The sequence below is a fragment of the Schistocerca nitens genome, chromosome 3, assembly GCF_023898315.1.
Source record: "Schistocerca nitens isolate TAMUIC-IGC-003100 chromosome 3, iqSchNite1.1, whole genome shotgun sequence".
Lineage (NCBI taxonomy): Eukaryota > Metazoa > Arthropoda > Insecta > Orthoptera > Acrididae > Schistocerca > Schistocerca nitens.
The window spans coordinates 806,055,893-807,209,325 of NC_064616.1; the positions used below are offsets into that span (position 1 = coordinate 806,055,893).

The following is a 1,153,433-nucleotide window of genomic DNA, read 5'->3' on the forward strand; positions in this document are numbered from 1 at the left end:
TATCATGCCAACATCAGTGCACAGCATGCTTTTAGATGCACTTGATAGTTGGACTACAGGCATCTCAATTGGTGGTAGAACTATTAACCTCGAATTTACTGATGACACCATGTTTTTAGCAATCAGCAAAGATGAACATGCTGAGCTACTAACAAAAGTAAAGGACATTAGAGTATCATGTGAATTAGACATTAATGTCAGCAAGTCCAAACTCATAACTGATCGAGGGGCGCAGGTTCAACCCACAAGTCAATTGAAGGAACTGGAAGTTATGAATTCTTTCATCAATCTTGAGTCAACCATAGGTGACAGGGGGAAGCTGTGAAAAGAAGATGGATCACACTACGGTGAATGGCTATGAAGTAGCTCGCCAAAATCTGACAGAACAAAGTGATAATGAACAGCACAAATGTCTGGGCTGTTGACATGCTCATGTTTTCCGTCTTATGTGTATGGTTATGAAATACGAACCTTAAGGCCAGAGACAAGCAGTGTATCAATGCACTTGAGCTTTGGTATGAATGGAAATACCGTGTGGCTAGGGTCTCTCCTGTCAGGTAGACCATTCGCCTGGTGCAAGTCTTTCGAGTTGACACCACTTTGGCGACTTGTGTGTCGATGGGGATGAAATGATGATGACAAGGACAGCACAACAACCAGTCCCTGAGCGGAGAAAATCTCTGACCCAGCCAGGAATCGAACTCAGGCTGTTAGGCATGAAATTTCGTCGCACTGACCACTCATCTACCAGGGGTGGACAGCTTTGGTGTTAGCAGAGGATGCTGCATGTAAAATGAAAAAGGGAAGTAGGAGTAATCCACTGAATTACACACCCATATCACTAACTAAAAAATGGCTCTGAGCACTATGGGGCTTAACAGCGGAGGTCATCAGTCCCCTAGAACTTAGAACTACTTAAACCTAACCAACCTAAGGACATCACACACATCCATGTCCGAGGCAGGATTCGAACCTGTGACCGTAACAGGCGCGCGGTTCCAGACTGAAGCGCCTGGAACCGCTCAGCCACTCCGGCCGGCTATCACTAACATCTATTTGCAGATGGGTTTTAGAACATATACTGTATTTGAACATTATGAAATCTTTAAAGAAGCAATTTATGACACATAGTCAATATGGATTCAGAAAATATCATTCATGTGAAACACAACTATCTCTTTACACTCATGAAGTAATGAGTGTGGGTGTGGGTGTGGGATCCGCATTAGGTGGGACTGACAGATGACACCAAAAAGTACAAAGAAGGGCAGCTCATTTTGTATTATTGTTAAATAGGGGAGAGAGTGCCACAGACATGATATGTGAACTGGGGTGGCAATCATTACAACAAAGGCGTTTTTCATTGTGACGGGATCTTGTCATTAAATTTCAATCACCAGTTTTCTCCTCCGATGGCGAAAACATTCTGTTGGCACCCACCTACGTAGGGAGAAATGATCATCACAATAAAATCAGAGAAATCAGGGCTTGCACAGAAAAATTTAAGTGCATGTTTTTCCTGCGCGCAATTCGAGACTGGAACAGTAGAGAGACGGCTTTAAGGTGGTTCATTGAACCCTCTGCCAGGCACTTTATTGTGAATAGCAGAGTAATCACATAGATGTATATGTGACGTAGATGAAGTGAAAGAACAACAAATGTGCAGTTCTTCAGTCATATTGTGAGAAGAGATAGAGAAAATCTAGACAAAATAATTGAGGAAGGGAAGACTGAGGACAAGAGACTGAGGGAAAGAGCAGTGAGCTGGGGGTGATCAAATGAAGATCATCTCCAGTGTACCTCTTCAAGAGGCTCTAAGAGAAGATGTTAACCATTCAGGATGGACACAGTTGGTTCATGGGGTCACGATGTTCAGCAATGAGCACAGTGACTTGTGGTGGTGACTTGCATGAATGAATGACCTGCAGTAGGTAAGTCAGAACTTACCAACACTGAAAATTTAAATGTTGGCAAGAAAAAGACTTGATCTCTTTCTGTTACTACAGATAGACAGCAGTCACATACAAAATTGTAGGAACAGTATTTACCAAAACACAAAGAGACACAAAAATAATCAGAAATGTGTACACTTCCAGTAAACGTGATGAGCATGTGAAGGTCTTGAGTTAAAAACAGGAGCTACCTACATTTAATTCCATCAATTCACAGGTAAAGCAGCTGTGATTTATGTTGAGATGAAAAAGATTTCAGAAATATTTGCATAGTATAATTATTGAAGATTGCAGACCCCTATACATTATACAAGTATTAGTGGGAAGCTTCTTTTAATTTATCCTATGAGCAGCACTATTTTATGTAGAAGATACGAAGTGAAGAAGAGATTACAGATAAGCAGATGTTAATGGAAAAATGGGTAATTGCTCGAAGAGAGGTCGAAAAAGTACTTCTTGTACTGAAATTAGTAGAGTGCTATCACATGATATTCCCCAGAAATCTCCCCTCCCCTCCCCCAACACACACACCAAGTGTGTGTTAAAGCTGATAGTGGCACAAAAGTAATGTCCAGACACTAGTTGACAATATGAGGGGATGAATATAGAGTATCAAAATAAAAGCTAAACAATCTATTTAATTTTTTTTTCAGAAGGGAAACCGTCAGTACTGTCCCCATTCAGTTGCTATACCACTGCAAAGATATGTGCCATAGGTGTTGGTACCAGTGTTGTTGAAAGCCAGCTGAAATCACTAAAATGGAACAAAGCTCCAGGACCTGTCAGAATCCCTGTATGGCCTTTTCCAGAAATAGCGGATGAAACAGTACTAGTATTAACCACAAATTAATACAGATTCCTTGACCAGTTCACAGGTCAGACTCATCTATAAGAATGATTGCAGAACTGACCTGAAAGACTACAGTAGTCTATATCACTGACTTCTTTACTCAAACAGGAATCTGTAACATGAATTCCAATGTAATGATCTACCTGCAACAGAACTACTGTCTCCATAACGACTGACACAGGTTCCAGATACTTACATCACCCCAAACCCAAAATCTTGCTTTTAACAAGGGATAGATATGACCAGGTTGGTTAGGTTTTTCCTGAACTTGAAAGGTTTTTTTGGTAAGTACCTTATCAATGGTTGCTAAACAATACATTCAGACTGCATGTTTAAGTAGGTTGAACTAGTCCTGCTTGTTGTACTGGATGGAGGGTAATCAATATAGACAGAAGTAACTTTTGATGTGTCTGGTTTTGCCAGAACATGGTTAAATTTTAATGGTTTGGAAGATGATAATTAGTAGTATTAATCTTAGCATCCACAAAATGTCCATACATAAAGAAGTGTCAAAAAAAACCAATCAAGATTTCAACCTGACACAAACATTGACAAGTAGAAGAAAGAAGAGTAGTTCCACATCATGTTAAAGATGAGGCTATTAAGAGAAAAGCTCAGGCTTAAAATTGACAAGGAAAGGGCAGAAAATCAGTTATGTCTGCTGTTAAGGAACCATCTCATTATTTGTCTGGAGAGGTTTAAGGGAATGATGGCAAACCTAAATTTGGATGGTTGGATGAAAGTTTGAGCATTGCTATATTAGTGTGAGAGTTTATTGTTTTTAGCACTGTGCCACTTAGCTTGGTGATTGGCAACTGATTATAAATATAGAGAAATATAAAGCCTATAAAAGAAATACTGTACAAAGAGGCCTCAGAAGGCCCAGTGGTACCAACTGACTGCCATGTCATCCTAAGCCAATGCACTTCACTGGGTGCGAGTATCGAGACATGTGGTCAGCACACTGCTCATTGTCAGATTTCATGATGGAACCTCTACTTCTCAGTCAAGTAGCTCCTCAATTGGCCTCAGAAAGGCTGAGTGCACCTTGTTTGCTAACACTGCTGGGCAGACTCGAACAGTCAATCATCCAAGTGCTAGCCAAGCCCGACAGTGTTTAACTTCAGTGATCTGATGGAAACTGGTGTTACCACTGTGGCAAGGACATTGGGAAAATAAAGCCTATACACATGACAAAATGGAGATGAGTATCAGACAGTGTCCGCAAGAATGGTGATATGTGATTGGCATTATGTTGTTTGAACATGTAGGAGTAACAATGATTGGGGGTATGAAATGGTACAATCACTCTGATTCATTTATGGGTAAAGTAGGGGGGGGGGGGGGGGGAGCAATCTTCATGTCAGTGAATAGCATTATCGAAAACTATAGTTCATAGAAGGAATTGTCACACCTGATATGGGGCTATATTCTTTTGTGGCATTGTCCTAAACCATTTGAGTGATTTTCAAGCAAACAGTAGACATGAAGCAAATGGAATGAAAAGGGGTGTAGATTATCACAGATTTGACTGACTTGGAGAGAGTCCTTACACGCTTTGATTTTTTTTTTTTTCTTTCAAACCAATCTTAGATTGCAAAAACCGATCTCTATGGAGGACTCCGACAATATTTTCCAGGTCCTGTGCATCAATGCTGAAGTTAGTGCTATATATTGCAGGGACACACAAACAGTGATTCTTCTTGTACTCCATTCATGAGCTGAACAAGAAGTAACCTAAAAATATGAATCATTAACAAGTCCCTTCTTCTACTTACCTTACAAGGATTTATTGAGTATAAAAACAGACTGGCATCCAGCTGGTACTGTAGCGTCTGAGTCAGTGCAGCTGACTGCCACGCAGAGGATGTGGGTTCAATTCCTGGAACTGCCAAAGATTTTTCCTTGGAGGGCAGACGGGAACAGAATGGATTCAGCTGCATGATGCCAGCTAAGGATCTACATAATTCAGAAGTAGCAGCTCCAGGTTATGACCGATAATGGCTAGGAGAGAGGTGTGCTGATCCTCTGCTGCTCCATAGTGCATCCAATGATGCCATTAGCAGAGTATGACATGGTGGTAAGTTACTAATAACAAGTGTGTCAAAATGTATTTGTAGTATATGTGGGATTTATCAGTTTGATTAAAGTGACCTCTGTACCAGTCCCTTTGGCATTCATGGCTGAAAGGAACCGCGCAAATAGTTATTTACTGCAGAAGTACAGAAATCAGTGGACTTGGCTACTGAACAGTCTAGGAACAGGCCTATAAACAAGACTAACCATAAACAGCAAAAGACTATATCCATGAACTTGCACTTACAAACCTGTTTGGGCTGCTTGTCAGAGTTAATAAGCAACCCATTGAAACTAACACAGAATTCAAATTCCTGGGTGTATAGCTACATAGTATCTGAAATGGGATAAATACAATGATTAGGTAAATGCTAAAATAGGTACTTAATGCTATGGCTTGAGTGTGCTGCAAGTGTGCATGAGTTATAAAACAGTCAAAAGTCCATACAACGCACATATACAGGCTCATAAAGATATGCTGTGATATGCTGGGATAGTTTTCCAGCTGCCTTAGCACTTTCAGAATCCAGAGGAGAGCCATAAATATCAGTAATGGAAGTGAAATTAGTTCTTGCACATCCATTTTGAGAAGGCAGAAGATCCTAATACTGCCATGCCTGTGTGTTCTTGAGACTGTAATATTCTTAAAAAAGCACAGTGTCAACCAAATTTAGACTAATGAAAAATAGTGAAATTCAGGAACAATGCACTCATAAACTCAAATCAGCATAGGTGTTAAATGCTAATACACAACTTTGTGAAAAAGGAGATTCCACGTGGGCCTTCAGCTGTCCAGTAAGCTCCCAAAAAGTATAAAGTCTAGTGAAGACAATACACAGTTTTGGAAAACCATGAAGTCTTATTTGCTGTGTAATTGTTTTTATCCTCTGAAAGAATACATAGAACAGTAAATATGCCATAGCACATGATTTAATCAGTGGAGCAAATCTTGTAAAAACCTGTTTAAGAGTGTTGTAATCTACTCAATGTAAATACTAATATATTTTGTTAGACACTGTAGCAGACATGTGCAACAAAAGATGTGAACCAAATAAATAAATAAAAAGTAAATAAATGTCCTTGCCAAGAGTCATGCTCTAAAATAAATGAGATTAAGTTGGATCCCAGCAAGTGAGTTGTAACACTTTATTGATAATATGTATTTCACGTATTTGATAAGCAGCAGTTGCTTATTTTTACCATGGATATTTGCATGAACAACATTCTGATGTCATCTTATATGAATTTATCACCTCCCCCCTCCACCCTCCCCCCTCCCTCCTCCCACCCCCAATTACAAGTGCCAAATTGGATCAGGAAAGAAGCTGTTGCTCACAGTGTAGTTTATATTGAATTCATGATAAGAATTCCTCACATCTTTACATCTAAACTTGATTTAATTTATTTTGTAATTACTTTTCATTCTCTTTTCATTCTACTGGAGTCCTACAGGTGCTTTGTTGTTCTCACTGGGAAATTTTGTAAGTAATGTGTGTTACGATCAATCGTGCCATTAGAGGATTTTTCACTGTGGAAAATGAACTTGGAAAGATCAGATTCATAAATAAAGTAGTGAATAAGATTGTTGAATTTTATTTCAATGCACTTATTTAATACAATATATTTTACACACAAGTACAGTAACAAATATTTGGTATGACTTGGTAAACATTAATGCTAATTATCAAAGAAAGAAAAATTAAATGATTATCACAGTAACTGACTTAAGTTAAATATGTTCATAAGAACTTAAATATTACTAAAAATACAGTTCATCAGTTGCATGTAAGATACACAATATTTAAATATGACATGCATATTTTTGAGATCAGTCAGCATGAACAAAGGCCAGAAGTTTGTTCTAACAAATGGTAAAATCTAAATGAATAATTTCTATAAAATTTGCTTTTGGAACTAATTTCATAACTTTCTTGTGTTGTGTGAGATGCATTATAAGTAATGGGAGCTGTTACGCTTTACCGTGATATATATGCACACAGAGTTAGTGCAACAGCATTAAGTATCTCCATTTTCCTATTACTCTAATCATACTCTGCGCCAATTGTAATACTCATCTCATTTGAAACAATCAGTGTCTTGTGGTACCATCGATTGGTGTCGAGGATAACTGAAACAGAGGAAAAAAGTAGAATTATGGATACTGACAGTACTTTCATATAGAAAAGTATGGATATGCTTCTGTCCGTTATATGAAGAGTAATGTTTCTGAATTTTTTCATGTGAAAACTCTTAAAGCTTTTTAAATAAAATAAACATTATTCACATTCTGCATGTTTATACTTAATGTCTGTACATTTTCAGCCCTCTGCTGCTAGAGAGCTCCACACTGTAGTGTATAACATGGCGGTGTGTAACTTAATGTGTGCGTGAGAAACAGCGTGCTGTAATCAAGTTTTGAATTTGAAGAAATTGTCCACACATGGAGCACACACTCCTTCAGCATGTTACTCGCAGACCTCATACGAGTGCTGTGACATGTGCAACAATCTGACCTTGGTCCCATCCAATTTGTGTCTGTTCCCAAAATTTAAACACCATCTTCAAGGATTTCACTTTGACTCGAATGACCTCAATGTTTATGGGATGTTGAACTGTAGTCTTCCTTTTTGCTTCACTCTGAAAGTGATGAAGCAGTGCAAGCAGAGGCAAGACTGAGGCTCCATCAACAAACTCAAAAGTTTTACAGAGTTGTTGGGACAAATGTGTTTGTCGTCAGGGTGACTATACTGAGAAATAAACATGTAGACATGCAGAATAGAGATATAGAATGTTAATAATGTTCGTTTTATTTAAAGAGCTATTAAGACTTTTCACACAAGAAATTCAGAGGCATTACTTTTCAGCATCCCTTCATACATCACTTCGGTTCATTTTCCTGTGATTAAAGGTTGCCTGTAGCAATATGCGTCAGTATGCCATTGTGTTGTGTCCTAACTTAAGGGAAAGTGAAAATGTGAAGAGCATTGTCACACAATATGAATTCAACTGGGGGAGGGGGGGGGGGGAGGGAGGGGAACAAAGTGTTAGTAATATCTGCATACGTATGCATAAAGAACCATTACATACCAACAATGATGAGACTGGAAAAAGAGAGAAAAAGAGGTTAGGAAGACTACAGAAAGAGGTTAGGAAGTGACTGACACTGCTATATTTAAAGAGTATTTCCTTCATTATTTCTGATATACTGGCACTGTTCATAATCAAAATAACTCTGAAAGAAATGGAAAAATCCCACATTTTAGTTTTGTGAACTTTATGTTCATAGAGAACATTGGTTAAAAGCTGATTATTAGTGTGTTGATGATGTACCCTAATGATCCTCGAGTAATTTATTACTGCAGAAAAAAACCTTAGAAGACTCTTCAGCTGAAATACCATAGTTATTAAGGGGTTTTCCAGGAAGTTGTCATAGATGCTGTTGTAAATAGATGTTTACAGTGACTATTTATGATTAAGAAACAAACATAATTTTGAAATAACACAGCACTAAATACAAAAACTGCAAAAGTAATAAAAGTTCACACGCTGATAATGACAGTCACTTATGATGTTAAACACTAGAAAAATAATTAAAACAACCACCATCCAATGATGTCAGTAGGCATCACACTAAGAAACACACATGAAACCTTTTTTGAGGAAGGAAATGTGTGTGTGTGTGTGTGTGTGTGTGTGTGTGTGTGTGTGTGTGTGTGTTTGACAAGTCCATATGCCTACACTAAAATTACTCGTACTTATATAAATTTTGTATAATTCCTGAATTAGTTATATGAATTAATGAGTTAACACAAAACACATCTTGCAACCTGTAATACATCACATACATTTTTAATTAACTGATTGTGGGCAACCCAATTACAGCACTGACGTGCTTTGCTGTGGTCAGCAAAATAACTTTTATTTGCATCCATATTTACATTCACGTTCGTAATATGCTGTATGAGAGAAAGCGAAGGCACACCTATTATTTAGATTAGTGGTGCAACTCACTTTATGGTATTTCAGTATTTGGCTTTTGGATGTGACCAATGTAAGTCAATGATACTAATTGTTCATGACTAATGGAATGAATTGATTCATTTCTTAGAGTGCTGCCATGTATGTAGTTGGGCAATGTACATAAAATTTAACATAATGTTGAAACATTCATATACTACTGTGATTTTGCCCTTCTAGGCTAACACTGTGATGCAAATAACATTTCGTATTTACCTAGAAATTTTACTGTTATTTATGTACACTTTTCTCTAAAACTTCAGATATATTACAGGAAATAGTCATCAGCATATAGTTATCAGCCATGTGGTCTTTCTCGCCCTTTTCCAACACAGGAAAGACTTTATATGAATTCAGTAACTGGGTACAGGTGCTTGTTTATAAGGATGAGTTGTGTAAATGCGTTATTGGTGGTGTTACATTTGGCGCACACTATTTCGAAATTATAAGTTAACGAGATGGTGCAGTGGTCAATACAATGGACTTGCATGTACAAGAATTGGGATTCAGATCCCTCTCAGACATCCTAAACGGATTTTCCTGTGGTTTCCTTACATCACTTGCAATCAATAACAGGATAATTTCTTTTAAAAGGCCACAGCTGATTTCTTCTCTGATCTGTATCCAATTTGAAACTGCAACTTATCTCTAATGTTTTTATAGTGTACAAGACATTAACCCATGCTCTTACTTTAATAGAACAAGCACAGGAGTGCTATGCATCCTTGCCGAGTACTATTATTTCAGTTCTCTTAATACTTTTTCAACCTCTTATCTGGCGATAGATTTCGAAATTATAAGTTAGCATAAGTTCTGTAATGCCAGTAAATAAATTATTTACTAGGTTTGGCAGCATCATAGAAGTATTTACACTACTGGCCATTAAAATTGCTACACCACAAAGATGACGTTCTACAGACACGAAATTTAACCGACAGGGCGAAGATGCTATGATATGCAAATGATTAGCTTTTCAGAGCATTCACACAAGGCTGGCGCTGGTGGCGATACCTACAATGTGCTGACATGAGGAAAGTTTCCAACCGATATCTCATACACAAACAGCAGTTGACCAGCGTTGCCTGATGAAATGTTGTTGTGATGCCTTGTGTAAGGAGGAGAATTGCCTACCATCACATTTCTGACTTTGATAAAGGTTGAATTGTAGCCTATCGCAATTGCGGTTTATCATATCACAACATTGCTGCTTGCGTTGGGTGAGATCCAATGACTGTTAGCAGAATATGGAATCAGTGAGTTCAGGAGTGTAATACGGAATGCCATGCTGGATCCCAACGGCCTCATATCACTAGCAGTCGAGATGACAGGCATCTTATCCACGTGCAGCCACGTCTCGATCCCTGAGTCAACAGATGGGGACATTTGCAAGACAACAACCATCTGCACGAACAGTTCGATCATGTTTGCAGCAGCATGGACTATCAGCTCAGAGGCCATGGCTGTGGTTAGCCTTAATGCTGCATCACAGACAGGAGCACCTACGATGGTGTACTCATCGACAAACCTGGGTGCACAAATGGCAAAACGTCAGTTTTTCAGATGAATCCAGGTTCTGTTTACAGCATCATGATGGTCGCATCCGTGTTTGGCGACATCGTGGTGAACGCACATTGGAAGCGTGTATTCGTCATCACCATACTGGCGTATCACCCGGCATGATGGTATGGGGTGCCATTGGTTACACGTCTCAGTCACCTCTTGTTCACATTGACAGCACTTTGTACAGTGGACATTACATTTCAGATGTGTTACGACCTGTGGCTCTACCCTTCATTTGATCCCTGCGAAACCCTACATTTGAGCAGGATAATGCACGACCGCATCTTGCATGTCCTGTACGGGTATTTCTGGGTACAGAAAATGTTCGACTGCTGCCCTGGCCAGCACATTGTCCAGATCTCTCACCAACTGAAAACGTTTGGTCAATGGTGGCCGATTAACTCGCTCTTCACAATATGCCAGTCACTACTCCTGATGAACTGTGGTATCGTGTTGAAGCTGCATGGGCAGGTGTACCTGTTCACACCATCCTAGCTCTGTTTGACTCAATGCCCAGGCGTATCAAGGCCGTTATTACGGCCAGAGGTGGTTGTTCTGGGTACTGATTTCTCAGGATCTATGCACCCAAATTGCGTGAAAATGTAAATACATGTCAGTTCTAGTATAATACATTTGTCCAATTAATAACTGTTTATCATCTTCATTTCTTCTTGATGTAGCAATTTTAATGGCCAGTAGTGTACCTTGGGTTGATGTAACAGTAGTATATATCTTATTACTACTATAAATTCGTATTCTTTTCTGCATCCACAAGACTTTGTTTGCTGTCATGTAAACATTGTTAGGCATTCTTTTATTCAGAACATGAGATGAGGAGATAATAAGAAAGACAATAGTGTACATCTGATGTAAGAAAAAATGAAATAACACTTATGTTAGGTAGATATTGCATCCTATTGGTCAAAGTGCCAGGTTGTACCATTGCAAAGAAGAGAGAAATCACACAAGATCTCTTTATTCTGTCTGTGTTTGTATGTACTCCGTTGTTGTCATTTGCTAATAGGACTCTCATTGCTTCCTATTATGCAGGTAAGAGTCCTTCAATGTAAAGGGTGTACCACTTATGGCAAAATAAGGTTATGATCAGGAAATGAACAGAGATGGAACTGCTCCCATAGTGTAAGAAGTATTGTTATAAGCTGAGAAGAATCATTAAGACTTAAAACAGCTAACTTTTATTTCTAAAATTAAATAGTATATTATGAATCAGTATCTATCAAGTAAAGTATTCTCTGCGCTAGCCATGTAGAGAGAACTGGAATTGCCTATGCAATCTCATCTGTTAGTTACGTGCCCCTCCTCCCCCTTCTCCAACTCCCCCCCCCCCTCCCCACACACACACACTCTTATGTAGTCAAATAAGAGTTGAATAGATAATACTATATAATGTTCAGTGGTGGTAAAATCTTTGTCGTGGGGAAATTGTAGAGGGAAGTGACACAGACACTGAAAAGCAGAACAATGGTAAACACACAGGACCTAATAGCTGGTTAAGAAACTGGTTAGTGAAGTAGGTTTATGACTCTGGTTCAAAAGGGTGTGGGTAGCTCAAATGACTCACAATCGGGAGGATGACATTTCAAACTCTCATCTGGCCATCCAGATTTAGTTTTTCCGTGATTTCCCTAAGTTGCTCCATCCAAATGCCAGGATGCTTCCTTTCAAAGAGCATGGCCGATTTCCTTTCCCATCACTGACACAATCCAAGCTTGTGCTCCATATCTAATGACCTCGATGTCAATGTGGGACGTTAAACCCAATATTCCATCCTTCCTTCCAAAAGAGTGGAGATTGCTTCATTTGAGGCATTGAAACCAGCATCATTGAAGCTCAACCAACCTCTATATCCTCCATCTTCCATTTATACTCCCAGATGTTTTTCTCCCAACACTCCTCCTAGTGGTTCACACACCTGCTCCTGCATTCATATAAATGTTCCACACACTAAAAATCTCCCACTTAATCAATTCCTGTCACATTTCCCTTACACTCCTTGCTTATCCCCAACCTCCCCATTACCCCATGCTTCTCTCTCTCTCTCTCCCCCTCCCCCTCCTCCCTCCTCCATCTCCCTCTCCCTCTCCCTCTCCCCATCCCCCTCCCCCCTCTCTCCCCCTCCCCCCCTCTCCGGCTCCACCTCCCTCCCTCACCATCCACACTCACAGTAGAACATGAATGTCTTAGTAGGAAGAACATGGAATGTTAATATACATGGAGATTCATTAACAGACATTGAAATTTCAGGTGTTCATAGTGAAACACAATGAGCCCACTATTCACATGATGTCAGATACCTTGTAAATAGTGTGACTGACAAAGCTTGTTCAACAGGGAACTGTGTAGATGTCTAGTTTTATGACATGATTTCAGTCTGCTGACAAGTTTTGAAACCAGTGACAAATTTCGTCAAATGGACAATTCTACATTTTTTTTCTAACTTTAATATGTTTTTGCTGTAGGATTAATGAACCACAATTTATCATTTATTTCATACAAATATCTGAGAGTAAAAGTGGGTGAGGACTTGTAATCGAATGATCACAGTAGAAGTTTAACAGAGAGAAAAGAAAATGCAAAGAATTTATGCACTGCTATTTAGAAATGGCAACCCATCTATAAAATATCTTTCTAGAATATGTGCATGATCTGTATTAGAATATTTCTTCTACACCATATGTGGAATGCATACAAGGTTGTAGTATCAGCATTTGACATATGCAGATAATGACACTGTGGCTCCTCACTGATTGAAAAGTCTGAACTGCCAGATTGTAACAACAACAACGTTGCCCTATTGTACATATAATAATTTTTTCTTCTGATTTTCGATAAATTAGTGTAATCGATGTTCTGATTTCATTTCTATTTTTTTTTTTATTTTTATTTTTTTTTCATGTCATTGTGTTAAGAAAACTGTAAACAAATTTCAATGTGAATATTAATGTTTATGTCAAATTTCAAACAATATTGTAATAGAATTGAAGTGTAACAAATGTTGAATCTATTGTAACATGTTTAAAATTGTAATTGTGCGTCTGGTCCATACGTAGGCAATGTGTTAGGATATGTAGAACGCAAAACCTCTGGTGAATACCCTGTCTGCAGGGGAGCGATAAAAGGTGGATGGCAGGTGAGCGCGGGAAAATGCACACGGGCGCTGCACGGCATAACGGGCTCAGCAGTAGTAGTCGGAGTTGGGCATTGGTCTGAGCCACACGTTCTGGATCAAGGAGGCTCTCCTGGAAGATGTAGTTTCATTGAGCCTCGGATGTGCTGTCCCGACGCCTATACAGCATGGCAAAATTCCTTAGGCACTAAATGGAAAAGAATTGCGACGCTAAGAAGCAAAGTGCCGATACATCAAGAGCCAATGCTGTGATTGTATGTGTGCCCTGTGCCTCGCCATCTCGCCGCCCGTCAACCGCCGCATCGATACGAACAGGTTGAAACTTTTAGTACTGTATTCGTGTGGACCAGTGTTACTTTGTTCCATACTGTTCAATAACAACTTAAATTTTACCAGAACTGTCCTATCATTTAATTATCCTCACTACTAACCTAGACAGGGTCCTTTCCACATGTTGTGCAATCCGAGTGTCCCGAGATGAAGATTCAAAGTTTATATTAATAATAATTACCTGCAGACCTAGCTATGTTAGAATGATGTTTAAGGAACTTTGTTGTTAATGAAATAATAGACGAATAACATAGGTCTGACAAAGTTGGAAGATAATTTTGAAATTGAATTAGTAATGAAGTTTAATTATTTTGAGGCAGATATAATGGTATTTTAAATGAGCAGGAAATAAGATAAAAAGAGTAGTTATTCATATATTGGAAATCTTGAGTGCTTAATGCTTTCAATAGTTAATAGTTTCAATACAGTGATCATAACAGTTTCAGCCCCCCCCCCCCCTTTTTTTATTCATTTGAGTTCTGAAGTGTTCTAAACTGATTAGACCAGTAAAGTTAAAGCCAATATAAAACCCAAAATTTATCGGTGTTTTACATTTATCAAAATTGACATTGTGTGTGTGTTTCGAAAGTGCTATTTCTAGGGTAACCTATGCCCGATTTTAATCAGTTCAATAGACAGTATGAAGTTTGGTAGTAAACATTATAGTGTAATGTTGTGTATTTATGGTTTATCCATTTGGTACAGAAAGTGAAATTATCAGTTCAGTAGATTTTCTGGTTCGAAAATTTACCATATTAAGCAGTGTTACTACGTGTTGTTATGCTCGAACGTACATCAACTTGTACAGGGAAGAAACTCAGTTAATGCCTAATTAGGCTGGCGACCGTATTATTAACAAATTGGTAACATCTTCTGTGTTGTTTCTTGTCTGTCCTGACGTGTAGTTGCATTTCGGACTTGCTTGACGTATCATTGTTATTACTGAGTGGGTGTAAGTCTGATTTGCCTCCATTCATGTACACGCGGTCAATGTCTATACAAAAAATCCTTTCTCTTAAGGTGAAGCCCGTAAACTTACTATAGTACAGGCTTTAAGGAGTAGCGTGCGCCCGAGCGTCGTGTTACAAGATGACTGAATATTATGTCGGGAAAGCTCTTCACACTAGTTTGAAGATTGTCTTACTATCAGAGCAGTTGCAAAAAATGTTCAGATGTGTGTGAATGTAAGGGATGAAACTGCTGAGGTCATTGGTCCACAGACTTACACACTACTTAAACTTACTTATGGTAAGAACAATACACACACCCATGCATGAGGGAGGACTGGCACCTCCGACGGGAGGGGCTGTACAATCCGTGACACGGCGCCTCTAACTGCGCGGCCACTGCATGTGGCGAGTGAGAGTCTAGTAACAGGGTTAGTTGCCAGAAGCATCCAGTTCAACTAAAACTTGAGACGCAAGTTGCCGAAGTGGCGTCAACTCAAAAGACTCACACCAGGCGAATGGTCTACCCGATGGGAGGCCCTAGCCATATGACATATCTATCGACTAAAACAGCATCAGTCCTATACTAGTGATTTCCAGTGTTTACACTAGGCCTTTATGAATGAGGGCAAGAAATGAGATTTATTGAAAAGGAAGGCAATGCATAGTAAGTCTAGTTGCAGTCGAAACAGCTACTTGCGAGGAATGATATTACACCTTTCATAAAACAATTTCTCTGGAAGAGCACTCATTAGAATCTTCAACGAAACCTAAGGAGCCACATAAACAAAAAGATACACTTCTAATATCACTACTAGGAATGGGAAAGGGGAAGTGGTTGCATATAAAGAACACAGAGTTAAGGTTAGGTTCTGCCAGAAACATCTTAAGTTTCATCAAGCAATTCAAGAGATGATTAATAAAACTATGTTGCATTAAGTGTAGATTCATTGTTTGTGGAGGCTTTAATGATTATTTTCTGTGAGACACCACCGAACAAGGGTTAAAATACAACAGCCACTGGAAAAACTAAATAAGGTTCTATATTTGTGAAACTACTAGCAATTATTTGACTTTGATGGTTGGAGTTAACAATAAAACATTATAACTACATTTTAAGTGAAAAGTTCGTTTGTACAGTATCATAACCAGAGACATTGCCCTGATGTATAAGAAGGGTAAAAGAACAGACTTTCAAAATTACAGACGAATATCCCTGCTTCTGTTTACTGCAGAATCCTTGATCATATTCTCAGTTTGAATATAATAAATTTTCTTGAGACTGAGAAGCTTATGTCCACGAATCAACATGGTTTTAGAAAGCATTGCCAGTGAAAAACTGAGCTTGCCTTTTTCTCACATGATATACTAGGAACTATGGATGAAGGGCAACAGGCAGATTCCATATTTCTAGATTTCTGGAAAGCATTTGACACAATGTCCCATTGCAGGGTGTTAACGAAGGTATAAGCACATGGAATAAATACACAGATATGTGAGTGCCTCGAATACTTCTTTAAAAATGGAACCCACCATGTTGTTCTCGATGACAAGTGTTCATCAGAGACAAGGATTATGTCAGGAGTGCCCCAAGGGAGGTGTGATGGAACTGCTATTGTTCTCTATATACATAAATGATTTGGCAGACAGGGAGGGCAGCAGTTTGCAGTTGTTTGCTGATGATGCAGTAGTGTACAGTAAGATGCCAAAGTTGAGTGACTGTAGGAAGATACAAGACAACTTGGACAAAATTCCAAGTTGGTGTGATGAATGGCAGCTAGCCATAAATGTGGGAAAACGTAACTTAATGTGGATGAGTAGGAAGATCAAACCTGTAATGTCTGGATAAAGTATTACCAGTGTTCTGATTCACACAGTCAAGTCATTTAAATATCTGGGTGTAATGTTGCAAAGAGATGTGAGGTGGTACGAGGATCTGAGAACTATTGTAGGGAAGGCGAATGGTCAACTTCAGTTTATTGGGATACTTTTAGGAAAGAGTAGTCACCTGTGAAGGAGACTGCATATATGACTCTGGTGCGACCTATTCTTGAGTACTGCTCGAGTGTTTGGGATCCGTACCAGATCAGATTGATGGAAGACATCGAACATTCAGAGGCGGGCTGCTAGATTTGTTACCAATAGGTTCAAACAACACATAAGTGTTACAGAGATGCTTCAGGAACTCAAATGGGAATCTCTGGCAGGAAGTTGATGTCCTTTTCGAAAAACACTATCGAAAAAATTTGGAGAACTGGCATTTGAAGCTGACTGCTGAACGATTTTACTGCAGCCAACATATATCATGCAATAGGACCATGAAGATAAGATACAAGAAATTAGGGCTCATGTGGAGGCATATAGACAGTCATTTTTCCCTTGCTCGATTTGCGAGTAGAACAGGAAAGGAAATGACAAGTAGTGGTACAGGGTACCCTCGGCCACACACTTACGGTGGCTTGTGGAGTATCTATGTGGATATAGATATATGTGGTTCAGACCGGTGTTCTGTTTCCTCATGTAAAGGTCTCTAAAAGTTGTCATCAGTCATAAAGCTAGAAATCAGGAGTCCCTACAAGTTCGAAAGAAAATGAAATTCATGTATCGGTATATGATGATTAATCTTCTTACAACCTATCTGAGCATATTTTTTACTTTTAATGTGTTATCGAATGAAATATAAACTTCATGTCATCTGACCAAACTGGGTGAGTTTCATTTGATAAGGGCACCACGGTTCCTCACAAGTTTGACAGTCTCATAATGACGTAGAACCTAGAAATCAGTTATGCATTACATCTACATGATTACTCTCCAGTTCACAATTAAGTGCCTTGCAGAGTGTTCATTCAACCACTTTCAAGCTATTTTTCTACAGTTCCACTCTTGAACAGCGTTCGGAAGAAACAAACACTTAAATCTTCCCATGCAAGCTCTGATTTCTATTATTTTATTATTATGATCATTTTGCTCTATGCAGATGGAGGACAACAACATATTTTCGCATCTGGAGAAGAGAGTTGGTGACTGAAATTTCATAACAAAATCCTATTGCAACAAAAAACGCCTTTGTTTTAACGATTTCCTCCCCAGTTCGTGTGTCATATCGATGGCACTCGCCCCCTGTTTCGCGATAATACAAAATGAGCTGCCCTTCTTTGAAATTTTTCAGTGTCCTCTGTCCATACTATCTGATGCAGATCCCCCACCGTGCAGCAGTACTCTAGGAAAGGACAGCCAAGTGTAGTGTAGGCAGTATCTTTAGCAGATCTGTTGCATTTTCTATGTGTCTAGCAGTGAATTACAGTCTTTGGTTCGCTTTTCCCGCAATATATCTAGCTAGTGACGGCTTGTCGGCGTTAGTCTTGGCTAGCCATTCAGCAGCAGCCGGCCAAGACACTAGCAGCCATAAGGAAGTAACTGATGTGACATTTTACGATTTCCTAACAAGGAGCGAATTGTATAGTTTCATCTGTGCTTTGGTAGTTTAGTTTCTTGAGTTTCTGCGTGTCACTTTAATATTTAATAGACACAGTTCTCGCTTTTTCGTTTGCGTCGGAAAGTAAACCGATTTTGTGATATACAACTTCCTAGTCAGGAGCGAATTATTTAGTCTCATCTGTGGGCTTTGAAAGTTAAGTTTTTGAATCTATGCGTGTTAATCTGAATTACTGGACACAGTTCTTGCGTTTTCCTCTGTGTCCATAGTAGAGCTCGATAGTGCGTGTCGATTGTCCTTATTTGTCTGTGTAGTGTAGTTTTCCGCGGTCTTTAACACGGATAGGCACTGTGATGGCTGTGTGTGGATGCGAGCAGAGTTGGTGACACTTCACCCTTAGCTCCAAGCTGTGATGGATTCGATTACACAGCTTGAAGCTGCAGTGGACTGACATCACTGTTGTGGGCCGGCAGTGCGGATCCAACGGACGTTCAACACATCTGAGTCCGCCGATCGGCCCACACCGGTGACCGGACCAGTTACTCCTCGCACTAAGGTTGACCACTCACCCGTGGTTGAGCGGGAGGTCGTCTCAGGGTGTAGCAGACGGCGAAAGACTTCCCAGGGCATTCGGGAGGACGACGGTTTAATCCCGCCTCCGGTCATCCTGATTTAGGTTTTCCGTGATTTCCCTAAATCGCTCCAGGCAAATGCCGGGATGGTTCCTTTGAAAGGGCACGGCCGACTTCCTTTCCCATCCTTCCCTAATCCGATGAGACCGATGACCTCGCTGTTTGGTCTCTTCCCCCCAAACAACCAAACCAACTTCCCAGAGGGCCGCACGTAAGTCCTCTCTGGTTAGTCTGACAAACAGGTTCTAGTTGCTGTGTGTGGCCGACACTGTCCCTCACCCAAATGCAGTCGCTTGTCCAGTTTCAGAGGGAACCTCTCAACCTTCAAGATCCAGGCAACTACAGAGGATGGGATTATTGATAGTTGGGAGCACCAATGCTAGGCGCGTTTTGGGGCCCCTTAGGAACATGGCTGCCAAGGAGGGGAAGAAAGCCAATGTGTACTCCGTCTGCATACCAGATGGAGTCATTCCAGACTGTGGAAAGAGACCTTCCAGACGCCATGAAGATCACAGGATGCAGCCAATTGCAGGTTGTGGCTCACGTTGGTAGCAATGATGTGCGTCACTTTGGATCAGAAGAGATTCTCTCTGGTTTCAAGTGGCTAACAGAAGTGCTAAAGGCTGCCAATCTTGCTTTCGAGACGAAAGCAAAGTTCACCATTTGCAGCATAGTCGACAGGACTGATTGCTGACCTTCGGTACAGAGCCGAGTGGAGGGTCTGAATCAGAGGCTCATACGGTTCTGCGACTGTGTAGGCTGCAGATTCCTCGACTTAGGCCATAGGGTGGTTGGGTTTCGAATTCCGCTGAATAGGTCAGGAGTCCACTACATGCAGGAGGCGGCTACTTGGGCACCAGGGCCTGTGTGGCGTGGACTGGGCGGTTTTTAAGGTTAGAGGGTTTCAGGGAAATACAAGAAAGGATTCAGTCTCAAAGGGCGCAGGTCGAACACAGGGAGAACGTAGATACAGGAACCATCGGTATAATAGTTGTAAATTGTCGTAGCTGTGTTGGGAACGTACCAGAACTCCAAGTGCTAATAGAAAGCACTGATGCTCCAATCGTTATAGGCACTGAAAGTAGGCTAAAGCCGCAGGTAAGTTCAACCGAAATTTTTGTGAAGAACCTAAAGGTGTTCCGAAAGGATACGCTAAACACAGTTGGCGGTGGCCTGTTTGTTGCTTTTAGAAAATTGCTGAAAAACTGAAGCAGATAGTTCGTGTAAGTTAGTATGGGCAGATGTCATTCTTGGCAACTGGAATTTAATAATAACTGGATCCTTTTACCGACATCCCAACTCAGATGATACTGTTGCTGAAGGTTCAAAGAAAACTTGAGTCATATTTCAAACACGTGCTCATATAATTATAGCTGGTGGTGACTTTAATTTACCCTCGACATGTTGGTGAAAATAAAGGTTTAAACCCGGAGATAGGCATAAACATCATCCGAAATTTTGCTTAACGCATTCTCTGAAACTCATTTCGAGCAGTTAGTTCATGAGCCCACGCGACTGGTAAATGGTTGTCAGAACATACTTGACCTCTTAGCAACAACTAATCCTGAGCTAATAACGAGCATCAAAACGGATGCAAGTATTAGTGATCACAGAGTTGTAGAGAGATTGAATATTGGGCTAATGCCCAAATCCTCCAAAAATAAACGAAAAATATACCTATTGAAAAAAGCAGATGAAAAATTCACTTGACACCTTCCTGAGAGACAATCTCCACTCCTTTCGAATTATCAATATAAGTGTAGACCAGTGTGTCAGAACACTGTTGCAGAAGCAACGAAGAAAAAACATGCCAAATTCATACGAACGCAAAATCTCCAAGATTGGTGACCTTTTACAGAATTACAGAAGCTCGCAATTTAGCGCGGACATCAATGCGAAATGCTAATAACAGTTTCCACAACGAAATTTTATCTCGAAACCTGGCAGAAAATCCAAAGAGATTCAGATCATATGTAAAGTATGCTAGCGGCAAGACACTGTCATTGTCTTCTCCGCGCGATGGCAATGGAAATACTATCGTCGACAGTTCTGCGAAAGCAAATTTACAGAACACATCCTTTCGAAATTCTTCTGCCAAAGGAGACGAAGTAAATATTTCAGAATTCGAACCAAGAACAGCTGCCAGCATGAGTAACTTAGAAATAAATACCCTCGGAGTAGCGAAGCAACTTAAATCATTTATCACAAGCAAGTCTTCTCGTCCACACTGTATACTAATTAGGTTCCTTTCAGAGAATGCTAATGCAAAAGCTCCACACTTAACAGTTATATACAACCGCCCACGAAAGGTCCGTACCCAGAGATTGGAAGGTTGCAAAGGTCACATCAATATTCAAAAAAAGGTAGTAGGCCCGTACCACTAACGTCGATATGCAGCATGATTTTGGAACATATATTGTGTTCGAACATTATGTATTGCCTCGAAAAGAACGGTCTATTGCCACACAGTCAACACGGATTTAGAAAGCATCGTACTCGTGAAACACAATTAGCTCTTTACACAAACGAAGTGTTGAGTGTTATTGACAAGAGATTTCAAACTGATTCCGTATTTCTAGATTTCCAAAAGGCGTTTTACACTGTACCACATAAGCCGCTTGTAGTGAAATCGTGTGCGTGTGGAATATCGTCTCAGTTATGTAACTGGATTTGTGGTTTCCCGTCAGAGAGGTCACAGTTTGTAGTAATTGACGGAAAGTCATCGAGTAAAACAGAAGTGATTTCTGGCGTCTCCAAGGTAGTGTTATAGGCCCTCTGCTGTTCCTTATCTATATACGCGACCTAGGAGACAATCTGAGCAGCCGTCTTAGGTTGCTTGCAGAGGATGCTGTAGTTTATCGTGTAGTAAACTCATCAAAAGTTCAAAACAAATTGCAAAACGATTTAGAAAAGGTACGGTATCCGAATGGTGATTCGGTGCGAAAATTGGCAATTAACCCTAAATAATGAAAAGTGTGACGTCATCCACATGAGTGCTAAAAGGAATCCGTTAAACTTCGGTTACACAATAAATCAGTCTAATATAAAGGCCGTAAATTCAACTAAATACCTAGGAATTACAATTACGAACAATTTAAATTGAAAGAACACACAGAAAATGTTGGGGGGAAGGCAAACCAAGGACTGCGTTTTATTGATAAGACACTTAGAAAATGTAACACATCTGCTAAAGAGACTGCCTACACTACTCTTGCCCATCCTCTTTTGGAGTACGGGTTAACGGAATACACCTTGAAAGTTCAAAGAAGAGCAGCACGTCTTCCATTATCGCGAATCAGGGAGAATGTGTCATTTACATGATACAGGATTTGTGATGGACACCATTAAAACAAAGGCTTTTTCGTTGCGGCGGAATCTTCTCACAAACTTTCGATCACCAACTTTCTTCTCCGAATGCGAAAATATTTCGTTGATGTCGACCTACATAGAGAGAAACGATCATCAAAATAAAATAAGGTAAATCAGAGCTCATACTGAAAGATATAAGTGGTTTTTTTTTTTCGCGCACTGTTAGAGAGGGGAATAATAGGGAATATTATGAAAGTGGTTCGGTGAACCTCCTGACAGGCACTTAAGTGCGATTTGCAAAGTATCCATGTAGATGTGGATGTAGGTGTAGGTGATTGTTCCAGTTTACGTTATTTGTAATTGTAATTCAAAAGTATTTAGTTGAATTCACAGCCTTCACATTTGTGTGATTTATTGTGTAACCGAAATTCGCCGCGCGGTATTAGCCGAGCTGTCTAGGGCGCTCCGCAGTCATGGACTGTGCGGCTGGTCCCGGCGGAGGTTCGAGACCTCCCTCGGCATGGGTGTGTGTGTTTGTCCTTAGGATAATTTAGGTTAAGCAGTGTGTAAGCTTAGGGACTGATGACCTTAGCAGTTAAGTCCCATAATATTTCACACACATTTGAACATTTTAACCGAAATTCAGTCGGTTCATTTTAGAACTCATGTGGATGGCTTCACACTTACCATTATTTACAGTAAATTGTAACTTTTTGCACCACGCAGATATCTTGTCTAAATCATTTTGCAATTGGTTTTGATCTTCTGTTAACTTTACAAGACGGTAAATGGCAGAATCGTCTGCAAACAGTCTAAGAGGGCTACTCGAATTCTCTCTTAAACCATTTATATAGATAACGGCAGAATGCCTGTAACACTTCCTTGGAGAACGCCAGATATCACTTTTGTTTTAGTTGATGACCGTCCATCAGTTACTGCAAACTGTGATCTTTATGACAGGAAATCATGAATCTATTCTCACAACTGAGGTGCATACAATCTGATTAGAAGTCGCTTGTGAGAAATGGTGTAAAAAGCCTTCTGGTGATCAAAAAGTTATGGAATCAAACTTTGTGAGAATAAAGATCTAGTTGTGTTCCATAAGAACGATATTTTCTGAATCCATTGTTGTTATTGGTCAATACATTTTGTTTTCTTCAATATAATTCATAATGTTTGAACATACAATATTTTCCAAAATCCTACAACAAATAAACATTAGTGATAAGGGTCTGTAATTCAGCAAATTACTCTTATTTCCTTTCTTAAGTATTTGTGTGACCCGTGCTACTATCCAGTCTTTAGGTACGGATCTTTTGATGAGGGAGTGGCGGTACATGACTGCTGAGTATGGGAGCTATTCTATCAGCATACTCTGAGAGAACCCTAATTGATATACATTCTGGACCAGAGGCCTTGCCTTTATTAAATGATTTAAGCTGCTTTGCTGTACCGAGGATATCTACATCCAAGTTACTCATGTTGGCAGTTGGTCTTTATTTGAGTTTCTGAATATTTACTTTCTTTTTTGGTGAATGAATATCAGAAAACTGTGTTTAGTGACTCCGCTTTAGTGGCACTGACATCAGTAACATTAACATTTCTATGATGCAGTGTATCAATTTGCGTCTTGCCACTGGTGTACTTTTCATGTTACCACAATCTCTTTGGGTTTTGTGCCAGATATTGAGAGGGAGTTTCGCTGTGGAAACTGTTAAAAGAATCTCGCATGGAATTTCGAGCTTCTGTAAAACTTCACCAATCTTGGGGATATTGCAGTCTTTTAAATTTGCATACTTTATTTGTCGCTTCTGCAACTGTATTCTGACCTGTTTTGTGTACCATGGAGATTCAGTACAATTTCTCATTAATTTATTCGTAAATATTGCCCAAATGCAGTCAGTACTATTTCTTTGAATTTAAACGTACCTGCTCTATAGTTAGTCAGATTGGAAAGAGTGGAGACTGTCTCTTACGAAGTTGTCAAGTGAACATTTATATGCTTTTTTAAGTAGATATATTTTGCATTAATGTTTGGCGGATTTGGATGTTACGGTATTCAATCTTGCTACGACGACCTAGTTGTCCCTATTCTGTGTGTCCATCATAATGTTCGGGTTGGTAAGGATTAGTTGTTGCTGAGAGGTCAAATATGTTTTTGCAAGCATTTGCACTTCAAGTAGCCTCCTGAACTATTTTCTCAAAATAATTTCCTGGGAAAGCATTCAGTAAATGAAAGTAAGGAATAAAAATATGTACTTAAGGTTGCTACAAGTTCTCATATTATTTATATTCAAGTATTCAAGACATCTGTTAGATGCCTGAAAAGTACCAGCATCCATTGTAAACAGTCATCTATTGTTATGAATTTAGGTTATTTTTTTTGTTTGATAAGAATAAAAGAAGTCATGTATAAATTAAGCTATCAGTATGAGATGAGTAACATATTTAAAAAAAAAGGGGGGGTGGGATGACTGTCCTGACATATTAGTGATGTTAAATTTGGCCTGTGTACAAGTTGTATACAATATATTGACAATGAAGTAACACCTGTATCTTTTGTTAATGTGTACTTCAACCCATGCCATTTCCCTTCCTGTCTCAATTGTGATGAGATCTAAAGATCAAGGATGGATGAATTAGAGGTGGGCTGCTAGATCAACTGGACCAAATGAGGAAAGGATCTATTTAAGAAAACAGTATTCGTGGCAAGTGTTTTAGGAAACCGACAGTGAACCTAAATCAGGCTGAGTGGGCAGGGATTTGAATCTTGTTTCTTACAATATGAGCTCACAGTGTTAACTACTGAATCACCTTTCGACTTTCAGTTGTAATTATTGTGGCTGTCTGCATATTTGTCTTGCGTAAGACAAAACTTATCATGGCAGCAGAGTAGAATTGGCACACGTGCAGCCTCAGGCAATAAACTGAACTGATTAAGCAACAAATACTAAGAATAATACACAGTAAGAATCATGTCACGAATATTTTGTGGAATAGATATGTCAAATTCTTTTTCCCAGTCTGATTGTCAAGTTGCTGAACTTCTTACTCTTTTTTTCCTGTCTACCTCTATGTGCATACAAAGAAAGGATATTATTATGAACTGAAGCTGTCTTCAGTTTATTCAGGATGTTGTTTGTGCCTTTTCTAAAAGAAGGTAGTGACAGAAAAGAATGAATATCAGTTTACATGCATGCATCTTCAAGATATGAGGGCATCTTCAGGATATGCTTGAAAGCATCACAGCAGTGACTTGCATGAGCTATCAGTGAAGTCCTTTGACATTAACTTCAATAACATATAAATTCGTAATTGAATGGTGCTGAGTTTTTCTTAAACTAAACCTCACTCTATCCACATGGCGAAACTGAAGCAGATTTATTAATATTACTGTTCTCCTTTTTTCTAAAAATGATAAAAAGTGTGCTGTAAAAGATATAATCCAAACAAAAAAATTACTTTTCAGTCATGGTAGCCAGATGACATAAAATCAAAATCGCCAACACACCAATTCTTGCATTCTCAGCTGCAACATTAAGTGAAATATACAGGAAACAACATTTTTGATGATACTTGTAGCCATTCTGAACGCATTTGACAATACCTGACACAAACTGTTGTTTAGAAGGAATGTGTAGATATTATGGGTTAAAAACATGAGTTGATACCTATTTTGTAGATATGATATGAACCAAATAGCTGAGCTCACATCTGAAAAAAGGAACGACAAAATCCCACTGCTTGAAAAAGCAGAGTATTACGTGCAGGGTTCGTTTCATCTCCTGCTACTGAAGAGACGGGAGGGACAGCACCTGGAAGAATCTACGACTCAATGGCTGTAGGAAGATAGAAATAAAGTTTGGCTGGTCTAGCCATTTCTGAAAATAGTCTTCGAAGTATTTATTGACTTCCTATGAGTTGCTGGTTTGGCAGATCCGTGAAAAAGTGCCAGAGTTCTCAGGTTTGATCCCCTGTTAGGTATAGTTTTTTTACCTGTCACGTATATCTTTGTTAATATGAAAAATGCCACGTTGCACGGAGTTTCAAACTCAATGTTAAACTGTAGATACCCCAATAACTGGACGAGTCAGTCATTTCGAAGGTCAGAATAAGGCAATGGCACATTGGTACCACTTCAGTCAGGACATGCCTAGTGGAACACTGTGGTGCTCAATCCAACCATCGGACCGATGTCAGCTTTACCTTTTTATGGGCTTGCACATCAGGGAATTTAAAAAACTACACCTGGTATCCATAGTTTTTGACTATCTTTTCTGCGGGAGGAGACGAAATGTGAGCCAAAAATTCCGTCGACCATGAAGTCCGACGTTATGTTATTGGGTGGTACTACAATAAATATTTGTATATGTTTCGGTAGTGTCTGTTGCGTGTCTAGCGTTTCTGTAAGGGCGGCACTGCTCCTTGACGTTTGTACCAGTGCGGATGCACTAATATCGTCCGAACTCCTCTGGGAATCAATAATTTTCGAGTAGGGGGTTAATGCACGAGGGACACTGCATTGTAGCGTGCAATAAATTGGAAGTTTGAGTCGGTCAGCGACTGTTTTCGGATGGCCGAAGCAGTTAAGGCAACTGCCCATGAGAAGCAGTAAATCCGGTTCGAGTCCCGGTGCTGCACAAATTTTCTTTCGCATTGCATTACCACAGTGTCCTGCGGGGTCTGAAGTCAAGAATTCGTACCCATCGCTTCCCTTCTTTCCCTATTCGCTATTTCAAACAATTAATATTACAGAACGAGAAACTATAACCCGAGGAGAAAAGGAGCAGCTATTTTGCTGTGCGCTGTTTCCACTACAATTCAATTAATGAAAATGGTGCTCCTCGATCTAGCCTGACGTTTTGTATCTACTTCAAAAGTCCTGTTTTAGCGAAAATGTTTACACTGTTGTACTCCGATACATGTACGTACCTTTGTTTGCTATTTGTATCAGACTTGCAGAAAAAAGCACTAAGTGTCAAGAGTTTGTAAAGGTTACGCCTAGAATCTGATGTTAAACATTGAAATCATTCTGGATGTAGTTCTGCTTTCTGAGTAGTCTCTCGCTTAGTCTGGTAGAATTCAACTTTTTGCTGGACTGTATCGACCTTTACACAATACAGATTTGCTACATCACGTTTTTAAGTTTATTAGATCTCTATTTAACCTAGGATTTCAAGTTTTAGTTCAGATTAAATTAACATAATTTGTTTTCAACTAAACAAGATAAAAGAGAGAAACTGAGACTAAAGAAGCTAGTATGTCTCCTTGGTCACGCTCGAACTGTTGATCCTTCTATGTCCGTCTAGATATGCGTAGTTGCAATAATTCTGGTCACAAACCGTTTTACTCGCAGAGAAATGCATGCGTATAGAACATTTTGTAACAAGTAGCAAACAAACAAACAAAAGGAAATAACCAAACTTAAAAAAAAAAATGCGATGTTATTAGCTGACAGTTGTGTCGCTAATACAACAGAGAATGATTAGTACTAGTTTCCATTTTGTTAGTGGGTTATTCCAGTATCTTGTGCGTGCTCTTGTAAAGGCTAATGTTGCCAATTAATAGCAAACTGCAAAACTTACTGACGAGTGCAGCTTGTAGGGAACGTCGCTAATGGAAGTTGCTCGTGTTTGGGGGAATGTGACTGGAAGTGTGGGCGGATAAGGAGAAGAAAGTGCAGTCCCTATTTTTCTCGTAGCTTGCCACAGAGTACCGTTATGTTCGAATATGAGCCCTAAGTGCAATTGCTCTTGCCGTCTGTTTACACAGCCATACAGACCATGCAAGCAGAGCTCCAGAAATACTAACTACCAAAATTATTAAGCCCATGTATTACTTTTATCAGTCACCGACAATTGCGAGTTTTTTCCTCTTGGGCACTGATCAATGGCCACAAAATGCAATATTTTCACAGATCAGCACCGTAATATCGAACAACAGGCCAGGAAACTATTCCAAAAAATAATTTGTGTCATTAAAGGTGTTAAGTAAGATGACGACTTTTACTCACTCTTTTGCTCAGAGAGCCTTATCTGGTCCGAGTCTCAAAATATTCCCCATCTTTGCCAGGAAAACGAGAGAAAATTTCACGAGAAAATGATTTAAACCATTATGTAGCGCTTAGTTCTGGGGTCATAGTTTTCACAATAGTGTGGAGAGGGCACATTATATGTCTTTCTACATGAAAACGAATGCCGTCGCAGCTGCTAAATGGATACAGCCGGGATATAGTATCTTAAGGAATAAAGGATCTGACTCCAAGTTCTACCGCATTGTTGGAGCTCATCATTCAAGTTTGGAAGTAGTTTTTTCGGTACGTAACTATGTGTTTCTGTACAGAGCTAATTTTGTGGTCGACCTCTTTGACGAAACATTCCGATTGGCGTTAGTTAATCGCTTCAGTTTCTGCGGAACAGAAATAAGACGAACTCAAGAAATACTCGCCACTGTATAAAAATGTCAGTTTTAATTAATTAACTCGGCGGCGCATGTCACGCGTGATAAAAGGTGCGGGTATGCAAATATTATTAAAATTTTAAGTAAAGCAACCGCAAAAATGTAGTGCGTGGAAGGCTGCAGTTATTAGACTGAACTTAGTCAGGCAGTGAGCAACGAAGGAAAACAGGCAGGTGCTGTGCGTTAGGATTGTCGGAATGCGAGAGTCCGTCGGATGATGCAGGCCGCGGCGCTGAGTCCCCACTGCTCGTCAGTAGCTGGACCGCAAGCCGGGCCTCCCACTGGCGCGCAGCTAATCTTAGCCGCTACTTCGGCGCATGCGCCTCGCGTGCCAATAATACAGTAAGCACACAGTCCTAGCAGCACACGCAAGTTTTCTCGCCAGCTATACCGACCCACAAATGCTCGCTGATTCATCCGTGCGTCATTTGAGTGTCTCCTTAGCTCCTTGCCTGAGTAGAGATGCAACGGTTACCTTTTGAAGTCTTTGCCACAATTTGCGAATATTCTTGAACACGACACGTATAAAGTGTCTTACGAGTTGATGATTTTATCTTAATTGGTGGCCGCATCACCTCAAAGTTTCCAAATCACAACATTTTCTCCATTTGTCATTAATTAACCGGCCGTTGTGACCGAGCGGTTCTAGGCGCTTCAGTCTGGAACCGCGCGACTGCTACGGTCGCAGGTTCGAATCCTGCCTCGGGCATGGATGTGTGTGATGTCCTTAGGTTAGTTAGGTTTACGTAGTTCTAAGTTCTAGGGGACTGATCACCTCAGATGTTAAGTCCCATAGTGCTCAGAGCCATTTGAACCATTTTTGTCATTAATTATATTTATGATGTCCATTATTGTAATGTCGGCTTTGGAGCCATTTTCAAGTGCACCACATCATCCCGGAACACATGTCAAACGTGCCATACCGAAATCTGCATATACACGTACGTTTGACATGTGCACGTGGATGGTGTATTGTACTTGAAAGTGGCTCCAAAGCCGAAATTGCTATAGTGGACATAATAAACATAGTTACAGTCAAATGGCGAATATGTTATCATTTAGATTTCTCTTACCAGTGTCAAGACACCACGAAAATCAAGAGATGGACTTCCCACCCCCCTTAGAGTAGAAAATACTCTAAAGAACTTAAGGATGAGAAGAGCTATCCAGATTTAGGTTTCTGTGTTTTCCCTAAATTGCTTACTCTGAAAATGACACGGCTGATTTCATTACCTATCCTAGACACATGCTAAAAAAAAGGAAAGATTAGATTTGACCAAGAAGTCATTAGAGATGGAGTAGAGCACATGCTCGGATTGTAAAAGCTTTGGGAAGGAAATCGACCGTGCCATCCCGGCATTTACCTTAACAGATTTAGGGAAACCACAGAAGGGTTAAATGTGGATAGCTGACGGGGATTTGAACCGTCACTTTCTCCACTCCAACATCTCCCTCGGTCAGAGCAATCCCAGCTTGAACACCGTGAAGGACCTCGTCAACGGCGGAACTTTGAATCCTTATCTTCACACGTTCATTTGAAACAAGGAAGGGAAGTGTAACAGAAGTAAATACTGCGGCAATGAAGACTCCTGGTGTTCAGAGACTGTAAAAGCGTTCTAGAGTCTGATCGACGGTTTGGAAAGAAAATAAGTTCTTAAAAACTCTACCATTTCATTCAGTGCAACATCGTAGAACGATTATGAATAGATGCAGTGCAAGCTCTTTCGTTGAACTGGCTGGACGGAGCAGAATACAGCATGATTCCGCGTCGACGTTACAGACCTTCAAGGAAGATGTAGAAGGGTAAATGTACGAATTTCGGGTAAGGAAACCTGGCCCACCAACGACCGAGTCGAAAGGTATAAGCGAAAAGCGTTCTGGTGGCTCTAACAGAGCGTTACATGTACCGGTACCGCTGTTGCTAAGATTGTTGAATAAACAACTTCCAGAGATTGGTTGGTTGATTGGTTGATTTTGGGGAGGGGACCAAACAACGCGGTCATCGGTCCTATCCGATTAGGGAAAGATGGGGAAGGAAATGGACCCCGCCCTTTCAAAGGAACCGTCTCGGCATTTGCCTGAAGCGATTTAGGGAAATCACGGAAAACCTAAATCAGGATGGTCGGACACGGGTTTGAACGTCGTTCTCCCGAATGCGAATCCAGTGTGCTAACCAGTGCGCCACCTCGCTCGGTCCAGAGGCTGTGGTGTGGACCAAGACAAGAAAAAAAGTATAGTCAACATGGCCTCTGAAATGCATATATTAAAACCAACGTGCACTTTTTTGTTTTCGCTATTGTGAAACAAATGGCATTTACTGAAAATCTCCTCTACTGTGAAACAAACGGCATCTACTGAAGAAGTGTCCATAGCTCTAATGTGTGCATTTTTGCTAGACATGTTTACTTGAAATTCAAATGGCTCTGAGCACTATGGGACTTAACATCTGAGGTCATCAGTCCCCTAGAACTTAGAACTACTTAAATCTAACTAACCTAAGGACATCACACACATCCATGCCCGAGGCAGGATTCGAACCTGCGACCGTAGCGGTCGTGCCGTTCCAGACTGAAGAGCCTTGAACCGTTCGGCCACTCCGGCCGGCTGTTACTAGACATTTTGGTCCATACTATTATTACTTCTGAAAGTGTCTTACCCTACAATCGTAGCAAGTGTCGGTACACACACTACTGGCCATTAAAATTGGTACACCACGAAGATGACGTGCTACAGACGCGAAATTTAACCGACAGGAAGAAGATGCTGTTATATGCAAATGATTAGCTTTTCAGAGCATTCACACAAGGTTGACACCGGTGGTGACACCTACAACGGGCTGACATGAGGAAAGTTTCCAACCGATTTCTCATACACAAACAGCAGTTTACCGGCGTTGTCTCGTGAAACGTTATTGTGATGCCTCGTGTAAGGAGGAGAAATGCGTACCATCACGTTTCCGACTTTGATAAAGGTCGGATTGTAGCCTATCGCGATTGCTGTTTATCGTATCGCGACATTGCTGCTCGCGTTGGTCGAGATCCAATGACTGTTAGCAGAATATGGAATCGGTGGGTTCAGGAGGGTGATACGGAACGCCGTGCTGGATCCCAACGGCCTCGTATCACTAGCAGTCGAGATGACATACATCTTATTCGCATGGCTGTAACGAATCGTGCAGCCACGTCTCGATCCCTGAGTCGACAGATGGGGACGTTTGCAAGACAACTACCATCTACACGAACAGTTCGAGGACGTTTGCAGCAGCCGGCCGCGGTGGTCTCGCGGTTCTAGGCGCGCAGTCCGGAGCCGTGCGACTGCTACGGTCGCAGGTTCGAATCCTGCCTCGGGCATGGCTGTGTGTGATGTCCTTAGGTTAGTTAGGTTTAAGTAGTTCTAAGTTCTAGGGGACTGATGACCACAGCAGTTGAGTCCCATAGTGCTCAGAGCCATTTGACGTTTGCAGCAGCATGGACTATCAGCTCGGAGACCGTGGCTACGGTTACCCTTGACGCTGCATCACATTCTGATGATGACTAGTAAATTAAGTCATCAGTCATCATCAGAATGGGAAGAAATTACTTGTGGTGTCCCACAAGGATCCATCTTAGGGCCATTGCTTTTTCTTGTGGACATTAATGATCTCTCATCAGTTACACTGCCAGAAGCAGAGTTCGTTTTGTTTGCAGATGACACAAGTATTGCAATAAATAGTATGTCAAGTGTCGTTCTTGAAAGATCTGCTAATGACATTTTCATGGATATTAATAAATGGTTTAAAGCCAACTTACTGACATTAAACTTCGATAAGACTCGCTATATGCAATTCAGAACCTGTAAGAGGTTTCCACCCAGCATATGCATAAAATACGAAGAAGAGCAGATAGAAGAGGTTGACAGTCTTAAATCCCTGGGATTACAACTTGATAATAAATTCAGTTGGGAAGAGCACACCACAGAACTGCAGAAATGCCTTAACATATCTGTATTTGCAATTCGAGTGTTAGCAGACATAGGCGACAAAAAAATGAAAAAGCTTGCATACTTTGCCTACTTCCAGTCCATAATGTCATATGGTATAATATTTTGGGGTAACTCTTCAAGTCAAACAAAAGTTTTCAGAGTCCAAAAGCGTGTAATACGTATTATTTGTGGAGTAAATTCACGGACGTCCTGTAGAAACCTCTTCAAAAAACTGGGTATACTAACTACTGCCTCTCAGTATATTTACACATTAATGAAATTTGTCCTAAATAATATATCTCTTTTTCCAACAAACAGCTCAGTTCATACATACAATACCAGGAACAAAAATGATCTGCACAAGGACTTAAAAGCACTTACTTTAGTTCAAAAAGGGGTCCACTACTCAGGAACACTCATCTTCAATAATTTGCCAGTAAACATGAAAAATTTAGTTACAAATAAAGATCAGTTTAAAAGGAGCCTGAAAGACTTACTAGTGGCCAACTCCTTCTACTGCATTGACGAATTTTTTAATAGAGACAAATGATGTATTGTATATATTCATACTATTAGTATTGTTATTTCATTTAAAAAAATGACATGTTCCACATCCACGAGGATCTCCACAGCACGGATCTATGGAACGAAAAACTAATCTAATCTAATCTGTCTAATCAAACAGAGAGGAGTGCCTGCGATGGTGTACTCAACGACGAACCTGGGTGCACGAATGACAAAACGTCATTTTTTCGGATGAATCCAGGTTCTGTTTACAGCATCATGATGGTCGCATCCGTGTTTGGCGACATCGCGGTGAACGCACGTTGGAAGCGTGTATTAATCATCGCCATACTGGCGTATCACCCGGTGTGATGGTATGGGGTGCCATTGGTTACACGTCTCGGTCACCTCTTGTTCGCATTGACGGCACTTTGAACAGTGGACGTTATATTTCAGATGTGTTACGACCCGTGGCTCTACCCTTCATTCGATCCCTGCGAAACCCTACATTTCAGCAGGATAATGCACGACTGCATGTTGCAGGTCCCGTACGAGCCTTTCTGGATACAGAAAATGTTCGACTGTTGCCCTGGCCAGCACATTCTCCAGATATCTCACCAATTGAAAACGTCTGGTCAATGGTGGCCCAGCAACTGGCTCGTCACAATACCCCAGTCACTACTTTTGATGAACTGTGGTATCGTGTTGAAGCTGAGCTGCTTGGGCAGCTGTACCTGTACACGCCATGCAAGCTCTGTGTGGCTCAATACCCAGGCGTATCAAGGCCGTTATTACGGCCAGAGGTGGTTGTTGTGGGTACTGATTTCTCAGGATCCATGCACCCGAATTGCGTGAAAATGTAATCACGTCAGTTCTAGTATAATATATTTGTCCAATGAATGCCCGTTTATCATCTGCATTTCTTCTTGGTGTAGCAATTTTAATGGCCAGTAGTGTAGTATTATGTTATGGGGGACATTCACCTGGACTTCCATGGGACCTGCGGTAGTAATTGAAGGCACCATGACAGGTGTGCACTACGTGAACGACCTGTAGCCCTTATGCTTGATGACTTCCTTAACAGCAATGGCATCCTCCAGCAGGATAACTGTCGGTGCCAAAAGGCCAGAATCGTGCTGCAATGGTTTGCAGAGTACGATAGTGAACTCACGCGAATGTCTTGGCCACCCCATTCGGCTTATCTGAATTTGCTGGGACGCTATCGGGCGCCAGCTCCACACAGACAAACCAGTTGCCCGCAAATTATGGGAATTTTGTGACCTCTGCGTAGGCATCTGGCGCCACAAACGTCTGGAAACCTATCAAGTACTTGTCGAATCCATGGCAAGAAGAATCACTGCTGAATGCGTTCCAGAAGTGGACCAACCCGCTTTTAAGTAGCTTGTCATAATCATCAGTGTATCAGCACCGACACATCGACAAGAGATTAGTGTGGCATTCGTGTCTTTCCGTCATGCGTGCGATCAATGCGGTCGAAAACCACCCTCGTGTATTGGTGCGCCAAGTTCCGTGTTGCTGCTTCAGTGTAACGCACGTCCCCATGTCGCAAATGTAACGTAGAAGTTACGCCAACTCAAGTTGTAACACTGGAGCACCCGCTATAGAGTCCTGATCTCTCCCCACGAGTCTTGGTTGGTGAAATAAATGCGTGAATAAATAAATAAATATTGTTCCCTCGAAGTATACAAGTGCGCCCCGATAGCTGAGTGGTCAGCGCGGCGGTCTGTGACGCCAAGGGGACCGGGTTCGATTCCCGGCTGGGTCGGAGATTTTCTCCGCTCAGGGATTGGGTGTTGTGTTGTCCTCATTATCATTTCATCATCATCAGTGGAAGGCAACGGGAAACCACCAATGGAATCACTTCCCTAGATGCTCAAGCAGTGGACCTCTCTAACGAGGCTTAGCCATGACAAGACCTGCCGTAAGGCAGAACCCAAAGTATATATGAAATATACAAACAATACCATGAATATGGCATAATGTAGGCTTTCGTGACTGGTACTTCCTTCCATGATGACGTAGGATAGTAGGGCGTGATCTTAGCAATTATACTCCTTCTGGCGTTTCGTATCCTGCTGCGAGATAGCGCGAGAAGCTGCGATATACCTGTAAAAATTCACCAACGTTTACTGCTCTGACCATATATTTCGCAGTAGGAGATGAAATGTTCAGTTCAAAATTATGTCTAAGACCATGGCCTAAATCTCAAAACCCATTGTATCTTCAAATAAATATCATAGAGCGTCTTAAGAAATAGTGTCTGTTGCACTAAAGAATCGAGCGAAGCGTGGAACTATAGATATGCAGCTGTTAAGCAAATCAAGCTTGGTTATGCGAAGACCAATGCGCGAAACCATCGATAACTATTGTGGCACAATCAACTGGCAGAACGTCTCCCAAATTCCTGAGAAGTATCTGTAGTTCGTGAAGACTAGAAGACCAGAATTAGTGTCCGGACACTTGCTCATGATACAGCCCGAAGCAAAACGGAAGCCAATCTGTTGCAGTCCGTCTTCCGCAACTCGCCTGCAGAAGGGTTTCTTGCATCTTGTAGCAAGCAGTTGCCGAAATTGTCAGTTGCTGGAAGTTTTTCTCACACTAGCAGAGATTTTGTATATTCAGCACCGGTACGAAACGTCAATGTCGAAAAAGAGAACGGCGCAGAGACAGATGGGCCGAAGTGAATGTACCATTGGTACCCCTAAACATATACACTATAAGACAAAAACAAGGCGCACACGAAGGAATTATCCGAAAGATACGGGAATCAGTAGACGTGATATACACTCATGCTCATAAATTAAGGATAACTGCAGAATGTGGTCCCACACAATGTGGCACTACACAAAACTGTCGCTAATAGCATAGGCTCATAGGGAACACACACGACACAGATCTGTAAGTCCACGGTATTGGTGATAAGTTGAGAAAACCATCCCGTGCTACAAAACGTCACTGTTTCTTGTGCCTGTACCCCGACATTAGTGTGGGATATGATCACCATGCACACGTACACAGGCCGCACAACGGGTTCGCATACTCTGGATCAGGTGGTCGAGCAGCCTCCCATTCTTGCACCAGTGCCTGTCGGAGGTCCTGAAGTGTCGTAGGGGTTTGAAGACGTGCAGCGATACGTCGACTGAGAGCATCCCAGACGTGCTCGATGAGGTTTAGGTCTGGAGAACAGGCATGCCACTTCATTCGCCTGATATCTTCTGTTTCATGGTACTCCTCCACGATGGTAGCTCGGTGGGGTCGCGTTATCATCCATCAGGAGGAAGGTGGGACCCACAGCACCCCTGAAAAGGCGGACATACTGGTGCAAAATGACGTCCCGATACACCTGAATTGTTACAGTTCCACTGTCAAAGACATGCAAGGGCGTACGTGAACCAATCATAATCCCAACCCACACCATCAAACCACGACCTCCATACAGGTCCCTTTCAAGGCCATTAAGGGGTTGGTATCTGGTTCCTGGTTCATGCCAGATGAAAACCCAGGAGAATCACTGTTCAGATTATACCTGGACTCGTCCGTGAACATAACGTGGGACCACTGCTCCAGTGACCATGTACTGTGTTCTTGACACCAGGCTTTACGGACTCTCCTGTGACCAGGGGTCAGTGGAATGCATCTTGCAGATCTCCAGGCGAATAAATCGTGTCTGTTCAGTCGTCTGTAGACTGTGTGTCTGGAGACAACTGTTCCAGTGGCTGCGGTAAGGTCCTGAGCAAGGCTACCTGCAGTACTGGAATCGTTGCCATAATCTTGAGATCACACTTTGTGGCACAAGGAGGGCCCATGCTGCGACATGCTGTGTTTGACCAGCCTCCAGTCGCCCTAGTATTCCACCCCTCATAACGTCATCAATATGTGTTCTTTGAGCCATTTACAACACACAGTCACCATTAGCACGTCTGAAAACGTCTGCACACTTACTCGCTGCACCGTACTCTGACATGCACCAACACACCTCTGCGTATGTCGACTGCTGCCAGCGCCACCGTGCGACGACCGGAGGTCAAATGCACCACATGGTCATAAATGGTTCAAATGGCTCTGAGCACTATGGGACTCAACATCTGAGGTCGTCAGTCACCTAGAACTTAGAACTACTTAAACCTAACTAACCTAAGGACATCACACACATCCATGCCCGAGGCAGGATTCGAACCTGCGACCGTAGCGGTCGCGCGGTTCCAAACTGAAGCGCCTAGAACCGCTCGACCACAGCGGCCGGCGTATGGGTATACCCGGAGGTGATTTAAACCCACAAACCGCCCACCAGAGCGTTGTTTCACCATGTGTCAGCATTATCCTTGATTTTGAGCCTGAGCGTACATGTTCAGACAAACAAATTGTTAGTATTTCAGAAAAAATGGATGATTTAGTCACGAGAAAGATCTTCACAAATTGAGCATGTCAATTACAGGCTGTTCCACCTCTGGCCCTTGTGCAGGCACTGATTGGCAGTGTTTCTGGATGCCCTCCTGAATGATATAGTGGCAAATTCTGTACAACTGGCGCGTTAAATCACCAGGATCCCGAGCTGGTCGGAGGGCCCTACCTATAATGCTCCAAACTTTCTCAACTGAGGAGAGATCCGATGACCATGCTGGCCAAGGTAGGGTTTGGCAAGCACTAAGATAAGCAGTAGAAATTGTCGCCGTGTGCGGGCGGGCATTATCTTGCTGAAATCTAGGATGGTTTGCCACGAAGGGCAACAAATCGAGGCGTGCAATATCAACGACGTACCGCTGTGCTGTAAGAGAGCCGCAGATGACAACCAAAGGAGTTCTGCTACCAAATGAAATGGCACCACAGACTATCACTCCTGGTTGTCGGGCCGTATGGCGGACGACAGTTATGTTGGTATCACACGGAAAACCTAAATCAGGATGGCCGGACGCGAGTTTGAACCATCGTCCTCCCGAATGCGAGTCCAGTGTGCTAACCACTGCGCCACCTCGCACGGTTTGTTGGAACTCTATGACGAAGAATGCAATCCGGCAACGTTCCTTCTCCTCGGAACCTCCACACAAGGGTACGTCCACCGTGTTGCTGTACACATAACTAAAATGGTGGTCTTCTGGTTTATTTAAGATATAATACAAGCAATTGTAGCTTTCAATTAATCCTGTTAAGTGAAACTTTCAACTTTCTACAGTATATTTATGGACATCTTTTGAGCTTTAATATACGTATTTCTAAACATTAAAACAAGTTGTCAGTATTTGGACCACGCTGAAGTGCTATCGAGATCTGATTGGATATTTGTGAAGCTTTTTTTTCGGGTCGTACTTCATTGTAGGTAACTGCACCATCTGCAGAAATCTGACGTTGGCATTCTCTGTCAGGCCATTAGTATGATAAAATTATTAAATATGATCAGTAAGGGTCTCAATACATTTCGTAATGTTACTTCCACATCTGACGATTATTTGCACACTGTCCGTGTTTATACAGTAACTGTATACTACATTACAACGTCCTTCAGACATGCATACATATCTGGAGGAACAGACATTGTTTTGACGAACCACAGTAGTTGTAAATATTACGAAATGTGTTCGCAAATTGCGAATACGTTTTGACGTCAGCTGTACATTTAATTAGTGACGCACGAAAATCTGCACCGGACCGGGACTCGAACTCGGATCGCCCGCTTATCGCGAGCGCTCGCCTTAATCACTTCGGCTATCCGTTCACGCCTTCTGTACCGACCCACACTTCCATATGTTGTGTAATGTCCGTGTTCCCTTTGCTCGAACTTTTTTGATTTCCGCACAGGAAGAGACAAAATAATTATTATTGTCGTTTTAGCCCGTCAAGCCACATAGCTAATAATTTGCGTCAAGCCACATAAGCTAATGATTTTTACATGGCCACTGTTAGACATATGGAAGTTTGGGTCAGTTTGGGAGAGGTGCATGAATAGCCGAAGTGAAATCTGGGTTCGAGTCTCGACCCAGCACAGATTTTCATGTGCCATTAATAAAATGCACAGCTGACTTCAAAACGTATTCGCAATTTGCGAATCTATTTCGGAATATCCAAGGTAGCACGCTACATTGGCCCCACCAAGAAATCCTGAATACAGTCACAAATTCCGTTTGATATCTCAAATGAGTGTATTATTGTTAATAAAAATTGGTGCGTTACCGCGTCAAATTCTGTTTGGAAGTCAAGAACTATTGCATACATCTGATTGCCTTGGCCCATGGCTTTCAGTATGTCATGTGAGAAAGGCGCAAGTTGGCTTTCGCATGGTCGATATTTTTGAAATTCATTCTGGTTGACATGAAGTAAGTCATTCTGTTCGAGATAATTAATTATATTCAGCTCCGAATACGTTCTACATGAGGTAGACGTCAGTGAGATTGAACGGTAGTTTTGTGGATCACTTCTGCTGTCCAAGAAATACGATAAAACCGAAGCAGTAAAACTGTAATGCATGGACAAAGCTGGAGACGACCTCTATACAACAGTGGAAGGAAGGGGGGAGGACTCCGGTTAAAGGTCCCGTCGACAACGAGTTGATTAGAGACGCAGCACGAGCTCTCATTGGCTAGGGATGGGCAGAGGAGTGAAATCAGACGTGCTACCTTCTAAGGAACCACCCACGGAAAACCTAAACCTGGTTAGTCGGACGGGGATTTGAACCGCCATCATCCCGAATACGAGTCCAGTGACTTACCACCTCGCTCGGTACCAGCCTTATGACCATGCGTTATACACTAGTGAGCAGCTTTTAGGAAGCTACTACTACCATCCACAAAAGTAATTTACAGTCAAACAGCTGCTCTTATAATTATCAACATAATAGCCACTATCGAGATCATGGCTATTGCAGAATGATATAGAACTGTTGTGTCTGGCATAACAAATAATTTATTGGTTGTTTCTAGCAGAGAAGTTGTCAATTCAAATTCGAATTTGTCCGTAGAAACTGAAATGAAATACGCGACACTGTACAGGTTCTTTACGAAAGATAACTACAAATGTTTTTCCACTTGTCTCAGTAGCACGGAGACCTTTCGTAGCACCAGGCGGCTTGGATGCAGAGGCATCTGCGACCAAATACGCCGAACGCTAGAGAGCAAAACACTCTCGTCAGCTGTTATTCACGTTCTCAAAATACACCGGCCAGAGGCAGCCGGAGCGACCGTGCAGCTCTCCGCCAGCGCGTCTTTAAGTAGCTAAATGTTGGGGACTTCGCTGGCTTTCTGTAGCTACGTCTATACTCGGCGGTGTGTGGCGGAGGGTACAGTCTTCTCTTCTTACTCCATTCGCGGATGGTAATAGGGAAGAATGCCTGTAGCTCTTCTCTGTTCGAGCGTGAATTTCTGTAATCTGTTGTGGTCTTTACTTGAGATATATGTCAAAGGAAATACTTAATTTCTTGATTGAACAGTCGACGAGCGTACTCTCAGTTCACAGTTTCCAATGGGCACAATGTTTCGTCGATCAGACAAGTTGCCACCGTCAGATGCGCTGTCCGATCAACAACTGCGCCCGGAGAAACTGAAGAATCACAGTTGACTTCTTAACTATTTTAGAGCACGTGCTCTCGGAATTTTGTAGATTAGGCCCACTTGTGACATCTCCCATTGCTCTACGAATCTATTCGCTCTATTCTTTTAAATTCGGCATTTAGAGAAACCTTTACAAAGTTGATTGCAGTACCCTCTCTGACAGTCTAAAGGTAGCAGGGATAAAATACAGGGAGTGAAAGGTTGTCCACAACTTGTAGCAATCAGACTGCAGTTGTAAGAGACAAAGAATATGAAAGAGAGACAGTAGTTGGGAAGAAGGTGAGACAATGTAGTAGCCTATCCCCTACGTTATTCGATTTGTATGTTGAGAAAGCTGTGAAGGAAATCTAGTAGAACTATGGACAGGAATTAAGATTCAGGGAGAATAATTTAAAACTTGGAGGTTTGACGATGACGTACTAATTCTGTCAGAGAAACCAACGGTCATAGAAGATCAGTCGAACAGAATGGATAGTGTCTTGAAAAGACGTTGTAAGTTGAATATCAACAAAAGTAAAGCAGGGGTAATGGAATGTAGTTGAATTAAACCAGGCGCCTCAACGAATAAAATTAGAAAATGAGACACTTAAAATAGTGCATCAGTTTTGCTATTTGGGAGCAAAATAAGTATCGACGGCCGAATAAGAGAGGATTCAGATGCAGACTGGCAATAGCAAGAATATATCTGTTAACGTTAGGAAATCTTTTCTGAAGGTGTTTGTCTGGAGAGTGCAGGCGTGGCATGTGAACGGTAAACAGTTTAGATATGAAGACAGTACAGTTTTTGAAATGGGTTCTACAGGACAATGCTTAAGATTAAATAGGTGGAGTGGATAACTAGTGAGAAGGTACTGAACAAAACTGGGGAAAAAGGCAATTTATGGCGCAACTTGATTAAAAGAAGGAATCGGTTGATAGGACATATTATGAGGCATCAAGGAACTATCAATTTGGTAATGGAGGAAAGTGAGAGGGATAAAAATTTTAGACGGAAAGACAAAGACTTGAGTACAGAAAACAGGTTCAAAAGCATGTAGGCTACAGCAGCCGTGTAGAGATGAAGCTTACACAGCACACACTAGTGCAGAAAGCTGCGTCATACCAATTTTCTGACTGAAGATCACAGCTACAAAATCCACTAATCCAACTTAGTAAAGGTCTCAGACCGACGAAAAGTACTCGAGGATTGGCCGAAGGTGTATTATGCAACATACAGTCTATGAAATCGAACAACAATTACGTCTCGAAAAATTATGAAAAGATAATAACGCATTGGCTGTAAGCCCTTTACTTATAGGTACGAGCAGTTTCTCAGCATCTTAGCTACATCATAAGGCGCAATAAAATCAAGCCATGTTCCCATCAAGAAAAGAGAATAGAATGACTCAGCGTTCATTGTCAGCAATTTTTCGTTAAGTATCAGACGTCAAACATAAAGTAACATAGAACGTTCCCGTGATGCTATGAGTAACAATATCTGGTGACGTAACGGGGTCCCCATACACCGAATAGTGAACTAAGCATTGTGTCCTGTTACTGTAAAAATAACAGAGAGAGTTTTGACACGATTTGGTGATTAATAACGTGCATCAAACGCACAGCTATCAGAAGGGCGAGAAAGGCATAATTCGATTCGAATCTGTCTGGGTGAATGCGGATTCCGAACGTTTGTCTTAATACTTCATGCATAGTCTGGAATTCACTTGTACTGCACTTTTTATTCAATAAAATTCTTAACGACATTTGTATTCAGTAGTGCTTAAAAGTTCCACAGAAGTATTTTGTCCCGTGTAACTTAAACAAAAATGTCTCTGAGCACTATGGGACTTAACTTCTGAGGTCATCAGTCCGCTAGAACGTAGAACTACTTAAACCTAACTAACCTAAGTACATCACAAACATCCATGCTCAAGGCAGGATTCGAACCTGCGACCGTAGCAGTCGCGCGGTTCCAGACTATGGTGCCTAGAGCCGCTCGGCAACCCCGACCGGCTAACTTAAACAGAACGAATTTAACTGAAGTTGATTCAGACGATCTACAATGACGTAGCTGTCAACGGTACAAGGTGGAAATTCGAGTCGTGTTGTTACGCCAGATTGTACGAGACAGTGTAATTATTGATAGGGTTTGAGGAAAGCCTGTGCATCAACGGTTGTAAGTTTCTACGTTTATTCCATCGAAAAAGAAATAATATCGACCAAGAATACAGAATCGAAGAGTTACTTGTTTCCACGCTGTTCAATGTGTGAGAGAGAACTGTCTGTTTGCCCGTTATCGTTACTAGAGGGACACTTAGACACTTAAGTAGGGGCATTACGACATTACCGATAAGAGGAATATCGATCCTCTAGTTTCAGTACGAGTAGTACCGGTACTTAATAGCCGATAATTTCATAGCATCGAAAGAAGTATCAGAGTATTAGTACTGGAAGTGTCGAATAACGTGGGGGAATGTAATAACCTGTAACTACCATTTTAATTGGAATTAATGTGTATGCAGTGTATATTTATGTGTATGCAGGGTCTATGTATCATAGACGAAACAGAAACGCAGAAGTAAAATTTATAAGTCCTCTTCAGTCTGTAATGAACTTATTTCATCATCAGATACCAGTAATATTAAGGATTTTTCCACTAACTTGGAAAAGTGATTCGAGTATGCAGGTACATTAGAACCTCATATGGGCAAAATAAAACGTTAATAACTTAACTGAAATGTATTTTTGAAGAACTTTTTTCCAATTCTGTGTTACCAAAAAGCTACAAATCTTTGAATCCTTTTCTATGTGCAGCAACTAAGAAAATCCTTCTTCGCAGAGAGGCAGTCGACAGCTGATGCCGATGGGAGCCCACAGCATTTCCGATTTCTAGGAATCTAGGAACACAGACTGGACTGTCCACAACTGAATTAATTTTTGTTCAGTGAAATTGATGAATGAGTGCCACAAGCTACTGTTTACTTCTCAAGCACTAAATGATTTATAAGCTTCAGTGTTAGCCCACGTGTTAATTTGTCTCAGCACGTAGCATGGCAGTATCTTTACTCGTACATAATACACATGAATCTTAATGCTATTCCAAATTATGCATTAAATTGCAGAGAAACTTCGAAATTGAAATATCAGTTTCCTTTATTACTTGATGACTAGTTTCGAGCCAAAGTTCATTATCAAATTATCCAATAAGCTATGCTATAACGTACATTACGACAGCCCTATGACTGCTTGTTCTAGTTAAACACATCTTGTAAAGTAATGCGGGACTGAACTTCATTCATCTGAATGAATGAATGAAGTTCATATGCGTGTAACTAGTATGAGCAGTCATGGCGCTGTCGTGATGTGTGTTATTGCACAGCTTATTGGATGATTTGGTAATGAGCTTAGGCTCGAAACTAGACATGGAGTAATAAAGAAAATTAATATTGCAGCCTCGACCGTTTTCTCCAGTGTATTGCATAATTTGGTAAATCACACAGTTGCTGACGTCATTCCTTCCAGAATGCTGGAAATTACTGAATTAATACCATTCATTCAGACGTAGCATAATTTTCTTATTTAGCCTTGTATTATAAACAATTTATTTTAAGTCAACGAGGAACAAATATACGTTTAAAATTCCTCGCAACACTATCGGTACCGATACTTTTCCGAGCGACCGCTACGGTCGCAGGTTCGAATCCTGCCTCGGGCATGGATGTGTGTGATGTCCTTAGGTTAGTTAGGTTTAATTAGTTCTGAGTTCTAGGCGACTGATTACCTGAGAAGTTAAGTCGCATGGTACTCGGAGCCATTTGAACTGTTTTGAAGCGATACTTTTATTATGATATTATCGAGGTATCGATAAAATTATGCATATTGGTATCGACACCAAATATCCCATCAAACCTTGAATTTTAACGTCTCATTCTTAAGAAACACCGAAAAAATCCTAGTAGTGGTGTAATTTATCTTTTAACAACAGTTCGAAATTATTTTGAGTAAATTGACCATGAAAATATGCATTAGGTACTGCAACACACACTATACTCTCACCGCCACTTAAAACCAGATTTAATCTGTTATAACTGGAAGGGTTTCAGTCTGCAGGAGGCCTTCTCAATATAGCATCCCATAGTTTTTACAACACTCCACTCGTATGCTCCTTAAACAGGGCCATGGCCGATTTCTTTTAGCGCAGGCAGATCTATGAGGCTGACCTAGTTACCTCATACTTCTCTTCTGCACCAGCTGCTCGAATCATCGAAATAGCCTCGACAGAATGATATAATAACAGATAAGGAGGTTGACAGAGGGGTCAAGAACAGTCATAATCCGTATTCAGAAGGAGCCAGATTCGAAGATTAGTGGCTGCAAATACACACATCCGTAGCCGTGGTCGCTAACGCACGCCTGTGCGATTCGGAGGTTGCGAGGTCGAATCTTAATGGTGGAAGAATTTTTCACCACCAGGATTTCGTCAGCAAGGGGTTTGAGAGTTGGTACTGGGAAATTACTGATCACCAGACACTGCGCCAAAAAAAGCACTCCGTCTTCAGGCCACAAGTTCCCCATCGGGACCATCCGACCGCCGTGTCATCCTCAGTTGAGGACGCGAAGAGGAGGGGCGTGTGGTCAGCACACCGCTCTCCCGGTCGTTATGATGGTTTTATTTGACCGGGGCCGCTACTATTCGGTAGAGTAGCTCCTCAGTTTGAATCACGGGGCTGAGTGCACCCCGAAAAATGGCAACAGCACATGGTGTCCCGTATGGTCACTCATCCAAGTGCCGGCACGCCCGACAGCGCTTAACTTCGGTGATCCGACGGGAACAGGTGTATCCACTGCGACAAGGCCGTTGCCTAGACACTGCGCCAATGCCCTGGATTAAATCCCAAACCTCTTCGAAACGTGTGGGACACGTTGTTGATCATGGGGACGTTATGCTTGCCGGTCCCCTTCATGCTATTTGAGAGGAGTAGACTATGTGCCGGCACAGGGTTACACTCTCTATCTTCTCTCATCATCGCAAAACACCAAACATGACACTGCACTGCACACGCGGATATAACAGCCACCTACATTGAACAGACAACACGACACCACACCTGGTAAGGAGGTGAAACCCATTTTCGATTGCCCCTTGATGGTCTTCCAGAAAAAAGTGCCACAAAACTTTTTCTTTCTCTCTACCGAATGCCGTGATGTTTCCTTTCACCAGGCTAGTGTCGAATCTCACAAAAAAAAAAGTTGTTCAAATGGCTCTGAACACTATGGGACTGAGGTCATCAGTCCCCTAGACTTAGAACTACTTAAACCTAAATAACCTAAGGACAGCACACACATCCATGACCGAGGCAGGGTTCGAACCTGCGACCGTAGCAGCAGCGCGGTTTCGGACTAAAGCACCTAGAATCGATCGGCCACAACGGCCGGCGAGTCACACACAACTCTCCCCTTTCACTAACGATTTCTAGAGACTAGTAACATTAATGCGCATTTTTGCTACCACTAAAAATCCAAACAAAGGTATATTTGGTTCCCACCCCACTGTACGTAATCAGCGGAACGTACACCGATGAGCCAAACCATTATGACCACCTGCTTAATAGCTTGTTTGTCCGTCTTTGGACTGAAATACATCACAGATTCTTTGTATCAGGGATCCGACAGTTTGTTGGTAGGTTTGTGGCATCAGATGTCTACGTACAGGTCACGTAGTTCTCGTAAATAACGAGCCGCTGATTTGTGTTCTCGGTGATGACGCCCGATAACGACCCAGATGGATTCCACAAGGTTTACAGCAGGTGAATTTGGTCGCTGAGACTCAACTTGAGTTCACTATAATGCTCTTCGTACCAAGACACAGACCATTATACTGCTGAAAGATATCGCCGTTGGGAAAGACATCAAGCATGAAGGGATGCAGGCGGTTCGCAGGTGTCAGCGTGTCTTCGATTACTACCACAGGTCCCATGCAAGCGCAAGAGAATGCCTCCCACAGCATAATACTACTCCCACCAGCCTGCATCCGTGGCGCGCTGCACGTTTCTATCAGCCGTTCACCTCGATGACGGCTTTTGCCGAGATGACCATCGAACTAGCGTAACAAAAACGTGATTCCCCCGTGGAGCCGACATGTTTCCATTGATCGACGGTCGAATCCGAAACACTTGTGGGTGCACCAGCATTGTGCTCCTTTGGGAGAGATGCCACCGATCACCATCTATCCTACAATACAGAGCAGTCTGCGAACCCCACCTTCTGTGAAGAGTCGTGGACGTTCAACCATTTAGCGCCTAATGGTAGTTTCACTGTCCGTCTATCTCTTTCCGCAGACGCTTACGACTGTAGCACGTGAACATTCGACCAGCTTTGCTGTTTTCGAGGTACTCGTTCACTGGCTCTGCTTAATAATAACCTGCCCTTTGTCAAAGTCGCTTGTGTCAATGGATTTCCCCATTTGCAGCCCATGTCTTCGCTAGGGCGGTCCCACGTCCGTATCTGCACCTCTTACATACTTTTGTTACCACGCCACGTGCCCACGTGGCCACCAGGCGACATCCAAATTTGTCGTGGACAGTGGTCATAATGTTTTGGCTTACCAGTATATTTTCGCACCAGCATGGAGTACGAGGGACTTCAAAAAGTAAGTTACACCTGTCGTCCCTCGCCAACTCGATTGTACTACAAGAGTGACGCACTGTCAGAGATGAACGCATTATCTGAGTTCCCTGCAGACGCAGATCCACTGCGATACAGATAACAGGCCTCTCCGGTGTGGGAGAGAAACGGCACGGAAAATGGTAATGCATTCCAAAGCTAAAGTACGCGAGAGGGTACGATTCTTGTGGCGAAAACGTCTAAACTGCACACACATTCACTCTGGCATTCTGGCAGTACGCGGACCAAGCGTAATGTCGCCAGTCGTAGAGAAATAGTGCCAAAAGCTTGACGAAGGCCGAACAAACGTGGTTGACGCTGACTGGGAAAGAAGGCTATCGACATCGACCACATATGGCAATGTGCACGCAATCGAGGAACCGATCCGCAGTAATCGCAGATTTTCCGTCGATGAAAACGTTCACCAGCGGTTCTCGGAATGGCTCTGTGCCAAGGAGCGGGTTTCTGCCATTTTAATGCGCAGCTTATTTTATGAAGCCCCCTCGTATTTCTGAGGGTCGGTGACTAAATAGGAATGAGGTTACAAATCAAAAGATCTGGGGTTAGATCCTCAGTTGGTCCAATAAATTTTTCTGTCACTTGTCCCTTCTAGCATTCGTTTGCTTAAGTGAAAAATGACAAGCTGAGCCGTCTTCGGGGTCCACTTTGAACTGTAGCTTCTCCTCTAAGTGGCTGGGTAAGTCGGCTCAAAAATTGGGAGAATGCAATGGCATACCGCCTCCAACAGGGCCGTAATTAGTAAAGCACTGTTTTTTTCAAAGCAATTTTCAGTTTGAGGATAGCTTAATCTCACGTAAAATCCCAGACCTGTGAGTTGTTTCGTGATATCTTGCAATACAATGACAAGTTGCTGCGTCGTCTTATTTCTTCTTGTGTACGCTTGCTTTGGAAATTAATTCGATATTAGTCCATAGAGATATGCAACATTAACGCAGCACCAGTCTGAAAATACATTCTAAAACATAAGAAAGGAAAAGAAAGAAATACAAGACGCACCACGAAGAAATTATCCAATTGGGATGGAAATCGGTAGAGGTGACGATCATGTGTGGATAAACAAATAATTACAGTTTCAGAAAAATTGGATGATTTATTTAAGTGAAAGAGCTTCACAAATTGAGCAAGTCAGTAACGCATTGGTCCACCTCTGGCCATTATGCAAGCTTTTATTCGGCTTGGTATAGATTGATAGAGTCTCTGGATGTCCTCCTGAGGGTTACCGTACCAAATTCTGTTCAACTGGCGGGTTAGATCGTCAAAATCCCGAGATGGTTGGAGGACCCTGCCTATAATGCGCCATACATTATCAACTGGGGAGAGATCCGGGGCCTTTCTGGCCAAAGTAGGGTTTGGCAAGCACGAAACCAAGCAGTAGAAACTGCAGACGAAAGAAATGGTACCCCAGGCCACCAATCGTGGTTGTCTGGTAGCGTGGCTGGCGACTGTCAGGTTAGCATCCCACCACTGCCCGCGGAGGGAATCATCACTGATGACAATTCTACTCCAGTCAATGAGATTCCAGACCGAAGACGTGTCTGGAGACGCCCAGGACAGCGGAGGGATACCAACCTGTCTGTCGCCCGCCATAGGGCCCACCAACCAGGAGTTGTGGTCTGAGATGCCTTTTCTTTTCATAGCAGGACCCCTCTGGTTGTCATCCGCTGAAGCCTCATAGCACAGCAGTACGTCGAAGATATTCTACGCCCCGTTTTGTTGCCCTTCATGGCAAGTATCCTGGGCTTATATTTCAGCAAGGTAATACCCGCCCGCAACGGCAAGAGTTTCTACTGCCTCTCTTCATGCTTGCTAAACCCTACTTTGGTCAGCAAGACCGCCGGATCTTTACCCAACTGAGAAAGTTTGGAGCGTTATGGGCAGGACCCTCCAAGCATCTCGGGATTTTGACTATCTAACGTGCCAGTTGGACAGAATTTGGCAAGATATCCCCCAGGTGGGTATCCAGCAACTCCGTTTGAACTTGTGGAAAAGGCAAACAGCAGATTCCCTGGCTTTTCCGTGACAGCATTATACGAGGGCAGTTCAATAAGTAATGCAACACATTTTTTTTCTGAAACAGGGGTTGTTTTATTCAGCATTGAAATACACCAGGTTATTCCCCAATCTTTTAGCTACACAACACCATTTTTCAACGTAATCTCCATTCAATGCTACGGCCTTACGCCACCTTGAAATGAGGGCCTGTATGCCTGCACGGTACCATTCCACTGGTCGATGTCGGAGCCAACGTCGTACTGCATCAATAACTTCTTCATCATCCGCGTAGTGCCTCCCACGGATTGCGTCCTTCATTGGGCCAAACATATGGAAATCCGACGGTGCGAGATCGGGGCTGTAGGGTGCATGAGGAAGAACAGTCCACTGAAGTTTTGTGAGCTCCTCTCGGGTGCGAAGACTTGTGTGAGGTCTTGCGTTGTCATGAAGAAGGAGAAGTTCGTTCAGATTTTTGTGCCTACGAACACGCTGAAGTCGTTTCTTCAATTTCTGAAGATTAGCACAATACACTTCAGAGTTGATCGTTTGACCATGGGGAAGGACATCGAACAGAATAACCCCTTCAGCGTCCCAGAAGACTGTAACCATGACTTTACCGGCTGAGGGTATGGCTTTAAACTTTTTCTTGGTAGGGGAGTGGGTGTGGCGCCACTCCATTGATTGCCGTTTTGTTTCAGGTTCGAAGTGATGAACCCATGTTTCATCGCCTGTAACAATCTTTGACAAGAAATTGTCACCCTCAGCCACATGACGAGCAAGCAATTCCGCACAGATGGTTCTCCTTTGCTCTTTATGGTGTTCGGTTAGACAACGAGAGACCCAGCGGGAACAAACCTTTGAATATCCCAACTGGTGAACAATTGTGACAGCACTACCAACAGAGATGTCAAGTTGAGCACTGAGTTGTTTGATGGTGATCCGTCGATCATCTCGAACGAGTGTGTTCGCACGCTCCGCCATTGCAGGAGTCACAGCTGTGCACGGCCGGCCCGCACGCGGGAGATCAGACAGTCTTGCTTGACCTTGCGGCGATGATGACACACGCTTTGCCCAACGACTCACCGTGCTTTTGTCCACTGCCAGATCACCGTAGACATTCTGCAAGCGCCTATGAATATCTGAGATGCCCTGGTTTTCCGCCAAAAGAAACTCGATCACTGCCCGTTGTTTGCAACGCACATCCGTTACAGACGCCATTTTAACAGCTCCGTACAGCGCTACCACCTGTCGGAAGTCAATGAAACTATACGAGACGAAGCGGGAATGTTTGAAAATATTCCACAAGAAATTTCCGGTTTTTTCAACCAAAATTGGCCGAGAAAAAAAATGTGTTGCATTACTTATTGAACTGCCCTCGTAGCTTATACAGAGTTCTTCTACTTGCCGTGATCATATATATCTTTTCATAGCACAGATGTTTACGTCCGATAAAATCTAAGAACGAATATCAGCTTTAGTGATAGGGACGGCTGGCACACAAATAACTCCTACCGGTTTTTCTGCAGCTGCAGTAGGTGCTCTGTAGAGCTTTGTGTTAAGATGCGAAAGCGCCACTTTAACTTTTTCTGTTGCCATATAACCATGAATTTTATAAAAAATTACTGGTTGTAATAATCGGGGAACACTTAGTCTTTGCATAAGACGTTGTGACACTGTAAAATTTATGGGCACTCTTCGGCACTATGAACTGCATTAAAAAAACATACGCGCAGCCGAATTAGAAATACCTACCCAAAAATGTGTCGTACCGTGGCATGGACTCCATGAAATAAAGAACACTGGAGAACCATCCTAATCCATAGCTGTTCAGTATCCGTCCCAGCTACATGGAGACTAGACGGAACTGAGATCAAGGTGCGCAAACATTTCTGGATAGCATCCCAGGTGTGCTTAATTTGCAGATGACTAGGTAGATTCCGATTTAGTAGACGCCGAAAGACGCTGACTGATAACCGAGAGTGGCACAGTGAATAGCTGATAATAGAACCCAAAACATTATATTGTACACCGAAAGTTCTACAGAATTTAAAGTATAGTGGCTTGCGGGGGCAGGGTATCTGGCAAGTCACGCCATCATATTCATGTCAGTGGAGTGTTCCCTAAACTATTCTGACACAATTAGGAAGCTATGCGATGGTAAATTGTCGTGTTGAAGATACAGGTCGCTTGTCGGTGCTGTAGTAAGAAGCGGATGCTCACGATCGGGCACAGATTCCTAACCTTTCGCCGATCTGAGGCGATGATTGACATATCTGGAGGTGCAATTCGACCTAGTAAAAATCCCCCACACGAAATCAACAATATTTAGACTTAAAATTTAAAATAGAAATAAATAAACGGGAGAAACCACTCTGGTTCCTTTGCTTTTTTACTCTGTAAGGGCAGAAAAACACATAGATTTCACATGGAAACCCGTATTTTTGTTGAATTTTATGGTTGTGTGTGGAGTAAATTTAGCACGAAACTTTTCTCTCCATAATTGTTAGATCAAGTGAGGTAGTGTAGTAGTGAACTCTCAACCCAGGACCGTGGTGAAAACACCTATTCTGTCACCCACATTCAGGTCCTCTTGGTTTCAATAAACAGCTTCAGGCAACTGCTGGGAGAGTTGAAAAGTTCACAGTCAATTTCCTCCCCAAACTCTGTGTTTATTTCGCCAGTAATGAAATCCTGGAGGATAGGACGTTAACCTCTTATCTTCCTTACTTTCTGTTTCTCCATATTAGTATCTCCAGTCGATAAACATTGGCCTACTTTTATTTTGTTTATTGCATTTACATATAATTAAATGAATATTTTAGTCACTAACAAAAGTATATCAGAAATTATAAAGCTAATAAACATACGATGTTTCGTTTATGTATCTTATGTATCAGTGAAACATATTCAGCTGCTGAAAAGGGACTTTTAATGCATATATTGATCTGACATTGTGACTCTGTGTATCGGATTGTACACTCTAATGAGGCTTCGTGTTTGGGATACGGCTGATTCCACATGAAATTTAAGTTTAATTAGGTCTGAAGTTTCACTGAGTAAAACGACGTATAACGATAAGTCGAGAAAGTGTTACGACCAACGACGTTTAGACAGTACGAAACATTCCATATAAATTGAGAGAGGGTAATCCACAGTTATATTTTACAAATGAGGCTCAGTGAAACTGATTTTTAAAGATGCCGCGATAAATAAAAGTTTGCTCCAGACCTGGATTCGCACCGTGATCTCCTGCTTATAATCTTATCTTATTAGGAAATTCGAGCAAGCCAATGAAATTCTCTCCTACTTTTCCGAGAAAACAACGAGAGTTTCTCCTTTGGGGAATATACCACTATAGGAACGGGTATGATTGATGACCAGACGATCTAGCTCAATAGGCATCTGTTCGCGACAGGCAGTAAATGCTGGTTCTAATGTAAATTTTCATTTCTCCATACTACACATCACATTGCAGGTTTAGCATTTCACAGCAGATTTTAGTTGTTTCAGTTACATAATTTTATACCATTGCATTTCACTAATTTCATATGTCCATGATTGCATTTCATTGAATTTAACACACTGATTACGGCCAACACAGAGGCTTCAGTTGGCGCATGGGACCCGGGCGGCTTCAGCGCCAAGTGATTTCTGCCTCAGATGGAGAATTACAACGCATCTCCACCCTTTTAAATAGAACAGATCAACACTAGCGTTTTATTCAAGTGACGGAAACTGATTAAGTTTCACTGACATCATAAACATTTCTCTCCACATAAAATGTCCGATACGCACTGGAAACCTTCTCAAGCAGAGCCAGTTGTACGAGTAATGCGGCGTATCGCCTTGGGACGAAAGCCATTTGGCTCGAATGTTGCTCCAAAATACGCTCACAAAGAAAAACAAGCAAAAAAATTGTAGGATTAAGAATGAGCAACTCTGGAAACTACAGTAACGTGATTCTCGCAAATGAAGACTCAAGCGTGGGCACGGCTTTGAAAACGACGTCTTTCTTTGAATTTGACATCATTATTTCCTCTAAAGCGTCTGATATTTTCTAACAACTGTGGTGAGATGATATACACATTAGCGTAATGAGACTTTTAAACTGTGTTTTGCAGCATTAACACATGTTTACAGTCACCTAGGATATCCGTATGAAGGAAATCAAAACATCACAGCACTGAAAATAAGTCACGAAGAATCATTTGGAGAGAATTAAATTTGTGTGGCAAAATAATAATATATCCCACTAAAGACTACTGTCAAAATAAGCTATTTAATGTCAAAGGACACTTTCTTGGGATATCATGAACTTTAATGACAGAAATGACATCAAATCAGATGCGTGTTTGATAAGTTCCTGTATTTTGCTGCTAGTGTTCTACGATACGCGGTTACAGATGACTGCTACGTATTGTGAGGAAGGATAAGCTATGTCCTCCGGTTCGGGTACCTTATGAATTACTTTCTGTCCCGGGGATCATCGATTTTGGTGCAGCATTTGCTTCAGTTTTAACAATGTCTGTAGTAACGTTTCTGATCGCACTTCACTGGCATCAGGTTTATTCAGTTCATACTCATCGATTTCCCATTTCATGCCAGTGAATTCATTTCAGTTGGTGTATACTCCTTGTGGCAGGTTAAGCCGCTATCCTTCATCGTATCAATTTTTTCAGTGGTCCTATTCCGGTTTGAGGAACCACATATGTTTATTTAAAACTAATAGGTCTCATATTTTGGGGGAATTGTGAAGTCACGAAGAATAAGGGAACCATCAGTGAGAATGAAAGTTTGTGTCAGGTCTGGCGGTATGTTCAGATAGCCCGATGGTTAAGAGGACTGCTTGCGATAAGCAGGAAAACTGGATTCCGGTCCCAGAGTGGCAGAAATATTCATCCTAGTGAGTCCAATAGAGTGTGTGGGCTGACACCTCAAACGACTGCTCAGCGTACATCCCAGGGATTCGAGAGGATGTTACAAGTATGTCCAGTTCCACACTAGCCCTCTTTGCGCGTGCTCTGGTATAAACACACGGGAACGTAAGACCGTAAGTTGCCTAACACACTCAGTAACTGCGTGCGTACCATACGGTCCATATGTTGGTTCAGTGTTCTCGCAATCCACATTAAATGTCGCTGAAAGATTTTGGTATCCCACTTGGTTGGAAACTAGTTGCATTCAATTACATTTCTCGTGTAACGAAATTGTTTCAGTACAATATTTTAAGGTGTACAAAAATAATATAATAACATCACTTATTAGCTTGTTTATTGTTGGAAATTGGCAGAATTTGTACAATTTTAGAACATTTAGTAGCCGGCCGCGGTGGCCGAGCGGTTCTAGGCGCTTCAGTCCGGAACCACGCGACTGCTACGGTCGCAGGTTCGAATCCTGCCTCGGGTATGGATATGTGTGATGTCCTTAGGTTAGTTAGGTTTAAGTAGTTCTAAGTTCTATGGGACTGTTGACCTTAGATGTTAAGTCCCATAGTGCTCAGAGCCATCTGAACCACTTTTTGAGAACATTTATTATACAGCTGGTTTCACAGTAATGAAAAATGAAATTCACGTCAAAGATTTTATGTATAAATTCAATTTACGCAACCTTTTTAAGTTTATTATCTTTCGTATTTATTAGATTGAGACTTTTTCAATCGTCTGTGTTCATATTTTTGTTCAGATAATCTTCTGAATTACACTATGTGTGTGTGCACTGTGAAAGCCGGCGTACATTTTCGTACCGTCGATAGACGTCGTTGTCAAAACACTCCACAAAACAAACAACACTACTAAATACACGTATATTTCCAGAGAACGGGTTTGTTTGCGTGGCCATCCTCCACAGCAAGTACAGAAATATTTGTTTTGTAAATAAAAGCCGCCTGTTCTTGCTGCACTGTATTTTATTTCTCCCAGACGCGTTTCGCCTTTTTCGCTATAAGCCATCATCAGTGGGACAGTTCTTCGCCTTTTTGGTAAACAACCCAATCGCCGGCCGAAGTGACCGTGCGGTTAAAGGCGCTGCAGTCTGGAACCGCAAGACCGCTACGGTCGCAGGTTCGAATCCTGCCTCGGGCATGGATGTTTGTGATGTCCTTAGGTTAGTTAGGTTTAACTAGTTCTAAGTTCTAGGGGACTAATGACCTCAGCAGTTGAGTCCCATAGTGCTCAGAGCCATTTGAACCATTTTGAAACAACCCAATCAAGTTGAGACACACAGTGAACTCACAAAGTTACGTCTTGAAATCACGGTTTTCGATCAAATATCTATAATTAGCGACTGAAGACTGATAGTGTGTCACAACAATGAGGGCAAACAAGATAAAAAGTGCGAATAAAAAAGTTCGAAACATTAAAACCTATTTATGTTTCCTAAATAGAGTTGTAGTGCCACCTCCAGCGTGGGAACAGATGTGAAGAAACGCAGATGCCAACCAGAAACGCCAAATATCCCACTGATGATGCCTTAAAGTGTAAGAGGTTAAACGCGACTGGGAGAAATAAAATACAGCGCAGCAACAAAGGTGGTTTTTATTAACAAAACAAATATTTCGTAGGGAGACTGATCACGCTTGGCGGTTGTCAAATAGCGCACAAGATTTTCCCCAAGGGCGGAAAGCTATATGCGTGTTACATTTTTTCGATACTACACGCATGCGCAAAAGGCATGCCTCCGATGCGCTGCTGAAAGCGACAAGCGCTTGCTCTAGGATTGCATTGTGAGGACGCAGAAGCATCGTGACTGTGTTGCGCCTGGATTGCCGCAGCCCGCAGCCCGCAGACCGCGGCTCTAGCAGCCACATGCGCCAGGCGTGCGAGCAGAATCTCTCCTCCCTGCAGACCGCCACTCTCCCCTTCGACGTGCCTCTATATTTAGTGTCCCACGTCACTGCTTACCCTAAAAGTCGCGCCACGAAGTGCTCGGCCTGACCATTCGGCCTCCACTGCATCAGCGAGAATTTCTAACAATCAATGTGGCAATACCGTCACTCGGATGGTAAACATTCTGAGAGCGTTTTGATCCTCCATTAAATGAATTTTTATACCTGAAACGGTAGAAAGAGTGGCCAACAGATAAGTTCACAGACAGTGTTAGTATTATGTGCCACATTGTAAACTAATACTGAGAAGCTCACAAAGAGAAAACTAAGATAGGTCTTCACTATTATATTTACATATTTCGGAAACAAATTCTAAATTTTTACCTAGATGCACATATCGCAGACGTAGTTATTATAAGCGATTTCGGATTTTGGTACATTCGTTAAATGTATTTTCTTAGCTTTCGGTAACATTAATATTTTGGACTTCTAGTCATCGTTCTGTGGCCTGATATATGAGACGTCATTAACTGCTACGTTCTATAACATAACATTTATGCTAAATAACTTTCAAGTCCGTCACAATAACGCAATGTACTTGCAGAAAAATCTATCAGCCGTTGAAATTTTAATATTGTAACAAGTTTCATGAAAGGATGAAGGTACTGTTCGATTTAGTATATGGAACACGTTCAGCCGCACACTCTTTCTTACTAATTTTTGTTCATTCTTCGTAATTATCCACGAAATATTTGATAACGGGATTAATAGCACGAAATTGTTCGTGTGAATAAACAAAGGTATCTGTGGAAGGACGAGTCACTGTTTTTTTTTATATTACTAACTTGCTTTGATGTGTTGTTTCCCAAAGATGTTGGTCGTAGATACTATATGCAACGACCTCTTAATTTCGAAATTACATTTTTATCATTAAACAGGTAGCGAGCTATCATCAGGCCGGTGCCGAGGTGAACCTGCGCTCTTGACAGAACAGCCTAGAAAAACTTCCTTTCTGAAATTGTTTCTTCTTGTATTTACGAGATTTCGTTAACCATTTCAGCTGTATCGATATTTCTACTATATTTCGCAACACCATTTGCTGTATGTTTTTCAAAATAAGATACAGAGCTGCCGGCCGCTGTGGCCGAGCGGTTCTAGGCGCTACAGTCTGGAACCGAGCGACCGCTACGGTCGCAGGTTCGAATGCTGCCTCGGGCATGGATGTGTGTGATGTCCTTAGGTTAGTTAGGTTTAAGTAGTTCTAAGTCCTAGGGGACTTATGACCTCAGATGTTAAGTCCCATAGTGCTCAGAGCCAGATACAGAGCTGTAATTTGTGGAATACTTTAAATGTATACGCAGTTGTGTGTACGAACAATCATCAGCTGTATAAGGGAACGACGACAATGGAAATTTCTGGTGGACTGGGACTTGAACTCGGATTTCCAGTTTTACGTGAGCAGTCGCCTTAACCACTTTGGCTAACTGTGCACGACTCACAGCCAAACCCAAACTTCCATATGTTGTCGTTCCTACGTCACAGCCTGTACCCGTACACACATAATCTAATTTCCCTATTGGAGAGGTCAGTTTAATTGAAAGTCGCTGCTTGGTACCGGTGGATAAGTAAGACATTGCAGTGCATGTGTTGTTGAAAAGAACGATGCAATGTTAGTTCGGACATGCATGCATGTCCGAAGGAACAAGCTCTGAGGCGACTATAGCCGTTATGAAATTCATGAAATGTAAGCGCAATTGCGAATACGAACATACACCAGCTGTATAAGGGAACGACGACAATGAAATTTGTGCCTAATACAGGTGTAAGTGAAATATTGTAACTGTTTATAGTGTGACATTACGTGTGAGTATGATAGAGATGTAGAGAGGAAGCTAGCAAAACTCTTAAATATATGTGGAACATCAAATAAAATCACTATGTTCAGGCCACAAGTGGCCCATCGGGATCATCCGACCGCCGTGTCATCCTCAGATGAGGATGCGGATAGGAGGGGCGTGGGGTCAGCACACCCCTCTCCCGGTCGTTATGATGGTTTCCTTTGACCGGAGCCGCTACTATTCGGTCGAGTAGCTCCTCAGCTGGCATCACGAGGCTGAGTGCACCGCGAAAAAATGGCAACAGCTCATGGCGGCCCGGATGGTCACCCATCCAAGTGCCGGCCACGCCCGACAACGCTTAACTTCAGTGATCTGACGGAAACTGGTGGATCCACTGCGGCAAGGCCGCTGCCTCGAACATCAAATAGATGCCTAAAAATATAAAAATAAAACACGGAAGTAGACACGATTGAAATTTTATAAGATCATGGCTGTTACTACTTGGAAATGAGTCATGGGTCACATAAGCCGCTGCGCGGGATTAGCCGAGCGGTCTAGGGCGCTGCAGTCATGGACTGTGCGGCTGGTCCCGGCGGAGGTTCGAATCCTCCCTAGGGTATAGGTGTGTGTGTTTGTCCTTAGGGTAATTTAGGTTAAGTAGTGTGTAAGCTTAGGGACTGATGACCATAGCAGTTCATAAGATTTCACACACATTTGAACATTCTTTCACATAAACCGACCAGATAGGATACTAGTCAGCGTATTAAAAGAGCACACAGGGACGGTGTCTATACTGTGGAACTGCTGCCAGGTGAACCTGTCTCCCTCCATTGCTGACGTAACTCGTAGTAGTGAAGTGGTATGTACACTGATCAGCCAGAACATTATGGCCACCTAACTATTAGCCGGCAATTTGCACTCTCCACTGTGTTACTCGAACCACTCCATCACACTCCTGGCCTTATGACAAAGCGCATTATCTTATTGAAAAATGTCACTGCCGTAGGCAAACATGATCGTCATGAAGGGGTGGGATGTACGTGGTGTGCAACCAGTGTACGATACTCCTTGGCCGTCATGGTGCCTTGCACGAGCTACACTGGACCCGTGGATGCCCACCTGAATGTTCCCCAGAGCAAATGGAGCCGCTGCCCGTAGTACAGGTGTCAAGGAGCTATTCCCCTGGAAGACGACGGATTCGCGCCCTCTCATTCGCATGATAAAGAAGGTATCGGGATTCATCAGATCACGCAACGCACTGCCACTGCCCCAACGTCCAGTGCCGGCAGTCACGTGCCCATTTCAGTCGTAGTTGCCGATGTCGTGGTGTTAACATTGACACCTGCATAGGTCGTCGAATGTGGAGGTCCATTGTTAAGAGTGTTCGGTGCACTCTGTGTTCAGACACACGTACTCTGCCCAGCACTAAAGTTTGATGTTAGTTGCGCCACAGTTCGCTGCCTGTCCTGTTTTACCAGTCTGTCCAGCGTACGACGTCCGACATCTGTAATGAGGGATGGCCGCCCAACCCGAAGACGTCTGTACGTGGTTTCATCTCGGTTTCATCGCGTGTTGAAGACACTCATCGCAGTACTACTCGAACACCCGACAAGTCGTGCTGTTTCCGAAATCACAAACTGCCCCTGGTCAAACTAACAAGGGGAGGCCGCCAATTGTGAAATTCAGATTCGATTCATACAGCGCATAATAAAAGCTCATGGCCAGAGGTGTAATGTGGCAAAGCACCAACATGCACTTCTCAGCCGTTGTCGAGAAAATCGACAGTTAAAAGAAACCGTTGCCGTGAAATACTCTCTACGATTATCAATTTTCTACAGCGTCGTGGTGTAGCGGTAAACGCTCGGGTTCGTAATCCGAAGGTCGCCGGATCGAATCTCGGGCCATGTAACTTTTTTTTTAGTATTTTTTGTAATATATATATAATTCCCGGCAATCAGTTGCAACAATTATGCATATAATAAGTTGTTGAAAGTCGTTTGTCGTGGAAAAACTGGCGACTTCGAACATCATTATGTTTTCCGCGAACAAAGTTGTATTTCACAAATGTTATTAATTGTCTTCATAATGTTAACCACGTATAGCTAACGGAAGACGTAGAAACGATATTCCGAAACGAATAAGTATAGCGTAAGTCAAACGTTCGAATTAGAATAGAAACCCCACGAACACAAATTTGCTGTGGCAGGTATGAAATATAAACTCCGTGACTCGCTCGTTACACTTGAAGGACAGATGTTGAATGGGCCGAAACGAGCCGCCGCATAACAGCGTAGTTGCCTGTTAACTTCGAAAGAAGGTAGATGCGGTCCCTAGCGCAACTTATAACATCGTCGAAAATCAGTGCGGACGTGAGAGCTTTGGTACACCCTGTTAAACAAGCGGGTATATATATATATATATATATATATATATATATATATATATATATATATATATATATATATATATATATGAATTTCAAAAAGCTAATAATAAAAAAGTTACATGGCGCGGGATTCGATCCGGCGACCTTCGGATTACGAACCCGAGCGCTTACCGCTGCGCCACGACGCTGTAGAAAATTACCAATCGTAGGGAGTATTTTCTCGACAACGGCTGAGAAGTGTGTCTTGGTGCTTTGCCACAATACACCTCTGGCCGTGAGCTTTTATTATGCGCAGTATGAATCGAATCTGAATTTCACAATTGGCGGCCTCCCCTTGTAAGATAGACCGCGCGTCTTCCCCATTCTACACACAGATACTGCATGCACCGTGCGTGTGTCTCACTAGCAGTCATTCCTTGCTAGGCGACCCTGCTATCGCCTCGAAGGGTTTATATCGGTAGTAGGGCGGTGGCCATAATGCTCTGGTTGATCAGTGTATGTGCGAGTCGGATGTATGGAATCAGTCCAGTAAGATGGGTCGACGTGAGAGAATATGAAGTTGTAACTATCAAGTTTCGGCGTGCCCAAGACCACGCCGTTAATGAAGTTGCCCTATTAGTCGGTGTATCAACGCTGTCTGTCCAATGTATCTACAAGGAATGGTATGTAGCTAGCAGCTGTGGAACACGGTATAAGAACAGTGGCCGTAAAAAGATACTAACAGACAGGGACTGAAGACGAGTGTCACTCGTCGTCAATGACTATCGGTTTCAAACCTGACAATAATTGCTGCTTTCATTATTGCAAGACCATTTCAACCTGTTTGCGAACGAGAGTTGCGAGGGGAACTGGATGCATTAAATCTTTGGAGTCGGGTACCCCACAAAAGGCCATTACGCGCAGCGGCACGTGAAGCTGTGTTTCTCAGTAGTCCTCACAGCAACAGAGCTGGCCAGTGGTGACAAGAGGCGTGTAGTGTTGTCCGACGAGTCTTTCCTGTTGCAAATGATGCGAGGCCTCCAGTGCACCGACGGCAGCGTGTGGAGGGTGTGGTTAAGGCCGGATGTGGTTGTTTGATGTTTTGTGGGTGTTACCGGTACCATGACTTTAACCCACTCCTTTAGATTACCGTGAAAATGAACGACGATGATTATTTCAACATTTTCAGTGAACATGTGTTGCTCTTTCTTCTGCGTTTTATTATGAATATTCTGTGGGTACCCTGGCTTCCAAAGGTGGCGGTTATGTCCACATAGCTACAAGCATGCGTTTCTACGCTGAAGAGCAAAATAAACTATCTTGCATGGAGAGTCGTCGACAGATGTAGAAGTAACTTCACCTGTACCGCAGGGACGTTGTGTTGAGTCCCTTGTCTTCACATTGCATATTAATCACCTTGCGGACAATATGAATAGTAACCTCAGTCTTTCCGCAGATTATGTTATCTACAATGAAGTACAACTGAGGCTGATTCTTCAAAATATTTGTCTATCATAGTTGCTGACGGGGCTGCAATATGCTAAAAATTCTAAGTACAGTTTGAAAGAAGTCAAATCTTCATAAGATTGTAACACTTAGTAGGGACATCAAATGGAACGATTGCATAGGTTCAGTCTTGGGTAAAGTAGATAGAAAACTTCGGTTCATTGGTAGAATACTAGGGAAATGCAATCAGTCCACAAATGAGATTGCTTGCAAAACATTCGTGGAACCCATACTAGAAAATTTCTCAAGTATGTGGACCGCTACCATATAGGACTAACAGGAGATATTGAACGTGTACAGAGCAGGGCAGCGCGAATGGTCACAGGTTTGTTTAACCCGTGGGAGACTATTACAGAGATGATGTAAGAAATAACCTGGTAGTCTCCTGAAGATACACGGAAACTATCCCGACAAAGCCTAGTAACAAACTTTCAAGAACCGGCTTTAAATGATCAAGCTAGGCATATAATACAACTCACTACATATTGCTCCCATAGGGATCGTGGGGATAAGATTAGACTAATTACAACACGCACAGACGATTTTAAACAATCATTTTCCCGCGTTCTATACGTGAATGCAACGAGAAAAAGCTCTAATAACTGGTGCAGTGGGACGTACCCTCTGCCATGCACTTACACAGTGATTTGAAGAGCCGGCTGCTGTGGCAGAGCGGTTCTAGGCGCTTCAGTCTGGAACCGCGCGACCGCTACGGTCGCAGGTTCGAATCCTGCCTCGGGTATGGATGTGAATGGCTCTGAGCACTATGGGACTTAACATCTGAGGTCATCAGTCCCCTAGAACTTAGAACTACTTAAACCTAACTAACCTAAGGACATCACACACATCCATGCCCGAGACAGGATTCGAACGTGCGACCGTAGCGGTCGCCCGGTTCCAGACTGAAATGCCTAGAACCGCTCGGTCACAACGGCTGGCTGGCATAGATGTGTGTGATGTCCTTAAGTTAGTTAGGTGTAAGTAGTTCTAAGTTCTAGGGGACTGATGACCTCACATGTTAAGTCCCATACTGCTCAGAGCCATTTGAACCATTTGATTTGAAGAGTATAGATGTAATTCACATTTAAGTTGCTCGAGGGTCTCTGTTACACATTTGCATGGGCTATACCGATCTGCTACCATCACAGCAACGCGTCTCTCTGCCGTCATGACGGCTTCATAAGGACTCCTAACACTGGAGAAATACCCCAGAAAAGGTAGGACTAGTGTCTTGTATGTGATTTACTTTACAGATGCACTTCATTTTTCCAAAACTTTTCCCACAAATCTAGGTTTTCCTATCCACATTACTTGTTGCAGACGTCAGGTATTCGTCCTAATTCATATAGCCTCTGACCAGTAACTGTAAATATTTAAACGAGTTGACGTAGGTAACCTTATACAGGAGTTCATGAGGAAGGCATAGGTCCTTTCTGCCACGCATCCACAAAAAAACTGCATTATACACATAACTAAAACAGATTTCGGCCTTGTAGTGGCAGTTGTCAGTGTCTGTTCAATTTTTCCACGAAGAAGGACGTGATTATTACAAAGGGAAAAGTGGAAAAACGAATACAAGATCACAAAGGCGATACAGACTTCGTAGCCAAGAAACACAGGATTCATTTTGATAAGAACCGGCCTGTGCCATTCTCGAGCGGGTACTGTTGTCAATGGTTCAAATGGCTCTGAGCACTATGGGACTTAACATCTGAAGTCATCAGTCCCCTAGAACTTAGAACTACTTAAACCTAACTAACCTAAGGACATCACACACATCCATGCCCGAGGCAGGATTCGAACCTGCGACCGTAGCGGTCGCGCGGTTCCAGACTGAAGTGCCTAGAGCCGCTCGGCCACATCGGCCGGCTACTGTTGTAAGCTGTAGCGGTGGAGGCAGTACAGATTGTCACGTGCTTTCAGTAAAGAGGAGGGCGTTGAGTTCAGCGACGTCTGGCTTTTATTATTCGTGCTAAATCGTATTTCCTGCTTATCGTGACCAATAAAAATTCATAGACGGAAACATCCGTGGCAATGGGAGTTTGAGTCAGGCCAGGCGGAGAGTTCAGCGAACCTAATGGTTAAGGCGACTGCTCGTGATAATAACGAAATCCTGTACGGGCATGAAAACGTCGTTCTTCACTACATAATCATAACGCCACAGGTTCAGTGTATCTGAACGATGTGCACTTATATTATTCATGTAGTTGCAGCTTCATCGATCTCATCCCCATAGATCCATTCACTAAACTTCCCCGCAATTATTAATATCATAGATAGTTGCTGTTGTGATGGAAATAGTGATGCCATTAGTGGAAGCGATGGTATAGCACTTGTTGTACATTAAAAATGAAACACCATGTAGGCGGCATTTAACAGATGTCAAAATGTCGTCAAATGCGCTAAATGCTTGGATATGCAAATAATTATCATTTCAGAGCAGTTGCACAAGGTAAGTAGGTTGAAACGCAATCTACATTCAGTACACAGGGGAAGATTATAAGGTGGGTTTTTCACACACAAAAAGCGTTTTAACCGAGCGACCGCTACGGTCGCAGGTTCGAATCCTGCCTCGGGCATGGATGTGTGTGATGTCCTTAGGTTTAAGTAGTTCTAAGTTCTAGGCGACTGATGACCTCAGAAGTTGGGTCGCATAGTGCTCAGAGCCAAGCCAACGCGTTTTAACCTCTGCATTTTGTGAGAATATCGCATTATGCCCCGTGTAAGGAGAAACTAGTACGCGTCGAAATTCGACAGCGGAAGGATCCTAGGGTATCGAGACTGTGGTTTATTGTTCCGCGATTTTACTGCTCGCGTTGATCAGAGTCCTACGACCGTCGCGAGCATATGGAATCGATGGGTGCATGAGGGTCATACTTTACGTCATGCACGAGCTCAACACCCCACAGGACTAGCTGTCGCCCGCACATACGTATTGAGGGGAGGCCGGTTGCTGTGGCGTATCTTCGAGGTCTCCGTGACCTTGTCTTTCAACAAGATAACGCAGGATCACAAATTGTCGATGCTATCCTGGCCTACCTCGATAGAGAGGAGGTTCGACTGTTGCCGTGACCACCATGTTCTCCAGATCTCTCACGCATTCATCTCTTCGTGCGTTACCGGGAACCTGGCATCCACCACTGCAAATCACTACGATTGATGAACTCTGTAAGAGAGATGAGGTAGCATGGAATGACGTATCCGTATCTCTCCTCCAAGCTCAGTTTAAGTCGATGCCTTACCTGGTTAGAGCCGTTGTATCTGCGAGAAATAACAGTGCTGTGTTCTAAATTTCGCACCCTGTACACCGCACAGATCACCTAAAGATTTAATTATGTATTCTTCCTGCTGTACTGTATAGGCACAATAAGCAAAATTTAGTTATTTGCTATCCTTCCCTGTGTTTCCATTTTAATAACCGACAGCGTATTACAAAAATATAACCAAAATACAGAGCAGTAAAATTTAGCTTTATACGAACTAACAAACATTAACATTGTTACATCAAATCAAGATGAAAGTAAAAACAGAAAATTTAAGAAAAATAACCACGTGTACTTAATCAAACTGCACGGAAATTATCTGGAGAAATGCCCTAATTTCTGAATTTCAAAAGCTATGCACTATCTCGGAAGGAACTAACGAACTGACCGAATGCCAGTGGAACTATTGCGGTATTCAGGCTAAAGAATAGAGCATCTATAAAGCTGGTGGATAACATTTATGAAGGCGGGGAAGTTCCGCCAGATTTAAAAAAGAATGTAATTATTACCCTTCTGAATAAAGCGAGAGATTTTAGAAGCGTCAGGAGCACCTGAGAAACAATTTTGACATTTTGGTTGAAAATAAAGCGCAAATTTAAGAAAAAGAAGGAAACATACATCTGAATTTATGGATATGGTATGAAATAAAATGCTCTCCAGTGTTAAGAAGTGTGGTAACAACTACAGGACTAGAAAGGAAATTCATTCTCTTTATTCGAAGTGGACAGGAGTAGTCGGTACTGCAGAAAGAGTACAAGACGCCAAAATCAGTAGAGGTACAATGAAAGGTTGGTCTTTGTCACCACTATTATTTATTTCATATACTAAACAAAGAATGAACGGATTAAAGCACTGTGTCGAAATGGGGATGGTCTATCACGGACAGAAAGTCAGTGTGACCCCGTTCGTTAACTATTCGCTGATGACGTAGCAGTGACGCCGTAAGTGAAGAGGAAATGAATCGAGTCCTCCATACAATGGAATAAGTGCTAATTGTCCGCCCCAGTAGCTGAGTGGTCAGGGCGACAGAATGTTAATTCTAAGGGCCCGCGATCGATTCCCGACTGTGTCGGAGATTTTTCTCCGCTCAGGGACTGGGTGTTGTGTTGTCCTAATCATCATCATTTCATCCCCATCGGCGCGCAAGTAGCCAAAAGTGGCGTCAAATCGAAAGATTTGTACCCGGCGAACGGTCTACCCGACGGGAGGCCCTAGTCACACGACACTTACATTTTAGTGCTATTTGATGGCTACGATATGCGTATAAAGAAATTAAAAACTAGGGTCACGGTGTGAGCAGCAGGTGAGTAGGCTGAATGGCCAAATGTTAAAAGTGAATAAGAAACTTTTGAAGATGTAGGTGAATTTTGCTGTCTCACAAGTAGAACACACAAAGAACGAAGTTGCGTGAAGGACATATCGGGGACTACACATGGGAAAAAGGGTTTCTTTAGAAAGATTCAGCTGCTAACATAAATAAACCTTCAGACCAGAAAAAGATTTAGTGAAAAAGCTATGTTTGGAGAACAAGTTTTGAGAAACATGGACAGCGAGAGAAAAAAAAAAAAAAAAAAAAAAAAACTGAAGCTATTATAAGACTTTGAAATGTTATGTTACGGGAGACTGTTAGTCAGATAGATTGCAAGAATAAGGAAGGAATTCTGCAACGAATCAATGAGAAAAAAAATGCGTAAGCAACAACTCATTAACCCGACGAGATATAATAAAATATTACGACAGGAGTCGTTGCTGAAAACTGTAATCGAAGGAAAGGAATTGTAGGGGCAGGCCTAGATATGAACATACAAGGCAGATGGTTGACAGCGTGGGCTCATCAATTGTATTGAAATCTAGAGGAGAAAGCCGGCCGCAGTGGCCGAGCGGTTCTAGGCGCTTCAGTCTGGAACCGCGCGACCGCTACGGTCGCAGGTTCGATTCCTGCCTCGGGCATGGATGTGTGTGATGTCCTTAGGTTAGTTAGGTTTAAGTAGATTTAAGTTCTAGCGGACTGATGACCTCAGACGTTAAGTCCCATAGTGCTCAGAGCCATTTGAGCCAAGAGGAGAAATTTTGGAAATTCGTGGTAAGTTCCTATGGGACAAAACTGCTGAGGTCATCGGTCCCTAGGCTTACACACTACTTAATCTAATTTAAACTAACTTACGATAAGGACAACATACCCATGCCCGAGGGAGGACTCGAACTTCCGACGGGGGAAGACGCGCGAACCGTGACAAGGCGCCCAAGACCGCGCGGCTACACACGCACGGCTGAAGAGCAGAACTGGCAAGCGACACAAATGGTGATGTGCGTCAAACCAACTTTAGGGTTGATGACAAAGAATGACAATGTTAAGGCGACGGATGATTCTTCATAGAGGCATTATCGAAGTGGGTGAGTGTGGATTAAGGAGATTGATAGTGCAGTATCTCTGGAAAGAAAAGATCGGCAAATCAGAAGAAGATCTGGCGAAACAATGTTCAAGAATCAGAAATTACGATAGATATCTGATGAATGATGATGTCAATTTAGATATCTACGGGAAGAAATGAAAACTAGAGCAGCATGAAAAAATAAAAAGAAAGATAAATTTGGGAGTAGATGAAACAATATTGCAAATGAGGCAAGAATAAGTAAAGAACAGGTTCAAAAATGGCTCTGAGCACTGTGGGACTTAACTTCTGAGGTCATCAGTCCCCTAGAACTTAGAAATATGTTGTATCTAGACCATACAGCCTAGACACAATGCTGTAGCCGATAGGGCACGCAATGCTAACGCAGACGGGCGTGAAGTCTGGAACATGAGACTTATAAATGAATAAGAAGAAAAGTACGTAGATGCTTGTTACTTAACTTTTAATTAGTCCTTGGAATACATCTCTCTTGAATATTAGTAAGCTATAGGCACTGATACAAATGGCGCCTTGCTAGGTGGTCGCCATTTAACTTAGCAGAGGGCTATTCTACTGTCTATCTCTCGGCAAATGAGAGCAAGGCTTAGCACGTCAAATCGCTAGCTATGTTGTCCGTACAACTGGGGCTGAGTTCTCCTCAGTCTCTCGAGACCTGCCTTGTGGTGGCGCTAGGTTTGCGATCCCACGTTGGCGACACGCGGGTCCGACATGTACTACAGGACCGCGGCGGATTTAAGTTACCACCTAGCAAGTGTGGTGTCTAGCGGTGACACCACAAAATACTTAAACCTAACTAACCTAAGGACATCACAGACATCCATGCCCGAGGCAGGATTCGAACCTGCGACCGTAGCGGTCCCACGGTTCCAGACTGTAGCGCCTAGAACCGCTCGGCTACTCCGGCTGGCTAAAGAACAGGGATTTAAATTGTAGCACAGTCCTTGTTGATCAACATAAACTAAAAAAAAATCTTAAACTGAAAGAAGATGTGGTGTCTCATATCTCTGCAAAAGAAACCTTAGCTAAGGAAAATATTTTGAAAACAGCGATGACACTTTCATTGAGCAATTCTTTCCAAGAACAGCTTTAGGCAAGTTTTCGGCGAGCTGGATTTATTGATTTTCAATAACGTGAGAGTCTCATATCGTTACCTGTGGAAGAAAGAAACGGAAGTCATTAGAGTGGAACATAACGATTTCCCGGCCAATAGAAAACTGAGATGGTAGCCTGCACAACAAAGGAGGCTTGGCTTCACTTGTTCCATATTTTAAATGAAATATATTGAATTACTGCTTGCAGAACAACTAATCGCAATGCAAACTGCTCGAGCAGGAATTGACTCTCTCAAAGCGAGTTTGCCTTACGTTAATAAGCGATTACACACACACACACACACACACACACACACACACACACACACACACTTTCAAAAGTACGATGGCACTGTAAAATCAAAGATAAAGAACTAAGTTCTCTATGTAAGTCATGGAGACTGTGTTACAAGTAGGTGCCACGTTGCGGAATAATATTGTAATTATGATTTATTCGGTGTGTTACCCTAATTACCTTTATTTCTTCGCCTATACTACCACAATAGTGAAAAGCCTGTAATGTACAAACACCATAACACGCAAGATCCGGTTTCTATTAGGCGCCTGCGTACAGACGCGGAAGTATGTACTATGATGTAGTTAACGCCGCTGCGGGAACAGCTCGGCTGAGCTCCGTTATGCCATTCTTGCACTGAATGCAGTGACCCCACACACGAGGTGCATATTAGGCAGCTCACCAGTAAATTTATCTATACTGCTGTACATCGCTGTTAACGCATAAATAGCCGGCCGGGGTGGCCGAGCGGTTCTAGGCGCTACAGTCTGAAACCATGCGACCGCTACGGTTGCAGGTTCGAATCCTGCCTCGGGCTTGGATGTGTGTGATGTCCTTAGGTTAGTTAGGTTTAAGTAGTTCTAAGTTCTGGGGGACTGACAACCTCAGAAGTTAAGTCCCATAGTGCTCAGAGCCATTTGAACCATTTAACGCATAAATAACAGCGGCAGAAAAACAAACCCAGTAGTACTGAATACAAGCTTCAGGGTGAAGGGTAAAGTGGGCTTTACTGTTGTTCAAATGGCTCTGAGCACTATGGGACTTAACTTCTGAGGTCATCAGTCCCCTAGAACTTAGAAATACTTAAACCTAACTAACCTAAGGACATCACACACACCCATGCCCGAGGCAGGATTCGAACCTGCGACCGTAGCGGTCGCTCGGCTCCAGACTGTAGCGCCTAGAACCGCACGGCCACTCCGGCCGGCTTTACTGTTGTCAACGCCAGGTGCCATGAGTAAATGGAACAAGTTTGTTTCCTAACAGGACACACAGCGCATACATGCGACATTTTATTGTTACGTAGATTTTTTCAGTGGAACCTATATGCCATTCTTACGTCCCTCAGTTCCCGAACTAGCTATTTAGATACAGGTTTGGGTTCTTTGTGGAACAGTAACCGTTAAGTTATCGCAACATTTACATTATAGCCTATAAATATATTTCCTTCAAACACTGCTGCTTGAGACTAATTTTGCTTAGCATATGTCTCTTTGAAGCCTTCGTAGCAAACGCAGATGACATTTGTCTAAGAGGCAGCTAGATCAGATAGTGCACGTTTATCTTGCTCTTACTACTTCAGACCGTGTACATTTTGACGTCACAAATTACGAAGAGTACGTAGAACTTTCAGTATCTGCCTCGAATTATAGGAGAGGAGCATTGAAAATATTGGATTCAAAAGAACGTTCAGGTTAGTCAGTAGCCGCCTACAGTTATGTATTTTCAGATAGAAAAAAAATCCTCAATGGAAAAGTAATCGATTAGAAACAAGATTTCCACATTAAAACTCGCAACGGAGGCTCTTTTCCGAATACATATATTTTTTTGCACACTTTTTTTGCTTAACTCTTTTCATTAAACCAATTTAATGCTCCTAAAGCGTCATTAATGTTAACCACAATGGCCTACCTTTCAGTTATAGGTGACCTACGCAGCATGCAATTTCGTAATGTTCGTGGAGAACAGTTGAAGATGGTATTTAGAAGTAAAAATTATTAAAAATTTTGACTCGTATTCTTTTATATAATTTACGAAGGAACGTCGTCGCAGATGAGTAGCGAAACAGATCTCTGGATGTACGAAATTTTCAAACGAAGTATTTCTCCTCCGAGAAAACTGTGTTATATCACACAGGAAGAACGCACAAACTCAAATATTTATTGGAAATAAAACGGATTAAATATTACTATTCAAATATTGGGTTATGCGAGTTAACGACTTAGGAAGACACAATTATTAGATAATATACATGTTGTACATCCACTAAACGTGCGAATCACTTCACTGGGCAATCGGAATGATATACTCCAGCCGATTTCGTCAATCCGTTTATTGCATATTTCGAATTTTGTGCCGTATTTAGATTTATACGCTAACTCTGCGAAAATAGATGCCAGTCGGATTAGAATAGAAGCGACCGCCGCTGCTCTTCGGAACTGCGGGGTATCTTCGGATAGCGCGCGAGAAAAAAGTAAAGAGGGTGCAGACTCCGGTATTTCCGAAGGAGGTGCGAATGTATGTAGGTTATTTGAACGTGGGCGATATTAGTGCGTCACGTGACGTTGTGCGGCGCGTGGCGTCCGGCGGCTGCAGCGGCCGTAGATGGCAGGCGGCCGTGGGAGGCGCGTGGGCGGCGCCGCGCCCTTGTAAGGCGCGAGTTATTCCCGGAGTCCGGCGAGGGTATAAGTAGCGGCCGCCGGCACTGGCCGCTCAGTCGCTGCAGGACCCGACACCTACACCGCAATCATGTGCGACGACGACGTTGCTGCTCTGGTCGTGGACAATGGCTCCGGAATGTGCAAGGCGGGCTTCGCGGGCGACGACGCGCCGCGAGCCGTCTTCCCGTCCATCGTGGGCAGGCCCCGCCACCAGGGAGTCATGGTGGGCATGGGGCAGAAGGACAGCTACGTAGGAGACGAGGCCCAGTCCAAGAGAGGTATCCTCACCCTCAAGTACCCCATCGAGCACGGCATCATCACCAACTGGGACGACATGGAGAAGATCTGGCACCACACCTTCTACAACGAGCTGCGAGTCGCCCCGGAGGAACACCCCATCCTGCTCACCGAGGCCCCCCTCAACCCCAAGGCTAACCGCGAGAAGATGACGCAGATCATGTTCGAGACCTTCAACGCGCCCGCCATGTACGTCGCCATCCAGGCCGTGCTGTCCCTGTACGCCTCCGGTCGTACCACCGGTATTGTGCTCGACTCCGGAGACGGCGTTTCCCACACCGTCCCCATCTATGAAGGTTACGCTCTTCCCCACGCCATCCTGCGTCTGGACTTGGCCGGTCGCGACCTTACCGACTACCTGATGAAGATCCTGACGGAGCGCGGTTACAGCTTCACGACCACCGCCGAGCGGGAAATCGTCCGTGACATCAAGGAGAAGCTGTGCTACGTCGCGCTGGACTTCGAGCAGGAAATGGCGACCGCGGCCGCCTCCACGTCCCTGGAGAAGTCGTACGAGCTGCCTGACGGCCAGGTCATCACCATCGGCAACGAGCGCTTCCGCTGCCCCGAGGCCCTCTTCCAGCCTTCCTTCCTGGGTATGGAATCGTGCGGTATCCACGAGACCGTGTACAACTCCATCATGAAGTGCGACGTCGACATCCGTAAGGACCTGTACGCCAACAACGTACTGTCCGGCGGTACCACCATGTACCCCGGTATCGCTGACAGGATGCAGAAGGAGATCACCGCCCTGGCTCCGTCGACCATCAAGATCAAGATCATTGCTCCCCCTGAGAGGAAGTACTCCGTCTGGATCGGTGGCTCCATCCTCGCCTCGCTGTCCACCTTCCAGCAGATGTGGATCTCGAAACAGGAATACGACGAATCCGGCCCCGGCATCGTCCACCGCAAGTGCTTCTAAATTGTGACTCAGAGCAGCCAATTCGCCGCGGTTGTCCAGCAAACGGCTCCATCATCTCCCATCTACACATCATCATTTTTCTGTTTTGCGTTCTCATGTAAAGAAATCCGACTCAGTGGCCTTTGTTATGCACGCGTTCAATTACTGCAAAACGAACGATATAGTTACTACTGACATTATTTTCATTCTACGAACACCTGTCGTTATTGTCGGTCACATAATGTGTTAACATCTTATTTTAGAAATATACAAAGAGAATTGCTTTTTTTACGAGAGTTATTCGTTATTACTTTATTTATGTATGTGAGAGAAGAACTATTATTTCCAAAGTGCTCACATTGAGAACTTTATAATGTACATATCGATACATCATTGCACAAAAATATATTAAAGAAACTATCGATGACTGTTTGTTTTATTTGTGCCTTATATTCCCTTACATATCCTATATGACCTACATGGCAATTTATTGAAAACTGTGAGGCAAATTCCGAAATCAATCAATTTCTTTTATAAACCCCCGATTCATTGTGTTTCAACTTATTTTACTTTGGACTATCGAATCGTCAATGGAGATAATATGAAAGAAGATAAGAAATTGTGCAATTTTTTATCGCTCTCCCCTGTAATTCCAAAGAAACAAACCTCACAACTTATCCTTTCTCTAAAAGAATCTGGGTATCCTGTAATTTCTTGATCACATTGTGTTATTGCAAATCATGTTCCAAACTAAAGAGAATTAAGCAAAAAACAAAATCAAGTAAGTAGAGCAAGAGTATGCACGTAAACATGAACAAAATGATGTCGGGGAAATGTACCTGTGAGAGTATGAAGCGTATTAGCGATTTCACGATAAAATTAAAACATCCCATCCTCCCCAACTCTTACCTTTCCACCTACACCATCCATAGGGCTAATTAATTGGTCTTAAGAATTACTTTAATATAATTAAAGTTTAGCTTTCGTTTTTTAATATATTGGTTATTGGAAATGATAAAACCAAAATCCATTTAAATCACTACCCTATCGCTTTCGCTGTAACGGCAGAGAAGAACGCATAATTCTCTTTGGTGTCGAATAATCAGTATCCTTTCTCATGCCCTGAGCCCACTGGCGACATACCAACCTATTTATGTGATTCTGAAATGTCCATCGTCTGTGATTTGATTACATACGAAGAATCCAATGAACATAGAGAACGGGACGTATAAATCACTACCCACTAGGTAGAATCTCATTTTTACAGGTAGGAAAATTGTTCTCGTTCTGTTCATTACGATGTGTACAGTTAAGAGAGACGTCATATAAATTAAGTGTAATTTGTTTAGTTATTTTGTGCTTTATACTTCTTATGAGACAAAATTGACATAAAAAATTCCGTGATGTATAATAGGTCGCGACTCCTTGACACGGTAAAAGTGAAAAATATTGGCGATACGAGAATAGAACTGAAAGCAGAGCTTTCCCTAGCCACACGTGTATTCTGGTACGAAGCTGTTGGCAGCGACTCAGCAGGCAAGACTGTGCCAACAGCCTCGCAGGTCTTATTAACTCTCAGCCTCCCGCCGACGGATTTGTTCTTAAAGAGCAATTTTGCGTTCGTTTTATGAGGGTGGGAAGTAAATTTTATGACGTGAGACGCACACCTTGGAATTAATTAAAGTGGATTATTGTGTCCTCTTGTCAGGGGAATTCTCGAGTGATGTACCAAAAGTTACATTCAGACAAAACACTAAATGTGTTGCATACAGTTTTTTATATTATGTATTGGTTTGACGAGACGTTTAAAGATTTTTATTTCATCATATTTATGGGGACAGTCATCAGGGAGATGTAGGACTGTAGGTGAACGCGTCGAGCATCGAACAAATACAGTTGCTGACTGCACTCTGTGTATTGCATTTGTCTTTTAATTTGAACTTGTCACAGGTTTGACATAAAATTCAATTTGGATGTTGCTAAATTACATTAAGAGAATCGTCACTATTGATACCATCTTCATACCTATAGTACTATGAAAAGACAATGTATAGTTTAATGTCGTTACTGAAAATCCGGCAAAGTTTTTGACCGATTTACTTCACAATTTTACTCGATACTCTAATGAACGTTCGGACAGACATGGGCTATAAATATTTTTAAAAACATGTGGTATATAAATATACATGCGCTATCTAACAGGGAAAGTTTTTTTAGAGAAATCTCTGAAAGTTCTTTACCGATTTACTGCAAATTTATAGACGATAATCCAATAAACGTTCGGACCGACATATATACATATTTTAAATATACACGGTATATTAATATATATCTGGAATCTGTACATCGAAACCAACACAAGTCGTAATTTAACTTTGTTATCAAAAACCTCTAAAAGTTCTTGAGCTATTTACTTCAAATTTTTAAACTATACTCCAATAAACGTTCAGACGGACATATGCTACATGTTTTTTAATACATATGGTATGTAAATGAACAGAAGAGAAACGTTGTTGGCAGAAGTCTGCAAAAACTCTTGACCGATTTTCTTCAAATTTTTACATTATATACTAATAAACATTCAGACGGACATCAGCTATATACATATTTTAAAGACGAACAGGTGTTCTGTTAAGACTGACTGAGAGAAATAAAATAGTGTGCTGTTGTCTCCTGTGCTGTGAAAATGTATACAATGTGCCGTTTAGTTTTCTTCCTTGCCGTCGGTTTTGCAGAAAACAGAAAGGTTTATTTACGGCTTATCCTATTGTAATTAGAGTACTACCACAGAATCTAAATCGTCCGAAACTATGTAATCCTCTCCGTTTGCAGATTAAAACTATTAGAGACACTGTCGTTGAAGCTACTGTACTCAGAGAATCATCAGGTGGAGAGGTTGCTCTCATACTCCGTACATCAGTGATTCCAGCCGATTTGTCCATTCAGTTTCAGCGACTTCAATTCAGAATGGAGGTTTCGTTTGCAGTAACAATAAATGAGGCTCGACGTCAGATAGAGCGGTAAGTGGCCGGGGTGTGGGGGGGGGGGGGGGGGGGGGGTGGCGGGGTAAATGGACATAAAAGCTTTGCACACTTTACCCTACACGTGAAAATGTAGCTTGTTGTCCGTAAATATTCAGAAAGATTCATTACTGTTTGATGTTCAAATATTTGAAACATTAACAACCGTTAAATATCCAGCAATATGTGCTCAGATCTATTTAAAGTAGAAAGAATACATAAAATCAGTTTAGGGAAAATATATGACAGATTCATTACTGATCACTTGATGCCTCAGAATGTATGCTACAAACCGATCGCTTTTTTTAACCCACCAACCGATCCCTTCTTCTAGTCAGGTTGCCTCACAAATTTCTTTTCTCCACAATTATATTCAGTACCTCTTCATTAGTTACGTGATCTGTCTATCTAATCCTCAGCAATATTCTGTAGCACCGCATTTCAAAATCTTCTATTCTCTTCTTGTCTATACTGTTTCTCGTCCATATTTCACTTCCATACATGGCTACACTCCGTAAAAATGCTTTTTGAAAATACTACCTAAAACTTTAATCTATATTCGATTCTCTTCTTCAGAAACAATTTTATTGCCATTGGCAGTCAACACTTTACATACTCTCTACTTCGGCCATCATCCGTTGTATTGTTGCCCAAATAACAAAACTCATCAGCTACTTTAAGTGTCTCATTTCCTATTGTAATTCCCTCAGCGTAACGTGGTTTAATTCGACTATATTCCATTACCCTTGCCTTGCTTTTGTTGAAGTCATCTTATATCCTCGTTTAAAGGGACTGTCTATTTCGATCAACTGCTCTTCCAAGTCCTGTCCTGTCTCTGACTGAATTACAATGTCACCGCCAAACCTTGTTTTTATTTCTTCTCCCTGAATTTTTAATTCCTACTACGGAAGTTTCTTTGGTTTCCTTTACTGCTTGCTCAATGTACAGACTGATAAACGTCGGGGATACGCTACAACTCATACTCCCTTCTGAACAACTGCTTCCCTTTCGTGCCCCTCCACTCTTATAACCGCCGTCTCGTTTTCGTACAAGTTGTAAATAGCCTTACCCCCATACTTTCAGAATTTCGAAGAGAGTACTCCAGTCAACATTGTCAAAAGCATTTATCAAGTCTACAGATGCTATAAACGTAGATTATGTTCTAAATTTAGACGTAGGGTCAGTACTGCCTCGTGTGTTCCTACATTTCTCTGGAATCCAATCTGATCTCTCCCGAGATCAGATTCCATTACTCTGTAAGGAATTCGTGTTAGTATTTTTCATACATGACTTATTAAACTGATAGTTTGGTGATACTGACACCTGTCAGCGCCCGCTTTCTTTGGAATTGGAATTACACTCCTGGAAATGGAAAAAAGAACACATTGACACCGGTGTGTCAGACCCACCATACTTGCTCCGGACACTGCGAGAGGGCTGTACAAGCAATGATCACACGCACGGCACAGCGGACACACCAGGAACCGCGGTGTTGGCCGTCGAATGGCGCTAGCTGCGCAGCATTTGTGCACCGCCGCCGTCAGTGTCAGCCAGTTTGCCGTGGCATACGGAGCTCCATCGCAGTCTTTAACACTGGTAGCATGCCGCGACAGCGTGGACGTGAACCGTATGTGCAGTTGACGGACTTTGAGCGAGGGCGTATAGTGGGCATGCGGGAGGCCGGGTGGACGTACCGCCGAATTGCTCAACACGTGGGGCGTGAGGTCTCCACAGTACATCGATGTTGTCGCCAGTGGTCGGCGGAAGGTGCACGTGCCCGTCGACCTGGGACCGGACTGCAGCGACGCACGGATGCACGCCAAGACCGTAGGTTCCTACGCAGTGCCGTAGGGGACCGCACCGCCACTTCCCAGCAAATTAGGGACACTGTTGCTCCTGGGGTATCGGCGAGGACCATTCGCAACCGTCTCCATGAAGCTGGGCTACGGTCCCGCACACCGTTAGGCCGTCTTCCGCTCACGCCCCAACATCGTGCAGCCCGCCTCCAGTGGTGTCGCGACAGGCGTGAATGGAGGGACGAATGGAGACGTGTCGTCTTCAGCGATGAGAGTCGCTTCTGCCTTGGTGCCAATGATGGTCGTATGCGTGTTTGGCGCCGTGCAGGTGAGCGCCACAATCAGGACTGCATACGACCGAGGCACACAGGGCCAACACCCGGCATCATGGTGTGGGGAGCGATCTCCTACACTGGCCGTACACCACTGGTGATCGTCGAGGGGACACTGAATAGTGCACGGTACATCCAAACCGTCATCGAACCCATCGTTCTACCATTCCTAGACCGGCAAGGGAACTTGCTGTTCCAACAGGACAATGCACGTCCGCATGTATCCCGTGCCACCCAACGTGCTCTAGAAGGTGTAAGTCAACTACCCTGGCCAGCAAGATCTCCGGATCTGTCCCCCATTGAGCATGTTTGGGACTGGATGAAGCGTCGTCTCACGCGGTCTGCACGTCCAGCACGAACGCTGGTCCAACTGAGGCGCCAGGTGGAAATGGCATGGCAAGCCGTTCCACAGGACAACATCCAGCATCTCTACGATCGTCTCCATGGGAGAATAGCAGCCTGCATTGCTGCGAAAGGTGGATATACACTGTACTAGTGCCGACATTGTGCATGCTCTGTTGCCTGTGTCTATGTGCCTGTGGTTCTGTCAGTGTGATCATGTGATGTATCTGACCCCAGGAATGTGTCAATAAAGTTTCCCCTTCCTGGGACAATGAATTCACGGTGTTCTTATTTCAATTTCCAGGAGTGTATTATATTCTTCTTGAAGTCTGAGAGTGTTTCACCTGTCCCATACATCTTGCACACCAGATGGAAGAATTTTGTCGTAGCTGTCTTTCCCAAGGCTATCAGTAGTTCTGACGGAATGTCGTCTACTTCTGGGGTATTGTTTCGACTTAGGTCTTTCACTTATCTATCAAATTCTTCTCGCAGTATCATGTCTCTCATATCACCTTCATCTACGTCCTCTTCCAATTCTATACTATAACAACCATTCGCTCGACGTAAGATCCGTACCCAAAGTCTGGAAAGTTGCACAGGTCACACAAATATTCTAGAAAGGTAGTAAAAATAATCCACTTAATTACAGGCCCATATCGTTAACGTCGATATCCTGCAGGATTTTGGACCATATATTGTGTTCGAACATTATGAATCATCTCGAAGAAAACGGTCTATTGACACACAGTCAACACGGATTTAGAAAACATCGTTCTTGTGAAACACAACTAGCTCTTTACTCGCATGAAGTGTTGAATGCTATTGACAAGGGATTTCAAATTGATTCTATATTTCTGGATTTCCAGATGGCTTTTGACAGTGTACCACAAAAGCGGCTTGTAGTGAAGTTACGTGCTCACGGAATATCGTATCAGTTATGTGACTGGAGTCGTGATTTCCTGTCAGAGAGAGTTCATAGTAATCGACGGAAAGTCATCAAGTAAAACAGACGTGACTTCTGGGGTTCTCTTTGCTGTTCCTTATCTACAGGGTGGAGAAAAATTGTGTCACGAAATTTTAACCCTGGATAGCTGATGCCAGTAGGAACCAAAATTACTAGTGTTGTGTAGGTCGATAACGCACCATTTTCTAATTACGGAAAGTTGGCGCCACGCGCTCCGATTGGCCGCGGGATTGCCCTGTTGCCGGATGCTCTGGACAACGCATAACCAAGAATACTTTGCCTGCCGGAGATTGCGATGTATCCAAGGCGCTCGGTGGTAGCGCGCCGACCTTCCACTCTGGGAGCCTGGGGGCGAATCCGCAGAGGTCCCGACACTTCTATTGTAGTTTTATGATAAGACGTACCGAGAATAAACCCGTCAGTAGCCGTTAGTTCGCGTACAGAAAGTCGTTTACAAATTGTGTCGGCCCTGAAAAGGGCCTTTTTTGTAGCTAGGACACTGTTTACTTAAAGCAGGTGCTCGACCTGGCGACCCTGTGACGCGACACAAGCTTGGTAACGTCGAACGGTGTTTCGCCGAAGTCTTTCAAAGATTCCTGGCATTGCCCTGATGTGATTGGCGGCATGTTGAATGCGATCCATTGATCCCTCTCCGTTTCTCGGTGGTTCGCGTCCGGGTGGGTGAATTAGAACCTTGAAGAATCCCCACAGGAAAAAGTCCGGTGGCGTGAGGTCTTTCGATCGCTGGGGCCATGTCCTACGAGCACCTCTGCCAGTTACCCGGCTGACGAAGAGTTCATTTAAATATCCGCGCACAGCACGACTGTTATGTGCGGGCGCCTCATCATGCTGCAACCACATGCGTAGCCATATGTCCAGGGCAACATCTTCCAGCAGGCCGGGTAGAGTTTCTTGCAAAAAGTGAAGGTAATTTGCCCCAGTAAGTCGAGGGGGTAGACAGACTGGCCCCGTCAGATGGTCATGCACAATGCCTGCCCAAATGTTGAGCGAAAATCGTTCCTGGTGTCCGTGGACGTACGTGGCGTGAGGATTTCCTCTTGCCCAGTAATGAACGTTTCGAGCGTTGTAAAGGTCATCCGGATGGAACGTGCACTCGTCGGTAAACGATGCAATGGCAGGGAAGACGGGATCTCGTTCAACTTGTCGCAGAAACCACCGGCAAACCCTAGTCTGTGTTCATAGTCCGCCACAGGGCTTAGGCCTTGGACAGGGTGAAAACTAAATGGATGCTGGCCGTCATCTCTCAAAACCTCCCAGACTAACCGATGAGTGACCCCATGTCGTGTCCAACGGCTCGAGTACTTGTCGCACGTGCTTCCTCGAAGCGCTCGAGAACAGTCTCTTCAAATGCAGCATCCCGTCCTGTTCGAGGTCTTCCAGCATCACTATGATATCCCACTAACGAGCCTGTTTCGCCAAGTCGCCGGTAAATTGCTGTAAACGTTTGCGGGTGTGAGTGCCGTCTTGCTGGGTACCGTTCCTCATACAACCGTCGAGCTTCATGCGCACTTCGTCGGCTAGTCCATAAACAAAAAACATATCTCGTTGTTCTTCAAACGAATACTGTGACGCCATGCTTATTGTATGAATAAATCGCAGGCGATGTGTGTGTGCCCCGAAGCGAAGTTTCGAGGGACGTTGAACCGACAACCACAGCGATGCCCGTCAACTCGACGAACGGCAACAGGACAATCCCACAGTCAATCGGAGCACGTGGCGCCAAGTTTCCGTAGTTTAAAAATGGTGCAGTGTCGACCTAAACAACATTAGTAATTTTTGTTCCTACCGGCATCAGCTGTCCAGAGTTAAAATTACGTGACACAATTTTTCTCCACCCTGTATATAAACGATTTGGGAGACAATCTGAGCAGCCGTCTTAGGTTGTTTGCAGATGACGCTGTCATTTATGGACTAGTAAAGTCAAGAGAAGATAAAAGAAAATTGCAAAACTATTTAGAAAAGATATATGTATGGTGCGAAAATTGACATTTGACCCTAAATAACGAAACGTGTGAGATCATCCACATGAGTTCTAAAAGGAATCCGTTAAACTTCGGTTACACGATAAATCAGTATAATCTAAAGGCCATAAGTTTAACTAAATACCTAGGAATTACGGTTACGAACAGCTTAAATTAAAAAGAAAACATAGAAAATGTTGTGAGGAAGGCTAACCAAAGACTGCGTTTTATTGGTAGGGCAATTAGAAAATGTAGCAGATCTACTAATGAGACTGCCTACACTACACTTGTTCGCAGAATACTGCTGCGCGGTTTGGGATTCTTACCAGCTAGGATTGGCGGAGTGCATCGAAAGAGTTCAAAGAGGGACAGTACGTTTTGTATTATCACGAAATAGGGGAGAGAGTGTAACTGAAATGATGCAGGACTTGGGGTGGACATCATTACAACAAAGGCGTTTTTCGTTGCGGCGGAATCTTCTCACGCAATTTCAGTCACCAACTTTCTCTTCCGAATGCGAAAATATTTTGCTGGCGCCGACCTACATAGGGAGAAACGATCACCATAAGAAAATAAGGGAAATCAGAGCTCGCACGGAAAGGTACAGGTGTTCGTTCTTTCCGCGCGCCCTACGAGATTGGAATATTAGAGAATTGTGAAGGTGGAGCGATGACCCTCTGCCAGGAACTTAAACGTGATTTGCAGAGTATCCATGCAGATTTTGATGTATATAGATGTATAATATTGCCTTCTAGTTCATCTCCTTTGTAAAGACCCTCTGTAACCTCCTTCCACCTTACAGCTTTCCCTTTTTTGCTCAGGACTGGTTTTCCATCTGAGCTTTTGATATTTATACGGCTGGTTCTCTTTTCTCCAAAGACCTCTTTAATTTCCCTGTAGGTGGTATCTACCTTTTCCCTAATGATAAACGTTTCTTAATCCTCACATTTGTCCTTTAGCCATTCCTGCTTAGCCATTTTGTACTTCGTATAAAAAAAAAAATGGCTCTGAGCACTATGGGACTCAACTGCTGAGGTCATTAGTCCCCTAGAACTTAGAACTAGTTAAACCTAACTAACCTAAGGACAGCACAAACATCCATGCCCTAGGCAGGATTCGAACCTGCGACCGTAGCGGTCTTGCGGTTCCAGACTGCAGCGCCTTTAACCGCACGGCCACTTCGGCCGGCTACTTCGTATCAATCTCATTTTTTACACATTTGTATTCCACTGCGGGCTTTCAAAACAGAAAATGTGAGATGATGAAGTGGCCCTGAACTACGTACCCTCCGACTCAGAGTTGAAATATTAAAAGATTTGGCTGGTTTCGTTGTCTAGGGGCTGGGACACGTAGTTGCCGCATTACAGACCAAATACTGCTGAGTCTACAGTATACGTTAAGAATACACACATGAATCGAATGGTCGAAGGTTTCTATCACTCGGCAATTGCGAATTATGAATGTCACATATAAATTTATAAATGAAAGATTGTAATTAAGTAAAATCTGCAGGTGCTATCTTACGGACTTTAAATGATGAGTACGATAGCAGAAGTACTTTGGAGAATGCGGTATATTTCTGCAAAACACTTATTGGTGTCGATGGTCCAGCAATTAAATAAAATATAAGTTGAATAACAGGGAAACAATAGATTCCTACAGCACATAATTACACTCCTGGAAATTGAAATAAGAACACCGTGAATCCATTGTCCCAGGAAGGGGAAACTTTATTGACACATTCCTGGGGTCAGATACATCACATGATCACACTGACAGAACCACAGCCACATAGACACAGGCAACAGAGCACGCACAATGTCGGCACTAGTACAGTGTATATCCACCTTTCGCAGCAATGCAGGCTGCTATTCTCCCATGGAGACGATCGTAGAGATGCTGTATGTAGTACTGTGGAACGGCTTGCCATGCCATTTCCACCTGGCGCCTCAGTTGGACCAGCGTTCGTGCTGGACGTGCAGACCGCGTGAGACGACGCTTCATCCAGTCCCAAACATGCTCAATGGGGGACAGATCCGGAGATCTTGCTGGCCAGGGTAGTTGACTTACACCTTCTAGAGCACGTTGGGTGGCACGGGATACATGCGGACGTGCATTGTCCTGTTGGAACAGCAAGTTCCCTTGCCGGTCTAGGAATGGTAGAACGATGGGTTCGATGACGGTTTGGATGTACCGTGCACTATTCAGTGTCCCCTCGACGATCACCAGTGGTGTACGGCCAGTGTAGGAGATCGCTCCCCACACCATGATGCCGGGTGTTGGCCCTGTGTGCCTCGGTCGTATGCAGTCCTGATTGTGGCGCTCACCTGCACGGCGCCAAACACGCATACGACCATCATTGGCACCAAGGCAGAAGCGACTCTCATCGCTGAAGACGACACGTCTCCATTCGTCCCTCCATTCACGCCTGTCGCGCCACCACTGGAGGCGGGCTGCACGATGTTGGGGCGTGAGCGGAAGACGCCCTAACGGTGTGCGGGACCGTAGCCCAGCTTCATGGAGACGGTTGCGAATGGTCCTCGCCGATACCCCAGGAGCAACAGTGTCCCTAATTTGCTGGGAAGTGGCGGTGCGGTCCCCTACGGCACTGCGTAGGATCCTACGGTCTTGGCGTGCATCCGTGCGTCGCTGCGGTCCGGTCCCAGGTCGACGGGCACGTGCACCTTCCGCCGACCACTGGCGACAACATCGATGTACTGTGGAGACCTCACGCCCCACGTGTTGAGCAATTCGGCGGTACGTCCACCCGGCCTCCCGCATGCCCACTATACGCCCTCGCTCAAAGTCCGTCAACTGCACATACGGTTCACGTCCACGCTGTCGCGGCATGCTACCAGTGTTAAAGACTGCGATGGAGCTCCGTATGCCACGGCAAACTGGCTGACACTGACGGCGGCGGTGCACAAATGCTGCGCAGCTAGCGCCATTCGACGGCCAACACCGCGGTTCCTGGTGTGTCCGCTGTGCCGTGCGTGTGATCATTGCTTGTACAGCCCTCTCGCAGTGTCCGGAGCAAGTATGGTGGGTCTGACACACCGGTGTCAATGTGTTCTTTTTTCCATTTCCAGGAGTGTAGTTGCCAGACTCGCGTGAGAAAGACAGCGAAACAACATATATATTTATAACCCGTCGCTTCACGCGTGCATGAAGCTTTCAATGACTACCTTAAGAGAATATTGTTAAATCCTCTTTCACAGATCTGAAAGAAATTCTGGTCATATGTGAAGACCGTTAGTGGCACACCTGTCACTGATGAACGAGACAGGAACTGACATTTAGAGTAGCAAAACAAAAGTAGAAATGCTTAATTTTGTTTTCAAAAGTTCCTTTACAAAAGAAAATCCAGGATTACTGCCCCAGGTTAATACTCGTGCCACTAAAAAGATGAGTGAAATAGATATTAGTGTCAGTGGCGCTGAGAAACAGGTGAAATGTTTAAAAATGAACAATGCTCCAGGTTCTGACGGAATCCCTGTTAAATTCTACACCCTGTTTTCAAGAAAGCACAGGCCAACCTGTCTACAAGAAAGGTAGCTGAAGCCGGCCGTTGTGGCCAAGCGGTTCTAGGCGCTTCAGTCTGGAACCACACGACCGCTACGGTCGCAGGTTCGAATCCTGCCTCGGGCATGGATGTGTGTGATGTCCTTAGGTTAGTTAGGTTTAAGTAGTTCTGAGTCTAGGGGACTGATGACCTCAGACGTTAAGTCCTATAGTGCTCAGAGCCATTTGAACTACACTCCTGGAAATGGAAAAAAGAACACATTGACACCGGTGTGTCAGACCCACCATACTTGCTCCGGACACTGCGAGAGGGCTGTACAAGCAATGATCACACGCACGGCACAGCGGACACACCAGGAACCGCGGTGTTGGCCGTCGAATGGCGCTAGCTGCGCAGCATTTGTGCACCGCCGCCGTCAGTGTCAGCCAGTTTGCCGTGGCATACGGAGCTCCATCGCAGTCTTTAACACTGGTAGCATGCCGCGACAGCGTGGACGTGAACCGTATGTGCAGTTGACGGACTTTGAGCGAGGGCGTATAGTGGGCATGCGGGAGGCCGGGTGGACGTACCGCCGAATTGCTCAACACGTGGGGCGTGAGGTCTCCACAGTACATCGATGTTGTCGCCAGTGGTCGGCGGAAGGTGCACGTGCCCGTCGACCTGGGACCGGACCGCAGCGACGCACGGATGCACGCCAAGACCGTAGGATCCTACGCAGTGCCGTAGGGGACCGCACCGCCACTTCCCAGCAAATTAGGGACACTGTTGCTCCTGGGGTATCGGCGAGGACCATTCGCAACCGTCTCCATGAAGCTGGGCTACGGTCCCGCACACCGTTAGGCCGTCTTCCGCTCACGCCCCAACATCGTGCAGCCCGCCTCCAGTGGTGGCGCGACAGGCGTGAATGGAGGGACGAATGGAGACGTGTCGTCTTCAGCGATGAGAGTCGCTTCTGCCTTGGTGCCAATGATGGTCGTATGCGTGTTTGGCGCCGTGCAGGTGAGCGCCACAATCAGGACTGCATACGACCGAGGCACACAGGGCCAACACCCGGCATCATGGTGTGGGGAGCGATCTCCTACACTGGCCGTACACCACTGGTGATCGTCGAGGGGACACTGAATAGTGCACGGTACATCCAAACCGTCATCGAACCCATCGTTCTACCATTCCTAGACCGGCAAGGGAACTTGCTGTTCCAACAGGACAATGCACGTCCGCATGTATCCCGTGCCACCCAACGTGCTCTAGAAGGTGTAAGTCAACTACCCTGGCCAGCAAGATCTCCGGATCTGTCCCCCATTGAGCATGTTTGGGACTGGATGAAGCGTCGTCTCACGCGGTCTGCACGTCCAGCACGAACGCTGGTCCAACTGAGGCGCCAGGTGGAAATGGCATGGCAAGCCGTTCCACAGGACTACATCCAGCATCTGTACGATCGTCTCCATGGGAGAATAGCAGCCTGCATTGCTGCGAAAGGTGGATATACACTGTACTAGTGCCGACATTGTGCATGCTCTGTTGCCTGTGTCTATGTGCCTGTGGTTCTGTCAGTGTGATCATGTGATGTATCTGACCCCAGGAATGTGTCAATAAAGTTTCCCCTTCCTGGGACAATGAATTCACGGTGTTCTTATTTCAATTTCCAGGAGTGTATTTTGAAAGGTAGCAGAAGTGATCCACAAAAGTACGGCCCTTTATTCTTGATCTATTTCTTGTAGAGTGTTAGAACTTATTCTAAGCTCAAACATGAGGTATGTCGAACAGAATAACGTCCTATATGCCAAACCGCATCGATTTCAAAAACATAGATCATGCGAAACCCAACTCATATTTTTCTCACATGACATTCTGAATGCCATGGGTCAAGGCAACCAGGTAGATACAGTATTTCTCAATTCTCCGTAGAGCATTTGACTCAGTATCATATCTACGCTTGTTATCAAATGTACGGTCACATGGAGTATCAGACGATATATGTACTGGATTGAGGATTTCTCATTAGGGACGACACAGTATGTTATCTCGGATGGAGAGTCATCGACAGGTGTAGAAGTAGGTTTGGGTGTAACCCAGACAAATGTGTTGGGTGTTAAAGTTTTACATTAATGATCTTGCGGACAATACTAATAGTAACTTCAAATTTTTTACAGATGATGCAGCTATGTACAACTAAGTACAGTCTGAACGAAGCTGTACAGATATTCAGTCAGACCTTGATAAGATTTCAAAGTGGTGGAAGGGGTGGCAACTTGCTTTAAACGTTCGAAAATGTAAAATTGTGCACTTCACTAAACGAAACAACATAATAACCTACGAATATAATAGTGAGTCACAGTCGAAATCTGTAAACTCGAAAAAAATACTTGGGTGTAACACAGGGGATATTGAATTATAAAGTGAAGGGCAGCAAGAATGGCCACAACTTTGTTAGACACACGGGAGAGTGTCACTGGATGTTGAAAGAACTGAACTGGCAGACTCTTGAAAATAGACGGAAACTATCCAGAGAAATTCTACTGACAAAGTTTCAAATCCAGTTTTAAATGACGAATCTTGGAATATACACAACTGGCCATTAAAATTGCTACACCACGAAGATGACGTGCTACAGACGTGAAATTTAACCGAAAGGAAGAAGATGCTGTGATATGCAAAAGATTAGTTTTCCAGAGCATTCACATAAGGTTGGCGACAGTGGCGACACATACAATGTGCTGACATGAGGAAAGTTTCCAACCGATTTCTCATACACAAACAGCAATTTACCAGCGTTGCCTGGTGAAACGTTGTTGTGATGCCTCATGTAAGGAGGAGAAATGCGTACCATCACATTTCAGACTTTGATAAAGGTCAGATTTTAGCCTATCGCGATTGCGGTTTATCGTATCGCAACATTGCAGCTCGCGTTGGTCAAGATCCAATGACTGTTAGCACAATATGGAATCTATGGGTTCAGGAGGGTAATACGGAAAGCCGTGTTGGATCCCAACGGCCTCGTATCACTAGAAATCGATATGACAGGCATCTTATCCGCATGGCTGTAACGGATCGTGCAGCCACGTCTCGATCCCTGAGTCAACATATGAGGACGTTTGCAGGACTACAATCATCTGCACGCACAGTTCGACGACGTTTGCAGCAGCATGGACTATCAGCTCGGAGACCATGGCTGCGGTTACCCTTGACGCTGCATCACAGACAGGAGCGCCTGCGATGGTGTACTCAACGACGAACCTGGGTGCACGAATGGCAAAACGTCATTTTTTCGGATGAATCCAGGTTCTGGTTCAGCATCATGATGGTCGCATCCGTGTTTGGCGACATCGCGGTGAACGCACAGTGGAAGCGTGTATTCGTCATCGCCATACTGGCATATCACCCTGCGTGAAGGGATGGGGTGCCATTGGTTACACGTCTCGGTCACTTCTTGTTCGCATTAACGGCACTTTGAACAGTGGACGTTACATTTCAGGTGTGTTACGACCCGTGGCTGTACCCTTCATTCGATCCCTGCGAAACCCTTCATTTCAGTAGGATAATGCACGAGCGCATGTTGTAGGTCCTGTATGGGCCTTTCTGGATACAGAAAATGTTCGACTGCTGCCCTGGCCAGCACATTCTCCAGATCTCTCACCAACTGAAAACATCTGATCAATGGTGGCCGAGCAACTGGCTCCTCACAATACACCAGTCGCTACTCTTGATGAACTGTGGTATCGTGTTGAAGCTGCATGGGCAGCTGTACCTGTACACGCCATCCAAGCTCTGTTTGACTCAATGCCCAGGCGTATCAAGGCCGTTATTACGGTCAGAGGTGGTTGTTGTGGGTACTGATTTCTCAGAATCTATGCAGCCAAATTGGGTGAAAATGTAATCACAAGTCAGTTCTAGTATAATATATTTGTCCAATGAATACCCGTTTATCATCTGCATTTCTTCTTGGTGTGGCAATGTTAATGACCAGTAGTGTACTAGAGCCCCCCCACATATCGCTCCCATAGGGATCATGAGGTAAGATTAGATTAATTTCAGCACGCACAGAGGCAATTAAACAATCGTTTTTCCTGCGCTTCATACGTGAATGCAGCGAGTAAGGGCCCTAATAACTGGTACAGTGGAACGTACCCCTACCACGCACTTCACAGTGGTTCGCATAATATGGACATAGAACATGGTAGAACCGCAACAGGCAGATTGCATATTTCTAGAATTCCTGAAAGTATTTCACACGGCGCCCCACTGCAGACCGTTAAGAAAGATACAAACATAAGGAATTGGTTCCCAGATCTGTGAGCGACTCGAATACTTCTTAAGTGGCCGTCCGCAGCTCGTGGTCGTGCGGTAGCGTTCTCGCTTCCCACGCCCGGGTTCTCGGGTTCGATTCCCGGCGGGGTCCGGGATTTTCTCTGCCTCGTGATGACTGGGTGTTGTGTGATGTCCTTAGGTTAGTTAGGTTTAAGTAGTTCTAAGTTCTAGGAGACTGATGACCATAGATGTTAAGTCCCTTAGTGCTCAGACCCATTTGAGCCACTTCTTAAGTAATAGAACCCAGCATGTTATCCTCGACGGCGAGTTCTCATCAGAGACAAGTGTATCGTTAGCGGGGCCCCTGGGAAGTGTGATAAGTCCGTTGTTGTTTCCTATATATATAAATGATTTAGCTAACAGGGTGAACAGCAATCTGCAACTGTTTGCTGACGATGCTATGGTGCCGGCCGAAGTGGCCGTGCGGTTAAAGGCGCTGCAGTCTGGAACCGCAAGACCGCTACGGTCGCAGGTTCGAATCCTGCCTCGGGCATGGATGTTTGTGATGTCCTTAGGTTAGTTAGGTTTAACTAGTTCTAAGTTCTAGGGGACTAATGACCTCAGCAGTTGAGTCCCATAGTGCTCAGAGCCATTTGAACCATTTGATGCTATGGTGTACAGAACGGTGTCATCGTTGAGTGACTGTAGGAGGATACAAGACGACTTGGACGTAATTCCTAGCTGGTGTGGTGAATGGCAGATAGCTCTATATGTAGAAAAATGTAAATTAATGAAGATTAGTAGGTAAAACAAAACCCGTAACGTTCGGAAACAGCATTAGTAGTGTACTGCTCGACGCAGTCGAGCCGTTTAAATATTTGGGCGCATCGTTGCAAAGCGATATGAAATGGAATGAGGATGTGAGGGCTGTGGTAGGGAAGGCGAATGGTCGACTGCGGTTTATTGGGAGAATTTTAGGAAAGTGTGGTTCATCTGCAAAGGAGACCGCATACAGGACGCTGGTGAGAACTGTTCTTGAGTACTGCTCGAGTTTTTGGGATCCATACCAGATTGGATTAAAGGAGGACATCGAAGCAATTCAGAGGTAGGCTGCTAGATTTGTTACCGGTAGGTTCGAACAACACGAAAGTGTTACAGACATAATTCGAAAAGTCAAATGGGAATCCTTGGAGGGAAGGCGACGTTCTTTTCGAGAAGCATTATTGAGAAAATTTAGAGAAGCTAATTGCCGAACGATTCTCTGCCGCCAATATACATTTCGCGTAAGGACCACGAACATAAGATACGAGAAATTAGGGATCATGCGGAGGCGTATAGAAAGTTGTTTTTCCCTCGCTCTATTTGCTAGTGAAACAGGAAGGAAGATGCAGAATGGTATTTTCACTCTGCAGCGGAGTGTGCGCTGATATGAGGTCCCGAGTTCGAGTCTGGCACACAGTTTTAACCTGTCAGGAAGGAAAATGACTAGTAGTGGGTGCAGGGTACCCTCCGCCACGCGCCGTTCGGTGGCTTTCGGAGTGTCTAACTAGATGCAGACAGTATCAGTTCTCGAGATCACTACGCAGTTAGTCCAGTTTCGATCACTTCACAGACAACAGCAATGCCAAGATTTGTAAGCACTATTTCAATGACGATGGTAAAGACTGAAGTATAAGCCTACTGTAATTACTTTCAGACAGTGTCGTACTTTCAGTTCATGTGTTTATGCTCTCGTACTAGACAAGGCTTTCCCTTGGAAAGCTTCTGATAATAACGCAGTACCGTTTTAAAGCAATTTTGGAATAACATTTTCTAGGCAAGCTACATTGCCTGACAAGAAAATAAAGCATGCAAAAGATATAGCGTCGTACAAGTACTCACTATCGGCGGTTATATAAGTGAATAGAACTCAATTCCCTCTGACAGGTAGGACGGACACAAGACTGCATTGGTGTTGTTCGTGTGTAGTGGTGTTACCAGGCGCGGTTGGGTACATAATAGATGCGAACAGCATCATCAGCACCTGACGGAGTTTTAATTGGACTCCACTGTGGATCTCCATTTGGCCAGATGATCTAATCGTGCAATACCCACATTTATGGCGCATTGTGATGTGACAATAGCCCTATTTTGGACTGCATGGTAACATGAGGGCAGGCGTACATGTCATCAAGGCTCTGGTCGCTCATATCTGTCCACCACAACGGAGTTGCACCGTACTGTGCATCAAGTATATCGGAACCCTTACAGCTGCACCTGCCACCCGATAACAAGTAATGGAATCCAGGAAACACTTTGTGTCAAGACGCGCCATTGACCAGAGACTATTAGCAACTGGACTTGGGAATTACTGTACCATAGTGCGACTAAAGATTCGGAACATATCACATCCGAAAGTGTAAGCGTAACTGAATTTTTCCACTGTACCACGTGTGCACACGAATCTCCCTCCGCCATGTGACAACATTCACCGCACCCAGCAACTGACCGGATCAACTCTCCTCCTACAGAGAAACGGCTGGATCTGACCCCATCCTCCCACTGGATACTTTTCTACCTGTCGGCGGAGCTCGACCGGGCGAGCCATGCCAGAACATTTCTGGCCGATCCACCACACAGCAGACAATTAGTGGGGTTCTGCATGTTGATACACCTAGATCTAATCAACAGACACCTTCCCTACAATACTTTGATGGTGCCATGTACACCTCCAAATCTGCTTCCATTCTTAGTAGATCAACCCCAAATATGGTTCACTATTGCCGAATTGGTATTCACTACCCACAACACGTTTGATGATGCATCGAAGCACAAGTATTCAGATTTATTTTGTCATTTACGCAAATATAATACCACAATCGCACTCCCCCCTGCCAGTGAGTCGTGGACTGTGCTGTTGGTAAGGTGGCTTGCCTGCCTCAGTGATACAGAATAGCTGTACTGTAGGTGAAACCACAATGGAGGGGTATCTATCGAGAAGCCAGACAAACGTGTGACGGGCAGCAGCCTTTTCAGTAGTTGCAGGGGCACCAATCTGGACGATTGACTGATCTGGTATTGTAACATCAACCAAAACGGCCTTGCTGTGCTGATACTGCGAACAGCTGAAAGCAAGGGGAAACTGCAGCTGTAATTTTCCCTGAAGGTGTGAAGCTATGCTGTATGGGTACATGATGATGGAATCCTCTTGGGTAAAATATTCCAGAGGTAAAATAGTCCTCCATTCAGATCTCTGGGGGGGGGGGGGGGGGGACTACTTAGGAGGATGTCGTCCTCAGGAGAAAGAAAACTGGTGTTCTACAGATTGGAGCTTGGAATGTTAGATCCCTTAACTGGGTACGTAGGTTAGAAAATTTAAAAAAGGAAATGGGTAGGTTGAAGCTTGACGTAGTGGAAATCAGTGAAGTTCAGTGACAGGAGGAGCAGGCCTTCTGGTTAGGTGAATATAAGGCTATAAATAAAAAATCAAATAAGGGTAATGCACCATTAGATTTAATAATGAATAAAAAATAGAAATGCGGGTAAGCTACTATGAACAGCATAGTGAACGCATTATTGTAGCCAAGAGAGATACAAAGCAGACAACCACCACAGTAGTAGAAGTTGTAGCCAAGAGAGATACAAAGCAGACAACCACCACAGTAGTAGAAGTTGATATGCCAACTAACTCTGCAGATGATGAAGAGATTGAAGACATTTATGGTGAGATAAAGGAAATTATTCAGATAGTGAAGAAAGATGAAAATGTAATTGTGAAGAGGGACTGGAATTCGACTGTAGGGAAAGGTGAGATAAAGGAAATTATTCAGATAGTTAAGGGAGATGAAAATTTTGAGATAAAGGAAATTATTCAGACAGTAAAGGGAGGTGAAAATTTAATTGTTAAGAGGGACTGGAATTTGACTGTACGGAAAGGAAAAGAAGGCAAAATAATAGGTGAATACGGACTAGGGGAAAGGAATGAAAGAGGAAACCACGTGGTAAAATTTTGCACAGAGCATAATTGAATCATCGCAAGCACTTGATTTAAGAGTCATGAAAGAAGGCTGTATACATGGAAGAGACCTGGAGAAACCGGAAGGTTTCAGTTTGAATATATAATCGTAAGACAGAGATGTCAGAACCACATATTAAATTGTAAGACATTTTGAGGGACAGATGTGGACACCGACTACAATTTATTGGTTATGAACTTTAGATTAAAACTGAAGAACTTGCAAAACGGTAAGGAGACGGAGCCTGGATAAGTCGAGAGAACGAGAGGTTGTTGAGAGTTTCAGTGGGAGCAATGGGCAATTATTGACTAGAAAAGGGGAAAATAGTATGGCAGGAGATCAATGGGTAGCTTTGAGAGATGAATTAGTGAAGGGAGCAGAGGATCAAATAGGTAATAACACATAGACTAGCAGAATTGCTTTGATGAGAGTCCATTTGAAGAGGACCACTTAATAATTTTCTGAAAGACATTGTTTACAATTTCCTCAACTGATTCTTGTTTGTTGGGTGTGATTGCTATACTTGTATCATCAGCAAAAAGAACTAGCTTTGCATCATCATGAATGTAGAGTGGCAAGTTGTTAATACACTCCTGGAAATGGAAAAAAGAACACATTGACACCGGTGTGTCAGACCCACCATACTTGCTCCGGACACTGCGAGAGGGCTGTACAAGAAATGATCACACGCACGGCACAGCGGACACACCAGGAACCGCGGTGTTGGCCGTCGAATGGCGCTAGCTGCGCAGCATTTGTGCACCGCCGCCGTCAGTGTCAGCCAGTTTGCCGTGGCATACGGACGGATGCACGCCAAGACCGTAGGATCCTACGCAGTGCCGTAGGGGATCGCACCGCCACTTCCCAGCAAATTAGGGACACTGTTGCTCCTGGGGTATCGGTGAGGACCATTCGCAACCGTCTCCATGAAGCTGGGCTACGGTCCCGCACACCGTTAGGCCGTCTTCCGCTCACGCCCCAACATCGTGCAGCCCGCCTCCAGTGGTGTCGCGACAGGCGTGAATGGAGGGACGAATGGAGACGTGTCGTCTTCAGCGATGAGAGTCGCTTCTGCCTTGGTGCCAAAGATGGTCGTATGCGTGTTTGGCGCCGTGCAGGTGAGCGCCACAATCAGGACTGCATACGACCGAGGCACACAGGGACAATACCCGGCATCATGGTGTGGGGAGCGATCTCCTACACTGGCCGTACACCACTGGTGATCGTCGAGGGGACACTGAATAGTGCACGGTACATCCAAACCGTCATCGAACCCATCGTTCTACCATTCCTAGACCGGCAAGGGAACTTGCTGTTCCAACAGGACAATGCACGTCCGCATGTATCCCGTGCCACCCAACGTGCTCTAGAAGGTGTAAGTCAACTACCCTGGCCAGCAAGATCTCCGGATCTGTCCCCCATTGAGCATGTTTGGGACTGGATGAAGCGTCGTCTCACGCGGTCTGCACGTCCAGCACGAACGCTGGTCCAACTGAGGCGCCAGGTGGAAATGGCATGGCAAGCCGTTCCACAGGACTACATCCAGCATCTGTACGATCGTCTCCATGGGAGAATAGCAGCCTGCATTGCTGCGAAAGGTGGATATACACTGTACTAGTGCCGACATTGTGCATGCTCTGTTGCCTGTGTCTATGTGCCTGTGGTTCTGTCAGTGTGATCATGTGATGTATCTGACCCCAGGAATGTGTCAATAAAGTTTCCCCTTCCTGGGACAATGAATTCACGGTGTTCTTATTTCAATTTCCGGGAGTGTATATATACCAAGAACAATAGCGGACCCAAGACTGAAAACTGTGGGGCATTATTCTTGATACCTCCACAGTTTGATGACTCTGCTGATTTTTGCAGGTTGTCTGTACTATTAATTTCAACCTTCTGCATTCTTATAGTTAAATATGAATTAAGCCATTTGTGCACTGTCCCACTCATACCACAATACTTAAGAATATCTATGAGTAGAAGAATTTCGTGATTCACACAGTCAAATATATTTGAAAGATAACAAAATATCCCAGTGGGTGATGTTCAGTTATTCACAGCATTTAATATTTGATTAGTGAAAACATATATGGCATTTTCTGTTGAAAAGCCTCTCTGAAAACCAAACTGTCATTTTGTTAGTACTTCATTTTTACAAATATATGATGGCACTCTTGAATACATTACTTTTCCAAGAATTTTAGATAAATCTGTCAGAAGTGAGATTGGGTTGTAGTTTTTAGCACCAGACCTATCCCCTTTTTTATGCCATGGTTTAACAATAGCGTATTTCAGTCTATGTGGAAAAATGCCCTGTTTCAGTGAGCTACTATACATGTGGCTAAGAATCCTACTTATCTGTTGGGAACAAGCTTTTAGTACTGTGTTGGAAATGCCATCAATTCCCCGTGAGGTTTTACTTTTGAGTGAATTTATAGTTTTCCTAATTTCAATAGGACAGGTAGACTGAATGTAGAGATACCTCAAAATAAGATGGCAGCTGATCAGGTAGGCAATCACTAATAAGCTATTAAAAAATCTGAGGAAACCGAGCATTTTAATTTGCCCCAGAATACAGCTCACAACATGTAAACCAACAAAAGAAAAATTACATAAAAGTACTTCATCAAAATATTCAATACTTTGGTAACAAAAAATTAGAAGCAGAAGTACTCCTGAGTGAAGTAAGACCAGACATATTATGCATAAGTGAACATGGACTAACTGAAAGTAAAATACATAATGTGGCAATAAAGGACTACAAACTAACTAGTTACTTCTGCAGATCTAAATATAAGGGTGGTGGCGTTTGTATATATATTAAAACAGGTACTCTATCAAAGAATGTAAACAGTGAAGCTGCTACATTTCCCATAGCTAGAGAAAAAGACTTTGAAGTTACTGGTATAGTGGCAGAGGATTTTAGAGTGTTTTGTGTGTACAGGTCACCATGTGGCAATATTAGCATCTTTCTAAAAAAAGTTGCTAGCTTATTGAGAATGAATATGAAGAGAAATCTTATTATATGTGGAGACTTCAACATTGACATGGGAAAAGACACAAAAATAAGACAGGATTTTGAAGAATTGTTAATACAGCATAACATGAAAGTGACAATAACTGCACCAACAAGAGTGACTTCACAAAGTGAGACAATTATTGACAACATAATTACTAATATGTGTAACTATGAGTCACATGTAGTTCAGACAGAAATATCTGATCATCATGGACAACTAATCAGCTTTTGCAGGAGTAATGACACAGTATCAGAACCAAAACAAACAACCAAAGAAATTAGGATCATCAGTGAACAAAATATCAACATCTTTAGAACAATGTTAAGTAAGGAAACCTGGAATGAAATCCTACAGGCCCAGAGTGTAAATGAAAAATATGATGCATTTATTTCAACAATTAAGTACCATTTTAATGTAGCATTTCCCAAAGTAAAGAGACAAGAAAGGCATAAAGATCAAACACAGTGAATTACAAGTGAAATACTAGAACAGCGAAGGAAGCTTCAGGACGTGAGACGGATGGGCGAAGCTGAAAACTATAAAATGTTAAAAAAGAAGTATAGAAAAACAATAAGAGAAGCGAAAGCAAGAGCAATTGACACCACTATAGCGAACTCAAAAAACAAGGCAAAGGCAGCTTGGAATGCAATCAATGCTGAAAGAAAGGAAAAAGATGGGTCAAACAAAGAAGAAGGTATTAGGTCAATTAAAGTAGACAACACAGTGGTCACAGATGGTATGGAAATAGCAAACATACTGAATAATAACTATATCAGTGTAGTAGAAAACCTAAAATTGGAAAGAAATAGTCAAAAACAGAAGAGTATTAAGGTACCAAAAAGATCATGCCGTACTATGTTCCTAAGACCAGTCACGGAAGATGAATTGCGGAAAACTATACAGAAACTGAAGTCCAAGAAATCAGCTGGTGATGATGAAATATCAAATCATGTAATAAAGCTGGTTTGTGAGGAGATAATAACACAACTGCTGAACATAGCAAACTGTTCTTTCAGAGATGCAATTTTTCCAGGAAAACTAAAGATAACGAAGGTAGTGCCAGTGTACAAGAAAGGGTGTAAGGATGATCCCAACAACTACAGACCAGTTTCACTGATATCAGGCTTCTCAAAAATCCTAGAAATGCTTATGTATACCAGATTAGTTAACTATTTGGACAAACATAACATTCTCATGACCTCACAACATGGTTTCAGAAAGGGTAAATCTACAGAATCAGCAATTGTCAGTCTAACAAAATACATTTTACAGTCCTTAGATGAGAAAAAGGTTGTCTCTGCAATGTTTCTGGATCTTTCAAAGGCATTTGACACCATTGACCATGAAATGCTGATACAAAAATTAAGCAACTATGGCATTCGGGGGCAACCAGGTGAATGGATAAAATCATACTTGTGCAACCGCAAGCAGTATGTATCATTAGGAAACTCGTACCAATCAGAAACCAAATCCATCAAATATGGAGTGCCGCAGGGTTCGGTAATGGGGCCATTGTTATTTAATGTATTTGTTAATGATATAGGTGTTGAGGAGGAAGAAAAGAAAATATTGTATGCTGATGACATGACAATACTAAATAGTGACCAATGTATGGAACAGCTTGAGAGAAGAGCCTACATATCTGCAAATGTCACAGTTCAATGGCTGTTGGAAAATGAACTGGTTATAAATCTAAAAAAGACTATGTATGCAGTGTTTAAAAACAAGGAAAAGGCTGTAGACATGGATTTAGAGGTTGATGGAACAAGGCTGGAAGAAGTAGAATCTGCTAGATTCTTAGGTATTCTTGTGGTTAATGAACTGAAATGGAAAAAACATATTAACAATGTCTGTAAGAAACTGAGCTCTGTCATATTCTTAATGATGCAGCTATCACAGTATTCAGACAAGAACCTTCTGTGTACAGTGTATCATGGACTTTTCGAACCATACTTACAGTATGGAGTGACGGTGTGGGGAAACTCAAACAAACAAGAGACAAAACGAGTGTTCACATTACAAAAAAAAAGCAATTAGGACCATTTTAAGAAGAAAGACCTCTGAAACATGCAGAAACTGTTTCAAGAATTTAGGTATCTTAACTTTTTCATCGTTGTATATATACAAAACAATAGTGTACATCACAAAAGGTAGTGAGGACTGGATTACAAATGCTAGTGTACACACCCACAATACAAGAAAGAAGAATGAAGTACGGAGCATACCCCACCGACTGGCAATACTAGAAAAAGGACCCCAGTACTCTGGTATCAGACTACTAAGAAGTCTGCCCAAAACCCTGCAAGATAGTGTACTTCACAATGACTTTACAAAGAAACTTAAAGAGTATCTCATTGAAAAAGAGTTTTACAGTGTTGCAGAATACTTATGCCATTAAATTTGTATATATTGTTACTCGTTTTCGGTGATGTAAAAATGTAAGCTAAAGGTGTAGAAAAATAAGTGATAAAGAATTTTAATACTTTGACATGTCCTATATTACACGTACATTTACTGTACACAATGTAATCTTACAGGATCAAATAAAATTCAATTCAATTCAAATTCAGTATTGTCCAGTCTTCCTGCTGACAAGTCTATAAAAAATTGAAAATATATTCATGTTAACAAAGACTGTTGAACTCCTCAGTAAACGTAATGTCCTCAAAAACTTATAATGGAATACTCTTTAGTTTATTGTCCGCCCCAATAGCTGAGTGGTCAGTGTGGTGGTCTGTCATGCCAAGGGGCCTGGGTTCGATTCCTGGCTGGATCAGAGATTATATCCGCTCAGGGACTGAGTGTTATGTTGTCCTCATTATCATTTCATTATCACCAGTGGAAGGCAACACGAAACCACCACTGTAATCACATCCCTAGACACTCATGCAGTGGACCTCTATGATGAGGCTTCCCCCATGACAAGACCTGCTGTAAGGCAGAACACAAAGTTTTTCTTTTGTTTATGATACTCTAAAATCCCCAGAAAAATGGAATTTTTCCAGTTGGAATATTTTGTAACTATTCCAAAGCCTTTTATTGTGTCAGTCATCATATTTTACTTAGGAAGGTGCAACTTAATGGTTTACTTGGAAAAGATAGGGTGTGTCTTGAATTTCATCTGAATGATAAAAAGCAAATACCAGTTCCCAGTCATTCACTGAGGAAAACAGTTTCACTTGACTGAGACACTGTGGTCTGTGGAGTTCCACACAGCTTCCTGCTGGGCCCTCATTATATTTATAAATGACCTTCCAGTGTGTATGGAAGCCTAAAGACAGACTTCCCTGTGAGAGGATCTCTGTTATAATAAGACCACTCAGCAGTATTAGAGATTTATTTTGAACATCACATCCATTCTTTGGCTCTCATCCCATTAACAACGGACCTCCATAAGCTAAAAGAGTAACTCAGAAACAATTTAAACATAAGAGTAAGAAAACAGATTAAAAATTGTGTCACTATTGCACATGGCATTTGATCAAAATAACGTAAACACAACCTAAATATGAAGGGCTTATTTCAATAGTGGTACAAGTCCATTTTTGTTTCCGTTTTGTATATATACTTCAATATTTTTGGTATCTCAACTGCAGATTTTGCAGCACTCATTTAACTTTAGGACTCTGTATCTCAGAATGAACAAAATGTTCAAGTATATATATAGTGCAGTTGAGATACCAGAGATATTCAAGTATATATACTTGAATATTTCTGGCATCTGAACCGCAGATTTTTCAGCACTCATTTAACTTTAGGACTCTGTATCCCAGAATGAACAAAAATGGACTTGTACCACTATTGAAATAAGCCCTTCATATAGTGTCAGTTAAACAACTCAAAATCATAATAGGTATTAGACAACTACTTCTATGGTAATATTCTTTACAACTTCTGCAGCATAGAACTTGCTTCTGAAAACTGAGGAGGGACTGTTTATGGGGAATTAGACTTTAGCTCAAATGAGAGACAATGATATTTGAGAAGAAATTAATAGATAAAATCAAAGCCTTTTGGGCAACGGGATATACTGAAACTGTTTGTTTAGTGTACATGAAAAGTAAGCTGACTGATTGATGGTTGACAATTATTGCCAGTTACATCCCAAATTAACATTGTCATTCAAAATAAACAGCCACATCACATAGTCATGAGTTCTATTGATTGCAAGGTTTTAATACTCTTAGGGATGGAGAAGAGTCCATTAACATTACCTATGTGCTTCTTGGCATGTGTTGTATTTTATCATTCTTTGAAGGTAGTGTATCATGCAAAATCTGAGCCTTGTGAAATTTATTAGTGGTTCCTTATGTTAAAAGCTTTTTTTCAGAGAAAAAAGACTGCTATACAAATGTGTTATGTGAGCTTTGGTGAAAAGGCCTTCTCCTAATGTAGAAAACACACACGCATCCATACAGCAAAACTCATACATACGTGACCAGTGGCTTTATCCACTGAAGCTGGCCACTTGGTCATGTGTGTGTGAGTTGCACTTGTGTGAATGTGTGTGTATTCTATGTTAGAAGAAGCCTTTTGGCCAAAAGCTCACATGTATAGCAGTCTTTTTGTCATGCCTATTGGTGACTCAGCATCTCCTCCATATGGTGAGTAGCAATCTGCCCTTTTCATAATAGTGTCATTATCCCATTCTGGATTTTCCATTGTTTGATATTAAATAATCAGGCAGAAAAAGGAGAGAAGGACTGATTTTCCATATCAATGACATTCGTCTCTGTGAAATCCTAGAAGATAAATTCGACTACAATACATTAGAGTGTCTTGAGGTAAACAGTCTTCTTCATGATAATCAGATTGGATTCTGAAAAAAATTACATCACAATACTGAAACTATGCTCTTTCACATAAGATATATGACATGTCATGGCCAAATATAAGCTGATGGCTGGTTCCATAGTTTTTTAAAGGTACTGTGGCTACGGCAGCAAATTAATGCTATCACAATATTACCCAGTCTATGAATCCCGTGGATGAAAAGTTTCTTAGTTATAGTATTTTCTATGTAAAACATGAAACTATGAACAATCTTCACAGACAGAACTTAAATGTTGGACAAGATAAAGATATTGAAATGTCATACTGCCAATAACCTTGGTTCATGTCAGATAACTTAAGTGCTGTTGGACTTTGCTATCACTTGGATGGATGGCCCTCCAGGTCTGCTGAGCACTGTTGGCAAGTGGGGCACACTCAGCTATTTTGAGACCTGTTGAGGAGCTACTTGATTGAGAAATGGCAACTCTGGACACAAAAATTGACAACAACCAGGAGAGTGGTGTGCTGGCCACATACCCCTCCATATCTGCATCCAGTGATGCCCATTGGCTGAGGATGACATGGCAGTCATTCAGTACTGTTGGGCCTCCCAAGGCCTGTTCTGTTTCAGAATTTCATATTAATAAGCATGAGCCAGCTACAATGAAAATCAAAATCTGAACAATGGACTATGGTGAAATCAGTCTGAGCGACAAATGAATATATTATCAAAATTATTAATAAATATAAAGTATCAACTGAAAAAAGTGAAAATGCATTGGAAAGGACATGCACACCACACTGAGACCTTTCCTTCTGGTTGAAAGCACCATACAGTTAGGTGCAGCTTTAAAACAAGTCATAAAACACATCTAAATTATGACTAAATACTAAAAATATTCCGAAACTGCTGAGTTCATAGCAGGCATATACAGAACTGAAAGACCCATGAAATTGGTAAAAAATGTAAGAAATAGAAATCAAAATTGTAGTAAATCTTTCTCATAAAATGGCAATAAAACATGCTATCCACAGCAGATTTGATACGGAGCATAGGACTGAAATAATCAATACTAATGTTAACAAGGCAATAAGGCACCTGGTATACAAATAATATATTTGTCTACAGCATGACTAATATTAGTGCGCATAGTTTCGACAAGGAATTTAAGACTACCGCCATGAAAGTCTCAAAAATGAAAATAATAATTGCTGTTGTATAGTGTTCTCTATTAAGAAACTTTGGGAAGTTCTTGGAAAATGAAAGGAAGTGTTCTTAGAAAAAGTGAGTGCAGAGAGATATGAGACAGGAGTTTCCATGTGTAAAATCATACAACTTCCTCAGTGAAAGTATTTATGAGTGCAGAGTGTTAGGTCAGATAAAAGCACATAGGGTGTTCAGAAAAAGTGTCCAATACTTTGCGATGTGATAGCAGTCATTGAAACAAGAAAAATAAGTCAAATAAACATGGGTCCAGAAATGAATACTTTCCAAGATAAACATGTGTTTATAGGAAGGGCTGCACAATGCTTGGTTGTGGACATTAGCTCAGTCATTGCACTGATGCTCTGTCAAATGTGTCAGCAGGGTTTTATGATGTCTTACTCACAGTGCACTACTTACCATTAGATGGTCTGCAGTCAGTTGTGTGGTTTGAGTCATGTTGTAAGCTACATTAATTTTTGTCATGTTTGTGTGCCTTATTGTACAGTACTGTCAACTTTGAGTGTGCATCATGGTGTTTCACCTTCTTCCAAGTGCAGATTCACTTATGCCTTTACTGTTATTGCACTGTTTGTATGTACAAATGGTGTAGTACATTTTCATTTTCTCTTTTCCACCAGTTGTTAGTAATGGAAGCCTACTACTTGACAAGTGAAATTGGAGATATGATATTCCACTATGGTTTAGTGAATGGACATAGTCTGCAAGCCCATGGCCTTTACACTGAAAAATGTCCACAGCACAGAGTGCCCTATGATAAGCTGTTCAGCAGACTTTCCTTGCATCTGAGGGACACAGGTACCGTTGCACCTCAGAAGACTGACAGTGGTTTAGCGAATGGACATAGTCTGCAAGCCCATGGCCTTTACACTGAAAAATGTCCACAGCACAGAGTGCCCTACGATAAGCTGTTCAGCAGACTTTCCTTGCATCTGAGGAACACAGGTACCGTTGCACCTCAGAAGACTGACCCTGCATAGTCTGCATCCCTGACATGAAAGAGCATGTGCTATGTTTGGTAGAAGACACTCCAGGGACCAGTGTGCAATAATTGGCAGCAGTAGAGGGCATGTCTCATTCTCTTATATTCATGAACAATTTCTGGACCCATATCATCTACAGTGCATTCAGACCCTAAGGCCACAGGATCATCATGGCAGATGGCAGTTCTGTCACTGGCTGTTGCACACTTGTGCACGTTCAAGATTTTATTTACCAATAGGCAGTGCTCACAAGAGATGGTGTTGTGAATTTCCATAACCAGCATGTATGAGCAGATGTAAATGCCCAAGCAATTCAGAACAGAGGGCATCAACACTGATTCTCAATCAATTTATGGTCAATCATACTTGGTGATAGATTAATAGGGCCATAAGTGCTACCACAAAGATTAACTGGGGTGCATTGTCCAGACTTTCTCATTACCTTGCTGGAGGCTGTGCCATTGCAACAACAAATACAAATGTGGTTCATCCATGATGGCGCACCAGCACACTTTCATCACAATGTGCATGAACATCAGCCACAGACATTTCACGACCATTGGATTGATCATGGGGGCCCCACACCTTTGACTGTTTGTTCCCCAGACCCAGACTTCAAGACTGTTTGTTATGGGGACACTTGAAGGAATTGGCCTGTGCCACACCAATCAATGATGTGTGGACACTAGAGGGTCATGTCTTCATTGTGTGCCAGTAGCTACAACAACAACCACGTATACTTCAATGTGTGCGTCATTCCTTATGCTGGAGGGTAGAGGAGTGCATTGTCATGAATGGATGCCACGTTGAGCACCTCCTGTTAACACATGTTTATTGCAGAAAGTATGCATTTCTGGACCCATGTTTTCTGGGCTTGTCTCAGAATGCATGTAATTCCAGAACCATGTTTATTGGACTTATTTTTCTTGGTTCAATGAGTACCACCATCTATCAAAGTATTTGACATTTTTTTTGCCCATCCTATATAATCTCAAAATGACAGTAATATCCCAGCTAGAATCACACTGACCATACAGATTGCCATTGGTCATATACAGATGTACAAAGATAAATATGGTGCGTTAGCAAGAGTACCAAATCCCCAATCATCAGAACAAATGTCAGAGAAAAAGTCTATGAAAACATGATTGCTAAAAGTTAAATGAAGAACCTTCAATAAAAAATAAAATTATTTAATGAGTTAGTAAATAATGAAAACTGGTCTGGTGTCTACAACACTGTAATTGTAATTGATAACTTTACATTATTTTTAGATTCTCTATTAACAGTACTGCATTTCAAAACATCGTCAGCTGTACATACAGCAAATGTTAGTGGAAGGCTTGCATATTGTGGGATCACTAAAGGGATTAGTGTTCCGTGCCAGAAAAAAATATACCACATGAACTGGTTACAAATATAAACTCTATGGATTAACACAAATACTACAAAAAGTATTCAAATTTATTATAAAGCAGCAAGTCAGCTGAAAGGAAATGTGGAATCATACATTCAGATTGTTATAACACTGTGCTGACTCAACAGTGAGAAGATCCATAGTCCAATAGAAACAAGAAACGTCTTTAATAGTCACTTTACTAGAACAGCTAAAAATCTGAAATAAAAATAAACTGAACTTGCAACTATCCAGAAAAGTTCACTGTTTGGCAATGATGGTATGCCTAGTGTAATGACAAATGAAAGTTTCTAGCATATAATTGAACCTGCATTTAACTGTACCTCTAACACATCAGTCAAACGGATTACATAAGCTAAAGATGTTTCCAGAGGTGTAGTCTGCTGAGTGGAAAAGTGAAAGCACACACTTACTGCTCAGTTACTTTCACCTCACATTTTCCAAGAAAATAGTGTATGTTGTGTGCAACAATTAGACAACTCACTTGCATGATGGGTTCAGAAGCAAGTAATTTGAGGAGACTGTTATTATTATTCCATTAGTTCACCTTGTTTGTACCCCAAACCTATAACTCTTACTGTGTGCTTTTCTACCACAAAAATATTGTACTTTAACCCTCGAGCGGGTGCACTGTTTTTCATAACATTAGTGAGCGCGCAGTGCACTTTGTGCACATGTATAGAATAGCTCCATTTATGTTGCCAAGGTGAGTCATGTATGATCAAAATCACAGTTTAATCTTAGTTTATTTAAACAACAAGAAAATAAACTTACATAATATGAGCTACACCACTGTTTTATTAAACAATAATGAAATAAAGTTTCAGTACAACACCCTGTTGCCAAGACAGGTGTTACAGAGGCAGTAATGACCCACTCGAAGCATTAAGCAGTGCAGTGGCATCAGATCCCATCCAACTGCTTATTCAATCACTAATTATCTCGTAGACAACTGCCTCAATGTGGCATTAGGCTGCTAGCTCACAATCAGGGTCATTTTTTTTTGCACGCATTGTAAATTTTTTCTTCCTAGCTCGCTTTGTATTTTATATTACTGCTGCTCACTTGTACATATGACAACAAAAATTATCATTCTGTTACCTGAAGCAATAGGTATGGCTCTGTAGCTGTGAAACAAAAATGGAACCATGCAAAATCATTTTATAAAGCTGATACCTTAATCTCCATGATTAATACAGTTATGAAAACACCCTGGTCTTTGCCCCATGGGACTTTGTTCACTGTTTATCTAAAGGGAGAACATGGAGACATTTATGTATGGGGTCTTTGAGTCCATAGTGTGTGCAGTAGTGCAGTGCAACACTATGTTTTTACTGTAAGATATTTGGTGCAAATTGTGTATAATCAAAAGAACACTGAACAAGAGGGACCAACCAAATGAGACAGTGCAGATGTTAAGGCACTGACTTCGTATTTGACAGGATGGAGTTTGCCTTGCACAGCTATCCTGATCAGTGGCTTCTGTGGTTTTCCAAAAACATTTCAGGAAAATACGAGGATGATCCCTTCAGCAAGGCCATGGCTGACCACCTACACTATCCTCATAAATATACTTGTATGTTCTGCATGTATGCATATTGGAGCTATTTGTTTTCATTGTATTATTATTATTATTATTATTATTATTTTGTGTTTTCTTCTGGAAACCATTGACTTTTGTACCTTTTCCCTGAATTCACATCTATTTTCTGTCTTTGTCTGTTATTCTCAACTCCTGTAGATCTTTCTTAAGTTCTATAAGCCATGAAATTGGGCCTTTTTAATTTTTGTCAAAGGAGTTAAATATTTTTTAAGACTCTTATTGTCCATTCATTTTGAGCGGCCATAAAATATGACCCTTCACTTTCTCTTTGTGTCTATCATGTCCTCAGTTTTTGTCATGCACCTGCTTGTTGCTTTTCAATTCACATATCATGTTTTAATACTTTGAACCCAAATTTTTTTGGATTATTCTTCTTTCTTCTCCAAATTACTTAACTGCTTTATGGCAAGACATTCTGAAGCATAAAGACGCACTGTTTTAATCACCACATTGTAAGGTCTCAGTTTTGTATTAACTGATAAGGATTTTTATTGCTCATGTTCTGAGTTAAATGGCATGCCATTTCCATTTTTCTGTCCCTATTTACATTTTATTATCAGCCCCAGATTCTTGTAGGACACAGAACAGTGTGTGTCTATTGTTGGAATTGCAGGCATCTGCAAAATCAAAAAGGGATGCATAAAGATTTTGGGATTTAAATTTCTTATTTGTCCAGAGTATTTTGCTGGATTATGTCTCCCAACTATAGAAACTCTGAAACATACTTTATTTTTCTAGATTTTGATTCCACAATTTTGATGCACCTTTAATGTTGATCACATATATAGTTTTTTCAAATGAAATTTGTAGTACAGATTTTTCTGCTACCTCTTGTAGAATGTTTATCTGTTTCATTGCATCTTGTAAGGCTGTTAAGCTATCAGCAAAATCTAAGCAGTTAGTTTCAAGATTCTCTGTTTTTTTGTGTAATTTTATTTATTTGCTCTTCCTGTGTACCTTTTTTCCATTCTTGTAATACTTTCTTCAAAACACAACTGAATAATAATTTAAAGAGTACAACCTCCTGCATCATACCTGTTTAATTCTGAAATGTGTTGATATTTCACCTAAAATGCTAACTTTGGAAACTGTATTAGTGAACGTTTCCTTAATGATTGCCATAATTTTATTATCAGCCCCAGATTTTTGTAGGACACAGAACAGTGTATGTCTATTTTTGGAATGTAAGCTTATATAAAATCAAAAAGGGACGCATAAAGATTTTGGGCGTTAAGTTTCTGGGCTTTAATACCTGTTTGACATTTGCTCTTCCTTTTTGAAACCCCCTTTGGTATTCTAATTGTTCCTCCATTTGATTTTATAATCTATTTTGCAAAGCTTTTGACAGGTTTTTATACATCAATGGGAGGAGAGATATCCCTCACTGATTGTTTACATATGTTTGTCCCCCCTTTTGTGTAATAGATGAATAAAAGCTGTTTTCCTCTGTTCTGGTAATTTTTCAGTCTCCAAGATGTTTTTGATTCCTTCTTGTAGTTGTTTGATGGTTCCATCATCCGTATTTTTCCACATTTCTGCAACAACATTGTCTTCCTCTGGAGCTTTGCTTTTTTTTTAGTTTTTTTAATAATTTGTGTGGTGGAATTCGACTTTAGGAATTTCTCTATCAGTAATTCACAATTTAAAAGTTTCTCAAAGTATCTTACCAGTAATTTATTCTTTTCCTGATTATTTAGTGTCAGATTTCTATTTTCATCTTTGAAAGACAGATTTGATGATTGGTATTTTTCTGAATTTGATCTAAAAATTTTGTAGAAGGATCTCATGTTGTTTTTCTAGAAGTGCACATTAAGTTGCAAAAGTTGGTCCTTATCATGGTTTCATTTAACTAATCTTATAGTTAGATCTGCCAGTGATCTTTGTCTTTTAAATTCAACATAATCTTCAGGTTTTCTGGAAGACTACAATTTCATCCATATTCCTTTTCTTAGTTCTGGTGATTTCTAACACTGTGAATTCAACTATCTGTCTTTCATTGTTCTCTCTACTGTGGCAACTCCATAAGCTGATATGACCAATTTATACTGGATTTAAATCAAATCTTCGAAATGTATCTGAAATCATTTTCCTTGGTATTCAGGATTTCTGTATCTATCCTTAAAATGCTATGTTTTGGTAATTTTTTCATTTTTATGGGATATAATCCATTTTTATAGCAGTAAAATGATGACCTGTTTCTACATTTCCACTTTTTTTTACCTTTACATTTATCATTTCCTTCTTATATTGAAATGAAATGGTCACATGGTCAATCTGAAATTCACTGAAACATGGATTTGATGATTTCCATGTTTTCTGTTTCTTTGTGAGTTTTTAAAAAAGTTGTTGACATTAACTTGAAGTTAAATATTTTGTAGAGTTCTCTGAATCCTTCTCCATTCTTATTCATTATTTTGAGAGCTGGATATTCTACAACAGATTTACTGTATTTTTTTCTATCTCCTATTTCTCACTGAAGTCACCAAACAGAATTTCAACATTGTTTCATGTAATTTTAGATATTTTATGCTTTGGAGTTTCACCCGTCTCATCTATCTGTCATGGCTGCTCTTCCATGGACATCAATAATTTTGAGGGAATGTAATATACTTCAGAGGCCTTGTTTCTACTTAGGTCTTTCAGTGCTCTGTCAAATTCTTTTCACAGTACCCCATTTCCCACCTCATCTTCCATTTCTGTAACACCGCCTTCAAGTTAATTTCTCTTGTATAACCCTTCTACACTACTGGCCAATAAAATTGCTACACCAAGAAGAAATGCAGATGATAAACAGGTATTCATTGGACAAATATATTATACTAGAACTGACATGTGATTACATTTTCACACAATTTGGGTGCATAGATCCTGAGAAATCAGTACCTATAACAACCACCTCTGGCCATAATAACAGCCTTGATACGCCTGGGCATTGAGTCAAACAGAGCTTGGATGGCGTGTACAGGTACAGCTGCCCATCCAGCTTCAACACAATACCACAGTTCATCAAGAGTAGTGACTGGCATATTGTGACAAGCCAGTTGCTCAGCCACCATTGACCAGACGTTTTCAATTGGTTAGAGATCTGGAGAATATGCTGGTCAGGGCAGCAGTCGAACATTTTCTGTAAACAGAAAGGCCCGTACAGGACCTGCAACATACAGTTGTGCATTATTCTGCTGAAATGTAGGGTTTCGCAGGGATTGAATGAAGGGTAGTGACACAGGTCTTAACACACCTGAAATGTAATGCCCACTGTTCAAAGTGCCGCCAATGCGAACAAGAGGTAAGCGAGACGTGTAAACAATGGCACCCCATACCATCACGCCGGGTGATACGCCAGTATGGTGATGACGAATACACGCTTCCAATGTGCATTCACCGCGATGTCGCCAAACACGGATGCGACCATCATGATGCTGTAAACAGAACCTGGATTCATCCGAAAAAATGACGTTTTGCCATTCATACACCCAGGTTCATCGTTGAGTACACCATCACAGGCGCTTCTGTCTGTGATGCAGCGTCAAGGGTAAATGCAGCCATGGTCTCCGAGCTGATAGTCCATGCTGCTGCAAACGTCATCGAACTGTTCGTGCAGATGGTTGTTGTCTTGCAAACATCCACATCTGTTGACTCAGCGATCAAGACACAGCTGCACAATCCTTTACAGCCATGCGGATAAGGTGCCTTTCATCTCGACTGCTAGTGATACGAGGCCATAGGGATCCAGCACAGCATTCTGTATTATGCTCCTGAACCCACCTATTCCATATTCTGCTAACAGTCATTGGATCTTGACCAACGCGAGCTGCAATGTTGCGATACGATAAACCGCAATTGCGATAGGCTAAAATCTGACCTTTATCAAAGTCTGAAATGTGACGGTATGCATTTCTCCTCTTTACATGAGGCATCACAACAACGTTTCACCAGGCAACGCTGGTAAATTGCTTTTTGTGTATGAGAAATTGGTTGGAAACTTTCCTCATGTCAGCACATTGTATGTGTCGCCACTGTCGCCAGCCTTATGTGAATGCTCTGGAAAACTAATCTTTTGCATATCACAGCATCTTCTTCCTGTCGGTTAAATTTTGCATCTGTAGCATGTCATTTTCATGGTGTAGCAAATTTTAATGGCCAGTAGTGTATATATTCCTTCCACCTTTCACCTTTCCCTTCATTGCTTAGTACTGGATTGTCATCTGAGCCCTTGATATTCACGTGGTTGCTTCTCTTTTCTCCAGTGGTCTCTTTAATTTCTCCTACAGGCAGCATCTATCTTTCTCCTAATTATACATGTTTCTACAGCCTTTTGTTTGGCCTCTAGTCATTCCTGCTTAACCATTTTGCACTTTCTGCCAGTCTCATTTTTTTACTTTTACCTACTTCATTAGCTGCATTTTTATATTTCCCCTTTTTTTCAATTAAATTCAGCATCTCCTTTATTAACCAGAGGTTTCTACTGTGCTTAAACTCTCAAAAGCTTCTGGTTCCATCTATTAGTCTACACCATCTCCATAATTGCTTTCCTTTTTCCAATTTCTTCGGGTTTGTTTTGTAGTATGTATCAAATCAACTGTCATCAGAATCAACAGTTGTTCCTGAAAATGTCTAACAGCTTTAAGCCTGGTTTCCAAATCTGTGTATTACCACTATACGATTAATCTGAAATGCTCCAGCAGCTCCAGATATTTTCCACATAGGAAACCTTCTTTCATGATCTGCTAGTGATGATTAAATTATGCTCTGCATAAAATTCTAGATTCTGTGATGGTTGTTGGCTTCATGTCTACCTTGGCTATGATAGTATGTTCACTATGCTGTTCATAGTAGCTAACCCACATTCATATTTTGTTTTCATTATTAGGTCTACTACTTCATTACTTCTATTTGATTTTGTGTTGATAATCATGTTCTGATCTGGCCAGAAGTTCTGTTCTTCCTGCCACCAAACTTCTCTAACCTATATACCTGACTGAGGCATCTAACACCCACATACAGGCTTGTAGACTGCCGGGTTTTCATTTCCTGATGGTAGCATCCTCCTGAGTAGTCCCTGACTTAAGATCTACATGAGTGACTATTCTACATCCAGAATATTTAACCTAATAGAATGCCATCATCAGTAAACTATAGTCAAGCTCATACCCTTGGGAAACTTGAGAATAATGACAAGAAAGGATTATGAAATGAAAGGATAAAGCCATTCTTAAGTAATCATAGAGAAAGAGTTAGAATAAAGTTTACAGGTGGCAAAGTAAAATTAATCTGACTACTTAACAAAAGAGACTCCAGTTATATGTAGTGTTCCATGAGGGTCTCTGTTGGGAACACTTCTTTTTCTTATTTTTGACATGGTCTTCACTGTTGGAAGTACACAAACTGGTACTATTTGTTGATGACATGGCAGTTGTAATTAAAGATAAAAATACGAGAATCTTCAAGAAATAATAAATCAACTCAAAGACTAGTACCACTTAAATCAGGTAATTAAAAATAACATTAGAACAAATTCAATAAATTTTCAGAGTGCACAAAATATAAATTCCCAACACCCAAGTGTCATAATATATAAACAACTCAAAGTTTAGTATAGTTTGCTTTGCCCTATGGATTTTCAAAAGCTGCACAAGTAAGTAGGCAATATTATGTGTTTATTATGCCTATTTTCATTTAAACTAAAATTTGGAATCATATAGTAGAACACCTCTCCAGTAGCCCAGTGTATTTTGAGAATTAAGAAAAAGTTGGTAAAATTATTGCTTGGAAGAGCAATAGAGATTCACTCATACACTTTTTTAAAAGTTTAAAGTTTCAGCAATGCCCTGCATATACATACTGATGGGGGAAAAAAATCACAACACCAAGAAGGAGTTGCACGGCAACATAAATGAGAGTTGGTAGCTGTATTTCTACACCTGACAGATGTCTATTTAAATTTCGTGCAAGTTGCAGAAGAGTGATGCTATAGTGCCCCTACAAATATGCAAATCTGGTTTGCTTTAAATACATGCTCTAACAGTGGTGATTGTTAGTTACCTTTGAGACTGATGTTAGTCAAGAATGCTTTAAGGTAACAATGGAACCATTATCAACACCTCACTGAGCTTGAATGAGGTAATGTAATAGGGTTACAAGAAGCTGGATGTCTCTTCTGTGATAATGCAGAAAGACTTGGCAGGAATGTAGCCACTATACGTGATTGCTAGCAGCAATGGTCATTAGGCTGTATAGTAGCAAGGGGACTGGGCTCCGGATGGCAACATGGCACTCCCAAGAGGGAAGACCATCCTATTCAATGTATGGCCCTGGTGGGTCATACTATATCTGCAAGTGAATGTCTATCTGGTGTTTCAACCTGTTGTGCTGCCATTCGTGAACAGCATTCCAGGGGATGTTTTCTTACAGGATAACACTTGCCCACATACCTCTGTTGTAATCAGACAGGTGCTATGGAGTGTTGATATGTTGCCTTGGCCCACTTGATCATCAAATCTGTCTCCAGTCGAGCACATTTGGGACATCACTGGACAACAGTTCCACCAACATCCACAAACAGCTTTAAATGCCCCTGTATTGACCAATCAAATGCAACAGGCATGGAACTCCATCCCACAAACTGACATCTGACATCTGTACAATATAATGCATGTATATTTGCATGTTTACATTCAAAATTCTGGCAGTTACATTGGTTATTCATGTACCAGAATTTCAGATTTGCAATGGCTTATCTTGCACTTACATTAACCTGTGATCTTGCAATGTTAATCAATTAAATATGTTACTAGACAAATGTATTCCCAAAATTTCAGTAATCTACATTAATTATCTTTTGGTGCTGTGATTTTTTGCCATCAACATCATTGTTCACTAAGGTTCTTGTAACTAGTAATGACAACATGTATATACACTCCTGGAAATGGAAAAAAGAACACATTGACACCGGTGTGTCAGACCCACCATACTTGCTCCGGACACTGCGAGAGGGCTGTACAAGCAATGATCACATGCACGGCCCAGCGGACACACCAGGAACCGCGGTGTTGGCCGTCGAATGGCGCTAGCTGCGCAGCATTTGTGCACCGCCGCCGTCAGTGTCAGCCAGTTTGCCGTGGCATACGGAGCTCCATCGCAGTCTTTAACACTGGTAGCATGCCGTGACAGCGTGGACGTGAACCGTATGCGCAGTTGACGGACTCTGAGCGAGGGCGTATAGTGGGCATGCGGGAGTCCGGGTGGACGTACCGCCGAATTGCTCAACACGTGGGGCGTGAGGTCTCCACAGTACATCGATGTTGTCGCCAGTGGTCGGCGGAAGGTGCACGTGCCCGTTGACCTGGGACTGGACCGCAGCGACGCACGGATGCACGCCAAGACCGTAGGATCCTACACAGTGCCGTAGGGGACCGCACCGCCACTTCCCAGCAAATTAGGGACACTGTTGCTCCTGGGGTATCGGCGAGGACCATTCGCAACCGTCTCCATGAAGCTGGGCTACGGTCCCGCACACCGTTAGGCCGTCTTCCGCTCACGCCCCAACATCGTGCAGCCCGCCTCCAGTGGTGTCGCGACAGGCGTGAATGGAGGGACAAATGGAGACGTGTCGTCTTCAGCGATGAGAGTCGCTTCTGCCTTGGTGGCAATGATGGTCGTATGCGTGTTTGGCGCCGTGCAGGTGAGCGCCACAATCAGGACTGCATACGACCGAGGCACACAGGGCCAACACCCGGCATCATGGTGTGGGGAGCGATCTCCTACACTGGCCGTACACCACTGGTGATCGTCGAGGGGACACTGAATAGTGCACGGTACATCCAAACCGTCATCGAACCCATCGTTCTACCATTCCTAGACCGGCAAGGGAACTTGCTGTTCCAACAGGACAATGCACGTCCGCATGTATCCCGTGCCACCCAACGTGCTCTAGAAGGTGTAAGTCAACTACCCTGGCCAGCAAGATCTCCGGATCTGTCCCCCATTGAGCATGTTTGGGTCTGGATGAAGCGTTGTCTCACGCGGTCTGCACGTCCAGCACGAACGCTGGTCCAACTGAGGTGCCAGGTGGAAATGGCATGGCAAGCCGTTCCACAGGACTACATCCAGCATCTCTACGATCGTCTCCATGGGAGAATAGCAGCCTGCATTGCTGCGAAAGGTGGATATACACTGTACTAGTGCCGACATTGTGCATGCTCTGTTGCCTGTGTCTATGTGCCTGTGGTTCTGTCAGTGTGATCATGTGATGTATCTGACCCCAGGAATGTGTCAATAAAGTTTCCCCTTCCTGGGACAATGAATTCACGGTGTTCTTATTTCAATTTCCAGGAGTGTAGTTTCAAGATAACTTGCATGTTATTCCTACGAACAGTAATAGATACTGTAAATAAATCTTTCATGTAGAGATAAAACAACACAAGCAATGATCAAGTAATGCAAAATTTATCACAAATACAAAAACATTTGAGGGACAAGTAAGATCGCACTTAACTGTGTCACCTTTTTATTCACTAAGTGAGTTTTGGATGATAAGTAATAGCAGATGTAAGTAGAATGGATTTTCACTCTGCAGTGGAGTGTGTGTTAATATGAAACTTGCTGGGAGATTAAAAGTATGTGTCAGACTGAGACTCCAACTCGGTACATTTGCCTTCCATGGGCAAGTCCTCTACTGACTGATGTACCCAAGCATGACACATGTCCCATCCTCACAGCTTTACTTATGCCAGTTTGCCATCAAAAACCGTCCAGACTTCACAGAAGTTCCCAGAAGAAGGGATGTTGTGGAGGCATGGCTTAGCCACAGCCTGGGTGAGAGCACCTGCCTGCGAAAGGCAGAGGTCCCCAGTTTGAGTCTCAGTCTGACACACAGTTTTAATCTGCCAGGAAGTTTCAGATGTAAGTACTTTAATTCATAATTTACAAAAAATAAGGAGAATCTCATGGATGATATATATTAGCAAACATAAATATCTTAACTCAGTCTGTAAATTAGAATGTGCAATTGTAAATAAATATATTGTAATCCTGTATTCAACATGCTCAATTTCCAACTATCCTGTATAGTATATGAGGTGGTGGGCAGATACATAAATCATTTAAAAAGCATTACCTTTCTTGCATCTACCTCAAAAAGAACGATAATCCCACAAGTACTAAAGTGGTGTCAAAAAATGTCCATAATGTTAAATAGCTCATGCTCCTTAAATGCGTGATGGAGTTTACAACCTCATTTTTAAGAAAAGGCATTGTGACAATAAGTGATATGTGGCAGGGTGTTTAAACTGCACAGCACACATGATATTTTAAAGTATGCACTATCACTTATCATTTCTTTCATGTCTAACAATGTTTATTAAAGTTAAAAACTCCAAGCTGGGCCATGGTTCAGAGTCCACGTCTAGATGTAGGCAATTCTATAACTAGATGGGTATGTAGCTCATAGATCAGCGGAAGGCAGTGGCACACCAAATGCCATAGGACTATCCTTAGTAAAGCACTATGGTGTTAAAAGTTATATTAAAGCTGATGACAGCTTTCCTTACAGTACAAAAGGATCTTCAATGAGTCATTTTCCCAAGGTTACATTACTGAATACAGCAGGAACAACACTTCTTAAATGCACATTTACAACCACTTAAAAGTATGTCTTGGTTAGTTAGTTAATTAGTTGGTTGCGTGTTCCATTGATCAATCACATGACATGGTAGCCGTTATGACATGGAACGTGCCAAGTGCACAAGAAATGCATGTATTAAACAAGATTTTTTATTACAGTATAGTGTTAAAGATTAATATTTCTATTATGTACCACATTCCCTTAAATGGCACAACATGCATAAAGTATATTTATAGATTTATTTATTCCTATTCAAGAATTCGTTTATGCTATAGAAGGAGTTGTCCAGGAGATATGATTTTGATTTATTTTTGAAGCTATTACTGTTGTCTGTCAGACATTTTATTTCATGTGGTAATCTGTCAAAAAAAATTTTTGCGCCATATTTTACCCCTTTCTGTGCCAAAGATAGGTTGAGTAAAGGCTAGTGTAGGTCTTTATTTTTTCTGGTATTATAATCATGAATGTCACTTTTGTTTTTAAATTGGTCCATGTTATTGAGCACAAATTTCATTAGTGAGTAAATGTAATGTAAGGCTGTTGTAAGAATTCCCAATCTCTTAAAAATATGCCTACAAGATGTGTGACTATGAACCCCACACATTATTCTAACCACTTTCTTTGGAGCAGCGAATACTTTTTGTCTAAATGTTGAGTTACACCAAAATATTATTCCATATGACATCAGAGAATGAAAGTATGAAAAGTAATTTAGCTTACTAATTTTCATATCCTTAAAATTGTGAATTATTTTGACTGCAAAAGTTTCTGAACCTAGTCACTTTAGATGATCCAGAATATGAATTTTCCAATTAAGATTCTCATCTATATGTATACCCAAAAACTTAGCATGCTCTACCCTGTATCCTGACTTCTGTTGATGTGGTATATTTATTGAAGGAACTGTACGTTTGTCAGCATAAAATTGGATGTACTGTGTTTTTTCAAAGTTTAAAGCAAGCTCATTTGCAGAAAATCAATTAATGACTTTTCCAAAGTCCTTATTTGTATCATTTTCAATTGGAGTTTCTTTTACTGGATTAATAATGATGCTTGTATCATCAGCAATCAGTGTCAGTTCATCTTCTTGTTTCAGATAAGAAAGGAGGTTGTTCACAGATATCAAGAACAGAAGGGGACCCAAGGGGACCCATGATTGAACCCTGTGGGACACATAATGTAATTTCACCCCAGTTAGATAAAGTGGCAAACTTATTTAAATCACTTGACCCATATAAAGAAACTTGTTGTTTCCTGTTCTGTAGGTACGACTTAAACAACTCATATGTTACATACATACATACATTATTCAATTTATACCATATAATTGTAATTTCTGTAACATAATGTCATGGTTCACACAATCAAATACTTTGGACAAGTCACAGAAAATTCCTATTGGTTACATTTTACTATTTAAAGACTCTATTATGTGGACAGTGAAATTGTATATTGTTGTCTCAGTGGAACAGCATTTTTGAAGTCCAAACTGTAATTCACTAAGTATCCCATTACTGTTGAGATGGCTAATGACTCTTGAGTACATTACTTTCTTGAAGATTTTTGAAAATGTTGTAAGCAAGGATACCGGCCAGTAATTATTGACATCTGTGGTGTCCACCTTTTTGTAGAGAGGCTTGACAATGGCATATTTTAACCTGTCCTACTTCTACTTCTACATCTACATCTATATTTCAGGAGCCACTTTACTATATGTGGTGGAGATAACACTGGTTTTTGCTGTCATTTCCCCCTGAAATCCAATTTGTGAATGGCTTGCAGGAAAAATGATTACTTAGAAGCCTTCTAATAAACTCGATTTCTCTTATTTTTCCCAAAATAGTAATGAAGCAAGATTCTTGTGGGAGGAATTGGTATGTTGCTTGACTCTTCTTGGAATATGTGCTCATGTATGTTTTGCAGTAAACCACCTGTAAAGCACCAGGGAATAGGCTAAATATACAATATGAAAAGACCAGTACCAAAATCAAATTGTACCATATCATACAGTTTTGGATCTGTAGTTCATAATACATATTTACAGCTGAATTATGTGATACACCTGGACTAATGTAGAAACACTGTACCTATTCTTGATATCAATTAATGTGGGCAGTCATTTCATTTGTGAGTTTGTACAATGCATAAACATAGTGTTTCTCAAGTAAAGTTCATAATCCTGTTATTTTAGTTGGAATGGAGCACTATAGAAGAGAAGATAATAAATGTTACTGCAAATAACATATGAATTTAACCTGCCTGGATAGCTATGCATATTAAGGCACTGCTCCTGGATAGGGAGGTCCGCAGGACCTGGGTCAAATCCAGCTGCTGGATTAGTGAAGAGGGTGGGTGTGCTAGCCAGCCAGGACGTGGTTTTTAGGTTGTTTCCCACATCCGACTAGGTGATTATTGAGTTTGGACCTAAGTCCTGCCTCTGTTACTCAATTTGCAAACATTTAGAAACCTCTCACTCACTTTCACATGAATAAGAATTCACACACACATAATCCTCACTAGGGGTTAACAGGATGCTGACAGGAAGGGCATCCAGCCATGCCTTAAATTAACCATGTCAAATCTATAAATAACCATGGTGACCCTGTGCTGATGTGGGAAAAGGGTAAAAGAAAAAAAAAGAATACATAGTTTTGCCTTTATACATTCTGATAAGCACACAGTCAGTAGCATGTTGACTATTGGTATAAAACAGAGGATGATGGAACCTTTTTCCCAACTAGTGGAAACATGCGATATCACCTAAATTCTTATCAGATTTGGCCTTTTTTTCTTTATAGAGTACTAAATCCATCACTGTGGATGTTAACAAAAAATTTTAACTCTTAAATGTAAATTATGCCATAAATATATTTTTTGTTTATTCATTGATGTGTTCACTATGTGCAAACATGAACTTTGAAACTTAGTTCACAAAAGTTCAACAGTAAATCCTGTTTAAACAAAACCACATTATTTATCAACAATTTTAACAGAGTATTTCAACTGCACATAAAACTTACATCACCATTTGTATTCTTATATATCTTATACTGACATGTAATCAATACTGTAACATAACAGGAAGTTTCAACTTCTAATATTTGTAAATGCTTGTTATCAGCTGTTATTACAAAAAATCTTTACATAAATACATGTCCTCAAAAAATACTTAATAAAATTAATTTAATGAATAATGTAAAAACAGAAATCATACTAACATAGTGTTGACTCATTGACAGTTCTAGAAGCTTCAACAGAAACCAGCTTATGAGGGTAGTCTGAAAAGTTCTCCAAATCACCATGAGAGGTCAGTGCTAGTGCAACAAGTCATTCACGTGATATTCATTGGACTATTGCCTGTAAATATGTGCCACGTCAGTGCTCTTGGAAGAGAGATATGGTGGTGACATGGCTCTGTTGTTGTTCCCACATAGTGATTTGCAAAGATGGAAAAAATTGAGATTCAAGCAGTGATAAAGAAAGATAAGAAAGCAAAGGACATTCATGCCAATTTCCAGAATACACTAGGGGACTCTGTTCCTTCATATTCAACTGTTGCCAAGTGGACAAATGAATTTAAATTTGGTTGGGAGAGCTTAGATAATGATCAGCATAGTGATCAGCCAAGCTGTGGCACTACTTCAGAAATCATTGCAAAAGTGCACAAAATGGTCATGGATGATTGGCGATTGAAAGAGTGTGAAATTGCTCATGCTTGCCAAATGTCATTTGAAAGGGAATATCACATTTTAAATGAAGAATCAGAAATGAAAATATTATCTGAAAGATGGGTGCCACGACTCTTGATGCTGGATCAAAAACGCATGAGAATGGACATATCGGAACAATGTTTTGCCCATTTTAGGAGAAATGAACAAGATTTTTTGCACTGGTTTTTGACCACATATGAAACTTGGGTGCGCTACTACACCCCAGAGACAAAACAGCAGTCAAAGCTGTGGGGACATGCTGATTCTCTGCCACCAAAGAAAGCAAAGACAATTCCTTCGGTGGGAAAGGTCATGGCATCAGTGTTCTGGGATGTGAACGGGATTCTGTTTGTAGATTATCTCTCCAATGGGCAAACGATTGCTGCAGAATACTATGGTAACCTCCTGGACAAACTGAAACAAAAGATATGAAAAAAAAGGCCAGGTTTAGCAAGGATGAAAGTCATCTTCCATCAAGACAATGCATGCCCACACACATGAGCCATCGCCATGGTAAAATTACGTGAACTAAGGTATGAATTGTTGCCCCACCCACCTTATTCACCTGATATGGCTCTGTCAGACTCTCATCTCTTCCCAAAACTAAAATTTTTCTTGATGGACAAATATTCACTTCAAACAAAGAATTGATAGCCAGAGTTAACAACTATTTTGCAGGCCTGGAGGATATTCATTTTCAAGATGGGATCAAGGCACTGGAACATCGCTGGACCAAGTGCATTGATCTACAAGGAGACTACATTGAAAAATGAAAAAAAGTTTCAGTGATGTAAGTACTTTTTTCTGTTCCGTTCTGAGAACTTTTCAAACAACCCTCATATTATTGTTCGCATATGCTAACTGCATAAGATTGTTTTTGATGTGGATAAAGTTAACACCTGTAAAGCTCTTTGAAATGTTTGTGGCAGATAGACAATGCAAATAGTTCTATGTTTTGTGTGTTGAGATTTCATGTGGAATTTTGAAACCACCTGTGAACTTTTATATGGAGTGATATATAAACCACATTTTCTGACAGAGTGACTATTAATTCCATGCTGTGTCATTTAACAACCTGAACTTTGCCTCTGGACACAGACAACATATTAAAAAAACTAAGAGAACTTTTTACAACTGTTTGATGTCATCTTTCTTGCACTTGAATATACATTGCTTGCTATACAGTAAAAGTTTTTACGCAGTGTTAACATTAACTATAATAAAAATTTCTTATTACCGAAGCTAGAGAGGGCATCATACTATGTAACTGGAGAAACTTTATCAATAAAGTTCTAAAGTAAATGAAGACCACAGGGGAAGAGAGGATTAAGTCCATTTGATAGATTTTTCAGAAGAGCAATTTTAAAAGTTTGAAATATTACAGTTTCTGTATTTACCAAAATATATTTTTGTAATTTATACAGTGCATTGAGTGACCTTTCTTTAGCAGTCCTTAAAAGTATCAAAAAGTTTTTAAAAACTGGATTATATGTGTCTATTTGTATTGATGACTATCTTCCAGTTTCTTAGTATAACTTTAAATCAGATAGTGAAACTCTGAATCTAATGTGACATTGAGGTCATATTTCACTATATTACCTCCATACAACTGCCACGGCAAAATTCAGTTCATTTGTGAGTCTATACATCTGTCATACAGTGTGTTTATGACTAATTGGGCTTCTGGGATAATATTGTTTATCAATTTTCTGTTTTTATATTGAATGAACTTAAGAAAATTATAATTATTAATATGTAAATGTGATACTTTAGTGTCTCAACTGCATGCAGACAGTTGGGATACACTCACTCCGTCCCAGGGGGTAACGGGGTGGCAATAGAAAGGGCATGTGGCCATCCCTTATGTTAACCATACCAAATCTGTAAATAATCATGCCAACCACACACTGATGCAGGACAAATGCACAAGAAAAAGGACAATACATGGGTTTACATTTACGCATTCTGATAAACACCCAGTCAGATGACTACGTAATTGTAAAAACTTTATTTAGAAAGTTCCAAATTAAATTGTTTAGTATTTAATTATATATTTTCTGTATCCAATCATGAAATTAGTTTTGTTAATTCCACATAATGAAAGAAAAAATAAATAAAAGTTGTTATGTAAACACAATGAATATTTCCAAAACTTTTGATTTCAAACAAATATTCAAATCGAAAAACAGAAGTTATACTTTTGTTATATTTAAACTGTAGATTGAAAGATACCTATGTGCTCTATAATTCGATTTTATTTTGCAATTTGTTAAAAATCTGAGAAGTTATTTTTGAAAGTTCACATGCCAGAAAAGAGTTTACATAAGGCTGAGTGAAACTATGGCAATAGAGCGCCTTTTGTTACATACCATCCAAACATTTAAAAAAGAAGGTCATTTGTTTCAGGTCTTTTGCTACATAGTTTCATGACACAAAAAAGGGCATCTCATTTGTTTCATTAAGAATTCTGTCTTGTGTTGGTTCATGAAAATGAATTTTCAGTGAAGTGAGTTGCTTTTTTTAAATGTACCAAATGAAAAATAAAAAAGTGGATTTATTGGCAATTAGCGCATTAAACATTTAACAACTTGGGAATTCCTGGACGTCATGAGGAGAACCTAGACCAGGCACACCACTAGCTGCAACTCAACCCTGCTGACAAAAGGCCAGTGCCTACCATACTGAGAACAATCCCAGGAAGCATGGACACAGGCCAACCCCAGTACTGATAGCAATTAAAAACGACTACAAAGTCCTGTCCTCCAGTTAAGACCTGCAGGTGTGGGGCTGTCATGCAGCATGTGCCACCACCACTTCACCCCAACCCGGCCCTCTATTCTGTAATGACATCAGCAACAGCCTCGAATGCGCAGCCAGTAGATTCCTTTGTTAACAGTGCAGTTTAATATTGAACACTTTATGCTGTTGTGTACATGTATCTATTCTTGTAGAGAAGAAACATGCAATGCAGATGTAACTGCACATTATGATTAATAATAAGCTGCCTCTTGCAACTTTATTTCAAATTAATTCATCATTTGTAGGGACTAGGTTTGTTTCTAAATAATAACAGTGATATAATAAAAAATAATGAATGGTTTTAATTAGCAATATTTTTTAAATCACTATTGTGCTCTTTAAATATGTATACATAAATGTATTTCACAAAACAAATAAAAATATGTTTTATATACAGCAGTGAAAATAATTTTCAGATTTTTTTTGTGCTTTTAAAAAAGGTTATACATGCACATCCTTCATGAAATATTTTTACATTTTTTTAAAACTAGTATACAATATTTATACTTAAAAAAAGATTACAGAGATATGTGTTTTTGCACACTACTACTACTACTGCTACTACTACCACTATGGATTTTTTCTTTATCTACATTTTTCTCCTACTATGTGGGAGGTGGGAGACTAGCAGAACACAGCCAGAAAGAAAACCACACACACACTCACACTCACATGTATATATACATGCACATATAGTGTGTGAAAAATGGGTTGATAGTACAACAGACATTCTGTATACAAGCACTCATAGTGTGCAATCTCAGTCACTCTTGAGCCAGTAGTGTCAGAATGAGATGGTCCTGATTCCATCTGCACAGATGAAGTATTTGTTGTCACGGCCTGACATGTCGGGTTCTTTCAGCTGCAGTGCACTATGTACCTCATGTCCCCGTGACCGAAAGACTACTTGGCATACCATATGTGGTGAATCATCTGCACCACCCCCCAGGCACTCCTAGTAGTCCTCAATCACGAGAGTCTTTGAGGTCGCATGATGCATACTCTCAGTCCACCTTCGAGTGGCACGTGCATCTATATGATATGAATGTAGTTTGAATCTGAGCCCCAAAACTTCCAAAATCTGCGAGCCATTCACCTTGTCTTTCACCAGACTGATAACCTTGTTCTGAGGTGTTATTCTTTAAGGATTAACAACCACATATTAAGACATGTTGATTTCCTCAAGATGGTGCCTAATTATTTCCCACAGATTGCAGCATTTTACCCAGTAGATGAGACTCTCCATAGCCATATAAAGTAACTTAGGATCAGGGAAGTTTCATTTTACAAACTCACAGTGGAATTGTTAAAGATGGTGTTTGGAGAGGTCCAGAAATCACATATAGATAGACAGGATTCACAAACTCCACTGAAACCTCAGCCATCTCCACACTGACTAGCCCTTCATTGAAGGTTGTGACCTTAAAATTTGGCCTGGTGACGTAATCTCTTACACCATAATGCCCATCCAACCAGTAAGCTGAATGAATTTCATGGTGGTTTCTAACATTTTCCATGGTTTTCTCGAAAACTGAGTTATTCATTAATATATAAGTATCCTTTTCAAAATCACACATTATGAGGGTCCTCATTCCAGCACTATCATCAATTTACTCCCTCAGCCAGGGGCACTTCTTGAAGTAGGTGCCATGGGTCAGTGTAATAAGTCTCATCCCCAACCTTGTACATTGATGGAAGTTTCTGTGATGTAGGATGTATCTCTGCTTATTCCTCATCATTGTCATCAGCTTGGGGGTGGAACCATTCTGCAGGACTAGGCACTCTGGACCCAGTAACAAGTTGCTAATGACCTCATGCAAATTGGTGGGATATTCCAGATCTGCCTCCAGGACATATTCCACATCAGCATCCACAGCCAGATTTTGTATTTATTCTTTCAGTCAGACAATGTGATCTTCAGATGGTCATCAGAACCCTCCACATTGCAGAGATTTTGTATGGTATGCCCAGAGAGTGTCTGTATCCAAGTAAAGGATGTAACTCAAATCAAAAGATGGTCTGTACACGTCACTCATTCAGGGGTTATTTGCCTTGACACACCTGAGCATGCACTGGCAAAATCCCCCATGAATCCTGCATTTGAGAAAGAGCAACATTTCAACATCAACCAATAGTTCAATATCAAAATGTGTCTTTTTTTAACACTGTGTGCAACGAAAGCACTGGCACAGTGTAACAGAAGGCAGGATACAGTGCATGTGCCCAGGCATAAACTCCAAAATTTGCCACAAAACTCTGTGTGCAAATATACATCTGTCTTCATATAAAATTTAGCATATCTTTCAAAATTAGAGATACTGAACTCCTGTCAAATATTCACCATGTGCCTATACCCCACATCCACTATGCCAGTGCCTGTGAATTTAGTGTTGAGTGTGGTTTAATCGAGCAATGTGGTTTCACAGAGTCACTCCACTGAATCCAGGTACTCATAAGAAAACAACCTTTCTTTGTCTCAAGCTAAAACTTTGCTTCACTGGGATATGTAGCTTTGGTGATATGCTAGTCTTTCCGGCACATTCTCTCAACATGTTTCTGAAGAGACACATACAAGAACCATAATGAAACCAGGAAGCAGTGTAATCCTTGATGTGATTCGTTTAGAGAATAAATTCTATTTTTATGGATTGTCAGGTATGACACTAACCTTATTATTCTTCAACCCAAAATAACCAATGTGCTCAACAAGAAAGTGAGCAACAGACCCACTCAAATAATGGTAGAAGACAGGTATGTGTTGTGGCCATTTGTGTTTGAAGTTGCATCCTTTGTGAGCAGCACCATGGAACTTCCCCATTAGATGACAGTGATCTCTATGTTGAGTTCCCACATCTCTATCCAATGGTAGCCCTCAAATAAGATAGTCAACTGCCTGCTCATTTAGGGCATCATTCTCCTGCAATTTGGTCATAGGAATGTTGTTGTAATAAATCTCATCAACACTCGGTGCAAGTTTTTTGAGTTTAGAGAGTAACTATCTTGCAGGATGTATAATTTTAATTTGCTGAGACTAGAGTCATATGAGCATGTAACTTGATACACCACCGCGTACAGTACGTGTTGTTCTATGAAAGTGGTGTAAGAGGCTGTGGGATCATCTTCACAATGCGCCACAGGAACTAGCGAGCAATCAAAGTCAGCGTATACAACAAAGGGACAGCATTCCTGGTGGTGGTCATTCTTAAACTTTAAGAACTTTTTATCTTCAGTTTGCATTACCATGCAAACCAGTTCCTGGGCCCAACAGTTAGTCAGGTGTGTTTCCATATACTCATGCTTAGTGAAAGAGTTCAGGCAACTGTGGCAAAAATGGCGTTTATGCTTAATTTCACTTCGTTGGGCAGAAAGTAGGCAGGACATGTTTTTGATCCAGATGTAGTGATGTTTCTCACCATTGTGTTTGGGATGCTGGTTAGCGACTGCGTAAAAGTAGAGGGGTCTGACAACTTTATGTTTTACTTCTTTCTGCACAGTGTAGTCACTGTCATCATCTCCTGGCTTCCATTTTTATCTTCCTACAGGACATAAATGTTGAATAATTAGGGTCCTGCCTCTTGAATTTTGGTAACTCCTGGATTTTGATGAGGAATGAGATACCTTCAAAGTTATTATGCCTGTAGCCATTAGTTGTTTTGCATGTATCCATAAGATGTGTGTGATTTGGTTAATTTCTATCGCATGCCAGACCTTTTCATTATTCTGGACAATAATATATGCCTGTTTAGCAACAATATCTTGTGGCAAAGGGATGTAACTGGATCCCCCATTAAGCAGATGAAAGACATGTGAATACACATCAACATGGAGTACACAGCTGACTCTCCTTCCTCCATACTGGAAGAATGGCTCAGTATGATGCACTCAGAAACAATTCTATAGCACTCTGCAATTGGCTCACCCTGTGATATCAAGCTATTATCCCACCCAATTTTCACAATGTTTTTCTATGCAGCATATTGATTTTTTTCAGGGGGTGCGTCAGTTCACAGCGCAGAACTGCCTCACACCTAATGACAGGATGCCACAGGTCATTGACAATTTCAAAGATATCTCCTTCCCACACTGTTCAACAACCACGAAGGGAGGTAGGAGGATCTTGAGAATTCGAAGTAGTAATAGCAACGCTGGCTCGTAAGCTCCTGTCCTTGAAAGTGCCAACAACTACAGAGTAGTTCAGTGTGGCTGTCTGATTTACCCGGTGTTCATTAACAAAGACAGTCTGTAGCACTACTACTTCTGTTAGATGTAGGACATTGGCATGATGAGTGACTGCAATGTGACACTTCAGATGGGGGTGACCGTCGTGTTTGGGGCTGCCAGTTTGATGGCCTGGGCTGGGACGATGGGGTCACACTCAATATTTGTGGGTGCCAGTTTGATGGTCCGAACTGTGGTGGTGGTGGTGATGATGATGATGATGATGATGATGATGATGATGATGGCAATACATGATTATGGTGAGCACATCATACTAGGGTCTGGCCACAGTGTTGGACATACCGCTCGGTGCAAAATCCCAGGAACTTTGGGTTGAGAATTGCAATTCCCAATCACATATTATAGTATCTAGCCAACAACCACCTTTCCGTGAATTGGCTATGAGTGAAGCCATAGCCTTATCACTGAAGAATGGTTATAATATGCTAGGAATCAAATTATCAACACCCAATAAATGAGTGCCCTTACCAGCACCATCGCCGCTACCACAGTCAAACAGACGCTTCATACTAATACAGCAGTCAATGCTTGGACTGAAATGATGCAGGAGCTGATCAATGTGTTTTATTTAAGGATGACACCAGAATGCATCCACATCAACATCTACTTATGTACTACGCAAACCACCATATGGTGTGTGGTGGAGGGTACCCTGTACTACTACTGGTCATTTCTCTTCCTGTTCCACTCACAAATAGAGCGAGGGCAAAATAACTATCTATATGCCTCCATACAAACCCCAATCTCTCTAATCTTATCTTCATGATCCTTATGCAAAATGTAAGTTGATGACAGTAGAATCATTATGCAGTCTGCTTCAAATGCTGGTTCTCTAAATTTTCTCAATAGTGCCTCTTGCAAAGAATGTCACCTTCCCTCCAGTGATTTCCATTTGAATTCCCAAAGCATCTGCGTCATACTTTCATGTTGTTTGAACCTACTGGTAACAAATCTAGCAGCCCACCTCCAAATTTCTTCAGTGTATTCATTTTATCTGACCTGGTGCAGATCCCAAATACTAGAACAGTACTTAACAGTGGGTTGCACTCGTGTCCCATATGCAGTTTCCTTTACAAATGAACCACATTTTCCTAAAATTCTCCCAGTAAACTGAAGTTGACCATTCGCCTTCCATACTATAGTTCTTTCATGCTCATTCCATTTCATATTGCTTTGCAACGTTATGCTCAGATTTTTAATCAATGTGACTGTGTCAAGCTGTACTGTACACTGCTAATGCTGTACTCGAATGTTATGGTTTCTTTCTCTACTCATCTACAGTAACTTAAATTTTTCTACATTTGTAGGTAGCTACCATTCATCACACCAGCTATAAACACTGACTGCTGACACCTTCCCACATACCACAGCATTATCAGCAAACAGCTACAGACTGCTGCTCACCCTGTTGACCGTATCATTTATGTATGTAGAAAACAACAGCGGTCCTGTCACACTTCCCTGATGAACACCCAGCATCAAGGACAACTTACTGGGTTCTATTACTTAAGAAGTCTTCAAGCCACTCTCATAAGTGGGAACCTATTCCTTATGCTAATACCTTCGTTAACAGTCTGCAATACGGCACTGTGTCAAATGCTTTACAGAAATCTACAAATATGGAATCCAGCCTTCAGCCATGGTTCGCTGGATTTCAGGGAGAAAAGGGCAATCTGATTTTCACACAAGCAATGGTTTCTAAAACTGCGCTGATTTCTGGACAGAAGCTTCTCATTCTCAAGGAATTTCATTATATTTGAACTGAGAATATGTTCAAGGTTTCTACCACAAACCAGTCTTATGGATATTGGTCTGTAATTGTGGGAGTCCATTCTTTTACCCTCCATATGTATAGGAGCCACCCCCCCCCCCTCCCCCTGAACCATGGACCTTGCCGTTGATGGGGAGGCTTGCATCCCTCAGTGATACAGATAGCCATACTGCAGGTGCAACCACAACAGAGGGGTATCTGTTGAGAGGCCAGACAAACGTGTGGTTACTGAAGAGGGACAGCAGCCTTTTCAGTAGTTGCAGGGGCAACAGTCTGGATGATTGACTGATCTGGCCCTGTAACGCTAACCAAAACGGCCTTGCTGTGCTGGTACTGCAAACGGCTGAAAGCAAGGGGAAACTAAAGCCGTAATTTTTCCTGAGGGCATGCAGCTTTACTGCATGGCTAAATGATGATGGCGTCCTCTTGGGTAAAATATTCTGGAGGTAAAATAGTTCCCCCATTCGGATCTCCGGGTGGGCACTACTCAGGAGGACGCTGTTATCAGGAGAAAGAAAACTGGCATTCTACGGATCGGATCGTGGAATGTCACATCCCTTAATCGGGCAGGTAGGTTAGAAAATTTAAAAAGGGAAGTGGATAGGTTAAAGTTAGGTATAGTGGGAATTAGTGAAGTGAAGTGGCAGGAGGAACAAGACTTCCGGTCAGGTGAATACAGGGCTATAAACACAAAATCAAATAGGGGTACTGCAGGAGTAGGTTTAATAATGAATAGGAAAATAGGAATGTGGGTAAGCTACTACAAACAACATAGTCAACACATTATTGTGGCCAAGATCGATACGAAGCCCATGCCTACCACAGTAGTACAAGTTTATATACCAACTAGCTCTGCAGATGACTAAGAGATTGATGAAATGTTTGGTGAGATAAAAGAAATTATTCAGATAGTGAAGGGAGACGAAAATATAATAATCATGGGTGACTGGAACTTGATAGTAGGAAAAGGAAGAGAAGGAAATCTATTAGGTGAATATGGAATGGGAGTAAGGAATGATAGAGGAAGCTGCCTGGTAGAATTTTGCACAGAGCATAACTTAATCATAGCTAAAACTTGGTTCAAGAATCATAAAAGAAGGTTGTATACATAGAAGAAGCCTGGAGATACTGGAAAGTCTCATATAGATTATATAATGGTAAGACAGAGATTCAGGAACCAGGATTTAAATTGTATTACATTTCCAGGGTCAGATGTGGACCCTGACCACAATCTATTTGTTATGAACTGTAGATTGAAACTGAAGGAACTGCAAAAAGGTGGGAATTTGAGGAGATGGGACCTGGATAAACTGAAAGAACCAGATGTTGGAGAGAGCTTCAGGGAGAGCATTAATGAATGATTGACAAGAATGGGGGAAAGAAATACAGTAGAAGAAGAACTGGTAGCTTTGAGAGATGAAATAGTGAAGGTAGCAGAGGATCAAGTAGGTAAAAAGACGAGGGCTAATAGAAATCCTTGGGTAACAGAGGAGATATTGAATTTAATTGATGAAAGGAGAAAATATAAAAATGCAGTAAATGAAGCAGGCAAAAAGGTATACAAACGTATCAAAAATGAGATCGACAGAAAGTGCAAAATGGCTAAGCAGGGATGGCTAGAGGACAATTGTAAGGATGTATAGGTGCATATCACTAGGGGTAAGATAGATACTGCCTACAGGAAAATTATGAGACCTTTGGAGAAAAGAGAACCACTTGCATGAATATCAAGAGCTCAGATGGAAACCCAGTTCTAAGCAAAGAGGGGAAAGCAGAAAGGTGGAAGGAGTATATAGAGGGTCTATACAAGGGTGATGTTATGATGTTCTTGAGAACAATATTATAGAAATGGAAGAGAATGTAGATGACAATGTAATAGGAGATATGATACTGCGTGAAGAGCTTGACAGAGCACTGAAAGACCTAAGTCGAAACAAGGCCCCGGGAGTAGACAACATTCCATTAGAACTACTGACAGCCATGGGAGAGCCAGGCCTAACAAAACTCTACCATCTAGTGAGCAATATGTATGAGACAGTATGACACAGGCAGAATACCCTCAGACTTCAAGAAGAATATAATAATTCCAATCCCAAAGAAAGCATGTGTTGACAGATGTGAAAATTACCGAACTATCAGTTTAATAAGCCACAGTTGCAAAATACTAACACGAATTCTTTACAGACGAATGGTAAAACTGGTAGAAGCTGACCTCGGGGAAGATCAGTTTGGATTCCGTAGAAATGTTGGAAAACGTGAGGAAATACTGACCCTATGACTTATCTTAGAAAACAGACTAACAAACGGCAAACCTACGTTTCTAGCATTTATAGACTTAGAGAATGCTTTTGACAATGTTGACTGGAATACTCTGTTTCAAATTCTTAAGCTGGCAGGGGTAAAATACAGGGAGCGAAAGGCTGTTTACAATTTGTACACGAACCAGATGGCAGTTATGAGAGTAAAGGGACACAAAAGGGAAGCAGTGGTTGGGAAGGGAGTGAGACAGGGTTGTAGCCTATCCCCGATTTCATTCAATCTGTATATTGAGGAAGCAGTAAAGGAAACAAAAGAAAAATTTGGAGTAGGAATTAAAATCCATGGAGAAGAAATAAAAACTTTTGAGGTTCGCCGATGACGTTGTAATTCTGTCAGAGACAGCAATGGACCTGGAAGAGCAGCTGAACGGAGTGGACAGTGCCTTGAAAGGAGGATATAAGATGAACATCAACAAAAGCAAAACGAGGATAATGGAATGTAGTCGAATTAAATTGGGTGATGTTGCGGGAATTAGATTAGGAAATGAGACGCTTAAAGTAGTAAATGAGTTTTGCTATTTGGGAAGCAAAATAACTGATAATGGCCGAAGTAGAGAGGACATAAAATGTAGACTGGCAATGGCAAGGAAAGCGTTTCTGAAGAAGAGAAATTTGTTTACATCAAGTATAGATTTAAGTGTCAGGAAGTCGTTTCTGAAAGTATTTGTATGGAGTGTAGCCATGTATGGAAGTGAAACGTGGACAATAAATAGTTTAGACAAGAAGAGAATAGAAGCTTTTGAAATGTGGTGCTACAGAAGAATGCTGAAGATTAGATGGGTAGATCACATAACTAATGAGGATGTATTGAATAGAATTGGAGAGAAGAGAAATTTGTGGCACAACTTGACTAGAAGAAGGGAGCGGTTGGCAGGGAATATTTTGAGGCCTCAAGAGATCACCAGTTTAGTATTGGAGGGCAGCGTGGAGGGTAAAAATCGTAGAGCGAGACCAAGAGATGAATACACTAAACAGATTCAGAAGGATGTAGGTTGCAGTAGGTACTGGGAGGTGAAGAAGCTTGCACAGGATAGAGTAGCATTGAGAGCTGCATCAACCCAGTGTCTGGACTAGAGACCACAACAACAACATGTATAGGAGAAACACGCCCCAATTTTTTTTTATTTTATTTTTTTTCCAGTTGCTTGATAGTTTGCGTTTGGGAAGAAATTTGCAATAAATGTAAGTAAGGGGCCAATGATGCTGAGTACTCTTTATAAAACCGAATTAGCATTCCATCAGGACCTGGCGAAAAATTTGTTTTCGACTGTTCCAGTTGTTTTTCTACACCAGTGAAGTTTATTACTACACTCCTGGAAATGGAAAAACGAACACATTGACACCGGTGTGTCAGACCCACCATACTTGCTCCGGACACTGCGAGAGGGCTGTACAAGCAATGATCACACGCACGGCACAGCGGACACACCAGGAACCGCGGTGTTGGCCGTCGAATGGCGCTAGCTGCGCAGCATTTGTGCACCGCCGCCGTCAGTGTCAGCCAGTTTGCCGTGGCATACGGAGCTCCATCGCAGTCTTTAACACTGGTAGCATGCCGCGACAGCGTGGACGTGAACCGTGTGTGCAGTTGACGGACTTTGAGCGAGGGCGTATAGTGGGCATGCGGGAGGCCGGGTGGACGTACCGCCGAATTGCTCAACACGTGGGGCGTGAGGTCTCCACAGTACATCGATGTTGTCGCCAGTGGTCGGCGGAAGGTGCACGTGCCCGTCGACCTGGGACCGGACCGCAGCGACGCACGGATGCACGCCAAGACCGTAGGATCCTACGCAGTGCCATAGGGGACCGCACCGCCACTTCCCAGCAAATTAGGGACACTGTTGCTCCTGGGGTATCGGCGAGGACCATTCGCAACCGTCTCCATGAAGCTGGGCTACGGTCCCGCACACCGTTAGGCCGTCTTCCGCTCACGCCCCAACATCGTGCAGCCCGCCTCCAGTGGTGTCGCGACAGGCGTGAATTGAGGGACGAATGGAGACGTGTCGTCTTCAGCGATGAGAGTCGCTTCTGCCTTGGTGCCAATGATGGTCGTATGCGTGTTTGGCGCCGTGCAGGTGAGCGCCACAATCAGGACTGCATACGACCGAGGCACACAGGGCCAACACCCGGCATCATGGTGTGGGGAGCGATCTCCTACACTGGCCATACACCACTGGTGATCGTCGAGGGGACACTGAATAGTGCACGGTACATCCAAACCGTCATCGAACCCATCGTTCTACCATTCCTAGACCGGCAAGGGAACTTGCTGTTCCAACAGGACAATGCACGTCCGCATGTATCCCGTGCCACCCAACGTGCTCTAGAAGGTGTAAGTCAACTACCCTGGCCAGCAAGATCTCCGGATCTGTCCCCCATTGAGCATGTTTGGGACTGGATGAAGCGTCGTCTCACGCGGTCTGCACGTCCAGCACGAACGCTGGTCCAACTGAGGCGCCAGGTGGAAATGGCATGGCAAGCCGTTCCACAGGACTACATCCAGCATCTCTACGATCGTCTCCATGGGAGAATAGCGGCCTGCATTGCTGCGAAAGGTGGTTATACACTGTACTAGTGCCGACATTGTGCATGCTCTGTTGCCTGTGTCTATGTGCCTGTGGTTCTGTCAGTGTAATCTTGTGATGTATCTGACCCCAGGAATGTGTCAATAAAGTTTCCCCTTCCTGGGACAATGAATTCACGGTGTTCTTATTTCAATTTCCAGGAGTGTATATCCTCCATGGGAGTCTGTGCGGTAGTCAACATTAGGCGCGTTATGGAACCCTTTAAGGAGATAGCATGTCCTGACTTAATTTACAGCACCTGCCGTGCGTACGATTGCATCACTTTTTTTTTGGCATAGATCTCAGCACCGGGAACTCGGCGGGACACTACACTGGCCTTGATTCGCGCGGTTTTCCAAAGGTTGCGTTTCTACACGCACTGCACAACGAGTCGTTGAACTTTGAGATGTGCCGGAATGCTAATTTGAGCGAGCCAGCCTCGTGGCACGCCATATTGAGTGCTCGCTGGAGCTGTGGACACCTGCCACTGTGCAGTCAGGCCCTAAGCTGACGCCTGATACACATCACCAGAGCAGTAAGTTACGTATTTAGCTTTTCCTGTGTTTTCCTTGTAGTATATTTCTTAAATTTCGTGCGTGTTTTTCTATTCAAAAGGTTTACTTTCGCGTTTTTTGCTGTAAGTGTAAATTTGGTAGTCTGTAGCGCAGTTACCATTTCTTCTGAATAGCGAGCTACACAGCTTATTAAGGCATCAGCATCCATTGGTTATACGTCAGGATGGTAGTAAGTTGCATGTCTAGGTTTCTGTCTGGTTTTATAATTTACTTCTTCAGTTACTCTTGCTAGGATGGATAAGATGCGTGCATACCGTGTGCAGACATGGGAGGAACTGCCCACAGTTTGAGAACAATGACCTTTTGGCTACAATCAACTGCCTTCTGGCTGCTGCCTCAAGGTGTAACAGTGTCGGAGAATTTGGCACATTGCTTGGTACACATCAGGTGTCGCTTGTTTTGCCCACGGGCTCTGCTACTGGGATACCTCCTGCTGTACCTGACGCAGTGCATCTGCCCTTACAGCAGAGTGTCTGGCCGGTGGTAACGCATTTGCATCATTCAAGGCGTAGAGCCAATGTGGCTATCTGGCCTCGCATGTTTGCCCTGTGAATGAACAGGTGACTGTTCCTTCAGCAGGGCCCAAGCAGGCACACGTGGATAGTGTTTTGCTGGTTACAAGAAGTTCCAATGTCAGTCACGTTATGGAAACCCTTAGCAAGTAGCATTCAGGGCCGGAAAAAAAGCCAATGTGCAGTCAGTATGTCTGTTGAGGGGCCTCACCTGAGATGTGTATCTACCATGTATGGACTGAGATGTCAATGGATTCATTGTAGGGGGTGCAGACAAACAGTCTTGCTAAATACTGTTGAACGTGTTTTCCAAAAACTGTCTTGGGCAGCTAGTTAAACGACCTACACGAAATGGAACTATATTAGACCTTGCAGCTACAAACAGGCCAGACCTTATCGATATTGTCAGTGTAGAGACGCGAATTAGTGATCATGGTCTCATCAAAGCTACTTTGGTTACAAAAGTTAATTAATCAGTCAAGGAGGCTAGCAGAGTGCTACTGCTAGAAAGAGCAGATAAGCAGTTGTTAGCATCTCACTTAGACAATGAACTGATATCACTTATTTCCAGTTTGATGGAAATAGAGGTTTTATGGACGTAGTTTAAGGGGAGTTAGAACAGAATTTTTTTTTCACATTTTCGGATTTTTATCTCATTATAAAATTTGCAATTTTCAGAACAAAATATAAACTCACATGGAGAGTATTTTATTTTATGTTTTTAAAATATAATCAACACCGGTTGAAAATGTTAAAATTTTTATGTGCATTATTTCAAGATCTAATAAAATCGGTAATTTTTTTATATAGAAGGCTGTGGATTGCTGTGTTATAAAGGTTAAATTACGTGTTTGTATTGGTAGCACTGTCAAAAACAGTATCGTATCGTTACAACCCGCGTTGTATGTGGAAGTGCTACCGTATTTCCGAGTAAAAGTGACGAATAGATTGGTAAATCTCTCAAACAGTAAAGTATGACGCCAAAACGAAGTTTATTTTTTTTTAAAGAAATGTGGGTTTCAAGGTAATACATTTTCGAATAAAAGGAAACATAGTGTTCAACATGTGGTGTGTGAAGTTACAGACAATGAAATACAGGCAGACTCGTCAGTATCTAGAGAAACACCCATTAGTGCTTCGAAGATTAAAATAAAACGTTGTGATACACAGTTTTCTCAAAACGAAAGTGATTTAAATGGTAGGTTAGGTTATAGTCTGATAGATTTACACAACCTAACAAGGGTGTTAGGTGAATGTGTGTGTTGTTAAATATGTGGAGGGCTAGTTAGTTTACATGAAGACAGTGAGGTATCAAATGGACTAGCCAGGGAACTTATCATTAATTGTGCCAGTTGTAAATACATTTTGGAATTCTGATAAGTGTAAAGATAATTATTTTGAAGTAAATGTTAGGTGGTTTTATGGATTGAGAGCTATTGGAAAAGGCCACACTGTAGCAGAAACAATGTGTGCCATGACGAATATGCTATGCCCACCTTGTAAAATCAACAAATATGCAGGATTTATTGAAGCTGCTGTGGAATCTGTGCTGCAAACGAAGCTGTTGAAATAAAGGATGGCATGACTGACATACCAGTAGCTTTTGATGGCACTTGGCAGAAGTGCAGCTACAGTTCTTAGAATTCTGTTGCTACAGTGACCAGTGTGGATACTGCAAAGGTATTAGGATTTCCAGATTTTAACCAAATATTGTTATAAGTGGAAATCAGGGAATGAAGAAGGGCATATCTGTGACAGAAATTATGAAGGAACAAGTGGTGGTATGGAGGCCTCTGCAGCTATTGGAATCTTTAGTCGATCTGTGAACAAAAGGCAAGTGTGTTACACTAAGTTCTTAGGTGGTTGAGACTCAAAAGCATATAACATTGTAGTAGCCACTCAGCCTTATGGTGAGAAAATTATCACAAAACTGGAATGTGGTGGTCATGTCCAGAAGAGGATGAACACCAGGTTGAGGAAGTTGAAACAAAGTTTGAGAGACAAGAAACTTTCTGATGGTAAAACCATAAGAGGCAAGCTGATAGACAAATGGATTGATGAACTACAGCAGTATTATGGGATGAACATTAGAAATAATACTGCGGATTTGTTGAAAATGAAGCACGCAGTATTGTCTTCCTTCTTCCACAGACTGTCAACTGATGAAAAACCAGTACACCACCTTTGCCCTCCTGGACCTGATTCATGGTGCAATTACTGCAATGCCCAATACTCAAACAGTTCATACAGCCATAAACATTCCATCCCAGCAGCAGTCATGGATATAATAAAACCTATTTACAGAGACCTGGCAAATCCTGAATTACTGAAGAAGAGTCTGCATGGTCAGACTCAAAATCCAAATGAGTCATTCAGTAATCTTATATGGACTCGCTTACCAAAAAAATGTTTTTGTTGGAATGAAGACACTAAAGTGGGGGGTCTGGGATGCTGCTATTGCTTTTAATGATGGCAACATCAGTAGGGTGTAAGTGTTACAGCGTATGGGATTAATGCTGGAGCAAACTACATCAGAGGACTTGAACGGATGGACAAGGTTCGTATTGATAAAGCAGAGTAGGCAGCACAGCTGGCCACTAAGGAGGCCAGAAAGAAGAAAAGACTTGGAAAAAGATCAAGAGTGTGATATAAAGTATGGTGCAGGTTGCTTCTGAGTGACTAAAAATAAAAAATTAAGCATATATGTGAGCTACAGTCTTTTGAAACTTTAGAAGCCACTCCTAAAAATTTACATTTTCTGTTGCATTTTTCCCTAAATCTTAGAAACCACTTCGAACAGAGTATTCAAATTTTGAGGGAGTTATAATATACATATCCTGAGTCTACTGAACTAAAAGAAGATCAAAATGTTATCTATAATTAAAATTATTTAATATAACGTACAAAAAATACAAAAAATTTTAAATTCTATTTCTGAAAGCATTGTCTGAAATGCAATTATTGTAGTTCAGTAGACTCAGAACATACAGTTTAATGTCCTGTAAAGGTTTCATGTCAATGGCGACAGTGGTTCCTGAAATACAGGGAACCCAAGTCACTAAATTTAATGTTGTTGGGATAGAGCGTTCCAACTTCCCTTAAGCAGATTCTACATTGTGGCTTGGAGAACTGTGTCCCTAGGAAGTGGATTAAGGACAGGAAAGACCCACAATGGCTTAACAACGAAATTCGGAAAATGCTGAGAAGCAAAGGCTGTTGCATTCTCAGTTCAAAAAAGAATGCGCAAATGACGACAGGCAAAGGTTAGTTGAGATTCGTGTATTTGTGGTAAGGTCTATGTGCGAAGTGTATAACAACTACCCTTGTCATGCCTTAGTAACAGATCTCCGTGAGAAACAGAAAATTCTGGTCCTATGTAAAATTTCTAAGTTGGTCTAAGGCTTCCATGCAGTCACTCGTGTAATGTGGCACTTGAAGACAGCAAAACAAAAGCTGAAGTTTTAAATTTTGCATCTAAGAAAAGTTTCGCATAAGACAATCATACAAACATTCCTGTTTGACCATCGAAAGACTCCCATGTGGACAACATATTAATGAGCATTCCTGCCGTGGAAAACAACTGAAAGAGTTGAAAACAAATAAATTGCCAGGTCAGGATGTAATCCCAGTTCGGTTTTCTAGAGAGCACAATATCTTACTTAGCTTGCATTTATCGCGAATCTCTCACTCAGTACGAAGTCCCAAGCAACTGGAAAAAAAGGGGGCATGGCAGTCTCCTGTATATAAAAAGGGTAAAAGAATGGACTTGCAAAATTGCAGACCAATATCTCTAACATTGGATTGCTACATAAACCTTGAATATATTCTCAGTTCGATTATAATAAATTTCCTTGAGAGCGAAAAGCTTCTGTCCTCAAATCAGCACGATTTTAGAAAGCGTTGCTTAAGTGTAACTCAGATTGCACTTTTCTCACTGAAATCCTGCAAACCATGGCTGAAGGCTGGATTCTGTGTTCCTAGATTTCCGTAAAACATTTGACACAATGCCACACTGCACACTGTTAACGAAGTACAAGCATTTGAAATAGGTTTCCACATATGTGAGTGGCCCAACTTCTTAAGTAACAGAACCCTGTATGTTCTCCTCGATGCTGAGTGTTCATCAGAGACAATGGGATCGTCAGGAGTACCCCAAGGGAAGTGTGATACGACTGCAGTTATTTTCTATATAAATAAATTATCTGGCTAACAGGGCAAGCAGCAGTCTGCAGGTGTTTGCTGATGATACTGTGCTGTATGGTAAGGAGTCAGTGTTCAGTGACTGTAGGAAGATACAAGATGACTTAAACAAAACTTCTGGCTGGTGTGATGAATGGCAGCTAGCACTAAATGTAGAAAAATTTAAGTTAATGCAGGTGAGTAGAAAAAAAAAACATAATTTTCGAGTATAGCATTAATATTGTACTGCTTGACAGAGTCACATCGATTAAATATCCAAGCATAACATTGCAAAGCAATATGAAATGCAATGAGCGTGTAAAGACTGTAGCAGGGAAGGCAATTGGCCGACTTTGGTTTACTGGGAGAATTTTAGGAAAGTGTGGTTCATCTGTAAAGGAGACTGCATGAAGGACACCTGTGCAACCCACTATTGAGAGTAATGGGGCAACCTTCGTACTACCCCATGTTGCATTGTTTCCAAATTTATTCAGTGCACAGACCAGTGTAAAGTTTCACCGCCTGTACTGTAGCAGGATGACCGTATCCCACAGACTACACTATCAGTCACAAGAAAGGCTCCCTGTGACACTGTGTCGTCGTTTTTTTCTGCTGTAACACGCTTTGTACACTGCCATACATTTTGTTTTTTCCACCATGACTTTGAATTCTGTGTCAGGTTCTAACCTGACATTAACACATACTGATCCATTTCTTCTCACAGAAAGCTAGACAATAGACGGTGTAAATCATGTTGTTGCTGCAGCTACCATAACATGCACACACACACACACACACACACACACACACACACACACTGGATGATTTTAAATAAAAGACAGTCACAACATAAGGAAACTGGAAGAGTTTTGCGGTGTTGTGGAGTATTTCCAAACTGCTGTCCAAAAGTGACTGATGGTTTGTACACTTAAACTCATCTGTCATAGTGATAGAATAGCTGATGTCTCAATGTTCCATTTCAGCTGATTTCTCATATTGCAGTCATGCACACAAGCACGGTTTCGGCGCTAGCCATCCCCAGAAGGTGCTACCCCTCCCCACCAAGTCTCTTTCTCCATGTCAAACAAGTGATGTCAGTCATTCGTTATGTAGTAATCAACAGCGTACCAGTGAATGGATGGTATGGAAAATACAATGTCGATGTACTGTAATAATAAGCATTACAGTTGATAGTGCGAACAATTTTAGGAATTTTACAATAATTTCAACTCCAACCAATGACGCGACAGCATCCCTCCCAATTTCAATATCATCGCTAAACCGCTACTCCTCTACTTTGTGAGTACCATTGCGAATGTAGATAGATGACTGTGCAGTATGCCCATTCATTGTTAATTCTCGAACATATACATCAAAGTATAGCAGACAGCGACCTACATATTTTTAGCACCTCAAGCATAGTGCGTAATTTACAATTTTTCACCATGCGCATGGGAGTCACACCACATACTCGCACTCTTAGGATAAAGTTAGAGATTGAAAGATGCCCTCGCACTATCTTTAATCAACCCGCCCTGCAGCGCCATTACCGGTTTAATCTGCAGATGAACGGAAGCAGACCGCTACATTCTGCATCTCGTGAATGAATGGAGCTTGCCGCAGCCATCCAAGTGCATAGATTTCTCCACATGCGCGCATGTCGAGGAGGTTAGCACCTGTTATCAGTGTATAGTAATAGATTTGAAAGTGTTGTGATGTAATAGCAGACGGTTAAGAAGAACAAGAAGCGGGTGGTTTTTATGCATGATGGAGCTTCAGACGGATGGATTTCCAAGCATTTTACGTAAATCAACTACACTATCAATTCTAAAGTATTGTTCTACTGTCTGGGATCAGTACCAGGAAGGTATTTGTAAGAGGGAGCATGAACACACACAAACCTAAGGCTACATGGTTCTTCTCTTAAAACGGGTTTGTGTTATTCTGGGAAGCATTGCAACGGATTTGTATAGCGTGTTCAGAGAGAGGCTTGGCTCTTATTTACATAGACATGTGACATCAGTATACCACTTACAACTTTTTATCTGCACTTTCGATGGTGGGGCGCTAGCTAGGCAAACATCTCTCACTTGGCAAGTAGGCCTGCACAAGTACAAAAGCTACGCATCAGCAAAGGTGGTTACATGAGTGCCCAGATGCATCTCCTTGGGGGATCTGTAGGGGATAGTTCGCTGATACGTCGCAGTCGAGTTTCTTACGATGGTCTATATGCTGTGCAATGCATTATTATGGCAGTTTACAATTAGCAAACGTGTTTTTAGAGCATTATACATCCATTATTTTGACAATTTATGAGTTGTTTGCGTATCTGTACATCAGTGTACTGCATTATTTCGATAATTTACCAGAAGTCTGCAGGTCTGTAGGCTATTTATTGTGATCCCAAGCACGCCAGGAAGAGTGTTGTGTATCAGCATAATAAACTACATGAAATGATTCCCTAAATAAAATGTTCCAATTTGCCACTGAAAATAAATAAATTACACTCTTTCCTCTCTCCAGCAGCTGGACACAGACTGAGTCTTTTCCCGCAATTTTTCCCCAGATCACCATGGGGTGACAGTACCCAGTGGATCTAATCCAGTTGACCTATTTTCCCGCCAAAATTTGAAGTTCCCACCAGGTCGTCATTGCGACCTTGTCACTTCTATCGCCGCCATCTTGGATCCGCCATCTTGAATAAATTTGGAAACAATGCAACATGGGGTGGTAGGGAGGTTGCCCTAGTTGTATTGAGTACTGTTCAGGTGTTTGGGATCTGCACCAGGCCAGATCAAATGAATACACTGTAGAAATTCAGAGGCAGGCTGGTAGATGAATAGGTTGAAGAAATTCGGTGGCAGACTGGTAGATCAGTTATCAGTAGATTCAAACAAAACACAGACATTGCAGAGATGCTTTTGGAACTCCAGTGGGAACCCCTTGAGGAAAGGCGACGTTCTTTTGAGGGAGCTCCAATGAGAAAATGTAGAGAATCAGCATTTGAAGCTGACTGCAGAACGATTTTACTGCTGCCAACATGCATTTCGCGTAAGTACTATGAAGATAAGATATATTAGGGCTCATATGGAGGCATATAGATAGTCGTTTTTCCCTCGCTCTGTTTGTAAGTGGAACAGGAAAGTAAATGACTAGAGTGGCCGGCATAAAAATAGAGTCCTCGAGGTCATGGCCGCTGCCTGCCGCCAGCAGGGTCTGCGGGCTGTGATTCGCCTGCCTCTCGGATTTGTTGCCATGTAGATACCATTAGCGGTGCGGTAGGTCAGAGCAGCTGAAAGCTCAGTGTTACCGTGCTATATCGAGTGTTCACGTCTGATCTCAGTGTTCAAAATGTTCAAATGTGTGTGAAATCTTATGGGACTTAACTGCTAAGATCATCAGTCCCTAAGTTTACACACTACTTAACCTAAATTATCCTAAGGACCAACACACACACCCATGCCCGAGGGAGGACTCGAACCTCCGCAGGGATGATCTCAGTGTTTTACTGTCTTTACAAAGGTGCTTTGACGTGTGTTCAGTGATGAACAACAATGCAGGAGCAATGCCTACTGGTAGTACCCCTCCGGTCGGTGTGCGTAAAGACATTCGTAAACATTCGAAAATTATCATATCGAATGTGCTCAAGTTTTTTAATGATCTAGCCAACAATGAAGAAGCGAGGAATAACTTATATTTTGTGCAAATTCATAAACTTACTGCTAAAGCGTGTGGTGTCTCCAAGTCAACTGTAGGCCGTATTGGCAAATCTGTGTCACTGGCAGAATCTTCAGACATGAATGAGTGTTGCGATTCTCCAAGAAAGGGATACGAACGTAAACGGAAATCAACCGATTTTGAGCTCGTGCGTAGTACTGAACTTGGATATTACGACAGAGGAAAGTATCCAACGGCTAAAAACATACAGGCTGACCTCCGTGAAAAAATTAATTACTCGGGCTCAGAGGCCTCCGTTCTTCGTCTTTTCCGCTCCCTTGGTTTCCGATTCAAGACGTGTAATGACGGACGGAAGTTCTTAATGGAAAGCAGACACATTGCAGCAGCAAGAGCGAAGTTTTTGCGTACAATGCACTTCTTGCGTGCTGAAAAAATGGTTCAAATGGCTCTGAGCACTGTGGGACTTAACATCTGAGGTCATCTGTCCCCTAGATCTTAGAACTACTTAAACCTAACTAACCTAGTGACATCACACACATCCATGCCCGAGGCAGGATTCGAACCTGCGACCGTAGCGGTCGCGCGGTTCCAGACTGTAGCGCCTAGAACCTTGCGTGCTGGAGACACCAGGACTCTACTTGAACGAAACTTGGGTTTGACAGACCACACCAACAAGTATATATGGGACGAATTCAAAGGAAACGGCGGTTTGAAAGTGCCTACTGGTAGAGGCGGCCGATTAATCATCGCCCACGCTGGTTCATTAACCACAGGCTTCATACCAGAGGCCAGACTTGTTTTTCGTGGTGGAAAAAGTTCTTGCCAATCCGATAACCATTCAGAATTGAATGGAGAAGTTTTGAAGAATTGGTTTATTCGACTGTTGTCTGCGCTGGAAGAAGGGTCAATTATCGTGATGGATAACGCCAGCTACCACTCCATTCAGATAGAAAAGCTGCCACGTTCGAATTAACGCAAGGCAGATTTTATGGAGTGGTTGAAGAGAAAGAATGTTTCATTTTCAGTCAATGAAACGAACGGTGAACTCCTGTCTGAGGAAGAAATCGTAGGTGCCAAAAAGACTTACGAATTAGATCAACTGGCAAACGAAATGGGACACCAAGTGATACGTCTACCACCGTATAACTGCCAGTATAATCCCACTGAATTGATATGGGCCCAAGTAAAGCGAGAAGTAGCGAAAAGAAATACTACTTTCAAGCTTGCTGATGTCGAGAAGCTAATAACACGAAGCTCTTGACAGTGTTATTCAGCAGGACTGGGAGAGGTGCGTAAAACAAGCAGAAGCATTGCAAGAAACTGATTTCTTGAGCCAGGGTTTAAGAGACACTATAGTGAAATCTGTGATGATACGCCTGGCTGAAACAAGCGACAGTGAATCTGAAGACACGGAGCCAGAAGATCCTTCAGTTTAGGTAAGTGCCGTCTGCTAAAAAAGCTGACTTGATTTAAATGTTTGTCTATTCATTTCAGTTATAGACGACATTCTGCGAATGTTTTTCCCTTACAGTAGACATCTGATAAATTTATCACAAGTGGTAGCGATTAGTTTACTCGAAATTAGCTGTCAATTAAAATAAGATTGTCAGGTCTACTTTAATTAACAACAGTTTTTCCTAAAAACCTGTATCGAATGTCTTTACATTCGCATTCGGTTTACTTGTACATTCGAAATTTAACTCCTTTTTTTCATAGAAGGATTTACTGGCTGTTTCGTAGTAAGAGTAATACAGTTCATAAAATGACAAAGCGTTGTGGATCTTCTGTATCGACTGTATATATAAACAGTGCAGTAACATCAGAACAGTCCCAGAACCTATTCTGATTCTCCAAGAAGAGCATAGAAATCTGTGGTATTTGACGACTTTTACAAAAAACTAGAACGTGGAATTGTATTACTTTAGTATGACAGATGGCTAGAGAAATACAGGGTAATGTCAGTGATAAGATTGATTATTCTGCCCAGTCACTTCAATGCATTGTCTTCTCTGCCCACTTGGTTTTTAATTCAGAAACTGTAATGATGGACGAAATTTGTAACACAGTACCAAGCACGTATTGTGTGCTGAGAATAATAGGCATACAGCAAATTTAGATAAAACTTGGGTTTCACAAAACCTTTCGAACAAATATTTTGCTCGACTTCAGTGAAAATATTGGCTTCAAAATAACTACAATTACTTTTGCGTAGCGTATATTGGCGTTTTTAGTGATGGATGCAATGACGAAGGATATGTATTAACAGCTAGTAAAATATTTTCGGGAGGTAGGGAATATTCTCGGTCATATTAAAGCGAGCCGTCCGAGCAAAATTCTTGGCGATGGCCTGCAACGACTCGCGCGCTGCTGCGCACGGAATATAGCGGATGTAATTTGCCTCTGTACGTGATACGGTACAATAATGATGTCTGAAATTTTACCAAAAATAGTTTTGTAGTTTTCTTAACAACTTTCTCGCGGGAAGTTTCTTCGCAGTCCTACAGAACGAAAGATCATCAGTGACTACATTTTTCGCTACGCACACCTCTTATAATATTTTATTTTTTTATTTCAGAATACTTTTATGTTTCCGAAATAAAAGACGCAGCATATGCATCTGTAAACTTTGAGGATATTCATATATTTTTTTCAGTCCAATTACATTAGTAATTCTGTTACTACCACAGATTGAAGTAAAAAATTATTTTCCTCCAAAATTTCTTGTAACGTTAGTTTTCATTTTTTTTCCTAGCAGCTAGTGAGAATTTTCTTTTGGAAAGTACTCCATCATATTCTAGACTAAAAATAGAGTTGCCCAATATTTTTTTAAATTTTTTACGAACATTTGAAATTATCGCTATAAAAAAAACTGGCAGTGCTGTAAGACGACGAGGTGACCTTGAAGCCCTATTTTCGTGCCGGCCACTATAGTAGTGGTACAGGGTACCATCCGCTAACTACCATTCGGTTGCTTCTGAAGTATGTATGTAGATGCAAATGTGGATGTAGATGTAGAATGAATGGGTAAATGAATAAATACAAGCACATTTTGAAAGACTATATCTTTATTGATAACCCAGGGCAATCGTAGATTGATGAGACGGAGTAGGAAATTTATGCCCCGAATAAGGAGTGTACATCAATTCACGTATTAAATGAACGGGGTTTCTCAGTATACAGAGAAGCTCTTATGGGTCCCTGGCTGCAAGCAGGCATCGACCATTGCCGCTTACGGCGTCACGTGGACGAGATGTCTAAAATTGTAGTCCCATTGTAACGCTATCACAGCGGACTGGGATATAAATGTTCGAACTACCATCTGCCACAATATGTACACCGAGACGGACAGTAATGCTACATGTGATTTATACATGAAAATGTAGTGTGTCCGCCCCTATTTCTCGTAACTGAATTATAGCCAACTTGCTTACCTCGCATCTCGTAGACGTTGCCCCAATTGGTTTCTTCTTCTTTGGTCACGAGCTCTAACGCTTGTGCATTAAATAGGGGTTGGTTTAAATGCTAAGCATAATAAGAATCGTAAAATCTTAAGATTGCCGAGTAATTTTTTTTTATTTCACTAATCGCAAAATTAGTAAATTGATTTCTAGAGCCAGTCTGTCGTTAATATTCATAACAAGATTCCCGGTTATTAATCTTTAGGTCCTGAGCACCACGGAAGTCACAACAATACTTCACACGATCTTAGAATCCTCATTATATTGCACAAATATGTTTTCCCAGCAAATTTAACAATTAATTCCGTCTTTACGCGAAGTTGCACTTCACACATTAGGGCGTGTGTTGCCACCTCGAAAACCGATGGCAGACTGCCTTGAATTAACACAACATCGCTCAAATACGTCATCCGAGGCAATTTTCCAACAAATTATTTCGTCGTTACATGATATCAGATTTTACATTCATGTATTACCTCATCGGAAACCGATCGTAGGCTACTAGTGAGCTATCTTAGCAGTTTGGCGCCTGCTCTCTCAGGGCGCACTTTTGATGGGTCCATAGTTTCCATCAATAAGCACTGACAGTAACTTAAATTTGTAGTTATCATTTCCTGATGAATGGAGTGATATTGAAATTATTGTTAACAAGTTCTCAGTGCAAGTAACGTCTCAGCAGTTGGAGCTATATGTTAATATTTAAACAATAACTATAAATAACAAAAGAATCACTTCTTGGAGCCGAGAGTGGTAGGTGAATCCTCACTGTCTCTCTCTCTCTCTCTCTCTCTATCTCTCTGTACCAGTAACATACGATTCTTGCTTGCCAGGCCGTTCTCACGCTATGTAACCATATGGCGAGTCGTCCGATGAGTATGTCTTTTGATCCTACGTACTCGATAGCCTCCTATAACAAAATCTTCCTATATCGTGCATTAAAACAGAGCAACAAAATGTAATAAGCATGGGCGGTGGTGTGGCATAAACGCCACATATCCCCCAACACGAACGTTTTTCAAGGTTATGTGGTCTTGAAAAAAATAAAATTTAAAAAATAAGAAGGAGCTCTAATCCTGCTGCGACCTTAACTGCGCTGCTCCAGCCGACTTTTCTATTATTTTGTCTCTTTAGTATTTCAGAGTTCCTTTAATTCCTGATGTGTTCGTTCCTACTGTTAGAATACAATAATGTCTGTATAGTTCTTCACATGGGCGTACCCAGCGAGGGGCAGGGAGGGGGGGGGGGTGCAGCTGCCCCCCCCCCCCCAGAAGATATTCGAACTCGTTCGCGCACATCCGGGAGTAATTTTTTCGTCTTCGGCACATTACTGTCGGCAAATCCTAGAAGATTATTACTGAATTAAAAAGTTGTATTCTTAAACAAGTGCATTCCTATATTTAAAATGTTTGTTGAAAGCAGTTTTTCACTAGTTTACTGTTTTATTTAATAAGAAGTGCTGTATGTTGTCTCGAGTCCTTGTTTCCTAAGACTAGTATGACCTGCCCCCTCCCCCCCCCCCTCCCCCCAGTTCAGATCCTGGGTACGCCCTTGGTCCTTCATATAAAAATCTGTCTCCACCAAGTTTCTAATGTTTACAAAATTGTTTCAGTATGTACAAAGTTGTTTCAGTATATAATTCTTTTAATAAAACATTTCACTGCCGGCCGCGGTGGTCTCGTGGTTCTAGGCGCGCAGTCCGGAACCGTGCGACTGCTACGGTCGCAGGTTCGAATCCTGCCTCGGGCATGGGTGTGTGTGATGTCCTTAGGTTAGTTAGGTTTAAGTAGTTCTAAGTTCTAGGGGACTGATGATCACAGCAGTTGAGTCCCATAGTGCTCAGAGCCATTTGAACCATTTTTTGAAAACATTTCACTAATAAATGTATTGAGCTTGTTAACACTTACAACACCATTCTTCCCATTTACTTATTTTCGGTGGCTAATTGCAGAATTACATGCTGATCTGCCGGTTGCTGGTGTCGTCCAGGTGTTGTTGGTACCCTTTCTCTCTTCCCCTCGTACATTTTGATACATGCAACATACATTAAATAATACAAACACTGCCGGCCGAAGTGGCCGTGCGGTTAAAGGCGCTGCAGTCTGGAACCGCAAGACCGCTACGGTCGCAGGTTCGAATCCTGCCTCGGGCATGGATGTTTGTGATGTCCTTAGGTTAGTTAGGTTTAACTAGTTCTAAGTTCTAGGGGACTAACGACCTCAGCAGTTGAGTCCCATAGTGCTCAGAGCCATTTGAATACAAACACTAGACACACACACACACTATACCTCAATCTTCCTGCAAAAACATAAATTACAAAATTATGAATTACATGAATGGATAATAAACAAAATAACTTACGTATTTTTTATAAAATATTCGCCTTCATCTCATAAGCAACTGGGTCCCAATTTTTTTAAACATTAAGTGACCTCTTACGATCCGCTGCACACCCGACAGCGACACGTCATTCGCCTATTGCTCTGTCAAACTCTGCGTCAACGACGTTGCTGCTTCAGCTGCTGGTGGTTAATTCTTCGCCTTGGACACATCAGCCACGTGTCCTGCACCGCTATTACGTGCTTAGCTGGTTTATCAATCCATACGCTGTGCACTCAAATTACGAAAATCTCTCTTATTTTAAACGTGCAATTCATTCACAATCCGTGGTCAGTGCCACACGGTGTTAGTAAAACATTAAAATGACCTCACATAAACACAAAATTAATAACTATGCTTCTAACAAATTAAACAACTACATATTGTTATCATCTACAGCTTCTCATACTACTATGACATGACAAGAGGACGTCGTTCGAAAGGGCTATGCTCTTGAACATCAGACCACTAAGCACAGTCCTCCAAATAGCACAAATTTCATAAAATATTTTCTGATGCTTTCGCAATAATTTTAGCAAACAACTCTGTCCGCATATTTTCATTTACGACACCTATCCTCTCTCTTTCGCATTTTATCGTCGTATTCCTGTTCTTTAGTTTCATCATAAATATCCTTTCCTAAAGTTTCCTGCTCAGTATTTAATTCACCATTTTCAGTATCCAAGTTACTACACATTAAAGTATTTTTTTCAGTTAATCAGTTCAGAGTTCATTTGGGCCATTTCAGTTTTAATTCCCTTTCTTAGTTCATCGCAAAATTTAGGCAGCTTATCAATTCGCTCATTAATTTTATTTGATAGATCTAGTTTGCTTTCACTCATTATGAGTTTGCTTAATGGTTAGTTTCAGATTTTTATGAAATTGTTTTGATACATTTTTTATCTTATGAAAATTCTTTGACATCTGTCGCTTTTCACATAACATTAATCTGTATACATCTTGAGTTAATCCACAGTTATTTTTATTGCGTACTGCCACTATTTTACTGAAGCCATTATTTACATTCTGTTTGCCACTGACCTTAACTTCAACATCATACGTCACTTTCTGAGATTTACTAACTTCAGCCATTGCATCACATTTATTATTAACCAATTTATTAACGTTACTAACCACATTAATTTCGCTTCATGGGCGTTTCATTAGCCATGCTCACACTAACATTAATCATTTTGCCTGAGTTACTCTTTAGCAATAGTCTAGAAACCTTATCTTACATCAAATGCCACTAATTTGCCAACATGTTGTCGTCATACTCTACATTCTTATATTAGCTCAATGAAACAACTTATCATTTCCACTGATAATTAACTGATTAATATAATTTTCATATTTAGCACCAGTCCACTTATAGATAATCTCCTCGCCCATACTTTCACCAACAAAGCTCATCTTGTCTAATTAAAAATAGAAACTACTTAATTAACTGATTAATATTGTCCTCACTGTGAGCTATATCTTCTCGAGAGATGAGCTCATCACACATTTTATCATTAATAGAATTCATCTTGCCTTTTCCTATTGTAGTAATTCAACAAGCACAAAATTATAAGTCCTAAAACGGGAAGATCACTCTTTCTACAATGCGAAAAAAGTTCCTTTCTTTGACAATTATGTAAGCATAAATAACATTAACTGAAGCGAAGTCAGGCGCCGCCTCCACGCTGTCGCGAAAGAGTCGCGCGCGTCGGACTGCCAACCCGTCCAGACTCCTGTCAGTTGCTGGTAATGCGCTGACCTCCGCACGTGAACCACCGCTCGTCGCCTGCCACGGTCGCTGAAGGCGCTCCCGACGTTCAGATGTTGCCGGTCGCACCACTTCCGATCGCCGGTACAGTGTCTCTGCTGCCGCCGCACCCGTAGTCCCGCTCGGCGTCTGATGAAGTTGCCTTCACTTGCCCAGCTCCACTTGCAGTATACACGCCACCATCAGTGTAAGGTCATGGTAATAACCATCATTCGCAGTTCATAAAATCCGTTTTACACCCACAGCTCGAAACTGATATTCTCCCCTAACATCCGCCGTCCGTGGCAAATAATATCACGCCTTTTCAATAGCCATACAAGAATCTTTACATTCACTATCCACAAGGTTATAATCCGTAACAACATTCAAATTCACAGTACTCTTCAAATATGGACTGTTTAAAATTTCTTCCCCTCCGGTTAATCATTGTCTTTAGAAGTTCACGCGCGGTTTCCGCTCCGCAAGTTTATTGTTCCAGGACAGTTCCCACCACATCGATTATACGCCGATTTTCGCAGTTACGGATGCCGAGTGCGACACTATAATGAGGGCTACGAAAGTACTTGTTCAAAATATACACTCCTGGAAACGGAAAAAAGAACACATTGACACCGGTGTGTCAGACCCACCATACTTGCTCCGGGCACTGCGAGAGGGCTGTACAAGCAATGATCACACGCACGGCACAGCGGACACACCAGGAACCGCGGTGTTGGCCGTCGAATGGCGCTAGCTGCGCAGCATTTGTGCACCGCCGCCGTCAGTGTCAGCCAGTTTGCCGTGGCATACGGAGCTCCATCGCAGTCTTTAACACTGGTAGCATGCCGCGACAGCGTGGACGTGAACCGTATGTGCAGTTGACGGACTTTGAGCGAGGGCGTATAGTGGGCATGCGGGAGGCCCGGTGGACGTACCGCCGAATTGCTCAACACGTGGGGCGTGAGGTCTCCACAGTACATCGATGTTGTCGCCAGTGGTCGGCGGAAGGTGCACGTGCCCGTCGACCTGGGACCGGACCGCAGCGACGCACAGATGCACGCCAAGACCGTAGGATCCTACGCAGTGCCGTAGGGGACCGCACCGCCACTTCCCAGCAAATTAGGGACACTGTTGCTCCTGGGGTATCGGCGAGGACCATTCGCAACCGTCTCCATGAAGCTGGGCTACGGTCCCGCACACCGTTAGGCCGTCTTCCGCTCACGCCCCAACATCGTGCAGCCCGCCTCCAGTGGTGTCGCGACAGGCGTGAATGGAGGGACGAATGGAGACGTGTCGTCTTCAGCGATGAGAGTCGCTTCTGCCTTGGTGCCAATGATGGTCGTATGCGTGTTTGGCGCCGTGCAGGTGAGCGCCACAATCAGGACTGCATACGACCGAGGCACACAGGGCCAACACCCGGCATCATGGTGTGGGGAGCGATCTCCTACACTGGCCGTATACCACTGGTGATCGTCGAGGGGACACTGAATAGTGCACGGTACATCCAAACCGTCATCGAACCCATCGTTCTACCATTCCTAGACCGGCAAGGGAACTTGCTGTTCCAACAGGACAATGCACGTCCGCATGTATCCCGTGCCACCCAACGTGCTCTAGAAGGTGTAAGTCAACTACCCTGGCCAGCAAGATCTCCAGATCTGTCCCCCATTGAGCATGTTTGGGACTGGATGAAGCGTCGTCTCACGCGGTCTGCACGTCCAGCACGAACGCTGGTCCAACTGAGGCGCCAGGTGGAAATGGCATGGCAAGCCGTTCCACAGGACTACATCCAGCATCTCTACGATCGTCTCCATGGGAGAATAGCAGCCTGCATTGCTGCGAAAGGTGGATATACACTGTACTAGTGCCGACATTGTGCATGCTCTGTTGCCTGTGTCTATGTGCCTGTGGTTCTGTCAGTGTGATCATGTGATGGATCTGACCCCAGGAATGTGTCAATAAAGTTTCCCCTTCCTGGGACAATGAATTCACGGTGTTCTTATTTCAATTTCCAGGAGTGTAGTCTGCTACATTAATCACATGTCCACGCACAGGGGTGCCAAGTGTAACACTAAACTGATGGTTTAATGCATCCTATTGAAATTAACCGCTGTCTAAATGTATTTTTCACCACACAACGGATGTCATAGCAGACAGGGGAATGAATGTTGGAACTGTCTTCTCCCACAATATGTACATGGGTAGGCATAGTGATGCTATGCGTGATTTACAGATGAAAGTCCACCTTCTACCTCACGTAACTGACTTGTAGCCCACTTGCTTACCTCGCATCTCATAGACATTGGCTCAGTTAGTTTCTTCTCCTTTGGTCACGAACTCTAACGTTTATGCAGTAAGCAGGATAATAATGTGACAAGTGGGTAGGTTTAAATGCTAAGCTTAATAAGAATTTTAAAATGCTAGGATCTCAACTAATTTTGTTTCATTTCACTAATCGGAAAATTAGTAAATCGATTTCTAGGGCCATTCTACCGTTAATATTCATAACAAGATTCTCGGGCATTAATCATTAGTTCCCAAGCACCGCAAAAATCACAATACTTCAAATGATCTTAGGATAAACATGAGATCGCACAAATATGTTTTCCGAGGCAAATTTAACAATTTTTTCCGTCTTTACACGGAGTTGCACTTGACGCACTAGCGTGCGTGGTGCCACCTCGGAAACCGATCGTGGACTGCCTTGGATTAACACACAGCGATCGTGTGAGACCCAACTCGCTTTATTTGTTCATGAGACCCAGAAAATGTTAGATACAGGCTCCCAGGTAGATGCTATTTTCCTTGACTTCCGGAAGGCGTTCGATACAGTTCCGCACTGTCACCTGGTAAACAAAGTAAGAGCCTGCGGAATATCGGACCAGCTGTGTGGCTGGATTGAAGAGTTTTTAGCAAACAGAACACGGCATGTTGTTATCAATGGAGAGATGTCTACAGACGTTAAAGTAACCTCTGGCGTGCCACAGGGGAGTGTTATGGGACCATTGCTTTTTACAATATATATAAATGACCTAGTAGATAGTGTCGGAAGTTCCATGCTGTAGTGTACAGAGATGTTGCAGCATTAGAAAATTGTAGCGAAATGCAGGGAGATCTGCAGCGGATAGGCACTTGGTGCAGGGAGTGGCAACTGACCCTTAACATAGACAAATGTAATGTATTGCGAATACATAGAAAGAAGGATCCTTTATTGTATGATTATATGATAGCGGAACAAACACTGGTAGCAGTTACTTCTGTAAAATATCTGGGGGTATGCGTGCGGAACGATTTGAAGTGGAATGATCATATAAAATTAATTGTTGGTAAGGCGGGTACCAGGTTGAGATTCATTGGGAGAGTCCTTAGAAAATGTAGTCCATCAACAAAGGAGGTGGCTTACAAAACACTCGTTCGACCTATACTTGAGTATTGCTCAACAGTGTGGGATCTGTACCAGATCGGGTTGACGGAGGAGATAGAGAAGATGCAAAGAAGAGAGGCGCGTATCGTCACAGGGTTATTTGGTAAGCGTGATAGCGTTACGGAGATGTTTAGCAAACTCAAGTGGCAGACTCTGCCAGAGAGGCGCTCTGCATCGCGGTGTAGCTTGCTGTCCAGGTTTCGAGAGGGTGCGTTTCTGGATGAGGTATCGAATATATTGCTTCCCCCTACTTATACCTCCAGAGGAGATCACGAATGTAAAATTAGAGAGATTCGAGCGCGCACGGAGGCTTTCAGACAGTCATTCTTCCCGCGAACTATACGCGACTGGAACAGAAAAGGGAGGTAATGACAGTGGCACGTAAAGTGCCCTCCGCCACACACCGTTGGGTGGCTTGCGGAGTATAAACGCAGATGTAGAACACCGCTCAAATAAGTCATCCGAGACAATTTTTCAACAAACTATTCTGTCAGATTTTATACATGGATTCGTGTACTACCATACCTCCTCAGAAACCGATCGTAGACTAATAGTGAGTCATCTTAGCAGTTTGGCGCCTGCCCTCTCAGAGTGTACTAACGATTGGTTCATCCTTTCCATGAATAAGCGCTGAAAGTCACTAAATTTTTTTATTCTCATTCGCTGATGAATTGAGTGATATTGAACTTATTATTAACAAGTTCTCAGTGCAAGTAATGTCATTAGCATGTTGGAGCTGTAAACATCAAATATAAATAACAAAAAATTCTGTTCTTGGCGCTCAGCGTGGTAGGTGGATCCCCACTGTATCTCTCAGCTCAAGTACGATAGGGTTCTTGCTTGCCTGGCTGTTCTCACGCCATGTGACCATCTGGCACGTCTTTCGACTAGTCTGTCGTTTGATCCTACCTACGCGATAGCCTCCCACAGCAAAACCTTCCTATATCGTGCATTAAAAATAGCAACAAAATTTAACATACGTGGGCAATAATGTAGCATAAACGCCACATCATTCTTTATAAGCAGCAGAGACAACGTATGTTAGATACTTATCTGAAGCCTGTAAGTGCCGTAGTTGAGAACATGAAGTGTAATTAAATCCAAAGATCTAAAAAAATACGATTTGTTTATTGATATTCCAACTTAAAAACATTTGTACGTTTTCTGAAGCACACATACAGTATAACTGCTGCTGTTGTCACCACACATTTGCTTGAGTCTGCAAACTGAAGAGCAGTTGTATTACTTAAGATTCCTTATTGATAAACTCTTGAAGATGTCACACAGCCACAAATCTTTTTATGGCCTTTGGTGTAAACTATGCTGTCTTTATGATCATAGGTTTGGAGCGATGTTATCATATTTTCAACGATGCTCCCTCATAATTCCACCACTTTGTGTGATTATAGCGAGTAAGCGATGCAATGGTTTGACGAGTCTTAGCGTGTACTAAACGGTTTGCGCGAAGCAACGATTGTGGAACACTTTGTTAATTCTGTAACGCTATTATCGATATGACTTACAGTTGTCTTATTTAACTTCTTTATCAGTTTTTACTTAATGTGACTTCTGCATAACAGTGCTCATTGATGTAACATCCACGTAAATGTTTTATTCATTATTTATTATAATTTATGTAATTGTAATTAATCTATGGATGTAATTTCAGAAGCAATATACTGCAAAAGAACGAAAATATTAAAAATTTACTTGTGATACTGGTTCACGCATAGGGAAAGTAGGTTTATAATCATGTAAAACTTGGAGGAAAGTCCCTCCACAAACGAACTGGCTAAGTGGGAATAGAAAAGGTGGATCTGGCGGTCGAACTGCAAGGCTCCTGTGAGGCATGAGACAATCGGCGGCTAGCAGGCGAAGTGTGCGTGTCTTGTGAACCGAACGAGGCGAAAAGAACTGTAAGATTATACAATATAGCCTCGGATTTGGACGTAATTTCATGGTATACCTCGGCTGGCTGTGTGCTTCGAAAATTCGACGCTAAGAAGACAATTTTCAGAGCTAGTTACACAGCAAGATATTTTTGCTGCCTTTTTTGAATAGCGCATCATATGAAAGATAACGGTCAAACTAAAATCCTTTCACAGGAGTTCTGTTATTGGTGTGTTGCTAATTTAGTAGTAGCTGGCAGTGTTATAAATTGTTCAGCTTTGGAGAATGCGGCAAATACAAAGTCCTTAAACACAGATTGTCCACACTCATCATAAAACCCCTGTATATCTCCACAACAATATTTGCACTTGGAGATGTCATTGTGAGCTACTGTGCATTTGGTGACATATCTCAACAATTTTACTATGTGTTGTACGACTCCTGTGGGAGGTGAGCAATTTAAAATACGGTGATGGAGCAATAACGTATCTGCTGCGATGCCTGTAAGAAAGTTTAGTGATGATTCATCTTCAGTATGCAAATCTACAGTTACAGATTTCACTACATCATATTTCTTGTAGCAATCAGTCCCCCCTGTAAGCGTTAATTCCTTAAACTCCTTAAGAATGATCATTCATCTAAATTCATCACCCTCATAGTAAGAAGAGTGAAACCTTGCATACATATCATTCAGGAGATTGACACTATTATTGTTCCAGTCTAGCTGTAAGGTATCACACAGAAAATAGCAGATTTAGGAACGCTTTAGCACTGATTAGTTTACGGTCACCAAATACTATTGAATCAGTTTTTCGATTCCTCTAGAATTTTAAATCGAGGCGTTTCAAGTTGAACAGATGTCTTAATCATCCATTATTGTTTGGATGTCTCTGGAAGGGTTGAATATTCATAGAGTTCCCATGAATGGAGAGTAATTGGTAGCTGGGTACTTGCATTCAACGCATGTAGAATTTTCATGCTCTCTGCATCTGGTATTGGTAAATGGGGTACATTCCACACCAGTTTATAGAGCACGATTTTATTATCTTCTTCTGGCGCTCCCTGAATGTATGAGTTACTATCTGTAGCACATCGAAATAGAATTAGCTCCTGTTTTCCGTCCATAATGATGTGTTTATTATCCTCAAATACACATTTTGAGCAGGATGCAGGTGGTAACATCTTGCATTTTCTAATTCATTTGGGTCCAAAGTTCATGCAGAGATGTCTGTTTTGAGAGCTGATATGATTCCAACATTTCTTGTGCGGTCAAGCTCGATGTCGTTAAGGTTGTATCTTGAAACAGAAAAGTGACTGCGTTACGTGCAAGCAATGATGTTGTTGTTTGTAGAGCGGTTCGATCCTTCTTCATGGCCATAAATCTTCCTTCCAAATAGAGGAAACTGGTGCCTGGTAGTGTTAACTCAAGCTAATGTTGAATAAGAATTCTTATCTCATCGATATTGTTAAAAGTTGTTGAAGTAAAATGTTTGTGTGAGAAATATTGATGATGAATGATCTGATCATCATATTGAACTGGTGTTGTTATACGGTGTGATGCCATTGTGAGGTTTCAGTCCTATGACTTTAAGAAACTCGTGAATCACACGCGTTATCGTGTTCAGCTTCCACTGCAAAGTGATCTTCTGATTGCTGTGTGCATTGTGTTTATATTTTACTAACGGCCCGTCCTGGCTTCGCACGGGTAACATCAGGTAGATGGCTGGATGACTTGACTGGTGTACCGCATTTTATTTGGGGGCTATGAATAAAATTCAGAAAAAATGTTAAGTGAATATCATGACTTTCTCATAGTTTACACAGTGGAAGCAGCGCGCACCAGGAAAGTTGTCTGGAGGCATGAACGCTATGTGTTCCACGTTGACCTGGCACTTGGAGTGATATCTCATGACAATGATTCAGTATGTATCAAAGGCTGCCTGACTTGGCACTCCTCTTATGAATCTTAGTACGCACAGTGATGTATTGCTATGAATCATTACCGAATTCTTTTTCGTGGACTCTTATGGCTGCCTTCTTCGCCGTACTCTGCAAGAAATCGAGTCCACATGTAGGTTTGGTTCAAGGATAGCAGACAGGTAAAAGTTGAGTCATCCGCTGTGCTCCTGAAAGAATGTACTGCGTGTAAGCGAACCAAAGATGCTGAAGAACTTTTCCGGAAAACGTTTTATTTGAAGCATCAAAAATAAAACACTGCACATTTTGGATTCGCATGGTTTTTTTTTTACTGGGTAATTGTTTTTAGGTGATTGTAGGGAACTATTGATTAAAGAATTTGATTATTTCAAATTGTAAGTCTCACTCCACAGCCTGATGATGAAGCGGTTATCTTTTCGTTATCGGTCATATTTATTGCGATACTTCAAAGCTGAGTAGCTCACTGCCCGTTGTTCGAAGAATTTGCAGAGAATTAAGAGTGTGAATTACGACTGGTAATCTGAGGGAAGCAGAAATCGACAGTGTGAAACTTTCGTCATACACTCCTGGAAATTGAAATAAGAACACCGTGAATTCATTGTCCCAGGAAGGGGAAACTTTATTGACACATTCCTGGGGTCAGATACATCACATGATCACACTGACAGAACCACAGGCACATAGACACAGGCAACAGACCATGCACAATGTCGGCACTAGTACAGTGTATATCCACCTTTCGCAGCAATGCAGGCTGCTATTCTCCCATGCAGACGATCGTAGAGATGCTGGATGTAGTCCTGTGGAACGGCTTGCCATGCCATTTCCACCTGGCGCCTCAGTTGGACCAGCGTTCGTGCTGGACGTGCAGACCGCGTGAGACGACGCTTCATCCAGTCCCAAACATGCTCAATGGGGGACAGATCCGGAGATCTTGCTGGCCAGGGTAGTTGACTTACACCTTCTAGAGCACGTTGGGTGGCACGGGATACATGCGGACGTGCATTGTCCTGTTGGAACAGCAAGTTCCCTTGCCGGTCTAGGAATGGTAGAACGATGGGTTCGATGACGGTTTGGATGTACCGTGCACTATTCAGTGTCCCCTCGACGATCACCAGTGGTGTACGGCCAGTGTAGGAGATCGCTCCCCACACCATGATGCCGGGTGTTGGCCCTGTGTGCCTCGGTCGTATGCAGTCCTGATTGTGGCGCTCACCTGCACGGCGCCAAACACGCATACGACCATCATTGGCACCAAGGCAGAAGCGACTCTCATCGCTGAAGACGACACGTATCCATTCGCCCCTCCATTCACGCCTGTCGCGACACCACTGGAGGCGGGCTGCACGATGTTGGGGCGTGAGCGGAAGACGGCCTAACGGTGTGCGGGACCGTAGCCCAGCTTCATGGAGACGGTTGCGAATGGTCCTCGCCGATACCCCAGGAGCAACAGTGTCCCTAATTTGCTGGGAAGTGGCGGTGCGGTCCCCTACGGCACTGCGTAGGATCCTACGGTCTTGGCGTGCATCTGTGCGTCGCTGCGGTCCGGTCCCAGGTCGACGGGCACGTGCACCTTCCGCCGACCACTGGCGACAACATCGATGTACTGTGGAGACCTCACGCCCCACGTGTTGAGCAATTCGGCGGTACGTCCACCCGGCCTCCCGCATGCCCACTATACGCCCTCGCTCAAAGTCCGTCAACTGCACATACGGTTCACGTCCACGCTGTCGCGGCATGCTACCAGTGTTAAAGATTGCGATGGAGCTCCGTATGCCACGGCAAACTGGCTGACACTGACGGCGGCGGTGCACAAATGCTGCGCAGCTAGCGCCATTCGACGGCCAACACTGCGGTTCCTGGTGTGTCCGCTGTGCCGTGCGTGTGATCATTGCTTGTACAGCCCTCTCGCAGTGTCCGGAGCAAGTATGGTGGGTCTGACACACCGGTGTCAATGTGTTCTTTTTTCCATTTCCAGGAGTGTATTTCGAAATGCTTCTGTCAGCCATCTGTAGAAGTATTTTGAAATCTTGTGCCATCTGTAGGAAATTTCTGAATTCCATTCAAGAAGATTGTGCCCATGTCTTTATGATATTTAAAAGGCATAAATATCTTTCTCGCAGCCGAGATTCGTTTCGTCAGTCTTCTGTATAATTTGAAAGTGTCGCCCCACCACACAGAGATTCGTGTTAACCTCTGTGTGTGACTCGAGGAAAGAAGGAAGCTTGAATTTGAGTCATTTGCTGCACTGCTGCAAAACCTCCTTTATATAAGCAAAGTAAAACTGCATCCTTTGCTGTGTTTTACTCTGTGCGTAAGTAATAGAAAACCACAGGTTTTGGACTCACATATTTTTTCGCTTTGTAGTTGGTTTGAAACGATTGTGATCCATTGGATGTCACTTAGGCGACTTGCATGTCGCTAACCCGTTATCAAAGCGTAAAGTGTAATCTGGGCCACGTTTCGTTTCTGGCGAATTTCCACATCACTGCGAGATGAATGTTCGGTTAAAAAGCAGAGTGAAAAAAAATTGAGCCCACCAAGATTCGACCCTGTTACCTTTTGATTTAAAGCCAAATGCTCTACTTCTTTTTTCCTATCATCGTTCTCATCAGTTGGTCTGGGCGGATGTCACATGATACCCCTTCAAGTTCGTCGTTGAATACTTCGCTCAGTTTTTTATTACAGAGGGCAGCCAGCCGACGAATCACGGTGAGCTATCATACCGGCTACCACTAGACCATGACAGCAATTTCTTTTTTCACTACTCTCTCCGCTAACTAAGGCACTGCTGCCCTCTTGAGTTATGGCGGCTGTTCGGTAGGTGGCAGTGGCAGCGTTTCTACATCTTAACTGTAATCCATCGTAATTCAGACAATATGTGTGCAATGTTAATAAATGATATATAAAAATCTTCCTCATGGATGAATGTATTTATTGGGCAAAACCACATCAAATTCCTATTGCTGTCCTCGAGATTAGTCGCCACTTATAGATGGGCGCTAGGAGACGACTTCCATTTACGAGGGCTATTCCGAAAGTAAGGTCCGATCGGTCACGAAATGGAAACGACTATGAAAATCCGATAAAGCTTTGCACAGATGTGTTGGGTAGTGTCTCTAGTATAACCCCAGTTAGCATCACGTCGCTCTTCTCATTTCTGAGCTCGCAGTGAGTGCGTAAAGATGTCTAGAAAATAGTGTCTGCCGCCAAGTACGGGGGCCTGGTGAGAAATTTCCCCTGAAGCTATGCAGCTAACATTACATAACTGTCGTGCTGTTTCGTCTTCAAGACAATTCTCAGCCGCATTCTGCAGGGGCAATGAAGATGCTCCTGCATCGTTTTCAAATGGAAATGTGAGATTACCCACAATACAGCCCGTAATTGTCTCCCTCTGAGTTTCAGCTCAGGTCACATGAACCGCTGGTTATGAAGACAACATTTCGGCACAAGACAACGAGCCGTAGGCCAGCGTAGAGAATTGGCGGAGAGCACTGGCGGCTGCCTTCTATAGCGAGGGTATGGGAAAGTTGGTACAACGCTACGATACACGACTAAGTCGGGTCGGCGACTATGGAGATAAGTAGCTGCAAGGTGTATCTAACTGTTGCAAATAAAACATTTTTGATATTTACCGTGGTTTCCATTTCGCGACCTATCGGACCTTACTTTCGGAATAGCCCTCGTACATAAAGTGATACCCACGCTGCTGCTTCAGATGAAGTCGTACTGTAATTTCTTCACTGCAAACATCCCGTTCTGATCTATGAAATTCAACTCGGCATGGTCTAATGTCGGAACATTCACTGGGAGGTATGCTGGATTGCTAGGCTACTCCCCAATTTTGTAACCTTGACCCACTGTAGGAAAAACTCCATAGATAGTGCGAATTAATCTATCATTAAGCTATGAATTCATTGATATATTATACTCAACACGAATGCTGCTTGTAGGTAGAATATCCACCTGTTAATACGACTTGTAAATGTTATCAATATTATCCTTCAATACTTGGTTCACTGAGAGACTTAGCAGCAATCCTACTGAACCTTCATGCCTAAAGTCTACTGTCTGTTTTGTTGTTTTTATCTCTGTTTTAAGTGCATTAACATTTACACATAACTCAATGCCTTGTACAAATCGCTCTCTATATGCATTCAAATCATTAATATCATATGAGCCAGGAGGTATTACCAAAACTTCACCACTTCCTAGACGTAGTTTATTGTTCACTTCGGTGATGTTACACATGCTGTTACGTCTTTTCAGAACGATCAATGCAATACTGCACTCCCCTTTGCTTAGTTATTTTGGGGGAAAATAGTTTCCTGTTAATATAAGTGAGCACTCTTTGAAGTAAGAGTGTACAACACTAAATGTAAATCTCAACCGATATACTAATGTGCATATTCCTTGTTTTTATGCATTCGTCGGGAGAAACATTAGACAGAAGTGGCCACAGAGAGATGAACTGAAGTCTTCGCAGCGTCAAAAATTGTAGAACACCTGGTTCTTGTCATTAAAGCATTGGCACAATTCTTCAGTTGATCTCAAATCACCGTACAACTCAAAGTAGTAGATTGTATTGTTTTTAAACATAGGCAACCAATTTAGTTTCATATCCTCCTGCAACGTCTAAATTGAGAATCCTACATTCCTTGCATTTCCACATCGTCTTTGGCAACGTATTCCGCATAAACACTCCACGAAACCTTGGGAGTTTGAGTTTCTTGAATAATTTAAGAAGATATATATTGGTAAGTGGTCAGTTCAGTAGTATAATTAGGAGGCTTTTCTGCAAACAGTCCAAGTCCTTTCTCGTATTGTTTTAAATATAGTCCTTTACCAACAGCCATGGCCTCCACCATCATAATATGTCTTTTGGTTTCTGTAGTTGCTCCTCTGTGTCCTGTGCATTCTTCACTGTTCGTTTATGGCAGCAGCTCCTGTAGCCGAAGAAGCGACTCCTGATAGCTCTGCAAGCGCTGGAATGTTTGTTTTCTTCTTCCTTTCTGCTTCAAGGCAGTTTTAGCTGCTGCCACCGCTGATTGGACGCAACTTTTTTAAACACCCTACAGGATTTTTCTTTGGTGTATAGCAAGCTGCATTCATAATTTGCTTGAAATTTATTCCAGCACACAGTTTAAGTTTGCAGGCGTTGATTTATCAACTATGAGTGCTGCAACATCTCCATCAGTTTTCTGCACATTCTCTTGTAGAACTGATAGACATATGGTTGACAACTTTCATAATGGTCCAGCGCATGTTGAACTTCATGACTGGAATACATTAAATTTTTAATAGTGTGCTCCTGTAGTTGAGTGCAGTCCCTCTCGTTAAACAGTTTACCTGTTCTTGGGAAGTCTCCTACTGTGATAGTGTGATTACCTAGTGTCACTGAGGGGGAGAGAGTGTTTCAATGCAATAAAGCAGAAATCTCCATTGTGACACTACATAGGCGATTCCACACATCTAGGGATAATATTACTTCGACATCACTACGTTGCAGATCTTCGAATACCACCACTGGATAAAAATCACGATCGGACATCACAGCCATGCTGACGCGTTTGCAGGTGACCTTGTTAAACCTCGACATGGTCAGCCTTTGAAATTTCACACATGACTTGGTGAATGAATTATCCATAGCTGATAACATATATTTAAAAACATGAGAATGACATTATGAATTCGATCGCCTTTTTATTATTGATGTGGAACTATAGAATAATGTCTTTTTCACACCGAAGCTGGCGGAAGACAGTTGCTGACACACTCATCGGATATATCAAAGGCGCCGCGACAAACGTTTATGTTACCCTGCCGAGGACACCGCCAGGAGATGAACAGTGCATCCGTCTTATCTCCTGACCAGGCTTCCTCGCGCCGCGTTCTGGATTACAGATATGCGAGTAATACGGGTAGTGACGGTGAACTAGTTGCTATACTGTATATAGGGCGTTTGGAACTTTCCGTCACAAACTTCTAGGACTTGTAAAGGGGAGTGAGTACATAATATACTGAGTAGGAACCAATGTCCAGAAATGTACTGTTTCCGCGCGACAGCCGTTTGAAAAAAAAGTTTGCCAAGTAAATATGCAACAGGGTAGTCATGTTGGGGGGGGGGGGGTAGTTATGTCGGATTGGCTAATGTCATTTTAGGTCTGTCCTACCTCTTTGGCCTGGTTCGAGCCTCATTCACATGTCTGAGTGTTAGAGCAACATGGTTGAGTACACGTTTGTAGAATACATCGACATGATCCTTGGGAATGGCGAAGCTCACAGTAATGGAAGAGCTACACATTGCCTTTATCAAGATCATTCTTTACAACGTCTGACTCCATCGCATATCCTGTTCTCCGCAATTACGCAATGGCTACAGTGACTGTGATTCTCCAGTGAGACGCCGCACACCCGAACTGGAAGAGGGCGTACTGCATCACATTGAAGAGAACCCGTCAACGGGTGCACCATCAATTTCTTTGGCTATTAATGAGTAGAATTATAAAACAACTGATGTACTGGGTCACACCTAATCAATTACTTGTAAAAGTGGTCGCGTACCGTCATGTTTTCAAAAGGTTGCAGCACGGAAAGTGTAGGCTTCCGGACGTGGGTTACAACTCAGACTCCCCTTTGCAAAAAATGATTCAAATGGCTCTGAGCACTATGGGACTTAACTTCTGAGGTCATCAGTCCCCTAAAAGTTAGAACTACTTAAACCTAACTAACCTAAGGACATCACACACATCCATGCCCGATGCAGGATTCGAACCTGCGACCGTAGCGGACGCGCGGTTCCAGACTGTAGCGACTAGAACCGCTCGGCCACTATGCCGGCTCCCGTTGCAAGTAAAAGAAGTTTGTAACGGGAATTTCCGAGTACCCTGTTTATCTGCGGAGGTGTTTGAATATACGCCGTTCATTACATTTTTACACATTTTAAGTGGAGTATCTACATACAGCATTCGTTATGTTTTTACGCATTTTAGGTGGCGTATTTAGACATCGTCTTGGCATGATGTCACGCACTACAGCATCGCAAAGTAATACACTGCTCAGCTGGCATTATAAGGTATACATATATATTACCTGTGTCAGGTAGTGAGGTGTTCATCATCTTAATAATATAATATGAACGTAATTTTTTATAAAGAATTCAGAGCAAATTGCCAATTTGGAGGGTGTGGTCTTCTCACTACAGAGCACAGACCTCGAATGATCCCTACTGGAAGAGAGCAAACCAGGAGGTTGGGGCAGCTCGTTTCCGTTTGGTCGACTTTCCCCTCCCCTATCACTCCCTTCACTGGGGTAGGGGCGAGGGGGGATCTCAACACGTACGCCAGCAACCTTCAATATGACATTCACAATTCCATCAGCTGTAATATGATACCAAAGGTCAGTTGAAGATTGGCCGGCCTGAGTGGCCCAGCAGTTCTAGGCGCTACAGTCTGGAATCGCGCGACCTCTACGGTCGCAGGTTCGAATCCTGCCTCGGGCATGGATGTGTGTGATGTCCATAGGTTAGTTAGGTTTAAGTAGTCCTAAGTTCTAGGGGACTGATGACCTCAGAAGTTAAGTCCCATAGTGCTCAGAACCATTTTTTCCGGTTGAAGGTTGTCCGGTACAGATAGTGATACCCCACTGGCGTGTGCACGTTGTTGAGGACGAACGCGTCATAGGAGCAGCAAGAGGACCATACCAGGAGAAAAATCCGCCGCCCAGCAGATGAGGACATCACTGCGGAAGGTGGCGGTAGCGGAAATGCTGCAACCATCATCCACAGCACCCCACGCTGCATCAGCCGCTGCCACCAGCGGCGACTTGGCGTAGTTGTTCATTTTGCTAGCACCCTAAATACGCTTCCCAAGTGTTCCACTCCCGGAACAGCGAAGATCGCCCATACCTCAACCCTACAAGTGCCGTCAGCTCTGCTGCCAGTAACAAGAAGACCGACCAACCGAGAAGGGAACAAGAGAAGGCAACAAAAACAGAGAAACTGAAGAAGTTACCATCTGCGTCTGTGAGCAACAAACACCGAAGAATATCTTTATAACTTTCCACTAATCCTTATCAGTGTTTAAATAGCTATAATAAATACTGAAATAGCACAAGCGATGATCCCAAGACGTTGGTACTGAAGCATTATAAGAATTATTATGCAAAATGAAATCATTTAGAAATTATAAAAAGGTAAATATCACGATAAATGTTGCTTGTTTCTTAAGTAAGATATACTCTCACTGATGTACAAGACTCCTCTTTTACTGTATGATACATGAGTTGGATGAACATACGCGCGACACTCTCATGCCACTTACAAAACACACTTGGGATGACACTAGCTGGTCTTCGTAAAAACTTTTCTATGTTCTTCGTTAGTCTGCCTGTTATCTCTAGGTGTCCCTGCCCCTCAGGATTGTATCTCACCTTTACACACAGGCGTTATTAAACTTCTGACTGTCCACAATATAATCTGAACACTCCGAGGCCGTACGTCAGAAAGTATTTTGACGTCGAAGACTTTGTGGCGTTAGCTGGTAATAGATTTGGTAAGATTCTGCATATGGGCCTGCTGTAGGCCGTTAAATCTGTAGCACCATGTAGGCAGTGGAAGAAAATTAATGTTGGCGCGAAGCGTACGACATGATCTCTCAGGTTTTCTCATTGTGATTGATTAATGGTGTGCTTCCAGGTGTTCATCCGAGTTGTTGTTTCCACAGTATTTCGACGAAGGACCCAACTGTCTTCTTGAGGTACAGTACTGCGAGTTGTGATGCACCATGAGTTCACTGCCAGGAGTCCACCCGAAGAAGACGACTGAACCGCTCATCGAAATACTGAGAATAGAACTGCAACACAATAGCTCGGCTGAACACCCAGAACCAGCACGACCCTGACCAATCGAGGCGCGCGGTTTATCATTCCGTGATATCCCTCCTCACGCTGCTCTGGAGTACACGATTGTCACGTGAAAGACAATTGGTGAGTTCAGGAGAGACGTACTTAGTGTTACGGAGGATGTTAATGGTCCCACGCAACTAGCGCTCGAGAGGACAGACATACTGTTCGTCTGACTATGATAGATTGCACGGCATCACATACAATATCTTATCAAATGTATGCAGGCACCTATTAATCGCCACTAATATGGGATGTGCGCGTCCTTTGCCTTTATGACAGCTTGAACACTACTGGGAAGGGAGGGGGTTGGGGAGGAGATCTTCAATGACGTCTGAATGTGTGTGGAGGAATTTTTCCTCAAGAGCCGAAACCAGAGAAGGTTATGATGGTGGACGCTGGTCACGCTAGTACATTATCCACAAACCATTGCCTCGCAGATGCTGTCTGACATCAGGGTGCACGGCCATGCTGAGACAATGAATCATGGTCTCTGTACTGTTCCTCTACTGTATGCACCACATAACACTGTCAAATACGTTCATTTCCTTCTCCATTTACCGTTTTCTTAAGCGCAATAAGGGAATGAAACCCTAACCACGAAAACCACATCCATACCACAACACCACGTGAACTGTACGTCACTGCTGGCTCTTTACGCCACGGGAGGTAACATTCTGCAGGCCTCTGCCAAACCTAAACCCTTCCATCGAAGTGCCACAGGATATAGAGTGATTCATCACCCAAAATCACTCATTTTCAGTCATTCACTGTCCATTGTCATTGTTCTTTACACCACGTCGAGCGTCAATTAGCACTGACTGCAGAAATGTGTAGTTTATGAGGACCCGCTCTACCATCGTACCCCATTCTTTTTAACGTTCTACGCACAGTGACTGCTCTAGACGGACTGCTAGTAGCACTGTGGAACGCACGAGTGAATCGTTTTGCTGATTTCATGCGATTTTTTACAATCTCCCTCTATAATGCTCGACTATCTCTGTCCGTCACTACATGAGGTCTGGCTGGTCTTCGTTTTGCTGCGGAGGTTCCTTCGCATTTTCACGTCACATTAACATGACTAACAGTCGACTTGGACAGCTTGAGAAGAATCGAAATGTCCCTGATGGATCTGCTATTCAGGTGCCATCCAATGACTAGTCTACGTTCGTAGTCACTGGCCTGCCTTGACAGACTTATTCTGCTCCTACATTGACAACACTACATTCCCCACAGCCATCGATTCTGACGGGTCAGTCTCTCGTGACTTCTAATGGTTGGTTACGCGTTAAATAGGGGTGTCCGGATACTTTTGATCAGATGGTGTACCTTAGATTTCTTTTCAGCTAGACAAGTATTGACATCGATAGTGTGGCGATGTCTGGAGAGCCACGAACTGCAAGCACTGCGGATATTGCCGCGGCTTCCTGCGCTGCAGAGTGAAAATTTGTTCTGGAAACAATCCCCCAGGCCGTGGCTAAGTCATGTCTCCGCTTTATTCTTTCTGCCGGGAGTGCTAGTCCAGCGGTTACGCAGGAGAACTTCTGTGACGCTAAGGGATGAGGTGCGCCAGGAAATTTCAGGCAAGGCAGTGTTTACAAAAGGTGGTATGTTCGACAGTCAGAATATTCGTCTCGAAGAGGCGTAAATTAAAACAGAATCTGCAAGTTTAGGTTAAAGGTATCTGTTTACTGTTCCGAAAATTATTGCACCAACCACAATGCAGAACCCCCTTGTATGCTGTTATCGGGCGTAGGATTCGTTAGTTACCGTTTGTAAGCAGCTGGAAATCACACTGACTACTGTCAAGCGATTGAAAACTGCTGCGAAAGTGTGAGTTAGGAGGCCTACCGAAAGACATATACCTGAGGGACCAAAGGTACCTGAAGTACTATCACCTCGTACGGATGCCGTCTTCTTTGCAGGAAGTACAGGATCTGTCGCCCCTCATCCACTTGACGGTGTGTGGCAGGTCAATGGTAGGTCTAAGCGTCCTGTTGGTTCAAATGGCTCTGAGCACTATGGGACTTAACATCTAAGGTCATCGCCCGCATCTCGTGGTCGTGCGGTAGCGTTCTCGCTTCCCACGCCCGGGTTCCCGGGTTCGATTCCCGGCGGGGTCAGGGATTTTCTCTGCCTTGGCTTGGTGTTGTGTGATGTCCTTAGGTTAGTTAGGTTTAAGTAGTTCTAAGTTCTAGGGGACTGATGACCATAGCTGTTAAGTCACATAGTGCTCGGAGCCATTTGAACCATCTGAGGTCATCAGTCCCCTAGAACTTAAACCTAACTAACCTAAGGACATCACACACATCCATGCCCGAGGCAGGATTCGAACCTGCGACCGTATCGGTCGCGCGGTTCCAGACTGAAGCGCCTAGAACCGCTCGGCCACAGTGGCCGGCTAAGTGTCCTGTACAGGGAGTCAGGGATCATGGAGAACTCAGGATGTCACACTCATTCCCCTAACCAGCATGTTCGAGGTGCTGTCTTTCACTCAAACAGAAACTGAGTCAGTGAGACTGAGTTTACACGTTGAGAAAACTACTGTGTCCTGTAACAAGAGGGGGAAACACAAAAGGGAAGGGGTCTATTCAACGTCAGCAGTTCAAACGTACAGTGAATAATGGTACCCGTTAGGGAAAGGAACACCATGTGCAAACAGCGTGTATGCCTTGAGGGCTCATTTAGCGTGGTGAAGAGGCTGTTCCGGCAGCCATTGAGAGAAAAGGGTGCAATCAGCTGCAGATTGTGGCACACATTGGAACTTACGATATCTGTCGTCTGGACTCCGAGATCATGCGAGGATCATTCCAGCGACTAGCAGAGAAGGCTAAGAATACCAACCTACTCTGAGATAAGAATTTACACGGATTGTTGTGTCGTGCCTATCAAGAGACATTAAATATGATAACCCAGTGTTGTAACGAGAGTAGATGGCTATGTCTATGAAAGGCTCCTAGAAAACATGTTCTCTCACACTGAGATCGATAACGTGTACGCTTATATAGTTTCAAATTAAAGGGGAACACGACTACGCTTGCATACAATATTAAGAAATAACTTGCTGCGTATTTTGGACACAGATTGCTTGTGGTGGTCCTATTCTACAGTCACAACTGCGACATATATTAAGGGAAAACAGAGTTTCCGTGTGTGTTGGAAACTTACACATATACATTGGTGTCCAAAATTAAAGCAACATACCGTTATTTTACCGCCCTGTGTCTAACTCACAATATAATCATACGAAGTGTCAACCAGACGTCTTATGATCTTTTTCTGCACGGAAGATGACAGTTAACGGACAACCATGCCAACGATGAGGTCAAGGCTCCTATGAAAGGAGGTAGTATTTGCTGGGTAGTCTCACGTCCACAATCGTTGCGTACTCAGTCACAGACGGTGCAATACGGCACCAAACTCTCAGCGGAGGAGGACCATAGAAAGAACGGAAGCAGGACATTCGCAAACTGATGTGGCCCGATGGCTTAGTGTGAATCGTTCTGTTGTTTCTCGGATGTGGCGACAGTTTACAGAGACTGAAACTGTACCCCGAATACCAGGGCAGGGCCGACCACGTGTGACTTCAGAAGAGAAGACCATCATTTGGCTGTAATGGCACGACAGTACCGCCTTAGCACTGCACGGTAACTGGCACCACGTGAGCTCTTAGAATCCACTGGACGTGTTGTATCGAGGTAAACAGTGTGCAGAAGACTTCGGCAGAGTGGCCTTTACTGTCTGTATTGTCTGTATGTTTACCTCTGACTCGTCTTCACAGAAGGGAACGTCTAGAGTGGACTCATCAACATGCCACCTGGGCGGTCGAACAGTGGGCCAATGTTGTTTTCACAGATGAGTCCAGATTTAGTGTGGATAGTGATTTTCGATCGATTTGCGTCTGGAGGGAACGTAGAACACGATTTCGAGACACAAACATTGTGGACAGAGACTGATATCAAGGAGGATCTCTAATGGTATGGGCAGGGTTTATGTTTACTACTCGAAACCCTGTTCATTAAATTGTACTGGTGAAGCGGCCAGGTTTAACTGCTACCAGGTATCGTGGCGAGATCATGGGACTTCATCTGCTGTTGTTCTGAGGTGCTGTTGGCCCAGACTTCGTATTGATGGACGATAATTGTCGACCTTATAGAGAACAGGTGGTTGATGTTTTCTTGGAAACGGAAGATAATGGCGTGGCCTGCTTGTTCTCCCGACAGGAATCCCATAAAAGCGTGTCTTGAATGCACTAGGGAGATGCCTTGCACCACGTCAGCATCGATTAACCTCTCTCAAGACAGCGAGCTCGTCTGCAGGGAGAATGGGCGTTATTGCCTCAACATGAGACTGATGACATCATTTACAGCATGCTCTATCGTTGTCAGGCCTCTATTGTTGCCAGAGGGAGTCACACCTCATACTGAGCGCATTAACCAGTTGTCGGAAGGTGTGTGTAAATCCGTTAAGTTGGAAAAAACCAAGAACATTTTTGTTTACCATTATGCATGTTGCAGTTGTTTACGTTCTGAATTTTTTGAATTGTTTCTACTTTACTATCGCCTGTTTATACTGTTTTGTGGCAAAATAAGACTAACCTTGCAAAATTTTCTTAGGTTGCTTTAATTTTGGACACCAGTGTATACACTATGTGATCAAAAGTATCCGGACATCCACCAAAACATACGTTTTTCATATTAGGTACATTGTGCTGCTACCTACTACCAGGTACTCCATATCAGCGACCTCAGTAGTCATTAGACATCGTGAAGGAGCAGAATGGGGCGCTCCGCGGAACTCACGGACTTCGAACGTGGTCGGATGACTGGGTGTCACTTGTGTCATACGACTGTACGCGAGATTTCCACACTCCCAAACATCCCTAGGTCTATTGTTTCCGATGTGATAGTGAAGTGGAAACGCGAAGGGAGACGTACAGCACAAAAGCGTACAGGCCGACCTCGTCTGTCCGCAGCTCGTGGTCGTGCGGTAGCGTTCTCGCTTCCCGCGCCCGGGTTCGATTCCCGGCGGGGTCAGGGATTTTCTCTGCCTCGTGATAACTGGGTGTTGTGTGATGTCCTTAGCTTAGTTAGGTTTAAGTAGTTCTAAGTTCTAGGGGACTGATGACCATAGATGTTAAGTCCCATAGTGTTCAGAGCCGTTTGAACCGTTTGAGCCGACCTCGTCTGTTGACTGACAGAGACCGCCGGCAGTTGAAGAGGGTCGTAATGTGTAACAGGCAGACATCTATCCAAACTATCAGAAATTCCAAACTGCCTCAGGATTCACTGCAAGTAATACGACAGTTAGACGAGAGATGAGAAAACTTGGATTTCATGGTCGAGCGGCTGCTCGTAAGCAACACAACACGCCGGTAAATGCCAAACGACGCCTCGCTTGGCGTAAAGAGCGTAAACATTGGCCGATTGAACAGAGGAAAAACGTTGTGTAGAGTGACGAACCACGGTACACGATGTGGCGATCCGATGGCAGGGTGTGGGTATGGAAAATGCCCGGTGAACGTCATCTGCCAGCGTGTGCAGTGCCAACAGTAAAATTCGGAGGCGGTGGTGTTATGGTGTGGTCGTGTTTTTCATGGAGGGGGCTTGCACCCATGTTGCTTTGTGTGGCGCTATCACAGCACAGGCCTACACTGAGTTTTAAGCACCTTCTTGCTTCCCACTGTTGAAGAGCAATTCGGGGATGGCGATTGCATTTTTCAACACGATCGAGCGCCTGTTCATAATGCCCGGCCTGTGGCGAAGCGGTTACACGACAATAACATCCCTGTAATGGACTGGCCTGCACAGAGCCCTGACCTGGCTCCTATAAAACGCCTTTCGGATGTTTTGGAACGCCGACTTCGTGCCAGGCCTCACCAACCGACATCGATACCTCTCCCCAGAGCAGCACTCCGTGAAGAATGCGCTGCCATTCCCCAAAAAACCTTCCAGCACCGGATTGAACGTATGCTCGCGAGAGTGGAAGCTGTCATCAAGGCTAAGGGTGGCCAGCACCATGTTCAATTCCATCATTACCCATGGAGGGCGCCACGAACTTGTAAGTCATTTTCAGTCAGGTGTCCGGATACTTTTAATAACATAGTGTATCTCTCCCCTGGCAGCACTACCAATCCCATTTCTTTATAAAGAGGAAGGTAAAAATCCGCTTGATGCCTTTCAGAGGAATGGTATCCACTCCATACAAACTATGAAAGCTCAGGCCAGATATGGCTTAAATTCAAAGAAATAGTATTGATAACAAATAAAGGAATAGGAGACGCAACTGATCCTCCATGTTACACAAAACAGGTCAGAACACTGCATAAACAACGAAAAAAAGCATGTCAAATTTAAAAATCTCCCATGTTGGCAACGTCTTACTGAAGCACGAAATTTAGGCCGGACTTCATTGCGAGATTCCTTTAGCAGATTCCACAATGAAACTCTGGCTTGAAATCTGACACAAAATCGAAAGAGTAAAGTATACAATGACAAGACACAATCACTACCTTCGCTGCGCAGTAACAATGGTAATGTTATCGATGACAGTGCCATTAAAGCGGATTTACTAAACACGGTTTTCCGAAAATTCCTTTACCAAGGAAGATGAAGAAAATATTCCAGGATTAGAATGAATAACAGCTGTAAACACGAGAAAGTCGACATTCTCGGTGTAGGAAAGCAACTTAAAACACTTAATAGAGGCAAGTCTTTCGATCGAGAATTATACCAATTAGGTTCCTTTCATAGTAACTGACGAAAATAAACGATTTAGGAGACAATATGAGCAGCCCTCTTAGATTGTTTGCAGATGGTGCTATCATTTACCGTCTAGTAAAGTCATCATAAGATCAAAAACAATTGCAAAATGATTTACACAAGGTATCTGTAGGATGTGAAAAGTGGCAATTTTAATAATGACAATTGACTCTAAATAACGAACAGTATGCGGTCATTCACATGATTACTAAGGAAATCCTTTAAATTTTGGTTACACGATAAATCACACAAATCTGAAGGCTGACAATAAAACTGAATAGCTACGGATAACAATTGCGAACAACTTGAAATGGAAAGAGCACATAGATAATATTGTGAGGAAAGCGGACCAAAGACTGCCTTTTATTGCTGAACACTTAGAAGGCGCAACGGTTCTACTGAAGGCACTGCCTACTCTGCGCTTGTCCGTCTTTTTTTGGAATACTGCTGCACGGTATGGGATCCTAATCAGATAGGATTGACGGAGGACATCGAAAAAGTTCAAAGAAGGGCAGCTCGTTTTGTACTATCGCAAAATAGGGGAGAGAGAGTGTCACGGATATGATACGTGAGATGGGGTGGCAATCATTAAAAGGAAGGTGTTTTCGTTGCCGCGAGATATTTTTACGAAATTTCAGTCACAAATTTCTCCTCGGAATGCGTAAATGTTTTCTTGACGTCCACCCTTATAGGGAGAATTGTTCATCATGATAAAGTAAGATAAATTAGAGATCACACGGCAGGATTTTAGTGTTCCTTTTTTTGCGTGCTTTTCGGGAGTGGAACGACAGAGAAATAGTCTGAAGGTGATTCGACGAACCCTTTGCGAGGTGCTTAAGTGTGAATTGCAGAGTAGTCGTGTTGATGTAAATGTAGATGTAGATGCAATATGCCAAATATCGAATTTCTACTGGCACTGTTTCCAGAACGGCGACATTTTAAGTGTTTCGTGAAGGATTGGATGTGGTAATGCTAATTTTAGCTTAAGAGCTTAGAGCAGCAGAGGATGAGCAGACGGAAATAGAAATGTCGGTTATGACGGTGGAATTGTCTTAGAAATAGCTAACAGGCATCGTATACTGTAAGAAAAGAATCGTTCGCCGATGTACGGTCAACTGTTCCTCACCCTCTAATTAAAAAGAAAGTAGAGAATTCGATTCGTTGTGTAGACATGAATGTGTACATTTAGGTTAAGAATAACTTAAAATATTTGAGTGTAAGTACACTTATTACACACAAAAATTTCTGTTTCAGTTTCATTACAGGATTTAGGTACAATAACCAGAACAGTAGTTTATATTCATTGTTTTGGGATCACAGCACTTCCAAAATATCGACAGTTTTGCAATAACGTTATTTCCAGCAGTCTTGTAAACAGAACTAAATTCGCATCATGTGACTGCTCTTGGCAGACGCCCAAAGCGTTTGTACATAGCTCACTTTAAACCATCAAGAATCTTCTCTCGCCTTCTAGTCTATAGTACTCTCCAGTAATGTATATTGCTATCTTTCGTAGGTGCAAACCTCACAGCTTCGTGGGGGAGTCTCTACAGAGTTTAGAAGGGCAGGGGAGCACACTGGAACCGTGAGTAGCCTCATGAGGTGAGCTCAGATGGCGTTATTGGAAGGCAGGAATTTGGGTTCCAATCACAGTTCGGCACAGCGTTTAAAATTAGCACATTTAGTCATCACACCAAAGACTCTGCAATGGATAAATGGATTCTCGTCTCTGAAAGTGTTCCAGTAGAATTCGTATCAATCCTGTATACAGTTCATTCAATGGTAGCCTCTTCCCAGCACCTTGAAGTGATTCGTAGGGTAATGATGTAGGTGCAGACGATAAGCAAAATGAACTACTGTATACATCGCATCAGGGTGCGGAATATAGGTTATATCCATTATCTGCAAACCACTGTGAAGTAAAAGGAAGAGGGTATTTACCGTTATAACACATATTAGGGATTCTGTTCGTGTGTGGAGCGTGCGAAGTATGACTGCTTAAATGTCTCTGTGCACACTGTAATTAGCCTAATACGGTGTTCCCTGTCCCTACGGGAGCGATACACAGAGGGCTGCAGTAGACTAACTTAATAGTGGTACCTGAAATTTTGGAAGAAGCCAATCGCGGGATAATTGACGTCATCTTGAAGCGTCTGCCAGTGCAGCCTTTTTAACATTTTCATCACGCTATTCGCTCTTCTTTGAGTCAAACAAACCTGTGGCCATCTTTGCTGCCCTTCTTTGTGTACGTTCAGTATCCTCTATTAAATCTGTGTGATGCAGATCAAACAGACGTGAGCAATATTAACTTATTCTTTGAAAGGGATGCAGCGAGCCCAGTCCCTACATTGCAGATGACACCTCACAACACAGGATCTCCGCGGCCAGACCAGCAGAGAGCGTCAACAGCACTCCGGCTAGGCCACCATGCGGCGTACACGGCGACGGTAGAAATTGTGGGCAAACCGCACCTCTTCATGAAACCACCAGCCACGTGCCAAATATAAGTCAACTCGTATACGTCCCCGAGGCGTCTATTTAGGCTAGCGTACGAGCTCTGAACGGCAGTTTCGTCGCAGCCAGCAACCGGAAGACCACTACGCTGCGCCAAGGACTGGGCCATCGGCTTCTGGACAGCGTGCCGCCTCCTCAGCTGGGATTCTAAATGATCAGCGACGTACTCCTTGAGACTCCATTAAATTGTACTGTTCGGCGAGATAGTGTCAGACTGGAAGTTTCCATCCTTGTCGGACTTAGATATTTCATTACTGTTCTCTTTCAATATTTCAGCGAAGTGCGCCGCAAGATTTGTGAAGTGTTTATTCTTCTTGAATAAAGCTTGGATTTGAATTTCGGTTTTAAACCTGAAATGAGAAACTCATTTTTCTGTTTTAACCAAAATTATTAGGACTTCAAGACTCTGCTCATTAAAGAGCGTATAACTACAGAAACTTGATTCACTGTTTTGGACGCAAAGCTCTTAAGACTTTAACATTGTGTTCAATGAAGCGTGTGTAACTCTTTCAAGTATCACGGAACTTACTCTGGTCGTCTAAGTGGCTCCGTTATTTATGAGCCGTTATTTGTTTTGTTTCACTTACTGGAGGACTAGCATACATTTTGTTTCACGTACTGCTGAATCATCCTTTCTTTGTTTCATTCTGGATAATATTTTTGTGGAAATTGTGTTAAATAAACTTATTTGTTCCCAATACCTGGGCTGTTTAAGTGTGCGCGCCAGCGGCGAACACATCTGTTGGCACGAGTGCTTTTTAATCTCTCTCCATTGTAGACTGATTGCATTTTCTCAGTGTCATATCGGTAGACCGAAATATGGTACCTGCTTTGCGTGCGACTGAGTCCATATGATAATTCCATTTCGTATCGCCACAAATTGTTGCTCCGAGTTATTTATATGAGTTGACTGTTTCAGTTGTGACTCACTGATATTGAAGTCATAGCATAGCCAGACGCTTTTTGCCACGATTAATTCATTTTCTCTTAATCGTCCTTGTTGGGGTTCAGCTGAGCACCTAATGAAGCTCACGTCGTTGGATCATCGAACGATACCTATCTTCAGTATAGAGAGTGAATGGGACGGAAAGAACAGTCGGCGTGGCGGGAAGCATCTTCTGCTGTATTCTTTACAGCAATTTGCGGCGCGTTGCTGTAGCTGCGGATATGCACAATTAAGACACTATATAATATTACCCGGGATTGAATAGTGGACTGAAAATTTAATTGAGTTAGTGAAGCGTAAAAGAATGTTCTTACTTATCTCTCCGGGTTCGACAACAACATGCAGCGGGTCGCAGCAGTAGAAACACTCGGGAGGCGGCTGCAGCGTCCACTTCTTGCTGCCCCTCAGCTGCGCCTGCCATGACGGATGTCCCACGTTGTCCACCTGCAAACGACCACACATTCATCTGTGAGAATCCGTTCAGTAACAACACCACAATTCAACCGTGGAAAGTAACGCTGATATAACTGAAATGCATACGAAGACATACTATTCAATCAAGCAGGCCAGCTGGAAGTTAGCGTATGTTGTCTTTCCCTTTGCTCCAAATCTTGTATTTATGATTATAAATACTTAAGCTGTATTAAGACCAATATCGGGTTTCGTACAGTTCCTACACGCTCAATTTCGTGTGAGTTAGCAATGAGAATCGATATTGGGCTATGTACGGCTCTAATCGAAAATGTAGCCCACGGATGTCGCAGGGTCGAGTCGCATACGTCTGCTTTAGCTTTACTCCCAATAGCTAAGATAGCCAAATATTCTGTTGTGAATTAGTCGCAGGTAAGTTAAGCGAATTAATTAATAACAATAAATTGCTGTGAAGAGTAATGACCAGAAATGATAAAATTGGGAACTATTTGCAAATTAATGCAGGTGGTACCACGAATTTATAGTTTCAAAAGTCTGATAATTTATTCACAAATGAATCAATGTTATTCAGCAATGGTGTTCTAAAAAACATACTTGAAATAGAATTATAAACATTGAACAGCAGTTGATATTGTGTAAAACGTAGCATGAATGGTAGAACAGTTCCCAACAATTTAACAGTTCATTGCTAGTTCGAAAGGTATAAGTCCTGTTTGTAGCTGAAATGTACTGAGTATAAGACTGCATCTCCGATGCCGTAGAGCCGAAGTCTTACAAAACTTTCCTATCACATGAATAAATTACCAAGTCGTACTCCCTCCCACAGCACGACATCAAAGTCAAACTTTGTTACCGTCTCCTCCGATAGACCATATCGAAGTGTCCTCACTTCACCCATGTGTCCTAGACGCCTTCGATTTTTCAGCACTGTTCAGCGACCTACCTCTACCGCCAATGAAGACTTCGGGTATCCCCACCAAAAGCATGACTTTCTTTCAAAGACATAAAAGCACAAAATGTACCATCATTTGAATACTAAAAAACCTACAAGCTAGAAATATAGTTTAAATAAAAGCTTACTTGCTAACGTTTCCAACAATACTAAACGTAATATTCTTCAAATCAACGTTTCGACTTAAATAGATACATTTGAGCCCAGCGCACAAGCGCTTATAGTAAAACAACAACAATTAATCAGAATAAATGAAATGAGCAACACAAAAAAGCCATACTGCTTCATTTTCTTGTGTGAATGTGGAGGACTCTTCTCGTTCGGCACATGTACATAATAAAATACTTAAAAGTAGTCAACATGCAGGAACTGAAGTATGTATTGCAATTTTGCTTATTGCGATAATAGCCATGGAGCTATGCCATTATCCAGTATATATAATGCCATCAGCAAGAGTGGTAACTTAGACTTCTGCATCAACAGTCAACGACACTAAACCTTATCCTTTGGAAGAACTCGAATGACGAGGCTAAAGTGGTAATATCAAACATAGAGACCTTTCAGCTGTTCGTACCCCATTCACTGCGAATAGAAGGTAATATCTCAGTCTTTGCTTCAGCCTCTGGTCCACTGGGCAAAAACCGTAACTATGACGTAAGAATCATTCGTACCGTCTCGACGGTCTGGTGAGGCAGGCGTGGCGAGAAAAGTATCGAGAAGTTCTTTAACTTCCCCAAACATGAACTTTCATTGTCCACCCTTTGTTGATCTTCAGGCGTACTTTGATTCGACAAAGGAATCGAACACCACATGATTGTGTGTTGGGTTATCAAAGCCACACATGACAACTGAGAGACTCTGCATCAACGACGAAATTGGGGAACTTTGGAGGGTCATGTATTTGGTGAGCGATGTTACAGAAGCGTGTGATACACCACCTCGAACAGCATAGACGTGGATTAAATTGTTACGGAAAAAGGAATAACTGAGGATGAAGATAGGCAGCAGTTTTGGTGTGTTTCATTCCTTCGGTAGTTGAAACCTCCCGAGAGTACCTGTGCTTAACTTCTGTGCTACTCAGAGATTACAGACTAGTAACATAAATTAAGAAGATGTGCAGCACTAAAATCGTTTATAACATCAATATTATGAAATGAGCTAAGCCCATCATTGACGTATCTGTGTAACAAACTGTAACTGAGGCCCTCTTGACAGCCAAATCCGTTTCATTCGACATCTGTCTGTAGCCCCATGCTTTGTTTTACACCTATTACGCTTCTCTGTTCCTTCACAAGTTTCTATACAGTAACGTTTTACATGGAGAGTCCCTCCCACCATGAACTCTTCTATTGGGCACATATCTCTCCAGTGCATGGCCAACAGTTCTTTCAAACCTGAGCCATAGTTCCTCTGCAAGCCCTTGTCCAGAGCTGAAAGTTTCACGTTCCTCATTCAGATATGAAATTACTGCACATTTATCTAGTTTACTAAACATGTGATTTTTTCTACTTTTTTTGTTTGCTCTTTGTACTTTGGTAATCATAGTTACTGCAGCTGTCGCATGGTCACTGATATCACTTTTAATGTGGACACCCTCAAACAGGTCATGCCTATTTATTGCCATTAGATACAAATCATTTTCGTCATGGGTGAGGTCCCAAAATATGTGTTCCTGGTTGTTTTCAGAGAAGGCATTTAGAAACGTTTCGCAAGGTCTCTTGTAGCTACCACAACTAACAAAAATGTACGCTCATGTTCAGAAAAAACAGAACACCTTGAACGACAAGGGATAGGACGTTCATATTTACAGGACATGTACATTAGTATGTTCTGCAGAAATGATTAACATTTCAGTCTCCTCCGTTCGTCCTGTTGCCCAGTAGGCACAAGGTCCGCCATGGGTCCTGATAACTTGTTCCATGCGTGATGGCATCGACGCGTATAAGGCGCGAATGGTATAGCCACTAGTGGTGGCTGGAATTGGGTCACAGCACTGCACCCGTCGTTTGACCATATCCCACATATTCGACTGGCAACAAGTCTGGTGATCTAGTGGGCCAGGGCAAAAGGCTGACATCCTGTGACACCAAGAAGGCACGTGTTCGTGCAACAACATGTGGTCGTGCATTGTCTTGCTGAAAAATGACGTCCGAGGTATTGTGCAGAAACGGCCCTGAACACAGACCGGCTGTGATTTGTGGTTTTACCCAATAGCACCCCACACCACAAGATCTTGAGCTGGCACTGTATGTCTTGGGCGAATGCAGTCACTGCGATACCGCTCCCTCTGTCTGTGGCGAACCAAACGCGACCGTCGTTTTCAAACAAAGAGAACCCGCATTTGTCCGAAAAAACTATCTGATGCCATTCCTGTCACCAGTGACGTCGTTCCATACAGCATTACCACCTAGCATGTTTCGGCCCATTCGTCAAAGGTAGGCGGAAAAGTGGATGACGCGTAGTAACTCATGCCATAATAAACGGCAACGGTCTGCCAACCCTGATAGCGTACGATGTGTTACACTGTTCCACTGTTGTGCCAGAGCTGAGGACGCAGATCTGTCCTGCAATGCCATTCGGATGAGGTGTCGATCTTCTCTGTGGGTGGGCCGGGTGGTGCAACCTGACCCATTTCATAGTGTTCTACGGCCTTCCGTGAACCATTCTGCACACACGCGTTGCACTGCCGAAACACTTCGTCCCACACGAGCAGCAGTTTCCCGGATGGATGTATCACATTCTCTCATGCCAATAATACGCCCTCTTTCAAACTCACTGATTTGGCGATACGGCTGGTGCATACGTCTGCGAGGCATCCTGCACGTCTGCTCAACTCACACTGATCCATTACCTTCGGTTTATAGCGACAACGAGAACCGCAGGCACATTTTACAATAGGTAGTATTGTGCCACGATATCGATGTTCACCTTGAACCCGCGCGCCGCGTGGTTCAAGTGCTAATCATTTCTACAGAAAATACTAATGTGCATGTCCTGTGAATATGATTGTCCTGTCTCTAGCCGTTCAAGATGTTCTGTTTTTTTCTGAACACGAGTGTAACCATCCCCATTGATTTTTTGGGTGATCAAAGTCTCCTCCGAAGATTACAGTATGATTGGGGAACTTATGTACCAGCGAACTGAGGGTTTCTCTGAAGGTACATCAGGGAGAAAATCTGGTGATCGATAAAAGGATACAATTACAAGATTATGCCCACTCCTGATACTGAGCCTTGCACAAACGGTTCCACCCGCAGTTTTAATTTCTGTCTCGGTGAATGTGGGTTACTTGTCTACTGAGACAAAAACACCACCTCCATTTCATGCCAACCGGTCCCTCCGATACACCCTTAAATTTCCTCCAAAAACCTTATTGCTGTCAATTTAGGGTTTTAACCAGCTTTCTGTACCTGGTATTATGAGAGCTTCACTCATTTTTAGAAGCGCTTCAAACTTTGTTGCGAATGGCCACTTGGACGCTTGTTCTATATAAAAAAAGGAATGTGTGCATCTCATATATAGCTAGCTATCTGGATTGCGGCCTCTGATGCGTAGTACACACCTGACCCATTTAGGATGACGCCTCAATTATTAACCCATGGCGCAAGTCCAAGAAGTCGCAGTCTAGTTTGTCACATAACCTTCGCAACCTCTGGTTCAAGCCTTCCACCCGACTCAGAACCAGGGGACTACTATCAGTCCTGGCGACGATGCTGCAGATGGTGAACATCGTTGAAGGTCCGTGACCAAGGCTGGTATTCTGTCTTCTCTGCCAGTCGCTGGTACGATCCAAGTATAGTCTAGGAGCCCAGATGACAGACATCGTTCGTACCAGTGTGTGTCACAATCTTCAGTTGATTACACCCTTTTCCTCGATGGCTGCTGGAATAGTTCTTCAACATGGTGAATGAGGCCCCCAGGTATACATGCTGTTTGCACACGGCCTTCCTTCCCATCACCTGCCGCCATTTCCCTGACGGGCACCATAATTCACCGCTAGTTTGAATGCCGACGATTAATAGACCTCTATCCTGCTTTTGCCTCCTTTTTATACAGGACGCAGCAGGTTTCTCAACGTGTGAAGTGAGTCTCACTGGCCCAGTTCCAGTTTCTGTGGAAGATAGCACCTCGAACTTGGTGGTTAGAAGGATGGGTGTGACATCGTGAGTTCTGCCTTGTACCTGTACAGGACACCTAGATCTTCCATTGACACGGCAATCATAGTCAGGATCCTGGACGTCTTGACAAGGGCACAATACATGAGGTATCTTTGGTCTCTCCGGCTCACACCTTTCGTTGCCCTCCTAACACACACATTCGCAGCAGCTTCCAGTCGGCTGACAGCAGTAAGGGCGATTTCCAGCTGCTTACGAACAGCAGCTAACGAATCCTGTGCCCGAGAACAGCATATACAATGGCTCTCCATTGTGGCTAGTGCAATATTTTACAGAACAGTAGACAAATAGCGTTAAACTAAGCTTTCTGATTCCCTATTAACTTATGGGTCTGATATGCTGCAACTATTACCAGTTGGCTTTAAGAACTGAAGCCATCAACAGCCGAAATGAGATATCTATTACGACAATAGAAAAACTTGGTACACAATTTAATGTAATTATCGAGGTTACAGTCAGTAATAAACAGCACTAATTGACGCTAAATGCAGACAATATACACTCCCACCAAGCAACAACGGACCCAGCTCAAAGTAGAGATGCGGTCAGTTTCCAAAGAACGTTACCGGAAGGAAGCATCAAAAGAACTAGGACCTGGGAATCTCGAAACCTGGGAAGTCTTGAAATCCTTAACAGACTGCGGATGGCAACAACAAGATTCAAAGTAAATCTTCCAAAATGACGATATTCATTAGTGTCTAAGAACATCTACATCCACGCGATTACTCTGCTATTCACAATAAATTGCCTGGCAGAGGATTCAATTAACCACCTTCAAGCTGTCTCTCTACCGTTCCACTATAGAAAAGCGAGCGGTAAAAACTAGCACTTAAATTTTTCTGTGCGAGCCCTGATTTCTCTTATTTTATCGTGATGATCATTTCTCCCTATGTAGGTGGCTGCCATTAGAATGTTTTCGCAATCGGAGGAGAAAACTGGTGATTGGAATTTCATGAAAAGATCCCGTCGCAACGAGAAACGCCTTTGTTTTAATGATTGCCACTCCAATTCACGTATCATCTCTGTGGCACTATCTCCCCTACTTCGCGATAATACAAAACGAGCTGCCCTTCTTTGTACTTTTTCGATATCATCCGTCACTCCCATCTGATGCGGATCCCACACCGCACAGCAATACTCCAGAATAGGGCGGACAAGCGTGGTGTAAGCAGTCTCTTTAGTAGACTTGTTGCACCTTCTAAGTGTTCTGCCAATGAATCGCAATCTTTGGTTGACTCCAGCCACAACATTATCTATGTAATCGTTCCAATTTAGGGTATTTGTAATTGTGATCCCTAAGTATTTAGTTGAATTTACAGCCTTCAGATTTGTGTGACTTATCGCGTAATAGAAATTTAGCGGATTTCTTTTAGTACTCATGCGAATAACTTCACACTTTTCTTTATTCGGGGTCAATTGCCAGTTTTCGCACCATACAGATATCTTATCCAAATCATTTTGCAATTCGTTTCGGTCATCTGATGACTTTACAAGACGGTGAATGACAGCATCATCTGCAAGCAATCTAAGACGGCTACTGAGATTGTCTCCTATGTCGTAATATAGATCAGGAACAATAGAGGGCCTATAACACTTCCTTGGGGAACGCCGGATATTATTTCTGTTATACTCGATGACTTTCCGTCTATTACTACGAACTGTGACCTTTCTGACAGGAAATGATGAATCCAGTTACACAACTGAGGCGATATTCCATAGGCACGCAGTTTGGTTAGAAGACACTTGTGAGGAACGGTGTCGAAAGCCTTCTGGAAATCTAAAAACATGGAATCAATTTGACATCCCCTGTCGATAACACTCATTACTTCATGAGTATAAAGAGCTAGTTGTGTTTCACAAGAACGATGTTTTCTGGATCCGTGCTTACTACGTGTCAATAAATCGTTTTCTTCGAGGAAATTGGAATCTGTGATAAGTTCTTTGGGACCAATCTGCTGAGGTCATCGGTCCCTAGGCTTACACACGGCTTAATCTAACTTAAACTCACTTACGCTAAGGACAACACACACGCCCATGCCCATGGGAGGACTCGAACCTCCGACGGGGGGAGGCGCGCGAACCGTGGCAAGGCCCCCATACGCCGCACGGCTACCCCACGCGGCGTTTTCTTCGAGGTACTTCATAATGTTCGAATACAGTATATGTTTCAAAACCCTATTGCAAATCGACGTTAGTGATAAGGGCCTGTAATTCAGCGGATTACTCTTACTTCCCTTGAGCAATTTTATAGTCTTTAGGTACGGATCTTTCTGTGAGCGAGCGGTTGTATATAATTGCTAAGTATGGAGCTATTGTATCAGCATACTCTGAGAGAAACCTGACTGGTATACAATCTGGACCAGAAGCCTTGCTTTTATTAAGTGATTTAAGCTGCTTTGCGACACCGAGGAGATCTATTTCTATGTTTCTCATCTTGGCAGTTGTTTTTGATTGGAATTCAGGAATATTTACTTCGTCTTCTTTGGTGAAGGAGTTTCGGAAAATCGTGTTTAATAACTCTGCTTTAGTGGCACTGTCATCAGTGACTTCACCTTTGTTATCGCGCAGTGAAGGAATTGATTGCGTATTGGCACTGGAGTGCTTTATTTATGACCAGGATCTGTTTGGGTTTTCCGCCAGATTTTGAGACAGAGTTTCGTTGTGGAAATTACTGAAAGCATCTCGCATTGAAGTATGAGCTATATTTCGAACTTCTGCAAAACTTTGCCAGTCTTGGGGATTTTGCATTCTTTTAAATTTGGCATGCTTTTTTCGCTGCTTCTGCAACAGCGACCTGACCCGTTTTTTGCAATTATGGTACAGTTCACACAGTCCAACATATGTATTGCGCCTCGAGGACCTCGTATTAGCAGATCATACAGGAGCCATGCCTGCTTCTGGGCTTAACTAGTCTGGATAATCTGTTAGATTTTATACTTACTACTTGTCTTTTTCTATTGCTTGTTACAAGTGCTCTTGTCTGCTCTTGTTCCATAACTTTTTCTCATTTTCCTTTTAATTCGTAATCCCCTGCTTCTGACACAAATTAAGAATGATGCGGAACAGTGTAAGGACCTATACGAGACACTGTGCCCGCTTATTATAATGTAATGAACTGAATTTCGACCTGCCTTCGGATGTGTGAGTAACAGTCAGGCAAAATGGCCAAAAATGTTTCCCATAACACTCGCAGAGCTTAGTCAGTGACTGCTGTGACGCCCTTCCTCGTTGCCTGCGCCACAATTCACTTGTTGCGGAACGTGCCGTGTTTCGTGTCAAGGGGGAGGCAAATGCAAAAGGGTAGCGGTCTACTAACCGTTGGTCTTTCAAATGTGCAGCGAATAATGGTTCCCTTGAAGAGAAATGGTAGGAACACATGGGAATGAATATCATGTGTACCATGTCAGTTGGTTGGCTTGAACATCAACTTTTCCCAAACGAAAGTAATGTCCAGCAAATGGGTCCCAGCTGGAAATGTGAAAGTCAAGGACAGTCGATTAGAAGAGGTCATTGTATACCTGGAGGCCTCATTCAACACGTTGAAAAGTATATTCCGGCAGCCATTGAGGAAATAAGATGCAATGACCTGGATATTATGGGACACGTTGAAACGAATGATATCTGTCGTTTGCCCTCCGAGGTCAAATTTAGATCGTTCCGACGATATGCAAAGAAGGTTGAGAAGACAAGCTTTGATTACGGAGTTTCAACGAAGCAAACAGTCTGCGGCATTATCCCCAGAACTGATTATGGTCTCCTGGTTCTGAGTCGAGTGGAAGGCTTGAACCAAAGATTGTGAAGCTTCTGTGACAGGCTAGGCTGTGACTTCCTAGACTTACGTCATAGGACTGAGAACTGCAGGGCACCCAAAGTGGGTCTGGTGAGCGCTACACGCCACGAGGTAGCTGACTGTGTGTGGGATGCGCACGATTTATTTCTTAAAAATAGGCGACTCTGCCTTCGGTCCAGATAACGATAGCTGTAACAGACCCAGAAGTATCAGTGTAAGATCCAAAGAAATGCTATTCACGGGCGAGTATACGAGGTGTGGCTAGAAAAAAACCGGACTAGTACTGGTGAAACAATAAAACGAATGCAATAAGGCTGAAAGTCGCGTGGCCTGTCACGTGACTCTCGCTCCGCCTACTGCTCGAGTTTCATCTGCCTCCTGCACTCAGTCTGCCCGTGGCGTCTGTTTTAAGTAGTTGACGTTTTGTCTGTGCGTCGGAAAATGTTGAGTGTACAGAAAGAACAGCGTGTTAACATCAAATTTTGTTTCAAACTAGGAAAATCTGCAAGTGAAACGTTTGTAATGTTACAACAAGTGTACGGCGATGATTGTTTATCGCGAACACAAGTGTTTGAGTGGTTTAAACGATTTAAAGATGGCCGCGAAGACACCAGTGATGACACTCGCACTGGCAGACTATTGTCAGCAAAAACTGATGCAAACATTGAAAAAATCGGTAAACTTGTTCGACACTTTCCTTGACAACTCCTGTTAACTCAGACACTGCTCTGATTGTTAAACGGCGATCTTGTCGAACAAGTTTACCGATTTTTTCAATGTTTGCATCAGTTTTTGCTGACAATGGTCTGTCAGTGCGAGTGTCATCACTGGTGTCTTCGCGGCCATCTTTAAATCGTTTAAACCACTCAAACACTTGTGTTCGCGATAAACAATCATCGCCGTACACTGGTTGTAACATTACAAACGTTTCACTTGCAGATTTTCCTAGTTTGAAACAATATTTGATGTTAACACGCTGTTCTTTCTGTACACTCAACATTTTCCGACGCACAGACAAAACGTCAACTACTTAAAACAGACGCCACGGGCAGACTGAGTGCAGGAGGCAGATGAAACTCGAGCAGTAGGCGGAGCGAGAGTCACGTGACAGGCCACGCGACTTTCAGCCTTATTGCATTCGTTTTATTGTTTCACCAGTACTAGTCCGGTTTTTTTCTAGCCACACCTCCTATTGAAATTCTAGCGATTAACTGTCAAAGAATTCGCAACCAAGTGTCAGAATTCGAAGCGCTTCTATAAATGAGTGAAGCTCACATAATACTAGGTATATAAAACTGGTTAAAACCCAAAATTATCAGCAGTGAGATTTCTGGGTTAAATTTAAGGGTGCATCGAAGGGATAGGCTAAGGCGAGATGGAAGTGGTGTATTTGTCATAGTAGACAAGAAACGCAGATCCACCAAGACATAAACTGAAATTGCATGTGGAATTGTCTGGGCAAGACTCAGTATCAGGTGCGGGCATCAACTTACAATTGAATCCTATTGAGCACCCGACTAGCCTGCAGATGTAACTGTAAAATTTAGAGTCAACTTCATTTCTCTGGTACGTAAATCTCCCAGTCATACTGTAACCTTTGGATGAGACTTTAATGATCCAACAATCAATTGAGATAATTACAGTTTTGTTTGTAATGGCCATGGTAAGATAGCCTGTGAACTTAGAGGAAAGTAAAAAAATTTAGGAAGAAAGAGATACGAGGAGCCCACGTTCAAAAATGGATCAAAAGGAAGATTTCCATTCCTGGACGCCATGGTCAAAAGAAGAGCAGATGGCACCCTGGGCCGCGGGGTATACAGGAAGAAAACGCACACCGACCTGTATTTGGATGCGGATAGCTACCACCACCTTGCGCAGAGGAATGGGGTGCTAAAAACACTGGTTACACAGGGCGCGCAACATCTCTGACCCAGAGAGTCTGTCCCAAGAGCTGGAACCGCTCAAAACTGTATTCCGGAAAAACGGGTACTCGGAATGGCAGACCAGACGCGCTCTCTGCCCCACCTCTACAGTACAGCGTGTGGAGAGGGAAGAAGTCACGGAGAAAGAGATAGCCACTGCCTATATACCATATACTGGCGCACTATCGGGTTCAAAATGGTTCAAATGGCTCTGAGCACTATGGGACTCAACTTCTGAGGTCATTAGTCCCCTAGAACTTAGAACTAGTTAAACCTAACTAACCTAAGGACATCACAAACATCCATGCCCGAGGCAGGATTCGAACCTGCGACCGTAGCGGTCTTGCGGTTCCAGACTGCAGCGCCTTTAACCGCACCGCCACTTCGGCCGGCGCGCACTATCGGGGAAAATAGGACGAATACTGAAGAAACACCGAGTAGGAACTGTCTTTTGCCCACCAAATAAAACACGAGCATTATTGGGAAGTGTCAAAGACGATCTCGGTTTGCGGAAGTCCGGCATATACCAGATTCCGTGTCAATGTGGGAAGACTTATATTGAACAGACAGTGCACACCATCGAAGATGGTTGCCGAGAACATCAGAAGCACACTCGACTTGGGTACCCCAACAAGTCGGCGGTCGAAGAGCACTGTTTCTCCGAAAATCAGGAAATGGACTACCAACATACCAGGGTCTTGGCACAGACATCTAAATACTGGGACAGCGTCGTTAGAGAGGCAATCGAAATTCGTACCAGGGACGGACTCATCAACCGAGATTGCGGCTACAACCTCAGCAGGGCATGGGAACCAGCACTGAGTCTATTTAAAAAGACGCACAGCAAAGGAAATGAAGGGGCGACTAGGGCGGACGAGGCAATTACATCGACGCCACCACAGACGCCGACGCCAGCTTCTCAGCGACCCCTGACGCGCGGAGAGAACGCCTCGCGAGGGGAGGGGATTTGAGACGGCCGCCCGCCCCCAGGAGCTCAGTTCGTCAGCGCACCTGACGATGGCGACATGTTCGATCGCCGAAATATTGTGCCCGTTGGACACTATGGACCGGCAGTACATCCGTGGACTGTTCGAGAAAGAAATCACAAGAAACAAACTACTTCCCGTGAGATGGATCTCGGGTGACCACGACGCTGTAGTGAGGAGTCATGTAGAATAGTAACAACAATGTTTCTTCCTGAGTGCCACCCACAAAATGGCACAGGAAAAGGTGTAGATGGGAGAGGGTGGTTGATTTGGCACAATATGTACGCTTCGCCACACACCGTACGGTAGCTTGTGGAGTTAAGAAGTACAGCCGAAACATTGTCACAACCTGCTGAATACGATGGCATGGCATGGATTCGGCAAGTCCTTAGCAGCTTTCGGAGGTATGTAGCACAAGACGTCTACACACAGCTCACGTGATTTGAAAATTAGGGATTAAAAATTACAAGGCGCGGACCTGGCGCCCAGTAGCGTCCCAGACATTTTCCATCGGGTTCAGACCAGGAGAATTTGGTGGCCAAGATATCATCGTGAGTTTACTACCGTGCTCCTCAAACAACTGCAGCGCATCTCTGGCCTTGTGAAGCGGACAGTTATCCAGCTGGAAAATCCAACTGGGGAAGATTTCAGGCATGGAGGAATGCAACTGGCCGTGTCGTCAGTATTGTTCACGTAGTCCACAGCTGTCACGGTGCCTTCGATTACTTTCTAAAGTCCCGCGGAAGCACAGATGAATGTCTCCCATTGCTGAATATTTCCCTCATCGGCTTGTGTGCGTGGCGCGGTGCATATTTCGAAAAGAGGTGCCTCTGGATGACAGGATGTCTGGACATGATCGCCGACCAGGTATAGCAAGAAAAACGGTTCAAAATACCTGGCGACACATTGTATTGATCCACAGTCCAATCTCGATGATCCCGTGCCTACTGCAATCGTAATTGACGATGTTGTGTCAATATGGGAACACCTAAGGGTTGTCTGCTGCGAAGTACCATGCTCAACATTCTGCGCTGAAAAGTGCGCTCCGAACACTTGTGCCTCCACCGACATTGTACTCTGTAATGAAATCTGTCTCAGTTCGCCGCCTCTCCTGCTCTACTAAATGGGCGAGCCTCGTGGCTCCACGTTCTGTGATGATGCGTGGACTTCGAATGCTTTATCGCCTACTCGTGGTGTAATCGTCCTTCAGTCACGACAGTGGCACGTGGATAGCCGACCAGCTGCGCCGTTCTCGAGACGCTCGTTCCCAAGCGCCCTTTGTCTACGTCGCATGCGTCATTGGGTTTCCCTATTCGCGGCCCGCATATCGCTGTAATGATTCCACATTCATCTCTGATTTGCTAGTATCTTTCCTCATCGTGTAACGTGCCCGCAACGCCAGTCTCCCAGTGGGTAGTGGCCATAGTGTTTTGGCTCATCGGTGTATAATTCAACGTCGTCATACTTGAGTTTTGAAACTTCCTGGCAGATGAAAACTGTGTGCCGGACCGAGACTCGAGCTCGGGACCTTTGCCTTTCGCGGGTAAGTGCTCTACCAACTGAGCTACCCAAGCACGATTCACTCCCCGTCCTCACAGCTTTACTTCTGCCGGTATCTCGTCTCCTACCTTCCAAACTTTACAGAAGCTCTCCAGCGAACCCTGCAGAACTAGCACTCCTGGAAGAAAGGATATTGCGGAGACATAGCTTAGCCACAGCCTGGGGATGTTCCCAGAATGATATTTTCACTCTGCAATATCCTTTCTTTCAGTAGTGCTAGTTCTGCAGGGTTCGCTGGAGAGCTTCTGTAAAGTTTGGAAGGTAGAAGACGAGATACTGGCAGAAGTAAAGCTGTGAGGATGGGGCGTGAGTCGTGGTTGGGTAGCCCAGTTGGTAGAGCACTTGCCCGCGAAAGGCAAAGGTCCCGAGTTCGAGTCTCGGTCCGGCACACAGTTTTAATCTGCCAGGAAGTTTCATTTCAGCGCACACTCCGCTGCAGAGTGAAAATCTTATTCTGGAAGCATCCCCCAGGCTGTGGCTAAGCCATGTCTCTGCAATATCCTTTGTTTCAGAAGTGCTAGTTCTGCAGGGTTCGCAGGAGAGCTTCTGTAAAGTTTGGAAGGTAGGAGGCGAGGTACTGGCAGGAGTAAAGCTGTGAGGACTGAGCGAGAGTCGTGCTTGGGTAGCTCAGTTGGTAGAGCACTTGCCCGCGAAAGGCAAAGGTCCCGAGTTCGAGTCTCGGTCCGGCACACAGTTTTAATCTGCCAGGAAGTTTCATATCAGCGCACACTCCACTGCAGAGTGAAAATCTCATTCTGGATACTTGAGTTTTCTTTAAAAAGTATGTCCTTATGATGATGGGTTCTGTGATCGAGGAGTGAAAATTAATATTTAACGTTCCTTTGTGGATGGTGTCGTTACAGGTGGAACACAAGCTCGGACTGGGGGAGAATGGAGTAGGAAATCGGCCGCGGCCTTTTCTTGCAACCATCCCGGCATTTAGGGAAACCATGGAAAATTTAACTCTAGATAGCAGGACAGGTATTTGAACTGTCGACTGCGAGTCCTATTCTACCACTGCGCCACCTCGCTCGGTGTTCTCTCATCAAAAGTTTCATGGAACGAATAAATAAATAAATAACGATAAAATGTGAAACATCGACTACTTCCTCAGTAGAAACGCCCACACAGTTTTGTTGCCCGACGACCACGTAACCTGAAGATACAATCTGGATGACCACTGTTGAATTTCTAATACAAAATAAAACCTGCTGGGCGCTGCTAGAACTGTCCCTGACTGTCACCATAAACGCAGACGTGTTCTCTATCGGGTGTGATGTAAATAAGAACCAGCGCCCCACTGGCAGACAAATGTCACGACCGGTTCTTTCCGTCTCACACCCGCTGGAGGCCGTTTGCCGGAGATACTTATTTTCCTAAGAACGTCCATTACGACAGCGTAATTGCTAGCCCTAGCGCGATCTAGATAGACTCGTAGATTGGTAGCTGACTTTGCATTTGGAATTAGGCCAATGCGAGCAGGAAACTTCATACACGTATGTAAATACCTGCCAAGGCAAGGTGCCGCTGCATGTCTTCGTATTTGACATTGAGCCAGTGGAGCTTTTTGTGGCAATATTTGCAGCTTGGCTTGCGCTTTACAATAGGAACTTCTTTTTCCTCTCGTGTAGGTCTTCAGTGGACCACGTGTTAATTTCAGTTCTTCGTATTCTGTTGTTTTCTCTTTCTTTACCTGCTGTGATCCTTAATCTTTTCGCTGTGCTGCAGTTTCCTCATTTCAGTATGAATCTGTCTTCTTTTTCTTCCCACCTCGGAATCCTTGCATCTGCAACAATTTTATTGTAAAAGTGTGTCTATCTGTTGTTTCTTCTTCTCCTACGCTGTTTCGTTTTAAATCTTGCTTGAACTATTGAATCGAGCTTGAAGTTGCCTTGTTTTGCCAACAGGGTTTTAAAATCTGTTGTCATCCATTATGTGTAAATGATAAAAGAAGTGTCTCCTTTTTCTTAGTTATTTATTAATTTTGCTTCTCACTGAAGCGCTTCGAAATTTATTCCTATTATTGTTATTTCCTATAGAATTTTCGTTATCTTCACAGAAGCTCAGGGTAGATTTGTTATTCTAACACGGCCGACAACTTTTCCCTCATTACACTATCAAAAAATTTTTCGAAGTCAATGGGACTAGAAGTTGTGCTCTCAGCGTTTCTTTAGAATTTGTACTACAAGGCAGTTCAATAATAATAACGATTACAAATGACTATAACTATTTAAGGCACAGCGATACATCGAAAAGAGTTACAGACAATATAAAGGAAGTTGCAATATTTTGATTGGGTTAAGGAAGTTGGCACATTTTGAAATCAAAATCTTTCAAACCGTTGAGTCGTTCGCGCTGGAATGACGCTGTGTTCTGCTCTTGCTCGCCGAGAGCTGCGGACTTAAGACTCATGAATTTCTTCTTAGAAGGTTAGATGGAATACTCGAGCGTATTCAGAATTTTATGTCGGTGAGGGGATGGTATAACTGTCTCCATTTGGTATTTTATAAGAACAGAATTTTCACTATTTTATTTCAGCCCAATTATTTATCGACATTTTGAAAACGGGCAAACGAAGAATAGCTGCCAGCACCTACCTTTAGCAAGAATTTATCCGAAGTGGCAGTTTGGATAAATATTTCACTATTTCTTCAAGATTAACTGGTACGCTACGATGCACAGAGAGGTGAGAAAGACCACTCAAGCTGTACTGCTCATTAGGTACATTTGTAAAAGTTTTATAATTCTCATAGCAGCAGCAGCTCATCAGAGTACTGTGAGTTGACATGGTTTCTCATAAAAAAGCAACTTATTTTAAATTTCATCAGTGTTCTTTAGCTTCAACTCCTATATTTCGTGCGTGTTTGTGTATTTATCAGGCACAGTTCCACGCTTTATTAACCGCTGTTTGCATCGCACCAGGCACTTGGTTTGTGTTCCAAGAGCCACTTATACGAGGGCAGTTCAATAAGTAATGCAACACATTTTTTTTCTCGGCCAATTTTGGTTGAAAAAACCGGAAAACCGGAATATTTTCAAACATTCCCGCTTCGTCTCGTATAGTTTCATTGACTTCCGACAGGTGGCAGCACTCTACGGAGCTGTTAAAATGGCGTCTGTAACGGATGTGCGTTGCAAACAACAGGCAGTGATCGGGTTTCTTTTGGCGGAAAACCAGGGCATCTCAGAATATTCATAGGCGCTTGCAGAATGTCTACGGTGATCTGGCAGTGGACAAAAGCACGGTGAGTCGTTGGGCAAAGCGTGTGTCATCATCGCCGCAAGGTCAAGCAAGACTGTCTGATCTCCCGCGTGCGGGCCGGCCGTGCACAGCTGTGACTCCTGCAATGGCGGAGCGTGCGAACACACTCGTTCGAGATGATCGACGGATCACCATCAAACAACTCAGTGCTCAACTTGACATCTCTGTTGGTAGTGCTGTCACAATTGTTCACCAGTTGGGATATTCAAAGGTTTGTTCCCGCTGGGTCCCTCGTTGTCTAACCGAACACCATAAAGAGCAAAGGAGAACCATCTGTGCGGATTTTCTTGCTCGTCATGTGGCTGAGGGTGACAATTTCTTGTGAAAGATTGTTACAGGCGATGAAACATGGGTTCATCACTTCGAACCTGAAACAGAACGGCAATCAATGGAGTGGCGCCACACCCACTCCCCTACCAAGAAAAAGTTTAAAGCCATACCCTCAGCCGGTAAAGTCACGGTTACAGTCTTCTGGGACGCTGAAGGGGTTATTCTGTTCGATGTCCTTCCCCATGGTCAAACGATCAACTCTGAAGTGTATTGTGCTACTCTTCAGAAATTGAAGAAACGACTTCAGCGTGTTCATAGGCACAAAAATCAGAACGAACTTCTCCTTCTTCATGACAACGCAAGACCTCACACAAGTCTTCGCACCCGAGAGGAGCTCACAAAACTTCAGTGGACTGTTCTTCCTCATGCACCCTACAGCCCCGATCTCGCACCGTCGGATTTCCATATGTTTGGCCCAATGAAGGACGCAATCCGTGGGACGCACTACGCGGATGATGAAGAAGTTATTAATGCAGTACGACGTTGGCTCCGACATCGACCAGTGGAATGGTACCGTGCAGGCATACAGGCCCTCATTTCAAGGTGGCGTAAGGCCGTAGCATTGAATGGAGATTACGTTGAAAAATAGTGTTGTGTAGCTAAAAGATTGGGGAATAACCTGGTGTATTTCAATGCTGAATAAAACAACCCCTGTTTCAGAAAAAAAATGTGTTGCATTACTTATTGAACTGCCCTCGTAGTAGTTAGATCCCTAGTCAAGTGACAGCTCTCATAGCAGCAATAGCAGTTCATTTGAGTACTCTGAGCTGACACAGCTTCTCATAAAAAGGAACTTACAAAACATTTTGTCAGTGCTCTTTAGTTTCACTTCCTACATTTCGTGTGTGTCTGTGTATTTATCAGGCCATCTTTAGTATACATAGAAATTGTGATTACGCTGTTCAGATGCGGGCTGAATTGGTGACCCTTCACTCACAGTTCCAGGTGGTGTTGGCTTCGGTCACACAGCTTGAGACTGTTGCCAATGGGAATCACTGTGGGCCTTAGACTGGGTGACCTGATGGACGTCCAGCACGACTCATATGTCCCCCGATCATTCCACTAATGTTGCCCTCCCAGCTACTGCCCTCACTGACGTTGATCCCTCACATGCGGTCGTTCCAAGGTGTGGCCAGCAGCGAAAGACTTTCCGAGTGGCCGATCGCAGGGCCTCCCCAGTTCGTCTGACGAACAGGTTTCGGGCGCTATCTATGACTGACGAGGTCCCTGAGCTAGATAAAGTCTCTCGCCCTATTCCAGAGAAATCCTCTCGGCCTGCAAAGTCTGGGCATTCACAGAAAGCGAGATTGCTGATAGCTGGGAGCTACAACGTTAGGCGCGTAGTGGGGCCACTTAGGGATACGGCTGCGAAGGAGGGGAAGGAATCCAGTGCGCACATTGTGGGTACACCGGGAGGTGTCATTCCTGATGTGGAACAGGTGCTTCCGGACGCCATAAAGAGCACAGAGACGGCTAACTGCAGGTGGTGGTTCATTTTGGTACTAACGATGTGTGTCATTGTGTCACTTTGGATCGGAAGAGATTCGCTCTGTGTTTGAGTGGTTTGCTGAAGTAGTAAAGACTGCTAGTGTTACTTACGAGATGAAGGTGGAGCTCACCATCTGTGGCAACGTCGACAGGACCGACTGTGGTCCTTCGGTACAGAGCCGAGTGGAGGGTCTGAATCAGAGGCTCAGACGATTCTGCGACCGTGCAGATTGCAGATTCCTCGACTTGCGCCATAGGATGGTGGTTTTTTGGTTTCGCTAAATAGGTTGGGAGTCTAATACACGCAGGAAGTGGCTACACGGATAAAGGCAGCTGTGTGAAGGGAACTTTTTTTTTTTTTTTTTTTTTTTTTAGAGAGTCTCGGCAAAGCGTAGAAAGGGCTTCAGTTTCAAAGGGTGCAGGACGAACACAGGAAAAAGGTAAACACAGGAACAATTAATATTGTAGTTGTAAACTTTCGTACTGTGTTGGAAAAGAACCAGAGATCCAAGTGCTAATAGAAAGCTCTGAATCTCAAACCGTTATACATGTACGTACGGAAAGCTAGCTATAGCCGGAAATAAGTTTAGCCGAAATTTTTACAAAGGACAGTGGCGAAACAAGCGCTGTATTATTTGAGAGATAGAGAGGGGAGCGAGTGTGCCGGGACTTATCCCAGTTCACTGCTACTAGCGCCACGTCGTGCATGACATATACAGGGTGTTTCAAAAATGACCGGTATATTTGAAACGGCAATAAAAACTAAACGAGCAGCGATAGAAATACACCGTTTGTTGCAATATGCTTGGGACAACAGTACATTTTCAGGCGGACAAACTTTCGAAATTACAGTAGTTACAATTTTCAACAACAGATGGCGCTGCAAGTGATGTGAAAGATATAGAAGACAACGCAGTCTGTGGGTGCGCCATTCTGTACGTCGTCTTTCTGCTGTAAGCGTGTGCTGTTCACAACGTGCAAGTGTGCTGTAGACAACATGGTTTATTCCTTAGAACAGAGGATTTTTCTGGTGTTGGAATTCCACCGCCTAGAACACAGTGTTGTTGCAACAAGACGAAGTTTTCAACGGAGGTTTAATGTAACCAAAGGACCGAAAAGCGATACAATAAAGGATCTGTTTGAAAAATTTCAACGGACTGGGAACGTGACGGATGAACGTGCTGGAAAGGTAGGGCGACCGCGTACGGCAACCACAGAGGGCAACGCGCAGCTATTGCAGCAGGTGATCCAACAGCGGCCTCGGGTTTCCGTTCGCCGTGTTGCAGCTGCGGTCCAAATGACGCCAACGTCCACGTATCGTCTCATGCGCCAGAGTTTACACCTCTATCCATACAAAATTCAAACGCGGCAACCCCTCAGCGCCGCTACCATTGCTGCACGAGAGACATTCGCTAACGATATAGTGCACAGGATTTATGACGGCGATATGCATGTGGGCAGCATTTGGTTTACTGACGAAGCGTATTTTTACCTGGACGGCTTCGTCAATAAACAGAAGTGGCGCATATGGGGAACCGAAAAGCCCCATGTTGCAGTCCCATCGTCCCTGCATCCTCAAAAAGTACTGGTCTGGGCCGCCATTTCTTCCAAAGGAATCATTGGCCCATTTTTCAGATCCGAAACGATTACTGCATCACGCTATCTGGACATTCTTCGTGAATTTGTGGCGGTACAAACTGCCTTAGACGACACTGCGAACACCGCGTGGTTTATGCAAGATGGTGCCCGGCCACATCGCACGGCCGACGTCTTTAATTTCCTGAATGAATATTTCGATGATCGTGTGATTGCTTTGGGCTATCCTAAACATACAGGAGGCGGCGTGGATTGGCCTCCCTATTCGCCAGACATGAACCCCTGTGACTTCTTTCTGTGGGGACACTTGAAAGACCAGGTGTACCGCCAGAATCCAGAAACAATTGAACAGCTGAAGCAGTACATCTCATCTGCATGTGAAGCCATTCCGCCAGACACGTTGTCAAAGGTTTCGGGTAATTTCATTCAGAGACTACGCCATATTATTGCTACGCATGGTGGATATGTGGAAAATATCGTACTATAGAGTTTCCCAGACCGCAGCGCCATCTGTTGTTGAAAATCGTAACTACTGTAATTTCGAAAGTTTGTCTGCCTGAAAATGTACTGTTGTCCCAAGCATATTGCAACAAACGGTGTATTTCTATCGCTGCTCGTTTAGTTTTTATTGCCGTTTCAAATATACCGGTCATTTTTGAAACACCCTGTATATTATTTCACCATAATCTAAGAATGAAATTAAAAATTAAAGTAGCTTTTCCAGACTTTGTCAACATATCCTTCAGCATATTAATGTTCAAATTGTTAAAGCCCAGAATAATCAAATGAATATGTTTCACAAAATACTTGTTTTAAGTAAAAAGCAAGTGGCGCTAAGTAATAAAACTAGAAAGCCCAAAATTGTTCAGAATGTGAATATGTATTTCGCAATCAACTGTTACAAGTCTCAACTTGTTCGGAGCAATATTTTGGTCAAAATCGTATGAAACGTCACTTTAATATAAAAATGTTAACTATGTGGCCTCATTAAGCACTTCTAATAGCTTTCAAGTAATTTACTAAAAAATTAAATTTAGAACAAAATCGTCCTTATTTGTAATATATTAAGTATAATTTATATTAATGATAGAACGTTATGATTACAGCACTTGATTACACCGATTACGCCGCGCGGGATTAGCTAAGCGGTTTGCCGGCACGGTAGCTCAGCGTGTTCGGTCGGAGGGTTAGCTGCCCTCTGTAATAAAAAAACTGAGTTAATCGATCAACAACGAACTTAAACGGATGTCTTACGACATCCGCCCCGAGCAGATGCAACGAACGAAAACGAACAAAATGAGATAAAAAAAAGCGCTTTAAGGTGCAGCAGTCATGGACTGTGCGGCTGGTCCCGGCGGAGGTTCGAGTCCTCCCACGGGCATGGTTGTCTGTGTTTGTCCTTAGGGTAATTTAGGTTAAGTAGTGTGTAAGCTTAGGGACTGATGACCTTAGCAGTTAAGTCCCATAAGATTTCACACACATTTTTTGAACACCGATTAAATAATAATGCTATAACAGATTTCAAAACTCTGATGTAAATAACAATCAATACAAGGACTCTTAAAGAAGTAGTTCAGAGGTCATGTTCTACTGTCGATTCCATTCTAAAAATTCTAGACGGAAAAGTTTAAATGCAGTCGGGTTGAAACTTTTTCTGTAATTAAAGCCAACTTAACTCGGTTCATATAAAAATTACGAAGATTGCAAATTGATTCACAACAATGTTATAAAATAATATGTATTCCCGAAACGGGCCATTTAGATGCTGCTACCTGGGCATAGAGCGGATGATAGCAGATGTTCCGTTCGGCCGTCCGCTGCGCCCATATACAGGGTGTTACAAAAAGGTACGGCCAAACTTTCAGGAAACATTCCTCACACACAAATAAAGAAAAAATGTTATGTGGACATGTGTCCGGAAACGCTTAATTTCCATGTTAGAGCTCATTTTAGTTTCGTCAGTATGTACTGTACTTCCTCGATTCACCGCCAGTTGGTCCAATTGAAGGAAGGTAATGTTGACTTCGGTGCTTGTGTTGACATGCGACTCATTGCTCTACAGTACAAGCATCAAGCACATAAGTACATAGCATCAACAGGTTAGTGTTCATCACGAACGTGGTTTTGCAGTCAGTGCAGTGTTTACAAATGCGGAGTTGGCAGATGCCCATTTGATGTATGGATTAGCACGGGGCAGTAGCCGTGGCGCGGGACGTTTGTGTCGAGACAAATTTCCAGAACGAAGGTGTCCCGACAGGAAGACGATCGAAGCAATTGATCGGCGTCTTAGGGAGCACGGAACATTCCAGCCTATGACTCGTGACTGGAGAAGACCTAGAACGACGAGGACACCTGCAATGGACGAGGCAATTCTTCGTGCAGTTGACGATAACCCTAATGTCAGCGTCAGAGAAGTTGCTGCTGTGCAAGGTAACGTTGACCACGTCGCTGTATGGAGAGTGCTACGGGAGAACCAGTTGTTTCCGTACCATGTACTGCGTGTGCAGGCACTATCAGCAGCTGATTGGCCTCCACGGGTACACTTCTGCGAATGGTTCATCCAACAATGTGTCAATCCTCATTTCAGTGCAAATGTTCTCGTTACGAATGAGGCTTCATTCCAACGTGATCAAATTGTGAATTTTCACAATCAACATGTGTGGGCTGACGAGAATCCGCACACAATTGTGCAATCACGTCATCAACACAGATTTTCTGTAAACATTTGTGCAGGCATTGTTGGTGATGTCTTGATTGGGCCCCATGTTCTTCCACCGACGCTCAATGGAGCACGTTATCATGATTTCATACGGGATACTCTACCTGTGCTGCTAGAACATGTGCCTTTACAAGTATGATGGAGCTCCTGCACATTTCAGTCGAAGTGTTCGTACGCTTATCAACAATAGATTCGGTGACCGATGGATTGGTAGAGGTGGACCAATTCCATGACCTCCACGCTCTCCTGACCTCAGCCCTCTTGACTTTCATTTATGGGGGCATTTGAAAGCTCTTGTCTACGCAACCCCGGTACCAAATGTAGAGACTCTTCGTGCTCGTATTGTGGACTGCTGTGATACAATATGCGATTCTCCAGGGCTGCATCAGCGCATCAGGGATTCCATGCGACGGAGGGTGGATGCATGTATCCTCGCTAACGGAGGACATTTTGAACATTTCCTGTAACAAAGTGTTTGAAGTCACGCTGGTACGTTCTGTTGCTGTGTGTTTCCATTCCATGATTAATGTGATTTGAAGAGAAGTAATAAAATGAGCTCTAACATGGCAAGTAAGCGTTTCCGGACACATGTCCACATAACATATTTTATTTCTTTGTGTGTGAGGAATGTTTCCTGAACATTTGGCCTTACCTTTTTGTAACACTCTGTATAAATACGGCCTGAGAGGCTGTGGGACACACTTCCCACCAAGCTAGCTCGCTGTCCCTGTCAGACAAACGCCGGCTTTCGCGCTGCCTCGCATGACGTCACAGCCAGGCTGTTACTAAACGCATGCTTTCGATAAAAGTAGGAAGTCAACTCGCGAGGACTGTACACCGTCCTGGAGCGTTCAGATTTCACTGTAGTAACTGTTTGTGTGCCGCCCGTAGTGTTAACGAAACTGCGTGGCAGGTGACGAAATTATTTCCATTTTTTTGGCGAGCAATTAACTTTGATGATTAGAAGTCGGGGCGAACGACAATTTAATTGGAATTTACCGCAGAGGTCACCTCGGATCACATAGAATGCAAAACTTTTATTTATAATCGTAGTTCCTGATCCCGCTGAGTAAACAGAGGGGAGGAACATTTCTTTACGTGAGCGCAAGAATAATGTGGTCTTGCTGACTGGAAACTAAGGTCAGTATGTTCTCCATCGCTTTCTGGCTGACCGCAAAAACAATTTTCAGCCTCTTGTAAAAAGACGGCGAAGTTTTTTTCCGTACGATTTACCCATCGCTCCACAGGCCCTAACCGTGTTCAGAAAGGAAAATTGCAGTTGGTGGTGGAGTGTTTATTGCTGTCAGAATTAGTTTACCTTGTAGTGAAATTAAGGTGGATAATTCCTCTGAGTTAGTGAAGGTAGAAGTTATACTTGAAAACCTGAATAAATTAATAATTTATTTCTTTTACCGACCAGCCGACTCAAATCATACAGTTGCTGAACTGTTCAAAAATGGTTCAAATGGCTCTGAGCACTATGCGACTTAACTTCTGAGGTCATCAGTCGCCTAGAACTTAGAACTAATTAAACCTAACTAACCTAAGGACATCACACACATCCATGCCCGAGGCAGGATTCGAACCTGCGACCGTAGCGGGCACGCGGTTCCAGACTGAAGCGCCTTTAACCGCACGGCCACACCGGCCGGCTCCTGAACTGTTCAAAGAAACCCTGAGCGTCATTTAACATAGGAATCCCACTCATACAATTTTAGTTGGTGGTGACTGCAATCTGCCCTCGATATGTAGGCGAAAATACATGTCTAAAGTCGGTGGTAGGCATAAAACATCGTCCGAAATCGTACTGAATGGCTTCTCAGAAAATTATTTTGAACAGCTAGTTCGAGAGCCCACTCGAAGTGTAAATGGTTGCGAAAACATACTTGACCTCTTAGCAACAATAATCCTGACCAAATACGGAGCAGCATGGCAAACACAGAGATTAATGGTTCAAATGGCTCTGAGCACTATGGGACTTAACTGCTGAGGTCATCAGTCCCCTAGAACTTAGAACTACTTAAACTTATCTAACCTAAGGACATCACACACATCCATGCCCTAGGCAGGATTCGAACCTGCGGCCGTAGCTGTCGCGCGGTTCCTGACTGTAGCGCCTAGAACAGTTCGGCCACTCCGGCCGGCAGGGATTAATGACCATAAGGTCGTTGAAGCTAGACTAAATACCGTAACATCTAAACCCACCAAAAATAAACGGAAAATACATCTACTTAAGGGGCTCCGGAAAGGCTCAAAATCATGAAAAGTTCAATTTTTACTTTTTTGCGTTTTCTGAATCTGCAGACTATTACCTTTTAATAGATATATAATTTATTCAATTCCGAAGACTACAACTATTTTTAAATTGTGTTCTACATGGGCGTGACCCACTGTGGCGCTGTTAAACTGCTGTCAAACGGTGTTATTATTTACGTCCGTGTTCATCAGGTACATTTTAGTGATGTGAGATAAAGTATGTGTTGTGGCTAACCTGTGATGGTTCAATATATATCGCTGGTGTGATTGTCGATTGTTTCATGTTTATTTACTCTGTCGTTATCTCGAAAATATTCGTAATTAATTCCGTTTCTTGAGTCTCTGTTTTGTTGAAGTATAATAATGAGTAAAAGTAAAGTTATTAGAAATCCTCTGAAGGCTTTTAAGAAAAGGAGAAATGTTGGAAAGCCAAAGGTATGTGTTATTACTGTAAACAATAAAGACGATGAAAATCCCCAACATAGCTTGTGTCCCAAAGAAGAAGACAGTTGGTGTAAATATAACAAAGGATTGCTAACTGGTGAAGTGTACACTCATTAGCATAGTCTGCCTCATGCAATAATGGAGGTGATAAAACCTATTTTCAGAGACTTAGCAGCACCTGAACTGTTGAAAAAGTGTATTCACGGAAAAACTCAAAACCCCAATGAAAGTGTAAATAGTGTTATATGGTCGAGAATCCCCAAGACTGTATTTGTTGGAATAGAAACACTTCACTTTGGTGTGTATGATGCTGTTGCGACTTTCAATGATGGCAACATTGTAAGGTGCAAGGTATTTAGAAATATGGGAATGAAGATAGGTTCTAACATGGTACGAGCGATGCTTGCTTTAGACAAGGAACGCCTTCGGGCTGCAGACAGGGCTGTAAAGAGTCTAGAAATACAAGCAAGAGTAAACAGGAGGAGGAACAAGAGGAAGCTGGAGGAGGAGTTTGCAGAGGATGAAGATAAACCATCCTATGGACCTGGAATGCACTAAAAAGTTAATCCAATCTTTGTCGCTCGATTCCCAAAACTTTTATTTTCTCATACTAATTACATGTTTTCTAAGGAGCTTCTAAACATATTTGTTTCAAACTTTCAGTAAATGTTACACAGTACCTTCTGCATAATTTAACACAGCCTTTTTCCAAAAAACTGTATATTTTTGAATATATAAATAAAAAATTGCAAAAAAATGTTGTGAATTTTCATTACAATTGAAAAAAAATCATCTTTAATAACTGAACTAAAATTTTGTAAAATCCCTATGTTAAGTTGTAGCCCATATTCCAATAAATAATCTGTAAAAAGTTCAACTTCCTACCTCAAATACTTTGTGAGGAAAGATGTAATTTATAAGCGTTATTTTAACATTGCAAGTATAGGGCGTTCCGGAGCCCCTTAAAAAAGCAGATAAAAATTCACTTGACACATTCCTAGACACAGTCACGATTTCTTCCAACCTGACTATGTAAGCGTAAACCAGAAGTGGCTTCAATGCAAGGAAATGGTATCGACGAAAATTGAGAGATGTATACCAAATAAATTGATAACAGATCACACTGATCCTCCATGGTACACAAAGCGGGTGAGCACACTGTTGCAGAAGGAAAGAAGAAAGCATTCCAAATTTAAAAGAACGCAAAATCATCAAGAATGGCGAAGGTTTACAGAAGCTCGAAATTTAACGTGAACTTCAGTGCGAGATGCATTTAAAAGTTTCCACAACGAAACTCTGTCTCCAAAACCGGCAGATAACCAAAAGAGATTCTGGTCGTGTGTAAAGTACACCAGTGACTCGACGAAATCAATATCTTGACTGCGCGATAACAATGGTGAAGTTATTGATGACGACTGTGCCATTACAACCGAGTTACTTAATACGTTTTTCTGAAATTCCTTCACAAAAGAAGACGACGTAAACATTATAGAATTCGAATCAAGAACTACTGCCAACATGAGTAATTTAGAAGCAGATATCCTCGACGTAACGAAGTAGCTTAAAACACTTAAGAAACGAAAGGCCTCCGGTCCAGATTGTATACCAGTCAGGTTCCTTTCAGAGTATGCTGACACAATAGCTCCATTCTTAGCAGTCGTATACAACCGCTCGCTCATACAAAGACCCGTATCCAAAGACTGTAAAGCTGCACAGGACACACCAGTACCCAAGAAAGAAAATAGGAGAAATCTGCTGAATTACTGACCCACATCACTAACGTCAATTTCCAGTCGGATTTTGGAATATATACTGCGCTCGAACATCTTTAAACACCTCTAAGGAAACGATTTATTGGCAAATAGCCAACACGGATTCAGAAAATATCGTTCTTGTGAAGTAATGACTGCAATCGACAGGGGACGTCAAATTGATTCTATATTTTTAGATATCCAGAGGGCTTTTGACACCGTTCCTCACAAGTGACTTCCGTTTAAATTGCGTGCCTGTGGAGTTTCGTCTCAGTTGTGTGACTAGATTCTTGATTTCCTGTCAGAAAGGCCAAGGTTCGTAATAACTGACTGGAAGCCATGAAGTAAAACAGAAGTAATATCCGACGTTCCCCAACGGAGTGTTACAGGTCCTCTGTAGCTCTTGATCTACATAAACGATAAAGCCTCTTGTTTGTTTGCAGATGATGCTTTCGTTTACCGTCATGTAAAGTAATCAGATGTTCAAAAAGAATTGCAAAATGATTTAGACAAGATATATGTATGGTGTAAAAAGTGGCGATTGACGCTAATTCATGAAAAGTGTGAAGCCATCCTCATGAGCACTGAAAAGTGTCCGCTAAATTTCAGTTAGACGATGACTCACACATACTTAGGGACTACAGTTACGAATAACATAAATTGAAGCAATCACATAGATAATGTCGTGGGAAAACAAACCAAAGACATCGATTTATTGGCAGAACACTTGGAAAATGTAATAGGTCTACTACAGAGACTGCTTACACTACGCTCGTCCAGCTTCTTCTGGAGTATTGCTGTGTGGTGTTGTATCCGCAACCGATAGGATTCACGGAGGACATCGAAAAAGTTCAAAGAAGGGCAGCTCGTTTCGTATTACCGCGAAATGAGGGACAGAGTGCCACGGATATGATACTCGAATTCGAGTGCCAGTCGTTAAAAGACGTTTTTCGCTGAGGCAGGACATTCTCATAGGCCGGCCGCTGTGGACGAGTGGTTCTAGGCGCTTCAGTCCGGAACCGCGCTGCTGCTACGGTCGCAGGTTCGAATCCTGCCTCGGGCGTGGATGTGTGTGATGTCCTTAGGTTAGTTAGGTTTAAGTAGTTCTAAGTTCTAGGGGACTGATGACCTCAGACGTTACGTCCCATAGTGCTTAGAGCCATTTGAACTATTTTTGACATTCTCATGTAATTTCCATCACCAACTTTATCCTCGAAGTTTGAAAACACTTTTTTGGTATCCACCTACACAGGGAGAAATGATCATCACAATAAAATAAATAATAATCACAGCTCCCACGGAAAGATTATGTGCTCGTTTTTCCTGCGAGCTGTTTGAGAGTGGGACAGTAGAGAAGTAGCTTAAAGGTGGTCCCATGATCCCTCTGCCAGACACTTAATTGTGAATTACAAAGTAATCACGTAGATGTAAAGTCGAAAATGTCCTTTCTGGTGGTGCTTTTGAAACTGAGCGGGTGAATAGAATTTGGAGCCGAGTTACCGAGCGAGGTGGCCCAGTGATTAGCATAATAGTCTTGCATTCGGGAGGAAGACGGTTCAAACCCGCGTCCTCCCATCCTGATTCAGGTTTTCCGTGATTTCCCTAAATCGCTTCAGGAAAATACTGGGATGGTTCCCTTGAAAGGGCACGGCCGGTTTCTTTACCCGTCCTTCCCTAATCTGAGCTTGTACTCCGTCTCTCCGTAGGAGTGAGACAGGGTTGTAGCCTCTCCCCGATGCTATTCAATCTGTATATTGAGCAAGCAGTAAAGGAAACAAAAGAAAAATTCGGAGTATGTATTAAAATTCATGGAGAAGAAGTAAAAACTTTGAGGTTCGCCGATGACATTGTAATTCTGTCAGAGACAGCAAAGGACTTGGAAGAGCAGTTGAACGGAATGGACAGTGTCTTGAAAGGAGGATATAAGATGAACATCAACAAAAGCAAAACAAGGATAATGGAATGTGGTCGAATTAAGTCGGGTGATGCTGAGGGAATTAGATTAGGAAATGAGACACTTAAAGTAGTAAAGGAGTTTTGCTATTTAGGGAGTAAAATAACCGATGATGGTCGAAGTAGAGAGGATATAAAATGTAGACTGGCAATGGCAAGGAAAGCGTTTCTCAAGAAGAGAAATTTGTTAACATCGAGTATAGATTTAGGTGTCAGGAAGTCGTTTCTGAAAGTATTTGTATGGAGTGTAGCCATGTATGGAAGTGAGACATGGACGATAACTAGTTTGGACAAGAAGAGAATAGAAGCTTTCGAAATGTGGTGCTACAGAAGAATGCTGAAGATAAGGTGGGTAGATCACGTAACTAATGAGGAGGTATTGAATAGGATTGGGGAGAAGAGAAGTTTGTGGCACAACTTGACGAGAAGAAGGGATCGGTTGGTAGGACATGTTTTGAGGCATCAAGGGATCACAAATTTAGCATTGGAGGGCAGCGTGGAGGGTAAAAATCGTAGAGGGAGACCAAGAGATGAATACACTAAGCAGATTCAGAAGGATGTAGGTTGCAGTAGGTACTGGGAGATGAAGAAGCTTGCACAGGATAGAGTAGCATGGAGAGCTGCATCAAACCAGTCTCAGGACTGAAGACCACAACAACAACAACTCCGTCTCTAATGACCTCGTCGTCGACGGGGCGTTAAACACTAATCTCCTCTTCTTCTCGAGTTGAGTTCTAATATTGCGAAAAAAATTTTGAACTGCGTGTCCCTAATGCCGCCAAAGCGTTCTCTGGTCTTGAATTTGATTCTGCTTTAAGGCACTTTTGTTTCCAAGCGGAAAATTCTCCAGATGCAGGCGAAGGTTCTGGCAACATTGATTGATAAAATTTGATGTGCCCTAGTATATCTACTCTATTGCAATATACGCATTCCTCGGAATTATGAAAGGATTTAATCAAAAATTTGGTGGCTCTGAAACCTGTCGTGGATCTGGTTTCTTACGTGATGCCATAAAGGCGCTCAGGTTGATGCCGTGTTCCTTGATTTCAGTAACGCATTTGACACCGTCCCAAATTGTCATTTAATGAAAAGAAATACGAGCTTCCGGAGTACTGGAGCAGACCTACGATTGGATCCAAGATTTTCTTGCACACAGAACTCAACACGTCGCTCTTAACGGAACTAAATCGACAGATGTAAAGATAATATCCGGAATACCACAGGGAAATGTGATAGAAGAAATCGTCGGATGCTCTTTAAGGCTATTCGCAGATGATGCAGTTGTTTATACCAAAGTAGCAACGCTAGAAGATAGTACGAACTACCAGGACGATCTGCAGAGAATTGATGAATGGTGCACACTCTGGCAGCTGACCCTGAACGTAAATAAATTAACATATTGCGCATACATAAGAAAAGAAATCCACTACTGTACAGCTACACTATTGATGAAAAACAGCTGGAGACACCGTCTGCCGTAAAATATCTATGCGTAACTATCCAGAGCGACCTTAATTGGAATGACCATATAAAACAGATAGTGGGAAAAGCAGACACAAGACTCAGATTCATCGGAAGAATCTTAAGGAAATGTAAGGCATTTGTTCGACAGATTCTTGATAATTGTTCATGTATCTGGGATCCCTATCAGGTAGGACTGATAGAGGAGATAGGGAAGACCCAACGAAGAGCAGTGCGTTTCCTCACGGGATCGCTTAGCTGGCTAGAGAGCGTTGTGGAGATACTAAACAAACTCCACTGGCAGACGTTACAAGAAAGGCGTCGTGCATCACGAAGAGATTTACTACTGAAATTTCGGGTCAGCACTTTTCAGGAAGAGTCGGGTAACATATTACTTCCCCCACATAAATCTCGCGTATTGACCACGAGGAGAAAATTCGAGAGATTAGAGCCAATACAGAGGCTTATCGACAATCATTCTTCCCACGCACTATTCGCGAGTGGAACAGGGTTGGAGGGATCAGATAGTGGTACCGAAAGTGCCTTCCACCACACACCATTAGGTGGCTTGCAGAGTATGATGTAGATGTAGATGAAAGGTACGGGTATGCTTCTTCTGTAACATTCCCCTGGGCTGCCAGCAAGACTGTTTTCTCGATTTTTTATTGCGGACACGGACCTCGGTACTGTCACTCTTATTTCTACTTATTCTGCGAGATCAGAGGCTAAACTAAACAAAATTTTAAAGCCTTTACCACTATCTTCTAAGATCTTGGACTAACTGATAACGTGTTGTAATACTACAACAATATCACAGTTAACACTTTGATGCGTGCTGCATAGAGAATCGATTACCAATAGCATTCTTTCCAGTAGTACAAGAGAAACAAGGAATCGGCCATGAGTGAGTTCGCATAGAAACTGGTGTGCTTTTAGAGCAGTTTCCTTGTTAGCTTACGATTCTGAGTGTTGCAGAGAAAGTACTACGAATAGAAAAAATTATTTAAAGCGCGGACTTGCGTCATGTCTGTAAACCCACCGAGTTTCGCTCGTTGCCAAAAGTGTTGAGTGTATGGTCACCGCCGGACGGAGTGGCCGAGCGGTTCTAGGCGCTACAGTCTGGAACCGCGAGACCGCTACGGTCACAGGTTCGAATCCTGCCTCGGGCATGGATGTGTGTGATGTCCTTAGGTTAGTTAGGTTTAAGTAGTTCTAAGTTCTAGTGGACTGATGACCTCAGAAGTTAAGTCCCATAGTGCCCAGAGCCATTTGAACAATTTTCTTGTTTGGTCACCGGTAATATATGTTTGACAGATTGTTTCAGTCCTACATTATGTTTAGCAGAACTCCTAAAGAAGTTTCGGATGGATTGTACTGTCTCTGCGCTATACCAGATAGTCAGCAGAGAACACGAATCATCTAAGGCTAGTTTTAACCCTTAACGTCCCAGGTGCGTTATCACAGACCGCTAGCGATTATTGTTACTCTGTTGCTAATGCGTAGAGGTTGGGTAGGTGATTACAGCGTTGTCTACTTGTTGCTTCCCAAAGCTACCGTTATTTTCCTTGTCAAGAGCCACTTGAATGTGACGTGAATCCATACTATTACTTCTAGGGTTCTCTGAGACCGCCCCTGGGTCTTCGTCTGCTGTTCATGTTACGGACCCAGACTTTGAGGATACTGTTTTAAAATGCTTTGAGGACAGTGTAGGAAGTGATGTTGTATTAGATAGTGACAACGAAATTGAAAGTGGACATAATTCAGAATAGGGTCAGCGCGAAAGTGAAGAATTTGTTTTGCCACATTTGAATTACTTGAATAAAACAAGTGATCAAATAAATGAAGACAGAAGTGTAGAAACTGAATCTTTAGCTAAAGATTCTGCTGGATATACATTTATTCGAAGCTTCTTCCACCAATAGCCAATGGAATTGTTTTTTCACATGTTGGATAGAAGTGGGGTGGATGCGTTTGTCTTCAACAGTTCCTACAAAGACGATACTCAGGAGAGATGCTTTAACTTTCTGAAGAAGCTTGAATCTCGTTGGTGACACCATAGACAAAACGCGAGTCAGCAATTATCACACAGCCCATGAACTTTGTGCACCCTTTCATCGTGTTTTGAGTGTAGCAGAACCAAGACTAGAAGTCGATGTAAAACGATTGGAAAAACGCTAAACATCCTCCACCAGTGACCCAAAAAAGAAGAGAAAGACGCCTTATATATGTCATTGTTGCAAGAAAATCTAAGTTGATTTCTCTACAAAAATTTCCTTTCTGAGAAGAAAACTAAAAAACTGAAAAGTCCTACTTTAGTTTCGATATTTTTGAATGTTTTATCGAAGTATTTTATGTTTTTATTGTTACTTGTGTAATAAACAATAAAAATAAAGCAGAAAGTAAAATTTAGAGTGCAGCGTATTTCAGTTTTCATAGCATTAACATTATCATGTAATATTACGTTCATTCTGTTCAATTATTGTATAAATGTGTGGTTTCGTGAAAATAAACTGTAATATTTAAATGAATATATTTTAATTGAATACATTTTACATTAAAAACTGAAGTATTTCACTGAAATTGCTGAATGCAATTTTCATGGCTATTTAAATGTAGCGGTCTGTCAGACCGCACCTGGGACAGAGTGTGACAAAAAAATGACCTGGGAAGCCGAGGGTTAAAGAGAGGGCACCGCAGTGTGAATAAACAACCATTGAGTGTTCTTTTCTGCACAAAGACTGTGCACCTCGTAAATGACCGCTCATAGTCGCTGCTTAGTCGAATCCCTGACCAACCAAAACTTCAGACTTAACATATGATAATTTTGCTGCGAGCTGTGCCGCATACATTGTGGAGAAGACGATAGCATCTCGGCTGGTGTGCTGCGGGTCACCAATTAAAATACGAGCACCAACAAACATTTGTTATTTAGTATTCATCATTTATACACTGAAGAGCCAACGAAACTGGTACACTTGCCTAATATCGTGTAGGACCCACGCGAGCACGCAGAAGAGCAGCAACACGACGTGGTATGGACTTGATTAATGTCTGAAGTAGTGCTCGAGGGAACTGACACCATGCATTCTGCAGGGCTGTCCACAAATCCGTAAGAGTACGAGAGGGTGATGATCTCTTCTGAACAGTGCGTAGCAAGGCATCCCAGATATGTCGAAAAATGTTCAGGTCTGGGTCGTTTGATGGCCAACGGAAGTGTTTAAACTCAGAAGAGTGTTCCCGGGGCCACTCTGCAGCAGTTTTGGACGTATGGGGTGTCACATTGTCCTGCTGGAACTGCCCAAGTCCGTCGAAATGCACAATGTACACGAATGGATGCAGGCGATCAGACAGGGTGCTTGCGTAGTGTCACCTGTCAGAGTCGTATCTAGTCGTATCAGGGGTCCCTTATCACTACAATTGCATATGCCCCACACCATTACAGAGTCTCCACCAGCTTGAACAGTCACCTGCTGACATGCAGTGTCCGTGGATTCATGAGGTTGTCTGTCCGCAGCTCGTGGTCGTGCGGTAGCGTTCTCGCTTCCCACGCCCGGGTTCCCGGGTTCGATTCCCGGCGGGGCAGAGATTTTCTCTGCCTCGTGATGACTGGGTGTTGTGTGCTGTCCTTAGGTTAGTTCGGTTTAAGTAGTTGTAAGTTCTAGGGGACTGATGACCATAGATATTAAGTCCCATAGTGCTGAGAGCCATTTGAACCATTTGAATCATGAGGTTGTCTCCATACCCGTACACGTCCGTCCGCTCGATACAATTCGTAACGAGACTCGTCCGACCATGTTTCCAGTCATCAACAGTCCAATCTCGGTATTGACGGGCCCAGGCGAGGCGTAAAGCTTTGTGTAATGCAGTCATCAAGGGTACACGAGTGGGTCTTTGGCTCCGGAAGCCCATATCGATTACGTTTCGTTGAATAGTTCGTACGCTGACACCTGTTGATGACCCAGCATTGAAATCTGCAGCAATTAGCGGAAGGGCTGCACTTCTATCGCGTTGAAAGATTCTCCTGAGTCGTCATTGGTCCGTTCTTGCAGGATCTTTCTCCAGCCGCAGCGATGTCGGAGATTTGATGTTTTACCGGATTCCTGATCTTCACAGTACACTCGTGAAATGGTCGTACGGAAAAATCCCCACTTCATCGCTACCTCGGAGATGCTGTGTCCCATTGCTGGTGCACTGACCGTAACATCACGTTCAGACTCACTTAAATCTTGATAATCTGCCATTGTAGCAGTAGTAACCGATCAAACAACTGCGTCAAACACTTGTGTTATATAGGCGTTGCCGAGCGCAGAGCCGTATTCTGCCTGTTTTCATATCTCTGTATTTGAATACGCATGCCTTTTGCCAATTTCTTTGGGGCTTCATTGTAGAAGGTTCTCGAAATGTCTTATGACTCTCTGTTCAGGAGGAAGTTCTGTTCTGTCTGTAGGGTCGTGTTTGTAATAAATGAGCTTTCAGTGGTAAGCGTTGTACTTGACTGATGACTCTGCTTTCGGATTTGGTCTCGAATGTGATTACGACTTGTCGTTGTTTGGTGGAGACGTCTCTAACTTGACAGTATCCGACAAATTTCCACATTTGATGAAAGGAGTAGCAGAAGACATGTACTAGCAACTAGCGCCTTCTCTTAAAGGATGTGATAACGACAGAGGAATTTATGGCGTGGTGCCAACACATCGAGGTGGTGCAACAAAAGAGTCGTACGAACGAGGTATGACCGACTCCCGAATGTGGTCCCTATGGCAGTTGTGGAAGACAGCCACGACCTCGCCTCTCTCATACGCCAGGTAGTAAGGAAGGGATACAGCAGTTTATGACAGCCGGTAATGTTGAATCGCGTCCGTAAGACACATCAGCAATGAACGTCGACCCTGTAAGGAGATAATAGTGAATGCTAAAGCAGAAGTGTATCGATGTTTAGCACCAATCTCCGCCACCAATCGAACACACCATGAAGAATGGATTCCTCCATCTCAGGCTTATTCCGCAGCTGTCTGCAAAATAGATATACCTGTGATCGTGCAATCTAATTATCTAAGCATGCCATACAATGCAAATTATTAAGTCAAACAATCTGCAACAAAATTGTATAATAATAAATGATATAGCCCGCATCTCGTGGTCGTGCGGTAGCGTTCTCGCTTCCCACGCCCGGATTCCCGGGTTCGATTCCCGGCGGGGTCAGGGATTTTCTCTGCCTTGTGATGGCTGGGTGTTGTGTGCTGTCCTTAGGTTCGTTAGGTTTAAGTAGTTCTAAGTTCTAGGGGACTTATGACCACAGCAGTTGAGTCCCATAGTGCTCAGAGCCATTTGAACCATTTGAATAAATGATAAAAAGGGATTTATTCTAATGAATAATTGATGTAAATGATACCAAAAGGTTTAATTAAATGAACTGATTCATTCAGCCAGTCAGAACATAGTAGTAACTAGAAATGGTGGTCCTACACTAAATCATTAAAACATGAAATAAAATAATAATAATTGCCAAATACAGTTAAGTTTGCAAATGTGCGTAATTAGAATGGTAGCAAAATACCCTAATGCTACCTAAACATCACTGGTATGCGAAAAACAGACTTCCTATCCATTAACTAAATACAACTTGTTCACAAACTCATAAACTCACTTGTGGCAATCAACACACGTGAATTCACGAGCAGATTCTCGTACTCTATCCAGTATGAATTCGAAAAGTGCGACCAAAATAAGTTACAGTTAGATCTTACGCATGATCTAATGCTCACAAAAATGGTTCTAAGCACTATGGGACTTAACATCTGAGGTCATCAGTCCCATAGACTTAGAACTACTTAATCCTAACTAACCTAAGGACATTACACACATCCATGCCCAAGGCAGGATTCGAACCTGCAACCGTAGCAGCAGCGCGGTTCCAGACTGAAGCGCCTACGACCGCTCGGCCATTTAATGCTCACGAAAGCTCAAGTTCCAATTAACCCCCAGAGCATAAGCCCCACTTGACTCGCAAATTTTTTAAGGTGGAACGAATGTTAAAGTATCCGTGAGGCCACTTTCCGTCCGGAAACCAACACTTTCCCGCACTACCAGGCCGCACGCCTGATTTGCCTATACTCCGATGCAAACTGTCGGCGTACGGGCAGATAGAGACCGTTTCACAATTTTTTGCGCTCAGGTTGCCACATAATCGGGAATTATTTAGTTACATAATCGAAAAAAGCTTTTCACACACATGTTATATCGATCTAAATATTTTATCACGTTTGCGACCTCTTTATGGAGAAGTAGGAACTCTTCTCTGGGAAAACAAAGAAGAATTCCTGGACGGTTTTAATGTAAAAGAATTTAAATTTAAACGGGAATTATACTGCAGATCAATCAGTTCCATCTGCACATGCAGAGCACAGGGGTGCTTTCAACTGAAACAACAAACGGTCTCGAAAAGAGATGTAGGATTGGCAGTGTCGTCAAAACGTTTAGAAAGCAATCCTTGATTTCTTCAAGACTCGCGTTTTCCTTAACGCCAGTGAGCTTAGAGAAATGGAGGGTGCTTTTTATCAGAATCTGTCACTTCCGCAATGCTATTTTCTTTTTAAATTCGTCTGTATCATATCAGAAATATCTTATTTCTCACCTCTTAATGTCTTACAGTGGGCGGCAGTAGCAGTCACGTTCGCTTAAAATGCGAGTTCTGCAATTAGTTTCACATGTTCTAATTTTTGTTCCTACTTTCCTTTTTTCCTTCATAAATTCAACAATGGCGATTTTTAAAGAAAAAAATCGTTCCGGAAAGGCCCTTTCCTTAACCAACGTAATTGGCAGTAATATAGAAAGTCTCTCTGCTCTTCATTCAGTCACATCGAAAACTGTTACAACTGACAGCGTAATAACGCGTGCGATTCAGAAAATTTACTATTTGTACCACCAGTTTCATCACATGCTCCATGACCGCAAACATTTGCACAAAGTGCCTCTTGGTGTACAGAACAATTAATTCCGTCTGTCGAACGTTGTAAGTTTTTGCTCTTTCATCGTCAACTAAATCTCTGAATTCTTTCTATTTGGCGTTGTAACGTCGTTCCATAGCAAATTTGCTGTATCCGACTGCATAATGTATATTGAGAATTCTCAACCATCTCGTCTGTCATTCTGTCTCATTTTTAAAGCCTTGTGATGATGGATCACTAGACTGTCTCTTTTCGTGCAAACAGCGACTGGACCTACCAGCTTGCTTTACAACAAAAACGAATAGCGAAGGTAAACAGCGCTGATACCATGATTCTGGGCAACTGAAGAATGTCTAACCGACTGATAAATACTGCACCTCAGTTTTTAAAGAAAGTGTCGCGCTGTACCGAGTACTTCCGAGCAAAGAAGAGATAGGCCGTGCCTTGGCCCGCATGCGTGCAGCACGAGCTAGTTTGCAGTTTGACACGCCGAGATCGACCCTTCTCTAGACTGAATCAAATGCAGGTATCACTGATTAGGTCTCTACTGATTCGTCAGACACTATGTGAGCCATTGAGCCATTGTAACGAATGCCAGTGGTGGAAGCAAGCACCTGTCGCAGTTACCTCTGGTGCATCTGATACGAATTCCACCTGCAGCAGCATCATTCCACCAGATTGGAATAGAGATATTGGGAAGGTTTCCGACGTAGACAAACGGGAACTGATGGATAATAGTCTGCACTGACTACCTTACCCACTACTCTGTCACCAAAGCTGTGCCGACTGCTGAAGCTCCGGAAATTGCATAGTTTCTTGTAGGAGATATCATTTGGAAGCACGGAGCAGCCTGTGTGAGATCTCTGATGGTGGAAAAGTTTTTCATTCGAGACAAGTATCAGAGGTAATCTCACATTGCGAGCCACCCGCAAGATAACCACTCGCCGGTCGGGGTGGCCGAGCGGTTCTAGGCGCTACAGTCTGGAACCGCGCGACCGCTACGGTCGCAGGTTTGAATCATGCCTCGGGCATGGATGTGTGTGATGTCCTTAGGTTGGTTAGGTTTAAGTAGTTCTAAGTTCTAGGGGACTGATGACCTCAGAAGTTAAGTCCCATAGTGCTCAGAGCGATTTGAACCATTTGATAACCACTGCTTACCACAGACATTGGCAAATATGCTCCCGATGTGCGATGTGCGTTGATATCGAACGGAGAGATCGGTATACAATGCTGCCCATCATGACATTCGTATACACAGAGAGAAGCAAAACATGCAGGTTTCGCACTGTTCTTTCTACTCCACGGTCGCGAGGTCGAAGCGATAATGGACACACGTTACCGTTTCAACTGGACGATACTATGGACAAGTACGTGAAACAGCTCGAGCAAGACAGCTGGCTCGCATTCAGTCCCTCGACGTCGAGGAGACGGACCGAGAAAGCTATAAGGCCAAGTACCGGCGACACAGGATGGGAACCTTCGTGTAGATATTTACGCTTGTACGGAAAATGGGACTATCGGAAAAGTTACTAAAGCGCTATTTTGGGTCGTATCATATCCCTCATCGCTTGTTGGACTTCACGTAAGAAGTCGAGGTTCAAATGGCTCTGAGCACTATGCGACTTAACGTCTCAGGTCATCAGTCGCCTAGAACTTAGAACTAATTAAACCTAACTAACCTAAGGACATCACACACATCCATGCCCGAGGCAGGATTCGAACCTGCGACCGTAGCAGTCGCGCGGTTCCGGACTGCGCGCGTAGAACCGCTAGACCACCGCGGCCGGCAAGAAGTCGAGGATTAATGCCCTTCATCAATAAGACAAAAGCACAGGGACATCGTCCATGTCCTCTGCATGAAACCCTATTAGTCCTGACGAACCGTCGACAATGGCGGCTTCTCTTTCAAGGAAACTAAAGACCCACTCGATGATCACGAAGCTTCGACGGAAAGGCCTGCCTTCGATGCTCATCTTAGTGAAGGGTATGTGGCAACACGACCCCGAACATGAGGATCCTCCAGCCCTGTCGTACGGAGGCCACTAACGAGATGTAGCCCTAGGATGCGGTAGTCGGCTGCAGTGATAACTTCTAAAACAGCGGGTCACTGTTTGTCCAAGATAGAGAGCACAGGTTGTGCTACCTGCATTGTGGAGTAGAAATTAGCTTCACTGGCTGGCGTAGAGCGTGTCTAAAGTTCAAATCAGATAACCAGCAAGTGCTTGTTATTTAGTATACAAGTTGAAAATTATTTAAATCGACAAACTCTGGGAGGTTGCACGGGACAATTTTCTTTAATCTCATAATGTCCTGCGAGTATTATTTAATCCAATACGGGGTGTATTAACTCTTCAGTTTTAATGACTGATTTGTTGTAACTGTTGCTGTTGTACAGGTAGAGGGCATACATCGCCCTTCAGTAAGTTATAGCTCTTCAATATTCACATTCAGTTGTACGTCTTGACCCATCATAGTACTTTTTTACTAATGGAGCTAACACCAGTGAATGAGGACGCTTATATGGTTGGCGCTTACAACATAGCGAGTACAATGGACGAACAGCACAGCTGATTTATCAATAAAAATACCCCAAACACCATACACTGCATCATTCGACGGTTGCTGCTGCGTATCAACTTCTACGTGAGACTGGATCATTTAGCAGATTACCTGGATATGCACGAAGTCGCACAGTACGAGCTCTGAAATTTAAGGAATCTGTTCTGAAGCATGTGGAGCAATATCCTTCCATCAGCACTCGTGCAATTGTGCGTAACATTGGAACGAATCATCAGCAATTGTTACATCCTCTTCACTTACAGTTTGTGCACAACCTGGAACCAGATAATTATCCACTCAGAGCACAATTTTTCGCAGTGGTACCTGAAACAGTGTCAAATGCATCCTACGTTTCCGTCCTCTATGCTGCTTGCACGTCAAGCAGCGTTCAGGCGTGACAGGATGTTCAACATCCATAATTTGCATGTTTGGAGTAAGTACACTCCTGGAAATTGAAATAAGAACACCGTGAATTCATTGTCCCAGGAAGGGGAAACTTTATTGACACATTCCTGGGGTCAGATACATCACATGATCACACTGACAGAACCACAGGCACATAGACACAGGCAACAGAGCATGCACAATGTCGGCACTAGTACAGTGTATATCCACCTTTCGCAGCAATGCAGGCTGCTATTCTCCCATGGAGACGATCGTAGAGATGCTGGATGTAGTCCTGTGGAACGGCTTGCCATGCCATTTCCACCTGGCGCCTCAGTTGGACCAGCGTTCGTGCTGGACGTGCAGACCGCGTGAGACGACGCTTCATCCAGTCCCAAACATGCTCAATGGGGGACAGATCCGGAGATCTTGCTGGCCGGGGTAGTTGACTTACACCTTCTAGAGCACGTTGGGTGGCACGGGATACATGCGGACGTGCATTGTCCTGTTGGAACAGCAAGTTCCCTTGCCGGTCTAGGAATGGTAGAACGATAGGTTCGATGACGGTTTGGATGTACCGTGCACTATTCAGTGTCCCCTCGACGATCACCAGTGGTGTACGGCCAGTGTAGGAGATCGCACCCCACACCATGATGCCGGGTGTTGGCCCTGTGTGCCTCGGTCGTATGCAGTCCTGATTGTGGCGCTCACCTGCACGGCGCCAAACACGCATACGACCATCATTGGCACCAAGGCAGAAACGACTCTCATCGCTGAAGACGACACGTCTCCATTCGTCCCTCCATTCACGCCTGTCGCGACACCACTGGAGGCGGGCTGCACGATGTTGGGGCGTGAGCGGAAGACGGCCTAACGGTGTGCGGGACCGTAGCCCAGCTTCATGGAGACGGTTGCGAATGGTCCTCGCCGATACCTCAGGAGCAACAGTGTCCCTAATTTGCTGGGAAGTGGCGGTGCGGTCCCCTACGGCACTGCGTAGGATCCTACGGTCTTGGCGTGCATCCGTGCGTCGCTGCGGTCAGGTCCCAGGTCGACGGGCACGTGCACCTTCCGCCGACCACTGGCGACAACATCGATGTACTGTGGAGACCTCACGCCCCACGTGTTGAGCAATTCGGCGGTACGTCCACCCGGCCTCCCGCATGCCCACTATACGCCCTCGCTCAAAGTCCATCAACTGCACATACGGTTCACGTCCACGCTGTCGCGGCATGCTACCAGTGTTAAAGACTGCGATGGAGCTCCGTATGCCACGGCAAACTGGCTGACACTGACGGCGGCGGTGCACAAATGCTGCGCAGCTAGCGCCATTCGACGGCCAACACCGCGGTTCCTGGTGTGTCCGCTGTGCCGTGCGTGTGATCATTGCTTGTACAGCCCTCTCGCAGTGTCCGGAGCAAGTATGGTGGGTCTGACACACCGGTGTCAATGTGTTCTTTTTTCCATTTCCAGGAGTGTATAATCCACTATGCCACATTTTCTTGCGCTCATCGAGTACAGTTCTACGTGAATGTGGGGCAAGGTGTTTCTGGTGGCTGTTTAATTGCGCCATATCTCCTACCGGGGCCATTAATTGGCAGGCATTATTATAATTTCCTCGCCAGAGCATTGCTACAATTTCTAGATGATGTGCCACTTGCTACAAGACAGCGCACGTGGCTCCAGCACGACGGCTTGCCGGCACGTTTCAGTCGCCCTGTGCGTCGATTACTGAATCAACAGTTACCAGAGAAGTGGACTGGTAGAGGTGATCCTGTATCATGGTCTACTCGATCACCTGATTTGACCTCTATCGACTTTTTTGTGCATGGAGAGATGCACAACCTTGTTTACCAAACACCTGTTGAATCAGAAGAGTTTTCCGATTCTCCGGATAATAGCAGCAGCAGGAGAAATTAAGAACACTCCTGCAGTCTTTGACCGCTTTGGACAGATCTTTGGCAGTTTTAGACAGACAGATCTTTGGCAGTTTTAGACAGAGCATGACCAACTGGTGTAACCTTCGTTTACAAGTCAATGGAGGCATTTTTGAACCTATACTGCAACGGAAGTACTTGTATTGTGTTAATATTCTTGTCTCTTGGTAATAAAGAATTAAATTTTTTTTGTTACTTTTTCTGTACTGTAAGTAAGATTTGATGTCATCGAAAATGGCGCCTCACAGCATCTCCCAGAGTTTGTCGGTGCAAATAATTTTCACCCTGTATATCATTTTTAGAAGGTTCTCGAAACTTCTATTTTTAATGTTTGCTTATTCTGGAATTCGATGTTTGTATAAACAGCTCCACTCTCCGTCAAGGAGTCAGTTCTGTTCTGTCTGTAAGTGGGTCCACACGAGAAACATGTTCGCAGTGCTCATTGTTGTACTACATTGACAAACTCTCTTTTTATTGCAATGTCTGTCATTTCCTCAGTAAGAAAGACGGATCACCTGTTCTCTCCGTCGACAATCTTGCCTCTTATAACATCACCACTGTGACATTCAATTTCCAGAGTCATGTTTGCCACGAAGAGCGCTTTCCTACGGACACACAGGATGACAGTCTCCACAACTGTCAGAGACACTTCCTACTGTTAGCGTCTTGATGTGCCTTTTCAATGTTCAACTGATGTACAATAGAATTTTCCTTTTCTTCAGCTATTTTCAAAAACTATCAGTGAATTCAGTGCATTTCAAACGACACATTGTTTATGGATGTTCAGGAGACTCATCTAGATCTTATTTCCAGTTAGCGTATGCCCGTGTTACTAAAAGACCCAAGTGTTGATGTCCGCCTATCCCGACGGTTGCGACGGTCCGCTTACTTTAGTCGTCTTAAATTACGAGGGTTGGAACTTTAATAGTGGCAACTATTTATTTACAGCTTGTACAAAGTAGATACGTGTTTCAAAGTTTTACTGACCTTCAAAGTAGTCACCAGTCTATTGCCCGGTGAATTTGTAGCACTTCTGAAGCGAATGCCCTGAAGGGTTTCCTTCAGTTTAGAAATCGAGTTGAACTCACGAGGGCTTACGCCAGGGGAGTGCAGTAGGTGATACAGCACTTAGCAGCCCCATCAGTCAAGCAAATCAGTAACAGTCTGCACTGTACGTGCTTGAGCATTGTCTTGAAAAATAATGGTCAGGTCCTGCAGCAAGTGTCATCACTTCTGTCTCTATGCAGTTCATTTTTGGAACACAACCTACGACCAGGTTAGAGACAGAAGTGATGACACTTTCTGCAGGACCTGACCACCATTTCGCAGGACAATGCTCAAGCACGTACAGTGCAAGCTGTTACTGATTTGTTTGACTGACGGGACTGCTAAGTGCTATACCGCCTACTGCACTTCCCTGGCTTCAACTCGATTTCTAAACTGAAGGAAACACTTCACGGCACTCGCTTCAGAACTTCTACAAATTCGTCGGGCAATAGAACCCGGCACTCGAAATGTCAACACAACTGGCGGTGCTAAGAGTATCCTACGACTTCCACATCGCTGGCAACGGGTTATACACAATGCTGGTGACTACTTTGAAGGTCAGTAAAACTTTAAAAAAAATGGCTCTGAGCACTATGGGACTTAACATCTGTGGTCATCAGTCCCCTAGGACTTAGAACTACTTAAACCTAACTAACCTAAGGACATCACACACATCCATGCCCGAGGCAGGATTCGAACCTGCGACCGTAACAGTCGCGCGGTTCCGGACTGAGCGCCTAGAACCGCTAGACCACCGCGGCCGGCCAGTAAAACTTTAAAACACGTATCTATTTTGTACGAGCTGTAAATAAGTAGTTGCCACTATTAAAGTTCCAACTCTCGTATTAAACCAGAGAACGAACGGGTAAGCATGTCAGCACGGGAAATCACATAGATAGCTGAGAGGTGCAATCAGTATCCGGACAAGGAGAATTTTCATGTTATTAATATGAATAGAAAATTGTTGCAGAAAACCTATAGCAAGTTGTGAGGCGCCGCTGCTGGCGAAGGGTATGGAAGCCGAATAGCTGGTCAACAACAGCGGACAGCCGGTAACCGTGCCTGAATAAGACTGCCGGCGAAGAATCTGCGCCGGCCGCGGTGGTCTAGCGGTTCTAGGCGCTCAGTCCGGAACCGCGCGACTGCTACGGTCGCAGGTTCGAATCCTGCCTCGGGCATGGATGTGTGTGATGTCCTTAGGTTAGGTAGGTTTAAATAGTCCTAAATTCTAGGGGACTGATGACCACAGATGTTAAGTCCCATAGTGCTCAGAGCCATTTTTGAAGAATCTGCCGGCGCAGAAAGATATCAACAATTTTAAAAAGTTCTTTTTCGTTCGTATCTTTATGTGCATTGGTAATGATTTGTACCGCATCAAGCATGACAGATTGTGTGCTTTAAATGTGATGATCGATTGTGACGGATAGATAATGATTTTGAGTGGTGCCTAAGTACGTATCATGGAAAAATACAGTGGCGTGAAATTTAATATCTGTTGAAAGTGATTGCTCTGGGAGGTTTACTCTGCTGAACGATAGTGTAACTGTACGACTGATTTGGACGGTTTGATGGACTGGGGTTGGTTTTCAATACAGGATTGACGGTATATTTTTGCAAATGACAATTTATTTATGCTGTGTGAGTTGTTTTTTGTGATTTTACTCGAGATTCGTAACATTCAAGTTCGCCCACGTCAATTTCTGAGTAGTCAGACAAGTAATTAATTCAGGGCTGGATTATTATCGTGAGATAGTTGAAGATACGGGGATAATTATACAGGCCCCATATTCGTGTGGTGTCTCCCTAGGCCGGTAACTCGTACTCGGTACGCCTAGGTTCCTACTGGCCAACTGTTTGACAAAAGCAGATTACTCCGAGCACAGTAAGCGCCAGAAGAACATAGGAAAAGCACCATATTGGTGACCCTCTCGCCATAGACGACAGATAGAGCGACTGTCGAGAAGAAGACATATGGTACACTGGTCGGGGTAGCAGGCGGAGGTATCGACGGCTGGTGCAGCCTAAGAGCCTACTGACAGCTGCCGGCCGTGAGGGAGGACGTGGACCACAACAGCAGCCAGAGTTACTAATCACAGCCTTCCGAAATTCCTTCACCAAAGAAGACGAAGTAAATATCCAGAATTCGAATCAAGAACAGCTGCCAACATGAGTAACGTAGAAGTAGATATCCTCAGAGTAGTGAAGCAACTTAAATCGCTTAACAAAAGCAAGTCTTCCGGTCCAGACTGTATACCAGCTAGGTTCCTTTCAGAGTATACTGATACAGTAGCTCCATTTTTAACTATCAAATACAGCCGTTCGCTCGACGAGAGATCCGTACCCAAAGACTAGAAAGTTGCACAGGTCACACTAATATTCAAGAAAGGTAGTAGCAGTATTTCACTAAATTACAGGCCCATATAATTAAGGTCGATATACAGCAGGATCTTGGAACATATATTCTATTAGAACATCATGAATAACCTCGAAGGAAACAGTCTATTGACACACAGTCAACACGGATTTAGAAAGAATCGTTCTTGTGAAACACAACTACCTTTTTACTCGTACAAGCGAATTCAAATTGATTCCGTATTTCTCGATTTTGAATCTGTACCACATAAGCGGCTTGTAGTGAAATTGTGTGCTTATGGAATATTGTCTCAGTTATGTGACTGGATTCATGATTTCCTGTCAGAGAGATCACAGTTCGTAGTAATTGACGGAAAGTCATCGAGTGAAACAGAAGTGATTTCTGGCGTTCCACAAGGTCGTGTTATAGGCCCCTTGCTGTTCCTTATCTATGTAAGCGATTTAGAAGACAATCTGAGCAGCCGTCTTAGGTTGTTTGCAGATGACGCTGTCGTTTATCGACTAGTAAAGTATTCAGAAGCAGAAAACAAATTGCAAAACAATTTAGAAAAGATAACTGTATGGTGAGAAGATTGCCAAATGATCCAAAATAACCAAAAGTGTGACGTCATTCACATGACTGCTAAAAGGAATTTGTTGAACTTCGGTTAACGATAAATCAGTCAGATCTAAGGGCCTGAAATTCTTCATTTTTGTAGCCATAGTGTCCGTAGTTGCTTTATAATTCTTGAGGGCATTTTTGTTGTGTCGTTGCTACTACAAAAATTCGTGATTTTTTTCACCAGACGCGTTTCGCTTTATTGAGGTAAGGCATCATCAGTGGCCTGTAATTAAGTTATTTACATTTTTATTTACTTTTAGATCCAAAAACAGTTCGTTAAGAATAAATTGATTTGTATTTACGGTGATTTTCGGTTGATTTCTCGCTTACATTGGGAAATGCCGTCTGCTAGGACATCGTTGTTTTTCTGCGTTAGACACTGATAATTTTGGTCTAATTTTTAGATGTTCTGCAGCTATATGCATTTCTTATATTTTTCAGAACACACTTTTATACACGCCATTGTATTCTGTTTGTTTTTGTACTTCGAGTATGTGTTGTGGTTTGTGTTTGTAATGTTGCCAACATAACCTTTCCATTACTTTGTCATTGACCTACAAAATTTTCCTTAATAATTAAATTATTGTGTGTGTAATTCTATTTAATTATGTTTCTGTGTATTTATGTACTGTGTAAGAGTAGAGAAGGGATAGCGATGGAGGGACTTTTTTTTTTTTTGTAACGGAAGGGGACCCATGATGAGTGGACGTAAGTATATAGCTGTGTGATGGAGTATGAGTTAGAGGAGAAGGTGAGGAGTGAGAAGTGAAATGAAACTGTGAGCGGGGGGGGGGGGGGGGGCGTTGTTGGAGGTGGTAAAGGATGGAAAAGGCTCTTTTCTTTCTCATGTAATTTCATCAATTATTCTATATAGAGTCTAGTTTCCAATATTTATTTGGTCATGGAGCAACTGTTTATTTTGTGTTAATGCTTTTTGTATATGGAAAGTTTTTTGGAAAGGGAGGAGGAGTCTGTCTTTACTGATTTTTATGATATTCATATCGTTTTCAATATTGCTTGGTCTATGGTGTTCTTGTTTTAGATGATCCGCAAATGTTGAATGATTTGTACCATATTTAAATGATCTGATGTTTTTTTATATCTTGTGCCGAATGTCCTGCCAGTCATTCCAAAGTATATCTTCTCACAAGCTCTGCAACTCAGCTGATAGATACCACATTGTTGATGTCTGTCTGGTTTATATCTCAAAAATGTTGTGACTGTACGAACCTGTTTGTAAACATTTTTTATAAAGACAAATTTAATTATTACTTCTGCGTTCATACATTAAAAAGCTGTTCCTTTTTTTTAATAGAGAAGAAATATTGTTTTTTATTTTGCAAGTAATTTGTCATTTACATGAAGAATGGAAATTTCAAACGTTCTATGTGCCATTATTTCACGAAACACGTTACTAGTGCTGTTGTGTTCTTGGGACTCTGCTGTATGTCCCTAGACTTGTTCCAGGTGCCAAATCACAGAGAAAATGTTTCATGCTATTTTGTCGAAAATCGACATGTTGGGACCGTAGGTGTAATAATATAACGTTTATAACTGAAATAGCAACCAGCCACAAATAGGGTTTAACAAAGTTTATTTGTACTTTCTGCTATCCTAGTGCAGCAAAACCAATAACGGTTACAAAACTAGGTATCAGCAAGAAAACAAAAGGAAACGTGTAACAATCAGCTGAAGATGTATTTGTAAGAAAATCCGAAATCGGTCATAGTTTCATACAAATAAACCTTGTTAAACCATACTTGGGGCTGGTTGCTGTTTCAGTTATAAACGTTACAGAAAATGTTTCAAATATGTATTACTAGATGATACATAGTCTTTCTGCCAAGCAGTTCTTCCCTTCGAAGTTTCAAGTGCCATGCGTTAAGGTCTCCTTCATTTAGTGGATGCTCAGTTCGAGTGGTAAGCAGAGTGCGTGTAAGATTTTCTCTGTATCGATAAAAGATCATTGTAATGGAAGGAGATAATTCGAGTTTAAAAAATGGGAAAAAGCAGTATGATCAAAATGTCTCAAACACATGCATCTCAAGTAGTTATTAAAAATTCTTACTCTGAAACAGAAGAATGGAAAAATGTCAAAGTATTCAAAAGAAGAAACGTAATGGCGGATGTACGGCATGCCGTACTTAATCTGAAAATCAGCAACTTTTATCAGTTGTAGAACAGAAAGACCTGTCATTTCTTCCTCAACAGCACAGGGAGATCTGTAATAAACTTTGCAACATCTGATCCCAACAATGGAGTTGTGTAAGAAAGAGATGACAATACTGAAATATTTTTCACGAATTTAATTTTGTTAAACTCTTGTAAAAAGATAAGAGATATGAGAAATGGTTTTTGGTGATTAAAACATTACTGCAATATCTCTGCATTCGTTTTATCAAAAAATAACACATAGTGGTTTGGTATTAATAGCACTCGAAAGAAAAACTTCCTTACTGACACTTAGAACCAGTCCGTTCCCTGGTATGACACCTAGAACGTTCTTAATAAATTAAATATTTTCTAATTTGTCTCATTGTTTTTTGCAGTGATGAGGTGAGCAGTATAAGTTCGTGGTATCAGAATACATTCTCAATTTTTTGGATACAAATAGGTTACGTACAAAACGAGATACAGTATTTTTTTATTCTCCCGTCGAATTTGATATTTGCCGCTTAGAACGTCTGAGATTTCCACTCTTCTTATGATTTCAACAAAAATCGGTTTTTGTGGTCGTTGTTGTGTAAATATACTATCCACGTTGAAGGAGAAATAAAAAATAGAAACTTTATATCTGAAGTTAATTGTGAAACAGATACCCAACTTCTATATATTAAAAAGAAAAAAAATAGGGAAAGTCATTGCTACAAGCAGCTAACCAAGACTATCGTCTGAACTTGAACCCGCAAGACCGCTACGGTCGCAGGTTCGAATCCTGCCTCGGGCGTGGATGTTTGTGATGTCCTTAGGTTAGTTAGGTTTAACTAGTTCTAAGTTCTAGGGGACTACTAACCTCAGCAGTTGAGTCCCATAGTGCTCAGAGCCATTTGAACCATTTTTGAACTTGAACCCAAATTGGAAAGACTGGAATTCGTCTATAGACGCGGATTTCTAGCTATCAGAAAAGTGTTACGGACTGAGAAACCAGGACGAACGCTTCGCACTAGAGGAAAAATTCATATCTACAGTATGGAGGACAATGGCATCAACAGGGCAGAAGTAACCACAGGACAAAGAGTGTGTCCTTCATTCCTACAGTCTGTCCGCCCTTTTGTATCCTATTATACGACAGAAAAGCCTCATTCATAGCGCTGGTCTAAGTCGTTGGACGGTATGCAGGTAACTTGAACCTTCTGTGTGCGCACCCTCAGTTCGTCAGCTACCTGTGGTTACTGCTGCTGCACATCCGATGGTTGCTAGTCCAACCGGCCTTCATATACCTGCGCTAAACGGGGGTTTCTGCTCTTACTTGGAATATTATAGGGGATTGAGGGGACGGGAACGCCGGCTCCCTCACCACTCTTGTACTCCTATGATGAAAGCCTTGTGCATGTGCTTTCTTTACCAAAACCAACACCAGAACCCAAAATCCGCATTTCTAACGCGCTCGCTTCGGCGACTCCAGATAAGCTGCAGAACGTATGACGTCTAATGGATTATCGCTTAGGTGTTGACCTCGTGACCAAGGGGAGTCAGGTGGAGGAGCTCGACCAAAATATGGAAACAGCGCGAGAAACGCATACTTGAAGATAAATGCAGATGCTGGCCAAGCGTGTTGTATTCGACCAGGAACGGCACCTGCGCAATGTCCTCAATACATTGAAGGTGTCAGTCGTGGTCAGGACAGTGTTGTGAGCGCATTAAGTCGGGACTAAGTGAATTCGAACGTGGGCACATTGTTGGCGCTCATATGGTGGACCCTTATGTAATCAAAGTAGCCGAAGCGATTGGTCGTTTCAAGAGGCACCGTATCAAATATTCATATCGCATACAGGGAAAGCGGAAAGGTATCATCCGCTAAGTTATAATATAGACGAAAGTGTGTGTTGACTGATCGCTAAGGACGGCCCCTGAAGAGTTTTGTGAAGAAAGAAAGAGAACGACAAATGCAAAAGTCACTGCAGAACTGAATGTCGCACTCGTGAACCACGTCAGCGACAAAACAGCACGAAAGGATATCCATCAACATGGAGTTCCAGGGAGAGCTGGAATTCCAAAACCACTCATCATTGATGCAAATACCCACAACAGCAAAACGTGCCGCAGAAGCCATAAAACCTGGACTACGGAGCAATGGAAGAATGTCCTTTGGTCGGATGAGTCTTGTTTCACACCGTTCCCAACTTCGGACAGAGTTAATGGCCCAAAAGTGAAACATGGCGGGGGTTCGGAGATGATTTGGGCAGCCGTACTGTGGTGCTCCATAGACTACATTGTTATTCTCAAGGGTCCATTACTGCCAATGGTTACCTGACCATTGCCGCTGATCAGGTCCATCCCCTTTAGAATTTTGGTACCCCAACGGTGATACTGTGTTGTAACCCGAAAAGGCCCCATTCCCTTAGTTCGCATCGTCCAGGACTGGCTTTGTGAACACGAGGCTGAACTGTCGTATCTCTCCTAGCCACGACAATCACCATGTCTCAATATTATTGAGCCTTTGTTGTCTACTTTAGATCGCGATCGCGATCCAGCTCCACTGCAATCGAATCCTCCTCTGTCACCGTTACCTAAAGTTGCCACTATGTTGCAGGAAAAATGGTATAAGATTACTTTTAAAACCATACAGGACCTTTATTTATCTATTCAGAGACAACTGGAAGCTGTTTAGAATGTCAGCGGTTTTTATACACCGTATTAGACATGGTAATGTGTGGTGTTTTTGGTGTTTCCGTATTTTTCCCACCCTCAGTAGGACACATATCAAGTATGTAAGAAAATATTGAAGTTTCTTTTACATTCTCTGTATTTATTGTTGATCCAAGGCCATCTGTTACATCGCTTTCATCGTGTTTAATCGCTATGTTAATTTTAAACCATATAATAGATATAAAAAAGTCTAAAGGGAATCTACCTTTTCTGAGTCCACTCTGTTCCTCTCATAAGACACTTCCGCCTTGTATTTATTATGCTGGTCTATACGAGTTTATACATTGCACTGAGAAAACACTTCCGTCTAAGTTTTAAACTCTCTTCGATTACCCAACTTTAAACAGCGATATTACTTTGCAGTTGCAGAGTGTTGTATCTCCGTCATTAGATGCATTTATTTTAAAGTGGCTGAACCTATATTGTAGGTATTACGAAGTAACTTATTGCACAGTTCTTTAGTGGTAACAGGTCGCTTTTACATTAAACATTTCGTCCACAAAAATTCCATCGTTGTTCGGAAGTATGAAGTCCGTGAATAGCTGTAGATAACCATTTCCAGTCAATGATTGGTACAGTTCGACCAGAGGACCCAGTCCATTCCATGTAAACACAGCCCCCACCATTATGGAGCCACCACCTGCTTGGACAGTGCTTTGTTGACAACTTGGGTGCATGGCTTCATGGGGTCTGCACCACACTCGAACACTACCATCGGCTCTTACCAACTGAAATCGGGACTCATCTGGCCAGGCAACGGTTTTCCGGTTGTCTAGGGTCCAACTGATATGGTCACGAGTCCTGGAGAGGCGCTGCAGGCGATGTCGTGCTATTATCAAGGGCACTCGAGTCGGTCGTCTGCTGCCGTGGCCCATTAACGCCAAATTTCGCCACACTGTCCTAAAGGATACGATCGTCGTACGTCCCACATCGACTTCTGCGGTTATTTCACGCAGTGTTGCTTGTCTGTTAGCACTGACAACTCTATGCAGGCGCCGCTGATCTCGGTCGTTAAGTGAAGGCCTTCAGCCACATCGTTGTCTGTGGTGAGAGATAATGCTTTAAATTTGGTATTCTCGGCACTCTCTCGACACTGTGGGTCTCGGGTTATTGAATTCCCTAACGATTTCCGAAATGGAATGTCCCATGCGTCTACCTCCAACTGCCGTTCCGCGTTCAAAATCTGTTAATTCCAATTGTGTGGCCATAACACGTCGGAAACCTTTTCTCAAGAGTCACCTGAATACAAATTGCAGCTCCGACAATGCACTGTCCTTTTTTACCTTGTGTACGCCGTAGTACCGCCATCCGTATAAGTGCGTATCACATCACTACTGTCATCCCAGTGAAATGACCTCATTAAGGAAGTGGCATAGCTATCGTTTTTACTCAACGATTTTTTAAATATTTTGTCATTGCCCTCCTAAATATCTCTGGACGATATTAGAGAAACGACGTTACTGCCAGAGAATATGACAGGGATTGGTGCTGGACTATGATGTCGTTTACATTTTGCAGCAGTTACTACTACACTGAAAACAATAATTTCTGCAGGATGAATCATCGTGGATCTATAACTTTTTCTGTGCCCGGCTGTCCATCCTCATGCCAATATGTTACCTTAATGGAAATGAATGACATTATTTAAGTCGTCTGTAATTTAACTGTGAGCGTGTTCTGTGGAGATGGGAAACCAACTCGGCCTTTGCCTAATGGATTTGCAAAACCACTCAAAACATCCATATTGTACAGTTTTTCGGACCAGCAGCGGTTAATTCGTCATTCTTCTTCATCAGAGAATGAATTACCTTGATACACGATTTCACAAATTAGAAATTACCTGTTTACAAGTTACTGAAAAGTAAGTATGACTGTCAGATTGTCGGATCTAAAAAAAGTTACGTGTAGTCGTGAAACTGTCTGGAGTCACAGTGTTAACTACACATGTAATAGATTGTTAGAAAATAATTCAGAGCAGTCATTTCTTAGATAATTTTCGTGGACCTGCATGTTAGAATATGTTCCATGTGCAGAAATACATTTATGTGTGAATCAACTTACGTGCATGTGGGCCCCGTAGCCGGGGCTCCCGATAAATATCCAGTCAGTGTTCTTGTTCTCCGCAGTTGGGGGCAGGAAGTAGGGGCGTGTGTAGTGCTCCCTCAGGATACGAGCGATACGATCATCGCAATTACTCCTGAAATACAGTAACCAGCCATTACAATTCTTACAATTAATCTGATTTTGTAGGAATTGGTTAACTTTAAACCTTTTATTGCTATGGAAAAATGATCTCTCCTCCCAACGTGTTACAGTTAAAACAGACAAATCCACACTTTTGATAAAGTACGTTTTTCATTACGCTGTGCTTCTCAGACCTTAATTGCAGTACAGCCTAAGTCTTGAAATATAGGTTTGTTTTCGAGTATCTTAAAACCAATATACAGACCGAAATTTGAGTGTTTGGGAAACAAAGTTTATAGCCGTATCCTACGCGAAAATATGTTTCAATCTAATTACACAATTTTTAGCAATATGCAAACGGTAAGGGAAGTGCCAATTTGTCAAGAAAATACCTACATATAAGTCAACAGAAACGAAATAAATGCGTAGACTATGTGAAGATCACGGCGTCCAAGTTTTAGTCACATGAGACTGCATTTACCTGCTCAAGTTGACAAACCAGAATAACTCGAAAAATGAGCTTCACACGAAAAAATTTATAGAATCGAAAGTTGATTATTTTCGAGGGGGACATCTGCTGGTACCTAAAATTAGCCCCCCCCCCCCTGGGGATGGGGCGGCAGGCAACTTTAAAATTCCAAATGGGAACCCCCATTTTTATTGCAGAATCAGATTCTACATAAAAAACTACGTACATTTTGTCTTAAGCATTTGTTTTGATTCTTGGTAGTGGGCGCTGTAATTAAAGAAAATCCATGTTCTCATATTTGCGTGGAAAATGGTTACGGATAGATAAAAAATACTTATTTACATCGTAAATTTTTATTCACTAAAACTAAAACTCTCCCTCTCTCCCAATAGGGTGGGGTTTGACAGAGAGGAATTAGAGTTTTACAAATATTGACCCAAATATTTGGGTCAATATTTGAAAAACTTTAATTCCTCTCTCTCAAACTTGGGTCAACATTTGTAAAACTCTAATTCTTCTCTCTCAAACCCCTCCCTATAGGGAGAGAGGGAGAGTTTTAGTTTTAGCGAATCAAAATTTACGAAGTAAATAAGTATTTTTTTATTTATCCGTAACCATTTTCCACGCAAAAATGAGAACATGGATTTTCTTGAATTACAGCGCCTACTACCAAGAATCAAAACAAATGCTTAAGACAAAATGTACGTAGTTTCTTATGTAGAATCTGATTCTGCAATAAAAAATGGGGGCTGGGGCGGCGGGCTAATTTTAGTACCAGCAGATGTTCCCCTCGAAAATAATCAACTTTGGATTCTACGAATTTTTTCGTGTGAAGCTTATTTTTAGAGTTATTCTGGTTTGTCAACTTAAAATTTACACCGTGTATACCGTAGACTTTAACAATTAACAAAGCAGCTACACTGCTGAAATTTCAGATAGTTTGCTGATGATGCCGTGGTGTAAGGTACGGTGTCGAAGCTGAGCGACTGTAAGAACATACCAGATGACTTGACAATATTTCCAGTTGGTGTGATGAATAGGCAGTTAGCCCTAAATGTGGAAAAATGCAAGTTAATCCTGATGAGTAGGAAAAACAAATCTGTAGAGTTTGGATGCAGTATTATTTGTGTCCAGCTTGACACAGTCAAGTTGTTTAAATATCTGGGTGTAGCCTTGCAAAGCGATATGTGGTGGAACGAGCATGTGAAAACTGTGGTAGAGAAGGCAAATCGTCGACTTCGGGACTTCGGTTTATTGGGAGAATTTTAGGAAATAGTGATTCGTCTGCGAAGGAGACCGCATACAGGACGCTGGTGCGACCTATTCTTGAGTACTGTTTGAGTGTTTGGGATCCGTACCAGGTAGAATTGTAGGAAGACATCGAAGAAATTTAGAGGAGGGCTGCTAGATTTGTTAGCGGTAGATTCGAGCGAAACGTGTTACGGAGATGCTTCGGGGACTCAAATGGGAATCCTGGATGAAAGGCGGCATTCCTTTCGGAAAACACTTTTGATAAAATTTTGAGAGCCGGAATTTGAAGCTGACTGCCGAACGATTCTGCTGCCGCCATCATACTTCGCGCGTGAGGACTTCGAAGATAAGATACGAGAAAATATGGCTCATTAGGAGGCGTACAGACAATGCAAGTGGAACAGGAAGGGAAATGACAAGTAGTGGTACAGGGTATCCTTCGCAACGCACCTTACGGTGGCTTGCGGAATATTTACACTCCTGGAAATGGAAAAAAGAACACATTGACACCGGTGTGTCAGACCCACCATACTTGCTCCGGACATTGCGAGAGGGCTGTACAAGCAATGATCACACGCACGGCACAGCGGACACACCAGGAACCGCGGTGTTGGCCGTCGAATGGCGCTAGCTTCGCAGCATTTGTGCACCGCTGCCGTCAGTGTCAGCCAGTTTGCCGTGGCATACGGAGCTCCATTGCAGTCTTTAACACTGGTAGCATGCCGCGACAGCGTGGACGTGAACCGTATGTGCAGTTGACGGACTTTGAGCGAGGGCGTATAGTGGGCATGCGGGAGGCCGGGTGGACGTACCGCCGAATTGCTCAACACGTGGGGCGTGAGGTCTCCACAGTACATCGATGTTGTCGCCAGTGGTCGGCGGAAGGTGCACGTGCCCGTCGACCTGGGACCGGACCGCAGCGACGCACGGATGCACGCCAAGACCGTAGGATCCTACGCAGTGCCGTAGGGGACCGCACCGCCACTTCCCAGCAAATTAGGGACACTGTTGCTCCTGGGGTATCGGCGAGGACCATTCGCAACCGTCTCCATGAAGCTGGGCTACGGTCCCGCACACCGTTAGGCCGTCTTCCGCTCACGCCCCAACATCGTGCAGCCCGCCTCCAGTGGTGTCGCGACAGGCGTGAATGGAGGGACGAATGGAGACGTGTCGTCTTCAGCGATGAGAGTCGCTTCTGCCTTGGTGCCAATGATGGTCGTATGCGTGTTTGGCGCCGTGCAGGTGAGCGCCACAATCAGGACTGCATACGACCGAGGCACACAGGGCCAACACCCGGCATCATGGTGTGGGGAGCGATCTCCTACACTGGCCGTACACCACTGGTGATCGTCGAGGGGACACTGAATAGTGCACGGTACATCCAAACCGCCATCGAACCCATCGTTCTACCATTCCTAGACCGGCAAGGGAACCTGCTGTTCCAACAGGACAATGCACGTCCGCATGTATCCCGTGCCACCCAACGTGCTCTAGAAGGTGTAAGTCAACTACCCTGGCCAGCAAGATCTCCAGATCTGTCCCCCATTGAGCATGTTTGGGACTGGATGAAGCGTCGTCTCACGCGGTCTGCACGTCCAGCACGAACGCTGGTCCAACTGAGGCGCCAGGTGGAAATGGCATGGCAAGCCGTTCCACAGGACTACATCCAGCATCTCTACGATCGTCTCCATGGGAGAATAGCAGCCTGCATTGCTGCGAAAGGTGGATATACACTGTACTAGTGCCGACATTGTGCATGCTCTGTTGCCTGTGTCTATGTGCCTGTGGTTCTGTCAGTGTGATCATGTGATGTATCTGACACCAGGAATGTGTCAATAAAGTTTCCCCTTCCTGGGACAATGAATTCACGGTGTTCTTATTTCAATTTCCAGGAGTGTATGTAGATGTAGATGTATGAATATAACGAGGATCATTCACTTTTTCCTTTTTCTTTCGCATATGTGCAGAATCTGTGTGCAGCCCTCATTTAGTCTACACTATGCATCTTAGGTTTTAAATTTCGCATTCGCTGCTATGAAGATTTTGAAGGAAAATCACTATTCATTTTACCATTTGGATTGAATGTAATTACCGAATGTCACCACAGAAGAAAAGAAGGCGTATGGGAATCTCCTTTGTATGGGTCGCAGCTGATGTAGGTCTTGTTTACAAACTGGACCAGTTGGCGAAGAACGTCAGTATCTCTGATTCAGTAACAAATACAACTCTCACCGAACGGTTTCAAGATATGGTTACAGATATTAGACAGTGAGGAACGGGAAGTGGACTTGGGCCTCTCAGTCTCCAAAAAGAACAAAATGACGCTTAGGCTCAACCCGTAACTGGGAACTCTCTCTGATTTCGAAGAATGCATGCGAGCGGTAAGTATGCATACCAGCCATGGTTCAACTCCTTTCTATTCACAGAGAATGGGTATCAAGGATTATAATATCTGTGAATGACAGAAGAAAGAAAAGGGAGATGTAAGGTACTTGTTTTACTGCGATTTTTTTGAAGCACAGCAATAAAACTTACTCTTAAACCTTGTGAAAATTATGGTGCCCCTCCTAACAAGTGCGCCGGCCTTAATGTTTCATAAAGCACTATTTTATTTTATACGGACAGTACCGGGTATTTACAAGTATTGTATTCGCGGTGGTTGTATAATCATCATATGTTCGCAAAATTCTGTTGAGTTCTCTTTGTCGTATACTCCGCAGGGCGATAATTCGTGTCATGCCAACGTTCTGTAACTGCAGTTATGCCTCTATTTGGCTACTGTCACATAATCTTAAATTTTTGTGGAGATTATCTTTATTTTGGTATTTATATATAGACGCTTTATATTTGTATCTTGACAAAAAAACACCTTTAAAATCCATTATGAAGTCCAGTTCTCACACATTACGCCAAGTATGTGAAGAACAATGACAAACTAGTTGATAAATAGCTGCTTTGTAATTACTTTTCTGTCCATACGAAATATAATGTGAAGAAACTTAATGTATCATACAGTGTAAATTACTCAACCTATCGCTTAATAAGAGGGGTGGAACTTTAATAGTGACAACTATTTATTTACAGCTCGTGGAAAATACAGTAGATACGTGTTTCAAAGTTTTACTGCCCTTGAAAGTAGTCACCAGCATTGTGTATAACCCGTTGTCAGCGATGTGGAAGTCGTACGATACTCTTAGCAGTGCCAGTTCTGTTGACAGTTCGAGCGGCGCGGTCTATTGCCCGACGAATTTGTAGCAGTTCTGAAGCGAATGCCGTGAAGTATTTTCTTCAGTTTGGAAATCGAGTGAACTTACGAGGGCTTAAGTCAGGGGAGTGCAGTAGGTGGTATAGCACTTAGCAGCCCCATCAGTCAAACAAATCAGTAACAGCTTGCACTGTACGTGCTTGAGCATTGTCCTGCAAAATGATGGTCAGGTCATGCAAAAAGTGTCATCACTTCTGTCTCTATGCTGTTCATTTTTGGAACACAACCTACGACCAGCTTAGAGACAGATGTGATGACACTTTCTGCAGGACCTGACCATCATTTTGTAGGACAATACTCAAGCACGTATACTACCAGCTGTTACTGATTTGTTCACTGACGGCTGCTAAGTGCTATACCACCCTACTGCACTCCCCTGACTTAAGATCTCGAGAGTTCAACTCGATTTCTAAACTGAGGGAAACACTTCACGGCATTCGCTTCAGAACTGCTACAAATTCGTCGAGTAATAGACCGCGCCGATCGAACTATCAACACAACTGGCACTGCTAAGAGTATCCTACAACTTCCACATCGCTGGCAACGGGTTATACACAATGCTGGTGACTACTCTGAAGGTCAGTAAAACTTTGAAACACGTATCTATTTTGTAGGAGCTGTAAATAAATGGTGATTTGATCCATTATAAATGGTTTTTGAAAGCCTGCGACTGTAGATACAATAGGTTTGTTTATAAATAAATAAATCTTCTGCTACCAGTCACGATTTTTCTTTATTTTACTATTCGCACGACGCGTTTCGAGAAATAATTCCCATTTTCAAGTGCGTTTTTTTGATGTGTGTTAAGCCATTTCTTTTGATGTTGTCAGTGTGTGTGAGTCTGCTTCATTTTGTTGACTTTTACTGTAATACATAAGAAACGCGATTTTTAGTTGGGTATCAATTCTTTCTGTGAGGTTAGTGGCTAAAGTTTGAGAACAATTTGTACTTACAGTTTTCTAATGGTCCATTTGTGTAGAGTCTCACACACACTTAACATCACACACAACTTGTACACTTTACACATCGACAATATCTTATATAAACAAAACAGTTACAAAGATCTTCTTACAGGTAGTTCACAGAGATAACATTATAGGTCTTCCACAGATTATGATATGCTTTTGTACAGAGGTTATTTATCTTAACAATTTGGCTCATGAATTACTTATATTGATTTTACAATTGTGCTTATTTATTTATTTATAAACAAACCTATTGTAAATAAATTTTCAGTTCAATTGGGGCGGAGCACTATGGGACTTAACATCTGAGGTCATCAGTCCCCTAGAACTTAGAACTACTTAAACCTAAGGACATCACACTCATCCATGACCGAGGCAGGATTCGAACCTGCGACTGTAGGGTTCGCGCGGTTCCAGACTGATGCGCCTAGAACCGCTCGGCTACATCGGCCGGCTGTAAATAAATAGTTGCAACTATTAAAGTTCGAACCCTCGTATTAAGGTAAACTGCTCCTTAGTTCGCATCAGCGATAGGAAGTTGATAAAAATATTTGTTATTACAGTGCTTCTGCTGACATTGACGGATGGCCACTTTCTTCATAGTTAAATAGATTGCCCGGGTGAGTATGAGAATCTATGTGGGTAAGATAGTGGCGATGTGATCAGTCACAACCAAGCTGACAAGGGACACGTTTTTGAACTCGAACTCTTGGAACCGCGTGAAACCTTGCTTGGAGTGACACTCAGTGATGAAAACAACAGTTGTCAGTGTCATTTCCATGTACAACTCTGCATTTCTCTGCGCTATCGGACGGACCATGTGATTTGTGATTGCACTGCTGTGCGAATGTGTCTTCTGGAATGTTCGCATGCCGGTTACTGTGTAAACTGTGGACAGCGATACTACGAAGAGAATTAATCCTACGAATGTGGTCCAAATACTAGGGACAAAGTTGCGTGCTGACTGTGGAAATGAAATCGGGGTCGAGGATAGAGAGTTCGCGGATATATGGAGGTTGGAATTTGAATAGTGGCAACACTGCTGTGGAAACTCTATGCAATGGAATCTACTATTGTCGCTGATAGCATACGTTGTTGACATACCTACCTTACCTCCGAGCAAAGGGACTCGCCCGTCCCACGTCACCAGCGTGCGCACAATCGCGCTTGTGAGCGAGCGGTGTAACGTAATGGTGTCATTATGTTTTCGAAACAGGACAAACGGAGTTGGACCAAGATTGAATGTGACAGAGGTCGTACACCATGACAGTGTCATCAAGGTCTTCAAGAGGCGTGCAGGGAATCGGCATTGCCGTACAGAACAGTGGCACGTTGGGTAAATGCCTTCAACGAAGGTCGGAAAACTGTGGCAGACATGCATTGGGCATGTCGTCCTAGCGTCTCTGAACAAGAAGTGCATTCTGTTGCCGCGTTAGCCGGCCCCGGTGGCCGAGCGGTTCTAGGCGCTTCAGTCAGGAACCACGTGACTGCTATGGTCGCAGGTTCGAATCCTGCCTCGGGCATGGATGTGTGTGATGTCCATAGGTTAGTTAGGTTTAAGTAGTTCTAAGTTCTAGGGGACTGATGACCTCCGATGTTAAGTCCCATAGTGCTCAGAGCCATTTGAACCATTTTGTTGCCGCGTTAGTGGACAGTGATCCACGCTATACGATTCGTGAGCTCGCCCACGAAACCGGATTAGCGCATATGACTGTGCATCGCATCCTGAAGGAACGCCTGAGCATGCGAAAAACTGCATCACGATGGGTTCCGCTTGACTTGACGGAAATGCAGAAATGGATTCGTTACGACGCTGCCCAGACGCACTTGGAGCGCTATGAGCGCGAAGGAGGGGCTTTCTTACGCCGTATCGTAACACTGGATGAGACATGGGCCACATCGTACGAGCCAAAACTGAAACGCCAATCCAACGAATAGCACCATTATGGGTCGCCGCGAAGTCGAAAGTGCGTCAGAGCCCCAGTATGGTGAAAGTTATGGTGATTCTCGTGTGCGACTGTCATGGTGTTATCCTAACGCATTACGTTCCTCCACGGCAGACCGTCAATGCACAGTATTACTGTTCGTTTTTGGAGCATCACCTGCGACCAGCTTTGCGAAAGAAGCGGCGAGACTTTCTGCGCAACCCACCCATCATTTTGCACGACAATGCGCGGGCGCATACAGCGCAAGCTGTGGCTGCTCTGTTCTGTCGATGGAACTGGAAAGTACTGTACCATCCACCATACTGCCCGGACTTAAGATGAGGGAAGCATTTCGTGGCATTCGATTGAGAACTGTTCCAGAGATTCGGCAGGCAGTAGTCCGCTCCATTCGCACCATCAACAGAACAGGCTCTGCTAACGGTGTACTACGCCTTCCACATCGCTGGCAACGGGTTCTACACAACGCTGGTGACTACTTTGAAGGACAGTAACAGGTGCAAACATGTAACTCTTTTGTATCGGTTGTGAATAGATATTTGCCACTATTTTAGTTCCAACCTTCGTATAATATACATAATTCAAAAATATAATGTGGATGACAGAGAAATAAATGATGTTATGCTGGACAGATATACTGATTTTGAAGGACAGAAAGAACTTGAACCTGAAGGTGGCTATTGAAGCGGTACACGACGTTTATTTCCAGAGCAACAATAACAGTTAAGTCAGCGTGAGTACGAACTATCTCCATCCAGGCCCAGTGTATTAGAACTTAAAAGATATTGATGACAGCGCACTAGAGAACATTTATGAATACTATTACAATCGTGGCTTCAATTCCTATAGCAAGCTAATGAGGTACTATATGTGCATTAGATTTGAATAACACTGCTGATTAATTCTAAATTGTGTGTCTAGCAAAAGACGAACAGGAACTCGCTTCAAAGGAAATAGACTATCGCAAATGCAAACTGTAAAAGAGAATGTAATATCACGAATTGATAGAGTAAGATCGTATGCTCCACTTCACTATTGGTATCTGCAAATGTGGGCACTAGAAGCGTCAAAATATTTGGCTTGGACAATTTCAAACCGTCGATTTCTTTTCTCGACAATCTTAAGGCTGAATAAGGCATTTCATCCAGGCATATTACACTCCTGGAAATGGAAAAAAGAACACATTGACACCGGTGTGTCAGACCCACCATACTTGCTCCGGACACTGCGAGAGGGCTGTACAAGCAATGATCACACGCACGGCACAGCGGACACACCAGGAACCGCGGTGTTGGCCGTCGAATGGCGCTAGCTGCGCAGCATTTGTGCACCGCCGCCGTCAGTGTCAGCCAGTTTGCCGTGGCATACGGAGCTCCATCGCAGTCTTTAACACTGGTAGCATGCCGCGACAGCGTGGACGTGAACCGTGTGTGCAGTTGACGGACTTTGAGCGAGGGCGTATAGTGGGCATGCGGGAGGCCGGGTGGACGTACCGCCGAATTGCTCAACACGTGGGGCGTGAGGTCTCCACAGTACATCGATGTTGTCGCCAGTGGTCGGCGGAAGGTGCACGTGCCCGTCGACCTGGGACCGGACCGCAGCGACGCACGGATGCACGCCAAGACCGTAGGATCCTACGCAGTGCCGTAGGGGACCGCACCGCCACTTCCCAGCAAATTAGGGACACTGTTGCTCCTGGGGTATCGGCGAGGACCATTCGCAACCGTCTCCATGAAGCTGGGCTACGGTCCCGCACACCGTTAGGCCGTCTTCCGCTCACGCCCCAACATCGTGCAGCCCGCCTCCAGTCGTGTCGCGACAGGCGTGAATGGAGGGACGAATGGAGACGTGTCGTCTTCAGCGATGAGAGTCGCTTCTGCCTTGGTGCCAATGATGGTCGTATGCGTGTTTGGCGCCGTGCAGATGAGCGCCACAATCAGGACTGCATACGACCGAGGCACACAGGGCCAACACCCGGCATCATGGTGTGGGGAGCGATCTCCTACACTGGCCGTACACCACTGGTGATCGTCGAGGGGACACTGAATAGTGCACGGTACATCCAAACCGTCATCGAACCCATCGTTCTACCATTCCTAGACCGGCAAGGGAACTTGCTGTTCCAACAGGACAATGCACGTCCGCATGTATCCCGTGCCACCCAACGTGCTCTAGAAGGTGTAAGTCAACTACCCTGGCCAGCAAGATCTCCGGATCTGTCCCCCATTGAGCATGTTTGGGACTGGATGAAGCGTCGTCTCACGCGGTCTGCACGTCCAGCACGAACGCTGGTCCAACTGAGGCGCCAGGTGGAAATGGCATGGCAAGCCGTTCCACAGGACTACATCCAGCATCTCTACGATCGTCTCCATGGGAGAATAGCAGCCTGCATTGCTGCGAAAGGTGGATATACACTGTACTAGTGCCGACATTGTGCATGCTCTGTTGCCTGTGTCTATGTGCCTGTGGTTCTGTCAGTGTGATCATGTGATGTATCTGACACCCTTCCTGGGACAATGAATTCACGGTGTTCTTATTTCAATTTCCAGGAGTGTACATTTGTCATACGTAAGGATATAGAAGACGACAATAATATACGTCAGAAAGCCCAGCAGGTTTTAGAGGAAGTGAACATATTTATGGCAGATATGGTTATAGAGAAAGGAAATGTTTGGAACAGTGACCAGAGTAGATTCTAGTATGAAATGTCTTCATTATCAACACTGCCTCGCATAGGAGAGAAAACTACAGCTAGTGTGTTGCAGTCTGTACATAGCTCACCCACAGGTGCACAACTGACGTGGCTTTTTAAAGATAGCCAGATTAGCCAACAAGTTCTATATCTGTTTCGAAGAGGCACAAGGCACTTTCGGCCCAAATATTGCGAAGAAACTTGAAAGAACCAGCCTACAATACATTCATGTGAAGTGAAGCTAAAGTGCAAAAATGACTAAAGAACACATGAAAAGTTTTCCGACTTCTGTGGCGAACATGTAACAAGTGGAAAGAGCCTTTTGCTGCATGATTCCCGGATAGGTAATACACGTCTTACCCTTCTAGATGCAAGTTTTCCAAAGAAATATATTGCCACCGAAAACCATCAAATATTGCCAGTCCCTTGATGGTTACTTCTTTCGTCAGTATAAGCTCTATTTAGAAGAAATGCTGATTTTGTAAGACTACAATGTGCCAAACCACAAGTGAAGATACATGACCGTTATTTCATCATCAAACTTCACTCAGTGATTTACGATCAATTTTCTGCATCAAAGTAGCGCCTATGTTGCAGTATGCTTGGCGAAAGGCAGTTTTGACACTGACATCCCATATCATCATTTGAAAATATAATTAGTGTGGCTTTTGATACTGGACTGACAGAATGCGAAAGTGATTTCGAATGAAAAACGTGACTTTAGTGAGGAGCGCACATTATTCTCTTCCACTTTGTTTTAACCACTTCATCGAAATTCCGCATCTGCACTATGAGGACTAATATAAGCACTATTAGGTGTGTAGGATATGTTTGTTTTGCGCTATTATAATTACTTTAAGCAGATGGGTTTGAAAGTGTTGATTGAAAATGTAATGATACACTAATGTCATCGAATTCTGTATAATTTCCTTGTTGATATCTTGTTACTTTGTTTCTCTCTATTAAAATTTCGCTTGTTCTGGAATGCAACGTTTTGCGTGGAAATGACACAGTCCACTGTTTTTGTTTATGATCGAGTGTTATTCGAAGCATGTTTTCGTGCGGTTCCGAGTCTTCAAGGTCAAATGTGTCCCGTGTGAACCTCAAATAAGTTTTGGTTTTCCTACAGTTCATGTGGTCCAACAGAGTTCAGAACAACTGCTCATTTTCCTTTCTCACGCTGTCTTGTAGCACACAAACGTAATATTAGAGGTCCGTTGGTGCTCGAGGCTTTAGTGGCCGACAATTATGAAACAATCATTGCTTCCAAAGAATAATTCAGTTAAACATTAGCATCATTTAATGTTTCTTTTCAAGCCTATATGATAACGAGGTTTTCATGTCACTTATCTGTCATTCTCTGTTAGATTTCACGCTTTTCGTTTGTGGGTGTCTCCACCAAACCTAAGCTAGAAGTAACACAACTTCCTTCTGTTTAACTGTTGAGACTGACAGGTGAATGAGGGCGGGTGAAATGAAAATAGCAAATACTTTTTACATACAATTTATTGTGTGCACCCCATGCCCACCTTCCCCCTCCCCCCCCCCCCCCCCCCCCCCCATGACATCAGTCGCATCTTTAAGAACATGCTCCCTAAGAAATTAGTTTGTAGAAGGGAACGACAAGAAACGGTATAAATTTAACACATAACCGAATACCAGGGCACTACAGTTATGCACTATTTAGATAGTCGTGTAATCTTGGTAAGAGGTGGAGAGTACTTACCAGCCAACATACCAAGGTTTGGTGCCGTCCCTCATCTTTGCTCTGTCTTCGCTCATATCGAACACTTCCTCCAAGCGCTTGAATTCCGTTTCGTACGGAAAGAACTGGCAGCCTCGTACGTTTCTCTCGTCATAAATACTCTTGAAGAAGTCGAAGTCGAACACCTCTGGAGCAGTCCAGTTCTCCATCGCATCAGTCACAACTACCGGTTTTCCAGTGTACGCGTATCTGTGGGAAAGAAGAATAGATAATGACGAAGGCAGACGGGCAAGTACTCTTTCAAATGTAGTTTTTTAGGCCATCTGGAAAGTGAGATCATTTGATGAATCCTGCTATTACCTGAAGGTAGCTTCTTCAACTAGAAAAATATTTTGATTTAGTTTGCTTTGTGTACAAGTGGTTTTTATTTATCGTGTCAGAAGCAAACTAAAAAAAAACAATATTAGATACATTACTACATACATACATACATTATGGTTTATAAATTAAACTAGTCAAGAATGAAATAAATGATTAGACACAGATTGTGTTGTCAAACATAAGGTAATTTTAATCTATACAGTGGAATCCCCAAAAATTTGCAACGTCCAGTGCACTTTGTGTAGCGTTTACGAGGTCCTCCATGGTGCACACAGTTGGAGGTAATGTGCATTGTAGTAGATGTGTTGATGTCTGCACGGCAGCTCCGCAGTCACGCTGGAGAGAGTCCACCTGGAAGCCCCACCTCTCCAGATTACTCTTGGATCCTGTGACAGAAGAATGCAGGCGGTTGAGTGATTTCCAAGTGGACCATTTCTCTGTGTGGCCTGGGGGAACTACTTCTTGCGGGATCAGCCACTTCTCCAGATGCTGGCATCTGACCTGCCATCTCTTCTCCCGGTGTTGATGTGGAGTGTCAGCGAGTGGTTCTGTACTGTGAAGGAAGCTCTTTCTAGACACAAGTCTTTGCTGTGCCGGTTGGTGGCCATGTAGTGGGTGGGCTTCGGATGTTAATGCCTTCTTCATTTCACTCCGTGCTGCTGTATCTCTTCGGATGTCCGGGGGGGCTATGCCGGATAAGCAGTACAGTTTTTCCACAGGTGTGGCTCTTAGACAACCCGTAGTGATACGACATGTCTCATTCAGAGCAACATCAACTTTCTTTGTATGTGTAGATCTGCACCATACTGGGCAAGCGTACTCAGCTGCAGAGTAGCAGAGGGCTAATGCGGATGTGCGCACTGTGTCCGGCTGTGCTCCCCATGTTGTTCCAGTCAGCTTCCTAACCGCATTGTTCCTGGCAGCCACTTTTTGCTTTGTTTTTAAGCAGTGTTCCTTATTTGTAAGAGCACGGTCCAGAGTGACTCCGAGGTATTTTGGAGTCTTGCAGTGTTCTAAAGAGGTTCCTTCCCAATCTATCTGCAAGCTTCTACTAGCCTGTCTGTTTCGGAGGTGGAAAGCACAGGTCTGGGTCTTAGAAGGATTTGGTTTCAATTGATTGTCCCTGTAATAGGCAGTTAATTCTTTCAGAGCATCAGTTAGCTTCCGCTCCACCCTCTCAAAGCTGTGATCTTGTGCTGTGATTGCTCGGTCATCTGCATATATGAAGCTTTGTGTTCCTTCTGGTAACGGTTGGTCGTTAGTGTATATATTGAAGAGAGTGGGCGCCAGTACACTGCCCTGTGGCAACCCATTTGTCTGCTGCCTCCATCTGCTTCTTTGTCCTTGATATTCCACAAAATATCTTCGGTTCTGCAGAAGATTTCTAATTAGACATGTTAGTTTGTAGTCCTTGGTGAGGTTGTATAGCTTCAGCAACAAGAGTCTGTGGTTGACAGTGTCGTAGGCGGCTGAAAGATCTATAAACACCGCTCCTGTTATCTGCCGCCTTTGGAACCCGTCCTCTATATGCTGTGTCAAATTCAACACCAGTGCTGTGCAGCTCTTCCCTTGTCTGAATCCTGCCTGTTGAGGGATCAGTAATGGTTCTATCATATCTGTAATTCTTTGGAGGATCAACCTTTCCAATACCTCATACAGGTGGCATAGGAGGGAGATTGGCCTATAGCTTTTGGGGTCATCCCGGTCTTTCCCTGGTTTATGTATAGCTATAATTTTTGCTTTCCGCCAAGATTTTGGTATCTTGCCGCTCTTGACACAATTATTCATTAGCTCGAGTAGCCAGCACTTTGCGCCTGGACCAAAGTTCTTGATCTGTTCACTTCTTATGTCATCTACCCCTGCTGCTTTTCCGACTTTGCACTTATTTAGAGCTGAGTCGAGCTCATTCAAACTGAATGGTCGAGACAGAGTGTTTCCCTCTTGTTCGGGCTCCCTTTCCAGGGTTCGTCTCCCGATTTTACTGGTATGGTCAGGTTTACCATTTTTCAAAAGCTGGTGTGCGATCTGGTCTGCCTTCACATTTATATGCGTATTGGGTTGGGAGGGATCGTTGTTAAGGTGTCGTAACAATCTCCAGGCCTTTTGACTACTTCTACTCATATCACATTCTGTCATCAGTTTAATTCACTGTTCTCTCTTCGCCTCAGAGATTGAGGAGAGAGTATTTTGCGCAGCCAGATAAGTCTCCTCGCTATAAGGGTTTTCTTCATATAGTCGATAGTATCCGTGCAGCAGAGCAGCTGTTTCAGGTGTCACACCCTGCAGATACATTGTCCTACACCCTCTTGGAATTGATGCCCGGGAGCAATGTTTGACAGTTTGAACAAAGCTGTCATACTCTTCAGGAATAGGTCGCACAGACTTAATCTCCTTGTCCAGCATCTTAGCAAATTTTTTCCAATCAGCTTTCTTGAAATTGTATCTCCGTTTGAAATTCACCTCCTCTGGCGTTATTGCTGGAAGAACTTGACACAGTAGTGGCCTGTGTTGCGTCTTTGGTATGGGCGAGCACACTGATTTGCGGCAAAGCTGTGTGATGTCTTCACTCACAAAGAGGAGGTCAGGGTTAAATCCACGTTGCCACCTGCCACTGTTGAAGGAAGGGGGTAGCTTGCTGTCATGTATAAGAGACAACTGGCAGGATTCAGCCCAGGAGAGGACTGCCTCCCCATTTTCGTCATCTTCAGAGTATCCCCACAAATGACTATGGCTGTTAAAGTCACCGATTACTACAGACGTCCTGCTGTTATGGAAGTTCCTGGGTGGTGTGAAGGAAAATGCAGCCGAAGGGGGCTTATACGCAGAGGTAACCACGCAGTTACTCAGCTCCACTGAGATGACTTCGATGTTATTTTCTACGGTGCAGTGAGCACTGATTATCTGAAGCCATGGTCTTACAAATATAGCACTTCCATACTGAGAGTGCGGTGTTTCTGCAGCTAGTTTCATGCCCGGTATTTTTGGTCGTCTCTGTCGCTCATCTCTATGAGTCTCTCGTATACACAGGATGTCGCATTTTTTGTCACGGCATAGGTTGGACAACAGGTGTTCTTTGGCTGATGATATGCCTTCAATATTTATAGATATGATAGTTAAAGTTGGCTCTGATAAGGACCGTTTATTTACTCGTATGTTTGTTTGCTTCTGGTGTGAGAGAATCAGCCGTCTAGGTATACCTAGACGCCCAGGATGTGTAAGGCTTAGTTGTCAGGACACACCCTTCGTGGAGGCTTCTCTCATGTCCCCCTGTACAAGTGGTAATATTCATTTATAAATATGCACGTATTCGATAATCTGGTCATCGCACGTGGGATGTGGGGGTGGGCGTAGGAGGGTGGAGGATTAGGAAGAACGGTGGTGAAGAAAGGAAGGAGGCAACGTCTGGGTGGCAGGGGGAGGGAGGGTAAGTGGGAGGAGACAGCGCACGAATCTATATCTACATCTACATTTATACTCCGCAAGCCACGCAACGGTATGTGGCGGAGGGCACTTTACGTGCCACTGTCATTACCTCCCTTTCCTGTTCGCGGGAAAAACGACTGCCGGAAAGCCTCCATGCGCGCTCGAATGTCTCTAATTTTACATTCGTAATCTCCTCGGGAGGTATAAGTAGGGGGAAACAATATATTCGATACCTCATCCAGAAACGCACCCTTTCGAAACCTGGACAGCAAGCTACACCGCGATGCAGAGCGCCTCTCTTACAGAGTCTGCCACTTGAGTTTGCTAAACATCTCCGTAACGCTATCACGCTTACCAAATAACCCTGTGAAGAAACGCGCCGCTCTTCTTTGGATCTTCTCTATCTCCTCTGTCAACCCGACCTGGTACGGATCGCACATTGATGAGCAATACTCAAGTATAGGTCGAACGAGTGTTTTGTAAGCCACCTCCTTTGTTGATGGACTACATTTTCTAAGGACTCTCCCAATGAATCTCAACCTGACACACACCTTACCAACAATTAGTTTTATATGATCATTCCACTTCAAATCGTTCCGTACGCATACTCCCAGATATTTTACAGAAGTAACTGTTACCAGTGTTTGTTCCGCTATCATATAATCATACAATAAAGGATCCTTCTTTCTATGTATTCGCAATACATTACATTTGTCTATGTTAAGGGTCTGTTGCCACTCCCTGCACCAAGTGCCTATCCGCTGCAGATCTCCCCGCATTTCGCTGCAATTTTCTAATGCTGCAACTTCTCTGTATACTACAGCATCATCCGCGAAAAGCCGCATGGAACTTCCGACACTATCTACTAGGTTATTTATATATAGTGTGAAAAGAAATGGTCCCATATCACTCCCCTGTGGCACGCCAGAGGTTACTTTAACGTCTGTAGACGTCTCTCCATTGAGAACAACATGCTGTGTTCTGTTTGCTAAAAACTCTTCAATCCAGCCACACAGCTGACCTGATATTCCGTAGGCTCTTACTTTGTTTATCAGGCGACAGTGCGGAACTGTATCGAACGCCTTCCGGAAGTCAAGGAAAATGGCATCTACCTGGGAGCCTGTATCTAATATTTTCTGGGTCTCATGAACAAATAAAGCGAGTTAGGTCTCACACGATCGCTGTTTCCGGAATCCATGTTGAGTCCTACAGAGTAGATTCTGGGTTTCCAGAAATGACATAATACGCGAGCAAAAAACATGTTCTAAAATTCTACAACAGATCGATGTCAGAGACATAGGCCCATAGTTTTGCGGATCTGCTCGACGACCCTTCTTGGACACTGGGACTGCGTGTGCTCTTTTCCAATCATTTGGAACCTTCCGTTCTTCTAGATACTTGCGGTACATGGCTGTTGGAAGGGGGGCAAGTTCTGTCGCGTACTCTGTGTAGAATCGAATTGGTATCCCGTCAGGTCCAGTGGGCTTTCCTCTGTTGAGTGATTTGAGTTGCTTTTCTATTCCTTGGACACTTATTTCGATGTCAGCCACTTTTTCGTTTGTGCGAGGGTTTAGAGAAGGAACTGCAGTGCAGTCTTCCTCTGTGAAACAGCTTTGGAAAAAGGTATTTAGTAATCAGCATTACGCGTGTCATCCTCTGTTTCAATGCCATCATCATCCCAGAGTGTCTGGATATGCTGTTTCGATCCACTTACTGATTTAACGTAACACCAGAACTTCCTAGGATTTTCTGTCAAGTCGGTACATAGAATTTTACTTTCGAATCCACTGAACGCTTCACGCATAGCCCTACTTACGCTAACTTCTGTTTGTCTGAGAGGTTTTGGCTGCGTTTAAACTTGCAGTAAAGCTCTCTTTGCTTTCGCAGTAATTTCCTAACTTTGTTGTTGAACCTCGGTGGGTTTTTCCCGTCCCTCACAGTTTTACTTGGCACGTACCTGTCTAAAACGCATTTTACGATTGCCTTGAACTTGTTCCATAAACACTCAACATTGTCAGTGTCGGAACAGAAATTTTCGTTTTGATCTGTGAGGTAGTCTGAAATCTGCCTCCTATGACTCTTGCTAGACAGAGAAAGACGTGCAAAAGCATTTAACACCGAAGCGGGAGGTAATGAATATGGCTGAAAATTAGTAAAGTACAGTCGTATAGGGGAATGGGCTGGAAGGCACAGAGGATCCAGTCAGCAGCCTGATTGGAAACTTTTCCTCCACTAAAATGTGCAGGGGTTGGGCAAAAAAATAAAAACACCGCAAGAAATGCACGCTTGGACATAAATGCAGATGTTAGCCAAGCCTACAGTTGGCGCTGTTGTAACTGACGACGAACTACACCTGTGCAACGTCCTCAATACATAGTGTCAGTGGCGGTCACAATAGTGTTCTTTACAGATGTGAGTGCATTGTGTCGGAGCTAACTGAATTCGAACGTGAGCAGATTTTTAGTGCTCGAATGATGGATGCTTACGTAACCAAGGTAGCCGAAGTGTCTGGTGTATCAGGAGGTACCATATCGAAGATATGTAATATATACAGGGGAAGCGGGGAAACATCATCCGCTAAGTCAGAACGCGGACGAAAGTGTGTGTTGCGTGATCAGGACAGACATTCAGTGAAGAGGATTGTGACGAAAAATAAGAGGACGACAGCTGCATAAGTCACAGCAGAACTGAATATCGCACTCACTAAAGCTGTCAGCACCAAAACAATGCCAACGAAGTTTCATAAGATTCGAATTGCAGGGCGAGCTCGATTTCCAAGACCACTTATCAGTGATGCAAATGCCCACAGTAGGAAAAGGTGGTGTCGAAACCATAAGACGAGGACTACGTAGCAATGGGAGGAAGTCCTTTGTTCGGACGAGTCTTGTTTCACGCCGTTTCCAACTTGTGACGAAGTTTACGTCCCAAGAGTGAAACATGGCGTGGGTTCGTTGAAGAATTGGACAGACAAATTGTGGTATTCCATGGGCCCAACGATTACTCTGCAAGGTCGCATTACTGTCAAGGATGATGTGACAACTTTGGCCGATAAGGTCCATCCACTGCTACAATGTTTGTTCCCCAACGGCAATGCTATGTTCGAAGATGACAGCACCCCAGTTCACACAGCTCGCATCGTCCGGGCCCGGTTTTGTGAGCACGAGGATGAATTTTCACATCTCCCCTGGTCACTGGTTCAAATGGTTCAAATGGCTCTGAGCACTATGGGACTTAACATCCGTGGTCATTAGTCCCCTAGAACTTAGAACTAGTTAAACCTAACTAACCTAAGGACATCACCCACATCCATGCCCGAGGCAGGATTCGAACCTGCGACCGTAGCGGTCTCGCGGTTCCAGACTGCAGCGCCAGAACCGCGCGGCCACTTCGGCCGGCTCAAATGGTTCAAATGGCTCTGAGCACTATGGGACTTAACATCCGTGGTCATCAGTCCCCTAGAACTTAGAACTACTTAAACCAAACTAACCTAAGGACATCACACGCATCCATGCCCGAGGCAGGATTCGAACCTGCGACCGTAGCAGTCGCGCGGTTCAGGACTGAGCGCCAAGAACCGCTAGACTACCGCGGTCGGCCCTGGTCACTGCAGTAAGCAGATCTCAATATTGTTGAGCCATTGTGGTTTACTTTGGAGAGAAGGGTGCGTGGTCGCTATCCACCTCCACCATCACCGAGTGATTCGGGAGGACGACGGTTCAAATCTGCGTCCGGCCATCCTGATTTAGGTTTTCATGATTTCCCTAAATCGCTTCAGGCAAATTCCGGGATGGTTACAGGGAGAGGCCGACTTCCTTCCCCATCCTTCCCTAATGCAATGTTCAGATGTTCAAATGTGTGTGAAATCTTATGGGACTTAACTGCTAAGGTCATGAGTCCCTACGCTTACACACTACTTAACCTAAATCATCCTAAGGACAAACACACATACCCATGCCCGAGGAAGGACTCGAACCTCCGCCGGGACCAGCCGCACAGTCCATGACTGCAGCGCCCTAGACAGCTCGGCTAATCCCGCGCGGCTAATGCAATGGGACCGATGACCTCGCTGTTTGGTCCCCTCAGCCAAACCAACCAACCAATCAACCAACCAACCTCTACCATCGTTACCTAAAGGTACATCTATTTTGCAGGGAGAATGGTAATATTCCCATGAAAACCATACGGGACATGTATTTATCCATTCCGAGACGACTGGAAGTTGATTTGAATGTCAGCAGGTTTCCTCACCGTATTAGGCACGGTAACGTGTTGTGTTTGTGGTGTTTCCATATTTTTGTGGGCGCAGCCCCGAATCCTCCCGAAATCAGGTAGGTAAGCAGGTAACAGGACCGAATTCTCCCAAACTGACACAATGCGACAGAGCATTGTCTGCGCTAATGACCACAGCTGCCTGCGGCCTCTTCGCAGTTCGCGGCAGATCGTTGTAGAGTGAACATGACCTCAGACGAGCTTACAGTTTCAGTGGGGGACACTGCAGGAGCCTCCACGAAGATTGCGTTCACCACTCGAACAACAAGCAATCGGGCGTCCCCTAGAAACGACCTAGTCGGCCAATCCTGCAAACACCGGAGCACCAAAACCAAAGATGACAAAACAACTCTCCGAAGAGACTCAAAAAAGGCCTTTATCAAGACCATCACTAGTGACAACTTCCTGCAATATTGAAGGCTTACCTGTAAATAGAGAAATTTTATTATCTGACTTGTGCAAACGAAACAACTGTGATGTTTTAGTGTTACAAGAAACACACAGAGCACCAACTAGCCATAGACCAAAAATACAGGGCATGAAATTAGTTCTTGAGAGACCACACGAAAGGTACGGAAGTGCTATATTTGTGAAACCGAACTTAGACGTATGCTCCTGTGCTCTGACCTGCGAAGAAAATATAGAAATTTTAACTATTGAGCTACATTCATGTACTGTAACATCCGTGTACAAACCACCCAGTGCGAGGTTCAAATTTACGGAGCCTGGAAATTTCCATTCAAAAAACATTAAAGTTGAACTAGGAGATTTTAACTGTCACTGTCTCGCATGGGGTTATAAAGAGACAAATGACGATGACGAAATGCTGGAGATCTGGGCAGACCAGGCTAAACTGAAATTGATACATGACCCAAAGTTGCCTGCATCATTTAACAGCGGAAGATGGAAACGAGGACATAATCCAGATAACATCTTTGTCTCCGAAAAGGTATCCCTGCAAACTGTAAAGCAAATAGAGGACCCAATTCCAAGATCGCAACACAGAGCAATAACTTGCTGCATTACTACAGTAATCAAATCAGATGTAATGCCCTTCAAGAGACGCTTCAATTTCAAAAAAGCTCATTGGGAACTTTTCACAGAGGACCTTGATAAGGAGATCTTGGAAATTAAACCAGAAATACAATCATATGAAACTTTTATAGACCTTGTCAAGAAAATCTCTCGACGGCGCATACCTAGAGGGTGCCGCACCCAGTATATCGCTGGACTCAATGGTAGCAGCAAGGAAGCTCTGAAAAAGTATGAAGAACTGTACAATAAGGACCCCCTCTCTAGAGGAAACGATCCAGGCAGGTGAGGTACTGATGTCTGGTATCTCCGAAGCGAGAAAGGAAAAGTGGTGTAACCTCCTACAAGAGACGGACATGAAGCACAGCAGTAGGAAGGCATGGAAACTGGTCAAAAGTCTCAACAACGACCCAACAGACCACAACCAAATTACAGTGAAGTTACACCTGATCAGATAGCTTTCCAACTACTCATGAACGGGAAAACTAAAAGGAAGATCAGGAATGGCAAAATTAAAAGAAAACTGAACGAGGTGATTAGCTTCCTAGCTCGCCCGTTCTTCATTCAGGAGCTACAAGATGCCATCAACGATTTGAAAAACAATAAGGCCGCTGGCCTCGACGATCTGAGATCTGAGCAAATTAAACATTTTGGACCGGGAGTACAAGCATGGATCCTAGAGCTAATGAATAACTGTATCACAACAATGCAAATTCCTAAACTGTGGAGGAAAGCTCGGGTTATTGCGTTATTAAAACCAGGGAAAGACCCAGCTGAAGCTAAAAATTTCCGGCCTGTCTCACTGCTATGTCATTTATTTAAAGTGCTGGAGCGAATGATCCTCAAACGCATAGCTGATTATGTGGACAAAGCACAAGCTGGATTTCGACCAGGAAAATCATGCTGTGGGCAAATCCTTAATCTCACACAGTACATCGAAGACGGCTATCAGTGAGGAGAAGTAACTGGGGTCGCATTCCTGGATCTCAGTGCTGCATATGACACAGTTAACCATAAGTTGCTTACCCAGAAAGTGTATAATGTCACTAAGGACTACACCCTTTCTATGTTCGTGCAATGCATGCTACAGAACAGACGCTACTATGTAACTTTACAATCTAAAAACAGCCGATGGAGGACACAGAAAAATGGACTTACACAGGGTAGTGTCTTGGCTCTAATATTATTTAACATCTATACCAATGATCTCCCCATCAGCCACCAGACACGAATGTTCATATATGCTGATGATGCAGCAGTGGCCACTCAGGATAAAACCTTTGAACAAGTGGAGGAGAATCTCACAGGAGCCTTAACAGAACTTTCTACCTATTACGACGGCAATAATCTCAAACCAAACCCTAGTAAATCTCAAGTATCCGCCTTCCATCTTAGGAACAAACAAGCCAAACGGAAACTCCGAGTCATGTGGCAAGGGGAAGAGCTGAAACATACAAACAGCCCAAAATACCTGGGAGTAACACTGGACAGAGCACTTACTTTTAAGCAGCACTGTCACAACACTAAAAAAAAAGGTCTGTGCCAGGAACAACATACTGCGGAAGCTAACAGGTTCATCGTGGGGAGCTCAACCACATGTTTTGCGCACCACGGGTCTGGTGCTGAGTATCTCAGCAGCGGAATATGCGGCGCCAGTTTGGAGGAACTCTGCTCACACTAAGCAAGTTGACGTCGCCGTAAACGAAACTGTACGTATTGCCACAGGATGCCTCAAACCAACTCCCACAGACATCATTTATCCCATCATAGGCATAGCACCACCCACTATCCGCAGCCGCCGAGATCGAAAGATCAAAACAAAAGAATGATCCTCGACACCCAATGCATATGCACCGAAAACAACGTGTCCGGCTGAAATCCCGCAGGAGTTTCATTGAAACTACTGAAGAGCTCGCCACCAAGCCCGTCGCAAGGCGGCTATCTCTTTGGGAAGAAATGGTGCCACACTCCACAATGGAACTACTTGAGGAGGGATCTGCAGGATTTCAACTACCTTTTACAACTTGGAGGTCATTAAACCGGCTGCGAGTGATAGCGATAGGTGTGAATGCGGAGCAATACAGGACTTGGACCACCTACTGATTTGCCCAGATATGTCTATAACATGCACTAAAGATGATATTTTGCAAGTCAATGACAAAGCAAACTACGTTACTAAGTACTGGGAAGGGAAGATATAATTTGTGCATCCGGATACGGAAGAAGAAGAAGAAGAACAGTTTCAGTAGGTAGGAGGGGAACGAAAATGTTGATTTTGAAAGGTAACACCTTCGGTTTTCAAAAACTGTTGAAAGGTGGTGCAGCGCGATGGACGTGCAACATTAATGGCTGCAGAAGTTTTGTTAAAACTGTTTCTGTTGAGGAGCTGGATGTCGTGGAGTGTCAGGAAGAGCACAATCATGAAGAAATGCGTCATAACAAAATTCACAGGGAAGAAATCATTTGTGACCTAAAGAGAAAAGCCATAGAAGATATTTGTGAGAGACCGTCAAAAATAATTTACCAGAAGTTAAAAGGAGAAGATACGCTACATATAACTACGAAAGATGTCAACAATGTAGGCGCAAAACTGTCCACGAATGTGGCAGATGTTCATGATGTTATCAACACGCTGAATGTGGAAACCACAGACGGGACAAAGTGTATATTAGAAAATAACATCAAAAAAAGTGATCATATTTTGTGACTCTGCAAGCCTTAAAACATTAACGCAGTGTGAATCTATATATGTTGATGGTACGTTCAAGTGCTGTCCAAAGTTTTTTTGTCAGCTGTTTACAATACTTGGGTTAGTTAATGGCCATTAAATTCCATTGGTCTCTTTATTAAACGACAAGAAAACTTCGTCGTATTAGTATGTATTTCAGAGCGTTGTTGATAAATGTAGTGATATAGGTTCGAACTTTTCGCCATCAACAGTGTTTTCTGACTTTGAAGAGGGCATAATGAAAGGTGGAAGTGAGGTCTGGCCTGATATTCGCAATATCGTTTTCAGTCCACAATAATTTTGTGCCTGTGTCCCAGAGGTGTGCTGGCTGCGGGTGCCAAGTGCCGACCCCTAGCTACGTACTGGCATCCGCGCATCGTGTTATGGTACAGGGTGGCCCAAAAAGGATGGTCACATTTTAAATAACTATAACTCCATCAGTTTTACAAATTAATTTTATTCAATTACGTAACTAAATGCTCCCAGGCACCCAATTACAAGAACTAACCACAAAAAATCATGTACGGAAAATGACTTCCGGAAGATGGTGTCCTTCCTCAGTGATGCATTCCACAAGTCTTTCCTCGAAATTTTCCATCACTTTCACTACTGTTTCTTCTTGAATTGCCATAATTTCCGCACTGATTGCCTCCTTCAGATCAATTAAGTGTTGGGGCTTCTGTACGTAGACTTTTGACTTTAGGTATCCCCAAAGAAAAAAATCACAGGCTGAGAGGTCAGGTGATCTCGCGGGCCAGTGGACATCTCCAAAACGCGAGATGATGTGGTGGGGGAACATCCGCCTTAAAACACACATGGAGTCATTGGCTGTGTGGGCCGTGGCCCCGTCCTGTTGAAACCAAATTCGATCTCGATTTACATGTAACTCTCGCAGTTTCGGCACCAAAAAGCTACGTAGCATGTTAACGTAACGTTTCGAGTTCACTGTGACTGTAGCGTTGTTCTCCTCAAAAAAATAAGGACCAACAATCCCCAATCTTGAAATTCCACACCAGACTGTTACCTTAGCACTATGAAGAGGCTTTTGGTGCAATTCTCTGGGATTATCTGCTGCCCAATACCTGCAGTTTTGTTTATTGACATAGCCGTCTAAATGGAAATGGGCTTCATCTGACATAAGAAGCACAACATCATTATTAGAGTACAAAATGTCAAGCATTGATTCACAAAATCGTCTTCGCTGCTCAAAATCACAATCATACAGCTTTTGCGTGATCATAATTTTGTATGGGTGAAACTGTAACTCACGGCTTAAAATACGCTGCAACGAACTACGGCTGAGGCCTAAAGTTTGAGCACGACGCCTAGTGGAACGACGCGGGCTTTGCAGCACTGACGCTCTAACATCATCAATGTTCTGTGGAGTAACTGCCGTATGTGTACGCCCTGTAGATTTACCACTTTTGACAGACCCTGTTGTCCGGAATGCAGTCACCCAACGTGATATGGATCTGCGATCTGGAATGGGTCCATCACGCGCTACACCAAAACGTTGTCGAAACAATCGTTGCACAGTAATAAACGATTCATCATTTCTGAAAAACTGTTCCACAGCAAAAACACGATGCTCGACCGTCCACTGCGCCATCTCGTGGCAAACTGGGTGTAATGGCCGACGTGCAGACGGCCGGCAGTGGTCCCCCCTCCTCACCTTTCAATGGTACTACGCAGTTCAAATCCGACCATCCTTTTTGGGCCACCCAGTACAACTCTTATAACTCTGCTTCGTGCATTACTTTTTGCATAATGCGAGTACGAACAGGCGCGCAGAAGAAATTATAAAAATATTTTTGCCGTCTATTGAGCTTCTATAGACGATTCAAATTAAGTTTTCTTAACCATCTCTTATATTCAGACATCGGACACTTATCAATTTGTTATATGTATAGATTTACTGGAAACGTAACCATAATTCATAAAATGAACACTGAGATAGAATATGTGTTGCGAAAGCATGATTTGCTATTTTAATAAATTAATTGTGAAGAAATCAAGACTATAAATGATTCCAGTTTCTACAAATAAATATCTAAATAAGATAAAATATACAACTTTTAAACATACAACACACGCGAAAAATGTTTACATCTCCTAGTGTAACTTCATATGCTTTACTTTGCCTGCTTGGAGTATTCATAACGTTTAGAACTGCTACCTGCTTCAAACGGGAGGATTCGGTCCCATCATTTTTCAGACCCTTGCGAGGTTGGGAGGATTCGGTACCATTTTTCTGACCGCGGGAGGATTTGGGGCTGCGCCAATTATTGTCACCCCTGTGAGTGTTACAAGTGCACATAATGAATGTCGCTAACTCTGATGTGTGCGCCTTGTGGTTAGGTGTATTATTTGCGTTGTTGAAGACGACGATAGAGAAGGGTGAGAGTGAAACCAGGTCCCAGCTAATAGACTATCCACTCGAACAGCACTAAGGTGGTCGCAGCGTCCAACGTCCCTTCCAACAGCAACAGACGAATGAAAGAAGGAAGATTACAGTTTAACGATTCGTCGGCGACAATGTCATTAGAGGATGAGCACAGTATTACGTTACGGGAAGGAAATTGGCCGTTCCCTTTCCAAAGGAACCATTACGTAATTAGCCTTACGTGGTTTAGGGATACTGCAGAAAACGTAATCTGAATGACCTGACGAAAGTCTGAGCCGCCGACATAGTGCATGCGAGTCCAATGTACAAACCACTGTGACAGCGCTGGATCGCTATTCACGGCGCCACATGTCCTCATCCAGTAAGACACTTCCGAGGGGAACTGAATTTGAGACAGAACATTAAAGCAAAGTCTGGTGACGGAGCAGTTGTACGCTATAAGGTAAATTGCTTCCACGAGCGGAATTTGAACCGGTTACCTCAGAGTCGAGCATCACTGCACAAGCGCGGTTTCGGTTAATTAGTGGAAAGGTTAAAGACGATCATTAGAAGAATGAAACGATTCCATTGTCAGAACTTTCGTCTCTATGACGTTGATAAAGTATACGAAACTATCACCAGTCGTTATTATCTTAGGCGGCAAATTCTTACGATGAAAATGTACAGATGTTAGTCGCAAGCCGTGATATGTCATCAGTGAATGCAATTACGTCAAATCTAATGAAACGTGTTTTCAAATGAACAGTAAACACGAGTAATGTTGCTCTTTGTGCGCATTTTTTCGTTGAGTCCTTTTGGACCACGTTCACTTCTGTTTCAAAGTGATTTTGCGTATTCTTGGCCAGACGACTTTTATTGTCTCGGTGTTGGCATTTCTTCTTTCCTCTGCTCATGGTTGTTGTTTTTTTTTTCATTACATCGCCGTTCTTCATCTTAAATTTAAAGATACTCCTATCCAGCGCTATCTGTGCTACACTTCCACCGTGTATCAGAACAGTATTTGTCAGTTTGTTGTCGTTTATACAGAGTACGTGGCTGAAGGCACGTTCCTGATGGTGCTAGTTATTTCCGTCACCTTGCTATGCACTTCGTTAATCTTATTCTGCAAATACAACGGGTCCTCAGAGATGTTTCACAATCCTCCGATTCCGACTCAATTTACCGAGCGAGGTGGTGCAGTGATCAGACACTGAACTCCTATTCGGGAGGTCAGAGGTTCAAATCCCACTCCATCCAGTGAGTTTTAGGTTTTACTTGGTTCCGCTAAGTAGCTTGTGGCAATTACGGGAATGGTACCTCTTATAACGACATAACCGATTTCCCTTTCCCCACATGAACTGCAGCTCCGTCTCTAATGACGTCCTCATCGATGGGACGTCAAACCCTAATCTCATTTTCTTCTGTCGCGTCATTTTCTCTTTGAAGTCCTGCAACTCAAGTTTAGTCTTTGTATGCACACAAAACATCTCTCCGAAAAAGTTCTGTTGAGACTCCCTCGTAGTGTTTTATTATTATACACGGTGCTTCACTACGTCAGCCACAAATTTTGACGGATGATAAGTCATGTACAGTTAATTTTTGCCCTGTGTCCTTTTCAATCGGTAATTTAGGAGTTAGGCATATACACCGCTGGCCATTAAGCTGCAGCGCCAGGAAATACATTAAATTAAGAAATTTTACTTATTCTGAGTATTCGGTAGAGTAGAAAGATTAAACGAGTAAATCTGTGTGTGTTCTGGGGTATACAGGGTACGAAATTCAGTGCTCAGAGCTGCCAACAGCCATCTCTGGTTCAAATGGCTCTAAGTACTATGGGACTTAACGTCTGAGGTCATCAGTCCCCTAGACTTAGCACTACTGAAACCTAACTAACCTAAGGACATCACACACATCCATGGCCGAGGCAGGATTCGAACCTGCGACAGCAGCAGCCGCGTGGTTCCGGACTAAAGCACCTAGAACCGCTCGGCCACAGCGGCCGGCGCCACCTCTGGCAGCAATGACTTTAACTCGGCTGGGCATCGAGTCCATGATAGCTTGGATGAGTGATACAGTACATCACATCACGGTGCTTCAACACCGTGACAGAGTTTTTCGTTCACACCGGCTGGCGAGTGGTTGTATGCCAGTCTCTCTGTGTCCCACGAGAACATGTGTTCAGTGGGAGAGACATCTGGAGAGCATGACGGCCACGCCAACAGTAGATCATGCTCTGCATCAAGGTAACAAGGACAACTTGGGTCTTGCATTATCCTGCTGAAACGTGATGTCACAGTGGCCTGTAACGTAGGACACAGCAACTGCCCTTTAGACTTGAGAAAGTAACAGCTGCTGTCCAAATTACAGGCTACGCGAGCCAGAAGCGACCTTATAGTGTACTTATTGGCAAGACGTACCATCAAGCCAGATGAAGGGCCCATTTGATGGTGACAAACGCAGTCTGGTAACGTTCATTCTCCTCGGAACCTCCACACGCGAATAAATTCTTCGTAATGCTGTACCCAGGACTGTAGTTCGTCCGAAAACACGACGTGGTGTCATTCCTGTTTCCGCTGTCATCGTAGGACTCACCACTTTCGGCCTGCCTCTGTCTGCTGCCGCGTTAAGGGAAGATGCAACAATTGTCACCGTCCTGACGTTCTATTAAGCTCCAGAAGCCATCGCTCTGTCCGTGTCAATACTTGTATTGCTGTACACAGACACATTTCCTGACTCAAGATTCATCACAGTGATGTACAATCACGCACGAAAACAATACGTCTGTCCTCTTGGGTGCTAGTCTTGTGGATCCAATGAGATCTCGGATGGCGTTTGAGTAAGATCTTGCTCAACCCATCGATTGCATATCTGTATAACCGTCGTCGGAATCCGACCAACTGTAGCAGTAATATCGCGGAACGATAGAAGCGGTCTCGGTAGGCCTCGATGTAGCCGCTGTCGGATTGGCAGACGTGCTGGTAGATTTTCTCCTTCTTACACGAGGCGTAACACCATTTTCTCACGAACAGCTATCATTCAGATCTTTCCTTATACAGGATGGTCACAAACAGTATGAAAAACTTGTAAGTGTATTGAAGGGTAGGTTGTGCTGAGAAACAACTGTTAAGAAAAAAAAATCGATACTCCGCGCCGTTTCCGACTTAATTAGCATTGAAGTTGCCAATCAGACCGCTGCTCTACCGTCGAAGGGAGCGATAAAGAAATTGGAAATGACACGGTAGTAAGTATGGAAACCGAGCCAAAGACTGAGTAGACTTGTGTGCTATCATTTACGCTATGAGGACAACTGACATTAAGTTATCCGGAAGGCTGCTTGAATTTGCTCTCGCAACGACCTTATTGGATAACTTCAATGCTAATTAAATCGAAAACGGCGCAGCATACCGAATTTATTTTTACAATTGTTTACCACCACAACATATCCTGGACACCCTTGCAAGCTTTTTAGACAGCTTCTGACCACTCTGTATACACAATGTATAGCCTACCTTGTGCTGTTGCGCTGAGATGCTTATCATTTGAATATGCAAGCATGTAGGAGACATCATAACAATCTGACGTTTATTGTACGCTGCCTTCATGATGTTGTAATTACGCTGAAGATCCAAAGAAACTGGTACGCCTGCCCAATATCGTGTAGGGCCCCTGCAAAACCGCCGAAGTGCCGCAAAACGACGTGGCATGGACTCGACTACTGTCTGGAGTGGTGCTGGAGTGAACTAACACCATGAAACCTGCAGGGCTGTCCACAAAACCGTAAGAGTACGAGGTGATGGAGATCTTTTCTGAACAGCACGTTGTAAGACATCCCAATTTTGCTCAATAGTGTTCATGTCTGGGGAGTTTGGTGGCCGTCGGAAGTGTTTAAACTCAGAAGAGTGTTCCTGGAGCCACTCTGTAGCAATTCTGCACGTGTGGTGTGTCGCATTGTCCTGGTGGAATTGTCCATGTCCGTCGGAATGCACAATGGACATGAATGGATGCAAGTGGGCAGACAGGATGCTTACGTACGTGTCACCTGTCAGAGTCGTATCTAGACGTATCAGGGGTCCCATATCACTCCAACTGCACACGTCCCACACCTTTACAGAGCTCCACCAGCATGGTTCAAATGGTTCTGAGCACTATGGGACTTAACATCTGAGGTCATCAGTCCCCTAGAACTTAGAACTACTTAAACCTAACTAACCTAAGGACATCACACACATCCATGCCCGAGGCAGGATTCGAACTTGCGACCGTAGCGATCGCGCGGTTCCAGACTGAAGCGCCTAGAGCCGCTCGGCCACACCGGCCGGCCCACCAGCATGAACAGTCCCCTGCAGACATGCAGGGTCCATGGATTCATGAGGTTGTCTCCGTACCCGTATACGTCTATCCGATCGATACAATTTGAAAAGAGACTCGTCAGACCAGGCAACATGTTTCCAGTCATCAACAGTCCAATGTCGGTGTTGACGGGCTTTGTTTCGTGCAGTGATCAAGGGTACACAATTGGGCCTTCTGCTCCGAAAGCCCATATCTATGATTTTTTGTTGAATTGTTCGCACGATGACACTTGTTGATGGCTCTGCATTGAAGTCACGTTGGGCGATTTCCTTTTGTCGTCGTTGAACCCGTTTTTGCAGGATCTTTTCCCGGCCGCGGCGATGTCGGAGATTTGATGCTTTGCCGGATTCCTGATATTCACGGTATACTCATGAATGATCGTACGGAAAAATCGTCACTTCATCGCTACCTCTCGTGCGCCGACTATAATACCACGTTCAAACTCACTTAAATCTTGATAACCTGCCTTTTTAGCAGCAGTAACCGATGTAACAACTGCGCCAAACACTTGTCGTTTTATACAGTCGTTGCCCACCGCAGTGCAGTATTCTGCCTGTTTGCATTTGTCTGTATTTTAATACGCATACCTTTACCAGTTTCGTTGGCGCTTCTGTGTATAAGAACCAGCAGTTTACGGGAGACGCACTACTTATACTATACAGTATACTATACGAAACTCGCAGTTCGCTGCTTGCTTCTAAGTCTTCAGTGTGCAAACCAATCGATATTTAAGGTCTTCTATCCAGCATGGAATAGCCGCACGAATAAAAATTAAAAGTACAACTCAGTAATTATGTGCTCCAGTGCTGAGCCTCGCCCCCATGTTCCCGAAGGTCTCGCTCGGTGTATACCGTATTTCAGCTATCCGTTGAAGTAAAACTTATTCCCTGCCTAAGTAAATAAAAAACTTGCTAAATAAGCACCCAGCAAACCTACATATCGTAAGATTACTGATAACAGTTCTAGGCGATACATGCGAGCTAAATATAAATACAGGGTGAGTCACCTAACATTACCGCTGGATATATTTCGTAAACCACATCAAATACTGACGAATCGATTCCACAGACCGAACGTGAGGAGAGGGGCTAGTGTAATTGGTTAATATAAACCATAAAAAAATGCACGGAAGTATGTTTTTTAACACAAACCTACGTTTTTTTAAATGGAACCCCGTTAGTTTTGTTAGCACATCTGAACATATAAACAAATACGTAATCAGTGCCGTTTGTTGCATTGTAAAATGTGAATTACATCCGGAGATATTGTAACCTAAATTTGACGCTTGAGTACCACTCCTCCGCTGTTCGATCGTGTGTATCGGAGAGCACCGAATTACGTAGGGATCCAAAGGGAACGGTGATGGACCTTAGGTACAGAAGAGACTGGAACAGCACATTACGTCCACATGCTAACACCTTTCTATTGGTCTTTTTCACTGACGCACATGTACATTACCATGAGGGGTGAGGTACACGTACACACGTGGTTTCCGTTTTCAATTACGGAGTGGAATAGAGTGTGTCCCGACATGTCAGGCCAATAGATGTTCAATGTGGTGGCCATCATTTGCTGCACACAAGTGCAATCTCTGGCGTAATGAATGTCGTACACGCCGCAGTACATCTGGTGTAATGTCGCCGCAGGCTGCCACAATACGTTGTTTCATATCCTCTGGGGTTGTAGGCACATCACGGTACACATCTCCTTTAACGTACCCCACAGAAAGAAGTCCAGAGGTGTAAGATCCGGAGAACGGGCTGGCCAATTTATGCGTCCTCCACGTCCTATGAAACGCCCGTCGAACATCCTGTCAAGGGTCACCCTAGTGTTAATTGCGGAATGTGCAGGTGCACCATCATGCTGATACCACAGACGTCGACGCGTTTCCAGTGGGGCATTTTCGAGCAACGTTGGCAGATCATTCTGTAGAAACGCGATGTATGTTGCAGCTGTTTGAACCCCTGCAATGAAGTGAGGACCAATGAGGTGGTCGCCAATGATTCCGCACCATACATTTACAGTCCACGGTCGCTGTCGCTCTACCTGTCTAAGCCAGCGAGGATTGTCCACGGACCAATAATGCATGTTCCGTAGATTCACTGCCCCGTGGTTTGTGAAACTCGCTTCATCGGTAAACAGGTAGAACTGCAACGCATTCTCTGTTGATGCCCATTGACAGAATTGCACTCGATGATTAAAGTCATCACCATGTAATTGCTGATGTAGCGACACATGAAATGGGTGAAAGCGGTGACGATGCAGTATGCGCATGACACTACTTTGACTCAGTCCACCGGCTCTCGCAATGTCCCGTGTACTCATGTGTGGGTTCATGGCAACAGCAGCTAACACACCAACTGCACCCGCTTCTCCTGTGACGGGCCTGTTACGGACCCGTTTGCGTGCTACGACCATACCTGTTGCATACAGTTGGCGGTAGATGTTTTGCAATGTGCGGCACGTTGGATGCTCTCTGTCCGGGTACCGTTCTGCATACACCCTGCAGGCTTCAGCTGCATTTCGTCGACACTCGCCATAGATGAGTATCATCTCCGCATTTTCAGAGTTCGAATACACCATGGTCACAGTTCCTACAATACTACACTATCACAGACGTCTGGTAACACGGTGTACTACAGTTGGTCTGCGTGCGGAGACGAATGCAGAATAACAATAGCAGCAAGCGCTACATGCGGACACTGCGACAGCTAGACCAAACCACAACAGTGCACTACAGCCACACTCGTAAGCACGGTCGTCATCGTAAACATGTCCCTGCAGATGCTGCTCGCCGACCGTGGCCCGTGTTTGTTACAACACGCAACTGAACGTCGGAGGTTTCAAGCGTCAACTTTAGGTTACAATATCTCCGGATGTAATTCACATTTTACAATGCAACAAACGGCATTGATTACGTATTTGTTTATATGTTCAGATGTGCTAACAAAACTAACGTGGTTCCATTTAAAAAAACGTAGGTTTGTGTTAAAAAACGTACTTCCGTGCATTTTTGTATGGTTTGTATTAAACAATTACACTAGCCCCTCTCCTCACGTTCGATCTGTGGAATCGGTTCGTCAGTATTTGATGTGGTTTACGAAATATATCCAGCGGTAACGTTAGGTGACTCACCCTGTATAATACTTTTGGTTTGCTGAAACAACGCTGCCAATTAAACAGGGAGATGCATCCTTCCAATTGCTTCCCTTTCTGTCATTGGCCTAGAAATGAACCTCAGTCCCTCATTTTTCACTATTGTGCCATTTGACCTCAAATGTTCAAATGTGTGTGAATTCCTAAGGGACCAAACTGCTGAGGTCAACGGTCCCCAGACTTACACACTACTTAAACTAACTGATACTAACTTATGCTAAGAACAACACACACACCTATGCCCGAGGGAGGACTCGAACCTCCGGCGGGAGGAGCCGCGCAATCAGTGACATGGCGCATTTGACCTCAGTCTCCGGTCTCAAGGTCGCACTCAGTGACGGCATACGAAACAAGTCTTTCCGGATCATATTCCCACATAAACTTGAAAACATCTTCAATATCTAGGATACATATTACAGAAATAGTTGTCATATTGCCAGTTTCAATGCGCAACTTCATATGTGTATTGACGTTGCTGTCTCCACGCTTTCCTTAATAGGTAAGTAAAACATGTATATTTTTCGAAATATCGGTAATCACGATTAATGTGGCTTATCATGTTTTCAATACCTTGGAACACGTTTATTCTTTGGAAAGTACACCGCGTTTTGTAGTGAGCAGTGAGTTAAGATATTGTATTATACGGATCTACTCTGAAACTCTGTTAATGGAATGGGTACGAGTGAAACATTAACGAAATTAAAATTTGTGACTCGTATTCTGGCAGCAGACCTACGCAATTAAATTAAATCATTGAAATGTAGTCCTTATAAGAAACTTGATTTAACCCGTTAATTAAGTAGTTAAGATTTCATAGTAAGAGGAATTGGTAAATTCATCGATATATCCACTTTTTTCATTGAAATTTGATTGTGCCATAGGTGCATGTCGTTTGTTGTATTTTTAGTTTCTGTATTACTTTTATTCCAAGTTAAATGAGTTTATAGGAAACACAAAGGTTTCAGAGTCCTTATAATTTTCTCAGAACTGTTACTAAGTTACACATGGCTAGAAGAGTTTAGGGATACATACACAAGGTGTATTACTTTCAGTTATATTAGCTTATTAATGTATTAGTTACCAAATACTGTTAGTGTGTAAAGTCGCCAAGTAGTTTTAGTAATGAATGTAATTGTACTTTTTAAGGTGAAGTAATGTATTGGTAGTAATGAGAGCAGACCTTCATGCTTAACAATTGACCCGAACTGTGAATGGCACTTCTCAAATCACCGGATGTGCATTTGCACACGAGTATTGTTAGACTTATCTTTATCTCGCCCTATTTGTCCAAGAAATTCACAGTGCCGTAGACACTGGCGAGCAGATTGATGCCGTATTCCTGGACTTCAGGAAGGCATTTGATACGGTTCCGCACTTACGTTTAGTGAAAAAAAATACGAGCTTACGGAATATCGGACCAGGTTTGTGATTGGATTCAGAATTTCCTAGAAGAAAGAACACAACATGTCATTCTTAACGGTTCAAAATCTGCAGATGTAGAGGTAATTTCGGGAGTACCGCAAGGAAGCGTGATAGGACCTTTATTGTTTACAATATACATAAATGACTTAGTTGACAACATCGGTAGCTCCGTGAGGCTATTTGCAGTTGACACGGTTGTCTACAAGAAAGTAGCAACATCAGAAGACTCGTACGTACTCCAGGAAGACCTGCAGAGGATTAATGAATGGTGCGACAGCTGGCAGCTTTCCCTAAACGTAGATAAATGTAACATAATGCGCATACATAGGGGCAGAAATCCATTCCAGTACGATTATGCCATAGGTGGTAAATCATTGGAAGCGGTAACGACCGTAAAATACTTAGGAGTTACTATCCGGAGCGATCTGAAGTGGAATGATCACATAAAACAAATAGTGGGAAAAGCAGGCGCCAGGTTGAGATTCATAGGAAGAATTCTAAGAAAATGTGACTCATCGACGAAAGAAGTAGCTTACAAAACGCTTGTTCGTCCGATTCTTGAGTATTGCTCATCAGTATGGGACCCTTACCAGGTTGGATTAACAGAAGAGATAGACATGATCCAGCGAAAAGCAGCGCGATTCGTCATGGGGACATTTAGTCAGCGCGAGAGCGTTACGGAGATGCTGAACAAGCTCCAGTGGCGGACACTTCAAGAAAGGCGTTACGCAATACGGAGAGGTTTATTATCGAAATTACGAGAGAGCACATTCCGGGAAGAGATGGGCAACATATTACTACCGCCCACATATATCTCGCGTAATGATCACAACGAAAAGATCCGAGAAATTAGAGCAAATACGGAGACTTACAAGCAGTCGTTCTTCCCACGCACAATTCGTGAATGGAACAGGGAAGGGGGGATCAGATAGTGGTACAATAAGTACCCTCCGCCACACACCGTAAGGTGGCTCGCGGAGTATAGATGTAGATGTAGATCATATTTTGTAGAGTAGGTTATTAACTCTTGACAAGTTTTGTTTTAATGATTGCTCTATTGCATTCGTATTAACGTCTTCCACGGAAGGGGGAAGAACTGTGGAAGCCGCTCAGTATAAGGAGTACCAAGATGATTATTTTATTATTAACTCATTTTTTTACATTTAAATTCCCAGTACCAGTACTTCTGTGCTAACTTTCGTAACGTACGTGCCGGCTTGAACCATAAGCACAGAAAAAGGGCAATTTGTTCTGGAAAAGTATGCTGAGAAAGTCTCCCCGCGCAACGTCCAAGGGAGCGTGGGAGGGAATCAAGTGGTTGCCTCAGGGACGTGCCTAGAGCGTTGCCCGAGAGACGTGTTCTTTCTCTGGTCGCAGCTCTCGTCAAAGCGTGACGTGCTCCTTTCCCTCTCTCTCCTACTGATTTCCGGACTCTTATCCGTATCGAATCGCCTACCACGAACATACTGATTGGCTGGCGGTTTGCTCATCAACTGCAGGGCGCGGCCTACTCTATTCCGAACTGAAGGAGACAGATTACATTTTACTCCCCAAACCTCCTGTTATTTTTCTAGCCATCCCGACGCCCGCAACTAGGCTGCCATCTGCACAGAATTTTCTATCGTTGGTGACGTGGTTGCGTGCTACTGTGAGACAAGAGGTAATGGAATAGACACTTCGAGTTGATGATCGAGGGTGTGATGGGAGAACACCGGTTCTTGAGAATGTTTCAATAGAGGTGTTCAGTAATATACATTCAACCGGTGCGTTCCTGGGTGCATTACGTGTTTCGATCTCTCACCGTACGAGGATATATCCAGCACTGTCGCACGTGGTTGTTTTGGTGGTCCATGAGTTATGATGTGCGAGGGTTAATGTTTCATGAGCATACTGACCTCCAAGTCTTTGAACACAGCACACTTTTCGCTCAACATCATTGTGGCATTGCAATCCTTCCTCATTTACGTCTTTTCAAGGGTGAAATCGGCTCTGACGTTATTTTTGTACACTGAAGAGCCAAAGAAACTGATACGCCTGCCTAATATCGTGTAGAGCCACCGCGAGCACGCAGAAGTGCCGGAACACGACGTGACATAGATTCGACTAATGTCTGCAGTAGTGCTGGAGGGAACTGACACCTTGAATCCTGCAGGGTTGTCCATAAATGCGTAAGAGTACCAAGGGGTGGAGATGTCTTCTGAACAGGATGTTGTAAGGCATCCCGGATATGCTCAATAATTTTCATGTCTGGGAAATATGCTGGCCAGCGAAAGTATTTAAGGTCAGCAAAGTGTTGCTGGAGCCACTCAGTCGCAATTCTGGACGTGTGGGTGTCGAATTGTCCTGCTGGAACTTCCCAATTCCGTGGGAATGCACAATGGACATGGATGGATGTAGGTGATCAGACAGGATGCTGACCCACGTGCTACCTGTCGTATCTAGACGTATCAGTGGACCCATTTCACTACAACTGCACACGCCCCATACCTTTACAGAGCCTCCACCAGCTTGAACAGTCCGCTACTGACATGCAGGGTTCATGGATTGATGAGGTCGTCTCCATACCCGTACATATCCAGCCACTCGATACAATACGTATCAGTGGACCCATTTCACTACAACTGCACACGCCCCATACCATTACAGAGCCTCCACCAGCTTGAACAGTCCGCTACTGACATGCAGGGTTCATGGATTGATGAGGTCGTCTCCATACCCGTACATATCCAGCCACTCGATACAATACGTATCAGTGGACCCATTTCACTACAACTGCACACGCCCCATACCATTACAGAGCCTCCACCAGCTTGAACAGTCCGCTACTGACATGCAGGGTTCATGGGTTGATGAGGTCGTCTCCATACCCGTACATATCCAGCCACTCGATACAATACGTATCAGTGGACCCATTTCACTACAACTGCACACGCCCCATACCATTACAGAGCCTCCACCAGCTTGAACAGTCCGCTACTGACATGCAGGGTTCATGGATTGATGAGGTCGTCTCCATACCCGTACATATCCAGCCACTCGATACAATACGTATCAGTGGACCCATTTCACTACAACTGCACACGCCCCATACCATTACAGAGCCTCCACCAGCTTGAACAGTCCGCTACTGACATGCAGGGTTCATGGATTGATGAGGTCGTCTCCATACCCGTACATATCCAGCCACTCGATACAATACGTATCAGTGGACCCATTTCACTACAACTGCACACGCCCCATACCATTACAGAGCCTCCACCAGCTTGAACAGTCCGCTACTGACATGCAGGGTTCATGGATTGATGAGGTCGTCTCCATACCCGTACATATCCAGCCACTCGATACAATACGTATCAGTGGACCCATTTCACTACAACTGCACACGCCCCATACCATTACAGAGCCTCCACCAGCTTGAACAGTCCGCTACTGACATGCAGGGTTCATGGATTGATGAGGTCGTCTCCATACCCGTACATATCCAGCCACTCGATACAATACGTATCAGTGGACCCATTTCACTACAACTGCACACGCCCCATACCATTACAGAGCCTCCACCAGCTTGAACAGTCCGCTACTGACATGCAGGGTTCATGGATTGATGAGATCGTCTCCATACCCGTACATATCCAGCCACTCGATACAATACGTATCAGTGGACCCATTTCACTACAACTGCACACGCCCCATACCATTACAGAGCCTCCACCAGCTTGAACAGTCCGCTACTGACATGCAGGGTCCATGGATTGATGAGGTCGTCTCCATACGCGTACATATCCAGCCACTCGATACAATACGTATCAGTGGACCCATTTCACTACAACTGCACACGCCCCATACCATTACAGAGCCTCCACCAGCTTGAACAGTCCGCTACTGACATGCAGGGTTCATGGATTGATGAGGTCGTCTCCATACCCGTACATATCCAGCCACTCGATACAATACGTATCAGTGGACCCATTTCACTACAACTGCACACGCCCCATACCATTACAGAGCCTCCACCAGCTTGAACAGTCCGCTACTGACATGCAGGGTCCATGGATTGATGAGGTCGTCTCCATACCCGTACATATCCAGCCACTCGATACAATATGTATCAGGGGTCCCATATCACTACAATTGCACACGTCACATACCATTACAGAGCCTCCACCAGCTTGAACAGTCCGCTGCTGACATGTAGGGTTCATGGATTGATGAGGTCGTCTCCATACCCGTACATATCCAGCCACTCGATACAATACGTATCAGGGGTCCCATATCACTACAACTGCACATGCCCCATACCATTACAGAGCCTCCACCAGCTTGAACAGTCCGCTGCTGACATGCAGGGTTCATGGATTGATGAGGTCGTCTCCATACCCGTACATATCCAGCCACTCGATACAATACGTATCAGGGGTCCCATATCACTACAACTGCACACGCCCCATACCATTACAGAGCCTCCACCAGCTTGAACAGTCCGCTGCTGACATGCAGGGTTCATGAATTGATGAGGTCGTCTCCATACCCGTACATATCCAGCCACTCGATACAATACGTATCAGTGGACCCATTTCACTACAACTGTACACGCCCCATGCCATTACAGAGCCTCCACCAGCTTGAACAGTCCGCTGCAGACATTCAGGGTTCATGGACTGATGAGGTCGTCTCCATACCCGTACATATCCAGCCACTCGATACAATACGTATCAGGGGTCCCATACCACTACAACTGCACACGCCCCATATCATTACAGAGCCTCCACCTGCTTGAACAGTACGCTGCTGACATGCAGGGTTCATGGATTGATGAGGTCGTCTCCATACCCGTACATATCCAGCCACTCGATACAATACGTATCAGGGGTCCCATATCACTACAACTACACATGCCCCATACCATTACAGAGCCTCCACCAGATTGAACAGTCCGCTGCTGACATGCAGGGTTCATGGATTGATGAGGTCGTCTCCATACCCGTACATATCCAGCCACTTGATACAATACGTATCAGGGGTCCCATATCACTACAACTGCACATGCCCCATACCATTACAGAGCCTCCACCAGCTTGAACAGTCCGCTGCTGACATGCAGGGTTCATGGATTGATGAGGTCGCATCCATAACCATACATATCCAGCCAGTCGATACAATACATATCAGGGGTCCCATATCACTACAACTGCACACGCCCCATACCATTACAGAGCCTCCACCAGCTTGAACAGTCCGCTGCTGACATGCAGGGTTCATGGATTGATGAGGTCGTCTCCATACCCGTACATATCCAGCCACTCGATACAATACGTATCAGTGGAACCATTTCACTACAACTGCACACGCCCCATACCATTACAGAGCCTCCACCAGCTTGAACAGTCCGCTACTGACATGCAGGGTCATGGATTGATGAGGTCGTCTCCATACCCGTACATATCCAGCCACTCGCTACAATACATATCAGTGGACCCATTTCACTACAACTGCACACGCCCCATACCATTACAGAGCCTCCACCAGCTTGATCAGTCCGCTACTGACATGCAGTGTTCATTGCTTGATGAGGTCGTCTCCATACCTGTACATATCCAGCCACTCGATACAATACGTATCAGGGGTCCCATATCATTACAACTGCACACGCCCCATACCATTACATAGCCTCCACCAGCTTGAATAGTTTGCTGCTGACATGCAGGGTTCATGGATTGATGAGGTCGTCTCCATAACCGTTCATATCCAGCCACTAGATACAATACGTATCAGGGGTCCCATATCACTACAACTGCACATGCCCCATACCGTTACAGAGCCTCCACCAGCTTGAACAGTCCGCTACTGACATGCAGGGTTCATGGATTGATGAGGTCATCTCCATACTTGAACATATCCAGCCACTCGATACAATACGTATCAGGGGTCCCATTTCACTACAACTGCACACGCACCATACCATTACAGAGCCTCCACCAGCTTGAACAGTCCGCTGCTGACATGCAGGGTTCATGGCTTGATGAGGTCGTCTCCATACCCGTACATATCCAGCCACTCGATACAATACGTATCAGGAGTCCCATATCACTACAACTGCACATGCCCCATACCATTACAGAGCCTACACCAGCTTGAACAGTCCGCTGCTGATATGCAGGGTTCATGGATTGATGAGGTCGTCTCCATACCCATACATATCCAGCCACTCGATACAATACGTATCAGGGGTCCAATATCACTACAACTGCACACGCCCCATACCATTACAGAGCCTCCACCAGCTTGAACAGTCCGATGCTGACATGCAGGGTTCATGGATTGATGAGGTCGTCTCCATACCCATACATATCCAGCCACTCGATACAATACGTATCAGGAGTCCCATATCACTACAACTGCACATGCCCCATACCATTACAGAGCCTCCACCAGATGGAACAGTCCGCTACTGACATGCAGGGTTCATGGCTTGATGAGGTCGTCTCCATACCCGTACATATCCAGCCACTCGATACAATACGTATCAGGGGTCCCATATCATTACAACTGCACACACCCCATACCATTACATAGCCGCCACCAGCTTGAACAGTTTGCTGCTGACATGCAGGTTTCATGGGTTGATGAGGTCGTCTCCATACCCGTACATATCCAGCCACTCGATACAATACGTATCAGGGGTCCCATATCACTACAACTGCACATGCCCCATACCATTACAGAGCTTCCACCAGCTTGAACAGTCCCTTGCTGACATGCAGGTTTCATGGGTTGATGAGGTCGTCTCCATACCCGTACATATCCAGCCACTCGATACAATACGTATCAGGGGTCCCATATCACTACAACTGCACACGCCCCATACCATTACAGAGCCTCCACCAGCTTGAACAGTCCGCTGCTGACATGCAGGGTTCATGGATTGATGAGGTCGCCTCCATAACCATACATGTCCAGCCAGCCGATACAATACATATCAGGGGTCCCATATCACTACAACTGCACACGCCCCATACCATTACAGAGCCTCCACCAGCTTGAACAGTCCGCTGCTGACATGCAGGGTTCATGGATTGATGAGGTCGTCTCCATACCCGTACATATCCAGCCACTCGATACAATACGTATCAGTGGACCCATTTCACTACAACTGCACACGCCCCATACCATTACAGAGCCTCCTCCAGCTTGAACAGTCCGCTACTGACATGCAGGGTTCATTGCTTGATGAGGTAGTCTCCATACCCGTACATATCCAGCCACTCGATACAATACGTATCAGGGGTCCCATATCATTACAACTGCACACGCCCCATACCATTACAGAGCCTTCACCAGCTTGAACAGTCCGCTACTGACATGCAGGGTTCATGGATTTATGAGGTCGTCTCCATACCCGTACAAATCCAGCCACTCGATACAATACGTATCAGGGGTCCCATATCATTACAACTGCACACACCCCATACCATTACATAGCCTCCACCAGCTTGAACAGTCCGCTGCTGACATTCAGGGTTCATGGATTGATGAGGTCGCCTCCATAACCATACAGGTCCAGCCAGTCGATACAATACATATCAGGGGTCCCATATCACTACAACTGCACACGCCCCATACCATTACAGAGCCTCCACCAGCTTGAACAGTCCGCTGCTGACATGCAGGGTTCATGGATTGATGAGGTCGTCTCCATACCCGTACATATCCAGCCACTCGATACAATATGTATCAGTGGTCCCATTTCACTACAACTGCACACGCCCCATACCATTACAGAGCCTCCACCAGCTTGAACAGTCCGCTACTGACATGCAGGGTTCATGGATTGATGAGGTCGTCTCCATACCCGTACATATCCAGCCACTCGATACAATACATATCAGGGGTCCCATATCATTACAACTGCACACGCCCCATACCATTACATAGCCTCCACCAGCTTGAACAGTTTGCTGCTGACATGCAGGGTTCATGGATTGATGAGGTCGTCTCCATACCCGTACATATCCAGCCACTAGATACAATACGTATCAGGGGTCCCATATCACTACAACTGCACATGCCCCATACCATTACAGAGCCTCCACCAGCTTGAACAGTCCGCTGCTGACATGCAGTGTTCATGGATTGATGAGGTCATCTCCATACCCGTACATATCCAGCCACTCGATACAATACGTATCAGGGGTCCCATATCACTACAACTGCCCATGCCCCACACCATTACATAGCCTCCACAAGCTTGAACAGTCCGCTGCTGACATGCCGTGTTCATGGATTGATGAGGTCGTCTCCATACCCATACATATCCAGTCACTCGATACAATACGTATCCGGGGTCCTATGTCACTACAACTGCACACGCTACATACCATTACAGAGCTTCAACCAGCCACTCGATACAATACGTATCAGGGGTCCCATATCACTACAACTGCACATGCCCCATACCATTACAGAGCCTCCACCAGCTTGAACAGTCCGCTGCTGGCATGCAGGTTTCATGGATTGATGAGGTCGTCTCCATACCCATACATATCCAGCCACTCGATGGAAGACGTATCAGGGGTCCCATATCACTACAACTGCACACGCCCCACACCATTACAGAGCCTCCACCAGCTTGACCAGTCCCCAGCTGACATGCAGGGTCCATGGATTCATGAGGTTGTCTCCATACCCGTACACATCCAGCCGCTCGATACAATTTCAAACGAGACTCGGCCGATCAGTCAACAGGCAACACGTTTCCAGTCATCAAAAGTCCAACGTTGGTGTTGACAGGCCCAGGTGAAGCGTAAAGCTTTGCGTGGTGCAGTCGTCAAGGATACACAAGTGTGCCTTCGGCTCCGAAATCCCATATCGATAATTTTTCGTTGAATGGTTCGCACACTGACACTTGTTGATGGCCCAGCACTGAAATCTGCAGCAGTTTGCGGAAGCATTACACTTCTGTCACGTTGAACGATTGTCTTCTGTCGTGGTCGGAGTCGGAGATTTGATGTTTTACCATATTGCTGATATTCACGGTACATACCATTACAGAGCTTCCACCAGCTTGAACAGTCCCTTGCTGACATGCAGGTTTCATGGGTTGATGAGGTCGTCTCCATACCCGTACATATCCAGCCACTCGATACAATACGTATCAGGGGTCCCATATCACTACAACTGCACATGCCCCATACCATTACAGAGCTTCCACCAGCTTGAACAGTCCCTTGCTGACATGCAGGTTTCATGGCTTGATGAGGTCGTCTCCATACCCGTACATATCCAGCCACTCGATACAATACGTATCAGGGGTCCCATATCATTACAACTGCACACGCCCCATACCATTACATAGCCTCCACCAGCTTGAACAGTTTGCTGCTGACATGCAGGGTTCATGGATTGATGAGGTTGTCTCCATAACCGTACATATCCAGCCACTAGATACAATACGTATCAGGGGTCCCATATCACTACAACTGCACATGCCCCATACCATTACAGAGCCTCCACCAGCTTGAACAGTCTGCTGCTGACATGCAGGGTTCATGGATTGATGAGGTCGTCTCCATACCCGTACATATCCAGCCACTCGATACAATACGTATGAGGGGTCCCATATCACTACAACTGCGCATGCCCCATACCATTACATAGCCTCCACCAGCTTGAACAGTTCGCTGCTGACATGCAGGGTTCATGGATTGATGAGGTCGTCTCCATACCCGTACATATCCAGCCACTAGATACAATACGTATCAGGGGTCCCATATCACTACAACTGCACATGCCCCATACCATTACAGAGCCTCCACCAGCTTGAACAGTTTGCTGCTGACATGCAGTGTTCATGGATTGATGAGGTCATCTCCATACCCGTACATATCCAGCCACTCGATACAATACGTATCAGGGGTCCCATATCACTACAACTGCCCATGCCCCACACCATTACAGAGCCTCCACAAGCTTGAACAGTCCGCTGCTGACATGCCGGGTTCATGGATTGATGAGGTCATCTCCATACCCATACATATCCAGTCACTCGATACAATACGTATCCGGAGTCCTATGTCACTACAACTGCACACGCTACATACCATTACAGAGCTTCCACCAGCTTGAACAGTCCCTTGCTGACATGCAGGTTTCATGGGTTGATGAGGTCCGCTACTGACATGCAGGGTCATGGATTGATGAGGTCGTCTCCATACCCGTACATATCCAGCCACTAGATACAATACATATCAGGGGTCCCATATAACTACAACTGCACACGCCCCATACCATTACAGAGCCTCCACCAGCTTGAACAGTCCGCTGCTGACATGCAGGGTTCATGGATTGATGAGGTCGCCTCCATAACCATACATGTCCAGCCAGTCGATACAGTACATATCAGGGGTCCCATATCACTACAACTGCACACGCCCCATACCATTACAGAGCCTCCACCAGCTTGAACAGCCCGCTACTGACATGCAGGGTTCATGGATTGATGAGGTCGTCTCCATACCCGTACATATCCAGCCACTCGATACAATATGAATCAGTGGACCCATTTCACTACAACTGCACACGCCCCATACCATTACAGAGCCTCCTCCAGCTTGAACAGTCCGCTACTGACATGCAGGGTTCATTGCTTGATGAGGTAGTCTCCATACCCGTACATATCCAGCCACTCGATACAATACGTATCAGGGGTCCCATATCATTACAACTGCACACGCCCCATACCATTACAGAGCCTCCACCAGCTTGAACAGTCCGCTACTGACATGCAGGGTTCATGGATTTATGAGGTCGTCTCCATACCCGTACAAATCCAGCCACTCGATACAATACGTATCAGGGGTCCCATATCATTACAACTGCACACACCCCATACCATTACATAGTCTCCACCAGCTTGAACAGTCCGCTGCTGACATTCAGGGTTCATTGATTGATGAGGTCGCCTCCATAACCATACAGGTCCAGCCAGTCGATACAATACATATCAGGGGTCCCATATCACTACAACTGCACACGCCCCATACCATTACAGAGCCTCCACCAGCTTGAACAGTCCGCTGCTGACATGCAGGGTTCATGGATTGATGAGGTCGTCTCCATACCCGTACATATCCAGCCACTAGATACAATACGTATCAGGGGTCCCATATCACTACAACTGCACATGCCCCATACCATTACAGAGCCTCCACCAGCTTGAACAGTCCGCTGCTGACATGCAGTGTTCATGGATTGATGAGGTCATCTCCATACCCGTACATATCCAGCCACTCGATACAATACCTATCAGGGGTCCCATATCACTACAACTGCCCATGCCCCACACCATTACAGAGCCTCCACAAGCTTGAACAGTCCGCTGCTGACATGCCGGGTTCATGGATTGATGAGGTCATCTCCATACCCATACATATCCAGTCACTCGATACAATACGTATCCGGAGTCCTATGTCACTACAACTGCACACGCTACATACCATTACAGCGCTTCCACCAGCTTGAACAGTCCCTTGCTGACATGCAGGTTTCATGGGTTGATGAGGTCGTCTCCATACCCGTACATATCCAGCCACTCGATACAATACGTATCAGGGGTCCCATATCACTACAACTGCACATGCCCCATACCATTACAGAGCCTCCACCAGCTTGAACAGTCCGCTGCTGACATGCAGTGTTCATGGATTGATGAGGTCATCTCCATACCCGTACATATCCAGCCACTCGATACAATACGTATCAGGGGTCCCATATCACTACAACTGCCCATGCCCCACACCATTACATAGCCTCCACAAGCTTGAACAGTCCGCTGCTGACATGCCGGGTTCATGGATTGATGAGGTCGTCTCCATACCCATACATATCCAGTCACTCGATACAATACGTATCCGGGGTCCTATGTCACTACAACTGCACACGCTACATACCATTACAGAGCTTCAACCAGCCACTCGATACAATACGTATCAGGGGTCCCATATCACTACAACTGCACATGCCCCATACCATTACAGAGCCTCCACCAGCTTGAACAGTCCGCTGCTGGCATGCAGGTTTCATGGATTGATTAGGTCGTCTCCATACCCATACATATCCAGCCACTCGATGGAAGACGTATCAGGGGTCCCATATCACTACAACTGCACACGCCCCACACCATTACAGAGCCTCCACCAGCTTGACCAGTCCCCAGCTGACATGCAGGGTCCATGGATTCATGAGGTTGTCTCCATACCCGTACACATCCAGCCGCTCGATACAATTTCAAACGAGACTCGGCCGATCAGTCAACAGGCAACACGTTTCCAGTCATCAAAAGTCCAACGTTGGTGTTGACAGGCCCAGGTGAAGCGTAAAGCTTTGCGTGGTGCAGTCGTCAAGGATACACAAGTGTGCCTTCGGCTCCGAAATCCCATATCGATAATTTTTCGTTGAATGGTTCGCACACTGACACTTGTTGATGGCCCAGCACTGAAATCTGCAGCAGTTTGCGGAAGCATTACACTTCTGTCACGTTGAACGATTGTCTTCTGTCGTGGTCGGAGTCGGAGATTTGATGTTTTACCATATTGCTGATATTCACGGTACATACCATTACAGAGCTTCCACCAGCTTGAACAGTCCCTTGCTGACATGCAGGTTTCATGGGTTGATGAGGTCGTCTCCATACCCGTACATATCCAGCCACTCGATACAATACGTATCAGGGGTCCCATATCACTACAACTGCACATGCCCCATACCATTACAGAGCTTCCACCAGCTTGAACAGTCCCTTGCTGACATGCAGGTTTCATGGGTTGATGAGGTCGTCTCCATACCCGTACATATCCAGCCACTCGATACAATACGTATCAGGGGTCCCATATCACTACAACTGCACACGCCGCATACCATTACAGAGCCTCCACCAGCTTGAACAGTCCGCTGCTGACATGCAGTGTTCATGGATTGATGAGGTCATCTCCATACCCGTACATATCCAGCCACTCGATACAATATGTATCAGTGGACCCATTTCACTACAACTGCACACGCCCCATACCATTACAGAGCCTCCACCAGCTTGAACAGTCCGCTACTGACATGCAGGGTCATGGATTGATGAGGTCGTCTCCATACCCGTACATATCCAGCCACTAGATACAATACGTATCAGGGGTCCCATATCACTACAACTGCACACGCCCCATACCATTACAGAGCCTCCACCAGCTTGAACAGCCCGCTACTGACATGCAGGGTTCATGGATTGATGAGGTCGTCTCCATACCCGTACATATCCAGCCACTCGATACAATACGAATCAGTGGACCCATTTCACTACAACTGCACACGTCCCATACCATTACAGAGCCTCCACCAGCTTGAACAGTCCGCTACTGACATGCAGGTTTCATGGCTTGATGAGGTCGTCTCCATACCCGTACATATCCAGCCACTCGATACAATACGTATCAGGGGTCCCATATCATTACAACTGCACACGCCCCATACCATTACATAGCCTCCACCAGCTTGAACAGTTTGCTGCTGACATGCAGGGTTCATGGATTGATGAGGTTGTCTCCATACCCGTACATATCCAGCCACTAGATACAATACGTATCAGGGGTCCCATATCACTACAACTGCACATGCCCCATACCATTACAGAGCCTCCACCAGCTTGAACAGTCTGCTGCTGACATGCAGGGTTCATGGATTGATGAGGTCGTCTCCATACCCGTACATATCCAGCCACTCGATACAATACGTATGAGGGGTCCCATATCACTACAACTGCGCATGCCCCATACCATTACATAGCCTCCACCAGCTTGAACAGTTCGCTGCTGACATGCAGGGTTCATGGATTGATGAGGTCGTCTCCATACCCGTACATATCCAGCCACTAGATACAATACGTATCAGGGGTCCCATATCACTACAACTGCACATGCCCCATACCATTACAGAGCCTCCACCAGCTTGAACAGTTTGCTGCTGACATGCAGTGTTCATGGATTGATGAGGTCATCTCCATACCCGTACATATCCAGCCACTCGATACAATACGTATCAGGGGTCCCATATCACTACAACTGCCCATGCCCCACACCATTACAGAGCCTCCACAAGCTTGAACAGTCCGCTGCTGACATGCCGGGTTCATGGATTGATGAGGTCATCTCCATACCCATACATATCCAGTCACTCGATACAATACGTATCCGGAGTCCTATGTCACTACAACTGCACACGCTACATACCATTACAGAGCTTCCACCAGCTTGAACAGTCCCTTGCTGACATGCAGGTTTCATGGGTTGATGAGGTCCGCTACTGACATGCAGGGTCATGGATTGATGAGGTCGTCTCCATACCCGTACATATCCAGCCACTAGATACAATACATATCAGGGGTCCCATATAACTACAACTGCACACGCCCCATACCATTACAGAGCCTCCACCAGCTTGAACAGTCCGCTGCTGACATGCAGGGTTCATGGATTGATGAGGTCGCCTCCATAACCATACATGTCCAGCCAGTCGATACAGTACATATCAGGGGTCCCATATCACTACAACTGCACACGCCCCATACCATTACAGAGCCTCCACCAGCTTGAACAGCCCGCTACTGACATGCAGGGTTCATGGATTGATGAGGTCGTCTCCATACCCGTACATATCCAGCCACTTGATACAATATGTATCAGTGGACCCATTTCACTACAACTGCACACGCCCCATACCATTACAGAGCCTCCACCAGCTTGAACAGTCCGCTACTGACATGCAGGGTTCATGGATTGATGAGGTCGTCTCCATACCCGTACATATCCAGCCACTCGATACAATACATATCAGGGGTCCCATATCATTACAACTGCACACGCCCCATACCATTACATAGCCTCCACCAGCTTGAACAGTTTGCTGCTGACATGCAGGGTTCATGGATTGATGAGGTCGTCTCCATACCCGTACATATCCAGCCACTAGATACAATACGTATCAGGGGTCCCATATCACTACAACTGCACATGCCCCATACCATTACAGAGCCTCCACCAGCTTGAACAGTCCGCTGCTGACATGCAGTGTTCATGGATTGATGAGGTCATCTCCATACCCGTACATATCCAGCCACTCGATACAATACGTATCAGGGGTCCCATATCACTACAACTGCCCATGCCCCACACCATTACATAGCCTCCACAAGCTTGAACAGTCCGCTGCTGACATGCCGGGTTCATGGATTGATGAGGTCGTCTCCATACCCATACATATCCAGTCACTCGATACAATACGTATCCGGGGTCCTATGTCACTACAACTGCACACGCTACATACCATTACAGAGCTTCAACCAGCCACTCGATACAATACGTATCAGGGGTCCCATATCACTACAACTGCACATGCCCCATACCATTACAGAGCCTCCACCAGCTTGAACAGTCCGCTGCTGGCATGCAGGTTTCATGGATTGATTAGGTCGTCTCCATACCCATACATATCCAGCCACTCGATGGAAGACGTATCAGGGGTCCCATATCACTACAACTGCACACGCCCCACACCATTACAGAGCCTCCACCAGCTTGACCAGTCCCCAGCTGACATGCAGGGTCCATGGATTCATGAGGTTGTCTCCAAACCCGTACACATCCAGCCGCTCGATACAATTTCAAACGAGACTCGGCCGATCAGTCAACAGGCAACACGTTTCCAGTCATCAAACGTCCAACGTTGGTGTTGACAGGCCCAGGTGAAGCGTAAAGCTTTGCGTGGTGCAGTCGTCAAGGATACACAAGTGTGCCTTCGGCTCCGAAATCCCATATCGATAATTTTTCGTTGAATGGTTCGCACACTGACACTTGTTGATGGCCCAGCACTGAAATCTGCAGCAGTTTGCGGAAGCATTACACTTCTGTCACGTTGAACGATTGTCTTCTGTCGTGGTCGGAGTCGGAGATTTGATGTTTTACCATATTGCTGATATTCACGGTACATACCATTACAGAGCTTCCACCAGCTTGAACAGTCCCTTGCTGACATGCAGGTTTCATGGGTTGATGAGGTCGTCTCCATACCCGTACATATCCAGCCACTCGATACAATACGTATCAGGGGTCCCATATCACTACAACTGCACATGCCCCATACCATTACAGAGCTTCCACCAGCTTGAACAGTCCCTTGCTGACATGCAGGTTTCATGGCTTGATGAGGTCGTCTCCATACCCGTACATATCCAGCCACTCGATACAATACGTATCAGGGGTCCCATATCATTACAACTGCACACGCCCCATACCATTACATAGCCTCCACCAGCTTGAACAGTTTGCTGCTGACATGCAGGGTTCATGGATTGATGAGGTTGTCTCCATAACCGTACATATCCAGCCACTAGATACAATACGTATCAGGGGTCCCATATCACTACAACTGCACATGCCCCATACCATTACAGAGCCTCCACCAGCTTGAACAGTCTGCTGCTGACATGCAGGGTTCATGGATTGATGAGGTCGTCTCCATACCCGTACATATCCAGCCACTCGATACAATACGTATGAGGGGTCCCATATCACTACAACTGCGCATGCCCCATACCATTACATAGCCTCCACCAGCTTGAACAGTTCGCTGCTGACATGCAGGGTTCATGGATTGATGAGGTCGTCTCCATACCCGTACATATCCAGCCACTAGATACAATACGTATCAGGGGTCCCATATCACTACAACTGCACATGCCCCATACCATTACAGAGCCTCCACCAGCTTGAACAGTTTGCTGCTGACATGCAGTGTTCATGGATTGATGAGGTCATCTCCATACCCGTACATATCCAGCCACTCGATACAATACGTATCAGGGGTCCCATATCACTACAACTGCCCATGCCCCACACCATTACAGAGCCTCCACAAGCTTGAACAGTCCGCTGCTGACATGCCGGGTTCATGGATTGATGAGGTCATCTCCATACCCATACATATCCAGTCACTCGATACAATACGTATCCGGAGTCCTATGTCACTACAACTGCACACGCTACATACCATTACAGAGCTTCCACCAGCTTGAACAGTCCCTTGCTGACATGCAGGTTTCATGGGTTGATGAGGTCCGCTACTGACATGCAGGGTCATGGATTGATGAGGTCGTCTCCATACCCGTACATATCCAGCCACTAGATACAATACATATCAGGGGTCCCATATAACTACAACTGCACACGCCCCATACCATTACAGAGCCTCCACCAGCTTGAACAGTCCGCTGCTGACATGCAGGGTTCATGGATTGATGAGGTCGCCTCCATAACCATACATGTCCAGCCAGTCGATACAGTACATATCAGGGGTCCCATATCACTACAACTGCACACGCCCCATACCATTACAGAGCCTCCACCAGCTTGAACAGCCCGCTACTGACATGCAGGGTTCATGGATTGATGAGGTCGTCTCCATACCCGTACATATCCAGCCACTCGATACAATATGAATCAGTGGACCCATTTCACTACAACTGCACACGCCCCATACCATTACAGAGCCTCCTCCAGCTTGAACAGTCCGCTACTGACATGCAGGGTTCATTGCTTGATGAGGTAGTCTCCATACCCGTACATATCCAGCCACTCGATACAATACGTATCAGGGGTCCCATATCATTACAACTGCACACGCCCCATACCATTACAGAGCCTCCACCAGCTTGAACAGTCCGCTACTGACATGCAGGGTTCATGGATTTATGAGGTCGTCTCCATACCCGTACAAATCCAGCCACTCGATACAATACGTATCAGGGGTCCCATATCATTACAACTGCACACACCCCATACCATTACATAGTCTCCACCAGCTTGAACAGTCCGCTGCTGACATTCAGGGTTCATTGATTGATGAGGTCGCCTCCATAACCATACAGGTCCAGCCAGTCGATACAATACATATCAGGGGTCCCATATCACTACAACTGCACACGCCCCATACCATTACAGAGCCTCCACCAGCTTGAACAGTCCGCTGCTGACATGCAGGGTTCATGGATTGATGAGGTCGTCTCCATACCCGTACATATCCAGCCACTAGATACAATACGTATCAGGGGTCCCATATCACTACAACTGCACATGCCCCATACCATTACAGAGCCTCCACCAGCTTGAACAGTCCGCTGCTGACATGCAGTGTTCATGGATTGATGAGGTCATCTCCATACCCGTACATATCCAGCCACTCGATACAATACCTATCAGGGGTCCCATATCACTACAACTGCCCATGCCCCACACCATTACAGAGCCTCCACAAGCTTGAACAGTCCGCTGCTGACATGCCGGGTTCATGGATTGATGAGGTCATCTCCATACCCATACATATCCAGTCACTCGATACAATACGTATCCGGAGTCCTATGTCACTACAACTGCACACGCTACATACCATTACAGCGCTTCCACCAGCTTGAACAGTCCCTTGCTGACATGCAGGTTTCATGGGTTGATGAGGTCGTCTCCATACCCGTACATATCCAGCCACTCGATACAATACGTATCAGGGGTCCCATATCACTACAACTGCACATGCCCCATACCATTACAGAGCCTCCACCAGCTTGAACAGTCCGCTGCTGACATGCAGTGTTCATGGATTGATGAGGTCATCTCCATACCCGTACATATCCAGCCACTCGATACAATACGTATCAGGGGTCCCATATCACTACAACTGCCCATGCCCCACACCATTACATAGCCTCCACAAGCTTGAACAGTCCGCTGCTGACATGCCGGGTTCATGGATTGATGAGGTCGTCTCCATACCCATACATATCCAGTCACTCGATACAATACGTATCCGGGGTCCTATGTCACTACAACTGCACACGCTACATACCATTACAGAGCTTCAACCAGCCACTCGATACAATACGTATCAGGGGTCCCATATCACTACAACTGCACATGCCCCATACCATTACAGAGCCTCCACCAGCTTGAACAGTCCGCTGCTGGCATGCAGGTTTCATGGATTGATTAGGTCGTCTCCATACCCATACATATCCAGCCACTCGATGGAAGACGTATCAGGGGTCCCATATCACTACAACTGCACACGCCCCACACCATTACAGAGCCTCCACCAGCTTGACCAGTCCCCAGCTGACATGCAGGGTCCATGGATTCATGAGGTTGTCTCCATACCCGTACACATCCAGCCGCTCGATACAATTTCAAACGAGACTCGGCCGATCAGTCAACAGGCAACACGTTTCCAGTCATCAAAAGTCCAACGTTGGTGTTGACAGGCCCAGGTGAAGCGTAAAGCTTTGCGTGGTGCAGTCGTCAAGGATACACAAGTGTGCCTTCGGCTCCGAAATCCCATATCGATAATTTTTCGTTGAATGGTTCGCACACTGACACTTGTTGATGGCCCAGCACTGAAATCTGCAGCAGTTTGCGGAAGCATTACACTTCTGTCACGTTGAACGATTGTCTTCTGTCGTGGTCGGAGTCGGAGATTTGATGTTTTACCATATTGCTGATATTCACGGTACATACCATTACAGAGCTTCCACCAGCTTGAACAGTCCCTTGCTGACATGCAGGTTTCATGGGTTGATGAGGTCGTCTCCATACCCGTACATATCCAGCCACTCGATACAATACGTATCAGGGGTCCCATATCACTACAACTGCACATGCCCCATACCATTACAGAGCTTCCACCAGCTTGAACAGTCCCTTGCTGACATGCAGGTTTCATGGGTTGATGAGGTCGTCTCCATACCCGTACATATCCAGCCACTCGATACAATACGTATCAGGGGTCCCATATCACTACAACTGCACACGCCGCATACCATTACAGAGCCTCCACCAGCTTGAACAGTCCGCTGCTGACATGCAGTGTTCATGGATTGATGAGGTCATCTCCATACCCGTACATATCCAGCCACTCGATACAATATGTATCAGTGGACCCATTTCACTACAACTGCACACGCCCCATACCATTACAGAGCCTCCACCAGCTTGAACAGTCCGCTACTGACATGCAGGGTCATGGATTGATGAGGTCGTCTCCATACCCGTACATATCCAGCCACTAGATACAATACGTATCAGGGGTCCCATATCACTACAACTGCACACGCCCCATACCATTACAGAGCCTCCACCAGCTTGAACAGCCCGCTACTGACATGCAGGGTTCATGGATTGATGAGGTCGTCTCCATACCCGTACATATCCAGCCACTCGATACAATACGAATCAGTGGACCCATTTCACTACAACTGCACACGTCCCATACCATTACAGAGCCTCCACCAGCTTGAACAGTCCGCTACTGACATGCAGGTTTCATGGCTTGATGAGGTCGTCTCCATACCCGTACATATCCAGCCACTCGATACAATACGTATCAGGGGTCCCATATCATTACAACTGCACACGCCCCATACCATTACATAGCCTCCACCAGCTTGAACAGTTTGCTGCTGACATGCAGGGTTCATGGATTGATGAGGTTGTCTCCATACCCGTACATATCCAGCCACTAGATACAATACGTATCAGGGGTCCCATATCACTACAACTGCACATGCCCCATACCATTACAGAGCCTCCACCAGCTTGAACAGTCTGCTGCTGACATGCAGGGTTCATGGATTGATGAGGTCGTCTCCATACCCGTACATATCCAGCCACTCGATACAATACGTATGAGGGGTCCCATATCACTACAACTGCGCATGCCCCATACCATTACATAGCCTCCACCAGCTTGAACAGTTCGCTGCTGACATGCAGGGTTCATGGATTGATGAGGTCGTCTCCATACCCGTACATATCCAGCCACTAGATACAATACGTATCAGGGGTCCCATATCACTACAACTGCACATGCCCCATACCATTACAGAGCCTCCACCAGCTTGAACAGTTTGCTGCTGACATGCAGTGTTCATGGATTGATGAGGTCATCTCCATACCCGTACATATCCAGCCACTCGATACAATACGTATCAGGGGTCCCATATCACTACAACTGCCCATGCCCCACACCATTACAGAGCCTCCACAAGCTTGAACAGTCCGCTGCTGACATGCCGGGTTCATGGATTGATGAGGTCATCTCCATACCCATACATATCCAGTCACTCGATACAATACGTATCCGGAGTCCTATGTCACTACAACTGCACACGCTACATACCATTACAGAGCTTCCACCAGCTTGAACAGTCCCTTGCTGACATGCAGGTTTCATGGGTTGATGAGGTCCGCTACTGACATGCAGGGTCATGGATTGATGAGGTCGTCTCCATACCCGTACATATCCAGCCACTAGATACAATACATATCAGGGGTCCCATATAACTACAACTGCACACGCCCCATACCATTACAGAGCCTCCACCAGCTTGAACAGTCCGCTGCTGACATGCAGGGTTCATGGATTGATGAGGTCGCCTCCATAACCATACATGTCCAGCCAGTCGATACAGTACATATCAGGGGTCCCATATCACTACAACTGCACACGCCCCATACCATTACAGAGCCTCCACCAGCTTGAACAGCCCGCTACTGACATGCAGGGTTCATGGATTGATGAGGTCGTCTCCATACCCGTACATATCCAGCCACTTGATACAATATGTATCAGTGGACCCATTTCACTACAACTGCACACGCCCCATACCATTACAGAGCCTCCACCAGCTTGAACAGTCCGCTACTGACATGCAGGGTTCATGGATTGATGAGGTCGTCTCCATACCCGTACATATCCAGCCACTCGATACAATACATATCAGGGGTCCCATATCATTACAACTGCACACGCCCCATACCATTACATAGCCTCCACCAGCTTGAACAGTTTGCTGCTGACATGCAGGGTTCATGGATTGATGAGGTCGTCTCCATACCCGTACATATCCAGCCACTAGATACAATACGTATCAGGGGTCCCATATCACTACAACTGCACATGCCCCATACCATTACAGAGCCTCCACCAGCTTGAACAGTCCGCTGCTGACATGCAGTGTTCATGGATTGATGAGGTCATCTCCATACCCGTACATATCCAGCCACTCGATACAATACGTATCAGGGGTCCCATATCACTACAACTGCCCATGCCCCACACCATTACATAGCCTCCACAAGCTTGAACAGTCCGCTGCTGACATGCCGGGTTCATGGATTGATGAGGTCGTCTCCATACCCATACATATCCAGTCACTCGATACAATACGTATCCGGGGTCCTATGTCACTACAACTGCACACGCTACATACCATTACAGAGCTTCAACCAGCCACTCGATACAATACGTATCAGGGGTCCCATATCACTACAACTGCACATGCCCCATACCATTACAGAGCCTCCACCAGCTTGAACAGTCCGCTGCTGGCATGCAGGTTTCATGGATTGATTAGGTCGTCTCCATACCCATACATATCCAGCCACTCGATGGAAGACGTATCAGGGGTCCCATATCACTACAACTGCACACGCCCCACACCATTACAGAGCCTCCACCAGCTTGACCAGTCCCCAGCTGACATGCAGGGTCCATGGATTCATGAGGTTGTCTCCAAACCCGTACACATCCAGCCGCTCGATACAATTTCAAACGAGACTCGGCCGATCAGTCAACAGGCAACACGTTTCCAGTCATCAAACGTCCAACGTTGGTGTTGACAGGCCCAGGTGAAGCGTAAAGCTTTGCGTGGTGCAGTCGTCAAGGATACACAAGTGTGCCTTCGGCTCCGAAATCCCATATCGATAATTTTTCGTTGAATGGTTCGCACACTGACACTTGTTGATGGCCCAGCACTGAAATCTGCAGCAGTTTGCGGAAGCATTACACTTCTGTCACGTTGAACGATTGTCTTCTGTCGTGGTCGGAGTCGGAGATTTGATGTTTTACCATATTGCTGATATTCACGGTACATACCATTACAGAGCTTCCACCAGCTTGAACAGTCCCTTGCTGACATGCAGGTTTCATGGGTTGATGAGGTCGTCTCCATACCCGTACATATCCAGCCACTCGATACAATACGTATCAGGGGTCCCATATCACTACAACTGCACATGCCCCATACCATTACAGAGCTTCCACCAGCTTGAACAGTCCCTTGCTGACATGCAGGTTTCATGGCTTGATGAGGTCGTCTCCATACCCGTACATATCCAGCCACTCGATACAATACGTATCAGGGGTCCCATATCACTACAACTGCACACGCCCCATACCATTACAGAGCCTCCACCAGCTTGAACAGTCCGCTGCTGACATGCAGTGTTCATGGATTGATGAGGTCATCTCCATACCCGTACATATCCAGCCACTCGATACAATACATATCAGGGGTCCCATATCACTACAACTGCACACGCCCCATACCATTACAGAGCCTCCACCAGCTTGAACAGTCCGCTGCTGACATGCAGGGTTCATGGATTGATGAGGTCGCCTCCATAACCATACATGTCCAGCCAGTCGATACAGTACATATCAGGGATCCCATATCACTACAACTGCACACGCCCCATACCATTACAGAGCCTCCACCAGCTTGAACAGTCCGCTACTGACATGCAGGGTCATGGATTGATGAGGTCGTCTCCATACCCGTACATATCCAGCCACTCGATACAATACGTATCAGTTGACCCATTTCACTACAACTGCACACGCCCCATACCCTTACAGAGCCTCCACCAGCTTGAACAGTCCACTACTGACATGCAGTGTTCATGGATTGATCAGGTCGTCTCCATACCAGTACATATCCAGCCACTAGATACAATACGTATCAGTGGACCCATTTCACTACAACTGCACACGCCCCATACCATTACAGAGCCTCCTCCAGCTTGAACAGTCCGCTACTGACATGCAGGGTTCATTGCTTGATGAGGTAGTCTCCATACCCGTACATATCCAGCCACTCGATACAATACGTATCAGGGGTCCCATATCATTACAACTGCACACGCCCCATACCATTACAGAGCCTCCACCAGCTTGAACAGTCCGCTACTGACATGCAGGGTTCATGGATTGATGAGGTCGTCTCCATACCCGTACATATCCAGCCACTCGATACAATACGTATCAGGGGTCCCATATCATTACAACTGCACACACCCCATACCATTACATAGCCTCCACCAGCTTGAACAGTCCGCTGCTGACATGCAGGATTCATGGATTGATGAGGTCGCCTCCATAACCATACAGGTCCAGCCAGTCGATACAATACATATCAGGGGTCCCATATCACTACAACTGCACACGCCCCATACCATTACAGAGCCTCCACCAGCTTGAACAGTCCGCTACTGACATGCAGGGTTCATGGATTGATGAGGTCGTCTCCATACCCGTACATATCCAGCCACTCGATACAATACGTATCAGTGGACCCATTTCACTACCACTGCACACGTCCCATACCATTACATAGCCTCCACCAGCTTGAACAGTTTGCTGCTGACATGCAGGGTTCATGGATTGATGAGGTCGTCTCCATACCCGTACATATCCAGCCACTAGATACAATACGTATCAGGGGTCCCATATCACTACAACTGCACATGCCCCATACCATTACAGAGACTCCACCAGCTTGAACAGTCCGCTGCTGACATGCAGGGTTCATGGATTGATGAGGTCGTCTCCATACCCGTACATATCCAGCCACTCGATACAATACGTATCAGGGGTCCCATATCACTACAACTGCACACGCCCCATACCATTACAGAGCCTCCACCAGCTTGAACAGTCCGCTGCTGACATGCAGAGTTCATGGATTGATGAGGTCGTCTCCATACCCATACATATCCAGCCACTCGATACAATACGTATCAGTGGACCCATTTCACTACAACTGCACACGCCCCATACCATTACAGAGCCTCCACCAGCTTGAACAGTCCGCTACTGACATGCAGGGTCATGGATTGATGAGGTCGTCTCCATACCCGTACATATCCAGCCACTCGATACAATATGTATCAGTGGACCCATTTCACTACAACTGCACACGCCCCATACCATTACAGAGCCTCCACCAGCTTGAACAGTCCGCTACTGACATGCAGGGTCATGGATTGATGAGGTCGTCTCCATACCCGTACATATCCAGCCACTAGATACAATACGTATCAGGGGTCCCATATCACTACAACTGCACACGCCCCATACCATTACAGAGCCTCCACCAGCTTGAACAGTCCGCTGCTGACATGCAGGGTTCATGGATTTATGAGGTCGCCTCCATAACAATACATGTCCAGCCAGTCGATACAGTACATATCAGGGGTCCCATATCACTACAACTGCACACGCCCCATACCATTACAGAGCCTCCACCAGCTTGAACAGCCCGCTACTGACATGCAGGGTTCATGGATTGATGAGGTCGTCTCCATACCCGTACATATCAAGCCACTCGATACAATACGTATCAGTGGACCCATTTCAGTACAACTGCACACGTCCCATACCATTACAGAGCCTCCACCAGCTTGAACAGTCCGCTACTGACATGCAGGTTTCATGGCTTGATGAGGTCGTCTCCATACCCGTACATGTCCAGCCACTCGATACAATACGTATGAGGGGTCCCATATCACTACAACTGCGCATGCCCCATACCATTACAGAGCCTCCACCAGCTTGAACAGTCCGCTGCTGATATGCAGGGTTCATGGATTGATGAGGTCGTCTCCATACCCGTACATATCCAGCCACTCGATACAATACGTATCAGGGGTCCCATATCATTACAACTGCACACGCCCCACACCATTACATAGCCTCCACCAGCTTGAACAGTTTGCTGCTGACATGCAGGGTTCATGGATTGATGAGGTCGTCTCCATACCCGTACATATCCAGCCACTAGATACAATACGTATCAGGGGTCCCATATCACTACAACTGCACATGCCCCACACCATTACAGAGCCCCCACAAGCTTGAACAGTCCGCTGCTGACATGCCGGGTTCATGGATTGATGAGGTCGTCTCCATACCCATACATATCCAGTCACTCGATACAATACGTATCCGGGGTCCTATGTCACTACAACTGCACACCCTACATACCATTACAGAGCTCCCACCAGCTTGAACAGTCCCTTGCTGACATGCAGGTTTCATGGGTTGATGAGGTCGTCTCCATACCCGTACATATCCAGCCACTCGATACAATACGTATCAGGGGTCCCATATCACTACAACTGCACACGCCCCATACCATTACAGAGCCTCCACCAGCTTGAACAGTCCGCTGCTGACATGCAGGGTTCATGGATTGATGAGGTCGCCTCCATAACCATACATGTCCAGCCAGTCGATACAGTACATATCAGGGGTCCCATATCACTACAACTGCACATGCCCCATACTATTACAGAGCCTCCACCAGCTTGAACAGTCCTCTACTGACATGCAGGGTCATGGATTGATGAGGTCGTCTCCATACCCGTACATATCCAGCCACTCGATACAATACGTATCAGTGGACCCATTTCACTACAACTGCACACGCCCCATACCATTACAGAGCCTCCACCAGCTTGAACAGTCCGCTACTGACATGCAGGGTCATGGATTGATGAGGTCGTCTCCATACCCGTACATATCCAGCCACTAGATACAATACGTATCAGGGGTCCCATATCACTACAACTGCACACGCCCCATACCATTACAGAGCCTCCACCAGCTTGAACAGTCCGCTGCTGACATGCAGGGTTCATGGATTGATGAGGTCGCCTCCATAACCATACATGTCCAGCCAGTCGATACAGTACATATCAGGGGTCCCATATCACTACAACTGCACACGCCCCATACCATTACAGAGCCTCCACCAGCTTGAACAGCCCGCTACTGACATGCAGGGTTCATGGATTGATGAGGTCGTCTCCATACCCGTACATATCCAGCCACTCGATACAATATGTATCAGTGGACCCATTTCACTACAACTGCACACGCCCCATACCATTACAGAGCCTCCACCAGCTTGAACAGTCCGCTACTGACATGCAGGGTTCATGGATTGATGAGGTCGTCTCCATACCCGTACATATCCAGCCACTCGATACAATACGTATCAGGGGTCCCATATCATTACAACTGCACACGCCCCATACCATTACATAGCCTCCACCAGCTTGAACAGTTTGCTGCTGACATGCAGGGTTCATGGATTGATGAGGTCGTCTCCATACCCGTACATATCCAGCCACTAGATACAATACGTATCAGGGGTCCCATATCACTACAACTGCACATGCCCCATACCATTACAGAGCCTCCACCAGCTTGAACAGTCCGCTGCTGACATGCAGTGTTCATGGATTGATGAGGTCATCTCCATACCCGCACATATCCAGCCACTCGATACAATACGTATCAGGGGTCCCATATCACTACAACTGCCCATGCCCCACACCATTACAGAGCCTCCACAAGCTTGAACAGTCCGCTGCTGACATGCCGGGTTCATGGATTGATGAGGTCGTCTCCATACCCATACATATCCAGTCACTCGATACAATACGTATCCGGGGTCCTATGTCACTACAACTGCACACGCTACATACCATTACAGAGCTTCCACCAGCTTGAACAGTCCCTTGCTGACATGCAGGTTTTATGGGTTGATGAGGTCGTCTCCATACCCGTACATATCCAGCCACTCGATACAATACGTATCAGGGGTCCCATATCACTACAACTGCACATGCCCCATACCATTACAGAGCCTCCACCAGCTTGAACAGTCCGCTGCTGGCATGCAGGTTTCATGGATTGATTAGGTCGTCTCCATACCCATACATATCCAGCCACTCGATAGAATACGTATCAGGGGTCCCATATCACTACAACTGCACACGCCCCACACCATTACAGAGCCTCCACCAGCTTGACCAGTCCCCAGCTGACATGCAGGGTCCATGGATTCATGAGGTTGTCTCCATACCCGTACACATCCAGCCGCTCGATACAATTTCAAACGAGACTCGGCCGATCAGTCAACAGGCAACACGTTTCCAGTCATCAAAAGTCCAACGTTGGTGTTGACGGGCCCAGGTGAAGCGTAAAGCTTTGCGTGGTGCAGTCGTCAAGGATACACAAGTGTGCCTTCGGCTCCGAAACCCCATATCGATAATTTTTCGTTGAATGGTTCGCACACTGACACTTGTTGATGGCCCAGCACTGAAATCTGCAGCAGTTTGCGGAAGCATTACACTTCTGTCACGTTGAACGATTGTCTTCTGTCGTGGTCGGAGTCGGAGATTTGATGTTTTACCATATTGCTGATATTCACGGTACATTCGTGAAAGGGTCGTAAGGGAAAATCCCCACTTCATCGCTACCTTGGAGATGCAGTGTCCCATCGCTCGTGCGTTGTTTACAACACCACGTTGAAATTGACTTAAATCTTGATAACCTGCCATCGTAGCAGCAGTAACCGATCTAACAACTGCGCCAGGCACTTGTTGTCTTATGTAGGCATTGCCGAGCGCAGGGCCGTATTCTGTCTGTTAACATATCTCTTTATTTGAATACGCATGCCTATACCAGTTTCGTTGCTGCTTCAGTGTAGATGACAATGCGCGACCGCATAGCAGATGTGGAGGAGCTCGTGGAACGTGGGGATATTGGGCGAATGGATTGAGCTGCCCGTCCCCCCCCCCTCCCCACTTAATTCCCATCGATTACATGCGAAATGCGTTGGGGACATGTAGTGCAGCACGTTCACATGTACAAACGACATCGCGGCAGTTATCAACAGCGCTGGTGGACGAATGGAATGCCCTCCCATAAGAACTCCTTACCAACTCTGCTGCCACCATTGGAGTTCATTGCGTAGCGTGCATTACCGTCCGTGATTATCACACACTCTGTTAAGAGCCGTGTACCGCCTTTTGTATGTCCAGGGTATCATTATGAATCAAGGTGATTTCAGTAGTCTCCTTGAGTATTTCTTTCGGTTACCTTCTATACAGTGCTATACAATCTATACTATACTATACTGTAATATACTGTAGGAGTTCTCCTATGTATGGTCCAAGTTTCGTGGAGCTATGTACTTGGCAGTGACGCATCATGCGAAGGTTACATTTCTCCTTACGTGCTGCACACGAGTGTACATGCGTACGGCTTTCAGAAGATGCATATTCCAGGGCCATCTGAGTTCTCACTTCGTATAGACTTTCGTGGGGCTGTTTCTCCATAAAAGCTCCTGTGAATTATACACACACAGATTTTCGCAGATGAGTCTTGCATTACGAGTGCCGGTCATTTTAACTGTCGGAATAGTGCCATCAGTGTCTACAAGAACTCACTTGAGACAGCTGTAAGATCTGGCCAAACAATATTTTCTGTGAGCAGCACGCTTAACCCTATACTGAGTAAGGGATGTGATGGCTGTAACACTGGACAGAGTCTCATTTGACTTGATCACGGTTCAAATCCCTTTCAGCCATCCTGAGTAGGATTTTCTCTGGTTTGAGCAAAGTCACTACTTATGGATGTCAGGAATGCCCCTACACCAAGCCAATTGTGGAGTCCTCCTCTCTGTTCTTCGATTGACCTTGTGAGTTGCATATACGACGGGCAACAAAATGCAAACGAGACTGTTGGAAAAAGTAAGTACACAGTTTATTATTTCGAAAGTAATCTTCAAAACTCTTACAGTGAAGCGCCAAAGAAATTGGTATAGGCATGCGTATTCAAATAGAAAGATATGTAAACAGGCAGAATACGGCGCTGCGGTCGCCAATGCCTATATCAAACAACACGAGTCTGATGCAGTTGTTAGATGGGTTACTGCTGCTACAATGGCATGTTATCAAGATTTAAGTGAGTTTCAACGTGGTGTTACTGTCGGCGTACGAGCGATCGGACACAGCGTCTCCGAGGTAGCGATAAAGTAGAGATTTTCCCGTAGGACCATTTCGTAAGTGAACCGTGAATATCAGGAATCCGGTAAAACATCAAATCTTCGATATCGCTGCGGCCAGAAAAAGATCCTGCAAGAATGGGGACTGAAGAGACTCGTTCAACGTGACAGGAGTCCAAACCTTCCACAAACCTGGGCCATTAACAAGTCTCAGCGTGCGAACCATTCAACGAAATATCATAGATATGGGCTTTCAGAAACGAAGGCCCACTCATGTACCCCTGATGACTACACGACACAAACCTTTACGCTTCACTTCGGCCCGCCGACACCGACATTGGACTGTTGATGACTGGAAACATGTTGCCTGGTCGGACGAGTCTCGTTTCAAGTTTTATCGCGCGGATGGACGTGTAGGGGTATGGAGACAACCTCATGAATGCATGGACCCCGGATGTCAGCAGGAGACTGTCGAGGCAACTGGAGGCTCTGTAAGGGCGTGGGGCGTGTGCAGTTGGAGTGACATGCGATCCCTGATACGTCTAGATACGACTTTGACAGGTGACACGTACGTAAGCGTCCTGTCTGTTCACCTGCATCCATTCATGACCATTGTGCATTACGATGGACTTGGGCAATTCCAGCAGGACAATGCGACACCCACACGTCCAGAATTGCTACAGAGTGTCTCCAGGAACACTCTTTTGAGTTGAAACACTTCCACTGGTCACCAAACTCCCCAAATATGAACATTATTGAGCAGATCTCGGATGCTTTGCAACGTGCTGTTCAGAAGAGATCTCCACCCCCTCGTACTCTTACGGATTTATGGACAGCCCTGTAGGATTCATCGTGTCAATTCTCTCCAGCACTTCAGACAGTAGTCGAGTCGATGCCACGTCGTGTTTTGGCACTTCTGCTTGCTCACGGCGCCCGTACACGATATTAGGCATGGTACCAGTTTCTTTGGCTCTTCTGTGTAATACATTTATCACACTATAAGACAAGACGTTTAATACCTTCATGGAAAAACGTTGCGGTTGCCTACGGAACCGTGATTGTACCCAGTCAGGCGTGCATCTCTTGGTCCGAAGCAAATCAACGGCCACGACTGTCTTACTTCACAGTTCCAAAATATGGGAATCGCATGAGGAGAAATTGGGGCTGTTTGGAGGATTTGTAAGTGCTCCCCAACGAAAATTCTGCAGCGTAGTCGAAACAAGAGGCCAGCCAGCTCCGGGAAAGTCATGAATACTTTTTTTTTACTGTAAGGGACCGCTGCTCATTGACTTTCTGGAACACGGCGGCACAATTAATAAGCAACGTTACGTAGACACCTTGCAAAAAATGAAGCAAACCGTGAAGTCCAAACGCACAGGAATGTTGGCAGACGGCAAAATTCTGTTGCAGGATAATGCCCACCTACATGTTGCCAAGATTCTTTCGACTACGCTGCAGAAGGTACGCTGAGAAATCCTTACACATCCTTCGTACAGTTCCGACCTATCCTCATGCAATTCCCATATTTCTCTTAGAAACAATCATGGCCGTCGAGCTGCTTCGGACGTAAGGGTGCACGCTGACTGGTTAGAATCACAGTTCCGTAGCCAAACGCAAACATTGCTCCATGAAGGTATTGACCGTCTCGTTTCACGGTGGGATAAATGTATTAACAATTATGGCGATTACTTTTGAAATAAAAAAACAGTTAATTTATTTTTTCCGTGTTTCTCGTGTTTACTTGACTTCCCCATGTAATATCTTCTCTTTTCATACCAAAGAAAATTCAGCAGTAAACCACAGTTGTTATAATATTCTCGTTTCTTTATACATTCACAGGAACATGCCTGATTCAACAGGAAACTATCCATGACCATTGCATTATGCTCATCTTCTTAACAGAAAATTCTAAACAGCGAACAGTGTAAAAAAAAAGAAAAGAAAGAAAGAAAGAAAGAAAGTCGTATTCTGACTCCTCCGCAGTGACGCCATGTTGCACAACATGTAATGTCGTGTTTTCCATATGATGGTGTGGAAATCTTATTTTGTTTAGAATTTTTTCTTCTTGTGGACATTAGAATTTGTCTGTAATAGTCCTTCATAAAAAACGCCATACAACATGCAACTATTATGAAAGTGACAGAGATTTATCTAACACTTTTCTTATTCCTCAGATAACTGTCAACAGACTTTAAAAACTCCAAACTGAAACAGCCATCGCATAAATACATAACTTCAAAATTTATTATTTTATGTGAAAAAAATTAAAATATTATAAGATCAAAATTTTCACTAAGTGTAGAATTTGTGTTGAATCACGTGTTCGGTTTTTGTTATGATAAATTATAGAATGGATATACCACGGAAAATATGCAATACACTGGAATTCGAAGAAGGAACTCCTGCTTATCTGTAGTCGCTTCACACACTTAGGACTTAGAGCATGGCATCATATCCATTTTAATGGAGGTGCTATTCCGACATACCCATCGCGAGAATCTCTCATCGCAGTGTTCGAAAGAGTGTAACTGAATGTTTGTTCGGTCCTGAAAGCGTGCTGTACTCACCGAAATGTGAAAGCCACTGTTCACAGTAAGCAGGAGATCCGAGATTGAACTGCTGTCACACAAAGTTCCATTTGTCTTGAGTCTTGCAGGCTCAGAATTTCTAAACGGTCGGTAGTACGTTTCTTGGAGGTAGCCGATTCAAATCCCGGTTGTGAAATAAATTACCACCATCGGCATTTGGTGGACAATGGGAGAAGAGGTGATGACGTAAAAGTTCCTGATCATCACTGCTAACGATTATGCTTCACTCAGTGAAAAATAAAGTTCGGATTTAATTTTGATAGCAAAGTGTAGCGCAGTGTTGTAACGCATAAGCCAAAGCTAATCTGTGTCATCTGTAGGATGACCAAATAAGGAAATTTTTCTGGGAGTGCGCTGACAGGTGGAGAGAGACAAGATGACGGTTTCAAGGTTTAAAGTAAAAGTGTCTCAGATATTAAGATGGAATGAAATTAAATAACCTAAGAATTAAATTAGAAAGAGATAGTGCCGATATGTAAATCATATATGTTTCCAGAAATTACTGCAACCAGTCGCCTGCATAATGGATAAAAGTTGTAAATTATATGTATGTAAGAAAGGATACAAGATTCAAGAATAAATCCGATTGAAAAAAGATGTGTGGGCGCCAGGCGATGAATATTAATGGAACGGACAAGAGCTGTCTTTGTAGTAGTGAGGCAGGCAAAGCGACGGACTGTGGGACGGCAGAGGTGTGGTAGCTGCGGGGGAGTCCGGACGTGTTTTAGCGGGAGTCCGCGTCGTATTCAACTTTTTCCTTTTTGCAGTTAAAAACGGGCTACAATTCTTGATTTGAGCATGAATGCGCACTTTCAAAATCACATTCCGTGTTCATACATACTATGGAACATTCGCAGAAAGACTAATGTTTACGAGTTTGCTACGTAAATCTGTGAACTAACTCGTGGCTGTAGCACGAAGCCTGTAATAAGCATTAGAAGTCGGTGAAAATCGCCCACACTTCGCTTCGACACCTATCCAATATATATTGTTTTCGGTACCCACAGTGGTCGTTACAAATGGGGTAATACTTCCGTTGATTGGACACAGACCGCAGTTTTGAATGATTAAACAGCACTCCTGGTCCACCCTCATCTATTCCACTTGGTTATCTGCCTCCAGAATCAATTTTGAAGCACCTTCCCGGCGTATAGATTACACAGACGCCGAAAGCTAAGGGATTCGTGGGGATGCAGAATGAAGTAGTCACTGCCAGTGAGCGTAATGTGGCGTCAAGATCCCCAGCCACTGAGTAATCTCCATCAGAATGGAAGAAAAATATTAGTACCCACTGAGTCAACGTTTAACGCGTAGCCTATTCAGTTAATACTTCGGAGTTGACTTTAAATCTGACGAATTCCGGTTTCTATAAACCAGTTCAAGCTAAATAAAACTCTGTTGGTACCTAAAAGCATTACTCGTACTTTAATTGCTACTACTTCAAATAATCTGACTACTGGGGTACCTTCTCCTTTTCTTTAGCTTAGTACTTAGGTTTTTCTCTTTATGTACGCGTGTATGTGGTTCCAGACTTTCTTGAGTCTGGACATTGCCTGTCGGCATTGAAACTCTCGGCATTGTATACTTTCATTTGAAATTGAGCAGTTCAGTGCATATGGTGACATCACTGTTCCAAAAATTAGAATTATTAACTTTTGGCAACTAAACAATTACTTGGAAATCAATTGTCTCTGACTGTGTGAAAGTTTGAGTTACACGCAAATACGTCGTGGATGACAGGCTGTCGCCCCTCTATAGAAAGCGAACTCCATCTAGGGTGTGGTGTTGGAGGCCGGGCCACGCTACTCTGTCCTGACAGGCCGAGATGCAGGGAACCTCGGGCAAGCGTTCGCGAGAAATTTGCTCGGATCTTGAAAGTTTGTAGGGGTGATAAAACTGAGGTACTGAAAGCAATGATGATGCCAAATTTGAGAAATAAAGTAAGGAGAAGTAAAAGCATATGGCGAAGCCGGTACATACGTCTCAGCAGATCCTCCCTGTGGCGAGAAAATCCACAGTAATAAAGTGAGGTTAGAGTGATAATCAGGTCAGCAGGTGGATCAGGTGAGTTGATCGTCCCCCAGGGCTCTGCATGCTGCAGGGCCGTTCCTCCCACAGTCGTCCCCCCACCAACCCGTTATAGTCAAAGCAGTAAAGAAAGGAATATCACCCCATTAGAGCAGAGGCCACCTGCCACGAAGATCAGTGCTCCAAGTCCCAGTTACCCCGGACAGACAAGCACCTACTCCTCGGCAAGCGCGACGATATAACAGCTGAGGCATCAACAGTGTGATCCCTGCCTGGTCAGGGGGCTACCACCGTATCGACACGTGACGACTCGCAATACGACTGGCTACCAAGTTTGGTAGTGGGCGACCTTACGCACACAGCCGGCACAATCTGTAAAATCTTTGAAAAGAGTAGATGTGAAACTCAGATGTGAGGACCGCACATAAATTAACTAAAGCATATTGTGTAAAACAAGGGAACGAAGTGGGTAAAGCCAGAATCGACGTTCTACGAGCGAGCTAGGTCTTCAGTAGACAATGTGTCCTTGAGAATAAGTCTGAGAAAAGATAAAGCTCGGCAGTAAAATTGTAGCACAAGAAAGTAGAAGTTTAAAGATTAAAAATTTTCAAAAATTTTAAAGGTAGAAGTGAAACGTCCCCTTTCAAACAAGTTTACATGACTGTGCTTAAACTGACACACAATATTTTTAGCGCAACGCAATCTGACTTTCAATAATCTCTACAAGAGAATGGCCCTGACTAACACTAACCTGTACTTTTCACAAATCACTTACCTCACAAAAATCTTGGTCACTCCCACTACTGCAATACAGCGAGCCACTACTGCCAGCTAAATAAAAGATTCAAACTATGGAAGGCACTAACTACTGATAGGGATAGTTAGCAAATGAAAGATATTAATAGAGAACAAACAATGTATTTACCTTGATATATATATATATATATATATATATATATATATATATATATATATATATAGAGCAGTTCATGACAAATTTCAAAACTCCGCCATCTCTCTCCCCCACATCCACCACTGCTGGCGGCTCACCTCCAACTGCCCAACGCTACGCGCTGTTCACAGCCAGCTGCCTAACACTACAATGGCGAGTATTACAACAATGAAAAGCAGCCACAGACTGCACACAGCACAGCCAGTGATTTTCATACAGAGGTGGCGTTACCAATAAAAAAACCTAAACAGCCTACTTACAGAAGTACTGCAATGGCTTGGAGCCTCATACTCGCCACGTACGTACTCACAAACGAGTTGTGATCCTCTTCGCTGGAAGGGGGGGGGGGGGGGAGGGAGCGTCTAAGTGGAAAGAGCAACGGAATATTGGCTGAATGGGCGTAAAGTTAATTTTAGTAAATTTAATTGTGTTTGAAGTTCGGTTAGCCGTCATAGAGCAGCAGGGACTGACTGGCACACACTCTTTTTCGCGAATGTTTTGGATTAATTCTGAGCCTCTTCGGAGTGTCTCAAGACGTGAGGGCCCCTAACACTGTTTCTGATGATCCGTCCTTATTCTTGTACGAGATTAGTAGGCTATGTGCCGCCACTGCGTTTCACCCTCATACTTTACTCGTCACCACACAACACAAACACGACGCCACACTCCCGCTACAATCACCTACACTTAACAGATACAGATAAGTAATGTGCATCTCAGGATGTGGCTGAGGTGGAAGTGGGGTCTAAAAAAGGACAAGTGTTAATTTTTCAACTCCGGTCGGCAAACTGCCTCCCGTTTATTGAGAAAACATTTACTGATTGACCTAGTCGGGGTACATTATGTGAGTTCAGCGGCCCTAAGGCTCAAACAGCTTGAGCCGGGGCTCGAAAAGTGCACGGAGGCAACCGGCCAATGCGTCTGATCTAGTCGGGGGCCTGTCAGTAAAAGAGGGCGATCCACACGCCTCGTCCTCGCAGCTCGGCGCGGTGGGCGCTCACACGTGATCTCCTGGACCTTTCTGATTGGCTGCTGTAGGGGCTCTGCCTAGGCAAGCGACGCTTCCCTAAGAGTCACCCCGTCAGCAGAAAGGTTGTTTGTTCGTCGAGCACGTGAACAAGCTGTGGGATAGCGGCACATACTGGAAAAATCTGATGTGTCGCCAACCCAGGGACCGTGCACGGCTTTGTGAAGATCCATTACCATCCATAGCTCACACATTTAAAAAAAAATTCCCTTTTCTTTTATTGAAAATAAAGGACTCCCGTACTAAATCTGTCAGCACCTGTACAGTAACAAGAATTATCACGAACATCTACGAACAGACACGAAGCAGTACATTGTTTGAAATTGCTGCATATTAGTAACGTCGGTAGGAAAGCTTTTCAAGATGATCCCTCAGATTCTTTATAGGTGTTTTGTATGAAGTAAGACTTTCGTAGTCTTATGGTTGATAATTTTGATACTGCCTTCGGTGCAATTAATTCACATTATAAATATGTGGAGAATAACTTTTATGGATTTTTTAGTAAAAGCTCATGATATTTCAAAGTATTGAATCATTTTTACACTAACACTGAACCTCTGCCACATCCTGTACTTATTTCATACAGCTATATAAGAGTCAGCGTCTTCCGGTTTTTCTGTACAATAGAACTAGGTAACACCGACAGAAGACACGAAGTTACTGGTCACCCTCCAACACCTGTTGAGTGTCGTTATCGTGGCTACCCGTATAGTAGTTATGTAGTTACAAATGACGTCCACTACAGGCTACATCGTAATTATAACATATGAGGACTACTGTAGTTGCCTGCTATACAGTGAATGGTCAAGAATGTCACACTTTTGAAGCCCTGAAGGTCACACTCTTTAATACATGCTGTATGGAGCAGTGATACATCTGTTCGTTTTCCGGCACGACATTCGGACAGAATAGTCCATCATAGCTACTCGCTAAAGAGATGGGCGATGAAGAATGGGGACTTCACGTGGCCAGTGCCGTGCTTCGTGCCTGAGACACGGATGGAGAACTCACATCACTCTTCCCCACAGTGTTCTCTCGGTACGCCCCATAGCGAAATGGATGTGTCGTACACCAGACACAGGAAATTGCAAAAAATGGAAAAACTACGACTTTAATATGTCGTAACAAATTAACAACTGCGCTACAGGGGGAATCGAACCATGCCCCCATTTATCGCGAGCAGTCTCCAATTGGAACAAAGGAGTAGACTTCCAGAACCGATAAAAAATTTCATTTTGTCTCATTATCACTTACAGTTTTTCCTATTTTCCATATAACCAACCACTCGTTCTCCTATAGGGGTCGCAGCCACAGAGAGATGAATTTGAAGGGGGACAGGATTGCCTGTTCTGACTGATAGCGATAAACACGAGATCCGGTCTCGCGCAGATGTCTGTTTATTAATTCGTGTCAAGTAAATATTGCTAGCTTTAAACAGAAATTCTTCAGCCTCGGCGTAGTGATTCAGCATCTCTATGAGTTCATAAGTGGATATATAATTGTGGAGAGCAGAAAATTCCTTTCCGTATTTGATTACTACTAGCACGTGCCCTCTCCCGCGTATTCCTTTGAGTGAACAAAACGCGATATTACAATCCATATTTACATCATATACGTTATTGCAACTGCCGAAGCATACATTAAGAGTCGATGTAGTTATGCTTCTTTGATGAAGCGTAAAATTGTACTATGGTTACGGCTGACACAGTGTTCGAGTTGTGTTATGATGTTAGTTAAATCTGAATTAAAGAACATCCTACTCGTCAACGCCTTCTACTCCAGTTAAAAGTATCCGAAGAGACCCCTCTCCGTGGGATTCTTGGAAACCGAGTAATGTAATGTAATTTCAAACTTTAAAAATGAATCTATAAAATTCATCTCTGCATGTATGTTAATGTCACTCTCGTACACTTGACAAATACGAATCAAAGTTTACATAAGTAATTACATTACCAACATAAGCAAGATATGTTGCTTAAATTTACACGTTACACACTAATCAGTTGGATGAATTAGGTTCACATATTTGAAACATAAACTTGCGAGAGTTCATTCAATAACAACTAGAAGAATTCTTTTATTATTTACTCACTTTTCTTCGAAGACGGCTGGTGAAATGTTAGCCACTTTTTCTACATGGTGCACACCAACACACATGGAACAATTCTCTGGTGGCCGGAATACTTTGGTCATGAGGTCCGGTGCTTGGATGGTACACTGCAACAATAGGAATTCACCCCCTTTGTGAATCTGTGAATTACTGGAAATGTCAAAACAAGTAATTGCAAATGAGCAAATTTATTTCATTGTTTAGTTACTCCTTATGTCTAATGTTTGTGTCATTCGGTTTTTGGTCATGTCGGGTTTCTCTATGCTCAATTTAAGTTGATGCGATCAGAGAGACGAAGTGAGTTTTATACACTGTTTTCTTCATAGGTTTCTTTGTCACAACAATCCTCAATGTCTCTCCTCCCATACCACATACCTATCATCGTAATATAACTGCGATGTTTTTATTGTGTTCTTCAGTTCGAAGAATGGTTTGATGCAGGTTTCCACGATACTCTATCCTGACAAGCTTCTTCATCTCGGAATAACTACGGCCATCTACATCCATCTCATCCTGCTTACTGTATTCAGCTCCTGGTCTCTCTCTACAATTTTAATCCCCCCTCACCCCCCACACTTGCCTCCAATTGTAAATTAGTGATCCCTTGATGTCTCAGAATGTGTCCCATCAAATCGTTCCCTTCGTTTAGTCAGGTTCTGCCAAAAATTTCTTTTCTTTTCATCTCGTGGTCGTGCGGTAGCGTTCTCGCTTCCCACGCCCGGGTTCCCGGGTTCGATTCCCGGCGGGGTCAGGGATTTTCTCTGCCTCGTGATGGCTGGGTGTTGTGTGCTGTCCTTAGGTTAGTTAGGTTTAAGTAGTTCTAAGTTCTAGGGGACTGATAACCGTAGATGTTAAGTCCCATAGTGCTCAGAGCCATTTGAACCATTTTTCTTTTCAATTATATTCAGTATCTACCCAATCATCAAAATCTCAAAAGTTTCTGTCTCTTCTTGTCTGAACTACTTACCGTCCACGTTTCACTTCCATAAAAGGCTACACTCTATACAAATACGTTCAGAAAAGACTTTCTAACAATTAAGTTATATTCGAAGTTAACAAAATTCTCTTCTTCAGAAACGCTTTTCTTGCCACTGCCAGGCTACATTTTATATGTGATGTGCTTCGGCCGGCCAACGGCCTTGCCGCAGTGGTAACACCGGTTTCCGTCAGATCACCGAAGTTAAGCGCTTGGATGGGTGACCATCCGGTCTGCCGAGAGCTGTTGGCAAGCGGGGTGCTCTCAGCCCTATGAGGCAAACTGAGGAGCTACTTGATTGAGAAGTAGCGGCTCCAGTCTCGTAAACTGACGGCCGGAAGAGCGGTGTGCTGACCACCTGCCCCTCCATACCCGCATCCAGTGACGCCTGTGGGCTGAGGATGACACGGCGGCCGGTTGGTACCTTTGGGCCTTCCAAGGCCTGATAGGACGGAGTATAGTTAGTATGTGCTTCGGCCATCATTAGAAATTTTACTGCCCGACTATTACTTTTAGTTTCTCGTTTCCTAATATAAATCCCTCAGCATTTCCTGATCGAATTTGATTACGTTTCTTTACCCTTGTTTTGCTTTTGTTGGTGTTCATCTTACATCCTCCTTTCAGGACGCTATCAATTTCGTTCAACTGCTCTTTCAAGTCCTTCGCCATCTCCCACAGAATTAAATTGTCATCGGCAAACGTCAAAGTTTTTCTTTCATCTCCCTAAAGTTTAATTCCCGCTCCAGATTTTTCTTTTTTTTTCTTTAGTGCTTGCTCAACGTACAGATTGAATGGCATCGGGATACGCTACAACTCTCTCTCACTCCCTTCTCAACCACTGCTTCCTTTTCGTGACCCTTGACTCTTACAACTGCCGTCTGGCTTCTGTAAAAGTTGTAAATAGTCTTTCTGTCCCTATATTTTACCCCTGCTACCTTCAGAATTTCGAAGAGTGTATTCCAGTCGACATTTTCAAAAGCTTTCTCAAAATCTACAAAAGTTATAAATGTAGATTTGCCTTTCCTTAACCTATCTTCTAAGATAAGTCGTAGGATCAGTATCGCTTCGCGTGTTCCTATATTTCTCCGTAATTCAAACCGATCTTCCCTGCGGTTGGCATCTACCGGATTTTCCATTATTCTGCATACCAGATCGAATAGTTTTGTTGTAGCTGGCTTCCCCTAGGACATTAGTAGTTCTCAGGGAATTTTGTCTACTCCGAGGGCCTTGTTTCGTCTCACGTCTTTCAGTGCTCTGTCGAATTCTTCTCGCAATATCCTATCTCCATCTACGTTCTCTTCTCTTTCAATAATATTACCTTCAAGTACATTTCGCTTGCATAGCCCTTCTATATTCTCCTTACACCTTTCAGCTTCTCCTTTTTGCTTAGTACTAGTTTTCCATCTTTGATTTTGAAATTCACACAGTTGGTTTCCTTTCCTTCAAACGCCTTTAATTTTTCTGTACGGGGTACCCATCTTTCCACTAGTTACGAGGGTTGGAACTTTAATGGTGACAACTATTTATTTACAGCTCGTACAAAACAGATACGTGTTTCAAAGTTTTATTGACCTTCAAAGTAGTCACCAGCATTGTGTATAACCCGTTGCCAGCGATGTGGAAGTCGTATGATACTCTCAGCAGTGCCACTTGTGTTGACAGTTCGAGCTGCGCGATCTATTGCCCGACGAATTTGTAGCAGTTCTGAAGCGAATGCCGTGAAGTGTTTCCTTCAGTTTAGAAATCGAGGGCTTACGTCAGGGGAGTGCAGTAGGTGGTGTAGCACTTAACAGCCCCATCAGTCAAACAAATCAGTAACAGCTTGCACTGTACGTGCTTGAGCATTGCCCTGCAAAATGATGGTCAGGTCCTGCAGAAAGTGTCATCACTTCTGTCTCTAAGCTGGTCGTAGCTTGTGTTGCAAAAATGAACAGCATAGAGACAGAAGTGATGACACTTTCTGCAGGACCTGACCATCATTTTGCAGGACAATGCTCAAGCACGTACAGTGCAAGCTGTTACTGATTTGTTTGACTGATGGAGCTGCTAAGTGCTATACCACCTACTGCACTCCCCTAACATAAGCCCTCGTAAGTTCAACTCGATTTCTAAACTGAAGGAAACACTTCACGGCATGCGCTTCAGAACTGCTACAAATTCGTCGGCCAACACAACTGGCACTGCTAAGAGTATCCTACGACTTCCACATCGCTGGTAACGGGTTATACACAATGCTGGTGACTACTTTGAAGGTCAGTAAAACTTTGAAACAGGTGTCTATTTTGTACGATCTGTAAATAAATAGTTGCCACTATTGAAGTTCCAACCTTCGTGTAAGCTGTGTGTACTGCAGGGCTCTGCAAGACAAAAGAAAATTAATACTTACTACCGATAATTATACAACAACCTTTTTCTTTTGCTTGGGTTTCACAGTTTTTTATTTCACCCGATCTAGGTTTCGGGTTCCACTTGCATTTTCTACAGTTATTGTTGCAAAGATCTTATTCATGTCTCTTAGAGTACCACAAACGAAAGAATCCAAACTATCAAAGAAATTGCCTGATATGAGACGTTGATAGGACAGTATATAAATTAGCTTATAAATAAGTACGGAAGATTATGATCTAACGTATTGTTGACGACGAGATCACTAAAGAGAAGGCCCTTTCCATCCCAACATTTGCCATCAACAATTAAGGGAGACCACAGAAAGCCTAAATCTGGATAGCAGGACGGGAATTTCTATACGCGACGTCCTTTATAGGTGAGTTACACTTTCCTACAAATGCTAAGTAGGTGAATATAAACTGTGTCGCAGGAGGAATGGTCAATATTCATGGGTATGGCAGGCACGATCATTTGAAGCATACAATTTCATATCGTTTTATGTCCTATTGCGAATGGTTTCCGAGATAGAACACATTTAATGTACATTATTATTCATTTTCTCTGTTATTCAGTACATTGGCATTGTTTGCAATGTACCACATTAGTGTAGAGAAAGTCCACACTAAGAATTTGATATAGAACACTTGCGGTCTATCAAGTTAGGAAACTACCTGAAACTGGCCTGCCGAAGCTACAGAGCATGTTTTCAGTATTCTCTCGCTCTCCTCGCGAAAACTATTATTCCTAGAGAAAATAGGAATAGGATATTTTTTGTAGGTAATTTAATGTTTCGCAGTACAAAATTAAAATACTTTTTCGTTAGAGGCCGCGGTTTTCTGGTTGTTCAAGAAAAACGTACAAAAATCACATTGAATGTGTGTTACGTATTTCTGAAATCATTTGCAGTGAGGCGTATGTCCATATGACGTATTTTGCTTCAAATGAGCGTTCCTTTAATGTCCCTGAATACTGAACATTCCTCCTCGAGCACCCCGTATATATGTAATGCAATTCTTGTAAGTAATCGAAAGAGCTGATGGCGTTTTACCACGCGATTAGTCACTGGGATTAGTCACAATCTTCAGGTACGCTCACCGGACGAAATGTTCGTGGCCCCCTTGTAAGAGCAGACCGGTCGCTCTGGAGATGTGTAGATGTTGTAGAACTACACCATGCCGTCGTATGGCCCTCTACTCCCAACGTAGATCGCAACACTAAAGTGGTGTATATATGTCGGTCAGCTGCATGGAATCAGCGCAGTAAGATGGAACGACTTACAGAAAGGAGTTACCGTGTCGGATGAGCTGATGACCACGTCGTGAATGAAATTGCCGTATCTGTTGGTGTATCAACGCAGACTGTCCTATGTCTACCAATGGCAGGCGCGTAACATGGGATGAGAACATTCGTCGTGAAAAGATCTGCATCTACACGTGCATATTCCGCAAGCCACTATACGGTGCATGGCGGAGGGCATCTTGTGCAACTACTAGTCATCCTCTTCCATATTCCATTCGCATATATGTGCCTCTGTTGGAGTTAGTGGTAGCATAATTCTGCAGCCAGCTGCTAATGCTGCTTTAAATTTTGCCACTAGTGTTTCGCGAAAAGACCGTCGTCTTACCTCCCGAAATTCCCATTTGAGTTCACAAAGCATCTCCGTAACAGTCGCGTGTCAGTCAAACCTAGCAGTAACAAATCTAGCAGCACGCCTCTGAATTTCTCGGATTTCTTCCTTCATCTGACCTGGTGAGGATCCCAACCACTCGAGCAGTACTCAAGAATGGGTCGAACTAGTCTTCTATACGCGACGTCCTTTATAGGTGAGTTACACTTTCCTACAATTCTCCCAATAAACCGAAGTTAACCATTCGCCTTCCTTACTGCAGAACTCACGGGCTAGTTCCATTTCATATCGCTTTCCAACTTAACGCCTCAATATTTAATCGACGTGGCTGTGTCAAGCAGTACATCACTTTCAATAACGTAATTTTTCTACATTTCGGGCTAGCGCCCGTTCAACACACTAAGTCCTAGGGGACAGAGACGGGAGACGATTGAGACGCCTTGTCAGCGACGATCGGTTTCATATAGACCAGTAACTGATTCTGTCAGTGAATACCCAGCCAGCTAACGACCGAACATTGCGAAGGAAACAGCATGTAGTGGACATCTGGAGCCAGTTACCTCGTAAATGGCCATTGCTCACAGCAGCATATAAAGCTGCACGTCTTCAGTGGGTCAAACTACACAGAGACTGGACATTAGCTGACTGTAGCCTGTAGTGTGGTGCGATGGATCACGATTTTGCCTCTTTTCAAATGATAGAAGGTGTAGAGTTTAACGAGTGCCCAATGGGTTGTTTAACTCGCAGTGTGTGGAAGGTGTGGTTCAGGCCGCAGACTCTTCTGTGGTGTCTTATGAATGAGGTTATCGCCAATACGAAGCATAATATTTATTTCAACATTCTCGGTGACCACATATTGCACTTTGCTCTACATCTTAATGATGAGGATGGTGTGGACACTCCTGTCTTCGAAGATGAGTAGAGTCATGTACACAGGGCCGCTCGCATACGTTCGTGGATTGACGATACTCTCTTGCACCCTATAGTGCCTCCACTGGTCCGCTAAATCAGCCATCTTAGTGCCACAGAAAATGTCTGGGACTACTTGGTACAACGGCTGAAACATAGCAACCAATATCTCTCCCTCCGGAATCTAACCATCAATGATCTCAAGAAACTCATCGACTCTCTTTCCCGCCAGACGAAAGCCATTATCAAAGCTAGAGGGATTAGCGTTATGCCTACTTATATTTATGTCAGGTGCCTTTATCTAGATGTTTCTGTCTAGAACGATTTAAGGTGGAACGTCCAGAAATGCAGCCGTGTAAAAGCTTATGCCAGGTACAGGTGTATTGGAACCAGTCGTTCGACCAATTCTCGAATATTATTTTTCAGTCTGGCTCCTTTACCAAAACGGATGGAGAGAATAGTGATGATGATGAAGTCCCATACTCCTTGACAGAGCGGAGGGGAACGCTCGGGAGACACGCACCGCCTACAAGACAAGGTCCTAGTGGAGGTGATTTCCCATTGCCTTCCTCCGACCGTTATGTGGATGAGTGATGATGATGAAGACAACAACACTCAGTCATCTCGAGGCACGTAAAAAATCCCTAACCCCACCAGGAATCGAACTCGGGACCCCGTGCTCGGGAAGCGAGAACGCAACTTTTTCTTTTTTTTTTGGTCTTTGTGTTCGGTCGTTGGGGACGTCGTAGGATATCCTGTTCAAGTTCGGTGGTTGAATCTTCCACTCAGTTTTTTATTACAGCGGCAAGCCGGCTCTCTGACCGAACACGCTGAGCTACCGTGACGGCTCGCTAGACCAAGAGCTGCGGACGGAGAGAATAGTACAGATGCACTAATCGTCACGGGCTTGTGTACTCGGTATGCTAATATTACGGGTTATCTAGTGAGCATGAGTATGTCACGGAAATGAACGGATTAGGAGACAGGAAAGGGGAGCATTCGTATATCATGTTACATCCGTCGCACACTGCACGGTCACTTGTGAAGTAGCGATGTGAAACAGTATTCACTGAGCCAGTATGAATCTGACGTATCTCGAAGATTAGATAATTTTGAAAGTAATTGGAAAACAAAACGATAAACTAATTTTTAGTTTCAACGGACTAACAAGGTTAGTGAAATCCTTACCAAAAGATTAATGAGCATTCAGGATTTACAGACTTGCTAACAGCAGAAGTTGTAGCCGAAAAGGGAATCGAGGATTTCAAAGTGGCGGTCAGATTATTTCACTTATGAGAAGATAATACACAGGAGTCAAGTGAACAGGCGAGGATGGGAATAAGTTCAGGACTAAACAAAATAATAATTGATTATTAAATTGCAAATAAAGTTTTTTTTTTTTTTTTTCAAAAGTGTGCTTTGTTGTCATGAGCTCTTCGTTTTACTTCTAAAAGCAGTCACTTTTGCTGCAGTCATTGTCCCTTAGAGTCAAAGCTGTAGTGGTTGATTTATTCGGACGGTCAATCTCGATGTTGCGGAGCCTGTTACGTATGTAGTGGTCACGTTCAATGAATTTTTAGGTAACCACACAATGTAAAATTTAAATGTAGTTAACACCTATTGAAAAAAACACTCTTGCGTGTAGAAGCTGGAAACAGAGAAATAAAAAGGCTGAAGCGTGCAAGCTGCAGGAATGAGATGTAGATGCATTACAAAAATTTTTACCCCATTAAATTTAGGCCACAGGAAACTCTGTTATGGTTACCCATTTCAGAGTAGCAAAATTCCATAATGGCTAGTTTTACACTATTCAGGAACTTAAAATTCTCGTGATTCAAGGGCACAATGAATACCCCAGTGATGACAGGGATAAATGTTCTGTTAGGGAGCAATTTCTGTGACATTAAGAACAATACGAAGAAATATCGATCTTGCGAAACTTCACAGATTTTGTTGCACCTAACTGGACTTCAAAACAGCAAGGGAACTTTGAGATACATTATTCTGTCTGTGAGATTTGGTTTTTAAAGGTGCCACAATAAACGAGTCGTCACGTGTACAAACGAGACAACATAATATAAAAGAAAGACACACTGAATTAAATATTTGCAAGAAATCAATTAAAACTGCCAGTGGGTTATGAAGACGAAACGTAGATTCACACGCATTATACTGCGGATAAATGTGCGATTAGCGTGCAAGGAGAATAGTCAAACAAAAGTGCCGATCAGTGTTTAATTTGTTTGATATGCAGGCACTGGCATGTGGACATGTAGCGTACTGGAATGCTCCATCACTGGAATGTGCGCTATTACTACCCACCCTCACAGGTGTAAACACGATCTTACTGCCAGGCTACAAATTCGGTTCACTTTGCCGCGTAATGCATACTTACGCTATCAATATTATTCTATATGTAAACAAATTCCTGCCGATCGTGATTTTACCTAATTTGGGAAGTCATTCGAGAAAGTTCTCTGTAATTGTGACCACAGCTGCCGATTCTTTCGGTGGTTTTACAGCCACAGCCCTGAATCACGGAAGATGATTCGAACGAGAGAGGAAATGAGGAGTCCTGATGGAGAGCGTGAGTGGGCAGAAAATGATAATTAGTCGGTTAGGTGGCAGCTGCGGGGTGCGGGACAAAGGACCGCGCCTGTCCGCGGCGCGGAATTGCGTGAAATTGGATGCGCTCTCCCCCAGATGCGTCTCGCCGCAACCGCGCCTGTCTCAGCCTCCTATTGAATCCAGCCGGCCGCGAGTAACATCGACAGCTGTTTCTGATTACCCCTGCACCGGCTCTTTCCCGTATGCAGCTGTGCTAACCTCAACTACCTATATCACGTCGTCTCGGAAGGAAAACTATATTTGTCGGGCCTTTCATGTTACTTACATTTATGATCTTAAAGCATATTCTTTCGCTGAAATACAGGTAAAACTCCACAGAGTATATCAGAAGTAATTTCAGAAACTTTCACGATAATAAATTAAAAATCTGTATACACTATCTGATCAGAAGTATTCAGAATCCCGTATGTAATGTGGAACTGAACAATGGGTCTCACGAGAGGCACCCCGCCAACGAGACGGGGAGTATGGTGTTGTCGGTAGAGTAGTAGCAACAGCAGAACGGTTCAATCAGGAGATATAGTGACTTAGAACGTGTACTAGTCGTTGGATGTCATCTGAGTTACAAATCCATCAATAACATTTCAACTCTTCTAAAGTTGCCGAAGTCTACACTTGATTGTGTGACTTTCAACTGGAAAGCGAAAGAATAACCATAGCTAAATTGTGACCAGACAGATCTCATGTACTGATGGACAAGAATCGTCGAGCATTGTGTAGGATGTCTGTAAAAAATAAATCACACGAAATAAGCGTAAGAAAACACTCGTGAATCCCAAAGTGTTACGAGTAGTCCAGTTAGCACAACGGCTGTGCGACGCGCGTTGAAAAAAATAGGTATAATGGTTGTGCAGCTCCTCGTAACCCACACGTTCCTGTGGCCAGTGCTAAGTGACGCTCGAAATGGGGCAAAGAGCGACGCCACTGGGATTACTCGCGATGACTAATTTGGAGGGGTAAATTATGCTATACCCTGGGGCAATCCGATGGGAGGGTTTGGTTTGGGCAAATACGTGAAGAAAATTACCTACTATCATGTGTAGTGCCAACAGTGAAGTACGGTGGAGGTGGTGTTACGGTATGAGTGTGGTTTTGGGAGTTGGGGTGAGATCCTCACACTGCGCCTAAGGAAACGGTAAATGCGGAAGGATACGAATTAATTTTACAGTATTGCGCACCGCCTACAGTAGAGGAAGATTTCGGGGACGTGGATTGTATTAGAATGACAATGCACCGTATCATAAAGCTCCGTCTATTAAGCATTGGGAACAATCGTGGCAACATGTGGGCGGGCATGGTGGATAAATGTACAGTATTAACTGTTACAGCGATTAATTTTGAAATATTAAACAGTGTGCTTACTTTTTCCTACACTCATGCTCATAAACTAAAGATAATGCTGATACCTGGTGAAACAACGCTCTGGTGGGCGGTTTGGCGGTTTAAATCACCTCGGGGTATGACCATGCGGTGCATTTGACCTGCGGTCATCGCACGGTGGTGCTAGCAGCGGTCCACATACGCAGAGATGTGTGAATATCAAATGGTTCAAATGGCTCTGAGCACTATGGGACTCAACTGCTGAGGTCATTAGTCCCCTAGAACTTAGAACTAGTTAAACCTAACTAACCTAAGGACATCACAAACATCCATGCCCTAGGCAGGATTCGAACCTGCGACCGTAGCGGTCTTGCGGTTCCAGACTGCAGCGCCTTTAACCGCACGGCCACTTCGGCCGGCCTGTGTGAATATCAGAGTACGGTGCAGCGAGTAAGTGTGCAGACGTTTTGAGACGTGCTAATGGTGACTGTGTGTTGAAAATTGCTCAAAGAACACATATTGATGACGTTATGAGGGGTAGAATACTAGGGCTACTGGAGGCTGGTCAAACATGGCTGGTCGTAGCACGAGCTCCCGTGTGCCACAAAGTGTGATCTCAAGATTATGGCAACGATTCCAGCAGACAGAAAACGTGTCCAGGCGCTAAAGAACGGGACGTCCACAGTGTGCAACACCGCAAGAAGACCGATATCTCACCATTAGTGCCCGCAGACGGCCACGGAGTACTGCAGGTAGCCTTGCTCTGGACCTTACCGCAACCACTGCAACAGGTGTCTCCAGACACACAGGCTACAGACGACTGAACAGACATGGTTTACTCGCCCGGAAACCTGCAAGGTGCATTCCAATGACCCCTGGCCACAGGAGAGCCCATAAAGCCTGGTGCCAAGAACACAGTACATGGTCATTGGAACAGTGGTCCCAGGTTATGTTCATGGACGAGTCCAGGTATAGTCTGAACAGTGATTCTCGCCGGGTTTTCATCTGGCGTGAACGACGAACCAGAGACAAACCCATTAATGTCCTTAAAAGGGACCTGTATTCAGGTCATGTTTTGATGGTGTGGGGTGGGATTATGAATGGTGCACGTACACCCCTGCATGTCGTGGACAGAGGAACTGTAACAGGTCAGGTGTATCGGGACGTCTTTTACACCCGTATGTCCGCCTTCTCAGGGGTGCTGTGGGTCCCACCTTCCTCGTGATGGATGATAACGCATGGCCCCACCGAGCTGCCATCGCGGAGGAGTACTTTGAAACAGAAGATATCAGCCGAATAGAGTGACCTGCCTGTACTCCAGACCTAAACCTCATCGCGCACGTCTGGGATGCTCTCAGTCGACGTATCGCTGCAAGTCTTCATACCCCTAGAACACTTCAGGAGCTGCGACAGGCACTGGTGCGAGAATGGGAGGCTATGACCCGGCAGATGCTCCACCACCTGATCCAGAGTATGCCAAACCGTTGTGCGGCCTGTGTACGTGTGCATGGTGATCATATCCCATATTGATGTCTGGGTACATGCGCAGGAAACAGTGGCGTTTTGTAGCACATGTGTTTCGGGACTGTTTTCTCAACTGATAACCAGTACTGTGGACTTACAGATCTGTGTCGTGTGTGTTCCCTATGTGCCTATGCTATTAGCGCCAGTTTTGTGTAGTGCCACGTTATGTGGCAGCACGTTTTGCAGTTATCCTTAATTTATGAGCATGAGTGTACATCTGTCTCGATTTCATTTGATGGCCCCTTATATTAATACACTGAGGTGAGAAAAGTCATTGTATAGCGATATGCACATATACAGATTGCGTTACTATGGCTTACACAAGGTATAAAAGAACAGCTCATCGTCGGATCTGTCATTTGCACTCAGGTGATTCATGTAAAAAGGTTTCCGACGTGTTATGGCCGCACGATTGGAATTAGCAATTTCTGAACGCGGAAAGGTAGTTGGGAATAGACGCATGGGACATTCCATTTCCGAAATCGTTAGGAAATTCAGCATTCGGAGATCCACAGTGTCGAGAGTGTGACGAGGATATCAAATTTGAGGCACTAGCTCTCACCACCGTACGTACGATAAACGTATCCGTTAGGACAGTACGGCGAAATGTGGCGTTAAAGGGCTATGGCAGCAGACAACCGACGCAAGTGCCTTTGCTAACAGCACGACATCACCTGCAGCGCCTGCACTGGGCTCCTGACCAGTTTGTTGGACCCTAGACGACTGGAAAGCCGTGGCTTGACGAGATGAGTCCCCATTTCAGTTGATAAGAGCTGATGGCAGGGTCCTAATGTGGCGCAGATCACACGTAGGCATGGACTCAAGTTGTCAACAAGGCACTGTGCAAGCTGGTGGTAGCTCCATCATGGTGGGGTTGTGTTTACATGGAATAGATTGCAGTTAAGTCCCATAAGATTTCACACACATTTGAACAGCCGGCCGGGGTGGTCGAGCGGTTCTAGGCGCTTCAGTCTGGAACCGCGCGACCGCTACGGTCGCAGTTTCGAATCCTGCCTCGGGCATGGATGTGTGTGATGTCCTTAGGTTAGTTAGGTTTAAGGAGTTCTAAGTTCTAGGGGACTGATGACCTCAGATGTTAAGTCCCATAGTGCTCAGAGCCATTTTTTGTTGGCAGGGTCCTGATGTGGCGCAGACCACATGTAGGCAAAAACTGGTTCAAACGGCTCTGAGCACTATGGGACTTAACTGCTGAGGTCATCAGTGCCCTAGAACTTAGAACTATTTAAATCTAACTAACCTAAGGACATCACACACAACCATGCCCGAGGCAGGATTCGAACCTGCGACTGTAGCGGTCGCGCGGTTCCAGACTGTAGCGCCTAGAACCGCTCGGCCATTCGGCCGGCCACATGTAGGCATGGACTCAAATTGTCAACAAGGCACTGTGCAAGATGGTGGTGGCTCCATAATGGTGGGGCTGTGTTTATACAGAATGGATTGGGGTCCTCTGGTCAAACAGAAGCGATCATTGACCACTGGGGCCAACTGCCTTCACGTAACGATCGAGAGCAGCGGCCTTTGGGAGAGTTGCCAGTGATAACAAAGAAGCAACGCTGCGTGCAATAACAGCAGAAACCAATGTGCTACGTACGACAAACGCATCCGTTAGGACAGTGCGGTGAAATGTGGCGTTAATGGGCTATGGCAGCAGACAACCGACGCAAGTGCCTTTGCTAACAGCACGACATAACCTGCAGCACCTGCTTTGGGCTCCTGACCAGTTTGTTGGACCCTAGACGACTGGAAAGCCGTGGCTTGACGAGATGAGTCCCGATTTCAGTTGATAAGAGATGATGGCAGGGTCCTAATGTGGCGCAGATCACACGTAGGCATGGACTCAAGTTGTCAACAAGGCACTGTGCAAGCTGGTGGTAGCTCCATCATGGTGGGGCAGTGTTTACATGGAATAGACTGGGGTCCTGTGGTCAAACTGAAACAATCACTGACTCGAAATGTTTATGTTCGGCCACTTGAAGGCCATCTGCAGCCATTAATGGACTTCATGTTTCTAAAAAATGATGCGCCTTGTAACCGGGTCACAACTGTTCACGACTGCTTTGAAGAACAGTCTGGACAATTCGAGCGAAAGATTTGGTCACCCAGATCGGCCGACATCGAACATTTATGTGATATAATCGAGAGGTCAATTCGTGCTCAAAATCCTACACCGGCAACTCTTTCGCAGTTATGGACGGCTGTAGAGGCAGCTTGGCTAAAGATTTCTGTGTGGGACATCCAACGATTTCTTGAATCCATGCCACGTCGAGTTACTGCACTACACTGGCAAATGAGGACTGACACGCTGTTAGGAGGTATCCCATGACTTTCGTCACCTCAGTGTATTTGGTACACAAGTCCATATTCCTTCCACTACTTGCATGACACAGGAACAATATCACAGTAGATACAGTTTGCGTGTAAAGGAAAAATATTGCCACGAGGTGTGGTTCTTGCAGTGTGGCGTAGTGGCTGGCGGCTCCATCTGGCGTGCTGCGGCTCCCCAGTTACAAACCTACCATGATATATAAGATATTTACCATTTGCGGACATTTCTTGAAAAATCTTATGGCCGTAGTCTTTGTCTATTCTGGAATATTTATTGTTTGTATAAACAGCTGCACTCTCCGTCCAGGAGTTCAGATCTGTTCTGGCTGTAAGATAGTGCCAGTTATAAACGTGTTTTCAGTGCAACGTGTTGAACATCATAGACGCCCCTGCCGTCAGATTTCGAAATGATTGTGGTATACAAGACAGAGTACAAAGAGGAGAGAATGAATGTAGCACAGCAGACACTATGATCGTTTTCAAATGTTAATTCCGTGTGGCTAGGGCCTCCCGTCGGGTAGACCGTTCGCCTGGTGCAAGTCTTTCGAGTTGACGCCACTTCGGCGAGTTGCGTGTCGATGGATATGAAATGAAATGATGACGATATGGACAACACATCACCCATTCTCTGAGTGGAGAAAATCTCCAACCCAGCCGGGAATCGAACCCGGGCCGTTAGGCATGACATTCCGTCGCGCTGACCACTCAGCTACCAGGGGCAGCCACTTGGAGGCCATCTGCAGCCATTAATGGACTTCATGTTTCTAAACAATGATGCGCCTTGCAACCGGGTCACAGCTGTTCACGATTATTTTGAACATTCTGGACAGGAAGGAAAAGACGTATTTATGTTTACCACATGCCATAGAGTTGGGGAAAATGGTTCAAATGGCTCTGAGCACTATGGGACTTAACTACTGAGGTCATCAGTCCCCTAGAACTTAGAACCACTTAAACCTAACTAACCTAAGGACATCACACACATCCATGCCCGAGGCAGGATTCGAACCTGCGACCGTAGCGGTCACGCGGTTCCAAATTGACGCGCTTAGAACCGCACGGCCACACCGGCCGGCTAGAGTTGGGGAAAATTAACCACTAAATTAAATGGGCATGAAGGAAAAGACGTATTTATGTTGACCACATGCCATAGAGTCGGGGAAACTTAAACACTAAATTATTTCGGAAAAATAGAAGTCAAAATCTGTGCTGGATTGCGAGTGTATGGGCGCAGTGGTCAAAATGGACGTGGTACATAGCTTAAGGAAACGTTTGCAAAACAATTAAATAGCACAAAAAGTACCATTTTTCCACACCTTAGCTATGTGCATACTAATTTCCCATGTTATTTGCTAGCTTAATGATGTAAAAAAAATATTACTGTCAACGAATTTCACATCAGTCTCATTTGGGAGATTTTCGGGAAATAATCTCAGTGAAGGAAATCATGAGGAGCTCATCAATCAAATGAGGAAAATCCATTGAGGCTTCGAGAGAGGCGGTTTGCAAGCGCGTTCAGTCTTCAAGAAACAAAACCCACCTGTAAGATGAAGTACCGTATACATCAAGAATTGAGAAAAAAAAAAAAAAAAAAAGGAATCGCGTTACTGCTGTAGACAATGTGATGATCGACTGCATCTCGAACTTGTTTCTGAAATTATTATACGGTGCAGAAAGACTTTCTAAAATGTGCTTCTTTATACAGTGATCTGCTTTGAGAAATGTCAACAATAACGAATGTCTGACTTGTATTTCATTTTAAGAACTTATTGATAATAATAAATACATATATATTATAAAAATGGATATAAGTATATATATGTGTGTGTATGTTCCGCATCTCCTCCTAAACAACTGGACCGATTTCAAACAAACTTAGTAAAGGTATCACTTACTGTCTGGAATGAATCGCTGTGTGGATAAGAACCATCTACCCATCAAAGAGGTGGGGGTGAAAAAGCGGTGTAGCTCACGACTTGCGAATATCCGTACTTTAGTCATCCAGTATTTGACAATAATAGCACTTAGTGACTTGCAACAAACTTTAAACTTAATTTCAAAAATTTACGAACTTTTTCTCGCTGACAACCCCCACAAAATGTTGAAAGGAGAGACGTTTATCGCTTACTTTTTCTTCTCTTTTTATACAGTAAACCCGCTGTATGAAGCATGACGTTTTATTACTTCTTTACTACTAACTGGATTCGCAACACGTTTTATAGACGTTGTTCACATAGCACGTGTTCGGGAATTCACTTAACAAACTTCTAGGACTTGCACAGGGGAAAGAGTACACAATATTTTGAACAGGAACCCATGTCAGGAAAAGTACCCTTTCTGTTCTACGACGGTTTCTGTTAAGATGTGTAACACGTCCATATCTTCTTCCACTCGAGCTAACTGGTCTTGTATACTTGATATTCCTACAAAACGTATCGGACCCGTCCTTGGAAGAAGCTGTGCCATTGAATGTGCGTCAGGAAATGTGGTTTCAGCATGATGGTGCACCAGCTCACTTCTCAAGTACGGTTTGCAGACATCTCAACGGGCGATATGGTGAAAGATGGATAAGCCGAGGTGGTCCAACCGTGTGGCCGACGCGATCGCCGAATTTAACTCCTATGGACTACTTCTTGTAAGATCGAATGCAAAGTTTAATTTACGAGACTCCTGCAGAGACAGAGGAAGATCTGATGGCACGAGTTCTCCCAGCTACACTAGAAATTAGACACCAGCTGAGATAGAGGGTGCGTACCAGAAGATGCTTTGTAGGTACGATGACTGTAACAGCATTGATGGTCGTCACATCGAGCCGCTGTTGTAATACGTCGGTGCTGTACAGTATCATTTTCGTTGTGGTATAATGTAAACGCGTAAAGTTTAAGTCTTAATATAAAAAAAATATGCTTAAGTGATAAATGGACATTTCATTATATTTCCTTTCGAATTTTTACTTAATAATTTACTACATCACGACTGATACAATTCCTCAAGCAGAAGCGGACGTGTCACACATCTGAAATGAGACCGGCATAGAACGGTTCCTACTCAAAATATTAAATACTAACTATCCTCTACAAGGCGTAGAAGTTTTTAGAGGGAATTTTCGAACACCCTGTAAACCACAGAATGTACCAGTAAAATTGTATCACTGTGCGACTCATAGTTGACGTCAGAAACACTGAGATGCGTGTTCAGAAAACATTTAGCAAACAGTAGTCACATATACCACTAAGTGTACCTATAAAACTATCTCATCGTACAGCACATAGTTCAGTAAACATGACGTCATAAACATTCAGCTGCTTAAAAATGACATTGCAGGGCGAAGTTCGCTAGAGATACAGGTGAAATATATTAAAGCGCTAAAGAAACTGGTATAGGCATGCGTATTAAAATACAGAGATATGTAAACAGGCGGAATACGGAGCTGCGGTTGGCAACGCCTATATAACACAAGTGTCTGACGTACTTGTTAGATCGGTTATTGCTGCTACAATGGCAGGATTTCAAGATTTAAGTGAGTTTGAACGTAGTGTTACAGTCGGTGCACGAGCGATGGAACGCAGCATCTCCGAGGTTAGCGATGAAAAGGGGATTTTCCCGTATGATCATTTCACGAGTGTACCGTGAATATCAGGAATCCGGTAAAACATCAGATCTCCTACACCGCTGCGGCCAGAAAAAGATCCTGCAAGAACGGGACCAACGACGACTGAAAAGAACGTGACAGAAGTGCAACCCTTCCGCTGATTGCTGCAGATTTCAGTGCTGGGCCATCAACAAGTGCCAGCGTACGAACCATTCAACGAAACATCATCGATATGGGCTTTTGGATCCGAAGGCTCAGTCGTGTACCCTTGATGACTGACCGCCCTGTTAGCCGTGCGGTCTAACGCACTGCTTTCCGGTCCCCGGCACTACTCCGCCCGTCGGATTAGTGTCAAGGTCCGGTGTGCCGGCCAGTCTGTGGATGGTTTATAAGGCGGTTTCCCATCTGCCTCGGCGAATGCGGGCTGGTTCTCCTTATTCCGCCTCAGCTATACTATGTCGGTGATTGCTGCGCAAACACTTTCTCCACGTACGCGTACATAACCATTACTCTACCACGCAAACATTGGGGCTACACTCGTCTAGTGTGAGAAGTTCCCGGGGGGAACTTACAAATGATGGGCAAAGCCAAAAATGAGTGTAAGGAGAAAAATGAGAGAAGCACCCAATGAAAAGAAAAATCTGTCTACAGATCGCTGAAAATCGCGAGGAGTTTTGATAATACGTAATAACAGTAAACCAATAAGTCCTTTATCCAGTATCTCAGTGATGATATTGGCACCGAAATGGAAGATGAAAAAGAGGAAGCCCAAATAATTAATTCGGTCTCAGAAATAGTTTCACTGTGACACATTGTAACAGGCGAATTGGTGGCAGTAGAATCGTTCCGCAATCAGCCGAAAATGCTAGTTTAAATTTTTCAACAGTGTTTCCCGAAAAGAACGTCGTCTTCCATCCAACGATTCTTGTTTGAGTTCATGATGTGTTGATCGAATTTACCGCTAATAGCATACTTCTGAATTCTATCGATATCTTCCTTTACTCTGACTTGGTGGGGATCACAATAAATCGAGCAGTACCTCAGAATGAGTTGCACTAGTGCTCTACACGCGGTCACGTTTATATATGAGTTATATATATATGAGGTATATAAGAATTCTCCCAATAAACCGAAATGTACCATTCGCCTTCCCTACTACAGATCTCACGTGCAACGTTACGCTGAAGTATTTGATAGTCTTTACTGCGTCAGCAGTACACCAGTAATAAAGTATCTGAACGATTACAGGCGTTTATGTATGTAGAGAACAAGATCGGTCCTATCACACTTGCCTGGCGAATTCTTGTGATAGTCTTGTCTCTGATGAACACTCGCCATCGTGGACAACGTACTAGCTCCTCATATTTAAAAAGCCTTCGTGTCACTTAATATCTGGGAACCTATTCCGCGTGCTCTGACCTTCGTTAACAGTCTGCAGTGGAGTATTGCGCCAAACGCTTTCCCGGCATCTAAGAATATGGAATCGGCCTGTTGCCTTCCTTCCATGGTTCACAAGATATCGTGTGAGAATAGGGTAAATTGAGTTTCGCACGGGCGTTCTAAATCCGTGTTGATTTGTGGGCAGAAGCTTGTCTCTCTGAAGGAAATTTATTGCATTCGAATTTAGAATATTCTAAAATTCTGCAGCAAACCCATGCTAAGGATATTGGTACGTAATTGTGCGGATCCTTCTTATATACAAGAGCACCTGCGCTTTTTTCCAGCTGCTCCGTAATCTGAGCTGAGCGAGATATTCGCGATAAATGTAAGCAAAGGAGGCACTGCCGAAGATTACTCTTTGCAGAACCGGACCTGGCGACTTACTTGTTTCCAACTCTTTCTGTTGATTCTCAGTGCCAGGGAAGCCCATTTATGTATGTCCTTCATACGGGAGTCTGCGCGACGGTCAAACTATGGTATGTCTGTACGATCCCCTTTCCGTACTAATGGCTGTGAAAAATTTACGAGCTCGTGTAACTGTATTGAGGAGTCCTTGCAACAGAACTTAGCACGATTTGAGGGGAAGAAATTGACAAATTTTATGTACAGATGTTCGACATACAACACAAGTGCCGTGTGGCGTTGCGCTTGAAACAGTACAAGTAAATTGAAGGTGGAGGAGGAGAAAGGAAAGGGAAATGTTTACTGATGTCAGCTGCATTGGGACATCAGCGGTCATAAGTGACAATGCGTGCCGGACCCTGATTAGAACGCAGGATCTTCTACTTACTAGGTAGGTGGGTTTACCAGTGCGCCACTCGGGACATAATGTTCATCTCAGCTACGCTATGTCGGTACGCCTCACGGACGACCCAAATTCCCACCGAGCACCACCTATCCGCAGTCCGTGTCCTACATCCGAAACAACGGGCACAACGCATTCATATCATTCGTATCACATATGCTTGAAACAGTATCGGGAATTCGGCTGCTATCGGCGGCCCGTGCCTCGCACTCTGGCAAGTGGCGGATCGCTTGGTGCCGCACTGGACAAGTTACGAGCGGCCACAGTAACAAGTCCGGCAAACTGGTTGCGCCATTTCAACACTTCGGGCTGGATTGTGAGTACCATCTGCTCACGAAGCTGTGCACAAAACTCGGAGTGAAACTCTTACAAGGCCACGGAAGTGCATCGACTTAACTGTCGTATCGATAGCTACGATACCACAACGTAGGTGCGCTCTGCTAGGTTGGCACTACGACACCGACTAGAGTGGCTGAGATACTAGTTACAGCGCTCCTAGCGGCAACCAACGCTAACTCGGCCGCCATGTTCTCCTTAGTCAAAACATTAGGAAAGCGTTACTGTTGTTTGTGTTGGAAGTGTGTCAGCTGTTGTGATATTACTGCAATATTTAACTTTTCTAGTTGACTTTTTTGTTACAAAATATAAAGTCAACATGCCTGCAGTGTGTTCAGCGTTCAACTGCACAAATCGCAGCGATAAAACAACAAATATTTCATATAATAAGTAAGTATATTAGTACCGAAATACGACACACGTTTTTAATGTTTATTAAAGAGTCATTTGCATTGGAACTGTAATTATGCTTAAGACAAATGCAGGAAAGTAATATATTTATCGTTGATTACAGATTTCCTTTAAAAGATAAGGAAATTACAAAAAGATGGGTTATAAATATGAAGCGAGAAAACTGGTTTCCTACTACAGCCAGTTACCTCTGTTCAGCTAATTTTGAAGAGAAATATATGTACCACACAAATGTCCAGAGGCGCGTTTTGTCAAAAGCAGTACCTACTATCTTTAACTTTCCACCACATTTACAAAAGCAAGATAAAGTATTACGACCACAACCCAGAAAGCGATCTTTCGACAATTTGCAAGATAGTGCTGTTACAGTGACATCATTAGCACAAAGTAAGTCAATAATGTAATTTTACTCCGTGTTCTTATTACTTTGAATTACATACTTTCTATTATAATCTTATGGTGTAACTCTGTTATAAACTTATGATGTAACTGCATTCTTTCAGTGCCTGTCGGACCCATATCTGTTTCTGCTGACCACAATTACTGTCTCCCAAGCCCTAAGAAGTTGAAAACACAATATAACAGAGTACAAGCAGAGAATGTGCGACTAAAGAAGCAAATGAAGCAACTTGTGTACGACACAAAAGAAGAATAGTGCAGTTACAGACTTTAGTTGCTGGTTTGAGAAGAAGGCTATGTAGTTCAGTTTCTTATATGTTAAACAGTGAACATGTAGTTGGTTTGTTGAAGGAGCTATTGGAACTTCAGTGCAGTGCTAAAGTATGCCATTATTCTCAGCAAATAAGGAAATTTGCCCTGACCCTACACTTTTATTCTGCCAAGGCATACAGCTACTTACGAAAATTTGTGAAATTACCCCACCCAAGAACGCTTCGCCGTTGGGCAATGTAACACATATTTCAAATAAATTCTCGTTCACAGTGTACTGGTTTTTGAGGCTTTGACTGTTTACTTTGAAATAGCGACAAAAATATCGCATTTCTGCGCCAGTTACTGTTTCTAATAGTTAACCACAGCATGTTTAGAAGTTTCACCGTAATATTCTGGTGGTACCTGCTCTAATTGCATTAATTTATGGGCAACAAGTAGCGTTATAGTGGATGGACAGACTTATTTGAGTTGTCTTGTAGTGTTATCTACATCGAAAAGTTTAGCCATATTTCGACAAAAACATCCCTTTTTGCTGTCAGTGTACACTGAAATCACTGCTGTCTATTGCTTGTTTTAGAAAAAATAAAGCTAGTATGGGCTATTTCAAGTAAGTCAAACGCATTTACAAGGGGGCGGGACACAGCAGACGAATGACTTGACTAAAGAAAACATGGCGGACAGAACTTCAATTTGCTTCAAACATGGCGGACCTATAGCCACTCTATGAAATTTTAACTCGTTGACCGACACCGACGACAGCGGCCTCTAGCCGGCGCTGTGCAGCTCTACGAGCGCCGCTCCGGATTCAGCCCATCTGATTCCGAGTAGACGACCAAGCAACATTGTTTCTATTTCATAGTGGGCGAGCGTTTGTAGCTTGATGTACGGCTTCGCACGCACCTACGTGCTCATCTCAGCCAAAGTTAAGTACATAGTAAAACCATTTTTATTTGCAGTACCAAGTGTTCGACCTCACCTGTTCCTCCTGGCTTCCTACATTCGGCCTACCCTCAGTTTTCAGGAGCAGACCCACGCACCCCCTTCCAGGTGGGATACAACATTAACAATGCGGATACAATTGGTGTCTACGCGTGATTCATCAACATCTACGTGATTACTCTGCTATTCACAATAAAGTGCCTGGCAGAGGGTTCAATGAACCACCTACAAGCTGTCTCTCTACCGTTCCACTCTCGAACGGAGCTCGGGAAAAACAAGCGCTTAAATTTTTCTGTGCGAGTCCTGATTTCTCTTATTTTGTCGTGATGATCATTTCTACCTACGTAGGTTTTCGCAATCGGAAGAGAAAACTGGTGACTGAAATTTCATGAGAAGATCCCGCCGCAACGAAAAAAGGCTTTGTTTTAATGATTGCCACTTCAATTCACGTATCATGTCTGTGGCAGTATCTCCACTGTTTAGCGACAGTACAAAACGAGCTGCCCTTCTTTGAACATTTTCGATGTCATCCGTCTGTCCCACCTGATGCGGATTCCACACCGTACAGCAATACTCCAGAATTGGGCGAGCAAGCGTGTTGTAAGCAGTCTCTTTAGTAGACCTGTTGCACCTTCTAAGTGTTCTGACAATGAATCGCAGTCTTTGGTTTGCTCTGCCCACAACATTATCTGTGTGATCGTTCCAATTTAGGTTATTTGTAATTGTAACCCCTAAGTATTTAGCTGAATTTACAGCCTTTAGATTTGTGTGACTTCTCGCGTAATTGAAATTTTGCAGGTTTCTTTTAGTACTCATGTGAATAACTTCACACTTTTCTTTATTCAGGGTCATTTGCCACTTTTCGCACCATACAGATATCTTATTTAAATCATTTTGCAATTCTTTTTGGTCATCTCATGACTTTACAAGACAGTAAAGGACAGCATCATCTGCAAACAATCTGATAGGGCTACTCAGATTGTCTCCTATGTCGTTAATATAGAGCAGGAACAAGAGAGGGCCTATAACACTACCTTGGGGAACGCCGGATATTAGTTCTGTTTTACTCGATGACTTTCCGTCTATTACTACGAACTGTGACCTTTCTGGAAGGAAATCACGAATCCAGTCGCACAACTGAGGTGATATTCCATAGACACGCAGTTTCGTTAGAAGACGCTTGTGAGGAACGGTGTCGAAAGCCTTCTGGAAATCTAAAAATATGGAGTCAATTTGACATCCCTTGTCAACAGCACTTATTACTTCATGAATATAAAGAGTTACTTGTGTTGATCAAGAACGATATTTTCTGAATCAGTGCTGACTATGTGTCAACAAATCGTTTTCTTGGAGGTAATTCAAATGTTCAAAATGTGTGTGAAATCTTTTGGGACTTAACTGCTTAGGTCATCAGTCCCTAAGCTTACATACTACTTAACCTAAATTATCCTAAGGACAAACACACACACCCATGCCCGAGGGAGGACTCGAACCTCCGCCGGGACCAGCCGCACAGCCCATAACTGCAGCGCTTTAGACCACTTGGCTAATCCCGCGCGGCTTGGAGGTAATTCATAATGTTCGAACAAAGTATGTTCTAAAAGCCTCCTGCCAATCGACGTTAGTGATATGGGCCTGTAATTCGGCGGATTACTCCTATTTCCCTTTTTGGGTATTAGTGTGACTTCAGGAATTTTCCAGTCTTTATGTACGGATATTTCTGTGAGCGAGCGGTTGTATATAATTGCTAAATATGGAGCTATTGTATCAGCATACTCTGGAAGGAACGTGACTGGCATACAATCTGGACCGGAGACCTTGCCTTTACTAAGTGATTTAAGCTGCTTTGCTACACTGAGGATATCTACTTCTATGTTTCTCATCTTGGCAGTAGTTGTTGATTGGAATTCAGGAATATTTACGTCGTCCTCTTTGGTGAAGGAGTTTCGGAAAACCGTGTTTAATAACTCTGCTTTAGTGGCACTGTCATCAGTGACTTCACCGTTGTTGTCGCGCAGTGAAGGTATTGACTGCGTATTGCTACTGGTGTGCTTTATGTACGACCAGAATCTCTTTGGGCTTTCCGCTAGATTTCGAGGCAGAATTTCGTTGTGGAAATTATTAAAAGCGTCTCGCATTGAAGTACGCGATATCTTTCGAACTTCTGCAAAACTTTGCCAATCTTGGGGATTTTGGCTTCTTTTAAATTTGGCATGCGTTTTTCGTTGCTTCTGCAACAGCGATGTAACCCGTTTTGTGTACCATGGGGGATCAGTACCATCACTTATTAACTTATGTGGTATCTGTCTCTCAATTGCCGTCGATGCTATTTCTTTGAAATCATTCCACATCTTTTCTACGCTTATATGATCAGATCGGAAGGAGTGGAGACTCTCTTAAAAAGGCGTTAAGAGCATTTTTATCAGCTATTTTTAAATAGATGTATATTTCGTTTCTTTTTTATGGTTGTAGGTGTTAGGGTATTCAGCATAGCAGCAACTGCCTTGTGGTCGATAATCCCTGTATTCGTCATGATACTCCCTATTTGTCCAGGATTATTTGTTGCTAAGAGGTCAAGTACGCTTTCGCAACCATTTATGCTTCGGTGGGATCCTGTACTAATTGTTCAAAATAATTTTCTAAGAAGGCATTCAGTACAATTTCGGATGAGGTTTTATGCCTGCCGCTGGCTTTAAACGTAAAATTTTTCCTTCATATCGAGGGTAGATTGAAGTCACCACCGACTATAGTTGTATGAGTGGGAAACGTATTTGAAATCAGACTCAAGTTTTCTATGAACTATTCAGCAACTATATCTCCTGAGTCGGGGGGAGGGGGGGGGCGGTAAAACAAATGTGTGTGAATTCCTAAGGCACCAAACTGCTAAGGTCATCGGTCGCTAGACTTACACACTTCTTAAACTACCTTAAACTAACAACAACACACACACCAATGCCTGAGGGAGGACTCGAACCTCCGGCGGGAGGGGCCGCGCAATCCGTGACATAGCGCCCTAAACCGCGCGGCCACTCCGCACGGCGATCGGTAAAGCGATCCGCTTAATAGTTTAGTCCGATTGTGAAGTATAATCTCTACCCATACTATTATGCAGGAACTATCTTCTTCAATTTCACTGCAAGGTAAACTACTTCTGACAGCAAAAAATACTCTACCACCAACTGTATTTAATCTATACTTTCTGAACACTGTTAGGTCGTTTGAAAAAATTTCGGCTCAAGTTGATCATCAAATGCTCGACTTTTGCCAATGAAGCATCGCTTCATTTATCAATATAGGAGAACCCACAGGAGAATTTACATTGGAATTTCAAAAATGCTCGTCAGTGTCATCAAGAGTCTCTGCATTATTTGGAAACAAGAATGTTGTAGGTAATTAATGCAACAAGATTTATTGGACTGATTTTTTTCCACGAAATTGTAACTTCTGATACATCCGTGGACAAAATACTGTAATGTGAGCATAATTTTTTTACTGTTATCTTCCTTATTCCAAAACAACCGAAATGGCATCGGTCATCTTTGCTCTTATAGAATTGTATTTAAATTCGCAAATACTAACAGCACCCGCTAGAACGCTTATTTTCGTGTGCGTCGCAGTAAAATGCTTTATCAGCCATAGCCTCCTTTGTGGCTAAATAACTTAACAGAGATACGAGTATGTCTTATATGCTCTGGTAAAACAATATATGACTGCTATATTACTAAAAGCGCGGAATATATTCCGCGCTATATAGTGTAAAACGTAGCAGGAGTCTTTTAACGCTATTTCCCATACACACGCAATCCAACAGGGTCTTTATGATGCTTAATGTGCTGAAACTGCATTTGAAATCATAAAGCTGACAGGGCGTAATACTGTATAGCGAATATAGTAAGGACTGAAAAATGTTACAGCTGGACAACTAAATGAAATTTTCTAAATTTGTACCTTGGAGATTATTTATACGCGTATGACTGATAATAAGCAAAAATATAGCGAAATTGATTGTACACTGCCATGGAAAGACTGGGACTCCGGTGTCGATTCGACGTTAGGCACGTAATTTTAACATTTCAAAAAAAACGTTAATCGCAACTTTCACTCCACATGGAGAAATATGTGTATTATCCGCCACGTCAAGAGCGTCTTGCGTTTGCAAAGTGCTGAAACTTAAATGTTCTGTGTCAGTTGTTTTCATACAACAGACTTGTAGACTGTTATCATCCTGACGGTAGGTGTGTCGAGCAGCCGACCCGACCGGAACGCTGCTCTCTGCACCTGGCGTAGCTGCCCGCTTGACAGCTCCTCAGAGTGGTCTCAAATAAGCTGCAACTGGCTTAGCTGCCGGTGACGCTCTTCTGAGCGCCACGAACCAGCGAAAGCCCCTTAACGCTTCTGGGCGCTAAGCGGCAAGAGCTTCGGCTCAACTTACCGCAATCCCGGTTGCAAACCCTCCAGCGGGACTCTCCCGTTCTTTGATAGGGTTACCTCAGGTGTCAGGGGCCAGTTCACGTCGGATAACCCCGCGCACTGTAGGCCGCTCCCTTCCAGCCGCGCTCTCTTGGGCCGCGCATTGCACATCGCGCAGATAGGTCGTGGGGATTCCCCTCTTCAGTAGGGACACAATACACTGCACTCTCGCCGAAAACAGCAATAATTGTCGTTTCGAAAAAAGAGCAAAATTGTCGCACACCCCTCCCTATCAGAATAAAATTCCTCTAAGCAGCAAAGATGTCCGATCTTTCCTGCGCTTCCCAGCCGGCCTGGGTGGCCGAGCGGTTCTAGGCGCTACAGTCTGGAACCGCGCGACCGCTACGGTCGCAGGTTCGAATCCTGCCTCGGGCATGGATGTGTGTGATGTCCTTAGGTTAGTTAGGTTTAAGTAGTTCTAAGTTCTAGGGGTCTGATGACCTCAGATGTTAAATCCCATAGTGCTCAGAGCCATTTGACCCATTTTTCCTGCGCTTCCCCACCATTAACCCGCAGCAAAGCTGCAGCACAAGAGGCGGGAATGCTGGCTACTCCCGCCAGCATTTCCGACCCACTGTCTATCTTCCAAGAGGCAGTCGCCTCGAAGGACAAGCAGATTGCAGATCAGCAACAGCTGATCGCACTGCCGATGGACAGTGAACACTCACACCACACACACGAGCCCCTGCTGAAAACTCGAAAGATATGCCCTCTCTTTCACCTCTGGCGGCCCGGGTACCGACGGAATCGGAGCCAAAGCCGACGGAGAACATAACCAACACAGAAGACGAACAGTGGCAACAGGTCGGTCCGCGACGCAAACAGCCGCCAAACACACAAACAAGTGAGCCCACAAACTCACGAGGCAACCGCCGAGTGCTGTTGCCAACTCCAACAACACCGCAAATTAACAACAACGTCAACACAGGGACCAGCACGAACAACCCTGCGACTGCAGCACTCACAAACTCACAAGCAGCTACGCAGAACCCAAACAAATCCGCGACTGGCTTCCCACCAGTCATTATACACAACTATGGAGGCCTTAGTCTCCTAAACAAAGAATTTAGTAAAAATACAACCCCACAATGTACTACTCAAACCTCACCGGGGACCACGCCGCACTGTACGTGGCGAACAAAACAGACTACTCGAATCTGCTCGAATTTCTTAAAGAAAGGAAGGTAGAGCATTTCACGTACAGAACACTTCTTGAAAAGACACAGCAGTACGCCATCAAGGGGATAGATTCACGAACGACAATCGAGACAGTACACGAAGAACTCGCCGCTCTCGGATGGGAGTGCATTCCGGTAAACCGAATGACAGAGTTCGGCACAGCGTGACCATCGCAAAAGTACGTGGCAGAATTGGCCGACACGGCCAAGTCCCGCGACCTGTTCAAGTTCTACATTTATACTCCGCAAGCCACCCAACGGTGTGTGGCGGAGGGAACTTTACGTGCCACCGTCATTACCTCCCTTTCCTGTTCCAGTCGCGTATGGTTCGCGGGAAGAACGACTGCCGGAAAGCCTCCGTGCGCGCTCGAATCTCTCTAATTTTACATTCGTGATCTCCTCGGGAGGTATAAGTAGGGGCAAGCAATATATTCGATACCTCATCAAGAAACGCACCCTCTCGAAACCTGGACATCAAGCTACACCGCGATGCAGAGCGCCTCTCTTGAAGAGTCTGCCACTTGAGTTTGCTAAACATCTCCGTAACGCTATGACGCTTACCAAATAACCCTGTGACGAAACGCGCCGCTCTTCTTTGGATCTTCTCTATCTCCTCCGTCAACCCGATCTGGTACGGATCCCACACTGATGAGCAATACTCAAGTATAGGTCGAACGAGTGTTTTGTAAGCCACCTCCTTTGTTGATGGACTACATTTTCTAAGGATGAATCTCAACCTGGCACACGCCTTACCAACAATTAATTTTATATGATCATTCCACTTCAAATCGTTCCGCACGCATACTCTCAGATATTTTACATAAGTAACTGCTATCAGTGTTTGTTCCGCTATCATATAATCATACAATAAAGGATCCTTCTTTCTATGTATTCGCAATACATTACATTTGTCTATGTTAAGGGTCAGTTGCCACTCACTGCACCAAGTGCCTATCCGCTGCAGATATTCCTGCATTTCACTGCAATATTCTGATGCTGCAACTTCTCTGTATACTACAGCATCATCCGCGAAAAGCCGCATGGAACTTCCGACACGATCTACTAGGTCATTTATATATATTGTGAAAAGCAATGGTCCCATAACACTCCCCTGTGGCACGCCAGAGGTTACTTTAACGTCTGTAGACGTCTCTCCATTGAGAACAACATGCTGTGTTCTGTTTGCTAAAACCTCTTCAATCCAGCCACACAGCTGGTCTGATATTCCGTAGGCTCTAACTTTGTTTATCAGGCGACAGTGCGGAACTGTATTGAACTCCTTCCGGAAGTCAATGAAAATCGCATCTACTTGGGACCCTGTATCTAATACACTCCTGGAAATTGAAATAAGAACACCGTGAATTCATTGTCCCAGGAAGGGGAAACTTTATTGACACATTCCTGGGGTCAGATACATCACATGATCACACTGACAGAACCACAGGCACATTGACACAGGCAACAGAGCATGCACAATGTCGGCACTAGTACAGTGTATATCCACCTTTCGCAGCAATGCAGGCTGCTATTCTCCCATGGAGACGATCGTAGAGATGCTGGATGTAGTCCTGTGGAACGGCTTGCCATGCCATTTCCACCTGGCGCCTCAGTTGGACCAGCGTTCGTGCTGGACGTGCAGACCGCGTGAGACGACGCTTCATCCAGTCCCAAACATGCTCAATGGGGGACAGATCCGGAGATCTTGCTGGCCAGGGTAGTTGACTTACACCTTCTAGAGCACGTTGGGTGGCACGGGATACATGCGGACGTGCATTGTCCTGTTGGAACAGCAAGTTCCCTTGCCAGTCTAGGAATGGTAGAACGATGGGTTCGATGACGGTTTGGATGTACCGTGCACTATTCAGTGTCCCCTCGACGATCACCAGTGGTGTACGGCCAGTGTAGGAGATCGCTCCCCACACCATGATGCCGGGTGTTGGCCCTGTGTGCCTCGGTCGTATGCAGTCCTGATTGTGGCGCTCACCTGCACGGCGCCAAACACGCATACGACCATCATTGGCACCAAGGCAGAAGCGACTCTCATCGCTGAAGACGACACGCCTCCATTCGTCCCTCCATTCACGCCTGTCGCGACACCACTGGAGGCGGGCTGCACGATGTTGGGGCGTGAGCGGAAGACGGCCTAACGGTGTGCGGGACCGTAGCCCAGCTTCATGGAGACGGTTGCGAATGGTCCTCGCCGATACCCCAGGAGCAACAGTGTCCCTAATTTGCTGGGAAGTGGCGGTGCGGTCCCCTACGGCACTGCGTAGGATCCTACGGTCTTGGCGTGCATCCGTGCGTCGCTGCGGTCCGGTCCCAGGTCGACGGGCACGTGCACCTTCCGCCGACCACTGGCGACAACATCGATGTACTGTGGAGACCTCACGCCCCACGTGTTGAGCAATTCGGCGGTACGTCCACCCGGCCTCCCGCATGCCCACTACACGCCCTCGCTCAATGTCCGTCAACTGCACATACGGTTCACGTCCACGCTGTCGCGGCATGCTACCAGAGTTAAAGACTGCGATGGAGCTCCGTATGCCACGGCAAACTGGCTGACACTGACGGCGGCGGTGCACAAATGCTGCGCAGCTAGCGCCATTCGACGGCCAACACCGCGGTTCCTGGTGTGTCCGCTGTGCCGTGCGTGTGATTATTGCTTGTACAGCCCTCTCGCAGTGTCCGGAGCAAGTATGGTGGGTCTGACACACCGGTGTCAATGTGTTCTTTTTTCCATTTCCAGGAGTGTATTTTATGGGCCTCATGAACAAATAAAGCGAGTTGGGTCTCACATGATCGCTGTTTCCGGAATCCATGTTGATTCCTACAGAGTAGATTCTGGGTTTCCAGAAATGACATGATACGCGAGCAAACAAACATGTTCTAAAATTCTACAACAGATTGATGCCAGAGATATAGGCCCAACACAGCACCTCGCAAGTGCCCCAGCTCTGGTGCTGTCCATCCGGCAAACTACAGGGGGTGCATTGCATACAAAGAAGCTCTCAGGCGCAAAATAGCTAAACATGACAAACCTACCGTTATCACAGTTCCGAAACCGCCCCCGCGCCCAGTAAGAAGTGGAATATCCTTCGCTGGAATGGTCGCTGGCAGCCCCAGCAGCATGGGACAGTCAGAGGAGCCTCAGAGCTCAGGACACGCACAACAAACACCCCCAGCAACAGACACGCAACAGACAAACACAACACCTAACACCACACCCTCATCGGGTACACCACACGACACCAGTAACAACACCACCCTACCCCCTAAGATCGCGGACTGCAGCCCACCACAGGCTACAGAAGACGCACCAATACAGGGACGACCACAGCGTCAGAGGAGGAGAAGGAGAAACAACCGAAACAGAAGGAACACGACCACACCACAACAAGTACACAGGCAACAGGGCACCAATCCTCACGAACACAATCCGGGCACCAATTCGAAAACTCACACAACACACCCACTCACCACAGTGAATACACAGGCGCCCACAACCGTCACACGAACAGCTGACACACAAGCCAGCCCTCACCAGACGCCAACACAGGAACAAGCGGCCGCTAACACGACCAACAACACACAGGCCGACACGCCTAACACTACGTCAACATTCCGGAGAATAATGGAGACATTATTCCCCGGACTCACGACCACCGAAGTAGTCGCGAAGATTATGGGGTGTGTCACACAACTCTTCACGCAGTTCATGTCGAACACGCTCAACTGGACTAGCTTCCAAGCCACTGTCACGCCACTTTTTACACTACTACATGGATAATACACCACACCAGCCCCGAAACGCAGACGCTAACACAAACTCACAGATCCTGTTTTGGAATGCCAACGGGATCGCAAACAAAAAAGCCGGAATGGCCGCGTTCATGGAGCTAAAGGGTATCCGAATCGCTCTTGTGAACGAAACACAACTTACGCCTCGCAAATGGCTTAACATCCCAGGGTATTGCGTTTATCGTACCGACCGAGCGGATGGCAGGAGGGGAGGCGGCACAGCAATCATCATACACAGAGACATAGAACACACGAACATCGAGCTCCCTGCGCTTGAAAGACTAGAGGCCACGGCCGTCAGGATCACGTTCAATGGAGCCAAAATCGCACTGGCATCGATGTACAATCCTCCTAAAAACATAGTAACACCCGATATCAGCACAGTTCTCAACATAGCACCACAGGTAACGGCCGCTGGAGACCTAAACGCAAAACACCCCGATTGGAACTCACGAATACGAGCCTCCAACGGCAAGAAACTATACGAACACACACTAGGCCGAAACTACGTTATACTTTGGCCGGACGTTCCCACGTTCGTGCCTACACAGCCCCGACACAGGCCAGACGTGTTAGACATAGCCCTCATAAAGGGCATCACATGCACACTCAACCTTACGGATTTTCACCTGCCTCGAGATGACTGGGTGTTTGTGTTGTCCTCATAATTTGCTCATCACTCATGGAAGTGGCGAGATTGGGCTAAGGCAAGATTGGGAATTTCTATGGACGCTGATAACTGCGCAGTTGAGCGCCCCACAAAACCAAACGTCATCATCATCAACCTTACGTTTGAAAACGATCTGGACTCAGACCACATGCCTGTAATACTGCACACGGAAGAAACACTGCAGGACATTGAACCATGCAGGATACTGAACTACAATCGCGCGAATTGGACACTGTTCAAGGAAACGCTTGATAGTCGTATTCCTGACACCCACGAAATTAACAACACGCAGCAAACCGATGAAGCTGTGGAGGCTCTCACAACAGTCGTCCAAGACGCAATGACTGACGCCATTCCATATACAACACCAAAACAACACTCGACGGCCCTGCCCCAGGAGATCCTGGGCCTTATCTCAATGAGGCACCGCCTCAGGAGATACTGGCAGCGTACCAGGCGCCCGTTCTATAAACTGCACGTCAACAGACTCCAGGGCATAATACGGGATAAAGTACGAACATTCAAAAACGAACAATGGGGACAGAAATTCGCTGGGCTAGATACCACACGTCCTGGCGTGTGGAAGCTAGCCAGACACTTCACCAGGGAGAAACATTACATTCCCACGCTACAAGGAAGAGACGGCACAGCTTATTCCGCGATGGAGAAGGCAGAGCTTATGGCCACAACACTTGCAGCGTCTTTCATGTCGAAAATGGCTCCCTCAGATCCAGTATTCACACTTGAAACGGACCAGGAGGTTACACGACTTGTAGCCCAGCCCTCGGGCAACGAAATTAGACGCACTAGCACAAATGAAATCACATGGACTATCAAGCACACCAACGCTAGGAAAGACCCTGGGCCTGATGGCATTCAAAACCGTGTCCTCCAGGAGTTCACGGATAAAGCCGTAGAATACCTTACATAACGAATGCCATCCTAAAACACTAACACTTCCCTGACTTTTGCCGGCCAAGGTGGCCGAGCGGTTCTAGGCGCTTCAGTCCGGCACAGCGCGACTGCTACGGTCGCAGGTTCGAATCCTGCCTCGGGCATGGATGTGTGTGATGTCCTTTGGTTAGTTAGGTTTCAGTAGTTCTAAGTTCTAGGGGACTGATGACCTCCGATGTTAAGTACTATAGTGCTCAGAGCCATTTGAACCCTGACTTTTGGAAGGCGGCCAAGGTCCTTATGTTCAGGAAGCCAGGGAAAGACTACTACCTCCCACAAAATTACCGACCCATCAGTCTGCTGTGTTCGCTCAGCAAGATTGTTGAGAAGGTAATATTAAAACGTATCACTAGGCACTGCATCGCCAATGACACCCTAAGACCGGAGCAATTCGGCTTTAGGAATCACCACTCGACAACACAACAACTCCTCCTCGTAGTCGAACATATAACACACGGCTACAACATGAACAAAGCCACAGGGGCAGTGTTCCTGGACATCGAAAAAGCTTTCGACCGTCTCTAGCACAACGGCCTCATACACAAACCAAGCGAAGCTGTTTTCCCGGACGGACTCGTACGTCTCATACACTCATATCTCACGAACAGGTGTTTCAGCACAAACGAGCAGGATAAACAATCAACACAACATGGTATCCAAGCTGGAGTACCCCAAGGAAGCATCCTAGGGCCCATCTTGTTCAACCTGTACATTAACGACTTCCCAGCAACACAAAACACGACGTTAGCCATCTACGCGGATGACACCGCCATCCTTGCGCAAGACTGGAAACCGTCGAACATTAATTCACGAATACAGACAGCACTCAGAACAGCTGAGCCTTGGTTGGAGTGATGGCTTATTAAAGTAAACGTCGACAAGTGTGAAACAGTTCTGTTTACACGCAGACCGAAACTACTACGCAAACATCAACACAGCAGACCGATAACACTACATACACCTCCGATACGTTTCCGAGAGAAATCCAGATACCTAGGTGTCTGGCTGGACCGGAAACTTATATGGGGGGACCACGTCGAGTACGTTGCCAACAGAGCGCACGCGAGGCTCAAACAGCTCTACCCAATTCTCAACAGGGAAAGCACACTGAATAGGAGGGTGTCGAGGTCCATATACATGACACTGATTAGACCTATGATGACGTACGCAGCTCCCGTCTGGGGATATGCAGCTCCTACACGACTGCGCCGCCTGCAGATCATACAGAACAAAGTGCTACGAATCAGAAGCAACGCTCCACGCTACACACGCACCGTGGATCTTCACCAAGAATACCGCCTTGAAACCCTCAAGGAAGTATTTAAAAAACACGCCACACGACTATACAGGAACTCGAGACACTCGAACAATACGTTCATCTCTCTGGGAAACTACGATCACAACCATAGGTGGTAGCACAAGCGGCCAAAGACACTACTAGCTAGGGCATAGCCACCTATGGTAAACTAACATACACTAACAAGCGACAAACGTTGGCAAGCCCCTGCATATCAGCAACACTGACTGGTAATTACCAGCTGCTATTAGAGCCGACCAACAGGCTACAGCAGGGACACCGACGAGCTCGCCCACTGACGCACAAACAATTCGCCAACATCACCCTACACTGTGCATCCGATATATTACCTATCGGACACAAAAACGATAATAATCCTAACTGTTGCAGGTTGCGGACGCTGAACGATAGCTCTACACCGGCACCCAGCGGCAGCCTCCGAGCAACACCACCGCACAACGTCAAAGGTATCGACATGCATGATACCCACTACTAACAAAGCCTACCCTTGCACGACCTATCGCAGGCAGCAAGACATCAGCTACTGCTCTTACCACCCGACCTAACTATCGCAAAGGTTGTTTACCCCTGGCTCTTGCCATGGCACTTTTTTTTTCCTCTGCCCTTCAAACCGCTACCCTTCGTTCGACTTCGACCCGATCTATCTCTAGATGAGCGCGTATTAATGGTTAACCTTAACCAGACGTACGTAAACATCGCAGTACCCACATCCTGCGACACCTCACTTTAGTGAAAACTAACCCTTATGCACAGATGGCAGTAGACCTTTTGAGTTGGCCATCTTGCCGGTGTGGGCGTGGAGGGGCTCCACCTCCTTTTTTTAAAAAAAAATCAATTTACCAGCAGATCTGACATCAGTATAGATTGGATGGAAGTAAGATACGGTGTGTGTGTGAATTCCTAAGGGACAAAACTGCTGTGGTCATCGGTCCCTAGACTTACACATTACTACTTATGTTAAGAACAACACACACACACACCAATGCCCGAAGGAGGACTCGAACCCCCAGCGTGAGGGGCCGCGCAATCAGTGACATGGCGCTTGAAACCGCACGGCCACTCCGTGCGGCGAAAATGAAGCGGAGGTGGGCGGGATATGTAGATGGGTGGGAGTTTTTTGCTGGTTGCTAGGTTCCAAGAAATAGGATTCAGCCCAGTGGGAAGTACCTAAATGGCAACATAAACATGCAAGAGCAGACTGGACACATATCATCGAAGATCATAATACACTCCTGGAAATGGAAAAAAGAACACATTGACACCGGTGTGTCAGACCCACCATACTTGCTCCGGACACTGCGAGAGGGCTGTACAAGGAATGATCACACGCACGGCACAGCGGACACACCAGGAACCGCGGTGTTGGCCGTCGAATGGCGCTAGCTGCGCAGCATTTGTGCACCGCCGCCGTCAGTGTCAGCCAGTTTGCCGTGGCATACGGAGCTCCATCGCAGTCTTTAACACTGGTAGCATGCCGCGACAGCGTGGACGTGAACCGTATGTGCAGTTGACGGACTTTGAGCGAGGGCGTATAGTGGGCATGCGGGAGGCCGGGTGGACGTACCGCCGAATTGCTCAACACGTGGGGCGTGAGGTCTCCACAGTACATCGATGTTGTCGCCAGTGGTCGGCGGAAGGTGCACGTGCCCGTCGACCTGGGACCGGACCGCAGCGACGCACGGATGCACGCCAAGACCGTAGGATCCTACGCAGTGCCGTAGGGGACCGCACCGCCACTTCCCAGCAAATTAGGGACACTGTTGCTCCTGGGGTATCGGCGAGGACCATTCGCAACCGTCTCCATGAAGCTGGGCTACGGTCCCGCACACCGTTAGGCCGTCTTCCGCTCACGCCCCAACATCGTGCAGCCCGCCTCCAGTGGTGTCGCGACAGGCGTGAATGGAGGGACGAATGGAGACGTGTCGTCTTCAGCGATGAGAGTCGCTTCTGCCTTGGTGCCAATGATGGTCGTATGCGTGTTTGGCGCCGTGCAGGTGAGCGCCACAATCAGGACTGCATACGACCGAGGCACACAGGGCCAACACCCGGCATCATGGTGTGGGGAGCGATCTCCTACACTGGCCGTACACCACTGGTGATCGTCGAGGGGACACTGAATAGTGCACGGTACATCCAAACCGTCATCGAACCCATCGTTCTACCATTCCTAGACCGGCAAGGGAACTTGCTGTTCCAACAGGACAATGCACGTCCGCATGTATCCCGTGCCACCCAACGTGCTCTAGAAGGTGTAAGTCAACTACCCTGGCCAGCAAGATCTCCGGATCTGTCCCCCAATGAGCATGTTTGGGACTGGATGAAGCGTCGTCTCACGCGGTCTGCACGTCCAGCACGAACGCTGGTCCAACTGAGACGCCAGGTGGAAATGGCATGGCAAGCCGTTCCACAGGACTACATCCAGCATCTCTACGATCGTCTCCATGGGAGAATAGCAGCCTGCATTGCTGCGAAAGGTGGATATACACTGTACTAGTGCCGACATTGTGCATGCTCTGTTGCCTGTGTCTATGTGCCTGTGGTTCTGTCAGTGTGATCATGTGATGTATCTGACCCCAGGAATGTGTCAATAAAGTTTCCCCTTCCTGGGACAATGAATTCACGGTGTTCTTATTTCAATTTCCAGGAGTGTACATGGGATGCTGTAGATATCAAATGTCTGAAAGTGAATAAACGAAGCGGTGAAAATTAATGCCTCCGAAATTTTTTACGTGAAAACTCTTACACCTTTTTAAATAAAACAAATTTTATTAACATTATACGTCTTTATTTTTCATGTCTACATATCGGCAGCCCTCTGCACTAGAGGGCTCCGAATTGTAGCGTGTAACATTGTGGTGTGTAACATAATTATGTCTCTGCGTGAGAAACGGCGTCCTGTAATCAAGTTTCGAATCTGAAGAGTTCGTCCAACATGGAGGACCTGGTCCTTCAGAGTGAAGACGCCAGACCACACACTATGGCGGCGATATTTGTTGGAGTCCGACGCCTTGGGTTCACTGTCACTGATCATCCCCCATACAGTCCCGAAGTGGCCCCGCCCGAGTTTCATCTGTTTCCGAAGCTTAAAGAACACCTTCGAGGACTTCACTTCGATAGTGATGAAGCGGTGCGAGCAGAGGCGAGGTTGTGGCTCCGTCAAAAAAGTTAAATTTTCTGCCGTGATGGTATCTACAAAATGGGCTCTCGTTGGGAGAAATGTGTTCGTTGTCGGGGTGAGTACGTTGAGAAACAGATATGTAGACATGAAAAATAATGATGTAGAATGTTAATAGCGTTTGTTTTATTTAAAAAGCTATAAGAGGTATCACATAAAAAATTTGGAGGCATTACTTTTCAGCACGCCCTCGTGTAAATATATGTCGTACCCATTTTCCACTATTCTGTTAATTCTCGAAGTTTTTTCGGTAAGGACTCATCATTTCAATCATTATTTCTACTTCAGATGGGAAACTCATAAGTTTACAAATTTAAATTTTATTAACTCAGTAATAATTGATCACGACACTTATAACATCCATGCACAACAATCATAACGTTTATCTTTTTTTTCCTCGAGTTGCTAACTTTCCTTACAAAGCCCTAACTATTTTTAGCTGAGAAGCTTTTAAATAATTTCCAACATTTTTCCGAGAAGTGTCCTCATTCATCGGTGTTTCTCACTGTGTGTTACGACTTTCATATTTAGTTGTTACGTGCAAAACTCTATTGACCGACTTCAATGAACGCTGCAGACGTGCTATGTTTTGATATTGGAAATGTTTTTTGCGTGATTTTCTCACTTCCTATACGTGCCATTCACGTAAGTAATGATTTAATAGATTGAACGGACGCACCTGTATCCCCATTTACGTGTGGAAACGTCTGCCTGCTTCCGCAAGGACTGTTGTGTTTATTTGTGCCACTGTTTTCTCGGAGTGAATCCTACTTACGAATATGTCTGTTATTTTCGGCTTTTACTCAATGTGTGGCCGTAATTTTGTTGACAACTTCAGGAATGTTGCCAGTAAACGTCAAATGCAAGTCCACCAGTTCCGTCGCATTTCTGTGTTGCACGGTTGTCAGCCAATACCTAGGCCGTCTCAGCTTTCTCCCGTGTCGCATATTTTACTGTTCGCATTACGCAACACATCTTTCGCTGCGCTGCCCAAGGCCTGCATAAATTGACCCTGCAGCGTACGAACCGGGCAGCGGTGTGCCTCGTTTTATTGGAAACCCACTTTCGTCTGCTTGAAATCAGGTGGCATTTAGAGCAGTCACGTAACGGCAGCTACTACTTTCCACAAACTGTTCCGGAGTTCAATGTCATTCGTGTGCACGCTTCGGAGTCAATAGCAGTGAGCTCTCCCAGCTCTTGTCTTTGAGAAACGCGCTTCACTTCTCGTCGTGATGCGAGTGATGCATCGGCCTGGCTGTCCTTCTCTCGGATGGTCTTCTACCCCTGAACGCGCGAAGTTCGTAGTCGGCTCCCGCTACCCTACTCCTGCAGCCGTTTCAGTCTCTAGCATAAAGTCATTTTCAGTGGATGACGTTGCATTTTTTGTTGAAAAAATCACTTTATATCCTTCGTAATTAGCTAATTTCTCTCCATCAGTCATTACGAAGCAACAAAACACCAAAATGTGCAATAAGCGTCCATTTGCGTGAGATATGTCTTCATTCATACTGCAGTCTGAAATACACTCCTGGAAATTGAAATAAGAACACCGTGAATTCATTGTCCCAGGAAGGGGAAACTTTATTGACACATTCCTGGGGTCAGATACATCACATGATCACACTGACAGAACCACAGGCACATAGACACAGGCAACAGAGCATGCACAATGTCGGCACTAGTACAGTGTATATCCACCTTTCGCAGCAATGCAGGCTGCTATTCTCCCATGGAGACGATCGTAGAGATGCTGGATGTAGTCCTGTGGAACGGCTTGCCATGCCATTTCCACCTGGCGCCTCAGTTGGACCAGCGTTCGTGCTGGACGTGCAGACCGCGTGAGACGACGCTTCATCCAGTCCCAAACATGCTCAATGGGGGACAGATCCGGGGATGTTGCTGGCCAGGGTAGTTGACTTACACCTTCTAGAGCACGTTGGGTGGCACGGGATACATGCGGACGTGCATTGTCGTGTTGGAACAGCAAGTTCCCTTGCCGGTCTAGGAATGGTAGAACGATGGGTTCGATGACGGTTTGGATGTACCGTGCACTATTCAGTGTCCCCTCGACGATCACCAGTGGTGTACGGCCAGTGTAGGAGATCGCTCCCCACACCATGATGCCGGGTGTTGGCCCTGTGTGCCTCGGTCGTATGCAGTCCTGATTGTGGCGCTCACCTGCACGGCGCCAAACACGCATACGACCATCATTGGCACCAAGGCAGAAGCGACTCTCATCGCTGAAGACGACACGTCTCCATTCGTCCCTCCATTCACGCCTGTCGCGACACCACTGGAGGCGGGCTGCACGATGTTGGGGCGTGAGCGGAAAACGGCCTAACGGTGTGCGGGACCGTAGCCCAGCTTCATGGAGACGGTTGCGAATGGTCCTCGCCGATACCCCAGGAGCAACAACGTCCCTAATTTGCTGGGAAGTGGCGGTGCGGTCCCCTACGGCACTGCGTAGGATCCTACGGTCTTGGCGTGCATCCGTGCGTCGCTGCGGTCCGGTCCCAGTTCGACGGGCACGTGCACCTTCCGCCGACCACTGGCGACAACATCGATGTACTGTGGAGACCTCACGCCCCACGTGTTGAGCAATTCGGCGGTACGTCCACCCCGCCTCCCGCATGCCCACTATACGCCCTCGCTCAAAGTCCGTCAACTGCACATACGGTTCACGTCCACGCTGTCGCGGCATGCTACCAGTGTTAAAGACTGCGATGGAGCTCTGTATGCCACGGCAAACTGGCTGACACTGACGGCGGCGGTGCACAAATGCTGCGCAGCTAGCGCCATTCGACGGCCAACACCGCGGTTCCTGGTGTGTCCGCTGTGCCGTGCGTGTGATCATTGCTTGTACAGCCCTCTCGCAGTGTCCGGAGCAAGTATGGTGGGTCTGACACACCGGTGTCAATGTGTTCTTTTTTCCATTTCCAGGAGTGTATATCAGAACATATCAGCGTCCCATATCAGCGCCAAATGGCTTAATATGGTGCGTTCGCAGATACTTGGTTGTACAGTCATGCTCAAAAGTAGCCGAACGACCTGAATTGCATTTCGCCTGATTCGCATGCAACTCACATAACGCAGCTGTCTAGCAGGTCCTCTAATCGCTCCTCGGTACAGTCGTTTGACTATTGCAAATCGTTCCAACAAGTCACCACTAGAAAACACTGCTCTGTATCGCAATACCTCAAGATGTAAAGTAATACTACGATACTACAAATATCAGGGAACACCTTATCACAGGTAAGACTGTCCTTAAGGCTAGTAAGCTCACATTTATTACAATAAATGACATACCTGAAATGTTACCACTCTCATTATTACGTCAGATAGGTAATGCACGTAGTAAGTTTGTCGTATTCATGATTTCCTCTTCAAAGTAACATACCGTACTTATTATTTAACGCAAAATGACATTAAAAATTTAAGTTATTCACGAGCATCTAGTTGAGGATATCTATGAACTTCAAATGACACGACGAACCGTCTCGTTCTTCATATGGATTCAAACCCAGGTCATGCAGACTAAGCAAAGGTTTCGTGACTGACGGAAACTAATAGTGATTACTGATTAGACATACAGGGAGTGATATACCTCGATTTTAGACAGTATCAATTAGCACATACCAACTTTAAATTACATAACGCAAACATTTTTAACGGACGCGAATTCCTATCCAGCACCTGTTGTCCCTGTTAACGAACTACGAGAGATGTTAAATATTGCTTCTTGACAAGTAACGTATTTGAAATGCCGTGAGGTAGAACTTTGTGTTGGACAGGGATTCGAATCCAGAACCTAATAAGATCGATATCGAAGCACAATCAACAGTGACATATCGGATTTTCTCGGCAGTAGCTAGATGTTTTAACTAAAATGACGAGACGAAACATTAATTTTTTCCTTCCCAGGACTCCAACCCGGCACCTATCGCTGTTATATTCTAGAGAAAACGAACGTTAAATATGGGTTTGTTGCACCAGCAGCGACATGTGCGCGTGTTTGAACTAGAAATAATATGACGAAGAGTTCAGCGCTGACTGGGAATAGAGCTCCACATATATCGTTGTTGACTACACACAAAGAGACGTCAGCTACCGAATTTTTCTCCACCAGCAGCTCTGAATAACTTCTTGAGCTTACAGTGATCTCGCAAATAGTTCTGTGTCTCACTGGGAGTCAAGAACGTCAAATATCGTTAGTGTTGACAACGAATGAAAATACATTAAAAATGGAAATTATTATCCACCAGCAGATAGGTGTTCTCATGCTAGAGCTTGATAATACATAATGAAATCATTAGTGCGGGGCCAAGATTCGAACCCATTCACGCGCAATATGTGGAGATGTTGAGGAATCTGCAGTTTTGAACAAACAACAAATTGTAGCCGAGCTATATTGTCACGAAGGGATCAAATTCCGCGTTAAGGGCGGTCTGAGTTGCATTCCCAGTTCAGAACCAATTTGATCGACATACAGAAGCTCAGAAGAGTTTCCACATGTCGCCACTCCAGACTTTATTGTGGCTCAACCTAACGTCTACTTGGTAGAGGAGGAATATCATTTTTAATGTGAATTTCAGACCACAATGCCATTATATCTTCTTCACTTGGTGTAGCCAGAAGAGAATGGAATCTTCCTCTCCCTATCTAAAATCATTGACCAAAGTTGGAATCGAACCCAGACCATAGATATATGAACCTATCATCAGCACGACAGACCACCAAATGCTCTTCTCAGTGGTTCATTTTTCTATCATAATGCCGTTGTACCACACTTGGCAATTCCAGCAGGACAATGAGACACCCCACACGTGCAGAATTGCTACAGAGTGGCTCCAGTATCACTCTTCTGCGTTTAAACACTTCCGCTGGCCACCAAACTATCCAGACAAGAACATTATTGAGCATACCTGGGATGACTTGCAACCTGCTGTTCTGAGGACATCTCCACCCCCTCGTACTCTTACGCATTTATGGACAGCCCTGCACGATTCATCGTGTCATTTCCCTCCAGCACTACTTCAGGCATTAGTCGAGTGCTTGCCACTTCGTGTTGCGGCATTTCTGCGTACTCGCGTGGGCCCTACAGAATATTAGGCATGTGTACCAGTTTCTGTCGCTCTTAGGTATTTATTATTGGTGTTAGGAAGTAAACTGTTAAACATCATTGATGGTTACAACGTATATGTTTTTATAGTGTCTGTTTCTTCACAATACAGTATTCTTCACATATACACACATGCTTGAAGGAAATTGTATTGTGAAGACGCAGACACTGTATAAATAGAGAGGATATAGCCATCAATGATGATGTAGCCATGCCTCCATGGGCTAAAATAACTGTATAATATTTGTCTTGGTATTGGGGAATCACGAATTGTGCGAGCATAAGGGTTGCGACAACGTGACATGTGAAAGTTTGGATCGGTCCTGGAGGCATGCTCGGATAACGAAGCCGCGATGCTCTCCTTCGCTAACTGGTGTTCTCGATGGAGAGGCTGCGACGATCCTAACAGACCCGATCACGACGGATGACATAGATGACGCTCTACTCAAAGAGCCTGCCAACAAATCACCACTTCTGCTACAGCCCTACCGCGCATTCGAAGATCGTATGGCTCCTCGCTGGATAACGATGTATCAAGAACTGATGACCCCCGGCGCTGCCCCACCACCTGAATTCGTCGAAGACCTTCTTCTCCCCGCCCCCAAGCCGTCATGTGGTAGGTAGTCGGCCGGAGTGGCCGTGCGGTTCTGGGCGCTACAGTCTGGAGCCGAGCGACCGCTACGGTCGCAGGTTCGAATCCTGCCTCGGGCATGGATGTGTGTGATGTCCTTAGGTTAGTTAGGTTTAATTAGTTCTAAGTTCTCGGCGACTGATGACCTCAGAAGTTAAGTCGCATAGTGCTCAGAGCCATTTGAACCAAGTCGTCATGTGGTAGGGGCTTTGAACATTATAGGACTCTCACTATGCCTACGAGTGACTTCAAATTTTTTAACCGGTTCTAGCCGCTGGCATTCGTTGTGTCCTGCCCCAAATTGTCTCCCTGGACCAAGCGTGCCTGTGTGGTGATAGCAATATATAGACGGCACTCGGAGTTTATAGGGATGTCATCGCTCTGGAAGAGGCTTGTAGCTTGAGCGGAGCCATGGTATCGGTGGATCAAATGGTTCAAATGGCACTAAGCACTATGGGACTTAACATTTGAGGTCACCAGTCCCCTAGACTTAGAACTGCTTAAACCTAACTAACTTAAGGGCATCACACACATCCATGCCCGAGGCACGATTCGAACCTGCGACCGTAGCAGCAGCGCAGTTCCGGACTGAAGGTGTCGGTGGAGTTCGACCACGCCTCTATAGGGTGAATCACGACTACATGGAGGCGGTGTTTCGTTGTTCGGCCCTCCCCCTCGGCCTTTATTTAAATCGTCATACGTCTACTCCGAGGTGCTACGTCGTGAGTGACGATCAATGGGCGCGCGTCAGGCCCGATTACCCTCTCGGTTCGGTACAGCAGGGCTCCGCGTTACCGGTGATTCTGTACGCCATACCCCTCGAGCCACTGTTACGTGGGCTGCGGTGCCGGCTGACGGGAATTACGTTGAGAGGCAACACCTTCATTTGCCGCTCGTATGCGGACGACCTGGTGGTTTTTTCGCGATCGGGAGACGAAGTGTAAGGTACGCTGGAATGGACTGCCAAATATGGAACTGCAGCGGGCAGGCGTATGAATTTAACAGAGTCCAGAGCAATGGTAATAGGCAGTGATCTCCCGGAAGGGAGCGTGACCCCGTTCCGATTACAAGAAACGCTTAAGGGGAGGTTTACTATATTTTGGTTCAAAAAATGGATTATTTTTAATTGCACTTTTGGATCGATATAAGTGTTTAGAATCCACCCCTGAAACGGTTTTTTCGAATACAGAACGGAAATGTTTGTTATTCGTGGTTGAACAAAAAAATGCACCTGCCTGAAATCGGCCTTTTCACGCACCAGTTTTTTTTCTTTCGCAGGACGAGTTATTGAACCGGTGCTTGGGAGGAAACACACAAAATTCAAATGAAAGTTTGAACGTGTGTGTTTGGAAGTTAGCCCCCAAGCATTTGCATTCTGGAGCGAAGACTGTGGAGATTGTGACTTTCCTGGCAGTGAGCAACTTCAACGAAGGATATTCAGCAATTCTGAAGACCATGACAACGATGGGCGTCACCCTGGGACTCTATTCGACGCAGTTCGCCAAGCATTCGGACGACCACCTGATTCAAGGGGCCGAAAACCGCTTGTCACCGGCCGTACGAGCGGCTCTGGAGCAGTGCAGGATGGCCCAGATCGAGCAGAACGCCTTCTGTGAGGAAGAAGAAGGACTAGTTTATGGACCTGCAATAGCAGATTGAACGTAAGTTGCATAATATAGCGTTTATATGTAGTCAAAACTTCAAACGCGTTTTCCTCGAAATGATGTTTTTTTTTATCGCGCGGTATGGTAACTTCAAATCTATTGAACCGATTGGCATGATTCTTTGTTTCCGACGAAGTTAACTACATTGTCTAGGAGTTGTACCACTTTTATTCCGATCCATCAACTATAACTATTTTTACTTGGCCAACGAAGTCGAAAAATCGATGAAAAACCCTATTTTTTTCAAATGGCCGCCATTCTGTTTCCAATGGTCCAAATAACTTAAGCGAGGTACAACTCCTAAAGAATCTTATATACTTCGCTAACGTCAACTCAATTTTGATTTCAAACGAGCCAGCTGACCTGCGACATACCGCGCGTGGAGGTCTACATCTAAATTTTGTTTCGTTCCGACGGCACTTCAGCCTTCGCTCTTCGACATTTCCGGTCGAAAAAATTCCAGTTTATAGAGAAAATATCAATAAACATTTTGACTAAATATGACATTGATACCTATAACACACCAGAGAAAAAAATTCTCAAAGAACATGCTTTTTTCGGGCCAAAGATATTAAACTTCACCTTAAATGCTTGAGAGTTGTCTTCACACACAATGTCAGGCAGACGGAGGAGATAAATTACACCCGCCCTCTTCATGTGATACACACGAGCGTCCGAAGGAACCGGCTCCGGACATTAAACATAATCGAAGTGTTGCCTACGTCAAGGTTCACATGGCGTCCAGATACCCCATTTGCCATCATTTTACCAATGCCGAAGACGATGGCTCACAGGTTGATTGATGGTGGTCTTTGGCTATTTCACTAGCGCGGGTCTGATCCTAGAAGTACGATACAATACACTAACCCTACCCACTAGCCAAGGTCTCATTAACGTCCAAGTCAAAGCAGCGGCCCTATGTATCAATACCATGACAAAGTTGTGGACCCAGTGTTGCCAAAGTTTAATGGGCACCCTGATAGAAGAGACGGTTTCCTCCTCCCGACTACAGCCCATTGCAGTGGCGCATGTTTCCTCATCGCTTTCCCACGTCAAGACTTTTTTCGTTGATTACAGTTACATCCACGCCGATCTCCCAAGCACCAGCGCTCCTACTACCTGATGATGAGAGAACATAACCGCAATATGATGGAACGATATCAAGTTACGATAGTTTTACCCGTCGTCTCGTATTCAGTACACCAGGCCCTCCTCGACGCAGACGCCCCGGCGATCTGGTGTCTGGCGGTTGACCAAAACATATGACGCGGCAACGGCTCTGTGCCATTAATATGGGCGACTCTCCGCTCTCCCGACAGTGTCGTGTGCCTGACACGGATGTACATCGCCTGAGGTGCGTATCTTGTGCGAAGGTGTGGCTGTTAATAAGAAAAATGCTTGCCCTTCATTTCGCACAGCCCCACATGCTGTGTTCACATAGCCGCTTTTGTTCCCGGATGAGACTTTTTCCCTAGAACTAAGACTAATGCCGTGACAAGAATCAAAGGAATGTCTATATCGTGTATGTTCCATGACGGTGACAAGAGCGTTCTAGATCGCTGGCCTCTTATACAGGAGCGTTTTACTTGTCTTCAGCACCACTCGCGCCATCGACAATACTATGCCAATTTTCCTTTGTTGCTGTAAGATTCTACAAATAACATTAGAAGCGAATAAACTGTATTTTATGGAATTTATTCCGTCGTATTGAGTCCGCTGTTCTAATGATTTGGCAATTTTTTTTTCTTGACTTTGCGGCCAGATGTCCCGTCTGTTACCACAGCAGGACCTAATGGAGGAAAGTCGTATGCGCCATCTGTCGATGAATCGTGTGAACATTTTTCACATTTTGCATTTTTGTGTATTGTATCTTCTGAGGCAGAGGTTGGGGACCAGCCCAGAATTGTGTTACACGAACGTGGATAATCACCAGAAAACCACACTCAGGTCGGCCGGCGGACCAGGCCAATGGTCGTTAATCGACCTGGGCCTGCCTCGCCTTCTTCTCTCGCTAACCAGTGCACTGTGCGTTAAACAAAATGGGCAAGTCTTTGGAAGTTAACCTACAAATGTTTATCATTACAGTATAAACTGAATGTTACACACTGTAAGTAAATAATACATAAAGGGCCCCCTCCACTCGCCCCCCCCCCTCCCTACCCGAGCACGCAGAAGTGACGCAACACGACTTGGCATGGACTCCACTAATGTGTGAAGTAGTGCTGGAGCGAATTGACACTGTCAGTCCTGCAGGGCTGTCCATAAATCCTTAAAAGTACGAGGGGGTGGAGATCTCTTCAGAACAGCACGTTGCAAGGCAAAACTGATATGCTCAGTAATGTTCCAGTCAGGATAGTTTGGTGGCCAGGGGAAGTCTTGAGCCTCAGAAGAGTGTTCCTGGAGCCACTCTGTAGCAATTCTGGACGTGTGGGGTGTCGCATTGTCCTGCTGGAACTGCTCAAGTCTGTCGAATCGCACAATGGACATGAATGGATGCAGGTGATCAAACAGTATGCTTACGTACGTGTCAACTTACAGAGTTGTATCTAGACGTGTTAGGGGTCCCTTATCACTCCAACTGTACACGCCCCACACCACAACTGAGTCTCCACCAACTTGAACAGTCTCCTGCTGACATGCAGGGTCCATGGCTTCATGAGGTTATCTCCATACCCGTACACATCCATCCACTCTATACAATTTGAATCGAGACTCGTCCGATTAGGGAACATGTTTCAAGTCATCGACAGTCCAATGTCGGTGCTGATGGGCCCAAAAATGGCTCTGAGCACTATGGGACTCAACTGCTGAGGTCATTAGTCCCCTAGAACTTAGAACTAGTTAAACCTAACTAACCTAAGGACATCACAAACATCCATGCCCGAGGCAGGATTCGAACCTGCGACCGTAGCGGTCTCGCGGTTCCAGACTGCAGCGCCTTTAACCGCACGGCCACTTCGGCCGGTGCTGATGGGCCCAACGAGGCGTAAAGCTTTGTGTCGTGCAGCCAGCAAGGGTACGCGAGTGCGCCCATATCGATAATGTTTCGTTGAATGGCTCGCACGGTGACACTTGTTGATGGCCCAGGATTGAAATTTGTAGCAATGTGCGGAAAGGTTGCACTTCTGTCACTCTGAACGACTCTCTTCAGTCGTCGTTGGTCTCGTTGTTGCAGGATCTTTTTCCGACCGCAGCGATGTCGGAGATTTGATGTTTTAATGGATTGCTGATATTCACGGTACAGTCATGAAATAGTCGTACGGGAAAATCCTCACGCCATCGCTACCTCAGAGATGCTGTGTCCGATCGCTCGTGCGTCGACTATAACATCACGTTCAAACTCACGTAAATCTTGATAACCTGCCATTGCAGCAGCAGTAACCGATCTAACAACTGCGCCACACGCTTGTTGTGTTATATAGGCGTTGCCGACCGTAACGCCTTATTCTTCCTGTTTACATATCTCTGTATTTGAATACGTATGCCTATATCAGTTTCTCTGGCGCTTCAGTGTGATAACAGCAATGATAATAATAATAATAATAATAATAATAATAATAATAAAAATAATAATAATAAAAATATAATAATATATCTCGTGGAGGCCCGGGAAAAGAATAGGCCTCCGGTATGTTCTGCCAGTCGTAAAAGGCGACGAAAAGAACAAACCACTAATAGGGCTAACCCCCCTTTTAGTGTGATTAGTTGGTTCAGGACAGAACTAAAGAAGCCTCGGACAAGCGCCGTCATGGTCGGGGACGACGCTTGAACCCTATGCCCGCCCACAATGGTAACGACACTGCTAGCCAACTGGAAAATGATTTAAATCCAAATAGAGGTGTTTTGCAGGATATGCTTCCTGCAACCACCCTAGAAGGAAAACAAAGACAGAGGATGAGATGGTCAGATGAAGTTAATCGACACCTCATGTTCTGTTATTACCAAGCAACAAACCTAGGAACCAACACAACTGGATACAGATCATAAGTATACACAACATTTATTACCAGATACCCAGAATTAAAATTTTTAACAGAACAACGACTAGCTGATCAGATCCGTGTAATAATCAAAAATAACAGGATACCCCAGTCAGAATTAGAAAATATCAAACAACAAGTACAACAAATACTGGAACAAAATAATGTGCAATCAGAAGAAGAAGAAAATACAGTAATGGACTCAAACATCCCAGAGCAAACAAACAAAGAACAACACGCACCAATTAAACAATCAGAGGAAAAGGAAATCTTAAGACAGCCACCAGAACAAGCACAAATAGAACACGAAGTGACACACATGTTAGATATAGAAGAAAAATTTCAGCTGACATATATAGAATACAAAGACACAAATACAGACATAAGACCATTCTTGCATAGACCACCAAATAACCCACACGTCGAAACAACAATAAAAACTATCAACACAATCATACACAACAAAATAAATGAAAACACAACTATGGAAGAGTTACAACTACTGGTTTATATAGGAGCACTCACTACACTAAATATACACACTAGACAGAGATCAGAACCAACCAACACACAGAAGAAACCCACAAAACCAGCATGGCAACACAGGCTACAGATCAGAATAGAAAAACTGAGAAAAGACATCGGACAGCTAACACAATTTATAAGAAATGAAATCTCGGAAAAAAACGAAAAAGGTTAGGTAAAATCTCACAACAAGAAGCGACAGAGCAATTAGACGAAAAGAAGCAGAAATTACAAGCATTGGCCAAACGACTCAGAAGATACAAAAAAAGTGAAAATAGAAGGAAACAAAACCAAACATTCAACACAAACCAAAAGAAATTTTACCAGACAATAGATAACACACACATTAAAATAAACAATCCACCAAACATAACAGACATGGAACACTTCTGGAGCGGCATATGGTCTAACCCGGTACAACATAACAGGCATGCACGGTGGATACAAGCAGAAACAGACACATACAAGATGATACCACAAATGCCTGAAGTGATAATTTTGCAACATGAAGTCACCCAAGCAATTAATTCTACTCACAATTGGAAAGCCGCTGGAAATGATAAAATAGCAAATTTCTGGTTAAAGAAGTTCACCTCAACACATTCACATCTAACTAAATTATTTAACAGTTACATTGCAGACCCATACACATTCCCTGATACACTTACACATGGAATAACTTATCTGAAACTTAAAGATCAAGCAGACACAGCGAACCCAGCTAAATATCGCCCCATAACATGCCTACCAACAATATACAAAATATTAACTTCAGTCATCAAACAGAAATTAATGACACATACAACACAGAACAAAATTATAAATGAAGAACAAAAAGGCTGTTGCAAAGGAGCACGAGGATGTAAAGAGCAACTGATAATAGATGCAGAGGTGACATATCAAGCTAAAACTAAACAAAGGTCGCTACACTACGCATACATTGATTACCAAAAAGCTTTTGATAGTGTACCCCACTCATGGTTACTACAAATATTGGAAATATACAAAGTAGATCCTAAATTGATACAGTTCCTAAACATAGTAATGAGAAATTGGAAAACCACACTTAATATCCAAACAAATTCAAATAATATCACATCACAGCCAATACAGATTAAGCGTGGAATATACCAAGGAGACTCATTAAGTCCTTTCTGGTTCTGCCTTGCTCTGAACCCACTATCCAACATGCTAAATAATACAAATTATGGATACAATATTACTGGAACATACCCACACAAAATCACACATTTGCTATACATGGATGATCTAAAACTACTGGCAGCAACAAATCAACAACTCAACCAATTACTAAAGATAACAGAAGTATTCAGCAATGATATAAATATGGCTTTTGGAACAGACAAATGTAAGAAAAATAGCATAGTCAAGGGCAAACACACTAAACAAGAAGATTACTTATTGGATAACCACAGCGACTGCATAGAAGCGATGGAAAAAACGGATGCCTATAAATATCTAGGATACAGACAAAAAATAGGAATAGATAATACAAATATTAAAGAAGAACTAAAAGAAAAATATAGACAAAGACTAACAAAAATACTGAAAACAGAATTGACAGCAAGAAACAAGACCAAAGCTATAAATACTTATGCCATACCAATATTGACCTACTCATTTGGAGTAGTGAAATGGAGTAACACAGACCTAGAAGCACTCAATACACTTACACGATCACAATGCCACAAATATAGAATACATCACATACATTCAGCAACAGAAAGATTCACATTAAGCAGAAAGGAAGGAGGAAGGGGATTTATCGATATAAAAACCCTACATTATGGACAGGTAGACAATTTAAGAAAATTCTTTATAGAACGAGCAGAAACTAGCAAAATACACAAAGCAATCACTCATATAAATACATCGGCTACACCACTACAATTTCATAACCACCTCTACAACCCTTTAGACCACATAACATCAACAGATACGAAGAAAGTAAATTGGAAAAAGAAAACACTTCATGGCAAGCACCCGTATCATCTAACACAGCCACACATCGATCAAGACGCATCCAACACATGGCTAAGAAAAGGCAATATATACAGTGAGACAGAAGGATTCATGATTGCAATACAGGATCAAACAATAAACACCAGGTATTACAGCAAGCATATTATTAAAGATCCCAATACCACAACAGATAAATGCAGACTTTGTAAACAACAAATAGAAACAGTAGATCACATCACAAGCGGATGTACAATACTAGCAAATACAGAATACCCCAGAAGACATGACAATGTCGCAAAAATAATACATAAACAGCTTGCATTACAACATAAACTTTTAAAACAACAAGTTCCTACATACAAGTATGCACCACAAAATGTACTGGAGAATGATGAATACAAATTATACTGGAACAGAACCATTATAACAGATAAAACAACGCCACATAACAAACCTGACATCATACTCACCAATAAAAAGAAGAAATTAACACAACTAATCGAAATATCCATACCCAATACAACAAATATACAAAAGAAAACAGGAGAAAAAATTGAAAAATACATCCAACTGGCTGAGGAAGTCAAAGACATGTGGCATCAGGATAAAGTTGACATCATACCAATTATAGTATCAACTACAGGAGTCGTACCACACAATATCCACCAGTACATCAATGCAATACAGCTACATCCAAACACATATATACAACTACAGAAATCCGTAATTATTGATACATGTTCAATTACCCGAAAGTTCCTAAACGCAATGTAACATATACCGTACAGTTAAAAGGAAGTCATGCTTGATCAAGGTCCGCGTCACTTTCATTTCGAACCAGACCTAAGGTCTGAGAAAGGAAAGAAATAATAATATTAATAATGAACCCCGTGGAGGCCCGGGAAAAGAATAGGCCTCCGGTATGTTCTGCCAGTCGTAAAAGGCGACGAAAAGAACAAACCGCTAATAGGGCTAACCTCCCTTCTAGTGTGATTAGTTGGTTCAGGACTGAACTAAAGGAGCCTCGGACAAGCGCCGTCATGGTCGGGGACGACGTTTGAACCCTATGCCCGCCCACAATGGTAACGACACTGCTAGCCAACTGGAAAATGATATAAATCCAAATACAGGTGTTTTGCAGGATATGCTTCCTGCAACCACCCTAGAAGGAAAACAAAGACAGAGGATGAGATGGTCAGATGAAGTTAATCAACACCTCATGTTCTGTTATTACCAAGCAACAAACCTAGGAACCAACACAACTGGATACAGATCACAAGTATACACAACATTTATTATCAGATACCCAGAATTAAAATTTTTAACAGAACAACGACTAGCTGATCAGATCCGTGTAATAATAAAAAATAACAGGATACCCCAGTCAGAATTAGAAAACATCAAACAACAAGTACAACAAATACTGGAACAAAATAATGTACAGTCAGAAGAAGAAGAAAATACAGTAATGGACTCAAACATCCCAGAGCAAACAAACAAAGAACAACACGCATCAATTAAACAATCAGAGGAAAACGAAATCTTAAGACAGCCACCAGAACAAGCACAAATAGAACACGAAGTGACACACATGTTAGACATAGAAGAAAAATTTCAGCTGACATATATAGAATACAAAGACAGAAATACAGACATTAGAACATTCTTGCATAGACCGCCAAATAACCCACACGTCGAAACAACAATAAAAACTATCAACACAATCATACACAACAAAATAAATGAAAACACAACTATGGAAGAGTTACAACTACTGGTTTATATAGGAGCACTCACTACACTAAATATACACACTAGGCAGAGATCAGAACCAACCAACACACAGGAGAAACCCACAAAACCAGCATGGCAACACAGGCTACAGATCAGAATAGAAAAACTGAGAAAAGGCATCGGACAGCTAACACAATTCATAAGAAATGAAATGTCAGAAAAAAAACGAAAAAGGTTAGGTAAAATCTCACAACAAGAAGCGATAGAGCAATTAGATGAAAAGAAGCAGAAATTACAAGCATTGGCCAAACGACTTAGAAGACACAAAAAAAGTGAAAATAGAAGGAAACAAAACCAAACATTCAACACAAACCAAAAGAAATGTTACCAAACAATAGATAACACACACATTGAAATAGACAATCCACCAAACATAACAGACATGGAACACTTCTGGAGCAACATATGGTCAAACCCGGTACAACATAACAGGCATGCACGGTGGATACAAGCAGAAACAGACACATACAAGATGATACCACAAATGCCTGAAGTGATAATTTTGCAACATGAAGTCACGCAAGCAATTAATTCTACTCACAATTGGAAAGCCCCTGGAAAAGATAAAATAGCAAATTTCTGGCTAAAGAAGTTCACCTTAACACATTCACATCTAACTAAATTATTTAACAGTTACATTGCAGACCCATACACATTCCCTGATACACTTACACATGGAATAACTTATCTGAAACCTAAAGATCAAGCAGACACAGCAAACCCAGCTAAATATCGCCCCATAACATGCCTACCAACAATATACAAAATATTAACTTCAGTCATTACACAGAAATTAATGACACATACAACACAGAACAAAATTATAAATGAAGAACAAAAAGGCTGTTGCAAAGGAGCACGAGGATGTAAAGAGCAACTGATAATAGATGCAGAGGTGACATATCAAGCTAAAACTAAACAAAGGTCTCTACACTACGCATACATTGATTACCAAAAAGCTTTTGATAGTGTACCCCACTCATGGTTACTACAAATATTGGAAATATACAAAGTAGATCCTAAATTGATACAGTTCCTAAACATAGTAATGAACAATTGGAAAACCACACTTAATATCCAAACAAATTCAAATAATATCACATCACAGCCAATACAGATAAAGCGTGGAATATACCAAGGAGACTCATTAAGTCCTTTCTGGTTCTGCCTTGCTCTGAACCCACTATCCAACATGCTAAATAATACAAATTATGGATACAATACTACTGGAACATACCAACACAAAATCACACATTCAACTCAACCAATTACTAAAGATAACAGAAATATTCAGCAGTGATATAAATATGGCTTTTGGGACAGACAAATGTAAGAAAAATAGCATAGTCAAGGGAAAACACACTAAACAAGAAGATTACATATTGGATAACCACAGCGACCGCATAGAAGCAATGGAAAAAACAGTTGCCTATAAATATCTAGGATACAGACAAAAAATAGGAATAGATAATACAAATATTAAAGAAGAACTAAAAGAAAAATATAGACAAAGACTAACAAAAATACTGAAAACAGAATTGACAGCAAGAAACAAGACAAAAGCTATAAATACCTATGCTATACCAATATTGACCTACTCATTTGGAGTAGTGAAATGGAGTAACACAGACCTAGAAGCACTCAATACACTTACACGATCACAATGCCACAAATATAGAATACATCACATACATTCAGCAACAGAAAGATTCACATTAAGCAGAAAGGAAGGAGGAAGAGAATTTATCGACATAAAAAACCTACATTATGAACAGGTAGACAATTGAAGAAAATTCTTTATAGAACGAGCAGAAACTAGCAAAATACACAAGGCAATCACTCATATAAATACATCGGCTACACCATTGCAATTTCATAACCACTCTTACAACCCTTTAGATCACATAACATCAACAGATACAAAGAAAGTAAATTGGAAAAAGAAAACACTACGTGGCAAGCACCCGTATCATCTAACACAGCCACACATCGATCAAGACGCATCCAACACATGGCTAAGAAAAGGCAATATATACAGTGAGACGGAAGGATTCATGATTGCAATACAGGATCAAACAATAAACACCAGATATTACAGCAAGCATATTATTAAAGATCCCAATACCACAACAGATAAATGCAGACTTTGCAAACAACAAATAGAAAAAGTAGATCACATCACAAGCGGATGTACAATACTACCAAATTCAGAATACCCCAGAAGACATGACAATGTAGCAAAAATAATACATCAACAACTTGCCATACAACATAAACTAATAAAGCAACACGTTCCCACATACAAGTATGCACCACAAAATGTACTGGAGAATGATGAATACAAATTATACTGGAACAGAACCATTATAACAGATAAAACAACACCACATATCAAACCTGACATCATACTCACCAGTAAAAAGAAGAAATTAACACAACTAATTGAAATATCCATACCCAATACAACAAATATAGAGAAGAAAACAGGAGAAAAAATTGAAAAATACATCCAACTGGGTGAGGAAGTCAAGGACATGCGGCATCAGGATAAAGTTGACATCATACCAATTATACTATCAACTACAGGAGTCATACCACACAATATCCACCAGTACATCAATGCAATACAGCTACATCCAAACGTATATATACACTACTGGAAATGGAAAAAAGAACACATTGACACCGGTGTGTCAGACCCACCATACTTGCTCCGGACACTGCGAGAGGGCTGTACAAGCAATGATCACACGCACGGCACAGCGGACACACCAGGAACCGCGGTGTTGGCCGTCGAATGGCGCTAGCTGCGCAGCATTTGTGCACCGCCGCCGTCAGTGTCAGCCAGTTTGCCGTGGCATACGGAGCTCCATCGCAGTCTTTAACACTGGTAGCATGCCGCGACAGCGTGGACGTGAACCGTATGTGCAGTTGACGGACTTTGAGCGAGGGCGTATAGTGGGCATGCGGGAGGCCGGGTGGACGTACCGCCGAATTGCTCAACACGTGGGGCGTGAGGTCTCCACAGTACATCGATGTTGTCGCCAGTGGTCGGCGGAAGGTGCACGTGCCCGTCGACCTGGGACCGGACCGCAGCGACGCACGGATGCACGCCAAGACCGTAGGATCCTACGCAGTGCCGTAGGGGACCGCACCGCCACTTCCCAGCAAATTAGGGACACTGTTGCTCCTGGGGTATCGGCGAGGACCATTCGCAACCGTCTCCATGAAGCTGGGCTACGGTCCCGCACACCGTTAGGCCGTCTTCCGCTCACGCCCCAACATCGTGCAGCCCGCCTCCAGTGGTGTCGCGACAGGCGTGAATGGAGGGACGAATGGAGACGTGTCGTCTTCAGCGATGAGAGTCGCTTCTGCCTTGGTGCCAATGATGGTCGTATGCGTGTTTGGCGCCGTGCAGGTGAGCGCCACAATCAGGACTGCATACGACCGAGGCACACAGGGCCAACACCCGGCATCATGGTGTGGGGAGCGATCTCCTACACTGGCCGTACACCACTGGTGATCGTCGAGGGGACACTGAATAGTGCACGGTACATCCAAACCGTCATCGAACCCATCGTTCTACCATTCCTAGACCGGCAAGGGAACTTGCTGTTCCAACACGACAATGCACGTCCGCATGTATCCCGTGCCACCCAACGTGCTCTAGAAGGTGTAAGTCAACTACCCTGGCCAGCAAGATGTCCGGATCTGTCCCCCATTGAGCATGTTTGGGACTGGATGAAGCGTCGTCTCACGCGGTCTGCACGTCCAGCACGAACGCTGGTCCAACTGAGGCGCCAGGTGGAAATGGCATGGCAAGCCGTTCCACAGGACTACATCCAGCATCTCTACGATCGTCTCCATGGGAGAATAGCAGCCTGCATTGCTGCGAAAGGTGGATATACACTGTACTACTGCCGACATTGTGCATGCTCTGTTGCCTGTGTCTATGTGCCTGTGGTTCTGTCAGTGTGATCATGTGATGTATGTGACCCCAGGAATGTGTCAATAAAGTTTCCCCTTCCTGGGACAATGAATTCACGGTGTTCTTATTTCAATTTCCAGGAGTGTAGAACTACAGACATCTGTAATTATTGATACATGTTCAATTACCCGAAAGTTCCTAAATGCAATGTAACATATACTGTACAGTTAAAAGGAAGTCACGCGTGATCAAGGTCCGCGTCACTTTCCATTTTTGACCAGACATAACGCCTGAGAAAAGAAAGAATAATAATGATAATGATAATAATACACAATAAACGTAAGCAACGTCATGATGGTCTTATGGTTCAATCATTGCCTGATGAAGAATTTAATCCATAATCTACTATAAATATGTACTATATGTACCACATGGAATTCAAATGAAATTAAGGAAATTGTGAGAAGTAAATAGTGTACGAAGAGTTTATCTAAAGATGACAGATTTTTGACACTGGATGGTCGAGTAGGCGAAAGAAGTGTGGCCTAGTAGACTATACCCCCAGCGAAGCACACTTTTCTAATGTCAGTCGGCCGCCAGTCACGACTGAAATGCTCCCGCAAATTTGGACCAATCTGAAACCTGTCCAACAACTCTCGCGCTCGCGCTCATTATAAAAACGCTTTCATCCGTGGGTGTGGTGTAAAGGCTGCTACGTGGTTTGTCTAAGCGCGTAAAGTATGTTATTTAGCGCAGTAACGCCACGAAAATTATTTTTAATAACCGGAGTGAAAGTTATTTCCTCGAGACCTGCCTTCTGGGGACATTTAATAGCATGATACTGGATATACACTTTGCTGTATTATTTCGCAATGTGTATTAGCCCAACAAACTTCTCCGAATGAGTTATTCTGCAAAGTACGGCGATGTTTTGATTGCATCACTCTAGCGGGCTGGTCGAGGGATCTTTTATGCATGAAGCGCGTCTTGTGAAATGGTAATATTGAGGCAGTTCAAAAGGAACTGGTTGTGTTTGTTATTTTACTTTTTTTTTACGTTAGCGTTCATCTCCTTCCCGAGATGTGAATGGTGGCAGCTGCTTACCAGCTTAGCATCATTTAACATATGACTGTTTTTAATAAATAGAAGAAGATGAGTTGAAAATACTGTGCAATTGATTATGACGATTGATTTTCCATATGTTTGTGTTATGTAATATATATACATAATTCCATATGAATCCCAGAGTTGGGAGTCGAAACCAAAACGCAGACACGCTGTCTCGAAAACATCGAGGCTTGCATCTGTTGAAGTGTCTCTTGGACTAGGATATTAGAGTATGCTTGAGGGCAAGAGGGGATATGACTCTAGGCAAGTTACAAAGCGATTCTCATCTATTATCGTCTAAAGTTATGTTTCGTTACCCTTCACAGTGATTTCGTGATTATATAACTATCACAAATTCTTATCATACCGTAAGGTGGGATAATATCGGACGGAATTTTCATTCTTTAAGCTAACTGCGTAAAGAACATTAAATTCACGCGACAAAAAGTGCGAGATATTTTGGATGGCATTGGAGAATAATATCATCAAAGAACTTTAGTAAAAAATATTTTTTAATTACTCAGAATCTAACAAAACTGTCCGATGTTACCGCTTTGATGGGGTAGTTTCGGACATTCATTGCATTTTCACGAAAAGTCCATATTACCCTCTAATGGGGTAATTTCGGATAGTGACTGTCTTTTTTAAAAAATAAACATACTTAGAAACATGTTTTACATGTTTAGAGAACATTTTTTGCAGATGGTTACAAAATATTCTACACATTTTCAGTAAACATTTGGCACATATTTAGAAAACTTTCACAGACATATTTACAAAATATTTTATTAATAAACACAATCTATCCATACAACAAATCAATAAAAATCTACAATATTTTCTCAGTGAAAGAAAACTTCCCCTTTTCTTCTCTTGAAGTCGGCAACACTCTTACAATTTGGCCTTTGTTTACGGTATCATCGTCTGGAATGGTAGGAAAAATAAACACAGATTTGCTGCCTTGGTATCGACGCAGGAATCTGATTTCCACTTCTTTTGCGCCCACTTCTGTTGCGATTCCGACAAACTGCCTATTTCGCTGTTTCCCCCCAATCATATGTTGGTAATCCACAAGAACAAAAGCCCCCACTTCCAGAACTGCTTCTTCTGTTTTGCTGCTTTCGGCAACAGTGGGTATTGCATCATTATTCACAAACAATTCAGACACTGAGTCAGCATTGTCTCTTTTTCTCATATCGATGCCTAAAATGGATGTTCCTGGGGAAACATCTAATTTTAGCTTCCGTTGGACACTTGTGTTATTTTTTATTCCATAGTGAACATTCTGAAGCATATCTTCAAAGCTCGAAGACCACTCCTCTAAGGAATAGTTTTGAGAATTATCTCCATCAGGCAATTTTTTGAGGACTCTTTCAGGGTCAAATGGAATTATTCTCACTGCACGAAATGCAGTCACTTTTTAAGCGTTTCCTTCAAAAGTGCGGGGAAAGCATTTTTCGATATTGGCCCAAGGGAGCTTGTCTTCCATTGCGTAAGCACTGTCCGCCAAGCAGCTTTTAAAGGGCAGGATAAACCTACGTCTAATGGCTATAAAATGTGAGTACTGTTTGGTGGCAACAAAATAAAAGGGATGCTATTCTTCTCACGTTCATCAACTACTGGCAGCGAAATGTGACTTGAAAGGTTGTTTCCTATCATAACTTTCTCCCCCTCCTTTGACTTCAGGTAAGGCAGCGCAATAGTAACACACCAGTCTTCAAATGTAGACAGATCAGACCATCCACTTGTATTGCGGTTATAGCGGGTTCCTTGGACCCTCCTTTTTGCCAAGAGTCTCATAAATGCTACGATTTATAGACCACGAAGGGAGCTAATAGTTTTCCGTCCCCAGTGGCAGTCATCATTACTGGAATACTGCTCTTAGAAGATTCTAAGATACTTTCAGGATATTTTGTTCCCCTTCTAACTATCACATGCTTCCTCACAGGGTTGTGACACACATTTGTCTCGTCATAACTGATTACATTTCTGGGATCGATATTTTCCATTTTTTCACCAATATTCTGGAAATATGATTTCACTGTCTCATAACGCACTTCAGCACGTTGTCTTTTAATGTTCTCAGATAGCCGGACGCTTAATACGGCAGAGTGACGCTGTAACAATGAACGCGACCACTCAATCCCTGAAATGTTACAAGGAAATCCTTTTTCCCTTCGTCTACATTTATCAAGACATCCTTTCACTGTGTACCTAACATCATCAGAGGTAAAAGGAAAACCCCAGTTTGGAGCCCTTAAAATACCACGAACAAGTGTGTTATCTTCAGTGGTACTTAAGACAGAAGGCCTTCCAGTCACTAGAGGGTTTGTATTATTAACTTTATTCTGTAACGCTGAACGTGGTACATTAAATTTGCTTGAAGCCTTTCTGTACGATAGTTTTCCTGACCTTACAGCAGCAACCGCCTTTTCAAGATTTTCAGGATCGTAATTGCGCCTCGGAAGAGCACGAAGCCTCCTGTTGTAAATATTCGGCGTTGTCCGCAACTATCCCAACATGTGTAGTTATCTGTAAGTAGTTCACTAGACATCAGCGAAAGTGATATGTGAAGACACACTGTATTGTCATTTCCTTCTTAACATTTAAGTAAGTAAATTACAAGCAAATTAAGCTTACCAATTTTTTCTCTTCTTGTACAATGACGAAAGTATTTGCATAAAGATGACTAGCAACAATGGTACACTGCACTGTAATCTGCTACACACCACTGTTTCAACTTCCAACTGCAGCAATGTGTGTTCGTATATGCTTGACAATACGTAAGGTGTAAACAGCAAAACGCGCGAAATAAAAGCTTGCATTCAGTGATACCAACGTAAGAACAGAAACACACTGTTCCCGTCCGTTATTACACCTGTGTCCGATATTTCCTCATCTTACGGTAGCAAAATTCCTTTTTTATTGGTCCTACTGTGTCAAGTCTATGACTGAAACATCGCTACAACTATTGCTCAACGTTTTCCAATTTATTACACTTTCTGTAAGTCGCAATCGCATCTACTCCTAACCCAGTCCCAGGGAATTTTTGCGTCATTTAGCTATATAACAAACAAGGTGTACTCCGTTCGTTTTCGTTTCAAATCTTTTATGTTGTTGATGTGGTCTTCAGTCCGAAGATGGGTTTTCATTCATGTATGTACGCCAGTCCATTGTGTGCAGGGTTCTTCATCTTTGCGTGGCTACTGCAGCATACATCCACTTGAAGCCTTGGTTTTCCTCCAGAATATGAAGCTCCTCACACTTTCCTTCACTGCCAAATCAAATATTCTTTGATATATAAGGATGTGTCGTATCACTCTTTCGGTCAAATTGTGACGTAAATTTATTCCCCCCCCCCGATTCGATTGAGTGCCTCTTCGGTAGTTCCCGAACTCCTCATTTACTCTTCACCATTCTTCTGTAGCACCACATTTCAGAAACTTCTATTTTATTCTTGCATGTAATTTTTCAAGTCCGCGTTTCACTTCCAGATAACTCACCATTCCAAAAAAATAGTTTTAATAAATATTTCTTAACTACTACAACATGTTAACAAATTTCTCTTTCTCCTTTCTGCTGCCAGTGTGGATTTTACATCCTCTTTGCTTCTGCAGTCATGAATTATGTTACTGCTCAAATATCAAAAGAACGTCAACTGCATTTGGTATCTCATTTACTAATAGAATTAGTGAGCATAACCCTATTCAATTTGATTAGATTCCATTACCCGTGTTTTAGTTCTGTTGTTCATATTATAACCTCTTTCCAACACACTGTACATTAGTTTCAACTACATAATCTTAATTTGGTTTCAACCAGACGTGTTTCAATTGTTCATATTAGACATGATTGGCAGTCTATAAAATACAAGATGTTTAACTATACGTATTTTCTCAGGAGAAATGTAATATTTGCTGTCAGGAAATTCTGGTTATCTTATTACCCACAATTCCAGGATTGTGATTTATCGCGTACTTTTATGTTTCCTATTTGTTTTGTATACTAATTGGCTCTCGAGTAGGCACTAAATGAACACAATGTAAGTTTCATACTGAATAATGTAGGCTGGGATAGAATTCGAACTACCAGGTGATCAAAAAGTCAGTATAAATTTGAAAACTGAATAAATCACGGAATAATGTAGATAGAGAGGTACAAATTGACACACATGCTTCGAATGACATGGGGTTTTATTAAAACCAAAAAATTACAAAAGTTCAAAAAATGTCCGACAGATGGCGCTTCATCTGATTAGAATAGCAATAATTAGCATAACAAAGTAAGACAAAGGAAAGATAATGTTCTTTACGGGAAACGCTCAATATGTCCACCATCATTCCTCAACAATAGCTGCAGTCGAAGAATAATGTTGTGAACAGCACTGTAAAGCATGTCCGGATTTATGGTGAGGCATTGGCGTCGGATGTTGTCTTTCAGCATCCCTAGAGATGTCGGTCGATCACGATATTCTTGCGACTTCAGGTAACCCCAAAGCCAATAATCGCACGGACTGAGGTCTGGGGACCTGCGGGGCCAAGCATGACGAAAGTGGCGGCTGAGCACACGATCATCACCAAACGACGCGCACAAGAGCTCTTCCACGCGTCTAGCAATATGGGGTGGAGCGCCATCCTGCATAAACATCGTACGTTCCAGCAGGTGTTTATCAGCCAGGCTGGGAATGATGCGATTCTGTAACATATCGGCGTACCTCTCACTCATCGCGGTAGCAATTACAAAACCAGAATCACGCATTTCCTCGAAGAAAAAAGGCCCGATAACGGTAGATGTGGTAAATCCATCCCATACCGTGACTTTCTCGTCGCGCAATGGAGTTTCCATGACAGTTCTAGGATTTTCCGTAGCCCAAATTCTGCAGTTGTGGGCGTTGACAGTCCCTCGGAGCGTGAAATGAGCTTCGTCGGTCCACAACACGTTACTCAGCCACTCGTCATCTTCCGCCATCTTTTGAAACGCCCACACCGCAAATGCCCTCCGCTTCACTAAATCGCCAGGTAACAGTTCATGATGCCGATGGACTTTGTACAGATAGCATCGGAGGGTACGCCTCAGTGGCAACCAAACAGTAGTTATGGAATGCCGCTGCGACGTGCGACTGCACGAGCGCTGACTTCCCCGTGCATAGACGAACCCGCTACAGTCTCCATTTCTTCCTGAACTGTCTCAGAAGCATTACGCCTTGTGCTAGATCGGCCACTACGAGGTCTATCGTCTAAACAACCCGTGGCTTCGAACTTCGAAATCATTCTCGCCACAGTTGCATTTGTCAACGGACCTTTTTACCCGTTCGAATCCCCTTCCTATGGCGATAGGATCGTAACGCTGAACTAGCACATTCCCCATTCTGATAATACAGCTTCACTAAAAGCGCCTTTTCAGGTTACGTCAATATGCTGCGACTGCTGGCGCATCTGATTCTCTCTCTCATTACAGCTCCTTTTATACACGATTGACATGCGCAGTCACTGACGTTTTGCTGTCCAGCGTCATCTTTCGGACATTTTGTTGAAAGGTCTCTGTTGGATTCCTTTCATGTTTAATTTCTCAAATTTGTTGTCTTTTATGGAATAAATTCCTCTTCCAAAATTACTGTGGCGTTTCTGACTATCTGGGAGGAGACTGAGTAGTGGAACGTGTTACTTTTACACGTAAACAAGAACGATCTGTCACACTACTACACTTGAAAACACAGTTAATATGTAATTCATGTCACACAGTCTCATACGGAACCTACATCCGCTTTCTGTGATATACAGTATATGATAAGATACTGTCATCCCCCTTCCCTTCTGTGTGAGAGGATGAATGATCAAATGTGTTTGTAGTTGCATGCTTGAGGGTAGCAGACAAGGCTGTCTGCTAGAGAACAGTGGGACCAACGTCGGAACAGGTAGCTGCGGTTCCTAAAAGCAAAGAGGTTTCTATTCTTAGTATGGTCCGGTCCGTCCCTTGTCATGTTGGTATAGGAAGCTGCCCCTCTGGGCCCTTCCGTTTGTCTTTGTGAGCGACCCTCAGGAAGCACGCTGGGCGGTAGGCAGTGGCAGTCTGGTAGTAGCAGGGTTGCAGTCTGGCAGTAGGCAGTTGCAGTCTGGCGGTGGAGAGCGTCTGAAATGGTAAGGTCTCCGGCTAAGCGCGTGTCTGCTAAGTCCGTAGGACAATGGATTTGTTAAGTTCAGCCTAACTGAAAGTTTAATCACCGTGATTTCAGGTTTAGCTCTAAAATATCTAATGCTATCTTAAATTGCAGCGGAGTGTAATTCTCGTGTCAAGTTCAGATTATTTTGCGGTAGTTGCTTTGTCATTACTTTGTGAGACCAGTACCACGTGCTTATATAACTGTTTGACCCGTCAGGTTAACAGTAAGACGTTAGTAACCAGTTCAAGGTTTTTCTTTTGTCAATTGCTTTTCGATCTAATTTATTTTTATTATCTAAATTATTGTGGAGTTATACGCTTTCTGTAAACCAAGTTGACCACGTGAAGCATGTGGTGTAATCATCAAAGTAGCCCTCAGCTATTCTTCTTGGGAAGATTTCACAAAGAGTTAATATGAATTTAGTATACCAGTGTGTGGTAATTACATGACGGACAGGATTGTGCTACGAACGTAATTTCTTTGACTGAAAATTTGAATCTGTTGGTTGTGGTTAACTTTCTCTTGCATGTGTTTCAATGTTCTTTGTGTGTTGTTTTATGAATGCAGTGTTGTATCCAGTCTCCCAATCTTGGCTCCATATTTTATGTGTTCCGTAAGATTCCAATCTCACATTTTCAAAATCGTAAATAAGGCACCAGCTCAGTTATAACTCACGTATAATATGCTGAAATTTCGATGATCAATCTTAAAAATAAATTTCCAAATATAAACTGATTTCTTTCGTTTTATTTAAATTCTCCTTTTATATATATATATATATTACCGGTTGTTGTATGACTGTAAAAGATTATAATCAATGTTAGTCTGATTGGTAATGTGGTAAACCTAGACTAATTACCTGCTGAAACAGTTGCCCAGTAAACGCACGGTTAACCTCCCCAGACAGCTCACGGCTTTCAACCCGCTTTCATTGGCTATTAGCACCGATTTCATACCCAAATTCCAGTAGCAACATTACATTGTGACTTTTTTTTTCTAATAAAACCCCATGTCATTCCAAGCATGTGTGTCAATTTTTACCTCTCTATCTACATTATTCCGTGGCTTATTAAGTTTTCAAATTTATACTGACTTTTTGATCACTCGGTACTTTACGTCACGGAGTATTCTGTAAGGTTGGTAGCTGCCACCAGCAGTCGACGTCTCAGATATTTTTAAATGACAATCTTCAGCCTACATGATTTTATGAGTATATTTCCTCGAGGATTTTGTTGCCTTTTAAGAAGTCATATACAGTAATGCACACGCAACGTAACGCTGGTGCTCTCTGTTTTCTGACTTACACGTGTGAGATTTTTAATTCTTTTCAGCGGAGCAATTTCCCCAGGAATAACACGTAATAGGCATAACGTGATTCAAATAACGATATTACTCTTACAATTAATAATCATCGTTCCAGTAATGAGTCAGGAAAGCGCAAATTGACGGTGCCAGGTTCTTAACTGACTATTTTAAATATTTAAACGAGTGCTCAGTTCCCTTGACTTAGCTAAGAAAGAGAGGGTCGGGATAGAAACGTGCTGAAATATTACAATAATTTCATTGGCACACAGTTTTCTGTAATCACTGAAATTTTTGTTCATATTGTACACGCTTCAGTAACATTACAGCTAGATACTGCAGCGCTCTTAGAAGGAAACATCCGAGATAAAACCTACGGTCTATATTACAGGTGATATTGCATGAACCACAAATGACAAATGTAATGGAGAAGGCAACCTGGAAATTAAAAAATATCAATGTACTTCCATGCACTGGTGCACTGACTCAAAATGACCAAACAATGTTGGTTGCTCAATTCATGTAAGTAGTGCGATATAAAACTTAATTTTCCACACTGCCGGCCGCTGCGGCCGAGCGTATCTAGGTGCTTCAGTCGAGAACCACGCGGCTGCTACGGTCGCAGGTTCGAATCCTGCTTCGGGCGTGGATATGTGTGATGTCCTTAGGTTAGATACGTTTACGTAGTTCTAAGTCTAAGGGTCTGATGACTTCCAATAGTGCTTAGAGCCATTTGAACCAATTTTGTTCCACACTAGAACTGATGTTAGCTTTGTTGCTGTGTTCACAATCATTCTAATGCTACAACGGAATCATCATGTGCCATGTAGATATCAGGCTTAATGGCGTGTATAGCTGATGATTCTGTTACTCTAGAGGTACATGTATACTTGGCACCCACAAGCGACATGACATCGCAATTTCACCTCCCGTAAAAATACTTCTTCTGTGGGCATTGTCTTATACAAAATCGATATGGCCGGCCGTTGTAGCCGAGCGGTTCTAGGCGCTTGAGTCCAGAACCGCGCTGCTGCTACGGTCGCAGGTTCGAATCCTGCCTCGGGCATGGATCTGTGTGATGTCCTTAGTTCTAAGTCTAGGGGACTGATGACCTCAGATGTTAAGTCCCATAGTGCTCAGAGCCACAATCGATATACACTGATTAGCCAGAATCTTACGACCATCGACATACTATCGTTATAAACACGTCTAGGCAATAGCAGTGTCACCTGGCGAGGAATGAGTCCTAGCCAAACACACGCACGGTACATGTAGTATGAGTGAGCGTGCTGACCGTGCGTAAAATGGGGAAGGCGCGCAATCTGTCTGACCGAGGGCAGATTGTGATGACCTAGAGCCTCGGCAAGAGCATTTCAGAAACTGCATGACTTGCTAGGTGTTCGAGGAGTACTGTGTTGTCTTCAACAAGTGGCGAAACCAAAATGAAACAACGTCCGGACATCATAGAGTTGTGCTGTCAGCCGTCATTACAGATGACGGATGTCGTTGGCAGACTAGAAGTGCGTCTGAACACACAGTGCACCGAACACTGCTACCGATGGGCCTCCGCAGCCGACGGCCCATCCGTGTGCCAACATTAATAACACGTCATCGGCGACTACGACTGAAATGGGCACGTGACCATCGGCACTGGACGCTGGCGAAGTGGCCGAGCATTGCATGCATTCCTATACCTCCTTCATATTGCCTATGGAAGGGCACGAATCCATTGTCTTCCAGCGGAACAGCTCCTTGAATCTGTGCTGCGGGACGGAGACAAGCTGGCGGCGGCTCCGTAGTTCTGTGGGGAATATTCAAGTGGGCATTCATAGGTCCAGTGGAACTTTCTCAAGGCACCAAGGGGTATCTGGGTTGTGACTGAATGGGGCGTCAGAGATCATCGTCCCCTTCCCCGGAATTTACGGGAATTGGGTTACTTATGTGCGCAGATGTGGTGCCAAGTCCCTCCAGCTACCTACCAAACCTCATTGCTTCCATGCCACGACGCGTCGCCGGTGTTATCCGTGCCGAAGATGGACATACCGGCTATTAGGTAGGTGGTCATAATGTTCTGGCTGTTCAGTGTATCCCGTACATACTCTTAGCTCCTTCGCGAATGGTGTGCAAAATGAATTACTCCAGCATGATTCCGAAATTATCTGATTTTAGCGTCATGGTCATGCCAAGTACGTCCGCAGCTCGTAGTCAAGCGTCGCTGCCGTTAGATCGCGAGGTCCCGTGTTCGATTCTAGACTGTGGCTGAGAGTTTCTTTGATCGGGGACTGGATATTCGTTATGTCTTAATCATTTCATCTCATCCTCATCGACGTGCAAGTTGCCGAAGTGTTAAATACCCTCTACGACAGAAAAAAAAGAAACGGTGCCCCATGAATGAATTATCAAAATGGGACGGAAATCGGTAGATGTGATGCACAATTGCAGTTTTAGAAAAATTGGATGATCTATGCAAGAGAAAGAGCTTCACAGGTTGAGCTCTTGGTCCTTATGCAAGTAGTTGTTCGACTTGGCATGCATTGATTGTTGGATGTCCTCCTGATGGATGTAGTACCAAATTCTGTCCAGCTAGTGCGTGGACGTCAAAATCGCGAGATGTCTGGAGGGCCCTGCCCATAATCCTCCAAACGTTGCATTGGGGAGACATCCGGAGAGCATGCTGACGAAGATAGGATTTGGCAAGCTTGAAGACAAGCAATAGAAACTCTCGTCGTGTGCGGGCGGTTGTTATCTTGCTGAAATGTAATCCCAGGATGGCTTGCCATGAAGGGCAACAAAACGGGGCATAGAATATCGTCGACGTACCGCTGTGCTGTAAATGTACCGCGGATGACAACCAAAGGGATCCTGCTACGAAATGAAATGGCACCCAAGACCACTACTCCTGTTTGTCGGGCCGTATGGCGGGCGACCGTCAGATTGGTATCCGACCACTGTTCTGGGCGCCCCAGACACGTCTTCGCAGGTCACCGGGGCTTAGTTCGAAGCGGGACTCATCACTGAAGAAAATTTCTCACCAGTCAATGAGATTCCAGGCCGAATGTGCAAGACACCACTGCAAACGGGCTTGTCGGTGTACAGAACTCAACGGTAGAGGGTGCAAAGAGCGCCTTGAGATCAGCCACATTTCTGTGAGCCGCCTATTAATGGTCCTTCTGGCCACTGAAGCACCACTTGCACGTCGGATCGATGATAATGATGAACTCAGGTCTCTGAGTAGCTCTCTGACAACTGATCGGGCCTGACATTCTGTCGTCTTCTAGGTCGACCGCTTCTTTCTTGTCGCTGTTCAAAAATGGCTCTGAGCACTATGGGACTTAACATCTGAGGTCATCAGTCCCTTAGAACTTAGAACTATTTAAACCTAACTGACGTAAGGACATCACACACATCCATACCCGAGGCAGGATTCGAACCTGCGACCGTAGCGGTCGCGCGGTTCCAGACTAAAGCGCGTAGAACCGCTCGGTCACACCGGCCGGCTCTTGTCGCTGTGTTCGGACACGGTTCACTCATTCTTGCCAACATAGTCGAATAGTGGCATGGCTCGTATTCAGATGTCGAGCGATTCATCGATTACTCTAACCAGCTTCTTTGAGCCAAACTACAAGTCTTCTAAATGCTGACAGCTGCGTAAGCTATATCGTCCACGCGCCTATCTGTGAGGCACAGTTGCTGTCAACTGACTACACGAAATGAAATTAGCCCTGATATCAGTATGTTTCCCGTTTACAATATTGCTTTTTTCGTCGATAACTGTACGAATATCAGTTTGTGGCCAATTTCGATAACTCCTTCGTGGCGCGTCTTTTTTTTTTTTTTTTGTCTTAGAATGCACTTCTTCTGCAGACATTGTCTTATACACAGTCTATTTAACCTGTACATATTCTTAGTCCCCTCGCGAATGGCGTGCGAGATGAATGACTGTTGGTTAAACTCCCCTATGATTTCGATATAATGTGGTTTTAGTATCATGGTGATGTGGCAGAGTGATGAGTGCCGCTGTCATAAATCGTCAGGTCCTGTGTTGACTTCCAGCAGGGTCGAAGATTTTCTTCGCTGGGTGACCGGGTGCTTGTTATGTCCTACTCATTTCATTTTATTTTATCTTCACCGACGCGCAAGTCTCCTAAGCGGCGTTAAACATAAAGTAATCATCTTGAGGTTGAAGCTCTTCTGTCAGTGTTTGCTTACGAAAAGATTTGATTTTGGAGAGGGTCCGCCTTGAGCAAAACAGTTTTTTATTTTTATTTTTATTCACCAGAAATGTTGCACTGAAATTTCAGCACCACCAGTGGTTATTTTTAACTATCTTTCCATAAAACAGGAAAAAATACTCTTTACTACCTGTACACATATAAATTTGAGTTTTTAAGAGAGTAATAACATATTTGAAAAACACGAAGTTTTGTATAGTAAACCTTGTTACCATATGCTGTGGTTTTCCTGGATTGTAATATTTTTTATTGCAGTTGTTTTGTTTCACAGTTTGTCGTCTGCAACCATATAAAACTTAATGCAGAACAGTTATTTACTTCGAAATTGTACGACTGGGAGTGTTATGGTAATGCCTGTCATTAACTAATCCTATGTGGAAGTGTGTGTGAGTGTGTGTGAGTGTGTGGCTCTGTGTGTGTGTGTGTGTGTGTGTGTGTGTGTGTGTGTGTGTGCATGCAATATGTTCCAATTACTTTCTCTGATTTCCGCATTATCTTGACTGTGAAGACTTGCGCTAAATAGAAAGACTTACTTCAGGCGACCGGACAACCCCGGCCAATAATGCCATAACATCATTTCATTGCGACAACTAAATATGGAAGGAAGAATGTTGCCTGAATCTTACTGGAACGTCATTCCTCGTAAATTTTACAGAAAAATTCACGGTGACATACAGTGCATCTCCTGCAGCGCCTGCCACTGAACTTGGATGAGCATCTGCGCAGTGAAACACGCTGATTTTCTTTGAATGATACAGGCAAAGATCCCAGATTGACAAGCAATACTCAAATATTAGTAGAGCGTGTGTTTAGGCCACTCCTTTCTGGACGAATTAAACTCAGTTGAGATTCTTCCTACGGAAAATAGTTTTGTGTGGTCGTTGCACTTTGAATCGCTCCTACGCATTCTCCTACATGCTGTGCCGTTATGTCTGTTTGCAATAACAGACAATTTATACGCAGTACGTTTCATTTGATGACATAGATTCAATACGATCACCTACAGTTCGTTACGATAAACCTTGCTCATGTAGATTTTGCGAAAATAAAAGTTTTATTAAACATAGTCAATAAAAAATGGTGTTGTGTGTGTGTGTGTGTGTGTGTGTGTGTGTGTGAATTCAGGATTATGTGTATAATTTCTGATCTGTGCTGCGGGAAGATAAAGGCCTCCGTCACGTGATTCGCTTGTTGCAGGGAGATTACGATGTTTATGGAAACCATTGAAGCAATGGTTTAGGCAATGCGGCGCCTGCACGACTCGCGTGACCTTCCATACTGCCGGGGAAAAACATGTCTGCTGGCAGCTGGTTAACTGTTCCTCCAGCTCTTGTTGCTGCAGTCTTCAGCCGAAGACCGGGTTGACGCAGCTCCCACTCTACTCCATCCTGTGCAATCTCTTCCTCTCTGTATGACAACTGCAAACTGTTTACTTACCTCCATTTCGTATTGATTACTTCTTTACACTGAGGGACAAAAGTCACGGGATACCTTCTAATATCGTGTCGGACATTCTTTTACCCGGCGTAGTGCAGCAACTCCACGTGGGATGGACTCAACAAGCCGTTGGACGTCTCCTGCAGAAATATTGAGCCAAGCTGCTTCTATAGCCACCCATAATTGCGAAAGGGTTGCCGGTGCTGGATTTTGCGCACGAACTGACTTCTCGATTATGTTCCATAAATGTTCGACGGGATTAATGTCAAGCGATCTGTGTGGTCACATCACTCGTTCGAATTGTCCAGAATGTCCTTCAGACCAATCCCGAACAACTGTTGCTCAGTGACGTGGCGCATTGTCATCCATAAAAATTCCGTCGTTGTTTAGAAGCATGAAGTCTACAAATGGCGGCAAATGGTCTCTAGGTAACCGAATATGACCATTTCTAGTCAATGATAGGTTCAGTTGTACCAGAGGACCCAGTCCATTCAGCCTACACCGTTATAGACCCACCATCAGCTTGCACAGTACCTTGTTGAAAACTTAGGTCTACATCTACATCTACATCCATACTCCGCAAGCCACCTGACGGTGTGTGGCGGAGGGTACCTTGAGTACCTCTATCGGTTCTCCCTTCTATTCCAGTCTCGTATTGTTCGTAGAAAGAAGGATTGTCGGTATGCCTCTTGTGTGGGCTCTAATCTCTCTGATTTTATCCTCATAGTCTCTTCGCGAGATGTACGTAGGAGGGAGCAATATACTGCTTGACTCCTAGGTGTAGGTATGTTCTCGAAACTTCAACAAAAGCCCGTACCGAGCTACTGAGCGTCTCTCCTGCAGAGTCTTCCACTGGAGTTTATCTATCATCTCCGTAACGCTTTCGCGATTAATAAATGATCCTGTAACGAAGCGCGCTGCTCTCCGTTGGTTCTTCTCTATCTCTTCTATCAACCCTATCTGGTACGGATCCCACACTGCTGAGCAGTATTCAAGCAGTGGGCGAACAAGCGTACTGTAACCTACTTCCTCTGTTTTTGGATTGCATTTCCTTAGGATTCTTCCAATGAATCTCAGTCTGGCATCTGCTTTACCGACAATCAACTTTATATGATCATTGCTTCGATGGATTTGCGCCACACTCGAACACTACCATCAGCTCTTACCAACAAAAATCGGGACTCATCTGAGGAGGCCACGGTTTTTCATTCGTATAGGTCCAACAGATATGGTCACGAGCCCAGGAGAGACGGTGCATGTGATGTGTTGTTAGCAAAGGCAGTTGCGTCGGTCGCCGGCTGGCACAGCCCGTTAACGCGAAATTTCGCTGCACTTTCCTAACGCGTGCGTTCGTCGTACGTTCTACATGGATTTCTGCGGTCATTTAACGCAGTGTTACTTGGTGTATTGAATTCCTTAACGATTTCCGAAATGGAATGTCCCATGCGTCTACCTCCAACTACCATTCCGCGTTCAAAGTCTGTTAATTCCCTTCGTGCGGCCACAATCACGTAGGCAACCTTTTCACATGTAACACTTGAGCACAAATGACAACTCCACGAATTTCCATCCCTTTTATACCTTGTGTACGCAATTTTACCGCCATCTGTATATATGCATATCGGCATTTCATGACTTCTGTTACCTCAGCGTATGTCTCAGGATGTGTCCCATCAGCCCCCCCCCCCCCCCCTTCGCTTACTCCAGTTTCTGTTCTCTTCTTGTCTCTATGTTTATCGACAACGTTGTTCTTCCATATTAATACAGTCCAGCTAAATATTTTCGAGAAAAAGCCATCCTAATAGCTTTATTCTCGAAGTTACATACTTCTCTAATTCATAGATTTCTTTGCTATTGGCTCTGTGCATTTTATATCGTCTGTACATTTATCATCTTCAATTGTTTTACTACATCAATAGAAAAACTAATTTCACGAAATTTTATTGGCTCAAATGGCTCTGAGCACTATGGGACTCAACTGCTGAGGTCATTAGTCCCCTAGAACTTAGAACTAGTTAAACCTACCTAACCTAAGGACATCACAAACATCCATGCCCGAGGCAGGATTCGAACCTGCGACCGTAGTGGAAATTTTATTACCCTTGGTTTTGTTTTATTAATGTTGATCTTATAACCTATTTTCAGGACCGTATCCATTTCTTGTGTGAGGACTGTCGATGATATTTTTATTTATTTTTCTTGAACTTTTTGTTTCAAATTTCTTCTTAGTTCGCTTTACTGCTTGCTCCATTTACAGACTGAATTACAAGGAGGATAAGCTCCAACCCTGCCTCATTCCTTTATCGACGCCTTAGGTAACAAACGAACGTAGGAGCAATGGAGGCACCCATCCATGCTGTTCAGACAAGGCGTCAGTGGCACTGGCTTCAGGAAAATATTCCCACACAGAGTGGGCACGCTATGTTCCAGTCGGCGACAGCAAAACGTCAGGTAGGGTTGCTCAATGAAACGAGGAATCGGGATAGGTCACTCCTCAATTTATCGTTGCGGGTTACCAGTATTGAAACTGTTGACAAAATTTTATTCCAAAATTCTAAGTCAGTGCCCTCTGAATGACGGCTTGTCATCTCCAGACAACAAACGCAAATCAAACGTTACCTGGCGTATATATTGAATTTCGCTTGAGGGCTAAGCTCACCATTATAGCCGTAAAATAGCGTGCAGTCGGTGCACTTTAGGGATTTGCTTGATTTACGAATTCACCAATATTGCAACTGGTCAGGGAGCAACGATTGTCTCCTAGACAGGCTTAATACATTGAACGATACGTGACAATTACGGAAAATCATAACGGCCAAACCAATATCTAACTTCTCCTGCTTCCGAGTTCATCGTTATTCCAGTGCCCAAATACGCTCCATGATTATAACCCGTCGAAACTTTCTCATACGCTTCGTTTTTTAGGTCTTGCATTTGTATCCTCCCAAACATAATTACTCAGTCGGCATGGATTAGTATTCGTCGCTCGTATCTCAATTTTCACCTCGCCAGGATGGCTCAGACTCAGCTAACGGCAACTGAAGCATTTGGTTACCAGCTACGCACATTCCCTTGTGGGTCATCTGACTTTCACATCTTTAAGTAAATGCTCAGTCCGAACCATCAACTTTTTGAATATCGCCACTACACTTGAGAAGCGCAATAGTATCCGCTTATACGATTAGTCGTAAAAGTCTAGAGGCCATCAAACGTTAAAAAATTAGAGTAATTCTGCGAAACAGAATTATATGGGCCGAACGTGTAAAATCAAAAGTATGGAAGGCGAATAGAATTCTTAAATTTGTTGTTGGATTTCTACGAATGTGTTTTGTGTATTTAAAGGAAATTAAATTCAAGACGCAAGTGATACCACATTGACTAAACAAACACTTTTTTTGGATTGTTTCAGAAATTTTATTACTGTTACTTCACAACCTAAATTTCGGGTTATAAGCCCATTTTCAAGTACATTACTGATTCCGTAAGATGATAATGCACAGTTAAACATGATGATAAGGCGAAGATAGTCGTCCCAACTTCTTAATCTATCGTTGCGTGGGTTAATGTAAAATTACTTCAATGACCAATTTGTAACAAATTACATATATAATTAATTATACACAATTCATCAATTAAACTAACATGACGGGACTAAAGTTATGCATCAACCAAGAACTTTTATCTACTGATGGACTGAGGCCCAAAGTTTTACTTCAATCCTGGAGTTGTGATATCATCAAGGAGATGCATAATTAAATTGGATTTGTTTGTTTAATGACACTGTGCAACAATGAAAATGTAAATCGAATGAAAATAGCCAATTCCTATCAATTATAATGTGCTGATCGCGAATATCACAAAGACAATTCAAAATTAGCTCTAGTTTTCATTTTACACTGTTTTATTACGGTGAGATAATTATATACAGATTTTTATGTTAAGTTTAAAGTCAAATATTATAATGGTTTGTCAAAGTCACAACAACTAGTAACAATGCATTCGATTACTGTGCGGTCTTACTTGTTTGCAATATTTTGGATATAAACATTTTGATGTCAATTTTAGTGACCTTTTTCTCTCCCTCCTCTGCAACTTCAATGACTTTGTTAATGAATGTAATAATTCTTCCACATTTGTTTGCAGATTAACTACCAGTTGTTCAAGTTAACTGCCATTGAGTGGGAGACTGATTTCCTTAAGAGGCAACCACTGGCAAAACATGTTGTGTATAGGTACAGATATTTAGGTGATATTCTTTGCATGTGAAAAAGTTCCAATAGACAACTCCACAAATTTGTGGAAAATATAAACCAGTGGTGCACTAACATAAAGGTCAGCATGGAGTTGATGGGGCCCAGCAGAAATTTCGTGGAGGTTAGCTTAAAGATAGAAGACAGCAACCATAAACATGAAACTTATCGAAAACACTCCTTCACTGACACAGTCATCCCGGCTTCCTCTCAACATCCTACAGCCTATAAACATGCAGCGTTCCACCACAGGATCTACCATCTCCTTTCTATCTCTATGTCCTAAGAAGATTTTGACCATGAACTTAATACAGTAAAAACAATACCGACACGTAATGAATTTAGCCCCAACCTCATTGATAAAATACTAGGTAAAAAGAAAAAGAAGCAAGCCAGATCCCTACCGTCCGCAATGATAAACACAGACAAACTGGAAAAGAAATGGTGCAGTTTATGTTTTATAGGGAAAACATCAAATGCGATAAGTAACATTTTGAAGACAAAGAGTTTCTCTGTGTTTTTCTATGTCCCTCAGTCAACAGGTAGCTGCTTGTACAATGCAAAAGACGATCAGCCAGCCATCACAAAAAGTGGAGTTTATAAAATCACATGCCGCGAGTGTCAGTCTCGCTACATTGGACAGACGGGGAGGTCTGTCTGCACCAGGCTTAAAGAACATCATAGAAGCTGGAGATTGAAGAAGCCTGATTCAGCCGTTGCGGAACATTGCCTAAACAATAACTACAAATACGAGGGTGAGTCAAATGAAAACCTTAAATATTTTTTTTTAAATATTATTTATTGTGCAGAAGTGGTACAAAGCTGTATCACTTTTCAGCATAATCTCCCCCATGCTCAATGCAAGTGCTCCAGCGCTTACAAAGCGCATAAATTCCTTTAGAAAAAAAATTCTTTTGGTAGTCCGCGCAACCACTCATGCACCGCTTGGCGTACCTCTACATCAGAACGGAACTTCTTTCCTCCTATTGCGTCTTTGAGTGGTCCAAACATATGGAAATCACTTGGGGGCAAGGTCTGGTGAGTATGATGGATGAGGAAGACGCTCAAAATGCAGGTCTGTGATTGTTGCAACTGTTGTACGGGCAGCGTGGGGCCTTGCATCGTCATGTTGCAAAGGACACCTGCTGACAGCCGGCCGAAGTGGCCGTGCGGTTAAAGGCGCTGCAGTCTGGAACCGCAAGACCGCTACGGTCGCAGGTTCGAATCCTGCCTCGGGCATGGATGTTTGTGATGTCCTTAGGTTAGTTAGGTTTAACTAGTTCTAAGTTCTAGGGGACTAATGACCTCAGCAGTTGAGTCCCATAGTGCTCAGAGCTATTTGCACCATTTTTTTGAACACCTGCTGACAGCAATCCACGTCGCTTTGATTTGATTGCAGGTCGCAGATGATTTTTTAGGAGATCTGTGTATAATGTACTGGTGACAGTGGTCCCTCTTGGCATTTAATGCTCCAAAATGACGCCTTTTTCGTCCCAAAAGAGAGTCAGCATAATCTTCCCTGCTGATGGTTCTGTTCGAAACTTCCTTGGTTTTGGTGATGAGGAATGGCGCCATTCCTTGCTCACTCTCATCGTTTCCGGTTGGTGGAAGTGAAGCGAGGGTTCGTCCCCAGTAACGATTTTTCCAAGGAAGCCATCACCTTCTCGTTCAAAGCGCCGAAGAAGTTCTTCACAAGCATCAACACGTCGTTCTCTCATTTCAGGAGTCAGCTGCCGTGGCACCGATCTTGCAGACACTTTGTAAAACTGGAGCACATCATGGACAATGTGGTGTGCTGACCCATGACTAATCTGTAAACATGCTGCAATGTCATTCAGTGTCACTCGGCGGTTTTCCTTCACTATGGCTTCAACCGCTGCAATGTTCTGTGGAGTCACAACTCATTGTGCCTGACCTGGACGAGGAGCATCTTCCACTGAAGTCACACCATTTGCGAACTTCCTATTCCATTTGTAGACTTGCTGCTGTGACAAACATGCATCACCGTACTGAACCTTCGTTCGTCGATGAATTTCAATAGGTTTCACACCTTCAAGACGCAAAAACCGAATAAAAGAACGCTGTTCTTTCCTGGTGCAAGTAGCAAGTGGGACGGCCATCTTTATACTGATACTGCGACGGTATATGTGCATCTGCACTATGGTACCACCTACAGGCCATTCTGCACTCTGTAGCACGCTTACCAACTATCATGATAATGGCGCGAAATTTCGATTTGTTATTACAAATTTAAGGTCTTCATTTGACTCACCCTCATACGTAATAGATGTACAACTCTTACACACATAGGAAAAGGGGGCTAAACTCAACTAGTTAGAAATTTTAGAAATTATAAAACAGATGTGTACATCTCCACACCTATTATTAAATGAGCAAATCCAATTCAATTATGGTGAATAATTTTAGAAGATATCATAACTCCAGGACAGAAGTAAAACTTTGGGCCTCAGTCTATCAGTAGATAAAAATTTCTTGGGTGATGCATAACTTAAGTCCCGCCATGTTAGTGTAATTGCTGAATTGCATAATTCTATATGTAATTTGTTACAAATTGGTCATAGAAGTAATTTTATATAAACCTACGGATCGATACATTAAGAAGTTGAAACGACTATCTTCGCCTTATCATCGTGTTTTTCTGTGCATTATCATCTTTCGAACGAAGATGAGCTATCTCGGAATAATGGAAATTAATAAACATGTCCATCACCACAAACTTAGTACTGAATGACTGGACACAGTTCCCTTACTTGTCACTTCTAACTGCAGATACGAGGGTGAGTCAAATGAAAACCTTAAATTTGTAATAACAATTTCGCGCCGTTATCCTGTAAGTTGGTAAGTGTGCTACAAACAGCGTGCAGATTGGCCTGTAGGTTGCAGCATAGTGCAGAGCACACATACCGTCGCAGTATCAGTATAAAGATGGCCGCCCCACTTGCGACTTGCACCAGGGAAGAACAGCGTTCTGTTATTCGGTTTTTGCGTAGTGAAGGTGTGAAACCTATTGAAATTCATCGACGAATGAAGGTTCAGTACGGTGATGTATATTTGTCACAGCAGTAAGTCGACGAATGGAGTAGGAAGTTCGCAAATGGTGTGACTTCAAGTGGAAGACGCTCCTCGTCCAGGTCAGGCACGACGAGTTTTGACTCCACAGAACATTGCAGCAGTTGAAGCCATAGTGAAGGAAATCCGCCGAGTGACACTGAATGACGCAATGGGAGGAAAGAAGTTCCTTTCTGATGAAGAGGTACGCCACGCGGTGCATGAGTGGTTGTACGGACTACCAAAAGAATTTTTTTCTAAAGGAATTTATGCACTTTGTAAGCGCTGGACGACTTGCATTGAGCGTGGGGGAGATTTTGTTGAAAAGTGATACAGCTTTGTACCACTTGTGCACAATAAATAATATTTAAAAAATATTTAAGGTTTTCATTTGACTCACCATTGTACTACTCATAATCCTGTCCAGACCATGTTGTGAGTTACTCCCATGCCCCATGTATTTCAGTTACTATAACTTCTCTCATTGTCTTAAAAAATTTCACTTTGTATAGTCACAGTTGCTTCATCCACCTGCTTAATATGACTATTATACCTTATGTGTCTGTAATTTACGACCTATGAAAGACAAGATTATTTTGTTCAGCCACATCTTTGCAATATGTTGCCAAAGTTTATTGCTCAATTATCTTCTGTGTACAGCTGTTATAATTATTCTATAGTTGTCCGCCACCGTAGCTGAGTGGTCAGCACGCGCCGGCTTTTCATGTCTGGGGGCCCGGGTTCGCTTCTCAGCTGTGTCGGAAATTTTCTCCGCTCAGTTACAGAGTTTTTGTGTCTTCATCATCATCATTTCATCCTCATCGACGCGCAAGACGCCGAAATGGCGTCACTTCAAAATACTTGCACGAGGCGATCAGGTCTACCCACTGGGAGGCCCTCGCCACACATCATTTCATTTCATTATTCAATAGTTTATTAGTTAATGTGCAATATATTTTATCTTAGTTAAGCAGTCGTGAATCACATTTACTTTAAAATATTTCCTTTTATTTTATTCCTAATTCTAACATGAACATTTCTCATCTCTGGAAATGGAGATACTCTGTAGATATACTCGTTTAAAATCTTTGTTCCAACAAAATATCATTGCACCACATACTTTGTACCTAACGATGGCGTAACAGCCGAAAACCGGTTCGTGTAACGAATAATAAATACTGTAGAATATTACGCCAGTGTTTTGTGTGTTTCATTCATAACGTATAGAATATTCTACCAAGAACAGTCAATTAATGCAGTGTAACGGAGATGCTCATGGAACTTAGACGGAGAAGTCGCGAAACCCAGTTAGGCAAATTTAGAGAACGTTTATCGAATGTGACTGTGCGATAATTTCGTTCGTTCATCAAATGTCGGGGCGTACAGACTATGAGAATAACATAAGAGAGGAAATAACTCTTCCATAGTTACACTTTACTTCTTTAGTAACAAACAGTTTATAGCCCGAACCCTCACTATCAGCTCGTCATGCCCATTGAAGCCATATAAGGTCAGTAGCCACATAATCATGTGCTCATGCTCGGTGAAGTCATGCAGGTCTGGCTTCATGCTCGTTAAAGTCACGAGCACTTGGTTATGAGGCTTCCGCCATGAAACTAGTTCCGCTCCAGGCAAATGCCGAGATGGTTCCTCTGAAAGGGCACGGCCGACTTCCTTCCCCGTCCTTCCCTAATCCGATGAGACCGATGACCTCGATGTTTGGTCTCTTCCTCCAACCAACCCAAACCCCAATGAAACTACTTCGACTAATAAATAAAGAAATAAAGTATAGCTTTGTGTTATTAGCTACGGATCTGCATCAAAATGTTCTCCAGAAATATGGAGATTATGAAAGTTAAATGAGAGATGAGGGTAGATATAGAAGGAAGGATGACTGCATTTTAACGTCCCGTCAACGTCGAGGTTATTAGTGACGGGAACCAACTCGCCAATCACCTTAACCAAAATAGATAGACCACTTAATAGCTAAAAGTGATTTACCAGGCGGGGAATTTAAGCGGAATTCGAGTCCAGTGCGTTAACCAATACACTACACCGCTGGGTAGGGCGCATATCGAGGAATATGTGGTCATTTCTCTATACACGAAAGGAGTGGGGCAGAAAGTCGCCAATATTGCTGTGTAAGACCCTCAACGACGTTCTACGCTGTGAACTTCGGAGAGGTGGACAGTAAATATATGTTTCGATACGAACTTCTTTAAGAAAGAATAGGGAGTCTCGGTGGTAAAATAGTTTTTTATTTATTTAATTTCTGAAGCATTTCACTCTCACGGGAGCATCATCAGACATCAGGTAAAAACACTCGAGGTCCACTGGCAAGTGTACATAAAGCCCCGCAGTCACCAAAAATAGCACGTCATTCAATAAAATATACAGGACACACCCACCTGTGTTCACGCGCACTCGCTCGTAACACAACGCAGGGCATGTTGACAACATACGCCAGGTGTATGAAGCGTCCTTATGGCACACGTTTATCTTGTGCCATAAGGACGCTTTATACACCTGGCCTATGTTGTCAACATGCCTGCGCTGTGTTATGAACGAGTACGCGCGAACACAGGTGGATGAGTCCTGTATATTCTGTTGCATGATGTGCCATTTTTGGTGACTGTGGGACGTTCCGTACTCTTGCCAGTGGTCCTCGAGTGTTTTTACCCGCTGAATGTGTCCTGTAAGTTTCACTGGATGACGTACCATTTTTGGTGATTGCGAGAATTTCTGTACACTTTCCAGTGGCCCTCCAATGTTTTTACCCGATGTCTGATGATGCTCGTGTGAGAGTGAGTCGCGTCTCAAGTTAAATACACTACTGGCCATTAAAATTGCTACACCAAGAAGAAATGTAGATGATAAACAGTTATTCATTGGACAAATATATTATACTGGAACTGAGAAGTGATTACATTTTCACGCAATTGGGGTGCATAGATCCTGAGAAATCAGTACCCACAACAACCACCTCTGGCCGTAATAACGACCTTGATACGCCTGGGCATTGAGTCAAACAGAGCTTGGATGGCGTGTACAGGTACAGCTGCCCATGCAGCTTCAACACGATACCACAGTTCATCAAGAGTAGTGACTGGCGTATTGTGACGAGCCAGTTGCTCGGCCACCATTGACCACACGTTTTCAAACGGTGAGAGATCTGGAGAATGTTCTGGGCCGGGCAGCAGTCGAACATTTTCTGTATCTAGAAAGGCCCGTACAGGACCTGCAACATGCGTTCGTGCATTATCCAGTTAAAATGTAAGGTTTCGAAGGGATCGAATGAAGGGTAGAGCCACGGGTCGTAACACATCTGATATGTAACGTCCACTGTTCAAACTGCCGTCAATGCGAACAAAAGGTGACCAAGACGTGTAGCCAATGGCACCCCATACCACACCAGGTGATACGCCAGTATGGCCATGACGAATACACGCTTCCAATGTGCGTTCACCGCGAGGTCGCCAAACACGGATGCTACCGTCATGATGCTGTAAACAGAATCTGGATTCATCCGAAAAAATGACATTTTGCCATTCGTGCACCCAGGTTCGTCGTTGAGTACACCATCCCAGGCGCTCCTTCCTGTGATACAGCGTCAAGGGTAACCGCAGCCATGGTCTCCGAGCTGATAGTCCATGCTGCTGCATACGTCGTCGAACTGTTCGTGCAGATGGTTGTTGTCTTGCAAACGTCCCCATCTATTGACTCAGGGATCGAGACGTGGCAGCACGATCCGTTACAGCCATGCGGATGAGATGCCTGTCATCTCGACTGCTAGCGATACGAGGCTGTTGGGATCCAGCACGGCGTTCCTTATTACCCTCCTGAACCCACCGATTCCATATTCTGCTAACAGTCATTGGATCTCGACCAAAGCGAGCAGCAATGTCGCGATACGATAAACTGCAATCGCTATAGGCTACAATCCGACCTTTATCAAAGTCGGAAACGTGATGGTACGCATTTATCCTGCTTACACGAGGCATCACAACAACGTTTCACCAGGCAACGCCGGTCAACTGCTGTTTGTGTGTGAGAAATCGGTTGGAAAATTTCCTCATGTCAGCACGTTGTAGGTGTCTCCACCGTCGCCAGCCTTGTGTGAATGCTCTGAAAAGCTAATCATTTCCGTATCACAGCATCTTCTTCCTGTCGGTTAAATTTCGCGTCTATAGCGCGTCATCTTCGTGGTGTAGCAATTTTAATGGCCAGTAGTGTAAATAAAAAACCATTTTGAAACCGAGACTGCCTATTCTTCCTTGAACATTTCAGACGTTGCTGTACCATTAACCGAAAGACGACGTGGTGCTATTTTCATAAACTTGTTCCGTGGATTATCAGTTGAAAAATGGTTCAAATGGCTCTAAGGACTATGGGACTTAACATCTGAGGTCATTAGTCCCCTAGGCTTAGAACTACGTAAACCTAACTAACCTAAGGACATCACACACATCCATGCCCGAGTCAGGATTCGAACCTGCGACCGTAGCAGCCGCGTGGTTCCGGACTGAAGAGCCAAGAACCGCTCGGACACCGCGGTCGGTGGTTATCAGTCTTCATACTGATTTCTGCCACTTGTCACGATTTCCTCTCCGGTACCAACCTCTGAGCCTCAGAGGTTCACTCACTCCCAATGTCCTCAATCATTTGACGGATATATTCCAATCCCTTTCTTTCAGACCCGATAAGTCTTGCACTGGCCAGGTCCTCTGCCTAACACAATACATAGAGGACGGTTTTGAGGAGGGAGAATAAACTGGTGTGGTGTTTGTCGACTTATCAGCAGCATACGACACAATAAACCACAAAATCCTCCTGGGAAAAATTTTCAAAATGACGGGAAACTACAATCTTAATGAAGTTTTGAGATCACTGATCTCCAACAGAACATACTATGTTGAATTTCAAGAGCAAAGAAGATGCCAGAGGAAAAAGAAGAGCCGGCCGAAGTGGCCGTGCGGTTAAAGGCGCTGCAGTCTGGAACCGCAAGACCGCTACGGTCGCAGGTTCGAATCCTGCCTCGGGCATGGCTGTTTGTGATGTCCTTAGGTTAGTTAGGTTTAACTAGTTCTAAGTTCTAGGGGACTAATAACCTCAGCAGTTGAGTCCCATAGTGCTCAGAGCCATTTTTGAAAAAGAAGAATGGGATTCCACAAGGTAGTGTTTTGTCCCCTCTAATTTTCAATTTGTATACAAATGACCAACCTGTTGGACCAACGACAAGACGTTTTATCTATGCTGATGATGTAGCCATTGCCTGCCAATCCAGATCAATCAAACAGATTGAGAGAAACCTAACAGATGTCTTAGAAGTACTAACTTAATATTACAAGAGGACCATTTTCGACCGAATCCAGCAAAAACGCAGAGTTGTTTATTTCATCTGAACAATAAGGAAGCAAACAGGGAATTACAATTGGAATGGAACTCAGTTAAACACTGCCAAAACCAGTCTATCTTGGAGTCAACGTAAATTGGAAGGAACACATAGTAAATATTGTGGGGAAGGCTAACCAAAGACTGCGTTTTATTGTCAGGACACTTAGAAAATGTAACAGATCTTCTAAGGAGACTGCCTACACTACGCTTGTCCGTTCTCTTTTAGTATACTGCTGCGTAGTGTGGGATCCTTACCAGATAGGACTGACGGAGTACATCGAAAAAGTTTAAAGAAGGGCAGCACGTTTTGTATTATCGCTAAATGTGTGCGAGAGTGTCACAGAAATGATACAGGATTCGGGCTGGACATCATTAAAAGAAAGGCGTTTTTCGTTGCGACGGAATCTCGCGACATTCCAATCACCAACTTTCTCCTCAGAAAGCGAAAATACTTTGTTGACAGCGATCTACATAGGGAGAAACGATCACCACGATAAAATAAGGGAAATCAGAGCTCGCACGGAAAGATATAGGTGTTCGTTCTTTCCGCGCGCTATACGAGTTTGGAGTAATAGAGAATTGTGAAGGTGGTTCGATGAACCCTCTGCCAGGCACGTAAATGTGATTTGGAGAGTATCCATGTAGATGTAGATGTAGATGGAACATTGTCTTACAAAAAAACATGTAGAAAAAACCAGAGCTAAAGTCTACACACGGTTCGGTATAATTCGCAAACTTACCAACTCACACTGGGGAACAAATCTTGAAATTCTACGTGCTTCATCCCTGGCATTGTGCTTTGCTCCAGCTGAATATGCATGCTCCGGATGGAGAATATCGACACAAGCCCAGAAGCTAGATGCAGCACTGAATGACTCAGGTCGATTAAGTATGGGATGCCTGAAGCCTACAAACGGTGATCTCCTTTATATGTGTTCTGAAGTAGCCCACCCACAGATCAGACGGCAAACGTTGGCGATGGCCGAACGAAGCAGGCAGTGCGAAGATAGGAGATATCCCATGTACGCACACCAGCCAGCGGTGGCAAGAATTAAATCTAGGAAAGATTTTATAAAAGTTGAATGTCCACTAAACGAAAGTCAATCTACAACCAGAGAATCAATGTGGGAACAGAAATTGGATAAAAGCAGTCTGAAAAGTTGGAACATTAAAGAAAGACTTCCTGCTGGATCACAATTGGAATGGAGAGTCTGGAAGAACCTAAATAGACTTAAGTGTCAAATGGGAAGCTCAAAGGGTAACCTGTTCAAGTGGGCATACGCCAAAGAAGAGCCCTGCCAATGTGGAGGAAAACAAACGAAGACACACCTATTGATTTGTACATTCTTGCTGGCCCCATGCACTTTCCAAGACTTGTGGTTGGCCAACGACGCTGCAGTGAAGTGTACCGAACACTGGAGAGAGATATGAGCCTTGCTATAGACAATAATGACGTCTTACGACATATGAAGATCATGAATGGATATAAGAATGTGTACCTATTATTTATTTGTATTTGTAACCTAGTATATATAGCCTATTAATTAATTACAGATGTGGCTCAGAAACGATTAAATAAAAACGAAATACATAAAAGATAACTAAATTACGCAGATGTTATAAGTAGTTTCAGTAGTACGAAATGCAGGCCCAACCCAATTAACAAATAAGATTATTTAAAATTTAATTGTAAGACTGATTATTTTGAATTTGAATAAATACAGATTAAAAAACACTCTGATTCATTCCTGTTGTTATCTTACATTTGCCTAATAAACAAGTTTGCTCACAGTTATTTTTAAAATTGAAATGGTAATTTTTGCGTGGAAATGGATACTAACTTTTTTCTTTCTTTAAAAAATTAGTTGTTCATAGCGATGCGAATAAATAATGTTGAATATCTTAATGATTTCAGTTTTTTCATTGTTTCAACTTCATCAATTCGAGAAATCACATAGGCGCGCAGTCGGGAACCGCGCGACTGCTGCGGCCGCAGGTTCGAATCCTGCCTCGGGCATGGATGTGTGTGATGTCCTTAGGTTAGTTAGGTTTAAGTAGTTCTAAGTTCTAGGGGACTGATGATCACAGATGTAAAGTCCCATAGTGCTCAGAGCCATTTGAACCATTTTTGAGAAATCACAAACTGTATACCAAAATTTTAGAAAATAAAATTATAAACCCTAAGCATTGCTTTATAAGCTTTTAATGCGAAAACTGGTCTATAATGGCAGTTTCGCAAGTGAGTTATCACGCAATGTCCCGCACCAGCCGGCCGCTGTGGCCGAGCGGATCTAGGCGCTTCAGTCCGGAACCGCGCTGCTGCTACGGTCGCAAGTTCGAATCCCGCCTCGGGCATGGATGTGTGTGATGTCCTTAGGTTAGTAAGTTTTAAGTAGTTTTAAGTCTAGGGATCTGATGACATCAGATGTTAAGTCCATAGTGCTTAGAGCTATTTGAACCATTTTTGTCCCGCTCAGCCTAAATACTGCGCCGATCTCACTCCGCAATTTTTGCCTTCCACGGCTCCCTCTAGATTTGCGTGATGAGGTACCACGTACTTTATTACTCTGTCGCTTCCTTTAGTTAAGTCTTCTTCTTCTTCTTCTACTTCATTTTGCCTTTTACCGTTTCTCTGCGGGCTCGGCACATTATCCACCTTTTGCCTGGTATCTGGTGGCCGCGTGCTCTTCCTGACGTCACAACTCCCCCAAGGACGGAATTCGTTTACATCTACATCTACACGACTACTCTACAATTCACACTGAAGTGGCTAGCAGAGGGTTCATCGAACCACCGTCAGACTATTTCTCCCCCGTTCCAAAAAAGAGAACACTTAAAAAATGAACACTTGAATCTGTACGTACGAGCTCTGACTTCCCTTATTATATTACGACGATCACTTCTACCTATGTAGATGGGCGTCAACGTAACATTTTCGCCTTCATTGGAGATTGTTGGTGATTGAAATCTCGTGAAAAGTATTCGCTTTTGTTTTAACGAATGCCACCCGTACCCGCGTATCATGCCTGTGACTCACAGTCCATTATTTCACGATAATACAAAACGGGAAGCCCTTCTTTGAACTTTTTCGATGTCCTCCGTCAGTCCTATCTGGTAAGGATCCCATACCGTAGAGGATAGAAAAGCGTAATGTAGACAGACTGATTAGATGACCTGTTGCATTTTCTACGAGTTCTGCCAATAAGACGCAGTCTTTGGTTCGCCTCCCCACAAAATTAGCTGTGTGATCGTTACAATGTAAGTTTTTCATAATTGTAATTGTTAGGTATTTAGTTGAAATGACAGCCTTTAGATTTTTGTGAGTCATCGTGTAACCGAAATTTAGCGGTTCTCTTGTGGAACACATCACATTTTTCTTTATTTAGAGGCAATTGCCACTTTACGCGACATACAGATATCAGTAAGTTATTTTGCAGTTGGTTTTGATCTTCTGACGACTTTACTTGACTTTAGATGAAGGTATCCTCTGAATACAATATAAGAGGGCTGCTCAGATTGTCTCGTAAATCGTTTATGTGTACTAGGAACATCAGAAGGTCTACAACACTCCCGGGGGAACGCCAGATATGACTTCTGGTTTGCCGGCCGACGTGGCCGAGCGGTTCTAGGTGCTGCAGTTTGGAACCGCGAGACCGCTACGGTCGCAGGTTCGAATCCTGCCTTGGGCATGGATGTGTGTGATGTCCTTAGGTTAGTTAGGTTTAACTAGTTCTAAGTTCTAGGGGACTAATGACCTCAGAAGTTGAGTCCTTTAGTGCTCAGAGCCATTTGAACCATTTTTTTTTTTTTTACTTCTGGTTTACTCGATACCTTTCCGTCGATTACTGCGTACTGTGACCTTTCTGATTGGAAATCACAAAACCAGTCGCACAACTGAGGCGATACTCCATAGGCACGCAATCTGATTAGAAGTCTCTAGTGAGGAATGGTGTCCAAAGCCTTCTGTAAATCTAGAAATATGGAATGTTCTCTATTGTCCGTGTTTGCAGGGTGAACCAGAAGTCCACCGACAAACTTTCAGAGGTTGTTCAGGGATACCTGAGCATTTTGGTAACAAGGACCCATAATCCCCGGCGGCTCGTTACAGAGTTACTTCACTTCATTTGGTTTTCCTCCTCTAATCAGCTTTGTATCTGGACTACTTACATCGTTGCCCTCAAGCTTGCATTTAGTACTGCTCCGTTTTGTCTAGGGTTTTGTTTTCTGGTAGATTTCGTTGTACGTTAACAGTGATAGACAGCAGTGCTATGGATAGGTTTACTGATGAAAAGTTGGCCGGTATGGGTTCACTGAATGCAATGAAAGAGCGACATAGGGCACGTTTGCCTCTTCGTATCTCGGAAGCGGAGCGTTGACGCCTTCATCTATGCAGGCCAGTGCACCAATTCTGCTGGGCGCCTCCTTATTTCTTACCTTATCAGAGCACTTAACTGTCAGCATCGCCCTATAGCACCACTGCTCAGACGCATCCAATCTTCTCTACGTACATTCTCATTACTATCTTCTTTAGGAGAGGAACGATCTTATTGTTGTTCTATACTGCATTTCATACCCCAACCTACGCTCTGGACTCAGTAGACTGTTCATACCATTCAGAAGGTTCCGAATTCTATCTAATTTTTCACACAGGATAGCAATATCGTCTGCTAATCTTCCTGAATTACAACCCTGCCTCTGAAACTTCATTTCATTTCCTTAATTTCTTCGCTGATACGGATTTTGAACAGTAGAGGAGACGACTACGTCCGAGTGTTACACCCTATTTAATAAGAGCATATGTCTTTTGGCCTTCAATTCGTATAGTTGTGTATATTTTGTGTTATACGTCTTTCCCTACAGCGTATACCAGTTTTTGTTAGGATTTAAAACAGCTTGCACCACCTTAGAGAGACGAACGTTTTATTTGGTTCGAAAGAACCCTACGAAAGTGTACTGATTGTTCTTATTCTTGCTTCCATTATCAAGCGCAACGTCAGAACTGCCTTACTGGTGCCTATAATTTTCCTAAAGTCCACCTCACCATCATGTAACATAGCCCAAGTTTCCTTTTCAATTCTTCTTTATATTATTCTGGTCAGAAAGGGTGAAATGTGTTACCCCAGTTATTCTTCTTTCACCATTTCGGTGAAGTATGTCTATAGATGACTGACATTTTTGCATTTCTTCACGTTTTTCTCAATGACTATCACCATTTAGATGAAATATGTCTATAGATGACTGATATTCGAGCATATCCTTAAGTTTTACTCAATGAATATCAGTAAAAAACTGGGTAACTAATTTTTCGGACAGTTACTGCAACATTTATTTTATTTAATTATTTATCTAGTTCCTTGGAACCACGTGAGCCCAAATTAGGTGGTCACGGAATACGTATGTATATAGTTTATAGGGCGCTGATTAGAAAACATGTAGAAAAAGGAACATAAGAATTAATAAAATATGAAAAAATTTTCCCTCAGACTTCAGAAGAATATAATAATTCCAATCACAAAGACAGCAGGTGTTGACAGATTTGAAAATTACCGAACTATCAGTTTAATAAGTCACAGCTGCAAAATACTAACGCGAATTCGTTACAGACGAATGGAAAAACTGGTAGAAGCCGACCTCGGGGAAGTTCAGTTTGGATTCCATAGAAATGTTGGAACGCGTGAGGCAATACTGACCCTACGACTTATCTTAGAAGAAAAATTAAGGAAAGGCAAACCTATGTTTCTAGCATTTGTAGACTTGGAGAAAGCTTTTGACAATGTTGACTGGAATACTCTCTTTCAAATTCTGAAAGTGGCAGGGGTAAAATACAGGGAGCGAAAGGCTATTTACAATTTGTACAGAAATCAGATGGCAGTTATAAGAGTAGAGGGACATGAAAGGGAAGCAGTGGTTGGGAAGGGAGTGAGACACGGTTGTAGCCTCTCCCCGATGCTATTCAATCCGTATATTGAGCAAGCAGTAAAGGAAACAAAAGAAAAGTTCTGAGTAGGTATTAAAATCCATGGAGAAGAAATAAAAAGTTTGAGGTTCGCCAGTGATATCGTAATTCTGTCAGAGACAGCAAAGGACTTGGAAGAGCAGTTGAACGGAATGGACAGTGTCTTGAAAGGAGGGTATAAGATGAACATCAACAAAAGCAAAACGAGGACAATGGAATGTAGTCGAATTAAGTCGGGTGATGCCGAGGGAATTAGATTAGGAAATGAGACACTTAAGGTAGTAAAGGAGTTTTGCTATTTGGGGAGAAAAATAACTGATGATGGTCGAAGTATAGAGGATATAAAATGTAGACTGGCAATGGCAAGAAAAGCGTTTCTGAGGAAGAGAAATTTGTTAACATCGAGTATTGATTTAAGTGTCAGGAAGTCGTTTCTCAAAGTATTTGTATGGAGTGTAGCCATGTATGGAAATTAAACATGGACGATAAATAGTTTAGACAAGGAGAGAATAGAAGTTTTCGAAATGTGGTGCTACAGAAGAATGCTGAAGATTAGATGGGTACATCACATAACAAATGAGGAGGTATTGAATAGAATTCGGGAGAAGAGGAGTTTGTGGCACAACTTGACTAGAAGAAGGGATCGGGTGGTAGGACATGTTCTGAGGCAACAAGGGATCACCAATTTAGTACTGGAGGGCAGCATGGAGGGTAAAAATCGTAGAGGGAGACCAAGAGATGAATACACTAAGCAGATTCAGAAGGATGTAGGCTGCAGTAGGTACTGGGAGATGAAGAAGCTTGCACAGGATAGAGTAGCATGGAGAGCTGCATCAAACCAGTCTCAGGACTGAAGACCACAACAACAACAATACAAATACATAAAACATTTTAGAAAGGAAAGTTCTTGATCACTACGAGTAATTTCTGTAAAGAATCCGAGTGTGGCATAAGGAAAACCGTCAAGGTACATTTGAAGACTTGGGGTTTATAAATCAATTGGGTTTTGCTTAAGAGTGCACACCTTTCTCCAGACTGCTTAAGGGGCTCCGGAAAGGCTCAAAATCATGAAAAGTTCAATTTTTACTTTTTTGCGTTTTCTGAATCTGCAGACTATTACCTTTTAATAGATATATAATTTATTCAATTCCGAAGACTACAACTATTTTTAAATTTTTTTTGAAATGTGTTCTACATGGGCGTGACCCACTGTGGCGCTGTTAAACTGCTGTCAAATGGTGTTATTATTAACGTCCGTGTTCATCAGGTACATTTTAGTGATGTGAGATAAAGTATAAAACCTATTTTCAGAAACTTAGCAGCACCTGAACTGTTGAAAAAGTGTATTCACGGAAAAACTCAAAACCCCAATGAAAGTGTAAATAGTGTTATATGGTCGAGAATCCCCAAGACTGTATTTGTTGGAATAGAAATACTTCACTTTGGTGTGTATGATGCTGTTGCGACTTTCAATGATGGCAACATTGTAAGGTGCAAGGTATTTAGAAATATGGGAATGAAGATAGGTTCTAACATGGTACGAGCGATGCTTGCTTTAGACAAGGAACGCCTTCGGGCTGCAGACAGGGCTGTAAAGAGTCTAGAAATACAAGCAAGAGTAAACAGGAGGAGGAACAAGAGGAAACTGGAGGAGGAGTTTGCAGAGGATGAAGATAATCCATCCTATGGACCTGGAATGCACTAAAAAGTTAATCCAATCTTTGTCGCTCGATTCCCTAAACTTTTATTTACTCATACTAATTACATGTTTTCTAAGGATCTTCCAAACATATTTGTTTCAAACTTTCAGTAAATGTTACACAGTACCTTCTGCATAATTTAACACAGCCTTTTTCCAAAAAACTGTATATTTTTGAATATATAAATAAAAAATTGCAAAAAAATGTTGTGAATTTTCATTACAATTGAAAAAAAAATCATCTTTAATAACTGAACTAAAATTTTGTAAAATCCCTGTGTTAAGTTGTAGCCCATATTCCAATAAATAATCTGTAAAAAGTTCAACTTCCTACCTCAAATACTTTGTGAGGAAAGATGTAATTTATAAGCGTTATTTTAACATTGCAAGTATAGGGCGTTCCGGATCCCCTTAAGCAAGCGAGATCCAAGTGCAAATCATTTTTTCGCCTAGTGTTCGCTGAACGAATGTCGCAGCTTCCTCTGAATGAGTCTACGTTGTCAACAAAAATTCCCTCGAGGCAAGATATTATAGGGGTGGCACAGTAGTGTTTATGACGTTTCGAGGCCCTATGGTGACCTACTCGTCGAAAGAAAGTGGGGAGGGCTGACAAGACAGAATGATGGCAACGAAGCAGGCCAGACTATTCGGGCGCACGTGTAGCGACGGAGAACCCTAAGAAATAAATGTCGGGGCAAGGAAGCTGCCTAGTTGCGGGGCGGGGGTTCAATTTTCCGCAGGCGCAGCGCGCCGGCTTATCGGCGGCACGCAGGTCCAGCCAACTTCACAGCCCGCTGGCTCGCCCATACTCTCCCACGGCGGATATTTATCCTCTCCTAACAGCACCTTCCGCGAGACACTGCTCGCTCAAGTGACACCCACGCGAGAAAGCACCTCCCGGCGCTCGATACAGATAATTTCTGTTCCGCTGGAATGTAACCACGGCGCTTTTCTTCTAGACGCTATGATATAACTGTCAAGCGTAATGTCCTGTATTAACATATCAGTCTTCAGTCGAATGGGAACTAATTACACATAACGTTCCATCTCAGAACCCTTACTTTTATTGTGTTAACGAATTTCAACACTAACATTACTGGATGCTACAGTTTGTTTTATATAAACATTGAGATAAATAGCAAATCAGATATAGCTTTGGACAGAGCTGTTGATGAAATTTTCACGGTCCTTACTAAATGATTTCTAGCGAAATATCGATCTTTCAGATTCATCAGTCTGCCTTGTTCCATGACATGGTCAAAATGATGGACATAAATCACCCATCAAAAACCGATGCAGGTAAAATACGCCTCGTAAAAATTTGTTTACATATTTTTATGACATCACTTTCGTAGGCTTCGCCAATTCAAACCCAGATTGGTGTATTTGAACCTAACGTAGGGGACGGGCAACGCTACTGGTCGACATATCACAAAAAAAGGCAAAAACATATTGTCAGTGTTCCGTTCTGTCTGGCTTTGGACACGTATGACGTTACGCACCTCATCACTCTTATGTTACGGTTCACAGTCGACGTGTGGGATCAGTTGGCTTAACCCAGCCATTCTAACCAATTCTCTGTCATTAAATTTAAGGAAAACTCGCTATATGCAGTTCAGAACCAGCAAGAGATTACCATTCCAGCATATTCATTCCATTTGAGGTCATGCACACAAAAGATACAGACAGAGCTAATTATTGGGTATGAATTTCGATAGTAAAATCAATTGAGGAGGAGAATAGGACAGAACTTATGAAGTGTCTAAACAAATCTTTGTTGCCAATTCAATAGTTCCCAGACGTAGGTGATGTAAAAATAAAAAAAATCTCCAATACATCTTTACTTTCATTCCATATTATCATACTATATCACACTTTAGGGTAAATTGTCCAACTAGTCTAAAGTTTTTCTGGTCCGCAAGCATCTGCTTCTGACTCGCATTATATCTGGTGTAAATTCAAGAAGATTTGCAGAAGCCTGGTCGAAGAACTGTGGGTACTACTATTACTTCTCAGTATATCAGTTCATATCTATTTCTCAATGAAAGTTATCAAAAATGATATATATCTCTTTGAAACAACCAGCTCAGTTCACTAATCTGTACAAAAAATAAGGCCAAGCAGCATAAAGACCAAGTCGCACTCTTTGATACAGAAATGTGTTCACTGTTCCATTATTCAGGAATTCTCATATTTAATAGGTTACCAGCAAATATAACAAGTTTCGCTACCAATGAAGTATAGTTTAAGAGAAACGTAAAGAATTTTTTGTGGTCAACACCTACTCCATTGATGAATTTCTTTGCAGAAACAAATGATGTATGTATTATTAAATGTAACACGTATCATGAATGGTATGTTAAAAATCTTGTTTGTATTAACGAAGGTCAGCTAGGATAGCCCAGGAATCATCGTTTCACCTTTAGTATGTACAAATTTAAACGTTTGTGGTGAGCTCTTAAAAGTAATGTCTGACCGAAAAAAATATGTAAAATTTTTTACTCCTCTCGTATCTTTGAGGACCACTTCACTTAGGACCAGCGAACGTAACATTGACATATTATTTATTTCGTAAATACTTGTTATGTGTTTGTTTTTCTGACATATTCCACATCCTTGAGGATCTCCACACTTTGCCTCTCTAACACTGATTCAGTGGACACTATACGAAAAAACAATTTTCACTTGGCTAATACTTCCTCATAGGCTTCCATCAGAATCTAAAAACTGAATGATAACCTTCAAGTCTTAATCTAAGTTGGAAAGTTACCTTGTAAAGCACTTCTTCTATTCTGTACAGGAGGTTCTCCCATTAATTGATAATGTGTGTTTGTATTGTATTATCTGTTCGCTCATTCTAAATTTTTTCGTGTTTTATTGATTATGTAGTTCCTTTTGTTCATGAATTTTCTGAACAGTCATCTGTAATGCATGTATCGACGCATGCCATGATCGAGCAGTGTTGGCTCGCATGGTCCTAAGGAGCCCGATAAATAAATAAATACATCAATAAAAGAGAACGAACAGTGTATCGAATCCAATCTACTTTAACCGAACGAAAATCTGATTATGAACCTCTTATTTGTTTTTTTCCCAAATCTTCGTCGTTTACCTTAACACATTGATCGTCAAACTGCGGTCCCATGAGCCACGGGGTTCCGTGTTAATTTTGTAAAGATTCCGCATCAGCATTTACAAATAATACATCGCTCTTAAATTGGCTTGTACTGACTTAGTCCTGAACAAATGAATTGTAACCTTTGATTTCCTCCCAAACTAGCTACCTAACAGTGTCATTACTCGTACTTGATGGACGAAGCTCTGCGAGCAGAACTCGACGAAAGAAAGGGCAGGAGGTGAAATGAAAGTGACGCTGGATTTGCGGAGGACGACACACAGCAGTTACTTTTACGATCTGTGAGTGACTGGATTTCGGTGCAGTAACTTCGAAGTGGAAATCCAAATTGAAGCTGTTTTCAAAAAATCGGAACTGTGAAGGAAAATTTCTCAAGCAGCTATTATGATTCAGTTTCCATTCCTCAAAACTGACCTTAAATTACGAAAAACAGTCAATGTTAACTCATGTTATTAAATTTCTTGCACAGTGTGTTCGCAATTTACAACAAAGTTGTCTCGATATACTTTCCAGAATGTGACTCATATGAATGTTGCGTTAGAGATTTGTTTCATGGTCACACTTGTGTTGACTGCAGGAACAAGAGATTTGGATAGACGTGTCTACAGATGGAGCTTTGAATGATCAAGGAGCAATAACTGCGAGCATTTGGACACCTTTACTTTATAATTATCCTCTTCTAGAAAAGAAATTCTTGAAATGTGATTGCATTACTTATCGCTGGTTATGTGTGTGAAAGGATTTTCTGAGCTCGTTAACACAAGGAATAGATACAGGAACAGATATAGGAGAAAAATGGCTAGCCTGACCTGAGGGTACAGCCGACAACAATTCAGCGTGGTATTAATAAGCTTGTTATTGAGGTGCAGCAATGAGGTTTCCCTGCTTCCTTAAAAGTTTATTTTTCTATGATATGTTTTTCTGCTGTAATTGTTCTTCGTTCGTTAATACGTTATTTGTAAGATAATGAAATGACGTTTATTGAGAACTTAATTTCATAAATTGTCAAAAAATTTTACATTCTCTTAGCAGAACGTGAAGCACGCAGAAGATATGGCCAAATGTCAATATAACCTCGTACACGCACACACCATCGGCGTGTGTGTAAAAGATTAAAGGTGCAATTTTCTGTGGCATGTAGAATGACTACTAGAATGCATTAGTGTTGTTCGTTTTTAGTGTCGTTACCAGACTTGGTAGGGCATGTAAGGGGGAGGGGGGGGGGGGGAGGGGTGAACAGCGTCAGTTGTTGAGTGATCAACTAAAGGACACGAAGAAGCCACGTACTTGTGTGAAACAACTTTATCAACACCTGACAGAGTTTGAAATGGTCCAGAACGTGGATCTCCATTAGGCCAATTGGTGGAATTGTACAACATTCAGATTTTTAGGGCATTCACGTGAGACAGTTGCTCACTATTGGGCAGCATGGGAATGTGAGGACGGCCTTACTCGTCGTTAAGATACTGGTCGGCCTCATCTCACCTCAACAAGGAAGGATCGCGGTATCGTGCACAAACACATCGTAACCCCTTCCGTCTGCGTCTGCCGTTTGAGGACAACATTAGTCGGAGACTAGCAGCAACTAGGCTTGCGAGGTGCCGGGGCTAGCAGTGTATTTAACACTAAATTCTTCTAGAATCTTCATATGGAAATGATGCTCTAAGCCCCCCCTTTTCTAACTCCGACTTTTGCTGTTGCACATGGATTAAGAAGAAACGCGAACTGACTGTAATCGACCCTACAAGTGGAGTAGAAAAGAGTTTGGCACCTGCAATAATTTAATTTGATAGAAATTAATTTGATAAAGGAAAGTTTCATCAACGTAGTGAGAAATGAAAGGGTTGCTTTACCGATCCACAGAATGAAAGTTCTGTCCAAAGTCACAGTTTGATTTATTATGACTAAACTCAAAATAATAAACAAAACACATGAAACATTTACAATACGTCAAATTGGATACTCAAATAAATGCTGTGAAGGTGAAGTTGTCCATAAAATAGATTGTGACATTTATGAGCAAGTGGTATGTGGAGCTAATTCCTTGCAACTCAAATCTTAAGAGAAACACCCAGCCAACCGAACATTAATGGCTGCTACAGTAGTGAGAACTCAGACAATGAACACCCAAGACAGGTTCAAATGGCTCTGAGCACTATGGGATTTAACTTCTGAGGTCATCAGTCTCCTAGAACTTAGAACTACTTAAACCTAACTAACCTAAGGACATCACACACATCCATGCCCGAGGCAGGATTCGAACCTGCGACCGTAGCAGCAGCGCGGTTCCGGACTGTAGCGCCTAGAACCGCTAGGCCACTCTGGCCGGCACACCCAAGACAGAACCACGTTAGAAAAGACGCGAACAGGCGCGCTCTGCTGAGTTCTGATTGTCACATTGCAAAATTCCCTTATTTGCCGGTGCTGCGGATATACATTACCAAGCTGTCTTCTTAACTGCAAGGACAAGATCTGGCATACCGGAGGCGATGGCTGGTTGCTTCGATGTCCCGTCGTGGTGATGATAATGTCGCGAGTATAGCCCAATACAAATTACCTTGTTCTGGTTGTTCCAGACTAAAAACTTCCTAGCAACACAAATGCGCCTCTGAGGGAGACGAAGAAGGCTAGCTACACAATCACTGTCGGTACAGTGATTGATTTTAACAAGCGAAGTCACACAGTAACTCCGATACAGTCAACATTAGCCGAAACTGCTCAAGACAGACAACATAGGCTGCTTGTACGCACAACGCTCAACTGCCAACTGTGCTCGGAAAGTTACGTTGAAGTCGAAACTTCAGCAACTTTGTCAAACAGTTACAATTAAATGAAAGTATATTAGACAGCCAACGGAAGGCAGGCTGTCCAGAGCAGCGAGAGCTCAGTCTTGTAACCTACTCCGACCGAAAGGCGAGAGCCGACTCTACACAAGAGCACCCGTGAAAGCCGAACACAGAATATTCCCGCCCCCACGACAGTCGGCGTGGTTAAAACGTGCCAATCAGCAAATCGAAAACCGGCGGAAAATTCGACTCTATTGCCGAAGCACTACTATTCCATTAATGGAGATACTTGGCGCCAATTTCTGCGCCGATTTTGCTACGTCACAGAGCTATCCCCTAAGCAAGCCAATCACAGTTACGATTTTGCAGAAAACGCGGGAATTTGCCCGCCAAGACTGCCTGGGAACACAAGTCATTCCCACGCCTCGCTGGTAGCCCGTCAGAAAGTGTTTTCACTAAGTTTCAGCAAAGTAACGGAATCTCTAGCCCCAGCCCCTCCCTCAGGCCCCCGTGGGCGTGTCGCCCCCCTCTTATGACAATGTCGGCATCTGGACAGCATCCACTCGACTCCCTCACACCCGTTGGCATAATCCTTTCAAGATCAGCAGAAGCCGCCTGTCACCGGACCACCCGGGTGACGAGAGACGCTGCGTAGGAAGTCCGCGTGTGAAGGAATAGCAGCTTTTCACCGTATGCAACTAGAGAGGAAAATATTCATATCTTCTGAGTTCTCAATACTAACCTTGTAATGACCATACTCGGCTATACTCCCCCAAATCGAATTACTCAGAGTAAGATAGAAATATGAGAGGGGGCTCATGCCACCTCTCAGGCTAAGTAATTACAATCCGATGCCTAGGCCGACATTAACACTAAACAAAAACGGCTGCGTCTGGAGTGATACCGTGACTGGGAATCATGGACTTCTGATGAAAGGCATCGCAGTGTGTTCAGCGAAGAATCAGTTATGCACTACCACAGGTGCCGATCGTCAACGAATATGACGATGATCTGAGAAGATGCCACACTCTTCCCGTGTTCTGGAGAGGCATAGAGGTGCTAGTCCTGGCGTCATGATGTGGAGAACAATCAGGTATGACTTCAGATGCCGGCTGGTAGCGATCGACGCAACACTGATGGGACATCAAGTATATCCTGTGGACTCATGTGTTACCACTCATGTGATGCAGCTCGTGGTCTTGCGGTAGCGTTCTCGCTTCCTGCACACGGGGTCCCGGGTTCGATTCCCGGCGGGGTCGGGGATTTTCTCTACCTCGTGATGACTGGGTGTTGTGTGTTCATTATCATTGACGTGCAAGTCGCCGGAGTGGCGTCAACTAAAAAGGACTTGCAATACGGCGGCCGAACTTCCCCGCAAGGGGCCTCCCGGCCAACAGTGCCATACGATCATTTCATTTTTCAGTATTGTGGTGCCATTCCCCAACAGGACAATGCTAGTCCACACATTGTGCGTGTTCCTATGAACTGTATGCGCTATGTTTTTGTACTCCAATAGCCCGCAAGGTCTCCAGATCTGTCCCCGATACAACATGTGTGGGAGCAGCTCTGACAGCAGCTCTGTCTCAGTGCCATTAGAACCGAATCAGTGCTTGCATCTAGGACAGAGGCAGTGAAACGTCACTAGTGGACTCAAACTGCCGCGTTATTTGTAAATTTGACTCAATTTCTCAATCACTGAAATAACAACCCGTGAAGCTTCATTTCTTTTCCTTCCCCCAATCCCCTTTTGGGGGCTTTACTTTTTTTTCAGTTGCTGCATAGCCAGAAATCTGATCCTAGTGTCAAATCTCACCCACACATACACTTGCTTATCTGTAATTGATAAGCTATGACCATGGACAGCTGCAACATCCCACAATGTGTGAGACAGTGAAACTTATCACAGTAATGGACCTACCTAGACTCCGGTACACTCCCTTTAACCGTAAATTACGCAACGGAATCGCTATCTTGAAATGCCCTAACACAGAATCACAAGGTGGGAAATTGCAGTAATCCTACTATATAATTAACCATTCGATCAATAGAATAAATCATTGAATTGAGGGGAACTATGTGCTCCTTCAAATAAAAATGTAAATTAAATATAAACCGATTATTTATTATACTAACCAATTACAAAGTATCAACATTTTCTGAAAAAAAAATTAACTGCTGATCTACAACTACATCGATACTCTGCAATTCAGATTTAAGTGCCTCGCAGAGGGTTCATCGAACCACCTTCACAATTCTCTATTATTCCAATCTCGTATAGCGCGCGAGAAGAACGAACACCTATATCTTTCCGTAAGAGCTCTGATTTTCCTTATTTTATTTTGATGATCGTTCCTCTCTACGTAGGTCGGTATCAAAAAAATGTTTTCGCATTCGAAGGAGAAAGTTGGTGATTGGAATTTCGTGAAAAGATTCCGTCGCAACGAAAAACGCCTTTCTTTTAATGATGTCCAGCCCAAATCCTGTATCATTTCTGTGACACTCTCTCCCATATTTCGCGATAATACAAAACGTGCTGCCCTTCTTCGAACTTTTTCGATGTACTCCGTCAGTCTTATCTGGTAAGGATCCCACACCGCGCAGCTGTATTCTAAAAGACGACGGACAAGCGTAGTGTAGGCAGTCTCCTTAGTAGATCTGTTTCATTTTCTAAGTGTCCTGCCAATAAAACGCAGTCTTTGGTTACCTTCCCCACAACGTTTTCTACGTGTTTCTTCCAATTTAAGTTGTTCGTAATTGTAATACCTAGGTATTTAGTTGAATTTACGGATTTTAGATTAGACTGATTTATCGTGTAACCGAAGTTTAACGAATTACTTTTAGCACTCATGTGGATGACCTCAAATTTTTCGTTTTTTAGGGCCAACGGCCAACTGCCAACTTTCGCACCATTCAGATATCTTTTCTAAATCGTTTTGCTATTTGTTTTGATCTTCTGATGAGTTAATTAATCGATAAACGAGAGCGTCATCTGCAAACAACCTAAGACGGCTGCTCAGATTGTCTCCTAGATCGTTTATATAGATAAGGAACAGCAAAGGACCTATAACACTACCTTGTGGAACGCCAGAAATCACTTCTGTTTTACTCGATGGCTTTCCGTCAGTTACTACGAACTGCGACCTCTCTGACGGGAAATCACGAATCCAGTCACATAACTGACACGATACTCCATAAGCACCCAATTTCACGACAAGCCGCTTGTGTGGTACAGTGTCAAAAGCCTTTCGGAATTCCAGAAATACGGAATCGATCTGAACTCCCTTGTGAATAGCACTCAACACTTCATGTGAACAAAGAGCTAGTTGTGTTTCACAGGAACGAAGTTTTTTAAACTCATGTTGACTGTATGTCAATAGACAACAAACAAGATGGGCAATCGGAGGAATGGCTACCGTATCCTAGCTGCACATAAAATCTTTAATCCAATACAATCCAACGATTAATTTAGAAAACCCCGTGGTCGACTGAATGCCACATCAAACGATACTAAAGCATGAATCGGATTTAGCGAAGCCGTGGCAACAGTACACTTCATATATAAATATTAATCCCCATCTAGTGTGATGTGCTGCTGTATAGTGTCACCAATCTGCTGTGGCGTTAAGTCGGAAGACAGTGATAATGGTGGAGAATTAGAGTCTCGCTTCTCAGGAGTCTGACACCGCCAAGCGCCACGACGTCCCAAACCAGCCATCCGCCATCAAACCAAGAGTGTCACTTTTTCTTCTACCAGCTCGAACTTGGTATTTTGCGCCAATCTGGCCGTATACATCAGTCAGGAAAAATGTTACTCTTTTCTGCCAATAGCATGTCAATGACACATTTAACATATCCCCAGCACAGAATATCGTCAGCCACGGGCCAATCAGAGCACATCTTCCTCGCTAGTTCGTCCTAGAAAACATCTGGCGATGGGCGAATCAGAGCGTAGTTTAAAACTACTGTATCTCCTGAGGCCAAACCACATTCCAAGACTTGTACCCTTCCGTCATAAATTTTGGTGTCCCAGCAAGCACTTGAAACTGTTGCCCTCGGCCATCTCAAGAGGCGAGTTGTGCCACAGGCCGCTAACCCCGACTTAGTGGCAAGGACCGGTAGGTTCCGTGAGCTTTCGTCGGTGGGCACTTGACACGCGCAAGCCATCGCAATGCTTTGTGTGTCCGCGACACACCTGTCGCAATCAGAGCAGTGTGATGACTGTTTCTCACGTATTCACAGAGTGATGTATTAGCCCTTTTACCGACGACCACGGAAATTTTATAAAATACAGGGTGATTCAAAAAGAATACCACAACTTTAAAAATGTGTATTTAATGAAAGAAACATAATATAACCTTCTGTTATACATCATTACAAAGAGTATTTAAAAAGGTTTTTTTTCACTCAAAAACAAGTTCAGAGATGTTCAATATGGCCCCCTCCAGACACTCTAGCAATATCAACCCGATACTCCAACTCGTTCCACACTCTCTGTAGCATATCAGGCGTAACAGTTTGGATAGCTGCTGTTATTTCTCGTTTCAAATCATCAATGGTGGCTGGGAGATGTGGCCGAAACACCATATCCTTAACATACCCCCATAAGAAAAAATCGCAGGGGGTAAGATCAGGGCTTCTTGGAGGCCAGTGATGAAGTGCTCTGTCACGGGCTGCCTGGCGGCCGATCCATTGCCTCGGGTAGTTGACGTTCAGGTAGTTACGGACAGATAAGTGCCAATGTGGTGGCGCTCCATCCTGCTGAAATATGAATTGTTGTGCTTCTTGTTCGAGCTGAGGGAACAGCCAATTCTCTAACATCTCCAGATACTGTAGTCCAGTTACGGTAGCACCTTCGAAGAAAAAGGGACCAAAAACTTTATTGGCTGAAATGGCACAGAAAACGTTCACTTTAGGCGAGTCACGTTCATACTGAGTTGTTTCCCGCGGATTCTCAGTGCCCCATATACAGACATTGTGACGGTTGACTTTCCCGTTAGTGTGGAAAGTTGCTTCATCACTAAACACAATCTTTGAAACGAAAGATTCATCTGTTTCCATTTGAGCAAGGATAAAATCACAGAAATCGATTCTTTTAATCTTATCAGCTGCAGACAGTGCTTGAACCAATTTCAGACGAGAAGGTTTCATAACTAACCTTTTTCGTAGGACTCTCCATACAGTTGATTGTGGAATTTGCAGCTCTCTGCTAGCTCTGCGAGTCGATTTTCCTGGGCTGCGAACAAATGCTTGCTGGATGCGTGCTATATTTTCATCACTCGTTCTCGGCTGTCCAGAACTTTTCCCTTTGCACAAACACCCATTCTCTGTAAACTGTTTATACCAACGTTTAATACACCACCTATCAGAAGGTTTAACACCATACTTCGTTCGAAATGCACGCTGAACAACTGTCGTCGATTCACTTCTGCCGTACTCAATATCACAAAAAGCTTTCTGTTGAGCGGTCGCCATCTTAGCATCAACTGACGCTGACGCCTAGTCAACAGCGCCTCAAGCGAACAAATGTACAACTAAATGAAACTTTATAGCTCCCTTAAATCGCCGACAGATAGTGCTTAGCTCTGCCTTTTGTCGTTGCAGAGTTTTAAATTCCTAAAGTTGTGGTATTCTTTTTGAATCACCCTGTACATTTCCCAGCAATAAATCAATGTAATGAGACTTTAAGTAGGTGCAACTAAAGTGTCCTGCATATTGCCAGTCGTCACAAGGGGCAAATAAATTTAGTATAAACGGAAGGAGGCAAGTCAGATGGCGTGTAACATTCCACAGCTTAACAATTTTCATTAGTTTTTCTTCACATTTTATGATACTCGCATTAAAAGTTTTATTTCCAAAGAGATCCGTCATTTCAGAGGTCAATAAAAATAGGATTCGCTATTAAAAAAGGTTAAGAGACGGTGATCTAACATACGTTAGATGTTACTAACTGCAAAATGATGTAGACAAAATATCCGTATGGTGCGAAAAGTGACAACTGATTCTAAATAAGGAAAAGTGTGGGGTCATCCACATGAGTACGAAAAGGAATTCGCTAAATTTTGGTTACACGATAAATCACACAAATTCGACTAAATACTTAGGGATTACAATAACGAATAACTTAAATTGGAACGGTCACATAGGGAAAGTAAAAAAAAAATATGTTTATTGGCAGAACAATTAGAAAATGCAATTGGTCTACTAAAGAGACTGCTGACACTACGATCGTCCGCTCTCTTCTGGAGCACTGCTTTGCAGTGTGAGATCCAAATCAGACAAGACTGACGGAGGACATCGAAAAAGCTAAAAGAAGGGCAGTTCGTTTTGTATTATTGCGAAGTAGGGGAGAGTACCACGGATATGACATGTGAATTGGGGCGCCAATCATTAAGACAAAGTCGTTTCTCGTTACGGCAGGATCTTCTCACGAAATTTCAATCAGCAAATTTCTCCTCAGAGTGTAAAAATATTTTGTAAAGAAATTATCATCATAATAAAATAAGAGAAATCAGAGCTTGCACGGAATGATTTACGTGTTCGTTTTCCCCGCACGCTCTTCGAATGGTTCAAATGGCTCTGAGCACTATGGGACTTGACATCTATGGTCATCAGTCCCCTAGAACTTAGAACTACTTAAACCTAACTAACCTAAGGACATCACACAACACCCAGTCATCACGAGGCAGAGGAAATCCCTGACCCCGCCGGGAATCGAACCCGGGAACCCGGGCGTGGGAAGCGAGAACGCTGCCGCACGACCACGAGCTGCGGACACGCTGTTCGGGAATGGATCGGTAGAGAAACAGATTGAAGGTGGTTCTACGAACCCTCTGCAATGTAATTAATTCAGAATTGCAAAGTAATCATGTAGATGTAGAAGTGTAGCTGTATTACCTAGTAGGTCATCCTCTAGAATACTCGTGCTGTTAAAGTATAAACTACACTCCTGGAAATGGAAAAAAGAACACATTGACACCGGTGTGTCAGACCCACCATACTTGCTCCGGACACTGCGAGAGGGCTGTACAAGCAATGATCACACGCACGGCACAGCGGACACACCAGGAACCGCGGTGTTGGCCGTCGAATGGCGCTAGCTGCGCAGCATTTGTGCACCGCCGCCGTCAGTGTGAGCCAGTTTGCCGTAGCATACGGAGCTCCATCGCAGTCTTTAACACTGGTAGCATGCCGCGACAGCGTGGACGTGAACCGTATGTGCAGTTGACGGACTTTGAGCGAGGGCGTATAGTGGGCATGCGGGAGGCCGGGTGGACGTACCGCCGAATTGCTCAACACGTGGGGCGTGAGGTCTCCACAGTACATCGATGTTGTCGCCAGTGGTCGGCGGAAGGTGCACGTTCCCGTCGACCTGGGACCGGACGGCAGCGACGCACGGATGCACGCCAAGAACGTAGGATCCTACGCAGTGCCGTAGGGGACCGCACCGCCACTTCCCAGCAAATTAGGGACACTGTTGCTCCTGGGGTATCGGCGAGGACCATTCGCAACCGTCTCCATGAAGCTGGGCTACGGTCCCGCACACCGTTAGGCCGTCTTCCGCTCACGCCCCAACATCGTGCAGCCCGCCTCCAGTGGTGTCGCGACAGGCGTGAATTGAGGGACGAATGGAGACGTGTCGTCTTCAGCGATGAGAGTCGCTTCCGCCTTGGTGCCAATGATGGTCGTATGCGTGTTTGGCGCCGTGCAGGTGAGCGCCACAATCAGGCCTGCATACGACCGAGGCACACAGGGCCAACACCCGGCATCATGGTGTGGGGAGCGATCTCCTACACTGGCCGTACACCACTGGTGATCGTCGAGGGGACACTGAATAGTGCACGGTACATCCAAACCGTCATCGAACCCATCGTTCTACCATTCCTAGACCGGCAAGGGAACTTGCTGTTCCAACAGGACAATGCACGTCCGCATGTATCCCGTGTCACCCAACGTGCTCTAGAAGGTGTAAGTCAACTACCCTGGCCAGCAAGATCTCCGGATCTGTCCCCCATTGAGCATGTTTGGGACTGGATGAAGCGTCGTCTCACGCGGTCTGCACGTCCAGCACGAACGCTGGTCCAACTGAGGCGCCAGGTGGAAATGGCATGGCAAGCCGTTCCACAGGACTACATCCAGCATCTCTACGATCGTCTCCATGGGAGAATAGCAGCCTGCATTGCTGCGAAAGGTGGATATACACTGTACTAGTGCCGACATTGTGCATGCTCTGTTGCCTGTGTCTATGTGCCTGTGGTTCTGTCAGTGTGATCATGTGATGTATCTGACCCCAGGAATGTGTCAATAAAGTTTCCCCTTCCTGGGACAATGAATTCACGGTGTTCTTATTTCAATTTCCAGGAGTGTAGTTATTCTTTTATAACACATTGCCTTGTGCGCAGAGTGACAGAATAAGAATGTCAAAAAGTTGGAAGTGTCTGCGTCACCAAGGACAGTAGGACAAAAGTTTATTTAACGACTTGCACGTGATGCAGCTGTGCTAAAACTTTGTTACGACTGGTTCGGTGGCGGAGAACTACGGAAAACTTGCGGGATGACTCGGAACAGGAGGAAGTGACGTTCGTGTTGTCACGCGGCATACTCTGTTTCAAACTCTGTTTATGTTCAGCAGACAGTACAAATTGGAAAAAAAAACCTCTCTCTCTCGGAACAATGTCGCAAATTTAGGACAGGACCTGTGATTTCACCCACACTAGGCGTTCATGGGACGATGTCACTTGTTACCATCAGTATGTAAATCTGATAGCTTTTAGCGATGACGCGACATTTCGCACAAGTGGATATGCCAACGGACGAAATGTCATCATCGGAGATGCAGAAAATCTACACGTGATACGGTAACACGAACATGACTAGCCAAAGATGAATGTGTGGATCCGTGAGACTACTATCGGTGAAACTGACCTGTAGTTCGGCGATGCTCTCGCCGTGCATTCTGTAATATACCGAATGCCGTTTCAGCACTATTATATCGATGATTCTCTACTCCAGTCCAGATTCGTGACGTAGTACTAAAAGGCGTTAAATCACCACATTCCATGACTAAGCAGATCACACACTCATTTCATAGCCTTCTCGGAGATTTTTGCAGCGTCGATTTTTGGTAAAACCTCAAGATTTCGACGATTACCTCCAATGTCTTCGTTAGGAACAACAGCCTGCTACTGACCATGCCGATTGTGGTAATCGTAGCAAGCTTGAGGTTTTACCCAAAATCGACACGGCAAGAAATCCGAGAATGTTTTATTCAAGAATGTCGTTACGAGACACATCGTACTCACTTTACATCTCATACTGACATCTGACTCATAGTCTCACGAGCAACTGAATTTTGCTTCGATGAACAATAATTGTGACTGACGATTCTGCTAGTTGAGTGGTAGAAGTCAGTCACCACCCAGGCGTAGTTTTTTCTCTAGCCCAATCTGTTTCGGACCGAAAGAACAGATAGCATCTTCATATAGTTAAGGCTAACCGGCGATTGACCTTCTTCTTCTGTGCTGGATGCACACACATTGCCCGAACTCTTGCGGGACTCGGTAAGATTGTCTGCCGCGAGTAATGAGTGTAATGGGCAGGGGCACTACGAATGCAGTGTGTGGACATTAAGCTGGGAATGTGGGTCTCACGGGGAGCGTGCAAGGGATAAATCCCTGCAGTCGCACTATCCTCTGTGTCCTCGGTGGCTCGGATCGATAGAACGTCTGTCATGTAAGCAGGAGATCCCGGGTTCGAGTCCCGCTCGGGGCACACATTTTCAACTGTCCTCGTTGATGTATATCAACGTCTGACGACAGCTTAGGGTCCTGATTTAATTATAATTTCATTCTAAGAGAGGTGCATGGTCACAAATGGTATCTGTTCTTTCGGCCATGAGCGAAAGAACAGATACCATCCTCAAAATAAGAGAAGGCCGAAATACTGAATTCGGTCTTCCGAAGTTGTTTCACTGCGGAAGATCGCAAACTGTCCCTCTGTTCAATCGTTGTGCGAACATCGAACTGTCAGATATTGAGATAACCGATCTCGGAACTGAAAAAGTAGCTACAATCGCTTACTAGTGAAAAGCCTTCGGGATCAGATGAGATACCTATAAGATTCTATAAAGACTATGCGAAAGATCTTGCCCCCCTTATAGCAGTAATTTATTGTAGATCGCTTGAGCAACGAAACGTGCAGGTCATTCCCGTTTTTAGGAAAGGCCGTAACACAGATCACACGATTATAGACCTATATGGTTGACGGCAATCTGTTGTAGAATTGTGGAACATTTTTTATGCTCAAGAATTATGACGTTCTTGGAAAATGAGCATCTTCTCTATAAGAATCGACATGGTTTCATGGATTCCGCACACAGAGATCCTGCGAAACTGTGCTCGCTCTGTTCCTCCATGAGATCCACAGCGCAATGGACAACGGCTCTAAGGCTGATGTCGTGTTCCTTGATTTCAGTAAGACATTTGACACCGTCCCGCACTGCGTTTTAATTAAATAAATATGGGCTTACGGAGTATCGGAGCAGACCTGCGATTGGATTCAAGACTTTCTTGCAAATAGAATTCAACACGTCGCTCTTAACGGAACTAAATCGACAGATGTAATGGTAATATCTGGAGTACCACAGGGAAGTGTGATAGGACCGTTGTTGTTTACAATATATATAAATAATGTAGTAGAAAGCGTTGGATGCTGTTTAAGGATATTCGAAGATGACGCAGTTGTTTATACCAAGATGGCAACGCCAGAAGATAGTAAGAATTAACAGAATGACCTGCAGAGAATTGATGAATGGTGCACACTCTGGCAGTTGACCCTGAACGTAAATAAATGTAACATGTTGCGCATACATAGGAAAAGAAATCCACTACTTTACAGCTACACTATTGATGACAAACGGCTAGAGACAGAGTCTGCCGTAAAAATCTAGGCGTAGCTATCCAGAGCGACCTTAAGTGGAATGACCATATAAAACAGATCGTGGGAAAAGCAGACACCAAACTTAGATTCATCGGAAGAATCTTAAGGAAATTTAACTCATCCACGAAAGAAGTGGCTTATAAGGCACGTGTTCGCCCGATTCCTGAGTATTGTTCATCTGTCTGGGATCCCTATCAGGTAGGACTGAGAGAGAAGATAGAGAAGATCCAACGAAGAGCGGCCCGCTTCGTCACGGGATCGTTTAGCTGGTGAGAGAGCGTTACGGAGATGCTAAACAAACACCACGTTACAAGAGAGGCGTTGTGCATCACGGAGAGATTTACTATTGAAATTTCTGGACAGCACTTTTCAGGAGTCGGACAACATATCACTTCCACCCACATACACCTCGCGTATTGACCACCAGGAGAAAATTCGAGAAATTAGAACCAGTACAGAGACTTACCGACAATCATTCTTCCCACGCACTATTCGCGAGTGGAATAGGGTTTGAGGGATCAGATAGTGGTACCAAAAGTACCCTCCGCCGCACACCATTAGGTGGCTTGCGGAGTATGATGGGGATGTGCTCGAGTTGATTCACCCCAGTTACCGTCAGGTAGGTAGGGAGATATTAATTATGGGGTCCTAGATACGTCTGTCATCGTTTCTCACGGGCGAACATTTTTCGACCTACTGTCCGATCACGTGGGTCCTTTTGTCCGCCAACAGAACCTCACAAGTCATCTGTACTTCCAGCTAGACAATAGATCATGGTATCGCTTCGAGTGATTTGAAGACTACACCACGGACATTAGGGTACTAGTGTGGTAGCAAAAATGGTTCAAATGGCTCTGAGCACTATGGGACTCAACTGCTGTGGTCATAAGTCCCCTAGAACGTAGAACTACTTAAACCTAATTAACCTAAGGACATCACACACATCCATGCCCGAGGCAGGATTCGAACCTGCGACCGCAGCAGTCGCACGCTTCCGGACTGCGCGCCTAGTACCGCGAGAAGTGTGGTAGCCCCAGCTGATCTATAAACAGCCCTATTGAGCAAGCCGTGGAGTGGTATTTGCACGGATTGAGGTTATCTCCAGCCAGTCTCCGTGAACTGGTGGTGGAAGGTCAGCACTCGTACCGGGATGGCTTTCTTACGTTGTAGGTGTGTCGTGAAGTCGATATCGCGATACGAGATCACAGCGAAAGGGCAGCCTACAAGCGCTGCTCACGCAGAATATCCAGAGACGAAGCGCCGTTCCACTCAGAGACTCCGACTTGGCTATCGTTAGTCAGGAAGCGTCGAAAGTTCGAATAGGTGGATTTAGCTGGCCGTCTTCTGTTTTAATTTGAAAATTTTTATATATTCGCTTGCAAATGTCTCCAGAAATTATCTTTTTTTTATGAGTTTCTGAGCGATTAGAAGTGCAAAGGAGAAGAAATGGTCTAAAATGTAATACTATATTCCGAATGCGTGGTAATAAAACGTCCAAATTCGTTGTAGTGAGTAGCGTATGAAACTGTCTCTATGATTAGTAGAATGGAAGTAGGTTTTGTTTTCCAACAGGATGGAACTGTCGGAAGTGCAGTGATAGGTTTGAAAACCGCGGTGGAATTAAGAGAAACAGGTATATTATTATTTTTAACTTGCAGTGGCTAATAAAGTGCTGTCATTTCCACAAAGACAAATATTAACCGTTTAAAGTCATCTCGAGAATTGTCAACTCGACTGTTTTCCACAAGTATCCGTTTTATTATAGCTTGCACGATTGGCCAATTTTGGCCTTACCGGCCATTTTCAAGGGTAGTAGGTGTCACTGGGTTGTACAATTATCCTGTTATTAAACGGCGGATGTAACAGGATAATGGAATGGAAATGCTGTGTGGCTAGGGCCTCCCGTCGGGTAGACCGTTCGCCTGGTGCAAGTCTTTCGAGTTGACGCCACTTCGGTGACTTGCGTGTCGATGGGGATGAAATGATGATGATAAGGACAACACAACACCCAGTCCCTGAGCAGAGAAAATCTCCGACCCAGCCGGGAATGGAAGCCGGGCCGTTAGGCATAACATTCCGTCGCGCTGACCTCCCAGCTAACGGGGGCGGACAACAGGATAATTATAACTGGCCAATCGTGCCAGGTATAATAAATCAAATACTTGTGAAAAAACCACCTAGGTGAAAAATTTCAAAATGTCCTTTAAGGAATATACAGCTGTGGTACAGGTGGTCTCGCGGTTCTAGGCGCGCAGTCCAGAACCGTGCGACTGCTACGGTCGCAGGTTCGAATCCTGCCTCGGGCATGGATGTGTGTGATGTCCTTAGGTTAGTTAGGTTTAAGTAGTTCTAAGTTCTAGGTGACTGATAACCACAGCAGTTGAGTCCCATAGTGCTCAGAGCCATTTTTTTGTGGTACAGGACAAGATGAAAATATTAACTGTTTGTTTCTCCGCTTTACAAAGGAAGAAAAACAAACGGTTACACATACGGCCATCGTTTCGACATAAAAAATGAAAGCTCTCCTAATGGTGAAGGTTATTTTGAACACTGCAGTGCCTTACTTGCCTCTAACGTAACCTCGCCTACTTCCGACCACAGAACTGATGCAGCCAGTTCAGCGTGGGCACTGTGCCAACGTGAAACCTGGCGTTTTAGACATTATCAATTCATTGCCAGAGGATATAGAAGTGTTTAGTGACAGGAAAGAATCCCGGGATCGAGCCAGAGACCTTTGGATTTGAAACTAGGCGCCTAACCACTGAGCCACTGGGCGACATCAATTATCTGTGTGTAAACATATTTCGTACTTACAAAAGAAATAGTTTGCTTTCTACCTGGCGCGTAAGGTGTTCCACAACACACTGTGAAAGTTAATCTCTTTTATCCGGTAATGAGAGTGACCGTTGCACTTTTATTTATTGATACCCGTTCGGAGCACTAACACCGCTTCTGCTGGCTTTGGTCAAATGAATGCCCCCACAGCCTACTCTTTACTGCTCGTCGGCTCCTTCGGTAGTACCGGAAATAACCGGAGCCGGCCAGCCAGAACCGCTGGCCACTTCCGGCTGCTACACACTACTAGGTACGTGTGGAGTTCAGTTACTCAAGAATGTCCCTATAGGTACACTGCAGGTCTGCAGACTTTCGGAGTACGCTAAGATCTACATCAATCACTCTGGACTACTCGATTATGCCCAGATGGCCGGGGGATCCGACCGACCACCGTGTCATCATGTGCCGCGGCCCACGAGAAGTACGGGGCCTGTAACGAATTTCTAACGTGACGCTAGTCGGCTTGCCCGCCACCCTTCGCATACGCTAGGCTCCGTGCAGGGCCCACGGGAAATCTAAGTGTACACTACTGGCCATTAAAATTGCTACACCACGAAGATGACGTGCTACAAACGCGAAATTTAACCTACAGGAAGAAGATGCTGTGATATGCAAATGATTACCCTTTCAGAGCATTCACACAAGGTTGGCGCCGGTGGCGACACCTACAACGTGCTGAAATGAGGGAAGTTTCCAACCGATTTCCCATACAAAAAATCGTTGACCGGCGTTGCCTGATGAAACGTTGTTGTGATGCCTCATGTAAGGAGGAGAAATACGTACCATCACATTTCCGACTTTGATTAAGGTCGGATTGTAGCCTATTGCGATTGCGGTTTATCGTATCGCGACATTGCTGCTCGCGTTGGTCGAGATCTAATGACTGTTAGCAGAATATGGAATCGGTGGGTTCAGGAGGGTAATAAGGAACGCCGTGCTGGATCCCACCGCCTCGTATCACTAACAGTCGAGATGACAGGCATCTTATCCGATAGCTGTAACGGATCGTGCAGCCACGTCTCGATCCCTGACTCAACAGATGGGGACGTTTGCAAGACAACAACCATCTGCACGAACAGTTCTATGACGTTTGCACCAGCATGGACTATCAGCTCGGAGACCATGGCTGCGGTTACTCTTCACGTTGCATCACAGACAGGAGCGCCTGCGATGGGTACTCAACGACGAACCTGGGTGCACGAATGGCAAAACGTTATTTTTTCGGATGAATCCAGGTTCTGTTTACAGCATGATGGTCGCATCCGTGTTTGGCGACATCGCCGTGAACGCACATTGGAAGCGTGTATTCGTCATCGCCATACTGGCGTATCACCCGGCGTGATGGTATGGGGTGCCATTGGTTACACGTCTCGGTCACCTCTTGTTCGCATTGACGGCACTTTGAACAGTGGACGTTACATTTCAGATGTGTTACGACCCGTGGATCTACCCTTCATTCGATCCCTGCGAAATCCTACATTTCAGCAGAATACTGCACGACAGCATGTTGCAGGTCCTGTACGGGCCTTTCTGAATACAGAAAATGTTCGACTGCTGCCCTGGCCAGCACATTCTCCAGATCTCTCACCAATTGAAAACGTCTGGTCAATGGTGGCCGAGCAACTGTCTCGTCACAATACGCCAGTCACTACTCTTGATGAACTGTGGTATCGTGTTGAAGCTGCATGGGCAGCTGTACCTGTGCACGCCATCCAAGCTCTGTTTGACTCAATGCCCAGGCGTATCAAGGCCGTTATTACGGCCAGTGGTGGTTGTTCTGGGTACTGATTTCTCAGGATCTATGCACCCAAATTGTGTGAAAATGTAATCACATGTCAGTTCTAGTATAATATATTTGTCCAATGAATACCCGTTTATCATCTGCATTTCTTCTTGGTGTAGCAATTTTAATGGCCAGTAGTGTAATTGAAAAGGTACCCACTAAAGGTCTTAAATTTGTCGTGTGCTATCGAAAGCTTGCATGCATTTAAACGCGCAGTCAAAAATTTATAAACTCGTCTGGCTGCTGACACTCGTAAGACCTGCAGGGCCATGCACTGTGACGCAAACTCCACGGTCTGTCTTTGTCGTATGCCTCGTCCGACACACCTCTGTTCCGGCCCTTGTCGGCTACCCAGACGATGGAACCGCTACTTCTCATTTAAATAGCTCCTCAGCTGACATCACGTGACTGAGTGGAGCCTGTTCCAGTCCTCACACAAGGAAAAGGTCCCTGACAGTACCGGGAACCGAACCAAGGTCCTCCACATCACAGTCAGATGCACTGGTTATTCAGCTACGGAGGCAGGCATAAGGCCTAAACAAGCTGCCCATAAGCTTCTGACCGTGTGATTATGATGGTATATTTAGAGTGATTTTTGTAAATGGCGACAAACTGTAGGTAACTATCCCTGAGGGAATAAGGGGCAAAAAGTGTCGTATGGACGTATGGCCCGAAATGCATTCCAAGGGAGGTACGCCCATTTGAAAGAGGAGATAAAAGACTTTCGGCAGTGAGCCTGGTATCAGCACCAGGCACGTGGCCCCGCCAGTATGGGGTACGCCAGAGGAGCGTCTGGAACATTTTACACAGATGCCACTATCTGTATCACTTCAAAGCGTACAAGCCTTATTACCTACGGACTTGTCGCCAAGGCGAAGATTTTGTCGTTGGACCATCGCATAGGCCACCTTGGTGCTGGAATTTCTGTTATTCCTCCTATTCACACATAAAGTTACCTTTATGAAGATGAGTACCGTCGTGGGTATACGATAAATCGCACAACTCTAAGGGCTGTCAATTCGACTAAATACCTAGGAATTACAATTATGAACAACTTAAATTGGAAAGACCAAATAGATAATATTGTGGGGAAGGCGAAACAAAGACTGCGTTTTGTTTACAGAACACTTAGAAGATGCGGCAAACCCACTAAAGAGAGAGCCTACATTACACTTGTTCGTCCTCTGCTGGAATATTGCTGCGCGGTGTGGGATCCTTACCAGGTAGGACTGACGGAGGGCATCGAAAAAGTGCAAAGAAGGGCAGCTCGTTTCGTGTTATCGCGCAATAGTTGTGAGAGTGTCACTTATATGATACGCGATTTGGGGTGGCAGTCACTGAAACAAAGGCGGTCTTCTTTGCGGCGAGATCTATTTACGAAATTTCAACCACCAACTTTCTCTTCCGAATGCGTAAATATTTTGTTGACACCCACCTACGTAGGGAGAAATGATCATCATAATAAAATAAGAGAAATCAGAGCTCGAACTGGAAGATTTAGGTGTTCCTTTTTCCCACGCGCCATTCGAGAGTGGAATGGTAGAGAAGTAGTATGAAAATGTTTCGATGAACCCCCTGCCAGGCACTTAAGTGTGAATTGCACAGTAACCACGTAGATGTAGATGTAGAATCTGCGAAACGCCCACCTGTGGGCTGCGGAGAATCCCCACGGTATGGTGACGAACCATCAGCACCGGTTGAGCCTCGAACAATGGGAAGGAATTATTGGAAACTGCCTAATGAACCAGTGGTCTTTCTACGACGCCTCACAGACGAGGCAAATCTGTGCTTGCTGCAGGTGACCTTACCACCCTTGGTGGATGACGCGCCTTTGGCGGTACGAAGGGTAATTTGGCTATTACATGATGGTGCTCCAGCTGCCTTCTTGAGTGCGGAACTGAAACTGTACAGTCGAGACGGCGTAAGAAGATTCCTGACAGCTAGGAATGTTGTTGCCAGCATTCAACTGCGAAGCGCGTACGATTGCAGGCGAAAACAATAGCCGTCTACAGAACTGCGACAACACTGACAACAGGAGGCCACGACGTTTGGAACGCGGATTTATTGCAAACTTCGTACACTTGTAGTACTCCATGAGGACAACAAAATGTGTGAACAGTAGGGCGTACTTCTCAAGCGTTATTGAGAAAATCGCAAGATAATTTCGGTCGTCAGATATATACCTGTGCGTGGCCATTTTTACCATGAAGCGCTGGCAGCCGAGAGATTAGAGTTGAAGTCCCATAAGCGGTCGCTCGCTGGATCTAGTCCCGTTCGTCAGGTGTTTTTATTTTCAACACAGTCATTTTCTTTACTATTTATAATACAATTTATACAATGGGAAAAATACGTGTAATCGGATGAACTTTTATTAAATTTACAATGTTATTTGGCAGTCTATAAATTTTTACTATGGCAAATAACATAATATTCATAACTATCGACTAGTAAACGACCAAACGCGTAAAGTGATACTGAAAATATATGCTTGTCCGTGATTTGAGAAATCCCTTACACCTGGAAGGAGCCCAAAACTACTTGTTACTTGCAAGTTTTGACCGCCACAGACGGCTTTCGAAAGATGTACAATTAATCGTCGGTTTCGACATTACGAGTACAAGTTGCAGGATGGTATTTTTCGTAAAATCATGGAAAACATAAAGTTAAACGGCACCAGCTGCATTGAATAAATGCTATGCTTCCGCATAAGCAAGGTCTTTTGAGGATTTACGTGGAAAAACAAACTTAGTTAACATTTTCAAAAACCTCTCTTTCAGCCGATAATTTGGAAGCAAACCATGCATAACGCAGTATTTCCTTAAATATCGGCGCTGATGATTCGTCATGCAGTATCGAGTGTATTTTAATAGCGTCCTCACGAGAAGCAATTTCTCGTTCTCTTTCGATTAAATACGAACAATTTTGAAGACACGACAAGCATACATTTTCAGTATCACTTTATGCGTTTGGTCGTTTACTAGTCGATAGTTATGAATATTATATTATTTGCGATAGTAAAAATTGGTAGACTTCCAAATAACATTGTAAATTTAATAAAAGTTCATCCAATTGCACGTATTTTTCCCATTATATCAATTGTAATATAAATAGTAAAGAAAATGACTGTGTTGAAAATAAAAAAACTGACGAACGGGACTAGATCCAGCGATCCACAGCTTATGGGACTTCAACGCTACCCACTCGGTTGCCGGCGCTTCATTATAAAAATGGCCACGCACAGGTATATATTTGACGACCGAAATTATCTTGCGATTTTCTCAATAACGTTTGAGAAGTACGCGCTACCGCTCACACATTTTGTTGTCCTCATGGAGTTCTAGGAGTGTACGAAGTCTGCAGTAAATCCGCGTTCCAAAAGTCGTGGCCTTCCCTTGTGAGGCATTGCCATAGAGACGTTTACAAAATAGCGTCACGTGACTGGGCGCGCCAAGCTGCCGCGCCCACCGCAATACAGAACATCCCCATTTCACTGCTGCGTTCTCATCTGTGCGTTCAGTCATGGAAATCTGCCCTGTCAAAGATCTTTTATCTTCACCTTTAAATAGGAACGCATTTCGGCCACATGTCCAAATGACCTGTGTTACTCCTTATCCTCTGTAGTTTCTCCCCATTTTGCAAAATCTCCCTGTAGAGTGCCATTGCGTATAATGTGTTGATAAAGCTTCATTCGTGTGTAGCTAAAACTTTATGGACTTATTTTTCCATTTTTGAGTAATATTACAGCATCACAAAGTACTTTCATTCTACTGAAGTGTCTTTTATTGTGTTCAAACCGTCACAGCACGTTGCAATAAGCTCGCGTGCAAAATAAACAGCAATTCGATCAATCGGTTGCATTAGAAATGGTTTGCATCGCAGGAATACGGTAGGTTAAATGGTTATCACACTGCACTGCGCGCTGTAAGGACGTTCCGAACATTCCGTATAACAGATAACTGCTTGAGGGAGACAACTGCAAACAGCGAAACACTAGGGACGTGGACTGTGGAGCGAGTGCTAAAAGCTCCATCACGACTGCTGCCGTTCAGTGAGTAGTCCTCTCCTCTACAGAAATAAACACACGCCTAATGTTCGAACACTGGCCCTCCCCCCTCCTTCCCCCCCCCTCCTCCCACCACCGCCTGAACGTCGGTGTTGGCACTGATTGCAATTATGTCGTGAATGGACAGAATCAACTAGGGGGTGCGGGAGGGGGCGAAATGATGAAATCACTTAAATGTAACGGCATAAAATGATATGAGCTAACCTACAGCATAATGAACATGCCGTAACAAATGAAAATTAGAACCAGACAGGTTTTGAAATGTAGATCTTACGCTTATCGCGAGCATTTGTGTCGGTCATGTGAAACCTTCCCATCTCCTCTATATCTCTTTTGTTAATGATAACCTTCCCTTCTATAATAAGCTATGAAACCTTTCCTTACGATTTCTATCTCTTGCTTAATAATAACAAATGAAATCTTCCATTTGAAATTAATTCTCTTTCTCAATCTTAGCATACAAATTTAAATGCTGCTTATTAAAAGTGATTTGCTGATTATTTCGACGAAACATAGAATGTGTCGTCGTCGTGGCCCTCAGTCGTTACCTGCAATAACCCAAAACTGTTCCTTACCTTTTTTTTTACTGTTACTGGATCGCTATCTGACTGCTACATCGAACTGCGACACGAATATACTTACTCTGTTTTACTATACTCTATTAGCTGCTGGTGGGCTTCCATAATAAGTGGCTGTATTTATTACCAAAGCTGACGTTATTCTTTAATAGCAAAGCTGACGTTATTCTTTAATTAATTTGACTGAAGTTTCGTAATTCATAGTTAAACTTTTTCTTGGCAACAATAAAATTTTGCAAAGTTTTACGTTGATGGTTTTTGGGATGGATTATAATCAGTAATGCAATTATGCTGGCAAAAATTAATTATATTCTGAATGAAATGATTTTACAAACGTTCAAATGGGACTTACTTTTTACAATAATCTTACAACTAGCATTGCGCAAACGTACCTTCAGTAGTCTTGAGTTTCTCAAAAAATATAATTCAATAATATTAGTTCCTCTTATGATAATAGTTAGCTGATGTCTCTGTACATCCGTTTATAATCTCTTACAAATCATAGCTAGTGGCTGACAGGCACACCGCTCCTCTCAACCTCTCTCTTCGGACCTGCTACCGACTCGCTTCACATCTCGCTTATTACTGACTTCCTACGAACGCTAAAGTGCGGTCTCTCCTGCCAACAATGCTTTCTGGTGCAAACAATCCCTGCTACCATTACAAAATGTATCAATGCTCGGTCTTTCCCGCTCTTTTCTTAAAATGTATCCATACGCGGTCTCTCCCGCGCTTTTTAAAATTATATCAATTTGCGGGGTCTCTTGCCAACAATACTTTGGTGCAGACATTCCCTGCTGCCACAATTATTTCGAACATGACAAATATTAATTATTCCTACTTAATCCTATTAATAAAATATAAACATCTTTCATAAATTGTGGTTTGACAATAGACAATAGAAATATACACGTCTTACACATGTAGGTTCTTTAAGCATATCGCATTCGGGAGGACGACGGTTCAAATGGTTCCAATGGCTCTGAGCACTATGGGACTTAACATCTATGGTCATCAGTCCCCTAGAACTTAGAACTACTTAAACCTAACTAACCTAAGGACAGCACACAACACCCAGCCATCGCGAGGCAGAGAAAATCCCTGACCCCGCCGGGAATCGAACCCGGGAACCCGGGTGTGGGAAGCGAGAACGCTACCGCACGACCACGAGATGCGGGCACGATGGTTCAATCCCGCGTCCGGCCATCCTGATTTAGGTTTTCCGTGATTTCCCTAAATCGCTCCAGGCAAATGCCGGGATGGTTCCTTTGAAAGGGCACGGCCGACTTCCTTCCCCATCCTTCCATAATCCGATGAGACCGATGACCTCGATGTTTGGTCTCTTCCCCCAAACAACCCAACCCACTCTTTAAGCATGCTTTCAGGCTGACTCAACTATTTAATGCCATTATTGCTTCTCTCGTATTACGAGGCATATTCGGAAAGTAAGGTCCGATTAGGTGCGAAACGGCAACCACTGTGAAAATTCGCTTGAACTTTGCACAGATGTGTCGGGCAGTGTCTTTAGTGTTCCTGTCGATTGCTTCACGTCGCTCTTTTCAGTTCAGAGCGCAAAACGATCACCTAGAAATGTCTAAAACAACAGTGAGTCCCGCTAAGTGCGTGGATCTGGTGAGAGATTTCTCCTGAAGGTATGCAGCCCACATAACATAAATGTCATGCGTTTCTTTTTCAAGACAATTTTCAGCCGCATTCTGCGGGACAATGAAGACGCTCCTGCAGCGTTTTGGATGGGAAGTGTTTGACCACCCACAATACAGCCCTTAATGAGCTCCCTCCGTTGTTCATCTCTGCTCACATGAACCACTGGCTACGGACATTTTGGCATAATAACGAAAGGCAGACCAGCGTAGAGAATTGGTGGAAAGCACAGGCGGCTGATTTATATGACGAGGGTAATTGAAAGTTTGTACAACACCGCAACAAATGTCTAAGTCGGAGCGGCGACTACTTAGAGTGGTAGCTAGCAGGTGTGGATAACTGTTGCGAACAAAAAATTTTTGATTTTCACTGTGGTTTTCATTTCGCGACAGATTGGATCTTACTTTCTGAACAGCCCTCGTACTTTAGAACATTACAATCAGACGTTCTTCCACGGACTATGCGTGAATAACATCACCAGAAGAATATACATGATGGCCGGCTGGAGGCCTAACTGCGTAAAGCAAGGCAAGCGATAACCTAGGGGTCTGGGTTCGAATACTAATGTTGCACCAATTCCATTGGTCATGGTGTATTTATTACACTGCCAGTCCAACATCTCTGAACGGATTTCACTGATGCCTACATCTCTACATCTATCTACATCCATACTCCGCAAGCCACCTGACGGTGTGTGGCGGAGGGTACCTTGAGTACCGTTATGGGTTATCCCATCTATTCCAGGATCGTATTGTTCGTGGAAAGAAAGATTGTCGGTATGCCTCTGTGTGGGCTCTAATCTCTCTGATTTCATCCTCATGGTCTCTTCGCGAGATATACGTAGGAGGGGGCAATACACTGCTTGACTCCTCGGTGAGCAACTTCAACTTCAACAAAAGCCCGTACCGAGCTACTGAGCGTCTCTCCAGCAGAGTCTTCCACTGGAGTTTATCATCTCCGTAACACTTTCGCGATTACTAAATGATCCTGTAACGAAGCGCGCTGTTCTCCGTTGGATCTTCTCTATCTCTTCTATCAACCCTATTTGATACGGATTCCTCACTGGTGGCTATATTCAAGCAGTGGGCGAACAAGTGTACTGTAACCTAATTCCTTTGTTTTCGGATTGCATTTCCTTAGGATTCTTCCAAGGAATCTCAGTCTGGCATCTGCTTTACCGACGATCAACTTTATATGATCATTCCATTTTAAATCACTCCTAATGCCTACTCCCAGATAATTTATGGAATTAACTGCTTACAGTTGCTGACCTGCTATATTGTAGCTAAATGATAAAGGATCTTTCTTTCTATGTATTCGCAGCACATTACACTTTTCTACATTGAGATTCAATTGCCATTCCCTGCACCATGCGTCAATTAGTTCCAGATCCTCCTGCATTTCAGTACAATTTTCCATTGTTACAACCTCCTTACATTGTTATCCGCAAAATGCCTCAGTGAACTTCCGATGTTATCCACAAGGTCATTTACCGAGCGAGGTGGCGCAGTGGTTAGCACACTGGACTCGCATTCGGGAGGACGACGGTTCAACCCCGTCTCCAGCCATCCTGATTTAGGTTTTCCGTGATTTCCCTAAATCGTTTCAGGCAAATGCCGGGATGGTTCCTTTGAAAGGGCACGGCCGATTTCCTTCCCCATCCTTCCCTAACCCGAGCTTGCGCTCCGTCTCTAATGACCTCGTTGTCGACGGGACGTTAAACAACACTAACCTAACCTAACACAAGGTCATTGATCTATATCGTGAATAGCAACGGTCCTACGACACTCCCCTGCGGCACACCTGAAATCACTCTTACTTCGAAAGACTTCTCTCCATTGAGAATGACATGCTGCGTTCTGTTATATGTCCTTTTATATTTTGCATTTCGCTCATTTCACCGAATTTATTTCAACTGATGTCTACTGCTATGGCAGCATAAGATGTGTAATTCTAAAATGTCGTACCGTTCGCTCCCTCCACTAAGACATGTTATTCTCACATGCCCCGTAGGAAAATTTCTAATTCAGACGTTGAGGAGCAATAAGAGCGAAACATCAGTGATACTGAATATTTGAGTCAGTCCTAGAGGCTTGTTAGATTAGCTAAATAGCAGTCAATTTAAATTCACAGCAAGAGTACTTATGTCGATATCGCGTGGAATAAAGCTACCCGTAGGAAGGTTCACTACATTTAAATTATAAACGCTTGTGTAAAGAACTGACAAAGTTCTGCACGTAAAATCAGAGAGAGATTAAGTGCAAGAGCACGTAGTGTAAACGCGTCTATGCCTGGATCACGAGGTGTTCTTTATGATACAGTAGTACGTATCATTTCTTGTCATGTCCTGCACGAAAGCCGGCCGAAGTGGCCGTGCGGTTAAAGGCGCTGCAGTCTGGAACCGCAAGACCGCTACGGTCGCAGGTTCGAATCCTGCCTCGGGCATGGATGTTTGTGATGTCCTTAGGTTAGTTAGGTTTAACTAGTTCTAAGTTCTAGGGGACTAATGACCTCAGCAGTTGAGTCCCATAGTGCTCAGAGCCATTTGAACCTGCACGAAATGACCTTAGGTCTTATCGTTAGTCGTTAGTTATTTGAAAGAAGGTACCGATATGTTATTCACAACCTTATCGGAAGTAGTGGTTGGTGGAAAAGATAGGTTCAATAATTCGTGTTCCACTACTTGCGTCCCACACACTTGTTTACACAATTCAGAAAATGGTTCAAATGGCTCTGAGCACTATGGGACTTAACTGCTGAGGTCATCAGTCCCCTAGAACTTAGAACTACTTAAACCTAACTAACCTAAGGACATCACACACATCCATGCCCGAGGCAGGATTCGAACCTGCGACCGTAGCGGTCGCGTGGTTCCAGACTGTAGCGCCTAGAACCGCTCGGCCACTCCGGCACAATTCAGAAAAAAAGAGCGCCCCAGGATCAACGTCTCCACCGCGCACAGACTGCAGTAGCTGACTGCAAAACTGACGCCGAGAACAGTATTTCAGCTCGTCTATCGTAACTTCGTAACGTTTCAGTTCCAATTTGTGCAAAGGCTGTCAGCAGGTACTGCTCCTACACCAGTCTGAAAAGCTACACAGCGCAGCGATTTTCTGGGACTTGTTTCCAAAGTCATTTCTAACTCGTCTAGTTTATTCTCGGTCAATACCGATACTGCACCTGCCTAGCTACGTGCGCGTGCGTCAGGAGGTGATGTCAGTCCGCGCTTGCGTCGTACGTGCCACACCCTGTATTTCGGCATTAAGCTGAATTACCGACAAGGCTCATTAATATTTTCTGTAATTTCAAGTTTAATAAAAATTTCAAAATCTGTTTACGATAAGAGGAAATTTAATAGCTAGGGCTGGTTGTTACTTGACAATTCAAATATTCAGTTTTTCTCTTCTGTGCTTAAAAAGAGAGATCTTTCGGTTTTTTTCGTCCGTCTATGTGTTCGAATGAACGAGAAAGGGGAAGGTCTTGTAAGTACAGAGGCCAGCAGGGCGTGCGAGGCGATTAGCGCACGCCCGCCAGCTCGGCCGCAACACTTTCACTGAGCCTCTTCCTGGCTGCCGACCTTGCTCCCCTGCGAGCCCGGTTTCTCCGCCTCCTAGCGGTCCCACATTTCATACGCCCGCAACAAACTGCTGGCCTATTTATAGCTCTGCCACCTAGGAACGACTCGATTACCCTCGCACTCGGCGTCATACGTGTCAGGTTGCCTAGCCTGCGATCGCCAGCGACGTAAGTGCGTTGCATATGTCGTGCAAGTCATCCACTGTACTCTGTACACACAGACAGTCAGCCCCTGATCTACGGTATTTTCCAACCGGAGCAAAAGTTTGATAGCGCCGCCCGCCTTCCTCTCGAGCGTTTGAGACAGGAAGTCAAAATTTAAAAAAATCGATTTTACAAAAATATGTTCATTTTGTAGTGCACATCTTTCTGAAGAGTTTCATATATAGAACATATACGTTTGAGGAAATTTAAGACTTGTTATTCGGTCTTAAGTGTGCCAAAGTGCAGTGCCACGCCTCTTCACACAGTATTCTTCTATCGCACGTCACTGTAGTTCGCTCTGTGAAATTCAAACGTGTATATATTGTAATGGAAGCCATCAAACCTATATTCAGGACAGTGGAAAATAAAATGTCCTCTAGTGCCTCTCTTGTTCCAGTCGGACGGTTTCACTCCTACCCGCCTTTTTTTAAAAATAAAATAAAAGAATAAAAACTCGCAGTTAATACTGGGTGGGATTACTTGTGACCAATATCAAATGCCTATTGTACCTACTACAAGCAAAAAGTTTTATATTGGGAAATAGTTTCACATTTCATTCCTACGCCCCAGTTTCTCAAGCATGAGATCGAAAATTTTTGTATAAATTTGGAATCGCCGTATTCTTCCATATAATTTTTATGATATCCCCGCTTCTTCTCCTTCCTCGTTCTAACAAACAGTCCTATCATCGCTAATTCTGAACTATTCCTGCTATTGTCAAAATTTATTCTCCTAACCTGCTAGAATCACAGGTTCAATCATCCCGCGTTTATTCTCCGGTTAGGCGTTATTGCCTGCTCGTACAATGCGTTTTCCGCGATATTCCGAGAACAGAACCTAAAGCGGCTGGTAACCGAGGAATGTACAACTGGTAATGCAGGGTTCTGGCAAAAATTTTCTGGCAAAATTTCATTTTCAGCCCCGGGAAAGTGTTTTTATTTCTAGATGCGACCGGGATCCTCCTGGCAGAGACATCGCGTACACTATGCACGCATTCCAAAATTAACTTACGATTTGTTCAGAACCCAACTTAGAATGTGTTGAAAAATGTTGAAAACCAACTGGGATGCGTTTCAAAATAATATCAATAATCGCTAGACCAACGTGCGCTGGATGCCAAGGCGTTTTGTGAAACAAGGCTTTCTTTTTTCATGAATATGAATTTGGCGCCCCCGGAAACTGCCGCCCAGGGCAGATAGCCTGATACTCACAAGCAGAAAAGAATTTGGAGAGAATAGATGAGTTCTATAGAGTTGAAAGGTGTGCGAAGAAAAATTACGGCTGCATTAGGTAGGAAGCTATGGAGACGAAGATAGGTGTTGGGGTGGATAGTGGGAAGAAGTGGGAAGGTATTTGGTGTGTGGGTAGTACAGTGATATCACGAGGAAAGGGATGGAGACAGATGTAAAGGTACAGGGAGGGCAGAGCCGTGACTGTACCAGGATAGTTGGGAAAGTGTTACAGTTGGTAGGACGGATAAATATCGAAGTGGATCTCAATGTCTGGGAGAGGCAGTCGGCTTAAGTTGCGTTGAGATAGGGTATGGAAAGCGTGTGGGTGTAGGGATTGGGGGATGTGTTTGCAAAGACGCAACAGGACACCGGGATTGGTAATCACCAGTGTGGTTTGTCGTACATCTGACGTACTTTACGTGACGCTCACGAACGGTGCCCAGAACATCGACGCTATACCCGCCTGCTCCAGCCTGTTAAATCTACCGTGTTGGAGCACTGTATACATGCAAGACAAACTGTGAAGTACATGAATCTCCCGATTTTAATTTCTGTTTCTTCATTGTGGGATTCTATTTTCAGGAAAGAAAAAAAAAAAAAAGATACGTTTGACGAACGATTTAATGGCTTTAATATAGACAAAATGTGGAGTCTGGCATTGGCAATAATTAACTTTCACAAGCGACGGTACTTCTGGAATTTGTGGAACAATAACTTTCAAGAAAAGGGGTCACCGAAGCATATATTATACACTGAAGAGCCAAAGAAACAGGTACACCCACCTAATATAGCGTAGGGCCCCCGCGAGCACGCAGAAGTGTCGCAACACGAGGTGGCATGGACTCGACTAATGTCTGAAGTAGTGCTGGAGGTAACTGACAACATGAATCCTGCAGGGCTGTCCATAAATCCGTAACAGTACGGGGGTGTGGAGATCTTTTCTGAACAGCACTTTGCAAGGCATCCCAGATATGCTCAGTAATGCTCACGTCTGGGGAGTTTGCTGGCCAGCGGAAGTGTGTAAATTCAAAAGAGTGTTCCTGGAGCCACTCTGTAACAATTCTGGACGTGTGAGATGTCACATTGTCCTGCTGGAATTGCCTAAGTCCGTCGGAATGCACAATGGATATGAATGGATGCAGATGATGATACGGGATGCTTACGTAAGTTTCACCTGTCAGAGTCGTATCTAGACGTATCAGTGGTCGTATATTACTCAATCTGCGCACGCCCCACACCATTACAGAGCCTCCACCAGGTTGAACAGTCCCCTGCTGACTTGCATGCTCCATGGATTCATGAGATTGTCTCCATACCCCTACACGTCCATCCGCTCGATACAATTTGAAACGAGACACGTCCGACCAGGTAACATGTTTCCAGTCATCAACAATTCAATGTCGCTGTTGACGAGCCCAGGCGAGGCGTAAATCTTTGTGTTGTGTAGTTATCAAGGGTACACGAGTGGGCCTTCGGCTCCGAAAGCCCATATCGATGATGTTTCGTTGAATAGTTCACACGCTGACATTTGTTGATGGCCAGCACTCAAATCTGCAGCAATTTACGGAAGGGTTGCATTTCTGTCACGCTGAACGATTCTCTTCAGTCGTCGTTGGTCCCGTGCTTGCAGGATCTCTTTCCGGCCGCAGCGATGTAGGAGAATTGATTTTTTACCCGCTTCCTGATATTCACAGTACAATCGTGAAATGGTAGTACGGGAAAATCCCCACTTCATCGCTACCTCGGAGATGCTGTGTCCCATCGCTCGTGCGCCGACTGTAACACCATGTTCAAACTTTTTGTCTAACTTTATGGCTCAGCTAAGAGCTTTTCTAAAATAAGTCCAATAATAATAGTCCCGAGTGGCTTGTCATCTTGGAGCAAGGCTTTCAATTGGACGCTACTTCGGTGACGAACCGAATCCAGTAATCCGACCGGGTGAAATGGGACATACAGTTACCGCGCAATCAAAACCACATGTCAAACCTGCCGAGTCTTCTCGTCATTGAGGGCTGAAGGCTAGGTTAATAGCAATCTAAAATATTCCGGGATATGATCCCCGACATTTCGGATTCGTGCTTTGCCGCTAGACCACAAGACCCGACAGTGTAATCAGTCACTTCTAGAGGATTATAAGGAGTAACTGATCATGAATGACTGTCGATATTTTAATAGAATGTAACGAATACTGGGTGTTGCTCGTGTAACACATGTGCTGTCTTTGTCGGTACCCATGTAGCAGGCTGCGCTAGCCGCATCACATCCCAGTCCATTGCCCAGACACTAGACCGGATGGAACATCGATTTTAATCGAGAATAAACTAAACCGGTTGGCAGCGACCGTACTATCCGTTGAATAGGAAAGAGCTCGGTAATCGCTTTTCTAACCACAAGTGAGTTGTGCGCCTCGTAACTCATCGTGTTGCTACTAGGACTGTTGATACTTTAAAAATATTGGGAATCAAATATGTCAAAAAAATGGTTCAAATGGCTCTGAGCACTATGGGACTTAACATCTGAGGTCATCAGTCCCCTATAACTTAGAACTACTTAAACCTAACTAACCTAAGGACATCACACACATCCATGCCGAGGCAGGATTCGAACCTGCGTCCGTAGCGGTCGCGCGGTTCCAGACTGAAGCGCCTAGAACCGCTCAACCACACCGGCCGGCCATATATGTTGTTATTAAGAAAATGTCGTTATAGTCTGTCGATATATCAAGAAGAGTAGCAAAATATCGATGTATCGACAGAATAGTATCGAGGTATCGTCCCACACAAATACCCGCTCCACGTTGTAAATATACTGCCGAATTTAAAGCTGTATAATTAATTTATAATTAGATTTTATATGCATCAACAAGCTAGCAGGCTGCCCATCCCCTTTAGAGCAAGACTTGAAAGGAAAACGATGCACGTTCACTCTTGGCGATAACCACTTTGCCAACAATGGTTACTGCATGTAAGTGGCACAATAAAGGGTGTCCCACGGGACCGTCTATCGGTTTCGTCACATATCGGATTTGTCCGGCACACTTCATGTCGACTTCCCTGCTTTTTCATCTCTGCGGACGCCAGCGACCCAGCAGCTGTAGTGTCAAAATTGCGTGGTGAAGCTAAACGTTGCAGTTTATGTTGGTAGCGCCAAGCGCCGATTATTCAGCATTTCCCTTCACACGTCTCCACCCACCACAAAGACCAATCTTGTCATTTAGATTTTTTGTTCATAATTTTCAGCAGCTGCTTTTGAAGAATGCTGATGTGACGAAATAAAGCACTAGCTGTGTTAAAAATCGGTTTCTAACACAACTGGTGTGCTATTTCTTCACATCGGTAATCTTGTTATTCCATTCACAACGTCACCCCCAAGTGCAATACGACTTCCTCTCTAGTGCCACATATACTTGCTTCACACAGTCAAAAAGAAAGATTGGACGTGTTGAAAGCTCAAAAAGTAGTAAGACTCCTTCACATAGTGAAAGTAAAGTTATGTTCTACTACAATTACAGAAGAACAACTTCAAATATACAGAGTGGTCCATTGATAGTGACCGGGCCAAATATCTCACGAAATAAGCGTCAAATGAAAAAACTACAAAGAACGAAACTTGTCTAGCTTGAAGGGGGAAACGAGATGGCGTTGTGGTTGTCCAGCTAGATGGCGCTGCCATAGGTCAAACGGATATCAACTGCGTTTTTTTAAATAGGAACTCCCATTTTTATTACATATTCGTGTAGTACGTAAAGAAATATGAATGTTTTAGTTGGACCACTTTTTTCGCTTTGTGACAGATGGCGCTGTAATAGTCACAAACATATAAGTACGTGGTATCACGTAACATTCCACCAGTGTGGACGGTATTTGCTTCGTGATACATTGCCCGTGTTAAAATGGACCGTTTACTAATTGCGGAAAAGGTCAATATCATGTTGATGTATGGCTATTGTGATCAAAATGCCCGACGGGCGTGTGCTATGTGAGCTGCTCGGTTTCCTGTACGACATCATCCAAGTGTCCGGACCGTTCGCCGGATAGTTACGTTATTTAAGAAGACAGGGAGTGTTCAGCCACATGTGAAACGTCACCCACGACCTGCTAACCCGCACATCAGTAGCAGACAAGTTGCTCGAGATTCGGGAATCTCAAAAACGTCGGTGTTGAGAATGCTACATCAACATCGATTGCACCCGTACTATATTTCTATGCACCAGGAATTGCATGGCGACGACTTTGAACGTCGTGTACAGTTCTGCCACTGGCCACAAGAGAAATTACGGGACGATGACAGATTTTTTGCACGCGTTCTATTTTGCGACGAAGCGTCATTCACCAACAGCGGTAACGTAAACCGGCATAATATGCGCTATTGGGCAACGGAAAATCCACGATGGCTGCGACAAGTGGAACATCAGCGACCTTGGCGGGTTAATGTATGGTGCGGCATTATGGGAGGAAGGATAATTGGCCCCCATTTTATCGATGGCAATCTAAATGGTGCAATGTATGCTGATTTCCTACGTAATGTTCTACCGATGTTACTACAAGATGTTTCACTGCATGACAGAATGGCGATGTACTTCCGACATGATGGATGTCCGGCACATAGCTCGCGTGCGGTTGAAGCGGTACTGAATAGCATATTTCATGACAGGTGGACTGGTCGTCGAAGCACCATACCATGACCCGCACGTTCACCGGATCTGACGTCCCCGGATTTCTTTCTGTGGGGAAAGTTGAAGGATACTTGCTATCGTGATCCACCGACAACGCCTGACAACATGCGTCTGCGCATTGTCAATGCATGTGCGAACATTACGGAAGGCGAACTACTCGCTGTTGAGAGGAATGCCGTTACACGTATTGCCAAATGCATTGAGGTTGACGGACATTATTTTGAGCATTTATTGCATTAATGTGGTATTTACAGGTAATCACGCTGTAACAGCATGCGTTCTCAGAAATGATATGTTCACAAAGGCACATGTATCACATTGGAACAACCGAAATAAAATGTTCAAACGTACCTACGTTCTGTATTTTAATTTAAAAAACCTACGTGCTCCAACTGTTCGTCTAAAATTGTTAGCCATATGTTTGTGACTATTACAGTGCCATCTATCACAATGCGAAAAAAGTGGTCCAACTAAAACATTCATATTTCTTTACGTACTACACGAATATGTGATAGAAAATGGGGGTTCCTATTTTAAAAAACGTAGTTGATATCCGTTTGACCTATGGCAGCGCCATCTTGCGGGCCAACCATAGCGCCATCTGGTTTCCCCTTTCAAGCTAGACAAGTTTCGTTTTTTGTAGTTTTTTCGTTTGACGCTTATTTCGTGAGATATTTGGCCCGGTCATGATCAATGGACCATCCTGTATACTTGCTTCACACAGTCAAAGAGAAAGACTGGACGTGTTGAAAGCTCAAAAAGTAGTAAGACTCCTTCACATAGTGAAAGTAAAGTTATGTTCTACTACAATTTCAAAAGAACAACTTCAAATATATACCGAAAATTGTGAAAAAAATAATATAAAAAAATATCGACACTCGATATAGCCATCTTGATGTCGATATATCTACACTCCTGGAAATTGAAATAAGAACACCGTGAATTCATTGTCCCAGGAAGGGGAAACTTTATTGACACATTCCTGGGGTCAGATACATCACATGATCACACTGACAGAACCACAGGCACATAGACACAGGCAACAGAGCATGCACAATGTCGGCACTAGTACAGTGTATATCCACCTTTCGCAGCAATGCAGGCTGCTATTCTCCCATGGAGACGATCGTAGAGATGCTGGATGTAGTCCTGTGGAACGGCTTGCCATGCCATTTCCACCTGGCGCCTCAGTTGGACCAGCGTTCGTGCTGGACGTGCAGACCGCGTGAGACGACGCTTCATCCAATCCCAAACATGCTCAATGGGGGACAGATCCGGAGATCTTGCTGGCCGGGGTAGTTGACTTACACCTCCTAGAGCACGTTGGGTGGCACGGGATACATGCGGACGTGCATTGTCCTGTTGGAACAGCAAGTTCCCTTGCCGGTCTAGGAATGGTAGAACGATGGGTTCGATGACGGTTTGGATGTACCGTGCACTATTCAGTGTCCCCTCGACGATCACCAGTGGTGTACGGCCAGTGTAGGAGATCGCTCCCCACACCATGATGCCGGGTGTTGGCCCTGTGTGCCTCGGTCGTATGCAGTCCTGATTGTGGCGCTCACCTGCACGGCGCCAAACACGCATACGACCATCATTGGCACCAAGGCAGAAGCGACTCTCATCGCTGAAGACGACACGTCTCCATTCGTCCCTCCATTCACACCTGTCGCGACACCACTGGAGGCGGGCTGCACGATGTTGGGGCGTGAGCGGAAGACGGCCTAACGGTGTGCGGGACCGTAGCCCAGCTTCATGGAGACGGTTGCGAATGGTCCTCACCGATACCCCAGGAGCAACAGTGTCCCTAATTTGCTGGGAAGTGGCGGTGCGGTTCCCTACGGCACTGCGTAGGATCCTACGGTCTTGGCGTGCATCCGTGCGTCGCTGCGGTCCGGTCCCAGGTCGACGGGCACGTGCACCTTCCGCCGACCACTGGCGACAACATCGATGTACTGTGGAGACCTCACGCCCCACGTGTTGAGCAATTCGGCGGTACGTCCACCCGGCCTCCCGCATGCCCACTATACGCCCTCGCTCAAAGTCCGTCAACTGCACATACGGTTCACGTCCACGCTGTCGCGGCATGCTACCAGTGTTAAAGACTGCGATGGAGCTCCGTATGCCACGGCAAACTGGCTGACACTGACGGCGGCGGTGCACAAATGCTGCGCAGCTAGCGCCATTCGACGGCGAACACCGCGGTTCCTGGTGTGTCCGCTGTGCCGTGCGTGTGATCATTGCTTGTACAGCCCTGTCGCAGTGTCCGGAGCAAGTATGGTGGGTCTGACACACCGGTGTCAATGTGTTCTTTTTTCCATTTCCAGGAATGTATATATCGTGGGTGAAACTTTCGCCGCTGTATATCGATACCTCATGGGAAATATATCGATACTTTATCAGTAGCTGTAATTACTACCACATACAACGGGTACACATAAATGCGGAAACAGCAAAAACACAACACATTACCATGTTTAATACGGTGTAGGAAACCTGTTGGTCTTCAAAACAATTTACAGTTGTGTAGGAATGGATAAATACCCGTCCTATACGGTTTTCATGGAAACCTTATGCCGTTAATCCTACAAAATATTGCGAATACAAATAACAATGATGGAGTTGTATAGCGATCACGCACCCTTTTCTCCAAAGTATACCACAAACGTTCTGCAATACTAAGATCTGGTGACTGTGGTGGCAAGGGAAGATACAACAATTTATCCTCGTGTTCACAAAACCAGTCGTGGACGATACGAGGTGTGTGAACAGGGGCCCTGTCGCCTTGGAGCACAGCATCACAATTGTGCAACAAGCGTTGTACCATGAGATTGACCTGAACTGTCAAAATGGACGCATAATCCTTGGCAGTAATGTGACCTTGCAGACTAACCGTGGGGCCCATGGGATATCACGATATGGTTGCCCAAACCGTCACTCGTGGAACGTAAATTTTGCCAGAAGTTGGAAACAGTGTGTAACAAGACTCATGCGACCAAATGACTTTCTTCCATTGCTGCATAGTTCAGGTTTTACGGTTTCAGCGCTACGTTTTTCTGTTTTTCATTTGTCTCACTGGTAAGTGGTTTTGGAGTTCCAGCTCTCTGTTCCTGTGGAACTCCTATAGTGTTGTTTTGGTGCTGACATGGTTTTCGTGTGCGATATTCAGTTCTGCAGTGACTTTTGTAGCTGTCGTCTTATTTTTCGTCACAGTTCACTTCAATGGCCGCCTGTCACCATCATTCAACAGTCACTTTCGTCCGCGTTGTGACTTAGCGGATGATGTTTTCCCACTTTCCCTGTATCCAGTATAAATTCTTGATACGGTGCATTTTGAAAGACCGAACACTTCGGTTATCTTGGTTACGGAGGCACCAAACATACGAGAACGAACAATTTGCGCATGTTCGAATTCAGTTAGCTCTGCCCTAATGCACTCAAAACTATAAAGAACGTTGTTCCGACGACGACTGAAGTAGTAGGGAGTTGGCGGTTATAGCACACTTTTGATATCAAATTGATATGCAAATTAATTAAATTGATCAATTAATCACCGCCTCCCACCCCCATCGACACCCACTCCCGACCACGCCCACCCCACCTCCAGATGACGTCACGTGTTTTCTCAGCTGCACGTATACCCCAGCCAATCCTTCACCCTCCCCCACCCCTCCTCCTCCCCCAAAATACCCTATTGGCGGGTATTTCAAATTTGGCGGGAATTTCTAATTTTGGTGGGAATTTCGAATTTTGGTGGGAATTCCGAATTTTGGCAGGAATTTCGAATTTTCGTGGGAATTTCTTTGTCCGAGGGCTGTGCTGACATCCCATCCCACCACAATCCCGGGTATTGGTGGGAAATTAAGACTGGCGGTTCCCTTATCGGGAACTCGAACCCCGGTCCTGCTGGGCAGAACGCCCAAGTGTACCCCCCACACCTGATTTTCAATTACGCTTCTGAGCGGACCAGTAATGCATATTTATTACATTCAGTTGTCGATGATTTGTAAATGTAGCTTCAGTAATAAAGATAACATTATTTGAAGAGCTAATCTGTTCTATTGATGTCGCCTCAGAAGCGGCCGACTGGATTCCATGCGTCTTCTGCAGTACCGATGCGAAGTCTGCAGGCAAAATGAGCATGGTACGGATGGAAGCTGTTTGCGTGCAAAATGCGAACGACGCTGGATTGGCGTACACTAGAGGTACTCGCAGTTTCTCCCAGACCAACATGCAGATCATGAACACCAACTGCCAGAACTTCTATTTCTTTCGCTCCATTCGTTGTAGGTTTCCTCCCCACCATTTGCGAAGCATTCCAGGGCCCTTCCAGTAGCAATTTTTTACACATAATCACAGTTTCTAGCTGAAACGGGTGAGCTTGTGTGGTATATGTAAATAAAAGCTACCAAGAAGTAACATCGTATTAACTTCAGCTGTTGTGATCGCCGATTCGTATTCCGATTTCATATCCTTCATCGACAAAAAAATTTTAAAGCCATGCGGCGTCGTACAATTGCAACGTTGATTGCCTTAAATTTGAAGCAACCGATAGAAACGCCTGTAATAATATAGTATTGTATAGTAGTAGGTATAGTATAGTAGTAGGTCCAGAAATGAACAGTTCCTTCGATGTAAACTGTGCTGTCACTTCGCATAGCGGGGTCACGTGCGTCACAAACGCCTGGAGCGCTTGGCCGTGACACAGATGGGCTTTAGTGACGTCGTGCAGCTAAGAAGAGGCGAAGGGGATTGTTTCACAAAAGAAAGAGAGAGGCTCTGCCTATAGATGGTTGACGCAGTACAGTGGAATTTGAATTTCTCCAGGACTCACGTGGAGAAACCGAAGTTGCTAACACTAGACACACCTGTACAAGGGTCACAAAGCGTTACAGACACAATTATGCAGATAGTAACCGATCCTAAACGGAGTAATTTGATTACAAATTGTTGAGGGACATCTCATACGTTTAAAAATTTCGTACTTCATCCCAAAATTCATAAGGACGAAAGAGAAAGTAAACATCGTTCACTATAACAAATGTAACTGTACATAATGCCTTCAATTTATATGAATAACTCATATACATAACACAAAGTGACCCTAACTGAATAAATAATCTCATGCAGTGCAGTAGAATACAACATGCTGCTTACGATCATTTCAGTGTAAGAACAGAAACGTAGTCATCTCATGATGGACCAAATGGTTCGAAACTAGTCCTGACATAGAAATAAAGCTTTTTAAAAATGTGTTTGTGATTAATTGCTGTCTTCAAAGCAATCTCTAATTGAGTGGCAGCCACAGAGTTCAAAGAGATCCAACATAGTCGGAATGGGCATTACGTGCGAGCCACGTGCTTGTGAACTGCTTATGTTCTGCGTGGAAGTTGGTGGCGCCACCTTGAATAAAAATACATATTCGTCGGTAATATGGCCATGGTCGATTTTTTATTTGGGTTTACATGAAGTTGTTGGTGAATGAAAACTCAGTGGAAGCTGGAGAGGAACTGAGTGGTGCCGTCCTAGCTTCCTGTCCGTACCACGGACGCCAGGGATATTTGGGAGAACGTGGGAAAATGTCAAGTGCCGTTGTAATTCCTGCACTGAGACTAACGGTCGTCATTTTGGACAATTGCTTATGTTGTGGATGTAAGTGTTTGTCAGCAACAAACTAGATATTCGTTTCCGACCATTGGTCCTTGTTTCAAAGTGCTCAGTTTAGTATTCCATACCATGTTCATATCTTTGACCCGGAAGGATTGGGACATCTACATTTAAATTTACAGTATTTGATTAAAAGTACCTGGACACCCCTATGTAATGCGGAATTAATCATTAGATATCACAAGAAGCGGACTCGACGTTATAAAAGCAGGCGGGGATTACCGCGTTGTCAGCAAAGAAACAGTAACAGCAGGATCGGTCGGTAAGGAGAATTTGGTGACTTCGAACGTGGACTAGTCACCGGATGTCACCTGAGTAACAAACCCACCTGTGAGGCAATGGTTTGTGGATGACGATGATGATGATGATTGACTCGTGGGCTGCTCAACTGCGCGGTTATCAGCGCCTGTACAAATTCCCAACCTTTGCTCAGTCCAATCTCGGCACTTTCATGAATGATGATGAAATGATGAGGACAACACAAACACCCAGTTATCTCGAGGCAGGTGAAAATCCCTGACCCCGCCAGGAATCGAACTCGGAACCCCGTGCTCGGGAAGCGAGAACGCGACCGCGAGACCACGAGCTGCGGACGTGGTTCGTGGACAGTAACATTCCTGAAATGGACTGTCCTGCCCAGATCCCGACCAGAACCTGGAACAGGTTTGCGATGAGTTAGAATGTCTACTTCACTCCAGATTCCAGAGTCAAACATCACTACCGTCTCTGGGTTTGGTTCTTGAGGAAGAATGGACTGCCATTTCTCCACAGACATTCAGACATATAACTGAAAGTGTCCTCAGCAGAGTTCAAGCCGTCATGAAGGCGAGCGGTGGACGCACCCCATATTAATATCCCCTAATAGGTGTCCGGGCACTTTCATCAGATAATATATACTCTGCAAACGGAGGGTGCTTCTGGTAGCATTTTCCTCTGTCTCCTTCCCCGCTCCGGTTTTATTTAGCGCTTACGAACATCGACTGCCGGTGAGACTCCATATGTGCACCAACTTCTGTCAGTTTCTCATTGCGGTCATTTCATGATGCATACGTGACGGAAAGTAAAATGTAGCTCGACTCTTCTTGGAGTCTTTGCTGAAAACCGATACATAGAAAAACAGCCTGAAGACTATCTACTGAAAGATGGGTGTTGTTGTTGTGGTCTTCAGTCCAAAGACTGGTCTAATGCAGCTCTCTATGCTACTCTTTCCTGTGCAAGCCTCTTCATCTCGGAGTAACTACTGCAACCTACATCCTTCTGAATCTGGTTACTGTATTCATCTCTTGGTCTCCCTCTACGAGTTTTACCATCCACGCTTCCCTCCAATACTACATTCGTGATCCCTTATGCCTCAGAACGTGTCCTACCAACCGATCCCTTCTTCTAGCCAAGTTGTGCGACAAATTCCTCTTCTTCCCAATTCTGTTCAGTACCTTCTCATTAGTTATGTGATCTACCCATCTAATTTTCAGCATTGTCCCCCCCTCTAGCTGAGTGATAGCCGGCACAGTAGCTCAGCGTGTTAGGTCAGAGAGCTGGTTGGCCTCTGTAATAAAAAACTGAGTGAAAGGATCAGCAAACGAACTTGACCGGATGTCATGTAACGTCCGCAACGACCAAACACAACGATCAACAACGAACAAAAATTTAAAAAAAATAAACAAAAATTTAAAAAAAAGAAACAAAAACAAAAAAAAGTGGTCAGCGCGACAGAGTGTCAATTCCAAGGGCCCGGGTTCGATTCCCGGCTAGGTCGGAGATTTTTTTCCGTTCAGGGAGTTGGTGTTGTGTTGTCCTAATCATCATCATTTCATCCCCATCGATGCGCAAATCGCCGAAGTGGCGTCAAATCGAAAGCCTTGCACCCGGCGAACGGTCTACCCGACGGGAGGCCCTAGCCAAACGACATTTACATTTATTTATCTTCGGCATTCTTCTGTAGTACTACATTTCAAAAGCTTCTATGCTCTTTTTGTCTAAACTGTTTATCGTCCATGTTTCACTTCCACACACGCCTACACTCCATACAAATACTTTCAGAAAGGAATTCCTGACAAATCTATACTCGATGTAACAAATTTCTCTTCTTGAGAACGCATGTTGAAAGATGGACAGATGACAGAAAATATACAGGAGCACCATGACTGCGCACAGCTATAGGCCATAATGCATGGTCAAATCTGGAGGAGGCTTTTATCCGCCAATGGATAATGACAACTATGATGACGACGGTCGAGTACGATTTAAATAACTAAAACACATTCGGCTTAAAGCGTGTGTAATGTGCAAATTAGCTTGCAGTAAAGTGCCACGAACAAAGAAACAGTTCAACCAGGTACTCTGTATTTGACGACACACAGAATTTTATTGTGTCGCGGAATACAAAAAGAAATTACAATCAGATCAGTGTTGCATTGGCGCACTAGATCCCTATAGAATTAAGGGAAGTGACGGCAGCAGCATCGGAAATTGAAAAGTTCTGAATCGTTTTCTTGAAAAAAAAAAAAAAAACTCGGATGACACTCTTTTCCTTGCTATACTGTGTCAACTTAAGAGTCATCCAGCAGAAGCAACGTCTCCTACTTGCTGCTCTGTCCAAAAGCAGCTAACGTTTTAGTACTCAGCCGCCACTATGTTTCTTTTGTTTATGAATGGAGCAGTGTGAGGCTCCTGGTTAGAGCTCTTCATCCACGTATAAGCGTGAATTGCTTTGTTGCCTATCAGTGTCATGTCGTCACGCTAGTCTTTATTCTAGAATGCTGGGCAGGATCTCTTAAATACTAACTGCTAACATAGCCAATGTACGTTAGGAGTCTTATATGCACTGTTCGATGCTTGCATAGGAAGAAAAGTGATACGGACGTTTTCATGTATTTCCTATGCAGTTAGCTGGATATGTGTCTTCATGTAGGTTCCTTGACTTAATTAAAAATTACTGTAGAACACGTTAGATGGCGCGGCTCTATATTTATGAAAACCAATGGTGAACAACCGACGACAATACACAGTAACTAACCTAGAATGCAGCTGTGAAAATTACCGAACCATCAGTTTAATAAGTCACGGTTGCAAAATACTAACACGAATTCCTTAAAGACGAATGGAAAAACTAGTATAAGCAGACCTCGTAGAAGATCAGTTTGAATTCCGTAGAAATTTGGAACACGCGAGGCATACTGACCCTACGACTTATCTTAGAAACTAGGTTAAGGAAAGGTAAACCTACGTTTATAGCATTTGTAGACTTAGAGAAAACTTTTGACATTCTGACTGGAATATTCTCTTTCAAATTCTGAAGGTTGCAGGGGTCAAATATTGGGAACGAAAGGCTATTTATAATTTGTACAGAAACCAGAAGGCAGTTATAAGAGTCGAGGGGTACGAAAGGGAAGCAATGGTTGAGAAGGGAGTGAGACAAAGTTGTAGCTTATCCTCGGTGTTATTCAATCTGTACGTCGAACAAGCAGTAAAGGGAACCAAAGAAAAATTTGGAGTAGAAATTAAAATCCAGGGCGAAGATATAAAAACCTTGAGGTTTGCCGATGACATTGTAATTCTGTCAGAGACACCAAAGGACTTGGAAGAACAGTGTCTCGAAAGGAGGATCTAAGACGAACATCAACAAAAGCAAAACGAGGGTAATGGAATGTAGTCAAATTAAATCAGGCGATGCTGAGGAAATTAGATTAGGAAATGACACACTTAAAATAGTAAATGAGTTTTGCTATTTCGGCAACAAAATAACTAAGGATTGTCGAAGTAGAGAGAGTATAAAATGCAGACTGGCGATGGCAAGGAAAGCATTTCTGAAGAAGTGAAATTTGTTAACATCAAGTATAGATTTAAGTGTCAGGAAGTCTTTTCTGAAAGTATTTGCATGGAGTATAGCCATGTATGGATGTGAAACATGGACGATAAACAGTTTCGACGAGAAGAGAAGAGAAGCTTTTGAAATGTGATGCTACAGAAGAATGCTGAAGATTAGATAGTTAGATCACGTAACTAATGAGAAAGTACTGACCAGAAATGGGGAGAAGAGAAATGTGTGGTACAACCTGACTAGAGGAAGGGGCCCATTTATAGGATCCAGTCTGAGGCATCAAGGAATCACCAAGTGAGTACCGGAGGGTAAAAATCGTAGAGGGAGACCAAGAGATGAGTACACTAAGCAGATCCAGAACGATATAAGTTGCAGTAGTTACTCAGAGATGAAGAGGGTTGCTCAGGATAGAGTAGCATGGAGAGCTGCATCAAACCAGTCTTTGGACTAAAGACCACAACGGCAACAGCAACCTAGAATGATGGTAGTATATCGATATCCAGCCTTCTTCCAAAATACGCCCTGTAGTTTCGGAGGTAATGTTTAGACAGCACATTACCATGGTTTCGACGTATGAGATATGCCACTTAAAGACTATTCCAACTTTAAACCACACTTGTAATTATCTACTGGTAGTTCGTAGTTTTCGTGCTTTATTAAGAGGGTGTCTGATCCAAAATATTTATAAGAAAACGCTTGCCAACAGCACACGGCGGACCCGGACGTTCACCCATCCAAGCGCTAGCCAAGCCCCAAAGCGCTTCTCTTCGTGAATTTACAAGAACCGGTGTTAGCACTGCGGCAAGGCCGTTGGCGGACAACATAAAATACAGAGCAATAAGTACATGTTTGAGTACATTGTCGATATTACCGGCTAATGCGGTCATTAAACGTAGTAGGAAACACAGTACTGTGCCGTAATCTGCACACCAAATTGCCATCATATAACTACGCAACGGCTATTCATTTAACTGGTAAGCATCTACTGATGTATTATGGCACGTGTCCAGAACCAGATTTCATCTGAACAGATGAAAAACTGTGGCTGCAAATGTTCCGAAACACCTCATGCAGTAACCACTGGCAGAACTCCACACACGCATGTTTGGGTGGAGGCTTTATCTCATGCACAACAGGAAATGTATGAGGATAAAGAAGCTTTCCCTTTAGCAGACCTTTTTGGTGCCCTAAATCATTTTAAACTTTCTGGACGATGACTCTCAATAGCCGTCAAGAAATGTTTAAAATGCATGTTTGACCATCAGCTGTTTTTATTTTAAACCCAAATATCAACCGGTTTGAGTCATGGACCGTCTTCACGGATAAGGGTTAAAATGGTTTAAGCCACCACGTTACATTTGTCATTACGTAAATAATGTGGAGAGCATTAGATGAATGTCAGTATACGACACAGGACTTTTGGAAGCAAACACACTAACCTTTATGTTTGCTTCTAAAAGTCGTGTGTCATTTATTGATGATATTCATGACATGCTCTGCACATTATTTAAGTAATGACAAATGTAATGTGGTGGCTTTAACCATTTTAATCCTTATCTGTGAAGATGGTCCATGACTGAAACGGTTGATGTTTGGGTTTCAATAAAAACAGCTGATGGTCAGACATGCATCTTATAAATCATTTTTGATGGTTCTCTAATGATCTTTCTGCTGTCTGGATTACTTTGTCACGAAATGCCGAGAACACTTGCCGGGGCATTTAATTTTGGCGACTTTGTAGATGGATAAGAAATTCCTATCAACATTCGGTGACAGCCATTGGAAAGAAATTCTTAATTCATAGGAACTCTGTCTCCAATAATCTGACGACAAGAATATCCAGTATTTGTATAAGATATATCACCACGAAAACTCTAAACTGGAATTATACTCCTGCTGGTTCCCTCTTCTGATAATGAGCTACTGTCACTGAAACCGTATTATAAGAATTTAATGACCATTATGGAAAACTGTTGGCCAAATTACTTCCACATACACGAATGGGTTCAAGACCCTTTACGAGCGGGATATGCTGATTACTGCCCACTACAACATAAAACCACGTAAAGTAACGTCTTACGTTGCAGCTGAAACACCAGTAATTTCAAAAGCTGTAACCTTTTCCATAATTAACAGATACTAAACGGTACCGATGTTTCAAAAGTGCTTTATAATGGATAGAAATGTCACACCGGTAGCAGCTAATCCTGATTATGCAGATGATACAATCCCAGGAAATGACAGAACTAATATGTTGTAATAGGTGTTGGCACCCACCTACACAGAGAGAAATGATCATCACGATAAAATAAGAGAAATCAGGGCTCGCACAGAAAAATTTAAGTGCTCGTTTTTCCCGCGCGCCGTTCGAGAGTGGAACGGTAGAGAGACAGCCTGAAGGTGGTTCATTGAACCCTCTGCCAGGCACTTAACTGTGAATAGTAGACTAATCACGTAGATGTAGATGTAGATGAACATAAATTTTATATAGGCCAAAGGACATTCGGGTGTCATAGGAAACGAAATAGCTAACAGAAATGATAAATTATTACACAAGGTAAATTCCAAGAAATCTGACCACCATATACTGATTTTATTCCGTTAATACATCAACAACCACAGGGAGATTGTTGCAGGAAATGTATCATATTATAAAAAAAGGAAAGAGAGATTTTATGCCCGTATTTTACGGTGCCTGCAAAGGAAACAGTGGTGTAATGGAGTTAAAACGAGTAAACGCCACCATGACTACATAATACGAATGTGGTTAGGACATGAATGTTATCCAACCCATCTAAACAAAATTAAAGTTTTCAATCTTACGCCGGCCGGGGTGGCCGAGCGGTTCTAGGCGCTACAGTCTGGAACCGCGCGACCGCTACGGTCGCAGGTTCGAATCCTGCCTCGGGCATGGATGTGTGTGATGTCCTTACGTTAGTTAGGTTTAGGTAGTTCTAAGTTCTAGGGGACTGATGACCTCAGAAGTTAAGTCCCATAGCGCTCAGAGCCATTTGAACCATTTTCAATCTTACAGCGAAACGATGTTGCAACGACTGACAAATTCACATACCATTGCAATCTATGCACGATGGACAGTTGATGCCGAAATGCTCTTTTTTCTGATTAATCGGGCTACGAGAATTCGCAGAACAACCGACGGTGGAGTCTTGAAAATCCTCATCAGCTACACCAAGGGACTCTGCATGAGACAGGAGCGTGGTGAGGAGTTAGCGTAACACCAATTACTGGAACGAACTTTTCGAAGAAGATCATAATTTCTGATAGCTATGCGAAGAATTAACAGCAGCCTTTTTAGGGCAAAGGTAGTTAACATAAAGACAACCGACTGACAGAAAAAAAGAGCAGTCCAAGGTCAACCTCTCGAGTATGCACAGAATTTAATAGCCAAGTTACGCAATTTATCTGCTGCGACGTCACGTTTTGTTTTACTACCACATTGTATTCTATGCTTTATCTCATTGAATCTCATTTTATTCTGTATCCTTAATTGATGTATACCCTAGTGAATTTTCTCACTGATCATACACTAAAGCGGCAAGGAAACTGGTATATGCATGTGTATTCAAATACAGAGATATGTAAACAGGCAGAATACGGCGTTGCGGTCGGCAATGCCTATATAAGACAACAAATGTCTGGGGCAGTCGTTAGATCGGTTACTGCTGCTACAATGGCAGGTTATCAAAATTTAAGCCAGTTTGAACATGGTGTTACAGTCGGGGCACGAGCGATGGGACACTGCATCTCCGAGCTAGCAATGAAGTGGCTATTTTCCCGTACGACCATTTCACGACTGTACGGTGAATATTAGGAATCCGGTAAAACATCAAATCTTAGACATCGCTGTGGCTGGATAAAGATCTTGCAAGAACGGGATCAACGACGACTGAAGAGAATGGTTCAACGCGACAGAAGGGAAACCCTTCCCCAAATTGCTGCAAATTTCAATGCTGACCGCTACGGTCGCAGGTTCGAATCCTGCCTCGGGCATGGACGTGTGTGATGTCCTTAGGTTAGTTAGGTTTAAGTAGTTCTAAGTTCTAGGGGGCTGATGACCTCAGAAGTTAAGTCCCATGGTGCTGAAAGCCATTTGAACCATCAAGAAGTGTTAGTGTGCGCCGGCTGGAGTGGCCGAGCGGCTCTAGGCGCTACAGTCTGGAACCGCGCGACTGCTACGGTCACAGGTTCGAATCCTGCCTCGGACATGGATGTGTGCGATGTCCTTAGGTTAGTTAGGTTTAAGTAGTTCTAAGTTCTAGGGGACTGATGACCTCAGAAGTCCCATACTGCTCAGAGCCATTTTTTTGTTAGTGTGCTAATCATTCAACGAAACATCGTTGATAAGAGCTTTCAGAGCCGAAGGCCCACTCGTGTACCCTTGATGACTGCATGACACAAAGCTTTACGCCTCGCCTGGGCCCGTCAACACCGACATTGGACTGTTGATAACTGGAAACATATTGGCTGGCCGGACGAGTTTCGTTTCAAATTGTATCGAGCGGATGAATTTGTGCGGGTATGGAGACAACCTCATGAATCCATTGACCCTGCATGTGAGCAGGGTACTGTTCAAGCTGGTGGAGGCTCTGTAATGGTGCGGGGCGTGTGCAGTTAGAGAGTGATATGGGACCCCTGATACGTCTAGATACGAGTCTGACAGGTGACACGTTCGTAAGCATCCTATCTGATCACCTGCATCTATTCACGTGCATTGTGCATTCCGACGGACCTGGACAATACCAGCAGGACAATGCGACACTCCCACACGTCCAGAATTGCTACAGAGTGGTTCCAGGAACACTCTTCTGATTTTAAACACTTCCGCTGGCCACCAAACTCCCCTTGCAACGTGCTGTTCACAAGAGATCTTCACCCTCTCGTACTGTTACTGATTCGTGGACAGCCCTGCAAGATTAATGTTGTCAGTTCCCTCCAGCACTACTTCAGACATTAGTCGAGTCCATGACGCGTCGTGCTCGCGGGGCCCTACACCATATTAGGCATGTGTACCATTCTCTTTGGCACTTCATTGTATATCCAGTGTAAACCATCTGTATAGCGCCATAGGCTAAATAAATCAAGACATGGCCAGTTGCAGACTTAACGTGGAGCAATTGTACGTGAACTGGTCAGTCGATGCGCCTCCATTACTCTGTAAGATATCAGTGAGCTTCGATACAGCTCTCTGAGCAGATGCTACACACACGCTAATCCAAGGTCGGCCAAGATTTCGGTTTGCGAGCCGCGCCGTGGCACGAGTGCCATATTGCCCAGTTTTGCTGCCACATTCCCGCCACCACCACGCCACGCTGTCTGGCCGGCCGAAGTGGCCGTGCGGTTAAATGCGCTGCAGTCTGGAACCGCAGGACCGCTACGGTCGCAGGTTCGAATCCTGCCTCGGGCATGGATGTTTGTGATGTCCTTAGGTTAGTTAGGTTTAACTAGTTCTAAGTTCTAGGGGACTAATGACCTCAGCAGTTGAGTCCCATAGTGCTCAGAGCCACGCTGTCTGAGAATGACGAGGGGAAGATGGGAAAACTGCGAACGCGCCGCATTTAGAAGGTAATGCAGGCGCACTGTATACGACTCGGCTTTACATTTCACATTTCTCAACAGCACAGATAAAAAGCAAAACAAATTTTCAGGATTGTTTCATTATTTTTTACGCGCTGAACACGTAATATAGTTTTTATCTGGTACAAACTGTCGGTAAGCGGACTGACACAGACAGTTTCACAGATTTTCGTACTCAGGTTGCCATGTAATCGTGACTTATTCAGCTTCATAATATATAAAACGTCCTTCACATGCGTGTGTTGATCGAAATATTGTAGCTCTTTCGTAACCTTGTTATGGAGATGTAGAAACGCTACCCGAAGAAAGAATTACAGACGTCCTAGACAGTTTTAACGTAACAGGGATTTGTTCAAAATGGTTCAAATGGCTCTGAGCACTATGGGAATTAACATCTGAGGTCATCAGTCCCCTAGAACTTAGAACTACTTAAAGCTAACTAACCTAAGGACATCACACACACCCATGCCCGAGGCAGGATTCGAACCTGCGACCTAGCGGTCGCGCGGTTCCAGACTGTAGCGCCTAGAACCGCTCGGCCACCCCGGCCGGCCAGGGATTTGTCTTTAAAAAGGGAATTACATTGCAGATCAATTATTTCCACCTGCACAGGCACAGGGGCGCCTCCAGCTCATATGGTAAACGGTTTCGAAAACAGCTCGAAAAGAGATATAAGATTGTGGTGTCCTCAATATGTTTAGAAAACTGTCCCTGTAATTCTTTCAAGACCACAATGAATTCTTCAAAACCTTGTGTTTTTTAACACCACAGAACTTACGGAACTGGACTGTGTTTGTCAGAATGTGTCGCTTCTACAACGCATTTTCTTTTTAAATTCAGTCCCATCAGATCAGAAACAAGTTGTTTCTCATCTTGCAGTGTCTTACTGTGGGCAGTGTGCAGTCAAGTCCACTTGAAATGCGAGGTCTGCATTCCATTCTGGATGTTCTAATTTTCGTCCCTGCACTTTTTTTTTCTTTCATAAATTTGACAATATCGAGTTTTAAGTTGAAAAATCGTTCCAGGCATGCTGTTTGACTTAATCAACGTACTTTGCAGTAAAATATTAAGTCTCCATGTTCTTTTTTCAGTTTCATCGAAAACTGTTGCAACTGACAGTGGAATAATGGGTGTTACTTCAGAAATTTTAATATTCGTACCACCAATTTCCTTACGTGCTCCACACCTGCAAATTTAGCACAAAGTGCTTCATGATGTCCGTCTATCGATCGCATTTCACCGTCAACTACCGGTTATAATAAAATTTCCCTATTCAACACGCTATAACAAATAAACTAATTACCGCACGAGTACCAAACTTGGTAACATTAATGTCAAGGACATGGGGAAGAGAAATAATGCAGAACCAGTTCAATTAAACACTTGTAATGTGCTGCTACGTTACATCAGACCATTAGTGAGGGTTGGAACGTGTATCGGAAAGACAAGATTAGACACCGTAGGAGGTGGTGTCTTCATTGCAGTTGACAAAAATATTGTGTCTACTGAGGTCGAAGTAGAGCGTGATTGTGAATTTGTCTGGACACGTTTAACAGGGCTAGGCGAAATAAAGTTAATTATGGGATGTTATTACCGGCCACCAGGTTCCACCGTGACAGTTCTAGAATCATTCAAAGGGAGTCTACATTCTGTATCGCACAAGTACCCGGATCATGCTATATTAGTCGGAGGCGACTTCAACCTACCTAGTATAGACTTGGATGTCTATGGATTCATTACAGGTGGTAGAGACAAGCCATCGTGTGAATTACTTTTGAACACATTATCCGAAAACTGTCTTGAGCAGCTAAATCGGCAGCCAACGCGTAATGGAAATATTTTAGATCTGGTAGCCACGAACAGACCAGACCTCATCGACGGTGTCAGTGTTGAGACAGGAATTAGTGATCATGATGTTGTCATTACGACTATAGTGACAAAAGTTAAAAAGTTGGTCAAGAAGGCTAGGAGAGTATTCTTACTAGAAAGAGCAGTTAAGCAGTTGTAGCATCCCACTTAGTAAATGAATCGACTTCATTTACTTCCGGTACGATGGACGTGGAAGAATTATAGGCAAATTTTAAACACATTGTAAATCACGCATTGGACAAGTATGTGCCGAAAAAGTGAGTTACGAACGGAAAAGACCCACCGTGGTTTAACTGCGTAATTCGGAGAATGCTCAGGAAGCAAAGGCAGTGTAGCGGTACAAGAAAGATCGGGAGAATGAGGACAGGCAAAAGTTAGTAGAGATTCGTACTGCTGTAAAAAGATCGATGCGCGAAGCATTCAACCACTATTACCGTCATACCTTAGCGAAAGATCTTGCTGAAAACCCAAGGAAATTCTGGTCTTACGTAAAATCGGTAAGCGGGTCGAAGGCTTCCATCCAGTCACTCACTGATCAGTCTGGCCTGGCAAAGGAAGACAGCAAAACGAAAGCTGAAATTTTAAATTTAGCATTTGAGAAATCTTTTACGCAGGAGGATCGTACAAACATACCGCCGTTTGAGTCTCGTACAGATTCCTGTATGGAGGACATAGTGATAGACATCCCTGGGGTTGTGAAGCAGCTGAATGGGTTGAAAATAAATAAATCGCCAGGTCCTGATGGGATTCCAATTCGGTTTTACAGAGAGTACTCTACTGCATAGGCTCCTTACTTAGCTTGCATTTATCGCGAATCTCTTGCCCAACGTAAAGTCCCGAGCGACTGCAAAAAAAGCGCAGGTGACGCCTGTATATAAGAAGGGTAGAAGGACGGATCCTCGAAATTACAGACCAATATCCTTAACATCGGTTTGTTGCAGGATTCTCGAAAATATTCTCAGTTCGAATATAATGAATTTCCTTGAGACAGAGAAGTTGCTGTCCATGCATCAGCACGGCTTTAGAAAGCATCGCTCCTGCGAAACGCAACTCGCCCTTTCTTCACATGATATCTTGCGAACCATGGATGAAGGGTATAAGACGGATGCCATATTCCTTGACTACCGGAAAGCGTTTGACTCGGTGCCCCACTGCAGACTCCTAACTAAGGTACGAGCATATGGGATTGGTTCCCAAGTATGTGAGTGGTTCGAAGACTTTTTAAGTAATAGAACCCAGTACGTTGTTCTCGATGGTGAGTGTTCATCGGAGGTGAGGGTATCATCTGGAGTGCCCCAGGGAAGTGTGGTAGGTCCGCTGTTGTTTTCTATCTACATAAATGATATTTTGGATAGGGTGGATAGCAATGTGCGGCTGTTTGCTGATGATGCTGTGGTGTACGGGAAGGTGTCGTCGTTGAGTGACTGTAGGAGGATACAAGATTACTTGGACAGGATTTGTGATTGGTGTAAAGAATGGCAGCTAACTCTAAATATAGATAAATGTAAATTAATGCAGATGAATAGGAAAAAGAATCCCGTAATGTTTGAATACTGCATTACTAGTGTAGCGCTTGACACAGTCACGTCGATTAAATATTTGGGCGTAACATTGCAGAGCAATATGAAGTGGGACAAGCATGTAATGGCAGTTGTGGGGAAGGCGGATTGTCGTCTTCGGTTCATTGGTAGAATTTTGGGAAGATGTGGTTCATCTGAAAGCACCAGTACGACCTATTCTTGAGTACTGCTCGAGCGTTTGGGATCTCTATCAGGTCGGATTGACGGAGGACATAGAAGCAATTCAGAGGCGGGCTGCTAGATTTGTTACTGGTAGGTTTGACCATCACGCGAGTGTTACGGAAATGCTTCAGGAACTCGGGTGGGGGCCTCTAGAGGAAAGGAGGCGTTCTTTTCGTGAATCGCTACTGAGGAAATTTAGAGAACCAGCATTTGAGGCTGACTGCAGTACAATTTTACTGCCACCGACTTAATTTCGCGGAAAGACCACAAAGATAAGATAAGAGAGCTTAGGGCTCGTACAGAGGCATATAGGCAGTCATTTTTCCCTCGTTCTGTTTGGGAGTGGAACAGGGAGAGAAGATGCTAGTTGTGGTACGAGGTACCCTCCGCCACGCACCGTATGGTGGATTGCGGAGTATGTATGTAGATGTAGATACATACCGGTACCATTACTGCTACAAAACGGGCTAAATATGGCGCCCATCAGTGTCCAGAAGAATCTGAAAGCGCAGGATTGCATTCTGCACAGCAGAACGAAGCGTGTCCGTAGGTATGCTGGCTACCTCTCTTGATATGCTGCGCTTCAGATCAGCACACGTGTGAAATGTTCTGGTAAATCCTGTCTTTCAGGTATCCCAAAAACCAGATATCACAGGGAGTTAGATCAGGTGATCAGAGCGAGAGCACCAGCAGCAGCGAGTACTGTTTGTATAAAGCGTTTATTTTGCATTTTGTTTACGACCTTCCACTAAGGAAGGGATTCTATTTGTGTTTATCTGCTCTGCATAGTAACTAACAGTTCTTGATAAAACTTTACGTAGTTTTCGTGTTAGATTTCTTAGTGTTTTCTTGATCGTTTAGAACAGAAAGCGCCCTAAAACCGTCTTTTGTTTGTTTCGCGGCCGTTAGCCACTAGTCACTTGAATCAGCAGTTGTCTTGTGACAGCCAGAGCGAGAGCACCAGCAGCAGCGAGTACTGTTTGTATAAAGCGTTTTTGTACTTATTTGCTGCGCTTAGCCTTTAAATAGTTTTTCTGGGAAAACCTAGCGTAGTTTTCGCGTCTCGTATTTCAGTGAGTGTTTCTTGATTATCAGAGTAGCTCATCAGAAGATTATCTTGGGAATTTGTCACCGTATAGAGTAGGGTAAACATAGTCATGTGTAGGGACTGTGGTTGTTGTGAGCGGACGCAAGGAGAATTGGCCACTCTTCGGGGGCAGGTGGAGGCTTTGTCTGTTAGGCTCATCGAGCTCGAGGCGCAGGCGTCGGCTCGTAGTGGCGTTGGGGCAACTGTGGTGAGACCTATGCCTACTTCGGTGGCCTTGGAATCACATGGAACCCCTGATGTCGCTGCGTCTTCCGGCAGTGAGCATCTTACCGGTCAGCCATCACTCCAGGGTGAATGGCGGACAGTGGTGGGCTCGCGCGTGCCTGGCCGAAAGGCGAAGGTGGGATCTGGCCGCGTGGCAGCTGCCTTACCCCTTTCCAACAGGTACGGGGTGCTTCCTAGTGGTGATGACATCGTTTCCGAGCCACCACAGGATGCCTCGCCTGTTGGGCCAGTGGCCGATTCTCCGGCAAGGTCCCGACAGTCACAGAGGGCGGGCCTATTAGTTATAGGGAGCTCCAACGTTAGGCGGGTTATGGAGCCCCTCAGGAAAATAGCGGGTAGGTCGGGGAAGAATGCCAGTGTGCACTCCGTGTGCTTGCCGGGGGGTCTCGTCCGTAATGTGGAGGAGGCCCTTCCGGCAGCTATTGAACGCACTGGGTGTGACCGGCTGCAGATAGTAGCACATGTCGGAACGAATGACGCCTGCCGCTTGGGTTCTGAGGCCATCCTTGGTTCCTTCCGGCGGCTGGCTGATTTGGTGAAGACAACCAGCATCGCACGCGGAGTGCAAGCTGAGCTTAATATCTGCAGCATAGTGCCCAGAGTCGATCGCGGTCCTCTGGTTTGGAGCCGTGTGGAGGGTCTAAACCAGAGGCTCAGACGACTCTGCGACTATAATGGTTGCAAATTCATCGACCTCCGTTATTGGGTGGAGAACTGTAGGGCCCCCCTAGACAGGTCAGGCGTGCACTACACACCGGAAGCAGCTACTAGGGTAGCAGAGTACGTGTGGCGTGCACACGGGGGTTTTTTAGGTTAGAGGGACCCCCCCTTGGGCGAAACGATAAAATACCTGACGGCTTACCAGAGAGAACATTATCATCGTTGATAAAGAACGTCCGTCCTCAGAGACCAAAAACAGGAAAAGTTAACGTAATATTGGTAAACTGCAGGAGTATCCAGGGCAAGGTTCCTGAATTAGTATCTCTTATTGAAGGAAATAGTGCGCATATAGTATTAGGAACGGAAAGTTGGTTAAAACCGGAAGTGAACAGTAACGAAATCCTAGACACAGAATGGAATATATACCGCAAGGATAGGATAAACGCCAATGGTGGAGGAGTATTTATAGCAGTAAAGAATTCAATAATATCCAGTGAAGTTATTAGCGAATGCGAATGTGAAATAATCTGGGTTAAGTTAAGTATCAAAGGTGGGTCAGATATGATAGTCGGATGCTTCTATAGACCACCTGCATCAGCAACCGTAGTAGTTGAGCGCCTCAGAGAGAACCTGCAGAACGTCGTGAAGAAGTTTCGTGATCATACTATTGTAATAGGGGGAGACTTCAATCTACCAGGTATAGAATGGGATAGTCACACAATCAGAACTGGAGCCAGGGACAGAGACTCTTGTGACATTATCCTGACTGCCTTGTCCGAGAATTACTTCGAGCAGATAGTTAGAGAACCAACTCGTGAAGCTAACGTTTTAGACCTCATAGCAACAAATAGACCGGAACTTTTCGACTCCGTGAATGTAGAAGAGGGTATCAGTGATCATAAGTCAGTGGTTGCATCAATGACTACAAGTGTAATAAGAAATGCCAAGAAAGGAAGGAAAATATATTTGCTTAACAAGAGTGATAGGGCACAAATCGCAGAATATCTGAGTGACCACCATCAAACGTTCATTTCTGAGGAAGAGGATGTGGAACAAAAATGGAAAAAATTCAGAAACATCGTCCAGTACGCCTTAGATAAGTTCGTACCGACTAAGGTCCAAAGCGAGGGGAAAGATCCACCGTGGTATAACAATCATGTACGAAAGGTACTACGGAAACAAAGAAAGCTTCATCATAGGTTTAAGAGTAGTCGAATCATAGCTGATAAGGAAAAGCTGAACGAAGCGAAAAAGAGCGTAAAGAGAGCAATGAGAGAAGCATTCAACGAATTCGAACATAAAACATTGGCAAACAATCTAAACAAGAACCCTAAAAAGTTTTGGTCATATGTAAAATCGGTAAGCGGATCTAAATCCCCTATTCAGTCACTCGTTGACCACGATGGCACCGAAACAGAGGACGACCGAAGAAAGGCAGAAATACTGAATTCAGTGTTCCGAAACTGTTTCACTGCGGAAAATCGTAACACGGTCCCTGACTTCAGCCGTCGCACGGACGCCAAAATGGAAAATATTGAAATAAACGATATCGGAATTGAAAAACAACTGCTATCACTTAGTAGCGGAAAAGCATCCGGACCAGACGAGATACCCTTAAGATTCTACAGTGATTATGCTAAAGAACTTGCCCCCTTTCTATCAGCAATTTATCGTAGATCTCTGGAAGAACGTAAAGTACCTAGCGACTGGAAGAAAGCGCAGGTCGTTCCCATTTTCAAGAAGGGTCATAAATCAGATGCGAATAATTATAGGCCTATTTCGCTTACGTCATTCTGTTGTAGAATAATGGAACATGTTTTGTGTTCTCGTATTATGACGTTCTTAGATAATACAAATCTCCTTCATCATAACCAACATGGATTCTGCAAACAGAGATCATGTGAAACTCAGCTCGCCCTGTTTGCCCAAGAAATTCACAGTGCCGTAGACACTGGCGAGCAGATTGATGCCGTATTCCTGGACTTCAGGAAGGCATTTGATACGGTTCCGCACTTACGTTTAGTGAAAAAAATACGAGCTTACGGAATATCGGACCAGGTTTGTGACTGGATTCAGGATTTCCTAGAAGAAAGAACACAACATGTCATTCTTAACGGTTCAAAATCTGCAGATGTAGAGGTAATTTCGGGAGTACCGCAAGGAAGCGTGATAGGACCTTTATTGTTTACAATATACATAAATGACTTAGTTGACAACATCGGTAGCTCCGTGAGGCTATTTGCAGATGACGCGGTTGTCTACAAGAAAGTAGCAACATCAGAAGACTCGTACGTACTCCAGGAAGACCTGCAGAGGATTAATGAATGGTGCGACAGCTGGCAGCTTTCCCTAAACGTAGATAAATGTAATATAATGCGCATACATAGGGGCAGAAATCCATTCCAGTACGATTATGGCATAGGTGGTAAATCATTGGAAGCGGTAACGACCGTAAAATATTTAGGAGTTACTATCCGGAGCGATCTGAAGTGGAATGATCACATAAAACAAATAGTGGGAAAAGCAGGCGCCAGGTTGAGATTCATAGGAAGAATTCTAAGAAAATGTGACTCATCGACGAAAGAAGTAGCTTACAAAACGCTTGTTCGTCCGATTCTTGAGTATTGCTCACCAGTATGGGACCCTTACCAGGTTGGATTAATAGAAGAGATAGACATGATCCAGCGAAAAGCAGCGCGATTCGTCATGGGGACATTTAGTCAGCGCGAGAGCGTTACGGAGATGCTGAACAAGCTCCAGTGGCGGACACTTCAAGAAAGGCGTTACGCAATACGGAGAGGTTTATTATCGAAATTACGAGAGAGCACATTCCGGGAAGAGATGGGCAACATATTACTACCGCCCACATATATCTCGCGTAATGATCACAACGAAAAGATCCGAGAAATTAGAGCAAATACGGAGACTTACAAGCAGTCGTTCTTCCCACGCACAATTCGTGAATGGAACAGGGAAGGGGGGATCAGATAGTGGTACAATAAGTACCCTCCGCCACACACCGTAAGGTGGCTCGCGGAGTATAGATGTAGATGTAGATGTAGATCGTGCCGGCGAAGCACTTGCAAACAATCGGCTGATGATTCGATCGTTTCCATATGTGTTTCGGAGAATCAGATGAACTTCTCTAGCGATGTGCGGTGGGGCCCAATCTTGCATGAAAACTGTGGAGTTCAATGCGTCTCTGTCCCATAGGGTGGGTATGAGGGTATGACATACTGGAGAAGCATATCGCTGTAACGCTGGCCAGTCACACTGCACGTCTTTGGTCCTTGAGCGCCAACCTGTTCTAAAAAGAATGAGCTAATGACGAACGTAGCCACAAAACCACACCATACACGTTCACCATACAGGGGAACTCCATGGACAGTGACTAATGAGCTGCGTCTGTCCACAGGATGGTACAGGGTGCCCTCATCAACTTCTATCCTTGTGACAAAGTGGCGAACGAAGTCAACACATCGTTGTGCGTCCTGTGATGCAAGCTGCTGTACGATATGTATCTGGTACAGATACATTTGAGAATGGTTTGAAGCACCTGCCGTACAGTGGACCACGGAATGTTCAGCTGTCGTGACACAGCATGCGCACTGCCTGACGATCGGGAATTGTGCGCCACGTTGTCTGCCATAGCAATGGCGATTTCATCAACCACATGTGGTCAAACCGGTCGTCGGCCTCTTCCCGAAGCGATGCCCATTTCTCCAGCTGATTCGAACTTCTTCATCATGCTCCGCAAAGCAGGTGGAGAAGATGACCCATTCGTAATCCTTTCAGCAAGAGATATTCGTGAAGCGCAGGTGCAACATTGCTGTTGTTTTCATAACAGAGCTTCACCAATAATCCCTGCTCTTTTTGTTCAAGATCATGTTGACACGTCAACATGTGCTCTGTGACTGGTCAGGTGTGTGAGACTATGAATCACGATGACTAATCAGGGCACCTGATGACCATAGTTGGAAGTGGACGGTGGCGCTATGACGCATGAAAATCATGCACCCCATACTCTGGAGATTAATGCTACCACGTCTGGTACTCGTACAGTAATTAGTTTCCGTGTTATAACGTGTTAAATAGGGAAAGTTTAATTATAACCACCTGTTAAATCTTTAAATTCTTTCTGCATGTATTATAATGTCGTTTTTAATATATACTGATAATTATCATTCCTCTCTTCTGTCGTTCCCAGTCATTCTTAATGGGTTGTGACGACAGATCGCAAACAGCCACTGGAGCTGTGAACGTCCTTCATACATTGCACAAATAGCGAAGGGTAAACAGCGCTGACATCACGATTCTGTCGAACTGAAGAGAGTTATGCCACCGCGCAACACTCAACGAAATGCCGCGTTGTTTGGGGGACTTCCGAGAAGGAGCGATCAAAGCCGAGACAGATCGGGGCCTTGGCTCGCGCGCGGACAGCACATACTGCAGGCGAGAAGTCTGGCACGCCTTGGCGGCCCTGCGCTAAATGGTGCAACGACTTTCTCGGACTAACCGATGCACCACCTGTCAGATTATCTAAGCAACGATGATCCGGATCTGCTTACATGGGTATCGGTTCCCGCTCTCAACGGAGTTAGGAACAATTCCTTGTCGCATAAACGTCAAACTTTTTACTTCCTTTCCTTCTTATTCTGAAACAGTTGTTGTCACAGAGAACGGATTACTAGATTCTGCTTGCGTACTGGTGCAAATTTCAATGTTTCCTATCGCGAAGAATTTCTCAGGATCAGAAAACTTTCTGTATACGAAGTCAAATAAGCGAATATCTCTGGCGACCTCGCCCCAGATGATGTGCTTCGCCCGATATTTATCCTTCCTTCCAACTCTGACCCTCCTTTTCCCCTCCCCTCCTCCCTTAGGCTCCCTCTCCTTCCCCCTCCCCCCTCTGCTGTTCCCTCCCTCCTCTCCCCTGTCCTTCTCACTTCTCTTTTCCCATTCCCTGTGCTCCCACCCCATTTCCTGCCCCTTGGTATGCTACCGACTCTATCTCCCCCCCCCCTCCCACTTCTTGTCCCCCTCCTCCGTCAACTCCCCATGAATGTGCAATTGAAATGAGTGTGAATAACGTAGAAGACATTATTAGTTGGTAGCATCCAGTCCTTGAATAAACACGTGTATTCAAGCCGACCGCTGGGGTCGAGCGGTTATAGGTGCTTCAGTCCGGAACCGCGTTGCTGCTACGGTCGCAGTTTCGAATCCTGTCTCGGGCATGGCAGTGTGTGATGTCCTTAGGTTAGGTAGGTTTAAGTAGTTCTAAGTCTAGGGGACTGTTTACCTCAGATAAGTCCCATAGTGCTTAGAGCCATTTGAACGAGTATTCACGTATAAGAATATGGCGGACACCAATAACACTGCTCTCAAGAAACAAGGTTGGTTGGTTTATTTAAGGAAGGAGACCAGACAGCGATGTCATCGGTCTCATCGGATTAGGGAAGGACGGGGAAGGAAGTCGGCCGTGCCCTTTGAAAGGAACCATCCCGGCATTTGCCTGGAGCGATTTAGGGAAATCACGGAAAACCTAAATCGGGATGGCCGGACGCGGGATTGAACCGTCGTCCTCCCGAATGCGAGTCCAGTGTCTAACCACTGCGCCACCTCGCTCGGTCAAGAAACAAGGCCAATGTCACCTCACGAGAGCTACATGTGGTAACATCAAGAGAATTCGGAAGTGCATTGAAGTCGGAGGTGGAATTTATAAAAACCAACTTTTAACTTAATTCGTTTGCCTTTGTTAACGCCTTCTGAGGGTATTTGTTTTGGTTATGTTCTAACAGCTGTATCAAAAATAGGACATTTTTATACGAAATGTTTTATTGGAACTGTTCTATATTACCACCTCTTCAAATACTTACTGTTTCTCCTAAAACACACTGTATGTACGTAAGCGTAACACTTTTGAATATAATTTTCCTACGCTCATTCCAACTTGGTCAGCGCACACGAAGTGCACGAATTCCCGTAAAATGTAATTTCTTTAGGAGTCTGTGCAAACACTTGTGCACCAGACGACAAATCAGACCAACATACGACCGCTACGGTCACAGGTTCGAATCCTGCCTCGGGCACGGATGTGTGTGATGTCCTTATGTTAGTTAGCTTTAAGTAGTCCTAAGTTCTAGGGGACTGATGACCTTGGAAGTTTAGTCCCATAGTGAAAAAAAAAAGACCAACATAGTGGAACTTTTTGTCGCCCTTTGCTTCTCTGCGCAGTCTGAACATCTACACGTGGGTCAGAAAGCATGCAGACTTCTAGTCGGAAATTGTCGTAACTGTTTTATACAGGTCGTATGGCATTGTCATGTTGCAAGAAAACAACTGCAAACAGCAATCAACGTCGTCTGGATTTGACTGGACATCAATCTCTATTTTTAGGGAGTGTGAGTGTGGTGCTGTAGTGGTAACGGCCTCTCGCCACGTGTAGTGCTAGAGATGCTCGGCGTCTCCTGTTAACCGGCCAGAACTCTTATGTTTCCAAGTAGTCAGCTACCGTACGGGCGACAAACAGTCGGGGTCCGGCCCGAGAAAACGGAGCCGGCGGTCATTTGAGCAGAGCAGGGCCATCCAGGAATATCAACAGATCAGAGTACAGAAACGTGGCGCTCGTTTCGCGAAAAATACTGTACGTTGTTGAAAATTTTACGTGGCACAGTATACAGTATATTCTCTGACCTCTGCTCTGGTAATCATGAAATACACTGCCTGACAAAAACTGTGATCCACCCAAAAGGGGAGGAGGAATCGAAACAAAATTTCACGGGTTGACAGGGAATGTGACGTTCTTTCTGTGATTACAAAAGCGAGAGAAATTTGCAAAGAACTTGGCAGCCGAGTTATCAGTACGATATTGCACCCGTCTGATGTTAAGTGCATGAACGGATTCTGTTAGGAATGGTGTCAATAAGCCGTTGTACTCTCTCCTGAGGCAAGCTCGCTCACAACTGTTGTACCTGTTCCATCATATCCAGGATATTGACACTGGGACAGAGCGGATGTTCGAGCTGACCCCACATGTGGCCTACCAGGGACAGATCTGGGAATCTTCCTGGGAAGGAGAGTACCTCAACATCACACACACACACACTTCGTGGGACACGTGCCACGTGTCGGCGAGCATTGTCCTGTTGGAAAATGGCACATTCATACTTATCAACATTCCTAGTACTTTACATTAACTCGCAATTTTCAAATATCTCCATGCCGTTCCAAAAGTGTTATCTCCTTAGGAAACAAAATCTACATATATCTTACTGAATGAAGTCTATTTTATAGATAATTCACTATTACGAAGTTGATCGGTTTATTTACATGCATTCAGAATATAACAGTAGTTTCTAAATGATATTCTTCTCCTTTGAATTTCTAATACCTCAGATAGCCCTACAAATACGATAGTTTCTGAACACGTTTATATCAAAGAATTCTGATTAAAGGAGAAGTCAGTCAGCTCGATTGAAACTGCACGCGCTTCCTGCCCAACAAAAGCAAGTGGAGTGAAATGGACCGAAACCTCCGGTTCCGCATGATCCGCTACTATCGGCCCAACATGACATCTTTATCACACCAAATACGAAACATGTGTGTGGCTAGGGCCTCACTTCGGCTATGGTCGCTTGGTGCAAGTCTTTTTAGGTGACATCACTTGGGCGACGAGGGTGTCGACGAAGATGAAACAATGAGGGCAATACAACATCCAGTCCCTCAGCGGAGAAAGTCTCCGACCCGGAAGGCAATCGAACTCTGATCCGTCGCATGGGATTCTGACGCGCTGACCGCTCAGCTCAGGCGGACTCTCACCCGAAAATTAGGATTAGCATTAACGACTCTGCTTATGGCTTTGTTCGGAAATCATTTGGTTTGGGCGGCGAGGAATGGAGTCATTTCCTAATCGTTCTCTTTGTTCCTGGCTGGTGTTAGTGAACCCAGGCATCGTCCCCGATGACAATTCCTGCAAGAAAGTCACGGTCATCTTCTTGAACGCGCTGCAGAAGTTATCACAAGCTTCAACGCGTCGCTTCTTCGATACAGCTGCAGGTGTGATCAACTTTCAGTCACTCCGTGAAACTGGATCACATCACTCACCATGTAGTGTGCCGATGCACGAATAATTTTTATAATTGCTCTAATACCATCCACTGTCACTCGGCGGTTTTCTGTCACTGTGAATTCAAAGACGGCAGGGTCTTCCGTCACCGCGATATGGGTGACATGGAGAAGGGTCATCGACCCCGGGCGTCCCAGTATGTGCGAACTTCCGACTGAATTTGTAGAATTGCTGTTGTAACACACACACACACACACACACACACACACACACACACACAAACACACACACACACACACACACACACACACACACACACAGACAGCCACGCACGCACACACGCACGCACACACCCATACAAATACATAAACACGCTTACCACCAACCAGCACTTCCATTACGGGATGAAATTAAATAGGTTTCACACCTGCACTGCGCAGAAAATAACAACAGATCGCAGTTCGAGCCTGGTGCAAGGTGGCAATAGAGCGAGCATCTTTACAGAGGGCATTTCCCGTACGACGCAAACACTGAATGTGACTTTGATCAGTAACCGACAGCTCGCCGCCAGGCATCAGTCACCTCATAAAGCTCCGGAGTGACACAGGTGGCTTATCGATTTAGACGAGTAGGAAGCCATCTTTAATGCGTGATATACAGGGTGTCCCATTTAGCTTGACCAACCCAAATAACTGTTTGTCCAGATGCAAATTACAGCCGGCCGCGGTGGTCTAGCGGTTCTAGGCGCTCAGTCAGGAACCGCGCGACTGCTACGGTCGCAGGTTCGAATCCTGCCTCGGGTATGGATGTGTGTGATGTCCTTAGGTTAGTTAGGTTTAAGTAGTTCTAAGTTCTAGGGGACTTATGACCACAGATGTTGAGTCCCATAGTGCTCAGAGCCATTTGAACCATTTTTTGCAAATTACAAAATGTTTCACGCAAATGTTCTTTAGCTGTCAGAGGGACATCAATCAGCATGACTGCCTTCGTTGTAGCTTCGTTTTTTACAAAGATATGAACAGCGGTATGACTTTTTTAAATGGCACCCTGTATTTTGTATTCGGTAACTCATTTCCTCTCCTAAAGCCCTATTCAAAAATGTATCGCAGTGTACCATTCACTGAAACACAACGTTATTAATTACACAACACAAGATTGACTTTGAGCCCGGAGTCGCAAACTCGTCCACTTGCTGGAGTTGTCAGAAAACAAATGAACCAAGTAAAAACATAACACAAAATTGACTTTGACTCTCCTGTATCATTGCTTAGGAGTAGAACATTCAAAGGTCCTCAAAGTGGTGACCATGGACACCGATACACTGGTGCACTCGTTGAATGAAAGAATTATTTTATTTACTGCTTCCAGTGTTGCCTGCTGAAGAGAATTACAAGCAAGCACGATACGTTGCTGCATGTTCTCTGGAGTTGTTGGAATATCACAATAGACAACGTCTTTAATGCATCCCCAGAGAAAAAAGTCCAGAGGATTTAAATCAGGAGACCTAGCAGGCCAAGTAAGTGTTCCTCCTCGACCAATCCATCTGGCAGAATACCTTTGGTTCAGATCACGACGTGCACGCAAGGTATTATGTGCTGGATATCTATCGAGTTGACACCACATAAGCATTCTGGTTCTTAGCGGCATTTCACCCAAAAGAGGAGGAAGAATTCGTCTGAGGAAATTGGCATACGCTGTGCCGTTTAGACTACCATTGATGAAATAAGGGCCGATAATTGTAGTACCAAGCATCCCACACCAGACGTTAACTGTCCATTGACGCTGATGTTCTATCTGCCTAAACCATCGTGGGTTGTCGCTGGACCAATAATGCATGTTGCTTGTATTTACCTGTCCTTTGTTTGAGAAGGAACATTCATCGGTAAATAGAACACTGAGAAGAAGTTCGGGTTGGCGAGGATTTGCTGCTGTACCCACTGACAGAACTGTACACGATTCTGGAAATCATTCCCATGCAATTCTTTATGTAGGTGTACATGGTAAGGATGGAACCGTTGACGTGTAAGAATACGATGTACACTGGTTTTAGGAATGCCAGTCTCGTGTTCAAGCTTTCGTGTGCTCACATGTGGATTCATAAAAACGGAAGCGAGAACAGTAACTTCGGCAGCTTCGTCTGTGCGAGTGCTACGACGATTGCGTTGTCGTGAGTTGAAACTTCCCGTTTCCTGAAACGTCGCAACAAGACAAGAAAACATCAGTCGGGAAGGTGGGCTCTTGTCAGGATATCGCTCTCTATACAGTGCCGCTGCCTGCGTGGCATTTCGCCTACCTTCAACAACAACAATAAGAGAAACGTTATGTCGAAGCAGTTTGTTGGAAGGACAACCTTTACTGTATGCCTACTCCACACAACAGTATTTAAAAGGACTAAACTACTGTACTAAATGTACCCGTACATAAGAAAACAGTATTGCAATTACTGCTCTGCTAACTTACATTCCCCATAGATGAGTAGCATTTCTACCTTCTAAAATGGTTCAAATGGCTCTGTGCACTATGGGACGTAACATCTGAGGTCATCGGTCCCCTTGAACTTACAACTACTTAAACCTAACTAACGTAAGGATATCACACAGATCCATGCCCGAGGCAGGGTTCAAATCTGCGACCGTAGCGGTCGCGCGGTTCCAAACTGAAGCGCCTAGAACCGCTCGGCCACACCGGCCGGCTTTCTACCTTCTCTTTGCCGGCCGCGGTGGCCATGCGGTTCTAGGCGCTGTAGTTCAGAACCGCGCGACTGCTACGGTCGCAGGTTCGAATCCTGCCTTGGGCATGGATGTGTGTGATGTCCTTAGGTTAGTTAGGTTTAAGTATTTTTAAGTTCTAGGGGACTGATGACCTCAGATGTTAATTCCCATAGTGCTCAGAGACATTTGAACCATTTGGTTCAAATGGTTCAAATGGCTCTGAGCACTATGGGACTCAACTGCTGAGGTCATTAGTCCCCGAGAACTTAGAACTAGTTAAACCTAACTAACCTAAGGACATCACAAACATCCATGCCCGAGGCAGGATTCGAACCTGCGACCGTAGCGGTCTTGCGGTTCCAGACTGCAGCGCCTTTAACCGCACGGCCACTTCGGCCGGCTTGAACCATTTGAATCTACCTTCTCTTCGTTGGTGTACATTCTACTCACACAACTCTTCAACTGACGATGGTTGACGGAATGACGGGTGTGCGTTCTGCTTATATATATTTGTCCCCTGTCAACGTCAGCACGTGGATGTGTTCCATTACACCGAGTACCTGCAATAAGCGCTGGGAGCGTCAACGTCAATTTCGTGTTATGTAATTAATAACGTTGTGTTTCAGTGAATGGTTCACAATGATACATTTTTGAATAGGTCTTTAGGAGACGAAATGAATTACCTAATAAAAAATTCATGGTGCTATTTAAAAAAGCCATAACGCTGTTCATATATTTGTTAAAAACAAAGCTATAACGAAGGCAATATGCTGATTGATGTCCCTCTGGCGGCTAAAGAAAATTTGCTTGAAACATTTTGTAATTTTCATCTGGACAAACAGTTATTTATGTTGGTCAAGATAAATTGGAAACCCTGTATAGTTTCTGTCTTAACAATTTCGTTAAACTCTCTTAGACGAATTGGAAGTGTGTGGTTCAAATGGCTCTGAGCACTATGGGACTTAAGGGCTGTGGTCATCAGTCCCCCAGAACTTAGAATTACTTAAACCTAACTAACCTAAGGACATCACACACATGCATGCCCGAGGCAGGATTCGAACGTGAGACCGTAGCGGTCACGCGGTTCCAGACTTAAGCGTCTAGAACCGCACGGCCACCCCGGCCGGCTGGAAATGTGTGGTCTTGCATGTTTCTGCACTATAAACCGCAGGTTTTTTCATTAATGAGTAGTTTGCAGTAAATTGTTCAACTACGTATCAGTAGTTATGGTGTGGTTGAAAACACTGTCCGATAATTGGTGTTCCATTAATCACGCACCACAGTTCTGTTTCCACTTCAGGCAGACGCTTTTCCTGTAAATGAGGAGGCTTTCCAGAAGTCCCACGTCGAGTGCTGTGCGAGTTCACGTACCGCAATAAATGCAGCCAGGTTTCATTAGAAAACAGGAGCATTTCAGGATCGACCTCTTCATCGTGCATATGCAGCAATACCAGTTGCAATATTGACGTCGACTACACTCTACACTATCCGAATAAAAGTGTCTGGACACCTCTATATCAGGCGGAATTGACCACTAGATGTCACGAGAGGCGGGCCTGTCAGTATAAAACGAGGCGCAGAGTGTTGTGTTGCCAGTAGAGAAACAGTAACAACATTACTGGTCGGACAGGAGAGCACAGTGGCTTCGAACGGGGAAGAGTCATCGGATGCCACCTGAGCAACAGATCCATCGGGGACACTTCAGTCTTCCTAAAGCTGACCAATTCTATATCTACATCTACATGGATACTCTGCAAATCACATTTAAGTGCCTGGCAGAGTGTTCATCGAACCACCTTCACAATTTTCTATTATTCCAATCTCGTATAGCTCGTGGAAAGAATGAACACCTATATCTTTCCGTACGAGCTCTGATTTCCCTTATTTTATCGTGGTGATCGTTCTTCCGTATGTAAGTCAGCGTCAACAAAGTATTTTCGCATTCGGAGGAGAATGTTGATGATTGGAATTTCGTGAGAAGATACCGTCGCAACGAAAAACGCCTTTTAATGATTTCCAGCCCAAATCCTGTATCATTTCTGTGACACACTCTCACATATTTCGCGATAATACAAAACGTGCTGCCCTTCGTTTAACTTTTTCGATGTATTCCGTCAGTCCTATCTGGTAAGGATCCCATACCGCGCAGCAGTATTCTAAAAGAGGACGGACAAGCGTAGTGTAGGCAGTCTCCTTAGTAGATCTGTTATTTTCTAAGTGTCCTGCCAATAAAACGCAGTCTTTGGTTAGCCTTCCCCACAACATTTTCTATGTGTTCCTTCCAATTTAAGTTGTTCGCTATTGTAATACCTAGGTATTTCGTCGAATTTACGGCCTTTAGATTAGACTGATTTATCGTGTAACCGAAGTTTAACGAGTTCCTTTTAGCACTCATGTGGATGACCTCGCACTTTTCGTTATGTAGGGTCAACTCCCACTTTTCATACCATTCAGATATCTTTTCTAAGTCGTTTTGCAGTTTGTTTTGATCTTCTGATGACTTTATTAGTCGATAAACGCCAGCGTCATCTCCAAACAACCTAAGACGGCTGCTCAGATTGTCTCCCAAATCGTTTATATAGATAAGGAACAGCAAAGGGCGTATAACACTACCTTGGGAACGCCAGAAATCACTTCTGTTTTACTCGATGACTGCGAACTGTGACCTGTCTGATAGGTAATCACAGATCCAGTCACATAACTGAGACGATATTCCATAAGCCCTCAATTTCACTACGAGCCGCTTGTGTGGTAGTGTCAAAAGCCTTCCGGAAATCCAGAAATACGGAATCGATCTGAAATCCCTTGTCAATAGCACTCAACACTTGATGTGAATAAAGAGCTAATTGTGTTTCACATGGACGATGTTTTCTGAACCCACGTTCAGCGTGTGTAAAAAAAAAAAATGGTTCAAATGGCTCTGAGCACTATGGGACTTAACATCTGAGGTCATCAGTCCCCTAGAACTTAGAACTACTTAAACCTAACTAACCTAAGGACATCACACACATCCATGCCCGAGGCAGGATTCGAATCTGCGACCGTAGTGGTCGCGCGGTTCCTGCTGAAGCGCCTAGAGCCGCTCGGCTACATCGGCCGGCCCGACTGTGTGTCAATAGAGCGTTTTCTTCGAGGTAATTCATAATGTTCGAACACAATGTATGTTCCAAAATCCTGCTGCATATCGAAGTTAACGATATGGGCCTGTAATTTAGTGGATTAATCCTACTACCTTTCTTGAATATTGGTAATTCGTAATGTTCGAACACAATATATGTCCCAAAATCCTGCTGCATATCGAAGTTAACGATGTGGGCCTGTAATTTAGTGGATTAATCCTACTACCCTTGTTGAATATTGGTGTGACCTGTGCAACTTTCCAGTCTTTGGGTACGGATCTTTCGTCGAGCGAACGGTTGTATATGATTGTCAAGTATGGAGCTAATGCATCAGCAAACTCCGAAAGTAATTTAACTGGTATACAGTCTGGACCAGAAGACTTGCTTTTATTAAGTGATTTGAGTTGCTTCACTACTCCGAGGATACTTATTTCTACGTTACTCGTGTTGGCAGATGCTCTCGATTCCAACTGTGGGATATTTACTTCGTCTTCTTTTGTGAAGTCGACTGTTTTTGACGAGAAACCAGCTAAACCAAGACCAGGAAGGCCTTATCTTCATCATCCAGCTTTGTTGCAAAAAATCGGATGAAATCGGAGGAAGGAAGCACTCGTGAGTCCCTAACTGCCACCAGCAGCACAACTAGCACAGTGAATGTGAGATCCGATCGTCGAGCAGCTCCTCATAACCCAGTCAGTGCTAAGCGACGCTTCAGCTGGTATAAGGAGCTGGATTTGGTCTAATGAATCACGCCATACCCCGTGGCAATCCTATGGAAGGGTTTGCGTTTGGCGAATCCCTGGAGCCAACGCTGAAGCCCAGAGGAGGTGGTGTTACGGTTTGGGGATGTTTTACATGGTGGGGTGTGGCCCCCTCGTTGCCTTCGAGAAAACGATAAATGCGGAAGGATTTGAACACATTTTGCAGCATTGTGTACTGCGCATAATAAAGGAAAACTTCGGAGGCCATGCTTGGTTTATCTGCATGGTAATGAACTTTGTCATAAAGCAGCATCTGTAAGGCAATGGCATGTGGACAACAACATTCAAGCCGGCCGCGGTGGCCGTGCGGTTCTTGGCGCTCCAGTCCGGAGCCGCGCTGCTGCTACGGTCACAGGTTCAAATCCTGCCTCAGGCATGGGTGTGTGTGATGTCCTTAGGTTAGTTAGGTTTAAGTAGTTCTAAGTTCTAAGGGACTAATGACCACAGCAGTTGAGTCCCATAGTGCTCAGAACCATTTGAACCATTTGAACAACATTCATGAAATGGACTGACTTGCCCAGCGCCCCGCCCTGAACCAAATGGAACATCTTTCAAGCAGTTAGAACGTCGATGTCACTCCAGACCTAGCGTCCAACATCACTACCTTCTCTTGTTTCGGCTCTTGAGGAAGAGTGCCCTGCCATTCCTCCACAGACATTCAGGCGCCGCATTGAAAGTGTTTCCACCAAAGTTCATGTCGTTATAATGGCGATGGGTGGACACCGGCCACATTAATCTTCACTAATACACTACTGGCCATTAAAATTGCTACACCAAGAAGAAATGCAGATGATAAACGGGTATTCATTGGACAAATATATTATACTAGAACTGACATGTGATTACATTTTCACGCAATTTGGGTGCATAGATCCTGAGAAATCAGTACCCAGAAAAACCACCTCTGGCCATAATAACGGCCTTGATACGCCTGGGCATTGAGTCAAACAGAGTTTCGATGGCGTGTACAGGTACAGCTACCCATGCAGCTTCAACACGATACCACAGTTCATCAAGAGTAGGAACTGGCGTATTGTGACGAGCCAGTTGCTCGGCCACCATTACGTTTTTAGTTGGCGAGAGATCTGGAGAATGTGCTGGCCGGGGCAGCAGTGGAACATTTTCTGTATCCAGAAAGGCCCGTACAGGACCTGCAACATGCTTTCGTGCATTATCCTGCTGAAATGTAGGGTTTTGCAGGGATCGAATGAAGGGTAGAGGCCGAGCGATTCTAGACGCTTCAGTCAGGAACCGCGAGACTGCTACGGTCGCAGGTTCGAATCCTGCCTCGGGAATGGATGTGTGTGATGTCCTTAGGTTAGTTAGGTTGAAGTAGTTCTAAGTTCTAGGGGACTGATGACCTCAGCTGTTTAGTCCGATAGTGCTCAGAGCCATTTTTGAAGGGTAGAGCCACGGGTCGTAACACATCTGAAATGCAACGTCCAAAGTTCAGAGTGCCGTCAACGTGAACAAGAGGTGACCGAGACGTGTAACCAATGGCACCCCATACCATCACGCCGAGTGATACATCAGTATGGCGATGATGAATACACGCTTCCAATGTGCGTTCACCGCGATGTCGCCAAACACGGATGCGACCATCATGATGCTGTAAACAGAACATGGATTCATCCGAAAAAATTACGTTTTGCCATTCGTGCACCCACGTTCGTCGTTGAGTACACCTTCGCAGGTGCTCCTGTCTGTGATGCAGCGTCAAGGGTAACCGCAACCATGGTCTCCGAGCTGATTGACCACGCTGCTGCAAACGTCGTCGAACTGTTCGTGCAGATGGTTGTTGTCTTGCAACTGTACCCATCTGTTGACTCAGGGATCGAGACGCGGCTGCACGATCCGTTACAGCTAGCGGATAAGATGCCTGTCATCTCGACTGCTAGTTATACGAGGCCGTTGGGATCCAGCACGGCGTTCCGTATTACCCTCCTGAACCCATCGATTCCATATTTTGCTAACAGTCATTGGATCTCGACCCACGCGAGCAGCAATGTCACGATACGATAAACCGCAATCGCGATAGGCCACAATCCGACCATTATCAAAGTCGGAAACGTGATGGTACGCATTTATCCTCCTTACACGAGGCATCACAACAACGTTTCACCAGGCAACGCCGCTCAACTGCTGTTTGTGTATGAAAAATCGGTTGGAAACTTTCCTCATGTCAGGTGTCGCCACCGGCGCCAAGCTTGTGTGAATGCTCAGAAACGCTAATCATTTGCATATCACAGCATCTTCTTCCTGGCCGTTAAATTTCGCGTCTGCAGCACGTGATCTTCGTGGTGTAGCAATTTTAATGGCCAGTAGTGTAGCTGCTGAGATCATTGATTTGATCAACTGAAGGACTACCGTTAATTCAAATGGTTCAAATGGCTCTGAGCACTATGGGACTCAACTGCTGTGGTCATCAGTCCCCTAGAACTTAGAACTACTTAAACCTAACTACAGCACACAACACCCAGCCATCACGAGTCAGAGAAAATCCCTGACCCCGCCGGGAATCGAACCCGGGAACCCGGGCGTGGGAAGCGAGAACGCTACCGCACGACCACGAGATGCGGGCTACCGTTAATTCCTAAGATTTCAGTAAGTTTGTGCACACTTATGAGAATAGATACTGATATACCTGCCTGAAATGTTAAATGGTGCAACAATTTTCTCGGTCTATTTTCCAACTCCGCTCCAAACACATCTAACTCGTTCCCGGTTAAAAACCGATAACAGAACTGCAACGGGGTGGTGCGTCCTGGGGTGACGGCAGCCAGCGTACGGGGTATCGTTTCCTGTGCATGACGTTGACAGCTCTTGAGTCGTACGTAGAACACACTAAACTGTCCCCGTTCTGGTGTTCGTGCAATTGCAAGATGCTTAGTGGGCAACGAGCAGCCTGTTCGGAAAATACTTATCAAATTAATGTTACTAGAGATTTAAGATTTTCTTCTGGCTTGTCTCTAGTTGATCATTGTCGTGGAGTGTAGCCTAAAAGGTATATATATAGTATATTTAATCGGGGAGGGGAGGGGGGTCATCAGTCCTCTGTTCTACTTTCAATGTCCTCAATTATCTGTTGGATGTATGACTAACTCTATCTACCCCTACAGTTATTACCCTCCACAGCTTCCCCTTATCCCATGGAAGTTATTTCCTGATGATTGAACGCAGCAAGTCCCAGCCTACTGTCCCTCCTTATGTCAATGTTTTTAGACATACACTGAAGAGCCAAAGAAACTGGTACACCTGCCTAATATCGTGTAGGGCCCCCGCGAGCACACAGAAGTGCCGCAACACGACGTGGCATGGACTCGACTAATGTCTGAAGTAGTGCTGGAGGGAATTGACACCATCAATCCTGCACGGCTGTCCATAAATCCGAATGAGTACGAAGGGGTGCAGATTTCTTCTGAACAGCACTTTGTTAGGCATCTCAGATATGCTCAATAAGGTAAGTTCCGGGAAATTTGGTGGTCAGCGGAAGTGTTTAAACTCAGAACAGCGTTCCTGGAGTCACTCTGTAGCAATTTTGGACGTATGGGGTGTCACATAGTCCTGCTGGAATTGCCCAAGTCCGTCGGAATGCGCAATGGACATGATTAGATGCAGGTATCAGACAGGATACTTACGTACGTGTCACCTGTCAGAGTCGTATTTAGACTTATCAGGGGTCCCATATCATTCCAGCTGTACATGGCCCCCACCATTACCGAGCCTCCACCAGCTTGAACAGTCACCTGCTGACATGCAGGCTTCGTGGATTCATGAATGTGTCTCCATACCCGTAGACGTCCAACCGCTCGATACAATTTGAAACGAGACTCGTCCGACCAGGCAACATTTTTCCAATCATCAACAAACAATCGAATGTCGGTGTTGACGGACCCAGCCGAGGCACAAAGCTTTGTGTCGTGCAGTCATCAAGGAAACATGAGTGGGCCTTCGGCTCCGAAAGCCCATATCGCTCGCTGACACTTGTTGATGGCGCAACATTGAAACCAGCAGCAGTTTGCGAAAGGGTTGCACTTCTGTCACGTTGAACGATTCTCTTAGTCGTCGTTGGACCCGTTCTTGCAGGATCTTTTTCCGGCCGCAGCGATCTCGGTGATTTGGTGTTTTACCAGATTCCTGATATTCGCGGTACACTTGTGAACTGGTCTTACTGGAAAATGCCCACTTATTCGCTACCTCAGAGTTGCTGTGCCCCATCGCTCGTGCGCCGAGTGTAACACCAAGTTCAAGCTGATTTAAATCTTCCCAGAATGAGATTTTCACTCTGCAGCGGAGTGTGGGCTGATATGAAACTTCGTGGCAGATTAAAACTGTGTGCCGGACCGAGACTAGAGCTCGGGACCTTTGCCTTTCACGGCAAGTGCTCTACCATCTGAGCTATCCAAGCACGTCTCACGATCCGTCCTCACAGCTACAATTCTGCCAGTTAAATCTTGATAACCTGTCTATGTAGCAGCAGTAACCGACCTAACAACTACGCCAGACACTTGTTGTCTTACATAGGCGTTGCCGACTGCAGCGCCGTATTCTGCCTGTTTACAGATCTCTGTATTTGAAAATGGTTCAAATGGCTCTGAGCACTATGGGACTTAACAGCTGTGGTCATCAGTCCCCTAGAACTTAGAACTACTTAAACCTAACTAACCTAAGGACATCACACACATCCATGCCCGAGGCAGGATTCGAACCTGCGACCGTAGCAGTCGCGCGGTTCCGGACTGCGCGCCTAGAACCGCGAGACCACCGCGGCCGGCTCTCTGTATTTGAATACGCATTCCTATACCAGTTTCTTGGCACTTCAGTGTACTTCTCTCTTACCCGATTCTGGGGAAAACCTCATTTCTTACATTACAAGGGGGCCGTGCGAACGTCGTCTCACCGATTTGATTCATACTGTCAGGACGTGTAGGAAATTACTAGGAATTCAACACATACAGGGTGTTACAAAAAGGTACGGCCAAACTGTCAGGAAACATCCCTCACACACAAAGAAAGAAAATATGTTATGTGGTCATGTATCCGGAAACGCTTACTTTCCATGTTAGAGCTCATTTTATTACTTCTCTTTCAATCACATTAATCATGGAATGGAAACACACAGCAACAGAACGTACCAGCGTGACTTCAAACATTTTGTTACAGGAAATGTTCAAAATGTCCTCCGTTAGCGAGGATACATGCATCCACCCTCCGTCGCATGGAATCCCTGATGCACTGATGCAGCCCTGGAGAATGGCGTATTGTATCACAGCCGTCCACAATACGAGCACGAAGAGTCTCTACATTTGGTACCGGGGTTGCGTAGACAAGAGCTTTCATATGCCCCCCATAAATGAAAGTTAAGAGGGTTGAGGTCAGGAGAGCGTGGAGGCCATGGAATATGTCCGCCACTATCAATCCATCGGTAACCGAATCTGTTGTTGAGAAGCTTACGAACACTTTGACTGAAATGTGCAGGAGCTCCATCGTGCGTGAACCACATGTTGTGTCGTACTTGTAAAGGCACATGTTCTAGCAGCACAGGTAGAGTATCCCTTATGAAATGATGATAACGTGCTCCATTGAGCGTAGGTGGAAGAACATGGGGCCCAATCAAAACATCACCAACAATGCCTGCCCAAACGTTCACAGAAAATCTGTGTTGATGACGTGATTGCACAATTGCCTGCGGATTCTCGTCAGCCCACACATGTTGATTGTGAAAATTTACTATTTGATCACGTTGGAATGAAGCCTCATCCGTAAAGAGAACATTTGCACTGAAATGAGGATTGACACATTGTTGGGTGAACCATTCGCAGAAATGTACCCGTGGAGGCCAATCAGCTGCTGATAGTGCCTGCACACCCTGTACATGGGACAGAAACAACTGGTTCTCCCGTAGCACTCTCCATACAGTGACGTGGTCAACGTTACCTTGTACAGCAGCAACTTCTCTGACGCTGACATTAGGGTTATCGTCAACTGCACGAAGAATTGCCTCGTCCATTGCAGGTGTCCTCGTCGTTCTAGGTCTTCCCCAGTCGCGAGTCATAGACTGGAATGTTCCGTGCTCCCTAAGACGCCGATCAATTGCTTCGTACGTCTTCCTGTCGGGACACCTTCGTTCTGGAAATTTGTCTCGATACAAACGTACCGCGCCACGGCTATTGCCCCGTGCTAATCCATACATCAAATGGGCATCTGCCAACTCCGCATTTGTAAACATTGCACTGACTGCAAAACCACGTTCGTGATGAACACTAACCTGTTGATGCTACGTACTGATGTGCTTGATGCTAGTACTGTAGAGCAATGAGTCGCATGTCAACACAAGCACCGAAGTCAACATTACCTTCCTTCAATTGGGCCAACTGGCGGTGAATCGAGGAAGTACAGTACATACTGACGAAACTAAAATGAGCTCTAACATGGAAATTAAGCGTTTCCGGACACATGTCCACATAACATCTTTTCTTTATTTTTGTGTGAGGAATGTTTCCTGAAAGTTTGGCCGTACCTTTTTGTAACACCCTGTATACATAGGAAGGCGTAACTCTCAACCGTTTTGGAGAAAATCGAGTTTGAAAATTATAGGCGTACTTATATAATTCGTATGGTCGCTAAGGGTCTTAGTTTCATATGGGCAAGGTCTGTGGGTCGAATCTCGGTGCTGCTACTTTTTGCAATGTACGTCTAACAACAGATGTGTATGGTACGCTGTCAAATTAGGTGGTGACCGGGAAACTTTTACGAATGTAAACCACGTTTGCTTTGCATTAGACATATTGAGAAAGCAACGTTTCGATGATCGATATCATCCGAATTCATACAGTGCTCCATAGGTTAAAAAATGGTTGAAATGGCTCTGAGCCATTAACTTCTGAGGTTATCAGCCGCCTAGAACTTAGAAGTAATTAAACCTAACTAACCTAAGGACACAACACACATCCATGCCCTTGGCAGGATTCGAACCTGCGACCGTAGCGGTCGCTCGGTTCCAGACTGTAGCGCCCAGAACCACACGGCCACTCCAGCCGGCGCTCCATAGGTTACACATTACACTTGTCACAAAAGTAGATAGAACTATATAAATAAAATGACATGAAAATTCTTGTGTATCTTTCTTCTAATTACAATCTTCTTGCGAATTTTTTTCTCCTTTTTCAGGGTAAAGATTATGAAAATAATAAATTAATCATTCAATACTGATAATTTGCACAGTGATACTAAATATTTTGTTAGAATTACTTGGTGACGAGGAAAAAGAAGTGCCATCAGGGAGATCCGATCCATCGACCTCACGCTGCTGAAACTGAACGCTTACGCGCTCGGCTGCGGACTTCTCGAGAATTCGCCACCATAAAAGTTTCAAACTCGATTTTATCGAAAGCAGTTGAGAGCTGCGTGTTCCTATTTACATGTGTTGAAACCCTAGTCGTACCCTACACATCCTGTCAATAGGAATTAAATCAGAGAGTGGAAGTTCGTACTGTCCCCATGTTAGCAGTCCATCGTTCTGTAGCACCAATTTTAAACGCTTCGAGTCTCTTTTGCTCCGTTTCCCTCACAGTACACGATTCCCTTCCATGGGATACTGTGCCAATTGAGGCCTCTGTTTGAAACTAGTAGAATTATTTTAGTGAGCAATACCCTATTTTCCTGTGTTACTCTGCTTTTATGTCCTCCTTTGCTTCGCAAGTCATGTGTTATTTGCTTCCAAGCAGCAAAAAAGGAAAGAAGACTAGGGTTTGACGTCTCTTCGACATCGAGGTCATTAGAGACGGCACACATGCTCCGTTTGGTTTAAGAATGGCGAAGGAAATTGGCCGCGTCCTTTCAAAGGAACTAACCCGGCTTTAGCCTGGAGCGATTTAGGGAAATCACTGAAAACCTAAATCTCCCTAATGCTAGTCCAGTGTGCTAACATCTGTGCCAACTCGCTCGGTTCCAGGTAGCAAGATTTCTTCATTTTGTTTGCTTCGTGGTCCGAAATTTTCGATGTGAACTTTATCGGCAATAGCATTTCTCTTACTCCGCGTTACTTTCGTCTTTCTTCCGTTGCTCTCAATCTATATTTTATGCTCAGTAGAATGTTTTTTTTCCTTTCAGTATATCCTGTATTTATTCCTCGCATTCACTCGCGATAACAAGGTCATCAGTAAGTGTTATTGACTTTCTTTCACCCTGAACTTTAACCCAACTACTTCTGAAGCTAGCTACTATTTCCCAGATAGCTTTTTGGATTTACAGATTGAAAAGTAGGGGACAAAAACTGCATTATACCCTTTAATCTGAGCACTTCGTTCTTGGTGTATCATTCTTATTGTCCCCTCTTCGTTATTATGCATATTGTATATCACCCATCTTTTCTGCAGTTTACACCTATTTTCTGAGAACTCAAGACGTCTTGCGTTATTTTTGACTGCCGAACGCTTTTTCCAGGTCAAAATGGAAATGCCGTGTGGCTAGGGCCTCCCGTCGTGTAGACCGTTCGCCTGCTGCAAGTCTTTCGAGTTGATGCCACTTCGGTGACTTGCGTGTCGATGGGGATGAAATGATGATGATAAGGACAACACAACACCCAGTGCCTGAGCGAGAAAATCTCCGAGCCAGCCGGGAATCGAACCCGGGCCGTTAGGTATAACAATCCGTCGCGCTGACCACTCAGCTACCAGGGGCGGACTTTCCAGGCCAAGAAATCCTATGAGTGTATCTTGTACTTTCTTACGTCTTGCTTCGATTATCACGCACAACGTTAGAGCTGCCTCTCTGGCGCCTTTACCTTCCCTAAAGCCAAACTGATTGTCACTGAAGAGACTTTTTTTTTCTTTGCGATGGAAAGCAGAAAGATAATGTAGAGTAGTTGATACGACTCATTACTCGACAGTTATTGGCTGCTTCCAAAACTGGACGCTACTAAAAATGAACTAATTCGGAGCCAATGCTGCTAACGGCCTGTACAAAAAGTCGTCGAGTCAACTTCTAAACCTGCTCCCATTGCGAACTTGCGCTGGCTGAGCGTGTTCCACAAATCACGCACCTATACGTGGACTGTGGCCGTAAACTTGCCAGGTAGAAGCCTCATAGTCTTTCCATGGCCAGCTGGTCAGCTCAGACCTCAGGCCAGACTGAGTAACGGGATTTCCATAACACTCGGAAAGCTGCTGGGAGCCAAGGAGTATTGGAGTGCGAAGGACGACCTCTTGCAGAAGTAAGGTTTCGTGGAGACAAAGCGCAAACTTAGTTTTATCTGTAATGCATAGCAAAACCTTGCTGGCAATTGAAAGCGGAACAAATGTAAAACAAGCTTAAGGACAGCTATACGAGAAATGCTCAGCGAATTCAAAAGCAAGATATTAGCTGTTCATCTGTCAAATGGGAGTGAGATGTGAGCTGCATGTTAAAAAGACTCTTAATATGTTCGCATGCCAAAATTTTTGGGAACATTTTTAAAGATGGTAAGGAAAGTAGATGAGAAACCTGATACACCACTTTTCAGACAGAGTATTTAAAAATGGAGTATATTAGTCTTTTTTGTGCTCCGACAGGAGCGTTGTCCGCTTGTTCAGATATGAACCAATAACATCCTCACACACAACAATAATCGCGTAACCTATCCGAGACAGATTAATTAAGCAGAGTGATAAAGATGGCGTAAAAGACTGATAAACAACGAAATAATACCTATGCTGCTAACAGAGTCTTCATCACACTATCAATACTTAAACTCAAATATCCGTATCCACCACACATCGTCTCAACAAAAGTTAATAACAACGGACTTCTACATAATGAAGAAATCACGCAGTAGCCAACATCACAGACTCACGAGCACATCTGCAACAGAAATAAGCTGTATAAGAAGAACAAAGAGCAAAATACAAAAGGAAAAAAATGTCTAATTAATACACGTAAGTCCAGCTGAGGTTATGGAGAGATTTCCCTCAACTGTAACCCACCTCCTTCACTCTGTTAAATTTCGGTTACACGATAAACCGTACAGATTTAAGGGCTGTGAATTCAACTAAATACCTACGAATAGCAATTACGAAAAGCTTAAATTGGAGGTCACACAGATAATGTTGTAGGGGAGGCGAACCAAAGACTGGGTTTTATTAGCAGAACACTTATGAAACATATCTACTAAAGAGACTGCCTACACTACTCGTGTCATTCCGCTTCTGGAGTACAGAGGCGTGTATGGGATCTTTAACAGATGGGATGGACGGAGGATATCGAAAAAGTTCACAGAAGGGCGGCTCATTTTGTGCGATCACGAAATAGGGGACAAAGTGTCGCGGATACGGTACGTGAGTCGGGGTGGAAATCGTTAAAATGTTGTCTTCCACAAAGGTTTTGGCGAATTTTGACCTAAAAACGAATAAAATTGAAAAAAAGGCGGTTTTCGTTGTAGTGAGATCTTTTAACGAAATTTCAATCATGAACGTTTTCCTCCAAATCCAAAAATATTTTATTGACGCCTACCTACATAAAGGAGAAATGATCATTGTGATAATATACACTCCTGGAAATTGAAATAAGAACACCGTGAATTCATTGTCCCAGGAAGGGGAAACTTTATTGACACATTCCTGGGGTCAGATACATCACATGATCACACTGACAGAACCACAGGCACATAGACACAGGCAACAGAGCATGCACAATGTCGGCACTAGTACTGTGTATATCCACCTTTCGCAGCAATGCAGGCTGCCATTCTCCCATGGAGACGATCGTAGAGATGCTGGATGTAGTCCTGTGGAACGGCTTGCCATGCCATTTCCACCTGGCGCCTCAGTTGGACCAGCGTTCGTGCTGGACGTGCAGACCGCGTGAGACGACGCTTCATCCAGTCCCAAACATGCTCAATGGAGGACAGATCCGGAGATCTTGCTGGCCAGGGTAGTTGACTTACACCTTCTAGAGCACGTTGGGTGGCACGGGATACATGCGGACGTGCATTGTCCTGTTGGAACAGCAAGTTCCCTTGCCGGTCTAGGAATGGTAGAACGATGGGTTCGATGACGGTTTGGATGTACCGTGCACTATTCAGTGTCCCCTCGACGATCACCAGTGGTGTACGGCCAGTGTAGGAGATCGCTCCCCACACCATGATGCCGGGCGTTGGCCCTGTGTGCCTCGGTCGTATGCAGTCCTGATTGTGGCGCTCACCTGCACGGCGCCAAACACGCATACGACCATCATTGGCACCAAGGCAGAAGCGACTCTCATCGCTGAAGACGACACGTCTCCATTCGTCCCTCCATTCACGCCTGTCGCGACACCACTGGAGGCGGGCTGCACGATGTTGGGGCGTGAGCGGAAGACGGCCTAACGGTGTGCGGGACCGTAGCCCAGCTTCATGGAGACGGTTGCGAATGGTCCTCGCCGATACCCCAGGAGCAACAGTGTCCCTAATTTGCTGGGAAGTGGCGGTGCGGTCCCCTACGGCACTGCGTAGGATCCTACGGTCTTGGCGTGCATCCGTGCGTCGCTGCGGTCCGGTCCCAGGTCGACGGGCACGTGCACCTTCCGCCGACCACTGGCGACAACATCGATGTACTGTGGAGACCTCACGCCCCACGTGTTGAGCAATTCGGCGGTACGTCCACCCGGCCTCCCGCATGCCCACTATACGCCCTCGCTCAAAGTCCGTCAACTGCACATACGGTTCACGTCCACGCTGTCGCGGCATGCTACCAGTGTTAAAGACTGCGATGGAGCTCCGTATGCCACGGCAAACTGGCTGACACTGATGGCGGCGGTGCACAAATGCTGCGCAGCTAGCGCCATTCGACGGCCAACACCGCGGTTCCTGGTGTGTCCGCTGTGCCGTGCGTGTGATCATTGCTTGTACAGCCCTCTCGCAGTGTCCGGAGCAAGTATGGTGGGTCTGACACACCGGTGTCAATGTGTTCTTTTTTCCATTTCCAGGAGTGTAAAAAGCACGGAAAGCTTTAAATGTTGGTTTTGCCCAAATTCTATATGAGAGTGGACGGGATGAGAAATAGTCTGGAGTTGGCTCGATGAGCCCTCTGAGACCACTTAAGTACGAATTGCACGTAAATCATGTAGATGTACTGTAGATTGCGCTAGGATGTGCAGAGAGGCCACAGAAATTCAGAAGTACAAAAGCAACGTTAACAGTGCAGAAGAACGTTTCAAATTAGACAGGTTGTGGGCCTTAGTGCCACATAGAACAGATGGCGGTAACTCTTCCCCCCCTACAAGCTCCGGAACGAATGTCGGCATGACTCCGCGACCTTAGGCAGCGGTCTGGTGACGTCACGGCCCAACGCTTGGATCCGTATAAAAGGTTCGGCTTGCTGAGTTTGTTTAAGTTTGAAGCTGCTATTTAAGTCTTTATAGCCTCTGATGATATCATTAGGAGACAAAAAAATAGGTACAAAATAACGTCTTGGACATCAGCCCAATTCTCACAAAACAAAATTCAATGAGTCCAACCAAGTTAGATTCTACTTTAAAAGCCGGCCGGAGTGGCCAAGCGGTTCTAGGCGCCACAGTCTGGAACCGCGCGACCGCTACGGTTGCAGGTTCGAATCCTGCCTCGGGCATGGATGTGTGTGATGTCCTTAGGTTTAAGTAGTTCTAAGTTCTATTGGACTCATGACCTCAGAAGTTAAGTCCCATAGTGCTCAGAGCCATTTGAACCATTTCTATTTTAAATCAGTTAATGCGACAAAGTTGTCTGTGCAAATGCTCGTCGACAATGACAGCACAGAAACGGAATGTGACGAACTGAATGGCAAAATACTTAACTCTGCCTTTAGAAACTGCTTCATAGTAGAACACAACACAGCTCCTACGTTTGACTGCCGCATATAGGTGAAAATTTGAGATATAGGAATAAATGAAAGTAGAATTGGGAAACAGCTCAAATCTCTCGACAGAGGAAGAGCCACATTAAATGGGTGGAAGAGCTAGCCCATTTCTAGCATCAGTGTACCGTATGTCACTGAACAACGATGTGTGCTCCTTCAGTGGGATAAGACGCACGTCGTGGCACAACAACGCACAGAGTTCCAGTTGAAGTCCAGGTCTATGAAAGCGAGGTAACAGTTGTGTTCGAGAACCTGCGTAACGAACGCATCAATGACGAGATTTGTACTGCCGGTCTGGGTTTTTATTTGTTGCACAGGGCTAACGGGCACCTCCACCTGACTTGGACGGAACAACTAATGATATCTCCGATTCTGTTTCCATATCGCTGGAGTAATGTAATATTAGGAAAGCCACGATTGGAATGAAGATTTCTGTCAGCAGAAATCGGTATTTTATAAGGTTTTAATTTAAACAACTACCAGTTACAAGTGTATATTTGTGGCTGGTTCTGTTTTAATTATAACGTTGTAATTATACTACAGACACAGTTCTCAATATGTCAACTTCTGAGAAGATAGTGAGGAATCAATATGTCGTTCATAATGGGAAAGTATCATGAGAAGCGAAGCTAGTGTTCGAGACGTGGGAGACGTTACAAGAAATATGGCTGAGAGGCTCAAATCATCCCTGAAGCCCACATTCCAACATGAGTCACGAAATACATTACTCCCTCCAACTTATTAAAAGCAGTCTACCTGCTGGCCCAATGGTGCACTGCGTTCTTTGATGTGAGAGTCGTTCGCGGTTGTGAAGTAATCTTTGCAATTTATGGATGTCCATCTTATTGCATGGACGATGGACTTCAGCTGATGATATATATGAGAACAAGTACCACCACAGCTGTATCTTGTGAATGTCTTTATTCTATCACACGACTAGTTTCGGCGGCACATTACCCCCATCCTCAAGCCCCACCACTGACAAAAGAGTATTTGATTTCCTTGGCGCATTTATTGTGGGATCCTTGTTACTAGCACACGTGAGCTAGCTTTCGTCAGGAGTCTATACTCAACACCGCGTTGTCCCCAATGCACACGCTGTGGAGTATAGACTCCTGATGAAAGTTTACCCACGTGTGCTAGTGACAAGAATCACAGTAAATGCGCCAACGAAATCAAATACTCCTTTGTCAGCGGTAGGGCCTGAGGATGGTGGCAGTGTGCCGCTGAAACTAGTCGTGTGATAGAATAAAGATATCCTCAAGATACAGATGTGGCGGCACTTGTTCTCATGTAATCTTTGGCAGTTGCGCCTCTGGCCGTCAGCGATTTAGGAATATGGCGAGTTTTCTTTTGGCATTTGGTGGGGTGGCCACAAGCCAGCAGGCAGGGTTGCAAAGCGGTATCGACTGCCAAATACCGCCTAGAAAGTTGATTCATTTGTGCATTTTTTTGGTCTTCAATCCATTATATTACAAAATAAATTTTGAGCTATGGGATGTTCTAAAATTTGTTACATCGAACACCCAGACATATGTATGCTGATTGGGGATGATCAGTGCCACATAATCTAAGAGAGGGTTCAAAATGGTTCAAGTGGTTCTGAGCACTATGGGACTTAACATATGTGGTCATAAGTCCCCTAGAACTTAGAACTACTTAAACCAAACTAACCTAAGGACATCACACACATCCATGCCCGAGGCAGGATTCGAACCTGCGACCGTAGCAGTCGCGCGGTTCCGGACTGCGCGCCTAGAAACGCTAGACCACCGCGGCCGGCTCTAAGAGAGGGAAAATTCCTTGTGTGTGGAGGTGTTTTGGCTTTGAGGATTAATCTTTCTATGTCTTCACACAGCTTTGGGAGCGATTATATCTTTTTTGAGGGTGCTTAATTCTTCAGTCCGATGGAACACGTGGCCTGAACTACAGGTTTTTGTGCTGACTTTAGGTAGCTACTGTTATCTAAGATATATGATTTGTACTGGTGCATTTCCAATAATCCAATGTTGATCTGTGTGACAAGCAGTTTTCCTTGACTTCGTGCGATTCTTATAGTAATAATGTGGGTCTCATGTTTAGCTGGGAGATAATATAATACGAGGGGCGTTCAGAAAGTAAGCTCCGATCGGTCGCGAAATGGAAACGACTATGAAAATCCGATAAAGCTTTGTTGGGCAGTGTCTCTAGTATAACCCCAGTTAGCATCACGTCGCTCTTCTCATTTTTGAGCTCGCAGTGAGTGCGTAAAGATGTCTAGAAAATAGTGTCTGCCGCCAAGTACGAGGGCCTGGTGAGAAATTTCGCCTGAAGCTATGCAGCTAACATTACATAACTGTCGTGCTGTTTCGTCTTCAAGACAATTCTCAGCCGCATTCTGCAGGGGCAATGAAGATGCTCCTGCATCGTTTGCAAATGGAAATGTTAGATTACCCACAATACAGTCCGCAATTGTCTCCCCCTGAGTTTCATCTCTGGTCACATGAACCGCTGTCTTTGACGACAACATTTTGAGACAGACAACGAGGTGTAGGCCAGCGTGGAGAATTGGCGGAAAGCACTGGCGGCTGCCTTCTATGATGAGGCTATTGAAAAGTTGGTACAACGCTATGACAAAAGTCTAAGTCAGAACGGCGACTACGTAGAGAAGTAGCTGAAAGGTGTAGCTAATTGTTACAAGTAAAACATTTCTGATGTTCACTGTGGTTTCAATTTGGCAATCAATCGGAGCTTACTTTCTGAACAGGCCTCGTAATTATACGTCTAGATTATTTGGTAGTCTTATTTGTAACTACTTATTACTTGTTTATTGCATCCTTCAACTATCCACAACGTTGATGGTGTTAGGACAGCAACCAGCCACAAATTTACTTTCAGTTCCTTTATTCAAAGGAAACCGTTACCGGTTTCGAATCGTTGTGATTCATCCTCAGACGGTTTACACGCTTTCTTTATGACATGTGGTGTGTTTTTACAGATTAATTGTCCTAAAATATAAATGAAACATAATTATAAACACATCACACACAGATGGTTGCGTTAGAGATTTTCGTTGCATGTGACCTACGTGAAACGTCGGTTTCGAGTGTTTGTTTTCATAACATTCGTCCAACAGATGTAAATGCATTCCCACTGCATCCTCGTTGTTGCACACGTAAATAGTTCTCACTGTACACTTTAGATTTGTCGCTGAGATCATTTCAACCACGCACCACCTGTTTTGATACATACAAAGAGCTTACAAACATATGAGTATCACAGATGCTATGGTATATCGTAACATTTGACGATGATGTCCTATGTTTGGAAAGGATCATATATTCATTTACACAACTGTAATGCCTTTTACATTAGTACAGAGACATTAAATTTTTGAGTTGAAATTGCTAAATTAATTATAAAGTTTTTTATATATATTTAGAACTGTATAGGTAAAATAGTATATTATTTAATTGCATTTGGCATCATGAGAATTATAGTAACATATAAATTTGCTACTTGATCTGCAGATAGGTGTACTAATATTATTTGCTTTGGAGGCTGGAAAGTAATTTTTGGAAATTTTTCAGGGAAGGGGTGTCAGCTAGCTCTGTTTGTTCGTTAAGGATACAGTCTGGGGTGCTGTTTTTGTGTGTGTGTATTTCTATATCGTTAACGAACAAACACCCCTTACACGAGGCATCACAACAACGTTTCACCAGGCAACGTCGGTCAACTGCTGTCTGTGTGTGATCAGTTGGAAACTTTCCTCATGTCAAGTGTCGTCACCGGCGCCAACCTTGTGTGAATGCTCCGAAAAGTAATCATTTGCATATTACAGCATCTTCTTCCTGTCGGTTAAATTTCGCGTCTGTAGCACGCCATCTTCGTGGTGTAGCAATTTTAATGGCCAGCAGTGTATAACGGGTGTTCGGATTCTTTTGATCAGATTGTGTACATACTCACCCAACCTTACGTAATTGTTCTTGATTGGAATTCACAGTCTCGTTGAATATTTTGAACGACAAAGTTTTCACTAGTGACTGCCTATACTTACATTTAGTGTAAATTCCTCAAACGCAATTTCGTCTGTAAGCCACGCTCGAGTGCTTTTGATGCTGAATGATACTGGGTAATAGCGAAAAAATGGATGTCACCTTGTACAACTGTTGTTAGTGTTCGCTACATGCACCACCAGGGAACAGCAGTTGCACATTATATAGTTTCTTTTTATTTATATTTCTTTATTTGTTCCTAGTTTCGGCGTAGCAACTCAATTCTCAAGGATACATTCTCAGCCAGTCGAGATGCGGTCTGCCAAGTACACGGCTCGGGGCAGTAAAGCCAAAAGGAGGATAGCTTGAACGTTGATCTGTGTGCAGTAGGGGAAGGGGCAGGCGGAGTGCGCGGCCACGCCCGTGCCGGCCTTCACCCACTGCAGACCAGCCGGCATCAGCTCCCAGCTGCACGGTTCAGGGCCGACCGCGCACGTCGTCCTCACACTCCACTCGCACCTCTCTCGCTGCCCTCTCTTAATCATCTCAAAGCTGACAGTGTGAGTCATTCGTGCGCAGTGACCTTACTAATGAGGTCTTTAATTGCGTTTCTTCAATTTCAACAATTTTGGCGACCGAGTTCTCTATTTGGGGGAATTTATGAGCAGAGGTTTCTCTTTGATGTTTCGTCATCACGGAAGTAAAAGTCCGCCCCCGGTAGCTGAGTGGTCAGCGCGACAGAATGTCAATCCTAAGCGCCCGGGTACGATTCCAGACTGGGTCGGAGATTTTCTCCGCTCAGGGACTGGCTGTTGTGTTGTTCTAATCGCCGAAGTAGCGTCAAATCGAAAGACTTGCACCCGGCGAACGGTCTACCCGACGGGAGACCCTAGTCACACGACACTATTATATACGGAAGTAAAAGGGGGGGGGGGGAGAGGAAGCGAGAGCTCTGGGTACCGCGCGATAAGCCACTAGCAAGTTTGTTACGTGAGTGATCGCTTCGAGCAGTTTCACTGCGGTCATTCATACAGTGAAGAGCCTAAGAAACTGATACACTTGCCTAATATCGTGTAGAGACCCCGCGTGCACGCAGAAGTGCCGCAGCACGACGTGGCATGGACTCGACAAATGTCTGTTCCCGGAGGGAACTGACACCATGAGTCCTGCAGGGATGTCCATAAATCCTTAACAGTACGAGGGGGTCGGGGTCTTTTCTGAACAGCACGTTGCAAGGCATTCCAAAAATGCTCAATAATGTTCATGTCTGGGTAGTTTGGTGACCACCAGAAGTGTTTAAACTCAGAAGAGTGTTCCTGGAGCCACTCTGGACGTGTGGGTGTCGCATTGTCCTGTTGGAATTGCCCAAGTCCATCGGAATGCACAATGGTCACGAATGGATGCAGGTGATCAGACAGGAAGCTTACGTACATGTGACCTGTCAGAGTCGTATCTAGACATGTCAGGGGTCCCATATCACTCCAACTGCACACGCCCCATACCGTTACAGACCCTCCAGCTGCCTCAACAGTCCCCTGCTGTCATGCACGGTCCATGGATTCACGAGGTTGTCTCCATATCCGTACACGCTCATCCTATCGATACAATTTGAAACAAGACTCGTCCGACGAGGCAATATGTTTCCAGTCATCAACAGTCCAATGTCGGTGTTGACGGTCCCAGGCGAGGCGTAAAGCTGTGTGTCGTGCAGTCATCAAGGGTACACGAGTGGATCTTCGGCTGCGAAAGCGCATATGGATGATGTTTCTTTGAATGGTTCGCACGATGAACTTGTTGATGGCCTAGAATTGAAATCTGCAGCAATATGCGGAAGGGTTTTACTTCTGTCACGTTGAAACGATTCTCTTCAGTCGTCTTTGGTCCCGTTCTTGCAGGATCTTTTTCCGGCCGGAGCGATGTCGGAGATTTGATGTTTTACCGTACACCTGATATTCACGATACAGTCGTGAAATGGTCGTACAAGAAAACCCCCAATTCATCGCTACCTCGGAGATGCTGTGTCCCATCGCTCGTGCGCCGACAATAACACCACGTACAAACTCACTTAAATCTTGATAACCTGGCATTGTAGCAGCAGTAAACGATCTAACAACTGCGCCAGACACTTGTCTTACACAGGGTGAAAAGTATTTAAACCGACAAACTCTGGGAGGTTATATGGGACATCAAAACAAATAGTTTTCCCTAGTGTCATTTTTTCCTATGAGGAGTATTTAAACCGGTAGAGGAAGATTTCTCTGGCGGCAAATTAATTAAACCAACAAACACTTTTCCATTTTTTGTGACCAAGAGACAACACATTAACACAACCTAATTTCAATTACAGTCGATTTTCAAAAATGCCTCCATTGACAATAAACACCGTCGGATCATGTTCTAGCACGGGCAAAAACCCCAGGAGTATTCTGAATTGTTCCTGCTGCTGCTACTATCCGGAAACCAGATCCTCTTTTGATGCAACAGGAGTTGAGTAAACAAGGTTGCGCGTCTCTCCCCACACAAAATAGTCCAGAGGGGACATATCTGGGGATCGAGTAGGCCATGGTACAGGACCAACTCTGCCAATCCACGTTTCTGGGAACCGTCGGTCCAGGAATCGACGCATACGACGACTGAAATGTGCCGGCGCCCCGTCATGTTGGAACCACATGCGTTGTCTTGTGGGGATACGAGAAAATTGTGATAGTGCCTACCATTTAATGGCCTAGGTAGCAGATACGGCCCAATTAAACAGTCCCCAACAACACCGACCCACACATTAACGAAGAACCGCACTTGATGAGCTCTAGTAACTGTGGCGTGAGGGTTATCCTCACTCCAAACATGCGAATTGTGCATGTTGAAGACTCCATAATGCCCGAACGTTGCTTCATCGGTGAAAAACACAGAGGAAGGAAATGTTGGATGCATTTTACACTGTTCCGGTCACCACTGCGAAAACTGTGCTCTGGTTGGATAATCAGCTGGTTCCAGGTTGTGGATACGCTGTAAGTGAAATTGACGTAACAACTGCTCTCGAAGGACTGTTCTTACATTCGTCTGATTCGTCCCCTTGTTACGTGCAATTGCACGAGTGCTGATTGAAGGATCCTGCTCCACGTGCTGCAAGACAGCTTCCTCAAATTGCAGCGTTCTTACCGTGCGACGGCGTCCCTGTCAAGGTAATCTGCTAAATGACCCGGTCTCACGCAGACGTTGGTACACAGCAGCAAAGTTCGTATTATGCGGGATACGGTGATTAGGATATTGTTTTTGATAAAGCCGCTGTGCAGCTCGTCCGTTGTGGTGCGCTACGTAGTACGCACCAACCATATCAGTGTCGTCACTCCAGGTGCATCGCTCCATTAGTAAACAGAGACAATTCACTAATACACTGATGGACAGCAGTTGCCTACAAGTGAAGAGCGTAATGCGCCCTCTAACAACTGAAGAGCGTAATTCCGGCCTCTAACAACAGAAGAGCGTAATACGGCCTCCACGGGTTTAAATAATCCTCATAGGAAAAAATGGCATTAGGGAAAAATATTTGTTTTGGTGTCCCCTACAATCTCCCAGAGTTTGTCGGTTTAAATACTTTTCACCCTGCATAGGCGTTGCCGACCGCAGCGCCGTATTCTGCCTGTTTACATATCTAGCGCCGTATTCTGCCTGTTTACATATCTGTGTATTTGATTACGAATACCTATACCAGTTCCTTTGGCGCTTCAGTGTAATTGCAGCCCGTGCACTGTTCCCCAGGGAGAGCAAAAGCGCTACACTATTTGCGAGCCAACGCACAACAGGGAACTAAAACCGGAGTCGTCATAGGCCAATGTAAAGAGTCCAGTCAGTATCCGAGCGAAATTCCAAATCCAAAGCGGGCTCATTGTCGGCAAACTACTTCTGGTGCGTAACGGATAGTTGGTTGGTTGGTTGTTTGGGGGAAGAGACCAAACAGCGAGGTTATCGGTCTCATAGGGTTAGGGAAGGATGGGGAAGGAAGTCGGCCGTGCCCTTTCAAAGGAACCATCCCGGCATTTGCCTGGAGCGATTTAGGGAAATCACGGAAAACCTAAATCAGGATGGCCGGACGCGGGATTGAACCGTCGTCCTTCCGAATGCGAGTCCAGTGTGCTAACCACTGCGCCACCTCGCTCGGTGTAACGGATAGTTTCACGGAGCAAAGTGAAATGGTGTCGTGTGTGTGTTTTTTTTAATACTTTTAACTCTCTTCCTCTAAATGCAGAGCGAGCTGTTGGAGTTCTGAGGCAGTGTAGCGCAAGGACTTTTCAGCCAGATGAGCTTGGTTCAAATGGCTCTGAGCACTATGGGACTTAACATCTATGGTCATCAGTCCCCTAGAACTTAGAACTACTTAAACCTAACTAACCTAAGGACATCACACAACACCCAGTCATCACGAGGCAGAGAAAATCCCTGACCCCGCCGGGAATCGAACCCGGGAACCCGGGCGTGGGAAGCGAGAGCGCTACCGCACTACCACGAGCTGCGGACAGACGAGCTTGCAGAGGGAGTCCCAGTAGGGAAGGTTTTTGGAGGGGATTCCCAGGGGAACCACCTCGAAATATTGGTGACAACTGGAGGATTGGGACCCTATTTTTAAATTAATTCCGGGGCTATCCTCCCCCGCAGAAACATATGAAACCCTATTGTATGTGTCAATGTATTTGTTTATGGGTACGCAGAGGACAGTAGATAACTTGTTCGGCACGTCCAGTGTATCGACGTTGATACTGATCTCATTACTTACGGATTTACTTATTTTCATTTTATATTCTGTACTTGTGTAGGATGCTCACAATAACGGCACATTTGAAACCCACACTCACGCAGAAGGCGGAATCGAATCAGCAACCCGTACTTTACTAGCAGACAGGCGGAAACCTATCACAGAAGCAAACCTGTTCTGGTGTTCTCGACAGGTGAGAAGTGTTTTGCTCAGGTGGGACGCTTTATGATTTGTCTCTGCTGCTGTGACGCGCAGAAAGCCATTTCCCTGTTTTCTCAGGCGTGCGTGCGTTGCTGTCAAGCGAAAGAAGCACGGCGCGCTCATTACCGTCTCCACTTCTGCGTAGGAAGTCACGATTACTTTCGCGCTCTAATGGAGCGGATTTCAAATCTCCGTTCCGTCTGTGACCTGTAGCAGCCCTGTGCGTCCGTAATGAAGTACCTACATACATATGTCAGGATATAGTACCTCGGCGCAAAACCAAGAAGCCTGGTCGCGTTAGTCAGGCACTGTTAACCGTGGCGTGTTAGTGCGCGATTTAACTGTCTCCCTCGGCTGTGTCACCACCTCAGTGACAGTAGACAAGCAGCTTGCTACCGACGCGGAAATTATGTACGAGGTGTGAAACACTGATTCTGCACTCAGGTGAAGTTAACGTAAGTGGCGGGCACCTTTAATTAGCTCCCGTGTTGTCCGCATATGTCTGCATTAGTTCACTCCACAGCTCAAGACACCTGTGCGTGTGGTTGTCCGTGAAGTTAAGCCTTTAGGCGGAGCGTAAGAACCTGTATATAATAATCTGTTTATTCTCTACCACAGAGATAAAATATCTTTATGAAGCTAGTTACATCATAAGCGCACAGGTAAATGTCTTCCCTACCTACACAGGGTCTGCACGTTTATTATCGGAGTCGACATTGTTAGTGTTAGAGAGCGACTGGATACACTTCCTGTCGTCAATCCATTACCCTGCCGGGACGGAATTTGTGAAACCGAACTGTATACTGTGTGAAAGACCGCGAACGTTTTCAAAATGTTTGCGAATCGTGTAACAGAAGCAGTATGTGGGTAGCAGAGCGGCATTCGCATTGTCGTATGTGGGAAACCGCCTGCTAACAACACCCAGATTACCCGACACCCGGGCTCTCGTTGTTAATCCGCCGCACAGGGCCAACTCGCTTCAAAACTTGGACAGAATATGAAAAAAAAGAAGGTGCGCGTTCCGACTGTAGTCTCTTGAAATCTTGTGTAGATTACACTAGTGAATACTTGCCCGATGCTGCGATGTCATTCTAGTTTCAAGTCGAGATGATAGGTCTACGTGCCATGACAGTTGACCGTAAACAATTAATCGGACAACGATACATTTTTCAGATACTGTTTGTGAGGCCTGTTTAATAAGTTTTACGACAGCGATCCCGTCTAGTTGTCAGGATAAAATGAGTACCACTCAAGAAGGTATGTTTATACTTTTTAACCGGCGTAATGACGTGCACAGACTGAAAAGTAAACTACTACCGATATTATAAGAAATCGTTATCTACAAAACTTTCTCAGCGTGGCTCCACTTTTCTAAATGTTTCTCGCACTACCTTAATAGTATAGTTAACGAGTTCAAATGTATTTACTTGCACATATTCGTACGTTTTTAGTGGACTTTAATTTTCTACCGTGCGGCAGTGCTACACAGTATATATGGGTCCATCAGTATTGCAGTTATCCCATAAACTATTATTGCACAAAAAATATCATTAGGGTTTTCTGTAGAGTTCGTGAGGAGCTATTCGGCTATCCGGGATTGTGATCCTATTTTTTTCGAAAATTCTCAGATAACTTTTTTACCAGATTACAATTTCCCCAAGTAACATTTATTTGCGAAATTCTGCAGAAATATTCAAATTTTGTACAGAGAACTCGAGAAATAAAACACGTATATCAAGAAACCTGAAAAAATGTATATTTTTGTGACGTCAGGTGCCATCTTCGCCGGATTCATAATATTCTGCAATAATACCCGATGCCGACACAGTCCATATAGCTTTGTTGTGCGGAGATACCATAAGCGATCTGCTCCGTTGTCGATAGGTCGGCTACCGGGAGATGCGTTGGATGCTCGGAATAACGATACCCTGTCTTACCGAGAAGAGTTTGCATGCTGACAATTGTCGCCGTACACATATTCCGTGGTGCTCCGCTCGTCGATGTACTGTCCTTGAGGATACTCGTCTTGCGGCAAACAAGCCAGTTTCCTCACTCAAGGTACTATCATACTCAAAAGAATCCGGAAGACCTGAACTGCGTTCCGCCTGATTTGCATGCAGCCTGCATAACGTAACTGTCTTGCGGGTCCTCCAATCTATTTTTCGGTACAGTCTTTTCGCTGTGCAAAATTGTTACCACGATTCACCACTAAAGGACACTGCTCTATATGGCAATAATTGCTGCTGTAAATAAATGCCACGATACTAAAAATATCATGAAACACCTTATTACAGATGAGACAGTCCTTAACGCTAGTAAATTCAAATTTATTACAATAAGTGACATTTTTAAAATATTACTACTTCCTTTAGTATCAGAGACAAGTAATGCCCACAACTCAACCACATAAATCATTCTGAAATCCTATCCCAGAGTTAAATTTTTTTGCGAATAAAAGATTTTTCAAGACTATCTGGACTCCCAAAATTCTATGACATTTCGAAGTATTCTTGCTCTCCAAAAGGTTTTCCAGTCGCGTATCAAGCGTTCTTTGCATAAATTAGTTAATGAACTAACTAGATAGAAAACCGCAATTAACAGCGCGTCTAGCGTTATATGGAAACTTCACCATCAACAACGTATCACTAGTAAGAACACAGTATTCATGACGGCTCGTGCACTGCAGTGCACTTCGAAAGTCTCCATCGCCGTTGTTATCTAACACAAAGTGACGTTAAAAATCATGTGCATCTAGTTGTGCATACGTGAGAACTTTAAAAGACATGACCAACTGCTTTGTTCTGTATATGGATTCAAACCCAGTATCTACAGGCATTGCAATCTAAGGAAATCTTTCGTGCCTGAACAAGGTTGCTGACTAGGCACGAAGAGACGTAATATTCCTCATTTTGACTAATGTCAGTCAGTAAATCTGAACTTGAAATTACATGACGAAAATCTTTGTACTGGATAGGGACTTTTATCCAGCAACTATCGTCCTTATAAACTAACAGCGAAGGATATTAAATATTGTTTCATTCAGTAGTAAACTTGGAATGACGTGACATAAACTTTTGAGTTGGATGGGGATTTGAACCCACCACCTAATCGGATTGTTAACTAAGTACAATAAAATGTTAGTTATCGAACTTTTTCAGCAGTGGCGATATGTTTGACCCTGACATAACAATATGAATGAATGATTTTTGCTTTCCCGGAATTCGAAACCGGTAGCTATCTCCGTAGTTTTCTAACGAAAATGGAAGCTGAATATGGGATCTTTCACCAGTAGCGATATGTGCATCTGTTTCAACAACAAATAACGTGACTAAAAGTTCAATGCTGACTGGGAATCGAGCCCCAAACATAGCGTCATTGACTACACACGAAGAGATGTTAACTATCGAAGCTGGGAGCGGCATTTATCAACCTGAAATGATTTGACGAAAAGTTCTTGTCTTACTAGGCATCGAAATACTCCCATATCGTTACTGTTGACACTGAATGTAGGGATGCTAAAAATTAAAATTATCTTCCATCAAAAGTTGGTGGTCATGGTGGGGCTACAAACGACATTTGTGCTGGACCGTGATTGGAACCCAGGCACGCGCCTTATATGGAGATACTGAAGATAAAAAATTGATGGACCTATATAATGATGAAGGGAATCCCAGTCCAGAACAATATACTAAGCATCTCAAGCTCAAATAAAATATGGAATATGTGTCTTCTTACATTGCATTGCGTTTGGGTAATTAACTAAACGTATACTTAGCGTTAGCAGAGACGAAGAGGATCTGTTTGTGCCTATTATAAACCATTGCCAGAGATGGGAACTGAACCCACACCCTAGGTATACAACACTACCACCAATCCACCAGACCACTAAACACCACATATGTCTTTGTTGTGATTTTGTGCAACGCAGGTGCGCCCACCGGATGAGAAGACTCTCTGGACTGAATTAAAGCCTCTGCATTTAATAAATCCCCTTGTTTGAATGAATCACTATTAAAAGCTGTCCCGGTTCCTAATGCGTACATTCCACATTTTGTATTCACTAAAACAAAGTCACATAATCACCATCTGCGCCAACTGCCAATGATGTAAGATGAGGAAGTTTCCACAGATAGTGTTACGTTCCCCTTGAGCAATTCGGCTGCACTATCTGTTCCTGGTTAGCGTCGCTCAGAGCAAAAGAAACGATGAGTTATTGAACCCGATTGTTCCATAATTTAGTACATCACACCTTATAGTCTGCTAATAGTTTCAGTCTGTTGGAAACTGAGAGATAATTTACTCCCTTTCCTAAGCGAACAGCAATGGCAAAACCTTGGGAAAAAGTTTCCGAGAAAGAGCTCTTAGCTCCCTGTCCTGATCAGAACAATTTCTGCTCAACCAGTCCACGGCCGAATGACCGTAGGCGGCTTCAGCTCACGTGATCGCGATGCATCACGGCTGAAGCTAAAGATCAATAGGGGACGTTTCTGCGCTCACTTTGGCAAACATTAGATTATTTAATATTTCAGTTCGGTTTTCAGCCTGAAATAATTTCTTTAAAAAGAGTGTAAATCATGGAGTAACAAAAACGTTGTAGCCACAGCTCACGAAGCATACCACGTGGGGAATGGTAAGTATGTAATCTACCATTGTGGGCAAGTATAATTGTCAATCGTAATTTTTTTTTTGTAGTTCTATTATTGTTCTTGCGTTGACATATTGAACGTTTTGTATTTGACGATTATGAGTAGCGCTGTTTATCGGTTAGAAAACTGAGCGTTAAACGGAAGAAAGTTTAACAGTCGTTAAATTTTGTTCTCTTTGTATTTAACAGAGATGTGAAAGCAGTGGAGGAAGCTCGAACATTTACGGCTTTTATGGTAAAGTTACCAAAAAAATTATGTAAGAAAATAGTTTTCTCGCTTCAGGTATGGTCGTTTGACATGAATTATTCGCCACATTCAGGCATCCCAACGGCTGTAGCTCTGTCCCTTAGAGATGAAACGCTGTTCTTTCGTGAGACAGCAACCTGGGAGGAACGCAACCTTTTTCTTTACAGCATGACGACGTTTCCACGGACATAGCGACCAGCTACGGCATGCAGTGCAACCTCATTGTCATAGTGACGGCTAAGACAAATAATTCGCAATAAAAAAGACTAAATTAGTTGCAGTTTTTGAGCGCAATGACCTTTCTGGACAAAAAATAAGAAACTGATAGTGAGATGACATACCATGAATGAAATTTGTTCAGAGTATTTAGTTGAAACGCCAAGAAAACTTCTAATGAATTTAGGTGTATAATTCTGTTCACTCTAGGAAGTAACTCGATTATTAAAAGGCTGCCAGACGTATTCTACAATGTTTCCAAGTCTCAAAACGTCCTCGCAGCAGGAAGAAATACATTTCGACGATCGATGTGAATGTTGTGAGGGTTATAAAACCAAGAGTAAAGGTTGCGGTCCGACCGCTGTGGCCGAGCGGTTCTAGGCGCTTCAGTCCGGAACCGCGCTGCTCCTACGGTCGCAGGTTCGAACCCTGCCTCTGGCATGGATGTGTGTGACGTCCTTAGGTTAGTTAGGTCTAAGTAGTTCTAAGTCCAGGGGACTGATGACTCAGATGTTAGGTCCCATAGTGCCGTCAAGATAGTTCTTGAACACATTCACTTGCCTCTAGATATTATTGATCAGCTCTTTTTTAACTGAGGTAAATGAGCCTCCGCAAAAAGAGCAAACAGACAAACCAACTAATGTCCTGACAGATACTTAGCCTCTCTTGGAAGCTCCAGGTCGCGGTCGCATGCTTCGACGATGTCCTGGTGTGTACGTCGTCCCACCGCTGCAAACTACCCAAGCGCTGCCCATTATTGTTGCCAAACTTCCACATTTTTTTAACACTGGCAAATACTGGTAGATCTTAGCTGCTGTTCACTTTGAAATAAGTAATTACTGTAAATTATACTACTCGACATAGCCTGCCTAGTGACAACATTTACCTGACAAGTATGGTTTTTAATAAAATAATGATTTATCTACCTATTTTAAGCCATAAAAATAATTTTGTTTAATGAATGGCACAGTTAAATATTTCTCACACTGGAGTTAAGTCCTTTACCGCTCTTTTACAAAATTCTGAGGACATCTCTTGAAGTTAGAATCAGATTGAATGATCTGACATATTGAATGTAAATCTCAATTGTTGTGCTGTAATTGCGTATAAAATGACAACAGAACTCACTGTTGTGATACACACGTTAAACCTGTTGATACGTATTAAACTAATCGTATCTGCTGATATCAATTGAAATACGAGTCACTATTCAGTTTCTATGTGTTACGATTAGTTTAATTATCAGTTCACTGAAATATATCTCTCACTATTCCGCATTTTACTGACCAGTAGTTATTTAAATGAACAGATATTGCACTTTGATTCATTTTAATTTTTACATGGGTTAGCGTCGTCATAAAACTTAAGGTGCTATTACACAGATGTCGAAAAAAGCGTTTTTAAATCACTTCTATCGTTACAAAAATGGTTCAAATGGCTTTGAGCACTATGCGACTTAACTTCTGAGGTCATCAGTCCCCTAGAACTTAGAACTAATTAAACCTAACTAACCTAAGGACATCACACACATCCATGCCCGAGGCAGGATTCGAACCTGCGACCGTAGCGGTCGTTCGGCTCCAGACTGTAGCGCCTAGAACCGCACGGCCACTCCGGCCGGCTCTATCGTTACAAAGGACAAATAAATTGAACCATTTGGAGAATTACAGTTTCATCTACCGTTTTTAAAATGAGACAACTCTGTTGACTGTACAGTCTCAAAAAAAAGAAAGAAAAAATCAGTGCCATTTGGCGGGTTACAACTATGCCCACTTCTGTTAAAATGAGGAACTTTTACCTGCTGTAGTAAGAGGGCTGCGGACAGTTCTTGAGTCTGCAATAACCGACACACTGAGTGTTTAGTTTTACTGCTAGCTGATATTTTACAAAATTTTCCATTGGCATACTGCATTTTTCAGATTCCTTTCTGTCTGCTGCATACTTGCGATGCACTGACTCTTACGTCACACGATGCGTGTCTTAGCAAAAAGCTGCCGAAAGCTGAGACGCTAACTACCGTCGATGTTCTACAATTCTAGAAATATGGCTATAATATCTTTGCCACAGTAATGGCTCATTTAAAAAAAATTATATAGGAGCTTTAATATTTGACATTTATCATGGCGCAATTAATCTTCGTTACACATGTAATAATGCTATTATATAAATCGCAGGTTATTTTACTTAGATTTACAATGTTTCTGTGGTACTATAAATATTCAGGTAATTATAATTATCAGGTAGAATCGATGGAAAACTCAGTGATGTATTTTGTAGATGTGTTGAATGAAGTCTGCTTTCAAGGTTGCGTGCGGTAGCCCAGAAATCCATCATGGGTAGGGTAGCAGCACTAGAGTGAGATTTTAAAAGCCATACGCGACTATGTTCTCGCCGCTGGACTTGGAAGAATTACGAAGTTGTTTGGCAAGTTCTTCATCGTCAGCTTACTTTCGGAACTGGAGATGAATTATACTTCCAAATTCATTGGATATTTTTGGTAATTTTTATTTAATATTCTGAACAGTTCTTACGTATAATAAGTGACAATGAGAAAATGTAATGTTTCGACTGCTAGAAGGTCATTTGTAGATTAAAATAATTTCTTTCACCTTTCACTTTGTGAGCAATCTGCGATTCTTTCTGACTTAGTTGCTATTACAGCAGTGAGAGAATGTTCCAAGCATCGGCAACTCACTAACTTTGTGATGCTGGTGCGAATTTATCGCTGGAAAAGTGGTATACGTAAAGTCACTATTTTTTACCCGTGTTTAAGGCAACTGAAAAGGACCAGAATGAAATTTAGTACCGCAATCTTAAGAAAATTTCTGAGTTCGTACAGTAGATTTTGTAGAGGCTGGTCAGCCAACTTTAGAAAATGATCAGCTGAGTGATGGAGTGCGGCAACTTTCTTTGATTATTACTGTGATATTATTGTAATTTTTATTTATTCTTTCTTAGAAACTTTTATGTTGCTTATTTTCACTATTTTTTGAATGGTAATTTGGAAAGATGAGAGCCCTTGATGTTCGCCACACGCAGTATTCTCCTTTACTTTTGCTTTTCACTTAACTTTCGTAGAAAAGGGAGAATACCCAGTCAGGGAAGCTGATACAGGGAGGAAATACTGTAGGTGTACGTTTACAACCATTTCAGGTAATTTACCACTGTGATGATAAAGCAATTCACGTCGGACCACGTTACACAACTATAGAATGAGTAAATACGCTACAACTACCACAAAGCCATGAATGTGGGCTTTTGATTAGCCTAGCATGATTTTCTATTGTTTCATTTTGGGTTCCATTGGTTTCACTGAAAATGTTACATGACGCTCGGATTCTGATGCATTTGTAACGAAGTATGAAAAGATTTAAACACCGAGTAATTATTGCTTTTCGGTGAAAATCCCGGTGTTACCAGCTAATACTCACTTGTGTGACGTATGGTACTGAAAACAGTTGATAAGTTCCCGGGCATTATGATTCAGATGATTGTGTGAGTAGCCATAGATGATTGCTTTGGAAATACCGAGTTATTTTGTGAAATTTCGTCTACAAACCTATAGGAATTAGGTTGGGAAAGAAGAATTCTTTGCGATCAATTTACTCGTATTATTCGTAGTTGCAAAGTGATTTCTGTTAACAACGGTAGGAGATGTAAGCTTCAGAGAATTAAACGAGCCAGGAGCTGAAGTTACACAAGCTGGCTGCATTTAATTCGATACAGTCATTAATGATGCTACTTTTGTAGCCTGTCCTCTAGTTTGGGTGAGTGTTTACTATGATGCCAAGTGAACTATTCTAATTGTTTCCCGTGAATTATTCTAATATTCCAAGTGAGGGAGTTGCTTGAGCTTTGTAGAGTAGTGATTTTGGAGGCAAAGGCCCATCCGTGATACAATATGCCAATAAAACTCTGCCTACTGCGCTAATTGTCAAAAATTCATAGATCGTAAACAAATTCAGGTGCCATTTTGGAATCGCAGAATCTAGAAGTCGGCGGTTACACCATATGGATGATAGAGTAGAGGTCCTAGCGCCCAGAGGGATGCACAATACATTCATTAATTTCGGTAGTATACTAGTTTCATGTCTTAATCTGTCTTGTAAGATAAGTCGTAGGGTCAGTATTGCCTCACGTGTTCCAACATTTCTACGGAATCCAAACTGATCTTCCCCGAGATCGGCTTCTACCAGTTTTTCCATTCGTCTGTAAAGAATTCGTGTTAGTATTTTTCAGCAGTGACTTATTAAACTGATAGTTCGATAATTTTCACATCTGTCAACACCTGCTTTCTTTGGGATTGGAATTACTATATTCTTCTTGAAGTCTGAGGGTATTTCACTTGTCTCATACATCTTGGTCACCAGATAGTAGAGTTTTGTCAGGGCTGGTTCTCCCAAGGCTATCAGTAGTTCTAATGGAATGTTGTCTACTCCCGGGGCCTTGTTTCGACTTAGGGCTTTCAGTGCTCTGTCAAACTCTTCACGCAGTGTGCTGAGGGAATTAGATTAGGAAATGAGACACTTAAAGTAGTAAATGAGTTTTGATATTTAGGGAGCAGAGGATATAAAATGTAGACTGGCAATGGCAAGGAAAGCGTTTCTGAAGAAGAGAAATTTGTTAACATCGAGTATAGATTTAAGTGTCAGGAAGTCGTTTCTGAAAGTATTTGTATGAAGTGTAGCCATGTATGGAAGTGAAACGTGGACGATAAATAGTTTAGGTAAGAAGAGAGTAGAAGCTTCCGAAATGTAGTGCTACAGAAGAATGCTGAAGATTAGATGGGTATATCACATAACTAATGAGGAGGTATTGAATAGAATTGGGGAGAAGATAAATTTGTGGCACAAATTGACTAGAAGAAGGGATTTGTTGGTAGGACATGTTCTGAGGCATCAAGGGATCACCAATTTAGTATTGGAGGGCAGCGTGGAGGATAAAATCATAGAGGGAGACCAATAGATGAATACACTAAGCAGATTCAAAAGGATGTAGGTTGCAGTAGGTGCTGGGAGATGAAGAAGTTTGCACAGGATAGAGTAGCATGGAGAGCTCCATCAAACCAGTCTCTGGACTGAAGACCACCACAACAACAACAACATCTAGTTTCATAAGACAGACGAATGAGGTCGATACGGAATTGCCAAGTTTATTGCGAGTGCGGAAAGACAACCAGACAAGTTATGTTACTGTTTGGCATCATAATTTATGAGGAATCCACTAGTGATGTTGGGGATGCGCGGAGTAGTGAGTGTGTATAAAGTGTGTGATGGTTTGATAGTCTGTTACTCTTGTTTATCGCTACAGGAAAATGCAAGCAAGGAGCGTATTGATGTGATTAACCATAATGTGATGGAGTAGTGTTATGTGTGGGATACAGAGGTGCTGACGCTGTTCACACACTGTTCAGCAATACTTTCAAAGATCGAAATTAGGTGTGAGTTAGAAACTGGTACCTCGATATCTTCCACACATTCCAACACCGTCTGCCCATCTATACCGTCGCATCCGTATCCCCACTTGATATTGTGGGTCGTTGTGTGCAAACGCCACTTCGGGCTAGTTTTTAAATGTCTTTTTATTTAAGGATTTCTGTCACTGAGCCCTTCATTAGAGTGTCTAGTTATTATCTTGTTTACACTTAACGTAGCAGTCTACTCTAACAACTGCTCCTCGATAATTCCCGTATAGATACTCTGATCACCTAGAGACCAAAACAGAAATAAAATAATGACAGCTGTGCCGAGGATGGCACCCATTTAATTTTTCTCTGCTCTTAATTGATGGTGTTTCGGTTGGCTTACATACATTTGGTTATAGGAGTCCTATTTCAGGTATCTGCCAATTTGGCGGCTGTTCCTGCAGCGTCTTTGAAGACCAACCTTCACTCCTCGATTTCTAGCCCGCGCATGTTTCGCATCAGTCGTGGAAATGTATTCCTTCCTGCTGCGAGAATGATTGGGACTTACACACATTGCAGAACATGTCTAGCAACTCTGTGACAATCGTGTTACTTCCTAGAGTGACACAGCATTATCCTGCCAAATTCATTTGATGTTTTCTCGGCATTTCAATTAAATATTCTGAACGAATTTCACGTATGGTGTGTCATCTAACTATCAAATTCATATTTTTAGTCCACGAAGATCATTCTTCGCAGAAATTACAACTAATTTCGTCTTTTTCATTGCGAATTATTATCTTAGCCATCACTAGGACAATGAGGGAGTACGAAATGCCACACTTGGTCCCCAGCTCTGTGGAAACGCCGTCGTGCTGTAAAAGCCATACTACAGTATTTCCAAGTTGAAGTCTCACGGGAGAACTGCATTCTATCTCTCAAGTGACAGAGCTACACTCGTTGGGATTGTTGAACGTGGCGAATAATTTATGTTAAAACGATCCTGCATAAAGCTATAAACTATTTTCTCACGAGATTACTTCGACATCACTTACCCCATACAAACCGCACATGTTTGAGCTCCTTCCACTGCTTTCACAAATATATTAAATTCAAAGGGAACCAAATTTCATAAACTTACTTCTTTTTAAAGTTCCGTTTCCCAACCGATAAACAACGCTACACCTAACCATGAAATATGCAACCTTCAGTATGTCAAAGCAAGAACTGTACTACGAGGGTTGCCCACAAATTAATGCACCGCATTTTTTTCTCAGCCGAAAACAATGTTACGTATGTATTATTTGAATTCTCCTGAGTGAGCACGCCAAGTTTCTTCACTTCCGACAGATAGCGTACCTGCACAACACTTTCTAATTAGCGTCTGTAGGTGATGTACGTTACAAGTAACGTGCCGTCATTGAATTTCTCACTGCAGAGAACGAAACTGGGGGAAAAAAAGCTCGTACAAAGTCTGCGAGAAAAAAGGCTCGTACAAAATCTATTGAGTATCTGCTCTCGAGAGAAGTACAGTTCGTCGCTGGGCACGGAGGGTAAGGTCATCAGAATGTGGTTCGGCGGAGCTCAACGATAGTCAGCGGTCGGGAAGACCATCCGCGGCTGTCAAACCTGACACGCTGCAGCGAGCTGATGTTGTCATTCGCGAGGACAGACGCATTACGACTCAGAAGTTGGCGCTGCATCTGTCAATCAGCAAACAAAGTGTGGATACAATTATCCACACTCTTGGATAATCAAAAGTGTGTGCAAGATGGGTCTCACAGTGTCTAACAGTGGATCACAAATCGCACAGAAAAAACATTTGTTTTGATTTGTTACAACGTTTGGAAGCTGATGGGGAGGCCTTTTTGTCCCGGATTGTGACAGGTAATGAAACCTGGGTTCACCATTTTGAGCCCGAGACAAAACGACAGTCGATGGAATGGTACCATTTCCACTCCCTAGAGAAGAAAAAATTAAAAGCAACTGCTTCCGCCAGTAAGGACATGATCACAGTGTTATAGGACAGTGAAGGTGTGATTGTCATTGATGTGATGGCAAGAGGCGGTACCATTAATTCAGAAGTATATGTTAACACATTAACAAAACTCAAGACGCGCTTCCGGCGACTTCGGTGCATCGGCATCCCAGGAGATGTTTTGGTACAACACGATAACTTTCGGCCCCATGCAAGTCTGAGGACTGCTGAATACATTGCAAAGCGGGGTTGGACAGTGTTACCCCAACCACCCTACAGCTCTGCCCCTGCCCCCTCGGACACCCAATTGTTTGGGCCTTTAAAGCATGCCATTCGTGGAAGATATTTTGAGGACGATGAGGAGGTGATTCACACAGTGAAGTATTGGCCCCAATCACAAGGACAAGGATTGGTACCGACAAGGCATACAGGCCCTCGTTTCACGCTGGAGGAACGCCATAGAACGGGATGGGGATAACGTGGAAAAATAGGGTGTGTAGATAAAACACCATTCTTTCGTGTGTGTAATTCTCATTATATTCAATAAAGAATTGTTGAAGAAAAATGCGGTGCGTTACTTTCTGGGCAACTCTCGTAGAATCTCCAATAAAAAAATGACTACTGACAACTACACTTATAGCAAGCTGCATACCAATACGCCAGGCAGAGTCCCAACGAATTCATACACCAACCTGCTTTATCAATAGTACCTTACATACTTAGTATTTCTCACGTCATATGTTGTGTCACCAGTGGTTAAAACTTGTTACTGCGTGATGTACACTCATTTTATAGAAAATGTTTCAGGCTGAAAACCAAACTAGAATATTAAATAATCTTATGCTTGCCAATGTGAGTGCAGAAACATCCTCTGTTAATTGTTAGCTCAAGCTGCGAAGTATTGCGATCACATGGGCTGATGCCAGCTAGCACCGGGCCACCGTGTGCTGGTTGAGCAGAAAATGTTCTGATCAGGACAGGGAGCTAGATGCTCTTTCTCGGAAACGTTTTCCCTAGGTTTGCGCCTAAGAAACTGGCATAGGCATGCGTTTTCAAATACAGAGATATGCAAACAGGCAATGGCTATATAAGAGAACAAGTGTCTCACGCAGTTGTTAGAACGGTTACTGCTGCTACAATGACTGGTTATCAAGATTTAAGTCAGTTTGAACGTGCTGTTATCGTCGGCGCACGAGCGATGGGACTCAGCATCTCCGAGGTAGCGATGAAGTGGGGATTTTCCCGTACGACCATTCCACGAGTGTAACGTGAATATCAGGAATCCGGAGAAACATCAAATCTCCGACATCGCTGCGGCCGGAAAAAGATCCTGCAAGAACAGGAACAACGACGACTGAAGAAAATCCTTCAACGTGACAGAAGTGCAGCCCTTTCTCAAATTGCTGCAGATTTCAGTGGTGGGCCATCAACAAGTGTCAGCGTGCGAACCATTCAACGAAACATCATCGATATGGGCTTTCGGAGCCGAAGGCCCAATAGTGTACCCTTGATGACTGCACCACAGAAAGCTTTACGCCTCGCTTGGGCCCGTCAACACCGACAATGGATTGATGCTGACTGGAAACATGTTGCCTGGTGGGACGAGTCTCGTTTCAAATTGTATCGAGCAGGTGGAATAGCACGAGTATGGACACAACCTCATGAATCCATGGATCCTGTATGCCAGCAGGGGACTGTTAAAGCTGTTGGGGGCTCTGTAATGGCGTGCGGCGCGTGCAGTTGGAGTCATATGGGACCCCCGATACGTCTAGATAAGACTGACAGGTGACACGTCCGTAAGCATTCTGTCTGATCACCTGCATCCATTCACGTCCGTTGTGCATTCCGACGGACTTGGACAATTCAAGCAGGACAATGCGGCACTCCACACGCCCAGAATTGCTACATAGTGGCTCCAGGAACACTCTTCTGAGTTTAAACACTTCCGCTGGCCACCAAAGTCCGCAGACATGAACATTATTGAGTATATCTGGGATGTCTTGCAAGGTGTTGTTCAGAAGTGGTCTGCACCCCCTAGTACTCTTACGGTTTTATGGACAGCCCTGCAGAATTCGTGGTGCCATTTCCCTCCAGTATTACTTCAGACAATAGTCGAGTCCATGCCACGTAGTGTTGCGGCACTTCTGCATGCTCGCGGGAGTCCTACACGATATTAGGCAGTTTTACCAGTTTCTTTGGCTCTTCAGTGCATAAGCGTTATAAATTTTAATGTGGGTGAACCTTGTTTGGTGACAGAATGAACAAATATATGCCATTGTTCGTTGTATATTCCGACAGCTCAGTGGAATAAACAAACTGCCAAAGTTATCTGCTATAAAATGTGAAGCTGCTAAGTAAATGGTTCAAATGGCTCTAAACACTATGGGACTTAACATCTGAGGTCATCAGTCCGCTAGAACTTAGAACTACTTAAACCTAACTAACCTAAGGACATACACACATCCATGCCCAAGGCAGGAACCTTCGACCATAGCAGCAGTGCGGTTTCGGACTGAACCGCTCGGACACACCGGCCGGCGGTACGTAAATGATTAAGCAAACAAATAGTACACTTTGGGGTTTCAAAATACCAGAAATGTATTTCGCATCCAAGCGCCTTCACGCTCAAAACAACAGGTAGAAGCGAGTATACCTTACTGCCAAGCTATTATGATTACTAGCATCTTTTTGTAAGTAAGATGCAACTGAACGAAGACTTGGGAACAATGCCAAATATCAGGCCTGCTGCTTTGATGGCAAAGTTCTTGTTGCAGGGCTCTAGGGCTGGATTACGAAACGACGGCGTGTGCGGGGAAGATAAATTTATTTTGGTGGAATGCCCTTTAAAAATGAGGTAGTCAATTTTAATAAGGTCCAAAGTACGTAATCTTTTTGTCTGTGATACAAAAGTTAGCTCTTTCGTATTAGGAGTGAATGGAAATAGCTATTTCTAGTATGTGCATACTCTTAGTAACTTCACTTATATTTTACTAGCTACCCGCTCTGGCTTCGCGCGGCCGGAAGACTTGTGTGGCAGACTGGTAATGAATTTTATACACAAACGCTCCTCGTGAATCAGTCCATTAGTAACAACCTAACAGTAGTTACTGAGATTGGCCTTCACATATAAACAGAACAACTCAATTTACTGATTTACTGAATTTCCCAACAGATACCGCTGTATGTAGCTGACTTGCTTGTAGTTCCTATCCTTACCACGACATGACATTGCAACCGGAAATTAAATATGGAAGACGTAATTATGATACACACTTATAAACTCCTCATTTCTATGAATATAAATTATGTACACAAACCTTCCTTGTGAACCAATCTATCTATTAGTGGAAGTCGCATCACAATCCTTTCAGCAGTTCCTGAGATTAGTCTTCACATATAGACAGAAAAATGCGGCGGAGGACTTTAATTTTTTACGTATAGATGATTACACGCATCAGCGAGTCAGAGTGGCGAGAAGCGTGGTAAGGACACTTGTGCTACTTTTACTTTTCTATTTAAGTCGCCTATGATAATTCCACGTCGAAGGCCACGCCCTGTTTCATCCGCAGACACGCCTAAGGTTGACGATAAGCGTTCCCTTTCTAACGACCTTGATATCACGCCACTACTTTACTTTTGTGATCATGCAAATGCGTGAAAAGCACCGTCCCAGGTTACGTTCATTTACAGAATCTTTATAACATCTGCCACAGCCGCTGTCGCTGGCAAAGAGAAATGCAAGATTCGCAACGTTCAGATGGCAGCGCTCGGTGGGTCACTTCTTGTAGGAACCGAATAAGAACTTCGCCTTTCACGTTTAACAGAGTACAATACTTTCTGTACAATAGACTAGAACAGTTTTCACACCTGAGCACAAGAAGGCGAAACTATAGCCGTGAAAGTTGCTTCTATCAACCTTTCATTTCGTTGTTCGAGTATTACCATCTTTCGAGGCCGGATTACTGACGATAGTTCACATTGTGAGTTCTGCACAAGAAATGGAAGGTGCCTTTCATACAAATAATATGTTTTGATGTTTTAACTCACTACACCGTTTTACAGTAGTACGTTGTGTGCGTTTCTTGGGTAGTCTTAATAGAGAATGGCGTCTCATGCTAATCGTAGATCCTCCTCAGAATTTTGAACGACCCTCAATACCAAGATCTACATCTACAAAGACGTGCTGAAAAGTAATGCTTCCGAATTTTTTATGTGAAAAGTCTTAAAGCGTTTTAAACAAAACAAACGTTTTTAACATTCTACATCTTTATGTCTACGGGGGGAGTGGGAGGGATCGAAAAGTTTCTAGCCTAACAAATAAAGAATTACAGAAATATCATAATACCAATTTATTTTTCAATATAATACCCGTGTAGACTAATACAGTTGCGGGCACGCTCAGGTAACCAAGCGTTCACTGTATCATCATTGTGAAATCGTCGTCCTTTGAGGTCTTTGTTTAGGTTTGGGAAAAGGAAAAAGTCTGATGGAGCCAAATCTGGAGAATATTGCGGATGACGTAACAATACGAACCCGCAGTCACGCAGAGTTTCCAATGTTGCGAGGGCTTTGTGCGCAGGTGCGTTGTCCTGATGCAAAAGAACTCCGCGCGCCAGTTTTCCGCGCCTTTTTTTCTCTCTTTTCTCAAACGGCGCACAAGGGTGTAATAATATGATGCATTGATAGTTACGTTCTTTTGAAAATAATCCACCGTAATTGCCCTTCTGCATCCCAGGAGATCGATGCCATCACCTTACCGGCTGATTTTTGGTTCAAATGGTTCAAATGGCTCTGAGCACTATGGGACTTAACATCTATGGTCATCAGTCCCCTAGAACTACTTAAACCTAACTAACCTAAGGACATCACACAACACCCAGCCATCACGAGGCAGAGGAAATCCCTGACCCCGCCGGGAATCGAACCCGGGAACCCGGGCGTGGGAAGCGAGAGCGCTACCACACGACCACGAGATGCGGGCGCTGATTTTTGCACCCGGAATTTTTTCGGGAGGGGAATGAAGAATGTTTCCATTGTTGGGACTGTCGTTTTGTCTCAGGATCGAAGTGATGAGCCAACGTTTCGTCCATTGTCATATACCTAGCAAGAAAGCCGTCTTCATGCGCTTAAGATTGGCGGACGATTTCTTCATAACACTGCGCACACTCCCATCCCTGACCTCCATTCAAGTCTTTCAGGACCCACCGAGATGAAACTCTCCGCATTCCCAAAATACCCACATCAATGTCATGAGCACGCCCATGGGAGAGTCCAGATGTGGTTTCAATGTGCTGCAACGTTGTTCGACGATCCTGCAAAATCATATCGTGAATTGCTGTCACTGTTTCATCAGAGGCAACGGTGACAGGCCTTCCACTCCTTTACGCATCTTCCACACTCGTTCCTCCACGTTTGAAGTCGGTCACCCAGTTTTTCACTGTTGCATAAGACGGAGCACTGTCCTTAAGTGTATTCAGCATGTCTTCCGCAATTTCCTTCTGCGTCATTCCCTTCAAATGAAGATATTCAATCACAGCACGGTTCTTGATTCTCTCGATGTTCGCCATTTTGCATACACGGCGGTATACAACGCATCCTGGCGGTAAAACTAACGAAGCTGGAGCCGCGAAATTTGACTTGCACATCCACAAAGGGTCGCCATAGAAGTAGATGGTGTTTGTCCGAGACATTACGGTAACCATCTCAGGCTAGAAACTTTTCGGCCGCCCCTCGTACATATTTACAGCCCTTTGCTGAAAAAAATGGTTCAAATGGTTCTGGGCACTATGGGACTTAACTTCTGAGGACATCAGTCCCCTGGAACCGTAGCGGTCGCGCGGTTCCGGACTGTAGCGCCTAGAACCGCTCGGTCACTCCGGCCGGCCCCTTTGCTGATAAAGGGCTCCAAATTATAGAGTGTAACATGGCGCTGTGTAACGTAATTACGTCGGTGGGTGAGAAACAGCATGCTGTAATCGAGTTTCGAATTCGACGAGTTAGACCACTCATGAAGCACCCTCTCCTTCAACATGACTATACCAGAGGACACACGAACGCTGCCACATCTGCAGCAACCCGACGCCTGCGTTCACTTTCATCGATCATCCTCAACGCAGTCCCGACTTGGTCCCATTCGGTTTTCATCTGCTTCCAAAACTGAAAGAACTCCTTTGAGGACTTCACGGCCGGCCGTTGTTGCCGAGCGGTTCTAGGCGCTTCAGTCTGGAACCGCGCTGCTGCTACGGTCGCAGGTTCGAATCCTGCCTCGGGCATGGGTGTGCGTGATGTCCTTAGGTTAGTTAGGTTTAAGTAGTTCTAAGTCTAGGGGACTGATGACCTCAGATGTTAAGTCCATAGTGCTTAGAGCCATTTGAACCATTTCAGGACTTCACTTTGAAAGTGATGATGCCCTGCAAGCAGAGGTGAGGTTGTGGCTTCAACAAAGTCAAACTTCCTACTATGACGGTATCAACAAACTAGTCTCTCGTTTGGAGAAATGTGTTCGTCGCCAGGGTGTCTACACTGTGAAATAAATGTGTATGCATGGAGGATAACGGTGTAGAATGTTAATAAAGTTTGTTTTATTTATAAAGCTTTAAGAGTTTTCACCTAAAAAATTAGCATAAAAAATTCAGTAAGCACGCCCTTGTTCATCTATCATCCGCAAGCCACCTTAGAGTGTGTGGCGAAGAGTACTTCTTTTCCCCCTTCCCTGTTCCATTCGCGACTGCTGCGTGGAAAGGCTGATTGTCAGTAAAACGTATGAGCTCTGGATACTGCGATTTTCTCGTCATGCTCATTTCGAGAGGCGTCTGCCAGAGGAAGTAATATGTTGCTCAATTCGTCTTGGAACGGACGCTCTCGAAACTTCAACAGCAAACGCCTCTGTGATGCATACTGCCTGTCTTGTAGCGTCTGACAGTGAGGTTTATTAAGCATCTCAGTAAAGGCCTCACGCCTACTAAACTATCCCATGACGAAACGCGCCGCTCTTCGGTGGCTTTACTTTAACTCGTCTATTAATTCAAATTGGGATGGGTCCCAGAGGCATGAATTACATTTCGTTAAGATACTCGCGATGAATCTGAGCCTGGCATGTGCTTTTCCTGCGGTTTCTGCTCTATGGTTATTCCACTTTGGTTACTCCTAGGTATTTTACGGCTGTTACTGTTCCCACTGTTTTATCGAAAGTAGTATAATCGAAGATTAGTGGAAGTTTTCACCTAACCATGCGTAATACGTTACATTTATTTACGTTTTGCGTCAGCTGACATTCCCCTGCATCAATCGTCGATCTTCTGTAGGTCTTCTGCTGCTGAAACCTTACTATACAACACAACATCGTCCACTAAGAGGCTCACAGGCCATTGTACGTTATCGTTAGATCATTTATCTACACTGTAAACAGTAACGCCCCTTCGGGGCATTTCCGAAATTAGCTTTACATATGTGGATTTTGTTGCATTAAGAACGACGTGTTGAGTTCTATCTGCAAGGAAGCTCTGAATCGAACTACAAATCCGGCCTGATACTTGGTAAGCTTCTCTTTCTTTCCACTAAACGACAGAGTGAAATTGTACCGACTGCCTCCCGGAAGTCAAGGAAAGCGGCGTCAACGTGAACGTCGGTATCTAAGCTTTCTTTATCTCATGGGCGGATAGAGAGAGATGAGCTTTTCAAGCTCTCTGTTTGCGGAATACTGAACACTAAAAAAAGAAAAGTACGCAGGAAGTGATGTTAGGCCAACTTGTGAACGGCTTTAGGTGATTCTTCACATCCACATAAGCAATTCACAAACCATTGTTCAGTGAATGACACCGCGTACTTTGTACAAAATTAGCCAGTCTTATTATTCCTCTTGTGTGCGGAGCGATAGAATTCTCTCATGTGGTTGTCTTAAATGATGTACTTCTATAAAAATGTCGTGTGACTACGGCCTCCCGTCGGGTAGACCGTACGTCTGGTGCAAATCTTTCGATTTGACGCCACTTCGGCGACTTGCGCGTCGATTGGGATGAAATGATGCTGATTAGGACAACACAACCCCCAGTCCCTGAACGGAGAAAATCTCCGACCCAGCCGGAAATCGAACCCGGGCCCTTAGGATTGACAGTCTGTCGCGCTGACCACACAGCTACCGGGGGCGGACATGTACTTCTATAAATGTGTTGTGAAAAACTGAAATTGTGCTAAACCGAGTTTCGGAACTGGCTCTCGAAAATTGTCATGAGCAGTCACCTTCACAAAAGTTAGGGTCACACAACCAAATCTCCACTACCGGTTCAAACTTTCAATGTAACTGATGTTTCCCTCATGTTACTTTCATCCCCAATGATTCCATTCACTGTATGTCAGAGAATTTAATTCAGATGTTACTATTTTCCTTCGAACATATCTAAGTCCAGGTTGTCTTTAATACTTTGTGCAGCTATCTCTAGATATTCAAACGATATGACAGGCTCCATTATTTTACCATTAATACAATAATTTAAACACATCAGATCTTATGTTTACATATATTGAGGTGACAAAAGTCATAGGATACCGCCTAATATCGTGTATGAAATGATAATTAAATCAATGCCCTAAGTTGCCGACAGGCGTTCATATATATCAACGGGGAGAGTTGAAAATGTGTACCCCGACCGCGACTCAAAGCCGGGATCTTCTGCTTACATGGCAGACGCTCTATCCGTCTGAGCCACCGAGGGCACAGAGGATAGTGCGACTGCAGGGGTTTATCCCTTGCGCACTCCCCGTGAGACCCACATTCCCAACTTAATGTCTATACACTACACTCGTAGTGCCCCTGCCCAATACATTCGCTACTCGCGACAGGCAATCTTAGCGAGTCCCGTAAGAGTTCGGGCAATGCGTGTGCATCCGCACAGAGGAAGGTCAATGGCCGGTTAGCCTTAACTATACGAAGATTGTATCTGTTCTTCCGGGCACGATGGTAATCTTCATATAATATCGTGCAGGACCTCCTTTGTCCCGGCGTCGTGCAGAAACTCGACGTGACATGCGCTCAACAAGTCGTTGGATGCCGGCCGCGGTGGTCTCGCGGTTCTAGGCGCTCACAAGGGGAGGCCGCCAATTGTGAAATTCAGATTCGATTCATACTGCGCATAATAAAAGCTCATGGCCAGAGGTGTAATGTTGCAAAGCACCAAGATGCACTTCACAGCCGTTGTCGAGAAAATCGGCAGTTAAAAGAAACCGTTGTGGTGAAATACTCTCTACGATCAGTATTTTTCTACAGCGTCGTGGCGCAGCGGTAAGCGCTCGGGTTCCTAATGTGAAGGTCGCCGGATCGAATCTCGCGCCATGCAACATTTTTTTATTATTAGTTTTTTATATATACTATTAATGAATTGCTTATGCATGTTGGTGAAGGCGGATAGCTCTCCAATTGTACCGCCTCCATTTTTCCGTTTGTTTAACAGCTCTGACGCCCGCACTGATTTTCGACGATGTTATAAGTTGCGCTAGGGACCGCATCTACCTTCTTTAGAAGTTAGCAGGCAATTACGCTGTTATGCGGCGGCTCGTTTCGGCCCATTCAACATCTGTCCTTCAAGTTTAACGAGCGAGTAACGGAGTTTATATTTCATACCTGCCACAGCAAATTTGTGTTCGTGGGGTTTCTATTCTAATTCGAACGTTTGACTTGCGCTATACGTATTCGTTTCGGAATATCGTTTCTACGTCTTCCGTTAACTATACGTGGTTAACACTATGAAGACAATTAATAACATTTGTGAAATACAACTTTGTTGGCGGAAAACTTAATGATGTTCGAAGTCGCCAGTTTTTCCACGACAAACGACTTTCAACAACTTATTATATGCATAATTGTTGCAACTGATTGCCGGGAATTATATATATATATATATATATATATATATATATATATATATATATATATATATATATATATTACAAAAAAAATACTAAAAAAAGTTACATGGCCCGAGATTCGATCCGGCGACCTTCGGATTACGAACCCGAGCGCTCAGCGCTGCGCCACGACGCTGTAGAAAATTACTGATCGTAGAGAGTATTTCACCGCAACGGTTTCTTTTAACTGTCGATTTTCTCGACAACGGCTGAGAAGTGCATCTTGGTGCTTTGCAACATTACACCTCTGGCCATGAGCTTTTATTATGCGCAGTATGAATCGAATCTGAATTTCACAATTGGCGGCCTCCCCTTGTCAGTCCGGAACCGCGCGACTGCTACGGTCGCAGGTTCGAATCCTGCCTCGGGCATGGATGTGTGTGATGTCCTTAGGTTAGTTGGGTTTAAGTAGTTCTAAGTTCTAGTGGACTGATGACCTAAGATGTTAAGTCCCATAGTGCTCAGAGCCATTTGAACCATTTTTTGAAGTCGTTGGATGATCCTGCGGATATATTGAGCCACGCCGCCTCTATACCTGTCCATAACTGCGAAAGTGTTGCCAGTGCAGGATGTTTGACCTCTCGATTATGTTCCATAAATGTTCGATGGGATTCACGTCGGACGATCTGGACGGCCAAATCATTCGGCCGAATTGTCCAGAATGTTCTTCAAGACAACCACGAAATTGACGAAATTGTGGCGATATGACGCATTGTCATCCATGAAAATTCCATCGTTGTATGGGAACATGAAGTTCAAATGTTCAAGTGTGTGTGAATTCCTAAGAGACCAGACTGCTGAGGTTATCGGTCCCTAGACTTACACACTACTTAAACTAACTTATGCTCAGAACAACACACACACCCATGCCCGAGGGAGGACTCGAACCTCCGGCGGGAGGGGCAGCGCAATCCGTTCTCCGCCCGGGGACTGGATGTTTGTGTTGTCATCATTTTCATCATCATTCATGAAAGTGGCGAGATTTGACTGAGTAAAGATAGGGAATTTTTTACGGGCTCTGATAACCGCGCAGTTGAGCGGCCCACAAACCAAACATCATCGTCATCATCATCATCATCTAACAGGGCAGCCACTCCGCGCGGCAACATGAAGTCCATGAATGGCTTCAAATAGCCTCCAAGTAGCCGAACACAACAAAGCACCCAGTCTATTCCACGTAAACACAGCCCACACCATTATGGAGCCACCACCAGTTTGCACGCTTCCTTGTTGACAACCTGGGTTCATGGCTTCTTAGGGTCTGCGCCACACTCTAACACTAACATCAGGTCTTACTAACAAGGGAACCTCCCCATCGCAACCCCCTCAGATTTAGTTATAAGTTGGCACAATGGATAGGCCTTGAAAAACTGAACACAGATCAATCGAGAAAACAGGAAGAAGTTGTGTGGAACTATGAAAAAAATAAGCAAAATATACAAACTGAGTAGTCCATGTGCAACATAAGCAACAACAAGGCTAACGTGGAGGAGGAGGAGGAGATTAGTGTTTAACGTCCCGTCGACAACGAGGTCATTAGAGACGGAGCGCAAGCTCGGGTGAGGGAAGGATGGGGAAGGAAATCGGCCGTGCCCTTTCAAAGGAACCATCCCGGCATTTGCCTGAAGCGATTTAGGGAAATCACGGAAAACCTAAATCAGGATGGCCGGAGACAGGATTGAACCGTCGTCCTCCCGAATGCGAGTCCAGTGTGCTAACACAAGGCTAACGTGAGCTCAGGAGCGGCGTGGTCCTGTGGTTAGCGTGAGCAGGTGCGGAGCGAGAGGTCCTTGGTTCAAATCTTCCCTCGAGTGGAAAGTTTAATTTTTTATTTTCAGTTTATCTGACAAACTCTTATGTTTTCATCACTTTTTTGGGAGTGATTATCACATCCACAAGAAAACCTAAACGGGCAAGGTAGAAGAATCGTTTTACCCATTCGCCAAGTGTACAAGTTAGGTGGGTCGACAACATATTCCTGTCATGTGACGCACATGCCGTCACCAGTGTCGTATAGAATACATCAGACGTGTTTTCCTGTGAAAGAATCGGTTGACCTATGACCTTGCGATCAAATGTTTTCGGTTCCCATTGGAGAGGCATGTCCTTTCGTCTACTAATCGCACGGTTTTGTGGTGCGGTCGCAAAACACAGACACTAAACTTACTGCAGTGAACAGAGACGTCAATGAACGAACGGACAGATCATAACTTTGCGAAAATAAAGAAAGTAAACTTTTCACTTGAGGCAAGACTTGAACCAAGGACCTCTCATTCCGCAGCTGCTCACGCTAACCACGGGACCGCGGTGCTGCTGAGCTCACATTATCCTTGATGTTGCCTATCTTGCGCATGGACTACTCAGTTTGTATATTTTGTTTGTTGTTACATAGTTCCACACAACTTCTTCCTGTTTTCTCGATTGATCTGTTTTCAGTTTTTCAAGGTCTATCCACTGTGCCAACTTATAACTAAATCTGAGGGGGGTGCGATGGGGAGGTTCCCTCGTAAGTGTAATCGGGACTCATCTGACCAGGCTACGGTTTTCCAGTCGTCTAGGGTCCAACCTAGATGGTCACGAGCTCAGGAGAGGCGCTGCAGTCGATGTGCTGCTAGCAAAGGCACTCGCTTCGGTCGTCTGCTGCCATAGCCCATTAACGCCAAATTTAGCCGCACTGTCCTAACGGATACGTTCGTCGTACGTCCCACATTGATTTCTGGGGGTATTTCACGCAGTGTTGCTTGTATGTTAGCACTGACACAAACGCTGCTGCTCTCGGTCGTTAAGTGATGCCGTCGACCGCTACGTTGTGCGTGGTGAGAGGTAATGCCCGAATATTGGTATTCTCTGCACACTCTTGACACCGTGGATCTCTGAATATTGAATTCCCTTACCATTCCCGAAACTGAGTGTCCCATACGTCTAGCTCCGACAACCATTCCGCGTTCAAAGTCTGTTAATGCCCGTCTTGCGGCCATAATCACGTCGGAAACCTTCTGACATGAATTACCTGACTGCAAGTGACAGCTCCGCCAATGCAATGCCCTTTCATACGTTGTGTGAATGACAGTGTCGCCATCTGTATATGTGCATACCTCTATCCCATGTCTTTTGTTACCTCAGTGTAAAATCTGCTCCGGAATCCTGCAACACTTTTACCTCGGTCTGATTATTACGCATCAAAGACGTATTTGAACAAAACAGTAACTGCAGTAGTTGGAAGTACGAGCCTCCATCGCTAACGAAATGAATGTACATCTTGTTTGCGAGGCGTCACGTTTTACACACACACACACACACACACACACACACACACACATACTCAGAGCAGGCGAACATGTACATAAGCTGCAAATTAAATTCTTAAATTAAAAACTGTTGTGATACCACAGTCCGGGAAAATTTTTATGTGCAGCTCTGACATTTGTCGCAATGTGATCTTTCTTTTCTTTTTGTTCAATTAAAAATTTAAATTCTCTTGTTTTATCACGAGTGGGGAAAGAGTAAAAGGTATTTCTGAAGTATGAGTGGGAGAAAGTCACGGCGCTGTGGTCCTTAGTGGATAGTGAGAAGTAAGAAATTACCATAATTTTTCACGAACAGGTTCCGGCAATCATATGCAGATTATAATTTTAATGTTTCGTTCCCTGCTGGCAGAGGTCTATAAATTTCATGGAGACAAACATAATTTCTCAAGCTGTATCGGTGGAGAAACTTAAATGTCGTCGGTAGCAACGTTCTCTGTTCGTATGCAGCTGCTGATAAATTCACGTGTTATAAGGAAAGAAAAGAAGTCAGCAAAATTCACCTGTATTTTTCTGTGTTCTCTAGATTATGTCTCGTTAGACGCATGCTACGTGAGCTGCCAACGTTTGTGGATGTTTCTCCTAGACCTATAAGTCGACTATCGACCGTATACCTGGATGACATCATTGGAAAAATTTACTATTAACCAATGCATAATGGAGATACTATTATTACAGAGTTTCATTTTAGGATAAACTCAGGTATCTGATGTGTGCTAGTCAGCAGATAGCTTTACGCGCAATGTGGCTTCATTGGATTTCCGTTTACTTCTTCTACAGAAACAATTACTAAACTTTTCAGTGTGCGACTGTTGAGCAATTTAGTATACATGCAGCAAGTACGACATAGCTTGATGTCTCTCTCCGGTTGATTCGTGAATCAAACGACATAAGCATTTGACACAGTATCATTCAAATGCTTATTAAGGAAAATACGGTCACATATCTATCGAAAGAAATCTGTGAGTGGATTCCGAATTCTAAATCTACATCTACATTTACATTTATACTCCGCAAGCCACCCAACGGTGTGTGGCGGAGGGCACTTTACGTGCCACTGTCATTATCTCCCTTTTCTGTTCCAGTAGCGTATGGTTCGCGGGAAGAACGACTGTCTGAAAGCCTCCGTGCGCGCTCGAATCTCTCTAATTTTACATTCGTGATCTACTCGGGAGGTATAAGTAGGGGGAAGCAATATATTCGATACCTCATCCAGAAACGCACCCTCTTGAAACCTGGCGACCAATCTACACCGCGATGCAGAGCGCCTCTCTTGCAGAGTCTGCCACTTGAGTTTGCTAAACATCTCCGTAACGCTATCACGGTTACTAAATAACCCTGTGACGAAACGCACCGCTCTTCTTTGGATCTTCTCTATCTCCTCCGTCAAACCGATCTGGTACGGATCCCACACTGATGAGCAATACTCAAGTATAGGTCGAACGAGTGTTTTGTAAGTCACCTCCTTTGTTGATGGACTACATTTTCTAGGGACTCTTCCAATGAATCTCAACCTGGTACCCGCCTTACCAACAATTAATTTTATATGATCATTCCACTTCAAATCGTTTCGTACGCATATTCCCAGATATTTTACAAAAGTAACTGTTACCAGTGTTTGTTCCGCTATCATATAATCATACAATAAAGGATCCTTCTTTCTATGTCTTCGCAATACATTACATTTGTCTATGTTAAGGGTCAGTTGCCACTCCCTGCACCAGGTGCCTATCCGCTGCAGATCTTCCTGCATTTCGCAAAAATTTTCTAATGATACAACTTCTCTGTATACTACAGCATCATCCGCGAAAAGCCGCATGGAACTTCCGACACTGTCTACTAGGTCATTTATATATATTGTGAAAAGCAATGGTCCCATAACAATCCCCTGTGGCACGCCAGAGGTTACTTTAACGTCTGTAGACGTCTCTCCATTGAGAACAACATGCTGTGTTCTGTTTGCTAAAAACTCTTCAATCCAGCCACACAGCTGGTCTTATATTCCGTAGGCTCTTACTTTGTTTATCAGGCGACAGTGCGGAACTGTATCGAACGCCTTCCGGAAGTCAAGGAAAATAACATGTACCTGGGAGCCTGTATCTAATATTTTCTGGGCCTCATGAACAAATAAAGCGAGTTGGGTCTCACATGATCGCTGTTTCCGGAATCCATGTTGATTCCTACAGAGTAGATTCTGGGTTTCTAGAAATGGCATGATACTCGAGCAAAAAAAAAAAAAAAAAAAAAAAAAAAAAAATGTTCTAAAATTCTACAACAGATCGACGTCAGAGATATAGGTCTATATGGCTCTGAGCACTATGGGACTCAACTTCTGAGGTCATTAGTCCCCTAGAACGTAGGACTAGTGAAACCTAACTAACCTAAGGACATCACACACATCCATGCCCGAGGCAGGATTCGAACCTGCGACCGTAGTGGTCTCGCGGTTCCAGACTGCAGCGCCTAGAACCGCACGGCCACTTCGGCCGGCTATATAGGTCTATAGTTTTGCGCATCTGCTCGACGACCCTTCTTGAAGACTGGGACTACCTGTGCTCTTTTCCAACCATTTGGAACCTTCCGTTCCTCTAGAGACTTGCGGTACACGGCTGTTAGAAGGGGGGCAAGTTCTTTCGCGTACTCTGTGTGTTCCTTGGTAGAGAGCGCGCAGCATGTTATCTTGGATAAAGACCCATTGACACATGTAGAATTAACATCAGGTGTGCCCCAGAGAAGTGTATTGCGACCTCGCTGTTGATGTTGTACACAGGATGTCCCACTTATCTTGTCACACCAAATAACTTTTGTCCAGAAGCAAAATAAAAATGTATCTAACAAATGTTGTTTAGTTACCGGGGAACATTAACCACCATGACTAACAGTCATAACTTTTTTTGTTGCGAAGATATGAACAGCAGTTAGCCTTTCTTTAAAAATTGTACCCTGTATTATTTTATTTAATAATTCACTACCTCTTCTCAAGACCTGTTCAAAAATGCATCTCAGTGTACCATTCAGGAAATCACGACGTCATTAAAAACGTAGAACAAAACTGACTTTGATTCTCTTTTACTGGAACACAAAGCAGATATCAGGGGTAACATAACTCGTCCAGTTGCTGGAATTGACGGTAAACAGAAACACAAGGAAAATGTACTCTGATCATTTAATAAACAATCCTCAGTTGAAGGCTTGCGTGAGTGCCACGTATACCAACGGAAAAGATTACTCATGTATGTAGACAGTAAGTTAGTGGAATAGTAACTGAAATAATGTTTTCTAATTTGCGATGTGAGTGCGTGTAGTACAGTACTGTAGTACTTTTATATGACACGTTCTGTACGGAAAAGGCAGTCTTATTAAAAACTGCATCGCTATTACGGGTCTGTTATTGTGGTTAGCGCTATCCTGATAAGAACCCACCTCCCCGACGGATGTTCTCTCGTCTTTTTGTTACTTTTCAGGAAACCAGAAGTTTTAACCTAAGACTACGGAATTATCGTAGAACTCGTACAGACGAAGACAACGAAATTACTGTTCTCGCATCTGTTCCAGCAAAGCCAGATGTGACCACAAGGCAGCTTGAACGGGATATTGTAATTTCTGAAACTAGTGTACATCGCATTCTAATGCGTCACCATTTCCATCCTTACCATGTACATTCGACACACAAAAACTGGCCAGCGGAAATCGCAACGATAATCCGGTACAGCACTGACTTGAATGGAATACAAAATGCCGTGTTATTCTATTTGCTTTGGAAACATCCAGACGAAGAAACATCACTTCAAAAATTACATTGGTCTTGCCAATATGTTCCAAGAAGGCAGAAAATATTTTCTGCAAATATAGCTCGTATAACCTGTAGATATAGTGCATGTTGACTGAATCGACATAGGTTCGTAAACGGTCAGTGCAGTTGAACAAACAACGTGCACGTTTTATATGTAAATTGTCTCATGTTCGAATCCATGTGTTTTTTTTTCGTTATACGAGAAATATTCTCCTGGGTCAACAATTTTTTGTCTATGAAACCTTCCATTATGGCATATGAGATACATTACGATGATGTGCAGCTAATTTTCCACAGAAAATGCGGCGCAATCTTGGCTGTAAATCAGTGAGAGTCGCTTCTGGTGGAGATTGACATCCCTGGAGTAAAAAAATTAAATTAAATACCTCATTTGAAAACATACATCAGAATTATTCGTACAGTTTCACTGATAATACAAAGGAATAGACCGAAAGCCTGTTGCGGTGAGTTAGGTGTCTGCAAGCGCACGATTATGAAGTGCCGAAGAAACTGGTACACCTGCCTAATACCGTGTAGGACCCCGCGAGCACACAGAATACCGCAACTCGACGTGGCATGGACTCGACAAATGTCTGAAGTAGTCCTGGAGAGAACTGACACCGTGAATGTGAAGGGCTGTCCATAAATTTGTAAGAGTAAGACGGTGTGGACGTCTATTCTGAACAGCACGTTGCAAGGCATCCCAGATATGCTCAATATTGTTCATGTCTCGGGAGTTTGATTGCCAACGGAAGTGTTTAAACTGAGAAGAGTGTTCCTGGAGCCACCCTGTAGAAATTCTGGACGTGTGGGGTGTCGCATTATCTTGCTGGAATTGCCCAAGTCCGTCGGAATGCACAATGGACATGAATGGATGCAGGTGATCTGACAGGATGCTTATGTACGTGTCACCTGTCAGAATAATATCTAGACGTATCAGAGGTTCCATATCACTCCAACTGCACACGCCCCACACCATTACAGAGCCTCCACCAGACTGAACAGTCCTCTGCTGACTTGCTGGGTCCATTGATTCATGAGGTTGTCTCCATACCCGTACACTTCCATCCGCTCGATACAATTTGAAACGAGACTCGTCCGACCAGGCAATATGTTTCCAGTCATCAACAAGCCAATGTCGGTGTTGACGGCCCCAAGCGAGGCGTAAAGCTTTGTGTAGTGGAGTCATCGAGGGTACACGATTTGGCCCTCGGCTCCAAAAGCCCATATCGATAATGTTTCGTTGAATGGTTCGCACGCTGAACCAGCTGACGGCCCAACATTGAAATCTGCAGCAATTTGCGGAAGGGTTGCACTTCTCTCACGTTGACCGATTTTCTTCAGTCGTCGCTGATCCCGTTCTTACAGCATCTTTTTCGGGCGCAGCGATGTCGGAGATTTAATTTTTTACCGGATTCCTGATATTCACAGTACACTCGTGAAATGGCCGTACGGGAAAATCGAGACTTCATTGATACCTCGGAGATGCTGTGTCCCATCGCTCGTGCACCGACTATAACACGAGGTTCAAACTCACTTAAATCTTGATAACCTTCCATTGCAGCAGCAGTAACCGATCTCACAACTGTGCTAGACACTCGTCGTCTTATAGGCGTTGCAGACCTGAGCGCCGTAATCTGCCTGTTTACATATCTCTGTATTTGAATACGCATGCTACAGTGTATAATAACCAATGACAGTGCATGAGGACGGTCTAATGCCTAGACCACATAGCTTTCAGTCGAGTAACATTATTCACGCGCCATGTCTCATAGTCAACACGCTTTTCGTTACCGCCTCATCGCTCTTGCGGACGAAGGAAATTCAACAGCACAGGGTGACTTTTCCGAGCGCACTGTGCGATGATGTTTAAAACGCCATTGAAATACTGGAGAATTATATCGGCATGTGGGAACTAGAATTTGTGTAACAACATCAGCCCAGGTTAATGAGTTTATCAACATGTCACAGCAAAATCCTTGCCAGCCGCTGTGGCCGAGCGGTTCTAGGCGCTTCTGTCCGGAATCGCCCTGCTGCTACGGTCGCAGGTTCGAATCCTGCCTCGGGCATGGACGTGTGTGATATCCTTAGGTTAGTTAGGTTTAAGTAGTTCTAGCTCTAGGGGACTGATGACCTCAGATGTTAAGTCCCATAGTGCTTAGAGCAATTTTGAACCAAAATCCATTTTTCCAATGCGGTGCAGGTGAAACATGCTACTCCGTTTCCCCGCTCGGTGGGTGCTATTCGGCGCCGGCTTCGGGAGGCCGGCCTGCTAAGCAAACGTGTGACCACCAAGGAGAGGCTCCGTGATGATTATCGACTGTACCGACCAGCGCTTTCTAGGACAGTGTCAACCGTGACTGGCGAAACGGATGTTTTCCGACGAATCGGCATTATCCTTAGCGAAAACGATCCAGTACGAGTTAACAGGCCGCAAGATGCTCGTTTCGACCTCAAATGCATATTCGAATCATCTCGCAGTGGCCAAGTGTCTGCAGTCCAAGAATGTATATGTTCCCGTGGACTTGAAATGCCTCACAGGATATATTTTCGACTTGATGCTGCCCAGTATAGCCATATTAAGAGTAATATTATGGACCCATCAGTACGACAACTGTTTCCAAAAGGACCAGTCTCTTATAAACATGTCACCGCCGGTGCAGGAGTGCTTGGTAGAAAAGAATGAGATCTATCTTCTTGGTTGGTGTCCTTGTGCATCAGACCTAGACCCTACTGAAAACGTTTGGATGGAGACGAAACGGACCATGTGAGGAAACTCTCCTGACCCCGCACCAAGAATCCGTGATGACCTCTGGAACGCCATCCTAGCCACCTGTGGAGAGGTGCCAGAAAATGATTTATTACTCATTTTATAGACCCTCTTCCTCGTAGATTACAGTTACTGAAATTGCATGTCTTTGGACGGGATATTAAGTGGTAAACAAGCCAAATACTGTGCCCTTTTGCGGGCTGAAAGTGTCTTAATAAGAACCGTGAACTGTTCTACATCTACATCTACACACATACTCCGCACGCCACCGTACGGTGCGTGGCGGAGGGTAGCCTATGCCACTACTAGTCATTGCCTTTCCTGTTCCAGTCGCAAACAGAGCGAGCGTAAAACGACAATCTATATGGCTCTGTATGAGCCCTAGTTTATCGACTCTTATGTTCGTGGTTCTTACGTGCAATATACACTCCTGGAAATGGAAAAAAGAACACATTGACACCGGTGTGTCAGACCCACCATACTTGCTCCGGACACTGCGAGAGGGCTGTACAAGCAATGATCACACGCACGGCACAGCGGACACACCAGGAACCGCGGTGTTGGCCGTCGAATGGCGCTAGCTGCGCAGCATTTGTGCACCGCCGCCGTCAGTGTCAGCCAGTTTGCTGTGGCATACGGAGCTCCATCGCAGTCTTTAACACTGGTAGCATGCCGCGACAGCGTGGACGTGAACCGTATGTGCAGTTGACGGACTTTGAGCGAGGGCATATAGTGGGCATGCGGGAGGCCGGGTGGACGTACCGCCGAATTGCTCAACACGTGGGGCGTGAGGTCTCCACAGTACATCGATGTTGTCGCCAGTGGTCGGCGGGAGGTGCACGTGCCCGTCGACGCACGGATGCACGCCAAGACCGTAGGATCCTACGCAGTGCCGTAGGGGACCGCACCGCCACTTCCCAGCAAATTAGGGACACTGTTGCTCCTGAGGTATCGGCGAGGACCATTCGCAACCGTCTCCATGAAGCTGGGCTACGGTCCCGCACACCGTTAGGCCGTCTTCCGCTCACGCCCCAACATCGTGCAGCCCGCCTCCAGTGGTGTCGCGACAGGCGTGAATGGAGGGACGAATGGAGACGTGTCGTCTTCAGCGATGAGAGTCGCTTCTGCCTTGGTGCCAATGATGGTCGTATGCGTGTTTGGCGCCGTGCAGGTGAGCGCCACAATCAGGACTGCATATGACCGAGGCACACAGGGCCAACACCCGGCATCATGGTGTGGGGAGTGATCTCCTACACTGGCCGTACACCACTGGTGATCGTCGAGGGGACACTGAATAGTGCACGGTACATCCAAACCGTCATCGAACCCATCGTTCTACCATTCCTAGACCGGCAAGGGAACTTGCTGTTCCAACAGGACAATGCACGTCCGCATGTATCCCGTGCCACCCAACGTGCTCTAGAAGGTGTAAGTCAACTACCCTGGCCAGCAAGATCTCCGGATCTGTCCCCCATTGAGCATGTTTGGGACTGGATGAAGCGTCGTCTCACGCGGTCTGCACGTCCAGCACGAACGCTGGTCCAGCTGAGGCGCCAGGTGGAAATGGCATGGCAAGCCGTTCCACAGGACTACATCCAGCATCTCTACGATCGTCTCCATGGGAGAATAGCAGCCTGCATTGCTGCGAAAGGTGGATATACACTGTACTAGTGCCGACATTGTGCATGCTCTGTTGCCTGTGTCTATGTGCCTGTGGTTCTGTCAGTGTGATCATGTGATGTATCTGACCCCAGGAATGTGTCAATAAAGTTTCCCCTTCCTGGGACAATGAATTCACGGTGTTCTTATTTCAATTTCCAGGAGTGTATGTTGGCGGCAGTAGATTCATTCTGCAGTCAGCTTCAAATGCCGGTTCAAATGGTTCAAATGGCTCCGAGCACTATGGGACTTAACATCTGAGGTCATCAGTCCCCTAGAACTCAGAACTACTTAAACCAAACTAACCTCAGGACATCACACACATCCATGCCCGAGGCAGGATTCGAACCGGCGACCGTAGCAGTCGCGCGGTTCCGGACTGAAGCGCCTAGAGCCGCTAGGTCACCGCGGCCGGCCAAAATGCCGGTTCTCTAAATTTTCTCAGTAGTGCTTCTCGAAAAGAACGCCGCCTCCCCTCCACGGATTCCCATCTGAGTTCCAAAGCATCTCCGTAACACTTACGTGTTGTTCTAACCTACCGGTAACAGAACTAGCAGCCCGCCTCTGAATTGCTTCGATGTTTTCCTTCAGTCCGACCTGATACGGATCCCAAACACTTGACAGTGATCAAGAATAGGTCGAACCAGCGTCCTATATGCGGACTCCTTTACAGGTGAGCCACTCTTTCCTAAAATCCTCCCAAGAAACCGAAATCGACTACTTGCCTTCAAAAATGGTTCAAATGGCTCTGAGCACTATGGGACTCAACTGCTGTGGTCATAAGTCCCCTAGAACTTAGAACTAATTAAACCTAACTAACCTAAGGACATCACACACATCCATGCCCGAGGCAGGATTCGAACCTGCGACCGTAGCAGTCGCACGGTTCCGGACTGCGCGCCTAGAACCGCGAGACCACCGCGGCCGGCTACTTGCCTTCCTTACCACAGTTCTCACAGGCTCATTCCATTTCATATCATTTTACAACGTTATGCCCAGATATTTAAATGATTTGACTGTGTCAAGCAGAACAATAATAATACTGTAACCGAACATTACAGGTTTATTCTTCCTACTCATCCACGTTAACTTACATTTTTCCACATTTAGAGCTAGCTGCCATCACACCAGCTAGAAACTTTGTCTAAGTCGTCTTGTGTCTTCCAACAGTCACTCAGCGTCGATACCTTGCCGCACACGACAGCGTCATCAGCAAACAATCTTAGTTTGCTGCGCACCCAGTCCGTCGAATCATTTATATATAGAGAGAACAACAGTGGTCCTATAGCACTTCCCTGGGACACTCCGGGCGATACATTTGCCGCCGAGGCCAACATAACGTTCTATCAAATCCGTGATTTCTACTGATTAAGGAAATTAACGGAGTTACTAAAAAATACACTGAGCCAGATATGAACTAAATAGATAATGCAAATGTGTAATGTCTCACAACGACTCTGCCTGTGTACCAACGATGCAAGCGAGGTTTTGGGACGCCAAAACCGCTGTGGCGTCAATCACAATAAAGACGATACACACTTCCACACCAGCAGAAGGCACTGGACAGTAATTTATGGCCAACCACTGCCCCTCCACGCCTCCAAATACCCCAACAGACCCTGCCGCAGCGAACAGTATCAAAAGTTCTATGTGAATCTAGTTTAAGATGATTTTAAGTAACAATTGTCTGTATGCATAAACGCCAGAAGATCGTTAGAAAATGCTCGAAACGCGTTGCGTTGTGTTAAACTAAACACAAACAAATAAAGCGACGGGTAGCACAAAATACAAATAACAATTAACATCTTTGTGTTGTAAGACCTGGAAAACACTGCATTTTCAAACGAGGGATGCCAAGCACGTCTGAAGCACCATGGCAGCGTGCAACATGTGTATTCGTTCGCAAGTAGAGCTGCTACAGACGTGTAGAAACGGTTAAACACGTTTTAATGCCGTAATTGACGCTAACGTTTCTTCACCAGTGCTAGACGAAACAGAACCTTCAGACACATCACTATCTGCCAAACACGCGATGGATGTGCTTGCCGCAGCTACAAACCACCTCGTAAAACGAACGTAACAAACTTGATGGTGATGGCAGGACCATCAAAAAGCGTACTGGACCTCTAGCAGCAGTTTATTGCAGCTCATTGGAACAACGTAGGGTACCTAGCGAGCTGACCCCCACCTATGAAGAAATATGGAACTTTTTTATATGCTTATGTATTACGGCATTTTAGGAAAACGAAAATCTCCTCTATAACAATCAATACGGATTCCGTAACCGGAAAACTTGCGACACTCGACTCGGTGTGTTCGTCCATGAGACCCAGAATGCTGTAGAGAACGGAGTCCCTTGACATGAAGAAGGCCATTTCGTACAGTTTTGCACTGCGTTTATTGGGCAAAATACGGGCTTACCGAATGTCGGGCCAGATTTATGATTGGATTCAGGCCTTCTCTGCAGAGAGAACTCAACACGTCGTTCTTAATAGAACAAAACTAGGAGTGCCCCAGGGAAGTGTAGTAGGGCGGTTACAATTTACAGTACGTATGTTAGTAATCTAGAGGAGTACGTCGGAAGGTCCTTAAGACTGTTGTGTATGGGAGGGCTGCAACGCCAGAAGACTAGTGCAATGTAAGAAGACCTGCACAGGACAGACAACTGGAGTAGAGGCTGTCAGTTGAGCCTCAACGCACTGCGCATAAATAGACGAAGACACCACTGTTGATCGATTACATTATTGGCAATAAATCAGTGGAAACAGTAACAACTGTAAAATATCTGGGAGTAACTGTCCGCAGCGAACTAAAGTAGAATGACGAAATAAAACGATTGTTCGAAAACCAGATACCAATCATATATTAATAATAAACGTATATCATCCTCAGAAGAAATGACTTACAAAACATTTTCGAGAAATTCTTTAGTGTTGTTTCTCAGTCTGGGGTACTTATAAGGTTATAGCCAAGAGACGCGTTTCGCCGCTGAATCGTTTAGTGAGAGCAAAACCGTTACGGAAATGTTCCAACAAAATCCAGTGAGATGTGCCACAAGCGAGGCTGTGTGCATCCCAGGGAGGCTTACTCGAGAGTGTGTGTTCCAGGTAGAGTCTAGCAACGGATTACTTCCTAATGCATACGTCCCGTGAAAGGATCACGGCTAGAAAAGGCAGAGGAGTTAGAGCTCATATTTCTGATTAGCGGCAGTTATTCTTCCCACTCGCCATCAGCGAATGTAACAGGGAGAAAGGAAAAGGTTGTGGGTACACAGGCGCCGACTCCATGGGCCCTGAGGGGGCCTGAGCTCCCTCAAAAATTTAAGAAAATTATTAGTTATATTATACTTCGTAAAATCACAAAATTACGTTGGAATGTTTTATTTTCCCTGTTTGACGATAGTTACCTTTTAAAATACATTCAGTAATGAGTTAAAAAAATAATTATTACGGTAGTAAGCAGGTTAACTGAAAACGAGTGGTGTGAATCATGATAGTGTTACGGTGCTGCGGGCACACTTAGAATTTATCTCGGTGCGCGAACCTTCGGGTAAAGTTTGCCGCCGGCGGGCTAGCGCTGCGGCCGCGGCCGCGGCGACATCAAAAGGACTGGAGCAGAAGCGCCTGGAACCCTCCGCCTCGTGTCGCCTTGACGCTTCCAGACAATACGGCGCCGCGGCTATATAAAGCCCACCCTGCTGTCGTAGTCATTGAGCGTGGATAGTTTCGTTCAGTACATGTCGCAGATGTGTTTAGTGTTCCGACTTTAGTGACTAGTGGACTATTTTATATAACTATATTTTATTCGCTTACTTTAGTCTCTTAGTGTATTGTGAATTAAGTTTGCAATTGATAAATTTGTTACCAAAAAGGCACGCTTGGGAGTTGACGATACTGCAAGTCAACCTCCAACAATTATTGTGTCGTCAATTGCTTCGTCGTCTTCAGGCGAGAACGGTTCACAGCCGAAACCTGGACAATCCGGTAAGGGAAGATCATTTCAGAAGTCTTGGTTGATCAAATATACATGGCTAGGATATGAAGCATCTACCGAAAATTTGTTTTGCAAAACCTGCAAAGAGGCAGATGCTAAAAATCTATTACAATTTTCTTGAAAAAAAGAAGATGCATTTACTTCTGCAGGGTTTTCTAACTGGAAAAAGGCTTTGGAAAAATTCAGTCTTCATGAAAATACGTTTACGCATAAAGAAGGTGTTCTGAAACTAAATTCTATCTTTAACCGAAGTGTGGCCTCCCAATTGAATGAACAGTTAGATAGTGATATGAAGAAAAGCAGTTTAGCTCTTGAGACAATTTTACTACTGTTCAATTTCTGTGCCGACAAGGACTAGCAATTAGAGGGCACAAAGATGTAAACTCATTTTTTTTTATTGTTGGAACTCCGAAAGAATGACATACCTGAGTTTAAAGATTGGTTAGGGCGTTCGGGGTATAAGTGGACGTCCCACGATATTCAAAACGAGATCATTGATCTACTGGTAAAATCTGTGTTGAGAAAGGTCTTGACTTCAGTCAAGAAGACTGAACATTTTTCTATTATGGTTGACGAAACAAGTGATTCTTCGATTCACGAACAAGTGTCATTTTGTATCCCTATTGTCGATGATTCTTTAGTCATCAACAAAGACTTTATTGGCTTATACGAGAACCCCAACACCGAATCACAAACTCTCTTTAGTATTTTAAAAGACGTTTTTGCTCGTCTTCATTTGTCAGTGGATAACTTAAGAGGACAGTCCCTCGAATATGAGAGGTAAGTTCAAAGGAGTAAAAAAGTTACTTTTTGATATACAACCAAAAGCACGTTATGTGCACTGCACTGCTAACAGTTTAAACTTGGCAGTTATAGAGTCTCCGCCATCTTACGTCTTTGAGGGATATTATGGCGTTAGTCAAGAACTTAACAAACACCGTAAGGGAATCCAACAAAAGGATGGGACATTTCAGAAGCATACACTGTGAGAGCGCCAACGAACAAGCTGGTCTACGACCCCTTTGCCCGATTCTATGGACTAAGCGAGCTTCTAATATCTTGAAAATATTGAAAAACTTTGAAGAACTTCTACAAAAAAAATGGCTCTGAGCACTATGGTACTTAACATCTGAGGTTATCAGTCCCCTAGAACTTAGAACTACTTAAATCTAACTAACCTAAGGACATTACACACATCCATGCCCGAGGCAGGATTCGAACCTGCGACCTTAGCAGTCGCGCGGTTCCGGACTGAAGCGCCTAGAACCGCTCGGCCACGACGGGCGGCGAACTTCTACATTTTTTTGAACATTTTCTGCGGGAGACGAAACAGAGGCAGGTTACAATTGTGCAGGCTACCATGAGTCAATGTTACAATTCAAGACTTATTTCTTTTTACGTCTTTATTGCCGTACAATGAATCCAGTAGAGGATGTCAATGAAAAAATTCGATGCACTCATCTAAGTGTTGCTGATATGGAAAAAAATTATGAGCACTTGATTTGTATATTGAATGGAAGGTGTGATAGTTTTGAACACTTTTGGCAATTGTGTTTAAAAGAAAAACCTTCACAAGTTGATGATCCTTCTCTTTCTCGGATTCGAAGTATACCAAAGAAGTATGAAAACAACGAAGCCACCTCACCGCACACTTTCAAAACCCCAAAGGAATACTACAAAGGTATTTACATTGAAGTTTGTGAAACGGTGCAATCTTGCGTTACTGCGCGGTTTGCTTCAAGTGAACTCACAGACGTCATTGCAGTTGAACAAGAGTGCCTGCTTTTAGTAAACAGAGGTTAAACAGATTTGGAAAAATCAACCGAGTTTTTAAAAAATGACCTAGACATTGAGAGACTGTGCTTACACTTGAATACGTTAGCCGATACCGCTAATAAAAAACAACTGGTCTTAAAAAACATGCGTGATGTAAGAAAGTACATTACATAAGAGCCTGCAGTTGGAGAAATGTTATGGGGCTTAGTGAAGTGCATTAAGCTTCTTCAAGTAGTTCCAATCACGACAGCAATAGCAGAACGGTAATTTAGCGCCCTTAGATGTCTGATGTCATATCTCTGATCAACAATGGGACAGAAGCGATTGAACAACTTGGCTGTTCTTCATACCCACCGAGATGTTTTGGGTGAATTGGATATCCGACCAGTCATAAGTTCATATTCCGTAACCCAGTCAGACAGTCGACATTTGCACCTTTCTAAAGACAGTCTATCCCTAATAATGGCATTTACAGAAATATTAAAAATCTTTATAAAATGGAGAATTAAATACGTACATAATGTTAAATTTTCATTTTCGAAATATTAGTACTAGTTTAGTACTGTATTACTGTATTACTACAGTTCTGTATTAGTTATTTTCAAATACTTAAATATTTATGGGGTGTAAGATCCAATTAAAACCCGCTATTTACATACTTTTTGACTGAAAGTATTAGGAATACTATATTAACTTTATTAACTGAATTAAATATGAACTTTGAGATATTGTTTTATTTAATGAACCCTGAGACTTATTCAAAGTAAGCTTAAATTAGCTATTTCACATATTAATCAAAGTGCTATTACTGTGCGATAGCAATATTTTATGTTTTATTCTTTTAATGATAGTTTGGGATTTATTTAAATATAATTTCAGTCTTTTCAGAACTATATATTCACCGCTCTGTAATAGTCTATAAGCATGATTATTACTGTAAATTAAATTAGCTTTTTACGAAAATTCCGTGCGTGTTTAAGTTTTGTTTCTTTTTTCAAAGCCAAAAAATGTGTCAGGCTTGTCGAGTTTCCCGGAGTGTCGAGTTATCGAGAGTCCAGTTTTCAGGGTTCTAATGTTGATCATGTGATTCTAAAATGCTTAAAAAACTTTAAAACTCACTATTTTTCGTCTAAAATTTAGAAAATTTCCCCCAGTATGCCCCCCCCCCCCCCCCTAATATTTTTTTATAAGTCGGCGCCCCTGTGTGGGTAGCAGAAGTACCCTCCACCACACATCGCAAGGTGGCTTGCGGACTATAGACGTAGATAAGTTAAGGTGTAATAGAATATGTGTGATTTAGGAAATCGATTATTTTTGTTTGTAATGATTTTAAAGTATATTAGGCAACAAAGAATGGATTGTTAGAACCTAATATTCCGTCAAACATTGACGTTGTTTGCGACAGGGCTCTCCTCTAAGCCGACGGCAGTGGGGATTGTTGACGGAACCATCCTAGCACTCGCATTAAGTAAAGCCACGGAAACACATGTTAAGTTATTCTTAGGGTGCTGGGAAGCCACTCGGTTGAAATACGAGTACAATGACATAACCACTATCCAACTCGTTTCTTTTATCTCCATAAATCTAAGTCTATTCTTTTCGTCCTGGAAAATAGTACTGGCTAGCCATTGCACCTATGGGCGAGGCTACAATTAGTCCTCAGAAAGTAAGGCCAGGTCTTCTACCATTCGCTCCATAAGCAAGCTTGGAGTCAGTAAACGTACGCAGTACTGCGGGGTTTAATCTCCGCTTCATCCTACAATTTTGTCTTTCAGTTAATGTAACTTTGCCCACCATAAGTGAATTGCCTGTATTAAATTATAAAACTGTAAAAGTTGGTCCATGATTCGATTTCCAGTAGTTCTAGAAGTACGAGTAGTAATAATATTGATAGTAGTAGTAGTAGAAGGGCGCTCTGGAAAGCAGTGACTCCGATTTTTTTTTGTGAAAACTCAAAGCTTTTTAAATAAATCAAATGTTATTAACATTCTGCATCTTTATTTTCATGTCTACAAGCTTATTTCGAAACATAGTCGTCCTGCCGAAGGACTCGATCTCCCAACGAGAGACCACTGCAAGAAGTTTGAATTTGTTGACGGAGCCATAGTCTCTGCTCGCACCACTTCATCTATCAAAGTGAAGTCCTTCAAGGTGGGCCAAGTAGGGACCGTATAGAGGATGATCGATGGCAGCGAACCCGAGGCGTCGGATTATTCCAGACGTCGCAAGGCTCGTGTGTGGTGCGGCATTGTCATGCTGAGGGAGAGTATGCGCCATGTGTGGACGAACTCTTTGAATTCGAAACTCGATTGCAGCACGCTGTTTCTCATGCACCGACGTAGCTACGTTACACACCACCATGTTATACCCTATAATTCCGAGCCCTCTAGCATCGCCCGCATCTCGTGGTCGTGCGGTAGCGTTCTCGCTTCCCACGCCCGGGTTCCCGGGTTCGATTCCCGGCGGGGTCAGGGATTTTCTCTGCCTCGTGCTGGCTGGGTGTTGTGTGCTGTCCTTAGGTTAGTTAGGTTTAAGTAGTTCTAAGTTCTAGGGACTTATGACCACAGCAGTTGAGTCCCATAGTGCTCAGAGCCATTTGAACCATTTGAACCCTCTAGCATCAAAGGGCTGCTAATATGTTGTTGTTGTTGTTGTGGTATTCAGTCCTGAGACTGGTTTGATGCAGCTCTCCATGCTACTCTATCCTGTGCAAGCTTCTTCATCTCGCAGTACTTACTGCAACCTACATCCTTCTGAATCTGCTTAGTGTATTCATCTCTTGGTCTCCCTCTACGATTTTTACCCTCCACGCTGCCCTCCAATCCTAAATTTGTGATCCCTTGATGCCTCAGAACATGTAGACTAATATGTAGACATGAAGAATAAAAATGTCAAATGTTAATAAAGCTTGTTTTATTTAAAAAGCTTTGAGTTTACACATAAAAAAATTCGGAAGCATTACTTTTGTGCTCGCCCTCGTTGTTTTATTTATGTGTTGGTCATCTCTTTTGTGAGGAAACTGCACACCTCACGATACTGCAGTTTAACAATAAAAACATAGCTCACGTATACAGGCATTTACATACTAACAGGTTTATCTTGAGATGAGTGGTTATAGTTGGAACCATCCCGGGGTTTACCTGAAGTAATTTACGGTAACCATGAAAATCCTAAATTAGGAGAGTCGTATGTTGCCATCCTCCCAGATACAATGCCAGTGTGTTAAAAATAGTCAACCTTCTTCAGTCTAACCCAACTGTACAATAAACTTTTGGTTACAAGTTCTGCAAAGAAAATATTTCATTATGTCAAAAGCTAGCGCTTAACTGTTGATTCATTTCCCAACAACAATCACTGCAAACACTATCAACTGACACCATGAGCAATCTCTTATGTTTGATTTCCATTTTGTGTTCCGTAACTTCCCGTGTTGGGATGGTATCTTCTCATTTAGGAAAGCAAGAGCAAACGTTTCCGGTAAGTCCACGTCATGTAAAGCGCTGAAGTGTTCAGGCCAACCTTCCGAATGCTGACAGCTCTGATTTTAGGTAAGCAAAGGACAGTTTGTAATTTACTTATTCCTTTTGACTAATGGATGGATTTGTTGCTACACTATTGAATGTTATTAATGTTCTAAAATGGGGCTTTGCTAATGCTATATAGTGCTGCTAATTGTAGTAAAAAGTTCGTTTCATAATTTTAATTAATCAATTTAAATACTTCTATCTATTAATACGGCCACTTTACCGAGTCACACTTCCTGTCATTCCACAAAGAGATGGAGTCGTGTCTTAAATTACCACGTCTATATTCATTTAAATTTACTTAGAATACGTATCTTAACTGAAGACCTCGGCTGTAAACAATGGTAAGGAGCAAGTTGGTTGTTTCGAGAAATTGCGCCATAAAATTTTAACCATATCTCATAAATACACTACTGGCCATTAAAATTGCTACACCAAGTAGAAATGCAGATGATAAACGGGTATTCATTGGACAAATACTAGAACTGGCATGTGATTACATTTTCACGCAATTTGGGTGCATAGATCCTGAGAAATCAGTACCCAGAACAACCACCTCTGGCTATAACGGCCTTGATACGCCTGGGCATTGAGTCAGACAGAGCTTGGATGGCGTGTACAGGTACAGCTGCCCATGCAACTTCAACACAATACCACAGTTCATCAAAAGTAGCGACTGGCGTATTGTGACGAGCCAGTTCCTCGGCCACCATTGACCAGACGTTTTCAGTTGGTGAGAGATCTGGAGAATGTGCTGGCCGGGGCAGCAGTCGAACATTTTCTGTATCCAGAAACGACCTGCAACATGCGGTCGTGCTTTATCCTGCTGAAATGTAGGGTTTCGCAGTGATCGAATGAAGGATAGAGCCACGGGTCGTAACACATCTGAAATGTAACGTCCACTGTACAAAGTGCCGTCAATGCGAACAAGAGGTGACCGAGACGTGTAACCAATGGCACACCATACCATCACGCCGGGTGATACGCCAGTATGGCGATGACGAATACACGCTTCCAATGTGCCATCACCGCGATTAGTTCATTGTGTCAAAAGCTAGTGCTACACTGTCCATTCATTTCCCAACAACAATCACTGTGCCGGCCTGTGTGGCCGAGCGGTTCTAAGCGCTACAGTCTGGAACCGCGCGACCGCTACGGTCGCAAGTTTGAATCCTGCCTCGAGCATGGATGTGTGTGATGTCCTTAGGTTAGTTAGCAAGTGCTAGGGGACTGATGACCTCAGAAATTAAGTCTCATAGTGCTCAGAACCATTTGAACGAATGCAGAGACATCTATGAGTCGCTGAAACTCATAGTACAATCCGTCACAGTAAGTTCCGTTTGTTAAAAATGTCCATGTGAATTTTAATCGTTCCTGACGTTTCTCTATTTGGAAAAAAATGGGAAGCCATTGCCACATGTCCACCTCTCCAACTAGCGAAATAAGTGACATAAATGGCCGTATCTTTTGGGTGAATTGATTTAGAAGCTTAACATTTCCACACCGCCAGGGGACCATAGATCTCAGTAAGTGATATAAATTTGCACTTGATATGCCAAACTGTTCAAGAGGAAAAAGATCTTAGCAGACGGACAGACAAACAGACAGAAGGATATAAAAATGACAAAAAATATTCTTTCGTGTTATATAATTACAGACAAACAATTTTCGTGATTCTTCCCTTTTCTTTTACTGCAAAACCTTGTTTCTTGGCAAATTATATGATTCTAGGCCAAAGGGAAGTACTCTCTAGATTTTGATGATTGAGTTTTTGCATATCAAATTCAAATGGCTCCGAGCACTATGCGACTTAACTTCTGAGGTTATCAGTCGCCTAGAACTCAGAACTAATTAAACATAACTAACCTAAGGACATCACACACATCCATGCCCGAGGCAGGATTCGAACCTGCGACCGTAGCGGTCGCTCGGCTCCAGACTGTAGCACCTAGAGCTTACAATTTCTACACTGCCAAGGAACCATAGACCTTAAAATGTGACGTAAATTTGAACTCGATAAGCTATTAGTTTCTGAGAAAAATGGTTTCTAATTGTCGTAGAGACAGGCGAACATACAAGCCAACAACAAAGCGAACCTGTAAGGTTTCCGTTTTTGCAGAATGAGGCACAGAACCCTAAAAATGAAAAATTTTGAGTCCTGAAGCACAGCCTCCCTTCAATCTTAATCCTTTAGATTCGCCCAAGTCGGTTCCCACGTCACCTCTCTCCTAAACATACCCATTTACGTTGTGTGAGCATCTCTGTTAGATTTTTGTCTGGGGCAGGTGCTAAGAGCGTTTCTGAATTCGTTTAATTCACTTGTCAAGCCTACTTGATAAGACCTCCGAAAGGTGGACTGGTTTCATAGATGGTCGTGTTAGTGTCTTGTAAACAGTTTTGTTTATAGATTCACTGCACTTTCCCAGATACCTTCCAACAAATCTTAGTCTTTCATTTTCCTTCCCTGGCACCGATTACACGTGTTCATTGCATTTCATTACGCTTCACTGTACAACTCCTAAATATTGTGACAGGCTCCTGATAGTTCCCCGTAATCTTATAATGGTATACAACACAAAAAGACAGTTACTGAGTTTACGGTACGACAATGAATATTTATTTTAACATGTGAAATGCTCTCCATGGGCCAACAACGATCAACTGTGCATAGTTGATTCATATGAGATGTTTCATTTGCTGCTGTCTGCGTCCGAGCCAGCTATGAACCTTATTACATTATTCAGTGGGCTGTAAATTAAGATACGAGACAGGAGATGGAAGCCGCGTCGATTGAGTAATTACAGTTGGAAATACACAAACGAGGAGCCAGAAGAAAAATTTAAAGTCGTACGAGAAAGCTCCGGCGATATACAGAGATGAAGTGTGTTTGTTGGTGCGACGGTAAAACGAAGCACTTACAAGTAGAAAAAGACAAAGTCAGAGTCCTTTTTGGCAACTGCGATTTTCCGTAGATTCCACTTACCATTCTAGACATTAATCCTGTGTAGAGGACACCACCTCTACGTAGCGTGCATGTGCAAGGCGAAAAGCTTTCAGTTCTAAGAGCTTTCCGCTCTGTAACGAATCGACTTCCACAGACCTCAACAGATGAACCGCATGAATACGTCTCACAACACGGCATTACGCGCATGTTCTGTCCTTTACTCTTACCGATTACAATATAATAAACAGAGCAAATATAAACTATGGCCACAACCTTCAGATTGGAGCCCCAGTCTAGAAAAACACCAAACAATTCATATAAGTTTAGCTAGATGACAGTATTATTCATAAACTGACACTGACGGTTTACGCTCTTTTCACAACTCGGATCGTGGTTTCCCAGATGCTTTATTTAACTGACAGTGTAGCTTTATAGCTGATTCCTGACTCATAAATTTGTACTGAGGAAACTTGTTTTTCCCCCAGATGTCTGATGATGCTCCTGTGAGAATGAAACGTGTCACAAATTAAATAAATAAAAAACTATTTTGCAAGCGAGATTGCCTATTCTTTCTTGGACATTGATTTTTGTTGTAAGAAGTCTTTGGTGAGAACGAAGTAAACTGTAGTTACTTGACAGTCCGATACTACACTAAATCTCTCCGCGATTCACAATTCCTCTCTTGTAGAGTTTGCCAGAATTATATTGAGCATCTCCGTAACGCTCTCGCGCTTACTAAACGATCGTGCCACACCTCTCTCTCTCTCTTCCATTACATTATCTGGCGAGGGTGCCACACTGACGAATAACGAGTGTTCTGAAAGCCACTTCTGTCGTGAATGAATTACACTTCCTTAACATTACTCATAGGAAGCTCGTATGTGGTTTTCCGGCAACAAGTTTTAAATGGAGCTCCCACTTCATGTCGCTCCTGATCCTCACCTCCCCCTCCTTTTCTCTATCCTTTTCCCGGGCCTCCCTCTCCCCCCCCTTCCATCCTGTTTTTCCCCGCCTACCCTCTCTCTGCCTCCCTTCTCTCCACCGAGTCCTGTTGCATTCCCCTCCTCTGCCTTTCCCCACTCCCTCTCGCGCCTGCCCTGCCCGCCCCCCTCCCTTATGAGTCCTCTCCCTCTGTCGGTCCCCCCCCCCACTTCGTTTTTCCTCTCCTCCCCCCTTTTTTCACCGTCATCTGTCCAGCCCCCCCCCCCTCTGCCCTTGGCTGTCGTGTGTCATCTTCGTGCCAACTTTTTAATCATACTGTCGCTGGGTGTGATTTTTACATCTCTTGCGAACAGAAACCAGAGTGTCGTCGTGTTTTTTTTAATTGTGTGTCTACTGTTTTACCTATCTGCTTCCTGTGTATTTTATTAGCATCGCCAAGCCTTCATTTAATGTTTTAACTTTCACAATTTTCCACCATTTTACAATTTAAGTCACCGTTTTCATCTCCTACTTTGATTGTTTATTGTCTTCTTCTTATGTTTCCAAAATTCTGTAGGCTGAAGAGCGGCGTACTAAGCTGAGCGGCTGCCAGCCCGACCCTTGGGGGGGGGGGGGGGGGGCGGGGAAACGAACTTCAATAAAGGAAAAAAAAATTATGTCGCTCCGGACGGTTAATCCAAAATCTCAGTGATTTATTCAATAGTGTAATGAAACATCGGTGAGTCTGTTTTCCTGTTTATGGGAAACATGTCTGTCATTACAGCGGCTGTATGTCTTACTGCATATTGGCGTTTCAACTTTCCTCCAGGGATTCCCAAACTTCTCTTCTGACGGAACATTTCGACAGTACTGGCTTAATAGAACATCTTGTTTATTTTGAAGGTTATAAAATTTTAAAAAATGAGAAAAATATATTTTACTTGGTAGTGCACAGTAGCAATATATACCAAAATGTCGCACGCGAAAATGCGATTTTTCAGGGCATCATATCTTCGGTTCTATTGATCGCAGAGATAAACGGTCAAGTGTTTTGGATAGCCCTTGGCCTAGTGACCATTTGTGTACCGATCGGAAGGACGGGCATGCTGTAGCTCTCCTGCACTACAGGGTTAAAGTTTAAACATTACATACTTCCTCCAGCCCATGCGAAGTGAGTAACTCGGGTTGTTCTTTCTTTGCATTAGCTGTTTGGCTGTGCTCTAGGGTGGATCCTACGCAGCTTATAAAAGCACCAATTTTTCATGTGCGGTTAATGAGAAAACTCCAAAGAACCATTATTTTTTGCTACCAAAAGTACCAATTATGACGGGGGCCACTTCTATAATTTCTGCTCATGCCAAATCGTTGAAATTTCTATCCTATGTTTTTAAGCTGGTGTTCTTGAGGAACCTTGAAACTTTTTTCGATGTCATTAATCTGCTACCGAGATCCAGAGGTTCAAAATTATCGTATTTATGCTCGTAAAATATGCAGGTAATATCCGGTCTGAGGCAGTTTTAACTCATGTAGTGAACACATGGCAAGGATTCAAGGATCGATGAAATGTTCTGAGATAATCAAACTATGTTTTTAGTCAGCATTTTATGACGCGCCGTCTCTGTATAACAAACACTTCACGCTTACACAAATATGCCCAAAGTGGCACAACAATGAGAAAAAAGAGGGCTAAAAACAATCTTAACGTGCCTGAAAATAACGGAAAATTTCTGCCAGAAATTACGTCAAACTGAGAAGACTGCAAATTCAGTAAATTATTTCTAATAACATTTTTACTCTTTTAAGATTCAACTCATAAGCCGGGCGTTTTCGATATATTGCGAATAATGGACAAAGGAAGTATCCAGAAAAAAACGCAAGGCAAACGATTTTGTGTTAATACACTCCTGGAGATTGAAATAAGAACACCGTGAATTCATTGTCCCAGGAAGGGGAAACTTTATTGACACATTCCTGGGGTCAGATACATCACATGATCACACTGACAGAACCACAGGCACATAGACACAGGCAACAGAGCATGCACAATGTCGGCACTAGTACAGTGTATATCCACCTTTCGCAGCAATGCAGGCTGCTATTCTCCCATGGAGACGATCGTAGAGATGCTGGATGTAGTCCTGTGGAACGGCTTGCCATGCCATTTCCACCTGGCGCCTCAGTTGGACCAGCGTTCGTGCTGGACGTGCAGACCGCGTCAGACGACGCTTCATCCAGTCCCAAACATGCTCAATGGGGGACAGATCCGGAGATCTTGCTGGCCAGTGTAGTTGACTTACACCTTCTAGAGCACGTTGGGTGGCACGGGATACATGCGGACGTGCATTGTCCTGTTGGAACAGCAAGTTCCCTTGCCGGTCTAGGAATGGTAGAACGATGGGTTCGATGACGGTTTGGATGTACCGTGCACTATTCAGTGTCCCCTCGACGATCACCAGTGGTGTACGGCCAGTGTAGGAGATCGCTCCCCACACCATGATGCCGGGTGTTGGCCCTGTGTGCCTCGGTCGTATGCAGTCCTGATTGTGGCGCTCACCTGCACGGCGCCAAACACGCATACGACCATCATTGGCACCAAGGCAGAAGCGACTCTCATCGCTGAAGACGACACGTCTCCATTCGTCCCTCCATTCACGCCTGTCGCGACACCACTGGAGGCGGGCTGCACGATGTTGGGGTGTGAGCGGAAGACGGCCTAACGGTGTGCGGGACCGTAGCCCAGCTTCATGGAGACGGTTGCGAATGGTCGTCGCCGATACCCCAGGAGCAACAGTGTCCCTAATTTAATGGGAAGTGGCGGTGCGGTCCCCTACGGCACTGCGTAGGATCCTACGGTCTTGGCGTGCATCCGTGCGTCGCTGCGGTCCGGTCCCAGGTCGACGGGCACGTGCACCTTCCGCCGACCACTGGCGACAACATCGATGTACTGTGGAGACCTCACGCCCCACGTGTTGAGCAATTCGGCGGTACGTCCACCCGGCCTCCCGCATGCCCACTATACGCCCTCGCTCAAAGTCCGTCAACTGCACATACGGTTCACGTCCACGCTGTCGCGGCATGCTACCAGTGTTAAAGACTGCGATGGAGCTCCGTATGCCACGGCAAACTGGCTGACACTGACGGCGGCGGTGCACAAATGCTGCGCAGCTAGCGCCATTCGACGGCCAATACCGCGGTTCCTGGTGTGTCCGCCGTTGCCGTGCGTGTGATCATTGCTTGTACAGCCCTCTCGCAGTGTCCGGAGCAAGTATGGTGGGTCTGACACACCGGTGTCAATGTGTTCTTTTTTCCATTTCCAGGAGTGTTTTATATTATGCGTATTTATTCGTTGTTTAAATGTGTCAAAGTATATAACTGTGTCGAAGTATATCAATAAACTGTCAAAATTTTACTTACCTTTAGAATTCGTTTTATACAGGGGGAGGGGAATGAAAGTGACCCGGAGAACAAAGTTCCAGAGTGCAAAGGAATACGGCAGAGGAAAAGAAATACGGTACTAACCTGACTATAACAGATGTTGAAAGTGACCACCATTCATCTCTTGGCACTTTTGGGCCCTGGTCAGTAAATTATGAAGGCGGATCGAAGCAGGACTGCTGGAGTTGCTGCATTCTCATCCGAAATGTTCTGCTGCACTCATTGAACACTATGACGGTTGTTGCGATACACCTTAGACACTGAGGGCTCCCCACACAAGGCAATCGCACACTGACAGGTGAGGTGGCCTGGGTGGCTATCTAGCGCCGCGACCAGACTGACCTGTGCTAACAACTCTCTCAGGAGTAAATGTGCTCCAGATTCGGTGCCGGCTGTATGGGCAGTTGCTCCATCCTGTTGAAAGTAACTGTAAGTCTTTCATTCCTCCGTCAGTGTTGCCACAAATGGTTTCAAAATGTTAGCAATGTAACGCGCCGAAGTCAGCGTCTGACGAAAGAAGATGGGATCAATAATGCGGCGTGCAAAAACTGCACACCAACCTTAACTTTACGATCATGCAATGGTGTTTCGTGGAAGTTATACGAAACCTCCGCCGCTCAGAACGTGAGAGTCTGTGAGTTGACATAAGCACTCAGGTGAAACCAGGCTTCATCAGACATAAAGAACAGTTCCATGCGCAAGTCATTTTCATTGTTATCCCAATAAACAGCCACTCACAAAACTGGAGGTGCTGAGGAGCACCTGCTGGTTTTATTGCACGAACGCTCTGTAGGGATGCATGTGCAGGTCCACATGGAGTATTCGCCGGCATGATTGACGTGATATGCCGGTCTCTTGTGAGAGGCGTCGGGTTGATTTGATAGAACTCTTGAACATTTTCTGGTGAACTGCAGCCACATTTTCTGGTGTGCGGGAACGTTTTGGAATGTTTTTTCACTTGTTTAAAACAGAGCCTGTCTGACACCATTTTCAGACTAAGCGTTGTATGGCACTCTTTGCTGACACTTTGACACAAGTAAACTTTCCAGCAAATAACTGACCACTTTGTTTCCACGATTTAGTTGTCACGTAACTTTCCACAACGAACACTCGCTGTTCCACTGTGAGTGCCATCGTTTCCTTTGCACTGCCCCACTCACTCACACTGACGCAGCCCGCACTACGTTCTGAAATTGACTGGATCAAGTGGTGGGCGTACATGTGATGTGCACGTCACAGGGTGTGGTTATTGTAGTGTCGGCAGACTTGCCAACACTACGCACACTAATTGAAAGAGGCGGCCAAGATGCACGCGCTAACTCACGAAGGATGGAGTGAGGTCTGAAACAGGATACGTAATGAATGCTATAAAGAAAAGTACGTAGCTTCTTGAATACTTAACTTTTAATCCATCCTTTGTATACATCGTTCTTGATGAGACATCTGGAGATTGTGGCGATACATGTGAGACTCTTTAGATACAAGCTATCTAAGGCTAATGGCGCCTTGCTAGGTCGTAGACATGGACTTAGCTGAAGGCTATTCTAACTGTCTCTCGGCAAATGAGAGAAAGGCTTCGTTAGTGTAGTGCTAGCAAAGTCGTCGTACAACTGGGGCGAGTGCTAGTCAGTCTCTCGAGACCTGCCGTGTGGTGGCGCTCGATCTGCGATACTGACAGTGGCGACACGCGGGTCCGACATGTACTAATGGACCGCGGCCGATTTAAGCTACCACCTAGCAAGTGTGGTGTCTGGCGGTGACACCACAGTTATATGCATACATTCACGTCCAATCGTATCCACTCGTCCGGGCCACTTTTTATCAGCTGAAAAATGCGCCTATCGGAACACAGAAAAGGCAAATATGCTCCTCCCTGAAAGACTCTGACAAAAAGTGGAGAACCAGCTCCCTCAATCCCCACTGCACCTTCCTCAACAAAAGTTTTCGCATGCAAACGTATAGAGAAGCAGAGAGACCGTGATGTGGAAGAGAGAGGAGACAGTGCCAGTGGAACTGAAAGAGGAGATAGTGATTGTGGGAGAGAAAAAGACGCAGTGAAAGAGAAAGAGAGGTAGATGAAGATCATAGCAGTGAGAACAAAAAAAGATAGGGCCCATAGAGAGACAGTGGCAGTAAAACACAAAGAGGTATGGATGGAGCTAAAAGAAGTGGATGGAAAAGAGAGAGGAGACAGTGGAAATGGAAAAGACAGATGACTAGAGACCATACATGAGCTTGGGGGAGGGGATGGGGCCTTCCCAGACCGGCGAACCTGAACACATAGGAACAGGGGACGGCTCATAATTGATGATCCTTCATCATTTGCATTGAGCTGCTCATCCTGGACTGATTCGGCTATTCCTACGCACGTACCTTTGAGGATGAGTTGTGGCTCCTCCTGGCAATTAATGACCCAAATTTCTCCTTGACCTCCTGCATTGTTTATGATAGTCGCTGGTATGTAGATTTGTTCTGTAAGCCTGAGTAGCATTTTTCGATCAACAAAAGCTGGACAGCATCTATACCAGGGCTTCACAACATACGTGCTCGCGGAGCAAGCTGTGAGCAGCAAGGGGCGAGCACAGAGCAGAGCGGAGAGTGGGGAGAGTCACGTGGGGCACACAACAGCTGCCGCCAGTCAATGTAAATCCGCGGCCACCTGCAGGGATATCACTCACGAATTATTACTGCGACAGATGAAACAAATAAAGGAGAATGTACACATGCCACATAATTTTATTAGCTTAGTGTATGCCTCTACATTCGCATTAATGTGTGAACTGTTACACAATAAAAGGTGTCACTGAAGTGTGGGATTTCGGTTATCTTGTACTTTTTGCCCTTTACAATTGCGTTTATGTTCGGAGTAATTGTTCTTGTGCATTTTAGGCGCAGCGTGCAGTTTAAATTTCGATCAGACAATGTGTTTCTCAGGCGCGTCTTGTTACATTTCATTGCAGAGAACAGTTGATCACAAACATACGTGTAACCAAACATTGATATTATTGTAGCCGCCAGTTTGTGCATACGAGGAAATCTATCCTGAGGGAAGTGTCTGTAGAATTCCAAAATGATTTTCTTGTTCTGAAATTTGTCTCTGTATTATCTGTCACACTGCAGGTCAATAATTTCTTGCTGTAGCTCAGGACGAATCTCTTAAATATTCGCAGAATATGGAGAGAACAGATCAAAATCACTGTTTAGTGCTGTCAGATCTTGAAAGCGCTGATCAACTAAACTATGTGAATAACGTTCACAGTCTTTGTGAACATCTTGCATGGATGATAATTTAGGAAAATGAGCTAGGTTTGCTATTTCCAGCTGACTCACCCAAAGTGTCAATTTAATTTTAAAAGCTCGTATTCGATCTATGAAATGAGTAATTAGCAGATCTTTACCTTTTAGTAAAATGTTCAAAGCATTCAGATGGCTAGTTAAATCTGATAAGAACGCGAGATCACATTCAAACGTGCGCGCGCATTTCCCTTCCCTCCCCTCCCTCCCTACTCCTTGACCTTGCACCTGCTCGCGAGCACGTGCCTGAGCAGACCCCAGTACTCGCGCTCAAAACCGGCCAGTTGTTAAGCCCTGATCTAGACTGACGATTAGAAATCGTCTCGTTGATGACGGTGGGGTAATGAAGTCTTGGGCAGTAAACAACCATCCAGAAGAATCTTTGCTATGCATGCCTGTTGATATGGTTTCGTCAGGCTGGAGCTCTGATCTTCAACAGTCTGTAACTGACTGCGATGCCTGCAGGGAGTAACGTCACGACTACATTCTGTTAAAACGACCAGTTCAAAGAGCTGTGTTCCGTCACTTATAATTATTATTGGAATACAGGTTCCTTTCAGATGGGCATATTTCCCAATTGTGATTTTCAGCACATTCTCTTCTTTAGCAAGCGACGGTAACCATTCGACATTATAGAAAAAGATGTTGCTGAATCTAACAACGCCTAACAAGGATGGCCGTCAGTGATGACATCAATGAGATTTCCTCACATTTCATCAACAGTCGCCCAGGGGGGATGTTCTTCTGTGGCGGCCTCACCTCAATAGAGGTCGCCTCACTGAGATTTCTCGAATTTGGCGGCTAAGCCGTTGGCTTTTACCGTTGTGCGACGGTAGGGAACGGCTATGGCGTGGTGTGGAGCGACCTCGTCCTGCGTGTAGTGATGGGCAGTTAACTAGCGCGAATAGAACTGTTGTGGTGGTTGACGTACTGCGGCGTAATTGTCCCCGAACTCTCATCTTCTTTCTCTGCAGTAGCGAACAACGTGTCCAGCGCATGACTTCTGTTCTCTAAATGACGGTTTTGCTGCAGGGCTTTATACTTGGCAAAGGAGCTGGTTGAACCTGCTTTGGTCGCATGATGGGTTTTCATTTGACGTCTGCGAAATTATGCCGAGTTGGCCGAGTTCATTCCTTATGGCGCTTTCGACTGATGGTCGATATTGATGCTAAAGATCGGTACACCACTTTTTCAACATTCTCCGTTACCTCCTAACGTACGGGGTCGATATTTATGACCGCTATGTCTTATGTAATCGGTCCGACATTTCTGGTTGCCATACACTGCTGTATATTTTCTCTTACAACCTCGCGTGCGACAGAGGCGAGATCGTGGAGGTCTTCCAAAACTGCCATAGACACCACATTCGAGAGTCGATCATAACATCTCTTTCGTTGGATTGTTTTATCTTGCATTTCCTCGATGAATTCCCCTGTCGTTGTGACATTCTTTACCTGAAGAGCTTGGTACAGTCGTTGACAGAATTCGAGGGACCCCACGCCTGTTTGTTATGCTGTACAACAAAGCTTTGCTGTCTAGTACACAGGATAATGGGCTAGGAGACACAATGTTACCAAACTGGCTCTCAGCCGTGTGGTCAGAGCGTCTGCCTACTACGTAGCGGGCACAAGTTCGATTCCTGGCCGTGTCGGAGATTTTGTGCGATCGAGGAGTGGATGTTGAGTTGTCCTCATCTTCATACCATCATCATCGACACGCAAGTCACCTAGTGTGGCATCAACTGAAACGACTTGCAACTCGGGAGCCGAACTTTCCCAGTTGGGGACTCATAGCCATCAATGCCATACGATCATTTCATTTCACTGTCAATATTTACACAGTGTATTGACGGAATTGCAAACTTCTTTGCTATTTGTTTTTCCCACAGTGTTTTAAGTCATTCACGACTGACACATTCTTTTCTTCGTGCCTTTTATCATAGTTTCAGTGAGCACAAACAGCAATAAGAATTGAGATGCTGCTGTTTGGTCAGATTATTCAGACACATATGACCCATAAGAATGGAAAGGTCTTAAATCACATGCAGTTTCATGAATTAGCTAACAGTAGCTAGTACTTTAACCTTGAAGAAGCCAGATCGAGTCGAAAGATTTTTAGTGATTGCTACACCGGTACACTTGTTGAACCCATGCTAACGGCACTTACGGATTGACGAGACAGACAAAAGCGATACTGTTTTACACCATTTCACTAGGGGTAAGATTGCATCACGATGTACAGACTGGTCGTATGACGCTCTCCGCCCGCCGGCTCTGTCAAACGCTAGAATTGGGACAACTGTTTGGCGCGTCGACTCGCTGGTGTTTTTGTCTATATTGAAGATTTCATTCTAACTTCCGTCTTTATTGACATTTTAGGTTCACGTTGCAAATACGATATTAATTTAAATTTAATAAATGAAGACCCCACGGGAAAAAGGTCGTAAGTCCGTTTAAGTAGAAAATGAGTTTGTGGCACATGCTGATGGCCAGGACAGTTAAAATGACTTTTAAATAACATGGAAAGGCACGAAGATACGAAGGTTTTTACTTTTAGAGGTAACGGAAAGAACGTTCTAAGTCGGTCTTCTCACGGAAAAAAGGGCAAGTCAAGGTTTGCCTCAACTGCTTGCAGTACACCTGTTAGGTCAATTGGGTTGCGGCTGCAAACATGATCGGTTGCGTTTTGTACTCTGTGTTGTTTCTTTATAGTAGTAGTGATTAGTTTGAAGCGTGTTAGTAATGTGGTCCTCTTACGATCTTTAAACGGTGTGGATTATCACAAGATGAAGGTGACAAGCCGTCTGATACTCAATCAGCTAAAAAGAAAAAAAAAGTGATGACAGAATGTGTAACGTTTCTAGCGACCATAGAGCAATGTCTCACGAGTTAGACATTGTTTGAGTGTTTCAAACTAATCAAACCCCACGAAAGAGAACAATTTATCAAGAACTTTAATTTGTTAGGTGACTGAAATGACAAATATTCTCACCGAGCGAGGTGGCGCAGTGGTTAGATACTGGACTCGCATTCGGGAGGACGACGGTTCAATCCCGCGTCCGGCCATCCTGATTTAGGTTTTCCGTGATTTCCCTAAATCGCTCCAGGCAAATGCCGGGATGGTTCCTTTCAAAGGGCACGGCAGACTTCCTTCCCCATCCTTTCCTAATCCCATGAGACCGATGACCTCGCTGTCTGGTCTCCTTCCCCAAACAAACCAACCAACCAACCAACAAATATTCATATTTAACCAACTTAATTTCTGTGACATTAATTGCTCGTAGAAGGTCTACACATGACGATTCCAGTGCCACAGACTGCTCTTTATGGCACATTGTAAAAATCAAACTAAATGATACCATAACTGAAATTCCTGTTCGCCAAAAGGTCGTCACTGTCATGCAAAAATTTACGCTTATACTGAAGATTTTGGAAATAAAGGAGCGAATTAAGTTATAAGTTTTTCGCTCAATTATGTCAGTGAAATCCGCGATCCAAAAGTAAGGGTTCTCGTAATATTATGTGATTCGTGCTCAGGAAAGAATAAGAACTATGCAGTTTTCATATACCGTCACTATTTCGTCCATACCATTAAGAGATTAGATAGTGTCAAAATAGTTTTAGTTACCAAAAAACCGAAATTAATGCTTTTGAAACAGCAACAGTGATTCCAAGGTCCTACAAAGTTACTGTTCAGTAAGAGAGTATAGGAGGTTGAACGACCTTTTTAAAAGGATGTTACAAACCGAAGTGTTCTTTCAAGATACGCCTGCTCAAAGAAGTTCTGGTTGCGAAGGAAGATAAGCTTTTCAGATACAGCATTACTTACAATGGAGGTTGAACACCGGTAAGTTTGGAACATTCTGTTGGTCTACAAGTAGACGTCGAGTGAGTATCAACTGTCGGGACCTGTCAAATTCTCACGGCCTCAACGAGCATATGATGGTAAGTGTTTTGTAATATGAAACTTTTTGAAATTGAAAGGTAAATCACGATTGCTTTGTAAATAACTAATTCTGTGGGTATATGTCCAGAGCTCCTGCCAATACCTCATGAAACATACGCATACTTTTAAGGTCTTAAACAGTTTTTGGGAAGGCGCAAGATATATCTATTCCAGGCTACCACATGACGAACCAAAATCCAAGATTAACATAAAGTAACTTCTAGTGCTGAACAACACAATGAAGCGACGAAAGCATACCAAAAAGTGATGGACATACCACGTTCTTTTTGTGGTAAAGATGTACTTCCTTTGTATTTACAGTCTTTTTTATAATATAATTTCTGTTATCATTTTTTTGTAATGTACATCCTCTACAATCACTAAATTTGGCATAATAATTATATTACTTACACTCGATTGAAGTGTTTTATGTATTTTTCGTATCTTGAAAGTTTAAATCTCCTCTCTTGAGAAATGTGTAAAATGTGACTTACCTCGTTTTTTCCGTAGGCTCTTCTAATATAAACTAGCTGTGTTACCACCGATCAGTATGATAAGCTACAGGGCGTTATGGGTCGATCTCGAAACAGTAGTTCTAACGGTCCATGAAGAAACATAAGCCACAGAGTTGCAGGGTACATGTAGTTAATTAGTTTCATTAATAGCACGTCTGAGGTGAACAGGTAATAGAGAAGCGAAATTTGTAGTTTCTGGAATAATAGTGTCAAACTAAAGCCCATTTGTTGCTATAATTACTTTACAAAAATGGTTCAAATGGCTCTGAGCACTATGGGACTTAACATCTTAGGTCATTAGTCCCCTAGAACTTAGAACTACTTAAACCTAACTAACCTAAGGACATCACACGCATCCATGCCCGAGGCAGGATTCGAACCTGCGACCGGAGCGGTCGCGCGGTTCCAGACTGAAGCGCCTAGAACCGCTCGGCCACAATTACTTTACATTTGCAGCCAAAACTATCAATACTGATAATCAATTGTGGACCGCCACAGCTGCAGCTAATTTATCCACTGACGATACATTATTAAAATAATTAATGATAAGCATAAGAGAGCGTGTTAGGGCTTAAGAGTAATACATCTTATATGAAACGAAAACTCATAGCACCGAGTTTTGCTAAAACATATGCTTATAAGCTTATTTATTAAGTCTGACCTGTTGACACACCACTGGTCAATAAACGATGTCTCGAATACTGCCTTTTTCACATTTTTCTACCATTTCTACATACTTCCCATTACTATTTTCTCGTCAGAAAAACGAATGCGTATAAAATTTTAATAATGATGAGGATAGCAAACACTATCATGAAGTTATTTTTGTCATTCACAATCTTGTTCCATACAGCTGACGAAACTAGATGGTAAGAAAAGAAACAAGTACAGCAAAAAACTATGTTACACGAAACGTATTCCTCGAAAGCCATAGTGTCCAAACACATAATAATGTTCTTATTTCTTATCTTTCAATAATGACACAAGAACTACATTTGGTGTGTAAGCATCATTAATAATATTAATTGGCAGCCACATCCGCCTCTGCCATGATCCGATCGTATCCGATTTCACTCTAGTCGGTAGTGGGGGGATATCATGTTTCATAAGAATTCTGGATAACAACGGAGCCCAATGTTCTTCACTTGACATTGCCAGAGGTGAAGGATGTGTTTTATTGTCAGTAAAAGTTTTTAACGCTGGTGAGTATCGAAAATTTTGCATACTAAGCAACGACGAACACGCCCGTCCGCACCCACAAACACAATATGGAGAGAACACATTTCGCGACGTTATATTGGGAGCAGAGAAACAAAAGACGATATGTTACTTGTAGGAAGTAAAATTTCGAGCCTAAGATTCGAAGTTTCGGCTTTCTTCTTCATAGATGAAGTCGCACTGTAAGAAAGTAAGGAGAAAACTATTGCACAAGAGAGAGTAGGAATTGAGCTCTCAGGGTTCCGCTCAAACTTAATTATGCATGTTCCCCAAGATAGTGTTATAGGCCGTTTGCTGCTCCATATCTATAGAACGGATTTAGGAGACAATCTGAGCAGCAGTCTCACGATGTTTGCAGATGACGCTGTCGTTTATCGACCAGTAACGTCATCAGATGATCAAAGCAAATTGCAAAACGATTTAGAGAAGCTATCTGTATCTTAGATATACTAAAAGACTGCCTGCATTACGCTTGTATGTCCTCTTTTAGAATCCTGCTGCGCGGTGTTGGTTCCTTACCAGATAGTATTGACACAATATATCGAACAGTTCAAAGAAGGACAGTACGTTTTCTATTATCGCGAAATAGGGGAGAAAGTATCGCTGAAATGATACAGGATCTGGGGTGGACATCGTTAAAATAAAGGCGTTTTTCGTTGCGGCGAAATCTTCTCACGGAATGTCGATCACCAACTTTCTGCTCCGAATGCGAAAATATTTTGTTGACACCGACCTGCATGGGAGAAACGATCACCATAATAAAATAAGGGAAATCAGAGCTCGAATTGAACGATATAGGTGTTCGTTTTTTCCGCACGCTGTAAGAGCTTCGAATAATAAAGAATTATTGTGAAGATGGTTCGATGAACCCTCTGCCAGGCACTTAAATGTGATTTACAGAGTATCCACGTAGATATAGATATATAGATAGTTCATGATAGTTTATGAGTGAGTTTCCGAGTCTCGAAATACGTGACATTAATGAACTTGTCACTTGATTGCCTTGACTTGGAAACTTAAACTTTTTTACACCGCCTTTGTATTTGACGGAAATTTCAACTTTCAAAGTTTGTTGTTTTCGTGTAGATCACCTCGTTAATTACCACGTTTTCTGATAATGCTTGCTTTTGTTACCAAACGAAAAGTTTGGAATCACCTCAACAACTTGGTGACATCAATAACAGCCGGCCGCGGTGGTCTCGCGGTTCTAGGCGCGCAGTCCGGAACCGTGCGACTGCTACAGTCGCAGGTTCGAATCCTGCCTCGGGCATGGATGTGTTTGATGTCCTTAGGTTGGTTAGGTTTAAGTAGTTCTAAGTTCTAGGGGACTGATGACCACAGCAGTTGAGTCCCATAGTGCTCAGAGCCATTTTGAACATCAATAACAATTTGTGACGCTTAAAAATGATGTGCACTAAATTTGTATTGTGTTGAATGCGTAACGCAATAAACTCGAAAGTTGCGTCGAGTCAAAAGTTTTAAACACGAAATGATATCTTCATGATGACACTTTGGTTACATATTCATTTGAACATCAATGTTTTTATTGTTTAAGCCAAGAACCTAAGTGAGTGGAAGTTGATACCGAAACAAAGTGTGATGTTGTTTGGGATTTTGCGTCGCTTTGTAAACTACCTGTTTATTCAGAATACCGTCGTATCCAAATAATACAAATGGATATTTTCATGAAAGTAACTAACAAACATGCAGTTAGCTGTTTTATACCTTCTGCCAAAAATCGGGCTTTTCCTAGGATCTTATTAATACTCGTACAATTACTCATCCTATTGGTATTCCAAGAAATCATCACTGCCACGGAGGAAACTAAACACAACTTTCATGAGTCGTAGTTGAACATGTTTTACGGATAGTTCATGGTACTACGTAATAGATTTCAATCTTCAGTCTTAAAACTGCTTTTACGCTAGTATAACCTATGGTAGTCTCTCCATCTCTGCATATCTGCTGCAACCTGCACTCTTTGAATTTGCTTCCTCTCTTACAGCCTTGGTCTCTCTCTACAATTTTTACCTCCTACATGCCTCCTCATTAGCAACAAACAATTTCTCGAGTCCTCTTGTACTCAGTCCTTCTTGTACTCAGGTTGTACCACAGTTTATTTTTCTCAATCCACTTCATTACTCCCTCATTAGTCATTTTACATCTTCTTTACGATCCTAATAACAAAATTCAACGATTAGTGCCCCATCACGTAAGTATTTATAAATAATAAAACAACAGTACACCCATTTATCAAGTTCAAAGGCGTTCATACCGAAAAAATGGCCTATAAATAGACGCAAATGTACAACCTCGGATGCACGAATCAGATCGCTTACCGCTTGGTCACCACGGCTCGAGAGCAAGAAGCATATGCCAGGTGTATAAGAATAACACATATTTGGTATGTAATTTTCTCGTCGCTCGCTGGAAACTGTGTCTTACGATTTTGCTTGTTGGAAGTCTACTTTATGAACTTTACGTATAGTGCAAGTCGTTCGAACCACTGGATAACGTTCACACCTTCTCCTTGCTGAATAGCTAAAAAAATTCAGTCTCTGACTATCCAGAATCAGTTTTTAATACGACCATAAGAATCAGTTCGCCTTAAGTATTTCCTAACGTTCTACATTTCTCCTCTTATTGCCGGCCGGAGTGGGCTAGCGGTTCTAGGCGCTACAGTCTGGAACCGCGCGACCGCTACGGTCGCAGGTTCGAATTCTGCCTCGGGCATGGATGTGTGTGATGTCCTTAGGTTAGTTAGGTTTAAGTAGTTCTACGCTCTAGGGGACTGATGACCTCAGATGTTAAGTCCCATAGTGCTCAGAGCCATTTGAACCATTTGTCCTCTTATTACTATGCCCACGCATGCATGAAAGATCAGTCGATATTTTTAAATTTCACTTTTATCGACGTTTTGAACCTTTTTAAGCAAATTAAAGCGATTTGTTTACTTATTCAGCACCTCGATTCCCATATGGAGGTCGGCCGGTGTGGCCGTGCGGTTAAAGGCGCTTCAGTCTGGAACCGCGTGACCGCTACGGTCGCAGGTTCGAATCCTGCCTCGGGCATGGATGTGTGTGATGTCCTTAGGTTAGTTAGGTTTAATTAGTTCTAAGTTCTAGGCGACTGATGACCTCAGAAGTTAAGTCGCATAGTGCTCAGAGCCATTTTGAACCCATATGGAGAGCCCAAATAAAAATTCCCGAGTACCATAATGAGAATTCGATATTATTTCTGGGTACTATGAGAGCACAACATTTCATTCATACGATACTGCGGTGTCTGTGTTATGCCGAATTACGATCCAATGTTCCTTCGGAAATGCATGTATGTCCGAAGGGACAGGCACTGTAGGGACTACAGCCGTTCTCGCATACAAGAAACGTATTGACAGTTGCGAATATGGACAACCATCAGCTGTATAATGGAATGACGACAGTAGAAATTTGTACCGGACTGGGACTCGAACCCGGATTTTCCCCTTATCGTGACCGCTCGCCTTACCATTTGGCCATCCGAGCCATGCATGTGCTACGGAACATTGCTTCGTAATTCGGAATAACACAGACACTGCAGTATCGTATTTATCCGCCAACACAGGGCAAGCGACTTTCCAGTAAAATGTCTCCCTCGTATAGGAATATACATTATGGATGTACAGGTACAGGTAGACAGATGGTTGACGACATATGGAAGTTGGGTCTGGCCGTGAGTCGTGCTCGGATAGCCAACTGGTAAGAAACCGCTACGATAAGCTGGACATTCGGGTTCGAGTCCCGGTCCGCCACAAATTTTCATGAATGTAACTCCATCTTCTGGTGGAGTATGGGACTACGTCTGTTCAATGTTCAATAAAAACAATACCAATCGCCGTTATGTAGGTTTATTTCTAGGTAACCAGTTTCGACGTTTCACTACGTCATTAGCTATTACGAGACCAGTTAAAGGCACTGCTATATTTGCAACACGAAGGTTACTGGATTTGAGCAGTTTTGGCCTGAAGATCACGTAGTGTAACGTCGAAACTGGTTGCCTAGAAATAAACCTACATAACGGCGATTGGTATTGTAATAGCTATTACGAGACCAGTTAAAGGCACTGCCATATTTGCAACACGAAGGTTACTGGATTGGAGCTGTTTTGGCCTGAAGATGACGTAACGTCGAAACTGGTTGCCTAGAAATAAACCTACATAACGGAGATTGGTATTGTTTTTATTGAATATTGCACAAATTTTCATTGTTGTCATTCCATGATACAGCTGATAGTTGTCCATATTCGCAACTGTGAATACATTTCTGGTGCATTTCATTCAGCTATATGTTACTCAAGCTACGAAAAAATTAAATTATTCAAAAATTAACACTCCAAATGGCTCTGAGCACTATGGGACTCAACTGCTGAGGTCATTAGTCCCCTAGAACTTAGAACTAGTTAAACCTAACTAACCTAAGGACATCACAAACAACCATGCCCGAGGCAGGATTCGAACCTGCGACCGTAGCGGTCTTGCGGTTCCAGACTGCAGCGCCTTTAACCGCACGGCCACTTCGGCCGGCATTAACACTCCACAACTGTAGTATATAGTTCTATTTCGAGGTATTTCTGGTATAAAAAATTTCATTAAGTTCAACTGAGTTTGGCCAAACGAAAAAAATGCTTCAAATGGCTCTCAGCACTATGGGACTTAACGTCTGAGGTCATCAGTCCCTTAGAACTTAGAACTACTTAAACCTAACTAATCTAAGCACATCACACACATCCATGCCCGAGGCAGGATTTGAACCTGCGACCGTAGAGGTCGCGCGGTTCCAGACTGTAGCGCCTAGAACCACTCGGCCACGACGGCCGGCGCCAAACGAAGAAAGTCATAAATAACCTATAGTAGACGTTTTGACAGTCAAAAGTCAAAATGATAGATATTTATATTTTTTCTGGATAATAATAGACCATACTAGTATGGCATAATTGTCTGGGAGGAATGTTCGGCCGGCCGCTGTGACTGAGCGGTTTTAGGCGCTTCAGTCTGGAACCGCGTGACTGCTACGGTCGCAGGTTCGAATCCTGCCTCGGGCGTGGATGTGTGTAATGTCCTTAGGTTAGTTAGGTTCAAGTAGTTCTATGTTCTAGGGGACTGATGACCACAGATGTGAAGTCCCATAGTGCTCAGAGCGATTTTGGGGGGCAGGGTACAGGCGGGCTAAAAGTATCAAGATCCGAGCAGGATTCACGCCCATGATCTTCCGATTGCCACGTATGTCTTTTACCAGTAAAATTTATACAGTTCTCTCTGATGCAAATTTGAAAATTAAGAGACCAAGAATCAAATCCTCGAGTTTTAGTTTCGCGATACTACCAGTACACAAAATTTCAGTAACATGTGTCAGGAATTTAGTAGTTTCGGATACCACTGTTATTTAAATTACTGAAAAGTAGAAATAAAAGAACAGTTCCTGCGTGCAGTTTTGAAAATTACTGAGCTGAAATTAGAGTCTTCTCATGTCTTCGATGTGTACTATCAGAATTCAAAATTTAATTCAAGATCAGAACGGAATTTTAGAAGTAGTTTGAGAGTGGAGAGGGAGGAACTAACAACAGTGCAACATTAAAACAATTTTTTCGTCTGGATATTCCATAACAGAACTTACCATTTTTTCGAAAGTATCTAAACTACAATGTGAATAAGCTTTGTATTGGCGACAAATAAGTGAATGTTTTGTGATGAACAACTTTTAAAATGTCGAGAACTGTTCATGTTGGGAAGTGAGACACAATAAAGGCATATTGTGCATGTTACACAGGAAACTAAAGAAATAACAGACGAACCAATTTCTAGTCGACATCCCAAGTTTTCATATTGTGCCCATAAACACACAATAAAAGTTATGAATTCCTATAGCGATCAGTCAACTGAAATAGCTTAGCTCGCACGGCTGTTCAGAGTCGTATCTAGACGTATCAGGGGATCCATATCACCCCAACTGCACACGACCCACAACACTACAGAGTCACCACCAGCTTGAACATTCCCCTGCTGACATGGTGGGTCCATGGATTCATGAGGTTGCGTACGCATCCATCCGATCGATACAATTTGAAACGAGACTCATCCGACCAGGCAAAATGTTTCCACTCATCAACAGTCCATTGTCGGTGTTGACAGGCCCAGGCGAGGCGTAAAAGCTTTGAGTCGTGCAGTCATCAAGGGTACATGAGTGGACCTTCGGCTCTGAAAGCCCATGTCGATGATATTTCGTTGGATGGTTCGCACGCTGACAGTTGGTGATGGCCCAGCAAAGAAGTCTGCAGCAATTTGCAGAAGGGTTGCACTTCTGTCACGCTGAACGATTCTCTTCAGTTGTCGTTGGTCCCATTCTTGCAGGATCTTCTTCCGGCCGCAGCGATGTTCAAATGTGTGTGAATTCCTAAGGGACCAAACTGCTTAGGTCATCGGTCCCTAGACTTACAAACTACTTAAACTTAACTTATGCTAAGAACAACACACACACCCATGCCCGAGGGAGGAGTCGGACCTCCGGCGGGAGGGGCCGCACAGTCCTTGACATGACTACTCAAACCGCAGCGATGTCGGAGATTTGATGTTTTACCAGATTCCTGATATTCACGGTACAGTCGTGAAATGGTCGTACGGGAAAATCCCCACTTCATCGTTGCTTCGGAGATGCACTGTCCCGTCGCTCTTGCGCCGACTATAGCACCACGTTGAAACTCAGTTAAATCTTGACAACATGCCATTGTAGCAACAGTAACAGATCTAACAACTGCGACAGACACTTGTCTTAACTGGGCGTTGCCGACCACAGCGCCGTACTTTGCGTGTTTACATATCTCTGTCTTTGAATACGTATGCCTAACCAGTTTCTTTGGAACTTTAGTGAATAATGATAGATGAAGAAGAGGATTATTTGCTCCAGACTCACGCGAAGTGCAGAGAATCCGTCAGCAATACGCTTCTGAGACAGCCTCAAATAAGAGTTCGTCTTCTTCGTCACTGAAATGCACTTGTAGCTTTTTGGCGCACATTGTAGCCATTTTGCTCATGAACATAAACTATACTACTGGCCATTAAAATTGCTATACCAAGAAGATGACGTGCTACAGACGCGAAATTTAACCGTCAGAAAGAAGATGCTATGATACGCAAATGATTAGCTTTTCAGAGCATTCACGCAAGGTTGGCGCCGGTGGCGACACCTACAACGTGCTGACATGAGGAAAGTTTCAACCGATTTCTCATACACAAACAGCAGTTGACCGGCGTTGCCTGGTCAAACGTTGTTGTGATGCCTCGTTTAAGGAGGAGAAATGCGTACCATCACGTTTCCGACTTTGATAAAGGTCGGATTGTAGCCCATCGCGATTGCGGTTTATCGTATCACGACATTGCTGCTAGCGTTGGTCGAGATCCAATGACTGTTAGCAGAATATGGAATCGGTGGGTTCATGAGTGTAATACGGAACGCCGTGCAGGATCTCAACGGCCTCGTATCACTAGCAGCCGAGATGACAGGCATCTTATCCGCATGGCTGTAACGGATCGTGCAGCCACGTCTCGATCCCTGAGTCAACAGATGGGGACGTTTGCAAGACAACAACCATCTGCAAGAACAGTTCGACGACGTTTGCAGCAGCATGGACTATCAGCTTGGAGACCGTGGCTGCGATATCCACAGTAAATACATTCTGCAAATGTTATTAGTGTCATACACACTCTTATACTCAAAAAATGTGTGGAGACTGTGTCACGACGTAACTAAATAAAATCTGGCATTACAGGGATAAATGCCTCGATAGTTAAGTGGTCAGCGCGGTAGAATGCCATGGAACGGGCCCCAGTTGGGTCGGAGATTTTCTCCGCTCAAGGACTGGGTGTTGCATTGTCATCATCATCTCACCCCATCGACACGCAAGTCGCCGAAGTGGCGTCATCAACTAAAAAGACTTGCAGCTTGCGACTGGTCTACCCGATATTTCACAGGGAAAAAGTTTGCTTTGTTGCCCTGACTTTTTTATTATACAGACTTATAGGTAAAGCTGTTTTTTTCCATAGCTGTCGCATATAAAATGAAAATATAAAATGCTGTAATCTAAAACGTTAGCCAATTAAAAGGATTGCCAGTGAAAATAAAATACTGGTATTCTGTAATGTAACAAGAATGAGAACTTAAAACTTAATTTTGACGTTCAGGTGGTCGGATGCTTTCATCTGTAGTAAGAGTATGATTTACATCCAGATATGTATACAAAATATGTAATCAGTACATTATGAATTGCAGATGCATGGAAATTGAATTGTTGAATGTAATGTGCTGACAAGCCACTTTGTCAACAGTAGTTTGCTGCACTATAAAATAAATATCAGTTTTCACTGAGTGAAACCACCTGACTGTCAGAATCACTATTTTGTCCCTGGAGATAAAGGGAAAGTGTAAAGTATTACACACGACAAATTTTTGTGTGGATGCTAGAATAAAGCATTCCTCAAAATTACACAGTTTTTGCAGGATAAACCTTACCGGACACAAGTTATATAGACGCAGCTGATTATTAACGTTTTGTGGAGTGATTAGCGATCTTTCTTCATTGATATTCAGCCCTGCTCGATTAAAAAAATTTTCTGCAGACGTACTTGTTACAGGACAAAGACAAATAATTACAAAAATCTATCCACTGTAAATACATTCTGGAACTGTTATTAGTGTCATACACACTCTTATACTCATAAAATAGGGGATACTGTGACAGAACGTAACTAAATAAAAGTTGGCATTACAGGGCTAATTTGAAACTTTTGTTAACGTATTCTCCAGCATGTCAGCAACAGCACTGGCTCTTCATTTTCAGAGGAACTCTTTTGCTAAGTAATGTGAAATTTAATATTCTGTAGTGTTGTTCCTCTTGCAAGGGTCATGTAAGTTACCTACCCATGTGCCAAATCGGCTTTACTTGGTTCCGTGAAGGACAAACCACTTTCTTTCACTGAAACTGAGAAAGTGTATAACGTGCAAAAGTCACCCTTTTTGTTTTGTTGTTCTTTGCGGCAACCAGTGTATAAAAATGTTCAAATGTGTGTGAAATCTTATGGGACTTAACTGCCAAGGTCGTCAGCCCCTAAGCGTACACACTAATTAACCTAAATTATCCTAAGGACAAACACACACACCCATGCCCGACGGAGGACTCGAACCTCCGCCGGGATCACGAGTGTATAAAACAAACAATGAGGGAAAGAGTTAATGAGAATGTAGAGACCCGGGCGGGGGGGGGGGTTGGGGGGAAGGGGGGGAGATGGGGTAGGGTGGTGGTAGTTTTATGGAGAAGAATAATGACGATGAAAAAGAGTTTTCAATAGAAATATGTAAAAACGTAAGAACAGAGGACACAGAGACGCACATACGGGGTGGTTATAATTAAACTGAGGGTGTTACGAATGCTGCAGTACAGGCTGTATAAATTGCAGGAGACTGAAATGTCGTGGTATGTTCATTGACTGCGGAGTATATTCGGAAAAAAACGGTTTCACTTTCTTCCAGGTGAAAATATGGTTCTATAAGCAGTCAGAACGTGAAATATTCCTGTTATGACGTCAGTATGCTGCTTGTTGCTTGGCGACGCGTGTCGATATCTTTTGTGACGTGATTTGGTGAGGAAGGTTGAAGTTTTCCATACGAAACGATGGATATTGAGAAGAAAGACGTGCATTGCTGATAAATTTGTTCTATCAAAACGGCAACAACAGTAGCGCTGCATTGTGGGGATTTCACCGACAGACACAACTAATAGCTGTGAAGAGGTCCCATGTCAATAAACGGGCTAAATGATATAACCAAGAAATTTGAAGAAACAGGTGAATTAGGTGGTGCAGCAGGGAGAAGGAGGCGCCCCATTCCCATGGCACTTTGCCAGTTGTTGATGAAGTTGCTGAAGCTATAGCCGACCGTGCAGCAAAGGCCTCAAATTTGGTAGCCAGTGCTCGAGCTGTGTCTCAGGAATGTCTCTCCCTGGTCAACAGTTCAAAAGATTTTACGCTGGTTTCCCTAAAAGATTCAGAAAGTGCACCAAATGATGCCCCAAGATAGGCTGCAACGCTGTGACTTTGCCCTTCGTATTTCGGGACGCATATAAATTGATGACACGTGGCCAGGGAATATTCTTTTGGCAGACGAGGCACATTTTACTTTGCAAGATTCCATGAATGGACAGAACTGTCGCACATGGGGCTCTGCTGCACCACACGTTGCGCAGGAACATCCACTGCACTCGGAGTTTTTGACTGTGTGCTGTGGTTTCACGAGCTCCTTCATTCTCGGCCCGTTTTTCTTCGAGGAGATGACACCTTGAGGACCTGTTAGGCGTACAGTGACATCTGCATGTTATAAGGACCTCCTTGTGAAACACGTTATTCTAGCTTTGCAAGAACGCAGCTGTGTCCACGCCACTATTTTCTTGCAGTATGAGACGAAACCACATGTCGCTTCCCAGGTGAAAGATTTGTTTCGAGAACCTGTAAGTAACTACAGCATCATCTCTAGGAAATTTCAAAATGTGAAGCCGTCCAAATCCCTCAACGTAAATCCATGTGCCTTCTGGTTGTGGGGATATCTGAAAGACTGTGTCTATCAGGAATGTATCTGGACTCTTCCTGATCTGAAGGACAGCATACGACAACATATACGAGATCTGATTACACCGGATTTGCTGCCACCAACTGTGACTACGGATGCAGCATGTTGCTGAGTTGGGAGACCATACTGATTACGTGTTGTAACTTGTTACCATACCCTAATAAACGTACCATAACCACCATTATCGTGTGATTGGTCGTTCCTCCCATTTTCTGCACACTCACTGCACAACTGAGATTTTCCATACTTTAATGCACCAGACAATCTGCGCACAGTTTAGTGCACCTCCTGTCTATCTTCCTGGCTTCAGATTCTTTAGATTTCGAATGCTGGGCCACAAAAATGCTGCAGCAATATGTACGTCACGAATCTGTATCTTCTCTTCCAGGAAACAAATTGGAACGATCACACAGATAATGTTGTGGGTAAAGCGAACCAAGGATTGTGTTTTATTTGTAGAACACTTATAAGATGCAAAAAATCCACTGCAGAGACTACCTACACTACGCTAGTCCGTCATCCGCTAGACTGTGTTATGGGATTTTTCCAGATAGGATTGACAGAGGAAACTGAAAAAGTCCACAGAAGTGCAGCTCGATTTGTATTATCGTGAAATAACGAAGAGAATGTCATGAATATGATACGCGAGTTGGGTTACACGCGTCATAAAACAAAACCGTTATTCGTTGCTGCTAGATCTTTCCGCGAAAAAGTCAACAAAAAACTTTCCCCTACAAATTCTAATAAATTTTGTTGATTCTCACCTACACAGGGAGAAATGATCATTGTAATAAAATAAGAGAAACCAGAGTTCTCTCGGAAAGATATGGAATGTGTGTGAAATCTTATGGACTTAACTGCTAAGGTTATCAGTCCCTAATCTTACACACTACTTAACCTAAATTATCCTAAGGACAAACACACACACCCATGCCCGAGGGAGGACTCGAACCTCCGCCGGGACCAGCCGCACAGTCCATGACTTCAGCGCCCTAGACCGCTCAGCTAATCCCGCGCGGCGCGGAAAGATACAAGAGTTCGTTTTCCCTAGACCCTGTTCGAAAGTGGAATGGTACATAAATACTGTGAAAATGTGTTCCATTTTGTTTACAGAACATCCGCAAACTGAGCCGCATTATGAGCCTGGAAATATCCGCTCCAACTGTGGCTTTGTTTTATGATAAACAGAGCCGGTTTCGGGAAAATTATATTCCCATCTTCAGGTGTACAAATTTATTAAAACATGGGATGAAATAAAATGTAAGTCCGTGTAAGATATATGAACTTCTAAAAAAAGTAACTACCGATGGCAATTCACTTACTGTGAAAGTGATTTCATTTAATCCTCCTACAAGCACTTAAGTGTGAATAGTCATATAGAAAAAAATGTAGATGGATAGGTAATTCTAAGCTTGTCGTTTAGCAACGAAGGACAGCATTATCGCGAAACATGGTAACTAACGAGTAGACTATATGGAAACAACAAAATATGCATGTGTGGTTTGATTCGTTGCTGAAGGTTCAATGCACAATAATATAAACAAGGAGCAGAGTCCATTAGAAGACCGTCACCAAGAAAACGTGCCCTCATAAAGCAAAGTGTCGTTATAAGAAACCAACTTTGCAAACACATTAGTGAGCAATCGAGGAAAGACGGTTCATTCCTCTCTACTCAGTCGCAGTCGGGACCCACGAGAAATACGACGCTGCCCCTCCACCCACGCAACGAACTTGTGACGTCAAAGTAGTTACCTTGCCCGACATACATCGCGAACGCTCGGCTCCGTCCGGAGCCCACGGGAAATCAATATGTCAATGAAAACGTACGCACTAAAGGTCTTAGCACTGTCATGTGTTATCGAGAGCTTGTTTGTATTTGAGCGCGCAGTTACGAATTACCTGTATTAAACTCGTCTGAAACAGTAAATTACTCCCCCGGCGAGACGGTCGCTGGAGCTCGTAAGACCGGTAGCGTGGTGCGCTGCGATACACGCTTCTGGGACCGTGTATCGCAATGACCCCGCCCTCAACCCATGTCGCGTAGCCAAGTTGGCTTCAGAGGCCGGCGAGGGCTCTGCTTCAGACCAAATGTGGCACCTGACAACACGACGAGCGTGGATAAACAAGAGTTTCTTCTCATACGGCCGTCTACTGCAGCTGAAATTCACGAACAATTTTTCAGTGTGCCCCAGACATCTTGGAAATGATTTTGTGTTGGGTCTACCGCCGTTATGGAACTGTTAAATGATAACTCAAAGTGTCATAATACGAGGTGCGGCTAGAAAAAAACCGGACTGATGCTGGAAAAAACATTTATTTACAATTATTTACAATTTCATGTTATCTCCTTCAATGTACTCTCCTCCTCGGTCTCTACACCGCTCCATACGAATTTTCCACTGTTCATAGCAATGCTGCAGATCATTTTCGGTAAGTCCATACATTACTTCCGTCGCTTTTTCTTTTACTGCTTCAACAGTCTCAAATCTAGTTCCTTTCAAAGCTGACTTGACTTTAGGGAAAAGAAAAAAGTCACAGGGGGCCAAATCAGGTGAGTAGGGTGGATGATCTAAGATGGGAATGTTGTGTTTTGCCAAAAACGTCTTCACTGACAACGCACTGTGAGCTGGGGCATTGTCTTGGTGAAGGATCCATGACTTTTTTCTCCACAAATCGTTCCGTTTTCTCCGTACTCGCTCACGTAGGGTAGCCAGGACGCTAATGTAGTAATGCTGATTCACTGTTTGTCCCTCTGGTACCCAATCAATGTGCACAATCCCTTTGATGTCAAAAAAAAACAATCATCATTGCCTTGAATTTCGATTTTGACATTCGTGCTTTTTTTTGTCGTGGAGAACCAGGAGTTTTCCAATGCATCGATTGGCGTTTAGTTTCGGGATCGTAAGTAAAAAACCACGATTCATCGCAAGTAATAACATTTTGTAAGAAGGTGCGATCACTTTCAATGTTTTCCAGGATGTCAGAACAAATCATTCTTCGGCGTTCCTTCTGTTCAATTGTGAGACACTTTGGAACCATTTTTGAACACACTTTGTTCATGTTGAAACTTTCATGAAGAATCTGCCTAACACTTTCCTTGTCAACTCCTGTTAAATCAGACACTGCTCTGATTGTTAAACGGCGATCTTGTCGAACAAGTTTACCGATTTTTTCAATGTTTGCATCAGCTTTTGCTGACAATGGTCTGCCAGTGCGAGTGTCATCACTGGTGTCTTCGCGGCCATCTTTAAATCGTTTAAACCACTCAAACACTTGTGTTCGCGATATAAACAATCATCGCCGTACACTTGTTGTAACATTACAAACGTTTCACTTGCAGATTTTCCTAGTTTGAAACAAAATTTGATGTTAACACGCTGTTCTTTCTGTACACTCAACATTTTCCGACGCACAGACAAAACGTCAACTACTTAAAACAGACGCCACGGGCAGACTGAGTGCAGGAGGCAGATGAAACTCGAGCAGTAGGCGGAGCGAGAGTCACGTGACAGGCCACGCGACTTTCAGCCTTATTGCATTCGTTTTATTGTTTCACCAGTACTAGTCCGGTTTTTTTTCTAGCCACACCTCGTACACTGACGTGCCAAATAACTGGTATTGGCATGCGCATTCAAATACAGAGGTATGTAAACACGCAGAATACGGCGCTGCTGTCGGCACTATATAAGACAACAAGTGTCTGGCGAGATTGTTAGATCGTTTACTGCTCCTACAATGGCAGGTTATCAAGATTTAAGGCAGTTTGAACGTGCTGTTATAGTCGGCGCACGAGCGATGGGACACAGCATCTCCGAGGTAGAGATGAAGTGGGGATTTTCCCGTACGACCATTTCACGAGTGTACCGTGGATATCAGGAATCCGGTAAAACATCAAGTCTCCGACATAGCTGCGGCCGGAAAAAGATCCTGCAAGAACGGAGCCGGCCAGTGTGGCCGAGCGGTTCTAGGCGCTTCAGTCTGGAACCGCGCGACCGCTACGGTTGCAGGTTCGAATCCTGCCTCGGGCATGGATGTGTGTGATGTCCTTAGGTTAGTTAGGTTTAAGTAGTTCTAAGTTCTAGGGGACTGATGACCTCAGATGTTAAGTCCCATAGTGCTCAGAGCCATTTGAACCATTTTTTGCAAGAACGGAACCAACGACGGCTGAAAAGAATCGTTCAACGTGACAGAAGTGCAGTCCTTCTGCAAACTGCCGCAGATTTCAATCCTGGGTTATCAACAACATTCAGCGTGCGAACCATTCAACGAAAAATCATCAATGTACACTTTCGGAGCCGAAGGTCCATTCGTGTACCCTTGATGACTGCACGACACAATGCTTTACGCTTCGCCTGGGCCTGTCAACACCGACCTTGGACTGTTGAAGACTGGAAACATGTTTCCTGGTCGGACTAGTCTCGTTTCAAATTGTATCGAGCGGATGGACGTGTACGGGTATGGAGACAATCATATGAATGCGTGGACACTGCATGCCAGTAGGGGAAGTTCAAGCTGGTGGTGGTTCTGTAACGGTGTGGAGCGTGTGCATTTGAAGTGATATGGGTCCCCTGATACGTCTATATGCGCCTCTGACAGGTGACACGTACGTAAGCACCCTGTCTGATCACCTGCATCCATTCATGACCATTGTGCATTCCGACGGACTTGGGCAATTTCAGCAGGACAATGCGACACCCCACACGTCCAGAATTGCTACAGAGTGGCTCCAGCAAGACTCTTCTGAGTTTAAACACTTTCGCTAGCCACCAAACTCCCCAGACATGAACATCATTGAGCATGTATGGGATGCCTTGCAACGTGCTGTTCAGGAGAGATCTCCATCCCCTCGTACTCTTGCGAATTTATCGACAGCTCTGGAAGATTAGTGGTGTCAGTTCCCTGTAGCACTACTTCAGACATTAGTCGAGTCCATGCCACGTCGTGTTGCGGCACTTCTGCATGCTCGTGGGAGCCCTACACGATATTAGGAAGGTGTACCAGTTTCTTTGGTTCTTCCGTGTATCTCAATACGTTACTGTGATAATTTTACACATTTCATTTATAAATAAATAGTTCTCTTGTTATCATTGCAGTTTGGCGAAATCCACCACTGAGAGACAGTAGAATGTGCATCTCTACATACCATGACGTAGCTTGTGGTTGTTTCGAAACGCGACTGGTCTATATACGTATACTGACCTATTTTCGTATACATCTTCCCGTAAAAATACTCTTCCGTTAACGCAACCTCCTTTCAGCTATAAATAATTTTTCAGTCATAGGATATAGGACCATGCGAAACATCGCCACGTTAAAAATTTAGAATCGTAACTGTTCCTTAGCTTCGGTGTTGGTAGATACTGCTGGATGTTTTCGTCATTATGAATTTAATGATACAGATGTCTCCATTCATTGTAATCCCACAATTACTTGGTTAATTCTGTGAATATAACAGGCCCCGGATTACGCATTTCCAACACGTCTTGGTCAGTGGTATCTGCAGGAGGAGCTTCTCACTAATTGAACTTTCACTAAATTTAATTTTCAGAATTCGATCCTCATTCAGCATATGTTGTGTTCGTGACTGAGACTTCCAATAGGCTAAAGCACAAGGCGCAATTCTCAGCGACTGTCGAGAAAGTTCCATTACAAGGTTGACGGCGTAGTACTTACTCAAATAGTACGTGTTTGCCACTTTGGAACAGTGAAGAATCAGCGGTAAGTGCTCAGCCAGGTTTTTTTGAGTATGCACTAATTTGAGCTAGTAAATTTACTTTATATTTACAAATGCGTCTGGTATGCGTCCTAAAGTCTGTTGAAGAAAATCATTAATGTAGAAATATAGTGTGTCCGTGGAAAATATCCGTACTATGACACAGCGCCGCGCGGGGGATAAACGCGTGGTGTGGGGCACCTTGCCACGGTTCGCGCATTTCCCCCCGTCGGAGGTTCGAGTCCTCCCTCGGATATGGGTGTGTGTGTTGTCCTTAGCGTAAGTTAGTTTAAGTTAGATTAAGTAGTTTTTAAGCCCAGGGGCCGATGACAACACATTGATCCCATAGGAACTTACCACAAATTTCCAAAAAATTTCTATGATACAGCAGAATACGTGTCGCTTTTTAAATCCTAGAGATCCTAGAGATCTTAACCCTTTAATTTTTTTATTTTTCTCCTTATTTCCATATAGTACAACTTCAGCTACAAAGATTAATGTCGAAAATTCGAATCTTAGGCTCGAAATTTTACTTCTTACAAGTTACTCAGGATCTTTAGTACCGACGCTCACAGTGCCAAAATAATACCCGCTTCTTGAAAAAAGATGTCTGATTTCAATATAAGACGACCGTCGAAAAGTTCTCTTTCTCCGCGTTATATTTGTGGGTAGGAGTTTTCTGGTACGTTGATTGTTGCTTGGTATACAGAGGTCCCGTGTTCGATACTCACCAGAGGTAAAAATTTTAAACCACATCAAAACACCTCCTTCAGCTCTGGTAATGTCAAGTGAAGAACGCTGGCCTCCGCCGTTATTCAGGAGTCTCGTCAGACATGATATCTTCCCACTTTTGACTGGAGCGAAAGCGAATAAGATTAGGTCATGGCATAGCGGATATCACTGCCAGTTGAAATTATTTATGTTGGTTACACACAAATCCTAGTGTAATAGTTCTTGCGTCATTAATGAAAATAAAAACTGAAAAAATTATTATGTGTTTGAATACGATGGCTTCGAGGAATTCGTTTGGTGCAACACAGTTCTCTACTACACTTGTTTCTTTTTTTTTACCATCTAGATTTTTTCAGCGGTATGGAAAAAGACTGTGAATGCAAACAATAATTTCATGGTAGTGTTTGCTATCCTCATCATTATTAAAATTTTATATCTGTTCGTTTCTCTGACGAGAAAATCGTAACAGGACGTATGTGTAAATGCTAGAAAAATGTGAAAAAGGCAGTATTTGAGCCGTCGTTTATTGACCAGTGGTGTGTCACCAAGTCAGACTTAATAAATAAGCTTATGGTTTAGCAAAATTCGGTGCAATCAGTTTTCGTTTCAAATAAGATGTATTAGCATTAAGCCCCAACACGCTCTCTTATGCTTATCATTAACCATTTTAATAAGATACCGACTTTGGATCAATTAGCTGCAGCTGTGACGGTTACAGCACAGGATGAGTGAGCTGGGGAGCCGTCTTGCTAGAACCGTATACACTGTCGCTTAGCCAGTAGTATCACCTCTTCTGGAAAAACATGTAGAATATAAAATTTTTGAAAACATTATCAGCGTTCTTTTAAAATTAATATTTAAAGAATAAAAACTGTCTTGATCGCAACTTTTTATTTTTATTGGAGTGACCGGTTTCGATTCTATTTAAGAATCATCTTCAGACTCCAGAACGGTGGGTGGACTCTGTAGAGCAAGTTGCGCCGACCCTTGACGCTGGAATAACTGCTGGAGTAACGTGAGCAGTTATTCCGGCGTCGAGGATTGGCGCAACTTGCTCTACGGAGTCCACCCACCGTTCTGGAGTCTGAAGATGGTTCTTAAATAGAATCGAAACCGGTCACTCAAATAAAAATAAAAAGTTGCGATCAAGACTGTTGTTATTCTTTAAACATGTAGAATGTTCGGAAGAAATTGTGCACAAATATTTCCATTTAACATCAATGGGAAGAATCCCCTATGATGCTGCACCATAGTTTCATGCTTCACGGTCGTTGTTGTACCTGACGATGCGAGCGTGGATTTTGAGCTCCCCAGTAATGCATGTTACGGAAAGTAACATTATCGTGATTTTAAATATTGCTTCGTCGGTAAAGAGCGTACGTTAAAAATGGAGAGCCGTCTCCCAAGCGATGCAGAGCAAACCAATGACTTTCGAAATCACGTTCTCCTAGTGTCTAAGATAATCAAGGATTATAAGGATGGAATTTATGTCGATGTAAGATGTGAATGACACTCCTCTGGCTGATCCCACATTCCTTGGGAATGTGTGTCGCGCCTCCATTCGCCGTATGAAAGCAGCATGTCCAACTTCACCTCATTAGTGTATATTTCTGCACGCAAGGAATCTTCAAGCAGAAATGGCCTGCCGATACACGACACACTGCTACTTCTGCAGTGCAGACAAGTAAACGACGTAGCGTAGCATGAGTGTTAACGACACAATAGCGAGCTCCCGCAGACTTGCCTTATAATTTTAGAATATTTCTCGGATTCTTTTGAGAAGACTGTCAGCCTCAACATTAACAAGCATTATAGCACTGTAATAATCTTTTCAAGCACTTTCAAACGGTGTTAAAAAGGTGTATCACTCTGTTTGAAGAAATCGTACTTGCTTATACATCTCGATCGATACAAAAGCTAGACTCTTTATCACATACCAAAGTACATGCCTCATAGCGTACTACCATTTGCCGAAAACGCCGATTCGATACCTGAAACCGATCACGAAATAAAAGTGGTATTACGTCTTACATGACTCGCCCTGTATTTTCTGCTTTTGCAGTTCACAGTACTCCAGTCGGTAATGGCCACACGGTCGAAATTCCAGTAATGGGTTTTAGAAATAAATAATTTTACGCGACCATGATGTATTTTGAAATATAAATGTGTAATACTGGAACATGGTATGCAAGCAACAAAGAGTGAATAAACTTTCAAAATATTCATAAATTTGTGTGTAACTCACGAGTCCATTTCAGAACTGCTTGTCTAGCTTCTAAAAAGTGATTCCAGGCCCACTGACATGCTCAAAATGCACATCCAATCACAATAATATTGAGAATACATTAGGGCGCCGCCCAGATACATGAAGATTTCTCATCTAACAAGACAGCCACATTTAAGCAGAGAGTCCGCACATCTTCTACGACAAGTTCGGGTTCTATTCAGTATAACCCATTCCTTGCGCAGCAGTTTGACACTGACGGGAGAGATCCCCCGTGAACTCACCTTGTAGTTCCGCAAACATGTTGCGCCATAGTTGACCTAGCTGAGCGTGTCTGCTCTCCTGTGGCGTATTGATGTACGACTAAGCTTCTACGCTGTAGCGAGTTTCATCAAGATGGATAAATTCAGTGGCAGTGGAAAAACAGCTTGCTACAGATGGTCTCTTGTGCCGCACCGGAAAAGCCGTTTACGAAGTCTGAAGATATGAACTGGACCGATAAACCGATAATACACATTTACGTATACATGTACCCAGTTAGGTAGTGGTCACCTTAAGACCTAATTGATTTCGTACGTGTCTGCACTCTCTCTTTTCACTTTAAAATAAGTTCTACATGTCACCACGAAGTCTTGTAATGCGTGTGGCTCAATGGCTAGATCGAAGTCTTTCAATTGGACTCCACTTCGGCGACTATTCCTGTATTAAACATCCTCCATACCCTTGTGATGTTAATTCTCTATTTAAAAATCTAGCTTTCAACAATATTCATCACTGTCTTCGTCAGGAACACAACAGGCTGACGAAGAAGTAACCGACGTAGTTGTGCCCCCTGCAACCAGAGATCACTCTGGCGCCAGCGATGAAACTTTTTATTCGATGCGTCTTTGTTTCCGTCCCGAAGTATATATTTGTTGCGTCTTTGTTTCCGTCACGGAGTATGATACCGGAACAGATTAACATGCAGTCTCCTGCTATCAACTACCTGTTTTCACACATTGCTCAGTGTGAACCCGTGTTTTTGTTAAATGAATTAGGATGTCTCTAGACAACATTAATAGCGATTCAGGCTACGGACTCAGCGATGCATGGAACTGGGCATCTGATACTGAGAGACTCCGTAAGACTATGTCGTGTATTATACACAGTAATCGAAACAAAGACGCTGTGGCTTAATTTTCGTCGTTGACGCCAAAGTAATGTCTGGTCGTCGTGGACACTATTTCAACATTTACACCTGCGTGATTCCGTTACTACTTCGACAGTCCGCATTCGGGAGGACAACGGTTCAATCCCGCGTCCGGCCATCCTGATTTAGGCTTTCCGTGATTTCCCTAAATCGCTCCAGGCAAATGCCGGGATGGTTCCTTTGAAAGGGAAAGGCCGACTTCCTTCCCCGTCCTTCCCTAATCCGATGAGACCGATGACCTCGCTGTCTCGTCTCCTCCCCCAAACAACCCAACCCCCTTTGACAGTCAGTGAGTGGCCTTCCTGACAAATGCAGTGTTGGACTTTATCAAAGTCTTGAATTTTTGCAGAGAATTAACAGGGTAAGTGCACTGAAAACATTTAATACAACATTCTTCATGCGTTTCCCACGAGACTGACCACCATCTCGGCTACTTTAGCCTTCCGGAAGGACGCAAGAACGCATCTACTGTAAAGTGTTAATGCATAACAGGAACAAGTTTAGAATCTGTGTTGGAATTACCTTCCCTGTTACTATGATTCAAGTTTCCTATGATTTTCCTAAACCCTTCGGTAGAATTACGGGACTGTCATATAAACACGGCCACAAACCGTTTCTTCTCCTACCCGATTCCAATCCGGAATTCTGCTCCAAGTCGACTCACTGAACAACCGGGGCAAAAATTTAAGTAAGGTGATGGCATCTGAAGATTTTGACGATGATGTTGGCTGTGTTAATATTTGTAAAGGAAAGCGACTATTTGAAGAACTGTGCTTAGAGAAACAGTTGTTACGCAACAGTATCTGTGTCTGTGATGGCAGCACTATGGAGTAGTTTTTTATTTGACAGTAGTGGAAAGCTGCAGTATTCAGTGTAATACATGGACGCACTTTTGGAACTACATGAGTTGCAGCTTTATTACACGCAGGAATGATGACTCAGAACAATGGTTGGATAGCATAAGGACATAAAAAGGTATTGAAATTAGGAACAAGGTATTATTTGAGGAGGTAAAAAAGTTTATTTTCATTTTTGTAGACTTGTATTTTTGGTCCATTTCACTCTCGTCACAGTCGAGTTTTTGATATTTATTCTGTTGATTGATCTTCTGAGTTAATTTACTGTACCATGAAAGTGATTAGATGAAATGAATTTTCATGTTACAGTCTATAATTGATTTTTACTTTTTTCCGTATGTTCCTTCCTAACTGAAATTTCAGAACTTAAAAGGATAAGTCATATGTTTCATTGGCATTCTGTGTCAAGATTATGAACACAATTTCCCTGTACCAACTGTACTCAGCTTTCAGCAGTATTTTCTTTTTAGTCGTTGTGGAGTCTTGTTGTGTTGCTGTTTCTGCCAGTACTTCATTTTGCAGCTGAGATGTAAGATACGTCATTGTCTTGTTTCCTTTACACAATGTAGGTTCTGTCAGTTCATTTTACCAGGGCTATATGAATGGGTGAAAACCGTAACGGTATAAGTGACATTTTTTGCATCACTTGGTTAAGTGCACTTTAGACCACGAAACAAGGGATACTTATCAGTTGCATAAAGATCCAAGTGCCTGCCATCTATCGGCATGTGGTATAACTACATTTATCGAATCACGATCGATAGGCAGTGTCAGGACGGAACAAGCAATAACATGACGGACGCTCCAAAGAATCGCCTCAGTTACTGACGAAACTTCGATCAGGAAAGAGTAGTTCTACCTTTCAAGGAATTCAGTGTCGTTCAGGAACGACTGATGAAGATTTATCAGATGATGAATCAGTCGCAGATGAAGACTGTGTTCATGTTCAAGGTAACTAAAGTTCAAGCATTTTGTGTAACATTTTAATGACTACGTAAGGTTTTGATCTGAAATTTTCAATGACTTTTTTGGCCATTAGAAATGTCTTAAGCTATTTTTAGTATATGAGCACAACAACGTCTCCTTACTGACAATAAAAATTATGTTCCACGTGAAAAATACTGTCACGAAAGTATTGTCACTTGTACCGGTATGTCACTGAAATGCTTAACAACTTTGAGATACGTCAGCATTCCTTTTACACAATTACATTCACCAAAACGACGACATTATTTTGGGAATTTTATGTATCAAACTGTTTTTATATAAACATTTGCTTTATATTGATGCTTCAATGGTATTTCCTTTTCTGTCTAGATGCATCTTCTTCCGATGAAAACGAAGATCATAGCAAGCCAGAAAAAAACCGTTACAATAAAAAAAAATCCATAACACAGTTGAAAAGTCGTGCGCAGAAGCCCCTCATGAAGAAACTCAAGAAAACACTGTTTCAAAAAAGAGAAAAAGGAACGTGGAGTCATTCAAAGTGAACAAAAGAAAACGCCTAAGAAACCTGAGACAAGAATATACATTTACAACAGGAAAAATTATGCATGCAAGAGTCATCCAGCCATTTCAACTTACATGCCGATATAAATGCAAGACTTTCACAGAAGAAAGGGGAAGAACTGTCAATGAAGAGTTTTGGAAAACTGGTTCTTGGCAGCAACAAACGCCCTTCGTAGTAAATTGTGTTCAACTGCCAAACCAAGGCATCCAAAACAAAACTGGAAGAAGTGGAATCACAAAGTACTGTCATTAACCTGGATGGTAGTCGAGTGTGTAAGGAGTTCTTCCTGAAGACATTAACTATAAGCAATCGCCGGTATACCACAGCTGCATTATACAAACCAAGATTGGAAGGCCTATGTCCGGTTGATCAACGTGGTAAACATGCTCCTTTAAATAAAGTACCAGAAGATCGCCTCACTACCATATGGAACCACATAAAAAGCTTTCCTCATTACGCAAGTCACTTTTCTCGTAAACATAATCCTCACAGGAAATACCTGTCGCCAGAGTAATCTGTCTCAAAAACCTATATGCTTTATACTAAAAAGTGTGAGGAAGAAAACATTTTGCCAGTGAAGGCCTGCATTTACCGTAAAGTGTTCAATTCAGAATTTAATCTATCATTTTATAAGCGAAGGAGTGACACCTGCAATTCTTGTGACCGATTAGAAAATTTTAGCAAAGCAGAGGTAGGTACCAATAAAATTAACAATCTAAAGCTGGAGAAAGAGCTTCACCCAAGGAAAGTTGAGCAAGCAAGAGCTGCTAAGAAAGGAGATATACAGAAGTCAAAAGAAGGCTCAGCACATGTGTAAGTAGGCTGTTTAGGTTTTTTATATCGGTAACGCCACGTAGCGCTCTGTATGAAAATTACTGGCTGTGCTGTGTGCAGTCAGTGGCTGGTTGGCATTGTTGTAATACTCGCCATTGTAGTGTTGGGCAGCTGGATGTTAACAGCGCTTAGCGTTGCGCAGTTGGAGGTGAGCCGCCAGCAGTGGTGGATGTGGGGAAGTGAGATGGAGGATTTTTGAGAGCAGATGATCTGGACGTGTGTCCATCAGAAACAGTACATTTGTAAGAATGGCTGTCATGAACTGCTATATATACTATGACTTTTGAACACTTTTAAGGTAAATACATTGTTTGTTCTCTATCAAAATCTTTCTTTTCCTAACTGTGCCTATCAGTAGTTAGTGCCTTCAGTAGTTTGAATCTTTTATTTAGCTGGCAGTAGTGGCGCTCGCTGTATTGCATGAGTTCGAGTAACGAAGATTTTTGTGAGGTAAGTGATTTGTGAAAGGTATAGGTTATTGTTACTCAGAGCCATTCTTTTGTAGGGATTATTAAAAGTCAGATTGCGTTGCGCTAAAAATATTGTGTGTTAGTTTAAGCACAGTCATGTATAATTTTTCTAAGGTGACGTTTCACATGTACTCACTTTCAATCTTGAAAAAAACATTGCAAACTCCAATGCTAACAACCAATGTTATTTACTACAAGAGACAGCTTTGGACATTTAATCTTGGAACACATGACTGTAAAACAGCTCATGCTTTCATGTACTTGTGGTCTGAAAATACTGCCTCACGTGGACCTTCAGAAATTGGTTCTTGCTTACTGAAGTATTAAAATCATTGGCATTTGATATTAAACATGTTATTGCCTACAGTGGTAGTTGCGATGGGCAAAATAGAAATCAAATAATCGCCCGATTTTGGCTCTATATTGTTGCTCATAGTTCTATTGAAATTGTTGATTATAAGTTCATCGTGCCTGGACATAGTTACCTTGAAAATGATGCTGATTTTTCTCACATAGAGAGGAACAAAAAGCAAACCCAGTTATATTTGTGCCATAGGATTGGATGAAGCTTGTAGAAAATGCCAGGGTGACATTTTATTTGAAAGAAATGAGCCCGCATCTCGTGGTCGTGCGGTAGCGTTCTCGCTTCCTACGCCCGGGTTCCCGGGTTCGATTCCCGGCGGGGTCAGGGATTTTCTCTGCCTCGTGATGGCTGGGTGTTGTGTGCTGTCCTTAGGTTAGTTAGGTTTAAGTAGTTCTAAGTTCTAGGGGACTGATGACCATAGATGTTAAGTCCCATAGTGCTCAGAGCCATTTGAACCATTTGAAAGAAATGAAGCAAGGTGATTTCATATCTACAGAGTCAATTGCAAAACTTCTCATCAACAGAAAAATAGACACTGAGAAGCAAAAGGTTAACTGGTTGACACTGAGATGGATGCAATACAGAAAAGCTGAACCAAAAGCTTTCTTCATCAAGGAGACATTGAATGAAGACGTACAAATTCGAAAAGTAAATCTTGCATGTCCATGTAGGTCTGGAACAATACCTGAATAACTTCCACTACTTCTAAATGGACCAGTATGTTTAAAGCAAGCAAAAATTGATGACTTGACGTCATTGTTACAGTTTATTCCTCTAGTGTACCAGAACTTCTATAAGAGTCTAACAACGATTCACCAGAAAACCAACCAGGACATCATGGTCGCCCTTGTGGGCGTCCTCGTAGTCGTGGCAGAGGCCAGCATCATCTTTCAAACTTTAAACAATACACTGCACAGCCAGGTGATTAAGAATGTTACCCTGACAACTGTGATAGTGATGAAGTGAATGAAAGCGAGTAAGAGGAAAGAGTTTATTCTTTAAAGGCGTAGTGATACTAGTGACATTTTATGAAGACATTTTGAAACCATAATGGTACAAGTGAATTTTATGGATATTTTAAACTATGACGGCTTACACTGAGGACCTTCAGATACTTATCATATGTATGTCCCACAAGTGTAAAACTTTGTATAAATCTTTTGTTTCATTTTGTATAACCTGTGACTTTATATAAACACTAAAATGTTTAAGGTTGTTTTTCTCACAATAAACTCTATGCTACTAATACCATTATGATTTTCATCCATTCATTTGACAGTGCAGAAATGTTCGTGTGTTTCAGGTTACATTCTTATACAGGACGACATTACAGTTTGGTTTATTTTTTATGCAGTTACTTTTTTTTAAAACAGTACTCACTGACCAAGTCTACTGAGCGCGAAATTGTTGTTTTGCTTACTTATTTGCTTATGAATGAGATCGGTTTTCACACACACATGATTCTTTTCAATTTCATGTAAGTGATGTGGCTTTGAGCTCAGTAGCACAATTAGGGTGTCAGTTCACATTCCCAGGTTTATATTTACTGTAACACATACACAAGTAAAGGCTACTCACACTATTTTAATAGTATCCGTTACGACGTTAACCCTATCAAAGGGGTAAGATTGTCGACATATTACTATTTTAGGTGACTTTAACAGTAGCCGGTATTGTTATACATCGTACCCCACACAAGAATTTTGTTAGTTTCTTATCCAGGTTAATACAGACCACAGCATATGTACTAAGCGCAAAGAAGGCGTATTACGAGCACAGAATGTCCAGCGGCACTAACTTTCAGTAAGGAAAATAAAACAAATAATAGCAAATATTACTGGAATTTGGAAAGTTAACTTTAATTCTTATTCAGTTTTAAATGGATACAAAAATTGTATTAGATCAAAGTGAACAGAACGAGACAGTAGAGGGCGTACAGCGAAACATCATGGAGCCCAATAACAGTACCAAAATGTGTACAGCGGTAGCGCCACAGAACGGCAACTGGCATACGTAGCATACCATGCGTACGTAAATGATCAGATTCAGATGACGAGCCTGTGACAAAGAAAACAGGGACAAAAGGACGGAGCAAATGAGAAAGAGTGTGTGGAAGATAGTGGTTATGCGAATGAATTGATTGATATGTTCATTTCTCCACGAATAGAGAAAGAACCGATCGAGAAACATGGGCTAGAATCAGAACATGAAGATACGATAGAGCAACTCAGTGAGAAAGCTTCGAGCATGAATGATTTATTAAAAATTTTATCTACGCAAACTGAAGCACAACGTAGCAGCATTAATAGTCAAATTAGTGATCTTGACAAACAATTCAAAACACAAGTTTGTAGCCTGAACAGTCAAATGAAAACAGTGTAAGGATCAATAAACAGATCGAAAAGGTAGTCGAGAAAGTAGGTGTTTTGAATACTGCAATCAAATACATGAAACTTGAAATACATACCATAAATACCAATGTGGTCACTATGCAGGGGCAGGTCAATGATACCAACTAAAGATTCGATTTAAGAATCATAAAGCTCCGACAAACGGTAGAACCTTTAGTAGTAACGAAAGTGGACGAAAAAGTTTTCGATCTGAAAACGGCAATTGTTAACAAATGTAGAAATGAAATCCCACTTTTGAGAGAGACAGTGGTTGATTCTGAGAAAGAAATAAGCAAACAAGTAAATATTTACGAACAGGTGTGTATCGAAAACACTTCACAAATTCAAGGCAAGATCTGCGACCTTGAAAAGAAAATAAAGAGACAAGTCCAGTTGTGTCAATGATGAGATACCTCATAACAAACTACTAGAGGGTTAAGAACGCTTTGATCCTGCCAAAACACATACTGGCTGGCACTCATTTGATTTTCTGAAAAATTACGAAAGGATTTTTCCTGAGTATTTGACAGGTCAGGAAAAGATTAACGTAGTTACCAGTGCATTAGCAGGTGATGCTAAACGATGGGAACTAAATTTGAACGTTGATCAGATGACGTTTAACGAATTCAAACAAATGTTTATCGAGGAATACTGGGCAGAATAAAAACAAGGTTGTTTATGGCGACAATTCATAATGGCTAGATCATATCACAATAGGGGCAGAAACTCTATGAAAGATTTCTGCGAATCCTGGTACCGAAAACAGACGCACTTAAGAAACAGTCATCCGAATCCGTGATTATATGGGAGCTGTGGAGAGAGCTGGCAGAGGATCGGAAGTGATACGTAGGAAGCAGTCGTATAAGCTTTTCTGCGTTTTTAGGAAGAGTAGAGGATGAAGATCATTGGCGAAGTAATCGTGACTATTGCCATAATAACAGCACTAGGATGAACAAAATGACGGTGATAGGTATCGTATTAGTATTGTTCAGCGAGGTATGGGCAGAGGTCGAGGTACTTCAGCCGTTCGCGGAAGGGGATTTGCACAGCGACATTACCACAGAAACGACGCGGAAAACTGAAGACCGAGTATGTTGCGGACCAAACTAATGCGGGCAGATTTTCACCGCCCAAACGTAAGCAACAATAAAGGAGTGGACGTAATGAATACTCGAGAGAGCGACTGCGAAGCACCGCTGCTCGCTGCAAGCAAAGCGACAGACGTGCTCAGGAATGAGTCACGGCAGGCAGGCGATAAAACGTATACTAGCGTGGGGACACAGCGCCCGCCGGCGATGAATACATCAGACCGATCAGCTGTTCTGGGAGTTGTAGGGACGGCAATATAACACAGTGACGGCATCACAGTAGAATGCAATAAACCTGCTTCGGCAGATAACGACACCGGGGCAAGAGAAAACGTGAACGTGTTCGTAGGCGAGGAAGAAGGCATCGAAGACAGTTTGAATAACAATAAAATATGCGGAAATGAGTTGTCAGGGATTAGTGGTTGGTGCTAACAGATCGATGATCTGTACAAAGGTCTAAAGCATTGCGAGTGGGAAGATCTCAAAAGAAATTATATGATCAAAAGGTTAACCAGCAGTGAAAGGAGAAAAAGGGACGTTGAGAATTGGACGTGGCCTGATAACACGGAGAAAATGAAAGTATTTAGCGCCGCGCAAAGTTCGCAAATAATAATTAGTAAAGGGGTGGGAAATAGGTAAAATGACATACTGGAAAGCTACACTGCATAATGAACTGTAGTTTAATAAAATGGACTGCCAATGTGTGAAATGGGTAGCATAACTTCTTGCAAAGTGAACAGAGCAGAAAACTGTGTTTCAAAAGGAGTGCCAAAAATCTTAGTGGCAGCCAAGTGGTAAACAAGGTTGATAAATAAGTGGGTTGGAGTGTACTGCCTGAAGTTATGAAGGGGCAGTGAGGGAGTTTATGCTTATTGTAAATAGTGTTGTATTATTTTGCTGAACTGCATGAAAATTAATACAGCCAAAAACACTTATCTGGTTCAAAATGGTTCAAATGGCTCTGAGCACTATGTGACTTAACTTCTAGGGTCATCAGTCCCCTAGAACTTAGAACTACGTAAACCTAACTAACCTAAGGACATCACACACATCCATGCCCGAGGCAGGTTTCGAACCTGCGACCTAGCGGTCGCGCGGTTCCAGACTGTAGCGCCTAGAACCGCTCGGCCACCCCGGCCGGCACTTATCTGGCGAAAGTACTAATTATTCCTAAATGTTTTCCATGCTCGCAGACGGAAAATAAAGTTTTCAGTAGTATTTCCGAAAATGATAAAAATTTGAAAATTAGCTAACCATATTGCCTTTAGAGCAAAATAAACGGACTGCTTAAAGTTTCTAGAAAACAACTGTCAGTACTGAACAAACTTTAAATAACGTTTATGTAGAACCTTGTATCATAATTTTCCACTGTATTTATGGATTATGTGTTCTCGTATACATGTGTCATTACCATTGTTATCCAATGCTTTATGTAACACAGAATTTATTCCCCACGGTGAAATGTTATATAAAATGTAACTAACGTTCTTTTTATGTGAATGAGGTGAAATGTGTTCTTTGCTTTAGTATTGCTTTTTATGTGAAGTGAATGCTGTTGTGATGTGTTTGAAATTTTTCTTCAATGCTGTCTGAGGTGTTATGGATGCTTCACTGATGTATCCCTAACAGGAAACAACACTGAAACATAGGGTATGTGTAACACAATTATCGACATTACCTATAATGATCTTATCTAACTTCTTTGTCTGTTTTTACTTAATGTGACTTCTGTATAAATATGCTCTTTGATGTAACATCCATGTAAATATTTTATTCATTATTTATTATAATTTATGTAACTGTAATTAATGTGTAGATGCAATATCAAAAGTAATGTGCTGTAACTCGATGTAAAAATCAAAACTTTAATTGTAATACCGGTTCATGCATTGGGCAAGTAGGTTTGTAATCAAGTAAAACTTAGAGGGAAGTCCCTCCGCAATGGAGCTGGTTAGGAGACAATAGGGTGGTGGATCTAGCGGTCGAACTGCAAGGCACCTGTGTGGCATGAGTCAGTCAGTTGCTAGCAGACAAAGAGTACGCATCTTATGAACTGGATGAGAAGAGGAGAACTGCAAGATTATATAATATAGACTTGGACGTGGAAGTAACATGGCATACTTTGGTTACCTCTGTACTATAAAAATCCGACGCTAAGAAGAGAAATTTCAGAGCTTGTTACACGGGAAGGGCCATGGAGACTTTTATCACCTTTTTTTGGATAGCCCAGGAGATCAGTTGAGTATTGTATAACTGCATGGACCAGTTGCGTGGTTTCGTTTTCAATAATAATTTGTGTTCTGTAAACTTAATGTGGAGTCATCGTGTTTTATCCTCAGTCATTTACCTAGACAGAGTCCTATCCAAACCGCTACTATAAATCCGAGTAACTTTTTTGAATGAACTGAAAAGCAATTTTCTTCTATAACGAAAGTTAACAAACTTTGTGAAGTTGTAAAGTACATAATCATTTAGTGATCACAGAGTTTGCATTAAGGAACAGTTAAAGTTTCATCGAAGTACAATTACTAAGCGAAGGTTTAAAGTATTTAGATCAAAGATTTTTGTATTGAAATAATAGTGTCTACAATTTCATGTGTCAAGTAGTTAGCAGTGTTTTCCATTTAGTGTTGCGACTAAAGTGTTCAACCTCGGCCGCGTGGGATTAGGCGAGCAGTCTTAGGCGCTGCAGTCATGGACTGTGCGACTGGTCCCGCGGAGGTTCGAGTCCTCCCTCGAGCATGGGTGTGTGTGTTTGTCCTTAGGATAATTTAGGTTAAGTAGTGTGTAAGCTTAGGGACTGATGACCTTAGCAGTTAAGTCCCATACGAATTCACACACATTTGAACATTTTGTTCAACCTCGATCTGAGTCTACCGATAGATTAGTTTCTGGATCCCATGTTAATGGTTGAGCCAGATTTAAATGTCACCTTACAATAACAACACTCAAGAATAAGCAACTGGCTACAAATATTCAAACTATACTAGATCCAGGTGTCACATGTGAATTAGAGCTAACTAATGTGAATGTTCCTTGATAATGCAGAAATGCTCAGTACAAAATATACAATTATTTCATAACTATTTCAATAGTAGTAATTTCCTATAATTAAACTTACAAAATAACCTCTTGCACATTTCAGTTATGCTCAACCATTAGTAAGCATTTGACCCATAATTATCAGTATCTTCCTACTGTATTGTACAGATAGTAAGTGTAGTAAATGTTATTGAGAGTCAGTTATTGCCTCGTATTAATACTCCCCCGGTGCAGTTGATGTCAATTCACTGGTATATTACTTGCTAAATCGTGCTACTGTCTTGCACCTTACCAGGAAAACAGGAGTTCAGTATCAAGTAAAGTCAACCTCAATATTTTACTTCCTTTATGAGTTGGATATAACTTTGCCTAACTCGGCTGTCAACCGTTTCTTTTTACGTAATTACAGTTTGCTAGATTACTAAAAGAACCTTGGTTCGATTCCCATTCACCTTACTACTGCTTTCTTTCAATAGAAACCTTTAGGGGAACAGAAATAGTCCGATACCTTTTCACTACACGTCGTCACGGTCACAAAATAAAAATCCTTTCACAGAGGTAACATTATGGGCATATTACTATTATAATAGTAGCCGGTATTGTTATAAACTCCTTCATAGTGTTGCGTTTTTCTACCGTCTGTTCATCAAGGTCGAAACTGGTAGTGGAACCAACAAAGTTCTTAACAGCAAGTGGAGCAGTTCTTCATTAATTAAACGAACAGTTGCAGAATCATTACATGGAGGAACTAATATTTATGACGTATGATCAAATCGGAATTCTGTAAGTTTCTTATATGTGTACTATTTGTCACCCGAGGCATTTGATTTCTCCTTATTAGATATCATGCACCGTTATATTTTCCAAGCAATATCACTGCTATAAAAACTTATACTGCCGGGATTTTCGTTTCTAAATGACCTGTTTTCCAGAAAACAAAGAGCTCGAGGAAGCAGAGCAGACGTAATCTGGAGATTACTCAAAATATGAACGATACTGTACTGTTTTTCACAGACCATATACTCTTACACAACCAGAAATATCCATTGTTAATGGCTTCCTCCTGTTCATTCCACAGTCGGCCTTAAAGTTTTTAAGTCATTTACTACTCCTTTTACAGGATGTCAATTATTGAAATACATGAAATAAAATCGTCATAACCTGTGAATTATTCGCGTTAGGACGTTCAAACTGCACGGTTGGCCGCGGGGCACGATGGGAATTTGTATGGTTTGGAATGGCGACGAAGTCCACTTTCATTTGGATGGGTTCGGCAATAAGCAAAACTGGCGCATTTGGGGACTGACAATCCGCACTTCGCGATCGTGAAGTCTCTTCACTCTCAACGAGTGACTGTGTTGTGTGCAATGTCCATTCACGGAATAATCGGTGTCATATTCCTTGATGACACTGTGACTACCGAATGGTACGTGGATGTTTTGGAAGATGATTTCATCCCCATTATCCAAAGTGACCTTTATTTCGACAAGATGTGGTTCACGCAAGACGGAGCTAGCCCCCATCCAAGCAGGAGAGTGATGTCCTGGAGGAGCACTTTGGGAACTGCATTCTGGCTCTAGGGTACCCAGAGGCCACTGGCATTGGCGTCGATTGACAGCCAAATCCTCCGGATCCGAACACATGAGACTCCTTTTTGTGGGGCTATGTTAAAGTCAAGGTATAAAGCAATAACCTCAAAACCATTTCTGAGCTGAGAACAGCCATTCAGGAGATCCTCGACAGGATCGATGTTCCGACACTTCAGTGGGACATGCAGAATTTCGCTATTCGCCTGCGCCACATCATCGCCAATGATGGAAGGCAAATCGAACATGTCATAACCTAAATCCGTGACGTTTACATGTTAAATAAAGTGTGTGCACGCCGTAGTTTGTAAATAATTTACGTCTTTTTCATATATTTAAATAATTGTCACCCTGTACCTTTCAACCACGATGTATTTTTCAAGGGAATAAATAATTTCCGGAGTGCACGCCTGGGCATATCAGTTCAGAGTTCGGAACAGGGCAAGGGCATACCGCCAACAGTAGGACCACCACAGTAAAGCTCTACTGTGTTCAAACCAACATTCTGGTTGAGGGCAGCTTTGCTTTATATATATATATATATTCACATGCGTGTGAAATGACAAAAACAAGCAGTCGGTTTCAGAAACTCCCTAAAAAAGAGAAACAGTCACTGGGCTACAGTTTCAAATTTTTTAATGCAACCATTCACTCAGTGACAACTGCGGACAATGTGTTTTCTTAAAATTAGTGCGGTCACTAATGTTTTTTGGAAGCAATTTCTGTCATATGCATTTGGCATCTGAATCTAGTGCATTGTTCTTTGTCAGTATCCGTCATCACGAATGCCTAACTACCACCTATTGTCTTCTAGGCCAAACCAGTGCTATAGGGCTTCGGTAAAGAGTAACAGATTTCTTAAAAATTTCGTTAGTTAATGTGGTAGTAATAGGGAAATTTTAACTGAAATAAATAGAGTAACTACTTGATGTTAGTCAGTCTTTATACACTAGGTTTCACATCTGCTAAGTTAAATGCATCTTGATTCCGTAGGACCGTCAGCTTTTTGCCAAAAATCATAATTTATTGTAACATCACGACTGGCGTTTTCGTCTTCACTGTCTGTTTTCAAATAATACTAACGGCATTCCGAATAAATTCGCTGTTATAATGTAGCAAAACATCGTGTGTGTCCGACATGTATTCGTGCCGAATTAGTCGTGATTTACCAATAAATGTTCATCTTTGACATAAAACTAAAAAGCCTCGGCGAAGCAACTGTTCCAAACTTTAACGACTTAATGTTAACATCTGACTTTTTTCCCGTGCCACAAGACAAGACATTTTAGCCATTTCAGATTTAACACCTATAAATTTAAGAGAACGGCATAACAGCACAGACCATTATCGATTTCTGCGAGATACTCTCTGCGTCCTAGTAGGTCATCCGGCTGTCATTCGCGAGAGATAATATCAGAGAATCATAATAAACTGGAAAAGTGGTTTCGATTTTACATTTTCCTGAACGACTCTCGCGACAGGACACAAAACATCGATTTCCCGTGCACAGCCTAAGAGTCACGGAGGGCCGCTGGCCAACATCCGGAAGTTAGAAAGCATCAGCAAGTATTAAAGGGCATCCAGCTTGGAACGATTGTCGGGAAAAAGAGTCAAAAGTTTAGAAATTGTTCTGCAAACGCCCGATGTCTGAATGAAGTAACTGGAAACCAACTCCACATAGTATAAATTCATTCATGAAACAAGTTTCGAAAAGAAGGAAGCAAAGTTACGTTTCAATATTTCGTCGTCACAGAGGTCATAAGAAGCTTGCTCAGTTGCATAAGGACGGTGAGACCATTCTCCTCATGTGATTTAAGGAAATCAAAGAGAACTTGAATCTGTATAGCCTGAAAAAGATTTGCATAATTCGGGGTGTTTAAAGCAAGATTTATCTATTTTCACAACATTGTATCTTTTACATGAAAGAAGGTAGGAAGTTGAGATGTATTTTAACTTCTGCAATGACAACTAAAAGCTTAGGTTATCGGTGGGGTCTGCCTGGCGGTCGCTCGCCGTTTGTTCGTTCACTTCCCGTCGGGTGGCGAATTGAGACGACGATTCAACAGCTGCAATTCAATTAGTATTGTGATGCGTGAGTTTAGTCGAGGGCAGGGCACTTCACCTCCTCACTCCTTAACTGATGATCGCCGATAAGTTCTTCCGATGTCGCATTGCGCCACTGGCATCCAAGGTCACCTGAGTGCACAGTATGTTATTTTTCGTAGGGAGCCGGCCGGAGTGGCCGCGCGGTTCTAGGTGCTGCAGTTTGGAACCGAGCGACCGCTCCGGTCGCAAGTTCGAATCCTGCCTCGGGCATGGATGTGTGTGATGTCCTTAGGTTAGTTAGGTTAAATTAATTCTAAGTTCCAGGGGACTGATGACCTCAGAAGTTAAGTCGCATAGTGCTCAGAGCCATTTGAACCATTTTCTTAGGGGTTTGTGAAATGCTCCGTCTGTGCGCCTCCTCTTCCAACACCTTTGGGTGGAGGAGATATAGTTTTGTGAAACGCTATTAGTCTTCTCGAAATACCCTGTATTACTTCCGAATACAAGTTCTGTGTTTTAAAATGAAAGAACCCGGTAGCATTCCATTACAATATTAGTGGAGAACGTCTGGAACATGCAACATCGTTGAAATATTTGTGGATAACACTGCGACCTGATACGAAATGGTTCGAACAGCTAATCCTGTGGTATGGAAAGGGAAAAAATATTGATTATTTGGAAGGGTTAGGCGATCGAGCGATACATATGTAAAGGAGTCAGCGTATAAAACGCTATTGTGACCAATTCTGTGGCAGCGTTTCAGCTTTTGGAGCCCTTGTGACGGCATATATCAAACAAATGGAGAGGCGCGCTGGTAGGATGGTAACAATTAACTTTGCCCATACAAAAATGGAATATGAATACACGGAGAACTTAAATAGATATCTGTGAAGAAAATGTTGTTCTGACGAAATCATACAGGGTAAATTTAGAGAATCTGTATTCGTGAAACACGGCGACAACGCCTTTGCTACCGCTATCCCGTCATTTAGAAATGTTTCGAGACTGGATTGATGAAGCCGGCCGCTGTGGCCGAGCGGTTCTAGGCGCTTCACTCTGGACCCGCGCGACCGTTACGATCGCAGGTTAGAATCCTGCCTCGGGCCTGGATGTGTGTGATGTCTTTAGGTTAGTTAGGTTTAAGTAGTTCTAAGTTCTAGGGGACTGATGACCTCAGCTGTTAAGTTCCATAGTGCTCAGAGCCATTTGAACGATTTGGATTGATGAAAAACAGAGAAATGTTAAGATGGTGGTCTTAATGCTTCAGGTTTTCTACATAGTCTCCCCCCGCTTGAGCGAATATACATAGCGTTTGTACAACAGTGTGAAACTGTAACAAAATTCCTTTCTTTTGGACGTTTTTCAACTCGCGCACCACACTGGCTTCAATGTCGGTTATATCGTCAAAGCCTTGAGCCTTCATGTGATTTTCTGTACTTTGCCGTTTGTGGTACGGTCGTATTGATAACACCAAATTTCGTCACCCGTGGTAATTTCCCAGAAAAAAATTGTTCGCGTTTTGCATTTCAATATAGTCGCGGCAGGCGTCCACGAGCCCTTGTTTTGTTTCGGGAGTCAAGGTGTGCGGTCCAAACTTCGCGAACACTGTTATCTTCTTCAAAAATTCTGGAGAATATCTTGAACATTCGATTTACTTCATGATGATGATAATGATATTGGATGTGGGGCGCATTGTCATCACTGCCCTTACAAGGTGTCAGCATGCCGGGGGACGGGGAGGGAGGGGGGGAGGGGAGGAGACAATGGCTATATGGCTGTCCCCACTGGCGGAGATGCTTCTGATGAACTGTCATCTATAAAAACTGCCGTCATGATACTCTGAACTATGACATTTAAAATTCTATTATAAAATGCTAAACTGCCTGGGCTAGCTATCCATTCATAGCATGTAGACCTTGCCTTCCCAACACTTTAGGGATGAGGCACGACATTTCATAGAATTTCAAAACACATGTTACACTGATGTCAGGGTCGGCGAGAATGGTGGGCGGATCTCCAGCCAATCTCTGGGTTGCCCTTATGTCAGTGTATGAAACACACGTAGCCAAACCGGGCTGCTCCGAAAGCCGTCCACTACAAAATTCAGATAGTGTTGGATCTTCTCGCTGTAACAGAAAACCGTTCGTTAATGGGCAGTGTTCTGTTCGCAGTATGATGAGAAGCACATCCTCCGGTCAGTGTGGCTGCCATGAATACCGCCATGCCTGCGTGGTAGATCTGATTGACCACAGTTTTTCCTTTGGCTCTTCCAATAATTCAGTTGCCCTTCACGCATGATTCTTCTGTCGGACAACCAGATAATTGTGTACGAGAGGACGGCACATCAAAATGCAACACCATCCCTACATGCTTCTTTGGCTGCTTTGCCGGCTGCGTCGTCTCCCTGTATCCTGACGTGTCCTGCACCCATCAAAAGACCACCTCCTTGCCTCGGTGTTGGATCCGATGTAAGTTTCGTGGATGATCTGGATCGTCTAGTCTACTGGAAACATTTGATGTACCGCTTGTAGCCTACTGAGCGAATCAGAACAAACGAGCAACTGCTATCCCTTTGTATCTGCACGAGTGCCTTCTGGGCGCCAGACAACTCCGCATCATAATTTGTAAATAGTTCCGGAAGGAGTATTCGGAAAATCCTGTCAGCAAAAACAGAAGACCAGCCGAGTGCTCTCCCTTACTGGGTTCCATCCGTATACACGAGAGACATTCATTAATTAAAGAGATAAATTGATGTAGCAAAAAATCTGTACTTTTATAAAATAACAGTTTTACTACTTCCTAACATAATTCCCATCAACATTAATACACTTGTCCCAACGAGGAACTAGTTTTCTTTTAAAACGGATGCAAACAACTTTCCCAAAAATCATTTGCCCTCCTCGTTGTTGTGGAACTTTTTTCCAAGTAATTCCTCCTTGAGAGGACCAAACAAACGAAATTCTTATTTATAAAAGGGTCACCTTCCCTTTCATAGCGTTATTCCATGTCTATATACAATAGCAGTCCTGCTTCCTAGTGCTGTTGCGTTAAGTCGTTCAGGACCCGCCTTGTAATTTTTTGTTGTTGTATGTGAGCTTTTTACAGATAACGTTATGAACTGTGCCAGCACTTACTGCAACTTATTTTACAACTGTAATACTTCGTTATTCACAAATAATGTCACAAGTGCGGGTTTTAAGCGAAGTAGTTGACACTTTAACTGACCAGACAAGACGTTGCTCGTCATGTCACACTGGTTCGACGGTTTTTCAACTGATCTACCATCGTACAAAAATTTCTGTGGTTCATTCGACTTTCACCATACTGTAAAATCACTCTAGAAATGATTTTATGCGGTTTTTCACCTTCAGAAAGCAATAAAACCGTTCACTGAACATATTGTTCAGCCAATGCGGAAACTTCAAGCGGGTAGGCCATCGATAGATGCAATATTGAGATTATAAACAAAACAATTTTTATCCGTTAAATGTTCTCAGCTCATCTCGGTGATGTCAACCTAAAGTCATGGAAGTAAAAAACTCCACCTACAAACTGTTTCATTTCCACATGATTTTTTTTCTCTTTAGTTACTGAATGTCCCTCGCATAATCATAAAACCTTGGTACACACTTAAAATTGAAGAAAACAGATTTGTAAAGATGTAATCTCCAGTACAATTTTTGTTGTACTGTGTCAATCTTAAAATCACTTTGGGCTTCTGAAGACGCCGAGGCGGCAGTGTGTTCCATCCCTGGCTTCGTATTCTGAGGTCTTACACACTGAAGGGCCAAAGAAACTGGTACAGGAAATGCGTATTCAAATACAGAGATAGGTAAACAGGCAGAATACGGCGCTGCAGTCGGTAACGCCTGTATAAGACAACAATTTCACGAGTGAATTGTGAATATCAGAAATCCGGTAAAACATCAAACCACCGACATCACTGCGGCCAGAAAAAGACCCTGCATGAACGGCACGAAAGACGACTGAAGAGAACTGTTCAACGTGACAGAAGTGCAAGCCTTTCGCAAATTGCTGCAGATTTCAGTGCTGGGCCATCAACAAGTGTTAGCATGAGAACCATTCAACGAAATATCATCGATATGGACTTTCGGAGCCGAACGCTCACTCGTGTGCCTTAGATGACTGCACGACACAAAGCTTTACGCTTCGCCTGGAACCGTCAACATCGACGTTGGACTGTTAATAATTGGAAACATGTTGCCTGGTCGGGCGAGTCTGATTCAAATTGTATCGAGCGGATGGACGTGTGAGTGTATGGAGACAGCCTCACGAATCCATGGACCCTGTATATCAGCTCGAACTGTTCAAGCAGGTGGAGGCTCTGTAATGGTGTGAGGCGTGCGCAGTTGGAGTGATATGGCGCCCCTAATATATCTAGATACGACCCTGACAGGTGACACATAAGTATCCCGTCTGATAACCTGCATCTATTCATGTCCGCCGGCCGCTGGTGGCCGAGCGGTTCTGGCGCTACAGTCTGGAACCGCGCGACCGCTACGGTCGCAGGTTCGAATCCTGCCTCGGGCATGGATGTGTGTGTTGTCCTTAGGTTAGTTAGGTTTAAGTAGTTCTAAGTTCTAGGGGACTTATGACCTCAGCAGTTGAGTCCCATAGTGCTCAGAGCCATTTGAACCATTTATTCATGTCCATTGTGCATTCCGACAGACTTGGGCAATTCCAGCAGGACAATGCCACACCTCACGCGTCCAGAAATGGTACAGAGTGGCTCCAGGAACACTCTTCTGAGCTTAAACACTTCCGCTGGACACCAGACTCCCCAGACATGAAGCATTGAGCATATCTGGGATACCTTGCAACGTGCTATTCAGAAGAGATGTCGACACCCTTGCACTCTTATGGATTTATGGACAGCCCTGCAGGATTCATGGTGTCGATCCCCTCCAGCACTACTTCAGACATTAGTCGAGTCCATGCCACGTCGGGTTCGGCACTTCTGCGTGCTTGAGGAGGCCCTACATGATATTAGCCAGGTGTACCAGTTTCTTTGGCTCTAAGTCTCCATTAAGGGTAGTGAAATGAAAAAGAGAGACATGGAAAAAAGTATGATAATTGTTTATTATTTCAAAAGTAATCGTCATAACTGTGAATACATTTATCCCAATGTGAAACTACACTCCTGGAAATTGAAATAAGAACACCGTGAATTCATTGTCCCAGGAAGGGGAAACTTTATTGACACATTCCTGGGGTCAGATACATCACATGATCACACTGACATAACCACAGGCACATAGACACAGGCAACAGAGCATGCACAACGTCGGCACTAGTACAGTGTATATCCACCTTTCGCAGCAATGCAGGCTGCTATTCTCCCATGGAGACGATCGTAGAGATGCTGGATGTAGTCCTGTGGAACGGCTTGCCATGCCATTTCCACCTGGCGCCTCAGTTGGACCAGCGTTCGTGCTGGACGTGCAGACCGCGTGAGACGACGCTTCATCCAGTCCCAAACATGCTCAATGGGGGACAGATCCGGAGATCTTGCTGGCCAGGGTAGTTGACTTACACCTTCTAGAGCACGTTGGGTGGCACGGGATACATGCGGACGTGCATTGTCCTGTTGGAACAGCAAGTTCCCTTGCCGGTCTAGCAATGGTAGAACGATGGGTTCGATGACGGTTTGGATGTACCGTGCACTATTCAGTGTCCCCTCGACGATCACCAGTGATGTACGGCCAGTGTAGGAGATCGCTCCCCACACCATGATGCCGGGTGTTGGCCCTGTGTGCCTCGGTCGTATGCAGTCCTGATTGTGGCGCTCACCTGCACGGCGCCAAACACGCATACGACCATCATTGGCACCAAGGCAGAAGCGACTCTCATCGCTGAAGACGACACGTCTCCATTCGTCCCTCCATTCACGCCTGTCGCGACACCACTGGAGGCGGGCTGCACGATGTTGGGGCGTGAGCGGAAGACGGCCTAACGGTGTGTGGGACCGTAGCCCAGCTTCATGGAGACGGTTGCGAATGGTCCTCGCCGATACCCCAGGAGCAACAGTGTCCCTAATTTGCTGGAAAGTGGCGGTGCGGTCCCCTACGGCACTGCGTAGGATCCTACGGTCTTGGCGTGCATCCGTGCGTCGCTGCAGTCCGGTCCCAGGTCGACGGGCACGTGCACCTTCCGCCGACCACTGGCGACAACATCGATGTACTGTGGAGACCTCACGCCCCACGTGTTGAGCAATTCGGCGGTACGTCCACCCGGCCTCCCGCATGCCCACTATACGCCCTCGCTCAAAGTCCGTCAACTGCACATACGGTTCACGTCCACGCTGTCGCGGCATGCTACCAGTGTTAAAGTCTGCGATGGAGCTCCGTATGCCACGGCAAACTGGCTGACACTGACGGCGGCGCTGCACAAATGCTGCGCAGCTAGCGCCATTCGACGGCCAACACCGCGGTTCCTGGTGTGTCCGCTGTGCCGTGCGTGTGATCATTGCTTGTACAGCCCTCTCGCAGTGTCCGGAGCAAGTATGGTGGGTCTGACACACCGGTGTCAATGTGTTCTTTTTTCCATTTCCAGGAGTGTAGATGATCGATACCTTCATCGAAAAATGTTTGCGCTTGCCTATGGAACCATGACTGTAACCAGGCGTGCTTCTCTTCATCTTAAGCAGGGCTCCAAAAATATGGAAATCACATTGGTAGAGGTCGGTAGTGTACGAAGGACTTGTAAGGGCTTCCCAGCGAAATTTCTGAAAAGTAGTCGAAACAGCCTTGGCAATGTGTGGGCTGGAAAGCCCCTAACACCCTCCATAGAATCACAACACAATATTTTGCCTCAGAAGCCCAGCAGTCGCCCACCTTTAAGGTCTTAAAAAACTGTTCACAATTTACATTTTTTGAAAACGTAACTTATTAAATATCGGTGATATGATTCCTTGGAAAATTGTTCATACTCCAGATGATTTAGGGCGATTACTATTTGCGAAAATAACTCCAAAGACATGCACGCTACTGAAAACACCACCATTTCAGCCCAAAATCTTATCCTTTTTTCCGAATATGTAACAGAAGTACAAACCAGTTCCGTATTCAGATTAGAGATTCCACACACAGTAGCGTTATATGGAAGTTACCAAATCACAAACTGCTGTTCCTCCTTAAAAGGAGATGCGTAGTAGAATTTTTATTTTCCTTTTGTCTCAGCACTCAGGTCAAAATGATCACAGCTGAAACTTCCGTAGTTTCTGCTTGCACACCCAGACGATTTACCCTCTGAGAACTTTTTTATCACTGTCTTCACCACCCAGAATTAACACGGCTGCAGAGACGTGCAATCTGTGTCGTTGATCCAGAAGTCCACACGATCGTCCCTTCATTGCTGTATGAGGAATAGGAAACGAAAACCTGTGGTGTTTGTGCCACGCGCTGCTGTCGTCTCCGGGAGAACTTGCGGATGGTAACGTAAACTACACTCCTGGAAATGGAAAAAAGAACACATTGACACCGGTGTGTCAGACCCACCATACTTGCTCCGGACACTGCGAGGGGGCTGTACAAGCAATGATCACACGCACAGCACAGCGGAAACACCAGGAACCGCGGTGTTGGCCGTCGAATGGCGCTAGCTGCGCAGCATTTGTGCACCGCCGCCGTCAGTGTCAGCCAGTTTGCCGTGGCATACGGAGCTCCATCGCAGTCTTTAACACTGGTAGCATGCCGCGACAGCGTGGACGTGAACCGTATGTGCAGTTGACGGACTTTGAGCGAGGGCGTATAGTGGGCATGCGGGAGGCCGGGTGGACGTACCGCCGAATTGCTCAACACGTGGGGCGTGAGGTCTCCACAGTACATCGATGTTGTCGCCAGTGGTCGGTGGAAGGTGCACGTGCCCGTCGACCTGGGACCGGACCGCAGCGACGCACGGATGCACGCCAAGACCGTAGGATCCTACGCAGTGCCGTAGGGGACCGCACCGCCACTTCCCAGCAAATTAGGGACACTGTTGCTCCTGGGGTATCGGCGAGGACCATTCGCAACCGTCTCCATGAAGCTGGGCTACGGTCCCACACACCGTTAGGCCGTCTTCCGCTCACGCCCCAACATCGTGCAGCCCGCCTCCAGTGGTGTCGCGACAGGCGTGAATGGAGGGACGAATGGAGACGTGTCGTCTTCAGCGATGAGAGTCGCTTCTGCCTTGGTGCCAATGATGGTCGTATGCGTGTTTGGCGCCGTGCAGGTGAGCGCCACAATCAGGACTGCATACGACAGAGGCACACAGGGCCAACACCCGACATCATGGTGTGGGGAGCGATCTCCTACACTGGCCGTACACCACTGGTGATCGTCGAGGGGACACTGAATAGTGCACGGTACATCCAAACCGTCATCGAACCCATCGTTCTACCATTCCTAGACCGGCAATGGAACTTGCTGTTCCAACAGGACAATGCACGTCCGCATGTATCCCGTGCCACCCAACGTGCTCTAGAAGGTGTAAGTCAACTACCCTGGCCAGCAAGATCTCCGGATTTGTCCCCCATTGAGCATGTTTGGGACTGTATGAAGCGTCGTCTCACGCGGTCTGCACGTCCAGCACGAACGCTGGTCCAACTGAGGCGCCAGGTGGAAATGGCATGGCAAGCCGTTCCACAGGACTACATCCAGCATCTCTACGATCGTCTCCATGGGAGAATAGCAGCCTGCATTGCTGCGAAAGGTGGATATACACTGTACTAGTGCCGACGTTGTGCATGCTCTGTTGCCTGTGTCTATGTGCCTGTGGTTATGTCAGTGTGATCATGTGATGTATCTGACCCCAGGAATGTGTCAATAAAGTTTCCCCTTCCTGGGACAATGAATTCACGGTGTTCTTATTTCAATTTCCAGGAGTGTATTATACCTCTGGACGTCATCACAGGTATTATTCACTCTTCCATTGCGCGATTCTTTCACCGACCCGTAGAATTCATGCCACAGTTTGAGACATACATGCTGCCCGAAATTTACCTGTGCACAATAGTGGTTGAATGTTCGAATGACGTCGATGTGGAATCTTACCATACTGACAACCCATCTCGCCGTAACGTGTCATTGCAGGATACTCACAGGCGGAACAGTGTACAGAAACCGAAGTGTCCAGTTACAGGGCTTTCTACTGATCTGAATTCGAAGTGAAGATTTACTTTTCTTTGCGCTGTAAAAGGTGGTTCTACATAGGGATACCATATCAGCAAAAGACAAATAAATTAAAACTATACAAGTCACGAGGGTGCTGTATAGCATTTTTGACATATCCACTAAATTTCGGGCGTGCAAAATTATAGACCTTAATTCCTCGCCTAATATTTCGACCGCATACCTTTCGGCCGTCTTCACAGCGAGCCGATAGAATTAAGCTACAGCACTCGCACAATCCTTATAACCGGGACCTTGCCGCAGCGTATGTGGCCATACACCGGTGCCAGAGAAGCTGATCAACGGCGAAGAACGACGCATAAATTGAACCTGTGGCTATGCAGTCGATCCGTGCTGCGATATCGATGTATCATTATGAGTTGATTTGTAGCGACGTCTTTGCGAGTTTATTAGAAAAGTGCCGGATCCCATGATCTGTCCAAGCTGAAACCGCTGTGTCCGTTAATTGAATTGGACAAATCATAGGACCCAATGCTTCCTTCAATAAACTTGCAAAGACGTAACTGCAATGCAGCTCATAATGACACGCTACTGTCCATTAAAGTTGCTACACCAGGAAGATGACGGGCTACAGACGCGAAATTTAACCGACAGGGAGAAGACGCTGTGATATGCAAATTATTAGCTTTTCAGAGCATTCACACAAGGTTGGCGCCGGTGGTGACACATACAACGTGCTGACATGATGAAAGTTTCCAACAGATTTCTCATACACGAACAGCAGTTGACCGGCGTTGCCTGGTCTGATGCCTCGTGTAAGGAGGACAAATGCATACCATCACGTTTCCGACTTCGATAAAGGTCGAATTGTAACCTATCGCGATTGCGGTTTATCGTATCGTGATATTGCTACTCGCGTTGGTCGAGATCCAATGACTGTTAGCAGAATATGGAATCGGTTGGTTAAGGAGGGTAATACGGAACGCCGTGCTTGATCCCAACGGCCTCATATCACTAGCAGTCGAGATGACAGGCATCTTATCCGCATGGCTGTAACGGGTCGTGCGGTCACCCTTGACGCTGCATCACAGACAGGAGCGCCTGCGATGGTGTGCTCAACGACGAACCTGGGTGCACGAATGGCAAAACGTCATTTTTTCGGATGAATCCAGGTTCTGTTTACAGCATCGTGATGGTCACATCCGTGTTTGGCGACATCGCGGTGAACGCACATTGGAAGCGTGTATTCGTCATCCACATACTGACGTATCACCCGGCGTGATGGTATGGGGTGCCATTGGTTACACGTCTCGGTCAGCTCTTGTTCGTATGACGTCACTTTGAACAGTCGACGTTACATTTCAGATGTGTTACGACCCGTGGCTCTTCCCTTCATTCGATCACTGCGAAACCCTACATTTCAGCAGGATAAAGCACGACCGCATGTTGCAGGTCGTTTCTGGATACAAAAAATGTTCGACTGCTGCCCCGGCCAGCACATTCTCCAGATCTCTCACCAACTGAAAACGTCTGGTCAATGGTGGCCGAGCAACTGGCTCGTAACAATACGCCAGTCACTACCCTTGATGAACTGTGGTATCGTGTTGAACTGAATGGGCAGCTGTACCTGTACACGCCATTCAAGCTCTGTTTGACTCAATGCCCAGGCGTATCAAGGCCGTTATTATGGCCAGAGATGGGTGTTCTGGATCCTGATTTCTCAGGATCTATGCACCCAAATTGCATGAAAATGTAATCACATGTCAGTTCTAGTATAATATATTTGTCCAATGAATACCTGTTTATCATCTGCATTTCTTCTTGGTGTAGCAATTTTAATGGCCAGTAGTGTAAATAGATAACGCAGCATGGATCTACTGTGTAGCCACAGATTCAATTTATGCATACCTCTTTACCGTCGATCAACGTCTCCGACACGGTCAACGGGTTTAAAGGACGGTTTTTTTTTAAAGTATGGAGCCCCTCCACGTCCACACCGATGTCGTGCCCATCACAATAGATCTGCTGTTATCTGCGTAATGTTTAGATGTAAATCGAGGAGTTAACGGGATGTGGGGCAGTGATGTTATCCGTGAATGAAAAGCCAATGAACGGTGGCGGTTTTTAAGAGCAGAGGAGAAAAAGTGCCAAGGGAAAAAATACCTCCGCGATAGTCAGGGTATTAAGAGCAGTAGCGGAGTTTTTGCTGTCTGCGACAGATCGTGCAAGGGTAGGTTATGTTAGTGTTGGGTATCGTGCATCTCGATACCGTATCAGACCAAGTGTTCGTCATAGTACAATTGATCCAGTGCGGCAGCGCAATTCGGTGCTGTGTCTTTCTGCTGCACTGTCAGCGCAGAATCGGCTGACGTTACCCGGCGACAGGTCGCTGGTGCTCGGCCTCTTGTGTTAGTGCATGGCGCAGTTTTTCTGAACCTAGTCTTCTAGCAGGGCTGACTGCTCAGAAAGCTGCGCTGCGGTCTCTTCGGTGAGCTGCACGCCTCTTCCTCGCGCTTTCGCCACGAGTCTGCATTCTCGTCTTCTTCGGCGCAAGTTACCCCTGTCGCTGCCGTTGGCGATGGGGCGACGGGTGTCTTGATGGCGCTGCTGGAGCGGTTCTACATCTACTTCGATACTCTGCAAATCACATTTAAGTGCCTGGCAGAGGATTAATCGAACCACCTTCACTATTCTCTATTATTCCAATCTCGTATCGCAGCGCGGAAAGAATGAACAGCTACATCTTTCCGTACGAGCTCCGATTTCCCTTATTTTATCGTGGTGATCGTTCCTCCCTATGTAGGTCCGTGTCAACAAAATATTTTCGTATTCAGAGGAGAAAGTTGGTGATTGGAATTTCGTGAGAAGATCCCGTCGCATCGAAAAACGCCTTTTTAATGATTTCCAGCCCAAATCCTGTATCATTTCTGTGACACTCTCTCCCATATTTCGCGATAATACAAAACGTGCTGCCTTTCTTTGAACTTTTTCGATGTACTCCGTCAGTCCTATCTGGTAAGGATACCACACTGCGCAGCAGTATTCTAGAAGAGGGCGGACAGGCGTAGTGTAGGCAGTCTCCTTAATTACATTTTCTAAGTGTCCTGACAATAAAACGCAGACTCTGGTTAGCCTTCCCCACAACATTTTCTATGTGTTCCAATTTAAGTTGTTCGCAATAGTAATACCTCGGTATTTAGCGTGATAGGACCTTTATTGTTTACAATATACATAAATGACTTAGTTGACAACATCGGTAGCTCCGTGAGGCTATTTGCAGATGACACGGTTGTCTACAAGAAAGTAGCAACATCAGAAGACTCGTACGTACTCCAGGAAGACCTGCAGAGGATTAATGAATGGTGCGACAGCTGGCAGCTTTCCCTAAACGTAGATAAATGTAATATAATGCGCATACATAGGGGCAGAAATCCATTCCAGTACGATTATGCCATAGGTGGTAAATCATTGGAAGCGGTAACGACCGTAAAATACTTAGGAGTTACTATCCGGAGCGATCTGAAGTGGAATGATCACATAAAACAAATAGTGGGAAAAGCAGGCGCCAGGTTGAGATTCATAGGAAGAATTCTAAGAAAATGTGACTCATCGACGAAAGAAGTAGCTTACAAAACGCTTGTTCGTCCGATTCTTGAGTATTGCTCATCAGTATGGGACCCTTACCAGGTTGGATTAATAGAAGAGATAGACATGATCCAGCGAAAAGCAGCGCGATTCGTCATGGGGACATTTAGTCAGCGCGAGAGCGTTACGGAGATGCTGAACAAGCTCCAGTGGCGGACACTTCAAGAAAGGCGTTACACAATACGGAGAGGTTTATTATCGAAATTACGAGAGAGCACATTCCGGGAAGAGATGGGCAACATATTACTACCGCCCACATATATCTCGCGTAATGATCACAACGAAAAGATCCGAGAAATTAGAGCAAATACGGAGACTTACAAGCAGTCGTTCTTCCCACGCACAATTCGTGAATGGAACAGGGAAGGGGGGATCAGATAGTGGTACAATAAGTACCCTCCGCCACACACCGTAAGGTGGCTCGCGGAGTATAGATGTAGTAGATGTAGATTTACGGCTTTTAGATTAGACTGATTTATCGTGTAACCCAAGTTTAACGAGTTCCTTTTAGCACTCATGTGGATGACATTTCCGTTATTTACGGTCAAAAATGGCTCTAAGTATTATGGGAATTCACATCTGAGGTCATCAGCTCCCTAGACTGAGAACTACTTAAACCTAAGGACATCACACACATTCATGCCCGAGGCAGGATTCGAACCTGCGACCGTAGCAGCAGCGCGGTTCCGGACTGAAGTGCCTAGAACCGCTCGGCCATGGGGCCGGTTATTTAGGGTCAAATGACACTTTTCGCACCAATCAGATATCTTTTCTAAATCGTTTTGCAGTTTGTTCTGCTCTTCTGATGACTTTATTAGTCGATAAACGACAGCGTCATCTGCAAACAACCGAAGACGGCTGCTCAGATTGTCTCCCAAATCGTTTATATAGATAAGGAACAGCAAAGGGCCTATAAAACTACCTTGGGGAACGCCAGAAATCACTTCTGTTTTACTCGATGACTTTCAGTCAATTACTACGGACTGTGACCTGTATATGCAACAAGTTAGGAATTCCTTCAGGTACCCCCGCATCATCTCGTAAATCTTGACAAGACGGTACAGTTCGTGCTACAGTTCTTCAACCATAGCAGTGGGAGTGCTGCAAGTTTCATTTCTGAGATGATCGCCGACAGAAAAATCCAGACGATTGATGTCACGTAATCTTGGAGACCAAGTTAACAGGTACTGCTCTACCTCTTCAGTTTGGACCTCAACGGTGCATTATACGCCATTTTAACTCACAGTAAAATGTGCTAGGCGCCACCGCGCATGGACCACTTCCTCCAATGATGGGCCACGGGCTAAATTTAAGCCCAATTAGAAGGGAACTTCATCGAGAAGTAAAAGTACATTTATAATAATTAGAAACATATTTCATACGAGGGTTGGATCTTTAATAGTGGCATCTATTTATTTACAGCTCGCACAAAATAGATACGTGTTTCAAAGTTTTACCGACCTTCAAAGTAGTCACCAGCATTGTGTATAACCCGTTGCTAGCGACGTGGAAGTCGTAGGATACTCTTAGCAGCGCCAGTTGTGTTGACAGTTCGAGCGGCGCGGTCTATTGCCGGACGAATTTGTAGCAGTTCTAAAACGGATGCCGTCAAGTGTATTCTTCAGTTTACAAATCGAGTTGAACTTACGATGGCTTAAATCAGGGGAGTGCAGTAGGTGATATAGCACTTAGCAGCCCCATCAGTCAAACAAATCAGTAACAGCTTGCACTGGACGTGCTTGAGCATTATCCTGCAAAATGATGGTCAGGTCCTGCAGAAAGTGTCATCACTTCTGTCTCTAAACTGGTCGTAGGTTGTGTTCCAAAACTGAGCAGCATAGAGACAGAAGTGATGACACTTTCTGCAGGACCTGACCATCATTTTGCAGGACAATGCTCAAGCACGTACAGTGCAAGCTGTTACTGATTTGTTTGACTGATGGAGCTGCTAAGTGCTATACCACCTACTGCACTCCCTGACTTAAGCCCTCGTAAGTTCAACTCTATTTCTAAACTGAAGGAAACACTTCAAGGCATTCGCTTCATAGCTGCTACAATTTCGTCGGGTAATAGACCGTGCCGATCGAACTGTCAACACAACTGGCACTGCTAAGAGTATCCTACAACTTCCACATCGCTGGCAACGGGTTATGCACAATGCTGGTGACTACTCTGAAGGTCAGTAAAACTTTGAAACACGTATGTTTTGTACGAGCTGTAAATAAAAAGTTGCCACTATTAAGTTCCAACTCTCGTATTTAAGCCAGTGGCGGCTCTTAACCACTCATTTGCAGATACCTCCCCAAGCTGTTCTTTGGTGGCTCAGTGTTTATTGGAATGTTTTTACAAATGAAGTGACACAGTTTTAGAGACTTTACAGGCCTCTTACAGATATGATTTTATGTATATAGACTGAAGCGGCAAGTGAAAATTTGTACCAAGCTCGGGAATCGAACTCGGGTCTCCTGCGGGGTACTAGGCAGGTCTGTTATCCACTAAGCCACCTTCGCTCAGCGTTTCACGCACCTACATGGATTACCCTGCGACGCTTCCCTCCTCACTGGGACGGCAGAGAGAGTTTGGAGGGAGGCGCGCCGCGTTAATCCGTGCAGTTGTGTCAACTGTTGTGCCGAGCTGACTTAGTGGCTAACGCACATGCCTAATAAGCAGGAGAAGCGGGTTTGATACCCGGTCTTGGTACAAATTTTCACTCGCCGCTTCAGTCAATATAAATGGAATGTTTTTGCTTCTACTGTCACATACTTCTAAATGTGCCAATTTTTGCTACTGTAAATGTCGTGTGACTAGTGTCTCCCGTCGGGTAGACCGTTCGCCGGGTGCAAGTCTTTCGATCTGACGACACTTCGGCGACTTGCGCGTCGATGGGGATGAAATGATGATGATTAAGAGAACACAACACCCAGTCCCTGAGCGGAGAAAATCTACGACCCAGCCGGGAATCGAACCCGGGCCCTTAGGATTGACATTCTGTCACGCTGACCACTTTTTTTAAATAAAAAAAATCTCATTTTGTTCGTTTTCGTTCGTTGTATCTGCTCGGGGCGGACGTCGCAAGACACCCGCTTCAGTTCGTCTTTGACCCATTAACTCAGTTTTTTTTATTACAGAGGGCAGCTAACCCTCTGACCGAACACGGTTTTTGTGTGTTTTTTATTTTTACTTTATTTTCTTTTCACTCTCACAATCCATTTTTAAATTTATGTGTACGGTGCATAGCAACTTTTATTTCCCAAAATTTTAAGTAAATTTGGCAGCAATGCACTTTGAAATATTTTGTACCACAGACAGTTGTGTTACAGTATTTTCAAAGTGTGTAATAGATTTCACCTTTTTATCTGCAATGGCTCAGCAGAAAGTATTTTTATGCACTGAAAAATATAAGTTGTGGGAAATGCAAAAAGAGGGTTTTATTAGAATTTAAGCCATAAACAAATATCTCATTTTGGTTATAACCATACATTTGGTCATCTTGGTTCTCACTACCTCATTTCTTCTAGTCTGATTATTGTTTGTGCACGTTTTGGCAACATCTTTAACTGGCATTTCAGAAGCAGCAATATGGATATTATCAGTCTTCTTCAGGCCGGCCGCGGTGGTCTCGCGGTTCTAGGCGCGCAGTCCGGAACCGTGCGACTGCTACGGTCGCAGGTTCGAATCCTGCCTCGGGCATGGCTGTGTGTGATGTCCTTAGGTTAGTTAGGTTTAAGTAGTTCTAAGTTCTAGGGGACTGATGACCACAGCAGTTGAGTCCCATAGTGCTCAGAGCCATTTGAACCATTTTTTTGAGTCTTCTTCAATATCTCTCTGAAACTTTTTATTTAATGTCAATGACGACTTTTAGTCAGTTCCTTAAAGACTTCGGTGCTATATCTTGGCACTTTAAAGAGTAATTCAGTTGAAACGTTTGCAGAAACTCATACTTCTTGCAGCAACACCAGAAAAATAAATGTTTATGTTTGTACACGTCAAAAAATAACAGCAGGCAAAGACAACTAGTGGCAGGTAAAGATAACGCATCCTAAACTGGCTCACTGCCTTATACGTATACTCTTGAGATGCTTCTCCGACCACAGGAAATAATAAAACATCGCAAACAAGGACAGTGTCTCGAAGAAAAGGGGGTGTGGCATTACTCATTGGTTGAAACAAAGCTGAGCTACCGTGCCGGTTTCCACTCAGCTACCGCGGGCGGACATTTTTGCTATTAATTGCGATACACATGATATGCCGCGGACAGTAACGATCTTAAAACGCTTCTTTGGGATACCTGAAGTTACTTTTAATACTAGATCAAGTCACAGAAGTAACATATGTAACAACTGGTTCAGTACCACCATGTAAATATGTTGTTAAAATGAAAATCGTAGAGCAGCCACAAATCGCATGTAACTTTATTTCGAGAGGTTTCACTCGACCAACGCGTGCAAAATGGTTCAAATGGCTCTGAGCACTATGCGACTTAACTCCTGAGGTCATCGGTAGCCTAGAACTAATTAAACCTAACTAACCTAAGGACATCACACACATCCATGCCCGAGGCAGGATTCGAACCTGCGACCGTTGCGGTCGCTCAGTTCCAGACTGTAGCGCCTAGAACCGCACAGCCACTCTTTTTTTTTTTTTTTTTTCGTTGTTGATCGTTGTGTTTGTTCTTTGCGGACGTCACATGACATCCGGTTAAGTTCGTTTGTTGATCGTTTCACTCAGTTTTTTTTTATTACAGAGGCAAACCAGCTCTCTGAGCTACCGTGCCGGCTGTACTCCGGCCGGCCCAACGCGTGCATCTCCAGAACTGTTGACATGCAACGTGTGACACCATCATACAATGAGAAAAATTCACAGATTCAACTTACAACATGGTAACTTACATTGCGTAGCCGACGGTCACACGTTACAAACATCGCGCTGGGTATAGCGCCGCCGTCATACCGGGTGATCAAAAAGTCAGTATGAATTTTAAAACTGAATAAATCACGGAATAATGTAGATAGAGAGGTACAAATTGACACACACGCTTGGAATGACATGGGGTTTTATTAGAACCACAAAAATACAAAAGTTCAAAAAATGTCCGACAGATGGCGCTTCATCTGATCAGAATAGCAATAATTAGCATGACAAAGTAAGACAAAGCAAAGATGATTTTCTCTAGAGGAAATGCTCAATATATTATCCACCATCATTCCTCAACAATAGCTGTAGTCGAGGAATAATGTTGTGAACAGCACTGTAAAGCATGTCCGGAGTTATGGTGAGGCATTGGCGTCGGATGTTGTCTTTCAACATCCCTAGATATGTCGGTCGAACACGATACACTTGCGACTTCAGGTAACCCCAAAGCCAATAATCGCGCGGACTGGGGTTTGGGGACCTGGGAGGCCAAGCATGACGAAAGTGGAGGCTGAGCGCACGATCATCACCAAACGACGCGCGCAAGAGATCTTTCACGCGTCTAGTAATATGGGGTGGAGCGCCATCCTGCATAAACATCGTACGTTCCAGCAGGTGTTTATCAGCCAGGCTGGGGATGATGCGATTCTGTAACATATCGGCGTACCTCTCACTCGTCACGGTAGCAGTTACAAAACCAGAATCACGCATTCCCTCGAAGAAAAAAGGCCCGATAACGGTAGATGTGGTAAATCCAACCGATACCGTGACTTTCTCGTCGTGCAATGGAGTTTCCACGACAGTTCTAGGATTTTCGGTATCCCAAGTTCTGCAGTAGTGGGCGTTGACAGACCCTCGGAGCGTGAAATGAGCTTCGTCGGTCCACAACACGTTACTCAACCACTCGTCATCTTCCGCCATCTTTTGAAACGCCCACACCGCAAATGCCCTCCGCTTCACTAAATCGCCAGGTAACAGTTCATGATGCCGATGGATTTTGTACGGATAGCATCGGAGGGTACGCCTCAGTGCCAGCCAAACAGTAGTTTATGGAATGCCGGTGCGACGTGCGACTGCACGAGCGCTGACTTCCCCGTGCATAGACGAACCCGCTACAGTCTCCATTTCTTCCTGAACTGTCTCAGCAGCATTACGCCTTGTGCTCGGTCGGCCACTACGGGGTCTATCGTCTAAACAACCCGTGGCTTCGAACTTCGAAATCATTCTCGCCACAGCTGCATTTGTCAACGGACCTTTACTCGTTCGAATCCCCTTCCTATAGCGATAGGATCGTAACGCTTAGCACATTCCCCATTCTGATAATACAGCTTCACTAAGAGCGCCTTTTCAGGTAACGTCAACATGCTGCGACTGCTGGCGCATCTGATTCTCTCTCTCATTACAACTGCTTTTATACACGATTGTCATGCGCAGTCACTGACGTTTTGCTGTCCAGCGCCATCTGTCGGACATTTTGTGAACTTTTTTTGGTTCTAATAAAACCCCATGTCATTCGAAGCATGTGTGTCAATTTTTACCTCTCTATCTACATTATTCCGTGGTTTATTGAGTTTTCAAATTTATACTGACTGTTTGATCACCCGGTGTATAAAATGGAGTAAGTTGGTTGTGCATCATTAACGTAAACTCTTTGGTCATGTACATTCTGGGATTAAACAGTGAGACATATCTTTTCTTGTTGAGCGAGTCAAACTACCTCGTGAAGCATAATGTAATACAAAACAACACTAATATCACCAAACGATGGCAAATAACCGCCGCTCTTTCGGGCGACCACACAAAAAGTCTAAAAAAACATACCTGCGCTCGCTGAATATGTTGTCTTACTGTACAAGGCCTGGAAGCTGTCATCAGTGGTGATTACTCGGTGGTTAGCGGTCCGCGGGGACTGACCTTCCTTCAGTGCTGGAGTGCTGGCAGTTACAGTGATTGGGAGTCGTACGTCTGATGCAGCTGGTGGTGTCTGCTAAGGCGGACAGCAGGTGGCGCGTTGCACACAGATAAGCCGCGCTGGCTGTGAGCACATCGGGCCGCTAAATGTCAGCACGCCGAGCCGGTCGCTGGCATTCCGGCCGATGCCTCAACACCCGATACCTCGCTGCTCACTTCCTACACCGCCCCCAAGTTAGAGAGCTCCGTTGCATTCGCCGAGATAGGATGGACTTTAGGAAGTCACAGTTTTAACGTGGGATCCAAATACTATCAGTCGAAAAAAGGACGGACGGAAGATCAGGTTTACCGTCCCATCGACGTCGGTCATTACAAACGGAGTACAAGTTCTGACTGGCGAAAGAAATCGGTCGAGTACTTTCAAGGGAAACACTAGCGATTTATGGAAACCAAGGGAAACCTAATCCAGAGGGCCAGACGGGGATTTGAATCCAAATACCACCCTTGTTTATGCGAGTCTAATGTTTTGCTCGTTCTCCACTTAGCTCGATCGCTATCTGTCGAAATCTTCTCGGTGGAGAAATATTTAACATGTAGAGACCCGAAATCAAATTTTTAACTGTGGACTGATGCAAACTACCTTTAATGTTGTGGTTGTCTCCCTAATAATATGTATACGAATATTTAATGGTGATCGATAAGTAACGTTCACACCAAGGACACCAGAGATATCACATCGCGTCATAAATAATGTATTTTCCCGATGCTTAGACGTTGTTGCAGGCAGTGTATCGCATGTGATACATCTGGTTGTTAATGAGAAAAAATAACATTTTTCCGATGTTTACACGTTGTCGCAGGTTAAGTATTATGTGATATATCTGGCTGCGAACAACTCAAAAATAATTGTTATTTAATTACAAACGTAGCACAAATTCCTTTTTACCTCGTGAAGCACACAAAACTGTTGAATGTTGTCTCAATACTGGTATTTACTGTGATAAAAATGCTAATAAATATTGTAAAATTACAAAATAGTAATATTTTATGAAGTGTGAATCATCTTGAAACAATTTCTCTCGGGAGTAATACAACTCAATGTTTTACATTCAAAACATCTCACATTTGTCAGGCTGGAACAAGTCAGCCCCCTGAATCTTGATTTGCTGTTTTCCCCATAACGACTTCTGATATATGCCAAGTCAGCTTATATCTGTGGGCGATCAGTGATATTGCTTGAATTTATACCCTCTTTTTAGTGTTGCATACCTCAATCGGCAAAAACGGAACCGTTACAGATGCACTTTGTTGACCGTCTGTCAGCCTGTCCTTCTGTTAGGACCCCTTTTTCTCACGAACGAGTAGAGACGTCAAGTTGAAACTTATTTCAAATAGAAAGGTCTACAGTCGCTTCGCACTGTAAAAAATTTAAGTTTCTAAATCAATGCAGCGTAAAGATACGGTAATTTGTGTCACATATTGTGATACTCGTGAATTCATTCATCAAAACTTATAGATGAACTATCTACATTGAAGCGCCAAAGAAAGTGGTATTGGCATGCGTATTCAAATACAGACATATGTAAAAAGGCAGAATACGGCGGTGCGGTCGGCAACGCCTATATAAGACAACTAGCGTCTGGCGCAGTTGTTAGATCGGTTACTGCTGCTACAATGACACGTTATCAAGATTTAATTGAGTTTGAACGTGATGTTAAAGTCGGCACCCGAGCGATTGGACACAACATCTCCGAGGTAGCGATGAAGTGGGTATTTTCCCGTATGACCATTTCACGAGTGTACCGTGAATATCAGCAATCCGGTGAAACATCAAACCTCCGACATCGCTGTGGCCGGAAAAAGATATTGTAAGAACGGAACCAACGACGACTGCAAATTTCAATGCTGGGTCATCAACAACTGTCAGCGTGTGAATCATTCAACGAAAAATCATCAATGTGGGCTTTCGGAGCCGAAGGCCCACTCGTGTACCCTTGATGACTGCACGACACTAAGCTTTACGACTCGCCTGAGCCCGTTAACGCCGATATTGGACTGTTGATGACTGGAAACATGTTGCCTGATCAGACGAGTCTCGTTTCAAATTGTATCGAGCGGATGGACGTTTACGGGTATGGAGACAACTTCATGAATCCATGGGCCCTGTATGTCAGCAGGGGACTGTTGAAGCTGGTGGAGGCTCTGTAATGGTGTGGGGCGTGTGCAGTTGGAGTGATATGGGACCCCTGCCACGTCTAGATACGACTCGGACAGGTGACACGTATGTAAGCACCCTGTCTGGTCACCTGCATCCATTCATGTCCACTGTGCATTTCGACGGACTTGGGCAATTCCAGCAGGACAATGCGACACTCCACACCTCCAGAATTCCTACAGTGAGATTCCAGGAACGCTATTCTGATTTTAAACACTTCCGCTGGCCACCAAACTACCCAGACATGAACTTTATTGAGCATATCTGGAATGCCTTGCAACGTGCTGTTCAGAAGAGATCTCCACCCCCTTCTACTCTTACGGATTTATGGACAGCTCTGCAGGGTACATGGTGTCATTTCCCTCCGTCACTACTTCGGACATTAGTCTAGTCCCTGCCACCTCGTGCTGCGACATTTCTGCGTGCTCGCGCGGGCCCTACACGATATTAGGCAGGTATACCAGTTTCTTTAGGTCTTCAGCGTATGTACGTTATTACGTTGGTACGGAACGTTCAGAGCACGAATCCTACTGGCACTTTTCGGTTTGTCTTATTCCCTCCTTCGTTATATTTTCTGTATTTCCCATGGTGATAATGATGTTTTTGTCTTTCAGAGGAAAATTATTTTTAGAAAATTATAGCTATAGCCAATTGCTCATAGGAGTATAAAATGTAGTTGGGGAGACCCAGTGTATCAAATATTATACATCTAACAAAACATAGTTCTGAGCAACTGAAATCAACTTCCACTTCATTCTCTATTGTAGAATTTGAGTAACAGAAGTGTTTAACACCGTTTGAAGTGAAGAAGAAGGAGAAGAGGAAGAAGTAGAAGAAGAAGAAACCAGAGCTACAGCACTAACCTTCCCTTGTGAATCCATACTCGACTGCTCTGAAACCGATTGTATCTGGTTGCTGTCCGCAGCTCGTGGTCTCGCGGTAGCGTTCTCGCTTCCCGAGCACGGGGTCCCGGGTTCGATTCCCGGCGGGGTTAGAGATTTTCTCTGCCTCGTGATGACTGGGTGTTGTGTGTTGTCCTTAGGTTAGTTAGGTTTAAGTAGTTCTAAGTTCTAGGGGACTGATGACCATAGCTGTTAAGTCCCATAGTGCTCAGAGCCATTTGAACCATTTTATCTGGTTGCTGAAGACAGCTATAGTTCGATCTGAGAGTGAAAAATAGCTGACGAAGTTGTCTCCAGATTGTATCGACATTCATACGAAATGCAGGGCACTTTGCAAATGAACGTATTATGAACGGCCGTGTCATATACTATACAAGTGATAGCTAGAGTTATGTGGAGGAAAAACAAACTACTAATTCTTGAGAAAAAGGAATATTAGGGTTTAATGTCCCGACGACGAAGAGGTCATTAGAGACGGAGGGCAAGATCGAATTGGGGTAGGATGAGGGACGGGATAAACTGTGTCTTTCCAAAGGAACTACTCCGGTAAATTGCTTAATAGATTTAGAAAAGCTATGAGAAGATTTAAATCTGGATGGGGGTTGAACGTTTTCAATTGGTGAGAGATCTGGAGAATGTGCTCGCCAGGGCAGCAGTAGAACATTTCCTGTATCCAGAAAGGCCCGTACAAAACCTGCAACATGCGGTCGTGCATTGTCCTGCTGAAATGTAGGGTTTCGCAGGGATCGAATGAAGGGTAGAGCCACGGGTCATAACACATCTGAAATGTAACGTCATCAGAAAAAGGAATATTAGGGTTTAATGTCCCGACGACGAAGAGGTCATTAGAGACGGAGCGCAAGATCGAATTGGGGTAGGATGAGGAACGGGATGAACTGTGTCTTTCCAAAGGAACTACTCCGGTAAATTGCTTAATAGATTTAGAAAAGCTATGAGAAGATTTAACCACCGTCCTCCACATCGCCTCATAACCGCACCACCTCACTAGCTATGCTAACTGAGTCTACCTCTTAACACAAATTATCTTAGCACTAATGATATCCGATGTACCTGCTGAAACGTACCGTCAAATTTCGAAAATATGCCTCTGAAGGAACTTCCAATGGTACTGAGATGTGCGTATCATGAATTAGGCACGAAAATGCTCGTTAGCGAAACAGAAAACCGAAATATTGAAGTAAGCCTTTCGAAATGAGAGATCCCGGAAAAAAATGTTAAAATTGCTCAGTAAGGGAAGACGCCTGGAGATAATGAGATACCGGCACGATTCTATACAGATGATGCGATGGAACTTGCTCCTCTTCTAGCAGCAGTTTATCATAGGTCGTTGGGGCAACGAAGGATCCAAGGTATTGGAAAAAGATGCAGTTGATTCCCGTTTTCAAGAAATGTCGTCGAACAGACGTACCTGATTAAAAGTCTATGTCACTGGCGTCATTCTGTTGTACAATTATGGAACGCGTTTTATACTCGCGTATTGTCTACTTTATTTTATAACATGTGCCTTCAAACGTTTTTCAAGAATTCTGGACGAGGGAGTGTATGCAGCGTTTTGTAGCCCTTAAATCAAATTACCTTTACCGTAAGCTATGCGATGATGTGTTCGCTCTTTCCTGCTTCGTAATCAACTCGTTATAGTCCACATCTTTCTCAATGACACGTGTCGTATCTACGAATAGAAAAGGCGAGGTACAAAAGGCCACGTATGAAACTAGAACGAAGTGCAGCTGTGTGTCATTTATTCATAGAGAGAAAGGGGAGGGAGTGTTACCCGGAACAAGAAATTGGCTAAGCAACCGCAGAATGGATATCCTGTCTATGCTGACGTCAGCATCTGTCCCACAATAGACCAGCGCCGCCACCTAAGACATTATTCAGCAGCTCATGCTAGACGCTTTGACCTTACTCTGTCCCTTCTGTCTCAGCTTGTCACATCGTGGACCGAAATTAGAAACTTTCATCTGTAATTTATCGTATTTAACTGGAAACATTGTCTTGACTTCGCGGGATCCCAGCAAGCGAGGTAACACAGTTGTTGAGACACCGCTAGAGTATTTAAAAGAAGCGGAATCCAAACCTCGTCGAGACATTTACACATCCCCTGGTTTCCTCAATCATTTTAGGTAGCTGCCGAAATCGCTTTCTATGATCTCCCCGTCAATCCGTGTCCGAATAATAAGCACTTCGTATGTTATCTAAACACGTCTGGCTTTGCCTGGCTTTTTTCTTATTGCGGAATTCGTAACGTTCATCGCAACTGTTCGACAAAGCTGAGTTGTTTCCAGAACACTGACAGAACTGGTGAGCTAGGTTTTAAATTCCTGCGTAATAGATTTGGCGCATGTTTTACTGAAACTTGGTGAAAGTTTAAAACCTGGTGCCGAACAAAACCTAAATTTCAAAGCTCCCGTCACTCGTTTTGATATCTTAATGTTCCTTAGGTTAAACGTTGCCAGATTTGACACTTCCTGGCAGATTAAAACTGTGTGCCGGACCGAGACTCGAACTAGGGAACCTTTGCCTTTCGCGGGCAAGTGCTCTACCATCTGAGCTACCGAAGCACGACTCACGCCCGGTCCTCACAGCTTTACTTCTGCCAGTATCTCGTCTCCTACCTTCCAAACTTCACAGAAGCTCTACTGCGAACCTTGCAGAGCTAGCACTCCTGAAAGAAAGGATACTGCGGAGACATGGCTTAGCCACAGCCTGGGGGAAGTTTCCAGAATGAGATTTTCACTCTGCAGCGGAGTGTGCTCTGATATGAAACTTCCTGCCAGATTAAAACTGTGTGCCCGACCGAGACTCGAACTCGGGACCTTTGCCTTTCGCGGGCAAGTGCTCTACCAACTGAACTATCCAAGCACGACTCAAGCCCCGTCCACACAGCTTTACTTCTGCCGGTACCTCGTCTCCTACCTTCCAAACTCGGGAGCAGGAGAGCTTCTGTAAAGTTTGGAAGGTAGGAGACGAGATACTGGCAGAAGTAAAGCTGTGAGGACCGGGCGTGAGTCGTGCTTCGGTAGCTCAGATGGTAGAGCACTTGCCCGCGAAAGGCAAAGCGACTTTCAGAGTATTTCTCGACAACTTTCGAACAGCACGTGGCATATACGAACACGTAAATCTTTCCGCGCGAGCTCTGATTTCTCATATTGTATAAGCATGGTCATTTCTCCCTGTGCATAAGGGAGTCAACAAAATATTTTCCCATTCGGAGGAGAAAAAAAAAATCTCACTATGGGACCCAACTTCTGAGGTCATCAGTCCCCTAGAACTTAGAACTACTTAAACCTAACTAACCTAAGGACATCACACACATCCATGCCCGAGGCAGGATTCGAACCTGCGACCGTAGCGGTCGCGCGGTTCCAGACTGTAGCGCCTAGAACCGCTAGGCCATCTCGGCCGGCTCGGAGGAGAAAGTTGGTGATTAAAATATCATATTAACATCTCCGCGTGACGAAATACGCCTTTGTTTTAATTACCACAACATCAACTCGCGTATCATGTCTGTGACACATTCTCCCCTACTTCACAGTGGTACAAAATGAGCTCCCCTTCTTTAAACTTTTTCGATGTCCTGCGTCAGTCGTATCAGACAAGGATCCCTTACCGCACAGCAATACACCAAAAGCCGGCCAGGGTGGCCGAGCGGTTCTAGGCGCTACAGTCTGGAACCGCGCGACCGCTACGGTCGCAGGTTCGAATCCTGCCTCGGGCATGGATGTGTGTGATGTCCTTAGGTTAGTTAGGTTTAAGTAGTTCTAAGTTCTAGGGGACTGATGACCTCAGAAGTTAAGTCCCATAGTGCTCAGAGCCATTTGAATACACCAAAACAAGACGAAAAAGTGTAGTGTAGGGCATTCTCTTTAATAGATTTGTTCTGCCAATAAAACACAATCTTTGGTTCGCCAATTTAAGTTATTCGCAGTTGTAATCCTTAGGTTTTTAGTTGAATCTACAACCTTTAAATTTGTGTGATTACGGTGTAACCGAAATCTAACAACTTTTTTCAGTACTCATATGGATTACTCACATTTTTTGTTTAGAATCCATTACCACTACTTGCACCATATAGATACCTTGTCTAAATCATTTTGCAATTCGTTTTGATATTCTGATGACTTTACTAAGTAAACAACAGCGCCATCTGCAAAAAATGCAAGAGGGCTGCTCAGATTGTCGTTTATATTGATTAGGAACAGCAGAGGGTCTTAACACTTCCTTGGCGAAGGCCAGAAATGACTTCTACTGCACTCGATGACTTCCCGTCGCTTACTACGAACTGTTACCTTTCTGATAGGAAATCAGGAATCCAATCGCACAACTTCGACGATGCTCTATAGGCACGCATTTGTTCGAACATAGCATATGTTCCAAAGTCCTAATGAAAATTCATGCCAGTGATAAGTGGCTATAATTCAGTGGATTAATTCTATTACTATTCTCGCGTATTGGTGATAGCTGTCCAACTTCTCTTTCTTTATGTACAGATCTTTCGTCAACGGTTGAATATGATTGCTAAAAATGGGACTATTACATCAATATACTCTGAAATGAAAGTACTCGCCACACAATCTGGACCGGACGACTTACCTTTATTAAATGACTTCAGTTGCCTTGCTGCGCCGATTAGGCCTAAGCAGCGATTAAGGCATTGAAGAAGCCGCGAACTGCAAGGCGCTTCCCACAGTACGTTCGCAGATCCTATCCAGCCAACTAATTAGGATTAGGAAGGTAAGATGCGCTGAAGTCAACATCCTCTTCAGACACGTTTGGTCGTCCCGCGCTTTTCCATTTGCACACGCATCGGGGAATGTTTTTGCTGCATGGGAGACCATAATGAAAACTTTAACGAAATACACGTTGAACTCAAATTCCAGACTGACTCTTATCAAACTGCAGAACACTAAACGCTTTACACTCAGGAGTCGCCATTTTACATAAGTGGGGTATGTGGCGCTGCAAGCGTGAAAGCAATATAACATCAGTCGCCTATGCGCTAATCTAAAACTATTTGAGCTATTCTTTAATTTTGACCTTGAACCAACACTGTACAATGCTTGCAGTTGATTCTATTAAAATTTATAACTGGGACATTCTTTTACGGCACCCTGTATGTTCATTGCTTTATATACGACAAAAACAAAGGTTGTCTGCAAAGCCATGAAATGAAAAGTGATGTTCACGGCCTAGAAACGAATATCGTCACCTACTGCCATCCCCTACAACCACATTTACACTTACAGCACGTTGACCTCACCCTACATTACTTTGTGAAATACCTAACTGACCGCCTCTATATGGCCATGATACCCCTTCCTCACCACGTGCAATACCTTTGCTCCATCGCCTTCTCAGTATTCATAGTCTCACATATTTGGCTAAAAATGTAGAATTTCCACATTAGTAATACCCACAAGATCCCCATTCTTTACGTTATAATTTATTTTCTGTAACCTTCACCCCATAAGTGTGTGCACCACGTCCTGTGCTGCAGATGCCGAGTATGGAGTAATCTGAGTCGAAACATTGGAGAAAGAAATACCTGCAATAGCCGGCCGGTGTGGCCGAGCCGTTATAGGCGCTTCAGTCTGGAACCGCGAGACCGCTACGGTCGCAGGTTTGAATACTACCTCGGGCATGGATGTGTGTGATGTCCTTAGGTTAGTTAGGTTTAAGTAGTTCTAAGTTCTAGGGGACTGATGACCTCAGATGTTAAGTCCCATAGTGCTCAGAGCCATTTGAACCAATACCTGCAATAATTGCGTAAAGCTTTTCGGTGCTTCATCATTGTCGCTGTCCCCAAAAAGGAAGATTGTATTTTGTGAGGAAAAATTGGACAGAATGGATTAGGACAAACAACTTATAATACTGATAGGCTGCACCCTTCGTCATAAACTGCACACCTCATTGCTTAGTATATACGAGTATGTAACTGTGGATGTTGAAAGAAAGCAGATGCCTTTTACACTCCTAAACAGGTGCTGCCAACAGTGAATGTGAACAGAAATTAGAATTTACTAACATGAAGAATGTGATAAATCGCTTCAGAAAGCGCGTGATATAATGCGAAACTGAATAACAAGCAACTTTGCTTACAGAGATTGTCAATTCCGAAAGCGTTAACCTCAAACAATAGTTTGCCGTGCAGGTCATTCACGACACACTTGTAATCTATACAGAGTATATCTGGCAGATTAGGTTGAAATAACATGTGCCTTGGTAGCTCCGATAACATCTAAGAGCTTTTTCGTAGGTTTAGCCTTGTCATAGAAAGCCCTTATACGTTTGCAGTAATATGAGACGAGGTATTTTTGAACAAAGGCTCCGCTCGGCTTGGGAAAAATATTTTGTAGCCACCAGGAAAGCTTTCTCGTAAAAGTGTTGTTAACGGGAAAGGGAACATGATATTAGGTACACGATCGTAGAGGACATGCTTTATATCCGCGCCACAACTAGGAATCGATATGACAGCAAGTCTTTTATATCGAGGCTCGCTCCAGAAAGCAGGGCGCCGATACCTTAACAGAATGAGACGGGAAACTTCCAAAGAAAAGGAGTACTCTCCTACATACGAAGCTTCTGAAGAAGATAGAAAGACTTTTTTCAAAATCTACGTGCCTCACTGTAAGAATTTTGTGGAAGGGAAGTTTATTTTACGGGAAGTAAAGAATTAAAAATGGTGTCAGCTATTTAATAGTAACATGCCACGGCGGAAAACAAAACAAAATACTTCATTGCGCAGTTTATAAGGACCACAGGACCACAGGCATACTCCACGAGCGTAACCACATGAGTATTTCTGGACTGAATTAACACTGGATTAAAAGCAGACGCTACGGCGATCAAAAGGCAGGAGGTTGAAAAGTGTTTACCATCCCGTCGATGTCGAGGGCTTTAACGACAGATTAAAATTCGAACTGCAGAAGGAATTCGGACGCGCCCTCTGAAAGAAAACATCCCAGTATTTGCCTTATGGGATTCAGGAAAATTACGGAGAGCCTAAATGTGGTTGGCTGCCAAATACGACTCCAGTTTATTTTGCTATCCCTGCGCCACCTCGCGTGGCTGTTTAGGACTCAACTGTCACGGACAATGTTGTGCTTCATTTGCTTTTCTGTTTCCCAACACAGCAGCGCGAAGGTAACACTCCACCTAACAAGCAATCTTCAATGTCATCTGCGCCGCAGAATAACACACGAGAAACAACAAACTACGAATGAAGCTGATGCAAACAACTCCAGATAGAAACTTGCCGAGACATCCGTAAGGAGCTCAAAAGCGAGTAACAAAATGGTTCAAATGGCTCTGAGGAGGAGAAGGAGGAGAGTGTTTAACGTCTCGTCGACAACGAGGTCATTAGAGACGGAGCCCAAGCTCGGGGGAGGGAAGGATGGGGAAGGAAATCGGCCGTGCCCTTTCAAAGGAACCGTCCCGGCATTTGCCTGAAGCGATTTAGGGAAATCACGGAAAACCTAAATCAGGATGGCCGGAGACGGGATTGAACCGTCGTCCTCCCGAATGCGAGTCCAGTGTGCTAACCACTGCGCCACCTCGCTCGGTGGCTCTGAGCACTATGGGACTTAACATCTATGGTCATCAGTCTCCTAGAACTTAGAACTACTTAAACCTAACTAACCTAAGGACAGCACACAACACCCAGTCATCACGAGGTAGAGAAAATCCCTAACCCCGCCGGGAATCGAACCCGGGAACCCGGGCGTGGGAAGCGAGAACTCTATCGCACGAAAAAGCGAGTAACGGAACAGGGGCTATCTTTTAACCAAAGGATCGTAAATTTGATCATTTATAAAGTAGGAGAGAAGAGAGGCAGTCATCCAGGTACGTCTGAATACTTCCCTAAGAACTACAAACTCTGTAACTTTCTGTAGGTCGTGATTCTTTTCCTGGCATGGAAATAATTGGAGAGCAACAAATCCTACTTATCGCGAGTGGTCTCTCTAACCATTTAGTGACTAAATTTTAGTCCGTCTGAGGATACCTTCACATTCGACTCAAATTTCTTATGTCACTGACGTTTGCTCCTCTTTGTTTCCAGCTCTACATCCAGAGGTTTTTTCCATAGCGTGTGTGGGAATAGTAACTCTAGAGAAACGGATTCGGTGCAGGATCATTAGTTACCTTGCAACAGTGATGTACATCATACGAACAAAATTAATTGAAATTCAATGGAGTGCATTAATGTCAAGTAAATCGATGAAATGTAGCGACTTGAAACAATATCGCTGAAATCCGTTCCGAAATGTTAAAGAAGTAATGTAGTGAATATGTCTTGACAGTGAAAATTTGTGCCATTCCATGACACGAGGGTGGAACTCGTTTTAATCGCGAAAACTGTAATCAATTAGACACGCCGTAGTTTAATTCCACTGCTCGTGATAAGCGAGAGATCTCAGTTAATATCCCGCTGTGGAAGAAATTTCCAATTGTCTTCATCTGCATCTACATAAAAACTTTGCAAACCACTTCGAAGTGCATGGCAGAGCGTACTTAGCGTGATACCACATATTAGGAGTTCGTCTCTTTCTAACCGCGTATTGAAGACTGGAGAGATGACTGCTTAAATGCCTCTGTGAAATCTGTAATCAGTGTAATCTTGTGTCGATCATCCCTAAGCGAGCGATACGTAGGCTGCTGAAGAATATCTTTACTTAACATTGGTTCTTCAAACTTTGTAAGTAGTCTTTCACGGGATGATTAGCGTCTATTTTGAAGAGCCTGCTATTCGGGTTTCTCAAAATTTCGGTGCCGCTCTCCCGTGAGTCAAACGAACTCGTCGCCATTCTTTTGATACCTATTAGTCCTATTTGGCGTGGATCCCTCACAGCTGAACTGTATTCTAAGACAGGACCCACAAGTGCGTATAAGTAGCCTCCTTTGCAGAGTGACTGCATTTTGCAAGTATTCTGCCAATGAAACCAAGTCTGCTGCCTGCCTTACCTACCTCTGGGCCTGTTTCATCATTCTGTTTCGTATCACTACAAATTGTTACATCCAGGTGCGATATATTCACCACTGTTTAGGTTCAGCATTTCTGAACGGATTTCATTGACATTTCATCCTTTTCTGCTTACTTGCGTCAATAGTCCTGCTGTTTTTCGGTAGGGACAACATATTCCATCTTTATGTTGGTAAGATTATTTATTTACTTGCTGACGTCATTTCGACTATTGTGCCACAGTCAAAAAACAACTCACTACGAAGTGCGTCAATACAAATTCATTCCAATTCAGACATCGTCCTCGTGCCAATCATATTTGGACAGATAACGAGGACTCATCTTTCCTTATACATATTCTCTGAATATGTGAATACGACTGACACAAGGGCAACGTAAATCTCAAATAAATGGTCTTGTTGATGTTCTAGGTGCAACATCCTGTCATGTTTAAAATAATGACATTTCATGTCACTGCAGTTTCATTGATTTTTCTCTCCATTGATTCCATTTATTTCATTCAGTGAATGGAACTGATATAGTGCGCTGGTGCCATCTAGTGTCTCGCACGTGCAGTTTCAGGCTTCAAACGAGCAGGTAAGATATTACCTTTGCCCTCTCTAAATGACCGAAGTCAAGTTATCTATCAGGTGTTTATATTGCTGGTTGGTTCAAATGGCTCTGAGCACTATGGGACTTAACTTCTTTGGTCATCAGTCCCCTAACTAACCTAAGGACATCACACACATCCATGCCCGAGGCAGGATTCGAATCTGCGACCGTAGCGGTCGCGCGGTTCCAGATTGTAGCGCCTAGAACCGCTCGGCCACGCCGGCCGGCGTATATTGCTGGTCTTCGTATTCTGTTAATTAGTCAACTTTGCGCAAAGAGTAGACATGCAAAATGCAGGAATAAAAAAAGACGTGATATTAAGTTGGTGTGTGCGTCTTATTTCCAATGCATATCCTAAGCACGTGACGTAAGAAAGAGTGAAAGTAAGCGGACAAGACTTTGTCATACTTATGTACGCAAATGACATTACCATCGTCCCTGGGAATACGTGAGACCTTGGAAAAATGGAAGGAAGGTTAGAGTTTAACGTCCCACTGAAATACCGCTCACTACAAGTGGACAAAGATGAGACAGGAGTTCGGCCGCGACCTTTCTGAAGGAAACATGTCTGCCTCATACGACTTAGGGAAACTACGAAAAACCTGAATATCGACGACTGGTCAGTGATTTAAATTATACGCTTGCCGCATACGTGTCTGTGTTTAACATTCGTAACATTTTCATCGGTCGACACAATTAAGCAAACGAAATATTTCTTAAAACGGAACGATATGGTTTTTCCTCTGTCGCAATTACAGAGTTGCTGGAAAGAGTATTTGTGATACAGATCGCTTCTTAAGGTTTTTAATGAGGATTCTTCTTAACACGAGGCTGAAAGTGAGTTAATGGTAAAGCCAAAATTATGAAATACAGTCTCCTAGTTACGTGGCTCCTCCTGTATACAGTGTATGTTAAATACAGTGGACTTTTAAGCAACATTACCTTGACAGAAGGAAACCTCAACCCATGGGATGGCACTATTTGGTGTTTACGCACTCGTTTAGTTAGGAACTGCTTTTCCTAATACCACTTCAGATTTCTGGACTGAGGAAAAGCCTGTGAGACGTCTTCAACTGCTGCTTCATTGGTGAACATTTCCTGCTACAAAGAGTCCAAAGGCTTATAAGAAGTGCAGGAGTTCTGGTGACTATGTAGCTTCGTGGGTGTGAACTGTGCTCCACCACGCACAAGTCCATTGTCTCAGTCGCTGCACCTCTTCGCCCTGCAAAGTCGCAGCGCAGATTGCTGGCTGAAACGTCGAAGCTCTCTGCCTTCATTATTCCACTAAGGTCGCCAAAAAATAATAGGCATGGAGAGGGTCACTACAAAAGCAGGCTTTATAACTAATTGCAGAATGTAACTAGTTTGGGATCAAGATCTACAGAGATTGTAGAAGTACAAAGAAAATAATCCATGTAAAGATATTCTAGCCAAACGTTTTCAACGCAAACCTGAAGCTGTTGGTACCCAGTAAAAAAAAATAAATAAAAAAAAATAAAAAAATAAAAAAATAAAAATCCTAACAAATAAGAATGGGGTTTCTGAGAGGACATTTATGGGAATCTGACTTATATGAGCACGAACAGTGTAAGCTGTGTATGCTTACACTGTAACAGTGTATCTGCTTACACGAGCAGTGTAAGCAGATAAAAAGAAAATGATTGATACTCTGGAAACCTAGTGTTATTGATTAATGATGAATATTAGCTTCATTATCTCCAGCAAATAAAATGCCAACTCAGTTAAATTGGCTGACATTAATTCATCCAGGATATTGGTGGTTGAGGCCAGTGCCTGAGGATTAAATCACTTGAACAAACATAGCAAACAGAAAGTTTCTACACAACTTTATTCGTGCCAAGACGCGTTTCCGGTTTTCACCCATGTTCAGTTGGCGTAATACATTTCCATATTCATCATTATTAAGTTCAGGTCGACTGCATTTTGACAACTGCAGCTGCCTTTTATCGCACTGTATCCTGTGACTCGTTGTTTCACATTTACATATACAACACACAGCCGGCCGCAGTGGCCGAGCGGTTCTAGGCGCTACAGTCTGGAACCGCGCGACCGCTACGGTCGCAGGTTCGAATCCTGCCTCGGGCATGGATGTGTGTGATGTCCTTAGGTTAGTTAGGTTTAAGTAGTTCTCAGTTCTAGGGGACTGATGACCAAAGAAGTTAAGTCCCATAGCGCTCAGAGCCATTTTTTATACAACGCACAGACTTAAAAATCCGGTGGTATATTTACGCAATGCAGCAAGAAGAAAGTATTTCAAGATACACAATAAACGGCAGCTGCAGATTTCAAAGCGCTGTCGACCGAAACTGGATAACGATGAAGGTATTATTGCAGTACGTTAATTGAAGGTATAAGAGAACACGAAAAGTGTTTCGGCATAATCAAGTTACATAAACATTGGCTGACAGATGTATTTCTTCATGTAATTTAAACTCAAATGAGATGAATGTAATCTATAAGGATATCAGTCAAATACTTTAGTACTTAGGTAAACTAAATCCATTCAGAACTGCTGGATCTGCAGAGCAATGAATGTGTATTGAGAAACGAAAATTTGTACCAGAAGAGAATTAGAGCCTGTCTTCTGCTTACGGCTAGCAGTCGCCTCACCCTATTGATTCATTCATCCCTCGCTAAGGTGGTGGTGTTCCCACATACACTGCGAGAGAACCTTCAGAAGTAATAGCGGGAAACATCAGTGGCAGGGAACTTCGGATATGACGATTGCGCGCGTGTAGTAGAAAATCTGGTACAGATTTTCATTTGTCACAACAAATTATAAATAAACATGTTTTTTTTGTATTAAGCCGGCCGGAGTGGCTGAGCGGTTCTAGGCGCTACAGTCTGGAACCGCGCGACCGCTACGGTCGCTGGTTCGAATCCTGCTTCGGGCATGGATGTGTGTGATGTCCTTAGGTTAGTTAGGTTTAAGTAGTTCTAAGTTCTAGGGGACTGATGACCACAGCAGTTAAGTCCCGTAGTGCTCAGAGCCATTTGAACCTTTTTTTTTTTTTTTTATTATTAAGCCTGATTTAGACAAGACGAAGCCGGCTTGTTGGACCAACGCTGCGACACGTAGAAGACCACTAAGAGGTATGGTCGCCACTTTCTTGGGCCATCTAATGTAGAAGTCAGAAGAAAGATCAGCCCGAATTCAAAAGAACTCCAATAACAATGTAGCGAGTGAGGAGGCACTGTGGTAAAACAGTGGCCTCTTATTTCGGATGCCAGCGGTTTACATCTCTGTCCCGTTATACGGAGTTATGTTTTCCGTGATTTCCCAAGCATACTTAATGGAAATGCCGAGATAGTTCCCCGTCCTTCCCAAATCCGATCTTTTATTCCGTTTCTAACGACCTCATCGCCGACGGAACGTTAAAATACTAATCGTTCTCTTTTTCTTTCTTTCTTCCTCTCTTCTCTCCGTAGCAGTGCTATCACGAAAGGACTTTCTGGAGGTGGTTCGCAGTTTCCTTCTCCTAACGATCTACTGATTCAAAAGCATGATCTGACGAGTGACTAGGGGTGTGCCGTGTGTGTGGTGTTGACAACGATGAGCGACAGAATGGTGACGTGAGGTCCAGTGCCGGCACACAGGTGTAGCCACCTTCCCTCTAGTAGATGCCGAAGGCTTCACGTCCCCGGCCGACGGGTGGAACACAGTCAACAATGTTACTTGCACTCAGTCGGTTTAAAATGGTTCAAATGGCTCTAAGCACTATGGGACTTAACATCTGAGATCATCAGTCCCCTAGACTTAGAACTACTTAAACCTAACTAACCTAAGGACATCACACACATCCATGCCCGAGGCAGGATTCGAACCTGCGACCGCAGCAGTAGCGCGGTTCCGGACTGAAGCGCCTAGAACCGCTCGGCCACGCACTCAGTCCGTGAGACACTGCTGAGTGAATCAACAAGGATGAAATAAAAGTAATGCCGTGACAAGAAATAGTATGCGCGAAATCCGCCCAGCAACAGAGAAATTGCAGTGTACAGAAAGTGTCACGACAAATGAAAATGTGTGCATAGCGCCAACAGTCACTTTATGTAATTAGGCTTTAGATTTTAACTAATTATGCTATCCGGTCTTTCACCGTATCCGCATCTGTCGTAGTGCTGTTCCAACATACTCCTTGGGAAAAGTTCAGTTGTAGTGTTCGGAAGTAAGAGAAAGCAAAGATCGGTGACAATTTCTGTTTAGGTCGGTCCAGCAGGTATGTTCGGATGGCCCAATTGCTGAGGGCGATTTTTCACGATAAGCAGATCTCGGTTAGCCTAGCCCAAAATTGTAATGTTTGGCGACGTTTCCACGATACTTAGGATATGTTTGGGGATCGGTGTAGAACATAATCTGATTATAAGCAACTTAATGTCAGCAGCTCACCTCCACTAGTCGCTCATATACTGTCGACTGATGAAAGCACTGGAAATGTTAAGTATACGCCGAGGAGGTAGCGCAGACCATGCAATTTCATTCGAGAGGAGCCGAGGTGGAATTCAGATTGAGATTAAATCACTAAGAGCACATGACTAGATGCATCCTTTAAAAAGGGATTCGACTCATATCCTTGCATAGCCTTGTCTAGTATGAGGCTAGTGATCTCGTTGTCGATGGAATGTTAGATCCTAGTCTCCCTTCGTTTAAATATACTTTTCACTTTCAGAACTCCACCCGCTACAAAACACAAAATTTCTTTCCTTTTCTCACTGAGACATGATTTGCAACCCATTTGGGATCTTTATTTATGCTTATATCGGTCCATATAACAGAAATTCAGTCACTGTTTCCAGGCATAAAAATAGTACGTGCAAATCTGTTCTCGTTGTGATAGATACCTTCCATATGAGTCTTTTTAAGGGTTAAGTTATAGGAGTGTCCCCGCACGTTATGTCTTAGCTCACTTGAAGTCAACTAACCAAAATGAAAATAAACACGTTCATATACTATTTTAGTAGTAATAATAATATATTTCTAAATAATGCAAATAACGAACAATACAATTTCAGAAATAAGCACCAACAAAAGATGATACATTAGTGCTAAACATGCAACAGTAACTAAGACTTGGAAATTAATTTATGTCTTCCAGAATGTGAGTTTCTAACTACAAAAACGTGAAATATGATTTTTGTAAATACTGATAAAATCATTAAGTGAGAGAGTTGTCACTGATACTCGAAAATACTCGTCTCTTTCAGAACTACAATCTCTTAAAAATTTATTTCGGTATTCAGAGATTTTGATGACCACCAGGATAAGATGCTGCTGGAATCACAAATACGTTTTCGGTAAAATTAGTGGACGGAGCGGGCATCAGACTCCCTATAAACTACGCAATGGATTTTTGTCCAAATTTTTATAGCCAAACGAAGAGTGGGAAATGGAAAACTGGCGTATCAAATTTGACTAGTGGGAGGTCTAGTTTCGCAAAGAAAGATTTAATTGCTTGAAAGTAATCATGGTAATTAAGAAAACTTAATTAAAGATTCGAGGGGAAATTGAAACATTTTACGGAGAGCTGCTTCTAGCTACGTAAATCAAGTAAGAAAAATATCAAGTCGCAGCGTAAATTGAATCTTCTCTGCTTTCTCTTAATCTGTATTCTCTTAATAATAACGATCGATATTTCAATATATTATATCTCAAACTTTCTGAACAAGACCTGAAAATAAAATCTGAAAGAAAAAGGACAATCACTTGTTTACGTTAAATGATTAGTCTAAAAATAAGAACTAATATAGACTAAAAAGCATTTATGCGCCACTGAACCATGCTCTCAATCACGTAAAGCAAATGACGAGCCGACTGACTGTTTGACGTTCAATGTTTAACTACGGATCTCAGAATGTTAAGGGGCACTAGAAGCTATTTGTCTGGTACAGTTTCACTCAGTGGTCTCCTTACGTCACTCTACATATGAGCATGCTGTGCATGATTCCGAGCTTCATTCAAAAGCGCGTCAAAGGTTTCTATAATCTATGTGTATTACTTACTACTCTTAGACAAATGATTTCACAAAACATTTGGCCGTTCTTTTTTGTTATGGACTACGAGTTTTGATCATATCCAGGGTGCTTGAAAGTTGGTGCATGTGCCGTGCTGCCCTACGTCTCCCCACAGGTGCCCGACGGGGCTTATGTGGGGAGGGGGGGGGGGCGGGGGGCAGCCCAGTCCAATCATCGACTGTCGTCTGGCTCCGGGAGCTTCTGCACCTGCGCAATTCGATACGGTCGCTCATTGTCATCCATAGAAATGAAGTCAGGGCCGAATGTACGCCTGAAAAGACGAAACCTAGCGAGGTGGCGCAGTGGTTAGCGTGCTAGACCCACATTCGGTAGAACGACGGTTCAACCCAGCGTCTGGCCGTCCAGATTTAGGTCTTCCGTGATTTCCCTAAATCGCTTCAGGCAAATACGGGGATGGTTCCTTCCAAAGGGCACGGCCGATTTCCTTTCCCATCCTGGACACAATGCGAGCTTGTGCTCCGTCTCTAATGGCCTCGACGTCGACGGGACGTTAAACCGAATCTTCCTTCCTTGAAAAGACGCGCACGGGTAGTCAAATCATTGTTGATCGGTGAGTGTTCTGTGTTCGGAGATTTTGAGGTCAGTCCACCCACGCAACTTTATGCCTCCCCACACCACAACACTTGGCCACGAAAATGATCATGTTCGACACTGTTATCACATAAGGTACCCAGATACGGAGAGAGGTGGGAACACGAAACGCAGCAGGAACATTCCCGGACATAATCGTTTTGGTGGTCCAGGCGCTATAGAATGGGGAGGTGTAACGTGGCATGGGCGTACTGACCTCCAAATCTTTGAAAGAGGTACAGTCATTGGTCGACGCTGTTGTGACTCTGTACTCCTGCCTCATGTGCGTCTTTTGAGCTGGAGATTAGGCCCTGTCTTCACTTGTATGGATGAGAACGGGCGACCGCATAATTCTGCACAGGTGGAGTAGCCCTTGGAACGAGAAGATATTCGGCGAATGGACTGGCCTGCCGTTCCCCGGACTTGAATCCCATTGGGCACGAGTGGGATGCGCTGGGAAGATGTATTGCACCAACCATCAACCAGCAATTGTGCTAATGGAGGAATGGAACGCCCTACAACAAGAATTCTGGTTCAAATGGCTCTGAGCACTATGGGACTTAACTTCTGAGGTCATCAGTCCCCTAGAACTTAGAACTACTTAAACCTAACTAACCTAAGGACGTCACACACATCCATGCCCGAGGAGGGATTCGAACCTGCGTCCGTAGCGGTCGCGTGGTTCCAGACTGTAGCACCTAGAACCGCTCGGCGACTCCGGCCGGCCAAGGACTCTGTACCAACCTCGTGGCCAGTAAGGGAGCGCGTTGCAGAGCACGCCGTCTGTGGTGATCACACATACCCTTAAAAACGATGTCGCTCCTTTTGTAATGTCCAGGGGACTATCATAACTCGCCATGACTTCAGTGTAATTATTGTCTTCGAATAAATGTGTCATTTGTATTCGTATCATTGGGCATTTCTTCCAATTACTTTCTGTACTGCGCCGTAACAGTTCTTTCTATATATGGTCCAAGTTTCATCGAACTATGTTACTTGGCACTGTTGCATCATGCCAAAGCTACTTCCGTCCTTCGTTTTGCACATCTGTGGAGCGCTGAGGGCTGCCGCACGTAACATCCCCATCCGACGGACGGGTCGTTACTAAAAGTGCGACACGTCACCATTCAGTGAGACGCTGCGGACAGGCTCGGAATTTAATCCGGGATACTGCCGGAAAGTACGGTGGTCGAGAATTTTCCGCTACGATCACCCGACCCTTTACTGGCCAAATATTGGCGATGAAAATTTCGTCCACCACCAGCATTCGAATCCGCTACCATCCAGTCGACAACCACGCCACAAGGGTAAGGTAGCATCTACACCTACATCCATACTCCGCAAGCCACCTGACGGTGTGTGGCGGAGAGTACCTTAAGTACCTATATCGGTTCTCCCTTCTATTCCAGTCTCGTATTGTTCGTGGAAAGAAGGATTGTCGATATGCATCCGTGTGGGCCCTAATCTCTCTGATTTTATCCTCATGGTCTCTTCGCGAGGTATACATAGGAGGGAGCAATATACTGCTTGAGTCTTCGGTGAAGGTATGTTCTCGAAACTTCAACAAAAGCCCGTACCGAGCTACTGAGCGTCTCTCCTGCAGAGTCTTCCACTGGAGTTTATCATCTCCGTAACGCTTTCGCGATTACTAAATGATCCTGTAACGAAGCGCGCTGCTCTCCGCCGGATCTCCTCTATCTCTTCTATCAACCCTATCTGGTACGGATCCCACACTGCTGAGCAGTAAGCAAGCAGTGGGCGAACAAGCATACTGTAACCTACTTCCTTTGTTTTCGGATTGCATTTCCTTAGGATTCTTCCAGTGAATCTCAGTCTGGCATCTGCTTTACCGACGATCAACGTTATATGATCATTCCATTTTAAATCACTCCTAATGCGTACTCCCAGATAATTTATGGAATTAACTGCTTCCAGTTGCTGACCTGCTATTTTGTATGTATTCGCAGCACATTACACTTGTCTACATTGAGACTCAATTGCCATTCCCTGCACCATGCGTCAATTAGTTGATGATCCTCCTGCATTTCAGTACAATTTTCCATTGTTACAAGCTCACGATATACCACAGCATCATCCGCAAAGAGCCCCAGTGAACTTCCGATGTCATCCAGAAGGTCATTTATGTATATTGTGAATAGCAACGGTCCTACGATACTCCCCTGCGGCACACCTGAAATCACTCTTACTTCGGAAGACTTCTCTCCATTGAGAATGACATGCTGCGTTCTGTTACCTAGGAACTCCTCAATCCAATCACACAATTGGTCTGATAGTCCATATGCTCTTACCTTGTTCATTAAACGACTGTGGGGAACCGTATCGAACGCCTTGCGGAAGTCAAGAAACACGGCATCTACCTGTGAACTCGTGTCTATGGCCCTCTGAGTCTCGTGGACGAATATCGCGAGCTGGGTTTCACACGATCGTCTTTTTCGAAACCCGTGCTCATTCCTAGAGTAGATTTCTAGTCTCCAGAAAAGTCATTATACTGGAACATAATACGTGTTGCAACGTCGGAAAGGGTTATACTTACGGTCGTAAAGTTGTTTCATTATTTACGAGCTGTGGGGCAAGGCGTACAAAGTTTCTGTATCTTTAAGGGTACTATATTGTGTTAACTCTTTTGGACTCACGGCCTCGTCGTAGATGTCGAGGCGCTGCCACTTGAGCCAGGCGCGCGCGAAGCCGCCGTGCGTGTGCAGGCCGAGCGCCAGCAGCAGCGCCAGCGACGCGCAGGCGGCGCCGGCCAGAGTGAGCGCCAGCGGCGACGACGGCGGCGCGCCGGACTCCTGCGGCTGCCACTTGTCGGCCAGCAGGCGGCGGCCCGCCGGCCGCGTCGCCGCCTCGGCGCCCAGCGCGCGCGCGCGGGCCACCAGCTGGCGCAGCCGCGCCGCCGCCTCCCGCTGCCTCTGCTGCCTGCTCGCCGCCTCCTCCATGTCCGCACTGGCGCCTCGAGCCGCCGCTGCCGGCCGCCACGCCTCGCCGCGGCAGCACCGTCGCCGCGCACGACGCGCGCCGGACGGTCGTCCTCTGCCGCTCTGCGCGTGCGACCGACGTCAACGAAATCCCTTTATTGCGTACCAATTCACCCGTATACATCGTGCGCTATGGATACCGCTCTGTACGGAGCCCCGCCCCGCACTGCCTAGTCTTTCAGAAGATTACCGACCGTTACCATTTTTGCTTCGAAATAAAGGCACTGTTACGGACTGTGTGCGCAGTATTGTTCAGTATTGTCAAAGCACCGGAAGTAACAGACCATTGACGTAAAACTGCATATTTTCGAACGTTCGAAGAATACGTTCGACGTAATTCTGTCACTAAATCACATTTTTCGTATCGTAGGCGGGTGATGGAGCCCCTTACGGAAATAGCGGAAAGGTCGGGGAAGAAGGCCAGTGTTCACTCTGTCTGCTTGCCGGGGGGTCTCATCCGAGATGTGGAGGAGGCCCTACCGGCGGCGATAGAGAGCACTGGGTGCACCCGACTGCCGTCTGGGTTCAGAGGTCATCCTCAGTTCGTACAGGCGGTTGGCGGAATTGGTGAAGGCGGAAAGCCTCGCTCGCGGGGTGGAATCAGAGCTAACTATTTGTAGTATCGTTCCCAGAAACGATCGCGGTCCTCTGGTTTGGAGCCGAGTGGAAGGCTTAAACCAGAGGCTCAGACGATTCTGCGGAGATCTGGGGTGCAAATTTCTCGACCTCCGCTATCGGGTGGAGAAATGTAGGGTCCCCCTGAATAGGTCAGGCGTGCACTACACGCCGGAAGCGGCTACAAGGGTAGCGGAGTACGTGTGGAGTGCACATGGGGGTTTTTTAGGTTAGAGAATTCCCTCCCGAGGCCCGACAAGACGCCTCCTGAGACGCGGCAAGGTAGGAGTAGGCAAAATGCAACAGGGAATAACAATATTAATGTGCTAATAGCAAACTGCAGGAGCGTCTATAGAAAGGTCCCAGAACTGCTCTCATTAATAAACGGTCACAACGCCCATATAGTACTAGGGACAGAAAGTTGGCTGAAACTAGACGTTAACAGTAATGAAATCCTAAACTCAGATTGGAATGTATACCGCAGAGATAGGCTGGACAGTGAAGGGGGAGGCGTGTTTATAGCGATAAGAAGTGCAATAGTATCGAAGGAAATTGACGGAGATCCGAAATGTGAAATGATTTAGATGAAGGTCACGTTTAAGGCAGGCTCAGACATGGTAATTGGATGTCTCTATAGGCCCCCTGGCTCAGCAGCTGTTGTGGCCGAGCACCTGAAGGATAATTTGGAAAATATTTCGAGTAGATTTCCCCACCATGTTATAGTTCTGGGTGAAGATTTTAATTTGCCAGATATAGACTGGGAGACTCAAACGTTCATAACGGGTGGCAGGGACAAAGAATCCAGTGAATTTTTTAAAGTGCTTTATCTGAAAACTACCTTCAGCAGTTAAACAGAGAACCGACTCGTGGCGATAACATATTAGACCTTCTGGTGACAAACAGACCCGAACTATTAGAAACAGTTAACGCAGAACAGGGAATCAGTGATCATAAAGCGGTTACGGCATCGATGATTTCAGCCGTAAATAGAAATATCAAAAAAGGAAGGAAGATTTTTCTGTTTAGCAAAAGTGACAAAAAGCAGATTACAGAGTACCTGACGGCTCAAAACAAAAGTTTTGTCTCAAGTGCAGATAGTGTTGAGGATCAGTGGACAAAGTTCAAAACCATCGTACAATATGCGCTAGATGAGTATGTGCCAAGCAAGATCGTAAGAGATGGAAAAGAGCCACCGTGGTACAACAACCGAGTTAGAAAACTGCTGCGGAAGCAAAGGGAACTTCACAGCAAATATAAACATAGCCAAAGCCTTGCAGACAAACAAAAATTACGCGAAGAGAAATGTAGTGTGAGGAGGGCTATGCGAGAGGCGTTCAATGAATTCGAAAGTAAAGTTCTATGTACTGACTTGGCAGAAAATCCTAGGAAATTTTGGTCTTATGTCAAAGCGGTAGGTGGAGCAAAACAAAATGTCCAGACACTCTGTGACCAAAATGGTACTGAAACAGAGGATGACAGACTAAAGGCCGAAATACTAAATGTCTTTTTCCAAAGCTGTTTCACAGAGGAAGACGGCACTGTTGTTCCTTCTCTAGATTGTCACACAGATGGCAAAATGGTAGATATCGAAATAGACGACAGAGGGATAGAGAAACAATTAAAATCGCTCAAAAGAGGAAAGGCCGCTGGACCTGATGGGATACCAGTTAGATTTTACACAGAGTACGCGAAGGAACTTGCCCCCCTTCTTGCAGCGGTGTACCGTAGGTCTCTAGAAGAGCGTAGCGTTCCAAAGGATTGGAAAAGGGCACAGGTCATCCCCGTTTTCAAGAAGGGAGGTCGAACAGATGTGCAGAACTATAGACCTATATCTCTAACGTCGATCAGTTGTAGAATTTTGGAACACGTATTATGTTCGAGTATAATGACTTTTCTGGAGACTAGAAATCTACTCTGTAGGAATCAGCATGGGTTTCGAACAAGACGGTCGTGTGAAACCCAGCTCGCGCTATTCGTCCACGAGACTCAGAGGGTTCACAGGTAGATGCCGTGTTTCTTGACTTCCGCAAGACGTTCGACACAGTTCCCCACAGTCGTTTAATGAACAAAGTAAGAGCATATGGATTATCAGACCAATTGTGTGATTGGATTGAGGAGTTCCTAGTAACAGAACGCAGCATGTCATTCTCAATGGAGAGAAGTCTTCCGAAGTAAGAGTGATTTCAGGTGTGTCGCAGGGGAGTGTCATAGGACCGTTGCTATTCACAATATGCATAAATGACCTGGTGGATGACATCGGAAGTTTACTGAGGCTTTTTGCAGATGATGCTGTGGTGTATCGAGAGGTTGTAACAATGGAAAATTGTGCTGAAATGCAGGAGGATCTGCAGCGAATTGACGCATGGTGCAGGGAATGGCAATTGAGTCTCAATGTAGACAAGTGTAATGTGCTGCGAATACATAGAAAGAAAGATCCCTTATCATTTAGCTACAAAATAGCAGGTCAGCAACTGGAAGCAGTTAATTCCATAAATTATCTGGGAGTGGGCATTAGGAGTGATTTAAAATGGAATGATCATATAAAGTTGATCGTCGGTAAGGCAGATGCCAGACTGAGATTCAATGGAAGAATCCTAAGGAAATGCAATCCGAAAACAAAGGAAGTAGGTTACAGTACGCTTGTTCACCCACTGCTTGAATGCTGCTCAGCAGTGTGGGATCCGTACCAGATAGGGTTGATAGAAGAGATAGAGAAGATCCAACGGAGAGCAGCGCGCTTCGTTACAGGATCATTTAGTAATCGCGAAAGCGTTACGGAGATGATAGATAAACTCCAGTGTTCAAAAAAAAATGTTCAAATGTGTGTGAAATCTTATGGGACTTAACTGCTAAGGTCATCAGTCCCTAAGCTTACACACTACTTAACCTAAATTATCCTAAGGACAAACACACACACCCATGCCCGATGGAGGACTCGAACCTCCGCCGGGACCTGCCGCACAGGTCGTGACTACAGCGCCCCAGACCGCTCGGCTAATCCCACGCGGCTAAACTCCAGTGGAAGACTGCAGGAGAGACGCTCAGTAGCTCGGTAAGGGCTTTTGTTAAAGTTTCGAGAACACACCTTCACCGAAGAGTCAAGCAGTATATTGCTCCCTCCTACGTATATCTCACGTAGAGACCATGAGAATAAAATCAGAGAGATTAGAGCCCAAACAGAAGCATACCGACAATCCTTCTTTCCACGAACAATACGAGACTGGAATAGATGGGAGAACCGATAGAGGTACTCAGGGTACCCTCCGACACACACCACCAGGTAGCCTGCGGAGTATGGATGTAGATGTAGATGTAGATGTAGATGTAGAGAATTGGCACACATACTATCTCAGATGCTATTATTTGCAATTGTTACTAAAACTAGCAGCTCTTCATTCACATATATACTTTCGGAGCCATCGTCCGATGTTTGGTGGAGGGTACCGTGTACTACTGCTAGTCATTCGGTTTCGTGTTGCACCAGCAAATGGAGCGAGGGAAAAATGACTGTCAGTACGTCTCAGTACGAGCTCTAATTTCACCTTTCTTCTCCTCCCTCTCCTTACGCGAGATGTACAGTATTTTGGTGGCAGTAGGATCGTTCTGTAGTCTGACGCTGGCCGGCCCGTGTGGCCGTCCGGTTCTAGGCGCTTCAGTCTGGAACCGTGTGACCGCTACGGTCGCAGGTTCGAATCCTGCCTCTGGCATGGATGTGTGATGTCCTAGGCGACTGATAACCTCAGAAGTTAAGTCGCATAGTGCTCAGAGCCATTTGAACCATTTTTAGTCTGACGCTAACGCCCGTTCTCTAAACTTTGTCCTTAGTGTTTCGCGAAAAGAACATCATCTTCCTCCAGGGATTCCCACATGAGTTCACATGGTACTTCAGTAAAACTCGCGTGTTGATCGAACCTACCGTTAACAAATCTAAAATGTACCTTTCAATTGCTTCGACGTTATACTATAATCCAACATGGTGGGAATCTCAAACACTCGAGAAAGGGTCGCACAAGTCTTCTGCTCGCGTCCTCTTTTGTAGGTGTGCTACACTTTCCAAGAATTATCCCAATAAACCGAAGTCCACCATCTGCCTTCTCTCTAATCGGCCTTCCGTGCTCGTTCCATTTCCTGTCGCTTTGCAACGTTACGCCCAGATATTTAATCGACGTGGCTGTGTCAAGCAGCACACAACTAACACGGCATTCATGGATTATAGGATTGTCTTTCCTACTCATCTGTATTTACTTACAAAAATGGCTCTGAGCACTATGGGACTTAACTTCTGAGGTCATAAGTGCCCTAGAACTTAAAACTACTTAAACCTAACTAACCTAAGGACATCACACACATCCATGCCCGAGGCAGGATTCGAACCTGCGACCGTAGCGGTCGCGCGGTTCCAGACTGTAGCGCCTAGAACCGCACGGCCACCCCGGCCGGCCGACCGGTACCATTTTTGCGTCGAAATAACGACTCTGTTATGTACTGTGTCCGCAGGATTGTTCAGTATTTTCAAAGCACCGGAAGTAGTAGATCACTGACGTAAAACTGCATATTTTCGAACGTTCGAAGAATACGTTCGTCGTAATTCTGTCACTAAATCACTTTTTTCGTATCGCGAATTGGCACACGTAGTATCTCAGATGCTATTACTTGCTACTGATATTGGGCTAATTAATTAAAATAGTACCTCTTCATTCACATATATACTCTGAGAGCCACCGTGCGGTGTTTGGCGAGGGTACCTTGCACTACTGCTAGTCATTCGCTTTCGTGTTCCACCAGCAAATGGAGCGAGGGAAAAATAACTGTCATTATGTCTCAGTACGAGCTCTAATTTCAACTTTCTTCTCCTCCGTCTCCTTACGCGAGATGTACGTTATGTTGGTGGCAGTAGGATCGTTCTGCAGTCTGACGCTAACGCCCGTTCTCTAAACTTTGTCCATAGTGTTTTGCGAAAAGAACATCTTCTTCCTCCAGCGATTCCCATATGAGTTCACATAGTACTTCAGTAAAACTCGCTTGTTGATCGAACGTACCGTTAGCAAATCTGAAAGGTGCCTTTCAATTGCTTTGATGTTATTCTATAATCCAACCTGGTGGGGATCTCAAACACTCTAGAAAGGGTCGCAGAAGACTTCTGCACGCGTTCTTCTTTTTAGATGTGCTACACTTTCCGAGAATTATCCCAATAAACCGAAGTCCACCATCTGCCTTCTTTATAACCGGCGTTCCATGCTTGTTTCATTTCCTGTCGCTTTGCAACGTTACGCCCAGATATTTAATAACGTGGCTGTGTCAAGCAGCACGCAACTACCACTGCATTCATGGATTATAGGATTGTCTTTCCTACTCATCTGCATTTACTTATAAAAATGGCTCTGAGCAAATGGTTCAAATGGCTCTGAGCACTATGGGACTTAACTTCTGAGGTCATCAGTCCCCTAGAACGTAGAACTAATTAAACCTAACTAACCTAAGGACATCACACACATCCATGCCCGAGGCAGGGTTCGAACCTGCGACCGTAGCGGTCGCGCGGTTCCATACTGTAGCGCCTAGAACCGCTCGATCACCCCGGTCAGCCGACCGTTACCATTTTTGCGTCGAAATAACGACACTGTTATGGACTGTATGCGCAGGATTGTTCAGTATTTTCAAATCACAGGAAATAATAGATCATTGACGTAAAACTGCATATTTTCGAACGTTCGAAGAATACGTTCGTCGTAATTCTGTCACTAAATCACATTTTTCGTATCGGGAATTGGCACACATAGTATCTCAGATTCTATTACTTGCTGTTGATATTGGGTTCAAATGGCTCTGAGCACTATGGCACTAAACATCTATGGTCATCAGTCCCCTAGAACTTAGAACTACTTAAACCTTGTAACACCCCACCCGTCACTTAGCTGGTTTTGGCGTGTGTTCACCCCAACTAATTGACTAACAGATCAACAGAGAGTGCAAAACTGCCTCAATATCGGATAACACAAAAAAGTAATATGGCCCTGTGACTCCTGATTGAACTGCGGTGGCAGTGTTGACATTAATTTATTCAGAATTTATCACTTTTAATTAAAAAGGGATACACATTGATGTTATATTCAGCTATTGAACACCAAATGCAAATGTTGAACATAAAATTAATTAAGAAAGTGACTTGGGATTTCAACTACTTGATTGAAAACAGATGCACAGTCGATTAGCACAAATTTATTTTTAACTCCCGACCTTCAATCATCACATTGCATCAGGCAGTGGTAATAAATTGCGTTTGCGTGGAGTAAAGCGCGATAACTCAAAAGTAATTCCTATCGACTGACCCAGGCGTATTGCGAAGTGCGAGAAGAATTCTACAGTACACGGCCCATGAAATCCTCGTGGAAACCTTGCCGACGTGATCCAACAAATTAATCAGTGGCCGGAGCGGGCACAATATCACCGAATACAGCGTGACGGAGCGGCGTCGTTGTGTGGACGTCGGCCGACCTCGTGGTGCTGCATGGCTGCGCTCGTCTATTCACTCCTAGCTATCTTGCTCAGTACATAGCTGAACCAAAACTTCCTATCTCCAAGCTCAATCGTTCCCTTTGCTAAGTACATTAGAGTACATTAGAGTGTCATCAGCAAACAGTCGCGGACTACTGCTCACCCTATACCCATATACGTGAGATTATACAGGGTTGTCCATTGATACTCACCAGGCCAAATATCTCACGAAATAAGCATCAAACGAAAAAACTACAAAGAACGAAACTCGTCTAACTTTAAGGGGGAAACCAGATGGCGCTATGGTTGGCCCCCTAGATGGCGCTGCCATAGGTCAAACGGATATCTACTGCGTTTTTTAAATAGGAACCCACATTTTTATTACATAATCGTGTAGTACGTAAGGAAATATGAATGTTTTAGTTGGACCACTTTTTTCGCTTTGTGATAGATGGCGCTGTAATAGTCACAAACGTGTAAGTACGTGGTATCACATAACATTCCGCCAGTGCGGACGGTATTTGCTTCGTGATACATTACCCGTGTTAAAATGGACCGTTTACCAATTGCGGAAAATGTCGATATCGTGTTGATGTATGGCTATTGTGATTAAAATGCCCAACGGGCGTGCGCTATGTATCCTGCTCGGTATCCTGGACGACATCATCTAAATGTCCGGACCGTTCGCCGGATAGTTACGTTATTTAAGGAAACAGGAAGTGTTCAGCCACATGTGAAACGTCAACCACGACCTGCAACAAATGATGAAGCCCAAGTAGGTGTTTTAGCTGCTGTCGCGGCTAATCCGCACATCAGTAGCAGACAAATTGCGCGAGAATCGGGAATCTCAAAAACATCGGTGTTGAAAATGCTACATCAACATCGATTGCACCCGTACCATATTTCTATGCACCAGGAATTGCATGGCGACGACTCTGAACGTCGTGTACAGTTGTGACACTGGGCACAAGAGATATTAAAGGACGATGACAGATTTTTTGCACGCGTTCTACACTCCTGGAAATTGAAATAAGAACACCGTGAATTCATTGTCCCAGGAAGGGGAAACTTTATTGACACATTCCTGGGGTCAGATACATCACATGATCACACTGACAGAACCACAGGCACATAGACACAGGCAACAGAGCATGCACAATGTCGGCACTAGTACAGTGTATATCCACCTTTCGCAGCAATGCAGGCTGCTATTCTCCCATGGAGACGATCGTAGAGATGCTGGATGTACTCCTGTGGAACGGCTTGCCATGCCATTTCCACCTGGCGCCTCAGTTGGACCAACGTTCGTGCTGGACGTGCAGACCGCGTGAGACGACGCTTCATCCAGTCCCAAACATGCTCAATGGGGGACAGATCCGGAGATCTTGCTGGCCAGGGTAGTTGACTTACACCTTCTAGAGCACGTTGGGTGACACGGGATACATGCGGACGTACATTGTCCTGTTGGAACAGCAAGTTCCCTTACCGGTCTAGGAATGGTAGAACGATGGGTTCGATGACGGTTTGGATGTACCGTGCACTATTCAGTGTCCCCTCGACGATCACCAGTGGTGTACGGCCAGTGTAGAAGATCGCTCCCCACACCATGATGCTGGGTGTTGGCCCTGTGTGCCTCGGTCGTATGCAGTCCTGATTGTGGCGCTCACCTGCACGGCGCCAGACACGCATAGGACCATCATTGGCACCAAGGCAGAAGCGACTCTCATCGCTGAAGACGACACGTCTCCATTCGTCCCTCCATTCACGCCTGTCGCGACACCACTGGAGGCGGGCTGCACGATGTTGGGGCGTGAGCGGAAGACGGCCTAACGGTGTGCGGGACCGTAGCCCAGCTTCATGGAGACGGTTGCGAATGGTCCTCGCCGATACCCCAGGAGCAACAGTGTCCCTAATTTGCTGGGAAGTGGCGGTGCGGTCCCCTACGGCACTGCGTAGGATCCTATGGTCTTGGCGTGCATCCGTGCGTCGCTGCGGTCCGGTCCCAGGTCGACGGGCACGTGCACCTTCCGCCGACCACTGGCGACAACATCGATGTACTGTGGAGACCTCACGCCCCACGTGTTGAGCAATTCGGCGGTACGTCCACCCGGCCTCCCGCATGCCCACTATATGCCCTCGCTCAAAGTCCGTCAACTGCACATACGGTTCACGTCCACGCTGTCGCGGCATGCTACCAGTGTTAAAGACTGCGATGGAGCTCCGTATGCCACGGCAAACTGGCTGACACTGACGGTGGCGGTGCACAAATGCTGCGCAGCTAGCGCCATTCGACGGCCAACACCGCGGTTCCTGGTGTGTCCGCTGTGCCGTGCGTGTGATCATTGCTTGTACAGCCCTCTCGCAGCGTCCGGAGCAAGTATGGTGGGTCTGACACACCGGGGTCAATGTGTTCTTTTTTCCATTTCCAGGAGTGTATTTAGCGACGAAGCATTATTCACCAACAGCGGTAACGTAAACCGGCATAATATGCACTATTGAGCAACGGAAAATCCACGATGGCTGCGACAAGTGGAACATCAGCGACCTTGGCGAGTTAATGTATGGTGCGGCATTATGGGAGGAAGGATAATTGGCCCCCATTTTATCGATGGCAATCTAGATGGTGCAATGTATGCTGATTCCCTACGTAATGTTCTACAGATGTTACTACAAGATGTTTCACTGCATGACAGAATGGCGATGTACGTCCAACATGATGGATGTGCGGCACATAGCTCGCGTGCGGTTAAAGCGGTATTGAATAGCATATTTCATGACAGGTGGATTGGTCGTCGAAGCACCATACCATGGCCCGCACGTTCACCGGATCTGACGTCCCCGGATTTCTTTCTCTTGAGTGTCTCAACAAATTTCTGCGAGTTCGCCCACCTACAGACTTACTAACCATCTGGCAGGATTATTAGCACAAAAATTGGAACATTGCGAACACCATGTTGTAAACTCGCAGAAATTTGTTGAGACACTCAAGAGAATGAAGGTAGGCCCAAACGACCTAATGGTTAGCGTGGATGTTGTGTCACTTTTTACGAGGGTGCCAATACAAGATACGCTGGATCTTTTGGCCCAGCATTTTCCATCTGGAATCATTAAGTTGTTTCGTCACGTCCTAACGACAACGTACTTTTTGTACTGCGATGAATATTATGAGATGACTGACGGCACAGCCATGGCATCACCACTGTCTCCATCAGTCGCAAATTTCTTCATGGAGCACTTTGAGGAGCAGGTTCTGCAAACTGCGACATTATGGCCATCTTGCTTTCTACGATACGTTGATGACACCTTCCTGATATGGCCTCATGGTGAAGATACACTACAGCAGTTCGTCGATCATATGAATGGTGTCCATCCCAACATTAAATTTACTGTCGAGATGGAGAAGCACGGCAAGCTACCATTCTTAGATGTTTTGGTTGAGCGGAAGGCAGGAGGCCAGCTTGGTCATTCAGTGTACCGGAAACCAACACACACTGATCGGTACTTGATCGCCAATAGTTTCCACCACCCTGTACACAAGAAAGCTGTCCTGTACACGCTGGTTCTTAGAGCCAAGATTCTCTCTGACGATGACCACCTACAGCCTGAATTGCAGAACTTGAAACGTGTTTTTGGGGAAAATGGATACAGCAAAAGAGACATCGCAAACGCTTTCAAGGGCCGCCGATGAAAGACACCTGGTGAATCAGTAGAAGAGGCCAAACGGACTGTATTCCTGCCATACTGTGGAGCAACTAGCAGTAAGTTAGGACGTCTGCTGCAGAAACATGGGCTAAGACCAGTGTTCCGGCCCGCCCCCAAGATACAAGATATATTGAGCCCTGTTAAAGACGACATTGCCCTTCGAGTGTCCGGTGTGTATGGTGTACCCTGTTAATGTGGCAGCATGTACATTGGACAGACAATTCGCACGCTTGCGGAGCGTTGTACTGAGCACAAGCGCCATATAAAACAAAGGGAGCTCGACAAGTTGGCCATAGCGGAGCATTGCCTAGAAAACGGACATAAAATACAGTTCGAAAATACAAAAGTGTTGAAACTTTGAACATAGCTGCTAAGGTTCAAAAAAATGGTTCAAATGGCTTTGAGAACTATGGGACTTAACATCTATGGTCTTCAGTCCCCTAGAACTTAGAACTACTTAAACCTAACTAACCTAAGGACATCACACAATACCCAGTCATCACGAGGCAGAGAAAATCCCTAACCCCGCCGGGAATCGAACCCGGGAACCCGGGCGCGGGAAGCGAGAACGCTACCGCAGCTAAGGTTCAGTGACCGTGTCAGAATTATATTAGAACAAATAAGCCGTCGGTCACAAATATTAAGTCAAAATTGAACACGTTTCGACGCTACTATGAGCGTCGTCTTCGGAATTAAACTAACTGTTCTAAAACATATCAGGTATTTAATACATTAACAAAATTAAAGTTTGTAGTGACTGGAAAGAGATGCAGTACTTACAAGTCACATTAAAAAAAATCTAAGCCGAAAAGGCGACGTCATGATTAGTTGTAAATAAGATGGCGAGCCGCTAAGGGCTGCTCGTACTTGAGTGAACAAGGGTTGCAACAAGACTGAGGTGCCCATGTTAGAAAGTGTGGGCAAGTAAACATGGTGTTGCTACGAGCGCCATCTAGTAGCCGCAGAAACAACTAGGCTACTGTACATTCAAAATTAGTCACATGAAATTGTGATGCAGCTACTTCAGGCATAACGTAAGCACTAATAATAATAGGACAAAGTTACATATTTATCTGCTTTAAACAGAGATACATTTTGTAACGTAAAAAAACGTCAGTTATGACATATAAGAGAACAGCAAAGATGTAACAGGAAAACAACATTTCGGTAAACTGCATGAGGAAATCTGAATCAAAGATCAAGCAATGGCTTTATACAGTCGAAAAAGTTTTTATTTCGCAGCTGCAGCTGTTCGTTGAGAATGAGGCCATCATGACGAGAGAGATGTTTGAAAATCTCCAATTCCTCTAAAACATCTAACCTACGCCCCTTCTTTTCGGTATGCAGAATATTGTTATCGCCTATGGCTTTAGTCACGTGTCCAGTAATTAAGAGATGATCGGCAAAGGATGAATTTAGGGGACTGGTGCCGTTCTTTCTCAAAAGATGTTCTTTATATCTGATGGTGAAAGCACGTCCAGTTTGCCCTATATAATATGAGGAGCAGATATCACAGATAATCCTATAAACGCCAGAACTTTCTGTAGGGGAGCGAATGGATTTCAAATTATGAATGAACTTTCTCTTCAGATTATTATCAGTATAGAATGCAACATTGCAGTTGTATTTGTTGCGAAGCATGCGCTGAATCTGATAGGAAATTGGTCCTATGAAAGGAATAGAAAAACGTTTTTTTGGGTTAATTTCAGTGCATGAGGTGTTGAGCGTGGTAGTTCTTGCAGTTTTCTTTTTTAGGACATCGTCCACTATGTTAGGCGTATATTCATTATTGACTGCTATGGTTTTAAGTAAATTAATCTCCTCATTAAACTTTTCTGTTGAAAGTGGTGTTGAGGTGGCTCGGTGGACGGCAGACTGAAAAAAGGCCATTTTTTGAGACTGTGGATTAAAAGAGGAAGCAGGCACTATTTGGTCAGTATACGTTTCTTTTCGAAAAATATTGAAAGTGATGTTATTGTCTTCTATTGTAAGCGTCAAGTCTAAATAATGTAATTGACGGTTTTCGTTTTCGAGTTCAATAGTGAAAGAAATTTTTTCTTGGAGGTCGTTAAAAAGTTTAAATATATGATCAATTCTATCGGCGGGTCCATTTAGATGACTAGAATATCATCAACGTATCTTGTGTAAGAAAGGATACCTAGTGAAGCGGTTGAGTCACGGTTAAACAGTTTTTTTCCCAAGGAATTGATAAAGATGTCGGCAAGGATGCCGGCTAAAGGGTTGCCCGTAGCGAGCCCATCAGACTGCTGGTACAGTTGTCCGTTGAATTTAAAGTAGTTGTACTTGACAACGACATTAATGAGATTCATAAAATCGGTAATCTGTTCATCTGATAGATCTTTTTTAAACTGACTTAAATTTTCTTCCACAATGATGAGCGTCTCATGTACCGGGACATTGGTAAAAAGACTTTTAATATCTAAGGAAAAGAGCTTGGTGTCTGAACTGCATACTAAGTTTTTAACATTTTGGACCAAAACGTGGCTGTTACGAACGGAATAATTATTTTCGAAAACGAAAAATTTTTTCAAAGTTTCGTGTAGAAATCGGGCCAAATCGTGGTATGTGCTATTCATGCTATTGGAGATTGGACGTATTGGATGATTAGGTTTATGAATTTTGAACTGGGACCGAAATTTTGGGGGCTGAGGGTTCATATTGATGAGTAGTTTCTTTTGGAAAGATTTTATAAGAAATTTTGCATTGTTAATGGCTGACCTCACTTCTTTCTGGAATTTAGGACTCTGATCATCATGCAGCTCCGATATGTTGTTTTCACTGAAGGAATTTTCAGTTTTAGTCATTGCTTATACTTCTGAGTATATTTCTAAAACTGAAAATTCCTTCAGTGAGAACAACATATCGGAGCTGCATGACGATCCGGCGTTGGACATCGAAAGAAAGCAGAGACAGATGCGCGACGCAGGAGCGGCAGTTTCAAACGTGGCGCCTGCCCTGGCGCCAGCTGACGTCACCGGTGCTGCCACGGGCAATAACTCCGCTAGCTGCCCGGGTCGACTTACGCGCGCCACATTGGATCGATCTAATTGGCTGCTGATGATGTCATCATGCCTATATAAGCGAGAGACCGTAACATCTCCCGCAGTCAGTGAACTCCTGACGTCGATGGCGGAGATGGCCTTCGAAAGCTCGAGGATTTCATTCGAATTGACGAGGCTGGAAAACCGAGAACGTTTTATTCAGTGTTAATATATGTTAGAAACCCTGTCCTAAGTCACTTTTTATCTGCTACATTTCAACGCATTCCTGTACAGTTCTCATGCGTGCCTTGATATTTAACGCATTCAAATGCGCACGCTCTCCCGCTCATTGTTGCACTATGACCTATAGAGTGTCTCGCAGGATTGCGTTCTGGCCAGCGGCCAGATTTTTACTATCGCCAGAATTACCGACAAATAGAGCTGACAGCTCCTCGCCATTGCAGACGCTGACTTGCGCAGACTGTATCTAAATTGAGTATAAATTTTTACAGCTACATTAAAAACTGAAATTCGTCGTTCTATAAACTTTAAAAGGCCGCTTTATATAAAAGTTTAGGCCGCTGGCCAGCATCTGTTAGGGAATAAGTCAGTGATACAAAATTTTAATATGCATTACTGTCGCATATCACGTAGAAATAAAGCAGTACATTAAGAAAAAGAGTACATATTGCTGAAGAGAACCGCACAGTTCATAAGTGCTATTTGCCCAGTGTGCTCTGTTATCTTTTAGATATCGCATGTAATTCACCAACGTACCATCACACTCAAAAGTATCCGAACGACCTGACTTGCGTTCCGCGCAGTTTGCATGCAGTCCACTTAAGGTAACTGTCTTGCATGTTCTCTAATCACTTTTCTGTACAGGAGTCTGACTATGCAGTATGGTTGCCACAAGTGGCCTCTAGAGAACAATACTCCATATCGCAATAACTCCTGATGGAAATAAATACCACGATACTATAAATTTCGGGAAGCCCCTTATTAGAGATGACACAGTCCTTAGCGCTTGTAAACTTAAATATATTATAGTAAGTAACATTTCTAAAATGGCACCATTCTCGTTAATATCCGAAACAACTAAAGCCCGTAACTGTACCACACGAACCATTCCGTAATCCTTATTCAAAACTAAATTCATTTGCAAGTACAGGATTTTTCAAGAGTGTCTGAACACATATTATGTGATAATTCGAAGTATTCTTGCTCTCTAAAAGGTTTTCCAAGCACCTATTAACCGACATTGGATTGGCGATTGGTTTTATATAAGCTGGTTAATGAACTAACCATACAGAAAAAGCACGATTAACTGCCTCAAGCGGTCTATCATCAAGATCAACAACGAATAATTAGTAAGTTCACTGTATTCATGATGGAATGTGGATCTGTGAGTAGTCCGAAAGTCGCCTATCGCCCTTGTTACCTAACACAAAGTGATATTAGAAATCTAAGTTATTCATGAGCAGCTAATGTGCATGTGTTTGAACTTCAACTGTTTTGTTCTGGATCTAGATTAAAACCCAACACCAATACGCAATGTCAGCTAAGCAAAGTTTTCTTGTTTGACCGAGACTAGAACGGAGCACTGAATTTCATAAAAAAAGTAACATGCCCCATTGTTAACTAGTATCATTTAGTAAACCTGATCCTGAAACTACAGCTTGAAATTTCTATACTGGACCAGGACTCCTATTTAGCAAAATTGTACCTGTTGACTAACTACGCAATATATTAAATATGGTTTGATTCAGAAGTAACGAACTTGAAATGACGTGACATAAAGTTTTGTGTTGGACAGGGTTTCGAACCCGGCACCTAATGAGATATTAACTAAACACTATCAAATATCAGAGATATAATTTTCTCACCAGCAGAGAGTTGTCTGAAACTGAAATGACGAGACAAATGAATAATTTCTGCCTTTCCGACATTCGAACCCGGCACCTATCGTCATTGTTTTCTAGTCAGGGATGGACATTAAACATAGGCTTTTTTTCACCAGTAGCGAGATGTGTGCATCTTTGAAGTAGAGATAACGTGACAAAGAGTTCAGTACAGACTGCGAGTCGAATCACGCACAGACCGTCGTTGACTACACACGAAGAGACAGTAACTATCGAATTCTTCTTTACCAGTAGCTAGGACTGGCATGCTTGAACTTGAAATCATGTTGTGAAAAGTTCTGTCTCTCACTGGGAGCAGAACTGTCACATACTGTTATTGCTGATAACGAATGGAGAAACGTTAAAAATAAGCATTATTTTCCACCAGCAGTTAGGTGACTCATGCTTAAGTTTGAAAGTCGTGTTAACCTTTTTTGTCGGATCAACATTGCAACACAGACACGAACCTTACGTGGAGACCTTGAGGAGTCAGAAATCTTCAGCAAACAACCAATTGAGGGAATTGTATCTTCACGAAGGTATCAAATCCCGTGAATGGGAAGATCCGAGTTCGAATCCCAGGTGAAATAAATGCCCTGTGTCCTTAAATTTGCGTTTTGTTCATTAAGTAAAATACAGGGTGTTTCAAAAATGACCGGTATATTTGAAACGGCAATAAAAACTAAACGAGCATCGATAGAAATACACCGTTTGTTGCAATATGCTTGGGACAACAGTACATTTTCAGGCAGACAAACTTTCGAAATTACAGTAGTTACAATTTTCAACAACAGATGGCGCTGCGGTCTGGGAAACTCTATAGTACGATATTTTCCACATATCCACCATGCGTAGCAATAATATGGCGTAGTCTCTGAATGAAATTACCCGAAACCTTTGACAACGTGTCTGGCGGAATGGCTTCACATGCAGATGAGATGTACTGCTTCAGCTGTTCAATTGTTCCTGGATTCTGGCGGTACACCTGGTCTTTCACGTGTCCCCACAGAAAGAAGTCACAGGGGTTCATGTCTGGCGAATAGGGAGGCCAATCCCCGCCGCCTCCTGTATGTTTCGGATAGCCCAAAGCAATCACACGATCATCGAAATATTCATTCAGGAAATTAAAGACGTCGGCCGTGCGATGTGGCCGGGCACCATCTTGCATAAACCACGAGGTGTTCGCAGTGTCGTCTAAGGCAGTTTGTACCGCCACAAATTCACGAAGAATGTCCAGATAGCGTGATGCAGTAATCGTTTCGGATCTGAAAAATGGGCCAATGATTCCTTTGGAAGACATGGCGGCCCAGACCAGTACTTTTTGAGGATGCAGGGACGATGGGATTGCAACACGGGGCTTTTCGGTTCCCCATATGCGCCAGTTCTGTTTATTGACGAAGCAGTCCAGGTAAAAATAAGCTTCGTCAGTAAACCAAATGCTGCCCACATGCATATCGCCGTCATCAATCCTGTGCACTATATCGTTAGCGAATGTCTCTCGTGCAGCAATGGTAGCGGCGCTGAGGGGTTGCCGCGTTTGAATTTTGTATGGATAGAGGTGTAAACTCTGGCGCATGAGACGATACGTGGACGTTGGCGTCATTTGGACCGCAGCTGCAACACGGCGAACGGAAACCCGAGGCCGCTGTTCGATCACCTGCTGCACTAGCTGCGCGTTGCCCTCTGTGGATGCCGTACGCGGTCGCCCTACCTTTCCAGCACGTTCATCCATCACGTTCCCAGTCCGTTGAAATTTTTCAAACAGATCCTTTATTGTATCGCTTTTCGGTCCTTTGGTTACATTAAACCTCCGTTGAAAACTTCGTCTTGTTGCCACAACACTGTGTTCTAGGCGGTGGAATTCCAACACCAGAAAAATCCTCTGTTCTAAGGAATAAACCATGTTGTCTACAGCACACTTGCACGTTGTGAACAGCACACGCTTACAGCAGAAAGACGACGTACAGAATGGCGCACCCACAGACTGCGTTGTCTTCTATATCTTTCACATCACTTGCAGCGCCATCTGTTGTTGAAAATTGTAACTACTGTAATTTCGAAAGTTTGTCCGCCTGAAAATGTACTGTTGTCCCAAGCATATTGCAACAAACGGTGTATTTCTATCGCTGCTCGTTTAGTTTTTATTGCCGTTTCAAATATACCGGTCATTTTTGAAACACCCTGTATAATTACTACTGTAAGAAATATGGTGACATACTTTCTACATGCTTCCACCTCCGTCGCGGCCCGTCCGAATCTCTGATTGGTAGTGAATGAACACCATGTTTAATATGAGTTTGGAACCACTGTGAAATCGTACGTTTTTGACTTTGTGGAACCAGAGGTGAATAGGATTCGTTTGAGCCTATTAAAAACTGTCACCTGAAGTGGAAATCGATTATACACCTCAGGTACACGAACTAACACCAATCCACCAGACCATCGAACTCCACACCTAGCTGCGTCATGATTTCGTCGTAACCGAGATACGCCACACTGGGTGAACATTTTGACGTCCCGTCTCCGTGGAGAGGATTACAACCTTTTCAAAACATGCATTTCCTTGTTCGATCGAATCACCATTAACCAGCTGCCTTGGCTACCCATTGCGTAAATTCTACTTGAATTTGTAATCGCCGAAATAAAATCGCATAACGGCTATCTACACAAACTGCCAACATTGTAGCCGGCCGGAGTAGCCGAGCGGTTCTAGGCGCGTCAGTCTGGAACCGCGTGACCGCTACGGTCGCAGGTTCGAATCCTGCTTCGGGCATGGATGTGTGTGGTGTCCTTAGGTTATTTAGGTTTAACTAGTTCTAAGTTCTAGGGTACTGATGACCTGAGATCTTAAGTCCCATAGTGCTCAGAGCCATTTGAACCATTTTTTTGCCAACATTGTAGGATGCGAAGTTTCCACTCGAAGTGTTGCGTTCCACTGGAGCTACTCTGCTACACTCCCTGTTCGTGGTAAGCGTTTCACAGTACAAAAGAAAAGCTGAGTTACTGAACCCGGTTCTACCGTAATTTAACATACTACACCTCGTCTGTCTGCTAACTGTATCACTGTGTCGGTAGCTCAAAGAAAATTAACTTCATTTTCTAACCTGCCAGAAATAGCAAAACCATGGAAAAACACTTCCGTGAGAGAGATCATGGCTTCCTGTCCTGATCAGACCATTTTCTGCTCGATGCTAGGCAGCGTTAACCCAGGTGTTCACGAAGCATTGCGCCTTGAGTCTTTCATCTACAGCGGCTGTTTCTACACTCACATTGGTAAGCGTAAGATTGTTTAATATTGCAGTTTAGTTTTCGCAGTGAAATATTTTCGATAAACTGAGTGAACACCGCGCAATAACAACATTGCAACCAGTGCTCGCGTACTAAGCATGTATTGTCCCAATGCGGACAAATTTCATACCGGTAGAGGAAGTTAGTACATAAAATCGTGGCGATTATGTTCGGCGTGTTGGTATGCAGGTTGCTATAAGTATATTTATCAATCGTCATTTTCTGTTTGAGTTCTAATGTTGTTCTTGCCACGACATCTTGAACGTTGCGTATCTGTAGTCTGAGTAGCGTTGTTTGTGCGCTAGTAAACGTAGTTTTAAACTGAAAAAAGCTTGACGTTTGGGACATTTTGTTCTCTTTAGATATAACAGAGGGGGAAGGACGTGGAGGAAGCTTGAACATTTGTGCCGTGTAATGGGTGAGTGTTACAGAACAAATCACTGCAGAAAATTGTTTTCTCGCTTCATGTAGGATCTTTTTGACATGAATTATTCGGCACATTCAGGAATTCCAACGGCTGTAGTTCTGTGATATAAGAAAAAAATTTCGTCTCCCACGAGACTGGAACCTAGAACCAAAACAGCATTGGTTTTACAGCAAGATGACATTTGCACGGACACAGCGAGCAGCTGCAGCGTTTAGTGTTTCTTCAATGTCCTAGTGATGGCTAAGTCAGATAATACGCAAGAAAAGACCAAATTAGTTGTAGTTTTTGCGTACAATAACCTTCGTGGACTCAAAACGCCCATTTGGTAAATGAGACAGCACAAGTAAAAATCGTTCAGAATACTGAACTGAAACACCGAGAAAATATCGAGTGAATTTAGCATGATAATATAATTAAATTTTCCCCCGAGACATTTAAGTCTCATCTTTATCTACGATAATGATGGAAGCTGAAGTAACGAATTAAAATTTGTGCCACGGCTGGGACTCGAACCCAGGTCTTATTGCTTACCAGGCGAAAAGGCTAATCACTGCAGCCCTATGCTGACCAATACACTAGCACAGTACGATAGCGCTGTGATGTAATGTGATAGCGCTGTGTGTAATGATCAGCTTTTCTGCCTAATAAGGAAGAAGACCCTGATTCGAGTCCCGAGCGTGGCACAAATTTTAATTCATTTCTTCAGGTTCAATCATCATCGTTAGCAGATTAATTCTGTGTCGCTGCAGGAAGTAGATCGATTATCACAGGGTTGCAAAACATGTCGTACAATGTTGCCAACGCCTAATCATCCTCACAGCGGGAAAGAACTTATCTGCACAGTCGATGTAATTCTTGAGCTGACTAGCAGTCCAGGAGTAAAGCTTGCGTTTCAAAGACGTGGTAGAATCAGCAGGTGCGTGAAATACGACATGTATAAGCAAATGTGTATAAGCCAGTCGAAACATCATCAACTAATAGCAGAGGAAGTTAACTGGTCAGCCGCCCTCGTCATAACTGTCATTATTTTCCTCTTGTTTTAGTCTCTAGCGTAAAAGAATTTTCACACGAAAATTATAGAGAAGTAAATGTTAGACTAGACTGCTACACTAAAGGTAAATAAGAAAATAGCTTAGCGCTGATTCCAATGAACGACTCGATGACAGCAAGCTCTTAAAAAAATTAAAAAATTAACTGGAGTGGGGTTTAAACCCAGTTACCAAGGGAAACATTTGGAGATACGAACTCAAAGGCATATATGTGCATATGGTGCTGAAATGTGTGGAGACTATCCAGATGTCGTAGAATAACTGAATTAAACTACAATGATTCATAAACAGTGTTCGTTGTCAACCAGATTTTTATTCAAACTTGCCCAATAGCGTATGAACGGCATCAACAAATCTGCTGTTTTCCATTCAACTGGAATCTTTTCAGTTTTCCATATGTTCTCATAAAGCAACTGTAGATCCTTTATGATTTTTGGTTCTGACCACTTCAATAATTCTGATGTAATGGAGACTTTACCACTTGCTTTATTGTTTTTGAGTGTTTTGATGGCTTCATGAATTTCTAACTCTGTAGGTGGGAAATCTTCCTCTAGATTTTGAGGTGTCACTGGAAATTCTAATTTATCTGTTGGAACTGGACAGTTTAATAGCTTTTCAAAAAATTTGCTAAAATTTCACAATTTTCTTTGTTATTTAATTCCATTTTGCCATTTTCATCTTTGAAACAAATACTTGGTGCACGATATCCTTTTGGTATGTGTTTAAAAGTATGGTAAAATTTCTAATATTATTTTCGGTGAAATTTTCTTCTATTTCAATAAGCTGGGAATTTTCAAAGTTTCTTGTGATTTTCCGGATTATTTTTGATGTTTCTTTTCTTTGTTGTCTGAATTGTTCAAGGTCTTCCTCTTTCTTTGAACATCTCCATTTTCTCCATTTTTGAGCTCTTTGTATTAGTGATTCTTCACACTCCTCATCCACTACATCTTCTTCTTATTCTTGGCCAATCCCAAAGTTTTCTCTGCTGCTTGAGTTATTTGCATCTGGAGTTCACGCCAATCACCTTCTTTACTTATCCTAATTTGTTCTCTAAACTTTTCTATATTTTCTTTTGTAATATTAGCTGTAGTGGTGTTCTATCTGATCACTTTCTTGGTTGGCTTTTTTGTTTTAGATGGGAGAAATTTTATTTTAATCTTAGAGAGATAATGATCTGAATCGAATTCGCCATTTCTGACTATTTTAAAATTCATATTTTTCGTCATATACCTTTTCGATATAGCTACGTGATCCAGTTGAAATTCTCCTAGGTTTGGATTTGGATGTCTCCAAGTTTTGGCTTTTCTTGCTAGTTTACGGAAATGTGTGGACATGAGTTTTAACTGGAATATTTTACACATATTGATCAGTCTTTCACCATTTCTGTTTCTTCTTGAGTGTGCTGGATATTCACCTACAATAGTCCTAAATTTATTTTCCCTCCCAATTTGTGCACTGAAGTCACCAAGAAGTATTTTAACGTTTTTTTTAGGTATGATAGAAATTACAGATTCTAAAAGATCCCAGAATTGATTTACTTTCTTCAGATGTCTTCTGTTGTCAGCATTCATAGCTGCATTTAAAATTCGTTTGTTTACGCAGTTCCAGTATAGCCCTTCATCACAAAATTGTAAAAAAGAACTTCATTCATAGTTTTTGATTTGATGATGCCAGTAGCCGAAATGAAGTAATAAATAACAAAATATATTAAGTGATCTAGACAGTTTTGCTCAAATAACATAGCGTTATGTCACGCGATTGCAGTCTTAATTGAGCACCAGTCTTAACACTGACATCATATGACACGATACTTTGCATTAAGTCATTCTATATGATTTTCTGATGATGAGCTACGTCCAAAAGTCGTAGCTACCGAATAAAGCGGTGAGAAACAAAGTGCTCAGTATACATATATTGGTCGCGTGGTTCCTGTGCGACTGTGTCGCATCTGATACTTATTTCTGTTAACAGCACCAAAAAAACGTATGTTAAAACCTTCCGTAGACGATTTAATATCTACATCTACACTCCTGGAAATTGAAATAAGAACACCGTGAATTCATTGTACCAGGAAGGGGAAACTTTATTGACACATTCCTGGGGTCAGATACATCACATGATCACACTGACAGAACCACAGGCAAATAGACACAGGCAACAGAGCATGCACAATGTCGGCACTAGTACAGTGTATATCCACCTTTCGCAGCAATGCAGGCTGCTATTCTCCCATGGAGACGATCGTAGAGATGCTGGATGTAGTCCTGTGGAACGGCTTGCCATGCCATTTCCACCTGGCGCCTCAGTTGGACCAGCGTTCGTGCTGGACGTGCAGACCGCGTGAGACGACGCTTCATCCAGTCCCAAACATGCTCAATGGGGGACAGATCCGGAGATCTTGCTGGCCAGGGTAGTTGACTTACACCTTCTAGAGCACGTTGGGTGGCACGGGATACATGCGGACGTGCATTGTCCTGTTGGAACAGCAAGTTCCCTTGCCGGTCTAGGAATGGTAGAACGATGGGTTCGATGACGGTTTGGATGTACCGTGCACTATTCAGTGTCCCCTCGACGATCACCAGTGGTGTACGGCCAGTGTAGGAGATCGCTCCCCACACCATGATGCCGGGTGTTGGCCCTGTGTGCCTCGGTCGTATGCAGTCCTGATTGTGGCGCTCACCTGCACGGCGCCAAACACGCATACGACCATCATTGGCACCAAGGCAGAAGCGACTCTCATCGCTGAAGACGACACGTCTCCATTCGTCCCTCCATTCACGCCTGTCGCGACACCACTGGAGGCGGGCTGCACGATGTTGTGGTGTGAGCGGAAGACGGCCTAACGGTGTGCGGGACCGTAGCCCAGCTTCATGGAGACGGTTGCGAATGGTCCTCGCCGATACCCCAGGAGCAACAGTGTCCCTAATTTGCTGGGAAGTGGCGGTGCGGTCCCCTACGGCACTGCGTAGGATCCTACGGTCTTGGCGTGCATCCGTGCGTCGCTGCGGTCCGGTCCCAGGTCGACGGGCACGTGCACCTTCCGCCGATCACTGGCGACAACATCGATGTACTGTGGAGACCTCACGCCCCACGTGTTGAGCAATTCGGCGGTACGTCCACCCGGCCTCCCGCATGCCCACTATACGCCCTCGCTCAAAGTCCGTCAACTGCACATACGGTTCACGTCCACGCTGTCGCGGCATGCTACCAGTGTTAAAGACTGCGATGGAGCTCCGTATGCCACGGCAAACTGGCTGACACTGACGGCGGCGGTGCACAAATGCTGCGCAGCTAGCGCCATTCGACGGCCAACACCGCGGTTCCTGGTGTGTCCGCTGTGCCGTGCGTGTGATCATTGAGCCCTCTCGCAGTGTCCGGAGCAAGTATGGTGGGTCTGACACACCGGTGTCAATGTGTTCTTTTTTCCATTTCCAGGAGTGTATATACAGGGTGACAATTATTGAACTATATGAAAAAAAACGTAAATTAGTTACAAACAGTTTATTCAACATGTAAACGTCACTACAGATATTCGGATTTAGGTCATGACATGTTCGATGTGCCTGCCATCATTGGCGATAATGTGGCGCTGGAGAATAGCGAAATTCTGCATGTGTCGGAACACATGCCATCAATGACCTCGTGAATGTCATTTTTCAGATCAGCAATGGTTTTGCAGTTGTTGCCGTACACCTTGTCTTTAACATAACCCCGCAAAAAGGAATCGCATGTGTTCAGATCCGAAGAATAAAGCGGCCAACCGGGGCCGATGTCAGTGGCCTATGGATACCCCAGAGCCAGTATGTGGTCCCTGAAGTGCTCCTCCAGGACATTAAACACTCTCCTGTTTCGACGAGGTCTAGCTCCATCTTGCGTGATCCACATCTTGTCGAAATCAGGGTCACTTTGGATAATAGGGATGAAATCATCTTCCAAAACCTTCACGTACCGTTCGGTAGCCACCGTACCATCAGGAAATATCGCACCGATTATTCCGTGACTGGACATTGCACACCACACAGTCACCCGTTGAGGGAGAAAGGACATCTCGATCGCAAAATGTGGAATCTCAGTCCCCCAAATGTGTCAATTTTGCTTGTTGATGAACCCATCCAAATGAGAGTGGGCTTCGTCCCTAAACCAAACTACAGCAATTCCCATCATTCCCCGCGACTAACTGTGCAGTTTGAACGTCCTAACGCAAACCGTCCAGAACTTATGACGATTTTATTTCATAAAATTCAGTAACTGTCATCCTGTACATATTCTGGAAGCCACCATACGTCGGGCGGCGATCGCTGCCTTGCCCCACTACTACTCGCATCGTTTCCTGTTCCACTCACAAATACAGCGAAGGGGAAAAAGGCTGTCAATATGCCTACCAGCCCTAATTTCTCTTATATTATCTTCGTGGTCCTTACGCGAAATGAGAATCGTTCTGCAGTCTGTCGCTAATGCTGGTTCTCTAAACTTACCCAATTATGTTTCACTAAAAGAAGAACTCCTTCCATCCAGGGTTTCCAATTGAGTTCCTGAAGCACCTCCGTAATACTTGCGTGTTGATCGAACCTACCGGTAAAAAGTCTAGCAGCCCGCCTATGAACTGGTTTGATGTCTTCCTTTATTGGGGATCCCATACACTCGAGAAGTATTCAAGAATTCGTATTATGTGAATTGAAGGTGGAGTGGAGAAAAAGAAAAGTAAAGGAAAGGAAAGTGAAGGAACTTTTGATGTCAGCTGCATCGGGGCTTCAGACGGAATCAGCGGTGACGAGTGCCAGACCGGGGTTTCGAACCTGGGGTCTCTCGCTTATTAGGCAGGTTTTTTGCTTTAGTAACTAAATTTTTCTTCTTTAAATTTAACTGAAAACTTCCATTTCCTCTCGAAACTAAAGCCTTCTTCTTCTTTAGGGTATGTTATTATTTAATTTTTGGCGTTTTAGAATAATTAAAGTTACCACACTAGCTTCCAGTTAAGAGCTTTTTGTTTTATTTGGACTACTGGTGTGTGTACTGTTTCCTTCTGTAGTCTCCTGTAATGTTTTTCGTGGTGAAGTTTTTCATTTTGGAGTTTTCCTACAATTCCCATTATCATTCTAAGAGTGCGGGTAATATCTGTTAAGCCTAATCCACCTTCATTTGACGATTTTGTTAACTGTCTCTGCTTACACGGTATAATATCCCTTTCCAGATGAACCATCCTAATACTTCTTTATTTGATACTGAGGAAATAAGCAGGGGAGAGGAAGAAAATATACAAACGGAAGAACTGATTTAGCCTACAGAACAGCAAATCAATTTTTTAACACACGTAAAACAAAACTCTCAGGCACAATAGAAAATAAAGAGGGGAAAATACTATTTGGTGAGACATGGTGAAGAGATGGAAAGAATACATAGAGGAGCTGTATGCCGGAACACGTCTTTCAGAGGAAGTAATAGAAAGAGAAGAGCAAGTAGACGAAGATGACAAGAGACAAGACATTCTGCAAGAAGAATTTGACAAAGCGCTAAAAGAACGACGGGCCACCAAGCAACGGGTATTGATGACATCCCTGCAGAACTAATAAAGAACTACGCTGCTGCTACGGTCGCAGGTTCGAATGCTGCCACGGGCATGGATGTGCGTGATGTCCGTAGGTTAGTTAGGTTTAAGTAGTTCTAAGTCTAGGGGACTGATGACCTCATATGTTAAGTCCCATAGTGCTTAGAGCCATTTGAACCATTTGAACTAATAAAGAATGCCGGTGACAGCATGAAAACGATGCTGCTTAAACTTATTAGGTCCATCTATAACACAGGAGAGATACTGACAGACTTCCAGAAATGCATCATTGTTTCTATACCAAAGAAAGCAGCAGCTACAAAATGTGAACAGTACCGAACTTTAAGTATAATATCACATGTATAAAAAATTCTCATAAAAATAGCTCTGAAGGGAATTGAAGAGAAGGTGGAGGCTATGCTGAGTGAAGATCAGTTTGGTTTCAGAAGGGGATTGGGAACAAGGGAAGCGATTCTGGCACTGAGACTCCTTATCGAAAAGCAATTACAGAAAAATAAACCAACTCATACTGCCTTTGTAGATCTGTAAAAGGCCTGTGATAACGTCATCTGGCGAAAGCTGTTAAGAGTGCTGAGGAAACGTGGAATGAAGTACAAAGACATCCGTGTAATACTCAGTTTCTACACACATAAAAAAAAGTTTTACATCACCCCAGTTCACAGAGCTCCTGAAGATAGACGTTGACTATGGATATTGTATCACAGACACAATCCCTTTGACTGTTAAGAGATGTCAATAAACCTACCCAAAGATGTAAACAACCATGAGCAGCGCCTATTAGACAAAGGGGGTCCTCAGCGGATCAGTTCCAGTCATTCTGCCAAGAAGAAGGTACAGGGCTCTTGTTGTCTATAGTTCAATCATGCCTAGACGGTCAATAACGCAGTTCGATCGCATCCGCTTTGTTACTTTGTGCCGGGAAGGGGCCTCGACGGGGGAAGTGTCCAGGTGTCTCGGATTGAACCAAAGCAGTATTGTTCCGGACATGGAGGAGATTTATGGCTCGGAGGAACCCTGACAGCAACGCCACCATGTTGAATAATGCTTTTCGTGCAGCCACAGGAAGTCGTGTTACGGCTCAAACTGTGCGCAATAGCCTGTATTTGGAGTCAACCCAGTCAGGCTGAACACCTTAGACACACTGCCCAGCGATTGCAGCAAGGTGGAGGTCACCTGCTGTTTTGGGGTGGCATTATGTGGGGCCGACGTACGCCGTTGGTGGTCATGGAAGGAGCCGTAACGGCTGTACGATACGTGAATGCCATCCTCCGACCGACAGTGCAACCATATCGGCAGCATATTGGCGAGGCATTCGTCTTCATGGACGACAATTCGCGCCCCATCGTGCACATCTTGTGAATGGCTTCCTTCAGGATAACGACATCGCTCGACTAGAATGGCCAGCATGTTCTCCAGACATGAATCCTATCGAAAATGCCTGGGATGGATTGAAAAGGGCTGTTTATGGACGCTGTGACCCACCAAGCACTATAAGCGATCTACGACGAATCGCCGTTGAGCAGTGGGACAATCTGGACCAACAGTGCCTTGATGAACTTGTGGATAGTATGCCACGACGAATACAGGTATGCATCAATGCAAGACGACGTGCTACTGGGTATTGGAGGTACCTGTGTGTACAGCAATCTGGACCACCACCTCTGAAGATCTCGTTGTATGGTGGTACAACATGCAATGTGTGGTTTTCACGAACAGTAAAAATGGCGGAAATGATGTTTATGTTGATCTCTATTCCAATTTTCTGTACAGGTCCCAGAACTCTCGGAACTGAGGTGATGTAAAACATTTTTGATGCGTGTATAAGCATGATGTGGCAGTGATTAGGAACTGTCACCATGAATAAGAAGCAAATATTAGAAAAGGCATAAGACAAGGATGTGCTCTCTCTCCTCTTATATTCAACGCTTACATCCAGGAAGCTATTGACCAAGTTCGAGAAACTACTGAGGTGGGGAACAAAGTTAATGGGCAGAAGATAAACATGTTACGTTATGCAGATGATATTGCTGTAGTCACGGAGAGAAAAGAACATCTAGAGGAAGTCTTCAGAACAATTGAAAGGATTCTATGCAGTTAGTATGGAATGAGAGTAAACAAGAAAAATACTAAAGTGATGGTATGCAGTACAGGAACAGAATATGAACCTCTGAGAATGAGAATTGGAAGAGAGGAGCTGGAAGTGATAGAGGAATTTACTTACCTGGGAAGCAAAATCACAAGAGATGGTAGAAGCCGGAAAGAAATTGCCAGCAGAACACAAAAGGCGAAAATTGCATTTAATCAGAGGAGGAACTTACTCACCAGCAACAACATCAGTCTGAAGATAAGGGAACATATCATGATAGCTTTCGTTTGGAGTGTGGCCCTATACGGATGTGAAACTTGGAAAATTGGAAGAGAAGAGAGAAGATGGCTAGAGGCCCTGGAGATGTGGTGCTACAGAAGGATGATAAAGATTGTAAGTAGGCTGTTTAGGTTTTCTTATTGGTAACGCCACGTAGCGCTCTGTATGAAAATCACTGGCTGTGCTGTGTGCAGTCTGTGGCTAGTTTGCATTGTTGTCTGCCATTGTAGTGTTGGGCAGCTGGATGTTAACAGCGCGAAGCGTTGCGCAGTTGGAGGTGAGCCGCCAGCAGTGGTGGATGTGGGGAGAGAAATGGCGGAGTTTTGAGAGCGGATGATCTGGACGTGTGTCCATCAGTGACAGTAAATTTGTAAGAGTGGATGCCATGAACTGCTATATATATTATGACTTTTGAACACTATTAAGATAAATACATTGTTTGTTCTCTATCAAAATCTTTCATTTGCTAACTATGCCTATCAGTAGTTAGTGCCTTCAGTAGTTTGAATCTTTTATTTAGCTGGCAGTAGTGGCGCTCGCTGTATTGCAGTAGTTTGAGTAACGAAGATTTTTGTGAGGTAAGTGATTTGTGAAACGTATAGATTAATTCAGTCAGGACCATTCTCTTGTAGGAATTTTTAAAAGTCAGATTGCGTTGCGCTAAAAAATATTGTGTGTCAGTTTAAGCACAGTCATGTATAATTTTTCTAAGGGGACGTTTCATATGTCGACCCTTAGCCGAGGATACCTCACTGGAATCTTCTGATTTTTTCCTTGTAGAGTCTGTAATTAGTGTAGCTATTGTTTATTGCTAGCGCGTAATTATAGATATAATTTCCTTTGTAGTTGTAGTTTTTCATTGTTTTACAGTAAAACAGTTGTGGCATGCATGTAGATTTGCAACAAGTATTTCGTAGCTGCGCTTGCAATTAACTAGATATTATTTTCAGTGCTATGTTAATGTGTTCTCTTATTTTTTCTCTTCAAATTGTGCTTTTCTGTGTTATCGTGTGAAATATTGTGACAATAATGGCGTGTGAAAAACGTAATACTAGGCTCCAAAGTAAACTGAGAAATAATAGTGACGACGAACGTAGCTTATCAGCACCACTGTGTAATGAATTAACATACATTCAAAGTAGTAATTTGGTAATTGTGCATAGGGAAATGGATCGGGCGGCAAATAATGGTGTAGACAGTGAAACAAGTAGTGAACAGGGAAGCATTATCGATCGATCGGTCGGCAACAGCTCGCCTCAGGAATCCGAATTGACAGAACACAATATTGCAAATACTGTAGACTCAGGTTTTGGGTCCTCACCGTTTTCTCAAATGAGTCAAGACACATTTTCTGCTTGTCAAAATGTGAATGTTCCCGGTGAAAATGCACTGCCAAAAAGCATAGAGAAACAGATTCCAGACACTAATACATTATTATTGCAAGTAATGCAACAAATGGAACAAAATCAGAAACAAACACAGCATAAGCTTCAAAAGTTAGACACAATGGAACAAAATCAGAGACAAACACAGCAAAAGCTTCAAAAGTTAGACACAATGGAACAAAATCTTTGGAAGTTAGACACCACGCTTGAACAAACACGTGAAGATTTAACTACTGAGTTACATAACATTGAATCGAAATGTCAAAAAGTCTGTAATGACGTACAAACAAATTTGTGAGCATTTTCAACCTATTTTTTCGCGGCATGAAAATGCATTACAGAATCACGAAGCAGCCATAAAAGAACTGCAAACGATTGTTCATGAAAATCATGAGACCTTTGCAAGCTAAAATTGACTCAGTTGCATCTACCGATTCGGTTACGCAACTTGCAAAAACTCAGGAAAACTTAAAGGACACAGTAGATACTCTGAAAATTGGTTCAGAAAGACACATGGAGGAAATTAGTTCATTATCAGAGAAAGTAGTTGAACTTTCGGATCAGCTAAATAATTTATCTATGAAGGTAGATGATAATCTGAATGACACAAAACCGGTAGTCTTTAATGACACAGAAGAGTGCGAACAAATTAGGAAATTCAAACAAAATCAGAATCAAATTAATACGCAACACCAAAGAGCAATCCGGGAAGTACAAGATCAGCTGACACAGGTAATACAAGAATCACGTATTTCAGAGGACACTCGCGCTCCAATACGGGAAGAGGGACATAGAAATACGGAACAGCCACTAAATAATAACACAGGGCACTTCGGAAATTATGAAAGAAATTGGCAAGGTACACCGAATTTTGAGATGGAACCGCCGAAACGACGTAACAATGACCGACATGCGACTCGCCGACATGATGATTTTGACTATAAGCTGTTCATTACTACACGTAAATTCAAAACATTTAAGAATTCCGGCAACGACATTCATCCACAAGCGTGGCTTCATCAATTCTCTCATTGTTTTCCTCCCAACTGGTCATCAGAGCACAGATTAGAATTTATGTGTGGCTATTTAGAGAATGAACCAGCTGTTTTAATGCGATCGGTCATTCACGATTGCCACAGTGAAGGAGAATTTTATCATGCCTTCCTCTCAGCATATTGGTCTCAAGCTACACAAGACCGAGTAAAACATAGCATCATAATGATGAAATATTTCGAACAATCTGAATATTCCAGTCTTGTGAAATATTTTGAAGACATGTTGCACAAGAATCAGTACCTGTCAAACCCATGCAGCCCCTCAGACCTCATCCGCATTTGCTTACTCAAATTACCTGAACATTTACGACATATTATTTTGGCAGGACGTTGCAAAGACGACATTGAAGCTTTTCAGGGACTCTTACAAGAATTAGAAATTGACACTGACAATCGCGGAACTCAAAAACAGGAACACAACAATTACAGGTCACATCCGTCCCAATTCCGCGATGACAGAAATAATAACTGCACACGACAAGGCTATTCTCACAACACAAATCGTGACCAAAACAAACACCACCCGTATGACAACCGTTGGCAGAGTAGTAGTAACTACAGGGAAAGATCACCTCTCCGCGGTAGTGACTATCACAGAGACGATCAGAGAAACAGACAATATGGGAACCAAAATAATTATTATCAAGGCAGACAGAATAACTTTAGACGCAACGGTCCAGCGCGCAGTTACGATTCAGGGAGAAATTCTCCACCATGTGACTGACAAGAAAGAAACTATGGAATCTACCGACATGACGACAGACGATATGATCGTAACGACAGATCTGAATTGCATCAGAACTGGCGGGATTCAAACAGGGCAGAGCCCTCTCGACAAGGTGAATTTGTAGAAGTTAGGTCTCCAAATTCTAATAACGACGAGCGCCAACAAAGACACAATAGGCATACCGCTGGCAGCCACAAAACGTACTTATGAAACTGACGACGCTGTTACCGTACCTAGTAATTACGTAAAAATGGAAGACATTAGGGGCATCTTACTCCAGGAACACGACGTAAAACATAACAACATTGCATATCCTGTGATTCACATTACAGTAAATGACGTAAAATTTACGGCAGTACTTGACTCTGGCAGTCCCATTTCAGTAATTAGTGAAACAGCCTTTAGCAAATGCAACAAATCGAACGATTGCCCCACACTTCCGTTACGTAAGATTAAATTACAAGGTGCAATCTTTGGAAAAAGTGTAGATGTACGCCAACAAACAAACTTAGAATTCTTTTGTCAAAGCCACAGCTTCTCTATGAACTTTCTTATTGTTCCATTATTGTCTACGGAAATTATCTACATGTACATTCATACTCCGCAAGCCACCTAACGGTGTGTGGCGGAGGGCACTTTACGTGCCACTGTCATTACCTCCCTTTCCTGTTCCAGTCGCGTATGGTTCGCGGGAAGAACGACTGTCTGAAAGCCTCCGTGCGCGCTCTAATCTCTCTAATTTTACATTCGTGATCTCCTCGGGAGGTATAAGTAGGGGGAAGCAATATACTCGATACCTCATCCAGAAACGCACCCTCTTGAAACCTGGCGAGCAAGCTACACCGCGATGCAGAGCGCCTCTCTTGCAGAGTCTGCCACTTGAGTTTGCTAAACATCTCCGTAACGCTATCACGGTTACCAAATAATCCTGTGACGAAACGCGCCGCTCTTCTTTGGATCTTCTCTATCTCCTCCGTCAACCCGATCTGGTACGGATCCCACACTGATGAGCAATACTCAAGTATAGATTGAACGAGTGTTTTGTAAGCCACCTCCTTTGTTGATGGACTACATTTTCTAAGCACTCTCCCAATGAATCTCAACCTGGCACCTGCCTTACCAACAATTAATTTTATATGATCATTCCACTTCAAATCGTTCCGCACGCATACTCCCAGATATTTTACAGAAGTAACTGCTACCAGTTTTTGTTCCGCTATCATATAATCATACAATAAAGGATCATTCTTTCTATGTATTCGCAATACATTACATTTGTCTATGTTAAGGGACAGTTGCCACTCCCTGCACCAAGTGCCTATCCGCTGCAGATCTTCCTGCATGTCGCTACAATTTTCTAATGCTGCAACTTCTCTGTATACTACAGCATCATCCGCGAAAAGCCGCATGGAACTTCCGACACTATCTACTAGGTCATTTATATATATTGTGAAAAGCAATGGTCCCATAACACTCCCCTGTGGCACGCCAGAGGTTACCTTAACGTCTGTAGATGTCTCTCCATTGATAACAACATGCTGTGTTCTGTTTGCTAAAAACTCTTCAATCCAGCCACACAGCTGGTCTGATATTCCGTAGGCTCTTACTTTGTTTATCAGGCCCCCTTTTGGTTTGAACATTTCTTCGGCAGCATTCATTCGCGGGCTAAATTATATTGGGAGTAGACTTTTTGAATGAATACAAAGCAATTTTAAACTTTCTCGATGCTGAAATAAGTTTAGAGAAAGAAGGTAAGCTTTGAAATTTGAAGATTGGCTCTCAAATCATGACGAAGAAATTAATCGGCGTTAGCTCCTGTTAGACAGCAGTACGGAATTCTCGACGGAACTTGACACTAACAATCACTCTGCAAGTACTGACACGGATGATATCGATGGCGCATATTATACTAATGAGTTAATTCAGAATAAAATTAAAACAATTGAGAATTGTAATGACACTGATAGGCAAGACCTTTCTGAGATTTTACATTCCACAGTTTTTACTCACAAAACAGGAACAATCAAGGGATTTGAATACCAATTTCGTGTTCGTGAGCATACTAAATTTTGCTATGCTTGACGAGGGCATTATTGAGCCTGCAGTAAGTTCATACAACAATCCATTACATGTTGTTGAGAAGAAAAATGGATCGATCAGGCTTGTCTTAGATTCGAGACAAATCAATACGATCATCATTCCTGAAACAGACAGGCCGCAAACGTTGGAAGAACTTCTTCAAAATTTTAATGGTGCAAAAGTGTTGTCCTCTATTGATCTCAGATCCAGCTTTTATCAGATCGAACTTCATCCAGAATGTAGAAAATACACAGCTTTCCTTTGTTTCGGCATTTGTTATCAGTTTCGGGAACTTCCTTTTGGTTTGAACATTTCTTCGACAGCATTCATTCGCGGGCTAAATTCCATATTACCTGAGTTCTTAAAACGTTACATCACCTTATATGTGGACGATATTCTGATAGCAGAAGCCTCATGGGAACAACATAATCGCATCCTCAACAGCGTGTTACATATTTTTGCAGAATCTGGAATTACAGTTAACTTGGAGAAGTCTGAATTCGGTAGGACAAAGGTGAAGTTCTTGGGACATATTATTTCTTCTGAAGGCATTCAGCCGGATCCTGAAAAGTTAGAAGCAATCAGAGCCATTCCAGTTCCATCCACAAAAAAACAAGTCCGCAGTTTTCTAGGTCTCGTAAATTTTTACCGTCATTTTCTAAATATGCAAATTCTAGTTACACCAAAACTTTGTTCTCTCACTAGAAAAAATACTATTTGGAACTGGGACGAACAAGCACATTTGGAATTCAATTCTTTGAAAAAATCGCTACTTAACGCGCCAATACTAGCTCATCCAGATCTGTCACAAGATTTCTGCCTTAGTACGGATTCTTCTAAAGTCGGTCTTGGTGCCCATTTATTTCAAGAAGCCACAGAAAATGACACTACTGTTCAGAAAACCATTGCTTTTACTAGCCGAGTGCTAACGAAATCTGAAAAAAATTATTCCGTTACTGAATTTGAAGCTTTAGCTATCGTTTGGGCATTTAACAAATTCCGTTTCTTTCTTTCTGGTAAGCACGTAAAAGTATACAGTGATCATCGTGCATTACAATTTCTTATGTCTTCAAAATTAAATCATGACAGGTTAAAACGTTGGGCATTGTTTCTGCAAGAATTCCACTTCACAATAGTCTACATTCCCGGCAAGGAGAACATTGTTGCGGACGCACTGTCACGCGCACCGGCTGGGCTTGAGAAAAGTAACACAGAAGGCAACCTCGAGAAAAATTTCAGTATTCTTTACATTCAGAAAGTCGCCTTTGAAAACTTCATCACCACATCTTTAAAGGACATTGCTCATTAACAAGATAAAGATCCGATTTGGAAAGACATCAAAAGTAAATGGCATGAAAAGACACATATTCAGATTCGACATTATTATCTGGTTAGAAACAACATATTCTTCAAAAGCTGCACTGTTGATGACAAGCTATGGGTACTTTGCATTCCAGATGATTTTGTTAATAAGCTCGTTTGGTACATTCATTTCAGCTACGCACATTTTGGTCCACGAAAATGTTATCATATTCTTCGAACGACTTGTTATTTTAACAGTATGGAAAAGAGAATTCGAAGAGTCTTGTCTATTTGTAAACTTTGTCAAAAGGCGAAACCATCTACTATCTCACATCGTGCTCCGTTGTTTCCTATCATTCCTTCTAAATTAAAAGAATTTGCTGCTGTTGATCTCTTGGGACCCCTTGTCAGAACATCGAATGGATTTTCGTACGTTCTAGTCACTGTTGAACTTACTTCAAAATTTGTTTCTTTCACTCTGTTACGTAAAGCCACTGGACGGTCTGTATCCAACGCCTTTGTTAAAAATTTCTTACGTGAAGTTGGCTACGTTGCTAAAGTCATTTCAGATAACGGACCGCAATTCAGATCTGCTGTTTGGTCACGCATGCTTCGGAACCATAAAATCAAACCTGTTTTTATTTCATTGTACTTACCACAATGTAACCCGTCTGAACGGATTATGAAAGAAATCAATAAGCTTTGCAGACTTTATTGTCACAGAAAGCATCAGCATTGGGACAGATATTTACACTTATTTCAAAACGTGCTGAATGAAATGCCTCATGACTCCACTGCTTTACCACCTACTCTTGTACTGAAGAATGAAGAACCACCGAACAGAATCGGAGAGCTTGTACCTTTCCCGAATACACGTAAACTTCGACACAAAGACATAATTGATTTGGCTATTAAAAATATTAAATCTGCAACAGACAAAAGGAGAAAACTACACGGTAAAGCAAATGCAAAGAAATTATATATTGGTCAGAAAGTTCTCATTAAAGCTCATACATTGTCACATAAGAAGAAACACTTGAGTCACAAATTCTTTCTAGTTTACAATGGACCTTACAGAATCCGACGTATACCACATGATAATTGCGTTGAAGTTGAAACTCTGCATACTAGGAAGAGCAAAGGTTCACACAACATTTCACATGTAAAACCGTTTATTGAAAGATAATCTGCTTTTTAACTTTGTCTTCGCCATAAAATTTTTCACTTCACATTTCTAGTATGCTTTGTCAGACTTAAGAAAGTCTTACCATGCAACAATGTTTGAAGTTAAATATCCAGTCAAGAACGAATAGAACTTATTTAAACAGAAATTACGAATGCATTGTTATAGTGAAAAGACGACACAGTGTTGTTATTTGTACATTCTTGCTTGTTAGTTGCACGATTACGTAACGACTATCAGGCTTACATACTTAGAACATATACTGCTAATGAGATTTTAATGCAACATTTTGGTTTACTTGAAAAGATACTCTTTATTTGAAGTACATTCGGTGAGATTAAAGATGACTTAGCATTTGGTTTCTTTGATAGCTACACGATTATATCACGACGCTACTAATATGTGACACAATTTACATTGTTGCTTTTGTGGTGTATCTGTTTTATATCTGCACAATTTTTCTGTATTATTCTGGAAAGTAAAACATGTTTTAGTAGTAACTTTTGTGGTATAGCTACAATGAGACAGCCTTTCCGTAGCACAACAATACGTTACAGTACAGTACTTTCTCCATCACGGCAATAAGCATAATAAGTACGATATCTATACGCAAAGCATTTCACTTTCGTTTATGATGAGGTAAGTACATTGACTTCAGCAAAACTTTGCTTACCGAGGACGATAACTACGACACTTCCACAGAATTATCTTACAGCAAGACGCACATTTAGCGCTACAGGACACGCATTTGAGTGATTAATTTTGTACTTAAACCATTCATTTTTCAAGATTTTTGAATTACAAAATAAGTTTTCCGTGATACATTTCATTCCATTGCAGTAATCTGTAACACCTGAGGGTATAATTACATTAATCCTCAGGGGAGTACACACTTACTTTGTGTACCATGTGTTTGGCAAGCACAAGGAGCCCTAGCTAATATGGTATTTGCTTATACAACTTTACTCATCGGTGCCATATTTCTCTAACACAGAATTACACTGCTATCTGATTATTTAACAGAGAAACAAACATTTTTTTTACTACTTCAGCGACAGATGTTTACGCAATTGCACAGTTGGATAACTTCACACTTACTAAATTGTATTTTGTCTGTACTTTGTGAACTGTTCATATTGTTTTGGAACCATTGTGATACTATGGGAGCTTTGACTGATGTATTTGGTATGGGATCATGATTTTTAAAGTACGTTTGAGGAAGGTGACACTATTGAAATGAGCAGAGAATTTTTTAGGTTTTGAAATTATTGCAGAAAGCTACGACTTTTTGAGATTTTACTGAGGTGTTATGATGTTATTATTAAGATGACGATGTGTATTACGCTGTTGAGGTATATTTATGATCAATAAGCTGATGCTATATGAGAAATTTGGTTATGCTACGTATTTATTATGCTGAAATATTGAAGAAGTGTCGACGAATATGTATATGTGTAATAAGGTAAGGAATAATGAGTAGTGGCTAGGAACTCTGATTTGTGAAAAAAGGATGTTGGAAACCAAGAATCGTACTTTAAGAGTTATGAAATGTGTGTAAATGCGTGAATGTATCACAATGCTGACGAAAATTTTTTGGACACTGTTATATTTATAGGATTTTGTTTCTACACATTTGTAACGCAAATTCTCGACCTGTGAAATTTTTATATGAGACTGTCACTGTAGTGCAAACTGCTGTCGTAAATATTTCGGTAAGAAAGCCAAGTGACCTTGACGTAATGCGTCGTGAGCGGCCAGCTGTGCCAGCCTCCTGGAGAAACAGCCATTAGTTGGAGAAAAAAGAGGCCATTAACCTCTCTATTGACATTCCTTTGTAGAAAGCATCGCAAATACGACACGCTCATTACTTGGAAACATATGATTACTCGTACTTTGTGCTACTTACTGAAATGCTTATGAATTGATGGGAAATATTCGTACATCTGCACACCTGATTATGACAAGTGTCTTTCTACAAGAACTGAGAGAATTTCTACTAACTTATGAAATGCCTCATGACTACTGAATGATATTTTTATGCTTTACTTTGTACATAGTTGCTTATTTTATTTGATATCTGTTTTCCAGGTGTGTTGCAGCATTGGTTTTATAAAATAAAATGAAATGCATTTGCTAATGTGAACACTTTCTGTCAACAGATCTATTAAATAATAATTTTATGATCCACATTCTTCGAAAAAGGAGCACTTGGAAAGGAAAGAACAATAAGAAGGGATTAATAACAGTTACTGCATACATAATTTTCTTTTCAACTACTTGGTAATTTTTTTGGTAGAATTACTTCTTGTGGTGCACCACTTTAATGACATAGATATTAAGATGTGAATAGACATTTCCCTTATCTGCATTGTTGTCTTTAGTGTACTATTTTTCTGCTTGAGCTATGTCATATTTAGGTATAAGTTACTGCATTTGCTGCTGCTGTTTTCCAGGCATAGTGCTACTAAATTTCACTTTGTATTACTCTGTGAAGCCAGTTTTACTACTGATTTATTTTTGTTTTTGCTGCACATTGCCTCATATTAGTTGTATTTGCTTTGCTAATTTCTATAATGCTACTTGCTTTGCCAATTTCCATTTTTTTGTCATTGCTGTTTGTCTTAATTTGTTATTTGCTGCTGCATTGCCTCGTCCCTTCGTATATATATCTGAGCTCAGTAGATTTAAGTTAGCTTAAGAGGGGGTAGACTATATAAGAAACTAACTATTATGAATTGGAAGAAATGCATTGAGAAGCTATAAGAAAATGGTTTGGCCAAAAAAGTAGTGTACAGTGGAGAAAAACTATTTTTGAAAGAGGATGTGAACAGAATACAGAAAGCATGCTTGGATAGGATTTTTTTTGGTGGAAACAAATGTTGAAATAAGAGGAAAGATCTACAGAATGAAGTTTTGGGTTGGACTGCAGTACCAAATGTCACACTGAAAACAAACCCTGTCCTGTACTTTTGTGTTATTACGCTATGTGAATTTGTGTTTTTCCTGTCTTTATGTGTTAGGTAATAAGATTTTCGTTGTAGAATTTTTCTGATAATATGTTATTTACTTTGTAAAGATGTTTAGACATTATTTATTCTGTTTTGTTTTAATGCTCATGTGTGAAGTTGATGTTTCAAAAGTTATTCTGATCTTTTATGTATGTACTTACTTCATAATTCTTGTAACACTGATGTACGTGTTTATTTCTATTCTTTTGTAAAGCCTGTTTTACTACAAATGTTATCTGTATTGTTATGTTCTTTGATGATGTATTTTGTACCTTTGTTATTGTATTCTTATGTTATAAAATTGTAATTGAACACCAGTTCATCAAATTAAGTAACTTGTAAGTTACATTTCACTGCACATGTTTCTGTTGGTCATAGTATATGGACAATATGTGAGAAGTAGGGACTGATAGTGTTTGCACGTGTGTTAATAATTCAGCAAGGGACTGGTTAACAGCATTGCTGGTTCTAATGACATTTCAAAATTTATTTTTTTTTTTGTGAGTGCACAAGTGGTGGTTCATGGACTTGTTATATTCTCCGCAAGACTCTTCGATGGTGATTGTGCACCTGCACAGTCGCAACAGATGGCTGCTGGCCGTCTGTATAAGGACTGAAGTGGGTCTGCACCTTTGATGGCCCACCAATACCATAATTTCTGCAAGGACTGCAGTGGGTCTGCACCTATGGTGGCCCACCAATACCATAATCTCTACCAGGACTACGGTGGGTCTGCTCTGTGATGACCTACCTACCATTATTCTTCAAAACTTCGACTGACTCTGCTGTGGGTTTGCTCTGTTGAGGCCCATTACCTGTCTGCATATTGAGAGTCAGCACTGTCTTTCCGTTGGAAGGACAACACTACTTCTTCAAGACTGTATAGAAATCCATTACTTCCGTGTGCATTTTCTTTTACTGCTCAGACTTTGTGCATAAAATTGTAATTAATACTGTGATGAATGATCAGGACTGTCTTTATGGACTGTGAAAAAATTTTAGCTCTTGACCAACATGGTATCAATAAGTGTGTGGAATTGATTTCTTTGTTATTGTAATTATAATTATGAAAAAATTTTTTCAAATCTGTATTGGCCACTGCCCAAAACAATTTGTAAAATTTTTTGTGGGGAGCATGGGGGCTATGTAAGTAGGCTGTTTATGTTTTCTTATTGGCAACGTTACGTTGCGCTCTGTATGAAAATCACTGGCTGTGCTGTGTGCAGTCTGTGGCTAGTTTGCATTGTTGTTTGCCATTGTAGTGTTGGGTAGCTGGATGTTAACAGCGCGTAGCGTTGGGCAGTTGGAGGTGAGCCGCCAGCAGTGGTGGATGTGGGGAGAGAAATGGCGGAGTTTTGAGAGCGGATGATCTGGACGTGTGTCCATCAGTGACAGTAAATTTGTAAGAGTGGATGCCATGAACTGCTATATATATTGTGACTTTTGAACACTATTAAGGTAAATAAATTGTTTGTTCTCTATCAAAATCTTTCATTTGCTAACTGTGCCTATCAGTAGTTAGTGCCTTCAGTAGTTTGAATCTTTTATTTAGCTGGCAGTAGTGGCGCTCGCTGTATTGCAGTAGTTTGAGTAACGAAGATTTTTGTGAGGTAAGTGATTTGTGAAACGTATAGGTTAATTTAGTCGGGGCCATTCTCTTGTAGGGATTATTGAAAGTCAGATTGCGTTGTGCTAAAAAAAATATTGTGTGTCAGTTTAAGCACAGTCATGTATAATTTTTCTAAGGGGACGTTTCAAGATCAGCTGTAAGGACAAAGTAACAAATGAAGAGGTGCTTAGAAGCGTACAGGAAACCAGATCTCTGTGGAGGTACATCCAGACAAGAAGAGACAAACTTTTAGGGTACATCCTATGACACAACAACATCATTGGAACAATAGGAGAAGGAGCTATTGAGGGAAGTAATCGGCGGGAATGACCAAGGATATCATACTTGCAACAGGTCATGAATGACGTTGAATGTAACACATACGTGGAAATGAAGAGAAAGGCAGACAGAAGAGAGGAATGGCGCTCTGCTGCAAACCAACCTGAGGGTTGAACACTAAAAGAACAAGAAGAAAATTGTCGCATTATGGATATTGTTTTAGCTGTATACCACATTTTTTAATGTGCCATCTTTATTGAAATATTGTATCCTTTGAATAAGAATGGAGTTCCTAGTGTTGTTCGCTTTAAGGCGCCTCTTACTTCTCCAGCATCGATTTAGAATTATCCTCAACCAACTCGTTCATGTTCTTCTTCAGCACTTGTATTTCGTAGCATTCTGTGAAGGGCTGTGGTTTGAGTTGTGCAATTTGGTTCAACCAAAGGAGCCGGGTTATTTTCATGTTTGTTGCTGTTCCTGCTGCTTCCTAATAAGAATCCATTGTATCAAATATCTTCCCAATGTCTTTATGCTTCGGAAGTACAATTGTTATATCGTTGGCATAAACTTTAACGGGGAACCTTATTGCACAAATATTTATTGCAGAGAATTTTTTGGTGATTGAGCGGATTACTGGTTCCAAGGAAATTATAAATAATATCGTGTAATATGTAAAAGAAAGAGCCAATATCAACCTAAAAAGTTTGACACTCAGAAATTAACTAAGGAAGATAATTTCATGACACTTTTGGAAAAAAGAGCACCTAAAACATGGGAACAACTTCAAAAAGACATAGTACAGACAGCAGAAGAAACCATTCTCCTTACCAAAAAATGGAAACATGCCTGGTGGAATGATGATTGTGACGAACTAATCCAAACAATACAACGAGCTTGGAACATATAGAATGCAAATAAAATGATGAAAATAGGAACTCCCTAAAAGAAGCCCGGAAGCAAGCATCAAACGGCCTTAAAAAGATCGAAGTACGAGGGTCAGTCAAAAAGTAATGCCTCCTATTTTTTTTCTACTTTTAAGTGTCAGGAAATTTAAATGCAATTACATAGGTTGAAAACCACAACATTGAGGATCATTTTGTCATTTTTCAATGTAATCTCCGCCCATCTCTACAGTTTTGGTCCATCTTTGAACAAGGGCATGTATCCCAGCACGGTAAAAATCACAGCTCTGCTTCCTAAGCCATTGACGCACGGATGTTTTGACGGCCTCCTCATCTTCAAAATGAATCCCACGATGAGCTTCTTTTAGTGGCCCGAACAGATGGAAGTCTGATGGTGCCAGATCAGGGCTGTATGGGGGATGAGGCAAAACTTACCATCCAATTTTGACAATCTCGTCAGAGGTGTGACGACTGGTGTGTGGTCTTGCATTGTCATGCAAAAGAAGAACATCTGCCATTGATTTTGTTGGGCGAACTCGCTGAAGACGTGCTTTAAGTTTTTTGAGGGTTGTGACGTATTGAACAGAATTTATTGTGCATCCCTGATCCAAAAAATCAACCAGAATCACACCCTCTGTATCCCAGAAAACTGTTGCCATAACTTTCCCTGCCGATCGCACAGTTTTGAATTTTTTCTTCCTCGGCGAGCTTGTGTGACGCCACTCCATTGACTGCCTCTTTGATTCGGGTTCAAAAAAATGCACCCATGTTTCGTCCCCGGTCACAATTTTTTTCAGAAACTCATCTCCCTCCAAACGGAAGCGCTGCAAGTGTTGGGAGGCTATTGTTTTCCTTGCCTCTTTATTCTGATCGGTTAACATTCTTGGAACCCACCATTCACAAACTTTTGAGTACCCCAATTGTTTAATAATCGTGATCACACTGCCTTTACTAAGAGAAATAACGCGACACACTTCATCGGCAGTCACCCGACGGTCACCACGAATGATGTCATCAACTTGCTGAATGTTGTGTGGAGTCACTGCACTCACCGGCCTGCCGCTCCGCTTTTCGTCAGTCAACGGTGTTTGCCCTTCAGCTTCCTTACAACGACGAACCCATCGTCTAACAGTGCTGACATCCACTGTCACAACACCATACACCTTCTTCAGTCTTTCATGAATGCGTATGGGCGTTTCACCTTCTGCATTCAAGAATTCAATCACACAACGCTGTCTCAAACAAACATCGATGTCGGCCATCTTACAAACTTCTGCTGTGCTGCCACCTGTTGACACAGAAAGTTACTACTGCAGTGGATTGCAGAAGAAGGTTTGAGGAATGGCGCCAAATTCAAATTTTTCACTTAACTTAATTTCTTTAAGTAGAAAAAAATGGGAGGCATTACTTTTTGACCGACCCTCGTACAATACATGAAAGACCAACTAGCATCCAACTTCAAACAGAACAATGCTAGGGACTTTTACAAAACTTTCAAAAGTAACTTAAAGAAATACACTCCACCTAGTTTATTTTTCACGGACCCAAAAACGCAACCGAGTGAGGTGGCGCAACTGTTAGCACACTGGACTCGCATTCGGGAGGACGACGCTTCAATCCCGTGCCCGACCATCCTGATTTAGGTTTTCCGCGATTTCCCTAAATCGCTACAGGCAAATGCCGGGATGGTTCCTTTGAAAGGGCATGGCCGACTTCCTTCCCTGTCCTTCCCTAATCCGATAAGACCGATGACCTTGCAGTTTGGTCTCTTCCCCCAAATAACCCAACCCCCCCCCTCCCAAAAAAAACGCAGAAAACTGCATACAGTAGCATAGAGAACTGTGGAATACTTGCCGAATACTTTGAAGAACTACATAACTGCTATCCACTGAAAGAAAAATTTAATTTCGATATTGTAAACCCAACACCACCGGACTCAATCCGCCAACCACAGAAGAAATTTAAAAAAATCATAAAAGACCTTAAAAATAATAAAATACCTGGAGAGGATAATATACGTAGTTGCCGAACTATGGAAGTACTCTAGTGACAACATGATACAATGTCTACTCGGAATACTCAGAGAAATCTGGAGAACACACAGCTTACCACCAGACTGGACATCTGCACTAATACATCCACTACATAAAAATGGGAATAAAACAGATCCTAGCAATCATAGGGGAATTTCCCTCTTACCACTGACCTATAAGATCTTGTCTAAGGCTCTTTTAAAAAGAGCAGACGAAATACTTGACAAACAGCTAGGAGAGTATCAGGCTGGATTTAGGAAGGGAAGGTCATGTGCAGAACAAGTATTAAACTTAAAAAAACTTAATAGAAATAAGGAAAATCAGGAACTTAAAATATGTAATTACTTTTGTGGTTTTTAAATAAACCTGTGATTTAATTGACTGAAATACACTGCTTGATATCTTAAAAGCATTGGGACTTGATACTAAAACAACTGAACAAATTAAAGCAACTTTGACAAATACAAAATAGAAAGTAAAATTTAGGGGAGAGCTCTCAAAATCGTTTGAAATAAAGTCAGGTGTTCGACAGGGAGATGGTGCGTCACCTCTGCTTTTCAATTGTGTGTTAGAGAAGGTAGTTCGAGAAAGGAGGAAGGCCATCAATACTGAAGGGATTCAACTAGGAAGAAATCCAAACAAGATCACTGTTGACTGTTTATCCTTCGCAGATGACGTGGCATTGATTAAAGATTCGCTAGATAATGCCCAAGTACAAATAAAAGAATTGCAAAAACAAGCAGCCAAAGTAGGACTACAAATATCCTTTGAAAAAACAAAGTTCATGACAAACATCTGTGATGCTCATCAAAATATTGCAGTTGACAATAATACAATACGCAGAACAGATTCCTTTAAATACCTAGGAGAGTGGATTACATACAATGCAAAAGAAAAGATAGCTATAGAAAGTAGAGTGCAAAAAATGGAAAGAGTGTTTCATATGACCAAAAACGTTAATAACAAAAAATCCTTGTCCTGGAACACAAAATCAAGACACTACCATACAGTGGCCAGACCTGAAGCTCTGTATACGGCAAAAACACTTAAACTAACAAGAAATGGAGATCTTGAGAAACTAGAGAAGGTCGAAAGACGAATTCTAAGGAAAATACTGGGCGCTAAAAGGAACGATAATGCTGAATGCAGGTTAAGACCAAACAGAGAGCTAACTTGAAAACTGAAAAACTAACTGATGTAATGAGGAAGAGGAGTCTACAGTTCTTTGGACATATATTCAGAATGGATAACAACAGACTAACCAAGCCGATATTCACATTACTCAGTATCTTCAAATCCAAACCCGCACGGTTCATAGAGACTGAAAAGGACATCATTGCAGTGGACACAATAGAAAACACAACAAATTTCAGGAAAGAAAGAAAACAACTAGACGAAAGTGGACTCAAGAAGAAAGGGAACAACAGTCTAAAAGGCTGAAGGAAATTTGGAAACTAAGGAAACCTAATACAATGAAGAGTAGCCAAAGTTGATTCATCGTACCCTCCAAATGGGTTATTCGAAAGAAGAAGAATATCGTGTATAAAGAGCATCCCTGTCGGACTGAGAGTTCTCGCGTGAAGTGACCGTTTATTTTTTATTTTGGAGACCATTGGGCTCCGGTCTGGTAGTAGTAGATCTATTGTGGCCCGTGGGAAGTTATAGTGTTGCAATACATTCCTTAAATACTGGTGACTGACTTTGTCAAAGGCATTTTGTAGATCGCTATCCAACAATCCTATTCTTCCAGTTAGATACATCCATGAGAAGAAGGTCGTGTCTCTCAGAGAGCAAAGCCATCAATGATCTTCCTGTTAGGAACGCTACACGTTTTCCCGTGCCCGATTATCTCTGGAAGCGTCTGTTTTAATTTTGCAACTGTGCGCCATTATTTTTGAGTCGGCACATAACGAAGTTATTGGCTTATAATCAGTTATTCTTCTTGGTTCCGAAGTTTTGAGTACAATGTGTAAGTAGGCTGTTTAGGTTTCTTTATTGGTAACGCCACCTCTGTATGAAAATCACTGGCTGTGCTGTGTGCAGTCTGTGGCTGCTTTTCATTGTTGTAATACTCGCCATTGTAGTGTTAGGCAGCTGGCTGTGAACAGCGTGTAGCGTTGGGCAGTTGGAGGTGAGCCGCCAGCAGTGGTGGATGTGGGGAGAGAGATGGCGGAGTTTTGTAATTTGTCATGAACTGCTATATATATGATGATATCAAGGTAAATACATTGTTTGTTCTCTATTAATATCTTTCATTTGCTAACTATCCCTATCAGTAGTTAGTGCCTTCCATAGTTTGAATATTTTATTTAGCTGGCAGTAGTGGCGCTTGCTGTATTGCAGTAGTGGGAGTAACGAAGATTTTTGTGAGGTAAGTGATTTACTGATTTGTGAAAGGTATAGTTCATGTTAGTCAGGGCCATTCTCTTGTAGAGATTATTTAAAGTCAGATTGCGTTGCGCTAAAAAATATTGTGCGTCAGTTTAAGCACAGTCGTGTAAAATTGTTTAAAAGGGGACGTTTCAAATGACTATAATTTCTGGTTCATTTTCTCAATATATTTGACCCACTCTATGTTTCTCTTTCAAGAGCTCCGTGAATTCCGTTTGATAACTGACTAGAACAACTTGTAAAATTCATACGGTATGCCGTCAGTGCCCGGAGATCTGTTTCGTGGCAAGTGCTTTACTGCTTCGGATATTGGCCCTATCAACATAGTGACATTTTCGTCGGTGAGGGAAGTCGTGCAGTGTTGTAACAAACTTGCTGCCTTGTTAGGATCCGATGGTCGTCCTCCGCACAGTCTCCGGAAATGGTCCTTAATATCTTCCGCGTGAGCGGTGTCGTTCCCGTCGGCAGATGTTAGATTTCCGATCGAAGTGTCTGCGCCGTTTCCGCTCTCTAATGAGGTGGTAGATGCTCCATAGTTGGTCTGTAATGTATCCCTTGTCTTTGCAAGTGACTATTTTGTCCTCGAGTTCTTTCTCCTGTAGTTCTAGCATTTTTTTTTTTTTTTTTTTTTTTTGGAATTTCTTCAGTTCGCTAAATCAGTCTTCTCCGTTACCCACTTTTTCTAGGAGTTCTCGAACAATCACATAATTGTATTCGATGTTTTTCCTTCTACTGTCACTGATCTTATACGCAAAGTTTCTGAGCAGCTTACAAATTCCACGTTTCACCAGTTTATCCCACCACTGAAGAACGCTGCTAAAGAAACGCTTCCGATGAACCCATATTCGGTAACATTCGCAGAATTTTGTTTCTGCCCTCTCAGCGTCGAGCAGGTTGCAGTTTGAACTTTCAGTACCCCTGTCCCATTACTGTGGGTCGGGGTAAACACTTTTTTTAACAACTGCATGGTGATCCGAGAAGCTGCCGCGGATTACTACATAGTCCTGTACATCTATTCCTGTTGTGGTATAAAAACTGTCAAGTCTCAAGTCTGACAGTGGGATCGCGTGCTGGTTAGTTGATCTATGACGTCTGTCAGATTTAGTCCTCCAATCATGTTATTTTACAGGGACGCAATTAAGGGTTGATCTTGTTCTGTCTGCCGATCTTGCAACACACTCAAAATCTCCCCTCATTATTATGTCTCCCTTTGCGTGTCTTATAAAGTACGGTATAGTTTCACTTAAAAACTTTCCTCTACTAAATAAAAATGTAGATGTAGTGTGAATAGGACCTCCCGTCGGGTGGACCGTTCGCCGGGTGTAACTGTTTCGATTTGACACCACTTCGGCGACTTGCGCGTCGAGGGGATGAAATGATGAGGATTAGGATAACACAACACCCAGTCCCTGAGCGGAGAAAATCTCCGACGCAGCCGGGAATCGAACTGGACCCTTTGGTTGACATTCTGTCGCGCTGACCACTGAGCTACCGGAGGCGGATTTCTCTACTAGTTCTGTTACTTGTTCCTGATGGGCATAAAGGTTTAGTATTGTTATTTCATTTAGTTTGGCTTTGATAACGTGTCCATCCGGTTGCTTTTCTGATTTCTCTAATTCCAGTCCCACTCTGGTTAAAATGGAGCAACGCATACCGCTAGAACCGACATTGTTATACACATTGTATTGCCGTTGTACGTTCATCTCTTCGCAAGATACTTCCTGAAGGAAGGCAAGGTCCACGTCATTAGTTTTTAAAAAATTCTCCTGAATTCTCAAATTTTTTTCACTTGTTATTGTTCAGATATTTAGCTTGAGTAGAACAGGCACCCGCCTATTGTCCATTGCAAGCTATTTGTAAATTTTTATGCCTATTCCCCTACTTAATTCTTATGTCCGTATTCGTTTTCAGAAGGTTCACTTTCCATTTCTCCTTTCTCGTCATCTTGGTACTCTCTTTCTGCATGTTCCTCACTTTTCCGATGTGCAGCTTTTAGATTTGGCTTGGCTTTCGATCTCGGTGGCCTCTCACTACCTTGAGATTTTATAGCCTTCTTGTTGCTAATACTTACCTCTGTTGCCTTAACTGTCTGTTTTGCAGATCGCGTGGTGATAATGAAAGCTGTTTCCGCACTTTACTTTCCCGTTTACATGCTCAAGTCACAGCTTCTGTGGTTTCTCTCAGCTGTTGCTGTACTGTTGCTTGGCTTGTGGTTTCGTGCAGTGGTTTGTGGTTACTTTCCTGCTGTGGACGGCTCAGGGGGTTGTCAGGACTGAGGAACATCTGTGTCCACGTGAGTTTCCATCCCAATCTCATGTCCACCCAGTGTTGCAGGAACGTTATCGAACTTCTGTTTCCTTGGTATCTGTGCGATTTTACTTCAGCGTCTTCTTCAGAGCTCCTACTGTCTTCTAATGGTCGTTTCTTGTGATTTCGATGAGAACAAGAAGGACTTTCATTTTTCATGCCTTCTTGCTCTCGAATTGTAATATCATGAACTCTGTAGCTGTCTTCCTGAACAATAGACTGGTCTTTATCGGTTTCATCCTTTTGATCGTTGTCTGATTTCTAGTGTACTTCATTTGTTGCTGGTCTCTCGTTCAAGGGTGGGAATTTCTCTTCAACGAAACTAGGTTGGTTCAAATGGCTCTAAGCACCATGCGACTTAACTGCTGAGGTCATCAGCGCCCTAGAACTTAAAACTACTGCCCGAGGCAGGATTCGAACCTGCGACTGTAGCGGTTGTGCGGTTCCAGACTGTAGCGTCTAGAACCGCTCGGCCACTCCGGCCAGCCGAAACTAGGTGATTGATTAGTGGATTCCATGTGAGTATTCTCGGTGCTGCCTGATGCAGTACTTGAAGGTATCAGTTCTTTTGTGTCCAACCTTGTCCGCTGTTGCAGATTATTTCGTAGAATAAACACGCTCTGTGGTCAGTTTTCTCGAAGATGCCCTGGTTCACTGCACACGTGACATATTGGAGTTTGCCCAACATATATTATATGTCCCTTGAAACCGCCTAGAAGAATGTGGGACGGGATTTCAGACGTAACAAACATTCGTACGGGTCTAGTACTGTTGTAGTACTGAATCTTGTATCGAGTAGACTAGTGTTCGAATTCTTTTCTTTTTACTTGTCCGTAACTAGAAAGTACCTGTATGAAATTCTCGTTGCCTAACTCTGGGGGAAGATTTAGCACCATGACAGTTTTCAGTTTGTTATTAGCATTCCTTGTATCGACGGTACTGACGGAATTATCAAAACAGAATTCAAATTTGCCCTGGGTTATCAGTATTATTCTGTCTAACATAACAGAACCATAAAATTTAGTAAAAACACTTTATTTCTCATTATACATTTCAATGAATTCAGCAGCATAACCAGAAATACCGAAATTTTCATGCAGCCAGTCATAAATTTCTAAAGCTGTAGGTGGCCCATGACTGATATTCTTGTCAAAGGCGAACCTCAAAGTATTTTTCCTGATCGATTCCATTGACATTATTTGCGGGTACAAAGCGGAACCTCTACTTCACGAACTATACACAAAGGCGGTGAAGGCGATAAACAAGAAGTATTACTAGAATGAGAGTCTCACTCTGCAGCGGAGTGTGCGCTGATATAAGAAGTATTACTGCTTATAAGTTCGGCGGCTGCACAAGGAAAGCCATATACCCGTGTCTTAACACTTGTGTTGGTAGCCAGTCAGCTAGAACACGGAGCGCCGCATTGCACGTCCGCACAGGCTGAGTACTCGGCCGCGATTTTGACAGTTCGGTTAACCACAGCACAATCCGGACATAGTGTTTATCGCAATTGCACAGAATGTCTGGGGACGGCTCCCGGCCGGCCGACATTCCCAACTAGCGCCACCTATCTGCAGTCCGCATCCATGTCTTCAATGTACGCTACTTTGAGATTCCCGCAGGAGGTCGAGCATAATTGAGCACTCGCACTGAATGTGGTGGATTCATTGCCCATCGAGACGAATCAGTTATATAAAAGCGTGTTGTCTTACTTTTTTTTTAATTTAAACCTAGCTGCTGTTCACCACACCAAGTAGAAGAGCGGTTCTAGGCGCTTCAGTCCGGAACCGCGCTGCTGCTGCGGTCGCAGGTTCGAATCCTGCCTCGGGCGTGAATGTGTGTGATGCCTTTAGGTTAGTTAGATTTAAGTAGCTCTAAGTCTAGTGGACTGATGACCTCAGATGTTAAGCTTAGAGCCGATTGAACCATTTGAACCAACTAGAAATTTTGTCAAGTCATCTAGTATCCTTATATAGTCACTGAACGACGATACCTTTCCGCACACAACAGCATCATCAGTAAACAGCCTCAGATTGCTTCCTTCCTTGTCTACCGAATCATTTATGTATATCCATTCATATTATAAAAATGTATGTGTGTATGTATGTATGTTCCGTATCTCCTCCTAAACCACTGGATGAATTTCAATCAAAAGTGGCATACATATAATTTACTGTTTGGAAAGAATCGGTGTGCGGGTACAAACCACGTCCCTGTCAGAAGGGTGGGGGTGACAAAGGAGTGTAGCCCACAACACACGATTTCCCACACTTTATGCATCCAATATTTGAGAATGAGAGCACTTCGGACATCCAACAAATTTACAAAATTTTTCTCGCTGACAACTCCCACAAAGTGATGAAAGTTTATCGTTTACTACATTTTCGGTCTTCATGTAGAAAAACTGCCGCATTAGTCATGACGTTATAAATAAATGTAACTGTCGTGTGACTAGGGCCTCCCGTCGGGTAGACCTTTCGCCGGGTGCAAGTCTTTCCATTAGACGCCACTGCGGCGACTTGCGAGTCGATGGGGGTGAAATGATGATGATTAGGACAACACAACACCCAGTCCCGGAGCAGAGAAAATCTCCGACCCAGTCGGGAAACGAACCCGGGCCGTTAGGATTGACAGTCTGTCCCGCTAACCACTCAGCTACCGGGGGCGAACACGTTATAAATTATTGCTTCTTTGCTTCTGTCTATATTTCGAACACATTTTCCAAACAACTTTCGCATGCACTGCTAAATGTAGATCCAAAATTATATTATTCTAGGACACATAGTACAGGAGATATAACGTGTTAAACATTGAGCTGCGTAAAAACGAGACTGTAGGGCGAAATCCGCTAGAGATACACGTGAAATATGTTAAACATGTGTGAAATATATTTGAGACGTGCGTATACCGATTAAAAAACTCCTCTTAAATCCCTGGACCGATTTCAATCAAACATGGCACACATATTGGTTACTATATGGAAAGAAGTATTGTGGTGGTAAGAATAGCAACCTCGTATTGTTGTGGGAGTGATAACGTGGAGAAGGAAGGAAGGAGGAAGAGATCAACAGCCGGAGAGGGGAAAGGATGACGTGGACACAGATATGGGGGCGGAGGAGATGGACAGAGAGAGAGGAAAGGGGAAATGGACAGAGAAAGGGGTGAATAGGAGATGGACAGAGAAAGGGGGTGGAGCAGATGGACAGAGAGAGGAGGGATGATCAGACAGATATAGTGAGAAGGAGATAGATGGGGCAGATGGAGATGTCTTCAGACAAGCGAGGAGGAAGTGGACAGAGGGGAAATGGACAGAGAGAGGGGGAGTAGCAGATGGGCAGGAAAAGACGGAAGAGGAGATGGACAGAGGGGAGAGTAGAAGAGGTGGACAGACAGAGGGGAGAGAAAGAGTTTAACTGAGGGGAGGGCGTAAGAGATAGGCAGAGAGGGGTAAGGTAGAGATGGACAAATAGATTTGGAATAAATACGTACACAGGCAATGGTGGGTACTCAACCAGCAGAGAATAATAGCGGTGCTGTCAAACTTCCCTGGGGCAACACCTGACGATACCCTTTACTTCGAAGGCCACGTATTAAATTCTATTACTTAAGAAGTCTCCAAGCCACTCACATATATGGGAACCTATCCCTTACATTCTTACCTTCGTTAACAGTCTGCAGCGAGGTAGCGTGTAAAACGCTCTTCGGTAATCTAGCAGTATGGAATCTAACTGTTGCCCTTCATCCATGGATCGCAGGATATCATGTGAGCAAAGGGCGATCCGAGTTTCGCACAAGTGACGCTTTCTAAATGAGTGCTTATTTGTGTCCAGAAGCTCCATCTCAAGGAAGTCGAAGTGAGTTTACTCAGAATGCGGTCTGATTTCACTATCTGCGCATATAATGGCTAGCATTCATCAGAGGACCTCAAACTACCGACCAGTCTAAGAAAACCCCATGTGCACACCACAGTACTCTTTAACTCGAGTAGCTGTGCTTTTTGTGTAGTGCATCGCTAACCTATCAAGCGGAGAACCACAATTCTCCATCTCATAATGCAGGTCCAGAAATCTTGAGCCAAGACTGTCACATTGTTGACAAAGCCTTTGGCTGAGACCCTCCACTCGGCTCCAAACCAAAGGAACCCTATCAACTCGGGGAACATTAGTACCAATTGCTAGCTCTGCTTGCACCCCACACATGAAGCCTGCAGTCTTCGCGTTTTCCACCAGCTGTCCATATGAACAGAGGATTGCATCAGAGCCCAAGTGACAAGCATCACTGGTGCCAATGTTAGCTACAACTTGCAGATAACTGTTGAAAGGTGGCTACACTGAGCCACAGCGCCAGAGATCGCTAGAGAGCATTGTTCCGCCGCCTCCACTGGCGGTGATTATTGAGATGTCGTGTGGGCAGTGCTTGTCGAGGACTCGTGGTAGTCAGTTCGTGTTCAGATGTGCTAGTAGGGAGTGCTTGCTGAGATGTGATACTGAAAAGTTCTTGTTGAGATGTGGTAATAGCGAGTCGGTGTGGGGATATATTGTAATGATTAGAGTGATTTTGGTCAATATATGAAGGTAACGAAACTTGATTTATTTTTCATTATTTCCATGTTTTAAATAATGCGTCATTACAGGTTCAGTCAACAAAGCATCTGGCTTGTGTTCTTGGATTAGAGTGTAATTCTGGTTCTCTTGAGTAATTATGGTATTTTTATTTTCTTTAATTAATTCAGTATAAATGATATTTAAAATTTCTTGTGTTGTTGAAGAAGAACCGTGCCAGATGCGTACGTTGAGTTATACTTCCACACGCAGAACAGTTACACTTGTGCTTTGGTTTCGTAGGTTTTATAGTTGCTGGGGACTTAATTAATTAATTGTGTTAATGAAAATTTCCATTTCATTCTTTGTTATTGTTCTATGCAGTCAGATAGCGTAATAATACTAGTCAGGGCCAACCGTTACGAGACTTCGTAATCGGACAAACAGCTACTAAAAACAAAAAATTAAAATTATTTTCATTATATATTAATTAAGCCCCCATGCACGTGGCGACCGCTGCTTCGGATCGTCCCTTGGAATTCTTCTGATTGTAAAAATAGTAGACAGTAGTATTGTTGTAGTAATTTGTAATTTAGTAATTGTAGTCTATTTTGCATGTGTAGATTTGGTAATTGTCATTCTTCTAATGGTATTTTTTTTTCTCTGAATTTGATTGTTGTCTTGTATACGCGTTTGACGATTTAGTGCAATTATTTCAATTGTTCGTTAATCGTGTTTGAGGGAAACATTTCGAGTGAATGGTATTGTTGGAGATAAAGAGTCATTGTGTATAATTTCCGTACAGTGACGAGTTTTGTATGTTTTGTAAATGATTACGCGATCAATGAAAAAGGCGAAAATGATGGATAGTGAGAATGACGAAATTGTTAACATGGCGAACTCGCCAACAGAGGAAAACAGTATGATTGATAATGAAGTGGAAAACAATGTAATAAGTCGGGAAAATAGTCCGGAACCATTTCAAAATTTTTCTCAATCAGAAAATTCACAGAATCCGAGATTAACGACAGAAGATTCTGAAATAGTATCGAACACAGATAGCTTTACAGCTATGACGAAAGAAGTTGGTTTCGCGGGAAATGTTAGGGGCGAAAAGAATTTCGAACCGGCTATTATGGAGCAGTTGATGGGTGCAATATTAAATTTGGGATCACAAATAGGAACAATTAAAACTGAGCTGGGAACAATGGGATCACAGTTACGATCTGAATTTAAAACAGAGATGGGAACTTTGGCAACACGGTTAGACTCACAAATGGAAACACGGATGGGAACAATGGAAACACGGTTTGGATCTGAATTAAAAACTGAGATGGGAACAATGGAAACATGGTTAGATTCACGAATAGGGACATGTTTCAAAAATATGAAAGATGAATTAAAGAAAGAAATCAGAGAAGAAGTACAACCGATTTTGAATGCTCACAATAATAGATTAATTGCAGTAGAGATTAGACAAAGGGAACAGGATAGAGAACAGGAGGAAAGAGATCGCGTGATAGTACAAAAATTTTCAGAGTTAAATTTACAACGTGCACACGATAAGGAAGAAATATTTGAGAGAATCGAGGAATCCGTACCAAATGACAGATTAAATAACCTAACACAACAATATGGACAGTTAACTACCAAATGTGTCAATACTGAAACCCAAGTCGCGACACTTACGGAAGACGTAAGTAAACAGAAAGAAAAAATAGGTGACTTATCGGAAAGAGTTGAGGAGATTTCAGATAAATTGACAAATCTTAGTTTACATGGGGACAGAGATTCGGATGATACAGCTCCATTACCATTTGCAGAGACCGAAGAGTACCAGAACATAAATAAACATGTTGACAATCAGGGAAAATTTAATGAACGCGTTAAAAGGGAATTTGAGGCATTAAAAAAGCAAGTCAAACAAATTGAAGGCGAAATCGTAGGAAAAGACGGCAAAAGAAATTTAGAATCACAGATACCAGAGGGATTTGAAGAAGATAATTTGTTTCATTTACGGGACGCAACAAGAGAGCGCCAGGCGCGCGAACTTGACAATAATCGACATTCAAACTGGGACAGACGCGGTAGGTCTTTGTCGCCACGAGGCGAAAACTTTGACTATTAACACTTTTTGACTGTTCGGAAATTTAAAATCTTCCGCAATTCTAAGAATGACATACATCCATGTGTATGGTTAGATCAATTTATGTACGCACTCCCACCAAATTGGCCACTAAGTCACAAACTGGAATTTATGTGTGGATATTTAGAAAACGAACCGGCGACGCGGATGCACGCACTCATTAGAGATTGTAATAATCTGAATGATTTTTATCATGCATTTCTATCGGCATATTGGTCCGAAAGCACGCAAGACAGAGTCAAACACAGTCTTATTATGCAGCGTAATTTCAAACAGTCTGAGTTCCGCACGCCAGCGGAATATTTTGAAGACATGATTCGAAAGAATCAGTTCCTTTCCAACCCTTATAGCCCGACTGAATTAATTCGCATTTGTTTAACTAAGCTGCCACAATCCATAAGACAAATTGCTTTAGCTGGAAGATGTAAAGACGACATCGAGACTTTTAAGACTTTATTGCAAGAACTTGAGTATGACAACGACGACGGGACTTCTTGTAACTTTTTCAGTAACAGTAATTACGATAGATTTTCAGAGAAAAGGGATAGTGATCGGAACGGGCGTTATATGGGTAATTTTGAGAATGACAGACGTAACAGACAGGACAATAGATACCAGCCCTATGACAATAACAGACGTTCTAACAGAAATTACACAGACAATTATAATAACGGTAATTCTTACCGGAATGATCAATCATACGGAAACAGTAATCGGTATCATCAAGACAGAAATTATTCATACAATAACAGAAACTCTTACTACAGAAATAACCAGGGTAGTAGGTCTAACAATAATTTCAGAAGTGACAGTCGAAATTATACAAGAAGTAGTTATGCAGACAGAGAGGAAAACAGAAATTTTAATAACAGACACAACCAAGAATTTGCATCTAACAGACAGGAAGGACCTAATTGGCATCCTCCGCGTGACAGAAATTCAGAGAGACAAGTGGAAATAGTAGAAATTGATCCGCGAAATGTCGGGAATAATCAAAGACGTGACGCAAACAATCGACAATGACTAGCAGCTTCGGCTTCTGGCAGCAATATAGACGGTTCAGAAAGTAATTACACTACAACTTTACACTACGTACGCCTGGAAGATATGAGAGACATTTTGCTAGGCGAAAAGGAAAATAATGTAGACGCATTTTTACATCCTGTTATTGAAGTATGTGTGGCTAAGAATAAGTTCACTGCAGTTTTAGATTCTGGGAGCCCATTGAACGTCATTAGTGAATCAGTTTTTCGTATATGTGAAAGAACTATTGCCTGTCCTGTGTTACCTATTTCTAAAACTACAATTCGAGGAGCGATTTCTGGAAAAGGTGTGGAAGTTAAACAACAGACCAACCTAAATTTCATTTGTCAAGGATACGAATTGTCTGCTAATTTTATTATTGTTCCATTACTCAGTACACAGATTATATTAGGTATGGAGTTTCTTAACACACATAAGGCAATTTTGAACTTTAAAGAAGGAAGTGTGAATTTGACTGTTGCCGGAATGCCGAAATGTTTGAAATTTTTCGAGTGTTTAGCAAGATCTGAATCAGATACAAAATGTTTAAGGTTTCTTACTTCTGATGTTTTCGTTGAGCATTATGACGACAGTGTGTTTATTCATGACAATGACAATAGATACAGAGACGCGATGGAGGATATAATTAGTAGCGAAGAATTAATTAATGAAAAGGTTAAAAAAGCTGAAGTGCCAGATGACGTTGCAAGAGAAGAGCTGCACCATATTTTGACTTCACATGCTACAGTGTTTAGTCATCACACAGGAACTATACAAGGCCTACAATATTTATTTAAAGTAAAAGAACACACATCATTTCGCGGGAAAACGTACGCTATTCCTTTGGCTTACAGAGACAAGGTTAAGAATGAACTTCAATACATGTTAGATCAGGGCATTATTGAGCCAGCAGTCAGCCCTTATACCAGCCCATTACACGTTGTTCTTAAAAAGGATGGGTCAATTCGTTTGGTTCTGGATTCCAGACAGATAAATAATATTATTATTCCTGAAACTGACCGTCCACAAAATTTAGATGAACTTCTTCAACATTTCCATGGAATTAAAGTTTTATCCACGATTGATATGCGCGCAAGTTTTTGGCAAATAGAACTCCACCCTGATTGTAGAAAATATACTGCCTTTTTAGCCTTTGGTAACTATTACCAGTTTCGGAAATTACCGTTTGGACTTACTGTATCTTCAGCAGCATTCATTCGTAGCTTAAATGAAATTTTACCTGTTTATCTTCGTGACAATATTACTTCATATGTTGACGATATTCTTATTGCTAAACGTTCTTGGAGTGAGCATAACAAAATTTTGGATTCATTATTACGTATTTTTGCACGAGTTGGCATGACAGTGAACTTGGAAAAATCTGAATTTGGTCGTTCTCAGGTGAAATTTCTCGGTCACATTATTTCTACAGAAGGTATTCTTCCTGATCCAGAAAAACTAGACGCTATTCGTAATTATGCTGTTCCTACCAAAAAACGTGATGTTCGTAGTTTCCTTGGTGTCTGTAATTTTCTTAGACGCTTTGTTAGATTGGACAATTTGGCCACACCTCGTTTATGTGAACTATCTGGAAAGAATTCTAATTGGTGTTGGGATGAGGAAGCTCAATCAGAATTTGAACAACTTCGTGACGCTTTAGTTGCTGCTCCACTTCTTTCACATCCGGATTTATCTAAAGATTTTTGTTTGGCGACGGACTCATCATACAAAGGCCTAGGTGCACATTTATTTCAAGAGATAGAAGAAAACGGCGTTGTAGTACAGAAGACTATTGCATTTGGAAGTCGTGTTGTCTCTAAATCCGAAAAGAATTATTCGATTACGGAACTTGAAGCTTTGGCTGTTGTTTGGGCTTTCACAAAATTTCGCACATTTTTGTTTGGTAGACATACTAAGGTTTACACTGATCATCGAGCTTTGGAATTTCTTATGTCGACAAAATTAACTCATGGTAGATTGTCACGATGGGCGCTGTATCTACAGGAATTTGATTTTAGTATTGTTTACATACAGGGATCTTCAAATATTGTTGCTGATGCTTTATCACGTGCACCTATGGGTTTGAAACAAAGTGCTGAAGAGGACTGCAAAGAAAACCATTATTGTTTGATGTACATTCAAGGTGTTGCGTTTGAGAACTTTATTTCGTCTTCGCTCCAGGACATCGCTAAGGAGCAAAATAAGGATCCAATCTGGAAGGACATTAAGGAGAAGTGGAGGAGAAAGGAAAGCGTAGCGATTAGACAGCATTATTTAGTTCGCAATGACATTCTTTTCAAACGAAAATCGGTCGACAACTCTGTTTGGTTAGTTTGTATTCCTGATGAGTGGGTCAATAAATTGATTTGGTACACACATTTTAGTTATGCGCACTTTGGTCCCAGAAAATGCTTTCATAAATTACGAGAAAATTGCTACTTCAGTAATATGGAAAAACGTATTCGATCTGTTCTTGCCAAATGCAAATTATGTCAAAAGGCTAAGCCGCCAACAATTTCTCACAGAGCACCGTTGTTTCCTATCATTCCAGCGAAATTAAAGGAGATGGCTGCAGTTGATTTGTTCGGTCCAGTGGTTCGATCTACTAATGGTTTTGCGTACATTTTTGTAGCAGTGGAATTGACATCAAAATATGTGTGTTTTACACCTTTACGCAAAGCAACAGCTCGTTCAGTATCTAACGCTTTCATCAAACATTTTCTTAAAGAAGTTGGTCATGTTGATAAGGTTATATCAGATAATGGGTCACAGTTTCGCTCTAAAATTTGGCTTCGTACTCTACGGCGTCGTAAGATTAAACCAATTTTTATTTCACTTTTTCACCCTCAATCTAACGCTTCAGAGAGATGGATGAAGGAAATCAATAAATTGTGCCGTCTTTATTGTCATCAGAATCACAGAACTTGGGATCAGTATCTTCATATTTTTCAAAACATTCTGAATGAACTTCCTAATGACTCAACTTCTTTACCGCCTCTATTGATATTAAAAAATAAAGTACCAACAAATCGCATTTCTGAAATCGTTCCTTTTCCGCCCACACGGAAACTGCAGCATTCTGAAGTTGTCAACCTGGCTCTACGAAATATTGCATCTGCGGCTGCTAGAAGAGAGAAATCAGCGAAACGTCCTGGTCGTTTAAAAATCTTGTCAGTTGGTCAAAAGGTATTAATTAAGTCTCACCGTTTGTCTCACAGAGGAAAAGGCTTGTGTCGCAAATTTTTTCTGCTTTATAACGGTCCATATAGAATTCGAAAAATTATACATGATGACACTGTTGAAGTAGAAACTCTTAAATCTCGAAGCTCTAAGGGAATACATCACATATCTAACGTAAAATTTTTTGTGGAATGACATACTTTAGAGAAACTAACAGCTATATGTAAACATGCAGAGAATACAAGGATACCGCGCCGTGTTCCGGCGGCGGCACATACTCAAAGCAACAGTCAAGTCGGCGCGCCGCACAAGGCAGTCGTTGACCGCAAACAATCGCTTCCTACGTCACGCGCCTACAGCTGATCGAGCGCTCAGTGCGAATGCACTGACAGACGTAAACAAATACACAGTCTAATTTCTCCGACTAAATTCAGTATAAAGCTATAGTGACTTGATAAATTATGTTATTAACGTTCAGTATTTTTCAGGATACGGTTGTATAAAATATTTAAGACCTTCAGGTAAATTCTATGTGTGTCCGACGTTAAGAGGACTTGCTATGGAGAAAATTTCAGGAAGAATGTAATTAAAAAAAAAGGAAGTAAAAAACCAAAAAGGTAACGATTAATTGAGTTTATTTTTCAGGTAACATATTTCCACTTACGTACGTACTTTAGACGTAATTTGCTGCTCGCGATTACGTGATTCATACTTTGTGCTAAATTTCATGTTCTATGAATTTACTAGTGAAGCGACGTGCTTGCGCACATTAACTGATTTTGACAATGATTGACTAATGAACAGGGTTGTTATTTGTATATATTATGCATTGCTTGGCTGCACTGCTTTTTCACTGATGTCATATTTTTTATTATGTGCCTGCTGTGCTTATTTATTTAAATTATAATTGTCACCCTATTAGTTGTGCTGTTATGTATGTAGGTTACACTTTGTGATTTATCTGCTTGCGCCTTCATGTTTACTTATTAAGATTACATACGAACATTTATTTGCTTATGCTGATATGATGCTAATGACTTGTTTATTACGTAAGATATATGTTTGCTGCTTTTTGTATGGATTGCATATTTACACATTTCTGTTTTGTTGTCATAACTACTCTCCAATTTAGAATATAGCAATGATGATGTACAGTGTACGAACATAGAGTTTAGGTTACACTGTGGTATTAATTATAGATTGTTCGCTTGGCAGAGCCTCGTTGTAAGAATTGTGCTGCATCCACTTGTTGACATTCTGTTCTCTACTGGTATATTTACTCGCTATTGCATGTTTTGCTTATGCTCAGTGCCTTATATTTTAAGATAAGAAAATGAACTGCTATAATTCAACGAACGACATTAGTACAAGAAACTTCACAGAAGCCACATGAGCTGGAGGTTTTATGGAAGGTTTATAAATTTATGCTAATAGGAAGGAAGCTAACGACATGACATACCAACGCTAGGTTAGACCATTAACAGTTATTACACTGCATTCTTCGTGAGCAATTGAAATAGGAAGTGACACTTGACACAAGAAATACTCCATATGTTTGCTTCTGTTTGCCATAATTTTTGAAGTGGTGTACACACTGTGAAATATTATGATCATTCACACTCCGTAATAGTACTTAATTACTGAAAGTTATTCAAACTAAAGGCTGTTAGAGGTCATGTATGCATTTCTTTTATTTAATGATGGACAAGGAACCAAAATGTATCTTATAATTTATAATGAGTAGAAAATTTGGGTCAGATGGATTACACAGAGGTTGTGTGTAGACACTGTGTCTTCGGATTGTATGGGATGATGAATTGAAGTTGCACTAGGATTTTGTCTGTACTTGTTCGAGGAGACTGACTAGAGGAAAGAGTTGTTATGGAAGTGAAATGATATTGGTGCTGAGGTTTATATATATCGACGTAGTGAAGAGGTATTATTGAAGTATTAAGATTAAGTGATGATTATTGGAGTTTTCGTGGACAAGAGGTAAGGTAAATGATATTGATGATAAGGTTTATATGTATCGACGTATTGAAGAGGTATTAGTGAAGTATTGAGATTATGCTGATGATTATTGGAGTTTTGGTGGATAAGAGGTAAAGTAAGTGAGGAGCATGTTTTTTTTTTGTTGGTCTATATGGAACAAGGAGGATAAAGAAGGCAGACTAGAACACTCAAGTAGAAGGAAGATTGTCTACACACACACTTTGTTAAATCACTAAGCAGTATATACTTTTTTTGAAGAGAGGAAGTATTTGCATATCTTGGCTCACTGACAGTTGTTCAGCAACCGTACATTTTGATCTGGCTTGGCAAACATTGGTCTAGACATGATGACTATGACGTTGACTTAACTATTATTGACTGTTATACATTGCTGCCACTACTACTTGGTACACATGATGAACATCAAATCTTGGACAGAGTTACATTTACACAGTTAACACTATTCAATTACACAGTAGTACTTAATGTGGATGAAAGATGAGTGAGTGTGTTTTGTGTGTTTTCCTTTCCTAATCCTACCCACCTATCTCCTAAATATTATTTTATTTGTTGGTAGTGGCTTGCACTGACACCCATAAATGTTATAGGTTTACTGGTATTTGTGTATTGTAATAGTTAATAGGACAATTATCTGATATCATTTGTGTGTTTTTTATGATTTATATGTTTAGTGTAAAAGCATTGTATGTGTATTCAAACTATTGTTCATGCCTGAACTGTCTGATTAGTGATGGTGCTGCACTTTTCAACATTATGCGTGACATTTAGTCATGTTTAATTTCTGCTGATGAACTGTGTGATCAGTGATTGTAAAAAATTATGGACTGTTACTTGTACCTTTTCTACATGATTGGTGCCGCTAGGACATGTTTAATTTCTGCTTATAAACTCTGATGAACAGTGTGATCAGTGCTAGTGAATTTTATGGAACTGCTTCTGCTGAGAAATGTGACTTGTTGATGTCTGCACCTGCTCAACATTGCTGGGTGCCACTGATGGACTGTTTCTACTGAAAAGATGTCACCTGTTGATATCTGTACCTGCTCAACATTGCTGGTGCCACTAATGGAACTGCTTCTACTGAAATGGTGTTACTTGTTGATGTCTGCACCTGCTCAACATTGCTGGGTACCACTGATGGACTGCTTCTACTGAAATGGTGTTACTTGTTGATGTCTGCACCTGCTCAACATTGCTGGGTGCCACTGATGGACTGTTTCTACTGAAAAGATGTCACCTGTCGCTGTCTGCACCTGCTCAACATTGCTGGGTGCCACTGATGGACTGCTTCTACTGAAATGATGTGACTTGTTGATGTCTGCACCTGCTCAACATTGCTGGGTACCACTGATGGACTGCTTCTACTGAAATGGTGTTACTTGTTGATGTCTGCACCTGCTCAACATTGCTGGGTGCCACTGATGGACTGTTTCTACTGAAAAGATGTCACCTGTCGCTGTCTGCACCTGCTCAACATTGCTGGGTGCCACTGATGGACTGCTTCTACTGAAATGATCTGACTTGTTGATGTCTGCACCTGCTCAACATTGCTGGGTACCACTGATGGACTGCTTCTACTGAAATGGTGTTACTTGTTGATGTCTGCACCTGCTCAACATTGCTGGGTGCCACTGATGGACTGTTTCTACTGAAAAGATGTCACCTGTCGCTGTCTGCACCTGCTCAACATTGCTGGGTGCCACTGATGGACTGCTTCTACTGAAATGATGTCACTTGTTGGTGTCTGCACCTGCTCAACATTGCTGGGTGCTACTGCTGGAACTGTCAACTGCTTATTCTTGGGCTATGGAAAGCGTTTATGTGAATATTTGTATAAACTGATTTTTTGTGTATTACTGTTTGTGAAAAGTTATGAGACTCTTACCTGCACATATTCGTCATTGCTGACGCTATTGATTGAATTGTTTAACCACATAATACTTGTGTAAACTATTATGTAAAGTCACATGTATGAAAGAATTTGTATTGCTTACTGTATTCTATATAATAGGTTATTGAAAGGTCAGTGCAAAGCCAAAATTTTATCTAGTTATATGATATTTACGTATTAATATTATCTTTTATTTTTGTCTGTATTTTTTTTTGACGAATTTGGTGGTATTTTCACCACCAATGCTGGCAAAAATACCATCAAATTCTAGCCGTGGAGGAAGGGCATATGAAAGGTGGCTACACTGAGCCACAGCGCCAGAGATCGCTAGAGAGCATTGTTCCGCCGCCTCCACTGGCGGTGATTATTGAGATGTCGTGTGGGCAGTGCTTGTCGAGGACTCGTGGTAGTCAGTTCGTGTTCAGATGTGCTAGTAGGGAGTGCTTGCTGAGATGTGATACTGAAAAGTTCTTGTTGAGATGTGGTAATAGCGAGTCGGTGTGGAGATATATTGTAATGATTAGAGTGATTTTGGTCAATATATGAAGGTAACGAAACTTGATTTATTTTTCATTATTTCCATGTTTTAAATAATGCGTCATTACAGGTTCAGTCAACAAAGCATCTGGCTTGTGTTCTTGGATTAGAGTGTAATTCTGGTTCTCTTGAGTAATTATGGTATTTTTATTTTCTTTAATTAATTCAGTATAAATGATATTTAAAATTTCTTGTGTTGTTGAAGAAGAACCGTGCCAGATGCGTACGTTGAGTTATACTTCCACACGCAGAACAGTTACACTTGTGCTTTGGTTTCGTAGGTTTTATAGTTGCTGGGGACTTAATTAATTAATTGTGTTAATGAAAATTTCCATTTCATTCTTTGTTATTGTTCTATGCAGTCAGATAGCGTAATAATACTAGTCAGGGCCAACCGTTACGAGACTTCGTAACCGAACAGACAGCTACTAAAGCAAGAAATTAAAATTATTTGCATATTATATTTTAACTAAGCCCCCATGCACTGTATCCTGCACGCTTGATAGTTGGAGGCTAGACCTCCGCCACACCTTGGATGGGATCCCATTGCTCAGACACTGCTGAAGGAGCAGCCAACTTTCCACTCACAGGGTGTGAATGGACGAGGTCAGACGACCAGCCTCCACACTGACCGCCCGCCTCAAGCAATATGAAAGCCTTTACACCCGCCACTAATACTGTGTAGTGGGTGCATCCACAGTGTTGGATTCATTCGAAGGTGCCTCAGCAGCAGAGCCTGTGCATGAAACTAGCACAGTTGAGATATCCCACAAGGTGGGCCAGATTCTCTGCCACCGCTACACCTCAGGGCAGCAGCCTGAAGAAGGCTGAATGTAGCCATTTTTTTCTGGCCATGGACCTACACTACTTCAAATGGATCAAATGGCTCTGACCACTATGGGACTTAACTGCTGAGGTCATCAGTCACCTAGAACATGGAACTACTTAAACCTAACTAACCTAAGGACATCACACACATCCATGCCCGAGGCAGGATTCCAACCTGCGACCGTAGTGGTCGCGCGGTTCCAGACTGTAGCGCCTAGAACCGCTCGGCCACTCTGGCCGGCCCTACACTACTGGCCATTAAAATTGCTACACCAAGAAGAAATGCAGATGACAAACCGGTATTCCCTGGAAAAATATATTATACTAGAACTGATATGTGATTACATTTTCACGCAATTTGGATGCATAGATCCTGAGAAATCAGTACCCAGAACAACCACCTCTGACCGTAATAACGGCCCTGATACGCCTGGGCATTGACTCAAACAGAGCTTGAGTAGCGTGTACAGGTACAGCTGCCCATGCAGCTTCGACACGATACCAGAGTTCATCAACAGTAGTGACTGGCGTATTGTGACAAGCCAGTTGCTCGGCCACCATTGACCAGACGTTTTCAATTGGTGAGTGATCTGGAGAATGTGCTGGCCAGGGCAGCGGTCGAACATTTTCTGTATTCAGAAAGGCCCGTACAGGACCTGCAACATGCGGTCGTGCATTATCCTGCTGAAATGTAGGGATTCGCAGGGATCGAATGAAGGTTAGAGCCACGGGTCGTAACATATTTGAAATGTAACGTCCACTGTTCAAAGCGCCGTCAATGCGATCAAGAGGTGACCGAGACATGTAACCAATGGCACCCCATGCCATCACGCCGGGTGATACGCCTGTATGGCGATAACGAATACACGCTTCCAATGTACGTTCACCGCGATGTCACCAAACACGGATGCGACCATCATGATGCTGTAAACAGAACCTGGATTCATCAGAAAAAATGACGTTTTTCCATTCGTGCAGCCAGGTTCGTCGTTGAGTGCACCATCGCAGGCGCTCCTGTCTGTGATGCAGCGTCAAGGGTAATCGCAGCCATGGTCTCCGAGCTGATAGTCAATGTTGCTGCAAACGTCGTCCAACTGTTCGTGCAGATGATTGTTGCCTTGCAAACGTCCCCATCTGTTGGCTCAGGGATCGAGACGTGGCTGCACGATCCGTTACAGCCATGTGGATAAGATGCCTGTCACCTCGACTGCTAGTGAGACGAGGCCGTTGGGATCCAGCACGGCGTTCCGTATTACCCTCCTGAATCCGCCGATTCCATATTCTGCTAACAGTCATTGGATTTCGGCCAGCGCGAGCAGCAATTGCCCGAGACGATAAACCGCAATCGCGATAGGCTACAATCCGATCTTTATCAACGTCGGAAACGCGATGGTACGCATTTCTCCTCCTTACACGAGGCATCACAACAACTTTTCACCAGGCAACGCCGGTCAAATGCTGTTTGTGTATGAGAAATCGGTTGGAAACTTTCCTCATGTCAGCACGTTGTAGGTGTCGCCACTGGCGCCAACCTTGTGTGAATGCTCTGAAAAGCTAATCAATTGCATATCACAGCATCTTCTTCCTGTCGGTTAAATTTCGCGTCATCTTCGTGGTGTAGCAATTTTAATGGCCTTTTCTAAGTTTAATTCCAACATGAAAAGAAATGACAATCAAATCTACCCCTACTTGGCACCGTCACTTCAACCTTACCATAAAAAAAGAAAAGAACTATCCCTCTTCAGGCGTCGCCGCTACGTATTCCCAAAAATACTCCCAAGGCGATAGGTTCCATGGGTCTATAATTAGTGATTAATTAGTTTTTATAACTAAATGACAATAACTAATAAAGGAAAACGCTGTAAAACAGAATTTTACAATAAAAATATGATTCAAAACATAAACGAAAATGCCTTTGTATATACACCGAAGCGCCAATGAAACTGGTACAGGCATGGGTATTCAAGTACAGAGACATGTAAACACGCAGAATACGGCACTGCGGGCGACAACACCTATATAAGACGACAAGTGTCTGGCGCAGTTGTTAGATCGGCTACTGCTGCTACATGGAAGGTTATCAAGATTTAAGTGAGTTTGAACGCGGTGTTATAGTCGGCGCACAGCGATGGGACACAGCATCTCCGAGGTAGTGATGAAGTCGGGATTTTCCCGTACTACCATATCACGAGTGTACCGTGAATATCAGGAATCCAGTAAAACATCAATTCTCCGACATCGCTGCGGCCGGAAAAGGATCCTGAAAGAACGGGACCGACGATGACTGAAGAGAATCGTACAGCGTGACAGAGGTGCAACCCTTCGGCAAATTGCTGCAGATTTCAGTGCCGGGCCATCCCCAAGTGTCAGCGTGCGAACCATCTTACGGAACATCATCGATATGGACTTTCGGAACCGAAGACCCACTCGTGTACCTTTGATGACTGCACGACACAAAGCTTTACACCTCGCCTTGGCCCGTCAACACCGACATTGGACTGTTGCTGACTGGAAACATGTTGCCTGGTCGGACGAGTCTCATTTCAAATTGTATCGTGTACAGGTATGGAGGCAACCTCATGAATCCATGGAGCCTGCATGTCAGCAGGCCGGCCGGAGTGGCCGTGCGGTTGTAGGCGCTACAGTCTGGAGCCGAGCGACCGCTACGGTCGCAGGTTCGAATCCTGCATCGGGCATGGATATGTGTGATGTCCTTAGGTTAGTTAGGTTTAATTAGTTCTAAGTTCTAGGCGACTGATGACCTCAGAAGTTAAGTCGCATAGTGCTCAAAGCCATTTGAATCATTTGAACCATGTCAACAGGGTAATGTTCAATCTGGTGGAGGCTCTGTAATGGTGTGAGGCGTGCGTAGTTGGAGTCATATGGCGCCCCTAATATATATAGATACGTCGCTGACAGGTTACACATAAGCATCCTGTCTGACAACCTGCGTCCATTCATGTCCATTGTGCATTCCGACGGACTTGGGCAATTCCATCAGGACAATGCGACACTCCACACGTCCTGCATTGCTACAGAGAGGCTCTAGGAACACTCTTCTGAGTTTGAACACTTATGCTGGCCACCAAACTCCCCAGAAATGAACTTTATTGAGCATATTTCGGATTCCTTGCAACGTGCTTCTCAGAAGAGATCCCCACCTTCTCGTACTCTTACGGATTTATGGACAGTCCTGAAGGATTCATGGTGTCAGTTCCCTCCAGCACTATTTCAGACATTATTCGAGTCCATGGCACGTCGTGTTACGGCACTTTTGCGTACTCTTGGGGGCCCTACACGATATTGGGCAGGTGTTTTTTTTTTTCTGCACTACAGTTTAACTTGCGCTACTTCAGCTAAAAGAATCTTTCTTCAAGAAATGGTGCAACTGGAGTTTTCTTGTCCAGTGTCACTGGCGTTTTCTGCTCTCAATAATGCCGTAAAATATCGACAACAGACTCATGCTGCATTGCTCTTGCTCAATGAATATAGCGTTCCTTGAATTAGCCAATTGATTTTCTTTTGCACTGCTTGCAATTTAGGTCATTCTGTCTTTGATGTGATGCTGCACGCTGCGTTACACTGAACATGGCTCTCCACGACTAACGGGCGGTTTACGAAATCACTGCATAAATAATTTGCAAAGAGCACATGGTACCCCAGTACACGTTCTAGAGCGCTGTGAGCGTTTTGAAGGTACCACCCATTATCTTCACTTTCTCTACTTCGCCGAAGATGTAGTCGACTGTCATTCCCTTGAATCATGTGAGCTCATGATATTTGGCAAGGGGAAAATAATAGTCATCTGGCCACAGAAGCGACCGAGGGTCAGTCAGGTCAGGTGAGATATTGCGGTAATAAGATAAGATCTGTGTCAGTCACCAAACACCGGACGACGAGACACACATGAAGCGATTTTCATCGGTGTCGGGGCAAAATCGGGAGTCCGTTAATGTAATAGCATGGAGCCGGTGTCTTGTCCTATACATTTTGTTATTGATTTGATACCACGTCACGCGCGCGGTGGTTGCCAGAAGGTGGTGGTGTATCGGCAGTGGGGTACTTGGTTTCTACCACGTTACGCGGAACTGCCCAAGGAAGGGTGGAGTGAAAATCTTTCGCCTTTTGTGGGTTACGTTGTGGGGAGATCCGAGGCCAGATAGCTATATTCCAGAATGAGTGTCAGTACATGGGAGAACTGTGTCGAGACGTGCGCCAACGACACAAGCTGGCAAGAGAGACTGGCAACAGGACCTCCAGTAGACGACCCGTGAGGGACCATCGTTTCCACATATTGCTCATATAAAGCGCAACCACCCATACTCGGACGTTAACCAGTTTCAACCCTCCATTGCGTAGGGAGAGTGTGAGAGTGTCATAAAATACTTTAAATACGTGCCCTGTGGGTACAATTAATCGAAGGGCACCTTAAGTCTTTGACTTATCGGAGCTGGTAGGGGGAGCACCTGAGCCACGTGACTGAGTTTTGATGCTATGTAGAGGTTCACGGTATTCCGCACGTTGCAGCTGGTTCAAGTCCTGGTGCAGGTTCTGGCGCCCCATCGTTCGTACAATCTGTTATGAGTGTCGATAGGTTGTCTCGGCCGTTCCGCTAACATCCTTCATAAATATGATTCCCAAATAGTTGAGTTCAGCAACTGGCGGGAGAGGTGTGGCAGCGCCTGGCCTGAGACCGAACCTGACATCCAGTACCAACGGCCTGTTGATGTTCAGTAGACTGCACAAATCCTGTCCATATCGCTCTGTCCAGTTTTGTATGCTGCGAACTACATCAGTGGAAGAACTAGCAGTAGCAGGTCGTCAGCGTATATCCTATAGCAAAAGGTGATATCCCACAGGGTGAACCAAATAGCATGTGGTTGTGACCCCCAGGGAATGGCTTGTGCGTGATTGCATAAAGATATGTACAAAAGGGGCAACGTTGTTGGAGAGATTTCCTGATGGGTATTGGGCCCACTGTCCATCTGTTGACCCGGACCTGAGAGCTGGATTGCATGTTAACATCTGTTTTGGGCGAGAATCATTGGAAAAGTCTTCTTAATGCGGCGTTCAACATTGTAAGTGGCCGATAGTCATTGGTCGATTGTTCACCTGCTGGCTTGTGTATTGGTATGAGAAGTCCTTCGCGAAGCAAGACGGTATTGTGCAGTCTGAGGACATTAGTTCTCGGAACATTGTAAACCAACGGGGCATCAAGATGTCACGGGAGGATTGGTAAAACTCGACCGGTAACCCATCGGGCCCAGGAGACTTATTGATCACACTCTTGTCCAAGGCGTCCCCCACCTCCTCAGACACAATTTCCTCCATAAATGCCGTCGCCATTGCTCTGAAGATAGTGCGCTACCTGCTGTAACGCTTCTGCAGGGGCTTCGTTGTGTTTGGCTCATTCCTAACAAAGCTGACGCAAGGTGTACGACTAACTATCGGTGGTGGCGGCGCATTTCTGTCACAATGTGGTGCATGGTGGGGACCTCTGCGACTGTTTGGCCATGTTGTCGCGAGCAGACTACGGCGCCTTCTTAAGCAGCACTTCATCAACGATGAACAGCTGTTTCAAACAAAATATCTCCACTGTAAGCGAATATGCATAATGGATGTACAAGTACAGGTTGTAGACACATGGTTGACGACATATGGAAGTTTTGGACTGCACATGAGTCGTGCTCGGATAGCCAAATGGTAAGGCGACCGCTAGCGATAAGCGGGGAATCCGGGTTCGAGTCCCGGTCAGGCAAAAATTTCCATTGTCCCATTCAATTGGACAGCCGATGGTTGTCCATATTCGCAATTTGCGAATACATTTCATGTATTTCACAACGGCTGTAGTCGCCGCAGTGCCTGTATCGTAATTCGGAATGACACAGGCAATATTGTATCGTAAGTACACTGGTGTCCAAAAGTCAAGTATAATCACAAAAAGAGGACATATTGCCTTATCAGCTACGGCTTAATGACAAGACATTTGGAAAACAACATTGCCCGAAACCTAATGTTAGAAAATATGCGACAGCTAAGATACACATTTGTAAGAAAGTAACAATTGGGAAGTCTCTTCCACAACAAAAGAAACTATTAATGGGGGATACGGTTACTACTAAAAACCACACATGCCGAATAGCGACTTGGTATGCTCTCTACGAGATGGTTCAAGAGTTCAATTGGCAGTCGATCCCATTTCTCAGCCAGAGCTGTGTGGAGGTCTGGAAGCGTCCTTGGTGGAGACTGGCAGGATGCAATTCGCCTTCCGAATGCGTGCCAAGCATGTTCTATAGGATTCAGATCCGGGGACCTCATTGGCCGGTCCTTGCGATGGATATCTTCATCTTCAAGAATTTCATCCTCCAGAGCAGTTCGATGTTAAAGGGTATTATCGTCCATAAAGAAGAAGTCTGGAACAACTGCATCTCTGGAACTGCGAACATGCGGTAACAGTACCCCTTCTCTGTACCTCTGAGCGTTTACGCTATTTCTCCAGACACCAACTTTCTGTGTAGCTCTATAGGGCCATTTAACATTATGCCTTCCCACACTATGACGCCACCACCAAACCGGTCTCTTTCCACGATGTTCTTTCCCAGTTATGTGCGACGAGAATCTTCCTGCGAACTGAAGTGGGATCCATCTGTGAAAAGCACATTCCTCCATTTATTCGTGGTCCAATTTGATGTTGCCGAATCCACAATACATTGGCCCATATCTGTGCTGGAGTGAGCGGGATGCGCACAGCTGGACGTATGGCAAAGACCCTGCAGGTCTGAGCCTCCGATACACAGCGACTCCTGAGGCTGCTGCGAGTTGTGCAGCCAATTATCTTGCAGGCGTATTCGGTACTCTGATTTCGTCGGGCAGTTAGATGGCCAGATGGTGGGGTGATTACTGGCTTACGATGAACATCTACTATGTCTCGGAACTGTCGACAAAGCCTCGAAATGACACTTTGTGGCCCATCCAAGGATACTGAGATTATGGTCTGTCTCTGCCTATTTCTAGATGGCCGAGTATTCTACTCTGCAAAAGAGGGTCCTTGGCGCCTTTGTGGCATTACGTTGTCAGCTTCAACAAGAGACTATACTCTGGTTACTATGAACGAACGAGCACGACTGAGATATCAGTGGTCTCATGCACAGTGTGCATTTACATCACTACTCAGAGTACTTCTTTTTCATACAGAGCGAACAAGGAGGGTTTTATAGGTAAATATTTATAGTGATGCTGGGTGATTGCTCATCGTTTCTGTTTTCATTTTCGTGTTTTTGTGTTTATGCTTAACTTTTGGACACTAGTGTAAGAGGTAAAATATAAACACACAGAGAAACCCAAATATGCTACTTGGTTCTAGGCGCTTCAGTCTGGAACCGCGCAAACTCTACGGTCGCAGGTTCATATCCTGCCTCGGGTATGGATGTGTGTGATGTCCTTAGGTTTAAGTAGTTCTAAGTTCTAGGGGACTGATGTTAAGTCCAATAGTGCTCAGAGCCATTTTTTGCTACCCTTCTGACGTGTTGCCAATGTAGGCTGAAGCCCTCCTGGGCTGAATAGCTGGCCATTTAAAAGAAATGACAACTTTGCTACCGACTTTCTACTCTGCAAAAGAGGGTCCTTGGCGCCTTTGTGGCATTACGTTGTCAGCTTCAACAAGAGACTATACTCTGGTTACTATGAACGAACGAGCAAGACTGAGATATCAGTGGTCTCATGCACAGTGTGCATTTACATCACTACTCAGAGTACTTCTTTTTCATACAGAGCGAACAAGGAGGGTTTTATGGGTAAATATTTATAGTGATGCTGGGTGATTGCTCATCGTTTCTGTTTTCATTTTCGTGTTTTTGTGTTTATGCTTAACTTTTACAACTGAGAGAGGACAAGTTACTCTCTCACCTACTTTTCATAAAGATTTTCTTACAATCTACGCAACTGGAGCGAGACTCTAGAAAGTTAACGACTTGAACTGACGTTGATGGAGCCTGGTAGGCCGCTCAAGGCATGAGGTATTTTTATGGTTCTTAGTTCGTAGAAACAGCGCGTTGGAAGTTGAAAGCAAGTGGCGGCGAGCCCATACCTCAGTAAATCTTGCTGGACAGGCCCAGAGACACACAGGGCAGACAGAGGACCCCCTAGTTGAGACAGGTCTCCAGCAGGACAATGCCGCTAAATCTACATTGACGCCAGCCGAAGGATGGGCTGGGGGCGACAGACTGACGGGACACGTCTACACAGTGGAGTCGTAAGCCGGGCATTGTGTGCAGTGCCACGTCTAATAAAAATTCACAAGTTATCCTGTTCGCCAATACTGCAAATAGGCCTGTGACCCACTTCCATTGGCCGCCTCGGTCATATAAGAAACTCTGGCGTCTAAGAAACGTTTAGAGATAGAATCTTTATGACACCTCATAGCTAGGACTAACATGCTCCAAGGGACAGGTGATTTAGATAAAGATCTTTTAAGATTGCATCTGTTCGCTTGTTGCCGCGGGAAGCGACGCGACTTTGGAGAAAAACATCTTCTCCATCCGGGAAAACTTAAAAAAGCGAGTAACTGGCGGTTTCTTTTTTTCCAAAGACGCAGGTTTCTTAAATCTTGCGCTAGTTCGACATGAGTTTGTGCTGTCGTGTAGGAGGGGAGATTTAGCGCCTCTAAAGCCCTGTGATTGGCTCAAGATGGGGTGAATGCGGTGTCTTTCCTGCACTTTGTGGAAAAACGGAATTGTTTTCTCTGCGAGAGGTGCGAGGCACTAGGGCTTTGGACTTCGGCCCGGAAGCATCTTCTGGTCGAAGCTCTGGCATGTGTGTTTGGTACTTGGGACCTGTCCTAAGACTGACTTCACTTGCGACTAGTTAGACTGGGGAGCCTGTGGTGAAGTTCTTACTGTATCGACAGTGTGACTTCAAACGTCTCGTACTACTCGTTTGCCAAGGCACACTTATTCGGTTTTGGTTTACCAGTTTTGACGTTTGGTATCCTTGTGCACTCTGTCGTATAAGTGAGCCAAATTGATCCTTGGTACGAACAGCGAACGGGTGTGTCACACACTGAAATCTACCGTGATTTCAGGGCTCTGGTAGAGAGTAAATTGCAATATATCTGCCTGATCCCTAGACCGTGAGATTTTGCATTTCTTTCGTGGCCACGATCGATTCACAGGTGCCGCCTTACGCCTCGCCTCCGCCGCACACATCTCGCCAGCTGCAAGTTACATCGCCGCACGAAGCAAACAGGGTAACGTACTGCTGCGGCCTTGTCAGGGCGTACAGATAATCGCCACTTGCTCTCAGCTGCACCGACATAGAGAAACTTCTGTAGATTTGAACAATCAAAGTCTGCTCAGCGTCAGATCAATTCAGGTAGCGTTATCCACATTTTTAGGGCCAGAGTACTTGACTCACTTCTGCCACCCAGGATCTTTGTCCATTGTGGTCTTAAACCACCTGTTAGTTGTTTACGATATTCTATCATAACGTGTTTAGCATAGATCATGTTTCTCTTTGTTTTTGGAAAATAAATGTTCTTAGTAAACTAGATTTTGGATACAGTCTCAATCAATCATTTTTATATAGCCCCCAAACAGGTTAATTTTCACAACAACGAGAGATTAAACTTCTTAAATACACTCCTGGAAATGGAAAAAAGAACACATTGACACCGGTGTGTCAGACCCACCATACTTGCTCCGGACACTGCGAGAGGGTTGTACAAGCAATGATCACACGCACGGCACAGCGGACACACCAGGAACCGCGGTGTTGGCCGTCGAATGGCGCTAGCTGCGCAGCATTTGTGCACCGCCGCCGTCAGTGTCAGCCAGTTTGCCGTGGCATATGGAGCTCCATCGCAGTCTTTAACACTGGTAGCATGCCGCGACAGCGTGGACGTGAACCGTATGTGCAGTTGACGGACTTTGAGCGAGGGCGTATAGTGGGCATGCGGGAGGCCGGGTGGACGTACCGCCGAATTGCTCAACACGTGGGGCGTGAGGTCTCCACAGTACATCGATGTTGTCGCCAGTGGTCGGCGGAAGGTGCACGTGCCCGTCGACCTGGGACCGGACCGCAGCGACGCACGGATGCACGCCAAGACCGTAGGATCCTACGCAGTGCCGTAGGGGACCGCACCGCCACTTCCCAGCAAATTAGGGACACTGTTGCTCCTGGGGTATCGGCGAGGACCATTCGCAACCGTCTCCATGAAGCTGGGCTACGGTCCCGCACACCGTTAGGCCGTCTTCCGCTCACGCCCCAACATCGTGCAGCCCGCCTCCAGTGGTGTCGCGACAGGCGTGAATGGAGGGACGAATGGAGACGTGTCGTCTTCAGCGATGAGAGTCGCTTCTGCCTTGGTGCCAATGATGGTCGTATGCGTGTTTGGCGCCGTGCAGGTGAGCGCCACAATCAGAACTGCATACGACCGAGGCACACAGGGCCAACACCCGGCATCATGGTGTGGGGAGCGATCTCCTACACTGGCCGTACACCACTGGTGATCGTCGAGGGGACACTGAATAGTGCACGGTACATCCAAACCGTCATCGAACCCATCGTTCTACCATTCCTAGACCGGCAAGGGAACTTGCTGTTCCAACAGGACAATGCACGTCCGCATGTATCCCGTGCCACCCAACGTGCTCTAGAAGGTGTAAGTCAACTACCCTGGCCAGCAAGATCTCCGGATCTGTCCCCCATTGAGCATGTTTGGGACTGGATGAAGCGTCGTCTCACGCGGTCTGCACGTCCAGCACGAACGCTGGTCCAACTGAGGCGCCAGGTGGAAATGGCATGGCAAGCCGTTCCACAGGACTACATCCAGCATCTCTACGATCGTCTCCATGGGAGAATAGCAGCCTGCATTGCTGCGAAAGGTGGATATACACTGTACTAGTGCCGACATTGTGCATGCTCTGTTGCCTGTGTCTATGTGCCTGTGGTTCTGTCAGTGTGATCATGTGATGTATCTGACCCCAGGAATGTGTCAATAAAGTTTCCCCTTCCTGGGACAATGAATTCACGGTGTTCTTATTTCAATTTCCAGGAGTGTAGAAACAACAATCATGGAATTAAAGAATTAAACTACGAAGAAAACACAGAAAAAGATAAATACGTAATGTGTTGCTCCTCTGGAGCATAGCAGGCAACAGTGTGGCTAGGCTGAAATGAATATTTTCTCCAGCACACTGTCACCTCACTGTGGGGGCAATAAACAAGAGTAACAGCATATCACGTTACTACGCATTCCCACTACCACTCCCTTCCTCTAATCCCTCTGGTTTCTCATAAATTATGAGCCTGAACGCAAATTAACGATTGGTTATATGAAAATATTACCCTGTTTTATTGTTGGTGAAGGGATGTTTTAAAGCGTACCATCACTAGTGGATAAGCAAAACTGCTCTATATCAACTCTAGAAGTGTTCGACATATCCAAAATGAGTGAAAAAGCCTGCAGCCTATTGTAAAGGCTTAATAACGTCTTTAAGATAGCTCTTGAGCATGTTTACTTGCCTCTAGTTATTCTTAATCTTCTCTTTCGTAGCTGGAAAAACACAACGATAAACAGAATTGCCAACTAATAACCTTACAGCCTCTTGGTCTCTTCTTGAGACTTACTTTGGAAGTTTGAGGTTACAGGGGTGAGTGTCGATGAAGTTCCGGAGTTTATGTGGTCTCACTGCTGCAATATATGGAGACAACCCAGCTGCTGCCCACAGTTTTTTAACAGGGGTGCCTACTGGCAGAGTTGGGCAGTTTGAAATAAGTAATTACTGTAAATAATACTAATCAACACAGCTTGCGTAGAGACAACCGCTGTCTCACGAGTATGGTTTGTCATATAAAAATTAATTTTATTTACCTATTATATGTCACGAATAGTAATTTTGCACAATGAGTGACATAATTAAATACTGCTCACTCTGTTGCAAAGTTCTTTACAGCTCTCTTGAAAATACCACACAAGGTGAAATACACAGGACATCTCTTGAAGTGAGAATCAGATTGAATAATCTGACTCAGCGAACGTAAATCTCAATTGTTGTTATGTGAATGCGATTAAAGTGACACAAGAATTCATTATTGTCGTAACTAAGTTAAATCTGTACATTTTTCCAAAACAAATCGAATCTTCTGCTATCAACTGCAGTTAGAATTACCGTCCAGATTCTATACATTACGATTAGTTTAATAATCAGTTAACTGCAATATTTCTTTCACTGTTGTGAATTTTACTGACCTGTAGTTATTGGAACGAATAGGCTGTCCATGGTACCATTTCTTTCACGGCGCTGAATTTTACTAACCTGTAGTTGTTTGAATGAATAGGTGTTGCACTTTGATTCATTCATTTGTACGTGAGGGAGGACGTCACAAAACATTCACTGAGGATGGGATGACGTTAATGTCATATTACAGAGATGTCAAAACTAATGTTTGCAAATCACTTATACTGCCTCAAAGGATAAATAAATGATCCACTTGGTGGATTACAGTTCTATATGCCTTTTCTAAAATGAGACACCTTGCATCTGATGACAGTAGCGTCTAAAATAGGAAAAACATTGTGTCATTTAGAGGATTACAGTTCTACCAGCTTCTTCTAAAATGAGGAACATTTATCTGCTGCGGTAAGATGGCAGTGGACAATTCTTGAGTACCAACGACTCTACAGCAACTGACACGTTGCGATTTTTGTTTTACTGTTACCTCATAGTCTCTTTTTCAATAGTATAAAGCAATTTTTCAGATTCCTTTCTGTCTGCGGATCAGTTCCGAAGCACTGGCTCTACGTCACACAATGCGCTTCCTAGAAAAAAAAACTGCCGAAATTAGAGATGCTGGCCGCCATCTATGTCTTACAATCCTATGACTATGCTTAAATCGCTTCAAGCAAATGCCAGGGTGGTTCTTTTGAAAGGGCACGAGCGACTTCCTTCCCCGTCCTTCCTTAATCCCATGAGACCGATGACCTCGCTGTTTGGTCGTCTCCCCCGAATCAACCAACCAACCCACAAATATGGCTAAACTACCCTTACCATAGCAATGGCCCATACCAAAAATTTTACGTACGAGTTTTCATCCCTGACAATTATTATGACACAATTACGGATTTATCTTCTTACACAGTCTTATTACACAATTATACATAAAGAATGTGACAACACTATCACATAAATCACAGGATATTTTAGTAGATTTACGATGTTTCTACGGGATTACACATATTCAGATCATTACAATTATCAGGCAGAATCGATGCAAAACTCAGTGACGTATTGTCTAGGTGTGTTGAATGAAGCCTACCTTCAAATTGGTCTCCGGTAGCCCAGAGGCCTATCAAGGTTTAGGCTCCAGCACTAGAGTGAGATTTTGAGATTCATACAAAAATATCTTACTGCTGCTGGAAAAGCTGAAACTTGGAAACATCACAAAACTTTTTTGGCAAATCTGTGACAGTCGATTTACTTTCGGGGCTGGACATGAATTATTCTTACAAATTCACTGGCTTTTTTTCTTGCAATTTTTATGAAATATTCTGAACAACTGTTACGTAACAACAGAAAATTCAATTTTTAGACTACAAGATGGTCATTTTAATCGTAAATTATAAAAATTTTTTCGCGTATTTCACTTTGTGAGCAATCTGCTGTTCTTTCTACCTAAGCTGCTACTACAGAAGTGAGGGAGTGTTCCTGGCATTAGGGCCTCCCTAGCTCTGTGATATCCCGTTCGTATGCTGATGCAAATTCAGTTGTTGCCATCTGGCCGAATATCTCTGGAAAAATAGGTATATGTAAAGTTAGATGTTTTCCCCCCTTCTCTGATGCAATTGAAAAGAACCAGAATCGAATGCAGTAAAATAATCTTAAGAAAATCTCTGCGTTTGTACGGAAGTTTTTGTGTAGACTAACAGAAAACTTTCATAATCATTAGCTGAATGATGGATTTATTACAATAATATTACTATAATATTATCAATGCTCTTGTTATTTATTCATTATTAGAAGCTCTTAAGTTGCTTACTTTCACTATTTATGGAATGGTGAGTGGGAGAGATGGAAGCATTGGATGTTCGCCACACTCAGTATTCTCCTTTACATTTGCTGTTGACTTAATTTTCGGAATAGATGGAGAAAATCCAGTCAGAAGACTTGATAACAGGTAGTCAGTACGCTAGGTATAAATCTACCATTTCTGGTGATTTATCACTGTGACGACAAAGCAGTTTACGTCGGAGCATGTTACCCAACTACAGAATGAGTAAACCTTGCTGCAACTACCAAAAAGCCTAGACATGGTTAGCCTAGAAAGGTTTTATGATGTTTCATCTGTTGGCTCCATCAAATTAACTGAAAACGGTAGAAAGTAGTTCATGACACTGGGATTCTTTTGCATTTGTAAGGAAGTATTAAAAGGGTGAAATAGTGAATACTTCTTAGTTTTAGGTCAACATCTTTGGAGTTATTGTCTAATAATTACTTGTTTGAATTATGATGCTGCAAACAATTCAGAAGTCCCCTGAAAAGCATGATTCAGATTATTGTGTGATTAACCATAGTTGACCGCTTTGGGAATATTGTTTTATTTTTTAAAAATTTCATTTACATGCCTATAGGAAGGATCTGGTAGAGGAGGAATTCTTCCAGATTCGTTTATGATTCGTAGCTGTAAAATTATTTCTTTTACCAACGCAAGGAGTTGAGGGTAAGTAGGTTGGATGCATTCATTTGTATATAGCCATTAATGATAGGGTGCTATTACTGTCTTCTATCCTCTAGTTGATGCGATGGCTGCCCATGACGTCAAGTGAAATAGAAATTTTGGGACCAAACTGCTGAGGTCATCGGTCCCTAAGCTTACGCACTACTTAATCTAACTTAAACTAACTTACACTAAGGGCAACACACAGCACCCATGCCCGAGGGAGGACTCGAACCTCCGACGGGGGGAGCCTCGCGGACCGTGACAAGGCGACTCAGACCGCTCTGCTATCCCGCGCGACCGACATCAAGTGAACTAACCTACGTGCGCGTGCTAAAAAGTAATGCCTTCCGTTCTCATTATCGGTAAATAACAAATAACATGTCACGCGCTTTACTCGGCCGACTTTCCGCTTCGCTGACACAAGTTCAACGTTCTGCTGCTAGAGAGTTACGAACTGTAGAATGTAACGTGGCGGTGGGCAACGTAACTGCGTGGGAGATCCTCAGAAACAGAAACCACTAATTCGAAGAGTTTGTTCACACACGAATCACCTTCACGTTCAGCATGACAAAGCCAGATCACACACGAGCGCTGCGACATCTCCAACAGTCCGGCGCCTTGTGCTCACCTTCATCGATCATCCTCCACACAGCCCCTACTTTACCCCACCCCGTTTTCATCTGTTGCTAAAACCTAAAGCACACATTAGAGAACTTCACTTTCATAATGATGAAGCGGTGCAAGCAGAGGTGATGCTGTGGCTACATCAACGAAGAAAATAAACAACTGTGACGCTATCAACAAACTGGTCTCTCACTGGGAGAAACGTGTTCGTCGCCAGGATGACTATGTTGAGAAATAAACAAGTAGACATAAAGAATAAAGATGTAGACTGTTAGTAAAGTCTGTTTTATTTAAAATGCATTATGAGCTTTCATTTAAATATTCGGTGGCATTACTTTTCAGCGCACCCTCGTAACATTCTTGGCGAGGAGTTACTAGAACGTTGTAGAGTAATGTCTTCAGTGGAAAAGGTCCATGGGTGATGTAAGACGCCAATAAAATTGTACTTTCAGCGCTGATTGATGAAAATGCATAGAACATAAAGAAATCCACGAGTTTTTTTTAATAAACAGAGGGTAGAAGAAAGGGCATGGTAATTATTTTCCTTAATATACCAGTCTTATAAGATAGACGTTTGAAGTCCATAGGGAGCTGGGAAGCTAATTTCGAGCGTGGAAAGACACTAAGACTTTAAGCTATGTTTGTGTGTGTGTGGGATCATAATTTGTGAGAAACCCACTAAGCAGGTTGGGGTAGGCGGAGTAGTGGTGGTGTGTGAAGGCTATCATTATGTGTTAAGTTATTGCTCTTCTTTATCGCCTCCAAAACGAGGAAATTGCCTGCAACGAAGAAATTATATCGTCTATGGAAAGATGTAAGGATGGGATGTACTGCTGTGATTAGTTTTAATGTGATGTGGTAGTGTTGTGTGTGGGATACAAAGATATTGATGCTGTTCGCACACTGTTGAACAATGCTTTCAACGCGGAAATTAAGTTTTATTTGTACTCTGGCTGACAATAAGCGCTGTTAAAAAATCTCTTGATAGTTTGACTCAATGAATCAGCAGCAACTGGATAGAGGCCCCACATTTTGCAGTCCTGTCTGTCCATCAACAGCGTCGCATTTGTATCCCCAGATGTTGCTGTGGGTCTCTGTATGTAAACGCCATTCCAGACTACTTTAATTTATTTTTATTTAAGGACTCGCTGTCATTGAGCCCTTCATTAGAATGAGTGTTGTTATTTCCTTATTTACTTTTAATGTAACAGTCTAGTCTCAATATTACTGCTCGATAATTGTCATATGAACATTTTGACAATATAGAGCCTAAAAATAAAATAAAATAAAATGATGACAGATATGTCGATGAGGGGTGTCCAGTCAATTTACCCTGCTCGTAATTAAGGCGTTGCAGTTAGCTTATAAGCATTTCTTAGTACCTCTCGTATTTCAGACTGTGGCTGATCCCGGTGGAGGTTCGAGTCCTCCCTTGGGCATGTGTGTGTCTGTGTGTGTGTGTCCTTAGGATAGTTTAGGTTAAGTAGTGTGTAAGCTTAGGGACTGATGACCTTAGTACTTAAGTCCCTCAAGATTTCGCACACATCTGAACATTTTTGTATTCCAGACACCTGTTTATTTGACTGCTGTTTTCACCACGGCTTTGAAGCGCAAGCTTTACTACTGGATTGCTAGCGCATTCCAGAATCACATCGACCATGGCAATATACCGCAACTAGGCGCTTGCTCCCAGCAACAACAATCAAACTTCATTCTAAACATCGTCAGTGAGCAGCGAGTACTTTGAAATTCTACCTCGGCCAAATCAGAGTTGCTGCGTTAAGGCAGTTCGATAAACTGACTGTCAAATATTATTGATAATAGTAAATAACTTGATATGTGACGATATGGGATCCTTACAAAAAGCAAAAGCTAAATTTGTCAGCACAAACACTTTCAGATCAAGTGACTAGCTTAACTTGGGGTCACTGCTGCATGAAAGAAGGTGTTGATGGCTGATTTTATTGCCTAAGTATGAAAATATAAAAGCATTAAATGAGATTTGTGACTGATTTAGTGTATATGTGAAAATGTAAAAACATTATTGGTGATTTGTAACTGACTCTTGTGTATATATGAGTATGGAATTTAGTCTTTTTTTCACGTGCTTCTGCAAAGAAGTGAAGTATACGTGTGTATTTTATTGTGTGGACTAGTGATTAGAAAATTAATCGTAGTTTTTGTTTTTGCGTAAGTCTTGTGAATATGCTTGTGTACGGCGGCTTCCTTGTGTAAATTTTCCCGTCGTCAGAAACTTTGTCACGAAACAAAGTTTTAATTTTGTGCTAGTAGACAGCATACAGTTTAAGTCAGTGCATTCTAGTTTGAATATTTATCTCTTGCAGTAACTTTTCGGTAAAGCCGGCCGGTGTGGCCGTGCGGTTCTAGGCGCTTCAGTCTGGAACCGCTTGACCACTACGGTCGCAGGTTCGAATCCTGCCTAGGGCATGGATGTATGTGATGTCCTTAGGTTAGTTAGGTTTAAGTAGTTCTAAGTTCTAGGGGACTGATGACCACAGATGTTAAGTCCCATAGTGCTCAGAGCCATTTGAACCAATTAACTTTTCGGTAAACAGGATTCCTAGTAACAAGTTTCTGTAAATACATCACTTTCAGTGTTACTTTATTCTTCCGTGGTATATATGTATACATTCCAAACTCAGCAGCGCTATTTGAGACCTTATATTTATTTTATACACAGTACAATATGGTTAACAATTGTGCTTGTTGTGAGAGAACACAAGGAGAATTGGCTGCTGTCTCTGGAAGCTGGAAGCGACACCCTGGGTGCCACTGGAATCCCCTGGTGACCCGGACGTCGCTGCGTCTTCTGATACGCAACATTTAACCGTTCCGTCCTCACTCCAGAGTGGGTGGCAGACAGTGGTGGATTCGCGTTTCACTGGGCAGAAGGCGAAAGAGGGAACAGGCCGTGCAGCTGGCTCCCTACGTCTTAGCAACAGGTACGAGGTGCCACCCAGTGTTGATGATAACTCTGAGCCATCACGGAATGCCTCTCCTGTTGGGCCAGCGGTCGATTTTCCTGCCCAGTCTGGACAAGTACAGAGGATGGGTATGCTTGTCATTGGGAGCTCCAATGTTAGGTGTGTGATGGAGCCCGTCATGGAGATAGCACGCGGGAAAGAATATCAGTGTGCATTCGGTATGTTTGCCGGTTGGTCTCATCCGTGATGTGGAGGAGGCCCTGCCGGCGGCTATCGAGCGCACTGGGTGCAACCGGCTGCATGTAGTGGCACATGTCGGCACGAATGACGCCTGCCGTTTGGGTTCTGAGGCCACGCTTGGCCCCTTTCGGCGGCTGGCTGATTTGGTGAAGGCAAGTAGCAACGCACGCTGGATGCAGGCTAAGCTGTGTATTTGTAGCATCGTATCCAGGGTTGATCGCGGTCGTTTGATTTTGTAGCAGAGTGGAAGGTCTTAACCAGAGGCTCAGACGACTCTGCGACGGTATCGGATGCGAATTTCTCAACCTTTGCTATCGGATGCAGAATTGTAGTGTTCCCCTTAATAGGTCAGGCGTACACTACACGCAGGAAGCGGTTACTAGGGTAGCGGAGTACGTGTGGCGTGCACATGGGGCTTTCTTAGGTTAGAGAACCCCTCCCTTGGGATAAAAGACGATTTGCCTGTTAAATCAGCGAAAGTGACCTCAGAGAATCTTGGTTCTCGTAGATCATAGACAGAAAAGATTAATATGATTTTAGTAAACTACAGAGCATCCTAGGAAAGCTCCCAGAATTAGTATCGCTTTCTGAAGGCTATAATGCACAGATAATACTGGGAACAGAAAGCTGGTTGAAACCATACGTCAATGACAACGAAATCCTAAGTTCAGATTGGAATGTTTATCGTAAGGATAGGTTAGTCGCCAATGGTGGCGGCGTGTTTATTGCAGTAAAAAATTCGATAAAATCCAGCGAGGTTATCACAGATTCCGAGTATGAATTAATCTGGTTGAAATGAAGTATCAAAGAACGGCCAAAAATGATGATCGGATGCTTCTGTAGACCACCTGGCGCAGGATCTGAAGTTGTAGAGCGCTTCAAACAGAACTTGCAGAACATCATTAGTAATTTTCCTGATCATGCCATTGTAATAAGGGGATGACTTCAACTTACCAGGTATAGATTGGGAGTCTTATGCCATCAAAACTGGTGCCAGAGACAGAGGTTCGTGTGACATTGTTCTGGATGTCTTGTCCGAAAATTACTTTGAGCAGATAATTAGAGAACCAACTCGTGAGGGTAGCGCCTTAGACCCCCTGGCAACAAACAGACCTGAACTTATCGAATCAGTTAACGTAGAGGAAGGTATCAGTGATCATAAGGCTGTGACAGCATCTATGACGACGGGTCCTACAAGGAATGTTAAGAAAGGTAGGAAGATATATTTGCTCAGCAAAGGTGACAGGATACAAATTTCAGACTACCTCAGCAGTCAGCATCAAATATTCGGCGATGAGGATAAAGATGTGGAGAACAAATGGAAAAAATTCAAAGGCATCGTTCAATATGCCCTAGACAAATATGTTCCGAGTAAGGTTCTTATGGGATGGGAAAGATTCACCATGCGTTAATAGCCATGTTAGAAAAGCGCTACGTAAACAAAGAGCACTTCATCTCAGATTCAAGAGAAGTAAAATCCTAGCTGACGATCAAACGCTGAACGAAGCGAAAATGAGCGTAAGGAGAGCAATAAGAGAAGTGTTCAATGATTTTGAAAGTAAGATGTTGTCAACCTACCTGAGTAAGAACCCTAAGACATTTTGCTCGTACGTAAAATCAATAAGTGGGTCAAAATCATCCATTCAATCTCTCAACGATCACACCGGCACCGAAACGGAAGATAACAGAGAGAAGGCCGAAATACTGAATTCGGTGTTCCGAAGTTGTTTCACCGCGGAAGATCGGAACACTGTCCTTCCTTTCAATCGTCGAGCGAATGTCGAAATGGCAGATGTTGAGATAACCGATTACGTAATGGATCAAGCAGCTACAGTCGCTTAGTAGTAGAAAGGCGTCAGTACCAGATGGGATATTTTATTTATTTATTTATTTATGCATTTATTTTACTTGGCAAGATTAGGGCCTTCAGGCCCTCTCTTACACCTAACCAGGCATACTCAGATTCAACAAATTTCAGTTTCTACAGAACATTAAGGACATATAACATGTTATGCAGTATTTATGTTAAAGAAAAAAATAGAGATTATAAACGTAGTACAATGATAATTATAACAATCAAAAATAATTATAACAATCAAGAATAATAATAATAATAATAATAATAATAGTGACTATGTATATGAAAGTAAACATATTTTTCTTTTATGAATGTCAGTCCTATTGCTAGTTGGGAATTTTCTCGTTATATTCTTGCAGCTTGTGAGTTATTCTCATCAAGCAGAGTCGTAAGACGATAGAATGGGGTGAAAGAGATATAGAAGAGGTAGATAGGTTAGAGGAAGAGAAATAGAGTGGTAAAATTCGAAGCTATAATGGAGAGGAGAAAGAAAGAGATGAGAGGGGCACAACAATGGTGGCTATACCGTCCCTAATATGTAAGTCTTGAGTTCCCTCTTGAATGTTGAGTGGTTCTGGATAAGACGCAGATCACAGGAGAGCGCGTTCCATAGTCTTATGGCTGAGATGGAGAATGACACGGAGAAAGATTTTGTGTTATGTAAAGGTACAGCCAAGATGCTATACGTATCCGATCTGGTATTACGGTTGTGGAATGATGATAGGTATTTAATGTGAGAAGATAAGTATTGGGGGCACCAGTGGCTAAGAAATCGATGAAGTAAGCACATCGTGTGGAGATCGCGTGCCTTATGTGGGCGTATCCAACCTAGCTGGGAGTATGAAGGACTAATATGATCATACAACCGTATATTGCATACGTATCTAACGCAAGCATTCATCACTAGCTCGAGGCATCTCGAATTTTCACTATTTGTGCCGTGTTGAACTACATCACAGTAGTAAAGATTAGGCAAGACTAGTGTTTGGACTAATTTTTGTTTAACATGGATTGGAAATATTTTTCTAAATTTTTGAAATGCATGTAGGGAGGAGAGCGATTTCCGGCAAGCTGTGACTGTTTGTTCTTCCCAGTTTAGGTGTTCATCCAAGATTATTCCAAGGTCTTTTACTGTTTTTTGGTATGGTAGTTGGGTACCATTGAGGAGTATTTGAGGGACTGTTTCGCGAAAGTACCGACTGATTAACTTTGGATGAGATATAAGTATGACCTGGGATTTCTTGGGGTTTAGTTTCAGACCTAGGTTCTGTGCCCATCGAGAAACAGAGCAAAGATCTGCGTTCATACTCGCTACTGCGTCAGCAATGTTCTTGGCGCTTGCACTTATGTACAATTGGATCTCGTCGGCATATAGATGGTAGTTGCAGGAGTGAATCACTGAAGAAATATCATTAACGTACAGTGAGAAGAGTAATGGACCAAGGACGGAGCCTTGGGGAACTCCACAGCGCACGTTTTTTCATGATGACTTTTCCGACCCACAAATGACTTGTTGACTTCTGTTTTTGAGGTAGCTGTCGAACCAGTGTATTGCGCTGTTTGAGAAATTCAGCTGCTTCATTTTAATCAGTAATATATCAAAGTCAACTGTATCAAAAGCCTTGCTAAAGTCAAGCAGTGTTAGGATGGTAGCTTCACGTCTGTCCATAGCATGTTTAATGTCATCAGTTACTTTGAGTAATGCAGTTGCTGTACTATGGTGCTTTCGAAAACCCGACTGATATTTGTCGTGGATGTTATGAGTTTTGAGGTAATCCGTCAGCTGTTCATGGACGATGTATTCTAGGGCTTTAGATATTGCAGGTAGTATTTTGATCGGCCTGTGGTCACCAGGCGACTTAGGGTTGTCAGTCTTGGGTATAGGTTGAAGTAAACTTTCCTTCCACTCAGTGGGATATGTACTACTGACAAGAGACAGGTTGAAGATGTCTGTGATAACTGGAGTAATAGTGTCTACGACGTTCTTAATCATGCCAATGCTCACTCCATCATTTCCTACTGCCTCGGAAGAGATTCTCATAATTGCCTTGTGTACTGTGCCGGTAGTGACATGTTTTAGGAAAAACTTGTCTCTCGAGAGATTGATATCTTGGGGCTGGTAATTTGTCGCTGCGTGGCAGTTTGCAGCTGTTGAGAAGAAATCGTTTAATTCTTCTGCAGACGCTTGATAAACAGAGTCAGCTCTTCGCTTCCCTATACCGAAACTGCGCAGCTTTTTCCACAGTGCAGCAGATTTTGATATGCCGCATACGACAGAGCGGGCATGTCTGATTTTGGCATTCCTCACGCTTTGCTTGGTTCTATTCCGGAGTTTCCTATAAGCTTCGTACGCCGCGGGAGTTGGGTTACGTTTGAAGGCCCTATGTGCAGCATCACGTTTATTCATTAACTGGCGTAATGCAGTGGTGAGCCACGGAGCGGGAGCTCTCTTTACCTTGACAGTGCGTTGAGGAGCATGTTTATCATACAGTGCAATAATTTTGCGACATAATTCCCGAATTTTTCCGTCTAAAGTCGGTTTATTGCTTATATCATGCCAAGGGATGTCAGAGCAATCCTTTTGAAGAGCGTCATGGTTAACATTTTTTAGGTTTCTGTAGGTTACCAGGTGAGATTTTTCTTTGATAGTATGCACTGAGTAATTTAAGAATATCACGTCATGAGCAGAGAGTCCCGGAGCGGATGTTTGCTTGGCGCGAATTATTTTATCTGGTCGCTTTGTTGCTATTATATCTATGAGCGTATGGCTGTGTGGCGTGTGATGAGTTGGGTCCAGCGGTGTTAAATTCATATCATTGGAGTGGAACAGTCTCCTTAGTTTTTCTGCAGAGGGAGATTTTAACTGTAAGTCGATGTTTGTGTCGCCCATAATGATTATGTGTTCATACAGTGTCACGAGCGAGGACAGGGCAGACTGAAAGGAGGACATAGCACCGACGTTTGGAGGTTTATAGATTACTCCAATTAGCAGTTTCTGATTTGTTGTATTTATTTCGAAAAACAAGAACTCTGCTTCTCCTTCGCCCTTTGCATCCGATGTGCATAGTATAGTAGGTCTCAGATCAGTGCGAACATAGGCACCCACACCACCCCCGCGTCGTGTTTCACGATCTGCCCTTAGGAGAGAGTAACCAGTGATTCGGATAGCGTCGGAAGAAATGTTTGGTTTCAACCAAGTTTCAGAGACGAGAATAATATGGAACAGCGATTGGCAGAACAGGTCACAGAACTCGTCGAAGTGAGCCGTTAGCGACTGAGCGTTCGCGTGGGCCACAAAGAGCCCGCCGCCGGAACCGGTCCGTCCCATTGTGGCCGCTTGTAGGACCGAGCGCGCTCCGTTTACCTGCTGGCCGGAAGAGGGACAAAAGCTGGATTTCGCGGGGGAAGACGTAATGTGTCCAAGGTCGTGACTGACTCAAGCGTCTATGGGCTAAAGGTGAAAGACAAGCTGGAGGGATCGGAGCAGGGAGCGAAAAGAAAGATGGAAAGTGGCAGTAGTGGTTACGAAAAAGATAATAGTAGTAGTAGTGGTAGTGACGAGGATGAAAATAACAGATATAGAAAGGCGGTTTTAAGGAGATTCCTGTTAATGGAGAATGTTAATTCCCGTTTGACTGACAATATGAATATACATGAGCACTTATGATAGACAAATAAAGAAGCAATATTTATGTGAAACAATTGACTGATTTTAAAAAGAGTACTTATGGTACTTATAGAAATAACGAAGCAATATTTACGTAAAAAAATGAAAAGAAAGAATAAAAATTAACTTATATTAGACAGAGTACAATATGAGACTTTGTGTCTCGCGAGATTTAGCTCAGTCTTTCAGTTCGGACATGTTCGTCACCGTTTTCCTCCCTCCTTCCGTCTTGACTACGATCCTGCCATCCTGGGTCCATACATTTTGAAGGCCGAACTGTGTGATCGCAGTGTTCAAAACTTTTAGTCTTTCGCGCGTCAGATCTTCCCTCAGGGTAACCCCACTCTTGGCGAGTTTTCTTTTCTGAGCAAACACTTCAGCTCTTTTCCGGTATGACACAAATGTAATAATTATGGGCCTGGGTTTCATGGCACCTGGTATCCTGCGCCCAACACGGTGGCTTCTGTCAATATCGGCCACGTCGATCTGCACGCCAAGTTTTTCACGCACGAGGCTAATGGCCAGGTCGTCGGTGTTTTCACGTTCGTTTTCAGCTACCCCGAACAAGCGCAAGCTGTTCCTTCGCTGATACTGCTCAATTTCATCGGTGGCCGCAGACAGTTTAGCTTCTAGGTCGGCGGCTTTTTTCTCTTGTGCGGCCAGGGACTTTTTAAGAGACTGGATTTCGGTGCTGTTGCGCCCGACAGACTCTTGCAGTTTGTCCATGACCGCGGCCGTCACAGAGTCCGTGATGGATTGCACGATTACGTCTAGCGTGTCTTTGCTGTGCAGCGCCGCACTCACCTGGGACCCGATGTCGGGAAGCGAGGCCTCACCTGCCGCCGGAGACAGGGCGCCCGCGCCGCCTGCGCCCCTGTAGCCTCGCCTGCTGCCGCTTACTCGTGCTCTTCCCATTTTTCACTCACTTATCACTTATCACTTGTGGTAATCAACGGAGAACAATACACCACGGCAAGTAACACTTGTTTAGTCGGATGCACACGTTGTGGACTGCCGCACTTCTCTGTAACACCTTCAATGAGCGGAAAAACTCGCGAGCCAAAGAAACGCGCGTCACTCAGTGGCCGCCATATAAGATTCTATAAATATTCTGCGAAAGAACTTGATCCCCTTCTAGCAGTAATTTATCGTAGTACGCTTGAGCAACGAAAAGTACCTAACGACTGTCGGGAAGCGAGGCCTCACCTGCCGCCGGAGACAGGGCGCCCGCGCCGCCTGCGCCCCTGTAGCCTCGCCTGCTGCCGCTTACTCGTGCTCTTCCCATTTTTCACTCACTTATCACTTATCACTTGTGGTAATCAACGGAGAACAATACACCACGGCAAGTAACACTTGTTTAGTCGGATGCACACGTTGTGGACTGCCGCACTTCTCTGTAACACCTTCAATGAGCGGAAAAACTCGCGAGCCAAAGAAACGCGCGTCACTCAGTGGCCGCCATATAAGATTCTATAAATATTCTGCGAAAGAACTTGATCCCCTTCTAGCAGTAATTTATCGTAGTACGCTTGAGCAACGAAAAGTACCTAACGACTGGAAAAAAGAGCAGGTCATTCCCGTTTTTAAGAAAGGCCGTAAGACAGATCCACACAATTGCAGACCTGCATCATTGACGTCAATGTGTTGTAGAATTATGGAACATGTTTTGTGCTCAAGAATTGTGATGTTTTTGGAAAATGAACATATCCTCTATAAAAATCAGCATGCATTTCGCCAACAGAGATCCTGCGAAACTCAGCTCGCTCTGTTCCTCCATGAGATCCACAGCGTAGTGGAGAACGGCGCTTAGGTTGATGCCGTGTTCCTTGATTTCATTAAGGCATTTGACACCGTGCCGCATTGCCGTTTAATGAAAAAAATACTAGCTTACGGAGTATCGGAGCAGACTTGCGATTGGATTCAAGACTTTCTTGCAGATAGAACTCAACACGTCGCTCTTAAGGAGGGATGTAATGAATTTTGATGCAGAAAATCAGTTTTCACAAATATTATTTTCTAGATCTACAGAGTTTAATCTATGTTGTGTGTGAAATTTATTTTGATATGAGCTTTAGAAATGCCTTTAAATTGTTAACCTGATTAACTCTGCACTGGTGGCTACTCCCACCTTCACCGACATTTTGGAAACTGCTTGCTTCAGCGGAATTTTTGTCAGTGTGTAGGCTATTTTCTTTCGATATCTTTGGCTGACATCTATTTCTCTGGCTGACATCTATATCTTTGCCTGAAAACTTATTGCATGTGGTTTATTTACGTTTTGATAATAGTAACACATATTAGTAGGTGGAAGGTTCAATTCGAAAACGTTTACGTGGAAGTCAAGATTTATGCATAATGGGTGGTGGAAAAACTGTGTTTAGGAAACGGAGGTTTCATGGAAATAGGTTTACCAACAAAAAATAGGAACCAGCTCGAAATGAAGAACGTAAGATCTCAGCTTCAGCATCGAATCTTTGGACAAGAGAATTGTACAGGTGTGTGAATGATGATGTGGTTTCCACTGGATTCAGACTTACTGATCTAGAGTTTCTCTGCCAGGCTATAAAGTTTTCATGTTCATGTGTTACCTGTAAAAATTCGTAATGCATGATTGTTATTGAAGAAAGAAGAGTGGGAATAGCTTGTGATTTTAAATTAATTTGTAATTCTTTTTGCTATTTTCTTCCAAAGAAACTGAAACTGGTATCTATGAAAGCAATTTTAGGTTAGCATATGCTCTGAGAAGCCTTGGACAGGGCAGGGAAGAAGGTATTTTATTGTGTGGTTTTCTGAACATGCCTCCACCTTGTGCAAGGTTTGAAAAAATAAATAAAGAAATGTTTGCTGCTGTATGCGATGCTGCCAAAGTTCCTATGAAGAAAGCAATGGAGAAAATGGTGGGAATAAATCAAAAAGAAATAGATCGTGGGGTAGATATTCGTACAGTGAATGTTCTACAGATGTTACTGACATGTGTGTGTCTGTATATGGGACCTGTATGAAAAGGGGTCACACATCTCTGTATGGAGTTGCATCTGTTATTGGTATTGGCTCAACAGTAGCATGCTCTAAAACTTATAGTGGCTCAAGTGGGGGCAAGGAGGCTGCTGCAGTTGTGAGGATGTTCTCCAGATCTGAGGATCAGTGTGGTGTTAGATATACTGAATACCTTGTTGATGGGGACTCCTCTTCGTTCAAAGTTCTAACAGATAAAAACTGTACAATACAACAACAGAAAAGTTAGAATTTGTTGGCCACATCCAGAAGAGGCTTGGTGGTAGGCTTCGTCGCTTGCTGAAAGAGAAGAAACGTGAAGTACTTGAGGATGGAAAACCACTAGGAGGAAAAGGCAGGCTTACTCTGAAAGAAACTGATTTTCTTCTGCTATTTTGTGGGAGAGCTATCAAGAAAGACACGCATAATTTAGAGGCAATGAAGCGTGCTGTGTGGTCAATTTTTTTCCACAAAATACCGGGTGATCAAAAAGTCAGTATAAATTTGAAAACTTAATAAATCACGGACTATTGTAGATAGAGAGGTACAAATTGACACACATGCTTGGAATGACATGGGGTTTTATTAGAACCAAAAAATACAAAAGTTTAAAAAATGTCTCCTGAAGATAGATGTTGACTGTGGATATTGTATCACAGACACAGTCCCTTTGACTGTTCAGAGATGTCAATAAACCTACCCAAAGATGTACACAACCATGCTCCTGTTAGACGGAGGGGGTACGACAGTCGATCAGTTCCAGTCATTCCACCAGGAAGGAGGTACACGGCTCGTGTTGTCTATGGTTCAACCAGTGTGCGATTTGCAGAGGGGGATGGGGGGGATTTCCCCCCCTCTGCATCAGACCATCCCCTCCTCTGGTTTTAGTTTATGCATCTCAACCTGGGATGTTTATTTCCCACGCACTGGATGAAACTTAACATATAATTTAAATTTGTGGAGTCGAACACTGAACGTTTTTAATACAGTCTTACTATTAATACTATTAATATGTTTGCTTATTAATTTTGAAAAAGTGTTATGTAGTAGTTAAGCATTTCAAAACATTTAGAACTAATTCATCATTCTCATGTCGTCATTGTTGCTTTCGTCTAAGGTGCGTCATCCGTTTACTTGCGAGCTTGCGAGGGAAGTAGTGTGGCAGTCATACCGCAGCAGTCATACCGCAGAGTTGGGTGAGCTGGTGGCTGAAAGTCCCACCCCGGGCCCTGACACAGGGTGGTGACCGGCCCAGTACCTGTGCGAACATTTACCGTTAGGCCACCTTTGGGCAACGGTATGGCGCGGACTAACGCGCCTGGGACGAAAGCACACATTACTAAATAACGCATCATCGTCTGCTTCTAGTTACTAGGATACTATTTCGTGTACCTTCTTTAAATACTCTTCTCTTCCACCATCGTTTTCTTTTCCTTTGGTTTTCATTTGCGCTGTTAGCTGCATGTGCAAGTACCAAGTAGGCCGCCGCTGCGATCACTTTATCATCCTTTACACTGCAAGACCGACACACGTGTGGCACAAATTCTGTTGCTTTGGTATAAATTAACCTGTCACATGCAACATACGCCGCAAGATGTTGCCTGTTGTAGCATGGTACAAGACGACGCACGCCACATTTCCGTAGCATGCCACAATGTTGCGAGACGTCGCCCCAGTGTAAACGAGGCTTTAGAGCCAGGTCTGTATTGTATGGTGGATGTGATGTGTTGCGTACGAAACTAAAACCTGCAATCAGATCCAAACGTCTGCAGCAAGATAACGCTCGCCCACATTGTGCCAAACGGACAGCCGACGCAATAGAGGAGTTGAGATTCGAGGTACTGGAACATCCACCATACAGTACAGACCTGGTTACAAGCGATTTTCACATGTTTGGGCCCTTAACGGAAGCGCTACAGGGAAGAAGATTTGAAAGTGATGAAGGCGTCATTGCTACGGTGCAAAATTGGTTACAGATGCAACCGAAAAACGTATTTTCTGATGAAATAAAAAAAAAACTCGTTAAACGTCGGGAAAACTGCATTGAAGTCCGGGGAGGTTACATAGAAAAATAACGCGTTTCAGTTTTCTATCATCAGAATAAGTGGAGCTTTTCACAAATGTGCCTTTACTTTTTGAATTCCTGTCGTATAACTGTATGTAGATGATTTTGTAAATAAGCTTTACCTATAATGTACTTTTAAAGATATAACAAGGGATGGCTTTTCTGATAGTGCATACGCGTGAATAGTGAGTTTCGGCATTAACATCTATTTATAAATGACTGTTTAACCATGGGTAACGCCACGGTCCAAGCTAGTAACATACGTAATTATACTAACCCCCTAAGACATCCCCCCCCTCCCCCCACTGGTAAAAGCACAAATCGCACACTGGGTTCAACCATTCCTAGACGTCAATACCGCAATTCGATAGCGTCCGCATTGTTACTTTGTGCCAGGAAGGGCTCTCAACAAGGGAAGTGTCCAGGCGTCTCGGAATGAACCAAAGCGATATTGTTCGGACGTGGAAGAGATACAGAGGGACAGGAACTGTCCATAACATGCCTCGCTCAGGCCGCCCAAGGGCTACTACTGCAATGGACGACCGCTACTTACGGATTATGGCTCGCAGGAACCCTGACAGCAACGCCACCATGTTGAATAATGCTTTTCGTGGAGCCACAAGACGTCATGTGACGACTCAAACTGTGCGCAATAGGCTGCATGATGCGCAACTTCACTCCCGACGGCCATGGCGAGATCCATCTGGCCGGCCGGAGTGGCCGTGCGGTTCTAGGCGATTCAGTCTGGAACCGCGTGACCGCTACGGTCGCAGGTTCGAATCCTGCCTCGGGCATGGATGTGTGTGATGTCCTTAGGTTAGTCAGGTTTAAGTAGTTCTAAGTTCTAGGGGACTGATGACCTCAGATGTTAAGACCCATAGTGCTCAGACCCATTTGAACCATTTGAGATCCATCACTGCAACCACGACACCATGCAGAGCGGTACAGATGGGCCCAATAACATGCCGAATGGACCGCTCAGGGTTGGCATCACGTTCCCTTCACCAATGAGTGTCACATATACTTTCAACCAGCAATCGGTGGAGACGTGTTTGGAGGCAACGCGCCCAAGATGAACGCCTTAGACACACTGTCCAGCGTATGCAGCAAGGTCGATGTTCCCTGCTGTTTTGGGGTGGCATTATGTGGGGCCGACGTACGCCGTTGGTGGTCATGGAAGGCGCCGTAACGGCTGTACGATACGTGAATGCCATCCTCCGACCGATAGTGCAACCATATCGGCAGCATATTGGCGAGTAATTCGTCTTCATGGACAATTCGCGTCCCATCGTGCACATCTTCCTTCAGGATGATGACATCGCTCGACTAGAATGCCCAGCATGTTCTCCAGACATGAATCCTATCGAACATGCCTGGGATGGATTGAAAAGGGCTGTTTATGGACGCCGTGACTCACCAACCACTCTGAGAGATCTACGACGAATCGCTGTTGTGTAGTGGGACAATCTGGACCAACAGTGCCTTGATGAAGTTGTGGATAGTATGCCACAACGAATACAGGTATGCATCAATGCAAGAGAACGTGCTGCAGCAATCTGGACCACCACCTCTAAAGGTCTCTCTGTATGGTGGTACAACATGCAGTGTGTGGTTTTCATGAGCAATAAAAATGGCGGAAACGATGTTTACGTTGACCCCTATTCCAATATTTTGTACAGGTTCTGGAACTCTCGGAACCGATGGGATGCAAAAGTTTTTTTGATGTGTGTATATAAATGATCTAGCAGAAAGCGTCGGATGCTTCTTAAGGCTACTCGCAGATGATGCAATTGTCTATACCAAAGTAGCAATGCCAGAAGATAGTAAGAATTTGCAAAACGACCTGCAAAGAACTGATGAATGGTGCAGGCTCTGACAGTTGAACCTGAACGTAAATAAATGTAACATATTGCGTATTCATAGGAAAAGAAATCCACTACTGTACAGCTACACTATTGATGACAAACAGCTGGAGGCAGCGTCTGCCGTAAAATATCTAGGCGTAATTATCCAGAGTGACCTTAAGTGGAATGACCACAAAAAACAGATAGTGGGAAAAGGAGACGCCAGACTCAGATTCATCGTAAGAATCTTAAGGAAATGCAACTCATCCACGAAAGAAGTGGCTTATAAGGCGCTTGTCCGCCCGATTCTTGAGTATTGTTCATGTATCTGGGATCCCTATCAGGTAGGCGTGATAGAAGAGATAGAGAAGATCCAACGAAGAGCGGCGCGTTTCGTCACAGGATCGTTTAGCTGGCGGAGATCCTAAACAAACTCCACTGGCAGACGTTACAAGAGAAGCATTGTGTGTCTCGGAGAGGGTTACTATTGAAATTTCGGGACAGAACTTTTCGGGAGGAGTCGGACAACATAATACTTCCCCCCACATACATGTAGCGTATTGACCACGAGGAGTAAATTCGGGAAATGGGAGCCAATACAGAGGCTTACCGACAATCATTCTTCCCACGCACTATTTGCGAGTGGAGGGATCTGATAGTGATACCGAAAGTATTATTCCCCACACACAATTAAGTGGCTTGCGGATTATGATGTAGATGAAATTTGTGAAAATGCATAAAAATTAAGTGGGATTTGCAACTGATTTTGGTGATGTGGGAAAATGTAAAAACATTTAATGTGACTTGTAACTGATTTGCCGTATGATACATAACATATATTTTATTTCATCTGAAGGTTTCTTCAGTTTAATAGGAGATGGACCTTTAAACTGACACCACAATACACTGAAGAGGCAGTACAGCATTTGAGATGAGCCTTTTTGTGATGTATAGAGCACAGAGAGGAAGAGAGTAGTGAGAGACGAAATTTAATGACGAAGCAAAAAGTATTGGACATAACATTTATTTCAGCGAAGTATTAAACAGAGAGTGTGGGATTACTGTAAGTTATGTATATTATTTATGTATTTTGATGATGTGTGTGTGCCCACGTGAGATGAAATTTACTCACAAAGACAGTACAGTATTTGATATATAGTAGAGAGAGAAAGAGAGAGAGAGAGTGAGAGAGAGAAATGAAACAGAGAGGTGGAACATTAAGCATTATGTGTATATGTTTGTGTCCGCGTTTTGCTAAGGAGGCTGAATTGTTGGTGAAGTAGTTGTTTATATCATGCGTGAAGGAGATACAGTGTTCTTTCCGTAGATCTGCTATGGGGCCATAGGACAAGAAAGGGTAGAAACGATTGACTGAGTCACAGGTACATTAACACATCGCAGATTTATTAATATTCTCACAATTTAAACAGGTTTACAACCAGTGTTCCATACAACAATTTCTCTTAAAATTGACACATTATCCAAACAACTAGGAAAATAATAAAGCTGGACCATGACAATTATTCAGTACAGGAATCCAAAAGTAAGCAAACTTTAATTATTGTTCAACGAAGTCTGGCAAGTACTTATTCTAGAACCTAACAAAAAATTTGTTCAAATGGCGCTGAGCACTATGCGGCTTAACTTCTGAGGTCATCAGTCGCCTAGAACTTAGAACTAATTAAACCTAACTAACCTAAGGACTTCACACACATCCATGCCCGAGGCAGGATTCGAACCTGAGACCGTAGCGGTCGCTCGGCTCCAGACTGTAGTGCCTAGAACCGCACAGCCACTCCGGCTGGCAGAACCAAACCTATCTACAGAAATTAACATTTACTTAAATTACATTAAGGAGCATAAGAATTATTCACCAAGCTATGCGCTTGACAAGGAAACCCTGGAACGACAGTTAACACAATTTATTTCTCTGAACGTAACGTTACACACATGTTGGTGAGCAATTCGGCCACACAGAATTGGTACGAGGAAAAGTGAATTTGTTGCACGGCTGAACAGTACCGGGCCCAGGACACAGGGCCCGCCCGGCTAGGTGACCGGTACCGGCCAGCCACGAGTAGAGACGAGCAGTGTGGCTGGAAATGGGGAAAATCGAAGTACAGAGAAATGTGACAGGTGTTGCTCGCATGACATTTCTGCAAAATATGCCCCAAGAAACGACGGAGTCCCAGACAAGATGAAAGAGGGTGTAACCTCCCCCTCGCTTATCGACCTTAATGACAGTGAAAAATTAAACCGCGTGTACCTAATGGAAATTTGGGAAAAGCAATCGTCACCGAAGTTAATCTGTCTGTAAAGAGGGAGGAAAGTGTTACATCTAAATGAAAGGAAAAATGCAAATGAAACTGGTGGAAATTAATTTTGAAAAGGGGTAAAGTTAATAAAGAAAGTAAATGTGCGGCCGTTACGTCAACAATTAACTAGCGGTAATTAGATATTTGAGATTTGAGGGAAATCACGGTCGCCAGTCCTAAGGACAATTACTATAGTAACTGAAAAAGATAGGTTATTACACATATAATTAGCACTAGAAGCGTGGCAACTGAAGGTTGACACGTGTAGTGCGAAAACTGAAAGTTTGTCAGAAGTAATAAATTTCGCTGCACTCTGACTTAATTTAGCAAAAGAATTAATAAAACCGGAAAATTGAAAGTTAATTTAGTGACTGAAATTAATAGTGAACTTTGTTTCTGAAGCATATCGAAATTCAGTAAAATACAGTTAGTCTTGGGCTACCTCAACAATCATTTCAAAAGCTACTTGAATCTACGCAATTTAGAAATAAGAGATTTAACTTCGAACTTGAATTAAATGATTCTGAACAATTAACAATAGTAAAATTTAGTACGTACCAAGCTGAGGTGCAGTCACAGGTAAGCTAAAATATGCTAACAAAACTCGCACTCTTAATTTGTGCTCGTGTAATCTAAATATTGTAGCCAGCTATGAATACTTTAACTGAACTTTGAAATTAATGCAGTGAAATCTAATTATATTATTTTAAAGCTGGCGTTTGAATTTCAACGATACTCGGGTTCATTTCTGAAAAGGAAGGGACCCTGCTTGGCAATGCAATTGGGACAATGAGCAACAAAGGTTCATGGTAAGTTGCTGTAATTTTGTGATGCAACAATTTTAAAAGCTGAGGTCTGCCATACAGTTCTGAAACTTTACGTGCTTTTAGTCTTCCTTGTTGGTTGATTGAAAGTTTGAAGTCGTCAATCGAGGAGGTGGCGACAGTCACTCATTGTCGGCCGTCGCTGTTGCAGAAGCTGGATGCTGGCGCGCCTTCTTCTCGACACGGTCACCAGGCGAAACGGGCTCTTGATGTGTGCCAGCTAATGCTTCCCGTCCGCGACACCGTGGTAGAAACTATTATAGCCAGTCGAGCGCAATTACATGCTGCCCAACCACCGAGCATTCGGGAGGACGACGGTTCAATCCCGCGTCCGGCCATCCAGATTTAGGTTTTCCGTGATTTCCCTAAATCACTCCAGGTAAATTCCGGGATGGTTCCTCTGAAAGGGCACGGCCGACTTCCTTCCCCATCCTTCCCTAATCCGATGAGACCGATGACCACGCTGTCTGGTCTCCTTCCCCAAACCAACCAACCAACCCAACCCCGAACGCGCGGCAACTCGCGGGAGCGTCACACAACACACCTGCTCCACTGCACTACTCCGGCCAGACTCTCTCTACTCAGCCCGCGCTCCACGCGGCAGGTTAACACTACCAAAGATCCTAAACACTTAGGTTCTCCACACGACCTATCGATGTATTCGTTCGATAGCATAGTTTTCCCTAGGCCAGACCCAGCGTATAAATACAAATAATATTCACAAAATAAACCAGTTATAAATCGACATAAATGCATATATATATATATATATATATATATATATATATATATATATATATATATATATATTAAAACAATTACAATATATAAAGACACAGAAATGTCATATCTTGGGGTAACAGGGTAACAAAACAAGGAAAAAAATATAGTACAATAGATGGAAATAGGATGATATGCATTTCCGGCGTTACAAGGGCTTCTTACAGCTCTTCAAGAATGTAAGCTGGAGCGTCAAACAAACTGGTATAGGCATGCGTATTCAAATACAGAGATATGTAAACAGGTAGAAACGACGCTGCGATAGGCAACGCCCATATAAAACACGTGTCTGACGCAGTTGTTAGATCGGTTACTGCTACTAAAATGGCAGGTTATCGAGATTTAAGTGAGTTTGAACCTGGTGTTATAGTCGGTGCTCGAGCGATGGCACACAACATCTCCGAGGTAGCGATGAAGTGGGGATTTTTTCGTACCACTATTTCTCGAGGCTACCGTGAACATCAGGAATCCCGTGAAACATGAAATCTCCGACATAGCTGCAGCCGGAAAAAGATCCTGCAAGAACGGGACCAACGATGACTGAAAGAATCAAATTGTTCAAATGGCTCTGAGCACTATGGGACTTAACTTCTGAGGTCATCAGTCCCCTAGAACTTAGAACTACTTAAACCTAACTAACCTAAGGCACATCACACACATCCATGCCCGAGGCAGGAGTCGAACCTGCGACCGTAGCGGTTACGCGGTTCCAGACTGTAGCGCCTAGAACCGCTCGGCCATTCCGGCCGGCTGAAGAGAATCGTTCAACGTGACAGAAGCGCAACCCTTCCGCAAATTCCTGCACATTTCAATGCTGTGCCATCAACAAGTGTCAACGGAACATCATTGATATGGGCTTTCTGAACTGAAGACCCACCCGTGTACCCTTGCTCGACACAAAACTTTACGCCTCGTCTGGGCCCGTCTACACCAATATTGGACTATTGATGACTGGAAACATGTTGTCTGGTCGGACGAGTCTCGTTTCAAATTGTAACGAACGGATGGACGTGTGGGGGTATGGAGACAACGTCATGAATCCATGGACCCCGCATGTCAGCAGGGGACTGTTCAAGCTGGTGGAGGCTCTGTAATTGTGTGGGGCGTGTGCATTTGGAGTGATATGAGACCCCAGATACGTCTAGATACGACTCTGACAGGTGACACGTACGTAAGCATCCTGTCTGATCACATGCATCCTTTCGTGTCCATTGTGCATGCCCATGGGCTTGGGCAATTCCAGCAGGATAATGCCACATCCCAAACGTCCAGAATTGTTATAGAGTGGCTCCAGGAAGATTCCTCTGAGTTTAAACACTGCCGCTGGCCACCAAACTCCCCAGACATGAACATTATTGAGCATATCTGGGATGCTTTGCAACGTGCTGTTCGAAAGAGGTCTGCCGGTCGGAGAGGCCGTGCGGTTTGAAGCGTAATGTCACGGATTGCGCGGCCCCTCGCGCCGGAGGTTCGAGTCCTCCCTCGGATATTGGTGTGTGTGTTGTTCTTAGCATAAGTTAGTTTACGTAGTGTGTAAGTCTAGGGACAGAGGACCTCAGCAGTTTGGTCTCTTAGGAATTCACACACAATTAGACGAGATCTTCACCCCCTCGTACTCTTAAAGCATTCATGGTGTCAGTTCCCTCCAGCACTACTTCAGACATAAGTCGAGTCCATGCCTCGTCGTGTTGCGATACTTTCGCGTGAGGTGTACCAGTTTCTTTGGCTTTTCAGTGTATAATAATTGACTATCAAGTACTGAAGAAAATCTGAATATATTTGCTATCTCAGAAAAATGAGCGGCATCCAACAACACAACGATTTTCAATATCTCTAAAGCTGCAGAGTTAATATTTCACAGCGAGAAAAGATTTTCACAGTGAACCTCTGAATTAACAACTTTGAAGTACTTCATGCGTTATCAAAATACGATATCTCAGACAATGGCATCGCACTATAGCTATCATCTCTGAAAGCTACGTATTTTATTTCTGGATTTATTAGGTTTTTATACCTTTACATTATGCAAATGTTTGTCAGCAATTAAAATTACACAGCAAATGAATACACCATGAAAACATCATGTTTTGTCATACTTGCGTATTATCGAATGAACAGTTTATTATTTTGTTAGTAACATTATTTAAATATTAATTAAAATTCATAATACAAAATCATGGTAATTCAAGAAGTGGTCAATCGCACGTGTTAGCTGACACCACCTTTGTAAAAGAATGCAAAAAGACATTTCTGACAAGCAGCCATAAATAGTTGTTTAATCCATATTTAACAACAGTCCGTGGTTATTTATTGTGAGCGCACTTACGCATGAATACTGGCTGGCTTGGTAATCAGCGAAATTTGATCGTGGAGGTGTGTGATTCTGGACGGTGAACGGTCGCTACTATACTTTAACTTCTGGAAGGACTCTAACTTTACCCGCTTGTATTACGGAACTGAAGATACAGACTATATGTTACTATTCTTCATAACACGTGTAATAATTTGTAGATCGTCATGTTGAACTCTGTACTGTTTTTAGCTGATGAATATTTCGTGTACTGTGATTACGAAATGGACGTAGTTTTCGCGTATCTTTGATTAGAATTCCCGTAACTCTCTCAGCGTAACTGTACTGCATTTGATAAGGGTATTTTCTGTCTGTATTTTAAATGAATATCATAGGACTACTTCCGTGTATCTAAGATCTGCTTTCTTGAATAAACATTATTCATCACAGTTCTCTGTCGTCTATATCAACTACAGACGTTAGTATAGAACACTTGTTATTAAATTATTCATTTAACTTATATCTTGTATGTCTGAGTATTTTATTAACTCGCAATTCTAGCCAATTCATAGACTATTTGACTACAGGATCACTACTTAAGTTTATTATTTGCAGCGAATTATCATTAAACAACAACATTCATTGTTCATGGTTTCCTCAAAAAAATAAATGTCTAGTAATGAGCTGTCTGGATGTTGCTTCCCAAACTCCAATTGTGTAATCACGCAAAGCCTTTCAAGCACAGCACGAGAATACTTCATTGACGATAATCGTGTGTTCTCTGTGTTAACATGACCGGAGACTTGGAACCAGTCCTCAACCCTATACAAGGTGGCATAATCAAGAATATCAGTGGTGTTTCTCCCAATAAAAGATGTAAACCATTTTCAGTAACGCATTCGCTTTTCATGACCCGCTTCTTCCAATTCTTTCACTGCTGTTCACTTTATACGGGAACAATTTAAATGTGGGCCTAATATTTTATGTGCGGTTGTAAAATCGACAAATTTTTCTTGTGCCAACTTGCTCAATGATTTTGCTAGGCTCCGCTGCATAGATCCTGAAATATCCAACTTCTGTTCGTTTAATTTAGGTGGTCTTCCACTTTGTTTGGCATCCAACACTGAGCATGTGCCTCTAAATTTCTCAGTAAGTCGACGAACCGCATTACAATGAAATACAGCTTTTTCTGGGAATTTTTCAGCAAATGACTACTGCGCTAAATCCGTTTATTCATCGTCTTGTCGAAACACACGTTCAACAAGAAATACGTTCCTCAATTGAAAGCACCATAATTTAAATCAAACTGAACATCTAAGCACTACACGCCGCAAGTTTTCATTAACTAAATGAAACAGTTAAATGCTATGCATCAGTAGAACTAATTAAAAAACAATCATGTGTCTATGAAAAAACAGTTTTGCCACCTTTGTTTCGAATTTCCAACGTAATCTACATCCGTAGTCCAGTGCACAGCGCCATCCCGAACACACTGTTTTTTGTGAGCCTGTTAATGTATTACAGGCAGTCATAAACAATAACGTCGTTAATCAGAGTTCTGTGTTAATACCGCGTTTTTAATGACAATGCTGGAGTGACAGGGTGCGTTTTGTCAGAGATCGAGTACACTGATGATGGCTGACCTTCGTTTGGCACAGTTGGCTCTCGCTCAAGTGAAAGGCTACTAACTGCCGATCAGCTAAAATTATGGAACATTATTTTCAGTAAATCTCTTTCGCATTAGTTTGGTATGGGCTGAAATAATATTTGATTCTTCGTGGAACAAGAATTTTATTTCGTGAGAAAATAAACAAGCAGTTGTTAAATGCAAGTTTACATTCACCATTTATATAGTTATCCCGTAGCAATCATCATCCATTTTCTTAAGTAACTGTTAGTAAAGAGAGTAATAGAAAAGAATTTTATAGAGCAACTAAAAGGGAGCCTAGGCTTACGGCAGTTAAGTAGCGAACTCCATGTGGGCGCACGAACTTGGCGTCATTCATTCAAACTGGTAATTGCTGCTAAGACCTAAAGTGCCCAAGACATGAAATCATGTAATATTTCATGTTTTCTCGGTTAAAGTGGTGAATGCTAAATTTCTGGGCTTGCAGCAGAGGTAAGTTGCTACGTTTATTCCCACACAATTTTTCGACAACTGCATGAAATTGTGACGCGTAGCGGCCCGGAATCGTCCGGGTCGTTAACAGTATACATTCTTATTCTATTTCTTTCTTTCCTGTCTACTGGGGCCTTCTTGAATGATCAATTTTACACTGAATCTTGGTCACCATAATTTTTTTGATATCCAGGAATATGTGAGGATCCTCTATCGTCACATGCCGAGAAATTTTCTATTATTATTAACATTTGATAGTGAACTTATCATACTGCTTAAAACCAGTGGCCATGTTGCAGCTACCTCTGGTTTGACCGACGTAAAATTTCAAAATAATCGCTGCCCGCTGAGAATATTTTGAATAAAGTCTGATTGTTGTTACTGGGCGCGAGCGCTAAGTAGCAGTCGGCAGGCAAGAATAGAGTCGAGTGGTGTGAGCCGAACCGAGCGGTCGCATTGAGATAATGGTTGGTGGTGGTGGTGGTGGTTAGTGTTTAACGTCCCGTCGACAACGAGGTCATTAGAGACGGACCGCAAGCTCGGGTTAGGGAAGGATTGGGAAGGAAATCGGCCGTGCCCTTTCAAAGGAACCATCCCGGCATTTGCCTGAAACGATTTAGGGAAATCACGGAAAACCTAAATCAGGGTGGCTGGAGACGGGATTGAACCGTCGTCCTCTCGAATGCGAGTCCAGTGTGCTAACCACTGCGCCACCTCGCTCGGTATTGAGATAATGCGCGGCCCGCCACTGTTTGGTCGAAGTTGTTAATCCGTTTTGTAATGTGATTATTCGCGCCCTATTTGTTCACTTTTGAGTTTCAGTGAGAAAATATCGTGTTGTAGAGTGGCACGTGGAATCTGAATTAATTTTGCTTATTAAAACGTGTTTGCTGTGAGTCGTAATTACGACAATAAATCGTACTGTTCGTGTTCTGCTAACAATAACTGTTCTTAATCTGACCCTATATTATCCCTTCCGTAAATGATCAACCATAGGATTATCTGTCTGTTAATTAATGGAGTTCAGAGAGGCAGCAGTATCGTCGAAATGTAGCACATACCCAACAGTCGTGTTATAAAAGTCCGCCCATAGCCATCTTCTGATTGTCACGATCCTTCACCACGAGTCACATAGAAGTTCTGTGCTTCGGAAATTGCTTCACAAAGTATGTATGCTAGTAGTGGGACAAGGAGGGCATCACTCCACATTGTGGATTGCCTATACCAGGGGCAAGTATACATTCAGAGGCAAACCTATTGTTCTTCTTTGATTGATAGGCACTTAACCTCTTGTTCTGCTAAGAGGATAAGTCCCACCTTTGGATAATCCACTCTTTTGACTGACAGGTTCTTAATCTATTGTTCCCCCGTCGCCCCCTTCTCCTCCCCCCCTCCCCCCACCCATCCCTCAGGGAACTTCTCTCACCTGTACAAGCAAACTTTTGATACCAATTTGATTGATTGATTAATTAAATCGATCAATTAATTAATTACACCATCTGGGAAACCTCCCAGCCCTTCCCCTCCCCCTCCTGGAAATTGGCGTGAAAAAGGCTCAGTTGACCTGTCATTTAGAGGGAGTTCGATTGCAGTGTATGCAATATTGTGTATACAATTTAGCCAATCTTTGGAGTATTGTTTATTTAAACAGTTTTCGCGATTCAAAGTGGTGTTTGGAATATGGTTTATTTATTTAGTTAAATAATTTGTCGGGAAGTCGACTACAGAGTATGGAATACTGTTTATTAAAACAATTTACATGATACAGGATGGTGTACGAAACATAGTTTATTTAAAGAATGTCAGGAAATCGATCGCTTAGTTTATATCTGCTGCCAGAGTCAGGCATGGTAAGGCTCTTATTATTTACATTCCTCACTTTTAGAAGCACACTGGTGTCTAAGTACAGATGGGAAAATCAGAACAATTACATACCTAACAGTTCACCACGTATTTAGAAACCCCCCATCACTTTCTGAAGATGGAAAAATTACTAGGATCTCAGCGGCAAACTATTTTGTACAGATCTAGAAACATTCATCAGTCATATTGCACTGACAAGTAAACTCCGCAAAAGTGGTCTACATATCATGAAAGTAATGAAGTGTGGTATAGTAGCTGCCATTTGGGGTCTCCATGTGTGTCTCTATCGCCATGGCACTGCAACGAAGGTTGAAACCACCCAATGTCCTAATTACAGATCACATTACTAATTACCATCGACCACAAATCACACATCGGCCTCTCTTGATCTCACAGCCCCCATAGTCGAAACATGTGCTCGTTCTCTATTTCTTCTCATGTCCTGCCGGGCCACCACACACCGTTGGTTGCAGTCAGACTGACTGTAAACAAAAAGCAGCGCTTACCCTGTAAACCCCTGCGGAATGCAGACGCATGTGAGACGTCTTCCTTCCAAGGCTAATTCCTGACTGAGAATGGATTCCGCTATTGGCTCTAAACCGCTGTCTGTGCTGGAGAGAAAGGATCTCATGACTAGAAATTCAATTATATAGCATAGGATATGCTGTTTACTTATAAAATTCAGTTTGCAGGTGCTGGATCTCACTTTTATTTGGTGGGAAAAACGCACATCCAGAAACTACATGTTCTAGTTACATAATTACACTACATAAGATTGAAGGTGTCGTCTTATTGGAAAATTTTCCTGTGTGCGTTCACTTTGACATGAAAGGAACGACTGAGCTAGTGCACAATGCCACCACCAGAGGACATTCCACCTCCCCCTTACCCCTCGCCCCCCTCCCTCCCCATCCCTCCCAGAAAAATATTGGTAGGAAAAAGACTCACTCAGTGCTAGAGAATAAGGATCTCACGACATGAAATTCAAATCAAAGTCAATAATGTATTGATGCATATTCTTTATTTAATCGCTTTGTGGGAGACAGAGTTCCCCCCACAAGGGAGTGGAATGAAGTGCGATATACAAGGGTTGGAACTTTAAAAGTGGCAACTATTTATTTACAGCTCGTACAAAATAGATACGTGTTTCAAGGTTTTACTGACCTTCAAAGTAGTCACCAGCATTGTGTATAACCCGTTGCCAGCGATGTGGCAGTCGTAGGATACTCTTAGCAATGCCAGTTGTGTTGACAGTTCGAGCGGTGCGGTCTATTGCCCGACGAATTTGTAGCAGTTCTGAAGCGAATGCCGTGAAGTCTAGAAATCGAATTGAACTTACGAGGGTTTAAGTAAGGGGAGTGCAGTAGGTGGTATAGCACTTAGCAGTCCCATCAGTCAAACAAACCAGTAACAGCTTGCAGTGTACATGCTTGAGCATTGTCCTGCAAAATGATGGTCAGGTCCTACAGAAAGTGACATCACTTCTGTCTCTATGTTGTTCATTTTTGAAACACAACCTACGACCAGCTTAGAGACAGAAGTGATGACACTTTCTGCAGGACCTGACCATTTTACAAGACAATGCTCAAGCACGTACAGTGCAAGCGGTTACTGATTTGTTTTAGGTACCCGAAAGTATAGTAACCCTCGTTCCTTACCTATTTGACTGTTTTAAGCGATCTATTTGACTCGCGTAAATTGTTAAACAATTAATTTGATGCGGTAGTGAAAATGGACTATTTCCCTCTACTTTTTGATAGCGAAATTGCGTCACCTCTCTGTTTGTCCCCAGTATTCTGAGGAGAGATGAAAACCTCCGTGCGCGTGTTTGGAGACGTTGGTTTACACACACAAATACGAAGTAGCCTCTTGAGAGAGACAGAGACAGGAAGCGAGTCTGGAATTTCCCGATCAACAGAAGGCCACCACTTGATGCGTTGTTTGTGGTGGCGAAATCAAAGGAGGCCGCCATCCATTCCATGGTCGGTAGCATTTAGTATCATGATCTGTAATTAGGGCGGCAGCGCCCGGACGACAGACACACGCGTGGGAGACCCCCAAACATGGCTACTATACGTAGAAGTGAGCTCTACCCAATTGTGGGAATTATGTCTTTCACAAGCATCAATATATAATTGACGCTGATTTGAATTTTGTGTCGTGAGATCCTTCCTCCTCAGCACTGACTTGGGGCTTTTTCTGTCAATGTTTTATGGGAGGTTTGGGGAAGGGGTGGGGGCGAGGGATCAGGGCTGGGACGTCTCATTGTGCACTAGTTCAGTCGATCCCTGCACATCAATGTGAGCACACATACGAAAACCTTCCAACAAGACAACACCTCCAATCTGCAGCGGTATAACACGATAATTAGGACTTGTAGTTGCTGGATAAGATAACATTTGCACCTTCCAGTCCAGCAGGTGGTTGAAGAGGAGGGGGGGGGGGAGGTGGAGGGGAAGGGTTGGTGCTTTATCATAAGAACAGATTATGCCCCGGGGGGTCTTAAATCAACACCCATAAGGTAATAAATCAATTAACATAACAATAGGTTTGCCCCTGAATGTATGTTTCCCCCCGAATGTATCTAACCTGCACAGACAAAGTCATGTAGAAATGGCTTAGGCCTAGTGCTGCCGAGTACATTAGTAGACTACTTCTTCAATCAGGGGCTCGCTCTCAATGTCTCATCAGTGGTACGAGAGGATTGTCATGCCGCTCAGTACAGGACTTTGAGTTCTCTAGGTGACATGATGCTTAGGATACTGTTATTCATTTACTCGCTGTTTTCTCGTTAGACAGTCAGGTGTTTGTGATTCGACGACTTCAGTTAACTGCATCATGGTAGAGTTGTAATTTGTCAAATTGTGTTGTTTCTGAACTAGTGTGCTGCTCCAGGCTGAGACCACACAAGGGGAATCTTGTTATAGTATTGCCATTATTAAGACTGGGAATTCCGTTTGGTTGGGACTTCACATGAAATGGCGAGAAGCGCGAACTTTTGAAAACATTGCTATTTGTTCTGGAACTTTACTCGCTTTCGATTTCTCTTATAATATTAGATGGGAGTGCTAGACTAAAGCAATTCTTTGCTCGGAAACAATTCACCAAATACCCCCCTGTAAACAATAATCTAATAAAGGACTACTTTTAATTAATTTCGACACGTCAACAATAAATACTAAAATGAGTTTCCTTACTAGATGGTTCATTCAGATATTCACGCTGCATTACTTTTAATTTATGTTTACAACTTTCTACTTTAATAATTTTATCTTTCCTTTCTACCTAGTCTCATTTGATACATCTCCTCCACCTCATAGGTGGCTCGTACACCCATTCGTTTCCCCCTCAGTACATTCTTACCTTTTGGTGATTTATGCTCCTGTGCCACATTGTCATATTCATGGTGGTTCCCACTGCTAGGCTACTTGAGGGCAAACAAGATGAAAACAAAAATCTAAACTTCGTGATCACTTCAGTTCCTTTCATTGTCTTTCCCTTCACTAAGGTATTGCTATGTTCGGTCCAAACATCGTCTTAATTCTGATTGTCCCTTATCATCTGCGTATCAGAAGATCTTTTATTCCTGCTCCTTCCAGGTTCCTTAAAAAAAAAAAAAAAAAAAAGCACTTTCCACAATGTAGGGCCCATAGGTGCATCCGACGTTGGACATTAACACCCCTAAAATTCCTTACTCCTCACTCTATGAGCAAACTGCTCATTAGGCGTTGACATCAATACATCACTCTATTCGTCGTACAATGACGATGTAACTCAATTGTTTCAGTCATAAAAGGGCGTCACAAACAAAGAAACAATTCCGGAAACCGATACCGTATATGATAAGAAAGAGCCACGTCCATCCACAATGACTCGACTGAAACCAAACCCTACATCTTCATTTTAGTATCTATCCAAAGTGCAAAACTAGTGTAGACCTTGACTCCTCTCGTGAAGCACATCAACAAACAAATATTGAGTTGGCACCAAGACTGTCACAAACAAACAATGCATGTCATCTATCTCATTTTCCTTTCTCGATCTATAATTCACCCATCCTCCTTCTAAAAAAATTAAGAAGAGAAAGTACTGTTTGTTTATGTATTTTAACTTCTAAGTTGTCAAATATACGCGGTACCAAAATCTACTACCGAAAACATTTAAAATACATTCGGTAAGAGAAAACGTAAAATCTCACTTCGATCGCCTTAATCAAAAGAAAAAAGGTAATTTCCATCTGTTAAGTCATAACGACTGTTATAAGTATAATCTGATTAAAAGTCGAATCTTTCCAGACAAAAAATAAATCCTAAACACTAAAGTTCAGGGATAATCAATGCTAAGAATTTTGCTCTTGTACTCCTAGACTTTCAGAGACTTCATCTAAAAATTTGCATCGTTTGCATTTTTGTGAAAAACACTGTCGCACTGTTCTGTAAAATTCCAGATAGCTTTTCCTATTCCAGCTAACTGATATTTTTCAATCGTCGCCACTTTTCTCTAATGTTGAACTTAATTACGTCTTCCACGAGAGACTCATCTCTTGCAAGATACACCTGTCGACTCACCCCAAGGCTTTCGGGCCTTGCATGATTTCCATCAGATACTAAACATAAACTTCGACGGTTTGACAGTATCTGCTCACACGTTATTTGCCCCTCAAAAACTCGTTTTGCAACATGTTTTCACCACCATTGTCTGCTTTCCCTCAGAAAATCCATACCAAAATGCTGGTTCTCTAAATTTCAGCAATAGTGGCTAGTGAAAAGAGCGTCATCTACACTCCAGGGATCCCCTTTGACTCAAAGAAGCATCTCGGCAATACTTTCATACTGATCGAACCTACCGGTAACAAACATAGCAGCACGCCTCTGAATTGTTTCGATGTCTTCCTTTAGTCCGACCTGGTAGGGATCCCAAACACTTGAACAGTACTCAAGGTTGGGTCGCACTAGCATTCTGTATGCAATTTCCTTTATTGCCGAGCTACACTTTCCCAAAATCTACCTATAAAATGAAGTCTCGCATTCGCCTTACCTACTATCACCCTGACGTGCTCATACCATTTCGAATCGCTTTGTAACGTTACGCCTAGATATTTAATAGATGTGATGTGGCAAACGGCATCCCACTAATTCTCTACTCGAACATTAAAGGATTTTTACCCTACTCATTCGACTTTAGCTTACATCTTTCTTCATTTAGAACAAGCTGCCATCCGTCACACCAACTAGAAATTCTATTTAAATCATCTTGTATCCGCCTACAGTCACTCAACGACAACACTATCCCGTACAACACAGCGTCATTAGCAAATAGCCGTAAATTACTGTTTAGTAATTTTATGTATGACTAGAATTTTCTCGGGTTCTCGGCAAGAGCTTTCGCTAAGGTAGGGCGGCGGAAGTTGGTGTATGCTTCTCGGATTGGTCTTCTTACGAACGCACAAATATCTACTAACTTTTGGCTGTCACCATTTGCCCGTTCTTTTTGAACCGAAAGTACAACAATGTCTATTTCCTCGGCTCAGAATTTGATTACTTGACCACGGATTGTCCTTGCCACTTAGCACGTACATCTCCAGAGCGCGGATTACAATCTGTTTTAACTTTTCCGGTGATTCCTCTTCGTCCGTCACATTCGAGCTAAATGATGTCCATTCATTGTCTAAAAGTGATGCTGACACCTGGTTATCTGTTTATTGTAGCACAAGTTCTCCCATCGCCTTAATGGAAAGAAATTTATTCTGAAGCCAAGATCGCTAACAGGGGAACCTCCCGATCGCACTCCCCTCAGATATGATTATAAGTTGGCACAGTGCATAGGCCTTGAAAAACTGAACACAGATCAATCGAGAAAACAGTAAGAAGTTGTGTGGAACTATGAAAAAAATAAGCAAAATATACAAACTGAGTAGTCCATGCTCAGGATAGGCAACATCAAGGATAATCTGAGCTCAGGAGCACTGTGGTCCCGTGGTTAGCGTGAGAAGCTGCGGAACGAGAGGTCATTGGTTCAAGTCTAACCTCGAGTGAAAAGTTTAATTTTTTGTTTTCAGACAATTATCGAAGTTCAGGTACTCACACATAATCAACTTTGCTGCCCAAAATTCCAGGACATGTTCAGATTTGCTTGGACATATGCAGGATTTGACGGTCTACACAAGGAAAAATTTGAAAACGTTAAAAACATATGTTTTGACAGAGCACAGGGAAAACTGTGCGACTGTGAAACTGTTGCATTCATTTGTTGCAGTTTATGTGACAAACTCTTATGTTTTCATAACTTTTTTGGGAGTGATTATCACATCCACAAGAAAACCTAAATCGGGCAAGGTAGAAGAATCTTTTTACCCATTCACCAAGTGTACAAGTTAGGTGGGTCGACAACATATTCCTGTCATGTGAAGCACATGCCGTCACCAGTGTCGTATACAATATATCAGACGTGTTTTCCTGTGGAGGAATCGGTTGACCTATGACCTTGCGATCAAATGTTTTCGGTTCTCATTGGAGAGGCACGTCCTTTCGTCTACTAATCGCACGGTTTTGCGGTGCGGTCGCAAAACACAGAAACTAAACTTATTACAGTGAACAGAGACGTCAATGAACGAACGGACAGATCATAAGTTCGCAAAAATAAAGAAATTAAAATTTTCACTCGAAGGAAGTCTTGAACCTAGAACCTCTCGGTCCGCATGTGCTCACGCTAGCCACGGGACCACGGCGCCTCCAAGCCCTCAATACCCTTGATGTTGCATATCTTGTGCATGGACAACTCAGTTTGTATATTTTGCTTTTTTTTTAAAGTTTCACACAACTTCTTCCTGTTTTCTCGATTGATCTGTGTTCAGTTTTTCAAGGCCTATCCACAGTGCCAACTTATAACTAAATCTGAGGGGGGTGCGATGGGGAGGTTCCCTTGTAAGTATTATTTATTTCACGATCACCGGTTTCGACAGGGGCTTTCTGTCATCATCTGATCTTCGTAAAGTGAAAGCAAAAGCTTCTGTCGAAACCGGTCATCGTGAAATAGGTAATTTTTGTCACTCTTAGCTTCGGAAGAAATTTCGTTCCATTAAAATGACAGATCGCTCCCATCACACAAACACGTGTGACCTAAAGGGTGGCAATTATTGAACTATATAAAAAAACATAAATTAGTTACAAACTACGGCGTGCACACACTCTATTCAACATGTAAACATCAGTACAGCTTTTCGGATTTGGGTTATGACATGTTCAATATGCCTGCCAACCTCGGCGATGATGTGGCGCAGACGAATAGCGAAATTCTGCATGAGCCGCTGAAGTGTCTGAACATCGATGACCTCCTGAATGGCTGTTTCAGTTGTTGCTGTACACCTTGTATACAGCTTGTTACAAAAAGGTACGGCCAAACTTTCAGGAAACATTCTTCACAAACAAATAAAGAAAAGATGTTATGTGGACATGTGTCCGCAAACGCTTACTTTCCATGTTAGAGCTCATTTTAGTTTCGTCCACCTACGCTCAATGGAGCACGTTATAATGATTTCATACGGGATACTCTACCTGTGCTGTTAGAACATGTGTCTTTACAAGTACGACACAACATGTGGTTCATGCGCGATGGAGCTCCTGCACATTTCAGTCGAAGTGTTCGTACGCTTCTCAGCAACAGATTCGGTGACCGACGGATTGGTAGAGGCGGACCAATTCCATGGCCTCCACGCTCTCCTGACCTCAACCCTCTTGACTTTCATTTATGGGGGCATTTGAAAGCTCTAGTCTACGCAACCCCGGTACAAAATGTAGAGACTCTTCGTGCTCGTATTGTGGACGGCTGTGATACAATACGCCATTCTCCAGGGCTGCATCAGCGCATCAGGGATTCCATGCGACGGAGGGTGGATGAATGTATCCTCACTAAAGGAGGACATTTTGAACTTTTCCTGTAACAAAGTGTTTGAAGTCAGGCTGGTACGTTCTGTTGCTGTGTGTTTCCATTCCATGATTAATGTGATTTGAAGAGAAGTAACAAAATGAGCCCTAACACGGAAAGTAAGCGTTTGCGGACACATGTCCACATAACATATTTTCTTTCTTTGTGTGTGAGGAATGTTTCCTGAAAGGTTGGCCGTACCTTTTTGTAACACCCTGTATAATACAGCCCCACAAAAAGGAGTTGCATGTGTTCAGATCCGAAGAATATGGTGGCCAATCGAGGGTAATGCCAGTGGCCTCTGGGTACCCCAGAACCAGAATGCGGTCCCCAAAATGGTCCTCCAGGACATCAAACAGTCTCCTGCTTCGATGGGGACTAGCTCCGTCTTGCATGAACCACATCTTGTCGCAATCAGGGTCACTTTGGATAATGGGGATGAAATCAACCTTCACGTACTGTACGGTAGTCACCGTGCAATCAAGGAATATCGCATCGATTATTCTGTGATTGGACATTGCACACCACACACTCACCCGTTGAGGGTGAAGAGACTTCTCGATCGCGAAATGCGGATTTTCAGTCCTCCAAATGCACCAATTCTGCTTATTGACGAACCCATCCAAATGAAACGAAACCATACTGCATATACTAATTCCCATTATGCCCCGCGGCCAACCGAGCAGTTTGAACGTCCTAACGCAAACCGTTCAGAAATTATGACGATTTTACTTCATATAGTTCAATAATTTTCAACCTGTATGTCTCCTAGCCTTCTTGACGGATATATTAGCGTTGATAACAAACGTCGCTGTGATGAAATCATGATCGCTAATCCCTGTCCCTATAACAACACTGTCGGTAAGATCAGGTCTACTTGAAGCTTTGTGGCCTAGAATATTTTCACTGCGCGTGGGTTGTGTAATTAGTTGTCCAAGACAGTTTTCGGAAAGCGTTTTAAAAAATGGTTCAAATGGCTCTGAGCACTATGGGACTTAACATCTGAGGTCATCAGTTCCCTAGAACTTAGAACTACTTAAACCTAACTAACCTAAGGGTATCACACACATCCATGCCCGAGGCGGGATTCGAACCTGCGGCCGTAGCAGTCGCGCGGCTCCGGACTGAAGCGCCTAGAACCGCTCGGCCACCGCGGCCGGCAAAGCGTTTTAAAAAGTATTTCATAAGACTATCTGTCCGTACCACCTGCAGTGATTTCCAGGACGTCCCAGCCTATACTCAGTATATTAAAGTCGCCTCCAAATAAGACAGCGTATTTCTGCACTACTGAGCGTAGAAATTCCTTGAATGATTCTGCATCTGTTACCGCGGAATCAGGTGGTTGGTAAAAATATCCAGTAATTAACCTGAGTTCACGAAGGCCTGCTACTAGTGTTCAGATAACTTCACAGTCACACTCAAATTCGACCTCAATAGACACATTATTCTCGTCGACAGCAATGAACACTCCGCCTCCTATGGCATCTAATATATCTTTTCGATATTTGTTCACAGTTTCGCTAAATATTTCAGAGATTTATACTTCGGGTTTCAACCAGCTCTCGGTTCCGAGAATAATTTGAGCGCAACAACTATCCTGGACGGCAGTAAATTCAGGAACTTTGTTACGAATACTTCCAATTGGCTGTTCAATTTTGACAGTCGAAGTGTCTCTCCTTTGTACAGGATCTGATTTTCCTGTTCATAATGCACGGGCTGTGGCGGAGTGATTGCACGACAATAACATCCCTGTAATGGACTGGCCTGCAGAGTCCTGACCTGAATCCTACAGAACACCTTTGGGATGTTTAGGAACGTCGACTTTGTGCCAGGCCTCACCGACCGACATCGATACCTCTCCTCAGTGCAGCACTCCTTGAAGAATGGGCTGCCATTCTCCAAGAAACCTTCCAGCTTCTGATTGAACGTATGCCTGCGAGAGTGGAAGCTGTCATCAAGGTTAAGCGTAAGCCAACAGCAAACTGAATTCCAGCATTACTGATGGAGGGCGCCACGAACTTGTAAGTCATTTTCAGCCAGGTGTCCGGATACTTGTGATCGCATAGTCTATCTGTGTGTGTGTGTGTGCGTGTGTGTGTGCGTGTGTGTGTCTGTGTGTGTGTGTATCTATATAAATGACAGCTGCACTGCAGACTGCGAAAATGTACAAGTTATCGTTATTAACCCCTTTAAGATACAAAAACATGCACTAAATTTAAAAATTAAACTTTGCGAGAATACAAAATACGTGATGAATTTAAAAATTAAACAACGAACACAAACGGAAAAGCTAAATATGTAACTTGGTAGTCTCCCGGTGCTTCTTCCACGAAGGCTGACTGATAGCATACCGGAAGGACGATCTTTTAACTGGTGGGTACCTTCAGACAGTGAAATGAAATAATTTCTGACGATCTGAGTGGTGCGACAGGAAACTGATTTTTTGTTAGCATGGCTTCTAAGATTTTTAATGGGCTTCAGAAAATAGATCCTTGAGAGTATAACTAACTATGATCTTCTGCTTGGTTATTTCCTGTGCTGATCTGGACCAATAATTAGCGAGGTATGAGTCCTTCAATTATTCACATAAAGTGTATTGCAGCACCACGAGTCGCATTTTTGTCGCTATTTAACCTTCGAAAAATCTGCGCATGTATCCCAAACTATGTCTGAATAAAATGAATGATCAGATCGTTCAGTCGAAGCCTTCAGGTGCAATGCATTACCATCATCCTTAAAGACTTGGAATATATGTACTGAAAGTAACTGGTTATAGCCGAAAGATTCGTCTTCCAGCGACCTTGTTTGACTGCCAGTTGCTGGATAATATTCTCCCTCATATTCATCTCAGGTATAGGAACCTTCCCGCCTATTGCCTAATGCCGGACCAAACTGACCTGTCTCCGACGCATAAATCCCGCCAAGCTGTGTACAGTTACGTGCACGACCAGCATCTTCTAGCCAGGCTAGCACTTGCGCTACCTTGACCGTGAAGCCTCCATGATCGTAAGCCAGATCCTCAGTCTTCTACAGTTATTGTTGATTTAGCTCCTCTTGACACTGTTTAAATGTTCAAATGTGTGTGAAATCTTATGGGACCTAACTGCGAAGGTCATCAGTCCCTGAGCTTACACACTACTTAACCTAAATTATCCTAAGGACAAACATACACACCCATGCCCGAGGGAGGACTCGAACCTCCGCCGGGACCAGCCACACAGTCCATGACTGTAGCACCCTAGACCGACACTGTTTAAACTCGAGGGGCAATCGCACTTCGTCATTCTCTGCTACTGGTACTATACATGTACTTCTGACCCTTGTAGCACATTCTTGACTTCGTGCTGAATGATTTTTGGATTTCTGATCTTGAATTGTTCTGTTGCTGCACTCAGCCGAGTCACTATCTCATTTGATTTCGGACTCTCTCCTGTATCTCAATTATGCACTTTTCTGCGTTTTCAATGAATCCCTTTTGTACAACTTGTCAACGTCCTGTGTCACTAATTTGCTGTTGCATTATTGGAATTTGTTCCAGTTGGAAGCCAATTTCCAAATTTCCATGATCTGCACGTTTTACCTGGCCAACATCTGTTGTCTCTTTGCTCTTTTTTTCTTTGCTTTTATGCCTCTTGGCTCATTTTCGCAATATCCTCGAGCAATATATCGAATTTATCTTGCCCTCCAACTTATTTTGCTGATGACACGATGGGCTGACTCAATTGAGCAGCACTAGTTGCGCGAGGATTGTCTTCCATATCATCTTCTCTCTGAGTGATTGCCATGTTTTCATCTATGCCTTCCCTGATTCCATTCACTTGACTTCATCTCAGTTTCCTGGATTAGGAGGCCCTACTTGCTCAATCGCATCTATTTTTCCCGCACTTTGGACACTGGCTTCCTTATTATCGACGGTTCTATCGCCACTCGGAATACATCCCTTTGGAGTATTAGCCCTACCGGCTGAATCACAACGTCCTACATTATCAGATTTCTGTCTAACCACAAAACGAAAAACACTGGGATTACCGTGTCTGATATTTTGACCCCTCATTTTTTTTTTTTTTTTTTTTATTTTCAGTGTACTTCACTTTAGGATGCACTGAATTGCGCAAACACAAGCTGTACTGAAAAGTACTGTTTCGGATTTTTTATGTAAAAAGTCTTCAACCTTTTTAAATAAAACAAGCGTTGTTGAAATTCTGTATTCTTCATGTTTACATACTGGAGACCTCTGCCACTAGAAGCTGCCGAACTGTAGCGTGCCACAGGGCGGTGTGTAATGTAAGAATATCGGTGAGTGAGAAACAGCATTCTGTCACCGAGTTTCGAATCCGAAGAGATTGTGAACATCCTCCATACGATACCGACTTGTTCCCATCCGATTTTCTTAACTTAAAGAACACTTTCGAGGACTTCACTTTGATAGTGATGAAGTCTGCAAGCAGAAGTGAGGTTGTGGCTCCGCAAACAGAATCAGACACTCTACGGTGACGATAACAAAAAACTGATTTCTCGTTGGGAGAGGTGTGTTCGTCGCCAGAGCGACTATGTTCAGAAATAAATATGTAGACATGAAGAATACGGATGTATAATGTTAATACCGTGTGTTTTATTTAAAAAAGCTTCAAGAGTTTTCACATAAATATTTGGAGGCATTAGTTTTCAGCGCGTCCTCGTACAATATCCACATGTCAAGTAACAGATAATCAGAGATACATAGCCTTTTTTGTGTGATACCGAAACCCCTGTCCAGCAAGACAAAATAAACCATATAAGAAAATTTATTTTATTCATTTTGGTTGGAGAACACCGCAGCTGTTTCGTAAATTACACTGTAGGAAATACTGCAACCAGCCACAAGTATTCTTGAAGTGATTTTATTATACCATTGCTAGTTTCGGGCCTGGCAGCGTTGACTTCTTTGCAAGTTTTACATATTTATCTTCCCGAAAAGCCCTCCTTTACGGATTGTGGGACAGAGGTTTGGTTTTCTTTATTAATCCATCCCGATCAATGAATTGAACTAAAAACAAGGTCGTGGTTTTAGTTCAGTTCATTTATCAGTATGGATTATAAAAGAAAATCTAACCTCTGTCCTATAGTATGTAAAGGAGGGCTTTCCAGGAAGACACAAATGTAAAAATTGCAATGAAGTCACGCTGCCATCTGGCAATGGGCTCAAGCCCGAAACTAGTAATGGTATAATAAAATAATATCAAGAAAACTTTTGGCTGGTTGCAGGACTTTCTACAGTGCAACATAAGAAAATAACGAATCACTTCCACTGATCTCTCTAAAATTTACGATAGGCTTCACCATCCTGCACCCACTATTAGTGACGCCAAAGCCCAACCAAATTTAGGTTATAGTTGAAAATTATATTACGAAACAAAATGTTCAGTGATGATTAAAGAACCAGTAGTACAACTGTTCCCCCATCTTCAGTTTCCTGTCAAACCTGTCATTGCTTTTCCTCATCCTCCGTAGTCATTAGGCGTGCCTACTTCTTCCGTCACATGGCTAACCAAGCGCATTCTCCACAGTTGTTAGCGAGATGTCTGAACCATCTGCACATCGAATAGGTAGATTTGTAATGACTGAGTGCACGGAGCCGATGAAATGAAATGAAATGTCGTGTGACGAGGGCTTCCCGTCGGGTAGACCGTTCGCCTGGTGCAAGTCTTTCGATTTGACGCCACTTCGGCGACTTGCGCGTCGATGGGGATGAAATGATGATGATTAGGACAACACAACACCCACTCCCTGAGCGGAGAAAATCTCCGACCCAGCCGGGAATCGAACCCGGGCCTTTTGGATTGATAGTCTGTCGCACTGACCACTCAGGAGCCGATGACTTAATACGTTGCATTACGTGCATCAAATTGGGTATTAGTGGGCATCCATTTCTCCGTTGAGTGACCACCCCCCCTCCCCCGCCCGTCCCCGCCCCCACCTAGGCTCCCTTAAATTAGTGACTGGAAGCTCATTTACAAATCTGACTTTAAATTTTGAATGATGAGACATTGCTACTAGCCCACAACTCCATTTTTCGTAGTTGAGTTCTTCTTTCTAATCTATTCCCTACGCGGTATCTCCGTTCACCCATTCGCAGTTTAGCATAAGGGAAAATCCTGGCGTTGGTATCGTAATCAACGTTCTGTGTAACAACCCAGTATCTGCCACATTTCACAGTATCTGCTACATTTCACACACTAAAAACCCATCAGAATTTCAGCGCTGGTACAACATCGGTAACAAGAATAAAGTGCACCAGAACCCACAAACGCAATACAAGAAAAATACTGAAAGAGAAATGCATGGGTTGCTAAATGCGCTAGCAACTTAAATTAGCTTTTTCCTTTCTTTGATATTTGTTGAAAACGTTATTAAATCTCGTTAGAAACTTCAACCAATCATAAGCAGTGTCGTTACTTGTTGTATAATAGGGGATCAGCTAGCGAAATGTTTTTTGGAAAGCGAATCTGTTCAGGGTTATACATTTCGCGATGTGAGAAGTTCTGACTGCACATCGGAATATACGAAATGATCAAATCCTGCGCAAGGACGCCAACTGATGAAAGACGTCAATCGAGGTTGACAAACCTTTTGGCTATCGCAATTATCTACACTCCTGGAAATGGAAAAAAGAACACATTGACACCGGTGTGTCAGACCCACCATACTTGCTCCGGACACTGCGAGAGGGCTGTACAAGCAATGATCACACGCACGGCACAGCGGACACACCAGGAACCGCGGTGTTGGCCGTCGAATGGCGCTAGCTGCGCAGCATTTGTGCACCGCCGCCGTCAGTGTCAGCCAGTTTGCCGTGGCATACGGAGCTCCATCGCAGTCTTTAACACTGGTAGCATGCCGCGACAGCGTGGACGTGAACCGTATGTGCAGTTGACGGACTTTGAGCGAGGGAGTATAGTGGGCATGCGGGAGGCCGGGTGGACGTACCGCCGAATTGCTCAACACGTGGGGCGTGAGGTCTCCACAGTACATCGATGTTGTCGCCAGTGGTCGGCGGAAGGTGCACGTGCCCGTCGACCTGGGACCGGACCGCAGCGACGCACGGATGCACGCCAAGACCGTAGGATCCTACGCAGTGCCGTAGGGGACCGCACCACAACTTCCCAGCAAATTAGGGACACTGTTGCTCCTGGGGTATCGGCGAGGACCATTCGCAACCGTCTCCATGAAGCTGGGCTACGGTCCCGCACACCGTTAGGCCGTCTTCCGCTCACGCCCCAACATCGTGTAGCCCGCCTCCAGTGGTGTCGCGACAGGCGTGAATGGAGGGACGAATGGAGACGTATCGTCTTCAGCGATGAGAGTCGCTTCTGCCTTGGTGCCAATGATGGTCGTATGCGTGTTTGGCGCCGTGCAGGTGAGCGCCACAATGAGGACTGCATACGACCGAGGCACACAGGGCCAACACCCGGCATCATGGTGTGGGGAGCGATCTCCTACACTGGCCGTACACCACTGGTGATCGTAGAGGGGACACTGAATAGTGCACGGTACATCCAAACCGTCATCGAACCCATCGTTCTACCATTCCTAGACCGGCAAGGGAACTTGCTATTCCAACAGGACAATGCACGTCCGCATGTATCCCGTGCCACCCAACGTGCTCTAGAAGGTGTAAGTCAACTACCCTGGCCAGCAAGATCTCCGGATCTGTCCCCCATTGAGCATGTTTGGGACTGGATGAAGCGTCGTCTCACGCGGTCTGCACGTCCAGCACGAACGCTGGTCCAACTGAGGCGCCAGGTGGAAATGGCATGGCAAGCCGTTCCACAGGACTACATCCAGCATCTCTACGATCGTCTCCATGGGAGAATAGCAGGCTGCATTGCTGCGAAAGGTGGATATACACTGTACTAGTGCCGACATTGTGCATGCTCTGTTGCCTGTGTCTATGTGCCTGTGGTTCTGTCAGTGTGATCATGTGATGTATCTGATCCCAGGAATGTGTCAATAAAGTTTCCCCTTCCTGGGACAATGAATTCACGGTGTTCTTATTTCAATTTCCAGGAGTGTATATCGGCTGTACTGACCGGGAATCAGGTCGCCCTCCATGAACTCATACACTGACACGAGCACAACGCAATAACGATATGGATAGTGTGGCTCTAGTATATGAGACCTGGTTGTTGGTTCTTTGAAAAAGCACTACAAATTCAATGACTAGGAAGCGGTTCATCTGACTACTGAAATAAAATATCGTTCCAAATTGACCCAATTTATGACAATATTCTTTGTTAGCACATACATCAACACGAACCAAAAACAACACATTACCATGATCGATGAAACACAGAAAAGGGAAATTTGTGATTTGTAAATATAGAACAATTCCAAAATAATGATTCTTGATAGAGTCCACGGAGATTAGGTAAAAAGGAAGTGATCTTCATCTCACAAGTCATTCATGAGGAGATATAACCTTGAATGGATGTACAGCTGAAAAGCGGGAAGCCATTTCGCACGACCCGTCCGATTTAATATGAGAGAGTGGAATACAATGACAGAGTTTCATTAAACTGAACTGGATTACAGTGGCTGTACATACTGTCATCTACCTAACTTCTTATTAAGTACACTGAAGAGCCAAAGAAACTGGTACACCTGCCTAATGTCGTGTAGGGCCTCCGCGAGCACGCAGAAGTGCCGCAACACGACCTGGCATGGTCTCGACTAACGTCTGAAGTAGTGCTGGAGGGAACTGACACCATGAATCCTGCGGGGCTGCCATAAATCCGTGAGAGTACGAGGGGGTGGAGATCCCTTCTGAACAGCACATTGCAAGGCATCCCAGATATGCTCAATAATTTTCATGTCTGGGGAGTTTGGTGGCTAGTGAAAATCTTTAAGCTCACAAGAGTGTTCCTGGAGCCACTCTGTAGCAATTCTGGATGGGTCGTGTGTCGCATTGTCCTGCTGGAATTACCCAAGTCCGTCGGAATGCACAATAGACATGAGTGGGTTCAGGTGATCAGACAGGATGCTTACGTACGTCTCACGTGTCAGAGTCGTATCTAGACGTATCAGGGGTCCCATATCACTCCAACTGCACACGTCCCACACCACTACAGAGCCTCCACAAGCTTCAACAGTCCCCTGCTGACATGCAGGGTCCATGGATTCATGAGGTTGCCTCCATACCCGTACACGTCCATCCGCTCCATACAATTTGAAACTAGATTCGTCCGACCAGGTTACATGTTTCCAGTCATCAACAGTCCAATGTCGGTGTTGACGGGCCCAGCGAGTTGTAAAGCTTTGTGTCCAGTCATCAAGGGTACACGAGTCGGCCTTCGGCTTCAAAAGCCCATATAGATGATGTTTCATTGAATAGTTCGGACGCTAACACTTATTGATGGTTCTGCATTGGAACCTGCAGCAATTTACAGAAGGGTTGCTCTTCTATCACGTTGAACGCTTCTCTTAAGTCGTCGTTGTGCCCGTTCTTGCAGGATCTTTTTCCGGCCGCAGCGATGTCGGAGATTTGATGTTTTACCGGATTCCTCAAATTTACGGTACGCTCGTGAAATGGTCGTACAGGAAAATCCCCACTTCATCGCTACCTCGCAGATACTGTGTCCCATCGCTCGTGGGCCGACTATAACACCACGTTCGGACTCACTCAAATCTTGATAACCTGTCCTCATAGCAGCAGTAAGCGATCTAACAACTGCACCAGACTCTTGTTGTCTTATACAGGCGTTCCCGGCCGCAGCGCCGTATTCTGGCTGTTTACATATCTCTGTATTTGAATAGGTATCCCTATACCAGTTTCCTTTGCGCTTCAGTGTACTTTTAATTCGGTGCAAGTCTTCCTTGGTTTCTTTCCTTGCTTTCTCTGAGTGCGTGCGAACGGGAAGCACACTGGATGTGGGAAAGACAAGGCAGTGAGCGACATAATGAAAAAAGCAGTCGTGGCGTCAGCACAGATGGGCAGCCCCTGCTGTTGACTCCACGGAAGTCGCTGCGCCGGGCCGGTTGCGGGGGTGTCAGCTATTGTGCGTTTACGACCGAGCCCTGCCCTGCGGCCGTGGAAGGGACTATCAGCGAGGGACTGGCGCTTTCTCGTGTTCTCTAGAGTGCCTTCAGGAGGCAACGATCTTACGCGTTCCTAAAGAAACACAGCTTGCACAAAAATAAGGACGTAGCCTCGGGCGCAGTATTTTTTTTTTTTTCAGAGGACCTCTGATGGGAGGCTAGTCGTTGGGCGCGAAAACGCGCGGGTGGTAAAAATGTTTGCGACGTCACGGAGAGAAGACAGAAGCGGCAGCTTCTCACGTGGTGGATCCCCATGCCCGTAACCCTCAGAACAACTGCAGGTGAATCCACCTGAAACCTTCCCGTCTCCTCTATACCTCTTTTGTTAATGATAACCTTCCCTTTTACAATAACCTATGAAACCTTTCCTTAGGATTTCTGTCTCTTGCTTCATAATAACAAATGAAATCTTCCCTTTGAAATTTATTCTCTTTCTCAATCTTCGCATACAAATGTAATTGCTGTTGTTTTTTAAAAGTGATTTTCGTATTATTTCGACGAAACATAGAATGTGTCGTCGTCGTGTGGCCCTCAGTCGTTATCTGCAATAACCCAAAACTGTTCCTTACCTTTTTTACTGTTACTGGATCGCCATCTGACTGCTACATCGAACTGCGACATGAATATACTTACTATGTTTTACTATACTCTATTAGCTGCTGGTGGGCTGCCGTAATAAGTGGCTGTATTTATTACCACAGCTGACGTTATTCTTTAATTAATTTGACTGAAGTTACGTAATTCATAGTTACACTTTTTCTTGACAACAATAAAATTTTTGCAAAGTTTTACGTTGATGGTTTTTGGGATGGATTATAATCAGTAATGCAACATTGCTGGCAAAATTAATTATATTCTGAAAACGTTTCTTCAAATATTTACTGCTGGTAATGAAATGATTTTACAAACGTTCAAATGGGACGTACTTTTTTACAATAATCTTACGACTAGCATTGCGCAAACATACCTTCAGTAGTCTTGAGTTTCTCAAAAAAATAATTCAATAATATTAGTTCCTCTTATGATAATAGTTAGCTGATGTCTCTGTATATCCGTTTATAATCTCTTGTAAATCATAGCTGGTGGCTGGCAGGCACACCGCTTCTCTCAGCCTCTCGCTTCAGACCTGCTACCAACTCGCTTCACTTCTCGCTTACTACTGACTTCCTACGAACGCTAAAGTGCGGTCTCTCCTGCCAACAATGCTTTCTGGTGCAGACAATCCCTGCTACCATTACAAAATGTATCAATGCGCGGTATTTCCCGCTCTTTTCTTAAAATGTATCCATACGCGGTCTCTCGCGCCCTTTTTAAAATTATATCAATTTGCGGTCTCTCTTGTCAACAATTATTTCCAACATGACAAATATTAATTATTCCTACTTAATCCTATTAATAAAATCCAAACATCTTTCATAAATTGTGATTTGACAATAGAAATATACACGACTTACACACCTCCGAATAGTATTCCAGATACTATTCCCAGCCGAAAGAAGGTGAATCTAACTCAGAATACTATTCCGGATATGACGCGGGTGGATTCGCTTCCACACCGAATGTGAACGAATCTCTCTCCACACACTCTTCCGGACTTAAAGCGGATGAGTTCACTTTGGAATCCAATCCCAGACGGTGGAGCCCCCCTCCCCCCCCCCCCCCCCGCCGTAATTGTAAGCACAGTTAATGAGTTATGTGTTTTCTTCTGGGTAGGCATTTGGACATCGGCAGCCAACTACCCTGCCCCTGAGAGAGGCACCGAAGGTTGTGAGAGCTCGAGGGCCACTTGAAAAAATAGAGTTTTTACCAGCTGGCCTTGAAATTTTCCTATAGACGCAGCTTGCAGCGAACCTAGTCAGTTAACTGGATAGTCTGTCGTACAGTTTTCATGCGCTTTTGTTTGCAAATCTAACATGCAGAATCTCGTGTCTTTCTTCACATTCTGTTTGATTCAGAATACGCGGGGATCTGCGTCTGTCTCCAGCTGCGGCATCTGTAAACTTATGTCACTTATGAGCACCCTAATTTTCGGGGGACTTCTAATCATATTTCTTTGTCAATCTGAGCTGTGGTTATGGAGGGTGTGTCAAGTATTCTTACTCGATGTTTATCCGTCGCTACTCTATCAAACACTGTATAGTTTGTCGCCTGGTAACGTCTGAGATACTCTCGCCCACCGAGAACATTTTGCAACGTATTCTACATCTACATCTATACGAGGTGTGGCTAGAAAAAAACCGGACTAGTTCTGGTGAAACAATAAAACGAATGCAATAAGGCTGAAAGTCGCGTGGCCTGTCACGTGACTCTCGCTCCGCCTACTGCTCGAGTTTCATCTGCCTCCTGCACTCAGTCTGCCCGTGGCGTCTGTTTTAAGTAGTTGACGTTTTGTCTGTGCGTCGGAAAATGTTGAGTGTACAGAAAGAACAGCGTGTTAACATCAAATTTTGTTTCAAACTAGGAAAATCTGCAAGTGAAACGTTTGAAATGTTACAACAAGTGTACGGCGATGATTGTTTATCGCGAACACAAGTGTTTGAGTGGTTTAAACGATTTAAAGATGCCCACGAAGACACCAGTGATGACACTCGCACTGGCAGACCATTGTCAGCAAAAACTGATGCAAACATTGAAAAAATCGGTAAACTTGTTCGACAAGATCGCCGTTTAACAATCAGAGCAGTGTCTGAGTTAACAGGAGTTGACAAGGAAAGTGTCGAACAAGTTTACCGATTTTTTCAATGTTTGCATGAGTTTTTGCTGACAATGGTCTGCCAGTGCGAGTGTCATCACTGGTGTCTTCGCGGCCATCTTTAAATCGTTTAAACCACTCAAACACTTGTGTTCGCGATAAACAATCATCGCCGTACACTTGTTGTAACATTACAAACGTTTCACTTGCAGATTTTCCTAGTTTGAAACAAAATTTGATGTTAACACGCTGTTCTTTCCGTACACTCAACATTTTCCGACGCACAGACAAAACGTCAACTACTTAAAACAGACGCCACGGGCAGACTGAGTGCAGGAGGCAGATGAAACTCGAGCAGTAGGCGGAGCGAGAGTCACGTGACAGGCCACGCGACTTTCAGCCTTATTGCATTCGTTTTATTGTTTCACCAGTACTAGTCCGGTTTTTTTCTAGCCACACCTCGTACTCTGCAAACCATCGTGAGATGCATGGCAGAGGGTACGAATGTTCAAATGTTTCTGAATTCCTAAGGGATCAAACTGCTGAGATCATCGGTCCCTAGACTTACACACTACTTAAACTAACTTAACGCAAGGACAACACTCCGCGCGGCGCAGAGGGTACGTCCCACTCTACCAATTAGAGGGATGTTCGGAAAGTAAGGTCCGATCAGGTGAGAAATGGAAACCACGGTGACAATCCGATGAAACTTTGCACGCATGTGTCGGGCAGTGTGTCTAGTATGGCTGTCGATCGCATCACATCACTCTTTTCAATTCTGAACGCACAGTGAGCACGTACAGATGACTAGAAAGTAGAGCCTCCCGCCAAGTATCAGGACCTGATGACAGATTTCGTCTGATGTCATACAGCCCACATGACGTAACTGCCATGCGTTTCCTTCTTCACGGTAATTCTCGGCCGCACTCTGCAGGAGCAATGAAGATGCTTCTGCAGCGATTTCGATACGAAGTGTTTCACTACCCACAATATAGCCTGTAATTGGTCTCTCCTGAGTCTCGTCTCTGCTCACATGAACCGCTGGCTATGGAGCGACATTTTGACACAGACAACGAACTGAAGTCCAGCGTAGAGAATTGGCGGTAGGCAGAGGCGGTTGGCTTCTATGACGACGGTGATGGAAAGTTGGTAGAACGCTATGACAGATGTCGACTTTCTAGAGAAGTAGCTGGAGGGTGTAGCTAACTGTTTCAAATAAAAAGTTTATGATTTTCACAGTGCTTTCGATTTCCCGACCGATCGGACCTTACTTTCCGAACAGTCCTCGTATTGGGGTTCCTTCCTGTTGGAGCACGGGAAGAACGACTGTTTGAATGCATCTCTGCGTGCAGTAATTATTCTAATCTTATCCTCACCATCCCTATGTGAGCGATACGTAGGGCAATAATATAATTGTAATATGAGAGGTAACTCGACATTGTTACAATGTGTTTACCCACATATGTCTTCAGTTGTCTACAATGTTTCCTCCACCATGCACTATACGGTGGTTTATGGGGTATTTGTTTAGATGTAGGACTTTCTTCCATAGATTGGTTGTCAAAACATTGTGCGTCAGTGATACAGACCTTACTGTGTGATTTGATGCACATTATGCGGCAGCAGAGTAGTTTTCGTGCAAGACACACAATTTTGTGGGTAGAATTATCGAGAGAATTACTTGGACTTTCTTCCATGGAATATCAACAACATACATATAGATTGATTGCTGCAATATACTAGTATGATTGCAAATCTCTGATCACTGAGATAGAGTTAGCATTACGGAATTTAAATAAGGGAAAAGCTTATCGAATGCGAATGAACTTTGTTATTTTAGGTGACTGGATTACACATATATCGTTGAAAATAACATCTTAGTACTGTGAATATCACAGACGATTAAGAGACTAGATACATGTCGAGCACAGATGATTGTTATCTTTGCATGTGTGGCCTTCCCACACTAGATTAAAAGGAAATCTCTCTATCGAATGCCCAAGAATCGCTTTCTGTTGCCATATCTCATATTAAAATCCACATCGTATATAGCTTATGCGAATTATATTGATAGGATTTTTGTTTTCCCATAGATGGCTATTCTTTCTGTTGAACATACCCTAACTTTTAAACAGTGTGAAAGCAGAAGAAGAAGTTGAATGGTATTATACTGCATATTGCTATAGTAATCAAACTGAAATCTCCACTTAACAGGGGAAGTCCACTGACTGCACCTCCTGTTGTCTGATACGAGTGCAAATATTTTCTCATAGACACCTATGCATTGATGCAAAAGGGCTGTGATATGGTTCCTGTTGCTGAGAATGGTATTATTCTGCATATTGCTATAGTAATCAAATTGAAATCTCCACTTAACAGGGGCAGTCCACTAACTACACTTTCTGTTGTCTGCTAGAGGTGCAAATATTTTCTCATCATTTACATCGATGTAAAAGTGCTGTGATATGGTTCCTGTTGCTGAGACAGCAGCTACACAGCTTGCATTTTGAAACCTATTGATGCTGCTGTGTATAACGCTTGACGGACGAAGAGTAAATATGCCGACTGCAGTTCCTTCCCATTCAGCAATTCAGGCTTGCACTGTGGTGCGCAGTATTCGAATGGCTGTTATTCGTATCAGTAGTTTTAGATGCTACAATGTCCTTTGACGAAGTTGGCGTTACAATATACGAAATATAGGTACAAGATTTGTTTATAAAACAACTTTTTTCCGGCACTGGAGGTAATATTAAAATATAAGATCAATCAACAAGGAGGGGGAGCATGTACAGAAGATGAGCACTTTCTATTATTAATGTAGAACAGTAGCGGTTATAGATGTCAGGTAGTAGAAGAATTTTTTCCCATTGGCACACAATACTGAAACTGGTGGTAGACCATCACTGACAGTCATGTGTCTGCATGCATCGAACATTGTAAGTTCTGTGGCACACATATATGACACCCCACTGAGGCCACTGTGTGACTGCATCTCTCAGAGATGGATTGATGACCAAAGGGAGCGGTACACCACGCCCGCATGGCTTACACATGGCATTGGCCATCAGTGGGGGTTAAACTGTAGCACTTTTACTTAAAAAAAAGTAGATGGCACATAGCTGACATGGGTACATTATTGGTCTCTTGTCCCTTGCTATGCTGAAGTACTGATGGTTCAAATGGCTCTCAGCACTATGGGACTTAACATCTATGGTCATCAGTCCCCTAGAACTCAGAACTACGTAAACCTAACTAACCTAAGGACAGCACACAACACCCAGTCATCACGAGGCAGAGAAAATCCCTGACCCCGCCGGGAATCGAACCCGGGAACCCGAGCGTGGGAAGCTGAAGTACTGACTACCTGTTAATACGAGGGCTATTCGGAAGGTAAGGAACGATCGGACGCGAAAAGGAAACCGCAGTGAAAATCAAAATTGTTTTATTTGCAACTGTTAACTACACCTTTTAGATACTTCTCTACACCGTCGCCGCTCAGACTTAGACATCTGTCGTAGCGTTGTACCAACTTTTTAATTCCCTCGTTATAGAAGACAGCAACCAGTGTTTCTTGACGCTTTTCTACTCTGGACTGCAGCTCGTTGTCTGTCATATTATCATCATAGCCAGCGGTTCATTTGAGCAGAGATGAACTTCAAGGGTAGCCAATTACAGGCTGTATTGTGGGTGATAAAACACTTCCCATCGAAAACGCTGCAGGAGCATCTTCATTGCCCCTGCAGAGTGCGGCCCAGAATTGTAACGTAGAACGAACCGCATGACAGTTATGTTATGTGGATTGCATAGCTTCAGGCGAAATCTTTGGCCAGGCCCTCTTACTTGGAGGGAGACACTAATTTCTAGCCATCTTTACGTTCTCACTGTGAGCTCAGAACTGGAAAGAGTGACATGATGCGATCGACACAGTGTCCAACACATCAGTGCAAAGCTTCATCAGATTTTCACTGTATTGTCCATTTCGCGACCGATCGTTCCTTACTTTCCAAATAACCCTCGTACATCTTGGTTATGTGAATATCGGACTATACTAGATGGGAGGAACATTTTTTTGTTGTACGTAGGCAATGGAATGGTTCGTGTTTTGCATCCACATACAGATTCTGTATTCCTAGATTTCCGAAAAGCGTACCCCCATTTTAACTGTTAGGGTAGGAAAATCTAGTATGTCACCCTCAGAGACACGGTATCATCGGGAGTGCCTCAGGGAAGTGTGATATGGACGTTGTTTGTTGTTGTTGTTGTGGTCTTCAGTCCTGAGACTGGTTTGATGCAGCTCTCCATGCTACTCTATCCTGTGCAAGCTTCTTCATCTCCCAGTTCCTACTGCAACCTACATCCTTCTGAATCTGCTTAGTGTATTCATCTCTTGGTCTCCCTCTACGCTTTTTACCCTCCACGCTGCCCTCCAATGCTAAATTTGTGATCCCTTGATGCCTCAAAACATGTCCTACCAACCGATCCCTTCTTCTAGTCAAGTTGTGCCACAAACTTCTCTTCTCCCCAATCCTATTCAATACATCCTCATTAGTTACGTGATCTACCCACCTTATCTTCAGCATTCTTCTGTAGCACCACATTTCGAAAGCTTCTATTCTCTTCTTGTCCAAACTGGTTATCGTCAATGTTTCACTTCCATACATGGCTACACTCCATACAAATACTTTCAGAAACGACTTCCTGACACTTAAATCTATACTCGATGTTAACAAATTTCTCTTCTTCAGAAACGATTTCCTTGCCATTGCCAGTCTACATTTTATATCCTCTCTACTTCGACCATCATCAGTTATTTTACTCCCTAAATAGCAAAACTCCTTTACTCAAAAAAAATGGTTCAAATGGCTCTGAGCACTATGGGACTCAACTGCTGTGGTCATAAGTCCCCTAGAACTTAGAACTACTTAAACCTAACTAACCTAAGGACAGCACACAACACCCAGCCATCACGAGGCAGAGAAAATCCCTGACCCCGCCGGGAATCGAACCCGGGAACCCGGGCGTGGGAAGCGAGAACGCTACCGCACGACCACGAGATGCGGGCAACTCCTTTACTACTTTAAGTGTTTCATTTCCTAATCTAATCCCCTCAGTATCACCTGATTTAATGTGACTACATTCCATTATACTTGTTTTGCTTTTGTTGATGTTCATCTTATATCCTCCTTTCAAGACACTGTCCATTCCGTTCAACTGCTCTTCCAAGTCCTTTGCTGTCTCTGACAGAATTACAATGTCATCGGCGAACCTCAAAGTTTTTACTTCTTCTCCATGAATTTTAATACCTACTCCGAATTTTTCTTTTGTTTCCTTTACTGCTTGCTCAATATACAGATTGAATAACATCGGGGAGAGGCTACAACCCTGTCTCACTCCTTTCCCAACCACTGCTTCCCTTTCATGCCCCTCGACTCTTATAACTGCCATCTGGTTTCTGTACAAATTGTAAATAGCCTTTCGCTCCCTGTATTTTACCCCTGCCACCTTCAGAATTTGAAAGAGAGTATTCCAGTTAACGTTGTCAAAAGCTTTCTCTAAGTCTACAAATGCTAGAAACGTAGGTTTGCCTTTTCTTAATCTTTCTTCTAAGATAAGTCGTAAGGTTAGTATTGCCTCACATGTTCCAGTATTTCTACGGAATCCAAACTGATCTTCCCCGAGGTCGGCTTCTACTAGTTTTTCCATTCGTCTGTAAAGAATTCGTGTTAGTATTTTGCAGCTGTGACTTATTAAACTGATTGTTCGGTAATTCTCACATCTGTCAACACCTACTTTCTTTGGGATTGGAATTATTATATTCTTCTTGAAGTCTGAGGGTATTTCGCCTGTTTCATACATCTTGCTCACCAGATGGTAGAGTTTTGTCAGGACTGGCTCTCCCAAGGCCGTCAGTAGTTCCGATGGAATGTTGTCTACTCCGGGGGCCTTGTTTCGACTCAGGTCTTTCAGTGCTCTGTCAAACTCTCCACGCAGTATCATATCTCCCATTTCATCTTCATCTACATCCTCTTCCATTTCCATAATATTGTCCTCAAGTACATCGCCCTTGTATAGACCCTCTATATACTCCTTCCACCTTTCTGCTTTCCCTTCTTTGCTTAGAACTGGGTTTCCATCTGAGCTCTTGATGTTCATACAAGTGGTTCTCTTATCTCCAAAGGTCTCTTTAATTTTCCTGTAGGCAGTATCTATCTTACCCCTAGTGAGATAAGCCTCTACATCCTTACATTTGTCCTCTAGCCATCCCTGCTTAGCCATTTTGCACTTCCTGTCGATCTCATTTTTGAGACGTTTGTATTCCTTTTTGCCTGCTTCATTTACTGCATTTTTATATTTTCTCCTTTCATCAATTAAATTCAATATTTCTTCTGTTACCCAAGGATTTCTACTAGCCCTCATCTTTTTACCTACTTGATCCTCTGCTGCCTTCACTACTTCATCCCTCAAAGCTACCCATTCTTCTTCTACTGTATTTCTTTCCCCCATTCCTGTCACGTGTTCCCTTATGCTCTCCCTGAAACTCTGTACAGCCTCTGGTTCTCTCAGTTTATCCAGGTCCCATCTCCTTAAATTCCCACCTTTTTGCAGTTTCTTCAGTTTTAATCTACAGGTCATAACAAATAGATTGTGGTCAGAGTCCACATCTGCCCCTGGAAATGTCTTACAATTTAAAACTTGGTTCCTAAATCTCTGTCTTACCATTATATAATCTATCTGATACCTTTTAGTATCTCCAGGGTTCTTCCATGTATACAACCTTCTATCATGATTCTTAAACCAAGTGTTAGCTATGATTAAGTTGTTCTCTGAGCAAAATTCTACCAGGCGGCTTCCTCTTTCATTTCTTAGCCCCAATCCATATTCACGTACTATGTTTCCTTCTCTCCCTTTTCCTACACTCGAATTCCAGTCACCCATGACTATTAAATTTTCGTCTCCCTTCACTACCTGAATAATTTCTTTTATTTCATCATACATTTCTTCAATTTCTTCGTCATCTGCAGAGCTAGTTGGCATATAAACTTGTACTACTGTAGTAGGTGTGGGCTTCGTATCTATCTTGGCCACAATAATGCGTTCACTATGCTGTTTGTAGTAGCTTACCCGCATTCCTATTTTCCTATTCATTATTAAACCTACTCCTGCATTACCCCTATTTGACTTTGTGTTTATAACCCTGTAGTCATCTGACCAGAAGTCTTGTTCCTCCTGCCACCGAACTTCGCTAGTTCCCACTATATCTAACTTTAACCTATCCATTTCCCTTTTTAAATTTTATAATCTACCTGCCCGATTAAGGGATCTGACATTAGACGCTCCGATCCGTAGAACGCCAGTTTTCTTTCTCCTGATAACGACGTCCTCTCGTGTAGTCCCCGCCCGGAGATCCGAATGGGGGACTATTTTACCTCCGGAATGTTTTACCCAAGAGGACGCCATCATCATTTAACCATACAGTAAAGCTGCATGCCCTCGGGAAAAATTACGGCTGTAGTTTCCCCTTGCTTTCAGCCGTTCGCAGTACCAGCACAGCAAGGCCGTTTTGGTTAATGTTACAAGGCCAGATCAGTCAATCATCCAGACTGTTGCCCCTGCAACTACTGAAAAGGCTGCTGCCCCTCTTCAGGAACCACATGTTTGTCTGGCCTCTCAATAGATACCCCTCCGTTGTGGTTGCACCTACGGTACGGCCATCTGTATCGCTGAGGCACGCAAGCCTCCCCACCAACGGCAAGGTCCATGGTTCATGGGGGGGGTTATTCCGTATACACATAAATAATCTGATGGACAGAATGTGCAGCAATCTGCTAATGCTGTTGTAGTGTCGCCGCTGGGTGACTGTAGGCAGATAGAAGATGACAGACAAATGTTTCTTGTTGGTGCGATGAATGACAGATAGCTGGCTATAAATGGAAATGAGCACGAATAACTAGTACTGTAATTCTCTAATACAGCATTTACAGTGTGATGCTTGGCACAGTCACGTTGATTAAATATCGAGGCATAACGAGCATGTAAGGTTGCAAGGTGCCGGGGCTAGCAGTGTATTTATCACTAAATTTTACTAGAATCCACATATGTAAATCATGCTCTAAGCCCCCCCCTATTCTAACTCCGACTTTTGCTGTTGCACAAGGATAAAAAAAATACGCGAACTGACTCTAATCAACCCTGCCAGTGGAGTAGAACAGAGTTTGGCACCTGCAATAATTTAATTTGATAAATAAGTTAAATAAACAAAGGTTTCATTAACATAGGGAGGAATGATGGGGTTGCTCTATCGATTAACAGAATGAAAGTTCTGTCCAAAATAACAATATGATTTATTAAGATTAAACACAGAATAGTAAAAGAAATACAGGAAATATTTATAAAACATCAAATTGGCTAAATTGGAGATTCATACAAACACTATAAAGGTGAAGTTGTCCCTAACTTAGATCGTGAGGTTTAAGACGAAGTGGTATGTGGAGCCAATTCCTTGCCATTCAAATCTCAAGAGAGACACACAGCTAACCCAACAGTAATTGCTGCTACTCAAGACAGAACAGAGTTAGAAAAAGACGAACAGGCGCGCTCTGCTGAGCTCTGATTATCACCTAGGAAAATCCCTATCTGCCGGTGCTGCGGACATACATTACCAAAACTGCCTTATCAACTGCTAGAACACGATCTGGCGTACCGCAGGCGAGGGCTGGTTGCTTCGACGTCCTCGACCGAAAGGCGACTGCCGACTACCCAGAGCACCCGTACAGGCCGAACACACAACATTCCCGCCCCCACGACAGTGGCCGTGGTTACGTTCCAATCAGCAACTCGAAAACCGGCGGAAATTCCACTCCATTGCCGGAGCACTACCATTCCACCAATGGAGATTCTTGGCGCCAATTTCTGTGCTGATTTTGCTACGTCACGGAGCTATGCCCTGAGCAAACCAATCACCGTTACTATTTTGCAGAAAGTGCGGGAATTTTCCCGCCACAACTGCGTGGGTACACAAGTCATTCCCACGCCTCGCTGGTAGCCCGCCAGAAAGTGTTTTCGCAAAGTTTCTCCGAAGTAACGGAACCTCTAGCCCAGCCGCTACTTCACACCCCAGCGGGCGTGTCTCTTGACAATGTCGGCGTCTGCAAAGCATTCACTCGACTGCCTCACACACGTCGGCTTAACCCTCTCCAGTTCTACAGAGCCCGCCTGTCACCGGACCACCCGGGTGACGAGAGACGCTGCGTGGGAAGTCCGCATGTGAAGGAATAGCAGCCCTCCACCGCATGCAAATAGAGAGGAGAGTCGTAAGATAGAAATATGAGAGGGGGCTCATGCCACCTCTCAAGGTAGGCGAATGGTTTCCTTCGGTTTATTGGGAGAATTTTAGGATAGTCTGGTTCATCTCTAAGGGAGACCACATATAGAACGTCAGTGTGATTCATTTTTTTGAGTACTGCTCGAGCGTTTGGAGCTTGGGCTGCTAAGTTTGTCACTTTTTGCGTAAGGACCGAAGATAAGAGAAATTAGGGCTTGTACAGAGGCATATAGATAGTAGTTTCATTTTTTTCTCGTTCTTTTTGCGAGTGGAACAAGAAAGGAAGCGTCTAGTATTCTCCGCCACACACCACACTGAGGCTTGCGCATCAGTACAAGACACACTCATGGACAGTTATGTGGCGTCTCTGACACCGTTCAATTATATGACGAGTTACAGAACTTCGATCATTTAGTCGGTGTGAAAATAAGAGACTTATTGATAAGCATACTTTCGGGCGAACACACAGAAAGAACCATATAATAACTGGAAGAGCAGCTATGGGGAATTCTAATGGCTTGCTGCCTACGACACGGTGCAGAACAATAAACCCACCTGTGTATCGTTATAAGCGAGGGAATAACGCAGTCTTATAATGATCTTGATATTAATCATACATAGAGGGACTAGCTTCTCATATAATTTGTTCATTAAATTAATTGATCGATGTTCCACTCCAAAAATGATGACGAAAAAGGATTTTGATGTGTGTGACTTAACAGGTAAATGCCGTCCTAAAAATTATAATTACATTTATTATTTTGAAACAGAACATAAAGTTGATCATAAATCTTTTTAAAGAACAGTCATGTATACGAACACAGTCCGCCGATAGCTGGCACGGTAGCTCAGCGTGTTCAGTCAGAGAGCTGGTTGGCCTCTGTAATAAAAAACTGAGTGGAAGGATCAAAAAACGAACTTGACTGGATGTCATGTGACGTCCGCAACGACCAAACACAACGATTCTGAGCTGTTGGTCTACTCACAGCCCAAAAGTTTTCACTCGTTGACAATGTGAAATGAACAGAATTATGATATGCATACATCCTACTCCCATTCATGTACCTCCCGGTACACAGCATTCAACTACCTACTTTGCATGCAGAGAAATGGTGAAATGACGTTAAGTAGCATTTATGCTAATTCATATTTTAGAAATACACGAGAGGCTTGTTTGATGGCCCTTAGCAAGTTTACGAAGAGGCCACAGGGCCTGCCGTCTTACATTACCCTGCCACTCACACTAGATCTTTATGCATTTCAGAATTGGGAACAGTGTGGCACAACACCAAGAGAAAATCACACCTAACTCCAACGTTTCACAACATACCCAAAGGAACAAAAGAGTTCAATAAAGAAACAGACAGAGGATAATAATTGTCAACCCTCTATTCATTCATCACAGTTAAGACAGACAACACAGAGACATCCTCAGGGACCCACACTTATTCACTACGTTTATCGTACACATCTGGAGAACTGGACAGCAGTCTGTTGCCCAAGTTATTTGGAGTGATTGTGCCGGATTCGACCAAGAACCTTACAATTATCACACACAAATAACAAATTACAATAATCAAAACGTCTGTTTGTGCCAGTAAGAAAACACCACAGATGTCTAAAAAAAAGAAAAAAAATTGAGACGAGCACTAAGTCCAGTAGTATCTCTGACTAATGAAAGTACCACACACAATCATGTGTCATAGAACAACAATTGTTTAGTGTATAACCAATCAAAGCTGATAAAATGACCAATCATGTCCATTCATTTGAGAAATGTGAAGAGCAAGAGTCAAACCACAGACATACACATCATAAAAGTAGAACAATGTAACGTAATAAAATCTATACTGGCGGAAAGCACCCTAGCTTAAAGTGAATAGAGGATGATGTACATAGGCATGTAGATTATCACAAAAACGAATGTCTAGTATGATAGAGTTGCCACCTATGAGATCGTATAATACGAGGCTTGTTTTCTAAGTAAGGGCCGTTTTTATTTTTTTTTAAAAAAATATACAAATACTTTAGTAAAAAAACTTTTATTTTCTGATTCTACACACTTTTACCTATTTTTCTACATAGTTGCCTTGTTTATTTAAGCACTTGTCATACCGTATAACTAAGTTTTTAATTCCCTCTTCAAAGAATTCGGCCGCCTGCTCCGACAGCCAAGAGTTCACGGTCGCTTTCACTTCATCGTCGTCATTGAAGCGCTGCCCGCCAAGATGGTGTTTCAGGTACCGGAAAAGGTGAAAATCGCTAGGAGCAAGGTCGGGGCTGTATGGTGCATGGTCCAAAACTTCCCAGCCAAAAGAATCAATCAAATCCCGAGTCTTTTGAGAGGTGTGAGGCCTAGCGTTATCGTGCAGGAGCAAAACTCCTTTTGTCAGCATGCAGCGCCTTTTGTTTTGAATTGCTCTGCGGAGCTTCTTTAGAGTTGCACAGTAGGCATCTGAGTTGATTGTCGTTCCTCGTGGCATAAAGTCCACTAGCAAAACACCGCGCCGGTCCCAGAACACAGTTGCCATAATCTTGCGCTTTGACAGCGTCTGTTTGGCTTTGACCTTGACGGGTGAGGTTGTTTGTCGCCATTCCATCGATTGTCGCTTGCTTTCGGGAGTGATATGGGATACCCATGTTTCATCTCGTGACAATTTGACTCAACATGTCATCCCCTTCTTCCTCGTAACGAATCAAAAAGTCCAATGAAGTGGCAAATCTCTTTCCTTTGTGGTCCTCTGTGAGGAGTCTGGGTACACACCGAGAACACAGTTTCTTAAAGTTTAGGTTTTCAGACACAATTTTGTACAAAACCGATCTTGAAACTTGTGGAAACTCCAAAGAAAGATTGGAAATTGTGAATCTTCTGTCCTCACGAATCTTTGTTTCGACTGCAGCCACCAAATCATCAGTGATCACAGAGGGCCGACCTGAGCGTTCTTCGTCATGGACATTTTGACGGCCATTTTTAAACTCTCTAACCCATTGACGCACTTTACCTTTACTCATTGCATTCAAGCCTTAAACTTCTGTTAACTGACGATGAATTTCTGCAGCTGATAGGCTTCTCGCGGTCAAAAACCGTGTCACTGACCGTATCTCACACGCGGCGGGCGATTCAATAATCGTAAACATTATAAAGTAGCACAGCGATGCGTACACGTCAGCTACAGAGCTGCAACTTGCATCAGTGTGAACGGGAAGGATGCCGGCAAGTGGCGCGGTGGCTTGCTGCGGCTTCCGCGCGAACCACGGGACTATACGCGCGAACGGCCCTTACTTAAAAAACAACCCTCGTAATAAGGGCGAAGGTGATCATGTTGGTGGAAAGATTGAATATCCGTGGTTCATGGAGAATATGCACAAAGAAAATACATTTAAACATACCATGATGAAGAAATGGTGAACTGATTAATGAAAGACATAATAGAAAATATAGTAACTTACAATGAAATTGTGCCATTAGAGTTTATAAAACTGTGTATAAATACATGTGAGTTGGAACTATGTCGTGTTTTAGTTGCTGCAGCAAGTACCTACCATAATGACACACACATACCTCAATACAAAACGTTTGTCACAGTGTCTTGAGCCGGCCGTGCGGTTCTAGGCGCTTCAGTTCGGAACCGCGAGACTGCTACGGTCGCAGGTTCGAATCCTGCCTCGGGCATGGATGTGTGTGATGTCCTTAGGTTAGTTAGGTTTAAGTAGTTCTAAGTTCTAGGGGACTGATGACCCCAGGTGTTAAATCCCATAGTGCTCAGAGCCATTTGAACCACAGTGTCTTGAGCGTAGTGTGGTTTGTCCACGTAAAAGGTGGGTGTAACGAGGAGATCAGTCCTCGTCTGTCAGCTGGACACTAGAAGGTGCATGGGTTATGCCTCGCCCTCTGCCACAGGCCAGTGTGTCAACAGCTAGGTGCAGTGCTTCGGCTGTTACAGGCAGCTTACACCCACGCATGTCGCGTCAGTCCTTCTCATCCGTCTCCCCTGAGGAGAACAGCAGTCCCTTAGTGCCAGCCCCCCCCCCCCCCCTCTTCGCTGCCATGTGGACCGCGGCACTGTCATGTCTGGTGCGACCCGTACATGTGAACAGGTCTCGCCCCCGTATCCACCATGCCTTCTCACCGCAGATAAGAGATAGTGCACAGTCACATGTATCATACCCACTGGAGTGTATTAGGAGCGGTACAGCTGTCAATCGCACCGTCTCTCGTCAGGTGGCTGTTGGGCGGCTCTTTGGTGGCGAGGCATTGTGGAACAGGTGGCCTATTACTGAGTTGATTACTGTCGTCTACACCACATGACAATGTGTGTGTTCCCCATGTTGTGTATTATTGGCCATGCACTCTACTTGGTTAGTGAGGCATACTCTGGTCGGCTCCACTGCGTGGGCGTTCATTGCTTCAATTCAGTCCTCGTCTGTCAGCTGGACACTAGAAGGTGCATGGGTTATGCCTCGCCCTCTGCCACAGGCCAGTGTGTCAACAGCTAGGTGCAGTGCTTCGGCTGTTACAGGCAGCTTACACCCACGCATGTCGCGTCAGTCCTTCTCATCCGTCTCCCCTGAGGAGAACAGCAGCCCTTAGTGCCAGCCCCCCCCCCCCCCCACCTCTTCGCTGCCATGTGGACCACGGCACTGTCATGTCTGTTGCGACCCGTACATGTGAACAGGTCTCGCCCCCGTATCCACCATGCCTTCTCACCGACAGCGAAAGTTGTTTTGGCCAGGGATTAGGTCACCTTGGCCGCTCGGGGAATTTATCCGGCCTCGCACTGCACACAAGTTGACCGCTAAGGCACTGTCTCCCTCCAGCTCACTCCTCTGCCGACTGCTCGCGTACCAGGCCGTGCGACCCCTCATCGAGCTCCATTGTGGATCGCTGTAAGATTCTGATGCATTCTGCTTTTGGTGCATTATCCACAATCTCATACACATATGTTAAAACAATTTTTGTACATACAGGGTGACAATTATTGAACTATATGAAATAAAATGGTCATAACGTCTGAACGGTTTGCGTTAGGACGTTGAAACTTCACGGTTGGCCGCAGGGCACGACGGAAATTAGCATACGCATGCGCACGCACCTTGTTGTTGTCGGCTATTTTCACATGAAAATATCACGATACAGCCTGACCGTATAGCGATCGTGAAGGCCTACTATGCGAGCAATAACAGCTAAACTGCGGCTCAAAGGAAGTTTGCGACCGAGTTCAAGCTGAAGACAACCGGTCCAAGTGTGCTAACAATCAAGAATTTGATTCACAAGTTAGAGAGATTGGGTAGTGTTCGTGATGATAATATTGAGAATGTTGGTCGTCCGAAAAGAGTGAAAACGCCGGAAAACATCGAGAAGACACGCGCTGTGTTTCAAACCAGCCCCAGGAAATCGATCGAACGAGCTGCACTGTGACGAATTGTTGAAGACCTGCATCTCTTCCCGTACACAATTCGAACTCATCAGTCATTAATCCCCAGGGCCATGGAACAGCGGTTGCGTTTCGCTAACAGTATTATCAAATGGTTCAAATGGCTCTGAGCACTATGGGACTTAACATCTGAGGTAATCAGTCCCCTAGAACTTAGAACTACTTAAATCTAACTAACCTAAGGACATCACACACATCCATGCCCGAGGCAGGATTCGAACCTGCGACCGTAGTGGTCGCGCGGTTCCAGACTGAAGCGCCTAGAACCGCTTGGTCACTGCGGCCGGCTAGCACTATTATCTACAGAACTGACGAGTAGCACTTAGATGTGAATATGGTTTGGTTTAGCGAGGAAGCCCACTTTCATTTGGATGGGTTCGTCAGTAAGCAAAATTGGCACATTTGGGGGCTGAGAATCCGCATTTCGCGATCAAGAAATCACTTCACCCTCAGCACGTTACTGAGTGGTGTGCAGTGTCCAGTCACGGAATAATCGATGCGATATTCCTTGATGGCACAGTGAGTACGGAATGATATGTGAAGATTTTGGAAGATTATTTCATCCCAATTGTCCAAATTGACCCTCATTTCGACAAGATGTGGTTCGTGCAAGATGGAGCTAGACTGCATCAGAGTAGGAAAATGTTTGATGTCCTGGAGGAGCACTTTGAGGACAGCATTCCGGCTCTCGGGTATCTCGGGGTACTTCGATTGGCCGCCATGTTATCCGGATCTGAACACATGCGACTCCTTTTTGTGGGGCTATATTAAAGACAAGGTGTACAGCTATAATCCCAAAACCGTTACTGAGCTGAAAACAGCCATTCAGGAAGTCATCGACAGCATTTATGTTCCGACATTTCAGCGGTACATGCGTAAATTCGCTATTCGTGTGTGCGACATTATTGCCAATGATGGCAGGCATATCTAAAATGTCATAATCTAAATCGGAATATCTGTAGTGACGTTTACATGTTGAATACCGTGTGTTCACGCTGTAATTTGTAACTAATTTACGTTTTTTTTCATATAGTTCAATAATTGTCACCCCGTAATTACATATTTCAATTTACAGGTTCATGAAAATAAAGAACCACACATACTATGGACCTCAGTATTTCTCACTCTTGTGAGATGCAAAAAGGAACAAACTGCGTGAGACATGGATAACCTAATTTCTGTACTCACAGATATCTGACAGAGAACATGATCTGCAACTTAATCCAATGGTGTACCATAACTAGTGTATCAATTTCTAACCTGCACAAATAGAGGACTTAGAAGTGAATGGTTGGTGTGGTCCCTTTTAGGGATAAATTAAAGTAGTGCTTATCATTAACAAAATCAGAAATCCAATGCTAGCTATTTCACGCATCTTTACCCACTTCTGAAACTGCCTTCATGAATTATCATGCAAAATAACCGACATGCAGGTAATTAAATTAAACATTCCTTTTAATTATCCTTGTGCAGATAATTAGTAAGTACTGTAACATATCATTTTATTTTTCATTTATGTTTATATATATTTCTATTTCTCAAGCAGATTATGAATAATTCTCTCTCTTTTTTTTGTGTGTGTGTGTGTCAGGTCTAGGCCTTTTCCTGCTTTTTTTTCGTATCTCTTCCGTGAGAACAGAACCTGAGGCCATAGTTGCAACATAGCTCCCAAACACATCATGGTAAAAACAAAATGGACATTAGCTTCCACTTTCATCGAAATGCCCGAAATAATAAATGAGTATGCGTATTTTATTGAAGTACGCAAGATGAAAACAAATGACAAAAGAGGAATGATACTATATACGTCTCATTCCATGTTACTGAGCAGCTTGCTGTCCCCACTGTGCTGCCGGGACAGTGGAGAAATCCCTCGCGAGATGGCGCGTCTCCCGTTTGGTTTCTGCGAGTTGTGGCTCTATCTGTGGTTTGCACGCTGCCGCTCAGGATGATTTGATTTCTCTGAAACTTATAAGATATTGCTAGTCACGAAGACCTCCTAGATCCTACACTGAAGAGCCAAAGAAACTAGTACACCTGACTAACATCGTGTAGGGCCCCTGCGAGCACGCAGAAGTAGCACACCACGTCGTGGCATGGACTCGACAAATGTCTGTAGTAGTCCCGGAGGGAACTGACACCATGAGTCCTGTAGAGCTGCCCATAAATCCTTAACCATACAAGCACGTGGACATCTCTTCTGACCAGCACGTTGAAAGGCATCCCAGGTATGCTCAATAATGTTCATGTCTGGGGAGTCTGATCGCCAGCGGAAGTGTTTAAATTCAGAAGTGTGTTCCTGGAGCCACTCTGTAACAATTCTGGCCGTGTGGGGTGTCCAGTCCGGAACCGTGCGACTGCTCCGGTCGCAGGTTCGAATCCTGCCTCGGGCATGGATGTGTGTGATGTCCTTAGGTTAGTTAGGTTTAAGTAGTTCTAAGTTCTAGGGGACTGATAACCACAGCAGTTGAGTCCCATAGTGCTCAGAGCCATTTGAACCGTGTGGGGTGTCGAGCTGTCCTGCTGGAATAGCACAAGTCCGTCAGAACGCACAATGAACATGAAGGGATGCAGCTAATCAGACAAGATGCTTAGGCCGGCCGAAGTGGCCGTGCGGTTAAAGGCGCCGCAGTCTGGAACCGCAAGACCGCTACGGTCGCAGGTTCGAATCCTGCCTCGGGCATGGATGTTTGTGATGTCCTTAGGTTAGTTAGGTTTAACTAGTTCTAAGTTCTAGGGGACTAATGACCTCAGCAGTTGAGTCCCATAGTGCTCAGAGCCATTTGAACCAAGACAAGATGCTTACATACGTGGCACCTGTCAAGAGTCGTATGTAGACATGTCAGAGGTCCCATATCACTCCAAATGCACACGCCCCACACCACTAAAGAGCCTCCACCACCTTGAACAGTCCCCTGCTGACATGCAGGGTCCATGGATTCATGAAGTTGTCCCCATACCCGTAAACGTCCATCCGCTCGATACAATCTGAAACGAGACTCGCCCGACCAGGCAACATGTTTCCAGTCATCAACAATCCAATGTCGGTGTCGAGGGACTGATGACCTCCGATGCTAAGTCCCATAGTGCTCAGAGTCACTTTTATTTTATTTTTTTATTTTTTTCGGTGTCGACGGGCCCAGGCGAGGCGTAAAGCTTTGTGTTGTGCAGTCACCAAGGGTACACGAGTAGGCCTTGGGTTCCAAAAGCCCATATCGATGATGTTTCGTTGAATGATTCGCACACCTGACACTTGTTGATGGCCCAGCACTGAAATCTGCAGCAATTTGTGGAAGTGTTGCAGTTCAGCAACGTTGAACGATTCTCTTCACTCGTCGTTGGTCCCGCTCTTACAGGATCTTTTTCCGGCCGTAGTGATGTAGGACATTTGATGTTTTACCGGATTCATGATATTCACTATACACTCGTGAAATGGTAGTACAGGAAAATCTGCACTTCATCGCTACCTCGAAGATATTGTGTCCCATCAGTCCTGCGCCGACTATAACACCATGTTCAAAGTCACTTAAATCTGTCATTGTAGCAGCAGTAATCCATCCAACAACGTCACCAGACCCTTGTTGTCTTATATAGGCGTTGCCGACCGCAGCGCCGTCTTCTGCATGTTTACATATCTCTATATCTGAATACACATGCCTATACCAGTTTATTTGGCGCTTCAGTGTATTTCAGATCCAGTGCATACTAATTTTGCGAAACGTAGAAGTTATGAAACGTCCCCTTTTGACAATTATACACAGGACTGTGCTTGACCTGACACACAATATTTTTTAGCGCAACGCAATCTGACTTTCAAAATTCTCTACAAGAGAATGGCCCTGACTAACATTAAACTATACGTCTCACAAATCACTTACCTCACAAAAATCTTCGCTCTCAAGCTACTGCAATACAGCGAGCGCCACTACTGCCAGCTAAATAAAAGATTCAAACTATGGAAGGCACTAACTACTGATAGGGATAGTTAGCAAATGAAAGATATTAATAGAGAACAAACAATGTATTTACCTTGATATCATGACAAATTACAAAACTCCGCCATCTCTCTCCCCACATCCACCACTGCTGGCGGCTCACCTCCGACTGCGCAACGTTACGCGCTGTTCACAGCCAGCTGCCTAACACTACAATGGTTGAGTATTACAACAATGCAAAGCAGCCACAGACTGCACACGGCACAGCCGGTGATTTTCATACTGAGGTGGCGTTACCAATAAAAAAACCTAAACAGCCTACTTACATAGCCCCCATGCTCCCCACAAAAAATTTTACAAATTTTGTTGGGCAGTGGGCAACACATATTTGTTAAAATTTTTCATAATCGTAATTACAATAACAAAGAAATCAAATGCACACACTTATTGATACAATGTTGGTCAAAAGCTAAAATTTTTTCTCACAGTCCATAAAGACAGTCCTGATCATTCATCACATTGCAGTGTTTTTCTCAAAGTCTGAGCAGTAAAAGAAAATGCACACGGAAGTAGTGGATTTCCATGCAGTCTTGAAGAAGTAGTGTTGCCCTTCCAACGGAAAGACAGTGCTGACTCTTGACATGCTGACAGGTAATGGGCCACAACAGAGCAAACCCACAGCGGAGTCAGTCGAAGTTTTGAAGAGTATTGGTGGGTAGGTCATCACAGAGCAGACCCACTGTAGTCCTGGTAGAGATTATGGTATTGGTGGGCCACTAGAGGCGCAGACCCACTGCAGTCCTTGTAGAAATAATGGTATTGATGGATCATCAAAGATGTAGACCCACTGTAGTCCTTGTAGAGTTAATGGTACTGGTGGGTCATCAAAGATGCAGACCCACTGTAGTCCTTGTAGAGATGGCCAGCAGCCATCTGTTGCGACTGTGCAGGTGCACAATCACCATCGAAGAGTCTTGCGGATAATATAGCAAGTCCATAACCACCACTTGTGCACTCACAAAGTTTTTGGAATTGTCCTCAGAACCAGCAATGCTGAATTATTAACGCAGTGCAAACACTAACAGTCCCTACTTCTCACATATTGTCCATATACTATGACCAACAGAAACGTGTGCAGTGAAATGTAACTTACAAGTTACTTAATTTGATGACCTGGTGTCAATTACAATTTTATAACATAAGAATACAATTACAAGGGTACAGAAAACATCATTAAAAACATAATAGTAGAGATAACATTCGTAGTAATAGGGGCTTTACAAAAGAATAGAAATAAACATATACATCAGTGTTACAAAAATAATGACATAAGTACATACATAAAGATCAGAATAACTTTTGGAATATCAACTTCCACATGAGCATTAAAACAAAACAGAACAAATACTGTATAAACATCTTTACAAAGTAAATAACATGGTATTAGAAAAATTCTACAACATAGGTCTTATCAGATAAACAACTAAAGACAGGAAGTACACAAATACACAAGGGAACACAAACACATAGTGGGATAACACAATGGAAAGGACAGGGTTCGTTTTCAGTGTAACTTTTGGTACTGCAGTATTTTGTGAACAAAACCTTTTTTGTTCTTGGAGATCTCTCTTCGTTCATCATTATTCCCAAATGGTCCTATCTGTACCTCTTTTCTGTATTCTAACCATATTTCTTTCAAAATAATTATTTCTCATTGTACAATACTCATTTTGGCCCTATCTGTTTCTTGTGGCTTCTCAATGCATTTCTTCCAATTCATCATAGTTAGTTTCTTATATAGTCTACCCCCTCTTAAGCTAACTTAAATCTACTGAGCTCAGATGCTAAACTAAGGGACGAGGCAATGCAGCAGCACATAACAAATTAACACAAACAGCAATGACAAAAAAAACGCAGATTTGCGAAGCAAGCAGCATTAAGAAATTAGCAAAGCAATTGTAATATTACAACTAATCTATGGCAATGTGCAACAAATAATAACAAGAAATCATTAGTAAAACTGGCTTAACAGAATAATACAAAGTCAAATTCAATAACACTATGCCTGGCAAACAGCAGCAACTGATACCTAAACATGACATAGCTCAAGCAGAAAAAATAGTACACTAAAGATAACAATGCAGATAAGGGAAATGTATAATCACATCTTAATGTCTAAGTAATTAAAGTGGTGCACCACAAAAACTAATTCTACAAAAAAATTACTAAGTACTAGAAAAGAAAATTATGTATGCAGTTCCTGTGATTAGTCCCTTCTTATTGTTCTTTCCTTTCCAAGTGCTCCTTTTTTTTTTTTAAGAATGTGGATTACAAAATTATTATTTAATAGATCTGTAGACAGAAAATATTTAAATTAGTACATCTATAAAATTTTATTTTAACCAGTGCTGCAGTGCAGCTAGAAACTAGATATTAAATGAAATAAGCAACTATGTACAAAGCAAAGCATAAAAATATCATTCAGTAGTCATGAGGTATTTCATAAGTTAGTAGAAAAATCTCTCAACTAGAGAGACAGTAGTCATAATCAGGTGTATAGACATAAAAATATTTCTCGTCATTTCATTAGGCATCCAGTGTAATCATATGTTTTCAAGTTCGACCGTGTCGTTTTTACGATGCTTTCTACAAAGGAATGTCAGAAGCGAGGTTAATAGCTTCCCCCTTTTTTTTTTCTACCTGTGCCGCTGGAAGGCTAATGGCTTTTTTTTTTCGGGCGGCTGTCGCCCAGGTGGGTGCCGGCGACGCATTACGTGCAGGTGGTCACTGAACTTTCTTACCGAAATATTTACGACAGCAGTTTCCGCTACGACAGTCTCACATAAAAATATTTCACAGGTCAAGAATTAGCGTTGCAAATCTGTAGAAACAAAATCTTATTGATATAACAGTGTCCAAAAAAATTTTCGTCGGCATTGTGATACATTCACGCATTTACACACATTTCACAACTCTTAAAGTACGATTCTTGGTTTCCAACAACCTTTATCACAAATCAGAGTCCCTAAATCACTATTCATTACTCCTTACCTTATTACACATATACAAATTCGTCGACGCTTCTTCAATATTTCCTGTTAATGAATACGTAGCATAATCAAATAACTCATATAGCATCAGCTTCTTGACCATAAACATACCTCAGCAGCATAATACACATCGGCGTCGTAAAAATAACATCATAACACCTCAGTCAAATCTCAAAATCGTCGTAGTTTCCTCCAATAATTTCAAAACCTAGAAAAATTCTCTGCTCATTTCAGTAGTGTCATCTACCTCAAACGTACTTTAAAATCATGCTCCCTTACCAAATATATCATTCAAAGCTCTCATAGTATCACAATGGGTCCAAAAAAATATGAACAGTTCACAAAGTATAGACAAAATACAATTTCGTAAGTGTGAAGGTATCCAACTGTGTAATTACGTAAACATCTGTCACTGATGTAGTAAAAAGAATGTTTGTTTCTCTGTCAAATAATCAGATAGCTGTGTAATTTATGTGTTAGAGAAATATGGTACCGATGTGTAAAGTTGTATAAGCAAATACCATATTAGCTAGGGCTCCTTGTGCTCGCCAAACACATGGTACACAAAGTAAGCGTGTACCCCCCTGAGGATTAATGTAATTATACCCTCAGGTGTTACAAATTACAGCAATGGAATGAAATGTATCACGGAAAACTTTCTTTGTAATTCAAAAATCTTAAAAAATAAATGTTTTAAGTACAAAATTAATCACTCAAATACGTGTCCTGTAGCGCTAAATGTGCGTCTTGTTGCAACATAATCTCTGTGGCAGTGTCGTAGTTATCGTCTTCCGAAAGCTAAGTTCTGCAGAAGTCAATGTACTTACCTCATGATAAACAAAAGTGAAATGCTTTGCGTATAGATATCTTAGTTATTACGCTTATTGCCGTGATGAGGAAAGTACTGTACTGTAACGTATTGTTGTGCTACGAAAAAGGCTGTCTCATTGTTGCTATACCACAAAAGTTACTACTAAAACATGTTTTAATTTCTTGAATAATGCCGAAAAACTGTGCAGATATAAAACAGATACACCGCAAAAGCAACATTGTAAATTGTCACTCATTAGTAACGTCGTGATAAAATCCTGTAGCTGTCACATAAACTAACCACTGTGTCATCTAGTATCTCTCAGAAAGCACTTTAAATCCAGAATGTATTTTCAAATAAACCAAAATGTTGCATTAAAATCTCAAGTTAAAAAAGCACATTATCTCTCAATAAACGGTGTTACATGTGAAATGTGGTGTAAACCTTTGCTCTTCCTAGTACGCAGAGTTTCAACTTTAACGCAATTGTCAAGTGGTATACGTCGGTAAAGAATACTGGAATTTTTCTCAAGGTTAGCGTCTATGTTATTTTTCTCGGAGCCAGCCGGCGCACGTGGCTGCCTGTGGTGCGAGTCATTATCTGCTATCTCTTTGTTGCCGTGCGTCGTTATTGGGATTTGGAGACCTAACTTCTACAAATTCACCGTGACGAGAGGGCCCTGCCGTGTTTAAATCCCGCCAGTTCTGATGCAATTCAGGTCTGTCGTTACGATCACATCGTCTGTCGTCATGTCGGTAGTTTCTGTGGTTTCTTTCTTGTCGGTTAAGTGGTGGAGAATTTCTCCCTGAATCGTAACTGCGCGCTGGACCGTTGCGTCTAAAGTTATTCTGTCTCCCGTAATAATAATTATTTTGGTTCCCATATTGTCTGTTTCTCTGATTGTCTCTGTGATAGTCATTACCGCGGAGAGGTGATCTTTCCCTGTAATTATTACTACTCTGCCAACGGTTGTTATACGGGTGGTGTCTGTTTCGGTCACGATTCGTGTTGTGAGAATAGCCTTGTCGCGTCCAGTTATTATTTCTTTCATCGCGGAATTGCGACGGATGTGATCTGTAATTGTTGTGCTCGTGCGTTCCGCGATTGTCAGTGTCAATTTCTAGTTCTTGTAAGAGTCCTTGAAATGCTTCAATGTCGTCTTTGCAACGTCCTGCCAAAATAATATGTCGCAAATGTTCAGGCAGTTTGATTAAGCAAATGCGGATGAGTTCTGAGGGGCTGTATGGGTTTGACAGGTACTGATTCTTGTGCAACATGTCTTCAAAATATTTCACAAGACTGGAGAATTCAGATTGTTCGAAATGTTTCATCATTATGATGCCATGTTTTACTCGGTCTTGTGTGGCTTGAGACCAATATGCTGAGAGGAAGGCATGGTAAAATTCTCCTTCACTATGACAATCGTGAATGACCGAACGCATTCTTACAGCTGGTTCATTCTCTAAATAGCCACACATAAATTCTAATCTGTGTTCTAATGACCAGTTAGGGGGAAAACAATGAGAGAATTGATGGAGCCACGCTTGTGGATGAATGTCGTTAGCAGAATTTTTAAACGTTTTGAATTTACGTGTAGTAATGAACAGCTTATAGTCAAAGTCATCATGTCGGCGAGTCGCATATCGGTCATTGTTACGTCGTGTCGCCGGTTCCATCTCAAAATTCGGTGTGCCTTGCCAATTTCTTTCATAATTTCCGAAGTGTCCTGTGTTATTATTTTGTGGTTGTTCCGTATTTGTATGTCCCTCTTCCCGTACTGGAGCGCGAGTGTCCTCTGAAATATGTAATTCTTGTATTACTTGTGTCAGCTGATCTTGTACTTCGCGGATTTCTCTTTGGTGTTGCGTATTAATTTGATTTTGATTTTGTTTGAATTTTCTAATTTGTTCATACTCTTCTGTGTCAGTGAAGGCTACAGGTCTTGTGTCATTCAGATCATCATCTACCTTTGTAGATAAGTTAGTGACCTGATCCGAAAGTTCGCCTACTTTCTCCGATAGTGAACACATTTCCTCAGTGTGTTTTTCTGAACCAAGTTTCAGAGTGTCCATTTGTGTTGAAATCAAATCTACTGTGTCCTTCAAGTTTTCCTGAGTTTTTGCAAGTTGCATAACCGAATCGGTAGATGCAACTGAGTCAAATTTAGCTTGCAAGGTCTCATGATTTTCATGAACAGTAGTTTGCAGTTCTTTTATGGCTGCTTCGTGATTCTGTAGTGCATTTTCATGACGCGAAAAAATAGGTTGGAAATGCTCACAAATTTGTGTTTTTACGTCATTACAGACTTTTTGACATTTCGATTCAATGTGATGTAACTCAGTAGTTAAATCCTCACGTGTTTGTTCAAGAGTTTGCTCCAATGAGTCTAACTTTTGAAGATTTTGTTCCATTGCGTCTAACTGTTGCTGTGTTTGACTCTGATTTTGTTCTATTTGTTTCTGATTTTGCTCAATTGTGTCTAATTTTTGAAGCTTTTGCTGTGTTTGTCCCATTTGTTGTATTAATTGTAATAACAATGCATTGGTGTCTGAAACATGTTCCTCAGTGGTTTTCGGCAGTGAATTTGCACCGGCAACATTCACATTTTGACAAGCAGAAAATGTGTCTTGACTTATTTGAGAAAACGGTGAGGATCCAAAACCTGAATCTACAGTATTTGCGAGATCGTGTCCTGTCATTTCGGATTCCTGAGGCGAGCTGTTGCCGACCGACCGATCGATAATGCTTCCCTGCTCACTGATTGTTTCACTGTCTACGCCATTGTTTGCAGCCCGCTCCATTTCCCTATGCACAGCTACCAAATTATTACTTTGAACATCTGTTAATTCATTACACAGTGGTGCTGGCAAGCTACGCTCGTCGTCACTATTATTTCTCAGTTTGCTTTGGAGCCTAGTGTTACGTTTTTCACACGCCATTATTGTCACAGTATTTCACACGACAACACAGAAAAACACAATTTGAAGAGCAAAAATAAGAAAACACATTAACATAGCACTGAAAATAATATCTAGTTAATTGCAAGCGCAGCTGCGAAATACTTGCTGCAAATCTACATGCATGCCACAACTGTTTTACTGTACAACAATGAAAAACTACAACTACAAAGGAACTGCACACGGCACAGCCGGTGATTTTCATACTGAGGTGGCGTTACCAATAAAAAAACCTAAACAGCCTACTTACAAAGTTAGTACAGAAGGTGTCAATTGGTCAAGTCACAGTTCAGGTATCAGTGTAGCGTACTTGCTCAACGAACACTTCACTATCGGTCACGATAAATTGTGCACGCACCCAAGGTCGTTGTGACATCGTGACAGTCGCGAAATGACAGGCAGTTTAAGCATACGTCTTTGGAACTTTGCGCTCCCAAAACTGGCGAGGCCTCACGCTCCAATCTAAAATAATTCCCAACTTGCCACTAGGGTGGGCACTCTGGCTACGTTATCCTCCCCAGTATATAGTCTAGGGTGGAGCTATGCACTATTGTGGGGCCGTATTCATCCGAAACAAAGCTTGAAGGCCGTCACAATACCTACGTGTGCGCCAATATATCTTCCATTTACAGACTCACTTACAACGAACCCCAGTACTGCACCAAAACATCTGACGAAACCAAAGACAATTCGACTACAAACACGAATGCCCACAGGAAGTGCAACGATGTCGATCCCTACGGAGCAGACAGATAATGAAAACGTCTAGATATTTTCGCACAATAGAAAACGATGACTTTGATAACCTACCCTTACATATGCAAGAATATTTCGAGATACGGTTTCTGACGCACATCTGTCATTCACGCAAAACAAACAAAATGAGACCTAGAGAAACACACACAGAAAAAGCAGAGATATTCTAGATACTAACGTGGACTCTATCCTACACAGTAACACATAAGGTAAATTTCACAAAAATGAGATCAACCGCAATACTAACAAAAAGTGAAAACAACAAATGACGAAGCTCCTGTTCTAGAAATGGTTTGATATCTGGCGTCAGTTATGATTGTCACTTCGCTGTTGTAGTCCAATGGACGGCTTCGGACACCTAATTAAGATTATGTCGCCGTTATTATTATGGTTCTGTCTGCCCTGCCGGTTGTTTCTCTGCTAGCGGTGCCTCTGTTCACGCCAGTTTCTATCAGACTTCCTGGCATTCTCAGCTCCGTTGCCCTCGTCCACGTTTTTCCTATGGCCCGCTTGCGCTACTCTTTCCTGTCGCACACGTTGCAGTTCGTTTCGCACGTTCCTCCTTTCCTTATTCTTGAGGGGTTGCTGATTATTACCTTCGTTTGACCTTCTTGTTTCCCTTGCAGTTTGTCAAACACAAGTTCCAGTTCGGACAGCAAACTTGTCACTGCATCTTCCAACGAGCGCTTGCTTGCTGATAGAGGGTGGGGAGTTTGCAGAAGCAAAACCGAATTATCTCTGCAGCGCTACATGGAGAGTCTAAGAATTTATTTTTTTCTAAGCAATGCGGTGAACATTCTGATAGGGCTTTTGTATCCTGACCATTCTAGATCTGGCCACATCATTATTTTTTTCATTTCTCGCAACCACTGTGTGATGAGGAAAGCGTCACTAAATTCGTCGAACGAACTGCTGCGTGGTGTAACGTCTCTCATTTTTTCCTCAGCGACAACTTCTGTGTGAACACAAACAAATTCCAGCTTCGCATTCAGTGGGTACGAAATGAGCAGTGACTTACTATACTGACCCATACAAATCCGGATTCAAAGTACTCCCTACCTCTTTGATGTTCTGAAATTTCACAACATACACAAAGTGTTTGCATTGCCTGTTTTGATCGCTTGTTCAAGGTGACCCACTCGATCATATTTTTGTGACTTTAGTCGAGATGCGCTTTCTCTTAGTCGACTGGTGAGGCTCTTTGTCTTCTGATTCGCTGTTTGGTTCGCGTGCTTCGCTCTTCCGGCTGCAGTGACAGCTATTTTCTTGGCTCCTGGCGCTTCTAATTTAGGTATCCGCGCGTCTCTTTTTGCGCCAGTTGCAGTTTGTTTTGCTTCTGCACACGTTTTTGCTATTTCAACATATTTTCCCCGATAAATATTGGAAACTAGACTCTCTGTAAAATAATTGATGAAATTACACGAAAAAGAAAAGAGACTTTTCCATCCTTCATCCCCTCCCACTCTCTCACACACACACCCCTCTCCTCCTCCCGCCTTCCCAATTTCATTTCACTTCTTGCCCCTCACCTTCTCTTTCAACTCACACTCCATCACCCTACTACACACTTATGCCCACTCACCATGGTTTCTGCCTCCCCCAATAAAAAAACCTCCGTCACTATTCCTTCCCTATTCTTACAAATACACAGCAGCATAATCACATAGAATTACACACATTCAATAATTTAAAAAAAAAATAAAGATTGTAGGTCAAAGACAAACAAGTGGGAAGGTTATGTTGGCAACACTACGAAACGCAAACCACAACACGTACTTGGAAGTACCAATGAAAGGTCTCTGTTGGTTTCCTTTCATGTTTAATTTCTCAAATTTGTTGTCTTTTATGGAATAAATTCCTCTTCTAAATTTACTATGGCGTTTCTGACTATCTGGGAGGAGACTGAGTAGTGGAACGTGTTACTTTTACACGTAAACAAGAACGATCTGTCACACTACTACACTTTAAAACACAGTATATATGTAATTCATGTCACACAGTCTCATACGGAACCTACATCCGCTTTCTGTTATATACAGTATATGATAAGATACTGTCATCCCCCTTCCCTTCTGTGTGAGAGGATGAATGATCAAATGTGTTTGTAGTTGCATGCTTGAGGGTAGCAGACAAGGCTGTCTGCTAGAGAACAGTAGGACCAACGTCGGAACAGGTAGCTACGGTTCCTAAAAGCAGAGAGGTTTCTATTCTTAGTATGGTCCGGTCCGTCCGTTGTCAGGTTGGTATAGGAAGCTGCCCCTCTGTCCCCTTTCCGTTTGTCTTTGTGAGCGACTCTCAGGAAGCACGCTGGGTGGTAGGCAGTTGCAGTCTGGCAGTAGGCAGTGGCAGTCTGGCGGTGGCGAGCGTCTGAAATGGTAAGATCTCCGGCTAAGCGCGTGTCTGCTAAGTCCGTAGGACAATGGATTTGTTAAGTTCAGCCTATCTGAGAATTTAATCACTTTTATTTCGGGTTAGCTCTAAAATATCTAAGGTTATCTTAAATTGCAGCGTAGTGTAATTCTCGTGTGAAGTTCATATTATTTTCCGTGAGTTGCTTTGTCACTACTTTATGAGTAAAGTGGAACCACGTGTTGGTCAGTAACTCTAACTAAGGTCAATCTTAAATGCGAATGCTTGTGTGATTATAACGTCTCGTCTTGACAATATTTTGAATATAGCAACTTTTCTTTATGTTCAACCCACGTGGGATGTACTTTGCGAGACCAGTACCACGTGCTTATATAACTGTTTGACCCGTCAGGTTAACAGTAAGACGTTAACAACCAGTTCGAGGTTTTTCTTTTGTAATTTGCTTTTCGATCTAATTTATTTTAATTGTCAAAATTATTGTGGAGTTATACGCTTTCTGTAAACCAAGTTGACCACGTGAAGCATGTGGTGTAATCATCAAAGTAGCCCTCAGCTATTCTTCTTGGGAAGATCTCACAAAGAGTTAATATGAATTTAGTATATCAGTGTGTGGTAATTACATGACGGACAGGATTGTGCTACGAACGTAATTTCTTTGACTGAAAATTTGAATCTGTTGGTTGTGGTTAACTTTCTCTTGCATGTGTTTCAATGTTCTTTGTGTGTTGTTTTATGAATGCAGTGTTGTATCCAGTCTCCCAATCTTGGCTCCATATTTTATGTGTTCCGTAAGATTCCAATCTCACATTTTCACAATCGTAAATAAGGCACCAGCTCAGTATAACTCACGTATAATATGCTGAAATTTCAATGATCAATCTTAAAATAAATTTGCAAATATAAACTGATTTCTTTCTTTTTATTTAAATTCTCCTTTTTTATATATAGATATATTACCGGTTGTTGTATGACTGTAAAAGATTATAATCAATGTTAGTCTGATTGGTAATGTGGTAAACCTAGACTAGTTACCTGCTGAAACAGTTGGTTAGTAATGCAAGATTAACTTCCCCAGACAGCTCACAGCTTGTAACCCGGTTTCATTGTATATTAGCACCGATTTCAGCATAGCAAATTCCTGTAGCAACATTACACCAAAACAAACAGAAAACAGTGGTGCGCGAAAAAGTGTGCTGTGGAAGCATAAGAAGTGCATAGTGCTGCAGAACAACTAAAAATTAGACTACAACTATCAGTGACCAAAGAAGAAAAACTTCAACGATGTGCTAGCAGATGGCATTTCCCAATGTAAGAGAGAAATCAAGAGAAAATCGCCGTAAGTACGAACCAGCATATTGTTAACGAACTGTTTTTCGCTCTTAAAGCAAATCAAAATGTAAATAACTTAATTACAGAACACTGATGATGCTTTACCTCAATAAAGCGAAACGCGTCTGATGAAAAGAAAAAAAAACACGCATTTTTAGCTGCAACGACAGAACAAAAATACCCTCAAGATTCTTTTCCCTGATTTCACGAATTTCAGTTGGAATTCACTTTGTAAGTTCTTAAAAATTTAGATCTCGTGACTTTTCCGATTCACCCTCCTCTTCCCTGCCTCATTCCTCTTTTCCTCCACCTGGAGAATTTCCTTATGAAATCCTTCTGCCTTCTCATCCTTTTTATTTCCGCTTCCCCCTTCTTTTATCTGTTTCCTCTCTTTCTTTCCATGCCTTTAAGGAGAGCCAAAATAGAATTCTGTGGTAGTTGAAATGCATACTGGTAACACGATATTGCAACTCTGTACTCTCGCGCGATATTATGCTGGCACCGATTGACTGACCTGTTGTCTTTTTGCAACGGGGTTTGGATTGTTACAGCGGCTTCAACAGGTTCCCTTTGGTGTAGCTCCACGGAATCCGCATTCTCCAGAATAGAGTGTGTTCCCTGTTGATGAGCAATCTCAGAACGATAAAAACACTGGCATCTGGACCTGTAGGTCTACGCTCCGTTTACTCAAACAACATCTCGTCCTCCGAAAAGTCACCTTCCCTGTGGTCACATTGCTCTATCATGTAATTAGAATCTGTACGATTTGCATCCATTAACAACAGATAGTGTTGAGGATCAGTGGACAAAGTTCAAAACCATCGTACAATATGCGTTAGATGAGTATGTGCCAAGCAAGATCGTAGGAGATGGAAAAGAGCCACCGTGGTACAACAACCGAGTTAGAAAACTGCTGCGGAAACAAAGGGAACTTCACAGCAAATATAAACATAGCCAAAGCCTTGCAGACAAACAAAAATTACGCGAAGCGAAATGTAGTGTGAGGAGGGCTATGCGAGAGGCGTTCAATGAATTCGAAAGTAAAGTTCTATGTACTGACTTGGCAGAAAATCCTAAGAAATTTTGGTCTTATGTCAAAGCGGTAGGTGGATCAAAACAAAATGTCCAGACACTCTGTGACCAAAATGGTACTGAAACAGAGGATGACAGACTAAAGGCCGAAATACTAAATGTCTTTTTCCAAAGCTGTTTCACAGAGGAAGACTGCACTGTAGTTCCTTCTCTAGGTTGTCGTACAGATGACAAAATGGCAGATATCGAAATAGACGACAGAGGGATAGAGAAACAATTAAAATCGCTCAAAAGAGGAAAGGCCGCTGGACCTGATGGGATACCAGTTCGATTTTACAGAGTACGCGAAGGAACTTGCCCCCCTTCTTGCAGCGGTGTACCGTAGGTCTCTAGAAGAGCGTAGCGTTCCAAAGGATTGGAAAAGGGCACAGGTCATCCCCGTCTTCAAGAAGGGACGTCGAACAGATGTGCAGAACTATAGACCTATGTCTCTAACGTCGATCAGTTGTAGAATTTTGGAACACGTATTATGTTCGAGTATAATGACTTTTCTGGAGACTAGAAATCTACTCTGTAGGAATCAGCATGGGTTTCGAAAAAGACGGTCGTGTGAAACCCAGCTCGCGCTATTCGTCCACGAGACTCAGAGGGCTATAGACACGGGTTCCCAGGTAGATGCCGTGTTTCTTGACTTCCGCAAGGCGTTCGATACAGTTCCCCACAGTCGTTTAATGAACAAAGTAAGAGCATATGGACTATCAGACCAATTGTGTGATTTGGTGGAAGAGTTCCTAGATAACAGAACGCAGCACGTTATTCTCAATGGAGAGAAGTCTTTCGAAGTAAGAGTGATTTTAGGTGTGCCGCAGGGGAGTGTCATAGAACCGTTCCTATTCACAATATACATAAATGACCTTGTGGATGACATCGGAAGTTCACTGAGGCTTTTTGCAGATGATGCTGTGGTGTATCGAGAGGTTGTAACAATGGAAAATTGTACTGAAATGCAGGAGGATCTGCAGCGAATTGACGCATGGTGCAGGGAATGGCAATTGAATCTCAATGTAGACAAGTGTAATGTGTTGCGAATACATAGAAAGATAGATCCCTTATCATTTAGCTACAAAATAGCAGGTCAGCAACTGGAAGCAGTTAATTCCATAAATTATCTGGGAGTACGCATTAGGAGTGATTTAAAATGGAATGATCATATAAAGTTGATCGTCGGTAAGGCAGATGCCAGACTGAGATTCATTGGAAGAATCCTAAGGAAATGCAACCCGAAAACAAAGGAAGTAGGTTACAGTACGCTTGTTCGCCCACTGCTCGAATACTGCCAAGCAGTGTGGGATCCGTACCAGATAGGGTTGATAGAAGAGATAGAGAAGATTCAACGGAGAGCAGCGCGCTTCGTTACAGGATCATTTAGCAATCGCGAAAGCGTTACGGAGATGATAGATAAACTCCAGTGGAATACTCTGCAGGAGAGACGCTCAGTAGCTCGATACGGGCTTTTGTTAAAGTTTCGAGAACATACCTTCACCGAAGAGTCAAGCAGTATATTGCTCCCTCCTACGTATATCTCGCGAAGAGACCATGAGGATAAAATCAGAGAGATTAGAGCCCACACAGAAGCATACCGACAATCCTTCTTTCCACGAATAATACGAGACTGGAATAGAAGGGAGAACCGACAGAGGTACTCAGGGTACCCTCCGCTTGCGGAATATGGATGTAGATGTAGATGTAGATGTACCTTACTCTTTTTCAGCATTCGGAACTGAATGACATTACAACAGCGACACTACCTGAAGCAAAAACGAATTTAATAGTGTACCATTCTTTTCTAGAGACAATAGTCAAAGAAATTTTTCCCCTCCAAAAGTGACACATACACAAACAGATATCTTACATAAGTTAAAGATGCTGTTGACAACGCTGATTTACGACAACCTCCATGAATGTGGAACAGAAACACAAAAGCTTCAGTCGCCATGGAAGGTAACTCGTTACATAAAAGATAAAGAAATCATACGGATTAGCACATAGGGGCCGCCAACTTATATCTACCGTGGATCTAAAAAAAAATCTGGTGATTGATGAGAGATGGAAAAAGAAACTACATTGTAGCGGTGTGATCCTAAGGCAAGGTTCGTCAATGTGGAAACTGATACACAAGTTAGGGGGCAGAATCAGGATGTTCTGCAAATCAGAACCTCCACATGGAGATGGGCTCCGCCTTGGAGCCCGATCGAAGTGCGAGCGAGAAAAAACTAAGTGTTTGTGCTGGTAGCCGGACGTGCGAATCTGTTATTGCTCTGCAGCAAAGTTGACTGCTGTGGCGGCCAGGAACCAACTTCAAATTCTCTTACGCCCCACGGCCAGAGAGCGCCCGATCCGCTATGCCAGAACTAAGCCAATTGTCGCCAATAAACAAAGCTTTCGCCAGTTATGGCCTTACAAAAAATTCATCTAGACTCTTGCTAACCTAGGCACAAATACCATGTCTTCCTGCCAGTTCTTGACAGTGACTGCAAATACGTGCTGACAAAACAGCTTAGCAGCATATCACAGCCTCTACCAGGAGATTGAGCGGGAAGTTTTCTACCAACCGGCGTCAACTGAATATGGTAGTCGGGGTGCTACATGTCGCGCCCTTCTGTCGGCTCTCCAGTGGAGCTCGGCGACCATTTCTCCGAAACGTCCCAAACAATAGCACAGTTGTGGCGCCGAGCTGGCGCATTCCTACCCAAAACATGAGGCTTTTGTGAGAAATTCTAAAAATAGCGTCGGTCGCTCTGGTTCCTGAGACTCGGCATTGCCGGCCGGTGTGGCAGAGCGGTTCTAGGCGCTTCAGTCTGGAAGCGCGCGACCGCTACAGTCGCAGGTTCGAATCCTGCCTCGATGTGTGTGATGTCCTTATGTTAGTTAGGTTTATGTAGTTCTAAGTTCTAGGGGACTGATGACCTCAGATGTTAAGTCCCATAGTGCTCAGAGCCAGTTGAACCATTTTTGAGACCCGACATTAAAAAGGAAAGCCGCCAGCCACGGGTCGGGAGTTCGTCCACAATTCCCAGTGACGGGATGTTCCACCCATCTTCTGACCATTCGCTGCTATTGTGAGCGGTTAGCCTCAACACATCCCAAATGCTTTCACTTATCTCCAAAGTGAAATGAAGGCCAGGGAATTGTAACGTGCATCGGTCCTACTCTCTGTCCTATACATGCCAGTACATAGTATCCATTTACACTGAAGCGCCAAACAAACTGGTATAGGCAGGTGTATTCAAATGTAGAGAGATGTAAACATGCAGAATACTGTGCTGCTGTCGGCAACTCCTATATAAGATGTCGAGTGTCTGGCACAGTTGTCAGACCGGTTACTGCTGCTAAAATGGCAGGTTCTCAAGATTTAAGTTAGTGTGAACGTGGTGTTATAGTCGGCACACAAGCGCTGGGACACAGCATTTCCGAGGTAGCGATGAAGTGGGGTTTCCCATATTACCATTTCACGAGTGTACCCTGAATGTCAGCAATCCGGTAAAACATCAAATCTCCGACATCGCTGCGGCTGGAAGAAGATCCTGCAAGAACAGGACCAACGACGAATGAAGAGAATCGTTCAACGTGACTCAAGTGCAACCCTTCCACAAATTGCTGCATACTTCAGTGCTGGGCCATCAACAAGTGTCAGTGTGCAAAGCATTCAACGAAACATCATCGATATGGGCTTTCAGAGCCGAAAGCCCACTCGTCTACCCTTGATGACTGCATGACACAAAGCTTTACGCCTTGCCTGGGCCTTTCAACACCGACATTCGACTGTTGATGACTGGAAACATGTTGCCACTCGTCTCAAATTGTATCGAGCTGATAGACGTGTAAATGTATGGAGACAACCGCATGAATTCACGGGCCCTGCATGTCAGCAGGAGACTGTTCAAGCTGGTGGAGGCTCTGTAATGGTGAGGGGCGTGTGCAATTGCAGTGATTTGGGACCCATGATACGTCTAGATACGACTCTGACAGGTGACACGTACGTAGGCCTCCTATCTGATCACCTACATCCATTTATGGCCATTGTACATTCTGGCGGATTTGGGCAATTCCAGCACGACAATGGGACACCCCACACGCCAGAATTGCTCCAGGAACACTCCTCTGAGTTTAAACACTCCCGCTGACCACTAAACTCCCCAGACATGAATGTTATTGAGTATATCTGGGATGCCTTGCAACGTAATGTTCAGAAGAGATCTCCACCCGCTTGTTTTGTTACGGATTTATGGACAGCCCTGCAGGTTTCATAGTGTCAGTTCCCTCCAGCACTACTTCAGACGTTAGTTGATTCCATGCCACCTTGTATTGCGGCACTTCTGGGTGCTCGCTGTAGCCCTACATGATATTAGGCAGGTGTACCAGTTTCTTTGGCTCTTCAGTGTATTTGTCTTGTATTATTATCATGATGATGAGAGAAACGAGGTCGAAACTAGAGATGGGCAATCCGCTCCTGGACTCATTCAAAGAGCCAGATCTTTGTAAAGAGTGGATGGTTCGGAAAAAATGAATGATATCTCATCTGATTTCAAAATTTGTCTCTGGTGGATGTAATGAGAGGGATGAAAATTCTAAGCTAGGCTGTTGCAACGGCGCCCCACCCCAACCCTTGAGAAACCGCTTCTCAAGTTGCAAAAAATGTGTTATACACCATGTGCACATGTGTATTGCATACCTTACTAGTACATGAAGCTTTTCTCTTCCATGAAAAAAGAAAATAGAGAAAGATCTGTTTCTTTTTAAGTTTATTGGTTGTTGGCTTGTACCCATTGACCCATCTCAATAATGATACTAATTATGACGATATGGCAGTAAACAAAAAACAATATTCAGTCTGCGAATGGAAAAAAGAAATTTCGACCCAACCAGAAATCGCACCTGAGCCCCTTTACTTCACAATCTGCCGCATTGACCGCGCCGTTACCAGGGCAAAAGAGACAGAAGTGCTGTAGTACGATACATTAAGGCAGAAAACACTTCCAGGAACACCAGGAATATGTTTCCACTCTTGATTCCGAGAGAATATCTCAAATTTAAAAACCTCAATAAACGTTTACATACATTTCAGTGAGTTGTTACTTCTTACCCTTTGACTTAGCATCACACTCGGAATGTGTTGCCAGCAGTCATAAAAGCTGCGGTCTTCAGGCACCATGCCATTGGAGCGTATTGCAAAGTGATCCAAGCATCACCCCCCCTCTCAATAGCTCAGCGCTCCCCACCACTCTCACCAACAGGACCACAGCCCCTCTCATGATCTCACTGCTCCCCACCAATCTCAGGGGTCAGATTTCTAGGTAGCTCTCTAGCTCACTACTCCTCGCCACTCTTACAGATCGGATTGTAGGCTAGCTCACTGCTCCCTGCCGCTCTTGCAGACGAGATCGCGCAGAGCAGACCACATGGCAACTTGAAGTGTCACTCTGTTCTCTGCGCTCTTGGAACAGTGATAGGCAACTCTCTTTCTTAACTCAGCTGCTCGCCATCCACGTTCAGCTCTTTATTCTTTGTATCCTTATTTGATACGTTCAAGTCGTCGTCTTCTTGTGTTGTTGCTCTTCTGCTTTCTTGTTGTGTGAGTGTTCTTGTTAGGTGTAATGTTATGTCTTCTATGTCTGTTGCATTTACAGATGCTGTTGTTGGTGAGCAGATAGCCTTTATGCAGGTTTTAATTACTTTGAGTGGATAGGACACTAAATATGTATAACACATAATTATTTGATCATAGATGATAGTTCATGTATAAAGGCTGCCTCAGGAGAAATGGTCAATATTCAAAGATATGACAGGAACGATCATTTGAAGCAAAAAACTAAATACTGCCATATGCCCTGTTTCAAATGGTTTCTGAGGTGGAACATATTTAACACTCCACTGGTCGCATCGCTAAGAGGAACATTGGAGGTCGCATTGTATGTGCGAGATACAGGACCAACGTTGTACCATTACCTTCAATCAACCCTAGATGTCGGAAAGAACAAGTAAACAAAACGCAGAACAAACCACGTATGTATTAGATATTAGCAACAGAACATTAATTTATGAAAATTAGAAATAGAACTTTTATGTATTAACATTTAGAAACTTTACTCAGTATACAGTATATGTATCTAGAATATAGTAATGAAACAGGTAGGAAATTAATACAAAATAACATCCCTTTCAGAGAAAGTAAAATAAAAACGAAAGATGTATCATCAGCCATCGTTTTCGATGTCTTCATCCATGTCACAACCATCGGGACAAAACATTGCACAGTGTTGCAGGCATAAATATTGACCACACCCTTTGCACTTGTACTGAGTGAGTCTTGTAGTCTTGCTCACCCAACATATTTGGCATCGCTTTCGCGTTTTGGTGCCCTCGGCATTTGTGCTCCTGAGTGCCGTAGGTGTTTTATTTTGGGGAAGTTCCCGAAGCCGGAACGAAATGGTCCGAGGCAAGCGGGGCAGCAGCGAACGCTTAGCATCTGGTCTCTTATTAGTACTTTTCCCAGATTACGGAGGAAGATTCGGCGGGCCGGAACTTCGATTCAGTTTCCTACACATATGATTTGGCTCTTTATGCCAGAAACATTCAACATCGTGTATAAAATAACCAAGGCCAACGTCTTGTGCCTCTTTGAACATTGTGCACAGAACACATTTTATCGACCACGTCCACACCTATTTTATGGCAATTATAGTAGGTAATCACTTTCGCTTTCTTTTTGCCCCCGGTTTCTTCGTCAATCGCTCCATCCATATGCATGCTGAAAATCACAATGACGTTTTTCTTGATATTTTTATTTTGGGACACATACAACACCACAGTGCCCTTTTTGCGGAGTGCAAACATACTTGAACACAGTTGTCTTCTTTCTATCTCTTTCAATTCATTGGGGATTTGCCATTTGTTCTTTCTGAGTGTTCCCACGTAGGACAGGTTATGTTTTGTGGCCAAGTCGTGAAGAAGAGTGGTGTCGGTAAACCAGTTGTCAGCAGTGATACACTCCTGGAAATGGAAAAAAGAACACATTGACAGCGGTGTGTCAGACCCACCATACTTGCTCCGGACACTGCGAGAGGGCTGTACAAGCAATGATCACACGCACGGCACAGCGGACACACCAGGAACCGCGGTGTTGGCCGTCGAATGGCGCTAGCTGCGCAGCATTTGTGCACCGCCGCCGTCAGTGTCAGCCAGTTTGCCGTGGCATACGGAGCTCCATCGCAGTCTTTAACACTGGTAGCATGCCGCGACAGCGTGGACGTGAACCGTATGTGCAGTTGACGGACTTTGAGCGAGGGCGTATAGTGGGCATGCGGGAGGCCGGGTGGACGTACCGCCGAATTGCTCAACACGTGGGGCGTGAGGTCTCCACAGTACATCGATGTTGTCGCCAGTGGTCGGCGGAAGGTGCACGTGCCCGTCGACCTGGGACCGGACCGCAGCGACGCACGGATGCACGCCAAGACCGTAGGATCCTACGCAGTGCCGTAGGGGACCGCACCGCCACTTCCCAGCAAATTAGGGACACTGTTTCTCCTGGGGTATCGGCGAGGACCATTCGCAACCGTCTCCATGAAGCTGGGCTACGGTCCCGCACACCGTTAGGCTGTCTTCCGCTCACGCCCCAACATCGTGCAGCCCGCCTCCAGTGGTGTCGCGACAGGTGTGAATGGAGGGACGAATGGAGACGTGTCGTCTTCAGCGATGAGAGTCGCTTCTGCCTTGGTGCCAATGATGGTCGTATGCGTGTTTGGCGCCGTGCAGGTGAGCGCCACAATCAGGACTGCATACGACCGAGGCACACAGGGCCAACACCCGGCATCATGGTGTGGGGAGCGATCTCCTACACTGGCCGTACACCACTGGTGATCGTCGAGGGGACACTGAATAGTGCACGGTACATCCAAACCGTCATCGAACCCATCGTTCTACCATTCCTAGACCGGCAAGGGAACTTGCTGTTCCAACAGGACAATGCACGTCCGCATGTATCCCGTGCCACCCAACGTGCTCTAGAAGGTGTAGGTCAACTACCCTGGCCAGCAAGATCTCCGGATCTGTCCCCCATTGAGCATGTTTGGGACTGGATGAAGTGTCGTCTCACGCGGTCTGCACGTCCAGCACGAACGCTGGTCCAACTGAGGCGCCAGGTGGAAATGGCATGGCAAGCCGTTCCACAGGACTACATCCAGCATCTCTACGATCGTCTCCATGGGAGAATAGCAGCGTGCATTGCTGCGAAAGGTGGATATACACTGTACTAGTGCCGACATTGTGCATGCTCTGTTGCCTGTGTCTATGTGCCTGTGGTTCTGTCAGTGTGATCATGTGATGTATCTGACCCCAGGAATGTGTCAATAAAGTTTCCCCTTCCTGGGACAATGAATTCACGGTGTTCTTATTTCAATTTCCAGGAGTGTATTTCTGCCAGAGTTAGCTATAGGAGTAACCAGACGTTCAGCCACGTCTAGGGGTTTGTTGCTAACCTGGAAAGGACCGTCGGGTTGCCTTCCTGCATAAATTTTCATGTTCCATGTATAGTATACACCTGAGTCTACTGCAGCTAGTATCTTCAACCCGTATTTTGCGGGCTTGGACGATGAAATTACACCTGGCTCTAAAGGCCTCTAACTTTTCGTCTATTGTAACATCTTCTCCTACACAATAATATTACTTGCAGTTCAGTACAAACTTATGAAAAATGTCCCGACCAGGGGCAAGACGATCTAGAAATTTTCGCTGTTTTCTTGTTTCTCTTTTGCCAAACCTCAGAAACCGAAGTAAGAAACGGAACCGAACGTTGGTCATGGTGAGTTGGAAATTCTCAATCCCGAATCCGTCGCTATCACATAAATCGTCGAGGTTTAGTTTCCCAGCTTTGTAGAGTCCAGCAATATATAAAAGCCCAATAAATAGTTTCAACTGTGTTTGATCAGTGGGTTTGACGTCTCTTTCCCGTGAATAATGATCTTTCACGGAATATCGATATATTGGTTTGTGGAACGTACAATGATGTCCAACATGTAGCCATCAAGTAAACATGCCATGTGTCTAAAATTTTGTGTATGTCACGAGCTCTACCGATCGGTCCCGCGATTTTCCTAGGTAGGTTATGTTTCGCCCTTTTCGAAGAACGATAAGGAGGTTTTTTTTTCAGGAAATGGAGTCGGTGACTTTTTTGCCTTCCTTATAATGGCAAACGTAGAATTCATCGTCCTCTTCGCCCTCAGATGAAGCGTTCGTGTCGCTTTGCTCCGTTTCGGAACTGTCCTGACGTTCGTCGATTATTTCCTCCGCATCCGTGTCACTGTCTTCTTCTGGTACATCGCACACTGTGTGCCGTAGGCTTGGTACCATGCCTGAATGACCTGGTGTGGAACCCGAGAAAATCGAAATATCTTTAGGGCTCATGTCACATCCGTCAAATAGGTGTTCGTGTATGTTTTCGGTATCAGAAAGATTAGTGAGAACATATTTTGGTCCAGTGTCCATATTGACCTGTAACACGTTGACGATAGTATATTATGATCCAGAAACATTCATAGATAGCCATAAAGACAGTGCATAGATCACGTGTAACATACACTACTGGCCATTAAAATTGTTACACCACGAAGATGACGTGCTACAAACGCGAAATTTAACCGACAGGAAGAAGATGCTGTGATATGCAAATGATTAGCTTTTCAGAGCATTCACACACGGTTGGCGCCGGTGGCGACACCTACAACGTGCTGACATGAGGAAAGTTTCCAACCGATTTCTCATACACAAACAGCAGTTGATAGGCGTTGCCTGGTGGAACGTTGTTGTGATGCCTCGTGCAAGGAGAAATGCGTACCGTCACGTTTCCGACTTTGATAAAGGTCGGATTGTAGCCTATCGCGATTGCGGTTTATCGTATCGCGACATTGCTGCTCGCGTTGGTCGAGATCCAATGACAGTTAGCAGAATATGGAATAGGTGGGTTCAGGAGGGTAATACGGAACGCCGTGCTGGATCCCAACGGCCTCGTATCACTAGCAGTCGAGATGACAGACATCTTATCCGCATGGCTGTAACGGATCGTGCAGCCACGTCTCGATCCCTGAGTCAACATATGGGGACGTTTGCAAGACAACAACCATCTGCACGAACAGTTCGACGACGTTTGCAGCATGATGAACTATCAGCTCGGAGACCATGGTTGCGGTTACCCTCGACGCTGCATCACAGACAGGAGCGCCTGCGATGGTGTACTCGACGACGAACCTGGGTGCACGAATAGCAAAACGTCATTTTTTCGGATGAATTCAGCTTCTGTTTACAGCATCATGATGGTCGCATCGGTGTTTGGCGACGTGGTGAACGCACATTGGAAGGGTGTATTCGTCATCGCCATATTGGCGTATCACCCGGCGTGATGGTATGGGGTGCCATTGGTTACACGTCTCGGTCACCTCTTGTTCGCATTGACGGCACTTTGAACAGTGGACGTTACATTTCAGATGTGTTACGACCCGTGGCTCTACCCTTCATTCGATCCCTGCGAAACCCTACATTTCAGCAGGATAATGCACGACCGCATGTTGCAGGTCCTGTACAGGCCTTTCTGGATACAGAAAATGTTCGACTGCTGGCCTGGCCAGCACATTCTCCAGATCTCTTACCAACTGAAAACGTCTGGTCAATAGTGGCCGAGCAACTGCCTCGTCACAATACGCCAGTCACTACTCTTGATGAACTGTGGTATGGTGTTGAAGCTGTATGGGCAGCTGTACCTGTACGCGGCATCCCAGCTGCGTTTGACTCAATGCCCAGGCGTATGAAGGCCGTTATTACGGCCAGAGGTGGTTGTTCTGGGTACTGATTCCTCAGGATGTATGCACCCAAATTGCGTGAAAATGTAATCACATGTCAGTTCTAATATAATATATTTGTCGAATGAATACCGGTTTATCATCTGCATTTCTTCTTGGTGTAGCAATTTTAATGGCCAGTAGTGTATATAGTCGCGTTGCATCTGTGAGAAAGCAGACGCAGTGCACTTACGTGATAATGTAGTCGCGTGGTATCTCTGCGATACAAAACGTCTTCACACCCATCAAATGAAGCGGAGAAGGTCACCGCACGACTGGTACTCGACCCGCAACTTGGTAGAGAAGTAGGAGAGGGGGGAGCTCAGTCCGCACACGCGCGGGCCACCTAGTACGAGAATACGTACCTTTGTATCTGAGAGATCACACGCGACCACTGGAGTGTTAAAGTTACTTTTGTACGTTTTTCTTGAATAACACGGAATCTGCGGCCTCTAGCGAACACTTGTCGCAATATATAATTATACTACCATAAATTTCCTTGAAAAAGTTCCTATTCATTTTTCCTCAACGACTTACATACAGGTTGCGTGGCGAGAGCGTGAGAATACAGAAAATCTTGTGCAAGGTGCGTGTTGAGATGTAGGTAAGCCAGTTTGCGGTAGTTTCCCGACTTGATAGACTACGTGTCTTGTATCAAATTATTCGTCTCGACTTCGTCTACACTACTATGGTATATTGCTAACATTGATAATGCACTGAACAGTAGAGAAAATAAATAACAATTTACATTAAGTATGTTCTGTCTCGGAAACCATTCAGAATAGTGCATACGTCCACATGAAGTTTTTTGCTTCAAATGATCGTTCCTGTGATACCTCTGAATATTGACCATTTATCATAGGACAACCCGCATATTATGTTTAATTTTTTATTTATTCAATTAACCTGAACAGATTGATGCCTTCAGGAGCTCTAATAATATAAAATATTTAATATGACATCTCTTCTTCTTCTCAAAATGGTTCAAATGGCTCTGAGCGCTATGGGACTTAACATCTGAGGTCATCAGTCCCCTGAACTACTTAAACCTAAGTAACCTAAGGACATCACACACATCCATTCCCGAGGCAGGATTCCAACCTGCGACCGTAGCAGTCGCGCGGTTCCGGACTGAAGCGCCTAGAACCGCTCGGCCACCGCGGCCGGCCTTCTTCTTCTCTCTGCGTGTATTAGGCATTTGCCTGTTACGCCCTCTTGCTTGAAACGGCTGATTTTCCTCGGTCTTCCTAAATATCTTCTGCCCACTGGGTAACAATTATCACCAGTTTTCGTAATCTGTCGTCTTCCATTCTTGTGACACAATCCTTCCAGTTGTTTCTGTATTCTTTAATCTGATCATTTATGTTTTTCACTCTCAGTTCTTTTCTGATGTCTACAGTCACTCTTCCATCAGACAGAATGAATCCAACTACTCTTCTTAGCAATCGTATCTCTAGTGCTTGTATGCTAATGGGAACGAGTGTTTCTGCTGTGTTGACCAGAGAAGAGCTTCAGGGTCTAGAGAGAAGTAGTTATTATGAGCAGTAGTGGGTCAACAATAAGCTTGATAATTTGGAATGCGACGCCGTCCTGTGCAGTAAATGCTGAGCAGAAGGAGTTTCCGACAGCGTTGTCAACTCAAGAAAGAATTTTTCACGACTACCAACATTTCCCTCCGCGAAATAATCAGTAAGTCTATGTTTGCTTATGGTTCAGTGAAGGTAAAGTCAAGTACTGGTTTAGTTCCTAGGTTGGGGCAACTGGATTATCTGCGGTTTCTACTTCGTCTACTCTTCCCTAGATCAGGCAAGCTTTTAGATAGAGCATCTGTCTTAATGTTTTAGATTGATGTATTGGCATGTCTTTGTAATCGTTTCTCTCAGAATGATTGTCTCTGTTTGATTTCTGCTTGTAATCAGTTTTATTTTCAAGCGTAGGAGGTCGTTTGTAAGTCCAATGTGCAGTGCCTCAGAGATTCATGAACCGTTTTAGCTCTTCCTTTATCCAAGGTGCAGATTTTCCCTTCAGGTTTCCGGTCTTTGGGGGAGTATATTTATTATGTAATAGAGTTAGTTTGGCAGGAAATCCATGGAGTTGGTCTTGCACTTCCAGGATTGCATGTAAGTTGGCTTCCAAATAATCCCTTGTGCCTCCGCTGTAAGTTCAAGTACACTGATACACGTAAAGTCTCTGTATGTTGGCACAGTTTTTTCCTTGCACATTTTGGAGAGTAAGTCATCAATATGATGTTGTGAGCTGATACTCCAGGTACAAACGTTTTTGCTTGTCGATTTGGTGGCAAGTATATGTATGGGGGCCACAGTATAGGTTGCATTATGGGTAGGTGCAAGCTGAGATACTGTTACATTTGAAGAAGAAACTACACGCTTGAATTTCACAGCGAAGGGGCAGAATATTTGAGTTAGTGTTCCTAGCTCCTAGGTCGAATCGAATTTTGAAAAGTCAGTTTTGAAACAGGCTATCCCGCCTACTGTCGGAGGTCTGTACAGGACGCACATTAGACAAATTTTCTTAATGGATAAATATTTGCGAACATAGATTAGACTTGTATGTCTTCATTACTAATGGACACGAGTAGCACGGCCGGTACTAAGTCAAATCGCCTGTATGCCAGTACTCCATCTGCTCATCTGTTACTTCTGTGGTGTCTTAGGACAGTGGAGTCTATATTTTGGGATATGGAGATCATGCTTGCCTTGAGCCAGGTGTCCATGTTCGTTAGAAGAAAGACATGGATGTAGATGTTGTGAAACACATTGCAGAGTTCGTCGAAATGAGTTGAAAATGATGGCCAGCTACGTTCCACAGTAATAATAAACACGCACTGGTATAACCAGAGGCTGCCTGAGTAGACAAGTTCGTAGCTCCTAAAGCACAAGCTTTAGAGTTAATTTGCACTGCTTTTTTCTAGCCTTTATCTGCAACATTATTCAGCCATCTCTTGTTCACTCGCTACGTAGCCCAAATTAGGATATCACGTTATTCAAAATTTTTATCTTTCAGCAGTGAAAACCTCGCATATTATCAGGCTTGTCATCGCGAGTTTCTTAATCACTACGACCGTTTCAAACCTTTTCGTATATGATATAAACTTCACGATTGTGTGTCTCGGTTTTGCAAATCATAACATTGTGCATCTAATCTGTAACTTCTGGTTATAGAATGTGTTTACATTTTAAGATGGCTATGTTAATAGTAAATATTTTAATTTTACCAGTGTACTTTCCAGTGCTGTGCAAAAATATGTCATCCACATTGTTTTCGCCTAAAAGAATTACGAGCGATATTCGGTACCATTTCACCAAACTGGATAAAAAGAAAAATGCCGCTACTGTCAGCAGATAATGGCCATGGCTTCTGGCTCATCATCAAACCTGATGAGACACCTAAAATCGAAGCATCCTACAGTACCTCTGGAACGATGTGGATCAGGAAGGCGATCAAGATCGACATTAATCGGTGCAAAAATTCGAGAAACTATTTGTCGTGAACTGTCCTCACTGACGTGTGAAAGTATCCTCCCAGAAAGGCAAATTGAGTCTCAAGCTGTATCCAGTCGATCAGTGTCCTCAGATTCTGAACCAAGTCCTGATTTATTTCCTTTTGTGGTGCCCTCACAGTCAACTGCTTTTCATTTACAACAATCACTAAGAAACTTTTTTTAATGTTATGAGGCGGCTCACATTAAATAAAAGTGTGGCATTAGATGTTCAGCTTTTAACCATTATAATTGATATTTTACCACTACAAAGGCAGTCTACCATTCGTCTGATGCGTGGACGAGTAAGTCTCTACGCACTCACTGCACATTACATAGATGAGAAGAGCGAACTAAAGTCATACCTTTTAGAGAGTCGTGTGAAGTTAGCACCCCTTTTTCGAGAAATATACATTTTTTTCACAGTTCTTGTTAGATGTGCCATAGTTCTAGAGTTCTTTGCACAAAATTTCAGTAGTTCTGCAAAATGTAACGAAGAAAACAACAATACTCGAAAAAATTTTCGTATCGAGAACATTCTTTGGCAATTTCCGCAAAATGTAAATAAGTACAAGAGTTCTGAGCACAGTTCTGAACAGAGCTCCAAGAGTTCTTTCGAAAAACCAAGTAACATTTTTTTGTGCAGCTAATAGTTTACGAGATAATTGCAATTTAAGGAGAAAATCTTTTCACTTACTGTGAAGTTGGCACCCATTTTTTCAGAAATGTATACTTTTTTCAGAGTTCTTGATAGATATGCCATAGTTCTAGAGTTCTTTGTACAAAATGTCAATAGTTCTGCAGAATTTGGCGAGGAAAACAATATTCGAGAAAATTTTCGTATCGAAAACATTCTTCGTCAATTTTCGCAAATTGTAAATGAGTACAACAGTTCTGAGCACAGTTCTGAACAGAACTCCAAGAGTTCTATCGAAAACCCAAGTAACATTTTCTTGTGCAGCTAATAGCTTACGAGATAATGGCAATGTAAGGAGAAAATCTTTTCACTTACTGTGAAGTTGGCACCCTTTTTTTCAGAAATGTATACTTTTTTCAGAGTTCTTGATAGATAAGTTATAGTTCTAGAGTTCTCTGTACAAAATTTCAATAGTTCTGCAAAATTTAGCGAAGAAAACAACATTGTAAAACATAGCTGATTCAGGAACCCTTTCCTTCTGATACAATTCTTACTGTTGCCACAATAAATCACTTGTGCATAGATTCCAACTGTACTGATCATTCCAAAAATATAGCCATTGACCAGCGGCGGACATTTCTTGCAGCGTTGTACAAAGCATTCGGCTTATCCGCTGTGAAAATACCACACTTAACGCTACTGTAAAATTTACGGTGGATGGCTTCCGTTTATCTGCAATGCCAGCATCTATCGAATTATCTTCATGCAAACGTGATGCCTGGATCACTCACTTCCCCTTTTTATGTACGGAGGAAACTAGAGTTCAGTCTTGTGGAAGCCAAAAAAGGAAATGTGGGCAGCCCTTCTTTTACTAATAGCAAACTCTAGAGAAATCTTCACGCTTGTTTTTCTTAATCATGCCAACAAAAGAAAAATTCTCCCTTCATAGCTCTATTATCATTCCAGTACTAGTAAACCAGTTGTCCGCTTTCACATTTCGACCTGACTGATATATAGGTTTACACAGTCACAGAACAACATCAAAATGTTTATTGCTCAGTTGGTAAATCCTTCTGGTTGCAACACAGCGTACATTTCCAAATTGTACAGGTAAAATACTTAAGAATCCACACTTAAGAATCCATACTCGTTTCTTTGGTTGATACATATTGGCGAAAACTGTACCTTCAACAGAATCCTTCCAGCTTCTTGTCTAATGTAACATTTTCTCCAAGGGTGTAAGATTTGTGGTAGTTGCGTACAGACACAGTAAATATTTCCCGAATAGCTGTTAGCTTGTCTAATTGTCTCCTTTCATCACGAATAGCGCGACTGTAAAATCTAAGGCTCTCCAGAATAAATTTGAAACGTTTTATATTCATTTGCGAGGTGTAATTTTTCAATGGCATCACCATCAGTTCCACACAGATCTTCCAGGCTTTATCTGTTACTTTTGTTAACAACAATTAAAAACAAGAGACTGATGAAGGCTTTCAATTCAATATCATCTATTGATTTTACCCCCCTCTCACTCTGAAATGAGGCTTTGATGCTCTCAAAATTCTGATTGGAATACAAAACTACAATAGACAAATATCGTTATCGATGAGATAATTACAGCATCACAAATGCTGCTTTGCCTGCACCTATTGGTACAGGTAAATTTCGAATAATATTATGCTCTTCGAATAATATACTTTGAATTTCTTCAACATTATCTAGTACTTCCCACTTAAAATAATAAAATTCCTATAAAATAACGCAACAAGGCGCAGTCTATTAATCTGATATTTGACGTTCAGACAGCGGACACTGACGATTAAACAGTTCAAACAGAATTTCAGTGCAGTTTACATTCTGGATTAGCTTTGCACTACTTACTACGTTGATAAACAAATAAATTAATCGCTGAAATGAAATACGAAAGGGCACAGTGGATAAAAACGAGCAATCGGCTCATATCTCATCAAGAGAGCATTAGCGTCGATACTGAATCATACAACAATGAAAGGCATACATGAAGTGTATATTTTTAGAATCAGGAAGAACCAGATGAATTTTATTACGTAAAACAGTAATTGTTTTGAGCTCTCATGACATCCAGGACCCACTAACAGCTAAAAATATGCCTAGGACCCTCGTGGATGAAAGTTATGTGGCAACATCACCAGACGCTAGGATACATAAAAACATGTGCTGTGTGTAACGAATAAATTTGAAATTGCTGTCGTTAATATTGTTGCAAACATTTGTTCTAGTTAGAAAGGAAGTGTGGAAGTTTGATGAGTTACACTACAGCGAGAGTTAAGTCTTTACAATGTATAGAAATGTAAGTATATTTACTGAATATATTGTACAAACGAACTAAGTAGTATGTTTAAATCCTAATTCAATACATGACTGATAGAGGTGTTATTATGTTGAGGGGATACAGTATTAAAGTTAATAAGAAGTTCGAAATTTGTAAATAAGAACCTCGTTTATTTGGTCCTCAGTAATCCGGATTTCCGGTTTATCCGGATTCATATTTTGTGTCCCTTGGTATTTTTCTCTTTTTTTCTTATAACACGAAGATGTGTAGGCCGGTACTTTAGTCTAGTACTGAGTGATAAGGAACTCGGAGTGTGTGAATGACATTGTTTCTCAAGTATTGTACATTAATATAACGGTGTATTGATGCCCATCAAGTAAGTTGCATAGTATCCACGCCAACAGCACTCCACCACAGCTCATTGTACCTCTGGTGGATTCTCGACAGGTGTGACACCATCTGGTTAGGCCGGTATTACACTATCAAATTTCTTTGTCCAATATCTTTTTCCAATATCTTTGTCAAAGATATTTGATAGTGTAATAGGGACTTTGTCAAATGTCGTCCAATATTTGATCAAATCTAGGGCCTCGCTGTATATTTGATCAAAGAAACCGCTTGTCTTCTGTTCACTGCAATGTGACATGTTACCACATGGAGCGCTAGCATCGCTGCAGCGTTCTGTCGTCTGTAGTGTTTTATAACCATTGCCGGTAAATACATTTGGTGTGTGCCGACAACTACAAAATTAATAAAGATGTCTGAAGCTGATGAGACGCTTTACAACGTGAGGTACCCTGAATACAAAAATACACTCCTGGAAATGGAAAAAAGAAGACATTGACAGCGGTGTGTCAGACCCACCATACTTGCTCCGGACACTGCGAGAGGGCTGTACAAGCAATGATCACACGCACGGCACAGCGGACACACCAGGAACCGCGGTGTTGGCCGTCGAATGGCGCTAGCTGCGCAGCATTTGTGCACCGCCGCCGTCAGTGTCAGCCAGTTTGCCGTGGCATACGGAGCTCCATCGCAGTCTTTAACACTGGTAGCATGCCGCGACAGCGTGGACGTGAACCGTATGTGCAGTTGACGGACTTTGAGCGAGGGCGTATAGTGGGCATGCGGGAGGCCGGGTGGACGTACCGCCGAATTGCTCAACACGTGGGGCGTGAGGTCTCCACAGTACATCGATGTTGTCGCCAGTGGTCGGCGGAAGGTGCACGTGCCCGTCGACCTGGGACCGGACCGCAGCGACGCACGGATGCACGCCAAGACCGTAGGATCCTACGCAGTGCCGTAGGGGACCGCACCGCCACTTCCCAGCAAATTAGGGACACTGTTGCTCCTGGGGTATCGGCGAGGACCATTCGCAACCGTCTCCATGAAGCTGGGCTACGGTCCCGCACACCGTTAGGCCGTCTTCCGCTCACGCCCCAATATCGTGCAGCCCGCCTCCAGTGGTGTCGCGACAGGTGTGAATGGAGGGACGAATGGAGACGTGTCGTCTTCAGCGATGAGAGTCGCTTCTGCCTTGGTGCCAATGATGGTCGTATGCGTGTTTGGCGCCGTGCAGGTGAGCGCCACAATCAGGACTGCATACGACCGAGGCACACAGGGCCAACACCCGGCATCATGGTGTGGGGAGCGATCTCCTACACTGGCCGTACACCACTGGTGATCGTCGAGGGGACACTGAATAGTGCACGGTACATCCAAACCGTCATCGAACCCATCGTTCTACCATTCCTAGACCGGCAAGGGAACTTGCTGTTCCAACAGGACAATGCACGTCCGCATGTATCCCGTGCCACCCAACGTGCTCTAGAAGGTGTAAGTCAACTACCCTGGCCAGCAAGATCTCCGGATCTGTCCCCCATGGAGCATGTTTGGGACTGGATGAAGCGTCGTCTCACGCGGTCTGCACGTCCAGCACGAACGCTGGTCCAACTGAGGCGCCAGGTGGAAATGGCATGGCAAGCCGTTCCACAGGACTACATCCAGCATCTCTACGATCGTCTCCATGGGAGAATAGCAGCCTGCATTGCTGCGAAAGGTGGATATACACTGTACTAGTGCCGACATTGTGCATGCTCTGTTGCCTGTGTCTATGTGCCTGTGGTTCTGTCAGTGTGATCATGTGATGTATCTGACCCCAGGAATGTGTCAATAAAGTTTCCCCTTCCTGGGACAATGAATTCACGGCGTTCTTATTTCAATTTCCAGGAGTGTAGATTAAGAAGATTGGAGACCTGACCTGACCTAACCTAACCTAACCTAACATAACATAACCCTCTCCTGTAGCAAGGAATCGGAGTGTTACAGTGAGCCTGTCTTCTGAAGATGAAGCAGTTCTTAAGTGAATATTGTGCTTTGTGTTATGAGGATACACTTCATTGAGCACATACAGAAATGTATGCTCATCCATTCTTAAGTAATTGATGTACCACTTGACGTCTTCCACTGTAAGCTCACGTAACAAGTTTGGTTGAATGCTTTTATCGTGTCGTCGTAAAACCCACGGCTTCACCCAGATTAGATTAGTTTTTCGTTCCATAGATCCGTGCTGAGGAGATCCTCGTGGATGTGGAACATGTCGATTTTTTTAAGCTGAAATAACAATACTAATAGTATGAATAAATACAATACACCATTTGTTTCTATTAAAAATTTCGCCAATGGAGTAGAAGGAGTTGGCCAGTAGTAAGTTTTTCAGGCTCCTTTTAAACTGATCTTTATTTCTAATTAAATTTTTTTATGTTTCCTGGCAAATTATTGAAGATGAGTGTTCCTGAGTAGTGGACCCCTTTTTGAACTATAGTAAGTGCTTTTAAGTCCTTGTGCAGATCATTTTTGTTCCTGGTATTGTATGATGAACTGAGTTGTTTGTTGGAAAAAGAGATATATTATTTACGACAAATTTCATTAAGAAGTAAATATACTGAGAGGCAGTAGTTAGTATATCCAGTTCTTTGAAGAGGTTTCTGTAGGACGTCCGTGAATTTACTCCACAAATAATACGTATTACACGCTTTTGGACTCTGAAAACTTTTGTTTGACTTCAAGATTTACCCCAAAATATTATCCCATATGACATTATGGAATGAAAGTAGGCAAAGTATGCAAACTTTTTCATTTTTATGTTGCCTATGTCTGCTAACACTCGAATTGCAAATACAGATTTGTTAAGGCCTTTCAGCAGTTCTGTGGTGTGCTCCTACCAACTGAATTTATTATCAAGTTGTAATCCCAGGACTTTTAAGACTGTCAACCTCGTATGTATGGTTCCATTTTTCCCCCACTTCTTTTCCGCATGTGCACACAATGCAATTGGGGTACGTACAACTGCTGCGGTTAATAACAAGTTGTTGTCAGCCATCTTGAACTTTGACGAAAAATTTGATGACAGTGTAATACCCCTTCTAGCGCTACGTCAAAGATCTTTGTCACATATATTGGACGGAATATTGGATCACATCTTTGATCAAATCTTTGACAAAGAAATTTGATAGTGTAATACCGGCCTTAGTGGCGCGTGTGAATGTATCTGCTCTCTCAGCCATCTGTTTGTTTTGCACTGACGAGCCTTCTCTCTTTGAATCATCTAAGCGGGCACATCCCACGCTTCCACCTACAGTTACTACAGTCAGTCTTAAGAAGGTGTACCGGCATTTGTATAGTGATGAACATTTAGACTTTTTGTAATTAGTAGAATATACATCCGGGTTTTCGATTTTCGGTTTTCCAAAATAAAAGTGAGAATTTACGATCGTCCTCATAGCTGTACTTCCAGCAGTACTTCATCTCCTGAGTTCCCAATTTCGTAGAAGTTGTCCTACGAAAATTGCAGAAGAAGCACTCCTGGACGAAACGATATTGTGACGATATTCCTTCGTCATAGCCTGTGGTTAGAGACCCGGTCCGGCACACAGTTTTTATTTGTCAGTAAGTTTCACATCGGCGCACACCCACTGCAGAGTGAACACACAATCTATTTCATAATCTACTGGCACCATAAAAATGTTATGAGGGTTTTTAAAAGAACTCTTTCGGTGCTATCCAGAACTGTCAGCAAAAGGGTTGTGCCAATTTATTATAATGTAGACCAAGTGGGTCCCTCGAAAATGCTATTATCTCATTAACTGTTATCCCCACAAAAAATGTTATTACAGTTGTCGGTAGAACTCTTAGGGTCGTATTAAGAAATGCCATCAGATCTTTTGTACGAATTTATTACTTTTACATGACAGCAGTGAGTCCCACATTAATTATCTCATATGTCATCGTCACAAATAATGTTATTATAGTTTTTGGTAGAACTCTGTGGGTGATATTCAGAACTGTCATCAGAACTATTCTACGAATTTTGCTATAGTAGAGAAAGTGAGTATCAGATTAAAACAATTATTGTATAAACTATTATCGCCACAAAAATGTTCTTATCATTTTCAATGCAACTCTTCCGGTGCTATCCAGAACTGCCAACAGAACTGTTATACAAATTTATTTTTTCCGAACTGACAAATAATTTTTTACCATACCAAAATTTTGCCGAGTTATTGTTTTCTTCCCGAAATTCTGCAGAACTACTCGTGTTTTGAGCAGGGAAATCTAGAACTATTGCATATATATCAAGAACTATGAAAAAAATGTATATTTATCGTAAAAGGGGTTCAAACTTCACGGGAAATGCTCATAAGCATTCCTTAATAAAAGCAGTTACTACGTAAACAATTACCTGCACAGAATATGTTACTAGTATTTTCGATAGAACTCTTACAATTCTATCCAGAGCTGGCATCAGAACATACTAACAGACACATTTTTTTTGAGTAAGTGTGCCCCACAATTAATCAGTTACCATACAAACTATTATAACCACAAAAAAATGTTATTATGATTATCGATAGAAGTCTTGAGGTGTTAAACAGAACTGTTCATCAAAACTGTTGAACGAATTTACTTTTTCTGTGGAGAAAGTGGGTCTAACATCAAAGCAGTTACCGTATAAACTATCATCGCCACAAAAAGATATTATTAGGATTTTCGATAGAGCTCTTGGTGTTCTGTTCAGAACTGTTGTACGAATTTACTTTTTGCGAAAATTGACAAAGAATGTATTCGATACGAAAATTTTTTCGAGTATTGTTGTTTTTTTTCGCTAAATTCTGCAGGACTATTCAAACTTTGTACAAATAACTCTAGAACTGTAACATTTCTATCAAGAACTCTGACAAAATATATATTTCTGAAGAAAAGGAGTCCAACTTCACAGTAAGTGAAGAGGTTCCCTCCTTAAATTGCAATTATCTCGTAACGTGTTAGCTGCACAAAAATTGTAATTAGGATATTCGATAGAACTATTGGGGTCCTGTTCAGAACAGCCCTCAGAACTGTTGTCCGAATTTACTTTTTGCGAAAATTAATAACGAATGTTTGCTATACGAAATTTTTTTCGAGTATTGTTGTTTACTTCGTTAAATTCTGCAGAACTACTCAAATTTGGTACAAAGAACTCTAGAACTATGCCATATCTATCAAGAACTCTGAAAAAATATATATTTCTGAAAAAAGGGGTGCCAACTTCACAGTAAGTGAAAAGATTTTCTCATTAAAATGCAATTATCTCGTAAAATATTAGCTGCAGAAAAAAATGTTACTTGGATTTTCGAAAGAACTCTTGTAGCTCTGTTCAGAACTGTGCTAAGAACTCTTGTACTTATTTACATTTTGCGGAAATTGCCAAAGAATGTTTTCGACACGAAAATTTTTCGAGTATTGTTGTTTTCTTCGCTAAATTCTGCAGAACTATTGAAATTTTGTACAGCGAACTCTATAACTATGACTTATCTATCAAGAACTCTGAAAAAATATATATTTCTGAAAAAAAGGGTGCCAGCTTCACAGTAGGAGCTCTTATGGAATTCTTAATTAAGTTGCAATTACCTCTTAAACTATTACCTGCACAAAAAAATTCTAGTACGATTTTCGGTAGAACTCTTCACGTGGTATCCAGAACTGTCATAAGAACTGTTGTACGAATATATTTATTTTTTCCGTAGACAAAGTGTGTCTCACATTAAATCAAACCTAACCTAACCTAACCTAACCTAACCTAAGAAAAATGTTGTTGGGATTTTCGATAGAGCTCTTGGGGTTCTGTTCAGAACTGTCCTCAGAACTGTTGTACAAGTTTAATTTTTGCGAAAATGACAAAAAATGTTTTCGATACGAAAATTTTTTTCGAATATTGTTGTTTTCTTCGCTAAATTCTGCAGAACTATTGAAATTTTGTACAAAGAAATCTAGAACTATGCCATATCTACCAAGAACTCTGAAAAAAATATATATTTCTGAAAAAAAAGGGTGCCAACTTCACAGTAAATGAAAAGATTTTCTCATTAAAATGCAATTATCTCGTAAACTATTAGCTGCACAAAAAAATGTTACTTGGAATTTCGAAAGAACTCTTGGAGCTCTGTTCAGAACTGTGCTCCGAACTCTTGTACTTATTTACATTTTGCGGAAATTGCCAAAGAATGTTCTCGATACGAAAATTTTTTCGAGTATTGTTGTTTTCGTCGCTAAATTCTACAGAACTATTGAAATTTTGTACAAAGAACTCTAGAACTATGCTACATCTATCAAGAACTGTGAAACAAATGTATAATTCTTGAAAAAGGGGTGCTAACTTCACACGACTCTTTTAGAGTGCTCACAATTCGAAGACAGGCCACTCTTGAAAATATCTCAAAGTGGGTAAAGTCTGTTATCCCCAATAAAATACCAATTATAAAATCACCTCCGTGATAATGGAAAATAGGGCAAATATAAAATTAACTGTCATGCTTCAGAAACTTCCACATATCCCACGATTTACATATACTTTAAACGTCACTGTGCAACACGCGATGCAGAAGACCACATAGACAACCGTTGACGAGCTCAAATGAGTTGTTATGTTTATGAAGGGGAGACCCTTTGATTTAAGCAAACGTGCTTAAATGCAAGAAAAGTTAAAAAAAGACCAACTGAAACTGAAACAAGATGTCCCAATCAAATGGAATTATGCTTACGAAATGTTGCTAAGATTTACTTTAAATAAAGTTCCCATAATTTCTTGCCTCGCTATTTTAGGTGGAAAATCGATCACCTTGAACTTAAAAGGTATAGATGTGGAGGAAAGTTTTCGATTAGGTATCCAAAGAAATTTTCTCAGATAACAGTCTCAATTTTAAAAATGAAAATCTTGCCAATATTAATGGAGCAGCAAAGTCTTTTAAAGACAAAAATAAAGAATATCCTCAAGAAGCAGAGTCATTAATTGATAATTTGGTTTATGGGTCATCAGGGTGGCTTGGGGTTATCTCCAGCAACGAACTGATTAGTCAGGCAACGTTACTGGACCCCCAATTCAAAGGCAAGGATTTTCAGAAGACAGAACATTTCAGGACTGCTAGATGAAGGATACTGCACGAAAGCGTTGGTTATTCAACAAGAAAAAACAGTTACCACTGAGAGACATGAGACTTCTTCAATCTGGGAGGGGTTCAGTGTAACAATTAGTGTGCTTTAAGCAAGTAACGACCCAGAAAGTGCGAGAGTTGTCGGACTGGACAAATATTTAGAGGAGGGATATTTGCCTAGAAGCATCAACCCCTTAAACTGGTGGGAAACAAGAAAGTTGCTGTGGCCAGCGCTGTATCAACTGGTTCTAAAAGTATTATGTATCACAGTAACGTCAGCGGCCTGTGAATGAATGTTATAAAAAGCAGGACAAATGTGCGCTAAGAAGAGAAAGAGACTCGCATCGACTAAAATGGGTAAAATTTTATTTATAAATGACAATATTGATTAATTTTTCCTATATGGAAACATACATTGGAATACTAACTGTAAACGATGATTGCAGATCTGCTTCAATTACAGTTGTTATAATTTTTTAATTTCTTTCCAATAAAAGAATCAAAATATAACAAGAATCAGTCTTCATTCTTAAAATTTTTGTACTTGATAAGAAATTAAGAAATATTTAGGATTTTGTTGTAATATTTATAATTTTTACAGCAGACGAAATTTAAAACTTTTGTATGTGAAATTTACTAGAGACATAACACAAAATTATTACTCCATTTTATATGTTCTATCAAAATAGGAGCATATCAGATAAAAATACAGGTTTAGTGATCTGAATTAAAATGGCAATGTACCTTCCTTTTACTTGTTTTTGTGAGTGAATGGTGAGTGCTAAGTCATGAAAAGAGCTAGTTCATTACAGTGAGTGACCAATTGCGATCCGATCTCTGTAAAGAAAAGTTTTGTCCATCTCTAATCGAAACCCAGGGCCGGCACGTAGCCAACTCCTCTCGAATACGACCGAGAGGCCGGCGAGCTGAACGTCCCCATTCGACGTATGGATCACCATTCCATCAACATAGTCACATACCCTTATCTGATAAGACACTGAGAAGTGGTTTACTCCATGCAACCTTCTCTCCTCCCCTTGCTGTTCAAATACTGACAGCGCAAATTTCACGCACCACCAGTGTTCGAACCGGCATTTTCCGAGTCGAGTGCCACCGCATAGGCGTGAGTTAGCGAGCTGGGCTACGAAAGAGGGTTGCAGTCGTGACGCTCGATCAGTACGGCATTTTGGGCCATAGACTTCACGTCGATTTTCGTTTTTGCTCCATGCGTGGGTTGTGGGAGTCATCTGCTAGAGTGCTGCAACGTTCAGTGTTTGACCGGTCGCGGCTCGCCTGTTGACTGGGGGACCGAGCCGCTCGTGTCCGGCCCCATACGACTCGGCTCCGTCACGTACTCGCCCCATGTCTGTTGTCCGGATTCCGGACACGAGGATAACCGAGCATGACCGGTCACCGCTGACGTCTCACCTCGCCTCACCCCGGCTCACTGCACTGCGCTGCACAAATCCAACGCCTCTCTCTCTCTCTCTTTCTCTCTCTCTCACACACACAATGTATTTATCTCTGTCTCTCTCTCTTTTAATACAAAAGTAACGTTTCCAAGAACGGGTACGTTCATAAAGCACTTGCAAAGTGAAAGGATATTTCAATACAATCGCGGATAGAAGACGAGTCACATTTTCAAACAGAAGATATATTTTTCCGTTCATTAACAGGAAACATCAAATAAGTGCTGTCCCTGTAATCTAGAAGACAACCATCTTCATAAAAAAGCATGCAAAGAACATTAAACATTTACAAACGTAACTTGTCATACTTTTCACTTGTTTGCAACAGAAACAAAGTTATAGTTATTGTTGATCAGCAGTAAATCACTAACACGTTCCGGATTTTATTGGTTGCGGCGATTTGTTAGTAACATGCCGGCTTTACTAAAGTATCTTTCACTAGGTGCGCTTGTTGCTAGGATACATAAAATACGTCTTGCAACTGCAGCCAGGCCTGGCAGATCTGTTTCATGTCTGCTCCACCACTTTAAGATGTCATCATCATCTCCTGGCTGCATTAAAATGTAGAGATCTATTTCATCTGCTGAGGATGATCTGTTGTTCCTCCATTCCTTGAAACGATCTCTCTTTCTGGGTGGTGATGACACAGTACTTGAAGGATCTATGACAATAAACAAAAGAGACAAGTAATACAGAACTGATGTGGAAATCATCGAAACGTTCCCGTAAAAACAAGGTGTTTTACGTTGATGAAATATTATACGAATTGTAAGACTGCCGTTTCTCTATAACACACTATCCACTAACTATGCAAAAACGATTATGTTAATGATTGCATGTTGTACCTGCGTAAGTAGCACACATTTGTCGTACATTGGTAAGAATTTCCTGCTTTTCATTTATTTAAAGCATATTAAGATCATGGAAAGACGGCCAAAGAAACGTAGCAATTTTATGTCTGGAAGTAATCACAGTCTTCTCACAAACGAAATTCAAGGCTCGATTTTTAATCCTTTGTACCTCGTGTTGAAAAATACATGTCTGTTGGTACACATCAATTACGCTAGTTAATTAGAAATCTATCGCGTATCATAATGAAACAGCGCTTTTAACTGCAGTAATTACTCACCTGACAGTCAGTGTCATTGACACTGCAAATTTGTTGCAGTTTTTGAAACCAAAGAAGAACTAACTGGATTGTCGGTTCTTTTTCGCCTTCTAATTAATATGTGGCCTCTTTAAATGGTCTCAGAAAATGTGCAATTTTTCAACCTGTAAGCGCCGTCAGCAAAGCAGCAACTTCGTTATACTGGGTGTGTAAGTATTCCAGCATAGTGTACAAGCTGTTCCAGCGTGTGCAGACCTCTTGTTTCAACGATGGTTTCAAAGACGACCAGAGGTCACTTTTTTTAATGTACCTTACAATGCATTTTGCAGTATTTATTGTTGATGCGATGTTCGGGGCATGATTTAATAAGAAGTTATTTTCATCGAAAGTGTGGCTAAGTGCTGTGTTTATACAATGAACAGCACAAGGAATCCTTTCGTGATTTTCCAAAGCCTTTATTACATTGACACCCTGGTCGGAGACAAAAGCAAAACTGTGCAACATGTCCGGCGAAATGTCTCAATCAGCCATCCTCTCTTCAATTTCTATCATAATATTTACTCCCGTCTTCTTAACGTCCGGGAATTTTGTTGTAAATAAAACATTGTTCACAAGAGACCAATCTGTGTTAACGTAATGTGTTGCAAGCGTCAAATAGTGCCCCTGATTATGCGAATCAGTCCACATATCAACTGTCGCAGCACATGTTTTATTAATAACTTCCACAATAACATAAGGCATTATGCTGTTTCGTATTGCATCAGCTTGTTATTTGGCATGTCTGCTTATAGCAGAGGGATGTGGCATGACATCTGCCACGTTAACTTCTCCATAATGCGCACCTAGATGTATTAATTCTTGGCCTAATTCTCTGATTCCTTCACCGGAAACAGCATTAAAAGGTCTCATATCTTCAGCACACGCTGTAACACATTTTGCAGTAATCTGCCTAGTTAGTGACAGACTACGGTACAAAAATTACTGCTAGAACTTCATTCTAAATTTGTAGCAGATTTTTTCAAAAATTAATTCGTGTCGAGGTAGAAGCCGTAACATTAGATTTTCTTTCTAAAAAAAAGTCATATGTGCGAAACAGCATCCGAATCCCTGACTCACAATTGCCGGCGTCTCTTTGTAACAGATAAAGAAACATTGTCACTGAGAGATTTAACAGCTGTCAGGTGCAGGTGAAAAGGAAGATAGCAGCTTATTACAACGAATAAGAAACATGACGAAAGAATGTGCCACGAATATGAAAGATACGGCGTGGACCAAAGCTGCAAGAAATTTTTTTTTCAGTATGCACATTGGTCCAGTAGCCGTATATAAAAATGTGGTGGCAAGTGATACATGCGTGAAGCCTTGGGCTTGGAATCCTGTCGGGTCACTGCTTTAGTCTCTTCTGAGTCGTATATCTATTCTGATTGACACAAAACTGCAAAAGTATTGACATTAATTACGTTTTTATTACGTCCTACTGTTCCTGAAGCCGGTCAGTTCTGCTAGAAAATGTCTGTATAAACTCCCTGGAATTCGTACTTATCCTTTTCTCTACACTACTGCAGTTGACGCTGCGTAGTTATCAGATAAGTAAATAAGTCAGATCATTATGTGGCGAGCACTGCAGGAAACCGATCTAAAACCTGTTTGCTTTCATCGAACCTGTTCCGCCCCCCAAGACACACTCATTTGCCCGACCAGACTGGCTCCGTCCTTGCTAGCGAATCGCCGTTGACCTTTCGCCAGTTTCCAGCTTGCGATATGGAACGAACTGTTGGCAGAAAAACGCGACCGAGTTACGCGTGCACGCTGCAGCCGACGTGCCGGGGTCAAAAACGAACACGCGAAATGTGAAAGTGCCCCACGGTGTGAAAGCAATGTTTTGACCGCCACCCAGCCGCCAGGTTCGAATCTTGTAAGGGAGCGATCCCCAGCTAGCTGCGCCGTGACTGGGCCGTTTCGCGTCAGTAATCGCAACACAAAAACCGGAGCAGCGCCACGCTGCACTCTTCTGCAGGTCGAGGAGAAAGGTAAATCCTCCGGGGAATAAATGGGGAAAACGTTGCTCCGCAAGTACCCAGCATTCCAGAGAAGGCGATACCTACAGAAACAAAACCTTGAGAAGAACAAAAAGCATTCTGCCGTTCACCCTAGTTTAATGGCAACGACCTAGTGAAGGTCGCTTCTCTCCAACGACGGGTCATGTACATCTGTATTTTGCAAGCTTACTTATGGTGCGTGGCGGAGGGTACTTTATCACCGTCATTTCTTAAAAAAAAAATCGTTCAAATTGCTCTGAGCACTATGGGACTTAATATCTGAGGTCATCAGTCGCCTAGAACTTAGAACTACTTAAGCCTAACTAACCTAAGGACATCACATACATCCATGCCGGAGGCAGGATTCGTACCTGCGACCGTAGCGGACACGTGGTTCCGGACTGAAGCGCCTAGAACCGCTCGGCCACACCGGCCTGCGTCATTTGCCCCTTTCCTTCTCCAGTCGCAAATTGTGCACTGGAAGAACCGTTGTTGGTAAGCCTCCGTGTGCGCACGAATTTTTCTAGTTTTATCTTCATGGTCTTTTAGGGAGAGGTGCGTAGCAGGAAGCAATATATTGATTCAATCCCTTACGAAAGTACGCCCACAAAATGTTAACACTAAACCACACCTTTGTAACGTCTGCCACTGGAGCTGACTGAGCATCTCCTTCACGCTTTCGCGTTGCTCTTCCTCGGATCTTCTGTTTCCTGCATAAATCCTTTCTAGTACAGGTCCAGCACTGACAAGCAATAGTCAAGTACTGATCGAAAGAGGATTTTGTAAGATACCTCCTTCTTCTACGGACAGCACTTACTGAGCATTCTCGCAATGAATCTGTATGGTATCAGCTTTTGTTTGATTACAATGTCCGAAAGAACAGATACCATCTTAGTAAATTTGTTCGATTAGTTTTTCTTGGTCATTCCTCTTTAAATTGCTCCGTATCCATACTCTCAGATTCGTAATGGTTATGACTGCTTCTAGGCCGGCCAGTGTGGCCGAGCGGTTCTAGGCGCTTCAGTCTGAAACCGCGCGACCGCTACGGTCGCAGGTTCGAATCCTGCTTCGGGCAGGATGTGTGTGATGTCCAAAGGTTAGTTAGGTTTAAGTAGTTCTAAGTTCTAGGGGACTGATGACCTCAGATGCTAAGTCCCATAGTGCTCAGAGCCATTTGAACCAGCTGAACTGCCCGCATCTCGTGGTCGTGCGGTAGCGTTCTCGCTTCCCACGCCCGGGTTCCCGGGTTCGATTCCCGGCGGGGTCAGGGATTTTCTCTGCCTCGTGATGGCTGGGTATTGTGTGCTGTCCTTAGGTTAGTTAGGTTTAAGTAGTTCTAAGTTCTAGGGGACTTATGACCACAGCAGTTGAGTCCCATAGTGCTCAGAGCCATTTGACCCATTTGAACCAGCTGAACTGCTACCAGTGCTTTCCACCTGTTTACGCGCAATACGTTACATTTATTTCGAGAGTCAGCTGTAAATCCCTGCACCATGTGTCAATCATATGCACGTATTCCAACATTTCGCTAAAATTCTGATACTCCGACTTCTGTGTATACAACAGCATTATTCGACATTATCGACTACGACATATAAAAAGTGAATAGTAATGCTTCTATGACGCTGCATTAGGCTACACCCCAATTTAGTTTTACATCTGAAAATTTCTCTTCACTAAGAATGACGCGCTGTGTTCTACTTGCTAAGAACTCTTGAGTCAAATCATAAGGCTAGTCCAATATTCCAAATGCCCGTATTTTATTCGTTAAGTGACAGTGTGCAACTGTTTCGAATGCCTTCCGGCAGTCAAGGAACACAACATCAACCTGTTGGGCACCGGTATCTACGACCTTCTGGGTTTCATGGGCACACAGAGCGAGCTAGTTTCGCAAATGCGAAAGTCTACACACACACACACACACACACACACACACACACACACACAACTCAGCTTTTCCTGTCCTGTATGCCTTGATGTCGGTACGGACCCGTAGAAACCCGAAGTTCTTCAATTTTGACGTCACCGTCCTTACGCTGTATTTATGTGAGCGTAAGTAATAAGGAGCGTTCCACATGTGACGTAAGCGCCTTGCTCGGACAGTGTGACGGCGGTATACTGGCTATAAATGAGAATAAACTGGAGGAGGAACAATAATTTAACCGAAAACACATCGTAGTACTGTATTTGTCGCACTGGTGTTGTGTGCTCTTGCATTGTCGTGGATTAAATACCCGGAGCTCTTTTCGTTAGTTAGCAGCCTGAAGAAAGTTTAGAATATACTGTTCACGTATGTCGGAGTTAGACTTTAGTGGAAAGAGTGAGGTCCAATACATCGCATTGCACTAAACGTTCACCATTCTCCTGCTCTTGCATTGCCATGCATTAAATAACCGCAGCTCTTTTCGTTAGTTATGAGCCTGAAGAAAGTTTGGAATATATTGTTCAATTATGTTGGAGTTAGACTCTAGTCGAAAGTGTGTGGTCCAATACATTGAATTGCACTAACCGATCACTATTCTCCTCTATTCATATCAAGCAGTGGCTCTTGCTGTAACTGTTGAGGATATTCAGAGCTCTAACGTCCATTGTTCTACGCCCTGACACACCCCTACTGATGCTGCGATGCTTCATTATAAATAAAGAGCACCTTAGGATCTATCTCGCCATTATGCATTGACAGAGATAGCCAGTTACAGCGATGACTTCAACCAACAGTACCTGAATCGGTCAGTCGATGTACAGCCATTACTTTGTAAGATTTCAGTTTCCTGAAAACGACGAACTCTTTCGAAGCAAGAGCTCTGACTAGAGAAGGATAGGGAACTAAATCAGCTGGGCTCTTTCAAAGGAACCATGCCGGCATTTTCCTTAAGAAATTTAGCTACATCAAGGAAAACTTAAACGTGGAAGATTGGACGAGGATTTGAACTGCCGTTCTCCCAGAGGCGAATTCAGCGTCTTGCGGTCGCCCCACCTCGCTGAGTTTATATTTGAGCCTCTGCATAGTTTGAGCAGATACCACTGGCAGACCAGTCTGAATTCATAAATGGTGCAATGGTTACGTCGGGCTTCTTTCCTAATGCGTCTAGTTTCTCAGCTAAAACCGATACGCCATGTGACATATGCTCTGAGGAACGGGTCGGTGGGCATAACGAACAACCTCCAAACGACCTTTGGTGTCATATTACAGCTGTTGCAGTTGGGAATGTCATATTCAAGGTCACTGGCAACAAGGTGTCAGAGCCCACTCCATACCCCCGGGAGGGATATGAGAAGGGGAACAGTGGGTGGGGGGAAGACGATGTTGGCCATTCGCGTAACGTCGACGTCATCATGCTGTTTGCCATCTCGGCCTATGGCGTACAAAATTATACCCCCCCCCCCCTCGCCCACTACCCTTCGATCAATTTCAATTTTTATAATTCGACTTCGTGAGCGCCTTCATTCGCCGTCTGCACATCTTGTTGAAAGGATGAAGGGGCTCCACTTCTTTTGTGCAACATGCTCTCCATTCTGCCTCAGTGCTCTATAGTAAGAGGATTAGGGCGTGAGTATTTGTTACAACAAATTATTCCAATTACGTGAGTTCCATCACTTGCTGTAGTGAGTAGCAGAGTTAAAAATAGTCTGGTTAGATACTTTGACAGTACATTCTGCAAAATGGCCGAAAATGTTAGTCGAGGGACACTGCTGCTCTCAGGCAATTTGCTCTGGATTATTTATAAAAAATAATGACGTTACTGTCGGACTATTAAGATGATGTTACGTTTGCTTTCACACTGTATGTGTATGTACGCCACACTACCTGATGTCGGTAACATATACAGCGTGACGATTATGGAACTATATGAAATAAATTCGTTAGGACGTACGGACTGCGCGGTTGGCCGTGGGGCATGATGGGAATTAGTATGCCATTATCGTTTGGTTTAGTGACGAAGCCCACTTTCATTTGGATGGGTTCGTCAATAAACAAAATTGGAGCACATGGGGGGGGGGGGGGGGACTGAAAATCCACATTTCGCGATCGAGAATTCTCTTCACCCTCAACAGGTGATTGTGTAATGTGCAGTGTCCAGTCACGGAGTAATAAGTGCGATACTCCTTGATGCACGCTGACTACCGAACGGTACTTGAAGGTTGTGAAAGGTGGTTTCATTCGCATTGTCCAAAGTGATCCTGATATCGACAAGACGTGGTTCGTGCAAGACAGAGCTCGACCCCGTCGAAGCAGGAGAGTGTTTGATGTCCTGGAGGAGCACTTTGGGGAACGCATTCTGACTCTGGGTTACCCAGAGGCCACTGGCACGGGCCTCGATTGACCACCATACTCTCCGGATCTGAACACATGCGACTCCTTTTTGTGGGTTTATGTTAAAGACAAGGAGTACACCAACAACCCCATAACCATTTCTGAGCTGAAAACAGCCATTCAGGAGGTCATCGACAGCATCGATGTTTCGGCACTTGAACGGGTTATGAAGAATTTCGCTATTCGTCTGCGCCACATCATCGCCAACGATGGCAGGCATATCGAACATGTCATAACCTAAATCCGAATATCTGCAGTGACGTTTGCATGTTGAATGAAGTGTGCACGCCGTAGTTTGTAACTAATTTACGATTTTTTTTTTCAAATAGGTCAATAATTGTCACCTTGTATGTCTATCCAGAATATTATTTTGCAACATTTCAAGATCTAACATGGCGACACAGTGTGTCATTAGGTCGCCTAAATGTGTAACATAAGTGGCTTCCAGCGATATACAAATATGTCACCCGAAATGCTCTCCATGCTACGCTATTCCGTGCAAGGCTCTTCGACTACGAATAACTATTGCAACGCACATCCTTTTGAATCTGCTAACTGTATTCATCTCTTAGTCTCGCTCTACGATTTTTACCGCCCACCCATCCCTCCAATTCTAAACTGGTGCTCCTTTGAGGTCTCAGAATGTGCCCTATCAACTGATCCGTTGTTTTAGCCAAGCTGTGCCACAAATTTCTTTTCTCCGCAATTCTGTTCAGTACCTCCTCATTAGTTATGCAGTCTAGCAATCTTATCTTCAACACTCTTCTGTAGCACCAGATTTCAAAAGGTTCTGTTCTCTTCTTGTCTAAATGTTTATCGTCCATCTAAACTGCGTAAACAGAACGAATGGCGTGCATTCGCCGGCCGGTGTGGCCGAGCGGTTCTAGGCGCTTCAGTCTGGAACCGCGCAACCGCTACGGTCGCAGGTTCGAATCCTGCCTCGGGCATGGATGTGTGTGATGTCCTTAGGTTAGTTAGGTTTAAGTAATTCAAAGTTCTAGGGGACTGATGGCCTCAGATGTTAAGACCCATAGTGCTCAGAGCCATTTCACCCATTTTTTGGCATGCATTCAAACACTTCCACAGTTAAGATATGTAACAACATAAACATCAAACCCCCATCGAAGTCAGCTTGTTACGACGTAATATAATAACTTTGTAAGATAAGTGAACCGACAATCCCTGTTTCGTTGTAGCTGCAATCGAGCTACATATGTTACTGAAAATAAGATATGAACCAAAACACACTTGATACGTGACTGTTGATATATGTCTCTTTTGAAGGACAAAACTGTGTGTGCCAGCAGTAATAGCTAGATGAACTTCCAAAAGCATCAGAGTCTTGTAACTATCAGCTTCTGACGGTGGCACAACACAGTTTTTATAGCTGCATTATGTTAATACAGGATATGTTCACACTCATACGTATGACTAAGAGATTTGAATGCTAGAGGAAGATAATACACGCACGGAACGATCAGTTTATGACATCGGTTAGAACTTGTGATGACACAATAAAATGACACTAAATATTAACTCTTAGCAAGAAAGAGGCGATGTATTAGCCCTTCATGTCGCAGAAATCTTGCTCCAGCATTGCTGGAATGTCACACGGTATGTTCTCATCTCGCCCGCGGGCAGATCTCTCTCACAAGGGAACATCCCCATCGCACCCCCCTCAGATTTAGTTATAAGTTGGCACAATGGATAGGCCTTGAAAAACTGAACACAGATCAATCGAGAAAACAGGAAGAAGTTGTGTGGAACTATGAAAAAAATAAGCAAAATATACAAACTGAGTAGTCCATGTGCAACATAAGCAACAACAAGGCTAACGTGAGATCAGGATCGGCGTGGTCCTGTGGTTAGCGTGAGCAGGTGCGGAGCGAGAGGTCCTTGGTTCAAATCTTCCCTCGAGTGGAAACTTTAATTTTTTATTTTCAGTTTATCTGACAAACTCTTATGTTTTCATCACTTTTTTGGGAGTGATTATCACATCCACAAGAAAACCTAAACGGGCAAGGTAGAAGAATCTTTTTACCCATTCGCCAAGTGTACAAGTTAGGTGAGTCGACAACATGTTCCTGTCATGTGACGCACATGCCGTCACCAGTGTCGTATAGAATACACCAGACGTGTTTTCCTGTGAAAGAATCGGTTGACCTATGACCTTGCGATCAAATGTTTTCGGTTCCCATTGGAGAGGCATGTCCTTTCGTCTACTAATCGCACGGTTTTGTGGTGCGGTCGCAAAACACAGACACTAAACTTACTACAGTGAACAGAGACGTCAATGAACGAACGGACAGATCATAACTTTGCGAAAATAAAGAAAGCTAAATTTTCAGTCGAGGGCAGATTTGAACCAAGGAACTCTCGTGCCGCAGCTGTTCACGCTAACCACGGGACCATGGCGCTCGTCGCCTCAAATTGCCCTTAATGTTGCCTATTTTACGCATGGACGACCCAATTTGTATATTTTGCTTATTTTTTCATAGTTCCACACAACTTCTTCCTGTTTTCTCGATTGATCTGTGTTCAGTTTTTCAAGGCCTATCCAATGTGCCAACTTATAACTAAATCTGAGGGGGGTGCGATGGGGATGTTCCCTTGTCAGACGCACTGTTGGGGGCCTCGTCACGCGTGCCGTGGTGCCTCTGTTACAGCCGATGCATGCAGACGAGTGTGGCACCAACACTCTGTTCCACCAACTTCAGTGTTGTGTGCCATTGTGAAGAAAAAATAGTTCAACATAAACTATCAAAACATGTGAGTTACTTATTTTAAATAATTCACCTTGTGTGTGGGTATTGAACAGGGGGACCTAGAACCGACGGAGAGGCTTCGTCCCGCCGTAGCCCTCAGTGGTTTACAACCCCAAAACAGGCCACACCAGTCCACCCACCTCACCGACGCCCACACCGAACCCAGTGTTATTTTGCGATTCGGCCCCCGCCCCCCTCCCCGGGAACGTCTCATACCAGACGAGTGTAACCCCAATGTTTACGTGGTAGAGTAATTATGGTGCGGTAGCGTTCTCGCTTCCCGCGCCCGGGTTCCCGGGTTCGATTCCCGACGGGGTCAGGGATTTTCTCTGCCTCGTGATGACTGGGTGTTGTGTGATGTCCTTAGGTTAGTTAGGTTTAAGTAGTTCTAAGTTCTAGGGGACTGATGACCATAGATGTTAAGTCCCATAGTGCTCAGAGCCATTTGAACCATTTTTTAAAATTATGGTGTACATGTACACTCCTGGAAATTGAAATAAGAACACCGTGAATTCATTGTCCCAGGAAGGGGAAACTTTATTGACACATTCCTGGGGTGAGATTCATCACATGATCACACTGACAGAACCACAGGCACATAGACACAGGCAACAGAGCATGCACAATGTCGGCACTAGTACAGTGTATATCCACCTTTCGCAGCAATGCAGGCTGCTATTCTCCCATGGAGACGATCGTAGAGATGCTGGATGTAGTCCTGTGGAACGGCTTGCCATGCCATTTCCACCTGGCGCCTCAGTTGGACCAGCGTTCGTGCTGGACGTGCAGACCGCGTGAGACGACGCTTCATCCAGTCCCAAACATGCTCAATGGGGGACAGATCCGGAGATCTTGCTGGCCAGGATAGTTGACTTACACCTTCTAGAGCACGTTGGGTGGCACGGGATACATGCGGACGTGCATTGTCCTGTTGGAACAGCAAGTTCTCTTTTGGTCTAGGAATGGTAGAACGATGGGTTCGATGACGGTTTGGATGTACCGTGCACTATTCAGTGTCCCCTCGACGATCACCAGTGGTGTACGGCCAGTGTAGGAGATCGCTCCCCACACCATGATGCCGGGTGTTGGCCCTGTGTGCCTCGGTGGTATGCAGTCCTGATTGTGGCGCTCACCTGCACGGCGCCAAACACGCATACGACCATCATTGGCACCAAAGCAGAAGCGACTCTCATCGCTGAAGACGACACGTCTCCATTCGTCCCTCCATTCACGTCTGTCGCGACACCACTGGAGGCGGGCTGCACGATGTTGGGGCGTGAGCGGAAGACGGCCTAACGGTGTGCGGGACCGTAGCCCAGCTTCATGGAGACGGTTGCGAATGGTCCTCGCCGATACCCCAGGAGCAACAGTGTCCCTAATTTGCTGGGAAGTGGCGGTGCGGTCCCCTACGGCACTGTGTAGGATCCTACGGTCTTGGCGTACTTCCGTGCGTCGCTGCGGTCCGGTCCCAGGTCGACGGGCACGTGCACCTTCCGCCGACCACTGGCGACAACATCGATGTACTGTGGAGACCTCACGCCCCACGTGTTGAGCAATTCGGCGGTACGTCCACCCGGCCTCCCGCAAGCCCACTATACGCCCTCGCTCAAAGTCCGTCAACTGCATATACGGTTCACGTCCACGCTGTCGCGGCATGCTACCAGTGTTAAAGACTGCGATGGAGCTCCGTATGCCACGGCAAACTGGCTGACACTGACGGCGGCGGTGCACAAATGCTGCGCAGCTAGCGCCATTCGACGGCCAACACCGCGGTTCCTGGTGTGTCCGCTGTGCCGTGCGTGTGATCATTGCTTGTACAGCCCTCTCGCAGTGTCCGGAGCAAGTATGGTGGGTCTGACACACCGGTGTCAATGTGTTCTTTTTTCCATTTCCAGGAGTGCATTTGGAGACAGTGTTTGCGCAGCAATCGCCGACGTAGTGTAACTGAGGCGGAATAAGGGGAACTAGCTCGCATTTGCCGAAGCAGGTGGAAAACCGCCTTAAAAACCATCCACAGGCTGGCAGGCACACTTGAACTCGACACTAATCCGCCGGGCGGATTCGTGCCGGAGCCTTCCCGCTCGGGAAGCAGCGCGCTAGACCGCGCGGCTAGCCGGGCGGGTAATAATGCACCTTGGTGGGATACCATTGTAATTTTTTTTGGTAAATAATCACTGTCATAATTGTTCATCACATTTTACATATGCATCACACGATGAGCAAAACATGCACAGTGTGCAGCAGTGTGGTGTGATACCCGACCTACATACTGAAGTGATGAGGCTGCAGCACCACACTTGTTCCACTTCGTGCTGAACACAGAGAAAAATTCTACCAGCAGACATTAATTTAAAAAAATGATCATCTCCTACACAGACTCCCCCTCCTTGTTGATTAAACATATCTTTTAATATTACCTCCAGCATCCAAAAATAAAGTTGTTTTATAAACAAATGCAGGACCTACATTTTGTATATTGCATCGTTAACTTTGTCAAAAGTACACAGCAGTACGAATAGGTTTCCAAACGCAAGTTGTGTGGCAGCACGGCATACCGGGGTGATGCAACACTTTTGCTGATGCGTGTGCGTGCGTGTGTGTGTGTGTGTGTGTGTACAGGAGCGCTCTCTGGTGTTTTGCCAGATATTTTCTGTTTCATTTTTACAATGCGCAGATGGAATCGATCCAAAACAATACTGCTTTTCATGTCTTTCATGCGACAACCAGTGTCAACGGAAAACGTCCGTTCGTTTCCCATTACAAACTTTTTTTTTTGTCATCAATCTTGTGATTGGTTTGATGTGGCCCGCCACGAATTCCTCTCCTGTGCTAACCTCTTCATCTCAGAATAGCACTTGCAACCTACGTCCTCTTTTACTTGCTGGATGTATTCCTACCTCTGTCTTCCTCTATAGTTTTTGCCCTCTACAGCTCCCTCTGGTACCATGGAAGTCATCATGTCTTAACAGATGTCCTATCATCCTGTACCTTCTCTTTATCAGTGTTTTCCATATATTCCTTTCCTCTCCGATTCTGCGCAGAACCTCCTCATTCCTTACCTTACCAGTCCACCTAATTTTCAACATTCGTCTGCAGCACCACATCTCAAATGCTTCGATTCCCTTCTGTTCCGGTTTTCCCACAGTCCATGTTTCACTACCATACAATGCTGTACTCCACACGTACATTCTTAGAAATTTCTTCCTGTAATTAAGACCGATATTTGATATTCGTAGACTTCTCCTGGCCAGGAATGCGCTTTTTGCCATTGCTAGTCTGCTTTTGATGTTCTCCTTGCCCCGCCCGTCACTCGTTATTTTACTGTCTAGGTAGCAGAATTCCTTAACTTCATCTGCTTCGTTACATTCGATCCTGATATTAAGTTTCTCGCTGTTCTCATTTCTACTACTTCTCATTACCTTCGTCTTTCTTCGATTTACTCTCAATCCATACTCTGTATTCATTAGACTGTTCATTCCGTTCAGCAGATCATGTAATTCTTCTTCACTTTCGATCAGGATAGCAATGTCATCAGCGAATCGTATCACTGATATCGTTTCACCTTGAATTTTAATTCCACACCTGAACCTTTCTTTTATTTCCATCATTGCTTCCTCGATGTACAGATTGAAGATTAGGGGCTAAAGACTACATTTTTGTCTTACACCCTTTTCAATACGAGCACTTCGTTCTTGGTCGTCCACTCTTATTATTCCCTCTTGGCTGTTATACATGTTGTAGATGACCCATCTCTCCCTATAGCTTAACCCTACTTTTCTCAGAATTTCGAACATCTTGCACCATTTTATATTGTCTAACGCTTTTTCCAGGTCGACAAATCCTATGAACGTGCCTTGATTTTTCTTTAGTCTTGCTTCCATTATTAACCACAACGTCAGAATTGCCTCTCTCGTGCCTTTACCTTTCCTAAAGCCAAACTGATCGTCATCTAGCGCATCCTTAATTTTCTTTTCCATTCTTCTGTATATTATTCATGTCAGCAACTTGGATGCATGAGCTGTTAAGCTGATTGTGCGATAATTCTCGCATTTGTCAGCTCTTGCCATCTTGGGAATTGTTTGGATGGTTCAAATGGCTCTGAGCACTATGGGACTTAACATCTATGGTCATCAGTCCCCAATTGTTTGGATGATGTTTTACCGGAAGTCAGATGGTATGTCGCCAGACTCATATATTCTACACACCAACGTGAATAGTCGTTTTGTTGCCACTTCCCCCAACGATTTTAGACATTCTGATGGAATGTTATCTATACCTTCTGCCTTATTTGATCTTAAGTCCTCCAAAGCTCTTTTAAATTCTGATTCTAATACCGGGTCCCCTATCTCTTCTAAATCGACTCCTGTTTCTTCTTCTATCACATCACACAAATCTTCCCTCTCATGGAGGCTTTCAATGTATTTTTTCCACCTATCCGCTCTCTCGTCTGCATTTAACAGTGGAATTCCCGTTGCACTCTTAATGTTATCACCCTTGCTTTTAATGTCAAGTTGTTTTGACTTTCCTGTATGCTGAGTCAGTCCTATCGACAATCATTTTTTTTTTTCGATTTCTTCACATTTTTCATGCAGTCATTTCGTCTTAGGTTATGTGCACTTCCTATTTATTTCATTCCTCAGCGACTTGTATTTCTGTATTCCTGAGTCTCCCGGAACAGTTTTGTACTTCCTCCTTTCATCGCCGGTCGGAGTGGCCGTGCGGTTCTAGGCGCTACAGTCTGGAACCGAGTGACCGCTGCGGTCGCAGGTTCGAATCCTGCCTCGGGCATGGATGTGCGTGCTGTCCTTAGGTTAGTTAGGTTTAATTAGATCTAAGTTCTAGGCGACTGATGACCTCAGAAGCTAAGTCGCATAGTGCTCAGAGCCATTTGACCCTCCTTTCATCGATCAGTTGAAGTATTTCTTCTGTTACCTACGGTTTCTTCGCAGTTACTTCTTGTACTTATGTTTTCCTTCCCAACTTCTGTTATCGCCCTTTTTAGGGATGTCCATTCCTCTTCAACTTTACTGCCTTCTGAGCTATTCCTTACTGCTGTATCTATAGCCTTAGAGAACTTCAAGCGCATCTCGTCATTCCTTAGTACTTGCGTATCCCACTTCTTTGCGTATTGATTCTTCCTGACTAATGTCTTAAACTTCAGCCTACTCTTCATCACTACTACGTTGTGATCTGAGTCTATATCTGCTCCTGGGCACGACTAACAATCCAGTATCTGATTTCGGGATCTCTGTCTAACCATGATGTAATCTAACTGAAATCTTCCCGTATCACCCCGCCTTTTCCAAGTATACCTCCTCCACTTGTGATTCCTGAACAGAGTATTCGCTATAACTAGCTGAAATTTATTACGGAACTCAGTTAATCTTTCTCCTCTCTCATTCCTTATCCTAAGCCCATATTCTCCTGTAACCTTTTCTTCTACTCATTCACCTACAACTGCGTTCCAGTCCCCCCTGACTATTAGATTTTCATCTCCCTATACATACTGTATTACCCTTGCAATATCCTTTCTCTAGCTCTTCATCTTCAGCTTGCGACGTCGACATGTATACCTGAACTATCGTTGTCGGTGTTGGTTTGCTGTCGATTCTGATAAGAATGACCCTATCACTGAACTGTTCACAGTAACACACTCTCCTATTCATAACGAATCCTACTCCCGTTACACCACCTTCTGCTGCTGTTGAGCCGGCCGGAGTGGCCGTGCGGTTCTAGGCGCTACAGTCTGGAGCCGAGCGACCGCTACGGTCGCAGGTTCGAATCCTGCCTCGGGCATGGATGTGTGTGATGTCCTTAGGTTAGTTATGTTTAATTAGTTCTAAGTTCTAGGCGACTGATGACCTCAGAAGTTGAGTCGCATAGTGCTCAGAGCCATTTTTGCTGCTGTTGATCTTACCCTATACTCATCTGACCAGAAATCCTTGTCTTCTTTCCACTGCACTTCATTGACCCCTACTATATCTAGATTGAGCCTTTGCATTTTCCTTTTCAGATTTTTTTTTAGTTTCCCTACCACGTTCAACCTTCTGACATTCCACACCCCGACTCGTAGAATTTTATTATGTCGTTGATTATTCAACCTTTTTCTAATCGTAACCTCCCCAATGGGGGCTATTCCGGAATCTTTTGCTAAAGGAGAGATCATCATGACACTTCTTCAATTACAGGCCACATGTCTTGTGGATACACGTTACGTGTCTTTAATGCAGTGTTTTCCATTACAAACATAATGATTTTTAAAAGCGGAATTTTACGTCCCCATTCGATACAGAGATCCAAAATTAGTCTAGTGCAATATTCAGTCCAGCGATACGTGTCAAGGGGGACGGTAAAACCCGAAGAATAACCAGTATTCGAGCAGCGCCTGAGTCGTGCATCAGCGTGGCAGTAGCAGACAGCGTGGGCCGGGGCATCACACAACACGGAAGAAGATGAGCAACGACTGCTGATGGAATATGGATTATTATGCGTGTTTTACAGTCCCTGCCATTGCATATCAGTAAAACAAATATCACACTAGATTAATTTGATACCGCTCTACCAAGCGGACCTGTGAAATACCGCTTTCAAAATCATTTTGATTATAATGGGAAAGAAATCAACAATTTACGTTGACACTGGACGTCGCATGAGAGACGTGTTGAGTCGTATTTGTTTGGGCTGACTCCCACTCTTAAGATTTTCTTGCTGAAATTCGCTCTATTAATTTACTCGGGACAGCAGATTAGTAGACCCTGCTAGCTGAGTGAAATCTCGTCGTCACAGACTGTTTGGTTTATTGCTCACTTATATAGAACGGACCGGTTTCGGGCTACGCGTCCATCTTCAGCAATTATACAGAAGGAGCACAATGCTTAATACTGTATCCCATATAACACATACAGCTTATTACTGGACGCATTCACGATTTTGGGTTAGGTTGCCCAGTACTTTCGCATAACTGTTCCTTGAGCTTCATAATATTCCTGGACATTTATTGGAAAATTTACTTTGTCTTGACTTTTAATTGCTTTTTGGTATGTCCTCGTCCAGTTGAAATACCAACTTTTTTTCGAAAGTTGTCGTGTTCCAGAAGAGGCAGAATGCTTTAAAATACGAGTCAAACATATTGATATTGTAGGTCCATGTTATCCACATTTTTCATAATGTGTGTTACATTTTCTACAACACAGGCAATGTGTATATTTGTTTTATTTAATTACTTTGGTTGCTTCGATTGCTGTGTTCTTGTAGTTGTTGTTGTTGTTGTTGTGGTCATCAGTCCGAATAGTGGTTTGTTGCAGCTCTCCATGCTAGTCTGTACTGTGCAGGACTCTCCGTCTTTGCATAACCACTGCACTCTACACTGAAGCACCAGACAAACTGGTATAGGCATGCATATTCAAATACAGAGATATGTAAACAGGCAGAACACGGCACTGCGGTTGGCAACGCCCATATACAACAAGTATCTGGTGCAGTTGTTAGATCGGTTACTGCTGCTACAATGACAGGTTATCAAGATTTATGTGAGTTTGAACGTGGTGTTACAGTCGGCGCACGAGCGATGGGACACAGGATCTCGGAGGTAGCAATGAAGTGGGGATTTTCCCGTAGTGAACATCAGGAATCCGGTAAAACATCCACTCTCCGACATCACTGCGCCGGTAAAAAATCCTGCAAGAACGGGACCAAGGACGACTGAAGAGAATCGTTCAACGTGACAGAAGTGCAGCCCTTCCGCAAATTGCTGCAGATTTCATAGCTGGGCCATCAACAAGTGTCAGCGTGCGAACTATTCAAGGAAATAGCATATATATGGGCTTTCGGAGCCGGACGTCTACTCGTGCACCCTTGGTGACTTCACAACACAAAGCTTTACGTCTCGCCTGGGCCTGTCAGCACCGACATTGGACTGTTAATGACTGGAAACATTTTGCCTGGTCGGGCGAGTCCCGTTTCAAATTGCATCGAGCTGATGGACGTTTACGGGTATGGAGACAACCTCATGAATCCATGGACCTTGGTTGTCAGCAGGGGACTGTTCAAGCTGGCGGAGGCTCTGTAATGGCTTGGGGCGTGTGCAGTTGTAGTGTATGGGACCCCTGATACGTCTAGATACGACTCTGACAGGTGACACGTACGTAAGTATCCTGTCTGATCGCCCGCATCCGTTCATGTCCATTGTGCATTCCGACGGACTTGGGTAATTACAACAGGATAATGCGGCACCTCACACGGCCAGAATTGTTACTGAGTGACTCCAGCAACAGCCTTCCAACTTTAAACACTTCCGCTGGCCACCAAACTCCCCAGCCATGAACATTATTGAGCATATCTGGGATGGCTTGGAAAGTGCTGTTCAGAAGAGATCTCTCCCCCGCTCGTACTCTTACTGACTTGTGGACAGCCTTGCATGTTTCATGGTGTCATTTGGCTCCAGCACCACTTCAGATATTAGTCGAGTCCATGCCATGTCAGGCTGCGAAACTTCTGCGTGCTCGCGGGGGCTCTAAACGATATTAGGCAGGTGTTCCAGTTTCTTTGGCTCTTCAGTGTATATCCATTTGAAGCTGCTTGCTGTGTTCAAGCCATGATCTCCCTCCATAATTTTTACCCCCACTCTCCCTTCCGTTACCAGACTGACTGTTTCTTGTTGTGTCAGGATGTCTAACAACCGATCCCTACTTTTAGTCAAGTTGTGCCATAAGTTTCTTTTCTTCCGTAATTCGATTCTTTTGTGATGGCCTTCGTAGCGACAACACTTCGCTGTAGAAACGGCCTACGAAGTCACCGCCACACTTTTAATAGCGGGCCGACCGGTCCGCTGGAACAGTGAACAGAAAGATGAAAACCCAAACACTCGGATTAAATGAAAGTCGGTACTTATCTTTATTAACGACGATACAGAACACAGTGGTGAACATGGTCTACAGAAATCTGTTTAGTTCGAGTCGGAGCGGCTTGGTCAGCGTCGGCTGACGACAAACAACAACTCTGCTGCGATGAACACACAACTGACTAGCAGGTACACAATTCGGTGGCGAGTATACAACTGAGCGGCGAATCCAGAACTGTCCTAGCGCTCGCGACTCCAGCGCTTAAGAAGCCAGAAGCCAGCGGTGGCGCGCGCAGACTTGCGGCGATTTCCTGTCTCGCTGGCGCTGCTTATGCGGACGGCGTCCGGACTTTGATGCTGCCAACCTTTTGGCAGCGAGCTCGGTTGGCATTACTGGCTAGGATATAACACTCCTCCCCCCCAAATCGCCGCACCGTCGTTGAATAATGACGTGGCGAGCGTCGACGGCGGGGGAGGGGTCTGGCCGCAGACGTAGCAGAAGAGACCGGGGCGGAGACTGTTGTCGGTGGCAGTCCCCGGTCCGCACCCCAGCATTGGCTGCGCGGGGCCTCGGGAAACACCGACTGAAAACCGAGGTCAGGGTGCACGCCTGTGACCACGGGCGCAGCTTCTGGTACTGGACGCGACGGGGCGTCAGGACCCAAGAAGAGAGGCAGCGTCTCCTGACGCTGCGTCGACGGCTGCTGAGTGGGCGCCGGACAAGGCGCTGCGGTGTCAGACTCCTTGGGGGTGCCCAAGGAAAGCGGCTGCAGGACAGGCTGCACAGCCACCGCTTGGGAAGGCGGCCCGGCTGAGGGGTCGACGTCCATCAGCTCCGAAGGCGGTGGCGACTGAAGAGGGACCGCAGGCGCCGGAGCGACCACCTGGGGCGCTCCCGGATGAAGCTGCGCGGGAGGCATCAACGGGACGGGCTATCGGCGTGGTAGCGGCGACGGCTGCTGCTGCTGCCCTGGGGGCGGCAGCGAAGTCGGAAGGCGCAGCTGGAACCCGCCGCGGACCAAATCTGTGGACAAAGAACGAGCGGCAGAATCCGGGCGGCCAGCGCGGCGCAACTGGTTCTGATGCCTCCTGTGCACCCCAGTAGCACCTTGAACAGTATAAAAACCGCGACCCTGGACACTTATCACGGTACCACGTTCCCAACGACGGCGACCGTGATAAACTCTGAAAAAAACGGCGTCGTTGCGCTGAAAACGCGTGCGATGCTCAGAAGCGGCGGGTCGATCCGGGGGGTGCAACAACCGTAGTAGGGTGCGATGACGACGGCCGTGGAGAAGCTCCGCAGGCGAAGGGCCGTCGCGTGGCGTGGTCCGGTACGACGACAGGAACGTGATGAGGGCACACTGACGAGAGTGCGTAGCACGAAGGCGGTCCATATGATCCTTGAATGTGCGTACAAAACGTTCCACTGCACCATTCGATTGAGGGTGGAACGGCGGAGTAAGAACATGGCGAATGCCATTGGCAGAACAAAAACTTTCAAATTCAGCAGAGGTAAATTGTGGACCATTGTCAGACACTAAAACTTCTGGAAGACCCTCAATACAAAAAATTGAAGTCAACGCCTGTATAGTTTGTGCAGACGTTGTAGACTGCATGGGCACAACAAACGGAAAATTACTAAATGCATCTATCACGATAAGCCAACGAGAATTCCAATATGGACCAGCGAAATCAATATGTGCTCGCTGCCAGGGACCGGCAGGGCGTGCCCACTCAAAATAGCGTTGAGGCGGAGCAGCTTGGTGGTCGGCACACGTCGAACAATCTGTAGACATCTGCGTAATCTGCTTATCAATACCGATCCATGTACAATGACGGCGGGCAAGCTGCTTGGTGCGGACCACTCCCCAATGACCTTGATGTCACAAGTCGAGGACCTTGGATTGGAGCACTTGGGGAACCACTACACGAAGCTGGTCATTCTCGGTGCGTAACAGCAAAACTCCGTGCGAAACAGACAACAGATGACGTTGCGGATAATAGCGACGAACCACAGGATCCGATATGTCCTTTGCCTTGGACGGCCAACCACGTTGAACAAAACGTAATAGTAAACTCAGATGAGGATCCGTAGCTGTCTCACGTGCCACCTGACGATAATCAATCGGAAAATCCCGGAGGGATTGATGCTCATCGGCGTCAATCTGATGGCAAGAGTCGTCAGAGGAATCGAAGACATCATCCGCAGCAATCGGCAATCTAGAAAGCGCGTTAGCGTTTGCATGCTGAGCTGTAGGGCGATACAGTATCTCATACTGGTATTGTGATAACAAAAGAGCCCAACGTTGTAGTCTCTGAGCTGTCCGCTGAGGAACTGGTTTAGACGGATGAAACAGTGACGTCAGGGGCTTGTGATCTGTTACTAAATAGAATGGTCTACCATAGAGGTAGTGATGGAATTTTGTGACACCGAACACAATAGCCAACGCTTCCTTGTCCAATTGGCTATAATTACACTGAGCTTTGTTTAGCAATTTAGATGCGAACGCAATAGGACGTTCGGTGTTACCGACTCGGTGAGACAACACAGCACCGAGACCGAAAGAAGAAGCATCACAAGCTAACACCAGAGGCTTGTTAGGGTCGTAATGGACCAGACAACGATCATTCAATAAAGCCTCTTTCAGCTGCTGAAAGGCTGATTGGCAATCAGCTGACCACACAAACGGAACATTCTTACGGCGGAGACGATGCAACGGTGCAGCAATCTGTGATGCATTAGGTATAAACCTAATATAATATGTCAATTTGCCAAGAACTGCTTGCAATTCATGCAGATTGCGAGGGGCGGGCAAATCACGAATAGCTGCTAAATGTGACTGGGAGCGATGAATGCCTTGAGCATTAATAACATGTCCCAGATACTCCAACTCCGTAAGGAAAAATGAACATTTATCGATGTTGCAACGTAGGCCTGCCTGAGACAACACTGTAAACAAACACTCCAAATTACGGAAATGTTCAGCAGGCGTCCGACCGGACACAACAATATCGTCTAAATAGTTGCAACACGATGGCACATTAGCCAGAAGTTGTGACAAAAAACGTTGAAAAACAGCTGGAGCTGACGCACAACCAAAAGGCAAACGCAGAAAACGGAACAACCCCAACGACGTGTTTATGACAAAATACTGTTGTGATTGCTCGTCGAGGGGCAATTGCAAATATGCTTCACGGAGATCAATTTTGGAAAAGAAACGAGCTTCCCCTAACTTATCCATCAGCTCGTCCGGTCTAGGCAAAGGAAAAGAATCAATGACAGTCTGAGGATTAACTGTCGACTTAAAATCAGCACACAAACGTAACTTGCCAGACGGTTTCTTTATAATAACTAAGGGAGAAGCCCACTGGCTCGCTGAAACGGGTTGAATAACACCGTTGTTTTGCCAACGACCAAGTTCATCTGCTACAGGTGCCCGGAGGGCGTGAGGCACTGGACGAGCACGAAAAAATCGAGGCTGAGCACTATCTTTTAACGTAATATGAGCGGCAAAGTTCGCAGCACAACCTAGTTCGTCTTTAAATATGTCACTGTATCGTTTACACAAATCGGTTATGCTGTCTTGAGGAACAACAACAGAATTAAGTTGCAACACATTGTCTTGGATAGACAGGCCAAACAAGTCAAAACAGTCTAATCCGAAAATGTTTACACTGTCTGTAGCGCGGAGCACTGTAAATGAAACTGTTTTTGTGTTGCCCCGGAATGTGGCTGGCACGCTACATACACCTAACACAGGAATGTGTTCGCCACTATAAGTAGCCAAAGAATGTTTTGCCGCTGAAAGTTTAGGGCGGCCGATAGCCGCATACGTAGCACTATTTATGAGAGTCACAGACGCACCAGTGTCTAATTGAAAATTGAAGGTCTTATCCTGGATGCGTAGCTTCACAAATAGTTTATTACACTGTCTCTAGATCGGTGCAGCGGAGGCGGAAGACACAAAATCAGCGCGTTTAGCGCGTGTTCGCTGCTTACGACAACTCGTGGGTTGGGCGGGTGGAACAACTCCCGCTTCACTTGCAGTCTGTACATTACTTTTTACAGCGTTTGAATTACGCTTGGGTCGCATAGCAGAGGGCTGGGTGGGTGGCTTATTGCGAACAAGTTTATTACCCACACGAACCGTGGAAGAGTCTTTAAACGCGACCTTCTGGGCGGGCTGGCTTTGAAGAACATGAATATCCATGGGCTGGGCAGCACTAGAATTGTTCTTGCGTTTACGCAAACAAACAGTCTGGATGCGTCCTTTCCTTTGACAAAAGTGACAAACCGCGTTTCTTAACGGGCAACGTTCACGAGGATGAGCAAGAACACACTTAGGGCAAGACTTAACTCTATCATTTTGCACACGCGGCTGACGAATGTGTTTAACATGACGCGGCCGGCTAGTGTTTACAGTCTGACTCTGCCGGTGGGGCCGCGGGCGTGACATAACTTGCTTAGCACAGGCAATTTGAGAAATACATGGCTGATCTAACTCACACTCAGCATAGTCAAAAGTATCTTGGGCTTCAATAATGTTCATCACAGTCTCTAATGACGGGTCAGGCAACTTTAAGATAGCAGCACGAATACGAGAATCTGCAATGTTTTGAGTAATAGCGTCTCGTAACATGACATCACTGTAGGAAGCTCCACACACACAATTAAATCGGCACTGACGGGTGAGGCCCCGTAAATCTGTTAACCACTGTTTATTAGATTGATGTGGCAGTTTCTTTAATCTGAAGAACTTGAATCTAGCCGCTGCCACATGAACTCGCGACTCGAAATACTCAGCAAGCTTGGTAACAACAACGTCATAGTCTAAAGCTTCTGGCTTGGATTCCGGGAACAACTTACAAAGTAGTCTATAGACTTCCACGCCTGCAGTGGAAATTAAATAAAGCTGCCGCTCATTACCTGTGATTTTGTAGACTGACATGTGCGCCTGCAACTGCGCGAAATATTCTTGCCATTCTTCTCGTGATGCCTCAAAAGCACGAAAATGCGGTGCTGCCTGTGCGTGTTCCTTGTGTGGTGGTGGATTAGCCGCTTGTTTGGCGATTGCTTCCACCAGACTTTGTATTTGCTGACTCTGTAACAAGATCAACTGTTGTAATTCGGCAGACATAGTGAACACAAATTAAACCAGCCCCCAAAATTCTATCTCAAGAAACAAGTTGAACCAGCCCTGCACACGAGTTCGGAAGTCCTCGTCGCCAGTTTTGTGACGGCCTTCGTAGCGACAACACTTCGCTGTAGAAACGGCCTACGAAGTCACCGCCACACTTTTAATAGCGGGCCGACCGGTCCGCTGGAACAGTGAACAGAAAGATGAAAACCCAAACACTCGGATTAAATGAAAGTCGGTACTTATCTTTACTAACGACAATACAGAACACAGTGGTGAACATGGTCTACAGAAATCTGTTTAGTTCGAGTCGGAGCGGCTTGGTCAGCGTCGGCTGACGACAAACAACAACTCTGCTGCGATGAACACACAACTGACTAGCAGGTACACAATTCGGTGGCGAGTATACAACTGAGCGGCGAATCCAGAACTGTCCTAGCGCTCGCGACTCCAGCGCTTAAGAAGCCAGAAGCCAGCGGTGGCGCGCGCAGACTTGCGGCGATTTCCTGTCTCGCTGGCGCTGCTTATGCCGACGGCGTCCGGACTTTGATGCTGCCAACCTTTTGGCAGCGAGCTCGGTTGGCATTACTGGCTAGGATATAACAGATTCAGTACCTCCTTATTCGTTATTCGATTTACCCATCTAATGTTCAGCATTTCAAAAGCTTCTGAGCTTCTGTTTTCTTCTTGTATGAACTGTTTGTTTCTATTACTGAAAGTAAATTATATAAAATATAATTAGTACAAAATGGTGTGGGGGTGGAGGTGCGTTTGAAGGTCACTTCTGTATGTTTTTCTTGAATAACTAGAAATCCGTGGCCTCAAGCGGAAAGATATTCCAGTATAAAATTAAAAAAAAAAAAAGGTTCAAGTGGCTCTGAGCACTATGGGACTTAACATCTGAGGTCATCAGTCCCCTAGAGCTTAGAACTACTTAAACCTAACTAACCTAAGGACATCACACACATCCATGCCCGAGGCAGGATTCGAACCTGCGACCGTAGCGGTCACGCGGTTCCAGACTGAAGCTCCTAGAACCGCACCGCCACACCGGCCGGCATAAAATTTAACTGTGTTATATTTCCTACAGAAGGACCAGTTCATTTTTTTCGGTAGGACTGATAGTTTGTGCCTAACGAGAGACAATGTATGAAAATCTTGTGCGTGGTTTTCGTCGGTCAGATACAGAATGGCGGGTTGCATAAAACGATGTCGGTAGTGGCAGCTGAATCATCCTATAGTTCACGATAGTTCTTCGTGCACTTCAAGTTGTGCTCGCAATTTGGAGGAAATGGATTCATCATTGTACTCCATTGTTTTTCAATCGTGTGAGGAAGATGTATGTGTTAATGAATGCTTCTTAATGAGCGTTTGAAACCAGTTTTTTGGTCTCTGTCAACGCAAATTATGCTGGTCCTTTTAAAAAATTACAGTGGTTTATAGGTTTATTCTCCTTTCTTCATTATTATCACGGTAATTCCCTTGCCTGCTTTTAAAATCATAGCTTTGTTATTTTTCATTATGTCATCCACAGCAAATAGCGTCTGAGATTCTGTTGTCATTTTATTGTTATGCATTTTCTACTATTATTATTTTTTTGATTATATTGGATGTTTGGCTAACTACATTGGTTTGTTGTACTAGTGGTGGCTTTGCTGTAGGTATTTCGATTTTTATTTGTACAGTCATCTCTACTGCACTACTGTGGGCCAGATTCCGTTCAGCTGCTATAAGTTAAAGCTTTTTATAATAGGTTTGTTTCGTTGTCACTGAAGTTAACAGTGATAAGTTCTGAAACTCTCTTGCAGAACTGAAATTTTGAATCGCACTTTGTTTCTGCTTTCATGAGATTTTTCTTACCCAGCCAAGTTTTAATCTTATTACTTCGTAAATTCTTCCCTGTTCATTTCTATTATATGCAGCGGCAATGTTCATCATAAGGTGAGATATTAAGTTCTGTAATACTCCGCGTATTTCAGAGTTTGTTATGTATGGTTTAGTATTCATATTTTCGATTTTCTTATACTTTTCTCGTATTCCTTCTTCTACCTACATCACTTCAGATCTATGTTTCATTCATCTTGCTACATACAAGCTTGACTTGGTTGTAGTTTGGGATAACATAGTTCTTTAAGCACTTTCTTTTAAAATATATTTCTTCTTTACTCCTTGTTAACTTGGTTCATGTTTTCTGACAGGATAGCTGAACACCTTTTATCTTGCTTTCAAAACGTTTTTCTTATTCACAATGTCCTTCTTAAACCCAACAGCTTCTTAGACTGAGAATAAAGTAACGTATAGGCATTTATGCGGGACATCACCACCATCTGTAAACGTCCATGGTGCTTCATTTATCTCACAATCCCTCCAGTACTCTCATTAACTGCACTAACTGTCTTTTCTATAGTTTATAATGTCAGGAATGTGGACACCATTAATAGTCAGGATGGTAGTCTCTAACCCAGGATGACATGCACAGGATGATGGGTTGCATAGCACCAGCATATACGGTGGTTGTGGAATCAGAAGCGCTCAGTTATCCGCCTATACATAATTTATTCTAGATCGACATCTACATAGATACTCCGCAAGCCACGGTACGGCGCGTGGTGGAGGTACGCTGTACCACTACTAGTTATTCACTTTCCTGTTCCACTCGCAAGTAGAGCAAGGGAAAAACGTCTATCTATATTCCTCCGTATGAGCCCTAATTTCTCGTATCTAATACTCGTGGTCCTTACTCATAACGTATCGTGGCGGCTGTAAAGTCGCCCGGCAGTCAGCTTCAAATGCCAGTTCTCTGAATTTTCTCAACAGTGTTTCTTGAAAAGAACGTCGCCTTCCCTCCAGGGATTCCCATTTGAGTTCCCGAAGCATCACCATAACACTTACGTGTTGTTCGAACCTATCAGTAACAAATCTAGCAGCCCGCCTGAGAATTGCTTCGATGTCTTCCTTGAATCCGACCTGGTACGGATCCCAAACACTCGAGCAATATTCAACAATAGGTTGCACTAGCGTCCTATATGCGCTCTTCTTTACATGTGAACCACTCTTTCCTAAAATTCTCCCAATAAACCGAACGCGACCATTCGCTTTCCCTACCACAGTTCATTACATATGAAGTATTTTTTACTTGCGAAAGAACTGAATTAATGATTTTCACCAATAAGTACATTACTCATTGTTACATTCACTCTCATACATTCATCCACATTATGTGGCTGCTGCAAACGTTTGTTGATGTCATTTCCTTTGAATTATGTGACATCGTCACTGGCGTAAGCACTCCATTCTGCCACTTAAAGAAACTACCAATATCATCTACTACGAATTTATTACTTTCCCCTCTGTTGTGCTTTTTCACAACTCACGGAACAGCGTTCCCACATGTCTTGGATGGGTTTTATCTGCTATTTCACCTTGATAGGCCGGTATTCCAATCCCGGCCATATACATCTGCCCGTGGGTCTCTACTGGGCTGCCCACTCGCTTCCCGTATGAGATGACCCACATGTACCTCCTTGCTGCCATTGTTAATTGAATCTACACTGCTGGCCATTAAAATTGCTACACCACGAAGATGACGTGCGACAGACGCGAAATTTAACCGACAGGAAGAAGATGCTGTGATATGCAAATGATTAGCTTTTCAGAGCATTCACACAAGGTTGGCGCCGGTGGCGACACCTACAACGTGCTGACATGAGGAAAGTTTGCAACAGATTTCTCATACACAAACAGCAGTTGACCGGCGTTGCCTGGTGAAACGTTGTTGTGATGCCTCGTGTAAGGAGGAGAAATGCTTACAATCACGTTTCCGACTTTGATAAAGGTCGGACTGTAGCCTATCGCGATTGCGGTTTATCGTATCGCGACATTTCTGTTCGCGTTGGTCGAGATCCAATGGCTGTTAGCAGAATATGGAATCGGTGGGTTCAGGAGGGTAATACGGAACGCCGTGCTGGATCCCAACGGCCTCGTATCACAAGCAGTCGAGATGACAGGCATCTTATCCGCATGGCTGTAACGGATCGTGCAGCCACGTCTCGATCCCTGAGTCAACAGATGGGGACGTTTGCAAGACAACAACCATCTGCACGAACAGTTCGACGACGTTTGCAGCAGTATGGTTCAAATGGCTCTGAGCACTATGCGAACTTCTGAGGTCATCATTCGCCTAGAACTTAGAACTAATTAAACCTAACTAATCTAAGGACATCACACACATCCATGCCCGAGGCAGGATTCGAACCTGCGACCGCAGCGGTCGCTCGGTTCCAGACTGTAGCGCCCAGAACCGCACAGCCACTCCGGCCGGCCTGCAGCAGTATGGACTATCAGCTCCGAGACCATGGCTGCGGTTACCCTTGACACTGCATCACAGACAGGAGCGCCTGCGATGGTGTACTCAACGACGAAACTGAGTGCACGAATGGCATAACGTCATTTTTTCGGATGAATCCAGGTTCTGTTTACAGCATCATGATGGTCGCGTCGGTGTTTGGCGACATCGCGGTGAACGCACATTGGAAGGGTGTATTCGTCACCGCCATACTGGCGTATCACCCGGCGTGATGATATGGGGTGCCTTTGGTTACACGTCTCGGTCACCTCTTGTTCGCATTGACGGCACTTTGAACAGTGGACGTTACATTTCAGATGTGTTACGATCCGTGGCTCTACCCTTCATTCGATCCTTGCGAAACCCTACATTTCAGCAGGATAATGCACGACGGCATGTTGCAGGTCCTGTACGGGCCTTTCTGGATACAGAAAATGTTTGACTGCTGCCCTGGCCAGCACATTCTCCAGATCTCTCACCAAGTGAAATCGTCTGGTCAATGGTGGCCTAGCAACTGGCTCGTCACAATACGCCAGTCGCTACTCTTGATGAACTGTGGTATCGTGTTGAAGCTGCTTGGGCAGATGTACCTGTACACGCCATCCAAGCTCTGTTTGACTCAATGTCCATGCGTATCAAGGCCGTTATTACGGCCATAGGTGGTTGTTCTGGGTTCTGATTTCTCAGGATCTATGCACCCAAATTGCGTGAAATCACATGTCAGTTCTAGTATAACATATTTGTGCAATGAATACCCGTTTATCATCTGCATTTCTTCTTGGTGTAGCAATTTTAATGGCCAGTAGTGTAATATTTTCTCTTCTGTCTCTTGGATTTCAGTTTCCCATCCTAATGTCTTGCATCCAGTTATCTTTGGTTCCTCAAGTCTCCCTTCCTTGACTGCTATGTGATGGTCTGTGCTGCCCATTACACTTTTCTTTATTCGTTTTGATTCCTTCGTTGTCCAACATTTTCCCAAGATTTTAAGGAGGTCGTTTTAACCTGTTAACATGGGGACTGGCTCACCCATGATTTTTGTAAGTGTGACATTTCTTTCAGCTCCTCCGTCGTTTTACTTGTATTTTAATCTCCTGTGTAGCATCTTTTACTGTTTGTCCGTTTTCTTAGCGCGTACGAAAACATCTTGGTAATTTTATCCACATTCGTTTCTTCTAATGCGCGTAAGGGCGCCGATAACGTCGTTATTGAGCGCTCATAACCTCCTAACACATACACACAATACGGTAACGTATGTCATACACTTATATCAATGTTTCGTTATGTAACGTCTGCACATTTAATGTTAGAGACTTTGTACTCCTATGAAATTTGTTTTTCTAACCTATTATTCTTATTATGTTATTGCGTAAATTTCAAGAATCATATAAAAAAGGCTTGACGCCAAAATTATCCAAATGTGGAAAGGGTTTTCGTCATCCACGCATAATGTACGCTCTCCTCGCTGTGCCTTAAGTAGATCTGTAGAGTGTAAGTAAAAGGACGTGTGTGCAGTAGGGAGTGATGTTAGTGTAAGACGATAATTGAATAAGCGATAGGGTTACCCGCTGACGCTAAAAACTAAGGTGACAAGAGTCATGGGTTAACGATATGCATATATACAGATTGCGGTAGTGTCGCTTACATAGGGTATAAAGGGCAGTGCGTTCGCAGAGCTGTCATTTATAACTCAGGTGATTCCTGTGGAAAGTTTTCCGACGTGATTATGGCCGCAGGCATTACCTCTCACGACGGACAACGCAGTGACCGACGGCCTTCACTTAACGACCTAGAGCAGCGGCGTTTCCGTAGAGCTGTCAGTGTTAACAGACTAGCAGTACTGAGTGAAATAACCACATAAATCAATGTTTAACGTACGACGAACGTATCCGTTAGGACAGTGCGGCGTAATTTTGCATTAATAGGCTATGGCAGCAGACGATCGACGAGAGGGCTTTTGGTAACAGCACGATATCGCCTGTAGCGCCTGTCATGGACTGGTGACCACATCGGTTGGAGCCTAGGCGACTGGAAGACTGCGACTTGGTCAGACAGGCCCTGATTTTAGTTGGTAAGAACTGATGGTAGGGGCCGAGTGTGGCATAGACCCAACGAAGCCATGCATCCAAGTTTTCTACAAGGCTCTGTACAAGCTAGTGGTGGCACCATAATGGTGTGGGTTATATTTACATGGAATGGACTGGGTCCTCAGGTCCAATTGAAACGGTCATTGACTGGAAATGGTTACCAGCAACCATTCATAGACTTCATGTTCCCAAACAACGATGGGATTTTTATGGATGGCAATGCGCCATGTCACCAGGCCACAATTGTTCGCGATTGCTTTGAAGAACGTTGCCCATCCAGATCGCCTGATACGAATCCCACGGAACATTTATGGGACATAATCGAGAGGTCAGTTCGTGCACAAGCTACTGCACCGCCAACACTTTCACAATTATGGACAGCTTATTTCTGCAGGGGACTACCAACGTCCATGCAACGTCAAGTTACTGCACTACCCCGGGCAAAACAAGGTCCGATACGATATTATGAGGTAGCCCACGACGTTTATCACGTCTGTGTATAGCCGACTCCTCTCGAAAAGCAGTAATTCAGCCATCGAGTTCCGACGAATGAATCACCATCAGCAGTGTCACATGTCCACACTCATGTCCGTGAGACGTTATGGAGAGGTTTTGAATTTAATTCAGGGTATGGGCACAAAGTCTGATGACTTTGAACTTTACGCCACCATCTCTACTCTCCTTGCCGGAGAAGTAGTGGTGTTGAAAACTTGGTCAACCCGCAGGATTCGAACCGACTGCTTCCTGGTTGAGCCCCGGCGCAGAGGAGTCCGTTAGCGACCTCAGTTACGGACGCAGGCGACTGGATCAGGACACATCATATCACTAAATGCGTTTTCTTGGGCTCTCTTGCGCTGTGGACAATAGAAACGATGCTCTGACTAACATTGGTCTGCTAGAGGAGATTGAACTGACGGATGTGTGCAAAAGAGGTAGACCACGACTCGCAGGAAGTACGCTACAGAAACAAGAGTGTCGTCAGCGTGCGGCGCGCAGCCGCTTTCGCTCAGGTCGCGGCGTGCTGCCACGTTGAGTAACAAGATTCGCTCTCCGATCCGCTGACCCCAGGGCACCCGACTCTCTTCCTGGGCTGTACTGCACTAACATTTACCTGTGTGCCACAGCGGCTGTTACGCCGTTTAACTGCATATTGAAATGTCACGTGCCAGCTGCTGCAATAGCCCAGCCGCATCTAATGGAATAGAGAGGCTTCTGTTATTGCCGCCGAGGGAAGCGGCGTTCATCTTAAATGCTGTCTAGTATTTCCCATACATCAGATGTATGCAGCGAGGTCTTCTTCGAAGATTAACAAGACCAGTTAGTACAACACCTGCAGAAGTACAATTAGCAATTCTGGGAATGTAGCATACCGTTGTGAATGTCTGCTACAGATCTGTATGTTATTGCTTGCGGAAAGGGGCACTCAAAAGGAAAATTAGATCACTGTGAAGCAAATCTCGAATTAAATTTAAATAACATCTTGGAGGGCCAAGACGGAGCAAAGTGACTAGGACAAAAAGCACACTGGCCGCCGTGTTTACGAAGTGTTCCCAGACATTTACGAAAGAAAGATCCCAAGCAGAAACATGATCATTTTCTTTAAGGGCCATGGACTGCACGCTGCCTATCTACGGAAAACCGACAAAAGATAATGTGGAACGGTCAGCACACCATATCATATTGTATTAGTCAAATGTTCAAATGTGTGTGAATCCCTAAGGGACCAAACTGCTAAGGTCATCGGTTCCTAGACTTACACACTACTTAAACTGACTTATGATAAGAACAACACACACACCCATGCCCGAGGGAGGACTCGAACCTCCGGCGGGAGGGGCCTCGCAGTTCGTGACAAGGCGCCTCAAACCGCTCGGCCACTCCGCGCGGCTAGCGTTAGTCGGCCCCAATTTTTTTTTTTTTAAATTAGGGGCAACAATGCTATATATGTAGACCTTTGGTATCCATAAAGGAATCATACCTGATCATCTATAAGTAACGTTGGCAACCAAACATCGCACAGGTAACAGCTAACGTTCGGGGTACAAACGAATACAATTAGCAGTAGCGTCAAGTACTTCTCAGGACGTCGAAGCTAAATTTTCTCGATTTAATATAATCTACATCAACTTGAACATAGATAGTGAGCAGACCTCCAAACCGTGCGTGGTGGAGAGTACCCTGAACTTCTTTCAGTAGTTCCTTTCTTGTTCCACTCACAAGTGGAGTGAGGGAAAAACGGCAGTTTATATGTCTTCGTACGAGCCCTGATTTCTCTTATCTTGTCTTCGCGGTCTTTACGCGAAATTTATAATCATAGTAGCAGGATCGCTCAGCTGTCTGTCGCAAATGCCGATTCTCAAAATTTTCTCAATCGTGTTTCGCGAAAAGAACGTCTTCTTCCCTTCAGAGATTCACATATGAGTTCATGGAACATTTCCTTAATACTCACATGCTGATCATACCTACTGATAACAAATCTAGCAGCGCGCGTCTAAATCGCTTCGTGTCTTCCGTTAACCCGACTTCGTGGAGATCGCAAACACTGAAGCAGTACACAAGAATGGGTCACGGTCTACTTTACAGATGAACTAGAACTCTCCCATCAAACTGAAGTCGATCATTCTCTTTCCCTCTACAACTGGCCTTGCGTGCTCGCTCCATTTCATTTCGCTTTGCAGCCTGACGCCCTACATATTTAGTAGACGTCACTGTGTTCAAATGGTTCAAATGGCTCTGAGCACTATGGGACTTAACATCTATGGTCATCAGTCTCCTAGAACTTAGAACAACTTAAACCTAACTAACCTAAGGACAGCACACAACACCCAGTCATCACGAGGCAGAGAAAAATCCCTGACCCCGCCGGGAATCGAACCCGGGAACCCGGGCGTGACTGTGTCAAGCAGCACATCATTAATACTGTATTCTAACACTACAGGATTGTTTTTCCTAATTATAGTCATTAACTTACATTCTCTCACATTACAGCGTTCATCGTACCAAATATAAATTCTATCCAAGTCACTCAAAGCCGACACTTTCCAGTTCACTACAGCGTCAGCTGAAAACAATCACGAACTGCGATGCGTCAGGTTGTTTGTGTATATAGAGAATACGATCAGTTCTATTAAACATTCCTGGGGCGCTCCTCACGATATATTCCTCTCCGACAAACACTTGCCGTCCAGGAAAACGTACTGGATTCTACTACATAAACACACTTCCAGGCACTCGCAATCTAAGAACATACTCCTATGATCGGTCCTTCATCTACAGTCTCTAGTGTGATATTGTGTCAAACACCTTCCGGAAATCTAGGAATATGAGATTTGCCTGTTGCCCTTCATCCACTGTTCGCAGGAGATCGTGCGATAAAGGGCAACTTGAATGAGTGAATAGCCGATTCGACAATTCATGTTTAGTGGACCCTATTTCCCCGAATTACATTGTTAATATCTACATCTACATCTACATCCATACTCCGCAAGCCACCTGACGGTGTGTGGTGGAGGGTACCTTGAGTACCTCTATCGGTTCTCCCTTCTATTCCAGGATGAATGAGCGTGCTCACGTGTCAGCCTAGCGCATTATGACATTTTGTTTACGTGCAAAAGCCCGCGAATTATATGCGAAAAAAAACAGAACTACACTCCTGGAAATGGAAAAAAGAACACATTGACACCGGTGTGTCAGACCCACCATACTTGCTGCGGACACTGCGAGAGGGCTGTACAAGCAATGATCACACGCAAGGCACAGCGGACACACCAGGAACCGCGGTGTTTGCCGTCGAATGGCGCTAGCTGCGCAGCATTTGTGCACCGCCGCCGTCAGTGTCAGCCAGTTTGCCGTGGCATACGAAGCTCCATCGCAGTCTTTAACACTGGTAGCATGCCGCGACAGCGTGGACGTGAACCGTATGTGCAGTTGACGGACTTTGAGTGAGGGCATATAGTGGGCATGCGGGAGGCCGGGTGGACGTACCGCCGAATTGCTCAACACGTGGGGCGTGAGGTCTCCACAGTACATCGATGTTGTCGCCAGTGGTCGGCGGAAGGTGCACGTGCCCGTCGACCTGGGACCGGACCGCAGCGACGCACGGATGCACGCCAAGACCGTAGGATCCTACGCAGTGCCGTAGGGGACCGCACCGCCACTTTCCAGCAAATTAGGGACACTGTTGCTCCTGGGGTATCGGCGAGGACCAATCGCAACCGTCTCCATGAAGCTGGGCTACGGTCCCGCACACCGTTAGGCCGTCTTCCGCTCACGCCCCAACATCGTGCAGCCCGCCTCCAGTGGTGTCGCGACAGGCGTGAATGGAGGGACGAATGGAGACGTGTCGTCTTCAGCGATGAGAGTCGCTTCTGCCTTGGTGCCAATGATGGTCGTATGCGTGTTTGGCGCCGTGCAGGTGAGCGCCACAATCAGGACTGCATACGACCGAGGCACACAGGGCCAACACCCGGCATCATGGTGTGGGGAGCGATCTCCTACACTGGCCGTACACCACTGGTGATCTTCGAGGGGACACTGAATAGTGCACGGTACATCCAAACCGTCATCGAACCCATCGTTCTACCATTCCTAGACCGGCAAGGGAACTTGCTGTTCCAACAGGACAATGCACGTCCGCATGTATCCCGTGCCACCCAACGTGCTCTAGAAGGTGTAAGTCAACTACCCTGGCCAGCAAGATCTCCGGATCTGTCCCCCATTGAGCATGTTTGGGACTGGATGAAGCATCGTCTCACGCGGTCTGCACGTCCAGCACGAACGCTGGTCCAACTGAGGCGCCAGGTGGAAATGGCATGGCAAGCCGTTCCACAGGACTACATCCAGCATCTCTACGATCGTCTCCATGGGAGAATAGCAGCCTGCATTGCTGCGAAAGGTGGATATACACTGTACTAGTGCCGACATTGTGCATGCTCTGTTGCCTGTGTCTATGTGCCTGTGGTTCTGTCAGTGTGATCATGTGATGTATCTGACCCCAGGAATGTGTCAATAAAGTTTCCCCTTCCTGGGACAATGAATTCACGGTGTTCTTATTTCAATTTCCAGGAGTGTAATAAGGCTGCGTATATGGCATACTTGTAGTTAGTTAATATGATAGTATGAGTTCCTTCGACGAATTTCGTAAGAATGTGAATAAACGTGTTAATGAATTAAGGGAAGGATTTCGTCGGTTCGTCAGAAGAAACTACACAAGTTTCACTATCGAAGTAGGTACTCCTCATAGTACGTTTGCATTTGCCCCGTGGGTTTTCAGCCTAACTGACAATGGGTTCAATACTAATGAAACACGGCTGCTTGAGAAAGGATTATCACATAGTATCACTAAGCAGAAGGCCATGGATGGCATTCTACTTACAACTGTTCAACGAGGTGTGACGACCATTAAAATAAATAAAGAAATACGGGGACACTTTCAGCAGCAAGGGGTGTACACATGGGTATTCGGAGTCAATCTCGGAAAACGTAGCTTCTTGCAACATAAATAAAAAAATAGATGATCATAGAGAGATCATAGTTAGGGCAGACAAGGACAAAACGAGTGTTATTACCAAGGAGTATGAATCTCAGCCGAAGTACAGGACTTCTTCGAAGAAAACAACGTTTCTCACTGTAGGTTCCGTCCGACTGCAAAGTTTTTGGCCCAACTAAAGAAACGCACAAAATCCAATTCGTCCTTTCCCATCTCTTTTGAGAAGAGATCTCTCATACCTATGAATCCAAAACCACATATATAAAGGGCGATTATATAACTGCATAAGACAGATCCTCCGGCGTGACCCATCGTCAAGGCCAGAAATGGTTTTGGCTACCTAGTAGAAAAGCTATTAGCCAATTACATTAACAAGCATTATGCACACCCATCTAGTTTTTCACCACGCAACCGCGCGCATATCATGTCCATTTTAAACGATTTGAATATTCCCACTGCCGCCAACACAGCATCACTAGACATTAAAAATATGTATACCAACGTACATAGCTGAGCACTCGTAGCAATCATCCATTTGACGAAATTAATGAAATGCTGAAGTTGTTAGGAATTGTTCTTAATTATAATTACTACATGTTTGGAGACTTTTATTCAAAACCAAGTAGTAGCAATGGGTTTTCCATTGTCTTATTGTCTGGAAAACATTTTACTAAGTTTTAACACGATTTTGTGGAACAACACCCATCTTCCCATCTTGTTGTGGTTGTTGTTTTCAGTCCAGAGACTGATTTGAAGCAGCTCTCCATGCCACTCCATCCTGTGCAAGCCTCTTCGTCTCCGAGTAACTACTGCAACCTACATCCTTCTGAATCTGCTTAGTGTATTGATCTCTTAGTCTCCCTCTACGATTTTTACCCTCCACACTTCCCTCCAGTACTAAATTGGTGATCCCCTGATGCCTCAGAACATGTCCTAGCAACCGATCCTAGTCAAGTTGTGCCACAACCTCCTCTTCTCCCCAATCCTATTCAGTACCTCCTCATTAGTTATGTGATCTACCCATCTAATCTTCAGCATTCTTCTGTAGCACCACATTTCGAAAGCTTCTATTCTCTTCTTGTCCAAACTAGTTATCGTCCATGTTTCACTTCCAGACATGGCTACACTCCGTACAAATACTTTCAGAAACGACTTCCTCACACTTAACTCTATACTCGATGTTAACAAATTTCTCTTCTTCAGAAACGCTTTCCTTGCCATTGCCAGTCTACATTTTATATCCTCTCTACTTCGACCATCATCAGTTATCTTGCTCCCCAAATAGCAAAACTCCTGATGGTGAAGATGCAAGCTTTGCAAGGGGCTATACGAAGCCAACTCCACTGCCGATAGCATTAAACTTCTGTAGAAATGACAGATTCATGTCGACGTTCTCCTGTAGCTATACATTTGTACAATAATACACTGTCGAGATGTCCTCCTATTTATAACGTGCATGCATGGAGATATCACTGAGCTGGTCAGCTAGAATACTGTTTTTCTACAAAACACAATAGACGTATTATCAGCATACTGTCACGGGCAGTGCATATCTGCGGAAATCGCTAAATTGTGCTTCTTTCTGCATACGAGGTGCGGCTAGAAAAAAACCGGACTGATGCTGGAAAAAACATTTATTTACAATTTCATGTTATCTCCTTCAATGTACTCTCCTCCTCGGTCTCTACACCGCTCCATACGAATTTTCCACTGTTCATAGCAATGCTGCAGATCATTTTCGGTAAGTCCATACATTACTTCCGTCGCTTTTTCTTTTACTGCTTCAACAGTCTCAAATCTAGTTCCTTTCAAAGCTGACTTGACTTTAGGGAAAAGAAAAAAGTCACAGGGGGCCAAATCAGGTGAGTAGGGTGGATGATCTAACAAGGGAACCTCCCCATCGCACCCCCCTCAGATTTAGTTATAAGTTGGTACAGGGATAGGCCTTGAAAAACTGAACACAGATCAATCGAGAAAACAGGAAGAAGTTGTGTGGAACTATGAAAAAAATAAGCAACATATACAAACTGAGTAGTCCATGTGCAAGATAGGCAATATAAAGGAGAGTGTGAGCTGACGAGCACCGTGGTCCCGTGGTTAGCGTGAGCAGCTGTGGAACGAGAGGTCCTTGGTTCAAATCTTCTCTCGGGTGAAAGTTTTAATTTTTTATTTTCAGATAATTATCAAACTTCACGCACTCACACATAATCAACTTCGCTCTCCAAAATTCCAGGACATGTTCAGATTTGCTTGGACATATACAGAATTTGACGGTCTACGCACGGAAACATTTGAAAACGTAAAAAACATTGTTTTGACAGAGCACAAGGAAAACTGCGCGACTCTGAAACTGTTGCATTCATTTGATGCAGTTTATGTGACAAACTCTTATGTTTTCATCACTTTTTTTGGAGTGATTATCACATCCACAAGAAAACCTAAATCGGGCAAGGTAGAAGAATCTTTTTACCCATTCGCCAAGTGTACAAGTTAGGTGGGTCGACAACATATTCCTGTCATGTGACGCACATGCCGTCACCAGTGTCGTAAAGAATATATCAGACGTGTTTTCCTGTGGAGGAATCGGTTGACCTATGACCTTGCGATCAAATGTTCTCGGTTCCTATTGGAGAGGTACGTCCTTTCGTCTACTAATCGCACGGTTTTGCGGTGCGGTCGCAAAACACAGACACTAAACTTATTACAGTGAACAGAGACGTCAATGAATGAACGGACAGATCGTAACTTTGCGAAAATAAACAAAGTAAAATTTTCGCTCAAGGGAGGATTCGAACCAAGGAACTTACGCTCCGCAGTTTCCGATTCTAACCACGAGACCACGGCGCTTATCAGCTATTATTGTCCTTTATGTTGCCTATCTTATACATGGACTACTCAGTTTGTATATTTTGCTTATTTTTTCATAGTTCCACACAACTTCTTCCTGTTTTCTCGATTGATCTGTGTTCACTTTTTCAAGACCTATCCACTGTGTCAATTTATAACCAAAACTGAGGGGGGTGCGATGGGGAGGTTCCCTTGTAAGATGGAAATGTTGTGTTTTGCCAAAAACGTCTTCACTGACAACGCACAGTGAGCTGGGGCATTGTCTTGGTGAAGGATCCATGACTTTTTTCTCCACAAATCGTTCCGTTTTCTCCGTACTCGCTCACGTAGGGTAGCCAGGACGCTAATGTAGTAATGCTGATTCACTGTTTGTCCCTCTGGTACCCAATCAATGTGCACAATCCCTTTGATGTCAAAAAAAAAACAATCATCATTGCCTTGAATTTCGATTTTGACATTCGTGCTTTTTTTTTGTTGTGGAGGGCCAGGAGTTTTCCAATGCATCGATTGGCGTTTAGTTTCGGGATCGTAAGTAAAAAACCACGATTCATCGCAAGTAATAACATTTGTAAGAAGGTGGGATCACTTTCAATGTTTTCCAGGATGTCAGAACAAATCATTCTTCGGCGTTCCTTCTGTTCACTTGTGAGACACTTTTGAACCATTTTTGAACACACTTTGTTCATGTTGAAACTTTCATGAAGAATCTGCCTAACACTTTCCTTGTCAACTCCTGTTAACTCAGACACTGCTCTGATTGTTAAACGGCGATCTTGTCGAACAAGTTTACCGATTTTTTCAGTGTTTGCATCAGTTTTTGCTGACAATGGTCTGCCAGTGCGTGTCATCACTGGTGTCTTCGCGGCCATCTTTAAATCGTTTAAACCACTCAAACACTTGTGTTCGCGATAAACAATCATCGCCGTACACTTGTTGTAACATTACAAACGTTTCACTTGCAGATTTTCCTAGTTTGAAACAAAATTTGATGTTAACACGCTGTTCTTTCTGTACACTCAACATTTTCCGACGGACAGACAAAACGTCAACTACTTAAAACAGACGCCACGGGCAGACTGAGTGCAGGAGGCAGGTGAAACTCGAGCAGTAGGCGGAGCGAGAGTCACGTGACAGGCCACGCGACTTTCAGCCTTATTGCATTCGTTTTATTGTTTCACCAGTACTAGTCCGGTTTTTTTCTAGCCACACCTCGTATGTGCCATCCATTCTGGTGTGACTGGGAGCTGTCATGTATTCCTACAACTGTGTGGGAAGTGACTCTGCTAAAAAATAAATAAAATAAAAAATAAAAAGATATTATGTCCCACATTTCAACTGTGAGCGTGCACACGAACTGAATGCAGCCACCGGCAGTGGAACGGGAGCGCAGATGATTCGGCCAAGACCGCTTCAGGCACAGTGGCACTGCAGCAGTGCAATCTGAGCACAGCCAATTCAGTCAAGGCTACTCCAGTGATAGCACATAACAACACACGTGTCGCATATTATGTAACACATTTTCATTAATACTGAATTATGTTATTATATTCAGGATGACAATTATTGAACTATACGAAAAAAATGTAAATTAGCTACAAACTACGGCGTGCCCACATTTTATTAAACATGTAACCGTCACTAGAGATATTCGGATTTAGGTTATGACATGTTCGATATGCCTGCCATCATTGGCGATCATATGGCGCAGACGAATAGTGAAATTCTCCATGACCTGCTGAGGTGTCGGAACATCGATGCTGTCGATGACCTTCTGAATGGATGTCTTCAGCTCAGCAATGGTTTTGGGGCTATTTTTGTACACCTTGTATTTAATGTAGCCCCACAAAAACGAGTGGGATCCGGAGAATATGGCGGCAAATCGCGGTCCATGCCAGTGGCCTCTGGGTACCCAAGAGCCAGAATGTGGTCCCCAAAGTGCTCCTCCAGGTCATCAAACACTCTCCTGCTTCGATGGGGTCGAGCTCCGTCTTGCATCAAGCACATCTTGTCGAAATCATGGTCACTTTGGATAATGAGGATGAAGTCATCTTCCAAAGCCTTCACGTACCGTTCGATAGTCACTGTGCCGTCAAGGAATATCGCATCGATTATTCCGTGACTGGACGTTACACAGTGCACAATCACCCATAGAGGCTGAAGAGACTTCTCGATCGCGAAATGTGGATTATCAGTCCCCCAAATGCGCCAGATTTGTTTATTGACGAACCCATCCGTGGGCTTCGTCGCTAAACCAAACCATACATGCGCATACTAATTCCCGTCATGACCCGCGGCCAACCGTGCAGTTTGACCGTCCTAATGCAAACCGTTCAGAAGTTATAACGATATTATTTCATATAGTTCAATAATTGCCACCCTGTAATTACTATATACCATTATTAGTTATATTATTTATATAATTATATTAATTACTATGCTTCATGACCGTGAATACATCGGACTACCCATCGCTGTGTTATAAAAAAAATTCAAGTACAGGTGATAGTAACGTTTCACCTTTACGTGCTCGTACCGATAATGTGTAATTAGAAAACATTTACTATACCTGAAGATTGACATAGATTTGCTAATGATTTAACATCTTGTAGTGCTGAATTGCAAAGTAATCTGGCGTTGTAATAATTATGACAATCACTCACAAAATGAAGCATGCAAACTATACTAATAACCATGAACTAATAAACGCAAATATTTATACAGATAATACTGTACAGTTAACACCCAACAAGAACGGAAATAGGTGGATTAGAAATAATCCTTATGGTTCATCGATGTCACCGTACCGGTAAGATGACCAACGCAGTTACAGAAGAAGTAATTATCGGAGAGAAGGCCTAGAAATCGTAGAATGTAGAAAGAAATCAATACAACGATGATCCTGAATTAGAGTTTGCTGATTGCATTTCCGATCTCTGTGCGTCCGTTTTATGGTTCCTTGCAACTACAACCTTCGCAAGCTCTCTAATATCACTGATTTGACTCGTCTCCGATTCCTTCTTTAATTTCACGATTTTTATGCATTACAGAAAATTTCATTTCCTCTTAATCGTAATACTCTTTTGTTCATCTTTTGCGTCTGCAAGCGCACCCGCTTCGTAATTAACCTCGTTAAAACTTTGTTTCATTGAAAAATTCTGGTTGCAAATCAGTATTTGGCTGATCCGTTCCCGCTATGCTATAGACACTGTTGTTGCTACCAGTTCAAATTTTCTACCTATCTCTGACACTTTAAATTTATCGATGTTTAATCACAAGGCTCAGGAAAAAGTTAAATATTGTCCTTCCCGCTACGGTCGCCACATGTAACGTGGCCGCCCGGATTTACTGTTTAATTATTCTGCTTTATTACTGAGAATGCATTGGACTATCCAACGCTGTGTTATTACAAAAGTGTCAAGTAAACTTTTACATGCACGTTCTGATAATCTGAAATTGGGAAACATTTACTATATTGGAAGGTTGACGTAGATTTGCTGATGATGTAACATATTGTAGCAATGAATGGCATAGTATCTTCGTGTCGCATTAAATATGATAATCACACAGCCATACATACAAAACTGCTAACCATGAACCAGTCAACACAAATATTTATGCAGATAGTAATGTGCAGTTAATAAACCTATAAATGTACTGCAATGGCGGAACAGTACGTTCGTAAAGAAAATTCATACTTCAGCGCAACGATCGTCTTTAATTCTTAGAGTGCTAAACGTGAACGAAAGGAGTTAACGAGAACTGCATTTTACAAACAAATACACTCCTGGAAATTGAAATAAGAACACCGTGAATTCATTGTCCCAGGAAGGGGAAACTTTATTGACACATTCCTGGGGTCAGATACATCACATGATCACACTGACAGAACAACAGGCACATAGACACAGGCAACAGAGCATGCACAATGTCGGCACTAGTACAGTGTATATCCACCTTTCGCAGCAATGCAGGCTGCTATTCTCCCATGGAGACGATCGTAGAGATGCTGGATGTAGTCCTGTGGAACGGCTTGCCATGCCATTTCCACCTGGCGCCTCAGTTGGACCAGCGTTCGTGCTGGACGTGCAGACCGCGTGAGACGACGCTTCATCCAGTCCCAAACATGCTCAATGGGGGACAGATCCGGAGATCTTGCTGGCCAGGGTAGTTGACTTACACCTTCTAGAGCACGTTTGGTGGCACGGGATACATGCGGACGTGCATTGTCCTGTTGGAACAGCAAGTTCCCTTGCCGGTCTAGGAATGGTAGAACGATGGGTTCGATGACGGTTTGGATGTACCGTGCACTATTCAGTGTCCCCTCGACGATCACCAGTGGTGTACGGCCAGTGTAGGAGATCGCTCCCCACACCATGATGCCGGGTGTTGGCCCTGTGTGCCTCGGTCGTATGCAGTCCTGATTGTGGCGCTCACCTGCACGGCGCCAAACACGCATACGACCATCATTGGCACCAAGGCAGAAGCGACTCTCATCGCTGAAGACGACACGTCTCCATTCGTCCCTCCATTCACGCCTGTCGCGACACCACTGGAGGCGGGCTGCACGATGTTGGGGCGTGAGCGGAAGACGGCCTAACGGTGTGCGGGACCGTAGCCCAGCTTCATGGAGACGGTTGCGAATGGTCCTCGCCGATACCCCAGGAGCAACAGTGTCCCTAATTTGCTGGGAAGTGGCGGTGCGGTCCCCTACGGCACTGCGTAGGATCCTACGGTCTTGGCGTGCATCCGTGCGTCGCTGCGGTCCGGTCCCAGGTCGACGGGCACGTGCACCTTCCGCCGACCACTGGCGACAACATCGATGTACTGTGGAGACCTCACGCCCCACGTGTTGAGCAATTCGGCGGTACGTCCACCCGGCCTCCCGCATGCCCACTATACGCCCTCGCTCAAAGTCCGTCAACTGCACATACGGTTCACGTCCACGCTGTCGCGGCATGCTACCAGTGTTAAAGACTGCGATGGAGCTCCGTATGCCACGGCAAACTGGCTGACACTGACGGCGGCGGTGCACAAATGCTGCGCAGCTAGCGCCATTCGACGGCCAACACCGCGGTTCCTGGTGTGTCCGCTGTGCCGTGCGTGTGATCATTGCTTGTACAGCCCTCTCGCAGTGTCCGGAGCAAGTATGGTGGGTCTGACACACCGGTGTCAATGTGTTCTTTTTTCCATTTCCAGGAGTGTAGGACTTACGTAGATTAATGCCATGGTTAAGTTGCAGATTAATACTTTTCATATTCTCCGTTATTCTTTCCGTTGCAGTGTTACGTTACTTACTTCATAGTGGTCAACCTCTTCTTCCGGCTCCTCAACGGAACTTACTAACATAGTAGGTACTTTCCCCCCACAAGCGCACACACAGCTGTATTCAGCGCACAAGCCACCACAACAACGGATAGACCACCACTATCGATGAAATTTGATGTAGAGAACCTTGATGCTGAAATAGTGTCGATATTATTTATTTTAGCGAAGGAAAACTGGTTCTTTGTCTACCTATGCTTAGATAATACAACTCCATGACATTTCACAGACACCATATTCAATCTTAACTTAGTCGTCATTCTATTGACAGACCATTACAGACTCTTATAAAAAGCAGTGCTCAATCGTGAGGTCTTTTAGTGTTGGAAATGTGAGCTCTAATTGACTTTTTTTCAATGGCATGCTGAAATCACTTAGGGTTATCTAGGGGTTCGAGCTTCCCGACTCGGTACAGAATTTTTTTGCTGTGATGACATAGCAACGCACAATAGTGAAGACATCCAATGGATTTCGATGAGTTATTTGTATCAGTCAGATTCAGCAATGTCATAAACTAAGGCAGGTGAGTTGTGACTGTCTTTTTTCTTCATCCGTGCCAAAATTAAAAAAAGTGTCAGATTCTTTCTGTGATATGTTAATAGTTAGTTGGCATTCATGTGAAATGTTGTAGTGGAAACTGCTGTCTCTCATGCACAGATGCAATACTGACGACAGCTGTACAATGTCCCTGTTATGTGAGTTCATGCCACCTTCATTGCAGATTGCATGACAGAGAGGCGGTATGGTATGGTGTTTCGCTCTGTGAGCGCTAACAGCAGCTGTTTGTGCTATGGCTTAAGCTATCACAGGATGGTTATGTCCAGCTTTCTCAGACACTTTTGTAGGAGCTGCAAGTCTGGAGAATATTTATGTGAGGCGAATTGGATTGCATCTTTGTAGTAGTATTGTGACGAAGGATGAGTAATGCAACGCGGCATTGGTGGAGAAGGCTCTGTGGCTGGAGGGGAGCATGCACATCTCGAGCAATTAGGTAAGTGACATGGACTGTGTTCCTCTTTTTTCTCAGAGTTCTGTCTGTGTGTGTGTGTGTGTGTGTGTGTGTGTGTGTGTGTGTGTGTGTGGTTGGGTGTGTGTGTGTGTGAGGGTGTGTGGGTGGGTGTGAGGCTGTGAGGGTGGGTGGGTGGGAGGGTGCGTGGGTGGGTGGGTGGATTAGTGTGTGTGTGTGTGGGCTGTGGGTGGGGTATTTGTGGGTGGGTGGATTTGTGTGTGTCTCTGGGCTGTGTGGGTGGGGTATATGTGGGTGGTTGGGTGGATTTATGTGTGTCTGTGTGTCTGTGTGTGTGGGTGGGTGGGTGGGTGTGTGTAATCTCGAGAGGTAATTTTTTTGTATTAGTGCAGTTATTTTGTTGCTGAATGAACTACAGCCGCTGTGACCACCACCCATCTCGCCATTGCCACCGCCAACACCTGATTCACTGCCAGCCAATGAACTACTGGGGATACTGCCTGAATTACGTCTACAACAGTTTCCACCACCTGAGGAAGTACTGGCGCTGCAGAGCTGTTTATTGACGGCGAAACACAAATTCCAGGACACACGACTGGAGAAAAACTTTATCCAACTCATGGCAGGGATGGTGCAGCAACCAGTAATGCATGATGGAGAAGCAAACAGCCTTGGTTGCGGGGTTGTAATTATTATCAATTCACAGAATGAACCATTTCACCTGGTTCAGGCATCTTCAGATTCGCCCACACAAAAAATATACATTTTATTACAAGTGACGACACCCCATTTTGCAAAATTGGAGTTACAGCAAGAAATTGTAATACAACTTACTAATATTATATGGTGTTAGGCACATCGGCTTCTGAGCACACAAAATGTAAGGTACTTGTTATTTTGGCCCACGTTTTTAAAAGATTAGCCACAATTCTATATCAGTTTTATACTTCACTTGTAATAGCTCTCAAATTTTGCTCACATACACCATCTTCTATGAGCTACGGACACTTGGTGCACACTGCTGTGTGTTCCCATACACACTACTGTTTCCGTAGTGTGAATATGAGGAACTACACACTCAACTTGTTTATGTGGTAAAAGGTCTGTGTAGGCCCGATCCTGTTTTTTATTCATAGGACTACATCGCATGTCTCAACAACATAATCTGTTGTTTTCTTTTCATGGTGTGCAATATAATTTTTATGGCAAGGCCAATCACTGGATTTGAATAGTCCTCGACTACATTCTGTTCTATTTATTTGTAGGACAGTGTGCAATGTTTCCGAATATCTGATGAAGGCAGTTACTTGTTGGAACATTTTTTATGCTCGATATCCCTTGTGCCTAACACCATCTAATACTAGTAAGTTGTGTTACAATTTCATGCTAATAATCCCAATTTTGCAAAATGATGTCATGCCACTTCTAACAAAATGTATTTTATTTTTGTAAGCCAATCTGAAGACGCCTGAATCAGGTGAAACGCGTAATGGGTAAATAAATAATAATTACAACTGTGGAACCAATACTGTTTGTTTCTTCATACCACTCAAATACTTCTATAGCAGCTACCACTGCCTGAGGGGTTATAAGGGATGTGGAAACAGTTATTGGAACCAATGGCACCCAATACAGACGTTTTTGATATTGATGGTGAATATGATGATGATGATGAAAGTATGATCTTTTAGTGAAAAATCGTTATTACGGATGATGATAATGTTGATGCTGAAAAGTAAATAATGTGAAATATAACGCAAGATGTCTCAACCTTTTTTTGTGCATTCGACCCCACATCCACTGTATGCTGGATATAGATTATTTACTCTTGACTAGCCCCGCTTCAGGCTGTGTTGCATTGGACCTTACACAGAATTTCCTTTTTTTAAAAGACAAAGTGGCGGAGTTCTAGAGACGCTAGCTAGAATACTTTATATATCATCTTCAGTTTATTCTGTTTAAAAGACGTCTAAAAAAACAATGACAAACAAAATGAATAGCCATTATTGCTTATTGCAGAAATATTGGAGTAAGGCTACAGCAAAATTGCCGTGGCATTGGTATAGAGTTGGTACACTACTTCTTTTCTTTTTGGTTCAAATGGCTCTGAGCACTATGGGACTCAACTGCTGAGGTCATTAGTCCCCTAGAACTTAGAACTAGTTAAACCTAACTAACCTAAGGACATCACAAACATCCATGCCCGAGGCAGGATTCGAACCTGCGACCGTAGCGGTCTTGCGGTTCCAGACTGCAGCGCCTTTAACCGCACGGCCACTTCGGCCGGCTTTTCTTTTTGGCAAGTATTTATATTCACTCTGATTTTTTTGTGGCATCGCCACAAGTTCTAACCCATGTCGTGAATTAAATGCGAACTTTTCTTCTTATAGCTTTCAAACCCATCTGTGAGGTTGAATATAAACGATAGTTTATTTTTTGGATTGTGGCAACTCCTCAGTGATGGGGATATTTGAAAAATCAGGTTAAATTATTTATTTAACCTAATAAACCCCGTGGAGGCCCGGGAAAAGAATAGGCCTCCGGTATGTTCTGCCAGTCGTAAAAGGCGACGAAAAGAACAAACCACTAATAGGGCTAACCCCCCTTTTAGTGTGATTAGTTGGTTCAGGACAGAACTAAAGAAGCCTCGGACAAGCGCCGTCATGGTCGGGGACGACGCTTGAACCCTATGCCCGCCCACAATGGTAACGACACTGCTAGCCAACTAGAAAATGATTTAAATCCAAATAGAGGTGTTTTGCAGGATATGCTTCCTGCAACCACCCTAGAAGGAAAACAAAGACAGAGGATGAGATGGTCAGATGAAGTTAATCGACACCCCATGTTCCGTTATTACCAAGCAACAAACTTAGGAACCAACACAACTGGATACAGATCACAAGTATACACAACATTTATTACCAGATACCCAGAATTAACATTTTTAACAGAACAACGACTAGCTGATCAGATCCGTGTAATAATCAAAAATAACAGGATACCCCAGTCAGAATTAGATAAAATCAAACAAGAAGTACAACAAATACTGGAACAAAATAATGTGCAATCAGAAGAAGAAGAAAATACAGTAATGGACTCAAACATCCCAGAGCAAACAAACAAAGAACAATACGCATCATTTAAACAATCAGAGGAAAATGAAATCTTAAGACAGCCACCAGAACAAGCACAAATAGAACACAAAGTGACACACATGTTAGATATTGAAGAAAAATTTCAGCTGACATATATAGAATACAAAGACACAAATACAGACATTAGACCATTCTTGCATAGACCGCCAAATAACCCACAAGTCGAAACAACAATAAAAACTATCAACACAATCATACACAACAAAAGAAATGGCTCTGAGCACTATGGGACTCAACTGCTGTGGTCATAAGTCCCCTAGAACTTAGAACTACTTAAACCTAACTAACCTAAGGACAGCACACACATCCATGCCCGAGGCAGGATTCGAACCTGCGACCGTAGCGGTCGTGCGGTTCCAGACTGTAGCGCCTTTAACCGCTCGGCCACTTCGGCCGGCAACAAAAGAAATGAAAACACAACTATGGAAGAGTTACAACTACTGGTTTATATAGGAGCACTCACTACACTAAATATACACACTAGGCAGAGATCAGAACCAACCAACACACAGAAGAAACCCATAAAACCAGCATGGCAACACAGGCTACAGATCAGAATAGAAAAACTGAGGAAAGGCATCGGACAACTAACACAATTTATAACAAATGAAATGTCAGAAAAAAAGCGAAAAAGGTTAGGTAAAATCTCACAACAAGAAGCGATTGAGCAATTAGATGAAAAGAAGCAGAAATTACAAGCATTGGCCAAACGACTTAGAACATACAAAAAAAGTGAAAATAAAAGGAAAAAAAAACAAAACATTCAACACAAACCAAAAGAAATTTTACCAGACAATAGATAACACACACATTAAAATAGACAATCCACCAAACATAACAGACATGGAACACTTCTGGAGCAACATGTGGTCAAACCCGGTACAACATAACAGGCATGCACGGTGGATACAAGCAGAAACAGACACATACAAGATGATACCACAAATGCCTGAAGTGATAATTTTGCAACATGAAGTCACTCAAGCAATTAATTCTACTCACATGGGAAAGCCCCTGGAAAAGATAAAATAGCAAATTTCTGGCTAAAGAAGTTCACCTCAACACATTCACATCTAACTAAATTATTTAACAGTTACATTACAGACCCATACACATTCCTTGATACACTTACACATTGAATAACTTATCTGAAACCTAAAGATCAAGCAGACACAGCAAACCCAGCTAAATATCGCTCCATAACATGCCTACCAACAATATACAAAATATTAACTTCAGTCATTACACAGAAATTAATGACACATACAACACAGAACAAAATTATAAATGAAGAACAAAAAGGGTGTTGCAAAGGAGCACGAGGATGTAAAGAGCAACTGCTAATAGATGCAGAGGTGACATATCAAGCTAAAACTAAACAAAGGTCGCTACACTACGCATACATTGATTACCAAAAAGCTTTTGATAGTGTACCCCAGTCATGGTTACTACAAATATTGGAAATATACAAAGTAGATCCTAAATTGATACAGTTCCTAAATATAGTAATGAAAAATTGGAAAACCACACTTAATATCAAAACAAATTCAAGTAATATCACATCACAGCCAATACAGATTAAGCGTGTAATATACCAAGGAGACTCATTAAGTCCTTTCTGGTTCTGCCTTGCTCTGAACCCACTATCCAACATGCTAAATAATACAAATTATGGATACAATATTACTGGAACATACCCACAAAAAAAATCACACATTTGCTATACATGGATGATCTAAAACTACTGGCAGCAACAAATCAGCAACTTAACCAATTACTAAAGATAACAGAAGTATTCAGCAATGATATAAATATGGCTTTTGGAACAGACAAATGTAAGAAAAATAGCATTGTCAAGGGAAAACACACTAAACAAGAAGATTACATATTGGATAACCACAGCGACTGCATAGAAGCGATGGAAAAAACAGATGCCTATAAACATCTAGGACACAGACAAAAAATAGGAATAGATAATACAAATATTAAAGAAGAACTAAAAGAAAAATATAGACAAAGACTAACAAAAATACTGAAAACAGAATTGACAGCAAGAAACAAGACAAAAGCTATAAATACTTATGCTATACCAATATTGACCTACTCATTTGGAGTAGTGAAATGGAGTAACACAGACCTAGAAGCACTCAATACACTTACACGATCACAATGCCACAAATATAGAATACATCACATACATTCAGCAACAGAAAGATTCACATTAAGCAGAAAGGAAGGAGGAAGGGGATTTATCGATATAAAAAACCTACATTATGGACAGGTAGACAATTTAAGAAAATTCTTTCTAGAACGAGCAGAAACTAGCAAAATACACAAAGCAATCACTCATATAAATACATCGGCTACACCACTGCAATTTCATAGCCCGCATCTCGTGGTCGTGCGGTAGCGTTCTCGCTTCCCACGCCCGGGTTCCCGGGTTCGATTCCCGGCGGGGTCAGGGATTTTCTCTGCCTCGTGATGGCTGGGTGTTGTGTGCTGTCCTTAGGTTAGTTAGGTTTAAGTAGTTCTAAGTTCTAGGGGACTTATGACCACAGCAGTTGAGTCCCATAGTGCTCAGAGCCATTTGAACCATTTTTTTTTTTTTTTTTGCAATTTCATAACCACTTGTACAACCCTTTAGATCACATAACATCAACAGATACGAAGAAAGTAAATTGGAAAATGAAAACACTACATGGCAAGCACCCGTATCATCTAACACAGCCACACATCGATCAAGACGCATCCAACACATGGCTAAGAAAAGGCAATATATACAGTGAGACGGAAGGATCCATGATTGCAATACAGGATCAAACAATAAACACCAGATATTTCAGCAAGCATATTATTAAAGATCCCAATACCACAACAGATAAATGCAGACTTTGCAAACAACAATTAGAAACAGTAGATCACATCACAAGCGGATGTACAATACTAGCAAATACAGAATACCCCAGAAGACATGACAATGTAGCAAAAATAATACATCAACAGCTTGCCTTAAAACATAAACTTATAAAACAACACGTTCGCACGTACATGTATGCACCACAAAATGTACTGGAGGATGAAGAATACAAATTATACTGGAACAGAACCATTATAACAGATCAAACAACACCACATAACAAACCTGACATCATACTCACCAATAAAAAGAAGAAATTAACGCAACTAATCGAAATATCTATACCCAATACAACAAATATACAAAAGAAAACAGGAGAAAAAGTTGAAAAATACATCCAACTGGCTGAGGAAGTCAAGGACATGTGGCATCAGGATAAAGTTGACATTATACCAATTATACTATCAACTACAGGAGTCATACCACACAATATCCACCAGTACATCAATGCAATACAGCTACATCCAAACTTATATATACAACTACAGAAATCCGTAATTATTGATGCATGTTCAATTACTCGAAAGTTCCTAAATGCAATATAACATATACCGTACAGTTAAAAGGAAGTCATGCTTTATCAAGGTCCGCGTGACTTTCCATTTTTGACCAGACATAACGTCTGAGAAAAGAAAGAAACAATAATAACAATTATATATGACGGTAGTATCTGTTCCCGAAAGAACAGTTACCGTGGATGACCATGCAGCTTTGCTAGAAATGAAATGATAATTAAATGAACACCCTAGCTGCAAGCAGGCGTTGATACACTTCATTGGGGACATGTTGAAAATGTGTGCCCCGACCGGGACTCGAACCCGGGATCTCCTGCTTACATGGCAGACGCTCTATCCATTTTTTTTTTATAGTCTGTCGCGCTGACCAATTTTTTTAATTTTTTTGACGCAACTTTTTTTTTTTTTTTTTTTTTTTTTTAAAGAGTGTTCAGTTATGAGTAGGTGGAGACAAGGCGGGCAGGGGTCGAAACCCGAGGCCTGGCCGCGATGTCTTCCCCCCTCCCGTTCCTGAAGCACTCCCGCAAAGTAGCTTTTTGATTTATTTTTGTTTTATTTTTATTTATAATTTTTTTTTTTCACCAGGAAAAGGGTAAATGAAAAAAAGATCTTTATTGGTACAAACTTAAATACAACAGAAATGCCATCCTTCCGGCGAAAATAACACAAGACAATATACTCGTACAAGGCGAGGAATTTTTTGTTTATGAACAAGGTGTAGGGAAAAAAAGAATAATAATTCTGATGTAATCTAAGAGGTGTGAAGCAATATACAGTGGAGTGAGGGAAAGACCAGTGTTGTCGGGGGTAGTGTATTGAAGAAAGGAGGCGCGTGTCCAAGCGCCTACTCCACTGTGGGTTACAAATGTAGAAAGTAGCGCGGGGAGTCTCACATGTCAGCAGGGGGGGCGGGAGTGCTGTCGGCGTGTGGCACCATCCAACTGAGCGGGGGTGAAGTAAAGATCGCATGTAGGTAGTTGGCGAAGAAGGCGCGGTAGCACGGTCGCTGTTCAACTTCACTGTGGGCGGTTTGTAAGTACTGCCAGAAATCAAGGCGTGATTTGTCGCCACCATTATACATGTAGGTGATCGTCCACCCCTTGACCCATACAATCGCATGATTTTTGGAGGCGGGGAAATAAGAATTCTCAGGATGGATAAAAGTCCGTGGGTCAATCGAGTCCGGCGGAACGCGGAGGTAACAGGCAACAAACTGTCGGGCAAGTTTCCAGACGTCACTGGTGGCAGCACAAGTCAGTTGGTGGACATCGTCATCCACGAGGTGGCAAATGGAACAAAGTGGAGAGTCCTGTAGTCCGATGGCGTGAAGGCGATGGTTTGTGGCGAATTTTTCATTTGCGACTTGGTACCATGTTGCCCGGACGTTGGAGGGAAGAAAAGGCTGGTGGATGTGACGCCAAACCGTTGGCCACCGCGTGGACGGATGTCTCAGTTCGATATTGTTGCTGGATATGGAACGAAGGAGTGGGGTGTAAAAATCTTTAGGTCGAGGAGAACGCGTGGTCGGTAAGTGCGTGTGAGCATAACTGAAGTCGACGATGAAATCAGAAATGTGGGTCAAATGGTGCTTGATGTGTCCGACTGGTACTGGTGGTGTTATGGTCGCGGGCACAAGAATTTCCAGCAAGCTGCGCGTAAGGGATGTGCCCCCGTGCCACTGCTTGTGCATGGTGGACATGTACAAGGACGCCGCTCGGAGTCGCACATTGACAAGGCCGAGGCCTCCTGCTCGCGGGGGAAGGGTGAGCGTGTCGCAGCGGACCTTAAAGATCGTACCGGCCGTAAGGAAGTATCCGAGGGCAGCCTGGAGGCTGCGTCCAATAGTTGATGGCAGCGGGAGGACCTGTGCGATGTGGACCATTCTGGCCGCCACATGTTGATTGAGGTATTGGACACGTTGTAAAGAATCGAGTCGTCGGAGAAGATTTTGTCGCACCGTCGTGCGGATAGTTTGGAGTGCACGCCGAAAATTGATGGCAGCGGAGCGGCGCACGGTGGAGGTGAAAATGATACCAAGATATCGTAGTTGTTGTACACACGGGAGAGGTGCTAAGTCGTCGTGTTAGAGGCCGCGTCCAATGGGCATCGCCGCGGATTTAGCCACATTCATGTTACTGCCCGCTGCAGTGCCGTACGTTGATATCAAATCAAGTACCGTGTGTGTTTCACTCCGTGAGCGGATCAAGAGGAGGAGGTCGTCCGCATACGCACGACATCGAAAACTGTGCTGTCGCAAAGTGAGACCAGAAAGGTGGCTCGTCAGACTCCCGATGAGTGGCTCCAGGCTTATGGCATACAGTAGGGTCGAAAGTGGGCAGCCTTGCCGTACGGAACGCCGGATCGCCACTGGTCCCGCCACACGGCCGTTAACCTGAATCAGAGATTCGGCGGTGCCGTACAGGCGCCGGATCACGTCGATAAAGGTTGGTGGAAAACCCATGCGGTTCATCACTGAGAACAGAAAAAGATGCCGCAATTGGTCGAATGCGCTGTCAAAATCAATGGCAACCACTGCTGCGCGGAGTCTGCACGCCGCTGCCAGTGCATTTAAATCGCGACATTCTCCTGTGGCCGTTTGTATATTAACTGAGCCGCCCGGAGTTGTCTGTTCCGGGGATAGAATGCTAGGCAGGATCTTGCGGCATCGCGTTGCCAGTAGGCGTGTAAAAATTTTACAGTCTGCGTTAAGCAGAGTCAGGGGACGGTAATGTGCTGTCGTCACACCTGGTGTCGGTTTGTGGATGGGTATAATAATTCCCGTGACGAAGGACGGCGGTACGGCGTTTCCCATCGTCAGCAGTTCATTAAACATCGTTGTCCACCGTGGCGCCATTAGTGTGAAGAAAGCGCGATAAAATTCTATCGGCAATCCGTCGACACCAGGTGACTTATTCAGAGCACCTTTTTTGATTGCATCGTGGATTTCATCACGCATAATGGGCTCCATCAGCTCGTCCGCTTCGTCGCTGGTGAGGGTGCGAGTTACGTGTGGTAACACAGACTCCTCAGGGTGGTTGTTGGTAGTCTCCTCCTGGTACATTGTGCGGTAGTGGTCGACAAAGGCACTGACGATTTCGGCCTGGCAAGTGACGTGCTGGCCGCGACAGGTGGTGATCTCGGTGATGAGTTGTCGTCGTCGATGTTTCCTATCGGAGGCGATATGATGCATGGTCGGATGTTCTTGTTCCGCCGAATCTTGACGTCGGGTTCGCACCATAGCCCCCTGCAGTCTACGGCGTGTCAAAGTTACAATTTGCGCCTTAATGCTGCTGCGTTCCCTCTGGGTGTCGGGGGTGGGCGGTTGGGCGTCCAAGTCGCAAGAACGGCGTAGAAATAGTCGGTAGTGTGCCGGCGCCACATAGCAATTTCCTTTCCATACTGAATCAAAGTACGTCGAATGGCAGGTTTGGCACATTCTAGCCACCAGGTCAAGGTCGTGCCGTATTTAGGTAAGCGACGTTCACAGGTGGCCCATGTCTCGGTAACACGTTGAAGACATTCGGGATCATGAAGATGGGAGGTGTTTAGCTTCCACGGTGCACGACTACGCCAGACCACTTGCTTGGGGAAGAGAATGTTGCAGATGTAGGCACAGTGGTCCGAAAAGGCCAGGGGCCAAAGTTCTGCACCTTGGACTGCAGGCGTGAGTTCTCGAGAGACGTAAATTCTATCAAGGCGGCTCGCGGAGTGACTCGTCTGGTAAGTATGTCCAGGCGTGTCGCCGTGCCGAACTTCCCAAGTGTCGCGGAGCAACAGATCTCGGACGACAAGACGCAGTTCTTGACAGGTGTTGTAATGGGGCACTTGATCTTTAGGGTGCAAGACACAATTAAAATCACCCCCAAGCAAGTAATGGTCGCAGCGTCCAAGAAACAAAGGAGCGATGTCTTCTGAATAGAAGAGTGCCCTGTCGCGTCTGCGGGTGGAGCCTGACGGAGCGTAAATGTTGACGATACGGGTCCCCATGACGGTGCCGGCCATGCCTCTGGCAGATGGAAGGTATGTGATATCGGCCACTGGAATGCCTTCTCTGGCGTAGATGGCAACGCCGCGTCCCAGGTGGTCACCAGGAGAAGGATAAGCGTTATATCCCGCGACGTCTGGAAGTGTGGCCAGGTGTACTTCCTGTAGTAGTGCGATATCGACGTCCGACGCCCATATCATCTCTCGCAGCAGTTGAAGTTTCACGGGTGAGCTAATGGTGTTAGTGTTGATCGTCGCTATTCGGTAGGTTTGGAGCCGTACCCCGCCGTGGAGGGGAACTCCACCGGCGGAGGATGAAGAGGGACGAGGCAACGGTGAGTCGTGCCGTACGCCACCCGACGGCGTTATCAGCGGCGTAACGATGCTTCCGTCTGGGGTAACTCTGTCCCCAGCGTGTGGTCCGGGTCCTCATCGACGTCCTCACTCCACACCATTGAAGGCGTTGTCGTTGTGATGGTCGTACGTTCCACTTCGGTCGTAGGGGCAGAGGACGTCTCGGCGGCAGTCGCATCTGTGGAGTCCATTGGTTCAGGAGCACCTGAGCGAGCCAGTAGAGTAGGCATCGACGTATCCACAGTCGGCGTCATGTTGTCGTCATTCGTATCGTCGTGTAGGTTCTCCGAGGCCTCGTCGGGTCGGACGGCCTCTGGAGCATCGGGGGGTGGTGATCCGTCTCGTTCCGAGACCGTACGGCGCCTCCTCTTGCGCCTCTTAGGTGAACGTTGTTTGCGGGTTCGCCCCTCCGTGTCGGAAGACGGGAGGGAGTCGCGTCGCTCTGAGAGGAAGGCCGCCGCGGGAACGTCAAATGAAGGGGCGTCCATATGTTCAGGCGGGTGGGTGTCGGAAGTCGTCGCTGTTGGTAGTGGCGCCGGAGTAGCGTCAGGCTTTGAGCGCGACGCGTCGGCCCCAGCGGTATCCGTAGCAGCTGGAAGGGTCACCGGTGCATGTTCCGATGGGCGGCGGCCGGTGGGAGGAGAAGAGAGCGCCGATGCGTAGGTGATCGGTAAAACCGTCGTCGGAGCCGGGGGTGCCACGGTAGCGGCTGCCAATTGGGTGATTCGTCGCTGAAGACACTCAGATCTGAGGTGGCCTTCTTTGCCGCACCCGGAACAGGTCTTGGGTTGGCCGTCGTATATGACAACCGCGCGGCACCCGCTAATTTGCAGGTAAGATGGCACGTGGCGATGGAGGTCGATGGTGATCTGCCGTACACCGTTAAGAACGGGGTACGTTTGGAATTGCGCCCAGCGTTCGGCAGTGTGGCCATGTACAGTGCCATAGGGGCGGAAAGCCGCGATAACGTCTTCCGCTGGAAGCTCGAACGGGAGTTCGAAAACTCGTATGGTGCGCATTCCTAAGCCGGCATGGTCGACAGTGACCGCTCCGACATTGCCGTCGGCGTGGCAAAAGCGTAATCCATGGTTGGTGTCACGAAGTATTCTTTCATATACCGCGTCATTGACGACTTTGACGTACACAGTACTGCTTAATATGGACAAATGGATGCCCAAGATGTCAGAAGCTGGGATCTTAGCAACGTCGCGTAGGAAGCGTTCCACTTCCAAGGCCTTTGGTCGTGCGTAGTCGTTGCAGAAGTTGAAACGTAAAGTTGATTTTCGAAAACGGTTGGCCATGATTCTAGTGCACGTAAGCGACACGTAAGTGACGGCCGCTGAAATGTAAACAACAGCGAGCGCGCGCGCTCCGCAGGCGGAAATAACAACACGTCCGCACTGCACGGCGGCGAAAGCCGGACTGTCTGAGCCACCGCGGGCACAGAGGATAGTGCGTCTGCAGGGACTTATCCCTTGCACGCTCCCCGTGGCATATATAAAATAGTTTACAGGTGTACAAAGCAGGTATTTTCCGATATAGCAGGTACGGCAGAAGGAAAATTTAAGGAGACTGCACCAGCTAAGAATGCTTTTAAATGAGGAAGATATGGTTGGAAAGAAGGATGTAAAGGAGTAGCGAGTATGTACAAATACAATGGAAATCGTTATTGTTGCTCCAGTACATATGCCATTAACTGTATTTTGAAACTGGAGACGTTGTCACTTCTCTAATACAATGAGGGGGGTTATTCCAGAGTCGGGTTCGTGCTGCTGAAAGGATTTTGAGAAAGTGGTTGAGCGATTTGGTGGGATAGAAAGGCTTCAGCTTTGATGGGAATGGGTACTTTTGCCATGTTGTTCAGACAAGACCGCTAAGGTCGAGGAGAGATGTACGGGACGGTGAAGCAGAATGCGGTAAATTACACTTGAAGTGGAGTGACTATAGAAAAAAAACAATACTTTAAATATTGCAAACTTGTAGAGTGATGGCCTACTGGCTTGTAGCGGTAACAGCACCTGTGTGCGCTTGTATACAGCGTGTCGGGCGGCTGAGACATTGAAAACGTGTTGAGTAGCAGCGGTGACCAGCTACACGGTGCTTTAAAAGCAGTTGCGTTAACTTCGCAGCACTGGGTTATAATGTTATTATTATTGGAGCACACTGCAACAATTCTCGCTCTGTCGTTTTTTGCTACACGCTGCTGATAACACTGTATTAAAGGCTAGAAGCTGACAGCACAGCTCTGGTTGGATTTTCCATAGGCTGTCGATCTTAACTTCTGTTGGTGGACTGACACGTAGATTTGATCGTGTTCGTATAGTACAAACTTGCCGCAACATATATCATATTCCAGACGCAGCGTATTAGTACGGTTCTTACTGACTGTAATGTCTAAAAAAAAGGGGGGAGTTACAAGTACCACTTATCATCTGTAGGGTAGATTGCACTGTTGGATTTTACACTCAGAATGCTGGAGCTAGGTGAATTCGAACATATGGAACACTTTTGTATAATATTTATAGTGAAGTCTGTGGTACTGATTGCTCCATACGTCATTTTGTTACAACAAAATTACTGTATGGCGCCATTCATTATAGTGAGCACATGCTAAGATAACTGCAACCTAATGTATAACGTTAGTTGCTACCCATCACGAAAATGAACTTCATTAATAACGAACGGAAAGGACTAACAAAATACAGTACTTACTATCAGACGTCTCCTGTCCGATTGATGACTGCTGCTGCTAGCGGTGTTTCATACTGGACAGAAATGACAACGAGTATGTGATCGAACTATGAATAATTAAAATTTCTCGAAGTGTGGTGAGCTGAGCAAGCACGCCATTGGTTGAATGGGAGTGCGGGGAAACTAGCATTGGGGAGTTCTGGTGGCGGAAGAGTGGGGGGGGGTGGCGGGGGGGGTGGCGGAGCGAAGACGCATGGGGTGCTGGGGGCGCGACGTGCAAGGTTGAGGTGGCCTTCACAGGGCAATGATGCGATGATGTCAGGATTCCCAGAATGGCCCCGGCGCGCGTGGCTGGATGAGATGATAAAGAATTGCTGATGTATGCTATGTCAGCGAATTCTCCCGGACTCCCCAATGACCTTCTACTTCTGAGGTGCTGAAGACTACAAAGAAAGGACACTTAAGGTTACCAAGCAACAGGCAACATTGAGATATATGAGGAAATTAGCCAGAATGAAAAAAGCCACAGTTTCAGAGACCAACGCTAAATGCCAGGGGTACTGTCGTGCTTCATATATGGATTCACTTACTGTGATTTGCGGATTTGATCTCATCACATTATGTTAGTTCTATAACAGAATATAAGCAATAGGACATAGCATTATCATATAACTATTTTAGTTTTCATTTTTATTATATCCTTTTTATTGAATACAGACACTGCTAACCCATCAAAAACACCAGACGTTCAGAGAAAGCAACCACCACTTTAATTAGCACGCAGTAAACAATGGACAAACAGGTTGAACCTATTCAGAAGGAGCCGACGCGACGGTTAGGGAATCATTCTAGCAACGATACGGAAACAAATGGGTAAATTCAGTTATATAAGCCACGCTAACAACATGTTGAACGTCCAAGCCACATCACAAATTGTGAACGTCTAAGGCTTGCCCGCTCGGTAAAGTAGGAATGTCGGCGATCTGTGGCAGATGTGACGACAAAGTACAATGCTGGTGCAGTCGTAAGTGTTTCGAAGCGCGCAAATTGTTGAACATGGAGCATCCCAGCAGACGATCCTTACGTTTTCCCATGTTGATCCGACGACATCGTCAATTACGATCACACTGACCACGAAGTTATCGAAATTATACAGTGAAGCAATGAAAACGTGTCACCCTGTCGGATTAATCACGTTTCTTGTTACATCAGGTCGACGATCGTGTCTGGATACTCTGTTATCCAAGCGTATGTCTGTTCAAAGCATGCACCGCTCCACGGACGCATGCCAGTGGGGCCAATATTATCCTATGTGGAACATTCACCTGGGCTTCCATAGAACCTATGGTAGTAATAGAAATTACCGTGACAGCTGTGGACTATGTGAATATTTCGTATATGCTTGATTCCTTCCTCGTCGGCGATCGCACCTTTCATCAGAATAACTGTCCGTCTTGCAAATCAAGAATCTTGAGGGCATAATGGCGAACTCACATTGATGACTTGGCCAAAAAATTCGCCTGTTCTGAAAACAATGGAACACATCTGGGACGCTATCGGACATCAGCTCCACGCCCCCATATCAGTGGCCAGCAATTTATGGGAATTGCGTGACCTGTGGGTAGACATTTTCTGGCACTTACCTCTGCAGACCTACTAAGGACTTGTCAAATCCATGCCACGTAGACTCGCTGCTGTACTGCCTTCCAAAGTTGGACCAACACGCTATTAATGAGGTGGCCATAATTTTTGGGCTTATCGGTGATTTTGTTCTTGTTTACTCCCTTTACATTCTCTCTCCTATTTCTCAACCTCATTTTATTGTTCTCCTCTATCTTTCCTCCTTCTCGTTTCATACAAGCCTTAGTAAAAAGTATATAGATTAATGTAGCTTTGGGACTCGGTCTTTATGCTATACTATTCACAAACAACAACTTTTTATGTGCTATGAAATTTTTTTACTCGCATCGTGTGCATGTTTACGCTAAGCGTCTGCTAATACACTATTTTCTGCTGCAGGACGTGTTTACTGCCTCCCACCAACTGTGACGTGTGGTGTGGGTTCTTAATAAATTGCTCAAAAACGTTTTGGATCACCTGCTTATATGCGACTGTGTGTGAACGTAGGGCGTAGGGAGTGAAACGAATCGAAAAAGTGTCTTTACTATGAAATATGAAACAAAACGTAATCAAAATGAAAGTATTCTATTCGAAAGTGCGTATCTTTTGAGCATGTAGGAAAGCAAAATCTGCTACTGGGTAACATCAATACTGTGGTGCTTCACCCCATGTATTGTAACACGCTGGGTTCCATTCTTTTTGGCATCACGTCCACAAAGTGTTAAAGATGTTAGGGCTTAAGTCTGCTCCAATCTTCTACGACCACCCAGCTGCGATCATCCAGTCTGAAGAGGGTTCCTGTGACAACTCACTGCAACTTAGATCTGGTGTCAAGTATGTTTATTTGGCTTCATATAAGCAGACACTGCAGACCAATCCATTCGCCTCATTCCTTCCTCCTATAGGAATGTATTCATGACGTGAATGCGGTATCGTCTGTATTACCGTCAGGAAAGACGAATCCGCCATCGAAATGTTTACTGTACGGCTGAAAAATAGGCTGGAGGATCTTACCCGATACTACACAAATTCAAAATCTACAGCTTTCATAAGCGTCCAACCGTGAAACCGATCCAAAACATGACTGAACCAACTCCCTGCTGAACCTGAGACTTGCATTGATACCTTTCCATCACCACCCTCTTCTGTGACAACCATCGGGCACCAGACATGTCCTGCACTCTGCGGTGTACAGTACCAGAGACCACTGACGTAGGTTCCATTCGAGGTGTTACCGTACCCAAATACTTCGTTCACCACGGTTTTAAGGGTTGGGGGAATCATATTGTTTGCACTGTACACTGAGTGACCAAATCGATCATATTCTGACAGATGCGTACCGTGTGAATCGACACCGCCCACCTAGTTGCCCCTGAAGGAGAAAAGCACGATTCTGTTGCACTCTCTTTGGCGTACATACGATACAAAATTTGATGGTAGCGAACCTCATTTTGTGTTGCTAACCGCGGACGAATACTACGAGGCATATCTTCATTTCTTATGTCTAATGATAACGTTGAATGTCGAAATCATGCAGTTGTGGTTACGCCAATTTGGTAGCTACCTCCTCGGTTCTTGCCACAACGTGTGAGAATTGAAATTATCCTCAGACTGAACAGTGTACACAAGCCATTCACCATTGGAGACACAGCGCGCTGTACAGAAGTACACTCAGAATACAGGTCGTGGCCGGCCGTAGTGGCCGTGCGGTTAAAGGCGCTGCAGTCTGGAACCGCAAGGCCGCTACGGTCGCAGGTTCGAATCCTGCCTCGGGCATGGATGTTTGTGATGTCCTTAGGTTAGTTAGGTTTAACTAGTTCTAAGTTCTAGGGGACTAATGACCTCAGCAGTTGAGTCCCATAGTGCTCAGAGCCATTTGAACCATACAGGTCGTGGGTGTGGTGTAAAACTTTTTTTTATCAGTTTAGTCTGGAAGTCATTTTCGTAGTATAACCTGCCCCCAGTTTCGCACTGGACTTTATTATTAGCATACGCTGAAGAGGAAGCTGTATTTAATTAATTTAGCATGATCAGTAATAGCTCCTTTGCACCAAACTCATTGTCGTGTCCTTCTGTTATTGTGAAATGTAAGGAAAACTACTAAACGATAACATATCCCTTCTCAAATACTGGATTTTTATTACTTAAAACACCCTTTTGTAAACGAAAATTTATAAACACTCAACAGAAATCAAATACTGTGTGCCATTACACCTATATTCTGCCACTAATCTCCGGCCTTGCTACTGAGCTACCGTCTCTAGCCTCTCGCACACCCGACTTCCACTAACGGGCTCTAACACTTGACTCATGCTCACCCTCTCGCACGCTGTTGACTGCACTGCAGTCTTTGCTACGGTTAATGATCGCTGCATAGAGCGTATGATCGATAGTACGAGGGGTACAGCTATGTATGGGTACTGTACCCTTACAGTAGGAAACGCAGTTTATCGGCTACAATGTCTCTCAAAAAAGGCAGCATTTTCTTCACAAGGAATTAAATAAAACTGTGTTTTCTCTATTAGTGATTTTCATCCGTCGATTCAGTGTAGGTTCCAGTCTCTCTTGGATGCCAAATTTAGGCCTACAGTGCATTTACTGGCTGTTCATGTTTGTGTCCATTTGCTGTACACTATACGTTAACCTTCGGAATTGAAAACTGAGAGGACAGTTTTTTATCGGAGAAACGTAGCTGTATGTCGATCAGACTCTTGAATTACGTACTCAGCCTTCATAACATCATAACTGTGCCGATACGCCTGTCGTTAAGAGTGCACCGACACGTAAAATGAAAGTTTTCCCTAATCCTTCCTCTGCTGCCCGCCTCACAAACGGGCCAGTAAGCCTAATAGAGGAGACAGAGGCGATACAAAGAAGAACAGGGAGTCACAGAGGTGTGCATCCAACTTCACTGGCAGATCCTGCAAGGCGATCGAGTGAAATGACACAGTAGTGAAGACACTCGGCGGTGCGGTGCTCAAATCTCCACGCGACCCACCAGATCTGGCTTTGTTTCCGGAAACTGAGTAAGGTAAATGTCAGGATGTTTTCTTTGAAAACGGCACACCTAATTTCCACTCCCGAATTCGTCCTATCTGAGCATGAGCTGTGTATCTAATGATCTCGCCGTCAAAGGGACACACGTTGGTCTTCCTGCCTTCTTTCCTTTCCTTGCTGATATTGGAGTTGCGCTGTGTAATTCTCCTGTCAACAGGTAACAAATCATAACTACTTCCCTGATTTGTTCCTCTCTTTGTTTTTAACAGTCTTCTTGTCATTGTGTTGCTTTCATCTGTATTCTTCCTAAAAAGAGAGAGTCGTATGCCACTGTTGGCCTCCTAATCATAAAGCATTTTCCTCCACCTCTCAGATGTCATCTATCCTTAGGGAGTGCGAGATTTGTGTCTTCTTTATGTCTTTTGAGTATAGGGGTCTGTAACGGTTCTGTGTACAGTGTACTGTCATGTCTGTGGTCTATGATGGCGAAGAGGAGATGCCGTGTGAAACGTGATGCCTCCTCCCCCGCAATAGCACCAAGGGGACCGCCCACCTCAGTGTCCCCATCGGACGGACGGATCACCATCAACAGTGTAAAATGGGGTCATTCGACGATGTGAGGCATTGTGCTGCATCTCGATCGATAGGAGAACGGATACGACTGCTGTGAGGTACGCGGTTCTAGGCGCTTCAGTCCGGAACCGCGGGACCGCTACGGACGCAGGTTCGAATCCTGCCTCGGGCATGGATGTGTGTGATGTCCTTAGGTTAGTTAGGTTTAAGTAGTTCTAAGTTCTAGGGGACTGATGAGCACAGATGTTAAGTCCCATAGTGCTCAGAGCCACTTGAACCATTTTTTTTTTTTTTTTTTTTTTGTGAGGTACGACCACGTGCGGCTTCTCGGTTGCTTGTTTTGTGCGAGTGCCAGCGTGGGGGTCATTAAAATGGGATCTAAAGGTGTGGTTGGTCGTGAACAGTAAGTCGGAGACATGCGAACAGTAATCCGTAAGTAGGGAATGTCCAGGATTGAGGCATTCGTGAAAGTTAAAGTTTTGTTCGAATCTCGTGGCTTATTTGCTTACCATAATTCAATGATCGCTTCCAGTACAGGATTTGATAAAGTAATTGTGACATTACTGTAAATTTTTATTAATGAATTCAATCCAACCGATCACCATAGAACAGTAATTAAGAAAGAATAAGTAATCAATATGTAGTGGAGGCAAAAGAGAACTGACCCGGTAAACATTTTTGAGATTACGTGAAACTGACCAGTATTAATGAATAGAAAATACTGGAAACCGTGATTTCGATGCACCAGTCGTTGCTGCCACGTGTCTACGCATGTACATCTCCCGTATGCTCTGTCCTAAGTACTTAGCTGTGGCGTTGCGTTTGAGTGAGAGACAGGAGCATGTGTTTAGTGACCAACTAAACGCAACACAAAATGGTGCTCACAATAAAACAGCGCTTGTTCAATATCTAATGTTATGAGAAGCACAAGTGGTGGGAAACGTGTTGGAGTATTTCACCAGACTGTTGATGCTAACCAGTACGTCCAGAATGAGAAGTAACAGAAATGAGAATAGCGAGAAGCTTAACGTCAACACTGATGACCATGAAGTAAACAAAGTTCAGGAATTCTCCCACCTTGGAAGAAAAATAACTCATGATACATGAAGCAAGATGAACGTAAAAAGTAGACTTGTTCATGCAAAGCTCTCGTTCCTGACCAAAAGAAGTCCGCTAGTATCAAACATAGGCCCTAAACTCAGGAAGAAATTTCTGAGAGTGTGCGTTTGAACATTCAATGGCACTGAATCATGGACTGCGGGGAAAGCGCAACAGAAGGTAATCGAAGTGTTTGAGACGTGGGGCTACAGAGGAGTGTTGAATATTAGGTCGACTGATGAGATAAGGAATGACGAGAGATTCTCCGCAGAAGCGGTGAAGAAAGGAACATTTGGTTCAAAATGGTTCAAATGGCTCTGAGCACTATGGGACTCAACTGCTGTGGTTATCAGTCCCCTAGAACTTAGACCTACTTAAACCTAACTAACCTAAGGACATCACACACATCCATGCCCGAGGCAGGATTCGAACCTGCGACCGTAGCAGTCGCACGGTTCCGGACTGCGCGCCTAGAACCGCGAGACCACCGCGGCCGGCAGGAACATTTGGAAAACGCTGACAAGAAGATGGCACAAGATGATAAGACACGTGTCAAGAGATCATGGAATAACTTCTATGGTACAGGACCCAGTTGCAGAAGGTAAAAACCGTAAAGAAAGACAGAGATGGAATACTTCCAACAAATACACTGAAGAGCCAAAGAAACTGGTACACCTGCCTAATATAGTGTAGGGCGGCCGCGAGCACGCATAAGTGCCACAACACGACGTGGCATGGACTCGACTAATGTCTGAAGTAGTGCTGGAGGGAACAGATACCATAGTCCTGCAAAGCTGTCCATAAATCCGTAAGAGTATGAAGGGGTGGAGATCTCTTCTGAACAGCACGTTGCAAGGCATCCCAGATATGCTCAATAATGTTCATGTCTGGGGGATCTGGTGGGCAGCGGAAGTGTTTAAACTCAGAAGAGCGTTCCTGGAGCCACACTGTAGCAATTCTGGAAGTGTAGGGTGTCGCATTATCCTGCTGGAATTGCCAAAGTCCGTCGGCATGCACAATGGACATGAACAGATGCAGGTGATCAGACAGGATGCCTTCGTACGTATCACCTGTCAGAGTCGTATCTAGACGTATGAGGGGTCCCATATCACTCCAGCTGCACACGCCCCACGCCATTACAGAACCTCCGCCAGCTCGAACAGTCCTCTGCTGACATGCAGGGTCCAAGGATTCATGAGGCTATCTCCACACCCGTACACATCCATCAGCTTAATACAATTTGAAACGAGCCTCCTCTGACAAGGCAACGTGTTTCCAGTCATTAACAGCCCAATGTCGATATTGATGGGCGCAGGCGAGTCGTAAACCCATGTGTCGTGCAGTCATCAAGGATACACGAGAGGGCCTTCGGCTCAAAAGCCCATATCGATGAATTTTCGTTGAATGGTTGGCACGCTGACTCTTGTTGATGGCCCAGCATTGAAATCTGGAGCAATTTGCGGAAGGGTTGCACTTCTGTCACGTTGAACGATTCTCTTCAGTCGACATTGGTCCCGTTCTTGCAGGAGCTTTTTCCGGGCGCAGCGATATCGGAGATTTGATGTTTTACGGGATTCCTGATATTCACGGTACACTCGTGACATGGTCGTACGGGAAAATCACCTCTTCATCGCTGCCTCGTAGATGCTGTGTCCCATCGCTAGTGCGCCGAGTATACCACCACATTCAAACTCACTTAAATCTTGATAACCTGCCATTGTAGCAGCAGTAACCGATTTAACAACTGCGCCAAACACTTGTTGTCTTATATAGGCGTTGCCGACCGCAGCGCCGTACTCTGCCTGTTTGCGATTCTCTGTATTTGAATAAGAATGCTTATACCAGTTTCTTTGGCGCTTCAGTGTAACTGAGGATGCAGCGTGCAAGTGCTACTCTGAGATCTAGAGAAGAATCCATGGCCAACCAAAAAATAAAAAATGTCCACAAACAGTTTAATCCAAATCTGGATCAACTCACGGAAGCTAAAAGATTGTATAGCTGTTTTCAGCAAGACTGAGGCGCAGCACACACCCAAATGACAACCTTGTCACGAGTGGATGAGGTGTTCAGCGAGTTGTGAACAACTGGCGGAGACAGTGCAGCCTCTTGGTCACTTCGATCGCTTGACCTCTCTCCCTGTGATCTTAACCAGGGCAAAATTGAAGGGTCAGGAGTACCCAAATAATCCGCATACACCGGAGGAGCTACAGCTCTTGCTGCTTTCCATCAGGCAGAGTTGCTAAACATGTCTCACAGATTCATCAATCGAGAAATCGCTGCATTGATGCCAACAGTGGCTGTTTCCAGCTTCTTCTGTGATGGTCATCAACAATGGTCAATCCTGCACCATTCTTACTGTAAAAGTTTCCCGGGTCCATTTTGCAAGGGGCAATCAAGTGAAAATGAGAGAGGTTGAAAGTAATCGCAATAGCCGTAAATAAATTTCTCCCACTGTGAGACAAGATGGTCAGTGCCTTCATGGAAAAGTGTTTGAGGTTGTCTACGAAACCACGATTGTACCCAGGTGTGAACCTTTTCATCTGAAGCAAATCGACAGCTACGAATGGCTTTCTTCAGGGCTCCAAAAATATGGGAATCGCTTGGGGAGAAATCGGGACAGTATGGGGTATGTGTTAGGCCCACCCACATGTTTCCAGTGTTGTTTCAAACACGCTGCAGAAGTTTCGCTGGGAAGTCCTTGTGTGTCCTCTATACAGTCCCAATCTCTCCCTTGCGATTACCATATTTTTGGAGCCCTGAAGAAAAACATACGTCGCCGTAGATTTATTCCATACGAAGAGGAGCAGGTCTGGGTAAAAAGGCTCTGTAGTGTTACACAGCAGTTTTTTCGAAAACTGGTAAATCAAAACAGATCACTAAAGCTGCGTGAAAGCTGTGAGGCTATTCAGAAAGTAGTAACTTTTTGGCATTAAAAAGAAAACTAAGTACAAGAAACACATTTTATTATATACATCTGCAAGAACGACTGAAAAATACTTTTCCACATAGTCACCAATCACATTAAGGCACTTATAGCGGTGGACAAGCTTTGAAAGACCTGCGTCGTAAAATTCTGCCGCCTGAGACTTCAGCCAGTGAGTCACGTCCGCCTGGAGTCCCGCGTCGTCATCAAAGCGCTTCGTTGCAAGCCAGTTCTTCATCTTGGGAAACAAGTGGAAGTCGCTTGGTGCAAGATCGGGACTGTAGGGTGGATGAGGGAAAATTTCCCATTTGAATGAATTAAGGAGTTCTTTAGTGCGGTTTGCTGTGTGAGGTCGGGCATTGTCGTCCAAAACAAAATTTTGGAAGTCAGTTTTCCTCGGCGTTTGTTTTGAACTGTTCTTCTAAGGCTGAGCAAAGTTTGACAGTACCGGGCAGAATTTATGGTTGCTCCACGTTCGAGAAAATCAATAAGAAGCACACCCTGCCTATCCCAAAACACTGTCGCCATCAACTTCCTTGCTGACAAAGTTTGCAAACATTTTCTTGGTTTTTGTGGGGACCTTGTGTGGTCCCACTCCATGGACTAATTGTTTCTCGCAATTGACGTGTTTCACCCAAGTCTCGGCACCGGTTGCGATTCGATCCAGTAATGAATCACCATGTTTGTGGTAGGCCTCCAGAAATGTCAACGTTGCCCCCATTCGCTGTTCTTTATGGTGCTCTGTAAGCATTTTGGGCAGTCATCGTGCACAAAATTTGTGATAGCCTAGCTTTTGAGTGACAATTTCAAAAAGCAAAATCCGTGAAACATGTAGAAAAGAAAACGAAAGCTCCGTTATTGTGAAGCGACGGTTTTCACGAATCCTTTCATCAACAAATACTCGGGCGTCCACTCTTCTCTTCATCATGAACGTCGGTTCGGCCATTTTTAAACCGAATGCACCATTTCCGGACGTAACATTCACTCATTACGTTGTTTCCGTACACTTCGCACAGTTCACGATAGATTTCTAAAGGTTTTAGGTTTTTTGGCAACAAAAACCGTATCACAGAGCGCACCTCACAACTGGCGGGATTTTCGATTGCAGCGCACATTTCAAATTCGAATATCGAAAAAACCAGACGCGTGAAGACGTCCCCACTGTCACGGATGGATGCCGACTGTGCTGCCGAGTATGCACATACCAAAATATATGAGATCGGCGCGCGCCTAGCGGCGTCAGACGGAAACGTTCCCTACTTTCTGAATAGCCCTCGTACAAACATTAACAACAAATGCCAGTTATTGCAAATCTAATTATCTCTGTCTCTTTTCCTTTTGGTACGGTGATGTGCTGCAGCCCAGGGCTTTAGGTGACCAGGCAAAGGTGAGAGTCACGAGAGTGACCACACAGGTCATAAAAACGTTTCTGCTGAAAGCCAAGTCTTGGCCAGTTACACACTGAGAAGTATGCTCTGGTGGCCGAACATAGTGAGGTAGACCAGTTTTTATCAAGTTTCATTGTGCACATAGCGCAAAGAATGCTTTTTAGCAAAGATAAGATCTGAAGGAGACGAGAAAACACAATGCTGCTAGTGTAGGATCCAGACGTTAGACGTGAAGGAAGCTAGCTGGATCTGTTTTGTTCAAAATTCAGTAAGGAGGTCCATGACTGGCTGAAAGCAATTATTTTGGTAGTGGATGAGAGAATTCGGATGTGTGTACAAGTGTGCCTCTCTCGTTCGTTCTCTGTTAGAATATTGCTGCGCGGTGTGGGATCCTTACCAGGTGGGATTGACGGAGGACATCGAAAGGGAGCAAAAAAGGGCAACTCGTTTTGTATTATCACGTAATAGGGGAGAGAGTGTGGCAGATATGATACGCGAGTTGGGATGGAAGTCATTGAAGCAAAGACTTTTTCGTCGCGGCGAGATCTATTTACGAAATTTCAGTCACCAACTTTCTCTTCCGAATGCGAAAATATTTTGTTGAGCCCAACCTACATAGGTAGGAATGATCATCAAAATAAAATAAGAGAAATCAGAGCTCGAACAGAAAGGTTTAGGTGTTCGTTTTTCCCGCGCGCTGTTCGGGAGTGGAATGGTAGAGAGATAGTATGATTGTGGTTCGATGAACCCTCTGCCAAGCACTTAAATGTGAATTGCAGAATAATCATGCAGATGTAGATGTAGATTAGCCACAACTAGGAAGCTTCACATAGTGGGGGACATTTTCTCTTCTATCCTGCTCCAAGGGAGAAATGTGCTTCACTCGTTAACCACAGCGGAATCCGTAAGAGTAGGGGATTTGTTAGAACGTTTATTAAATTATAGTCGGTTGGAATTTGGAAGGTCTGTTTGAACTTGCTGCCAAGATACCGTTGCTGGCTGAAACAGTTAAGTTTTCTAGAGGAGACTAAAAGGGCACTTGTTCCTAGGGCATCATAATGTGCAGTTCTCATTAGGATGTGATAGAGAAGACTTCTCCGCAGGGCTTGAGACAGTGTGCTTCATCTTAGACGTGCAGAATGAGATGTCTCCCACTTATAACTCAGATGCTGAGAGTTCTCAACCGTTACTGCAGCCATCATCTGCGCACATGCGTCACTAGAGTGATAAGAATGGGCCATATTTGCATTTATCGAGATGAGGCAAGTGCGAAATCACTTATCATCTAGCGAGGTTTCGTTTTACTGACCTATTTTTTTACAGTTGGCTAGCTGCTCCGATGATACACTTAGGTAAGATTACTTCTGTTTGATAATGCTTTTCTGGGACTTTCTCAGAGTCAACAATCATTGGTCATACTTGCAAACCAAGCTTCTATCGTTTCTATCATGCATGCACCCACCTGTGCCAAGGCTATCGTACATGACTTCAATCACTTGTTCCCACGAATATTAATTGTAGTTTTGATTCAGTGGATAAAACATTTTTGATGTCCTTTAGCAATAAATCATTGTTATAGTGATCCTCAGTAACTTTTCGTAGTTTGCCAGATCACATTATCAATATTTCTACACTCCTGGAAATGGAAAAAAGAACACATTGACACCGGTGTGTCAGACCCACCATACTTGCTCCGGACACTGCGAGAGAGCTGTACAAGCAATGATCACACGCACGGCACAGCGGACACACCAGGAACCGCGGTGTTGGCCGTCGAATGGCGCTAGCTGCGCAGCATTTGTGCACCGCCGCCGTCAGTGTCAGCCAGTTTGCCGTGGCATACGGAGCTCCATCGCAGTCTTTAACACTGGTAGCATGCCGCGACAGCGTGGACGTGAACCGTATGTGCAGTTGACGGACTTTGAGCGAGGGCGTATAGTGGGCATGCGGGAGGCCGGGTGGACGTACCGCCGAATTGCTCAACACGTGGGGCGTGAGGTCTCCACAGTACATCGATGTTGTCGCCAGTGGTCGGCGGAAGGTGCACGTGCCCGTCGACCTGGGACCGGACCGCAGCGACGCACGGATGCACGCCAAGACCGTAGGATCCTACGCAGTGCCGTAGGGGACCGCACCGCCACTTCCCAGCAAATTAGGGACACTGTTGCTCCTGGGGTATCGGCGAGGACCATTCGCAACCGTCTCCATGAAGCTGGGCTACGGTCCCGCACACTGTTAGGCCGTCTTCCGCTCACGCCCCAACATCGTGCAGCCCGCCTCCAGTGGTGTCGCGGCAGGCGTGAATGGAGGGACGAATGGAGACGTGTCGTCTTCAGCGATGAGAGTCGCTTCTGCCTTGATGCCAATGATGGTCGTATGCGTGTTTGGCGCCGTGCAGGTGAGCGCCACAATCAGGACTGCATACGACCGAGGCACACAGGGCCAACACCCGGCATCATGGTGTGAGGGGCGATCTCCTACACTGGCCGTACACCACTGGTGATCGTCGAGGGGACACTGAATAGTGCACGGTACATCCAAACCGTCATCGAACCCATCGTTCTACCATTCCTAGACCGGCAAGGGAACTTGCTGTTCCAACAGGACAATGCACGTCCGCATGTATCCCGTGCCACCCAACGTGCTCTAGAAGGTGTAAGTCAACTACCCTGGCCAGCAAGATCTCCGGATCTGTCCCCCATTGAGCATGTTTGGGACTGGATGAAGCGTCGTCTCACGCGGTCTGCACGTCCAGCACGAACGCTGGTCCAACTGAGGCGCCAGGTGGAAATGGCATGGCAAGCCGTTCCACAGGACTACATCCAGCATCTCTACGATCGTCTCCATGGGAGAATAGCAGCCTGCATTGCTGCGAAAGGTGGATATACACTGTACTAGTGCCGACATTGTGCATGCTCTGTTGCCTGTGTCTATGTGCCTGTGGTTCTGTCAGTGTGATCATGTGCTGTATCTGACCCCAGGAATGTGTCAATAAAGTTTCCCCTTCCTGGGACAATGAATTCACGGTGTTCTTGTTTCAATTTCCAGGAGTGTATATGAGATGTGACACCCATATTTCATTCGTACGTGGGCCATCCCTGATAATTTAATTAGACTAGCTGTTTTCTGTTTCGCAACATTGCGTTCGTTTGATTTGTATGATCTTACGGGGTGCTATCTATCACAGTAGTTCACCGGTGATAGAGCCTGTAGCATCTCAGGGGTAAGCTAAATACTCAACCGACTCTCATAGAAGGCACACACAAACATTTCTCCTTGAAGGCACTGACCGTCGTGTCTCGCAGTGTGATGAAGTTATTAACAGTTATAGTGATTAGTTTTGAAATAATGAGCAGTTTAATTACGTTTTTTTCTATTTGTCTCGTTTTCATATGATTGTACCTTATGTTTTTCCCATTCTGTATAAAGGAAGCGAGCTAATGGTGAGCTCACAGTGCGACACTGTGGAGAGATTTGGAATTTAACTCGGGATGTTGGCATGAGGTCTGGTGATCACCACCTTCTCTCCTCCCCTTGCCAGCCGAATACTGGCAGTGAAAATTTCTTTTAGGCGTCTACCTCTGAGTCGAGTGATAGTGCGCAGTCGTGCGTTAGCGACCTCAGCTTAGGTAGTAGGTGTCTTTTCTCCTTGTTTACTTCGTACCTGTATGTCTCTTTACTTTCTTCGTACTTCCAGGAGCAGGGATATTTATTATCATTTATCTTTTCCCCGATAGGACGTAAAGTTACTACGGAGACAGAAAGCACACATCTACAGGGATCCAGTGGCGTCTTAGGTATCAAAGATCGTGACTACGTGTATATCCTCTGTCTCCTTCCTCACAGATTACCAGAAACATCAGAAAAAATATTGTTGCAGGAGTGAAGAACCAGCAAAACTTCGAATGAAATAGGTGTCAACCAAGCATCTACAAACAAACTTACAATGAGGGAAAGGAAGGTTAATGTTTAACGTCTAATTGATGACGTGATCGTAAAAAGTGGAACAAAAACTCCGATTCGACATGGATGGGAAAGAAAATCGGCTTCTGCCAAGAAACCGTTGTGGTAGTCACCTTAAACGATTAAGGGAAACTTCGGGAAGCGTAAATTTTGATTTTGGAATGGGAATTATAACTCTGCTCTTGCCGTATTGTAGCGAAACAAGCTCTGTATCATTTGTGAGATACAGAGGCGAGCGAGTGTTCAAATGGCTCTGAGCACTATGGGACTCAACTGCTGTGGTCATCACTCCCGTAGAACTTAGAACCACTTAAACCTAACTAACCTAAGGACATCACACACATCCATGCCCGAGGCAGGATTCGAACCTGCGACCGTAGCAGTCGCACGGTTCCGGACTGCGCGCCTAGAACCGCGAGACCACCGCGGCCGGCGAGCGAGTGTGCCGATGATGTTATGTGCCAGTTCACTGCTAGTAGCGCCACGTAACCATAATGCGTCTATGCGTAGGGCACAAGTATTGCACCATAATTACGATTAAAATTAAAAGTTAAAGCTGCTTTTTCAAACTTTGTAAACAGAAACTTTAATGTAATAATACTTTGAATATCAAGTCTCAGGTTGATTAGGTCAATATTTCACCTAAATACATCGTTTTAAGAAAAAAATAAGTGGCCCTAAATAATAAAGCTAGAAACCGAAAAACTGGTCATAATATGCAGATGTACAGGGTGGGCCGGCCGCCGTGGTCTAGCGGTTCTGGCGCTGCAGTCCGGAACCGCGGGACTGCTACGGTCGCAGGTTCGAATCCTGCCTCGGGCATGGGTGTGTGTGATGTCCTTAGGTTAGTTAGGTTTAAGTAGTTCTAAGTTCTAGGGGACTTATGACCTAAGATGTTGAGTCCCATAGTACTCAGAGCCATTTGTACAGGGTGGTCCAAAAGTCCGGAAACACCCTCATAAAATTCAAATGGAGTAGCAAACAAGGAAACAGAGTCCCTACACACGAGGAACGGGAAGGGGGAAACTTTATAGGCTATGCCACCAACATGGCGGCCACCTTGAAAGCCGCCATCTTGGATTCAACTTCAAAATTTCAATTATGAATGTGGTCCTGTGACACATCAAACAGATAAAGAATTTCACCAGAAAAACAATGCCGTTGTTGTTTTAAACATAGCTTTATTCATTTTCGGGTTATAGCCAGTTACATGTGGCAGCGGAGGGACGCTCGGCAGCATCTGTGTTATATGCTGAATAGACATTACGCCGATGTTACACAGTCCCCAGAGACCACCAACAGTCATAGGAATGGCTGGATATGTTGTCCATTATGTTGGGTTGTTAATGCTATCCTCCGAACCCGGTCCTGATGAACTTTGACCAACACATCTGGCTGAATTTGACCACACGCATCAACAATGCGCTGCTTTAGATGATGCAAATCCTGTATTTTCACAGAATAAACCAGTGCTTTGACATGACCCCAAAGATAAAAATCCAAAAGGAGTCAAATCTGGTGAACGTGGTGGCCACTCCACAGCACCCCTACGACCAATCCACTTTTGAGGGAACTGCACATCCAGGTGGTGGTGGTGGTAGTTAGTGTTTAACGTCCCGTCGACAACGAGGTCATTAGAGACTGAGCGCAAGCTCGGGTTAGGGAAGGACTGGGAAGGAAATCGGCCGTGCCCTTTCAAAGGAACCATCCCGGCATTTGCCTGAAACGATTTAGGGAAATCACGGAAAACCTAAATCACGATAGCCGGAGACGGGATTGAACCGTCGTCCTCTCGAATGCGAGTCCAGTGTGCTAACCACTGCGCCACCTCGCTCGGTCACATCCAGGTATGCTCGCACATTGTGCCCATAATGTGGTGGGGCTCCATCATGCTGGAAGAATTCCGGAAATGTCCCGTCCTCCGTTAACAACGAGGGAAACACTTCTTCATCCAATAACCTCAGATAACCGTTGGCTGTTAACGTACCATCAATAAAAAAAAGGTCCAACGACTTTGGTACCCCACACACCACACCTGACCATCACTTTTTGTGAGTCGAACGTTTTGGAAGTATCAATCCAGTGCGGATTTGTGTCGGACTAGTATCTGTGATTCTGCTTGTTCACTTCACCATTGATAAAGAAATTGGCTTCATCACTGAACAGCAACTGATAGGGGAAACGTGGGTTTATCTGCAGCTGCTGTGTCACCCATTCTGCGAACTGTACCAGACGGTCTGGGTCATCCTCGTTCAGGTGTTGGAGCAGCTGAATTTTGTACGGGTGCCATTTGTGCTGCGATAAAATTCGCAGTATGGAGGTACGGCTAACCCCACATTCTTGTGACAGGGGACGAGTACTCCGTTGCGGGCTCTTGCTAAATGATGCTAACACACTCACTGTTGTTGCTTCATCGGTGGCGGATTTTGGTCTTCCAACCTTAGGTTTATCTGCGACAGAACCTGTTGCTCGGAATTTGGCCAAAAGCTTGGCAACTGCGCTGTGAGTGATGGGCTGTCTGGTTGGGTGACGACTGTTGAAATCCTCAGCAATGACCCGTGTGCTTCTTTCTCCTGATATCAAGATGATTTCAATGCGTTCTTCATGTGTTAAGGACATTTTGTAACCTGTAAATAAGGAAACAATGATTAAAACGTTAGCATGAGTAAATGATACCTAACAGTTAAACACATATAACATATCAGGCATGGGATAGTCACTTTGCACCGTTTCAGACTCCATTTTATGACTTCTCAGTGCGTAATACTCACGCTGCCGAGCGACCCACTGCTGTTGCAAGTAATTGGCTATAACCCGAGAATGAATTAATCTATGTTTAAAATAACAACGGCATTGTTTTTCTGGTGAAATTCTCTATCTGTTTGATATGTCACATGACCACATTCCCATTTGAAATTTTGGAGTTGAATCCAAGATGGCGGCTTTCAAGATGGCCGCCATGTTGGTGGCATAGCCTATAAAGTTTCCCCCTTCCCGTTCCTCGTGTGTAGGGACTCTGTTTCCTTGTTTGCTACTCCATGTGGATTTTATCAAGGTGTTTCCGGACTTTTGGACCACCCTGTATATCAAAATTAACTGGTGCAAGTCTCAACATGATTAAACAAAAATTGTGGTCAGAATCCACGTTTCTTAAGAAGAATTGGAGGCACTAAATATTAGACTTAGAAATGTGAAAATTTGTATGGCACTTCAGTTCAACCCAATAATAATAACTACGTGACCCCATTAAGATACCTCTATAGTTTTCGATTAATTTAATGGTAAATAAATTTGGAACAAAAACGTCCTTATGTGTAGTAGATTAAGTATCTGCTATATTAATACTAGAAAGTTTTGGTTACAGCACATGATAAAACCTATTAAATAATAGGGTGCAGCCAACTGCAGGTGGTGGCTCATGTCGGCTCTAATGACGTGTGTCGCTATGGATCGGAAGGGATTCTCTCTGGTTTCCGACGGCTATCTGAGTGGGTGAAGACTGCCAGTCTTGCTAGCGAGATGAAGGCAGAGCTCACTATCTGCAGCATCGTCGACAGGACCGACTGCGGGCCTTTGGTACAGAGCCGAGTGGAGGGCCTGAATCAGAGGCTCAGACGGTCCTGCAACCGTACTAGGCTGCATATTCCTCGACTTGCGCCAAAGGGTGGTGGGGTTTCGGGTTCCGCTAAATAGGTCAGGTGTCCACTACACACAGGAGGCGGCTACACGGGAAGCAGGGGCTGTGTGGCGTGGACTGGGCGGTTTATTAGGTTAGACAGTCTCGGGAAAGATCGAAAAGGGCTCCAGTCTCAAAGGGTACAAGGCAAAGAAACGACGAGAATCGACCAAGCAACAGTCGGTATTGTAGTTGTAAATTGTCATAGCTGTGCTGGAAAAGTACCAGAGCTTCAAGCGCTGATAGAAAGCACTGAAGCTGAAATCGTTATAGGAACAGAAAGCTGGCTAAAGCCGGAGATAAACTCTGCCGAAATTTTTACAGAGGAGCAAACCGTGTTCAGAAAGGATAGATTAAATAAAGTAGGTGGTGGTGTGTTTATGTCTGTTCGTAGTAGTTTATCTTTTAGTGAAGTTGAAATAGATAGTTCCTGCGTATTATTATGGGTAGCGGTTATACTCAACAGCCTTTCCAAAATAATAACTGGCTCGTTCTACCGATCCCACTGCGAATTATTACGGGTAGAGGTTATACTCAACAGCCGTACCGAAATAATAACTGGCTTCTTCTACCGATCCCCCGACTCAGATGATACAATAGCTGAACAGTTAAAAAAAACTTCAATCTCATTACAATTAAGTACCCCACTCGTACAGTTATAATTGGTGGAGACTTCAATCTACTCTCGATTCGTCGGCGAAAATACATGTTCAAAGCCGGTGGAAAACAGAAAACATCTTCTGAAATTGTGCTAAATGCTTTCTCTGAGAATTACTTTGAACAATTAGCTCATGAGCCCACACGAATTGTAAATGATTGCGAAAACACACTTGACCTCTTAGCCACAAATAATTCTGACCTAATAGAGAGCGTCATGACGGATACAGGGATTAGTGAACACGAGGTCATTGTAGCGAGGCTGAAAACCATATCAACCAAAATTACTAAAAATAAACACAAAATATATCTATTTAAAACAGCAGATAAAAATTCACTTGATGCCTTCCTAAGAGTGAGTCTCCATTCCTTCCAAGCTTATTATGTAAGTGTAGACCAGATATGGCTCAAATTCAAAGATACAGTATCGAAAGCAATAGACAGATTCATACCGCATAAGTTAATAAGAGACGGGACTGATCCACCATGGTACACAAAACACGTCAGAAGCATGCCAAATTCAGAAGAACGCAAAATCCCCAAGACTGGCTAAGTTTCACGGAAGCTCAAAATTTGATGCGGACGTCAATGCGAAATGCTTTTAATAGTTTCCACAATGAAAGATAGTCTCAAAATATCGTAGAAAACCTAAAGAGATTCTGAGATATGTAAAGCATACCAGTGGCAAAAAACAGTTAATACCGTCACTGCGCGATAGCGATGGAAATGTTACCGACGATGGTGCCACTAAAGCGGAATTAGTAAATTCCGTTTTCCGTAATTCCTTCACGAAAGAAGACGAAGTAAATATTCCAGAATTCGAAACCAGAACAGCTGTTAGCATGAGTGACATAAAAGTAGATATCCCAGGTGTTGCGAAACAACTCAAATCAATTAAAAAAGGCAAGTCTTCCGGTCCAGATGGTGTACCAATCAGGTTCCTTTCGGAGTATGCAGACACAATAGCGCCTTTCTTAGCAATCATATACAACCACTCACTTGACGAAAGGTCTGTTTCTAAAGACTGGAAAGTAGCACAGGCCACACCAATATTCAATAAAGGAAATAGGAGTAACCCATTGAATTACAGACCCATATCACTGACATCAATTTGCAGTAAGATTTTGGAGCATATACTGTACTCGAACATTATGAATCACCTAGAAGAAAATGACTTATTGATAGATAACCAATACGAATTCAGAAAATATCGTTCTTGTACAACACAGCTAGCTTTTTTTTTCCTCATGAAGTAATGAGTGCTGTCGACAAGGGATCTCAGATCGATTCCATATTCCTAGAGGAGTAGAGGAGTAGAGCGATGTTCTCCATCGCTTTCTGGCTGACCACAAAAGTAGTTGCCAGGCTCTCGTAAAAGACGGCGAGCAATATTCAATAGATATTCCTCCCTCCAATTATTCTCATCAATCCGCCGCCCCACAGTATGTTAAACTGTAACTAAAAGGAAAAAACATGTACCAGGTGAATGTTTTTTATTACTTCTGCATTTGCGTCATGCAGTGTGATGGAGCAATAACAGCTGGTCGTTCCTGTCTTAACAAGAGAGAGGTAACTTTCCCAAAGCTCTGACTTGGTTAGAACTGTGTTCACCTTCCGAGTAGTTAACATCAATGTTAAATCAGTAATACTGAATATTTGTACGTAGTCGTAAATAAATATTTATCTATAAACACCAGAATTCTTGAACAATGGATTGGATTGGATTGTTTGGGGGAAGAGACCAAACAGCGAGGTCATCGGTCGCATCGGATTAGGGAAGGACCGGTAAGGAAGTCGGCCGTGCCCTTTCAAAGGAACCATCCCGGCATTTGCCTGGAGCGATTTAGGGAAATCACGGAAAACCTAAATCAGCATGGCCGGACGCGGGATTGAACCGTCATCTTCCCGAATGCGAGTCCAGTGTGCTAACCACTGCGCCACCTCGCTCGGTCTTGAACAATGTTTGAGAGACATATGAGAAATGTAATATCCGATGCTAAACTTCAGGAAATGGCCGGCCCGAGACAACAGGGGAGTAAAGCAGAAAGAGAAAGTGGAATTTGCAATAAACGCACCTAGCGGCGAAGCGAAGGATCTGTAGCGACACAAGCCCGTAAGAGGAACACGTAAGGCTGGAAGAAATACAGATAGACCTTGGATTACGAGGGGGTGATATATAGACCGAGAAATGTCAGGTGTGAATAAGTCCCGGCAACGTGTGAACAAAGCCCCAACAACAAATGCAATAGAGACACTACACAAAAGCCAATAATTCCACTGAGAACTAAGTTTCGATTATTTTTAACACTTCCTCAGTTTCGCCGTGAATTACGTTTAGTGCTACATAGCTGCTGTGCTTTATCATTGCTACTCAAATTTGTTGACAGATTAAAACTATGTGCCGTACCGGGACTCGAAATTCGTATCTTTGCCTTGCGTAGGCAAGTGCTCTACCGACTGAGCTATTCAACCACGCTCCACGGCCAGCATTCACAGCTTTACTTTAATTTTTTTTTATTTGCATGTCTAGTCCGTAGGACCAAATTGAGGAGCAAATTTCCCAGGTCATGGAACGTGTCAGTACATAAATCACAACATAAAAGTAATAACAGATATAACAATATGTTTATGAACCTAAAAAGGTCAAGCCATAGGATTAAGTAAATGCAATCAAAGATATAACATACGAATCAGCTAATTTTTTCAAGGAACTCCTTGACAGAATAGGAATGACACATGCGGAAACTCTTCAGTTTCGATTTGAAAGCACTTGGATTACTACTAAGGTTTTTGAATTCTTGTGGTAGCTTATTGCAAATGGATGCAGCAGTATACTGCACAACTTTCTGCACAAGAGTTAAGGAAGTGCGATCCAAAGGCCTAGTATTAACTGAGTGAAAGCTGCTAATTCTTGAGAATAAGCTGATATTGTTAACAAGAAACGACAGTAAGGAATATATATTGAGAGGTCAGTGTCAGAAAACCCAGATTAGTGAACAGGGATCGACAAGAAGTTTCCTAACTTACACCACTTATTGCCCGAACTGCCCGTTTCTAAGCCAAAAATATCCTTTGAGAATGGAAGAGTTACCCCAAAATAAAATACCGTGTGTCATAAGCGAATGAAAATAAGCAAAGTAGACAAATTTTCGTGTCGAACGATCGCTTGCTTCAGATACCGTTCGAGTAGTAAAAATGGCAACATTAAGTCTTTGAAAAAGATCCTGCACATAGGCTCTCCACGACATTTTACTATCTATCTGAACATCTAGAAATTTGAACAGTTCCGTTTCACTAATCATATAACCATTCTGTGAAATTAAAATGTCGGGTTTTGTTGAATTGTGTGTTAGACACTGTAAAAACTGATTCTTACTGTGATTTAACCTTAGTTTATTTTTTACGAGCCATGAACTTATGTCATGAACTGTATTATTTGAAACGGAGCCAATATTAGACACAATGTCGTTTACTACCAAGCTAGTGTCATCAGCAAACAGAAATATTTTAGATTTACCTGTAATACGTGAGGGCATATCATTTATATAAATAAGGAACAGGAGTGGCCCCAACACTGATCCCTGGGGCACCCCACATTTGACCATACCCCACTCAGACCCAACATCACAGCCATTCTCAACACTGTCAATAATGACCTTTTGCTGCCTGCTGTTAAACTAAGAGGTGAACCAATTGTGAGCTACTCTCCGTATTCCATAATGGCCCAGTTTCTGGATCAACATTTTGTGATCAACACAGTCAAACGCCTTAGTTAAATCAAAAAACATGATAGCGTTCGAAACCTTTTGTTTAATTCATTCAGTACCTCGCAGACAAAAGAGAATTAGTATATTCAGTTATTAACCCACTTCTAAAACCGAACTGTACATTTGATAGCAAATTATGTAATATAAAATGATCAATTACCCTTACATACACAACCTTTTCCATAACTTTACACTGATGGCATAGAAATAGGCCTAAAATTGTCTACATTATCCCTTTCTCCCTTTTTATAAATCGACTTTACTACTAAGTACTTTAATTGTTCAGGAAACTGACCATTCTTGAAGGAATGTGGCTAGTACAGGGCTAACACGTGGAGTACAGTACTTTAATATTCTGTTAGGCACTCCATGAGATCCATGAGAGTCCTTAGTCTTCAGTGATTTAATTATTGACTCAATCCTCCCTTGTTAGTATCACAGAGGAGTATTTCAGACATCAGTCTCGGAAAGGCATTTTCCAAGAGAGTTATGTGATTCCCTGTAGAATTTTATTTATTTCACCAGCAATGCTCAGAAAATGATTCTTAAATACTGTACATATATCTGACTTGTCAGTAACAGTAATATTTTTACTACGAACTGACTTTATATCGGCGACCTTGTGCTGCTGACCAGACACTTCCTTCGCAACTAACCATATGGTTTTAATTTCATCCTGTGAATTAGTTACACTATTTGCCTACCACATACTCTTTGCCTCCATAATGACATTTTTAATCACCTTACAGTACTGTTTGCAATGGGCTACTGTAGGCTTGATTGTGACTACTTCTAACATTTTTATGTAATTCCTGCTTTATTCTACATGTTATCCTTATCCCACTAGTCAGCCACCCAGGCTGCCTTTTACTGCTAGTACCCTGTTTAGAACGTTCTAATGGAGTGCAACTCTAAAAGAGCATGATAAATGTGTTAAGGAAATCATTATATTTGTCATCTATGTTATCGGCACTATAAACATCCTGCCACTCTTGTTTCTTAACGAGGTTTAAAAAACCCTATTTTGCCAAGGAAATCATTATATTTGTCATCTATGTTATCGGCACTATAAACATCCTGCCACTCTTGTTTCTTAACGAGGTTTAAAAAACCCTATTTTGCCATTGGATAAGCTTTCCCACATAGTTTGTAATGTGTTTGAGTACAAAAGTCTTTTAGTGATAAATTTGTGCATCATGGTTTGAAAGGCCATACACACTTTTATAAACAGAATGCCCATCTAGTAATGAAGACTGAATAAAAATATTGTCTACGACTGTGCTACTGTTCCCCTGCACCCTGGTAGGAAAAAACACAGTCTGCATAGGATCATATGAATTTAGGAGATCTACCACCATCCTATTTCTTGCATAATCATATACAAAATTAATATTTAAGTCACCAAATGTAACTAATTTTTGGTACTTCCTATAAAGTGAGCCAAGAACACTCTGTAGCTTGAGCAGAAATGCTCTGAAGTTAGAGTTATGGGACCTATAAACAACGGGGACCTATAAACAACAACAATTAGAAGTTAGTTTCACTAAATTTAATTTCCCCTGCACAACATTCAGATATCCGTTCAGTGCAGTGCCGTGTTGCGTGTACGCACTCAAATGGGATACTGGTGCCGGCCGGTGTGGCCGAGCGGTTCTAGGCGCTTCAGTCTGGAACCGCGCAACCGCTACGGTCGCAGGTTCGAATCCTGTCTCGGGCATGGATGTGTGTGATGTCCTTAGGTTAGTTAGGTTTAAGTAGTTCTAAGTTCTAGGGGAATTATGGCCTCAGATGTTAAGTCCCATAGTGCTCAGAGCCATTTTTTTGGGATATTGGTTTTTACGTACATGGCCATTCCCTTACTTCGCAAGAATCTCCCTGAAAAACAGCCAGCTAATCTGTATCCTGGTAAAGGAAGAAATTATCTGAGTGGTGCTCCGATATACCAATAATGTCATCTATAAGCAGTTCACTAACTTTATCTCTAATAACTCTTATACTTCCATGAAATATGCTAATTCCTTCTCCCTTTCCCATACCTACTGAGGTGCAGGCCATGCCTAGTGAAGCACAATCTATTGATAGACTCAGCTAGCATCACTGCAATGTCAGCCATGCCCTCTGCCATCGGTGCCTTCTCCAGTCCCTTATTAACACGCCTAACAGCTGCAGGAAGTGCACATTAGTGCCACCAGTTTGAGTAACTATCTCATCTCCTATCTTCCAAACTTCCCAGAAGTTCTTTTGCATACATTGCGAGACTAGCTCTCCCGGAAGAAAGGATGTTGCGGAGACATGGCTTAGCAACAGCCTGGAAAGAATCCTCTTTCCAGAATGAATTTTTACTCTGCAGCGGAGTGAGTGCTGATTTGAAATTTCTGGTGGATTAAAATAGTGTGTCTGACAGGGACTGGAATCTGGAGTCTTTGCCTTTCGCAGGCAAGTGCGTTACCAACTACTCTGTCCAAGCAAGTCGCTTGCCTGTTGTGGGCGTCTTTGAATTAAAATATCTCCCCTATACGGGAATATGCATAAGTAATGTAGGAGTACAGGTTGGTAGACACTGGTCGACGTATGGACGTTTGGGTCTGACTGTGAAACGTTCTCGGATAGCCTAATGGCAAGGCTACCGGTCGTGGTAAGCGGTGAATCCGGGCTCGAGTCCCTGTTGGGCCAATTTCCATTGTAGTCATGCCATTATACAGCTGATGGTTGCTCTATTCTCATCTGCGGATACATTTCATGTATATATATATATACATATGTATACATATGTATGGCTGTGTGCATATACTGTATACTGCTGTCTAAGGCGGGTGACCTTGAGTGGGACTTAGCCGCTGGACGAGGCAGCCGGGCAACTCGGGCCCTAGTATTACTAGGCCCGTGTTGCTGAAAAACTCACTTCCGGTTGCGCAACAGGCGCCGCCATTGCGCTGCGGAGCGCGCTGACTTCCTGCCACGCCCATGTTGCTTGATAACAGAGTACACAGGCAGCTGCATGCTCAGTCGACTTGTGGCAGCCGCACGAGGCACACAGCCATGCCTTACCGTCGTAGAAGATACTACAGGAGGCAAAGGATGCCAATATATAAAACCGTGGACACTTTTGGTTTCGTTCCTAATAATGTTGCCCATTTTAAAAGGACAGTGCAGTGGGTGGTGGTGGGATCACTCATGCAAAAATTCCTGTATTTGTTGGTGTTAGAGCTGCACCCTTTTGAAACTGAAGTCAGCTGATAGGTATACCTTCTTAAAGGAAGTCCCTCTAACGAAGGAACCACCTTCAGAGGAGGTCAGATATCCACGTAGAGACATTTATGTGTATATATGTATATATACATATGTGTACATATGTATATATGTATATATATACGATGCAAAAAGTAGCAGTGGATTTTAAACATTAAAATGTGTCAAGTCATCCAGTCCGTTAAATTTCTATTACCTGACAAATCACACAAATCTAAAGACTGTAATTCAAGTGAATACCTAGGGTTACAATTATAGGCAAACTAAACTGGAAGGATCACTGACTGTATTTTCACTCTGTAGTGGAGTATGCGCTGATCTGAAACTTCTTGGCAAATCAAAGCTGTGTGCCTAACCGCGGCTCGAACCTGGGACCTTTGTCTTCTGCGGGCAAATGCTCGACCAACTGAGTTATCCATGACCGACTCTTGACACAGGCTCAAGTCCGTATCCGGAACACAGCTTTAATCTGCAAGGAAGTTTCAAATCATCACAAACTCCACTGCAGAGTGAAAATTCATTCTGGTTGGTTGGTTGGTTGGTTTGGGGAAGGAGACCAGACAGCGTGGTCATCGGTCTCATCGGATTAGGGAAGGATGGGGAAGGAAGTCGGCCGTGCCCTTTCAGAGGAACGATCCCGGCATTTGCCTGGAATGATTTAGGGAAATCACGGAAAACCTAAATCAGGATGGCTGGGCGCGGGATTGAACCGTCGTCCTCCCGAATGCGAGTCCAGTGGCTAACCACTGCGCCACCTCGCTCGGTAAAATTCATTCTGGAAATCATTGATATTATTGTTTTAATCATTCTTACAGAGCAAAATTATTTCGAGACCGCTGCTAAAGCTACACCGGCTGCTGTGACCAAGCGGTTCTAGGCGCTTCAGTCCGGAACCGCGCTGGTGCTACGGTGGCAGGTTCGAATCCTGCCTCGGGCATGGATGTTTGTGATGTCCTTAGGTTACTTAGGTTCAAGTAGTTCTAAGTCTAGGACTGATGACCTCAGATGTTAAGTCCCATAGTGCTTAGAGCCATTTGAAAAATGGCTCTGAGCACTATGGGACTCAACTGCTGAGGTCATTAGTCCCCTAGAACTTAGAACTAGTTAAACCTAACTAACCTAAGGACATCACAAACATCCATGCCCGAGGCAGGATTCGAACCTGCGACCGTAGCGGTCTTGCGGTTCCAGACTGCAGCGCCTTTAACCGCACGGCCACTTCGGCCGGCTCAGAGAGCCATTTGAACCATTTTTTGAACGTAAATAAATGCCTCGAGATGTGTCAAATAATTACCTTAGCAGCGTACTCTTAAGAGTGCGCGATTGGGTGTCGTATCTGTCCACAATTCTGAGCTCTTGGTGTACTCTGATCATCGCAAGGTTATCATGGAAGTAAATATTGCCAGCAACTGGCCTCCTTGTAACCAACACATGGCATCACTGGCAGCCAGGTAGAACAAGCTTTCATCAGAAAACACAACAGACCTCCACCGAGCCCTCCAATGAGCCCTTGCTTGATACTAATGAAGCCGCGAATGGCGGTGGTTTGGGGTCAGTGGAATGCACGCTATAGGGCGCCTGGCTCGGAGCTTTCCTTGAACTGACCGATTTGTAACGGTTCTTTGTGTTACTGTGATGCCAGATACTGCTGAAATTGCCGCTGCAGATGCAGTACAATGCGCCAGATCCATTCGCCGAGCACGATGGTCCTGCCTCTCAGTGGTGCCACGTGGCCGGCTGGAGCCCGATCTTCTTGCAACTGTACATTTTCGGTGACAACTGCTACCATCAATCATGTACAGTGGCTACATTCCTGCCAAGTCTTTCTGCAGCATACCAGAAGGAACATCCACGTCTTCGTAGCCCTATAAGTCGACCTCGTCCAAACTCAGTGAGGTGTTGACAATGGCGTCTTTGTCAGCTTAAACCCGTTCTTCATAACATCAGCTCAAAGGTAACTGACGCTGACGACCATTACAGTGTGTATTTAAAGCAAACCTGATTGCATCATCATAGTGGCGCTACTGGCGCCGCTATTACGCGACTGTTGCGAAATTTGAATATACGTCATCTTTCAGATGTAGAAACATGCTTAACAACAATTCGTCCGCATCTCGTGGTCGTGCGGTAGCGTTCTCGCTTCCCACGCCCGGGTTCGATTCCCGGCGGGGTCAGGGATTTTCTCTGCCTCGTGATGACTGGGTGTTGTGTGCTGTCCTTAGGTTAGTTAGGTTTAAGTAGTTCTAAGTTCTAGGGGACTGATGACCATAGATGTTAAGTCTCATAGTACTCAGAGCCAACAACAATTCCTTCTTGAGGTTTCGACTTTTTTCCGTCAGTGAATATCAGCAAGAAACAGTAACTCCGACAGGAGTGAAGCAGAAAACTTTCAATATTTAAATGTTTCACTTTTCATTGCTTCAATGAATTTTTATCTCACTTGTTATGGTAGCTCCAAACCTTGTAATTCGAGGTGTCTTTTTTATTACGTTGTATGCAGAAAGTTGCCTGCCTTGCAGAAGTAGCCATGTCTGGAATTTTATAGAATTATGTCTCAAATTACTAGTTTGTGTGTTTTTGAGCGAACGATTTTCACTTTCAGGACTATTACTCACATAATTTTCACATTCACAAACTAAGTATTCACTATCAGAAACATTTACAATCTCTTCTGTCTCAGCATCACTTGGTGATTAGTTCGTAATTATGTGTAATCAAAGATTAAATAAATAACACCATAATACTCGAACAATCCACACAGCTCTCTGCTAGAAGGATTTCATGTGGGCAATAATGCGGAAAAAGTCAGTTGTTGGCGATACATCTATCATTGCATGGAATGAAATGCTTTACAAGCTGCAAGTGTAACATGGCAATACAGCACTCTAAAGAGATATTAATGTTAGATAAATATTAAATAAATTAATTCTTGAGTCATATTGAACGCCAAATAAGTAAAAATTACAATTTGTGTCAAAATTATTTTAACAAACAGCTCTTGCAGATAGTCACGAAGTCAATGAGTCTCGTAAAATACCTCATTTTATAAAAACAAAAGTGATAGTAAAAGGGTTAAGAAACAAATTAGGTGTAAATTTTACACTGAGCCACCGTGAAACATTAAATGTCAATGGGCTAGATGTATTATGAGAAGATCTGATGACAGGTGGGCAAATTAACAACAGGAAAGCTGGAGAAGGGGAAGACAGAAAAATATGTATTGTAATCATATTGAGGACCATTATGGGCAACGATAGAACAGTACAGAATTCAGTGGAAGAAGTTTGGAAAGTCTTTTGTCCAGAAATGTTGCACTGATGGCTAAATACAACCAATTTTCTCAAAATGGAAAGTATATAGGAGATTCGTAGGCCATACTTGGATAGCTCATCTACCAAGAGCACTGCTCGCGAGAGGCAAGGTTCTTGGTTTTCGAGTCCCGGAGCAGCGTTATATTTGGATGTTCCACAAGCGCACACAGACTGAAAGATTCGCTCCGTATGAAAACTAGTTTTGTTACATGTGCCACATTGTCATTTCCTATAACGACCACGTCATTCCGAAAAATTATCTTCTTCTCTTGCTGTCCTTGAAAGCAGAATCCAGATCCTGTGGTACATGCTGCAGTGTTTCCCAGATACTTTTCCGAGATTTCTGAGTATCGAGCTAGCACTGTGATTGGATTCTGGACTTCCTACAAGATAGAACTCTTCACGTCGTTCTTAACTGAACGTAATCGTCAGATCGCTTTTTGCGGATGATGCTGTAGTATATCGAGAGGTGGTAACAATGGAAAATTGTACTGAAATGCAGGAGGATCTGCAACGAATTGACGCATGGTGCAAGGAATGGCAATTGAATCTCAATGTAGACAAATGTAATGTGCTGCGAATACACAGAAAGAAAGATCCTTTATCATTTAGCTACAATATAGCAGGACAGCAACTGGAAGCAGTTAATTCCATAAATTATCTGGGAGTAGGCATTAGGAATGATTTAAAATGGAATGACCACATAAAATTATTCGTTGGTAAAGCAGATGCCAGGCTGAGATTCATTGGGAGAATCCTAAGGAAATGCAGCCCGAAAAAAAGAAGTAGGTTACAGTACACTTGTTCGCCCACTGCTTGAATACTACTCACCAGTGAGGGATCCGTACCAGATAGGGTTGACAGAAGAGAGAGAGAAGAGCCAACGGAGAGCAGCGCGCTTCGTTACAGGATCATTTAGTAATCGCGAAAGCGTTACGGAGATGATAGATAAACTCCAGTGGAAGACTCTGCAAGAGAGATGCTCAGTAGCTCGGTACGGGATTTTGTTGAAGTTTCGAGAACATACCTTCACCGAGGAGTCAAGCTGTATATTGCTCCCTCCAACGTATATCTCGCGAAGAGACCGCGAGGATAAAATCAGAGAGATTAGAGCCCAAACAGAGGCATACCGACAATCTTTCTTTCCACGAACAATACGAGATTGAAATAGAAGGGAGAACCGATAGAGGTACTCAAGGTACCCTCCTCCACACACCGTCAGGTGGCTTGCAGAATATGGATGTAGATACAGATGTAGATGTGAACGCAACTTCGGAAGTATCATTTGAATGTTTTACAGAGGAATAACTGTTGCAGTTGTATATATGAAAGTTGGTACGCCAGATAAGTGTACCGATTGCAGGTAGACTAACAGAGGACTGACTATTTCTCAGAGAGTAAATAAATGTAATACATTGCGCATAAACAAGCAGAAAGACTCACTACCAACGGGTTACACTACTGGCGATAAATCACTGCACAGCAAATGGCTGGGTGTAATGGCTCTGAGCACTATGGGACTTAACATCTATGGTCATCAGTCCCCTAGAACTTAGAACTACTTAAACCTAACTAACCTAAGGACAGCACACAACACCCAGTCATCAGGCTGGGTGTAATTGTCTGGGTTAACCTAAGAGGGACGACCATAATACTCTAGCTCTAGGAAATGCAGATGACAAGCTGAGAAACACTGGAAGAATAACAAGGAAGTCTAATTCATCCACGAAAGAAGTGGCGTGCAAAACCCTCGTTCGATCGATTCTTAAGTATTGCTCGTCAATCTGAGACCCTTACGAGGTACGATTGATGGAAGATATAGGGAAGATCCAAAGAGATCGGTGCGTTTCTTTTTGGGTTCGTATAATTAGGGCGATAGCATTACGGAGATGCTCATCCAAAACCAGTGGTAGACGCCACAGGAGAGGCAGTGTGCATCATGGAGAGCGTGCGAGGGGCGTTTGAAAAGTCCGTGCAAAGTCCGAGAGATGGCACGACCGGCGCGTATCGAGGTCATGTTTAGTTAGTAGCATCTTTGGAAAGAACGCATACGAAGTTTCAGCCATATTGGTCTATTTCTTTGTGTTTGACATTTGTGTGAATCAAGTAAGTCGAATGATTGTCAAAAAATGGACGAAAAAGAATTTCGTGTGGTGATTAAACATTACTTTATGAAAGGCAAAACGCCTCAGGAGACTAAAGAGAAGCTTGATAAACATTACGGTTACTCTGAACCTTCGATTAGAACAGTTTATAAGTGGTTTAAAAATTTTCGGAGTGGCCATATGGGCACAAGTTATGCTGAACGTTCTGGACGCCCTGTGGAGATTACGACTCCAGAAATCATTGATAAAATCTATGATATTGTGATGGTTGACAGAAGAGTTAAGGTTCGTGAGATTGCTAGTGCTGTAGGCATCTCGAATGAACGGGTGCATAATATTTTGCGTAATCATTTGGACATGAGAAAGCTATCCGCAAGATGGGTTCCGCGATTGCTCACGCTTGACCAAAAACGGAATCGTGTGAAGTGTTCCAAGGATGGTTTGCAGCTGTTCAGGAAGAATCCGCAGGACTTTAAGCGTTGTTTCGTCACTGTGGATGAAACATGGATACATTACTATACTCCTGAGACCAAGCAACAATCTAAACAATGGGTTACCAAGGGAGAATATGCACCAAAAAAGGCGAAGACCAATCCTTCGGCCGGAAAGGTCATGGCGACTGTCTTTTGGGATTCGCAAGGGATAATCCTCATCGACTATCTGGAAAAGGGTAAAACTATTACAGGTGCATATTATTCATCGTTACTGGACCGTTTGAAAACCGAACTGCAAGAAAAACGCCGGCGATTGGACCGCAAAAAAGTCCTTTTCCATCACGCCAATGCATCAGCACACACCTCAGCAGTTGTGATCGCAAAATTAATGGAAACAGGATTCCAACGCATTTCATATCCTCCCTATTATCCAGACTTGGCTCCCTCGGACTACTGTCTGTTCCCCAATTTGAAGAAATGGCTGACGGGACAAAGATTTTATTCAAACGAGGAGGTGATTGCAGCAACTTGGTTCAAATGGCTCTGAGCACTATGGGACTCAACTGCTGAGGTCATTAGTCCCCTAGAACTTAGAACTAGTTAAACCTAACTAACCTAAGGACATCACAAACATCCATGCCCGAGGCAGGATTCGAACCTGCGACCGTAGCGGTCTTGCGGTTCCAGACTGCAGCGCCTTTAACCGCACGGCCACTTCGGCCGGCGATTGCAGCAACTAATAGCTATTTTGCAGACTTGGACAATTCCTACTATTCGGAAGGGATCAACAAATTAGAACAGCGTTGGACGAAGTGTGTAAGTCTAAAAGGAGACTATGTCGAAAAATAAAAAGGTTTGCCCCAAACACGTAAGTAGTTTTTATTTTTGCACGGACTATTCAAACGCCCCTCGTACGTTCCGAGAAAAGTAGAGACATCAAGTGCTTTCCCAAATATCACGCTGAAAAGACCACGGCCGCAAAATGAAACCAAATCGGAGGCTTGCCGGCAATCGTTCTTTTCACTCACCATTCGCGAATGGACTAACAATGAGGAAGGGCGGTTGGAATATAATGGTCTTTGAAGTACCTACGCCAAACTCCGCAATAAGGCTTGTGGAGTACAGATGTAAGCGAAGATATCGCAGGGATATGCTGTTTGGGCTGGCAGAGGTGACGCTGCGGCAGCTTCTCAAGAGGCAAAGTGCGGCTCGCCTTGGCCACAATGGAAATTAGGTGGCCATTAGCGTCACATAAAACTGCACGGTTGCGCAAAGTTTCTGCCTGTCGACTGGCCTCCAGGACGTCTACCTTTTGTCCGAATGCGTACGACGCCAACTGAATATTCTCTGCCATTGTTCGGTACCTAAAGCAGCAACTCGATAGTGATGAACATGAGTTTACTATTTAACGCACCTCAGACTTTCTCTAGACTGTAGGTTACTTGGATACGATGGTCGCAACTAACCTGGTCTGTTGGGCATTCGCAAACATTTGGAGAGCTCTGGATTCAGTATGATGCCGACATCTGCCAAGTAATTTAAGTTCATACGTTAAACGATGGTGTCACAAAACTGTACAGTCAAAAGTATACAGATGTAGATAAACTGAAATTGATAGCTATGTAATTGACAAATGGATAATTAGTTTTTTTGAGAAACGTACCCAGATCCACGTTATAACGACAACATAAGGTTCTATTAGTTGGTAGTGAGCAATTGTAGTCCTCTAGGTAACAAGAGGATCGTTACTGGTATTCTGAAACGCGTGTAAGATGGATTTTCTTCACTCCATACATGACTATTGCGGTAGCTTGGAACACCATCACGGTTGAAAGAGGCCTCATCAGTGAACAGTACTAAATGTAAAAGATATGCCACTGCTGTACTGCACTGGATAATCTATTAAAATAACAGAACTCTGGCTTCGAAACCATTTTGCCCTTTTGTTTGCCAGCGCTGTTTACGACAGGTGTGTAGTAGCTGCTCAGCCGATACTCTCCGCACTGTATTCTTCCAACTGTACATTTCACAGGCAAGGTGAAGAGTGCTTATTGATGTGTTCTTCTCCCACTCGACCCAACACCATCCCCACAAATTCCATTGTGGGAACAGTTCGCTGTGGAGAACCTTGACCAGCTTTAGTGGCCTGAACGACTCTGTTCCTCGTTAGATTCTGTACACGCTGATAGCTACGATGATGACTGCTGCAAACTTTTTCTCTGGATATTCGATTGGCTTTTGCGACATTACATCCAGTTACTCCATACATTAAATGCATGTCTGCAAGTTCATGAAATGAGTAATTCTAAGTCTTCGACAACTGATCGTGAATTGTAAGCAGTGGTGTTCTCAACCGTGAGTCATCACAGGCGATGTTAAAGCACTCCTTGCTGCACACCGTGAGCTGCATGTCAAATACCTCATTGCCAGACTAGTATTCGGATATAGCCGGCCGGAGTGGCCGAGCGTTTCTAGGCGCTACAGACCGGAACCGCGCGACCTCTACGGTTGCAGGTTCGAATCCTGCCTCGGACATGGATGTGTGTGATGTCCTTAGGTTAGTTAGGTTTACGTAGTTCTAAGTTATAGGGGACTGATGACCTCAGAAGTTAAGTTCAAAATGGCTCTGAGCACTATGGGACTTAACTTCTGAGGTCATTAGTCCCCTAGAAGTTAAGTTCCATAGTGCTCAGAGCCATTTGAACCATTTTTATTCGGATATAGAGCATATTCTCAGTAACACATACATCACGTTCAGAAGAAACAGTACACCTTGAACGAGTAAAGATAGAACGTAATTATTTATAGGACATGTACACTAGTAAGTTCTGCAGAAATGATTAGCATTTTGCCGGCCGCGGTGGTCTTGCGGTTCTAGGCGCGCAGTCCGGAACCGTGCGACTGCTACGGTCGCAGGTTCGAATCCTGCCTCGGGCATGGATGTGTGTGATGTCCTTAGGTTAGTTAGGTTTAAGTAGTTCTAAGTTCTAGGGGACTGATAACCACAGCAGTTGAGTCCCATAGTGCCCAGAGCCATTTTTTTTTTTTATTAGCATTTCAGTCACCTCGGTTCAGCATGTGTCCTGTTGCCTAGTAGGCACAGGGTCCACCATGGGCCCTGATAACTTGTCTCATGCACGTTGGTATCGACGCGTATAAGGCGCGAATGGCGTCCTGTGGTATAGCCATCCATTCTGCATTCACCTGGTTCCAAAGTTCGTCTGTGGTGTTTGGCATTGGATCACAGCGCTGCGCCTTTCGTTTCACCATATCCCACACATTTTCGATTGGCGACAAGTCTGGTGATCTGTCGGGCCAGGGCAAAAGGCTGACATCCTGTGACAGAAAGAAGACACAGGTTCGTGTACCAACATGTGGTTGTGCATTGTCTAACTGAAAATGGCGTCTGGGGTGTTGTGCAGAGAGGGTATGGCTACTGGTCGCAGGATGTCATTCACGTAGGTCACTCTGGTCGCAGTGCCCTGCAGACGCACCAACTGTGATTTGTGGTTGTACCCAATAGCACCCCACACAATAAGGCCTTGAGTTGGCTCTGTATGTCTTATGCGAATGGAATCACTGTGATGCCGCTCGCCCTGTCTGCGGCGAACCAAAAAGCGGCCATCATTGTCAAACAAACAGAATCTGGATTCTTCCGAAAACACTATCTGACGGCGTATTTATACCCAGTGACGTCGTTCCATACACCATTGCCGTCTAGCATGTTTATACACATTCATCAAAGGTAGACAGAGAAGTGGACGACGCGCACGTAACCAGTCCGTAATAAACAGCGACGGACTGTCACCCCTGACGGTACACGATGTGTTACACTGTTGCGCCGGAGCGGAGGAGGACGCAGATCTGTACCGCAATGCCATTTGGACGAGGTGTCAATCTTCTCGGGGCATGGTCTGGGTGGTGCGACCTGACCCATCTCGTCGTGTTCTACGGTCTTACTTGAATCATTCTGCACACACCCGTTGCAATGCCGAAAACCTTCGTCCCAGACAAGCAACAATTTTCCGGATGTACGCATCACATTCTATCATGCCAATAATTCGCCCTCTTTCAAACTCACTGATTTGACGGTACGGTTCGCGCATACGTCTGCGAGGCATCCTGCACATCTGCTCAAGTCACGCTGATCCATTACCTTTGGTTTGTAAGCGATAAGGAGAGCTGCAGACACATTTTACCGGTAGGTGGTGTTGAGCCGCGATATCGATGTTTAACTTGAAACCGCGGGCCGACATGGTTCAAATGCTAATTTAAGAACCTTCAACATCGCAGCCCGTCAGCAATCGTTGGTTAATATATTAAAAAACTAAAAACCCGCCTCGATTGCGAAAAAAGCACCTAGTGTTAAGTGTTAACCCAGGTTTCGGCGTAGATAACTACACCTTCTTCAGAACAACAATAAAACACACAAGTGCCTAAGAAGACCTTTGTCAATGACTAAAAATGGTTCAAATGGCTCTGAGCACTATGGGACTCAACTGCTGAGGTCATTAGTCCCCTAGAACTTAGAACTAGTTAAACCTAACTAACCTAAGGACATCACAAACATCCATGCCCGAGGCAGGATTCGAACCTGCGACCGTAGCGGTCTTGCGGTTCCAGACTGCAGCGCCTTTAACCGCACGGCCACTTCAGCCGGCTCAATGACTAAAAGAACACCATAGCTATACATTTATAAACGAGAAAGAAAAGGAAAACACAAACAGTCCATATGTACAAAGTCAAAACCACTACTTAATGGTGTACGCTCCACCTCACAACGGTCTGTGTTCGATGGGCCATGACCCGCCATAAACTGCAGCTACAAATGGTCGCTCACTTACAAGCCTGACCCGCTATCTATGCACATGCGCTAGACAAGAGAAGTTACTTGAATGCGCATGCGCATACGAATACGAGAAAGTTTATATATGGGTCGGGGATAAATATCCCATATATTCCCAACCGTGGATCAACGTATATAAAAAATGAAATGGACAGAACAAGAGACGAGCTAAATAGGAGATGAAACCTAAAAATAACCGCACACGGTTGCTTATGCTACTAAAGAATCATATATATGAAGCTATCTATGTCAACAGGAGGAACTCTTAAAAACTATACCTAAAGCCTGTTGTCATAGGTAGCTTCATATATAAGTTTCTTTACTAGCATAAGCAACCATGTGCGGTTATTTTTAGGTTTCATCTCCTATTTAGCTTCCCGGGTTCGATTCCCGGCGGGGTCAGGGATTTTCTCTGCCTCGTGATGGCTGGGTGTTGTGTGCTGTCCTTAGGTTAGTTAGGTTTAAGTAGTTCTAAGTTCTAGGGGACTTATGACCACAGCAGTTGAGTCCCATAGCGCTCAGAGCCATTTGAACCATTTTCTCCTATTTAGCTCGTCTCTTGTTCTGTCCATTTCATTTTTTGATATACGTTGATCCACGGTTGGGAATATATGGGCTATTTATCCCCGACCCATGTATAAACTTTCTCGTATTCGTATGCGCATGCGCATTCAAGTAACTTCTCTTGTCTTGCGCATGTGCATAGATAGCGGGTCAGGCTTGTAAGTTAGCGACCGTTTGTAGCTGCAGTTTATGGCGGGTCATGGCCCATCGAACACAGGCCGTTGTGAGGTGGAGCGTACACCATTAAGTAGTGGTTTTGACTTTGTACATATGCACTGTTTGTGTTTTCCTTTTCTTTTACGTTTATAAATGTATAGCTATGGTGTTCTTTTAATCATACACAAAAGTCTTCTTAGGCACTTGTGTGTTTTATTGTTGTTCTGAAGAAGGTGTAGTTATCTACGCCGAAACCTGGGTTAACACTTAACACTAGGTGCTTTTTCGCAATCGAGGCGGGTTTTTAGTTTTTTAATATATCAAATACTAATCATTCCTGCACAACATAATAATGTTCATGTCTTGTGAATATGAACGTCCTATCTCTACTCGTTCAAACGTGAGTGTACTTTATTAATACTGTCTTAAATACACAGAATAGTCATAATATAACAATGGTAATGCAAGCCTGTGATATAAACAACTAGCAAAAAAAAAAAGGTGCAAATGGCTCTAAGCACTATCGGACTTAACATCTGAGGTCATCAGTCCCCTAGACGTAGAGCTACTTAAACCTAACTAATCTAAGAACATCACACACATCCATGCCCGAGGCAGGATTCGAACCTGCGAGTGTAGCAGCAGCGCGGTCCCGGACTGAAGCTCGTAACAACTAGCATCAACAGGTCTAACAACCTAAAGATATGCAGCACAGTACTAAGAAATTTCCTTCCAATAATACACATAGCCTGCTGGCACAACAATATGTCTTTGAAGTCAAACTGCGAAAAAACTACATGTGAGAAGAAAAAACTGAAAAGAGATTTGGAATCAGCATCAAAAGTTGAGGTAGTATCGCGTATTAAGTTTTCAGTCATCTGACACCATGCAGACTAGTGTGACTGACAGGTACGTCGGTTGATATGGATGTCAAAATATATGTTACTAACGATGAGGCAATAGAATATTTTACATTCGGCTTATGATGGACAGCAAAATGTCTTTTAACAAATACTTACAAGCTGCAGAGCAACAAGCATGCAAGACCTTCATCACAGACGACTGTGTCTTATTTTTAAAAATAGCGACACCTACGTCGAGTCAGCAGGCGTTTATTATTAAACATAGCAGTTTACAAACACGTCTCTCACAGACATATTCATCTGTGATCTTGTTCAGCTCGAATATGGGTCAACTGAACCTACCCACTCCAGATATCTGCTTTGTCCAGTGACATAAAGATGTTGTGATGTGTGACATCATGCATGAGAAAACAGAAGGAAAGCAGAATGCCGGCAATATTTTTTGCGTCTATATTATTTTTTTGGAATTGGGGTGACAGACTGATGTTGTGACGAGCCTATTGAACTGTTTAGCAAACTCCTAAGATAAGGATATAAATCCGATCCCTGGTGGCCTACAGGGAAGGGAAGCTCCTCATAATATCATACAAATTTAGGGAAACAATTCTGCTTAATGAATAACGTCTTATTGAAGGAAAACTACTAGGGGTGGCCAAATGAAGCATGCAAGTAAGGGGACCACAACTCACAATGATATATAGTGACGGAAAAAAATCACAACACTGAAACACAATTAATGTAGATTAATGAAATACGCTCTTGTAGGTACCATATTGAAGTGATTAACATTGCAAGATCACGTGGATAATAAAACCGCATGGAAATAATTGTAAGGCGTCAGTGGCCGGGAGTTCCCAGGCGGGAAGTTCGGCCGCCAAGTGCAACTCTTATTGAGTGCGAAGCCACATTGGGCGATTTGCGCGTCGACAATGGGGATGATATGATGAGGACAGCACAACACCCAGTCCCTGAGGGGGAATCGAACCCGGACCCCGCGCGTGGCATTCCAACGCGCTGACCGTTGAGCCATTGGGGCGGACTACCGCGAAATAAACCATTTCAGATCTGAAATACTGGTACATTAATATCTGGTGTAACCGACAAAAAGTGGGATGCGAACATCAAACGTGCATGCATTGTGTTGTATAGGTGCCGGATGGCAGTTTGTGGGATGGAGTTCCACGAGTCTTGCACTTGGTCGGTCAATACAAGGACCGTTAATGCCGTTGTGGATGTCGCTGGAGTTGCCATCCGATAATGTCCTATGTATGCTCGGTTGGAGACAGATTTGGTGACCAAACAGACGAAGATAATATGTCGACACTCTGTAGAGCATGTTGGGTTACAACACTGGTATGTAGGCAAGCATTATCCTGTTGGAAAACATCCCTTGGAATGCTGTTCTTGAATGGCAGCACAACAGGTCGAATCCCCAGATTGAGGTACAGATTTTCAGTCAGGGAGCCTGAGATAACAACGAGGATGCTCTTGCTGTCATACGAAATCGCACCCTAGACCATAACTCCAGGTGTAGGTCCAGTGTGTCTAGCACGCAGACAGGTTGGTTCCAGGCCCTCAACTGGCGTGGGAAGAATGGGCTTTATTGCCTCAACGTGAGATTGATGACATCATTCACAGCATTCCCTATCGTTGTCAGGTCTATATTACTCCCAGAGATGATCAAATGCCACACTGAGCACTTTAACCAGCTGTGTGCAAATCCGTTAAGTTGGAAAAAACGAACAAAATTTTTGTCTTCCGTTATGCATATTGCAGTTGTTTACATTATGTATTCTTTATATTGCTTTTAGTTTACTATCACCTGTTTATACTGTTTCGCGGCAAAATTAACGCAACCTTACAAAATTTCCGTTTGCTGCCTTAATTTTGGATACCTGTGTAGATGGACCCCTCTACTTTTCAAAAGTAGCCCATCAGCATCCCAAACACATAGATTTGTTGCTATTCTCCGAGGGTGAGAAATAACATTATGTCTGGATCAAAAACGTGTCCTGCATCCTTTTCTCCCAAATGTGTAAAACTGAACATACACAGCATTTATGCCGTAGATGCCTCCACTCATTTACTATGAGTGAGGGTCTGGAAAAGCACCTAATTGATTGCTCCAGTCAAGAACCAGAATGTATGGAAATGCCTATTAAAGCAAACAAATTCTTAAAATTTTAAACGTCCATCACCAGGAGCGCTTCCTCTTAATATACAAGCTAACTTCGATTGCCTCCTAGCTGCTGTGGTGCATTGTAAATGCGATCCCACTGCTTCTGACACTTCTTTCACTGAACACGCGTACCATGTGTCACAGCGTACAAATTGTATACACATATGAGTCTAACCTCAATCAGTTCGAATCATACATTGGGGATAATCCTGCGATATAGTTGCTCTCTGAACTGCAAAAATTTGCATGACATGTTGATGCTGTTTACAGCAAAAACATTCCATGACCAGAACGCAGGAGAATGATGCCTTGTACAGGCAAGCAGTACTTGTGGACTGCCGCTGGATAGAAAAGCAGAAACTCCACATACAGACCATTGTTATCCAATCGGAGGGATCCGCGGTACAACCCACAGTGCATGCAACTTGAAATACCAACTGCTATGATACATAACCGACTACTCCCATAATTTGAGTGGGTATGATGCTCACTTTCTTGTTGAGCCCTGACAGATAGTGATGTCACTGTCATACCTCACTATGGTGACTACTACATCTCATTTTCCAAGAGAGTGATGCAAAGAAAAATGCTTCGCTTCTTGGATTCATTACGTTTCATACACGCATATCTTCAGACTTGCTGAGACAATGCATCAGGAGAATATGCGTATCTTCAGAGCTGCATATCCCGATGATGCAAACTTTCAGCTTGTGACGACGATGGGGTGAATGTTTCACAGGAGTCTGGAATCCCTGATTTAGTGGAATACGTTAAATTATTTATGAACACCAATGTACAGCTGCTCGCAGACATTTTTGGTAATTTCCAGTGTCTATTCCTGTGCACATACTCTTTAGATCCTGCCTTCACCTATGTTGTGTCAGGACTTTGGTGGGACGAAATGTTAACAGGATCATGTGTCAGCATCAGACTGTTGACTAACATTGGCATATTGCTCTTATTCGAATACGGATTCCTTGCGGGGGGGGGGGGGGGGGGGTGCCAGTGAGTACCCAGGTATACAAAGGCAAATAACCACTGGATGAATGCAGATGAGCTCAGGAAATCTGACGATTTGAGTTACATGCTTTACTTGGATTAAACACCCTCTACAGGCATGCCATGCAATAATCTTTTGCCAGTGATGGCTTCCTATGGCTGTCCAAAACGGATATTGACAGACTGGAGAAAAAGATCCAACATGTGGTGAATAATATGTCTTAGAGGCACTCTGGCATATCCTACCCAACTGCATGATGCACACAACCACCTCCCACTGTGTCCAGAGCACCTAGCTCTTTGCAGTTGTGCTGTCTGTCACAAAGATGATGATAGTGTTGGCGAATAAGCAGAGATGCATTCTGCACAACAGAAACTTCCAACAGTGGCTCAGTTTTGGGATGAAACATATTAGAGTCACTTCTAGCACACTGGTGATGAAAATCTGCACCACCACCAGGATTTGAACTGGCTACCTCTAAGTTGAGCACTGAGTGAGTTGGTGCAGTGGTTAGCACAGTGTACTCTTTTTCAGGAGAACAACGGTTCAAATCTGCATCCAGTTGTTCATATTTAGGTTTTTCCTGATTTCCTTAAATCAATCCAGGCAAATGCTGGCAACGTTCTTTCGAAAGGGCACAGCCGATTTCTCTTCCCTTCTTAGTAACAGCCCAAGCTTGTGCTCTGTCTCTAACGATCTCGATGTCGACGGGATGTGAAAGCCTAATCTTCCTTTTTTCTAAGTCGATCATTTATATCTACATATATAATCCGTAATTCTTTGAACAGAGAATAGCAGAGGGTACTTCGAACCAATATTAGCGATTTGCCATTCTATTCTGTTCACATAGAGAGCGAAGAAAAAATGCTCTGTATGCTTCTGTCAACACCCTAAACTCTCCTACGCGAGATACGCAATGGGGGCAGCAGATTTATCCCACAGACTTCGAACACACCCAACGAATTTTCGCGAGATCTATGTCTCCTTTATTCTAATCACTCCCATTTTAGTTGCCTGAGCATGACTTTTACGCTTTCATATGGCCATATTAACCCCTTACGATCCTAGCAGCGCGCATCTCTGGATACTTCCGACATCGGTTGTCATGCCTATTTGATAACTCCAAACGCTGGTACAATGCTCTAGAATTAGTCGCACTTGCACCTTGTGTAAAATTTTCTTTAAAAATTCATTACGCTTTTCCAGAATTCTTCCGATAAATCTAAGTCTTCCATTCGATTCCGTTAATATTGATTTTAACACGTTCGATTCTTGTCACATAGCTCCTAAGAGTTATGCGTAGAAATTTACGTGATCCGACCCACTGAAGGTGTTCACCACTAATTTTGCAATCGGGAACTTCGTTATTGATGTTATATTGCATTTATCAACCTATATAGACAGCTGATGTTAACTACACCAAGTGGACATTTTGCCGACGTCTTTCTGCATTTCTTTACGATTATCCTTTTTCCATTGTCAGATGATCGTGCTTTATCGGCCTCGACTGCAGAGGTGGCCTATACACTGAGGTGATAAAAGTAATGGAATACCTCTTAATATCGTGTCGGACCTTCTTTTGCCTGGCTTAGTGCAGCATTTCGACGTGGCATGGACTCAACAAGTTGCTGGAAGTGTCCTTCAGAAATACTGTGCCATGCTGCCCCAATAGCCATCCGTAATTGCGAAACTGTTGCCGGGGCGGGATTTTGTACGCGAACTGACCGCTCTACTATGTTCCACAAATGGTCTACATCTACATCCACACTCCGCAAGTCACCTGACGGTGTGTGGCGGAGGGTACCTTGAATACCTCTATCTGTTCTCCCTTCTATTCCAGTCTCGTATTGTTCGTGGAAATAAAGATTGTCGGTATGCTTCTGTGTGGACTCTAATCTCTCTGATTTTATCCTCATGGTCTCTTCGCGACATATACGTAGGAGGGAGCAATACACTGCTCGGTGATGGTATGTTCTCGAAACTTCAACAAAAGCCCGTACCGAGCTATTGAGCGTCTCTCCAGCAGAGTCTTCCACTGGAGTTTATCTATCATTTCCGTAACGCTTTCGCGATTACTAAATGATACTGTAACGAAGCGCGCTGCTCTCCGTTGGATCTTCTCCATCTCTTCTATCAACCCTGTCTGGTACGGATCCCACACCAGTGAGCAGTATTCAAGCAGTGGGCGAACAAGTGTACTGTAACCTACTTCCTTTGTTTTCGGACTGCATTTCCTTAGGATTCTTCCAATGAATCTCAATCTGGCATCTGCTTTACCGACGATTAATTTTATATTGTCATTCCATTTTAAATCACTCCCAATGCCTACTCCCAGATAATTTATGGAATTAACTGCTTCCAGTTTCTGACCTGCTATATTGTAGCTAAATGATAAAGAATCTTTCTTTCTACGTATTCGCAGCACATTACACTTGTCTACATTGAGATTCAATTGCCATTCCCTGCACCATGCGTCAATTCGTTGCAGATCCTCCTGCATTTCAGTACAATTTTCCATTGTTACAACCTCTCGATATACTACAGCATCATCCGCAAAAACCCTCAGTGAACTCCCGATGTTACCCACAACGTCATTTATGTATATTGTGAGTAGCAACGGTCCTACGACACTCCCCTGCGGCACACCTGAAATCACTCTTACTTCGGAAGATTTCTCTCCATTGAGAATGATATGCTGCGTTCTGTTATCTAGGAACTCTTCAATCCAATCACACAATTGGTCTGATAGTCCATACGCTCTTACTTTGTTCATTAAACGACTGCGGGGAACTGTATCAAACGCCTTTCGGAGGACAAGAAACATGACATCTACCTGGGAAACCGTGTCTATGACCCTCTGAGTCTCGTGGACTAATAGCGCGAGCTGGGTTTCACACGATCGTCTTTTTCGAAACCCATGCTGAATCCTACAGAGTAGATTTCTAGTCTCCAGAAAAGTCATTATACTCGAACATAATGCGTGGATTTCATGTCGGGAGACCTGGCTGGCTAGATCATTCGTTCGAATTGTCCAAAATGTTCTTCAAACCAATCGTAGAAAAACTGTGGTCCGGCGACATGGCGCATTGTCATCCACAGACAATCCATCGTTTTTTCGGAACATGAAGCCTATAAATGGCTGTAAATGGTCAATGATCGGTTCACTTGGACCAGAGTACCCAGTCCATCCCATGTAAACGTAGCCCACTCCATTGTGGAGCCACAACCACCTTGCACGGTACCTTGTTGGCAAATTGGGTCTATGGCTTCGTCGGGTCTGTACGACACTCGAACCCTACTGTCGGCTCTTACGAACTGAAATCGTGGCTCATCTGACCAGGTCACGGCTTTACAGTCGTGTAGGGTCCAACCGATATGGTCATAATCCCAGGAGAGCCACTGCAGGTAATTTCGTGCTGTTAGCAAAGGTGCTTGGTTCGGTAATCTGCTGCCATAGTCCAAATGCTAAATTTTGCCGCAATGTCCTAATGGATACGTTCGTCGGACGGCCCACGTGTATTTCTACGGTTATTTCACGCAGTGTTGTTTGTCTCTTAGCACTGCAATATTAATGCAATCGAATGGAAGACTTAGATTTATCGGAGGAGTTCTGGAAAAATGTAGTGCATTTTTAAAGGAAATTGTACGCAAGGTGCAAGTGCTACTAATTCTATTGTACCAGCGTTTAGAGTCATCAAATAGGCATGACAACCGATGTCGGAAGACTCTAGAGATGCGCTGCTAGGGCCGTGAGAGGTCAATATGGCCATACGAAAGTGTAAAAGTCGTGCTCAGGCAACTAAAATGGGAGTGATTAGAAGAAAGGAGATATAGTTCTCACGAAAATTCGTTGGGTAAATTCGAAGTCTGTGGGATAAATCTGCTGCCCCCATTGCCTATCTCGCGTAGGAGAGATTAGGGTGTTGACAGAAGCATATAGAGCATTTTTTCTTCGCTCACTATGTGAATAGTATAGGATAGAGAATCGCTAATATTGCTTCGAAGTACCCTCTGCTATTCTCTGTACAGTGACTTACGGATTATATATGTAGATATAGATGATCGACTTAGAAAAAGAGGAAGATTAGGCCTTCACATCCCGTCGACATCAAGATCGTTACAGACAGAGCACAAGCTCGGACTGTTACTAAGAAGGGAAAAGAAATCGGCTGTGCCCTTTCGAAAGAACGTTGCCAGCATTTGCCTGGATTGATTTAGGGAAATCAGGAAAAACCTAAATAAGAACAACTGGACGCAGATTTGAACTGTTGTCCTCCTGAAAAAGATTACACTGTGCTAACCACTGCACCAACTCACTCAGTGCTTAACTTCGAGGTAGCCAGTTCAAATCCTGGTGGTGGTACAAATTTTCGTCACTAGTGTGTGGATGAAAAGAGAAGGATAAGTTTCTTGTCAGAGAACAACGTACGATATGTCAGTGTTTTGGATTAAATCCAAATCTCTTCACAAAGTTGTGTAGAGGGAGGGCACGCCACACTGCAATAGTGATCCGTTTGTCAGATGGGAACCTTACTAGTGGGGAAGGGCCAATTCTAGATAACTCTACGCAAACGCTGCTGCTCTCGGTCGTTAAGTAAGGGCCGTCTGCCACTGTGTTGTCCATAGTTAGAGGTAATGCCTGAAATTTGGTATTCTCGGCACACTCTTAACACTGTGGATCCCTGAATACTGAAATCCCTAACGATTTCCGAAATGGAATGAACTATGCGTCTAGCTCCAACTACCATCAGTGTCAATTCCCGCCGTGCAGCCATAATGACGTCAGAAACCTTTTCACATGACTCATCTGAGCACAAATGACAGCTCCGCCAGTGCACTACCCTTTAATACCTTGTGTACGCGGTATTACCACCATCTGTATATGTGAATATCATTACTTTGACACGTCAGTGTATGTTCGGTCCCTGACTGTGCAGTGGTGTGCATTTTCGGCCAACTTTCGTACCTGTACCTTGCATCGCAAGTGCTGAATATCATGTAGACTAAAAATGTCAAAGTTCGCTCTTTATTGTTTGCCCATTTGCAGGAGATAGAGAACATTCCGTCACGATCATAAGAATGGATTAAAACGGTTATGTGCGCCGGTATGCTAATGTGCTGGGCACGTGCCTCAAGGCGTGCTTCCAGCGAAAGCTGGCGCATTAGCAACGCAGCGAGCCAGTTCCCCTTTGCGATCTGCCCGACAGCCATCAATAGCTGTAGCCATGTGACGTGATCACCTCCGCGATGTTGCGTAAGTATCCGGAGTCCTGGTAACACATTCTGATACTGCCCTTTCCGAAGAAATCAAACTGCTTCTCGGAGCTGGAACCTACACGGCATTTCCTTGGCTAACAACGGGCGGTTCGTACTAGACCAAAAAAAAAGGAAGGAAGATTAGGGTTTAATGTCCAGTTCACATCGAGCTAATAAGAGAGGGGCACATGCTCGGATTGTTGCAGGGATGGGGAAGAATATCTTCCCTGCCATTTCAAAGGAACAATCCCAGTATTTCCCTGGACCGATTTAGGGAAATCACGAAAAATCTAAATCTGGTAACCGGATGCTGATTGGAACCGCCGTCCTTCAGAATGCGAGTCCAATGTGCTAACCGCTGCCTCTCTATGAGATCCACAGGCAGCGATCTGAAAATGTCTGCTGCAGCTACATGGCAACGGGAGCTCTACACGTCTCTCTTATTTATGAGACGGACTTATGACAATTTGCTCTTCTCGAGGAAAATAAATACTGAGCCCTCACATAAGCTGCACAAAAAAGGGCAGAAGTATGCTATACGAAACATGAACAATTCAGATTTTAAAAATCTTGGTTTACCATTAAATGGTTCAAATGGCTCTGAGCACTATGGGACTTAATATCTGAGGTCATGAGTCCCCTAGAACTTAGAACTACTTAAACCTAACTAACCTAACGACATCACACACATCCATGCCTGAGGTAGGATCCGAACCTGCGACCGTAACGGTCGCGCGGTTCCGGACTGAAGCGCCTAGAACCGCTCGTCCACAGCGGTCGGCGGTCTACCACCGACAGCCCTTAAATCCCCATAAAAACTATTGCGGTAGGACTTAGCAGAGTGATGAGAAATTTCTTAATTAGTGTTTAGTGTGTACTACTCTCAAATACTCGTAGATTGTTAATCTGGCTGCTACTGTCACTCTCACATTGATTAATCTAATTAACAACAACTGCCGTGAAAAAGTAGATACACTGTAGCGAGGATGGAAAAATTACGAAACTTAGCTTTCTGTGCATTGTTCTACATGAGCTTCGAAACTCTACACTATTTATCGCTCCGATCTCTTGCTTTTATACCGTAAACCATTCTTAGGGCAGAACAGATTTTCTGCAGAATACTGCATTAGGAAACCTTTAATAGAGGAAAATAATATAGAGTGTACTTGACACAATGAAAAAGTTAAACATTACTAAACATGAATGGAAGCAGCTTGAGTGTGTACTTCCTGACTGTGTTTAATATTAAAACTCGAACACACTCAACTTCGCTAAGAAGTACCGTAAGAAAAGTATCAGTACTATTATTCATTCTGTTCTATACAAACTGAGGGCCATTCTGTACGCTGTTAGTTAAGTACTTATGTTTCCAGCGCATAATACGCTAAACCGTTCATCTGGCATCGACAATCGATAATAACCAAGTTTTCATAGACATCACATAAAAATACTTAAAAATATTCATTTACGTCTAACAGTAGACTCTTGCATGTAAAACAAAAATAAAACTTAGGACGGCACTAATTACTTTTAAAATCATAGAATGATAAAATCATATTTATCTCAGAAAATATAATCAATGCTGTGGAGAATATTATGTAGCAGGAAAACAGAAATGAACTGCATAGTAACATGCAGTTGGAAAACAGTAGAACAAGGAAATTTTACTTGTAATTCAACCTTAAACAGAGGTGAGTTTATAAGTAATCGTCAAAATAGGCAAACTCATCAGCTTCTAGTTTCCCAGACCTGCAACGAATTTACTAGTTGTCACTGAAAAGAAAGGCTTGTGTCAAAATTAAGCACAGAGTGAAGGAAAAAAAGAGTGTGCAGAAATTAACCAATTAGAAGTGCGTCACGTCTGGATAAAATGTCAGTCTGTTTGAGGAATCAGAGCACAGATAGCATAAGAGCTTCCTTGAAAGACGTAACAAACAAACCATTATAGCCTGGTAGCTTCCCAGAAAATTACAAAGAAGGTGACAGCTGTACCTCAACATAATTATGGTAAAGCTGATGATACAGAACGTTTAAGACCTTTTCCTCTTACGACTTCTTAAAAAAAGTCTTGAAACACGGGTGCCTAGTGAAACACATTTTGGTTCCAGAGTCAATTATGCGCGTTCCAGAGGCAGTCGAGTGTGTCGCCTGCTAAACATACAGGTTACTCCATCATTGTCCAGGACATCAAGTCTTCCTCTTGGGATATGTCGTCTGTGAATCTTACAGTCATCTTCAAGTCGATGCAGTGACCGAGTTCTGAGTGAATTGTTTTCGTTACTGTTATTTTATTCCCTCGCCCTTCAGCAGTGAATTGTTGCTTTTCTGCCGACAGTATTAATAACATAAATATAGTTTCTAAAAAATACAAAATATATACATGTTTCTAAAGTTATTAAAGCAGGTGGTTGTACACTGAAGATTTTAGTATATCTACATCTACATGGGTGAGCCAAATGGAAACCTTATATACTTTTTTAAATATTATTTATTGTGCAGGTGTGGTACAAAGCTGTATCACTTTTCATCATAATCCCCCCCATGCTCAATGGAAGTCCTCCAGCACTTACAAAGTGCATAAATTCCTTTAGAAAAACATTCTTTTGGTAGTCCACACAACCACTCATGCACCGCGTGGCGTACCTCTTCATCATAATGGAACTTCTTTCTTCCCATTGCGTCTTTGAGTGGTCCAAACATATGGAAATCACTTGGGGCAAGGTCTGATGAGTATGATGGATGAGGAAGACACTCAAAATGCAGGTCTGTGATTGTTGCAACTGTTGTACGGGCAGTGTGGGGCCTTGCATTGTCATGTTGCAAAAGAACACCTGCTGACAGCAATCCACGTCGCTTTGATTTGATTGCAGGCCGCAAATGATTTTTTAGGCGATCTGTGTATGATGCACTGGTGACAGTGGTCCCTTTAGGCATGTCATGTTCCAAAATGACGCCTTTTTCGTCCCAAAAGAGAGTCAGCATAACCTTCGCTGCTGATGGTTCTGTTCGAAACTTCTTTGGTTTCGAGGATGAGGAGTGGCGCCATTCATTGCTCGCTCTCTTCGTTTACGGTTGGTGGAAGTGAACCCAGGTTTCGTCCCCAGTAACGATTCTTGCAAGGAAGCCATCACTTTCTCGTTCAAAGCGCCGAAGAAGTTCTTCACAAGCATCAACATGCCATTCTCTCATTTCAGGAGTCAGCCGCCGTGGCACCCATCTTGCAGACACTTTGTGAAACTGGAGCGCATCATGCACAATGTGGTGTGCTGACCCATGACTAATCTGTAAACATGCTGCAATGTCATTCTGTGTCATTCTGTGGTTTTCCTTCACTATGGCTTCAACTGCTGCAATGTTCTGTGGAGTCACAACTCGTTGTGCCTGATCTGGACGAGGAGCATCTTCCACTGACGTCACACCATTTGCGAACTTCCTACTCCATTCGTAGACTTGCTGCTGTGACAAACATGCATCACCGTACTGAACCTTCATTCGTCGATGAATTGCAATAGCTTTACCACTTTCACTACGCAAAAACCGAATAACAGAATGTTGTTCCTCCCTGGTACAAGTCGCAAGTGGGGCGGCCATCTTTATACTGATACTGCAACGGTACGTGTGCATCTACACTATGCTGGCACCTACAGGCCATTCTGCACGCTGTTTGTAGCACGCTTACCAACTTACAGGATAACGGCGCGAAATTTCGATTTGTTATTACAAATTTAAGGTTTTCATTTGACTCACCCTCGTATACTCTGCGAACCACTGTGAAATACTTGGTACAGGGTGCGTCCCACTGTACCAGTTATTAGGGGTTTTCCCGTTCCATTCGTGTAAGGAGAGCGGGAAAAAGGATTTTTTCAAATGGTTCAAATGGCTCTGAGCACTATGGGACTCAACTGCTGAGGTCATTAGTCCCCTAGAACTTAGAACTAGTTAAACCTAACTAACCTAAGGACATCACAAACAGCCATGCCCGAGGCAGGATTCGAACCTGCGGCCGTAACGGTCTTGCGGTTCCAGACTGCAGCGCCTTTAACCGCACGGCCACTTCGGCCGGCAAGGATTTTTTAAGTGCCTCTGTAGTTAATCTGACCTTATCCTCATGATCCCAGGAGCGATACGTAGCGGGGTTGTAGTATATTCTTAGAGTCGTCAGTTAAAGCCGGCTCTTGAAACTTTGTTAGTATACAGGGTGATTCAAAAAGAATACCACAACTTTAGGAATTTAAAACTCTGCAACGACAAAAGGCAGAGCTAAGCACTATCTGTCGGCGAATTAAGGGAGCTATAAAGTTTCATTTAGTTGTACATTTGTTCGCTTGAGGCGCTGTTGACTAGGCGTCAGCGTCAGTTGATGCTAAGATGGCGACCGCTCAACAGAAAGCTTTTTGTGTTATTGAGTACGGCAGAAGTGAATCGACGACAGTTGTTCAGCGTGCATTTCGAACGAAGTATGGTGTTAAACCTCCTGATAGGTGGTGTATTAAACGTTGGTATTTCAGCCAATAAAGTTTTTGGTCCCTTTTTCTTCGAAGGTGCTACTGTAACTGGACTACAGTATCTGGAGATGTTAGAGAATTGGCTGTTCCCTCAGCTCGAACAAGAAGCACAACAATTCATATTTCAGCAGGATAGAGCGCCACCACATTGGCACTTATCTGTCCGTAACTACCCGAACGTCAACTACCCGAGGCGATGGATCGGCCGCCAGGCAGCCCGTGACAGAGCATTTCATCACTGGCCTCCAAGAAGCCCTGATCTTACCCCCTGCGATTTTTTCTTATGGGGGTATGTTAAGGATATGGTGTTTTGGCCACCTCTCCCAGCCACCATTGATGATTTGAAACGAGAAATAACAGCAGCTATCCAAACTGTTACGCCTGATATGCTACAGAGAGTGTGGAACAAGTTGGAGTATCGGGTTGATATTACTCGAGTGTCTGGAGGGGGGCCATATTGAACATCTCTGAACTTGTTTTTGAGTGAAAAAAAACCTTTTTAAATACTCTTTGTAATTATGTATAACAGAAGGTTATATTATGTTTCTTTCATTAAATACACATTTTTAAATTTGTGGTATTCTTTGTGAATCACCCTGTACTTTCTCGGAATAGTTTACGTCTATCGTCAAGACTCTGCCAGTTCAGTTCTTTCAGCATTTGAGAAAAATTCTCCCTTGGGTCAAACAAATCTGCAACCATTAGTGCTGCGCTTCTCTATATACCGTCAATATCCCCTGCTATTCCTGTTTGGTACTGTACTCACACCCATGATCAGTATTCTAGGATGGCTAGCACGAATGCTCTGTAACCAATTTGCTTTGTAGACTAATTGCATTTCGCTAGTATTCTACCAATAAATCCAAGCCTGCTACCTGCTGTTCTGGCGACTGAGACTATGTGACCGTGCCACTTCATGTCCCTACTAAACGTTACACCCAACTATTTGCATGAGTTTACAGACTCAGAGTACTATGGGACTTAACAGCTGTGATCATCAGTCCCCTAGAACTTAGAACTACTTAAACCTAACTAACCTAAGGACATCACACACATCCATACCCGAGGCAGGATTCGAACCTGCGACCGTAGCGGTCACGCGGTCCCAGACTGAAACGCCTAGAACCGCACGGCCATATCGGCCGGCCATGAGTTTACAGATACCAACTGTAACGCACTGGTGCTATATTCATACGATACTATGTTTTTTCGTTTTGTGAGGTACACATTTTGACATTTTGGAACATTTAGAGCAAGCTACCAATCACTGTACCACTTTAAAAGCTCGTCAAGATCTGACTGAATATTTGTACAGCTTCGTTCAGGCTGTACTTCGTTGGAGATAGCGGCATCATCTGTGAAAAGTCTGAGATTACTTTTAATGCTGTCCGCAAGATCATTAACATACAACATGAACACTTCGCTGCGTTACATCCAAGATAATATGGTGTGTCCTCCCTGCCAAAGAAACCTCAGTCCTGTCACAAATTTCGTCTGGCACCCTATATGACAGTACTTTTGATAATAAGCGTAGATGTGGTACTGAGTCAAATGCTTTCCGGAAATCTAGAAATAAGATCCATGGCTTTCTGGATCTACTGTGAAAAATATGCTCTTTGTGTTTCACATGATCTATGTTTTCGAAATCCATGCTGGTTGGCCTGGAGGAGGAGGTTCCGTTCGTGATACCTCACTATGTCTGAGCTCAGAATATGTTCTAATTTTGTACGAAAGGGGTGACTTGCGCTTTTTTCCAGACAGTGGGCACGGCCTTTCCATCAATGGATCTACGATGGAGTATAGTTAACAGAGGGACTAACTCAACAATGAATTAGCTACAGAATCTGATATGGATTCCATCGGGCCCTGTGGCTTTGTTCAATTTTGATTTCAGCTGTTTCTCAACGCCACTGGCACTAATACCTATTTCACACTTTTTTTCAGTAGTACAAGAATTACATTGTGGCAATACTCAGTGTTGGTTGTGAAAATTTGTTATTTCATCTCTTCCAAGCATTGCTTCATCTGTAAACAAAACTGAAAAGAGAAACAATGGATTGGTTGTTCGTTCAACAAACCACTGGCAAACGTTCCTCAATATTGGTGATCAGCATGCATAAAGTGCTGCAAACTTTAATGATGATTTGGATGCATGTGTTCCTCATGAAGTATCCTCCATACTAAACTTGGAGATGTGCCACATACCAGGACCATTTGTCTTGCACTGGTACCTGACTCTTCTCTGACACCACATAGAACATGCTCATCCTGGTCAGGTATATCAGCAACACATGCTCTTCCTTTATCCATATTCTGTATTACTATGGATCCTGTCTTGACAACACAGTGATACATAGCACCAAAGGTTGGATCACTCAGCTGTCTTTGTTCTGGATACATACATGCAGCCTCATGTACATTATCATTTGAATGGCTGTACATAAAAATCATGTCTGCCTGCTCACAAAATGAGTATCCTGCCATGTCTGAATGGAGCTCTTTCAGTTAGCTTGCTACCTGTTATACATGTACACAATGGACACATTGAAGACAGATGAATGACAAATGTAAACAAGTGACCCATCTAGGATGCAATGAGTCAAAGAGGTGGATAGATAAGTGAACAGTGGGGTTGTAGTTGGAAAGCGGTTGAATGTCAATTTTCTTTAACAACTGTAAAATGAAGAATTTTGGGACCATTATTATATGCACTTTTTTCCTTCTTTTGGTCCAAAGAACCTGCCCACAGAGTTTGGAAACATATCTTTTTTTAAACATACTGCATACAAGACACACACACACACACATTCATATAGTGTGCATAATTTGCTCACACACACAACTATGACAAATGCTTAATCCACCTATTCTACAAATACGTTCACTATTTACAGGCAAATTACCCAGACACACAGTCCATGACTCAGTGAATGATGTGAGTAGACGAGGGTCCCAATCCAGTCCCCACAGATGGCCCATTTAACGTCATGATGCAGCAGCCCAACTTTCAGCTGCATTGCAGTATGTACCTCATGATACCACGATCAAAAAACATCTTGCACACCATAAGTGGAGAGCCGCCAGTGCCCTTGTACACACACCTCTTGTTATCCTTGATCATGAGATCCTTTGAGGCAGTCTAATGCACAGCCTTAGCCCACCTCTGGGTAGCACCTGCATCTATACGGTATGCTTACATTTTCGAGCTGATTCCGGAAAACTTCACAATCTCCGAGCCATTCATCTTGTCTTTCATGAGGCCACTAACCTTCTTTTAATGTGTTATTCCTTAAAGATTATCAGCAGCATATCCAGTCATGTCAAATGTTTCAGGATTATACCTAACTACTTCATACAGATTGCAGCCTTTCACCCAATAGTTGAAACTATCTATATCCATATTAAGTAACTTATCATCAGGGAAGATTGACTTTGCAAACTCATAGTGGAATCAGTACATGTGGAATTTGGAGAGGTCCAGAATACACATTCCGATAAAAATACGTTTTGTGAACTGCAATGAAACCTTACCATCTCCACAGTGACTAGTCCTTCATTGAAAATGGTGACCCACTTGAAAATTGGCCTGGCAATATAATCTCTTTCACCATAACGATCCTTCCATCTGTAAATTAAATTAATTTCACTTTATTCTACAATATTTTCCATTGTTTCTAAAAAACTAAATTATTCATTAATTTATAAAAATCCTTTTCAAAGTCATATGTCCCAAAAGACCTCTGATCAATGTTTACATCAAAGTACTCCTTCGACCACCATGTCTGAAGCAGATGCTGTGGGTGACAATAATCAGTTTCATCCCCAAACTGAGAGACTGCTGGAGGTTTTTGTTGTGTGGAATGTATCTCTGTTAATTCATCAACATTGTCATCAGCTTGGGGACTGAACCATTGCACAGACTAGCGTGTCTGAAGCAGATGCCACAGGTGATTCTAAAAGTCTTTCCCAAAACCTAGACATTGCTGGATGTTTCTGCAGTGCAGAATATATCGCTGCTTATTCTCCAACATTGTCAACAGTGTCAGGATGGAAACATTTGATGAGACTAGGCACTCTGGACACAGCAGCAAGTCGCTGTATACATCATTAAAATGGACAGGATGTATCAGTTCAGCCTCCAGATATATCATTCACCAGAATCAGCAGCCACATTTTGGATCTGTTTATACAGTCTGATGATTTCCTCTTTTGGAGTCATCAGAACCCTCCAAACTGCAGAGTTTTTGCATATTGTACCCATGAAGGTTGTTTACATCCAAGTAAAGAACATAACTTCAATTGTCAGATGGCCTGTACTCCTCCTCGCTAATTTCTGGGTTATTCACCTTGGCATACCTGTGGACACACTGGTAAAGTCCCCAACAAATCTCGTGTTTGAGTAGAGCAGTACATCAACATTTGTCAACAGTTTGATACTGACATGTGTCCTTCTTACCAATGTGTCCCACAAAAGCCCTGGTGTATTGTAATAGAATGCAGGACCTAGAGAGTATGTGCCCAGGACCTAGATAGTATGAGCCCAGGCACACACTCTGGAATTTGTTTAAAATGTCTGCTGGCAGGTGTACATCAGTGTTCATGTATAATTTAACATACTCCTCTAAATCAGGGATGCTGAACTCCTGCCAAACATTCACTGTGTGCTCGTGCTCTACATCCATTGTGGCAAAGCCTATTAGTTTACAGGAGGAAGTGGTTATGTCAGATTTTGTGGAGTCTCCCCATTGAACCTAGATATTTGTATTGAAAGACTCCTTTCTTCGTCACAAGCTGAAACTTTGCATCATTACGATATAAAGTTCTGGTGACATGTACATCCTCCTGACATATTTCCTTAGCAGGTGCTGAAGATACTCATACATGAAACGTAGCAAATCCAGGAAGCAGAGCATTATTGTAGATGAAATTTGCTTGGAAAATTATATGTACTTATCAGAGATGTCTGGTAAGGCACTGACCTCATAGTCTTTCAATCCAAAATCACCCAAGTGCTCAACAAGGAAGGGAGCATGATACCCGCATACTTTATATAGAGTGATCAAACAAAACAGAAAGAGAATGATTAAATGCGAAACATAGTACTAAAGATCTTCTATCAACTAAAAATATTTTACATTACATTTGTAAATAAACCCATAAAAAGAAAAATATGATTTATAAACAACAACAAAAATTATTATGAAAAGTATATTACAAAAACAATGTTAATAAACCATAAGTTAAAATGTTATATCATTTCCTGAGCAATGGTGAGGTGAGAGAGTAGGGGAGCTTCTGTCCCATTTGTCCAGGGCTGACCTTTCTTTTCCCATCTGGAGACCACGTGACTGATATTGGGTTACAGTCTGTACCACATACTTGTACATGGGGAGAACTGAGGTTCTCCTTGGTGACCATAATTTATTATATCAAATGCATGGGTAGGGTTCCAAAGTCACTGTCTAAAGCAGTAATAACCAGTTCTTGGAATGGACTGGCAGTATCCCCAGTGCACAGGTAGGAGAGGGAAGGGGTGAAGCAGAGAGGAATGATCTTGAATATAGGTCGTGCAATTGTGTAACCTGACACCAGACATTCTAGGTTCTTACTTGTACTTATGTTGTCACCAGATGTGATACGTCACCTGATGTTTAACTGACCCAGAACTGGAACTTGGTAACTACATACAGGATGTAGTGGCCAATGAATTGCAGATATGACATAACTGTAGAAACTTGTGGACTCTCTTCCTAGCCAAACTGAGACTATGGGCAGATCTTGCAGTCTGTGGACAACCACTGTCCTGTTGAAAGACTGTACTGTCGCATGAGAGCTAACGCATGAGGATGTAAGATCTCCATGACATGCCATTGTGCCATAAAAGTTTCCTCGGTCACTACCCGATGGCTCCACATGCCACAACGCTAAGATTAACACCATTATGCCTCTCTGAAATGTTGGAAGAAGGGGACATGTCTCCAGGTCACTGCCATACTCTGCAATGTAAGTGATCTGGGGTAGTGCAGAACTACGATTCATCGCTGAAAAATAATGTAACACCATTCATCAGCATATTTCCCAGTCAAAGTACTCCTCCAGATGCAGCTTTTTGTGCTGTGATATTAACATCAGAGGTGTGGCTGCTGCTAGTCTCCAAGCTGTGGTATGGGATCACACAGAATGTTGCAGGGAGTCCATACTTGTTCTTGGGTGGAAGGTACAGATGAAGAGGTTAGAATGTGCCTGCTGCAAAAGCCAGCAATCCTCCCTTGGTGAGCAGACATGGTCGACCAGAACCTTGGGAATGAGTATGACTGCCCTCAAGTTCCCATACAGTAGAACATTGGGCCACTGTCACATATAACTGCTTCACAAATCTGGATATTGTTCAATTTGACCTGCTGGCCAAATGGAAACCCACTCTGAGGTCTGTTTAAAATTCCATCAGGTGCTGATAACACTGTCTCATACAAATACATGGCGTCTGTGTCCTTTACAGTGATCACTCAACATCTGACACTGTTCACACCACTTATATACCCTACCAGGCCTGGTAACAATACTAAACATGAACAACACCAGAGGGTAGCATTCTATTTGTCCCAGAAAATCGCAACTTTAGCCATTTACATACCTGCTGATGGTGTTTGTGCATATGAAGTTACATTCACATCTGACTGTGTGTTCTGGGTGCTTTACTGTCTTTGTCAGGCATTGTATCATTAATAACAATATGACTGACATTATAAAAAAAATTGTTTACAAACTAAGTAGTTCATTTTGAAAATTTTGGGAAAAAATCGAGATATGTAAGCACTATAAAGTGTATTTAGATTTCGTTTTCTGCTGTGTTTGGTAGTTAAGAGTCATTGTACTCAACCTAACCTGGGAGAAGGAGCACTATGCCAGAAACAAATGTAATGGTAGCTCACAGTCTCTTAGTAGTGAAAGTCATAAGCTAAAGAATTTGCAGCTACTGCCATCTGTCATTACGAAATGCAGCCAGCCACTGTCATCCAAGTTGCAAACTTACAGCACAGGCCACAGTGTAGTAAATTGCAACGCTAAATACAGGACACTAAAGATAGAAGTTGCAAGTGTGCCGTCCAGTTCCTACCAAAAGTAGTTTCATCCACTGTTTGCCTTTTTTTGGGGGGGGGGGGGAGGTGAGAGGTACAAGGATTATGGAGCGAAGGAATCTGATGTGTTCCCACAGCTGAAACTTTGTCAGATTCACATATAACTACACTCACACAGATGCATATCACAGCATGCTGACTCGTTGTATGTGTCCCGATTTCACTAGTTTCCTGAGTGATGAGATGTGTAGTGTCATCAATGGTCACTCGTGTGATAGGAAATGTCAGTAGTTGCAGTGGTCACCCAAGCGATGGAGTGTGTCCAGTGTGTTCAGCAGTTACCCTTGTGATGGGCCATGTTCAGTGACTAAGTGGTCAACTGACAGATTGTGTACCATGTGCTCACTGGTCTCCCCTGCAACGGGCCACGTTCAGTGGCTAAATATCTCTCTAAGCCCCGGATTTTATACCATGTTTTTGGTGGTTGCTCCAGTGACAGGCCCTAGTCATCTCTGCAATGGATGGTTCCATAATGCTGTGGCTGCCTTCTGTGACTAAATTCTTGTATCCATCAGTGTTACTAGGATCAACTCGTTAGCAGTTGTGATTCAGGTGTGTGTATACGAGGCACTTTTCACTGAGGACACTGCTGTTTCTGACATTGCTGCCCCATTATCACATGGCAAAGGGCATTCTGTGGACCCCCACATTGCCATCTATTTAGCAACTTTCTGTCCTACGCATCCTGCTGTCCAGTTCATACAGGTTGTGGCCAGCTTCCATTGCAATGGCGTAATGTCAGAGAATGCGAAGTACACTTGCATTGTCAGCCAGTTTAACCAACGCTACACTGAAAATGTCACCGATACCATCATTGTGCTGCCAACCACAGAGACCTACCGGTACCTCGAGAGGTAGCTCATATGCCACCTCGTTGTGTCCCAGCCGAGAACATATGTTAGCTGGTTACTGGCGATGACACTGACGTCAGGACACTGTCACTGCTCCTGTGCTACCTCCATAGCAAAATTGATTTTGGCACATTCTCTGGCAAGTTGTTCCATGTGCTTTGGCAAAACTGGTTGCTTAGCCACGCACAAGCCATCCTTGAAACTCAGCAGACACTTTCACTGCAACAATTAGCAGCCTCCCTGACAATGTGATCAAGGCCCTTACTGCAGCCCCACCTTCTGTCCCAACTCACCACTGCTGATGTCACAGAACCAATTACTGGTGCCAATTTCTTAGTACATCTTCAGCTCCCCCATGACAATGCTGGCAGTGGCCTCATTGACAAGGACGCTTGTTCACGCAACTGTTGGGTTCCATTGTGTTGTACAAAACTATGCAATGAAGCTCATCCGTGCTGCTGATGCGTCGCACTACCAAGATCCAATTGACCATTTCCCTACCATTGCATGCCCACCCAGACCACTGCAAGAAGTACAGCACTACACAGCCGATCAGATCCGACATATCTCTGGCTCTCTGGTTTTCGGCAGCCCACAACACTTAGCGCCAGAATGACTTGTTGATAACAAAGCTGAATTCGAGGTTATGCTTTCAGGATGACATAATTCGCCATTCAGGCAGCCCTTCGTCCTCCCCTCTCCACCTTGTACTGTGGAAGGATGCAATCCGGCGACCTTGCAGCAACTGACATGTTTTTAATGCATGTATCATTCCAAACAGATACCCAGTCCCCAACCTCCATGATGTCAACCATACCCTTGATGGCACTTCATTGATCAGCATCCTTGACTTCATGAAAGCATTCACGTGGATACCAGTCACCGTGGAAGGCATCCCAAAGACAGCCATTGAAACATGATATTTGGCCTTCAAAACGCTGTGCAGACATGGCAGCTATATGTTGACGGGGTGTTGCATGAGCAACACTTTTGTTTCCCCTGTCCTGATGACATTGACAATTTCTTCTTCTCAACAGCATCATGTCCATGTGACAGCATTGTTTCAACGGTTCAGTGATTTCATTAATCACTCCAAATGCATATTTGTTGCCTACCAGGCGACATTACTGAGCCACTTAATTTGTGCAAATGGCATCACTCCTCTCCCCCAAACAAAGTTCAGGATCTTTGAGAAATTCAGCAGCTGTGGACCATTTGAGAACTATGCTGATTCTTTGGAATGCTGAACTTCTACTGCCGTCATCTCCCCCACGCAGCCTTAATTCTAGAATCGCTGACAGATGCACTTGTTGGTCTCATCACAATGGGTGACAATCCTGTTTCTTGTACATATCAAATCGATGCCACTTTCAATGCTGTCAGCAAAAGCCTAGCTGAAGCTCCACTTCTCCCTCACCCATCATACAAGTGCCTATGACAAGGAACTTCTTGCCCTCTATGAGGCAATATGTTACTTTCACCCATCACTGGAGGCCAGGAACTTCATGATATTTACTGACTGGAAACATATCACATACATCTTCCAGTATACCATCTATCAGTGCTCATGATGCCAACTGGAATATACACTCCTGGAAATTGAAATAAGAACACCGCGAATTCATTGTCCCAGGAAGGGGAAACTTTATTGACACATTCCTGGGGTCAGATACATCACATGATCACACTGACAGAACCACAGGCACATAGACACAGGCAACAGAGCATGCACAATGTCGGCACTAGTACAGTGTATATCCACCATTCGCAGCAATGCAGGCTGCTATTCTCCCATGGAGACGATCGTAGAGATGCTGGATGTAGTCCTGTGGAACGGCTTGCCATGCCATTTCCACCTGGCGCCTCAGTTGGACCAGCGTTCGTGCTGGACGTGCAGACCGCGTGAGACGACGCTTCATCCAGTCCCAAACATGCTCAATGGGGGACAGATCCGGAGATCTTGCTGGCCAGGGTAGTTGACTTACACCTTCTAGAGCACGTTGGGTGGCACGGGATACATGCGGACGTGCATTGTCCTGTTGGAACAGCAAGTTCCCTTGCCGGTCTAGGAATGGTAGAACGATGGGTTCGATGCCGGTTTGGATGTACCGTGCACTATTCAGTGTCCCCTCGACGATCACCAGTGGTGTACGGCCAGTGTAGGAGATCGCTCCCCACACCATGATGCCGGGTGTTGGCCCTGTGTGCCTCGGTCGTATGCAGTCCTGATTGTGGCGCTCACCTGCACGGCGCCAAACACGCATACGACCATCATTGGCACCAAGGCAGAAGCGACTCTCATCGCTGAAGACGACACGTCTCCATTCGTCCCTCCATTCACGCCTGTCGCGACACCACTGGAGGCGGGCTGCACGATGTTGGGGCGTGAGCGGAAGACGGCCTAACGGTGTGCGGGACCGTAGCCCAGCTTCCGCACCTTCCGCCGACCACTGGCGACAACATCGATGTACTGTGGAGACCTCACGCCCCACGTGTTGAGCAATTCGGCGGTACGTCCACCCGGCCTCCCGCATGCCCACTATACGCCCTCGCTCAAAGTCCGTCAACTGCACATACGGTTCACGTCCACGCTGTCGCGGCATGCTACCAATGTTAAAGACTGCGATGGAGCTCCGTATGCCACGGCAAACTGGCTGACACTGACGGCGGCGGTGCACAAACGCTGCGCAGCTAGCGCCATTCGACGGCCAACACCGCGGCCAGTGTAGGAGATCGCTCCCCACACCATGATGCCGGGTGTTGGCCCTGTGTGCCTCGGTCGTATGCAGTCCTGATTGTGGCGCTCACCTGCACGGCGCCAAACACGCATACGACCATCATTGGCACCAAGGCAGAAGCGACTCTCATCGCTGAAGACGACACGTCTCCATTCGTCCCTCCATTCACGCCTGTCGCGACACCACTGGAGGCGGGCTGCACGATGTTGGGGCGTGAGCGGAAGACGGCCTAACGGTGTGCGGGACCGTAGCCCAGCTTCATGGAGACGGTTGCGAATGGTCCTCGCCGATACCCCAGGAGCAACAGTGTCCCTAATTTGCTGGGAAGTGGCGGTGCGGTCCCCTACGGCACTGCGTAGGATCCTACGGTCTTGGCGTGCATCCGTGCGTCGCTGCGGTCCGGTCCCAGGTCGACGGGCACGTGCACCTTCCGCCGACCACTGGCGACAACATCGATGTACTGTGGAGACCTCACGCCCCACGTGTTGAGCAATTCGGCGGTACGTCCACCCGGCCTCCCGCATGCCCACTATACGCCCTCGCTCAAAGTCCGTCAACTGCACATACGGTTCACGTCCACGCTGTCGCGGCATGCTACCAGTGTTAAAGACTGCGATGGAGCTCCGTATGCCACGGCAAACTGGCTGACACTGACGGCGGCGGTGCACAAACGCTGCGCAGCTAGCGCCATTCGACGGCCAACACCGCGGTTCCTGGTGTGTCCGCTGTGCCGTGCGTGTGATCATTGCTTGTACAGCCCTCTCGCAGTGTCCGGAGCAAGTATGGTGGGTCTGACACACCGGTGTCAATGTGTTCTTTTTTCCATTTCCAGGAGTGTATCTCTCAGTTCTGCACAGACTTTGACATATCTCGGGAATGGACAATATTGTTGCTGATTATCTGTCATGAGTCACCAGGGTCACTATTTGCATCAATCTTGCTACACTCATTGTGGCACAAAAGGTTGATACGGACCTGCACTTCTATCACCGAGACCCAACAGCTGGCCTCAGACTGTACCGTGTTTCTGTACCTGGCACAAATACAAAACTGTTCTGTGACACCTTGGCAGGCTAGCCGCGACCTCTCATACAGCTGCTTTCCACAGGCAGGCCTTTAACAGCATCCAAAACCTGTACCATTCTGATATTAAAGCCATTATGAGGCTTGTTACCCATCGCTATGTGAGACGTGGCACGTGTTCAGACTGTTGTGGCTGGGTTTGCTGCTGTGTTGCTTGTCAGTGTAGGAAGGTTGGCTGGCACATTCATGCTCCCACTGGTGATTTTCCTGAAACTACAGTGAGGTTTACTTGTGTCCATATTGATATTGTTGGTCCCCTCTTCATCTCTGACACCCAACAGTGTCTTTTAACCATCATTGACTGTTTCACATCCTGGGTGGAGGTGACACCAGTTCGTGACATATCAGCCAAAACTGTGACATGACCATTCAAAAGTACATAGACATTTTATTTTGGTTCCCCCCCCCATTTCACCACAGCTTGTGAAAGGCAGTTCCAATCCCAGCTGTTGAATGAGGTTGCCCAATTTTATGGCACTCATTGTAATTGCACCAACACATATTACACAGCCAGCAAATCTATGGTCGAGTGATGGGATTACACAGTGAAGACTGACATACTTTGCCATGACTTATTATTGACTACTGCACTCCCCACACAGGAGAAACTTATGATTTTCTTTTGTTTAGATGAAATGCGTATTGTGGAGGTGCAAACTGGATACAATTATATGCTTTAACTGAAAAAAAAAATTGGTGCAAACTTGACTCAAACATTGGCAAGTCTGCATATCCATTCCCCATGCCAGTGTTTCATCTCACTGAGCCAATCGGACAGATCTTGCACAGTGCAGAGTTCATACTAGCTGTTCTTGGCTGCACACAGTTACAGCACTGCCAGAGTCACATTTTCTAAATCACATTTCTATTAAACCTATTGGCAGGCCTAAATTTTACTAGATACACTTCTGTCCTGAATTTGGATGAGGAATTGTATACCTATTGCCAAGTGTGGCATTTTTTCTTCACCCTGTGTTCTTTGTTGTCTCACATATTTAGCTGCTTTTTCTGTACTTATGTTGCGATTTTCAAAGGACCCACTCACTCAAGCTGTTTCACTCTTTGGAGTGTCCACAGTCTTATTACTGAAACTAATCATGCTGCATTTTTTGCGAGCTTCAAACAAGCAAAAACAAAGTAAGAATACCAAAGTCGAGTCATATGGACCCAGTTTACAAATACAGACCCACACACAGGTGAAAAGCAGTATTTTTTGATTGGTTTTCCAGTTTTCACTTTTCCTTGATGACTTCATTAGACTTCATGGAGCATGGTGGAGACATTGCTAGACCTTGTGTTATTGCCATTATTGCCTCAAGGAAGAACAACAGAGGTGCCATACAAAGCAAAGAGTTTACATCGGTTTTAGAGACAATCGCTGGTATACATATAATAGGCAAAATTTATGACCATTATACCTACCCCACACATTCGTTCAGGATGTCAGTCAGCAGGAGTAGCCTGATGATGATGGCTCAATGCACCATCAAATATTCATTCTACAATGAGCAATCAATGCAGCTGCATGCCTGAGGGACTTTCAAACAGCATATTTGCCTGGAAAACCTATGAACACACAAAATTAATAGAGTAGCATTTACAAATTTTTATGTAAACACTTCAAAATTTTGTTAAATACATAGAACATAAATGTTTAGGCATTAGATAATAAATTTTATGAGTGTATTTTTCTATGAACTTTGCTTTTTGTAAATAAAGATATAGATACCAATTGGTATCACAGGATTCACTATATCTCATAGGCTTCATTACATTACATTCATCACATAGATTACATTAGATTAGATTAGACTAATACTAGATCCATGGATCATGAATACGATATTTGGTAATTATGTGGAACGAGTCAAATTTTCCAATACATGACATAATTAAGTTAATTTAACAACATAATTAAGTTAATATAACAACTTTTTTATTTATTTTTTGTTTTTTTTCTTTTTTTTCTTAATTTATATCTAAAAATTCCTCTATGGAGTAGAAGGAGTCGTCATTCAGAAAATCTTTTAATTTCTTCTTAAATACATGTTGGTTATCTGTCAGACTTTTGACACTATTTGGTAAGTGACCAAAGACTTTAGTGGCAGTATAATTCACCCCTTTCTGTGCCAAAGTTAGATTTAATCTTGAATAGTGAAGATCATCCTTTCTCCTAGTATTGTAGTTATGCACACTGCTATTACTTTTGAATTGGGTTTGGTTGTTAATAACAAATTTCATAAGAGAGTATATATATACTGAGAAGCTACTGTGAATATCCCTAGATCCTTAAATAAATGTCTGCAGGATGATCTTGGGTGGACTCCAGCTATTATTCTGATTACACGCTTTTGTGCAATAAATACTTTATTCCTCAGTGATGAATTACCCTAAAGTATGATGCCATATGAAAGCAATGAGTGAAAATAGGCGTAGTAAGCTAATTTACTAAGATGTTTATCACCAAAATTTGCAATGACCCTTATTGCATAAGTAGCTGAACTCAAACGTTTCAGCAGATCATCAATGTGTTTCTTCCAATTTAATCTCTCATCAATGGACACACCTAAACATTTTGAATATTCTACCTTAGCTATATGCTTCTGATTAAGGTCTATATTTATTAATGGCGTCATACCATTTACTGTACGGAACTGTATGTACTGTGTCTTATCAAAATTCAGTTAGAGTCCGTTTACAAGGAACCACTTAGTAATTTTCTGAAAGATATTATTGACAATTTCATCAGTTAATTCTTGTTTGTCAGGTGTGATTACTATACTTGTATCGTCAGCAAAGAGAACTAACTTTGCCTCTTCATGAATATAGAATGGCAAGTCATTAATATATATTAAGAACAACAAAGGACCCAAGACCGACCCTTTTGGAACCCCATTCTTGATAGTTCCCCAGTTTGAGGAATGTGCTGATCTTTGCATATTACGAGAACTGCTTATTTCAACTTTCTGCACTCTTCCAGTTAGGTACGAATTAAACCATTTGTGCACTGTCCCACTCATGCCACAATACTTGAGCTTGTCTAGCAGAATTTCATGATTTACACAATCAAAAGCCTTTGAGATATCACAAAAAATCCCAATGGGTGGTGTTCGGTTATTCAGATCATTCAAAATTTGATTGGTGAAAGCATATATGGCATTTTCTGTTGAAAAACCTTTCTGGAAACCAAACTGACATTTTGTTAGTACTTCATTTTTACAGATATGTGAAGCTACTCTTGAATACATTACTTTCTCAAAAATTTTGGATAAAGCTGTTAGAAGGGAGACTGGACGGTAATTGTTGACATCAGATCTATCCCCTTTTTTATGCAAAGGTATAACAATAGCATATTTCAGTCTATCAGGGAAAATGCCCTGTTCCAGAGAGCTATTACACAGGTGGCTGAGAATCTTACTTATTTGTTGAGAACAAGCTTTTAGTATTTTGCTGGAAATGCCATCAATTCCATGTGAGATTTTGCTTTTAAGCAAGTTTATTATTTTCCTAATTTCAGAGGGAGGAGTGGGTGAGATTTCAATGGTATCAAATTGCATAGTTATGGCCTCTTCCATTAACAGCCTAGCATCTTCTAATGAACACCTTGATCCTACTATATCCACAACATTTAGAAAATGATTATTAAAAATATTTTCAACTTCTGACTTTTTGTTCATAAAGTTTTCATTCAATTTGATGGTAATACTGTCTTCCTGTGCTCTTGGTTGACCTCTTTCTCTTTTAATAATATTCCAAATTGTTTTAATTTTATTATCAGAGTTGCTGATTTCAGACATGATACACATACTTCTGGATTTTTTAATAACTTTTCTTAATATAGCACAGTAGTTTTTATAATGTTTGATAGTTTCTGGGTCACTACTCTTTCTTGCTGTCAGATACATTTCCATTTTCCAGTTACAAGATATTTTTATACCCTTAGTAAGCCATGGTTTGTTACATGGTTTCTTACGAGTATATTTAACTATTTTCTTGGGGAAGCAGTTTTCAAATGCATTTACAAAGGTGTCATGAAATAAATTATATTTTAAATTGGCAACAGGTTCATGGTACACCTCATCCCAGTCTAACTTCTGTAGGCTTTCCCTGAAATTTGCAATTGTTAAATCGTTGACTGAACGTACTACTTTGGAGGACTGTTTAGTACTGCTGAATGGAGCTATGTCATATATTGTAACTAGCTGTGCACCATGATCAGAAAGACCATTCTCAACAGGCTGAGCATTTATCTGGTTAAACTTATCTTGGTCAGAGAATCTACATTGAAGTCCCCACAAATAATAATTTGCTTCCCCCTGTCTGACAGATAGCACAACAAGGAGTCCAAAATTTTCAGAAATAGATGAAAATTTCCCGATGGGGACCTATCTACAGTTACAATTATAAATGTGCCTTTATTTAATTTAAGCTCACAGGCACATGCTTCTATATGTTTCTCTACACAAAACTTTTTTGTTTCTATACTTTTTGCACAATGATAACTTTTGACATATATGGCAACTCCTCCTTTCTCCATATTTTCTCTAATTACATGTGCAGAGAGCTTATATCCACTTACATTTACCTTATCCATATCAGTAACAATGTGATGCTCAGACAGGCATAGTATATCTACTTCATCCTCAGCTTCTAAATCTTCTAAACAAACCAGAAGCTCATCTATTTTATTCTTTAAACTCCCAATATTTTGATGAAATATACTTACATTATTTTTAATTATACTTTCATGAGAACCTTTCCTTATCCTAACATTTGCAGTACTCTCCTGTCTGAGTTTCTCATTGTGCTTAGGCCTAGTTCCTATACCAGTGGTCACATGGTGTTGAGAGAGGCAGATTATGTCAACTGGGTTCGGTGACTTTAATTCATTAATGCAATTGGTTCAAAATGGTTCAAATGGCTCTGAGCACTATGGGACTTAACATCTCTGGTCATCAGTCCCCTAGAACTTAGAACTACTTAAACCTAACTAACCTAAGGACATCACACACATCCATGCCCGAGGCAGGATTCGAACCTGCGACCGTAGCAGTCGCGCGGTTCTGGACTGAGCGCCTAGAACCGCTAGACCACCGTGGCCAGCATTAATGCAATTATCTAGGACTGAGATACAACTTGGTGGAGATAAAATTTCTGGTGGTTGGTGAAAATTTATAATTGACAGCTGTGATTGGTGATCCAATGTGCTAGAATTGTGCTGTTTAATTTCTTTCCTAAACTGAAGATTTGTTTCAATCCTGACCTCTCGTAAAACTTGACATCTTTCTGTCTTAGCTATCCTAAAAAAGGTGCTGCTCCAACACCTGTAACCACTGGTATTTTACCATGCCTCCCCCCCTTAAATTTCCTGCTATTACCCCAGCCAGCTTACCCTTCCCTTTCCTGTTGAGATGTAGGCCATGCCTGGTATAGTTCCACCTACTGAAAGAATCAACAGGAACCACACCAATATGACCCCCGCACCCGACCCAAGCAGCCGTTCCAACTCCAAATTAACTCTCCCAACAGAAGAGTTCAAATGGGGCCGGTCATGGCGTCTCAGGACAGATACAAACTCAACATTGGTGTGTCTCGATGCCGACGCAATCTTTACCAGGTCACACTCTATGCTGTACCCAGGATCTCTGTCGATACTGTTCCCTGGCCCTCCCACAATAACCACGGTGTCTTCCCTGGTAAATCCTTTACAGAGTGAACCTAAATCCTCTGTCACCTGATCCAGACTAGCACTTGGTTTGAAAAAAATTGTGACCTGGTCTTCTGGTCCTAATTCCTCCTGCAGAAGTTGGCCTACACCTCTGGCATGAGAACTGCCTAACAACAAAACTTTCTTCCTTTTTGATGACTTTCCTAGATTCTTTTTCAATTTCCTATTGAAAGTTTGTTGTGTCCTGTCTACACCACCCTCTGCTTGAGGCTCACCAGTTTCTAACTGAAGCAACAGGTCAAACTTATTTTTGACATTCACCACAAAACTGCCAGACTTAGTTCTAGGCCTGTACCTTCTGTTACCTGTTGCCACTCCCCACCTCTCTTTGCCCTTCTCCCTCCTTAACCTGTCCAGATCTTCCCTAGTCTGATCTAGCTCAGCCTGAAGGGCAGCAACTTTCTAGAAATAGTTTCTGACGTCACTTACTCGGCGGCCATGATACATATGTATCATTACAAATGATCTGTTCCATATGCTACCCTGCGGTTTCAGTTGCCACTGCCACAGGATGACCAGGATGCTTCCGATCTCTGATGCTTTACCTTCCCTTCTTATGCTCCTGAATTCAACTGAACACAAAGCTTCCTGTGACTAACATTTGTCACCATACACTGGACACATGTCACAGTCAACTTCTTCTGTGGACAGTCCTTTGATCCGCAAAAATGCGTGACTGCATCCTGCTTTACTGATGTACACTCATGCAACACACTGCACTGGCTACCATGCGATGTGCAACAGCCTCTATGAGAAACATACTCATGCTTCTGTTGTTGTTGTGGTCTTCAGTCCTGAGACTGGTTTGATGCAGCTCTCCATGCCACTCTATCCTGTGCAAGCCTCTTCATCTCCCAGTACCTACTGCAACCTACATCCTTCTGAATCTGCTTAGTGTATTGATCTCTTGGTCTCCCTCTACGATTTTTACCCTCCACGCTGCCCTCCAATGCTAAATTTGTGATCCCTTGATGCCTCAAAACATGTCCTACCAACCGATCCCCTCTTCTAGTCAAGTTGTGCCACAAACTTCTCTTCTCCCCAATCCTATTCAATACCTCCTCATTAGTTACGTGATCTACCCACCTTATCTTCAGCATTATTCTGTAGCACCACATTTCGAAAGCTTCTATTCTCTTCTTGTCCAAACTATTTATCGTCCATGTTTCACTTCCATACATGGCTACACTCAATACAAATACTTTCAGAAACGACTTCCTGACACTTAAATCTATACTCGATGTTAACAAATTTCTCTTCTTCAGAAACGATTTCCTTGCCATTGCCAGTCTACATTTTATATCCTCTCTACTTCGACCATCATCAGTTATTTTACTCCCTAAATAGCAAAACTCCTTTACTACTTTAAGTGTCTCATTTCCTAATCTAATCCCCTCAGCATCACCCGATTTAATTTGACTACATTCCATTATCCTCGTTTTGCTTTTGTTGATGTTCATCTTATATCCTCCTTTCAAGACACTGTCCATTCCGTTCAACTGCTCTTCCAAGTCCTTTGCTGTCTCTGACAGAATTACAATGTCATCGGCGAACCTCAAAGTTTTTACTTCTTCTCCATGAATTTTAATACCTACTCCGAATTTTTCTTTTGTTTCCTTTACTCCTTGCTCAATATACAGATTGAATAACATCGGGGAGAGACTGCAACCCTGTCTCACTCCTTTCCCAACCACTGCTTCCCTTTCATGCCCCTCGACTCTTATAACTGCCATCTGGTTTCTGTACAAATTGTAAATAGCCTTTCGCTCCTTGTATTTTACCCCAGCCACCTTCAGAATTTGAAAGAGGGTATTCCAGTTAACGTTGTCAAAAGCTTTCTCTGAGTCTACAAATGCTAGAAACGTAGGTTTGCCTTTTCTTAATCTTTCTTCTAAGATAAGTCGTAAGGTTAGTATTGCCTCACGTGTTCCAACATTTCTACGGAATCCAAACTGATCTTCCCCGAGGTCCGCTTCTACCAGTTTTTCCACTCGTCTGTAAAGAATTCGCGTTAGTATTTTGCAGCTGTGACTTATTAAACTGATAGTTCGGTAATTTTCACATCTGTCAACACCTGCTTTCTTTGGGATTGGAATTATTATATTCTTCTTGAAGTCTGTGGGTATTTCGCCTGTCTCATACATCTTGCTCACCAGATGGTAGAGTTTTGTCATGACTGGCTCTTCCAAGGCCATCAGTAGTTCTAATGGAATGTTGTCTACTCCCGGGGCCTTGTTTCGACTCAGGTCTTTCAGTGCTCTGTCAAACTCTTCACGCAGTATCTTATCTCCCATTTCATCTTCATCTACATCCTCTTCCATTTCCATAATATTGTCCTCAAGTGCATTGCCCTTGTATAAACCCTCTATATACTCCTTCCACCTTTCTGCCTTCCCTTCTTTGCTTAGAACTGGGTTGCCATCTGAGCTCTTGATATTCATGCAAGTGGTTCTCTTCTCTCCAAAGCTCTCTTTAATTTTCCTGTAGGCAGTATCTATCTTACCCCTAGTGAGACAAGCCTCTACATCCTTACATTTGTCCTCTAGCCATCCCTGCTTAGCCATTTTGCACTTCCTGTCGATCTCATTTTTGAGACGTATGTATTCATTTTTGCCTGCTTCATTTACTGCATTTTTATATTTTCTCCTTTCATCAATTAAATTCAATATTTCTTCTGTTACCCAAGGATTTCTATTAACCCTCGTCTTTTTACCTACTTGATCCTCTGCTGCCTTCACTACTTCATCCCTCAGAACTACCCATTCTTCTTGTACTGTATTTCTTTCCCCCATTCCTGTCAATTGTTCCCTTATGCTCTCCCTGAAACTCTCTACAACCTCTGGTTCTTTCAGTTTATCCAGGTCCCATGTCCTTAAATTCCCACCTTTTTGCAGTTTCTTCAGTTTCAATCTGCAGTTCATAACCAATAGATTGTGGTCAGAATCCACATCTGCCCCTGGAAATGTCTCACAATTTAAAACCTGGTTCCTAAATCTCTGTCTTACCATTATATAATCTGTCTGATACCTTTTAGTATCTCCAGGATTCTTCCAGGTATACAACCTTCTTTTATGATTCTTGAACCAAGTGTTAGCTATGATTAAGTTATGCTCTGTGCAAAATTCTACAAGGCGGCTTCCTCTTTCATTTCTTCCCCCCAATCCATATTCACCTACTATGTTTCCTTCTCTCCCTTTTCCTACTGACGTATTCCTGTCACCCATGACTATTAAATTTTCGTCTCCCTTCACTACCTGAATAATTTCTTTTATCTCGTCATACATTTCATCAATTTCTTCATCATCTGCAGAGCTAGTTGGCATATAAACCTGTACTACTGTAGTAGGCATGGGCTTTGTGTCTATCTTGGCCACAATAATGCGTTCACTATGCTGTTTGTAGTAGCTAACCCGCACTCCTATTTTTTTATTCATTATTAAACCTACTCCTGCATTACCCCTATTTGATTTTGTATTTATAACCCTGTAATCACCTGACCAAAAGTCTTGTTCCTCCTGCCACCGAACTTCACTAATTCCCACTATATCTAACTTTAACCTATCCATTTCCCTTTTAAAATTTTCTAACCTACCTGCCGATAACGACGTCCTCTTGAGTAGTCCCCGCCCGGAGATCCGAATGGGGGACTATTTTACCTCCGGAATATTTTACCCAAGAGGACGCCATCATCATTTAATCATACAGTAAAGCTGCATGTCCTCGGGAAAAATTACGGCTGTAGTTTCCCCTTGCTTTCAGCCGTTCGCAGTACCAGCACAGCAAGGCCGTTTTGGTTAATGTTACAAGGCCAGATCAGTCAATCATCCAGACTGTTGCCCCTGCAACTACTGAAAAGGCTGCTGCCCCTCTTCAGGAACCACATGTTTGTCTGGCCTCTCAACAGATACCCCTCCGTTGTGGTTGCACCTACGGTACGGCCATCTGTATCACTGAGGCACGCAAGCCTCCCCACCAACGGCAAGGTCCATGGTTCATGGGGGAAGACTCATGCTTCTATCTGCTGGCAAATCACGTGTGCATAAACTGATGTCTGCAACTTATTTATTGACATACCCTAATGAAACAAAAATATGTGTTCAGTATTTGCAAATAATATCACTGAACACTGGTGGATATAGATGGATAAATTTCAAACTCCATACCCTGTTACTAGTGCTGCTACCTATGGCATGGGATAGACAATATATGTAAAATTAAATATATGTATTTGCAATAAAATCAGTAACTTGTTCTGCCTATGGGCCACAATAGCCTCATAATGGCTGCTGTAGCTCCCAGTAAACTGCACTAAAAAGACAGTAGCTATGCCATAGATTTCACAAAAGTCTAACTACATGCCAGGAAACCATTGCAGTCAAAAGTAAGATAATATATTCATTTAAACTGCAATACTGATGATCAGTATGAGCTACTATGCCTCATATATACTGTGTCTTGTATGAGAAGTAACATAATGTACTGCCACTACTTAGCCACCTCTGGAAAATATGAAAACAGTACATTGTCATGTAGTGATATTTACCCTATGATACCTTATAAAATTCAAACTAAAAACTATCATCAGTACACCTCAGTTCTCTCTCCCCAGATGTGTTCAATTTGTTATTGTTTGGAATCCTATGTCAACCTATCATATGATAAGAGGTGGGATGTAAGCCCAATAGTGTGTATAGACTTAACAGGATGGCACAATCAAACTAAAAACTATCATCAGTACACCTCAGGTCTCTCTTCCCAGATGTGCTCAGTTTGTTATTGTTTGGAATCCTACGTCAACCTATCATGTGATAAGAGGTGGGATGTAAGCCCAATAGTGTATATGGACTTAACATGATGGCACAATAGTGCTTACTGGCAACAGAAGTTAAATGTTGGACCTTTTATCGTGTTATTACATGGATGTTCATCAAAAAGTACTAAAAAGGAAAGGTGGACACAAAAACCTGTGCTCAAATATTGTTTTTCATCAACAAGAGAGGATACTTTCAGAGAATTAGGCTATGATAACAAAGTAAAGCTGCGCTCAATTTGAAGGTTGGTGTGAACACTGCAGTGCCTTATGTAGGCAAGGTCCTATTGGAAGTAGTTTGCCTCAGCCTTGTCCGCCACCGTTAGCTGAGTTGTCAGCGCGTCGGAATGCCACGCCCAGGGGCCCAGGTTCGATTCCCGGCTGGGACAAGAGATTTTCTCCGCTCAGGGACTGGGTGTTGTGTTGTCCTCATCATCATTTCATCCCCATCTCTGATGTGCAAGTCGCAATAAGTACTTGCCCTCAGGCAGCCGAACTTCCCCAAATGGGGGATTCGCGGCCCACAATGCCTTACGCTCATTCCACTTTTTGCCTCTGTCTTCTTTCATCATTTGAACTGACATACCCAGTTAAAATTGAACCCTGAACAATGGTATAGCCTGATACTTTTAACATTAACAAATAATTGTCATAGGTGAAAGAGGCAATAAGAAATAGAAAAAAATATAATGACCAATTGAGCACTGAACCTGCAATTTACAAAAGACAAATAGAAACAATTATTTCTGTCAGACACTTTTATTTCTTTCTGCAACATGTGTTAAGTGATTATAGCTTTGTCTTGATGTGGATCAGTGGCTTACATAAGTAATTATATTCCCAGGTATAATCAGTTGTCTGCTTTATACCTCATTTTCATTATGTTCCTGCATAAAGCACTCTTCATGTGGTTGTTTAAGAGCAGTCAAATGAAAACCAAACACCCACCACAATGGAAATATGCAATGATTCCATTCAAAAGTAATCACCATATACATTAAGGCATTTATCCCACTGGGAGATGAGACAATCAATTCCTGCCCCAGATGGATTCACAACTGAACCCACTCTTCCACTTTCACGTTTGACTGAAACTGATGTCCACATATGTCATTCTTAAGGTGCCCAAAGATGTGAAAATCACACAGTGACTGATCTGGACTGTACAGAGGATGTTGCAGTGTTGCCCAACAAAATTGCTGAAACATAGCCTTCTCCGACTGTTAGTGTGGGGGCAGGAATTATCATGAAACATGATGATTCTACCTGACAGCATTCTGAAAGCCTGAGGGCAAATGGTAAAGCTGACAGTGGGAACATTCCATATTTCCCTTGCCAAAGAAATCCAAAGCTGTTCACACAAGTCATATTAATGTCATGATGACCTTCTTGTTTGACTGTAGGGACCCTCTACTCATTGAGTTCCTTGAGCATTTATTTATTTATTTATTTATTTATTTATTTATTTAGCATCCAGTAGATCACACATGTGATATAGGATTTGTCATTTGATTACATGTAACACATAACAACACATACACATAATAAATTGACAAACATATACAAACAGCAAACAAATTACATACACATAGTACAAAAGTAGTGTACAACAACATATTACCCAAAAAACAAAAGTACATGCTCACAATGAAAATTTTTAGATAATGAACTATGCCTTATACACAAAACTTGTTACGGATATACATCATTTAATTAGTCTGACAGGTTTCAATTCACAGTGTGAGACAGGTATTCATTTACACTGTAGAAGCATTTTTCCATCAAGTATTTTTTTACTTCATGCTTGAAATTATTTTTGCCTTTCAATTCTTTAATTTGAGATGGAAGTGCATTTAAAAGCTTTATTCCTAAGTGGCTAACATGTTTCTGACTTCTAGTTTTTGCTACATAGGGAATGTGGAAGTCTTTACAATGCCTTGTATTGTGATCATGGTAGCTTGAGTTGGTTTGGAGATGGCAGTTATTTTTACTTATCATTTCCAGGCATTTAGAAATATATATTGATGGTATTGTAAGTATCTTTAGTTGTCTGAATAAGGGTCTACAGTGAGTTTGTGGTGGGCTGTGTGTCATGATACGAATAGCTCTTTTTTGCATAATAAAAATGTCATTTAGTCTTGACCTGGTTTTTCCCCAAAAACTTATGCCATAGCTTGCAACTGATTGGAAATAACTGAAATATACTGCTCTAATACATTCTTTGCTGCATACCTTGGATATTATTCTTAAGGCAAAACATGCTGAGCTAAGTTTCTGGGTAAGATACACACTGTGTTCATTCCAGTTTAAATCTTGGTCAATTCGCATTCCCAGAAACTTTGTAGTGCACACTTTTTCTATTTGTTTGCTATCCAGCATAAGGCACATATTTTCCCCTTGACACTTGCTTCCATACTGTATAAAGTTTGTTTTCTTTGTATTTAATGTCAGCTTATTTGAATAGAACCATGACTGGATGTATGAGAGCGTTTTCTCTGCTGTAGTACATAATGATTCTTTTATATCACTAATTATGATACTCGTGTCATCTGCAAATAGTAGAATTTTGGCTGAGCTGTCTGGAGCCTGTATATCATTGATATAAATTAGAAATAACAATGGGCCCAGAATGCTGCCCTGTGGAACACCTATTTCAATTTGTTTTGGTTCCGATACGAGTTTAAAATTGTGAAGATTGTTGGATGACCTCAGCTCAACAACTTGTGACCTGTTTTGCAGATAAGATTCAAACCATTTTTTAACAGTACCCCTGATGCCTATTGCTTCAAGTTTCTCTAGTAATATTACATGGTTCACAGTATCAAATGCTTTGGATAAATCTAGATTAATTCCAACAACCTGTTTATTTGACTCCAAATTTCTTACTATTTCTGTTGTGTAGTCCAATATGGCTGTTTCTGTACTGTGCCCTGCTCGAAAGCCATGTTGATTGTTATTTATTAGTTTATATTTTTCTAGATATTTTGTAACCCTGATTTTCATTAATTCCTCAATTATTTTGGAGAAGGCTGGAAGGAGAGATATAGGTCGGTAATTTTCTATTTTATGTCTGTCACCATTTTTGTATAGAGGTATCACTTTGGAGATTTTAAGTTTGTCCGGAAATATCCCTTCACTAAGGGACAAGTTTGCTATGTGCACTATAGGTTTGACAACACATGGAGCAATTTTCTTAATTATTGATACAGGTACATCATCCAAACCAGAGGACATTTTGGATTTCAAGCATTTAATGACTTTTAGAACTTCATGCTCATTTGTTGGCATTGCCATCATGCTGGTATTTACCATTGGAGTTGTCACTGTTGGTTGTTGCATAAATTTACTACTTAAAGTAAGGGGAATATTTACAAAATAATTGTTTACATAGTTTGCCATGGCATCTTTTTCTATGGGAATATTTTCATTATTTTTAAGATTGATTTCCTGTTCTTTAGTTTGACCCCCAGTTTCTTTTTTTACCATTTTCCACATCATTCTGGACTTGTTACTAGCTTGCCTTATTAATCTATCATTACTTAATAATTTTGCTTTTGCTAATACTTTGCGGTAAGTCTTTTTGTATGTCCTCACATACTCAACAAACTGCTGATCATGACATGTTTTTAACTTTAAACTTAGTAATTTCATGGTTTCACTTGACTTTTTAATTCCGGGTGTAATCCAGGTCCCTTTGGATCCAGATGATCTATAACTCAAAAGCTTTTTTGGGAAACACATTTCAAAGTATGTCATAAAAGTGGAAGCAAATATATTGTAAGCATCATTTGTGTTTGTTTGTGCCAGGACCTCTGACCAAACTGCATTTTTTAAATTATTTTTGAACTGATTACAATTTTCAGTAGAGAAAAATCGTTTGTACTCCTTTTTATTTTCCTCCTCCTTGGGAGTTGCAGTGAGATTAAAGGTTAGTGCATTATGATCTGATAATCCTATATTCACATTTGTAACTGCAACTTCACGTGTGTGCACATTTGAGAAGATGTTATCTATTAGGCTTTCACTGGAATCTGTTATTCTCGTGGGAGCTGATATGTGGGGGAACATGTTGAAGCTTTTTAGTATGTCTAAAAACTTGTTTTTTACTGGACTCTGGACCAATAGATTAATATTAAAGTCACCACAAAGAATTATGGTAGAGTTCTCATTTGAGAAAATGTTGAGCATTTCTTCCAAATTCTTAAGAAAGACTTCAGTATCTCCAGATGGTGACCTGTATATTGCTGCAACAATTATTTTCTTCTTTAAACTATATAACTGAATGGTTACTGCTTCAAAATCCTTTTCTATGATTAATGGTTTAGCCTCGTATCTTAACTTAAATTTAAGCTTGGGATTTAGATAAATGCATACACCACCACCTTTGGCATTTTGCCTACAGTACTGACTGGCAAGTTTATATTGGCTTAAGTTTATGCTGTTTAGTTCACTGTCCCTGCACCAATGTTCCATAACACATAAACAATCAATATGGTCACTGTTTGCTGCTACCTCAAGTTCAAGGTACTTGTTTTTAAGACACTGAATGTTCAGACTCATAATTCTTAGCTGATTTGAACAATCCAACTGACCTGTGACTTTACACTCTGTTGATGCATTTTCTCTTACACTGTTAGAAGATTTCATACCTTGTTGTAGATTCCTCTGCTTGCAAACATTTCCATAAGTTCTGGATCCAGGCACTAAAAGTGTTCCTGTTCTTTGGCGATCTTGCGTTTCTTGATCTACTACCCAACCTGGCTTCTGTCTGTCTAGTTGTCAAGGTAGCTGCTGAGGTGCCTTCTTGCTCCATACAGTCCGAGGAGGTGCCGAGCTGCCTGGTGTTGCAGTAACTGGAGTTGTATACTCCACCACATTTGATTGAGTAAGTGATGCTGAAGAGTCTGCAGTTGATGCAACAGCTTCTGTTGAAACTGCAATCAGTTCACAGCACTATGAAGGCACTTTTGAGGCACTGCATTGTGCCGTAAAATCAAAACACCCAGGAATGTTGTGGGTCTGCATCAGTGCTCAGTGACACAAACTACCTGCAGTTTAAAGATTGGAGCTCAACTTCAAATTGATGGATTTTATTGATTGTATGTTTTGATGAATGACCATTAAGTCTGTGAAGTGTTGTCCCATGTTACTTATTCCAGTGGTTTCTTTTTCTTTACGACATGTAGTAAATGTCCCACTTGTTATATTGAAATCTATTCTGTGAGTACCTACTGCAGAACTTTTTTAACTGGTGCATATTTTAGACTAGGGATACTGTTGCCTGGATTTATCCTAAGAAAAACCTATTTCTCTACCCATGATAATAGGTTTTTGACCATGTGTGGCCATAGATCCACTCCCAATACTCCCATGACTCAGCTGTACCACTCTTCCCTTCCCAGTCCTGTTTATGTGTAGGCCATGCCTAGTGGAAGCTCATCTATCAGTGTATAATATACACTGCAGTGAAATGTTATACATTCAAATTTTTATCTCTGAGCATTGCACATAAACACAACACAAAACTGGTCCAAAGATGTATGACACTCAGGAATACAAATACACTATGTGATTAAAAGTATCCGCACACCCCCAAAAAACACATATTTTTAATATTAGGTGCATTGTACTGCCACCTACTGCCATGAACTCCATATCAGTGACCACAATAGTCATTAGACATTGTGAGAGAGCGGAATGGGGCACTCTGTGGAATTCACAGACTTCGAATGTGGTCAGGTGATTGGGAGTCATTTGTGTTATATGCCTGCACGTGAGATTTCCACACTCCTAAAGATTCCTAGGTCCACTGTTTCCAATGTGATAGTGAAGTGGAAACATGATGGGACATATACAGCACAAAAGCATACAGGCTGACCTGGTCTGTTGAATGACGGAGACCGCCGACAGTTGAAGAGGGTCGTAATGTGTAATAGGCAGACATCTATTGAGACCTTCACACAGGAATTCCAAACTGCATCAAGATCCACTGCAAGTACTATGACAGTTAGGCGGGAGGTGAGAAAACTTGGATTTCATGCTCAAGCAGCTCCTCATAAGCCACACATCATGCTGGTAAATGCCAAATGGCACCTCGCTTGGTGTAAGGAGCGTAAACATTGAACAAATGAAAAGTGGAAAAATGTTCTGTGGAGTGACAAATCACAGTAAAAAATGTGGTGATCCAATGGCAGGGTGTGGGTATAGTGAATGCTCTGTGAATGTCATCTGCCAGCGTGTGTAGTGCTAACAGCAAAATTCGGAGGCAGTGGTGTTATGGTGTGGTCGTGTTTTTCATGGAGGGGGCTTGCACCCCTTGGTGTTTTGTGTGGCACTATCATAGCACAGGCCTACATTGATGTTTTAAGCACCTTCTTGCTTCCCACTGTTGAAGAGCAATTCAGGGATGGGGATTGCATCTTTCAACACGATTGAGCACTTGTTGATAATGCACAGCCTGTGGCGGAGTGGTTACATGACAATAACATCCTGTAATGGACTGGCCTGCACAGAGTCCTGACCTGAATCTTTTCTGGGAAACATATGTACAAAACATGAACACAGTTTTCAAATTACAGAAAAGAGTCATAAGAATAACAACCAAAAATAGTAGTAGTGGTCATTGTAAATATTTGTTCAAACATTGGAGATCTTACACCATACAAGTACATTTTACCAATCAAATGTGCCCATAAAAAACAATGCTGACAATTACTGCTAAACAGTTCTGCCCATAATCACAGAGTAAGATCTAGGCTGGACTTACATTTCCCAAGGAAAGATAAACATAAAACTCAAAATAGATTTTTCTACCAAAGAAAAATCTGTATAATGCATTGTTCAGGGAAATTAAAGAAATCATTAAAGTAAACTTAGTGAAAAAGACACTTGTGAAGTACATGTTAAGCAGTAGATTATGTACAGTGAAGAATCACTTAGATAACATGAAGTAGAGGTTTGGAAAAAAGTAACACAAGTAAATAACAACAACAATAATAACAAAAAAACATCTATCATTTTATAGAACACTTCCATTGAATCCAAATTTTGATTGACGAAATGTAAATTCATACATAAAGGGTTCCATGTGGGCATTAAAATGTTGTAAATTGAAACTGATTCATGGAAATAAAAAAATGATGTCACAGTGAAAATAAGTTAATTAAAGGATTAATACATGGAAAATTTGCATTTCTTTTTATATCAACAATACAACCCACCTCTATAGTTGAAAGTGTTAGCACTTCGCTTCCACGATTTGGGGAGGTGCGCCCCCCCCCCCCCCCCCCCCCCCAGTTCAATCTGCCCAGCAGATTAACGAAGAGGGCTGGTGTGCTTGCCACCCTGGATGTTGTTTTTATGCAGTTTCCCACATCTTACTACATGAATACTAGCCTGTTACCCACATCCACCTCGGTGACAGCATTCACAAATATTTCAAAATACTCTTACACTTTCACATGAGATAACTCTAGACACAGATAGATGGAGTATCAAATTCCATCTTGGGGGTGAAGGGGTGGTGGCAGAAAGCACATCTGACCACCCTCTACAACTAAAATTGACAAATCAGTAATAAAATGCCTACCTCATGAAGTCATGGGTTAAGGCCAGTAAAAAGAAGATTATGGCAATTGTAAACAATACAAATATAAATATAAAGGCTGTTTTGACTGTGCATAAACATGGCTAAATAAGGATAAGTATTGGGGGAATGAATTGTCTCATCTCATCACTCAAAGAAGTCAATTTAGCATGAAGGTATCTGGGGTGGATGTGGTGTTGGTGTGATGCAGTCATCATCCTTTTTTTGTTTGTGTAGATGCTGGCTGACAGTCAGTAGCTTTCATCTTCCATATTCTGTAGCTTTGCAGCAACACCCTTCGTGGTTTAAATCCTTTCTTCTCCTGAGCTGGCTGATTTACTCTCTCAGATATAACACGGTTCCATGCTGCTGAAGCAATTTCTTGTGCTTGTGCTCTCAGCAGTTATTGCCTGTGATGATTATCTTGTAGAGATGGCAGTAGCATAATATTTGAAGGCTGAGGTTAGGCAAGGAGGTACAGTTGGATGCTTAATGATTTGAGTGTCAAACCAGAAAGGGCATCCACTTGACATGGAACATGAAATGAGTATGTCACAAAGTGCTGATATACATCAGAATGAATGTGGGGATCTGATTCAAAGCCTCTCTCTCTCTCTCTCTCTCTCTCTCTCTCTCTCTGTGTGTGTGTGTGTGTGTGTGTGTGTGGGCGTGCACACACAGGTGTGTACTGGTAACTCAGAGCTTTGCTCAAGTGCTTGTGACTTGGTTTGAGTTAAGACATACCTGCCTGTCTTTCAGGAAAGTCTCACATACCAATTGTTGCCTAAGCATCCTCTCTTGTCCACAGCAGCTGTAGATGAAGAATTACACACTATTCTTTTTTTCTTCTTTTCTCTTTTTTTCTGGAAAACTTTACACACAAAGCTATGCAATGTACATTCTCTTTCTGAGTTCAATATCTCCCTCATTATAGAAGGATGCTGAATCAGTTTCTCAGGTTAGCAAATATAATGTGTCTTATATGTCTGCCATTGTAAAACAACCTGGGAGTACTGTTGAATGAACAAAGTGCTTTTACACATCATAATTATTATGAAATTTTTAAAGACATATTTTAGCCTTTATTAGTGCCTTATACTGGGATGAGATGGTACAGTTTATCATGTTTCTGTTACTGTGGCCCACCTTGCACAGGCAGCAACAAGTTTTAACATGATGGAGGAAACACCCGCATGGTGCTACTTTCCACATGGTACTTATGCGTGTATCTCTGTGATGGTTTAATTGAAAAGAAGGCAGTACACATTCTTAAAAGTTTTTAAACTACTCCCCTTTAACAAAATATATTTGTCAATGTACGAAACCCTCTGTAATGTTCTGGAATGTTTTCTGTATAAACTGTTTCTGTATTTTATTTTTAAAGACATGTGTGTTTGTACAGGCCACTCATTAACACTTTTTACACCAATCACATCTGAGTTAAAATTTGTATATTAAACAAAGGCATCCTATAAATTGCATGTTATACAACATTTGAACTGTAATCACTAAGGGAAATTTTTGAGCTGTGAAATATTGAAAACACACATTTAGAATCCAATTGTTGTTTATTTTATATTGTTTAACAGATTTAAAGATGGGCAACACTGCCTGAAAGTGGTCAGTCTGAAATAATGAAACTTATGGTTAACACACAGAAAATAAGTATGTATTCTATAAATTAGGATCATGGATGAATCCCTATGATAAGCTTGACCTGCTTTAACAAATGGGAAATTGGAGTACACAAAATACAAACAAACATCATCAAAAATGTCTTTATCTCAGCTGATAGTGTGTGCAGAGTTACATTTTGGAATAATGTGTGTACAGTGTTTGTAGTGTGTGCAGTATCTGGCAATGAGAAATGATGAACAGTGAAGTAGTACCCTTTTACATTGTCAGTATTAAACAACTTCTTTGAAAAACACAGACTGGTCTTGTATTCAAGAGGATGGAGTTTCTAATTTTCATCCAGTCATTCTGTGTTATGTCTTCTGTGGTTACCCTAAGTTACTTCCAGCAAGTGTTGGTCTGTTTCCTACTATAACACCACAGCTGACTACCCAACCCATTCTCGTCAAACTAGACCTGTAAGTATGTAAATGGCTGCATGTAAAAATTATATTATTTTTTATTTGTAAAACTCTGTCATGTCTAATGTCCTAAAAGTGACCTATGGACGAATAAAACTACTACTACTATTACTACTACTACTGCTACCTCTAGACTGTTTTTTACCTTGTGTATGTGTGTGACACTTGGAGATACAAATATGTATACACCTGTATTGTGCTTTTTGCTGGAATATCTTTTAAATTGAGTGTTTGACAAATCCAGGAAATAAACACTCATGTAAACCAATGACCCATCTGAAGATGAGAGTGTAAGCCCTCATAATGGACCATGAAAGAAAACAAACATAACTGACACAGATAATTTTTTTATTGGAATTACTATATTCTTTTTAAAGTCTGAAGGTATTTTACATGTCTCATATAGCCTACACATCAATCTACTTGACTGAGGGATCTATTATTCCATGCTCTAATTCACAGAATGCCATATCTGTATTTTCTGATGACAATATCCTTGTGAATAGTCCCAAACTGAAGATGTGAACAAGGAACTATTTTACTTACACAGTATATTAACCAGGAGGATTACATTACCATTGAACCATACAGTAGAGTTGCATGTTCTTGGGAATTGCAAACAGCTGTATTTTCCCCTTGAGTTCATCTGCACTCACTATTTACATAGTGAGGCTATGGTGGCTAATGTTACAAGGCCAGATCAGTCAATTATACAGACTTTTGCCACTGTAAATATGGGAAAGGTTGCCTACCACTTGTTAGTCTGGCATCTTCATAGATACCCTTCCAGTATGGTTGCATCTATTGTACCACTGTCTGTATCTTTGGCCAACAACCTTCTTTACTGTGGCAAAGTTCTGGCTTCATTGGAGGTGGTTTATTTAGCTATTATTCTTATTTACTTTTCTGTAGCTTGAAAATAATTTCCAAAGTTTATGTATTTGATCCCCAAAAAATGATTACATGCTTAGGACAAACTGTACATAGGAACAGTAGGTAACCATAAGTCACTGACTGTCGTATACTGGTAACAGGCTTCTAACAGTGTAGTGTGCTTATGACTTTCTAGAAGAAAATTTTCGCTCTGCAGTGGAGTGTGCACTGATATGAAATGTGCTGGCAGATTAAAACTGTGTGCAGGACCAAGACTTGAACTCAGGAACTTTTCCTTTTGCAGGCAAGTGCTCTACCAACTGAGCTACCCAAACACAACTCACAACCTATCTTCACAGCTTTAATTCTGCCAGGACATCGTCTCCTTCCTTCCAGACTTCACAGAAGCTCTCCTGCAAACCTTGCAGAACTAGCACTCCTGGAAGAAAGGATATTGTGGAGACATGGCTTAGCCGCAACGTGTGGGACGTTTCCAGCATGAAATTTTCACACTGCAGTGGAGTGTGACCTTCTTATTGGTATTTGTGTATTCATTCCACTTAATTGACATCCAATGTTTATTAATAAAAATTTTGTGTTTGTTATCATTTACATTTATCTTGACAGAGTTATTTTCTCTATTTAAGCTGTTGTTGACTTACATTTTAGTCTTTTAAATTTCTTCTTTGCATGGGTTCAATGATCTATAGGAAAATCAACATGTAATGAGAACTGTATGATGAAAACATGTTTTAGATGATGTTATGTGTATGTACATAATGCCACAATGATCCAATGTCTTCTACTGTTTGCAACACCTTATGTTAACCATACTGAAATGAAATGATTATATGGCATTTATGGCCAGGAGTCTCCCCATAGAGAAGTTCAGCTGCCAAGTTGCAATTCTTTTCAGTTGACACCAAATTGGGTGTCTTGTGTGTTGATGGTGATTTGAACAACACAGCACCTGGGCCCACTGCATGGCAGTCAGACAAGCTGACCACTCAGCTAAGGAGGTGGACATTAACTGTACTCATGTATGTGTCTGCATCATAGAATAATGAAATACCTCGACCTCTTATGTAATGCATAATGCACTCATAACTGACTTAGGGACACCTTCTAGTAGTGTGAACACTTCCTTTCACCCTGATGACAGCAGCACATCATGACACAGGCTCCACAACACACTGTAGGCATAGGGGCACTATCCTTATCCTTGACTTCTCAACTGCTACTCACAGCTAGTGGAGACTGGGGAGAGCTGTGTCCAAGCTATGCATCTCCTACACAATAGTGTCTTAGATGTGCTCAATCGGATTGAGGTCTGGTGAACTGAGTGGCCACAAAAGTACCCTCACAAGAAAAGTTTATTCCATGAACTGTTCTGGCATGTTGTTACTGTGATGGGGTGGTGCATTGCCTTACTGAAACTACAGCTCTCTTGTGGAATGCTGTAGGTGAGCAACTGGATACAAATGATCAGACAGTAGCTTCCTGTACCTTAGCTGGAAATGGGTAAGGTAATCGTATCACAGGACCTATTTCATCATTTAGAAGCATGCTCCTTACAAGAATAATTCCACCACATTCCTGATTAGTTTTACCCTACTGGAAAGCAGGATTCGTCACATCTTGTTGTTTATGATGTACTGATATCCTGCCATAGTTGTGTTTCAGTACTTACCATGACTCACCAGTTCATGGCAATTTCTCTCAATAACAATAGCAAAATTTAATCAGTTAACACCATTGTGACAAAAATGATGGAACATCAGAGTTTAATCAACTGCGAATATAGATGTCAACAGAGGCTGACTATCATAACAAAAAGAAAGAAGAAATCACATGGGGAACTTCTTAACACAATGAAAACATGGCTGAAATAAGGCAATACTGAATCCAACACATACGACTGTAAATTCCTGAGTAGAAATAGATCACAAGTTCATAAATCTATATAATTTACAGTACAAAAGTGGTGTTACAGAAACAGCACTGTCAGATCATGAATAGGCTTAAATTATTTCAACCTTAAAACAAAATCATGTGCAATTGTATTACCACTTATATAAATTAAATATTGTTTGCAGAAGCTCAGGAAATCTCTTAGATAACTAATCAATTCAGCATTCTTGGAAGAAATTTTTCAAAACTGCTTGAAGAAAGCACTGATAAAAAGGAAAGTGAATGCAAACCAGAAAATTATAGACCCATGGCTCTTCTGCTAGTTATACAAAAATATTTGAATGACCCTGCACACACATAAACTCAATGCATTTCTAATAACATACAAGTTAATCAGTAAAAGCCACTTTGCATGTGAGGAAGATAAATTAGCACAGATGAAATCATAGATCTCATTGAAAAGCTATAAACAAATTAGGCAATAAAAATAAATGTGTTGCATTATTTATAGATTTAAAGAAGGCTTTTGATTGTGTAGAAAATAAAACATTAATAAAACTGTTTGGTGCGTACAGTATAAGAGAGAGGGCAGGAGATTCAATCATATCATACCTGAAACACAGGAGAGTGAATAAAATCTGAAGCAAGAATTCTACACTTTGGTGTCCCATATGGACCCATACTTGTGCCATTGCTCTTCATTTTGTACACAGATTACATCATAAACAAATTGTGACAATGTAGATACATACACAGGTGATACAACTCTACTATTCAAGGATAATGACACACAAAATTTGGAAGTAAAATCCATCTTCAAAGTAAATAATCCTATCCAAAGATTCATTGAAATAAATTTGCATAATAACATTGCTAAAACATCTTGTTTAAATCTCATACCAAAACACCAAAGGTGCAGATGTCAGCACTTGCATAGATGAGTGCATAGCAGAAAACTTCGTACACACCAAATCCCTTTGGAATGTAAAATGTAAACTGGGGTAAGAATACAGAATATAAATGTGGAAAACTCAGCTCAAACCTACATGTCCTGCACAGACTCAGATACATAACTGACATTTTGTGGGAAATCATTTATACACTGAAGAACCAAAGAAACATGCACCTGCCTAATATAATGTAGGGCCCCACAAGTACGCAGAAGTGCCGCAGCACGACATGGCATGGACTTGACTGATGTCTGAAGTAGTGCTGGAGGGAATTGACACCATGAATCCTGCAGGAACCACTCTGTACCAATTCTACACATGCAGGGTTCCGCATTGTCCTGCTGGAATTGCCCAAGTCCGTCGGAATGTACAATGGACATGAATGGATGCAGATGATCAGACGGGATGGTTACATATGAATCACCTGTCAGAGTCATATCTAGACATATCAGGGGTCCCATATCACTCCAAATGCACATGTCCCACACCATTACAGAGCCTCCACCAGCTTCAACATGCAGGGTCTATGGTTTCATGAGGTTGTCTCCATTCCCGTACATGTCCATCCTCTCATACAATTTGAAACGAGACTCGTCTGACCAGGAAACGTGTTTCCTGTCTTCAACAGTCCAATGTCGGTGATGAAGGGCCCAGGCGAGCCATAAAGCTTTGTGTTGTGCAGGCATCAAGAGTGCATGAGTGAGCCTTCAGCTCTGAAAGCTCATATTTTAGCTGATGTTTCGTTGAATGGCTCACACACTGACACTTGATGACCCAGCATTGAAATCTGCTTCAGTTTGCGGAAGGGCTGTACTTCTGTCACACTGAAAAATTCTCTTCAGTCATCATTGGTTGTGTTCTTGCAGGATCTTTTTCCAGCCACAGCGATGTTGGAAATTTGATGTTTTACCAGATTCCTGATATTCATGGTACACTCGTGAAATGGTCATATGGGAAAATCCCCACTTCATTGCTAACTTGGAGATGATGTGTCCCATTGCTCGTGCACTGACTATAGCACCACATTGAAACTCACTTAAATCTTGATAACCTGCCATTGTAGCAGCAGTAAATGATCTAACAACTGTGCTGGATACTTGTTGTCTTATATAGGCATTCCCAACTGCAGCACTGTATTCTGCCTGTTTACATATCTCTGTAGTTGAATATGCATGCCTATACCAGTTTCTTTGGCGCTTCAGTGTATATATAAGGAAGATGACTGGGCCCAATATACTTCCCTCAGGGATGCATATAGTAATATATTTCAGATCTGTTAATGTTTTGCTACTAGTCTTTTAGAAATATGTGAGATTTCAAGTCTTTGCATCCAGTTTTCCAAGTATGACTTAAACCAATTCTGTGCTGTACACATTATTTCCAATATTCATCGCACTGCATTGATAATGACCAGACACAGGTCGAAATCTGATCTGCGTTGTGACTATAAATGTCATATTAAAGCAACTTAATTCTACGACTGATTGCTGCTCTATCTAACCCAATTTCCAATATTTCTAACCTGTGTAGTAAAATTCTGTGGTACACTGTGTCAAATGCCTTTGATAGATCCAAAAAATTCCTGCTGCATTCTCCCCTTGTCTAGTGCTTCAAGTACAACTTTAATAAACTGTGCTCTAGCTGACTGTGTACTTCTTGTGGGCCTGAAACCAAATTATTCATTGCATAGAAGATTGTATTTATTTAAGTACTTCATCAGTCTGGTTTTCATTATGGTTTCAGTTGTTTTGGAAATGCAAGATAATAAATAAATTGGTCTGTGGTTTTCTACATTTTCTGGATCTTCATTTTTTAGTACTGGTATTACTTTTGCTTGTTTCTAGTATTCAGGGAAGCAGACAGACCTGAAAGTTTCATTAATTATTATTGTTAAGGGTTTTTATGTTGTTTATACATTTCTTAAGGACACTGACTGGGATCTCATCTAACCCTGTAGATTTTTTATAAAAATTACCAGTGTCACCTCTTTCTCTGTTGCTAGAAAGAGCACCATTGAGTGTGGTGTCTGGTCTTGGTGATGTAGAACATAGGAGTCTAGAAATTCCTCTCGCAGTTTCTTAGTAATGCTGCTGAAGTATTCATTCACAAAGTTTGCTAATTCCTTTGAGTTGCTTATGTGAACATCTTTGGTTTTAATCTGTGGTTCCACATGTTTTGGTCTGACATTTGCTGTCTCCTGTTTGATTATGTTCCAGATTGCCTTGCTTTTGTTATCTGCCTTCATTAATAATTAACTGTTTGCTAGTTTTTTTTGCATCTGCCAATACCACTCTATAAGTTCTGTAATTTTTGTAAAATTCTGAAAAAGCTGGTTCAGTCTGGTTACTTTTGATGGATGTGAGATACCTTTGAGTTTCAGACAATTTTTTGGTACCTCTGGTCACCCATATACTTTTTTCGTGTCTCCCATGAAACCCAATGTTTTGGGGAATGTTTCCTCAAATTTTAGTTTAAATATTGTCATGAACTTATTAAACATTTTGTTTACATTTGTTTCTGCATACACTCCCTCCCACTCTTCATGTTGTAGCTGGAATGAGAACTGACATAGGTTTGGTTCTGAGAAGACCCTTTTGTATGCATCAAGTTTAGCAGACTTTTCTTCATGAGTATTTGCTTTTAACATCTGACAGAGGTGATCTGATAGACCTAGATTTTGAACAAGTAACCTGCAGTTCTTTCTTTCTATGTCTGTTGCCATAAGCTCTATTATTGAGGAAGATTGTTTACTCACTCCACTTGGACAGTTCATGAGGGACAGTACACCATAGCTGATGATATGCACGCATATACTACTGATATCATCTGATTTCATTGTGTTGATTTTTTAAGTCCCCACATATGAGAGTGTTAATTTTTGGACTAGATGCCTTGTCCAAACTCTGACTGAGTTTTGTGAAAAAATGTCCATATTACCACTAGGGGATCTATACAAACAAAATACAATTAATTTTTTTGACATGCTCTTTGCTGATATTTCAACCACTGATAATTGAAAATGTTTGTCTTCACTTAATGCTACAAGGTCCTTTCTGGTTTTAAGTGTAATACCTTTTTCACATAAATACATGAACCGCCACCTTTCATGAAATTTCTTATATAGGAACAGACCAGATCATAAGATGTTAATGGAAAATAAACAATTTCATCTTCCTTACACCAGGGTTCAGTGATCCATGAACTTTATTCTTTATGGAGTTTATATTTGGATGAAATACTGTTAAACATTTAGTTCTACTTAACATGGTGGTTTCCTCCTCTTCATGCCTGATGTTAAAAAGTCCTTCAGATGAGATGCTGGCACTATTTTTTGCCTGCTTGTTACACTACACATTTCACTTGCAGTTGTTTCCCCTCTTTCTGTTGGTGGTATTTCTGTGTCTTCTACTGCTGTTGTTGTTGTGAATACAGATGGACTTACAGTTGTTTCCTCTTGTTGTGCTGGTGGTGCTTCAGTGTGGTTTACTGCTATTGGTGATCTTGTGAGTGCAGAGGGATATGCAGTGACAGCTTCCTCACCTGGCAAAGAAAGTTTCTGCAGGACTATGATGGCCCTAGCTGTGAACAATGTTTTGCATGCCTTTTTTTCTGATGTCAGTGCAACAGTGTCACAGTTCTCATTTCTATGATGAATACTCTTCAGGAACACTTTAATTCTCTGACTGAGTACTGCTTTTCCTCTTTTATTCACATGCATGCCATGTGCTGTAAAGTGCATTATTTCCAGGTTATCTGTGCTGGGGAAAGAAGTCATTCAGAAATTCTCCTAATTTTTTAAATGCTGGTTGGCTAACTGTTAGACGTTTGATGCTATTTGTTAAGTGGCCAAAGACTTTTGTGGCAGTGTTAATCACCCCTTGTTGTGCCAAATTGGATTTAACTCATAAGAGTGAAGATGAGCCTTTCTCCTAGTGTTGTAGCTATGTACACTGCTATTGATTTTGAATTGGGCTGGATTAGTAATAAATTTTCTAAGTGAATATATACATTGTTAAGTTGCTGTGAATATCCCTAGTTCCTTAAATAAATGTCTGCAAGGTGATCTTGAGTGTGCTCCAGTTATTATTCTGGTTATACACTTTTGTGCAATGAATACTTTTTTCCTTAATCATGAATTACACCAGAATATGATGCATACAAAAGCAGTGAACAAGCTAATCACCGAAATTTGCTGTAAACCTAATAGCATCAGTAGCTGAACTCAATCGTTTCAGCAGACCATCGATGTGTTTCGTCCAGTTCAATTGCTCAACAATGCACACATCCAAAACTTTGAATATTCTTCCATAGCTATAGACTTCTGTTTAGAGTCTATATCTGTTGATTTTGTTATGTCATTTACTGTACAGAACTGTGTATACTGTGTTTTATCAAAATTTAATGATAGACCATTTGCAGAGAACCATCTAACAATTTTCTGAAAGACATTATTTATAATTTCCTCGACTAATTCCTGTTTGTCAGGTGTGATTAATATACCTGTATCCTCAGCAAAAAGAACTAGCTTTGCACCTCCTTGAGTATAGAGTTTACAGTCATTAATATATGTTATAAGCAACAAGGGACCCAAAATTGAGCCCTGTTGTACCCCATTCTCGATACTTTCCCAGTTTGAGGAGTCTTCTGGTTTTTCCACTTTATTTGAACTGTTTATTTCAGCCTTCTGCACTCTTCTAGTTAAATATTAATTAAATCATTTGCACGCAGTCCCACTCATACCATAATACTTGAACTTATGTATAAGAATTCTGTGATTTACACGATGAAAAACCTTTGAGAAATCAAAAAATATCCTGATGGGTGACATAAAGTTCTTCACAGTTCTTCAGAGTATTTAATATACGATCAGTGAAAGCAAATACAACTTTTTCTGTTAAAAAGTCTTTCTGAAAACCAAACTGACATTTTGTTAGTATTTTATTATTACAAATATGTGAAGCTACTCACACGTTTCAGGACAGGTGCATGGAATACCGCCATCACATGAGGCCAGTTGTGGATACAGAAAAATCTCAAGGAGGCAGCGCTAAAGACTACCTTTACTTTTACCGTAATAAAAAAGAATCAAGTCACATGCAAGGTTTAAGAAAGTTTTATTTAAACTTATTATACACATATACAAGACAATGCCATCTTATTATGTAAAAAAGTTACAATTGTGGTTCTCTTCCTTAAATGGTGAATTCTATGCGCCTATTCTTCCTGGCAAATTGGTTAATTGCATTGTCAATAGGACAATCAATGTCAGGGTGAGTGTTCAACAGAGCTAAGCTATTAAGAATAGCGTGCGGGCTGACTGGCGTAGGCGGCGCGGGTGGCAATGCGGGCGGACATGCGAGAGGACCGCGGCCCCCTATATGTAACCGCCCCGCCACAGCATGAGGCTACAGCAGCTTGAAAAATAGGTGGTTGTGGAGCATTTTTTAAATGAAGGACAGTTGACAAAATTTGCCAAGACCCTGATATTTGCCGGTACATCAGGTTTATTAAGGAGTCAGTTGCAATTAGGTTGGCAGACGATTTGATTAATAAAGTCAAGGTCTTTCGTCTTAGCAGGACATGTAACCTTGTATTATCCCACACCAAAACACAAATCTGTGGTGCGACCAGCTCGAGTGTTTGAGGATACATTGTTGGCGCCTGTTTCTACTATGGACAGCGCCACAAGCCCAGTCTTGGGGGCAGCATTAGTGGTGGCTGTCGCATGCGCCATATACTGTACAACGGGCTGTATAGCACGACAGTTTCCAGGTTTGGCATTACTTTTTCAATTGGACTCGGCAATAGCAGCATCTCTCCTAACGATGGTAGACAGATGGGTTACCAAAATATCGAGTCATGTTGCTCTTAGGATCTGGTACCAAACCAGAGGATACTATACTACTGGCCATTAAAATTGCTACACCTCGAAGATGACGTGCTACACAAGCGAAATTTAACCGTCAGGAAGAAGATGCTGTGATATGCAAATGATTAGCTTCTCAGAGTATTCACACAAGGTTGGCGCCGGTGGCGACACCTACAACCTGCTGACATGAGGAAAGTTTCCAGCCGATTTCTCATACACTAACAGCAGTTAACCGGCGTTGCCTGGTGAAACGTTGTTGAGATGCCTCGTGTAAGGAGGAGAAATGCGTAGCATCACGTTTCTGACTTTGATAAAGGTCGGATTGCAGCCTATCACGATTGCGGTTCATCGTATCGCGACATTGCTGCTCGCATTGGTCGAGATCCAATGACTGTTAACAGAGTATGGAATCGGTGGCTTCAGGAGGATAATACGGAACGCCGTGCTGGATCCCAACGGCCTCGTATCACTAGCAGTCGAGATGACAGGCATCTTATCCGCATGGCTGTGACGGATCGTGCAGCAGCGTCTCGATCCGTGAATCAACAGATGGGGACGTTTGCAAGACAACAGCCATCTGCACGAACTGTTCGACGACGTTTGAAGCAGCATGGGCTATCAGCTCGGAGACATGTCAGTTTTAGTATAATATATTTTGTCCAATGAATACCCGTTTATCATCTCCATTTCTTCTTGGTGTAGCAATTTTAATGGCCAGTAGTTTAGAAAGACCCATGAGTTGGTTTTTTGTAGGAGGGAACAAACAGCGAGAGACCTATTGAGACTCTGTAGCAACAGTGGTAGCAAGTCTCTCTGGGCTCACATTCCTGATTTTTTCCCGAGTAATTGAATGCTGTATTAAAAAATGAAGAAAGTAAGTGATAGTAAATGCTGTACATCAGAATAGCTTTGTTCATCACAATAATAAACCTGATGTAAACAAATACAAATGTGATGATTGGTCAGAAACCATAGCACACGTACAGTGGAGTTGTTACGCTCTTGGAAGTAGGTCCTAGTTATGTCTTAGATATATTACACTCCTGGAAATGGAAAAAAGAACACATTGACACCGGTGTGTCAGACCCACCATACTTGCTCCGGACACTGCGAGAGGGCTGTACAAGCAATGATCACACGCACGGCACAGCGGACACACCAGGAACCGCGGTGTTGGCCGTCGAATGGCGCTAGCTGCGCAGCATTTGTGCACCGCCGCCGTCAGTGTCAGCCAGTTTGCCGTGGCATACGGAGCTCCATCGCAGTCTTTAACAATGGTAGCATGCCGCGACAGCGTGGACGTGAACCGTATGTGCAGTTGACGGACTTTGAGCGAGGGCGTATAGTGGGCATGCGGGAGGCCGGGTGGACGTACCGCCGAATTGCTCAACACGTGGGGCGTGAGGTCTCCACAGTACATCGATGTTGTCGCCAGTGGTCGGCGGAAGGTGCACGTGCCCGTCGACCTGGGACCGGACCGCAGCGACGCACGGATGCACGCCAAGACCGTAGGATCCTACGCAGTGCCGTAGGGGACCGCACCACCACTTCCCAGCAAATTAGGGACACTGTTGCTCCTGGGGTATCGGCGAGGACCATTCGCAACCGTCTCCATGAAGCTGGGCTACGGTCCCGCACACCGTTAGGCCGTCTTCCGCTCACGCCCCAACATCGTGCAGCCCGCCTCCAGTGGTGTCGCGACAGGCGTGAATGGAGGGACGAATGGAGACGTGTCGTCTTCAGCGATGAGAGTCGCTTCTGCCTTGGTGCCAATGATGGTCGTATGCGTGTTTGGCGCCGTGCAGGTGAGAGCCACAATCAGGACTGCATACGACCGAGGCACACAGGGCCAACACCCGGCATCATGGTGTGGGGAGCGATCTCCTACACTGGCCGTACACCACTGGTGATCGTCGAGGGGACACTGAATAGTGCACGGTACATCCAAACCGTCATCGAACCCATCGTTCTACCATTCCTAGACCGGCAAGGGAACGTGCTGTTCCAACAGGACAATGCACGTCCGCATGTATCCCGTGCCACCCAACGTGCTCCAGAAGGTGTACGTCAACTACCCTGGCCAGCAAGATCTCCGGATCTGTCCCCCATTGAGCATGTTTGGGACTGGATGAAGCGTCGTCTCACGCGGTCTGCACGTCCAGCACGAACGCTGGTCCAACTGAGGCGCCAGGTGGAAATGGCATGGCAAGCCGTTCCACAGGACTACATCCAGCATCTCTACGATCGTCTCCATGGGAGAATAGCAGCCTGCATTGCTGCGAAAGGTGGATATACACTGTACTAGTGCCGACATTGTGCATGCTCTGTTGCCTGTATCTATGTGCCTGTGGTTCTGTCAGTGTGATCATGGGATGTATCTGACCCCAGGAATGTGTCAATAAAGTTTCCCCTTCCTGGGACAATGAATTCACGGTGTTCTTATTTCAATTTCCAGGAGTGTATTACTAAGTTACGTTAAATGAAACTTTAAGATATTCTAATCTATTAACAGCTACCTACGTTTTTCTTAACCTCGGTTTAGCTATGTAGTTTTTATTTCGAAAATCGTGTACTGTCACAGTCTCCGTATTGTTGTGCTCTGATTGTCGCTCTGTTAATACGCAGCATGGAAATGGCTAAGGATGTTTCCAGTTCCGTGCTGAGACACGCGAGTGGAACACAGTTAAAAAATTCCGAGAGATAGGTTGTTCTTAATGTTTTTCGTAAATTTACAGAAAAAAATCGGCTTTGAAGTTTACTGAGGAGCTGTATTTGATATAGGTGAGATGCAAACATGCACTATATGCGGTAGCGTAGTAACTAATTAGGCTACCAACGTGCAGTTCATGGATCGCTGTTTCAAGTCTCGTTTAGTTCTTTTTTTCGATCAATTTGAAATACCTACATCCAGTAATTGTAAAATTCATCATCATTTCTTATGAATAATGCACCTCTTCTTGTTCCTAATTACATATTGCACGCGAAATTCCTGTTTTCATTTCAAGTATAAAATCTTAATTGTAGATATTTCATGAAAGGTAGTTAATAAAGGTCGCTTAAACTAAGAAAACTTAACAATTTAATTTTTTAGGGGAAAAATGAAAAATCATACTCTTTATTTGGATTACGTTCATTATTGTTTTCTACCACGTATGTAGTCTCACACGAACCAGAATGATAAATGTCGTAGAAACATGAAAAACAGTCATTCTCTCAGCATCGAGCCCACCGTACAAATGCTGCATTTTACACTTGCCACTGTACCACTACAATATGAACCCAACAGAACTGATCTGGAGCAAAGTTACGGGATTTAGCCAGAGAAATAACAAGACTGTTAAGCTGCCAGACGTACTAGAACTAACGCACACAGATTTTTCATACACTCCTGGAAATGGAAAAAAGAACACATTGACACCGGTGTGTCAGACCCACCATACTTGCTCCGGACATTGCGAGAGGGCTGTACAAGCAATGATCACACGCACGGCACAGCGGACACACCAGGAACCGCGGTGTTGGCCGTCGAATGGCGCTAGCTGCGCAGCATTTGTGCACTGCCGCCGTCAGTGTCAGCCAGTTTGCCGTGGCATACGGAGCTCCATCGCAGTCTTTAACACTGGTAGCATGCCGCGACAGCGTGGACGTGAACCGTATGTGCAGTTGACGGACTTTGAGCGAGGGCGTATAGTGGGCATGCGGGAGGCCGGGTGGACGTACCGCCGAATTGCTCAACACGTGGGGCGTGAGGTCTCCACAGTACATCGATGTTGTCGCCAGTGGTCGGCGGAAGGTGCACGTGCCCGTCGACCTGGGACCGGACCGCAGCGACGCACGGATGCACGCCAAGACCGTAGGATCCTACACAGTGCCGTAGGGGACCGCACCGCCACTTCCCAGCAAATTAGGGACACTGTTGCTCCTGGGGTATCGGCGAGGACCATTCGCAACCGTCTCCATGAAGCTGGGCTACGGTCCCGCACACCGTTAGGCCGTCTTCCGCTCACGCCCCAACATCGTGCAGCCCGCCTCCGCCTCCAGTGGTGTCGCGACAGGCGTGAATGGAGGGACGAATGGAGACGTGTCGTCTTCAGCGCTGAGAGTCGCTTCTGCCTTGGTGCCAATGATGGTCGTATGCGTGTTTGGCGCCGAGCAGGTGAGAGCCACAATCAGGACTGCATACGACCGAGGCACACAGGGCCAACACCCGGCATCATGGTGTGGGGAGCGATCTCCTACACTGGCCGTACACCACTGGTGATCGTCGAGGGGACACTGAATAGTGCACGGTACATCCAAACCGTCATCGAACCCATCGTTCTACCATTCCTAGACCGGCAAGGGAACTTGCTGTTCCAACAGGACAATGCACGTCCGCATGTATCCCGTGCCACCCAACGTGCTCTAGAAGGTGTAAGTCAACTACCCTGGCCAGCAAGATCTCCGGATCTGTCCGCCATTGAGCATGTTTGGGACTGGATGAAGCGTCGTCTCACGCGGTCTGCACGTCCAGCACGAACGCTGGTCCAACTGAGGCGCCAGGTGGAAATGGCATGGCAAGCCGTTCCACAGGACTACATCCAGCATCTCTACGATCGTCTCCATGGGAGAATAGCAGCCTGCATTGCTGCGAAAGTGGATATACACTGTACTAGTGCCGACATTGTGCATGCTCTGTTGCCTGTGTCTATGTGCCTGTGGTTCTGTCAGTGTGATCATGTGATGTATCTGACCCCAGGAATGTGTCAATAAAGTTTCCCCTTCCTGGGACAATGAATTCTCGGTGTTCTTATTTCCAGGAGTGTATGACACTGCGGAACGCTGGCGAGATATAGAGCGGCACGTCATAAAAGAGGAGGAGGAAGTGCGCCGCCTGCGTGGCTTCATGGAATCTGTTGTTGATCGACTCGTTATCAACGTAGCAGATGACAGTTCCAGAACTGAAATGTATTTCTCAGATTCGGATAAGGAAGGAGCTAAGAGATTACCAGACGACTGACTGCAATTAATATCTTCAGTGGGTTCAGTATTCAATAGTATGGTGAAATCCCTGCAATATGCTTTTGCATCATACATTGCTCGTTCAGAGAAATTACTCTGTGTTTAAGTCAAGATTTTTCATCACTCTTGTCTGTAATTAAAATGCTGTGTTAGGTAAGAACGAGAGCACTTTTATGCTTTCCGTCTAGTCACCTAAGAAGCGTGGGGTAGTGCTGGAATTTTGCCGAATATTGCGTCTTTCTCTTTAAAAATTAAATGACATTCGAAGCTATATTGGTTCGTTGCTCGTCTCTTTTTACGTCTGAACTGAAACTGCCCACATTATTGCAGGTTAGTTGGACCAGCTGGCTGGCCATTGTTGCCCAAGTTTAATGCGCCGGTAAAGCTTTTGTCCTGCATTATCGTTCAACGTATGTATTTTATCAGCAGAAAACGTATCCATATGACAGTACTTGACTGTGCTTGACATAGCTTAGCTTCCACCCCACGTGAAACGAAATCCATTGAGATTTAAGCAAATGCGGAAAAGTACATGGAGTAATGCTTACATCAGGTTTATTCCTGAGCAGGTAAGTTGAAATTACTTACAGAAAACGGAAATATTTATAAAAAGTGGTTGCAATAGTTAAGAAGTGTTCAGAAGTAGGGGGAGCCTGTTAACGTATGTGGGGGCCGCGCGGAGTGGCCGCGTGGGTTGAGGCGCCATGTCACGGATTGCGCCCACAGATTACGGGCAAAATAAAACGCCTGAAAAATGGTTTTGCCATTCCGTAACAACGACATATGAACAGCAAAGTATTCATTAGAAGTCAGTACAGATACAAATGCATGTAGGGGTAGTTATGTTAAGATACGTGACAGCAACAACTTGTTTGTGTCAGAGCTACTGGTCTAGTCTTATTTCGGCTATCCAACACTACACGTTTAGCTTTGAGAGATGACGACAACTAATTACTTGCATCTTTTGTAAGGGACTCGAAACTCTTATTGGGCATGCAATAACAACACTTGGATGATACCGAATGCATTACTAACATCAACGTCTAGCACGAAATCTTGTGATAATCTCATACATATGAACTTTGAGCACTTGGAGAAGTAGATCAGTAGCAAATTAATCTCACATCAAACACGCTATCAGTGATTGATACTGCTTGTTATCGCAAAATTAATGTTAATCCAGTACCACCTCTGTCTTCCCGAAAGAATGAAATGATTAACTGGTTCTCACAAAGCCTTACTTCATTTCATAATTCTACGTACATAACAGGACTGTACCGTACTCTCCTGTTAAAAGGCGGGAGCCGCAGACTTGAAACATGAAAATGTATATTATTATCGTCGAACAAGGAATTCAGTTTTTAGATTACTATCTTAAAATTCAGATTTAATTGCAGTTGAACTCATATGGGCTGCAATGAACGAATATATTCGAAAACAATTGTACATTAATATTCGATGATGAATTATAATCACAGAAGGAGCGTTAAAGCAAGCGGGTTTCAAGTTGCATTCAAGCTCGTAAATGGGAAAACTCTTGCCTTTTAGTGGAACAGATGGACAAGCCATTACAGAAATTTTTTTCAGTTTAAACGTCAAAAATTATTAATGACAGTGATTCTGATAATCATAGAGGCAATAATGGCATAAGTCACAAAGATCAACGATTCTAGCATGAGTGGACTAAAGAGCCTGCACTCACACAATATTACAGTACAGTAGTGGGGGGGGGGGGGGGGGGGGCTCGCGTAATGATCAGGAAAAGACATGTTTTTGCTAGTTTTTAACCTTATCTTTCGCCTTCGACACCAGTGTCAACACTTTGTTTCGTCGTAAAGGATTAATAGCTGTAGTCACACACTGGATACAACTTTGATTACAGTTTTCCATGTTTTATTCCAAAGCAGTCACAATTGTTAATAATGATAAACGTTTCAATTCTTTTGTTGTGGCGTCTGGCCATTCTGTTGCTTCTGGTTTGGACAATGTTTAGCTGCTGGCGTGTTGGAAACTCCCCGTTAGGCTGAAACAATCGCGCAGGCGTATTCCAGTCAGAGGAAGAGAGTGTAAAGTTCTGTACAAGTGTTTTTCACAAGTGTTCCACATGTTTTCGAGGGTGCTGAATCCAAATTTTCAAAGTCCGACCAAAATTTCGTCCGAAAATGGATGAAAGGCGGAGAAAACTGGAACAATTGGGACTGTTTTGTGTTTTCCGGTAACAACACGGAAACTTTGTAATTTTCAGCAAAATTGACTATATATGAAAATAATCACAATGACTTGTCTCGTCAGACCAACCTTATGGCGTGTAGCGTGTGTTGAAGTTAGCGTAATTTCTGACGCCACCACCAAAACCCTCACCCCTCGTATGCTATGAAGTCCCTTCAAACGCAAAATGAAACCTTACATCCGTCCTACAATTAAAAGGTGCTCAAATAACTTATGTAAATGACATAATAATTAAGCCTTATTTGGCATTCGATGATAACAATAATTACCATAATATTATATTATTGTTATAATCATTACAAAGAGATTTCAAAAAGTTTCAGCCGCTTCGCTCCTCATGCGCCACTGCCCTCGTCTTTACTTGATTCGTCTCCAAATTTAGGCTATGTTTGGCTGTCTTACACTAAGTAAGACAATTATGACTAATTTCAGTTCACACCAGATGTTAGGTAATTAACTGGAGCTGAAATCAATGTACAGTGCTTGTTACAATAGTGGGATCAAAAGATTACACAAGGAGAAATTATAATAACAAAAATGTGAAATATGGCTTACCGTAGTCTGTAACGGTCCTCGTTTCAGTGTTCTGTTCCTCCTCTACTTCGAACACGGCTTCTTCTACGTCTTGCGAATCGAGGTGGCTGACATTCTCTCAAACAGTATCGCAGTTAATGCCGAGCTTCGAGCAGCAGAGGCAGGTTTTTCGGCAGCTACAACAGTTTTGCATTTGCATGCGGCATAGCTCAGAATAACGTTTGGTGCCGGTGGCTGAAGCATAGTGGTTGTAACCAGGCGAACCTTTGAGCTCGTTCAATCCCTTACCTCAGGATTTTTATTTCTGCCCATCCATCGTCGCACCTGGTGGTACACTTCGAGAATATGCTGGCAAGCAGCATCCTCAGTTGGTGGCAGAGAAGCGATGTTGGCATTTGTTATGAACGCCAATTAATGTATCTGATGTGGCTCATAGACTCTCCGCTCATACCATCATATAAATTGACGGGGAATCGTTTACCACACACCACTACGGCCTCCTCGCTTGGTTTCTGATCTTCAAATATTTGTTTGTTCTATTGCAATTCAAGGTTTTCAATACGTGAATGGTTTTCGCCAACCACCTTCCATGGATCTCTTTGCAGCACGCAAATAAACTCCATGAGATAGCGCTTCGATAAGAGAATTTGCAGTTAGTTCAAAAACTATCAATATAATCTTTAAATATATATGTTATGCCTATAAGTTAAATACAAGAGATCTTTATCCAAAATATTTTCAGTTAAAACACACGCACCTCTATAAGTGGTCGTATATTATGCAGCTATGACAGAAAAGAATGGTTCAACAGAAAAGCCTTTCAGTGTGAGATTCATTAACAACTTTTTCCTGCCCTTTTCTGTAGTAAGTTAAAATTATCAGCATTGAACTAGTAATGGGTTTCTCTTTTAATCTATTTTCAAATATATTTCTGAGTAAATCTCATAGTTACCTTAATAAGTAACTTACTTAGTTGTTGATTTTCATATTCGTTTCAATCTAGTCTGTCAATACCTGCGTCTGCTCGCCCAAAAGTTCTCCTTCTCAAATAACTGATGATTGATTCCATGCATGTACCTTGGCGCACTTTCCAACTGCTTACGTCATCAAGGTTTTGAAAAAGCCTTTTTTCACTAGTTAAGTTTCTACGATCTCCCATCGTATTTATGTACTTGCCGCCGTTGCTGATACAAAACTTCTAATTTTAGTATGCTGCTCCTGTATCGGAAGGCGATAATTTTCCTCACAAATTTTCACTCTCCACATAGTATGACCCTTTGATTCATAGTTGATTTACACACCCGGAAATTATAAAAGAAAATTAATAATGTTGTTTTTACGGATGAAACTTTACTTCCAGTTATTTCATGCTAGTAATGCCCGCATAAATAGACATAATTTTCTGTAAACGAATTAAAAAAAGACGTCGTACTTTCTACGATTACGTGCTTCCCTTGAAAGTGAATGACCACTGAGGTTGTTCGCACTGGGTTGTAACCAACTTCCGTAAACCGTTCTGGCTGCATGAAAAATTTGAAAAATCCAAAAAGAAATGATTGTCGGGAGAACGGACTCAGCATACAGAAAAGTCACAACAGCTTTCGGTAAAATTAAAAGCAAGGGCGGTAGATTTAGAGTGCAATGTGAATTCCACTGTTAAATGCAGTGAAGAGAGCGGATAAGTGGATATATTGAAGGCCTCTACGAGGGGGAAGACTTGTCTGACGACGTGACAGAAGAAGAAACAGTACTCGAAGGGAAGAGACAGGCATGCAGTATTATAATCAGAATTTAAAAGAAGTTTGGACTACTTAAGTTCAAATAAGGCAGAAGGGATTGATAACATTCCATGGGAATTTCTAAAATCGTTGGGGTTTTTGGCAACAAAACAACTATTCACTTTGGTGTGCAGAGTGTGTGAGACTGGCGACATAACACCATATTTCGAAAAAAAACGTAAGCCACAGAATTCCAAAGATAGCAAGGCGAGAATTATCACAGAATCAGCGTAACAGCTCGTGCATCCAAGTTGCTGACAAGAATAAGAAACAGAAGAATGGGAAAAAAAATTCAGCATCTGTTAGATGACGATCAGTTAGGCTTTAGGAAAAGTAAAGGCACCGAAGAGGCAGTTTTCACGTTGCGATTGATAATGGAAGCAAGACTGAAGAAAAATCAAGACAAGTTCATTGGATTTGTCGACTTGGAAAAAGCGTTCGACAATGTAAAATGGTGCAAGGTGTTCGACATTCTGAGGTAAGGAATGAGGAGGTTCTCCGACGACAATCGACGAGGAAAGGAACGTCCGGAAAACACTGACAAGAAGAAAGGATAGGATGATTGGTCATCAGTTGACACATCAGGAAACAACTGCCATCGCAGTAGAGGGAGCTGTAGAGCAGTAGCGAGACGTGAGGTATTCGTAACTGTAATCGCTTTTAAAAAATTGTTTAAAGTAACAGTTTTGTTGATGTAATTATTATTATTATCATCGTTATTATTATGCTGTTATTGTTTGCGATTGTCCAAGTAACAAAATGGGTCAAATGGCTCTGAGCACTATGGGACTCAACATCTTAGGTCATAAGTCTCCTAGAACTTAGAACTACTTAAACCTAACTAACCTAAGGACATCACACACACCCATGCCCGAGGCAGGATTCGAACCTGCGACCGTAGCAGTCCCGCGGTTCCGGACTGCAGCGCCAGAACCGCTAGACCACCGCGGCCGGCCTCCAAGTAACATTATTGTTGGTGTGATTATAATTACTGTCATTGTTATTATTATTTTGTTATTGTTTACGATTAACCGTTATTGCGCCGCATCACACCCTACTAGTCCACTGAATGATGTCGTATGCAGTCTACTAAAGGACAAGGCCCAACCTCATAAACATTAGGCCTACTGAGCGATACCGGATACTTGGAAAATATCTGTTATTGTATCTACATGAATAAGGATGATATTAAAATTCGAGTGCTCACAGTTTTATTAATATTTGAGATCAATTCCGCCATCCTTTTTGTCGAAAACTCCAGTTACGAAGTTGCAGAATGATACTTGTTATTTCACGAACTTTAGCAATCGTTTTTCGATGGACAACAAATCAAGGTGAGAAGATACGGTTTGCGACTGTGTATTTCGAAGCTTCAACGCCGAAAATTATCTTTCTGCCAAAGCACTGGTTGCAGGAATGGTTAAAATTAATTTCATCAGTTTTGGTGCTTTAGATGACCCGCCAAGTTAGCCGAGAGCGCTAATGCGCCCGCCGGATTAACGACGAGGGCCAGTGTGCCGGCCAGCCTGGATGTGGTTTTTAGGCCATTTTCCACATCCCTCTAGGTGAATACCGGGCTGGTCCCCACGTCCCGCCTCAGTTACACGACTCACAGACATTTGCAACACATCATCGCTTTTCCATGATTTACACTGGACGCAGACAGATGGGGTACTCTGATTCCGTCCCGGGGGGGGGGGGGGGGGGGTACGGGATGGCGGCAGGAAGGGCATTCGGCCACCCCTTCACATTAACATGCCAAATCCGATTTAACCACGCCAAACCCGCGCAAAAATGCGGGACAAAGGCGCAAGCGATAGATTGACAGATCGAATTGGTGCTTTAGATACTGTGTCACTTAAGCCACAGGAGGCGAGATACTGATTTTGTTTAATTACTGGCTGGCCCCGGAATTTGTGTGAAGAATACTTCACAGATAGCTCTGTCCTTAGTCGAGGGGTATCACAATGCCCACTACAGGATACATTCAAGGTATTAAATGCAGGCTCAGGGAAGTTACCAATATATTGGCTATACTTTTCATAATTCAGAAATGGAAGAAACTCCAAATTATCCAAGTCAGCATACTTGTCTGTCAGCTGACATGAGAGAGTATCAACAGTTTCACAAAACAAAGTATGATACGATGCTTCTCTGCCATGCCAGTGCTTCTTTCTTCGAGGCTCACTATCGCTTTTTCCTAGCTTCTTCAAATTTACCACGAAGTTACTGTAACTCAGTCTTGAACTGGCGAACTTTCTTCAAACAATAGTCGATATCAAAGAGTTTAATTTACAGTATTTTGAAAAGAGCTGCTGACTTGAGAAGTGTACACGAAAAGACATTAAGCAAGAAATTGAAACTAAATTGTTTAAGTGTCAGGTAAAAGCCTTTGGCAGACGTAGTGTTTTGCCATCCCACGCGTTAGGATTAACTTTCATAGACTTCAAAAGCTCTTCGAGCTCGGTCTTGTGCTTCTCCACTAGCTCGATTAATCTGCTGCGTTGCAACCATCTGTTGTTGGATGCTGAAGGAAAACGTCATTTGATCGATTTATCCAAAGTGTTGGATCTTTTACATGATTTGGAGAAAAAAAGAGGCAAAACCAGAAATTGTCTGAAAAAATATAGTGCACTCTCATATATGTTCAACAAACTGTTTTGGTATTAAATTCAGTTTATGAGCATAGCGTTGTGCGAAGGGAGTTGAGAGGTATTTACCTCTCACGAGTTTTTCCACGTCATAATGTTGCCCAACCACGATGGCGCAGCCATCATATACCTGAGCTGCAAGTTTTTTTACACCAATCAAATTCACTCATGCAGCCAAACAGATGATTCGCTGCGCTAGCTGCACTTTGGTTATCACTGCCATCAACAAATTCCAAAAATCTCTCATATAGCTCATTAGTTGATAACGAATATAGTACAACAGTTGAAAGGTGCAACTGGCTTGAAACATCTATCGTTTCATCCATAATAAGAGTGGCAAACGTAGTTTCTGTAGTTTCTTCGAAATTTCTATACAAAGGAATTCAGCAGGCTGTATGCTATATCGCTTAAGATACCTCGAAAAACACTTGAAGTCTGAAAGTGATTTGACAATCATATTTGTTTTGTAAATAAAAAACGCCTTCTCTTGCTGCACTGTATTTTATTTCTCCAAGACCCATTTTGCCTTTTTTTACTTCAAGGCGTCATTGGTGGGATAGTTCTTCGCATTGACAAACTTTCATTTTTTTGTGTCATTAAGTGTAACAGTTCACCATAATCGTCCCGATTATCACTGTCCTCTGTTTCATCGTGTCCTCTGAAAGAAGGTGCTTGTGCAGCCGGGAAACAAGTGAATCAGTTAAAAATCTCGCAATGTGTCTATTTTTCTTCACCCGTTCGTTATGATTGTGAACAATTACAATCAAGCATTGTTAAATAAAATCTGTTCTTGCACTGCCAAATTTAATGAATATCCACACACATATACATCTACATCTACATGAATACTCTGAAAATCATATTTAAGCGCCTGGCAGAGGGTTTGTCGGACCACCTTCACAATAATTCTCTATTATTTCAGTCTCGAACATCGCGTGGAAAAAACAAACACATATATCTGCCGTGCAAGCTCTGATTTCCCTCATTTTATTATGATGATTGTTTCTCCCTAAGTAGGGGGGCGTCAACAAAATATTTTCACATTCGGAGAAGAAAGTTCGTGATTCAAATTTCGTGAGATGACACCGCCGCAACGAAAGACGCCTTTGTCCACCCCAAATTCTGTATCGTAGCAGTGGCACTCTCACCTCGATATTTTACGATAATACAAAACGTGCTTCTCTTGCTTGAACTTTCTTGATTTACTCTGTTAATCCTCTTTGATAAGGATGCCAGACCGCGCAGCAATAGTCCAAAAGAGGACGGACAAGCATAGTATAGGCAGTCTCTTTACTAGAGACTAAGTGTTTTGCCAATAAAACGCAGTCTTTGGTTCGCCTTCCCCACAACATTTTCGATGTGTTCTTTTCAATTTAAGTTGTTCGTAATTGTAATTCCTAGGTATTTAGTTGAATTTATAGCCTTTACATTTGACTGATTTATCGTGTAACCGAAGTTTAACGGATTCCTTTTACCACTCATGTGGATGATATAACTATTTTCATTATTTAGTGTCAATTGCCAATTTTCGCACCATACAGACGTCTTTTTTAAATCGTTTTGCAATTTGTTTTGATCTTCTGATGACTTTATTAGACGATAAACGGCAGCATCACCTGTAAACAACCTAAGAGGGCTGTTCAGATTATCTCCTAAATCGTTTATATAGATAAGGAATAGCAGGGGGCCTATAACACTACCTTGGAGAACACCAGAAACCACTTCTGTTTTACTTTCCATCAATTACTACGAACTCAGAGTATGCTGATACAATAGCTCCATATTTAGCAATTATATACAACCGCTCGCTCACAGAAAGAGCCGTACCTAAAGACTTGAAAATTGCCCAAGTCACACCAACACCCAAAAAGGGAAGTAGGAGTAATCCGCTGAATTACAGGCCCATATCACTAACGTCGATTTGCAGTAGGGTTTTGGAACATACACTGTATTCGAACATTATGAAGTACCTCGAAGAAAACGCTTTATTGACACATAGCACGGATTCAAAACATATCGTTCTTGCGAAACACAACTAGCTCTTTATATTCATGAAGTAATGAGTTCTATTGACAAGGGATGTCAAATTGATTCCATATTTTTAGATTTCCAGAAGACTTTCGACACCGTTCCTTACAGGCGTCTTCTAACCAAACTGCGTGTCTATGCAATATCGCCTCAGTTGTGTGACTGGATTCGTGATTTCCTATCAGAAAGATCAAACACAGTTAGTAGTAATAGACCGAAAGTCGAGTAAAACAGAAGTAATATCCGGTGTTCCCCAAGGAAGTGTTACAGGCTCTCTATTGTTCCTGATCGATATTAACGACATAGGAGACAATCCGAGTAGCCGCCTCAGATTGTTTGAAGATGATGCTGTCATTTACAGTCTTGTAAAGTTATCAGATGACCAAACGAATTGCAAAATGATTTAGATAAGATATCTATCTGTATGGTGCGCAAAGTGTCAATTGACCCCGAATAAAGAAAAGTGTGAAGTTATTCACATGAGTGCTAAAAGAAATCCGCTAAATTTCGATTACGCGATAAGTTCCACAAATCTGAAGGCTGTAAATTCAACTGAATACTTAGGGATTACAATTACAAATAACCTAAATTGGAACGATCACATAGATAATGTTGTGGGTAGAGCAAACCAAAGACTGCGATTCATTGGCAGAACACTTCGAAGGTGCAACAGGTTTACTAAAGAGACTGCTTATACCACGCTTGTCCACCCTATTCTGGAGTATTGCTGTGCGGTGTGGGATCCGCATCAGGTGAGACTGACGGATGACATCGAAAAAGTACAAAAAAGGGCAGCTCGTTTTGTATTATCGCGAAATAGGGGAGCTAGTGCCATGACATTATACGTGAATTGGAGTGGCAATCATTAAAACAGGCGTTTTTCGTTGCGATGGGGTCTTCTCATGAAATTACAATCACCAGTTTTCTCCTCCGATTGCGAAAACATTCTGTTGGCACCCACCTATATAGGGAGAAATGACCATCACGATAAAATAAGAGAAATCAGGGCTCTCACAGAAAAATTTAAGTGCTCGTTTTTCCCGCGTGCCGTTCAGAGAGTGGAACGGTAGAGACAGCTTTAAGGTGGTTCATTGAACCATCTGCCAGGCACTTCATTGTGAATAGCAGAGTAATCACGTAGATGTGGATGAGAATATGGTCCCTGGAATGTTCTTACCGCTTCCTTATGTTGTTGAAATTGTTTATGTCACTCACGCAATGTTTTGTCCACAACGCATCGGAAGAAAACAAAACACATGGCCAACAGTGCAATTTTTGTGTCTCTTTACAGCAACAAAACCATTTGTTGAAATTGTCAGACATAATTTTTAGTTACTGTATTTAAATGGTAAAAGATTTGGTGTTGGCCGTCCCTGTTTGATCACGTCGCTTTTCCCCTCAAAAGTAAGTCCTCCAAATAGATGTTTTCACAAACTTTCCAGCACACATTTACAGTGTGATATGTTTGTACCTGCTACTTCGTCCATATTGCTTCAGCAACCCAAGTTCACACTTACGCAGAAACTAATTTAAAATCATTAAAAAATATACCTGTTCGCTAAAACTATAATGAATAAATAACAATATGTACTAGAACAATATGAAACACTAAAATATGTACTGTGGTTTTTATCTGAAGACTTTGAGCATTGTAGTACGCGAAGAAATAACACACGTCTGTGTAGAAGAGCGAGAGAATCGCAGGCACTGCACGATTATCGTCTTCTAATAGATGCACAGCCCTCCTTCCCTTTCTCTAGCGCAGTGTTTTTCAACCTGTGGGTCGTGACCCCCTGAGGGAGGGGGGGGGGGGGGGTCGCAAAGCCTTGCTCATGTGGTCGAGGTCGCAGGACAAAGCATTTGCAGTGTGGCCGGTGACGTATGTTTCATGACGATCATCTGCTATGGTATAAATGTCACATGGAAGAGACAAGATTTTGTGCAAGCACCTTGCAAATTTGCTCACGTTCAGAACTGGTACTTATTTATAATAATGAATACGAATTTAATTTAAACCTGTTGAAGAGTTGAAATACGCAAACACGATGTCTATCAATCTCTTCCCACTTCTGCGGAATGGAACTAGGGCGGCGAGAGTCTTGTACAGATAGTATTTACCTCTAAGAGGTTTGCAGGGAGAGGGAAAGGACCACATCAAGTTGCGGGCTGTAGCGGTGGTGCAGTGGCAGCGTCATGTGTATTACTGACAACTTAGTTTACGTGCCAATTATCTGCAGTGATAAAAATATTACACGGAACGAGAACAAATTATGAAAGCGAATGTAAAAGATACTCACGTTCAAAAGTGATACAAAATGGCTGCAAAAACACGCACACAGCTCACGTGCAAGATTTGGCACCGCAGTTACTAGAATGCATTTCAGTAACAAGCTTCGAACCAAATAATAGATCGATAGGATTGGCAACAGACAGACAAGGCACGAAGTACAGCAATTTCTACCGAGCGGATCTAGGATGCGTGAGCTCAACTCAGACTTTCATTCACACGCTACATGTTGACGTTGTTTCTATTTTCCTAGTTCTGTGGCTTCATTTAGATTCCCACAAAATCGTCGTTGCTGGTCACCTGGTTAATTTCCCATTTCTTTCGTGTAGTTAATTCTGGTAATTGCCGTGAAGTGAATAATTCTTTTTTTTGATAGTGCTTTATAAAAGAGTTGAAAATTTTTTTACAAAACAATAGTACCACCATTTGTAAAAATATATACTGCATATTTTCGCAATTAATCAAAAAGAAATGTTGTCTTCTTTTGAAACTGAATGAAAGTAAATGAAATAACCGTCCTGCTACATGTCTCAAAACTAGGGGTTTTGTAATACAAAAACATAGGCCTATGGAAAATGGTATTTATTTCTTATTAAAATTATATAATTCCTTGTTTAACATTAATTCTGAACTGAGCATAATATAGATAGCTTTACAACAAATACACCGTGTTCACGACAAATAAACCCAAAACTGGAAAACTGTTTTCAGGAACCGATCGATAACTAAATGAAGAATATCCAATAAGTAACTGTGAGAAATTCGAAAAAAATATCTTCTTGTATACTCGTACAAATTGACTATAGAGTGGGGCCTCGTTTAACGAGGATAATTCACTTCTGAGTCTTGCCTGCATTGCGAAACAATCCTTATGCGAAACATATTTTTCTGTTGGAATGCATTCCATTCCGAAAAAATACTAAAATGTACATCCTTTTTTACAAGTCGTCTAAAGACATTTGTATTACCTACTCTTCAAAACGAGTCATAAACACAGAAGATGGCTAGCTGAATGAAACATCAGCCTGCGTATTGGTTAATGCGCAGTTTTATTGAATTTGTATTGGTTAACGACGAGATATCAAAAAGGGAATTCATACAGAGATATTTCAAGGCCATCAAGTAACGTGAGTGTTGCTTGCAACACCCTCACAGAGAATTTGGCAACATCGTCGAGGAGACCCGAGCGGATGTATCGGTTACAATAATTGCAACGCGAGGAGTGTCGCTAACAGTACAGCTGAATACTGCATTGTCGCCGGCGTTGTCTTTGTCGGAGCGTCTAAACTCTAATGTAATTTGGTCGTCGTATTAATAATAATACTAATAATAATAACACTGATGTAAAACATTACGCATTTTTTTTCCTCCGCGTTTTCTGTTATTTCATCGCCATTTCTTTCCCGCTGAGCATAAGCCATACCGTTGAGAGTAAAGTCAATAATATTGATCCAGCGATTATACTCAAATGCACAGTGCTTTATCGGCACAACTGCAATTTGATGCCTGATGACTAATGTCTCTCATTTGTATTATTAAGTTCCTAGATAACAGAACGCAACATGTCATTCTCAATGGAGAGAAGTCTTCCGAAGTAAGAGTGATTTCAGGTGTGCCGCAGGGGAGTGTCGTAGGACCGTTGCTATTCACAATATACATAAATGACCTTGTGGATAACATCGGAAGTTCACTGAGGGGTTTTGCGGATGATGCTGTGGTATATCGAGATGTTGTAACAATGGAAAATTGTACTGGAATGCAGGAGGATCTGCAACGAATTGACGCATGGTGCAGGGAATGGCAACTGAATCTCAATGTAGACCTGTGTAATGTGATGCGAATACATAGAAAGAAAGATCCTTTATCATTTAACTACAATATAGCAGGTCAGCAACTGGAAGCAGTTAATTCCATAAATTATCTGGGAGTAGGCATTAGGAATGATTTAAAATGGAATGATCACATAAAGTTTATCGTCGGTAAAGCAGATGCCAGACTGAGATTCATTGGAAGAATCCTAAGGAAATGCAATCCGAAAACAAAGGAAGTAGGTTACAGTACGATTGTTCGCCCACTGTTTGAATACTGCTCACTGGTGTGGGATCCGTACCAGATAGGGTTAATAGAAGAGATAGGGAAGATCCAACGGAGAGCAGCGCGCTTCGTTACAGGATCATTTAGTAATCGTGAAAGCGTTACGGAGATTATAGATAAACTCCAGTGGAAGACTCTGCTGGAGAGACGCTCAGTTGCTCGGTACGGGCTTTTGTTGAAGTTTCGAGAACATACCTTCACCGAGAAGTCAAGCAGTATATTGCTCCCTCCTACGTATATCTCGCTAAGAGACCATGAGGATAAAATCAGAGAGATTAGAGCCCACACAGAGGCATACCGACAATCTTTCTTTCCACGAACAGTATGAGTCTGGAATAGAAGGGAGAACGGATAGAGGTACTCAAGGTACCCTCCGCCACACACCGTCAGGTAGCTTGCGGAGTATGGATGTAGATGTAGATTAAAAAGCATACTTTACACTTACTAAGATTTTATTGTTTTTAACAGTTTTTATTCATAGGGCGACACCAGCAATATCTGCCACGGGTGCTATTTAGCCAGATGAAAGTAAGCAAGGGTTATAGATCCTAGACTACAATAAAAATACAAGTTTCAATGAGAAGGCTGTGCCTGTTTATTTATTAATAGTTTGTCAATTCGTGGTTCTATTCTTAAGACACAAATCATCAAATCATCAAATCATTTTCTAGTTGAAGTCTATTTCTCTTCTTAGTTTTTATGTTCACCATTGAAGCGAACGCTAATTCACAAAGGTGGGAAATGGCGAATGGCACTAATAATTTCCAAGCTTCCTTTGCCAGCTGTGGGTACTCTTCTTTCCTCTTCATCCAGAAGACGTCAGTCTATTGCGAATTAAATTCCATTTTAAGAATCCCGGTTGGTTGGTTAGTTTGTGGGGTTGAAGGGACCAGACTACAAAGGCCATCGGTCCCTTTAAGCATCCCGTCAGCTGCTAAATGTATAAGTGTTTCTTTCGTCATCGTGCTCAGATTAGCCAGTTGTACTGACATATCTAAAAGTGGATTTAGTACACATCTATGACCGTTGTCAACGTCAGAGCTCAGCTCTGGAAAGTAACTTAGTTTCTCTTCCAAGTTACGCAAGCTCTGTATCATGCAAGGACTGTGAGAACTTAGTACCACCGACTGGAACATTCCAATTTCTTCGACAATCGGCTGAATACAAGGGAAAGACTCAAACATCACCTTTTGTAAAAACGTTGACCACAAACTAAGTTTTGAGATGAATCCTTTGATTTTATCCTTAGCTGTTGTAATGTTTTCTTCTTTCTCTTGGAGGCTCTTGTTTAAAATATTTGGGTGGTTAAAAAGATCAGCGAGAAATGCTACTTTTAATTGCCAAACAGTGTCACAAAAGTAGTTCGCATATCCAAATTTAGAATCTTGTAAGAACATTAACTATTCACGTTTTAGTTCCAGAACTCGGGCCAATACATTTCCTTTGGAAAGCCACCTGACCTCTGTGTGATAAAGGAGATTTTGATGGAACGAACCCATGTCTTCACAAATGACCCTAAACAGTTGAGTTTGCAACGCTTTACCTTTAAGAGAGTTTACAACTTTGGTCACCTCTTTAAGCACATCATTTAAATCAGAAGTTAAAATCGTGGCTGCCAGAGCTTGTCGATGAAGAAAGCAGTGCGTCCACGAAAAATGTGGCATTATTGATTTAATTTCAAGACGAGCCCACATTTCCTGCCAGCCACAGTTCTTAGCACTACCACTACAAATGGCGATACATTTTCTCCAATCAATCTCGTAGTTGCGAGTGCTTTCTAAAAACATGTCAGCCGGCCGCTGTGACCGAGCGGTTCTAGGCGCTTCAGTCTGGAACTGCGCGACCGCTACGGTCGCAGGTTCGAATCCTGCCTCGGGCATGGATGTGTGTGATTTCCTTAGGTTAGTTAGGTTTAAGTAGTTCTAAGTTCTAGGGGACTGATGACCTCAGATGTTAAGTCCATAGTGCTCAGAGCCATTTGAGCCATAAAAACGTGTCATACAAACACTGGCCAGTAGTGTTTGCAGGGAGTGCTTTGCAAAATAAAATGTCTTCTATGATATTTTCATCTGCTTCAAAGTGCACAAATACTATAAATTGAGCTCAATCAGAAACATCAGTAGATTCATCAAACTGCAAAGCAAAATGTTGGTTCTTCTTTAATTTTTCGACTAACTGTTCTCAAATGTCACCGGCCACAACGTTTATTCTGCTTTCAATGGTATTATCAGAAAGTGGTATGCTTTTTAGCTTGTTTGCCTCTTGCTTGCCTAACATAATTTCAACCATATCCAGGGCTGCTGGTAAAATAAGACACTCTGCATCTGTATGCGGCTTCCCTACTTTAGCGACTCGGAATGCGACTCGGTACCTAGCTAGTAACGCTTTCTCGTTGACACTGGAACTAAAATCAGATAAAAAATATTGTTAAATCAGGAAAAAGAATAAAAAATCAGAAACATTAATACTATTTTATATCAACAAATAATATTACTATTTTATTACCTGAATCATGGAACTTTGCTGCTGGTTAAGAGTTTTCAGCTTCCTTTCCTAGAAATCAAACAGTTTATCAGCTTCCTTGGAATGTTTATTTGAGATATGATGCAGAAGATTTGATGGTTTCATATGCTCACGTAATAATATTTCGCCGCAAATTACACATTGAGCTTCAATGTTCATGACAGTAAAACCACACTTCAGATAACTATCGTCATCATGTCTATTTTTTTCGATTTTGATTCGTTTCCGCCACTGCCACTTGTTCCAGACGTGGAGGGCTGCACAGATCTTTTAAGAAACTTGTCCATTTTATGCTCGCTCAGACCAAAGTTCGAAGACAGTAATCACGTCCGTACTTGCTGGGGTACTCGGACAATTGACTGTAGTGACCGGAAACGCGCGACTACGCCCCCGCTGACCCCTTCTCACCCCGACGTCTCTACCGCGGCAAAGACTATACACTACTGGCCATTAAAATTGCTACACCACGAGGATGATGTGCTACAGACGCGAGATTTAACCGACAGGAAGAAGATGCTGTGATATGCAAATGATTAGCTTTTCAGAGCATTCACACATGGTTGGCGCCGGTGGTAACACCTACAACCTGCTGACATGAGGAAAGTTTCCAATCGATTTCTCACACACAGACAGCAGTTGACAGGCGTTGCCTGGTGAAACGTTGTTGTGATGCCTCGTGTAAGGAGGAAAAATGCGTACCATCACGTTTCCGACTTTGATAAAGGTCGGACTGTAGCCTATCGCGATTGCGGTTCATCTTATCGCGACATTGCTGCTCGCGTTGGTCGAGTTCCAATGACTGTTAACAGACTATGGAATCGGTGGGCTCAGGAGGGTAATGCGGAACGCCGTGCTGGATCCCAACGGCCTCGTATCACTAGCAGTCGAGATGACAGGTATCTTATCCGCATGGCTGTAACGGATCGTGCAGCCACGTCTCAATCCCTGAATCAACAGATAGGGGCGTTTGCAAGACAACAACCATCTGCACGAACAGTTCGACGACGTTTGCAGCAGCACGAACTATCAGCTCGGAGACCATGGCTGCGGTTACCCTTGACGCTGCATCACAAACAGGAGGGCCTGCGATGGTGTACTCAACGACGAACCTGGGAGCACGAATGGCAAAACGTCATTTTTTCGGATGAATCCTCGTTCTGTTTACAGCATCGTGATGGTCGCATCCGTGTTTGGCGACATCGCAGTGAACACACATTGGAAGCGTGTATTCGTCATCGAAATACTGGAGTATCACCCGGCGTGATGCAATGGGGTGCCATTGGTTACACGTCTCGGTCAAATGGCTCTGAGCACTATTCGACTCAACTGCTGTGGTCATAAGTCCCCTAGAACTTAGAACTACTTAAACCTAACTAACCTAAGGACATCACACACATCCATGCCCGAGGCAGGTTTCGAACCTGCGACCGTAGCAGTCGCACGGTTCCGGACTGCGCGCCTAGAACCGCGAGACCACCGCGGCCGGCCGTCTCGGTCACCTCTTGTTCGCACTGACGGCACTTTGAACAGTGGACGTTACATTTCTGATGTGTTACAACTCGTGGCTCTACCCTTCATTCGATCCCTGCGAAACCCTACATTTCAGCAGATTAATGCCCGACCGCATGTTGCAGGTCCTGTACGTACCTTTCTGGATACAGAAAATGTTCGACTGCTGCCCTGGCCAGCACATTCTCCAGGTCTCTCACCACTTGAAAAGTCTGGTCAATGGTGGTCGAGCAACTGGCTCGTCACAATACGCCAGTCACTACTCTTGATGAACTGTGGTATTGTGTTGAAGCTGCATGGGCAGCTGTACCTGTACACGCCATCCAAGCTTTGTTTGACTCAATGCCCAGGCGTATCAAGGCCGTTATTACGGCCACAGGTGGTTGGTTCAAATGGCTCTGAGCACTATGCGACTTAACTTCTGAAGTCATCAGTCGCCTAGAACTTAGAACTAATTAAACCTAACTGACTTAAGGACATCACACACATCCATGCCCGGGGCAGGATTCGAACCTACGACCCTAGCGGTTGCTCGGCTCCAGACTGTAGCGCCTAGAACCGCACGGCCACTCCGGCCGGCAGAGGTGGTTGTTCTGGGTACTGATTTCTCGGGATGTATGCACCCAAATTGCGTGCAAATGTAATCACATGTCAGTTCTAGTATAATACACTCCTGGAAATTGAAATAAGAACACCGTGAATTCATTGTCCCAGGAAGGGGAAACTTTATTGACACATTCCTTGGGTCAGATACATCACATGATCACACTGACAGAACAACAGGCACATAGACACAGGCAACAGAGCATGCACAATGTCGGCACTAGTACAGTGTATATCCACCTTTCGCAGCAATACAGGCTGCTATTCTCCCATGGAGACGATCGTAGAGATGCTGGATGTCGTCCTGTGGAACGGCTTGCCATGCCATTTCCACCTGGCGCCTCAGTTGGACCAGCGTTCGTGCTGGACGTGCAGACCGCGTGAGACGACGCTTCATCCAGTCCCAAACATGCTCAATGGGGGACAGATCCGGAGATCTTGCTGGCCAGGGTAGTTGACTTACACCTTCTAGAGCACGTTGGTTGGCACGGGATACATGCGGACGTGCATTGTCCTGTTGGAACAGCAAGTTCCCTTGCCGGTCTAGGAATGGTAGAACAATGGGTTCGATGACGGTTTGGATGTACCGTGCACTATTCAGTGTCCCCTCGACGATCACCAGTGGTGTACGGCCAGTGTAGGAGATCGCTCCCCACACCATGATGCCGGGTGTTGGCCCTGTGTGCCTCGGTCGTATGCAGTCCTGATTGTGGCGCTCACCTGCACGGCGCCAAACACGCATACGACCATCATTGGCACCAAGGCAGAAGCGACTCTCATCGCTGAAGACGACACGTCTCCATTCGTCCCTCCATTCACGCCTGTCGCGACACCACTGGAGGCGGGCTGCATGATGTTGGGGCGTGAGCGGAAGACGGCCTAACGGTGTGCGGGACCGTAGCCCAGCTTCACGGAGACGGTTGCGAATGGTCCTCGCCGATACCCCAGGAGCAACAGTGTCCCTAATTTGCTGGGAAGTGGCGGTGCGGTCCCCTACGGCACTGCGTAGGATCCTACGGTCTTGGCGTGCATCCGTGCGTCGCTGCGGTCCGGTCCCAGGTCGACGGGCACGTGCACGTTCCGCCGACCACTGGCGACAACATCGATGTACTGTGGAGACCTCACGCCCCACGTGTTGAGCAATTCGGCGGTACGTCCACCCGGCCTCCCGCATGCCCACTATACGCCCTCGCTCAAAGTCCGTCAACTGCACATACGGTTCACGTCCACGCTGTCGCGGCATGCTACCAGTGTTAAAGACTGCGATGGAGCTCCGTATGCCACGGCAAACTGGCTGACACTGACGGCGGCGGTGCACAAATGCTGCGCAGCTAGCGCCATTCGACGGCCAACACCGCGGTTCCTGGTGTGTCCGCTGTGCCGTGCGTGTGATCATTGCTTGTACAGCCCTCTCGCAATGTCCGGAGCAAGTATGGTGGGTCTGACACACCGGTGTCAATGTGTTCTTTTTTCCATTTCCAGGAGTGTATATTATCCAATGAATACCCGTTTATCATATGCATTTCTTCTTGGTGTAGCAATTTTAATGCCTAGTAGTGTATATCTCTGCCCGCAGAGGCCTGCGACCTCTTTTCACATTGCACTTGATTTCTCGATCAGTATAGTATCAACAGAAAGAAAATTAAATAAGTTGCCTTTGGAATCACTAACATACTTTTATTATGGTTCTGGGGGTAGCCAGAATATTTTTACTAGGAAAGGGGCCGCGTATTCAAAAAGGTTGAAAAACACTGCTCTAGCGGACGCGAGAGAAGGAATACTCCGTGCAAAGGGATGAGCGTGCACCGTTAACCGCTGTTGCTGGGAAGTTACAGGAGTGTGGCACGGAGCTGACCTGCCGCTGTTGCTTTCCAAACTGGCACCTGTTACATTGACAGCCGTTTATGTCTTAAATGACCCTGGGTAAACAGTGCGTTTCACAAGTATGAAGTATGGCCACAAATAAAATTGCAGAATGTTCAAATGTAAAAAATGGGTCTCATCTGTATCTGTAACTGTAATCGGCGATTACAGCAGTTACTAACACGCCTCGCCTCTCCTGTACGAGGCAAAAGCTATAGATGAGGACAGAGATTGTAATACATCTAGCAAATAATTGAGGACTGTACTTCTGTTCAGCTTTACCTGGCCTCTCTCTCTACCTGGCTTGCGGTCACAGGGCCTCTCGCATCATCCAACTAATGATATGCTTTCTGAGAACACATTTTGCTAAGGAAATCGAATTAAACTACCTGTCTACATTAAGTAATCAATAAATTTATGACGCAGAAGTAATATTTTTTCGTACTTGATATTTTTTCTGGAAATTTATATAAAATCCATACAGCACACAATTAGATAAAAAAGGAACGGTGAACGAGTACAAATGATCGGATCCCAAAAAGGAACGACCCAAATTCAGCGAGTTTCCTCATCTCAGTTAGCAGCTATTCAGCACTTCAGAATTGTGGTCATAATTTTTTTCCTGAAATTGTTCAGAACTGTTCAGATTTTGTATAGAGAATTTTAGAACTATTGCATACCTAAAAAGAACTGAAAAAAATGTTTTCTACAAAATCGGATGCCAATATCACAGTTATTCAGAATTGTGATCACATTTTTTTGGGAAATCCAGCTGAACTATAGAAATTTCGACAGAGAACTCGACAACTATGGCCTATCTACCAAGAACTCTAAATATATATTTCTCGAAAATCAGGTGCCAACTGTTGTAATTATCTCACATCTGCGGAAAAAATGTCTTTAGGGTTTTCAATAGAACTCTTAAGGAGCTGTTCAGAATTGTGATCATTATTTTTTCGTAAATTTGGCATTTAACTTTTTTACAAGATTAAAATTTTCTCGAGTACTATGGTTTTTTTTTTCGCGAAATTTTTCAGAACAATTTTTTTTTCAGAGGAATGTAGAACTATAGCATATGTATCAAAAACTCTGAAGGCAATGTATATTTCTCGAAAGTCGGGTGCCAACTTCACATGGCCGAATTCTAGCGATGGAAAGTCTGATTGGACGCTCGCTCTGTGACACGAGCCTTGAGAATGGTGGACACAGAGGAATTTGTCCCACTCTCAGAAACGTTTGCCAAGACGTCTTGCGATTCCTGGAGTCGTTATGGAACTATGGCGGTTCTGGGAACTGCGAGGCTGTGTCTGGCGTTTGGCAGCTCCCGAATGACCTCCGTTCTATGTTTGGAACATAGAATGAAGGTCTCTCAGGAGCTGCCACACACTGGACACCGCCAGGTTGGGCCCTTCCCAGAAGTGTTTGTCACGATGCCTTGTGACCCTTGGAGTCGCTACGGAACCATGGCGGCTCTTGTAACTTCGAGGCTGTGTTGTAAACCTGGAATGTAGGTTTACTGGCGGCTGCCAAGTGTTGCTTTTCCATGGGCAGTAATAGTAGTCTGTAGTGGAACAAGGCAGGTGTGGCGACACTTTCCATTGTTGCCAGATGTATCCAAGATGGCGGCGATGCCGTCATCCAAGTGGTGGCCTATAGACTTGGCAACAGCTCATGCCAGTATCCCAGATAGCGGTCATGAACGTCATCCAAGATGGTGGAGTTTGGCAGGAAGATAGGTAAATTGGGCTTCCTCCACTAAGCTAACTGCCTCTCCCTCCCCACCCCCAGAAGTTCAAATTCTATCAGTACAATGCAACACATCTCTACTAAAGTAAGAAAATGGCGGGAAAATAGGTCACTTGGGCTACTTCCACTAACCTAAGTCATCCGACCGCCACTTCTTCCTAGGAACTGGCGGGAAGTCTGAATTATGGAGGGAAGATACGTCAATTGGGGGCATCTCCACTAACCTAAGTGAATGGGAGGAAAGGAAGGGCAGTTGGGCTACCTCCACTAACCTAAGTCATCTGACTGCCACCTCATCCTAGGAAATGGCAGAAAGAAGATGCGACCTGTGCTGGACATAAGTCAGTGCTTTGCATGCACTATTTATTTAAACATTTAGAGGCAGTACCACCATCAAGTGTAGTTGCCATGGGGTTCAGAGTACTGCCACCAGAGGGCGCTGTCACCCATTCTGTGACGTAATCCAAGATGGCGGGGAAATGGCGGGAAACAGTGTGGTTGCCATGAGGTCCTGAGTCCACCTGACCTAGTACACAGTACCACCACCATAGGGCGATGGCGTCCATTCTGTGATATAACCCAAGATGGCTGTCTGGAGGGGAAAATAGCTCAGCCTGTGCTGTGCTGCTGGAGAGAGGAAGGAGTGTACTTTATTTATTTTGGAACAATTTATTTAGGGGTGGATTTTAGATAGTATATTTATCACGCTGATACAAGACACATACTCTGACATGCTTGGGAATCACGCCACACAGCCTACAGACCTGTAAACTACTCGTAATTACCGAAATAACGTTCTGCAGACACGCAAACAACTCCTAAATTACCGAAATAATTTCAGTACACAGCACACAGACATGCAAACGCCTCCTAAATGTTGCAGTACACTGATGTGCAGACACGAAATAAACTCATAAACTCTCCAAATAACGCATAGCACAGCCTACAGACCTGCTCGCAAAATAATGCAATAGACACGCAAACAAAATGTGCAAGGCACCGCCCGCTGCCCCCTGTCCACTGGACTGCACAGGAGGCTACTGCACACACTCCCAGAAGTCAGGATGCACCAGCAGCCCCCGCGAAGTGATGCGGCAGTCAGCTGCCAAGCCACGCACAGGTGCCTGTTCGGGTCCCTCAAAGCATGATGCGACGGTATCCCTTTCATACTTGACACCTGAACACCTGAGAAATTCCTCTCGAAATACTTGATCACCTAGGCACTGTTGCTGACGCCACCAGATGGGAGTGAGGACCTATCTGCAGAGCACAAATGCTTCAAAGGCGTGCGTGCGTCGACACCACCATGAGCTGCCGCTGGACGCAAGCCAGTGCGAGCCATCACTCTCACGCCGCTGCTGCCTACAGCGAGCAGGTGAAATTTGGGTCTATTTTCAGATATACAGTTAGAGTTCTTCAAGTGTTATAGTGACTTCACAGAATTCCAAGGTGCACTCCCGCTGGTCCCATACGTGAGACACCTCTGGGCAGCACATGTGTTTACCATTGCTGACTCAGTACCTGTGGATACTGATGTCACAGAATATCACAGGGTGCATTGTTCCTAGCGATCCTAACAGGACATGCAAGCTGCGTCTAGCCGTGCATGCATCCCGAGCGTACCTGATGCATCACATGAAATGTTCTTCCTGCTATCAGTATACGTCTCAGAAATGCTAAACGTTCTCTCCGCTAAAGGCCTGTGCATGCTTGCAAAAACACCGTTAATCGTAAAAGCATTCTTGTTGTTTGGAAAGAGAGCACTCTCTAAGCACAGACGGAGGGAATCAGAACGATTATGAAAACAGAATTCAAAGCACTGTCTTAAAAAAGAGAAAAAAAGGCCAGAATTTTCGATATCCTACAGCTACAGGTCTGGAGATGTCCTAATGCCACAGTGGCTGATGAGTGACGGCATTCCCGCCAGAGATGGACGGACTGCTTCAACTTGTCTTTGAATACTTGCTTTCTCAGAACTTTCCATAGATACCTTGCCTCCATCTTGTTCGAATCAGTTTGTAGATGCCCCTACATCCCCACGAAAAGGATGTCTTGTGAATGAAAATTTTGTACAGATCACCATATTCCACCAACAATCAAACCCTGCAAAATGGCCTACAGATCGTCAAAAATGGGAAGACTCTTACTCAATTACACTGCTCTCCCACTGAGGACAGGAGCTTGAATATTAGAGAGCGAAGCAGATTTCCAACCCAGCAATATATCACCGGGTGCCATGTCAATGTAGTAAACGTACAATTCATATCCTGCTCCGTACGAAGTCAGCCCTTTCACATCATTCGTACATACGAGTACACCACGAAGACAGCCAGCACCGTTTACACTCCTCACAATACTAGATATTTCCCTGTGAGGTCAGTAGTCATCCACCCCCGATGGGTGACGAGAGTGCCATCAGTGGACCGAAGTCCCTCTCAGAACTGTTCTACAAATTCGGGCTCGTTCCCTGTCGGCACAGACGCATTACGGTTTCTGGTCCAGACCTGCTTGCTTGCATGCTTTTCTACACCCACGATCACCTGCGCTACATAATTCTGAAGATATAGAGTGGAAATTATTTATGTACGAACCTGAAAATTTATCTAGGTAGGGCATGCTGTAAACTACTGACTAACTAGAAACTTGTCACGTCTGCAAAGACATTTACGAGGAAACTCGAAAAAATAGAAAAAAATGATATTTCCACTCACGAATACCGATGACGGTGATGTAGCAGATTCCAAATCATCCCTGTAATTTACAAGGTCAACTAAGGTGTTTCTCATGTCTAGAGAACTGGTAAACGTGTCTTCCACATACTAGACGCACACACCACAATCGATCTTCTATCAACTAAATAAACGTGCGAAATGTGCAGAAGCAGTAAACCGAACAATTTATATGGCAGGGAATAATGGTCCAGCGCAAACACACCTCCATATTCATCACATACCAAGTATTAGTTCACTATTCGGTCGTCTACAGGCCAACACAGTTAAGTCATCGACATTCGTACACTCCAACAGGCCTCTCCATTCAGACAGCTCCTACCATTAACGGGAAACCCATATCTTCCTTACGAATGGACATAGTCATCTCGTTTGCACCTGATGGAACACAAACACATACTTTATAAGCCTGATGCTCAACGCGAACCTATCACGCGCACCCAACTACTAAGTATAGTACTTCGTCAATAACTGATCGCTGGTGATACGAAATAATACTGGCCGAAAATCAACGATGAGTGGACAAGTCTCATAAGTTTTTCTTGCGAGTGCTACCACCGTGTCTTAGAAAAAGAGGTTTAATCGTCTTGCAAACTGCCAGATGTTAAAAAACGCTATCCCAACAACTACTGTATGTCACCGTCACAAGCCGTCTTGGTTCTACTTGTGCACACAAGTATCCATGTTAAAAGCTATGCCAACTTTATAAATCCATGTATGGCATTACCTACGAATCATGTGGTTTTTCCAGACAGATACCGAAACGGTGATCGTAGGAGAGTATATTATCAGACCAGCAGTCTGGCTACACATAGCCCACGATACAACCTCGTCATAAAATCGCTGAAATTTGAAATTGATTCGGCTAAGGAACGTGGTATGTAACTGTTATTTGTAACCCCCTCACGCTGCCGCCACTAGATATTTCTCCAGTATTTGTAACATATTCTGTCTCAATACCATGTCAGAGGTTCTGCGGTATATCCACTGAGTTATAGGCGATGACTGATTGAGAAGGATCACAAACAGAAGTAGATGGTGTGCTACTTGAGGTCGAACGAAATGTACACTAGCTTTCCAGATCTCTAGTGTTATGCTATCTGCTAGAAATGATGTCTATGATTTGGAATCAAATCTTTCCATTCAACCACATACCTGCGTTGGATCCTATGGAGAAGTACTCTAATTATTACAGTCACTAGTCAATCATATTTCTGGCACTCTCATATCTCGAATCGAGTCACCTTAAGCCACAAGCGAATCATATTTCTTGCACTCTCATATCTCGAAACAAGTCACCTTTCTCGAATCTGTCTGCTACAGTAGAACTCCAGCCAGTCAGTCCCTATGCATCTTGCAAAAGCTACCATTTTCACAGCTTTGTGCATGTGATCGTTCCAATTTAAGTCATAACTGGGTAGAAGCCGGACAAAGCCATATTCACCACCTTCTGAAACCCGTATAGAAACACAGCAACCTGAGTTATTGCGACAGGACCGCGTTTTCACCATTCGGTGGAAATGCACACATGATGGTACACCCCCAAACTACATACAGATACTACAGTCCGAGGCAGATACATGTCCCTCAAGTCCCATTCATATCTATCAGCACAACATGCTATCATCGTTATCTGTACCATCCTACAGAGAAAAATTACGAAATATAAAAGCTCCACTAACTTAGTCCGATATAAAACTCGATAAGATTTTTACCGCGTCTGTCTCCTCCCATATATACACTCCTGGAAATGGAAAAAAGAACACATTGACACCGGTGTGTCAGACCCACCATACTTGCTCCGGACATTGCGAGAGGGCTGTACAAGCAATGATCACACGCACGGCACAGCGGACACACCAGGAACCGCGGTGTTGGCCGTCGAATGGCGCTAGCTGCGCAGCATTTGTGCACCGCCGCCGTCAGTGTCAGCCAGTTTGCCGTAGCATACGGAGCTCCATCGCAGTCTTTAACACTGGTAGCATGCCGCGACAGCGTGGACGTGAACCGTATGTGCAGTTGACGGACTTTGAGCGAGGGCGTATAGTGGGCATGCGGGAGGCCGGGTGGACGTACCGCCGAATTGCTCAACACGTGGGGCGTGAGGTCTCCACAGTACATCGATGTTGTCGCCAGTGGTCGGCGGAACGTGCACGTGCCCGTCGACCTGGGACCGGACCGCAGCGACGCACGGATGCACGCCAAGACCGTAGGATCCTACGCAGTGCCGTAGGGGACCGCACCGCCACTTCCCAGCAAATTAGGGACACTGTTGCTCCTGGGGTATCGGCGAGGACCATTCGCAACCGTCTCCATGAAGCTGGGCTACGGTCCCGCACACCGTTAGGCCGTCTTCCGCTCACGCCCCAACATCATGCAGCCCGCCTCCAGTGGTGTCGCGACAGGCGTGAATGGAGGGACGAATGGAGACGTGTCGTCTTCAGCGATGAGAGTCGCTTCTGCCTTGGTGCCAATGATGGTCGTATGCGTGTTTGGCGCCGTGCAGGTGAGCGCCACAATCAGGACTGCATACGACCGAGGCACACAGGGCCAACACCCGGCATCATGGTGTGGGGAGCGATCTCCTACACTGGCCGTACACCACTGGTGATCGTCGAGGGGACACTGAATAGTGCACGGTACATCCAAACCGTCATCGAACCCATCGTTCTACCATTCCTAGACCGGCAAGGGAACTTGCTGTTCCAACAGGACAATGCACGTCCGCATGTATCCCGTGCCACCCAACGTGCTCTAGAAGGTGTAAGTCAACTACCCTGGCCAGCAAGATCTCCGGATCTGTCCCCCATTGAGCATGTTTGGGACTGGATGAAGCGTCGTCTCACGCGGTCTGCACGTCCAGCACGAACGCTGGTCCAACTGAGGCGCCAGGTGGAAATGGCATGGCAAGCCGTTCCACAGGACGACATCCAGCATCTCTACGATCGTCTCCATGGGAGAATAGCAGCCTGCATTGCTGCGAAAGGTGGATATACACTGTACTAGTGCCGACATTGTGCATGCTCTGTTGCCTGTGTCTATGTGCCTGTGGTTCTGTCAGTGTGATCATGTGATGTATCTGACCCCAGGAATGCGTCAATAAAGTTTCCCCTTCCTGGGACAATGAATTCACGGTGTTCTTATTTCAATTTCCAGGAGTGTAGAAAACAAGTACCATCTACATGCCGGAATCGTGCATACGCAACAATCCTATTAAATATACACGTATTGATCAACTGCACAGACTAGTTTAAAGTTTCATCACCTGTACTGTAGGAGGATGACCGTATCCCACAGACTATCCTGTAAGTCGCTTGCTCTAACACACTTTGTACACTGCCATACATTTTGTTTTTCTTCCATGACTTCGAGGTCTGAGTCAGGTTCTAAACTGACATGAACACGTTCTGATCCATGGCCTCTCGCAGAAAACTAGACCTCGCACTGTGACGCAACTGAAGTCATTCAAGAGGGCTGCTGTGATGTCAGCTGATGATGTGATTGACATCATTCATGATGGCTGCTGTGACGCCAGCTGATGACGCGAGTACCGTTACCCAAGATGGCGGGAAAGTGCCAAATCTCACCTGCCCCCTGGTGGGCAGTTTGAATTTTGGAGGGAAGATAGGTCAACTGGGCTACCTCTACATTTAAACTCATCTGTCACAGTGACGAAATAGGTGATGGCTCTGCGTACCGTTTCGACTGATTCCTCATATTACACTCATGTACTGTTCCGGTGCTAGCCACCCCAGAAAGTGTCACCCATCCAAAAAACTCTCCAACTCAAACAAGCGTTGTCCGTCAATCAGGATGCGGTAACCAACTGAGTGTCAGTGGATGGATGGGATGGAAAAGACACTACCGATGTACTGAAATAATAAGCATTACAGTTGACAGTGTGAACGATTTTAGCAATTTTACAGTAATTTCAATACCAACCAATGATGTGACAGCATGTTTCCCAATTTCAGTATCATAGCTAAAACACTCCTTTTCCTCTTTGCGAGTATCATTGCGAATGTAGATAGATGACTGTGCCGTACATCCATTAATTGTTAGTTGTCGAACACATACATCATCAAAGTATACACGATAGCGCTCTAAATATTTTTAAGCACCTCGAGCGTAGTGCATAGTTTACGATCTATCTCTATGCGGATGGGAGTCACAGAGCATTTTCGCAGTCTTAGGATAAAATTAGAGACTAAAACGCCCCCCGCACTTTGACCAGCCCGCCCTGCAGCACCGTTACCGGGTTTATCTGCAGCAGACTGGAAATAGACCGCTACATTCCACGTCTTGTGAACGGATGGAGCTAGCCAAGTCCTCGCCCATCAAAGTACATCAAAGTACATAAGATTTCTCCTGATGTTGAGGAGGTTAGCAACCCTTATCTGTGTATAGTAACAGATTCGAAAGTGTAGTACCTGGAAGGTACTGGTAAGAGAGAACATAAACACAAGCACTCCTAAGGCTACAACGTTCCGCACTTAAAACAGGCTATAATGTTAGATTGCTTGAGTTTACGACCTATCAGTCGTGTGGAATGCAGCACTGTTAATATTCCTGTTTAAGAAATATATTTCCAGCGCATGACATACATCCTTCTTGCACTTTTGTCTACGATAAACTATGGTATCGAAGCGCAGAACCAGAAAACTACACCGAAATACAGGAAACAGAGCAGACGCTCTACAAATGTGGAATATGCGGGATCGAGGCGACTGGACACAATCTAGTACAGTGCTATACTGTACCTCCCGATCAGTGCATTTGCACTAGGTGTTGGCAGCTGTACTTCATTTACAAGCAATTTTAGAACATAGAACGAGAGGTTGTGTCATCATCGCATGGGTAGAACTGACATAAAAAAATGGATAAATTGCGAAAAATACGTATATATTGAAGGAATATAAACCGAAATGTGACGAAATTGAGGTAGTACCTACGTGTCTTCAACTTGACGCAGAACATTTTGTACATGGGAACAAGCATGCGACAGCAAAAGGTATCCAAGAAAACATTGACATGTAAACGAAGGGAACCACGGAAACAATCACTTTTTTCCGTCGAGGTAGTATTCTACTGCATGTTCATTGAGGTAACAGTGATACGCTCGAGTTGGCGACTGTATTTGACGCTTTTCAGGAAGACAGAGAATCATCTGCCTCTGAACTTATTTACATCTGTATTAAAGGATGACGTAGAGTGGATGGATTGGTCGGTTGAGATGGAGTTGTAATGATGTACGATTTAAAAGTAGACTGATGATGCATTCTAGAGAGAGAGAGAGAGAGAGAGAAGTTGCTGCAGGTCATTTGACCATTTTTTTCCTGATGTTCTGACAGGATGCATCAGTTATTTGACATAGCCTGTGTTCGACTAGTATACAACCGCTTCTTCTGTGTGGATCTTAGAGCAGTATGTACTTGCGATCGTTAACAGTAAACCTCTCGGTTGTCAGAGGACTTCCATCTGACATGTGATGAAACGTGACACAGTCCTCTAAACGAACCGAGATTTATGCGATGTACTCCATTCCACTGTCACATGTTAAGTATAAAATCGACACAGCAGATTCATAATTAAGTTAGCGATAGGTAGTTGTGAGACACTGCGATCCCCTGTGTATACATCTGCTTGACAGATGTGCTGTTTACAGAGTTAGTGGCGGCATCACTTGTAATTTCACACGTCGGACACCGCTGCTATGCGTTTATCTGTTTCCTTGTAAGAGGTATTCTTCGTCACTAACGATCATTTTATATAGGACTGACGTGGGTACAGTGTAATTTCTTAACCGTGAACGGATACGGACAGTAGACGCTATACATCTCTGGAGAACTATATTTTGCATGTATCACACAGAGCCACTGTTTTAAGCAAATAGTTTTCTCGTTTTATGGTTGGATATCATAGTTTATCGTAGAGAAACATGCAAGAAGGATATATGTCATGCCCTGGAAATATATTTCCTACATTGGAATATTAACAGCACTGCATTCCACACGACTGATAGGTCGTAAACTCAAGCAATCTAACATTATAGCCTGTTTTAAATGCGGATGTAGCCTTAGGAGTGCCTGTGTTTATGGTCTCTCTTACCAATACCTTCCAGGTACTGATACTAGACTCTAGGACCATACTTCAAAATTGATAGCGTAGTTGATTTACGTAAAATGTTTCGGACTCCATCCGTCTAGAGGTCCATCATGCATAAAAATAACCCGTTTCTTGTTGTTCTTAACGATCTGCTATTACATCGCAACAATTTGGAATCTGTTCCTATACACCGATAAGAGGTGCTAACCTCCTCGCCATGGGAGCATCTGGAGAAATCTTATGTACTTTGATGGGCGATGACTCGGCTAGCTCCATTCGTTCACAAGACGTGGAATGTAGCAGTCTATGTCCGGTCTGCTGCAGATAAATGGCTCTGAGCACTACAGGACTTAACATCTGAGGTCATCAGTCCCCTAGAACTTAGAACTACTTAAACCCAACTAACCTAAGGACATCACACACATACATGCCCGAGGCAGGATTCGAACCTGCGACTAGCTGTCGCACGGTTCCAGACTGAAGCGCCTAGAACCGCTCGGCCACACAGGCCGGCTGCTGCAGATAAAATCGGTAACGGTGCTGCAGGGCGGGCTGGTCAAAGACAGTGCGGGGAGGCGTTTTAGTCTCTAATTTTATCCTAAGACTGCGAGAATGCTCTGTGACTCCCATCCGCATGGAGATAGATCGTAAACTATGCACTATGCTTGAGGTGCTAGAAATATTTAGAGCACTGTCTGGTATACTTTGATGATGTATGTGTTCGACAGTTAACAGTTAATGGATGTACTGCACAATCATCTATCTACACTCGCAATGGTAGTCACAAAGTGCAGAAGGGGTGTTTTAGCTATAATACTGAAATTGGGAAACATGCTGTCACATCACTGGTTGGTGCTGAAATTACTGTAAAATTGCTAAAATTGTTCACACCGTCAACTGTAATGGTTATTGTTTCAGTACATCAGCGGGGTCTGGTTCAAATGGCTCTGAGCACTATGGGACTCAACTTCTGAGGTCATTAGTCCCCTAGAGCTTAGAACTACTTAAACCTAACTAACCTAAGGACATCACACACATCCATGCCCGAGGCACGATTCGAACCTGCGAGCGTAGCGGTCTCGCGGTTCCAGACTGCAGCGCCCATCCGTCCACTGACACATTGTTGGTTACCACGTAATGATTGACTGACAACGCTTGTTTGAGATGGAGAAAGAGTTTTTTGGATGGGTGACACCTTCTGGGGATGGCTAGAACCGGAACAGTGATCGCGTACATGAGTGTAATAATAGGCATTAGTCGAAACGGTACGCAAAGCCATCAGCCATTCCGTCACTGTGACAGATGAGTTTAAATGTAGAGGTAGCCCAGTTGATCTATCTACCTCCCAAAATTCAAACGTCCCACCAGGGGCTTGGCAGGGGGGCTGTGGCACTTTCTCGCCATCTTGGGTTACGGTACTCGCGTCATCAACTAACGTCACAGCAGCCATCTTGAATGACGACAATCGCATCATCAGCGGACATCACAGCAGCCCTCTTGAATGACTTCAGTTGCGTCACAGTGCGAGGTCTAGTTTTCTGCGAGAGGCCATGGATCAGAACGTGTTCATGTCAGTTTAGAACCTGACACAGACCTCGAAGTTGTGGCGGAAAAACAAAATGTATGGCAAAGCACAAATCATGTTAGAGTAGAAAAAAAACAATGTTTCAAACAACGACACAGGGTCACAGGAAGCGTCTCTTGCGACTTACAGGATAGTCTGTGGGATGCGGTCATCCTCCTACAGTACAGGTGATGAAACTTTAATTTAGTCTGTGCAGTTGATCAATACCTGTATATTTAATAGGATTGTCACATGTGCTCGATGCCGGCATGCAGATGGTATTAGTTTTCTATATATGGGAGGAGAGGAATGTGGTAAAAATCTTATCAAGTTTTATATCGGATGAAGTTAGTGGAGCTTTTATATTTCTTAATTTTGCTCTGTATGATGGTACAGATAACAATGATAGCATGTTCGGGCTGATAGACGTGAATGGGACCTGAGGGACGTGGATCTGCTTCAGACTGTAGTATCTGTATTAGTTTGGGGACGCACCACAATACGTCCATTTCCACCGAATGGTGAAAATACGGTCGTGTCGCAATAACTCAGGTTGCTGTGTTTCTATACGGGTTGCATAAGGTGGTGAATATGGCTTTGTCCAACTTCTACACAGTTCTGACTTAAATTGGAACGGTTACATGCGCAAAGGTGTGAAAATGGCAGCAGTCGCAAGATGCATAGGGACTGAATGCCTGGAAATTTACTGTAGCAGATAGCTTCGAGAAAGATGACTTGTTTCGAGATATGAGAGTGCCAGAAATATGATTCACTAGTGACTGTAATTATTAGAGGACTTCTCCATAGGATCCAACGCAGGTATGTGGTTGAATGGAAAGATTTGATTCCAAATCATAGACATCATTTCTAGCAGATAGCGTAACACTAGAAATCTGGAAAGCTAGTGTACATTTCTTATGACCTCAAGCAGCACACCATCTACTACTGTTTGTGATCCTTCTCAATCAGTCATCGCCTATAACTCAGTGGATATACCGCAGAACCTCTGACATATCTAGTGGCGGCAGCGTGAGGGGGCTGCAAATAGTGGTTTCATACCACGTTCCTTAGCCAAATAACTTTCAAAATTCAGCGATTTTATGACGAGGTTGCCTAGTGGGCTATGTGAAGCTGGACTACTGGTCTGATAATATACTCTCCTACGATCACCGTCTCATTATTTGCCTGGAAAAACCACATGATTCGTAGGTAATGCCATACATGGATTTATAAAGCTGGTATAGCTTTTAACATGGATACTTGTGGGCACATGTAGAACCAAGACTACATGTGATAGTAATACACAGTAGTTGAATAGCGTTTATTAACATCTGGCGGTTTGTAAGACGATTAAACCTCTCTTTCTGTAAGACACGGCAGGAGCACTGACAAGAAAAACTTATGAGACATGTCCACCCATCGTCGATTTTCGGTCAGTACTATTTCGTATCATCAGCTATCAGTTATTGACGAAGTATTATACTAAGTAGTAGGGTGTGCGTGATAGGTTCACCTTGAGCATCAGGCTTATAAACTATGTGTTTGTGTTCTGTCATGTGCATAGGAAATGACTATGTCCATTCGTAGAGAAGGTGTGGGTTTGACGTTGAGTACTGTGATAGCAGAGGGAAGAGTATGTCCGGTCACAAGAATGGTACTGATTTTTCTAATTCCAGAGCCACAGCCGTCAGGGTGTATTTCCGCTACTTTGCTCTTTGTCGAAAGTCGTTCAACTGAGGCCGCGATTGTAACATTTAGTTGTAAGTACAGGGATAAAATATATATGTGACCAATTTCTTATGTTGAGGATTCTATCTGGGCGTGCTTGGCATGCAGCGCCGGTGACCTGTGTGGGAATGATTCACGTTTCCTGTTAACGGTAGGAGCTGTCTGAATGGAGAGGCCTGTTGGAGTGCAGGAATGTAGTTGACTTAAATGTGTTGTCCTCTAGACATGCGAATAGCGAACTAATACTTAGTATGCGTTGTATAGCTTTCGTGATCGCGTGGAAATTTAAGAAGATTGAATATGGAGGTATGTTTTCGCTGGATCGTTATTCCCTCCCATGTAAATTGTTCGGTAGACTGCTTCTGCCCATTTCGCGCCTTTACTTATTTGATAGAAGATCGATTGTGGTGTGTGCATCTAGGTTGTGGAAGACACTTTTGCCAGTTCTCTAGACATGAGAAACACCATAGTTGATCTTGTAAATTACAGGGATGATTTGGAATCTGCTACATGTCCGACAACAGTAGCGCATTTGTGGCGAGGGGGAACAAGCCCGAATTTTTAGAACAGTTCTGAGAGTGACTTCGGTCTGCTGAGGGCGCTCTTGTCACCCGTCGGGGGGGATGACTGCCGACTTCGCTGGGAAATATCTAGTGCAGTGAGGAGTGTATACAGTGCTGTCTATCTTTGCAGCATATGTATGAATGATGTAAAAAAGCTGATTTTGTGTGGCACAGGATACAAATTGTATGTTTACTACATCGACATGGTAGGCGGTAATATATTGCTGACTTGGAGATCTGTATCACGTTCTAATATTCATGCGCCTGTCCTCAGTGAGAGAGCAGTGTAATTCAGTAAGAGACTTTCCATATTTGACGATCTGTAAGCCACTTTGCAGAGTTTAATTGTAGGTGCAATATGGTGATGTGTACACAATACAATCATAACGCTTTATTAATTGACAAGACATGCTTTTCGTGGGGGATAGGAGGGTCTACAAACTGATTCGAACAAGATAGAGGCAAGGTATCTATGGAAAGTTCTGAGAAAGCAAGTGTTCAAAGACAAATTGAAGCATTCCTTCCATCTCCAGTGGAGATGCAGTCACTAATCTGCCTCTATGGCATTAGTTCATCTCCAGACCTGTAGCTGTAGGATATCGAAAATTCTGGCCTTTTTTTCTCTTTTTTAAGACAGTGCCTCGAATTCTGTTTGTGTAATTGTTCTGATTTCCCCCCGTCTGTGCTTAGAGAGTGCTCTCTGTCCAAACAACAAGAATGCTTTTATGATTAACGGTGTTTTTGCAAGCATGCACAGGCCATTAGTGGTGAGAACGTTTAGCATTTCTGAGTCGTATATTGATAGCAGGAAGAACATTTCATGCGATGCATCAGACACGCTCGGTATGCATGCACGGCTAGACGCAGCTTGCATGTCCTGTTAGGATCGCTAGGAACAATGCACCCTCTGCTATTCTGTGACATCAGTATCCACAGGTATTGCGTCAGCGATGGTAAACATATGTGCTGCCCAGAGGCATCTCACGTATGGGACCAGTGGGAACGCACCTTGGAATTCTGTGAAGTCACTAGAACACTTGAAGAACTCTAACTGTATACCAGAAAATAGACCCAAATTTCACCTGCTCGCTGTAAGAGTGATGGCTTGCACTGGCTTGCGTCCAGCGGCAGCTCACAGTGGTGTCGATACACGCACGCCTTTGAAGCATTTGTGCTCTGCAAATAGGTCCTCGCTCCCGTCTGGTGGCGTCAGCAACAGTGCCTAGGTGATCAAGTATTTTGGGAGGAATTTCTCAGGTGTCAAGTAGGATAGGGATGCTGCCGTGTCATGCTTGAGGGACCCAAATGGGCACCTGTGCGTGGCTTGGCAGCTGAAGGCTGCTTCACTTCATGGGGCTGCCATCGCATCCTGACTTCTGGGAGTATGTGAGGTAGCCTCCTGTGCAGTCCAGTGGACAGGGGTCAGCGGGCAGTGCCTGCGCACCTTGTCTGCGTGTCTGTTGCATTATTTTGCGAGGCTATGCTATGCGTCATTTGGACAGTTTATGAGTTTATTTCGTGTATGCACATCAGTGTACTGCATTGTTTAGGAGGAGTTTGCATGTCTGAGTGCTGTGTACTGAAATTATTTCGGTAATTTAGGAGTTGTTTGTGTGTCTGCAGACTGTTATTTTGGTAATTTACGAGTAGTTTACAGGTCTGCAGGCTGTATGGTGTGACACCAAGCATTTCAGAGCATGTGTTTTGTATCAGTGTGATAAATATACTGTCTAAAATCCACCCCTAAGTAAATTTCTCCAAAATAAATAAAGTACACTCCTTCCTCTCTCCAGCAGCCCAACACAGACTGAGTCATTTCTCCCCCCCCCCCCAAACTGCCACATTGGTTTACATCATGGAATAGATGACAGCACCCTCTGGTTGCAGTACTGTGTAATAGGTCAGTAGGACTCTGCACTCGATGGCGACTACACTTGATGGTGGTACTGCCTCTAATTCTTTAAATTAATAGTGCATACAAAATAAGGACTTATGGCCATCACAAGTCTTGTCCTCCTCCTGCCATTTCCTAGGATGAGGTGGCGGTCGGATGACTTAGGTTAGTGGAGGTAGCCCAAACGACTTACCTTTCCGCCATTTTCTTAGGTTAGTAGAGATAGCCCAATTTACAAATCCTCCTTCCAAAATACAAAATTCCTTCCAGTTCCTAGGAAGAGGTGGCAGGTGGATGACTTATGTTACTGGTGGCAGCCCAAGTGACCTACCTTCCCGCCATTTTCTTACGTTAGTAGAGGCGTGTTGCATTGTCCTGATGGAATTTGAACTTCCCGCCATGTTCTGGGGGTGAGGAGGGGAGGGGGTAAGGTTAGTGGATGTAGCTCACTTGACCTATATTCCCGCCAAAATCCACCATCTTATATGACGTCATGGCTGCCATCTTGGGCGATGTCTTTTGCTGTTGCGAAGTCTACTGGCCACTATCTTGGATGACGTCATCGCCACCATCTTGGACACATCTGGCAACAATGGAAAGTGTCGCCGCATCCGCATTGTTCCACTACTGTAATGGCTCTGAGGCCACGATTATATTGGGAATTCATCTGGAAGGAGCAAGAGACCGCCAGTAATGAGAAGGCAGACGCCAAGAGTGGTGCAGCGGAGTACAGGAATGAAAAGAGTAGCGAAGGCAGTGAATTTTGGACCAGAGTTGCGGCCGGTAGTCGTATTGTGAAGTGGCGACAGTGGCATAAGTAACTGGAGGCAGCCAAGAGGACGAGACAGCACTTCAGCATGGACCAGTGGAAAGGTAAAGGTAAAGCACCGTAGTAAACTTTGATTACTTTCGTTTGGCTCTGAGCACTATGGGACTTAACTTCTGAGGTCATCAGTCCCCTAGAACTTAGAACTACTTAAACCTAACTAACCTAAGGACATCACACACTTCCATGCCCGAGGCAGGATTCGAACCTGCGACCGTAGCGGTCGCGCGGTTCTAGACTGCAGCGCCTAGAACTGCTCGGCCACCCCGGCCGGCTCAAAGGTGTAACAGAGGCTAGTATAAACCTTATTTGTCATAGTTTAAAGAAGGAGCGAAATACAGACTAGAGGGGCGACCTTACTTGCGAAAGTGTAAAAAGATAGAAACGGATATTAAAGGACGCGAATAGAAACTCTTTACACTTGTAATTTATATTTCCTTATTCCTTTAACAGCTAGTCTCTCTAACTGTAAGTGTTAAATGTCCTATGTGCCATCATTCCTTTTTTAGAGTCCACCATAATCTTGTGTAATGATAGGGTATGTATTTTTGCATTGGATTCGACGATCGTTCTGAACGGACGCTGGGTCTTCGCGACTGTCAGATAGACTACTGATTTCTGTTTAGAATAGTTCCCCTTGTCTCACGAGGTGAATCTTTTATAATGAGGCTAGCGACCCAAAATAATTAGAGTTATCAGTGTTGGGAAAAATGGTATTCATAGCTGCCCAGAGCAATTGATTTGATCAAGTAGTACACTTAAGGGAGGTACTCTTTATAACTACAGAATATGCGGTCACACACACAAAGGAAGCGTTAATAGAACTGAGACTGACTGTTGCGAGATACATGGCCTAGAAGAAAACAAACATGACAAAAGTCAAGGATGCGCAGCATATAACTATTTACCAATCGAACGTGTAAATATTCTCAAGATGGGGTTATGAAGTATTTCGTGACTTTAATCGAAGCATTTTAACAACATGATGGAGACAGATTTCCACAGCTACGAAAAGAACACACACTTCAACAGAAAAACGTTTTTATGAACCTTCTGCTCATCTAGCAGCGGCTGCGACTACAGTGGTCACGGGGACAACACATCACATGTGGATGGTCATTGGTCTGCTACAGGAAACAAATTCTGGCCCCGTGTCTAAACACATCAAAAAATGTTTTGCATCACCCTGGTTCCCAGAAGTCCTGAAGATAGACGTTCACTGTGGATCTTGTATCACAGAATCAGTCCCTTTGACTGTTCAGAGATGTCACTAAACCCGCCCAAAGATGCAAAAAAACGTGCATGAGCAGCGCCTATTAGACGGAGGGGGTCCGAAAGCCAATCAGTTCCAGTGATTTCATCAGGAAGGAGGTACACAGCTCGTGTTATCCGTAGTTCAGCCATGCCTAGACGGTCAATACCGCGGTTCGATCGCGTCCACATTGTTACTTTGTGCCAAGAAGGGCTCTCAACAAGGGAAGTATCCAGGCATCTCGGAGTGAACCAAAGCGATGTTGTTCGGACATAGAGGAGACACAGAGGGACAGGAACTGTCGATTACATACGTCGCTCAGGCCGCCCAAGGACTACTATTGCAGTGGATGACCGCTACTTACGGATTATGGCTTGGAGGAAGCCTGACAGTAACGCCACCATGTTGAATAATGCTTTTCGTGCAGCCACAGGACGTCGTGTTACGACTCAAACTATGCGCAATATACAGCATGATGCGCAACTTCATTCCCATGGCGAGGTCCATCTTTGCAACCACGACACCATGCAGTGCGGTACAGATGGGCCCAACAACATGCCGAATGGACCACTCAGGATTGGCATCATGTTCTCTTCACCGATGAGTGTCACATATGCCTTCAACCAGACAATCGTCGGAGACGTGTTTGGAGGCAACCCGGTCAGGCTGAACGTCTTAGACACACTGTCCAGTGAGTGCAGCAACGTGAAAGTTCCCTGCTGTGTTGGGGTGGCATTATGTGGGACTGACATACGCCGCTGGTGGTCATGGAAGGCGCTGTAACGCCTTTACGGTACGTGAATGCCATCCTGCGACCGATAGTGCAACCATATCGGCAGCACATTGGCGAGGCATTCGTCTTCAAGGACGACAATTCGCGACCCCATCGTGCACATCTTGTGAATGACTTCCTTCAAGATAACGACATCGCTCGACTAGAGTGCCCAGCATGTTCTCCAGACATGAACCCTGTCGAACATGCCTGGGATAGATTGAAAAGGGCTGTTTATGGACGACGTGACCCATCAACCACTCTGAGGGATCTACACTGAATGGCCGTTGAGGAGTGGGACAATCTGGACCAACAGTGCCTTGATGAACTTGTGTATAGTATGCCACGATGAATGCAAGCACGCATCAATGTAACAGGACATGTTACTGGGTATTAGAGGTACCGGTGTGTACAGCAATCTGGACCACCACCTCTGAAGGGCTCGCAGTATGGTGGTACAACACACAATGTGTGGTTTTCATGAGCAATAAAAAGGGTGGAAATGATGTTTATATTGATCTCTATTCCAATTTTCTGTACAGGTTCCGGAACTCTCAGAACCGAGATGATGCACAACTTTTTTTGATGTGTGTAATCCAGCAGTTTGTATCTGGCCGTTGAGACATTTCTGGACCTGCAGTTATATGGAATTGTGCCTGATTGTGTGCTGCTATGATAGGTTTCTTTCATAGCTCAAGTTACTTGCAGTCGAGGCGTTCGCTCTTTATGTGGACTGTTAATAAAACGTCATTTCTGGAATTATTCTCAGGGACATGCAGTAAAAGTTGATACAGATTGTATTCTGATGCAGTACTGTCTACAGAAGCTAAGTCCATATTCTTTGCCGTGATTGATATCTCGTGATCGGTGGTTACTTCCAGCTGCCCACTACATCTAACACGTGTGGGTGACCAAGTGCTATAGAGATACGAGGTGTGCCTATAAAGTAACGGGGCTGGTGCTGTCACAGAGTAAGTACACATGCACCAAGAATGAACGACCAATACTTGTGAAGTGGCCCTTCTCAGTCGAAAGCGGCATCTCTGGTGTTTGTAGACAAACCAGTGTGGCCATGGCCTTCATTCGTGTAAGAGCTGTCAGTTTCTTTTGCTGGAAAAATGATAAGTATACTAACAGAATAACAATTTCTCCTGAAGTTTACCATGAAAATTGGAAAAACTATTACTGAAACATATATTTTAATAAAAGAGGTGTATGGCGAAGACTGTTTATCACGTAAACGAGTTTTTCAGTAGTTCAAACGTTTCCAACATGGCCGACAAGACGTTGAAGATGAGTTACACCCAGGACACTCTTCAACGTCAAAAACGGATGAAAATATCGAAAAATAGGTAATCTGATTCGATCTGACTATTGGCTGAGAGTTCGATCGACTGCTGCAACTATAGAAATTGAAAACGAATGATAAGTTAAAATTTACATAACCAATTAAACATTAGAAAAGTTTTTGCGAAACTGGTGCTGAAAATTCTCATGATCAAACAAAAAGTAACTCGGGAAAATGTTTGTACCGAAACTTTGAATACCGTTGAAAGTGATCCTAATTTTTTGGAAAGAGTAATAACATGTAACAAATATTGATTTTTCACTTATGATCCAGAAACTAAGCGCCAATCCATACGCTGGAAGGGCCTAACTTCACCGAGACCATAAAAAGCTCGCGTGAACAAATCAAGATTCAAAGTGATGAACGTTTTTTTCGACATTCATGGACTGTGTATCTTCATTGTGTTCCTGAAGATGAAACTATTAGTTAAAATTACTGCTCTGAGGCTCTTGCTCTATTCTGTAAGATTATAAGAAGAAGAAGACCCGAATTCTCGACGAACAAGTCATGGGCTCTGCATTAACACAATGCGCCAAATCTTACTGCATTATCTGTTAAGAGGTTTCTAGTTAAGTACAGCAACCCAGTTTTAGACCACACACCTTATTCGCCTGACCTAGCACCATGCGCCTTTTATGTATTCCCTAAGGTCAAATCTGCATTAAAAGAAAGAAGATTTCAGTCCATTGAAGCAGAGAAGGAAAAAGTGGTAGTCGTCACGAAGTAGCTCACAGAGGAAGACAGTAGTAAGGCAAAGGGGATACGAGCACACTTTTTATATCAAGTTGATATCAAATTAATTGTGCAAACTAATTAATTGATCCATTAATAATGCCCACTCTCTGATGACATCATAGGGTTTCCCCGATAGGCACATTTGTCCCTCCACTCACCACCCCTCTGGGGAATTCTGGCCCCTCGCTCATCCTTTCCCCCTCCCCCTCCCACCATCCTCTCCATCCACCAACACCCCACCCCTGGAAATGGCGTGAAATTCGTTCAGTCTGTTTTGAGAGATTCAGAGGATCAATATAGTATTTATTTAAACAATTTCACCCTGTTTATTTATTAATTTAAAAAATTAGGAATGCCACCTCCAGAAGATGTCCTACTCCCCCCAGAAAAAAATGAGGAGGAAAATCGCTCAGTCTGTATTGGTCTGTTGGACTGGGAGGATCTCACGACAGTAGGCTGATACATCATCCATCAAATTGCATTAAGCATTTAAGATACTAGAATATTGTTTAAACAATTTGCAGGCGACAAGGGAGTGCAGAATATTGTTTATATAATCAGTTTTCTGGGATGGATTTCACACGGTTTATTTCTAAAAATCACAATACAGCTTGAAATTGAAGATGTCGCACAACTTGTGTTTAAAAAAAAATCTCAGTACCACCAAAAACTAGCAGCATGCAGACTCAAACACTAGGCCTACACAGAGCGCCCCTTCACCTAAAACTCGAAATAAATAAATAAATAGGACGCGCACTTCAGCTACAAATCGAAATAATTATCTTTCTCAAGCTGCAAGTCGAAATACATCTAAAGATACGCCTACACTCAAAAATACATGGCGTAAATCAACTACAGACACTTGCACATATTGCAAATGGACTCTAAACCACTTCTACACGCAATAAGAACATTGTTAAATACATACATATGTTGCTAACAAAACACTGCGAATGGAGATCTGTAGTTTCCTTTGCAGATGACACGCTTTCAAACGTTCGACATGTGTCACAGGAAATACAATGGAATCCGAAGCACTACTCTACAGACGAGAAACCCCCATGGCTAATTACCACCACGATGCAGTCGGGAAAAACACCCATTTTATTAGTAATAATATTCACTGCAGCCCGCCGTCGTGAGTGTGTGCTTTGTGAATGGAACGGAAATTGCATGTAAACTGCTCACTGCTGCTGACCGCTACTGAGTGAACCCCAGCTAGAAGCTGGGACTCCGGCCTTTGTGACATCACATATTATGCCACCGCGTCCAGTACAAAGACCTGCTGGACACAGTTCCCGGCCCTGACGAGGAAGTGTGATATCACGGATCATGCCATCTTACAGTGGGACAAGGCATTTCAGGAACTTTCCATCGATTGCCCTTCCTGATTGGCCGTCCATTCAAAATGAAGCCCTCTGATTGGCTGCATGTGAAATGTGGTGAATCTATACAAGCCACACACCCACCCCCCTCATCCTCCCTCTGCTACTGTCCACTGTGGAGGCTATAGTTCCGTGTCTGTCATTGCGTGTCTGTTTTTAAAAATGAAATGTACTGGCAGCGATATCAACGAGAGTGGTGCCGGAAAACAATATAGAGAGTCAGAAGACGCAGTCTTACCCTGTAAGTAGACATTCAAAAGTGATTTTCATAACATGTGTTCGTAAACGAGTTTCATGGCAAATGCTAATGTTTTTTTCGTTGTTCCAGCATGTTTCCACGAGATCTTAACTGACCTCGATTAGCAGCTGGAAGCTCAAAGACGGCAGAGGCAGCCTCCAGCAGTTGTTGAGGCAGCAGCAAATCAAGAACGTAAGTACATATATATTCTCGTAATATGAGGATAATCCCAAAAGTAAGGTATCCTATTTTTTTATAAGCACATAGACCTGTTTATTTCTAAAATGGTTTACATCAGTTTACAGCTTGAACATTTAGCTATTTTTCGACATAAGCACCATTTCTGTCGATGCATTTTTGTAGACGCTGTGGCAGTTTTTGTATGCCCATGTCATACCAGCTTGCCGCCATGCTGTTCATAAAGTTATAAACCAAATGTTCTTTCAACCAGCCCAGAAAGTTGTCCTGTTCGGCTGCAAGGCGGTGAAGAAATGCGCGGTAAGTATCAACTCGTTGCTGCATGTGGTCTTCAGTCAGCGTGCGTGGCACCCATGTTGCGTACACCTCCCGGTAGTTCAATGTTTCCGTTAAAATTCTGTGAGCGGTGCTCCGGGAAACCTCAGGAACCAAAGTGCAGAGATCATCCAGGGTGATCCGCCGATCTTCACGCATGCTTTGCTCAACCTTCAACACTGTCTCCTCAGAAATTGACGGTCTCTCGCTCCTTTGTTCGTCGTGAATTTCGGTCCGACCAGCTGCAAACTCTCTACACCACTTACGAACATTTTTGACATCCACGCACGACTCACCATACATTTCCGTCAATTGGCGATGGATTTCAATCGGCGCAGTGCCCTTTGCGTTCAAAAACCGAATAACTGCGCGCAATTCGCACTTGGCGGTAACATCCAACGGGAGCTCCATTCTCGACGGCTGCCAAGCCAAGACTGAGCGCGGCGTGCGCATGTTTACAAATAGCACATGAAGCACTCTTCATAACAGTGTGACCAACTGCCACACGAACAGAGTTCTGTACTTATAAAAAAATAGGAGACCTTACTTTTGGGATTACCCTCGTATGTTGCTGGTAAACATATTCTAAAATTTTCATCGTTTATGTAGTATACTCTTGTCTCAGCTATATATTCTTTGTTGTAGATGAATCTATGGAAGCAACATATGATGATCTGGGAGGAGTATGTGACGAGGATGAGAGCCAGGATCCATCACTTCCATCTCATAAGTAGCAATTCTATGCAACTGTTTTTTCATAGATTTGTTAGTTTTAAAATAATTGTCTTGTTGTTGTAAGTAAAGATTCTATAGATTTTTTCATGGATTTGTGTATAAGTTTTAAAATCAATATCTTGGAGGCAATTTCAGTGAGTTAGATCGATGGGTCCATGCCGATTTTGATGAGGACGAGATACCAGAATGGGTCAGGGAATTGGAGGCGGATAAAGCGATGCACAGGCGTCGTTACCCGGCCATTTTAGAAGGGGAGGACTTATCCGAGTGAGTGGGGGATATTCCTGATAGCTTGGATGACATGCTCATGCCGTGCACCCAGAGCACGAAAGATAATTACTCACTATACTTGCAAAGACACGATCGCCATAATATAAAATCTGTAATCTTCTTCTTTTTCTTCTCTCTGGAACATAGTATTTAATTTTCGTTATTCTATCAATCTTCTACAGCGATGCCGCAGCTTACTTTGGCTAAGGTTTCATGGGCTGCAGCGGCCAAACAAAAGGCCATGAAATATGGGCTGACGAGGCATGCGCAGCCGTGGAAGGCACATAAAGTCACGGTGCTGGACGCTGATACAGCCGCGGCCACTACTGAGCTCGCTCTCGATGCTCCCCCAGTGCCACGTGCGCTCTGGAAGCCCCGGATAGGACCTCAGGAAGAGCAACGGGCTCCCACCCCTCTCTAGAGGGTCAGGCCGCAAGAACAGCAACAGCAGCATCGAGAACCATCACTACAACCAGGGTTCTCTCACTCGCCTGACCCAGTATGATCAGTCGCCTCCTCCTCGTTCATCTCGTCCCCGCCAGAATTGGCGTCAACGAAATGTATGTGTGCCTTGGTGCATACCCCTCAACATCTCACCTTCGCCAACAGGGTGGGCGCAGTCATCATCTGCTATAGTATTAGTGACAGCAATGATCCTGTGGCGCCGGCCGCAGTGGCCGAGTGGTTCTAGGCGCTTCAGTTTGGAACCACATGACTGCTACTGTCGCAGTTTCGAATCCTGCCTTGGGGATGGATGTGTGTGATGTCCTTAAGTTAGGTTTAAGTAGTTCCAAGTTCTAGGGGACTGATGACCTCCGATGTTAAGTCCCATAGTGCTCAGATCCATTTCAACCATTTGATCCTGTGGCTAGCAATAGCTCCCTCCCTCATTCTTACAGTGAATAACATCAGAATAGTAACACCATACCACAGTTAGAATACTCAGTGACGGAGGACGTCTTTGGCGATTGAATCTCGTTCACTAGGACTGAGAATCAGACAGGAGGGCACCACGACCCTGTCGGATTTCTAAGAGCGTGCCTTCTTGTCATGGGAATGTAGCTCCTCGAGGTTGTTAATGATCTGCGGCACCCCGCCATTAAATGTAGTACAGTGCTGTGCATCGAACTGTTGCACCCCCCCCCCCCCCCCCAAAGTTGCCTCTGGCACTGAAGAGATAAGTCTTCATTATTTTTATGGGGAAAATGGCGTGGTAACACCGGGCACATCAGTCACCGAGCGGTTTCATGACACCACCTTGAAAGCTATGCTGGCCCAGTTTTTCGAGATGGTAGTTAGGGTGTCAGCTAAATCACTCAGCTGAATACTACACCTGGACATTCATACACACGTATATGATTCAGTAAATGGAGGGCCTAACTATATAGGACTACCAAAGGATATAGCTGGCAAGCAGGCATGTATTAATGTCAAAAATTAAACCAACCAGGCTTGTTTTGCATGGTCAATCCTGGCTTGCGAAAGAAATTACGAGATAAATTCACAGGGCACATCTCGATACAGCATGGATATTCACGTTCGCAAGTGTTCGCTTCGACGGTGTCGAGTTCCCTGTTAAACTCCCGGACACACCTAAATTTGAGGCTCAGAATACTGGAATATCAGTTCATGTCTGTGGCCTGGAGAAACGCAAGTCAGATGAACAGAACAAGCATATAACCGTTGTCCTCTCCATTTCTCAAAATTTGCCAGTGAGCATAAGATGCATGTAAACATGCTCTTATTATCGGACGAGAAAAATAAGGAGAAAGCCAATTATCATTTTGTTTGGACCAAAGACATGTCCCGACTTATATTCTCTCAATTGAGTCACCACAAGTGTAAAACGCATATTTTCTTAACGTGCCTCAATGCCTTTTACTCAGACAAGTTATCAGCAAAGCACCTAGTAGACTGCAATCCCAAGGACCAGGTACGTGTTATTATGCCTACTGAGGAAAACAAATCCATAAAGGTTAAAAATGTTCATCATCAGGAGTTATGAACGTTTGTGGTGTACACTGACTTTGAATACCTCCTCGCTCCTGTGACCGCTGTGAAGGTGACGCCACAGCCTCGCATACTACCTTCACAAATGTCGTCCTATGATTCAAGTCTAACTGCTACAAATCCTATGTCGCGGATAATCCTGCAGTTTGCCTTCTCATTAAGCTTGAAAAACTTTCATGGGACGTTGGTAAGCTTTACAGCCACAACGTTCCCATGACCAAATCGAAGAAGAATGAAGATTTGTACAAAAACGCGGTTGATTGTCATATTTGTGGATTACCGTTAGATGGAAAAGCGGAAATTCCTGGTAGAGATCACTGACATCTTACGAGGAAGTTTCATGGCGCATCTCACAATACATACAATTTGAAGATTCAGTTACCAAGACACATACCCGTTTTCTTCCATAATTTAAGCGGGTACGACACTCACTTTCTTGTCGGGCACTTGGCTAATTTCGGTGGGGAGAAAAACCAGGTCAGTGTTCTGCCTCAGAGCGTCAAGAAATATATTTCATTCTCCAAACGAGTGTCTCCGAGAATTACCCTCCGCTTCCTTGATATGCTACGTTTTATGCAGGCACAACTCCAGAAATTCCTTGAAACTCTGCCTCAGGAGGTTGGTTCAAATGGCTCTGAGCACTATGGGACTCAACTGCTGTGGTTATCAGTCCCCTAGAACTTAGAACTACTTAAACCTAACTAACCTAAGGACACCACACACATCCATGCCCGAGGCAGGATTCGAACCTGCGACCGTAGCAGTCGCACGGTTCCGGACTGCGCGCCTAGAACCGCGAGACCACCGCGGCCGGCGCCTCAGGAGGATATGCACATCACTCGAGGTGCTTTTCGCTAGAAGGAAAAGTTTCAGCTTGTGACTAGGAAATTGGTTTTCCTATATAAGGATCTGGCAAAACTTAGCGAAACCACGCTACCCGACATAACTGCATTCTCCAGCAACCTTACACGCGATGACATGACGGACGTAGAGTATGAGCCTGCATTTCCTTTCATATAGGCCAATGATCATAGTAGTCCTTTTGGCAGTCTACAATTGACAGAAATGTTGTGGCAGCCCGCTTCTTCTTTTTTGACATGTCATCTTTACTCGGACGTCCTCACTTTGAATTTTCTTTCCCCGCCGATACTAGTCCACCCGCCGTTTCTGTTTGTAATTTGCGCAGTGGAATGTGTCGTTCTTCCAGAAACTTGCATTATTCGAGCCAACTGTTGACTACCGCAACTGTAACTATGTGCCAGAAGATGTACGTATAAATACCACCTCTTTGATTTTTTATGGTATTTGTACAGTGATGACAGCGTGTCTATCAGATCAATACCATTCATGCAGGTGTTGTAACCTGGGTTAACAACTGGTCTTGGGGACATATACTCTTTGTTATTTGTTCCACCTGTTTGCCTTATCCTGGAGCTCAACACCAGCGAAAGACGACAGCAGAGTAAGAGATTTGCTGTCATACCATCTCACTACAATGAATCGCCCTGTGCGGTCTAGGCTTGCTATTGCTCCTCGTCCTTTGGCCTTCGTGTCTTTCTCTTTCGGGAGGTCAAAACCTTTCAGCTTATTTGCTCTTACTGTTCCAGTGAAATAGATACCGCTATTCAACAGGTACTGAGCAAGTATATCGCTTGTAAAAAGGTTGTCGGCATATACCTTGAAATTGTGGTTTTCTGGCAACGTGTTGTTAATTTCATGACCACTTCACATGCGAGCCCTTTCCCTGACTCTCTCTTCTTTTTACATTTTTTCCTGCTGCTCTCTAGTAAATGTCAAGGTCATATAAGTAGCCAGAAGCTCCTGCCCTACCCCACATTTTGAATCCCCACCTTACAGGTTTGTTTTGTGTAAGTTATTTCAAGGTGCTTCTGATTTTAAATACAATCATTACTTCATCGACACTATTGTGTTCTTCTGCAACTTCTTTCAAACAATTTTTTCTGAATTGATTCACCCGTGGTCAAATTTTCCAGAGCTTAACAGTAGTTCTAGTTTCATCAGTTGCTAATAAATTATCTTCGAAGTGGAGGACGCTCAACAGTTTTTCAAATCTATTTTGTGTCATAACGTTATAAACCAATGGGTGGGCCATGTGGATCTCCCAGTAGCAGCAAATGGTAGGTATTTGAGCAAGGCCCATATGCCTGACATTTGTTCCAGTTCCAACTTGTTTGTGTTCACTGTTGTTCTGGTCTTTTGTACACTGTACTAATTTGATTGGTCGACCAAGTTGTGAAGCTCGTCATCCATCACCAGAGTTCCGAAATATTCCAGAGGACTCAGTCCAGTTGGAGCTGCCACAGGAAGAGGAACAAATGGCTAAATGACCGGAGAAAAATCTCCCTTCTTCCACATTAGTTGATCAAACTTTTCTGCAACATTGTCATCCCCCTGTATGAACTCTTCATCTTCTTCAACTAAACAATCTTCAGCATCATTTTCAGTCGAAAAAGGAATATTAGGAGTCTCTTGTCATAACTGCAATCGTTTCATCAGAGTCATTATCAGCGTCATCTGACTACAAATCTTTTATATCTCTGCCATCAAACTCGTCCAGAATAGAAATATATCTTGAATGGATAATTGCAAAAGCGATAAAGAGTCATTATTACTTTAATTTATCATGAGTTCCACTGTTTCACGAAATGAAATAATTTGAGATTCACCTACAGCTATACGACTCATTGCCCATCGTAACATATTTGTAGCATGCATTTTCAATCCCTGTTACAGCACACTATAGACTAGTTTTCCATTCCCAAACAATATTTACTATTTGTGGTATGGCAACAAAATAGTGTAATAAAATATTCCGAAAAACTGCAATAACATGAAGGCAATAAATGCAACAATCTTACCTGGCGTGACATGACTATTCACAGCAGCGGTCAGATGATAAAACTACCTCGGTGCACTTTTTCCGCACCACTGATTCGTATGAAAGCCACCAGAGATCGCTAGAGATGCGTTAACAGAAGTGTCACGCCAGGCATTAAGCAGAAAGGATGTAAATTGTAGTCTTTGCAGCACTGTAAACCCAGTGTGGCATATATGTCACGCAGGGCAGTAGAAGATTATATTTGGTATCTCATATTCCATTCACAGATGGATCATGGGAGGAATGATTGCTTAAATGCGTCTGTGCAAGCTGTAATTAGTCTAGTCTAGTCTTCATGATCCCTATGACGGCAATGTGAAAGGGGTTGTAATATATTCCAAGATTCATCACTTAAAAGCCAGTTCAAGATACGTTCTAAGTAAGTTTTCACGGAACAGTTTGCAGCTATCTTCAAGTGCCTGCCATTTCAATTCTTTGAGAAACTTCGTAAAACTCAGCCACAGGTCGAAAAAAATTGTGAACATTCGTCCTGCGCTTCGTGTATCTGTCCGATATATCCTGTTAGCCCTATTTGGTATGGAGTCTGCATACTTGAGCAGTATTCTAGGAAGGGTCACACGGGTGTTTTGTATGCAATCTACTTTGTAGACTGATTGCATTTCCCTAGTGTTCCACCAATGTAACGCAGTCTCACACCTACTTTAACTTTAACTGAGATGATGTGATCATCCCACTTCGTGTCACTACAGATTCTTATTTCATTTCATAACCACTTTTCATTGAGTTTTATGGCTTCTGTAGTATTCAACAGTCTGTATTTGATGTATTGATACTGTAGTACACTACCCTGCGCTTGGCTGGCTGGGGATGAAGGCAACCATGGTATTTACATTGGTTGACAGACTCCAACACTGTTTCTTCGATTTTATAGTTGTTGAATACTACGTTTTTTCGTTTTGTGAAGTGTACTGTTCTGCATTTCTGAACATTTAAACCAAGACATCAGTCTTTCAACAACTTCGAAATCTTATCAAGATCTGACTGGATATTTATGCAGCTTCCTTCAGACAGTACATCATTAAAAATAACTGCATCATGTGCGTGCTACTATTAGTGTTATCTGCAATATCATTAATGCACAACATGAACAGCAAGGGACCCAAAACTCTTCCTTGAGGCACACCCAAAGTTACCTCTTCATCTGTCAATGACTCCCCATCCAAAATAACTTTCTGCGTCTTCACTACCAAAACATCCCCAAACCAGACACTAATTTCGCTTATTGCCCCACATGATCGTGCTTTTTATAAAAAGTTTTTTTTTTACAAAATGTGTAACACTGTGCTGTCTGTGCTAATTATATTTATTCTGCTACCGGTTTTGGTCTTAAACATCTTCAACCTCAGAAAAATTATGGAAGACTTATCACATATCATTCACGGTTTGATAGATGTTACTACTGAAAACCATAACTGCCAATAAAAAAGAAAAATCGTAGCAAGATTACAATACGATGGCCCACTGACAAAAGGACAACATGTGATGTGTAGCAATAATCTGCGATAATTTTTCTGCCATTGAAGATGGTTTAAGACTGAAACCGGTAGCAGAATAAATATCATTATCACAGACAGCTCAGTATTATGCAGTTTGTAAAATTCGTGTATGCTGTTGACCAGCTCCTAAACAAGATGTTTATTTTATAGTAAGCATAGATGTGGTACTGGGATTCACATGACTTTCGTTTTCAGAATATATTCTGGCTGGAATGAAGATCATTCTGTTTCAGATGCCTCATTACTTTGAGCTCAGGATATGTTCTAAATTCTACAAAATATGGATGTCAGGAATACTGGACAGTAGTTTTGTTGATCACTTCTGCTAACCTTATTGTAGGTGTATGTGACCTGTGCTTTCTTCCAACTACTGGGCGCAATTTTTTGTTTGAGGCATCAGCGTAGATTATAGTCAAAAGAAGTGTTTGATTTGTATGCACCAGTATCCTACACAGATATCTGACGAAAAAACAGAATCGTAGATTTTTGAGATATTGTGCAAAATAACATTATTTTTTACTAGTACAAATTTTAGTATTCACACTTCTAAAATGTTCAGAGAAGCATTAAAATAACATTTCAAGGAGTCAAAATTTGAAAAACACCCTCTCAGATGGTTATAGTACTGGGACATATTTTTTTACAAATCAAGCACACACTGTGCGCATTGCATATTCAGTACAAAGTCTGATAGGGTTCCATCAGGCTATGGAGCTTTGTTCAGTTTTAACGATTTCAGCTGTTTCCCGAATGCAATGACAAATAATACATATTCCAGCCATATTTTCAGTTGTACAACAATTAAACTGGGGCAATGATCCAGGATTTCTAACTCTGGTACCACTAACTATGAATTTTCTAAGTATTTTCTTATTTTTATCATTTCAAACAGTGAGCTACAGAATTTTCCCTGACAAAGACGACTCAAACTTAATCTATTCATTTATCACCCACAATATACAAGCCCAACGCAATGTGACTGCTATACAATGACAATATGGTTTCAAATAATTTGCAAAAAACAATGGACCAGCATGGCCCTGAATTGGAAGAAATCCTAACAATAACCCACACTTTTCATAACTCATTTACCTCACAGCCGGCCGTGGTGGCCGAGCGGTTCTAGGCGGTTCAGTCTGGAAACGTGCGACCGCTACAGTCGCAGGTTCGAATCCTGTCTCGAGCATGGATGGATGTGGTGTTCTTAGGTTAGTTAGGTTTAAATAGTTCTGGGTTCTGGGGGACTGATGACCTCAGATTTTAAGTCCCATGGTGCTCAGAGCCATTTGAACCATTTGAACTTACCTCACAGCAAATCTTCATAACACAAACTACAGCAATTACAGCAAGCAGCTAGTACAGCCAGCAAAATAAAAGGCTTCTAACTACTACAGGCTCTAACTACTAGGAGGCATATGATTAGCAAAAAAGGTTTTGTTGAAGAGCAAGCAATGTATTTAGTAGATTTTACCTTATTCATGTGACACCCAGTTCCAAAAATTATATAGTTGTCAATAATTCCACTACCCAAACATTACCAACTACATCCATCCTCATTTTACAATGAATGTCCTACCAACACTGAGTCTCCATGAAGGACACATGTCCAAACCATCTGCTCGCTAACTGCTAATCTGTCCAACCACAGAGTCTCTTACCAAGGGCACAGAGTGTTGTCAGCGATATTAATACAGTCTATAGTGCTGCCAACATACGAACATATAAACAGACTACTTACATTGCCCCCTGCTCCTCTCAAAAAATATTATGAAGTGTTTTGGGCAGTGGCCAAGACTAAGTTGTTAAAATTTTTTATATTAACAATATAAAATAGATCAGATGCATAAAAAGATTAAGTAATAAGCTGTTGGTCAATAAAGTAAAAGTTCTCCTCACAGTCCCTGAAGACAGCTCTAATAATACAATAGAAGAGAAGTCTATACCAGTTTTATGCACAAAGGCTGAGCAGTCTATGAAAATGCACAAGTAAGTAGTGGACAACCATGCAGTCTTGAAGAAGTAGTGTTGCCTACCCCACAAAAACACAATGCTGACTCTTGACATGAAGATTTCAGTTGATGTCATAAGATTGGTAATGAGCCACAACAGAGCAGACCCATAGCACTATCAGTCAAAGTCTTAAAGAATATTGGTAGAATTGGTGGGTCACCACAGAGCAAACCCACAGTAGTCATTGTAGAGATTATGATAGTAGTGGACCACCAAAGGTGCAGATCCACTATAGTCTTTGGAGAGATGGCCAGCAGCCATCCATTGTGACTATGTGGGTGCACAATCACAATTGAAGAGTCCCGAAGGTAATATAGCAAGCCCATGAACCAACTCACTAATTATTTTGCAATATCCGTAGAACTAGCAATGCTGTTAACCAGTCCCTTGCTGAATTATCAACATGCATGCAAGCACTAACACAGTGATATAATTTCTGAGATTTGATACATATAGTATGACCAACAGACAAATGTGTGCAGTAAAATGATGCCCTACTATTTACCTAACTTGGACTGGTGTCTATACAATTACAATCTTACAGCATACAAATACAGTTACAAATGTAAAGAAAATATCATTATAGTAAAGAACATGATAATACAAATAATATTTTTAGTAATACAGGCTTTACAAAAAGAATAAAAATAAACATATATAAGAGTATTACAGAAATTATGACATAGGTATCCTTAGAACCAGCAATTCTATTAACCAGTCCCTTGTTGAATTGGCAACACATGTGCAAGCACTAGCACAGTCATATAATCTCTGAGATTTGATATATGTAGTATGACCAACAGACAAATGTATGCAGTAAAATGAAGCCCTACTATTTACCCAACTTGAACTGGTGTCTACACAATTACAATCTTTCAGCATATGAATACAATTACAAATGTAAAAAAAACATCATTATAGTAAAGAACATGATAATACAAATAACATTTTTAGTAACAGGAGTTACAAAAAGAATAAAAATAAGCATATGTACAAGTATTACAGAAATTATGACATAAGTAAATAAACGATTAATGAGAATATCAGTAGAAGCATAACAGAATAAAGAATGTCTTAGCATCTTCTGAACATGGTACAAAACCAGAGATTAGATTTGAGGATAACAGTATTCATCAAAGTGAATGCAGCCTAGTATTAGAAAGAAAAAAATTCTACAAAATTATATCTTATCAGGTAAACATGAAGAGATAGGAAGAACACAGCAACACAAGGGTACACATAAACATAGTGGAATAACACAAAAGGAAAGGACAGGATCTGTTTTCAAGCGTAAATGTGTCAAAGTGCAAGTGTAACATTTGGTACTGCATTACTTGTGGTGAGCATTTTATACTTCTGTTTCAAGCAAAACTACTTCATTTCCAACCAAAACTTCATTTAATTCCTGCAGACCTCTCTTGCTTCAATATTTGTTACCACAAAAAAATCCTATCTATCTGTATTTATACTTTCAACTTCCATATTTTTCTTACCTCATCATTCGTTTCCAAGAAAATCCTACCTAAAACTGTTGTCACCACACTCATATCTGTTCATTTCCACTTTCAAAATAATTTTTCCCCATTATACAATACTTTTTGACCAAACGTTTTCCTTATAGCTTCTCAATGCATTTCATCCCAACTCATAACGCATTTTCTTATATGGCATGTCCCTCTTAAGCTAACTTCAATCTACTGAGCTCAGATGCATAAACTAGAGAACGAGGCAATGCAGCAGCACAAAAAATTAACACAAACAACAACAACAAAAATGGAAACTGGCAAAGCAAGCAGTAACATATCCAAATTAGCAAAGCAAATGCAACATTACAACTAATATTAGGCAATATACAGCAAACAAGAAAAATAAACCAATGGTAAAACTACATTTCACAGTAATACAAAGTAAAATTCAGTAGGACTTTGCCTGACAAATAGCAGCAGCAAATGCAATAACTTATACCTAAACACGAGAAAGCACAAGCAGAAAAAATATTAAAGTAAAGACAGCAATGCAGATAAGGGAAATATACATGTAAGCTTACCACAGCATGTGTGCATCTGTGATCATCAAAAGTATGCAAAGCGCCAGCACAAGGAACAATGCAATGATTGTATGTCACATATTAACTAAAGTGGTGCACCACAACAAATTATTGTACCAAAAAAGTTACCAAGTCCTTGAAAATAAAATTATGTGTGCAATTCCTGTTACTAGTCCCTTCTCCTTATTGTTCTTTGATTTCCAAGTGCTCTGTTTTTAGAATGTGGATCATAAAATTATTATTTAATGGCTCTTGACAGTGTTCACATTAGCATATGCATTAAATTTTATTTTATAAAACCATTTCTGCAGCACAGCTAGAAACCAGATATCAAATAAAATAAGCATATATGTAAAAAGCGCAACATAAAAACATCATTCACCAGGCATGTGGCATTTCATAAGTCAGTAGAAATTATCTCACCTCTCCTAGAGAGACCCTTATCATAATCAGGAGTGCAAGGATAAGAATATTTCTCATCAATTCATATGCATTTCAGGAAATACCACAAACTCCAATGCATGATCATATGTTTACAAGTAATAGTGTATGTTGTGTTTGTGGTGTGTTCTGGAAAGAAATGTTAATAGCAAGATCAACGGCCTCTCTTTTCTACAGCAATACGAGCGCTTCTGGGAGTGCAGTGAGTTTAAAAGCGGCTAAAGCAACACCATTAAAGTTGATAGGCGACACAACAATAGGTATTTCCCGCAGGCTAGCACGCAGCTCAGCGCAGCAGAGCATTACGTCAAGGTCACATACAATATACATCACTCAAAGCTCTCACTGTATCAAAATGGTTCCTAAAATGTATGTGAACAATTCACAAAATATTGACAACGTACAACTTCATAGGTGCAAAGTAATCCAACTGTGTAATTACATAGACATATGTCAGAGACGTAGCAAAATGTTTATTTCTCTCTGTTAAATGTCATATAGCTGTGTAATTCTGTCTCAGGGAAATATGCTACCGATGTATAAAACTGTATAAGCAAATACCATATTAGGTAGGGCTCCTTGCGCTTGCCAAACGCATGGTACACAAAGTAGGGAAATCCCATGAGGGATAATGTAATTATACCTCAGATCTTACAGATTAAAACTGCGGAACGAAATGTATCACCGAAAACCTCTGCATCATTGTAGTTCAAAAATATTTCTAATAATGTTTCAAGTACAAAAAGTAATCACTCAAATGCGTGTCATGTAGCGCTAAACTATATTTCTTGCTGTAAGAAATTTCTGTAGTAAGAAATTTCTGTCACTGCTTAACAGTAAAAATGTGTCAAGTGTCGTTGTTATCGTCGTTCATACGCAAAGTTTTCCAGATATCAATATACTTACCTTGTAATATACAAAAGTAAAGTGCTATGCGTATAAATGTCGTAGTTATTACGTTCATTGTCGTGCCCTTGAAAGTATTGTACTGTAACGTATTGATGTGAGACTGTGCAGGCATAAAACACATGCAGCACAGAAGCAATAATGAAAATGTTTTTTCAAGTAAACCAAAATGTTGCAGTAAAACCTCATTAGTAGTATATGTTCCAAGAATGTGTTTCGAAACAATGTATCGATACACGAAACCGTTTCAGTGTCTCGAAACTGCCACGTTTCACTGTTTCGAAACAGTTGTGTCCCATTCCGTCGAGTGTCGGATCAGATTCGAGAACGATACAGGCAGAGAAACTGCATTGCCCTGTTATGTTCAGTTGTTGCTAAACAGTGCTATTTCAGTCCACTTATGCTCGAAACAGGCCTGTTGTATCGAAACAGTAGTATTTCATTCGGATCAGTCTCAGACAAGATTCAGACTCGGCACATAGACTGAAACATTTAACATAGCACTGTATCGAACAGTTTCATTTATAACCTAATATGACACACATGAACGTACAGCTTAAGTCTACCGAAAATAAATCTTCGTTTCTATGTGACTGTTGTAGTCTGAAATGACATAAGAAACAATATAATAACGAGCACTATTTGAATTAAAAAATAAAAAAAAGATTCAAAATATTCAGTTAAATTGCACTCCCCTTATATCACAGGCTTATCTGTAAATGTACAGTAATCAAATTAAAAATGTAAGTAAGCACATAATTTTAATATGCTTAAACGTAAGGCCTAGAGTGACAGTTGTATATTAACAAAGAGAATCTCAGCAGAATAACAACTTCAAGAGTAAGGATGTCTTTCTATAATTTCTTCAGCGCAAAAATTAAAACTATATCATCGGCACATATCTCCCCCAAGCACTTATTTAAAAGAAAAAGATTGAAATATATGTAAATATCATATAGGTATAGTAGTAGGAACTGTGAACCCAGTTGTTCTAGCAGTATAATGGTCACTGTGTATAGCCATTATTAACAAATAGTTAGTGTGCCTATAGTATCCCTGACGAATATTTTCTCATATTTTGTTATTTCTTGGAATTTCTGGGCATTGCTTGTGGTTCAGTATTCAGTGTTCCTGTTGCCCACAATGATTCCTTCGGTGTAAACAGAAATTAGCTATTTTGCTCCCTCAGCGCAGGATGGGTATTAACCATCACCAATTTTTAATGGGATGTAGGAATTACAGTGCCCATAATTTTCGCAGTTTCCTCCCATTCAGTTTGTGTCTCTTCTTGTTTCTGCAGCTATGGCGTTAACTGCCCCTAGATAGTTAAGTTTAATTTGTACTCAGCAGCGTTGTCGTTTAAAAATAGATCCACTTCTTGCTTGAACAGATATTTGTGGCATAAGGAGCCTATTCCCGCAGTTAATTTAAATAAAACTTTTTCTGCATCAATTTTTGTGAATGTGAACAATGGCGAAGGCAGTTCGGCTTTAACAGCAAGTGTTCAAGACTGCACCATTTCAATGCCTGTATGGCAAGATAAACAATGTGTGCACAAAATTCCTATTAGTTCAGTTGTGCGCAGGTGTTAAATGGAATCAAAAATCACAGGACTTGCATCAAGACCTGTGACTTCATCCAGACGAACTGAAACAGATTTTAAGACCTGTTATTAAATAACGTATTTGATGTAGAAAATACGAAACAGCTAAGACATCTGACTAAAAGTTTCATACATTCTGCACTATGGGTGCTGCTCCCATGCCTCACTTGTGTTTATATGACTGTATTATGCAGTACTCATTGAACATGATATAATATATGGACCTGTTTATCACTAAACACTAACTGTTTTACTGTTTCGAAACAGTGTTTTGAAGCATGGCATTGTACTGTTTCATTTCTTTCGAAACAGTGAGGTGCTTCAGTTTGCCACCCATTAATATGATTACATGGGAGCGAAAATCGATTGTAGAAGAGTAAGTGTGGAAACTACAACCAAATTTCCAAAATCGATACTGTAGTCTTTGTATGAGCAACCAGAAATGGTACCGGGAAATCGGTTTTTGAAAGTCAGTTTTGGGATCCTGTGTAAATGTAGAAATACACTTATCATTTATAGATCTTTATGGGCACCGACTGGGTTTAGTTTGTCGCTCACTTTTAATATTGTTTTGTATCTGCTAATCCTTCCCTGGAAGATCAGATTCGCAATTATTCTTCTGTGTTTACATTTGTAATTTTTGTGTCATCAGTAAAGATAGTCCAAAATTACGCTTTTCAAATATCTTCCTTCCGCACACAAGAATTTTTGCTTTCACTTTTCGTATTTAATTCCTTAAAGACAAGATAATGTGGTGACACAAAGTGAGCTGAGCATTGACAAGGGAGTTTTGTAATGTTTTTACATCATTACATGGGCAGCAAACTATCAGACAATAACCTATTTCTTGGAAAGCACTTCTCTCTCTCTCTCTCTCTCTCTCTCTCTCTATATATATATATATATATATATATATATATATATATATATATATATATATATATAAGGTAAAAAAAGTTCTGTACACCTTATTACACAACAAAATTGCTAAAACATAGTTTTGCTTCTCATTGCAGATATTAAAGTAGCTACAAACAGAGGGATAAAGGCTTAGTCACGGCAATGAATCATTTAACAGGTTAAGTTATGTTGACAAACTGCAGAAAAGAATCTTATGAAAAGAAAAAGTAACATATAAAAAGTAGATTTTATTTTATATTTATTATTTTATTTTGCTCAGTATATATTTACAACATGTCACACATGTGCTAATACAGCTATCTTACCTAGTCGTTGTCTCATACCAGAATAACTGCATGCATGTACATCCATCCACTGCTAGCCACTGTGACCTGTTTTTCAGAGGTTGCATCCCATTATACCAGTTATCACAGATTGCGGGAAAAATGATTGCTTAAATTCCTCTATGCATGCTGTAATTAGTCTAATCTTGCCTTTATTATCCCTATGGGAGCAATACATAGAGAGTTGTTATCTATTCCCACATTTTTCACTTAACACTAGTTCAAGGAACATTCTAAGATTTCATGGGATCATTTGTGTATATCTTCAAGTGTCTGCAAGTTCAGTTGTTCCAGCATCTTTGTGACACTCGACCATGGGACAAACAAACCTTGACCACACGTACTGCCCTTCTTTGTGTACATTCAATATCCACTGTTAGTCCTATTTGCTATGGGTCTCAACACTTCAGCAATATTCTAATATGAGGCGCATGAGTGTTTTGTATCCATTCTAGGCTATAGACTGAATGCGTTTCCATACCATTCTAGCAATGAACCACAGTCTGCTACCTGTTTTTTCTGTAACTGGACCATGTGATCTTCCTGTTTAATATCCTTACAAATTGTTGCACCCAGGTATTTGTATGAATTGTCCAATCCAGCTGTGACTCACTGATATTGCAGATATAGGATACGAGGACTTCTGTTTTGTGGGTTGCACAAAGTTACTTTTCTGAGCATTTAACCCAAGTTCCCATTCTTTGCAGCACTGAATGAACATTTCCACAGCTTGTTTCTGACAGTACTTCATTACAGATAATTGCATATCTGCGAAAAGTTTGAGATGTCTATTACTTTTGCCTGCAAGATCATTAATATACAGTATGAAAAACGAGGTTCAAGATAACTTGCTGTGCCCCACCTACTAAAAAAATTCTCAGTCCACTCACAAATTTCGCTTCATATCCCATGTGATCATACTTTCGATTATAAGCATAGACATGGTACCAAATTCGAGAAATACTGCATCTATGTGACTTCCATGATCAATGAAAAAAGTGGAACTTGAATCTTTGTTGGCTGCCATGGAGGATGTCATTCTGCCCATAATGTCTCATTTAATATGAGATCAGTATATGTTATAAGACTCTTAAACAAAGCAGTGTTATGTGTATTTGTCGGTATCCTTGTCAATCACTTCTGATACACTTCTTGCAGATATCTATAACCTGCTGTTTTCATATCGCTGGGCAAGAGAGTTCTATGCCAGATTATAGTTAAAAAGAGGGGCTAACTCAGCTGCAAATTCAGCATGGAATCTGAGAGGAGGGACTGATGACCTTAGCAGTTAAGTCCCATAAGATTTCACACGCATTTGAACATTTCTGAATCGGAGAGGAATTCCATCAGGCCCTGGAATTTTGTTTAGTTTCAGTGATTTCAGCTGTTTCTCAACGTCTTTTACACTAAAATCAGTTTCCCTCAACTTTTCAATGGCACAACAATTAAATAGGGGCAACACTCCTGTGTTTCCCTATGTAAAGGATCATTTGAAAACGTAGTTATGAATTTCTGCTAAAAGATATTTCTACAATGTTCTCCTACATTTGTCACTGAAGTCTTTATGCGTTGTTTTTTTGACAGTCTAACATGTTTCTTTTAACATTACTTTATCTATAGCCCTCTGCTTTTTTTCGCCTATTATGCAGTAGTCTCTGTTTCTTTATGGGCGCCTGTGCTGTGGCTGCATACCATGGAGGGTTACTCCCATCATTAAGTGTTTTACTGGGTACATATCTGTCCAGTGCATGGTCAACTCTTCTTTTAAACTTAAGCTATAGTTCCTCCACATGCTCCTGCCCTGAGCTAACAGTTTCAAGTTCCTCCTTTACATATGACACTAATGTTCCTTTGTCTAGTTTACTGAACATACAATAAGTATTTTTAAGTGTTTTAGATGCCCTTTGTACTTTGATAATCGCTGTAGCTACAACTGCAACATGGTCAATGACATCCTCAAAGGGGTCAGGTCTATTTATCGCTATTTGATCTAATATATTTTCGTCATGACTTGTGTTCCATACTATTTGTTCTGGGTAGTCTTCAGAGAAACGAACAACTTAGTAATGCATGACAGGATATCTTTTCACTCCCACCACTAACGAAACTTTAATTATCCCGATTGGTTGTTGGATGATTAAAGTATTTTCTGATGATTACAGTATAGAATAGTGAACGCATTATTGTGGCCAAGATAGATACCAAGCCCACACCTACCACAGCAGTACAAGTTTATATGCCAACTAGCTCCACTGATGACGAAGAGATTGATGAAATGTATGATGAGATAAAAGAAATTATTCAGATAGTGAATGGAGACGAAACTTTAATTGTCATGGGTGACTGGAACTCGATAGTAGGAAAAGGAAGAGGAGGAAACGTAGTAGGTGAATATGGAATGGAATTAAGGAATGAAAGAGGAAGCCACCTGGTAGAATTCTGCACAGAGCATAACTTAATCATAGCTAACACTTGGTTCAAGAATCATAAAAGAAGGTTGTATACATGAAAGAAGCCTGGAGATACTGGAAGGTCAAAGATAGATTATATAATGGTAAGACAGAGATTCAGGTACCAGGTTTTAAACTGTAAGACATTTCCAGGGGCAGATGTGGACTCTGACCACAATCTATTGGTTATGAACTGTAGATTAAAACTGAAGAAACTGCAAAAAGGTGGGAATTTAAGGAGATGGGACCTGGATAAGCTGAGAGAACCAGAGGTTGTAGAGAGCTTCAGGGAGAGTATTAGGGAACGGTTGACAAGAATGGGGGAAAGAAATACAGTAGAAGAAGAATGGGTAGCTTTGAGAGATGAAATAGTGAAGGTAGCAGAGGATCAACTAGGTAAAAAGACGACGGCTAGTAGAGATCCTTGAGTAACAGAATGGATATTGAATTTAATTGATGAAAGGAGAAAATATAAAAATGCAGTAAATGAAGCAGGCAAAAAGGAATACAAACCCCTCAAAAATGAGATCGACAGGAAGTGCAAAATGGCTAAGCAGGCATGGCTAGAGGACAAATGTAAGGATGTAGAGGCTTGTCTCACTAGGGGTAAGATAGATACTGCCTACAGGAAAATTAAAGAGACCTTTGGAGAGAAGAGAACCACATGTATGAATATCAAGAGCTCAGATGGCAACCCAGTTCTAAGCAAAGAAAGGAAAGCAGAAAGGTGGAAGTAGTATATAGAAGGTTTATACAAGGGCGATGTGCTTGAGGACAATATTATGGAAATGGAAGAGGATGTAGATGAAGACGAAATGGGAGATAAGATACTGCGTGAAGAGTTTGACAGAGCACTGAAAGACCTACGTCGAAACAAGGCCCCGGGAGTAGACAACATTCCATTAGAACTACGGATGGCCTTGGGAGAGCCAGTCATGACAAAACTCTACCATCTGGTGAGCAAGATGTATGAGACACGCGAAATACCCTCAGACTTCAAGAAGAATATAATTATTCCAATCCCAAAGAAAGCAGGTGTTGACAGATGTGAAAATTACCGAACTATCAGTTTAATAAGCCATGGCTGCAAAATAGTAACACGAATTCTTTACAGACTAATGGAAAAACTGGTAGAATCCGACCTCAGGAAAGATCAGTTCGGATTCCATAGAAATGTTGGAACACGTGAGGCAATACTGACCCTACGAGTTATCTTAGAAAATAGATTAAGGAAAGGCAAACCTACGTTTGTAGCATTTCTAGACTTAGAGAAAGCTTTTGACAATGTTGACTGGAATACTCTCTTTCAAATTCTGAAGGTGGCAGGGGTAAAATGGAGGGAGCGAAAGGCTATTTACAATTTCTACAGAAACCAGATGGCAGTTATAAGAGTCGAGGGACGTGAAAGGGAAACAGTGGTTGGGAAGGGAGTGAGACAGGGTTGTAGCCTATCCCTGATGTTATTTAATTGGTATATTGAGCAGGCAGTCAAGGAAACAAAAGAAAAATTCGGAGTGGGAATTAAAATCCATGGAAAAGAAATAAAAACTTTGAGGTTCGCCGATGACATTGTAATTCTGTCAGAGACAGCAAGGGACCTGGAGGAGCAGCTGAACGGAATGGACAGTGTCTTGAAAAGAGAATATAATATGAACATCAACAGAAGCAAAACGAGGATAATGGAGTGTAGTCGAATTAAATCGGGTGATTGTGTGGGGATTAAATTAGGAAATGAGAGGCTTAAAGTAGTAAATGAGTTCTACTATTTGGGGAGCAAAATAACTGATGATGCTCGAAGTAGAGAGGATATAAAATGTAGACTGGCAATGGCAAGGAAAGCGTTTCTGAATACGAGAAATTTGTTAACATCGAGTATAAAGTTAAGTGTCAGGAAGTCGTTTCTGAAAGTATTTGTATGGAGTGTAGCCATGTATGGAAGTGAAACGTGGACGGTAAATAGTTTAGACAAGAAGACAATAGAAGCTTTCGAAAGTGGTGGTACAGAAGAATGCTTAAGATTAGATGGGTAGATCACATAACTAATGAGGAGGTATTGAACAGAATTGGAGAGAAGAGAAATTTGTGACACAGCTTGACTAGGAGAAGAGATCGGTTGGTGGGGCATATTCTGAGGCATGAAGGAATCACCAATTTAGTATTGGAGAGCTGCGTGGTGGGTAAAAATCGTAGAGGGAGACCAAGAGATGAATACACTAAACAGATTCAGAAGGGAGTACGTTGAAGTAGATACTGGGAGATGAAGAAGCTTGCACAGGATAGAGGGGGAGAGCTGCATCAAACCAGTCTCAGGACTGAAGACCACAACAACAACAACAGTATGATCTGGAAACTTACATACTAGCAAAGTGAGGTTTTCTCTAAAGTTTTCGGGTACATAAGGAGATGAGTCTGGTCGTCCTTGATACTGACTACTGCTCTGACAATCTTACATGCAGGTTCAGTTTCTATCTTTGTGGATTTAAGTTTCTTGTCTAGTGTGACAAGTACACTAGCTCCATTTCCCATTAGGCTATCCTTTCAATATAGTCTTGAATTTTCCCCATAAACCTTACTGCTGTGACCTTCGTGTTTTAACCAACTTTTTGTACCTAGTGTTATGTGAAGTTGACTGCTTTTTAGGAGCACTTGAAACTCTGGCAGATTGTTGCAACTTCTTGGTAGTTAACCAGTAACATTTTCATCCTTTCAGTCACAGTCTAGCTAATCACATAGGTTTTGCTGTCTTCATCATCCGAAATTGTCCTAAACGCAGTCCCTGAAAATTATTTCGAGCAGTTAGTTCATGAGCCCACACGAACAGTAAAGAAATGTGGAATCACACTTGACCTGTTAGCATCAAATAACCCTGAGTTAATAACAATCATCAAAACTGATACAGGAATTAGTGAACAGAGGGTTGTCGTAGCGAGACTGAATATGGTAACCCCCAATTCCTCCAAAAATAAACGATAATATACCTCTTCAAAAAAGCAGGTAAAACTTTACTTGACGCCTTCGAGAGAGACAATCTACACTACTTCCATAGTAACAACATGTGTGTAGCCCAGATGTGGCTTGAATTCAAAGAAATAGTATCGGCAGCAATTGAGAGATTTATACCAAATAAATTAACAAACCTGTTGCAGGAACAACGAAAAAAACATGTCAAATTTAAACAGACGCAAAATCTCCAAGATTGGCGATCTTTTACAGAAGCTCAATATTTAGCGCAGACTCCAATGCGAGATTTTTATAATAGTTACCACAACGAAACTTTGTCTCGAAACCTGGCAGAAAGTCCAAAGAGATTCTGGTCATATGTGAAGTATGCCTTCTCAGCGCGATAGCAATGGAGGTACTATCGAAGACAGTGCTGCCAAAGTAGAGTTACTAAACAGAGCCTTCCGAAATTCCTTCACCAAAGGAGACAAAGTAAATATTCTATAATTCGAATCAAGAACAGCTGCCAACATGAGTAACATAGAAGTAGATAACCTCAGAGTAGTGAAGCTACTTAAATCACTTATTAAAAGCAAGTCTTCTGGTCCAGACTGTATACCAGTTAGGTTCCTTTCAGAGTATGCTGATGCAATAGCTGCATACTTAACAATCATTTGCAACCATTCGCTCAACGAAAGCTCTGTCCTCAAGGACTGGAAAGTTGGACAGGTCACACCAATATTCAAGACAGGTAGTAGAAGTAATCCACTAAATTACAGGCCCATATCATTAACGTCGATATGAAGCAGGATTTTGGAACATATTATTAATTACCTCGAAGAAAACGGCCTATTGACACACAGGCAACACAGATGTAGGAAACATCATTCTTGAGACCCAAACTATCATGTCAGGTGTTGAGTGCTATTGACAAGGAATTTCAAATGGACTCCATATTTACGGATTTCTGGAAGGCTTTTGACACTGTACCACACAAGTGGTTTGTAATTAAATTGCGTGCTTATGGAATCCAGTAACTGCGACTGGATTCAGGATTTCATGTCAGAGAGGTCACAGTTCGTAGTAATTGACAGAAACTTATTGTTGTGTCTAGACCATACAGCCTAGACACAATGCTGTAGCCGATAGGGCACGCACGGCTAACGCAGACGGGCGTGAAGTCTGGAACATGAGAACTTATAAATGAATAAGAAGAAAAGTACGTAGATGCTTGTTACTTAACTTTTAATTAGTCCTTGGAATACATCTCTCTTGAATATTAGTAAGCTATAGGCACTGATACAAATGGCGCCTTGCTAGGTGGTCGCCAGTTAACTTAGCAGCGGGCTATTCTACTGTCTATCTCTCGGCAATTGAGAGCAAGGCTTAGCACGTCCAATCGCTAGCTATGTTGTCCGTACAACTGGGACGAGGTCTCCTCAGTCTCTCGAGACCTGCCATGTGGTGGCGCTAGGTTTGCGATCACACAGTGGCGACACGCGGGTCCGACATGTACTACAGGACCGCGGCCGATTTAAGTTACCACCTAGTAAGTGTGGTGTCTAGCGGTGACACCACATTCCTCCCCCGCAAATCGGCGAACGGTCGTGAGATAAGGCTTCCGCCCGCCGTGGGGAGGACCGCATGTTGACGTATGCGATGAGGTGGGGAGCCTAACAACAGGCGAGGCTGTGCCACCCGCACCCGGCCATTCGGTCCGAGGGGAGCTAGGAAACGCCTGAAAACCTAGTCCAGGGTGCACGTCAACATGCGGTGTATGCGCACGTAATGAGACAGGAGGGGCCGAACGGTCGACCTCCATTGCGTCGGGGAATCCGACGCGCGATGACGACATCTGGTCCGGAGCGGGCAAGAGGTCCATGGCGGAGGACGGCTGGTCACGGGAAGCGAGTGGCGGCGCGTGACCCTGGGAGGCGCCGGGCGGTTGCAGCGAAGCGTCCACTGCGGGCGGCGCCGGCGGCGGCTGCGGCGGCGGCGCGACGCCATGAGGCAAAAGGGAAGGCAGCGTCGGTAACACCTGGGGATGAGACGAGCCAGTAGATGGGCCCCCAAGGCGCTGACCGGACGGCTCCGTCGCTGAAAGCAGACGGGGAGCGGCAGAACCCAGGCGACGACAGAGGCGCAGCTGATTGAGATGCCGTCGCACCTCACCAGAGGCCCCCAAAACCAAATACATCGCGCGGCCGAGGCAGCGAAGAATGCGCCCTGCGAGCCAACGCTGTGAACCGCGATAGGTGCGATAATAGACAACGTCGCCAGGAGCAAAAGCAGGAGTCTGCCGCTGCACAGGAACCTGATGCGGCGGATGCAGCAAAGACATCAAGGTGCGATGAGAACGACCATGGAGCAATTCAGCCGGCGAGCGACCATCGCGGGGCTGAGAGCGATACGAAGACAAAAAGAGCAACAATGCGTCCTCCCGAGAATGCGACTCTTTCAATTTCAACATCTGTGACTTGAAAGTCCGGACCAATCGTTCAGCGGCACCGTTTGACTGAGGCGAAAACGGCGCGGATGTCAGATGTTGAAGACCATTGGCCTCGCAGAAGGACTGAAATTCTGCGGACGTGAATGGTGGGCCATTGTCGGAAACAATAGTCTGCGGAAGACCTTCAATGCAAAAGATAGCAGACAAGGCTTGGATTGTGGCAGAAGACGTCGTGGAAGACATCCGGACAACAAAAGGAAAATTACTGAAAGCATCGACCACAACCAACCATCGAGCATTCCAGAATGGACCAGCAAAATCGATGTGCAAACGTTGCCAAGGGGAAGTGGCTTTCGGCCATGCAAAGAATTGCCGCGGCGGTGCGGATTGCTGTTCGGCACACGCCACGCAAGAGGAGCACATATTCGTAATCGCAGCATCGATTCCGAACCAAGTACAGTGCTGACGAGCAAGTTGTTTCGTACGCACTATACCCCAATGTCCTTGGTGAAGAAGCTTTAAGACAGAGGACTGTAACGAACGTGGGACCACGACTCTGGACTGATCATTATCGGAACGCAACAACAACACACCACGTCGGACAAAAAGTCTCTCCTTGTGAGCAAAAAAAACGACGAACCAAAGGATCCTCGATCCGTGACTTGGACAAGGGCCATTGCGTAGCAACAAAACGCAAAACAGTAGCAAGGACAGGGTCAGCAGCTGTGGCTGTAGCTACACGACGAAAATCAATCGGAAACGATTCGACCACGTCATCGGTTTCCGAATCAATGAACATGCAAGCAAGTTCGGAAGAATCGAATGCTTTATCCTCAGCAACAGGCAAACGGGACAACGCATCAGCGTTTCCGTGCTTAGCAGTGGACCGATACAAGATATCGTAGCGGTACTGCGAGAGAAAAAGTGACCAGCGAATGAATTTCTGCGCTGTACGTGGAGGTACAGGCTTGGTCGGATGAAAAAGCGATGTCAACGGTTTGTGGTCCGTGATGATTGTAAAGTGACGACCATACAAGAAATCGTGAAACTGTGTAACACCAAACACGAGAGCTAAAGCTTTTTCTGGCAAACACTTTGAACATGTCCTTTCTTTTGACAGTAAAAGCAAATAGCTTGGCGTGACGGGCAATTTTCACGCGAATGTCTAGTGGCACACCGCGGGCATGATTTCACTGCAGTTGCTTGCTTACGCGGCGCACGTGTTTGCAAGGGAGTCTGCCGCTGCGGTAACGGGCGCGAGGGCTGCTTAGCGTCCCGTGCAGCGGGCCCGGCGGGCCGGTTAATGTGACACACTGCTGGCGAAGTTTCAAATGAGTCCTGAGCAAAGTCAAGTGTGTCTTGCCTATCCAATATGTCTATCACTTGTTGAAGGGAGGGATTAACGAGTTTCAAAATCTGTTCCCTTATGCGAACATCAGAAACGTTCTGTGCTATTGCATCACGCACCATTGTATCTGAATAAGGAAGTCCACAGTCACATTCAAATGCACACTCCCTAGTAAGTCCTTGCAAAGTTGCAACCCACTCCCTATTAGTCTGACCGGCCGTACGTTTTGTACGAAAGAACGTATACCGTTTTGCAACGACATTCACTGTTTCTTTGAAATAGGCATCTAAAGCAGACAAAATTTCTTCGTAGGTCAGAGTTGCTACGTCGCGTCGGGGAAACAATTTCACTATCACACGGTAGGTAGACACACCGACACAAGAAAGCAAAAACGGCTGCCGCTCGTTACCTTGAATTCTGTAGGCTGTTAGATGAAACTGGAACAGGCGGGACCATTCTTGCCATGTTTCATCGGCCGCCACGAATGGCCTAAATTGCGGTGCAATGGCGTGTTGTGGCTGCGGTAGCGATGAAGCGGCTGCCGCCGCATCGTGTTGCAGCACACGTTGACCCTGGACGAGCTGTCCCAGGGCATCCAATAACGCCTGCGACTGCTGATTCTGCAAGCGAAAAAATTCGGACAGTACATCCGGAGATTGTGGCGAAGCCATGACACAAACGAATTAATACAAACTCTTTTTCTCGTCGCCAATAATGTTGTGTCTAGACCATACAGCCTAGACACAATGCTGTAGCAGATAGGGCACGCACGGCTAACGCAGACGGGCGTGAAGTCTGGAACATGAGAACTTATAAATGAATAAGAAGAAAAGTACGTAGATGCTTGTTACTTAACTTTTAATTAGTCCTTGGAATACATCTCTCTTGAATATTAGTAAGCTATAGGCACTGATACAAATGGCGCCTTGCTAGGTGGTCGCCAGTTAACTTAGCAGCGGGCTATTCTACTGTCTATCTCTCGGCAATTGAGAGCAAGGCTTAGCACGTCCAATCGCTAGCTATGTTGTCCGTACAACTGGGACGAGGTCTCCTCAGTCTCTCGAGACCTGCCATGTGGTGGCGCTAGGTTTGCGATCACACAGTGGCGACACGCGGGTCCGACATGTACTACAGGACCGCGGCCGATTTAAGTTACCACCTAGTAAGTGTGGTGTCTAGCGGTGACACCACACTTATCAAGTAAAACATAAGTGATTTCTGGCGTTTCCCAAGGTAGTGTTATTGGCCCGTTACTGTTGCTTATGTATATAAACGATTTTGGACACAATCTGAGCAGCCGTTTCAGGTTGTTTGCAGATGATGCCGTCGTCTATCGACTAGTAAAGTCATCAGAAGATAGAAACGAATTGATAAACATCTAGAAAAGATATCTCTATGGCGCAAAAATTGGCAATTGACCCTAAATCATGAAAAGTGTGAGGTCATCCACACGAGTGCTAAAGGATATCCCTTAAACTTCGGTTATATGATACATCAGTCAAACCTAAAGACTGTAAATTCAACTAAATACGTAGGAATCACAATAACAGACAACTTAAATTGGAAAGAAAACATAGAGAATGTTGTGGAGAAGGCAAACCAAAGACTGTGTTTTATTGGCAGGACACTTAAAAAATGTAACAGATATAGTAAAGGGACTGCCTACACTACACTTGTCTGTCCTCTTTTAGACTATAGCTGTGCACTGTTGGATCCTTACCAGATAGGACTGACAAAGAACATCGGCAAAGTTCAAAGAATGGTGTAACACTTACATCAATTAGAAGTAGGTTTACATTATGTAATTGTGTATCTGCAATTATGAAGTGTGTATTCTGATTCATTTAAACTCTTTGATATCTGACAAGAAAATTAGAGTTTTGTAACGTATGTATGAAACAATCAAAAGGATATGTTAAAATGGTAAATTATTATAATATGTGTATGTTAATAAAAAGAAAATGTTCATTGAAACCTGGTTCATGCTTAGGCCACTTGTGTTCGTAACATGTAAAAGCTGTAAGGAGATCCCCCCAGAACGGAAGTGGAATGGCATGACGTAAAAGGCGGTTTTGGTGGTCGAACTGAGCGGCTCCTTGGTGTGAATGGTATGCAGTATGTGGTTAGTCTTAGCATGGTACACTTCGACGGTGCTAAGAGATTCAATTGGAAGCCGCTTTACAATGGATTGCCACGGATTTGGATCTGGTTATTATTTGGTATTATCGGCATTAAGGAATGGGTCTAATATGTTGAAAATACGACGCCATGAAGAGATTTTATAGAGCATTCGAACATCATGAGCTGTGAGTACAGTTAGCAACCATGTCGCTTGTCACAAATCTTTGGCACAGCTTCACGAACTTAATACGTTCATTAATGTGTATGTGCATGGACCAGTTAATTTGTGTGTTGTTTTAATAATAATCACAATATCATAAGTCCGTGTCCAGAACCATATTTTCTATCCTGATCATGAAACTATGCAGGATCCTCACGTAAGTGCTACTAAAACAGAGTATCCTAATATAAATGAACAGTTATTGCATTCAAGTGTTTAAAAGTGATTTTTAGTCTAATATAAAAGGAATAATAAATGGCTAAAGTTAAAACCACAAAAGTGAAGTTGGATAGTCTCTTACTAAAGTATCCTTACTTTATTACAAAACATAGCTTTGTGGGATTACAGTGCAAGATTGTGTAAACATAAATGTCTAGAATACCTGCTTCGCAGGTGTTAAAAAACGCAAATAAGTCATTCTCATTTTAAAAATAGTGTGGTTGTGATTTCTATAATGAATGCTTCTTTTTTTTAAGTTAATTAAGCCCAGTGTTGTATTTTATTGTCTTGCAAAGTAAATTATGAACTTCTCCTAGCGAAGTGAATAATTGGCTTTTTGAATGGGATTTTTCTACTGTAATAATTACAGAGCATTGACTAGTGAAACTATACTAGTTTCTGGGTCCCCATCATAGTCTCCACCTATTAGAAATAAAATTGAACTATTGCTGTTGGTTCGGAAAATTGGTGTATGTAGAGGAGTTTAAAGAATGTATTTGTGATATTATTCACCTTTATTTGTTGTTTTTTTTCATATCAGTTAAGATAAAAGCCTGTCATGTCCAAGTTTAGTTCTGCACTTCGTGCAGTAACATTTCATTATTTGATTGAGTATTGCTTTTGAGTGTAGCTGTTTTTAGTGTGAGCTTGATGTAAATCTACTCCATATAATTTACTGGTGTGTGTGTTATTGGTAATTGCTGCTAAACACAGTTCAGTGCGCACTGTGTCAGTTTGTATCCTGTTTGCTATTCACAGAGAATCACAACGAAAGTAAATACAATAACCTATATTCAATTTTCTTAAAAATGTATTTCCAAATTAAGGGGCTCCGGAAAGGCTCAAAATCATGAAAAGTTCAATTTTTACTTTTTTGCGTTTTCTGAATCTGCAGACTATTACCTTTTAATAGATATATAATTTATTCAATTCTGAAGACTACAACTATTTTTAAATTTTTTTTGAAATGTGTTCTACATGGGCGTGACCCATTGTGGCGCTGTTAAACTGCTGTCAAATGGTGTTATTATTAACGTCCATGTTCATCAGGTACATTTTAGTGATGTGAGATAAAGTATGTGTTGTGGCTAACCTGTGATGGTTCAATATATATCGATGGTGTGATTGTCGATTGTTTCATGTTTATTTACTCTGTCGTTATCTCGAAAATATTCGTAATTAATTCTGTTTCTTGAGTCTCTGTTTTGTTGAAGTATAATAATGAGTAAAAGTAAAGTTATTAGAAATCCTCTGAAGGCTTTTAATAAAAGGAGAAATGTTGGAAAGCCAAAGGTATGTGTTATTACTGTAAACAATAAAGATGATGAAAATCCCCAACATAGCTTGTGTCCCAAAGAAGAAGACAGTTGGTGTAAATATAACAAAGGATTGCTAACTGGTGAAGTGTACACTCATAAGCATAGTCTGCCTCATGCAATAATGGAGGTGATAAAACCTATTTTCAGAGACTTAGCAGCACCTGAACTGTTGAAAAAGTGTATTCACGGAAAAACTCAAAACCCCAATGAAAGTGTAAATAGTGTTATATGGTCGAGAATCCCCAAGACTGTATTTGTTGGAATAGAAACACTTCACTTTGGTGTGTATGATGCTGTTGCGACTTTCAATGATGGCAACATTGTAAGGTGCAAGGTATTTAGAAATATGGGAATGAAGATAGGTTCTAACATGGTACGAGCGATGCTTGCTTTAGACAAGGAACGCTTTCGGGCTGCAGACAGGGCTGTAAAGAGTCTAGAAATACAAGCAAGAGTAAACAGGAGGAGGAACAAGAGGAAGCTGGAGGAGGAGTTTGCAGAGGATGAAGATAATCCATCCTATGGACCTGGAATGCACTAAAAAGTTAATCCAATCTTTGTCGCTCGATTCCCAAAACTTTTATTTTCTCATACTAATTACATGTTTTCTAAGGATCTTCCAAACATATTTGTTTCAAACTTTCAGTAAATGTTACACAGTACCTACTGCATAATTTAACACAGCCTTTTTCCAAAAAACTGTATATTTTTGAATATATAAATAAAAAATTGCAAAAAAATGTTGTGAATTTTCATTGCAATTGAAAATAAAATCATCTTTAATAACTGAACTAAAATTTTGTAAAATCACTGTGTTAAGTTGTAGCCCATATTCCAATAAATAATCTGTAAAAAGTTCAACTTCCTACCTCAAATACTTTGTGAGGAAAGATGTAATTTATAAGCGTTACTTTAACATTGCAAGTATAGGGCGTTCCGGAGCCCCTTAATGTGCCCAATTGGGCTGGTGACCATTCTTTTTTTTTCATTCACTTATGATCTTACCACTTTCATTAACTCCCAAGGTTAAAGCCCGTTTAGTTTTGCTATTAATTTCACCACATTCAAAGGGTAACATTAGCATGTTTCACGTTAGAGTGATATACGATAGTGTTATAAGGGCCGCACATTTTGTATTATCGTGAAATAGTTGAGAAAGTGTCACTGAAATTATACAGGATTTGAAGTGGACATCGTTAAAACAAAGGAATTTTTCGTTTCGGTGGAATCTTCTCACAAAATTTCAGTAACAGATTTCCTCCTCTGAATGCGAAAATATTTTGATGACACCGACTTACACAGGGAGAAACGATTATCTTAATAATATAAGGGAAAGATATAGGTGTTCGTTCTTTCCACAAACTATATGAGATTGGAATAATACAGACTGTGATTTGCAGAGTATGTACGTAGTTGTAGATGTATATGGTTCAAACCTTCCACTCGACACAGAACCAGGGGCCACACTCTGTTCTGTGGTCAATGCTGTAGATCGTGAACTTCATTGAAATTCCCTGAGCGAAGCCCATTTTCTCAACTTTCTCTGGCAGTCACTGGCATGATCCAAGTATGGTCTCAGAACCAAGTTTATAGGCATTGTTTCTCGTAACGTTCTCCACACTCTGTTCCCTTAGTGACTGCCAGAATAGACTCTTTCACATGTTGTATGAGGTCCCCAGGCACAATGAGTACATGTGGTGTTCCTTCCTACCCATTACTGTTGCCTTCCAAATGGGTAGTATTTTTTGCTGTACGTTTGAATTGCCAACGATTAACAGACTTCTCTCGTTTTGTATTTGCCTCCTCTTAACATGGGACTCAGCACATTACCCAATCGGTGAAGTGAGTCTTACTGGCTCAGTTTCGGTTTCTGTGGAAGACAACACCTAAAACCAGTTGGTTAAGGGACTGGGTGAAACAGCCTGAGTTCTCCCTGATCCCCATCTCCTCTGTAAAGGATTCTAGACCTATCATCGACACGCTGATTACAGTGAATTGGTCGAGTAGTGACAGGGCCTGTATTTCCTGCAGGAGAGACAGTATCAACAGGAGAGATTTGTACTTGCAGTACCTTTAGTATCACAGGCACATTACTCATTCACAGCAGCTTCCACTGATTTGACAGCAATCAGGATGATTTCCAGCTGCTTATGGATGGCGACTAATTCAGCACATGCTCGAGAATACATAATTAGTGGGGTTGCATTATGATGCATAATTGTACAGAAAAGTAAATAAATAATTTCAAGCTAAGTTAGTTGACTGTCTTTTAATTTATGGGCCTGACACATAGCAAATATCACCAGTGTCCTCTTAGAGCTGAAGTGATCAACAGCCAGATTGAGATATCTATTACAAGAACAGAAAAACTTGGTACAAAATGTACAGCTTCTTTGAAACATTTTTCAGATTATGGTCGGTAACAATTTCGACAGCAACGTTATTTAACGTTAAATGCAGGCAGTATAATTTTCCATTATAAAAGAAAACTGATGTGGCACGATTTTTTGGTTATTCATAGTAACTATGAATCACAAACGCCGATTTACTATGAAATACGTTATGCACAAGACTCACAACTTAGGAAAATTATAGAAAATTTACGGTTCCATGAATCCGAAAATTCTGAAAGATATACTTATTTTCACTTAAATATGTAATGAAAATAGGGAATAACTAGTTCTGAATGAGGACATTGTGACCAAACGCTTCTAAAAAGCACGAATTAAGTTTACAATTGACGATTTAGTACGAGTTTTTCCCGGCACTCGTAAATGTTCGACTAGGCGCGCAGTCCGGAACCGCGGGACTGCTACGGTCGCAGGTTCGAATCCTGCCTCGGGCATGGATGTGTGTGATGTCCTTAGGTTAGTTAGGTTTAAGTAGTTCTAAGTTCTAGGGGACTGATGACCACAGATGTTAAGTCCCGTAGTGCTCAGAACCAAATGTTCGAAAAAACACGATGTTTTACAATACACAAGAGTTTTGACACAATTAGTGAATGTTTATGAGAATATGACATGAATAGTAGAATGTTAGACTCTAGAGTTTCGATCCGACCTATTTGGCACACACAGTTTCAACCAAAGGAAAATTCAGAAGCCATCTTGTATGGGCACATGTAAATAAATGTGATACTTGCCCTTTGTAGCTGTGCTGCTTTTTATGTGCTCGGTTAATCTAATACAAAGGCAGTCAGTAGCAATATGTCAGACTAGCTGTGATCCATGTATTTCTTCAGTCAACTGCTGAGATCAGCATGTGTGCTCTCCATCTGAAGTTTCGGATAAGATTATCTCGAAAACTATACATGAGGTAAAAATAGTGGGTAAGACAATTTCGTAAGTTCAAAGGGGGACATCAAATGATACTACACGTGACCTCCAGCCCCCGCCCCCTTGCGTGGGGCGGGGGAAACTTTTAAATCTTAAATGGAAACACCCATTTTTATTGCAGATTCGGATTCTCCATAAAAAATAATCAAGTTTTGTCTGAAACATTTATTAAACCATTGACAGATGGTGCTGAAACCGAGAAAAAAGTAAAATTGCGGAAGAACTCTGATTTATTTAGAATTATCCGAGAAACATGCATCAAATCGATAAAAAAATGTGCACCACTTCTTTTGTTACGCCAAATTAAGCTATTTTTGTACAAAATGTACTGTATCCTATTTTAGCGTTACCTAGGAACAACAACATGGACGTAGTAGAATGATGTTCCCACGGGGTGCTTCATTAGTGTGAGTCCCCTTGCCTCTCACATGTTGGGGTGCTTCATTAGTGTGAGTCCCCTGGCCCCTTCGAATGCGTTGCTCCATATTTTTTCAGGTTGTGGGCTGCCTTTCATAAACAATATTTTTTTAAATAACCCCAGAAGAAAAAATCAGGACATGTTAGGTCTGGTGAACGTGGAGGCCACTGAATTGGTCCACCAGATCCTATCCACTGTCCCGCACATTTTTAGCATAATGGGGAGCTTGTCTGTCCTGTTAGAAACACATTCGTTGCCTAGTTTCTAAATCAGCATCTTCCATTAGCTCCGACAAATCATTGTGGAGAAGTTGTAAATAACAGTAACATTTTGGTCAAAAAAATACGGTCCTATCAAGTAACCATTTCAAATTCCACACTAGACCATTAACGACCATTTGTGTTGATTGTCAATGGGTCTGTGCTAGTGTGGATTGACAGGGGACCAATAACGACAATAATGAAGATTTAATTGGCCATTGTTTTTGAATGTGGCTTCATCGGTGAACATAAAGTATCTAAAATAAAAAAAATCAGTCACCTCTTATTATTTCGAAGGCACATTGGCAGAAATGCACGTGCATTTGCATATCTTTCACTGTTAATGCCTGCATCAGTGTGATATGATACGCATGATACTTATGTGCCTTCAAAATCCTCACAACAGTTGATTTCGGTATTCATTGTATTCGCGATGACGAGGTGGACAGTGCTTGTATCCATTTCGAGCTCATTGAGGCCAAATTTCGAATAATGTTTTCGCTTGGATGTCTTCTGTCATGGAAACGATCTCATACAATGTGCAGCTGAAACGTAATTGTTGTGGCATTCACCTAAAATTTACATCATATCAATGATATCTGTAGGAGAATAGTGAGCCATATTTCGCTAAAGAATAATTTACTTTCATCAGTTGATGTTTACGGTTCACAATCTGAAAGTTAAGTGACGGCTGGTCGCATTGCATCGACCTTTATACTGAGCCATATTTCGCAGTTAGGCCATGGTAGCGCCACGGTGGGGTGAGTAATGAAATTGTGAAGAGTCCCCTAACGAGATTTTGACACCATTCCGCCTCCCCCCGTCAAAAACTGTGGCAGGTAGGGTACTTTTTGTAAAAAAATAGGTTAATTTGGCGTAATGAAAGAATTAGTGCACATTTTATATTGATTTCATGCGTCCTTCTTGGATCGTTGTAAAGAAATCAGAGTACTTCCCCAATTTTAATTTTTCTCGATTTCAGCGACATATGTCAATGGTTTAAAAAAAATTTTCAGGCAAAGCTTGATTACTTTTATATGGAGAATCCGAATCTGCAGCAAAAAATGGGGGTTTCCATTTAAGTTTTAAAAGTTGAACCCCTCCCCACCCAACGGGGCGGGGGCTGGGGGGTCACGTGTAGTATCATTTGATGTCCCCCTTTGAGCTTATGAACTTGTCTTACCCATTATTTGACCCGGTGTATAGTGTTCGAGATAATCTCATCCGAAACTTCAGATAGACTACCCTGTATATATTGATTTGTTCACCAAAGAAACAACTCACAGCATTAATATGTCTGGCATAGAAATCTTTTAGTTCAACATAAATGTCAGAAAGGAAGAATAACAACATTTTTCTGTTTGCTGCACAATTCTAAACACTACTTCAGATGCATGTAGCAAGGCACTTCTGTCAGCCTTCATAATCAAGGGATTTTCCACAGTCATCTTGCAGTATTAGGGGGTCATATGGCCTCATGTGGGGTTCACTAATAAGTTCTTTGTACCTGATATCACAAGAATCTTTTGTACAACACACTGTGATACAATAATTAATATTCTTCTGATATTCACTGTGTGTTGCTGAATCAAGAGCCTCCAAATAACTACTATTTTCACTAACCTAACTGTACTCATCATTCTGTCTGTAATGGCACATGAATCAACTAACATAGAATGAGCTCACTTTCTCAGTATTGTCTGCATTACTCCAATCACTCATACTAGCACTGTTCTTGAGCAACAGTGTACTCAGAACACACTGCCACTTTAACGTGTTTGGTTTATTGTTCCAACCAAACCTAGATCTGATGTAGCTGTATATCAGCTTCAGGTCAAAACATGTAGCTGTCTTGCGTAACATGATTGCAGCAAATGACGCTACATTTAGACAGTGTCCGGTGTTCCCTTCATACTGGATGCACCCATTTCTTTAGAAGCTATGGGTAGAAGTGCTGAAACCTGAAAAGATTTTCGTATGGTACATATCTCTGTAGAAGTATTTGTGTTTCTCAAATATCATTTTCTTTGCATTATGTTATAGGCCAAAAAACACAAGACGTCAGTGGTCCATCATGTCATCTCACAAAATATCAAACCAGGATGTATTCACACTGCGTGCCATGTCACGTCACTTCAATTGACTTATCCCAGAACTGCACGGTGAAAGTGAGGTTATGGGATACCACATGTGATACAAAAAGTTGGAGTATAGTATCAGAATTGAAGAACTAACAGTTATAAACTTTATTAATGCCTAAATCAAACTTCATAGCGGATTTTCTTGATCAGTTTTATATGGTAAATTACTGAAAAGTGAAACGACATTTCAGAACAACATTTTTGCTAGCAAAAACATACGCATACTAATATACCAAACATCGAAATACAAAGATATTATTTGCCATTTTCATTACGGTTCACCTTTCCTTTGGAGCAAATGATGTCATAAACAACTCTATTTTTGTCCTTCAATAAAACTGACTTTTTCACTTAAAAAGTTTTTTAATGAAAATCGCTTCATCAGTTTATGTTCTTATTTACACACAGTGTGGATGTCAGTTCTTTTCTGTTATTGTAAAACGTATATCATTTTCAACTTTCAGATGTATGGCCTTGGTTATGGAATGGAAGAACACGCAACAAGTCACGAAAACAAAGCAAAATGATAAAATAAAAATTAAGAAGACATAAAAGCAGGAAATAAACTACCTTAAAAGGAGTGAGGGAGTACAAAATATACTACTACAACAGGAGTGAGAGTGGGGAAAATAAGTTAACTTTCGATGCTAGCAGATGTCATCCCAACTACGGCACTGTCAAAACTATTTTCCTGAGGAAGCTTGATGAAACTGAATACCACTTCCTGTAGTACATTCAGTACTGTATCCAGATGCAACACAATTTTAACCATTTTTGTTTAAAAATATGACAGAATCACTCTTAAATTAGAAGCCCTTCTCTAATATAGCAGCCCCACCAAAATCCATCATGGTTTTGCAGAGAAAGAAACCTTTGAGTAATCACTCCAGCTTAGGAGCGAACTCACTATTACATACCTAACTAATCTGAAACACAGGAACCTATACCTACTTAATCAAAAAACTGGAGGACTAGGGAATACGTTTTATTATGAGGAACAATTTGTCATTGATCTTCTTCCTGACAGTTTCGATTTAACAGAGCATCAACATGGTGTTGACGATCTAAACATTTTTAAGTTAAAGAAATCTACTTTGATCTTTTTGTCCTGCAGAACTGCATGTAAAGGCGGTGGAGTTTCACTGTATATGGGGGATGCTCTGTTAAGTTTTATTTCCGAAATTTGAGGAGCGAACAGTTATTGTGTGGATCTATGATTAAGTTAACAGTCTGTACGTTTGCATCCCACATTCTGTGGATATACAGTTCCCAAATGCAACTTTTTCTGTCTTTAATGATAACCTAGAAGTTGTTTTGTGTAATATATGTGAAAATGTTTGTGTATGTATATGAGGAGATTTAAATGTTGGATAACAATGATAGGACTATGTTTCTGGATCTTAGTACATCTTTTGGCTGACTCACTGTCTTGGCCACCTGCCAACTAGAATTACACATAGTATTTCCTCTTCTATTGATAATGTAATTACTGACACAGATTGTTTTGAGGCTACTGCACTAAATGATTTTGTAGCTGGCCACTAAACTTGATTACAATAATTTAATAACCCAAGATTGTTTTAAGTTATTTTAACATATGAGAAAATTTTCAGATACAAAAGTTGCACTTGTTAAATGTAGTTTAACCTCAGAAAGCTGGGACACTGTTTTCTTTAGTCAAACGGTAACCAATCAACAGAAGGCTTTAACAAAAAATTCTCATGTGGCACTGAGATATGAATTGTCCTCTTACAAAGGTTTGTAAAAATAATAACATATATGACAATCAAAAGGTAGGATCTTTTTAGGCGCTTACACACTTAGTTTTCCATCTGACATGCATATAATGTGTGACCTCTTTGTAAATACTGGAAATAAATTGTACAAATGTAGTTATAACATGTATGAATCACTATTTTGTAAGTAGATGAAACAGCAAAACTGAATGTACACAGTCTATGATTGTACCATCTGACAATGTGTCTAAGAGTTCCTGGGAGTTTTTAAATAACATTAGACACGTAAGGGAAAGGTTTCTTATACCCTAGTTATAAATGATTGAGACATTGATAACCCCAATATTATTAGTGACAAATTGGATTTCTTTGTTGTGAAAAATGGCCCAATTTCATAACGACCTACTGTAAATGATGACATAGACATTAGTATGACTACTGAAAATGTTACTGAGGTCATTTAAACTGTTAATCATGAATCCTAATCAAGCCAGGACAATTTTTCTCCAAATCTCTTGAAAAAATGTGAACTTGAATTGGTTACTGTCTTGACTCACATGATTCAGTTGGTCTATGTAAGTGGTATAATCGCAGGTCTATTAAAGTTTACCATAGTGAAACCAACTCATAAAAACTGAGCCAGAACCGACGTTTGAAACTGTAGGGCAATATGACTTACATCTATCATCAGTAAATTAATTGAAATAATTTTAGCACTTAAATTAGATGATCACATTATCTCTAGAGGACTCATAGTTGACTTACAACAAGGCTTTCATGTGGGTCAGAGGACAATGTTAAGTGTCATGGAGTTTGTATGTGTAGCACTTGATAAGCTTGACGCCAGATATAAGGTAGTGAATATGTGTCTTGGCTTATCAAACACCTGTGACTGGGTCAACCATAAAATTCTTCTGCATAAATGTATTGCCTATGATGTCCATGGGTGGATATTAAGACTTATCCATTTCTTTCTTGAAATCAGAACTCAGTGCACTGAAATTCACTTCAATCATGGTAAGACAATGAGTGTGTGATCTGCTAATTGCATTGTCAGTTCAGGAGTTCCTCAATGCTCCGAGTGTGGTTGTTATCTTGACATTTACTATGTCAATGACCTCCCTGCAGTTTGGGATGTATCCACCTGTATGTAAGTTGACAACAAGTCTGGCCTGTGCTGGTCAAGTAACTATTTAGAATTAAAGTCTGATGTCACCACTTTTGCTGTTTTCACATGTCATTTCTTTGCAGAAATAGATTTTAAAGTAAATGTAAACAAAACTGAACTAGTTAACTGTGGAATAGGAAATAATGTTCCTTCCTTATCAATTGTAAATGATAATGTAGGTTCTGAGAGAAAGGATCTATGTAAGTTTTTAGGATTTTTTTTGCATAAATTTTACTGGAACAAGCATAGTGAATATTTATGCTGAAGGATGTCGAGCAATATCTACTTGCTATGAGGGTTTTCCGTTATTTGGACAGACATACTTCAAAGTGGTATATGTTGGGTACTTTATCTCTACATTTGATATAGTTTGGCATTGTGAGGTGGCACTTCTGCCATTACAGAAATAGAGTTTTCTTGTGGAAAAAAAGAATAATTAGCCTGGTTGCCAAGGTGGATACAAGAAGATGGAGCAAATAATTATTTAAATTTGGACATAAATTGCTCACATTTTATGTACTCTATGTTTATCAAACTGTTATGCTGGTGAAAGAGGACAAAAAATACACTCTTGTCAATAGTCTAGTGCATGAATACAGCACCATACATAAGAATGATTGTTTTAGAATAAGAAGATATTTTACCTGTATTGTAAACAGTCCATATGTGAAAGGAGCAGTTTCTTATAATAAATTACCAAGATATCGGAAAGACCTTGAAGATTCAAAATTTAAAACCAAGCTCGGGAACTGGCTTGTATTAAAATTTCCCTATTGCCTCGATGGCCTCTAATTATAAGTATTGTTGTTGGTTTTTATTTGATACCTTGCATGTTTTGACTGTGAGCACTGTACAACCTTTTTTGTATCTTATTTATCTTATCTTATAGTAAGATTTAACTTATGCTATAGTTACCATCACTAATTGTAATGCATGAAATTTATTTTTACTATAAGAAAGAATAAATGAAACAAAATGAAATGTAGTTGTCCATTACCTGCAGTGGCCATACAGCTGATATTTCTGTACAGTTTGTCAACCACAATTTTTATGGTTTTCATGTTGTTAAAACTCTAGGACACTAATCGCGGACAGATACTGTATCACTGTTTATGAAACATTCAACTTATTTCTTAAAGCAAACACATCACAAAAAAATCGCTTTCACCTTGGCTGATAGTGATTATCATTAATGGTAAAATCGTGATTTCTTGTTACAGCTTGATTCAAGATAAACAAAACTGCCAATTTTGTCAGATGTATAAAGAAGTGTTTTGTCCTCAGTTTTCAAGAACTTGTGGAATATTCAATTCGCTGATGAAAAAAGGCTTTTTATTTTGATTCCTCATATTATTTTTAGAAAACATGAATTCTTACAAACTAACGGCACCTGTATACTGATTTGAAAACTATGTATTTTCAAATTAATTTACTATCAATAATAGTAAGAATTTTACGAAGATTTACGGCAACAGAATGGTTTTCACGAACACGTACAACTATAAACGCTTATTGTTTTCTTCGGTGAGACTGAAAATGCAATGGCCACGATATTGATGAAGTGTACCATTTTTTCAATTGAAGGCTACCAACAGACTTTATTGATTTTTGGTTCCCCAAACGTGTACTCCACAATGTAACATATCTTGACGTAATCCAAAGATATTCGCATCGGAGTTATTAATTGCCTGAGTTGTCAAAGAAGTAAGTGAAGCTCTGCTCGGGACAGTTACGGAGATATTTGCATTCATGATATTCATTTAATTGTATTGTTTGTTACTGTTAGGCGGGGGATGGTAGTTTAGGATTTCTCGTTGGACAGTTAATACTTTTGTCGTAAACTGAAAGCGTGTTGCGATATTCACCACCGTAGGTTCAGTGAGGTGTGGTCTCCAAGTTCAGCCATCTTTTTAACAAATATTCTTCCAAGTGAATTTACGAAGGTAACGTTGGCGATGTATAATTGTGATTTGTTACTTATTGGTAGATTTAAACGTTTTATGTATTTTTTGTACCGTTCGGTAAGTGATAAAACTTACGTTAAGCTCTTATTTGCCCATTAACGCATGCCAAGTTTGTAGTGTCATTTAGTTCTTAATAAATTACATCTCAAAGTAGAGCCAAACATTTGTGAAAGAAAGGATGGTAATGAATGGTACTGCGCCTATATACGTTAGACGCTGACGACAGTGGTGTTTGTGTGCGTTCTACATCACAGTTACGAAGCTGTAATCAGCGATTCGTTTTGGTGTAGCCTGTTGCGTTAACTACCTTTTGCTTTATGGTAACAGCCTTTCGAATGTTAGATCTAAGTTATAGCTTCTTTTGATGCTGAGTATTCATAAATATCTTAAGTAAACTATTCGTAACCGGACCTTTTCGGGGGAAAATGCCTTGTTTCCTGTGAAAGTTTTCAAAGCTTGTTACTAACAAACGTATATTCATTCATTTGATTGGTTGTCGTAGTGTGTTACAGTAATACAGACTGAATGATCGCAGATACTATTTATACTTGCGTTCCACTTGTAAGCGGATGATCACAAGAAGCGTCAACCAGGGAATACTGTTATTGAAAACAAATGTTGTGCGTAAATACGTAGTCAGACTTTCGCATTCATACACCTCGCTTTTAATGTTGCATCAAATAAATGTTCATATTAGGTATGATAGGTACTAAACATTTGACGTGAGATTCTTTTCGTAGAATGAATTGGCAGTTTTAAGCTATTTTTACACGAACTTCAAACATGGGCTGTATCTCCTAACATTAATGCACTGGTTTCTTAATAACTAAACGAAACTCTATATCCCTGTTAGTCAACTCCCACACTCCCTATCCACAAACGTTCGGTTTTATTTGGATTATCTTGTAAAAAGAACTAAACGAAACTCTATATTCCTGTTAGTCAACTCCAACACTCCCTATCCACAAACGTTCGGTTTTATTTGGATTATCTTGTAAATCGTTAAGGAAAAAAATTGCGAGAAAGAAGTTTTATTTGTAAAAGTACTTTTCAGTATAATTTGTCACTGATTAATGTAATAGATATTTCACTTAATTTGCTACATGAAATAAAAGATTAGGGTTTCTTTTTTTGCATCCACTATATAAAACTTGAGAATTTAGTTTAAAGGCTATTCTTTCGATACATTCAACCATAACGGAAGTAGAATTGAGTATAGGAAATGTTTTGGAACTGGTAGTTTGAAGTGGGGAAACTAATTTTCTGTTCAGGGCTGCTTGTAACCAATTTCCATGTTTGTTTGTTTGTTTAGAATTAGTTTGTAACCATTCTGGTCAGCATGACACCTGTAAATCCCCCCCCCCCCCCCCAATAATAGGTTTAGTGGAATAGTGGCAACTTGGACATTCTAATTTAAGTTTGTTATTTGTAACTTAATATGTAGGAACCTTTTCAGTTTTAAAATTCTATGTTCTTGGACGAGAAATTAACCAGAATGAGGTCAACCAGATGGTAGTTTAGAGTGTTGGGTAGATTTCAAACAGGTGCCATGTTAAGGGAACTTGTCAGTCATTCCAGATAATGAAGTCTTCTGTGCAGAGTGCTTTAGTGTTTGTTCTTTATACTGATTCCAAACAGCCATTCTTCATACTGAATATTCACTGTTGAGTGTAGTAGATAAAATAAACATTGTAAATTAATTGAGACTTTACTTTCAATTGCTTTTTGTTGCCCAAGGATGTATTTATGATACAGTAAAATTACTAATTGGTTTATTGGAAAACGTGTATCAGCCATGTACTGTGTTAAATGAATGGTTGTTCTGGTCACAGGTCTATTTTTATCTTGGGAATGGGATGTGGTAATATGGTGTGAGGTGAATATAATCTTGTGCAGCAGCTAGAATTTTTTCGTGTTTTATAATTAATGAATGAGTGCAAAATTAACAAATATGATTAGGAAAACACCGGCAGTAGTGCATAAAGTTGTTATTTCAGGGTACAGTTGTGAAATTTATAAATCATGACAAGTATGCAACCAGTTTTCTGAAGGGTGGCAGAGAGAACAGTCTTAAGATAGTCTTCAGGTAGGAATAGTAGTTCCTGTGGAGAAACTGAAAGTAAACATTAGTGACTTGCCTTAAAAGCAATTTAGCTCAAGGGTTTTGGGGATACTTGTGACAAGGAAAATAAGTAATACAAGAGCATATAATATATTCTTTTTTTGTTATTCCATGGGACTCACTTTTATGTTTTAAGACTTCTCATGTATTGTCTTTTGTCCAACTCTAAAGTAAGATACCTACAATTTGTAAGTTTGTCAATGGGGATTTACAGTTACATGAACTAAATTCATGAGGTTTACGTAGTAATGGACTGGTGAAGGGGGGGGGGGGACTGAGCTCGTTTTAAATATTTCAGATGTGTTCTTAAGTTTTCTTTTCATCAATAATGCATTTAATGAGAGAGATGTTCTGTTTAAAGTCACTAATACAGCTGAATTTTAGTGCAGATAAATATGGAATTACCAGTGTTTATTAATAGTGACTAGTATCCCATTCTTTGGGCTGCAATGTTTCCTGTGACCTGCTGAGATAGGCCTGGTGAAAGAAATTGTGCCACATGTTTGTATATATTTGTCTGAGGCATGTAACACTAAGTCTTACTTCAGTATGAACTGATTGGACTAAAAAGGAACATTCTTTGTAGTATGATTGTGTGTTAATAATAATAATAAAAATTGCATGTTCTGAATAATAAACTGCTTGTGGCACAAATATTAGACACATGTACAAATGAGGTAAACTGTTGTTTGAATTGTACTTTACTATGTCTTGTCGTGGCACTGTAGATCATTGTCACATTCCAGAGTCTCCTTTTTTTGCATGTTAATATGTTAATGGTGTGATGAGCCTTGATAGTTTCTCAAATTTCCAGTTTTAAATATTTCGGGCTGCATCTTTTTGTTTCTACTAACTTTGAAACTAATAATTATGTTATTGATGAGATGCAGTTGATGCAGCACTCACAAGGGACTAAGGTAATTAAAGGTTCAATAAGGATGATTTGTGATTAGCAGTCTTTAGTGTTTCGCATAGATGGAGGCAAGTATTGACTCCTCTTCCACAGTCGAATAATAAAATTGAATCAATATTGAGGAACAGTTTTCAGTGACCTGTAGTGTTGTGGTGTGTGCCTTCAAAAACGTGGAGTGTCCCAATAACAATTGTATGCCTAATACACACATCAGATGATACATTAAATTTTCAGTTCAGTCCCAAGTGATTTACATGTATGTGTGGATTACCTTCCTCTAATTGTACTCCACCTACTTTACCATTCATACCTGCTTCCTCCCTCGCCCTCCTGTCAGAGTGAACAGATGAAACAATGAAATCAGTATTTGAAGAATGGTCTGAAACTCTTGTATATAGCACTATATGTGAAAGTTCCAAAATCACTGTCATTTAGGTAACATTCATGTTAAAGATGTCAGCAGTTTTGAAATTACCTCCTCCTCATGAACCAGAAGAGAAAAGGTGCAGTAAATAATGCAAAAAGGAATGACAGGCATTGGGAAATCCAGATTGACTGCTCAGTGGAGGCTCATTAGATGCCATTAGGTAACTGGCACTAAATTTGTGGAAACTTCATCCTACATTCTTGAAATTGCTTCTTTTCTCAATTGCTCCATTGTAACTGTCTCAGAGTTCTATTGTAACAGAAGTTTGTACATTTCTTCCTTAGCTTTTTTGTTTCTCAGTTGACAGTTTCTTTTCAACCCTCTCACTTGTCACCATGTTTATCTATTGTCGCATGACTAAATAAAGGTGCTCTCCAAATCTCACAATTTTTGTGATTTGAACATATTTTTGTTTGATTGTTTTTACTTTAACATTGCTTTTTCTCTTCTGGTTTTGTATGAAAGAATGGATCGAGGATAGTTAGCTACTTGTTCTTTGTTCTACTGCCCCATAGTGTTCTCATAATTGAAATTCCATTTTGTGTTATTGTTGTTTAATTGTGAATATTCATTGAATTTGTTGTAATTGGAAGTTCACCACTTGTTTCTTTCATCTTCTATCTTTATGTAATCTTATGGATATAGATATGATTGCAGGCAGTCATTGGTGCTTAAAGAATTAATGATTTCATCCGTTTGTTTTACTGTATTCTGCTCAGTGACTTGAGTTTTTGTTTTCTCACCTCCTTTACATACCATGCAATGTTGTTTCAACCTTACTCTGTGCTTTCTTTGTCTATGCTTGACAAAAGCACTAACAGATTCTCTCTCTCTCTCTCTCTCTCTCTCTCTCTCTCTCGCATAGTGTGTTGGAACACACACATCCATGTGGTTATTCTGTTCTTCAATAAGCTATCAAGTTAGTTGGGACAGTTCTTAAATGTATTGCACTGAAATTTTTGTGTAGGTACACAATTTCTATTTGCTGTGGTTTCCATTTATAACTAAAGGTGAATGCCTGTCTCAGTAAGTGGTTTACAATTGACTCTTATCCGTGCCTTTTTCAGTTGTGCAGGTAATAGGTTTCTTGTGACCTTGATGTGGACTGAACATAGTGTCTTGCTTTCTTTCCTCTTCACAGAATTTGACAGTGCAGTAGTATGTTGATGTAAGGCATGATAAATATGAGAGAGGCCAGTAGATTTTGCAGGTGTATGATATGTCATCTTGTGTAATGGCACAGTTTTAAAACCTGGCTTTCGAATCTGTTGAGTATCAGAATCTGTGAATAAACAGGCAGGGGCTTATTAATACTGGGACTTCGTGTTTTTTCACTGTATTACATAGTTGTAAGTAAAATCTTTCTGCCATTTGAATAGTATCACTTCAGGGAGCCAGCTGTCTAGAGTTAAAAGATGTAAATGAAACCACCAAAGTATCAAGTGCATGTGTTACTTACTGTCTTGCAAAATATGAACATTATGGAATAGATTGGTTTATACTATAACTTGCACGTCATTCACTGCAGCTCTTGAGTTGTTGCACATTCTTTCCTCTGTTTGTGTTGTCCTGTTAATATAAGTACTCCTGAAAATAGTGTTTCTTCACGGTGACTATATAGGGAACAATAACCCTCATCTTATAAAGAATTGTCTTTCAGTGCCTGTTAAAATTGTCAGTACTTGGCAGTTTATAACTATCAAGATTTTGGTGGAAAAATGAAACATGCTGTGACCTTCTGGAACTAAAAGTTTCTATTTCAGAACGTAATAATATTTAAAGTGATTTTTAAACACGTCTTTGAAGGCAATAATGTTTCATCAGGAATCTGTGATGTGGAATATGAAAGGGTGAAAAGTGCAGTATTGTCATGTAATCAAACACAGTGGCACAGTGTTTAAAACAATAGGACCTCATTCTGAAGCAGTACAGTTAAAAGAACCTGGCTGATTTCCATTCCCATTCTATCATATTAGAACTGTAGCTCTATAATTATTGGCCACACCATTTATGGGACACTAAATGCTTATTTTCCAGCATTCAGAATGTAGGATATTTTCATAAGAGATGATTTGGTGATTATACCATTTCCAGAATAATATGCCTGTCAATTTGGATGTTGTTTCCAAATTAGCCATTGGTGTAACTGGACGTTCAGGCTTTTTGGGAGGAAACTGCTCATGCATGTGAAACAAATACATTTTTACAGACAGACAGACAGACAGACAGACAGACACAGAGAGAGAGAGAGAGAGAGAGAGAGAGAGAGAGAGAGAGAGACCGACCATGTTTGCCCCCATAGAATTTTTAGTCTCCGCATCCAGTGCATGAAAATAAACTAGTTGTCAAAATAAATTAATATGAATCAGTCACATTGACAGCAGCACTCTTCAGTGGAAATTTGACCTATTATTTAAGACCATTAGAGTTGGCTGAAAAGTAAATGTGACTGACAAAGATCTCAAGGAAAAAGGCGATCAAAATTAATGAATCATTTAAAAAATTCAGCTAACAAAAATAAGTGGAATGTTTTCTAATCCCATAGAGTGGCAAGATAAATGTAAACAAAAGTGTTGAAATGTACAAGGTGCTACATTCTAAAGTAGTTTCTTCCCTAAGATACTTTCTAGAACAGTTTAGTCCAAAAAATTGCAGTGAAAGTCTAAAATTTCAGTTTAGAATGGTAAGTCTTCAGTTGGAACAAATTTTAATCCTAAGAACAGCAGCATGCTGTCTTTGAGATGTCACCCTTATTTCCTCAAACAGTAAAGGTGGGAAAATTTTTATATATAAAACGAAATTTAGGGTAATAGCTCACAGAATTTTAGCAGAAGCTGGTACAGCAGTAGCGTGTGTGCATGTGCACACCCTATATTATTATTATTATTATATAGGCAAGGGAAGATACAGTTACAGAAGTAAATGATTGTAAACACAGAATAAGGAATTCTTGTATTTTGCATAAATTCAAGGGTGTTTTGACGTCATATGGCTTACAAATAAGTTAACTTTATTATGGCAGATATACCAACGCAATTAAAAATGAAATTGGCAAAAACTGACCTTGCGTTAATGTAATAAACACATTTACAACCAAGTAAAGTAGTCTCAAAATATACGGTCGATGTGACATATTAACTTAATATAGAAAAGGACAAATTAGTAAGTGGTATGCATGCATACACATGTTTTAGTAAGCAAAGAAAATTTTCTCCTCAGAATATAAAAGAAATAGAGTATGGTAAAGTTTCAGCTGCTTGTAGCATAAAAATCTGAGTCATCCTGCGAGGTAACTGACTTTAATTGGTAAAGAGATGACTCAGTGAATTACTACCAGTATAAAAGATATATGAATAAATGTTTATAAACCAGACTTTAGGCTGTCATTGCCGACCTGTTGCTTCAGGTCATTACTCATGAACAGAGGAAAGAGTAAATAAATTCAATTACATGTGGAAAAGTGGCAATCTGTTAATCCTTCAGTCCAAAAAGATGTAATTGGTGTCAGAAAAGTCTTTATAAATAAAGCAGCAGAAAGTGTAGTGAAAGTAAAAAAAAATGCCTCGTTTACTGCTAAAGTAAATTGGTTGAAGAGATATTTATATAATTATTTAAATGTTTTTAATATACTGTATTTTTCAACTGGTCTAAAAAGTAGAAAATAATTTGTATTAGTCCCATATAGATTCCTAACTGCCTCACAGATAATCCTGAATATTTGTGGTTGTAAATTTTTAATAGTCATGGGAAAACTGGAAAGATTTAAAAACAAAAGCATTGGTTGCAAGCAGTACATAATTTATGCATGACTAGTACAAATACTTACTATTATCTGTTGCATGCAGTCTGCATTTTTCATTTTAAATCGTACAACTATTTTCATAACTATTAAAAATTCATAATTACAAATTGTCAGGACTATTTGTATGGGACTAGAAGAAATTATTTTATAGTTTTTGGTCAAAATTAAACGCCTATCTTCAGTTAAGTAATTAATGTCTACTTTTTAGTCGTGCGTGCGTGTCGGAGAGAGAGAATTTTTAAGAGGTCAGACATTTTGATGAGATTACAAATGAGACACATGGTAAATTTCAGGTTTATATCTGTTTATCTCATCTGAATCAGTGTATTGTTTCTTCCTATGTACCTCTTGCAAAATTACCATGAAGATAAGAGATTAGAGCCCACACAGAGGCTTACCAGCAATCATCATTCTTGTGAACCATTGAAGACTGAACAGGAAAAAAGTGAAATGGCAGTACCACACAAAGTTCCATTTGCCACACACTGGACAAGACAGCTTACATTGCATTGTCATCCAGTTCTGGGCTATGTTGAAATTTTCTAGTCTCTAGCTCATCTGGACGTTAGTTTAAAATCAACTGCAAAATTTGTACTCGACGTACAGACAAGAAATCAAAGTAATGAAAACGTATTAAAACTTGGTGACTGGCAGGAGTGAGTGCAAGTCAGTTTGCTGCTGTTCTGCTAGCATTAATTACTATTTATGCATAATTCCTAAGAAAAGGTGAATGTAGAAATGCAGAAAACATTACACATTAGGTTGTTTTGTGTGACAAAAGTTTTATGTAAAATAGGTAGGAGGAATGAGCAAGCTAACTAGACAGAAATCACTTTTGTTAAAAAATAAACTCCAACTATAGAGAAGCAGTTCTGATTGTCCAAAAAAAGGAAAGGATCACTGTTAAAAATTAAATGTACATGTAACATCCTGCATCAGTCTTAAGTGTACATTTTACAGGATACTTACAATCGTACCATATATTAATGTTTCTTCCTGGTCCGTTAATAGCTTTTTTTTGGGGGGGGGGGAGGGGATGTATATTAGTTTAACTGTTGGTGTCTTGAGAGATATGATGAGGGAAGAATTATGACTTATGGAACTGCTTAGTTCCAAGTTTTGCTTTAATAATTTATTCATGATGGGGCACCACAGCTGATTGGTAAAAAACCAGTACATTGTTTGAGATAGAAATATTATGTAGCTGTGATGGATAAAAGGTGTACCCTTTCCATTCTATCTGATTGATAAGTCATTGAAAGTATAAGTAAATTTCTGAAATATGTTAGGGAATGTTAAGTATGAGATCAGATTTTTCTCTGGCTTCCCCATCTGTCAGATCTGTGACCTGTTGTGCTGTTCATATTTGTATGCAGGGTGTAAATTTTAAGTTGACAAACCAGAATAACTCGAAAAATAAGCTTCACACAAAAAAGTGTGTAGATTTCAAAGTTGATTATTTTCGAGGGAGACTTCTGCTGGTGCAAAAATTAGCCTGCCACCCCAGCCCCCTGGTGGTGGGTGGGAGGCAACTTTAAAATTTCAAATGGACACCCCAATTTTTTACTGCAGAATCAGATTCTACATAAAAAACTATGTACATTTTGTCTTAAACATTTGTTTTGATTCTTCGTAGTTTGTGCTGTAATTCAAGAAAATGCATATTCTCATTTTTTCTTGGAAAATGGTTACAGATAAATAAAAAATACTTATTTACTTCGTAAATTTTGATTTGCTAAAACTAAAATTCTCCTCCTCTCCCCATAGGGTGGGGTTTGAGAGACATGAATTAGTTTTACAAATGTTTGGGAAAAAATTAATATTTGGGGCAACATTTGTAAAACTCTAATTCCTCTGTCTTAAACCCCACCCTATGGGGAGAGAGGGGAGTTTTAGTTTTAGCAAATCAAAATTTACGAAGTAAATAAGTATTTTTTATTCATCCGTAACCATTTTCCATGCAAAAATGAGAATGTGGATTTTATTGAATTACAGTGCCAACTACCAAGAACCAGAACAAATGTTTAAGACAAAATGTATGTAGTCTTTTTATGTAGAATCTGATTCTGCAAAAAAAAGATGGGGATCCCATTTGAAATCTTAAAGTTGCCCCCTGCCCCACCCCCCAGGGGGCTGGGGTGGCGGGCTAATTTTAGCACCAGCAGATGTCCCCCTCGGAAATGATATTCTATATATTTTTTGTGTGAACCTTATTTTTTGAGTTATTCTGGTTTGTCAACTTAAAATTTACACCCTGGATATTGTGGCCTCTTTAATTGTAAAACAATCATACCATGTGTCAATCATTTGAAGGAGCAAGTATTAACTGGGGAATGCAGGAATTTACTACAAACCCCTATGTATTGGTGTCGCAGGGGCTGTGAAAAACCATTAATTCATTATAGTGCAGTCTTTTATGGGCGGTAGGACATCAAACAGGCTGACTTGGAGCAGGAGCGGCACCACTGGACATTTTAATTACCACTGTCTACACTTTCACAAATAAATTCATAAAACTTTGTCAGCATGATCAGGAAGGATTCAGAATTCACACTCATAGCAGTGGAAGTTCAAAAACATAACAAAATACTTTTTTTGTGTGTGTAAAATCTCATTTTTTTTACTTGCTATTGGCTGCATTTGTTGCTGTAGGTACACTTTTTTTCATAAGTAAGAGATTCTTCAATGAATTTTGCACAGTGTACAAACCGTACTTACAGGTGTATGAAACTCTAGAATTTATTTAATTTTTGAAAAAATAATTGAGCTGTTAAATTTTAAACTTCATGTTTAGAAAAAATTCAAATTCTCAATTTTTACCACAGTTTTTAATAGATTTGGAAAATTCTAGATTTTGGCATTAAGGAGTTTGTGTTTAATAAGAATACCAAGTTTGAAAGTAATACGATATTTATTTTGGGTGTTACATGTACTTAAGTACAGAAATTTGTGTTTTGGGGGAAAATGGCCTTCCAAGTTTCTGCGTGTATTTGGCATTCTTTTAGAACTGTCCAGCACCATAAGCAGATTCTTTTTCATTTTCTAAATAAGTCTTATTCCTTTCCACATTCCTAAGATGCACTCTTCTTGATTTTATCATCTCCAAAAATTAATCTGCTTTCACTACAGGCTCTTTATCATGTACAAAGCTTTGATGCAGTTCACTCTGGGCTTAATTCCATTTTCTCTAAAACATATTTTCTGCTTTTCACACCATTATTAAAACATAAAACTGCATCATAAACACCAATAGCAAGTGCATTACTTCCCACAATAAAAGTATGGTTTGGTTAAAATTTTCATTTGGGTTTTGGATACTGCCATGAAGAAATTTCTTCAGTAAGTTTTCATTTGCAAAGTCCCTGAATTTGATGGCTTCCTTTACAGCAGTTGTTGGAGAATTCCTGTGACTATATTCTTCACTGCCAGCAATTGACTTTTGGTAGCCACACTATGATTCACTTTCTTTTGGGCACAAGTTGCGGACAGGGTTATTATCTGTGGAAATTTTGTGGAAGTGTAAGACCCAAATTGCTTGCTTCCTATTTTGCAAGTCCCTCTGTGTTATTTCTCATCTACAAGCCATAATGACTGTAGGTTGTCAGTTTCTGCATTCGTCAGTCGTCCTCTCCCTTTTATTCCCTTTCCATCAGGTAATTTTTTTCCTGAAAAATCTTTTCTCAGCCTTCTAAGTCTAGTGCCAAGTCTTTTCTGTACATGTCCCACACATTCTAACTTCTGCACAATCTGCTTCTAATGGAGCTCATTCTTGAACCTCAAGCAAAGCTTTATATCACCATCACCAAGGTACTTCACATATAGCAGGTCATGGGAGGCAACAGATCTGGTACACAGGCTGACAATTCCGTGCACTTCCATACCTCCACTTGAGCCTTCATAGTTCATATTACATTCATGATCTGGAATTCCTTTCACACAACTATGACAAAATTTGCTCAACACTTCAGCATCAAGTGCCTTGCCAGTGTCAATAGATGTTGTTGTTGTTGTAACATTACCATTCTATGAAGTGTGCCCTATTTTTTGCGAGGTACCATCAAAAGTGGCCACTTTGTCCGTATCACCATCATGTTTGATCAGATTCTTCTGTAGCACTTTTCATTGATGATTCTGCAACTTCTTTTCCATCTCAAAGCAGTAAGCCATAATATCTCTCAAATTTTGCTGGAGGAGGTGGAAGGTTCAGCACTGAACAGTGTTCTTGCTGCATTTTGTCCCCTACCAATACAGTGCATGCCATATGCTACTCTCAAATTCACATCATAGCATTTGTATACAATTTTAGATGTCATGCAAGATGCACGAACATTGCATTTGCAGCATGTTAGAGATAAGTTCATAGAAGACCTTTCCTGGCACTCTCATATTCCACCACGGACACACTACAAATCAAAGCAATGCTTGCACATAACATCGTCCAATATTAACTGTGACTGTATGTTAACATCAACAATAATGTTCCACAAACATTCAGATTCACAGCCTCCGTTTTCATTATTGCAAAAAAAGTTTTCTTCTTGAAGCACTTGACAGCTGTTAGTTTACCAGCTCTGAGAGGTTATAGTCTTGAGCCCCTGGTGTAACATTTGGTGTAGCACCCTTTACTGTGTATCTGTTGCCCTGGTGTTGTTGTTTATGGATGAAGCAACGAATTCTAGGCATCTTATATGATATGTGACAAACGCACACACAACACAGCCAAATGAAACTCATTTCGAAATTTTCACCACCAAACTGTAAGCTTTTCAAAACAAAGAAAATAAAATTCACGTTGATAGCAGCAAATAAAGTATATCAGTAGTCCTTTGTTTCACGTATCTCTGCCGCAAATATAAACATTCAAATTCTACTGAGGGAAATACACTTACATATGACAGAAGAACACTGTGCAAAGGGGTGTTGCATTGCATCTCGGTACACTTAAGACCAAATAACATGGCTTATAATCTCTCAAATATGTATTTTCTATATCAAACTATTTGGGAACATGTTCACTACCAAATAGCATATTTTTGAAAAATCTAATTTTTCAAATTTTTGACATCCTATCCTCCCCCCCCCCCCCCCCCCTTTCAAATGGAATGGGAAGAAATGCATGCATTATAATGGGGTGTACACTCTGCCGTGCACCTCAGTCATTTGTAGAGGATGGATGTAAAGCTGGGTAAAGTTGTGGCAGTGAGGTATGGAGCTACCTATTGTCAACTTCCAAACTCCTGACACTAAACTATGGGTGGAGAGACATAGATGGAGATAAGAGCACATCAAAACAACTTAAACTTTACTTACTTCCAGCATGCTGGAGGGTAATTGGCAGCAACTTTCTGTGATTCAATAAAATTACAAAACTCTTGAGTATTAAAAATGGTATCTGATAAGTAAAACATGAAGTAAAGGGAAGGGCAGGTTACAAGGATAAAAAACATGTTGCTACTAAGACACTTCTGTCATTGAATTGTACCACACCACATGTAGCAGGAAACAAACCTGCTTTTCTATGTAATATACAGATGGCACTTTGACATGAATTGTGTTTGAGGAATGACAATCAACAAGCAGTTCATCATGTGTGGAATGTAACATTGCTCAGGCCAAGAGTAGAGAGCCAGACTCTTAAAATGAGAGCATTTTGAAAAGTAATGTATGCGAATTTTGTGTGTGGAAACTCACAGCTTTTTAAGTAAAACAAACGTTATTAACTCTCTACATCTTTATTCTCAGTGTCTAGATATTTGCAGCCCTCTGTCACTAGATGCCTCTGAATTGTACCATGAATATGAGGAATCCGGTAAAACATGAAATCTGACATTTCTGCGGTCAGAAAAAGATCCTGCATGAATGGGACCAATGAAGACTGAAGAGAATCGTTCAATGTGACAGAAGTGCAAACCTTCCACAAATTGCTGCAGATTTCAATGCTGGGCCATGTGAACCATTCAATGAAACGTCATTGATATAGGCTTTTGGAGCCGAAGGACTGCTTGTGTACCCTTGATGAATGCACAACACAAAGCTTTATGTGTCGCATGGGCCCATCAACACTGACATTGGACTGTTGATGACTGGAAACATGTTGCCTTCTTGGAAGAGTCTCGTTTCAAATTGTACTGAGCAGATGGATGTGAACTGGTATGGTGACAACCTCATGAATCCATGGACTCTCCATGTCAGCAGGGGACTGTTTGAGCTGGCGGACGCTCTGTAATGGTGTGGGGCATGAGCAGCTGCAGTGATATGGGACCCTTCATACATCTAGATAAAACTCTGACTGGTGACACATACAAAAGCATCCTCTCTGATCCCTTGCGTCCATTTATGTCCATTGTGCATTCCGTTGGACTTGGGCAATTCCAGTAGGGCAATGCAGCAGCCCACACATCCACAATTGCTACTCCAGGAACTCTCTTCTGAGTTTAAACACCTCTGCTGGCCACAAAACTCCCCAGACATGAACATTATTGAACATATCTTGGATGCCTTGCAATGTGCTGTTCAGAAGAGACCTCCACCCCCTCATACTCTACAGATTTATGGACGGCCCTGCAGGATTCATGGTGTCAGTTCCCTTGAGCACTATTTCGGACATTATGCCACATTGTGTTGCGGCACTTCTGCATGCTTGCAGAGGCCCTTGGGGAGGAATCTTAAAGTTTGAAACATCAGATAAGGAACTATGCAGTTCAAATTTCAAAATTAAACAAATTAAAAGAGAGAACAGGAGGTTACTACCAAATAAAATCATCTAATCATCTTGAGGTCATCCTCACCCCAATGTTGGTTCCATGTCAAAAAGGTAAAAGGGGCCTAAGGAATCTGGAAAAAAATGGACATCATGAAATGACACCAAAAGTTACCAAAATAATGTAATGTAAAATGCAATAAAAGTAGAGCAGGAGGGATGTGGGAGATCACATATTGCATGAAATTACTTACAAAAATTCTGTAACAATAGTTCCCCGTGCTACACGACCAGGAACACAAACAGGAAAACTAGTGATAGTCAATACTAGCTGTGAGTACTGAAGCCACACAGCACAAAGTGTAGGTGCAGTACAAAAGAGATATGAGATTGGTGACTTGTTTAAAGAGGAAAAGCAGGAAGTAACAGCAGAAAGATGGAACCATGCATCTGCAAGCCTGTGCAGGTTCACAGGCAAACCTGTAAAAGTATGTGTATTGTCTTCCACCTTCCACTATCTGTTCTCACTCAGTTAGCAATGAGCTCTTGAAGTGTGATGTGTAACAATGGATCCTATGTTCTATTGGTGTTCTTATTAATGAAGTTTGCCATAAGTGTGTGTCAAATGTTTCCTAGAGACAGCCACTTTAAGTGAAGATTACAGTGAAGAAAAAAGTGTTGGTTTTTACTTAAAAGTTGCCTCAGAGGTTAACTCAACCTAAAAGTACCATGGAATTAAATACTTAAAGAAATTCCATCACCTGTTTGGCCAGTCTTGCTTGGACCCTTTTAAGAAACCTTAGCAGCCTATAAGAAAGGTCTGAGAGAAATAATGTTTGATTATTATTCAAAAAATAAAAGCCCTTTTATCACTGTAATACCAGGAAAGTCATTGTTTCCAACATGTTATCCTAAGATATTGGTCATTAACAAAGAAAGGGATAGTGATAGTTCAGATAAAGAATTTTGTGATTCATCAGAAACCATAAAAAAAGTGGATGTGGCTTGTGAAATCGTAGGTGTGTTGGCTGCTAGTAAAATTAGAAAACTTGAGTGAAGGAAAAGACCTTTTGCATTGAACGCAAAAATTCAGAAAGTGGCAATTACTGTCAAAAAGGATTTGGAAGTTTCATGTAAAAAGAAAAGTTGCACTAGACCATATGGAAGTTCTAAACATTCTGTGACCAAATATGATTTCATAGGAAAACTAAAAACTAAATGCTGTATTTCAAACAGAGGATAAAGTTAATATTGTCAGTTTACTACTAAATTCTTGGAATCTAGCAAAAGTGATGAATTTTACATGTCAGAATGTTTGGTTAAAAAGTCAGTCAGTAAAAGAACAGGGAATTTCATCTGCATTACAAAAGAAAAATGAATCTTGACTTCGTAGATGAAAACACGATTGAAAAGATTATTAGAGTTTATCAAGAACCTGCTGTTTGATGCTTGGAAAAAAGATTGGTTTCTGTGAAAGTAAATGGTACTAAGCTTCAGAGATAGAAAATGTTAATATTGTGTAATTTTAATGAATTATCACTGAATTTAAAAAAACAAAATCCTAACATTAAAATTGGAAGTTCGAAATTTTGCAAGTTGAAACCGAAATGGTGTATTGTTGGAGAGGCATCTGGCACACACAATGTTTGCATTTGTTTGTATCACCAGAATATAAAGACGATAGATAGGGCCAATCTTAAGAGTTGACTGTATCTTTTGGAAGTTCTGGTTTACAATAAGGACAGTTATAATTGTGTGATCATGGGAAAATGTTAAGACTATCCAGGCAAACAATATTTACTTGACATGTTTGAAGAATTGGAAGATAAGATAATGACTTGATGCCTGACAATATAGAATACAAACAGTGAGTGACACAAGACAGAATGGAAATGGTGACAATTACAAAACCATGAGAAGAGTTTTTTGAAATGTTGGTAACTAACTTGAAAACCTGAAAATGACTCTTTTATTGCTCAAGCTCAGGTTAAATTTCTGAAAGACAAAGGAAACCACGGCAGTTGAGAACTGTTAAGTTCTTACTGACTTTTCTGACAACTATTCCTTTGTTGTTAAAGCTGAAAAGCAAGGGCACCACTGAATAAACAGACAGGCTAAAGTTCACCCATTTGTAAACTGTTATAAAATAGTCACAGTTTTTGTGTCATGTGACTACCTGGAACACAGCACTACAGCAGTGCACACTTTTCAACTGCAATTAACAAACTACATAAAACAGCACCACCCTTCTGTAAAGAAACTGATCTACATTCTCAGATGGTGTTGCAAGCCAATATAAAAACAAAAAATATTAACATCTATCACAAAGACCATGGACTTGATGCAGAGTGGCCCTTTTTTGCATGCTGCCATGGGAAGAATGCATGTGGTGGCATCAAGGGGACAACAGGATGAGCTGTCACAGAAGCTAGTCTGCAGTAGACATATGAGAGCCAGATCTTGACACCTCAAAAATCTTTATATTCTGTAAAGAACAGGTAAGAGGGATTACATGTGTTTTTGTAAAATATGTGGATATACAAGAACTCTACCAATGTCTTGTAGGAAACATCACTTGTCAGAAGAGTAAAGGCACCCAATCTTTTCATTGTTTTAAACCTCAGACACACAACTTTCTCAAGTGTAAGTTCACACTAACCTCCCCTGACAGTGAACTTCACCAACGTGGAAAACTTGCATCACTGACACTTCCAAATAAGGCCATAGTGGCTTGTGTTTATGGCAAATAGTGGTGAACTGCTGAAGTTGATAATATTGATCGTCAAAATCAAGATGTGTATGTTACATTTTACCACCCACCAGGACCAAGAACCTCATATAAAAAACCTCATTTTAGGAGATATCCCATGACTTTAGTCACCTAAGTGTAGAATTTAATGCTATATTAATGACATCATCGGTAATTGGGAAGAAGCCTTGGGTCTCGCAGTCGTGTGTGCACCACAAACATTATACATCAAATGCCTCACTGTTGAACCATTTCCAACACAGACAATAGGACAATGCATTGTTAACTGAAGGAAATGATTAATGGGAGCATATTATTACTCCTTCAAGTTAGTGCTGTAGTGCAAGACTAATTTTACTTACGTCACTTGTCAGTGACATCCTCACTGTGGACAGTGCCAATGTCTGTATATGCAGACAGCAGCATTCATTGTTTCCTGCAGTTGGGAAAAACTCGCGCAATATCTCTGAATATGGAGAGTTTCAGATGGAAGATATTTCCATGGCAGGCATAAGTTACAAAAATAGAACTGGAATGTATGCAGTTCACAAATTACCCCTTCTTCGGACGACGACCTCCTCTCATAATAGGTGACTTCAAGGATTTCTGTAAATGCTCAATGTATTGTGTGTGGACAGGTGGATCATTATATGAAACAAATTCTATACAGTGGTTGATAAGATCATAATCAATACCTTCTTTTCAATAATTGTGAAAAGATTTCCACCCATGACTCTCGTACCAGGGGAAATAAAATGCTTTATCAAGGGCACTACAGTGACCTTACTCTGAGAGTATGCATGTAGGTTAAAGCACTTTTTCAGTTCTCTCTCTGTGCCACCAAAGACCAGATGTGTTAGATTTTATTTTTCAGGAGATGTCCTTTGTCATAATGAGGAGTTACACGAGGATTTGCTTTGTCAGTTTCTGTGATATTTGTCATGGCAATTGATGCGGACACTTGCATTTGAGACAGTGACATAACACCCTTCAAACAGAATGAGTGAGAGCCACACACAGTCTTGATAGACACTTTACTTTCAGAAGCAGTGCCTTCTGATGTATAGCTCCTGCCAGAAGCAGGAAACGGTAACAACACTGTTTCTCATTGCTCAATTTTGACGTGTCAGACCAAGTATTCCTCTTAATTGAAGTCCTTTTCCTACATTTTGTGTAATACAGTTTGAAAGGGAACGCAGTGTCACAGGTTTTCTTGTAAAGTTTAACACGTCTATCCATGACATGGATACAATTTCTTAGTTCTGCATTTCGCAACAAGCTATACCCCCAACAAAATTCTAAGAATTTTCCCACTAGGTTAGGTTAACTACATATTAGAAGGAATTAATTTCTGCCACGAAAGAGTACCTTTGCGAGATATGAAGACAGATTGTCATTACTCTTCATACTACTGTATGATACTCCCTTGGCAAAATAGAAAACAGCATCCAAATTTGCTACTTCGGCAGTGAGGTACTGGATATGTCGCTCATATTGCATACACAGCTTTGATATCCAAGACTCTTCCAAATTACTGCATTGTCTTAATAAAAAGATACCAGTTTCATTTAGAACAGCATATGAGAACGAATTTACTTCGTATGGAAGAAACTTAGTTTCCATTGAGTAAGTGATTAGGAAAATAATGAAAATTTAAATTACTGTGAAAGAACTAAGAGATTGAATTTTGGTATGTCAATTAGTTCACACAGATTTACCTTTTGCTATGCATTTGAACACATTCCTTCTAAATCCTCTATGGTGGAGAACTGTTGATGGACAAAGAAAGTCTGTTATGTCAACTGAACCAAATGGAAGGAGCAGATTTAAATGTAGGAGTCTAAACCTGATTGATTGTAATCATAATTTAATTGTATCAAAAAGCTACCCTAGTTAAAAGCACACTTTGAAAAATGTATGATAGAGCACAGAATAGAAAACGATGTACAAGAAGCAAGTGCTGCCCCAAAAGAAAGTACTGCTAGACTGCAGCTAATTAGAAAATATAAATACAACAGCAAAGTAAATGTTTGGGTAATGTAAGTGGGAAACAAAATAATTGATAACAGGCAATAAGATTCAAATATAAAAAGAAGAAAACATGTAAAATATAAAAACAATACTCATTTCAGGAATAACATAAACAAAGATGCAAAGAAAAGTGGGGAGGAACTTTCACAAAACAATCTTGATAACTAAAAACAAAAATTAATGGAAAGGCACTTTCAGATAACTTGTTCAGAAAGCTTACGAGTAGGTGTAGTATCTTTAAAAATGAAGATGGAATTATGTTCCAACATAAAGGTATTGGAATTATGACAAACTATGGATCCCTATAAAGTGTGTTTCATCATTGTGGAGGAATTTACAACACACTAATACTATCAAACAACAAATATCAAGGATTGATATAGTACTGGAAGATTTTGGATCTCACTATAAATAAGATAAACAGTGAATTTTGTAAGTCAGTATCTGTTATCAAGAAAAAAACCTTAGTGGGCTTTTGTAAATGAACAGCAGTTATAGTAGGCCTGGTAAAGAAGATTGTTAAACACATACAGGGCTTGACATAAATATGGAAATACCAAAAACACGTAAAAATAATAATCATGCCTAATATGGTGTAGGAAATTCGTTGGTATTTGAACAGTATCCTACCATCTCAGAATGGATAAATATAGGTGTTGTACAGATTTCGAGGAAATCTCATACCATTCTTCCAGCAAAATAGTGGAAAGTTCAGGTGGTGGTGGATAGTGATCATGCGCATTCCTCTCCAAAGTAGACTACAAATGCTCAGTAATATGAGGTCTGATGACCGTGGTGGCCAGGGGAGATGTAACAGTTCATCCACATGTACACAAAACCAGTCATTGATGACGCAAGCTGTGTGTATAGCGGACCCCAGTACACGCCATCACTGCTGTGGAAGAAACATTGACCCATGTAATGGACCTGATCAGCCAAAATGGTCACATAAACCTTGGCAGTAATATAAACTTGCAGAGTATTCATGGAGCCCATGGAATACTAAGCTGTGGCTGCCCAAATCAGTGAACCCACGTTGCGTTTCACTCTTGGTACATAAACTTGGCTGGAAGTTAGAAACAGTGCGAAGACTCATCTGAGCAAATAACTGTTTTCCATTGCCACATAGTCCAGGTTGTATGGGTGCAGCAGTACATTTTCCTGTTAAGAGCATATGCATTAGTGATGAGTGGTTCCCTTACTTTTTCCTACAATCCTCTTTAATACCTGTTTGTCACAATCACTCAGCCCACAGTTTTGTCTCTGTTGTATGCAGTATAAATCTGTGATACGATGCCTCTTCAAACATCAAACACTTTGGCTATGTTTGCTACAGAAGCACCCACCATAGGAGCCTCAACAATTTGTCCTCATTCAAATTCACTTAGCTCCAAATTAATGCATCCACAACTGCACAAAAGTGTTCTAACTAGGATATTGAGGAAAGTGCACAAGTGCCATTCATGTTCAAATAAAGCAGTGCAACCTGCAGGCTTGGTTAGCATCTGGATTTATGGTCAAGCATTCATTTCTTGTGATTTTTCCCATGTTTTTATCAAACCACTGTAAATATTGTACTTTATATTGAGCATACTATCTGGGGGATCTAAAATGAAAAGATGCAAGGGAAAAAAATCTTGAAGGTGTATGCTGTAAAGTCATAGTTTGATATGGAAAAAGCAGAGGGAAAAGAGGAGCAGTTATTGTACTACGTTTTGAAAAATGGTAAATAATCCTGTCACCACCGCCATCATATAGAGCTGTTAAGTTAAAATGAGCTGCTGGACATAGCTTTATGGAAACAAGACGAGTTACAGCATTTGAGAGAAACAGTGCTGAAATAATTTCCTCTGTATACACTTCAAATATACAGGGTGTTTCAAAAAGGTACGGCCAAACTTTCAGGAAACATTCCTCACACACAAAGAAAGAAAATGTTATGTGGACATGTGTCCAGAAACGTTTACTTTCCATGTTAGAGCTCATTTTATTACTTTTCTTCAAATCACATTAATCATGGAATGGAAACACACAGCAACAGAACGTACCAGCGTGACTTCAAATACTTTGTTGCAGGAAATGTTCAAAATGTCCTCCGTTAGCGAGGATACATGCATCCACCCTCCGTCTCATGGAATCCCTGATGCGCTGATGTAGCCCTGGAGAATGGCGTATTGTATCACAGCCATCCACAATACGAGCACGAAGAGTCTCTACATTTGGTACCAGTGTTGCGTAGACAAGAGCTTTCAAATGCCCCCATAAATGAAAGTCAAGAGGGTTGAGGTCAGGAGAGCGTGGAGGCCATGGAACTGGTCCGCTTCTACCAATCCATCGGTCACCGAATCTGTTGTTGAGAAGCGTACGAACACTTTGACTGAAATGTGCAGGAGCTCCATCGTGCATGAACCACATGTTGTGTCGTACTTGTAAAGGCACATGTTCTAGCAGCACAGGTAGAGTATCCCGTATGAAATCATGATAACGTGCTCCATTGAGCATAGGTGGGAGAAACTAAAATGAGCTCTAACATGGAAATTAAGCGTTTCCGGACACATGTCCACATAACACCTTTTCTTTGTGTGTGAGGAATGTTGCCTGAAAGTTTGGCCGTACCTTTTTGTAACACCCTGTATATAGAGAAAATAGGATGGTAATAACAGCCCAAACGAGAATTAAGCTTTTTATCACCTGTCTTGTAGAATGTGAACGTACTGACATGTTCTCTAGAATAAGGTTCTTAATCAAGAATAGCAAAAATTTGCTGCCCTAGGATGTAAAACACCTGATGGTAGGAGTGAGAGAGAGATCGTAAACAAAACAACCAAGCAGAAATAGTGCTCAATAAGCAGAGAAAATGGTTCATCTCGAATATTAGGATTAACAAGATGAGTATAATGAAGACATATGTTTAGAGTTTGCTATATGCCATTGGAGAATAAAAGTGCTCAAAATTGTAGTACTGTAGGTGGATGCTAAAAACATATGGATAACCTAATGTTGTGGGTTTGAGTGTACCAGATTGAAGATCTACAGAGAGTAGGTACCATGCAGAAAACAATAGTGGAAGCAACAAATTAGGAAAATAGCAGGATAGTGTCATGTGTAGTATATCTAGTGCCTGATGGGTTATTACCAGCTAAAGGATGACTGCAATCCAGTTGAAAGGTTGACTACAGGGTTGGTTGTATGGTTATAGTGATTATTCCTTTCTGACTGTTATATACTAAGACTTGGCTAAAGAGTGTGTGTGTGTGTGTGTGTGTGTGTGTGTGTGTGTGTTTTTTATTGCATTTGAGTTAATTCTGGAACCAGTTGACTGGGCTGGATTATAAATTGCGTCTGGCAGCTGATATTGAGGCAATATGCATATTAAATCTCACATTTATTTTCCTACAGATGCTGACTGCTACATAAAAACTACACTTGAGATTGTTGTATATACTTACAAAACTGTGTTCTGGATGTATCTAGATTATGTCAAACTGTTAAGTTCCAAGATTGTTAACATCTTGGAGTGTCCCTCTTACTGCATAATGCATGTCTTATAACAATCAATTGATATGTTTTCATGTATTTGTTTTTGGAGAAAATTAGTGTACAGTGTAAAACAGTTATGATCAATCCATAAATAAGGGCTGTAACTGTTACCAAATGCCCGAATTTAAGATACTGTGGACTAAATGGAATGAATTTTTGATATTGCAGAATGATCAGTTTGTTATGTGGCACAAAAAATATATTTGTGTAGAAACTGTTAAGGGTAATGAATATTGTATTTATGATAAGGACAGTCTTAGGGATTTCTGCTGTTCTGAAACTGTAATTTTTTTCCCCTCCCACTAACTGGTTTGAGTAGTGTTTTGAAAATTAAAACAAAAGCCCATAATGATACTGATTAACAAACATTTTGCATCTACTTTGATGTAAGATAGAACAACTGTAGCTTCATTTGTCTAGCAGTCTTCTACAGTTAATTTTTCAGTTATGAGGCTGACCAGAAAAACCGTTTTGTTGCTTTGTTTTATTCTTTGTCATCACCCAAAATGTATAGCAAGATTTCACATTTGGAACCATTACAGATGATGATAAAGAGTAACACAAAACATTCTATTTACTATTTACGCATTCCCCCCCCCCCCCCCCCCCCCTCTCACTACTCTAGTTTTGTTCGCCTCTCTAACTACTCTAGTTTTGTTCCAGTGAACTTCACAATTTTGCTGAGAAGATATCATTTGTTCTTTCTAATATTGTTGGAATCTTGCAGTAACAGGCAGTACCTACATTAAGTCCCTAGAAGTTGGTGCTTTCTTATTGATCATTGAAGAAATGCGTACTCAGTGTAACAACGTAAAACTACATTTCTTATTTGAAATCCTGTATCCTATGCAGCTCATCACATAAAACATGATCAAAAGCTTTTTCTGTAGGTGCATATATCACATACATTAGCATGTTATTCAGTTGTATATGATATCCTGTGAAGTAATGGTCTACATAAAGGACAATTTTACTTCCGCAGTATTCAAAAAGGCATTTTCAGTTTTGCCCTCATTTATAAGTCCTAGAGGCAGTGGTGGTCTTCTCTGTGTGTATTATTTTCATGTGTCTTGAACCCTTGCTGGATGTTTTGTTAAGCTTGGTCATAATATACTCACGCAATCAGGGAAGGTCATGTTATTTTAAAGGTGCACTGCCTCATTGCGCTGTGACTTCATTGACTTCATCCTCTTTGGTGCTAGGTGCAATATGCAGTAGATAATACTCGTCCAACATTGCTATGTCTAAGATGTAAAAATAGATCTTACACCACTTGCATACTTCTGATAAGTGAGGACAGAGACAGGCATTTATATGATCTCCACTTCGTCTGCAGCTTATATTGTAGTGACATTGGACTGTTTCTTGGGCAGCACACTTTGTGTACATTGGTTCCCCCATCATCCAAAAGACAGTTTTCATCACATTCAGATGTATCACATGCATTGACATAGGCTTTACTATCTTTGAAGAAAATGCCTGATTCTCATGGCGTCTGCTACAGAAAAATTGCACAATTAATCAACAGTACTGGGATGGTAGATCCATATGTTGCATGACTGTGGTGCAACCATGAAAATTATGGGTAAATGGGTTACTTTGATATATCAGACATTTGAGGAAATTGGGATTCAGAGCTATCCTAATTTAGTTTTCGTATCTTTTGATTAATAACTGCAAACTTAAGAAATAGTCATTCCGACATTATTCTCTTGTCAGTCTCCAACTGAATGAGCTAGTGTTTTCTCTAAGAAATTGGCAAATCTGTTCCATTCTCATTTTCCTCTCTTCAGAAAGCTGTTTGTTTGCAGTGGAATTTTCTGCTGTTGTGAAACTAGTGGACAGTGTGCGAAGTGGAAAGAATTGAAGGACCCTTTGTAAGAAATAGTCATAATGAATTAATTACAAGAAGGCATTTGTTGAAAAAAACCTTATGCTGCAGTTTAAAGTAGCTAACTGTTATAACAAAAACAATGAAGAGCTTAATTATTAAACTTAGGTTTTGAAGCTGTCTGCCAGAATCGGGACACAGAGGATCTGGCGTCGTAATTATTGATATTGCTTCATTCTACTGGCAAGTTTGAGCACAGAGTACCTGCTTTCTCTGAGTCAGTTTTTGTTCTAAATTAGTTAATATTCAGATATTTCTGCATGTTTGTTACTCAAAGGCAGGAACTTCAAATTTTGGTAGATGATTTTAAATTTACTTTTCATGGTAATAGAGTACTAATTGGGGGAGGGGGGGGGGTGTTATCACTCAGCAGGTGGCAAGTTGACCTCAGTATTTTCTAGCGTGAGTTGCACTCACTGCTTGGATCTTTCCTGAGTTTTACTGGGGCATAGTTGGGAGTGTAGCTTGTTGCCAGATACAGAACAAAGAAATTGTCAGGTTCATGGATAGACATGTTAAACTTCACAAGAAAACCTGTGGCATTGTGTTCCCCTTAGAGCGTATTCAAAGGAATTAATTTCTGCCACGAAAGAGTAATTTTAGTAGATATGAAGACTGTGTCATTACTCTTTATACTACTATGTGATATTCCCTTTGCAAAGTAGAAAACAGCATCCAAATATTTTACTTCGGCAGTGAGGCACTTGATATGTCGCTCATATTGTATACACAGCTTTGATATCCAAGACTTTTCCAAATTACTGTATTGTCATAATAGAAAAGATACCAATTTCATTTAGAACAGCATATGAGAACTAATTTACTTCATGTGGAAGACACTTAGGTTCCATTGAGTAAGTGATAGGAAAATGATGAAAATTTAAATTACTGTGAAAGGACTGAGAGACTGAATTTTGGTATGTCAGTTAGTTCACACTGATTACCTTTTGCTATGCATTTGAACACATTCCTTCTAAAACGTGTATGGAGGAGAGCTGTGGATGGACTAAGTATCAGGTTACGTCAAGTGAACCAAATGTAAGGAGCAGATTTAAATGTAGGAGTCTAAACCTGATTGATTGTAATCATAATTTAATTTTATCAAAAAACTACCCAAGTTAAAAACACACTTTGAAAAAATGTATGATAGAGCACAGAATAGAAAACGATGTGGAAGAAGCAAGTGCTGCACTGAAAGAAAGTACTGCTAGACTGTAGCCGATTAGAAAATATAGACATATCAGCAAAGTTAATATTTACTCATTATTTCTTGGTGGTTCTCAAAGATGGCTTCCTTCTGATATTTAAAAGCTTGGGGGTGGGAAGGGGACTACTGCATGCACAGAATCTCTTTATTTACTTTGTTTTTTGGCTCTTAATTAACTTCTTACTCTTCTCAGTAGTATTTCTTGATGTGTTCATGGTCAAACATCTCTGAGATAATCGTGTCATTTTAAAAAGTCAGAACCATTTGAGTTCTGATTATTTGGCTATTTCAACAAGCCTGTCCACCTGAATTATATCTCCAATTTTTATTTTCATATTTTTCTTCTTGTCTTCATACCACATTTATCAAGAATCTTGTGTAACCTAATTGTAGTAGATTTGCTCTTACCTATTTTTGTGTCGTGTGTAATAGAAACATATAATTTCGTACTGCATTCATATTTATGTGGTACTTTCTTGTCACACGATAGTAGAATTTGGTAGCTAATGTTCTCTTCTTTTAACCTCTTCATTTGACATTCCACGGTGTGTCCCATGCAAAGTACGTGAAACGTCCCATGGTCTCCAGAATCTGTTGTTAATACAGCTGCATTCAATTAGCTCTCTTCAGTTCACTAAAATTAGTTTAATTTGTTGGGTTTAGATTACTATTGATGTCACTTGCATCAGCACCATTCATTGTTCCCCCCACTCTTTGTTGTATTAAATAAGTTTATCGTAAAGTTCCATTTCTCATACGTGTTGGCACTTATCTTTCATAGACACTCAAGACTGTAAGGCTTATGGTGGTCTGTGGATGTAAAATTAAAATCTCATAAATATTATTTTTATTTATCTTTGTACAAAGTGGCAAGCAACAACTACAGTGGGTAGTACTTTCGTCTCTGGAACTGTCATTCTTCTTGCAGCTCTTATTCTTGTAGAGCTTTCAGTTGAAGAACATTACCCTGATTTTATAATTCCGTATTCCTGTGCATGTTTCAGCCTTTCCCAATGTTTTCCACCTTCACATTTTTCATTTCCTTCTTTTCCTCTGGAATTGTTTTAATGAGCTCACACCATAATATTGTTTCAACTATGTTAGTAACAATTCTTGTTGATTATTAATCAACTTGAAAGTATTATTTCCTGGTCACCTCTGCAGTTAGTTCATTGCTGTTTTCATTCTGAAATAGTATCACAAAGGGGACCTACTTTCTTTAGCCTGTACTGTTTCTCACTCACTGTTACGGATAATATTGTAGTTCTTCTGCAAACAATGGCCACAATTTCTTTGCCTTTTCATTTGCTGTCTTCTTATAATTCCTGTTGTCTTCATACCATGTCCTTTCCCTTTCTGTTACATGTCCATATCATTGTTTACTCCTTTCATTGCATCCAGTGTTATCTCATTAACAATGTTAGTGAATTTTCATCTTTACTGCTAATTCTCGCACATCCCATTTACATTCTCAACATGAGTTGGTTGGAACATATTTACATCATTCCTTCCTTTTTTACCTGTTTGTTCCTCTTTTTAGTCTCTTGTAGAAGAATTTGAGTATGAATGTTGACTGTACATTACTGAAGTATTAATCAATGTACGATTTTTTGAAGCACTTAAATGTTAAGAATTGTTTTTGTGACTATAATACAGAGATCATCGGTACAACAAATTGGTTTGAAAATGCTACCAATTATGCACAAATTTCTTTGAAAGATCTTTAAAAGTATCAAATTACTTGGTTTTTGATCAATACTGAGGTGGTTGATCCTCTGGTTTTTCTTTCGGAATATTGAAGTTTTCCAAGCTAATGGTTCCAATAATTTATGAATACTATGGAAGAAGACAGAAGTAGGTTTGTGCTTAACAATTTTAAGTAAAATGACAAGGTAGTTTTTTACAGTTTCTAATGTTCAAGGTTTGCTCACCAGTCCAAGCAGTTTTCTCTCACAAAGAGTGGAAGAATTTTTTTTTTTACAAAAATTACATGAATCTATACAGATGCAAAGCTTGTGACAAAATTCTTTTGTTCTTCCACTATATTTTCCTTGGTGATACTGGTTTTGGATGAAATTTGGTTCATAGCTGTAACCATACAGTCTTTAGAGACCACATCATTTTCATATACACACTACCAATAACTTCCTTTTCTCTTTTTTAATGGCGTTAATGTAGATTTTGTGGAATACTTGCCACAAAGTAAATGTACATGAGTGCATACTAAGTAAAGTTTGTGATGATTATGTATTATTGACAATTCATAAGAGTTGGGTTTCTGAGGTTAGTACAGCCCTTTTATATTTTTGTTAAAACACGTCATGCATAATATATTTGTTTTGGTTTGTTTGTGTGCGTGTGAGACTAACTTTATAGCTCTGATCGGAATACATACATTCCAGGAGCTACATAGATGTTTTCAGTTGACTGAAAGCTGGAATTGAGCCCAAAGTTTACAAATCCATCTCAGTGGCATTTCCTTATGGACCGGTTTACCCGGCTTATTTTTGGAAATTGTCAATTTTCGACAACATCATCATCTTCAGGTAAGAACTTTCCGAGACCTCAGTGACTGTTTGCATTTTGTATGTTAATGGAAGTATTTAGCATGTTATCGTTTCCACGAGGAATGAAAGTAGACTGCACTTACCTGTGGACTTCCCACTTTAGTTCTTTCCCTTACCCTCTCCTTAGTCTTGTCAACAGTTAATACTGTGGCCGTTAGCACTTCCTTGCAGTTAAATGCTTCATTGAGGTTGTTAAATTTGAATGTATCTGAAGTTCTGTGTAGCTCTGGTTTACACACATCCATGTTATCAGAGGTACTTGAAAATATACATAACTCATTTCACAAAAAAGGCAAGTAAAAGATCAGCTGGATTGTAGCTTTGCACTCTTTAGATCTTTATTATAGCATCGGTACCTTACTGTCTTTGTCTTGCAATTCCTCAGCTCTTTCATTACACTGCTTGTGATTGTAAAACCTCAGTTTTTTTAAGTGTGGCCCTGGAATAATAATGTAGTTTTCAAGCTCCCATATGTCTAGAAATAGTAACCCCAGCACAAAGCTTGCTGTTGTTAAGGACAAGTTATAAGTACTAGTGTTACACCTGAAAGTGATCAATGTGCTGACTTATAGTTTGCATCACTGTGTAATTCCTTCTTGTGGGTAATATTCAATGTGACACTTAGAATGGCTTTTGTGGACTTGCTTTCTGTTTCTCTGTACACATTAAGTTAGCTTAAAAGAAAACTAGCTAAAAAGTGAGCATGTAAGCATAATTAAACAGTGCTATATGTGTTTGAAGCATGCTTAAAGTATAGACTGTTATGGGAAAGAACTAAGTTGTCATTTTTGTTCTATTGCACTAGCTCCTATAGCAGCCAAGGAATATGATATGTTGTGTGTTACTAATTTGTTGTCTCTAATGATTTACATTAATATAAAGTTCTGTTCAGCAGTTGATATGACAATGTGTGAAGAAAATTCTTGCTATAATTCAAAAATACATCTCTGTGGATGTAGGAATAATCCACTACTTACAGTAGACTTAACTGATTAGTTTTAAAAGCTGACAAGTCCATAGTAAAAACAATCATTTTCGAAACACAAGTTATGCTATGCTTGGGAAAATAAATTGGATAAGAAATTGTTACACTGGAGCATCAGTGGAAAGCGTGGGATTCATTTACGAAAGTATGAATATTGCCTTTTTTATTTAAGCACTCAACTTTTCAGTATACTCACCCACTTAATTACTACACAATTATTTCAGATGAAGAACACATCTCATAAAATGGGCCATTCTTAAGTTACATTAACATTTACGATAAAGGCAGACTTCCTTGTGTGTGTGTGTGTGTGTGTGTGTGTGTGTGTGTGTGTGTGTGTACACACCCAAAATACCTAATGGGCTCATTTGGTTAATACAGCAGACTAAGGATCAGAAGAGTGTCCTGGGTCTGACTTTGGGGTTTCTCACACTGGATGTGCATCTTGTCACGAGGAAATTAGTAGGCCTACACAGGAATGTGAAAACTTTGCTGCATTATGGACTTCTAAAATGTAGAATCAGCTATAAGTCTTGTGGGTGAAGAGAGGGTGTTAGGAGGAAAGGAAAAGTATAGGTTGTATGTTTGGCATGTAACTCCATGGGCAGTTTAACTTTTGCTCTTTACATACACTACTGTCAGTGAAAATTGTAATACTGTGAGGGATATGTTTGAGTGAACTAAAGTTTATACAACAAACTATATATTTGAGAATACGCAAATGATAGACAACTGTGAATGATTTGACTTGGAGAGTTCAGTGTTGTTTGAAGCCTTTAAACATACGTTCATGGAGTTAGTGTGTCTGAATATGTTCATAGAGAATCTTTCACACAATTTGTAAATGCCCACAAAACAGCAGCAGTGGTTGCTTTAGGACTGTGGCAAGTTGCTAACAGACCACATCCCAGATATTTTTAATGAGTGATGTAGCAGATGAACAAACAATTCAAACAAGAATTGGTGCCTGTCTCCTGTTAAAATATCGAATGTGGAGTTATCTAAGGAGCACTATATCAGGCCCAAACATCACTGTCGATGTGGTTCCTGATTAGATTACCTTCAGTATGTAGTGGCCAATAACGCATGTTATATCCAATGAAAGTCCATTCCATGTCACCTTCAATTTTTCCACTTAGCTGTTCTACAATGCAGCTCCAGATTGTGGTCACCACAGTGGCATCAAACACATACAGGTTTGGACAGAGACATCTAAACTCTGTGAGCTATGCATTTTGAACATAAATGCATATGCTAGGCAAGCCTGCAGATTGCACTGTTATATTTGACCATGAATGACACTTGTACAATATCCTCAGTACATTGCAAGTGTCAGTCATGGTCAGAACAGTGCTCTATGCAGTTCTGATAGCGAAACCTGAACAGTGGAGCAATGGAAGAGTCACTTGGTCAGATGAGTATTTTTGCACATTGTTTCAAACTTCGGGCCGAGTTTACTTCCCAAGTGATGATTTGGGTAGCCACATCATGGTATTCCATGGTCCCCATGTTTACTCTAAAAGGTTAAATTACGTGAAAGGGCTATACGACCATTTTAGCTGACAAGGTCCATCCCAGGGTATGTTTCTTCTCCAGTGGTGATTCTGTGTTCAAAGACATCAGGGTCCCTGTTAACACAGCTCACATTTTTAGTGGTTTTGTGTGCATGAGGATAAATTATAGCCTCACTCCTGACCACCAGTCACCAGACCTCAATATTATTGAGCCTTTGTGGTCTACTTTGGAGAGAAGGGGGTGGGGCCACTATTTACCTCCCTCGTTGTTACCTGAACTTCCACAATTTTGCAGAAAGAATGGTGTAAGATTGCTTTGAAAACCATACAGCACCTGTATTTGTCTGTTTCAAAACAATTTAAAGTTGGTTTGAATCTCTCTAGGTTTCCTAGATTGAATTAGACCAGAAAATGTTTTTGTTTCAACATTTTTATTCCTTCTCTGTAAATGATGATCAGTGCAGAATGGGCTGAAGTGGGGCTTTGTGGAAAACACTACTGTTTATCACTTGTACAGTGATGGTGGTAACATGCCCATTGCATTCTGTGGTTTTCCAGGCCAATGGAAGATGATGCAGTGGGCATGTGAGCCACTAGTTCCAGTGTTAACATAAAGCTGTAGATGAAGCTGTAGGTTCTGTTAAGTCCATACAGACAATGTTGTGATCAATATATACAGTGATTGGATAGTCTTGTCCAGTAATCTATCATGGCTTCCATCCTGTACAAGCTGAAATATTGCAATATGACAATTTTTCTTGAAACTTGCCAATGTGCCCTATTCAAACTCTCATTAGTATTAATGCTCACTGGCTGTTGTCTTCCCACTTGCTCTTTGTATGAAATCTCTTTTGTGACTGTAAAGTTCAGTGTTATGCCATTGCACTGCAGTCTTAATCACTTGCAGACAAGCTGTTTGACTTGAAATACATTCAGGCCATTATTTCAGGGTGTTGCAATTTTCACAAATGTTAGTGCAGGGTTATTCCACGTCAAATCGTGCAGTTCATATCTCCCATCATCTCAGATTTTCATGAAACTTTGCATATTTGCTTATACTTATAACATAAAAACCAGTGCAAAATGTTTTTGCTCTCAGGCTTATATATATATATATATATATAATTTTTTATCGAATTTTAAATGTAATGATACTTTGATAACTGGGATCTGCACGAATTTCAATGCAAAATGGTACTTACCTACATAAATGCCGATAACTCGGGTGTTTATGAAGCTTTTGATTTGGAATTTTTTTTCATAAGTAAAGAGAAGCACATATGTAACTGATATGTAATTATTTAAGCAGTAAGGTTACAAAGAACAATACAAAAAAATTTAATGTGTGTCACTTTTCAATTTCCGGAAAAAGGGACACACACACACACACACACACACACACACACACACACACACGCACACAAATTGAAAAATGCTTATCACATTTCTCCAACCTGGTGGGAACTTATAATCATTGGTCTTAAGTAATACCCAAGACAACAGTACACATTGGAATACAGGGTGGTTCAAAAAGATTACCACAACTTTAAAAATGTGTATTTAATGAAAGAAACATAATACAACCTTCTGTTATACATCATTACAAAGAGTATTTAAAAAGGTTTTTTTTTCACTCAAAAACAAGTTCAGAGATGTTCAATATGGCCCCCTCCAGACACTCGAGCAATATCAACCCGATACTCCAACTCGTTCCACACTCTCTGTAGCATATCAGGCGTAACAGTTTGGTTAGCTGCTGTTATTTCTCGTTTCAAATCATCAATGGTGGCTGGGAGAGGTGGCCGAAACTCCATATCCTTAACATACCCCCATAAGAAAAAATCGCAGGGGGTAAGATCAGAGCATCTTGGAGGCCAGTGATGAAGTGCTCTGTCACGGGCTGCCTGGCGGCCGATCCATCGCCTCGGGTAGTTGACGTTCAGGTGTTACGGACAGATAAGTGCCAATGTGGTGGCGCTCCATCCTGCTGAAATATGAATTGTTGTGCTTCTTGTTCGAGCTGAGGGAACAGCCAATTCTCTAACATCTCCAGATACTGTAGTCCAGTTACAGTAGCACCTTCGAAGAAAAAGGGACCAAAAACTTTATTGGCTGAAATGGCACAGAAAACGTTCACCTTAGGCGAGTCACGTTCATACCGAGTTGTTACCCGCGGATTCTCAGTGCCCCCTATACAGACATTGTGACGGTTGACTTTCCCATTAGTGTGGTAAGCTTTCTGTTGAGCGGTCGCCATCTTAGCATCAACTGACGCTGACGCCTAGTCAACAGCGCCTCAAGCGAACAAATGTACAACTAAATGAAACTTTATAGCTCCCTTAATTCGCCGACAGATAGTGCTTAGCTCTGCCTTTTGTCGTTGCAGAGTTTTAAATTCCTAAAATTGTGGTATTCTTTTTGAATCACCCTGTATAATAAAATTATTAATGGGTTTTTACAAATGGATACACAAATAAATCTGAAAAATCACAGTACTTCATGCTGTGATGGAAACAAAATTATGAGTACCTTACACCAGCTTCTCCAGATTTTCACAAAACTTTCTGAAGAAGAAGAAGAAGAAGAAAAAGAAGAAGAAGAAAGTGTCTTATTTTCAACACATCACTGTCACATTTCCCCATATGTCACAGAAGGGCTGTATCTTTATTAGGAAAAAAACTGAACTATTCTTGACTTATGGTAGTATAGAAAATCAACTTAAGCTGTTGTGGTCCAAACAATGATTTTTTAAATATGTAAAGCTTTCTGACAGCTGATACAAGATTTATTTTTATTGAAACTCTGATATTATTTAAAAGCAAAAAAAAGTAGTTTTGATAGATATTGGATGTTCATTTAACATATCACATCATTGTTCAGAAGATCATTCAGATCAAACTATGTAAACTGACAACCTGTAGTATTGCTGCTTCATGAAACTACAGAGCCAAAATGTATAAATTTAATTGAAACAAGAGTTAACTTTATTTAGGGTGTCAAATTGGCATCATGTACATGTTCAGCAGTGATGATCCCTGAAACTATCAATGAAACTGCTTAAGAACATTTCTGTTTTTAAACCACTGTGACAAATTATATTCTGTTAACTTCGTAAATTTTTCATTAAAGTAGTACATTCTGCCTAATGATGCTGATTTAGGTACACCAACAGTGCGCAAAATGTTTTCCAAAGGCACAAAACAAGAGTCTTCATTCTCAGGCCAAAGGAGTGACACTATTGGTCCAGGTGGGTGGAGCAAAGGTAGATAAACATCGCCTCCATCAGACTTTTTGACAAAGGCAAAGTACCAACTGTCATTATATACAGCTGCTACAAAAGAATTTTGTTAGGAATGAGTGCATGTCCATTGTGGGGCATTTTCATTGTATGAAAAAAATCAAGGAAGGCTTTTCAGAAGTAGTTACTCTTCTGATGTCTAAAGAATCAGAAGAAAGTGATTTGTAGTGGTGAAAATTCCCGGTTGCAGGTATTGTACTGGCTGTCGAAAATCTCTCCTTGAAGTTGTTGCTTAGGAAATCTACATCCACTTTCTCCAAGAAGTGGGAAAAAAAGCCAATATTAGCTTTGCAGTAATCGTACACACCAGATGCAGTTATTTGTGCATCATCCACTAGATCTTCTCAGTATACATTTTATAGGTCCTCCCAAACCACGATACACAGATTTACCATGGCTAATAGCGAAAAAGGAATGATCGGCATCAATAGAAAAATCATTTTTGTTCTCACACAAGTTTTTAAAGCTTTTCTGTTCTTGTATTGAGCAGCACATCAGTTAGTGTGCTTTCTTCACTTGTGGGTAATGCTTTGCCAGCCACGTAACCATTTCATCCTGGACAGCATTTACAAATCCTACATCATGTTTCATATCATCATTTATAAAGCATTGGTTAACTATTACCAATTTACTTTCTTCCTTTACCACATGAACACCCATGGGATGGATTGTATAGCTAGCTGCTTCTTGTCCAGTGGTAATTCTGAATTTCATTCTGAAGTACAGAACTGTAGTTTTTAGTGAAATCCATTAGCAGAATTGCTTTTTCCGGTGTTTGATTTTCTTTCGATTGTTTCAACAATTTTTGACTGACACTTAGCTATAATGAGTGTGGTTTAAGTGCCTGTAATTTTATTACCAACAGTTGCAGACTACTTTACCAGTTCTGCCTGATCTGGCGGAACTCAATTATTTCATCAGCCTGTTTGTAAGCTAATTTCTCTTTTAATAATTCTGATAGTTTGCCATCATTGGGACAATTATCACGGTGATTAAGCATGCAGTTGTAGTTTTCAGAGCCACATACATGAAATTTTGTAAGTTCTTTGTATATTTCTTCATTGTTCCACATCCAAAAGCAGTTTACATTTTGGTGGAACACACACACACACACACACACACACACACACACACACACACTCTCTCTCTCTCTCTCTCTCTCTCTCTCTCTCTCTCTCTCTCTCTCTCTATATATATATATATATATATATAATTGCTGGCAGCCCTAGCTAAAACACACCAATTCAGTTTTAAAGACCAATGTTAATGTTTGGATTCTCCCATTTAAAGCAAGAGTACATTTCTCATAAGTTGCAAAGAGTGAGTCTTTTTTTTGCATATACACATTCTTCTGTATTCTGTGTCTTTTGTTCCTGGTAACATTTGAGTATATTCATCATTTTGGTCAAAATTTGTGACAATCTTTAAGATTTAATCAGCAATAACTTTCCCCCTTTTTGGTGTAGGAATTGCTAAAATACCCATTTCTGTTTTCAGTTTCTTTGCTTGTCGAACCACATACTCACTAACATTGGATTCTGACTGTTTCTTACACTACTTTCTCTTTCATTAACAATATCATGGTATCAAAATCTTTGGCTTTCTTAACAATTTCATGATCAAATTTTTCTTCTCTACTCTCAGAATCTTCAATACTGCAATCTAATGCCTGGCCCACTTTTCTTTCCAAAACACGCTTAACTTTTATAGCTTCTTTTTGCCATATGAAGCCTCGCTGTGATTTCGAATGGAGTGAAGTTTTAAGGGGGGGGGGGAGCGCCCCAAATGATGTAAAGATTAATTTGCATCCTCAATACTTTGACTTTTTAGTACTGATTCGTGAAGTATCACTTCTGGGTCATCTCCATCTCTTCCATTTGTATCACTGATGTTGGTTTTCTGTTCACAAATCTTACATGTGCACAATTTTTGGCCTGGTTTTATATACTGTAGTAGATTCCTTTAGTACTTAATGTTTTAGACAGAGACAAGCAAACTGACCTCAAAGATTTTTAACTGTTTGTCTGTGTTTTTTGATAGGCTCACAAGCTCTTTGATGACTTTCAAAAACTAAGTAATAGTATCTGATGTCCACATATCATAGCACTTTCTTGATCTTGTGGACAGCTAATCACAGAAATATCAAATCTCGTTGGTCTTCACTCAGCTCTTCTATTTTTTGTATAGTTTTTATTAAGGCATAGGTTGTCAAATGACATGGTGTTTCAGTAATTTTCCAACTGTGCTTTAATTCACATTTTCCATTGCTATTAACTGAGCACCAATTGACTTAAAACATACTTTATACAGCTGGAATGATAGAGCCACGCCACAAACAGATATGGCCTATCTCGCAGAAAGACAAAGCAACTGAGGCCAAATAAACTAATTGTTGCATTCTCAATAATGAATTTTAGCAATTGTTGCATTGTTTCCATGCCTATAAAGGTTTCAGACAAGCTACTGCAGTCTAAGAACACTTTGTCACTCTGAGCAGGTGATGGGCTGAACAGACAAATCATGTATATCGTAGTCTTTAAAAAATTATTGAATTAGTCAAATGGAAGGAAATAAATTTCACACGTAAGGTTAACTTGCCTACCTAAAATGAGTTGTACTTAAATATGCCAAATTGATACCCTTGCATCTGAGGCAGTGAGACAGTAAGTGGATGAATTACTTAAAATGACCCTTTTCCATCCCAGCAAAAAGTATTTTCATTTCAGATGTAAGTGTCAATTAGCAGAAGACCCATTAAAATTTTTATTTTATTTGAAAGCTTACAATCTAGGCTATTATTTAAGACCAAAATGAGGTTCCCAGCAGGTTGGACAAATGTGAGATAAGCATTTTTCCACACCCTTGCAATTTTTCTGAAATTGAAAATTGACGTATATTAATATTTTTAAAAATTTTCTTTGCGACTTGATTGCTTCAGTAACTGGATATCTGTTAACTATGTGCTTTACTTCTGAAAAAAAAAAATCTTCATGAACACCTGTGTTATGGGCATATATGTAGATAAGAACCATTTTGCATTGACATTCTTGCAGAGCCGAGATATCAGAATATCACTATATTCAAAATTTGATATAAAATAAAGTTGTTGGCTGAGACTAAAAAGATTTTGCAGAACTTCCTATAAGTATTAGCAAATGTGCAAAGGTTAGTGAAAATCTGAGATAGAGGGTTACAATTCATTGAATTATTGTGTGTTTTGATGTGGAATGACTCAGCAGTAATCTTAAAACTGCATATTGCTCCAAATAGCATTTTTGGTTTGTGTAGCCTGGGAAATTCAGTGACATGGTGTTTAGTAAGTATATGTAAAAGATATCATTTCTGTGGAAAGAATTGACTGATGCATGATTTGTTGAATTGTCACAATTTTTAAACTCCTTTAGATGTCATGGTGCACTATCTTGAGCTGAAAATTTTACAATTTTATATCAATCTGATGCCATTGAAAATAGTTGTAAGAGTACCTCATTTTTTGCACAGTTATCTTAATCCTTTCTGAATTTGCATGAAAGTAATCCACTGTGGAGTAATACAGTTAATTCTCAAAGTTTTTCAACCATGGAATGCCTATTTCATTTTATACTGCTACTTTTTCAACCAAGCCATTACATTATTAAGCCAGTAGAATGGGAGTAAAATAAAGATTTCTTTCAATTAGTTGTTACCCTACAAGAAAAACACCAGTACAATCAAGCCACATTACCACCAGTTGCGTATAACAAGTAAGAGTATGCTTTTATGTCAAAATTCAGTAAAAGGATAAAATATGTAATCATATACCAAAATCTGCTCTACAATGGTATGTATAACAAATTTCATAATAATTGTACCTTCAAATCAATATAGTGAAAAGTTGAAAGTAGCTACAGAAGGATATTCGAAGGGATATGAGCCATAAGAGTAGTTCGCAACTTTTAAAGGAGAATATTGGTCAACAGGTTTTAACAGTGTATATGACTTAAACTGCTAACAGTAGTCATTCTGTGCCAAGTGATCTTGAGGTCCCTGCGTGACCATTGTGGATCCTGATAAAATTTTGTATGAATATTTGCACATTTTCCTTAAAAAAAGAAAAATAAGATTGGTAGAGTTTTAATTTTGCCAATATGATAATTGGTTGACCCCATAGTGCAACTTTCAATGGTGCACCCCCAAGTTTTCAGCAACTTTGAGACCCAATATCTCTGGCAGTATTTTCTTGAAAGAACTAGGTCATCCTGTACAACTTTTTGCACCCTCTTAAGCAAAATAATGGATTTCTTGAGCATTTTTAATAGTATAATTTGAAGCAAAATTGGCCAGAAAAATAGACGCTTTAAAAACAAGATTTTAGCTTTTTGTATGTCTGGAAGTAATTGCAGGATAAACCTGAAATTTAGTGTTTAATAACTTTCCAATACAATGTCATTCCCTACTGCTTCCCAGTAGTTTACAAATTGAGGGCAAAGTTGATGGTTTCTGTAAAAATGCCGGAAATGGCTATTTGTAGCCCACGTTTACAATAAAAAGTTCTCTGCAAACTCTTTTGAACTGTTTTCATTAAAAAGACTGTTCTAAACCACCTAAATAACTATATTTGGTCTGGTACTCCAATTAAATATGATATCTTTTATGTTCTACAATTTTTTTTACTACTCTCTGGGGCAGGTAATATCAAAAGTCCTGATGCCTAGGAAGTGAGATAGTCGGAACAACTCACTCCAAAAAGGGATGTAAGTTGGCATGACTCATTGTGACATATTTGAGCCTGTTTGCCATAATAACTACAGAATCAAACTGGTTATAAACTTCAATATATAACTGTGCATTGCCAAGGCACTGGACCATCATGGTAGCAAAATTGTTGCGTAACAGCTGCAACACACATCATATAAGTTGCCTTAAAGTTTTACACCATTGTCTGCCTGACATTTTTAGGAAAGGGTTCATGTGGTAGAGTATCTTGAGTATTGTGCTATGCTATTGATGTGCTATTTTGAATTCCGGTTTAAAGTGTAGCATATTTTGTGTCCATATAGTTCGTGAGGCACATTAGTGTACTGGTGGAAAAATTGTGTAAATGTGTTGCTGTTGCCCACGATGATTTATCCACTGCTTGTTTCATTTAAAGTGAGGAAAAACTAGCATCGCCATCGTCTTAGGGGCCCGCATGTGATAGACGTGAAAGAGCAGCCACGAGTAGATTTCCTTACCACAGGTTCCCAAACCTGATGATACATTTAAATGTTAGGGACCAAAGCTAGATGAGGTACCTTTTAGAACCCTAAGCTTATGTTTCCTTCAAGCTGTTTGAATTTCTTATAGGTTGTAATTCATTTGCTATAGAATGTCATGAGAAAAACTATATATACAGCTCGCAAATGATGTCGCGGAGCATGTTTCAATAGCTGCAAAATGTGCCGTTCTGGAACAGAGTACTTGTCACTTCTAGATAGCCAGTAAAATGGATTTTTTGGGCCATGTGAGTGCATAAATCTTGTTAAAGCATCCTTCCGCTCAACAGAAATATTGCCGATATCTCCAATCCTCCTCCACTTTTACATAAATACATGCAGCATATTGTCGTGGCTGGAGGTGTGACATGATTTTCTGCCTTGTGAGCCCATTAATGGCATTAAATTTGTTTGCTTTCATTAGCGAAGAAGATATTGAACAAAGGGAAGTATTACAAGAAGAGAGGGTTTAAGATGGGCATACTCTAGCAGGAACTAGAAAAACCATCAGTTTTGTGCCAACTGATGAAGCAATAATTCAGATAGGTGGAATTTCAAATGTCACCTTTTCTGACTAAAATTAGTGACAGTAATAAAGTAGATATATTAACATTGCATCACCAGTCAGGACAGTATGCTGCATACATATATGAAAAATAGTTATGGATTGGAAATATTAGTGAGACTTCCACCGAGTAGGATGCTTTAATAAGTGTTGTGTGGGTTCTGGATCCGTACATTGTTGCAGTTATTCCCGCACCCTCAATGACATAATTGGCCCAGCAGTATTGCTTCCCTCGTGATGTCGTATAACAAATTTATGAATCGTGTAAAAAAAAAATTAAAGTAGCTTGATGGTAACAAAAGCATCCTAAAAAAGAAGTCTTCTAGCTTTGGCCTCTGACACTTAAGAAATGTACCTTCAGACTTGGGATCCTCAGAAAAAACAACCCTGCTGCTGTCTGTTGCCCTGCTATGAGGCATGGCCCTTATGGTGATGAGAATGCTGTGTTGCAGGAGCAAGCTTCCATAGACAATAGCATCACATTTATACAAGTTTTCATCAGTACACTAATGGTCCACTTACACTGCAAACTAAGTGAAAGCAAAATATGCTTTACTTAAAACCAGAACTAAACTAGCATGTCATAGCTGTGTACAGTAAAGACATATTCAGAATTATCTATAACAGGATTCTTTCCAATAAAATGTCAGGCCGACTGCTATGAACTTCACCCAAATTTACACAATGTGACAATGGTGTGGGACTTGAAGGCAGTTTGTGTGTTGCAGCTGTTCCACAAAAATTTAACTATCGTGATGTGCAGTTGATTGGTAATAAATTTAAATTCTGAAGCTTATAAAGCAGTTTGATTCTGTAGCTACTAAAGCAGGAAAAGAGGACAAAATGTCAGGATGTGTCTTTGACAAGACCCTCCTGGAAGTTTTTATAGTTCTTATGACTCACTTTCCAGTCATCGCAATTTTCGATAATATCTTTCCCAGACAGTACTAAACAATTGTAGAACATAATAAAAAAAATAATAGAGATTTGAGTAAAAGTGGAATGGGGCATACTTTCTATGCACCTCACCTTATCTGCTTGCATTGCAAAACCAAATCCAATGACTTAGGTGGTTTAGAACTTGGTCTTTCTAATGAAAATAGTTTAAGAAAGTTTACAGAAGACTTTATTTAAGTGTGTTACACCAACTTCTGGCATTTTTACAAAATCAATTACTTTGCCCTCAATTTGTAAACTATTTGGAAACAGTATGAGAATAAAACTGTGTATTCTAAAACCTTGTATTGGTAAGTTATGTGTGAAGTTTCACGTTTATCCTGCAATTACTTCCAGAGATATAGAAAGCTGAATTTCACCTTCTGCTCCCCACCCCCACCCTGAGCACCTATTTTTTTGGCCTACTTTGCTTCAAATTATCTGTATGAAAATTGCTCAAGAAATATTTTATTATTTAAGAAAGCTCAAAAAGTTGTAAAAGTTGGCCTAGTTCTGTTTCTTTTAAGGAAATATTGCCAGAGATATTGTCTCAAACTTAGCAAAAACTCTGCTGCACTTTACTGTAGGGTAAAACAAATCACTGCTATGTTGGTGAAAGTAAACTTTACTAATGCTTTCACAAAATTTCAGCAAAATTAACTTGACACTGTTAGGAAGGATAGGAAAACTGAATATAGTGTACAAAAGTTGAAATTTCATAAAGGAACCTGTAATCTTCCAGGTTAGTCCCAGTCTGGTGTACAGTTTCAATTTGTTAGCAAGTTTCAAAACAGTTCCACACTTCACTACAGAGCGAAAGATTCCTTCTAGAGTACAAAATTTAATTGGAAGCCAAGAAAAGGGCTGCTTTTGTGATTACTTGTTGTAAAAGTGTTGATGGAAATATTGAGCATTTTTATATTTTTAACATATTTTTATTGATGCTGTTCACTTAAAGGAATTTATTAGACATTTTCTTCATGGATAGTCTTAATTCTTCTAGACAGTGTGGGCCTTAATGAACCATGAAACGTGTCGAGGGGATGGGGTTGGTGCTCCAGTTACCCCACTTTTAGGAACAAAACATTTTTGGCTTGAGTTGTGACCGTGCTTTGTGAGACTAATTTTTGTGCTGTGGTTCAAATTTTACAGAATGCATGGACGGACACTGAATGCACTCAGTGTATCAGTTACATACATCGGCACATACATAGTAATGATCAATTCATTGAGGTCTAGCTGTGGTTTATTTTTGTTGTCTACATCATGAAGGGGCATAAAATGTGGCATCCTGAAGCTACACTTCTGTGGATGCTGAGAGTACCAGATAATATCTATTAGCTGAGTTTTCTCTCGTTAACATATAACCCTTCTTTGTGTGCCACTTATTTGTCAGCGTGGAACTGATGCTTTGTGAGAAATTTTGTTCTTTTGAGCAATATTTGATGTTTTATGTATCTAATATAAATAATAGAAGTGTTCTACTGTGGCACTTAGTATTTTGCCTTGGAAATTTTCACTTTTTTGTCACACCCTGTTTAAAATTACATATAAAATAGGCATAATGTAGTTAATGTACACACTTTGTGGAACTACGATTTTGTGTGCTGCATGTTAGTCTTTGGCTTTCTACTAGTATGCTTTGGTGGCATGGATGAAATTGGAATTTTTGTTTTAATGGTCAAACTGGTGCTGGGTAAGACTGTTACTGCCACTACCACAAAAAATTAAATTGCCCATAAATTACAACATGATAATGATAAATAAGATCATACACTTTTTCATATAAGTGAGTCTTGAAATGAAGACACTGAATAATTTTACATGTTTGAGAAAATTTAATGATGATCTTTTTGTAGATATTTTATTAAATTTTGGGTGACAGTGTTACTACACCTTTGAATTTAGTGTTACATTTTACACAAAGGTGGTTGTGTGAGTTGGTTAAAGATATTGGCTTCAGATCCAGGCACCTTTCAATGTATAGAACTTTCTTGAAAAACTTGTAAGCATATTTAGTATTTTCAGAAATTATTAGATATTTCAGGACAGGAGAGATAATCTCAGACTTGGACTGTGAAAAACGAAGTCTGGATACAGTATAGTTACGTCCACTAGCAGAACTGTGTAATTTTATGAATGCAAAAGAAAAAAAGGGCATTCATAAATAATAAGTTTGTAGTGTGCAGCATATTTACCTGCTTGCAGCCAAACTCCTATGGAATAGTGAGCCATACAGTGGGCAAATGGTAATAGCAGATGGGACAGTTGTCACACTGCAGGAATGTAAGCTGTCTGCATCATTATCAGTGACATCAGCAGGACTACCAGAGATTGAAAAGACAATTGTTGTTATACTTCCAGTTAAAAACCACATGGTATGCATGTTAGTTGTACATTTTTTAAATATGTTTTCTGAATATGAACAGCTTCCCATTGTTTTTATTTTTGTTTTCTGCGAACACTCTAGATCACTCGAGGACAATCGAAAACGTAGTAAAAATGAATATTAAAAAATATGCCATGCTAAAAAGTACTCTGGAATGTTCATAAAGTCTCCAGTACTCTTAAATCCATTGAAGTACCCAATCGTACCCTAATCTGAAGTAAAGTACTCCCCCAGTCACTTCTTTATATAACACCTAGAACATTCCAAAATACTCGAATGTTAAAAAAATGTGTGCAAAATAGTTGGAAGATGTCCCTGTGACCACCACAATGCCATAGTGACCACTTCACTTGTTTATCTCCAGAAACACAGCAGCTACCACTGCACAACCATTGTAGTACACAACAAGGAAACCAAGGGTAGTGCCTGACACAACTGGTGATTGGTGGTAAAAGGATCAAGTAGACAAATTTTAAATCTGTACTAAGTCATCAAATTCTGAATGCAGCTGTGTTTAATTTAGTGAAAGAAAACTTTCCTTCCTTTTCACTACATTTTATATTCGGTTAACTTCCTCTCATCACAATACTTTCTTATGACCTACATTTATCATCTTGTTGTTTGCTGAGTAGACACACAAACTATTTGGGTTTTCCATTCTTAGAGCAAGCTACATATAACTAATAGTGAGAAGAGCATGATTCTTTCTAATTAATACCAAAATATCTAAATGTTTGTCTTTGTGCCTTGTTCACACTGATTACTCAGAACCTTATGACCACCAATGTACTATAGATATAAACCAGCCCTGGTGATAGCAGCATCACCTGGCAATGAATGACTGCTAGTCAGACACACAAAAAACATGGTGCATGTTTTATTAGTATGTGTTGTCTGTGTGTAGAATGGGGAAGGTACACAATCCCTTTGCCACTAGCATTTCAGAAACTGCAAAACTTTTTGGGTGTTCGGGAATGCTGTGGTGTCATCAACATGTGACGAAAATAAGGTGAAACAACATCCAGACGTGGTGGGGTTAGGCAGCCACTCTTCATTACAGATGTCATAGTCTGGGTAGACTGGTAAAACAGGATAGCTGATGAACTGTTGCAGAACTGACATAAGACTTCATTGCTGGACAGAGTAAAAGTGTGTCTGAACATACATTGCACCAAACACTCGTAACAATGGGCCTCTGCAGCCAGTGATCGATGCATGTACCAATGTTAACAACACATCAACAACTGAAATATGCCCGTGACCATTGGCACTGGACGTTGGTGCAGTGGCAGTGTTGCATGGTCTAATGAATCCCGATACCTTCATCATGCTGATGGAAAGGCGCGAATCTGTCATCTTCCAGGGGAACAGCTCCATGCCACCTGTACTGCGGGACAGAGACAAGCTGATAGTGGCTCCATTACGCTCTGGGGAACATGCATGTGAGCATCCATGCACCTGGTGGAGCTTGTGCAAGGCACCCTGACTGCCAAGGAGTATTGTACATTGGTTGCAGACCACGTACACCCCTTTGACAATCATGTTTCCTGATAGCAGTGGCATTTCTCCACAAGATTATTTGCCATGTCACAATGCCAGGAGTGTGATGGGAGGACACAGTGGTGAGTTTCATTTGATGTGCTGGTCCTCCAACTCTCCAGATCTGAATCCGATCTAACACATCTGTGATGTGATTGAACATGGCATCAGAGCTCATTGTCCCCTTTTCAGAAATTTAGGGGAATTAGGTGACTTGTGTGTAGTAGTGTGCCAACTCTCTCCAGAGACCCATCAAGGCTGCACTGCTTCCACGCCAAGACATGACCTTGCTGTCACCCTTGCCGAAGGTGGACATACCGGCTATTACATAGGTTGTCATAATGTTCTGGCTGATCACTGTATAGTGATACTAAATGCTAATCATATTGAAAACTGCAGTCCTTGGAATTGAAATTGACATGGAAATTCGGTAGAGATCAATATAATCTTCATAATAAATTCTGTTTTTCCTTTACTTTTTCTTGATATGATTGGTGTTTAAATTATATTGATAGATAGCTGTTCGTTACCATTTCTTGTCGAGTTTACAAATTAATATTGTGAACTACATCATTATCATTAGTAAGTTCAGTTTGATGAGTTGCACAATCGGGTGAGTGCCTTCACTAGTTTGGAAGAGTTTTCAACAAAATGTTTTGCTTCTTCATCATTGGAAAGTTGACCTCTCATATTTCTTCTTGGCTGTACTTTCCTCGTTAGAGGCCAAAGATGATTTCTTCAAGCATGCATTACTTTCATCTGTTGGAGTTGATATTGGAATAACTGCAACATTTGCGAAAATGCCCATAATGTGTAAGTAATGTGCTTCCTATTAATTCCGTGTTACCTTGGAGATCTGAAACATTCTCGAATCTTCAGGAAAATTGTATAACATTCTCGAACATTGTCGAACACTGTCAAAGGAACGTTCTTTCCAGTCACGGCCACTTCAGTACTTGATTCCAAGCTGCTTCGCTGTCTTCCCACAATAAGTCTATTGGTGTGATGCTTTTTTTTTCCCCCCCACTCGTGTCTTTGAATCCAACCCCTGCAGATCCAAACCTAACTTACATAGTTATAGGAAGGAGCACTATCATACCATGTAACCATGTGGGGATGTGAGAGACTGCAGCAGAGTTATAGCGGTATGCACAGTCAAAGCACGCATACATTATCATTGGGTGAACAAATTAATCTCGTATCCTAATCTGAAAAAAAGGAAGATCATGACTTAAAAAGTGAAATCTAATATGGGGTGGATAATCTCTCAAATAAGATAATAAAAGTTTGTACCAGTAGTATGTAATGGTTTTTAGTCCTTATGTAATGAGTCATTAATTCAGAGAATTTTACCAGTCAGATGCAAATAGGCCATTGTTTTGCCCCTCTATAAGATGGTTGACTCCACATTACTGTCCAGTGTCACCCTTTACACAATTTTTGGGATTTGAAAAGGTCCACTCTACTGAAACAGCTATTTATACATTTACTGAGCACATGATAAAAAAATCTTTAAATGGTAAAACATCTCACCACTCTGGATGTTCTGTAATGTATTGAAGGCATTTGGCTGTGTCAGTCATAAATTTTATTAGAGAAGTTAAGTTCCTAGGGGTTATGTAGTTCAGTAAGTGCATGATTTAGTGCCCATTTAAGAAACAGAATGCAAAAAGTTATCTTAAGCTGTTTCAGTAGTACAAAGACGGACACCACAATCCATATGGGGAGAAATTACAGTGGGAGCCCCACAAGGTATGATCATTGGCCCACTACTGTTATTGTTTTATGCTAATGAGCTTGATTTTAGAGTTGGGGCAGAATCAGTTATGTTTGCAGATTACATAAGCATTGATGTGAAGCCAAGCAGAAAAGCATCAACAGGGAAAATAGTAAATGAGTCTTTGTGAAAGGTACTGACTGGTTTTGCCCAAATGGGCTAGTATTAGAATTTGGAAAGAAAGCAATCCATCCAGTTTTGTATTGTCAAAAATATCCCCCCACAAATTATAGAAACAAGAAATAATAAACATGTTAGAAATTATAAGTTCCTATGTATGCAAATTGATGAAATCTTAAATCTGGAAAAACTGTAGTAGATACGCTAAAACGTTTAGGCTCATTTTCATTCATTGATGTGTTATGAGATAATATACTAGTCTGACTCCTCTGTTAGTGAAAAAATATTCATCACACGAAAGAAAGCAATTACAGTTATTTTGTGGGATTCACACACATCCTGCAGGGATCTTATTAACTCATGAACTGTAAAAAAAGGGGGGGGGGGTGTTACACTGCTACTGAACTCCACATTACTAATCCACATTTTATTCACAGTAAGTCATAATTTATAGATTCTTTGTTAGCTAATCGTCATTATTAGATCTTCAGTGGTACACGATGTGATAAAGAGTATCAGGACACCTGGCTGAAAATGACTTAAAAGTTTGTGGTGGCCTCCATAAGTAATACTGGAATTCAATATGGTGTTGGCCCACCCGTAGCCTTGATGACAACTTCCACTCTCACAGTCATACGTTCAATCAGGTGCTGGAAGGTTTCCTGGGGAATGGCAGCCCATTCTTCACAGAGTGCTGTGCTGAGGAGAGGTATTGATGTCGGTCGGTGAGGCCTGGCACGAAGTTGGCATTCCAAAACATCTCAAAGGTGTTCTATAGGATTCAGGTCAGGACTCTGTGCAGGCCAGCCCATTACAGAGATGTTATTGTCATCTAACCACTCCTCTACAGCCCGTGCATTATGAGCAGGTGCTTGATATTATTGAAAGATGGAATCGCCATCCCCGAATTGCTCTTCAATAGTGGGAAGCAAGAAGGTGCTTAAAACATCAATGTAGGCCTGTGCTGTGATAGAACCACACAAAACAACAAAGGGTGCAAGCGCCCCCCCCTCCCCCTTCCTCCATGAAAACACGACCACACCATAACACCACTGCCTCAGAATTTTACTGTTGGCACTACACACGCTGGCAGATGATGATCACCAGGCATTCGCCATACCCACACCCTGCCATTGGATCGGCACATTGCGTAGCGTGATTCGTCACTCCACACAACGTTTTTCCACTTTTCAATTGTCCAATGTTTACGCTCCTTAGATCATGCGAGGCGTCGTTTGGCATTTACTGGCATGATGTGTGGCTTATGAGCAGTCGCTTGACCATGAAATCAAATTTTTCTCACCTCCCTCCTAACTGTCATTGTACTTGCAGTGGATCCTCATGCAGTTTGGAGTTCCTGTGTGATGGTCTGGATAGATGTCTATTACACATTGCAATCCTCTTCAATTGTCAGTGGTCTCTGTCAGCCAACAGACGAGGTCGGTCTGTACGCTTTTGTGCTGTGTGTGTCCCTTCATTTCCACTTCACTATCACATTGGAAACAGTGGACCTAGGGATGTTTAGGAGTGTGGAAATCCCACATAGACGTATGACGTCAGCAGCTCGTGGTCTCGTGGCAAGCGTTGCTGCCTCTGTATCACGGGGTCCCGGGTTTTATTCCTGGCCGGGTTGGGGATTTTCTCTGCCTGGAGGCTGGGTGTTTGTGTCGTTGTTGTTGTCGGTGCAGTTGAGTGCCCCACAAACCAATCATCAAACAGACGTATGACAAAAGTGACACCCAATCACCTGACCACATTCTAAGTCCGTGAGTTCTGTGGAGCACCCTATTATGTTTTCTCATGATGTCTAATGACTACTGAGGTCGCTGATATGGAGGACCTGGCAGCAGGTGGCAGTGCAATACACCTAATCTGAAAAACATGTTTTTCAGGGTGTCCGGATTCTTTTGGTCACATAAGTGTGTTTTATGTGCTAAATTAAGTACAAAACATCCTATTTTTTTATACCCTGCTGCAGTCATAAATTTTGTGAGGGTTTAGTAATCTAGGGTAAGGAGATGGGAATATTAACTACAGCACCACTGTACAGTTATTCACTTACAAAAGTTTGTGAACAGCAATCCACCTGAGTTTGAGAGTAATAGATATAGCAACACTTAAAGGAAAAATAATCAGCATTACTTTTTTATGAATCAAACATTGGAACAGAAAGGTGAAATATGCAGTTATAAAATTCTGTGACTGACTACCTTGGGAAATAAAGTCTGACAGGTAGCAGAAGTATTTTCAAATGTAAATTAAAGATCTTTCTCCTTAATGGGTCCTTCTATGCCAAGAGACCAAGAAAGGTGGTGCAGAGGTTAGCACACTGGGCTTGGATTTGGGAAGACAACAGTTCAAATCCCTGTCCAGCCATCCAGATCTATGTTTTGCATGATTTTCCTAAATCACAAGATGAATGCCTGGATTGTTCATTTGAAAGGACACGGCTGATTTCCTTCCCTAATCAGAGCTTGTGCTCCATCGTAATGACTTTGTTTTCAGTGCGACATTAAATACTAATCTTCCTTCCTTCCTTCCTTCCTTCCTTCTATGGCAAGCAGGAGTTTTAGTAATTCATACAGAAAAAGTTTGAATGGCCAGCATGTGGTCATATATTTTTGTCCTCCTTGTTTTTTTAATGACTTCTGTTTGCTGGTTTTACAAATTCCACAGCATAACATGTATCATGAATGAACTACAGAACACCTAACTTTTATACAGTACTAAATTCACAAATCAGTTGGTCATCTCACTTTAATTTGCATAATTATGAACATGTATTACTAGTTTGTGTCAGAATTCTGGAACGATCAAAGTCAGCACAACTTTCCTTTGGGCAATTGTAGTGCAAAACAGTGCGTAACTTTATTCTTGAAAAATGTTACTGACAATGTCAGTCAGGCCGGTACCGTGTCTCTTGAAGTTCTAATGACTTTAAGTAGCTACACACTATTTTTCAGCAAATAAATTATACACACAGAATTATCCAACAAAAGTGCAGTTGTAATAACCTATTGCATTATAAAGTCATCAAAATGATAATGTGATGTGAAATGCTGGGAATGACTTGAGGAAGTGTTAGTGTAACAGATTTGTGGATTTTACAATAACTGTATTGGTAAAAATAAATAGTGTTAGTGAAGACAGACAGGAGCTATACTGCTTGGTATCTACATAAAGACGTAAAATAACTTACCTTAGTCCAAAACAGGGTCCATTATTCAGGAACACTCCCATTAAATAAATTTCCAGCAATCTTTAAAAACTCTGTTTCAGATAAAGCACAGTTTAAACAAGAATTTGAAAATCTTGCAACTCAAATATGCTAGAAAGCTTAACCCATCAAATTAGTCAAGTGTGAGTGAAAATATTTAGTTTGAGATTTTATTTTAGTATCACTGCATGTGTAAGTAATGATAATCTGCATGCTGTTAAAGAGAAATTGTTGAATATTTGTGATACAGGTAACCAAATCTAAGGTAATAGTATTGTGTATGTTCCTTGCATGTGCATGACAGTTTATGTGGCCACTGCTTTCCAGTTCTGTCACCCTGTATTTCATGTCTATAGTTCTACCAAATGTGTCAACCCTGCACAAGTCTGTTTATGTATGTTTCTCCAATTACTGTGCAGGCTAAAGTGAAGGCAGAGTAATAACTTCAGTGATATGTTCTTAATTGATTCTAGCCTTAAGAGTCAAGATCTCTGTAGGCCCTTTTTTTCCCTATTAACCATGCACAGGAAAAATATTGTCGATAACATACTCTTTTGTCTCATAAATGTGCCTAGAGTTAGGATCAGTGTGATAAATAGCATTAATATTTTTTATGAAGGAAAAGATGAAATAGAGCAAAAGAATGTGTGCAATGGTAGTGGAAATGAGTGCAGTGTCTTAAATTTTTGAGCTTAAAACTTAATGCATATTACACATTTGTGGTGCAATATATTTGTTAATCACATTAGTGTTTTACAAATGAAAGCACATTGTCTGTTAATTCGTTATATTAGCTCTTGCCGATAAAAAGTGTGACTCTATTAGAGCTAAAAACATAGGAATATACAAAACAATTGTGCTAGTAAATAATTCAGTTTTTTTTCTAAAGAAATGGGAACACTTTAAGAAATTAAGTATTATGATATGTACTTCAGTTTAGTGTTTCTTTCCTGGAATTTATAAACTGAGGTGTCTTCTGCATAATCCATACAGTCAAATGCCATATATCAACTTCTCTATATCAGGTATCAAACAAATATGAACCATTCATCTTTTTGAAGTGCAAGTTTTGTGATATGTGGAAGTGTTCATGTGAAAAAATTAGTGGGGACGTCATGAGTATTTAATCATTGCCAGGGCCAAAAAGTTGCTGTTTAAGATTCTATCCTCTCTAAGTAAAAAAGTGATGTTTTAAGTTCCAAATCAAAAATATTGTGACAAGAACGCAAGTACTTATGCACGAGTTTGCAGTTAGTTATGGGGTGGTAGTTTCCTGCATTATTTGTACAGGGTATGATTAAATATTTACAAAAATCTTAACAGTAAGAGAATTATTTTAATATTTTCAGAATTTATGGCTGCCATCAGGAAAAAGTTGGTTATAGTCGGAGATGGTGCCTGTGGTAAAACTTGCCTTTTAATAGTGTTCAGTAAGGATCAATTCCCAGAAGTGTATGTGCCAACAGTTTTTGAGAATTATGTTGCAGATATTGAAGTGGATGGAAAGCAGGTGAGTAAATAAATATCACAGGGCTTTTGTTAAAGATTTCAGTGAACTGCAATCTGTTAGTTCTAGGCAATGCATATTAATAAAAGCTTTGTGTTGTCACATCTTTCCTTTCTTTTAAAAAATTAGTACTCTATGCCTTTTAATCTGTATTGTTTGTTGCACATAATGTGACAGAAATGTCTCACCAGCAGCACTATTTAGTGTAATATGAAAGTGTTCCTTAGCTCTCATTTGGAGGGCTTGGAATTTTTTTCCCCAACTAAGTTACGGAAATATTAAAACTCAAAGATTATTGCTAGCATTCTTCTTCATTCTGGGCCAGCAAAGTTCCATGAGCTTTTGACTTGTTCCACTTGTTTGGCAGATCAGTTAAAGTATAATCTGAAGAATAAACATCAAACGTAACCATGTTAATTCTTCTGTAAAATATGTATTCTGTATTGTGTTTTTCTGATACGCTCCACATTAATGAGGATTTTATTCCCCTGGGCGTATAGAAAGGACAACGTATCTAATATTGAAATATACGTATCGGACTGATTATTACTGTGCAATCTTTTATGGTTTCATTGCAACAGGAATAAGCATTATGCATGTAAACAACAGGGGAGTTCAATAAGTAATGCAGCACTTTTTTCTCAGCCAGTCTTTGTTGAAAAAATGCGGAATTTGTAGTAGGATATAGTGGATATTCCCACTTCAGCCTCCAGTTTCATAAAATTGTGATAGGTGGTGGCACTATGCACAGCCTTGTTCCAAGCAGAGAACTGTCATTGAGGTTTTTTCCCGGAAATCCAGACGATCAGATACGAGGGCTATCCACAAAGTACATTACGTTTTGGAATTAAAAATAAATAAATTATTGGAAATTTTTTTTATTATATACAGATGAAAGCCACACTTAAAAACTACTTTTCTACATAGTTGCCATTTAAATTAAGGCACTTATCGTAGCCATGGACGAGCTTGGAAATTCCTTTGTCGTAAAATTCGGCAACTATGTAGAATAGTAGTATTTAAGTGTGGCTTTCATCTGTATATAATAAAAAAAAAATCCAATACTTTATTTATTTTTAATTCCAAAACGTAATGTACTTTGTGGATAGCCCTCGTATTTGTAGGTGTTTGCAGAATGTCTACAGAGGTGTGGCAGTGAACAAAAGCGTGGTGAGTCATTGAGTGAGGCATCTGTCATCATCACAATGAAGTCACACACACCTGTCAGGTTTCCCCTGTTCCAGCCAGTTGCACACAGCTGTGACTCCTGCAGTGCTACCCTCAGGAAATTAAAGAAATGACTTCAGTGTGTTCATTAACACAAAAATGCAAATAATTACTACTTCTCCATTACAGTACAAGGCCTCACACAAGTCTGTGCACCTGAGAGGAGCTCACAAAACTTAATTTTACTGTTATGTCATACATGCTACTGCCCAGATCTTGCACCTTCAGACTTCCTTTTCTTTGGTCTGATGAAGGGTACACTCTGGGAAGCAGTATGTGGATGATGGGGAGGTTATTGTTGCAGCAAGACTGTGGCTTTGTCGTCGACCAGTAGAGCTGTACCATGTGGGCAAACAGGCTCTCACACTAAGGTGCTGTAAGGCCCTCACATGAACAGAGATTATATTGCAAAATAGGGTTTTGTAGCCAGAAGGGTGAGGAATAATATGGTGTATTGTAATCCTGAATAAAGCCAACCTGTTTCCAGGAAAAGAAAGTGTTGCATTACTTGTGGAACACCCCTTGTAGTTGATCATGAAAAGAGAACTTTTATATATTCGTTTATTATGAACATCTCCTGAATTTCAGGTGGAGCTTGCACTTTGGGACACAGCAGGCCAAGAAGACTATGATCGCCTGAGACCACTTTCGTATCCAGATACTGATGTAATTCTGATGTGCTTCTCAATAGATTCACCAGATTCATTAGAAAATATTCCAGAAAAATGGACTCCAGAAGTAAAGCATTTTTGCCCAAATGTTCCAATAATTCTGGTTGGGAACAAAAAGGTCAGTTTGATTTGTGTTCTGTGTCAGTTCAATTTTTTAAATTTTCAACGTCATATAAGAGCAAGTCAGATGTATTTCTTCTGCTTTTTATGATTTTGTTACAAATTTCTCACCACATTTGAAGTTACTTAGGAAGGTGCAAAGTATGGTATGCATTGTTGGCAGAAGAGATAGTATTTTTAAGTCCATTAAATTAACTAGCTGATACAACCCTAGTCGTATTTGAAATTCATATAGTTCCCATTCCAGTGTTGCCAGGGTGCGTGGGAAGTATCTTTGACTTGGGTGAACAAATATTTCAGAGGTCTTGCCTGACCAGTAAAGTATTGCTGAAGGTGACTTGTTCCATAATCTCAGAAACAAAGTAAATAATGCACTTGCTCACCTGCTCTGTCTAAAAAACTTAGTTAGTTGTAAAGGAAAAAGAGATTCACAAATAAATTAATAAGCCAATACTATGAAAGACACAGATACATCACATCTGACATGTACATGTATTGTACAGTCTCATGTATGGGGCATTAATATTATTGTGTTGCATACTCAGTGTGTTCTGATCAGAGAGGAGCAGGTGCATCAGAAAAAGCTAAAATGTATTTGTAGTGTCCCTAATGGTACAAAATGTCATACATACTCATATTCAAACTGACATTAGTTTCCAGCAGTTTGTCATGAATCGGTTTTTGGCACTTAAATCTTCTGTTTCATCACAGTGCATTACGGCATTTACATTTAGCAAGATTGATAATTGACCCAACAAAGAAAACGGTGTCTGGTTGTGGCATTCAGATAACAGTGGTCTGTCACAGCAACCTGCAATTGCAGAAAAAACAGATCAATTTGAAAAACACAAATGAAAGATTCCTTAACAAGGTATATGATAAAGCACTTTAAAGACTGTTAATTGCAGAGTAATGGTGTTCCAATTGTTATTTTGTTATTTCTCAACGTTACAAACTGATTTTCTCATATTTAATCAGATTTTGCAGTTGGTGTTAAGACTTTACTCTACTTGGCTCTGAAATAGATCCAGGCAGGTATTAGACTTGGTCTTAATAAAAGGACTGTAGCTGATGGCTACTGAACAGGTGTACAGTCAGTTCACTTTCTGTTCTGTTTATTGAAAGAAACCAAGTTAAATAAATATAAACACAATTTGACAGTGTGCATGTGTCCTAGTGATCTACTAGTCCAGTGTTATCACAAATTGATAGTATCAGACATTCTTGATTGACAAAACTCAACACTGCATTATTGACATTTGCATGTTTCGTGGATCTTTTACTTGCCAAAAGTTGGTCAATAGTTAAAAATAATAATTGCTGCAGAAGCATTTCAAAGTGCTCATTGTGTGTAGTTCCTGCAAATTTGTCACTGAGGTGCAGTTGTTCTTACCATTAAATGTTACCTTCTTTTAGTAACAGTTTGTAAACAGTACTGTGTTACACACTGCTAGCTTTCACACACTGTCCTCATTAGTTACAACAGTGTTTAACTATCTGAAATTGGTTAGTCCTGTAATGCTTGCTGTTAGTTACTGAAATAGTTACAATTTATCTTTGTGGTTGACTTTAAAGGATCTTCTGACAGGATCAGTATTCGAGCCATTGTCAGATGCTTAGATCATGTACTGAGACAAGCTCGATTGTGATGATGCTATTTTTGGCTGCCTGTGCTGCATTTTCATGGTCAAAATTTTATATGGAAAGTATTGATATTTACATCTTCAACTTTTGTAGTCCTGTCTTCCTCAGTTGCGTGTAATATTACGGTATATTGATAATTTTTTACTTATGGACTGTCTGACAGCAACTGAATAAAACACAATTTTAGTGCCATACGCGTTTCGCCTTTATTTTCTGCAAGGCATCATCAGTGGCAGGTTGCGTGGACCGTTTCTTACATATTACGCTGCTGTTGCATTTTTGGTGTTGTTGTTCTTCTTATGAACGCCAATTTGAGGTTTTTTTCCACATTCTACAGCACTATGCACTGAACACTTGTTTTAATGCAATGTTTTTTGCATCTTTATATACGAATATTAATTATCACTGTCCTGCGTTTTTCTCATTAACTTCCTATCCCCCTTATCTGGGTAATATAAATTCTGATGAAGACTCCCTTAGTTTACGAGTCAAAACGATATATATATAATTTCATGATTGCTGCACACAGCTATGTTTTAAAGCTGCACTTTGGTGTACTTGACTCATAAAATGTTGGTGTGATCTTCGGAATAGACTCTTGTTACATGTAACTATGTAACGGGATAGGTAACATCTCAACATTAAAAAAACTGTAGGTGTAAAGGAAACTGAACATGATATGCAAGATCCTGCTGTTGTTTCTAGTATAGTGTCTCTTTACAGCCAGTAGTAGTAACAAGTAATGGGCAGTGTTGTCGTTGTTGTTGGCGTTGTCGTCGTCGTCGTCGTCGTCGTTAAGGATTTTATTTTGTGTAAAATAATTTGTACAATTATAAATTTGTGTTTAGTTTACCTTCCTTACTATTTTTGCATTTTTTATCCAAAGGATTTGAGAAATGATCCCAATACAATAAAAGAGTTAGGCAAAATGAAGCAAGAACCTGTGAAACCAGAGGAGGGGAGGGCAATGGCAGAAAAAATCAGTGCCTTTGCATATCTTGAGTGTTCTGCAAAAAGCAAGGAAGGAGTTCGTGAAGTCTTTGAAACTGCTACGCGTGCTGCTTTGCAAGTAAGTTTAAGTGTAAATTGATGCTTAGATAGTTAAGATTGCCTTTTGTGCTTGTCAGTTAACTGACAGCAAGAGTTAACATTCTTGCAGAGCTTTCCTCATGAGCATGTTATTCACTGCTGATTGAAAGGTGAAATAGCTGACAATTCATATTATGAAATTGCTGATGTTGTAATAGATCAACTTGCATAGTTGGCTGTAATTTGTATGTGTATATTTTGTTAAAAATGGAAAAAGTTCATGTGTACATGTGTACTAGGTTTAGATTTTAGCATTTAACGTAATTCTTCACTGTTGCTGAGCTTGATCTCTCTCCTTCTAGGTGAAGAAAAAGAAGAGGGGACGATGTAGATTGCTTTAAACATCATATGTTACTTATGTACCAGTTAATTTGTCTGATAATCAGTAAGTACCTTGTATAGCATGGCAAAAATAACTAGAAAATTTATCGTAAAGAACATTTCAGCTATCAGTTCCAGGTGTCTTGGTTTGCCATACAAGACAATTCATTATTGCTTTACAGTTGGAGAAATACCATATACTAAAAATGATTTAGTTTTAAAACTTACGTATTTGTGTGATGACTTTACATTTTTGAGTATTTAGTTTTTGTATAGGATGCCGATAAGTTGCATAAAAATTTAAAATCTCTTATTTTTTAAGTGATGTGTGGTCCATTTGAGTTTTGTGAACAGAATAGTAATGGCAGCTGTAACATACTGGCTGATAGGCTGAAAAAGTTTACAGCGTACAAAATTGTCCCTGTGCAACATTAATGAACTTGCATTCAGGTGCCTGATAATACCCTGCGAGCAAAGAAAGCGAGCAGTTTTATGTTGAATTCTCATTAGCACTGATTTAAAATAGTATGGATTATTCCTCCATTATTCATTTAGATATTTTTAAAGTAATTTTGAACCCAATATTTTCATACGACATATCATTTCATTTTTAGATATTTATATCTGTACTGACATAAAGAACTGCTAGCAGAAAAAATGCTGGATGTTCCAAATGTTTGATATTTAATTCATTGAAGTGTAAGACATGTATTTAAGTTTCTTTAATCAATAGTTGCAAAAAAAAAGTTTCAAAATTTTCTTTTAGTGGGATATCTATGTAACAGGTTTCAAAATTTTGTTTTAAAGGTATATCTGTGTAACATAGTTAAATAATTCTTTGTATTTTGATTATACATAAATGGAGATATATATTATATATATATGCATATAAATATGTAAATGGTATATTCAGTCTAACAGCATTTTTGTGATCTAACTAAAATGTTGATAAAAGTAAGCATCTGTGTACTGTATGTGATTCTGTTCTGAGATTAGATGAAATAAAATTCATTCTGTTCCAATTGTTTTTATTTCAAAATTGTTGTTAGAATTGGATTTGCAGTTTCTGTCCTGCAGAAATGCAAATCTGCATCTGCATATCTACAAAAATTGTTGTTACTGATTAATGGTAACAAATTGTAAGGAGCAAATGCCTACCAGCTGATCTTACAAGGTTAATGAGTCAACAAGAAAGTCGCTTAAATTTGTTTTTTAAATATTCTGTCTATGCTGTCTGTGATGGCCCCATCAACAAACTTGCAACATTGTTTGGTTTAATTTGGTTAGGTAGCTGCACGAGTTTCTAGTATATTCAGAATGCCATTTTATCTGACAGTAATTATGGAAAACAATTCGTGAACAACGTGTATGTTGTGTGGTTTGGGCCTTGGTTGGATTAACATAGAGTGTTGAGGCTCATTTTAAAACAATCAGTCCCATCTATGGCATTATTGTGAATTAAAGTATCTCTGAATTTAAATTTATCATTAGTTTTGCTGTAAGCAGTTATCAGTCATCATTGAAAGTGCATAAAACACTCCTTTACTGCACTGCATGCATTCAAGAGCCTAGAGATGTTAAAAAGTATTGTGTGTTTAAATATTTCAGTTGGATCAAAATTTTACTTATCTTTGATTTCTGTTGCTTTACAGTCTCCAGGTTGGGTTCAAATTAAGTCAAAACAACTAATGCATATTTTATATGCTTATTGACTGTGACATAATAATGGTGGAAAAAAGTTGTGGAAACTGCAACAAGATTAAATTACATAGTTCCTGTAGTTCCTTTGATCAATAGTTGCAATAGATGCTTTATGAAATGGGCTTTGTGCACAGAAAAGAGTGATACGCAGTAGTCAGAAATTTTGATCAACAGTTAGTTCAATGTCCTAAAATTGGTGGTAATAACGATGATTCTATTCTATGTAGTGGAGGTTTTTGGTGTGCATCAGAATTCACAAATCTTGCAAAGATTTTTCTGCAAACTTATATTTTCTAATAGTTATGTCATTAACATGTTATTCTGGTAACGCTATACATTTTTGGAAGCACAAACATTAGAGGTACAATACTATGACACTAGACTGTTAAAACAAATAGGTTTTTAGATTCAAACATTCTGATAACTGACAGTTTTTAATAAAGATAAGTTTTGAAATACACAGTTTTCTGAAAATAAGATTATTTGGAGAAGTATGAGAATGAGATCTTTCATTTGAAATATGTCAATCTAAAAACTTGAGTTTTGAAGTGCACATTGTTTTAATGGATCAATTTTTTAATAATTCTTAAATAAAATGTTTCCGGGTGACATAATTAAAGTATTGATATTTGCAGGCTGTTAACTATATGAGTATAAAGTTTAAAAAAATAAAGCTAGAGTAAGAACGTGGGTCCATTGATAGTGACCGGGCCAAATATCTTACGAAATTAGCATCAAACGAAAAAATAAGAACAAAAAATCTGTTGTACCATGACGGGGGATGACGCTATGGATGGCCCACTAGATGATGCTGTCATATGTCTGATTGATAGAAACTGCACTTTTTTAAATAGGTTCCCCCATTTTTGTTACATATTCATATAGTATGTACATAAATGTGAATGTTTGATTTGAAACATTTGTTTCACTTGGTGATGGAAGGTGCTGTAATATTCAGACACTTATAATACGCCTCACTCATTTCGATGAATAGTTTGTAACAATAGGGTTTTTTAAATTAAAACACACAAAGTAGTTAAGTTTGGACTTGATTTCTGTTGTCCCAGTATGATACTCACTTTTGTGACCTTATCATAAATGATGGGGAAAGCATGCTGTTACTGTGTGGGCAACCATAATAACCTCATCAATGTAATAAATGCTCAAAATGATGTCCTTCAATTCCAATGCATTTGGAAATATGCGTAATGAAATTCCTCTCGACATAGATTAGATCGCCTTCAGTAACTGTTTAACATGCATTGACGATGCATGTTTTCAGGCATTGTCTGTGGATCACAGTAACAAATATCTTTCAATTTTCTCCAAAGAAAAAAGTTGAGATGTAAGGTCTGGTGAACGTGCAGGCTAGGGTATGGTGCTTCTACGACCAATCCACTTGTCATTAAATATTCTATTTAATACCACTTCAACTGCACACGTGCTATGTGCCGGACATACATCATATTGAAAGTACATCACCATTCTGTCATGAAGTGAAACATCTTGTAGCAGAATCTGTAATACATTAATTAACAAATTGGCACACATTGCTCCATTTACACTGCCATCGATATAATAAGGGCCATTTAGATCTCCTCCCATTATTCCGCACCTTACATTAAACTGCCAGGGTTGCTGATGTTCCACTTGTTGCAGCCATCTTGGATTTTCTGTTGCCCAGTAGTGCATGTTATGCCAGTTTACGTTACCTCTGTTTGTGAATGACACTTAGTCAGTAACTAGAACTCTTGAAAGAAACCTGTTGTTGTCTCGTAATTTATTTTGTGCCAAGTGGCAAAAATTTACACCACATTCAAAATCATCGCCATGCAATTCCTGGTGCATAGAAATATGAAGGGTGAAATGTATGATGATGATATAGAATTCTAAAAACCGATGTATTTGAAATTCCAGATTCCCACTCTGTCTGCTCCTGATGTGTGGACTAGCCTCAGCTGCAGCTGAAACACTTATTTGGGCATCTTCATTTGTCACAGTTATTGGTTGCATCTTCTTCTTTGGCTGAAAACTTCAGGTTACTTTAAATACATTAACTGTCAGATGAAAGGTATGGACAATTGGATGCTGTCTGTAAGGACAACGATCAACATACATAACACAAGCCTGTTGGGCATTTTGATCACAATAGCCATAAACACCATATGTACCTTTTCTGTGACTGTTAAACGTTCCATTTTAACAAGATTATGTCTTCCTCGTAATTATTATGACTGGACAAGTGTGGTGTTATACCTATTTTAAGTAATGAATTGCACTCAGTGATACTAGGAGTGTTGCTAAATTTGTTAAAATATTACACCACCAGCCATCACAAAGCGAAACAAATGTTCCAAATCAAACATTCCTATTTAGTTATGTACTATATGAATATATAATAAAAAATTGGGGTACTTGTTGAAAAAAAAGGCAGTTTCTATCAATTTGACCTATCTAGTGGACCAGCCGTAATGCGCTCTGCTTTCCCCCGTTATGCTCTAACAGATTTGGTCTTCTTATTTTTTTTGTTTGATGCTAATTTAAACAATAAATAAGAACAACAAATCTGTTAGAGTGCGATGGGGAAAACAGATTGTGCTATGATGGATGTCCCACTAGATGGCACTGCCATAGGTAAAATTGATAGAAGCTGCATTTTTAAAAATAGGTATCCCCATTTTTTTTATTAGATATTCGTACAGCACGTAATTAAATAGGAATGTTTGATTTGGAATATTTGTTTCGCTTTGTGCTGAATGGTGCTGTAGTAGTCTTACAAAAGTAGCAATGCACCCAATAGCACTGTGTGCAATGTAAAGATGGCATTGAGTGGCAAGCAAGCACACTTGTAGACATTTGGAGAGTATTAGCTTTTAGACAAAGTACTTCATTAAATCTCTCTCTCTCTCTCTCTCTCTCTCTCTCTCTCTCTCTCTCTCTCTCTCTCTCTGAGCACACTAGCCTTGTCACAAAGTATTGTCTCTCAGTACACAGAACTCATCGCCCGTGCATTCTGACTTGCACACCACTCCACTCCACTCCACTCCACTCCACTCCAGGACTGTCTAAACATTCCACACTTGATTCCCCACCCCCTCATTTGGAATTGTAATATTCTCACCAGATTTAGATTTTTGCCAGAAAAGGTCATGTAACTTGTGGGAACCTTGTGAAAAGTTTTATTACTTGTTGGTTTTCTGCCCTTCATTCACTGACCTTGGACCCAAACACACACAAGTTTCTTAATTCCAATTTTTCTGACTTGCCGGAAATATGTGCATAATGCTTTTAAGCTAAGATTATAAACATATGTTGGCCAATCGCCCTAAGTTCATTTGCAAACAGCCTCAATGACATGCTCATTAGTAATTGTTGTGTGTTGTGCAACTCTCCGCGGGATGTACTTTGGCATTAAGAGAACATAACTGTGCTCCACACCTCCTTCTCCACTTGATGAAATCACCTTGAATTTGTCTCCTGAGGGGCACCAAACTGAGTGCCTGATTAACACTTGTATGGTAGAGAGCTCTTGAGGCATAGGTCATTTATGAATTTTGAAACACATGAGTGTTATTGTTTGACACAGATTTGATGAAAACAACAAGATTTCATATAAAGTTCCAGTTTATATGCAAGTTAATGATCTAACTACATGTACAGGACTCTGCCACTACATGTAGTTGGGGTTAGCACCTAGAGAGTGTAAAAAAAAATAGGTATGCATTTATTAATGGAATGTAACTTTCTTGCACTGTTAAAATTTCATTTCACTGCACTGTGACTCGGACACCTGAGGGGTGTGCTCCACTGGTTGGACATCAAAGTGTCACAACCAGAATAAAATAAAAGCTTTAAGGTAAGGGTCCACTTTGCCATCATTGTTTTGAAAGACTTAATGACACTGTTCATCTTGCGTGCTCCCCTCTGTTTCAGTATGAATTGTCAGAAGAGTGGACCACATCCAAAAACTTGTCTAAAATTGATTGATAATGGCCAATTAAAAATATCATTTAAATTGAAAGTTTTATTAATACTATTTTCAGTACATACGAAGAGTGGAAGTGGAAAATGTTCTAAATGGCAAATCTGGCATTTGTCAAATGAATCAAAGAACAATGTATCTCTCTTTGTGCATAACTTAATTATATTCAAAATATAGTAACTAGCGGAACCGCAGTCAACAAACTCTCATATTTGAAATTTTTTGGCAAAAGAATTACAAAATGAAATTAAACTTCGTATTGGATGCTGTTATTTAACACAATTCCATTCTTGGAATTACATGTTGCAAGTTCACTGTGGAATTCCCTGTGGTGTTGAATAGTTGGTGATACAAACAGGTAATTCTGTTTTGAAATTGATAAACATGGTTGGTCTTTCAGATGGAGTACAGCATTTCATACATCGGCCAAGGCCTTTCCTCTTTTGAAGACTGACATTTATCCTTTTTTTTTTTTAAAGAGTAAGAACCTGTAATAGGTACTGAGATGGATGATCATGACACTCTTCTTGTCATACTGCATTGGATCATACACACCTTCATTGTCAAATGTCTCGGCAGCATCTTTAAACTCAAAGAAATCAGTTGTATGCATTGGAGTGGGTTCATAGCTTTACACGACTCAATATTCATGTGTAGTTCTTGTAGAACAAAGGCCTTACTTACATATCTTCATTTTTTTCTGTAATTGCAAATGGAGGATTCGACATCAACTCATCTAGGCCTCCCTGCTCGAGCGCCACTGGTTTTGTTGAAATTTTATGTGAACATTCGCACATGGTCCCGATGAACATTGCTAAAGTGCGATGTTCGTTGAAGCAATACAGGCAGAGATACAGTCACTTGTTTGACTCTGTGCTAAAGCGTAGAGCGAGCAAGAATTTTTGGTAAATTTGAGCTGATACATCTCTGGCCTTATTTTGTTGACAGAAAAGAAACACTGATATCTTGTACAACTTTACGCATTTTCTTAGAAATAATAATGAAAAGAGCCATATTTAGCCAGAAACTTTCAGGCAAAATCGCCCAAACAAAATTGGCGTTGACAAAAATTTCAGAGTTTGTTTCTTGTATATTGGGGCTAAGAGTGACGAATGTGAAACTGGTTCTCAAGTATAAAATTTCATATATATACACCACTTTCCAGTATTGAATAAATTAAGTGCAAAGTTGAATATTTTGTAAAGAGATAAAAAAATGTGGCTACGTGGGATAACAATGCTAGATAATTTGAATCAAAGTTGGGCACAAAAATTGCGATACTAGTAAAATGTTACCTTCAGATTCTCACATCTTGTATGTTCACAGTTTCAAGTATACAGCATACTTAGTTTGTTTTTGACAGATAGAAAGATTAGAAGTGTTTTAGTGTGCTATGCATTTTAGATTATTATAGAAATGGAGCAAAGAAGTTGTATCAAATTTTGTGTGAAAAATGAAATCAAGTGCTCTAAAACACTTGAAATGTCGACAGTGGCATGCGGTGGTCAGCTCTAAGTAAAAGAAAATGTTAACAAGTGGTACAAGCTCTTCCAAGATGGCTGAAAAGATGCCAATGACAAACCTCGCTTTGGACGCCCCAGCACATCAACAGATGATAAAGTTGCTGTGAAGAAAATTGTTTTGGAAAATTGTTGAATTACTGTAAAAGAAGTTGCTGAGGGTGCTGGCATATGGGTCGGCTCGTGTCGTGCAATTTTTTGGATGTTTTGGGCATGAGACATGTCAGTGAAGTTCGTTCCAAAACTTCTCAATTTCGATCAGAAAAACCATCGCATGAGCATTGCTCAGGAGCTGTTGAATGACATCAATGATCATCTTGATTTGCTCAAAAAAAGGTCATAACTGGTGACGAAACATGGGTTTATGGTTATGACGTCGAAACCAAAGCCCAGTCTTCCCAATGGAAGCATCCCGCAGAGCCAAGACCGAAAAAAAAGCACACAAAGTTCTATCAAATGTCAAAGTTTTGCCGTATTGAGTAGAACGTTGTGACGTACAGTTTGCACATTTGTAGATGACAGAGTTAGAGGAGCAATGCATCTGCATTAAATTTTGTGTGAAACTCCAGAAAACCTTTACAGAGACACACCAAATGGTGCAGGAAGCTTATGGTGATGAGTGCTTGAACCATATTTGGTGTTACGAATGGTTCATTCAGTTTAAAGATGGCCTGACAGAAGTTAGAATACCCTCATTCAGGACACCCTTCAACGTCTACCAACGATATTCGTGTCTGGACTGTCAGTGAAGTTGTGCATGCCAATCGAAGACTGGCTGACTCGGAGAGATTGCAGAAGAATGTAATATTTGAGTTGGATCATGTCATAAAATCCTGACACAGGATCTTGGAATGCATCTTGTTGTTGCCAAGTTCGTCCCATGGCTCATGAGTCAAGACCACAAAGACCTGCGCCTAGCAATCTATGAAGAGCATTTGGATTACACAAATAAGACATGTGGCCCCTGTGGACTTTTTTTTCCCCAAAGTTGAAAACCCCATTGAAAGGACAAAGATTTGTGACGATAGACGAGGTAAAAGAAAATTTGCAGATGGCACTTCAAGCAGTCCAGCAAGAGGTGTATCAGGACTGTTTGTAGAAGTGGAAACAATGTTGAGAGCAGAGTATCAGTTGTGGAGGAGAGTATTTTGAAGGAGAAAGGTAAGCATAAAAAAATTTTGTGGTCAAAGTGCCGGAATTTTTTTGAACAGACCTTGTATATGTATTATGAACAGCTGAGGTGCTGTAACACCCCTTGTGGCATTTGTCAAGCTACTCTCCCGTCTGATGAGTCCTGCCTTGTTCAGAATGACCCATGCAGATTAATATGGTCTACATTCTATTCTTTGTTTGCCAAATGAGACGAGGGACAAGCTCTAGGTCCCTCATCCATGTACCATCTGTCTTGAGTATTCCTTCCTCGTTGGCGGGTTAGTGGGATTTGCTGTTGTCATGATTTGTAGAGAACCATTAACATATATAAATGATAGTTCATTTTGCACGACCACTCCACTAACATGCATTACTTCACTCCAAGTCAACCTTGACATATCTTTAATTTGATTGGCTGTGCAAAAGAAGAAAAAAAATATAAAAGGTAAAGGTACCAGGGAATGTAGAGTGTATCAATATTAACTAATTACTGCTAGACACTCACTTGGAACAGTATAAATATGACAAGAAAAGTGCTAGTGCCATATGCGACCTTCCTTCCATGGAAGGTCAATTAGAGTAATGTATGCATAACCATTCTCTGATTAAGTCAGAAAAATTGAAATAGGTAAAAGCTGAAACAAAACTTGCGTTTTTAGTGACTGTTCATATTCAGCACCCTAAAATATTATTTATGGTCTTCATTGAACCATTCTCAATTACAGAGGTTTGTACAAAGAGTGGTTGTTGTTCAGTAATAAAGGACGATCAATCCATACCGCAGCTGCCTGGCAGGGATTTCTTTCCCCAGTCGGCAGCCAGCCAGCCAGTGATGGTGTTGGCAGGGAGTAATATTTCTCCTCCCCTGCAAGGCCTTTGTGTAGAAATCTTGCACAGGTAACGTGTTCGTTAGGTGAGGAAATGCAGTGCAATGAGGGAAAGGGCTTCAAGCAAAATGTGGAAACACAGAATTCTATTCGTCAAAGAGTATTTATGTACGATTCATAGGTGCACACAAACAGTGTGTGCAGTAAGGAGACCATTGCAAGGGAGATTTCATGTTCAATTTTGTGTTTGCAGTAAAATCTATTGATGGATCAATAAATTTTGTGAACTTAGATGACCACATACAGTACTCTCAGAAAAAACTGTGATAACATTGTAGATGCTCTAGTAAGGTCTCCAAGGAATTCAGTTTGACACCTTTCACAGAAAATGGAAATTCCCTATGGCTCTTTTAACAGCTATGAAATGACAGAAGCTCCAGCCCTATAAAATAACAGCAGTGCAAGAACTTAAATATGATGCTCCTGCAAAAAGGTTGCAGTTTTATGAATGGCTTTGAATAGGGTGCATGATGGAGAAACTGACCTTCATGTAACTTCCTTTTCAGATGAATCATGGGTATGTTAATTCACGAAATAATTTTTACTGGAGTTCTGAAAAATGTAATGTGACACAAGAGGCACCTATGCATGATCAAAAATAGGAACGTAGGGCATTATTAGCGGTGAGAGAATAATAGGCTTTATTGTGTGTGTGTGTGTGTGTGTGTGTGTGTGTGTGTGTGTGTGTGTGTGTGTAGGAAATAGTTAACAATGAGAGATATGTGGTAACCAATTTGCGCCCTTATTATGACCAATTAACTGAGAGAGAACTTGCTTTCATGACCTTCCACCAGGATTCTGCAACCAGCACTGGAACCAACTTCTCAGTACAGGAAGTCCATGACTTGTATCAAGATAGTTATCACTAACAAAATATGACCTGTTAGCCCTATTTAAGCCCTTGTGAATGTTATCTGTGGGGAGTATTAAAAGAGAGTGTACAAATCAAATCCACAAACTTTAGATGAAATTAAAACTAACATTCATCAAGAAACTGCTGCCATTTCTCAGGGGTAACTGCAGATCCGAATGAGCAATTTCCTAAGCAGGTGTCAGAAGTGCTTGAATAATGAATGGATGACGTGCCAGCATCTCCTTGGGAAATGTATGTGAAAAATTTGCTTTTAAAATTGTTTATGGTACATATGTTTTATAATAAACCATGCTATATTTAGTGCGAACCTCATGCCACCCGCGCCCCGGTCACATTAGCTGGCCTCACCGGCTGCCCGCACACTGAAAATGATACATTAACTGTTGATCACTCTGTGCAGTTCAGTTCAATAATATTTCAGTAATACATTGGTTATAACCAGTGTCATTGTACTTTATTATTATGTAAAGGAATGTTTGTTCTTCTGTATGTCCAATATTCTTCATTCTTTCAGTTATTCTTTTTCTTTCTTCATTTGAGATCACCTTTCCTGTTGTCCTTTTATTGATCAAATAAAGGCACAAATTAAAAGAAAGAGATCATATGCATGCATTTATACATATATAACAAAATAAGTATTTGGAAACTGTTTTAATCCATGACAAGCAGTAACATAGTCTTGCTAAGCCATTATATTTTGCCATCGTCACTTAGCACTTAAGTGAATTGACCCACTTTAAAATATTGGTGCAAAATTGTCTGCTTCACCTTGCTTTGTCACTTTTAGCTGTATTTTGTAACGGGCAGTGGCTGAGTTCACAGCCTGAGACACTTTGGTGCTGTGTTCTTTGTCAAGATCAGTTTCAAGAACGATGTTCATTCCCAGCTCAGAATGAGAGAGCGTATCCGAGTTATTGGTAATTACCTTTTGGCACACGGTGGTCTTTGGCTCTCTCTCTTCTTCATGTGCTCATTCTGTTTGTAACTGGCTCAGTTCCTTGTTTGGAACAGGTTCTCTGTCAGTGTCTTGGAGGTCAATCAAATCATCTTCTTCCAAAACGGCTTCCTAAGTTTTAGTTCAGAAAGAGAACCGACTTTAGGTTTATTAGTTTTTATACATTAGAGCCAGATTTTTTTTCCAAACTCGGTTCAGTCTAATTGATTTTAACAGTCTCCAAGATTCCCTAATCACCTGCGGCAGTAGCACCAAGAAGCAAAGTCAATAATTCTTTTTTGACACCTTATATTCAGATGCAGATTTTGCACGTTCTTAAATGAGTTCTTTAATGCCTTCGCTTACAATAGTGCTGTCTCATCTACATTGAAACCTTATTCAGGTCAGTATCCATTTCAAAATGTTGGGATATTCTTTAGCTGTGTTTTCAGCTCCACTAGTTCTTTCTCCTTTAATTATCAAGTTGTGCAAATTGTAGTGATTTTTGAATGTTTTTAAACCAACTCCAGCTTCCTTGAAATGTTCCGTACTTCACAGATTCATCACTATTCTCACTCTTTAAATTTACAAAATACTTCTAGCCTCTTGTTGGATAGTACCAAATGTTCTTGGAGTGGGAAATCCAAAGAACTGAATATGGACTCAGAATCACTGTGTAATCTGCTGGCAAGCATCACAGGAAACCACAGAGTAAATAGAAATGCAGAAAATGTCAGGTCAACAGTCGAATAAGATGAAACAATGTCGAGGTAGAAAATTATCAAACTTGAGCCCACTGATCAAACACACAAAATTACCTGCCATCTTTGTAAGAAACAGAAACCTCCATCAAAAAGTGCGATGCAAAGTAAGCCAAAATATTCTGGTCTAATGTGAAGGGCAGAATGAGAAGAGACAGACACACACAAACGTTACTAACCACATAGACAGGGCAATAACAATATGGACAATAAAGACCAATAATTAGAATAATAAAGAGAAATGGAGTGGAGTTTAAGAAAGTGGATAAGAAAAAGAGACAAGGAATGGAGGATGCCTACATGTAGACAAGAACGACTTAAAGGACACATTCTCAAATTTAGAAAAAGTTAAAAGTGCAATGAAGTCTAAGTGTGACACATTACACATTATTGTAGCACCGTGCGATAGCATACAACAGCTAATAGAGAAAGAGTACGAAATTACACAGGTCATACAAAAGGCACATTTGGTAGTTTTTCTTTATTGGTCTTGACGAAAGCAGGAGCCTTTAGAAACACTTCCTTTGTGGATGAAATCAGTTGATTTACCTTCACAAACGTGGAACGTTTCAGCAAGGCGATGTAATCCATGAGCAAAGCACGCCACATGAATCAAATATGGATAAAATACTCAGAGGGCTTTTCCTGCTATGAAATAAGCAGCATCTGAAATAAATACAAACACCATTTCATCTGCAGAAGATTCTGGAAATATTTTTCTAATATCCTCATTCACAAATCTGGCCATCGCAGAATGATTTACTTTATAAAGTTCTTTGCAGGCCGCTAAATAGGAAAGAGGGGGCTCGTATTCTAAAGCGCCAACAATTTAATTTGCAACGTAACGGCCACAAGTGTCTGTAGTTTCGTCAACTGAAATCCAGATAATGCTATCGTTGAGTTAATTGCGTATTTCTTCCAGAACATTTACGTAAATTGTTGGCATGTAATTTTTACGCAATGTTGATTCATCTGGTATATTTTGATTTAGGCAATAATTGCGCAGGAAGCCTTTGAGGATAAGGTTTGTAAGTTTGTGAAGGGGAATATTGCTTGCAATGAATGCTTCACGTAGATCCATGTTAAGTCTACTTCTTTGGTTACCTTCGGACAAATCCCTGCTACTGCAACTTGCTGTTGTCAGAAGTTGTTGCTGTGGTCCTTTCTTCTCTTGTCTTGTCTTGACATGCTGGTCTATTAGAAACTTTTTTTTTGTGCACGGAACGTTTTTCTCTCAAACTCGACGATACAAAAAAATTCCGTCATGTGTAAATGTTCCAGGATGGTCAGCTATCGACGAAACGACATTTCTTTTTTCGGGCGGTATACGCACAACACGTTACACACTACACGTCGTAAACACGTTCAACTGTGAACAAGTAAATAGAAAGCTAAACTGAAACAATGGACGTGCGTCTGAAAGCTTGCGTAGTTTAATTTACTTGTTACCGACACGTACGGTATGACAGCGAAGGATTATTAACCAGAGGCGCGGTCTCAGGAACATTTACTGTGTCTGTCTGTCTGTCGGTTCCTGTTCCTCTTCTGTAATGATTTCGCTATATAGTGGCCTCTCGGTTAGCGATAGCACGCAGTTATAGGTCGCGGTCAATCTGTGAAACATCAAAACTAGATCGAGCTAGAGACCACCCGTCTAAATATTTAAAATATTGTAAACATAGAGCGAAAATATGCATCGGCATTAGTTTTTAGTTTACATATGCAATAACCGGTGAAAAGAAGCGAAACATGCAAATGCATATAATCCGGTGTCTAGTGATGACACATGGCTGAATTGTATATGATTGCAGGTGAGACTGTATCCATAGCTATGTGCTCACAAGGAACCCATAGCTTTCACTTACAGTCAAACTGCGCCCCAAAGGCAACGGGACAGAGACAAATGATTATAATTGGCCAGATAAATGCGATGCGCGGTACCATGCTGATGCAAGAATCCAGGAAAATGTTAGAGGAGTTGGACCTACACATACTATGTATACATGAGCCATATTCTAGAAACGGTAATTACCCCACAAGTCTGTTCCAGCACAGATCAGAACATCAGGTCATCAGCCAATGGCCGCAATTGTCGTGCCAGATAAAGACATAACAGTAACAAAGATACAACAGCTGTATGACAAACACACTGTGACAATAGAAATTACTGCCTTACGAAAATTTTACACCATTACTGTAATCAATATTTTCAATACAATCAGGAAATACAACTACATATAAAAACCCTTAAAAACCACGGTATGCTGGATCAACACGACAGACACGTTTTCGTAATGGATGCAAACGTGAAATCAACATTGTGGCATAGAGTAACGGATGAAAGAGGATTCTGTCTTCAGGACGCTAGACAAGAACTTGGCCTTCGTGTCATAAATAAGCCTCTCAGTCCATCTACTTTCCAAAATGTCGCAGGTGCAGCAACAGATATAGAGATTATCCTCATAAACTCGAAATTCAGTGACCACATTCCCAATTGGAAGGTCTGTGATGGACTTACAAGTGACCATAATCTCATTTACGTCGCAATTACAAACACAGATGACTTAGACGCTAACATCCAGCCCAAGCGGCTATACAATCTACAGAAGGCGAATTGGGAACTTTTAAAGGTTGAATTCCAGATAAAACTACTGCAAGGAAGCGGATTTGATGTTCACGCCAAAGTGGACGAATTGGTGTGACTGTTGCAGACGGCGAAAGATAAGGTGATCGCAGCATTTGTTAGAGTCGAAAGGATTTGAAATTCCCTAGAGTTCTGGCCGACACAGGGGAAGGTAGGCGAGGAGATAATACCAGAGATCCGTAGGGGAAACAGAATGACAAAGAAGGCTGAGTTTCTATCTGTCAAACAACAGTATGAAGAACTAGTACACCAAACGAGAGTAGAAAAATAGGTGTGCGTTAATGACCAAATGGTAATAGATGTTTGGGGAATTCCATACAAAATTGCAACAAACAAGGTTCGATCATCCATTGTATTATCAACCGTGAGACAATCCGACAGCTCGACGACAACAGACTGGGAGACATCAGTGCAATACCTACTCAGATGATACAATGACGGAAGACAGAGTACAATAAGCATCTTTCTAGAGCAGCATGTGAATAACAGTATTGTAATTCCATTCGCCCAGGAGGACGTTCGACCAGCAATAATTAAGTTAAAGAGAATAAATAGCCAGGACCTGACAGAATGCCTTTTGCAGAGTTGGGTGCGCGGAATCTGGAAAATCTCGAACATCATTATACCAAATAAAGGTAAAGACGAAGACCCAATCGAACTAAAATCTGCCGGCCGCTGTGGCCGAGCGGTTCTAGGCGCTTCACTCCGGAATCACATAGCTGCTACAGTCGCAGGTCCGAATCCTGCCTCAGACATGGATGTGTATGATGTCCTTGGGTTGGTTATGTTTACGTAGTTTTAAGTCTAGGGGACTGGTGACCTCAGATGTTAACTCTCATAGTGCTTAGAGCCCTTCGAACCATTTTGAACTAGAATCTTTAATAGGCCCATTTATTTAGTAAATGCTCCAGCCAAAGTATAGGAAAAGCTTCTGTGCCGCTACCTGTGGGACCACAGGCAGGTAATAGGCAAGAGCCGAAAGCAGTACAGTTTCAGGAAAGGAAAATCCACCGAGGATGCGATAAGTCACGCGATGAATATTGTGAACACTTCTGTAGTGGACTGACAAGGCAGCCAGTCCACAGTGACGGGTAGCCGAGAGGGCACACGTACACACACGCCGACTGGCGCGAAGTCTGGAACAGGATTCGTAATGAATGTGATAAAGAAAAGAACGTAGCTACTAGAACACTTAACTTTTATATCGTCCTTTGGTATACAGCATTCTTGATGATACAAGTGAGACTATCTTGAGATACATGCAATGGTACAAATGGCGCCTTGCTAGGTCGTAGCCATTAACTTAGCTGAAGGCTATTCTGTCTCTCGGCAAATGAGAGAAAGGCTTCGTACGTTTAGTCGCTAGCAATGTCGTCCGTACAACTGGGCGAGTGCTAGTACGTCTCTCGAGACCTGCCTTGTGGTGGCGCTCGGTCTGCGATCCTGACAGTGGCGACACGCGGGTCCGACATGTACTAATGGACCGCGGCCGATTTAAGCTACCACCTAGCAAGTGTGGTGTCTGGCGGTGACACCACAACTTCAGATGACAAGTATGTTACAGGCATAATATTCGATATAGCTGGGGCGTTTGATAATTTGTGGTGGTCTGTCCTGTTCAAAAGGCTGAAACAGATGGACTGTCCCAGCTGTCTATATAACAGACTATGAGTTTATTGCACAGACAGAAAGATGCAATTAGAATATCCTTCAAAGAAAATTGTGAAAGACATCACAAAAGCCTGCCCACAGGGCCCTGTATGTGGTCCAGAGTTCTGGGATGCTGCATAGAGCCATTATGGAACCAGATTCAGAGTATGACAAACGCTGGAGACTGCTCCACTTACAGAGACGATCTGATAATTGTAGTATCAGCTAACACAAGAGCTATATTAAAGGAAAACAGCAGGGTACTTCTTGAAAGACTAAGTAATTGGTGCTTAGAAAACAAACTAATGATGGCAGTGCCGGCAAGGTGGCCTTGCGGTTCTGGCGCTGCAGTTCGGAACCGCGGGACGGCTATGGTCGCAGGTTCGAACCTGCCTCGGGCATGGGTGTGTGTGATGTTCTTAGGTTAGTTAGGTTTAAGTAGTTCTAAGTTCTAGGGGACTTATGACCTAAGATGTTGAGTCCCATAGTGCTCAGAGCCATTTGAACCATTTGAATGATAGCAGCGCACAAAACAGTTTAGACGTTACTACACTACTGGCCATTAAAATTGCTACACCAAGAAGAAATTGTGGGACGGCGGATTATTGAAAATAACGATTGTTGCTGTACAAATGTTTGAATGTTGAATCGGTTTCTGGCTTTTAGAATGTTATTAATGCTGTCTTTCGCCGTTCTCAACACTGGCTCTCTATTTACTTTTTAGCACCCAGAAAGTGATTTAACAAAACGTGAAGCCTGTATTAGAGTTCCTAGTGCCCACTTCATCTGAGAATACAATTATAGCTGCAGCTTATAGCTCTGAGGAATTAGGAGATTGTCCGGGATTTCTAATCAAAAACGATTTTCCAAAATAGTTGAGTATATTCTCAAAGTCACAGATAAAAAAAACACAAGTATCCCTACAACCTAACTATCAGAGCAGTTCAGAGTCTAATGCGCTGATGCAACTATAAATGTCCGAATTAAATGTTGAAATGAATGCTCGCCATAATTTGATGAGAATATTTCATCAAACGCCACGCTAAATAATTGGTAGAATGTCTGTCCCGCGACGGCACGTGAAAATACGACAATACGCAAACTGAAGCTAGATAATGAAAAGTCAGCCCAGAATTAACACTTCACTTGAAATGTTTTCATGGTTCCACGTATCTCTAGTAACTTAATACGGCATCCGAGGCTGTTAGTAGCAGTGATACCGACGCGACTCGGCTCCCGACACAGATGGCGTCTTATTCAGCGTCTGGAGAGAACTGGGGCCTTGCTTCCTCGCGCAACGTTCTTATATATAAAGCCGCGGTGCGGACGGCTGAGGGAACGCCTGATCAAATCGGCTCTCTCGACTAGCCGCTGGGCTAGTAACGCACCACTTCAAGTTCCATAATAAATTATAGCTTCTCTTGCTGATGGCCGATGAAGCTCTTAATTTAAATGTGCATTCAGCACGCAGGTAAGTATTGATAATAAATTTTTGACGTGGCTAAGTTAAATATTTTGGGCGAGAGAATTAATTAAATTACACTGCACGCAGTAGATGAGCTCTGAACTGGCCCTTTTGAGATCCACTACCGCTATAATTTTATAGGTATTCAAAAGAAACTTTTCACATCTTCATAGTCATAGCGGACCTCCAACCTATTTAAATCTAAACATCCTAGCCTTATTTATTAGCTTACTTAATCTATCTTGCTTCCTTCAGTTTTGAGATGAAAACCACAAAATCATGAATTTCCACTAAAATCTTAATTTGTGAAATCCAAAGTACTGTTTTTATTAAATCATTATGAAAGATGAATCTAAATATAAATTTTGAAGTCTCTAGCTCTTTTCTGTTGCGCCAATGATTTTTTCAGAAAAACGTCCAAATTTCGAAAATGGCTGAAGTTATCGAACTGATATTTAACACATATTAATTTAGTATTACTTCTGACATGCCAGAAAAGTTTTAGGTTATTTGCTTGATTTTTAAAGTATTGCACAACATTTATGACGTCAGAGCTAGTTACAACGGACTGGCTGGCACACAATGGAAAGACTGATGTGAATTTACTACAGCGTGAGTAGGCTGCTTCCCTACATCACCCTCTACTTAAATTTTTTGTTTTATGAATGTTAATGAATGAAAAAAAAATTAATTACAAAAAGGGAAGCAAGAGTACAGCGTAACTTCCTTTGAAAAATTGAAATTGAAATGTAAACATATAGACACATTAAAGAAAACTGATTACCTACATTAATTATTTAAATTGCGGGCATGTTCACTGCCTCTTAAGCAACATTATTACTCAAAATTTAAGCAAAGTCAATGAAATATTTTGGCATACATATTGCCTTAGACGAACAACCACATACATTATGTAAAATTATGAAAATCTTAAATCCATTAAATACATTTTTACATACACAAATTCAAAGAATATAGCATGATACATAAACAGATGATTATCTCTTAGCAGTCTTTTCTAAACCTGAAAGAAAATTTTCACAAATGATTTTTACACACGTGGTTGTAGCCGCTTTGGCTGGCGTCCTACACTTCCATTCACAAGGGTAGAGGAGGGGAAGTTGCTATGGTGTGCGTCCTTCACGTTCACTCTAAATTACATGGGGAAAAGGGAGGGGTCACTGTGAGTTGTGTACAAGTCACTCCACGCTTTCACGCAGCTACCAGGCTGCCATTATCTGGTTTGTCCTGTAGAACAAACAAAAAGAGTGCCTCAGACTCTGTTCACTTAATATCTAAGGGTGGGTCACAATGAAATGGGGATATATACATTTAATCCTTCAATATTTTTCTGGAACAAAGTTAACAGAACTTTTTCAATTTTTACTCTCGTGGTTACTTAATTGTCATAATCGATAAACAAATGGCTCAAAACGCCTTTAGTCATGTACTAGAGAAAATTTATGCTCAAGGCATATAATCATAAATCTTATTTAATCTGAATTTATCATTTCTGGGTCGGAACACTGAACCAATGCTCGGTAAATTCCTGACAAATCTGTATTTTATTCACTTAACTGACTCATCTTTGATTACCTTATTCTTTGAGATAGTATGAGTATATTTGATTAGTAGTTTTCTCAGCTTCTTTGTACATGTGAGTAACTTTTGGTAATAGTACAGTTCTGAGTGTTTAAAACACACTACGTTTAGTTGACTACTAAATCCACTTATTGGTCCTCTGCTGCTGTGTCAGTTCCACATCTGCAATTAGTTACTTACTTTAAAGTGTATTTATGCTGAGCTAAAATAATGTTTCACGTCTGTCATTATGTTATTCAATTATGTTGCTAGTGTATGTACTTAAGTAATACTCACTCTATTAACATTTAAAGCATAGGATAGCACATTTATTTCATATCTTTAGTGTATTGCAGCTGATCAGTTTGCTCACGTGGCAATCCATTTCCACTCGATCGGACGCTGAAACCACAGGTAGTCTCCCTCGACCTACCACTAAAGTGCATCAAGTAATTATGGACGAGCGTAATGCTACATTCCTTAAACCTATAGGACACCATGAGCTGCTCTGTCTCATCTAACATAAGGGTACCTATGGTCGCATTCACGCCTCCAACTCATAACCTCAATACGTGTAGGTGTGTCCTGTCACACACTACACCAAAATAATGGCCAGCTCCAACCTTATAAATACTTCAGGGACGTGTCCTTCACGTCTCAACCACAAACACTGCTCAATTCTATTACACGGCCATTCCTTGCTACACGAGGTGAGTTTATTCTTACAACTTAATCTGCATATTTTTCATAACACTAAGCAATCTCTTTCTTACTATTTATTAGTTAGCTCTAATGCATACACTAGGTTTCACTACCACTTCAGATCCTGCTTGTACATGAATTTGTACATCTTTTTCAATTACTGTTGTGGGACCATTTCCAATAAAACAATACTTTGTACTTACTATATTACCAGGGTACTATACATACTTGTTACTCAAATACATATGTATCTTAATTACGTCATACTTCTCTATTGTTTGTCACTATTAGGTTTGTCATATCAGGTATTTTTCTTCACTAATCGGTGGATAGAATGGTTCCAGAACTCATGGCTTGATAGCCATAACGGAAAATTTTGTGTTGGAAAGAAAAGGTCGAAATTGTTGGGGACAGGAAAGATGAAGAGTGAGTGAGACCTGAAATGGGAAAGAAGATCTCACACAGCTGGGACTGCACAGCTGCCACACTGTGTAGAGGTTATAGAACAACCTCCTCCCTACAACATTCATTAGCTTAATGCTGGCTTGATAGTCGTAACGGAAAATTTTCATATTGTAAAGAAGAGGTCGAAATTTAGGTGGATAGAAAAGATGAAGAATGAGTGAGACCTGAAAGGGAAAGAAGATCTCACACAGCTGGGACTGCACAGCTGCCACACTGTGTAGAGGTTACAGAACAACCTCCTCCCTACAGCATTCATTCACTACCTATGAATTTCTTTAGGTCGATCACGTTCCTGAGACCTAATTGCTTCTTACTTTTAGGGTACTCTAGCCTATATGCATTGGCATGTGGTTTTCCTATGATCCTGAAGGGTCCTTGGTATACGAACATGAATTTCTTTGTTTCTGCATTTACTTTCTTTGATTTTTCTTTGGTTTTGACAAGGACTAATTGACCTATTACAAAGTTAGTAGGTACAGCTTTTGCGTCATGACGCTTCTTCCTTTCCAACGCTCTTTTTCTCATATTTTCCCTAGCCTTTAGTTTCTTCTCGTCTGTGGATATTTGCGTTAGAATAGGGAATTCTACCATATCTGCAATCACATTGTGCGGTTCTTGGCCAAACATCAATTCGCAAGGTGCAAAACCAGTGGCATCATGTCTTAAGTTGTTAATTACATTCTCAAAATACTTAATGTGCTCTGCCCAACTTGAGTGTTTCCGAGCACAATAAGTTCTGCAAAGCCTATTCAATTCTCTCATAATACGTTCACTCATATTTCCTTGGGGGAAATACGCAGATATTTTCAGATGTTTCACGCCGGTCTTATCTAGACATTCCTTAAATCTATCAGAAGTAAATTGAGGCCCATTGCCTGACAGCAAATTCTTCGGAACGCCAACGTTCACGATGAAATCTTTTTCCAACTTTTCAACCAATGTTTTTGCATTTGCTCTTTTAATCGGGCATAGCTTAACATATTTACTGAATCCGTCCACAACAACAAAAACATGGGTGCAACCACCTCTCGAAACAGGAAGAGGGCCAAACAAATCACAAGCCAGTAATTCTAGGGTTTCAGTTGGCTCTACTGAATGCATATCTCCTTGTATTCTGGTGTTAGTAGCACGGACTTTCTGGCACACTACACAAGATGCTAGACGCTTGGCCACACGGCGGTACATGTTGTCAAACACAACCTTCTCTTTTAATTTTGCAATGCACTTCTTTGCACCGTAGTGCCCATACCTCAGGTGTACATAGTCGATTAGTAAGTCTACATGTTGTGAGGGAAAGCACAGCTTCCACTCAGAAACACCTACCTTCTTCCTCCTAAACAGAATACCTTTATGCAGACAATAGTATTGCGAAACCTTAGGATAGTTCGCATTTCCTAAATAGCTCTTCACTAATTTCAGTTGGTCATCTGCATTCTCCTCACGTCTCAAGTTCTTAATCACTCTCTTTAATGCACTTTCTTCCTTTACCTCGTGCAATGCAAACATTCGAACTTCATTTAGGTCTGTTGCTGTAATTCCCGCGTCATCACAGAGCTCCGCACTTCTAGATAACCCATCAGCTACCAGATTGTCTTTCCCTTGAATATATTTAACCTCAAGGTCAAACTGCTGGAGATACAATGACCATCTTACCAACCGAGCATTCCTCAATTTACAGGTCTTTAAAAAGGTCAATGCCTTATGGTCGCTGTAAACTATTATCTTGTGACCTAATACACTCCTGGAAATGGAAAAAAGAACACATTGACACCGGTGTGTCAGACCCACCATACTTGCTCGGGACACTGCGAGAGGGCTGTACAAGCAATGATCACACGCACGGCACAGCGGACACACCAGGAACCGCGGTGTTGGCCGTCGAATGGCGCTAGCTGCGCAGCATTTGTGCACCGCCGCCGTCAGTGTCAGCCAGTTTGCCGTGGCATACGGAGCTCCATCGCAGTCTTTAACACTGGTAGCATGCCGCGACAGCGTGGACGTGAACCGTATGTGCAGTTGACGGACTTTGAGCGAGGGCGTATAGTGGGCATGCGGGAGGCCGGGTGGACGTACCGCCGAATTGCTCAACACGTGGGGCGTGAGGTCTCCACAGTACATCGATGTTGTCGCCAGTGGTCGGCGGAAGGTGCACGTGCCCGTCGACCTGGGACCGGACCGCAGCGACGCACGGATGCACGCCAAGACCGTAGGATCCTACGCAGTGCCGTAGGGGACCGCACCGCCACTTCCCAGCAAATTAGGGACACTGTTGCTCCTGGGGTATCGGCGAGGACCATTCGCAACCGTCTCCATGAAGCTGGGCTACGGTCCCGCACACCGTTAGGCCGTCTTCCGCTCACGCCCCAACATCGTGCAGCCCGCCTCCAGTGGTGTCGCGACAGGCGTGAATGGAGGGACGAATGGAGACGTGTCGTCTTCAGCGATGAGAGTCGCTTCTGCCTTGGTGCCAATGATCGTCGTATGCGTGTTTGGCGCCGTGCAGGTGAGCGCCACAATCAGGACTGCATACGACCGAGGCACACAGGGCCAACACCCAGCATCATGGTGTGGGGAGCGATCTCCTACACTGGCCGTACACCACTGGTGATCGTCGAGGGGACACTGAATAGTGCACGGTACATCCAAACCGGCATCGAACCCATCGTTCTACCATTCCTAGAACTTGCTGTTCCAACAGGACAATGCACGTCCGCATGTATCCCGTGCCACCCAACGTGCTCTAGAAGGTGTAAGTCAACTACCCTGGCCAGCAAGATCTCCGGATCTGTCCCCCATTGAGCATGTTTGGGACTGGATGAAGCGTCGTCTCACGCGGTCTGCACGTCCAGCACGAACGCTGGTCCAACTGAGGCGCCAGGTGGAAATGGCATGGCAAGCCGTTCCACAGGACTACATCCAGCATCTTTACGATCGTCTCCATGGGAGAATAGCAGCCTGCATTGCTGCGAAAGGTGGATATACACTGTACTAGTGCCGACATTGTGCATGCTCTGTTGCCTGTGTCTATGTGCCTGTGGTTCTGTCAGTGTGATCATGTGATGTATCTGACCCCAGGAATGTGTCAATAAAGATTCCCCTTCCTGGGACAATGAATTCGCGGTGTTCTTATTTCAATTTCCAGGAGTGTAGATACTGCTCAAACTTCTGTACCCCAAATACAATTGCCAATGCTTCCAGTTCTGAGATGCCATAATTTCTCTCTGCTGCCTGTAAAGATCGACTTGCGAAAGCTATAGTCTTGTGCACTTCTTGTTCGTTCTCTACTTCTACTTGGAATATCTCCACAGCTATACCATAGCCACTAGCATCAACAGACATACAGAATGGTTTTTCAAAATCAGGATGATGTAAAACTGGACTATTAATTAAAGATTGTTTAAGCACCTCAAACGCCTGTTGACATTCTGCTGTCCAAACCCAAGGGGTATTTTTTTTCAGCAGGAGGTGAAGACAAGGAGCATTAAAAGCTTGATCACTAACAAAACGCCTATAGAAGCCGAAAAGACCGAACATCGATCTCAACTGCTTCTTGTTTCTGGGAGCCTCAAATTTTTCAATGACTGCTAGCTTGTCTGGGTCAGGCAGAATACCTTTTCCATTTATCCTATATCCCAAGAAACCTATTTCTTCTTTAACGCACTCTGTCTTTTCAATCTTTAGTTTCATGCCACCTCTCTCAATAGCCTCTAACGCTTCCTCTAATAAAGCTATGTGTTCTTCCCAGGTAGGAGTTGCTATTAACAGATCATCTACGTAGACTGTTATTTTATTACTTAAAGCTGGTCCTAAAACATGGCACATCACACGTACGAAAGCACAAACAGAGATATTAAGTCCGAAAGGTACCACACGGTATTGGTAACAAACTCCTTCGTACAAGTAAGCTGTGTACTTCCTTGAACTTTCCGCCAGTGGCAGATTCCAATATCCACACGTGATGTCCATAGAAGTTAAGAATTTTACTCCTCGGAACTTTTGCAATAACTCGTCCATGTTCTGCGGTCTATCACTTTCCCTAACCACTATTTCATTCAACCAACGAGCGTCCAAGACCAATCTGACACTCCCGTCTCTTTTTGGTACAACAACAAGAGGATTATTGTACTCACTGACCGCTTTTTCAATCACACCCCACTCCAGCATTCTCTGTATTTCCTTTCGAACTGCCTCCTTCCTAGCTCCATGTATCTGGTATGGCTTCCTGAAAAACACTTGGCCAGGTTTCACCTTTAATTGACATTCATAACCTTTGACCACTCCAGGTCGATCTGAAAATACCTTATGATGCCTTTTTAAAACGTGTCTCAGTTCTTCTTTCTGATTAGCTGAAATTTTATCGATTTCCTGCAATTTAGCCTCTATTTTGTCCAAAATAATTGCTTCTTCTTCTTCTGTGTTCAGCTTACTTGTACTAAGATTAACACCATCGTTCCAATATCTCCTATTTTTCAAAACTCGTATAGGCAGCTCCCAAGTTTCATCATTAGTTACTACATGGTTATCACTAAAAGGTACTATAATTACTCCGGTTATTGGCAAGACCATTTTTAACTGGCTTCTTTCAAAGTCAACAACACTCTGATATTTTGACAAGAAATCTATGCCAATTAAAACCTCAATACTGAGATTGTTTACAATTAAACATGGATGATCAATTAAATTACCATTAATGTTAAAGGGCAGTAAAGCTTCTTGCTTTACCGTTTTTGACACCTTGCCAGTAGCACCAATTATTCTTAGTCCTGATACCCTCATTACTGTAAGCTTGTCTTTACCAGGTAATGCATCAAAGAAGGACTGAGATATTGCACTCACCTCACTTCCACTGTCTAAGAGACAACGTACATTGATACCCAACATATTCACTATTATTATAGGGTGGCTTATTCTAGGTTGTACAGGTGGTTCCTCAAATTCATCTAATAGTTCCTTTTGGATTTGTCTCCAACTAAAGTGATCGACATCTGTCTTCATTACATTTAGGTCACAGTGTGTAGGGGTTTCCTGAATTATATTTTCAGCTGCCTTTTCCAGTCGGCCTATTAATTTCAAATCGAAACACCGCACGACTTCATTACATTTAGTTTGCTGAACATGACCCAAATTACTGTAGTCTGAGCGATTCTGCGCCTCCAGACCGGGCATAACACTAGTTACAGCTAAACCACTTTCACCATTATCGTCGGTTTCCTTCTCAAGTGACAACTGGTCACAGCTACCGGGTTCATCGACCCCCAACAGGCTACCCTCTACATTCTCATTTATCCCCTGTCCTAAATCTAATAGTACATTATCAACATCCTGCACAGGCACTTTAGATAAGGGCACATCATCTTCATCGTAAATATAAGCATGAATTTCTTCTGCTTCTTCACCTGTCAATTCAGTATTTTGTAGCTCCTCCCTATCGTTACACTGCTGCGCCTTCTCTTTCTCTTCCCACTTAGAAAGCGTCTCTAACACGGTATCTATCAAATACTGTGAGTGATCTAAGATTTCTATTGTATCCTTAGGTGCTACCGACTCTTCATCCACATGTTCAGTTTGAGTATTCTGATCTGTCTTACCAATTCCCCTAACTACTGGCTTAGGAAAAGTAACCGCCTGGTGAGCGCCAGTGTCCTCATAGACGGGAACTAGTTTTCCTGCCTCGGCCTACTACTGTTTCCTTTATCTTCATTATAGTTAACTGGCACAGCATTACTTTCCGTACTGTTGTTTACATGCATATTTCTGATTGGAACAAAATCATTATCCCTTGGACGCCATTGTTGGTTCTGATAATTATTTCCCCAATTCCTACCTCTCTTAGGATGGCGAACATCTACTGTTCTGATGTTTACATTGCCATTTTGCTCGTTCCTAAAATTACTATTATTGTTATTGGTATTTCTGTTATTACGTGCTTGCTCCTCATTGGCAGCAACACGTTCTACACGTTCCAGATATTCAATGAAACGATCCAGATTGTCTCTAGGGGCAGATATAATTCTAGTTTGCCAATACCATGGCAGTTTGGCTTAAAGACCCAGTATTATCATTTCAGGTTTCAGCTTTTCGTCCAAATGTGACAAACGTGAAATCCATGACCTAGCAAACTCTTTAATGGATTCCTTGCCTGCATTGAAGCGTTTTCCACTCAAATATTCTCTCAATACTTCATTTTGCTTATTACTAGACCAATACTCATTAATGAAAGCTGTTTTAAACTCCGCTAATGTTTTACACTCCAACATAACATCAGCTGACCAATGCATGGCGTCACCTGCTAAATGGCTTCTAATAAATGAGATTTTCTCTCGTTCAGACCAAGTTGGTGGAATCACATCTTCAAAATCGTTCCAGAAATCTAGCGGGTGGATATTTTTATCCGGATCAAACCGCAAGAACTGCCGACACCCGATAAAAGCGGCGTTTGCAGCTACAACTTGTTGTATACTACCATTACCAGAAGTTACTGAAGCTACTTTACTCTCAATGTTAGCAATGTTAGTACTTATATTTTCTACTTTCATTTCAACATTATCTACTCTTTGTACAATATGAGTAGTATCAGTTTTGATTGCATCTATGTCTGCTTGACATATGTTTACTTTTATATTAACATCTTTAAATCTATCTGAGCACAGTTCAGATTCCGCCTCGATCTTTTCTGTTAACTTGTGCTCCAGCTTCGCATCTTCCATTTGGAAGTCTATGCGAACCTCAGCAACTTCGGATTTAACTGTTTTATACATTTCAGAAAATTGTAGAGCAACCTTTTTCTTAATATCCTCATGATTGTAATCAATTTTATAATTCAAACTGTCTAGATCCTCTTTCAACTTATTGCAACCAGCCTTGAAGGTATCGTCCATTACCTCCAATCGTTTATTAAAATTTGTTTGGCTGGCCACAATCCTGTTATTTACCTCAATTATATCAGATTTTAATTCAGCTGTCATTTTTGCATTACTGGCAGCTATTGCTTGTAATATAACATTCAAATCAACAGCCCCAGCATCTTTGGGTTGCTCACTAGCTGGTTTCTTTTCACACTCAGGTGACAAAAAACTAGCTCCAACACCAGAATCATCAAAACTAAATGAAACTTCTGATTGATTAGTCATATCTAACTTCTCCTTCTTGAACTCTACCATCTCTGATGACTGTTTCATTTTTAATTCATCAGAGAAACTATCATCCAATAAATTTACAATTTCTAATTTCTGCTTTACTACAGGGGTCTCTATTATTGAATCATTGCCCCTTTTTAAACTACTGTCAGGAGACAATATTTCATATTTCACCTTAACATTACTACTTTCATGCATATTTACACTTGAATCATTGTCTGAATTTACAGTTCCCTCAACAGACATAGGTTCTAATTTAAGTTTAAACTCGGTTTCTTTTGGTGGTTCCATCGCCGACAGTCTTTTAGTGCAGGTTAGTAAAATTTTTAACAGCTTTTCACTTAACTTAGTTCCTTCTGCACGACGTATGGCGTTGCCGGCGCGGCGTACCAGGATTACTGATGCGACGGGGCACGTTGAACTGCAGACGGCACTCCGACGGCTGTAGTGTGTTGGTGTGGCCCGTAACAGCAGGCGCGGCTCCGGCTGCTGCGGCGGACGACTGCGGTGCGGCGAAACTGGCTTCTCGCGATGCCGGCTGCACCGCTAGACTCAGTCAATCCAGATGCGTTGTTAATCCAATTGCGTCGTCCACATACACACGTAACACTTTCACTGTTCTATTACTCAGTTGCGTGTCGCATTTCACTCGCGAATCCGAATAGTTAAAAATCACTTTCACTTTTACTCAGTTAATTTCCCGGCCGATGCACCATATGTGGGACGGCGGATTATTGAAAATAACGATTGTTGCTGTATAAATGTTTGAATGTTGAATCGGTTTCTGGCTTTTAGAATGTTATTAATGCTGTCTTTCGCCGTTCTCAACACTGGCTCTCTATTTACTTTTTAGCACCCAGAAAGTGATTTAACAAAACGTGAAGCCTGTATTAGAGTTCCTAGTGCCCACTTCATCTGAGAATACAATTATAGCTGCAGCTTATAGCTCTGAGGAATTAGGAGATTGTCCGGGATTTCTAATCAAAAACGATTTTCCAAAATAGTTGAGTATATTCTCAAAGTCACAGATAAAAAAAAACACAAGTATCCCTACAACCTAACTATCAGAGCAGTTCAGAGTCTAATGCGCTGATGCAACTATAAATGTCCGAATTAAATGTTGAAATGAATGCTCGCCATAATTTGATGAGAATATTTCATCAAACGCCACGCTAAATAATTGGTAGAATGTCTGTCCCGCGACGGCACGTGAAAATACGACAATACGCAAACTGAAGCTAGATAATGAAAAGTCAGCCCAGAATTAACACTTCACTTGAAATGATTTCATGGTTCCACGTATCTCTAGTAACTTAATACGGCATCCGAGGCTGTTAGTAGCAGTGATACCGACGCGACTCGGCTCCCGACACAGATGGCGTGTTATTCAGCGTCTGGAGAGAACTGGGGCCTTGCTTCCTCGCGCAGCGTTCTTATATATAAAGCCGCGGTGCGGACGGCTGAGGGAACGCCTGATCAAATCGGCTCTCTCGACTAGCCGCTGGGCTAGTAACGCACCACTTCAAGTTCCATAATAAATTATAGCTTCTCTTGCTGATGGCCGATGAAGCTCTTAATTTAAATGTGCATTCAGCACGCAGGTAAGTATTGATAATAAATTTTTGACGTGGCTAAGTTAAATATTTTGGGCGAGAGAATTAATTAAATTACACTGCACGCAGTAGATGAGCTCTGAACTGGCCCTTTTGAGATCCGCTATCGCTATAATTTTATAGGTATTCAAAAGAAACTTTTCACATCTTCATAGTCATAGCGGACCTCCAACCTATTTAAATCTAAACATCCTAGCCTTATTTATTAGCTTACTTAATCTATCTTGCTTCCTTCAGTTTTGAGACGAAAACCACAAAATCATGAATTTCCACTAAAATCTTAATTTGTGAAATCCAAAGTACTGTTTTTATTAAATCGTTATGAAAGATGAATCTAAATATAAATTTTGAAGTCTCTAGCTCTTTTCTGTTGCGCCAATGATTTTTTCAGAAAAACGTCCAAATTTCGAAAATGGCTGAAGTTATCGAACTGATATTTAACACATATTAATTCAGTATTACTTCTGACATGCCAGAAAAGTTTTAGGTTATTTGCTTGATTTTTAAAGTATTGCACAACATTTATGACGTCAGAGCTAGTTACAACGGACTGGCTGGCACACAATGGAAAGACTGATGTGAATTTACTACAGCGTGAGTAGGCTGCTTCCCTACAAAATGCAGATGATAAACGGGTATTCATTGGACAAATATATTATACTAGAACTGACATGTGATTATATTTTCACGCAATTTGGGTGCATAGATCCTGAGAAATCAGTACCCATAACAACCACCTCTGGCCGTAATAACGGCCTTGATATGCCTGGGCATTGAGTCAAACAGAGCTTGGATGGCGTGTACAGGTACAGCTGCCCATGCAGCTTCAACACGAAATGGTTCAAATGGCTCTGAGCACTATGGGACTCAACATCTTAGGTCATAAGTCCCCCAGAACTTAGAACTACTTAAACCTAACTAACCTAAGGACATCACACACACCCATGCCCGAGGCAGGATTCGAACCTGCGACCGTAGCAGTCCCGCGGTTCCGGACTGCAGCGCCAGAACCGCTAGACCACCGCGGCCGGCGCTTCAACACGATACCACAGTTCATCAAGAGTACTAACTGGCGTATTCTGACGAACCAGTTGCTCGGCCACCATTGACCAGACGTTTTCAATTGGTGGGAGATCTGGAGAATGTGCTGGCCAGGGCAGCAGTCAAACATTTTCTGTGTCCAGAAAGGCCCGTACAGGACCTGCAACATACGGTCGTGCATTATCCTGCTGAAATGTACGGTTTCGCAGGGATTGAATGAAGGGTAGAACCACGGGTCGTAGCACATCTGAAGTGTAACGTCCACTGTTCAAAGTGCCGTCAGTGCGAACGAGAGGTGACCGATATGTGTAACCAATGGCACCCCATTCCATCACGCTGGGCGATACGCCAGTATGGCGATGACGAATACACGCTTCCAATGTGCGTTCACCGCGATGTCGCCAAACACGGATGCGACCATCATGATGCTGTAAACAGAACCTGGATTCATCGGAAAAAAATGAGGTTTTGCCATTCGTGCGCCCAGGTTCGTCGTTGAGTACACCATCGCAGGCGCTCCTGTCTGTGATGCAGCGTCAAGGGTAACCGCAGCCGTGGTCTCCGAGCTGATAGTCCATGCTGCTGCAAATGTCGTCGAACTGTTCGTGCAGATGGTTGTTGTCTTGCAAACGTCCCCATCTGTTAACTCAGACATCGAGACGTGGGTGCACGATCCGTTACAGCCATGCGGATAAGATGCCTGTCATCTCGACTGCAAGTGATGCGACGCCGTTGGGATCCAGCACGGCGTTCCGTATTACCCTCCTGAACCCACCGATTCCATATTCTGCTAACAGTCATTGGATCTCGACCAACGCGAGCAGCAATGTCGCGATACGATAAATCGCAATCGCGATAGGCTACAATCCGACCTTTATCAAAGTCGGAAACGTGATGGTCCGCATTTCTCCTCCTTACACGAGGCATCACAACAACGTTTCACCGGAAAACTCCGGTCAACTGCTATTTGTGTATAAGAAATCGGTTGGATACTTTCCTCATCTCAGCACGTTGTAGATGTCGCCACCGGCGCCAACCTTGTGTGAATGCTCTGAAAAGCTAATCATATGCATATCACAGCATCTTCTTCCTGTCGGTTAAATTTCGGGTCTGTAGCACGTTATCTTTGTGATGTAGCAATTTTAACGGCCAGTTGTGTAAAAGTAACATTATCAAGAACGAGAAATCGCACAATCAGAATAAACAACCAGCCTGTGAAAAGAAAAGCAATATGTGGGTATCTTGGAATTAACATCTATGAAAAGCAAAACTGCCATACATATAAAGAAGTCGTTTGCCAGAGAGGCAGTAAAATCCGAAATGAAATAGCAACAGTTGGCCAAATAAGTTTTCAGCTGCCAGTAACAAGGAGAGGCCGCCAATTGCGAAATTCAGATTCGATTCATACTGCGCATAATAAAAACTCATGGCCAGAGGTGTAATGTGGCAAAGCACCAAGATGCACTTCTCAGCCGTTGTCGAGAAACTCGACAGTTAAAAGAAACCGTTGCGGTGAAATACTCTCTACGATTAATAACTTTTCACAGCGTTGTGGCGCAGCCGTAGGCGCTCGGGTTCGTAATCCGAAGGTCGCCGAATCGAATCTCGCACCATGCAACTTTTTTTTTAGTATTTGTTTTTAGTGATTGAAATGTGTATACACACACACACACACACACACACACACACACATATATATATATATATATATATATATATATATATATATATATATATAATGCCCGGCAATCAGTTGCAACAATTATGCATGTAATAAGTTGTTGAAAGTCGTTTGTTGTGGCAAAACTGGCGACTTCGAACATCATTATGTTTTCCGCAAAAAAAGTTGTATTTCACAAATGTTATTAATTGTCTTCATAATGTTAACCACGTATAGTTAACGGAAGACGTAGAAACGATATTCCGAAACGAATACGTATAGCGTAAGTCAAACGTTCGAATTAGAATAGAGACCCCACGAACACAAATTCGCTGTGGCAGGTATGAAATATGAACTCCGTTACTCGCTCGTTACACTTGAAGGACAGATGTTGAATGGGCCGAAACGAGCCGCCGCATAACAGCGAGTTGCCTGTTAACTTCGAAAGAAGGTAGATGCGGTCCCTAGCGCAACTTATAACATTATATATATATATATATATATATATATATATATATATATATATATATATAATATTTGAATTACAAAGAACTAATAATAAAAAAAATTGCACGGCGCGAGATTCGATCCGGCGACCTCCGGATTACGAACCCGAGCGCGTACAGCTGCGCCACGACGCTGTAGGAAACTATTAATCGTAGAGAGTATTTCACCGCAACGGTTTCTTTTAACTGTCGATTTTCTCGACAACGGCTGAGAAGTGCATCTTGGTGCTTTGCCACATTACACCTCTGGCCATGAGCTTTTATTATGCGCAGTATGAATCGAATCTGAATTTCACAATTGGCGGCCTCCCCTTGTAAGTGCAATAAGAACATACCACAATCCAACTTTAGGTGCTGCTGTTGGCTATAGGTCGAGCGTTTGGGCTCATAGAGCTGAAAAGGTAAAGACAGCACAGGCTCTACAGCAAGTGCAGAGAAATGCACTCTTGTGTCTGACTGGCGCGTATGGAACATCACCGACTGAGACACTGCTGATGATATTTGGCTTGCTATACCGAGACCTAGCAGTAAGAAAGAGAGGTGCACAATACTGGCTCAAAAAGCACCAGTATGATAAAGTACAGGACATACTGGGCCAAAGAGCCATATCGAGTAAGGAAATAAAGGCATGCATTGATACAGAATGGCAAGAAATCTGGGACAGAGAGGAAAACCTACCAGTTCCTTCCTAACATAAAATAAGAACAAGAATGACATACTTTCTTCTGACCAAGGGAGATATACACAACCTGTCAAGACATGGTCCACATCCCACTTACTTACTGAAAATATGAAAACTCATCAAAGCCATTTGTGAATGCGGATTACATAGCCAGAGAAGGTGCCATTAGAAATGCAACAATCTATAACATAATAAGGAATCAAGAAGAGATCATACATCATGATAACAAGACGCACCGTGGCAAAACATCCACCTACAACAACTTTCTGTAAGCAATGACGAGATGAGCCTTGGGGGGGGGGGGGCACCAAGAAGGATTTTCCTGACAGCCATCTCCCAATCTTCACACTTAGGGTGGAAAAGCAGCGCAGCCCTGTGAATCCTGAGTTGTATCTCAGCATGCCAGGGGCTAACCATCGAAGCAAATGAGAAATACAGCTTGGTTCTGATACTAAGCACAGCAGTGCAGTGTTGTGTTGTATTGCATTGTATAGAAGTGTAGTACAGAATACTGCAATAGACCTGTAGCGTGTGCCTCCTGGATTCTGGCTGTAGACTTTTAGTTTATTTTTTCTTTTCTTTTTTTAGTTATTATTATTATTATTATTATTATTGTATGTAGATGTTCTCTGCAGGTTTTTTTCCCTCTTAAAGAGCATAATGCCTTGTTATTATTAACACATTTGAAATTAAATTAAAATATTGTGTGCTTTATTCTGGCTGTTCTTTTATATAGATAACAGACTAAAAGCAAATAGCAAATAAATAAAAAATAGAAATAATGGTCATTTGGCTCATTGGAATCCTTAATAGTCTTCAATCCAAATACAAGGTGATTATAATTAAAGTTAAACTTTCAAAACGCTGTAGAAATAACACCACTGGTCAGAATGACTTCAAATTCCAACGGAATATTATCGGAGAAGGGTGGAAACGTATGGAAGAAGAAAAAAAAATAGTGTGAAATTTGATCAATAGATGGCGCTGTATGTGTCAGAATACGTAAATGAACACACCTGTTATGCACACGCCGGGCACACGGCTTTTCCTTTTCCTCCTTTCGCGTCTGCGACGTTCGCCATGACAGTCTCAATACAGGTTCAAATGGTTTAAATGGCTCTGACAAGGGAACCTCCCCATCGCACCCCCCTCAGATTTAGTTATAAGTTGGCACAGTGGATAGGCCTTGAAAAACTGAACACAGATCAATCGCAGGAAGAAGTAGTGTGGAACTATGAAAAAACAAGCAAAATATACAAACTGAGTAGTCCATGGGCAACATAGGCCACATTAAGGATGATGTGAGTTCGAGAGCGCCGTGGTTGCGTGGTTAGCGTGAACAACTGCTGAATGAAAGGTCCGTGGTTCAAGTCTTCCCCCGAATGAGAAGTTTAAATTTTTATTTTCAGAAATTATCAGAGTTCAGGCACTCACACATAATCAACTTGCTCTCCAAAATTCCAGGACATGTTCAGATTTGCTTGGACATATGCAGGATTTGACGGTCTACACACGGAAAAATTTGAAAACGTTAAAAACATATGTTTTGACAGAGCACAGAGAAAACTGTGCGACTGTGAAACTGTTGCATTCATTTGTTGCAGTTTATGTGGCACACTCTTATGTTTTCATCACTTTTTTGGGAGTGATTATCACATCCACAAGAAAACCTAAATCGGGCAAGGTAGAAGAATCTTTTTACCCAATCGCCCACAAGAAAACCTAAATCGGGCAAGGTAGAAGAATCTTTTACCCAATCGCCAAGTGTGCAAGTTAGGTGGGTCGACAACATATTCCTGTCATGTGACGCACATGCCGTCACCAGTGTCGTATAGAATATATCAGACGTGTTTTCCTGGATCAAATGTTTTCGGTTCCCTTTGGAGAGGCACGTCCTTTCGTCTACTAATCGCACGGTTTTGCGGTGCGGTCGCAAAACACAGACACTAAACTTATTACAGTGAACAGAGACGTCCATGAATGAACGGACAGATCATAACGTTGCAAAAATAAAGTAAATAAACTTTTCGCTCGAGGGAAGACTTGAACCAAGGACCTTTCGCTCCGCAGCTGCTCACACTAACCACGGGACCACGGCGCTCCTGTGCTCAAATTCTCCTTGATATTGCCTATGTTGTCCATAGACTACTCAGTTTGTATATTTTGCTTATTTTTTCATAGTTCCACACAACTTCTTCCTGTTTTCTCGATTGATCTGCGTTCAGGTTTTCAAGGCCTATCCACTGTGCCAAATTATAACTAAATCTGAGGGGGGTGCGATGGGGAGGTTCCCTTGTGAGCACTATGGGACTCAACGCCTGAGGTCATCAGTCCCCTAGAACTTAGGACTACTTAAACCTAACTAACCTAGGGACATCACACACATCCATGCCCGAGGCAGGATTCGAACCTGCGACTGTAGCGGTCTCGCGGCTCCAGACTGTAGCGCCTAGAACCGCACGGCCACTCCGGCCGGCTGTCTCAATGCAGGACTGCGCTCTACTTATAAAGCTGTATTACAAGAATGATGACTGTGCACACGTCGCTCTGCAGAATTTCCGGACACTGAAGGATTTGAAAAAAGGCGTTGGTACGATGACTGCCGTGGGTGTGGAGAAAATGATTCGGAAATTCGAAAAGACGGGTTCTTTTGGTGTGCAACCTGATAGACGGAGGAAACGAATTGATTTGACGTCAGTGGAAGCAGTGGCCACAGCAATGCAGGACGGGACAAGTGGTGGTGTGCAAACGTGTAGTGCACGGAGAATTGCCCGAACATTGGACATACCCGTGAGCACTGTGCGTAAAATCCTACGAAACATCCTTCTTTGCTATCCATTCAAAACCACCCATGTGCACGAGTTGCTTCCTGTTTACCTGCCAGCAAGAGAGACCTTTGCTTTAGAATTTCTTGCGTGCATGGAAGTGGGCAATGATTGGCCTTGGAAGATTTTGTGGACAAAGAAGGCCCACTTCCATCTGACAGGATATGTCAATACACAGAATTGTCGAATATGGGCAACGGAAAATCCAAGCGCAAATCAACTAGTACCACTTAATCCTGAAAAGGTCACTGTATAGTGTGGGTTTACGGCATCATTTATCATAGGGCCATACTTTTTCGAAGAGACAGATGCTTCCGGTCCTGTTACCTGTACCGTCACTGGTAAGCGCTGTGAGTGCCTTTTGCGCAACATCATTGCAGCTCTCCAACAGCGTGGATGTGTGGATGGGATCATTTTTATGCAAGATAGCGCACCTCTGCACAAGGCAAATCCAGTGAAGCAGCTGCTGATGCGCCATTTCGTAAATGCTAGAATTATCAGCCGCCATTTCCCTATAGCCTGCCGGCCTCTGTGGCCGAGCGGTTCTAGGCGCTTCAGGAGGAGGAGATTAGTGTTTAACGTCCCGTCGACAACGAGGTCATTAGAGACGGAGCGCAAGCTCGGGTGAGGGAAGGATGGGGAAGGAAATCGGCTGTGCCCCTTTCAAAGGAACCATCCCGGCATTTGCCTGAAGCGATTTAGGGAAATCACGGAAAACCTAAATCATGGTGGCCGGAGACGGGATTGAACCGTCGTCCTCCCGAATGCGAGTCCAGTGTGCTAACCATTGCGCCACCTCGCTCGGTCTCTAGGCGCTTCAGTCTGGAACCGCGCGACCGCTACGGTCGCAGGTTCGAATCATGCCTCGGGAATGGATGTGTGTGATGTCCTTAGGTTGGTTAATTTTAAGGAGTTCTAAGTTCTAGGGGACTGATGACCTCAGATGTTAAGTCCCATAGTGCTCACAGCCATTTGAATGATTTTGAACACTACAGCTTGGCCGGCCCGATCACCTGATCTTAATCAGTGTGACTTCTGTCTGAAAGATGTTGTGCTCAGTGTTCCGATTGCAAACTTAGTTGTACTGAAGGCACGCATTGCGCAACACATTCTGAACGTGACCCTGGAAACACTTTGATCAATTGTGTGCTGTTTCTCGATTTCAACTTCTTGCCGAAAACGGTGGGCAGCATATTGAACATGCTTTGCGCCAGTCACACGGGAATTAATAATCGGATTTGATTTTGACGGATGCTTTTTATGCGGTTTTTGGCCTCAGGACGATTAAAAGCTGATTCTTCCCATCCGATGTGACATGACCTTTCCGTAGTCGATGGGTTTACGTAGCTAACAGTATCACACCTGTACACCCATGCACACTGAGTAGTACAGCTTGTTTAGCGTCAGACTTACACCTTAGGCATTGTTGTATGATTCATTTGTCATTTGTAGTCGACCACTATAAAATTATGATGCTTACAGCGCCATCTATTGCTACATTTTTAACTATTTATTTTTCCTCTGCCATACGTTTTCCCCCTTCTCCGATAATATTTCGTTGCAATTTGACATCATTGTGACCTTTGGTGTTATTTCTACAGCGTTTTGAAAGTTTAACTTTACTTATAATCACCCTGTGTGTAATTATTTTCCCATGTTTTTCCTTTATGGTGCTTCTTCAGCTCGTTAATTTTGAAGCACTTTAATGTGCAACAGATAGCAATTGTGTTTTGATTTTTTCTTTGATATCCTGAATACTCCGAACAGTGGACTTTATCAGTCCCACTGCATTAAAAATGTTAATAATTTTTCACAAGCTTCTATGCAACATAAAACTTTCAATTTGGTCTCTAGCATGATAAAATCCAACTTCAAACGTTTTGGTGGCATATTTTTTTCTGAAAAGGAACAATTATATTTGAAAGAACTAATGAATTGTGTATATAACGAAAATACAGTCTGCAATTCATATGTGCCAAATATGCTTACAATGTAGTAATGAAGTATAACAAACAAAACAGGAACGAACATGTCAAACTAATAAGTCAATGGAAAACAATCAAGTGATAGGACAGCAAATAAAGCGATGACAAAGGCAAAATATAGCAAAGCCACATGAAGGCAGAAGCGTCGCTATTGTCTGTGTAACGAAACATCATGGGCCATAAATCGAAAAAGTACTATAATTTGAAAAGGTCGTCATAATGAAATGCCATATAAAAAGTGGCTGTATAGTGAGGTATAGGTGCATAAGGTTCATTTGAAGCTATTCTCCAGTACTCGCGTACTTGATATTGTTTGTGTCCTAATTATTCTTCTTTCTATCTTGAGTATTATATCAGTTTCTGCTACATTAGTTGTTTTGAAAATGGTTTTAGCTGCACATGTATTTTTGGTCGTCTAAATGTTTCATTTTTGTAGTCGTTGACAGGCTTTTTTTGTTGTATATGTTGGATATGGATCTGTTAGCATACTCTGTCTTTCCAAGGGATTTTCTGTGCTCTCATGAGAAGCAATGCCAGACTATATTGACGTTAAGTGTCGCAGCTTATGCTGGTTGTGGTTATGCTTTATGTGGTCTACATCTGTCGTAATTGAAAAACTGTAGTCCCTCATGAACCACCTGTGCATCAAATACCGGTAGAATGCTTTATTAACAGAAGTAAGGATAGTTAAGAAATATTAGAGTAATTACTTACTTGTTAAATGAAGTTTGTGGAGTATAGCTTAGTTATGAGTGGAACATGAAAAATTATTGTACACTACTGCCCATTAAAATTGCCACACCACGAAGATGGCGTGCTACAGACGCGAAATTTAACTCAGAGCATTCACACGAAGTTGGTGCCGGTGGCGACACCTACAACGTGCTGAGATGAGGAAAGTTTCCAACCGATTTCTTATACACAAATAGCAGTTGACCGGAGTTGTCTGGTGAAACGTTGTTGTGATGCCTCGTGTAAGGAGGAGAATTGCGTACCATCACGTTTCCGACTTTGATAAAGGTCGGATTGTAGCCTATCGCGATTGAGCTTTATCGTATCGCGACATTGCTGCTCGCATTGGTCGAGATCCAATAACTATTAGCAGTATATGAAATCGGTGTGTTCAGGAGAGTAATACGGAACGCCGTGCTGGATCCCAACGGCGTCGTATCACTTGCAGTCGAGATGACAGGCATCTTATCCGCATGGCTGTAACGGATCATGCACAAACGTCTCGATCCCTGAGTCAACAGATGGGGACGTTTCCAAGACAACAACCATCTACACGAACAGTTCGAAGACGTTTGCAGCAGCATGGACTATCAGCTCGGAGACCATGGCTGCGGTTACCCTTGACGCTGCATCACAGACAGGAGCGCCTGTGATGGTGTACTCAACGACTAACCTGGGCGCACGAATGGCAAAACGTCATTTTTTCGGATGAATCCAGGTTCTGTTTACAGCATCATGATGGTCGCATCCGTGTTTGGCGACATCGCGGTGAACGCACTTTGGAAGCGTGTATTCGTCATCGCCATACTGGCGTATCACCCGGGGTGATGGTATGGGGTGCCATTGGTTACACGTCTCGGTCACCTCTTGTTCGCATTGACGGCACTTTGAACAGTGGACGTTACACTTCAGATGTGTTACGACCCGCGATTCTACTCTTCATTCAATCCCTGCGAAACCGTACATTTCAGCAGGATAATGCACGACCGTATGTTGCAGGTCCTGTACTGGCCTTTCTGGATACAGAAAATGTTTGACTGCTGCCCTGGCCAGCACATTCTCCAGATCTCTCACCAATGGAAAACTTCTGGTCAATGGTGGCCGAGCAACTGGCTCGTCACAATACACCAGTCACTACTCTTGATGAACTGTGGTATCGTGTTGAAGCTGCATGGGCACCTGTACCTGTACACGCCATCCAAGCTCTGTTTGACTCAATGCCTAGGCGTATCAAGGCCGTTATTACGGCCAGAGGTGGTTGTTATGGGTACTGATTTTTCAGGATCTATGCACCCAAATTGCGTGGAAATGTAATCACATGTCAGTTCTAGTATAATATATTTGTCTAATGAATACCCGTTTATGATCTGCATTTCTTCTTGGTGTAGCAATTTTAATTGTAGTAATTTAGGCAAAAAGTGTCGTGGTAAGAATATGAGTTCTGTGGACTGAGTTCAGAAAATAAGGTTTAGAATTAGAGGAACGATGTGGTTCGAGCTAGACGAAATGAGGAAGAAACAGGAACATGTACAGATATGTCAAGACTGTTTCAGATATACCTCAGAGAAATCTGAGGTGGATTTCTTGAAGGGTGGGAGAATGTTGCTCAGCAGAGTAGTATATTCCGCTCTGCGAGAAAAATTTCAAAGTTCTCACCTGGCAACACCAGAGGCAGGGCAGTGTAGGTCAATAACCAGACAGAATGCCAGGGATGAAGGACCGCTGATAGAGCAGCGGCAAACACGAAAGCTGTTGCAACACCCTGAACGAGCTGGGCACTCGGTCGAGCAACGTAGCAAAATGACGTCATGGCCATGACGGGATATCATCGTAATGGTGACTGCTTAAAATGTTGCAAAAGCAAGCTCAAGTCAGATGTGAGAGTAACTATTTACTGACAGGGCAGAAAGGACGTCTGAAAGGTGAAGTTGTGAAATCTTAAAGTGACCAAGAGAGCTGAGCAGACGGAAAAACCAGGACAAATGATGTCATTGCCGGCCCACCGTAACAGAACATATGAGCTTGTCCTGTATAAATACTACTTCCGTTCAGGTGGAGTTCTGTTCAGTTTGCAGCCATCCTGTCGAGAGGGGATGCGTATGTCGGTCGGCCCTCTGCGCGTCTAATCGCCTTCAGTCTTCTGTGGAGCAGCAAGTCCAATCTGGAGGGAGTTCATCACTGTGAGCTGCAGTGCCAACTGCCGAGTCAAGACTGATTGGGAGCCACGGTTGTCACCATCCAGCAGGTCATCTGGAGGTCTAACCAATAGGATCTGGCAGCAAATCATCATCTGTAATCATGTGAGTGAGCCACCGATGCCGTTCGCCTCTGTTCTTGTGGCAGAATTCCTTGTTACTTCTCTGCACAACTTGACGTACTCTAAGCTGAGCTGATGGTTCAAATGGCTCTGAGCACTATGGGACTTAACTTCTAAGGTCATCAGTCCCCTAGAACTTAGAACTACTTAAACCTAACTACCCTAAGAACATCACACTCATCCATGCCCGAGGCAGGATTCGAACCTGCGACCGTAGCGGCCGCGCGGTTCCAGACTGTAGCGCCTTTAACCGCTTGGCCACCGCGGCCGGCCTCAGCTGATAGAGGCCTCCCTTGTGAGCAGTCTATGACAGGGTCATGGGTGCCCTGGCCTCTGCCTCCTGGAAACTATGTGTAGCTTTACTTGGTGCAGGCTTGGCTGTGCTCTACTGCAGGCAAGTTGACCATCCCGACGATGTCGCTGCTGCTGAGCCAACACACTGTCGAGTTCATGCCAAGCGTTGACTGGTGCATTCCACAGGACCCTGCCTTCACTGGCGGCCTGAATTTTGAAGCATCAACTGTTGTATTTTACGGACAATAAATCTTAAATATTGTAATACTGCCTTAGTAACACCTTTGGGCATGACAGGCGTCCTCCAAGTCGATATATCCACATCTATTGGGTAGTCAGTAATCAACAACTTAAATTGGAAAGAACACATAGAAAATGTTGTGGGGAAGGCGAACCAAAGACTGTTTTATTTGCAGAGCACTTAGAAGACTGCCTGCACTATGTTTGTCCGTCCCCTTTTGGAGTATTGCTATGTAGTGTGGGATCTTTACCACATAGAATTAACGGAGTACATCGAAAAAGTTCAAAGAAATGCAACATGTTTTGTATTATCAAAAAATAGGGGAGAGATTGTCACTAACATGACACAGGATTTGGGGTGGACATCATTAAAACAAAGGCGTTTTTCATTGCAGCGGAATTTTCTCACGAAATTTTAATCACCACCTTTCCCCTCTAAATGCGAAAATAATTTGTTGGCGCCGACATACATAGAGAGAAACGACCATCATAATAAAATAATGGAAATCAGATCTGGCACGGAACGATATAGGTGTTCATTTTTCGGAGCGCTGTTCGAGATTGGAATAATAGAGTATTGTTGTGAAGGTGGTTCGATGAACCCTCGCCGGCCGGAGTGGCCGAGCGGTTCTAGGCGCTACAGTCTGGTACCGCGCGACCGCTACGGTCGCAGGTTCGAATCGTGCCTCTGGCGTGGATGTGTGTGATGTCCTTAGGTTAGTTAGATTTAAGTAGTTCTAAGTTCTAGGGGACTGATGACCTCAGAAGTTAAGTCCCATAGTGCTCAGAGCCATTTGAACCATTTTGATGAACCCTCGGTCAGGCAGTTAAGTGTGATTTGCAGAGTATCCATGTAGATGTAAATGTAGATGAACTGTCAGATCTCTGATCAGATGAACTGATCTCGATACACAATACACCGTAACGTCCTACCCCAGGGTGCTACAGTACCTCACACACACATACGTGTTTACATCAGGTATCTCCATGTCTAAAATATGTAAAGGGTGTTTGCATTTCGATCTGAGGCTATGTCATTGGTGGTTTGCAAAATGAGAAGTCATAATTTGAGGTTTTTATAAGTTTTTCGGTAATGTTTGCACTAGAGCAACATAACAATTGATTCTGATTTTCAATTATTGCTTTTCATTACAAATGATTTAATCCTATTGGAGGCCACATAGAAAACCTCTATTTGGGGAAGGCTGCAACATTTAACGATCGGAAGTATTGTGCCAAGGTTCTATGAAACGTTTATGAACTGTATTTTCCATAGTAAACTACCGAATAATGTCAAATAGCTAATTTTAATGTTCCAGAATATGACATGTAAGGACACATGACATAGCATAGCCACAGATGGCAAGGAAAGAAGGTGTTTTGACAAGCTACTTCTTCCAATGTATCACTTAAACTGCATATTTTTGTAATACATAAGGAGACCATCGTAACATGAAATGGTTACATACAGTGTGGCCAAGGTCAGTGGTTGAACAAGACAGAAATGAAACGTCGATATTTCGAGAAGGCGATCTGTGCACCGAAAATAAATTATTTATAAAATAAGTAAGATATCAAGCACAAAAAAAAACAAATAAAGAAAACCGCATGGCACTACTGTCATAGTACTACTATCATAAATTAATTGTTGTATAAGACTAAAAAACTACGCGAGGCTTACATATTGGCACCACTGATAAAACAAGTAAAGGAACACTTGCTGGTAACCTAAGTTCGATATCCATACCACATTTGTCAAGCATAATGGGCCCTAAAATCAAATATTTTTACATCCAGATAGTTTGTGTTTTTCAAAATACACTCCTGGAAATGGAAAAAAGAACACATTGACACCGGTGTGTCAGACCCACCATACTTGCTCGGGACACTGCGAGAGGGCTGTACAAGCAATGATCACACGCACGGCACAGCGGACACACCAGGAACCGCGGTGTTGGCCGTCGAATGGCGCTAGCTGCGCAGCATTTGTGCACCGCCGCCGTCAGTGTCAGCCAGTTTGCCGTGGCATACGGAGCTCCATCGCAGTCTTTAACACTGGTAGCATGCCGCGACAGCGTGGACGTGAACCGTATGTGCAGTTGACGGACTTTGAGCGAGGGCGTATAGTGGGCATGCGGGAGGCCGGGTGGACGTACCGCCGAATTGCTCAACACGTGGGGCGTGAGGTCTCCACAGTACATCGATGTTGTCGCCAGTGGTCGGCGGAAGGTGCACGTGCCCGTCGACCTGGGACCGGACCGCAGCGACGCACGGATGCACGCCAAGACCGTAGGATCCTACGCAGTGCCGTAGGGGACCGCACCGCCACTTCCCAGCAAATTAGGGACACTGTTGCTCCTGGGGTATCGGCGAGGACCATTCGCAACCGTCTCCATGAAGCTGGGCTACGGTCCCGCACACCGTTAGGCCGTCTTCCGCTCACGCCCCAACATCGTGCAGCCCGCCTCCAGTGGTGTCGCGACAGGCGTGAATGGAGGGACGAATGGAGACGTGTCGTCTTCAGCGATGAGAGTCGCTTCTGCCTTGGTGCCAATGATGGTCGTATGCGTGTTTGGCGCCGTGCAGGTGAGCGCCACAATCAGGACTGCATACGACCGAGGCACACAGGGCCAACACCCGGCATCATGGTGTGGGGAGCGATCTCCTACACTGGCCGTACACCACTGGTGATCGTCGAGGGGACACTGAATAGTGCACGGTACATCCAAACCGTCATCGAACCCATCGTTCTACCATTCCTAGACCGGCAAGGGAACTTGCTGTTCCAACAGGACAATACACGTCCGCATGTATCCCGTGCCACCCAACGTGCTCTAGAAGGTGTAAGTCAACTACCCTGGCCAGCAAGATCTCCGGATCTGTCCCCCATTGAGCATGTTTGGGACTGGATGAAGCGTCGTCTCACGCGGTCTGCACGTCCAGCACGAACGCTGGTCCAACTGAGGCGCCAGGTGGAAATGGCATGGCAAGCCGTTCCACAGGACTACATCCAGCATCTCTACGATCGTCTCCATGGGAGAATAGCAGCCTGCATTGCTGCGAAAGGTGGATATACACTGTACTAGTGCCGACATTGTGTATGCTCTGTTGCCTGTGTCTATGTGCCTGTGGTTCTGTCAGTGTGATCATGTGATGTATCTGACCCCAGGAATGTGTCAATGAAGTTTCCCCTTCCTGGGACAATGAATTCACGGTGTTCTTATTTCAATTTCCAGGAGTGTAGTTCTTTCAATTTACATTAATGGTTTCTGATCTATATATCTTGGAATCAGGGACTAGCAGCAGGTGAAGAAAAAACCACACACACACACGCACAAATACACTCCTGGAAATTGAAATAAGAACACCGTGAATTCATTGTCCCAGGAAGGGGAAACTTTATTGACACATTCCTGGGGTCAGATACATCACATGATCACACTGACAGAACCACAGGCACATAGACACAGGCAACAGAGCATGCACAATGTCGGCACTAGTACAGTGTATATCCACCTTTCGCAGCAATGCAGGCTGCTATTCTCCCATGGAGACGATCGTAGAGATGCTGGATGTAGTCCTGTGGAACGGCTTGCCATGCCTTTTCCACCTGGCGCCTCAGTTGGACCAGCGTTCGTGCTGGACGTGCAGACCGCGTGAGACGACGCTTCATCCAGTCCCAAACATGCTCAATGGGGGACAGATCCGGAGATCTTGCTGGCCAGGGTAGTTGACTTACACCTTCTAGAGCACGTTGGGTGGCACGGGATACATGCGGACGTGCATTATCCTGTTGGAACAGCAAGTTCCCTTGCCGGTCTAGGAATGGTAGAACGATGGGTTCGATGACGGTTTGGATGTACCGTGCACTATTCAGTGTCCCCTCGACGATCACCAGTGGTGTACGGCCAGTGTAGGAGATCGCTCCCCACACCATGATGCCGGGGGTTGGCCCTGTGTGCCTCGGTCGTACGCAGTCCTGATTGTGGCGCTCACCTGCACGGCGCCAAACACGCATACGACGATCATTGGCACCAAGGCAGAAGCGACTCTCATCGCTGAAGACGACACGTCTCCATTCGTCCCTCCATTCACGCCTGTCGCGACACCACTGGAGGCGGGCTGCACGATGTTGGGGCGTGAGCGGAAGACGAGACGGCCTAACGGTGTGCGGGACCGTAGCCCAGCTTCATGGAGACGGTTGCGAATGGTCCTCGCCGATACCCCAGGAGCAACAGTGTCCCTAATTTGCTGGGAAGTGGCGGTGCGGTCCCCTACGGCACTGCGTAGGATCCTACGGTCTTGGCGTGCATCCGTGCGTCGCTGCGGTCCGGTCGCAGGTCGACGGGCACGTGCACCTTCCGCCGGCCACTGGCGACAACATCGATGTACTGTGGAGACCTCACGCCCCACGTGTTGAGCAATTCGGCGGTACGTCCACCCGGCCTCCCGCATGCCCACTATACGCCCTCGCTCAAAGTCCGTCAACTGCACATACGGTTCACGTCCACGCTGTCGCGGCATGCTACCAGTGTTAAAGACTGCGATGGAGCTCCGTATGCCACGGCAAACTGGCTGACACTGACGGCGGCGGTGCACAAATGCTGCGCCGCTAGCGCCATTCGACGGCCAACACCGCGGTTCCTGGTGTGTCCGCTGTGCCGTGCGTGTGATCATTGCTTGTACAGCCCTCTCGCAGTGTCAGGAGCAAGTATGGTGGGTCTGACACACCGGTGTCAATGTGTTCCTTTTTCCATTTCCAGGAGTGTATATACAATATTTTTTTACATAGTGTGCAGATAGTATATACGCACACATAGTCTGCAGTGAAGCATGCATACTCTCTCACACACATGCCAAACTGTGACAAACGGTTCATCAAACTATTCCGCACATACACACCAAGTATTTACACATAGACACACACTTAGTCACTCCAGGGACTAGTGTGAGTATGAAAGGGTTCCGATCTCGTCCCCACAGATGAACTGTTTATCGTCATGACTGTCAGTTGCAGCGCAGTATGTATCGCATGACCTCACGAAACAAAAATTACTTGGCGCACCATATGTGGAGCTACAACAACGCTTTCGGGAAGACACCTGTTATAACCTTCGATCGTGAGAACCTTTGAGGCAGCACGATGCACAGCCTTATCCCGATTCTGGGTGGTGTCTGCATCTATACGGTAGGCATACATCTCGGATCCGAGTCCCACAAAGTCCACAATTTGCGAACCATTCGCATCGTATTTTATTAGACCAATAATCTTTTTTGTTTCAAGGTGTTATCACAAAGGATTATCGGCTGCATAATCAGACGTGTCGAATTCTTCGTGAGTGTACTTAGGTATTTCATGTGGACCACTGCCTTTCACCCAGTAGATGAAACTGTCTGTATCAATGTAAAGTAACATTGGCTCGGAGAATTTTGGCTTAGTTAAAGCGGTACATGTGGGATTTGGAGAGGTCGAGAACACACGTACCGATCTAAACAGGTTTCGTAAATTGCACTGACATCTTATCTCCACAGCCACTAGTCCTTTATTGATTATGGTAGCGTATTTGAAATTTGGCCTGGCGATGTAATCTCTTGCTCCATAACGCCTATCCCACTGCTAAACTAAATGAATTTCGTGGTAACTCTCTAACATTCGTCATGGTTTTTCCGAAAATTTAATTATTCATTAACTTGTAAATGTCTTTTTCAAAATCACATATCGCGAGGGCCCACTGTATCGTATTCAAATCAATGTACTCCTTCAAACAGCGAAGCTGCTTCGAAGGAGATTCCGCAGATAATGCTAACAAGTTTCATTCCCAACCTGAGACGCTACTGGAGGTTCCTGTAGTGAATAATATATCGATGTTTCTCCCCCCCCCCCCCCCCCCCCAGCGTTGTCGGCAGCTTCAGAATGGAACCGTTTCGC

General features: G+C 43.0%; 3 protein-coding genes, 1 long non-coding RNA gene, 1 other non-coding gene and 1 pseudogene across 6 annotated transcripts; 3 read left to right on the forward strand and 3 right to left on the reverse strand.

Moving 5' to 3' along the window:
- Positions 1-6,540: 6,540 nt before the first annotated feature.
- On the reverse strand, positions 6,541-626,178 carry LOC126249433 (uncharacterized). Its single transcript, XM_049951086.1, has 6 exons — positions 625,876-626,178; positions 303,814-303,938; positions 242,006-242,233; positions 229,572-229,707; positions 176,031-176,160; positions 6,541-7,006 (listed from the first exon to the last, which is right to left on the reverse strand). Exons 1-6 carry the CDS (start codon positions 626,176-626,178, stop codon positions 6,921-6,923), a joined length of 1,008 nt encoding a protein of 335 aa, XP_049807043.1. The 3' UTR covers positions 6,541-6,920.
- LOC126249826 (5S ribosomal RNA) lies at positions 58,354-58,471 on the reverse strand (annotated as a pseudogene).
- LOC126248833 (actin, muscle) lies at positions 71,411-72,998 on the forward strand. Its single transcript, XM_049950248.1, has one exon. It carries the CDS (start codon positions 71,462-71,464, stop codon positions 72,590-72,592), a length of 1,131 nt encoding a protein of 376 aa, XP_049806205.1. The 5' UTR covers positions 71,411-71,461; the 3' UTR covers positions 72,593-72,998.
- On the forward strand, positions 324,388-325,077 carry LOC126248834 (uncharacterized). The gene is made up of 2 exons (XR_007545543.1): positions 324,388-324,520; positions 324,637-325,077. It is a non-coding gene; the product is annotated as an uncharacterized LOC126248834 (long non-coding RNA).
- Positions 626,179-885,345: 259,167 nt separating the features above from the next.
- Trnaa-cgc (transfer RNA alanine (anticodon CGC)) lies at positions 885,346-885,418 on the reverse strand. Its single transcript has one exon. It is a non-coding gene; the product is annotated as a tRNA-Ala (tRNA).
- A 164,346-nt stretch (positions 885,419-1,049,764) lies between these two features.
- Positions 1,049,765-1,107,177, forward strand: LOC126248835 (ras-like GTP-binding protein Rho1). Of its 2 annotated transcripts, XM_049950249.1 has the most exons (6): positions 1,049,765-1,050,032; positions 1,077,838-1,077,981; positions 1,100,926-1,101,086; positions 1,102,899-1,103,099; positions 1,105,632-1,105,814; positions 1,106,137-1,107,177. In XM_049950249.1, the coding sequence occupies exons 2-6, from the start codon at positions 1,077,918-1,077,920 to the stop codon at positions 1,106,173-1,106,175; spliced, it is 648 nt and encodes a 215-aa protein (XP_049806206.1). In that variant the 5' UTR covers positions 1,049,765-1,050,032; positions 1,077,838-1,077,917; the 3' UTR covers positions 1,106,176-1,107,177. The 2 variants fall into 2 exon arrangements, with proteins under 2 accessions (XP_049806206.1, XP_049806207.1); XM_049950250.1 differs by lacking the exon at positions 1,077,838-1,077,981.
- The last annotated feature ends 46,256 nt before the right edge of the window (positions 1,107,178-1,153,433 follow it).

What these genes read in the sequence shown, in the direction of transcription:
- LOC126248833 (XM_049950248.1), top strand. Translation starts at nt 71,462, where the DNA reads ATGTGCGACGACGACGTTGCTGCTCTGGTCGTGGACAATGGCTCCGGA.
- LOC126249433 (XM_049951086.1), bottom strand. Translation starts at nt 626,178, where the DNA reads ATGGAGGAGGCGGCGAGCAGGCAGCAGAGGCAGCGGGAGGCGGCGGCG. An exon ending in TCGACATCTACGACGAGGCC is followed by an intron (nt 303,939 to 625,875) that starts GTGAGTCCAAAA and finishes CTATTGTTGCAG; the next exon opens with TGTACCATCCAAGCACCGGA. An exon ending in CCAGCCGTCTTCGAAGAAAA is followed by an intron (nt 242,234 to 303,813) that starts GTGAGTAAATAA and finishes TCTTTCCCACAG; the next exon opens with ATACGCGTACACTGGAAAAC.
- LOC126248835 (XM_049950249.1), top strand. Translation starts at nt 1,077,918, where the DNA reads ATGGACCGGTTTACCCGGCTTATTTTTGGAAATTGTCAATTTTCGACA. An exon ending in TTGAAGTGGATGGAAAGCAG is followed by an intron (nt 1,101,087 to 1,102,898) that starts GTGAGTAAATAA and finishes CCTGAATTTCAG; the next exon opens with GTGGAGCTTGCACTTTGGGA. An exon ending in CTACGCGTGCTGCTTTGCAA is followed by an intron (nt 1,105,815 to 1,106,136) that starts GTAAGTTTAAGT and finishes CTCTCCTTCTAG; the next exon opens with GTGAAGAAAAAGAAGAGGGG.